The sequence below is a fragment of the Podarcis bocagei genome (genome assembly GCF_964188305.1).
Source record: "Podarcis bocagei genome assembly, chromosome: 4".
NCBI classification, from domain to species: domain Eukaryota; kingdom Metazoa; phylum Chordata; class Lepidosauria; order Squamata; family Lacertidae; genus Podarcis; species Podarcis bocagei.
In genome coordinates, this window is record NC_138128.1 from 52,937,006 (window position 1) to 54,090,438 (window position 1,153,433).

The following is a 1,153,433-nucleotide window of genomic DNA, read 5'->3' on the forward strand; positions in this document are numbered from 1 at the left end:
ACTCCCTCTCAGGAAGAAAGGAAGGCCAATTTCCCAAGGAGTCAGCTGCCAGTTTAATTATTCATTTCATAAAATTTATAGACCACTTGATTGTAAAAAAAACAGCAACCCAAGGCAGTTTACAAAGCTGGTGAGCTGTCACACCAGACATTGTCCACTGTACACTCCCCATTTAATCAACACCCATTGTTCACTCCTCATTTCCAGAGGCCTAACTGAATTTGAGCCACACTTTATTACCTCATTGGCTACTACGGTAGCTGGGAGGAAGTAGCCAGGCATCTGGTTGGCCACTGCGAGAACAGTTTGCTGGACTAGATGGGCCATTGGCATGATCCAACAAGCTCTTTCTTTCTTCTTATCTTTTTACATTCTTCTTGTTAATGACAATGCGATACCATAATAAAGATTAAAAATCTTTATTAAAATCAAATTACCCTTTATTGGCAAAGGTGCTCATTTGGGGCTCTGTACCAATAAGGCAAGAATGCAGAACTGGGGAACCTTCTGGGAGTTTCATGTCAGTAGTGGGACATGACATTGTCACACTTGCAACACAAAAGCAAGAGGTTTCTATACACAAACTCCATTCACCATCCAGGCATTATCACAGAGCGGGGCCAGTGAAGGGTGTGGCACAAGAAAGGGGCAAGGCCTAGGAAGAGTCCTGAGGGCCACATTCAGCCTCCAGCCTGAGGTTCTCCACTCCTGCTACCCCCCAGAAGAGAAAATGGCCCCCCTGCCCCTGTTTGAAATTATTGTGTTTGCAACTATGTTTTCCTAAAGACTAACATTTAGGAAATGTCCTTTGTCTGCTTTTTATTTCTTTCCTGCAGCTTGCGCCATCCCTTCCATTACAAGAAGACTTTGTTTTCCACTGGAAGGCGATTACCCATTACTACATAGAGACATCAGGTAAGAGGCATTTATTTGCAACTTCAGCACACAATTCTGCAGATGGGAGTACTGTTTGTTACTTAAAAGTAATGATCTGGGAAATAATAAAATTAAGCCGGGAAATAGCTGGTGGGACCTGAATGTTATACTTCACAATAACTTTCAGAACGTATTCAGTGCTGTCATCACAGAGATTCAAAGTCTTTAGATGTTGCAATTCATTCCTGTTTGCTTTGTAATGATAGTTGTTTGTAGACAGTTGCATAAGAGGGAATAGCAAACTTGCTACTGGATTATTTATACTCTTGCCACATAGTAGTATAAATTGTTTCCAAATTCATTATATAAAATTACTTCGCACACCAGTTTGCTGATAAATGCAGTAGAGACCAGTTAAGTTTCTTCACAACATTAAAACTTCCTCTCCCAAATAACACATTGGAAGTCTATACTGTATGTAGCTTCAGATTATCCTCCAGCATTTTGTGTCAAGTGTTACATTGTTTCTGTCCTTTTTGTAAAGTTATAGTCCTGCATAGTTATATAAAATACCAAGTAGGAACTCAATTCAGGCAGGGTCATCCCCCTTAACTTGAACAAGAAACACAACTCCACACATTCAAAGCTTAGCTGAAGTAACAAATATGTTTGTGATTTTTCTCTTTCTTCTATTACATGAGAAGTCAAGGGAATTCACACAACCCACAGCCATAAATTGGAAGAATGTGGGTGGGGCCATGTGGGCCAGCCACACAGCCAACCCACTCTCTGACAATGTGCCATAGCTGCCTCCCCACTTCCCAATCTTTGATCAGTTAAAAGGGACTCTGTGTACGTACATCAGTATGAGTATAGAACAGAGCGATAGTGCTGTGGAGCCACAACATTAACCTCCCATCACAGCATTGCTACCACTTACCAAGCAGGTTAAGGAAGCAATAAGGTCAGGCTGTGTGCATGCACTGATAGGGAATGCCTCATTGTCTCTGTTGGTGTATCCATAACCCTAACCTTACCCATTTTGGTAAGCAGAAGCCATACTGCTACGGGGTGGGTATTGTTGGTGTAGAGGACCTCCATGTGATTGGGCCAGATTCCCCTTTATATGGAATAGTTCTGCAAGCATACTAATGTATGCGCATAGAGCTCTATCATATTGCCGGGGGGGGGGGAGGGAACAGAGAGCTGGTGTAGCCCACACAGCCACACAAGCCCTCTTTGCATTCATTCAACAAGGGGCAGAGTTGTCAAACTCCCGTCAGCCAGAATAGGAAAAGTCAAATGAAAATATGTTTGAGTGTATGATCTTCATTGTAAGTATTTAACTTTTATGCGGTGGCCCCCCACTTGTGGAATGCTCTCCCTAGGGAGGCTTGCCTGGTGTCTTCTTTACATATCTTTAGGTGCCGGGCAAAAACATTCCTCTTCTTCCAGACATTTGGCTAATTAAACAATGTATGGCCTTTTAAACTGGGGGGTTGGTATTGTTTTCATTTGTTGCTATGGTATGTATTTTTGTGTTTTTATATTGTTAATGCCCTGTGATCCTCAGATGAGGGGCAGTGTAGCAATTTAATAAATAGTAGTAGTAATAGTAGTAATAACAACTGAGACTGGACACTCTATTTTAATGGAACCTGTTTCTCTAGATGACAAAGCTCCTGTGACTGATACCAACATTCCCTCTCACCTGGAGCAGATGTTGGATATTTTAGTTCAGGAAGAAAATGAGAGGGAGTCTGGCGAAACAGGACCTTGTATGGAATATCTACTGCATCATAAGATCCTAGAGACTTTGTACACCTTGGGCAAGGCTGATGTAAGTATAGCTCCATTGCAGAAAGCTCAGATCCTGTGACTGGATATAATCATGTGTACTTAGTTTGTGCTGTTTCAGTAATCGAAATTTTGACTTATCATATTTTTGCAGTACCTTTGAGAACGAAATAGTGTTGTATTACGATTGGTGAAGAAATGCTGCTGTTGAATGTATGGGGTCATGGAAAGATCCTGGCAGTTGGGCAGATTGGAAGCTATTTTGATTGAGTAGTAGCTGAACATTTTCCAAATACATTGTATCCCTCTTCACTTGAGAGAAAACAACAACACTCCAAGGGTTGAAACTGCTGTAGAAAGCATGCACACATAATCTTTTCAAGGTTCTCCATCTACACACACACACACACAGAGAGAGAGAGAGAGAGAGAGAGAGAGAGAGAGAGACAAAAACACACACAAAGACCACACCCATTTGGGTGTGAGAGACTACTGCTAGACATAAAAGAATGGACACTTTTATATCTTTGCGTTTATTTGTGTGCTGGTTTCCCATAAAACCTAAAGCTGCTTGCAGTATATTGTATGAACTATAAGTGTAACACAAACTAAACAACTGCAAATGTTTGCTACAGATCTAAAACAAGTGCATAGGATCTTAGTCTATGCTAGTTTGAGATGCTAAATTAACTGCATAATGTGCACTATAAAGGTCAGACCTTCTTAAGACCTTCAAGTATAGGGCGGTATACAAATAAAATTAAAGATATAATTGGTCTAAGTGTTGTACCAAATCTCTGTATTGTAAAATGGATGAGATATTGGATGCATTTAATGTGTTTGTTACTAAACTAATGTTTCTAGACACCTTGTTGGTTTTGTTTGCCAGTTTCCACATTATGTATATTTCATGTTTATTGTATCTCTTTTTCTAGTGTCCTCCAGGCATGAAACAGCAGGTTTTATCCTTTTATACAAAGCTGCTGGGAAGAATACAACAGCCTCTTCTCCCACACATAAATGTACACAGACCTGTGCAGGTACTAAACTCTCTTTTTAAAGGAACACATTTTAATGATGTCTCCCAGATTATTGGGTGTAATATTTCAGTTTTGTTGCTTTAAGATCTTAGAAAGCAAAATTCAACAATGTATCCCGATATGGGCATTTTTATTGGGGTTTTATTTTCTTTAGTAGTACTATTAATAATAATATTCTCTTGAACAGAAATTAATCAGACTTTGTGGGGAAGTTCTGGCAACACCCACAGAAAATGAAGAAATCCAGTTTCTCTGTACAGTGTGTGCAAAGCTGAAACAAGATCCATACTTGGTTAACTTCTTCCTTGAGGTAGGTAGATCACACTGTTTGTTAACTGGGGTTTCTTTTCCACCATAAAGGGAAATGAGTTAGGTATCTGTCAGGATCAGAGGGGCAGGGAATAAAGCCTTTTGATTCCTGGAAGCTACTTCTAACCTGCTACTGGCTCCTGAGCCTTCCCCATCTGTTGCTTGTATGTTTCCAAGTTCTTTTGCAATTGCCGGGGATAGAAACTGCTTTTCAAAAGAGAGTTGAAGTTATCGGGAAGAACTTTCTTGACAGTAAGAGCTGTTCAACAGACTTCCATAAGAAGTAATGAACCCACCTTCCTTGCAGATTTTTAAGCAGAGGTTGGATGACCACCTGCCATGGAGGCTTTAGTTGAGATTCCTGCATTGCAGGGGGCTGGACTTAGATGATCCCTTCCAAAACTACAATTCTATGATTCTGTGACTTGTGCCAGAAACCAGATTGTGTGTTTCTGTGGTGATATTACAGAAGCATATAAATTGTATTTTAATATTTTGTTGGAAGCTACCCAGAGTAGCTGGGGAAACCCAGCCAGATGGGCGGGGTATAAATAAATTATTATTATTATTATTATTATTATTATTATTATTATTATTATTATTATTATTATCTACACAACAGTGCTGCATTTTTATATTTATTCTCTTCCCCTCTCCTTATTATTATTAATCTAATGAACTAAGTAATTATTCCTATGCCAAGTATATTTCTTTATGCTTCTTATTTTATCAGTTAGCGTTCTCTGGTGGAGATTTGCTTTTTGTTGTTGTTACCATCTCTGGAAGATTTTATTTATCTGGCATTCTTTTCTTAATCAGAGGAGATGCTTTCTGTATTTTCCCCTCTTCCACATAGAGAGATGTACAGTCCCTTCCTGTTAAATTTGGCAAACTGTTGCTTGTTCTTGCTATCCCCAGTGGTCTGGGAGTGAAGTCCCTTGATGGTGGTGATCTTGATTCTGAAAATATGGAGCTTATTTCATTAAACTTTCCTATTAGGTGATACAAGACCCTGTCCTACATACTTCCAGGAGGCAGGTGAGCAGGTGGGCTTCAGAACTGCATGGACAGACCAGTGGATTTTGTCTGTTTTGCGGAGCTAGATGCAAAAGCTCTTTTCTTTGAAATTCACTAACCCTGTAAAACGGAGAGAAAATGTGCCCTGTAGGGTTACGTGAATTAAGTATCATGTTTAAATTGGGTCTCTGGAGCAGCATGATATCATGTTAGCACCCTAGAAATCCACAGCTCTGGCACATGCTTCACCGGTGTGCTAACGCTGCATACCGTACTTTTCGTCCCATAGGACGCTCCGTCCCATAGGACGCACCTAGTTTTTTTTTGGGGGGGGAAGGAAATTTCCCCCCCTTTATTTCCCCCCCAAAACCAGGTCGGGGAAACCGAACCAGGTCGAGGAACAGCGGGATGGTGGCGATGCGCCTCCCTGCTGTCCCCAAGCTTGTGGGGCTGGCCGATGTCTGACCGGCGCGTGGGGCGCTCTGCTTCAGGGCGCCCCTCACGCCGGGCGGCAGGCTGCTATCCGCAGTGTGGGGAGCCCCCCGGGGAACTCCTGCAGGGCTCCCCACGCTGCGGATGTCTGTCCGGCACGTGGGGCGGACTCCCGCAGGGCTGCCTAGGCTGCAGGTGTCTTCCTGAAGCCTGGAGAGCGAGAGGGGTCGGTGCGCACCGACCCCTCTCGCTCTCCAAGCTTCAGCGAAAGCCTGCATTCACCCCATAGGACGCACCCAGATTTCCCCTTCATTTTTGGAGGGGAAAAAGTGCGTCCTATAGGGCGAAAAATACGGTATGTAGGAACTAGCATACAAACAATAGCACAATTTAAGCATCCTGCTGGCTGTATGCAACCCCTCATAGATTACACTACTTTTACATAGCCTTGTCAGGTAGGAACTAAATTTAACCCATGTGGAAACTAGGCTGGTTAGCAGAGAAGGTGTAGAGTCTGCAGGTCTTCTCTATGCATATTTAGTTGTCACACCTCCTCCTCTCCCCCCCCCCCATCTTTATATTGGGAACCATTCAATTATATTATATTACATTATAAAATAAATTACATTCAAGAGCTGGAAGATTGTTTTCTGTGATGCATGGCATGTTGCATGTCTTTCCAGCAGTTTTCAGGAATAAAAGTGAAGACTGACAGTAAAACATTTCTTAAGGCTCAGGGATAGTTATGTACATAATAGATGGTTATACACGCTTATTTTAATAAAGGATTGCCATTCTATTGCTTATAGGTACTGTAGGATATGCAATTTCTTCATCTTTAGGGAATTAACTGTGTGCTCATACTTTCCCCCATCTATTATAAAGACTGATACTTTGAATCCATATGCTCTGAAGGTCTTTCTAAACATCTGAAACTGATTTATAGGCAGGGGTGCAATTCTTCCATTTCAAGAAGAATGTGAAGTGAGGAACATGGATCCCCAGGGAATGGTGTCAAGATCTTGTTAAGATGGCAGGTGCAGATTTCCTGAGAATAACTGCTGATTCTTAGAACAGCTTTTGTTTTTCTTAGACATATGCAGCTCAGAAGCATGGTTAGATTGGAATCTGAAACTGTGTTTCCAGAACCACAGAGATAAGGTGGATTGGGGTCTTGACCTGAAAATTCACATTTTCCATTAAATGCATTTGTGTCAAAAGGTTGTCTGTATATAGTAAATGTGACATTCGTACTGAAGATTGAACAAATCAAATGACATCCACTTACTTCAGTCGCTTGATAGAATAAGGAAAGGCAATTTTTTGCACACTTATTGAACTGACTAATACAGAAGTTGGTGTAAAAGGCAAATGTTAAATAATGGCTCCAGCTAGTGGGTTGACTGAGGTTCCTTTTTTATAATTTCTGTAAAGCCTGGTATGTAGGATTTGTGCAGCATGGTTGTTAAAGTAGTCATGTACTTGTCCAACTCTTGACCATTAAGAGTAATATATCATCTGCCAACGTGTCATCTATCAATGGTCCTAGTATTATGAATGATATGTGTTTTATCTAGAAACCAAGAAACAGAAGAAGTAAGCCATGGTGGATAAATAGTCATTTTTTGCAAGGAAAAATTAATTCAAAGATAGAGTGTAATAAATCAAAAGATAATGGCCGATGAAATTCAGCCCAAGATATAAAATGATAATTTACAGGGTTGCCAGTTACTTAAACTTTGTCAAAGGCAGTTTAAATCCAGAACTTCAGCATCTAGATGAGATCTACAATGACCATTAAGATTTCGAAGCTACCCAGTTCTGGCTGAGGTGAATGACTTCTCAGAAACTCAAATTCCGTTTTCAAACCCTGAGAGTCTTGGGGACAATCGTCACATATACAGTGGTGCCTCGCAAGACAAAAATAATCCGTTCCGCGAGTCTCTTTGTCTAGCGGTTTTTTCGTCTTGCGAAGCAACCCTATCAGCGGCTTAGCACTATTAGCGGCTTAGCGGCTATTAAAGGCTTAGCGGCTATTAAAGAAAAAGGGGGGAAAGCGAAAAAAATCGCAAGACGTTTTCGTCTTGCGAAGCAAGCCCATAGGGAAATTCGTCTTGTGAAGCGCATCGAAAAACGGAAAACCCTTTCGTCTAGCGGGTTTTTCGTCTTGCGAGGCATTCGTCTTGCGTGGCACCACTGTACATGTTTTAGTGATTAAGAAGTTGAGCTACTCTAATCAGTTTCTTTGATGAGACAGCACTCCAGCTATCTGTTTCTTTTTCTGTTTTGTTTTTACTTTGTTTTGTTTAACCCTCCTTGTGTTTGTGCCTGCTTTATTTGGAAGCCTTGTATTTTGCTGTGTTTTCAGCTTCAGTGCAGGCGCCATTTTTATCTTTGTAATTCTCTTTCTGGATGTAACCCTCTTCAGAGCAAGCTAAAGGGGCTGGCTTCAAAAGGCACAGCAAGCTTAATTACAGCAGACATGCTAAAAGGCCAAGATTCGGTGGTGACAGATACAGGACAGTCTGTTCAGCCTGGAGAGACATCAAGTGGAGCGGATCAAGCAGAGAGCGCAAATGACCTTCCTCAGCAGGCAGATGACCTGTCCACAAGTCTAGATGAATTAAACGTCCCTTTGTCCCCTGAGGCTTTGGCTGCCCATCCACATGGGGACTATAATTTGGTGGATTCTCTACTCAATCTCACCAAAAGCCCGGTGAGTGACTGGCAGAATTGTTTTTTATTTCAGGTGGGCATATTGGGGGGGGGGGCGCAAGGCTTTTTATTGATTAATCGGAAAGAATGGAAGGAATTATCAGCTGAGAGAGGCACCGAAGGCCTCTAAATACACCATCAGCTTCCCCAAACACACATTTTTAATTCAGTGAATATACTTAAAATAGCATTATGGTAAATGTGGTGGGTGTGTTTTTCTACTCTTCTAGCACATACATAATAAATGTTGCTTGGTGTGAAATTATCTGGTTTTGGGAAAATACTTCCCTGCCAGTTGTAAAATGTAATGCTCCCCCCTCCCCACTGCCCTGCTAAACATCCCAGCCTGGTAAGATGAGGACAGAACCTTGTATTGCAGGCTTCAAATGTTCAGAAAAACAGTATCATTAGTATCACCAAAATTGTGAGGTGAACTTTTATTTTTATTTAGTATACCTTTTGTATGTCCTGTAGTCCTGTGAGCTGATCTTCTACAGAAACTGATGTTTGTCAGCATAGTTTATTTGGGGATTGTTTCATTGGGTCACTGAACTGTTGTCACTTTTCCTCCTTACTGTTATAATGCTTGCAGATTTATTTTTAACTGTCGCTCACAGGCTGTTAATAACTTGGTCATGGTCATGCCAAAAGTTGCTTAGTCTTCTTCTAAATAGTGTCTACTGAAATAAATCAAACATATTGTTTTCGAAAGGGCCTTAGTGGAGATAAGGAAACTACAGCAATAAAACAACTTTGTCAATTCATTAGGATATATTATTATATATCTGTAATAATAGCCACGTGAACCCTAATGTTCTTCCTCCCCTATTTGAACTTGAAACTTACTGTATTCTGTCTTCTCTTACATGACAGGATGGCCGGATAGCTGTGAAAGCTTGTGAAGGCCTCATGCTCCTAGTGAGTTTGCCTGAGCCAGCAGCCGCCAAATGCTTAGCAGAGAGTACATGCTTGTGTGAACTGTTGACGGACAGGTTGGCCTCTCTCTACAAAGCCCTCCCTCAGTCGATGGATCCTTTAGATATTGAAACAGTGGAAGGAGTTAACTGGGGGTAAGAATATTGTCTTGACGGATCTTGAGCTACATTTTATGCCTTGTGTATGTTAAAGAAAGCATTTCTTAAAAAATACATTTATAGCACACACAACTTGTGCTTGAGGTGGCTCTCCAAAGAAGTAAAAACTTCAAAGCACCAAATTAGAAGCAATATCTAAATGCTGAGGTTAGTCATGGAACTTCTAGTTATGCTGTGATGAAAACCAATAAATACTGAGCATATATATGCTTTTCTCACCCCTTCTTGTACTTCAGTTTGGATTCCTACAGCCATAAAGAAGATGCATCTGCTTTTCCAGGAAAAAGAGCCCTGATTTCATTTCTATCCTGGTTTGATTACTGTGATCAGCTCATTAAGGAAGCTCAGAAGGTTTGAGATGCCTGCTTTAACCCTTTTCTATGTACATTCCAAAACAAGTTTAGAATATATTATTATTTTTCCTAAATTGGAAAGGGAGTATCACTGTGCCCTCTTATTTCAGACAACAGCTGTTGCCATGGCAAGCTCGGTGCGAGAACGTTTTTTTGTTGGCGTAATGGAACCCCAACTAATGCAAACGTGAGTAAGGCATTTGTTGGAAAAAGAGAGAGGCCTCCCCTATTTTTTATATGTACATAAAGGAGGAACCTATGTCACTTCCTTTAAAAATCCTTCTTGTGCTCAGTTCAGAGATGGGGATTCTCACGTCAACGGCCCTGTTGCATCGTATGGTTCGCCAAGTCACTTCAGATGCTTTAGTACATGAAATGGTCTGCTTTATCCTTGGGGAGCAAAGGGAGCCAGAAAAACTGACAGACATCAACAGGCACCCATTGCGACATCGCTTAATTGAACACTGTGATCACATTTCAGATGAGGTAAGATATTATAATACCGCATAAGTACAGGGGTGACTGCCAACATGCTATGACCGATGTCATTGCATTTGTAAACAACTTACTAATGAGTGGATCTTTCAAGTGTTAGACAATGTTTTTTGGGGTTTTTTAAAGCTGTTTGAGTAGCTCATCTTCAGAGATCTGATATCAGTAAACAAAATGTGTTGAAACCTACTGGGTGCTACTTCAGGGTCCATCTTCCACTGCTGCTTCCTCTAGGTTCTTCCATTCCCAATGAACTGGAAAATGCATTTTGAGAAGGTGTAGTCCACTAAATAGTGCTGAAAAATCTGAAAGTCCTGAGTTCAGAGTCTACTTCAACCATGAACTCTTGGGAAGAAAGGGGAGCTTTGTAATGGGGGGGGGTGCTACTTACTTGAGTCCAGGTGACAACATGTGTTCTTAAGGCTAATGCACTGGGGATGGGAATGGCTCAGGACACTGTGAGGCCAGGTACTTCTCCCATTCTGGTACTTAGTTGGGTGAGCCACTACAGTTTATTATGGTCCCTGTCTCATCTGCCAAGGTTGAGACTTAAAAAATGAGTCGACTGGGAAGGGGAAGAACGGCCTGCCAGCAATTCCAGAAGGCTGCATCTAGGAGCAGGCAGACCAACCTGAGGCCTGTACTGGTTGAAATATTAGAGGCAGGCAAGGAAAGGATAGTTACGGATTTGCTGTAACTATCACTTCCTTTCTGTTTCCACAGTGTGGAGATGCTTTGGTCCTGGTCTCCATAACTAGAGTGAGGACATTACAAAGTTGGATGGACTCCAAAACCATAAGTCCTTACAGCAAATCAGTCTCTCATTATCTTATGCAGTTGCTGTGAGGAGGAATGTATTGTCGAGTACTATAGCAATAATATGTTATGGGGGCAGGGGCTTTATTTAAACTGTGTGCTTTGCAGTGAAACCTTCATGGGTGTAGGGCTTCAGAGTGTTTCATTAGCACATCTATTTGAATAAGTATGTGTGTGGGAAAACATTTATTATTCATTAAAGAAATGGAATACTTTTTAATATGTGCAACACTATAATAACATGCTCAGAATCTCTGCTTTGTGGGAACCTGTTTTTATGTCTTTTTTATATATTGCAGATCAGCATAATGACACTCAGAATGTTTGAGCACCTTTTGCAAAAACCTGATGAGCACATTCTTTATAACTTGGTTCTTAGAAATTTAGAGGAGAGGAACTATACGGAATATAAACCACCCTGTCAAGAAGATAAAGATGTGGTGGAGAATGGCCAAATAGCAGGAGCTGTGTATGTTCTTTTCTGTGCCCCACTTTTCTTCCTCTGTATCATTGGAGAGTTCTGCAGTAGCTGAAATGTCTTTCAGCTGTTGTTATCAAAGCAAAGATTACATTTTAGGCCGGAGGGTGTGTGTATTTTAGTATACTGACATAATGTTGAATCTAGAAATAAAGTTACGGTGTTAGGCTTTATACTGTGTATAGAACTGTTACATAACCCAGCATGTTAACAGTCTGCTGCTGTTTAACTTCTCACCCATCCATGCATCTCAAGTTGCAATCCTAAATACACTTTCTAGAGTGCAAGCCCTATTGAATACAGTGGGACCTGCTTCTGAGTAAACAAGTGGAGTTTAACTCTTGTGGTAGTTGGCTTAAGGGGTCTATGGAGTAATTCCTTCATTTTTGCATGTGTTCAACACAAGACTGTAAGGAGCTGCTTTGTATCAAGTCCATCTAGCTCTCTATTATTTACACTGAAAATGACAGTGGCTCTCCAGAGCTTTAGACAAGACTTAAACACAAATTAGGCTATCCTCCCTTTTTGACTGATCAGCTTGATGTCTTGCTTAAGGATATGTAAGCCCATTTGTCTTTGAAATTTGGGTAAGATTCAAAGCATTTGTTGCTTCACTTGTGTGGCTTTAGAACACCCAGAACTTGAATGTTGCCTTGGCTGCTGCAGTATTATTTAACAATACAACAAAAATTCATAAGCCCCTTTCATAAAATTAGAATATATGTTTCCTTGTTTCATTTATCTATGCATTCTCAGTGAACACTAGTTCATGTTAATGTTCTCTAGTTCCATGTCATGCCATTATTTCAGTAAATAAAAGTTGTTTAAAATAAAAAAAAACACGGCACGATCCAAGGAAGTGTGAAACTAGTTCTGCATGCCCATGGGGCTTTGGGTTTCAGTTTCTAAAAAAGCAGTCCTTAAGCCATATTGCTAGTTATTTTTTGAGACATGCTTTAAAGACAGTTTGTGATTTGACATTAGATCGTGGGGAGGGGTCTTGCAGTTGAAAGGGAAACAAGGCAAAAATCCAATTTGATGCATGCAAGCCTAAAGCAGCTCTTTGGATCCTAGACATAGATTCAGAAAGTGACTAAATTTCAGTGCTTTTAGAGAGTAAAACAAAAAATGTTTCTCTCCCCTTTTTTGCTGCAAATTCACAGAGATCTAGAAGAAGATCCATTATTTACGGATATTTCTCCTGATACCATGTTGTCAAACCAAGAGTGGCTCACTGCTTCTCCACCTGCCAGCCCAGATCATCAAAAAAATGATGGGAAGACGGAAGTTCATAAAATTGTAAATAGGTAAGCTGAACCTAATAATTTTTTGTAATAACTACAGTATAATTTTACTATTAATTCATCTTTGTACTGGTTATGCTGTGACACCACCCATTTAGCAAGCCGAGTTGTAAGGTTGATGGAATGACCTCACTATACACTTTGATCCCATCTGGCATGGGACTTATATTTCAGGGATAGCATGTATGTGCAAAAATGCATATATTTGAACTACCCCCTTGGAGCCATCCCCGCGTGAGCATCTTTAGCTTTCTGGAGCAGAACACCAAGCCGACTCTCTGACTTGTTTACTGTGCTCTAGGATGCTCTTGTGAGATCTTGTGGGGCTGTCCAAGTTTCACAAGAGAATCCCAGAGCCCAGTAAGCAAGGTGGAGAGCTTAAAAGCACTCTCCATGCCCAGAAAACCATGAAGCAAATAGAACTTTTAAGCTCTCTGCCTTCCAGGGTTTTAATTCAACTGGTTGGCTTGAAATTGCCGAAGTTAAATGTGTGCAAGATGAGATTGTACTGTACTATGCTAGTTGATATATAGCATTTTAGTTTCCCAGGAGTTCAAACAGGAATGTAAAAAGGTGAGCAGATTAGTGATCACCATCCTTCTCTGATGAAGATTGAGACCAACGTCTTGTATGGCAGAGACACTGCCACTATTGTGGTGTGTGAAAGAGGGAGAGAGAGAATGGGGGGTGAGTAAGTGAGGAAGTTTGTGAAGGTAGAGCAAGTGCAAATGAACAGGCTAAATGGAAAGTTATGATTCTGTTCCACCTGAAATATTTGACCTTGTGCTCCTAACCTTATTTCATACATTCAAAAATAGTTCTTCAGTCTCAGTATCTTAGCTTAATGAAGAAATAACTGTTGAGTTGTCATCGACTGCATCATGAAATTTTATAAAACTATGTGTGAGATGGGTGCCAAAGAAAATATCTCAGTAGTGCATGTGAAACTATAAACTAAAGAGCTCGGAGAGAAACACTCAAGAGAAGAGAAATGTCATTAGGTGATGTTCCTTTCCTACAGTGTCCAGTAAGGAAAATCATCTCAAGGTTCTTTTGAGTTGTGTATATACATAGGTTTTGTGGCAAAAAAAAATCACACTATTGTGTTATGTGCAAAGCTAAAAGCAAGTTAGACTAAGAGAGTTGCTGCTTCTCTCCCCGCCCCACCCACCATCCCCGATCAAGACCTGCTCTTCTCCAGGCAGGTAAATTCCTGCTCTGTTTACTCAGGCACAGTATTCATTAGACTTCGCAAATATTGGAACAACTATTAATTATGTTATGCAGAATTTTGAGATAGGAGACCTAAATTAGATATTAAGGCAGGATTTCTACATATCTTAGTAATTAACTTGTGTAAACCAGAGTAAACAGTGAAATTTTCAAACAAAGGTGAAAATAGGCAAAAACGTTAAGAATTTTAAATCACGCAATACTTTTTTTTTTTTACAGTGACTTAGTAGAAGGGTTAAAATTAGGCTATTAGCTATTGTTGAGTGGATGAAATGCTAAAGAATGATTTACAGTCATTAATGGTCACAATTTTTTGTTGTTGTTTATTTGTTATTTTATATATGCACTTTGGGGCCCTGAAATGTTTCCCCCAAATGACATTATCTTTATTATCATTTTTTGGATTTCTTATCCACCCTTCTCCATAAGGTCTCAAAGCGGGTTGCAAGGTCAGAAAGAGCTGCACATTGTTGGAGGTGGGGCTACTAGACTGCCATTGCCACCCTTTCTACACACTCTTTCACACGAGTAATACATGAAGGGGACTAGTATCTTGTAACTTTTCCCTGTTTGATTGAAGAACAGAAACGATGAGCGTGGCTGAAAACAAAATGAAAATAAGCTATATTTAGTGTAGCACTCCACTTGTTAGATGGAATAGCAAGAAATGCAATAAGCACTCTATATTTTACTCATTGTTTCTAAAATTATGATAAAATGAGAATTGTTTTTACCCCATACTGCAGGGGTTGGCAAACTAAGATCCGTGGGCTGGATGTGGCTCACTGGGCTCGTTAATCCGGCCTGCAAACCTTGCAGATCCTGCCACCCTGGCTCCTGCAGCCAATCCGAAGCCACGGACACTTCTGTGTGAGGGTGACGCTGGAGTGGCTTCAGATTGGCCACAGGAAGTTCCTGCAGCCAATCCGAAGCCACGGACACCTCTGGGCAATGCCCCTTCCTTCCCACTGAGGCGGCTGCGTATTGCAAAGAGCTGAGTGGGAGGAAGCGGCAGCAGTGGGGAGGCTGCCTCTGCCACCCAGGCCAGCAGCATGGGCTCTGCGCCCCGTGGACCCCTGGCCAAAGCAGAGGACGACAATGCTGCCAAAGATGAGGTGCTGGTGGCAGCTGCAGCGTGAGTGGTGGCAGGGTGGGTCCTTTTGGGGGGGTTGCTTTCAGGAGAGGGTGGGTCTGGCCCCCCACAAGGTCCGAGGGACAGTGGACCAGCCCCCTCCTGAAAAAGTTCGTTGACCCCTGCCATACTGTGTCCTGCTACTGTGCTATCTGAAATATGCTGGAGTCATTAACAAGGCAGGGTTCTCTTGCTGTGAAAAATTTCAGTAGCCAGATTGACAGAAATGCCTCCACTGATTTTTTCATCTGTCTTCATTGTACAGAAGTCCACATAGCCGCTTATGTCGAGCGAGGGCTTAACAATGTTTGACATATCTATTGCTGCCATGATGAAGGAACAAATTTATATTGACTTGCTTTTTGTTTCCTGCTTTACTTGTTTTTGTTTTCAGTTTTCTCTGTCTTGTACCGGATGAAGCCAAATCTTCCTACCATGTGGAGGGCACAGGGTATGATACCTACCTCAGAGATGCCCATAGACAAGTAAGTGACAGAAGGAAAATGCTGTTTGGTGGCTGATGCAGTTGCAGATGAGGCAACGCCATTTTGCAGATAGATGGATAATAATAACACGTTATCACCCATCTGCTGAAATATAATACTCTCCCTGAAGTGCCTCTGTATAAGAGAACACAAATGTAGCTCAGCTTCTCTGTTGTGTTCAGGTGCTTAGCAACAGAACATCCTGTCTCTCATCATGCTTTCACTCCATCATATTCTAAAACTTTCAGGCTCATTTCAACAGTACTTTGGTCTGCTGAAAGTTCATTGAAATTTAAAATGGGAAACCAAGTATTGGCCATGTATCATTCTCCAGTAAAGGTAAAAGGTAAAGGGACCCCTGACCGCTAGGTCCAGTTGCGGACGACTTGGGTTGCGGAACTCATCTCGCTTTATTGGCTGAGGGAGCCGGCGTACAGCTTCCGGGTCATGTGGCCAGCATGACTAAGCCGCTTCTGGCGAACGAGAGCAGCGCACGGAAACGCCGTTTACCTTCCCACTGGAGCGGTACCTATTTATCTACTTGCACTTTGATGTGCTTTCAAACTGCTAGGTTGGCAGGAGCAGGGACCAAGCAACAGGAGCTGACCCCGTCACGGGGATTTGAACCGCCGACCTTCTGATCAGCAAGCCCTAGGCCATGGGTAAGCAAACTAAGGCCCAGGAGCCAGAGCCGGCCCAATTGCCTTCTAAATCCAGCCCGTGGATGGTACAGGAATCAGCATGTTTTTATATGAGTAGAATGTGTTCTTTTATTTAAAATGCATCTGGGTTATTTGTGGGGCATAGGAATTCATCCCCCCCCAAAAAAAATATAGTCTGGCCCCCCACATGGTCTGAGGGACAGTGGACCGGCTCCCTGCTGAAAAAGTTTGCTGACCCCTGCCCTAGGCTCTGTGGTTTAACCCACAGCGCCACCCGCTGTTGGTTATGTTGATCTTTCTTTACCTATGCAGCACTGTGAACTATTTAATAACACCAGCCTGTTTTGCGGGGACTGGGATGCGGAAACAAGTGGCAGAACAGAAATGTCTTTTTTATAAATAATAGTAATCAACCCTATATTGTGTTCCATGTATGAGAGTCCTAACTTTGCTTTCCAAGTGATGTGTTGTGGTGTATTATTTTGGAGGGCATTGTGTTTTTATATTGCTACTGTCTAAAAACATAGAGATATTTTGAAGGATTGTAATCTTTCTGACAGTGCATTCAGCCATGTCTGCTAAAAGGGGGAATGTGTGTGGGATAATTCACAGGAAATAACTGTGTGTTGCATAGTTATTACAGTGGTACAAATGGGATGTACATGGTGCAGTAATATTTTTATTTCAGTTAAGATAATCATACAAATTGGACACCTTTTTCTCTAAATTGCCTTTATATTTATCTGTAGTCTGTTGTAGCAAGGTCTTTGACAGAGGCAAGTTGCTGTGGAATAGCTATACGAGTTAACACAGCCGTGATTTTATAGATAAAAGCTTAGTGCAAGTAATGTGCAGCCTCAGGCATGCAGTTTTGAAGTGGATTATAGTGCTGAGAAACAGGAACTTTACTGTTCCTATTTAGAAACCTCAAACACATTCCACTTTCAAAAGGTATAGGTCTCCTTGGTCTGAAGACAAACAGAGCATAATTGTAACCTTGTAAATAACATGCAAGTGCTCTGAGTAAATTTAATGGGATGGTTAAGGGAGCTGAAAAAGACACGCAGTCACATAATATTCAGAAGGTTATACTCCCAGAAACAAGTGTAATATGTGCCCAGTCAAACATAAAGTATTTCATTTTTATTCTGAGTTTGACTTTTTTGTCTTTCCAAATACCTGATGGAAAAATATAAGGCAGATAAGGGAAGATGGACGAGCCATGAACCTTTAGTATGCTAAAGTTGAGTGGACAAAAGTATATGTTGCTTCTTTGGTAGTGTCTATTTGAATGAAAGAAGAAACTGAGTACCATCAGAATTGACTCAGATGCCAGTGGTCCCAGTATTTTCACACCTACCCTGGCCATCTAAATGGCTGTCACATGGAAGATGTGGCAAGCTGAACCAGTGGTTACAAGAAAATAGATTCTGACTAAATACATGTATCAGGAAGAACTTTGACAGGAAGCAGTTTGACAGTGGAATGGACTCCCTTGGAAGGTGGTGGAAGCAGAGGTTGGATGGCCATCTGCCATGTATGTTTTAGTTGAAATTTCTGCATTGCAGGGGGTTGGACTTTGGAGCTCCCAACTCTACAATTCTATAATGAAGCATAGTATTTCTACATGAAAAATGTTTCTGAATAAAATGCTACTTGGGATGGGATACTACAAATCTCTGTGAAAGGCAAAGCATTTAAAAGCATGTACCTTTGCCAGTGTACGCTGTAATAAATATCCATTAAAATTGGACCTCTTCTTTAGTTCACAAAGGAGTCAGCCATTTGTTTTCTGCTTTCTCTAGTTCCGTGATTATTGCGCCATATGCTTACGATGGGAATGGCAGGGCTCTCCCACGCCCTTGGAAAAGTGCAATTTAGAAGCTCCATTCTTCGAAGGATTTTTCCTAAAAGTTCTGTTTGATAGAATGGGCAGAATTCTCGATCAGGTAAGTTCTCAGCTCTAGATCCTTTTGTTTCTGACCTGGATGGTTTTCACAGAGAGGTCCATATCATGGAAATCTGGCAGTATGAAGGTAAACAGTATTCTGGGTGGCTGTTAGCCTATTGCAGAGGTAGCCAACACGGTACCTTCCAAATGCTCATACAATGGGCCATGCTGGGAGTTATAAGCCAAAACATCTGGGCAGTACCAAGTTGGCTACCCTGGGGAAGGAAGCGAGCTGCCTACCTCTTCTGTCTTTTCATCCTAGACTCTAAAGGGCACTCTAAATAGTAAAATAAAGAATTAAAAACACTTTCTAAAAAAAATAACCAAATGAATATGATGTGCTACTCTGAACATTGTTTATCACAATAAAATGAGCAAATGTTTATGCCTTCGCCATCTGACTTCTAAAGCCGCTTCTGGTGTTCCATTTTTTTGTTGCTGATTATAAACTGGCCACAGAAGAAACTCTTTGTAATATAAGCAAGAGGCCCATGAGCAGTAAAGAAGGTGGCTTTGCATGTGTCATGAGTACATTTCATGTATGTTTTTACAAACAGCAATGTGCAGTGGCTTTTAGGTATACAGTGGTACCTCGCAAGACGAATGCCTTGCAAGACAAAAAACTCGCAAGACGAAAGGGGTTTTGGTTTTTTGAGTTGCTTCGCAAGACGATTTTCCCTATGGGCTTGCTTCGCAAGACGGAAACGTCTTGCAAGTTTGTTTCCTTTTTCTTAACACCGTTAATACAGTTGCGACTTGACTTCGAGGAGCAACTCATAGAACGCGGTGTGGTAGCCTTTTTTGAGGTTTTTAAAGACTTTGGTGATTTTTTAAGCTTTTCCAAAACTTTCCCGACACCGTGCTTCGCAAGACGACAAAAATCGCAAGATGACAAAACTCGCAGAACGAATTAATTTCGTCTTGCGAGGCACCACTGTACATGATTATGAGAAAATAGATACATTCTTAACATACCTGATCATGTATTCCCTTCCAGCTACTGTTCATCCAGTACTGGAACATGGCTGGCATGGAAAATGGCTTGCGGGGGTGGGATCGGGGTGGGGGTGGGGTGGAGGCAGGGTGACCACCACCCTCTGCTCGAACACACCTTTTGTTTCTGAAGTCACATACTTCAGCTACTGCTTTACACATTTGCAGCAGTCCCATAAACTTTGTGCTAGATCATGTGCTTTCTATGCAGCCTCTGTTGTGGGAACACTTCCTAGAGCTAAACCATTTCCAGCAAAAACAAAGTCTAAGAAACGGTCAGGGAGCACACGGGTGGAGCCTATGTGTTGCCTACAGAAGATTGCAAGCTCAGTCTGGCTTCTTTAGTAAAAAAAGTTGTGGTAGTTGACAGGGAAGACCTCTGCTTGAAATGCAAGATTGCTGCTCTGAATCAGAGTAAACGCTGGACTAGAGGGACATATAGTTTGACCAGGCATAAGGCAGTTTCTTGGGTACCTGTGTTGTCCTGTGCTTAAAGAAATGGGTCTGCTCTAGGACATGTGGTCTGACTTCCACCAGACCACTCTTGTGGCATAAAGATTTCAACCTGAAGCCAGCTTCTGTCTGATTCTTTCATATCTTCACCAGGAAAATGTAACATTGAAGTAGCTTCCATTAAACACCCATTCTACACATGCCTCATTAAAAATGAATATTGGATTTGAGGCTTTAATTCTGAGTCTCAACAGCTTTATGAAAACTAATCTTCATACATATGAAAATCTGATCTAGGTGATGAGACCCTAATAGTAAAGAGGAAAAGAAGGAAAAAAGTCCTTACCTAAAGATTGTCAGGGGAACAAGTATCTAGTAGCATTGCAAAGAAAAAAGGCTATGGGTTATTGTGGTAGGGTGTCAATTTGATATAGTACCTGTCAGAATGACAAAATTTCCGGATCAGTCAAGCATGCTGCTGTTCTCTCTCCTGTGTCAAGGGCAATAGCTGATGCACAGAGAATTAAAATATGCAGTAGGATGGGGAAATTGCTAAACCCCTCACCTACTAAAAAAATGTTGAGCCAAAATGATTTTCCCTCCTGTAGGGATAAATTGCTTGAAAATGCTAATGTAAGCCAGGAACAGAAGACTGTTGATGTAGTCAACTCAAATTAAAAATGGCAAAACTTGATGCCATTAATTAGCTTAACAATTATGCCACATAACGGACCTCGATACAATTGAATATAATTTATCTGGCATAGAATCCTGATTTTTCTGCAGGCTTTCTTAATGCTACATGGCATGTTTATATGGCACAGGCGACTTGGTTTGTACAAAATAAGTTTCTTCTGCTTCTGTTCCCTTATACATCCACCACTGCAATTCTGCAAATGAAGCCCCCAAATTACACAATAGTGCCATTAAAAGACATTGCCATTAAGTTGGCTAAAAGCCACTTGCAGCCCTTGGGGTGAGATCCAACTAATTAATATTTAAAGTAGACCCACTGAAATCACTGAACAACTTAAATTCACTGTGTTTTCTCATACCAGTGTTTTGATTACTGTGAGAGTAATAGAGTAGTTAATTCTAGAGTGTCTGGGTCCTGTTGGAGTTCTCTGATTTTTTTTCCTTTCCCTTAAAAATCTTCCATTTGGGCAGACCAGAAATTGTTCCATCCAATTTATAAAGGTAAAGGTACCCCTGCCCATACGGGCCAGTCTTGCCAGACTCTAGGGTTGTGCGCCCATCTCACTCAAGAGGCCGGGGGCCAGCGCTGTCCGAAGACACTTCCGGGTCACGTGGCCAGCATGACATCGCTGCTCTGGCGAACCAGAGCCGCACACGGAAACGCCGTTTACCTTCCCGCTTGTAAGCGGTCCCTATTTATCTACTTGCACCCGGGGGTGCTTTCGAACTGCTAGGTTGGCAGGCGCTGGGACCAAACGACGGGAGCGCACCCCGCCGCAGGGATTCGAACCGCCGACCTTTCGATCGGCAAGCCCTAGGCGCTGAGGCTTTTACCCACAGCGCCACCTGCGTCCCATCCAATTTATAGAAAGCGATAAAAAACATTACAACAGAAAAAGGCTTGGCATAACAGCTATATTGCAGTACCATGGGCTGCCACTGGATGGCCTGCAAATGTCTATTTCACTTTGCTGAATGAAAGAAAATGAGAAAATAAATGCAGTTAGAACCTTACTAGATGTGATGGAGTAGACTTGTGAACAGTATATTCAGGGGAGTGGGGATGAGATGAATTTGTTTAATGCTTTGTGCCATAATATCTTACACACATGTTTTTGGAGTATGTCTTTGTTTCCTGCCATGGGGAGGAGGATTTAAATTGGAATACAGCAGGTGGGGGGAAGGATTTTTAAAAACCCAGAGCAGCATCCCCAAACACACTGTGCAGTGGCTTTAAAAAAAAAAATTAAAATCATCACAGGAGATCTATGAACTGGATCTCCCATATTGTATGTAATTTCACTCTTCAAAGTATCATCTTAAGCAGAAGTATTCTTCCTCTTAATCTCATGCAGCAGGAGGGAATGCCTCTTCTTGAGCTGTCTTTGCAGTAACATGCATGCATAATTGCTGGACAAAGAAATCGTGGTCCAGGTCCCATGTAATGGCATATCATACTTTGGGGCAATTTCTGGGTTATACGTATTTTATACTGTTGTTGTCTGAATGACTTTTTGTGTATTGCTTAGAAATTTCTGGATATAAAGTGATTTTAAAATTACGTAAATAAATAGAAATAACCCATCTTTAATGGTTTACCATGAGCAGCGTGGAGATCACTCCTGCTTCACTCCCTCTGTCTACCCGGTGGCAGTAACAAACCACAATCCCCGTCTTAGCATTGCATCCAAATAGGGAATTGTGGTTCATTTCACTCCCAATAAACCATGATTGGTCAGCAAAGAGCAATGCTTGGCTTGACATTATGGATGGTCTAGACTAGAGCAAAACAAGCTATGTTTCCTGGTTTGTGCATGACACTAAGCCAAGAGAGCATGGCTTGTTGCTCCCACAGGCCAGAGGGCAGGAGCAAAACAGGATCTTTTTGTGCACTCACGGCAAACCATTAAATTGTGCTTCACCTTGATGTGTGAATGCTGCCAATGCCTTTTTCTTTGAAATGTTTATACATTTAATTGATTCATGAATCCAAACTCCTATGATTAATTAATAAAAACCTATTTACTTGGGTGATGGCCCTAAATACTACTTGCTGCTCTAGCAGCCAAGGCCTAGTGCTGCTTTTACCCTCAGTAAGGCTATATTCTTGGTGGTTTTGGCTCAGTCAATCTGTAATTGTAACTATAAGTACATACCCTCCGGGAGCAATTATGTCTTTTTGGCTGCCGGGCAGCTCACAATCAACTTCTTCTTGTGTATTTGTTCCAATATGGCTAATATTGATGGCCTTTTGCCAGTTGCTTTGTTTCAGTTCACCGTGCTGGTGATACGGTTCGGTAGGCTGTAAATAATCAGTCCACTACCACCCAGTCCGGGGAATTCTTCTTTCCATGTTTCTGGCATCAGATTGCTCTGACACATTATGGAGGGCGAGGTGGGCTTTTTTGCTAGTATTCAGAGGGAAAATAGGCTGCGAAATAACATGAAGAAACAATAAGCAGAAGAAAGTAGGAGAGAACTTGAAGGTCAGCTCATGAAAGGGGTTGTACATTTGGAAAACAGTTTCTATTTCCAGGTTTTTTAACACCATTTTCCCAAGATAAAAAAATTCTCCACTTTTAGCTGTAGGGCTTAAAATAGAGGGATAAGGTTGGGGAGCAGTCCCAAGACATACTGATCTCTCTGTGCTGGTCCCAATCTGCCATTTAGATTGCAGGAACTGAAATGACCATTATCACCAGTATGGTTTGCAGGTGTCATGTATACTGAATTAGCATGCCCGACACACAAATAGCCCCTGCCTATAAAACAGTAGTCACAGCTGTTCCATCGCACACCTGCCTTCCCCTTTATGTTTGCAGTTTGAGAACACATGAGATCGATAATTGTTCTAAACAAAAGAAACAGAGAACACATCAATTGACTTTCCTAGGGTTATGTAATGAGTTTTGGGGCTTGTGCAGGAAGCTTTGATATTGCTTGCACAAGATATTTCTAACAATGTGCCTCACATTGGCCATTACATGCTGCAAATCTGATGGCCATCACATGCTGCAAATTTTGCATTTTGTAAACCCCTAAACTATACTGCACAGAATGTAAACATATGGAAAACCCTTTTTTAATTATTTTTTGCTTTTTCACACAGCCATATGATGTCAATTTACAAGTCACGTCTGTGTTGTCCAAGCTCGCCTTGTTTCCTCATCCACACATCCATGAATACCTTTTGGATCCCTATGTAAACCTAGCCTCCGGATGCCGCTCTCTTTTTTCAGTCATAGTCAGGGTAAGTAAATGAATAATATTCAACTTGAACAGTGCCACAAAGTATCTGTGGCTGATTAACAAATGATGCTAAGGCACCTTTCAGATGACCGACCTATTTTTGTAATGCAGCTCCTCATCTTTCAGTTAGGGGCCAGCCAAATCCACTTGGGATTTAAATAAAAAGTGCATTCTTGTACCTCCCTACTCAGAAGTAGGTACCACTGAGTTCTGTAGGACTTAGTCCCATGTAGGTGGGTATAGAATTGCAGCCTACACCTGCTTATGGTATATTTTCTTTGGAATAGCTGCAATCTCCAAGTAGAAAAAGCAACATTTTATTAACCTTGTAGGACAAACCATTAGTTTTTCTTGCAACGAGTGAGCAGTTGTTGCAGGGTAATTACATCAAGCACAGATCATACTTTACACTTTGACAGATATGATTATGTGGGGGGGGGGGGGATGTAACATATTATGTGTTCCTGACCAGTGTGTGATGCAGGTTTTCTGGGAAATTTTCAGTTTTAAAATTTCCTGGGAAGTTTTCTGATGAGGTAAATAGTGTGTGATCTTATTTAGCATGTTTGTTTGACTTCTGTTTTGTAAACAGAGCTGAAAACACTTACAGTCTTAGGTGAAATAAGAATTTTAGCTTTAGCTGTGCAGGTCAGATCAAACCAGTTAGATGTATTTGTAGCTGCAGTTTTTGCTTGATTATTATGTGTATTTGTGGTTTTATATTACTCACCTGCTTACAAAGTAATAAAACATATATGTACTTTCTCGCACACTCTAGGGAAAGTAACCTGTAAAACATGCACTGACAGCTTTGAAACAAGCTTGCCTTATGTATTGCCATTCATTTATTGTTATTTATTAATTTTTTGAAACACTGAATTTTTAGAAATGGAATATTTTCTGTAGAAAAATAAAGACATGGAAAGTGTTCCCTTTTGAAAAGTTCTTTTGTAGTATTTAGACTGCTAAACACTGCGCTGGCAGCCCTGGAGGCTAACGGCAATAGCTTCCAGCACTAACTTGCTCTTTGCTTCATTTTGTTCAACGCTCTCATATGCACGACATGCAGGTTGTTGCGGATCTCATGGTGAGGATCCAGCGCATACCCGACTTCACACCTAAATTGCTGCTGGTCAGGAAGCGTCTCCTTGGCTTAGAACCTGAAGGGCCCATGTAAGTATATTAATGACCAGCCTATTCCAAGAGGCACCATGTGTGACTTTCTAATAATTCCTCATCCTATCTCCGCAGTGTTGACCACATGACATTACTAGAAGGTGTAATTGTATTGGAAGAATTTTGTAAAGAGCTGGCTGCAATTGCATTTGTGAAATACCATGCCTCGTCCACGCCGTAAAAAGCTGCTTCGAGCATCCTGGCTACGAGATTCAAGCAGAAAAGACTGCTAACTTCCCAGGCAGGAGAACAGAAAGCAAAGCCTTGGCATTCATTTGGAGGACTCATATGGGACACCTTCAAATTGAAATACTAAATTCATTGGTAGTGACCATATGGGAGAGGAAAATGGATGTTCAACCTACAACGCAATCAATGGGATATCACAGATCACAACAAGCTCAAAGAGCTGCACACATGAAGACTTAAGTTTAAAGGTTTTCTTATTTTAATAACCTTCTAGGAGGTAGGAGTTTTTATATACTTTAGGGTTCCTAGGCTTTTAAAAAAATACATTTGTTTCATAGCTGAGGTGTGTTTTATCCATTTAAATGAAAACCAGTAAGTGATTAAAGCATTGTAAAGTATTTAAATAAGAAGTTGTAAATGCACACACAGCTAAACAAATGATTTTTCTTTGTGTATCTTTCATGTTGAGTCCTGTTCATTGTGTTGTTCCAGTTGATCACTGATTATTATTATTTTGTTACACAAAAAAACAGGTGACCACAAGTATACTCAAGTATTGGTTTTCCTTGAATCCTTGCTTATTCTCCTTTGTTATGCCGCATAACTTTATTTGCCTTCTATTTTGTATTGGAGCCCTGGATTATTTGATCCAAATGCCCGTTTACAAAAATGCTAGTATTACAGGTCACTTTATAGGGCTTTTAAGATTCTTTTTTATGATTAGTTGGCTGAAGAGTATCCTGTGCCTTGATGATTGGCAGTATCATTGTTTTGTGCTTTTCAGATATGTTATTACTTGGCTAATTTGAATGACTGAAGCGTCCAAGCCAAGGGACAGCTGGGTCTGATATCAGTTGTCATAGTGCATATAGGCTGAAATTCTCTGCAGGTTGTTGCATGCTTAGGCTTCAGTTTTGTGATCTTACTGTTTGCGACAGGGATCCATTATAAGCCAAGGAGAAAACAAGATCCCTTCATTTTACCATTGTCATAAAATAGATTCCCTTGCCAGACAATCTGAGCTAGAAGATGAGTAAGAGGAAAGAGCAGTTGAACCACCTCATTCTGCCAGCGGTCTCTCTCTCTCTCTCTCTCTCTCTCTCTCTCTCTCTCTCTCTCTCTCTCCCCCCCCCCCTTTCTTTCTTTCTTCTGACTCATCTCTGCCAGTTCTTCATAAGCTGAAAACTCCAAACAAACATGTTGTCTACCCTGGATTTAATATAGTTTTTCTATATTCTTTTTGTTCTCAGTAGAAAACAAGGAGAGGCAGATATGGGGTGGGAGTGCCCTTTCTCACCCATTTGTCGTTAATTGACGTATTCCGTGTAACCTTTTAACACAATTGCTGCCTGCCTCAGATATTGTCAGGGTTGATGTAAATGTGGTTGAATTCTGCTCCAGTGATGTAAACTCTGGTTTGTACCACAAGAAGTTCTAATGATACAGAAACTTGCTGAGCATGAAGGCCAAGTGTTGGAAAGTGGAATAATTTAGTTATATTGGCAGGCCTCTGTGGTGGAAACACAAACATCAAAAACAGTGGAGCAAAATTTTGAGCTGCCTTTATTATAAATGAAATATGGCCAAGGAGCTGCCTGTACTCTGTGACCAAGATATTTGCCTCCCTAGTTGAATAATAGCACATTGATTTTTTAAATGTTTTTGCACCAAAGTCACTGAATTTGACTCACAAATACAACTAACTAAACTACACATAAGATAAGTCTCAGAATTTTCTTCTGGAGAAGAAAATTTTCAGATAGATATTGGGTAAGAAGTTATAAAATAAACATTCATGGAAGCGGGCCTGAACAGTTTTACATTTTTTGCATTGCAGGTAGCATTTTAGAGAAATCCTTTTGGAGTCCCACAGAAGTTGATGATGGTTCTCTAATGATATCCCAAAGTAAGTGGGAGGCAGACTTAAGTTTTGGTGTTTAAAAGTATAAGGGAAAAGGTTTACTTAAGCTAACTGTGTAATTAGCTGTTCATGATAGCCAAAGTTATTCACACGATGCTGGATTGAATTATAAAAACAAATAAATAAAAATGATACAGGATACATCTATTAGTGCAAGCAGGATATCTAACATTAAAGTTCAGTTTGCTTTTAGAAACATCAAGATCCAAGCTTGATTGCACATAGCCTGCATATTCAGGAAGTTCTCTTGTTTTCAGGATGTAACCCTGCTGATGTCATTTGAAGACACCAACATTTTCCCATTCCCTTTTTGTCATAATACCTGGCACAAATTTAGGAAACGCTTTAACTCTTTCTCTTGGCATCATAATTGTTCTCTTGAACCCATAAATTGATAGCAGCAACCTTTTTATTTTTGTAAAAACAATTGAATTTTCCTTCCCAAATGGAACTTGTTTAACGTTTTTATAACTTGTTTTCATGCACTTTTATTTTAAAGGCTAGTTGGGCCCATGTTTGAATTGGTTGAATCTATGCATGTCATAACTACCCCTATTCTGATGTGTATGAGTGTGTTTATGTGCATGCATGTGTGCACACATGGAGATGCATGTGTGGTTATTTATTATCCGTCAGGAGTACATACAGCCTGTTCTCCAGAAGTAGTGAGCAGCCACTGGTTATAAAGATGTTTGTGCTAACTATTGGGTTCTTGGTCCCATTACAGATAAAACAAACAGTGTTTCTATATGAGAGTGGATGAGGAAAGCTAGAATTGTTTGATTCCAGGATACAGATCCCGTTTCAGTTTTTCCCTGATGCACATTTATGTAAATAAAGGCACCTTTATATCATCTATTGTATCTATTTAATTTAGATTCTGATGTTGAAAATTTTGTAACACCAACATGAGGCGTCTACTGGAATAGCCATTTCCTCTTAAGCTATTTTTGTTATAACTGTAGTTGTCTGCCTAGTAGTGTCATCTTTTAACTGTAGCGTTCTGATATAATGTATTCATCAGTGCAATATTGAAGCTGTGATACAAGGCACAGCTTCAGCCTGGTTGTACATCATCTGTTTACGTGTGTATATTTGTATACTAATGGACTGAAACCCAGCACTTGCTTGCGGTGTTGCTGGTGCAAAGATTGTAACACTGCATTCTACAGGGCACAGTAATCGTGGCATTCCTTTATAAATGCATGGCAGCTGCTCACCATGAGCTGCTGAATGCAGCAAAGCTTTCAATTGTGAAATAACATCCTTATTTAACTTGGCACAAGAAACAGGATAGTACAATGCAGAAGCTACACATCCACTGTTCTCAATTGTGTGAGAAATTAAGATTAGCATCTCTCAGCAAACACATCTGTATAACCATGATTAATAATGCCTGTGCCCTGTTGCCTAGTGTTACAAGGTCTGTCTCTATCTATCAATATATACTCCTGGATTTTTCTCCCCTCCTGTCTTGTTTACATTAAACAGAAGATGTTCAGCAAACCTTTCCTATTGAACTTGGTGTAGTTCATTCGCTGACAATGTTTGCCAAGGTGTAATAGACCCATGAAGGATGGTTGAAACAGCCACATTAGAGAGCTCACGGCGGAAACTTGTGTCAGCAGATACAATTCAGGTGTTTTTTGTTAAAAAGCATGCATGAAGGATTAAAAGGGATATTCTTAAAAATAAATTAATATAATTTCAACAGAGTGATGCCTTATGTTTGCTGAAGTTTGTGCATTTTTAAGTTTGACTATCGTCTCTAAATACAAAGTAACCAGATTTTACATTTACATTCTGCTTTTTCCTATCACCCTCCCAGCTGACCCTTCTCCTAATATTGGTTTTACACCTCACCTGCATTGCATCTGCCCCCTCCACCCATTTCCTCTCATTAAATTAAAATCACTCCTTTCATTAGTAAGTGGACGTTGGGCTTCATCATTTTACTTATATGTTACTTCTGCCTCGCCTTTTTATGGGAATAATATAGGTAGCTAGAAAATTCAGGTTTAAAACCATGTTGGCAATTTTTTTAATGGGTGGACAATCTTTTTCAGGCCAAGCGTCAATTCTAGGGGGGTGGGGCAGAGGCAAAAGTTAGCAAAGCAACAAATGTGATTTGTACAATAGACTCATTTCTACATACACTCACATACTCCCATCTATTGTCCATCCAGTTTAAAGACAGCTGGGCAGAAACAGATGCAAAGCAGGGCTGGTAAGGAATGTGGCTCAGGGCAAAGGGGTGTGGTTGTGAAGGGCTTACAGTTTCAGCAGAGGCCCATGGTCCAGATAAGAGGCCTTGAGGACCACATTTGGTCCTTGGCCTGTTGGTTCCCCATTCCCAATTGAGAGTTATTGAGGGCAAACACATTCCTCCTAAGTGATTCTTGAGCACACTAAGTCTTATTATCCCATTCTCTCATAACTCTGGTTCCTACCCAAGCAGGCATGCACAAAGTCAGCCACCCACTTGCACTTTTCAGTCCAAGAATGCCTCACTCATTTGGGGCATATGTAATGCTTCACACTGGAATGTTCTGAAATTTTAGTGGCTGCAAGCACATATTCAAAGACTCTTTGTAAAACGAGCATTGGTGAAGTACTTTCTTCATTTATGCAGCTGAGGCGTAAACAAACAAGGCCCACCGCAAAAAAATACCTCTCCACTGTAAAGGCTTTTTGCTGCCATTAAATCAGCCTTAATGTGTACCTCATTATAGCTTTTTTGTCATTAAAGTGTTTGCAGGAGACCTACACTAGACATAGGTGGGCGGAAATTAGCCAGCGTGTTGTGTTTTATGGCAGTAGCTACCATTTCATCATGCATACCTCTTCTGCCTTATTACCTCATTTAAAAGACTTCATTGGAACCGGTATTTGCATGCTCAGATATATTTATTTTGTGAAGCATAACAGAAATGTGTTCTAATCATACTATCCTCAAACCATTGGACTTGGATTGGCTTCTGAAACATCAGAGTGCTTACTGCAGTCATATTCTGTAGAGGCTGAAGTCTTTAAAAATGCTCAGGACTGCATGCCCTGGTTCTTTCCATGCCTCTTTGTGAGTTTGATATAGTTTCGTCGTATGTTCAGGGCACCGTACGCCGAGTTGAAATGTTGTGGTTTCAGAACTCTAAACAGTACTTGTCATCTATCACAGATTTCAGCTGCTCTGTAATAATTACCATGGAATCTTGCCAGAAGCCAGATATAGTCAAGCTGTTGCCAAGATTGGTTAGCTGTGCTAGCAGTAGCCAGAACTCATATTAGTGTTGTTGGTCATGTTCGCACTAGAGCACAGCGCTTACCACGTGAAATGTAGTCCACCTCTCCCTGTTCAGACCTTTGAAGGCTCCCTTTCAACAGGAAAAGGATATTGAAGCAGCTTCAAGCAACAGCTGGAGTATGTGTGCAGGTAGAAAGGTCCCAAGCTGAATGAGTTATAACACTTCAAACTGCAGGTGGGCCATATTTTTTACTGCTCTCTTCAAGGAGAAACTAACACTGCAGGGAGCAAGCTGAGACAAAACATCTCTCCCTGAGGTACTTTTTTTAATAATACATACCTTTGTAGCCTTGAAGGGGTATGGTACCCCAGGATTCTGTCACCCTGTTTCTCTGCAGGCATCGCCTAGGTTTCATTTCCAAAGGGAGGAAAGGGAACTGTTGCTGTTTATTTCTGAAAATTTTTCACTGCTGTTCATCTTCCCTGCTTTTCCCATCTGCTAGGAAAATTCTCTGCACAGAGAGAGAACTAGCGATAAGCCACTGACAAGCTTTCGGCTGTAGATATCCTCTGTTCCAAATCAGTGAAAATGTAATTATATATCAGTTAATATGTATATTCTGCAACAAAAGGAGCCAAATAGATTTGTAAGGATGCTGTTTGCAATGATAGCTAAGGTAGTACATTTGCTTTCTGAACTTAATAGGGACTGGTTTGGTTCCACTTGTAATAATGAGATTTCTAATATAAACCTATGAGGAACTTTTCTTATATTCTGCACGTAACTGAAGTGTGTGCCTAAAAATGTAAAGTGTGAATGGGGCAAACACATGTTGGCAAACTTATAACATATTCATCAAGAAACCAGGACCGGCTGACTACAGCAGACTGGAGTTTGCCCTGAATGATGTGAAAAATAGCCGTCTCACTATTTTGCCAAGTTATTTAAGCAGTTTGTTTAGCCCATGTGTGATGGGTGATACCCATGAGAACATCCATTTGCAAACTTAAGAAAATCATAATTGCATTGTAATTGGCTGAATTGGAGGGGCATAAACTTGGCAGTGATTATCCCGTACCTTGATGAAGTAACATGTTTAAAGGAGGGAAAGGAGCAGGAAGGCAATATTTTACTAGCTCACAAAACACAAAACCAGTGGTGCTGCTATCAATCAAACCAGATGCCCTCAACCTCGATTTCAGTGATTTAACTAGCATTTCCTCAGCTTAGGTTAACGCTGAATGCCGGCCTCCGGCCTCTGTGACTTAGTCAAAGCACTCGGCAGCTGAAGTGAATGATTATTTCACCTGGACAACTGCTGAATTCTCTGACTCTGGATCTAGTTACACAGAGTAATGTCCCTAGGGGGAACAATACAAAGTCAATCAAGTGGTATATGTTACAAGGACATTTTAGCAAATTCAAAAACGAAAGGAGTTCTGAAGCAATTTTCTTTATGGGATTACCAGTTCACTGTTGCATTTATAACTGCGTTTTCCCCCTAAAGTGTTCTGTGGAAGGCAGCCTTTTAGAAAGAAAGAAAGAAAGAAAGAAAGAAAGAAAGAAAGAAAGAAAGAAAGAAAGAAGCACCATCATGATGAGCTAAAGAACAAAATCGCTAATATGTGGGTTTTTCCTCTTAAATGGTTTCCGAAAGCTGCGATTTATCTCCATTTTTAAACTATTATTTCTTCCGTGAACTTTTAAAAACTTTTTAACTATTATTTCTTTTCTGTACACAGAAACAAATAAAAACTGCCTCTTTGGAGGGGAGGGGAATTGTGCTGTGCTGTTTCTAAATGACAAAAGGCCTGAAATATCACGGCCTTTCTGTTCCAAGTCTTTATGGTGTGTGCTCCACACAAGTAAAACTGAATATCATTATTAATTGAAATTTACTTTTTCTGTTTGCTTAAAAGCTTGATTTAAAGTAAGTAGCCAAATTATAACTTTCTAGCTTGGTGAACATGGATAAATCCAATATAATGAGTGCATAGTTCATAATGTTCAGCACGGAATGCATGTGCAGTTTTTATATATCTAAATTATATTTCATGTCTACAAAATGTCACTTTTGTTCCGTGGAGTTTCAATTATCCCTCCTAACCATTTACAGGGCAAGCATATATATGCCTACTCAGAAGTAAGTCCTAGAAAAACACAATTGACTGATTCCCAGGTAAACAGTTGTGGGATTTCAGTCTCAGTTGTGAAATCCTTGGGGACAGAAGTATTTGTATAACTTATGAAGCTCTGCTATTTGACCTTTTATGCTGCATTCCATTTTTATTGTTACTTATTTTATTGCCATTGAATTTTAATTTGTTTTTTATTTTTCTCTATAAGCTGTCCTGAGAGGGTGACCTACCATGAATGAATAAACCAAATGTAAGCCACTTTGGGCTTCCTGGAAGAAAAACTAATGCTAAATAAATTTAAGGAAGGAAATGGTTAGAGTAATGAAAAAGATATTGGATACCCGATTCTGCAAAATAGCATCTTGGGGCCTCCACATAAGTTGCAGTCCCCAGACCACATCATGCACTATGGTAATATCCCCAAAGTCTGTGAGAGAACTTTGGGGTTAGGGCTTTACGATGCAGTCTTCAACATGTTTCTTCAGAAGTAAGCCCCACTATATTCACTTGGAGACTGAAACCCAGGTACACCTGATGGAGAGGCAGCTCTTTAGTCAACCCTGCCACCACCTGTGTGATCTTCCTGGCTTGAAGACAGAGGCACTGCAGAGCTACAGAACTTCTGAGAGTAGAAAAGTGGCACATCTGAGACTCACCAGTCACTACTAAACAGACTCAGTTTTGCTATTACTATTCACCTCTCCTTTACAAACCTGTGACATGGGCCCAAGCTATTTAGACATGTGTATGAAACAAGATCCTGAGCATGCACCAAGTCAGCCACAGGGGTCTGTTTCAAGATATTTATGAAATGGTTCGAGGTGAAGTGAGGTTGTATTGAAATAAAATGAATGGTATCCTATAATTAGTCCTCTACACTTGACGTAGAGCCTAAGATTGCTTCATCAGGAAGCTGGGGGTGCCTGCAAGCCCCTGGAACTCTGAGCGTCTCCCGGTACGCACAGCTCTGGAAAAGGCACCTCCCTTCTCTTCCAGTGTGCTCAGCGACATATACCAGATGGTATATGCACACTACACTTCTGGCATAACACAGCAAGACGTGTGAGACATCATAGAGCTAATCTACTACAGTGATACCTCGGGATCGGAACGGGATCCGTTCCGGAGCCCCATTCGCATCCCGAATGGAACACAAGACGCGACAGCGGGTCACATTTCACCGCTTCCGTGCATGCGCGTGACGTCATTTTGCGTGTCTGTGCATGCGTGAGCGGCGAAACCCAGAAGTAACGCGCTCCGTTACTTCCAGTTCGCCGCAGAGCGCAACCTGAAAGCGCTCAACCTGAATCGTATTTATCCCGAGGTATGACTGTATTTATTTACACACTATGTACAGACAAAAGCCTAATGGTGTCCATTCTCTCCAGCTCCGAGAGAGCAACAGGCACAAATAAAAGTGAAAATACATTACAAAGTACATACAGCGGAAGAGATAAGACTGTCTTCCGTTTCCCACACTCTTCTCAGACAGGCATGTGATTTACACCAATCACAAATGCAGCATCAGAGGAGTGAAATTGCTAACATGGCATATATTTTTACATTTGCTGTGTCCAGGAGTTAAAAGGTGGTCACTTGCAAACTCTGGCTCCCCAAAAACCCTGAACAATCATTTCAGTTATCAAATCCTGCATTATTAACAACACCTGACACGTAGATATGGCTCTGCCAAGCCAATTTTCTACCACTGTACCAAACTGGGAAGTCCTCTGTATGATTCCAAGCCGATCCATAATAGGACATACAGTATGTTCATTTACTACATTAATAGCCCACCTTTCCTACAAGGAACTCAAGGTGATGTACCTATTTCTCCCCTCCATTTTATCTGCACAACAACTGTAAAGCAGGGTAGGCTGAAATACAGCAACTGATCCAAGGTTGCTCTGAGCTTTATGGCTGAGTGTGGATTCAAATTCAGGTCTCTCTAGTCTTAGCCATCCTCTACTCTTAGCCTGACTCTCTAAAAACTACACTTCTCATGCCTGCAAATAACATATAGTTTATCATTTGCCTACATAGTACACACTCCTATATAGTACGCACTCCTGTTACTATAATGAGAATCATCACCTTACATTTCCAGAATGTAGCAGTCAGCTCCTGCTTTAAAGCCACTTCTGTGCTTAATAGTGTGTAAATCCATTATAACAGGGTGTGATCATCGGCATACAAGCGATCTTTTATATGATCAGTGATGGTCAGTTACATAAAAGTTTTTCTCCCTTACAGTGCAGACTTGTCAGTTATATAAACGTTCCTCTGTCTTGTGTTAGATATTTGCAGTCCCAATGGGCCATTATCCTGGTCATGCTATTATCTGTTTAGTGTGTGCTATAATTCGTCTCAAAGACAAAATGGAACAAGGGCCATTAAACTGGCCTATATCTAAGAAGTAGTAATTTTATGTGCCCATCTATTATGGCTTTACCGTGAATGACAGGCAAGCTGCCAGGAAACTCTGGGCTCTTATATTTACATCTCACAGAATTATAATGGTAAAAGTTCAGATTGGCTTCCACAACTTTATGCTGGCACTCCCATAGTAGTAGTAGTAGTAACAATAATAATAATAATAATAATAATAATAATAATAATAATAATAATAATAACAACAACAACAACAACAACAACAACAACAACAACAACAACAACAACAACAACAACAACAACAGTAATAATTAATATATTTATACCCCACCCATCTGGCTGGGTTTCCCCAGCCACTCTGGGCAGCTTCCAACAAAATATTAAAAAGAAAACAAAACATCATACATTAAAAACTTCCCTAAACAGGGCTGCCTTCAGATGCCTTCTAAAAGTCAGATAGTTGTTTATTTCCTTGACATCTGATGGGAGGGAGTTCCACAGGGCTAGATGCAGTACTCCTCTTGAGAAAAATGTTTTTGTACAAGGCAATTAAAATACTGCAAAAAAGAGACACTTGCAATATTACTGCACATTTTTCAGCAGTTCACATATTTCCGATTTTACCTTAAAACTGACAGTTAAATCCAGTGTTCTACCAAAAGAGAAAAGGAAGGGAGGGAGGGAGGGAGGGAGGAACAACCCACTTAGTAGGTAAAGGTAAAGGGACCCCTGACCATTACCGGTAGGTCCAGTCATGGCCGACTCTGGGGTTGCGGTGCTTATCTCGCTTTATTGGCTGAGGGAGCCGGCGTACAGCTTCCGGGTCGTGCCAGCATGACTAAACCGCTTCTGGCAAACCAGTGCAGTGCACGGAAACGCCGTTTACCTTCCCACCGGAGCGGTACCTATTTATCTACTTGCACTTTGATGTGCTTTCGAACTGCTAGGTTGGCAGGAGCAGGGACTGAGCAACGGGAGCTCACCCCGTCGCAGGGATTTGAACCGCCAACCTTCTGATTGGCAAGTCCTAGGCTCTGTGGTTTAACCCACAGCACCACCTGCGTCCCTTCACTTAGCATGTATTTTATCTTAAAATGAGACTTACCAATCTTTTGATTTTGTTAATAGCTGAGATACTACATTTGCAGTAAACAAATAGATTTTTATTTCTACACTAACATTATTGTTGAGAACAGATCCCTGGAAAGAAACAGATTATCTGTTCCACACAACAATGATACCTGTTTCGGAAAACAAAAAGGGTGAACTTGTAGGGCCTCTTGTACATCACTTTGAGCAATACTGAAGCCTGACATGGTGCTTAGATCCTGAGCTTGTTCACTGCATGTTGCTGAATGTTCTGAATGGTCATAAGCCAAGTGCACTTGGCCCATTCAATAATAAAGACAGTCAAAACTAATTATGAAATGCATTGATCATTTTGTGTGTGTGTGACCATTGTTCAAATTGTTAATGCAGGGATAAACAAGATTATGTCATTTGTTGTCCATATGTAGGACTTCGTCTGTCTGACCTTTTCCCATTATATCAATTTCTTTTATAACAGGATCCTGTTTCACCATAAGCTTCTTGCAGCTTGTTCATCTGGGCCTTGTGCTTGGCAGGCTATCAACCTGATGCACTCGCCACTATGTCCATGAAGGTATTTTTCCAGGACATTCAGTTCTTACCATCTGTTAGTTGGCTCTCATCTAGGAGATTTTGATCGGGTGTCCTTTTCCCAAAGTGTCCCTTTATCTGGATTAGTTTTGCAGGGTTCAAGCTGTCCTTATAAGTGTTCCAGGGATAGGACATATGAGAGACTGGACTGTTAACTTTGCTAGCTAGTTTAGTAATAAATGCATTTCTGATCGTGCATTTGTCTGTGAAGCACATTCAAGAAGAACAGAAATGCAGATAAAGACCTGAAGTAAAAGATATTGGGGACAAGGATAGTGCCAAAACCTCAATGGAGATAGCATGTTTTTATTCCAGAAGATGAAGGTTTGCGTATTTATTAGATGCAGCACCTTTGCTGTTTTGTTTGTTCAGATACTAATAACAGCCATTAACAAAGCAATTTACAGACATTAAAGAAGGCAGGCAGTAATGTTATTCTTGGTACCCTGTGTCACATGAAACGTTAAACCATGATTTATTTAGGCTGCGGTTTAACAAACTACAAGTTAACCATGAGTTGTCATACAGATGCTTAAACAAACTATGGCTTGTTTCTTCAAAGTTTGGTTTGTTTTCCATGTTTTTGTAGCTTGATAAGCATCTCGGGTGGCCAAAGAACCAACCTTGGCTTAGCGAGACAGCAAGCTTGGAGCCACTTTGCTCCCGCCCAGTCCATTTTGTTGCCATGTTGTGTTAAGCTAAGCCAAAGTTTGGTCCAGCATGTCATCCAAACCGGGACCTGTGATTAAGCTCTCTCCTCACCCTGAGCTGTAACCAAGAACAAGCCAAGAGCAAACTTCCACATGAGTATCCCTGACTGGATGATGGATCATGTGCTCAATCCTCTCTCAACCAGCTGCTGGGGCGGAGGGTATGTAGTCCCAGTTTGTTAAAAGTACTGATAGCACCAATCAGCCTTTGGGAACGGTGATAGCTCAGTGGTAGAGCATGTGCTTGACATGCAAAATGTCCCAGGTTCCATCACTGGCATTGAGTATAAAGATTCCTCATGAGGTGCAATTCAATTATCAACCAGATGTTTGGAAACCACTGGAACAGGCCGTCTCCTTGCTTGACTACTTTTGGCTATTGCAGCAGATGTGAGCTCTTTGCTTCGCTGTTCTTGCATCTCTAGGCTTGAATGCCTATGTTGAATGCCTCATTTTGGTGCCAAGCCTGTGGTGGCCACCTCTGTGAGCTTGCATCCTGATTCATTGAAAGGCTGCACATTTCTGCCATTGAGCATAATGGGCAGAGCTTCTTATTTGTAAGTAGAAATTGTAACGTGTGCAGATTACACTCAGAAGTGGTCAGGAAAGTCTGGTGCCAAAGTACCATTAGTTAAAGTAATTAATCATTTAGATCTCAGTGTAAAGGGTATTTTGATGATGAAATACAACTCTATCCAATACCTGGTGTTGGGAAGAACTGTGAGCAGCAAGCATATTAAACATGAATGACCTAATCAGACAAATTGTATGGCTGTGCATGAGTTTCTCATTAATGTTTCACTAGGAAGCCTTGAGAGAGAGAGAAAAAACATGCTGCATTAGAGTGAGGACTAACAGAGGGACGTCAGGAGTAGAGTAACTTAATGACCTCCCAAAACACAGTGGTTTGAAGTATCATTAAAAAAATACAAGAGAAATTTGCTTACATATAGACACAATATTGTTGTCGTCCTCCTGCATATTTCTAAGTTCTCAAGAACTCAGTGAGTTAGGGACTTTCTTGCATGCAAAGACAGGCTCTGGAAGATTGAGCAGATGAGACCAATAGCGGGTCCAACAATCAAGAAGGTGGGTGCTGCACGTGCTATAGAGGGAGGTGAAGGGCAGATGAACTCATCAACCTGGGAAGGTAGCCCATCTAGGAGAAGGAAAACTCTGATGCAATACCTCCACTGCCTTGAAGATATAGTCATTCGTGAGAAAGAAGGAACAAGTCACCAGGTCTCTCTCTCTTTTTCTGATCTATAAAATGGAACTGATATTGAAGATATAGTGTGATATTGACAGACTTGCCCTGTTGGTGCATTATCTGCTTATAAAAATCAGAAATATTAAAATACTTCTACATGGTATTATCCTTTATTCTGCCTTTCTACTTGTGATGGGGAGATGTAACTTTTCTTCCTAGAATTATTCAATTCCAGAATGGAAAATACAGCTGAAGCCACATAAACGAGTCATTTAACATTAATGTGCACTCACAGATTTCCATTAACGTGTCTTTAGTAAATAAACTGCAATTCAGAGTCATTTTCCTTTGCAGCTGTGGCCCATTAGCAACACTTTAGAGGAACCCAAATTCCAACCACAGGTAGCAAAAAGTGAAAGGCACCTGCTTAGAAATAACATTCTCTATTCAGCACTACAAGCAACCTGAACAGGTCGGTGGGCTATAAATAATGCTAGCTTACTTAATTTATAATGGAGTTCCCTTCTTTGTGAAAGAAAAGTCAGTAATAGCATAAAATTCTGAATAATGTTATCAGATTACTTTACCAGCCACCTTCTTAGCAGATAAAAAGTTAATATTGCCATTAACTTATACAGGTCATAGTGGTGGTGGTGGTTGGCATACATCTGTCTTGGAAGAGTGTGCCGTTGGAGGGAAATCAAACCATTGGAGAGTTACAGTGCCTGCTGTGGCTGAAGAGACCAATACAGAACAGACATGCTTTATTGCAGGTGGGGCAGATGAAGGCATTGGTTTTGCTGCTACAGGTGCCCTATGGTGTTTTTTCTCTCTGTGCTCCTCCCAGTGGTAATTTCTCCTCTGGACACTGTTGTGGATAAATGACCTGTTTGGCTCACAGTACTATCTATCTATCTATCTATCCATCTATCATCTATCTATTTATTTCATTGATTAGCCGAGGAATCATAGACTTGTAGGGACCCCAAGGGACATCTTCCAACTCTACAATTCTAGGATTCCGTGCTGTGGACCACCTGAATGAAGCTTGTGGACCACAGTTTGGGTACCCCTGCTCTAGGTCTTTCTATTTGGACTCTCTCCACAGGCCATACCCCTCACCAGTACCACGTCTACAGCATGGGTAGGCAAACTAAGGCTCGGGGGCTGGATCCAGCCCAATTGCCTTCTAAACCCAGCCTGCAGACGGTCCAGGAATCCGTGTTTTCACATGAGTAGAATGTGTGCTTTTATTTAAAATTCATCTCTGGTTATTTGTGGGGCATAGGAATTCATTCATCCCCCCCAATATAGTTGGGGCCCCCACAAAGTCTGAGGGACAGTGGACCGGCACCCTGCTGAAAAAGATTGCTGACCCCTGCTCCACAGAGCTTAAAGCAGCACCCTTGGCTCCCTCAAACAACCCTGTGTGGTACATTCGTCTAAGAGAGAGTAGCCCACATTACCAGCTTAAAATGCAGCCTAGTCATTTTCTTTTTCTTTCAGTCCATATCTTAACTAAGGAAAAACACATCAGAATGTAGTATCTCATAAGCAACATTGGATAGAAATAAAATTGTGGCTAACATCATGTGTGTACCACTTCCCAAACTGGTGATGGGAGCAGACTGGATACAGAGTAAACAGGAGTGTGTACACAGCCTATGTCTGCTTCTACAATGCTGCTTCTCCCTTCCTTTTTTCTCCCAGCACCAAAGTAAGGTCTTGAGTTAATAAAAAGCAGGGCATTCTCAGGATCCAGATATTTGATAATGACAATATTGCTGTAGCAGATGTCTTTCTGTACAGGTATCGCATTTATTCCATGATGATTACCAAGTTTTCAAATCCATGGGGTTTAATCTGACGCCTGAAAGTAGTCTAGGATCCTGAATGATGCATTTTGCACAGTAGTTGAAGGAAACGAATTACTGTACTATGACCAGAGTGAGGGGGAGCCTGCAGTAGGAATTCTTTATAGGGTGCTACAGAGGCAGTTAAGATTAATGGACTGAACAACTGGTCAGTGTCATATAATTCTTTTAAGTCATGTAGGGAAGGTGCAATGACTGTCCAAGTGATGGGTAAGAAAAAGGAAGAAGCAGTAGCTTTCCAAGCCAATTTATCAGAAAGCAGCAGCACCTTTTTGCTCAGAGCGATATATTGTCTCTGAAGAAATTCTCTTGGGTGATAGAGTATGAACTGTGCACATGTCTTGGTTGAGTGGGAGATGCAATGCCATGTGTAAATATTGCACACAAATGTGATATTGGAGGAAACAAGCTGCCCAGGAGGTGAAAAATGACTCGAAACTGTAATATCATGTACAAGCTGTTTCTGCCCCCTCCCTCTTGGGTGAAATAAAGTGGTATGTACTAGAAGAACAGCCTTCTCCTGACTCTGCATGAAGTGTATTATGGAAATCAATACGTTTGAGTTGTTATCTGTACAGAAGCACCAAAAGTAAACTCACCAGATGCACCTCACCCTGCATTTATCAGGGCATAACCCTTCGTGTATCCGATGAGCTAAGCCCTAATAAATGCATATCCTCATGCAGTCTCTAATCTACAAAAGCTTGGACCAGCCTCCCCCAGCCTGATGCCCGCCCCAGATCTTTTGTGCCACCACCCACATCAGCCCCAGCCAGCATCGCGCGCACACCAATGAACACAATGGAACTTATATCTGGGCAGACGTTAGAGCAGAAGATTACTCTCTTCTACTTTCAAGCCACACTGTTACCGTCAGTGTGTACAGTTGTCGGTAATAATAAGAACAACCAACATCGGCTGTGGGTTGTTTTCTAAACCCTGCTATAATAGCAGCAGGGGAAAAAGACGTAGTTAAACTACAAGTCCCACAAGCCCCTGCTCCCGAGTCCCTCGGCGAAACCAAGCCGAGGACTACAGTTCCCAGAGTGCTCTTCGGCCTTACAGTTTGCGGGCGAGGAAGTGGCCGTTTCTCTTCGCCGTTTTGCCCCGTGGTGGCCGTTGCTTGCTTGCCTGCCGCTCCTCCTCCCGTCGACCCACGTGGGCAGAAAACGGCGCCGGGATTCGGGACGCAGCGAGGCGGCCGGGCTTCCTCACTGTGCTCTCGCCCATGTCTGGGACGGTGGTGGAGGCCGTCCGGGGCAAAGCAGCTGCCGCTCAGCTGCTGTCTTTTAGCGGGCTCTTCGCCGTGTATAAGGCCAAGGGATGCACCTCAGCCGCTGTGCTAAACCGGCTTAGGGCGAAGCTGTTGGCAGGTACCACTGAAGGGGGAGAGCAGAAAGTCCAGGGAAGGAGGGAGAGTCTGGGCCAGAGGTGGGGAGCCTGCGGCCCTCCCGAGACGACCAGGCTCTTCGCAACTCAGCAGCCTGCGCGGCGGCCGACAGGTTGCGGAGCAACATCTGGAAGGCCTCAGGTTCCTCATCTAGGCAGGTCCTAAGGCAGGCATAGGCAAACTTGGCCCTCCAGATGTTTTGAGACTACAACTCCCATCATCCCTGACCACTGGTCCTGTCAGCTAGGGGTGATGGGAGTTGTACAGTGGTACCTCGGGTTACAGACGCTTCAGGTTACAGACTCCGCTAACCCAGAAATTGTACCTCTGGTTAAGAACTTTTTTTCAGGGTGAGAACAGAAATTGCGCGGCGGCAGCAGGAGGCCCCATTAGCTAAAGTGGTACCTCAGGTTAAGAACAGACCTCCAGAACGAATTAAGTTCTTAACCAGAGGTACTCCTGTAGTCCCAGAACATCTGGAGGGCCAAGTTTGCCTATGCCTGCCTAAGGCGTGTGAGGAAGTAGTGGAGTTTAGTTGACTTGGAGACTCTGAATGCTGCACAACCCTTTTTTTCATTATTTCCTCGGCGCCGGATTTATGTGTAAGCTAAACAAGATATAGCTTAGGGCCCCCCAAAAAATTTAAAGGACAAAAAACCCTGGATGTACATTTCCAAAATATAAGATGAAGAACAAATAAATAAAACCTACATACAGCAACAGTGTTTTGTGTTGTATAGGCTCCTATGATGTAAGTAATGGGCCCCACCTGCTAGCCTGCTCCCTAAAATATCCCTGGTTTGCTCATTTCTATATGTAGGATGCCTACATTCTGCATGGACTGGTTGCATGGAAACATGTGCAAATGGTTTTAGATACCTATTAGGTCCATAAATTACCATATAGCATATATTCAACACAAAAAACAGTGACAATTTGTTGTTGACAAAGGACAGCTGGACATGTAAAGGGCCCCATTACCTTCAGTAGCTTAGGGCCTCATCAAACCTAAATCTGGCACTGTTTTCTATACACAGTGGTGCACTTTGGTCATTTTAGGCATTGGACAGTGGGTATTGCTTCCCTTCAGGTAGTGCACATTTCTTGCCCGCTCCCCACCTCCATCCACCTAATTGCATTCTTTACAACTGCTTCATTCCTACACTGGTATAATAATAATAATAATAATAATAATAATAATAATAATAATAATAATAATAATAATAGCAGTAGTAGCAACAGCTTGGCAACCCAGATAATTACAAAGAAAGACCCTGATAATGTGTAGTTTCCTGTCTTAATCTCTTTCATCCACTTCTATCTTAAGCTCTTCTAAATGGTGTTTGTGCATGTATTTTCATTTTCACGATAACAGATTGCGATGGTGGATTTTTCATTTCTTTTTCTGCCACATCTGTAATACAGATTTTCCAGAGTAACTATGGCATCCCTTCAAAGGAAGACCCAGTGGTTTGTTGTTGTTGTTTTTTGTCATTGATAACTTTCAAAAGAACAATAGTCTTTGATTCCCACCCCACAGCTGTTGGCGGGGGCAGTGATCTGCCCATCACATTTGGTCTCCCCTCCTGCCGTCTATTTGCCATTCTCAACACTACCTCCTGGGGAAAAACTAAAAGCTTTTTTGTAGGGGTTTTTTGATGGTGTGGAACTGGAGGCGAGGGAACACACCAGGACACAGTGTGGAGTACACCAAATGCTGGTCTGATCCTGCTGGCATACCAGTGTATTTGCTGAGCATGTTCAAGTTCTGGTTGGCTTTGGCCTGCCACCTCTTTGCTCCTCCCATGATGCAGTCAGTAACCAGCCTCAAACAAGGGGACTGACGTATGGAGCACTAGAAAAAACGATCATGCTGGGTGTTGTACTGATACCTACCTGTTTCCCACCTATCTTGTCCATAGTGATGTGGGGCCTCGGACTTGGGCCCAAATTCTGCGGGTTCCATTGTCTTTGGAAACAGGTGCAAAGAATAAATGTCTCCACATTTTATCTGATCTTCCAGCATAATCCATGGAAGTCTGACTTGATGGATAGCATTTCTCACTTCACATTTATGTCAAGAGTGCTGATATGGTTCTCTTGTTGCAATTAACCCAAGATGCAGAAAGGAGTTATGTATCTGTGGCATGCCTTTAAAAAAGCATCCTAAACCTTCTTTTCTAACCAAATGATTGTGTAGCTTCTGAGGTTCTTTTTAATATTGTCAACATGCCTAATTTGGAGCTGAATTTGGGGGTTCTAGAGTTGGGACCATTTGTATCTTTGCATGAGTATGTAAGGTGGATAACTTTTATTTGGATGTTCCTGTTGAGGGAAAGGCGAGAGCTTAGATATGTCCTAAAATATCCAAATAGTGGATGCTGTGTAAGTGTTCTCCAATGAGAAGCCAGTTTTTGTAGGGACATGGCCACATAAACACACTACTAGTCATATTAGTTGCCTTGCTGGAAAGAGAAAGTTACCAACATATTTTGGCAAAATTTATGAATTATTTGCAATCTAGCTTTGTTTCTGGATTTACCACCATTTCTGAGCACTAAGTTTTTTTGCATGTACTGGGCCCATTGATTTAAATGGGGATGGTAAGCATGTGCTCACCCTCGGTTTGTAGGAAATAAAAAATAGACCAATAGCAGGTAATAGTTAACAGCAGTTTATTATTGGCTTCTATGAAGTATTCATTACTAAAGCACAAATTCAATTTCACTTATTCAATTTCAGATGCATCGGTTTTTGTTGTGATTATTTTATTGGATAATATACTGCTTAATCCCCTGCCAACCTAGCAGTTCAAAAGCACGTCAAAGTGCAGGTAGATAAATAGGTACCGCTCCGGCGGGAAGGTAAACGGCATTTCCGTGTGCTGCTCTGGTTCGCCAGAAGCGGCTTAGTCATGCTGGCCACATGACCTGGAAGCTGTACGCTGGCTCCCTCGGCCAATAAAGCGAGATGAGCGCTGCAATCCCAGAGTCGGTCATGACTGGACCTAATGGTCAGGGGTCCCTTTACCTTTATGCTGCTTAATGGCCAAGCGGGTTGCTAAGTGGTTTACAAATTATAAAAGCCAAATACACAAAAACCAATTTAAAAACAAGATTAAAATACACAACAAAGCAGTATCATAAAAAAGGAGATCCAGGTCATGGGATCAGGAAAATGCTTGTGTAAACAAGAGCCAGTGGAATGTCAGTATAGGTGGCCTCTGTATTTTGCCTTTCTTCCAATGCATTTGGAGCAGGGTTTTAAACACACAGCAATTAAAAAAACCCACACACAGGGACTTAGTTAAGGTTTGTACCTGGGTTTTGCACCTGTAGATCTGCTTCAGATCCACCTTTCCCAGCTTCGTACCCTCCTGGTGTTCTGAACTACAATTACAGTACTATGCTGGCAGTGGCCAATAGGAGCTGTGATCCAAAACAGCTGGAGGGTACCAGGTTGGAGGAAACTGGGTTAGCTACTGCATCCCCTGACTTGAGCACCACATTGCCATCTGCACGCAACCTTGTAGCTGGGAATCCAAGTGCAGGCAGGGCTTTCACAGTGTTATCTACAGAACAGCGTGCAATCTCATATCGTTTCTTTACATAGCCAGCAAGGGACTTGGTTGTGCATGTAGTCTGCTGGATCCAAGCCATTATATGTAATTAAATGTGGGAAACATATTGAGAGACTGCTGTGCACTGTTGACAACATTGGAAAAATTCTGTGACTGTTGCTAGTTATGGTTTTATTACTGTAACAAATCAGTAAATGTGATGCTTCTTGTACGTTGTTGGGGAAAATAATGCATCCTGTCTGTTAACTATTAAAATTATTAATTATCTGATGCCAGCTTATGGTAGATATGAGAACATGCTCTAGGTATGCTATTCGTTTTATGATACGACAAATCCTAGGATTCTGATTCACAATTTTCCTCCCTCCTTGGGATTAAACTGTTTCCATTAAATTAGTTGTGCCACTTTGGTACCTTTCAATGTGAACGGCAGATTTATGTGCCTTGTTTGTTATTTTTATGAAGTTCTATGAAGCTTTTTATCCTTTGGGATCTTATTTTTTCAGAAACCGGTATGCCAAAGCCTAGTAGAAGGAAGAGGAATAAAATGTTAAAGATTGGACATGGTGGGATTCTGGATAGCAGTGCTGCAGGAGTGTTAGGTAATTTGCATATTAGCAGTCATTTATTTATTTGCAATGTCCCTAGAGAACTCTCTCCCACTGAAGATAACTTGTCTGCCACATTAGCAGCTTTTCCATGTGAAATTTAGATGTACTTTTTCTTCAGTCCTGTGCAGATGGCTGGTTTAAATAGCTGGTTCCTCTGCTCCTGGACTGCCATTTTATGATGTCCATTGATTTTATGGTTTTTATGTTATATTTTCTGACGTTCTGCCATCATACTAAGCTAGTCCAGCTGTGGTTTGTTTACCTGTTCACTCCAAAGCAGAAGTGCTTGGACTGAGTACACCAGCCTGCAGCTTGTGCCCAGTACAAAAGCATACTTTAAGGCCTAGCATTACATGTGAAGCCAGCTTTTAAGTTCCCAAGGTGGGTTGCAACATTATGCAACATTAAAAACAGCTTAAAACAACAATAATAGAAATAAAGCAGGTCCTTTTTTCTGTTATTGTAAACTGGGCAAATAAACTGAATTACCATATTTTGTCTTTGCTGGCATTCCTTTTTTAAGCCACTGACGTTGGAGAAATGAGTACTGCTTGCTTAGTCATAAATACTGCAGACACTTTAAAATAGTTCGGAAGGACCCCAATGTAGATTGATGGTCCTTTTAGTAATACATTGCACTTATGTGCATTGCTTCTTGATGCACTATACCCCACCCCACCCTGACATACTGGAAAAATGAAAAGCACCAGAGTATTTACCCCCCTCCTAAAATTTCTTCTGTCATTGTTTTCAATCGATTGACCCTGTTAATGGAAAGTGTCAGAATTGCGTGAAATAATATTTGTTACTGGCATGATGTTTTACAGACAGCAGTAGTGAATACAGAGGTGACAGGGGCAGTTGTTGAAGTAATGTTTCTCTTTGTTAACAGTGGTTGGCATTGGAAAAGGAACTAAAATGCTGAGCAGCTTGCTGGCAGGTTCTAAGGTAAGGGAAAATGGGGTACTTCATGTTTTCTGTATGTTTTCCACCTTAAGTGAATAAACTATGAATAGGGAGGTGAGGGCAGACACTATTTTCAGATAGCAAAGACTGGGAATCACACTGATCTTTAAATTGCTTTGACAAAACAAGTCTGTCTAAAAGAAGTGAGGCCTTGAGGCTTAACCTACATTGAAATCCTGGCTGTGCACATTCTGGTTAATTCTTTAACGGTTAATGCTTCCTTGGCTTGGATCCTAATATAACGTAAGGAAGTTCACAGCGGGAAAGTCTCCTGTCACTTCCTTCCCTTCTGCACCACTCCATGCTCCACTCCATGCTGTTTGTGATGCTCCCGCAACCTTCTGAGATGTTTTTTAGGGGAAAGAGAAGATGTGAAACTGCTTCTATTAACTTATTTTAAGTCAAATTATCTGATAGGAAGCCCATAAGAAAAGGCAGCAACAGAGGTTGGTCCGCTAGGGTGGATTGCGGCACTGCCCCACTAACTTCAACCGGCCATTAGCTAGCCTCTCCCCCGGCTTAATTTCTCACTTGCATTCAGTCCAGGGGGAGCAGTGTCTTATCGACTTCTCCTTTCTTAGCCTCGGTGTTGCCCTTGTAGAACGGAGCAGGGAGGAGGATGGGGCAAAACTGGAATGAGTTGGCCCTGCCTTTCATTGGTTCTGACTCTGCCTCCTGTTGACCTTGCTGACTTCCACTCTGCCAACCCCAGTAGACACTAGGCACCACTTCTTGAGTGGAATTCTGTATTTAGCTGATGATCTGTGGTATGGAGGCCTTTCAGCTTCGTATTCACTGTTGGCAGTAGCCATAAACTTGCAGGGTGCAGAAATAGTGCAATTAATGTGCATAATGTGTCAAGGGAGGAAAAGCATAACATAATGTAATCTGCAGGAACACGCTGGACGCAGCTGGAGGACATGTTACACTTCCTCTTTGATACAGCGTATGAAATTTCTGGTGTGAGATTAGAAATGGCAGTTCCTTGGTTGTTTTGGAAATTATGCTTGGTTAATTGAGATCTCAATTTATACACACTGGTGAGTTTTAATACTTACCCGCAAAATATATGTACTGACAAAAGAGAGAGCTTAGTCCTCCAGGGCTCAAGAAATAAAATTAGAACTTGGTGATCATTGGGGGTTGTATCCCACATACTGCTAAGTGAAAGAGAATTAGCACTGAACTTGTTTCACTAGAGGGTCATCTTGTGAAAGAGGTTCCACAACCAGATAGCTTTGTATATAGAGAGGATAGCAGCATAAAAAGGTAGTTTAATGAGACTTCAAACTCGCACAAGCTCTTGCACAATGGCTGCATCAGTGCTTTTGCTGTGTTGGATTCATCTGCCCAGCATGGAGAAATGGACCTGTTCAAGCACAGGGCTTGCTGAATGACAGTGTTGGATGCAACAGCTCAGCTTCAAAAGTGAATTAAAGAGCCGCTTAACTTTGAACTCCTACACTATCATCTTGCACAGATCTGCTTGGAAGTAAGTGGATGATGTTGGGTGTTTCAGCCCTAAAGGTGATCTGTTTATTAAAATTCACCTTTGTTGAAGCTGGCTAGTAAATATGCTTTCTGGCTCTGGAGAGGAGGTGCAAATAGTTGTTAAGATGCTTTAATTGCTGCTGAATAGTTTGAAACGCTCTTAGCTTCCATTTCCCAAATTTATTATCCCAGGACACCTGTTTACCTATTTTTCTGGTGTGGCCCTATATTCTCTGACAACAGAGATACCTCATATCTGGCAAAGCTAGCTGTTGTCAGTGTTAGCTATGACTAGATACAGTGATGCAGACTTCTGCTACTTCATACCATCTGTGTGGATTCATTTGATTGCATTGTGCATTATCCAGTTGTAGCTTCTTCCATATAACAGTAGTTCTACTTCCCTCAAGTAGGTCAGACGAGAGTGATTTCACTTTCCCCTGGGAATGAGAGGCTCAGTGTGAGTAATCTGTACTGTGATCTCCAATGCACTAACTAGTTGAAAATCCGCTCTTTTAAAATGGGCTCTCCTAGGCTAGCTGTTTTTTATCTGAATCCCCAGGAGCTTCACTGACTTGCAGAAGATTAGAATTGACTCCCCTGCATTAATTGCAGCTTCTTGTTTAAGCGATAGGTGAATGAGCGTTTGATCTCAAAGGTTGTCATCTCTCCAGAGAGAACCGTTATCAAAATGTCACCCGGATAACATCAAATCCAGGCTCCCAGTGGCCTCAGAGGTTAGGGAGGAAAAAGATGAACAGAACAAGGGGTATACTGAGCTTGCCATGGTCTTGAACAACTCAGATATTTTTTAATAGTCAGTTGAATTTCCCAGGGATCCCCAAATGGGTAATGGAAGCCACTTTAATTAGTTGTCTGAAATGGAACTGTTCTGTTTTACTCTGACACAAGCTTGCTGTCAGAGGGGCTCGAGGAACATAATGGCTAATTTCCCTCTAGACTGAGACTATTGCTGGCTTATAGGTTTCTTGTGGTGTCCTTCCCTGGTTGCTTTTTTCCCTTTGCCTTTTTTAGAAGCAGAATTCACCTAACACCCCTTGACAGGTAGTGCATGCATTTTGTACTCAGGTACACAGAAAGATTAGAATTAATCCAAAGGTCAAAGAGCTATTTTTCACAAGACATTTAAACCGCTGTGGCAAAATCAGCTTGGATGCTGCATGGAAGTAGAGACTTAAATGATGAGCAACTTTCTGGTTGGCAATCTTGACTTTGTATGAAAAACAGAATCATAGAATCATAGAATTGTAGAGTTGGAAGGGGTCCAGAGGGTCATCTAGTCCAGCCCCTGCAATGCAGGAATATCAGCTAAAGATCCACCACAGATTGCCATTCAACCTCTGCTTAAAGAACTTCAATGAAGGAGAGTCCACTACCTTCCAAGGGAGGCCATTCCACTGTCAAACAGATCTTACCATCAGAAAGTTCTTCCTGAGGTTTAGTCAGAATCTCCTTTATAGTAACTTGAATCCATTGCTTTGCGTCCTAGCCTCCAGAGCAGGAGAAAGCAAGCTTGCTGCATCACATTGTTGACTCGTGTAGCTTGTGGTCCACCAAGACCCCTGGATCTTTTTCACATATACAGTCATACCTCTTGTTATGTTTGCTTCATTTTACGTTTTTTCAGGTTGCATCCTGCGGCGACCCAGAAGTACCGGAAAGGGTTATTTCTGACTTTCGCCGCTCACGCATGCACAGACGTGCAAAATGGCGTAACACGCATGCACAGACACGGCGAATCGCAACCCACACGTGCGCAGACTTAGAAAAAGTATACAGTCATACCTCGAGTTGAATATGCTTTGGGTTGAGCGTGTTCGAGTTGCGCTCTGCGGCAACCCGGAAGTAACGGAGTGCGTTACTTCCGGGTTTTGCAGCTCGCGCATGTGCAGACGCTCAAAATGACGGCATGCGCGGAAGCGGCGAAACACGACCTGCGCAGACGCTCTGTCGCGTCTTGCGTTCCATTCGGGTTGCGAACGGGGCTCCGGAATGGATCCCGTTCGCATCCCAAGGTACCACTGTAATGAATGTCTGATGTTTTTAAATTTTCTTTTTGTTTCCTATTCCATTACAGCGGGAATTTAGTATCTGGAACAGGGGTGGGGAACCAGTGGTCCTTCAGATGTTGTTAAACTTCATCTCGCATAAGTCCTAACTGGCATGGCCAACAGTGAAGGCTCCTCTTTGGAGCAATTGGAATATAGCCCGTCTAAGATTCTGAGCCCCTCAGACCTTGAAATCTATTGTCTAGGCTTTCTCCTGTCACCCACAGTCATTATTAACATATTTCCACTGAGTGAGAGGCTTCCTAGATGCTTCTGCCCACCTCATCTGTCTAGCCAGTCAAAATAATTACTACCAGCAAGTCCCGCCTCTGACTTCACAACTCTCTCCCATAGAATGCCTTGAGTCGGGTAGTGGATTCTGTGGGTGTAGATTGCCCTTCTAAACCAAGGTTAGAGACGTTTCAGTTTAGTTAGCCAATGTTTCTCAAACTTGGGTCTCCAGTTTCTGTTAGACTACATCTCCCATCATCCCTGACCGCTGGTCCTGCTAGCTATGGATGATGGGAATTGCAGTACAACAATAGCTGGGGACCCAACATTGAAAAACACTGAGTTAGGTGCTAAGTTCTTATACAATTGCAATTATTTTGTGTCCATGCCTTTGCAGGGGGGAGAATGGGAAGAAAACCAGAACAAATTTGGCCCTACCCATGTTCCCACCCATATTACCTTATTGTCCCTGCCTACATAACCTTGGCTGCCCCCACCAGGTCCAGGAGCTATCAGCCACCACTAATGACCATCTGGAGAGGCACAGGTTCCTCACTCCTGATCTAGAGCTATGGGAGCCTGTAGCTCAGTAGACAGGTTTGTGTGTCTCCTGCAAGACCTTCAGGAAATAGATCGATGCTTATGACATAGGATTACTATGGAAGGGGACACTTCTATAGTGCCTGTTGTATATTGAATGGGAGTAACTGGTAAGAGTTAGTAATGCATTTGACGGCTTCCTCTAAAAAAACATTATGTTGCTTTCGGTAATTGCTAGCTTTTGGTATTCTTCTGGACACAGTGCATATGCAGGGATGTTCACTTTTGCTAACCATTCTTAACACAATCAGCTATTTGTTCTAATGGAAATGCTAATTGATGGCAAAGATGTATATTTTAGAAAGAGGCAGTTTTACTGATGCTTGGGCAAAGCAGTCTTTCCTGGAACCCATTAAGCACCTGTAGTGTGCAAGTAATTATTGTAAATGATGATAAACAATTTCAAATTAGATCTGAGTTTGCATGAATGTATTTAAATAAGTCTGCAGAATAGCTTTGCTAAACAAATTAAGATTTAAGGATACTTTATCTGGGTGACTTGCTGCTCTGTGGTATATAAAGCTGAATTAGCCTTTCTCCCCCTCCTTATTGCACTCAGTGCTCTATTTTCAGGCCTGTTCAGCTGATGGTTAAATCTTCCCATAAGGAGTGAGATTTATGATCATGCTGCCTGCTGATAGTCTTTTACAAATGACAGCAGCTGACAGAGAGTTGTTTCTGTAGTGTTAGTTTGGTGATGGTTCAATTTGTTCATACAAGTCATTGTCCACTGTTGCAGTCATCAAGGGATAATACACATGCATATGTGCACAAATCATAAAAGTACCATTATCCATTGGTTATCTAGGAGGAATACTGATGCCATGACTTACAAACAAAAAGCATTCAGGCTGCGAACCCATACACATTTTCCTTGGAATAAGCACCATTAAAAAACACTGAGACATAATTCTGAATAAACATGGATAGCTACTTCTCAAGCTACTTTTATTGGTGCTGCTATGATAAAGCAAACTGGAATTACTTTCATGTTGCTAACAATGGAGCTCATTGTAGGCACAGGGATCAAATGGGAACAGGCTTCTGGGTTTGGAAAGATTGGTTCCGGAAAACCTGGAATTTTGTATAGCAGGTGTAGGGTGATACAAAAACTGTGAAGATCCCCCATGGTCCACTGATGTTTTCAAAGCAAGGAGCAGCTAATACGCATTAAGTGAATGTTCATTCTTGCTTAAAAATGTATGACATGCTCTGCTGAATCACATCAAATTCTACGTAGACCAGCATCCTTTGCAAAATACATAGCACGAAGTGGTCCACCAGAAGTTGGCCAATGGCCTATTCATGGACCACAACCTATTTTGACTCTGCTTTGGAGTCACAAAGCTTTCGTACATGTAAGGTTTCAAAAGCTATAGAACACATTATAATTGCCACAGAAATACCTCCAAAAAACATCCTTCCTATAGCAATTCATTTTTTGCTCTGTCAATAGTGTTGAGAAATTTGGAATTCACATCCTTCACTAAACGTATTTTCATTCACCGGAAGGGCAAGATACAAATTTACTAAACAGATTAACAGAGGTTCTGTTAACACAGAGAAAGAGAGACACCATGCAGATGCAATAGCAAACCATAGTTTTCTCTTACCTGTACAAACGGCAGCAAACTTTGAGTTTGTGTATGTGAAGAGAGTATGTGAAGTCAGTAGATTAGAATATTTCCACATTAGGGTAGCAACAACAATAACTTGCCATTGTATCTGAATGTGGCAGCTTATGGTTTGCTGCTTATAAGCCAGGTTCTCAGAACTAAAGTCCAGATCCTAATTTGTCATTAAATAAGGATCAATAATTCAGGTGCTTATTACTTCCCCCTCATACAGGAGAAGGGAGGTTCACCTCCATTAATGCATGTCATGGAAAACCATGGTTTGTTGCATCTCAGTGTAGTTTTTGTAGCATGAATTCTTGGCATTCATCTGTCTTGAGAGACAATGGAGTGCACCTCCAGGAGTGAAGTCAAACCCTTGCTTTAGCAGCATTGAAGTGACCCCACTGAGGTGCAAACCTGGGCAGTGTGTATGGAGGTCCTGGGCTGCCCAGACGACAAGACACCCCTCTCGGCCTCTCTGATGTGGTACGGAAAGCAGAGCAATATATTTGGTATCAACTAGGCTGCCAAAGTTGCCAGAAGAAAATGTACAAGACGCCATCCAACCATCTGAGGGACTCCACTCCAAGTTTGTGTAGGGCTTTACTCCGTAGCCTTTTCTTCTCCTGAGATTTCCTGCAAAGCAGCAGAAGTTTAGGATCAGAGTTTTCCCTCTCCTAGATGGGATACCTTACCACGTTGATGAGCCCCATTTGCCACTGTTATGGGTTATAAACAAAGGAATAAGTGTATTGGATAGATCCAGGTCTAGTTCTCACACTGCTGCAATTTTAGCATGCTGTCATCGTGCTAAAAATCTAGTAAGAGTTTATCTGTTTAATAGCATAAATAATAATAAAAACCTTACTAATACTATAAATTAAAATGTTCAGGTTCATATTATTCTCACACAGTTGCTGTGCTCAAGCTTTCCAGGGTCCTAAGGATATGAACATCTTGGATCCAGTGCAATTATCTGCAAATTTTCCTGTTAAATATTAAGGACTCGCCTGCCTCACTGGAAGTCAGGTCACCCTGTGAGTTAATCTAGTCACAAAGTAGAGGTGGATATACAGGGTCAAATGATCCAGCTACACTTGTAGTTCTTCAGCAGTGACAGAACAATTACAGCATCTTGCAGTAAAAGAAATTTAGTGCAGTGTTAGTATAAAGTCAGCTTTTTCTCTCTAGAGAAAAATTATTCTAGAAGAGAGTTGTAATGTTTCTTGGTATTAAGACATCATGTTGACTATTCGTTAAATTTAAAGTTGCTCCGTTGTCTATAACCTGCTCTTGGCTTTAAAGTTTTACTCTTTGGGTTTGACTTGCTGGATGCTTCTATTTTCATTATCTAATCTTCATTTAAAAAAAACACTTTAATGGTGTTATTGAGATGGAATGATGTCTGTAGTCTCCCTTTTCATATCTTATGTAGAGAAGGGGCTTTATTTTGACTTTGTGTTAATGTATCTTGGATAAGAGAACAGAGGCATAATAATATAACACACTTATTATTTAGGAGTAAATGATATTTTTGTGGGATAAATAAATCATCCTGCAATCATATACCGTATTTTTCGCTCCATAGGACGCACTTTTTCCCCTTCAAAAATGAAGGGGAAATGTGTGTGCGTCCTATGGAGCGAAGACGCCATAGCCCTGCAACCCTCTCCCAGCTGGAGAGGTGACACGCGGCTATGGCAGGAACCTCTTTAGCTGCGCGCCACCTCTACAGCCGGGAGAGAGCGTGCGGGACTAAAGAAGCCCCCCGTGACCCTCTCCCAGCTAGAAAGGTGACGCGCAGCTATGGCAGGATCCTCCAGCCGGGAGAGTGTGTGCGGGGCTAAAGAACCCATAGCCCCACGACCCTCTCCTGGCTGGAGAGGTGACACACGGCTATTGCAGCAGCCTCTATAGCTGCACACCATCTCTCCAGCTGGGAGAGCGTGCGCGGCTAAAGAAGCCCCCCGTGACCCTCTCCCGGCTGGAGAGGTGATGCGCGGCTATGGCAGGAGCCTCTTTAGCCGTGCACCACCCCTCCACCCGGAAGAGCGCGCGCGGGCCTAAAGAAGCCCCGCTTACCCTCTCCCAGCTGGAGAGGTGACGCTCGACTATGGCAGCAGCCTCTCCGCTGCACCTTTCCGCTGCTCCCCGACCTGCTCTTTGGGGCTGGTGGTGGGCTTCCCCTGAAGCCTGGAGAGTGAGAGGGGTTGGTGCGCACCGACCCCTCTCGCTCTCCAGGCTTCCAAGGTAGCCGCCTGAAGGCGATTGAACGCACCTTAAACGGCACCTTGTTTTAGAGCGGGAAAACAAGAGGGGGAAAATTCTCCCCCTCTCTGTGCAGTGCCTCCTGCCGCTTCGCTGAAGGGGCACTGGGCAGAGAGGGGGAGAATTTTTTTTCTTGTTCTCCCCCCTCTAAAACAAGGTGCGTCCTATTGTCCGGTGCGTCCTATGGTGCGAAAAATACGGTACTTTGTCCATAATCACTTGCTTATGTAGTGTAGATGGAGGATAATCTAACACCACACGTGAGCTTGTCCTTTTCTGAGAATTTATAGCTATGCTGGATTCCCAAACTTATTGGTTCATCACGGGTTTAATAAGCCTTTGGTTAATTGGTGCTGCTCAGAGATACCTTCTGTTAAGTTGTGGGCGAACATGTCAGTTTCAATTTAGAGACAATGTTCTTCCACTTTTCCTTGTCTGTATTGCTGCCTGTGCTGTTTCCTTTTCTCTTTCCAGAGGTGATGGCATTCACAAAGGGAACTGAAGTCATCTCCATCTCCTTCTTTCTCTCAGTTTTTTCTTTTTTATAATGTGATTTTATAGCATTGTGCAATCCTTCTTGATGACAGGCTCACCAAAGCTGACTGAGTGCATTCCTGTGTTATATCTACCCTTGATTTCACTAAAATATTCTAACATTTAGTATTCTTTCATGGGTGTGACTTACACTTTTTATAATATCCAATTAGTATACTTCTGTTTTTATGAGTACTCTAAATCAGAATGGGAATGTGCATGTACAGGAATAGATTTGTTCATGTCCATAATTGTTTCTTTTTTTCCTGAATTGTCTAGCTTGGTGGCATGGTATAAACTCAAGATGCTGGTGATATTTTTCATTAAACCTCTGTTGCCCTCCACTCAGTGTTTCACACTAATTATTTTCTTCCCTTACAGAAATACACAGCTGTTGGGGAATTGGGAAAGGCAACTGACACATTTGATTCTACAGGCAAAGTAACAGAAGAAAAACCTTACGGTAAAGAATCACATAACGTGCTCTGTTCTGACTGTTTGACTGCAGTGCTTTGTTTAGATTGCAGCAAAGATGGTGTCAGGCTCAGGTTTGTAGCTTATTTTTAAAGGAATTTTGTTAGTCTAGCTGACAGATTAAATAGTTTGCAACATCTTGGAAATGGGGATTCTTTGTCAGCTTTTAAGATGACTTCTGAGAAACTGAACTCAACACTTGAAGGTCATATAAATCCACAGACCCCTAGTTACTGAGCGCATCACTGTAATTAATCAGCAGGCATTTAGGAACTGTAACTCTCTGCATATGTTAGACTCCAGCTCCCAATATGCCTGACTGTTGGCTATACTTACTAGGTCTAATGGGAGATGTGGCCCTCCAGATGTTGAACTCCCCAGTTTCCCATCCCTGGCTTTAGTTGCTTACTAAAGCAACTAGCTCACTGATAGAGTGCATGCAAAGGCTCAGTCCTGGCATCTGAGTTAGGGTCTGAAGCTGTGGAGAGCCAATTCCTGTTAGCATGAACACGAGTGATCTGGATGGTTTAGTGCTCTGACTCAGTAGAAGTGAGCTTCCCATATTTCCTACCTCTGTTTCTGCATGCATGTGGTGTGGATGTAATGGGCATTTGTGCTTTTAAAAGGTGGTATGTTGTGTGCAGGTTTCCCTTGACTAAACTTTCAGATATCACAGAAGCACAGACTTGTAGAGTTGGAAGTGACCATGAGGATCATCTAGTCCAACCCTGCAATGCAGGAATCTTTTACCCAACATGGGGCTCAAACTCACAACCCTGAGATTAAGACCCTCACGTTCTGCCAACTGAGCTATCCCCTTCTGAGCTGTGTTGGGATAGCGTGCACTGCCTGAATATCCCCAAGCTTGTGCATGCACATCCTTGGTGTCTCAACTTGGCTTGGGCACAGAGTATGAGTATGGTGTCATGTTTTCTTCTGAATTGACGCTCTGCAATCAAAGTACCACTATGTATGCTTTTAATGAAGCAAGAAAGAAAAAGCATGTAAGTAGTATGTTGGGTGTAGAGGAATTGGGGTTGTAATCACTTAAAGTTCCTGCTGTGGGTATGTAAGTATTTGTGATGCCTGTTGGTGAGGTGATACCTATAAGGCTTCTTGCTCCACTAACAATAGCCATAATCATAGCATAATGGGATGACCATGAGTTAACTGTCTATTGTAAATGTTTTCTTTCATTCCACCCACCCTAGGAGATGATCCTTCTGTAGTTGATAATGCAACGGGGGAAGTTTCTAGTTCTTACTACTTCCTCAAAGTAGACCCTTCTCTTCAGATCTTTCTATCACCTCTCAGTGCTTTTTTACATTTCAGACAAACAGCTAAATCAACAAATTCATCCAAGAAGGAGAACAAGAGCCTTTTAAGTAGCTGGAATGGTTGCTAGGTTTCTGCTTTGTTGCGTGCCTTGCTTTTGGTCATATGCAAAGATGCATCTCTCCTGTGCTTCTGAGAAATAACATGCCACTAATTGCGGAGCAAACTTGCTACTACTCTCATTAATTCCTTCACAACTTAAAGAGAACAAAGCTATAGATAGCTGGTCTCCTAGCAACTGCTATGCAACCCTCTGTATTTATAATACCCAGTAACAGGTAACCATGATAAATTATCTTCTGTTGCCTTGTGGTGATAAAGAAGGTCTCTGTGGATTTTTTTTTCTTTACTCCTTTTTCTTGCATGCAGTATGTTCTCACTATTCCCACACCTCTTAAAATATAATATTGCCTCACAACTTATACTGCCTCACAGACCTACCTTCATTTTAATTCATGTCTTTTGCTTGATTCATTTTTAATGCTGAATGAGCAAACTAGCCAAAGGCCCAATTCAGATATTATAAGCCAGGGCTGAAGAACCTCCGGCCCGCAAGCCTAATTAAGCCTGGAAGATTGGCCCACCAGGCCATTTTGAGCAAATTACACCCACTTTTGCCCCTTACCTGATTACATATATGATGTCAGGTATAGAAAACTTCAAGCCATGACTGAATTTCTTTTAAAAATCCTTGATGTGGTGTACAAAAACAGATCAACAGTAAAAGCTGTAGATTAATAAATATTGGCAGACCACAATAAAATCATTACAAACAAGGCTGCCATCTTTGCAGTAGCAGCTGAAAATAATTGCTGCAGTTTTCTACAAACGTTTGCCACAAACCGCAAAAAGGATCATCCACCATAGTATTTTGAAGTTGTTTTTAATCTTGGCTTGTATTTATAATTATTAGTGTCATATATTATTAGTGCTATGTTTTGTCCCTGCTTCCCTGGTGTTTGTCCTAGCAGGAGTATAGATTTGCTACCAATTTGTGATTTTTTGTACTTGTACTATTTGCTCACTTGTTTGTGAATAGTAATTAAATTTAAAGCCTCTTAAAAACAGAAGTCCAGGATAATTTGAACAGTATCTTAAAATTCAAAAATTATTTCCCAAATACAGTTCTGGGCTCAGAGTATACCCTCTTCTTATGGTAAGGTTCCTATTTTTCAAATCAAAGACAAACACTGAAATTTTAGTCCTACAAAGGTGTCCAAAGGTTGTTTGAAAATAAGGTATTTCAGGCACCAACAGCAAAAGGAAATGTTGAAAGAGCTTCATTGCTTACCTCTCCCCACCCCATGCATGTTTTCCTTTATAACTGGTAGCAGGGATGTCTTAAAAATATCCTAAATATGTTCAGCCTTAGAACCCATAAGAGTTTATGATGTTAAGCATGTGAATATAGGTAGTTTTTTATTGTCTTCTGTTTTCCAGTGTTGTTTCACTCTGCTCTTAGGCTGAGATACCCCACCCCACCCCACCCCACACGCCAAAAGTAGCAAAACAAAAATGAAATGCGTATGACTGATATAGGTCAAAGGAAGGCCTAATAGTTACTGGGCAAACTAGAACAGGTTTTTTTCATCAGGTGAAGATGAAATGCCTGTGTTTGGTAGGTAGAAAATGCAAACATTCCCATTTGAGAAATGTTCAGATTGGTTCTTCATTTATACAGAAAAGCATTATTTAATTCTACATATTTGGTAGAGGCAATAGGAAGTATTTAACATTACACCAAGTTGACTGTTTTGTCAGCGCAACCATTTCATTTTGCCAGACTGAATGATGCCCCCCCTCTCTTCTCCCTGTGTGTTCTCCTGATCCTTCCAGAATCAATTGCAGGGGGAGAAGAGAGGAGAAGCCCCATTGTGCAAGCAGAAGACCTTCAAAGGGCTTCCGCCAATGGGACTCATTAGGTAAATCCCGCCCATTGGTTCAGTTTAGAGATTAACCTGTAGGGCTAACATTCTTATATCAAGATTACTTAATATTAGCTATTATTTAAGGGAAACTTAATATTTACAATTTTTAAAAAATCTGATGTAAATCAAAACATCATTAAAAAAATTCGAATGATTGATTTTTACACACCTGCACCCACATGCCATGAGTCATAGGAGCTTGATCTTAGAAGCAAACAGGGTGTCTGCAACACCAGGGAGCCTGTCTCTCCCTCTCCTCATTCCCGTACATATTGTTCCCCTCCTGCAGCCCTGACTGATTTATGAACTGCTGCAGCATTATCATTAATGACACTTCATTTAGACTGCTGCTGGGCACAGTAGCAGCATCTGCCATCGCGGTTCCAAATGTTCTCTTTGTATAAAGTGAGATATTAAAGTTGTTTCCTTCCGATACAGCATAAGAGATGAAATGTTTTCTTTTCAAGGAATAACCCTCTTATCTGTATCACGAGAGCCATCTGTTCAGGAAGGGAGCTGCAAGTGCCTAGAAGAAGTAAAGAGCAAGGATTAAAGCATGAGAAGAAGAAGAAAAAGCCATTCATGATATTTATTTATTCCTTGGCAGGAATCCATTGGGATTCACCAGAGGGAGGGAGGCTGAGCAGAGGGGATGTTCAGGTTAATAACTGCAGGAAGGATAACCAGTCCCAAATCTGACCTTTTGGTCAGAGTCCAAATATCTGTATTCTGTTGCATTATGTTCCTGAAGTCTATGTTTTGGTTTCTCCAGAAATCGGTCTTTGACAGGAGTTGTACTCAGTGTGCTTGTGATTCTTTTGAGCCGTCTCTTGGCAATGTATATGTGAGAGTGTGGGCGCATATGCTAGAAAGGCGAGATTTATATTCTGGCTGTACTGCATTGGATAATGATAACTAGATTATGTAAAAAGTGAGTATCATAATACCCTAGAATTATTAATGTGCTGGAAATCGGAACACAGATAGCTAGGCCATTCTAAATTTTTCTTTAATCTCTTGTGAGGAAGAAAACGTTTTGTGCACTGAGTATTTCATAATGTATCTACTACATTCTCCCCTACCATGTTGCACATCCTAGTTATTAAGAAGAGTCTTAGATCGACTTGCATTAGCATACATTACAATTCGATAGAGGAAGATTTTCATAACATTACATAGCTTATCAGAAAAATGAGCGTTCAGATTGGAGTGGAAGCAAATAAGCAGCCAAATCCTGTGTGCAGAAAGTTCCGTGTTTATGGGGTTATATTTCTTTTTCTCCCTCTGATAATATAAAGGCTGATGTGTGTTGAGAATTTTAAATCAAATAGATTTATGAATATTTTGCCCCTCTTTTGGTCCACATATCCTTGTGTTCAGGATAATGTGATGCAAATTAGATACCCCACATATCTTTTAACCTATTCATTTACTTGCACAACTATTCTGTGGCATAGGTTAAGCCATTCTTCCAAACCTGGTGCCCTTCAAGTTTTGTTTAACTACAGTTCCCATCATTCCTGCTGGGATAGCTTTGTTAGTAGCGCATGAGACAAAAGGGGAAGAGAAGAAATTACACACTTTTGCTACTTAGCCTTACTTAACTTTCTGGACTATTGCCTGACTCTTTTTTTTGGACCAAAAAATGATGACTGGTCCTAATTTCATTTAAAATGTTCAATGTTGGTATTGGCTAGTCAGTTATATTTTATTTATTTAGGATATTTATATATCCAGTTCACAATGGGCAGTTCACAAATTTAGAAGCAACACAATACAAAAATAAAATAGTGAATATTAAAAACAAACTAACATGGCCATGAAGCAGATGAAGCTGTCATGAAGCAGATGAGAACAATAAAGACACGACTAAAGAGGGAAACAGCAGAGGGAAACAAAATAAATGGAAGAACTAAAAATCAGTAAAACTATAGATGTTCCAAAGCCTAGGAAAATGAAAATGGCTTCACCTGGTACCAAAGAGATCCTCAAGCCCTTTTAGGGAGAACATTCCATAACTGGGGTGCCACCACCAAGAAGTCCCTTTTCCTGGTCATCACTGTCCTCACCTCACTAAGTGGGGTAATTTGAAAAGGGCCCTCTGATTTAGATGTTAATGTCCAGGCAAGTATATACAACCGGAAGCAATCCATTTGAAGCTTTATTATTTAATACCATCACTTGGAATTGGACCCAGGAATGGACTGGAAGTCAATGCAAATGATGATGGACTGGTGTGATATGCTGATATCTACTGTCGATAATCTTGCTATTTTGGGCTAGCGGACATTTCCAGACAAAGGCAACACCATGTATAATGCATTGCAGTAATCCATCTGGGGTGTTAATAGAGCATAGACAATTGTTGCAAGACTATCTGTTCAGATAGAATCATAGCTGGTATATCAGATGAAGTTGGTAAAATACTCAATGTATTGTCTTGGCTTTAATATAAAATCCAAAAGATCAGCAGCTTTCTTCTCAATTCTCCGAAGTGCTCAAAGTTTGTCAGTTGTTACACGAATAATGAATACTGAAATGTACATATGCCCATGTTTTCTCTTTTGGCAGATTGGATAACAAAAGAGGATCTTGAGAATGTCCTGCAGAAGTTCACAGGCAGCATCATGCAAGTTCCCCCGATGTAAGTGCTTTGATAAATAGTTGAACGTCATCTTTGGGAAGCCTGCCTGCAAAATCTCATTTTGCTGGCAGTAGAAAGTGACCTCTGTAGAGCAGAAAGCTGGCAAGACAGGGCAGTCTGGAAAGAATTTATTAACTTGACAGAATTACAGCCAAGAGTGACATTGACTTGAACAGCACATGCAAATAGCTCATGATGCTGTCTGTTATGACTGAATTTCAGGCCTTTGGTCATCACTGAAGCAAAGCTTTCCCTTGCCTTGAATATTTAAACCAAAATCAAATAGTATTGCTTAATGGGCAGTGTTTCATTTTAGGACACTTTTGTATACCAATAATAGGAAGTGTTCTCAGTGAAGGTAACAGTGCTTCTTGGAGGGACGCTTGAGGCAGTCCAGTCCACTTTACATGCAGTCTTTGAAGTACCAAATACAATGCTTGGCATAGAAACTGTGGAAGTGCCACTTGTTCTTGGCAAATGCCCATTCCCTTATGGATCCCTGTGTCAGAATGTAAGGGTCACGTATGAACAGGATGGTGATAAAATGTATGATTAGGTGTCTTCATCAGAGATGAGCTAATTTCAGATTGGCAGGCATCTTCTCTTTTTTATTGAATGTTAATGGTTCAACTATGCCTATTAAATTCATAAAGGAAGACCTTGGTTCTGAGAATGTGAGAAGGGTCTTGCTAAATCAAATCAAGGTCTCCTGGTGCTGGACTTACCAAGTTTCAGCCACCCTCAATTATACCAGAAACTGAAGAGTGGTCCACTGGTAGACCTTCTGCCCACCCCAGAGCGCTTTTTAAATGCATGACAGCAGGCAATGAAACATATATCTATATTGTCAGGGAACTGCCATCGGCTCAGTGGCGAGGGATAGAGGGGGAGTTGTGTTACAGGGAGCCTCCGAAAATCTTGCGAAGCAGTTCCCCACCTCCAGTGGAGAAGAGGTGCAAGGACCAGAGGATGCTAGAGAGAGCCTTAACACCGCGCCTGAGCAAGCCGGAGAGGAGGGAAGCACACCCCTGCCATCCTCAATCATGCGCAGTAGTTTGAGGTGCAGGGAGAGGCGGAAAAGGCTTGGGTGACGAAACTTTTATGTTGGGGGAGGTACAAAAACAGACCACTCCTGGATTCTGCTAGCGATTGAGCCAGACATGAACTTATGACGTTCTTCATTGTAAATAGTTTGCACCAAAATAAAGCCTGTAAAAGACAGGTCGGAGTCCTGCCTGGTTACTCTCGAGCAACCGCAACAGCATCTGACATGTGTGTGTATATGAGATTTATTATTTATTTATTCACCTGGACAGATGGTTCTCCTTAGCACTACTCTGGATTGAATCTGTTGTATTTGTTGTTTTGTAAACATCTTAAAGATTTACTTGTATTGAGTGGTATATAATTATATGAAATAAAATGAAATAAATAAGAAATACCCTGTTGTATTCACTCAGCTATTGTGCCCTGAAGAGAGATGGACAGAGGTTGTCCACTCTGGTTAAGAAAGGAGAAGTTGTTGAAGCAAAGCCTGCCAGACAAGTTATGGTCTACAGTCTCACTCTTAGGAGTTTCAAGCCGCCATTCTTCACGCTTGGTAAGGATCCAATAATGTGGTGATAATTTAAAAATGTGAATCAAGAGGCCTAGGCCAAACTAAGGAATTCTCCCATTGCCTTTTATTTTAAGTGCTGTATCAGTGAAATATAGACCACCTTTAGACAATTGAGTAACTTGGATGAACCACATGGCCATTATCTTAATGTGCTGAAGTCAACATTATTTTGACCTATGGATCTACAGTGCAACTATATACGTAGCAATGGACTATCGATGCGTACAGGCTGAGAATCTCTGGGCCCTGTGTTTCAGAGAAAGACCATTAAGGACAGTAGTGATCTTCCTGCTGAGTCCCTTTTGCCAATAATCAGACAGGGATGTCAGCCATGACATGCTGTTCTCTTTTCTATCGAGTGTGATGAAAAGGCAGTGTAGGCTAAGCTGATGGATGTAGACCCAGGAGATCACAGCTGCAAACACTACCCCACCCTGCATGAACTGGGGAAAACACTGATTGCTCAGCCTTTGGACACTTTGGTAACTTATGGGAGTGGTTGCAACATTGTTCAAAAGCAGAAGTAAACAACTTTGCACATTTTCAAAGTGTTAAGTAAGTGTCACTTGGTGAGGCTAACAGTTTGGGGCTATGTTTGACTTGCAGGTTAAGTGCTCTCCTCTTTTGCATAATATGCAAACCGTGTTTCAATGTACTATGTAATTTCAGTGGTTACGACTTACTGCTCGGGTGATTTGCAGCTCTTTATAGCGAGCAGATTTTAAACTGTCTTGGGTCTTCCTGGATATGTGTGATGTGCGTAGACTTTTAAAAGTTTGCTCAGTGCTTTAAAACATTCATAGATGCTTTTTGCTAGCACTTCAAATAATCTCCCCACCCCTCAAGCAACAATGGATAAATATATGACCTGACATGGTATATTTCTTCTTCTTCTTCTTCTTCTTCTTCTTCTTCTTCTTCTTCTTCTTCTTCTTCTTCTTCTTCTTCTTCTCCTTCTCCTCCTCCTCCTCCTCCTCCTCCTCCTCCTCCTCCTCCTCCTCCTCCTCCTCCAAATGAAGGCTCTGAAGTACTGAAATCCTGAAGCTGGTGCTGTAAAGTGAATGATTGTTAAGCCGGTGCATTTTATTCCTGTTTGCTTTCCGCTCTTCGCCAGCTTCACAATCTCACCCTCACATATGTTACAGGATGAATAATTTATATTATAACCCATAAATATTTTAATCACTCTATTGTTTGCTTAGTGCATTTTTACATTTCTATGTAAAGTAGATTTTTGTGCTATGCTGGCAATTTACCATGTCACTGTTAACATTCCAGATGTTGAATGTGGCGGCGGCTTTTATGTCAGAAGCTTGGTCAACGATATTGGCAAAGGTAGGCACAGACAAAGCACAATCGCTCGGGGAGCAAGTGTTCCTGTTAACAGAGGGCCAGATCAGCTGTCAGTATCTCTGGCTGCCAGATGTGCGCACTGGGGCTGCGGCACTGTTTGCCGTGGTTTGGACCTCTGTAGCACAAGATGAACCTGAGTGAACTGACTACAAAAGTGGTCCTTCGAGGGCAGCAGTAAAGTGGTTGGTTTGGCCATGGACTTATGAGAGAGGAGTAAGAACTCTCTTTTCCTGCAAGATAAACAGATGGGGGGGTGGAGAGGTAAGAAAGTTCCTGTTTTTAAAGGTTACGATGATAAATAATGCTTTGAAATCAGAATGTGCAAAGTTGCAAACATGATATAACCATCCCATCTGGATTTGCCCCTGTTGTTTATGATGACTTAATCAGCTTTTCCTCTGACCTGAGATGTGATCCCACAAAAGGAATTTTTATTTGGCTATACTTCACCCAGGGAGTAACATAATCATTGACAGGAGGATAAGTTCAACCATTTTTAAACACTAAGCTCTTTTAGATTCTGCTCAGCATGAACAGAACATAATGGCTGTACACCAAGAATTATTGGTGCTCAACTTTCCTCCTTTGGCAGAGACCGAATTCAGTAAGCAGCCATCGGTGTGTAACAGGGTTTGAATGGCAACTGTGTAATATTAATACTCTGTAATGTGAACACTAGCTCTGTTTGGGGCAGCACTGCACATGGGAAGTCTCCTGCAGGCGCTTTTCATTTTTAAAGGAGTCTAGAAAGGTACTACAAGTCAACAGCTTATTAAGGCATGCATAAAATGTGTTTGTGCATTACTATTGTTGTTGTTAAAATTTGTTAGTCACTTTATCTTGCCCAAGGCAACCCAAAGCAACTTACAAAGAAACAAAACCACATAGATACATTAAAACCGGGGGGGGGGGGGGAGCAAAACAACAACAACATTACTTCCCACCCACTTCTAAAAGGCCACTCATAGTTAGAGGCCAAAGGCCTGGTTATAGAGGAAAGTTTTTGTGTGGTGCCTAAGGAAAAATGATGGTGCCAGCCAGGCCTCCCTGAGAAGAGCATTCCACAAGTGGAGAGCCAGTGCAGGAAAGGCTTTTTCTTGTGTTGCCACCCTCTGGACTTCTCATGGAGGGGACACACAAGGAAGGGCCCTAGATTATGAATGCAGGGTCTAGGTCGGTTCATACGAGAAGTGGTCCTTGAGGTATTGCAGTCCTGAGCCATTTATAGGTTTATAGGTTAAGACTTTATAGGTTAAAAATCATCACTTTGAATTGGGCCCGAAAACTAATTGTCAGCCAGTGCATTTGGGCCAGGATCAGTGTAATATGCTCCAACCGTCTTGCTCTGGTAGCAACCTGGCCACTGAATTCTGCACCAGCTGAAGTTTCCAAACCATCTTCAGGTGCATCCCTATGTATAATGTGTTGCAGTAATGTAGTGGGGAAATGTACCCCCCCCCAACTGCATTTCCATGAGATGTGCAGCGTATTTGGATAATGAAATGTTTAATGGTTAATGTTTGTATAATGTGTCAAATGTTCAAAGTGCTTCAAGGTTCATTATCTAGTTGTTACCCTTACAACAACCCTGTAAGGCACATTAGTATTATCCCCTGCTATTGCTGAAGGGGGAACTGAGGTTGAGACAGAGTGGCTTGCCTAAGGCCACCTAGTGAGTTTATGGCTGACGCGAGATTGAAACCAGGGACTTTCTGATTTGTAGCTCAGTTCCTTAGTCAGTACACGACACCAGATCTAACCATTTGGTATTTAAAGAATACATTGCCAAAGATGCACACTACGTGGTTTTAAAATACTCTGGGCTGTATCCAATGCCTTTAAAATAAATGATTATGACAAACATAGGTTAATTCGAATGGATCTACTCTGAGTAGGACTGGTACAGGATACAACTCTATATTCTACCATAGTGGTGATGTTATAATATCTATCCCATATTTCCCACTGGGGTGCTAGTTTCAAGTTCTGTAAAATATTGGTGTGCTGTTTGCAAGCTTGGCTTTTGTTTTCTCCCTTTTGATACTGCAGAGCTGTCCTCCTGTGCCACTGTGCTGGAACTGACCCGAACCAAACAGGGACCGTTTACCCTAGAAGAGCATGTTCTTTATGAAGACAAATGGACCATTGATGAAATTGCCCGGTCTCTGGAGTGTTGCATGCCTCTCCTCCAGGAAGAACCGCCTCGTAAAAAATTAAAGATGGAGCTGTCTGAAGAATGCGCCATGAACTCTGAAGATAAGTGATAAGTCAGGTCAAGGAAAAAGACTGAATGACTGAGATGTTTTAAGATTGCTCTGGGATTGTCTTGTCTTCCCCTGTAAATTTACAGTCCAGTGCGTGGAGGATGACAAATTACAATGCAATGAAAATGATACCTTTCTATCTCTTCTGTTCGCGCTGAAGCACACAGACACACACAAAGATGCCCAGCATTTATTTCCTTTCATAATGTCCGTATTGTGTTGTGAACTTATTTGTCAAGGAAGCAGACTCAACACTACACCCAGTAAAAGACCTTGCAGGACACTTCTAAAATTTGAATTTGCTTCCATGTCCTTATTTGCTTGTTTGTTTGTTTGTTTGTTTGGGTACTTACATCTCACCTTTAAAAGCAAAGCCCCTTCAAAAAGCAGGTTACAATATTAAATTTGTATAAATACAGTTTAAAATAATAAAAAACAAATATAGCAGCAATACAGTAAAAACAGCCTAGAAGACTGTGGTTATATAAAGCCAATAGGGCCCTAAATTACCATACTGAGTACTGGTAATTAGGGAAAGTGTGCAGATGTACCTCTGGATTTAAAGATCCATACTTGTGCTTTTCAGTGTGTTTCTTCTTTTTGAAGAATTGACATGTATGCTGATACACTGCGGCTAGTTCTATAGCTAAGTTTTCTCTTTTTTCATTTCTCAGCACATCTTACCTATAATTGCTCGAAGAGAATCTTATTATATACATCTCTTCTCTGCATTAATGCCTTGCTTTTTTCTGATTCATTATTGTCCTTCCCAGTACTTTTGTGTGTGTAGACTATTTCTTTAAAGCTGTTGGAGTCATGAGATTCTTGGAATGGGTGACAGCGGCAATGTCTAGGCTGCAGGCTGCAGGTGAAGTTGGCCTATCCAAATAAAGGTGATTATTTCCAAAGAAAGGTGATTAACCAAACCATTTAAAACATATGACTTCTCCCAAAAAAAAATCAGGGCACAGTGACAATTCCCAGCAACCCTTAACAAACTACAGTGCACAGAATTTTAGATGGGCTGTGTGTGTGCTTCAAATGTGCTTTAAATACACAGTGTGTACACAATCTAAAAAGGACTCTGGGCAATAGCTAATACCTGAGCAGCAGCAACAAAGTGGATCTAGGAGCATACTTATGCTTCATCCCTTATCCACCAGGACTGTGATTCTCTCCAGGGACCTTCCTCGGATCAAGCAGTATGCTCTCCTCCAGATGCCACCTCCTTTTGGGGGTGAGACAGCTGGCAACTGTGGAGAGGATCTTTGTGTCTATGGAATGTTCTGCTGAGGGATGTTAGCCCAGTTTCGGCTTTGATGTCACATTGGAGACCTTAATTCTGCCAAGACTTTAAAAACCATTACTGCACTGTTTAATCAGCTGTTATTTTTCACCTCTTGGGGCTATTGCCATATGAAATTTTAGACTGATAGTATTGTTGTGAGCTGCCTTGAAAGTGCAGGTGTGTTGAAGGTTGGGATACAATTTTTTATCTCTACACTGGAGCCTCTTCTTGCCTGTCTCTGAAATGTCTGTTTTGGCTCCCAGTCCTGCATGCTGTTTCAGAAAGTATTGGGTACAGTAATACCTCCACGAACGTCCGCCTCCTCTAGCGTCCATTCTGGTGAATGTCCACGGCAAACCCGGAAGTACCGGAATGGGTTACTCCCGGGTTTGCCGCTCGCACATGTGCAGAAGCGCTAAATCGAGATTCGCGCATGCACAGAAGCACAAACCGCTCTGCGCACGTGTACAGACGCGGCACTTTGCCCTGCGTCCTTTTCAGCTAGCGGCCGGGGCTCTGGAACAGATCCCGGTCGTGAAACAAGGTATGACTGTACTCATAATTACGGGTTGGGTCCGAAGGTGCATTTCTACATGCAGCACATAGTTAACCTATGAAACTCACTCCTATAGGAGGCAGTGATGGCCACCAACCTAGATGGCTTTCTATGAGGAGTAGACCAATTTATGAAAGGACTATCGAAGGCTACTAGACATGATGACTCTGCTCTGCTCTCACTGCTGAAGGCAATGCTTCTGAATTCCAGTTGCTGGAAACTCAGGAGGGGAGAGTGCTCTTCTGCTCAAATCCTGCTTGCTGGTTTCCAAAAGGCAACCACTGTGAGAGCAGCATGCTGTACTGAATGGTCCATTGGCATGATCCAGCAGGCAGCTCTTATGTTCTGATAAGAACACCCCTCTTTTATAGGTAGAAGCACAAAAACTCCTATAGTACCTACATACCAATTCACAAAGTATTCTGCATGCTGCTGTGAAACATAACTTGTAGATATTTTCTATCTAGCTCATGGTCTTTGGATCCAACCGTACAATTGAAAGAGTATCTTCTTAAACCATGTGTGTACAACCTCCTTGCCTCTGCACACATGATGAAAAAGAAATGTTGTTCCTGTTAATGTAATTATGATCAATAAGCACTTGCATAAATAGTTGCCTTACTTTGTTACAGGGTGGAAATGGATACTAAACTTTTTGCATATAGCTACTTCAGCTGTAACAGGTGAAATGGCCTCAAGTACCTTTTCCATCCTTGCAATTACCTTTAATTGGAGACGTGAATAAAAATGAGTGCTGCAGTGAAAAGAGTAAGTATATTTTTCCAAAGAAATATTCTCCAGGGCACATAGTATGAATGCTAATTATCTGACAGAACATGAACTCTTTTTTCAGGGAAAAAGAAGGCTTAGCCATAAAAAGAAGGTAGTATAATTATATCAGCTGTTGGGGGGGGTGATTTTTGTCCTGCAATTTCCCCCCCCCCCCAGAAAGTACTAGACATTAAGTCCAAATTAGGTTTTAGGGAGTTATGTAGAATACCAACACATAGTAATGTTTGGGTGAAGTCATATGCAGCCCTGTTATTGATAGAGGATGTATCTTTTATAGTAATTTATGAACTCACCCACACCATCCTTACACTAACTGGAAATGAGCTGATCTATTTATAATTATTGTTACTGTTTTAGCAACCTCTATCCAGCTTAATACTATAGAAATAAACCTGAAAGTAGCTTACATGAAAAATTTCATACCGTACATAAAACACATCCACTATAATACAAAAATCAAAACTATTAGTAGTAGATTTAAAAAGTAAATCACAGGACTGCAGCACTAAACCAAACTTCTTTTTTAATAGCCATGTGTTGGCTTGACAACAATAAAACAATAAAATGTCAGGACCTGGGAAGCCTCTCTAGGATGACATTCCATGGAGTAGGCACCACTACTAAAAAGGCCCTGTACTTTGCAGTAAGGCCTCAGATGTTGAACAGAGTATAAGAGAAAAGTGGTTCTTTGAATACCCAGGTCCCAAGTTGTTTAGGACTTTAAAAATCAAAACAAGCAAAGGTTTTTTTTAAAGGTAAAATGCAAACCAGTTATTTTCTGAGCTAATCCAATGGGCTTTGGAAATGAACTCCTTCCTATCAGCTGTGGGAGTGTTCCCAACTCTTCTCTTTACTTAGCTGCAAGTGGAAAAGGTAGCAATATCAGCAGGAACTTTCTCGACAGTAGGCTCTGGACCTCAGCCAAGAAAGAGGTCTGCAATTCTGAAAAGATATCCATTGGGCTTCCTAAAAACGTATACTGTCATGGTATCCAAAGATATCTTGCATGATTCACTGACAAACCCATGTAACACACCTGGAGCCCCATCCCAAATCCTGTCTTGGGCTTGTATGCCAGCCAGAGGACTTTGCTAGTGTGAATGTGGGGAGGGTGTTCTAATTGGAAAGAGGGAGGGCTCAGGTGTGCAGCAGATGAGTAGGAGTGGCCACCTGAGAAGAAATAAACCTTGCAGTCCCTCCTGGGTCTTTTCTGGGAATCAACACCTTATTGGATTCCTGAAGGCAACTCCAGCTCATCCTGCTCCCAGATATGGGGAACTGGTGACAGATAAGTGAACTCCAGGTAAGCAGAAAATTTCAGAAATGTCTTTGTTTGGGGACACATGAACTAGCCCTCAGCTGCAACTGTTCGAAGGCCTTGCCAGGTGCTCCACAATTAGTTCACTTGCCTCCCTGATTTAAAAAGCTTGCTTGTTCCCTGTTCACAAATTATTCCCAGATGATGTTCTTGATGGTGTACCCAGAATGCTGTATCATTAACTCTTGGTTTCCCTGTCTGTGAATGTGCATAAGATGGATAGGGAATATGGGAAGGGCTCTTGCTTTGGTTCATTGAAAGGGTGGTTAGACTCGTCTGCATTTGGAACCTGTGTGTAATGGACTTGCTGGCACAAGCCTACAACTCCAGCTTTTTAATGTCGTGCTTACCGGGGACAAGCAGAGCTATGCTTCCTTGACTAACTGAAGAAAAACATGGCCTTAAATAAATTTTGAGTTGTGCTGTAGGGTTGAGGAACGCTGTCATTGTCTTACTGTCATGGTAAATCCGGCACAATGTCATTAGTTTGAGTGGAGTTACTTACGTGACTGAACATATCTTTAGTGCTCAGGGGTGTTCAGAATGTTTTGTTCTTTCCATTTTTATCCCACCCTTATTGCAAAGAGTTTATAGTTTCTTCCCCCTTTTATCCTCACAACAACCCTGGGAAGTAGGTTAGACTAAGGAAAGTGTAGCCAATGACATGCTCTCTGGATGTCATATTACTACAACTCCCATCATCCCTGACGGTGGAATAGGTTGGCTGAGACACAGCTGGAATCTTCAGAACTGAGCATTTCTTAAGAGAACGTTGTGTTTCGTATTTGCATCGTAGCAAGTGAACCTGTGGAAGAAAAGCGGCATTCCTGCTGCAGTGTACATCAGATGTGCTTAACTGTGGCCCTCCAGTCATTGTTGGACTACAACTTCCTTCATCCCTGAGCACTGGCTATGCTATACAAGGCTGTTGGTAGTCCAGTGACCTCTCGGGGGCCACAGGTTCTTCATCCTTAATATATTTGGTAAATCAAACTCAACTGTCTGGGGTGATAGCTCAGCAGCATGTTGCATTCTTTGCATGCATAAGGTTGATCCATGACATCTCTTGTTAAAAGATTTCAAACAGCAGTGGCAGAAAATACCTCTGCTAGAGGCCATGAAAAGCTGCCGCTGCCAATAGCAGCAGATGACAATTTGCTTTGTGAACCAATGACCTGACTATGCTCTCTATTCACTTGTAGTTAAGACTACAGTAAAAACTTCACATTTTGGAGGAGTGGAATGCTGTGGCTGGTTTGGGCTAGCATGGTATTTGCTGAGTAAGCACCACTTGGCATGTTGCATGCATGATGAGTGCTTGCTTGAACTTTGCCTGACATCCAAGCATCCTTATTTTGCACTTTATCATAGGGGATATTAATAAAGGAGGTGTTAGTAAAGCTTCTGGTTTTATAATTCATAGATGCCTTGAATGTGTCTGCATTTTAACTTATTAGGAGCCCTGCTGGATCAGACCAAAGATTCTCATTCAGCATCCTGTCTCCTACAGTAGCCAGTCTGATAACTTTTGGGAAGCCCGCAAACATGGCACGATGGTGTTAGACTATGTCCAACTGGTATTCAAAGACAAATTGCATCTTCATGGTTTATGTAGCTATTAATGGATTGACCCAGTTGTTGATGGTTTCTCTTACAAGGTGGGGGTGCACGTAGCTTAGAAAAGCACCTGTTTTGCATGGAGAAATCCTTTGTTCAATCCCCTGGCATCTTTTGAGCCATGCTATAGGAAATGAGGCCTTGTGCATGGACTTCTCTTGTGACCTTTCCTGGGTATAGTGCTGTGATCATTAAGCCAGCCCTGTTTTGCAGCTGTGTTAGCCCAACAACTTTTAAAAATTGAGTTGTTTAGAAGGTTACATTATAGTAGGAAAGTTCTAGCATCCATTGCTTAAAGACATGGGAAGTGGCTGCCCATCTAGTCCAGCATCTTGTTCTCACAGTGGCCAACCAGATGCCTGTGAGAAGAACACAAGCAGGAGCTGAGCACAGCAGCATTCTTCCCACTTGCATTCCCAGCAACTGGTATTCAGAGGCATGCTTAAGAGGGGAGAGAGCGTGGGTTGGTGGTAGATACTCACAGAGCGTTGAGTTATCCTGACAGGTAGGAAATATTGTACTTCCATACTCGGGGTGTTAAAAAAAAAACAGCTCCAGGGAAAAGAAGCTGTTAAGCAAGTGAGCTGAGATCACTGGCCTGGAAGTACGTTTTGGCTATAAATACAATCCAGATAATTGTGAAATAGCCAATGGTGCCTGTGACATTTTTATAGCCACGTTTCAGGGGTTTATCCGAAGGTGAGCTTGTGCTTGGTGAAAACTTGCAAAGAGAAGGCAAAAATTCAAGATGTTTTGCTGTTATGAAATATGAGTGTGATTGGGAAGAATTGTGGAAGGAACCTCTTGTGATTTTCAAAGCTCTTGGTGAGGGGACTGTTTTCCTACTTTCATTATCACATCATCTTTTTCCACTTAGGGGCATGGGATAGCAGAGAACTGTAAATGAGATAGCAGAGAACTGTAATTGTTAAATACAGATAACTTCCAATGACTTCATGTGGATGCCCAATGACTTCATGTAGATGTTAAATAGCATTGCAGACAGTATAGTGACTTGTGGCGTCTTGTAGCTCAAGAGCCATGAGACTTAGAAGCAATCGTGCAACGCTATATTCAGAAATAGATCCTGGAGATTAGATCAGAACTACTGCAGAACACAGTCCCTGATACCCATCTCCTGTAGATGATCCAGGAGAATTCCGTGGTCAGTGGTGTCAAAAACCAATGTGGGATCTAGTAAGAGCAACAGTAATAAATACTAATAATAATTTATTATTTATATGCCGACCATCTGCTGGGTTGCCCCAGCCACTCTGGGCAGCTTTCAACAAATTAAAACACAATAAAACATCAAACATTAAAAACTTTCCTATACAGGGATGCCTTCAGATGTCTTCTAAAAGTCAGGTGTTTATTTCCTTGACATCTGATGAGAGGGCGTTCCACAGGGCGGGCACCACTACTAAGAAGGTTCTCTGCCTGGTTCCCTGAAACCTCACTTCTCTCAATGAGAGAACATCCAGAAGGCCCCTGGAGCTGGATCTCGGTGTACAGGCTGAAAAATGGGTTTAGTGTTGCACCCTTCCTTAGATCCAGAAGACACACAATGATTATAATAGAGAGAGTGTGTGCTTTCTGAAAGAAGAAAAAAAGACAAACAAAGAAATGTCAATTTGCAGTAAAAATTGGACCATAGTGTAGAGCTATGGTCAAATGGATTGAAGCTGTAGATGGATGCTGAATCCAAAGGAAAATGAGTAAAACCTGTTCCTAAGCCTAATTGATGGCACTTGGTTTCTTCTGATCAGCAAGGTTTGCAATGGGACCATCCATAAATCTTGTCACAAATTCAAATGCTTTTTAAATCACCTATGCCAGCTTCACAATTTGTCCCTTTTTGACCAATGCCTAATTCTTCCTTGGTCACAACCCTCCCCATTTCTTGATCCACAGCATATTTTATGGACACAGGGCCACTCTCTTTCATGAAAAAATTCCCTGGGAAAAGGTTGCATAAGCTCTTTCAGTGGTTGATTTCAATTTTGAAGTACCACTCTGGTTAAATAATCAAGTTTCTGTAGGCTGCCATAGTACAAAACATCCCAGCTATCCTACAATGCAGGCAGAGTCTCAACCCATCTTCCTTATCTTCCCACCATTGCCTCACTGTGGCAGGATTCTGCCCTGTGGCTGTCAATCTGTTTGGGATTAACATTTCTGTTCTACAGAACCATAAATGAGGCATTCTGAAAGGCTCACTCTTCCTGTGTTGTAGCAGAAATGGATCTCTCTCCCTCTCTTTCTGCCTTTTTAGGCCACTCTAGAGAGATTGCAGTGTTTCTCAGCACTTTGTTTGAGTTAGAGATGTCAGCATCTGTTGCCAAGGAAATTGAATTCTAAAATTACACTAGTAACCACGGTTATCTTGCACTATATCACATTTTTCATGAAATGCTCCAGCAATATAGAACTATAGGACAGCATAATTTGAAGTACGTGGATTTTTTTTGTGTGTGCGTGTTATTCTAACATGCAACTCTCTTCCTCCCATCACGTGAAATGTTACTGGCCAGGAAAAGCTGTATTATTTGCTAATTAAATAAACTTAGAATCATATATTTTTTAAAAAGAGTGGACCTTGGAGGTGAGTGAGTGGCCGCCAGCTGCTCATGTGAAAAATAGCAGCTGCACCACTTAAAAATGATCATGTTAAGCAGTATATACAGTATATTGTTGAAAAAAATAAAGAACACTGCAATATGGGACCAAATCTGCACTACCTAGCTATGGGTTCATACAGGGACAACAGGTCATTTTATTTCTCCCAATTTCCAGGATCCCTACATTATATAAGCAAAACCTTCCCACTCATACACACCCCTACCTGTTACAACAGCCAACATTTTACTAGCCATGTGAAACAATTCATGAATTCAGTCAATAGTCGTTGTCTCACCTTCTCTTTCATACATTTATTGAATGTGTGGAGGATTTCCTCCCTTTGCCCTCTCATTGACCAGAAGCTGAGAATGGGGCTCCATGTGTGATCAGAAGCTCTGGTGTAAGAGGTCTTCTCAATTGTTTGGGTAGGCCATACAGGTCAGTCTTTCGGAGAGTAACAAATGAAGTGTGGGGGGAATTTTTTATTACGTGGGTATAGGGCGCTATACAAATTTAATTAATTAATTAATAATAATAATAATAATAATAATAATAATAATAAGGTGCCCATTCTCACCTTAATAAAAGTGTTGTGGATGCCAGCACAAAATGGCTGCCTTGAGCAGCAAAAAAAGAGGTGACTGTACTCAGTACTAGTGAGCACTATTGCTCCCCAAAAGCACCATTACAGTTGCATTTTCACAGTGCCTTTTGGATCATAGAATCATAGAAATGTAGAGTTGGGAAAAGGGTCCTGGATCATGTAATATGCAGTTGTCCCATACAGGGATTGAACCTGCAGCCTTGTTGTTATCAGCACTACATTCTAACCAATTGAGCTGTGTAGTCTGATGAATGTAGGGAGGTTGGGGCCAGGCATAGGCCAGGGGGCGCACTTCTGTGTGTGTGTGTTCAGGAATGGATGTAACAAAAAGTAAAAACTCTCTGGCTTCTAAAGTGATTCTGTGTGCTTTACAATGTAGGCTACTTGGATTGGAAAGTACATAGTCAGCCAAGTGCAGATATTGCTTACCCGCTTGTCTGTTTTGGTCATGTACAATACATGGCTGTTTTCTTTTGGTTGAAAAGAGAGAATCGATTCAGATCCATGCCATGCACCGTATGGTATAAACAGGCAACTTTCTAGGTGAGCCATGTCAGGCAAGAATTCAAAGATTATGGATTTCAAAATGCACTTGGCTCCACTCATTGATTAGTTGAAGCCTGGGTCAGGTTATTTGCAGTTCTGTACAGCAAGCACACAAAAGAGTGCCGTGATGTATTGTGTGCTTGTGGTAGGAGCCTTAAGATGAGCTGTTGCTTGAACATCTGCTGCTTAATCCTGAAAAGGGAAAAGGAGACTGCCAATGTATGGGGGAGGGATATGTATTATAAAGTATATTGTTCAGATAGGATTTAGGATAATGAATGCTAGCCTGTATGTGTGGTTTTCCCCCCTCTGTGCTAAACGTTTCGTTTTCTTCTGATGAGCAGAGTCGGCAAAGCTGCTTAGGCCTCTGCCAACAGCTAATTGGGTAAGTGTGGACATTCAGGGTAAATCTGAAACTGCAGCTCTATTTGTTGTCTCATTAAGGCTTTTATTGTTTGTGTTCCTGGAGCCAGGGATTCTCCAGCTGGGACCAAAACATTGATAAATTGCCATTGCATACGCTAACAGAGCTAACTTTTGAGTTTTGAAATGTACCAGATTGCATTTGGCATCTTTTAATTGCTGCTTGAAAAATTTATATGATGTTGCAGTTTTAAAAGGATACCAGCTTTCCTCTTAGCCCCATTAACGCAGCATCTTTCTTCCATGAGATGAAGGCTTTCAAAAGGTGTTCTTCCTTTGAGTTATAAATGCAGGAGCTGTAATGGTCTGCTGAATCTTTGTAGATGACCCACTTCTCTTTATATTTTTCCAAGCTACATATAGGGCTGCAAATGGGTAACATGGCCACCTTAAAAAGTAACAACTGTAACTGGGCATACAGAAATTGTATATTTAATGTCCGTCAAACACTGTGGTGTGGTACTGGATCTTCCTTCTTCCCAGGCGATGCAAACTCACTTGCCACCAACTGCCTTCACATTAGAGTCCAGCAGCAACCAGGCTACAGTGCCACCGGCTGAAGAGATGGACCAGGTTCCTAGTGCTGAGCCTGTAGCTGATAATCAGGGAACATAAGGAAGTGGCCTTATACTCTTGGTCCATCTAGCTCAATATTGTTTACATTAATGGACAGTGACTCTGCAAGGTTTCAGACGGGGGTCTGATTATGGAGATTGAAATTAGGACCTTTTGCTTGTAAAACAAATGCTTTCCTACCGAGTTATGACTCCTTCCTGAACCTGGTAGGCAGGAGCCTATTGAAATGAATGCTATAGCATCAGGGTCTGTAGAACATTCCCCTGGGACCAAGAAACTGAGTGCACTCTGCAGGAAGAACACCAGGCAGGATGCTAAAGAAAGGAAGGGGAGAACCATCTTCAGGCCAAGAGGTGTTTTCTAACAAAAGGGGTAGAGCATTTGAGAGCGAGGCTGGGGGCAGCCCACTAAAGTTGTATTAACTTACCTGCAGCCCACTAAAGTTTCTTCTTGGTGCTGCAGCAGCCTTACCTGTGGGCTCCTTCTAATTCAGGACACCAACTACCTTATGTTTGCTTCCAATTACTTTCTCTGAGCTATGTGCTGTTATCTTTGCCCATCTCTCTCTCTTTGTTTGTGGCAGATCTTAAAGCCCAGGCAAGACAGGAGAGGCCCTCCTTCAGATGACTGGGTCTTGAGTCATTCAGCCCTTCATACATAAGCACTAAAGCCTTGAACTGACCCCAGTAGCTTATAAACAGTGCAAGCTCTTCACTTATATGAAGTGCTTATTGTTCCATCTGCTTTTCAAAAAAAGTCTCACTAACAGAGATCAAAATGAAGGAGTGGGGACCCTCAGGCCTAGGGACCAAGTGCGTTCCTCCAGAGCTCTCCATGCAACGCTCTCATGGACCCTGCTCTGTGCTCTCCCTTAGCCCCTTTTCCTCACTGGAATGTGTTCTGGAACTGTAATCCTGTATCTTGCTTGCCTGGATGTATGATAGAGGTGTGCATATGTGTGCATGGTTTTTGCATGGTTGGAATGCAGGTTATTGTTCAAAGCTATCCGTCGCACCCAGAGTCTCACTTGCTTTTGCCTCTTGCCTCACCCATCGCTGGCAAGCAGCCCTCAGAACATTCCCCGCAAGGGAATCACCAGGGTCATACACACCCTCTCTTCAGGGCAACCAAAGCAGTTTAGCTCCAACTAAACTATGCCACACTTATATATGTTCCAAGACTGAGTATCCTTGGGTGAAAAATGTTCCCTATCCCAGCCTTAATGTATCCCCCTTTCTCCTTTCATTTCCCTCACTAAAAAAAAATGCTTTAAACAGATTTTTAATATCGTACATAAAGCACCTTAAGCAATATGTGACAGGGACAGACAACAAGCATGATTTTATTGCCCCCCCCACCAGTGGGCACAGAGCTTAGATATTCAAAATGATGAGTTGGCCTCATAAACCTATACGAGAGGTGAACAAGATGTGGAACCTGGAAATAGTCCCTGCGGAGTTCTCCTTATCTACTATCTCGTTTTTTTAGAATGGTGAACCCACTGCCATTACGTTTGTAGTATACGCAGCACAATGAGAGTTGAAATGTACTCCTTTCATAAAATGAAAAAATAATAATTAAAGCTCAAGAGCCTTGGGGGATTCTAAGCAGAGCCTGTAGGCTAACATGTAGATGTCCCAAAGGTGGGAGGTGGGAATGTAAGGACTGCTGGTGATGTGGCCCACCCCTTCATTAAAGAAACTTGAAGGAGAAATTTCAAAGGTCAAATTGCTGCAGATGTATTCATGACTTTCTAGCCCTGGAGAAATGAATATGATAATGGCTTCTTTTTTCAGGAAGAATGAAGAGTTCTAATATTGTCCATTGCCACATTTATCCCTACAAAATATTTAACTTTCGTATAATTACACTGAAAGCTTGCACAAGGAAAGGACTGAAATTAACAGCAAAATGTTTAGGCGTCTCACCCTCCCCCCTTATCCCTTTCTAAGTGATTTGAAAAAATTCTCCCCCTTGTGCCCAGATTTGTTTGCATTGTGACAATCACACCACTTTTCCAAGCAGTGAGAAGTTCCAGGGGGTTGTAGCACTGACCCAGGTTTGATTTCCTTTGGAAGGAAACCACAGGAGGCATATTGGAATTCTGTAATATTTGTGTTCCTTTGCAAATATGGAGGTAGTAGTATTTCTCAAACCAGGGAAAGGGAACCTGTGGCTCCCCAGTTACTGCTGGACTTAAACTCCCATCAGCCTCAACCAGCATGGCCATTGGCCAGGAATCCTGGAAGTTGTAGTTCTTCAGCATCTGGAGGGCCACAGGACTCCTATAAATGGGGTGGGGAACCTCCAGATGCTTCCTTTGTCCCCAACCGTGGGCCATACTGGATGGGGATGGTGGCAACTGGAGCCTAATTAAAATTTCCCAGTACTTGGCTTAAACACTGCAACAGACTGCCAAAGTCTACTGCTCCCACATCAGATCTCTGGGGAGGGAGGCAGCACCCTAAGATACTGTACAGAGACCAAACTCTGCAATCTCCTGAGCAATGTTATTTTTATCATTCTCACTGTTCAGTTACTTCCTGAATTGACGGCAGGGAGGGAGGTGAGATATATTCCCTGATTAAGGTATTTCTCAGTGACTGAGAAGGCCAACCATTAAGAGCCCTCAACCAATCTACCTAACAAAAATGAGTTATTTGGAAATTATGCTGGAGCTGGAGGCTACCTTAATAGTTCTGTTAGCCATCTCTTCTCCAGATTTCAAATCTACAGCATGAGACATACCACCACTTGTTAAATCAGGGCTGGGGAACCTGTGGTGATCCATATGTCATTGAACTACCACTCCCATCATCCCTGATCATTGGCCATGCTGGCAGGGACTCACTGATGGGAGCTGGAGTCCAACAACATCTGGAGGGCCGCAGGTTACTCTGTCCTGTGTTATACGTTGAGGCTTGGAGCTATTTTACATACTAGCTTTTCAGCTGGAAGGGATCGGTGCTACTCAAAAATCCAGCGTTGGTTGCAGGTCAGGCCAGAATGGTTTTAACATCTTAGTTTACATGATATTGGCATTTGTCCCCAGGTCAAACCTTCCTAGGTGATCTTCACTCTGGACTATGGGTTAAGCAGTATAGTCAGCTGCTCTGTCTCTTCACTAGGCATCAGGCTCCTATCATAGGTCCGTAGGTCCAATTTTTGTAAAAGCCACTAAGAGCCCTGATGACAATCTAAATCTCATTTCCTTTCTTACCAGTATTTAAGGATAGTGCCTGTTAAGTTGTCCTTTGAGATATCAGAAGACAAGTGTATGGAACAAAGAGATGAGAACCATATGCAACCTCTCATTCAGATGTGCAGCTTATTGAGTGTGTCCTTGCAATTGTGCATGAATAATAATGTCCAATATAAATTGGCACTGAAACATAAGAAGTATTCCTACTATAACTTCACTTTTTGAGCAACTGGATTACTCTGGAGTGATATTCCTTTGAGCTAAGACATTTTCAGAAGGCCAAATATATATTCTAATTTCTAAGCTATGCATTAGGTCATATACATCTGATTTCCACACCCAGCAGCTAAAGAAACATAAAACAAACAGAAAATGCTAGGGACAACCAGTAGAACTCACTTTCCGCATTTAATTGGATGGATTTGTTTTATTGTTTGCAGGACAGCTGCACACTGAAGAATGGCACAATTTCCCTTTTGAAGCATTCTCAGGATTAGTACATTAGCAAAAGTGACTTATAAAAATGGGATTTGGTCTGCACAACCGAGACACCTGACTATTCAACCTCTCCAAATGCAAACACACCCCTATCTGGCATGTTTCTGGCGCACGTGTGATTCTCTCATTGTTTTGCACATTTTCCTGGCATCAGTGTTGATATTTGGGTCAGAAAAAGGATATTCCCTTTTGAGATTTATTTAGTTTAACAGGTGCAAACTCCTGAGTTGGACATGCTTCATTTGCTTCAAGGCTGTAAACAGGCTCAGCATAATTCACTGGGATCTGCAGGAAAATCTTAAATGGCACGTGCACTCTCAATAGTCGTAGGACCAAGTGTTCCCCCCCCCCCATTGTAAAATGTAGCCATAATGTGCCATCTGTTTGTTCCTTCCTTAGTCAGCAGAAATGCTCCATATGATAGAAGAAAGAAACGGTATCCTGAACAAAGTTTCAATTAGCTGCTGTTGTTGGGGTTTTATTTGTGGGGGGAGGCATTAATTGTTATGTTTGTAAGAGGTGTAAACATTTCGACTGCAACAACAACCCATGGGTCGTGCCCAGGTGCACATATGACCCTACAGTGCAGGAATCTCCATCTGCTTGGTGGTCTATAGGGCCAGATAAAGGAAGCAGGGCTAGATCTACTTCTTGCCTACCTTCAGCAGGTAATGGTTGCCACTGACCATGCAAACCATCTGTTTGGACTGTGCTCTTTAGAGTTGGTACCCCATATATCCACTCACTTATCCGTATCATTGGGTGGGGCAAGGAGACACCCACTCAGGCAGCTGATGTTGTGAGTTCCATTAAAGGGCAGCACAATGCCAAGACTTCAATCCGTTGTTTATAAAATGTTTTGTACTGATTATCCCTTGCCCCACCTGATGCTGAATTTTCTCCCCATCCACTAGTCATTTGTACACATGGAACACATACATATACTGTTACACACCATCCCAATCTCTGCCGAGTGGCTGATTGAGATTCCAGGGGCTTACTCAGGGTTGTGTTTCTGTTGGCACAGCGGAGACTAGTTTCTTTGAGAAATATGGTTTATTAATAAGACTTGGAAGTCTGCAATGGAGAGTGTGCAGAACATTATACCCAAGAGTGTCTATCGTTGCCCCTCTGATAACTTCAACAAGGTTGGGGCCAAAGCAGCAGTCAGTCATGTCTCCCAGCTCATGGAGGACTGCCTTTTGTTCTCCTTCCTAGCACACCTCTCACCCAAAAAAATTGCCTCCTGCAAAATGACACTTTTTTCCTGTCACCTCAAACCACTCCCCATCACCTTGGCAATCCCAGTTTTGCACAGACCTGAGAACCTTCTTTGATGTGTAAATGCCTGGCCATTGTTTCATATTAACGGCTTGCATTCAACCAGCCTGGCCAGGCCGATTTGCATAAATCAGCCCAGGAATTCCTTGTCTGGCCCAGTTCTGTAGCTTGCATTTTCACTTCCTATCTCAACTATTAGCTAGATTCTGAGAGTCATTAATTTCTTGGGTTTCGAAGGGGAGGGGTCTTCTCCCACCCCAAACTTATAACAATGCTAAGGTGGTCCATGGACAGATCATACAAGCTAAACAGTGGTCTGCCTTTAAACACAACCACAGCTATAATTCCACTGTTCTCCAGAATTACTTGTCATCCATCTCTTTTTGTCAGGGGGGCAGAGGGGTAAGGATTAAACACCTGCATTGTGAGATGCCTATTATATGCAAAAGAGATGATTTGCACAGCTGATGTTGGTCATATTGACAAAGTGCATGTGTGAGCTGGGAGATGGTGGTAGCTTGCATTAAGAGCATGAATGATGCTGCTGTTGCTGTGAGAATCCTGGGGTATGACTCTGAAGCAGGAAAATGTTGATGGAGTTTAATATAGACATTTGTTGTTTTTTCCTGGGGCTGGATAGGTGTTTTGATTTGGTATTACTGCAGAAGTAGCGCCTTGAAAAGATGAGAATTTAATATACCTCTGACACCAACATCTAAAAGCTATGCTCATGTAAATGGTGCAACAGCAGGAAGGTTAAATAAGGTTAATGCACTATTTGATTATTCTAGTTTGCAATTTGCCTTTTTTTTATTCTGAGAAATCCACTTTTTTAACAGAATGTGAAAGTTCTGGCTTCAACCTGTCAAAGTCATGCAAATGAAATATCAATATCGTGTCTACGGAATACATTTTAAACCCATGACATGGTGATCTGCATTGACACAGAAGAGAAAAAGCCCACTTCCCCTCCCACTATAGATAGAGAATTAAAAATTGGACTTCCTAAAACAGTATTGATTTCCTTTAAGTGAATAAAGAGGAAATTCCCATCACAAAAAGGCTTCTGACAAAAACCCATCAATAATGGAGGAAGATTAGAAGACAGTGAGATAAAATAGAATTACATGTTCTTCTTTCTCAGATGTTTTCTTTGAACAATCTCTTTAAAAACATCTAGAAGGAAATGGGATCAGTAGAGAAAATGTCCTTTGTTGTCTTGCATTTCATTGTAGCTGCTTCTGCCATGGAACCAGAAAGATGTTGAAATGATTTTCTGGAAGGGGGCCAAATGGGATTTTAAAAACAAGGACCCATGAAAGTGGGGCTTAAAGGTCGTACTGAAGAAAGAAAACAGAATCAGTAATATGTAGCATTAAATATATAATTCTTTCCCCAGAAATATGGAAAATTTGAGTGGTAGATGGCAGGGTGTCAAAACATTTGGGGACATATGCCAGGGAACAGAGATTGATTTATTGCAGCACAACTGCTTCCCCTGCAACAGGGCGCAGGGGCCAAGGGGGCGCCTTCCCACATCCTTCCCAAAGCCTAGCTCATGCTTGCCCAGCTTTGGGATTGTGTCTTGTCTGCCTCCTTCCAGTAACTCCTACAGCCAAGGTGGTGCCAAGTGTAGTGTGCTTGCACGCATATCTCTCACTATGCTGTGATTGATTGGGACTGTTAGCTCAGATAAGGTGGGATGTCACCTTATCTGGGCATCACCTTTTCCCCAATAAGTGGATAGTACAATGACAGCGGGTGGCGCTGTGGTCTAAACCACTGAGCCTAGGGCTTGCCAATCAGAAGGTCGGCGGTTCGAATCCCCACAATGGGGTGAGCTCCCATTGCACAGTCCCTGCTCCTGCCAACCTAGCAGTTCAAAAGCACATCAAAGTGCAAGTAAATAAATAGGTACCACTCCGGTGGGAAGGTAAACGGCATCTCAGTGTGCAGCTCTGGTTTTGCCAGAAGTGGCTTAATCATGCTGGCCACATGACCTGGAAAAACTGTCTGTGGACAAACGTTGGCTCACGCGGCCAGTAAAGAGATGAGCACCGCAACCCCAGAGTCGTTCGCGATTGGAATTAACTGTCAGGGGTCCTTCACAATGACAGCTGACAACACCAGCAACCCCCTTGGTGAAACATAGGGTGTGTAACATAGCTTGCAGGTGGAATAAAATTTGCCTCCCTCACCATTGTCCTTCACACCTCCTATAGTTTCACACCTCCTGTAGAGTGCTTTTCTTCTCACTGCAGTAATGAGAAAAACAGGGCTTTTTGCTGAAGAGCAGAGAGAGCTATTCCCCCCACCCCTGCCATCTGGGAATGCAGCCCTCAGGCCAAAGAGGTTAGCTACCCTTGTCTTAGTGGAAGATGCTGTGCAAGTGGGAGTAAATCTACCCCCACTTCCTGGTGCCTGTTCTAGTTAAATACAAAAGCTATGGTAGCCATTACTTAACAGAGGAACCCAGAATAGAAGCAGCATATCTCTTCAGGAGGATTTTAGGTAGATGCTGTGTAAGTATTAAAACTGGAGTCAGTCCACATTGTGCACGTGCCCATTATGTCCTAAAATAACCAGTTTGACCCAGTTCCCTTTCTAGGTCATGCAGCGGCTAATTTTTCTTCGACTATCCATGGTACATTTTATTGTATTTGCTTCTTCATAATCATGTGTCCTTCTGCTGCTTGTGCAGTTGCACAATGCAGACGCTGTATTCTGTAACAATGCAGCTTTCTTACCCTTCAGAGGACAAAGAGCCCATTATTCAGTGCTGTAGTAGGAAGAAGCGGAATTCTGTGGGGATGACTAAAAAACAGGAGTGGGAAGCAAAGTCAACTGAAGGAAAGCAACACAGGCATCCCTATCCTTCCTGCTATTTGCACATGACGGACAAATGACATTAATAATAGTACTGTGCTGGGTGTATATTGTCCTGATAGCTGCAGCCAGGATCTGAAGTAGTTCTGCATGCCCAGTGAATCTTTCATAATGTTTCTTGAATTAATTGTGAATGTCAGGTGTAGAAATCCATGGGAGTTTCACAATTACTTTGTAATGGGGGGGGGGGGATTGAAATCCTATCTGCCCCTGGGACTCTGCCCAGTGGCCCTCCCCCCTGGCCATACTTCTCACTGGTCCTGAATTGTGTCCCCCCTCCAATGATTTTACCTGCCTGAGACATGCCCTTGAACTGTGATAAAATGTCTTGTTTGCCTGAATGGAAGATGGAGAGTTGTGGATGTCTGGCTACTACCCTCATTTTTGCCACCCCCACCATTGGTAAGTACTTCCTGCCCCTGAGAAGATTGCCCTAAGGGAATGCAGCATCTGGGCTCAAAAGATTTTCCCTCCCTACCCCAGAGGTTGAAGCTGAAATAGGTCTTCAGATCTCTGCCTGTCAGCAAAAGGTGCTTTGCAATCTGCTTCACAGAGAAACAGGTACAAAACATTTAAGTGCAGGAAGGTCTGGGAAAAGTATACTGCAATGAAGTCTGCCATGTAAACTGTCCTGCTTGTACTGGTCTTGCCTTCTTCTGCGTTAGTCATGGAGACACTGGTCTAATGGTTTAGACTGGAGTCAAAGGAGAAAATAGACTGCAGTGTTTGTTTTGTCCAGTTCCCAGAAAAATTGGTGTGTGCATTTACCCCTGAGATGGAAGAAAAGGAAGAGCAAACAAATGATTAAAATCTATCCACTAGACATATATCTGAATATCTCAGCAAGCTGTCAACTACTGTTGTGGCAGCCTTTTGTCTCTAGAAAGAGGGATTGAAAGAAGGCCAGCGCGCTAACATGGCACCAATGACTGCTTTGATTGCAATTATCACTAACAAGGTTATACATGCAGATGAATAAATTGAGAGCAAGAAATTACTTAATAATAACCCTGCAGTCACTCTATGCATCATGATGCCTGGACATTTGCTGGCATACACATTTTTCTTCTTAGACTTTGCAATACAATAGCACAGCTGAACCTATATGCTCTGCAGTGCATTCTCATTATCTTGACATCCTCTCTTCGTGTTGGGTAGAACTCCATGTTAGCTCTATAGAAACAGATTTTCCTCACTGCTGTCTAAATGTTTTTTGTTTCTGTATGCGGTGCCTGTAACCCAAACCGTTTGGCTAAATGAAATTTCCACTCTGCAATTAATAAAAGAAGCACCAAGATTTCTAAAAACTCAGCACTCCTACTTCCACCAAGATAGGCTCTTCATAGGCGCCACTAAATAAATATAAAGGACAACGGAGCATTAACAGGGCTGAATTGTGAGTGCACAAAATGGAATGACTTGCTAATATGCCCCAGATTCCATTCATATTTGAAGATTTGATGACAAGTGCATTTTCACTCTAGTTTTAATTTACAGTGGTTTGCAATTCTGAGTCATCACCATTCACATTTTATTATAAAGTCAGAGCATAGTTCAGGGGGGTTGTTGAAATACTGCATTGCTTCTGACAGTAACACTTGCAGAGAGATACAATGAAAGTGAGAAGGTTGTAATTCATAATTAAGAAGTAAACTCTCAATTGGATTTATTCATCTCCCAAAGTTTATTGTGTTATCTATGGGTCATAACTGGCAATGAAGGGCAGAGATGGAAATAACAGTTGGATTTAAAGGATGAATTACATATACATGTGTGTGTTTGCTATGAAAATCAAAAGTATTACAGGTGAGGGCTGTTGGGAATGGGCAAAATCCAGATATAGTGGTACCTCAGGTTAAGAACTTAATTCGTTCTGGAGGTCTGTTCTTAACCTGAACCTGTTCTTAACCTGAGGCACCACTTCAGAAAATGGGGCCTCTCGCTGCTGCCGTGCCGCTGGCATGCAATTTCTGTTCTCATCCTTAAGCAAAGTTCTTAACCCAAGGTACTATTTCAGGGTTAGCGGAGTCAGTAACCTGAAGCGTCTGTAACCCGAGGCACCACTGTATATTTTCCCTGTCCTTTTTATGAGCAAGACAGGCGGGCCAATCTAGCAAATGAGGTCTGCAAATGGAAGTTCAGCTCCAGTTGTTGTTGTTGTTGTTGTTGTTGTTGTTGTTGTTGTTGTTGTTGTTGTTGTTTTGTAGGGCCTTGATTTGTGCCCTGTTCTGGCTTGTGACATTCTATAACCTGTGATTGTTTCTTGTGTTGGATTTGATCAGATTTAGTCAAATGCTCTGTTCTGTGCCTTCTTGCCTAGCTGGTTATTCATCCTGGCTTTTGACAACTTTCCATGTCTGAGTGGTGACCAGGAAGGAGAAAGTGCCTGTTGACATTGAAAGAGGGTGTTGTTGTTTTTTTAAAAAAATCTCTTGGCTCTTTAGATTTAAAAAAATTATAGGCCAGTATCAAACCTCCCTTTTCTGGAGAAGCAAGGCAGCTTCAGGCTGTACTGGATTAAGTGGATTTTCTTGTTTCATTTCATTCTGGAGGCACTGTTCCACTTGGGAACAGTGCATTCTTGGTGTGGCTTCTATTTCATGGAACTTTCAACAAAAATACACCAGATTCACACAGACGAGGACTAAAACATTTTTTATTCCGCCTGAGCTTTAACACCATTGTGTTGCTGGTGGGTTGTTGTTTTTTATTGTACTTATTTTATGCTCTCTGTTGTTGCTATATTTTCAGTTGGCAGTGTTCTTTAATTACAGTTTGGATCGAACACTGCTTTACAAAGTACAAAGTTGAAAGGTGGCCTATAAAGTGGGATAATTGGTTGCCATAATCTGTGATTGCATCCATGCCTTTAGAATTTCAATTTAGTTGAATGGGATAGCATGTGATCACACAAAGGGAAGTGACTCCGACACCACTGTAACTGAACCTTTGCCTTCTCACTATCACTTAAACTGATCAAATCCATCTGTAGGTTACATACATCTTCAACTAAGCCCCAGAAATTATTTTCAAAGCCAGAGTTCAGCCCTGGATTCTTGAGATACATACTTTCATTCTCAGCCCATGCCCATCCATCTGACACCTACTGTACTACTGCAGAGAGATTCTCAGCCTTTATGGTGGTAGAATCACACAGATCTGCAATCTAGATCCCATGGACGGCAATGTCTTAACCATTGCAGGATTTAGAGTTAGACAGGAAAGGCTTAAGAGGCTGGAAGTGCTCTTTGGGACTGCCTTCATGTCTCCTTGGTTGTTAACTGCAGTAGACACTGATGGCGCTGCAGTAATAATCACCAGATTTCTCCAGTGACTTTCAAAATCTTCTTGGTCAAGAGCCCAGAATCTAGTCTGCATCTGAAAAAAGACTGCAGCTCAATGTCTGGCACTATAACGAATGCTATCCTAAAGCATGACAATTGAGCATCCTTGGAGCAACAGCCTTGCCTATTTTCAACCATTTTGGTCCCGTTTTTACCATTGGATCCATTTTAAGGAACAAGCCCGAAAAAGGAATCTATGGAATCACTTCCAAACAAAAATAAGAAAATGATGAGATAAATATTTAGAAAATACTGGATAAAGTAATATTTTCCACAAGTCTTCATAAATTTTCAGCAACAGGAAAAAAGGGGGGTGGGACACCCAGTATATGGATGCAGAAGAGAAGGACCATAGCTTAGAAGTAAAGCACATGTTTTGTTTGCAGAAGATATCATATTCCATCTCTGGCAACTCCAGTTATCAGGTGATGTGAAAGACCTCTCTCTGAGACCTCAAGGAAGGGAGAGATGCTTTCAATCAGAGTAGGAAATGCCACGTCAGATGGACAAGCAATCTGACCTGATTTGTTCCTGTAAATGCTGTTTAGCAAAGGAAATAAAGCAGGGGTAGGGGGATTGTTTTCTACTTCCCTTTTTATGAGTGGTGGAAGGCTATGTGATCAGTTTTCTCAGGGCCAGACCTGCCATAAGGCATAATAAGCAGGCCATTTCGACTGGCAGATACTAAAGGACTGGAGAGAGGTGGTTGGATGCTGGAGGAAAGAACTGTTTGTACCACACAGCCTGCCCTGAACATACTAATACTAGGACACACTAGTCTGTTGGTCTCAGTTGCTATCAAGGAACCTGTGTATTGAAGTAGGCTGAATCAAGATTTAGCTGCCTGACCAGTTGGCTTCTGCATGTGGAATTTACAGCAGGGTGAGGCTGCCTCTGCCTTGCTTTTCACCTCAAGGAGCAAAAAGTCTTGGGTTGGCCATCCCTGAGTTTCCTGCTGACAGATTGATTGCTGGTGACCCTTTCTCAACATAAAGTTTCTAGGTCAGGTCTCAGGCATTTTGTCTGAACAACAGTCCATTTGGCTCTGTGTTAGTGGGTGGAGCCTTGCTCTTCACTCTTTGCCCTTCATCTGTCTGAAACTAGCCCAGTGCTGTCCTACATTCCCTTATTCACATGTTCATAACCTAGTCAGCATTGTCAATTCTAGGAACACAAACATGCTTATGCTTGCTATTGGAGGATTAAAGAGCCCTGGGCTTAGAGGGGTGGCCTATGAAAAACTAAAACAGAACGTGGGTTGAGCATGGATTCAAAAGAAGAAACTGAGAGGAATTCTCCAGAGTTCTGCATCTGAAAGGCTTGATTATTCACAGATGCAAGTTTGCAAAATAGGCTTTGATTGTTTGCTTACTGCCTCATGGCTAATGCCAACCCTACCATAACTGTCTGGGACAAAACATGTCTAATAGGGAAATGCAGAAAATGTGAGAGCACCTTGTTTTTGAATGTGTTTAACCATCCAAGTGATACCCAGTCATGGTTACCATGTGTTTGCCAAATGTATACAGCACTAAATTAATATGATGTGGAGCAAATTTACGGCTAAAGTTTAAGAGCACAACCCAGCAACCCAGGAGCAGCCTTTCCATTGGGAATCCAGCCATTTAGGATCAGACCTATTGGTAGGAAAAGTGTGGCTTGATTTTGATATTTTATCTGATATAATATTTGTAGACTGATTTTTCAGCAGATGTTGAGCTCAAAGTAACTCACAATAATCACAACAGCATCAAAACAAACATACATTGCAATATTATAATATTAAATTCAATAGCATATAAATGAGGCAAAAAACCAACAAAATTATCAAAACAATTAATACAATTCAATAAAGCAATCATAACTCATGGTATTGCCAAGATACTTCCTAATCACAATGAACCTTATTCCAGAACAACAACAACATGGATTAGCTATGCCTTGTTGGTTATCAAACACGTTGTTTTGCAACACTGCAATAGATAGAAGTCTCAGTCACTGTATGTGAACTGCTGCCTTAAACAGGGGGTGCTGGGAACAGGTAGTGGTGGTGAGGCACTAGAGTTTCAAATCGGTGCATATAACAATGAAATTTGATGCTACACACAGTGTATTGTTAAGGGCTTGGGCTCTAGGGATTCCTTCCCAGCTCATTGGTATCCATATCATAATGGATAAGAACCCCACTTTTACACCTTTGCTCGCTTCTTTCCCACAGCCCTCCTAAATGGCACCTATGACATTTTGCAAGATGAGATCCCATGACATTGATGGAGATCTATAGTACTATATATTCTAGCCTATATATGCTATTCAGTGCCACAGTCAGCCTATTTATAGACCCTGCTCTTTAGGTGGTTTTCCTTCCTGGCATAGAAAGTGTCATATGCGTTTTTAATGATGAAACGTTGAGCTCTATGTTGAGTGCTTGTTAAAATTACATTGCCACTTGCACTCGATGATTGCCACTGTGATTCAAAGCCTGCTTGATAGCTTTCCTTCAGTCAGCTAATGCATTCAGAGACCTATAACTAATTCCGGGAGTGATGAAAACATGTCATCTTTCTGACATGTGTTCGTAACGAAGAGGCTTTTACTTGTCTCCTACAAGTACAATAGACAGTCTGCAGTATTTCCACCTCAGCTGTAAGATTCCTGGCCTAGACTGTGAAGCATTTTCTGTATCCTACAGAAAGCTAATGAACACAGGAAAACACTCTTGGCCCCACAGAACCAAACTGACTCATGTGGACAAAAGGTCAGAGGCCTCCATATTGTGATTTAATAAAAAAAAATTATGAATAGTTTTTGGAATAAAAGGGGGGAACCCCACACAGTGTAGTTATGTAATTGTATACATAATGGTGATTTCACCATTTAGGAATGTGATTCTGATACACTAAAGTTAAGAGGGTTGCAACTGACATTAAGGGATGTGATTTTCACCCAATACTTATTGAAAATGGCACTTGTTTCCAAGAAATATTCTTTAGAATCTATTCAGATACTTTAGGATGAAGATCCTAAGACTATGTGTAATATGCTTTATGTTAAAAACAATTCATTTCACTAAAGCTGCAAAAATCATTTTGCTGAAAACGTTAATGTGCATAATCTGTTCATAGAGCAATTAATTTTCAGAGTTAAATGTAAGGCACTTCTTTGAGAAGCTAAATGTAAGCCCACATCCAGTCAAAGCGAGCGTGGGGGGGGGGGCAAAATTGCAGGAGCAGCTAAAGTAAAATAAAAGCTTTTCATTGAGCAGTGTAACAATTAAGCTGCATTGTTATACAACATTCATTGTTTTCTATAATGAGTGCTGTTCCATGGCTTTATATTTCTGGTGGAGAAAATTCAAGGTGATTTCCACCTATACAGTGAAGCAGGCATTGCCTGGAGCTTTTCTTTGAAAGTGGGACCCAGGCTGTCACAGGTGGAAAGTGTTGCAGATGATAATCTGTCTCTGGTGCCTCTAGAAGGAGCACATATCCAATTATTTTAAGGAAGTGCTGGCTGTACAGTAAACACTTCTCTTTTAATAGTGACAGACCTGCTGGAAAAAAGGGGATCATCAACCTTCCTGTCTAAAGGGGGCCTGGCCAAGCCTACTGAGAAATGGAAATCACCCGGGTGCGAGTGAAGTTTGCATCCTACATTCAGGCGACAGCAAGAGAAAACTATGCTTTTCTTCTTCTTTTCCTTTAATGGCTCAGCTCTTAAATAGCAGTGCTACTTCATCTTCACTGGGCCTTTTAACTGTTAAAACATACACATATATTAACTAATTCTTATATTCAGTGGAAAAGGAAGGCTTGGTGCTGCTGATATGGCCGTCAAGCAAGCCACAAAGAGCCACAAAGATATAACCACTATTATTTTTCAATGCATTCACACTGCCTTTCCAAACAAGTGTTGCTGAGGACATCTTATAACAACAACCCAGGCTGCAGACAGTATGAACAAGCCTTTGCCTACCTTGGGTCCTCAGGTGTTTCCAGACTACAACTGCCATCAGGGATGATGGGAGTTGTAATCCAACAACACCTAAAAGGCCAGGATTGGGAAAGGCTGGGACGAATATAACCCAAGTAAAATGAGGCTGGTTCTTACCTCCAAATAGATTGTTAGGCCTGCCAGAACTGACAGTGCTGGACTGCTGGTCATCGATTTGGCAGCACAACATTGTAGGACTGTACCCGTGTTACATGTATCAATGCATGTTTTGGGGAAAGTGAGATCACCTCTATTTGCCCCTTTCCGATACCTGTGTAAATTCAGCATAGTTAAGAAAGAGCTACGTGAAAACAAAACTTTATCTTTGTTGGTTATGGTCACACAACAACAAAAGCTGAGGAGCAGATCATTTGTACAGAGTCTTCCCTAGTAGGCTTGTTCTCAACATATTCTGAAAGCCAAGGGATGAGACCAGGGGTATGATCTTGCCCACCACTTCATACACATTGACTATATTCATATTTAATGATAGTATAATCCTGTGAATGCCTGATGCACAGAGTTACCCCCCCCAAGCCTGGATTATGCTTTTATAACCTAATAATTGGTTGTACATTATTTGCAGCCTTCTCAGCTGATGAAATGGATTTGTCAGCTTTAGTAATGTATCTGTCTGCTCAAAGAAATTGTTAGTTTGGGGGGGCGGTTTGTCTGTGTATTCTTAGAAACTTGCACAGCTCACCTAAATGCAGAAATGAAGGTGAATTTTGCCTGTTTTGCCATAACGGCAAGTGTTTTGAATTAATTTAATACTGTAAAATGTTAGAAGGTCAGCAGTCAAGGCATCTTCTCCTTCTCTGTTCTCTTGTAAATTGCAGCGGCATGTTTTATAAATAGCAGACTATTAATTATCTGTAACAATGAATTATAAATAAGTATATAATTATAAACAATATTGAATTATAAATAACTAGTAACTAATTATAAATATAAAATACAAATTAATTAGCTGTTGCTAAGTTTTCTATTAAGCCAACCATCAAAAGGTGAAATGATGTCTTATGGCTCTGCTCCTAGCCATGCTGGCTGTGCTCTGCCTCCATGTTTCCGCATATCGGTTGCTGGAAGCCATCGGAAGGGAGAGGACTCTTGTCCTCAGGTTCTGCTTGCGGGTGTCCCACAGGCATCTGGGGTGGCCACTGTGAGAAGAGGATGCTGAACTCGGAGGGCCATCCAGTAGCTCCTCTTATGTTCTTATGTATCTGATACAACAGATGAAACAATGGGAGGCCCATTGGTGAGTTCTCTGTGAATTTTGGAAACAAAGATCCTGAATTTCTAGTGATGTGTTTGATACTGTGTAGACAAGATCCGTTCACCATTAAAACCATTTCTCGCTATACATTCCAACTTCACTTCCCCTCCCTCTCTAGGGATGCTTAAGGAATTTGATATTTCTTTTATTAGCATAGCTGCATTGTGGGAGCACATCCTATGATATGCAAACAATACCATGATGTAAAAAAAACCACCCACTGGAGCCCTCAAATAACAGCAAAATTATCTTCTCTGCAAGGGAGCTACAAAGCTCAGGAGCCAAAAACTTCATTTCCCCCAAAGGAGCTCCTTTTTTCCTTGTCCAGATACAATCCTATTGACACGAGAAAGTTATTGCTAGCTATTTCTTAACGGAGAGTCTTCATCTAGGACGTTACCTTTTTCCTTTCTGCATGTGTGGTTTCACCGTGTAGATGCATGTATGAGGCACGCCTGCACCTGTGGGCAGGTGTGAGAGACGGGGGCAGCCTGGGTGTCACCTGCTTCCCCTTTGGAATGGGCCCTTGAAGTGTTGGTCATCAGTGAAGGTGGCCTTTGGACCACCTTATTCTTGGTGTACTATCTAATGGAAAAGCCTGTCTCTTGCCTGTAGTTTCAAAATGCCTTGACCTTTTCAACCCTTGATAAAAGAAGTGTTAGGAAGAAACAAAAATAGAACAAGAGAATATGAAACAAGTGTTACAAAAGCCTGAAGAGACAATGAACTAGCTAAATCTTTTGCTTCATAGATGGCATGACAGTATGACATGTGCTTTCCTATTAGGAGTTGGATGGAGACCAAGCAGGACAGATGTTTAACTAAGACTGAGGAATGAACCCTTTTTTTTCATACCTCTCAGGTCCTTTTATGTGGAATCGCTGTCATTGATGCCCCTGGGAAAACATGAGAAGCGGCAGTAGTCAAGATTATGGCATACGTGGAAACTATTTAAATTAAGAATCATGGAGAAATATAAACCAGTTGTACATTTACATAAATCTCCTTGCATCCTTGATTTTGCATATTAAATCTGTGCCGCAGCTTGAAGACATTTTGAAAGGTTCATGGAGCCACCACACATTTTCCCATTACCATGGCTACATATCTGATGAGATCCGGATGAATAAATTAGCTCATCAAAGGTCAGTTGTGTAACAGCATACATAGATACTTAATATGAAACTACATTCACCTAGGGAAAATGGGACTGTTGTTTAGTCTCTTATAATGAGTAACATTTATTATGATTCAAGCCATCTTAGCGCCTGCAGCCATTACAGGAACAAAACAAAACATTGACTGGAGAGATAATTTTTTTTGTTCTAACTGTAGTAAGATCTTCCCTTGGAACGATGGAAATAAAAGTCATTATCTGCCTATGAACTTCTAAGCCAGAATTTAATTAAGTCACTATGTCATATTTAATGTTTGTTCCTTGTATTTTATTTGTTCATTGTATTTTTATTTTTGTCCTTCTTTGAAGAAGCTAGTAGCGTGCATGGTTCTTCCTCCACCCATCCTATTCTCACAAAAATCCTGAAGGAGAGGTTAGGGTTGAGAGAGAATGATTAGTCCAAAATCATCCAGAGCTTCATGGGTGAGTGGGGATTTGAACCTGTGTATTCCCTGGTCTGACGATATCAAACACAGATATGTTCTCTCTCTCACACACACATGCACACATACACACTTCTCTTTTCCCTATAAATCTTCTTGGTTTTCCAAGTTTAGGATTAATCTAAAACAGTGGTGGATAATTTGTGGACCTCTAGCACTCAGGTCCTGCTTGTGAGCCTCCCATAGGCATCCGGCTAGCCACTATGAGAACAGGAAGCTCTCCTTAGTTGTTGTTCTTTTGGTGTGGTTTGACTTCAACTTCCAGCTGCTCTGGGCAACAGCCCCTGTCAGGGATGATTGAAATTGTAGTCCAGCAACATCTGGATGACAACAGATTTTGCCACCCCTTTTCCATATTGATGTCCTGCCAGTATACTGTTACAGATTTGGAGTAACAGAGTTTCAGGGTGCAAGAGTGATGCTAGAATAATGAATGTTAGAAATTGGTGAAAGGGTAGAATGTTAAAAAATTAGTAAAATGGTAGAATTTAGATAACATTTGGGACATTGAAGGAAATATACAGGCTGCAGAAGTTCTCCTGAACTGTGCCAAACACAAAGATTCCTGGGTTTAGCCTACACAAACTAGCCTGCCTGGGCTAGGATTTTTATATTTTATATTAAAGATTTTCTTGGGTAAAAATAGAACATACAGTGTTCCCATTTTCAAGTTTTCAAGTTTTAGAATCATTCAAACAAATCAATCATAGTCCGAGTGAGACATGGCTGTTATAGGCAACAGGGGGTTGAGGTAAAAGGAGTGGGAAGAGAGGAGTGGAAAGTAGGAGATAGTAAAATGTCATTCTTTTACATAGTGTATGAGCAAAGCTTTTGTGTCGGCATCATGTAAACCAGTGGTATATTTTTGCTGGTGGTGCAAGAGTCCAGAGGGAATCTTGCTACCGCTCAGCAGAGATTGGGGGTGGCATGCAGCCTCATAGCAATACCTTACATCAGGCTTCTCCAACCTGGTGTTCTCCAGATATTGTGGGCTACAGATTCCACCACATTGGCTAGAATGGCAAATTATCTGGGCTGATGAGAGTTGTGGTACAAGCCATTTGGATAGTACCAGGTTGCGGACAGCTGCCTTACATTGAGTGAAAATGATGCCATGTATTATTATAATGTTTGAGAGTTGACTGGGAAGTTGGCAATAGCTTAAGCACACATACCACCCTGACTCTACTTTGAGATACATGTCAGAGAGCCTGCTTGAACGCCCAGCAGGAAAGACAATCAGGCTGACAAACACTTATAACAGGGTTTTCTCAGTGGTGGTGCTGGAATTATGGAACTCAGTACCTTCTCAAATAAGGCAGACTCCATCCCTTATGTCGCTTAAACAAGCCTTTAGTGCCCATTTCTCTTTGTGCGTTTTAATTGCTAATATACTCATAACTCATTCCGAATCTGACCGGACACAGGTTAGAGCTCAACGTCGAGCCTACCAAGTGGCGATAGCGACGGCGAAGAAGACTTTCTTTGCCGCCTCTATTGCATCTGCAGAAAACAGCAGCAGGAGACTTTTTCAGGTGGTTCACAATTTAGCGGAACCACCTGCGACATCTGGGCCCAGTACGGGCCACATGATCTCCTGCAATGATTTTGCAAAGTTTTTTGCAGATAAAATCGCTCAGATTCGGGAAGAAGTAGACTCCACCGTGGGAGTAGGGCCAGGGCGGGAGAGTGCTAGAGTCCTGTCTAGTCAAGTTGCGTGGGATCAATTCCAACCTGTTACCTCCGAGGATGTGGACAGGCTGCTTGGACGAGTGAAGCCAACCACCTGTCTCCTGGATCCTTGCCCATCCTGGCTTATAAAAGCTAGCTGGGAAGGACTGGGCGATGGGCTTTGTGGGGTGGTGAATGCTTCCCTCCGTGAGGGAGCCTTCCCAGACCCGCTGAAAGAGGCGGTTATTAAACTGCTTCTTAAAAAACCATCTTTAGATGCGGCCACGATGGCCAATTATCGCCCAGTCTCAAATCTTCCATTCTTGGGCAAGGTGATTGAGCGAGTGGTTGCTGAACAACTCCAGGCACGCCTGGAAGAAGCGGACCATTTGGATCCCTTCCAGTTGGGATTCAGGCCTCATCACAGGACTGAAACTGCCTTGGTCGCACTGGTCGATGATCTCCGGCGGGCTAGGGACAAAGGTGAGAGCTGTTTCCTAGTTCTGCTGGATCTCTCAGCGGCGCTTGATACCATCGACCATAACATCCTTCTGGACCGTCTTGAGGGGCTGGGAGCTGGGGGCACTGTCATACAGTGGTTCCGCTCCTTCCTCCTGGGCCGTGTTTAGAAAGTGGTGGTGGGGGATGAGTGTTCAGAACCTTGGGCTCTCACTTGTGGGGTGCCTCAGGGTTCTGTCCTCTCCCCCATGCTTTTCAACATTTACATGCAGCCACTGGGAGAGATCATCAGGAGGTTTGGGCTGGGTGTTCATCAGTATGCGGATGATACCCAGCTCTACCTCTCTTTTAAATCAGAACCAGTGAAGGCGGTGAAGGTCCTGTGTGAGTGTCTGGAGGCGGTTGGAGGATGGATGGCAGCTAACAGATTGAGGTTGAATCCTGACAAGACAGAAGTACTGTTTTTGGGGGACAGGAGGCGGGCAGGTGTGGAGGATTCCCTGGTCCTGAATGGGGTAACTGTGCCCCTGAAGGACCAGGTGCGCAGCCTGGGAGTCATTTTGGACTCACAGCTGTCCATGGAGGCACAGGTCAAATCTGTATCCAGGGCAGCTGTTTACCAGCTCCATCTGGTACATAGGCTGGGAGCCTATCTGCCTGCAGACTGTCTCGCCAGAGTGGTGCATGCTCCGGTTATCTCCCGCTTGGACTATTGCAATGCACTCTACGTGGGGCTACCTTTGAAGGTGACCCGGAAACTACAACTAATCCAGAATGCGGCAGCTAGACTGGTGACTGGGAGCGGCCGCTGAGACCATATAACACCGGTCTTGAAAGACCTACATTGGCTCCCAGTATGTTTCCGAGCACAATTCAAAGTGTTGGTGCTGACCTTTAAAGCCCTAAACGGCCTCGGTCCAGTATATCTGAAGGAGCGTCTCCACCCCCATCGTTCTGCCCGGACACTGAAGTCCAGCTCCGAGGGCCTTCTGGCGGTTCCCTCACTGCGAGAGGCCAGGTTACAGGGAACCAGGCAGAGGGCCTTCTCGGTAGTGGCGCCCGCCCTGTGGAACGCCCTCCCATCAGATGTCAAAGCGATAAACAATTACCTGACATTCAGAAGGCATCTGAAGGCAGCCCTGTTCAGGGAAGTTTTTAATATGTGACATTTTAGTGTATTTTTCATCTTTGTTGGAAGCCGCCCAGATGGGCGGGGTACAAATAAATTATTATTATTATTATTATTATTATTATTATTATTATTATTATTATTATTAAAATTGTGGCTCCGGTGCTTGGATCTGGTTGAGTTTTGTTGTCTGTCTCTGTGCTGGTTTTTAAGCATCATTATGAAATTGGTATTTCAATGGGTTTTTATATTGCATTGTAGTTAAATAAATAATGTCTGGAGGACCACAACTTCCCTTGCCCTGCTCTCATATGATCTGTAGACGGTACCTCTGTCCCATCAATACTGAGATGAAGATTGTTGGCCAAAGCTACAAATGCATTCTCAGTGCACTAAATGCCAAAGTCAGGTTTAGAAAGCTGATAGTATCCATGCACCTCTGAAGCTGGATATTGGCTGCTCACTAAATGAAACGTTGAAAGCGGTATGTCTGGCTGAGGAATCTGTATCCAGGTTTGTTTCTTTGAACAAAGTCCAAACAATTGTATCTTTTGGGCCATCTGGCCTCCTGCCTTCCTTAACGATGCATTAATAACCTCAGCCAGCAAAGGGCTCAGATTTTCTCAGCTGCCTTTCACTAGCCAGGATGGGCATAGGTCCAGCTCACAAGTGGTTGCCCGCCAAGCACAGCCTCTCCATCAACAAGTGAGACAGATAGAAGCCAGAGTGTTAAAATGGGAGAAGACCAGAACACCTGATAGATCAAACCGTGCCTCTTCTTCTAATGTAGGAAGCTGTAACTTTGTCCCAAAACTACAGAGACGTCATCACAGTAGGCAGAAGAAAGCCTCATATCTGGGCAAAGAAAATCCTGATTTGTTCTGCAGTGAAGAATGTGGTTCTTAGCTACCACCATACCTGCTTATTAAAAAGCTGGGCTGGATCAAAATATAGACTCTGTTCTAGTGAATGAATTGCTGTTCTATCAGTCACATGCAGACCTGCCCCCTCAAGGCAGAGTGAACAGCCCACAAGTTATTAGCATATCAACCCTCTTTTCACATTCCTGCATGTATAGGAGGGGACTGGGACTGTGGCAATATGTCCTGTCGCCTGGCACTGATGTGTTCATAGGCCTTTTTGTACTGTGCCTTTTGCCAAGTCCTTGACCTTGTGTATAAATCTATGATTGTATGTGTGTAGCCACATTCCAGACAGGCAAATGAGCAGGCATAACATAGGGGGCTGCTGCATGCTGCTGTTACAATTTCATTCCCTGCTACACATATCGGGTAATGGAGAAATGGCTGCAGCATCTGTCAAGGCCAGTGGGAACTTTCCCAGAGAGCTCAGGAATTAGAATGGTGGTCCAATCTTAGTAGACCAACAGGCAGAGTTCTTCTGTCTTGAGAAGGTAATGTAATGGTGTGGGTTGTTTTGGTTTTCTTACACCCCCAATTACTGAAGCATGTATTTCTAGGTCAGTGCAAAGCCCATTACTTTCAATTTGAAATTAATGAGGGTGAAGTAAGGTTAACAGTAGCTGAATGGCTTAGTCAAAGTGTTGGCAATGGAAGTTCAGGGTGGTAGTTTTATTTTGCAAGCAGTTCAGATAATGCTTGGCCACAATGGTATCATTGAAATGCATAAGGATGGGTAGTTCTGACAGCACTGTGTGAAGTGAAGGTACTCTCTGTGTTGGCGGATATGCTGCTGAATTAGTGAACTCAGAAATTGCTTGGGGATCTGGCAGTATATCTATAGTACATTTGTGTACTGGTGTATCTATGAATTGAATCAGGGATGCTGCCACTTCCTGATATGTGAATGTGTGGGAAACTATACAAGTGAGAGATTTTAAATGATACACCTAAAACTTAACCCTGCCTTGTTGTATCACACTCAGAACCACCCGAATGACACCATAATCCGAATGATGGGGCACAATGTTTTCATTTCAAAGTTCTTATTGTTTTATTGCAATAATACAACCTTAATTAACCTGATGCCATTAAGATGATTTAGACTAAAGCTCTTATCATCCACAATCACAAATCATGCCGGCTGGGGCTGATGGGAAATTCACTCCCAAACATTTGGAGAGCACCATTTGGGCAAAGGATTATTGAGGTGTTTCAAACCAGTTTTATAAATCCCACGTTGTGAACTTTGAGATCTGCCTGAAATACTCATTAATGGCTGTAAACAATATTAAAAATTGATTGCTAGGATATTTGTGCTGGGCATTGGGGAAAGTACGGTTGTGTGACTGTTGGGGAGAGTTCTTTCTGGGTCAGGGTTTAGACTCGAACTGGCAGGTCCATGTGTGTGCGTAAGGATGAACACGTGCTTTTTAAACGTTGGGTTTGCCATGCCAGCTGCAGTGTTTGTTTTCAGCCCAATACATCTGTGTTTACAGAGCATATAGATCAACATCCCAGTGTGAGTATTAAGACAAAAATACTGCATGGGCATACTTTTCACTTATTGCAAGGTAAACACCTTGTACACAAGTGTCAGCCTGTATGTAAAAAATGAACTATATCAGGAGAGCATTGTAAGCCTTCAAGGCAAATCTTACATTCTCAAATAAAATGAAAGAGGACACCCACTTCCCCATTTCTTTCTGTTATTCAAGGCGTTTACTGCTTCAGAACTGTATGATATGGTATTGGTATTGGTATTGGTATTGGTATTAGTATTATTAGTATTAGTAGGCGAGTCTGCAAGAAGCCTGCTGGCTTTATCAAACAAACAAAAAAAGACAATTACTGGAAAAGTGAGTCTTTTATTTCAGTCTGAATTGGATACTGCATGAAGGCTTTAAAATACCTCCCCCTCCACTTGTTTTCCTTTCAAATGAATTATTCTTCAAAGGAAGCAAATTTACCTTTAAAGAAAAGAAAGGCCTCTTGCACTTGTTTGGGACAATGCTGAGATTCTATTCAGAAAGTAGACCAGGAATAAAACAGCAGAGGGGATATTGCCAGTCAAGAAATTAGCTAAATTAGAATAGTTCTGTGAATATTCTTATGAAATGTCTGATCACATAGACTTTGCCAGTATTTGTTGGCACCAGACAACTGCACAATGAATTGACTGAATCAGAGACACAGAACAAAATGATTTGTACCACATGCCTTTAAGCAATCTATGCACAGAAGCAATCTGGTCATACTGAACAAGAACTTCTAATGCATTTTTAAGTTGTTGCAACATTTTGAAAGAGTACAGAATTTTTACATTTCACATATCTGGAGATATATTAATACTCATCTATTTGGTGTGATAATTCCTATGTTCTGTGTTCAAAACATCCTAGGCATTGTCCGCAAAGAGGAAAATCGTCACAATCAAAAAGAAGGTCAAACAAGGACATGTCTTTGATATATGCATGCTGACTTATACATACAAATGCACATTTTGAAATAATTATAATAATCTTAATAGAAATACAATACATTTCAGCATACTATGACCAAGTGGCTTAAGTGTCTGTTTAGTTGGCTGGCCAGGTGCTATTGATGGATAATTTTCCTTCTTATGGGTCTTTATTTTTATATTAAATTTGAACGAGACAGTCCTTCTGATAGAATACTATCCTGTCTGAGGCTCCCCTATGGTAATCCATAGTTTATCATCATGGCCGAATGTAGCCAATTTCTCTTATTAAAGACTTGGGTTTGATGTTAGAAAACAATGATCAACTGGGTATTTTTCTTTTGTATGCTCTCCAGAAACTTTGCAATGAATTTCACTTGCAGTCACTGTGTAAAAATAATAGCTACAAGAAAGGAGATACCAACTAAACATCGGGAAGAACTATCTGACAGTAAGAACTGTTCAACAGTGGAACAGAGTCCCTTGAAAGGTGGTGGGCTCTCCTTTCTTAGATGTTTTTAAGCAGAGGTTGGATGGCCATCTGTAATTGATGTTTTAGTTGAATCATAGAATCATAGAATCATAGAATCATAGAGTTGGAAGAGACCACAAGGGCCATTGAGTCCAACCCCCTGCCAAGCAGGAAACACCATCAGAGCACTCCTGACATATGGTTGTCAAGCCTCTGCTTAAAGACCTCCAAAGTAGGAGACTCCACCACACTCCTTGGCAGCAAATTCCACTGTCGAACAGCTCTTACTGTCAGGAAGTTCTTCCTAATGTTTAGGTGGAATCTTCTTTCTTGTAGTTTGGATCCATTGCTCCGTGTCCGCTTCTCTGGAGCAGCAGAAAACAACCTTTCTCCCTCCTCTATGTGACATCCTTTTATATATTTGAACATGGCTATCATATCACCCCTTAACCTCCTCTTCTCCAGGCTAAACATGCCCAGCTCCCTTAGCCGTTCCTCATAAGGCATCGTTTCCAGGCCTTTGACCATTTTGGTTGCCCTCCTCTGGACACGTTCCAGTTTGTCAGTGTCCTTCTTGAATTGTGGTGCCCAGAACTGGACACAGTACTCCAGGTGTGGTCTGACCAGAGCAGAATACAGTGGCACTATTACTTCCCTTGATCTAGATGCTATACTCCTATTGATGCAGCCCAGAATTGCATTGGCTTTTTTAGCTGCCGCGTCACACTGTTGGCTCATGTCAAGTTTGTGGTCAACCAAGACTCCTAGATCCTTTTCACATGTACTGCTCTCAAGCCAGGTGTCACCCATCTTGTATTTGTGCCTCTCATTTTTTTTGCCCAAGTGCAATACTTTACATTTCTCCCTGTTAAAATTCATTTTGTTTGTTTTTGCCCAGTTCTCTAATCTGTCAAGGTCGTTTTGAAGTGTGATCCTGTCCTCTGGGGTGTTAGCCACCCCTCCCAGTTTGGTGTCATCTGCAAATTTGATCAGGATGCCCTTGAGTCCATCATCCAAGTCGTTGATAAAGATGTTAAATAAGACCGGGCCCAAGACAGAACCCTGTGGCACCCCACTAGTCACTCTTCTCCAGGATGAAGAGGAACCATTGATGAGCACCCTTTGGGTTCGGTCAGTCAGCCAGTTACAAATCCACTGAGTGGTAGCAGAGTCAAGACCGCATTTTACCAGCTTCTTTACAAGAATATCATGGGGCACCTTGTCAAATGCCTTGCTGAAATCAAGGTAGGCTATATCCACTGAGTTCCCTTCATCTACCAGGCTTGTAATTCTGTCAAAAAATGAGATCAGGTTAGTCTGACATGACTTATTTTTCAGAAATCCATGCTGACTATTGGTGATCACAGCATTCCTTTCTAGGTGCTCACAGACTGTTTGCTTAATGATCTGCTCCAGAATCTTCCCTGCTATTGATGTCAGACTGACTGGGCGGTAATTATTTGGGTCCTCTCTTTTCCCCTTTTTGAAAATAGGGACAACATTTGCCCTCCTCCAGTCTGCCGGGACTTCGCCTGTTCTCCAGGATTTCTCGAAGATGACTGCCAGTGGTTCTGAGATCACATCTGCCAGTTCTTTTAATACTCTTGGATGCAGTTCATCTGGCCCTGGAGACTTGAATACATCTAAACTAGCCAAATATTCTTGTACTGTCTCCTTAGTTATTCTGGGCTGTGTTTCCTTTGCTGAATCATTTGCTCCAAATTCTTCAGGTCGGGCATTGTTTTCTTTATCGGAGAAGACTGAGGCAAAGAAGGCATTGAGGAGTTCAGCCCTTTCTGTGTCCCCTGTTTGCATTCCACCATCTTCTCCTCTGAGTGACCCCACTGCTTCTTTGTTCTTCCTTTTGCTACGAACATACCCATAAAAGCCTTTTTTGTTGCTTTTAACCTCTCTAGCGAGCCTGAGTTCATTCTGTGCTTTAGCTTTTCTGACTTTGTGTCTACACGTGCTGGCTATTTGTTTGAATTCCTCTTTGGTGGTTTCCCCCCTTTTCCATTTTTTGTACACATCCTTTTTTAATCTTAATTCAGTTAAAAGTTCTTTAGATAGCCACCCTGGCTTCTTTAGGCACCTTCCATGTTTCCGTCTCATTGGTATTGCCTGACGTTGTGCTTTTACTATCTCCCTCTTAACAAACTCCCAGCCATCATGAACTCCCTTTCCTTTTAGTATTACTGTCCATGGGATCTCACCCAGCACTTCCCTAAGTTTTATGAAGTCGGCTTTCTTAAAGTCAAGAAATTGAGTCCTAGTATGCTTGGCTGCTCCTTTCCGCTGTATAGTAAACTTCAGAAGAGCATGATCACTCGCGCCTAATGATCCTTCCACTTCTACCCCACTAACCAGGTCATCAACATTGGTTAGGACCAGATCTAAAATGGCTGTTCCTCTTGTTGCTTCTCCCACTTTCTGGACAATGAAGTTGTCTGCAAGGCCAGTGAGGAATCTGTTTGACCTTATGCTCTTGGCTGAGTTTGACATCCAACAAATATCCGGGTAATTGAAGTCCCCCATTACTACTATCTCCCTTCCTTTTGCATGCTTGGCCATCTGTTCCAGGAAGGCATCATCTATGTCCTCCGTTTGGCTTGGGGATCTATAGTAAACTCCCACAATGAGGTCTCTGTTATTCTTCTCTCCCTTAATTTTGACCCAAATGCTCTCACATTGGCTTTGAGGTTCTAAATCTTGGATCTCTTCACAGGTATACACATCCCTGACATATAACGCCACTCCTCCTCCTTTCTTGTCTGGTCTGTTTCTCTGAAATAGATTGTATCCCCCCATTATTACATTCCAATCGTGGGACTTATCCCACCAGGTTTCAGTGATGCCTATTATGTCATATTTAGTTTGCTGTACCAAGAGCTCAAGCTCATCTTGTTTATTTCCCATGCTTTGCGCATTAGTGTACAGACATTGAAGTCCATTAATCATTCCCCCGTGTCTCTTATTTAAGGATTTTTTCCTCCCACCACTAGGTCCGCGTGCTGTTTGCTCCATTTGGTCTATGACATTTGGATGATCATCTTCATTAATTGATAGACTCCTACCTTCAGGAGCACTGTCTCCCTCCCCCACATTAGTCAGTTTAAAGCCCTCCTGATGAGGTTTCTGAGATTTTTGGCAAAAACATTCCTCCCAACCGTTGTGAGGTGCAGCCCATCACTTGCCAGAAGTCCATCTTCAAGAAACTGCAGTCCGTGATCTAAGAATCCAAACCGTTCCTGTTTACACCATTTGCGAAGCCAGCTGTTCACTTCCACTATTTTCCCCTCTCTCCCTGGGCCACGTCGTTCAACTGGGAGGACAGACGAGATGACAATTTGTGCATTTAGTTGCTTCAATTTCCTGCCGAGAGCCTCGTAGTCTCTTTTGATCTTCTGGAGGCTATTGCTTGCAGTGTCATTGGTTCCCACATGAACCAAGAGGAAGGGGTATTTGTCAGTGGGTTTTATGATTCCTTGCAGTCGTTCAGTTACATCTTGGATCTTAGCCCCGGGGAGACAGCACACTTCCCGAGACATCTTGTCAGGCCCACAGATCACTGCTTCTGTTCCCCTCAGTAGGGAATCCCCTATCACCACTACACGCCTCCTCTTGGGTTTGGTCGGGGTTCTTCCGTGAGCTGTCCGTTCCAAGGTCGCCTGCACATTCCCTGAGGACTGACTTTGCTGCTCGTCTTCATGTACCTGATCGACTGTAATGAGGGAGAGATCCTCAAATGGAGTCTGCTCTTCGTCTTCCATGCTAGGGGAGAGGACCTCAAAGCGATTGTGTATTTCTAAACAATCAGAGTGAACCCTGGGCCTCCTACTTCTTTGAGTCACGTTTCTCCATATATCTGGCTCCTGTGTTGATGAACTAGCCTCCTTCTCAGGGGAGTCCCCTGTCTCCTCCTTGGTGGGGACGGTGTGCTCTGTTGCTTCCAAGAAGAGCTCCAGCTCTCTAATTCTTTGGAGCGTAGCTACACGTTCCTCCAGTTGCTGGACTTTGTCTTTTAAAAGGGCAATCAACATGCAATTGCTGCAGGTGAAGCTGCCTGCAACCTTTGGCAAGATGGCAAACATTGCGCAGGAATCGCAGGCGACTGCAGCTGTTCCCTCCCCTTCCATCTTGAGATCGTGTTGTTGGGGGTGGCTACAGAGGTCCTCCATCATAAAAAGCTTGAAGACAGGACAAATAACTTCGCCCACAAAAAAAAAACAAAACCTAGGTCTCCCCCAACAAACGTTTGAGACTAGCTCCCCTAAATCTAAAAGATGGATATAACTGCGCGCGCCGCTGCCCTACAAACTCTGATAAGCTCCTCCCACAGCTCCTCCCACAGCTAATCCCCTGCCTCAACAGAAACCCTGCCCCCTCTGACCTTTACACAGGGAAAACAGCTAATCAGCCACAAGAAACACACACACACAAGAAAACCCTTTTTGCTCCTTCTTCAACTGCTGCCCTACAAACTCTGAAATTCCTGCATTGCAGGGGGTTGGACTAGACGACCCTTCAGGGTCCCTTCCATCTGGATTTTTGTTTACCTTTGACAAATTCCATTTAGGATTTACTAGAAATCTGATAGGAAGAAATATTATATATGTGATAAAATTAATCAAAAAATGATAATACAGTACTCATTAACTTTGTAAAATGCCATAAAGTTATTCAATCTGCCGAAGACCCACCAGAGTCATTACCGTGTATTTATTCCATAAGCATTTTCACTTTGTAGCTTTAGAACGTCCCCCCAATAATATACATATCACTCAGGAATATACACATGCAATTCTAAATTGACACTCTAATTACTGCAGCTAACATCCCAACACCCTTGAGGTATGTATACATTTCACTTCAACTCTGGGATCTACAGAGTAGAGTATTCCATGTTATCAAATATATGCCTCATATTTAGTGATTTATTTCTCATCTAATTTTCCTAGACATCACTTACCAGAAGCCCTCTTAATGAGTGCTTGGAGAGGTTGCCTATCCATTATGCTCTTCAAGAAGCTGAGACAGCACATTCTTTCAAATCCAGGATTTGTTTGGCTCCCATCCAATGCTCAATCAAGTGTTAATGTATTTTAAATACCCATCTTTTGCTTGGTAGATAAGAGTTCCTAAAGCTCACAAATACATGCAAGAACACACATAATAGCGATAGGCAGAAGATTCCCACATTTACGTCTTTCTGCTAGGAAAATGACTACAGGTAGACAACCTGTCTCTAAACTCATAGCTGATATTTGGTGATCATGAAGATCTGTCACTGAATCCCTGTTCAGCAATAAAGTTACTGGGTGATCTTGGGCCAGTCAATCTCTTAGCTTAATCTACCTCACATGGCTGTTGTGAGGATTATCCAAGCCCTATATATGCCATTCTGCAATGCAGGGAAGAAGAGCATGATACAAATCTGATTAATGCAATCAGCTAGCTATAAATACTCAGGTAAATACCACCCATCCATTTTAAACATTACAACTTTACATGTTGTGCATCCTCATGCTGGCATATTAGAATCGACGTTTTTAAAGTCGAACTAATACATACCTGCAGCCAGTTTGGCAGAAAAGAAAGAATAATATTCATTACAGATGGCCATCCAACCTCTGCTTAAAAACATCCAAGAAATAATAATAATAATAATAATAATAATAATAATAATAATAATAATAATAATAATTTATTTATACCCCACCCTCCCCAGCCAAGACCGGACTCACCACCTTCCAAGGGACTCTGTTCCACTGTTGAACTGTCAGGAAGTTCTTCCTGATGTTTAATTGGAATCTCCTTTCTTGTAACTTGAAGCCATTGATCTGGGGACTGCAGCTGGCGCAAAAAGCAGCAGCCAAAGTGCTAACTGGCATGTCTGTATGGGACCATATAACACCAGTGTTGAAAGATCTGCGGTGGCTGCCAGGTCCAAACTGAGGTGTTAGTTTTGACATATAAAGCCCTCAATAGCATAGAACTCTGAAAGAGCACTTCTCCTCATATTGCCTACCTGGATTTGGAGGTCATTTGGGAAACCCTTCTCCAACAGGAGCTGAGATCAAGTGATTTGGGACCATCAGAGGACCTTCTCTACAATGGCACTCTCCCCAACTGGCACCTCTGGTCTGTTTTCCAGTGTCAGCCAGCTGAAGCCGGACCCCTTTTCCTCCACTTTTTTTTTTTAAACAGGCTTTTTGAATCTTTGGGAATGGATATGATTGATGGAGGTGTTGTTGATATGTTTCACTTGCATTTTATTGGTTTTTAAAATATTGTTTTGATTTGCCTTGGGGATCCCTTGTGATGAGGGTTGAAATATATACATAAATAGAACACAATACTTTAGAGTTCCATGTGAAAGCAAACACATTGCAATTTTGTGTGAGGAAATTGATGAGGGAACTTTATAAATGTCCCTTTTCCTCTCAAGTCAAAACCCTGCACTTGGAAACATTCCAGTTTCTGAGGCAAACCTTCAAGCATGTCAGAGTTTTCTGTGAATATGTGGTAAAATTAATGTCATGGCATTTCTCTGCTGAGACAGGATATTTCTCGATTTTAACCTACCTTTCCAGGTGGCTAGACACAGTACTGCCAATCTTGCTTCAGACCCATTTTATCACCTTTGCTTTCCTGCTTACACCACATAATAAGAATATAATAACAACAGTAGCAAGAGTTGAATTTCATGGTGCTGTTCTTCAGACCCACAAGCAACAAAGCCCACCCATGACACGGATTGCATGGAAATCTTATATTCATTTTTCTGGATAACTTTAGTGACAGTCCATTCTTTACTGCTAGCAGCCTAATTATTTGGCTGCTTCCAGCTGTTGTGCAGCAGCTTACTCCACAACAGGCATCCCCAAACAGTGATCCATGGACCACCAGCGCTCTGCAAGCTTTGTTCAGGGGGTCTGCAGCACCCCCACATTAAATATTCATATTGGTTTTTAATTGTATTTTTATTGCTTCTGTTTGTTCTATATTGTATTAAAATCTGAAATTCAGTGAACTGCAAATTGCAATACAATAAAGTAAAACATAAGAAATATAAGAAGCAATAAAAATACAATTAAAAATCACCCAGCACCCAGCACAGTGCACTACAATTGCTACAACAGGCAGAAAGATCATTAAGTGGTCCATCGAAACTATTGAGAACTGCTGCTCTACAACCTTCTGAGCAAGATGAGGGAAGACCTGGACAACTTTACCTAGCTTGCCTCCAAAAGCAACAGGATGCCCTACCCCAGTAGCAGTGATCCTGCCCACTGATGGAGGATTTGGGGGAGAAACCTAAACTGCCACACCCAGCCATTAACACTGCCCGGGGTGGAGGGGTGGGGAGTTAGGATTGCTATGCAACAGCTTAATCCTAATCACATCTACTCAAAAGTGAGGTTCCATTGAGTTCAATGTGTTTTACTCCCAAATCACAACACAATCCTAACCATATTGAAGTCCTGTTGAATTCTGTTGTGCTTACCCCCAGGTAATAAGGGTTGGGATAGCAGCCTATTTGTCTATATGTTTGCAGCCTAAATTGGGTCTATCCGTACGTTTTTTTCATCTTCAAATAAGGAATGCATGTGCTCTTCTTGAGTGAATATTTTATACCTTTGTGCTTCTGAAAGCTGATCTGCAGCTATATCGTCTTGTACTGAAAGCACAGCCTTGAAAAGGTTTTTATAATTTTGTTTTCTAATACCCCCTCCCCAATACATATCAATGTTATCTAATTTGGAAAACGTCTCTCTCCTCAGTCCTGGATCCCTAAAAACATTTCTCTCTGAATAAAGCCATTCATGCTTAGTTTGGCTTCTGTAGAGAATTCTATTAGCGATGTAAGCCATTTTGAGAAAGGCAAATGGTTGTTGTGTTGATATCTTGAGAAAGAAAGCATTCAGGATGTGAAATACCACATTCAAGGAGAAGGGGGATCACTTAAGAGTTCGACAAGTGAAGATAACAGACTGACAGATTTGCCTTCATTCAGACATGGCATACAACTTCAGCTGACAGTAAAGTTCATCATTAAATTAGCATACTTGAACCACATTGGCATTTACAAATCCCACACAACCTAGAATTCTGACATCCCTAATGATTTTATGTGACACAGAATAGTAAAAAGTTTCATGTTGCTTCATTTGCATTCATCAGTGTGCACTGCATAGATTTCAGTCTTGCTGTGCACATATTGTTGCACACCACCCCAATCTTCACGTGATGTGAGATTCCAGGGTTTCCAGGCACTTTACTCAGAGTTCATGTTTCCTTGTGGGAATGAGGCACAGCGGAGACTATGGTGTCTTTATGACAAATGGTTTGTTTACACATATGGTTTATTTACACATACAACCTGAGCCTACGACGGAGGGGTTCACAGAGCACCCAAAAGAGCCTTAAGGTAAAGGTAAAGGGACCCCTGACCATTAGGTCCAGTCGTGACCAACTCTGGGGTTGCAGCACTCATCTCGCTTTATTGGCCGAAGGAGCCGGCGTACAGCTTCCGGGTCATGTGGCCAGCATGACTAAGCAGTTTCTGGCGAACCAGAGCAGCGCACGGAAACGCCGTTTACCTTCCCGTTGGAGTGGTACCTATTTATCTACTTGCACTTTGATGTGCTTTCAAACTGCTAGGTTGGCAGGAGCAGGGACCGAGCAACGGGAGCTCACCCCGTCGTGGGGATTCGAACCGCCGACCTACTTCCCACATAGTTGCAGCACTGGAGTCAAGCAGAAATCAAACACTGCTCACTCTTTAGTGTGCTGCTTTCCTTCCTAGGTCAGATCCCTCGCTCCTTTCAACTCTAAACTCTGGCTTTTGTCTTTCTCACTGTGAGTTGAGGGAGGGGCCCCACCTATTTGCCATCTCCCACAGGGCCCCTTTCTTTATTTTCCTTCAACCTCACGAGGAGGCTAGTCTGGCTGTTTCAAAAATTTGAAACCTTGATTAGATTTTAACACTTGCTGGGTCCAGGGATTAGAAGGGTGTGACATACAGTTTAACACCCCAACTCATAACAATATGAATGAAAAATGAAATTTAATAAGGATAATTAGAATTTCAATAAAATAGACTAGTTATTTCAATATAATTACAATTACAGCTCTTTTCATTTATTGCATGGTGGTTATACAATATATATGCAAAGATGCAAATTGAATAAATAGCAGAAGTTACTGTTCCTTCATTTGCATTAGCATTCCATGATTGTACAACAACAAATCCTCTGTTTATATAGAAGTTCATTCGGCTTTCATTGAAACTCCTTATCATGATTAAAAACCTACTTAAACTGGTACATTTGCTCATATAAAAGCAGGAGATCTGAAAGAAAAATATATGGAAGATAAAATAAAAATTTAGAAGGATTTATGTTCTTGTTCTCCTACTGATTATGCTTCTACTGCATTTGATCTCTCTCTAAATAGGTGTCACTACAAATCCTCTTCCCCAGTTTGATGCTAGGGTGAAATTCCCACAGACTAAGGCCACATCTAAGTTATACATTTAAAGCACTACCAAAAATTATGTGGCTTCCTGCAAAGAATCTTGGAAACAATAGTTTAAGTGTTCTGAGAGTTGTTAGGACACCCCTAGTCCCCTCACAGAGCTACAATTCCTAGAGTTACCTGTAAAGAAGTACCTGTATTGTGTACTAGAGCAGAAATTAAGCTGGCTGATTGCTTGGGTTAGTTGCCACCATTTTTTTTTGAGCTAGGAGGCACATTTTGAATTTTAAAAAATTGGCTGCTATATGTGCGTGACATAACACAAAAAGGTTGTGCCAGAGCAAATTTATATAGTATTTTTGGACTTCCCTAACTTAAACAGCTTTGGGTATCTGTTGTGATGGAAATTAAAAACAAAAAATATCTAGGTAATGACCTGGGCTCAGTGCTAGCTAGATATGGAAATGGTAACATTTCTTAATAGCAGCCCAACTGACTATCACTCAGAACTGGAAAACGGTAATGCTGCTCTCCATAAATGACTGGTGTCTTAAAATTTGGGTAAGAGTGGAGATGCTCAGCTGTCCTGACTAAGCTAGCTTCCTGCCAGGAGTTAAATGTACAGGCAGCCAGGTCACTATCAGGATGCTCCTCAGAGGCAGCCAGCAGAAAGCCTTAAAGCAGGGCATTGTGGAGGGGCTTGGGCTGAGCCAGTTGAGAGCCACTGGATCCCAGCCTGGTTTCACTGCTGTTGTGCACTGACAAGATCCATGTCTGAAAAATACATTGGCTTCAGGCTGCTGCAGCGACTTACTGGCCCCTCATCTCCTACTTGTGAGCAGCTGTGAATGCTGTGGTTGCCCTACTGGTCCATAAAGTCCCATCAATGGGGTGGATTGCACCCTAATATGAGAATTAGAGAAGGGAAACAGCAAAACAGTGTATTTATTGAGAGCCTTTTCATTCAATACTGAAGCAAAAATGCACAGGACGGCATATAATCTGTTTCAGAATAGATTTAAAATACCATTTTCTTCCTTCACTTTTCCTTGCTTGGATATTTTGGTTCGTTCATTACTATTTTTTAGTTCTATACCTAGTTTTGCATTGCTACATTAATGTAAAAATCATTAAAAATTATTATGATAGCTGTTACTGTTGGACAAAGAACCATGTATGCCATCTTGAGCTCTTTGGAAGAAAGGTGGGATACAAATGTAATAATAAAACTTTATTGACTCTGAAGTTTATTAAAAGGGGTGGATACATTTGCTTGATTTTTATATGTATATAAGGATTCTGAAAAGTAAGAGGGTGTGATCCTTTGTCCTCACCCACTTATTTAGCACTTCTGAATCCTCTATTTTTCTCATTTCACTGGCTCCCCCTCCCCATTCTATAATTTTGGTCCTTCATCAAAGAACCTGATGCACAGACACATTGATTGCTACAGCATTGCAGCACTGGCCCTTTGCAATGTTAAATAGAGCTCTCCACTGATAGAGGACTTATCTTTCCAAATTACCTTTACTTTGATTGGTAGTTTAAAAAGTTTGGCTGCCTTTTTCTAACTAGAAAAAAGAAAAAGCCACAAAAAGATGGATTTTAACCCTCTCCATAAAATAGATTTTTAAGAAGTGGTTTGAAACTTGCCTCTATGCTTGTAGGCGTGAGCACAGATTGCTTAATGTGGTATGAAATGAAAAGCTCATTTGTCGAGCTCATTTGTAGTTCAATATATAATCTTAAATTAACAGAGTCACTGGTTTCACATCACTTTTTAACAGCAGATAGTTATTCAGTGGACTCAATCAGGTTTTATTTAGAACAATTAACAAACTGCACAGCAGTATAGGACTGAATAATTTTCCTCAGCCCCCAAAGCATAAGTCAAATGATAACAGTATTTTTCAAAGGTGTAAAATTATTACTAGGTCGACTGAATCTCCATGGCTATGTGCTGAGACATTTTTAGGTATACTGTATGAAAATGGAATATTTACAGTGCAAGCCAAAGCATATCTACTGAGAAGTCCCACTGAGTTAATGGAACTTACTCCCATGTAAGTGGAGATTCCACTGCAGCCTGAGGCACAATTACGTGGAAGTTAAGTCTCACTGGTGTTTAGGATTGCACTGTCAATCTATTAGACCCAAAGTTTAAAGCTCAATCTTGCACTAGTTAACCAAGAAGTAAGTCTGCATGCATTAACTTGGGTTGACTCTAGTAAATGTGTTTAGGATTGCAATCTTGCAGTGCAGTCTTATGCATGTCAACTCAAAAGTAAATCTGAAATCAATGAGATCTACCCCCAGGTAAGGGTGCATAGCATACAGGACAATTTTCTTTCTTTCGAGGATTGCATTCTCTCAGAGAGAATTCTGCTGAGGGCCAGAAGTTGTTGGTGGAGCCAGATGCAAGTGTTCTCAATTAACTAATCTAGAATACAGTTCTGCTTCATTTTCACATTTCTAGTCCTATACAAGTCCACTCAGAGGTAAGTCTAACTGGGTTTGATGGGCAGGGGCTTGCCTCTTTCTGAGGTCATTTCTGAGGTAACATACTTCTGCATATCTTGGGGTTTCCCTAGTTTGCCGAAACTTCTTGTTTGTTGGTGGCCCCATTTTGACTCGAAATGAATGGGCATTCTGCAGCCATTTACAACGATTCCTGATTAACAGCATGAGAAAGATACACACTCCCTCCCATCCATCTGAACCATTTTCTCTCTCTCTTTTTATAAGATATTTATTAAGATTTTCAAAATATTACAAAATAAAAATAGAAAAAAGAAAAATACAAAATAAAAGTAATTAAAAACAACTCAGTCTTTCCATTACTTATTTTTCATTAGCTTGTTTCCCGGACCTCCTCACGCCTCCCTTTTTTGTATTCCAATTCAGTTTGTTGGTTCAGCAAATCCTTCCCCTCTTTGTTTATCCTAATCTTTAATCTTAAAATATTGTAACATTAAATCTTTACCTATTAGTAATCCATTTTTCATATTTCCTTATAGTATTGCAGCTAAAAACCACTTAGTTTCTATCCAACATCATTCTAACATTCATTAATTTTACAATATTTCTGTAAATAGTCTTTAAATTTCTTCCAATCTTCTTCCACCAACTCTTCTCCCTGGTCTCGGATTCTGCCAGTCATTTCCGCCAGTTCCATATAGTCAATCACCTTCATCTGCCATTCTTCCAGAGTGGGTAGATCTTGTGTCTTCCAATACTTTGCAATGAGTATTCTTGTTGCTGTTGTGGCATACATAAAAAAAGTTCTATCCTTCTTTGGCACCAATTGGCCGACTATGCCCAGGAGAAAGGCCTCTGGTTTCTTCAAGAAGGTATATTTAAATACTTTTTTCAATTCATTATAGATCATCTCCCAGAAAGCCTTAATCCTTGGGCACGTCCACCAAAGGTGAAAGTACCTTCAGTTTATTTACATTTCCAACATTTGTTATCGGGCAAATGATAGATTTTTGCAAGCTTGACTGGGGTCATGTATACCATTTTCATAATATTCTCTCTTAAGGTATTACATGCCGTAAACTTCATACCTGTGGTGAACCATTTTTTTCTCAAACCAACCATCTGAATGCAGGCTACTCTGGTGCAAGTGACTGATTACTCCTGACCAGAAACACCACTCTTAAAATTGATATTTGCCCTTCTCACATCAAAACAGTTCACTTTTGGAAAGAGAAGCAGAGTTCGCAGTCTCCATTCATTTACATGCTACCTCTGCATTTTCTGAGCACACTTGTAATAGGTCTTCTCCTTACTCAGTGTAGGGTGGGCAGGCACCCTACCATGTGTACAGCGCTACGAAGGTGCATTCTTGGGGGTTTTTAATCCAAGAGGACAGTTGTCAGTTGTTTCATGAAAGATGATCACGGCCCAGGGAAACGCAAGCCAGTATTAACTTCTAAACTTGTCACTCTTTAGCAATTTAAAATCACCTGTAATGAATTCATTATCTGATTCAGGTCCCATTCTCAGGTAAGGGTACACAAGATTTAATATGGATTACATTTGACCAGGAAATCCCTGCAAACATCTGCCTGCTGATATGCAGATTGTTGAAGTGTCAAAAGAAGTCAGTAGAAAATAACACATTTTAGAACAGTATTTAAAAAGTGCTCAGTCAACAAATATCAAAATGCTTGAACTGTATATAGAAATGCTTACATCCTTTGTTTAGAGTAAATGTTTGTAACTTCTGAGAGTGTAGTTTGAAAAGTGTGTGTAGCTCTTGAAAGTACTCTGGTGGTTTTCTTCAGAAAAATAATGGCAAGAGATCCTAGAACTGTCCTTTTGTGGAGCAGCTACTGTGCCTTCACGTAGCATCTTCACAGCAGGTAGACATTCAAAAGTTGAAGCCTACCCTGACATGAAGATATAGCAATGACGTGTGCAAACTCCACCCATTGAATGCAGCTGTTGAAGGCTCCCATTGGGAGCAGTACCGGGAGGGGGGTAGTAAATGCAAAGTACACTCAAGTCAACCAGACTAATAATAATAATCATTCTTGTGCTGCTGTTTCTCATCCTGTTTTTGTTTTAATTTTATTACCCTGAGTCACTGCGCTGGCAAAATATTTCTGAGAAAGCTCCCAGCCTTGCCTCTCCCCACCCCCACCCCCTTTGTGTGCCTGCGTATGAGAAGTTCAGGAACTTGTTTTCTCCCTTGTTGGAAAAGATGACACGCTCTTCCGATCTTCCATGTGGAAAAGCAACGACGGCGGCGGCTCCCGCCCCCCTCCCGACCAAGTAGCGGTTTCTCTCCCTCTCTCTCGTGTCACGCTCCAAAGTGATGCAATGGAGCAATGCGCTGCGCCTTTAAGGGGGCTTCGCTGCTGCACATGCTCAGCTCTTCTTTGTGTGGTAGTTTCTCGGCACGACTCCCCTGCAAAGCTGTAGGGGAGGCTGAAGCAGCAGCAGCAGCAGCAGCAGCAGCAGCAGCAGCAGGAAGGGAAACATACACTCGGCGTTGCAATCCTTTCAGCTCCCTCCAAAAAGGCGGCGGGGTGACGCTCCTGCCCTTCCTGAGGCTTCCTTCTGGGGCGGCTGGGACAGGAACTTTCGGAGAGGTCGGGGGGGGGGGAGAGGGAGCGAATCCGCCGCCAGCAGAAGCCTTTGCGCCTCCTCTTCCCCTTCACTTCCAGCTGGGAGCGGGGCTCGGAGCCCCCCAAACCCTTTCTCGGCGCAGTTGCTTCAGCAACGAGTGGCCTGAAGCGGCGGGGACGGAGCCGCGGGGAATTCCTGCTTTCTCCCGCGCTGGCTGAGGAGGGGCCTGGCAGTCCAGAGAGAGAGAGGGACGGCTCTGCACAGACCCGGCGGAGCAGGAGGGGGGGGGGGAGGAAGAGGAGGGATTCAGCCCCAGCGAGCCGCCCGCCTCGGAAAAAAGCAGATTACCAATTAACCTTTTAAAAATGGCTGCTTCCAAACTGTCAGCTGGGACAGGAGGAGAGGGCTTTTAACTAAGCAAGCGCGCCCCCTTCGCCCCATCTCGGCGGGGACGGGCGGGCGGGCGAGGAACTCGGGGCCCACTTGGGGCGGGAGGCTCTGAGGGGATCCTGAGGGCGCTTCTCTCAGCCGCCCGCCCGCCTGTGGGAGGAAGAAGCATCCCTTCCACCGCCGTCCTTGCCCGGCTGTTGCTGCTTAGGGCGAGCTACAAAGGAGACAGAGAAAGGGGGGTGCGGAGAGACGGAGATATATATATATTGGGGGGGCGGTTGAGGAGCAGCAGCAGCAGCGTTACCCTGGGTGGGTTGAACGGGGGCATGTCGTGAGGGGAAGCGACAAGGTCAGGAAGGAGCCCATGGAAGACGGAGGCAATGAGCCCTGAGGACGACGAGGAAGAAGAGGCGGGAAGGCTGCTGCTGCTGGTGGTGGCGGCGTCGTTTCACCTGAGGGATAAACGGGAGGTGTTGTGAGGAGCCTGTGGACAGACGGAGGGGGAAGCAGGGCTTGGCGGTCTCCCTTATTTCGCACTATAGACCGAATTAACCAGTTCTCTTCAGGACACATTTTCCCCATCGGTCTCTTGTTTTGTGCTGCTTCTTTTTTGAGGAGGGGGCGCGCAGTCTCTGCTCCTCCTCATCTCTGCGTTCAACTCGCTCTCTCCCTGACCTGGGTGATGTTCCTGGAGCGGCGGGGCTTGTTTTCCTCCTCGTCAGACCTGCACAAGGAACTGGGTTAATCTCGCTTCCCGGCCCGCCCGCCCCCCTCCGCGCACCGGGTCCCGGCGCTTGCGGATGTGCTCTGTGGCAAAGATGCTGGATCCTTTGGGAAAAGTCCTGCGCAGGATAGGAGGCCCTCCTGTGATCTCTGGTGCCTGGAGACCTTTTTCTTGCTCCTCCTGCTGCTTCGCCACCCTTCTGGATATGCACAATTGGCTGCTTTTCTATGGATTACTGTACCTGGTTCTGTATGCCCAAGTCTCCCAGTCGAAGCCTTGCGAGAGGACCTCCTGCTTCTCGGGCCGATGTCTGAATTCTACCTGCATCTGTGACCAAGGCTGGGTAGGAGACCAGTGCCAGCACTGCCAAGGCAGGTTCAAGTAAGTGTCACCATCTTCTGATCATACTCTTTCCCCCCACCCCCTTTTTCCTTTTCCTGCTGTTATGTTTTATACCCAAAGTGTCTTTGCAGAAGTACAAAAACTAAAGCCGTCTGCCAAGAATCCCTAGATCATCGTGGGCTTGCTTTTAATGAGAAGACAAGGAGGAATCTGATAGTGACTTTCCCTTTGATATGATCATGAGAGCGATAATTCTATCTTCCTGAAAAAGGAGAGAAAAAGTTAATTCTTAAGGTCTTTCCTTCAAAGCAAAGGTTTTTATTCCATTTAATGTTCCTCTCCCCCAATACTGTTCATCCAAGTTCTCTCACAAAGGTGTAATATATTAATCTACACCTAACCCTGTTTAAATGTGTTTCACTCATTATCAAACTAGCCAGCTTTCTCTGAAGGTTATAGTAATCCCCAGTAATTTAAGAAACCTCGTCTGTTAAAGCTGAATGAGTGAGTCATAGACAGCAAAAGAGGATTGAAAATAGTGGTTTGGATGTGTGGTGCACACTAAGGGCTGTGTGCTGTGGATATAAGTTGTAGTAGCTTGTTCATTTATATGAAACATGCTTAAAAAGAGGAACCTGTGCAGTTTTGTGGCTAGAGTTTTGGAGTAAAGGTTAGTAATGCAAGGATTTCATCCCACTTCTGCTAGTGATCTGAGCAGTTACCTTGCGCAGGTTCATTTGCTTCTGCATGCTTTCTTTTTGTGCAGTGTGTAAAAGTGGGAATCAATATTTACCTTTGTGCACTTAATTGAGATTTATAATTTAAGGTAATTTTAACAGCTAGGTGTTAAAATAAGGCAACATGTGTGTATTTACACACACAATTTCTGGGCAGCTGGGAAAACCAGACATTAAAACAGCTCATCTGATAAGAGAGCTGGCTAGAATCCATATTTTACAGGAGTACAGTTTTTTGCTCATGCTCATTTTTATTGATGTACGTGGTGAGCTACTTGCTTGCTTGAGAAAGAAACATTCTGCAGAAAATGGGGGGGGGCCTTCAACTTAAATGGAGTATTTGTAAGAGTGAAAGTGGTTACTTAAGCAAGTTCATATTTTGATGACCAAGTTCTTGTTTGTCTTGTAACAATCCACAAAATAAGTTTTTCTTACTATGTAGTTCCACTCAGAAAGTTTGCATTTAGGGATTAGAATGTGATTCCTTCAAAACAGTTAATTTTATCTTAGTGTCAACTGCATTCTATTTTATACCTTAGTCTAAGTTTCTGATAATTTAAGACAAGTAAAATTTCCAGATGATAATGTATCCCTTAGCTAATGTCTACAATAATCAGTACCTCCAGTAATGATACTATAATAGGGGGATTTTCTTGGTTGTTTATTATTAAAGGATTTATTCTTTGTCACACACAATATTCGCATGAGGAAAGTGAAACTGACAGAGGGAACATTATCTAAAGCTTGCTTGTAGAATATTGTAATGCTTTTTCCAAGTTAGCGTTGGTAATATTTAGCTGAATGTTCAAGGTATAATTCTCCATTAGCAGAAGAGTGTTTTAATGAGGAAAACTTGAGGACTTCTGGTAAAGTATAAAAATAAACTTGCAAGTTTTTGTTTTATCTCTGTGTTGAATAACTTTGAAAGTGTTATTGATGTCATTATTCTATAAATGAAAAATAGGTTTGGGATTCTGTAAATGCTGTAAAGTTAATCTGAAAAAGAAGGGTTATAATGCACCTTTATTGTAGTATTGAAGTATTGTTTTTGATATAAGATACATCTGTTTCTGTATCTGAAGCATAGCAGAACAAACCACATACCTGATAAAGTATCTCACAAGACTTGAAGTTCAATTTATTTAAAATATTTATCAATTGAGTTTCCTCTAAAGGGGCTCAGGGCAGTGTACAACAAACATATAAGCATAACTGCATAAACAGTAAAACCATAATCTTAAAAATAGATATTTACAACGCCTTAAAGCACTGTTTCAAATGTAGTTGCTGAGGATTAAATACTCCATGGTTATTCTACAAAAATAAAAATGTTTCAGTTGATGTCTGCAGAGTGAGAGTGACAATTCCAGAGTTAGAGTTCCACCACAGAGAAGGCCCTTCAATGCAAATTGTCTCCTCAAAATCTGATTGGGACCGTGTAGGGGTGGGTGGGTGGGGAATCTACTATGAAACTAATGAATCTTAAGCTTCAGGGCCCCTAATCCCAGGTGGACCCCAGAAGCGACTTTAGTCTGCATTGCTTAAAAATGTTGTGTCTGTTAGACCCAACATGACTGATTGATTTTTTAAAATGTATATATTTCAACAATTCCAGGTTTGTGAGTCAGTAGCTCAGTAGTTTGTAAAAGTGTGTGATCTGTCATGGAACAACCCCAGTGAAGAAGATAAGAGGCCTCGTTGCTGGTTGTGAAGAGGCCTCCATGACAGCTCAGGCTCCCAAAAATGTAGGACCACTACTGGGACTGTGGATAGAGCTCTCCCTTGCCAGTCTTAAACTTAGTTGGCTGGTAATGGAGAAGGCACTCTTACATACAGTGGTGCCTCGCAAGACGAAATTAATCCATTCCGCGAGTCTCTTCGTCTAGTGGTTTTTTCGTCTTGTGAAGCAACCCTATTAGCGGCTTAGCGGATTAGCGCTATTAGCGGATTAGTGGCTAAAAGGCTATTAGCGGCTTAGAAAAAGGGGGGGGAATCGGAACACTCGCAAGACGTTTTCGTCTTGCAAAGCAAGCCCATAGGGAAAATCGTCTTGCGAAGCAGCTCAAAAACAGAAAACCCTTTCGTCTAGCGGGTTTTCCGTCTTTGAAGGCATTCGTCTTGCGGGGCACCACTGTACTGTATATTTGGGTCCTGATCCATTGAGGGCTGTATAAACCAGGCGCAGTAGCACACAAGAATCCCCAAACAGATATATTATAAACTATATAAGGCACAGTTCTTACACTCTAAACCATGGGTAGGCAAACTAAGGTCCACGGGGCCAGATCAGGCCCAATTGCGTTCTGGATCCGGCCCGTGGACGGTCCGGGAATTGCCATGTGTATCGCCAGTGCATGCGTTCTTTCCCTCCCTCCCTCACACATTGGCGGCGGCGCCTCCTCCCTCCTGGCTTCTCCGTGCCCTGCCTAGAGGAGGAAGGGGGCTGGGCTCAAGCGGCTGCCATTTTAAGCAGCCCCTCTCCGGAGCCCTTTCACGCACTGCTCATTGTCTCTCCGCCACCACCGCCGCCACCAGCCCCTGCCGCTTGCAAGACACAGGTAAGCAGCCACCAGGGCTCGTGGTGCTCTTGCATCATTTCCCCCTGCCCCCAAATATAGTCCGGCTCCCCACAAGGTCTGAGGGACAGTGGACTGGCCCCCCGCTGAAAAGGTTTGCTTACCCCTGCCCTAAACTCAGCTCCCATTGCCAGAGTTGGTTAATTTAAACTATGACAGAGAAAAAGCCAAATTTGAAACTTGGTTTAATTTTTGTACTTCAGGTATTTCCCAGATTGGATCATATGGCTTGATATAAGTTGTTATAAATTAAGGCTTTTGTTTTTAATATATTAGCATTGTATTCTGTTTTCTTTCCAAAACATCTTTTGTTTGTGTGTGTTTAAAAGGCTTAATCGTATAATTTATATAAAAGAGCCCTAACTTAAATACATTGTTTTGAAGTGTTAATGTGTTAATTTTCAATGATGTTAAAAATATATAAATTTAATTTGTAAAGGTTTGTGTTTCTTGTATGATCTGTAAAAGAATTCAGTAAAATAAGACTCTTGTTCTTTCTTGATTCCTATCTTATATGACTTGAACCAAGAGGATATGCAGCAAGCTTAACTCATTGTGTAATGAGTGATTGGCATTAGCAAATGCTGCTGGTATTGACACCAGGACAGTATCAGTTTAGGCAATTTGGGTGTTAATCTCATGTGAGATTTCCTCTCCATTCCTGAAAAACAATAACTTAGCAGGCAGACATCAGAAATGATTGATCAATCTTGGTAAGCATGTGTCAAAGTTAATTGACTGATTCCATGGTAACATAGCATTTCCTCTATAGGGAATTCGTTAAGATTGTAAGATTATTCTTTAAATGCTGTTCAGGGATGGATAAAGGATGAGGAAGAAACAACTAGGGGTCAACTTGATTTTTTACCATAAAAATAAGCATATCTCTATTAAACTATTAGGCTTCCAGCTTCTTGTTTTTTCACAGCCAAAGGTCAAACGAAATTAACCTTTCCAAAACAGAATTAGCATTAGCATAGCACACAAATTGCAGGGAGACAACCCTCCATTGGGCAGTACCTTTATTGGCACAAACCAAGATGTCACAAAAGCATTACATACAAGTTTTTGAATTCCCAAGAACTCTTTCTTAGGCAAAGTGTGACATAAAAAAGGAGTTTGTGGCATTTTGACTGGTTACAATAAAGATATTGCCCATCCGTGGATTATGAAGTTTACTCTTATGGACTAACACAGCTACGTGTGTGTGTGTGTGTGTGTGTGTGTGTGTGTGTGTGTTTGCATGATAAAAGAAAGGCTTTAAAGGGATTTTGAAGAACATAGACATAACAAACATGCTATATATATTATATGCAGGTGTCTTTACTGCGTCTGGTGAACTATCAAGATTTTCTGATATTAACTAAATAATATTGTTGTTCCCTACTTTTGCTGCTGTTGCTTAGATCAGTGGTTCTCCGTGTGTGAAGCAAGGAAAAGCAGAACAATATAAGCTGTGTTTAGGGTGGGTGGAATCTCCTCCATGATCTCTCCATGTGAAACTTGCTTAGAAATGGAAAGCAAAAGGATCCCTTTCCCATCGGTTTAGTATAAGCTATTATCTATCCGGTATGTTGAAATCTGGTGTCAGGCAGCAGCAAATTTTAGTTCATGTTTTCTCTAACATGCCTAAGGACCTCATTCTGCCTGCTATTATCAGCTTGCCCTGAGGCCACTGCAGTTCCAAGTACTAGGAAATATACAAGAATAATGGGAGACAAGTTAAAATTACAAATTCTTGAAGAATACTCATTATAGCAACATGAAAACCAATGCAATAAAATGATAACAGCCTACTTACCAGTATTAAAAGCATCAAGTGAGCAGGTGATAGAAACATGGATGCACATAGGTATAACGGAAACTAAAGCAAGCTATTAGACTCAGTGAGAACCCCTGGCCACTGTCGCCCCATGATACCAGAGTCAATACAGGCCTGTAAATAAGTGCCTCGTCATTAATCAAGCACAATTTTTATCACCCAAGTTGGATAACTGTGAAGGATGCAACACCTGCTTAGAGTTAAAAAGCATGTCTGTGCCCATGGGCATAGCCAAGATTTTTGTTGGGGGAGGGGCAGGCTTTTGTAGGGGGAGGGAGAACCTTAGTTAGTGAAATATTTTTATTGATTTATGGGGCCAGCTGCCCCCCGCCCCCCTTTGGCGTAGGCCCATGTCTGTGCCTTGCACCTTGGCACCAAACTCTAAGGTGCCCAACTTACCTTTCATGGTGTGAGAGCCACACAGAACTCCATTAGCTGCTCCACTGGAACTGGCCACTCCTGCAAGAACCCTTTGAAGATCTGAAAAAACACTGAACTCCATGCCTGTTCTGCAATAATTTGTTCAAGTGGCAACTTTATGACCCTATCTGCCTCAGTCTTCCAAGATTTCATAGCTCTACTGGCATAAACTCCAGTTCTTTCCAGGCCATTAGGGTACACTCCTGAAAATGTGTCATCTGGTTATCTGACAACACATTGGCAGTGCCATGCTGAGTTCTAAAACATGGTGAGCAAGAAAGATCAAACTGAAAAGGAGACAACAGAGCAGAAAGGTCCCAACCATGGACGTGACTCTAGAGTGCTTAGATGTAAGAGACTTATTGATGGATTGTGGCCTGGTTATCACATCAAAAGTGGGCAACTGAGTTAACCAGTGGCGCCCGCCCTGTGGAACGCCCTCCCATCAGATGTCAAAGCGATAAACATCTACCTGACATTCAGAAGACATCTGAAGGCAGCCCTGTTCAGGGAAGTTTTTAATATGTGACATTTTAGTGTATCTTTCATCTTTGTTGGAAGCCACCCAGAGTGGCTGGGGAAACCCAGCCAGATGGGTGGAGTACAAATAATAAATTATTATTATTATATTATAACCAAATCAGGAGGCCACTGCCAAATTGCCACTACAAAAGGGAAAACTCCAAAAAGTTAAACCCCTGCTTTAGCCTTTATCAACCCAGTTCTAGGACAATATAGCAGAATACCATTTGTCCTGGGAAATAACCTCAAAGCCAGCTGACCCAACTGCAACCGAGTTCCTTTTCCAGCAACAAATCTTGTCTCCAAAAGGAAATACTATTGTGCTCATACCTTTTTATTTTATTTTATCAGACAGCCAATTCCAGCTTCATGTCCCTGGAACCGTGGATTATCTTGTGAGGTTAACTGAGGTCCTCCATTGCATCACAAAATCTATGCAAGAGGGCTTGACCAAGAGCTATCGCTTGACAGGCAGAGTTAAGGTAGCCACTGATTTCTGCAGGTTCTTAAGCATTAACTGATGTATCCTTCCCACAGAAATGGCCCCAAGCCTAAGCTTTGCCAGCAGGGAGACAGGTGGCAGTACTGGTGAAGGGAATCCAATTCAATACCTAGTAAGGTAATCACCAAGCAGAGACCTCTGTCTTTTCTTCTGCCATTGGCACTCCCAATTCATCAGGCAGATAGCAAACTCCTGTATCAAAAGCCAGACCAGCTTTATTACTTTTCCATTCCTATTTCCCTCATCCTCCAGTTTTGAGCTGCCACCAAATGTGTTATAATACTGTTTAGCAACATTAAACTGAGTGCACACTGTCAAGCTTACCTAAGAACAGAAGACTCTGTTGGTACTTTATCCCAGTAATTTGATTTATTATGTTTACTACATTTCCCCAGTATTGCCAGTATCCCTGAATTTCACCAGATACATCTAAAATCAGCTTGATTTCAAATGTACATCTCCAGCACAGAGCCATAGGAAGTTGAAAACCTATATAGTTATCTATCCTTGACTTTTATTTGATTACATGGTGGTTTCCTCTATAATTTATGGGGTCATATTAGAACACTGAAAATTATTGGCCTTTAAAAACCTTTTAAAGAAGTTGAAACTAGAAACTGGCATATGCCTCAGTGAAACCATGTAGAAATATTATTTTAGCTATGTCCAAATATTTGTGGAAGAAGCTTTACTGATGGTTTTAAGGAAGATACTATTATCTTCCATATCTTAGTGTGCTTTTACTTTAAAATAACTGCCTTTCCCCCTGAAGCTAATACAGTAGTCAACTGATCTGTCACGCTTATATGAAGATTCTTGTCATGTGTTATAACGGCTATAACGCTCAAGTGAGCTTAACATTGATAAAATATTAATGCCCAGGCACAGTCCTAGTCACGTGTGATTATGCATGACTAGTTGCACAACGATGGGAATGCACATTCAGATGTGCATCTCAATGCACATGTGATTGAAAGTAATGCAGCATGCATGGGCAACCATCAGCTGCATGTGTATAGGCATCTTGATTTACACCTTCACTTCCAGCTTCAACAAGTTAAGCAGAAGCCCATTTCCACATGTGGCTATTAGGAATGAATTCAGCTGAATTGGATGTATAATATGAAACAGAGGTGGTGCTTAGTATTTTCAAATATTTATTAGCATTTGACAGAGCCATGCTTGCAGTTCTGAGTAAGATCCATTATCTCCTGAATTGACAAATTGGCTCTCAAATTTGAATTTCATGGCAAGGTCCTGAGCCCCACCCCCTTTCTTAGATAATGTAACACATGGACACCAATATTTTGGGTTAATGGGATAAATAAGGCCACAACTTTATTGTTTACAGATGTGAGTGGTATTGGCTTAGACACAGTTTTTTTGCTGTGAGGCAAAATGCTCCCACAGCACTGTTTTTTTGGCGATTAACCCCGTCCCCCTTAAAAGTACCCCCAATGTAACCCCAAAAAAGGGGAGTAGATCACTGCCAGATTTTAATTCTGAAAGTAAATCTCAGTCCCTCTGGAGTTGGCCACCCCTGGCTTAGGCATCGGAAGTGAACCGACTATATCTGACTCCTGCCCGTCATGCAGGTAGTCTCACAAGGGTCAACCACCAGTAGGGGGAGCCCTGTTGATGTACATCAACTGCGAGCTCCCCCAGGGTCCCCAATGAGGTCGTGGCATGGCCCTAGCCTATACCCTGGCTTTGGACAGGATCCACACTCCAGGATCCCTTTAACGGAATACCCTTAAAGAGGAGGGGCAGGTGAAGGCCACAACCTCCCCTCCCATAAAACAGGTTTACCAATGCCTAACCTTACAAAGTTGTGACGATTGCTACAAGGCAGGCAAAAACCACATGACTGGTGCCAGTTTGCCAAGGGGGAAAATTCCTATCTGGCCCCCTCCACAGGTGACCAACCGTAGTCCATAGCAAGGCCAAGATGGCGAACACATGAAAATAGAGCGGGAGGCTGGGAGATCCAACGCAGGAGGAGAAAGGAGACAGAGTCCTGGCCGCACGGGGTTTAAATCAAGTAAGCCACGCCCCCAGTCACCCAATTGGTCGGCTGTGGGGTCGTGACGAGGCCGGGACTCCCAATGATGCGGGAGGCATTGTCACGCTCCCCTGCTGCACTTGGGGAGAGCTCGTGGCCAGCCTGCAACTCCACCCCCCTGGGAAGTGGAGCAGTTTTACTAAAGTAATTCTATCAAATAGTTTGAGGACTATTTAGTGGGGCACTAGTTGAAACTTTAGTTTTACCCAAATTTTACCCAAAGTTCTAATTGCCATGTTGAGTTGTTGATCTGCTGTTTACAAATAAATACATCTATTGAAGTTTCCCTAACTCCTGTTGCTTCCTAGTATTCACGCAGAAATATTGCAAGTTGTCCTCACATAGTGATTACCCTTCCCAACCCACTGGAAGCTACAGTTTCCATTCTCTGCTTTTGCTGTCCTCAGGTGCTGCTCTGTAGTTTCTTGGTCCTTAATATGACGCACAATTAAGATTCATTCATTCATTTCTTGTAAAAAACAAATAAATCTCAAAGCAATTATGAAAAAGGTAAAACAATAAAATCAATATTAAAGCAAAGGAAAATTACCTCAACTTTCTAAGCATCTGGGTAGGCTTGTCTAAACAAAAATGTTCTTAGCAGGTGCCAAAAAGAGAACAGTGAAGGTGTCTGCTTGATATCAATAGGCAGGGAGTTCCAAAATGTAGGTGCTACTACACTAAACAATTGGGCTCTTAAAATGCAGAATGGGTATTGTGCGGGAGCTGTAGGAGTGCCAGTTCTGCTGGATCGAAGTGGTTGAGTGGGCACATGTGGGGTAAGGCGATCTCTTAGATCTCTGAGCACGGGTTTCTTATGCTGACCAGGCTCACTCCTGGTTAGACCACAATTGCTCATACATGTATACTACAAGTATTCTAGTTGACCAATCCAATGCCTTCTATTTACAGTGTGCTCTGGTTGCAAGTGGTTTTAATAGAAATGCATACTATGTTAAATATCTGCAAAGGAAATAACCCACCTTGCAGATGAGACTAACTGCACTTTATACTGCTATCTGGTTAGTGTTTTTTTCTTCTGGAAAGTGTGGGAAATTAATATTCCTGCATTCTCCTCCAAATCCCTGCCTGCCTGCAGAAAGGACTGCAGAGATATGTATATTTTAATGGTTTAATAAGATTGGTACTGCTTATGAAGGATGATAGTATTTACTATTTGCTAAGTTGTTCAATAATTTTATCTCGGTGTGCAGTATTTATTTAGCTTTCAGTTTAACTTGCTAATAGCCTGTTAAATTTATAAATGCAGATTTATTTGGGAGTTATACAATAAATTCAAATTTTACAAGTAAAATATAGAATACTGAGGAGACCAGGGAAAATGTTAAAACCTGAATCGCTTGTGAATGACTTGTTTAAATTTTGACCTAATTCTGAGGGAGCATGCACTGGCCTACTTCTTCTCTTACTGAAAACACCAGTAAAGAATATATCTAGTGCACTTCTGCAATATGCTGATTCTTTGTGACATGATAAACAAACCTAAAAGCAATTTAGGAAACATTAACATTTTAAAAGTTATACTGTTTTTAAAATAAATTCTCCATGGGTCAGAAACATATAGACTTCATAACAGAAAACACAAATTATAAACCCAGTATCATGATATGGGCTTCAAACTGGATTTGGATTATATATTGATATATTGCCCAGCCTTAATAGGATGCTCCTGCATTTATAAATTTATAAATAATGGAAGCATTTTAGACCATTGCTTTCCTGAAGCTTTTAGTTTGTTTTAGCAGTGTAGCCCATGGCCTTATTGCTGTTTATCAATTCATCAATTGTTTATTAAATCTATATCAATCTGTGGCAATGCAATGGATTATTAAATTAGAATACCATTGAGAGTCAGGCCACAGCAGTTATAGTTCACAATGTATTAATAAAGCCTATAAACAATTATAATACACCATCAACACATTGGACAAAAGATTCCTGCATTGCAGGGTATTGGACTAGATGACCCTCATGGTCCCTTCCAACTCTACAATTCTATGGCAAGTAGTGATGGGGGGGGGGCAGAATTAAATTCAGTACTCATTTCAGGATGAACTTAACTAATTCACACTTTCTGAAACAATTTGAGAGCCAAAACTCAGTTATACTTTGAAATACATACCCAAACTTTGTGATGCAGTTTTATAACCAATCTCTCTCTCTCTCTCTCTCTCTCTCTCTCTCTCTCTCTCTCTCTCTCTCTCTCTCTGTGTGTGTGTGTGTGTGTGTGTGTGTTTGTGTTTGTGTGTGTATGAATATGAGGAATGTGCATAAAAATGAATGTATTCATTTAAATAACATACAAAAATCATTATCTTAGAGGGAATGGCTTGTAGAAATGTGTTCATTAGTCAGAATTGCATAGAAACATGTGCTTATTAGAAGTTAGCACTGAAATGCTGACAAATTTTAAGGAATTTTTTTTTAATGGCAAATTGCTACAGAAGTGTGGAGAACTGAATTTTAGAATGGAAAAATAAGAAATTGGGAGAACTGAAACTTAAAGACTCACTCATTCCTAATGGCAAGAAACAGGATTACTTAGTTCAATGGAATATTGAAAGAAACAGAACCAAAAAACCTTAGTTTGCATAAAAAAGAAAAGACACCTCTTAGCATTCACCCAGCATATTGGAAGTACAGTATAGGAAGAACCTCCATGTGTTGTGGTGGTGGGGGACACACCTGTTTTTTGGATCTGTGTGTATGGGTAGAGTGAACGATTTACTGAGCACTCAAATTCTAAGCATTTTTCTCATCCTTTGCAGAAAGTATATGTTCCAGAAAGGCAGAATATGAAGGATCATTTGAGGCTCACAGATTGAACTGTATCCTGAACTGAACATTATGGTGTCATTAGCCCAAACATCACTTTTCTTGTTGAGACTTATGCCCTCAGCAGAGATAAGAAAATACATACTGGATGCTTGCCCGGAGCTTCTGGAGCTCCTTTGTGTCTTATTTACACTCAACTAAAACTGCATACAGCATTCCTAGCCTATGATGCCAAACTGAAATAGTTGAGGGGAGGAAAATAGGTCAGTTAACATTCCTCAAGTAACATTTCCAATCATGCTTTGTTTCTAGCCATGTTTCTTCCAATGGAGAAATCAGGTGATATTTCATTCATGGTAGTATAATTTCTTTTTTTGTCCTAAATACCAATGACGGATGAAAAATCAATGACTTGAAGGCATGCAGTATTAAGCAGTAAGTGGCTTGCAAGAGCCCTTTATTTCATTCTGGGTATGTGGTGGATCTGTGATGATGGAGAGGCAAACTGAGTGGTTCAAGGTGTGGGACTGGATGGGATATTCCCTTCTGGCCCTTCCCAACTTTGTGGTTCTCATTTTCACTTATTCTGTGTCTCCTCCTGTGTGGCTTGTATGCCTATAAGCATATTGCTTCAAGTGCAGGATTTACAGAGAGCAGAAACAACGTTTACAGACACATTACGTATTTAGCATATTATTTTCCTTATATAACCAATCTTTAGACCCTAGCCTAGCCTATTTTTCTACAATGATAAGCCCACTGAGGATGGAACTTTGCTGTCTGAAGCTAGTCCACCTCTCCCTTAAGATCTTGAGGGGTGTACGGTTCAATTTTCATGGATGATTCATCAGGAACTAATACACAGCTGTGTAGTGATGTGGTGAGATGTAATATATAAGAGTACAATTTAATGCTGGTCAATGAAGCACTTCTTCCTACAAGCCAGGAGCATTGGGACTACATCTCAATTTTACTTCCTCCTGTTCCAGGAGTTTCAAGGTCTAAATGGAGGACAGCTGTATAAGTTTGTTGTTGTTTGATTTTTATGGCTGCCCATAAATAAATAAAAGGATTAAGCTCTTGGACAGCCTTATGCTGAACCTGCTTTTACTGGTTGGTTTGTATCTCTGGAGTTTTATATAAAACAAAGGAGATATACATATATAACAAGGAGCTGCAACAAAATGTTGCAGTCCGGAGTGCTGCTCCTGAGCATTCTTACTTTCTGCTTGCTGCTTCTGACTCACAGCTTCTGCAAAACACTACTAAACCTTAGGTTACAGGCTACAGACACAACCAAAGGGTGCATAACTAAAAAAAAAGTATTGCAAATTTTATTTGATGTCATTTTATCCTGAAACACAGTCTGGAGAACAGTTTGAATGACAGTGTTTTTTATTTGGGATAAGTTGTCTGTTTTTAGCAACTTATCAAATATTATCAATATTATCAAATTGGTCAAAGCCAATTTGACAATATTGGCTGCTTTCATTAAAAAGTAAAGACTTGTTTATTATTATAGTACTTTCCTTGTTAAAGTGTGTGTGTGTGTTGACCAATCTCACTATGTTTTATAAAACACATTTGTTAGGCTTGTTTATGCAGACCAAAGCCGACAGACATAAGACTTCCTAATCTCATTCTGTCTTGAAATATTACATGCATAGCAGTTAATCTTAGTATCCTTTATTTTACTAGTCTGATCACTTTAAGAATGAGTATATAAAATTGATATGCATAGTATTTTAATCTTATCAATGCTTTAATTTCTAATTTAAAATATTGTTATAACTATGTACAGAATCTGGGACTGCTTAACATTTAGCCCCCAAAATGCTGCAAGAAATACACAGAAAAACACGGTATATATTTGTCTCAGCATCTGGAGAATGCATTTAATGATGCTGTTTCAGTTAATATGTGTCAATACTAAAAAGTAACTTTTATAATTCCCCCACCCTGATTCTTAAAACACACACACAAACCAATTCCTTAAGGGTAACATTATTATCTGCTTCTAAGGCTGCTTCTAAGTATTCTTATGGGCAATTATATACAGTTCTTACGATGTATGTTCATAATTTAACTGCAATTATAGTATGGATAGAAGGCAGCGAGATTTTTTTTGTTTTGTTTACCATCAGTTGCCAGGCTATTTGCTGCAACTTTTGTGTCCATTGAAAACATGATACACACACGCACACACACTCTTCTTCAAGTCGCTGGGATATAATACTTGAAAATATTTGCAATGGAAGCCTCCAAAGTGATTACAGAGTTAGTTAGTTGCCAAAGGGAGGGGTCGTGACATGTGTTTAGATCTGGAAAACAGCTTTCACATGAACAAATGTCAGAATTGGTTGCTGATCATGGACCCTCACTCTGAATTAGCCATTTGGGAAGCAAACATCTGTCTTGGACAAATTTTGTTGCAAGTGTATAGTTTGTGAGGTAAGAAACAGCAGTTGTGAAATATCTTGTGTGTGTGTGTGTGTTAGAAGTGATTAGCAAATAATATTGTGTTTCATGTTTCATTCTTCTGGATGGTTCTACTCTCTCTTCATGGGGGCATTCAAAGTAGTATACACATCTGATTCAGAAGAAATTCCTTTATTTTTTATTTTTTTGGAAGGTAGTTTTGCAAGGTAGTCTGAAACAGCAAATATTTGGGTGTGGTGGTGGGATGCAGCTTTATAGATTAATAATAATAATAATAATAATATAATTTATTATTTATACCCCGTCCATTTGGCTGGGCTTCCCCAGCCACTCTGGGCGGCTTCCAAAAAATTGTTAAAATACTGTAATACATCAAACATTAAAAGCTTCCCTAAACAGGGCTGCCTTTAGTTAGTAGTTGTTGTTCTCTTTGACATCTGGTGGGAGGGTGAGAAGGCCCTCTGCCTGGTTCCCTGTAACTTGGCTTCTCGAAGTGTGGGAACCGCCAGAAGGCCCTCGGTGCTGGACCTCAGTGTCCGGGTAGAACGATGGGGGTGGAAACCAATGCATGCTACCACCAGATTTTATTCATAGTATTGTTTCAAGTCTGCAGTTGCTTACTATCTACTTTGTTTGTTATCTTGCTCACATAGATGAAATGTGGAAAATTTGTTGAAGTGTCAGGAGAAATAAAGACAGGAGATGTACTGCAGAGAGACGCCCATGCTCCTCCTATGTGGTTTTTAAAAAGACTGTAAGATGTAGCTATACGCTGCTGTAGGAGAATAGTAGTGTACAGCTAAGGAGAAGGATGCCTATCCAGTTGGCTAGTCCTAAGAATGACAATTCAGACTGAGAACTGATCCTGTTGAAATATCAGGTTGTTGGTATTTATACACTATACAATGTGTGGCTTTTGGGCAAAAGCCTGCAGGCGCTGCACACATGATCCGCGCGGGTCGTGAAAGGGAGCGCTGAGCAGAGCCTCGGATGCATACAGGCTCTGCTCAGCGCTCCCTTTAAAGAACCCCCCCCCTTACATTTCCCCTCTAAAAACTAGGTGCCTCTTATGGAGTGAAAAATACGGTAGATAGATGATGGCAGGAATCGCCGTCCTAGGAACAGAAATATTGAAGGCTAGAATCTCAGGGGAGGGGAAGAAACTTCTCTGATCTCTGGGCTGTATGAACAAACTGTATGTACTGGAGTGTCAAGTCCTACCACAGCACGTGTGGGAAACTTCTAAGAGTTCCTGGGCTTCTGCTTATAATCCCGATTCCATATTTCCTCTTGATTCTTCTTTGAAAGGGAGTGATAGCTGTCATAACTTATGCTCCTGAATGCTCCTAATGTTGCTGTTTAGACAGTTCTTAACCTTAATTCAAACATACATTTAATTCCAGTATTTCTTCATAATTTATATTTTTTTGTGATAGGTTTATATTCACTGTACTAGACAGCTTCTGTAAAAATTGAATAAATCTGCTGTGATAGGCAGTAGGGTAACATGTCAAATAAAAATAAACTCTTGGAACTGGCTGGATATATGTAGTAAAATAGAAATTGCTACAGGAAAACCATCACGTGTATGAGAAAGGTAGCTGTCAGACACTGAGAGGGTTCTGCTTTGTATCACTTTAAAGTCTCCATCTTTGAGGAGGCTCTATGTGTACCTATATGATTGTGTGTTTTATCCAATAAGCTGATTGTATAGAGGCATCTGACCAAGAGACAGGGCTGAGGCTGGTCAACAGACTCTTGGGCTGTTATTGTTGGGTTGGGTTGTTGTTGTTGTTAATATTATTATTATATCTTTATTTTTAGTTACTGTGATTTACATGGAAATTGTTCAGTTTGGTTGTGTACTATATATATCTGTGTGTCTACTTATGCTACATTTGTAGCAAAAGCATTATAATCATATCATATCCCATGTATAATAGCCCACATGAGACTCTTCATCTCAAAACCATGGGTTAAAGCCCCATATTGGGCAAAAGATTCCTGCATTGCAGGGGTTTGGACTAGATGGGAGAGTTCTAGACCAGCCTGCTCTGCTAGATTCCTGTTTGCAGTGAGGTGTTTTTTTAAGTGCCAGCAAGAGCAAAAAGGCACAGTACACTGTACCTCCTTTAAAATGGCACAGTACATTGTACCTCCTTGTCTAGGTACATGTATAGATTGGCCCAAAGTCTGCTGTCAGGAAATAGAAATGTAACCAGGAAAAGGTAATATAGTGACTAGCCTCAGAGAAGAGAGCAAATACAGGAGCCAATAAGGCTTGAGTACAGGCTTTATCAGAGTCCAGTACAGTATAATAAATTTGTAATAGTGTCCCTCTCCCCTCCCCATGAAGGTCCCTGTGTGTGTGTTTTTTTTAGAAAAGATGAGTTTACCTTAGGTACATTAGATCCTCTTTTCAGCTCCTTCCGTTTCTGTCTTCCTGACTTGCATTTACAGCATAACCAGAGGCATGATAAAATGACATGTATTAACATAAGTGACAAGCGTTTCCAGCTGGTTGAAAAGGTCTCTACCTTAGGTGTGTGTTTTGTCTTGTTTTTAAACATATTTGCAATTCCCTTTTCTATTGTTTGAGATACTATACGACTTAGACTGTGTGTGTGTCCCAAAATAGGTTGTATGCTGGAGGACCATGATAGAAGTAGCATTATGAATGTCTCACAGGGAGTAAGAGATACTTGTGTACAGTTCATGCAGATGCTAATGTTAAGAAAACAAGCAGATGTTTACCAGTTCCTAAACCTCTTACTAGGGCAAATCTGTGCAGCATTGCTTATCCCAATTAGCAGACCATGTCCAAAAGATCTAGCTAAGGGTTTTTCTGTAACAAAACATATCTCAAATATGATTTATTTGGAATGCTGCAAGCTAGCACCTTTTAGAGTAGCTTGAACATTGTAAGCACAAGGTTTTTGTTATTAAGAAAAACATTTTCCTTAATAGTCATCTTGTAATCTGTTTTAATTTTTGTGTGGTTTTTATTGCATTATAATGGTTGCAATCTGCTTTGATTTTTTAAAATGAATTGCAGTATACAGATATTTTTATAAATAAATGAAGCTTTCCTGAAAGGCTCTCTTCTGTGTGCTGTTGATATAAGCATATGTTCACATGCAAAATTGTAATATGTATTCAAGAGTTTATTTGAAAATAGATTTTTTTATTGCCTTTGCCCCAGGTGTTCTTAATTTCCAACCGATATTTTTGCAACATATGAAGAATGCGGGTCAAATAGAAAAGAGAGACTAATCTGTGTTCTCAAGCCATTAGAGCAGGGGTCAGCAAACTTTTTCAGCAGGGGACCAATTCACTGTCCCTCAGACCTTGTGGGGGGCCAGACTATATTTCGGGGGGGGGGGAATGAACAAATTTCTATGCCCCACAAATAATCCAGAGATGCATTTTAAATAAAAGCACACATTCTACTCATGTAAAAACACCAGCCACACAGGCCCCACAAATAATCCAGAGATGCATTTTAAATAAAAGGACACATTCTACTCATGTAAAAACACGCTGATTCCTGGACCGTCCGCAGGCTGGATTTAGAAGGCGATTGGGCCAGATCCAGCCCCCGGGCCTCAGTTTGCCTACCCATGCATTAGAGCTCTGTGGCTAGCCCTTCCTTCCTTCCTTCCTTCCTTCCTTCCTTCCTTCCTTCCTTCCTTCCTTCCTTCCTTCCTTCCATTTGATGTTATGGCAGGATAATCTGATGTGCTTTATGACATGTCCTTTATGTTCCTAAGTGGGTTATTGAGATTGGAATCCATCTAAAACTAGAATCGAAATGCCATGCAAAGTGAGTATAATTTTGCTTGAGCCAGCCATACCACATGAATGGACTTGCCCTGCAGCTGGGAGGCACCTCTCAGTGAAGTTTAATGTAGTCACCATTCACTAGTTGACACATCTGTTTCATCCCATAGACACTTTATTTTAGAAAGCTTCTTTAAAATATCCAAGATCTTGGAAATAAAGAATTGCTGTTTCGGCTTTTTTATGATGCTACAATAGGGGTTTTTTTTCTGACAGAGCTTTGTTGCTTGAATATATAATGAAGTTATGAACCTAGGTTTTGCATGTGTCGGTTGCTATGAAACCAATCATTATTTTACAAGTAGAACACTGATTCTCACAAATCTAGCTCCTCTTCCTATTACGTTCTGAAGCAGCAAAAATTAAATAGCTTTTCTTTTTAGCTAATACCCAAAATGAAAAGAACAATAGAAAAAAAGAATTCTCATGGAATCATAGAATCATAGAGTTGGAAGAGACCACAAGGGCCCTCGAGTCTAACCCCCTGCCAAGCAGGAAACACCATCAGAGCACTCCTGACATATGGTTGTCAAGCCTCTGTTCACTTTCAGCTTTTAACAGCTGATCTGTTGTTCAATCAATATATAATCTCTCTCTCTCTCCTTCTATACAGATCAGATAATTTATTGATCAGATAATTTATTGGTTTTAGCATTTTCATGTTACCTATTTTCCACAGTTTTCACTGTTCATGTAGAAAAAATGCTGGTTAGGCCCCACACTGTGTTTTAGGTTGGACTGTGGGCTTTGCAGCCTAGGGTGTGGAATCCTTTTGATATTTGCTCTTTTATGTATACACATATTACATATGTATGGTGTTAACATTGCCTTAGCATGTAACAGCCTATTTGGGTAGCTGTCACTATTGCTGGAATGATGTGTGGTTTAGTGATGAAGGTGCATGTTGTTGATCAGATATGCTTCCAAGTCTTTGTTCAGTGGTCTGAAATATTCAAATTATGGGGAGAAAGGTAGGGAGTCATTTGTGAATCTTGCCCCATCACTTCTGCCTTTAATTGAATCATGCCCCACTCCTGGTACCTTCTGTAAAAATAAAAATAAAATTGCTAAGGGGGCCATCACAAAAAGTAAGGGGCCTGGGGCTCCTCTGGTTTCCATCTTGTAATTTGAGCTCCAGTTGTTCGCTTCCAACTTTCTTTTATTGACAAAATGGTACTTTCTGTTGCAATCTGCAATAATTTGACAAATTACTTTGAAACTGTGCCCATTCTAACTAAAGTGAGTTCATGGCTAATGCCAGTGCTATCTATTTTTGGTTTCTAACATGTCACCTAGAAATTGTATGGGTGTACTTCCATTTCTGTAAAGAAAGAGTAAGAAAATGTATTCATTTTTGCATTGAATCATGTGATGTTTTGCTACCCCATTGTGAGATTTAGCAGTAGAAGTTACAAATAGCGATTTAACATTGAATCTGAATGAAATAAGTCTAAACGTTGCTCTTCTATTTGTATGGTAATTTATAGCTGTAATTTACATAGATCTATAATTTTGTGGTATCTCAATGAAAGCGTTTGATTCTGCAAGATTCTTGACTTCCTACTTAAGCAAAATAAATCAAAACCTGACTTTTATGGAGCAAGTACCTCTTGCTAAAATAGCAAGATTAAATTTGCAGTTAGTTCAAATGAATAGTTTTTGACTTTCAGGGTGAACTATATTATTCAGATCTAAGAACTCAGTAAAACAAAAACAGCCCCTACGCCTTCATTCAATTCCTAGGCTGTGATCTATGTTGGATTGGATCAACACACACAAATATGGCTTAAGAAGGGGCTATTCTGTAAATTGCCCTGATTATTCTGTAAACCGCCCTGAGACCTGTGGGTATAGGGTGGTATATAAATTCTAATTCAAATTCAAATTCTAATAATAATAATGCTTAATAATAAAAAATAAAAAATACTGATTTTTTCAGTTTTGACAGCTCTGACCACCTAGTGTTTTTAAAGGTTATTGCACCACTTAACTTATTTGGTGAGTGTATGCATGTGCAGGGCTAATTTATTTTAAACTGTCAGTTGAATTTGCATCAATGAGTATATCATTAAAAATATAAGTTTGGATACAGAGTTCTGTGAATGTAATTTTTCTAAAGCAGTGGGGCTTTCTTAGCACCCCTTCCACACTGTAGTTCCCTGTAAATCCTCTCAAGAATGCCAAGGGACCCTCTAGAATGGCATGGCATGTGTCAGATGGAGCTGCATTCAAGGATGGGAATTGGTGAGAATTAGGCATCCTAACACATAGTATTCTTGTGAATCATGCACTATCAAATACTTCTGGGCAGCAGTCGTAAGCTTTGCAGTATTGTGGTCCCCTGGAGACTGGAACTACTGTACAACATTTGCCTGGTCATGTAAGATATATTATTTGGGTATGCAGTAACCAACTTGTTAGGTATATCTGCAGGGGTGCGGCTGCCTGTGCTGGTGCTAGCAGTGTGTGTGTGTGTGTGTGTGTGTGTGTGTGACAGAGAGAGAGAGAGAGAGAGAGAGAGAGAGAGAGAGAGAGAGAGAGAGACTGAAGCATTGTTATGGTTTACAGAAATACTTCATAAATGTAAAAATTTAAAATTATCTCTCTCATACATTTCCCTCCCTTAGTTCCTTCCTATCCTTCTCCTAACAGCATTCCATATCTCCACCTCAACCTTTTGTCTATGAACTACCAAAAAAGAATCTGGAGGCCATTAGTTTGTTGCATTCCAATCTCTGATATTTCCAAAGTATTTGAAAATTAAGTCCAGATACTTTCTCAGGTCTCTTTTGTATTTTTGTTAAAGAAATAGATTATTCTTATACAGACTGTACTGACATTTATATGAACAAGGAGCAACTTGCAGGCTTATGTTTTATCTTCCATCTTGTTGATAAGCTACCAGTGCTACTCAAGAAGTAAATACCATATATTCTTTACATAGGAACCAAATTATTGACAAGCCCAATATTGGATGTAGAAAAGAGAAATGATAAATTGTGACTAATTTATCGTATATCATTCAAGACGCCACACCTCAATGGAGAATAATGTTACATTACCCACACAAGGTATTAAATTGGCAATGGGAGCCATGCCAATTAAGCTCTGCTTTGATGCAGTTTTCCCACATTCTTTATTTTCTTACATTTCTATCCCCTCTACCTTCCATCATGAAAGCCAAGGCAGCGTACATGGTGGTCACCCATCCTGGCACTGACCAGGCCCAGATCTGCTTAGCTTCAGCAGAGTCGTAGCCTAGCATATATTCATTCAGACTAGCATATATTGTACGAAGGTTGGCACTTCAATCTGTATTCCATAATGTGGCCTAGGTCTTATGCTTCTATCATCTGGATTTTAACTGATAAATATCTACTGGTATTTACAGTTGAACTTTATAATTGTGGGGATTTTATGCTTGTTACCACATTGGGAGAAAGATCATTTGCACTTACTGGGGATAAGGTGTTCATGCCATTTCTTCAGCAAAAGTGTTCTGTTGTATAGTTGTTTAGGGTATTGTCTGTCGGGAGCCCTAGTGTAGTTACCCAAAAGCGACTCCATGCCCCCAAGAAAGGCATGAAATAAGACCACAAAATAAGTATTGTGGTATCTTAGAAATGAATTAAATTTATTATGGAATAAGCTTTTATGGATTACAAAGAAATACTCAGAGCATGTGCAGCTCCACAAACAAGCTCAGCAGAAAACAAGTTAAAAGTACAAGCAGTGGGAATTTTAATGCTGCTGCTGTATGATGTTTGATGATTTTATGGCTTGTATTTGCTGGTTGGTTTTGTATTTTGAATTCTATAGTTTTGTTTTATGGTTTACCATGAAATAATAAATAATATCCTTGTGAGCACCAGCAGGAAGCCGAATTTATTTCATGAATAATGTTTAACTCCAAGTAAAACATACCAAAAGCAGCGCATTTTAGAGGCAGCAGTCTTGCAGAGTGAATGAAATAATGTGGACACAGAGGAAAGATGCACACACTTAGCAGTATTTAAGCAAAGTATCCTACTGTACATACAGTGCATGGACCAGCGTCTTCCACACACTTTCCTCTGCCTTCAGTGGCAGCTCTATGCTAGCAGCAGCAAGTTGCTCCTCTTTTTGCTGCTGCTCTGGGAGGTCTACTTTCACATGCCAGGTGGAGGTGGCCAGCTGGTTACCAGCATGGCAGTGAAGTCCACAATGACAGGCAGATACAACAATACACAAGACTGAGGCAGCAGTGAGAGCGAAAGCATAGCATTGGTGCGCTATGCTTTTTGAGCATGACTGCTGCCTCCAGCCACTTCCTCCTGCATTTGCTTCTGCCCACTCTGCAACATCTTTCTGACTGTGTGGTGTGCATGTGTGTGTGTGTGCCCCATGCCTGCTGACTTGTCCTTAATGATTATGAGAAGCAGCGGTGGGGTGTGTATGTGTGTGTGCTCTGACCTCATCGTTGTCATTGATGATGTTGTCAGTGCTGGTTCCCAACCAACCTAGTCATGTGTTGCTTCTGCCAGCAGGGCAAATGGGCCCTTTGCAGGTACAGTGGTGCCTCGCAAGATGAAATTAATTCGTTCTGCAAGTCTCTTCGTCTTGCGAGTTTTTCGTCTTGCGATGCACGGTTTCCCATAGGAATGCATTGAAAATCAATTAATGCGTTCCTATGGAAACCGCCTTCAGACTAGGTCCAGGGACAGTCTGTCACCGACCTCTTCTGAAGGCTGGGGGGGGGGGGACAAGGGCTTTTCTTCCCACCCCCAGCATTTTAAGAAACCCAGGGACAGCGGAGGACTTCTCCGCTGTCCGGGGCGATCTTAAAATGCTGGCGGGCGGCATTTTAAAATCGCCCCGGGACAGCGGAGGACTTCTCCGCTGTCCGGGGCGATTTAAAAGCCCCTGGGAAGGCAGGCAGGGGGGACAAAGTCTTTTGCCCCCCGCCAGCCTTCAGAAGAGGTCCAGGACCTCTTCTGAAGGCAGGCGGGGGGCGAAAGTCTTTGCTCCCCCCCCGCCTTCAAAAGCTGTCCTGGACAGGCTTCGCGGACCTCTCCCGCTGCTTGAGGAGAGTTGCCAGCATGCCGAAGCCTGCGCGCGCTGAGATCAGCGCGCCCAGGCTTCGCGGCCCCACCGCCCGGCTTCGGAGCATCGTTCCGAAGCCGGGCGAAGGGAGGAGGTGTTCCCACCCCGCCGCCCGGCTTCGGAGCATCGTTCCGAAGCCGGGCGGCGGCGGGAGGTGTTCCCGCCCCGCCACCCGGCTTCGGAGGAGCCTTCCGAAGCCCGGCGGCGGCGGCGGGAGGTGTTCCCGCCCCGCCACCCGGCTTCGGAGGAGCCTTCCGAAGCCCGGCGGCGGCGGGAGGAGGTGTCCCCGCCCCGCCGCCAGGCTTCGGAGGAGGTCTGAGGACAGTGGGGAAGACGCGCTGCGCTTCCCCGCTGTCCCGGAGATTTCCCTATGGGCTGTCGTCTTGCGAAGCAAGCCCATAGGGAAATTCGTTTTGCGAAGCGCCTCCAAAACGGAAAACCCTTTCGTCTAGCGGGTTTTCCGTCTTGCGAGGCGTTCGTCTTGCGGGGTACCACTGTATGGCCCTGGTTCAGTTCCTCCAATTGAGCCATTATAATCTGGCAATGAGCTGTAGTGGCACTGCACTGTGCAAGGTGGAATAAAGAGAGGTAAAAACCATGGTTACAAAGATGTTTCTTTTAAAGAAAAATTTGCAAGCAAAGCGATTTCTAACACTTTTATCTAGGAGGTGATGTACATATTCATTATATCATTGAACAGGTAGCTTGAAGTGATGCTTCAGCAGGCGTATCACAATGTAACCTACCATATCTACTGCAGCAGCTTGTCCTAATAGCCCATCACCATTCATGAACAAACCTCATTACACCTGAAAATCTGCCTAGCGTTCTGTTGCATTATGATTGTATTAGTATAGTATTCTTAAGAAATCTGTAGTTTTTGAGAGATGCCACAGAACCAGTAATCTTATTAAATCTTCGACATTTTCCTTTTGTAATAAATTTCAAGTTAAGGAGCATCCTGATAGTACCGAGTTGAGTAATTTCTGATGCACATTTTAAAATTGATTTTTAAAAGTCAATTATTGGAAGTACTGAGAGTTCACTATGAGGTAGCAGTTGCATTTCCTTGAGTTCATATTATTGCTTTTTTTTTTGTTTTTATGTTATTGTTTCTTAGTGTTTTAACATCTTGCAAACTGCCCTGGGATCAATTGAGTAGGTTATGCTGCATATAAATTACTAAAACATAAAGTTTGCTTACAGCTAGAAGCCATTGGCATTTTCTAATTATTTTTTTGGATTTTATATCCCGCTTTATCACTACCCTAAGGAGTCTCAAAGCGGCTAACATTCTCCTTTCCCTTCCTCCCCCACAACAAACACTCTGTGAGGTGAGTGGGGCTGAGAGACTTCAGAGAAGTGTGACTAGCCCAAGGTCACCCAGCAGCTGCATGTGGAGGAGCAGGGAATCGAACCCAGTTCACCAGTCCACTGCTCTTAACCACTGCGCACCACACTGGCTCTCAGATTCCTCTGTAAATAGTTGCTTCATACCATTCTCTATAACACTGAAGCAGAATTAACAATAAACCTTTATAATCTGTGATACCATTCTGCAAGAGATGCTGAAGTAGCTGTGCCACACTTCTTTATTTTAAAATTATAGCTCAAAGTTATATATTGTTATATTATGCAGATGGAAAGTATTAACCTTCACAATCTTTGAGAGAATTTGAGTTTTTACTCCTTGGACAGAAATCATTGTTTGCTTCTAGAAAGTTTACAAGTGGCATCAGCAGCAAAATGCTGCTGTTATCATCCTTCTCTAAGATGAGTGCTCCTATTCTGGTCTCAGACTTTGGGAGGAGGGTAGTTAAGGAGGAGGGAAGAGAAAGGAACGTCTTTCCTCGCTCCCTAGCCTTCCCATGCTGTACCATATAGTGCTAGAAGATTCGGGTTTGTGGCTGCTTGTGAGCTCTATACTGTATAATTTTATTGCTACCCAGGGGGAACTGGTGGATCTGAAGAGTGAGAAAGGGAAAAGGTCTCTTTTCTTATTGTGTCTTATATTTCTCTTAAAGTGCAGGGAGAAGAGGTTTGTGTGTGTTTTTAAAAAATCACTCAATGCATATTTCCCAACCTATTTTGTTTCCAGTTTCAAAATGCTTCTTATATATACTGTTAGGGGATTTCCGAGCCCACTTCAATACCCCCCCTTTTAATGACACCTTTATATCATGTGTGCCAGATGCTGTCAGGCATTTTTGTCAGGGCCAAACTAAACAAAGTGTTACTTACATAATGTATCCTTGTATGCTGCTGTTGCTGCTGTTAGCTGTTAGCGGGGGAGTTAGAAGTGTTGTGGGAGTTAGAAGTGTTGTGGGAGGAGAGTGCTTTAATCCTTTGTGCCACCACATTTCTGAACTGAACCTCCCCTACATCCCCCTGCATTCTACTGAGGAACTGTCTTCCCAATGTGAATAGCTGATGCAGTGGCCTTCTTTGTGTTGACTCCTTGTTTGATCCTATTTGATCTCTTTTTAACAATCATGTCTTACTTGGCCCATTTGACAGATCTCACAGTTTTGCTTACAAAGTGAAGGGCAGTCAGTCACCTGAATTGTGTTAAGAGTGACTGACGGTTATGGGGAAGAGGCAAATTCTCATCAAAAAGTACTTCGCTAGACTAGATTCTAGCACGTTTGGCATTAATTGCTTTGCATTGTCTTAAGGATAGTGTGGTCCTTTATATTATAATGGTTCTATGAAAGCCTTTCTCAACATGGCTCTGTCCGTATGTTGTTGCAACTTCCATCAGCCCCAGGCAACCTAGCCAATGGTAAAAGGAGTTACAGTGGTGCCTCGCAAGACGAAAATAATCCGTTCCGCGAGTCTCTTCGTCTAGCGGTTTTTTCGTCTTGTCTAGCGGATTAGCGCTATTAGCGGTTTAGCGGCTATTAAAGGCTTAGCGGCTTAGCGGCTAAAAGGCTATTAGCGGCTTAGCGGCTTAGAAAAGGGGGGGAGCGAAAAAAATCGCAAGACTCGCAAGACGTTTTCGTCTTGCGAAGCAAGCCCATAGGGAAATTCGTCTTGCGAAGTGCATCGAAAAACGGAAAACCCTTTCGTCTAGCGGGTTTTTTGTCTTGCGAGGCATTCGTCTTGCGGGGCACCACTGTACAGTCCAACAATATTAAGATAACACCAGGTTGAGGAAGGCTACCTTAGACCAGGGATAGGCAAACTCGGCCCTCCAGATGTTTTGGGACTACAACTCCCATCATCCCTAGCTAACAGGACCAGTGGTCAGGGATAATGAGAGTTGTAGTCCGAAAACATCAAGTTTGCCTATGCCTGCCTTAGACTGACTGTGTATTTTGAGTCAGACAGCATAGCTCTGTTGTCTTTTATAATAAGCCCAATATTTTATTTTTTCACTTGATGGTTCTCAATTTTTGTTACCTTCTGTTGTTAGTTAGATCAGCACCATTCAATGCATTATCTGTGATGAAGCAGAACAGTGATGTTTGATACAAAGTATCCTAAAAATCAGCAAAACACATAAATTCTGCTAACACTGGGTTGTATTCAACTATAATTTACTTCAATGGCCATGACTAACTTTGGTCCATGAGTTTCAAAAGACGTTTGCCATGCAGTGCAGGCTGGGGAGGCTATTTTGAGCAACCTATGCCCAAATTTATTTAAGTATGCAAAATATTTGTATGATTCTTTGGATCCTAGTATGACACTCCAGAAAAAAACCTGAGTTGTGCCTAGCGTTTATCCTAAGATCTTAATGGACTCCATATGAATAACATTATAACTTTATCTCCCAAACACTTACCCTGATAGGATCTTTGCTGAATGCAAATACTATTGCTCTTTTGGGGGCTTTGAAGATAACCATCATTTATGTATGGAGATGATTGTTATAGCAAAATGAACACTTAACACTCAGGTTTTTAGTGCTGTTGTCTTTGTAAATTACAGCCTTAATATTCATGCATTGCATATGGCCAGAGTTATACTTGAAGTAGACCCATTGAAATTGATGGACAAGTTAGTCATGAATAACTTAAGCCCACTGATTTTAGTGAGTATGAGTATGACTTAGTTGGATACATCCCTGAATCATTGCTAGGCCCATGTAGCGGCAATGAACAATGATGCTCTTCATTCTGCTTATGAAGGTGTTCCTGAATATATTGCTTTAAATACAGAGAATACCATCTTTTACACTCATGCCTTAAGAAGAACAAAATGTTAGTTCCAGTGCAAGAAAAAATTATGTTAATAAATGTGTCACAAAGTAGCATATGGATTACTCAACAGCCATGAATAATATTATAACCTGATATGATACTGCAACTGTAATGACTTTCATAAAAACCTTGTGAATAAATTACTTGCGATTGCTGTTTGACATATCATTAAGGTTATTCAGTACTGTAGAATTTTGTACTTCAGGGCAGTAGCAGAAATCCTTTCATTCTCAGCCTCTGTATTTAATAAATGTTTCCAGGAGTTGCCACTTCTGTACTAAACTCTAGCACCATAGAAACAAAACATACCTTGCTGTGTGTGTAACAGAATATTTTAGCAGCTGGTGGTATATTAGTACATTCACCATTTTTAAATCTTTGAATGTTAATGGTTCATTTATAGCACAATATAAACTTAATGTCATAGCTAAGTGCCATGCAGCCTTCAACCAAAATGTCTATAGAAAAAAAGTTGTAAAATGTAGTCATTTTAATACTTCACTTAGTAATCTGTTTAATTGTGTGAATTTGCAACTAGACTATTCTTGTAGGCGAAAGCAAATTCTTACCAATGCAGTTCAAAAATAAAGCACAAAGAATTTCTTTTCCAGACAAAATAAGTGGATGCAGGTAGTATTGGTGGATGTTTCTGGATAGCTTTTAGCATACAGTCAGCTACTGTGGTTCATATTATGACGTTTGATGGTTTCTGGTTCTGGCATTTCTTAAAAACCTGTTGTACACTGACTTCTGCAGGAGAGTGTATATTTACTCTTTTTGAACTGTGCACCCAACAACAATAAAATATAAGAATGCAATAGAGTAAAGTGCACACACAGACTATGCTAAAAGAGCAGGTAAAAAATTGCCAAACTAAAACTACAAGCCAACAGCAGGTCTAAACCTTGTCTAACGAACAAAGTGTTTTCCTCTTGGACAAAGACTATAAGAAAAACAACTTGGTGTTCCTTCCTAGGAAAGGAGTTCTCACGCTTGCGCAGAGCCACTGGGAAAACTCTCTACCACATCCTTGTCAAATACACTTTCGATTTAGTGAGATGCAGAAACAATCCCTTCCCCCAATGGACCCAAGCCATTTAGGGCCTTTAAGGGCATAATCAGTACTTCAAACTGGGTATGAAAACTACTGGTAACTGGAAGCCAGTGCAATCACCATAATTGTGAGGTCACATGGTCTAATCTTGTTGGACTACTATTGAAAAGGTATAATTTCCAAACACTTTTTGAAACCTGTCTCAGAGAAAGTATTTTTTCCTGCTTATTTTGCCAGGGTAGAGGTACAGCTTAGAAGAAATGTATATTGTGGAGAAATGAAGGAGCAGGAGGTTGCACTTACCTTTCTAATGGTATGAGGTTGTCAAGAGGTGTGTGTCTTTATTTTTGTTCTGCTACATATTCAAAAGCCCCCCCCCCCCCCCGAAATATGGGACTCTTGACATACAGGTCTTCTTGCCTGCGGCACTATATAGAATGCACATTGACGTTGTGAGGTCCTACAGGCATTCTAGGAAATGCTGCAGGCAGGAGAGCCTGTGTATGAAGAGCCCTGTACTTTTGTGAGTGGAGGCCATTTTGAAGATGCTGTAGACCCCGTCCATAGAAATTTTTGTTGAAGTTCTTTTCCTTTTCAGTGGCCATTTCACCCCACCTGCTGAAAAACAGACAGCGAATTATTTGACACAGTGCTAATATTAAGCTTAAATTTGTTTGCTCTCATCTAGTCAATTACCGATGCCAAGCATCGGTTCAGATACATGTGGTCTGTTCCTGCATGGTATTCTGTAATGGCAGCTGGCAAGCTGGCATACTCTGAGATAATACAATAATGATCAAGCCAAAAACCAGCCCTATGTACTTCACTTCAAAATAAGATATATATTTTCATCTCTATTCTGGCTCTGTCTTCATGTGCATGATCAACCCATTCTGTATATGTGATTGAACATCCCTTTCAAAAAAATCCAACTAAATTCTGCTCACTGTTCAGTAGGGGTGCCACCTTGAATAAAATATTGATCACATGATGCAGTGCACACACATCATCTGAATCAGAATGCCCATCAACTTTAAGGGGCACCAGCCCCTCAAATATTTTATTGTGGGGGCTGAAGCCTCCATAGGAATTGGCTCCTATGCTGATCAGAGTAGACCCGCTGCTATATATAACTATAATAAACTTTTGGAGCACTCTGAGAACCCTTTTCTCCTGCTGTAGTTCAGCCTCCTCACCCCTCCTGCTTCAGTTCAGGGGCGACGTGGGTGGTGCTGTGACCTAAACTGCTGAGCCTCTTGGGCTTGCCGATTAGAAGGTCGGCGGTTTGAATCCGTGCGACAGGGTGAGCTCCCACTGCTCTGTCCCAGCTTTTGCCAACCTAGCAGTTCGAAGGCACACCAGTACAAGTAGATAAATAGGTACTTCCGGAGGGAAGGTAAACAGTGTTTCTGTGTGCTCTGGCTTCCATCATGGTGTTCCGTTGCACCAGAAGCAGTTTAGCCATGCTAGCCACATGGCTCGGAAAGCTGTCTGTGGACAATATCCACAGTGTGGAATTCTTATATCAATCTTGTAGTGTTCCACATGAAGATGCTTTAACAAGGAATTATCCTGGAATCCTTATCTTATTTTCTGCATGTGCCATTCTTCCAAATTTTTCGTCTGATACCTGCTTACAAGGAACACTAGAATTCTTAAAATTATCTTCACATGGAACACTACAAGATTGAAATAAGAATTCCAAACCGTGGATATTACCAATATAAGAACTGAATAGATTGTATTTCCTGTTCAATCTGCTGGACTTTAATTTCTCAGATTATGTTTCGTTTATATGATAAATTGGTCTATAGAACAATATATTTTGACACAATATGTTGAATCACATTTAAAAAGAATTTATTTAGTTACATACAGTCTGTTACGTTGTTTGCGAAGTTATCAGTTTTGTATTTACGTGACAAAGGGTTTGGTAGTGTTTTGAATGTGGACAAATGCCAGCTCCTTCAGCCTGAAAAGCGAGATGTCCTTCACAACCCCATAGTCACCTTTGACTGGACTTAACTGCTCAGGGGTCCATTACCTTGCCTTTTACCTTTCAGTTCAGGTCACAGAAAGAGAACTTCATGTCTTCTCCTCCTAGCAGCCTCATACCACATTATTCAGGAGGCCCCACCCACAAAATACTTCTCCAGGGAGGCTTTCTGATTGTCACAGGTAGTAGGAGAGAAGAGGAGAACATTCTAAAGTTATTTTAACTTAGGATCCAAGTCTGTGTTATTGGAAAATGAAAGTAGTTTTCATTTGTCTTGAAAATTATTGGGAAAATGCACAAAATTTTAAAATATTTTAAAGGAATAAGTAATTCTTTCACATACTGGAATGTGTGTTAGTCTTGTGAAATTGTTTGGCAGCATATATAAAGTATTGGCAGTATGTATAAAGTATGGTTGTTGGTTTTTTGCACAGAACATATTTTAATGTATTTATTGTCACAAGATTTGGTGATGGATTTTTATATAAGGTTACATTTTATGGTGGATGGGTATGTTGGGGGGCTGATAGTGCGGATGACTGAAAATAGAATCTGCACAGTCCATACAGCCAATTTATTCTATGCTGGGATCAAAGTATAGGGTAGTTGGCATCTCAAAGACCCCATCTGTGAACATTTTGGGGGCATTTGCTGACTGCCCTTGGAGACTGTGCTGGACTACGTGAACATTTTCTCTGCTCTACCAAAATTATTTCCCTGTTTTTCTTGATTACATTCATCCGATGACTAATACACAACTATAGTTTTAATTTTGAAGTGGTAAATGACTATAGAATCATAGATTTGTAGAGTTGGAAGGGAACCTGAGGGTCATATAGTCTAGCCCCCTGCAATACAGGAATCTCATCTAGATCATATATGGCCACCCAACCTCTGCTTAAAAACTTCCAAGGAAAGTCCACCACCTCTCATGGGAGTCTGTTCCACTGTTGAACAGCACTTACTGTCAGAATGTTCTTGCTGATATTTAGTTGGAATCTTCTTTCCTGTAACTTGATCAATTGGTTTGGGTCCTAATCTCAAGCACAGAAGAAAGAAAGCTTGCTCCATGTGATATTTGATATTTGAATATGGCTATCATATATCGTCTCGGTCTCCTTACCCAATTCCTTCAACAACCGGAGTTGTCATGATGAGGAATCTACCACCTCATATTTAAATAAGGGAGTCTGCCGTCAGCATATCGCTGCATTAATTCTGCTTCCAAATCTTTGCTTGTAATTGGTTTTGCTTTTTATAATCTGCTGTCTTGCACTGAAAAGTAGCAAAATCACTTATTGTTGACACTTTCAAAGAGGATAAAGGCTTTACAACTGTTCCACAGCCTGGCTTCAAAGGTTCATTTCTAGGTTAATAAAATTAAAGTTGCCACCTCAGCTATAGTTTTCTCTGCTTAGCTGCATTTGATAACATCCCATTTCTCAATGCTAGGAATAGGTGCACACAGTCAAGGTAAGCACAAAGCACAGTAAGACTCCTGTGTGTGATACATGCGCCAAGTACTCTTTCACCAATCTTAACCGTTACTAAAGGTCTAGGCTTGTGTGTTTCCAGTTCCTTAAACCTGGGAGCTAAGTGACATTGCCCCATGCCATGCATTTTGTCATGAGCTGCATTGCAGGGGGTTAGACTAGATCAGTGTTTCCCAGCTGAAGGGCACAGGGCCCGCTGGCAGCATTGGCCCAGGTCTGCACGGCACGGGGGAAATCCACCCTGACGCCTAGCCGAGTGGGGTCGCCTGGTTCTGCTGACTAGGTGTCTACTGAGAAGAAAGCCACACTGAGTTCAGTAGGCCTTATTCCCAGGTAAGGGTGTGTAGGGCTATAGTGTTTTATCTAGGGGCAGCCAGGGCTCCACCAGATGACAAAATCTTTCTGCACCAGGTCAGTGAGGATCACTTGCTTTTAAAAATTCACCCATATATACAAAACTCCCTGAGCGCCTTTTGGATTGCATCTGTATGTTTCCCCCTTTGTGTCAAATAACTTGGGTCAAATAAGTGTTGCTTACTTTTTATAATACAATGGTACCTCGGGTTAAGAACTTAATTTGTTCTGGAGGTCCGTTCTTAACTGGAAACTGTTCTTAACCTGAAGCACCATTTTAGCTAATGGGGCCTCCCGCTGCCGCCGCGCCGCCAGAGAGCACGATTTCTGTTCTCATCCTGAGGCAAAGTTCTTAACCTGAGGAACTATTTCTGGATTAGAGAAGTCTGTAACCTGAAGTGTTTGTAACCTGAAGTGTCTGTTACCCAAGGTACCACTGTACATGAAAGATGGATCTCCTTCGAGAGGTTCTGGACTCTTCTTCCTTGGAGATTTCTAATTAGAGGTTGGATGGCCATCTGTCATAGATGTTTTAGCTGAGTTTCCTATGTTGTAGGCGGTTGTGCTAGAAAGATGACTCTTGGGGTCCCTTCCAGCTCCATGATTATATGCTTTTCTGCTTCAGCAATATTTCATTATGTTCCTTTCATTTTGTCTAATTATATTTTGTATAGATTATAAAAATTATAATTAAAACATATTCAATTTGTAAACAAAACATTTAAATAGCTATCTTTCTACTGGTAGGAGGGGGGTTAAGGGTATAGCCAGGATTTTTGCTGGGGGGTAGGTCTTTGTTAGGGGCGACAGAACCTCAAATTTGTATTGATTTGTATTTGATTTTTACTTATTAGGGTGGGCAGTTGCCCCCCTGCCCCCCGGCTATGCCCATGAGGGGCCACAGGAAGGAAACAAGGTCAGAAGGGGGCCATGGTTGGAAAAAAGGTGGGAAATTCGACTCGATGACCCCTGAGAATTCTTCCAACGCTACTGTTCTATGATTCTATGAAATCTTGTATGCTTCTGGTGATGTGCTGTGATTGGCTGCAGCGCTCTTATAAGTCATCTTCTCTGATGTGATGGGAAAAAAGAGGTGAACATGATGGTAAGGGGGTCCTTTTGGATTCTCTCTTGGCTTCAGTGGGAATACATTAACTGGAGCCAGTTTCCTCTTGTAGCATTATTGGTGGGAGGATAGAGTGACTATGCCCCAGACACCCACAAAAGTTCTGCTGTGGGTGCCTGGCCTCTGGCACCCCTGCCCATCACTGCCTTACCTCTGGTGCTCTGGTGGCAACTGGGCCGGGGTCTGCGCCTCCACTGCGGGGCCTGTGTTCAGGCCTGCTGTGGTTGTGGACATGTGTCTAGGGTGCTTCCGCAGCTGCAGTGGGCCCCAAAAGAGGCCCCATGGCAGAGGCGCAGGTGCTGGCCCAGTCTCCAGAATGTGTGTGCACCCCGCATTGATGTGGGGTCATGATGTTGCGGTGCGACATGCACTGGGCGCCCACGGTCTGGGGGCCAAGTTGGTGCCACTGGGTGGTGGAATTATTTTATATATTTATTCAGTGCTATTTTTCTAGAAAAAGTGGTGCTGGAACTCACCATGAACACCTCCCTTGTTCTCTTATAATGGCAATAGCACTCACCTGAGACATGCTGGAACTCTGGTAAGTTCCGGCTGAAAAAGAGCCCTGTATTTATTGTTGCTCGTTGTGCACTGCCTTGGGGTTTTTATTATTTTTTAGCTGATTGGTGACATTTAAAAATGTCAATATAAAATATTGTAGATGTGGTGCAGAGGCTGAAAAAAATAACTGTTTGCATCAGCAAAGATAGAAAAAATACAAACCAGAGACTTTGTCTCACCACTAATTCAGGGAATCATAGAACAGCTTCTTTGTATAATGTTCCCATTTAATTTAAAATACAGTGATTATCTGGATGGGATTAGATTGATATTTATTGAATCTCCAATTTTTTTAGTGACCTACTAAAATCATTTGATTGTACTGTGATCTAACTCATATGAGGTTGGAAGTGATTTGAAAAGGATAATGTTAATGAATAACAAATATTTTTCAGTGACTGATTTGAGACAAATTGATCATACGGAGCAGAAGCCGATAATGAGGCAAGTGTGAGAAAATGCATTCAAAAATAAGTACCAGGATCAATAAACATACTCAGTGTGCAATTATAAAAAAGTATTAATTAGTATGAGTTAATCTGTGCTGCAAAAAAGTAACTTTTTCTAGAAGTAGGTCCAGGAGAATCAAAGCTGGCTTTGAACTTTATGTAGTGGTACCTGGGGTTACAGATGCTTCAGGTTACAGACTCTGCTAACCCAGAAATAGAAATGGTACCTCAGGTTAAGAACTTTGCTTCAGGATGAGAACAGAAATTGGGTGGCGGCGGCGCATTGGCAGCGGGAGGCCCCATTAGCTAAAGTGGGACCTCAGGTTAAGAACGGATCTCCAGAACGAGTTAAGTTCTTAACTTGAGGTACCACTGTAATGGAAAGCAGAGGACTAATAGTGTTCACTGCTGTATAAGAAAATGAGCTTGGAAGTTAGTCTGAGTCTGTTTCTGAAATGGTAGAAGGATTATATTCCTTCACTGCCTTGCAAGAAAACTAGGTTTTGCAGTAGGTCAGTTCAGATTGCTTGTCCTACATAAGTGAGATGAAAGGTTCTTGTTGACAAGACATGACTGTGTTTGAAAACATCCTTCTTAGTGTAATGTAGCAGGTCTGGCTGAAAGGGGGAAAAACATATAAAATTATGCAGCACAGAGGTCACTGAGGACACATGAAAGAGAGAAAGTTAAGATTTGATATTCTCCTTAGTAGTAGATTTAAAACACTTATATAGCAAACTTTTTGAAAACTAAAAAAAAAAATCATACAATAAACGTGTCAGATTATTCCAAGAGTTTTGAATTTTTGAGGGTTGCTTCTGTGCACCAGATGTTTAACGTCCAACATCAGTTTGTCCCAAGAGTAAAGGAAAACTGCTTCTTGCATTGATGGGTCCCTGGTATTTAATAGACCTTTACTGGTTTTCACAGGATTGAAGAAACTATTTCAAGGAATTGGTCTGTGACTGATGCACCTGCATTTATCTTTCTACAAAAAACTGATAAATTAAGCTCTTACATGCTGTGTAAAATTAATAAATATGCAATGGAATCTTACGCCTGTTGCCTTGGAAGTAAGTCCCATTGAGTTCATGTCTAAGTAAACATGCATAGGCTTATGCTCCTTTTTTACAGTGTGGTTTCCGGAATATGTATATGGTCCACAAATGCTTTCATGCTCCTTTTAATGCCATAACAGTTTTTATTTCATTTTCCCATTTGACTGCCATTTTATATTTCCTTTGTAACTTAGAAGATCAGCCAAACGCTTACTTTTATTTAATGTTCAGTCTCTTCTGTTTGCCTTGGGCCTCCCATTCTGAATTCTCTGCAGAAATTAAATTTTTCACATGGAAAAGCATGTACCAATTTCTCCACTGGCCATCTGTGTTCCTATTAGTGGCTGGGGAAGAAAGAAATGTATGATTATTTCAAATGAGTGGAGCACTGAAGTATATTACTGTAAAATTTGAACAAGCTAGAAACAAGAATTCAAATACAGAGATCCACAGGCCAAACTTTGACATACAATTACCAATATGGATGATGGCCATATTTTAAAAATAAAATGAATTTAATGAAAACCTTTACTCAGAGTAACTTTTCATTGCTAGTTGTGACAACAGTGTTTAATTATATATGCAGTATTCATTTTATCATCTGTAATTTGTAGTGTACGGCTTCTTCTCCTGTTGCAAGTTATGGTGCTTCCACAAATTATCTTGCAGTCTTAGGATGTCTCTGCATTTATATAAAAAAAAGCCTTGTGAAAGCACTTTAGGCCATTGTTGTCCATAAATTTGAGCTTGCTGCTCAAGCTATAGTGTTTGTTTTAGAAGTGTAACCCATGGTCTTATTGTTGTTTATCAGTTTATCAATTGTTTACTAAATCTATATCAATACGTGACAAGGCAATAGATTGTTAAACTGGAGTACCAGTGAAAAGTCAGGCAACAACAGCTACAGTAAAGGATGTATTAAGAAAGCCTATAGACAATTATAGTACACTAACGCATTGGGCAAAAAAACCCCTGCATTGCAGGGAGTTGAACTAGTTGACCCTCATGGTCCCTTCCAACGCTACATTTCTGTGAGTCTATGACTATAAATTACTGGATGAATTTTCCAAGATGTACTATTGCCAGTGTCTAAAGATCTAACTACATGAGACTCTTAGAAGGTCTGTATCTGAGACATGTGCCTACTGAGGAGTCTGAATAGCAATCCCTTATTTTAAGGGATTTCCATGTTTACTAGTTGTAGGAATGGTATCTTGTCTCGATAGTGGACTGAATGAGAGCAAACAAACTGAAACTCAATCCAGATAAGACTGAGAAATTGTTAGTGGGTGGTTTCTTTGACCAGATGACTGGGAGGTTGCCTGTTCTAGATGGGGTTACATTTCCTCTGAAGGAGCAGGTTCAAAGCTTGGGGGTACTCCTGGATCCTTTGCTGCCACGGCTCAAGTGGCCTCAGTGGCACAGAGTGCATTCCATCAGCTTCAGCTGGTGGCCTAGCTGTGCCCTTATCTGGACAAGGATAGCCTAACTACTGTTGCCTATGTATGCTCTGGTAACTTCAGGGTTAGATTACTGCAATGCATTATACACAGGGCTGCCTCTGAAGACGGTTTGGAAACTTCATCTAGTACAGAATTCAGCAGCCAGGTCGCTCGCCGGGGCAAGACAGTTTGAGCATATTACACTTATCTAGGCCCAACTGCACTGGCTACCAATTAGTTTCCAGGCCCAATTCAAAGTGCTGGTTTAGACTAGGGTTACCAGACAATCCCCGGTTCCTGGGGACTGGATTCACGGGGACAGTCCCCGAATTCCCCAGTCTGTCCCTGGACAAAATCTGTCCCTGGAATGTCCCCAGATTTTAATTAATGTCCCCGGATTTATGCCTGGGGACTTCCGGCAAGGCAACAGCCAGTTCCAGCCAGCCAGTCCGCTGGCGGGGGGGGGGGGCATTTAAACCGAGGTGCCAGCCAGAGAGCTTCCTTCTGGCTCGCTTCCTCGATCCATGCTCACCCCGAACTCATGCAGAGCCGCCCACAGCAGAAGACCCCAAGTTGGGGGGGGGGGAGTGAGATGCTGAGGTAGTGAAGAAGAGAAGCATAGAAAAGAGCTGTGCCGCATTGCGAGAGAGATGGAGCACGGTGGTGGCTTCTCACAGGGACAAAGAGGCACAAAAGCGAAGGCTGAGGGGGAAACGGGGGGAGGAAGGCAGGTGGATGGGTGGGCAGGCTCCTTTGCTTTCTCTCTCTCCTCTCCAACGGCCACTGTGGAGATGGTGAGTTTAACGGGGGGGAGGGGAGGCGCTGCGACGCCCCATATCCCTGGCGGTGCCACGCTGCCTTCCTGCCAGGAGTGGGGGGTGGGGATTGAAACGTTCTCAGGAGACGGAGCCTCCCTCTGCGCCTCCTCTGGCACCAGCAGCCTTTCCTGTGAAGAGGGCTGTGTGCGAGTCCGCTGTTTGTCCATCTCTGGTAACAAGACACCACCACCTCCAGTTAAATATCCATAAAGACTGCACTCACCCTCCAGTGGTCTCCCGGTTATGGGAAGCCAGTGCCTTATGTGTGTGTTTTAATGCGTGTTTTCCCAAGACCAGTGAGCGCCTTTAGTCAATCTCTCTTCCCCCCCACAACCTCTTTTTTTTAATGTTTGTGTGTTTGTAAATGGGCTTCTCCGCCTACATTGTGTCGAGGTGCGCACCAAACAACTTCGGCCCCCCGCCTAAAAACAGGTCAAGAACCCTGGGCAACCCTTTCCTAAAATAATAAAGCATGAAATTTAAAACAAAAATAAAAAGTGCCCCCAGATTCCTTGAAAAAAATCTGGTAACCATAGTTTAGACCTATAAACTCTCCCCGATGCTTTTCAACATCTTTATGCGCCCCCTCGCCCAGCTTGTTCGGAGTTTTGGGCTGGGTTGTCATCAGTATGCCGATGACACCCAACTCTATCTGTTGATGGATGGCCATCCTGACTCGGCCCCAGACACACTGACCAGATGTTTGGAAGCTGTGGCTGGATGGTTACGTGGGAGCCGGTTGAAGCTAAATCCTTCACTCTAATCAGCCAAGACGGGCACGGGTCGAGAGGACAGGTGGTGGGCTTTCCAGCTCGGAGGAGTCTGTCCACATCGGCTGGGGATATCTGGTCGAAGTGGTCCAATACTGGACCCGAGGACAGTCGAGGGGCCTCCAGTTCCTTTATTGTATCCAAATTGGCAGGGAGGTCATGGCGGAGCGACAAGACCTTCTCCGCAAAAAAGCTCGCAAATGCCTCACAGCCGTGTGTCAATTTGTTATTTAAATTTGGCTGTCCCTCAAGGGACGTTAAAGACCTGATTATACTAAATAATTGCGCTGGGCGAGAGCTAGCGGAGGCAATGGAGGCCGAGAAGTATGACTTTTTAGCAGCCTTCACCGCCATCTCGTAGGTTTTCATAAAAGCCCTATAAGATGTTCTTGAGGCTCCGTCACGGGCACCCCGCCATACTCGCTCTAGCCGTCTGAGGTCCCGCTTCATTTTCCGGAGCTCCTCGGTAAACCAGGGAGCGGGGTCGCAGAGGGCGCTTAGGTGCGATCTCATCGATGGCTGCCAGGAGCTGGGCATTCCAGCCCTCAACAAGCTCAGTCAATGAGTCGCCAGGGGGAGCAAGGTCCCGCAAGGCTTGGCGGAATCTCTCAGGGTCCATCAGCCTCTGCGGGTGAGCCCAAATCGGCTCGCCACCTAAGCAGGGTGGGGGTGGAAAGTCAATCCTGGCTTTCAGAGCGTAGTGATCAGACCATGGCACCTTCGTCGAAGGAGACATGATCACATCTATACCGACGCCAAAGATCAAATCCAGCGTGTGGCCTGCTTGATGTGTGGGGCCCGAAACAAACTGGGAGAGCCCTAGTGTCGCCATGGAAGACACCAGGTCCAGAGCCTGTGAGGAGGGAGTGGCATCAGCATGGATGTTGAAGTCCCCCAATACCAATAGGTTAGGGAACTCCAAGGCCCAGCCGGCCACCGCCTCCAATAGGCCTGACAGGGTGGCTGCTGGTGCGCTAGGTGGCCGGTACACCAGCCAGACAGCCAAGCTCTCCTCGGAGCCCCACACTAGGCCAACACATTCGATGCCGGGGATCGATGGCGATGGTAGAGCCCTGAAAGGACAATCTTCCCGGATTAATAATGCCACCCCTCCCCCCCGGCCCACAGTCCGCGACAGGTGGAGGACAGAGAAACCCGGGGGCGCCATCTCTCGTAAGGTAACTGTTGCCCCTTCGCGCACCCAGGTCTCCGTCACACAAGCCAGGTCGACCCCCTGCGAGATAAAGAAATCTCGCAAGGTGGCGGTTTTATTGCCTATAGACCTGGCATTGCACAGCACCAGTGACGGAGGTGAGTAATCCTTGCTCACCCTACCCTCGTCCCTCGGGATGGGGCGCAGATTGGAAAGGGTACGAGCGTATCCATATCTCGGTCCCCTTCGCCTGTAACATCTGCCCCCACCGCCATACCTCCCTCGCCCCTTCACGGTAGCAATCCCAGGCCTCATAGTGGCCTCCATTGATGGCAATTAATATTATTCTTTCGCAGCCTAAAACAATAAAACCTTAAAACAATAAAAACAAAAAGCAAAAACAACCCAGAAAACAATAAAACAATACAAACAAAAACTGCAAAAATTACAAATTCATCAAAATCTAACAAATTCCCCAGCCCACCCAAAAATCCTTCGAGGTCCTGTGGCTGGGACGGGGCGATATGGGATTGGGGGGGCAACTCCCATCTCTTGCGGGGGCGCAATTAGTGCCAGCACCGTCCGTTAAGAGTTTGGGTGTAATCTTCGACACCTCCCTTTCCATGGAGGCGCAGATTGCAGCTATAACAAAGGCGGCATTTTTCCATCTCCGCCAAGCTAAGCAGTTGGCTCCTTACCTCTCTCGCCCGGACCTAGCCACTGTGATCCATGCGACGGTCACCTCCAGACTGGATTATTGTAACTCGCTCTACGTGGGGCTGCCCTTGAGACTGACCCAGAAACTCCAGCGGGGAGTATAATAATAATAATAATTATTATTATTATTATTATTATTATTATTATTATTATTATTATTATTATTAAAGCCTTAAATCTTAAATGGCTCAGGACTGCAATGCTTCAAGGACCACATCTTTCCATATGAACCTACCCAGACCATGAGATCATCTTCTGAGGTCCTTCTTGGTTTGCCCCCTCCATAAGAGGTCTGGAGGGTGGCAATATGAAAACGGACCTTTTCTGCAGTGGCTCCCCGTTTGTGGAATGCTCTCCCGAGGGAGGTTCACTTGGTGCATTCATTATACACCTTTAGGCACCAGGCAAAGGCGTTCCTCTTTAACCAGCCTTTGGCTGATTAACATCTAATGCCCTTTTGAAATGTGTTTGAGGGGAGGTTATTGGGTTGCTTTTGTTTTTATTTTGATTGTGTATTTCATGTTTTTATATTGTGATTTTATCTTGTGAACTGCCCTGAGACCTGTAGGTATTGGATGCTATATAAATTTAATAATAAATAATAATAACAGGATTGACCATGATGAATAAATCAGGCTGAAGAAAATGGCAGACTGATCATCTCTTGTTCATATTTGTTTTTAAAACAAGACACAAGTTACTTGTTAATGCAAAGGCCTGTAATGTGATGGTTCATTTAGATAAGGGAAAATAGCTTCCAGTGGGAGCAGTTAGAGAAGGGGGCACAAGACTTCACCTCTGCTCAATATTTACAGCATTGCCTCCACAGGGTTTAAAATGCAAATTTAAAATGGGCCGTTAGATGATAGTTGTGTGCATTGCAACCTATAGTCTGGCCACAGAAAAATGCATTTTATGTTTGTTCCTACTTGCTTGTTGACCAGATATCCAGTAATTTTAATGTTTTATGTTCCTCTTTTCTCTTATCTCCCACTTGCAAGGTAAAACATGGGGAAAGGGAAATACAGTTTCCTTTTATCTTATGAAATCCATAAATAGGAGTGGTTCAGACACTTTCTATACTAAGTCAAAAGCTATGGTGAAGTGCAATTAAAGCTGACAGCACACATGAATAATTTAAGTTAAAACACTAGGATGTATAAATTATAACATCTCTAATCACTACAACCTTGGCTCGAACTAAAGAAATTGTCCAGAAATTTTAAGTTACAGAAACAGGGTCAAGTGAAGAGATGAGAGGAGCCCTCAAAGGAAGAAGACTATTCCCAGAGAATGTGGGTTTGAGCCCCATGTTGGGCAAAATAATCTCAGGGTTGTGGACGCTGGACAAAAGATTCCTGCATTGCAGGGAGATGGACCAGATGACCCTTGTGGTTCCTTTCCAGTCTACATTTCTTTGATCTATGACCTGCTTGAGGATCTGATCATTCATTTTTAAATAGTCAGCTTGGTGTTAAAACATGGGGGAAATAGTGCCAAACTTTGTGGCATCACTCTTTCCCCACCTCTGTGATGGTAGTGGGGCTACCTCAGAATCTAGGCCAGATCGTGGAGTAGTGGGGGCTCATGAAGCAGTTGGTATTCAGACAATAATGCATTTTGAGGATTCTTTTTCTCTGAAAGTTTCTAAACAGAAGTTGGATGGACATGTGTCATGGATTCTTTAACTGTGATTCTTATATTGTTGAAGGTTGGACTGTATGACCCTTTGGGTCCCTTTGAACACTACAATTCTGTGTTTTTGTTCTATGATTATTACAAGTACAATGGGAGTAAAAAAAATTGCTTGTAAAATTTTTGCGTTGCAAAAAAACTCTTTTCTGTCTTCTTATCCCTTTTGATTGAGCCAAATACTAAATTATGAGTTCACAAACATGAAAGTATTTCTATATCCCATAAGATAAAATGTACACTACAGACAAATATTAGGAATGCATTCCTATATTTACTTATAGGCCAAATGTCAATTAAAAGCAAGTGCTCCTTAGATGAATTGGCCAAACCCTGTTTGTCGTCTTCAGCTGCCAAACATTTGTAATCCATAGGCTTCATAGCTGGACTAGCTATAAAACTTGTACAAATGCAATATATTTAAATCCCCTTTACAGACTTCCAAGAAAGGATGATAACTATTTTCAAAATAAATAAATAAATAAAGCAAATAAATAATACATGATATTGTGTTTAAAGATTGAGCCTTGGCATTTCTTAACAAATTCTGATACTGAGACTTGGTGTGACCAGGCTCAAACGAAGCCCTGGTGTGCAGATGACTACCTCCATAGTTGTCATGATGATGACTTTTAAACTTTCAGCAGTATGCTTTCCTTTCCCCAAAGCATCTTTAAAGTAGTATGCAGCTAATGACTTTCCCTGATATAATGTTTGCTAAAAGGGTGAGAATGCCAAGTAAACTGCTTCTGCTTCTTCTGTCAGAGGTTGCAGCTTAAATTATTTTTAGCAGGATGCAATTATTTTTGCTAAGCAGACCAGTGCCCCAGAAAGCACATTGCATGATAATCATCTATCTTGTGGCTCAGAATGTAGGTAGAAATCCTTTGTCCTCTTGGGGGTAATTGTTGATTAGAAGCTTGTCATAAATATATATATGAGAAAGTGAGAAGTTAGAAGACACATGCAGCATTAGAAAGCTTTAGCTGGCTACCTCAGAAGGCTTAAGTTAAAACTCTGAACTAGGTTTTAGGTAACAATGACTTTAAAGACTGATGCACTATATAGTAGTACCTCGGTTTAAGTACTTAATTTGTTCCGGAGGTCCGTTCTTAACCTGAAACTGTTCTTAACTGGAAGCACCACTTTAGCTAATGGGGCCTACTGCTGCTGCCGTGCCACCGGAGCACAATTTCTATTCTCACCCTGAAGCAAAGTTCTTAACCCGAGGTACTATTTCTGGGTTAGCGGAGTCTGTAACCTGAACCTATGTATCCTGAAGCGTATGTAACCCGAGGTACCACTGTATTAAAGTGGTTCTACCTGACCATAAATTGCCAGTGTGTTTCCCTTCTTTATTCTGTTTACAGATTATGATAGGCTAGCTCTGTTTGTTCAACATATTCATGAATACGGGAGGAAGAAGCCCAGTTTGCCATGTTTATTTGAAATTGTTAACCAAGCCTATGTGTATGCAAGCACCCTGCATGGACAGGCTCTGTTTATATGTGATCAGGTACTTCTGCCGAATGCAGGGTCCTGAACACACAGAAGCAGGCTGTCTGTGTAGGCTTCATATAGAGTTTCAAATGAACATGTGGCTGTTTAATAGACAGAGTCAGCATATGAGATGAATAAGGCTTACATGGTGCTTAGTACAGTACTGTACAGTGTACAGATAAAGTGCCCAGATAAAGACTTTCTTTTGAGCATCTGTATTTGTGGCATAAGTCCTATTTTTATTGTGTCTTTTCTTACTGGGATTGTTGATTAGCCTGAATATAATATAAGTTTGCCTTGCTTCAGAGCACCAGCTGGATGTGTAAGAATGCTGCCTCTCTTTCCAAGTAGAATGGGTGACATAAAATATGCAAGATTTTCTCTGTGCAGGCTTATTTTCAGTTATGAAATCAGGAAAATGTTTGTATTTGCCTTTGAACCTCATGTCAGCCAAATCTTTTCTGCTTGCTTTTAGCTAGAAAAGTGCAGTTGCTTGAAAGAGAAGTAACAATGATTACTTGATCAATGTAGGAAGATGCATTTTCCAAATTCCTAGAAAGACAATCAGCTTATGTTAGCTTTTGCTGTTTCTTAATTCCCATCTTCCAGAAAGAGAATCAATATGGCTTCATAATGGGGATGCAGTTATTACTTTATTTAGAAGATGGATATTTCCCTTTTTTCATAGTGATTGAAAGTAGCTTCTGAGTTTTTAAAAATGTAATTATTAAATAGAATCACACTATTATTAATAAAACCGCTACTTTGATAATACAATAAGTGCCTTGTTATGCTTCATATATTTTGAGCTAGATTGCCATTTCTCAAGTTTTATCAAATCATCAAATCTTTCTGCACTATTAGATTTCTGTTCTTCCATCCATCCATCCTTCCCCAGGCTAGAGACCTGTTAGGGCATTTCTTCCAGTTCTTGTTCTCACTGTACTGTACGCTGCTTCTATACCCCGCCCCCCAGGAAAGCTGCTTCCTCCACTTTTAGTACCTTCATCCCCAGAATCACAGCGTCCCCTTGGCATCCCCTTGATACAGGGAAAGATCACGATAATCAGAGGTAACTGAATCTGCAGCAGTCAGGGATTCTGCTCATCTCTGTTCATGCATCCTTCGCAATACAATATGACATCACCTCACTCTAATTTCACTCTGTTCAGATAGACTTTCATTATGAAAATAAATAGCTGAAAATGAAAATTATGTGCTTTTGCGTTTGCTGTTAGTACATGTCAGTCAGGCCTTGAACTTCATAATATGCTCACTGAGCCTGATTAGGCCTATTTAGGTGAGAGTGTGTGTTACAGCAACTGCTGCTTCAGAAAGAAAGGTTGACCTCATAGCAAGTACTCTGCAGCTTTTATGTGCCCAGCATCACCTATTCTTTTGAGGTTCAGATCTTGAGATTCAAGCAGGTAGAGAAGAATTTGGGAATTAAAAGGATGACACCTTGCAGATCATTAGGTGAATGCCAGTATATAAAGGGACAATATGTTTCAGTGTACTCATGGTGTGTGGCATGCATCAGCATTTTAGTGACAGAACACACACCTTGAGTGATTTAGAAGACTGTTGTGTCCTCTGCATCATCAGCACTTTGGGAGCTTTTTACATATGCCAAAGGTAAAGGTAAAGGGATCCCTGACAGTTAAGTCCAGTCGCGAACGACTCTGGGATTGCGGCGCTCATCTTGCTTTACAGGCCAAGAGAGCTGGCGTTTGTCCGCAGACAGTTTTCCCTGGTCATGAGGCCAGTATGGCTAAGCCACTTCTGGTGAAACGGAACACTGACACCAGAGCAGCGCACGGAAACGCCATTTACCTTCCTGACGGAGCGGTACCTATTAATCTACTTTTGCTGTGCTTTCGAACTGCTAGGTTGGCAGGAGCTGGGACCAAGCAACGGGAGCTCACCCTATCGCGGGGATTCAAACCACTGACCTTTTGATTGGCAAGCCCAAGGCTAAGTAGTTTAGACCACAGTGCCACCTGCGTCCCATACATATGCCAAAGGATGCTTCAAATGTTACTTCCTCCACATGTATGTCACCACCCATATGGCCTTTCCCACAACCTATATAGGATCATTGTCTTACCAAATTTAAAGGATTTTTTTGTGGTGTTGGTTTTCTTTGCAAACTTGCTCATGTACTGGTATGTCCTCAATTTCCATAGACTTTATGCAAGGTTATAATTCTATTTAATTGAGAGTGGTGGCTGAGATAGCTGCTTATCTAATTCCCCCTAATTGTAATGTTTCTATACCTGTCTAATAGAGTTTTTTATGACCATTGTTTCCTTGGTTCCAAGAATATTTGAAACATGCTTATCAATTTAAGTTGTCTTAGGAGAGAATCCTATCAGATACCTTCATATTTGTCATTTATAGGACATTGTTCGCTTACAACACATACAAAGCTGGGAGTACTGTAGTTTGAGCTGAGTTTCTACTGGCTTGTTTGAGATACAGCAGAATACTATTAGATTTTCATTGATTTCTGCTGGAGATAAATTATTTAAGGAATGGAGAAGTGTGCTTGGATACTGTCAGCACTTCATTTAGTCCATATATCAGGTGCTGAAACTTGACCTATTTTGTTATATGAACCTTCACTTGTGCAGTGCTGGGCTTTTTTGGTAATGTTTATAGTGGTTATATTCTGAGAACACTGGAATTTTTGTCCTTTCCATGTTTTTGAAAGCTCATGTTGTAGTGCACCTGCTACCTTGCTACTGCTTTAAGGAGATGTTTCTATTGCAAGTAATTTGTATATGAATCTAATAATACACATTATGCTTTTTGAAATTAATTGTTTTATATGTATGTTTGTCTATCTATACCTATATATATTTATACCTATATCTAACCTCAGCTAAAACCATATAGCTGAGTTCATACAGTCAAATTCTCCTATACAGTGGTACCTCGAGCTACAAACCCCTCAGGTTACAAATGCTTCAGGTTACAAACTCTGCTAACCTGGAAGAGTTACCTCGAGTTGAGAACTTTGCCCCAGGATGAGAACCGAAATTGTGTGCGGTGGCACAGCAGCAGCAAGAGGCCCCATTAGCGAAAGCATGCCTCTAGTTAAGAACAGTTTCAGGTTAAAAACGGACCTCCGGAACGAATTAAGTTTGTAACTAGAGGTACCACTGTATTTGAGTACCCCTGTGGTGGATGGGGAGTATTAATGTGAATCAGGCTTGGAAACTGCTGGTAGCTATTCCATTATAATCAAGTGTGCACAGGTTTTGTCTAGAGATATTGGCTATGCAATCAGTTGTAGTTGTCAGCACCCTATCAATATTTCTCAAGGAAAAGGGGGAAACATGCACTGTTGGGTGCCGCTGCTAGAAAGTGCTCTATGCACCTTGAGACAGTGATGCGGAAGCGATCCCTGCCTGACCTTTCCTGAAGGATTGAGTGCCACTGCCTGCAAGTGCTGTGAGTTTGTTCAGGCAGCTGTGTCCTATATTCACCCCTCCTTAGGAGCAGAAAATGCCTAGAAGCCAGGAATGGGCTTGCTAGTTTGGCCTTCTTTGCTCAAGGCTCATTGGTCACCTTGGTCATACAGCTGCGCATTTCACCTTTGGTGGTGGCTAGAGCAATTGCTGAAGCATGTTATTGTGACTACAGTGTTTTCAGCTGCCATATTCACTGAAAAACCTACAGCCCAGTTTATATTTCACGAAGGCACATGTGTGACCAAGGAGGAGCCTAGAATGCTTGCATGCAGAAGATACTTACTGTGTGAATTGGTTCTAAGTTTCATTGATTATATAAACTTGCAGCCATGTTTCTATTATATGTAAGGAAATGCACATTCTATATATTAACATAATACAGGAATGGGTTAAATGTTTTTGTCAATCTCTTACAGGCCTCCCATTATAATAATGGCCTTGTAAGCAGAATATTTGATTTACACATGATGATAGAATTATTGTTGCATAAAATTTAAAGTAACCTTGTACATAATGGCGAGATAAAAAATATATAGAAAAAGTATTTGGTTATTTCAAATAACTAGCCTTTTTATCACATCCAATAGGGTATGTGTAATTTTATCAGTGGTAATTATTTGCAGCTTGTACAGGCATGGCTTTGAAGATTGGCATGCATATTCCAGAAAGAACTAAGCCAAGCGCTTGAAACCAGTGAGGCAAAGTAGCAAGTGAAGAAAAACATGATTGTGTTTCTCTCTCTCTCTCTCTCTCTCTCTCTGTGTGTGTGTGTGTGTGTGTGTGTGTGTGTTGGGGTCCAAAATCTTGAGGGCAATAGCTATTGATTAGAACTTTCTATTGCATTTGTCCCAATAGAGAACTAGCACTACTATATTAATAACTGTTCCCACCATCTGTAAAATTGTACTGTCCAGAAGTTTAAATATAAAAAACCACAGTGCTGTTTTATTTAAGAGAAGTAAAAAGAAAATATGTTTTAATTTATAGGGTTGCTATAGTTGTTGAGCGATTTTTCTTTTTTTTTTTAATCATATTTATTAAAATTTCCAATATTGACAGAATAGAAAAAATAGAAAAGATAAAGAAAAGAAAGAAAAAGAAAGACCAATTTTAAACCCTTATTTTCATAACCTTCTTTCTGGGACTCCCTCCTTCCCCTCCCGACTGTATTCCCCTTTCCCTAAGTTGGTTCCACAAGTTCTCATTCCCAATTTAAACCTAATATGTTGTGCCTATTAGCCAATTTAAATTACAATCTTAACATCACTCCTCATCTTTAACAAAATAAAATAAAATAAAATTTTCCCCCAAGATCTACCCCGTTTCCTTCCACGAATTCCCCCTTTTTTTCAAAACATGTTAAATCACAATACCAAAGTTATATAGAAAGATAAAAGATAGAAGAAGATTCAAAAAGTTGGTTACATAGCCTTTGGATTCTAAAATTCCCCCTCCCTTCCCCGGTTTAGATTCCCCATGTCCATCAGTCTGTATGTTGTCGGCCTGGAGGTCTCAAGTCCACAGCCAAATTTTCCTCAAACCATCTTGCCGGTTTTCTTTAAATTTGCTTGTTTTGATGCTGTTTAACTTCAAAAATCCAGTCTAATAGAGGCCTTTAATTTCCTTTGGTCATAGTTGCTCCTCCCATTGTTCTTTCCGTGGCGTAGTTGGTCCTTTGCTCTTTTATTTCTTACTTTCTCAGGTTTCTATCTTGTTCAGCTGCAAAACCATTCTTATTCCGAAATCTAGTATCTCTACAGAGGTTTGTTATTCAGGAACAAAAACTTACGTCCAGTTCCTACCTTGCTTCAATAGAAAAATTCTATTGTATTGTCACCTCTGTAGACAAAACAATATTTCAGTTTAGCTGCTTTCCCAGGAGATAAGTCCTGTACCCATCCCGGAGTAGTTTTCCACATACGCCACTTGTAATGTCCCAAAGCCCCTCTAGGGGGGTTGCAGTAACTTTGTATCCTCTAATCCAAAAGTCAAGTTGTTGTTTCTCCCCCCCCCCGACATTTTGTATCCATATTTATGTCCAATTGTAACAAAATTTACCAGCAAAATACTTATAACAAAGTCCTCTTTATGTTCTCAAGATTTGACAGCTACTGTTGAGCGATTTTTCGATTGACTTGCTTAAGATCCACATTCCGCTTTTGAAATGCCAGTAATGTCTGGGAAAGTCCAGACATATGGCAGCCCTAATTAACCTTACCCATTAAATCAGGGATTGGGAACCTGTGTCCCTCCAGATATTGTTGAGATCCAACTCCTAACATCCTTTGCCATGGTCCAAACTGACTGAATGCCACAACTTTAGTAGTGTCCAGTGGAGTTACAACTTCTAATTTAAAGCAGGTTAACCCTGCAAAGCTGCCCAGTTTGACAACCAAGGCCATTTCCCCCAGCTGGTGGGTGGTAGGACAGTGTTAAATCCTGCATTGGTTGTACAGCCAAGGCAACAGGTTTTAACACACACACACCCGGCATCAGCCGATAAGCAGGGGTTAAACTCTGCTCAGTTCGGCAGAATTCTATGCAGATACCTGCTAAAACAAATATTTGTTTCTTTTAGCAGGTAATTCTGATGCAAACTCATTCTTTTTCATTGTGAGGTTTGCATTGAAATCTTGATTAAATGATGTGCTTTCAAACAAATGAAGGGTTTGCTAAGAAGAAAGGTCCTGCCCACCTGTCCCGTCCAATGATCTAGCTGGCTTTTAATATATTCCTGTCTGTTGTACCATGGGCACTGTAATGAATTTCTATAGTATTCCATATTTTCCAGAACCATTTTTACATTTTGCTTGCTGAGCTGCCTTGGTGTGTTGGTACCCACAATGAGCCCTCAGAGGCAGGTTGGAAATTTCATTACAAGTTTTCTTAAAGGAGTAATTCTGTTTTGATACTTTGCAATAGTCTTCTGTTTAAGTGACTTTTTTATTTCATTAGTCGTTCACTGGCAGTACTAAACTTCTGTCAAAAATAATTGCTAATCTGTCTTTATTCATCCTTTGCGACTGCAGCTGTCTCAATGCAGTACTGATTTGACAGTCAACCTATCTTTTTTCTTTGCACCAGCTTCATGCGAACAGTATCTTTCTATTGCCTATATGTAATTGTTTAAATTTACCTTGGCCAGTAAAGTATCCTCAGGCAAATAAAAAGCAAAATATTATTCTATGGAAATATTTATGATTGACCAACCAGACCATTTTTTTCCAGCTTGTAAAGTAAATATTTTGAAGAATTTTTTTTCCTCACACAAAAACAAATATTTACCATTTGCAGGCCTTTGTCAGTATAGTATAGTAAAAAATGCAATGCTATGCACTTCTCAAAGTATTCTATACTAATGCTATACATGGTGAGTCTCTTCTAAGGGTGCTGCCTTGTTGATTTCACCCATAGGAGCAATTCCTTTTATATGGGAGTGGTGGGGAAATGAGACAGCATGCAGACAATATATGAGTTTATTTACTATAACTAAGGTTTCAAATAGGGTCACAAATGATACACTGGCGGTGTATTTTAATTTATGCATTGGTAATTATTTTGGATTGATTACTTCCACATGCTCTATTGCTCTTGAAAATTATATAGAAGCTTCATATGCCTCAAAATACTGCTACCTGCCTCAGGAGAGGAAATGGAACTTCAGTATTCTTTAATGCTGTGCAATGGTATCTTGTCATATTTCAGATATTATGCAAAGTGTTGATTTTGATTTATAAATTGTTTGGGTCCAATGCATATTTGGGCTTCCTGTCACTTCAGCTCCTCCACTTAATCAGAAAATATTGTTGTTGTTTTTTTAATTATACCAGCTGCCACCAGACTAAATCTTGAATCTTAACACCATCATTCTTTGCAGCTTTTTTGTTCCTATGCTACCATTTATTTCACACCTTTATTCGTTTTACACATAGCATATCTAGGTATTGGCATGGAACAAAGAGATGAAGGATTCATACTTAAAAGTTCAAGACAAATAATGTATTAAATATGATTTATAATATAATGTGTTTACTTATAGGTTGACCCCTTCACTCTTCATCAGTTGTCAGCCACTGCTGCCACCACATCTGTCTTCCTTCCATCTCTTCTTATCCATGCTCATCTTCTTCATAGTGTTCCTAATGGAATTCCAAATGCTCTTTGGCCATATAATTATGGACCAATTTGTTTGAAAGGGATGTGCACTAAATGACCATTGGTTGTATTTATATGCCACACTAAACATGGTTTTAACATGGCTTGCACAAGCAGGAATAAGTGGCATGCTTCCCTGTCTCTTTCTCCGTGCATGTGACTGAGACAAGGGTTTGGAAGTCTCTGTGTTTGGTTACTCATGGTTTTTGTTGTTGCATGGACCAACAGTTATAATTAACTGTGGTTAGTTTAAACCAAGCTGTCTTCAAACTTTGGTTTCTAATGGCTTGTTTAACTAACCGTTGATAATATTAATTCTGAGTTTAAACCATAATTCTGAGTCTGGACAACATGGCAGGTAGGGGTTAACAAAAAGCAGAAGTGAGAGATTTTGAATGTCTCCCAGCCATATAGGAGGGTTTCTGTAACAGAGCCTAAGGCACACCGTGGTTGTTCCTGTTCATGTACATCACACTAAACCATATTTTAGCAGGACACATGATAATGGCCATTGAAGATAGGTCAATACTAAGACCACCCACCTTAGTTTATTCCACAATACACACTTTTTAAGGGGACTCGATGCATAGTAGACCTGTTCAGATATTTTTCACCTTTTATTTTAATATTATTTTATTATATTTTTATTGCTGCATTACAAGTCACTTTAGGGCAAGCAGCTGAGAAATATTAACAAGAGAAATGTAGGAAATATTTTTATGTCAATTAAGTTTGTGTTTTTGAAACACATTTTTACTCAAGTTAAATATATTTATATATAGGTATGTTCTTAAGGAGAGGAAAATATGTGGGCTTATAAGGCTAATTATTCCTGGTTTATTCTTTTGTAGGTTAACTGAACCTTCTGGATATTTAACAGATGGACCAATAAATTATAAATACAAAACTAAATGTACATGGTTGATTGAAGGATAGTAAGTATATATTTTGTATTAATGTCTTCTGGCAAACCAAGGCTGGGGATTTGGTGGCCCTCCAAATGTTGTTGGACTCCCATAAGTACCAGCCTGTATGGCCAGTTATAAGGGATGATGGGAATTGTAATTAAACAACATCTGGAGGACTGGTTCTCCAACACTGTAATAAACTAGGCTTTTAACTTCAGAGCATAGTGTTATGCAAAGAGTATTGTTCTGTGTAACATTTCCCCTTGATAAACAGTTACTAATGTTTGCTCTACGGTTTCACTATCTCCTGATGAATTTCCAAATCAGGACACAGCTTAATTTTGGAAACGGGAATAGGGAAGCTTTGCATTGAACGTTGAATCAGAAATGCATCATGGACCAGGAGGACTTAACACTAATGTTTGTTGCATGTCTGGGTCCAGCTTGAAGTATGAATGCCATGCCTGCCTCAGGCTTACCTTGCAGCAGAGGCTGGGAAGTCACCTGTCATGTTAAATTTATTTCAGTTCCCCACAGTTTCTGAAATAGATGCTGTGTTGGGTGTTGTGGGCAATTTTAACATAGTGGACAGTTTCCTAGACCAGGCTACCGCCAGCATGCAATCCTGCAGCTAGAGAACAGGTGGTTGAGAGAGCAAAACAGGTGTCAGTACCAGTGTGCCAGGCCAAGGATGCCAGGTACTGGTGCCAGCTCCATGCATATCCTTAATCTGCAAGTGGCTTTTATTGATTTAGCTGCTTCCGAACCACAGTTAATGGATGTGTTGCACTTGAAATATACCATGCACTGAAATTAATATACTTAAAGATGAAAATTGCAATAACTGATTACTCATTTCTAATACTTTTGATTTCTGTTTTATGGGAACAAGCCTTTTGCCCCTACACTTCCTCTTCGTTCTCTCCCCATACATTCTCTGCTTGAAATTTGAACCTGGTTACCTGAGAGTAAGCCCCACTGATATCTGTGAGACTGACATTTGAATCGCTATGTATACAATTTTATTATTAGTTTCTTAAATAAAAGTTTCCCATAATGTCTGAACTGGGAAGCTATGGTTTTAGGTTTCTCCCTCAGCTATGGATTCATATCCACATTTGGAGGGGGTCTTTGAACCACAGCTAACCAGTTCGTGGAAAACTGTGGTTTAAAAAACTAAAATAACTTTTTTCTGAAGCTAGGTACAGAAAGTTGAGAAAAAGAGAAATGGGAAGACAGACATGCTGAGTTGCCTCCAACATGGGGCTGGGCTGGGCTGTTGCACATGCATGATGTCACATACATGCTGCCCCCCAACCTGGTGAGACCAACTTGGCCGGACAGTTCCCCACCCCCTCCATCACCAGCCACCTTTTTTTTGTTCGCTGCCGCAAGGTCAAGGCCACCTCGGCAAGCCTTCCTCCTCCTTAAGGCCCATCAGGATCACCAAGCACCTTCCCCCAGGCAGTCGTGAAAGGAACGTGCTAGTACAAAGACACTTTGCACTGGTGCATCCCTGGTGGAGATCGCCAGAACGGTTTCCTTGTAGGTGCCCTGGAAATCCTGAAAGGGACACGCCAGCACAAAGACATTTCACACTGGTATGTCCCTGGCGGAGATTGACAGAGCACTTTCCTGGGAGGCACCCTGGCTTGTCAAAGGGATGCACCAGTGCAAAGACGCTTTGCCCTGGCACATTTTTTGAGTAGTGCTGTGGAATTGGGTGGTGGGTGGGCTCTTCCTTGATAATATGGGGGCTGGTCCCCTGGCCCTCCCAATGGTGCCCCTGTGGAAGGACGACATATAGCTACATAGCTTGTTCTCAGGTTGATAAACTCTGATTTACTTAAGATAGTGAATTAACAGCATTTTCTTATATACTTAAAAGTAAGATAGTGTTTACTGTTAATCAGTATGTAAATATAATAATTTGAGGTTTATTGATTTGTTTTTGTTTTTATGTATTTTGCGTTTTTTATCTTGTATTTTTTTGTTCTGAACCACCCTAAGATATACGGATGATGGACAGTATACAAATTTAATAACAAATAATAATTAATAACAGTAATGCTGTACCTACAAAACTGTTGCTTTCATGCACAATTATAAGTAAGAAGGCTTACAGTTGGATTCGAAAATAATACTTGCCTTTTTCATACTACTTTATTGCATCCTTATATTTATTTACATTGTATTATAAGTTACGCTATTTCTGAACAGGCTAACGTTCTTGCTGTTTTTTTCTTCTCTTCTAGTCCTAATTCAGTTTTAAGACTAAGATTTAATCATTTTGCCACAGAATGTAGTTGGGACCATATGTATGTTTACGATGGAGATTCAATATATGCACCTTTAATAGCAGTATTTAGGTAAGTACTTTAGCTTAATAGCTTCTATTACAATTTTATGAAAATCTTTGTGTGAATGGAAATTTAGCATTACAGTTTAAATTTGCTGTAGGACAGGTGGGTGTGGCTTGGCCAAAACGGCCTTGCAGGCCAAATGAGGAACACTGCTGGGCCCAATTAGGCCCGGGGACTAGTGTTTCTCCACCACGGATTGGCATGTTCAGTTTTTAATCAGTCCTTGAGTGAACCCAAGTTCTTAAAAGTTTACCACATTTGACTTTTCTATGCATCCCATCCTGCACAGTTCTTCCATCCCTAAATATAATTATGAACATGGTTATTTTTATTGGTTTCAAGTCAGCTCAGTACATTTTGAAACAAACAGATTGAAACTAAAAGTTCCTTCACTGTTTTTCTATTCTTTCAACATGAACTTGGTTCCAAGCATTTCACACTTAATGTAGGAAAGAGTAAATATTGCTTTCTACATACTGTATTTTTCGCCCTATAGGACGCACCGGCGCATAGGACGCACCTAGTTTTTTTGGGGGGAAATCAAGGAATTTTTTTTTATTCCCCCCCCCCCCAGGTTTGCACAGCCATCCCCAAGCTAGAAGAGGGAGACGGAGCGCTCCGTCTCCCTCTTCTGCCTTCAGGGACAGCCTCCCTAGCCTCTGTGAGGCAGCGCACTCCGCTGCCCTGCAGAGGCTTTGCGCAGCCATCCCCAAGCTAGAAGAGGGAGACGGAGCGCTCTGTTTCCCTCTTCTGCCTTCAGGGACAGCCTCTCTAGTCTCCGTGGGGCAGCGGTTTGCCCCGCTGTCCCCTGAGCTTATGGGGCTGGCGATGGGGAGAAGCAAGCTTGCTTCTCCCCCCCCGCCAGCCTCCAGATCAGGTCCGGGAATAGCGGGGTGGCAGCGCTCCGCCTCCCCGCTATCCCCCGAGCTTGTGGGGCTGGCGGGGGGGAAGCAAGCTTGCTTCCCCCCCCCGCCAGCCTTCAGATCAGGTCGGGGAATAGCGGGGTGGCGGCGCTCCGCCTCCCCGCTATCCCCCGAGCTTGTGAGGCTGGCGGGGGGGGGGGGAGAAGTAAGCTTGCTTCTCCCCCCCACCAGCCTTCAGACCAGGTCGGGGAATAGCGGGGTGGCGGCGCTCCACCTCCCCACTATCCCCCGAGCTTGTGGGGCTGGCAGGGGGGAGAAGTAAGCTTGCTTCCCCCCCCCCCCGCCAGCCTTCAGATCAGGTCGGGGAATAGCGGAGTGGTGGCACTCCACCTCCCCGCTATCCCCCGAGCTTGTGGGGCTGGCGGGGGGGGGGAGAAGTAAGTTTGCTTCTCCCCCCCCTCGCCAGCCTTCAGATCAGGTCGGGGAATAGCGGGGTGGCGGCGCTCCACCTCCCCACTATCACCCGAGCTTGTGGGCTGCAGGCTGCTGCCCGCAAGCCTTGCGAGCCCGCGGGACCTCCCACCGGGCTTGCAAGGCTTGCGGATAGCTTCCTGAAGCCTGGAGAGCGAGAGGGGTCGGTGCGCACCGACCCCTCTCGCTCTCCAGGCTTCAGCGAAAGCCTGCATTCGCCCCATAGGACGCACACACATTTCCCCTTCATTTTTGGAGGGGGAAAAGTGCGTCCTATAGGGCGAAAAATACGGTACTTTAATTTGTCATGCAATCTTTTCACACCAATAGCTATTTTACAAACTAGTATTTTTTGAAATGTTTTGAAGAATTTTCCTAATATAGTATTTAAATTGCAGTGCATAGAAATCTGAGACAGTCTCTTTTAATTAAGAAAAAAGACACAGTCCCGTTAAGAATGCATGAATTTCTGTATTTTTTACACTCTGCTTCAATCAGGGCAATGGAATGAAATTCTGGAATGTTTCCAAATTGTACTGAGCACCTACTGAATTATTCAAATTCTTATTTTTTTATTTGCGATGTTACTCGTTACGTTAACCTTTTCATGTTTAATCTTTTGCAGTGGTCTTATAGTTCCTGAAGTACGTGGAAATGAAACTGTACCTGAAGTTGTTACTACATCAGGATATGCATTGCTACACTTTTTTAGTGATGCTGCTTATAATCTAACAGGATTTAATATTTTTTACTCGTAAGTATCATTTTGTTGTTTATTAATCAGCAGAGATATGTTTCTCTTAGTAGATAAGTTTTGGGGCTTACAATATTTGAAGACGTCTTATGCAAATTGGGAGTTTGGCAAAGAATGGGTTAGAATTCATAGAAATTCATATAAAGATGCTCATGAGAAGAAATGCAATCAGAAAGGTTCTTTCAGGAACAACAATTAGTATAAATATTGTGTTCTTCCATGTCTGAGTTGTTGATTTATGAGGCTGTGTGATCATTTATTGTGGAACAAATTAAATCAGGTAGAACAAAAGGATTCTAATATGATATGAACAAATCAGGTCAAGACATTGTATATTAGTAATGTTTGTAGACCTTGAGTAGATAAGACAGCTTGGCTGGAATGGCTCTTGGAGTGGGTCCCTTGGCCTAGGGTTGTGAAGGTATGCTACACCCAGCACAGTGCTAGGAGGTTAATGTGAGTGACCTCTTTACATCTGTCTGCAAGGGAAATACATTGCCAGGTGTAGCAACTTATCCATGCCAGTCTCCCTAAGCATCTCATAGGGAAACAGGTTAGAACTACTACACTGACTTTAGCTGATGCTGTTTACCAAGGGGGTAAATCTGGTATAGGCAAACTTGGCCCTCCAGATGTTTTGAGACTACAATTCCCATCATCCCTGACCACTGGTCCTGTTAGATGTGAGTTGTAGTCCCAAAGCAGCTGGAGGGCCGAGTTTGACTATGTCTGGGGTAAATTCTACTATACTATAGTATAGTGTGTGGGTAAATTCTTCGTAAACCAGTTATCTGCACCATCCTATCAAGTTCTTAGGATAATTTTATCAATCTGTGGTAAAAATATTAAGTGCTTGGTAGTATCCTGCAGTCAGCAAGTGTTACCACCTGGTAAAAATACATCAGTGAGGCCAGGCTCTAAGAAGTGGAGTTTTAGGACCCAGGGGAGTTGGCTGTCATCCCAAGTGGTCCAGAGACAAAAACATGATCCCAAACAGCCAGAAATTAGATTTCAGAGAAGGCAAACAAAGTTCTGAAGGGTCAGAAGCAACGTTAGGGCTGCATCTGAAGATGGTTTGGAAATTTCAGCTGATGCAAAATTTGATGCCAGGTTGCTCACCAGGGTAAGACAGTTTGAGGATATTATGCCTACTACATTGAATTTGGCCCAGAAAATAATTGGCAGCCAAAGTGCTGGTTTTAAGCTATAAAGCCTTAAATGGCTCAGGATCAAAATACCTTAAGGACCGCCTCTCTCCATATGAACCTACCTGAACCCTGCAATCATCATCTGAGGCCCTTCTATATATGGCTCCTCCATGAGAGGTCTGGAGGGTAGCAACACGAGATCAGGCCCTTTCTGCAGCGGCTTCCCATTTGTGGAATGCTCTGCCCAGGGAAGTTCATCAGGTGCCTTGAGGCACCAGGCAAAAACATTTCTCTTTAACCAGGCCTTTGCCTGATTAACATCCTATACCCTTCTAAATGTGTTGCTGGGGGGATGCTATTGTTTTGTTCATGTATTTTGTGTTTTTATCTTGTGAACCACCTGAGAAGGGCAGTGTACCAATTCAGTAAATAAAATAAATAAGAAGCAGGTAGATAATTAAAGACAAACAGAAGTAAAACTTAGCTAAATTCCTGCATCCTAGAGACAGATTGGAGGGACTGAGGAGCAAGCTCTGGTCTTTACAGGGTACGTTGTGCTGGGATTGGCCTTTGAGGTCTATTAATATAGGCTCAGGCTTGATAGTGTCCCTGAAGTCTATATGCAGCCCTGGTCTTGTAATAGATTTGTTCTTTTTACCAAACTGAGAAGATTACTCATATTAGTAAGATATTAATAGTCTGGCTCTTTGCACATTACACAAACATTATTTTATCCCTTTCATTCCTTGATCAATAAATATAATAATCATATTTTGAGGGATAGTGTAAGGCTAGCATTAAAATGTTATGACATTAAGAACTCATTGAATATTATAAATTTCCTACATGGAAACTATCAAAAGAAAAATACTGCAAATAATTGTTTCACTTGCAATGAAGCTGAAATCCATGTCATGTTCGTTTTCAGCTGAAAGTGTATTTTGCGTCCATTGTTTTCTTGGCTTGCCACTTGCTCATTCAGATTTGCCCCTCTAGGTCTAACTTTATAACAGTATAATAAGATACTAGACTGGAAATATAAAAACATAACCTCTTGAATGACCTCTTGATATTTTGCTTATCATAGTATAATTTGTTTCTAATTCTGATTTTGCCGTTTGAATGGCTCATCAGATAGCTCCATTTGACTTCCGTGAGATAACACTGATGTAAGAAGTTTGAAGGTTACAGCTAGAAACCATTTTCTTATCTCTTTCATGAAATGATTTCCCCCCCAATTATATTAAAGTATAAATAAAGGCCTGAAAATCAGCGTGTCATTTCTCCATTTCCTTTCTTTCTTCTGATCTTCTTTATTACAGAATAAATTCATGTCCCAATAATTGCTCAGGGCATGGAAAGTGTACAACTAGTAGCTCCATTCCAAGCCAGGTGTATTGTGAATGTGACAAATACTGGAAGGGAGAATCCTGTGATATTCCTTACTGTAAAGCTAATTGTGGAAGTCCGGATCATGGCTACTGTGATTTGACTGGAGAGAAACTCTGTGTGTGCAATGACAGCTGGCAAGGTGAGTTGGAAAAATCTTTCCTGAAAGCTGCTGCCCTACTTGAAATGTCCAGAGCGCCCATTGTTTATTTATTTTCCAAATTATTGCTACCTGCACTTAGGCGAGAACTCAGAATGACATCTTATTCATCCTCTGTCATTCAAATAAAGCAAGAGCCTCTGGATTAAGGACTTGTCCCTTAGCCTCAAGATGGATCAGGTTAAACATTTAAATAGATTTCCTACAGCTTGTTGTTTGAGCAATCCAACTTACTTTAACCTGGGACACCTCCTATTTTATATGCAACTATTTTAATGGCACCTTTGGAATATATTAAGTACACCAGTTTTCTGTTTTTTCTTCAAACTAATAAACACACCAGTGGCTTTTAACGTGCACTCTCCCCCCACATAATTAGGGTCATTTACTCATTGAGCATGTTTATACAAATTCCCTACCATAGAGTATCACTTAATTGACAGGTGTCCTTCAGCCATATTTTATTTACATGGATAATGCCTTAGCCATTATCTCTTGGACTCTTTTATACTGTTTGAAGCCTGAGTTTATGTGTAACTATGAACAGTCAGTATATGTCATGGTAAGCAGAAGCTCCCAGGCTGTGAAGCAGTAGCTGCATTTGACAGGTGAACCTACTTAACTCCAATGTTAGGAGCTAATATTTTGATGTTGAAATGATTATGAAGGTAGTGGTTGGGAAACCATCTCTTAAGACCTCTCACTTGATCTCGAAGATTGAATGTTAGTTGTTACAATCACAAATATTTCCTTTCTGTGTGCGGTGCTCAAGAGAGTGGCAGCTATCTAGCTAGGTGTGCTTGGATGAAATAGATTATCTAGACTGAATTCATTCTGGGTTTAGGTTGGTGTTTGGAAACCTTGATGTATAACTTTGGATGTTCTCAAGCATGATACCTTGTTAGGCCTGCCTTGCAGGTCTGGGTTGGAGGCCATGGTGATACAGTGGTTCCACTTGTTACCTGTAGGGATGGTTTCAAAAAGTAGTGTTGGGGGATTTCTGCTTCAGCCAGTAGACTTTGAGTTTTTGTGTTTTTTTTTTATAAAATTTTTATTGGTTTTACAAAATTTTTTAAAGACAAACAAACACCTAAAAAGACATACAAACACGTATAATTTCATAACATTTTTTCATAAACCTCTTTTCCGGGACTCCCCCATACCCCCCCTTTCTGCATTCCAATGTCCATAATTTTTTAGCAACTTCTAAATATTCCTTTCCAACCTCTGTCATCTTAATCTTTTCTATAGTCTGTTCTTATATCACTGTATCCCTTTTTTTCCTGCAAACCTCAACATTCTAACATTCATCAAGTTTATAATAGTCCTTCAGGTATCTCTTAAATTTTCTCCATTCTTCTTCCGCCGTCTCTTTTCCTTGATCACGGATTCTGCCTGTCATCTCGGCCAATGTCATATAGTCCATCACTTTCATCTGCCATTCTTCCAGAGTAGGTAGATCTTGTGTCTTCCAATACTTTGCGATAAGTATTCTTGCTGCTGTTGTAGCATACATAAAGAAAGTTCTATCCCTCTTTGACACCAATTGGCCGACGATGCCCAAGAGAAAGGCCTCTGGTTTTTTAGGGAAAGTACATTTAAGTACCTTTTTCATTTCATTATAAATCATTTCCCAGAAAGCCTTAATCTTCGGGCATGTCCACCAAAGGTGATAGAAGGTACCTTCAGTCTCTTTACATTTCCAACACTTGTTATCGGGCAAGTGATAAATTTTTGCCAGCTTGACCGGGGTCATGTACCACCTATAAACCATTTTCATAATGTTTTCCTTTAAAGCATTACATGCCGTAAATTTAATACCGGTGTTCCATAACCATTCCCAGTCAGCAGACATAATGTTATGACCAATATCCTGTGCCCACTTAATCATAGCCGATTTAACTGTTTCATCCTGTGTATTCCATTTCAGCAGCAAGTTATACATTCTTGATAAATTCTTAGTATTGGGTTCTAACAGTTCAGTCTCTAGTTTTGATTTTTCCACCTGGAAGCCAATTTTCCTATCCTGTTTGAAAAACTCCATTATTTGATGATATTGAAACCAATTTTGTACTTTATGTTTCATTTTCTCATAACTTTTCTCATAAGTAGACTTTGAGTTTTTGAGTTCCTGCAGAGTTCCATCTTATCCTTCAGGTTCTTTAACATCAATATGAAGTTGCTGGGTGAGGTCATTGGGGCATCTGGAGATGGGTGTCATTAGTCTCCTTGTCAGCTGTATCAGGTGAAGCTGTGAAGGTGCTGAATTGCTATCTGGGCTTGGTAATAAACCTTTTAGTGCAGGGTATAAAGAGAATATTTAGTACTGTACTGTGTTTTTCTGAGCAATTGTGACATCTGGTGGATACTTTGGAATGAGCATCTAGTATAGTAAACAGAATTATGAAAGAAAATAAAATTAGTTTTCAGGCACCTTCTAAAAAGTTTGTTTAAAAGCAAAAAATATTTCTGATATGGTAGCTCAGTATTCACTGTAATATTGTCCTTTCAAGGTTTTTGTATAGATACTTAGTAATCCCTAGCTTACTATATCTAACATGCATTAGAATAGCAATACTAAAGATGGGATAAACAGAAAGAATAGAAAGAAATGTAGCTTTTTGCTTTTCAGCCATCCTCTGCATGTCTTCCCCTATCTGTACTCAAAAAAACAGCAAAAAGCTTGCGGATAAGAAATCCAAATACTTGCACTCAAGTATTTGTAGTGCTTTCCCTACTACTGTCTCTGAATTCCATAGGAGCAACTCAGACATAAAATTATATCCACTTCATATAGTAGATTGACCATAATTAATACCACATATTGTCAATCTTTTCTCCTTTTCTTTTCTTTTTTTGACCCTTGGGTACATTTGGTATTCTGGGAGTAAGCAATGGGACAATACTATCTATACTCCCTCCCTCTCTCAGATTTCTCCCCCTTCCTTCCAGCTGCTCGCAGGTCAATTTTTTTTTTTATTAAGTTCTTTTTTGAAACAAAAACATCCAGGGTGGGGGAACAAAAACATACAAGCGAACAACACAGTAAAATAAAGAAAAAAGACTAAGCAACACATCAAACAAAGAAAACAAACGAGAAACAAACCAACATCCATTCATAACGTAACAATGCTTGACTTCCCTCCATCTCGGCTTTGGGCTATGTTACTACAGTACCTTTCTGCGGTATCATTTTACAACCTTCATCTATACGTCACAGGCTTTATGTTACACCTACTGTGATTTTAATATTTCCTAAATGTGCTTCTATGTATGTTATGAATTTGTTCCAATCGTTAATAAATGTTACACTTTTTTGATGCCTGATTTTTTTGTGTCATCTTTGCTAATTCTATATACTCGCATAATTTAATTTGCCATTCTCTAACAGTTGGGATATTAGGGGTTTTCCAATTTTGCGCTAGCAATATCCATGTCAATTTTTGTGTACATTTCAGATCTGAACTGCTGATCTGAACCTTGAAAAGCACATGGAGCTGAAAAAGGATGTGGGCAAGAGTGGTGTTCTTCCAACTCCTCCCTTCAGATCTATATATTTTCCAAGGGGGAAAAAGTAACCATCCTCAAGACAAAGAGAGTAGTGGATGGTGGGGGTGGGAAGTGGAGCTCAGAGGCTTTGCAGATACCAGAGCGACATTATAAAAGCTTGCTGGTCTAGGCCATTCTAGTCTAGAATCCTTTTCTTCCTGTGGTCAACTGGATGCCTATGGGAAGTCTGAGCAGGAATGTCCTTAAGAGCACCACTACACCCATAGTAACCATAATGTCAACTTTGGAGCTAGGCAATTTACAAAGACTACAAGCTATTAGGTGTGTCATCTGTAGCTCCCTTCTTTTGTACTGAGTTTTGTGATGGGTGTACAGACTCTATCTGCTATTCCCTAGGCTCTAGATTCAAGAACTGCTGTAGGGTCAAGTGCTAATGTTTCATTGGAATATTCAAATTTTATTGGATTGTGATTGTATAGGAAATGATGTTGTGATTGACTAGAAATCTGCATGTATTAAGAATTCTGCTTTTTCAGGCCCTGTGTTATCATAAAATAAAATAGTGGTCAGAAACCTCTGGCCTCACAGACCAAAGTAGGCCATTTTCACCAAAGCACAACTACCTGCCTTACAGCTGATATCATACATAATTTCAGTTTTAGGGCTGGTAAACACAGGGGTCCTTAAAGTACTCTCCTGATTTTTCCTTGGTAAGCAGGGCTTGCTCACAGCACTAACTACCTCCATTAAATCAGTCCGTTTTCAGGCATAGTTGGGATTCTGACTGCTTCTGCAATTGGACACTTTTCCTTTGCAAACAGTTTTGCTATTCACCAGAGGAAAAATGTCCATTTGCAGGTGTAGTTTGAATTCAAATCTCACCTACAAATAGCAAAAGCCAGGTTTGCTATCTGTATTTATCAACTAATTTGTGCTGACAGTATGCTGCTTTGAAGTGGCCCATGGAGCCATTCTTTCTGGTTCTTGGAAGGAAAAATATTTCCCATCCCTGGCATGAAATTGTGACACAGCTGAGGGGATCTCCTTTTACATTCATCTCACCGTTCTTTAGTTGGCCTGTGAAGATAAGGAGCTGTCCAAAGTACTGGAACGTGAAAATTACTTTTAACACAGACACACACCTATATAGCTATATGCATTCTTAGCTCTAATGGTCTCTGAAGTTAAGTATGACACCAGGGTAACTAATTTTTAACTTCAGACACTGGTTGTTTTAAATGTAGTACTCTGTGCTCAGATTCAAAAAGTAATGACTTGTATGGGAAGAGTTAGTAAAGCTGATGCTGTAGTTGAACCAGAGTTTTAGTTTGGTATAAGGCAGCTTCTTATGTCCCCAAAGGAGAAGGAAGTTGGCAGAAAACACTTCCTACTATGTGAATAGAAAGAGTAACTTAGGAGTCAGGCTGAAGTCTCTAGGAATTATTTATTTTGGATGACACATCAGAAGGACAAGCAGTATATAATTTATCACAGCAGTTTATAGAAAACAAAACAAAACAATGGAATTAATAAAATTAAATTATTAAACAAAACCAGCACAGCAGAAAACCCCCCACAAAGTCAAGACAGTAAAAATTGTCAAAGGTGATAGGTTCAGCTTAGCATATGGGTCAGGTTCATTATGGTTGTTTTGCGCTACTGCAGTGTTATTCTCAAGAGCATCACTCCCCCCCCCCCCATTGACATGACTGGATTAGAGCATGTAGTGAACATTCTCTCTCGTGATTTTGCCATTGGAACTAAATAGATCAATGGCTATTTTGGTAGTTTGACAAGGTTTACAATAAAAATAAAGCATTATTTATTGCTGTTTTTGATATTTTCTTATTTGGTATAATGAAGTTAATTTACAAACTTCATATTAGCAAAATACTACTATGGTTTCAGTTTATGTTTGAAAATCTATTACAAGATGTATGCATTGCTTATATAGTCTCTGGTGTAAAGCAATTCTGTAGTATAAATCTCAAATATATATTTGCCAGCATCATGATCCACAATGTTGACATCCTCCTCCTCCTTCTCCTCCTCCTCCTCCTCCTCCTCACTACCCACCTTTCTTTCAAGGAGCCAAGATGGTATACATGATTCTCGTCCTCATTTTAGCCTCACAACAACCCTGTTAAGTAGTATATTAAGCTAAGAGATGGTGACTGGCCAAATCTCACACAATGAGTTTCATGGCTGTGTGGGGATTTGTGGGGTTGTGTGGGGATTTAATCCCTGGTATGACATGTGGGTGGCTCTGTGGGTTAAACCACAGAGCCTAGGACTTGCCGATCAGAAGGTCGGTGGTTCGGACCCCCAGAACAGGGTGCGCTCCCGTTGCTCGGTCCCTGCTCCTGCCGACCTAGCAGTTTGAAAGCACGTCAAAATGCAAGTAGATAAATAGGTACCGATCTGGCGGGAAGGTAAACAGCATTTCCGTGCGCTGCTCTGGTTCGCCAGAAGTGGCTTAGTCATGCTGGCCACATGACCCGGAAGCTGTACGCCAGCTCCCTCGGCCAATAAAGCAAGATGAGCGCAGCAACCCCAGAGTCGGCCACGACTGGACCTAATGGTCAGGGGTCCCTTTACCTTTATGACATGTCCTAGTCTGATGCTCGATAACACAGTGGTTCCCAACTGGGATCCGTGGACCCGAGGAGTCCACATAATGCACCCAGGAGGTCCGTGGCACCATTCACATAACTAAATCTATCATAAGAGATATTGAAAGTTTCAAAATTGGAGGGTCCATGGCATGGCTTTTGAAAAACAGGGGGGTTATATTACTTAGGTAATTGGGAACCACTGCTGTAACACACTACATCAGTACCGACTCCTCTAGTTTTTCCCCCTGCTATGGAAGAAAAAACTGGAAAAACTATAGCAGTTTATTGATACACCGTTTGTTGAAACTATGCTACAAAAATATATATAAAAGTATGTTAATAGTGAGCTTAGATTTTATGTGGATAGCTTTCTGTTTCTGCAGAGGCATAGCTGAGATATCAAATGAAAGATTTCTCAAACACAGTCTTTCCTCCCAAAGAAGTGTAGAACTAGGGGTCAAATGGCTAAATCTGTTTCTGGAAAACTTCATAAGACACCACATTTCTAGCATCTACAGGAAAGTGTGAAGTAACAAAAAGCCAGCTTGTAAAAGTCAGATTGCCTACAGCTCCCACTTGTCAGTCTTTACCTGTAGGTGAATTTCAAAGAAAGCAGATCTGTTGTTTGTTTCACCTTCAGCTATAAGTGGACATGGTGACATATTCAGTTCAAAGTGCTCACATTCTGAAGGTAAGTGACATTTAGTGGGAGAATGGAAGGAAATCATCTTTTCTCTTTTCCCTTTCATCCTTTAGTTCTTATTTGCCCTATTGTTCTCTCTAAACTATATTTGTTGTCCTGTGTTTGAACAAGAGTTATGCTTGCAGCACTCAAAATTGCTTCATCAAGAACAGAAGTTATACATGTGCTAGGAAAACATCAGGTAAAATAATCCTGAAATAAATTTTAGCAGCCTCTTTTAGGCTTTTTTGTTGATGTAGGTTTTTGATGTAGGTTTTTGAATGGCTTCTAGCCACTTCCCATGAGGTGTCCAACTAATGTAACAATTCACTTAATACAAAAGCCTGCTCATTTCTGTAGTTTGGACCACCAGCTACACATGTAGAGAAACCAAGGATCGAAGCAAATTATTTAGGTGCACCCAGGGACTTTCTTGGGCACATAGAACTAGCTATATGATTGTTTTGATCCCAGCTAAGCGTTTTCCAGCATGAGAACAATCAGCAGCATGGTAGAGCCTTTAAGGAGTTTATCCTTCTAACACATGACACACAGCAGAAATCTCTGGTGTTTTATCCTAATGATGCCAGCCACCAAGAAATACCTGTTGCTTAATCACCCTCCGGGACATAGAGGGCATGCCCTAAAACTCAAGAGAGAGCAGCAAGCACATGTAGATTAAAACTATTGCAGGTAAAGGTGCAATCAGCTGCATCACACAGATGTACAGGCTCCAGGAAATGAAAAGCCAAGCTGTTCATAAATGCCTGACACATATGTTAGTTAATAATACTGTTACTCTTGTACAGCCAATGGGTTTTCTGGCAGTACCAAATATATTGTTCTTTAAAATACAACACATAAATGATTTTTAAAAATGGACAACAATTGCTAAAGAGTTAGTTGATTATCTGGGGCCAAACTATACATTGGTGTCAGTAAAAAACATGGTGGAGCCAACCAGATGCACAGTTTGCATCTGGGCAGTCTGTACAACTTAACTCTGCACATTTTGCCTTTATGCTGTCCACTATGTGAGGCTGCAGACACTACAGGGGTTAGTGATATTGCAACAGTGTAACAGTGGTGAATAGATTCCTAGTGCACCATGAACAACTCTTTTACAGAAAATACCTCTCATTCTAACCAATTACAATATCTATTTCCATTTAAGTTTTGGGATGCACACACTTTGTTGTTGTTGTTTAGTCATTCAGTCGTGTCCGACTCTTCATGACCCTATGGACCAGAGCATGCCAGGCACTCCTGTCTTCCACTGCCTCCCACAGTTTGGTCAAACTCATGCTGGTAGCTTCAAGAACACTGTCCAACCATCTCGTCCTCTGTCGTCCCCTTCTCCTTGAGCCCTCAATCTTTCCCAACATCAGGGTCTTTTCCAGGGAGCAGTTTAAAGTGGATTCAGTGCACCCCATGGGTTCATGGGCTTTCCTTTTTTTGTGTCATCTCCATTCAAGTAATAATAATATAATAATAATAATAATATAATAATAATATATTATTTATACCCCGACCATCTGGGTGGCTCCCAACAGAATAAAACATCAAACATTAAAAACTTCCCTAAACAGAGCTGCCTATTTCCTTGACATCTGATGGGAGGGCGTTCCACAGGGCAGGCGCCACCACCGAGAAGGCCCTCTGGCAGCCTACACTTTTCCCCCTTTAAATTTGTTTTTCTTGATTGGTGGAGTGTGGATGCATTAAATCACACTGTGTTTTGTTATGTTACATATAGGCCAATGTTTTCATGGGTGCTATCTTTCACCACAACTCCCAGTTCTGCTTGCTCAATGCCTGAGCACAGCCTAGGTATTCTGTTTTCTTCCGCTCAAATGAAAGAACATAGTGTCCAGTGTCCCTGGTTGTTGCTGGATGCAACTTCTCACCATTGTTAATTTTTTTAAAACAACTGTGCAGACCTGCTCTTGTCGAAAATGGCTGCATTAAAATAAAAACAGAACTAGCCCTCACAGCTGATAGTAGGCAGGAAAGGAAAAGGGGCAAGAAAAAGAAAGAACACTTTCTATAATCCCACCTGCAGTTGCTCTTCCCCACTGTGCCTTGGCCATGTATGGTTATTCTCCAACCAACACAATGACTTTTTACGTTGGGCGGGGGAAGAGTCAGGAGATCTGTTGTTCCTCTATCTACCTCACCATTCTTTGTCCTCGGCAAGGCATTTCTTGATGAGCTGCTGGCTCTCTACCTGGTGTGGTCAGGCATGGTGTATGTATGTTTCTGTGTGTAAATTTCATGTATTTCAGTTTTTGTTTTTATTTTTAAATCAGCCCTTTTGTCTACTATGAAACATAATTGAAAATTTAACTGTGGTGATAGTTCATAATTGTGCTATTCCATGGGCCTTAAAAAAAAGTTTGCGTTCATAGGTAAACAAATCCTGTTTGCATATCCACAACAGACTTCAGGTTTCCTGAACTTCCAGAGGTCATGGAAATAGTAATAGTAATTGAGGGATGGGACTACATCACACAGTGTAAATGCATCTCATTAAGCACTGCCTGCTTGGATCTGTGAATGGGAAATACTGAGATAGATTTTAATTGAAAGAGCTCATGTGTGAATAAAAGTGAACAAAAACACACATGGAAAAACTGGATCTATGTAACCCATGCACATATTAACACCCTGTTGTGTACACAACCTTTTACTCTACTTCATATATTTTAATTCACACATATTTCAGTGAATTTCCCCCACACAAAACATGATTTCGCTTTTTTCAGATAAAGTTCAATATTTTTCACAATTACTCTAAATGTTGTATGCCATGTCAAAGTAGTATCAGACACTGGCTCTATGTGTGTCTTTAATATTTTTATGGCTTGCTTATTTAAAATTTGTTACACAAAAAAGTAAAAACGTGTTTATTTAACTTGGTATGTTTCAGTGCTTTGTATATATTTTACCACTTGGTGTCACTGTTTTTCCAAAAATACCCCTTCCATAAGTTAAAACTAATATACATTTGGTTTTAAACATATTAAAAAAAAGTAAGGGGACAACTTGCAGTTTTAAAAACCAGGATATAATTTGTAAACCAAAGAATGTAATCAGTCTGTTAAGAATAATTGCTTATATGTTGATTCATGTAACTGTTGGTTGTGTGTATAGCTCAGGAACTTTAAATAAATAAAATGCTTGGTGTTGCTGAAATGTGACAGCTATAACTCATAGTAGTCTTAAATCTGATTGAAGAACTTAGATTGTGTTTAGGGTTCTGATGAGATGAAGATTTGCTCTATTCACTATCCTTTATTAAAGTAGAAATATAGGTATGATATAAGATTATGAACTGAATTGAATGTCAAAGGCAGATCCATTCAACTTGTAATGGTCTTAGGATAGGATAGTGTTTGGCGGGCAGAACCGTTTTAATAGTGTAATGTCAGATTTCATCTATTATTATTATTATTATTATTATTATTATTATTATTATTATTATTATTATTATTATTATTCTAAATGAGTAGCAAGTGTATTGAAGTAATTTCAAATGTGTCACCACAAGTTATACCAAAGTTTCTGTTCAGTTCTCAGCAAGCTAATGAATTTTAGTTTATAGCCAAATCTTTTAAAGTTTGTTCAGATTTTCTTTTAGAACAAAGACTAATATGCCCAAAGACATTGAAAAAGAAGTATTTTGCTGGAAAAAAACCCCTAAATAAATGGGACTGTTTCATTTTTGCTTGCCATCATACCTAACCTATTTTTAAGAAAGCATATAAACTTCACACTACTATATTCCTAAAAGTCTGGTCCTATGTAAACCTTTGTTTAAAAATCATACGGCTTTCTGCAATGACTGTCCACTTATCTTTATCTCTTTACATTATTTATCTCTCTTCCCTCTCTACCCAACTACTAAAACCATTTTACAATATTTTACTTTCTTCAGTGAATCTGTACAGTACTTTCTACAATGAACGTTGCTTTTGTCAGCATAGTTTTTCCATCTAACCTTCACATAATTTTAACACTTGCCTAGGAGGCTGTACAGCTCAGGTGTAACTATTTCTCCCCATATATTTTTTTTTAATACACAGGTCCTGATTGTTCTTTGAATGTTCCTTCAACGGAGTCATACTGGATTCTACCTAATGTGAAGCCATTTAGTCCATCTGTAAGCCGAGCTTCGCATAAAGCAGTTCTACATGGAAAGTTTATGTGGGTGATTGGGGGATATGCATTTAACTACAGCACATTCCAAATGATATTAAAGTAAGTAATTTCCTTGGCCTTTCATTACTGTTTTGTGTGAATTTATTGTTACTTAATAAATAGCATTTACCCTGTACATCACCCACACTAGCGTAAATCAACCTAAACTTTAGAGCTGTCTTGTCCAAAGGATTCTAAACTTTGTAGCATTACCCCTGGACGTTTTGCTGCTCAGGAAAAAGTGGGAGTATGTTCTAGCATACATATTATGGTTTTCACACTGATAACTTTCAAATAGACTAGGAATCGAGATGAAGACATTGTCTGTTGAAAAGAAAACTACTGTGAGAACACTTTTGCTACTTGTATTATCTGTTTTATACAAACGGAATTAAGTTCCATTCACCCCAGTCTCTGGTTATTGTCCTCTTGAATTATAGTTCATTATTTCACCTTAGTAATATTCTTAGAGTTAAATGAAGTGAAATATAGCCGATCAAGTGGCTCATAGAATTCAAAATACCATCTTATGATTAAAATACATCTGTATTTTTAATATTTTAAAATTAGTTTTCAAATATAACCCCAATAATAGCCCAATTATAACAATTAATTCCCTAATTATATAGTTATGATGACTAAACTGAAAATAATAATTTTGTTTCCAAAATTTATAGACTTAGAATTCCCTTGGTTGACACATTTATTTATTTATATATATTTATTTTTACCCTTTTCAGTTATAATTTGGAAAGCAGCATCTGGAATGTAGTACCAGTATCGAAAGGACCTCTTCAGAGATATGGACACACTATTGCTTTATATCAGGTTTGGCTCATCTAGGGTAATATTTAACTTTATAAATTTCTGGGCTTTTGAACACCTTTATTGAAGTTATTTCATAACCATGCTTTAAACTCCATTCTTTACGGACAATTGATCTTTTTGGTCTATGTGGTCTTGTCAGTTCATTCTTTGAATGTCCTATTCTTTTTGGTAGTTTCCTACACACTTCAGAATTCTGAGTAAAGAATTATTTTATCCTATTTTGCCGTAAATCACCATATTGTAAAAACCAGACGAAACCAAACCTTAGGTTATGAATTAAGCTTTTATGTCCCAAACTGTTGCTGCCTGCCTTCAGCTTGTGAGCTGAGCCCAAACCCAGTCTGCTGACTTTTAATTGAGAACATAAAACTGTATTTCAGATAGCTGCAATTGTACTGTTTCCAGCACATCAGTTGGGGTAAGGGAATCATTCCCAACAGCAACTAGCCATGCATGGAAATACAAAACAATTTGGTTTTGAAGCTCCACTTGGACTATGACTTCAAAGTTGTATGTTTTGCATTTGTGATTTACACTAGTTGAGCCGAAGGGCTAGTTTCTGCTTTCTTCTTAAAGAGTAAAAATATGTTTGTTAGAATTATTTTGTTTGGCTGTGTAGTAGTTAAGGTTGTAAAGTGGGCATCTATTTGGTAGGTACAGATCTGAACTTGATCCTGTTTTTGAGTATCAAACAAAAGCTTCCAAAAAATAGGAAGAATGATCACAAGGCTGTGGAAGGATAAATTAGATGATTATTTATAAAGCACTTTTCAAATTATTGTTCCATCCTGCAGATATTTAATTTCATTGCTGTAGTTTAGGTTGTAATGTTATGCAGGAATAACTGATCATCTTAAGTGACAGTTCGTTTAAAAACGTTTTAGACTGTGATCCTAAAACTACTGTCACAGCAAAAACAACATTTATTTCAATAAAACTTGCCTGTATGGTGCTTTGAGACTCAGGGTATTACTTTCATTCCTTTGCTATTCATCAGTACAAGGTCTATTGAGCACAGTGGAAGGAAGAGAAAATTATCTAATTGATAAGTTTGTCTCCCTGTATTAATTTGGTGTCTCTGTGCAGTTTTCACACAATGATTCTGAGAGTCGCTGACATTCTGTGAAACTCATCTGCCCATCCCCACCCCCAGTCTTTCATTTTGTTTAAGGAAAGCAAGAGATGCAGAGGTAGGAATATTTATTAGATGGCTCCTGGTTTAATATCATTTTTGGAGTTTTAGGCCAGTCACTCCCCCCCCCCTCTCTCTCTCTGTGTATTCTGACGTGCTTGTAATCCAGACATGATATTCATATGGCAGTTGTGTCTATAATAAAAGGAAACTATTTAAATCTGTACCCGATTATTGTGTTTTGCAATAATCTAGATTGAGATTGTGTGGGAGGAATGAAAATGGTTTTAAAAGCATGTAATGGAAACAAGAAAATGTTATAACAGTCTATAATTGAAGTGGAAATGTTCTGCTCTGAGTTCTGCCCTTCACTCAAAGCAGGCAGCATACTTAAAAGCCAGGCTCCTGATGGAATGTAGGTGAGAAAAGAAGTGGTTAATGAAATGGTGCCAAGATGGTCATGGAAAACTTTACAGGACAGAAGAAGTTGAATGGCTTGGCTTCAGTGAGAGGCAGGAGTAGACTCAGGCCTGCTTAGAGTCAGAATTGCTAAACAATGTGACAAGAGTAATAGGAAGGCTGAGAAACAGGGTAGCTGAGAAAACAGCAGGTGGTGCAGGCACCATGAATTAAAAGAAGAGAGTGGCAAAGCAGAATATGGGCCTGTGGCCAGTAGAGGCTATATACATGGATTATAGGAAGGAAGTGGTCAGGCAAGGAATGATGAAATACTGTAGGCAGTAAGTCAGGAAGCTCATAGGTTTGTACAGTCTTCATCACTGGAATTACCTACATCTTTGAATTGCAGTGAAAGGCAAATTCTTCAAGGCATGCCTTTTTACTGTAATCCAGCATTTCGACAAGGGAAACGTAGCTGGTTAAATTGTCGTTTCTATCCATCTTTTAGGAAGAGACAGGTTTTTGATGGATCTGGCCCTGGAAATACGTTCAGGGTGGGTAGACATGAATGGCTGTGTGGAGATAGAAAAGTTTAATTTCAGACACTGACAGGAAGAGCCTAGGCTGAGTCACTTCATGCAGGCCTCTTCCTCGCTCTTTCAGATCCATAGCTCACACATGTGACATTGTTGTTCTGCAGTACAGTAGTACATTCTACAGTTTGTAGCTTTGGGAGGAAATGTAAAAGAGCAATTGATAATCACTTATGACCTCTCTTGGTAATTAAAGGAACAATTAAGTCATGCTGAGATTTAAATAGCAGTAATTAAAAGTTAATAACAATTGCTGCAATGGCCCAAGATGATGTGGTTAATTCATCACTGCCCATCAATAATGGGCAAGTTCACCTCGAAATTGGCTTGTCTTTTTTGAGTTTGCACATTGGGTTCTTGTAGCAGTCAGAAACATGGAGTGTTTCCAAGCCTTTTTCTAGAGGTCGTAAGGATGAGAACTGTGAGGAAGTGAAGACTTGGATTTAGCCAATGTCACCTCCAATTAAAAAAAAATGTAATTCAGTTACATTAAATTGAATTGAATTTTATAAGACAGTGACTCAAGCAAATTCAAAAGTGACCATTTGTATTACACAATGAAAATCAGGAGAGTCCCGTTTCTCAACTTTGTACCAATTCATCTGATTGGGATTGGTTAACTTTCAATTTAATTAGATACCTATGTCTATGCTATGGTCTTTCTCCAGGTCCTTTCCCATCTCACCCACTGCTAAGTCCCTCCCGCCCACCTGCTGATTGACAAGAATCAAAGAGCAATGAAGATAGGAGAATGAATCAATTCTTTCAGAGACAGTACAGCTGTATACATTTTGTTTCAAGCATATTCATTAGCTTGCCATGTAGAAAGGCTTCTCAGTATATTGAGCAACTTCCCCCACTACCACCCCCCACAATCAGATAATAATGTAACACTCACTCATCTCTCCTTAGTAAGCAGCTAGAGGAGGAGTGATATGCAGAGGCCAGATGAAGATCTGTGAGTGGAGGGATGTCCTATCTGCCATCCTTAGGACCCACTTGCCAAACCAAACCTGCTGTAGTCTAGAACTGGGGTGTGCAGCACAGCTAACTGTTGAATGAGACATAGTTTGCAGCAGCCTAAGGAAACTCCATCCACCTTGCTGCCTGCTCATATAAACAAGCCTACAGTGAGAGACTAGGATGCTGTCAGCAGTTTCTAGGAACCCGGTTGTGAGATATTGTGGGGGAATTATGAGTTTGTTTGGGCTCTGGGTGAATTGGGAATTGATCTTGGTCTATATTTGTTAGCAATTTGTATCAATGTAATATTCTTTTTTTAATTTTTATTGAATTTATATACAGCCATATACCCACAGGTCTGATATATGTAACAATGTACATTTTTAATAATTTGTTGTTTAAGTTACTTATTATTGTTTTAGTTTTCTGTACACCCCCAAGAGATACTTTCATGTTTTACGCAGTACAGTGGTACCTCGGGTTAAGTACTTAATTCGTTCCGGAGGTCCGTTCTTAACCTGAAACTGTTCTTAACCTGAAGCACCACTTTAGCTAATGGGGCCTCCAGCTGCCGCCGCGCCACTAGAGCACGATTTCTGTTCTCATCCTGAAACAAAGTTCTTAACCCGAGGTACCATTTCTGGGTTAGCGGAGTCTGTAACCTGAAGCATCTGTAACCTGAAGCGTATATAACCCGAGATACCATTGTATGTTGTTGTTTAGTTATTTAGTCGTGTCCTACTCTTCGTGACCCCATGGGTCAGAGCACGCCAGGCACTTCTGTCTTCCACTGCCTCCCGCAGTTTGGTCAAACTCATGCTGGTAGCGTCGAGAACACTGTCCAACCATCTCATCCTCTGTCGTTCCCTTCTAATTGTGTCCTCAATCTTTCCCAGCATCAGGGTCTTTTCCAGGGAGTCATCTCTTCTCATGAGGTGGCCAAAGTATTGGAGCCTTAGCTTTAAGCAGTATAGAATGGTCTAAATAAATAAACAGTATTGTAAAAGATGTAGGGCAAGTTGGGTTTTGATTAGGTGGCACTTGGGGTCCCTTCCAACTCTACAGTTCTATGAAGTTAAGTTAAAAGAGCAAGGTGTCCTCACATTCCTTTATATATTTTTTCAAACGTCTACTCAGAAATAGTTCCACTGAGTTCAGTGGAGTGTACTCCCAGGTAAGCAGGCATAGGACTGTAGCAGAGCTATATTCCTTTGTTTTGAAGACTGCTTTTTTACCTAAACTGTTACATCATACATGTTCATTATTACATTATTATACCATTAGATAGTAAATACTTTTAATTTGGAAGAAGTGAGTTCAATGTGACGTACTCCCAAGTAAATGGCTATATGATTGCAACTTAAATGTGTGTTTGTTATATTGGAATGCAGTATAAACGAATTCTACATGTTTTTCTCTTAATGAGGAGATATGTAATCAAGTTCCCCTAGCAGCTGATGCAGGCAACACTGGTTGGGGACAATCTGCTTCTCAGATTCACCTGTTACTGCAAGCAAAATTCATTCCAACATTCGGTTGCTATTAACTGGGAGATTACTTAACCAAAAGATTAATCTCAGCTTTGAAGCATTTTAATTTAGATATATTTCGAGGGAATTGTTTAGGAACCATATTTCATAAAGGACGGAAGCATATGGGAATAGGGAATAGAATGTGGCATGGGTATTGTGAACTGTTCCTGACAAACAACAAAATGTATGGGAAAAGACAATAGTTCAAAGGGCAAGAAGGTAACAGAGGAATGCCTATGTGGATAGAGATGAATAATAATAATAATAATAATAATAATAATAATAATAATAATAATAATAATAATAATATCTTTATTGTCATTGCCCCCTCTCGGGGACAACGAAATTACTTGGCTGCTCCATCCACCCAGGTAGGGCACTCCACACAAAATCAAATCAACTATAAAAACACTAGTTAAAACAATACAGTATAAAACAGCAAGGGAGATTAGATGACTTTCAAAGTCCAGGCTTCCCATTCAGGGCCGAGATCGCTCTGGGGAAGAAGCTGTTCTTAAGACGGCTTGTTCTTGTCTTCATCGTCCTGTATCTCCGTCCCGACGGCAGGAGCTCGAAGAGACAGTGACCAGGATGCGATGGATCTTTTACTATGTCCAGTGCCTTCCTATGGCACCTTGTGGCATAAATCTGCTCTAAGGTGGAGAGTGGGCAGCCAACAATGCTCTCTGCTGCCTTAACAACTCTGCACAACCCCAACCTGTCCCGGGTAGTACAGCTTCCGTACCACACACATAAGCCATAAGTGAGCACGCTCTCAATGGCACAGTGATAGAAGGCAAGCAGCAGTTTCTGCGGAAGATGGTTTTTCCTTAGAATTCTCAAAAAGTACAGTCTCTGCTGCGCCTTCTTCACAAGCCCCCTTGTGTTGACACTCCAGGACAGATCCTCTTGTAATTCAATGCCCAAAAATCTGAACGTTGTTACCCTCTCCACACAGACCCCATCAATCAAAAGTGGCTGGACATTGCTCTTCTGTCTCCTGAAGAGGTATAAGGGCCCAACCGAACCCTCTGGGGGCGGTCTGACAAAAAGTCCAATATCCACCCACAAAGTGATAACGGAAGCCCCAGATCTTCCAGTTTAGACATCAGACGTTGTGGTAGAATGGTATTAAATGCCGAGCTGAAATCTAAAAAAAGCAGTCTGGCATAACCCCCCCGCTGCTCCAAATGTGCAAGAACGGCATGGAGGGCAATCGCCACAGCGTCCTCTGTCGATCTTTTCGTTTTATAAGCAAATTGGAATGTGTCCAGTCCCTCTGGTAGGCAGGCAATGACATAATTTCGTACCAGCTTTTCAAAGCACTTCATGATTATGGGTGTGAGTGCTACTGGACGAAAGTCATTCAGATCTTCCGGGTTAGATTTTTTTGCTATTGGAACGATAGTAGAGGACTTTAGGCAGGATGGAACAATAGCCTGGGCTAGGGATCGATTTAAGATCCCAGTGAAAACTCCTGCTAGTTGATCTGCACAGTCTCTCAATACCCTTCCAGCTACCACATCTGGCCCTGTGGCCTTCCTTGGGTTGATTCCCTTCAACACCTTCCTCATCTCTTCTTTTTCCACAGAGACTACTACCTCATGGTGGGGTTTGCAGCTGAAGCTTTATTCTGAGGCATCATGTTATTTTAGGGGGGCTGTTTTCTCACTGTGTATCTGTTGATGTACTGAGAGAGAATAGGGAGGGTTAAGATGAGTGCAGTTTATTCTAAACTTGGAATAACAATAAAATGAATAATGAAACTAGAAACCAGTAGATACCCAGGGGTTCTGCAGGGTAAACACTGGACTATGTCCATTGCGTGTAAGAGCTGATTTACATGTATTATAAATTAAATTATTACATGTATTATAAATCAAGTGTAATTTAGAAGCCAGTGTCATTTCCATAGCATAACATTATCACAATTTTAGTGTTTTGCTGGTTTTTGCTTTGTGCTTTTTGACATTTGTATTAATTTCATTTTGTTTTTCCTCTCCCCCCCCCCTTCAAACAGGATGACATTTACATGTATGGAGGCAAAATTGAAACAAATACTGGTAATGTCACTGATGAATTATGGATTTTCAACATACCCAGTCAGACGTGGAGTACCAGAATTCCAGCAGTACTTGTTCATGGCCAGCAATATGCGGTCGAGGGTCATTCTGCACACATAGTGGAGCTGGATAGCAGGGATGTTGTCATGGTCGTGATTTTTGGTTACTCTGTCATATATGGTTACACGAGCAGCGTGCAAGAGTACTATATCAGTAAGTTTTTTTCCTTTTCAGTGTGTTCATATTAATAGATCCAAGGCATTCTGATGCAAATAGGGGACAGCAGAGAGAGAGAGAGATTTTAAAATTACATGAATCCTTATTGAGATATGCGTGAGCTGACCCTTTATCAGAAGTATGTTTTATCTGATGTGCTGATAGAGATAAAAGTCTTTAAAAAAAACAACTATGTGAAGAGGATGTACCGGTATTTTTTTATTTGAAGTGAGGAAGATTCTCATACAGAGGCTTTGTGGATCACCAAGAAATGGGGAAAGATAGTGAAAGCTGGAAAAAGTTACATTTCTTGGGAAATGTCCAAAGAAGGAGCATTAGAAGGAAATAGCCCCGCTTGAACACTACCCTCCATTGTATCTGGCCAATGGGACCTATCTTAAAAGTTCATTCCATTAAAGCAACTATTAATAACCCCAAATTTACAGCTTCTCTCTGAGTCATGTGCCCAGCACATCTGACATTTACTTCTCCTGAAGCAAAACCTGCTCTCAAACATTAAAAGACCTTAAAATTGGATTTTGGCAGCTGACTAAAGGGTCAGGTGCTGTTATTGAAGTTTCCAGATCCATTGCAGAAAACATCAGGTTTGATAAGAGGGTAAGACTTGGTTCCTGCCTCAAATTTCTTCTGAAAACAATTTAGTTCAGTATTTATCATGTTTGATTTTAATGCTCTTGCATATTAGATTTTGGGGTTATTATCTGTACTACTTTAAAGAAATAAAAATTTAATTGTAATTTTTAACTGCAGTTTTACTAAAGTCCAGCAGGATGCACTCCTGCACCACCCTTTTTACTATTGAGTACCGTATAAAGAAAAATAATGTTCAACAGCTGAAAGTATCCTTTTGCACATTTTCTCTCCTACTTTGAATGTGTTAAAGGGCATTGTTTTGTAGTTCCAACATGAAAAAATAGTGATTAATTAATGATGTCACATTCACTAAACAGTAACTGGGATGTAAAGAAGTGTACTTTTTAACGTTCAGATATATTAATCTTTTTTGTTTGTTTTTTTAAAAACACTATGCTCTTTAATGATCTTTAATTGCTGGTTGCATTCTTTATACTAGTGAACCATAAGTGGTTCATTAAACTAAGTCAGGACTGTAGTAATATTTAAATGTAACTATATAGTATTTCTAACATTCATAAATATTGTAGTATCTCAAGCATTTGACTGTGGGTAGGGAGAAGGAATTGGGCTCAGAAACAGGCAATCACAAACTTTTTAGTCCATTAAGTATACAAGATTATTGTGAAGCATCAAATTTTCAATTGTAATTTGATTTATGTGATGTTTCAAAGTAATATTGGCTCAATTTAGCAATCAATTAATTTGACCAATCCTACTTTAAAGCTGCCTATACCATCATGACATAGTGGCCCAGATCACACAATCAAATTCTGGCTTAATAAACCAGGATATTTACCATATTTTTTGCTCCTTAAGACACACTTTTTACCTCCTAAAAAGTAAGGGGAAATTTGTCTGTGTCTTATGGAGCGAATGCAGGCGGGAGGCTCTGCTCAGCGCTCAATTTAAAGAGCCGCGTGGAGTGTGTGTGTGGCTCTTGCTGACATTTCCCCGAGGAGGGAGAAGGGACTGACAGGCTGCTCTTCTCCCTCCTGGGGAAAAGCCAGCAAGAGCTGCACACACGCTCCGCATGGCTCTTTAAAGGGAGCACTGAGCAGAGCCTGTGTGCAGCTCTTGCTGGCTTTTCTGGGAGGAGGGAGAAGGGACTGACGGGCTGCCCTTTGTCCCTTCTCCCTCCTCCCAGAAAAGCCAGCAAGAGCCGTGCGCTCTTTAAAGAGCCGCGCCTAGCATGTGTGCGGCTCTTGGGGGCTTTTCCGAGAGGTGGGAGAAGGGACTGATGGGCTGCCCTCTGTCCCTTCCCCCACCTCCCAGAAAAGCCAGCAAGAGCCGCTACCAGGCTCTGCTCAGCGCTCCCTTGTAAGGGTTCCCTTTTGTCCCTCATCCCGCTTTGCTAGGAAGCCAGCAGAAGAAGAGGTGCTGCGCAGCTATCGCTCTTGCTCTGCTGGCTTCAGCGAGAGCTACGCAGCTTGCTCTGCTGGCTTCTCATCAAAGCGGGAGGGGGGACGGAAGGGTTTAAAGCAAGGAAAGTGAGAGCTGCTTACATGCTCTGCGCAGATTTTTTTTTTCTTCCTTTCCCCCTCTAAAAACTAGGTGCGTCGTATGGTCGGGTGCATCTTATGGAGTGAAAAATACAGTATTTTATTTAATTTAATGAATGTGTACCCTACCTTTTAAGGATAACTTATAAGGTGCTTGAAAAACAAATTTATAACAATATATAAAACAAAAAAATTAAAACCACAACCATAATATGGTAACTAAATAAAAACTGCCAACAATAAGTATTAAAACAACACAGCCCATCCCATAAAATAACAAAATAGAATAATGCAATAACAGCAGCTCGATAAACGTGATGGAAAGGCATCAGTAAATAGTACCACAGAGCCTAGGACTTGCAGATCAGAAGGTCGGTGGTTCGAATCCCCGCGATGGGGTGAGCTCCCATTGCTCAGTCCCTGCTCCTGCCAACCTAGCAGTTCGAAAGCACGTCAGAGTGCAAGTAGATAAATAGGTACCGCTCCAGCAGGAAGGTAAACGGCATTTCCGTGCACTGCTCTGGTTCACCAGAAGCGGCTTAGTCATGCTGGCCACATGACGCGGAAGCTGTACACCGGCTCCCTCGGCCAATAAAGCGAGATGAGCACCGCAACCCCAGAGTCGGTCACGACTGGATCTAGTGGTCAGAGGTCCCTTTACCTTTACCTTTAAAAGCTTGCAGGAGGTTGTCAGATCCCAACTGCCAAAAAAGCCCTCTCTCCCTTGTGCCTGCCAGCTAGCTAATAGATTTCATCAGCAAGTAGTCCTCAGAAGCAGATATTACAGCGCATGTGCATGCAACCCCTTAGCTGCTGCTTTGCTTCTGTGAAGTGGTAAAATAAACTAGAAATGTGCAGTTAACTATAGCTTCCCATTTTATGTGACCTGGGTACCATAACTTCCAAACAATCCAGGGTTCAGAAATTGATTTCAAAATCCTGACTTGTGTGGAAGCCACAAACTGTAGTTTCTGGTACACATATAAGAGGAAGCCGTGGTAAGCCGTGGCTTCCTGGCCTGTTTTTCTGTTCACATAAAAGGTTAAAAATGAAGTGGCAGCAAAAATTTTCTATAGGTATATGCAACTTTTGCATACCCTGGCTTATTCAGCTAGGATTTGATTGTGTGGATGCAGCCATTGCAGCAGTGAATTACAATCTTTAGTTATGCATTTTGTGAAGAAGGACTTTATTTTCTCTGTCCTGAATCTATTTTACCATTAATGTCATTGGGTGACTTTCTGCTACAAAGTTATAGGGGGGAGGGAGAATAAATTTCTGTCTACCTAAGCTAGGACAAGGGAGTCCAAAGAGACAGAGTAGATGGAAGGGTTCAGAAGTGATATAGAGATATAGATATAGATATAGATATAGATATAGATATAGAAATCACACGCACACTCATATTCATATTCATATTCTCAGAGTAGATCCATTGAAATTACTGAACATGACTAAGTTAGGTCTATTAATTTCAATAGTTCTACTCTGATTAAGTTAGTTGAATACCACTCCAATAGTATATGGATTTATACTAGCCTCCTAGCTCTGCTGCACTGGCTTTGTTTAAAATGGAGCTGGAACATAGCTGTAGAGTTTCTCATGCTGTTAACATCAAATATTGTTTTCATGAGCATAGAGCTAACATTAGCTTCTTTTAATCTCTACTGAAATTCTGCACCTGAAGAAAGACTTGACAACTAATACTGGAGCCATCAATTCCCTACGGTCTCTACAAGCCAGACAGGAGTTGAGCTCTTATACAAAGTCAGAAACAAAAATATACTTTGTATAGTTTACTATGTAGACACTGTAATACACACGATGAAGCAAAATGAGAAACATGTCATAATAACTTCTTACTGTGGCACTGCATTGCTCATTAATAGTCAGCATTGTGGAAATTTATATTTCTGAGTACTAAGTACTTGGAGGAATTCCAGACTCCAATGTATGTAAGATATATGGTTAGCTAGATTACAGAGAGGGCTTCTGCTTCACTTAGAAACTAAAATGAAAATTTCACTGTTCATTGAATATTTTATTGCTGGGGAAGGTGTTTAGGACTTGTTTCCATTTTATGACTTCCTTTAAAATATTAAAAATATATTAGTAGAGGATTAGTAAAACAGATTCTACTCCAGAGCAGATTTTAATAAACTTTAGTTCATGGCTTTAAGCTTTGTGTGGTGACAAAATGCATTTTGTACTGTTAGCTATTGTTATGATTCAGGATTAATCTCAACTTTCTGTGTTTCTATATAATGATAATAGATCGTCTACATCAAATATTAATGAGAAATTTATAATGGAGGGCACATTTTGCTGTTACCAGCATTGTAGCCAGGAATTATTTTATTACAAATGCCACTGGGTATTTATTTAAGCATGGATTCATTTTATAAAGCTTTAGTTTGTAGGATCTGGTCTATGCTATGTAGTTCATTTTCTGAAGTTGATAATCCTCCTGTTTCATTTCACCTCCAAACCTTATTTCCACTAAAGCTGAATACATTTTGTAGTAAACTTTTGTGAATTCCCAGGCAGCATTTATCTACAGGGCTGCAGCTGTAGGATCATTTTTAAACTATAAAATTCCAGATGGTGACTCTTAACTCAATACAACCTGCTTTTTTTGGAACTCGGCAACACAGAAAACAGATCAGGAAAATCTGAATTCTGATAGATATATAAAAGCACAGTTTGGTCCTGTTTAGAAAAATAAATCCTTGAAAGGAAATATGTTCATTTTTATCTCTGTTCCTACTTTATTTGTGTTACGTTCCTATGTCCAGGAAATTGAATCTGGGGCACAGCTGACAGGGACAATCCTGCCCCTTATCCCTTGGGTATTACTGGATGTACCTCTTTACTTCTTCTGTAGGAGTTAATGGTTGCTCAGTGGTAAAGCAAGTTCAGTCCCTGGCATCTTCAGGCAGACCTGGGAAAGCCTTTCAGCCTGAAATGCTTAAGAACTGCTACCAGTCAGTGTAGACTATAGTGAGCTAGGTGAACCATTGGTCTGACTCTGAATAAGGTGGTTTCCTGTATTCCTATGGCAAAGATAGAAGCAGCGCACACATGTGGTGAGGTCAAAACCCGTTCTTCCCCACAGATAGAAATCCTACATAGCCAGAATGCAAAGGTTCACTGAACATGTCTGCTGAGGTCCATAGGAAGTGGGTTTAAAAAAAAGTTCTGATACTTATAGCTTCATAAAAGTGCCATTGATGCCAGCACAAAGTGGCGTCCAAAGGCAGCAAGAAAAAGTGGGTGCCACTCTGTACCTGTGAGTACCATCACAAAGCAGTTAATGTGCCTAACAACCAGCTGCTGTGCATATTTGCAGACTCCTGGAGAACATGCACATAATTCTTCCATTAAGAGGGAATTGTGCACATTTCCTGGTCCATATACATACTATATCTTGTTCATCTTGAGAGAGTTCTTACATGAACTGTTACCTGAGACATTTTACACTTCTTAAACTATACCTCCATTTGTTGATAATTGCTGGACTTGATTCTGTATGTAGCTACTATCTACTCATACCTCACATATGTGAAAATGGATTCCAGTAGTGAGGATTGCACAATGGTTCTTCACAGCTTAAAAAACATACTGGTGATCCTTCATTTTGAAATTGCCTATCCAAAAAGAGGGTTTTATAATAGAATTTTCACCTTGACTTGTTCTTTCCACTATTGTGTAAAATACATTGGGGGGAGAGTGTTCGGAAGGGGAATGTTGCCAAAATGAACTTCAAAGTCTAATTATCATTACATTTCCCTTAGATATTTTCCCCTAGAGCATTTTGGCAAAATCGCAGTGGGAGGGCAGAAGCAGCATACATTACTCTCCTGCAAGAGGTGGGTGGTGGGGAGTATCAGCTTAGAGCCAAAAATGCTCTTAGGTTTTTTTGGATAGTTTTTTTTTAAAAAAGATACTTCAATTGGCTCTGAATGCAGACGCCAGTCTGCTACAAATTCAAACAAGTCAGTCCAGTAGAGGCTTTATTCAGAAATTTTCCAAGATACAAAAGCACTGTCTTGCTTTAGCTAAAGCAAAGCAATAATATTATATTCTCCTTGAGACTCACATTGAGATTCTTAGAGAGTTTATGAGGTATTGCTAACCTAAAGCAAAATAAATTTCCCTGTGGACTAGCCCAGAAAAGCTTTATGGTTCAAGTTAGTAAAACCATCCACACAATTCCCCTCCTGAGATTTATAGATTCCCCACCAAAGCCATAATTCTCATAACAGAATGAAAGGGCAAAAGGAAGCTCCTTTGCTCTAGTATCAGACCCAGAGGTGATGATAACACCTCAAAAACATAAACACAATTCTAGACTTCCAAGTAGCAGAAACTCCTGCTGAAACGTTTATCAACCTCTTCTCAATTTTTAATTTCTGTTTCAAATATAATAGCTTTTTAGCTTTTAGCTGGTGAGGGCAGATGCAACTTGGAGGAAATTGAGATGCTTCCAATAGCTGTTTGTTAGTCTAAGTATATCAATAGAGAAGGGGATCCACACAATAAGGAAGAAATAAGTGTTCATATAGACACCAATATCATTTCAATGAACTCTGAGACATTGTTTAAAGCACACATATAGTTGTATATGATACTCCTTTATGATGGGGATGCTGAATTGAAACCCACATTATCCCTAACCACTGACCATGCTGGATAGAGCAGATGAGTGGCATCTGAACTCACCCTATCCCTGCATATTGATCTACTTGGGATGCCTTAGTCTCGGTTCTTTCCCGTTACGAAGGGCATTCCCAGATCAGGGGCTTCTCTGTGGTTGTGTTGCAACTTTGGGAACACTTCACTAGTGAGACCCGTCAGGCCACATTGTTGCTAATATTTAGGTACAAAGTTGAAACCTTACTCTGATGATTCTCTTTTTAAATTATATTTTTAAATAAGGACTTGGGAAGGGGGAGAAACTGACAGGAAGGAAAAATAAACAGGTGACTGAATCCAGATTGATCAGTACTAATGCTTTCATTGGTGTTTGTCTACTGATCATGCCTGTTTAGTTTCTTCTGTTCTTATGGTGGCTTTTGGGAGTTCTTCTTGGCTTTCCATAGGTTATATGTTCATATGACATTGGTATTACTTGGCTTTGACCTAAGCTGGTCTACTTTCTAAGCAGGCTAAACTTTCTATTAAGAGTTTTAATGTTGCTGAACTATACTTTTGAAACATTTGCTTCTTTTCTTGTCACACTAAACTAAGACTCAAATTGAGCCAAACAATGGTTATGAGTTAGTTTTAATAAATGTAAACATTTAACCACAGTTGAGACCAGTTTTAGTCTCATGGAAATGGCAGGGGAAATGCTGGATATGTAATGCCTGATGTTGCTTGACAGAGATGATTAGGAATGGGGCAGCACATGACCTTTTCTTTTGCACTTGACAAACCCAATTATCTTAACAATAATGCTTTAGTTAAGCACTTCCCGACAAAGTGCTGCAGCTTTGTATAACTTTTGGAAAACTGTCTATTAAAAATTTCTATTAAAATATTTTAAGAAATGAAGTACATATTGAAAGGCACCATATCATGGTATAAATAAAATTCAAGTGGGTATTCCCCCCCCCCGAAATAAGAAACATAAACCACTACATCATTAGATTTCTGCTCCAAAGAACATTATAGTCATGCAATACAGTGTTCTTAAATAAAGAATATGAGAGCTTCTAATGGAATAGATATATATATTTGCCCACCTACTTTGACCATAAATTTAAATCTGGAAAAGAGTGAGTAACAAGGAAAAACTCTTACTTCTATCAGTCTCCAAATTACATCTTTCTTCAGGGTTAGTAAAGGGCCCCATACATTTGAAGATATATACATAGATAGATAGTTTTCTTCTCTTAAGCATACATATTAAGTTTATTTCATTATTTCTTATCTTTATGTAGCCATTCATTCAGAAAGGGTGCAACATTGTACCTCCTACTCTAGCAAACAAAATCCTTGTTGCAGTCAGTAAATTCTAAACCAGGCATCTCCAACCTTTGGCCTTCCAGATGTTTTGGACTATAATTCCCATCATCCCTGACCACTGGTCCTGTTAGCTAGGGATCATTGGAGTCGTAGGCCAAAACATCTGGAGGGCCGCAGGTTGGGGATGCCTGTTCTAAACAATTTCTTTAGGTCTAGAATCTACCTGCTTTCCTTTAAAACCAATCAATAGGATGTACGTAGAGAAATGTGGTGATATTGTTAGAATTATTGCCCCGTGCTTGCAGTCATGGGATTGTTTTATCACATGACGGTGTATGTTTTCATTCCATATAGTGCGAAGTGACGGAGACAGGATGTTTATATGACTGTGGTCCGTGATGTAGGACTATTATCTTTTGTTCTTTCTCTTTGCTGCCTGATGTGAAAGGAGAAGCTGAGTCAGAATGCTCCGAGTGTATTATATGTAAATAAAGTAGTTTAGCCAAAATGCTGCGCTGCTGAGCCTGTCACGCGAACTGCCAACACTCTGCAGGATCCTAAAGTGTGCTGATGCCTCTTGGTATCAGTCGCTGTGATGTTCGGACTGGAGAAAGCTTTTGAAGCTCCCGAACGATCAGGAGGGAGAGAACATGCCAGTCGGGCATGTGTCTCTATTGGGTTCCTACTCGCGTGTAGAACGTTGCTGACAGTAATTAATTAAAAAAAAATTCCCTTTATTTTCCCCCCAAACCAGGTCGGGGAATCCAAACCAGGTTGGGGAACAGCGGTATGGCGGCGCTGCGCCTCCCCGCTGTCCCCCGAGCTTGTGGGGCTGGCGCTAGGGAGAAACGCGCTTCTCCACAGTGCCAGCCTCCAAACCAGGTCGGGGAACAGTGGGATGGCGGCGCTGTGCCTCCCCGCTGTCCCCTGAGCTTGTGGGGCTGCCCGATGTCTGCCTGAAGCGTGGGGCACACTGAAGTAGCACGCCCCGCGCCCCGAGCAACAGGCTGCTATCAGGGCTCCCCAGGCTATGGATATCTGCCCGGCGCGCGGGGCCCTCTGCTTCAGGGCGCCCGCGTGCCAGGCAGCAGGCTGCTATCCGCAGCCTAGGGAGCCCTGTGGGAACTCCTGCAGGGCTCCCCAGGCTGCGGATATCTGTGCGGCGCGAGGGGCGCTCTGCTTCAGGGCGCCCACGCACCGGGCAGAAGGCTGCTATCTGCAGCCTAGGGAGCCCTGCGGGAACTCCCGCAGGCTCCCCAGGCTTGCTGATAGCTTCCTGAAGCCTGGAGAGCGAGAGGGGTCGGTGCGCACCGACCCCTCTCGCTCTCCAAGCTTCAGCGAAAGCCTGTATTCGCCCCATAGGACGCACACAGATTTCCCCTTCGTTTTTGGAGGGGAAAAAGTGCGTCCTATAGGGCGAAAAATACGGTATATACATATATTATATTGTATTACAGTTTTAACCACCTTTTTGTTTTTGTTCGTCCACTGAATTTTTTCCATAAAATAAAGTTTCCAAACCATCTTCTGAAGCAGCCACATATATAATTACATTGCAGCAATTATCAAAGCATAGACAACAGAAGTAAAGCTTTCCTGGTCCAGATAGGGATGTAGCTGGGTCACCAGTCGAAGCTTATGGAAGGCATTCCACACCAGCGATGCCACCTGAGCCTCAGGTGACATCAAGGGATCCAGAAGTACCTCTAAGCTGTGTACCTGCTCCTTCAGAGGAAGTGTAACCACACCAAGAGCAGGCAACCTCCCATCCATCCGGTCTAGGGAACTGCCCACTAACAATGCCTCAGTCTTATCTGGAATGAGCCTCAGTTTATTGGCTCTCATCCAGTCCATTAATGAGGCAAGATCACAGTCTGGCTCATCCACTGCCAAACCTGTACATGTAAAGGAGGAGTAGAGCTGCATGTCATCAGCATATTGCTGACAACATACTCCAAAACTCTGGATGACCCTACTTAGTGGTTTCATGATGTTAAACAGCATAGGGGATAAAATTGAGCCCTGAGAAACCCCACATTGAAGGCTACACAATTTAAAACATTTTAAAAATACTGGTCTGTTTCTATGTATCTCACTGTGTGTATTCCGGGTGTAGACAGGAGACCGAGTTAGAGCTATGTTGAGCTGGTCCTTGGGCTGGTTAGGTGTTCTGGCTTGTTTAGCTGTGGAGACATCAGTGACTAATGTGATCAAGTAAAATACTATCTGATGTCTCAAAATGAAAATGACTGAGAGAGATACATAAGCTATCCCACTGTGGTATAAATAGCAGGGATGTTTTGTCTAAAAGAAGAGGAAAGCCTGTGAGCACTTAGGATATGAGGCAATGTCAAATCCATAGTTAAGAAATCTGAAGTGTGTAGACTAGATCCTTGTGCTTTCTTATCCGAGCTGTATTTAACACATAAGTACCTTTTAAAAAGAGAAAACAAGCATGTTCATAGAATAACAAACGGGAATTATTTCTAGGCCTGTTCCTAAGAAGTAGTTAGTGTAAGTGTTTCTAATACCACTTATGTCTCCTTAGACCAGTGATGGCCAAACTTGGCCCTCCAGCTGTTTTGGGACTACAACTCCCATCATTTCTAGCTAACAGGACCAGTGGTCAGGGGTGATGGGAACTGTAGTCCCAAAACAGCTGGAGGGACATGTTTGGCCATCACTGCTTTGGACTATGAACCCGACAGCAGGGACTATCTAGTTTTTGTATACTGCTAGCCTTTTTTTGACTAGAGGTTTAGCTATAAATTCAATTAATTTATTACATGAGGCTGCTTTATAGATGGTGAAGGAGACAAATTTGGAAGTTGTTGAGACAGTCACTGCCTCTCACACTATCCACCTGTTTCTAGTAGACTGAGAATCCACAGACTTTGAAGCCTTGCAGCATAAAATGTAAATAATCTATGAATACTTTTTTAAAGTCATTCTGTAAAGTTGCCAAATCAGCTTTCACATTTTAATGAAAAAAGTCTTTACATCTTTTGCTGAGTAAATTAATATTCAAGGTGCTACTTCACAGTATGAGAGACAACACATTTCTAGGCTAGCTTTTAGCTATAATTCCACATAGCTCAACAATATTGATGGGAAAGGCAACGAACACAGAGACTTCTTAAGAAGTTTCTTTTGTAGCTCTTTTCTCTATGTAGTTCATTTTACCCATAATCTTTTCTCCTGCTGCTATACCGAAGAAGAATTCACTAGCAAAAAGACACATAAACCTTATAAATTTAGCTATATTGCATGTTGCCAAAGTGAAAGAATGCAAAATGGAAAACAGTACAACGCTTCATATGCATATAGGCTTATTCATCTTGGTCATATGAAAATATTTGTCTCTACTCTAGAGATCCAAACTAGGCAAACTCCATTTGGCTTGATTCAGACTTAGCTTGATAATTATGAGCTTTTTTGGAATGTGTTCAGAAAACAAATGCTCTCTTTTCTGAGTGTTATCTTCCAACTTGCATTGTTGCTGTATGCGTACTCATGATACTAAGTGTTCCCACTGGTGTATTGATAAAAATTGAAGTGTAGGAGCTCATGATGACAGCTGCAATAGCCATCTCCCAAGGAAAATCCTTATCCATGTTGCAAGGAGAGTCCAAATATGCAGGCAGCTGTATTGATCTATTATTACACCCACCCACCATCACGCTCACTTTATTAGGATCTCATGACTGTAACTGGATTGATAGTTACCTTGGAATAAGTAGTGTTTACTTCTGACAACATCACTGCAGCTTATAAAACTCCCTGAGCTTCTATTAAAAGATTATCAGCCCGCTGATATGCACATTTTAGCTTTTGATTAGAAATGCAAACAATATGCAAAGATATGCTAAATGCTAGTGTGAAGAAGGAACCCTATCAAAGAAAAGGAAAACATAACCAGCCTCTTTGCACCTGGAAGGTAGCACACCTCCCAGGACATTCTGTTACCTCTGCACACTTTTGCCTCTGCCCCTTCAGTAAGGAGTCACCTGCTGCCACCACACTTCTCTTCCTCTTCTGGGGAGTGGCAGGAATTGTTCTGTACACTGTACCTTCAACAGCCACCTCAGTGTATTCTGAGGTCTGCAACTGCTGTCCTTGTTCCTCTTGCCCAGAATCGGTGTCCGAGGTGAGGGCATATAATCGATTTTGCAGCTGTCGCGACACAGTATTAGTTGGATTGTGAAGTGTTTTGAATTGCTCTTTTTATATTACTGTATAGGTTTTGTATGTTATTGCTAGATGACTTCAAGCTTTCTTTTGGAGGAAAATGTGGGGATGCAAATATTAACACTGAAATGGAACCATTGTTTTCTTTAAATGTAACTCTTGTTCCAATAAAGCTGGGAAGGCCAAGGAAATAATAGGGCCACCAAAAACACTGCTTCTGGAAATCAGTACAAAATTGTGAATATACTTACATTTGCTTTAAAATAGTGCAGAGAATGACCAGTTATTTACTTTTATATAACAGGACAATTTGGTCAGTGTTTAAATTCATATAATATATCATATAGAAAAAGAATCTAAGATACATTGGTACCTCGGGTTAAGAACTTAATTCGCTCCGGAAGTCTGTTCTTAACCTGAAACTGTTCTTAACCTGAAGCACCACATTAGCTAATGGGGCCTCCTGCTGCCACTGCGCCGCCAGAGCATGATTTCTGTTCTCATCCTGAAGCAATGTTCTTAACCTGAGGTACTATTTCTGGGTTAGTGGAGTCTGTAACCTGAAGCGTATGTAACCCAAGGTACCACTGTATATCACTGTAAGTACTCACCTGTACAAAGCCCATATAAGCCTATGCATGTTTACAAAGAAACAAGTCCTACTGTGTTCAGTAGGACAATTCAATTCTACAATTTTGTGATTCCTCTTCTGTTATTGCAGCCTAACGGAGAATCCTCTGCATTCTAGCTATTTATTCTAAACAGTACTAATGCCAAGGACCTAATAAGTTTTGTCCATCTTTCATATGTAGAGAACACTCTTCTTACACATAGCACCTGATGAAGACAGTTGAGGAGGGCACATGCTGCTTTAATTGCTAAATATATTTGACAGTTAATATGAATTAATGTATTAAATGCATTAAGATGAATTTATATATATCTGAAGTACTTGGATAAAGTAATTTAGACAGGGTTTGGCATCAAGTTTCATAATTATTTTAAATTAATTACTTGATGAAAGAACTCTATGGTGTGAGAGTAACATTGTATTTGATTTCTTTCCCTTTTTCTTTTGCTATATTATTTTTCTTTCCAAGGGTCAAATTCTTGGCTTGTTCCTGAAACAAAAGGTGCAATTGTACAAGGTGGATATGGCCATACCAGTGTCTATGATGAGACAACAAAGTCAGTTTATGTTCATGGTGGATACAAAGCTTTGCCTGGTAATAAATATGGATTGGTTGACGATCTTTACAGATACGAAGTAAACAGCAGGACGTGGTATGATTCTTTTTTTCAAGTTGAAAATGAATGTAACATTGTTTGATTTTTAATGTTATGAAATAGCAAAGGATAATTCCTGTTATAACCAAATTGAGAAAGGGACACCATGCCCCTCAGGGCTCTTACGTGGCTTTTGGGCAAGGTGTTAATTCCTCTGCACCCAGTGCTTTTTCTTCTTCCGGGGTTACTCAAGGGTACGCACTACTACTACCTCTTTATTGTTATTGTTTAGAATTGTGGCCCTTTTGTAAGACTTTCCCTTACTGGCACCTATTTTTCTAGAAAAAAAGCCCTGTGCTCACCCCCTAGGAACTGAGAGCTTCTCAGTCTCCCAATGTAGAAAACAGCTTTTTCAGAGCACCAGAGGTTAATCCTCTGTTCACTTCTATCTCCAGAGTGAATTCGCTAGCCAAGATTTATGCCTGGCTATCATTAATCACCACATAATTATCTCTGTTGGCAGCCTGCAAACAAAAGAGGTTCAGTCTGCCATGTTCCTCCTCTGGAAATGGACTAAATGAAACCATTGTAATTTTTTTCTTAAATTCATATATACGTCCTCACATATATGTTCTCTCCTCCACCTGTGCAATAGGACAATTCTGAAAGAGAGTGGTTTTGCAAGATATCTCCATTCAGCTGTCTTGATCAGTGGAGCTATGTTAATTTTTGGTGGAAACACCCATAATGATACTTCATTAAGTAATGGAGCAAAGTGCTTTTCTGCTGATTTCCTCGCCTATGACATAGGTAAGTATTATATGTAAGAGTCAGTGTTTGAAATGTAAGAATTCTAGGCTTAATGTGTAAAGCATTGTTAATACGATTTTACATTATCTCGTTTTAAAAATGTGTTTTGCTATGTTAAAATTAGTTTTAATACATTTTTTCTACAATAGGACAGGCCACATTTTTATCACAACAGCATTGAGATAGATACAAATATGGAATGTTTGTGGAAGCAAAACCAATTTGTTGTTGCTTCAGGCTTATAACAACAGGAATTCAAGTCTCTCCTTTATTCAGTTACATAAATAGGATGCAACTGTTTACAACTGTTTAGTAGTGTCTCCTATTTGAACTGTTGCTATTGTGCTGTTAAAGTGGAAATAACATCATCCACAAAAACCTGTGAATAACACCAAAAATTCAATACATAATAAAGTCCATACCTTCTCCAAATTCTGTTATTTCCACTTTGGATTCCAGCCCTGGCAGGTCTTTTCCCTAAATATATCCCTTCTTTACCACTTACCAGTTCCATAAATAAAAGTCTTTCTGTCAGCATTGACCAGTGGGTGTGTCTTTCTTGCATGCTGCATCATTCTAATGTGTCTGAAGTTGATCAGGCAAAGAGTTTTCTGTGTAATTGGTTCTCCCAGAAATAGTTCCTGAAGTCTGAATGAAATACTCTTAACTACTGTTATACCCAGATGTAACTGACTGCATGTTAGAATGCATGTCCCAGGTATGGTCTGACTTATAACTCATACCACCTTGCTGAAGCTAAGCAGGTCTGTCTAGTTCTGGTGACTGCCTAGAAATCACATGAATGCCACTTGGGGTTCTATGACAGAAGACATGTGGAATATAAATGTATGAAAATAAATAAATAAAAATTTAATATCATAATGATGTTGAAAATATACAGATTAATTATACGAAAGCTTTAGAGCTTTCTCAGTAATATAGTAATTCTCACTAATATAGTGCTTTACATGCTATGTAGTTTTTTCTTGGACACAAAGAAAGATGTCATAATACGTGGTAATCTTAAAGACAAATAGCTAAAAGTAGATTTTTGAGGCTCCCCCCCATTGAGGTGGATAGCAGGAATATGGGAATGTAACCACATGGATGAGATTAGTAACAAATGGGAGGAAAGGGAGGTTTCTGAAACGATATAGGCTATAGAAAATACCAGCTGAGAAGTTGAAAGGAGTAGGAACAATATAGCAAATGTGTGCTCCAATCTAGAGAGATCCATCTATATAAGCAAGCTTCTGTGTTTCTGTAACAGCTGGATCAGGGGCAACAGGTGCAAATTGGATATGCACCTCAAAATTCATGCTGGAATGAGCATCTGAGTGCGAATGCCAGCTTATCAGATATGCATTGCTTTCAGTGAGATATACATTGCTATCAATATTCTGGGAAAAATTATTGTGCCTAAACACATCTTTAAGTGCTGCTAGACCTATATCAAATCACTAGTCTCCACAAGCAGTTCTGGTTGTCTTCAGAATGCATGTTGTAGAGTGGAAAGGGTGGATAGAGTAAAAGGGTCAAAGAAGTGGATAGAGAGAAATTTCTCCCCTAATAATACTGGAAGTTGGGGTCCTCCAATAACGTGAATGCTGGAAGATTCACGGTAGGCTAAATAATGTAATTCATCACACAGAGCACATAGTTAAAGTGTAGAATTTACTCCCACAAGATGTAGTGATGGCTACCAACTTGGATGGCTTTAAATTTATGATGCTAGTAGCCACAATGTTTATATGCTACCTCCACTGTTGGGAGAGCACTGTTAGCCTCAGGTTCTGCTTGCAAGCTTCCCATAGGCATCTGGACTAGATGGACCTATGGCCTAATCCTGCAGTGCTCTTTGTATGTTCTTACAAAGAGCACTGCAGGATCTGGAAAATCTCCACGTTTGGCATTCTCACAATCCTTTTGAATTTTCTTAGCAAAAGTTATTGTTTATATTGGGGAGTAGGAAAACGTGCCTACTGTTAGTGACCCAGTCTTTTCTAATAGTTCTTTGATATTTGAAATCAGCATATACCCAGATGTTTTTGAAAACACATAAAGTGGGTCCTGAAATCAAGTTTCAGATTATATTATTAAACTTATTAGTACTTTTTAGCCACAGGCAACTCACAGTGACTTACAAAAATATATATAATAGGTTTATTACATTTTTCACAGCCTCGTGGATTGTTAGCAGGACTTTATTAGACTGAGCTGAAGAAATATGACAGGAAGAAAGCCTTTCCTTAAATTGCTGTTTGTTTAAAAGTTTCCTGCTATGTACTTCAGTGTTGGCTTGTAGACTTGGTTTTTCCCCCTTTCTTTTTCATCCTTTTATTTATTTATTTAAGATTTTGTTGATTTACAAAAGTGTGTGCAATGTTTCTCTCTCGTATTTTCCCCCCCCCCCCGGTACATTTTTACAAATCAGTTTCATTTGTTGAGACATTAGGAAGAAAAGGGGGAAAGAGGTGGAGGGGGGGGGGAAAGATGGGTGTTTCTATTTTACTTACTATATGTAGAGTTTGGTGTCAGCGTTGCTTGTGCAGGTTCTTTGCTGTTCACTTGTGTTCCTTTGGTGGTGAGAGAGGTTGGGGTTGGCCTAGGGCTTGGTTTCTGAAGTGAAAAGAACACCAATGTAGACCAGTTCCCCTGAGCCAATTATGCTTAAACACACATCTTTACTCTGACATCCTATTTTGTTTCTTTCAACTGCATTCATTATCGATATTTCAAATATGTTTGAATTTGATTACAACTTTAATACAGAGAGTTCTGTATTAATTTATTATGGGAAGAAGTATTGAATTGTTTAAAGGCTGTGTTTTTTATTTGTAGCACTGAATTAAAATGTGTAGGCCCCATGAGTCACTTCAATTGATTACCTCTAATGGTTATATTTTCTTGTCACATAATATAGAAATGGAAATCAACTATGTGTGTACTGGGACAGTCATGAATGTAATGCTAGACACTTTGCATAATTTATCTTTATTTTTTTTACATAAAAATTAACAATCTGCTTTATTTCGAAGACTGTAATGTTACATTATTTCTGCTCCTAGATAATTAAAGCACTTAACATATATTATATATAATTTTTACCAGTCTCATTTTCCATGCATTATTAATCTGATAGAATACAAATGGAACAGATATAATTTCTTTCTTATTTTAAAATTCATGTAAAGATTAATTAGATGCAAGTTTAATCTTCCACGCCATTCCCTTGGCCAGATTAAAAACATACTCCTATGTTTGTGAGTGAAAATTCTCACTTCTAAAAATAGCAATATGTGTACATCAGAGATAAGCAGTTTCACCCAAGTCCATTATGTGTTTGATTAAAAACAACCGTATTAATTCAGATGATACCCAAATTGCATTTTTAAAGCTGTTAATTGCACTGTAGTCCCCTTTCCTTTGCCCAGGGCATCACAGGTTAGTATAGATTTTAAACATAGGAAGTTGCCTTTATAGTAAGCCTGGCCATTGGTCCACTTAGCTTAGCATTGTCTACACTGACTGGCAGCAGCTCTCTGGGAAAGAAGCCTTTCCCAGGCCTGCCTGGAGAAGCCAGAGGTTGTACCTGGGACAGTCAACTGAGTCTTATGGGGGGTGGGAGGTCACTCTAGAATCCTAAATGGAGTCCAGATCAACCTAGTGTAGAATTCAGCACCAGTACATGAATATAAGACTCAACAGTGGTTGGAAACTATTGATCACATACTTCTCTGCTTAAATGTTAGTTTCTACTTCAAATTCATGACAATTGTAGTTTAAATACACTAATTTAATGTAGCTACTGCTTTATTCTTCAGAGATACTCACTGTTACAGAGGGGCTGCTTGGCACCATCCTGCCCCTGCCTGGTCTGGATGTTTCTTGACCACATCAATGTAATTGTTTGCCTGTTTGCCTGCTTGCTTTGTGTGCTTGCAGGTTAGAGTGAGGTTTTTGCTGATTGCTGAGGGTTGTTATTTGATTACTAAGTGCAGCTAATATGTGTGTGGGCCAAAACCTTTACTGAACGATAAAGCAGACCTAGCTGTGTACAGTGAGGTCAATGCCAAAGAGGCAATGCCAAAGAGATTTTCTTCTTTGGATCCTCACTTCAGGGATTCACAGGAGCATCCCCACAGGCATTCAAGACCAGGTCTTGTAGGACAAGCAGGGCTGTTGTCCCTGACCCAGCGTGAGAGGCTACATAGCCAGAGGCAGCAGGTGTCTGATTCTGGTGCAGTTTCCTTGAGCAGGAGGCAGGCAGACAAGTTTAGTTAATCTAATTACAGTCTTCTGCTTGGTACTGTAGGATGTGCTTGTTATTATTAGTCCTTAGCTTATCATCTTTGGCCCTAACACCTGTCCTCTACAAAGTGTTATTGGATGATGGTGCTAAGATGTGTCTGGGTCTCTATGCGTCAGAGAGTTACAGTGATACCTCAGTTTCAGTGGTTGTGGGCAGGGAGAGATATAGTTTGAGTGGAGGGCTGATTACCATGTTGGGTGGAGGCCTAGATGTTTTGTCTTTGTTCCCCTTCTCAGCCCCTACACTCATTCAGCAGTTCATGGTATCCTTCCATTGAGTCAGGTGGTGCTATTACTTAATGCCAGGTTGGCCCAGATCAAGACCATGCTCATCCATGATTTGATTGTGGATGAAAGGGCTGACTTGGACTTGGATGGATGAGCTGGGCAGCCCTGATCTAACTCAGCTGTGCCACCTGGGTACTTGGTATAGTGTGAGATCAGACTGAAAGGTTGAGGAGGTAGCTTCCCTGATTGAGCTGGTTGAAACAGTTTTCAGTGTGGTGTTGGATGACCCAAGGGTGATAATACACACACAGACTTCTATTGGGCTAGCTTGAGACTTAATGGCTTCAGTGGCAACCATGAGGCTTCCTCAAAGAGTCTTTTCTCCAACATATCAAGCAGGGAATGCCCTTGATGTAGTCTTTCCCCCAAATAATAAGAAAGATGGACTGAAGGTAGAGAGCATGCATTGCTCTCCTTTGTTATGACTGGACCATTGTTTGGTGAACTTTGCGTTGCGAAAGTTGAATGTTTCCTTGGGAGCAAGCTGCATGAAGACTAGACAAATGGTGCAAGTCTCACTACAAAATCTATCAATCATAGGTCAGTGCTCATAATCCTGCCTACCTGGCAGTGTGGGCAACAAAGAGGGCTTACGCCACAGCCTGCATCCTTGCAATGACAGGGAAAGGACCCGTGGAACCTTTGAAGACATGCTGTGACTGACTGGCTTCACATTTTGATGACAAAGTTGCTCAACATCAGAGTGACCTTGACTCAGCCTGGGGCCCACACACCGAAGGAACTGTCCCTTTCCATGTGTTCACAGTGTATGACTTAAGGAAATCTGTGACACAGAACATGGCCTTTACCACATTTGGTTGCATTTGTGAAATGACCTGCCCAATGAGGTTCAGAGCTATTCTGCTTCTATGACTTTCTCCTCTAGTAAGCCTTTGGCTGGTGAGTAAACAGTGTTGCTTCTATGGATGATTATTTTTTTGTATTTTTTTTTTTTTTTTGCAATGCTTATTTTCTGAAAGTTGCTTTGACATTTGGAGAGATATGGTAAGAATGTTTTAAAATAAACCCAAGCTGCCAACATGTTGCTTTATGATTCTAAATACTAGAAACTTACCGTACATACTCGAGTATAAGCAGACTTTTTCAGCACATTTTTTATGCTGAAAAAGCCCCCCATGGCTTATACTTGAGTGAGGCGGGTGGAAGCGGCGGAGGGACAAGTGGCCCAAAAGGGAGCCCTTTCTTGCCGCTGGTCCCACCACTGCCGCCTGCCTCTCCCAACCAGGCTCCTATGCCTGCTCTTGTGAGCAGCTGAGGCAGAGGGACGAGTGGCCCAAAAGGGAGCCCTTTCTTGCCGCTGGTCCCGCCACCGCCGCCCGCCTCTCGCAAGGGCAGGCATCTACCAGGATATAGTCTACCTGGCAACCCTTATGTATGCCACCCAGAGTTCCATCATGAGAGTGTAATAGAGAAATATTTTGGAGGGGATCCAGGTTTCTGAGAAAAGCGTTTAGAATTTCATATTTTGCTTTATTAAGTACCGTATAAACGCGAGTATAAGCCGACCCGAAGATAAGCCGAGGCATCTAATTTTAGGACAAAAAACTGGGAAAACTTATTGACTCGAGTATAAGCCGGTTCACCACACCACAAACCTGGTGGTGGTGGCAGTGGCGGAGGAAGAACAAGCAGCCCGAAAGGGCTGCTTTTGGGCTGCTCGTTCCTCCACCGCCACCACCACCACCAACAGTGGCACAGGCACAGGAGCTGCGGCAGAGGGATGAGCTGGGAAAGCTTATTGATGCGAGTATAAGCCGGTTCACCACACCACAAACCTGGTGGTGGTGGCAGTGGCGGAGGAAGAACAAGCAGCCCGAAAGGGCTGCTTTTGGGCTGCTTGTTCCTCCGCCACCACCACCAACAGCGGCAAAGGCAAAGGCAAAGGCAAAGGAGGAGGCAGGAGCAGCCCAAAAGGGCTCCTTTTGGGCCGCTCATCCCTCTGCCGCAGCTCCTGTGCCTGTGCCACTGTTGGTGGTGGTGGTGGCGGTGGAGGAACGAGCAGCCCAAAAGCAGCCCTTTCAGGCTGCTTGTTCTTCCTCCGCCACTGCCACCACCACCAGGTTTGTGGTGTGGTGAACCGGCTTATACTCGAGTCAATAAGTTTTCCCAGTTTTTTGTCCTAAAATTAGATGCCTCGGCTTATCTTCGGGTCGGCTTATACTCGCGTTTATACGGTACTTAATAAAGCAAAATATGAAATTCTAAACGCTTCTCTCAGAAACCTGGACTCCCTCCAAAATATTTATCTATTACACTCTCATGATGGAACTCAGGGTGGCATACATAAGGGTTTCCAGGTAGACTATATCCTGGTAGATGCCAAAGAATTTGATGCTAGCTCATAAGAGCATGATAAAGTGGCAAGGTGTTGGGGTATTTGTGTATGTATAAACCATGGGTTTATAAACTTACATTAGGTTTACTGAAATGAATCTAATATAGTTTTTCCTATATGGAAGGAAGTTTCTGTACTGAAACTGGTGTTTTGTGAATTACTTTATTTTTGTTTGTATTTCCTTTCTTGGTATTAAAATAGATTTTTCACAGCTGAAATACTGTTGAGGTGCTCCATATCTTTTAAAAGCAACAATTAATATCAATATTGCCACAAACCCTTACTCATAGTACCATGTTGATAAGAAAAAATGAAGTGGGGGGAAGACATACCTTTGTACAAAAAGATTGAAATTGAGTGAATTGTTGACCTGTTTTCTCCCAAAATGTAAAGTAGCAGTTGCAATTAATTACATTTTATGTATTTGTGCGTACTTAGAAGTCATAAATTTAGCTCTGGTGCAATCTGCAGCAGCAAATTGACTTTAGTGCTCCAGCATTAGAAAAGCAACATCATACCCATATAGGACACTAATTGCTTCATTTAGTTGAGAAAACCAAGCTTCTTTGTTTTTTAAGGGTGTTTGGGGGAGAATCTTTTGTTATATTTAGGCTGTAGTGTAGACTGTTATACCTGTAGTTAAAATTTATTGTATGCTATTTCAAACAGGCCTGGCTTTGTGTTTTGCTGAGAAAGGGCCCTTTTTATGACACGAATAAAGACAGGGATTTATTTGACATGAAGTAAACTGGAAAAGAAGTTTCCTTTACTTGTGCCAAACTTCAGCGATATTTTATTTGTTGTCTTGCCATCCAGAGTCCTGAAGCACTAAGCCAAACAAACAGATATTTTAAGTCCACAATGACTGATGTTACCTGGTAGTCCCCGGCACAGACAAACTGGAAGTAATTTTTTATTTTCAGTGAAACTCAATTATCTGAATGTAATGTGTGCACCTCCTATAATTCCATTCTAGTGCAATGCTTTATAAAATACCATTTATAATTAGTTGAATTTCTGAGGTCACTTTGATCAGAGAAGGTGTACACATACTAATAAATTTACCTTGGAAATATATGTATTTGGAATATATGTCTAAAGCGAACAGACTTGTATACATTTTACACTGTCTAAACGTTCACATGGTTTGCCTTAGGCAAGGACTGGTTGAAACCGGTTGCACAGAAGACAAATAATATTGTAGCCTGTGTTAAGTGTATATCTGCTTTGAAATGAATGCACTTGATGTGAATGAATATGTGCTTCATAGAAAAGCTATACTCGGGATTTTTAAAGCTAAGCAAAACTATTTTTCTAGCATAGAGCTCTGTTCAATGTTCAGCAGTTATTGAGAAGGCTAGGGAAGATAAGAAGAAAGGCTATTTATATCATGTTTCTTTTTCTTTCTATACTCTATTGAAAAGACCTGCCAGTTTGACAAATAACACGAGCAAGCAAGGAATTATTATATCTGGAGGCTGCAAGGTCTCCTTATCTTAAACTTGGCTTTTAATAATTATATTTGTGTGGGGTTTTTTTGGTCAATGCTAAATCCCACCTTTTTACCCCCTAAGAAAAAGAATGCAAAGAAAGCCCTTGAGCTGGCCCGCTGCCTGATCAAATGAAAATGTATTGTGTGTGTGGCTTTTATTTGCAGGCTTCCCCCCCTCCCCGGTCACTATACACATAGATCTTCTTATGTGCTCCAGTAAGCTGTCTGAAACATCCACTGAAATATAGGAACTGGAAGACACTTGAATTTATAGCATAATTGAAGGATCTTGCTGGGAAGCTGTTGTGATAAAATATGTCTGCCTTGTATAGTTCTCATGAAAAAAATGTTCCTGAAATAGAATTCATAATTGTTCATCACTTTTATTTTCCTATAAATAATATAACTATCTAAGGCTCATGCAATCTAAATAGTATAAGTGCATCTAGGGGTTTCATGCATTGGAATATGGGAAATACACAACCCGTTCTTAATACCACCCAAGCCTTGTCCTGCACCCATTCATTGTTGGGCTATTATTGGTGGTGACATTCTTTTAATGCTCAAACATTCCTGATGCTACTTATTACTGCCTGTCCCACTAATAGGAAGATAATGAAATTATGAACCACAGTAATCTTGGCGGGTTCATGGTCTACTGGGGAGTCTAGGTGAAGGTTTTTAATTGACACATTCTAGTTTTTTATTTGCACAGGTGTTGAGCCATAAGGCAGACCGATAACTTGCTTTCTGAGAGCAAGAAAGGGTCTGAAAGGGTGTGTGTTGATGTTGAATGATAGCATAGCTTCTGGTCAGAGGCCATAACTGCCTGATTTAATATGGAATCATTGAATGAAAGGACTAGCAAGGGCCTGAGACCATGAAAGTGAGAATCTTGGACAAAAATGGAGATAATGTAGATTGGTTGCAGAGTTATGTTGTAGTGTAAATATTCATCTGGTTTGCTTAAGATAGGTGTTCTCAGGAAGTGAGAATTGAACTAATGCATCTGAGATAGCACAACAGCAACCAGATTTTGGTTTAGGATGGGGATGGAGAACTTGTGGTCCTTCATATGTTGTTGGTACTCCAACTCCTCTCAACCCCAGACAACCTGACCAGTGATTAAGTATGATGGTCCTCCAGTTTTGGTTTAGGACTTCTGGTAGTATACTTCTGAGATCTTAATGCTATTTCATGTTAAGGATTTAAAAAATAAAACCACATTTAAGGAGGATTTTATCACATTGCAAAATACGCTTCTGTTAAGTGGTGTGTGAACTAAAAAAAACCCTTCAAAATGAAAGCCTCCTTCATCTTAGCAGCACATCAGTATGGTTATTTGCTTATCAGTATTGAATAAGGCATCATTTTGTGTCTACTTGAAAAATCGATGGCATCTTCAAACATGCCACTATACTTAGATCCCTTAGAGCAAGTCCAGTCCTTTTACAACAAGGAATATGACACACAACATAGGATGATTGAACAGTGCTATTCCTTCACACTTCTAGTTTGGTTTTATTTATGAGTTTATTTAGAACAGAATTGAGCACCTTCTTCAGCTGGATCCTCCCCAATCAAGTAGCTGGGGGCTGGACAGCCCTGGCCATTATGTTACTGCTGAATCCCCACATCTTGGCTGGGTATCCTTTCAGTACTAAAAGTGAGAAAATGTTGGAGGCCTTTCTGGTTACACAGAAGCTTCTATGGGAAGCTTCCTTTAACCTGTCATACATGTATGTGCCTTACGTCCTTATTTTGGGGAGGGTGCATTTGAAGTACTTGGGACAAGTGAAAGTAAATGCTAGTGGTTGTTGATTTCAAAATGTCAATTATTGCTAATACTGAGCTATATCTTCTTGAACCTTAGTAACAGGAAATCATATTATCTTACCTTGTCTTACTAGTTTGTGATGAATGGAAAATTCTTCCAAAACCTAATCTTCATCGTGATGTGAACAGATTTGGTCACTCTGCAGTTGTCAGCAATGGGTAAATATGCTTTTCTAAAAATGAGTCAAAAGAAAATAAACATATTCTAACACATTATCTTAAATATACATTTTTAATGAACAACTGATGTTATTTGTTATCTTATTAATGATGAGCTTATGAAAGCCAGAGTTGTGTACTCTACTTGAACTGGGAAGACCTGAAATAAAATCCTCATTTAGCTATGAAGTTTGCTGGGTATTTTCACCCATTTACTTTTATTTTGGCCTAATACAGTGGTGCCTCACAAGACGAAATTAATCCGTTCCGCGAGTCTCTTCGTCTTGCGGTATTTTCGTCTTGCGAAGCACGGCTATTAGCGGCTTAGCGGCTATTAGTGGCTTAGCGGCTATTAACGGCTTAGCGGCTTTAAGAAAAAGGAAACAAACTTGCAAGAACTCGCAAGACGTTTCGTCTTGCGAAGCAAGCCCATAGGGAAATTCGTCTTGCGATGCGACTCAAAAAACAGAAAACCCTTTCGTCTAGCGAGTTTTTTTGTCTTGCGAGGCATTCGTCTTGCGGGGCACCACTGTATGGCCTCACAACACCACTGTGAAGACAAGGGTCATGGGAACCTCTGTTTCATTGAACTGACTCCCTTGGTTTGAGGGGGGAGGACTGCCAATTTTGTTCACCTGATTGAGAAAATAGAGAAAAGAGAGCTGAAATTGTTTGGATAGGATCTACAAATAATATGCTATGTTATTTATTTCATTTAAATAGTTACGGACAGTCTTTCTATGTAAAGCTCTCTCATTGTAATTTACATGATACAAATTTCCAAAATATAACAGTAATACAAAATATAAATAAAAAATAATTTCAAAAATAACTTTATGCTACATCAAATTAAAAGTATAATGATTAAATTTGGAGTTTGATATTTCTTGGTATACCTTGAAACAAAAGTATGTTCAATTATAATTAGCTTCCTGACCTTGGTATTACACTGGGGTGGGAATAAAGCAGTGATAATGTACCAGTATATAGTTAGCATACACAAGAATATTGGAAGCTGTCTGAAATCGATACCATTGATATACTATATTCATCAGTGCTTGAGGGGCAGGAGAAGTGGAAGAGTTTCATTTCAAAGTATGCCAGAGTACAATTTGTTCTATGCATCATTTAGCACCTTTATAAGAACTGTATAATCTATTGGATATCAAGCATGGATTGGTATACATACAATAAAATAATTGCAGTTGTTTATCACTACCATGATCCTGCTGGCCAAATTTTAGACAGTTCTACCCTACAGTTCCACATGACACGGATCTTACTGTTCAAGAGTGCTATCAAAGCTCTGGAAGAGTTTATTAGGTGCTACAGGGGACTCTTGGGGGAGGAGGGAAAGAAAAAGATTGGTTGTGCAGGCTGCCTACCACTCCCACAAGTGGATACAGCTTGCTATAAATGATGTCAAAACTCCTAATAAATGTGAACATACTTTCAAAAGAGTTTTCAGATATTCTTTGTAACTTGATGGACGGCAGAGGCAGGCAGGCACTCAAATAGACAGCTTCAACTTTCTTCAAGACTCAGAGAGCTGCTTTTGAAAGTGCCTGCCTCACCTGGATCAAATGATTTTTTTTTGAAATTTTTGTGTAAGCCTATTCCGTATAGCATTCTGGGATTACATTCATTGAAAAAGTGTAAGATTGTTTTAGGTTCACCGGAGAATGTGAGATACAGAGTGCCAGGCTAGACTTCTCTGCCCCCTCCATCACCCTATATATTTTATTTTATTTCTTTTTGATGCTAACCAAAACAGTGGGATCTTGCAGAAGGAGGTTAGCTACACACTACTTAGGACTAGTAAGTGTGAATACTCTCTCACATAAAATGGAGATGGCAAATGAGGCAAGAGTCATGGCCTTGGATGATACATATCCTTCTAAAATCACAATATTATTTTCTATTACTTTATAGGTCCATGTATATATTTGGAGGTTTTTCAAGCGTTCTGTTAAATGACATCCTTGTGTACAAACCTCCCAACTGTGAAGCATTCAGAGATGAAGAGCTTTGTAAAACTGCTGGGCCAGGGTTAAGATGCTTATGGAACAAAAACCGCTGTGTGTCGTGGGAATCTGGTCATGCTAACAACATTCTTAGGGCAAAGTGTCCCAGAAAAACAGGTAAGTGAATTGTCCCTTGGTCATTGTTATTATTTTAATCATAGCAATGATAGCAGTGCTGTGATATCATAGCACTTTCTACAAGTTTAACGAAATGCAAGTATAGATGGATTGGGACTGCATGTGCTGGTGCTGCTTTGAAAATATATACTGATTGTGAATTTAGAAACAGTTTGATAGTGTTATATAAATATTCTTAGTATATTATTAGCCTATGTGTTGCTTTATGTTTATCAGATTGTTCTGTTTTGAACACAGGGGATTTTTGTTGTTTCATAACTCTAAATATATTCATCAGGAGGTGTCAAAGTTCCTGCATGTGTACCAACTGTATAGGTAAGATCCATGATTGTGCAGGCAGAGTCTGTACATGTAGCATTGGTATGCATGGGCTCTCTTGCATTTCTGATGAATGCACGTATGGGACAGGGCCAGCAGCCATAATCCCACTTCCCCCTTTCTATGCAGGTTCTGTATAAATTTGAAAGGAATTCCTAGAAATGTTTATTAGCTTCTATAAAGGTGTTTATTCCCAGATAAAAAAAGAATCAATGTAGATATATTATTTTAATAATATATTTATTTATACCCTGCCTTTTTCTCTGACAGGGGTTCAGGGCATCTTACAGATAAAAATAAGCACAGCTAAATATATAATTCCTTTCGTAAACTGAATATGATTTACCTCTGCTGAGTGCCATATAAAGATATACATACGTACATACATACATACATCCTTTTATTTGTATGCCACCTTTATATTGTTAAAACCATGCTCAAGGAGACTTACAACATGAAAGAAATTGCATAATTACAAATATAAAAAGTGTTAAGTTGTGGGTGAACATATCAGACGACACAGCGATTCTTCAAACAGCTCTTGTTTATTCACAGGCCAGAACAGAACTGAACTGAAGGGTTCAGCCAGCCTGCTTATATAGAGCTCCACTACAACACAACTGTAACCATTTTCTGTAACTATCCAATCACTGAACGTCACTTTCAATCCCCTATTTGCATATGTGGACCTGAGTGAAAACTATCTACAGTATCCCCCTGCTGGCCCAGGGTGAGAACTTCAGTACATAACAAAAAGAAATACCGTAGTCAAACAATAAATAAAACACATCAAAAAATACACAACCAAATTGAATAATGTCCATATTAAATTAGTACAGAGGTACCTCAGATTAAGAACAACCCTGTTTACGAACTATTTGGCTTACAAACATCATAAAACCGGAAGTAGTGTCCCGGTTTGTGAACTTTACCTCGGTCTAAGAATGAAAGCCGAACAGTGGAAGGGCACAGGCGGCAGGAGGCCTCATTAGGGAAAGCGTGCCTTGGTTTAAGAACAGTTTCGGTTTAAAAACGGACTTCCGGAACGGATTAAGTTCATAAACCGAGGTACTACTGTACTTGAAGTTTGTAGATTGCCATCAATTTACTTCAGTATTATTTTAGTAGTTCATTAGGAAATATACCAGTATTGAAAGAAAAAATAACAACAACCTCACAGTCTTTTATCCATAAATATGCAAGCGAAGGCCTGTGCACAGGACTTTCTGGCCTATTCTGCCACTGTATAGCTCCTGTAGCCTTGCCCCATCAACTGTTCTTGAGGGAGCTGCTCTAGGAGAGAAGGGGGCAGTGGAGATGCAGCAGGAAGGAGTAATTAGTAAAGTTGGGGAGAGGGAGATTTAGAATCAATAAGGATTAATTCTACTGTATTCTATATTATTCTATATTAATTCTATATTATAAAGATACAGTTCATTTCTTTAAAAAAACAGTTAGAAAAGGTAAAAAAAAATATTGCAAGGGAAACAGCGCAAAGCATGTAAAACCGGAAAATATTTGAGAAGTGGTATGAATTGGGGATGATATATTGTAAGGGCTTTTTCAGGGCACAAGAAGATACTTCTTGAATAAGGACAAAACAGTTCTTTAGTTATTGAGAACCTCATAAATAAAAGGTAAAGAAATGAGACGTGAATACTGGATTGAAAGGTGAGGTAAAATGAAAGGTCTTTGAAAAGTGTAAGAGTAAGGATGAGATGCTTCAAAAGCATAAAGAAAGGCCATCATGGGCTTTGTGATAAGGAGAAGAGTTAGAAATGAATGTGTCAAGGATCAGAATGTAATAAAGGATTTCAAATATAGGAGAGAGTGTGATGACATGATTGAAGCAGGAGGCTGCAGCTGAATTTTGACGTAAATTTGGTTCAGGCAGGTGGCTTTTTTCCTGAAGTAACCTCTTGATAGTATTTCATGGTCTGCCTCTCATGGTTTTCCTTGGTGAAATGATTAAAATGATTGCTCCTCTTTGAGCTTGTACTACGCTTGTGATAAATTAAACTTTTCTATGAATACTTTAAGACAGATTTCATTTTATTTTGAGTCAAGCAGGCCTCTTTTTGAACACTGATTTAAATCCTACACGTTGATCTCTCAATAGGTACTTTTCTAACAGAACCTCTTTTTATTACCCTTTGTATGGTTAAGCCCATTCCTGTAGTGTAGCTGAAAACCAGTGAGACACAGTTATTTCTGATCCACAAGTTTACTTAATAGCATTTCACCTGCCAAGGTACTGGTAGAAAACGACCTTCTGAGAGCACACTAAACTGCAGTTCAGCATTCAAGTTGCATTCCCAGTATTCACAGCATTCCCAGCCCTCACCCACCTTACATTTGGAGTCACTTAACTTGTAGCTACTCTATTTCTTCCGAGACTTCTGTGTTTATCTAGGACTTTATTTCCTGAAGAAAACCCACCCTTCAAATATATTGTTTGTCAGCAAGCTTTTATCTCTTTACCTTTCCCTTTCTCCCTATTTTAGAATTATAGATCATCATCATCATCATCAGTAGTAGCAGTAAAAAAATTTATGTTGTGAACCCCCCTGAGACCTGTGGGCATAGGGCAAATTTAATAAATCATAATAGATAAATAAAATGTATGTCAATGGCAGCTATAACTGAAGCCCAGCATAGGTGTTACAAATTAAATGGCTATAGTCTGCATACCAATTATAAGCTTCATGATGGCCACCTGAAACGTGATATATATTGTAAATAAAGAAACATTTAGCTTTGCCTGGGGAGATCTGGGTTCAAATCTCCTTTTGGCCATAAAGCACAGTTGGTGTCCTTGGCCCAGCCATAATTTCACAGCTTAACATTTTCATAGAGTTGCTGTGAGTGCAAAATGAGGCAAAGGGGCACAAAGTTTGCAACTCTGAGCTTTTTTTCATATTTGGATATATGTCTTTGGCTCAACATGTGGTTACAAAATAAGTAGAAGCTGTGGCCGACCACTATCTCAGGGGCTATCTCAGTTCTGGTGATACACAAGTCAGCCACAGAAAGCATCCATTTTGGTTAGTTTCTCAGTCCAGGTAAATGCTTGTTTTGAATTGTGCAATAAAGTAAAATTAAATAGCCATCCCCATTTTGCTAAATAAATGAAGAAGACAGCACAAAAAATAGTTTCTAGCACATTTGTATACAGTATTTGGGTACATCTCATGCTTTGGATTTTGTTTCAAGAAGGATTTTTTTTTTTATTGACAGAAATCCTTCAAGAAAAGTGTTGCAGACAGATAATGGGGTATAAATAACATATAGTTAACATGTATAGCTTCATGTTAAGAAACTTTATTCTCAGACTGAAGGTCATACTTACAATGAATAAATGCTGGGTATTGTTTCCAGCAGCTGTTAAAAATGTGTGAATTAAAAAGTGCAACATCCTTTGTCTCTCATCTTGATGCTTCACCATGTCTTTCGTTTGTATTATAGCTGCGGCAGATGACAGATGTTACAGATATGCAGACTGTGCCAGCTGTACTGCCAATACAAATGGCTGTCAATGGTGTGATGACAAGAAGTGCATTTCTGCAAACAGTAACTGCAGTGTGGTGAGTATTTATATGTGGCAGTTTCATTAATGACACTGCTTTGTAACCATTTATTTGCTCTTTTGGTGCCTTCAAAATGTAAATGTCACATTATAATCAGATGCTTGAAATACATACGAAATAAACTTCATCATAAATTAATTGTAAAGACGTATAATATAATTGGAAAGAGAAATAATTAAAGTAATAGAACCACCTGCTTTACAAATTGGTTTGGCCAATCAAGCACGTAGTTTAAGCCTTAGCTGACAATCCACATCATCTAGAGTTCTCGGAAATATTGTGGGGTTATCATCTAGGAAAAAGTACACCTGAGCTACCTCTTATTCATCATCATCTTCATCTTGTCTAAACTGCTCTATTTCCAGACAAAGTTTATGAATATTAAGTAGTTGTTCAATCTTTCTCAAAAGAAGAATATAATAAAAATCCTTAACTATTGTAGCTAATCTTAAGGCTTTGTTCACTATGGATATATCCAAAAAGTTAAACAAGTATGGCCTAAAGTGTAAGTGCACTTCCAGCATGACAGCTCTTGGATGCCTCCTTAATGAAAGATAGAGGGTTGTGATGCAAGTTCTTGGTGGTGGTCTCCCATTTATTGAACTGGTGGTTATATTTATACATCAATTGAAAATATTTTTGTTTTTCCAGGCTTTTGGTTCATAATTGGTTTTCTGTTGGTGTGTGTGTGTGTGTGTGTGTGTGTGTGTGTGTGTGTGTGTGGTCCCTTTAGGTTTTACACTGATGTTCTGTTGTACTTTCATGTAATGTAATGATTTTATGGCTTTTTTATTTATTTTAGATGGTAGTTTAATTATTTCTTATATGAAGCTGTGCTGTTCTCTGGATTGGAGGAAGTCCAGGGTATAAAGAGATCAGAATAAATAAATAACATTTACAGGATGAGTTTAAGATAGAGTCACTGAAGATATACATATTATATTAAGTTTATGTATCATGAACTAAAATATTGTTCTTAAATAAGAACTAATATCAGTTTTTAAAGTGTGCCAGTCTTCACTGTCTTTGCACAAAATAGCTCTCTGTGGTAGTTCAGTGTTGCCCACCCTGAACTGGGATTAAAACAAATACATGGCCTCCAGTTTAATGCTATACTTGCTTACTCAGCTGTAATTCCCATTGAGTTCAATGGGAGCTTAACTCCCGGTAAATGTGTTTAGGATTTAAGTACAGATCACCTAGTGAATCTAGGGACATTGTCCTGTGTTGTTGTTGTTTTTTGGTCTGCTACCTTGAATGCACGTGGCAATATATGGTAAATGAGAACATTAATTTAATCATTTAATTTGTGAGATACAGCAATAGTGACACATTTAGGGATTTGCAATTCTCCACGTTTATATATCCACAGTTAACTTTAACATAGCAATGTGAATACATTAATGTTTCCTCTTATTACTATTAAGTTGTGTTTTTAAAAAATGTTTTCCTGGCTTCACGTGTTTTCTATAGTATATAAAACTGTTTGTAAGAAAATGAAGGGGGAAACATCTACCACTACTTTACTTTTTTGCATTTTAAAAAAAAGATTCCACCTTTGCACCGTCTCCTAACCACCCTGATACATGTTCCCTTGAGAAGAAACATGAAGATTATTATCAAAAGTGATTGACTTTACTTATGTGTTATCGGTGGCATACAGTAGTGCTTTTGACAGCAGAGTAAAATTACTTGCGATAAGGCAAACCCTCTGAAGCACATCAAAATGCTGTGGGTATTTTTCATGAGTTGATAAAAACATTTATAGCAATGATAAATATTTCTCTTTTAAAAGCAAACAAATATTAGAAAAAACTGCATGTAATGATTTTTGAAAAGAAAGTTCCAAATCTCTGGTTATGTGATATTTCATATATGGTGCTTAGAAATGCAATGGTAAAAAAAATCTAGATAGGAAATGAAAAAAAGAGAAGGGCTAAAGCAAGAATATTACATTACAAGTATATATCATTTAAGGCCTGTTAGGCAAGGACAGCTGGATAATGAACAGAAATTATACTTTAGACTTTCCCCACATCATATATTATCTTTATTGAGAAAGCAATGAAGCTGAAATTCCAAACAGGTCAGGAATGCTAAACCACAGAAAACATAGTTGAAATGTAAAGTGTGTTAAAGCTCATCTTGCTTAATCATTTGCTGTTGCCTGTAGCCCACTGTTTTACCTTCAAAAAACGGACCTGGTCCGTTATACCCTACACATGACAGTAGGTGCACAGTGCCAGTGTAGCTCTCTGTGTGCACATATACCAGAATGGGTATATGTGTTCCCATTCTGGGTGTGTGACAGGGGATTCCTTTCTGCTTATAGCTTTGTTCAGTATACAGAAATGTGGTATAAAACTAGATTACCTCCCAAGCTTGTGAATAATGTGAATGATTTCTTGGCTATTGTAACGTCAGATAATTTGCTAGGGGGTTTTTTTTTTTTTTTGGTAACATTAAACCATATTTTTGTATCCAAAAAGGGAAATTCTCTGGGATATACAAAGCTCATATATGTTCAGTATAATTCTTGACATTGTGATTGAAATTGAAATTGTTACTATTTAGCAAATAGTTTCTAGCAGGCCAGAGCAATCTAAACTATTTGGATTTATTCAGACATAAAAAGGCAACATTATATTAATATACTAGGCATATATTGCTAAATCTATACTAAATTTTAAGATACAGACATTTAATATGTCTCCTGCTACTTACTCCCCACACCCAGTTTTTAACTGCAAATTTTGAGTGCAATGTTTCAGGAACTTTAGCTGAGTAGGCTTATTATACATGTTCACTCTATGGAAAACCCTTTCTAGGCAAAGACTGTAACACTGTAACTTGGTATGAATGAGAGGCCAAGTACAAATCAGTTCATATAAATTGGAAAACTAATGGCGTGGTTTGATTTTCCCTGCATTGAATAATGACACTTCCTTTTGTGTTCACATGAACATAGGCAAGCTATAGGGAAAAAGGACCTTTAGTTGAGATGCTATACCTTTCTTCACCTGTAATATGAGAAGTCTGGCTCCATGAGTGAAATTCAGCGTTGTGTCCTTCGAATGATTCTGTCTGTGCAAGCATTTCAGCTTGCCAGATGTAATGATTCCCCCTATCCTCACCCTGCATTCTGTTTAAGTTATCCCAGCCCCCAAGCCAATTTTTTTTTGGGGGGGGCATGTAGGGTAGGAGAGAAGGGGGGAAAGTGCTATTGCGTTAGCAGAAGTCATTGTGCAGGTCTTCCACTGATGTGACTAGTTAGATGAATCCCATTCCATGACTCCCAGCACACCCTTCTACCTTAACACAAAAGTACATACTTTGGGTGTTGTACTCTACACTCACTTAATTCCTCTCAGAACTAAACTTTATTCACATACTTGTTTAGATAATCATTTCTTAGCTTTGAAAGCTGAGACATAAATAAGCCTTGTGTCCATCCAAACAACCCCTTCTCTCAGCCCACTGTGATTAAACCCACAAGTCTTCAATTAAACACATATTCCTGTTTCTATTTCATTCAGATTGGGAAACTATGATTACCTGGGTTAGAACAAGCCAGTACCTTAAACAGTGGTTTTGAAGTTGGTCAAAGGGTCTTCCAAACTTTTTGGCTAAAGGGTAGGTTATAAATGCCTTTAAATAAATATAAATATAAACATCAACATTAATAATTATGTCACTCTGAAAAGGAAGGAAGCAACGGGCTGTGTGTGTGTGTGGGGGGGGACAACGACAATATATCTTATGACCAGCCAAACAAAAAGTCTATAGCTGTATAAAAGATAACTCTTGTTTTGAGATCTAGCAAATCAGGACTCAAGGGTGGAATGGAAAAACAAATATGAGGGGAAAGTCTTTCTAGACCTTCTGTAGATAAATGTTGTTGTTTAGATATCTTAGAATCATTGTGCAACTTTTAATAAGAAAACACAAGCATTCACAGAAACTTAGGCAGAAAATGAACTGTCATTTGTAGTGTTGATAAGGAACAAGGGAGTATTTAAAATAGCCAGAAACTGGCATAAACAAACCAAACCTTGAACTATTTCAATAAGTTGGGCAACTGTAGATGCTTCTTCAGATCTTAAGGGGATAAACTAATGAACATACTGAGCTGCTAGCAATTATTTTTGATAAGTCATGGAAAACATTGAAGGCATCAGAAGATTTTTTTGTGGGAGGAGGTGGAACAAACAGTTTCAGTTTTATCAGGATGAAAATATAAGAGCAACTACTGTCATGTGAGTCTAACTGGGTTTTGAAGTGACATTGGGTCCAGGCAGCAGCTTTCTTTACGACTGATTTGAACTGTGGTGCTAACCCCCAATTATTCAGGTGTGGAGAGAAAGTCCTGGGAATAGATGCCAAAAAGTATAGTGCAGAGCTTTCCAAACTGTGTGTCGCGACACATTAGTGTGTCAGCTGCAGTTTGTAGGTTTGTTGCACAAATGCTCCCCGCACACCTCTCAGGGCTGGAAACGGGTTAGTTTAACCTCTGGTTTGCTAGGAAAATTGAATTACTGTGTTGCAAAATGATGCATGTCTAAAAAGTGTGTCACCAACATGAAAAGTTTGGAAAGCTCTGGTGTGGTAGGTCTGTATCATAGATGCTTATGTAGATTCTGCTTTGTTCACATGCAAATTTACCATTCATGAAACAACATCCCACTCAGGAAGATAGTGGGACTTCCTGGAATATATCCTCCCACTGTGTAAGAAAATATGACAGTTGGAAATTAGTTTGTTTATTCATACCCTTCTATTTATGTATTTTTACACTTACACCTATAATAAAACTTGTGCAACAGATGTTAGCTCTGAGTAAGACCTTAGTGTTAACAAGAACCACCTATTGGATTTGCATTTACACTAGGTTACTGAGATTTGTCCAGAAAGGAATGTGTAAATTGGATTTAAAGGAAATAAAGCTTGGAAGCAGGTGACTACGGAGAATACAGACAGTAGTTATTAGTAGTTCTTTTTAAAGTCAAACATTGTTAAATAGCCTTTGGTTATCTATAGTCAGAAAACCATACTGTGAAACCAGTAAGAATACTTCCCCCCCCAAGCTTTTCTTTTTTACCCTCAGTGCTACTTACTACCATATGGGTTCATTTTCGAAAGCAGCCTGAACTTTTCAGGATTTTGACATTGCGATAATGACATGTTAACAAGGAATATTAGGTGAGGACAGTGTTAAGTGAGCAGATGGTGCTTACTTGCAATTTAAAATTCATTGTAATGTACCTCACAGGCAGCATTGTCAATAATGTATAATGGCTGAGCCAAACTAAATGCAAATAGGTATAAAAAGGTCTTCTGAAATTCATCTGTGCATTTTTTACAGGCTTACCTTCTGTCGCTTTGCATATTTTACTCTAGCTAATTGGTTATGCACATAGCTCTGTAGAGTTCTTATAACAGAACATGGTTGTGTTTCTGTGTTTATATCTAAACACCTTGTAATACCTTTCTTCAATACCTTAAAAATAATTTGTGTTTCATGGTGTATTCCACATGGTTCAATATGATCTTGTCTACAACTGGTATTTTTAAAAATGAATGTAGTATTTAAAAAGGACAGCGTTCCTAATTCTCAATATTAGTACCAACACTGTACTACTGCTATACAGGCAATTGCTTTGTCCATTAAATAATTTTATTTAATAATCTATGTGCTTTTAATTGGCCAAAGAAAAAGATGGCACAGGTCACTTAATTCAAAATACTGCAACGACAAGATTTCCTACACTTCATTCCTTCCTCCACAAACACTTATCTGTTCTCCCCCACAGAAGGAAACATCACTGTTTCCGTTGTACATATGTTACGGCAGCTGGGTTTTTTCCTTCAAAAACCCCTATCATGTTCCCCCCTTAATCTGTTTTTCTCTGTACGCAGCATGCTTCATTCCTTTCAGCTTTTCCCCAGATGTCATACATTCTAAACTCTCCTCATTTTTGGTTGCTTTCTTCTTAAGGCTAATTCTCACTTTACATTTTATGTTCTAGCATGGATGCCTGAGCACAGAATAAACTAAGCTCTAATTAAGTGTGAAGGGAGAACCCAGGTAAAATTTGATGTGTCTCCATTACATTACTTGGAACTGGAGGCCTGTGCTTTCTTTTGTTCTTCTATTCCATAACTTTATTTTTCATTTTCTGAAAATACATGTAGCAACAATCCCCATATGCCTCCATTGTTGTTGTTGTTGTCATCCATCTGTCTCAGGAAAAATGGAGGAATGTGCCTTTCAGGGTGAAGTCAAATAGTTGGAAGGTTACAATGCCTGCTGTGGCAGTAGAGACTGATATGGGAGAGGTATGTTTTGTTGCAGCTGGGCAGATGAAGTTGTCTGGTTGTGCAGATGCACTATGCCATTTCTTCTCTCTGCATCCTTCCCAATGGTCATTCCTCCTCTGGTCACTGCTATGGATGCAGCCCGGCTTAAGATGGTCAGTAGCTGACCAGTGAGACACGATGATCTCTTTTTTTAAAAAAAAGATATTTATTGAGAATTTTAAAGTTACAAAGAAAAAAGAAGGAAAAAATAAGAAAGAGAGAAAAAGAAAGAAAAGAATAGATAAAAATAACAATTAAGCAATACAGATCAATACAAACCAAAATCAAAAAGAAAAAACAAAACACACAATGCAACACAATCAAAAAACAAAAATATACAACAAATTTAAAAACAAATCCAATATTCCCAAATCCTTAACTTTCATTAACTTATTTCATCAGCCTCCTCACACCTCCCTTTTTTGTATTCTAGTTGTTAATTATCTCAGCAAATCCTTTCCATCTTTCACAATATTCTGTCATTAAATTACCTTGATCTATTTTAACCTTATCTTACCATAAAAAACCTTAAAACTTAAATCTTATTTATACCGAATTCTTTTAACCATAACATATTCTTACATAATTCTTTTTAACATTTCTGCTAAAGCCAATTAATTTCATTCCAACATTTTTCTGATACCCATTAATTTTGCAATACTTTTCTAAATAAATTTTTAAAACTCTGGGAGACTCCAACTTGACAATATTTTTGTCCCTTCTCAACAAGTCAGCCCCTTTTCCATAGTCAACACTGAAATCCATGTGGTATTTAAAAGCATGTTTCAAGGCCCCTCCAAAATTAGGGGCCCCCACAACTCCGAGCTCCCCCGGCCTAAAGCCAGACTTGAAAAATCAAAACATCTCTGCGTAGGGGGCTCCATCCAGCCCCCCATCTCCAAACCAAGCAGATCTCCGTCTCTCCAAATCTGACTTTTACCAGGTTCATTCATCAAATCCAACGACTCATGTTCCTGCTGGGCCACAGCTCCCTCCATCTCTGCCACCCGAGGTCCAGCAACAGCCTCCTCCCTCATTTCATCTGTCAAAGCACATTCCTGGGTTAATTCCTGAGTGGGTTCTATATAGGTACCCACTGCCTGTCCAAAATTTCCTACCGCAACTGTCATTAAATCCAATTTCTCATGTAACTGTTCCAATAAAGCACTTGTCTTGCAAAAGGCAAGCACCAGAGCCTCTGAGCACATTCTTGTTCAAGGTCGAAGTCTGGTCCCACGATCTTAATCTTTTGCAGCTGCAAAAACTCCCCAGTTCGACTTTAATAACAGTTTCACAAGCTCCCTCTAGGGGAAACAATTTCTATTTGTATCCATCTTTTTTCCTTTTATTTTAAAGGCAGATTTAGCAACAAAGTTTTCCTTTTTCGGATATTTTGTCAATATTTTGTTCCTTTTAAAAGTGAAAGGGAACAATGGAATCAATATGTTTCTGTTCTTTTAACTATTTGTCAAAGACGTTTGTCCATAGTCAATGGGCTTCTCCAAAATGTCTGTCTTGACACCCCGCTCCCAGGTTCAAGACGGTGGAAAATTACCTTTCTTTACTCTCTCTTCTGCAGGTTTAAACAGTCTAAAAAAGATTCCCCCCTCTTCTCCTGCTTCCAAGGGGGGTTCAGTAGTTTTAAATGATGAAAATTTAGTCCTTTACAAACGACTTTCTGAACTCTAGCTTGCCGTGTCTTTGCTTCAATCTATCTACAAAAAGTGGAAGGTGGACTTCCTGTTTAGACCTTCCCGCTTTCGGTGCCTAATTAAGAAATTTCACAGTCCAATTTTCCGTTCTACTCACGGGCAGTTGTTTGAAATCCAAATGTCCACAGGAAAAAGTCAGCGTTCTCCGGCAACAGCAATGCGGCTTCACTCCGTGAAAGAAGCAGTCGATTCAAAGCACTGCGCCACTCACCCCACGTCGCTCCGGATCCCCAAAACCGGGTTTCCCCGCGAGTGGAAAGGTGCAAAGGTGCCAGCCGAATCCCACGTCCACAGGCTTCTCCCGCCTGTGGTTTTTGATGGGTCTCCGCCTCGCTGTGGCGGTTCAGACCCTGTTTTCCATGGAGCGGGTTCCTCCCGATCGGAGGAAATCCACCATTGCCAGAGGCGCCAACCCGGAAGTCCTCGAGACATGATGATCTCTCCCACTGCCGAAGGCAACCTGTAGCACTTGGACCTTACATCAGTCAGACTGATCTTCTAACTTGTAACTGCGGCCACCTACATCTGGGCCTGCCCAGATGGCAAGCCCCACCCCCACCCTTGCTAAGGTGGTCCAAAGGAAAGGAAAGCAATACATTTGGCACCAGCTGAGCTGCAGGAGTTCCTGGAAGGAGATGTACAAGACATCATCAGACCGCCTTAGTGACTCCACTCCAGTTTTGTATAGGGTTTACTTCTTCTGAAAATGCACATGTAGATCTTGACATTTTTATACAGAAATTGAAAGAAAATAGCAGTTGTGTTATGTGCTAAAGCAGGACCAATATCATTATCTTCACAAGCTGCATGAGCCAACTTTGGGGCTGTCCACCTGTCAGTCACCTGATGTCATAATGACATCAGGCGACAATGCCTCTGAAGTGTTTCCAAGCAGTTTCAGTAGAAATCAGATCATTAATTAGCCAAAACAGAAGTGGATGGTTCATAGTTTGCTGGTTTGATGGTAATACTTTAGACCACCAAATGAATTGTGACTATGTAGGTCCTTCAACTCAGGCATTCCCAATGCTAATTGAGCATTCTGTTCACATGACCCTAACCATCGGAAAAAATCAAGTTCACTAGCCCAAGAAACAGGCATCTAACATTTATTTATGGAGTAATTATTAGTCTGTGCTGTTTCTAAACAACTGAAAGACAGTTGCCAGATTCTTAAAAGCAGTCTTTTAAAAGCTTGTTTTCATTAATATTAGACTTTATTGTTCAATTATTTTTTCAGGACTATTTTTAAATGATGAATTTTAAAATTTAGAAAATGGTTGCAATGTATTATTTACCTTCTTTTCTTTAAAAAAAATGGGTAAGTGCCATGACTTTAACTCTATTAACATTTACCTTCCTATTACTCGTATGTTTAGGTCAGTCAGTTCCTTCAGAATTTTTAAGCTTTCTCCATTCTGAGAATTGACATGGTATGTATGTGTGCTTATATTCTAGTCTGTGAAAAACTACACCAAATGTCATGTAAGAAATGAACAGATCTGTAATAAGCTGACAAGCTGTAAAAGTTGTTCACTAAACCTCAACTGCCAGTGGGACCAACGACAGCAAGAATGCCAAGCATTACCAGGTAAAGGGGAAATAATGTGTTTGAAAAGAATTTTTAAAGCATTATTGGGTAAAAGGGGAAGAAATTTCAGATCCGTGTTAGGAATGCAGACTTTTCAAAATTCAACACAGAGAACTATAGCCTTGACTACTAGGTGTAATCCATCCAAAATGACAAGGAATATGCACAACTTTAGCTGTGTTCTTCTAGATAATATTTTATTTCTATATAGTTTGCTATGGTATTCACATGCCACCTTCATGTTGATGCAAAATGTAGTATTGCAAATAATCTTGCACAAATCACAAACCTTATTTTCCTGAGATTTGGCAGTAACCCATTGTATATCACACTGTGCTCCTATTATTGTACTTTTACTTCACCGATTGAAAATGCTAGTTCTGTTAGGCTATTCTAATGTAAAGCATTTGTTGCCATGACCTCCTGTTTTACTCTGGAGGAAGTGTATAGGGGATGAGGTGCTTTTTGTTGAATGTTCCTCCCACAGATCCCTGTGCTCAAGAAAGTTTTTTGGGGGGATCACCTGGGGGAGCATGAGGGGTGATGCAGGAAGGGAGAATGGTAAAAAATCCCCTACCGTCCTCCTTGAGCAGGGAGCCTCTGCTGGATCTTGGTTGCTTTTGTGAACAGAAGGAGCCCTTCCATCCATGGAAGTCATACCCTGGTTCTAGCTCAGTGGTTCCCAACCTTTTTTTTGGCCATGCCCCACCAAGCATCTCTAAAATCCTGATTGCCCCCCCCCTCCTTGTGACATATGATTACTATTATTCAAAAAGTGAACTCCTGTTCACATGGAGGAAGCCTAAAAGGCCATTAACTGTTAATAACTCATTCTCGAATTGCCCCCCCCTTAAAAATCAAATTGCCCCCCTTTGGGGCTTGTGCTCCACGTTGGGAACCACGATTCTAGCTGAATATGTAGGTGATGTGCCTTTTAGGTGAACTGTGTTCTGAAAAGATAATTCTAAAGCCTAGTTCTAAATGTGATGTTTTTTTCTTTCACAACTACTTTAAGCTTGTGTAACTCTTTACTAGCTCATCTGTGTGGAGAAGGATGGAATCATGTTGGAGATGCCTGCCTTCGTATAAACTCTAGTCGTGAAAACTATGACAACGCGAGACTTTACTGCTATGGCTTACATGGCATCCTTGCTTCATTAACAACATCAAAAGAAGTTGAGTTCGTTTTGGATGAAATACAGAAATATACCCTCCAGGTAACCCGAGTGTCTAATATGCATATATGCGAATGTTTTTGTAAATTGCTCTAATAATTTTTTTTTTTTTACAATCAAGCGGCTATAAATGAAATGAATAAATAAATAAATAAATGTAGGTTAATGATTGGTTTTATTAATTAAATTGATGAAATCAATATACTGTATTTTTCCGTGTATAACACGCCCCCCAGTCCACCCAATGCACTATCTATGTATAAGACGGCCCCAGTTTTTTTTACATAATTTTTAAGTAAAAAAACCTCATCTTATACACGGAAAAATACAGTACATTTCAGAAGCATTTGCTGTAGTGCACACGGTGGTGATTCTGCCTACAGGATCTCTTGGGATAGTAATTATTTCTAAATGTATATCTCTTCATATAAATGAGCATAGCCAAATTTTATGCAAATATTTTGCTTTCGTTTTGAGCTTTTTGTGTTACGCATTCCCGCTTTATTGCAAATGCACAAGTGCCCACTCTAAGGAAAAGCCTGTTGATGGGACCAGTTAACAAGCACAAAGAAAACACCAGATCGAAGGGCTAACCTGCACGCAGGTTTGCAAAGCAGTTCAGAAGTGAGGACCATAGAATAACCAATGATTTAGGAAGACACCAGAACTCAGATCGTGTTGCTTGAGCAAGGCTTAGCTAGAATTGGAAACAAGCACATTTCCTTTTCTCAGAAGGATCCAGTGTTTTAACACATGGGGGAGGTTCACACAGATCTGGCAGCTCCTAGCACTCTCCTTCTGATCCATTGTATCTTCTTCTGAAAATAAGCAGACTAGTTCCCGAAGTTCAACACCTAAGAATGCAGTGGCAAGATTTGTGGACAGTTTTGTTTTGACTTGCCTTAATGTAGGTTTGCACACACATATGTTCACACACATATATACAGACACACGTCTCTAGATGAAATGGTAAAAGAAGCCTCATAAATCTGAGAATACCACTGATGACAGCCTGTCGTTTTGACAAGTTTGGTAACTGGAGAAATGGTTGTTTTCATTTTCTGAAATTTCTGAAGGTGACACCGTTCCAAACATACCTTTATTCAAATGAATTATGTGTTGAGACACCTAAGCTATATAAATTTGAGATAAGTCACTTGCAGTATACACTACAGGTAGACAAATCCATGCACTTTAAGGAGGTATTTTGGGTCAAATGATTATTTACTTATCAAAAACTTCTAATGAAATGTTACAGTGATTTATGCTTTATCTCGCTTCTGTTTTCCCCCCTCCAAAAAAGTAATTTCTCTTTCATTCCTATCTCTCTATCCGTCCCATTCCATTTATTGTGTGTAAGTCATTTTGAATGTGCTATCAGTTGCCAGAGAAGCTTGCTGAGATTTCCCTTGATTTCCCTTCATATGCCTGCTCTTTCAGGCTCGAATCATAATGATTTAGGACATACGATTTCATTTCAGATGACTTCTTTGTTACAGATAGTTTAGTAAGGTTCACAAATGTAGGCAGAACAGCTGAGAAATGTCTGCTAATCTGAAATATTTGTGCTTGTTTGAGTCTTAAAACCTTTTCATATTTAAAGCAATGATTTTTGTAAAATAAAAGTTTTTTGGATTAATATAAACTATTTGAAAATAAGAATATAAATGTACATCTGACTGATTGATTTTTTTATTTAGGAAAGAATACTACATCAGTTAAATGCTTGGATTATTATTATTTATAAAATTTATGTAACTGCACTGTGTCTTCTGCATACCTCTAATGTCATTCACTCACGCAGCCTCTCATCCATAGAATTAGAAACCACCTCTCAGCAAAGTAGTAATGTCAGAACTACAGGGCTGACACCACTTACTTCATTTCCTCCCTCTCTTGTATGTGATAACCTTGGAGATTACCATACCTAGGTTATCATGCTCATATTCCAGACTACCCCTCATTTTCTCCATCCTTCCAAAGTTGTGATCTAGGGACGTAGGTGGCGCTGTGGGTTAAACCACAGAGCCTAGGACTTGCCGATCAGAAGGTCGGCGGTTCTGAGCTCCCGTTGCTCGGTCGCTGCTCCTGCCAACCTAGCAGTTCGAAAGCACGTCAAAGTGCAAGTAGATAAATAGGTACCGCTCCGTCGGGAAGCTAAACGGCATTTCCGTGCGCTGCTCTGGTTCGCCAGAAGCGGCTTAGTCATGCTGGCCACATGACCTGGAAGCTGTACACCAGCTCCCTCGGCCAATAAAGCGAGATGAGCGCCGCAACCCCAGAGTTGGTCACGACTGGACCTAATGGTCAGGGGTCCCTTTACCTTTACAACAAAGAGTTGAATTAAAAGCCAATATAAAAGTTATATATGAAAAGCCTTGTGGAATGAAAAGACTTTCAGGGGCTGCCTAAACAAGAAGTGGAGAACCTTTCAGCCCTCCTGATGTTGCTGAACTACAACTTATGTGAGTGCTATCAGGCATGGCCAGTGGCCAGGAATGATAACGAGTTCTAGTTCTGCAACATCTGGAGGGCGAAGGGTTTCCTACACCTAGTTCAGCCTAAAGACAAGGATCATGACTGAACAGTTCACAAGACTCAACCTAGCTCCTCTCGTACACATTCTGAATATATGGCTATGTGATTCATGTCACCCTACATTCTTAACTAGTGAGTGTTTGTATACTGGAAGATAGGATTTTATCAAGAGACACTTATTTACAGTGGATCGTGTTGCATTGCAATATTTGTTCAGCTTCTGTAATCTTATTCTTATCCTCCAATTATGCCCCTTCAAAGAAGGATACAGCAGAGCAGATAATTTAGCCAACACAGTAAAAAGGTAAAGGTACCCCTGCCCGTACGGGCCAGTCTTGCCAGACTCTAGGGTTGTGCGCTCATCTCACTCTATAGGCCGGGAGCCAGCGCCGTCCGCAGACACTTCCGGGTCATGTGGCCAGCGTGACAAGCTGCATCTGGCGAGCCAGCGCAGCACACGGAACGCCGTTTACCTTCCCGCTAGCCAACACAGTACCAATGAACAAATGGTTCAACATCCAGGGCCTGGTGACCTGTGCTCTCCTTTCTCTTCGGAAAATTCTTACCAATGTAGAGGCAGTACTTGTTCCCCCATGTTCTTGTGTGTACAATCTGGACCACTAATGTCCTGGTGTTCTGTATAAGCATGTTTGTTTTAGCAACTAGAAGTCATGGGACTGTGAGGTTTAGGCACTGGCCTTCCATCTTGCCTAGTGGAACCTCCCTTGCTTATCTAAGTGGAATGCTTTGTCCTTGTACTCGTTCTATGTAATCTTACAAATGGAAGGCACATATACTGTATATCTGAGACTTTGTGAAAGTGGAATGAAGAGTTTAATCTTGGGTTTAGAGCAGAGTTCACTTTAAGAGAATAGAAGGTTTATACACTGCAGCATTTTTTTAGGAAGACCTAATACACAGGATAAAATATGTTCCACATACGCACAAATGGTTGGAGAAACCACCACAAATGTATTTGAAACAATACAAAAGAATTGATGAGTGCTGAGGAGAGAAAGCAACGCTACTGATTCATGTGGTTCCCCTTTTCATCCTTCACAGAAAATATCACCCTGGGTTGGGCTACGGAAGATCAACATCTCCTATTGGGGATGGGATGATATGTCTCCCTTTACGAACACAACATTGCAGTGGCTTCCTGGAGAACCAAATGACTCTGGATTCTGTGCCTATCTTGAAAGGGCAGAGGTTGCTGGTCTGAAAGCAAATCCATGTACGGCTATGGCCGATGGCCTCGTATGTGAGAAACCTGTTGGTAAGAGAGCTTACCATATTGCAAATATTATTTTTGGAACAATTTGCTCCAGCATGTTTTCTTTAGTACAGTATGTGCATAATGAATGTTGGAAGAAAGGTTGGTTCAGAGAGAACAGTCTCCTCCTAGTCTGAGATAGTCTTTGAATCCATAGCTTCTTAATCTGAGAATGGGGAGTCTCTCAATCCAGAGAAACGTTTCATATAGATTTGAAAGCACTTTTCCATTGTTCAGTTTGCATAGCACATTCTAATTCCCTAATCCATACTTTCTGAGTTTCTGAACATGTGCTTTACAAAGTTCCAATAAGCATTTAAAAACAACAGGCATGAGTTTAGTTTTAATGCCCGCTAAAATGTATGCTTTATGGAATAAATTAATGTCTGGAAAATTTAATCCTCCTTCCGATACTGGCAGCTGAATTTTATTAAGTGAGAAGTAAGGAGAAGGATTATCCCAAATAATTTCCAAAATACCTACTAATCTTTTGAAAATAGTTGGGGAATACATAAAAGATGTCTTGTAACACATATATTATCCATAGCAGAATATTCATTTTAAGTTTATTAACCTTACCACAAATAAGTTTAAGTGGATTATGTTTCATCTTTTAACAAAAAATAAATAAATTGCAGTGGAAAGTCTTATAGTGAGATACCTTGGCAGTGTAAGTTGTTAGTTAACTCTAAAAATGTTTTAAATGGATAGATATGGCAGAAATAAGGCAGTTTTCCATATCACTTCACTTACACTACCTGCAAACATTAAACGTTCTTTCTCTTGAGGGATAAAATTCATTTGTGGTTCGAGGACCCGACCCCGGTGAAGTGAAATGAAGACACAAGGACACGTGATATAAGGTTTATGGGCTAGAGAAAGGCCACAACTTTATTGGTTACAGCATTTGAAACGGTATTGGCTTAGGCATTGGATCGAAACAATTGGGTTCTTCACCAGTAGGTGGAGCCTGTCGATGCTGATACGACTATAGGCTCACCCCTGCTGTCACCGAGGGTCGTGCCAAGGCCTCCCGCCAAGCAGGCATCGGACGGAATACACGACCCCCAGATTCCTTTAACGGAATACCCCTAAAAATTGAAGGCATAGGCGATGGCCACACCTAGCACTTCCACACAGCGCAACACATTATTCCAATGCCTAACCTACCCCCAATACCACAAAAAAGAAAAAAGTTGTGACGATTGCTACGAGGTAGGCGAAAAAACCAATTAGCCTAGTGCCAAATGGAAAAACTCCTACCAGGCCCCCCAGCCAACCAGGGCGACCAACCTAAGGTCCATAGCAAGGCCGAAAAACCTGAGCCCTAACTAAAGGGAGTGGAGGGTGGGTGACTCGTGAGGGGCGAAGGCAGGAAGAATGAGGCCGGGCGAAGGCTGGCGCTGCAGCAAAATGCTGCTGAACACGCCCCCACCGTGGCCCCCGGTTGGATGGCCACCGGGCGGGCGTGAGCGCCAGCCAGGTGAGTGGGCAGCAGGGGGCCACGCCCCCTGCTAGCCGGAGCTCGAGCCCCGACCACAACCCCTCCCCTCCCCTTCGTGGAGGAGAGTCTCTCTTGAAACCTTTTAGAACAGCTAATTTTGCTGCAGCTGTTACACCAGCTCCATGAGTATATGAACAGAGTTTCATATAACTAGGGTTGCTATATTTAGATTTCTTTTGCAATATTGAAAAGTGGCTTTTGGATAAATCTATTTTAAAGATTTTTTTTGAAGCTTGGTAGAAAGGACTGAGCCTCTATACTGTCATTAGATGGAGGTATGATGCTTTAGAATAGAGAAGATCAAACAGAAATAGATCAACTCTTCTGTTTTGGGAATGAGGAGCCACAGTTGTTTGGCATAAATATATCCTATAAAGGGAAACATCATAGGAATATGTTCTCTATACACTAGATTTGAATGTGATTGACATCTAAAACCATGATGGTAAACAGTCATATGCATTTTATGCTATCAAACCCTAAATTCAGCATGGTTACAGGTGATTGTGTGAGTCCATTAGGAGTAGTTTGCTGTTAAAATAGTACTATAAAAAATTGAAGTTTAAAGCAACACAGTTGGATGATTTACATAATTTTCTTTCCTATGCTCTCACATATAAAAAAGGAGCTTGTCATGGAAACTACTAAATATCATAAATAAAACATGAATTCTACAAATTGTTTGCTTACTTATGCACACATTTGTACTACCGAAAATGATGAAGCTATCATAAAGTTACTGCATTTTTTGTTTCATGATATTGATTCTCTGGATATAACTGTCTGCATTTTGGAACAATAGATGCTGTGATCTTGTTTTTTTTCCTGTAAAAAGACAGGAACGACAATTTAAGTGTGGATGTTAGATGCTTTTTGAAGCATAGAACTCTTTGCAGTCGCCAATTTTTTTCTCTTGCAAATTTTATGCTGTTTCGAGAATCTTTGCTGCCTTTCTTAGTTTTATTATAAAGCAATTGCTAATAAACTCAGATTTCAAAACAGTGGAACAATTTGCAAGATCCTTTCTCTTTTTATTTTGGAATGTTGCCTTCCAGAAAACTGGAATAATGTTTGTCATGTATAAAACATTAGGTAATTCATCAGGTGGTTAAGGATATAGACTGCTGTGCATTAATAATAAAAGGTATGCTTCTGTGGGCAGTATGTAATTGGGAATTACTCTGTTCTCATACTTCATTTGTTTGACAGCAAAACATATATATATAGTTCATTTCTACCTCTCTGTTTTATATAACTAGTTGATTCAGTTTCCTGAGCAATGCATGATTCTAAGCGAGACAGAATGCATCCTGTGCTGAAAAATATTCTCTTTTATGTTTAAAAAAATGTTTCTCTTGTTTTTGAATTTTTAGCGACTGCAAATATATACAGCAGGGGGCAGATGTTCACTTGACAAATCATACTTTTAGACAAAATGCACACTGTTTAAGGGAGAATGTATCACCAGTGAAGTAAATAGCTATTGCTTATGCACTATTTAACAAATGCAGTAGAACCAAAAGGTCATGCCTCACTGTACCTATTCAAGTATACACAGTCAAGGTTTACAATATGTGTATGGCTTACTATGTCACATATACTAATAACTGAAGAAAAGGATAATGGCTTGTATATTATATTTTTCCTTGAAAAAAATGCAGCCCAGATTGTAGAAGGAACAGTGTGAATTATTATAAATGCAGCCAAAAGACCCTAAACAAAACACAAAGAGCAAGACCCTACATGTAGCAAAGTGAAAGCATTCCTGAATAAAGCAAAGGAAAAATATTTGTGTAGTATCATATATACTCATATAACATGAGTTTGGGGAAAATACTGAAATTCTACTTTCACTTTCTTTCTCCTTCAGTTAGTCCAAATCAAAATGCAAGGCCCTGCAAAAAGCCATGTTCCTTAAGGACGACGTGTTCAAACTGCACAAGCAGTGGCATGGAGTGCATGTGGTGTAGCAGCACAAAGCGATGTGTTGATTCAAATGCCTACATAATCTCCTTTCCATATGGGCAGTGTCTAGAGTGGCAGACTACCACCTGTTCTCGTAAGTATTTTTGTGAAATGAAGATTGCTAATTATGGTAATGAGTTGAAGTACAAAACTTATATAACAAGCAGGACCTGCTAGAAAACGTTGCATTGTGGATTGCTCCTGTTCCAGGTTCTAGCTAAGTCTTTTCATTCTCTTTACCAATTTTCATGTTGCCCCGCCCCCCGCACCCAGGTTAGCAAGCATTCTGTTGCGACTAAGCATATTCAATCCACATGGGACTGTGTACGCACTCGAAAGTTGCAAACTTTGGAATTCTGCCATGTCTGCTGATTCCTCCCTCTTGTTTGTGGGTGATGCCATTTTGCCCATAAAACAATGGAGTTTGCAGTTTCCTTTGGCTACTTACTGAGTCTGTAATTATGCTGAAAATTGAACTGATCATTCTTTTAGCCATACTCCTAGGTGAAAACTTATAGGTTTGTATGTAGGAGCTCCAAAATTCATTCCCCACATTTCTGTTTAGTAGGGTAACAGGCTTAGAATGACCTCTGCTTGAGATCTTGGGGAACCACTAGCAGGATGGTGATACTGTCTAGGTCAACCTTTCTCAACCTTGGGTCCCTAGATGTTGTTGGACTACAGTTCCCATCATTCCTAGCCAACATGGCCAGTTGTCAGGGATTATGGGAGCTGTTGTTCAAGAACATCTGAGGACCTAAGGTTGAGAAAGACTGCTCTAGGGGCAGACCAATGGTCAATAGGAACTTTATTTTCTAACCACTAGCCACTCTGGAATGTTTCATCAATCATTTTTAATTAGTGTTCTAGTAAAGCAAATGCATAGTTGTACTCTGTCTATGCTCCAGTAATCTTGTTCTTCTTTTTTCTCCATCCCAACTACCTGTAAACCAGGGATAGCTTTGGTAGCAAAGCAAAGTTAGACCACTCCAGGGCCAATCACGTCAATCTGACATTCTTCAGTAAATGTGTTGGCTATTCGGTGGCCTGAACTGTGTTCTGAGACTACGGTATAAGCTATGGTATAAGCTAGGGAGCTAAGTGTTCAGGTGTCATACCTCACATCAGCTGAGGAAGGAAACAAAGCTGCAAAACATTGGCTTTTGGCAATGAGCAGACAGTACAGAGCTCATGGATTGGATAGGCTTAATAGAATTACAAAGAAACTGGAGTTTTGTCCTTGCCTGGTCAACCCTTAACTAATGATACATCTAGTTTCTGAGTGGGAGAAGTGGGTTGGTTTTGCTTGACCTAAATGGAAATACAGAGGCATCTGCTTGTAACATGCATGAATAATGTCATATGGCCTAGATGCCATTGGACCTATCTTACGTGGTTCACAAGGTACCCCCTTTTGCTTCCTTTACTGACTACCAACCCAATTTTCAGCTTCAACCATTAAAGTTAGGAGTCCTGAGCTGGAGAAGACCCCCTTCTCTCTTAGTCTGTATTCTGGTATGATTGGTCACGTGCCTGACACAAGTTCACTGTTATCGAGCCGAGTAAGGAAGATCCCACTGCAGCTTCTACGTTTGTCAAAACTCTGCAGAGCTACCTGACAAACTTATATCTTTGTAGAAATCAAGTTGCACATGGCATATAAGCCTTGTTTTTGTGTCTTGGAATTTTCTGGGGTGTGTGTATGCTGAGTTAAGCTCTATATTTAAAAGACCTTTCTGTGTATTTAGTTGAAGGCCATCCAACTTTCTTGCATGCAAGAAGAACAGCAAAAAACTATGTTTAATTTAGTTGTCATTTGAGGCAGGTCTATAACATTTTATATTAAGTAAACCTAATGGGATTTCTTGCATGTCAGTTCAATATCATATGGAAGAAGCTCTCTCTGAAATTGTATTTTCTATCCAGCCAATACAAAAAATTAAATTTCCATAAGACATTTTATCAGAACCTAGCTATTTAAAGTTTGAGAGCAAAGAAAACAAAAACAAAACTGTAAAACACATTTTTCCTATGACTTGCATCTGAAACAAACATTTCATAAACGATTTTTTTTAAGTCTTGCTCATTTGCACAAAAAATGTCTGTCTATCTAGTAAGAGTGGGGAGAACTTTGTGTCATTTTTCATAGCAGTATATTTGATTAAAGACTGCAGTAGGTATTTGATAACACCATAAATGTCAGTGTGTAAGAGCAAATTTTCCACATAAACTGTGTGAATGAGACTATTTATATATTTTCATAGCTGTGAATACATTTTCATATTCATTTTCACAGCTAAGAAGGAAAATAAAACATTTACTTATTGAAGGCAATTAAGTCACAATAAAAATGTGAAGCTTTGAGAACATTTATTCCTGGGGAATATACTTATGGCTGCCTTATAAATGCAGGAAAGGGTTCCTCAGTATTATGAAACATGCAAGGGTGGAGACTAATAAAGCAGGAAATCCCAGATGGTATACTACTGCAAGAAAACCACTACAAGTCTTCCATATGAATTGACTCAGATCTGGCAATCATCATCTGAGGCCCTTCTTCATGTGCCTGTTCCATGAGCGGTCTGGAGGGTGGCAACACAAGAACAAGTGTTTCTGTTGTTTGTGGAACTGTCTCCCCAGGGAGGCTTGCTGGGGTCCTTCATTACATTTCTTTAGGCACCATGTGAAAATGTTTTTTCTTCAACCAGGCATTTGGCTGATAAACCTTCTATAATTACAAGCCTGGTAGATGAAGGGAATGCAGTGGATGTAGCCTACCTTGATTTCAGCAAGGCATTCAACAAGGTGCCCCATGATATTCTTGTAAAGAAGCTGGTAAAATGCGGTCTTGACTATGCTACCACTCAGTGGATTTGTAACTGGCTGACTGACCGAACCCAAAGGGTGCTCATCAATGGTTCCTCTTCATCCTGGAGAAGAGTGACTAGTGGGGTGCCACAGGGTTCTGTCTTGGGCCCGGTCTTATTCAACATCTTTATCAACGACTTGAATGATGGACTCAAGGGCATCCTGATCAAATTTGCAGATGACAACAAACTGGGAGGGGTGGCTAACACCCCAGAGGACAGGATCACACTTCAAAATGACCTTGACAGATTAGAGAACTGGGCCAAAACAAACAAGATGAACTTTAACAGGGAGAAATGTAAAGTATTGCACTTGGGCAAAAAAAATGAGAGGCACAAATACAAGATGGGTGACACCTGGCTTGAGAGCAGTACATGTGAAAAGGATCTAGGAGTCTTGGTGGACCACAAACTTGACATGAGCCAACAGTGTGACGCGGCAGCTAAAAAACCAATGCAATTCTGGGCTGCATCAATAGGAGTATAGCATCTAGATCAAGGGAAGTAATAGTGCCACTGTATTCTGCTCTGGTCAGACCTCACCTGGAGTACTGTGTCCAGTTCTGGGCACCACAGTTCAAGAAGGACACTGACAAACTGGAACATGTCCAGAGGAGGGCAACTAAAATGGTCAAAGGCCTGGAAACGATGCCTTATGAGGAACGGCTAAGGGAGCTGGGCATGTTTAGCCTGGAGAAGAGGAGGTTAAGTGGCGATATGATAGCCATGTTCAAATATATAAAAGGATGTCATATAGAGGAGGGAGAAAGGTTGTTTACTGCTGCTCCAGAGAAGCGGACACGGAGCAATGGATCCAAACTACAAGAAAGAAGATTCCACCTAAACATTAGGAAGAACTTCCTGACAGTAAGAGCTGTTTGATAGTGGAATTGCTGCCAAGGAGTGTGGTGGAGTCTCCTACTTTGGAGGTCTTTAAGCAGAGGCTTGACAACCATATGTCAGGAGTGCTCTGATGGTGTTTCCTGCTTGGCAGGGGGTTGGACTCGATGGCCCTTGTGGTCTATTCCAATTCTATGATTCTATGATTCTATGACCTGTGTGTGTGTGTGTGTGTTTGTGTGTAGGGGTTATTGGGTTTTTTCTGCTTCATTATGTGTTTTGTTTTCTCATTTTGTATTTTTCAGTTGTGAACTACCCTGAGATATTCAGATGAAGGGTGGTATACAAATGTAATAAATAAAATAATGATATTACTAATTCATCACTAAAGTCCTTAACCATTTTTGTTTTGGAACTCAAATACTGGCAGTAGGCTCTTTCAAAGCTAGATATGTGGCTATAACCATCGCTAAAAATGATTATTCTTTGATGTTCAGACCACTCATTTGTACCCAAGAAGTAGCTATGCTATTGTTAATGGTATCTCGGGCAGAGTGTGTAATATATTGATTATATATGATGCCAGTTAGGATACATTATATAAATAGTATTGTGAAGCCCCTATGATGGAGGAAGTGCAATGAGAGGTACAATTTTTCCACATGTGGTGGCATTGTCCCTTATTGGCCGCCTTAAGTTATTACATTATCTAACATTGCCCAAAAAAGTTGTACAGCCTTGCCTGGCCTTAATTGTTTTATAAAACACAGAGAATTAAAAAACAAAAAACTAATTGTGTTTTAATTAGCACTTGCAGAACAGGAACATGCTAAATACTGGAAGTGAGCTTCAGGTGTTTCCATATCAACTGGGCTTAATAGAATATGGAATATAGCCCTGGCAGAAAATCACAAATCAAAACATGCTACACAAAGGTTTAATCAACAGGATTTATTAGTGGAAACTTGATGCATGTTTGTTACATCTGCCACAGGGTGCAGCAGTCCATTCATTCTGACTGCTTCACAGGTAAAATTTTAGTGATATTCCTTTCATTTAAACAGTTTTAATAAACCACACAGCAAACTACCTGACATGTGCATGATACACTTTGCCATGCATGGTGTTTTTTGTTTTTACTTTTGGAATGCTTGCTGTTGTTCAGTTGTTTCCTTTTGCTTTTGTTTTAAGAAGAAAATAAAATAGATTAATATAAAAGCACACCCGAAACAAAATGCATCATGGGAGATGGTTAATTCCATTGCTTCCAGTATTGTTATTCCACAAATTTACAAGCACATACGTACTAGGGAAGGGCCAGAGCTGGTGGAGTACCTGCTTTGCATGTAGAAGCTCCCAGGTTCAATATCCGACACTTACAGGTAGGGCTCAGAGAGGCTTCAACCTGAAATCCTGGAGAGCCACTGCTGGTCAGTTTTGTCAATATTAAGCTAGATGGACCAATGGTCTGAGTTAGTATAATGTAGCTTCTTAACAGATACTGCAACACATATAACTGTTTATTCTTAGCTGTAGTTTACTGGAACAAACTGTCTCCAAGTCATGGTTTATTTCAGTAAACTATAGTGAAGATTAATTTAGGTTTGGGGTATAACCCTAAACTTTGGTTTAGAACTGAATAAAGAAGTGAGGCTTTCAATCTCCACACAGCTGTGCCCGAGGAAGGTGTGTGTGGAGGGAATATAGGAGCCTGAGGTTCATGCATGTAATGGTAAGCCAAAGTTGAGCAACTTAACACATACTTTTTCTTTGTGCTTTGTATTATTATTGTTTATTGTCACAGGACAGTAGTTCACAGCGTCAAAATACAAAATGAGAACACAAAATACATAATAAAAGCAAGAACAAAAACAAATCAAATAACCTCCCTTCGAAAGGACATGGAATGATAATCAGCCAAAGGCCTGGTTAAAGAGAAATGTTTTCGCTTGGTGCCTATGTAGTTTATATTATATCTGCTTATTATTTCATCCTATTTCTACAGTATCACATGAATGCTGTGGGAAAGCATTGACATACAAAGTATGAAAGGCTTGTGTTTGCTCCTTTTGTTCTGTATAGAAGTGCAATAGTAGCATGGCACCATTTACTAGAGTGGTGATTAAGTAGTATGTTCAGCAAGCTAAAGTCACCCTCTGCTGTTCTTTGGATTGGGAGAAGAGAGAAGAGGATTTTAAAGAGCCAGCTTTCAATCCCATTTCTCCTTTATATTTTTCACATGCAGATCCCTGCCCTCAATTGCTCATTCTTCAAATCCCAAAGGGGCTGTGTATCTGTCGCATTCTGCATTTTGATCTCATGTTTAAAAAAGTGGGGTAGTTATAGGCTTTCCCCCACAAATGTATAATTTTGTCTAAGAACAAAAAAAGGTTTGCCACAGACTAGACTCACTAGTTTATTATGCAAGGACTTCAATACAAGAATTTTCTACTTCATCAGATATATTAGCATTCCAAAGAGCACTGTGGTATTATGGGGAAAACAGTGGATGACTGCCAAGAAATATGTAGTTATCTCCTTAGGTTTTCCTTCTAAAGGAGTGAATGCTGCTACAGCATCCGTAATTTTTGTTAATGCTTTCCTTTAATAGCAGGACAGGATGCTACCATTCTACTGTTTATTGTTTCTGCACTATGGTTTAGCATCCCTGCTGTTCTGGAGGGCATTGTGTTCTCTTAATGTCAATACTGGTAATATAAATCCAGGGTCAACAAGAGTGATGTGTTTTAATAGAAATATTTTCTATTAAAAATGTGCTATAATAAGAACGAAGAAACTTTCTTAAATCTGTAACTGCAAATGGCTCGTATGCTAGTACTATTATTATGAAATCATTTCTGATCTGAAAAATAACAGACTGATAGAAGGCAGTCCAGAGAGAACCTTTAATCATAAATGTAAGAAACTTAAGTAGAAGCAGAGGTTTATATAAATGCCACCATTTTGGCCCACATGTAGAATAGTTGGTTTGTTTATATACATTGTATTGCATTTTCCATAAAACCATTGTGCCCATAGTGCATCAAAACTATGTTACAACAGTCTAAATACAAGAATAGCATGTATTATATGCAATACAAATTGTATTAACCATAATATCAGTTATACTAGCCATGTTACCTAATATAAAATTACATATGTTATTCATAGTCTAAAATATTCATTGAAGAACCATTTACATAATCTAAAAATGGTAATATATAAAATACTGAGTTCATTAAGAATTCATAAGATCGTTAAAGGAGCTCCGCTGGATGAGACAGAAGACCTATTTAGTCTTGAAACTCTTGTAAAATGTCCATGGGAAGCTCAACAGGGCATGATGGCTATATCCCAGATTTATTTCAAACAGGTCAATTTTATGAAAAGTATAAAACAGGGTGTTATCTATTTGGGGCATTCCGCTTGCACAGTGGATGTCCATTTGCACAAATGGGACTGCCATCTTCCTTTCCTTCCTTTTTCAGACCCCCACATCCTCTTATATGCTCTGAAGGGTGTATGATCTTCTGAAGTTCCAAGACAGTGAGGTTTATGATGGTGTTTGAGATAAAATACATAATGCTATCATATTTCTTAACAGGTTATGCTTTGGCATAAGCTGCACCAGCCAGAATTATTAATGGTAACAGTCTGCATTAAGTTCCAAAAGGTTCTTCATGACCAAGGCCTTCCAATTGCTCTTCTCCTTTACATTGCCATTAGTAGAAGATTCTTTAACTCACTTTTGTTTTATTCTATGTATCCCCCTTCATCAAAGTCATAACTAAAGTCTGATATGTAGAAGCTCATACGGCCTTTTAATAAATTGGAAATTAATGTTCCACAGGTGATTGTTTTGTAGGCAAATTCTGTCTGAGCCTGCTTTCTTACTAGTACTGACTTAGACCAGGCATGTCCAAAGTCCGGCCTGGGGGCCAAATCTGGCCCCCTGGTTGATTTAATCCGCCCCCCAAGCAATTCTGAGAAATGAATCTGTTGCGGCCCCCGAGCACCTGCTGCTTGGCTTGTTCTGCCCAGGACCCAATGCATCAATGGAGAGCTGCAGTTCTCCAGCATTGACCCTTGGAATCTCCCACCAGCCGGCTTGCACATGTGCCCTGTACTGTTTTCTGGCCGCTGGCCGGCTTGTGTAGGCGCCCTGTGTGCGGCTCTCTATCGTGGCCGCTGTGTGCCCAGTGTTCAGCTCGCTCTCCCATGCGGCTCACTCTCCCACCTGCCTGCGGGTTTCTTGCCTGCTTATTTAACCCTCAGTGAGCAACAACTTTCAGGGGGACATCCCCCCCCCAAGGAATAAGTTTGTCGATCCTTAAGAAAGCGCAACAAATTTGAGGTAAAATCCTAAAAAAAGCTCAACATGTTCACTTTATCAAATCTGGCCCTTTGAAAAAAGTTTGGACACCACTGACTTAGAGCATTAACGGTGATCGTCAGAGAACCTAAATGTTCTTGGCAAGTGTGAAGCACAATACTGAAATTCATACATGTGTCAACTAACAGAACCCATGCTAGACATGGAAGGATAGGCTTCCCTTGATTCTTAAAATGATTTACATTAATAAAGAAGAAAATCATCATGTTGCAACAGACAAATATGAGTAACTTAATGGGTAGATTTCTCCTAGTTCTGAAGTGTGGGGAGTGTCCACAGACACACATGTATCCTGTTGAGTATCTTCTAGTGGTCAGTATGATATTTTTGCTCAAATCTATGTGACCCTTCAAATGACGCTAAAAGCATAGGTCAGGTTCCTTCTCTTTCTTCCTTCTTTGCATCTTTTAGAATTGGTACTGAAAATAAACATCCTAATCAGCCTTTAGTGTGGTGCACATTACCCACAACATAGAAGCTTTAATTGCACTTTGATTCTTTTTTTTTGGGGGGGGGGGTGTTGTTTCACTATATTGTCAGCTGCTATTAATTCATGCTCCATGTTGTAGTGATGATTGATTTTTTACATGCCAATTTGGTCTGAGAACATTTCCCCTCTTTAGGATGTAATTTATTTCCTCCCCATTGATAGAATGTGTTTTTGCAAAAATTGTATACTGTTTTTTTCCCTGATGAGTGTACCAAAAGTGATTGGGTCCTAATGTGGTACGATGGCTAGTGCCAACAGGCATGGCCAGTCCCCAGTGGTCCTAAAATACGTTTCTGAATCCTTTGCAGCATACTTCTGTTCTGTGGCAGACGCCGAGGGGCTCTGAAACATGCACATTGATCTAGAAAGTGTCCCCTGTGCACAAAAGCAGCTACTATTCAAACTTGCTCAATTTTTTGTTTTTAAAAAATCAGTTTAAGTTTAACATCTTGTTGGTGACTAGTGGCTCGCTCCCTACCTATTTGGAATGCTATCCTCAAGGAAGCCTGCTTGGCCTTTCTTCTCCATTTCATTTTGGCACTAGGCAAAATATGTTGCTGTTTTAGGAACTGAAAATGCAAGCATTATTTATTTTATTTAAAAAACGTGTTTGTGTTGTACTTTTTATATCTTATTACTTTATTAGCTGCCCTGGGCACATGAAGTTATGTTGAAGGTATGGGATGTAAATTACTGTATGTTATTAACTAAGTATCAGGTCTGCTGCCCATTGTGCAGGTCAGAGAAGCCTTGCAAAGCCAAATAGCCCATATACACTGACTGCGCTGTTGCCCCATTCCCCGGTTATGTCATGGCACACCATTTTAGGTGATTCCCTGCTTATCAAGAGCATCCTCTGTTTCCAGATATGGCTCATTATATTTGTGTGTGGTCTGTTATTCCTGGCTTTCTGTTTGTCAGGAATTCTAGCTAGAGACAATAAAGCTTGCCCGAGCCTTTCCCTATGTATAGTAGGGAGAAAGGAGTTGTCATCCGTAAGTTTATAACAGAAGATTGTTTGTGCTTATTTCAATGATAAGTACATGACTTAAAATGTTGGGCATAGTTTGAAACAATATATGAAACAGAGATAGCTCACGTATGTGTGAAACTTCCCACAATGAAAAGGATTGTGAACACATTACAGTGGTACCTTAGTTTTTGAAAGTAATCCGTTCCGGAAGTCCGTTCCGGAAGACCGTTTGCCTTCCGAAACGTTCGAAAACTGAGGCACAAAGGGTGGTCTGCAAATTCAATAGAGAAAATTGAAAAAAACTCAGTGGAAGCCATTTGACGTCCGAGGCACGTTCGAAAACGGAAGCATTTACTTCCGTGTTTTTGGTGTTGAAAAACCAAAACATTCAACTTCCAAGATGGTCGAAAACTGAGGTACCACTGTACCTTTTACCCATAAAGACCAATAGCAAAAAGATTTTACTGAATGATATGTGCAATCCAGGGCATTCTCTCAAAATTCATCTCTTGAAGACTGTAATTCTATGAACACAGCGAGACTGAACTTGGAGTAAACTTGTTTATGATTCTGCTGTACAAGCTTTAAAATGATGTCACTCCTTTACAGAACAAGCCTATGCAAGTTTGCTCAGAATTAAATCCTGTTGAGTTTAGAATTGCAGCCTGAAATGGTGAAGTGTGTTTGAAAAACAAGGGACTTGACAGATTACCAACCTTATTTTTATTACATGAACTCTGGAAAGTAGAAACTTTTGAGCACACAGTTGTTTCTGGTATTGTTTTGTAAAATGAGAGCTGAAGATTCTAACAAGATCCCAGAAGGCACACATAAGTGCTTTGAGAGAGAGGACTTGGTCTAGTAAAAAGACATTGTGTTATCTCCGATATATCTCACCATTTGGAACTAAATTGGGAATCACTCTCAAACTACTAGGGAAAATATATAATCAGCCAAACAAATTCTTTAGAAGAAACAAAACTCTTCAGAACTCTTAAGGGGAAGGGATGAACCACAACAGCTACTGAATTGAGTAGCTTTTGGCTGTGCTTGTGGGGCAGGGAATATGTTGGCTGGAGAAAAGAGTGTGGCAGCCCAGGTTTCTGAAGATTCTTGGACACCTTGTCATACTCTGGTATGTTCCCAAACAACCCCATTTTGGGTCATGGACTACTACCTGTAGGGCAGTCATGGTAATGGAGAGCTGCACCATTGTCTAAGGAGGACCTTTGGTAGAAGACTTCCTCTCTACAGGCTATAGAAAGTCAAGTACACACTATCTTATGTCTTCCAAATAACCCCCATGGGTTGTAGGATTGTATCCTTAGGAACCACTATATATTTCCATGTTTTTAATACTATTGAATTTGGATGTGCTGGTTTTTTATTGCTTATAAAACTGTTGATCTGCACTTGAAGTTTAGGTAAATTTAGATGTGGAGTTAGTTTGTTAAATGCCTTAATTATATATGTGCAGAAAGGTGGGGGTATATACCTCTTAAACAGGACATTGCATACCTTGTTGTGGACATCTGTTTCAGAGGGATGAAACAACTTTTGCTTGTGATATTATATCTTCAGTATTTTATCACCTTTATAGCAATAGTAATGTATGCTTTTCTTCAGAATAATTGGCATGAAAGCAGTATAAAAGGCTGGCAGAAAAGTTGAATTACTTTCAGCCGTTTTCAGAAAATTAACTGTACTAGAGACCTCTCACAGATACGCTGCTTTTAAAGACTGTTGATTATAACCTGTGTATTATAGCTCAAAACTGCTCTGGATTGAGAACGTGTGGACAATGTTTGGAACACCCAGGATGTGGATGGTGCAACGATCCCAGCAACACAGGCAAAGGCCATTGTGTGGAAGGGTCTTCAAGGGGGCCAATGAAGTTGAATGGGATACATTCTACTGAGATGGTTCTTGACAACAATCTTTGTCCCAAAGAGAAAAATTATGATTGGTCTTTTATCCAGTGCCCAGGTAGGATCTCCTATTTATTATTGATACCTAGATGCAATTAAATTAAAGAACTGTTGTGCTGGGTAGGAGATATATATGCAGACCCCTTCTGCCAGTTTCTGGATATTAAAATAAATGGAAGCAGAGGAAAGAAGCAAGTAGGTGGAAGAAGTAAAGTCAAGGGCAGAAGGGAAAAGTAGTTGAACTCTAGAGCAGATTTATGTGGAACCCTTGAACTTATTCAGCTATTCTAATTTGGTTCTAATCCATGATTAATAGATCACAGATACCTCAGCTAGATACAAAGGCAGTTTTTCATTACAGAATAAATAGAGGTTCTGGAACTTCACATCTTGATGCATTTACAGTCAACACCACTCCTGACTCAAGTGATTAAGCATCATGGGTTTGCAATTTCTTCTCATTTTACCAGTAAGTTTTAAAAACCAAATTTCAGTGCAGTTAAAATCCTGAAGAGATTTGCTGTTCTGCTGCAAGGAAGAAATATAGACGACTCAATATAGGCTTTTATCCCTATCTTTAATTGTATTTTTTTTAAAGAATTTTATAAATCTAACTCCTTATTCAAGCATCCAGTGAGATATGCAGAACACAAAAACTCACAATAAAAATGAATCAAAACCACTATACTTTTATAATCAATTTTCAAAGGCTTATATGAACAAGTTGGGTTTAAGAATTTCCCTTGAACACAGTTACAGGTCACAACTGTCTGAATCTCAAGCTACATGTTTGCCCTTCTCTGCATGCTCTCTTACTAAGTTATCAAAGCAGAAAGACTATATTAGTAACTGTTGGGACAATTAGGGCAGAGCTGAGATGGGGGAGGCACTTTCCATGAACATTTTTGTCTTTTGTGAAAAATGCCCCCAGTGTTAGGTAACTTTAAGAGAACCATCTGCAAACCATTATGCCCATAGAATAACAGCCATGCTCTTCCCTGATACCCATTCAGAACACAGTGGCAATACAATGTTTCTTGCTATTAGGTTGACATCACATGACAATTCAAGTATCCAGACCTAATAGACTCAATGGTGTTGCATGGTCATCGTATAATCTTGGCTATTGGGCATGATATAGGCAGCAAGTAGGGTTTTTAAAAAAAAGAATAGGAAGAAAGACACTAAAGCACCAATGCCAAGTGGAGCAGCAAAGAGAAACAAAGGCATGCTTGTGTGGTTGGTGTCTAGGGAGGATCTTGGGCATCCTGATGAAGACTCTCTTTTTCTTTTTTCTCTTTAGCCCAGGTACACACTCATGAATATTCAGCACAGTCCTAGTAATACTATTCCAAATAATGAATTGATTGCTGATCAGTTGGTTTAATTTAGCACTGTGACATTTGTAACAGACCAGATAAATATCAAAGCTAATAAGTGACGTTAACTATTCCTAAATTTGAGACCATCATCAGGTTTATTAAATTACACAGCAATCTTTAGTTAATCAGTGTTACAAGAAATAATTCAATAACAGAGAAACAATGGATGCTGAATCAAAACAATTTAGCAGTGCTCCGTGAAGAAAAGAATGTAACATCTGCTCATAAAAAACGAATGAGACTAATCCCTTATTAACCTCTGATTATTGTACAAGCACTGAAGCATAATCTGTTTAATAGGTGAAACATGCAGTGTAGTGAAAAAGGCACTTAAGGCATTGGATTGTGGGAAGAAAACTTTTTCTGTTCACTCATTTAACACATAGCTGCTGTCTAGTGTGGCCAATGTAAAAACAGCAGGGAGAAACTGTTTTCATCACAGTTGTGCAGCTGAGTACATTAGTACTTCAGTATATGGTTCCTGTAACTGAATGGAAAAATGAAGTATATAATATTCAAGTGTATTATTGAAGGTTCTAGGATCAGAGCCGTGCTTTATCTCCTAGCATGACACTCTTGGATTAAGCAGTATGAAGTTGGACACTTGATTAATGGTGCTGTAGAGAATGCTTTACAGTATATGGTAAAATGGAATAAAGATCCTAGACATGATAAAGGGGTTAAACTAAGACTAAAACTGAAGCAGTGGTCACTTGGGATGGTGGCAGTAGCACTGAAAACTATACAGCGGAGTGTGTTAATAACATTATAAATAGCTAATCCTACACTCTATCCTTGCTTTCTGACATCAAACTAGACCAACTCCTGGAGTCTTGTGCTTCATTCTTCCGAGGGGTGCAGGAAAATTTGATTTCTTCTTTTATTCATTAACTGGTAATTTTATTCAATAAATGAACTGCAAGCAATGACATCACTTGCAGTATTTTATTTATAGTCCTCTGCTAGCTAGTTTCAAATTGTTAATTTCACTAAAACATTCCATTATTTCCAAAGTACTAAGCACAATATTCTGTTATTATTCTGTTATCACTTTTGTGAGGAATTATTATTATTTTGTTTAATTTGTATACTGTCCTTGATCTGTAGATCTCAGAGCATAGTAGTTTTCTGTCCCTGTCCAGATAGCCATGTAGCTGGGCCACCGGCTAAAGCAGATGGAAGGTATTCCACACTACTGAGACCACCTGAGCCTCAAATGACAGCCAGTGACAACAAGGGATCCAGAAGTACCCCCAATCTGTGTACCCACTTTTTTGGAGGAAGTGTAACTCTTATCAAGAGCAAGCAACCTCCCATCCATCCAGTCTAGGGAACCATCCACTAGCAGTGCCTCAGTCTTATCTAGAGTGAGCTTCAGTTTCTTGGCTCTCATCTAGGCCATTACCTAGGCAAGACAATGGCCCAGCACATCCACTGCCTCACCTGTAGATGTAAAGGAGAAGAAGATCTGTGTGTCATCAGCATATTGTCAGCAACATACTACAAACGGCTGGATAACAGCACTTAGCAGTTTCATGTAGATGCTAAACAATATGGGATATAAAACCAAACCCTGAGAAACTCAATATTGAAGGCTGCATGGGGCTGAAGAACACTCCCCAAGCAACACTGTCTGGAAACATTCATCCAAGTAGGACCGGAACTACCACAGAGCAGTGCCACCCACCCCTAACTCGGACAGCCGCTCCAGAAGGATACCATAGTTGATGGTAGAGAAAGCCACTGAGAGGTCAAGGAGAATTAACAGAGACACATTTATTCCCTCTCCTGATAGAATTACTATTTTGTTCTTCTTTTTCATTCTCTGCTAAAAACTAGTTTTGTCTTTTTTTAATTGCAGCTTGCCAGTGCAATGGACATAGCACCTGTGTTAATGGTAATGTTTGTGATCAGTGCAAAAACCTAACTACAGGAAAACAGTGCGAAACATGTATGCCAGGATATTATGGAGATCCAACAAATGGTGGGCAGTGTACAGGTAAGTGCCTTTAAAACTGTTTCCAGTATTTTCATAATTGAATATCAGGAAATTATTTCATAGTTTGATGGATTATTTTTTTAAAAAATACTAAACATTAAATTTGACATTTAGGGAGTAATCCATAAGTGTGCTACTTTAGCTGCTATACTAATGAATTCCATTTATACCAGATTGTAAAATATCTCCACTTTCGTACTGAATTTTCTATTTTGCTGCACTTCAGAAGTTAGTACAAAGTAAAAACAAACTCTGCTAATTGGCTAGGACATTTGATGGGACAGAGTTTCTACTTCTCTCTATGCACCTGTCATGTTCTCTCACAAAGAACCTTTGGGTTGTTGCTGTGTAAGCTTTTTTTGAATTGCAAGGATGTCCCCAGTTCCCACTCCTCTCTGATCTACAGTTTGCTGAACTATTTGCACTATTGTGTTGACAGGTTGGCTGAGTGAGTTAGCATGAAAATATGGAGAACATTTATTAGGCATATTTAGATTTGATGATAAATAGAATCACAAGCTCCAGAGACAGTGGGTACATGTTTAGCACAGTGTGGATGAGCCAGAGGAAAGTTCTCAACTCCCATTCTACTTGCTCCCATTCTCTTCTTTTGTGGCTGAGAGCAGGACTTCTGTTAATTTTACTTTCAGTTGCAAAGAATCTTAGCTTAATGTTACGCCTGAATTAGGAATCCAAGCGGCTAGGACCTAGCAGCTAGGTTAGTTTCTAAACAAACCAACTTCAAGTCATGGGTTATGAAACTGGCTTGTTTAATGGTCAACTCTGAATTACGGTGTAAAGATATACACAAGCTTCAGGTATATTCCAGGTACCATTCTGATGTCCTTTTCAGTGGGATGAGCCAGTTACTAGATCTTATCAAGGGGTGTTCCTTCTTCACTTGCTCAGTTTCAGATTACAGTGAAACATTTTTGTGTAACCTTGAAAACGAATGCAGTCTTCTCATCTGACCATTATAATAGGATGTGCGGAATCGCACCCACTTCTGCATTTATAATGGAAAGTTCAAAATACTCATGCAAGGATAGATCTTGAATCCATTGAAAAGGCACAGAATTTTAACTGACATATTTCGTATGTGGCAGTTAAGTCGATCTGTTAATTTACAGGACTCCTTTAATCACTGAAGGTGTTAATTTGTTAATGGGCTTTCCTGGCCTTTTGGCAATTTAAAATGTAACACTGGTTATGTGGACGTGCACATTTGATAAGCTAAAGCTAAATACATTGTGAGAATATTCAAGTGAAAGATTTATGGCTACCCTTATTGACAGTTGCACATTTTCTTGGTGTTTTATGAAGCTTTAAATAATTCTTAATAGTTTTCTTATTTCCTGAAGTTGACAAAATGTTCTTTTGCTCTCACTAGTTGCTGAATGGCAAAGTGATATATTAAAGCAGCTTTTATTCTTCAGGGAAGCATTAGCTATCTAACTAAATAAGCATACTGTCACCTTTAGTGAATGATTAATGTAAAAATGACTAAAATCAATTTATGAGCCCTATGAAATTATAAATTTTACTACTACTTTCTGGAGTTCTAGCTACATGCCGAGAGTTCCCAGGACACATGAATTCTGCTGGCTACTTAATATAGTTAGAAATTACGGGTGGAAATAGAAATGATAGTTACATTATTTAAAAAATTACATAGCTTTGGACACTTGCATATTTTATATTTCTAGAATAAATACAATATTATTTCAGGGATTCATAGTCTACTTTTTAAGGAAATCTTTCACAAAGGAGTTTAAAATATTTTAAAATCCAAATTCATAAAACCATTTAAAACACCTAGGCCAGAGTACAAAATTAAAATGGGAAAAGAATAATAATTTAATAATATTGCCCACCAGTTTCCTCATAACAGCTTAATCTATCACCTGTACAGTAGTTTCAGGGTTTCAATATAATGTCTGCATATAGGTTTGAATATTGGTATCCCTCTATAGTAAGTAAATGAATCAATATGAGTTTAAAAATAATGTGTAGGTTGAAATAGAGCCTGCTTTCATGGTGCCACACCCACTCTACTTGTTCATTGGTAAACAACATTTCTGTGTGCTCTGGCTTCATGGTGTCCCATTGTGCAAGAAGCAGTTTAGTCATGTTGGCCACATGACCCGGAAAGCTGTCTGTGGACAAATGCCGGCTCCCTCGGCCTGAAGTAAGATGAGTGCCACACCCTATAGCTGCCTTTGACTGGACCAGGGGTACTTTACCTTTTTACCTTACCTTACTTGCTCATTGTACCCAGTTTTAATGTCTAAAAAGAGACTTAGTATGTTTGGATATTATGCAGAAGTTTATTTATGGCAAGACTGAGAAGAAAAATAGTTGCTGTTATAATAAGACTATTCCTTGCCTTTAACCCACCTTCCAAATAAAAGTTTTCAACAGTCAGGTAACACATTCAAAAGACATTTTATCTATTCTTCTCTCATATTTCCCCATTTTCAAGGAAGTTCCTGCTCTTATTTTGGTTAAGATGTATGTGAATGTACACTACTTTTGAGCTAAATGTGTGCATTTTCATGCACAGGGAGATGAAAGAGTAGCATGACAATGCATAGCTAGTGAAGCATAGTAAGAGATGTGGGATGGAAAGAAAAGCAACATGTGGGAGAGTTTGATTGGTTTACTTAACATTATTCTCTTAATGTCTTCTTTAGCGAATACTGTATTTTGTACACCCACCTAAATGAAATAATTTAAAAATGAAAGAATCTCAATAATGAAAGGTTTCTGTTTTCACCAATATTTTATTCACCATCAGTTTCATTTTCTTTAATTTTAGTGTTCCCACCTTGCAGTGATGTAGGACCAAAACAAATTAAGCCCTTTTGTTTCTTAATTACAATTCTGACTAGCAACTTGTAACTAAAGCGTCTTGCTAAGAACTTTTATTTTTAAGAGAACTGTAGCATCTAATGTGGATGCGTGCCTTGTTAACAATTTCTGAAAATAAGTTCATTTGAGATTCTCTGTAACAAAGACTTCTTTCCGTGGGAAAAATAAGACTTGTTAACACTTATATTGCACTATCTGAAACAGTTCTGGCTCAACTTCCTTTAAGTGGTGTGCATTTTGTGCTAACTCAGCAACTTACCCCAAGAACACGGTGAACTCAGAGGCCCTGTAATTGATGACTACTTATTACTTCGATTGGTAGAGAAGAGATCCAGCAGCTTGATTTATGTATCATCCTTTTATCTTTTTCATGCTCATTTGATAGTTTCCAAAGGATTAATGGTAATCTTATAACAGGTTGCATTTGATGTTAGTGATCAAGCCTTCCTACAAACTACTGGGTATTCTTGGTTGTGGCAATGAAATATGTTTGCTTGGAATTTTCTGTTTATCTTTATCTATTTTTCTCTCTGGTACAAAATTTCTTGGCATAGCAGACTTTTTTTTAGAGTTGGTTTCTTGACTTGTTCTTTTGCAGTCAGAGGCATGCTTCCATGAGTGGAAGTCTTTTTTGCATGCAGGGATTTTGCTGACAGCACAAAATTATTGCATGACCAAAGAGAAATGAAATTCAAAGATATACACAGTCTCTTGCCAAGGTCATGCACAGTGGTTTCCACTAGTGGTTAATTAATGGAACAGCACCACTGCAGAATTTATTTCACTTCTGTATCTCTAGATCCAACTAGACTTTATGTTCCTTATTATTTATATTTACATTGTAAATTTTTGTTATTGATTGTTTAACATTTTGTATCCAGCTTTTCAAGTAAACATTTCACTCCTGCAAACTCCCTCTAACCAATTTCCCCCAATTCTCTCCCACTGCTGCCCTTCGTCCCATATTCAAGGTAGCTGGTACTCAAGGGAAGAGGTTTTTTTTTTGGGGGGGGATATAGCTGCCTGCAGTAGGGGAGTGAGTGGGAATTCTGTTTGCATGAGCACTCAGCTCAAGAATTATAATGATTACAATGATGCAATTTCACCTTCTGATTACATGGCTTTTAAATTCTTCCACAGTAATTCTGATGGGATGCCAAAGGCATAACATTTAGCAAGGATCCTACCATTCCTTTGAGAATGCACAGAAAAATTATATATTACACTATGCTTGAAAACTTGATCAGGCATACCTGTCAGATACTACTTAAGCTACATCACCCAGCTGCCTACATCACAGATCTATAATGGATATGACTCAATCTGCATCTTGTGCCCTTGTGGCCAATGTAGTAGCTAGACACACACAATGACTTAGACACTGGTATGCAGACTCCCCATCTCATGCCAACCTCTCCATTGCTCTTTACAAGTGGTAAGCTCTTCAGGAGGAAGTTCCTTAAGGATGTTCTGGTTGAATCCATAGGTAAGCACAAGGTCTTATTGACACGCAAGAGAGAGGACAAGAAGCAAAACAGATGTTATTCACCTTATTTCTACAACCAATCCTTTACAATAGTAGGAAGTTTTATTTTTATTTTTAAATGATGGTTCAGAGTTCAGCAATACCCCCCATATTCTCCCCTCTCAGAGCCCTGCTTTAGCTAATGCTCTAGGGATGTTTGGAGGAGTCACTATTCTAACAAAACTCCAACAAAGGGTATCTACTTGCTGGTAGCTTTATTGGTAACTTAGATATAAAAATGTGATCTCTTATTAGACTAACCAGTGGTCTTAAAGAGGCTGCTAGTGTTTGAATTAAAATAACTCTTCACTAGGCACAATAAATATTCAGAACACTTGTTCACAGAGGGAGAAGGAATGCATGAGTATTTGAGCAAAGGAGTTTCTGTCAAATATATGCTCTGTACTGCCAGTTCTCATTGGGTTTAGCAGTGTGCAAGATCAAACTCCTTTTCATAGAATGCTGTGAAGGAGACTCATTAAATTGTATTGACTAGGGGTTTTCATAAGCCAAGACTGTGTCCCATATTAATTGTGCATTAAATGTCCTGGAACAATGTTTTCTCACCCCTCAGCCTCAAATTCCATTTTTCTATGTGTACAACACATTTTTCATACTGAATAATATAGATTGAACAAAAAATGTGATTTCAGAAAGAACTAAGCTTCTTCCAAAAGTTTAATTTGATTTTCTCTGTGTTAATATTCACCATATGGTACTGGGAGAGTACAGTAATTTTTGACGCATGAAGCATAAGCCATGAAAATTGTGAACTTATAGTGTCAAGAGTTCATTAATTTTCAGATGGTATGATCAGTCATGCATAGCAGTATATCTCTTCATTGAATGACATTTAGTTCAGTTTATCCTAAGAAAGATTTACCTTTTGATATGCTTTTAGATTAATTTTCAATGTTACATTCCCTGTTTGTTTAAGATAATAATCTTCTCTATTTCTCTGTTTTTAATACCGTTTTCTGATCTTGAAAGCTGACAAATGTGCATGCAACATTAGCATGGCCCTAGGGCTGTCTGCGAGAGTATGCACAAATAACAATAAACTTCCTGGGGGGCCAATAAACTTCCTAGGCATCATAATACTCAGTGTTTTCCATTTGTAAAAAATGGAAGTAATCATGAACTCCCTCGTGAGTGTTTTATTAGAGGTGTAACACCTCAAAAATTGTGCTAATTCTAGCATAAACACTTCTAACTTTTTTCATAGATGTTACAGAAACATTTGCCTGGGCAAAACCCTATAAATCCACCTCCAATTTCACTTCAGTCAAAATTGAACATCAACAGAGTAGTGTGCAAGATCTTGTGAGTAATGTAAGCGATCTCTGCATTTTTAACACTTTCATTAGAATTCCTATAGATGTTTCATTTCAGCTGGGATTGTTCAAATTCCACTAGAATCTCACTTTACAGAGTTTGATGATTTAGTTTGTCATTTTCTTAATGACAATGGGTGATTATCAGGATTGCAATATACTTTACGAATAAAGTGCTATTTATTGACTTTGGAGGTAAATGGCTACACTTTATTACAAGACTATCTACAATGTGCAGTAGCTTGTTATACCTTTAATCTTTCCAGACATCCCTTTATCATCTTTCAGTAGTGCCCATGAACATTAGAATGTTCCAGTCTGCGTTAGTTTCGTTCAGTGTTGCCCTGAATGTTAATAAATCAGTGTAATATGCTTAGTTAATATAAATAGCACACATTTTATTAATGTTTCTTGAGAGAGACACATTGAAACTATTTACAAATGCATTTAAAAATTATTCATGCACACCCTTTTTTGTGTAATAATCCAAGGTAAACAAATAACCTGTGTAGTGAACTCATTTTGAAACGGAAATTCCTTTTCAGCAGTACTTGAAATAATGGCGAAAGCAACCACTGCATTTTAAATTAAATTGCTTAAAATGTGTACTTCATGAAAATGTTTGTGGTTATTCTGTTGTCAGCATAAGGAACTACATTTTTTATGCTGAGCCAGCAAGCAAGAAACAATCACACCACAGGCTTATTATTAAATAAGTTTTATATGGGTGGTAATTTTACTGCATGGATTTTCTTTAGTAAATTATATTGCCTTCAAAGAACGTTTATTTTCTTCTTAAAATCTCTATATTGTATACAACAGTATGCACATATTTATTTGCCCTAAATAGCATTAAAATTTCTTGCTGCCTCAAAGACGTTTCTACACTGTTTTCATGAATGAATGAATGAATGAATGTGCTGGTACCTAAGCTGCTGCTTTTAAAGGATTATTTTGTGCAGTGACCAATATTTGTCTGAATTTTTTTATTGCTGTGATGAAATTTTTTCCCCTCCTTTATGAGTGAGCTAGTAGTAATATATTAAACAGATGCTTTTTCAGAAGGAGGAATAGAGTGGTCAAATGTGATGCAGAGCCAGATATAGCTGCTATCTTAATAACACATAGTTGATTGAGCATATATAAAAATTATTTCAGTGTTTCATAGATTTCATAAAGGTTTTCAAGTACAACACCTTCTTCCAATCTTCTGATTTACTTTCAAGAGCAATTTTGATGAAAACCTTTCATCTAACACGGCACTCTGTTTTGAGCCTTACATGGAACCTTATAATTTTGAAACGGTCATCTTGGTATGCTTTATGAAATTGGTAATGGCAGACCTGAGATCTACCTGCCATATCGGTCACATCAGTTATTGATTATCGTAATCTTAAAGCTGGGTGGTCTTTCTTCCCAAATTCTTGGCCAAATGTTATGTGACTCGCAAAGTCCAGGTTAGAAGATGAGTACTGAAGCTTTGTGGTGCTTGACTGATGGCTATAATCCATGATAGTGCCCCAAAAACTTAATTGTATGTAAGTAGGTAGTCCATTTTGCCCAGCTTTCAGTGCAGGGATAGAAGACAATAATCACTACCCTTATAATGAAAATCATTCAGTATGTTTACTAGTTCAGTGCAATTGCAAATAGCTATTCTACAATTTGAGGTTCTTTAACTATCTGACTGTCTTTTAATCATTTACTATAAAATCAAGCATTTAAGCTTTAGTTTGTAGTAAATTAAACAGTACACATTGCTTATATTAAAAGCTTGTAATTTCGTGTGCATTTGTCAAGGGCAGACAAGTGGAAAAAAAGAAACACATACTTGCAAACATAATGAAGTGTAGTGTGTGTTTCTCACTAAATGTGCTATAAAAACATGCCATTGCTGCTCCTGCATTTTTAAGTTAACAGGAATATTTATATTGATGGTGTCTGAAGAGGATTTTACACTATTTAGTGTTAGACTTACTCTGTAAATATGTGTCATTTTATTAGCAATTTAAACTATTCTGGAATCTGTTTGTTTATATAACTGGAAGCAATATAGCTGCCAGCTGGAGCTGTAACAAATATTTATTTTGCAATGTAGAGGGTGGCATTTAACTACCGTGTCCCATCAGTGGAAGGATTTTCATTTGCGCAATGGGACTTTCACCCCTCTCCTTGAAAAAGACCATAGCCCATTGGTAGAACATCTGCTTTGTATGCAGAAGATCCCAGATTCAATCCTTGGCATCTCCAGGTAGGACTAGGATGGTACCCCATTTGAAACCCTAGAGAGCTGTTGCCAGTCAGTGTAGTCAATACTGAACTTCTAAGTTGTGACAAGTCATAGTTAGCAGCTTCATCCTAATGCAGCTAGGTATAAATTGTGTCAACCAGGATCACAGGTAGGTTCTGTTTCAGTTGCAAATTATGTGACAAATCGGTAAATTATGGTTTTGTCACAAATTAAAAACTAGCTGCTTCTAATCTCTTGGAGGAGGAGGGAACCTGCAAGCCTCAGGCTTGCTACAACTCATTTGTGATCATTGGAATTAAGCCTGTATCTCTTCTTTCACTTCAGTCATTATTTCCTCAGTTTTTACAAGCCCTGCAAATGTCCCTTTTCCTCCTCCCTCACCATCTGCCTCTCCCTCCTTAGTGCCAGCTTGTGTGCTGCAGCTGAAGAAACATTTTGTTCACTGGCCTTTTTAGATTCATTTAGCTGGAAGTACAAATCATTAGATAAATTAATGACCATCAGGAGATGAGGGTAGGGGGTGGTTCGGGAGAGCTGAGTGGAGGGCAGAGAGATAAGTGAGCAGAGTCCAGGGGAGCAAATTTTCTGCCTCCTGCTGCCATTCCTAATTTTGTGTCATGATAGAACTGATTCTGAGAGGCACTGTACCTGTAAATACCAGTCACAATCGAATGACAGGACTAGAGGGCTATTGCCATCATGTCTTGTATGTGGGCTACTAGAAGGCATTTGGTTGGCTACTGCGAGAAACAGGATACTTGTCTAGATAGACCTTTGGTCTGATCCAGGAGGCATCATTATATTTCTAAGTTATCTGATTAAAGGGTTTTTTTATAGCTTAAAGGTGCCCTGAATAAAGAGACAACAGTTATTTGGTTTTTAAACAAGTTAACTTCCTGGACCTTGTAAGAATTTTGTATGCCCATGGCTAGTACATTTGAGTAGCAAATATTGTGTGCACAGTTGTGATGGAAGCAGAGTTTGATGGTGCAATATAGGCAAAATTTCACCAGTGTCAGGGACTTGGCAGAGGAGGAATGGTGGAGACCACCTCCCCAGCCTGACAATTCCAGAGAAGTAGTTTGGAATTACAACAGGGGTTTGAGGGAGGTCACAGCTCAAAGGAAGATGAGGGGAATAGTTGGGAAATAATGGGAGAGGAGGAGGAAGAGACAGAGTTGGAGCTGCCGGCTGACACGTTATCACTAGAAAGCATTCCAGACCCACCATCTCCAAGAACCAGGTGAGCTTTAAAAGTAGGAGAGCAAAGAGCTTGAAGACAGACGGCCCTAAGCAGCAACCGTAGAAGGGGTGGTGCTGTTGACAAATGAGGAAGTGGGAGATAAGGGGGTGGAGATTTACTCGGGACAACACCATCATTTGAAGAGGCTGCATTCCCAAGCCTCTCTCTGCCAATATTGAATAAAAAGCAGATGGTAGGGACTTTTCATTGTCTTATCCATTCCTGGCAACTTGCCAGCCGTGGGGGATGGTTCCTCTGCTGCCTGACAGCCAGAGAGATATAGCTCTCAGTATGCTGAGCTAGAGCTTCACTCTGATTGGCTGTAGGTACAGGTAGCCAGAAGTGGGTGGAGACAGCACTTTGAGAGGGAAAGGAAAAAACCAGTTCCTGGAATTCAGCTCAATAAACAGCTGTGTAAAATCTGCCCTGAGGGAAAATTTTAGCCAGAGAAGGCAGTCTTTGAGCTGGGGGTTAGCTTAAAGGACAGTGGTTATTGTCTTTAAAGAGTAATACAGATATGCAACAACTGGGAAGCTGAATTTTGGGAGAGGAGAAGTGGAGTTGTGAGGGAACACTCTACTTAAATCCCATTTCAGAATGAAGGGAAAATATCTTCAGGGAGAGAATAATCCCAAACCAGTTAGAAAGGGAGTGTGTGCTTGTCCCCTGGTGTGGTATACTACGTGAATCTAATAGAGGAGCCTCAAGGTTGGGAATCTCAAGAACAATAGGCAGGTTAGTACTAGTGTGGCCTGGCAGAAAGTACCGGCCTGTTTCAGAACCCGCAAGTTGTTGAAACCTAAACTGTGACACCTCTGATAAGTTTAAATGACTGAAGTAAATCTAAGCTGTACACTTACCATTTTACCATCTTACTGAAAAGCCTGTGGCTTCTACTGAATTCATAGAAAAATAGAATCATAGAATGGTAGAGTTGGAGGGGACCACAAGGGTAATCTAGTCCAACCCCCTGCAATGCAGGAACCTTTCACCCAACATGGGGCTCGACCTATGGCCCTCATGCTCTACCGACTGAGCTATCCAGCCTCAATATATATTGTATATATCATTTACTGATTCTTTAAAGACTTTCAACTCCTGACAGACCACTTTTTACAATTCTTGTTGTGAAATAAATCTTTTTCAAAGTGCCAGTTTTTTAAAAAGGGGGTTGGCTGTACAGTGGTACCTTGGTTACATACGCTTCAGGTTACAGACTCTGCTAACCCAGAAATATTACCTCGGGTTAAGAACTTTACCTCAGGATGAGAACAGAAATCGTGCAGCAGCGGTGCGGCAGCAGCAGGAGGCCCCATTAGCTAAAGTGGGACCTCAGGTTAAGAACAGTTTCAGGTTAAGAACGGACCTCCAGAACAAATTAAGTTCTTAACCCAGTGTATTAAATAAAGGCTCACTGCATCTGTTCTGGGGCTGAGTTATATAGCCAAGAGACAATATTTCTGGGAAGGTGGGACAATATTTTAAGCCAATCCTAAGAACTACACATCCTACCACAAGTGTGTCTAGTTCTTAGGCTTGGTTTCCCAGTATTGACCTCAAATCAGGGGAAAAGGTGCAGGGTCTGCCTCAGCAGTCATAACTGTATGAGGAGTAATATGATATACTACTCTGGAAGGGTATGCATGGCTAATGAAAAAAAAAGTTCTATTTGGTCAGTCTTGCTTAGTATGTGTTTCTGCTTTATCTAATATAGAAATTCAGTGTATGCTTTGAAAGATGGCCTCATCATCATTCATCAAAAATCTTTTAGTTTATGATTGATATTTGAACTCAATATACAGATATGAGGAAGCATACCTTATTAGAGAGAAGCTCATGCTGCTGATGGATTTTCAGATCATGCATAATGCACTAGTATCTAGTAATAATACTAATATTGCATTACAAGGAGATGGTTCTTTTCATCTGATATATTCTCTGTCATTACCTGTTCTCGTCAAACCTTGCACACTTCCATACAAGCAGGCTCTGCCAGTGATTTAGCAACATATTCAACATTGACATAGGTCACAAATATCATTGCCCTGAGTTCCTTAATAAATTTGCATGGTGGAAAGTACCTCATAATTGGTGTTACACAGTTAATTGAAGTCAAAATTTAGATAAGTTCTGAAACCATAATTGCTAAATGATAAAAACTAGTCCTCAACATCAATTGAGCACATTTCCTTCCTCCTCATTGGCATATGTGCCACACCAATCCTTTGGTTAGTGCTTTGACTCCATTGGTTCTTCGTGATTTGGCTTTGTTTCTAGTGATATATATTTGGAATGATGCAAGTGTTGAAAAGAAATTATTTGTTTGGGAACCTTTGATATGTATTGTTTTCTTCAAATTCCACATGTGTTCTAGGATAGTATTTGGTGGCTTACTTTTTATGAAATTACCAAATCGCACAGATTCTCTCTCCACTATGTACACATACAAAAAGAAAGAATGGAGCTGTATTCTGGAGCATCTTAAGAGGGAAATGTATGAGTACTATCTGCCTACAGTACACCTGTTTTCATTGGCTCCCTCTTTCAATTTGGTGATTGTTAACAAGATTTATAATGTTATATGTTTGGGGAGAATGCTAGAGGGTTACTCAGAGTGCCACACTGTGGGGATATTTCCATATCTGGGGCTCATACAATCCACAATAGCCGATATCAATTTTTGTTTTTTTAAATGCCTATAATTCTGTGTACAGTTCATTCCATTGGTCACCAACAACAAGAAAATATTCTCCATTGGTCACCAACAACAAGAAAATATTAAAACAGCATGACACAAAGCACAGTGCAAGATGACAAATACAGCAGTTCCAAATCTCTGTGAATTCCTTGCTAAGTTTCCGCTACTGAATTTATTCTAATTTTATGAAATGTATTACTAGTCAGAAAATTAGTCTTACCATTACCTCTAGCTAATAAATAATTATCAAAGTATGTTAATCTGTATACAAAGCTACACTGGAATGAGAGACTTCAGCACTTTCCTCTTTGTTTTTTATAGCGTGCACATGCAGTGGACATGCAAATATTTGTCACATGCAAACAGGAAAATGTTTCTGCACAACTAAAGGGATCAAAGGAGATCAATGTCAACTGTGAGTACAAGTAATCAAGCTCTCAGCCATTTAAATGTATATTTAAACTCCACCTGTCAGCAATTTTTGGGTGGGATGTTGATCCATAAACCGATTTCATTATTTTTTTCAGCCCTTCCGATAACTGTTTTTCTTTTAGAGAAATAATGTTCCCTTTTTAAAAAGAACATTGCAAATAGTAATGAGCTATTTCAAGTATTAGATATATGTAAAATAATCCACTAGGAAAAGTTGGCTGTAGACTGCATTTTATTTGTTCCATTGTATAAATTATTCTCTATAAAACATTCAGATATTTTATTTTGGGAACAGGTTGGTAATTCTTCAGAAACCCCCCCCTCCCCATAATAAGATACTGAAATGAGTTTGCTGGTCTTTTGCCAGTAAATGAAATCAGTAAATGAAATCATTGTTACCAGGTGCTTATATCTGAAGTGCTTTAATTCTTAATGCCATACTGTAAAAGCTCAAATAAATCCAATAATGCACAACACTTTGCACTGAATCTCATATTTTTGTTACTTCATTAAGCAAGAGAGATGTAACTAATGGTCTTTGAAACTTCTGTATTACATTGGGACTTCTTCAAAGACTTATTTAAATACATAATTCCTGTGTTCCTTATCAATAGAAAAAGTTCTATCTGCTATTTATTAACAATTTATGAGAAGCTAACTGTTGCTACAAGGGACATGGGTGACGCTGTGGGTTAAACCACAGAGCCTAGGACTTGTTGATCAGAAAGTCGGCAGTTCAAATCCCTGCGACGGGGTGAGCTCCCGTTGCGCGGTCCCTGCTCCTGCCAACCTAGCAGTTCAAAAGCACGTCAAAGTGCAAGTAGATAAATAGGTACCGCTCCAGCAGGAAGGTAAACGGTGTTTCGGTGCTGGCCACATGACCCGGAAGCTGTACGCCGGCTCCCTCGGCCAATAAAGCGAGATGAGAGCCGCAACCCCAGAGTCGGTCACGACTGGACTTAATGGTCAGGAGTCCATTTACCTTTACCTTTAACTGTTGCTACAATTGGGATTTGTAATTAGGAACCATATGGTTTTCTCAGCCCCTTTTCTTCATCAGTTTTTTTTGGAGCCTATACGTGCTTAAGACTGCTTGCAGTAGCTAGGACATGATGTGTGTGGGGAAATGTGCACAGAGCAACCCAGCTGAACTCTCCTGCTGCTCATTGTCTGGTGGTGATGATGTCTCATAATGCAATGGCTTCATTAGAATATTAAAGGTTTTGGGGGTATCAAGAAATGTTACCTCTTTGTCATGACGGGAATGCATATGTAGCCAGTTTACATGAGGGTACATGTAACCCTGGCTTGCTGTGTTAATTACGGTACTCAGTTTGGGGTGGTGGTACAAAATACAGGGTTCACAGCACAAAATGAGCACCAAACTTTGGCATCATTTTGGAGGGGGATCAAAAATTTTGGGGTTACACTTTAATGAAGCTGTATAATAGTACACCTCCAGTACTAAATTACTCTTGGGTCAAGGTGTTCCTTAGATGTACAGCACCATCAAGAGACGAAGTAGTTTTATGAATCGTAACATTTTAGTAGGGTCATCAGGACTGATACAAAACACATCTCATGTAGGCTTTTGTGTCTGGAATGTTACAAGGGCAGTGCCAAATATCTAATGTGGACATATCAGTAAGAAGCTGCTTGGTACATTTTTTATGGGCAAGGGCCAAGGACAGCTGGTTGTAGGTCAAGCCTACAACCAGAGGGGAGTTTGGCTCACCTTGTAATAGGCTTAGCCCTTCTGAACTTAAGTGCTAAAGTCCCAACAGTCCTGTTCTGCAGCTACAGCCATCATGTCCAAGTTGGAAGAGCTCATCCTACTTAATTTGTCCCATACAGCTGTTAGAAGCAAACTTTTCATCTGTGCAAGACATACTTGTATAAAATGAATCAGGAGAACTGCATTACTGTTCTCTGTTCAGAAAAAAATGACTTGTTTTTTTTAATAGCAGCACTGCAACTATTTTTTTTTAATTAGAATTTTAATTAACACTACTTAGGAAATACGGTGGTAAGGTTTAGTGTTTGTTACAGAGCTTGATCCTTTCTTTGTGCTGTTCCTCTCTTCCTCTCTCTTCCCCCCATACTGCCCCAATATCCATCTGTACTATCACAGTCAAGAATGCTTCTAAGCAAGTGCACATATGATTGCAACCTTAATTTGTTAAAAGCAGGGTAATCAATAGATTAAACTACGTATGTAATGTGTTGATAATTCAAATAAGAATATTAATGTGTGTGTGTTTTTTCTAAAGGCATATCACATACAAAATGATGTTCAAAATTATGAAGGCACTAACAGTCATTTTCAATATTAGTTAATATTATATTTGTTATGTTCTGCACTATTGCTGTTTGGACCATGAACTATATACAATACATGCTCAAATACTGGTAAACTGTAGCTAAGAATATAAATTGTTTCCCAGTTGTTGGGCAGGACATTGTGCAATCTCAGCAGCAAGCCTATAAATCTGTGATTACTAAAGTAAGGATTTTCATGAAAATTTCAAACTTTAGCTGTTCACTGTGTAAGTTAGATTTATATTCCTGTCAAGAATTGTATTGATTACAAAGTCATAGCTGCAGGGCAGAACATTGCTCCTCCCACCCCTCCCTCTATAACTGTTCACAGTGTGCAGTGAATACTGTGCCCTATGAGGAGAGACTTTTTAAAAATCAGAGAGGCTGTATAAAGCAAATTATTTTAAACTGGAAGAGGCTGCAGAGTCTAGAGGGAGAAAAATATTCTTATCCCTTTCAAGACATGAATGCATTCCTTTCAGAAGTGACTGGTTTTTCATTTCTAGTTTAAAAAGAAAGAAAGAAAATTAAGAGTTAAGAGTAATAATGTTAAATAATGTTTTTAATTACTGTACTGTGATTTGTCATATAAGGGCTGCCTAAATTAACAAGGCATATTGCTTAATACTATTGGATTTCTGAGCTCAACTGCTAGTGCACAGTATCCTTTGACACCAATGACACAATTGCCTGAACATGACAAACGCCCTATGAATGATGCTGAACACTGCTTCTGCCTTGTGACACTCCAACTGTGTCTTATGCTAACCGTAGCTAAGAAGCCGTGCTGTGGTTTGAGCTCTGAGATATACAACAAGCAAACCTTGATTTATAGGTCTTGTCTACTTTTGTTTCCCATCTGCTCAGCATTCATGAGTTCATGCCTATCCCCACAGCACTCAGTGTGTGGGCTGTCAATGATCTGTCGAACTGTGGTTTCAGATCCTGGTTCTCATTGTCGGAAACAATTACCGTATCTTCTTTGGACAGGCTCAGGTTTAGACATTAAAACAAATAATGTTTAAGCAAAACGCAGCCTCCATGTGGGAGTTAAAACATTTCTGAACATTTTAACATGATTCAGGTTGATCATGTGAAGTCCCTAGCCCTATTCAAGCATGCTGCTCACTTGTACAGCTTACACATGAACAAAACATGTCGGAATACTGGAATACTAGAAGGAGCAGCAAAGGAGCTGCAGGCACAGCTCTTCTGCATTTGCTGCCTGAAGTTATCACCTCACTTGACCTAATAGTAGGGTAAGTGTTATTCTGCAAAAAAGGCAAGAGAGAGAGAAAGGGAAAGTGATTTGAAATAAAAGCAAGTGGCATCTAGAGGGATTGAAGAATGGTAAAGGCAGGCCAATTAGAGCAAGTGAGGTGTAGGACCATGCTAAATGTTTTACTGTGGATATTTGGTGCAAAAAGTAGCACATCTGAGGGCACAAAATGTCCCCAGAAGCTTACATCATTTTTATTTAAGGTGGTTCTCCGTGTCTTTCTCTGCTCCTGTGCCCCATTTGTAATTGCCGTTTGCTATAGAGCATCTGTCAGCCAGGATTGTTACAGTTTCATTGTGGCTTACTATAAAAAGGTATCCCCAGTTGCTTTAAGAAAGGGGAAATGTTTCTGTGCACACACTCTGCAGAAAGCACAAACATTTTTGCAAATAAATTGCTGAAAATGGTTTGGTTTGGGAGTGTGTGCAAACCATGCTCAGTCAGAGTGGTCCCATGTTTTGATTGAGTCCCAAAGGATGTGAAAGAGATGGCAGGATCAGTGGGAAAGAGGGGGATTTGGATGAGTTAGAAAGTAAGTAGGAAACTGGGAAGATGTGAAGTGCATTTTATGCAGAAGGAAGAGATTGGATATTTATTTATTTATCTTTATCTATATTCCACATTTCTCAACAGAACACTCAGAGCTTAAGGTGCCAGAAAGTGCTATGTTGAATTTCTTATGTTGATTCTACATTGTCCTGTGACTTTCTTATCAAATTGTTTTTTATGCATTCTCATGGTACATCTTCACAGTTACATGGCTCAGCACAAATCTCAAAAGTACAGGAAGTGGCAAAAAGAGGTTAGACTGTACTGTATAGTATTTCCTGAGTTCATCCATTGCATGGACTGCACACTCCCCCAGTCTGACCCCATGAATCCTATAGCTTGGCCTGCCATATAGTTATTGCAAGCTCTGTGATTTAAGCTTCTGGGTGTCTATAATACATTGCTTCAACACATCAAAACGTTCATCCTATCCCAGGCTTCCTCAGCCTTGGCCCTCCAGATGTTTTTGGCCTACAACTCCCATAATGCCTAGCTAGCAGGACCAGTGGTCAGGGATGATGGGAATTATAGTCTCAGAACATCGGGAGGGCCAAGTTTGAGGAAGCCTGCCCTATCCAAATGCAATACTGACAATACTGTCAGACATTTTGAAAAGACACTCACAAAACAATGTGAGCTGCTATTTGAGGGTTAGTGCTTTATTAAACATTCAGAGTTAATGGACAAAACCATTTCCTGTTCTCAATTTACTTAACAATTTACTTCTTGTTCTTCTCCTATTTCCTATTGCTTGATTGTAGAGATGGGCTAAGATAAAACCAAAACTGACAAATGATGCCTTAAAAAATGTGGTCTATATGCACAGCTAGGAAATTTTTTACTCCAGTTAGATGAGGAAAAGAGAGAGCAATGCATGATCTAGAGACGGGCAGCCTCACCTCTTTGAATTTACTGCTTTCTATTGTCATTCAGGCAAAAGTAAAGAGGCCATGTTGTGAATCCATTCTTTAAGGAGTGAAGTGATGCAGAAACTGGATAAATAATATAGTAAAATAATATAGTAATATAGTGGGTGATAATTTGTTCACCATTGTGCACAACAACAATTTTGAAAACAAAGACATGCTTTTTTTCTGTCTCCATTATGTTAATAGACATTAAAGATTATTTCAAGAAATCTGTTTTTCTTTTTCTCCCATTGCCACTAATAGGACTAGCCAAAAATAACTTTGGTTTCTGTGCTTTATAGGGGTTTTACAAAGTCTCTGTTTAATAACACAGGTTTGCTCTCCATATGTGGGGCTTATTTTTCCTTTTGTAAACTGCTTTGCCAAACATGGTAAAACAATCCTCTGAATTTTCCTTCTGAAATCTGTGATTAGACTTGCCTTTGTGTTTGACATTGTAAAACTGCATTTCATGTTCTGCCTTTTCTCCTCATCTAGTCAGTGACCTTAAGTCAATCTTTCCCTCTCTCCCCCAGTGCAAGTTACATTAACATAGCTGATGTTTGTGCATATTTTCCTTTCAGCTATTTTGTGCATTTCAATTACCTTTATTATTTCATAGACAAACATTTGTCCTTAAAATTTCTTTTTTCTTAATGTCAACAATACTAGGAAATGCTCATCAGCTTGTTATAATGAGCTGGTCAGGACATCATGATAGACTATGGTTTATCATGACAGGAGCAAGATACAGTGAGGCTTGGGCTTGCACATCCATCCATCCATCCATCCATCCATCCATCCATCCCCCTGAATCCTCTTGTGTGCTGCTTTGGATGATCTTCAGATTCTACACAGACTACAAACATCATATCTAAATGCATAATAAAGGAACCTGGCCCTCTTTAAAATACCAGTTGAAGTGATGCCCCAGCAAAGGAAGGCCATCATGTTTGCTTGTTTCAAAAGAGCCATAGCTAAACTTAACACAGTTTGTCAGATTTAGACAAACAATAAGCAGCAGTTAATCTAAAACAGAAGAGGTGTTTTTTAAGCAAAAAATTACATTTTGTAATTAGTTTGCTTTATCTTTTGTATTCATTAACATGTTCGTTAAAGTGCAGAGTCTCAACATGAATTAATATAATATAAAAAATAGAATAGATAGATTTTCTAATGAAACCTGAATTCTAGTTAATTTCCTATAAAAGAAAAAAAGAGAAATTTTCTCTTCTCTCCAAGCCTGCACTGTATATTTGGGTGCACACATTCTTGTCCCAGAATATGTGGCTAAACAGCACCTAATTGATTCTTCCTTCAGTCTCTGTTGTAGAGTTTGAACAGTGGATAACAAAATGCTATACTTTTTTATGAAATAACAAAATCTGATTTACTTCTCATTCAGTTGAATTTTCATATCAGAAAGAGCATGTGTGCATTTTGTGATGATGACTGGCAAAAACCAATGTTTATCATTGATTAACCAGATTCGGCATGACAGAGCAAAGGATAGCCAGTGTTAAGCCAGTTATTGCTTAACTGGCAGGAAGGATAATGCACAATGATTCTAACTTTCCTAGATATTATCAATTGCAAAAATAAATAAATCCCTTTCTCATTATACAGAAACACCAAATTAGTTTATACGCTGCCCATCTCTTCCTTTGCACACCCATTTAATGCCATGGAAGTTCTTCTAGAAATTAAGCCAAGCCATGTCAAGTCCAGCGGCAATAAAGAGATACTTAATTCAACTGGAGTAATTTTTCTTTCTTGAAAAATGTGTGTCTTGCTTGTTAATGGCACTGTTAAATCTCAAACAATTAAAATGAACAGCCAAGGCCCTGTCATATCCCCTTTACTTGGCAATTTATCAAGCAAGAAACACTTTCGGGTTTATTTCAAAGGAATTTTGAATAATCAATGTGATTGTTTGCATTTTTATTATCTGCATTCTGTACATAATCTCTGCTCCCTGGGTATTTGTCATAAATTAGGACACTAAAAGTTGTGCCATAAGGACACATGAGAGTTGAAAGTGCATGATACAAATGTATAAATGTATAAATGAATGAATGACTGCATCCAGCCAAGCTGCTGAACAGTAAATGAAACTGGAAGAGAAACAGGGGTCATTATAGGTCATCAAGACTATAAAAGTGTTGTTAACAATTCCAAATTCTAAGATGTTTTCAGCTGAGCAAAGGTCCCAGGCTTCTTTAAAGTGCCCCTTTTGCTTGATGAACATGGGTCCCCCATTCCACTTATTGCAAACATTCATCTCTTGTAAAAAGCTCATGTGGCAACATCAGAATGTGGAGGAAGAACTTTCTGAAGGAATGGCTAGAAATCGTGGTATCTGTGTGCTTTAACTGGCATTCTAACAATCTGTATCAAGCTTGTTTAGTGTCATAACCAGTTTGTAATTGTTGGGGGATATGGTGCTTTCCTAGTCAGTGGAACATGCAACAGAAAAACAGTAACAGTTATGTCCCTGTGGGTGTACTCCGGGGTAGCTGGCATGGTAATCTCCAGACGTTTCTGGGACTACAGATCTAATCATCCCTGATGATTGGCCATGCTGGTGGGTGCTGATAGATGTTGGCATCAAGCAACATCTGGAGGGCAACATGTGGACTACCCTCGCTGTTCGCTGCTTAAATGGGCCGTAATTCTTTTGAGTGCTATGCATGAAGTGCCAGGGCAGCATGGTGTTTGTGTCTTCCCACAAGAGAGTTGTCAGATTATTGTTTAGGTCAGTCATTAAGGGATGATTCATATGTCCATGTACTTTACTTGACTTTCAGCGCTTGTTCATTCTGAATGTATTAACAGTTTCCATTACAATGTTTTCAGTTATTGTAGTTCTACGGCTTGTAAGCTCATACTGGGAGTCATTGCTGGGGAAGAACCACAGTATTTTCCTGTTCCAACTTTCAATAAGCTTTGAATAAGAACATAAGATTAGCAAAGTTTCGTTAAAATCACAACCAGAAAAATTAGGAAACAGTTAAACACTTAATTGAATATGCTTCCTAGTATGAATAATGTAGTTCTTAACTTTGGAATTCTTCTCCCTACTGTCTCCCGCCCCCATTTTCAGACTGAACATCAGTTGAGGGTTTATGTTTTGTTTGTACTGGTCTATGCATCAAATACATTGTAGGATGCTCAATATAACTACAACAAAAAAGAAGAAAACAATATGCACTTTATTTATTTCAGAATTTATAAACTGTTCTACATTAAAACAATACCAAAGTGGTGTGCAAAAATAGAACATGAAATGCAATACAAATACGAAAACAATGCTAAAAACATGAAACCAACAAGAATTAAAAACTACAAAATAAAATGAACTCATTCATGAATTAGAAAAAAGGGAAAGTTTTCAACTAACGTCAAAAACAACAGTATTGGGACTTCCATGCAAATTGTATTATAAAATCAATAAACAATCAGAAATACTTTAAAACACAGACTATTTTGTATAAGTGCTGACATGGCTTAGCCATGGAAAACTGTAGTTTCTTTTTCTATGGGCATTTATGCTGAATGTGGATGATGTAGATCGATGGGATCAGAGGTAAATGAAGCCTGTTATAAAGTTTTCACTGCTTGTGTGCTCTAGTGCATAGTGGTATGTAATTTATTTATTATTTTTTTGATTCCCAATGAAATACTGGCTCAACAACAAATTTCCTAATAGCTGTTTCTCTTTAAATAAAGACAGAAAACATACTCTCTTATTTTTTAAAAAAGAGTCTGCCATTTGGCTTGGTTTTGTTGTTTTTAACTGTTCCTGTGTAAAAATGTGATTCAGTGAACTGGACTGTATTTAAAACTTTTCTGACATTATAGTTACTCTGTTATTTCATAGTTAATCAATATGTTGTATAAATTGGTTTTCAGTAAAGCCATTTGTTGAGCTGGCAGATTGTTCTAAATTAAGGGGGGAGTCTTCTTAGAAATTTTTTTTTTTAACAATTGGAAGTAGTTTGAAAAAATGAAATATTACTGAAAACCTAATTTGATTGAAGTAATCTATAGTGGTGATATGAAAAGTTAGACCTCTGCCAAGGGCCTATATAAACTGCAAATATACCTCCTGGGTTAATAGTCCCAGAAGGAAATTATAAAATTCTAGAGCAAAGCTTCCTCTTGTTTGGGTATGAATAGGCAATGTACGGGGGGATGCGGGTAGCGCTGTGGTCTAAACCACTGAGCCTAGGGCTTGCCGATCGGAAGGTCGGCAGTTTGAATCCCCGCGACGGGGTGAGCTCCCATTGCTCGATCCCAGCTCCTGCCAACCTAGCAGTTCGAAAGCACGTCAAAGTGCAAGTAGATAAATAGGTACCGCTCCGGTGGGAAGGTAAACGGCGTTTCTGTGCGCTGCTCTGGTTTTGCCAGAAGCAGCTTAGTCATGCTGGCCACATGACCCAGAAAAACTGTCTGCGGACAAACGTCGGCTCCCTCGGCCAGTAAAGCAAGATGAGTGCTGCAATCCCAGAGTCGTTTGCAGCTGGACTTAACTGTCAGGGGTCTTTTACATTTACCGTTAGGCAATGTAAAGGGTCTGATATAAATCTGTACCTGAAACTGTGGAGAGACAGTATTAGGCAAGATGGACCCAGTGGTCTAACTTGGTATAAGGCAGGTATAGCAGGTCAAGAGTACAGGGCCTTGAACCCATATGTATGAATAAGGAAGTCTGGAGTGGTGCCCTGGGCAGATGCCCTAGACTCTGAGCTTTCTTTCTTTCTTTCTTTCTTTCTTTCTTTCTTTCTTTCTTTCTTTGGAATATAACTAAGTTTGGTCCATTAATTTCTGTGGGTTTACTCTGAGTAAAGTTTAGTTGAATACCATCCTTTTGAATACCATCCTTTTTATTTTAAAATGCAGCTATATTAAGTCAGATATTTTAAAAATACAAAATTAGAGGAATGTCTTTTATGTTGCTCTCTAATTCTTGGAAAGCAGGTAAATTGTCCTGCTTGTGATTTTAAACTTGCTTGGAAAACTGTGGTTTTAATAATTGCTTGTATGTTCTGGCACATGCACACACACAAACAGAAGGAAAGCTGGGAAGGGGTGAGGAAGCATTCCTTCTCTCAAGTCTGTTCTATCATTTTTCCTAGGCACCCCCAGCCAAGGGGTTAATTCTGTATTGACAAACACACAAACACATAACTCCCACGGTGTCCCACATACACATGTACACACACTTCTAGCCTCTAGGCAGCTGTCCTCAGGTCTGTGCCCTGAGGAGCAGTTGCCTCCTAACCAGCTTATGTACCATCATTTGACAGGGTGTGCGTGTGCAGCCTGAGGCTTCTCCTACATGGAAGCCATCGCCCCTCCTGGTTCTAGGATTCAGTGGGGTAGGGAAGGGAAGGGATTCAACTGGTGTGTCCCTCACCTGTACAGCCTTTTCCTCTTGACACTTCCTGCACTCATCTCTGACTCAGATGACACTTCCTGACACTGACATCTCTGACACTTCCTGACTCATCTCTGACTCAGATGGCTCTGACCATTACACCCCCCCCCCCCCGCTTCTGCCTTATGGGTGGCACCAAACCATATAAATCATTGGCCTTCTCTCCTAGGTCAATCCCCTGGCCTCTTGCCTCTGTTAGACACTGGCCAGAGTCCTTCCAGTCCCTGACATTCGTATTCGGAAAGTGGAACAAAAGGAGCTAATAAAGAAACACTAAGTTGGATTGGTATTGGTGAAAGGATGTTTTTATTATCAAGCTCTTGGAGTAGCAAAGAAATGTTTTCTTTTTATGGCCTCTAATGGATGCAGTGTGCATCAACCTACTGCTATTTTCATTACCCCTTTTTCCTCTCTTTTAGGCAGTAGTGTGAAGTGTGAATAAAGAATGTTTTAGCTATAGTGTTCATCTTTCTGCTTGAAGACAGAGAGTAGCCTTTCATGTTACATTTCCATCTTGTTGCCAGCTATCATTAATACCACTTGCTCTGGTGCTCTTCAAATGTATAAGAAAGCCATTACATAATGGGCCTGTAGTAATTAGGCAGTGATAAGGAACGGGTTTCACTTCTTGACAAATACAAAATGGGCAAAAGCAAACCTTTCTTTGTTATGTTTTTCTGATTTCCTTTAGTTTTGCACTTGTGTGCTGATATTTATTTGAGAAATTCTTAATTGGTACTAAAATCCATTCATTCTGGCATAGATACTATTTGTTTTGACCTTACTGCCTTTTTTAATTGCCTACAAAGATGCCAGTTGCAGCCTACTCCTTCCATATATCTCAAAATGATTAGGATGACATTAATAAACTTAGCATAGTGTAAATTGGACTTCCACTATTCAGATGAGAGAAAAAGAAAGGACAAAACTTTAACCCCAGGATCATTAAGCAAGGTTATAGAGATATGAGAATAGAATTCAACTCTACACAATAAAAAATAATGGTATAAAATGACTTCATTTTAAGTACTATGCTCTGATGGTTGTTATTCTCAAGGTTTGATATAAAAATATATAAAATACCATTGGAATGAAACTCTTCTCAGTTACAAGCCTCCATGTTCAGGCATTGTCCCAGACACCATTTCCTTTGCATATAGGTGGGAGGAGGAACTGTCACTTGCAAGCACAAAAACTTGGATTTCCACTGGGTTTTCTCACTCAGAAGAGAAAATATATCCTGCAGCTGAGAGGTACAAGAACTCTGGGTGCATGAATCTGATTGATTTTCTTTTTTGCCGACACAAGCATCTAACCACAATCAGTAAGCCCAATGAGACAAAAGCTTTCTTCTGTCTGGCATTGTCCTACCTGTAACCTTATCAACATTCATATACTGCATGTGGGATACTCAGGTGTGGAATGGACTCCAGACAAGTTGCCCTGATTGGCAATTCTTGTGGGAAATATTTATTGTCCTATCACCAGTTGCTTAGCATTCAACTTTTTGTGTTGCAGTAGCCTCTTAGCCTGAAACAAATTACCTTGGAGGGCGGGTGATCAACCACTGCAAACCTCACAGCTACCCCAAGTGTGCCAATAACTCCCTTATGTGTAAGGGTTGTGTGGTTTTGTCTACATGTTTAAGAGCAAGCAAAGACTTGAATTAGAAAGAGGGAATTATTATTAGGAACATTCTGTGACGGGTCTACTTGTGTGAGCAGCATAGCATCAGTGTTACCAACTCAGACAAGATCATGACACCATTTACATGTGGGGAAAACAGCTACAAATGCTTGTAGCTGTTCATTGAGAGGGTGGACTCAGGCAATGATAGTGCATATGCTTTGTCTTCATGCTGTTCTATGTTCAATCCTTGTTATGTCTAGATGGGGCAGGGAAAGATTGCTGTATAAAATCATGGATACCCACTTCCAGTTAGTGAAGACAATACTGAGCTAGCTAGAGTTGGTAGTATGACTCAAGTATAAGGTAGCTTCCTATTAATACCATTTGAGTAGGATGTTTTCCACAAGTTAAATGTCAATGTCAAAAGCAATTCTATAGAAATAAACTGATTAATTGGTGTTTGTTCCTCTGTTTCTAGGAAGCAGTGTCTGAGACTGCATTCAATAAAATATACACAGTATAAAGTATGGTATATTTGGGTCCCCCCCCCCCCCGAGAACTCAGGGAATGTGATAGAAACTCTCCCAAGCTCTTCAGCTCTCAGAATGGGAAAACATAAACAGCAGTATCCTGTTTGGTGTGGGTGTGCAGGAGATGAGGTTGATTGTACTGCTGCCAGTATGTTTTGTTTTGCTTTATTGGTGAAATGGTGTTATTGGCTACACTCATTGCCCACATTATCTTGGGTGTTAGCTATTTGTTTTTATGCAGAGGTAGATTTTGTGGTGATTGTATCTTCCTTATTGAAGGTTGAATGATTTATGCGAGTGTCTGAAAAAGGAAAGGTTGTGAGGGGGGTGTATTTTTTTAAAATAAAAAAACCTGTATATAGTGGTACCTCTGGTTACATACTTAATTCGTTCCAGAGGTCCGTTCTTAACCTGAAACTGTTCTTAAACTAAAGCACCACTTTAGCTAATGGGGCCTCCCGCTGCTGCCGTGCCGCCGCCGCGCGTTTTCTGTTCTCACCCTGAAGCAAAGTTCTTAACCCGGGGTAATATTTCTGGGTTAGCGGAGTCTGTAACCTGAAGCGTATGTAACCCAAGGTACCACTGTATGTCTAAAATGTCTAACTATAACTTTATTGAACTAGATAACCTAGAAAATACCTAGAAACTAAAAGTTTGGATACTTTAATAGTCAGGTTCTGGTTTTGTTTTATTTTTAATTTTTTAATTTTTAAAAAAACTTTTATTTTGCTTTAAACAGGTACATATAAATATAGACAACCAAAATTACAAAGGAAAATTCCTTAATAGTAATGAAAAAAAACTTTAAAAACTACAAAAAATATCAAAGTACATGACACAGAACATAAGCAACTATGGAAAAGATAAAAGAAAAGAAAAAAGAAAAAAAGAAAAAGGAAGATGAGCCAAAGCAGGAAGGCTCATCTATTGCACACTTCCGTCAAGCTCACAACAGATCATTATTCTTATCAATTATCTCTATCTGCATTCCAAAGGAATCCCTCATCTTGGTATCAGGGAACATTTCTCTATGCAGCATCATTCTAAACATAGCCAGATCTTTCTTGCTGAACCCTTGTCCCCTAAATAATTATTTAAACATTCCCATTCTTCTTTCACCAATTTTTTAGGTTTACCCCTTATTGCATCTGTCAGCTTTGCGAGCTCCAAGTACTTGCACAGTTTGACTACCCACTCCTCTTTAGTGGGTGTATTTTTATCTTTCCAGTGTTTTGCCACTATAACCCTTGCTGCTGACGTTGCATACATAAATAGCCTAGTTTTGTTTTTGGGAATATTATCTGAAACCACTTTAGCGAATGGGGCCTCCCGCTGCTGCTGTGTCGCCGCCGTGCGATTTCTGTTCTCACCCTGAAGCAAAGTTCTTAACCTGAGGTAATATTTCTGGGTTAGCGGAGTCTGTAACCTGAAGCGTATGTAACCCGAGGTACCACTGTATGTCTAAAATGTCTAACTATAACTTTATTTAACTAGATAACCTAGAAAATACCTAGAAACTGAAAGTTTGGATACTTTAATAGTCAGGTTCTGGTTTTATTTATATTTCCATGCTTATGTAGTTTGAAAATTGATCCATAAGGCAATCTGAATGCTTAATAAAACTAATTTTCTTGTCAGAATTATGTAGATGATACCCTAGGGGACCTAATGACCTTGTTGATATAGCCCATGACTAATGCTTCTCCAAGACTTAAGTCTAATCACAATCATAACAGTCTGAGTGAAATCTTTATCCACAGGGATCCAATCATTTGAACTTCGCCATTGCCCTCCTATAGCACATGGTAATTAGTCCTTCAAATAAGAAATTGGTTTAATCACAGTAGAACTTTCCTCTTTAATATATATTATTTCATATGTTTTAAAAGGGGGAAATAGCTAATAGCGCTATTATGGTTAGGAGATTTACTTTTCCCCTACAAGGTGAAAGCAGCTGCCGAGCACCATAAGTCAGACTGGGGTTGGAATGTTCAGGAACGAATAGTTAGCCCTTTCCCCAGCTTCCTGATCTGGATTACCTGCCCTTATAGCTATTCGTTCTGCTTTATGCCTACATTTTTTTCCTTGGGGAAAATAACAGATTGGGTAGCAATTAAGGAATCAGGGAAACAATTTGGGCAGCTTGTGGTTACGCTGACCTTTGTGGGTGGGGGAAACACAGGAAATCTTATCACAAGTTTCCTGATGTCACATCTAGCTTGGCTCTTAGATTTGCATTTTTAGAGAAAGTAGGACTAAATATTGGAACAAATTCTGACTTTTTTTGGCCAAGATTTTCTCCCGTACATATGTTGAAAGTATTTCCATACATGCAATGGGGAATATTTTCTTAGAAACCATCATGTCTTCAAGGAGACACTTTGGAAAGATCTCAGGGGTATGTGAACCTACTGATGAAAGACCCTATTAACAGAATGCTGCCTTCAGAACTTTAGCTTTTACACCTGTGTCATACGAACAACAATGAAGGGACTATTTTCTGCTTAGAAGACTATCTGTAGTCCCCTGTGTAGATATAATAAGACGATCCCTTCAACCTTTCCAATGTGTGTTCAGTGAAACTAATTGATTACCAGTATTTATAGAATGGAAATAGGTGTTAAAACTTTTGCATAAATCAGATTAAGTTCATTTTATATATGCATGGTGTGTGTGCCACTGATGTAAATGAACACCCCCCCCAAGTTTCTAATTGCAAGTTAGCCATCTTGTAATAATTAGAAGCATCCCATTTGTGCATTGTTATCCTCATAAATACTTCAATGGGTTGGGATGTAGAATGAGCTTTTGCACATGCTCAGAACATGATTTTAATTTAATTATTGTCCAAGTCAAGGACACTAATCATTGCTAGTACAGAGCTGATCATATATGCTTCTAAACGTTTATTTTTAAGATTCCAGGGATCTATAGGCAAGCATAAGAAAGCTTCTAACGCTTGCAACATGAGAGTTCTGCAATCCCTAGAGCTTATCTGGAACCAACCACAGGGAAGACTCTTGACTCATCTTAGTTAAATAATTTAATTTACACAGCCTTTGTGGAACAACGTGTTTGACCTCACCACCATAATCTAAAAAAGTCAAGGAATTAGGGATTTGGGATCATAGAATCATAGAATCATAGAGTTGGAATAGACCACAAGGGCCATCGAGTCCAACCCCCTGCCAAGCAGGAAACACCATCAGAGCATGGGCAGGAAATCAGAGATGGGCAGGAAAAGAGAGCAGGAAAAGATGTTCTGCCTAAGATTCAGCATAGTCAAATGGCTAAGCTTCATCTTGCTTGGTCAGACAACACGAGATAATGCACATTTCCAGGGCCCAGCATTTTCACTGGCTTTGCTCACTAGAGATTTTAAAGCCCACCCTGTGATGGCTACCAAATCTGTGATAATTATGCAGAGATTTTGGCAAAAGCAGATGGCATTTTGAGGGATAATTGAAACCATTAAGGCAGTATTACAAGATGTAGGAGCTAGGATTTCATAAAAGTTCAGGCAGGGGAGCTGAGAGCCTATTCAAATTCAAGAACTGTAGGGAAAGAATTAGAGCTCCAAGGGGCCACCACTTGCTACCTTGTACTGAACAGAAAGGTCAACTTCCCACTCCCTGGGATAGGATGCAATAGCAGACAGTCATGGGAACTGAGATCTTAGAGCATTCAAGTGGAGCTCTTAAAGGGCTTATTTCCCTTTATTTGGGCGAGCAGTAATATCTAATGACAACCATTTGAGCCTGGAGAGAACTCTTGGGGGGGGGGGAATATGCGTACCACCCACGCTGAGGTCTCTGAATAACACTGTAATTTAAAGAGCCAGTTTCAAGCTGACCAGAGGAAAGTTTTCCCATCACCAATTTTGATGCATTTTAAAATGCCTTTTTCAAAGAGTCTCTGCAGTACAAATGTTAAAAATGGATGATGTGTAGATCAAACACAAAATATTCCATTATGCCTTCAGTTTATGATTTTGTCTGTTCTGTCACTTCAAGCAGGGGTTGGGCTTACTGTGAGAATGCAAATTAGAGTAAAATTCAACCAAGGACTCTGTTTTCATCCTCTTTTCTTATCCTGGCATCTTCAGGTAGAACTGAGAGGGACCCTCACTTGAACTCTGGGGAGTCACTATCAGTCAGTGCAGACAATACTGAAGTAGATGGGCTAATGGTACCTAGGTTCCTATGTACATTCTTTGGTGTAGCTATTAGATTAGTCCCCGTCCCCCCAACTCCCGTTGTCTTCCCCTGTTGTCTTTTTTTGGGGGGGGAGTGAGAAAAAAAGTTGGAGAAGGGAACTGTGCATAACCCCCCCTTTTTTGTAGCATAGTTTTGTATTTATATTCTTCTTTAAACTGTTTAACATGTGCATATTCTGGCATGCTATCTAGCAGAGCCTGTTAGCCCATGAGGCAGTCTGAGGCAACCGCCTCAAGTGGCAGAAGCCTACAAGTTAGCGCCGCTTGTAGGTGCCCCACCCAACCCGCAGACTCTACAGTTGTGGAGAAGTGGCATCAGCAGTGGTGGCAGTTTCCTGTGAGATTTCTGGTTTCCGCTGCGTAACCTAGATAAAGGAGGCTTCGTGGGGGTGGCAGAATTGTGACACCTTCACATTTTGCCTCAGGCAGCAAAATGGAACATACTGCCCCTGGAAACAAGTAATATTAAATTGTAAGCATGAAGAACATGTTCTTACATTAAAAATTAACTTGTGTTCAAAGCTGCTACATCCTTTAGCAGGATGAAAGAAAATGATTTCGCCCCTGAATGATATTATTGAGAATATATACATGAACACATTAATCTGACAGCTCTTAAAACAAAAGCTCAAACACTTGCTATGTAAACCAGACCAAAGAAGAGTTTGTTGTGTGGTTGTAGAATATTCTGCAAACATTAAATAATGATAGAGTGGATTCTCTGGAATGTTTTCATGCAGAACTTGCCAAGAGAGCTTTTCCTTTCCCAGAAGCAATTTCCCCTTCAGCTATTTCACTACTGATTTTATACAAAATATTTGTTTTCCTATATAGTAGTCCTCATCCATCACTGGAGACAGTGCTTGAGGTGGCATTAACTCAGAGTGCACTTTGTTACATTCCAAATATTATTATTATTATTATTGCATATCTTTGTTTTGAAGGTGGTTTTTGAAGCTAAACTCCTGGACCGGGAAGCTTTTAGATGCAAGAAGGCTTTTATGTGGGGGTGAAGTGGGGGTAGGGGGTTCCACTACAGTTCTTTTCACTGCCCATTTATCTGCTTCTGAAAGTTGGGGGGGGGGGCTTCCACAGCAGGATTGAGTGGAACGTGAAGGGCTGCATTTGCAAAGAAAAGTGCTTGTGAATAAAGCAAGTCCTTTTAAAAAGGCCAGTGCAATGCAACTGAGCTGAAAACAAGTAAAGCTGTTTTACAGCATTGCTGTACTTGTGTGACTTCAGAGCTAACAGTTTTATACTTTTTTTTATTTAAAAAGGGGGAAAGAAAAAGTAAATGTCTAAATACAACTACTAAAAATAGATGTTAATATGTTTGGCTTAGGAAGAGCTTGTATTATTATGACATGGCTCTGGTTTTGATTTTGGCATGCAGAACTAATTTAATTCAAATAAAGATAAAAGTCTTTAAGTGTCCTTAGAGCCTGTTATTTATGATGTGTTTAGAAGTTTCAGGTGTTTCAACAATCATACAGTGAAGGCAAAAAGAAAGGGACTAGGTAGACTGATTGAGGCAGACACAAGCTCAGTTCAGAGTTGTGTGTAGAAGCTTGAGATGTTAACTGGACTGGAGGTGGTTGAGAGGCAGAGGAAAAGCAAATGTTTTGAGCCCTCAGTTGCTTCTATTGCAGACAGAAGAGAGTTCTTTACTGTGAAATCTACGCCATGGATACATGGTTCTTCTGGATGTCCTCTGTGCCAGAAAAAGGTGTAGTTCTTCTCTCAGAGGCTGCCAGTCAAAGTGACTCTGGTCCTCTCTACAGTGGCAATGTCAATGTTAAGCGTTTTCACCAGTGATGGCCATCTTCTACACATGTAATACCTAGGAGACCTGGCAGGCTGTAAGTCTATACCATTCTTTAATAAAGCACTAGAATTGATCACTCTGGTGTTTGAGGCATCATTCTTCTGTATACCTGCACCTAACCACTCCCACAAGCCCTCTGTTGGGCCTACGGTTCAGAAAAGTTGTTGACCTGCCACAGGTTAGTGGACAAGTCAGGACACATGGTCCTGATGTTCCAGCTTGATAGGTGAAAGAAGATTGGTTTCTTTTCTGTTTTGCTGGTGCAGTAGTTCAGTCCTCTTGTCAAGTGATACTCTGAGCTCCAAGCACCCACTGAAGCAGGTGGACAGTGGTGGGTCAACACTTTATTGACTGGCGGCTGCAAGGCTTAAGGCTGATTGTGCCCAGTACGTTTCTGGGCACAATTCAAAGTGTTGGTGCTGACCTTTAAAGCCCTAAACGGCCTCGGCCCAGTATACCTGAAGGGGCGTCTCCACCCCCATCGTTCTGCCTGGACACTGAGGTCCAGCGCCAAGGGACTTCTGGTGGTTTCCTCACTGCGAGAAGTGAAGTTGCAGGAAACCAGGTAGAGGGCCTTCTCAGTAGTCTCGCCTACCCTGTGGAATGCCATCCCATCAGATGTCACAGAAATAAACAACTATCAGACTTTTAAAAGACATCTGAAGGCAGCCCTGTTTAAGGAAGCTTTTAATACTGGATGAATCATAGTATTTTAATATTCTGTTGGAAGCCACCCAGAGTGGCTGGGGAAACCCAGCCAGATGGGCAGGGTATAAATAAATTACTGTTATTATTATTAACCTGACCAGTGAGACACAATGATTTCTCCCACCAACAAAGACAACCCATAGCACTTGTACCGTATTCCATTCAAGTTGAGCTTATAACTCATAACTGCTGCCTCCTGCATTGACTTTGCTATGTTTGCAGCACCAAAGTGACCTCACCAGGGCAGTATGTATGGAGGTCCTGGGCCACCCAGACGACACCCCCCCCCCCGGCTTGGCCTTATTGATGTGGTCCAAAGGAAAAGAAAGAAATATATTTGGCACCAGCTTGACTGCAGGAGCTGCCAGAAGGAGACAATACAAGACACTATCCACCTGCCTTAAGGACTCCACTCTGGATTTGTGTGTGGCTTACTGCCCAATGCAACAAAGTCTGCAAAATGTTTCTGTATTACTAGGGCCTTTTCCTTAGACAAACTTTGCCCACAATGACAAGCCTGTGAGTGAGTTGCCCCACACCAGATGCTTGCAGCTGTATGATCCATTGGAAATATTGTCTTTGTTGATGGATAAGATTTAGCTCGGTGTTGCCATTGATTGTCTGGGATCAAACAGTTGTGATGCTGGAGAACCACAATTGACTTCTTTTTAGTTTATAACAACTGCAATAGGCTCCACTCTTTATTAGAACATTGGCAGTGTGGGAGATGGGTAGTTAAGCTCTTCCTCCTCACACCATTTCCCCAATCTATCACTTGCCAAAGAAGAAGAATGCTGCCCTTTATAGTATGTGTAGATATATTCCACTTTCAAGGAGGAACAGATCAAACTCCACTTCTCCCAATCAAAATTGGACCTTCCCTGTGCTTCTCCATCCAAAAAGTTGGGAGATCCAAGCAATGTCCTGCGGCATCTTCTGTCTAGTTTAAAGTAAATATAATATGACATAGAGGATTATAACAACAATAACAGAGGATGAAAACAATGGATGACAAGATTCGTACCTATTGAGAGGTGTACCCACTAACCTGGGGACCTAGTTAGTTTATTCCTGCATAACCCATACGTAAATAAATGTAAAAAGAATGTAGTATTACAATAAAATCTAAAAGTAGCAGATTTTTTAAAAAGCATCATAAAAACAGAATTAATTTTTTCACATTTAAAAGGCTTAGGAAAATGAAATGATCTTTGGCCTGCATTGAAATGCTATTAAGGTAGGCACCAAAGGGAGTCTTCCTAGCCACTCCACAAATGAGGTTCTACTCATGGGCACCAATGCTGAGAAGGCCCTCTCCCCACAATATCCACTGCAACTTGTGCATCTTCTAGGACTATACTGTATCAGTGAAAATGGGAACTATCAAAACTGAGCTTAGAGGAATTCTGGGGAATCCTTGTTAAATATAAGCCATGTTCATATTTCTTGCTAATGAGGTAAGCCAGTGAGACAACACAAAATGGAGCCTACTGTTTTCTGTAGGCTACTGCTTACTTTATGTATCAATATCTGAAAGATTGATTTTTAGCACTTGCAAATTAGCTTCCCCAGCAGCCAGTTTAGGAATCTTTATATTGCAGCACTTAGATACTCTAATTTTCATTTGCTGAAGAGGAAATTTCAACATCAAGGAGAAACATTATATAATAGTGATGCCAAAGTGCCTCATCATGAGCCATAGCTATTACGAAGTAGGCAGAGAGGAAGATGCACAGAATCAAATGAAAGACCATCTTGAACAATAATATGCTAAAAGATACTAGCTCTAGAGCAATACTTGAAAGTTTCCTGGTGATTTGTTTTTGAAATGCTTATTTAAAATGCATTGTCACAATTTACATAAATTGGGATAATAGTTGGATGTCATTTTAAACGTATTTATTATGTTTACTTCTTTGAAACCTCTTATAAATATTTCATTCCAAATCTGTGTTTTGTGTCTTGCTTGCTGTTTGGTTTAGTGTGTCTGGAAAAAGATACTCTGACTCATTTTGTGTTACATTTTTAATCATATCATTTAGAAACTTGGTTGAAAACATTTTCTTCATAATGATTTGTCCAGTGATTGATCCTTTGTCCTCTAGAAATACATTAACATACAATAATTCTTATTTTAACAATCTCTGTGTGTATCTGTGGGGCAAAATTAGCAAATATTTGTTGGACTTGTAGTATCTTGTATGAACTACTACAACAGAGGGATGTGAAAATCCAGGACTTTATGGGAAAAATATAAAGACCTGGTGGAGCCTAAAGTCCCGTGGTGGACTTCTCCAGTAGAAGCCATAGCAGTAAAACGGAAAAAGACTCAGGAAAGCTGGCCAACATATAAAATACTTCTAAAAAATGAGGATAACCAAATAAAATTAAAAAACTTTGAGGAGATAAGAGAACACATTTCAGACTGGTTCCAATACCATCAGTTATTTGAAAAATTTAAATCTGACAAACAAAAGGGGTTCTCAGCAGAAATTTCCCGATTCGAATCTGATCTTGTAAACTCTAAAAGAAAAACTCTTTTTAAAACTTACCGACTCCTCCTTGACTGTCCAGGAGGAGGTAACAGTGGCAATGGTGAGGTGGTCCCAGGATTTTGGCCATCCAATAACCATGGCCCAATGGGAAAATTTATGGAAGATCAATTGAAAATTCACAAACTGTTACACAATTAGAGAGAACTTTCAAAAAATGCAACATCGATGGTATCTAACACCATGGAAACTTTCAAAAATGTATAAAAATGTGTCAAGTAATTGTTGGAGATGCGGAGACTCAGGAACATTCTACCATATGTGGTGGATATGTAGGAAAATACAGGTATTCTGGGAGAGTATACATGCAGAACTGCAAAAAATGCTAAAGATCTCTTTCAATAAAAAACCAGAGGCCTACCTCCTGGGAATAACAGATTTGGATATTCCACAAAAGAGGAAGGGTATCTTTTTATATGCGACGGCGGCAGCAAGAGTTTTGATCGCAGCAAAATGGAAGAGTACAGTGGTGCCTCGCAAGACGAAAAGAATCTGTTCTGTGATTCTCTTTGTCTAGTGGTTTTTTCGTCTTGCAAAGCAAGCCCATTGACGGATTAGTGGATTAGCGCTATTAGCGGCTTTTAGCGGCTTTTAGCGGCTTATCTGCTGATCGGATCAGCTGATAAGCGGCTTAGCGGCTTAGAAAAAGAGGGGGGAAAGGAAAAAAAAAAAAACAGCAGGAACTCGCAAGACATTGTCGTCTTGCGAAGCAAGCCCATAGGAAATTCGTTTTGCGAAGCACCTCCAAAACGGAAAACTCTTTCGTCTAGCGAGTTTTCCGTCTTGCGAGGCATTCGTCTTGCGGGGCACCACTGTAATGAAATCCCCTCTATACAAGATTGGATCCAAAAGCTGACAGAATATGCCAAATTAGATGGTTTATCAGAAAAAATAAAGAATAAATCCAAACAGGAATTTGTTTCTAAATGGGAGGTTTTCAAAGAATATCTGAAAAATAAATATAGTAGTTTAAATTCTGTTGCAGCATTCGAGGAACTTCAGTGATAGTTGCTAGGTAGATAGAAGAAATTAGATTTATTGAGAATAAGTTTAATTATGAAAAAATATGTATTGGCAATACGTAATATGAATTTGAAATATGGAATAGACGGGAAGTTGGGTCTTTAGTGTTAAGACCAATAGATGTCTTATTGTTTGCCAAGAAAATTATGTGTCTATGGTTATTTTTGTAATTTGTGTGTAATTTGGTATTTGTGTTCTTTTTGTGTGTTTTTTTCTGGTTAAATAAATAAATAAATAAATAAATGAGAAAAAAGAAAAGAAAAAAGAAAGAAAAGAAAATCCAGGACTTTTGTAATACTGAATTATTTACTAGAGAACATGGATTGTTCAGCCAGAAATACAGATTTTGCTACTGGACAGCTGTATACTTTAACATAATGGTTGAATTTGATTTTTGACATTGATTCGTATCTTTTATTCACTTCCTTGGGGTAAGAAACAGAAGGGGAAGGTAAAGGAAAGAAGGAAGCAGTGAGGATAGACATAGACTTGGGGAAAAGCTAATGATTGTGCTAAGTGAAGTGTTGAATTCTATACTCTCTTATCTAGAGATCACCTTTTCTTACATGTCTACATGTGTGGAAAACCAAGGAAAGTTTTGCTGTTGATTTATGCAAGGGATGGGAAACTGTGGTCCTCTGGATGATTTCTATTTCCTGTCTGCCCTAACCAACTTGGCCACTGATCATGCATGATGAGAGTTGTGGTCCAGTAACATCTGTAGGACAGCATGTTCCTCACATCTGATGCATTCATTCATAGAATCAAAGAATTGTAGAGTTGGAAGGGACCCAAAGGATAATCTAGTGAGCCTCTGCCATGCAGAAATGTCAGCTAAAGCAGCCATGACAGATGGCCATCCAACCTCTGGTTAAAAACCTCCAATGAAGGAGAATACAAACCTCCTAAGGGAAACCATTCCACTGTTGAACAGCTCTTACTGTCAGAAAGTTCTTCCTGATGTTTAATCGGAATCTGCTTTCTTGTAACTTGAAGCCATTGGTTCAGGTCCTACCCTCCAGAGCAAGAGAAAACAAGTTTGTTCCCTCTTCCATGTGACAGCCCTTCAGATATTTGAAGAGGATTATCATATCACCTCTCAGTCTCCTCTTTTCCTGGCTAAACATACTCAGCCCCTTCAACCGTTCCTCATAAGGCTTGGTTTCCAGACCCTTGTTCATCTTGGTTGCCCTCCTCTGTGCATGTTCTAGCTTGTCAACATCTTTCTTAAATTGTGGTGCCCAGAATTGGACACAGGATTCCAGGTGTGTTATGAGCAAGGTAGAAAAGAATGGTACTATTACGTTCCTTGATCTGGACACTGTACTTCTGTTGATGCAGCCTATAATAGCATTAGCTTTTTTTGCTGTGTGCGTCACACTGTTGACTCACGTTAAGTTTGTGGTCCACCAAGACCCCTAGATTCTTTTCACATGTACAGCAGCAAGCCAGTGGTATCCCATCTTATACTGGTGCAGCTGGTTCTTCCTGTCTAAGTGCAGAACCTTACACTTGCCCCTATTGAAATTTATTTTGTTAGTTTGGGCTCTGCTCTCCAATCTGTTACGGTCATTTTGAATCCCGATTCTGTCTGCAGCATTAGCTACCCCTCCCAGTTTAGTGTCATCTACAAATTTGATGAACATCCCCTGAATTCCTTCATCCAAATAATTTGCAAAGATGTTGAACAACAATGGGTCCAGAACAGAACCCTGTGCCACCCCACTTGTCCCATTTTTTCCAGGATGACAAGGAACCATTAATGAGTATTCTTTGGGTTCGGTCAGTTAATCAACTACAAAGCCACGTAACAGTTACCTCGTTCAGCCCACATTTTACCAGTGGTAAATTCCTCACAAGATATTCCTTGCAAGAATAGTATGGGGGGACATTTGTCAAAAGCCTTACTGAAATCAAGAGACACCATGTCCACAGCATTCCCCTGATCCACCAAGCTTGTAACTCCATCAAAAAAAGAAATGAGAATCATCTCGCATAACTTGTTATTGAGAAACCTATGGTATGTCTTAGTAATCGCAGCATCCTTTTCTAAGTGCTCAGAGACCGACTGCTGAATTATCTGTTTAAGGATCTTTCCTTGGTATCATATCAAGCTCACTTTTTTCACCTTTTGGAAGATGGGGACAACATTTGTCCACCTCCAGTTTGCAGGGACCTCACCTGTTCTCCAAGAAATCTCAAAGATTATAGACAAAGGCTCTGAGATTACATCTGCATACTGTTGATTAAAATGATGTGTGATGCTGTTGTCTGCTGCATATACCATATGGAAAGAATTCATAGACCTTCCTTCTTCCTTTATTAGAAATTCCCAGCTAAAACTGTTAAACTTTATACCTTACACTTTTTAAGTACTGTATGCTTAAGGGAATTGAAAGGCCAAGGGGCACCTTGATTATTTAGAGTAGATGATATTAGTGTGGCAAAGTAGCTTGGAATCTATCCAGGTTTCACATTAGGGCACATTTCTTTTTATATAGATCTATGAACTATTATAGATAAGAGAATAGATACTGCAGGATCACAAATAAGTTAGCATAATATTAAAATTCCTGCAGCTCGTGCCTGAGAAATACAGATGCTGTGCTTGATTCTTTGGCTGTTTCATTCAGCTGGAGTTTATGGCAGTTGGTTTGAATAACCCCTGAACTGATCATATACTGTTCAACCATCCCGATTTAAGCAGGACATCCCGGAATTACAGAAGCCATTCTTGGCTTATGGTTGTACCCAGGGATCTCCTGGTTTTTGGTCCTATGCTCTGGTGTGAGTCAGCTGGCTGTCGTGAGAGCTCGGGACCAAAAAAACAAGCATCCTGATTTGGATCTCCTGTATGTTGGGAGCATATGGAATCATGGGGTTCTCAATAATCACTTAAGGGACAAAGCAATACCTTTTTCTCAGGAACTCATAAAATATTCAATACTATATATATACTGGATGTTTAAATAAGACTTTCAAGCATAACTTTTAAACTGACATTGTCCCTCTGAAAGCCAGCTTATTTTCATGGTTACATGTTACATTTCTGGAGACTGTTATCAAATTGTTTTTAAAATTGGTAAGTTATGATGTTAACGTTTTTGGATTCATTCTGTAAAGGTGGGGTGTGAATGTTTAAAGTAATAAAAATAATCTCTGCAACATAGATATAAAGATTTCCATTCTAAATTCTGTTGACACCCGTCAACAGAAGACATACATTCTGCCTATTTGTCAAATGACAACATTGTCATCTGACAAATCCCATCAATTTACGCTGTTTAAATTCACAGTATCTCACTACTTGTTTTACCTTAGTTACTACAAGTAAATAATGTTACAATGCTAAATGCAAGTGAGTAGTTAAAAGCCTCAGTCCTTTAACCAACCAAATGGAAAATATGTTGAAAATAAAACAGGGTGTTGGTATAGTGACCACCTTGTATGCATGAAACATGCATCAATTTGTTTTCTTCTGGCCTATATATTGACCTCCCAAGAAGGACTCAGAGAGATATTAAGGAATAACTATTAATAGCCAGTCGACAGAAGGGTAATGAGTTTGACAGACTGGGTATTATTGGAACAAACTAGAGATTTTGTTAATATTTTAAAAATGCTGTTGCATTTGTCCTTGGAAATGTACTTTTTGGTATCATGCCAAAGCAGTAGTAGTATTTCATTAGTGCCATTTAGGACAAATGATCACTGATTTATATGTTTAATTTTCTACCTATAACTAGTCACATTCAAGTTGTGAGCTCAAGGAAACTGGCAGCCCCCATAATGCCTTAAAGTGCTAACTGGACAGGGAAGTGGTGATGGAGAGGAAGTGCTGCAGGTCAACAGCACAGTGTGGGAAATCGGTCTTTAAATTTCCTATCCACATGCTTATCCGCAGCCCTGAACCTGTACACTTTCACAGCTGGGATTTTTTAGAGCTTTTCTTCTAACTCTGTAACAGAGTGTCAGGGCTAGGTGCTCTGTGGTCTGGACAGTGAGATCAAAATCTAAGTGCTGTAGCAATGTAAGTTAGTGGCCAAGGTCTAGGAGGTGAGTAAAGCTGCATAGCCAGTCCCCAACCTCAACAATACAGCAAGTCTGGCAGAGTTTAATTATTTTGCTCTGGAGCCAATTTCCTACCCATTTGAACAGAAGGGGCCTTCCTATCTTCAGAGGTATTTGATTAGTTTTAATTCTGCTACTGCTACAAATTTATGTTGAATTGGATCCAGAAATGTGACTTTGGAATAAATTCTGGCAGTGGTAGAGTTCTGTGAAGTGTTGTTCAAGAGCTAGCTACACACACACACACACACACACACACACACACACACACACACACACCTTTCTTCTGTCACCTGCACAACCTGAAAATCTGCTCTTGGAGGCTGGTGGACCCTCTAGAACAGCATAGCATGTGGCAAGAGCTTTGCAGCAGAAACGGGGTATTGCTGAAAATTGGGAACCCTCTTTGCACAAATGGAAATGACTTCTGTTCATGCAACTACACCTTTAGTTCCAAGGTTTTGTCTTGTATTTGCAGCTTTTTATTGACGGTATTTTGACAAGAGTATTTTACTGTATTTTATATGCCTTTTGTTAGCCTCTTTGAGGACTTTTACAAATTTCCTAAATAAACAAGACAACGTGTAAAAGAGCAGAAATAAACAAATAGATAAGTTAATTGCTTTTGAAAACTCAAAAAAACAGGACCAACTTGACATTTAAAGGATAATGATGATGATACCAGGTGAATATGTCTAGCATATGTACACAATGAAAGAGTTGTATTCCTGCTCACTTGGGAATGAATGAATGAATGAATGAATGAATGAATGAATGAATGAATGTGATATTGAGAATATATTCTGTGCGCTATATTGTTGCTAGCTACAAATTTTCAAAACCAATTCTTGTCTATCATGGAAGTTCCACAATATAAGCAAGCAAAAGTAGAGAGACTACTAGTTTGTGCTTGTATTCATCTTTTAACAGAGGTGAGGGAGGGTTATCTCTGCAAAAATAAAAAATAAAAAAATAAAAAAAAATAAAGGTTTGAAAGATGGTGGTAGATTCTACTATCAAAACAACTATGAAAACAAATATCTGTCATTCATTTTTGCAAACAAAATGTAAGGAATACATCATATATTATTTGCAGTTGCTAAAGTATTGCAGCTGAAGATAGCAAAATAAAAAATTGGTGCAACTGAGTTTATTGTTGTAGTGAAAAGTGAGCTATTACCAGCAAATTGATTTTGCTGTATAAAATATGTATACTCTAATCATAAGTGATGGCATTACAAAGTAAAGAAATGTAAAGGAGGATGTATAATGACTTTAAAGTTCTTAGTCTAGTATAGCCCCACTAATGGGCTCATTTAGGGGTTTCTTGATTCTATAGAAGTCTTCACTTACTATTATGCTGCCTTTTCAAACCTTGAAGATAAACAAATGAGCTGTTTGAGACATATAGAAGACAAAATAGTTAAACATATAACAAAAACCCTGAATAAAAGATTCAGGTTGTATTTTAAAAATGTCGCTGATGATATATTTTGTGCTATTACATAAAATCATTCTATGCTAATCTTTCACATACTTTTAGAATAAAATGAGTGTAATAACTACTATGTATTTGATGGGGATGTACAGTATTAAGATGAACAACACAGAGGTACATAATGAAAATAGAGATAAATTCACCTTCCCACCTCTATGCATTTTCATATTCTTGGAGACCTAAGTGTGGGATGCTTCTAAAGCTTTGGGATAAGCCAAGGCACCCATACCTGCATATGCAAGGCAAGCATGTTTTTGCTTAGCTCTTTCCTGCCCAAAGACACAAACAGGTGGGCTTCAGCTTCAGTGGTACCTAAAGGCTCGTCCACACTTTTTCAGCTGCTTTCCATATTCTTACTCTCTGTTTTGTGCTGTCAATTCCTGATCCACAAGAGGACCATTCCTCTCATTCCATGACTGCTAAGCTGTCTCAGGAGTCTTTAGTGAGGTGCCTTTTTTAAAGTCCATGCATGCTATGTTAGCTGGATCCCCTGTATCTATATGCTTCAAAGAACTCTAATAGGATAGTGAGACAGGACTGGCTCTTGCAAAATCTACAGTGGCTCTGCTTCAGCATGGCTTGTTCTTCAGTATGCTTAGTTATTTTATCTTCAACAATACTTTTCATCAGTTTTCCAAGGACAGATGCTAAGATGAAATGTTTTCTTCATTTTTACTTCCTCTTGTCAAAAGACAGTATTTGAGTACTGAAGGTGAATTAAACTGGAAAGTCAGCTTTGTATTAGGAAATACAGTAGTACCTCGGATTAAGAACTTAATTCGTTCTGGAGGTCTGTTATTAACTGAAACTGTTCTTAACCTGAAGCACCACTTTAGCTAATGGGGCCTCCTGCTGCCGCTGCACCGCTGCTGCACGATTTCTGTTCTCATCCTGAAGCAAAGTTCTTAACCCGAGGTAATATTTCTGGGTTAGCGGAGTCTGTAATCTGAAGCGTATGTAACCTTTAGCGTATGTAACCCGAGGTACCACTGTACAAGTTACTAGATTCTTTCTTACATGAGAGGGATCTTTTAGCTTCTGGTTTTGTTATATACTGCCTTGATGACTATTGTAGTTCTTTATTGCATTTGCTTATATAGCTTTTAAATCACCATTATTAGATGAATGTTGCAAGAGCTAGTGTGCTGCAATAGTTAGTGGCAGGAGTCCTCATGTTCAAATCCCCATACAGTAACGGGGTAGGGAGTGGTTGCAGCGTGGCACAGGGAGCAACATTGGACAGTTGGCCAACAGTTGGGGGATTCCCCAAGCCGGCCACTTTGGTGGGCAGACTTTCCCACCAGTCAGTGTTTCTGTTTGGGCCCTGTTCACTGGGGAGGGGTTGCTGTGAGTGAGTCCTCAAGGGGAGAGGGGTGAGAAGCAAGGATGTCGACTTAAGCTCCACTCCTTGGAGGAAAGACAGAATATAAATGAATTGTTAACATCCATCTGTCTTGAGAGACAGTGGAGTGCACCTACAGGGGTGAAGTCAAACTACTGCATTAGCAGCACCAAAGTGACCTCCCCAGGGCACAAGCCTGGGCAGTGTGTATGGAGGTCCTGGAGCTGCCCAGATGACAAAATAAGACCCCCTCTCAGCCTTATTGATGTGGTCCAAAGGAAAGCAGAGCACTACTTTTGGCATCACCTTGTCTGTAGGAGTTGCTGGAAGGAGGCAGACAAGGCGCCATTCAACCATCTTAAGGATTCCACTCTAGATTTGTATAGGGTTTACTCTTTAGCCTTTTCTTCTTCTGAAGGTATCTCTCAAGAGTTTTTATTCTGCTAGATGGACTACCTTGTCAGGTTGATGAGCCCCGTCTGCTGCTATAGATGGAATAAATAATAACAAAAAACACACTTTATTTTCTGGGGGAAATTAAATAAATTCTTATGTAAGCTTAATTGCCAAAATATTACATTCATACAAAAATGTTTAATTAGCTATGTTATTTGATAATTCTCAGATTATTTCTTTTCTCTTCTACAGTTGTGACTCTGAAAACAGATACCTTGGTAATCCACTCAGGGGAACATGCTACTGTAAGTATTAGTATAATTCATTGCCCTTTGATGTTGCACATTAAATAATATGCATGTTAACTCCTGACTGAGGTCCATTAGTTATCATTTCATTTGTGATGTGCATTTCCTCTAGTAATATATTAGTCAACAGCACCGTGGAGTAATGGATCTGGAAATTAAGTAGACCTGGGTTTAATTCTGTCTCTGGTATAGCTGAGGCTTGGACAAGTGAGTTTCCCTCAGCCTAATCATACTGCAAGATGATTTTGAGGGATAGTCTCATGTACACTATTCTGAATTCCTAGGGAAGGGCAAGATACTTGTGAAAAGCAGAATCTTTATCTTAGGGCTTTTCCGTACTTACTCTTACTCCACTCTTTCCAGGCACTGTCTGTGTTTTAAAGCTCCGTGTCTGAACACTCGGGGGGGGGGGCTCTGGAGCTTTCCCCATGAAAACACACTCCTTAAAGTTCAATCGGAGCAAATGGCAATCTGTAGAAAACCCAAATTGATGATTGCTCTGATTGAGCACTAAAGAATAGGTTTTCACAGGGAAAGCTCTGGGGCAAAAACAAAACAAAAAACCACACACACTCAAATGTAGAGCTTTTACGTGTGGACCTGTGCCTGGAAAGAGCAAGGCAAAAGGTAAGTATGGATAAGCCCTTATTTGTTATTGTGATTGCCCTGTGTGTGAAATTAGTATAGTTCTCAGTGTAAATAGAATAAAAGTGGGAAATAATACCTGGCTCACATCTACCAATGAGGCTAATTCTGACCTGGAGTTTATAAAGGTAGTAAGAGATAGCTTTAAATTTCTAGATGTTCTGTATCTTGCTATAGTAAATGACAATAGTGCCAGACATATGTAGCGTTTGTTAATTTTATTTAAGCTTGTTAGATAAAATTCAAAACTTGCACAAAGTTTTAAAAAGAAAACCAAGGCATCAGCCAGATATTGAGTAAAGTATTCAAATTAAGCAGCGTTAAATAGTTTAGAGAATGTCAATAAGGTCTAAACACTGATAGCTACAGAATTTGTTTCCTTTCTGTAGATATTCTGGTTTTCTGCAGATTTATTTTGCCCTCTAAAAATAAATGTAGACAAATTTAAGTGATGAACAAGATGTGACACCAACAGAACTGTGGGTTCTGGACACCTACAAGGGCTGTCTTATTCATTATTGTTTTCTAGTAGCCCTGTTTCATAAATCTTCTTTGCCCGAGAAAAATTGAGCCATATCCAGATAGCCTTTCACCTCTAAATAACCAGAGCTATTTGTCTTCTATCAGGTTTTTAAATAATGTAAAGATTTGGTAGTGTTGCACTGATACTGTATGCCAGTTATTAACCTTCACCCAATAGTGTGAATAAATTCCGAATTCTTGCATTAGTTTATATGCCCTCTTGGTGCTTCATTAACCAGATCCTTTGTTCTCTTGGTGTTAGTTCTCTGGCAGCAAGAAAAGGCATGTTGAGTTTCACTGGGGGGCGGGGGATACCTTAATGGTGGAACCCTTAGGATGGACCTCATTGATTTAATGGGGGCTCTTTGCTCTTCTTTAAAGTGCCTAAGGATGACAGGCTAATTGGTTTGTTTGTTTCTATATCAAGAGTGACTTTTCAATTCACAGATAATTTAATGGTGCAGAATTTTCACTTAATGGTCCAGAGTTTCTGCAGTGGAGCATTTAAAAAAGAGGAACCATGAATTTATATATAATTATAATGAAGTTTATCAAGTGCATATGGTCATATATGCGTGTGCACACAATTTTTATTACATGAGGAAACATATTCTATCCAATTGTTCCATGTTGCTCCCTAATGCTAGACTTTGTGGGAAGCTGTTCACATTTGTAGAGATGCAGTCCCCGTCCTATAGAAATAAAAGGACACGCTCCCTTTGATCTTAATGGATTAGTACTGAGGTCATTAATGTGTCTTTGCAGTACATTCAGTGAGCACAGAAACCCACAGTTCAGGCGGCAATTGCTGGAGACAGAGCAAGTACCTAGAGCAGGGGTTGAGCACACTGACCAACTGAAGCCACCGAGGAGTCTAGTTTGTCAACCACCAGTTGCCCAGAGTGAGGAAATGCAGGATACCTTTCTATATAATATGCCGTGATTCAGAAATGACTCTCTAGAATCAGCTGGTTTCTAGGACCAGGGGGATTTTAGTCTCTGGTGTTATTAACTCATCTTGAATTGCCTTCAACTCTTTTACTGATCGGTGGCTCTGATGGGTGGTGCAGGGAATTGAAAATTGGTGCCTAATCCATGTAGATACTGGTGTAAGTTCCATGGTGCATGGCAATCAATAAAAGTTCCTTAGCATCAAGAAAAGTGTGCTATTAACATCCACTTTAATGCAAAGTGAACATGATGTTAGCCTGCTCATTGAAATTATAGTAGCATCATGCTGGAAGTAAGACACCCACACCCATGTGACTCATGTTGCAATTTAACACAAAATGGGAAATAGTAAAATGTATTATAAACCCCCTGAAACCGAATGAAACCCTAAAAGCATTTGTATGAGGGTTTGAGTTAAGGGAGAAGGTTTTACCCCCTGTCTGCACCCATTTTAATTTAATCAAGCATTCCATACATTTCTAAAACTTCTTGTGAGATATTCTAGAGAAACAAAAGGAAGTATTTCTTTGCAGCCACAAGTAATGGTGATGACTGCAAATGCAGAAAGCTTTAAAATGTGATTAGTAAAATTCCTAAATTTAATCACCTTTCACTTTCACATTGATTTTAAAAAGTTGAAAGAAACAGAGCTTCGGTGAAAGGTTTTAAAACCGCAGTTTTACAATGAATTTCATGGAGGTCAATTGCATTCCATTGGATGGTCTCTGCCTATTCACATTCACGTGGATTGCTTCTTTGTACAGCCAAATGTTCTGTACTTTCTGGAAAAGCAATCAGAACAAGTCGAACCAATGATCCATCCTTGCCAGCATCACTGACTAGCCATGACTGGATCCAGATATTTGCAAAAATTTATAACTGCACAAAGCAATAATAGCATGCTGTTGGAGACACTGTGTCCCCCTCCATCTGTTTCCTTCAGCTGAACTGTCCAGACATTGAAACAACCCTTTCTCAAAAAAGTCACTCAATGTTTCCTTTAAATTATATTTTGCTATGTCACAAAGATTTATGCTGATCACATGCTACAGTTCTGTCTTAAACTCATGAAAACAGAATTTTGATTTACTGATGAGTAACTGTTGGTCCTTGAATCCTCATCCCTTAAATAATCTTCTAATTCAAATTACAAATTTCAATCAGGTGTTTAGGCGTGAACACTCAAGTGAAATCTTAGGTACATCCTGCTTGAATGCATAAAGCAGTTTTAGAAAGCAATGGAAATTTGTGGTATACATCATGTGCAGCAATTTTGCTTAACTTTTGCCAAATACCTCAGTAGCTTCTAGGACAACAGTTTCATGATCTTCTATATGTGTGAACATGCAGAAGCTTTTCTTTTGGAGGAACTTCTTCAAAATGTGGGTTATAAATTTTATAGAAAATAAAGCAGATCAACGATAAAATAAAGTAGGAGTTTATTTTGTGGTGTTTTGCACAGGTACCAAATTATTCAGGTTACAAATCCTCATGGGAATGGATGCAGTTTGAGGTGCTTATATAATTTAAAGGAAAAAAGGATAGGAATGCATTTATTGAGAGTTGATTCTCAACTGTTCTAACAACTTCACATAATACTCATGGTTTGTGGAATATTTTTTGTTTGTTTGGATTTAGTAAATACTGATACCATAGCAAAGCTATACAACTGGGGGAGTTTTCTATTGTACCAATCTCACAAGATCTTGAGTGTCTTTTTTTCTAAGTAAAGAGATTGGATTGCTCCTAATGACACATGAAAGGGAGAGAGAGAAATCTGTACATGCACAAATGTGTAGATAGAATAGGTGGATAAGTAATTATTATGTGAAAACGTTAGATACTGCAGACATTAGAAGCAGTAAATTATTCAGCATTGAAGAAAACTGTAAGTAATTGTTGTTGTTTAGTCGTTTAGTCGTGTCCGATTCTTCGTGACCCCATGGACCAGAGCATGCCAGACACTCCTGTCTTCCACTGCCTCCTGCAGTTTCGTCAAACTCATGTTGCTAGCTTCAAGAACACAGTCCAACCATTTCGTCCTCTGTCGTCCCCTTCTCCTTGTGCCCTCAATTTTTCCCAACACCAGGGTCTTTTCCAGGCAGTCTTCTCTTCTCATGAGGTGGCCAAAGTATTGGAGCCTCAGCTTCAGGATCTGTCCTTCCAGTGAGCACTCAGGGTTGATTTCCTTAAGAATGGATAGGTTTGATCTTCTTGCAGTCCATGGGACTCTCAGGAGTTTCTTCCAGCACCAGAATTCAAAAGCATAATTTCTTCGGCGATCAGCCTTCTTTATGGTCTAGCTCTCACTTCCATACATCACTACTGGGAAAACCATGGCTTTAACTATACGGACCTTTGTTGGCAAGGTGATGTCTCTGCTTTTTAAGATGTCATTGCTTTCCTCCCAAGAAGCAGGCGTCTTTTAATTTTGTGACTGCTGTCACCATCTGCAGTGATCATGGAACCCAAGAAAGTAAAATCTCTCACTGCCTCCATTTCTTCCCCTTCTATTTGCCAGGAGGTGATGGGTCCAGTGGCCATGATCTTGGTTTTTTTCATGTTGCGCTTTAGACCATATTTTGTGCTCTCCTCTTTCACCCTCATTAAAAGGTTCTTTAATTCCTCCTCACTTTCTGCCATCAAGGTTGTATCATCAGCATATCTGAGGTTGTTGATATTTCTTCCGGCAATCTTAATTCTGGCTTGGGATTCATCTAGTACAGCTTTTCACATGAATTCTGCATATAAGTTAAATAAGCAGGGAAACAATATGCAGCCTTGTCATACTCCTTTCCCAATTTTGAACCAATCAGTTATTCCATATCCAGTTCTAACTGTTGCTTCTTGTCCCACATAGAGATTTCTCAGGAGACAGATGAGGTGATCAGGCACTCCCATTTCTTTAAGAACTTGCCATAGTTTGCTGTGTTCGACACAGTCAAATGCTTTTGCGTAGTCTACTCTGACGTTTTCAGTAATGATTTTTGATTTTATTGCATTAGCCAAGCGGCCATAGCATAATATACATAGAAATAACAACATAAAATGGGGGTGGGGAGATAAAAGTGTATGCCGTTCTGGGCGAATACTTTGAGAAAATGGGGATAACAAAGGTAACGGGAGATTTAAAACATTGAGTGACAGAGAATACAAAAAACAGGTTCGATTGTGCGGCGTATCGACTACATCTGTGGTATTGAGGAAGGAGTTGGTGCCGCTTTCCTCTTCATCACACTAAGCAGGAAATTAGCTGTCATCTCGGTAATCCAACGGTCAGAATCCTGCAGAAGAAGGGACACTATCCAAGGCTGGATTGGGAGATGAAGCTTGTTCACGAGAGGAGTTAGGAACCGAGATCTTTCATCTGTCCAGTTGGGACAGAAGAGCATTACATGTTCCATAGTCTCCAGAACCGTGTCATTGCAGGAGCATGTTCTATTTGCGCTGGGAACTCTGGAGTAACGACCCGACAGAACTGCTGTAGGAAAACAGTTGAGACGGGCACAGGTAAAGGCCCTTCGTTTAGCCTCCGAAGGAATTGTAAAGCAGTATAGAGGGATCCCTTCAGGGGGTAGTAGTCAATGAAGCAGAAGTAGATTTTTTCTGGAACTCTCTAGCATTCTCCATAATCCAGCGCATGTTTGCAATTTGGTCTCTGGTTCCTCTGCCCCTTCGAAATCCAGCTTGCACTTCTGGGAGTTCTCGGTCCACATACTGCTTAAGCCTGCCTTGTAGGATTTTAAGTATAACCTTCCTAGCGTGTGAAATGAGCGCAATTGTGCGGTAGTTGGAGCATTCTTTGGCATTGCCTTTCTTTGGGATTGGGATGTAGACTGATCTTCTCCAATCCTCTGGCCACTGCTGAGTTTTCCAAACTTGCTGGCATATTGAGTGTAGCACCTTAACAGCACCATCTTTTAAAATTTTAAATAGTTCAGCTGGATTACCATCACTTCCACTGGCCTTGTTATTAGCAGTGCCCTCTATGGCCCATTTGACTTCACTCTGCAGGATGTCTGGCTTAAGATCAGCAACCACACTACCTGGGGTGTACAAGACCTCCATATCTTTCTAGTATAATTCCTCTGTGTATTCTTGCCACCTCTTCTTGATGTCTTCTGCTTCTGTTAGGTCCTTTCCACTTTTGTCCTTTATTATGGTAATCTTTGTATGAAATGTTCCTTTCATATCTCCAATTTTCTTGAACAGATCTCTGATTTTTCCCATTCTGTTTTTCTCCTCTATTTCTTTGCATTGCTCGTTTAAGAAGACCCTCTTGTCTCTCCTTGCTATTTTTTGGAAATCTGCATTCAATTTCCTGTATCTTTCACTATCTCCCTCACATTTTGATTGCCTTCTCTACCTTGCTATTTAAGCTGAATAATTGAAACTTCCTTATTCAGTGAGATGGCTTGGAGAATTCTTGACAATTGGCAAAGGTCTTATTCACTGTCATATTTAAGATTGCTTATCACACACACCCAGTAAAATATTAATATTGCTATGCAAAATATGTATATAAAATGGAAAATGTGTATTTCACACACACACATCTTTGCTTCTAAATCTAAATTTGAAATAGTTATTGAATACATTATTTATTTTAAAGAGATAGCTTAACTAGCATTTTAATAAATTTTGGAGGTGTCATTAGTGAAACATTACCTTGGTACTACTACTTGATTCTGAAAATATCCTTTGCTAAACCAAATTCCTTCAAGGAGCACCTCTTAGATCAAAGACTTTGATATTTCATTGGAATGTATAGTTCACAACTTTAAATGACTTTGACAAACACTGTAATGCCTGTTCTGATATCGATACAGAGATTTTCAATTAGCCTGCCGTGTATAAGTAGCAGATATTGATGTAATCAATACTTTTCTTCTGGGAGTAATCAAGGGTATGCAGTACCGGCACATTTCCCCCCACATGTTAAAAATGTGGCACTTACTGCGATGGTAATCATCACTAATATATTACTGCAACAAAATGTTACAGTGTGAAGTACTTCTATTCAGAATTCCATCTAATCAGCCAGAAGACTTTGTTTCATTGCTGCCAGTTTTCTGGGTTTTCCTCCCACCTCAGACCCTTCTATGACTACTGAGCACAATTACTCCTCATTAGGCTGTTTTCTGGATCCTCTTCTAGAGTGGTTTTCATAAAGTGTTTACTTCTGCAAACCTTGAGATTCCCCCAAGCCTACTGATCCCACACTCATGTGCATGGATGGTGCTGTTTTGGTTGCATAAGAACTGAAACTTCCAGAAAGAATCTGCAATTAGTATATAGAATTATGGGATCTTTTACCAAATGATGTCATTATCATGCCATGATTTCACAGTTAATAAAGGAAAATGACAAGCTATGAAAACTTAAGCTACTGTTTAAAAATCAGTTTTGGAAGATGTTTGAAGGATAAACTTGTGTAGCTCTCATAATAGTCCATCTACCCCACCAAGTGTGTCACGTTTCATGATACCAAGAATACTATTAAGAATATTATGATTTCTCATTCCTCAACTGGGCACCTGAAATGTAAAGCAGTGGTCGGCATATGAAAAGCAGTTGAGCAGTTGGTTTCAATGCATCTTGCTTGCTTAAATCATTCATATCATGACTCTGATAGTGTTTAACTGAAAATTTAATTGACCCTTTTTATCACAGTAAGTAGACATTTGTTTTCCGCTGGTTTTTATATACTCTAGTCTACTGAAATTAATTGTTTGCCAATATTAAAAACAAAATACAAAAATAAGTGATGTGATAATGATTTGGAATACATGTTTTTTTCACCATTGATGTTTAAATTAAACTAATGGGAGTTAGGATTGTATTCTAGGCACTCATTGGGCTAAACAACTTTATATAAAGCAAGGTCAAAATAAACGTGTAGTAAGAAAATACAGATGGTACAAATGGATGTTTTGGTTTACTCTTTGATCTCTATATGTGCACACTAAATATCTGGTATTTTTATACATAAAATGTTTTATACATTCATATTACATATCCCAAGCCATTTTGATTTAGGCCAACATTATATTTAGTGACTAGTGAACAAATTGATTTGGCACATATGTGTGAATTCTGACTGGATGCAAATGATAGTTTTATGAGCCAAGACAGGCTGCAAATGCAGTATTTTGTCACAGTGTATTTATTCCTCTTTTGTTTTAGTAACTGCCAAAATTATAGATGTTGATGGATCCTAGATCATAAAAGAAGCATCCAGATTTTTGGATTAGTACTTCATATATCAGCATCTGCAATGCATGTGGTTTCAGAATCTGTGCTCCTGGGTATGAGTGAATAAGTTGTAGAAACAGATGGTTTTTAACTGATAGGCAAAATTGGTTGGCTCTGGTGCCACCATTGTGGTTTTAACAAATCATATTTAAGCTAAATGGTGAGAGCACAACATCATTGATAATTATATTTCTCAGAAAAAAAGATGTTTGAGTTAACAATTGTTTAGCGAGCCAAGTAAAAACTGGACCACTAGTGTTTGGGAAACAGAAAAGATGGGCTAATATTTTGTGAACTTGACTCGTGTAGAGGCTGAACACTTTCTCTATAACTATGGAACATATAACCAAATGAACAGATGGCAATTTCCAAGCAGCGTCGATAACATTCTCTTCAGATATATTTCTTGCCTTCCCTGAATGTGAGAGCTGTTGAGCTACAAAGAACGATGCTTTGTCACAGGAACTGACATTTTAGATTTGAAGATATAGTCCTCGTTCAAACACCGACCTGCATTCAGTTCAGATTGTGACCCCTTTATATATACCATTAAACCCCCTCCTATTCTTTCATATATTTTTATAGGCCCTGAACAAATTTAAATATTTCTCAGGAATAGCTGTGATCATATAGCCCAGATAACCCTCAATATCCTGATGTGGTCTGGACTGACGAACTGCCCCTGACTCTGCCCATCTGGGATGGATAAAAATGTTTATAAAAGGCTTGTCTTGATGCCTGAATTCTTGCACTCAGTAACTGCTCAGCTTGACTAGCTGGGTGTGCTGTATGTGCCAGGTGACTTCAGTAACTGCCTATATGAAAGGGCAGTGGAGGAGAGTGATTGGGATTAACAAATGAGAACTCAAGTGTGGAAATATTCATGGGCACCCCCAAACCAAGCTGTGGAGAACAACACTCCTAATTATGTTACTAGATTATTTGTATGTATATATCTATATAGTAATTAAATTCGTTTTCCTCCACTGTGAAAGGTATTAAAATGAGTAAACCTTGTTGTACAAAGATACTTCTTATACTTAAGAGAATGCATTCTGCTCCTTTCAAATATATATTTTCACACATATAATTTCTAAGTAATCATGTGTATTTAATGCCACATTTTTGAATGTAAAAAAGTATTTAATTTTTTACTTTAAACATTAGTTAGTAAAGAATAGTAGAAAGTGTTATCCAGCACTAGGTGGCAGCCTTACTATACTTAAATAGCTTGTTATATTCAGAATGTTTTGTGGACATTAGTTTATATTCTAAAATAATGTGAGTATGCATTAGCAGGAATTGATTATAATCAATGAAGTTGAAATTTCCAATCAAGATCTAAAAAAAATGGCAGGTTTCAAAGGCAAAAAAACCCTACCACAAATAATTTCGGTGAAGTGTAAGATACGGCCTAGCAATTTGATTTTCTGCTACTGGCTTTTTATTGCTAGTTTTCTTTTGGGACACCATTTGTTTAAACTAAATACCTACTGTAATTGTAAAGCTGTCATGCTTGACTTGGAGTAATGAGTTTCAGCAATTATATCTGACACTAATTGACTTTGCAGATTGAGGCCTATTTTTATTACTGTTAAATGTAGTAGTGATGATCACCACAAACTGTCATTGTACTTTCAATATTTGGTAATCTAGGAATAAAAGCTGTCTAAAAATCTCCATAGTATTTAAGGATGGCTAGTGGAACAAATTGCATCTTGAATTAGAGTAGCAATATAATATGTAGGAAATAATAGATTTAGCAGATGGTTTATCCACAAAATGTGATATAACATAATGATGGTGTTAGACAAAAATAACCATAGCCTTATTTAGAAATTTTTGTTCTGCAGTTTTTTCTAGTTTGCAGTTTTTTACTTCGGGGTGTCCTTAGGCTGTCATCTTGCCAGGAATGATGTGTATAGTATCAGTTTCTCACTGGAGATTCTGATACATAGTCCCATTCCCTGCTGGGAAAAGATACTTCTCTGGGGCTCTGTTGCAGCTTTTGGGCCTTGAGGCAAGGGAGATCATAACAGAGACAGGTATTTTGTGAATATTCGGTTTGAACTCTCACAAAGGCTTTACGAGAAGCACTTTGATCTGACCCCAAAGAATGCTTCTTAAATTCTTCAGCAACAGCCAAACCCATTTATCATTTCTACATCCCTGTTGTACTGACTCTCAAACAACAACAACAACTACTACTACTACTACTAAGACTACTACTGATTTATTTCCCTCCAAGGTACCCTTCAGAATTTATATTAATGTATTTCCAAGATCTTCCCAGTGTATTTCCCCACATTCTGAATATCAATTTGTCCTTCCATTCCCCACCACAAGCCAAAGCAATTCTCCCATAAATATTCATTTCTACCATATTTCTTTCGAACCCAGTTTTCATGCTCTGTTCATGTTGCTTTGTTTCACACTTTTGCATACATTAATATAATTCAAGACCTGTTACAGATAGGTAGCCGTGTTGGTCTGCCATAGTCAAAATAAAAAAAATTCCTTCCAGTAGCACCTTAAAGACCAACTAAGTTAGTTCTTGGTATGAGCTTTCGTGTGCATATCTGAAGTATCTGAAGAAGAAGTGTGGTATCTGAAGAAGTGTGCATGCACACGAAAGCTCATACCAAGAACTAACTTAGTTGGTCTTTAAGGTGCTACTGGAAGGAATTTCTTTTATAATTCAAGACCTATTACTGTTTAAGGAATTTCAAATAGTAGAGCTAAATTAGGGTTGTTGTTGTTGTTAAATTTATTACCTGTCCTTCATCCTAAGGTCCCAGGTGGTTGACAACATTAAAACACAATATTTAAAACAACTTACAATTACAGAAATAAGGAGGATCCTAAGAATATACATCTGTGTCAAAAGCCAGGGCAAAGAGGTGTACCTTCAGCAATCACGGGAAGCTACAAATCATTTTCTACCGAGGCTATTCCTCATGGCTCTGTTGTTGTTGTTAATGATGTCGTCATTATTAATTTGTTTTATATATCGCCCTTCATCTGCAGATAGATTCCAGAGTGGTGTATATTAAAAACATAAAATTCAAAATTACTTCCCTTTTTTCTGCAAGGTAGAAACAGACTTTAGTCTGTTGTGAACAGAGGACAGATGTATTGTAATAAATTAATTGCTGGAAGCTTGTCCAGCAGTATTTTTTGTACAACTGCCCCATTATAAAATAAAACAAGGTTTTTTTTAATGCAAAGAACTGTGGGGAAGAAGAAAAAATATGCTTTGTTAAGATGAAATAGTTATGAGCCTGATGTGGGGCAATAGCAATAAGAGGGCTGTTCAGTAGGAAATCCATATGAAAAATGTAATAGTTGAAAGGACAAGTGCACCAAAGATATGGCAATGAACTTCGGCAATGCTCTGTGATGTACTGCATTTACATTGTACAAATACTCGTAACAGGTAAAAAAGGTTAAAAACAGGTATCAAGTTCTGTCCAGCATCAAGCCCAGCATGGAAGTCAGTGGGTAGAGTAGCTTTTATTTTACCCTAGATATTTTCCTGTTGCAGATATCCGTTGTAAAAAGTATTTGACCCTGATTTTGTGAACATTGTGTATGGTTCTAGGTACAGATTGGGAATCTTGCTGGTGTGCTATCCTTAGCTGATCCGGCAAGCATTATATCGGATATCGTCCTGGTTTGAACATAACAATAAGCCATGGTTGTTTTTGACTATGACTTGTTAAATAAGCCAAGATTTGGCTCACTGATGTTCAAACAAACTGTATCTCTTTGCATTGCCCAAGAAGGGACAAGGCATCAATGAATCAACAGTTCTCTTACTATTAGGTAGCTGCAGTAATGGGGCAAGAAACACAAATGCTCTCCTCCTTGAAGATTCAAACAACCCTAAAGCATATCTCCCTTCCTAGACTGACCCCAAGAAGGCTTCCTAGACCTCTCCATTAATGCATCTGTTTCAATCCCTTCCTACTGTGGCTGTTCTTTCAATAAAGACATTTTTTTCAGTGCTAAGACTTGAGCAAGCAAAGAACAGGTGTTAGTATTAACTTAGGTTATAAAAGGAAGTTGATAAATTGTTGCAGAAGCAAAGATTAATGGGAAGTGAGGGAGTAGTGGCAACTACTGGAGTATTTGGGGTTAAACTGTGTAATTGCATCTGTTGAACTGTTGGTATAACTTGCTAAGGGCAAACATGCTTTTAAAATACAAGCCTTTTGTATAAGGATAAAAGAATCCCTCTTACCCATACAAGGAACTGAGTTTGAGAGAGTGAGTTTGTCAGTGGGTAGGTGGGTGGGAAATGTGGATTGTTGCCAGGCAGAATAGCAGAAAGGGAGAGGACTGCAAAAACATAAGTGAAATCCTCTTAGTCATACCAGTGGTTTCATTTTCAGGCAACTCTAAAGCTAGAATTAAACCAGGAAGCAGGTCACCCTAATACAGTGGTACCTCGGGTTACAGATGCTTCAGGTTACAGACTCAACCCAGAAATAGTACCTTGGGTTAAGAACTTTGCTTCAGGATGAGAACAAAAATCGCACAGCGGTGGCACGGCGGCAGCGGGAGGCCCCATTAGCTAAAGTGGTACGTCAGGTTAAGAACAGTTTCAGGTTAAGAACAGACCTCCAGAACAAATTAAGTTCTTAACCTGAGGTACCACTGTAGTATAATTTTACCCTTTGCACATTAATCTCACAGCCAAAGCTTGGAGGAGAAGACTCCGCATGAAGAACAACTCAGTACATTTACTTTAATATGCCTCCCCCAAAATTTGATGATTGGGGTGGTTTTGGAATATAATTCAGCGTGATTAAAAGCCAGACCTTTCAGTCAAAGCACAAGGTCCTCCCACCTCTCCTTCCTCTTCTGTCTCAAGCTCTGGGCATATCCACAGTTGAATTGGTTTTGTTTCATAGGAAAGGAAAGAGGGATGTGTCATGAATTTTATGTTTCTTTAAAAAAAACCAAAAAACACCCAAGACTACAAACAACTTGGAAGCTAAGGGGGATCCCTGATCTACCTTGAGACTTGATCCAGTTGAGGAATGTGAGATCATGATCTTCATCACCCCAATTTATCTTGTTATTCAGAGAGTATATGACCCTCTCTTGGCATTGTTATCTCCATTTACCAGTTGAAGTTTAGGTTTGCTGGCTCTCAATTTGTTTTAATAGGGTATCATTGGAGATGACACTATGGCTTCTTAGAGTTTAGATTATAGTTTTAAATAGAATTCATGTGAATGAATTCCTCTGATGAATATCTATATGAAACGGCTGGTTAACACCATAGCTTTTCGAGTGAGTTACTATCAGTATTCTGATAACCAGCTTTATATATTTCAGTGTCTGCTGTAAATCAGTGTCTGAAAGTGGGGGTCAGATAGATGAAATCATTGGAATGAAGATGATCCCAACTAAATCAGAGGTGAAGCATTTGGAACCTACTCATATCATTGGGTGTGGGTTGTTTGTGTGTGATGAATGGGGATTATTTCTCCAATGGAACAGGTGTGGACTCTGGGACTGCAGCTTCTTAGTCCTATATAGCGTAGTCAGTGGGCAGGGATGATGGGAGTTGGAGTCCAATAACATCTGGATACAAAATCAAGCAGGCTAACTATGAGAATCCCATATACCATGGATGACATTAAAATAGTTTATACCAGTTGTTCAAAACAACTTCACTTTTAGCCCAGCCTGTTATAGACTTAAGCACTTAAGAAAAATAAGTTATGCCAATTTGAAATAGCTTTGGCAGCGGTATTATAATAAACAATTCTGGCATGTTTTGTTGGCAGATATATTCTGTATGGTTGCTAACAGCACTATCATGAAAATCACACTTCTGGAAACATAAATGGATCTGACTAGTTTGTATTCAAATAATCTTAGCAAAAATAAAAGACAACATCTGTACAGTGTACAGCTTGCAAAAGAAATATATATATACAATAGTTTGATAATGATGTGCATTGTTTAAAACTAGAAAGTCTCCTAAAAAGAATTTTAAAAATGGATGAAACACATGTTACAATGTTGTTCTTATTAAACAAGTGAGCAAAAATAGTACAAATATATTTTGTAATACTGGTCCTTTAGAAGCTTTCTTTTGGATGATGAATGCAATCTATACAATTCAAAATTGTATTACCACTCCTGTCTTCTGTGACCTTGGGGCTGATGGAGGTTGACGTCCAGGAGCATGTGAGAGGGCCGCAGGTTCCCTATCCCTGCTCTGAGTCTTAATTCTGTATGTTACTGTGCATAAATATTTTTAATGACAATTCAATTTGTTAAGGAAAGGGAAGCTCTTCACGAAACAGTTATTAAATGTGTGGATGTGTTGACCTTCTCTCCATATTGTGCATCAAGACTTTACGTGCCATTTAAACAACCTGCACCCTTATGCTGAAATTGCTCATTCGGTGGGGTACTCGGTTCTTTGCAAAGTTGAGTACTGCTAACTACACTTTTAAAAAACAGTCACTTGCAATTTAAGCAACTGCTGTAGTGGCTCACTAAGCAGGTGGAGGCTGGAGGCAGTGGTGTCCTCTCACTGGTGATCTGCTGCTTCTTGGAACAGGGATGGGGTGAGGTGGCAGCAATATCAGAGGAGCTCTGGCTTGGTAATAGTGAGCAAGTGGCACCTGGAGAGCTGCTACCAACAGAGCGTTCCACTGCCTTGCCCTTGCTTTGCCTTGTCCCGCCCAGTCTCAGTTAAATGCAGTGCTGCTGACACCAGCAAAATGCCGCCGCCCCCCGCCCACACACCAACCACTGATAGTATGCAGACTAATCATGCTTTATGGAAGCTGAGTCTCCTTAGCGCTGACAGGTAGTTCAGTAAAAAGTACAATGCAGTTCCTACCTCGGACTGCCTTTAGTTCTAGGCAGACAGCATAGAAATAGGTCTTCTCAGCAAATAGTCTCCCTGCAGAAATTCAGCATAGATCAGTGCCTGCCTGCCAGCCACCCCACCCCAACTGCGTTACAAATACAGGGCTACTTATACTCTAATTTGTGCTGAGTCACTGGCAGCTCCTTCTGACTGATACCTCACATGAGCTCATCTAGGCACAGACAATAACCCTTAATTAGTCATGACCAGTGCATGCGATACTCACTGGTTCACAGTACTGGCATCTCTCTGCCTGGAGATGCTCATCTGCATGGGGAGCCGCTGCATGAACAAAGTCCCACCAGAGTCTGGCCACCACCTACTGGGACTGGCTGAAGCACACGAGTCCTGCTCCCCGAGGAGCATGAGAGTGGGAAGCGCAGTTTGTGACGCGCTTACCTCACCATGCACTGTGCTCTGCTGCTGGCCCAGGGCACCCTGGTCACCACGCTGACAGCGCTTGTGATGGCTGGGGTAGAGCGGGCATAGAAGCCGCCAATGAGTACTGGCAACTTTTTTTTTCTAGAAAAAAGGAACTGGCTATGACCTGCTTTTTCTTTGCAAGCAAGCATAAACTAACATACTCCCCAGGACTTGGAGGTACTAGCTCTGGTGCAAATGGACAGCTCAGGCTCAGCCCAGCTCACCCAAAGGAGTTCCCATTTGCTTGCCCATTCTAAAGAAGCATCTTACTTGCCATGCTGAAGTCATTCCTTTCTCTCTTCTTTAGAATAGTTGCCCAGGAGACATGTCACTTGTGGGATCAGTACCATAGCATGCGTAGTCATGCCTTGCACTTGCTGTGTCACTGATCCTTGCCTCGCTTCCGTACTATACAGATTTGAGCATTAAAGTTCTTGGCAGAAAATATAGTCCGTGTCCTTCATCCAGATTGAGAGGCAGGACATTGAAGAGGTTAAAAAAATGTGCTAGTTGAATGCCTCCCACATCAAGTATACTGCTCCAATCAGGCTATTGTAGTTGATTAGAAGAGCCATATATACCAAATTCCACTTGTTGAATGGAAAAAGTGACTTTCGTGTGTTGGCAGTAGTTGGATTAATAGTTTACTGCATTAACATTGCCTCTCTGGAGGTTTAGGTTTTCCCTCAGTATGTTGTTTTCCTGAGCATTTATGGGCTACAGCCAAACATTTTAAAAGGCCAAATGTTAAGGCATATCTTATATGGATTTGACTAGAACAATGTCCGTATTCCCTACAGGATACGAAAACAAAATACCCGTTAACCTGCTCTAGAGTCATTTACACTCACTAGAAAGTGAATTGCTCCTTAATTGAGCAGCTTTACTGAAATTTATTTTATTTCCTTACTTTTATTTCCTTACTTAAATGGTGGTTTTCCTTTAGTTCTTGAGATACAGTTTTACAGTGCTCATTGCAGATATGTGGAGCTGATTCGGACAACTCTTGCTTATCTAGATGAATGCTCCAGTTTTGAAGTACTTCTATGTCTGTGTTAACTTTTCTTCAGAGAAATAACCACTAATGTCTCTTCTATCTGTAGCAAAATGTTCAAATTATTTATATGCACTACTTTCTTTAGAATGGTCCTGACCTTTTGTAGACCTTAATGAGTCCATAGTGGGTGTAAAAAAAAATTCTGCTCTGACGTAGTGCAGTATTTATACTGAGTTTGAAGTCATGTCATTGACTATACCAGGTGTGATAGACAAGAAAATATGCATACACACACATGCTTAGCAAATGGTGTTGTAGACTGGCTGGATGCAGTGGGGTGGTGGGAGGCACTAACTGGGGAGCTCCCATGGGAAGAAGGCTCAGAGTCAGGGGATTGATTGTGGGATGACAATGAGTGATCAGAGGAAGATAAGGGGCACACATAAACATAATAATTCAGAAAAAAATATTTACTTTTTATACAGTATTTCAAAATTGATACCTGGTAAATTAGCAATTATTTAAAATATCACTAGAAATTAAAATATTAATACAATAAAAGTCAATGTATACTTCAACTTCTGCTCCTCATTAAACTTTGTCTCATACTTAAGAAGGAAATCTGTATTGAATGTGAGACATTTAACAGCTAGCTCTAAGAAAATCCATTATAATTAACACTGTGGGGTTGTGTTTTTTTTATTACTACTATTGAAAAACATACTGTGAATTACACATGTATAAGAACGAAAAGATTTGAAAGTAAAGATGAATCTGGATAATTTGACTCAAGTACTACATTAAGTATATATTTCAAGCTGCAGAACAATATAATACTTACAGATCTCTAGCCAAAAGAGAAGTGTCTTATCTACATTTTTTTCACCATGCACATTGGCACATTGGCATTATGAATTTTTGTGTGTTTACATATGATTACATTGTATAAACCACATGCTGTTCAAATATGGGAGGACCTCTGAAATGTTTGCATTTCAAGCACTTGAATACCCTAAGATCCACCTGTCAAGAAAACCATTGATACTTCCCCTCCCTTTCTCCCCTCCCTCCCTGAGTCAAGATGTCATTCCACCAGTAATGTGCTGTTCTATTCACAAGAACCCCTTTTATATTAATTGGGATAAAGTGCTGATATATTTTATCTGTTGCTATGGCTGTGCTTTCTTTTTTATTCCCTTTATGTAATTAGGTTGACCACTTGGGGAACAAATAAATTAAGGCACAAACCATGCTAGAAAATTAGCTGTATGTTGTTCTTTGCTGGAATTCTGTTGTCATGACCACAGGTAATATGGCTCAGGGCTCATCCACAATTCCACTTGTGCATGCAGTGGTACCTTGGGTTACATATGCTTCAGGTTACATACGATTCAGGTTACAGACTCCACTAACCCAGAAATAGTACCTCAGGTTAAGAACTTTCCTTCAGGATGAGAACAGAAATCGCGTGGCGGCAGCGGGAGGCCCCATTAGCTAAAGTGGTACCTCAGGTTAAGAACAGTTTCAGGTTAAGAACGGACTTCCAGAACGAATTAAGTACGTAACCAGAGGTACCACTGTACTAACAAAGACTGAGTGGTTCCTGATAACAAATCCTATATTAGTTGCCCTGTGTTGTGGCCCTTTTACCTACTCCAGTGATGCACCCCTGATACTGTTGCTTAAGCTGTTTTAACATGGGTGCCACTGAGATGTTAGGAACATAATGTCTGGCTGCTTTAAAGTCATCAGCCTTTCTGCTCTCCTAATGCTAAACATCTCACTTTAATTTGGTCACAATCAATACAGACTTCTTTCCTAATTAAAGTAATTTGTTTTTGTGAATCCGTCTTATGTAAACTCAAGCAGGCTCTTGAATAGTCTGTGTTTTGAATGCAAAGGTTATGGATATATAATCTGTACCTTTGATTAAATGTTTGTGATAGAATTAAAAGTCTTTGTGCAGGCATGTTTGCTAACAGAAGAATTTTGGTAATAAACTGAACCTTCTGTTAATATACCAAGGTAAACATGTGTTGTTATATGGATCTTGCTTCTTTTGCATTAAAAAAATAGCAATGTGATATGCCTCTTGTTCAGGGCAATATTTTACCACATCTTAATTTTTAAAAACATCACAGACACCTGTAATATGGAATATCATTTAAACATAACCTCTTGGGGAAGCTATCCCATACTGAAACTTAGGAGCAAAAATGATAAAACTGCAGATAACCTCATAAATGTTGTGGCTGGGTATGGAAATCTAAAATTTCACTCCCAGCTGAGCTGCTCTCTTTTCCTTTGGTATTTATGTTAAATTAATGTAGCACTCCTGTGGCTGACATTAGTAATTGGATATAGCTGAAGGAAATCTAACAAAGAAAATGGCACCCATTCTTCTTAAATTAAGGCATCAATTTTGCTAATACTGGTGACACATACCCTGACTGATGCTGGTGAAAGAATACCGATGGATCTCCAAATTACACCATTGAAGTAAAGGTATTTTGATGGTATAATGGTGTAGCAATGACATTGATGGCATAATGTTAAGCCAGTGTTAAGTGGAATTGGGGCATGACAGGAGTGCAGTTTAGTCAGAAGTATATGCTCACTGAGGGATCAATTCCATGCTCAAGATCAGCATAATATTAGTTATGAGGGGGTGAAGAGTGGTGTGTGTTTAAAGCACCAATAGAAATGTGATTTGTGGGTGTTCTCTGTAAAATCATTGGCATTCAGATGGTACTTTAACCTTTCTGTTGAGAAAACTACCAAGGGTTTCTACATGTATGCCTCCTGACTAGTGAGCTGTGGAATTGTGGTTGGGGAGACACGAAATTAAAAGACACTTTCTCCTTGGGAGAAAGGCGATGGCAAACCTAGACAGCGTCTTAAAAAGCAGAGACATCACCTTGCCAACAAAGGTCCGTATAGTTAAAGCCATGGTTTTCCCGGTAGTGATGTATGGAAGTGAGAGCTGGACTGTAAAGAAGGCTGATCGCCGAAGAATTGATGCTTTTGAATTATGGTGCTGGAGGAGACTCTTGAGAGTCCCATGGACTGCAAGAAGATCAGATGCATCCATTCTTAAGGAAATTAGCTCTGAGTGCTCACTGGAAGGACAGATCGTGAAGCTGAGGCTCCAATACTTTGGCCACCTCATGAGAAGAGAAGACTCCCTGGAAAAGACCCTGATGTTGGGAAAGATTGAGGGCACAAGGAGAAGGGGACGACAGAGGATGAGATGGTTGGACAGTGTTCTCGAAGCTACAAACATGAGTCTGACCAAACTGCGGGAGGCAGTGGAAGACAGGAGTGCCTGGCGTGCTCTGGTCCATGGGGCCACGAAGAGTCGGACACGACTAAACGACTAAACAACGAACAACATGTTCTCTAGCATTTTATGTGGGATAGGTTCTGTGTTATCATCTTGATATTTCTGCTGCTGCTTTGGATTGGTACTTCCTATGCATGGGTAATGGGGGAATGACTGCTTTCCTCTCACAGTTATAGTAGTTTGCTCTAAAGAACATTTTGTCAGCATGGGATGATAGCTACTCAAGTGGTTTGTGGCAAGTCTTTTTCTCCTGATAATTGTCACTGTCCTAGAAGTTCAAGAACATGTTTTGGGGATAATGACGTCAAAGGCAAATTAGGACTCCTGCCAGGACTGTTATCCAAGAATGATAACAGTTGAAATGCAAAACTATATTTGAAAAGATATGACCATGATTAGAATTCATGGATTTTTGTGCTGTGTGACTCAGATATATTGCATAGTACAGCTTTACAGGAATATTTAAATTTTTAAAATAGAATTCATGGTAAGAGTCTGGCAATATTTTACTCTGACTCATAGTACTGTTGCACTCCACCTCCTTCTTTCCATGCTGTGGCTTGAGATAGACGGACTGAGCAGACCAATGCAATACCACAGAAAGGTGAAAAGATTTGTAGGTCAATTCCATGATCTCCCAATCATACAGTATTAATTGAGAAGTGCTGCTCAAATTTTGTGGTTTCTTGAACCACTTAAAAATTGCAGGGGGACAGGTCTCAGTGGACCACTTAACAACACCCCCCAGCACTCTCATCATCATAAAAAAACCTCCAGCAACATTACAAATACCACTGGAAAGGACTCTTTTAACTGATAAACTTTTAGGGGGGAATTAGCAGACTGGTTCAGTGCCATATTATGAAAATCATGGGCTATAGTCGAGGGACTTGTTAGTCTGTTGGAACATCTGTCTCTGGTCAAAATGGATTATTTCCATTATAAATGCACACACAAATCAAGTGAAGAACCATGTACAATATTCATGACTAAACAAACAAACAAACAAACAAGCAAGCAAGCAAATTGTCCAGTAGCACCTTGGAAAACAACTAAGTTTGTTCTGGGTATAAGCTTTTGTGTGCATTCACACAGTGCATTCACACATTATATTCAGATATATCTGAATATAAGACAATCTCATCTGCTAATTTCTAAATGTTTTGTCCACAGACAGCTTACTGATTGACTATCAGTTTACCTTCAGCTTATTACAAGAAGATGATCGCCATCACACTGCCATAAACTTCATTGCAAATCCTGAACAGGTGAGCTAATATAAGTAACTGCCTCTAATATGATTATTTAGTGATCATAGACTAGGTATCCATTATATCTGATGTTTTTCTAAATCTGTTTGTAGGAACTAAAAAGTAGTAAGAAGGGATGATAGAAACAACTTTCAGGGAAAACAAGTGGTTTCTTCAGGTTTTGAATAATAACTGAACTCAGATTTTGAAGTGAGATATATATCTTCATCCATTAGGACTCAAATCAATTTCCATTCCACACATATGTAAATTAAGTTGTCTCACTCCTGCAGATGTCCAAATGTTTCTTAATGCTCTCATACTGGTTGCTGGCTAGCTTCAGTCTTTCTGCAGTGGAGCATGTCACAGTGCCTCCTCACTTGTATGCGGATGAATAGCTGCTTGTCACTGCAATTAATCCCTTGTTAAGGCTGCAGTCGTTGCCCCACCTTCTTGGGAGTAAGCCCTATTGAATTCAGTAAGACTAATGTCTTAGTAGACGTGGTTAGGATAGTACTGTAAGGTGTAAAATATATTTCTTTTTCCTTGGACAAGGCAGTGGATAGTGGAGATGTTTATAGAAGTTAAATAAGGGGTGTGTGTGTGTGTGTGTGTGTTTTCATTCCGAATCTAAAGTGTTGCTGTTTTAAAAGCCAGGATACCCATATACCCATATATCTCAAGACCTGAAGTTCATTTTCAGAGGTCCTTCTCAAGGTATCTGTACCAGTGAAGTGAGGTAGTAGCCATTAGGGAGAGGGCTTCTCACTGATGGACATGCTAACCTGGTGCTTACACTGTAGGCTTTTTGGGAGCTGGTGTAGACTATATGTCCCAGATTTTTCAGTTTTAGAAACATGTTTTTGTGCTTTTTAGACCTTGGAAACTACTGTTTTCACTGTTGTTGGTTTTATCCTGCTTATATCCTGATATTCATTTTTATGTTCAGGCTGTATTCTTATTTTGACTATTTTCTGTATACTGCAGATAAATGTTTAATGGGCAGTATAAAAATATTGTTAATAACTACATGATAAATTTAAAAACCTTTAACTATGCAATGACACTAACTCTATGCAGAGTTAATGTAAAATTATTCCTCATGCTTTAGCAGATCTGAGAAGTGCAATAATTCTGCTCTGAAAACACACATCAGCAACACATTAACTTGAAACATATCTTGTGTGGCTGTGAGATGGGAACGCTGCAGTTCGTAGTATTTTTTCTAATAATATCACATACTTTACAAATATAGTAGCAATTTAGATGCCTTTTTGTAGAGCTATTGACATTGATGGCTGAGCTTTTATTTCTCAGGAGCATGCAATTTGAAGAGGTGCTCCACACCTTAATTCTGAATTAACCAAATTACCGTGCAATCCTATGCATATCTGCTTAGAAGTAAGCTCATTGACTTCAGTTGGACTTACTCCCAGGTAAGTGTGTATAGGATTGCAACCTTCTTCTACAGTGCGAATCTGAAATCTTGCTTGAGAAAACAACTAATTTGGACTTTACTATAGCTAAAAAATATAGGAAAACATTTGGGTCTATGTTAATTTCATTGAATCTTTCTTATAAATAAAAATTTCAAGTTGGATTTTATATTGTCCTGTGAAATGGATAGATTGTTAGTCTTATGTTCTCTTGGATATATTCCTTTTCAGTTAAACATTCCTGAGTTTATTAGCTAATATCCTGATGTAATCAGCCATTTCCTAGAACCCTACAGCTTCACTAGCAAGGGCAGGGAAGGTACTACTACTCCTTTCTTCTGTTATTGATGATAAGCAGCCTACTTGCTCTAGAACAGGCTTCCTCAAACTCGGCCCTCCATATGTTTTTGCCCTACAACTCCCATGATCCCTAGCTAGCAGGACCACTGGTCAGGGATACTGGGAATTGTAGTCTCAAAACATCTGGAAGGCCAAGTTTGAGGAAGCCTGCTCTAGAAGAACAGCTTTTTTGGTGGCTGTGGGGAGTTGTCCATTAGCAAATCAATGGGAAGCCCCTTGAAATCAGTAGTGATTGCACTCCAGAAACTACCGTATTTACTCAAATCTAATGCTCTATTTTTTTTGCCAAATAATTTTTTTGCACATTAGATTTGATAGAACATTTACATTCACCGGCAAATACTTTTTTTTGGTTTCAAGGTTCCGAAAATTGAGGTGTGCATTAGATTCGATGGTGCATTAGACTCTAGTAAATATGGTAACATGCACAAAGAGCTTCCGTTATTAGCTATGTCAGTTTTGCAAGTTCATGGAGGCCTTCACTGTCATCAGCTGTAGAGGACGAAGGCCTTGTAGCATGTGAAAAACTACGTCAGTGGAGCATGCCCAGTGTGTTTAAGATCAGGGCATATGTTTGAACACCTGTAGTGGAAATAAGGTCATTGTTTGTTTAAGCAATAGTCTTACGTAATTTTCATATTTTCTTTTTAATTTTTTTAGTCAAACAAAAATTTGGACATATCAATTAATGCATCAAACAACTTCAACCTGAATATCACTTGGTCAATTGGCTCTACAGGTAAGAAAGCCCATAATGTATTTCTACTTCCATATTCCCTCAAGTACTTATCATCTAACTATATTTACATGATTGCCTTTTTGTTTCTTATTAGTAAAGCTTAATAAAATGTATTCTTTTTCCATTCTCATTATGACACTATTAATGATATTACTTAAAACTCAGATAATTTGCAATCTGAATAAAGGTTCATTAACATGTTAACTTTCTTCCCTATTCAATTAAAATTACTTGGGTAGCAAAACCTTGTATGCTCTTTAAATTTTTAGAATGGCAGTGTTATGAACGCAGTGATTTTAATTAAGATAAATTACTTTCTTAACTACTGCAGAGACTGAGATTTTAATTTCTTTGTTTCAGTGTTCAAGCCTGGAATTTAATTATTAACCTTAACGTTGATATCAAACAATAAAATCCTTCTGTGTGTGCTGATAAAAGAACCTGCTTATCTTTTTTTTCAAACTTTTGAACCCAATTTCTCCATTGGCTTTAATAAAAAGCTTTGTTTAGAAAGTTTCTTTGAATTGGTTCTGCTGACTTTCTGAAAATATATCCAAGGAGAGCCCCATTGATTGCATTTTTAATTAATTATGCAGAATGGTTAAGAACAGGAGGCGCTTCACACTTTATGTGACAGATCTGTTTCTCCAGGTGTCAATTATGGCTTTACCTGTGGAACACTGCAACATTTGAAAGGGAGATGTGCATTTGTGAACATATGGTGTACACGCACTGATGAATTGCAGCCAGGTGTAGCTCCACATTGCGTATCCACTGTATATCTCTGTATTTTGCAGACCTGCACTCCCTATTCTTCTGAGATCTGTGCTAGCATTACAGATTGTGTGTCATACCTAGGTGTACTACCACATAATGCTGAATAGGAAGAGCTTGATGTTAATAGTTCAGGGGGCTAATAGGGAGGCAAGGGATGGTGCCATGGGCAGTCAAACTGTACCTGTTCCCTAAAGAAATTTTTATGATTTTCAGTAAAATGAGACAAAGTTTCATTACTGCATAAAACTAGCACTAAGAGACCTGTGCTATGCATCCTTGTCCTTCAGTTAGTCCGTTTGTGTGTGTCTGTGTTTAAACATGTAAAAAATAAATACAGTGACACAGATCCTCTTCAGGTATTCATCCTGCAAATGCAAGGGTGAAAATTTGCAGCAGGCTGTGGCACAGCTGTTGGTCCCACCTCTGTTACTAGTTATACCCCCTCAAGCCTGACTCTTGCATGTTTAGCATGAAGGTCCGAGAGCAGCTTTCAATTACTTTTTACCTTATGTACTTAAGAAGTCTCCTCATAATCAGGCATTGTTCCTAACTGTAAGGAGGCTTGCAAATATGCTTACAAGACCCTTTCAGACGTTTGCACTAAATAAGTGCAGTTTTGGGGTTGTAGTGCACACAGAGACATTGGGAGTTGTGCTGCAGCACATATTCCCATCCCTCTACACACTTGTTAAGTAAATTGAGGGATGATTTACTATGCAAACATTTACTGGTGAAGCAGAATGTGGGACTCCCTGTCCAGATTTTAAAAGTGTACATTGTTGAATCTTAGTTTTGTTTAGTGTGGAACTAGATGCATGGTAAATATGGAATTTTCATTCTCATGATTACTTCCAGCAATGAAAGTGTATGCGGGTGGTCACTTGAAGGGATAAGCAGCATGGGAAGGAGAGCTTAATACATTCATTCACCCATTTCCCACTGAAATCCTTTGTTCCAGCTGCTTTCTCCCTAGTACTTTCCCCTCCACAAGTCTGGAGAATACTTACAGAAGCAAAATGACAAATGGCCCCCCTGCTGTTCTTCCTGCAGCCTCCACCCCACACTGTACTCTGCAATCAGAGGCAGTCTCTTGTTTGCTATCAAATGTGTGTTTCCCAATTAATAATACTTTCTCTGAGGTGTAGTTTCTTTTACTTCATTGTTGCTTGAAATCCCCTACTTGGGGGGGGATCTTTTGTTTCTTTTTGCCACCTCAGCAATTTACAGATCAAACAGAATTGCTGAAGAGTCTCATGTCTTACAAATGGAATAGGTTTATCTAGTTGAATATGAGATGTTCTAAGAATAGTTGAGATACTAAACCAATATTTCACAATCAAGACAAATACATTTTTTACACACTTGAATAACTTACTCAATTTTAGTGTAACTTACTTGAGGAAACTGTATTAGTTGTGTGGTGAAATGGGATAAAGTTGATATAACTTTCAAATCCATTATATGTTTCATTAATCATTCATAATATTTGAACAACTGTTCATAATCTTTGCTAGTATATAAAGGATATATGTATAAATGTTTGTTTTATATTCCTCATGCCATTTTTGAAAATGTATAGAAGTCACTTATAGAGATGTTATACTTTAGAGATCTTTCCCCATAATATTCCAACATAATTTTAAAGATGAATCCAGTGTGCTGTCTTGATCATATGAACTGTGTGCTTGATTCAAGCAGCAAAGTATGCAGAAAGGAACTCTGTCCAGCACAATTCAGTGTTCTTTTCTCCTGAATATTCATCCAAGGCTGAATGTGCATTTTCTGAAACTGTTTCTCCTTCCTTGGACTGGGTGGAATTAAGCAGCTTTGAGGAATTTAAATTTGTTTCCGTCTACAGTTTTGTTATAGTAATGGATATCTAGATACCTGTTAGTTTTATTGTTGTGCCCCACCATGTGTGTCCTTGAGATGGAATGGACTACAAGCTAATTATTTTTTTTAATGGGCTTGCTTTTCATTATTTTTATGTACTCTCATAGCTGGAACGATATCAGGAGAAGAGATTCCTGTAGTTTCAAGGGCTAATATAAAGGAATACAGAGATAGTTTTTCCTGTGAAAAATTCAACTTTCGGAGCAACCCAAACATCACTTTCTATGTATATGTCAGCAACTTTTCATGGCCAATCAAAATACAGGTTAGTATAAATAACAACTATGATACTTCTCTTATATTAAATTAACATTTTCCTCTGATCTGACCACCAGAAATGCAAAACTGGCTGTATTGTCTATGGAGGAAGGCCCTGTCATTGTGAGTGCCTTGTGGTGTTTCCTTTAGTGTTAAATCTGTGTGGTTCATATTTTTTTAATGCATGGTTTATTTTTTTGATATCTTAAAAAACAAGTAGTTCTCTGAAAACCTTGTGAATTAATGAGACCTGATTGCTGAAAGAAAAAAGTTTATACTTCTACAGAATGGAAACTTAAACTCAACTGCTTAGTCATGTTGTTCCTGGCTGCTGCTGTGATACAAACTCCTTACCTTTTACCTACCTATTTATACATGTTGGGATATATACAAAGATTATGAAAATATATAATTATTTAGTACATGGACCCAGGTATTCCATAACAATAAAACAAAGTTGGAAGTATTTGATTTAAGATGAACACAATGTTTAAATTTAGCTTCAGTGTCTCTTCTCTAATACTTCTTTTGCCACCTGACAGTGTAAACATATACATGCCTACGCAGAGGTAAGTGTGATGGGGCTTACCACTTCTACGTAAGGTGGTATAGGATTGAAGCCCAAAAGTTCAATCCTTAAAATATGTATTTAAGTCAATATTGCTTTGTTCTTGGGCTCAGGGATACTTAGAAATGTACAACAGACTCCATGAGACTGATGTGTCAGGCATTTATGACTGGATCCAAAATTAAAATTCTTAATTTTATTTTCTTTAAAAAACACTGTTCCCATTGTGTGTGCACAGCTAATTCGTATTTGGAGACCATGGGCAGAGACATCAGGTATTAACCCTGTTTCAGATATAATGCAAAATCATATCTTGTTAACAAGCCATGACCATGGCATAAACCACAGTTTAATTTTGACTTGTTTGACCTCCCCAACCTGGTGCCCTTGATATGTTTTGGACTACAGCTCCCATAATCTCTGAGCATTTGACATGCTACCTGGGGCACCAGCTTAGTGAAGGGTGTCTTAAACTAATTACATTTTACTGCAGGTTTGAGCACAACAATAGTTTAAATTGGGAAGTGGATGTTTCCAGCATCCTTCAAATCAATGCAAAGGGGAAATGGCCAACCCAAAGGCTTGCTTCTGCATGTTCACATAAAGCATATTTCAGTGTTACATCCAATGTAGGCCATTTGATAGCGTAGCTTTGCCAACTCTTGGGACATTTGGACCTCCAGTGTACATGGGGCATTCAAAAAGTATGCAAAACTAATGAAAGATATGGTATTTTATTACTACAAATGCCATCATCATTAGCACCACCCTGTCTCCTATGCTCTAACTTCCAAAATCCAAATGAAGTCAGCTGTACTTTTAATTCTTTCTGATCTGCTTATGTTACCTTAATATCTTATCTGCATGGTATAAATATTGTCCCATTTAGAAAGGTAGCATTTTATCCAGGTAATTAAACCTTTTACTCCCTTTTCTGTTTTGACCTAATAATCTTGCTACTTTCTCCTTCTTCGTAACTACTGTTGAAAATATTTGTTTAACTTTATCTCCATGAGATCTCTGCTCTCATTCTTGAGTATCCATGGATATGTGAATGTTATGAACATGAAAAACAGTACTGGAATAAAATACCCTTATACTGGCCTTCGCTTTTTGATACTTTTAACACCTTCAGTCATATGGGATATGTCTGCAGTGGGGCATTCCAGTGGGAAAAATAAGCTATTCACAAGGAATAAGATAATGAGCTGGTTTATAAATTTTGCTACTAGGTTAGGCTATTTTTGAATCATCTTTGTATCACCTGTCTTCATATACCATTAGCTTGCTATGGACTGAAAGACAGCGACAGAGAGTGATTGCTATGTTAATTCAAAACAAACAATCCAAAGGCTAAGAACTTGATTGCAGGAAATATATGTGTGCAAGGATGGTAAAAGATCACTAAAGAGTAACTGATTTTTGTTAGGTCATCTACTCAAACAATGAATCATTTAATCAGTTAGCAGCTGGAATTTGTGTTCATTAAATGGCAGAAGGCATGGAAGGTATTTCTTGCTTATATATTATATATATTTAGAATATGTTCTATATAATTACATGTATCTAGGTGAATGAATACATGCAGAAAACATACTGCCTTCCTCAAAAGCTCTTTGTATGAATACTGAGGTTAAAATTTGACATTGGTATAAACTTTAAAAATAAAAATGTACTAAAATGGGAGAGAAAAGTTAAATATGTTTTCTCCCCCACAGTTTCAAAGGCAATGTACTTCAGATGTGTAACAATATACAACACTGCAATAAAATTCAACATGTATTGGTCTTAATTCTTTCTGCACTGTTGAACACACAACATAAAAATGATTGTTTCGAACATTAGTGGTTCAGAGCTATTTCAGAATGCTTTCTTCAGCAAAAAGAACTTTCCAATGAAGTTTTTTCTTCTTCAGTTTAGTAGTGTCCTCTCTTGCTTACCCTGAGGTTTCAATATAATATTTTACAGTGTGTAACATCTGCAGAAATCATGCAGAAATTATGTCATAATGATATGTGACTTTTTTGTCGAAAATAGTACAATAGGACAACATTATTTTTCTCCACCTTTAAACAGTATGATTAAGTAACAGGTTTAAAATACAAAGCCCAGTTAGCAATGGATTTTCATTTAGAACTTTTACAGTGAAAGGTTTTTCATCTGCTGTCTTCAAAGTAGACCATGCAAACCACACATCTAAGAAGTAAAATTGGGAGCTTTAACATGGTGCAAAATAAAGGCAAGATTGCTGCCAGGTGGCTCCAGGGGGGAGGAAATTCTACAAGTGGGGTGCCAGTACAGAAAAAGCCCTTTCCTCTGTAACCATATCATATGTAACATCCAAATATGGGTTGCCCCCGAAAAGACCATTGCTTGGGTAGGACAGTATTGAGAGAGGTGTTTCTTCAGTTATCAATTTTCCAAGTTGTTAAGGACTTCATAGCACCTTCATTTCAGAACAGAAACATTGTTGTATGACTCTAACTCAGTGCACCATATAACAGTCTAACAGCCATGTTTCATACCAGTTGCAGTTTCCAAGGCATGTTTAAGGGCACCTCCACACAAAGCATTTCATAGTAATTGAATTAGGAGCTTATGAGAGCTTGAACTACTGTGGTCACTATCACTAACCAGGAACTGATGTAGGATATGAAACAAGCAAAGTTGATATGCCACATTTATTTGGGTGTTACCATTTATAACTTGCCGGGAGAGAGGGAGGCACAACAATGGTATGTGAGGCCAAAACCTGCTACCAGGCTTGGCACATATAGAAGTGTGTGTGTGTGTGTGTGTGTGTGTGTGTGTGTGTGTGTGGAGAATAAGTATTGTTTTAATTGGGCCTTCATGATTTGTGCTCTGGGTATGAATGTGTGCTGCATTTGGAATCGGTAACAGTTCTTTTGTGGTGTTTTGAGACCTCTGTCAATGTGGCTTTGCTCAGTTGCTTGATTCATCAATATCTATTTGCACAGCTGTGAATGAAAGTGTATTTATTGGCTAACTACTTATGATATACCTAAAACTGGATTATGAATGTTAATCTGAGGAGCTGAAGGAAGGGGCTTAGTATATGGAAGGGTCTAACCTTGTGGTGGAAGGCTGATGCTGATGACTTTGGAATACTTGCTTTGGGTGAGACCCAATGCCCACCCACCTGCTTTTGCTAAGCTTTTATTTCCAAAACCTGTAGCAGACAGTTTAACTTATAAACCTTTTTGGAACTTGTATTTTCTGCAATAATCCCCTCTCTGAAGGGAAACTTGAACTTGATCACCTGTGGTCTGCGCCAGCCCTGTGACTCTGTGATAAACTGTCTTACAGATTTATTGGCTTGATTTCTGCAAATATATATTTTAAATGGTTAACAACAAATATACTTAGAACACTGATTTCACTGTCCATTAAGGCAGATTTTTGGTAGATTTGGAAACCCCTAACCAAAAAGCTTCTGAAGAACTGAACTTTTTTCATTCATTCATGTAACACAAGCAGATATTAGGTCAATTGCTGAAGAAGAACATGAGCCATTTCATATGCTAAGGCTTAAGGCTGTTTCTTATTTTCACATAGAAGGAATACATGCATACACACATACATGCTCAAGAGGCTGCAAATAGAGCCATTCACAGCAATGTTAGTAATGTAATAACAGTGATTTACCGTTCAAGGTTCAATTTTCTAAACACCTTAATGGCTTCCAGGGTGACTGTTAGTAATATGGCTGTATGCGAATATTATAAATCTTGAAATATTGATTGGGCATTGACAACATTGTGGCATGGCACATTAAGTTTTTTAAAAAACTATTCTGAATATATCATTTTAGTAAAGGTAAAATCTGTTGTGAAATAAGGGTATAAAATGAATTCTAATAAAAACAGGACATAAAGCCCTCATAATGGTTCTTTGGGCTTGATATTTCACATAAGACTTGAACATTCCTTTGATGCATGGGACAACCTTGAAGCCAATAGTTGTTGACTCTGTTCAGAAGTCTTCAAATCCTGTCATTTTAAATAAACTCAAATGGATTTAGGATACATTTACATTATTTTATGGAATATTATTTTTAGATAGCTTCGTAAAGTACCAAAATTAAGTACCAAAATTTATATTCTTTAAGCATCAAATTGAGAACTTTGGGGTTTTTTAAAATTTAAATTCTGGATATTTCACTGTATTTAACTTTGCTTTCATTTTAGCTTTGGATAGTTCTAAACAGAAAAAGTTTAAAGTAAAATTTAACTTAAAATATTTTCAAGATATTATTCAGCATTACATAGTACAAAATGTTGCTTTAACATAAATTGTAACTAATGTTAGTTGGAAAACAGGAAATAAGTGCAGTTGGATATAAAGAGAAAATTCTGGCGGTAGTTGTTTGGAAATAGAGCAATTTGGTTGGGAAACTGTGAGGTCTTAAAAGGTTTGATACATCTGAATAAATTTGCTTGGGGGACGTTATAGTTTTCTTTCACAGTCCAAGAGTTTAACTAGGTGGCATTCAACACTGCTTCTTGCTGCATCATTCTCTATCTCTTGGGTGACTGTACAAAAATTAACATATTTAAAACAACAGTTTGTCAGGGAGTGGGAATACTGTTCATAGTTCAGTTGATGTTTTAAAAACAAAACACCTAATTGAGAAATAATTAGTCTCCAATCACACACTGTTTTAATTTGTATATCATTTGAATGCCTAAGATAAGATCTTTACAAACTAATGTACTGATTGCTTTGGGTTCTCCCTCACCCAGACCAAGACATGACCCACTGCTGATTTCTAGAACATAATGGATGCATATATATATATATATATATATATATATATATATATATATATATTACTGTATTTCATATGAAAGATATAGCTGTGATATTTTACAAGCGTATACTGAGATTTGCTTCTGCAATGTTTATTTCATTTATGCAATGAAGTAAAATGTAGCTATCACATTTAATGTTTAACAGCAAATCTAATCAATTATACATTTTACTATCATTCCAAAACAAAGGATGTGGTTGGTAACTCAGGCCATAGGGGTGTGCTGTGAGATCTTGGCTGTACCTTAAAGCATTAATAATTCATACTCATGATGTACTGGGCCATTAAAAGCTAGGAAGGTTATGGTTGATAATTTTTGCTCAGAATTCTTTTTGCAAATATATATATATGGTTTGGGCTGTCCAGTGATCAGCCCTTCTCAGCCCTTGGCCTTGTCAAGTACTTCAGGGGATGGTCACTCTAGCTATCAGAAGAGGACACCAGGGATCTGCTTCAAGGCAGTGTCAGTGCATTAAAACCCTCCTGGCTGTTTTAAAATAATACTTACATTGGTTAAGAGAATAAGACAGGATATAAGCATTTCCTCGAGGAGAGGAAGGAATAAGGATGGAGAGGAAGGAATAAGGATAAAGTATATTCCTCGAGGATATTACTGGAGGATCCACAATAGCAAAATTGTGCATATCAATGACATATAAGAAATGGGAGTATTTGTTATAGTGTACTAATGATTTGAATGAAATTTTGGGTTTGTTCTCCCAGTGGTTCCTCTAAAGTTTCTATTGATGTTAATGTGACATTATTATTTTTGACTGCTTATTCAAAACACAGCAGTCATACTGCAAAGCTAGTGATGTTCAATAACACCCTAAGAATGGTTAGCTGCGGTTCTTGAGTGAAAATAGTCTTGAATAGCTCTAGATGGTTGTTTCTCCGCCTGACCTTATACAACCCATATATTAGGAACTATTCAAGTGGTTAATCTCTTGTGCATCAATGGAAATAGATTTTTCCCCCCCTCAGCTCTTACTTTCCCCATAGCTATTACAAAAGGGGGAAATGCTGCTTAATGCATACTGTGTCTGTAATAACCTCCCTAAGCTGATTAAGCACTTTTTGTAAAATGATTACACTGATTTTTCTAACCTAATAAAGTTAATTTAAATTCATGTATATTCACTATAAAAAACCCTGCATTTGTTTAGAAAATACTTCTTAAAAATTGTGTTTGTCTGTGCCAGTGAGGTGGTATGGGGGAAAAATCAATTGCAGTGATATTACTTGCAAAGCAATCAATTTGCTTCTATTGTAAGTGGAAGGCGTATCCTGAAGGGTTGATAGAGAGATCCATGATTACTGCTCTTTTCTTTCTTTAAGTGAATGAGCCACATTTTCTTCTTCTGATTATTGTTCAGGGTATATATAAAGTTTACAAGAACAATATTTAAATGTTTATATAAATTTGGTTTATCCCCTGTTTTGAACTGCTCCTCTGACAAGACTCTCAGTAAACAGTTCAGCTGCCAGCTTAGTATTTTCACCAGGGGTGCAGACATAAACCCATTAACCAGGGAGTCTGCTCTGTTGAACCCAATGTGGCTTACTTTGAGTAGAAATGTATAGGATTGCAGTATAAGTGTATGATGCCATGGGAAGACTTGCTACTTTCATTGTCAGCTTTAATGTTCAGAAATTTTGCAGAGAATAAGTTGAAAAGACATTGTTTCCTGTGGTGCCGCTGGCTCTAAGAACTGGTAGCAAGGTTTTATTTTCAAAACTAAGCTCACTTGGGTTTCACAGTAGACCTTAAGTGCATATTTTTTATTATAAGGAAGTAGTGGCTTTTCTATCTACTGTTTCTTGGGTTGCACCAACAATTCTGTTCAAGTAAATTCAGATTGTAGTGCAACTCCCTACATAAGCTATGTAGTGCATGTGGAAGGAAAGATTTCATTGATTTTTTTCCCCAGAGGAGATGATGGGAGAAAATTTACAAGTGGGGAGTTACTGCATCACGCAGTGCCGCCTCCCTTTTATAAAGTTGTTTGGCTAATGCTGCAAGCAACAGTAGCCTTGCTATCAGCAGAACATCATGTTCTCCACAATGCCTCATTATAATACTTTATTCACTATAATTCACTTGTTAGTGGGCCACCCATCTTTCCCCTAACAATTATCAATCAATCAATCAATCAATCAATCAATCAATCAATTAAAGTTCTATGTCACACTTCATCCAAAGATCACAGGGTGGTTTGTAATATAAAAACACAAAAATACATGCCATAATAATGAACAAAAACAGTAACTCCCTCCCACACATTTTTTAAAGCCATAGATTTTTTAATAAGCCAAAGGCCTGGGAATCATAGAGAAAGAACATGGAGAAGAGGAATGTTTTTGCCTGGTGCCTAAAGATATGTAATGAAAGTGCCTGGGAAAATAATTCCACAAGTGAGGAGCCACCACAGAAAAGATGCACTTGTGTTTCCACGTTCAGGACATCTTATGGAGGGGGCACATGAAGAAGAGTATCAGATGATGATCATAGAGTCCAGGTCAGTTCATATGGGGAGGGTGATCCTTGAGGTATTGCAGCCCTGAGCCGTTGAAGGCCCTGTAGGTTAAAACCAGCGCTTTGAATTGAACCTGGAAACTAACTGCCAGTTTCTGAACCATCTTCAGAGGCAGCCCTACATATAACGTTTTGCAGTAATCTAACCCAGAGGTTACCAGAGAATAGATGTTAGAAGTTAGCTTATCCCTGTCCAGATAGGGGTGCAGCTGTGACACCAGCCAAGGCAGATAAAAGGCACTCTGCAGTGTCAGGGACTGACTGGATGCTGAGGAGTGGTGACTAGATATGGATGAATGGGGACCGGGAGAAGGGAGTTGACATCTGACTTGGAAGAAGGGATCAGTGATCTGGGAGAGCCTGTAACAGCCAGGAGACAAGAGTCAGAGGCAGGAGAAGCTGCAGGAATGGCGAGTGAAGAACAGGTGCAGGAGGAGGGAGAGATAGGTCAGGCTGGTGTAGAGTCAAGAGCTTACACACCACCACCTCCTGCCTCCACCTCTCCTGCTCCACTGTCTCCCAGAACCAGCAGAGGATTGAAGCAGGAGGAGCAGAAACAGGTTACACACAGACATAGTCTCCACCTGCTTGTGCGCAGCTCAGGTGGGCGAGATACATAAGCTGAGGTCGGGAGTGGGCCCTCTTTGTTACTGCACTTGGTCTTAATTTTATAAGGAGAGGCATGTTGGAGAACTAAAGTGATACCCCGGAAAAATTCAGGAAATTGTCTATATATAATATTGTCTATTGAGCAGCTTTATAGATATGAGAATGCCTAGATTATGAATGCTTACTATATAAAACAGATAATCAAACCCAGAGAAAGTTAGTTTTACTGAAGTCTCATTGAAAAGTATCCTGCTTATTTCAGTGGAACATATGAACAACTAATTTTCTAAGAAAAGGCCACAATATTTGGGGAAAACTATAAATGAAAGTATACAATATTGCTATATATCCTTGCTCTTATATATTTTTTTTAATGCATAGCCACTTTGGGGGTTTTTTTGCTAGTCTAGAAAGCTCTTGGTCCAGGGGTGGGGGCATTGAACTATAGAATGTTGCTGAAAGAGTTTGTGAGAGAATGTTTTATAACACTGTCTAACCTTTTGCAAAACTTTTTGTTGTTTTAACCTTGTAGACTTTTAAAGCTTTGTAAAGATTGCTATATAGGGGACAGAAGAAGAGATCTAAATTAAATGCTAATGAATTTTCTTTTGCAAAACGTATTAACTTTTCTAGTTAACATTGATTACAAGACAAGGGAAGAAATCAGGCAATTAGAAACTAGTGCAGTATAAAAAGGTTGTAAGCAATGCTTCACAAATGTTAATTCCATTGAGTCTTCAAGTGACTTTCATTTAACTTTGCTATATATTTCCAAAGGGTAAGAATCACATTATATGGATGGTACCATATAGTACTAAATTAGACTGGGTGTAATCCAGTCCATTAAGAGTTCTCCAACCATATGTGGTTGCAGGACATAGTAGAAAGCATTTGCACTTAGCTACAAACCCACATTACTTGAGAGAATTGTGGAGGGGAACAACTATATGGAAATATGGAAGATGGGTGCACAGGCTTCCCATTCCCCATAATGATATGATTTGGGGCATGCATGCATGCATGCACAGACCATGCACAGGAAAGAGAAAGCAGAGGTTTATTAAATCTTATGGTGATCCTTCTATATACAACTGCTGTAACTACTGGTGGGTCAGGGCCTGCTAGTGGGTCGCAGCAAGAGCACTGCCACCATGCAAATATATAGTAAAATATTAAGAATTGGGTCCCCAAATACATGTTTGGGTTAAAAGAGGGCCCTGGGTGTGAAAAGTTTAAAGATACTTGGACTAGACTGAGTCCAATCAAGTCTGAAGTTCAGATGTCATCCATGAAACAGATGAAATCATAAATTTCTGAAGTTATGTAAGAAAGAGAAAGAGGTCTAACAGCTCTGGGGCCCATTCTTTGAAAGAGACAGAGAGATGTGTTCCTCCATGATATTATCTCTCAAGGATAAATCACAGAATCTTAGTCCTTGTTTGCACAAATAGAAGGGTATGTCCCTGGACTGGAAGCAGGAGGGGAAAACCATAATAATCAGGGACAATAAGAGGCTGTGCTGCTGACGAGTTAAAAGGCTCAGAACACATGTTGGCAAATTGATTGGGCCTTTGATCACCAGAGTGCATAGAAGAACTGACACTAGAGACCACAATCAGAGAACAGTGTTTAAAGGGCATTTGTAACTCCTGTATTATACTCCTGTATAATACATATGTTGCTAAATACAAACCGGGCAGCAAGAAACTAAGGATTTTAAAAATAGTAACTAAGGCTGCAATACTGTTCACCAGGAATAGCAAAGGATGGTGTTTGCCTATGGCTATATACACACCAAAGTATTAATGTGCACATGGGTAACACAGATAGAATTTTCCATGTGCAATTTTGTGTGCTTTTTCTTCATCCACACACAAGCACTTTCAAATGTAATGTTTCCATCTACACTAGTGGGCAGTGCTTGATGGGATGTATTCACACTGTGTGTTGTCCCCTCCCCTCAGTTAGTACTTCCCCACCCTTCCTGGGTTTCAGAAATTGAGGGCCATTGTGGGAACGAATGTATACATCTGTTTACCAGATCCTTTTTTTAAAGATAACAATTTTTCTGATGTAGCTCAAACAGTACGTACACAAAACAGTTGGTTAAATAAAATAATAAAATAAAATAAAAATGTGTGACACGCTTAGGTTTGGAAACCTGAGGTCCATTGTGGGCATGCACTCTTGCATGAGATACATGCAAAATTTCAGAGATACAAGTTTTCTGACGTACCAGGCTTCCACGAAACAGCTTTAAAATATCATGTTTGCGTGTTGCACCAAACCAACCAGAAAGAAGAACCTCACCAATTGAAGTAGGGAGTGTGGTGATTGATGGCACCTAGCAAAACATCAGCCCACATGTAAACTCACCCTGACACTCATTACAATGTGCTTCAGTACATCCACAGTTAAGTAACATATAATTTTATGTTGGATGTATTTCCTTACTACATTATTAGCAAAGCAGAAAAATCCAAATAAAATGTGGGAGTGTGGGCTGCCACCTGGATGAGGACAGTGTTATGTATACAGTGTGAAAAACAAGCACAGATGAAATTCATTGAATCCACCTTAAACTGATGATTGTACATAGCCAGCAACTACTGTCAGTCCCAGCAAGCATAGCTAATGGTCTCAGTGGGACGACCTTAGAAGCAGGCATCTACAGAATTGCACTATTTAAGAAACTACTCCAATTTTTACTGTTTGAGTTTGGATTTGATATCTCGCCTTTCACTCCCTTTTTAAGGAGTCTCAAAGCGGCCAACATTCTCCTTTCCCTTCCTCCCCCACAACAAACACTCTGTGAGGTGAGTGGGGCTGAGAGACTTCAAAGAAGTGTGACTGGCCCAAGGTCACCCAGCAGCTGCATGTGGAGGAGGGAAACGCGAACCCGGTTCCCCAGATTACGAGACTACCGCTCTTAACCACTACCCCACACTGGCTCCACTGTTTTAAGTTGGTATTGATCCTAGGGAAATGATGCTAGAACACTTCTCATTCAGGTTGGTAAGCAAGTGTTGAGGAAGCCAATGAGCTAAATTACCCCAAAAGGTAGAACAGAGAAATGAGTAACCGACAAGGAAAAAGGAAGAGAACTAGAAGCAAACACAATTTGTTCAGGAAGAAAGAGCAGGGATAGATTTGAATAGGGATAAAAAGCAAAGTCTGAAACATCTCTAAATAAGTGGCAGGAACTGTCTACAAGGTAGTTTGAATCAACAGTAAAGCTGGCAAGCTGCATTTCATATGTGATTCAAAGGTGTTCACAGAGTTACTTGTGCATCGGTCCTTTATTCTATTATCTTATTCTATTCTTGATGTGCCTGACACAGGGAATTTAGATGAAAGGTGCCAATAGAATTGGAGCTGGAACAAAGCTGCTGGAACAAAGCTGCTTAAAAACATGAGGGGCATCCACAAAGTGTGGGGAACTCCAAAGTTTGCACAAGCACAAATATTTTGTTCTAAAACGGGGGGGGGGGGGCTATCCCAAAGAGCACTGAGCATGATTAGCAGTAGTGGAATTGTCAGGTTAGAGAATTTATTTTTTAAGACTGACTGGCCTTTTTCTGGCTTTATTTCAAACCCCCATTAATCAGTTAAATCTAAATGTGATCTGAAACGATCTTTCTATTGCTGCTGCAATTGTTATGATTATCATCAGCATCTAATAACAAAGGCAAGTGCTGAGTGTCAACAGGATTGGAGTCAAAACAGGGCCATTGAGAATTAGGAGGGAGGTATCTACATGCTTGGATTGATCTCCAGCTATATAAAATTACAAAATGTTTTAAAAGTTCAGAATCCCTTTCAAAAACATTCTAAAGGGAACTGAATATGTTAAGTATCAGTTGGAAAATAAAAGGAGAGGAGGGAGCAAAATAATTTGCCTGTTTGAGCCCCCCTTTACATTTTAATTTATAGTTTAATGAAGGAGGCATAGTTGAAACCCTGAACAGGAGCATCCATTATGGATGCAGCGCTAGGTAAGTGCATTATCTTAAAGCCCTGTGTGTCCTTATGTTGTGCACCAAAAGTTCTTGACTTTCCCTCTCTACTCCAGTGCAAAAAGAAGTTCTGTGTGCTAAGTGAATGGGCAAGTTTATGTGAGTGGGGGATTTTGTATGCATTCCCCATTTCCTTAAGGGCTTATGTACCTCTCCTATTGTGTATGTTGATTGCCTGTAAAATGTTTCAGTGGTTAAACCAATTTTGAGTCTCACTTTCTCATTCTGATTTAATCATAATGATATAAAATTGCACAGATATTGTGTAAATTGAATATTTAACGGACATCTTTCTAATTTGAACTGAAAACAAACATAATTAGATTGAACGACCTTCTAATTTCATTATGTACATATTAATACTGTTGTAGCAAGCTATTGAACAGCACACAGGGGCTTAATGCAATTTATTATCACACTGAAGTGAGCTAAAGCTTCAAAATCAGTATATCATGAAGTAAATCAAATAGCTCTTGCTTGTTTCCCCTCCTATTATATCATGCAGAGAAGAACGTGAATTTCTGGAATAATTTGGTTAAGTTTCTAATAAGGCTCCACTTGTACTATATCCTCTGCATCATTATGAAAGATAGATTTCTCTTAATCAGCTGTCAAATTTTGCAGTTGGTAACATATCTATTGGCTGCAGTTTTCAAAGGGATTTTGATATTGTCTGTCCATTAACTTTAATAGGAACAGTGCTTCGAATTTCCTTAGGTGACATTGGAAATCTCAGCCCTATTTAATATGATCATAATGTGTTCAGAGTGAACAGAGATTTTTGTTTTGAAATGATGGAAGTCTGTCTGCATAGCCAATAGAGTAGTAATTATTATTTTTTTAAAAAAAGAAATAATAATTGTGGCCATAGTAAACAGAACATAGGACCTCTGGCAGCTCCTAGCTCTTCCAAAAAGGGAGGCTGACTAATGAAAGTGATTGAATGACCATCTGCAGATGAAGGGAAAGTTTAAAGTCTTGTGGCTGATTTGTCACATACATATAATGTAAAAGGGATGTGAAAGAGTTGTGTTAGTTTGGAGAAATGGTTACGATTTGTAAAATGGCATGCTCCGGTGCTGGCAACCTGTTGGGCTCTTAAAGCAAGTATCAAAAGATATCAATCTTCTACTAGGAAACAGAATCATATGCATTCATTCGCCTCCCAACATACAATTTGGTAGTAAGCAGTTCCACAAATATATCTATATCAAGATAGATAGCTGGATAGATTGCATATAGACTTTCTCATGCTTACAGTAGGCTCACTGAAATTAATGGGACTTAAGTTAGTCATAGTTACCAAGTATGGCTAAGTCTGGAATACACACACAGGCTAGGTAAAAGCCTCAAGTTGCCTTCTGCCTTGATACAGTGGTGCCTCGCAAGACGAAATTAATTCGTTCCGCAAGTTCTTTCTTCTTGCGAGTTTTTCGTCTTGCGAAGCACGGTTTCCCATAGGAATGCATTGAAAATCAATTAATGCGTTCCTAGGGAAACCGCTTGCCAGGCTGGCGGTGCGGAGAAGGGCTTTTCTCCGCACCGCAAGCCTTCAGGACAGGTACGGGAACAGAGGGGAAGGCGCGCAGCGCTTTCCCTCTGTTCCCGGGGCTTGCGTGGGAGGAGGGTTTTTCCTCCCCACCGCCAACATTCAGAACAGCATTCTGAATGTTGGCGGTGGGAAGGAAAACCCTCCTCCCACCCCAAGTCTTCAGGACAGCCATCCGATGTCCGGCGGCGGGAGGAGACGTCCCCCCCCCGCCGGACATCGGAGCTTCGTTCCGATGTCCGTTGGAGGGAGGAGACGTTCCCCCCCCGCCGGACATCGGAGCTTCGTTCCGATGTCCGTTGGAGGGAGGAGACGTTCCCCCCCCCGCCGGACATCGGAGCTTCGTTCCGATGTCCGTTGGAGGGAGGAGACGTTCCCCCCCGCCGGACATCGGAGCTTCGTTCCGATGTCCGTTGGAGGGAGGAGATGTTCCCCCCCCGCCGGACATCGGAGCTTCGTTCCGATGTCCGTTGGAGGGAGGAGACGTTCCCCCCCCCGCCGGACATCGGAGCTTCGTTCCGATGTCCGTTGGAGGGAGGAGACGTTCCCCCCCCCCGCCGGACATCGGAGCTTCGTTCCGATGTCCGTTGGAGGGAGGAGACGTTCCCCCCCCGCCGGACATCGGAGCTTCGTTCCGATGTCCGTTGGAGGGAGGAGACGTTCCCCCCCCCGCCGGACATCGGAGCTTCGTTCCGATGTCCGTTGGAGGGAGGAGACGTTCCCCCCCCCCGCCGGACATCGGAGCTTCGTTCCGATGTCCGTTGGAGGGAGGAGACGTTCCCCCCCCCACGGACATCGGAGCTTCGTTCCGATGTCTGGCGGCGGGAGGAGACGTTCCCCCCCGCCGGACATCGGAGCTTCGTTCCGATGTCCGTTGGAGGGAGGAGACGTTCCCCCCCCGCCGGACATCGGAGCTTCGTTCCGATGTCCGTTGGAGGGAGGAGATATTCCCCCCCCGCCGGACATCGGAGCTTCGTTCCGATGTCCGTTGGAGGGAGGAGACGTTCCCCCCCCCGCCGGACATCGGAGCTTCGTTCCGATGTCCGTTGGAGGGAGGAGACGTTCCCCCCCCCCGCCGGACATCGGAGCTTCGTTCCGATGTCCGTTGGAGGGAGGAGACGTTCCCCCCCCGCCGGACATCGGAGCTTCGTTCCGATGTCCGTTGGAGGGAGGAGACGTTCCCCCCCCGCCGGACATCGGAGCTTCGTTCCGATGTCCGTTGGAGGGAGGAGATATTCCCCCCCCGCCGGACATCGGAGCTTCGTTCCGATGTCCGTTGGAGGGAGGAGACGTTCCCCCCCCCGCCGGACATCGGAGCTTCGTTCCGATGTCCGTTGGAGGGAGGAGACGTTCCCCCCCCCGCCGGACATCGGAGCTTCGTTCCGATGTCCGGCGGCGGGAGGAGACGTTCCCCCCCCGCCGGACATCAGAGCTTCATTCCGATGTCCGGCGGCGGGAGGAGACGTTCCCCCCCCCCCGCCGGACATCGGAGCTTCGTTCCGATGTCCGGCGGCGGGAGGAGACGTTCCCCCCCCGCCGGACATCGGAGCTTCGTTCCGATGTCCGGCGGCGGGAGGAGGTCCGAGGACAGTGGGGAAGACGCGCTGCGCTTCCCAGCTGTCCCGGAGATTTCCCTATGGGCTGTCGTCTTGCGAAGCAAGCCCATAGGGAAATTCGTTTTGCGAAGCGCCTCCAAAACGGAAAACCCTTTCGTCTAGCGGGTTTTCCGTCTTGCGAGGCGTTCGTCTTGCGGGGTACCACTGTAGCTGTAAATGAACCAAACTTATAAATATAAGGGGCCTATGTGATGCACTATGCAACTATAATACCACAAGGACCACCGCTCCGCATATGAACTGATCCAGACCCTGCGATCATGGTCCGTCCATGAGAAGTCTGGAGGGTGGCAACACAAGAATGGACCTTTACTGCACTAGCTTCCCCAGAGAGGCTCTCCTGGCATCTTTACTACATGCCTTTAGGTGTCAGGTAACAAACATTCCATTTCACCCAGGCATTTGGCTGCTTAAACAATCTATGGTCTTTTAAATGTGTTGGGGGAGGGTATTTTGTGTTTTTATACTGTAAACCACCTTATGATCTTTATATGAAGGAGGTGTATAAATTTAATAAATAATGAGAATAAATAACTGCATGAAATTGTGCATTAGGCCATGACCTCAAGCACATTCAGTTAATGTACACAACTAGAATGTCCCGTCCCCCCCATGTGAGACAGTGATTTGCTATCTGGAATTTTAGCACTGAAACATCAGAAATTCACACAACAATTGTATTAAATAATACCTTGCACTTGTCTTCCACTGATTTGAATTCCAGAATAACTGGCTAACTATTAATTTTGTTTTGTATTAATTATCCTTTGTCTTAAATGCTTGTTTTCTTGGCCCGCTGAAGACAATGGGTTTCTTGTAATTTCTCTCTGGCTCTACCTCTTACTATTTTATATGAACGCTAGGAAAAGCAACAGTGTTCTTTTTAATTAAAACATGCTTTATATAAATGCTAAAATGAAATAGACATTTGTTTAAAAGAGAGATGCTTTTAATGCTTGAGCCCAAGATATTATTAAGTATTCAATCATATTGACAATCAAAAGCATGTCAAAGTCATGCTCATGAAATGTGTGGGCATAAATGGCAACAATTTAAATCGTACATAATTCATACGTTACTATTTCCTAGTGGACCTCAAAAGTGCATATAATTATGATATTTTGTGAGTTCTTATTGGAATGTGGTATAGTACTTTTGTGACCTTTTAGCAAGATTCACTATACATTATATATTAGCTAGAGCATTCTCATTTTTATTTTTATTTTTAGCCTTTTAGAATTGCTGGACTGACCTTGCTTCCATTTTTATCAGATTGAAGGCTATTTTGGAGGGTTAACTGCAAAACTTTCCCTGCTACTAGAGATAATATTTTATTAACCCCTGACCACAGATAAGTGGGGCAAATCAACTTTTTCCATCCATCTCTTTTATGTCTCTCCAACAAAGGTTTCAAGAACCTGCAATAGTTTTTTGTAAATACAGTTTTTGGTAAATACAGTTATTAATCTGATAAGCTTTACCTTTATATAGTTTCCTGGCAATAAAATAAAATCACAACTCAAATACCAGAGGGCAAAATTAATTGCTATTGCAAGCAAGTGCAGTTATCTTAAATGGAATGTACAGTACTTTGCCACATTTATGGTGGATGAAACATTTGTGTTTCAAATGGTTTCCTTCCACATATGCTTCATTTTCCCTTTTCTAATGTTCTCATCTTATCCTTTGGCACAAAATCTTCTAAACCTATGTGCATCTTTGCATAAATCCTATTTATAGTGCCTAGGTGGCCATTACCAAGGTCTGTGCTCCTTGCTTGCTTGGTACAGAGACAAGGAATTATTGTTGAACCATGGATTAATGAATAGGAACCAAATTCTGCTGCCTTTCCCTTATATTTGTTAACGTATTTTGGATGCACACTGAAAAGGTTCCTCATTCTAGAGAGAGAAATTGTTTTGTAGTTATGTCTGTTCTGCAGCTCTCCCCTCCTTTTTAAAACAAATATGTAATTATTGTAAAGTGCAACAAATACAGCACAAGCAAATGCCTGATTACCCCAAAGCAGAACATTTTGCCAGAAAGTGAGCAAAATATCTAAATAAATTGAATCCCTTAAGCAAGAAACATTTATACTTATATTTAGAAACAATGTAAAATTTGAGAAAAATAGCAAATTATAAAACTCTGTGTTTATAGGTATTGTATGTTCTTTGAGTTACCTAAAGGCAGCATTTCCCATAATGTAATCTAAGGCTTTCTGAGGCAATTGTTCACATTTAATGAATACTGTAAAATTAAAAAAAATCCTTTTAAAATCACTCATGGAAAGCTTTAACATGCACTGTGCATCAGCATCGTGCATATAGACATTGCTTCCATAATTTTCTGTATGGAAAACACAGTGGCATATGTTAAAATTCATAGCTTAGTATTTAGTTTTAATTTCAACAGTATTGGAATGAAAGCAGTGGGTAGTCTGCTAGCATAAAAACATTTCAGTGTTTGTTTACTAATACTGTTCTTGACTCCAGAATGTCTTGTTACTGCCAATCTCCTGGGAGAAATTGCTTTAAGTGCACTTCTGTACCACCTACAGAAAACATTAAGTAGGGAAACACTGTTCCTTTGTTTCACCTATGAAAGAATTAATTTAAATATATATATTGCATCATTTTTGATATGATCTGAATGTTTCTACTGTACCGGATGAAAATCAAATATATGTTTAATAATAATTTTGTTTTAGAAGCAATGCTGTTCAATTTATTTCTAAATTTATCTAAAGTCATGTACAGTAAAGCAGACAGGGCTTGTGAAGACAGCAAATTTGTCAGAAAGAGTAAAGCCAGAACAAACTGTGAAGAGTCCCCAAAGGGCCTGTCCATACTGAGCGTCAGGGCAACAGTCTTACCATGCTTGCTAAGGTCACACTTCTCTGAACACATTTGTAAACCACTTCTCCATGTCCAGGGCACAAACTTTTCTATACTATGAGTTATTCTTTCTTTTTATTTTTGGTGTGTGGAGGGCATGGGAAGGGGTAGATTTAGCCCAAATGTGCTAGGGTAGGGGTGGATGACCTGCAATCCTCCAGATGTTGTTGGACTCCTAACTGCCATTAACCTAAATCAGCATCACTAATGAACAGGGATTATGGGAATTGTAGTTCAGCAACATCTGAAAAGCTACAGATTCCCCATGCCTGTGCTGGGGAAGCACTCACCATTGTAACCCCATCTCTGTCCCCTCCCAGGTAAGCCCAGGTATGTCCTCCCAAGGAGCTGCTGTTTAACGGGGGGAGCGGGGGAGAAGCTGTCTATGTTACAGTGAATGTTACAGTACTTCTAAGGGACAGTAAGGCTTTGATTAGATGAAAACTGTAGGAAGGTTAGGCATTTACAATCTCAGGGGGTCCCACTGGAGCTTAATAGTGGATGGAACTGCTCTCTTGTCCATTCCACTCTCACAACACTGGTTTACCCAAGCTTAGGAATCTTTGCCTGTCTCTTTCCTTAGCTGTGGTAGTTGCTAGGCATACAAATAAATTTGAATTTGGGAGGGGTGGTTGGAGTGGTGACTGATGCCACAGAGGAAGGGGAAAACAATGTTCCTTACTGGTGCAGTTCCCGCTGCAGTCTTCTCCAATCTGGTGCACTCCAGATTTTTAGGATGACAAAACCCAACATCCCTAACCATTAGCCATGCTGGTTGAGCCCAAGGGGAGTTGTAGTCCAAAACACTTGGAAGGCACCAAGTTGGGAAAGGCTGTTCTAAGTAAACACAGCCTTGAACTTCAGCATGCCTGAATAGGTAATGCAGCTTATCTTAAACTTGGATCTTGCTTTGTTTGAGTTCAGCTGGTGGGAGTTTTAGTGCTGGGTTTTCAGGCCAGGGCTGTTGCCTGATTGGTTGTTCAAAGAAGTGATAAAAATTGCTTCCTGAGAGAATGGAAGCAGCCTTCTTGTCAAGCGCTCATACACTTAATTGGTATAGGTGTCTTAACTCTCTGCCTCAGCTCTGGCTCCTTGTGCATGCTCTGCAACATTTGTCAGATGAAATTAGATACAAATGTTTTACGTTAGGTGCAAGAATCATTCATCATAGAAGCTAATTTTGAAGCTTCTGGAGTTACTATATTCCCACTTAAGAATTTTTGAAGCTCTTGTATTTCTTTACATCCTATGAATGCATTTTTGTACTGTTAGATACATAATTTAATAGATGTTTCTAAGTTCAGCGTATCTTTGATAAATTGTTAGCTTCCTGTGAGAGTTCTGCCTCAGCCAGACAGATATATTCCAATATTAGGTACTTCCATCACTACCACTCCACTCACTTGGATCCCTTTGCGCAGAGAACTCCATTTCTGGGCAGGACAAATTAGGTCCTAACCAGCCATTCTTGGAGTTATTGGTGTAAAAGGATTGAGGAGAGTTGTGCGGTATATAGGATAGAAGTTTTTGAGATTTCTAGTTGTTACTGAGTATGAAGCTACTAGTTCAGCCAATCTGTTTCCTCCATAGGCCCTTCTTTTAGCCAGTGTGATTGTAGTAAGGTGTGGCTATAACAGGGTTCTAGCTAAGCTTTAAGGTCAGGGTAAGCATAGTCAGATAAGGTTAAATAAAATGGTACCATGGTTTTCTAACGTAATCCATTTCAGAAGACTGTTTGGCTTCTGAAACATTCAAAAACTGAGGTACAAAGGGCATTCTGCAATTTCAATTGAGAAAATTGAAAAAAAAACTCAGCGGGACTTCTGAGGCGTGTTCAAAAATGGAAGCATTTCCTTCCGGGTTTTCAGCATTTGAAAACCAAAATGTTCAGCTTCTGAGATGCTCAAAAACCGAGGTACCACTGTATCGCACTTCTCCTTTGCCACCAAAGCTCAGGAGCTTCTTTGAACTGTGCTTGATACTAGTAGCTTAGAAACTACATATAGCCCAGGAGACTTTTAAAAACAGCCTTTGGAAGCCTTTTTCGTAGCTTTGTCAGCAGTAGATATTGCCCCATGCCCAAAAGAAGACTCATGAGGCAGCACTGGAATAAGGTTTTATTTATTAAAATATGACAAGATGGAGGAGCTGCAAACCAACATTGACCCCATTAAGCAAATTAAAAGAAGTGAGGATTGAACTTATTCTGGTAGGGACGCATCCACTCAGGACTCTGGGTATGTGATGCAGCCACAGGCTGTGGCTCCCCAGCTAAGGATGGGGAGGAAATAACTGTCACCTTGCAAGGAAAACCTTGAGTATGAAGTCAGCACGCTCACCTAGGCCTCACTGTTGAGTGTTCACCTAAAATGTGGAGGCCAGGCACCCCCTCCAAATCCCCCTAGGCAATCAGCACTGGCAGATCACTGAAGGATAGCTTTACCCAACTATGCTTCAGTTTCCCAGCACACTTTCTTCTTGCCATACTCAATGCCTACCAAGGGCTTTCAAACCACACCACTCCCAGAGTGCCAATCAAATTAGTCCTAGCAGTGTTGAGTACGCAAAAAGCAGGGAGACCCTAAGACCAATCAAGGAATCCCCCCCCCCCTCAAAAATTCCTGCTCAGCCCTTTCAACAGACAGCTGGCCAAGCCCGACATATGTCAGATGTCAAAGAAATAAACAACTATTTAGGGAAGCTTTTAATATTTGATGAATCATTGTATTTTAATATTCTGCTGGAAGCCACCTAGAGTGGCTGGGGAAACCCAGCCAGGTTGGTGGGGTATAAATATTAAGTTGTTGTTGTTGTTGTTGTTATATGGGAGGGAAGACACTTCAAATTTTCAAAGAACACTTGGGGGATGAGCAGGCTTATAAAACCAAGCTCCTCCCTATCTGCTGGAGGGCCTCACATGACTACCCTCCTCCCCTCTCTTCGGGAGCAACTAACTCCTCCTCCATCATTTTATTAAGAGGGGAGGTGAAGGCAAATAAGCCCCCTCCTTAGATATAGGAAGCAGTGTGCAAGACATGAAATACAGATCAGATCTATAGTTTAGCCTTCCCCAGCCTGATGCCATCTAGGAACTGAACTGCAGCTGCCAAGGAATTGAACTGCAGCGTGATTTTCCTACTGGTGTTCATATACCCTTTGTTGTAATATGAAACACTAGTACGTATTGTGGCATGTCAAAAGAAAGCACATTAACTCTGAGTAGTTGAAGCACTATTAACTTCAACAATTGAAAGACCACGCCGAGGTACAGTATTTTGCATTCTTCAGCAGCAGAACTCATCAACATTTATACATCACAGTTTAAATTGAATTAAGTTTAATTTAATCTAAATTACATGGTTCTAAGTAAATTGGATTTGGTAATTCACTGTTAAGTTGATTGGCAACTGATGTCATAATTTAAATTTACTTTATATATGTGAATCATACTCAGAATTATTCACTTTACAAATTCAATTTCTGGGTTTAGAAAAGGAGAGATGTGTTTAGTAAGATGATCAGGCTTAAAGCTAATCACCCCCCTCCCCCCGATAAGCTCTAAAAATTAATAAGTGTGAATGTTTGTATTACTTGGCAGGTCTTGAATTGGTAATACATTAAAAATATTAATTAAAAATATTGAGTAAGAGTCACCGGGGAAGCAGTTGATGGCCTGGTTCAGTCATAATACTGAACCATGGTTCATTAAACTAGTTTATTAAAATATAGCTTAGCAGTCTGTGTGAACATATGAACCCTGCTCAGCCACTCAACTATGGTTTGCTTACTGTCCTTAAACCATGTTTTGAAGCTATGGTTAATTGTTTGCTTATGAACTTTGATTTGTTTTTAATTGTGACTGATGTTGTATGTGAACCCAGAATTCTTCCTTCACCATGGTTCGTTTGATCATACCAGACCCAGTTAAACAAGCCATGACTTTTAACCTCCTCCCCAATATGGATTAGCATTATGTGTGAACCACACCAATGTGCCAGCAGAAGTTAATTCAAATGACAGCAGCACTTTCTATGAGAATTATTTGTGAATCATTTCCTGCAAGGTGTTGTTTTATGGCATCAGAATGTAGGAAACAATGGTTGGAGCTAATTTGACTTCCATGATCAGAAGGGCTCAATCTGCTCATCAAAAGCACTGAGATCATCTGAAGGCTCCCCTCTGAAGGAAGGAGCCGGGCTCTATTTTTGGATTCCTCCTTCCACCTGCAGTCCCCACCACACCTCTCGTACTGCTCAGGTGAGGATTGTTTCCCTGCCCCCGTCTTCAAGTATGAATAGAAGTCCACTGAGCGCAGTCCTGATGCAACCCAATGAAATTTGGGCTCTCAAATCTTAATTGGTCTGAATAAAATATAGTCCATATCACTAGAAACTCATTTTTAGGGCTAAGGTATAGAACTTTTCCTATTACGTCAAATGTCAGTACATAAAAAACCCAATGTCTTGGTCCTTTAAATAGCTTTGCCCCAATCCTGATAAGAGGTTGTATGCATGTACCAGTAAACTTTGTGGGCATTTTTCTCACTGTGAGAATCAAATGCACCATTAGGACTACATATATCTAGCCCTTAAACAGTTCTTCACTTCCACTGTTTGGCTATTCAGAAGGGAGGGGAAGTGAATTCACCACCCTCCCTCTTCCCAAGCAATAGCTAATCATTTTACCAGATGTTTGAGGATGTGCAATATAAGGGTCCAAAGCACGTTATTTTGGTGACAACTCTTTCTTTATCCATAATATAGTATGTTACAACTAGAATTAATTCTTTTGTTTTTAGTACATGCCTTGTTTTGGACAGAAAGTATTGCTAAATACTAATGGATAATAGAGGGATGCGGGTGGCGCTGTGGGTTAAACCACAGAACCTAGGACTTGCCGATCAGAAGGTCGGTGGTTCGAATCCCCGCGACGGGGTGAGCTCCCATTGCTCAGTCCCTGCTCCTGCCAACCTAGCAGTTCGAAAGCACGTCAAAGTGCAAGTAGATAAATAGGTACCGCTCCGGTGGGAAGGTAAACAGCGTTTCCGTGCACTGCTCTGGTTCGCCAGAAGTGGCTTAGTCATGCTGGCCACATGACCCCGGAAGCTGTACGCCGGCTCCCTCGGCCAATAAAGCGAGATGAGCGCCGCAACCCCAGAGTCGGTCACGACTGGACCTATTGGTCAGGGGTCCCTTTACCTTTACTAATGGATAATAATGTATTAATGGATAATACATGCATCAACATACAGTGGTACCTCAGTTTAAGAACAGTCCTGTTTACAAATGAATCGGTTTATGAACTCAACAAAACTAGAAGTAGTGTCCTGGTTTGCAGACTTTACCTCGGTCTAAGAATGGAATCCAAATGGTGGAAGAGCACCAGCGGTGGGAGGCCTCATTAGGGAAAGTGCGCCTCAGTTTAAGAACAGTTTCGGTTTAAAAACAGACTTCTGGAACGGATTAAGTTCATAAACCGAGGTACCACTGTATTCTAATATTACTAGATATGCAATATGTGAACAACTTCTCTAAGTCCACTATATAATAGTCATTCATTTTGCAAAATCTGCATTTGATAATATTGTAATCAAATGATTGACCTGCAAATGTACCTGAGTTCTGATGTCTTTGATTCATGTTGGGGTGTAAAAAATGCTCAAAGTCTTTTCAGGGTAGTCTAACCATGTATAGGGGAGGAGTGATGCAAGAATATGAAATACACTGTAGGGGGAAAAACACTGAAGTCTTTTTCTGGGTCTTTTAGGTCATAAAAAGAAAGGGCATCTAAGGTTTTTTTTTAATTGAATATATATGAATATGATTCATAGCCGAGGTTCCATTTTCTTTTTTGACATTTGCGTATTTGCTCCCCTGCCCCCCAAAACACAAAATGAGAAATGAGAAAAATGATCAATAATTATTGAACATAAGCAGAAGTGAAAATAAATAGTTTTTCCTTTAGAAGATTCTGATGCTTTGGGAAATGTAAACAAATGTGCAGAAATAATCGGTGTGTTGATTTGTAGCACTGTGATATGTAAATAGTTTGTTTTTCATAGGATGCATTTTCCATTAAGGCTGTAGGTAGAAATAATTGATTTTCAAGGAAGTTCATGGCTTGTAGAGAAGTGTTTTGGTTTGTGGGATTTTAATATGGCAAGGAAGGAAAGTTACTACTGTTTATATATCATAGGGTTCTGGAAGGTTCAAATTACATATGTCTCACAGGGAGAATACTTGTAATGAACAAGATGCTTTGGCAAAATGTAGGTCTTTCTTCTGAGAGTACAGACACTAAGAACTGAAAAGCTAATGCTAATGGTTTTCAACAGACTGTACAACCAATAAAGAATATAAGGCTAACCCCCCCCCCATTTATATGCGTTCAGTTTGTGTGTGGCCACACATCAACACATCACTCCAAACCAGAAAGTGACCCAAAAATGTCACAGAACATCACAAAATGGTGGGGGTGGAGCAGGGTGTCTGCAGTCTTTTTCAATGGTGTTTCAAATATATGTGATTTCACTGATGCTCACGTTGCCTCAGAACATAACCCCCATGTAAATGGGGGGTTGTCTGTATTTAAAGTGTAGGATTGTAGCCAACAAATTTGTCCTGTTACCACAAGGATTTCTGTCTTTGCATTGGGACTTCCTCCTCCTCTGCTCTTCTTACATCCCCCCTCAAACTACCCCAGAAGGTTGAGGGTGCCCACAAAACAGATTTAAGTGTTTGTTTGAAAGGGTGCACAGGAAGAAGAGAGGAAAAGGAAGCCGCATTGTGCAGGCGGAAGACCTTGTGCTAATGGGATGACTTCACTGCATTCAACCGTTAAGCTTTTGAATTGAAAGAAAAATGCATTTTATTACGTTTATGGGAAAATACAAAAATTGAAACCACCCTGTCCCTATATTTTCTGATTATGTATGTCACAAATTGGGCTTGAATGCATGGGTAGTCATTTGGCTTTGTGCTATGATGAAACATCATGATCCATGCTGCATCCTTCCTTACAGCTGTGAAGCAGACCTCATAGCTGTTGGAATGGAAGTCGTGACCCCTCCCATTTTGTGTTTCACTGTTTCACCCCATATTCCTATAGTACAGGCAGTTGACCCTAAATAAACCACAGGTATACTTGGGAGCAAGTGTCTGCAGTCACAGATCAATAAATCATGTTTCCCCATTCCTGACTGAGAGGTTTTGCAACTTGTAAGCCTTCAGTTCTTGGACACTGGAAGTACATCCTTTTTCCTCGACCAAGATCCCATCATTCAGGCCAAGGATTTTGCTGTGAAAATAGCAAATGGTTTCCTTAATTAAAACAGCAGCTTGCAAACAGAATAAATCCATGGGGGGGGGAATCATATCATGAAGGGACTATTAAGCATGAATATAAATCCCCCTTAGTTACAAAGAGAGAACTCCATATCTTGTAGAAGTACTGAAAATACACTTCTGGAATTTCAATGGGACTGTTATGAATATGTGTGAAGTGCGATGAAGTGCTATATTACAATTCCTTGAATTGCTGTGGTGATGTTCTGGCATCTTTCAATCAGAGGTTATGTTAAGAAGAGCATCTCAGGTTACCAGACTCGCAAGTTAATGTATTTGACATTTCCCCTAAGGGGCTACATAAAATATTCCCACCTCTTTATGAATTAAGGAACATAAGAAAATGCCAGGGTTCTCAAATAAAAGGCAGTAACATTCAGGCATACATGTAAATAAATTTAAAGTACTTGTTCTAGTGTTCACCCTTATTTAAGTACAGTGTTTGTTTACCATGGGATTATAAGACTAGCAGAGGGAGCAGTTTGCCATGCTTTGCAAGAAAAGATGCAGGCAAATAAACTAGAATTAAATTGTGAATGACTTTTCTTGAGTATGATAACAAGCTGAGGAGAATGCTCTCAACTATGCACACAGCGATCCTTTAAAGGAAGGACTAGTTTGGAGTACACAGCCAGATCACTATCCTGCCATCAGGCTGTTTTTCCCCATAAGCCTATTTCAAAGTAGTGAGAGAAAGGAGTAAAAGAAGATAGCATTTTAGGAACAGTCAGCAACCATTGCTGTTCACCATCTCCTAGGCTTTTCCTCTAGGATGCGAGCAACCCATGTAACCATCCCAAACTTTTGAGTGACCTATCATTTCCCATCTCATAAGGAAATGCCCCTGTGGACGTTGCTTTTTTTGCTATTCCTCACTTCAGCCAGAGGAATAGAAGGTTAACTTTGTTCTCTTGAGTCTTCTCTCGTGTTCTCTAGCTGTATGCCACACCTTCTTCTGTTAAATAAGACCCAATCTCTCACATAGATTAAGACTTGCTTTACAAAATTCCAGGTGACATGATAATATAACCTGCTTCCCCACACTCACTGTATATCAAATGTATGGTGCTGTTGATGACAGCTGGGTGCAATGGTCTGTGCAAGATCCTGTATGACAGGTATGAGGAAGCTATGGCCCTCCAGATGTTGTTGAACTCTTAACTCCTGCCATGTTGTAACAGAAATTAGTATTGTTGTTGGCAAACAGGTCACTTTGGATCCAAAATTACGACTTTTATTCATTTTTGATGGTGCTAATGTCAATCTTATTTGTCAGGAATTTTATATCTTCTGGTCACCACTCATTTAGTGATTTCTCAAGGATTGAAGGATGCAACTTGTTACTCTTTGGACTTAGGGCTTTAAAAAGTCATGTTTATTGCTATCTCTGAATAACTGACCCATGAGATACATGTCGCTAGGGGCAGCATGGACCCCTCAGACATTGGATCTGTTTGGGGGCTGTTTGTGATTTATATGACCAAGCAATCTCATGGTTGTCACTTTGCTACTAAATATTATTTTATCTGGTGAGGTTTATGAATACTTGATAAATTTTGTTTAAATATGAAACTTGTATCCCACTATAGAATATATTTTATGTTATTCATTTTTTAACTTTAAAAAAGCATGCATTTTTATTCTCCTTGCCTTTATGACTATTTTTATGATGTATTTTACTTTGTTGTTTCATTTGCAAATATTATTTTTAATAATAATAATAATAAGAAGAAGCTACCCTTTCATGGCACCTTAAATTAACTGCCTGGTGCAGTTGCCTCACTCTTCTTAATAGTAAGGCCAACACTGAGCTGTACTAATGGAAACTTGTCTGTCCAGCATGAAGGTTTCCTTATCAAAATAGTTTCACTGGATTTACAAGATGAGTATGGTGGTCATAATGTCTATATAAAAATAGAGTTTTGGTTCTCATCTGATTGAAATATCCTGACTATGCCAACAAGAGAGACTGTGAGCATCTCTGTTTTTGATGGTATTATCAGTGGCTGATCAAGACAAAGGCAGGTGCTACAAGAATGAGCCTGTATGATCTGCTGAGGGAAACCTGGTTTGGATGTTCAACGAAGCACAGATGAAATTGGTTCCATGCAAAGATCACAAAATGGGATTTCTACAGAGTAGCGCTAGAAACATAAATGTCATGAAAGGCAGATACCTTTGGGATATGATAGGCCACAGACTTCCATGTAATCTATTACTCCCGCTGATAAAAACCTTTTGATTTGTGGGTTAAACCTTGAGGCTCTGCAAGTAACCTCATAAATATGCTAATCTGGTGAAATCAAGTACAAGCACAAGCAGGATTGCAAAAACACAGTTTTTATTATTCCATAGCTTCCATAGTTTTATAGCACTGGCTTCATTCATAAAAATAACATTTGAAAAATTGCTGTCTTTATATTTTGGAAACTGTTTTACCCTTTCCTTGGCATCTCACCAATGTCATGCAGATTTTCCAATACATTAAGCCTGCAACTTACAAATATTTAACATGTGTGCATTCAGACTTATGTGCATAGCATTTTTTAAAAATAAAATAAAACAGGCAGGGTTCTGGGATGAAAGACTCTGGCAATCCCACCTCCCATTTAATCCAGTAGGTTTTGACTATACACAATTTTGACTTTAGATGTGATCTGTTGAATGTAACCTCCGTAATTTGCAGACTTAGTGTAGAATTATGAATGATTCAATATTCAGGTAAAAAACTCATTTTAACTTTATACATTTCCCAACCAACCTTTTCCAAATTGCAAGAAAGCTTTGACAATTTGATTTTTAAAAGAGAGAGTTATATGTGTATTAAAAAATACACATGTGATTGTTACCACTTTTATTAGGTCACTGCAGCAAACCATTTGTTTAATAAGTGTGCTGCTCTAGGATAGCTAGAAATTATATATACATGTGCACACAAACACACATATTTTTATATAGTGCCTGCAAGGGTAAACATTTTGAACTTTGTATGAGTCTTCCAGCACTGTATGTTATGGAATATTTTTAAACAAATATAAAACTCATCAGTTACTTTAAACTTTAAATGCAGTAGTAGGCTATAATAATGGAGGACTGTGTCTGTGGGTTCTGTTTCATAACTAAATTGTTTCTATGAAGAAGAATGATTTCAGTTTGTAAGCATTGAGACACCAGTCTGGGATTGCTACCAGGCCCTGGTGTGCTAATGTTCCTGCCAGCTTCAGAGCACCAGGGCCTAAGCACTTCTGGCATCATGAAAGAGAGGCCTTGGAGGGGGAATGACCCACTTTGCACCTTACTTTTGGTCCTACTGAGAAATCTGATGTGGTGTGTAGAGTGTCCTACAAAGATGGGGAAAACCAGGGTTCAAACCCTTGCATAATAGTTATGCTCACTAGGGCATCACTCAGTTGGTCACTAGAGCCCTTTTCAAATTAACGTTCTCCTCTTGTGCAGCAAACACATTGAAGGGGACTCTACCTTTAAAGGTAAAGGACCCCTGGATGGTTAAGTGCAGTCAAAGGCGACTATGGGGTGCAGTGCTCATCTCGCTTCAGGCTGAGGGAGCCAGTGTTTGTCCTCAGACAGCTTTCCTGGTCATGTGGCCAGCATGACTTAACTGCTTCTGGCACATGGAACACCATAACAAGTGCCACACAAACGTTGTTTACCTTTCTGCCACAGCAGTACCTATTTATCTACTTGCACTGGTATGCTTTCAAACTGCTAGGTTGGCAGAAGTTGGGACAGAGCAACTGGAACTCACTCCATCACGCAGATTCGAACTGCCGATCTTCTGATCGGCAAGGTCGATATACCTTTACCTCTACCTTTAATCCCACATTGACTGTCATCCACGAGTTCCCCAATATCTATCTGATGGATGTGATATGTGAAAACAGAACCTGCCATAGGTTCTTCACCCAGATGGGAATCTTTGAATAGTCAGCATTTGTGATAATGTAGAGAGCATTTGTCCCTTTTTCAGATGTTGCCCCAAACATGTTGAGGTGGGTCAGTAGATGCTGTTTCACTTCCCCTCCCACACATTCTCCGTACCTGTGGAAGGCATTTGCCTAAAAAGGGTTTATTTCAGCCTCAAAAAATGGGACGCAAGGGCAGTAGCACAGCTTAAAGCAGTACTTTTTTATGACTGGCTCATGGAGCACCACAAGGTATTTTGTATGGTCCCCCATCCACCCTGTTGCACCTGGTGGGAACTCTGCTCTACTCTGTTGAGAACAGATACCACAGAGATCACCCTCCCATTTACCATGTGTCTCAGATTTAATACAGAGCTGGTGGATGTGTCTATACACGTACACATATTTCAGCTGGAAATCAAACACTGAGGAAGAAGAAGCTCCACAACCTGCAACATGGCAAGGCATTTTTAATACTAGCCCATATTAGTGTCATGTGTTCTTAAATGAGGTCTTATTAATTGGATATTTCACATATAGTGCATTTTATTTTAGGTAAAATGAGGCAGGAAATTGTAATTTGTTCTTTTCCTGTTCCTCCAAATGAAAATGCCACATAACATTTTTCATTTGCCTCTTGTATCTAATTGTTGTCTCTTGTACTTCTAAAGTTGAAAGTTTGTCTTAGTCAGAAGGGGTCTTACTTGTTTTCCTTGGGAAAATATAGCAGACAATTGACACTAAAATGCGTTAATCTTAAGACTTTGTCAATACCAACTCCTTCTACGACAGAACATGCATTTTGGCTCTGTGGGAGTGCATAATAATTTTATCCAGGAAGAAATTCAATTACAATTTTTGATGATACTGTAAGAAGTAATAATTTTATAGAGTTTAAGTATCCATATCAGCACTCTCCAGGCAGTTTACTTTGCATTGTGCCTGACCGTATCATATTAAATATGTCATCAGGGCTCAGTGATTAGTAACCCCTCTGCTAAAGTTTTACTGTCTTTTTTTGTTTTTCCTATTTATAATTTCTTAATTTATTAACAATGAAAAATGAAAGAATGTAATTAATGAATGTGAAAAGATTTTTTTTTTTTGGCTGTCATAACTGGTGCTGGCAGAAACATGTATTTTAGTGCGGAGCAAATAAAATAAAAGCCTAATCATAGAGAAGTATTGGAAGGTTTAGAGCAAGCTTCCTCAACCTCGGCCCTCCAGATGTTTTTGGCCTACAACTCCCATGATCCCTAGCAAGCAGGACCAGTGGACAGGGATGCTGGGAATTATAGTCTCAAAACATCTGGAGGGCCGAGGTTGAGGAAGCCTGGTTTAGACTTTTCGTGGATTGGAGTTATTTATTGTAAATCTGAAGTTTGAAATCTGGTTTATCATGCTTAACTTCCCTAAACTTGATTTGTGATCATGCCTGTGAGCATGTCTTTCACATGTATTATGGCCTGAACTACCATAGTATAGGACTATGAGACTGTGGGCAGGAAGCTGAAGGGTTTTGGGGCACAAGTGGGTTTCTTCATCACTCCTTCCTGCTGAAGGTTGTGGATCAGGAAGAGAGAGGAGAATACTGGAAGTAAATCACTGGCCGCACAGGTGTTGTTGTCATGACAGGTTTGGCTTCATAGAATCATAGAATTGTAGAGTTGAAAGGGACCACGAGGGTCATTTAGTCCACCCCCTGAAATGCAGACACCCTTTTGCTCAGTGTGGGGCTTGAACCCATGACCTTGAGATTAAGTGTCTCATGCCTTACTGACAAGGTCTCCACTTCCTTGAGGAAGGACTTCTGGTAAGAGATGGTGTGGCAGACATCAGAGCCAGACCAGTGTCCGGTGATGCAGTCAGAAATTCCACCAGAGTGCTGGAGCCTCTCTCTGATTAAACTACCAAGACAGCTAGCCAGAGCAGGGGGCAGGGGAGAGAATAAAATGAGCAGTTTCTGAGGGAGTTTCTTAAATTAGGGATAGAGAAGGAAAGAGCTGGAGTTTGACAGGGACAGAGATAGGACTTGATTTGAAATGTGAGGTAGGGATTAGGATAGGATTTGACTGAGTGAGAAATGGTTCAGATTTGAGTTGAACATCTACACTGAGGAGACTAACTATAGCACTATATGTAAAGGAAATTTATACTTGTGAAGAGGTCCATGGCCTGGGGCATGGAAGGCTGATTCAGAGTACATGAGTAAAAATTTTAGGGGAGGGAAACAACAGTGACCTTACTGTGTGTTTCTGCTATAGACTTCCAAGCCAGACTGAAAATTTGGGTGATGCCTTCCTAGAGGAGATCACGAAACATTAAAAAAGAGGGATTTGGTATTGACCGAGGCTCTGAGATTACATCCACAAGCTCCTTCAGTAATCTATACAGCATTTATTCATTAATAGTGTTTTTGGTTGCCTTTTGATATGATGAAAATTCACATACTTACCTGTTTATGAAATAACTGAGGTTAAAATATTTTCATATGACTACCGTCGTATAATCAACTGGACTGTGATTATTGATTGCAGTAGTTTTCCTTGATAATATATTTGTGTATGTGTGTAATGAACAGTTCAAATGAATGCTGATACCATAAGTGAAAATTATTGTCATCATGCAGAATGTAAAACCTCCTTCAACAAATGGCTTTTTAATAATATAACTATGATAGAACTCTGTTGGAAATTGTTTATATTTTATCTGTATTTTCTCTTCCCATTTAAAACTAGTACTCTGAAGAAACCCTACAGACTGAAATATATCTCTTAGATCATTGGTTTATGTAGCCCCAAATGGTCCCTCCTGCCTAATGACAGATCTTCAAAGCCTTAGGCAGAGGTCTTTTCTAGTTTTGCTGCCTGATACTGGTTTTTAACTGGGGGAATTTATTTCTGCAAGTCACGTGCGTTTCTTTGGCCGTTTTCATGAAGCTGTAAGCTAGAGCTTTCCAAACTGTGTGTCGTGACTCGTTAGTGTGCCAGCTGCAGTGTGCAGGTGTGTTGCGGGAATGTTCCCCACACTCCTCCCAGGGCTTGAAAGGAGTTAGCTTAATCTCTAGTTTGCTAGTAAAACTAAATTACTGTGTCGCGAAATGATGCATGTCTAAAAAGAGTGTCACTGATATTAAAAGTTTGGAAAGCTCTGCTGTAAGCCATAAACCATAGCTTACCACGCACAAGCAAATCACTCACTTTTCATTCACGGCAAGAGGAAGAGAAGGAGCCGCCACTGGAGCTGAGCCGCACTCAGCTCTGTGCTTTGCCTCCATGTTTTTGGGGCATGGGGGAGGGCAAAAGGACTCAGCCCCCAGGAGCTGGCGCCCTTGGTCCCAGGTAAGCCCCTGGGCTTAATGATTTCATCCATGAGAAGTTAGTCTCTGCCTGGCACTGTGTTGCAACATCTAACATCCCATGATACTATTATCTGTGGAAAGTGAAATTATGAAGAATTAAATGTATTCCGTACTTGAATTAACAATAATTTCCAGAGGTTTTCTCTATAGGGCACATGAGTTGGGAGACAGGAGAAAAGACTTAAAGCCCCATCCACTCACTTTCCCTCTCCCTCCCGCCTCCATCCATTCTTCTTTTCTGTTGTGTCATTCAGACTGCAAAACTGAGAACAGGTATTATTTTATTGTTACTCTGTGTAAAAAATAAACTAGGAGCCTTTTTTTGACTGAAGAGTGGGGAATAATGCTTCAATTAAATAAATAATCAAGCCACTTTCATTAGGAAAAAAGTTGAGGTGCAGAAGCCGATGCAGTATTTAATAATCCCCCCCTCCAATTGCTGTGCACAAAATGTGATGCTAAGAAGGTACGCAAGGAAATATGGTGTCAATGCAGGAAAAGAAACAGATTAGGATTAGAATATTTGGTTGTGGTGCAACAAGGAAGTAAATTATTCCATGACTATCACCTTTAAGTGGAGATATGCTCATGTAAGCAACTTGTGCAGTACTTTTTTGCAAAGTAATTGAAAACAGAATTACTGAAAGTTCTGCATATATACTACAAAACACTGAACCAGGTTGACTCTAGGGATATCATTAGCTGCTGCAGTTTTATTTTTATTTTTTAAATGTTAAATATGTATTGAAAATAGTTTTTTTTAAAAAAAAAACACACCTAAGGATGTGTTGCAAAGAGCTATTTTGAACCTTCCAAGAGACCTACATTCAACCATGGTTTGGCAATCTGTAATTGCCAACTGTCTGTTAAATCCAGTCTGCAGCAAGAAGAGTAGAGCACTATTTTTTGAAAATGGCTCTGTGCATTCAGATGAACCTGGGAGCAGAACTTGCCTGTATTGCCATTTGCATGCATGCCTATTGTTCCTCATCTAGCAAGAAAGCTATATGTAGAAGCCTCTTTTCATGCATTGGATTGAAATATCTTACAAGCTTCTTGTATCCCATTTTTTAAAATGTAGTGATCAAAGACAAATGTCAGGTTCAAGATTTCAGTGTTCAATGATGTAAGCTGGGACGGGAGGAGATGGCCAGGGTAATGGGGTGTGTGATATCACAGAAGAAAAAATGTTTCCTTTCACAAAATCAGAGGTTTTGGGGAAGTGGGGGCTTCATGCGGTGCTGGCTGGGAGAGACTACACTGAGAAACTGGGGAACATGAGTGGCTGCTGCTTGGTAACCAAGCTTGCTGAAGTTATGAGATGAGCAACAAGAAACACTCTTGGAATACTTACAGATGTAAAAGATAGAGGCGGGTTTGCCCTCCCAGACCTTAAATTGTATTACGAATCTGCTTGTTTGGTATGGCTCAGGGACTGGATGAGATTGGACAAGCAAGAGGCATTAGAACTATAAGGACATGACAACAGATTTGGTTGGGAAGATTCATAGAAGCTTTTACAACCATATAATCAGGAAATCATTAATGAGAGTATGGGAGAGATATAAAGACTTATTGGAACAAAAGACTCTGTGGTGGCTTTCACCACATGAAGCATTACTGCTCAAACCACTTGGAAAGAAAGGAAAATGGCTCACATATGTTGATTTATTAAAGGACCATGATGGAAAATGGAAATTAAGAGATTATGGTGAGATCAAAGACCACTTTCAGAGTTGGTTGCATTATCGACAACTACATGAAACATATAAAGAAGACTGTAAGAAAGGATTTAGTTATACTAGATCTAGGTTTCAAACAGAAGTGATTGAAGGGAAAGTGAAACTACTGAAGCCGCATATAGCATACTATTAGAATGGGAGACGAAAGATGAAGAGGTAAAATCAGTTATGATTAAATGGGCACAAGATGTAGGTCACAACATTATGATGGAAGATTGGGTTAAATTATGGAAAACTGACTTAAAATTTACAGATTGTTCCCTATTGAAGGAGAATTACATGAAGATGATGTACAGATGGTACACAACACCAGTGCAATTAGGGAAAATGTACAAAACTAGTTCAAATAGATGTTGGAAGTGTAAGGAAAAGGAGGGAACATTTTATCATATGTGGTGGGATTGTAAAGTAATTAAAAATTTTTGGCAAATGATATACAATGAATTGAAGAAAAAGTTCCATTTAACATTTGTTTAAAAACCCGAGGCATTTTTGTTGGGGATTGTAGGGAAAGACCTGCCAAAAAAGTTGAAAAACATCTTCATGTATGCGACAACGGCTGCGAGAGTTCTGGTAGCACAAGGATGGAAGACTGAAGAAACTCCGACTAAAGAATCATGGCAAGAAAAATTGATGGACTATGCAGAACTGGCAAAACTCACATATAAACTACGAAATAAGGATATATGTGACTTTAAGGATGAATGGGAACCTTTCACAAAGTATTTGAAGATGCAACAAAGCGAACTGGACTCCTTGGCAGGTTTTGAATAAACATTCACGATTTTTTTACTGATAATAATAAGCTAAACAGTTGGAGGATCTATACATGGAGGATGTAACATGCAGAAAATAGCATTATTGGAGAAACCAAAGACTGAAACTGAAGGAAGTCGGGGGGTGGGGTGGGGGGGTTTATGGGGGGAGGAAAAATGGGGGGGAAATAAGGATATGTTTTTGGAAAATATGTTTTGTTATAATATTGAATAAAATTTATTAAAAGGGGGGGGGGGGAGAAAAGAAAAAAGAAACACTCTTGGAATGTAATGTTCTGAACTTCCTGCATCAAAACCCAGGTTGTAAATATGTGTAAAATAAACCATATTTCTTAAAGACACTAGTCTCCAGTGTGTCTCATTCCAAAGGAACAAAAACCCTGGTTAAGTGCCAAGACCCCTGGCATTTTGCTATTGCTTTGCAGAATTAGGGTGGCATGTAACAATATATTTGTTTTTTCTGAAATATTTTATTTGTTTTGTACTAATTTAACAATCTTAATTAACCAGCATAAAATACGTTTTGTGTTTTGTCACCAACATTCCCTCTTTCCCTGCCATAATTATAAACCCCTTACCCTTGAATTATTTCCCCAAATATCCCTCCAAATTGAGGCAATAACAAAAGACTAGCCCTCATATTATTCCTAAGTAAGTGTGCAAAGGATTGTAGCCTTAATATTATAACATATAGCTATTAAAATTATGTTCTTACCCAAGTCAAATACTGTACAGTATATTGAATTGGGCTTAGGATCGTATATAATACATTCATGTTTCCAGTCTATCCAGCTCTTAATCTGGAGTTAAGATATTAGGCAGGACAAGTTTGTTTGTTTGATAAAATGTATACACCACTTGATTGTAAAAAAAACAAAAAACCCTCAGAAAATGGTTAGACTTGATGGATTGGTAATATAACTTGCTTACATAATGTAGGCCTTAGAAAATGATGTGTATTATCAACAACAGGTTGACTTCAGCCATTCTGCTTTCATTTAACCAACTAGACAGAACACCTTTGTCTAAAGCAGCCTCAGTAAAAAATGACCATGTTTCCCCCCCACTTTCTTTCTCTTTTCAGATCGCATTTTCACAACACAATACCATCATGGACCTGGTACAGTTTTTTGTTACCTTCTTCAGGTAAATTTTCCACTCAACAATTCTACAATTGATATATGCAAAGTTACGTGATGTTCAAACTTGGATATTTTACCCCTTTTGTATAATTCTTAAAAACATCATAGACCACACAGTCTGCATTATGCAGGTACTGAAGTACCACAGCTCCCCCCCCCCCTCTTTTTGGTGATTTGACTTGTGAATAGACACACTCGCATTCTGACGGCTGTCTTCCCATATTTAAGGTTAAGTATTTTTTCTAACATGTGAAACTGGAATCATAACAAGTATGTATTACATGGCTCGCTTCTTGATTATCTCAGACTTTTCTTTGCTTGTGATGCTCTTATTTGGGTTTGATTGCAAGCTTTTTCCCCCTGAATGGTGAGCCTTTTATTTGCAGATAGTAAATTTTGGCTGTTTCCAGTTTCATTTTGGGGAGCCAAACGACTTGAGGGAGGGAGCTTACGGTTGTGGCTGAGAGCTGCTTGGTTTGTCTTTCTCTTCTTCTCTTAATAGCTATTAAAGCCCTGACTTTGCTGGCAGCTTTTGCAGCAGAGCAGCAAGAGGACTTGAACTGCTGCTACTCCCATTCTTCCTCTTCCCCCTCTGCAATTGTAACCTCCTTCCACTGCCCCAAATCATTTCTCCCTTTTTTCTGTTTTGATGAACCAATGAGTAATGATAAACCATTACTATGATTGGTGCTAACATATTTTAACCATGATGAAGTCATGTGGGGGGAATTAATATGAGAGAGCAGGTAAGCACCTAGTGCAGCAGCTTACTCTAGACCTCTTAACCATAGATTGTGATCTGCACCAGTCCAATGAGCCCTTTTAATCTGCTTTGGTTCTGTTGTGTGTGTGTGTGTGTGTGTGTGTGTGTGTGTGTGTGTGTGTGTATACACATACATACATACATACACCTACATCCAATATATGTGTGAGTAAATCTTATTTCACAGTTCATTTTGGGAACAAAGAAGGGATTGCAGATAATGGATAATAATCAACTAAGACACACTTAAACTACTTGTCTATTGATTTAAATGGGTCCATTCTGAAGTATGAGCAATACTGAATGTCACCATTTAGTGTCAAAGACTGTATGACAAGTATAAACCCTTGGCTATTAAGTTTTCACTAATAACTTTTTATTTTCCATATCATGTATTTTCAAATAGAGTGAAAATACTACAATAACTCCAAAATGCATTTCAATTTGGTTTAAAGGTTCATTTATGTTTTAGAGTTTACATTACGAACAATTACACATGTCACTTGTCCAGAGTAAGTGGAATTTATAGCCTCAGTTGTGCAAATGTCCTTGACATTTTATTCCACATGGAAAGCCCTTTCATTAAACACTCCATCCCCCTTTGACTCACAGCTCTCCTATCCCAATCAATGAAATGGTGGAGCAAAAAAGGGGGTTCTGTAATTCTTTTTAGCTTGATTCTTGGCAATGGCTTAACAGATTTACATTCTACCGTTTGTGAGTCTCTGGGACAGATATTTATTATTAATGCATCTGTGAGTATGATGGAAATAAGTGTTCTGACAGTTAATAAGTTGGCTTAATGTAACTAATAAAGCTGTTTCCTTAAAACAAAACAGAAACACTTGTATATATTAGCTTTCTCATACATTTTTTTGAGAATGGGGGCTTGATACACAGAGCCTGAAATCCTGTTGTTTGTCGTCCATTTTCTCATAGCAGTCTTACTTGGGAATGAGCAATTAACATTTCTTTGCTTGGAATGCCAAGATAGCTTGCCTCCCTCAGGTATCCCCTGGAGCTCCTTTAGAGGTGCATTTTCTCTGCAGCTGTGTAGGAATGGTTCCCTACCAGCATCTTTTGTATACTGTGTTCTTTTATGACTTGCAACAGGGATCTTATATTGGCTTGTGTATATTTTCTTTGTTCTTCCTTACAGCTTTGAGGAAATAATGTTTAAATAAGTTATAGAATTTGAAGCTGCTTCTTCCTTTTGCTTAGGACAGGCCCAAGGCTGCCCAGTGTGAATTATGAGATTGTGCCCACCCCACTTTATTCCATGTACAGAATCAAACTAGACTAGCAGTTGAATGTTACTTCAACTCTGCTAATACACTGCTTAGGGGACATGGGGCAGGCCATGGTGTGCGCACACAGCTCTGTCTTTCAACACCTCTCCTGCTCCTCACATCCCAGCAACTATTGCCTGAGGCAGCCACCTCACTCTGCCTAATGGTTGGGCCAGCCCTGTACAGACTCTTCACTGTAGTCATTTGTTGCTTTTAATGTAATGCACCTATCTCCCATACTGATCTTCTTGGACCTGGGTGGCATTAGCACTGTCTAGGGATCCAAGACAGGAACTTTACTTTCTTTATAGAAATGCTTTGAATTATATTGGTCCAAGTGCTTGCTTGACTTGTGTGCTGCCTGTAGCCTTATATTGGCTTCACTACTGTTCCCTTTCCCCATGGAGGTGGAAACATCTAGGGGTCCTGGTCTGAGCCAGATGCTTTAAAACACTGGCTGAATTTGCCACATGGCTAAATTTACCACTTTTTCCCTTCCTGTGTTATTACTTTTGTCATTTTATTTTATTTCATGGTGTGTGCATTTTCTAATTAGCTAAATAATTAATTGTAGATTTCTAATTAATTAATTGTAGATGGATTACAAAATTAATTGTAGAATGATAAATACTTAATCCTAGATTGCCTACCTGATTAACCTGGGTTTGCTAATAGATTAACTCCCCCTGCCGCGCAACAATCAGTTGACCCCAGCCTTTATTTCTTATCTCCACAATCAGATGCAGCATTTAAATGACCTTTCCTTGCCTCCATTAATGTCAGTGGTTAGCCCCTAAGAAACTGCAACCACAGGCTATAGGCCAGATCAGAGTAGAGGCAGTGGCAAGGTATTTTAATGGCTCCTTTCCCCCTGCCAATTCTCCAACTGCCAAATTAGGTTCCCGTGAATCATGCCACTCCAGACTCTATTATTAGACACAGGGGACAACATCTGGTAGCCATTTGAGTGTGGCAGCCTAAAACATACAACACCTAGTTGTCATTTTCAGTGTATTGTTTACTTCTAGTTGCCATTTCTAAAAGAGAGGATTAATTAAATAAATTGAATTTTATTCAAAAAAATAATAATGAAACAAAATAAATAAATTAGAACAAATAAAATAATATTGTTGCAGAACCCATAATCATAACATTTAATCATAGCAGAGAGTTCAGCCCCTGCCACAAACTTTGCCATGGTGATTGCAGCTGCTCAGAGAACTACTGTTAACCCTTAAAGAAGCTTTGCAGGTGGACACCTCCAAGGCATCACTGTCAACCTTTCCCTTTTCTTGCGAGGAATCCTATTCGGAATAAGGGAATTTCCCTTTAAAAAAGGGAAAAGTTGACAGCTATGCTCCAAGGAGATTCAAGCTTTGATTTCATCTGTAGTTCCAGCCCTGCAGTCTGCACCTCCTCAACAGCCACAGCTGCAATAGAACAATCCATCTGCTGAAGCGCAAATGGTTTCTAGGGCAGAGACCAGAAGGTGCATCAACCTAACAATGGTACAAATCTTATAGGAGACAGACAATACCTCTTCTGGGGCAACAGACCACACCCAGACTATGAGTGATAACGAGGATGAATGGAGCGAAGAGTCTGATGCAGAGGATTGCTCATTGCACTGGCTATTCCAACAGCAGCACGACATGACATTGCTGTGCAAGGTCATGTCAGTGCTAGAATAAATCACCCAGCAGACATTTCTGTACTACCTAGCTCAAGGAGTGCTTTGGTGGCGTGAGAAATACACATGAAGTGAGAATCCATATCAGCCCACCCCATCTTTAGGAAAAGGTTCAAGGCCAAATGGCTATAAAATTGCAAAGCTGTGACATGCGCAAACAATTACTACATCTTGAACCAAGCGATAATGGACAAGCTAAAGTTCCAAGTTATAGATGGCCCCATTGTGGCTCTTCTGCCTAAGACAATGAATCTCAAAGACTTGGATGTGCAACAGAGTGTAAGCTGGGTGTGGAGTTGAGAAGGTTACATTAAACAACAGGCTTGTTCCTTAAAACATCATGTCCTTCATCAACCTTTGCCCTCTCAACTCTCCTATGGCTAGATGACTTCTAGACGACCCTCAGCAGGATCCTGACAGGCTACTATGTTGGAGATCATGAGCATGACTTTTGGGCAAAGCCACACCCCAGCACCTCTGAGTGAAAAATGAAGCATATGACATAAATTATTGAATTCAAATGCTGTTTTTGAAGAAACAAACACCAGCACCAACCAAATAAACAAATACATTAAAGCATTTAATGTGTTGAGGAACAGTTACTCATGGTTGCATGCAGTTTGTTTTTTAACAGTTCAGACTTCCAATAACGAAAGTATTATTTCTGTAAAACTAAAAGAATGATTTGACAGCAGGACATCAGAGCATATTTCCGTACTGTGCCTTAGTCCTGGAAATATGAAATAATAACCTTTTACCATGTGTAGTGTAGCTTTCACCACTGACAAGTTACAACTAGTTTCCATATCCTGGATTAAGAATAACATCTGGCACTAATCCTTTGAATAATGATCCATATGATTGTCCACTTTAAAGCGCCAGATATGGCAGCAAGGAGCAATCTCTCTCTCTCTCTCTCTCTCTCTCTCTCTCTCTCTCTCTCTCACACACACACACACACACAGAGCTTTTGGTGCAGATAGAGGGATGGTGTTAAGAGAGAAGGAGGTTACTTCAGACATGCACAGAGAAAGTGGATATGCTGCAGACAGGGGGGAAATGGAGAAGTTACATAGAAAGGAGAAGAGTAAGATAGTTGACAAAGGGCCATAGGACCATGAAGACCTGCTGAGTTTCTGCCTGTTGCCATTACTGCCAAACCTATTATGATTTTCCTCCTTAGGTAGTAGCAGGTTAGGTGTTTGACTGGTGATGGGAGGAGCCTGAATTCCAACTCCTCTGCAGTTACTGGAAATCAGATGGCTTGGATCACAGGCAGAGAAGCTGTGAACAGGCAGGCCTGCAAGTGGCAGATTTGAGCCATGAGTATCATGGGAACTGGGCTTGTACATTCACTATAAAATAGACAATGGGGGAAGTTTGAAGAATACCTTTATTTTGAAGTGCTTTTATTATAAAATCAATTTGTTCATGTCATCCAATAAAAATACATTACACAGTGTGAACATGTTGATTTTATAATAAAAGGGTTTGCATAAAATGGCAATACGAGCTGGTTAATATGTATGAATTGTAGTAGCATAGAGAGGAAAAGCAGTAAAGCTCAAAATGTGTCAGGGCATTTTCTGAAATGAAAAGGCTACAGGATCTTGGAATTTCTTCGTCTTTTTTCATGAGCTAGTATGTAGCTTTTGAGTTTCTTGGTTGAATTTAGGATCAGCCTTCTAATGTTCATACTGCAGCTCAGGCATGACTTTAATGTCCATATAGAGGTCTAGTTTACAATGGGCACGACTGCATAGCTTTCTGATTACATTTTATATTCATAAATCAATTTAAGTGAAAACAACCTACAATCAGACTCTAAAGGACAGTTTGGAAAGAACAACAGGTAACAAAATGCAGAAAGAAATCTAAGGCTGCAGTCCACATACTGTCTACTCATGTGCAGTCATAATGTAGCCTCATAGATTTCAGTGGAAATACACTGGAAATTTGCTGCATAAAGTAGGCTGTGAGCTGTGACCAAATAGTCTGATTTAATTGGTAGCTGATATAAAATATGATAGCTGATACAGAATAACACTGGACAGTTGCGCCTACTATTGCATCCTGTTCCTGGAAGCAGAGATATCTAGAGGTGATACCCTTAAATACTCACCAGAGCCAAGGTAGTGAAACCAGCTGTGGAATGGTTGAAACCTGGGAGCTCAATTCTGTTGACTCCATGAGCAGGGTATGGGGCATAGGCTTGGGCACTAGCATAGCCAGGTGTCAAAATAGAAGATGAACAGCTTTCCCTCCCTTTTAAGCTTCTTGTAGGTTATCCAAGCGTAAATTATTGCATGTACTTCTTCTGATATGGAAATTAATAGCCATATGTATTGTGGAAGGCATACTAAATGTATCATGTGAAGGACAGGGGTGCATTTCTGTTTAACATCTTGTCCTTTGGGGAAGGAACACATTGCATGCACTAGCTTCCTGAAGCATTTATGTGGAATAAAATAGACATTCATGCATCCAGTCTCACATTATGTTTTAAATCAACTTCATTTCTTTGAAGAAATATAAAATATTTTATCCTTCAGCATAGGCGCAGAATGTAAAATATGAAAGTCTTTTCCAGGAGTAACAGAAACAGAATCACACTTAACGGGTCAGAAGTTTTATTTATCCTATAAAGATCTATTTCCGTTTTTAAAAAAATTAAACCACCCTGACTATAAATCTTTTTTATTTCTTCTTTGAAATAGATGAAAGGAGGTACTGCAGAGTTACTAGAGTTCAAATCTAGAACTTTATTAGGCCATATACTATAAGATGTTTACAGAGTATTTGCTTTCATTGACAGCTTGTTGTTAAATTGTGAGAGCTTTGTCACTGTATGTTAAGCACATGCTGTCAATTAAGCTTTTTCTGGCATATGATGCATCCTTTATCTCACATGGGATTAAGTACCAAAATCTATTCAGACTATGCATGATTTTCATGTGTTTGACATGATAGAGAATTTGGTAACATAAATATGTCAAATCCAGTTGAATTTCTAAAGAGTAAAATCCACTGATTAGTCCTTCCAGTCATCTTTCTCTATGTACAACTACTCACCAAGAAGGTCATGGCTACCAGTTATTCTCTGTAGAGGGAATGTGCTTTAGGTAGTCTCATGGGTCATCCAAGTACCAAAATGGCTTCAGGTTTGAATATATGGAGCACAATCCGTGCCCTCAAACTAAGGACCAGTGGCCTTTCTATGGTAGAATGGTAGATTTATCCACCTTGTCGAGTTTTGGGTGACATTTAGTTGGGTTGAAACAAGTTGGTTTATAGGATGAAGTTACCTGTAATAACTGGTTTTGAATGATATTACTAATCTTGTCAACTGTGGACATCCATCCATTGTCAGCTCTTACTGTGTTACGGTGGAATGAATACAAACAAGTATAATTGCTAGGCACAATTTATAGAGAGTAAAGTGGCTAAGTGAGTGGCACTGTTCACAGAAGTATAAGCAATGGATATAAATAGACTTATATCTTCTATGCAAAACAGCACTGTTCTCTGTATGGTGTGTTTGAAATGAATTTGGGTTCTGCTACTTAATTTGAGAATTCCACTTCAGAAGCAAAACCACACATTATCATTTAAATGGCTTTTGATTGTGCTTGCATTTTAATATTTTATTTTATATAACCCACGTTTGAACTTTGCTTACATTTCTGGCTAAAAAGTGGTGTTTTAATGCCAGTAAAGAGGAAGGAGTTGCAAGTGAGCTAATTCTTTATAGATAGTCCACCTGAGTATGGTTATATTAGCATGGTAATAATATGCTGAGATAGCAGTTTCTTGAAGATACTAAATAGCATAGAGCACTGAGCTGCCTTACAAACCACTTCTCCTATATCCCCTTCTGAAATCAGTCCTCCAGGAAGAACTGGAGCCACATAACATTGTGCTGTCATGGTCCAAAACAGCCAAATTGTCTAGCCTTATTCATTTTTTTCAGTTAGTTCTTGATTTCCTGCTTTGGCATGAATGTTTATAGATAGATATCCACTGACATCTCTTGAGCTCTGCTTAGATGAACAACTTCAGATGCCATGTCACTGTACCTTCTTTTCTTCACACTGTTGAATCGTACAAGTTGTGAAGAGGTGATTGCTCAGCTTCAACTGACATCCTGTTCTGTGATACTCATGCCTTGCAAATCATATTTTCAAAATAAGTGAAAGAATGTGGCATAGTTCATAGGAAATCAACCACTAAAACAATTCTTGATGAGCAAAATATCAATCACACCTTATTATTCTAGTTGGCTCCACAAAGTGCAGGAATCCTGTTCACATGTATATCTGATTTGCTTTCCCAATTAAATATGTTGCTGAAGTCTGTAATTACTTGATTTGAATATGAATTTGTCTGCCTACAATGCTCACATATATTATGAGTTGAGTGCCATTTCCTCAAGGAGATAATCTCCAACCTGGAATAGTAAATGAAATTCTGCACATGTATAATTAACATTAAAGCTGAACAAACTGCTTGGTAGGTGCATGAAAAAACTTAATATATTAACCTCTTAATCTAAAGGAAGCACTTTGTTTACTGTTTTGAAGTATATGTGACCATAGAAACTAGTTAAGCAGCATTTTGTTTGGCAAGCATCTTCTTTATTTAGGTTGATCAATTATTTTGATTATTTCTTGTAAACTTTGTAAAAGTGGGCTGTTGTCTTTAATTCATCTCTTTCTAAGTAACTTTCCATCATGGCTTGTGCTGTAAAATGGGTGCCAGGGAGATGAAATCAAACTACTATTCCTGAGAGGAAAAATAATAATGCCTCTCAACATGCATGTGCAAACATCATAAGCTAGAGAGAACTCTCAGCAAACATTAATTTTTCACCCCAAGAGTCACCTGAAATTTCCATATATAAAAAGCCAGTTCTAAATTGAAGAACGGAGAATTTGCCTTCCGCTATTCCTAGTGCCATTGTCTGTTGGAAAATTCAGGACAGACTATAAGAAGTAGTTCTTCACACAATGCATAAACTTTGGAATTTGCTACTGTAAGATATAGTTAATGTTTGTTAGTTTACCTTTTTCATTCCATCGCAGAAAAAACCCTCTGCAGATTGATTTGTTGATTTGCGGTAGATCTTACATATTTTCTAGTTGAAAATATTGACAGGCCTGTTTCCTGTTCTTGTGCTGTGCAAGATGCATACTGTTGAACTCTCTTAGAATTTATACACAAGATTGAATGAGATGCTAAAAAATGATTCAATTCCTCGATCAGAATTAAGTGTTGTTTTCTTTAAGCAGAAAGTCAAATTTGAGAAATTCCAACGTGCATCGAGGAAGAGCAACATATCCATGATGTCAGATTCCTCCATTTCAATCTTGCTGAGCTGTACCTTTGTGTTGTTTTTTGGCAAATCATGGTCTCAACTACACTTTCATATATATGATTAAATGGCAAGGAGTGATTTTTGTCTGTGACACTGCTGCCAATATGTTGGCTTTGCCAGATTTTAAAGCCTCTATTGTTTGGAAACTGAACAACCCACAATGACATAATCCTGGTAGACCTAGGTCTGAGTTGAATCTACACATATGGCCAGATTTATTTGGATGTCAAAAGAGACAGTCTCAGAAATTGCAAGGCCTCCTCCTGCTGACTTCAAGGGAGGGAGATGGTGTAGTCTCAATGATTAACACAGTAACAAAGTCACAGTAACTACATATGTGCTTCATATCACCATTCTGTTTGTCCTTGTCCTGAGCCACCTGGTGGCAAGTCCCTCTGGAGTGCACAATCCCACAGTAGATACTAGTGCACAGTCCGGCAGGGCAAAGTCCATGGTCCAATCAAGCCTGGTTCCCATCTCTGCAGCTGATCCAGGGGTCAGGGCACCTGGAAGTCAGTCCCACACATGCATAGTCTCAAAGAGCTCCCTAGAACATCCAAGCCATGGTCCAACCAACCTGGGAAGTTGAGCAGACATTAGTTCTGCTTCCACTTTATACTTTGCATGCTGACTGCAACATGTGGGCTAGTTGAAGCATGCAACCCACACCTCTTCTGAGCCTACTCCACCTGAGAAATCACACACCACCTTCCATAGCTAGCAATACCCCCAGCTAGTGAGCTGGGCTGTGGGCTCCTGCCTGCCTCAGCCTCTGCCTCCTAGAACATCCCTCCAGCTCCTCTCTATGCCTCAGAGCCCACCATGGGTCCTGCTGTTCTGTTTTCTGTGCACTGGCCCCCATCCCCTTGCCATCCTCCATCACCTCGTGAGTACTTTCAATACCAACCTCTCCTTCCCAGTCCCAGTCCCAGCTACACCCTTCGCCAGGATCATCTTCCTTCTCTTACTTCTCCCTGTTGCCCTGCCAATTCATGACAGTTCTACTCATTCAGTTGTGAAATGTGATATCATGCTCAGGTAATCTATACTGTGGTTGCAGATTCTATTAGATCTTGTTGCTGATAATTCTGATTTGAGTTGGTCCTATAATTTAATTAAGCTGCATGGCCCACACAGCATTTCATTTTTATGAAGTAGGTGTTTTTCTGTGCCTTAACAGCTCAGCTATGTTGAAAGGAGAGGTATTGACCAGCTGTTCGTATGCTGGTTCCACATTAAGACTTGAATGAGATGTTGAGTTTTGGAAAGCAGGTGCATGGAATCTGATCCACCAATAAGAGGAGGAGACCTTTTAAGCAGCTGAAAATTGTTTAAGAATTAGTTCATTCCCTTGGCTATTGTAGCAGAAGCATCTTTTCTCAGCCAGCAGTGAGATAACGATGTTACGTTCCTGGGATTTTGACTTCCAATACTTTACACATCAGGCATGATATAATCTGCTTCCAAACTACTACCAGTAGCTGTGATTCACTCACTCTGCTTCTGTCATCACCCAGTCCCTCCAAGATTCTTCACATTCCCAGCTCCAGAAAATCCAAGCATAAAATAAATGAGAATCAATTAAGATTGTTTGTGAGGTGAAATATCCTTTCTTATCCTTTCACATAGAATCCCTTTGCATGCATGCAAGTTACAAACAGTTTAGGAAGTTCAGATTGCAGCTGCTGCTGTTGTTTTCACAGTAAGGATAAGCTAGTTTATGATAATTATTTAATCATGTTAGAGCGCTTTTCATATATTAAGTATTTTTATAATACTGATCCAGGTTAGCATTCACAACAAAGTCAAAATGAGGCTGAATGAGTAACAAATCCAAGATCATCTAACAACTTTATTATCTCTAATACATATTACAGCAATACTTGTATACAGATAAATTGAGAAAGTAGTATCTCTGTCACTCAGTTTTACTGAAGTTTATACTAGCACCAAGCCTTCAACATAATGTCCTCAAAGTTGCAGTTGTTTTGATATTTCTATATAAATAAAATAGAATGGAATGTATAAAAAAAAGTTTGAAAATAAAGTTATACATTGATCAAACTAATACAAAAAGCCTTGGAAGCATGTGAAATATTTTATGCATAGAAAGATATGGAGCCATTTATGAATAAAAAATATTTTCCACATAAAAAGTCTTATAGGTTAATGTTAGGACATTTGATTTTCTGTTTGTATTTTTATCTGACCTTTCCTGAATTTGTGATGTTCATTACTCAAGTATATTTATACAAATAATTGTGAAGTGTGTCTGTGTCTGTACAGGCACATAAATATTTTAAATTGGCATAATTAAACATGAATACTAATTCAGTTACAATGGGCAAGTGATCTATAACAGCTGGAATTCATTACAGCCTTGAGTAACAATACTGTATGTTGTCTGCTGAGGAAATATAGTGATAATGAATAGAGTTCTACCATATATCTTGTTTTTTTTACCCCTCATTAGCATACCAGAGCAGAATATGCTGTCATGATAGCTATGAAATGCTTTGAAAGCACATATAGTAAACTAAAAAGGGAAACCAATGATTGAACACTTTTGCTTTTGATCAGGAAATGGCAGCACCAAATTGTTAACTAATGTGCTTATTATTAAGTATTCTGATGGTTTGCTGCAGTTTTGTGCATTGAATGATACATGTGCTATTCTGAATGTATTCTAGTGAGAAACATAAAATATAATCAATGCGAGTTTCAGCATTTGTTTCAATGGATGATAGGTTGAAACTATCTTCATCACTTCTATTGCTTGCAAATAAAGCATGCTATCACTTCTTTATTTTATTTGTTTAAGGCATTTGTATACTGCTTAATGTCCAAGATTTCTAAGCTGTGTACAAAAAATATTTTAAAAATACAGATAATATGAACAGTTAAAATTTATCATAAAACAAAAGATGGCTTCAAAATGTTTGCTGAAATAGGAAGGTCTTCATCTAGTGCTGGAACTTCAGCAGGGAGAGAGTCTGTCAATCTCAGTCAGAAGGTGCAAGGGAAACACAACAGTCTGTGGCAATAATGTTAAGATGGTGAATGATAGGCATTTGTATTTGGGAATCCCTCTGTGAAACCATCACCCAGGTGGTTGCCAAAACACACACTCCTCAATGATTCTTATGTAGAGTCAAACCAAGCACTGTCCAGTGTGCATAGCTGAATCCTCTCAGGCTAGAAGTATGTAAGACATAGTTTATAGAAAATGAAAGTATTGTAAATAATGGTTTTAACAATAAAGCACAGCATGCAGATGCAGATACAAGGTTCCTTCAAATAAGTTGTACTCTGAGTTTGCCTATTGAAATTAATGGATCATGGTCATATTTATTACTTTTATTTATTAAATTTCTATTCTGCCCTTCATCCAAGGATCACAGGGTGGTTTGCAATATAAAAATGCATAACATAGTAACAAACAAAAGCATTCATTAACTCAAAACAGTTGTTAATTCAATGGGTCTACTCTGAGTAAAGCCTAGTGGACTACCACCTATAGGCTGGCTTTATAATGAATGATTTTAACAACAATAAGAAAAGTTTTTTTCAGTCACATCAAACACCCTATAGTTAAGTAATAAATTCCTGTGGTGTGTTGGAACTTCTATGCATGACCAGAAGTGCTCACATACAATAGTATTAGGGAAAGTGCTTTAATTGCAAGTTGGTGTGCAATTCCAAAATGTGAGCCATGGGATTTATATTCTCTGGCAGAATTTTGGCATCCATATTTTAAGGAAATTACATTACTTGTGAATGTAATTCAGAGCCCCTCCAACTGTCCCTATTTTCCAGGGACTGTCCCGGATTTACAGATGCTGTCCCAGTTTCTGATTTGATCCCAGAATGTCCCGCTTTTCATTAGGGCATCCCTGTTTTCATCAGAGAATGTTTATTATCACAAACCGGAGTCCACAAGGGAAGACATCAGAGGAAAGACACTAAGTACCATGAACATAAACCTTTCTCCAATTGCTCCCATTTCCCAGGATATAAATTACAGATAACTGAAAAAAGGGGAAAACTCCGCAATAATTTTGAGGCATCTCAACTTGTACACTTTCTTTCCTCCTATCAGTAATTGCAGTTCTATGAAAACTGGTTTTGCTGAAGTGCTGTTCTCTACAGAAGTGTAACAGAACAATTTTATTTTAAATGCTGTTCACAGCATTTCACACAGTGCACTGAAAAAACTAGTATTGCTTGATTTACCAACCCAAGCAATCTAAGAAATTAATATCTTGACCATCTAAAACCCCTGAATACTGTGAAACTACAGGAACTCAAAAGCATGAAAGCATTGGGAGCCTAAGAACAAAACCCACTTTTTAGATTAATGCAAACTTAATTTCACTGTTGATATTTATCTACTGTACTTTTAAAAGTATTTTGGTGTTGGGGAATCCAATAATCAACCCCAGGTGAGACAGTAATAGCCTAAAGGTCTATGGCATATGAACATCTGATTCTTTTCTCTCTGTGAGAACTTTGTGATTCTCTGTAACAGCAGTTTTCTAAGAATCAGGCTAGAATTGCTGGTGGTGGGAAAGGTCCCTCCCCTTGATTTCCCCATTGCAGTTTCCCTTTATTTAGCTTTCTCTGAAAAACTGGTTTTGCTTTATTTACGTTGAAAACTGCCTTAGGATTTTTATTTATAAAGGGTGGTGGCATATGAAATGCCATAAATAAATACAAAATGTCCTTGAATATTTCCCCAAAAGTTTCAGTGGGGATAAAAATTAGTTGTCAGGAGTGCATGGTAAGAAGGCACTTTCCCTCAACTTTGGTTTCAGTACAAAATGATTGTGATTTATTATTATTGTAAATTTCCTTGGTCATTTGTAGTGATGGAAAGCAATGCAGAAAATCTGCCAGTAAATAAATGCAAGTTTTTGCTGTGCTGTTGACCACCGTAATATTTGACCAAATTACAGCTTCTGAATATACATATTGGATAAGTGGCATTTGTTATCAGACACCAAGAGAACTAGGGATTGGTGGACTATGTTTTTGTTTCGTTGCTAGTTCGCCTTTGTTAGAATATGCTCTCCAGTCTTATTGCCTTCATGCCATCAAGTGTCAATGCTTTTCAGAAAGGGTTGTGCAAAAACACTCTAGTCTCTCATTCATTTTTCATGTTTTACTTTTACAGCTGTTTCTTGTCGTTGTTGTTGGTCGCTGCCGTGGTCTGGAAAATCAAACAAACCTGCTGGGCTTCTCGACGAAGAGAGGTATCAGTAACACTGGAATTACTATGATGGTTTTTTGTCTCAGAGCTGCAGGTGAACATGCAACCTGCTTGTCACACTTGGGAAATTAAGCGAAATCTTTTCACACATAACATTTTTTTCTTGCCATATTCAGGCAGTACAGGATAATCTACTTTCTTTGCTTGGATAAACGTGGTTAGTTCACTACAAGTTTGACCTGTGAAAAAACAGTGCTGCTATTTTTTTACATCCCCTTTGTAAACAATAAATCAAAAATATCTGTTAAGGGTTAGCTGCAATTTTTCAAAGTTGGCCAAGGTCAGATTAGTTTGATATTTGCTGTTTTCCTATATTTGGTGTACTCTGTCCACAACTGCTCTTTCTACATGTGCACCTGGATATTTTGCCCCTTTTCTTGGCTTGTTTGGAGGGCAGGTAGGAGCACCTAACTTTAAAAAGCAAACATAACTTTGGATTTGCCCCACCTCTCCCTCTTCCTGGTTTTGTATACGTGAAGTGATGCTCAGTTCTGTTATAGTGCCTGCTGTATTAAGCTTGAAAATAAGAATCTGAAGTACATTTAGGTGGCACTCTTGATTCTTTCTTTGCACTTAAGCCATAGATTCAGTTCAAGCTGCTGCTGCAAAAGAATACACTTTGTGGTCACAGCTTGATTAAAATAAAAAATAAAAAAATCATTATTTTCATCCACAGCTTAAATTGGGTCAGATCTTTTAAGACTCAATGAGCATTTGCACGCCGGTATAATAGTACTGAATAAATTAGATGGTGATTTAAAACTGTTGCTCTGAGTAACTTCAAAATCACTGTGATAAGAATAAATGTTTTACTGGCTAAGCTGATCTTAGAAATACATCACCCCTGCAGCTGTCAAAGCTTCCATGTCAAACTTTCAGACATAATGACTTGTGCAAGTGTATCCATTTATTAGTAAGAGATATCGGGTTGGAATTGTGAGCACAACTCTGCTCATGAAATTATGCTTTCTTGACTCATCTCATTCACTGCAGCCACTTTGGCCTTCCAAAAGCTATTCCTGAGGCCTTCTCCAGAGGAATGACATGTGGTGGGGCATGGGGAGCTTCATGGGGGTGGGGTTCAGGAAGATTCCTTGTGTGAACAGAAGTGCTTTTCCCCCGGTGCAGTGTGTCACACCAATATGCAAAGTAATTCAGGTAATTCATAAGCAGGGGGGTCAATGGAAATTAAATATTGATATATCTTTTGAATATTATATAACATTAGGATAAAATTGTGCAAATAGTTACTTATCAGAGACTAAATAGTTACTTCAAGGTACCCCAAGTTATTGCTTAGCTAGCTAGCATCTTAAAATAGCTTGATATATTTTGTAACCTTCCTGAAAACCTCCAATAGCTTATTATTGACTGTAGAATGATAATGATGTCATCTGACCATTATCTTAATTACTTTAATTACGTCAATTTATAACATTATTTTAATTGGGAAGGTGGGAAAATGAATACTATTCCAGAGTCATAGGAAAAATATTTAATTGCAAAGAAATTGATTTAACTATGATGTAGCTGTTGAGACTTCCATTGTACTGTTGTTTGTTACACTTTCCACAAAACATATCACTAATGCACTCTGAAAAGATTAGGTATGAAACATATTTTGAAAACTCTTTCATGTACACATTCCTTTTGTGCTTAAATGCAGAGCAGAATGATACAGACTTGCATGTGTCAACCTTTTGCGTAAAAAGGGCATCCTTTTACAGTGGTGCCCCGCAAGACGAATGCCTCGCAGGACGAAAAACCCGCTAGACGAAAGGGTTCTCCATTTTTCGATGCGCTTCGCAAGACGAATTTCCCTATGGGCTTGCTTCGCAAGACGAAAACGTCTTGCAAGTCTTGCGATTTTTTTCGCTTCCCCCCCTTTTTCTAAGCCGCTAAGCCGCTAATAGCCTTTTAGCCGCTAAGCCGCTAAGCCTTTAATAGCCGCTAATCCGCTAATCCGCTAATAGGGTTGCTTCGCAAGACGAAAAAACCGCTAGACGAAGAGACTCGCGGAACGGATTATTTTTGTCTTGCGAGGCACCACTGTATATCTACAAACTGAAGATTGTAGCCTATATGCTCTACACATGAGGAACACATGAAAGAGTGTAGAGCTGGACTGTGTTTTTTGCTCCTCCCTTGACATCAACATTGCCTTCTTTCAACATCTATTCATTGCACACAGTTGTATGCAGAGAAAGTCCAACATGGGAGCTCCTACTCATGAGTAGAGGCTCTTCATAATCAAGTGCTCCTGCTCTAGACTTTCTTTGCATGTAACTGAATAGAACATAAGTCACATAATACTATACTATGTGTGAGGAGAATGGTTTGAAATGCAAAAGCTAATTAAAACTAAACTAATCTTAAATTAAGGCGCAGCAAAAAATACCAAAGTGAATATTCTGATTATTTGAACAAACCATTATTTTTATCCATGCTTATACACAAATCAATTTTGAAGCATGACTTAATATATTTGGTTAGAATTAATATGACAGAGAACTAAAACACAGCCTCTGTCAATTATTCCAATCTAAACAGTTTTTCTGCCAATAGATTGGATTTTTTTTAAAAGTACCTGTAAACATTGTTAATATCATGTTGTCTTGCTATTTATGGTTAAATACATGTCAGAGATTTGAATAATTATTGTGTCCAAGTGTTTACTAATCCTGAATGGTTGGATTCAGTTCCTATTCTATTCAAAGGGCCCAGGTTTCACTGATTTTAAAATGGACTTAAGTTCAGCAAATTTACATCATGTTTTTCTATGCATGTGTTCATGGAAGTTAGTTCCATTATGTTCAGAGGAGCTTACTTCTTTGTACACCATGTCCAGTGAAGCTGTAGGTGGAGGAGCATGCGGCAAATAACAACATATAGCCAGGTGCTGGATTGAAATTAGGCCACAACTTTATTGATTACAGCAGAATAGATTTGGCATAGGCATTGGTCATATATCCATTAATCAACCAGCCCACTTACTGATACATTGTTCACTAAAAGATGGGGGTTGGCTGACGTTGGGGTTCCTCATGGCACGAACCATTTCTGGTAGGGCCATTCAGCCACTGGCAGGGGATGCTCTGACCCTTCAGCCCCCTAGCTGGGCTTCTGGACCTTCCAGGGTCACTTAAGGGAATTCCCATACATATGAGATGGGTAGAATGCCTCTTCCTCCTAAGGATCCAGTCAGTGCCTCTCCCATCTTCATAAGTTGTGATGGAGGAGTTTGGATTTGATATCCCGCTTTATCACTTCCCGAAGGAGTCTCAAAGTGGCTAACAATCTCCTTTTCCCTTCCTCCCCCACAACAAACACTCTGTGAGGTGAGTGGGGCTGAGAGACTTCAGAGAAGTGTGTCTGGCCCAAGGTCACCCAGCAACTGCAGGTGGAGCAGGGAATAGAACCCGGTTCACCAGATTACGAGTCCATTAAAGACAGTTTGCATGTAGGCAAAATTCCTCCCAGCCCTAAAATGAGCAACAGTCCATAGCAACGTCATTGGTCAACAGACTCATTTCTGCAGAGGAGTCAGAGGTTTACAATAGAGAGTGAGTGGGAGGGAAAGTCTGCCAATACTGAGGTAGGGTGAGCATGCAAGACCCACCTTTAATGCCCAAGGAGTGGACCAGAGGGCAATCTATTTTCTTGCAACTTCATTTGAAGGATGGGCTGTGCCTGTCTCAGGAACTATGCAGATGTAAGGTCTCATGAGCCAAACTAGAAGCTGTATTAAGCTTATCATTGGTGCCTATCAATAGTAGGATGTTCACAGTTGGACATGCTTGAAAGCCTTCTCACAATCAGGGGCCCTCATCTGCTTTTCATCTTAAGGCACAATGCCCCAAAAGCACTGTAATTGCTGCTGCATCCTGCTTCTGGTTGCTATATGCTTCAAGCCCATTTCCTTCATGGGCAGGCTCTTAGGCTGAATGGTGTAGAAGGCATTGTAAATCACTTGAGGAGGGAATGGAGCACAACTGGTGAGAGCTGTGGCCTTGAAAGAGTCTTGGGGGCTGTATAGTGAGCCTAAAGTTCCTCACCCCTGTTCACATAATTAAATAACTATTTTTCTTGAGTAAATGTTATTTCCATTTTTATGAACAAAATATTTTGTATGTGGGAAGTGTCTGTGGAAGCAATACCAGCATTGTCCCTGGTGTTCTGCTCTCCATTTGAGGTAACATTGGGAGTTGGTCACCAAAATTATGTCTGCCTTCAAAGGTGAATAATCTCTAGTTTATGAATTATTTTTGTTAAGGGTCTGCATTAACTAATCCCCCTCATCAGTACTTGAAACAGAACTGCTTTGAAATGCAATGGCCCTGTGCTTCCTCATTAATGACAATTTTACATTCTGTTGGAATTGGGCATTTATACATCCATTGCAAAAGTTGAGGCAAGTAATTAGCCAGAGGTTCAGCAGCTTTTTAGTGAAGAGACTTTTAAGTGGTGGTATTATAAGTGAATGCTTTCTTCTTTATAGGTCTCTTATGCAAAAGTGTAGGCTTTGATGTTATTGACGTTGAATATTATAGTTGGAGCTTTTTTTTAGTCATTTGGTTATTAGTAAGAAGCAAATACAGGTCAAAATGGAGATTCAGGTTTCACATTCAGTAGCTTGTTACATTTTCACTGACAGGAGCTGGGATCGAAATAACTGCTGACTCTTCTCTATACCCAGGATGGCTTTGGGCTTGTGACTCCATAGGAACTGATTTTTACACCGAGACCTTTTTATGAGGTGGCTTAGTGAGCATTTACTTATCAAAGACAGGCAGAGGGGAAAGCAAACACTGGGTTCACCCAAGTCCTATCTAGACTAACTCTTTGGATCTTCTTTGCCCTTTTAAATAACCACTTTTTTTTTGTTTAAATAACCACTCTTCTTTGTATACAAAAACCACTCTCTTGTATTTTAATTCTTTGAGCAGCACAAAGTTGTTTCCAAATAATTGAAAATCATTATTTGAATTCAAATTGTGAGTAATTTTATTAGGTCTAATTAAATAATCATAGCTAACATACTGAACATACATTGGTAGGAAGTAGCATCACAACAGCAAGCTGTGCCCCTCCCCAGCCTATATGCAATCAGCCAGAGCTGTCCCTGAGACCCCAAGTCCTGGCCTGGCTACCCTGCTGATTGACTCTAGGGACCCACTTAGCACTGAGCTGCCCCTACTGTATGATGATTCTTGCCTGGCAAGCTGTGCTGTGATCCAGCAAGAGATGCAAACTGAGCCCACTCATCTCATGAAATGCTGATGCAAGCCATCTGTGAAATAATCACATTTGAGTGTATAGAGAATGACTTATAAGTCTGGTAAATATTACATACATAGGGTTTTCCAACACCATGTTTAACTGTGTGCTTGCAGCTGCCCCATTTAATTTGTGTAGTCCACATGACAATCCAATCTCAATGCTTTTCACATGTAAATTTGGGTTCACCTGATACAGGGATAATCCAGTAAATTAGAGGAAATTTCCAAACCACTCAAATTGGCCTTCACATACAATTTGTTTCAGTGTTTTTCAGTGGGTGGATCAGTTGTCATTTTCTACTACTTTCCTTTCCATTTGCCCTACTTCCTCACTGCTTTCATTTCATTTTCAGCTGTACTTATACAGTGGTACCTCGGGTTAAGAACTTAATTCGTTCTGGAGGTCCATTCTTAAACTGAAACTGTTCTCAACTTGAGGTATCACTTTAGCTAATGGGCCCTCCTGCCGCCGCACCACCGCTGCACGATTTCTTTTCTCATCCTGAAGCAAAGTTCTTAACCTGAGGTACTATTTCTGGGTTAGTGGAGTCTGTAACCTGAAGTGTCTGTAACCTGAAGCATTTGTAACCCAAGGTACCACTGTAATGATTTCTGGTGTGCTCCTGAATAGAGGAATACATTTTTCTATTGATTCTCTCAGATTTGCACAAAACCAGAAATCTGTACAACCAAACTACATTAAAAAAAAAATCTACACCAGATATATTGGACAGCAATCTGAAAAGTGTGTGCTGAGGATTTACAGTTGCTTTAATTTCTTTTGCAGTGGGATAGTAGGGGCATGTCAGGAGCTTAGCCTTTTATATATATTTTTCTTTTGATCACTCAGATTTGCCTGTGTGCTTTTGCACAATACTTGAGCAGGGATTTTTTAAAAAGGGGGGAAAGGGGGGACAATTTGAATGGGGGGGACTGGCTTAACAGCTAAATGATGCCCAAATGTTGATGAACCCACAGCATCCTATAGAATGTTATTTATCTTTGTCATGATCTAAAATTTTCACTGTAGACCATAATTTATTATAATGCCATTATTCTGAGCAGCTACTTATTTGCTTAACATGGATGCCAAGATAAATTAACCATACTTTTTTCCTATTTATAATTAATAATTTACATATAACCTTTGGCTTTTCTTTTATCTTCAAGTATTGATATAAGACATATAAAATCAGCCTGTATGTGGAAAGAATGCTTTGAAATGCAAAATCTAATTAAAATTGATGCAGTGTTATTTTAGGACTGTTGAACGATACTATAGGGAATAACATGAATATTTGAACAGACCATTATTTTTTTATCTGTGCTATTCAATTTATGCACCAGTCAATTGTGAAAAATGAGCTGGTTCTTTTGGTTTGAGTATAGTGAACAAGAGAGGTAAATCAGCTGAAACACAAGTAATCAACACAATGAAACCATTTCTATACTTTTATTTGGGGATGTATACTTAGAATAAATTGTTTATTTGATCTGACATTACATGGGAAGTCATATAGATGCTTCATTTGCAGTTGCTGGTGATGAATTCCATCCTATACATGAGGTAGAGCTGGCAGGCTCTATTCCCTTTCCCAGTAGGTTATGGCTAGCACAAGTTTTCTTCCTATTATGGTCAAAGAGGCCTTCAAAGCTTGATTGGTGGCAGCTGTGGGTAGCAAGGCTGATGGATTCCCACAGCACCTAGAAGAGAGAAGGGAACTGCTGCTTCCTCTCATAAGTGGAGAATAACTAAGGAAGAACGAGGGCACTGCTCTAGCTCTCTAGGATGTATGCAAGTTGCTACCAGCAGACTTAACTCAGTACCTTGACTTACAGCTGCAGCAGTTCTGTGAGGACACAGGTAAGGAAGGAAAGTGTTGAGATTGGTGTGGGTACAGCCAGCTAGCGAAGAAATGCAAAGCAGAAGCTCATAAAGGAACTATATTCGAATATATTAAACTGTCAGGGGTGAGCAGAAAGTAGATAGAAGTCCCATAAATCCCAGCCACAAAACTCATTCCCAGAAGGCTGGTGAATCTCTCTCAAAAGAGTAAGGGCACTTCCAGATGTTCCTGGTTTTCAAGTGGGATTCATTCACATACCAGCAAATTCAGGTTGTACTATTAAAGCTGATTTTGATCTCTTGTGTGACAAACCCACTTCCCTAAAAGATCAGGCTTCTTGTGATAAGGAAAGTTACGGGGAAACAAATTAGAATGAACCAGACCATCTAAAAGTGCTCTAAGAGTGACAGCTACCAATACATTCTGCAAGACTCAGGATCTGCAGGCAGCTTCCTACCAGGGAGCCCTCAAGATCAGCCTTCCCTAGAATTTCTCCTGGCCCTAAGCCTAGCCCGAGTACTGTTAGGAGACCCTACAATGCTGTAACTTGGACTTGGACTCAAGAAAAGTTTTGAGTCTGTTTCCCTGGGGGCATGACACCCTCACAATCCCTTCTCTATCTCTATTCCTAACCCCTAGAAGAGTGTACTCAGAATATAAATGAATATCCAGTTTAGAAGGGAATAGGATCCTTCTAAAAGATCACTTTACACTTTCTTGGAGTGATGAATCCCTGTTTCTAGGAGGGGAGTGTCTGTCAGGCTGGGGTCAGGGCACCATGTCCTTGAAGGTCTCATCTACATAGCTTCTCCAGTTCAGCTGTGTGAGCCAAAAAAGAACAGACTTGTAGAAAGCACAGACCAACGAAGTCTGCCCTACAGGCTGATACTTTTACATGTGACACTCTGATTGATGCACTGCATAGTTTTCAAACCCTTCTGGCTTTCCAGCTTCATAATTGGCTCAGTCTTTAAGACAGCAACAATAGGGAGAAAGATGCTTGCTGTGGCCTTGATTGTGCCCTTGATGGAGGAACAGCTTTTCAGGCAGGAGAATTCATGGGGACTTGATTTTCACAAGGAGGTAGCTACTAAGGAGGGCCTATGTTCTCTGGGAAGCTACAATACAAACTGTGTTATGGTTTGGGTTCAATGCTTAATTCCAAACAATTCCAAATTGGAACTGCTCAGCTACATTCTTAGTTCAGATCTTTGGAAACCCTGAATTCTCCTGAAGAGTTTGTTTTAACACATTGTAAACCAGAAGATAGGTGGCTGAAGCTGTAAGCTGAAGCTAGAGAAAGGACTCTTGAGGACAGTGCTCATGGAATCTCAGTTCCATATTCTGTTACCTTGTTGTCTTAAACACATCCAACTTCACTCTGTTTCTCTCACTCACATTGTGCCATTTATGAGAAAATGGTATGGGGCATTTGCTGATGCATTTCTTAGTGTCTTCTGCTTGAACCCTGTTGGTTCCTGGGAAAGCAACAATTCAGGTTGCTGAATTAACCCTTGCATGGCTTGGGATACCAGTACCTGAAGGAACACCTCTTTCTTTAAGATTCTTAAACAAATTTTACATTTTTATTAGTATTCTTTAACATCATTTATGGAGTTTCTTTGGTCTGTCCTGGAGGAGGCAATTTTTTTGTTCGTTTGTTAAGGCTGGTTACACCATATTTATTTGAAAGGTTGCATTTGTTTATATTGAATATCTTTAATTATTTTATTGTAAGTTGCCTACAGGCTTTGGCATAGGTGGCTCATGAATTTAGTAAATAACTTAACTTGCTGGAACAGAGGTATTCAATAGTTGATCAACAATACAATGAACGACTTGTTCATAAATCATATTATATATTGTGTTTATTTATTAAACAAGGTAATTGCCAATACAATTTGCATGTTGGAAGCTGCATTCTCCCAAAATATTCAACCAGCTGGCAAAGGGTAGCAAAGCAGTTTTCTCCGCATGCAAGGGGGTGGGGGAGTGTGAAATTATGATATTTTAGATTGCAGTTCCCATACATGCTTTTGCTCTTTTGATACCACTGGTCACTTCTCAAGGTTTTCCATTTAGTCTCATTTCCATTCGCTCTTTTGATACCACTGGTCACTTCCCAAGGTTTTCCATTTAGTCTCATTTCCATTTGCTCTGCTGAACATATTTAATATGCTCCATTATTGCAATTGCAGTTTTCTTTTCTAAGATAGATGTTTGTTAAATCTCAACTGAAGGTGCCTTTGATGTTGAATGGCTGGCATTTATGATAACAATAAAATAACTTGTATAAATGCGGGTACACATAATCATGGCTGGCAACAATTTATTGTTATATGTAGTGTGTGTCCTGCATATTTAATACAAGTTTCTGAGAAGATAATATGATTGTAGTTATGTGGGACTAATGGTAAGATAAGGAAATTGGTTGTTTTTCATACAACTTAGAGATTTGCAGTAATACTCAATTGCAAGCTAGGGAAAATCACAATTTAAATGAGAAAAATGCTTCAGGATTTCTTTGGCAAGGTTAATGCTTAGTTCTTCTGTGAAAGAAGGCTGTAAATATGCTGTTAGGAGTGTCACTGACTTTGTCTTTCTATTTCCTATAAAGATTTAATATTAAATAGTACATAGTAAGCTCTTTGGAATACACAAAGTACCCCAGAAAGAGCACTTCTCCTCCCTTAACACCCCACACTGTAAAGAGTGCTCACAAACATTTGTCATCATTGCACATTTATTATAATAAGCACATTTTTTGCAAGGAATTTCCCCCATATGTATTTTTGTACGTTATCTTCACATACTCATTATAAGCATTTTTGTACACATTTATATGGCTGTAGAACAGCACTGCAGAATTCAGAGAAGTGTAAATTTCAAAGGTTAGCTCTGTTTTGGTGTGCTTATTCTTTCTGGAAGAAACTATTAGAAGAGGATCAAAATTATGGATCTTAAATCATCAGAGAGTTGGGGACTTGCCTGTCCCCTGCATGTGAAAGCAGGCTCCAGTGGATTGAGAGGACAAGACCAATAGTGGATCCAATGGTCAAGAAGGTGGTTTCTGCATATGCTGAAATGAGGGGCAGGGGAAGGTAGCCCATCTAGGAGAAAGAAAACTCTGATCTGAAACCTCCACTGCCTTGTGGTTACACTCATTCATGAGAAAGGCTTTGCAAGTAAACACTATGAATAATCTATCTGCTGCCTTGCAAGACATTTTTTGGGCAGCCTAGGACCTCCATATTACACTGCCGAGGCTTATGCCCCAAAATAAAAACAAATAAAATTGAGAAAAGCAATTAAAAGCGACAGGTAAAAGCTAAAAATCCAACGCAGCTACAGTACTGTAATCAAAACAAAAAGCCTGAAAAAAAGAAACTAGTCTTAAAAATAACTGGTGATTGTTACTGAAAGGGTCCTGTCCCATGTCACTGCCAACTGCAACTCTCATGGTAGACACAATGCAAAGCTCCTCTGATGACAACAGTAGGGAGCCTTAAGAGTGCTTTGCCTGTCCTCACTCAACAGCATGATGTTGCAATTGTGTTTTGTCACATGTAAACCAAATTCCTAGAAATCAGGCTTGAAAAAACATAGGCTTATCGGAATGCGATGGACTAACAGCATCATTTATGTGAGAGTGAACAAAGCATGGCAATTCCACAGAAAGTGGTTAGTGAGAAATTTGACATATTCATAGACTCATGCTTTCATTTTACAATTTATACCTAGAAATCCATAACTGAAGGACAGATAGTACTATGAAACATCATTCGTCTGCACACTCACACTTTTTAAAAATTCTCTTTGACAATTTAGTTTGCTGCAGTAGTATTCTGAACTAAGGGACAGCAAAAAAAAAAGCATAGCTAATCAGATCTTGGGTTTGTTATTTATGTACAGCATTAATTTTACAATTTCTAAAAGCCATGCTTTTATTAATGTTTTTAATTTAAGAAGCTGTTTCTGTCATTATTGGTATAGTTGCCATAATGGTGAAGCAGTGCAGAAATAGAAAAGGCATTCTGTAATATATGACTTAAATAAAGAAAACAAATGTAATGGATTAATAAGAATTTCAAGCAAAGCCAGCAAGCTGAAGTATTCTTCCTTCAAGCTGAGACATTTTGTGGGGAGTAAGAAATAAACTAGCTAACTCAGCCTTAGGACTAAATACAAATTATTATTATTATTATTATTATTATTATTATTATTATTATTATTATTACTACTATTGAATTTATATACCGCCCTGTACCCGGAGGTTTCAGGGCGGTTCACAGAGTAAAATCAAACTACAAAGTACATTTTCAAAATAAAAACAGCAAGCCAATAACCCCCCCCCCAAAAAAAAACCACCCACATTTTAAAAGGGCATAGGATGTAAACCAGATAAACCAAAGGCCTGGTTAAAAAGGAACACTTTTTCCTGGTGCCTAAAGGTGTATAATGAAGGTGCCAGGCAAACTTCCCTGGGGAGAGCATTCCACAGAAGGGGTGCCACTGCAGAGAAGGCCCGTTCTCATGTTGCCATCCTCCGGAAATCTCAAGGAGGAGGCACACGAAGAAGGGCCTCAGATGATGTAAACTGATCATTTTTTTCAACCGTTTCTTATACCTGAAATATAAACACTTTGGATATTAAAAATACTGTATTATTTCTAGACATAGTCATGCTTAAAGTAGACCCATTGGAATGAATCGGATTTAAGTTAGTCACTAATGAAAGTCCTATTAATTTCAATGGATCCATTCTAAGCATGTTTGAGTCTGGATGCAGTGCATTAGATTTTACTACTTCCAGATTTTCCTAGGTGGAATAAAGGACTAAATAACAGATGAGAAACAACAGAAAAATTGTCCCTTGATGATGTGAAGTAAGTCATCATATGTATCAAATCAGCAAGTGCTGGACTTTGACTTCAAAAATCTAAGCTGTGAAGATTACTACTATAGTCATTGAGCCATCCTTCGGGGGGAAAACCTCACAGTATTGTTGTGAATGTGAATCAGATATTACTTTCACAACCAAAAGGGGGAAATTGTTGATTTATTAAAGGGTATAGCCAGTGACTTTATATAAAACAAGCCTGTTTTGAAAGTGGAAGATTGGAATCAGGTCAGACTAAATGGTGAACGAGGTGAGCAAATGTTATCCCTTCTGCCCAGCCCAGCACCCACATTTTCCCTTTCAAGCCCCATATTTATCAATTCTAACCTTACAGACTTTGAACCTGAAATTTATTTAGCTTTCCTATACAATAGCCACTGATTGACCTACAGACCTCAAAGTGTCCCTGTTTTCCAGGGATGTCCCTGATTTAGAGGAGCCGTACCGGTTTGGGGTTTGATCCTGGAATGTCCCACTTTTCCTTGTTGTTGTTGTTGTTTAGTCGTTTAGTCGTGTCCGACTCTTCGTGACCCCATGGACCAGAGCACGCCAGGCACTTCTGTCCTCCACTGCCTCCCGCAGTTTGATCAAACTCATGCTAGTAGCTTCAAGAACACCATCCAACCATCTCATTCTCTGTCGTCCCCTTCTCCTTGTGCCCTGCATCTTTCCCAACATCAGGGTCTTTTCCAGGGAGTCTTCTCTTCTCATGAGGTGGCCAAAGTATTGGAGCCTCAGCTTCACGATCTGTCCTTCCAGTGAGTACTCAGGGCTGATTTCCTTCAGAATGGAGAGGTTTGATCTTCTTGCAGTCCATGGGACTCTCAAGAGTCTCCTCCAGCACCATAATTCAAAAGCATCAACACTTTCCCTTAGGATGTCCCTATTTTCATTGGAGAAATGTTGGAGGGTGTGGACCTATCCTGGTCAGATTTGTTCAATTCCCTCTTTAAAGTCATCATCACATCTTGTGGCAGGGAATTTTATAAATGAATTATGTGTTGCGTGGGGAAAAAACACTTCCTTTTGGTTTGGCTATCCTGAACCCATATCCAGGCAATTTTATTGAACAGCCAGAAGTTTGAGAATTATAGAGGAGCAAAGTTTTCTCTTCAGATTTTCCACACAATGCTCAACTTATAAACCTTTATCACACCTCTCCTCAATCATCTTTTTTCTTTAGCATATCACAGGGAAAAGCTGTTCAAACTGCTTGACCATTTGAGGCCTTTTCTGTGCCTTTTCCAGCTTTATTGCATTATTTTTGATGTGGGCTGAACAAATGTGGATGGTACAAGGACCAAAGTGGACATGACAGCATATCTTGCATGCAAACAGAAATGTTAAAAGCAGCTGGCAAGAGGTTGGGGGGACTTAGTTTGGCTATGACTTTTTGACTACCCGGGGAGTGGGGTGGTCTTTTTTATGCACAGCTATTCCAATTAAAATTGACTCCCAAGTGCTATTTGCCCTTATCTGGTCCTGTTGCTCATGTGGAACATATTACAGTTTGTCTAAATTCTTTCCTCTGAAACATTGACTCTTTCAAAAGGTTTGAGAGAAAACCGTTGATCCTGCCCCTACCCTAGCTTCCTGGTCTCAATTCAAATTATTCTCTCAATGGCCACTATTTTAAAATGCTTAAAATGTTAACAAAATGTGAGATCTTTTGTACTGGATTGCCTAGATCATGTTTAATTGAATACAGTAATTCAAGGGACAAGACTTTTGATAACTCAGAGTTCTTGTTTCAAGCTCTGTTCAATTCTACATTTGCATTGCTTTCTGCTGCTACTTGTAGATTCTTTCTTTCTTTCTTTCTTTCTTTCTTTCTTTCTTTCTTTCTTTCTGGCAAACACAGTGGTGAGGGAAATAAGGATAGAAATGCATTGTGGTGGAAGAGAAGCTGGAGAAATAAGATGGAATTGTGAGCATTAATTATGTAGTCCTGTAGCATATTCTTAGATCTCCCGTATGTAGTTTCCTAAATACAGTGTAAAACATGGTAATGCAATCATTTTAAAAACTATAATACTATTGCTTACAATATAAACTCAAAATCACAAGCAATATCTGCAAGACCCATTGCATAGTTAATACCATAGGTCTGTTGTCATTTTTTTATTGTAATGAATTGAAGCAGCATACTGCTCATATCAAATTCTGTTCTGCAGAGCATAGAGTTTTTTGTTAAGTTTTTAAAAAGCATGCAAAACTGCCTTTTTTAAAAAGGCAAAGAATTCCCAGTACTCTCCCTTAATTTAGTGCCATGTTATTTCTGATTGACAGTATGCAGTATGATGCAAATATTCTAAAATATGTTGTCTAGTGAACCCTAGAGACCTTTTGTATCTTAACTCATTACACAGCAATTTGAAAGAGGACAAATTAAAAGTTACCTATGTTGTAGGGATTTCACAGTGAATTAGGGTGATTTTTATAAACTGTAAGATTTATGTGCATTTGACATTTATGTATATACTAGTTTGAAACATTTTGTGACACAAAACACTGTACCTTAAGTTATTAATGACATTTCCCTTTTCATTTGATGACAAGAAACACAGGATTAGCCTGTGCCAGAAAGCAATTTGGAGCTTATGTCATTTTAAACTTGAAAGCTACTTGGTAGATAGTATAATTTTTTTGTTTATTTGTAGAATAGAGAACTTCTCAAGAGAAAACACTGGAACATATCTGATGATAGGCCTCCAGGTTGGTCTATCAGAGTATAGATGCATCTGAAGATTCTTTGGAGAGTTTTGTTAGTGGCAGCTTGTCAGACCACATTATGCCAGTGCTTAAATGCCAATGCACACATAATGCCAAGGCTTCTGGGAACGATACAAGGTACTGCATTTGACCTATAAAGCACTAAATTACTTTAAACTTGCATACCTAGGGGAACTCCATATCTCATCACAATATCTGTGATGGACCAAGTGCAGCCAAGTAGTTTTTTCATCTATGCAACATTCACATGATATAGAGAGGTGCTCTCAGTGGTTTCCCAAAATTAATAAGCTTAATTTTATTTAAAAGCTTGCTGAGTGACCATGAGGAATTTTTAGTCTGTGGAGTGACCTCATTCCCTCCATAAACCTGGGCAAAGAAATGTGTTTTTAATTGAAATGAAAAGGTAAACAGTGTTGGCACTAGACACGTACTGTAGAGGAAAAGGGGACCACCATTGAAGAGGCACTTTCCCTCAGAAAAAAATAGTTTCTCATCCAAACTCTATTGAAAACTCCTGTAACGCCTGAAAGGAAGAGGTTACTCAGACTCTCTAACTGGACCAACACCATTCTCTCCATTATATTGACACAAAAACCCTTAACTCAGCAAGAAAGCACTGCAATAAAACAATGTGTTGTATGCCATTTTGGGGGAATGACACTAGAAATATTATCTAAATGTTTATTTGTACTTCAGCCTTGCCATTTTCTGTTATATAGAATTGTTAATGCCTCCAACAAGAGGTTAATGGAAAAAGAAGTCTTATAAGTAGATTCTCATAAAGTTTTTAAAGTTTATGAGAGATTTGTGCAAAAGGAACAATCTTACCCAGCAGATGAATTATAAACAGCTCTAAGGGTATGCTTTTCTCTTCAACTTCCCCTTTTATTTTCAATGATGATAAAGTGGGGGGGGGGGAATCCATTTTATGCCCTTGCTACAAAGTTAACAAAGCATTATATCGCCACCTGGCCATCTGTTCGGCTAAAATGGCTGTTATTATCTGGGAAGGATGTTGCTTTGACTCTTTTTAGACTTGATATGCATGTTTATTCCATTATACAAAAACACCTTGCTTGGCGCTAGTTGAGCTGGAATTTCTGCTCAAGCGTGTTTTTACCTCACAAAATGTGCTTTTGTTCAATTCCTCACAAACAGTGGAAAAATAGAGAGCTTGAGCATGGAAGCAACTATTTGCAATGCAAATTTCTGCATGGTTAAGAGCCTTTGCCCATTAAACCTACCCCACCCCATGCCAATACTGTATGAGCCAAGTTTTAAGTGGTTTTATTTTTCCATTAACCAGATTGTAGGAACTGGCAGTGAAGATCTCTTACGGATATTAACACTCCTTCTTTTCACCACATTGGCAAAGTGTTGTCTGATTGTTTGGCTAGCATTGAATCTTTCATGGTTGTTGCATGTAATCCCATAAACTTCATCACTATATAACCTTGATTTCATAAGAGCATAAACACTGTTCTCATTTAAATGTTTTAATTAATGCTGCAATAAAAATAAAGTGTTTTATTTGTTTGTTGTGCACTTCAAGTGGATGTTTATGAGACAGACAGACTTAGCATGGCATATTGTCACAGTATTTTTGAGCAGTAAAAAAAGTCTTGCATGCCGAAATAAAACTGCCTCAAAAGATGAACCAAAATGAGTTCACAGTGTAAATTCCAATGACTTAAGATACTGGTGCAATTCTAGCACACTTCTTTCTTTCTTTCTTTCTTTCTTCCTTCCTTCCTTCCTTCCTTCCTTCCTTCCTTCCTTCCTTCCTTTCTTTCTTTCTTTCTTTCTTTCTTTCTTTCTGCTATTTGACACATGCATACAAATTAAATCTGTCATAGAATCATCACGAGGATCATCTAGTCCAACCCCCTGTAATGCAGGGATCTCAACTAAAGCCTCCATGACAGATGGCCATCCAACCTCTGCTTTAAAAACTCCAATGGACAGTTCACCACCACCTTTCGAGGGAGTCCGTTCCACTGTTGTTAATAATAATAATAATAATAATAATAATAATAATAATAATAATAATAATTTATTTCTACCCCACCCATCTGGCTAGGTTTCACCAGCCACTGTGGGCGGCTTTCAAGAGAACATTAAAAAGAGAATAAAACTTCAAACATTAAAAACTTTCCTAACAGGGCTGCCTTCAGATGTCTTCTAAAAGTCATATAGTTATTTATTTCCTTGACATCTGATGGGACGGCATTCCACAGGGTGGGTGCCACTATCAAGAAGGCCCTCTGCCTGGTCCCCTAACCTCACTTCTCACAGTGAGGGAACCGGCAGAAGGCTCTTGGCACTAGACCTCAGTGTCAGGGCTGAATGATGGCAATGGAGATGCTCCTTCAGATATACTGGGCCGAGGTCGTATAGGGCAGCATCAACACTCTGAATGGTCAAACAGCTCTTACCATCAGAAAGCTATTCCTGATGTGTAGTCGGAATCTCCATCATTCTAACTTGAAGCCATTGGTTCAGGTCCTACTCTCTGGAGCAAGAAAGAACAAGCTTGCTCTATCTTCAATGTGACAGCCCTTTAGATATGTGAAGATGGCTATCATATTTCCTCTCAGTGTAAACATACCCATATCCTTCAGCTGTTCCTCATAAAGCTTGGGTTTCCAGACCCTTGTATCATCTGGATTGCCAGTGCAGAAAACAGAGATATGAAAGCTAGGAGCTAAATGACACCTTAAACCTAGGTTATGGGCGCAACAGCAGAATGTCTAGGCATACATTTTTATAACAAGAATACAACGGTGAAAATGAAATTACTGCAGCTAAACATTATGTTCATTTTTCACATGGTCCAGTCCTTCCCCTGTCCACCCCCCTAATATTCTTAAGAGGGTCACTTCTCCAGTCTTCAGAGAATAGCTAGAAGTGGGGAGGCAGAAAGAGGTTGTCCTTTCCTTCCACTCTGCAGATCTAATATAAAATCTTAGATGCAGTACTGCGCCCAGAACTCAGAAACTGCTCGTGCTAAAGAAATTCCCTATCACAAAGTATGCATAGAACAAAGGGAGCGTCAAACACTGTTGGTTACCCCCTTCTACACATGTTCCATCTTGTCTCCTTAAATTGTGGTGCCCAAAACTGGGTACAATGTCCTCCATCTTATATTTGTGCAACTGGTTCTTCCTGCCTGATTGTAGAACCTTACATTTGTCCCTATTGAAATTCATTTTGTTAGTTTGGACCCAGTTCTCCCCCAATTACTCATATTTCATCCACATGAAGTGGTGTGTGTGTGTTTAATTAATTAATTAATCTTCCAGAGTTCTAAAGATTCTAAAGCTACTAGTAATACAGTATTGCTGTTTTTAATACAGAAGCAAAATTGAGTCTTGTATAAGGAGGTGGACCTAATACAGATGACCAGCTTATTATATTGCATACATATCTCAGTGCATATTAACTATTCTGTGAGCGAAAAACAGTATTTCAGTAAACAAAGAAACAGGAAATGTTGACAAAAGGCTGTACAGTGGTACCTCGGGTTAAGTACTTAATTCGTTCCGGAGGTCCGTTCTTAACCTGAAACTGTTCTTAACCTGAAGCACCACTTTAGCTAATGGGGCCTCCTGCTGCCGCCATGCCGCCAGAGCCCAATTTCTGTTCTTAGCCTGAAGCAAAGTTCTTAACCTGAAGCACTATTTCTGGGTTAGCGGAGTGTGTAACCTGAAGCGTATGTAACCTGAAGCGTATGTAACCCGAGGTACCACTATACTAACATATGGAAAGCTAGGTAGAAATAATTTCATTCAACAGAAAACATGCAAGCCAGTATCTGGAGGCTGGGAACCATGTAGTACTTCAAAACTAGTGACACATCTCTATTGCACTGCTTTATTATATGTATAAGAAATGAACAAACTTCCCCACATTTCCTACTTGATAAACTGCTTGCCAGTATTCATACATTATCTGAAATCAGTCAGTATTTTGACAATTAAAACGAAAATGTGCACTACTACAGCCGATATAGCTAGTTGTTATAAAGTGGATTGTAATTTTTACAGAATAATGAAAATAGCACTTTTGTTTAAATACTTCTATTTAAAATCTCTGTTCTCTGCCTTCTGGAGGGGGCGCATCTTTGTGCTGGGGGTAAGGAAGGGGACAGGTTTTGAGCAATTCAGAGATGGTTGGGTCAAGTAGGCAGATGTAGTTGATACCTCTGGTCGACACCCAGGTAATAAATAGGGTTCTGATTGTACAGTCTGAAAACTTCAGCTTCACAGGACATCTAAGGGAGGGGCATAATTGATTGCAAGCAAATTTGAAAATTATCCCCATTCAGCAACAACTATTTACTGCACAGTACAGGATAAAATTCTGCAGCAGAAACACTTGATTTAATGATTCAGTGAAAGGGGTGGTATAGGCTGCAGTTTTACTCTGAGATTTTTTATTTTTATTTTTTGTAATTGGCCAGATATGATCAGAAACAAGTTGTGGGGGATATTAAAGACAAGGGAGCAATTAAGATATCCTCTTCATATGATGCTAGATCCTGGTTTCATCCAAGCTTTCTGAAGTATTTTAAAATTGTATTTGCTTTTGAGTAACTCTGCCAATCTCCTTTTGTCTGCTGGCTCTTATCCAGCTCCCTCTGCTTTGCTAATTATTATTCCTCTATTATATGCCTAGGGCTGATCTTGCAGACACTTGTGTCTTAATGCTTTTCGTTAAACCGTTAGAGGTGGTTGGGGTGGGTATGTCATCCAAGTACAAAATTTTGGCAAAGATTAAATGTATGCAAGTACATGCTGTTCAGCAGTAGACCAGCGATATCACATTTGTCCTCTTTCAAATTAAGGCCACTTCATACCTGCATGTTTATCAGTCACTGACTATGTATGTATACATATTTGATGATATCCACATAATGGACTTCAGTCCATTTGTTTCCATAGGTCTATTTTGAGTATTACTTTGTTAGCTATCACCCATTATAATGAACTTCTATAGGTTGTGACGGGTGGCTGATGGCACAAGTCCACTTCCCATCCATATATGTTCAGTGTACCAGAATGTACTTCTCAAGAGGGTTCCGGTGGTGACCAATATAGTGATGTCCATACATGTGTGAACCAGTCCTATGCATAATGTAAACCACAAGCTCATGCTCATATATTTTAGGCAACATTAGTATTCACATTCTACAGATGAATGACTGTAAAATTACAGAAACTGACAACAACCTGGAATGCTAGTAACTGAAAATCAGCAAGATGAATGGAGGTTTCACTGGACTGAAGTTGAATCAACTGCAACCCAGAGAAAATTATAATTCATTTTGGTTATTGCAGAATAGTTTCCACCTTGGAACACTGGCGCTTAAACCAAGCAGCTTACTAAGCTACTCTGGTTTCCATTAAAATGGGGCGGGGGGCTTGTTTATTTTTAAAATACCTGCAATATTATATTTTGTAACTGCAAGATTTTCCTCTTGTTTCCAGGCAGGCAGTATGTAATGGTACAATTAGTTTCAACTGTGAATAGGTTTTAAAAGAAAAAAAACAGTCTCAGAGTATTGCACTGCTTTTGTTGTTGAACCTGAAGTCACCCCCCGTCCTGCTTATATAAATTGAGTTTATGCCATCAGTATTCTAAATGTGGTTGCACCATAAAAAGGTAAAGGGACCCCTGACCATTAGGTCCAGTCAAGACCGACTCTGGGGTTGCGGCGCTCATCTCGCTTTATTGGCCAAGGGAGCCGGCGTGCAGCTTCGGGGTCATGTGGCCAGCATGACTAAGCCGCTTCTGGCGAACCAGAGCAGCGCATGGAAGTGTCGTTTACCTTCCTGCCGGAGCATTTATAAATATAGGACCAATTGATCTTGAGTTTCTTGAAAGTTGCGCTTGGGAAAATGCACCAGAAATAGTACAGTGAACAAGATGATCAAGGCCTTCATGGCTACAATAGGCAAGGTGTTAATGAGCTACTAAGTAATCATTCACAAACTACATTTGGAAATCTCAGTTATATTAAGAGAGAAGTGGCAGGAAATCATGGGGGTGGGTCTGCTGAAGATACGGACATTCCAGTAGCATTAAACTAAGCAAGTTCCCTGAACTTTCTGGTAACTGTGACATTAGATTGAGCATAAAGGCACAAGGGAGGTTAGGTCACCTATACCTTTCCGAGAGGAATTCTTTAAGTGGTTTTGGAGGAATTGGGTACCCAAACATTCTTGTAATTTGGGTGAGGCTAACAGTCCCCTCCCCAAGGATAGCTAAAGGCAATAGTAATTAACTTTGCATAAACTTTTGATTTATGATGTTTTCTCCTCATTTGAAAAATGAACGGTTTAGAGGTGTCATTTAGTGTTTTCATTTCAGGTGTGAAAATACTTGAGGCCAGCACTGATGGGCTGGTGGAATTGTTTTCAGTGGTGTTACTTGAGGCACATAGGCTTTTAACAGAAATCCAAATTTAGTATTTGTCTTCAATAAGTTTTCTGTTTTAATGAATAGTCATGTAATAATTCTAGCTGCTTAGCAGTGATTACAAATGTGACCTAGATTAATATACTTATGCTCCTCAGTGGCTATTTTAAGCTTTCCTGAATTCTTCAAATGATGTTTGCTTACTCAGCTTCTTCTCCCGCTCCTTCTTTTTTACAGTTTCCTCCCTTGAATCTCTTGGGCCAAAGCATTTACAAAAGCACAGCAGCTGAGCTGCTATAGCTAACATATACAATCCACAGATGGTTGTATTTTAAGCTCTTTTGACATGCCCTGCTTTTGAAAAAGTGTGTTTATTTAACATGTGTAATTTGTATGGAAACCTCTTGTAACAGATTCATTTGAAATGATCCCTGATGAAAGACAGGGCCTTGAACCACCAATAAGAAAGGTCAGGGAAACGTGGTCAATAACAGCACAATCATGCTGAGACTCGAGGCAGTCTGCCCTCTGTGTTGCCATTGTTCATCAGCCGGTGGTATGAGATGGATGGAATTCTAGATGACACAGTGGGTGTATTACCACTCAGTCAGGAAGCTTTAGCCCAGAAACTTATTTCAATAATGCAAAATGCACAACGCAGAATGTGGCGAGTCAAAAGAAATGAGTTCAGTTTCACCATTGTTAAATTGGAGAGCTATTGGCTGTGGCAGCTCTTAGAAAACCAATCTGAATGGTAAAGAGTCTGATTGTTAAATGATTACAATCGTTTATTGCCATAGGCCATAAAAATTAAAAGGGTCTAAGTGCTGCTTTCTGACAGAGATGTACAGACTAATTTTACATAAATGCATATCCTAACAAGATTAGCTGGCTTATTCAGGCATGTGAATTGCACTTTTGTTTTTCCTGTTGAACAAGCTTGTATCCTCAGAATCATTGTATGATTATCATGATCTCAATCTGGTTCTCATGGATACAGTTTGTTCTCTTTCTGGGTCACTTCAAAAAAAGAAAGAAAGAAACCTCTTAACTTTGTCCATTGGTTATGTTTTTGGTTTTCTGGTGTTGTATACTTCCTATCTAGGTTTTTCCTTGTTTGGTCCTACCCCCTCACCATATATGTGTAAGCTACTAAAGTCAAGTTCAAAGTCATTTTATGTAGCATTTTATTTTTCAGCTAATACCACCGTCACAACAGTTACTTTTCATTTCACAAAAAAATGGATGTTTTGATATTACAACATTTCAATGATACCTTTTTACACTACATTCCTATTTGACCGCTATATGCTGCATACCAAACAATTTAGTGTAATCTTTAGAAGAATTTCTGTTCAGAATTTTCAACAAAGAATTCTTTATCAATCTTGAAATTAAAGATCAAGGCTCCTATAATAGCTACTCTATTGACAGTGAACACCAGAAAATGACTAGATTGTTCAATAGGTACAATAATAAATCCTTCTGACAGTTTCTTTTGTTCTGAGATAATAGTATTTTTGTTTGTTTGGATAAACAAATGTGACAAAGGAATTATAAGAACTAAGGCCTTTGTCATACTAGATGGTGGCAAATACTTTAATAGAAGCTTTGGAAGGATTAGCAGAGTCTTCAGAAATGTTCATAAATCTAGGCAGTGGCTATGATCCAAATGAATGTGTGAATGTAAAGCTCTCTTTGGCTATGGCACACACTGCCCATTGATTATCTCTGTTTATATAGCCTGCAGCAGAGACACCTTGTTTGTGGTTTAAGAGCCATTTCTTAGTTGCAGTTACTGCCCCTGATCCAACTGTGCATGCAGATAGCCCTGTCAGAAAATATGCAGTCTTCATAATAACCATAATCATTATCATTACTTTTTACAAAGGTTACTCAAAACAACTTGCAACAATGAATACCGTAAATAACACATATATTAAAACCCATATAAAACAAAACAGAAGAACAGATTCTTATTCTTAAAAGGCAGGATTAAAAGGCACACACTAATAATTAAAAGTGAAAGGTCCAGCAAAAGAGAAATATTTTTGCCTAGTGCCTAAAGCTATGCAATGATGTCACCAGACGAGCATCCCTGTGGAGAGCATTCTACAAGCAAGGAGTCAGCACAGAAAAGGCCCATTTTCATGTTGCCACTTTCCAGAACTATAATTATTATTATTATTATTATTATTATTATTATTATTATTATTATTATTATTATTATTATTATTATTATTTATATCCCGCCCTCCCCAGCCGAAGCTGGGCTCAGGGCGGCTAACAACAATCAAAATAGTCCAACATTCTAAAACATTCATTATAAAATTAATTAAATCAAATTAAAATCAAATTAATGGCAACCATCAAGCAAAATTTTGTGCACATTGCCAGAGGAGGGGGTCAGGCTGCGCCCATGCAGAAGGACTGCAGATGATAATTGCAGGGTCTAGGTTGGTTCATATGGGGAGATACAATCCTTAAGGTAATGGGTTTGTGAGCCATAATGTTTTATAAGTCAAAACCAGCACTTTGAATTGGGCCTGGAAACTAATTTGACATTCAGAAGACATCTTAAGGCAGCCCTGTTCAGGGAAGTTTTTAATATGTAACGCTGTACTGTTTTTAACACTGATTGGGAGCCGCCCAGAGTGCCTGGGGAAACTCAGCCAGATGGGCGGGGTATAAATAATAAATTATTATTATTATTATTATTATTATTATTATTATTATTATTATTATTTGGTAAGCAAATTGGGCCAGGATAGGTCTTATGTGCTCAGACCGTTTTGCCCTGGTGAGGTGCCTGGCCACTGAATTCAGAATGAGCTGCAGTTTCCATGAATCGGCTTCAGAGGCATCCCCATGTATAATGCATTGCAATAATTTTATCCCAAGACAAATGCCAAACCTAGAGGTTACCAGAACATAGACAGAATAAATTAGGCTATCCCTGTCCAGATTATTGGAGGGGGTGGGGCTGGGTCACAAGCCAAAGCTAATGATAGGTACTCTGCACCACTGAGCCAATTGAGCCTCAAGTGACAGTGATCAATCCAGAAGATCCCTGAGCTACATACCTGCTCCTTCAGAGGGAGTATAACCACATCAAAAACAAGCCACCCCCACCCATCTGGTCTAGGAAACCACCTACTATTGTCTCAGTCTTGTCTGGATTGAGCATCAGATTATCAGTCCTCATCCAGTCCATTACTAAGGCAAGACATTGGTCCCGCACATCCACTGCCATACCTGCATTAAAAGAAGTAGAGCTGACAATGTACTCCAAGACACTGGATGATCCCACTCAATCAGCTATTCACCAGGAAGGAGAGTGAGGAGTGGTGCAATAAATCTAGCCCCTTTATTCCACACTGAAGTTTTGCCGACTTGCATTCCACACTGCAACTTTTTGATGGGTCTCACTTGTTACAGGTTAAATGCTAGAGCTGGTGGAATGGGAGCTTATTAGTTGATTTTTCTTTTTGAAATAATGAAGCAAGGGCCATTAAATTTAGATGTACTTGGTATTTTCATCTTAAATTCCATTTCAAAGATGGGGATAAGGATTTTGAGGGGCATAATATGTGTTTATTGCAATCCTGCATACTGTAGTCACCAAGATGTAGGCCCTAAATGATGTGACTGCCAGCACAAAATGGCTGCCATGGACAGTAAAACAGAGGTGCTGGTAATTTGTACAAGTGAGTACCATCACAACAAAAGTGTGAATAGAACCCTTTGCCGGTTGGGAATCCTGTTAAAACAGGGTCATCAGTTGAGCACAGCAGTCCACTAGTGTTCAAGGGTGCCCTAGTGAACAGAAACCCCATTTAGACTACACAACACAGGGAAGGGCTGGGAGGTCAAGGAAGGTCAAGGGATGGGAGGAACATAATGCTCAAGAAGATATTAGGGGCAGGACTTAGATCCACACTTTGAGGGTTCATCTGAACAAGTCTGGTGGCTGTGCTAATATTCCCAGCATATGGCTGTTCACTAATTTGAACCCCAGCATTCCCATCTCACATTCAGTAGAAGACAATGGCTATGAAGTAAAAAGATAATGAATGTCACAAAAGTGGAGGAAATATTTTCCAAAACTTCCAAGAACTTTATTGAAAAGCTGTCCAAAGCACGTTATTTCACTTGAAGAGTAACACCATATCACACACACAACAGCTTAATTATAATGTGGAGTTACTTACCGGTAATCTTATCTGATTACAACTGGTTGTATTTTTCAGAAATGCTATATATTATAGATGAAACTCACCTTCTCCAATATTTAAATCATTTGTTATCATGTCTCCTTACATTATTCCTTCTTTGTATTAAGTTCAGGGTCCCCCCCCCACCCTGTTACTCAGATGAGCAATAATAATAAGGGTGAGATGAAAGCAAAGATGGCTAACCTGAATGTCCTCTGATCTTTTTGCTCATGGGTGAGAGCAAAGTAGTTTGAAAATAGCAGAGAGAGAATTGTGCAACATAAGGGAAAAAAGTCAAATGGGGAACTAAAAATACAAATATTGTTTATAGTCAAATGCATAGCTGACACTATTTATTGTGGCACATTCTGTTTTTACTGTGTTTTTGGCATCATACTGCTTGTCCCCAATGGCTGTCAGGCACAAAGCCCTAGGGACTGAATGAGACATCAGGTTGCTGAGTCTAGAAGTCAGAAGCAACCAAGGGACATTATCTGCTGCATTCCTGTTTTCCTTTTGAGATTCGGATGTCATAAAACTCCTAACTGCACACACATATTCTCCAGGCTTCACACCGTACCATCATGTAGGGACAGTGGAGGGGTTTTAATGAAAAACAGTGATTTTAGTTGTGCTACTTTTGTAGTGTCAAAGTACAAAGTCTCTTCTGCAGCATGATGCTTAGCCGGAAGATTTTTTTCAGTCTGAATAATGTCATGACACAATAAGTAACTACAAAAATGACAAAGGAGTTGTGGAAAGAAGTGGAAAAGCCCAGGGTGTGCATAAATTATAATTATGATGTTATTACCAACAGAGTTCGAAGGTTTATTTTTAAAATGTTCTTGTCTGTTATTTATGTTATAAAGTGTCCTACATAATGTGAAGCCATTAAATTGTCTGGGTGATGGGGACTCATTTTAATATACTGTAGCATTTCATCCAGAAGCTGGACAAAGGCATTGTTCAGGGGTGGAAATGGGGAAAGAAAACATGCCAGCATTTTAGGTAAATTAGTATTGTGTTTATCAGATTTTATTTTTCCCTAGGTAGCAGGGATTTGGGAATACAAGACCATCCTTTTAATTGTTGTTGTTGTTATTTATTTCTGGAATTTATTTCTGTTATTTATTTCTGGAATTTATGTTGGATCTAATAATAATATTTATACCCCGCCCATCTGGCTGGGTTTCCCCAGTCACTAATAATAATAATAATAATAATAATAATAATAATAATAGGATCCAACATAAATTCCAGAAATTACTTCAGTAGTTTCCTTTTTCTGAGTAGCACAGTATCTGGAAATTTATTTATTTATATCATACCCTTTTTACACTGAGGTCCGAGAGGCATCTATAAATCATCTACTACTACCACCATTTTAAACTCTTAACTACTCTGTGAGGTAGGTTAGGCAGAGAGATTTCTGACTGTGTAGGGATTTGGTTCTCAGTATTTCAAATGTAGCGCCTGACAGCTACCTTGTCCGTTAGGCAGTAGACAAATGTTAATACCGCAACAGCATATAAGGCAGAGGTAACCACGATAGTTGCCCTCCAGATGCTGTTGGACTCCATCAGCCCCAGCCACCATGACCAATGTTGGGAGTTGTTGTCCAACAATATCCTGGAGTGAGCACATGGGCTACCCCTTACATAAATAAATGAGAGACTGACTATGAAACAATAGTCTATTCCAAGCTGTCATCCTGGACCCAGGTGGGATTAGCTCATGTAGTTCACCAACTCCCACCCCACCCAAGACACCTTGCAAGCTCTCTGCATGCAAAAGAGACTCCTCTAAACATGTGGAGAGCACCTTTCCCTTCCCCAGTGTTCCCCCCATCACACCAGGAATGATCTCATTAGTATATTCTGTTTTTCCTTGTCTCTTTCTACATTGCTGCATTGAAGATATTTATGAAACTCCTCCATGTACAAAAAAATGTTTCTTGATTGTGAGGTGCAGTTTCCCAAGCATTATGATGATATAACTTTTATATATTTTATTGGGGTTTCTCCTGGGGCACTTTTAAGTTCTGTGTCTCTTTAAGGATGACACTTTGTACATTGAAATGATAGGGAAAGGAGTGTCCAGTGCCTGCATTTTGCTGCCCTCCCCATTCCTCATGCAGCCAACATGGAACTCAAAGGAGGAGGAATAGGGCAAAACAGAAGATTCCCCTGGTTCCAGATGGGAACTTTCTGAGGACAGATAGATGGCTCCCCATCCCTGATTTACTCTTCTCCTATGAGTAGTAATATGACTAATGGCTCAGGACAACAATCTTTTTTCTTCTTCTTTGTTTGAGGCTATTATGCCCTGTTAGGCCTTGTTAAGCTTTTGGTGTCTATTTTGTTCTCTTGCTATTGCAAGGACAGGCTCATTGAAAAATGAGACAATGACTTATCATGACTTCTAGCTTTGTGACTTTGGAATGTATATTTATTTCTTTGTGCTGTAAAGCAACTTAGTGATGCATTTAAGATTTTTCCAAATATGTCAGGTTCTTGAAAGAACAAAGTTATCTTTTTCCTTTCTGCAAAATGAGTCATGAAATTCCAATGCTAAGCAGGAACTTTCCAGACAACCATCAAAACATGATTCAGTGTCCCGTCCCCCCCAAGAAATGTATTGTTTATGATTTTTAGAAATATTAATCAAACAATCTACTGGTAATCTTCTAATTGATATAATGTACGTTGAACATAGATAAGAAAGCTCATTGGTTTGCTTAGAGCTGTCTGAATAAATGAAGAATTGCCTTGGAAACTAAACACAGAAATTGAAAGCTCAGTAAAGACTTTAGTGAAAGTAGCAGTAAAGACTTTAGTGAAAGTAGGAGGTGAAACTGGGCCTTCTTAATTTAGATCCTGGGTCATAATCTAGAGAAATATGGGGTCTAAATCTCATAAAAATGAATAGAATTTAGATTATGGGTTCTGCTCAGAAGGGCGATATACAAGTAATTTGATGACTGAATAATGTTTAGCTGCATACTAATGCCCCACCAATTTTCAGTGCAACTATTTGATGCCTTTTATTGGAAACCTGCTTGGATCTGACCAAAATGGATAGAATCCCTAATGTTATCTGCTCCAGTGGCAGATAATGGGATCTCAAATTTCAGTGGTGCCATATGCAATGCCAAAATGCAGCACCCCTCCGCCTCTTGTGCTCCATTCTGAATCATAGTTGTGACGTTCCCTCTGATACCCCCGAGGTGCCATGCCCAGTGCAACCAAACCGGTTGCGCTTGCTTAAATCCACTTCTGATGGCACACATTCTTATACTTTCTACACAGAAAAGTAGTGGTTTCCTTGCAATTGATACAAATGTTTGCAGCATCACAAAGGAACACTACAAATCCATAGCCCTTTAGTTGCAGGAATACAAAAATAAGTGGTAGTGCAAGTTAGATGTTTCTAGTAGCGCAGCTGCACACATTTTTTCTTTGATAAAAGCACACCTGGCTACTGTTTCCAGCACTCTATGTGTCCCTGTTGAACTTAAATTACCCTCTTTGTAGATTGGAGAGGGTGACACTTGTCTGCCCTGGACGAGTTCTTGATTCACAATAAGACCCGTGAAGTGTATAGAATTAATAAGCTTATTCAGTGAAAGAAAAACTGACTGGGCTATCATAATAACATTCTTCAGCCCAATCCCCAGGGGCACAGTTGTTGCTGCCGCACTTCATTGATATTGGTCCTTGAGTTTTGTTTCTGTCATGTGAAAAGCTCAGAAAATATCAAGGCATATACTTAAAGCCCTTTTGCAGTATTCACCAAATCTATACATTCTGTAGCCTGTGTCTGCTTCAATTCACTTACCGCTCAGTTCAGGTCAATGATTGTAAAACATTTCTCTAATAATAAATACATGTATTCAGATCTGGTTATTATTATTTGCTTATTAACCTCAATGTGTATAATGCTGCTTTAATAGTTTTTATAGTGGCTTTTTATTAGAAGCTTCTGATGACCAGTTGAAACCCCCTCCCCCGTTTTAGCTTAGAAAGCAGCTTCTCTTGTCATCCTACCAACCTTATTGACTAAACTACTAATCACTCATTCTTTACTTCTCCCGATGCTCTGTTCAAAATCAGCAAAGATAGAATGCAAAGTACAAGCAACATATTCCTGAATAGCAGGGGTGCTGACAGAATTTTCTAGGCCCAGTAAAATAAAGGTAAAGGACCCCTGGACGGTTAAGTCCAGTCAAAGGCAACTATGGGGTTGTGGTGCTCATCTCACTTTCAGGCCGAGGGACCCACCCTCTCCAATGGACTCTACTTCTGTACCAGAAAAACATCGTGTCAAGCAGACACATGCGTGTCAAATTCCTCCACCACCTCCACCAGGCCTTGAGATGGTAGACAAAGTGATCCAATCTGCAAAGGGGCTCTCCTTTTTGCAATCCCCCAAGAAAAACAATCACTTTGAATGTCAGCCTCACAGGGGGGCGGAGAGAGCTCACTATGGAAATCTAAAAGCCCAAGGCCTCAGGTCTCCCCCAGAGGCGTCACTAAGCATCAATTGGCTAGTGATTTGAGCAACTTGCCCAGGAAATGCCCATATTGCGGTTCTCTTTTTCTTGTCCTTACACCTGGTTTATCTCTTTGTTCTTTTCTTTCCAACCCCTGTCAGCGTGGTAGTGTCTCTCATTAGTCTTTCTATAAGTATTGTGATTTGCTGTTGGAAATCGTGGTGAAACACACGCACACTATTATACAGTAGTAGTAGTAGTAGACTGATGCTGTGCCAGTTTAAGATGTTTTTTAAGGAAAAAAATGCAGATCAAGTGTGTGAAACAGAATCTGCATATTAGAATCAAATGGGTAAGTAGGCGCTGCCATTTCCATTAAATTAATTGCATAGCTGCCAAAACTAGTAATTGGAGGCGGTGACTTTAATTAGCATGATTCAGAAAATTTACCCATATCCTGAATCTTTTGTCAAAAGTGTTCATTAACTAATTCTCTTATCCCTTTCTCATTTCCATGGCACAGTTCTAAAATGTTCTAAAAGAGCATTTAGTTCTTTTAAATAATAATGTTCAGATTTTTTATGGACATTTAGTGAGGGAAAATGTGATTTGTGAGAATCTCTTGGAGAGCTGTTGTGATGTTCCAAGCTTCAGTCCTCACATGCAATTACTATGCAAATATTATTGCTACAGCAAATGGCCTTTGTCGTGATTTTTTTTTTTAATAGAACAAGGCTACTAGATATAGGAGGGCAACACTATATAGAAACACACAGGTTTCTATGGCAGTGTTACACACAGAACCTTCAGATAAATTGTCCAAGTTCTGAAGAGCAGCAAATACCTGTTTCTTCTGATGTGACATTATGAAGAACTGAGATGTTTAACTGGTTGTTTTAAATATATGCCATTCTCCTACTACACTTTTCTCAGCAACATGTGGGGCATGGGCAAAACATCCTCTCCAAGTAAATGTGAGAATTGTGATAGTGTCTAGCTTTTCCTTTCCATCTGTCAGAAGAAAAGTGTCACAATGTGTGGAGATGTACAGTATACCTGTCAGAATCTGTTACAGTTCACTGATGCACGGTGATGTGTGAGGGACACGCAGACTTCTTATACAACTAACAGTATAAATGCAGTAATGATACTCCACAATTGCTTCTTGTTCAAGGTCAGCATAAAAGACTTGGTCTGTGGTACTTACCAGTTCACTGGCTAATTGACATTCCCAAACTTTGATTTAAACTACTAAAATAGGGGTAAGGAGGGATGTATGCTGTGATTTACCATAACACCATGTCTTTGGTGTTTACTTGAAACAAATAAGCTCTGATCTAAACTGATAAGATCAATACATGCTTTAGTTTTTTTAGCAACTGAAATTTAAAACAAGGTGGGAGACGGCTTGAATGCAATTGGAGTGCCTAGTGGCATTGAAGGCAGTAAAGAAGGCATACTTTGCTGCCTCCATTGCACCCTCATTATATTGTCCAGCAGAGCTTTTACAGGGCCTTTTATAGGCTGACCCAAAGGAGGTGGTAGAACCAATGGTAGCTCGCTTTGACTTGTTTGCAAAGCATTTTGAGGATAAAATTGCTTGCATCCACCAAGACCTTGACACTGCTGTTATAGCAGATGAATTCCATGGGGTGTCCAGAGCACAGTCTAGTCCTGTTGCGTTGGATGAGTTTCAGTTGGTAATGCTCAAAGATGTGGACAAGGTGCTTGGATCAGTCAGGGGGACCACTTGCGATCTGGTCCCTTGTCCCTATTGGCTGATAAAATCCAGCAGGGAGGAAACAGCTGGCTGGGCCAGGGAGGTGATCAGTGCCGCTTTACGAGAGGGGACAGTCCCTGCCTGTTTGAAGGAGGCAGTGGTAAAACAACTCCTTAAAAAACCTCCTCTGGATTTGGAAAACCTAACTAACTACTAGTCAGTTGCTCATCTCCCTTTGCTGAGCAAGCTTTTGGAGTGAGTGCTTGCAGACCAGATCCAGGCACTTTTGAAATAAACTGATTTTCTGGGTCTGTTTCAATTGGGGTTTAGGCCTGGGTTTTTTTTTTTTGGGGGGGGGTTATTGGGTTGTTGTTATAATGTACTTTGTGGTTTTATATTTTGATTTTATTCTGTGTACTGTCCTGAGACCGCCAGGTATTGGGTGGGTGAATGAATGAATGAATGAATGAATGAATGAATGAATGAATGAATATTCAGACATCATACATCTGGAGGAACCAAAGGGTCAACTAGTATAGCACCTTGCTTTGAAACCAGTGGCAGGGAAGAGAGTATTATTATTATTATTAAATTTATATACTGCTAATGGTTGGATAGTGTTCTCAAAGCTACCAGCATGAGTTTGACCAAACTGCGGGAGGCAGTGGAAGACAGGAGTGCCTGGCGTGCTCTGGTCCATGGGGTCACGAAGAGTCAGACACGACTAAACGACTAAACAACAACAACAATATGCCAAAATGGCTTCTACATGACCTGAAACTATAGAAGCAGTGCATAATTAAAATACACAATAGCAAACCCACTTGAGATCACTTGGTTCAGTCCAGACTGCAGTGTGGTGGAACAGTCTGAGAGCAGCTGCCCTTCATGAAGGTCCTAACACAGCAAACTGCTTAGGATACCTCAGGTCTAGCCGCACATTACAAGCAAACAAACAAATTATGTAGCGGGGAGAGTTGGAAATTATTTATGACAAATTTCTTCTTCCATTGCAATAACAAACTTAGAGGCCAAAGGAAATGTGCTGGAAGCTGAAGGTACAAACTGGTACCTTTCTGTCTTGAATTTGGATCTGGCAGGTGTACTTTGGCACTGTAACTCATTCCTGGCTATATTGTTTCGTTTTGTTTTGCTTTTGTTCTGTAAGGTTTCTTATTCCAATAGCTATAACTGGGTCTGTTTTAGTGAATGACATTAGCAATAGCTACATTTTAGTTGTCAAACATCCACCTCACACATCTCACCTCCATTGACCCACATAACAATTGGGTGAATGTTCTTCAATGCTTAGAGTTTCTCAAATGGCACATACCACCAGCAAATTTCTGGAGAGCGAATGATATCTTACCGCCCAGGGATATTGTTTTGTTTTTAGGGCAATACCAGTAAGAGCTGAAATGCAGGTATTGGCATATAATGCTTCTGGGTGTTCATTATAGCTTGTTCTTTTGAAACTGCTAACACGCTGAAATCATTGTGGACATGTTGAAATTGGACTTTGCAATGAAATTCACATGTCATGAAAATGTCATAAGATATCTAACAAAGCTTACGGATATTGTGTCAGTCTGTATACTGGTTTCCTCAGAAATACACAAATAAAATGCTCCTTAAAAGTCCAACTTCAGTAGTTTTCTATAGGTTACCGTATTAGCCCAAATATAAGCAGTGCCTTTAAAATTGGAGGGGGGAAGAGAAAAAATACCCAAATATAAGCCGCTCTCTTCCTCGCTGCTCCTGGCTGCATACTGGGGGGGGGGGGTGCTGCGTTGCTGGCAGACTTTCCCCTTCCTCGTTCTCTGCCTACCCAGCCTTGGGGGAGAGGACTGGGAACCACGCTCCTGTCGCTGTTTGCCTCACGCTCCTGGCTGCATACCGGTACCTTAAGATTGCAAATATAAGCCACACTTTAACTTTTCACAGTCAGAATTTGGGGGGAAAGTGCGGTTTATATTTGGGCGAATGCGGTATATCCAGCACTCCGTTCACACAGTAGAACTTCTCCTTCCTCTCCAAGTATCTCCCAAATCTGCTACAGACACTCATCCAATCCTCTGGAACAGGTTTTGAGAGTACACAGGGGACTGCAGGGGAGGAGGGAGAAGTTCTGTTATACAGATGAAGTCTGTTGCAGCACTGGATAGAACCCTATGTATTTTGACAGACTGGATGGGGAGCTCACATGATTGAATGTTACCCTATATGGAAAACCAAACATTGGGAAGAAAGATTGTAGTCTTCCCTGTCTAAAGACTAGTTCTCCATGTACAAGAGTGTCTCTCTCTCTCTCTCTCTCTCTCTCTCTCTCTCTCTCTCTCTCTCTCTCTCTGTGTGTGTGTGTGTGTCAGAGAGAGAGAGAGAGAGAGAGAGAGAGAGAGAGAGATTATTATATCATCTGAGCTCCCATCTGAATGGTAAAGTTCAGAAACAGGTGTATCATCCCTGTCTTGTATTGTGCTGTACTGTACATTGGTATGTTGTCCTTGAGCTTTGCAGATAAAGAAATGTCATGATACACATGTTTTACTAGCTCTCTACTATTTCTTGAAGCTGGCATTAATTTCTCCAAACTGAAGTTGACTTTGAGAAATTTCCCCCTTTCCCCCATTGAGTAAGTAAAACTATATCAGATTTTTCTTAATAATCTAGAAATAACATGCAACTTCAACTACTCAGGAACAATTTATTTTTCATGCTGCCGTTTAATGAAAGGAGCTTTTGCTTTAATGACTTTTGACACAATTGTAGCCATTAATTCACTTTAGTCTCCCTTATTACGTCCTTTGAAAACTACTCAGATTTTAGATGTTGAAAATTTGTATAATCTGCAGATAATGAAGAAGTTATATAAAAATTAGTGACAGGTTGTATACATTTACTGTACCAGTGGCTGTTAGGATATGAGTCTAACTATTTCAGTTTCGCTGGTGGTCTGCCATAAAAGCCTGCCATGCAGTGAAAATTAAAGGGAGATATGTTTCATTAAAATATGCTTCCTATTTTTAGCATTAGTAGCAGCTTAGACCTTTGAGTACTTTCAGATTGCAGCTCAAATTGTAATAGATCTCTTAAAGATAATCAACACTTGCTAATCCTTTAAAGCATTATTGTTTCATAGACATCAATTAAAATGACCTTCCTTAAAGCTGCCCTCCCTGCTGAAAAGATTAATAGTCAGGAGATCTAAATGTTACTGTCAGATAAAGCTTGAAGCCAGTACATATACTGACACTGCAGTCTCTAGGGAAAGTTTAAGAAGAGACTGAACTCCCAAGTCAAAATTTTGCTAGTCATGGCCCTCTTGGTCAGAGAACAAAGACTGCAAAAACTATAATGTTATTGAACAAAAGTTTATTATTACTGTACATTTAGATAGCTCCAATATGTCATAGGCGATTCATGATTATTACTGAAACAATGCATTAATGTTGGCAGTCACTTTAAGAAATGATTTGTATATAATAGTTTCATTTACTATTACTTAAAGGTCTGTACTGCACTGTCAAAGCTATGTATTCTATTTGAAAACACTGGAATTATCCTGGAGACTTTTGCGGGTCACCAACCTTTTGTGCAAAACCTTTATGTGCCAGTTGTGACCAGACCCAGGTATCAAAAGGTGAGATAAAAGTGATGGGTTGAGCTACAGTCACGTTTTATTAATAACATCTTTGGGGAAATGAGAAGTGCAGGAAGTTAGCCTTAATTTCAACAAGGCATAGCCTCAAAGCCTGGGCCCCAACTCATGGTGGGTAAAGAGGCTTTCCTGCCCCACCCACTTCCAGAACCCTACAACCCATACAAGCTGGCCTCTGTAAATGCCCTTCATCTTCAAAGATATATAGAGTGCTCACCTACTACCTTATCGAACATTAACCTTTCCTGCAGCTTCCTGCCAAACCATGTGACCAACTTCATCATGCAGTCAAACTAACCTATATAATTGCAACCATCTCCATATTCCTGCCACACCCCAGCACCCAGACAGAGTAGCCAAAAATACTTGCCCAGGCCAGCTAATTTGCAGGTAGGCATAAAAATCCTATTCAGCCCCAACCAACTGTAATTCCTGTACTGTAACAGAAAATAGACTGGGTGAGCACAAAAAGCAGGACAAAGAGGGGTATGGAGGACAGCCAAGGTCGATAAAGGTCATTGGGTGACCTCAGGGTGCTCCCAGATGCAGTCATGGGCACCAACTCATAGGGACTGAGATGTCTTTGCCCCTCCCCAAAAAAACATTTGAGGGGAGGAGCAGTTGATAGGCATTGCCCCTGTGAGAAAGCCCCACGAACACAGTTGCTGCCCGGCACTGGCTCTCACTATTCAGGTCCCTCTGTGACCCATCAACTTTGTTGAGGCTTGGGAGCGGAGACTGGGAGTGAGCCAAGGAGGGACGGGAGCTGTGTGTGCCAGCTGGCTCTCACTTGCAGTCACAGCTCTTGTAATGGTCTGTGGATGTGCGCCCTTACTTCTCTCCAAGCCCTTAATAAGCTTTTCTCTTCCACAAATACTTTAACACAGCATGTGAGTGCTGGTTTTACACACACACACACACACACACACACACACACACACACACGGTTTTATTGTTGGCGTCACATGTGTGACAGCGGCCCCCTCAGTCTTCAGTGCAAATTGGTGCTTCTGGATGCAGTGTTGTAAGGTTGGAGGGAGGGAAATATTGCTACTAAAGGATCCCATCCATCTTCTTTCCTAGCAGTTATTGCACAATCCTTAGTGCTCCTGGTATTTGCATCATAATAAATTTGATCAAACTTGAAAGTATGTTTTGAGGTTATAGTGAACACTGAAGGTGACATTCAAGTTAACAATTGCTATCATTAAGGGGGAAAGAGAGATGGAAAGGACTGTTTGGCTCATCTGAGTCAATTTTCTGCAACAGCAGCCGGATTTTCTGAAATTAAATAATATGTGATAGAAGCTCATCTATTTTCTTTTAAATAAATCCAGAGAAGGAGCTTCTATTACTACTTATTTTGGTACTGTTTTTATACTCGACTGTTTTTCCTAGCATCAAATGATTTAATTCTATTTCTTGGCTAGTTTTCATAACCATACCTAACGTATTTGTTTATCATTCCCTCTAATAGCATACTCAGGTGGGTGACTGCCTATTAGTTTGGAAGTGAAATATCTCTACATAAAAATGAAGTAGTGATTCCGGCATGCTTGGGGTATACCTTGGGTATGCAGAAGTTATTACATTTGTAAATATATACTAAAAACTATAAAGTCTCAAAATGGCCTGAAGGAGAAATTCAGGACTTACAGAAAGTTGATGGCAGTTGAGATTTAGGAAATGTAATAGCTCAGGGTCACAATAAATGGTAAAGATGGGAGCTCTTGTGATAGTTATTACCAGGAAAGGCATGATTTTTAATGAAAACACTGTGAGCCTAAAGTATAGATATGCACTAAGTAATTTATTTTATTCTATGTGGGCAAAATACATAACATTAAAAATGTATGTAGACAAAAACAAAAGATAAGGTATACTCTAGTTGTAGCCATCTTTGGGATTAAAGATGTTTCATCCCAGTCAGTTGTAAAACTGACTTTACTTCGTGCTTGACAAAACCTGCTGTTTGTTTACAACAGAAACTCCAGTGACATTTTAAGACAAAACTCATGCCCAACAATCATGTTAGCCTGCATTCAGAGAGACGGACAAAACCTCCAGTTAGAATCTTCACTAAAGAACAGTAATTTCCTCCCACTGTAAATGCCTGTGGAAGTGGCTTCAATTTTCCTTTCTGATATCTTCATAAATCCTGAAACCATTCACAGTAACAGCACAAACAACTACTCTGTCATGCTTGTAAGTTCTTTTTAGCTCTGAGCTATAATGGAGCTGGAATTTAAATATAAATAAATAAGTGTCATAACCTTGCATATTTATTTACTGCAGCTTTTAATGGAACCTACTACTCTGGTAGTTTCACTTCATCAGATATATTCAGAAAGGCAGCTACAAACCACAGGACTGTTTTACTATTGTATTGTACCGGATGCAACAAAACAATGAAAGAGGTTTAATAAAGTGGAACTGATTGGGTCGGACATTTGTATACCTCTGTGGGTATTGTTTAATTGTCCATGAGATTGAGTTGTTAAAAAAGCAGACTGATATGAACTGAGCAACATAAAAAGCAAAGTACTAAGAGACTGCAAAAAAGAGAGAAAAGAATGGTTTCCAGTGTTTGGCTCTTAATTACCATGTGCTTGGAAGCTTCCGTTTCATTTATATTTTGCAGAAAGCCCAGTAAGTCTTGTTTACCAACACCAGCATTTCAGGGTTCTCCCTGGTACATTTAATTCATAGTCAGTTTCAAAAGAATAAAATGCATAAATTGTGCAATATCTAAATAAAACACTCAATTAGTCAGGGTGTATTTGGCCAGTCAGGATTTTAAAATTATGTATGTGCCCTGCAAACAAGTTTGTTCATACAAAAAATGTATATATCTTGCTTTTCTGCCTTGACCAGGGAGGTGCCCAAATGATTTACACAAAAGAACAAAGCAACAACAAATTAAACAAAAGCAGACAATCAAATAAATATGTGACCAATATTGTCTCAGTAGAGCCATTGCCTATCATGACTTGGAGACTATTTTACCTTGTTGGAGTAGCACTGGCCATGTCTGTGACCACACACTCCTCTTGTCCCCTCATAATCTCACCTTAATGGAACACTTAGATTATGATGTTGAAGAGAAGAGATATACAATACTATATCCAGTATGTGATTAAAGAAAGGTTCTTCTCATTAAATGCTATTCAGGAGGTAACAGTCATCTCACAACGTGCAGGACTAGAAGACTAGATCCCTTTGGTGGTGGTTAAGCAACTTATGTAAAGCCTGGAATAGATTTCTACTGGTGTGTAGATTTAACACAGCTCTGGGGGTTAAGTCAGTATAGCATGGTTAGAGCCTTTTATCAATGGATACTTTGTGTTTCATTTTATAACTGCCTGCTAATAATAAGCTGTGAGTCTGAAAATCTTTGTGGCTGTGAATGTGCAGCAAATCTTGAAAGCTGGCTTCCTTCATTTAATCTTTAGCGATTCTCAGGCACAATTTGCATGTCTTATTTTCATACAGTTAAGTCTTCATGCACTCCCCACACACCACCCTGGAACCATCATGAATTTGTCTAATTAGATTTCTCTTGGCTTTCTCATCCAGGAATGCTGCATCCAATTCTTCCAGCAATAAGGTCACTGTGGAATTGGTGTATATTGCTTAGTGAAGATACTCAGAATCACTGGCTTGCGTTACTAGAAATTCATTGTGTTTTCATTATGAACTAGCAATGTGACTAGGAGACTCAGCTATGACTCTGAGAGTTCCCAGGTCAAATCTTGCTTCTGCCATAAATTCATGAAGTAGGCTAGCCACACTCTCTCAGCCTCAGCCCCTTCCACCCACCAACTCACTCCTTCAGCCTCAGCTTCAGACACTATCTCTCCCTCAATCTCTCTCACCCTAATCTGCACTGTGGGTGATTATAATGATGACTTCCTTTATGATACCCACAAACCTAATTAAGCTTGGTAGGGGTCCTAACATAGCCTTCAAGCCCATTTTCCCTAAGCCATGCCCACCTGCCCCGCACCTGACATCAGGTATGGGGCAGATGAACACATGGTTGTAAAGGAGCAATCAGGATCATCAAAGTGCATTCTTGATTTTTCTTTGGAAGCAGGGCTTTCATTGCCACATTTTAAATTTGGTGCCAGAGTGCATCTGATTCATACCAATCCAGCAGAACTTGAAATCATTATTTATCGGATGATCTGTGGTGTCTTCAAGTCCCACTGAGCTTCTTTGCTGGAGCTGTTTGAATCCAGTCAGATTTTCCAATTATGGAAAATCTTCTAGTGTAATCTTTGACTAGAACAATGATGAAACCAGTGAATACCTTAAAGGCTAATGTATTATTGTACATTAAATTTGACAGGAAGCAGGTCTGTTCATAAGATTCATATAATAATCAGCCTTGGATAGATAAACACACAAGGAACCCTCTAGAGGAAGGGAATGTTTTAGAAGAAGATAATTATTCTGCCCCAACAGCAACAAAACACATCTCTCCTGTATTGGTCTCTACAGCAGGCACTGTAACTCTCCAAAAGTTTGACTTCACCCCCAAAGGCGTACTCCTCCATTGTCTCCCGAGACAGACAGATGCCAACAAACATAAGATAATCAAGAAGTAGTATAAATAATATCATACGTGAAAAAACAGACTAAAGTCAACAAATTCCATCACTTGGAGCTAATAAGCCCATGATGTAGCTAAAATTATCCAATCAAGCCAACTGGTAATTGACTTGTATAGTGTTTGTTTGTTTATTCTACTACATCATTTAATATCTCATACATTCAGCACATGTGCAGTGTGGAATAGAGTTACAATAGGAACAATACACTCAAACGTAAGAATTGCCTAAAACAACATAAGACATAACAAAACAGAAGCAGCATACAACCAGGGCCAGATAAAACCATATATACCTCTCTCTTCCCTCTTTAAAACGGGGATTTTTTTAAAAAAATGGCTTTCACCTTGCACCAAAAATTCAGCATGCTCAGCACCAGGTGAGTTTCCCTGGGGAAAGTATTTCAGAGTTGTGGCACCATGACTGAAAAGGCCCTGTCAGAGGATGCTGCCCACATTGCTTCAGCGAGTGGAGGGAACCAAAAAAGGGCCTCTCAGAGAGATCTTAAAATCACATAGCTACGGTTTGTAAACAATTAAAAAAAATATTCATAATGTCTGAGCCAGTGTTCAGACTGAGAACTACAAGTCAGTTCTCTCCAGTTCAGCAGACCCATGTTCTATCTGTCCTCTTAACTCTCTTGCCACAGAACTCTATGATATGGCCTACTGACATTGCTTTTCTTCTGAAATTTCTCTGCCTTTGTCTCTTATGATCTGTTCAGCCTGATGAACCTTTACCTTAGCCTTTTTACTTGCAGCCTTTTCAGCTTTAATCTTTCTTGACTGATTCACAAGTGAGTGAATGCCTTGCATTGCAACTCCTGTACAACCAGGCTGTTGATTCAGTTGAATTTGGTTTGTCAGTAGATAACAATTATCATCACTGAGACAGTAAACAAGAGAGAAATTTATCAGGATGCTTGAAAAATCTATGGTATTTCCTTGCTGTTTTAAGTGAGATGGAACAGACCTCTACATAGGCGCCGACTCCATGGGGCTTGAGGGGGCCCGAGCCCCCTCAATAATTCGTTTGGGGGGGCTCAGCCCCCCCAATAATCTCGAGCGCCCCTCCAGCAGAGCGCCGCCGCCGCGCTGGCTCTGCCTGTCGACGCTTGGCGCGTCCGCGGCTTTTATAGGGCACCAGCGCGGCGGGGGGCGCCGGGCCGGGGGAGGGGGGCGGCCGGCCTGTCTCCTTGGCAACCCCATTGAGCAGCGCCGGCTCCCCCGGGAGGGCCATCCCCCCGCGCCGCCGATCGCCAACACCGCCGACGCTGTGGCTGCCCGAGCCCGAGCCAAAGCCCGAGCCCGAGCCAGAGCCAGAGCCAGAGCCAGAGCCAGAGCCCGCCAGTCAGTCAGGAAGGAAGGAGAAATGGGGAGGGAGACGAGGGAGGAAAATTGCGCGCAGGGTGAAGAAAGGAGAAGGGCGAACGAGACGAGCTTCCAACCCAAAAAAGGGCTGGAAGACTGGGAGGATGAAGGATCGGGAAAGAAAGCGACGCCTTCCCCGCCCGCGACGTCGCCCGCTTGTCATTGGCAGCGCAGCGGGCGCCCAGAGGGGCTGGGCACCGGCGCAGGGCCGCTCCGCAGCCGCGGAGGATAGCTGCGCGGCTAGCAAGGTGTGCTGCGTAGAGCGCGGCCCTTGTGTGGCCCGGTGGCCAGGCAAGCTCGGGCGGGGACCCCCATGCGAATCTAAGACGGGAGAAGAGGGCAGAGCAAAGGGGGTCCCTTCCCCAACCTCCGGCTCTGAGACTTCCCTGCGCCCCAGAAAAGCGAAAGGATTTTCTCTTCTTCTTTTTTTATAAATATTTTATTAAGTTTTCAAATACAAAGTTAGAAACATACACTGAAGAAAAAAGTAAAAGAACAAGAAAAAGAAAAAAAGAAAAAGAAGAAAAGAAAACCAACCATTCAACACATTTTTTATATAACTAACTGGACTTCCTCGCATCTCCCTTACCCTGCATTCTTTATAATAAAGATATCAGCAAATTATTACCTTGTTTCGTACCTTATTTTGTACTTTTCAAATACTATACCTCTAAATTTAACATACTTTTCATCAGTTACTTATATCTTAAATTAAATATAGTATTACCTTAGATTTTGACCTTTTCTTACTTAAAATATAATTTCCTGTTTCCCAAATCTAATTGCTGAAGCTATAGTTTCCGAATCGTGTAAATTTTTGACATTCATACAACTTATATTGTTTTTGTAAATAGTCCTTAAATTTTTTCCAGTCCTCTTCCGTTGTTTCTTCTCCCAAATCTCGGATTCTGCCAGTCATTTCAGCCAGTTCCATGTAGTCCATCATTTGCGTCTGCCACTCTTCCAGTGTGGGCAAATCTTGTGTCTTCCAATATTTTGCGATAAGTATTCTTGCTGCTGTAGTTGCATACATAAAGAAAGTTCTATCCTTCTTTAACACTTTCTGGCCAACAATGCCCAAGAGGAAGGCCTCTGGTTTCTTGGGAAAGGTATACTTAAATACCTTTTTTAACTCATTATAGATCATTTCCCAGAAGGCCTTCACTTTTGGACAAGTCCACCAGAGGTGAAAGAATGTCCCTTCAGCCTCCTTACATTTCCAACATTTATTATCAGACAGGTGATATATTTTTGCAAGCTTGACTGGGGTCATGTACCACCTATATATCATTTTCATATTTTCCTTCAAGGCATTACATGCCGTGAATTTCATTCCGGTGGTCCATAACCTTTCCCAGTCCTCAAACATGATGTTATACCCAATATCCTGAGCCCATTTTATCATGGCTGATTTGACTGTCTCATCTTGAGTGATTTTCTCTTCAACCTGCCCTCCATCCTCTTGCGGAAAACTCTTTGCCTGCCCTGCCCGTATCTTGTTTTTGCTTTTTAATTCCACACACGTACCCTTCGGACTTCGTGGCAATCGGGCGCGCGGGTTCGTTTCCTAAGAGAGTGAGGACCCCCGCCTCCTCCCCAACTGCTCCCTCACCAGCCAGCCAGCCAGCCAGCCGCGCGCCCTAGCCGGAGAGCCCCGGCCGTCCCCGTCGCGCAATCGGCTGGATCTCCCTTCAGCAGGCCGTGCTCACAACTCGGTCCAGGGACCCGCAGCAGCTGATCTCCGGCCCAGCTGAAGAATCCGGCAACAAGCCCCCTCCTCCCCAATCGCTCCGCCGAAATACGCTCCAAAACCCGCCAGATAGGCCGCCGGCCGCCAAGTCTTGTGGCGCCCTGAGTGAGGGTCTCTCCCCAACACCGCCACCTCGAACTGCGTTCTCCCGGCTACCCGAGCGAACCAGCGGCAGGACCCCGGTATGGGCCCCCCCAATATTTTTTATAAGTCAGCGCCCCTGTACCTCTATGAACAAATACATAGCTACTATATACAGTAGTACCTTGTTTTGAGTCCGGGATCCGTTCCGGAGCCTAGGACACTCGACGAAGGGACGCTCAACAAAGCGCCGCTCTGCACGCGGAGCGGTTTGTACTTCTGTGCATGAGTGAAGCGTGATTTAGCGCTTCTGCACATGGGCAAGCGGCAAACCCAGAAGTAACCTGTTCCAGTATTTCAGGGTTTGCCGTGGACATTCGCTGAAATGGACAGTCGGCGGGGTGGACGTTCGCAGAGGTATTACAGTATTATAGCCCATGCAGATTGTGCCTACTGTTTCTTACAAGCACACACTCAGCAGCCTCATTTTATGCATCTGTTGCGAGACTTTACCACTTCAGGCTGTAAGATGTTTGAATGCTTCATTCAGTTAAAAAAGAAGCACTAACGTCAGGAAGGGACATGGGTGGCGCTGAGGGTTAAGCCACAGAGCCTAGGACTTGCCGATCAGAAGGTCAGCAGTTCAAATCCCCAGGACGGGGTGAGCTCCCATTGCTCGGTCCCTGCTCCTGCCAACCTAGCAGTTTGAAAGCACGTCAAAGTACAAGTAGATAAATAGGTACCGCTCCGGCAGGAAGGTAAACGGCGTTTCCGTGTGCTGCTCTGGTTTGCTGGCCACATGACGGAAGCTGTACACCGGCTCCCTCGGCCAATAAAGCGAGATGAGCACCGCAACCCCAGAGTCAGTCACGACTGGACCTAATGGTCTGGGGTCCCTTTACCTTTTAACGTCAGGAAGAAGACTAGGCTATATCCTTCTCCTTGACATTATCATTTTACAAGGGCAATAAGTTGCTGAACATGATAAAACATTAAGCTAACCTGCAGTCTTGAAGTGTTGTAGCCCAGTGTTCTTCAACCTTTGGTCCCCTTTTTTGAACACGCTCGCTTGTGGAGTGTTCCTTCAGCCTCCTTTCCTCCACCTTCTCCTTGGGAGTCCTCTGGGCAGACACTGGTCTTTGAGCTGTCCCCACCCCATCCCAAAGAGAGGTGCGTCCTTCCACTGCCACATAGGGCCTGGGAAGCACCCTCTGGCCAGCCCCAGAGGCACCATTTGCCTGGGGAGCTTGTAGCCAGGGCTGCTGCAACAAACAGCTGTGCAAGCCTTTGGGAGACAGAGACACAAGTGGGCATCAGAGGAGGAAGAGAAGGAAAGAGAGAGAGAGGCCAGTGTTGCTCGCAGCACCCCTGACCATCATTCAAGGCACCCCAGGGTGTCATGGCACACTGTTGAAAACTACTGTCTTAGACCATGTGCAGAAAAGCTTTTCCCTCACTAATTAGTAACCACCTCACAGCTAGTCCCTATAGACTTCTAATGGACAGAGAGAGCATGACACCTTAGCAGGCTTAATCCCAGGGCTCAATCACCTTGCATATTCTTATTTTTACATCCCCCCCCCCCAAAATCTTTAGAATGGAAGTAATTATAAGAATGCCCCCTTCTCACCAATTAACAAAACTGTACCACTTGGTGCACTTCCTAAAACACACACACACACACACACACACACACACACACACACCCTGGGACTTGGTCTTACTTCTTGGTAGAGAATGCAGGAAGGAAAATGAATTAGTTAATATGAGAAGAGAGGCTCCTTCTCTCTTTCATATGCTCAGTTCTGCATCTTTCCTACTAAGGGGAGTGAGAAATGGTATCAAGTTAGGGGGATCATATTTATCCTGCAGGTCTCTCTTGCTGATCCCTAAATTAGTACATATTTTAAAAGTGTGAAATTCCTGAGAGAAAATTGCCATTAGTTTTTGAGGCAACAGATACCAAAGCCAATTTCATTAAATATACGTAGTACACTTCCTCCCTCAACTCACCCCCTCTTTATGCAAACGCTTTCATGAACAGTAACCGTATGATATAATTTAAATTGTGATTAGCTTCATCTCATTTGAACTGCAGTAGGAGCTCACGGTCATATTGTTGCAGGGGGAGGGCAGGCAATAACTGACACAGAAATGCTGTATAAAATATTTATATCATTTTTAGTCCTTCACTGAATTGTGAATTGAGGCTGGCATAAAAAATAATTATCTTGCGACGAGGTAAAGCATGAGAATAAAAGGCATGCCCCCAGGGTCTCTGTCAAATAAATTTAAAAGACTACAAGTTTCTACATAACTGTGTTGATTAGATTTTTGATGCTAAACTGTTTTGTGGCAAATATGTAAGACATACATTTAAAGTAATAATGGAAGTTTGACATCTGACATTTCATGGGTTATGTTGTCTGTCACATAAAGGATGGCAACAATCCTGGTGAATTAGGAACCGAATACCTGGCAGCTAGCAGATATCAAGAACGAACAACTGCTAAGTAAAATATACAAGATAATATTCCTTTCATAAGATAAATATATATACACACACATAGATATAATTTCAATGCAACATTAAAACAATATAAAATCAATCAGTATAACAACAACTTTCTACAAACCTCAGTGGCCTAATACATAAAAACCTCTGATCATCAAAAGGCCTGGCGAAAGGGACAGGTTTTTAGCTGGCACTGGAAAACAACCAGTGTCAGTGACAGCTGGATTTCTGCTACTGGGGCATCAGCTGGGCTCTTTCAGGACGTGCCAAAAACTCAGCATTGTTGCTACCATCAAGTGGTGGATAATGAGCTCTGCTGGATAAATAACTAGCCAATACTGACAGTCAACTGGATGAAAATGGGGGAGATAGAATTGATAGGTTGAAGGTGTCTGGACAAATGATGAGGCATCTCATGACATGGATATGCTGCATATTTACCTGCGAGACCATGGTCCATGCATGAATCACTGTGATTTAATATTAAACTGTGTTTGTTTCTACTTTTTTTCCTGAACCTTATACCACTTGTATGGTAGATTCGTGGTTTTCCACTGTTCTACAGCTCCATGCAGGGGCCATTCCATACAAGGCTATATGGTTGGAATCTCTGGAGAAAAGGGGGACATATCATAGCTGGGGGCCTGCACTGTCTGGTCCTGTGATGTTTAGGAAGGTGAATATTTGCCTCGGCCTTATATACACTCAGCCCATTGGTCCATCAAACTTCCACCCTTCCCCTTGAAAACATCACTTTACAGCACACCTTTGTGCCATGATGCAAGAAGGAAGGGAAACTTCTTCTGTGTTTGATGTCACCACAAGAGCAATGGCACATCACCACACACATATACATCATACACTCTAACCCTTAGGTACACCTCTGCATCCAAGTCTGAAATCTCTTATAACTAAAACTCCTGGGACCTGAAACTTGGTCCTTTTGCACATCCCATGAGTATCAGAAGAACATAGCCAACAAGGTATCTTTCTCCAAGCATGTTGCTTTGTACAGCAAGAGGCTAAAGTTTTGTTCCTGCTAATTCAACCAAATTTATCTGATACTGTTTTGATATCTTGGATAGTAAGAAGTTGTGAAATCACTTTCCTGTTTTGGACATAATGGGCAGCTATGATTTAAAATGCCAGGTGTGCCAGGTGAAGGAAAAAGAAGAGAGAGAAGATGAGCACGGGTCCTGCTCCAATTAATCAGACTAGAATTGTTCATTCAACCAGTGAACCTGTTGAACCCCCTTCTCAAGCCTTCCCATGATCTAAATATTGGAAGAGGCATTTTCCTCATGCCATGTTAGCAAGGTTATACATTAATTTGTTTATTATGCAGAAGTCAATGCATATGTTTTTAACACTACATACGTATTTCTTTCTAATGCTTGCTTGCTTGCCGCTTTTCTTTTCCTTCTTTAAATTTTGCAATTTTTATATCTAGTTGAAGTTTCCCATTTTGTATCTGTTTGGCCTTTCATTTTTTGAAGAAGAAAAGGAGAGGTTTCAAGTGTCCATTTAATTTGTATCCTAGTAGGTATTGATTAACATTTCAGGGCTGATTTGGATGTTTCTGTTGCTACAAAAGCCTTTCCTATGTGACATTTCATGGAACAGGTAGCATTTAAATCTTTTCTATTGCGTATTTCACCAGTCACGTGCAAAATAGGCACTCAACATCAGAGTACAGCAGGCTGTTCTACAGAAACATTTCTTTGTAGATAATTGATATATCCCTTTTCATCATGGTATGATTTTGAAGTCTACGGACAAAACAGCACAATGCAGCATGTCTAACTTGTACTCCAGCCAAGATGGCTTAAGTTCATTTGAAACATCAGCTGTCTGAGTAATTAGGATGCTTACAGCTAACAGGGTTCTGGACTAAACAGTTTTGTATTTGGACCGTATATGATTTAGGCATCTGTCCTTGAATTAAATTCCTTAGTTGTACAATATGTTCTGTCTTGTGTTTGGCATATTTTGTTTCCAGTCCACTTAGAAATAAAAATCAGTGCTATGCTATAATATTTTTTACCTTTGACTCAAAAATTAGATTTATTTTTTATTATATTTTTGCACTAGGGTTGAAACTGTATACAGATATTTTCTGTTCAAGAGGATTTTACAGTTTGCCATTAACTCATTTTGTTTCTGAATCCCATGAAGCATTAAGAATCTCTTGTGTTTGTTGATTTTTTTTGTCCATACATCCTTAATAATAATATTGGAAACAGCACCCTTTTAATTACAGTCAATGATCCTAAGAGTTGTTATATAATGATGGAAGATTTTAAACTGATCTATTATTAAAAGTACAAGGGCATTTCTTTCTTTGCTTTTTTCTGTCATAATCACATTGCAGTGAGCAACTTCTGTTTCCTTTCCTTGATATTGTTTGCCAAATTCAGCATAAAAATATTCCATTATGATGTCAGTGTTCAGTCTTGCCCAGCCCTTCCCCTTGTCACACACAGGGCAGCGGAAGCAGAGGAGAAAGTGCAACAGGTAGGAACTTCTGGGCCTTATGGGAAAGTTGCCTGGCTAGTTGCATCATGGAAGACTACCCAGGAGGAGAGGAAAGCATGTAAAAACATCTGCCTAGATCGGGACTTACCTGAGAGCCAAGAAGGGGCAGAGTCTCTTGCTTCTATATAATCTCTCTGTCTGAGCCAAACAAATGCTGTACCAGCATCTGCCTTATGGCTCCTATGGCCAGCCACCAATGTACCTGCAAACCTTTCCAGAACTGAGGAAACAATGGAGGAATCTAAGGAAATACCAATAATGTAGCACAATAATATCAGGTTATTGATATTGTCCAGGAGGGTTGTGTCTGGCAAAATGGAACCTGACATCCCACCCCACTGGTGCCAGCTGCTGCCAATGCTGCTTCTTTGCTTGTGGTGGAGCAGGCGGGTCACCCATAACACTGCCCCATCTTTGGCGGGCCAACCCTGATATTGGCAAATTCAACTCACTTGTGTAAAGCGTTTATAGCAGCACTTGCTCTTCGCTGGCTAACTTTGCTGAGTGTAGGGTTACATTTTCAGGAAAATTGTCAGAAGTCTGCTTCCTTCTCTCCCAATAAATCAAATACATGTCTAATTTTAAAAAAATGGTATAGTGTCCCACCGTCCAATCTACCTAGTTCCACCTGAACTTCCTCAGTCTTCTTCCCCTTCTCACATTCTTCCCACTTTCTCCCAGAAGATGGAGGAAGGTGCTGAGATAAGAGGTTGATATTTGAGGTTGGTCACTGGTCCCCCACCACAGTTTTTTTCCCTTTGCACCCTTCCTATTTCTCCTAGAAGGTGGGAGCTGGGCCAGGAAGGATAGCCACCATCAGAGCTAGACTGTTCTTTCTAATTGCTATTTGGGTGGCTCTTTTTTCTTCCTAAGCTTCCATGGACTGCATTTGAGGCAGCTCTACCTGGGAGAGAGTCACTGAGTCCCCACCCAGCCATAGCACAATGACGTTTCAGTGTGGGCTTCTGTTTTTAAAGTCCATTGTCTTCCATGACATGTGGAGAGAGAAAGCAGCCAAAACTCCTCACCAGGTGCAATTGGGGCAAAGAATTGTAGCAACTCTCTCCCAGCCAAACTCTGCCTGTATTTAAATTAAAGACAAAGGCGTTAACATTTCTGTTTATACAGTTGCATCAGTCCTGATAGGTAGCATGTTCCTAGCCCATAGACCACACTTTGGCAGCCACAGGCACATGAAGTGATTTACCAAGAATGTGCTGCGCACCAATAGATAAATTCGGAATTGAGTAGATTTATTTTCTCCTGCAAATTGATTACTTCCTCTAATCTCTGCCTGTCTTAATACCATCTGTGCATGATAACCTTTGATCAGTAGGGCATTATCAAAGGAATGGTGGAGTGGGTGTCATTAAGAGACATTACACTATGGCAGTTCTATTGAAATAAATGAAACTATAATAATGTCATTGAAGCATGCCCCTTTAAAAAAATGTAAGAGGGGAGGTATGAAGAAAAATATTTTGATAAAACCTCAACCTTCTTTTCTTCTGTATTATTTAATGTATTAAGCCGTATCAAATAAATCCATATTTCTGATATGCAGTATATCATAATTATCATGCACTTTTATTATCTTTGCCAATTTATGCTTGCAGTTCTCTGACTGACTTCAGCTAGACAGATTTTCCATTTCATGCTACACAAAAAAGCAATTCATTAGTGCTTCTAATGACACTTGAATTTGATCAACCATATTAAGTAGTGACCTATTTACAGTATGGTTCAGAAGATTTGTGATACCTATGTTTGGGCTGAGATGGACTTGTGCCATTCTGAAATCTACACTCAGTTTTATGGCAGCTAAAATTAAACTGGAACAATGAGTTTAATTGGGCACTGGTTAGTAAGCAAATAATATGCAGAAAATCCATATACTTAGGAGTCTATTAAGCCTAATGGAGCCACTTTCCACATACTCAGGAATCGTTAGCCATAACATATTTTAAATCTAGCTATCATCCAGTGCTTTAGTAACTCATATTCACCTCATATTCAGATTAGAGTGAATATCTAATATAAAATGCTTATGCTAGCACTTTGCTAAAATGAATTTCTTTTGCTATTGCAAAAATAATAGTAATAGATGCTAGTTGTGTTTGTGTATTTGTGTTTATTTGTTTTAACTTGTATGTTATCTAGAGCCTTTTGTGCAGGCTACTCATAAATTCAGTAAATACCAGTAACAAAATTTTTCAGCAGCATCTTTAAGAGAGGTCTTCTGTACAGGGTTTTCATAAAGATTGTTGCAATATTGTAGATTAAATGCTTTTGAGCATGTAGAGCATGGGAGGCTAACCTGTAGCCCTCCAGATGTTGCTGCACTGCAGCTCCCACCTTCCCTGAACGTTGGCCATGCTGGCTGGGGCTGACCGCAGTTGGTGTCTAACAACATATGGAGGGCCACAGATTAGAGGAAAGTTTCCTTCACCCTCTTATGTCAGGGTTACCTCTGATGGTTACAAAGACAAAACCCATCTTCACCCATTTTTTGAGAGCTTTAGTACTAGATTACCTTCAACCACAAAAATAAATAACAACAGCATAATTACAAAGCCAAACCTGGCAGGAAGCATGCAGTATTTAATGGGACTGTTTATGCATATCACCTGTCACGCGTAGGTGGATTTTGAAAGTCATTAGTAACTGGTGTAAATGTGAAAATCTCTGTGCTCCCAGGTTCTAAGTTTGCAATTATAATTGCAATCCTGTGCATATTTGCTTTGGAGCAAGTCCCATTGAACTCAGGGGGATGTACTTTGAAGAAGACATGTTTAGGATTCTTCATGTAATACCTGTAAAAACTTTGCTGGGTTGAGACACAGCTACATCAGCCCAAATTCTCCAAAGCTGCTGAATTTCCTTCTGCCTTCAACACAACCATCTCCTTTATCCCTAATTGGAAGATCTCTACAGATAGAGGGGAATCTGTATACAGAGCGGCTGGCTTTCAGATTCCCCCAAGGAAGCTTTTTGACCCATGTGTCTGGTTTTCCAGATGGTGTCTGGGATGTTCAGGAGTTTGATCATGATCTGGATATTGAATAAAAGATGTTTTCTTGGCTTCATTCCAAAAGAAGTTTGCCCAGGTCATTTGAAATCCCACAGCCTAGGGATAAGGAGAAGGTGACAGTCACTTAATGAAGACCCATGGCTCATTGTCTGCATGGTATTGAATATTATAACAAGATACAGTAATTAAAGTTCGTTAATTAGCCCTTGGATGGAAGTTCCACCTTGAAATATTATATTCTTAGTGCTGTAAAAGGAATTGTGTGTGTGTGTGATAAAACATGCAGTTTACACAAAATAAAAACATGAGGAAGATAATTAGTTATGGGGTAATTCTTATGATCTTCTTCCCTAGCCCACTTTATTTTCTAGTGGAAGATTGTCCTCCTTTATAAAAACACAATAGTGCGAATATGAAAAGGATGGAAAATTTGGCAGAAGAGGAGAATTGAAGGCTCCTCCAGTTTGTGAAATACGTACCTTTCTAGAACAGAAAGTGGCCAAGAACCACTGATGATGTATTAATATAAGATATATTTTATTTTAGGTAATTTAAAATGCAACATGTAGGAAATACTTCTATGGATCCTAGAATATACTTTGCACAACAATTTTTGTTGTGGGGTTGGGAAATATCCATTGAAAGTTATATAACAGGCATAGGTATTAAGAGTACTTCATCTCTTCCACCCACCCCTGCATGCTTGTTTCACCTTAGTCATTGACCAGAACGGTAACAAACTTTACTTCAGTTCTCCGCTTAGTTAAGCATTCCTCAACTTAAATTCAACAGCACAAGCATAAGCACATCTTATCAGAAGTAAGACCTTGAGTTAAATGGGATTTAATCCTAGATAAATAGGTGTGCAATTACGGGCCTTTTCCAGAGATGTGCTATGCACAGCCAGAGCATTTGGACTGGAGAATGTTGGACAGTGGTGCCCCGCAAGACGAAAAACTCGCAAGACGAAAAACTCGCTAGACGAAAGGGTTTTGCGGTTTTTGAGCTGCTTCGCAAGACGAATTTCCCTATGGGCTTGCTTCGCAAGACGAAAACGTCTTGCATTTTTTGCTAGTTTGTTTCCTTTTTCTTAACACCGTTAATACGGTTGCGACTTGACTTCGAGGAGCAACTCATAGAACGTGGTGTGGTAGCCTTTTTTGAGGTTTTTGGTGATTTTTGAAGCTTTTCCAAAACTTTTCCGACACCGTGCTTCGCAAGACGAAAAATTCGCTAGACGAAAAAACTCGCGGAACGAATTAATTTCGTCTTGCGAAGCACCACTGTAGTCAGCTGAAGTTTTGTGCTGCAGTAGTTCCTCTTACCAAGCAGACACAGCAGTGCTCATTTTTAAGTTGATTGTCTCATTGATTGTTGGGGCAGTTGTATTGTCAAAAATAACAAACATGATTCTGTATACATCTGTGCCTTTTGACTGTGCACTAAGTACCTGGGAAATGTAATCTTTGAAACTGAATTCTGCAGTACAGAAGCTGTGTGGTTGCTTTCCATGCTATTACCCCAACAAAAGTAAAGTAGTGACACTAGTTTGGGAAGCAGCCATGTCATCATCCCTCTTGCCCCTCTAGTGGTACTCTACAAACATTAGCAAGACAGTGTAAGACTGGATCATGTCACACAGTAGCTCCTACACTACAATATAAGTTTTAATTGGACCTATGTTAGGCTGACTAACGTATAAGATTTGTGGTGTAAAGTGTAAACAAGGGGTATAAAAGTTTCTGCAGTGGTTTCAACATACAATCCTTAGACATGTCTACCTGTGCATATCTATATTTCTGGGAGCTTACGGGGACATGCCCACATGTACTTAAGTGTAACACAAGTGGATGTTAGCCAGATATCCCGTCTAATAGTTTAGTCTGCTCCATTTTTCTTCATACCTCATGTTACGTTAAGGCTGTAAAACTGATTATCCAAATTTCTCTGTTGGCTTTACATTTACAGCATTCCTTGGTGACACTGACATTAAAATCTGCACTAATTAAACAAAGAGCCAGTGGATTTGTTTGCCTTTTAAAGTGGGAGGCACTTGTTAATGAGTCAGGTATTTCAAATTACATGTCTGTTTCTCGTGCTTTGAGATATTGAATAATTGAAGACTAGTGGTATTGATCTCAAGCCCCCAAAGCCTAAGGGAAGCAGGACTGCATCCAGTGGTTATTCCTCTGCCTGCTACTCTTAATAATCTACATGGCACCTTTAATCTAACAAATACATTATTTATAGCTTTCTCCCCCTCCCCTTAACAACCCTTCAAAGGAGGCCATGAGCATTCCCATTTTCCAGATACTGAATTGGAGTTGATGGCTGCTGACTTGCTTGAGGCACACAATGAGACTGCCCTCATTGTCTCCTACCCCATTTCATTCACAAACTCAAGATGAGTAATCTATGACAACTGAATTCCTAATCTATTGTTCCCGGCTCTAGTCCAGGGCCTTTAAAATCTAGTAAGGCTTTCCTGAACTTCCAACTGCCTAGTGACAGTAGAATCACATCAATTCTGTTTTACCTCAACTGGAATGGTAAGAATGTCAGGAATTGTTATGGTACTGATTCAGCTCAGCAATCTACATCTAGAGTGGTGGCTTAAAAAAAGGTCAGTATACGTTTTCGAAAGGCTGAGGACCTGAAAAGTACAGGAGTCAATCAGTGCTGGCTTCCTGGAATCTAGAAAAACATGCATCTTAAAAGCTGAGTAGACTCAAACCTGAGAAATGACCCCCTTTTCCTAAGGATAGCTGGATGAGGCCTCTACCTACAGGACAAAGGATGTTTTACTTGCATAATCTTGGAATAGTAAGGGGACATTCAGATGTGGCCATTATTGTACTAGCTATTCTGGTTATAGTGCTATCACATCTGTCCCAGTTTCTAATGTTCCTTTTACAATGCTTTACCTGTTGCGTTGTGGAACTGTGACGTTTTGATTGATATGCCACCATGTTGCACTAAATTTCATTCACACTAGTGGATGTGGTGTGACACAACAACAGAAATCATCAGACATGTCACCACACCACACCCTTTATGACCATGAGCACTTCTGTTTCCCCATGAAAATTGTGGGAAACAACTGTAGGCTGGGATACCCCCCAAAAATTGATCCCTTTATTTTCTGGGTTTTCCAGGTTAGGGCTGAAATCGGATTTTTTTCTGGAATCAATGAGCACAGAAATTAGCACTGAATCTCCACTAAATTCTTCTAAATTTCTAGAAGTGGCTTTTATGTTGTGTGAAAACACACAGAAAAATCAAGTTAAGAAAACACTGAGAAAAAAGGAATAAAGCGCTGTCTGAATGCAACTTGAATGAGTGTGAAAACCAAAGGCTCACATGCTTCTGCATCTTGTGTGGAGAGGGGAGGTTAAGGAATAGTATCATTAATAATGAGACACCTTTTAAAAGGAAAAGTTAATATTTTACTTCAATAAGGAGTACAGTGAAATCGGCATGAAATGTTAGAAGTCCTTTGTAAATAGAAGCTTGTAAGGTCAACAACTATCATGTACTTGCTGTCTCTACTACCTGAGACAACAGTACAGTGCAGCTGGTTCTGACATATAATTTATTTGTTGTCTATTTCACGGCTGTTGTTATACCAAAATAAAACAATTTGATCATTGGTTTGTGTCAATAACATGCAGTAGTAGGTTCAGAGTGTGAAATTATTTATTCATGCTTAGTTAAATTTAACTGCAACATGAAATAAGTGATTACCTGTTTTGGAGATAATTTCATAATCAGGCCTTTGAAGGTCGTTTGAAATACTGTGCTAATTAATGTTTTATTTCCAGCCTTCCTTAATTATTCTTGCCAGATGGTGCTTTATTTATGTTATTGCTTAGAGTTTCCAGCCGAGGCTGTTTGATTGTTGAAGAAAAATACATGATGGCACCATAAGATAACTGTAATTGAATTGTTAGGTATGTTAGAACATTTGAGCCTTCTGTCCCTGCTTTAGCCACATCTGGGAAATAAGTTTGTTAACAAAGTGCTTTGGCACCTCATCCAACATTTGCAGTGATACACAGAAACATGCAGGAGAAATTCACAGTAAGAAAGCAGATAACCTAGATGCTTATCATGTCTTCAAGAAAGAAAAATCTGAGAAGCGTAATAAGTAAAACCTTTTTTTAAAAAAAGAAAAAAGAAAACTATTACATATATATTTTTAGTACTTAATCATAATGTGGAAACAGATTTAACTGAACTTCACATTTTGTGTGTAAATGTTACCTCCTGCTACCAAAAGACTCCATGACGCCTAAAAATTAATTGAAACTAAATGCCTGAAAATGTTATTGAGGGTCCCCCCCCCATTTCTTTACCAAATTAACTATAACAACAATCAGCAATCAGATCATGATTTTCAGAAACATATTAGTAATAGCTACCCTAGACAAATAAAGGTATATCACTTGTCAGGCTCACTAAGAAAAGATACCTATAAGTCATAGTCCATTGGTTGTTACTCCACGATCAGAGTTTACGCAAGTACACAAAATTTGTAAACCATAATTAATGGAAAAGGGGGGAAACCACCAAAGAGGAATTCAAACAAATAGCCAGCACGTGTAGACACAAAGTCAGAAAAGCTAAAGCACAGAATGAACTCAGGCTTGCTAGAGAGGTTAAAAGCAACAAAAAAGGCTTTTATGGGTATGTTCGTAGCAAAAGGAAGAACAAAGAAACAGTGGGGTCACTCAGAGGAGAAGATGGTGAAATGCAAACAGGGGACACAGAAAGGGCTGAACTACTCAATGCCTTCTTTGCCTCAGTCTTCTCCGATAAAGAAAACAATGCCCGACCTGAAGAATTTGGAGCAAATGATTCAGCAAAGGAAACACAGCCCAGAATAACTAAGGAGACAGTACAAGAATATTTGGCTAGTTTAGATGTATTCAAGTCTCCAGGGCCAGATGAACTGCATCCAAGAGTATTAAAAGAACTGGCAGATGTGATCTCAGAACCACTGGCAGTCATCTTCGAGAAATCCTGGAGAACAGGCGAAGTCCCGGCAGACTGGAGGAGGGCAAATGTTGTCCCTATTTTCAAAAAGGGGAAAAGAGAGGACCCAAATAATTACCGCCCAGTCAGTCTGACATCAATAGCAGGGAAGATTCTGGAGCAGATCATTAAGCAAACAGTCTGTGAGCACCTAGAAAGGAATGCTGTGATCACAAATAGTCAGCATGGATTTCTGAAAAATAAGTCATGTCAGACTAACCTGATCTCATTTTTTGACAGAATTACAAGCCTGGTAGATGAAGGGAACTCAGTGGATATAGCCTACCTTGATTTCAGTAAGGCATTTGACAAGGTGCCCCATGATATTCTTGTAAAGAAGCTGGTAAAATGCGGTCTTGACTCTGCTACCACTCAGTGGATTTGTAACTGGCTGACTGACCGAACCCAAAGGGTGCTCATCAATGGTTCCTCTTCATCCTGGAGAAGAGTGACTAGTGGGGTGCCACAGGGTTCTGTCTTGGGCCCGGTCTTATTTAACATCTTTATCAACGACTTGGATGATGGACTCAAGGGCATCCTGATCAAATTTGCAGATGACACCAAACTGGGAGGGGTGGCTAACACCCCAGAGGACAGGATCACACTTCAAAACGACCTTGACAGATTAGAGAACTGGGCAAAAACAAACAAAATGAATTTTAACAGGGAGAAATGTAAAGTATTGCACTTGGGCAAAAAAAATGAGAGGCACAAATACAAGATGGGTGACACCTGGCTTGAGAGCAGTACATGTGAAAAGGATCTAGGAGTCTTGGTTGACCACAAACTTGACATGAGCCAACAGTGTGACGCGGCAGCTAAAAAAGCCAATGCAATTCTGGGCTGCATCAATAGGAGTATAGCATCTAGATCAAGGGAAGTAATAGTGCCACTGTATTCTGCTCTGGTCAGACCACACCTGGAGTACTGTGTCCAGTTCTGGGCACCACAATTCAAGAAGGACACTGACAAACTGGAACGTGTCCAGAGGAGGGCAACCAAAATGGTCAAAGGCCTGGAAACGATGCCTTATGAGGAACGGTTAAGGGAGCTGGGCATGTTTAGCCTGGAGAAGAGGAGGTTAAGGGGTGATATGATAGCCATGTTCAAATATATAAAAGGATGTCACATAGAGGAGGGAGAAAGGTTGTTTTCTGCTGCTCCAGAGAAGCGGACACGGAGCAATGGATCCAAACTACAAGAAAGAAGATTCCACCTAAACATTAGGAAGAACTTCCTGACAGTAAGAGCTGTTCGACAGTGGAATTTGCTGCCAAGGAGTGTGGTGGAGTCTCCTACTTTGGAGGTCTTTAAGCAGAGGCTTGACAACCATATGTCAGGAGTGCTCTGATGGTGTTTCCTGCTTGGCAGGGGGTTGGACTCGATGGCCCTTGTGGTCTCTTCCAACTCTATGATTCTATGATTCTATGAAAATTTTTAAACCATAATTCTTACTGGATGAGGTTGGTGTGTGCCTATCCTAAGAAATGGTCAGCGTGCTCAATGTTGTTAGTATACACAAATAGTGGTGGGGTGGGGGGCCTGAATCCAGATTACCCCTGCCTGCCTTTATCCTTTTATTTACTGAAGGATGCTTTGCACCAAAGTGTGGCAAATCTCAACAGAGAAGGAATTTCTTTATAGTGGGACAGTAAAAAACAAAACAAAATGAACTCCACAACACTTCTTTATATGATTTAATTTGCCTCATTTAGCATAAAATTATATTCTTTGTCACTCTTAGAAATTACACAATTGGATAATGAAAGCAGAAGGTCAGACACAGACTAACCAGGTATACTTAATAATGGGTGCATACAACACAGCACAGCAACTCTGTACATAAATATGTTCAGAAAGTTTCCTGAATGTTTCTAGTTTGGGGGAGGGCCTGCCATCCTACATGTTTGTTCTACCCAATTATGTCATCTGAAAGGGTTAATAGTTTACGGCTATCATATCTTTTCTCTTCTCTCGATTTCCTCTTTACCAGGCTAAACATGCCATTCCACATAAAGCTTCCAGACTCTTGATCATCCTAGTTGCCCTCCTCTCCAAATGTTCCAGTTTGTCAATACCCTTAAATTGTGAAGCACAGAACTAGACCCAGCACTCAATCAGGCAGAATAGAGTGGTGCTATGACGGGACACTGTACTTCTGTAGATGCAGCCTAGCAGCTTTTTTTTGCTCATGTTAAGCTTGTGGTCTACTAAGGCCCCTAGATATTTTTTCACATGACCTGCTGGCGTCTGTTAATAACATGCCTCCAGTGTTTTAGCAAAGTCAACAGTCTTACTTATTGAGCCATTAAGTAAATGAACATCATTGTCCATTGCTCTAATATCATACCCTCCAACATTTGTCCAATGAAAATAGAGACTTCCTAAGGAAAAGTAGTAGATAGGTAGCCGTGTTGGTCTGCCATAGTCAAAATAAAAAAATTCCTTCCAGTAGCACCTTAAAGACCAACTAAGTTAGAACTAACTTAGTTGGTCTTTAAGGTGCTACTGGAAGGAATTTTTTTATTTTGACTAAGGAAAAGTAGGACATTCCAGGATCAAATCAGAAACCAGGACGGCTTCTCTAAATCAGGGACATCCCTGGAAAATTGGGACACTTGGAGAGTCTATAATAGCAACCTTTGCTACGTTCTGAAAATGTTTTCCCTTGGTAGTTGTACAGTTTTTGGAAAACCAGCTTTACAGCATAGGCTTTCCCATGACCATCACGGATCTGATAGTGGAATCCTAAGATGTTGGCAACATGCAATTTCTCTTCAGCAATTTTGTTTTTGTTTTGTTTTTAAATTGTGAAACTCTAGCTGATGTAAATCTGTTTTACTTAGCTAAGTTTGGTTTTCATCAAGAAATGTACGTGTGTGTGTGTGTACGTGTGTGTGTGTGTGTGAAAAGGAGGATGCTAAAAAACATTCCCTCTAAAGCAAACTGTCAGAAGAGATTCTATCCAGGTTTGTTTACTTTACAGTGCAGAAAATGTCCTCCAGGGATGACACTTCTTTCCACACAGTGTGCAGTGCACAATTGCAACAAGGATTTGTGTATGTTTTGCCACTTGAACTTGCCATTAATAGGAGTTTCCCCCCCACAAATGTGCATGATGCCATAAAATTAACACTAGTGCATATATCACATTTCATGGTGTCTCTTGTGCGATAATCTTTATAGTTAGAGCCAAGTGAGAACTTTTCACTTAATACTTGATCTTGATTAATTCAATCTGTTGTGATTCAGTGTGTGCGTGTCTTTATATCACTCTGTATTAAAATACAATCAAGAGCCATTATCTAAATTTCTTTTGGCAAAATGGGCACACAATAGAAGTGGGGTCCTATACAATTGGTTCTTCACACCAGCTGCTAGATTTCTCCATTCATATTTAAATCCTTATGGTGAAAGAACAATTCTGGCAATAGGCCATGTTGATCCCAAATTTCCATCTTGTTTGCATCATTGAGCCACTGACTTGAATGCTATATGGGGAATGAGAGCAGCTAGGGGCACTGAACAAAAAGAGATAGGCTTCAAATTTGATGCCTTTTCACTTGTTATGCATCTTGCTGCATGATCCCATTCCCCTTTCCTTATTGTGTTAATTTTTTTAAAGCACATTGCTAGGAGCAGGGGCTGCATACTTTTAAAGGACCCCTGCTTCCCCTCACCCTACTTCATTGTGAGCATGCTTTTCTGATGCAAAGGGAGAATAACATGGCAACCAATTATTCTCTTTTGTTCAGTCTCTCATCTATGTCTGTTGTTGACTCATAGAATCCCTCTTGTTCCTTTTCACCCCTCCCTCACTGCCATGCCCATCACAGCCTCATTCCTTTTGCAGTATCTGTCAAGAGAATATCCATCTGGCATTTGCTCCTTTTCAATGTATTGCAGAGAGCAGATGACCAGCTGCAAACAGGAGAAAGGCAATAAGGAAAATTAACTGACCTCTGACTTGAATATCCTATAAGAGTGGCAGATTGGTCTGGAGACAGGCTCTTGCCACAGCATGGCATCCAAGTGTGAAATGCCAGTGTGGAAGTGCTAATTTATCAGGCTGATTAAGTTAGGCATAAGCGTGCCCTCTAAGCTGATATATTGGTAAAGTCACTGTGGTAATGAGTCGCTGTGTACAAACATGGATATTACCCTTGCTAAGGTGACATTAATATATGTCAGAGTAATTTAGTTTCCTTCCGTGATTCAACTAGAAAGCCAGTCTAACATTTTATAGTAATTCTAGAAATTTTGGTCATAGAAGTCAGGGAATCTCCAAACAAAAGGTTAAGTGTTGTCGCTTTTAAAATCATACTCTTCAAATCCTGTAACTTATTTTGACATTATACGTCTCTTTCATGGCTTACAAAATCAGTGTTGGTAGGTTGTTAATGCTCACATTGGAAGATATATTACTCACATTCTGCATCTTACTGGCCAACCAGTAGCACCTGTAGGGATTTTAAATGCTGTCAAGTTGTCTTTCTTTCTTTCTTTCTCTTTTATGCTCATGTGCGTGCGCGCACACACACAAATTATATTTATCCTAATTTTAGGGTGTGTGTTTTTTCTGTGCTGGGTCTCATTATGCATTTTCAAAGGGTCAGATCATTCATCATCTTCAATTACAGAGATATAATCCACTGCATTCAATGTGGACTGAAAACCAGATGCCTGGAAAATTCCTACACTGACCAATAATATTAGGTCCCACAACGCTTCTGTTTTTAATACAACAGTAACCTGTTTGTTTCCTATTGAATTATTTGCAGACAATACATAGCCAATCAAACTTAAGTTGGACAGGTGGTTTGCAGAATGGGATACAATCAGGGAGACACAAAGCAATATAAACACACCAAGCATTGTTTATTTAAAAGCCCATAACATTTCAGCATTTTTTTAAAAGCAACAACTCCATTTTATTAAAGGGCCATCACTGTTCTCGCCTGCTGTACTGAACCAGGAAGCTACCGTATTTTTCGCCCTATAGGACGCACTTTTTCCCCTCCAAAAATGAAGGGGAAATCTGGGTGCATCCTATGGGGCGAATGCAGGCTTTTGCTGAAGCTTGGAGAGCGAGAGGGGTCGGTGCGCACCGACCCCTCTCGCTCTCCAGGCTTCAGGAAGACATCCGCAGCCTAGGCAGCCCTGCGGGAGGTCCCGCAGGGATGTCTAGGCTGCGGATAGCAGCCTGCTTCCCGGAGCGTCGGGCGCCCCGAAAGCAGAGCGCCCCCCATGCCGGGCAGACATCTGCAGTGTGTTGAAGCCCTGCAGGAGTTCCCTGCAGGGCTCCCCACGCTGCGGATATCAGCCTGCCGCCTGGCGCGAGAGGCTCCCTGAAGCAGAGCGCCCCTCACGCCCGGCAGACATCCGCAGCGTGGGGAGCCCTGGAGGAGTTCCCCGCAAGGCTCCCCACGCTGCGGATAGCAGCCTGCTGCCCAGCGCGAGGGGCGCCCTGAAGCAGAGCGCCCCTGCGCCAGGCAGACATCCGCAGCGTGGGGAGCCTTGCAGGAGTTCCCCGTAGGGCTCCCCACGCTGCGGATAGCAGCCTGCCTCCCGGCGGGCAGGGCGCCCTGAAGCAGAGCGCCCCTCGCGCCGGGCAGACATCCGCAGCGTGGGGAGCCTTGCAGGAGTTCCCCGCAAGGCTCCCCATGCTGCGGATAGCAGCCTGCCGCCCTGCAGGCAGGGCGCCCTGAAGCAGAGCGCCCCCGCGCCGGGCAGACATCGGCCAGCCCCACAAGCTCGGGGGACAGCAGGGAGGCGCAGCGCCGCCATCCCGCTGTTCCTCGACCTGGTTCTGTTTCCCCGACCTGCTTTTGGGGGGGAAATAAAGGGGGGGGAATTCCTTTATTCCCCCCCAAAAAAAACCAAGTGCGTCCTATGGGACGGAGCGTCCTGTGGGACGAAAAATACGGTATTCAGTTTGTTTTTTGTGTGCTATAGATCAGTCCTACGCCTTAGATTGATCCAATGCTATACTGCAGTTGCATTAAATTTTAAATATTACTTTTCTGTTACATTTTAAGACATGCATTCATGCATGAACTGAATGAAGAAGTTCAGCATGCCACAGCTTTCTTACTGAATGAAAAGAATTAAAGAGTTCCTTTCCATGGTTCATGGACAGACTGATTTCTCACTCTGTGCATTGGATTTTATAATCCCAGATTTCCTCTTCCTTTCTCCTGCATAAAGTAGCTAGGCTTGATTGCCCCTGGCTTGACAAGTTCCATATGCTTTGAGTGTAGAGAGATTTAAACTTTTCCTCTCTGGTCTTCACATCCTGTCAGCAAGCAGAGAAAATAGGGAGGTTTTACATATGGCTCTTCTGGTGTGAGTCTGTTCCCTGGTGTCTAAAGTTCCTTCAAGATCTAAATCTTGAAATATGAGCTACTCTTTCTATTATAATACACAAACTCCACTTCATTTAGATGGAGTTTGGAACAGGGCAGATCCTATTAAATGTTTTAGGTAGAATGATTTGATTGCCATTTCAATTGTTTCTGAAAGTGCAGTGAAAACATATTTTACATGCAACATCTTGAGAAGTGTATAACTTATCAAAATGCAAACAAAGTTTTAGAATCCATAAAATACTACAGACAATATTACATGGGAATGTAGGAACCCATCTATTATCAAGTCAGAACACTGATTCACCTAACTCAGTTTCATCTACATTGACTCCTGGTGGCTTTCTAGGGCAGTGTTTCCCAACCGGTGTTCCGCGGCACACTAGTGTGCCGTGAGACACCGGCTGGTGTGCCGTGGGAGGGAGGCGGGCGAGAGGCGGCGGCGAGAGGCGGCGGCGGCGAGGATCCGCGTCGAGCCGGGGCGGCTCCGCGGTGGTGGTGCCGAGCGGCGGGGCAGCGCGCGCAAAAGGGAGGAGCGCGAGACAGTGGAGGAGGAGGAGGCCGGCATGTCCAGGCAGCAGCAGCAACAGCAGCAGCAGCAACTCCCGGCGACGGCTCCTCCTCCGCCCGCTATCGCAGCCGCCGCCTCAGCTGCCCTCGCTCTGCTGCCTCCTCCCACCCCGGCAAGGGGGAGGGAAAAAACGTTCACTTTTGTGCGTCCCTCCCGGCGTGACGCTGCGCGCTGACGTCACGGGGCGGGGCTTTAATGGTGGTGTGCCGCGAGATTTTTTTCCGGTAAGCAGGTGTGCCGTTGCCCAAAAACGTTTGGGAAACACTGTTCTAGGGTTTCAGACAGGAGTCTTTTACAATCCTGCCTGTAGATATTCAAATTAAACTGGGCCCCTCAGCATATTAAGAATGTGCTCTGCCACTGAGCTGTGGTCCTTCTTTCCAAATCTAACAGAGTTTGGGGTTAACTGGAAATTAGTGTCATGCTTCCTGTTTATTTTTCTAAAAAGGTATACCCCACTTTTCAACTTCAAATGCCCTAAGAAGGCTTTAGAAGATAAAAACAAACAAATACTACTAATAAAAGAACAATAAACCAAACTATAGGAAATTTTAAAAGAGCAGTCAAACAATTTTCTAATACATCATCAAAATCTCAAGAGAGTAAAAAAGTATTGAGCTGTTATCCAAGGGAGAGAAGAGATGGTGCAAGCTAGACATATCCATTAATGGTATTGCATAACCAGAAAAAGCCCTAACCCAGGTCTCCCCAGTCCTGTCTCTGAAGGTAGGAACACCTTTGATGGGTCTCCACTGAATATCTCATTATATGAGTAGGTTCACAAAGTCCTTCAGTTACCCTGACTGCCCACATTTGGAGCTTTTTAAAGTGTGAGTTATGTGAGTGAATTAGTTAGCACTTTGAATTGCACATGGAAACAGACTGGTGAATATTTTACAACATTGGACAATATAGTCTAATGGCAAATTTACCCTTTTACCCCGCACAAGACATAGCTGTGGTGGAGGGAAAAAAGGAAGCTGTTTGTGTTGCGACTTCCTGTCTCCTGCCTCCCACCAGCCCGCTCTGGCAACATGCTTCAAGGATTTGTTGGCAAACTCAGCTGGCAACAGTGGAGGAGGAGAGGGTTGGGAAAGGCTGGGAACTTGGTGCTGGAGCACATGCTCTGTATGCTGAAAGTCCCAGCTTCAGTCCTTTGCATCTCCACATAGGGTTTGGAAAGACTGCTGTCTGGAACCCTGGAGAGTGACTGCCAATCAGTGTAGGCAATGCTGAGCTAGATGGCCCAGTGGTCTGACTCTGTATAAAGCAGCTTCTTGTGTTCCTAACAAACAACTGTAAAAGAGCAACAGAGGCAGGGGACTGGACAGTAAGTTAATTAGGAAAGGGCAAAGAGTTGGGCATGTTTAGACCAGAGGTAAGATGATTAAGAGGCTTTCATGATAGCCATCATCACGGTGCTTCATATATGGTGTAGCAAATTTGTTTTCTGTTGCTCCATGGTATAGGACCCAAACTGGTGGGTTTAAATTACAAGAAAAGAAGATTGCCTTATTCTGGAAATAAATTTGTTAGGAGATATCCAAACTATTAAAAATCATTCAAATTTCTCCTCAGTTAACCCTACTGAATATGCAGACAGGTACTATGAAGACATGGGTGCTGGTAGCAGCCAGGATTTCTGTAGCACAACAAATGGAAATTGGGTTTTTTGTTTTTAATGGCTATATCCTTATGATATCAAAAATCTCTGGAGGTCAGTTATCGCAGAAGAAAAATAAGACATAAGTTACGGGTTTCTAAGGGACAGGAAGATTATGGTCATTTCTGCTCAGTATGGTGGGCTTCTGTTTCATACACTGTAGTTTAGTTTCAGATTTACAGGTATCTCTCCCCAATGCTATCTAGAGGAACATGGATGTCATGCTCTTTTTAAATAGAGTGTTATTTAGTTTGTTTAGATTTTGTATGCCCTGCCTTTCATTGGATATATTATGATTTTTTCCTATTGTTCATTTGTCTTCATGTTTCTGTAATAATTTGAAAACTAATAAAAATAAATTTTGAAAAAGAAGATTTAGACTGAACATTAGGAAGAACCTGATGGTTTGAACTGTTCTAGACTGGATCAGCTTGGAAGGCAGCGGAAGGTACCTTTAAAGCAGAGGTTGGATTACCACCAACCATTGATGCTGTGGATTTCTTGCATCAGTAACGGGCTGAATTAGATCATTTTTGTGGTTGCTTCCCACTCTATGATGTAAAAATGCACTGCTCTCCCCACTCATAAACACACTGCTCTTTGCCCTTGGTGTGGCTCAATTTAAGCCCCATAAACAGCCTGAAGGAACTTTCAGTATTTTTTAAATTATCAGTTGACCCAAGGAGTCTAGAAGGCTACAAAACAACAAATAAAGGCATGATGGAAGATTTTTGATCTTCAAGAGATACAGATAAATGTATTAGCATATATAAAATAACTGTAACCCAAAATCATTTATCTCTTGCCGTAGCAAACCTGATTACAGGCTTCTTGGTAGTTATGCAAACAGCAAGAATAACTCAAAATCCAAGTTACTTTATTAAACAAAGCAATTCCTAGCATTCAGATCAGTACATTTTAAAGCATACCTGCTGGGAAAGAAAAATAATGTTCTGGTGCTTTGGCTTAATGAATTGACTTTACAAAAAAAACCAACAACCACCCACTTTGGGCTCTTTTGTATGCCAATCACATTTTGTTCTTTGAAAGGGTTCATAAATAGGTGAATTACAGAAGGTACACAAGAGAAATGCTGATTATCTGCAGTAACAACAAGCAGAATAGGACTTATGGGTATGCATTCTTTCACCTCTATTTCTTTACTAAACAAACTTTTCCAATTGACATTTGTAATCAACCAGTATCTGAAAATGCTTCTGCTTTTTAGAGGACATATTGGATATAACAAGATGAGAGAAGCTGATCTTTAATACATAGCCCATGAAATAAAATGCAGGCTTTGAAGAAGGTGCTTTTTTCAGAAGAAAGCACCTATTATGGAAATAATAGGTTTAGGATTTTTAAAACATCCAGGTACTTCCAGCAAATGAATTGGGAAAGTCACAGAAAAGCTAAATAAAAGGGATGAGAAGATTCATACCATTCATTATTTTCTCATTTATTCTTAAATCTTTAGTTTTGTGCCAGTTGCTTTCATGGTATGAAAAAGTCATTTGGGGATGTTTTGCATGTCACACATTTTTAAAAAATATTTACTTTCTTCCCAAGAAACACATGAACACACACAAAAACACACACACACAACAAAATTTACTCCTATTTTCTTCAAGAGTACACCAGTTAAAAATTTAAAATTAAGCTACTGCTTCTAGTGAAGAAAATAAATGTGCTTCCTGTATTTGTATTTTATTTTGCAGTAGCATTCCTGTAGAGTGTAAAGTATGTGGAGGGGGGAGAGACTGTGGCATTTCTAAAATAAGGATTTTAAAACTTCTTTTTCCCTTTTTCATTTCTGCATGACCCCTTAACTTAGTTTAATAGAACGTCTTCCTTCCTCCCAGAGTCCATTCATCATTATGTACAGCACAAATTGTAGAAGTATGGTTTTTGAAATACAATTTTGGAAGAACTACAGAATTCAACATTATCAGTACTAGTCTGGTAAAAGGTTCTGATAATTTCACAACCTAAACTCAAGGAAGAAATTAATCAAGGAGGACTTTTGCAAGCATCTTTTAACTAGTTGCTCCACTGTAAGTGCATTATCCCCAGTGTCCCCACCCACGTGTTATTTTTGCTGCATTTGCAGCACCAAAGTGACCTCTCCATGGGGCAAGCCTGGGCAGTGTATAGGGAGGTTCTGGGCTACCCAGACGATAATACCTCCCTATTGGCCTCGCTGATGTGGTCCAAAGGAAAGTGAAACAATACATTTGGCTTGATGAGCATCCCCTCAATACCTTTATCCAAGTCATTTATAAAGATGTTGAGCAACAACAGGCCCAGGACAGACCCCTGGTGCACCCCACTTGTCACTTTTTCCCAGGATAACAAGGAACATTTAGTGAAAACTGTTTGGGTTCTGTCAGCCAACCAACTACAAATCCACCTCACAGTTACCTCGTCCAGTCCACATTTTACCAGTTTCTCATCAGGCCCTGGATATTTGAATTCATTTAAAGTAGCTAGGTTTTCCCTTACCACCTCTTTTCCTGTCTTGGGCTGTAGCTCCCTCCTTGCAATGTTTCTTCTGTTATCCCCAGGTTAGGCACTGCTTTCATTCTGGATGAACACAGAGGCAAAGTAGGTGTTGAGCAGTTCCACCTTCTCTGTCGCCCAATAGCATTTCTCTATCTTCTCCATGCAAGGGATCCACTGGTTGCTTGTTCTTCCTCTTGCTTCAGATGCAGCCAAAGAAACGTTCTTACTATTTTTAACTTTCCTTGTAAGTCTGAGGGACATACCCCAGTCCCTCAAAGTGTCCAGCAGTTCCTCCCTTCACATTACAACTCACTGTCACCCCCCACCAGATCTCTGGGAGGCATTTTGGTAGTGGGTGATGACAGTGCCACTTTTGAATGGGAGCCCAGCTTGACCCCCATCTTCAGTGATTGCTTGTCATCCTAATTTACCCAAAATGCAATGTAGATTGATATATTACAGATCTATGAAATATAGGTGGGGTCTGTGAGTGGCAGCACAGCAGGATTGGACTGGTTGAGGTTCCTTCTCAGTAGCTGTGGCCCTCAACCTGTGCCCAATCTGATCAATTGCTGACACAGTGTCTGGGAAAGAATTGTACAGTGGTACCTCGGGTTATAGACGCTTCAGGTTACAGACGTTTCAGGTTACAGACTCCGCTAACCCAGAAATAGTACCTCGGGTTAAGAACTTTGCTTCAGGATGAGAACAGAAATTGTGCGGTGGCAGCAGAAGGACCCATTAGCTAAAGTGGTACCTCAGGTTAAGAACAGTTTCAGGTTAAGAACGGACCTCCAGAACTAATTAAGTTCTTAACCCGAGGCACCACTGTATTGGGGAAGGGGCCACCTAATTCCATGGCCTACACCTGATCTCTTACAAGATCAGAAGCATTACTCCCAAACCATCTAACAGGTAGGTTAGCGGCAGCTAAAAAAGCCAATGCAATTCTGGGCTGCATCAATAGGAGTATAGCATCTAGATCAAGGGAAGTAATAGTGCCACTGTATTCTGCTCTGGTCAGACCTCACCTAGAGTACTGTGTCCAGTTCTGGGCACCACAGTTCAAGAAGGACACTGACAAACTGGAACGTGTCCAGAGGAGGGCAACCAAAATGGTCAAAGGCCTGGAAACGATGCCTTATGAGGAACGGCTAAGGGAGCTGGGCATGTTTAGCCTGGAGAAGAGGAGGTTAAGGGGTGATATGATAGCCATGTTCAAATATATAAAAGGATGTCATATAGAGGAGGGAGAAAGGTTGTTTTCTGCTGCTCCAGAGAAGCGGACACAGAGCAATGGATCCAAACTACAAGAAAGAAGATTCCACCTAACCATTAGGAAGAACTTCCTGACAGTAAGAGCTGTTCGACAGTGGAATTTGCTGCCAAGGAGTGTGGTGGAGTCTCCTACTTTGGAGGTCTTTAAGCAGAGGCTTGACAACCATATGTCAGGAGTGCTCTGATGGTGTTTCCTGCTTGGCAGGGGGTTGGACTTGATGGCCCTTGTGGTCTATTCCAACTCTATGATTCTATGATTCTAGGTGTTATTGTATCCATGATAAGAACTGATATGGTACTGGGGGCAAGAGAATACCCCTAAAAACTGAACCTTACCATCCTACGTCTTCTTATGTTGCAAGACACTTTTCCCTAAAGGGGTTGGACACATGCTCCACACATCATTTGATCATACGTTTCTCTCTTTTATCATCAAAGTCAGACAACTTCCTGCTGCTGAATTTGATTCTTAACAGAAAAAACAATAAAATCAAACTCCATGCGGAATTATTTCTTTTATTTGAGTGCTTATCTCAGTTTAAGAATGATGAATGGAATAGTCTCTTGGAACTCACAAAAGCTGCAGCCTTTACTTCATAATCAATTTTTATGAAAATATGATATCTTTATTTCTTAATCCATAGTGGGTGATATTTATTAGTCAGCAGGATATATATCAAGGCATGATGATTTAATTTGGGAATGTGAAGGATAGGGTTGGTAACATAATAGCTCTTAGTAACCTTTACACTGATACAGCTACTAAAAATAGTATTTTAGTTCTAATAAACTCATTTGTATTCCTTGGAGTAACATGTATTTGCGTTTAAGTACAGATTAATTGATGAATGGAGAATGGAGAACTCTGTTTGTTCACAGTTATTTCCTGCTATGTGTGTATATATGGTATATAGGGATAAGTGGATTCTACACACACGCCCCTCCATTATTATTATTATCATTACACGGTCTGCCTCTAACCCACTTTCTGCTTCACCTTTTTGTTTCACTTGGAAAGCCTATAGAGTTGAATTCAGAATGAGAGGTACATACGCTGTTTGCCAATTTGTTATAAATTGGAACATGTGTACTGTGTATGTAACAGGAAGGGCCATAGCACAGTGGTAGAGTATGTGGTAGAGTACATTTAGAAGACATTTGAAGGCAGCCCTGTTTAGGGAAGTTTTTAATGACTGATATTTTAATGTATTTTTAATCTTTTGTTGGAAGCCGCCCAGAGTGGCTGGGGAAACCCAGCCAGATGGGCGGGGTAGAAACATCATCATCATCATTATTATTATTATTATTATTATTATTATTATTATTATTATTATTATTATTAGCAGAAGGTCCCATATTCAGTCCCCAATATCTTGCAGGTAGGGAATAATGAGCTAAAGGGACCAATGGTCTGATTCTGTATAAGGCAGTTTCCTATGCTCAAACAAAGACTGGAAATCAGAAATGGAAGAATGAGTGATTTGTTTATGAGATCAGTATGTTACCAAACAAGATAGGGTAATTTTGAGCTCTAGAATCTAGGGAGAAATGAGTATGGAGAGAATTTTGTAAGCATCCTTACTATCCATATCTTCTTAAGGAATAGATGGACCACCATTTTTTTCAAGGCAGTGGGCATTGCACCCCCCTCAATGAAGTCTTCACAACCCCCTCAATCCACTCAGTCTGTCCTTTCAGACCTGCTTTTATAAGCTAAGATGGGGAAGTCTCAAGAGAAGACTGCAGTAAATGAAACTGATCCCAGCCCAAGTGACTAAACTGTATCCAATATATTTATTTAAGATTTGCATCACCTGTGGTGTTAGCAGTATTTTTTATTATTATTAGGGGGTACTCAAAGGTATGCAGTACTGGGTGCCTTTTTGTGTGTGTGTGTGTGTGTGTGTGTGTGTGAGAGAGAGAGAGAGAGAGAGAGAGAGAGAGAGAGAGAGAGAGAGAAAGTGTGACACTTACTGTAACAACCTCATGGTGAGTACCGGCGCCTATTTTTCTAGAAAAAAAGCACTGAGTGTTAGGGTCACTGCAGATACTCGGCTCCACTCTACTTAGGGATGGGGGAGAAATTTGATTCAGTGATGGGGATGGGGGAGAAATTTGATTCAGGTCGCATTTACAGGTGGGTCTATGTAATTCTGGAGCAATACATAAATTGAAACACATAATTTCTTTGTAATTATTTGAATTTTGCAACGCTGTTCTCCAATCACCTAATGTTTACAAAGATGTATATACTAGTGTAAAGTGAACAAATTAAGGCTTATATTTCTTGAAAACAACAGAGAAAAAATGTATTATAATAGGGGAATTTGCTTTGCAAATATGTGTATTAGGCAAATTTGTATACAAAAAATGGTATAAGGACAAATTTGCACTGAAACAGTGATGCATTTTCATGAGGACTTTTTTAAGCTGCAAACTAAATTTAATATGGGGGGGGATCAGAAATACAGAGAAACTGAAATTGACATATTCTCACATCCCTATGTCACACCATATAGTATGCTACCTGAACCTGGGACCTTCTACATGCCAAACATGTGCCTTACTTCTGATTTATATTCTTGCTAAAAGGTACAGAAAAACGTGCACAAAATGACCAAGTGGGTGAATTACATCTATAAGGAGAGGCTAAAGCATTTTGTGTTTATTAGCTTAGAAATAAAAAGATTAAGGAGTAAGTGGGGAAGGAAGTAATGGAAATTTATAAAATGATGTATGGCATGGAGAACTTGAAAAGATAACTTTCTCTATAGTACCAGGAGTCAGGGCTAGCCATTGTTAGCCCACATCCATTTACAGAATCACTGAATTTACGAATGCCAGTTGCTGGGGGACAAACAAGGGGGTGGTTTGTGGAGTCTGTCTAGTCATTGAGTTAGATGGATTCTTGGTATTTTTATAATCTTTAGAATTTTTATAATCTCGGTAGGAAATAAATGTTTTCGGTTGCTGGGAACTATTTGTGAAATTGCTTTCCCCTTTGTCTTTCTGAGGAGTTTGTTTCCAAAGATGGCTGCATGTACAGTATCCCCCCCCCCCAAAAAAAAAACCCACCTAATTTGAGGAGCTCTTCCCCTGGCAGCCGTGATTCAAATGTGCTTTGTGCATTTTTGAGTCATTGCAAATAATCAGAGGAGTTAATATTTAGATCACTTGCAGTGCTCTAATTCACACTCTTTTGCCTGACGTCTCACATGGGAACAAACCATCTTTCTTGTTGGAGATATTAGAAATTTCTCCTTTCACCTAAGAGAGCATGCAAACATATTGAAATCTGATTGCCTGCATCACCGTGTAATTTATATCAGCAGAATTCTGTGTTAGTAGTAGCCCTTTGTGCTTTTAATTATTTTTTTTCTTGTCTTCTATTATAAACTAGCTTTTGCTGGATAACATAAACAATGAAGCTCAGAAGTTAATGAGTCTGGAGGAACATCTGTTAAAAGGACCTTGATTACCATATATTTGCAGGGAAATGAGAACATAAGGAAAGACAGAAGCTGATGAAGGGCCTGTTTGGCTTAAGCAAATAAATCATGCAATCCAGGCCCCAAGATGAGTTTTTCAATTGGAGACTAATAAGCACTGCTCTTTCCCCCCCAGTGGTTAACACCAAATGCTAATTTGATGCCATCTCCAATTGTTTTGTCATGTTTTCCTGCCAATGTAAATCATTAGTGCTGGCAGAATGTACCTTCTCCTTCATTCTTCTAAAGGAAACAACTTCATATGTATTTTTTAATGTTTTGCTTCATTTACACAGAGGGTGGTCAATGGGATACCCTCCAGATACTGTCACACTTCAGCTCCCATCCTGCCTTATGGGAGTCATCGTCCAACATTTAGAGGGCACCACACTAGTAACCTAATTTAAGTATAAGATGTTCCGAAAAGTTTGTGTGGTTTCACAAATGGATAAATTTTGCCAAAAGATGCATGCTCTCTTCATTTAGTGAGCTGTATTTAGTGCAAAAAAGGCACTTTACTATGTCTGCATCCTGATTAGGCACTTTACTATGTCTGCATCCCAAATATATACAAATATACAAATAGTATACAAATATACTATTGTACTGTTCATTTTTTTGCCATAACCTAGGAAGGGTGCATTGCATGTTGATAGATTAAAGCTCCATTGGTCATTGGAGTTGATGGGTGCTGGAATCCAACAACATTTGGCGGGTCACAGGTTCCAATTCCTTGTGTTAAAGTGAAGGAAATGGGTAGAGCGGGGGTGGGGAACCTCAAGGCTGAGGACCAAATGCAGCCCTCCAAATTTCTCAATCTGGCCCTTGGGAGTCCCCAGGACTTGCCCCTCTCCAGCCTCCTCAAGGATTTTTGCCTGATTAGAATTTGCCCTTGATCGTTGATAATGCCAGGATGAGGCATGCATAGATGCTGTGTGCATCTGTGTGCACATACAGAAACCTCTTATTTTTTGTATACCTTCTCTTACAATGCAACAGTCACATGTTTATGCCCTATCTAGTTGTTTCTTGCCCCACTCATTACTAGTATGTGGCACCTGGAAGGTTGCCTATGCATCTTTAAAATATGTTTAGGGGTACTCTCATTTTCCTACTCACATTGAAATACTGCTCCTCAGTGAGGCCCAACTTAGATTCACAAAATGTTTAGGGCATGTGTACCCCTCCATCCCCCCAGAAAAAAGCACGCCTATAAGGAAATGCAGCCCTCATGCCAAAAAAGGTTCCCCACACCTTTTAACAAGATGTAACTTTCTTTATCAGCAATGACGAACTGCTGTTATTAAATACCTTGTAGTACTACTTCTCAGTGCTTTCAGTCTGTGTTTGTGAATGTCATATAATACAATTCAAGCACATTCATGTTTTTGTCCCCCCCCCCCAGCACATAACTTAGACATTCCATTGCAATAAACATAATTGATCTGTGACCAATATTGGTTCCTAAAGTTTTAAACTTAACAAATGCCTCTATTATGTTGTCAACATTTCTGGATGATAAAATAGTGTTGAAATGTCATGACATAGAGCTTCATGACTTTAGCAGAGTATGTTCCCAGGAAATCAGGAAATTGTTGATATGCCGGTGTATTCTAAATGTCTTTAATATGGAGATGAAATTTACAGAAAACAGATAATAATGTAATGGTGAATAAATGTTTCTAAAGGTCATGGTATGATTTCCGATATTGACTTGTTGATGTCACCTAAGAAGTTCCGGGGTTCCATTGCTAATGAGAAGAAATAATGATTATAATTACTAAATTTTAATGAAATCCTTTAATTGATTGTTTCATTGCGTCTGTGCCAAAACCAACACTGCCTACATGAGGTGTGTTGAATTAATGATATTAATTGTCTTGAAAGATTACCTTTACAGTGGTACCTCGGGTTACAGACACTTCAAGTTACAGACGCTTCAGGTTACAGACTCCACTAACCCAGAAATAATACCTCAGGTTAAGAGCTTTGCTTCAGGATGAGAACAGAAATTGTGCGGTGGCGGCGCGGTGGCAGCGGGAAGCCCCATTAGCTAACGTGGTGCCTCAGGTTAAGAACAGTTTCAGGTTAAGAACTGACCTCCAGAACAAATTCAGTTCTTAACCTGAGGTACCACTGTACTGAGTGCAGGACAAGGGGAGTGCAACTGCTCTTTCTTCTCGAACTTTTTTGTGATTTTTGATACCATTGATCATGGCATCCTCCAAGATTGGCTCCATGGGAGCACTGTGTTACAATGATTCTAATCCCACCTAAGCGGCAGAGTCCAGAGAAATGTGTTGGTAGATTACTTTTCTGACCCCTGACAATTGTGCTGTGGGGTGCCACAGGGCTGTATTCTGTGCTCAATGCTGTTTAACATCTGCATGAAACTGTTCAGAGTGGTCTTGGGGGATTTGGAGCAAGGTGCCATCAATATGCTGATGACACTCTGCTCTATATCTTCATAACATCCGAATCAGGTGAGGTGGTGCAGGTTCAGAACCAGTGCCTGGATGCAGTAGTAGACTGGATGAGGGTAAACAAGCTGAACTTGGATCCTGGCGAAACAGAGGTTGTACGGGTGAGTGGTTCTCATGTCTGATATATTTTTCAATTCTTTGCTCTGGATGAGTTGCACTTCCTATGAAGGAACAGGTATGCAGCCTTGTGGTTCTCCTGGATTCACCTTTGTCACTGGAGGTCTAAGCAGCCTCATTGGCTAGGGGCACCTTACACAGACTTCAGTAAGGCAACTGTTCTTGTACCAGACAGCTTGGCCATAGTGGTTCAGGCATTGGTAACCAAGTCTAGACTACTGCAATGGACGCTACATGTGCATGGTTCGGAAACTACAGTTAATGAAAAATGTGGCAGCTTGATGAGTGAGCGTCTGTAAGCATAGCACATTAAGGGATCACCTTACCCCACATATGCCAGTTCAGTCACTTCAGTCTTCAGAACTTGCACTTCTACAAGTGCCATGCAGTGTCCCAGAGGGAGAGGACAGGTGGTGGCTGCTGCTGCTGCTGCTGCTGCTGTTTATCTCAGTTTTGTCACCCACTGAAGCAGAAGCAGCAGTAAGTAGCAAAAAAGAGCATCCTCACAGTCACTTAATGACAGTCACTGGTCCTTATTGTCACTGTTCGGCTGAGTTGGTGGGCAGCAGCAGCAGCAAGGAACAGCAGTTGTCATCTTTTTGCCTGCCTGTCTTCTCTCTTTGGGTGCCAATAGGGATTGGGCTTGCTGAGTCCAGTCCCAGGATCTGCTGCTCTTTTCACTGGCAGCTGTTCCCCCTGAAGGCAGTCAGTAACATGGCTACTGGTATCTCCTTGCCTTTACACCCCACTTTCTAACTTTCTAACCCACCTGCCCAGACAGGTGGATGAGCAGTTGTCAAGATCATGGCAAGGAGGCTGTAGGTTCACAGCCATCTCTTCCATGTGTTTCTGTTACAACACGTTGTGTATTTCTATTACAACCAGTGCTTTCTTTTCTGGGGGGACGCATACCCCTAAACATTTTGTGAATCTAAGTTTGGTCTCATTGAGAGACAGTATTTTAATATGAGTAGGAAAATGAGAGTACCCCTAAACTTTTTTAAAGGAAAAAAACACTGATTACAACACTTCTAATACAACACATTCTCACATCAGTGTTTCTCAAACTTGGATCTCTAGATTTTATTGGACTACAACTCCCATTATCCCTAGCTAACAGGAGTAGTGGTCAAGGATGATGGGTGTTGAAGCCCAACAACAAGTTGAGAAATACTGCATTGAATGGTTCCTCCCCTTGCTATTGTTTTCTAGCACTGCTTAACAAATATTAATACAATAGGAATCTCTCTGGAAATTATCAGTGTATCAATCCTCTAAAATACTGACTGAAGCTGCATCCATTTTATTTGAGGGAGCTCCTAGTAAGAATGGTTTTGAGGCATGTCTGTCATGGTATTAACTATTACTGTGACCATGATATTTTTTGGTGGGAAGGAAACAGTTTCTTCTTGGTACTTTGGTTTTCTTTTTTTTTAATCTTTTTACAATCCTCAGAAGGTGGTTTCCACTTTTGTAGGAGTCATAGCCTTGTTAATAATGTGGGTTATTATGGAAAGGTAGATTCATCCAATGGGATTTCTTCCTGTTAAGGATCTCATGGGATAAGAGAATACAGAATTATCAACAAGGAGCATAGAAATAATCAAGCAATGGAATAGCCACTTTCTGACTAAATTGAGCCAGCTCCATCTGTGTTGTGCTGACTTGCCTCAGGTGCCATGAACCTAAAAAAATTAGAGTAAAATTTTAACAAGCTTCTATTGGAGTCAAAAGTCAAAGTGTTTTAATGTTTCAAATATTTTCTCCAATAAGTTCCATTGTACTATCAAAACTCAATTATAAACATGTTGCATGACTTTGTTTATGATGCGTCAATATAGATATATCTGGCAGATATTATTTTTTTTGTAATGCATTGCCATTATACTTGTGTCTGTTACTGGGAAACCCCAGGGAAAATACATTCTGCTTGATTGGTATATATTTTGTAGGAAGCAGCCATATGTTTCATGTCATTAACTGTAGAATTGCATCTCTTGATGACTCAATGCTTCAAACTTGGCCCCAGTTTCTCTTTCCTCTGTCACCTTTGGTTTTACCTTGAATGCGCTGATGTGATTGTATCCAGCCTTTCAGTTTATCCAGCCTGTTTAGAGAGAGGATGTTTAACAACTCTTCCTCAATATTTTTTTTTACTAAACCTCACACTTTTAGCTTCATCTAAGTGAACACAGGACAAACATATCTCAAGTTTTTGTTTTCTCTGTATGAATGAATGCATATGTTTGTGTTAGGGAAGTATGGTCGCTATAAAATCCAAGCCATCATGTCAATGCTGTCAATGACAAAAGCACATTTCTAAACAGCAAATGACAAATTATATCAATTACAGTGTTTGCTTTCATTTCCCCTATAACAAAAAGTTATCTTTACCTATCTTTGACTGGTTAAATACTAAAATTTGGCTTGTGTAGGCTGTAAGGGAAATGTTACCAGTATGTTTTGTTTCCAATGCTAGGTGCTGCAGGTATCATCATTTCCAGTTGCTTGAATTGTCTGCTTGTAGCATTAAAATATGAGCATTGATAAATGGTTGAGAGCACTTTGCATTCAATGGAGGCTTTTGTGAATTTTCAGATATATTTTAATGCATCTCCTTGAACACTCATATAGTTATTGTAAAAAGGTAAAGGTAAAGGTACCCCTGCCCATACGGGCCAGTTGTGTCCGACTCTAGGGTTGTGCGCCCATCTCACTTAAGAGGCCGGCGGCCAGCGCTGTCCGCAGACACTTCCGGGTCATGTGGCCAGCATGACAAGCTGCATCTGGCAAGCCAGCGCAGAAGAAGAAGAAGAAGAAGAGTTTGGATTTGATATCCCGCCTTTCACTCCCCTTCAGGAGTCTCAAAGCGGCTAACATCACGGAAACGCCGTTTACCTTCCCGCTAGTAAGCGGTCCCTATTTATCTACTTGCACCCGGGGGTGCTTTCGAACTGCTAGGTTGGCAGGCACTGGGACCAAGCAATGGGAGCGCACCCCGCCGCGGGGATTCGAACCGCCGACCTGATGATCGGCAAGTCCTAGGCGCTGAGGTTTTACCCACAGCGCCACCCGCGTCCCATAGTTATTGCAGCTTTCATCAAACAAAGAGAAGATGAATTTTGAGTGTAAGTGATGTGAGTAACAAAGAGTAAATATAATGTTTGCATATATTTATTTTATTCATTAAAATCAAGATATCAATCATTGTGTTTAAATCATGGAAAGGCTTCAAGATGTTGCTTTGATCCAGTTTGGCAAAATATTAGGGGCCAGATTCCTGATTCTGTGGGAAAGACCCATAAATTGATGGGATCACACCATGTTCCATGCTTCCATTCTGCAGTATGTGTACAGTGTCATACAGATGTGCACATATGCATGTACAAGGTTCCCAAGACTACAAGATGCACAGAAAGACTATAAAGAGTTCTATGGGAATTTCTTAAACCTGGGTGAGTGAGGTACAGAATGACAAATGAAGCTCAGTGTCAGGAAATAAGTGCTAGTCATGTATATTGGGGCAAAATATCCTGCATTTATGCATACACTGAAGTCTGAAGTAATAGTGCCTAATCAGAAAAAATAATACACTGAGGTCATGGTAAAAAACTCAGCTGAAATCTTAGCTCAGTATATGGTGACAAATAAAAAGGCAAATTATACATCAGTGTTGATTGGTACCTGTCAAAAAGGATATTGTAAAACCAGAAAAAGATATAGAGATGGGCAGCCAGAACTTTCAAGGGGATGTAGCATCTTCCCTTTGAAGAAAGAAAGCAGTGTTTGAAACATTTTAATTTTTTTTGAGGGGGGGAGAATCAAGAAAGATTTATAAAATTGTTTATCATTGGAGGAAATTTATATATATTCCTTCACTCTCACATTTATAGAAGTCAGGCTCTTCTGGTGAAACAGTAATTCAGCACAGGTCTTCAACATAATACATCTTCACAAAAAATGCATGTTTCATGAGATTCACTTCTAGGAAATGTGTGATACAATGGCCACTGGCTTAGATGGTCTCAGAAGGGGATTAGATTAATAGACACAAAGGCCGAGGGGATAGGTCTGTCAACAGCACTTGCTTTTAAAAGGGACTAAACCATTTCAGAGAGAATAGAACAAGAACTGACTATTATTTATAATGGTTAAATGGAACCTGAGGTTCAAAGGCAGTATACCCCCCCTTCCCACTCTCTCCCCACCTCTCTTCTCCCCCAATCTTTTACTGTATACAACATTGAAGTCTCACATCAAATATAACTGATCTATAAAAAGAATTAAAAAATTCCTTCCAGTAGCACCTTAAAGACCAACTAAGTTAGTTCTTGGTATGAGCTTTCGTGTGCATGCACACTTCTTCAGATACACAGAAGAATGTGTAGTCATGTGTATCTGAAGAAGTGTGCATGCACACGAAAGCTCATACCAAGAACTAACTTAGTTGGTCTTTAAGGTGCTACTGGAAGGAATTTTTTTATTTTGACTATAAAAAGAACTTTATGATCTGAAAATAGAGGCAATGTATGTACTTCTGTACATACATTGCCTCTATACAATGCCAAGAAAATTTTTAATATTCTTTTTTTAAAAAAGAACAAATATCAGCAGATTGTTCCTTTCAATCATGGCTGCAGGGCTTCACAGAGACATCAATATGGCCAGTGTTAGAAATTGTGCTATATGGACTTTTTGGGCTTATCCAGGCGCTTCATCTTGGCTTTTTAGGCAGGATAAAACAGAACTGTCAGCCTGTGGGCCTAATCTAGCCCCTGTAGCCTCTTTGTTCAGCCACCAGAATCCAGAAGTCCTGCCCCACATCTTCCTGCTTTGCCACCCCACCCCCCCACCTCCGTGGTGATTGACATGGGTCTGCATTGCCCTGTGTAATTTGCACAGCTCTATATGTGGTACTGCACCTTCAAGCATCTCAAGCCCTCAGGAGAAGCTTCAGAGGCACTTGAAAGTGCTTGGCATCCAGTCCACGGAAAGTTACCTATGGGGAATGTGGCCCTCCAGTTGAAAAAGGTTTCCCATTCCAGTATATGGGATAAGTGTGTTCACTTCTATCTGCACCCAAGTTCCAGTTTTGAAATACATGCTCATCATTTTTCAGGCCACCTCCATCCCCTTAATTATGCACTCTAGTGCAGGAAATGTAAGCCACTCCCAAGATGATAAGAGATGGCAGAATATGCATGTCTTTGACAAGCACCTAGAGTGGAAGTTGGAGTCAGAGCAGAAGCTGAGCCAGAGAGTTCTGAGGCTATATTTGCTGGACAATGAGCTCAGTAGGGAGGTGCTAACTGAGAAAGGGTCCAAAAGAGACTGAGAGACTTATATTGACACTGCCAACTCTTCCTATTTTGGGTTGTCTTCTGAATCATTGGTCACAGCTGAGTCTTCTCTCTCCTCCTCCTCATTGGGCCCTTGCTCCCAGGGAGACCCCGGGGCAATAGAGTCTTCTGACAGTCAATTTCTATGCCAACTTCCTATGCCCACTGGTCTGCTGCTGCCTTTGCTCTTGAGGCCTAGGTGGTGATGGGGAGGGGTGGAATCTGGGATCAGACTGTGGTTTGATGGATTACCAGGGGCTCAGGTGAGATATCCATGAGCTGAGACAATTTAGGTTACATTGAGAGTTTTGTGGGTTCTTCCAGATCCTGAGTTGTACTTTAAAAATGCCTTAGCCCACATGGTAGTCATGAGAAGTAACAAAAGGTGCATTTAAAAAAAAGATTTAAACAGAAGCAAATATGTGCAAGCAATGCCCTGGCCTTGTTTTCGGCCCTTGGCCTCCTCCCTTTCCACTCGAATATAAATATTATTTTTTCAGGGGAACCCTGGACTGCATAAATATTTACTACATTGTGCTGCAGGAGAAGCTATCTAATATTATAAAATCATATCTGTAACCTCACAAGTTGTGTTAAGATTTAGTACAGGGGAGCAATTATTTCCTTTTTTTAAAAAGTTTTTTAAATCATTATCTTTAATTACATCTGTTGTAGGACCTTAATTATTGAAATAATTCATATAAGTAAATAAAGCTTTATGTAATATATGCTGTATCCTTCACAGATAAGCTTTGAGAGATATTCAGGACTTTTTCTCCTGCTTACTTCCCCGTTTGCAGAAACCATGGTTCTTTTCTGACATAAGGAGAAATTTGCATAAAAAATATTCTATCAGAATGATAAAGCTACATAGATTCTACAAGGTAGATCAATGAGCATGCTTACTTGCTGCTACTTCCACAGTACCCACTCCTCTGTACCATTCATTCAGATTTTGGAACACAGTGGAGTGCAAGTTATGCACGTCATGCTCTGGAATTATACAATCAATTATCCTGAGATAACACTTTAATTCCAGTCTTGGATATACTTACATCATTGAGAGGCAAATTTGAAGCTACAGAGGAATGAAAAAAGTGATGAACTGAACTTATTTTTTAATCTAGGGTCTTTACGCAATAACTGATCCTCTATCCAACTTAACATGCACATGGTAAAGTTCCTGGTTTTCAATTAGCAACTAATCTATCAACACTGGCAGCAATGAATGTGTGAAGAAATAATTTGGAACTTGAGAATATAGCAGTCCAGCATTCTGGTACTCTGACCTGTGCTGGCTCGGATCATGAGGGTTGCATATGATTTACCGGTAGTTCTTAGTGGTTGATAGACCTATCCATCATGCATTTGTCTTGCCCTTATAGCAGTTATTGGATTCCTTCTACTGGGTACCAGTCTTTATGTGACACAAAAGTCATAATGTGCCACAGAAATAGATGGAGGGGGCAACACTGGTGGCATTAGGAAGGGTCCATAGCCCAGTGGTAGAGGCAGTGATGTGAAAGTCTTCTGCCTAAGATTCTGCAGAGCCAATGCCAGTCACAGACTGATTCAGTATAAAACACCTTTCCGTGTTCCCAGTGTTTCACATGACATACAATGGGGTATTGGGGGTTATATATGCACTGTCTGGCAGGTCTGTTACCTGCAGCAGCAGAACCATACATCTGGATATGAGTGGTAGATGCAGCTGGTGAAGAAAAAAAAGAGAGAGAATTATAGAGTTGGAAGATACCACAAGAATCATCTAGGCCAATGCAGGAATCTTTTGCCCAACATGGGGCTTGAAGCCACAAACCTGACATCAAGAGTCTCATTCTCTACTGTCTGAGCTATAGAGGTTTTTATTCAATGGATTTCTATGCCGCTTTTTAAAATATGAATACCTTTTCAAGGTGACATGCAAGGAATGTAAACATTTTGGGGGGGGGGGAATAAAATTGAAGGATCAGTCAAAACTATACCACTCCGGGCCACCAACAGCATCCAAAAAGTAATTGAAAACAACAGACACTTGTTGTCTTGCACACAAGACAAAACATTTGTTTTGCACACAAGCCTGTTGCAGCTACTTTAGTTCAAGTTTTTCCATGTGCCATTACAACTAAGCATGTCTATAGGAGTAGAAAAAAACAACGCAACAAAATACTCTTCCTTCAATCTGCTTTGGCCTGTTGGGACACAAGGTTTGGAAACACGGCAGAGCAAAGGGAAAGTATGTACAGAGATTCCCTATTATTTCCCCATCTTTTGTAACCCTGATAAATAAAGCTCTGCTGTGTGCAAATGTATGTATACATCTTCCTGAATGTTTAGATTATATTATTCAGTTTTGTACTCTCAAGTCCTGGGAGGAACAATTATGACAGAATATTATATTTTAACTTGGCACTGGGTAGGAGAACTATAGAATGTTGCAATGGAGGCCAGGTACCATAACTCAGAACTGGTTCTTTTTGCTGGGATAAACTCCCCTCATATGTCAGTTTCTTAAAAGTTACTGTAACTGGTGTTCCTTTAAACCAAGGAAAATATCAGAAATTGTTGTTGTCCACAAGATAAGGATGATTGCATGTTATTATTTTTACAAATCACTTAAATATGCTTCATAACAGCAACTAACTATTACAGTTGTGCTGACTAAATCACAAGAACTGAAATGGGAATGACTCAAAATTATAATAAATTGTGTGGCTTGAAGAACACGGTTTATGGAATAATTAGCTTCTTTTTTCCCTTGGTTTTATTGCATTGTTTTAAAATCAGGTACCAACCATGTGGCTGATTATATGCTGATGCACGTGTGAGTCTTTGCACAAATTCCAAGCAGCTGTGTCTGCAGCTTTCATATTTCCAGCAATATGAATTTCCCCACAGGAGCATTTGCCCAAACAGCATTTCAGAATATTTGTGGTGATACATTTTGAATTTGTAATCATAAATTCAGAAATGCGGTAACTCAGGAATGAGTTTTTGTAATCTGTACAGATAATACTTGAAGAATTGAGCATGGCCAAACATCTGGATGGCCAAAGGTTACCCACTGCTGTCTTAAAGACGAATAATATAGTCATTACGGTATCACCCTCATGGACTGGAATCTACATAATTAGCCATATTATTCTGAGTTACAGGTATAGTTCAGGTTAGGACACTGTGTGATCAGAGAGAAATAAAATATATAGAGTTCAGATGGTGGTAGTTAAATTATTATAGCTAGGCCTGTACTTTCTGCATTTAATTTCCTTCTGGCTGCATTGTTTACACCAGACCCATGTGTTTATATATACACACAACCTTATGTATCAGAGGAAGTGGAATCTAGTCTTAAGAGACTTTATGCCATAATAAGTTTTTTTAAAAAAAAAAAATTAGTCTGCCCATAGGAGCTAACCTCTAGGGGCCATGGGGGCTTCAGCCCCCACAATAAAATATTTGAGGGGGCTGAGCTTCACCAAATAGATGGGCATTGCCATTCAAATGCATCATGTGATTGATTATGTGGGGTGGGGTGGGACTTACTTGCCACCCCAATATTTTGTCCAAGTTGGCACCCCTGAATGTGTCACAATGCACTTCATTGGTTTACCTGCAACAGACTAGCATGAACACCTCTCAGTAGGAATAAACCTGCATTCTTGACTTTGGAGTGAAAATTTAAATTCTAAACATTTCTATAAGAAGTTACTGATATAGAATGAAATTATGTACTAAGGTGTTTCTAAAAGAGGCAATCTAACATGATCAGTTTTCTTTAACAAGGTTTTGTAGTGACATGGATCAGTCCCTGAAAGTCTAAAGATCAACTTTCTGTTCTGACACTTCAGAGGGCAATGACTTGCCATGGGACAAATCCAAACACTACTCACGTAAGGGATAACAGAGTTGGGCCAACTTCTCCTGCTGTTATACTACACTCACATGGGCTTGCCGATCAGAAGGTCAGCGTTTCGAATCCTCGCGACGGGGTGAGCTCCCATTGCTCAGTCCCAGCTACTGCCAACCTAGCAATTTGAAAGTACGTCAAAGTGCAAGTAGATAAATAGGTACCACTCCGGTAGGAAGGTAAACAGTGTTTCCATGCGCTGCTCTGGTTCGCCAGAACTGTCTTAGTCATGCTGGTCACATGACCCAGAAGCTGTACGCCAGCTCCCTCGGCCAGTAAAGCGAGATGAACGCTGCAAACCCAGAGTCATCCGCGACTGGACCTAATGGTCAGGGGTTCCTTTACCTTTACCTTAGGACAATCCAAGCCCTTTGCCTGGTATCTTTCTAGCTGATATATGTTTGGTGCCTCTTCTTCCAACTAATTTACAGCCCAGTTCCAAATTAGCTCTGTTACCAAGAACAATTTACTCAAGAAGTTTGAATATAAATATGCTAAATGTTGGAGCTGTCACCCATACGTTTCATCAAATAGCATTGTGCTCACTGTATTTTAACAGAATATTGGCATACTCAGCTATTGGAGAAGTGCCTGGTTTCTAGCAAGCTCTTTCCCCCCTGGATTGTATCCATTGACCTTGATTCCACAGCATGATTTTTTTGAATACTCTCATTTTCTTCAGTTAGGTCTCTCCTTAATTAATGCTGCCTGGATATTTTCCTTGAGCTGGAATCTCTCTCCCCACCCCCCTCTTTCTTTTTTCTTTCTCTCTCTCTCTCTCCCTCACCCCATAAGAACGCACTACTGCCATTTCATCCACCTAAGCTGTAAATTGCTTGAGTGGCGTATTCTGCATGATAAGATTGAGCCCTTGTGGGCAAGAGTGACAGAGACTATTGCTGTTACTCACACTGATCCCTACATGTGTGCCATGTTCAATATGTGCTCATCCCTTAATACGAGACATTGAAGATACTTGAAACCTCAGAGGTAGGAAGCAATCATTAAGCAAACAATTGGGCATCACAGATTTATCCTTGGGTCTCCCACTGTTTTCATAAATGCAATTTTCCTGGAAGAAATCTATTTGAGCATATAGCTCCTCTGTATCCTGGATCATATATCACTATTTTCCTTCCCAACTTCCTTACAGAACACTGTCTTTTTTCTTGATAAATACATGTTAATTAATAAAATAGTTACCAGCTGTGAAAGTGTTTCACAGAGTCATATAAAATCAACACATGGCAGATTCTGTTCCATTACAAGGAAACAAATTAAATTCTTTTCTCCCTCTGAGTCTAAAGAGGCAGCAATTTTCTACATGATAGAAGAATGAGAACTATAATTCATCTTCTGGACATTCCAGATATGTTTCCTGGATTACTGGGAATCGTGGCAACTCTTTGTTTATTCTAATTGTGTTTTGCTGTGGGTTAAACCACAGAGCCTAGGGCTTGCCGATCAGAAGGTCGATGGTTTGAATCTCCGCGATGGGGTGAGCTCCCGTTGCTCAGTCCCTGCTCCTGCCAACCTAGCAGTTCGAAAGCAGGTCAAAGTGCAAGTAGATAAATAGGTACTGCTCCGGCAGGAAGGTAAACGGCATTTCTGTGCGCTGCTCTGGTTCACCAGAAGTGGTTTAGTCATGCTGACCACATGACCCGGAAGCTGTACGCCGGCTCCCGTGGCCAATAAAGCGAGATGAGCACTGCAACTCCAGAGTCGTCCACGACTGGACCTAACGGTCAGGGGTCCCTTTACCCTATACCTTTAACGTTATCCAAGGTAGTTCATAAAGTTGCACAGAAAAAACCAACTATTTAGCAACAAGAAAAAAGGTTGCTGACACTCCTAGGCAAACCATGGAGCCAGTCATTTAACGTTCTTGAGTTGATGGAAATAATTTTGAAAATATGTAATCAAAAACATGTAACATCCCATGCCAGCCTTGGTTTGGTTTGGTTTAGTTTTTGCTTTTGTCTCATGAAGTGCTATTTTGTTGCACTGACAAAAGTCAATAAAAATACTTTAAAAACAAACAAACATAAATGCTTTGTCAAGTCAATAGATCTGCTAACTTGCTTTGGCCCCATCTGTGTATACATTTAAAGCAGTATCATACCACTTTAAACAGTTGTCCTGGGAGCTGTCTAGGGTGCTGAGAGTTATTAGGAGATCCCCATTCCCCTCACAGAGCTACAGTTCCAAAGTGGTTTAACAGTGAATCCCTCTTCCCAGTGAATTCTGGGAATTGTAGCTCTGTAAGAGGAATAGGGATGCAGGTGGCGCTGTAGGGACGCAGGTGGCGCTGTGGGTAAAACCTCAGTGCCTAGGACTTGCCGATCGTATGGTCGGCGGTTCGAATCCCCGCGGCGGGGTGAGCTCCCGTCGTTCGGTCCCAGCTCCTGCCCACCTAGCAGTTTGAAAGCACCCCCAAGTGCAAGTAGATAAATAGGGACCGCTTTATAGCGGGAAGGTAAACGGCGTTTCCGTGTGCTGCACTGGTGCTGGCTCGCCAGCTGCAGCTTCGTCACACTGGCCATGTGACCCGGAAGTGTCTCCGGATGGCGCCGGCTCACAGCCTCTAGAGCAAGATGAGCACACAACCATAGAGTTGGACACGACTGGCCCGTATGGGCAGGGGTACCTTTACCTTTAAGAGGAATAGAATTCTCCTAACAGCTGTTGGCACCCTTAATACATCACAGTTTCTAGGATTCTTTGGGCAAAATCCATGATGGTTTTAAGTGGTACAGTATTGCTTTAAATGTATAGTGCAGATGGGGCCTTAGTTTTAAATACAAGGTAGAATGGTGAAAGCCTCTAAATCCACCAAGCATAACAAATAAATTTTAGGGTTTTTTTTAAAGCACCCCATTTGTACAAAAACTCAGTATTAATTTGGTTTTTGCTGTGTTTCACTTGCAGGACTTTGTGTAGAGGTTGTTGAAATAACCTTTCACAAGGGAGTGGATTTTGCCAATTTAGACAATTGAATAATGATGAAATCTGCACATGGTTCAATATGTGATGTACCCTTTCACAATGATTTAAATAGTTGCTGTTGCAGTGTATTGAAATGCTCACAGTGAATACCAAATTATAAAAGTCAATTGAGTTACACTGATAGCATTTCATTATATATTGATAAGTAAACATAAGAGATGGTTTCTAGCAGAATAGATCACTTGTGGCATACAACTGCTGTGCCTGATAAGGGCTTCACTTTAAGGTCTTCAGCTGCAACAACAGGTTCCCTGTCTGATATAAACTACATATAAAACATGACTTGTAGGAGGACAGAAACTACAGGATTGATAAAAAGATGTTTATCGTTCCAGTACCTTAAATGAGGATAGAAGCTATCTGATGAAGCTGGACTTAAGGAACTAATTATGGCTGGAGATTTTGATCCAAAAGGAAGCTGCTCTTGAAAAGGACCATCACTCTTGCTAAGTAAAGCCAAAGAGCTTCCCTTTGACTCTGTCATTGCTACTATTTTGTACTTGGCTGTCCTTTCTGTTGTAAATTAGAATAGATGAAAGCCGTCGAGCTGAGTCTATGATGGAGGCTAATTTGATGTGATATAATTGATGAACTCTAAATTGTTCCACTTTCCCCTCTTAAAACAGTCTGACTGAAGCTCAAAAAGCCAGTTTGATTTACACTGCAGCTATGATAGTGGCCATCCAAGAGAAGACAGGCATTTGTATTTTTTTTATCATCTGTGGCCTGTGTTTGCAGATTAAATACTGTGGCAGCCAGAAGAATAGCTCTTTGTTTCCAACTCATTAAACTCAATTGAGGCAATATTTGAACAAGCAAGGGCAATTTTTAAACCTTAGCCACTGAAGTGATAGAGGGTTCCTTTCCACACCCAGCCCTACTTCCCTGGATTGAATTGCATACTGCAGGACACCTTTGGAAGCACATGGCATGATTATGGTGGTGGGAATAGGATTGTGCCTGGTGATCCTTTCCCTGAGTTCCATGACATAGCTTATACGTGCCATGTAATTTTTTTGTGGAGTATGGTTCACATGGTCAGAGGCTATGCACCATTGAGGTTGGACCTTGCACACATTATCCTGATCCCCCCCAAGCATGCATTCATCCTGTACAGACAGGTCTGCTGTGTGCAGGGCATGGGCAGCTCCTAAGAGGGTCTGCTTAGGGTGTATTGAGACCAGTCCTAAAACACAGGCAGTGTGAGTATGACACCAGACTTGGACTGTTAAAAAGCATTTCTGTATATGATGTTAGTAGTTCAGATTAGTCTGCTGCATTCTGAAATTATACAAACAAATATTTAAATATTTTCCTGTGTATATTATTGCACCTGGGTATAATACTAGAACATGCAGTACAGCCAATATGTTTAGGCTGGATAATTTAGAGTTGTGTTCCCTTCCCCCTGACTCACTTTTTTGCTACATATATAAGAATTTTGCAGTGTAAGTGTTTTTTACGGCCCTTCTATCCCATACAGAAAATAGCTTCACTAGCTAATAGCAAAATAATCAAATTTTGCTGAATAGATTTTTTTTAAAATGCCCTTGATTAAAAAGAAAAGATAAGTGCAGGAGTCAGGTGGGGCTACTGGAAGATTTAAGTACCTCTTGAGAAACCTGTAACATGATTATCATAAGGCTACATAAATGCTCAACATGAACTCCTAGTCTGCTAAAGTGAAAAAGATAACCAGATTAGGTCTCATTTAGCACTACACTTAAGTGAGAAGAAGCCAGAACACTATGGCACTATACTGAATCCCGAGCTTTATATTGATCCCTGTTTCTTTCTTTAGGAGATGAATTCTTAAGGTGAAATAATATCACAAGTAGGAGTTGATATGTTATTTTTGTTCTAAATATCTGCCATTTCTTTCTGAATAACCTTTCACATTTAAAAGCTAACCATGTCCCTCAGGACAGCCATGATCAATCTCATCATATACAGCTGCTTTGGGAGTGGGAGACCCTGGATCAGGGCCACACCATTTCTCCATCAGAAATTTCTTTCTCCTCCCACCTGCTGTCCAAAGCTTCTGCTAACCTCATAGATTTAAAATACACACACAATATAGGTCAGGCATAGGCAAACTCGGCCCTCCAGATGTTTTGAGACTACAATTCTCATCATCCCTGACCACTGGTCCTGTTAGCTAGGGATGATGGGAGTTGTAGTCCCAAAACAGCTGGAGGGCCGAGTTTGCCTATGCCTGATATAGGTACTACCCCGTTCATCCAACAGGACTAGCAGCAGTGTGTGGTGTGGTGGTCTAGATTATAGATAAGAGAATACTGCAAAGACACATTAATCCTCTTTCCCTGCTCTGCTTCTGTGATCCACTTCAGGGCCCTTGCAGCTGTTTTTAAGGTACCAAGTTTTGTTTGGGGTTTAATACCAGGAAATCCAATTTAGACATTCTGAATTGGGCTTAACCAACATATTGGAAGGGATAGCATTCTAGCCCTGCCCCTGCCCCCATTGCCCACAACATATTGAAGAATGACTCTCTGCAACAAGGGAGCTGCCTCCACTTGTTGTGACTCCCATGAATTTTAGAACCGTGGAAAATAAAGACTCCAAAATAAAGCCTTCATGAAGGCTTCCTTGCTGCAGAGAGCTGCCATTCAACATGCAGAAGGCAATGGGGAAAGGGAAGTGGAGGCAGGGCTAGTGCTTGTTCCTGTTTTTACCTCCCCATGCATTGTGTTCAGAACACTCGAACAGGGCTTCTGTCATATGTAGATTGCTTTCATTTTCAGGATCAATCTGAAAACATTTGGCAGACTTTTAGGAGGTTCCTAACGTCCTCTGAAACTGATCATGATCTTGGTTTCCTTGTTGGCAGCTTTGGCATATGTACGTTTCTGATTGAGCCTGGTCCTGACTGAAGCATGAGTGTTACATGGAATGTTGATATGCATGTGGTGTTCATTAATACAAAACTGGCCTGCCTATTTTAGATATGGCAATATATGCCAGATGGTGATATCCATGATAATACTGAATTCCAAGATGCAGACCCTCCAAGTGTCCCTATTTTTCAGGGACGTCCCTGATTTAGAGAAGCCGTCCCGGTTTCTGATTTGATCCCAGAATGTCCCACTTTCCCTTAGGCTGTCTCTATTTTCATTGGAGAAATGTTTGAGGGTGTGGAGTTACCTGATCCCCTGAGCCCTCTGAAAGCAATCCTTTATAGGGAAGTTTTTTTAATGTTTAATGTTTTATTATGCTTTTATATATGTTGGAAGCTGCCCAGAGTGGCTGGGGTAACCCAGTAAGATGTGTGGGGTATAAATAGTAAAATTATCATTATGGAATGGGACGTTCTATTTTCATCAGAAAAAGGTTGGAGGGTATGTAAGATGGTAGTGCTCATGCCTTCCTCCCTCTGTTTTGAGAGAACATGATATAGGCTAAGAGAGAGAGAGAGAAAAGAAGACCAGATGTAAGATATCTGATGCAGAATTTCAAATTTGTACATTCAATTACTGTAATCTCTAGCTTTACTTTATAATTCTGGATCACTCGTGTATGTGTCTTCAGCATACTTTCGCTTTGCATTATAAGCACATAGAACACACTTATGTATTTGGGGAAAGAAACTATATAGCTATAGTTTCCACCATGAATGGAATAATGTCTTTTTGCAATGGAGGGAGAATCACAATTTTATTCTGGAGCCTTCTGTTAGCACTAAGCAAGTGGCAGATTCACATTTTGTTCTTTGAGCAACAACATCCAGTACGCTAAATGTTCCTTGGATCCAGCTACAAATTGACCTTTTCAGTGATCATCCTTTTTCTCTTTTTGATTTGTTCTGGGGAAATTACAAGCACCTGGTATTTGGCTTCCAAAAAGGATACACGTCGAATTGACCTTTTGGTACCATTTGGAGTGGGTTGGGGTGGAAATACAAAAGGGGGTGAAGGACAAGTTTACTCTTTAAGTGTATCTTAGCTGCTGCCTGTTGGATTATGCCTTGTTTAAATAATCCTCTATATCTTTTTGTCTAAAGTCAGGACACAAAGTACATGAAGCTCTTCACGTGTCTCCCCTGTGGCAAACAGTAGCAGACTCCTCAGATAATGCTTGCTTCACTCCACCTCCTTGCTCAAATATTTTTTAAAGGCATCGAGAAATGGTCATTCTGCAGTCGGTTTAGTCCAAGTAAACTGGTAAAAGAATTACCTTGCTTTAAAACTTTCACCAGAGATAAATCATTTTTGTGTATGTGCTGGGATTTTTTTCAAGTCATTCTTCTGGAAGCTTCACACTCAGACTTCATTTGGCTATAGTGGTAATGAGAATAAACTACAGCAAGCCCTCAGCTAATATACTTCCTCATCCACTGGTGCAGCCATGAGGAGGAGTTCAGGAACTTTCACTTCAGTTTGGATTAACTGCAGCTTTCTGTGTCGTCCAAACCCAAACAAACCATTTTCACTCTTGAACTAGTTGAAATAAGCCAACTTTGGAAATAGCTCCAGCTTCCCATTCCGAATACTTTCTTCTTTGATATTCCTTCCTCAAGGAGGCAACATTATTTTGGGATGGAGGGAATAAAAACTTGATTTAAGAGTCCTGTGGGACAAAGTAGAATGACATTTACCTAAGGTTTGGGCATAACCTCCATTTGAATTCATTAATGAGTCATGGTGTTTCATTAACTAAAATAAATTTGAATTATGACATTAAAAACTTTGAAATTATAGTTATTTAATGGAAATAATATTTCCAAAATTCCATGTTGAACAAAATAAATAATAGGGTGGTTTTGACTATAACCCTTACTTAGTTCCTCAGAGGTCCACAAAATTACAACTTAGTATCTTCAGATACTACTAAATATTTCACAGCACCCCATAATGTTGTCATCTCTGTAAAATACCAGTTGATGTTCAACCAAGGCAAGTTATCAGGCCGAATTATAAATAGTACCCCACTGGAGCTTAAGATAAGAAGCTCTGCAAGTTGCCTTTTTCAGTGCTAAGAAATTGGAACCTATTTCAAAGATGTTTGTGAAACTGTTATTTTGTATTTTTTAGTACTAAAATGGAGACCAGTTGTTTAAGATAACCTCTTTCTACCTGCAAAATAGGAAATAAAACTGGTGTGTAATTGAATAAGGTGTTCATGATTTCAGAAATGGATTTTGGAAGTGTTCTAAAAATCACATATCATAGTTTCTGAACCAATAAGAACTTGACAGTACTTTTCTGATGCTGTCATAAATGCCTTACAGCAGACAATATTTAATTATACAATTTCAGAGATGTGCTATAACTGTAGTAATGTGTGTTAATTACTATCCAGCAGAGACAGGGTGTAGTTTCTGCAAAACAATGAAAATCTGTAATTAAGTATTCTTGCCACTGCACTGGGATTTACTGGGATTTACTGTGAAGGTTCGGTGTGAGTGTTAGTCATTAGTTGTTATAAAGGCAAATAACAGCCCATCATTATTTACCCAGATCAGAGCTCATCTGTATTTTTAAGGTAGCATTCAACACTACGTTAAGTTTCTGGGTATATGAACTGAACTAAATAACTGTTCCACTTGTGGTTGGATGATTTCCCCCATGCATGGATTTAGGCAATCCTGTGCTGTGACAAATTAGTTGTATGAATAATTTTTCACAAGCACAGTCAGGGTTGGCCCAATACATTTTGCTACCCAAGCAGCTTGTATCACATAGTCTGAAAGAATTGACCAAAATCCCAGTTTAACGGATCATCATAGTTGGTTGAGGCAGAACTCTCAGCTGGGATAGCCATGTACTTTGTGTTACAGTCTCCTGTGGGAAGGGCTGTCTGATCTAAGTACTATTTAAAGATAAAGCACCAGAGGAAGGGAGAGTAGTGGCCTTGAAATTGTCAACAGTTAGCACCTAGGTCACCTGGTGAGAGTCTTACCCACTGTAGTAAGATGTATTGTATATTATCATTTCTTGTTGTGTGTGTACACACAAAAAGGAGTGCATTCCTGTACTTTCCCTTTCTTTTAAAGAAAAGATTCAGGACTGGCATAGGAGAATGAAGCTAAGAGATGGGAAGGAAGTGCAACTGTTTTCAGCTGTTTTTATGGTGGTATTCCACAATCTGATAAGATGTGTGAGACATCTGTGCATTTCTGGATGGTCATCTTTCACTCTCTTTTCACATTTATTTCGGGGTTCCTAGAGATGGTTTTGTGACAACTGGTACTGTTTCTATCATGGAAAAGTGGGACAGATTGTGAAAGTGTTTCCTCCAAACTTTTCTCAAGTAATAAACTACACCCTGTCACACAATAGCCCCATATTTGCCAGGAGTACCTGCTCTCGCTGCATTTCAGTTGAATCCGGGAGTTTTAATTTTGGGCTGATTTTGTGTCTTCAATATTTTGTCTCTCCTGCTTGTTCTCCCACTCATTCTATGGTTCATTGATTTATAAACACATATATAGGCTTCCATGAGAAAATGTTTGAACTTGGTTTTTCACTTTCAACTTTGCCCTTTCCTAAATTCCTGAATTATTATTTTGTTTATTACTTTACTGTAAGCTCATTCATTAAAGCACCCTGTGCAATTGGAGTTTTCTTTTGAAATACCTTATCCCACAAACCGTTACATTCAATTAGTAAGCATTTCCTCTCATACAAAGCTTATTACAAAACACTGAAGTCTCTTTTTCTCTTTCTGTGCTCTAAATCCCCCTCCTTTCTCCCCAGGCACAATTCTGAATAACAGACAAAAAGAACCAAGTGCTTTTCTTCTGAGTGTGTGGTCAGTGGAGAGTTTGCTGGTGGTTGAATCTTTTTTTTTTAATCGAGTTTCAGTTTTGTAAACCTGCTATAAATAGTGCATTGTGTCAATGAACAAAGTTATTAAATGTAATGGAGAATCCAAGGTACAAAAGAACTGTGTAAATGAGAGACTTAATGTGATAGTATTTTCTGAACAGCTGATCAGAATTTCAGTGTGTGCAATACTTCTTCTTAAGTAAGACTTAATGCATGTCATCCATTGGAATTTATAATAATGAGCCCTTTGGAAACCTTGTTAGAATTTAAAAGTGGCCACACAGAAGTAGCTAAAATACCTTAAACTTGCACACACAAAACCACTTGAGAGAGAGACCAATCATTGTTTCTACTATACAGTATTTCAAATGTAATCCAAACAGTAATAGTCATATACTAATTTGAAAATTATGATAGTTGATATTCTCTTATTTAATTGTTTATGCATTTTATTATATAGCTGTATTATTGTTAACTGCTGTGATGTTTCTATGATATAGCAGTATATAAATATGTTTATAAATAATAAGCAATAATAATAATAAGTAAGTGTTGTTGAAAGCTAACAGATTTTAGCTTAGCGGTTATTTGCTGTACACATTGAATATCATGGTATCTTTCTTCTGTAATGTTCAAAAATCTGGAGTGATCATTCACATTCTTAAATTACCTAGTTTCCAACTTGCCACATATTTTACTGCTTCGTATTTAAGGAAAATCAGCTCCTGTGCTTCCTCATATAATTAACTTGAAGCTGAAGTGGGTTTGGAATAAAAACAGAATGAAAAACATTGGAAAAGACATAGCCATCTACTTTGAGAGATTCAAGATCTCTATACATTTAGAATAAGGAGACATTTCCAATAACTATCACCATCATTGTTAAGAGTTCTATTGTACAGAAATTAAAACTGTCTCCTTGAGACATGTAACTAGTATGCAAACACTTTTGACAAGTTTCCAAGCAAGGGTTCAGAAACTATTTATTATTTATTTAAGATAATACTATTCAACCTTTCTATCTTAAAAGAAGATTCCCAAAACAGGTTTCAGGTTAAAACAAAACACATAAATCGAAATTTTTAAAATCAAATGTGTTAAAAAGAAAGCAAATTTATAGAACAACAGAATAAACAGTCTGCAACTGGACTGAAATACTGGTAAACAGTAGCAGTACACAACAGAGCAGTAAGCTTCCAGAAAAGCAGCAAGAACAAATATTGTAATTCAATGAAACCATGAACAAAGATACGTGCTTCTATTTGGCACCTAAAATGTAGGGCCTGGTCAACATCTCTGAGGAGGTAGTGCTATAACTAGGCAACACACACACACACACACACACACACCCCTGATTTCAATCAAACTAACCCCTGAAGGCAGAAGTACCCAGTGAAGAGTATCTGCAGAGGAACTTTATGACTGATCTGGTTCAAGGAGTAGGTAGTTCTTCAAATTCCCAAATCCCAAGCCATAAATAGATGTAATGTTCAGAAAGGAGCACTTTGAATTATGGCCGGAATCACACAGAAAGCCAGTGAATATGTTTTTATAGGAGCCCAAAATTTTCCACACAGCTAGTGCCAGTCAATAATCTAGATGCCATGTTTTTCACAAATTTAAAATTTTAAGTAGTCATCATCAAAAGCAACTCCTCAAAGAGGAGAGCAAGAACAATTCCTGAAAGATATGATGCTACAGCTATTGGTCCTGGAAGCTGCCTTGATATACGTCAAACCATTGGTCTATCTATCTCAGTACTGTCTACACTCTACACTGACTGGTAATGCCTCTCCAGGAGGCATTTCATCTTTCAGACAGGAGTCTTCCCCAGCTCTAGCTGGAGATGCATGGGATTGGACCTGTTGCCTTTCTCATGAAAAGCAAGTTCCCCAGTAAACTACAGCACTTTTACTTTCCCTATCCTTCACCTGACCAAGGTTGTCCAAAACGTTCTCTGTTCTAAGTAAAAGAAAACTGTGCAGAAATGAATCTAGATAATCAAAGTCTTTTTTTAAAAATAATTTTATTAAGTTTCCATTTACCAAATTAAACATATCATACCAATTAGTCCAAATTATATCAATACACATCATAAAGTCCAAATGTTTTCTGAATTAAATTTTTTTGTGGGGGGTACCCATGCTTCGCGATCGTCAGGAGTCCAATCATCCATATTTCTGCTGCTTTCATGTTTACAATGATGTTTTCAGTCCCATCAGTTTCAGTTTAGGGAGTGCATGAGATACCAGTGGTGCACACATTTCTAATATCCAACATAAAGTAATGGTCAGGGTAATCTCAGAAGGAATGGCTGGGGGTGAGGGCTGCTGCTCCCAGCACCTACCATCTGATGCAATTGTCTCACTGCTTAATGGTAGTGTCAGCCTCTTCTTGGGTTAACAAAGGCTGTCTAATCTAATTTGCTTTTAGAGTTTACCATGAAGTCTCTGTTGCTTTTGTAGAATTGAGACCCGCATATATCTAGCTCTTATAACCAGCTGGCAGTTACCTTTGAGTGGCACATCTAGCATTCTTTATTGGTTTAAACCAATAAAGTTTAAACCAGGGGTCAGCAAACATTTTCAGCAGGGGGCTGGTCCACTGTCCCTCAGACCTTTGGGGGGGGCAGACCATATAACACATAGATGCATTTTAAATAGAAGCACACATTCTACTCATGTAAAAACACCAGGCAGGCCCCACAAATAACCCAGAGATGCATTTTAAAGAAAAGGACACATTCTAATGTAAAAACACACTGATTCCTGGGCCGTCCATGGGCTGGATTTAGCAAATGATTGAGCCGGATCCAGCCCCCGGGCCTTAGTTTGCCTACCCATGTTTAAAACAGAGAATAAAGGGAAGGGTATGGTTGTCTCAAGGCTAGCCCAACAAAATGAAGCGTGTTTCTCCCCATGTCAGGGAAGAAGGGGTGACTGAAGATTTACTACAGGAACAAGGAGGGAATAAATATATATGTTGGGAACAGTAGGGTTTGTGAATCAAATCAACCTTACCTGATGGTTGAAGTGGAAATCACCCATGCGGAAGAAAGGGGCCTGCTCTGAATCATGGCAGGCAGGTGCATAACCACACAATGCTCTTGAGCATCTTGCCCAGAAACGAGATATTCACAATTGAATTGTAGTTCTCAGGGATCTCAGGATCCAGGAAGAGCCTCTTAAGCAGGGGGTGCACCCTCACCTTCTTCAGGGCAGCCAGAACAACTCTCTCCTGCAGTAAACCCACTCAATCAATCCTGTCTGGTCAGATTTTATCAGCCATGATGGGCAAGGATCAAGAAGACACTTGATTGCCCAGATACCCTCAAGCATCTTGTCCAAATCATCAGGCCCAAACAATTGAAACTGATCCCATACCTAACAAAGGTGTTGAGGTCAGTACAAAAGCTTTACAATCCCGACAAAATCCTTTGAGGAACTTCAGTAGAGTCCATTCTATATCAGGGCTCTGGAGGGATTGTGAGGGAATTCAAAGGGCAGGTGCCAGCCACAGCTACCTGAATTTCAGCAGGGAAAGGAGGGCCAGGCCTGGGTGGCAGTAGCTGGTATGTGGGGTCAGCAGCAGGGTAGACAGTGGACCCTTCTGAGATGTCATGCAATCAACAACTTCCCAACAGTGCCTTCCTTAATGCCAAGTCTCCTACTTCTTCTTATATTCAAAGCATGTGTTGTTGGATACATGCTGAAAAGAACAGTCAAATAATATCTTCTTCACCAGCTTACTCCTGATTTATTATTATTTTTTGTATTGTATTGTTATTTTCATGTAGTAGCATTTTTTTTCTGAAGGGGCAGGCAGAGTTTTGCTACCCTGCTATCAGCCCTTAAATTACTCTTAAAAAGCTACCAGAGTATTGAACAGAGTATAGTGCATATGCTTCTCACAGAGCATCTAAGTGTCTAATGTGCCCAATTTCTGATTTACTTTTGGATAAAAGCATTGTTTTGCCAATGCAACTAGCAAATGGTATTCTACCTCTGCATATCTTGTATGTATGGGCAAAGCCTGTGAATAAACATTGCACTAGCCGACGTGATCTATGATTATAGAAATCGGGTTTTGTTTTGAGTATCATTCCCCTTATATCATGATTGCATGGTTTTTTATATTTTCATTTTGGAGCCGTGTTCTTTTATTCACAAAGGAAACCCCACATTTGAAATACAAATGTGAAAGTAAGATGATTGAAAAACGTTACCAGATGTACTTGCTGCATTGTCGTAGCCCTTAAATCAAAAGCCTTAAGTAACAAGGTGTCATGAGGAATTTGCTTGCATACCCTTTATTATCTCAAAGGGAATTTTATGTAGAGAATGTTAGAGTACTAGCTGAATTTACATTGAAGGGGCCTTCTGAAGCATTGATGAAAAATTCTAAGGAACTTACTGTGAAAACAATATTAAAAGAAATTGTATTACATGATTTTGTGTTAAGAGCCGAGTTGTAAGTAGCTATTGTATTGGAGCAGGGAACCAGGAATGAGAGGTCAAGGCAAGAGTCAGAGCTGGGAAGGGCTACTGTTGCCCAGAAACAGCCTAACCAGCAAATCTTTATAGCTCTTCTTGTTGAGGAGAGCCAGTGAACAGTCATTCCAGTGCTCAGAACCTGTTGCTTTCCATGCAGCTATATAAGCTTATGCCTCAGTGGCTCAATACACTGGGTTACCCAGAGGTTCCTGGTTCTAGTCCTGACAGCTCTTGATTTCTGTTCCTTCTAGGTACCATGATATTTTTTTTCATGTAAAGAAGCAAGCAAGCAATGAAACTTACTTGATAATTAATTTGATTTAAATATTTAATGTTGCTTTTATTCATTTCATACATCCAGGGAAGAAAAAATTGTATTATTTAGTGCCGCTCACCATTTTTATTTGTTCAGGTTTAATTAGTATTATTGTTAGAGACTGAGGGGGGAAATATAAATTAGCTTATGAGAATGTGACTGTGGCTCGCTGAACATTGGCATGACGTCAGTGGGCTTTCTATGCAACCTGAGCATAATGTAGGTCTTCAGGTTCCTCAGTTACATTGGCACCAGGTCTCTAATGCTCAGACATTATTCTTCATGTTTAAGTAATAAGGGAAGGGACTGCATATAAACTGCAGACACTGTCACTAATAACTCCATCTGGTTTCAGTACAAGTGCATGGGGAATCTAAAGGCTGACAGTGTTTGTTCTTGGCACAGGTTCATTGAGTTTGTCTCCTGATCAGACTTCAGATGAAAATTTCTTGCCACCATTTCTTCATGTTCCTTAAAGAAATCCTCTATGTGTGTAATAAAGAGGGGGGCTGGGCTGGGCTTGACAGTTACTTGGAGTACTAAGGGAAAGCATAATTTATATACCCTTGTTCCAACCTTTGTGAAAATATACAAATAGTCATCACAAGGTACATGTGTGGTATAGGGATTCACCCTGAAACATTAACAAGGAGGTAGTAATTTTGAAGTCAGCTGACCTTCTTATACCAGTATTCAAGATTTGCAGTACAGGCAGATGCTGATAATACAGTTTTAGCAAAAGATAGCTAAAGGAAGAAAGTGGCATCCTTTATCAAGGCTGAGGATGAACTGAATTCAAGCAACCATTCACAATACTCACTAAAACCTGGTTTGGATTGCCATGGAAATTCCTTAGTTTTTCAAAGTAAAGGAATTAGTGGGAATGGGATTGTTTGCACCATAATCCAGTTAGACCCTGGAAAAGCTGTGGTATGTTGTATGTCCAGCCATGTGACCATGTAAGAACATACTTCCCTGGGCCTCTGGGACCTTTTCGCGTGTCTGGAGACCACGAAACTCCACTTAAGATAAACCTGGTATATATTGTTCGGAAATGTCAGTTGTCATTACTGGATAAATGTTAAGTGAATTCAGCTACTGAGCATCATATTTTGAAGTTATTTCATTGAAACCTCTTTTTCCTTCCATCAGCAACTTATGCGGGAGCGGCAGCAGATGGCCAGCCGTCCCTTTGCTTCTGTGGACGTAGCACTTGAAGTAGGAGCTGAGCAAACAGACTTTCTACGAGGGCCATTAGAGGTAAGAACTGTGGTGCGGATGGGGGACCATTTCAATTTGCATACTGATAATGCTAGTCTCATCTGCATCTGCTTCTGAAACCAGAAGAGTGTGATTACCCGGAGCTGACAAGTCGTAGCTACATATGTTGTGCCGTTTTTGAGGCTCATCGTTTCAGTAGCATGACATGAGCAGTAACAAAAGCCACTGGAGAATCTATTAGCTGAGGTTGGAGTGACAATCTGCTCACCTGGCAGCCCTTTCTTGGTGGATAAGAGCTGAAAGAGTTTAAGATGCACATATTAAACAAGCCTCAAATGTAGTCCTCTGAGTACATAGTGCCCCCTAGTTAATGGTTCACATCTATCTTAATTAACTGAGATTGCTCTTTAAAATGAGCTTTGTGTTACATTTCATTATTCTACTTTTATTTGAGAGGCTTGGAGAGTACTGTCTACAGAGTATGTTGTCGTTTGTGACTAATGGCTACATTACGGCATTTTTATTGTAAAGGCAGTACTTCTGAAAGAGAAATTATAATATGCTAAGCAGTGGGATGCTGTATTGGAATAGTGTAATAATGCATGAAATAGATTCTGGAAGAGTCACCTAAAAATAAAAAAGAACTACAAATAGAGGATGATAATGACTAATCTAATTAGGACTCTCTTTTTATTCAGTCATATTCATATATTTCTATACCTTTATTTACAGTATTTTGTTTATGAACTGTATCTTTTCTAGAACAAAAGCAGCTCTAGAATTCTCCCAAATTATCAATTAGCTTTCGCTATTTCCAGTTTTTCTTAAATCTAAGTTTTGTCTTGATTGTCTCAGTACCCTCTTTCCAGGAGGGAAAAAAGGATCCTAAGTCCCCACTCCCAGATAATTATAAAAACCTCAGGGTACCATCCCATGCTCAGATAAATGGCCATAGAGCTCAATAAGCTATAAAGGAGTGGTGATAAATTTGTTCATATCCCTTTTCTTTTTCATTAAAAATAGTTTAGTTCAGTCTCTATTTTAAATAAACAAATAAATGTCACAAAGTGATGCAGGCATGGGTTGTGGAGGTGTTTGTTATCAGGACTGCAGTTCCTGGGGAGAGGAGGCTTATCCTTCCCTCCCTTGAAGTCCTCAATATTGGTCTCTGCACAATTACAATGCTTAATAATAATAATAATCCTCATAGCTGTTTGGGGAATTTGTTTTTCTTTGGGGAGGGGATCTCAACTGGAGAAGGAAGCAATATATATATATATCCCCTTCCACGTGCTGTGTTGCCAATAACAGTTGCATGTTGTGACTGCAATTAAGAAAAAACAGAGATTTAACTGCATACTATGCATTGAATGTAGGGACGCGGGTGGCGCTGTGGTCTAAACCACTGAGCCTAGGGCTTGCTGATCAGAAGGTCAGCAGTTTGAATCCCCGGTATGGGGTGAGCTCCCATTGTTCGTTCCCAGCTCCTGCCCTCCTAGCAGTTCAAAAGCACGTCAGAGTGCAAGTAGATAAATAGGTACCGCTCCGGCGGGAAGGTAAACTGGAATTCTGTGCGCTGCTCTGGTTCACCAGAAGCGGCTTGGTCATGCTGGCCACATGACCCGGAAGCTGTACGCCGGCTCCCTCGGCCAATAAAACGAGATGAGCGCCGCAACCCCAGAGTCATCCGCAACTGGACCTAAGGTCAGGGGTCCCTTTACCTTTTATGCATTGAATGTACCATTTAACCCTGCATTGACCCTAATATAGGATTGTTATTACCCATTACAACCGTACAATTGCAACTGATGTGTTAGCAATGGAGTGGGGTTGCAAATGTTTTTTTATTTCAGTACTGAAGAACTGTGCAGTCCAACATAGAGTGATACCTCTGTAAAGAAACTTAGATTTCCTGCAACCAGTTATTTCCAACAGCTTATTCATTGCAATATAACAGGATTTCATGGAAATGCCTTTATAAGTACTTAGCTGAGATGCTGCTACTGTATACCAGGCTCATTATAATCCCAAAGACCAGCTCTTGTTGAGTTTTCAGTCCTTCTAATAAACAGAAACTGATGACAATATTTATTTCTGCCATAATTTGAGTATTTTCAAAGCAGAGTGCATTAAAACAATCAGTCTTGCCAAATAAGCTGTGCTAGATTGTGACCAGGGAATGCAGCTGTCAACATCAACACCCCCATCTTCAGCTGTCTGGTGAATTTCCCTTTTGGAGAGAAACAAAGGGAGGCTCCGAGCTATTCAGGATGATGACTCAACAGCTGCATACAAAACTAAAGTTTATGTAATTAATCTGGAAAGCAATATTGTTATGCTCTATTTGGGTGGGAAGGGACAGGGTGGGTGATGGGAGCACAGGCTTGTGGATTGTTTACTTACAGCTTATATAATTAAACTTTAGAAGTAAACATCAAAAGTTAATTGCTGCCATTTTCTATGACATGTTTTATTTAGAAACAACTGTGGAAGCTGAAATATTTTAATTATATTTTTGACTTCTTATTAGGGTTTCTTCCTCCTTTATTTCTCCTATAATTGTACTCTGATGTTAGTACTCACTCCTTGGATATGTTCAGCCTAGCCTTATTAACATATACACAGTCTGGATACTATTCAGTTTTTCCCCACTAGAGGATTGCAATCTGCAGCAAAAAGGTGCATTGCCCTGAATATTAAAGTAATATGGTGCAATGTATTGATTGGCGTGTGGTATCTGCTGCATAGATAAAATCACTCATATTCGGAAGGAGCTAGACACCACCGTGGGAGCAGGGCTGGGGCGGGAGAGTGCTGGAGCTCTGTCTGGTCAAGTTGCATGGAATCAATTTCAATCTGTTACCCCCGAGGATGTGGACAGGCTGCTTGGACGCGTGAAACCAACCACCTGTCTCCTTGATCCTTGCCCATCCTGGCTAATAAAAGCAAGCCGGGAAGGGCTGGGCGATGGGCTCTGCGGGGTGGTGAATGCTTCCCTCTGTGAGGGAACATTCCCAGATCTGCTGAAAGAGGCGGTCATTAAACCGCTTCTTAAAAAACCATCTTTAGACCCGGCCAGTATGGCCAACTATCGCCCAGTCTCAAATCTTCCATTCTTGGGCAAGGTGATTGAGCGTGTGGTTGCTGAACAACTCCAGGCACGCCTGGAGGATGCGGACCATTTGGATCCCTTCCAATCGGGGTTCAGGCCTCATCATGGGACTGAAACTGCCTTGGTCGCACTGGTTGATGATCTCCGGCGAGCTAGGGACAAAGGTAAGAGTTGTTTCCTAGTTCTGCTGGATCTCTCAGCGGCCTTTGATACAATTGACCATAACATCCTTCTGGACCGTCTAGAGGGGTTGGGAGCTGGGGGCACTGTTATACAGTGGTTTCGCTCCTTCCTCCTGGGCCGTGTTCAGAAAGTGGTGGTGGGGGATGAGTGTTCAGACCCTTGGGCCCTCACTTGTGGGGTGCCTCAGGGTTCCATCCTCTCCCCCATGCTTTTTAACATCTATATGAAGCTGCTGGGAGAGATCATCAGGGGGTTTGGACTGGGTGTCCATCAATATGCAGATGATACCCAGCTCTACCTCTCTTTCAAATCAGAACCAGTGAAGGCAGTGAAGGTCCTGTGTGAGTGCCTGGAGGCGGTTGGAGGATGGATGGCGGCTAATGGATTGAAGTTGAATCCTGACAAGACAGAAGTACTGTTCTTGGGGGACAGGGGGCGGGCTGGTGTGGAGGACTCCCTGGTCCTGAATGGGGTAAATGTGCCCCTGAAGGACCAGGTGCGTAGCCTGGGAGTCATTTTGGACTCACAGCTGTCCATGGAGGCGCAGGTTAATTCTGTATCCAGGGCAGCTGTCTACCAACTCCACCTGGTACGCAGGCTGAGACCCTACCTGCCCGTGGACTGTCTCGCCAGAGTGGTGCATGCTCTAGTTATCTCCCGCTTGGACTACTGCAATGCGCTCTACGTGGGGCTACCTTTGAAGGTGACTCGGAAACTACAGCTAATCCAGAATGCGGCAGCTAGACTGGTGACTGGGGGCAGCCGCCGAGACCACATAACACCGGTCTTGAAAGACCTACATTGGCTCCCAGTACGTTTCCGAGCACAATTCAAAGTGCTGGTGTTGACCTTTAAAGCCCTAAACGGCCTCGACCCAGTATACCTGAAGGAGCGTCTCCACCCCCATCGTTCTGCCCGGACGCTGAGGTCCAGCGCCGAGGGCCTTCTGGCGGTTCCCTCATTGCGAGAAGCAAAGCCACAGGGAACCAGGCAGAGGAGAAGCAAAGCCACAGGGAACCAGGCAGAGGGCCTTTTCGGTAGTGGCGCCCGCCCTGTGGAACGCCCTCCCATCAGATGTCAAAACGATAAACAACTACCTGACATTCAGAAGACATCTTAAGGCAGCCCTGTTCAGGGAAGTTTTTAATGTATGATATTTTAGTGTTTTTTTGGTTTCTATGGAAGCCGCCCAGAGTGGCTGGGAAAACCCAGCCAGATGGGCGGGGTACAAATAATAAATTATTATTATTATTATTATTATTATTATTATTATTATTATTATTATTATTGAGTTCAATACAAAGGATGAGCCTTGTCTTGTAAAATTAAATTACAGGTCTTTTTGAACTTACAAAAGGAAAGTACAGTGGTACCTCGGGTTAAGTATTTAATTCGTTCCAGAGGTCCGTTCTTAAACTGAAACTGTTCTTAACCTGAAGCACCACTTTAGCTAATGGGGCCTCCCGCTGCCGCCACACCACCAGAGCACAATTTCTGTTCTCATCCTGAAGCAAAGTTCTTAACCTGAGGTACTATTTCTGGGTTAGCGGAGTCTGTAACCTGAAGCGTATGTAACCTGAAGCATAAGTAACCCAAGGTACCGCTGTAATAAAAATTACATTAAATAGTCACAGTTCTCCTTAGCCCTATAGTTGTATTCTAGTTATTTTACTGAAGAGGGTACGATGAAAGTAGGCTATTTCCATGCTATCCCATTTTTAGATTTACTACAGTTACAGTATGATTTATTGGAAACTATCTAACTCCATCCCTTTAATGAGATTTGCAAGGAAGAGGAGGTCATGGCATTATCCTAATTGTGTTTGTTTTAACAACCACTGCAATCTTGCATGTATTTTGTATTTGTTAGGTGGCATCAGTTGACATAGCATTCCGAATGTTGACTATATTTTGAATCAACGTGGAACTTTCATATGATTATCTTTCCCAAGAGACTGTAGAAGTATTTGCATGTAGGACTTGCATTGTTGAAATAAAACCTCCCACTTACAACATTAGTACAGTTGCAAGTTAAGTTCACTTCAACCTCTTTCTCCAACCTTATTTTGTCAAATTTGATTCAAGGATAATTTGGATCAGGTATGAAGTCGTGTCACTTTTTTATTGACATTGTAATAACTCTGTCGCTTCCAGTAATGTTATATTGACTGTGGGTTGTTTAGACAAAACATAATGTCAGAGCAGCCATTACCTACAGTACTATAGGTCTTCTACTTGGTTTGTTAGTGAAAATGCTGCACATTAATATTGCTTCTGACATACATAATGTTGTGAGTTTCCACACTGATGGATGTTTTATTTGCATTTAATGCTGATTGTCAGGTACCGTTCCTTTATTTCTGGTGTGATGATATACATTCAGTGTTCACTTTTTGGATATTACCTTAGGGTAGGAAGCCAGCATAATTTACGCTGCCTGACGTTAAACCAGCATAAAGTACGCAAGACACAAACCGTGTTCAGGAGCAAGGCCAACTGATTCTGCCCAAGTCTGGCAGTGAGAAAAGAAGCCTTTAAATAGAGTTAGACTTGCACCACTCTTTTTGCTAGTTTAAGTACTTGTTGGTTTACATGGACTCATTACTGAGCTGAACAGAGTGAGGATTTTGCATAAGATTTAGCAGAGTGAGGATTTTGCATTTTCAACATGACTTATGCTGGCCTCAGCTGAACCAGCTTCAGGTGGAATGAGGGACTTCCACTGGCATATCTCTGGCTGAGCCATGGTTCGGGAGGCAACCAGATGATTGGCTGATTGACTGAATGATTGATTTTAAAACAGTATATTTTACTATGACCACTTAACCCACCAACTAAAAGAAGAAATGCATCATTGAAAAAAAGGTCAAATATTTGCTTAACGTTTGTACTATGCCTGCTAATACACATGTATAGGTGCATGTTTATCAACAATCACCTACCGTGTATAAGATGGAGTTGAGGAATTGATGCTTGCTGGGTCCAGGACGGGGCAGTGGCATCATCAAGCTGTCAGGGGTGGCAGATGCAGGTCTGCAACTGCCACCGTCCTGGTCCCAGCAAGTGACAGCACTGCCACAGTCACATGATTCTTTATATTTAAACTAGAATTGGTCCAGAGAGCCCTTCTAATACAGGATGGTTTCACTGGACAGTGTTTCAAACAGAGAAGCATCTTCTGTAAAGCAGGACACATGATCACTGGGCTCTCCTGCCTCTTGTTTCATTTGCTAATTATGAGGTCGAAGCTCAGTTGGTTGAGTATGAGACTCGTAGTCATGGGTTCGAGCCCTACATTGGGCCGAAGATTCCTGCATTGCAGGGTTTTGGACTGATGACACTTGTGGTACCTTCCAACTCTACATGGTTTTTTTTCAGGGAAGCCTTGCATATATGTAGTTGTGATCGGTTCAGAAATCTGTGAGCTTAAATAGCCTTCAGAAACTCAGACCTCAGACAGCCAGTGGCGGAGCTTCATGCTCCAGCACTGGGGGGCGGAGAACAGGTGGGGCAGGGCTGGTACGCATCCTGGGGCAGGGTGCACCACCCACAGGGGCGGGGTGCACGTCCTGGGGCAGGGTGCGCCAACTGCGGGGGCGTGGCGCCTAGCGCGGCGGGGGGCAGCCGCGATGGCACCCCACCAGGATCACGCTGCCGGGGGCGGTGCACTCCCCCTGCACTCCTCTTCCTCCGCCAGTGCAGACAGCTTGGGGGTTAAAATGGCAGTGTGCCCCTCAATTCGAGACTATGTCTCCAACTGGTGCTGGTACTATTATATTTGCCTGCTTTTGTTGTGCTATAGAAGTATTTATATTTTCCCCACTTTCAGTAGCTGTGCATTCCTACTCAGCACATTCCAAGACCTTACTTGTGTGGTATATTTCCTTGTATATATTTAAAATGCACTTATTTGAATGATCTAGGTCCCAGTGAGATTTGAGGTTATTCTGCAAAGCTGTATAAATAAATCCACACCCCACCCCACCCCGTTAATAAAAGCAGTTATAACAATTTTTAGAAGTCTGTATTGTCAGGAAGCTTGAGCCCAAGCTTCTGTTCTGTTGGCTGCCATTGTGCCATTGGTGGCTGCTAAGAATTCAGGGTGATTTATTTAAAATACAATACAATCCAGTGCTCGAGCTTTGTGCGTTCAGGTAATTGAAGTTTATACTAACAAGCGAGTTTTCTGTTTTCCCTTGCCAATAAAGTGGGAGGACTTTTTAACTTGCTTTGCAAACCAACATCATTTTTTTGCTGGGCTCATATTCCTGCTTAATTTAAATAATTTAATGAGCAATTTTAAAATCTGCAACCCAAGCATACTTGATTATTTTATACAAAATGAAACTGGTATGTGTGCTTCATCAGCAGTACACTTCTTTTACCCCTCTCTGATAGCAAAAGTTCTGCAGAAACTGGAAGTGCATTATTTCAACCTCTTCCTCACAGGTCATCTCATTGATCTGTTTCACAGACCCTTTTTACTTCCATTTCTCTCCTGTGTGGAAGGCTACATTTGTTGCCAAATTGACTTCACAGAAAAGCATAGCATATTTTACTGTTAAGATACAATCATGTCACATGATCTTAATATTATAATGCCGCATAAACTTGGAAGTATGCACATTTCTGGTCACTGTACCTCAAAAGGGTATTGTAGAGCGGACAAAAGTACAGAAAAAAGGGACCAAATTAATAGTTGGAGCGACTCCCCTACAATGACAATTTACACCATTTAGGGCTTTTTAATTTGGAGTGAGTAAAGTGGTCGTGACAGAACTGCAGAAAATTATAAATGGTGTGGGGAAAGCGGATAGAAAGGATGACACGAAGTGTCATCCAGAGAAGCTAAAAGCTGGGAGATTCTGCACAAACAAAAGGAGGTACTTCACATAGCAGTTCTTATATTGTTCTAAAAAAAACTGGAAGCTTTTGCTAGCAACTGATCTTCACTCTCATTTTGGGGGGGACAGGAAGACTAAGAGCTCTGATTACTCCATTTCTGATTCTTTCTCTCTCTCTCTTTTTCCACACTGCCCCCTTACAGGGTGGTTTTCCCCCCAGAATTCTCATGGCTCCACTTGTGTGATCAGCTTTTAAAACATCACCGTCTAGTGAAGTGTCAGTTTTGTTGCTGATTTACAATGCTTCCCCAACAAAGCCCATCCTTTGATCATTCATGCTACCACAATCCATTAGTCTCTCCACTGTGGTGTGACATCAATAGGTGTGACACCAATTTTGTGGTGAAACTAATATTTTGGTGATTCCATCCCACGACTAAGTTTTCCCTATCCTTGTCCTCTCTTCCTTTCATTGTCTCTACCATTGTTTCTAACGTCCATACTAGCATTATATCTACTCTTCATTGTCTATCCCGTGAATGCTATTCTTTCTATTCTTGGATTATTTCTTGGAGTTCTATTTATTCCTTCCTTAGTCTATACTAGAGTGACCATAAATGTGTAGCCTCATGCCATTCTTGCCCCAGGAAATGGAAGATTGTATCAGCCCATTTTCTTTCATTTTTCTAGCTTTCTTCTTTCTCCAAATCCAATTCCAAATTGCTTTTCTACCTTTCTGCATCTCCACTGATTTGCTCCACACTTTGACCTCAAAACATACAATATCAACCTCTTACTCACCCCACCCCACCCCATCTCTTCATCCAGTATGTTTTTCTCTAACTTGTCAGAACTCTGTGTAGCTAGAAATTGCCCTTCCACTCAGGCTGCCTCATTTATCTGGAAAACGTTTTGTCTCTCAGGCTATTGAATCTCTTCATTTGAGATATTGCCTCAAGACCTTTCTTTTTTCCTTAGCTAATGGCAGGTTCTTTCTGAAAAAAAACATTTTGTGATACCTCGATGAAGGATGTTATTTTCAGAAAAAGATATTCTGTCGCTTTTATATCAAGGCACAATACCTGCCTCAAAGGAAAACAGAATTCTGGTTTACTCTCAGTAGTGCTTCCTTCTGTAGGAAAGAAAATCCTATAAATCTTGCTGCATGTTTATTTTCAGATGCATTGGTCTTGTAATATTTCTAATTCTGCAACTATTAAACACAAATCTATATTTTGACTCGAATCCCCCAATGCTATAGCTAAACATACACACATACAGGCTGAACTTGGACATGGTCTAGATACAGTACACATTTGTCATAGGTTGTTTTTTTGTTTGTTTTTTTAATCTTTTCTGTTCTTTATCCAATAGGTAAATAGAATAAAAGACTTAGCATTGAGTTCAGGCAGAAATATTTCAGCTCAACCATGCTTTTGCTTCTTCAGCATATCTTTGCCTAGGGAGGCTCGCCTGATGCCAGCATTGTATATTTTTATGCACCAGGCAAATGCTTTCTTTTATAACTAGGCCTTTAGCCTCTAATTGTCTGTGGCCTTATAAAAGTGGGTGGAATGTTTTTTATTGTATATATTTTTTCCATTGGTTTTAATGTAATGGGTTGGTTGGTTTATTGATTATAACTTGCTTTTGTTTGCTTGAGCAACAAATTCAACAACAACAACAACAATAATAATAGTCATGTCTAGGAAGAGTTGACTTTATACATACCGTATTTTTCGCTCTATAAGACACACACACTTTTCCCCTCCTAAAAAGTAAGGGGAAATGTGTGTGCGTCTTATGGAGTGAATGCAGGCTGCACAGCTAGCGCTGTAGCCAGGAGAGCAAGAGGGATCGGTGCGCACTCCTGGCTTCAGGGATTGCTCTCCTGGCTTCAGGGATAGCCACGCAAAGCCTCTTGAGAGGGAAAGCTGCGCAGCGCCCCTTTAGCAAAGTGGGAGGAGAAACGGAGACCCTTCTGTTTCTCCTCCCGCTTTGCTGGAGAGGTGCTGCGCAGAGAGGGAGAGAATTTTTTTTTCTTGTTCTCCTCTAAAGCTAGGTGCATCTTATAGAGCAAAAATACAGTACCTTTGACTACCCACAACTCTTTCTCACAGAGGATAGTGCTGTTTTGTTTTGTTTTCTCCCAGGTTGAGTAGTTTTTCATGTATTCTTGTGGCTTGGGCATATATGTCTCTTAACTTTTCATTATTTTCTATTATGCTAAGCCTATGGTTTTATTTTTGAAATGCTCAAATCGATATTTTTCTTTCCACAGTATTAACTAAGTATACAATACTAATCATACTCAGAGTAGACCCATTGACTCAAGTCTATTTAAATCCTATTAACATTGTACTGTGTATCACCCTAAGAATGAAATAAAATACAGTGGTACCTCGGGTTAAGTACTTAATTCGTTCCAGAGGTCCGTTCTTAACCTGAAACTGTTCTTAACCTGAAGCACCACTTTAGCTAATGGGGCCTCCTGCTGCTGCCACGCCGCCAGAACACAATTTCTGTTCTCATCCTGAAGCAAAGTTCTTAACCCGAGGTAACATTTCTGGGTTAGCGGAGTCTGTAACCTGAAGCGTCTGTAACCTGAAGCGTATGTATCCCGAGGTACGACTTTAGAGCAAAGACAAAAGAATTGAGGTTTAAAGCCAAATCCATAGTAAATTTTAAAAAAAGACTTAAGAACTATATTTATCTTTTAAACATGGCTTGTCCAGCATTTTGGAAACCATTTACTTAGAAGCAATTTTAAAGAGTTTGCTGAGAGCATATTCACACATTAATTCCTCACACATTCCCACCCCAGATTCTCTCTAGGAAGAGACTAAGAGTTGGCCTTGAGCTTATCCTGATTTATTTGTGCCCTTCCATGTTATCCTTGAAAGTAAAGATAGGAAGCCCCTCTGAATATATAAACACAGGACCTGAACCTAGGAGGTTGCACTCTGCATGATGAGGCGCACAGTGAATATGCACATCATTTCTCCCTGTGGGGAATCTGAATGGGAAAATTTAATGGGGGAAACCGCTAAGTCAGTAAACCAGTCAGTAAACCAGTAGAGGTAGCACTTTAAAAAACAAAAAAGAAAGAAATCGGCCCATGCTTTCATTTAAGGTATTAAAAAATCTGATTTAATATTTTTTATATTTAAGAAATGATGCCTTAAGCACACTCTGCTTAATCCAATTGCTATAAAAGTTACTGGAATGGAAATACAAGATTTCTAGCTGCACAAGATTTCATGCTCCAGTAGCATGAACAAAATATAAAGTTTAACTGATTAAGTGTAGGTGTTTTGTCATATGTTGACATAGTAATAGCATAATTTATTAATTAATATATTTAAGTGTGCCTTTCTGAGATTAACAATATCAAAATACAGAAGTGTGATGTTTTCAAGCATAATACAATTTCTGTACTGTGTATGCAAAGTTTACAAGAAAATGACACTGTAGATGACTCGATTCACTGGAATGAACACATGGAATGTTGCTTTATTGTGTTCTAAATTTTTAGTCAGTACAAAGCAAAGTATTTTACCTTTAGTCAGTACAAAGCAAAGTATTTTACCTTTAGTCAGTACAAAGCAAAGTATTTTACCTTTTTCTCAGGGCCATTGCTTCAAAAATGGTACTGTAAACCATGTTTACTGGAAGACTTGCTGAGAATATTTTAAAATTTAGCAAATTAAGTTGTAGGAATGAATAACTATTTGTGCACAACAAAACACATATACAGAGATATTCCCAATAAATAATAAATAAATAACCAAATGGGAATTTTTTTTGCTGGCTATTCAGTTATCTGCATTAAATTTGGGGTTATGACGGATTGCTGAGTGGTGAAGAATAGAAAATATGGGACAGATGAGGGAAGGCCAAAGCTTTTAGGGCATGAAGCAAGCAAAATACCAAATTCTATTGATAGTTTTAATCTTGGGACCAAATGAATAGATTGTTGCCTGGTTTATACCATTATATATTAGATGAACTGCTTTCTTATGTTCAGTATGTCAACTGATTAGCGATTAAGAGTCACAGTGGACTATATTTTTTACCAACGGCAAAGAATAAATGATTTGGATCATGATATATTGTCCATTTTTCCATCACTTTTGATGGCATCTGCTGTTGTTGTTGTTTGATGATTGCGTAGTATAATTACTGCTGTTATTTCAGAGTCCATCACCAATCCCAGGCCACTGTTGTGCAAGTCAAACCATTGGAGAGTTATAACATCTACTGTGGCTGTGGAGACCAGTATAGGAGAGACATGCTTTATTACAGCTGGAGCAGATGAAGGCCTCCAGTTTCACTGGCACAAATACACATGACATTTCTTCTTTCTGCACTCCTCCCAGCAGTCATTTCTCCTTTGGCCACTGCTGTAGATGCATGACCTGTCTGTCTGTCACCAGGCATTATGGTCCTCTGCAAAGGATTCCCACATGGCAGGGTTAATATTGCCAGTTTTCATGTCAGATTTGCAGACATCCTTATAACACAGAGTTGGTCTTCCAACAAGCCTGATGCCTGAGGCCAGCTCCCCGTAAAGCACATCCTTGGGAATCCTGCCATCTTCCATTCTATGGACATGACCAAGCCAGCATAGACATCGCTGATACAGAAGTGCCTTGAGACACTGTCATGCCATGTGATGCCCAAAATATTCCTAATGCAGCATATACAGTGGTGCCCCGCAAGACAAATGCCTCGCAAGACGGAAAACCCGCTAGACAAAAGGGTTTTCCGTTTTTGAGCTGCTTCGCAAGACGATTTTCCCTATGGGCTTGCTTTGCAAGACGAAAACGTCTTGCAAGTGTTCCGATTTTTTTTCGCTCCCCCCCTTTTTCTAAGCCGCTAAGCCGCTAATAGTCTTTAAGCTGCTAAGCCTTTAATAGCCGCTAAGCCTTTAATAGCCGCTAAACCGCTAATAGCGCTAATCCGCTAAGCCGCTAATAGGGTTGCTTCGCAAAACGAAAAAAACGCTAGACGAAGAGACTCGCAGAACGGATTAATTTCGTCTTGCGAGGCACCAAGCTCCAAGCACTCATTGAAGCAGATGGACAGTGGCAGGTCAGCACCTGATTAACGGGGGTCTGCCCAGCTTAAGGCGGGCAGTAGTTGACCAGTGAGACACAACGATCTCTCCACAAATGGAAGGATCAACATATCATTATTACCCAAGGCAAGGTTTAACACAGTTGGCTTAGGCAATTGTGATACTGAAGTAATATGGGTTGACAATGATGTCCCGGGAGCTGCCACCTTGGACAGGAAATAGGTTGGGGAAGGGGAGTATCTGCATGGCATCTTAAATGTTTTTTGGTTCCTGAGGAAACATGCCTGTAAACTTCTATTGAGATATTAGGGAAGGTGCATCCACCTAATATGGCCTTATTTATGTTCCATAATTCAAACATCAGTATGTCAAGTTTCCATCAGAATGCACAGAAGTCAAACCCCAAGTTGGCAATTATGAGCCAAGTTAGATCTCTCCTGGCATTGGGGGTGGGGAGAGTATTTTCTGAGCATTCCCTAATATTTGGAGAATTACCAGCTGCATTCTGAGAGAAGCTGAGGCCACGTTTAAGCATAGTTAACTGTAGAATTTTGATGGGAAGATTTTGCCTCATCCTATACTGTTATTTTTAAAACTCTTCTTGCATTTATATCCCTACTTTCTTCCATCATGGGATGCAAGACCTTTGTTTATATGTCAGACAGCCTTCTTGAATCCATTGCATGCCAGCACTCCAGGGATTAATGGGATGGCTCAAGCACCAAACCAAGGAGAGTCACGTCCAGCTGCAAGACAGATCAAGACACAGAGTAGTCAAGGGATGGGTAATTTGTGACCCTGCAAATGTTGTTGGACTCCCAACCACCATCATTCCTGTTCAGCATGGTTAACGGTCAAGGATGATGGAAGTTTTTGTCCAGCAACACCTGTAGCACCATACGTTCTTCATCCTTGGCTTAATTGTATTTTGTGAATTGTGTTGAATATCATAATATTTGGGGTTGGTTTAGAAAAATTGATAGTAAAAAAATGTGATCTTCCCCACCCCCATCTCTCATAACTTTCCTTACCTTTAATTAGAAGCCATATGCAAAACCCTAGCTCTAATGTGTTGCTAAAACTGAGAAATGAACTTCAGAAATCTAGCAGAAAGCCCCTTGTCTAAGGTACAGGCATACATCCATTGCTGAGATAATTATAGCACAATGCCAGTTTTTGTTAAACATGAATACATGAAAGCAGCCTAGATAATAAGACATAATATTGTTGCGTGGCTTATTTTCTCTTATGCCCCTTATAAAGGCAAGCGTATCTTTCATTTTCCTGTACCTGTACTACCTTTGTTGTGTTTTCTGTGTCAACCATCAAAATTATCTTACTTCAAGAGTCTTCACAAATAGCATTTTCGAATGTTAATGTGTAAGGTACTGATTTACAGAAAATCTACAGTGTCTCTGATGTGTGAAAGAAATTGTTCTGCCCCAGAGCAATGTTTATCTTCCGTGATTTATTCCACACTTGCTGCAGAGACTGTTTATACCAGAGACAACCAACTTGAATCCTCTTTTTCCCTTGTGGCTTTCCTTAAGCTAGGAAGACAGGACCATCAGATCAGGAATTACAATTCTCCTGTGAATTGCTACAACAGAAAAAGGAATGCCTTTAACAGAAAAATAATGTCACAATGTGTTGATGTATTTCTGGCATAAAACATGCTTGACAGTGAGAGTATAATTTTGGATCTTCAGCTACTTAGATGCATATTCTTTTACTATAATTTATTCTACTATGAATTAGACACAGAAAGCTCCTTCTCACTCTTCTTGCCATACAAGAGGGGAAAGGGAAAGCATTTAGAATCACACCAAATAACTACGAAAATGGCAGCACCATGCACACATGATACCTACAGTGCGTACACACACTGATATCCTCATTCTATAAATGCCAACGCTTGCAAAAAGCTTTGTTGGACGGAGAAAAGTGGCTGTAGTATTGGTATGCTATCCAACACTAACCCAGTGCTGTTCCAATGGAAGAGTGTGAGTTGGTGCAACTGTGCCAACTGCAGCCACCATTGTCCAATGTAGCATACTAGCATAACAGAAAAAGGTGTGGCATATGAATGGAGTGAGTACCAGTATCAGTTCAAAAACCATTTCCCCCACCACTACAAACTGACAGAAAATTCAGTGCTGTAATTCCGCACAACAGAATAGTTGATCCATTAGGGTAGAGCATTGCTGCTGCAGGTATGACCATGTAAGACATCCTCTGTGCTATTGCAACTGTACATATCTTTTCTGTTGGAGTATCTGCTATGTGCATAACACTCCTTAGAGGCTGCTTAGTAAAGTAAGAAAAAAATGCATTGAAACTACATCCAAATAAACATGTTTAATTTAATTAATCAGCATATTCCTATCCAAATCAAGATTGGTCTGGTTTACGACTGGAAGCATGAAGATGCAACTTTCTGAAATAAGCTACACTGCACAAACAGTAAAAGAAAAAAAGAAATATATATATTTTTTTACAAATAGAAAAAAATGTTAATATTGGTGAAATCATATCTAATGCACATTTTAAAAATAGAGTCATTTAGTGTATTGTTAGAAGTGCAGGTTTAATGCAACTTTTCTCAAGAGTAAATACGTACCAGTGAAGTACATAAACATTGTTAATTAATAGTCACAAGGAGAGATCATGACATATGCTGTTAGAAAACTCACTTTTGCTAACATAACAAAGACCTTATAAGCAATTTGAAACCTGAGAGACATGAAGAATGATACCCAATTGTTCGCTGCTGTCTAACAAACTGCAGTAATTGGGAAAGTAACCTTGACATATTTTGGCTGAGGTCTGAGTACCCACAGTTTATTATATTTCAGACAGTATCCATTAACAGAGATGTGGAGCCAAATTAACTCTAATGTTGCAATCTTCACAAGACATTCCATAGCTAGCAATAACGTTAAAATGACACTCTTAAAATAAGAATTTCAATTATGAGTCAGATGAAGCTGAGGGGGGGAAATTGACAGCTTTAATGAGTAGTAGGAGTTAGCATGTACTTGGATAAAGATCAGATTTAACATGGATATGAAGACACACCAAAAAGAGTAATATGAGCTGATTTCCCATTGTGCCATGTTGGCAACAGCTGAAGGAATAAACTTTATTTCCTCAGACTAGTCATCATTTCAAATTCCACCTATTATTTCTTTATTTCTGGCATTTATATGCCACTTAATATCCAGAATTGCTTATAGTTGCATTGCTGTAACTATAATGTGCTGGATTTCTTTTTTGGAACATTCATGATGCCTATGGTGCGTTGTGTTACATAGAATAATAGTATTGTAGAGATGGAAGGGAACACAATGATTATTTAGTCCAACCCCCTGTAATGCAGGCATCTCAACTAAATCCTGGATTATTTCAAAAGCCTACATTAGTTTAAGCTGTCCACAGTCAGTTCTACAGATATCTACTTAGAAGAAGTAATACTGAAGTCACTGGGGCTTACTCCCAGTAAGCAGAACTGCATATAGAATTGTAGCCTTAAAATATATTTCATATAGATAGAACAAATAAAATCAATTGACCTCTTGACATGAATATGTGTGAGCAATGGTATTCTGGAAAATATCAATGAAAGAAAGAAATAAGCATGAATTAGAGTAAAAAAAAAAGCAAAATATGTCTTGCTAATGTTGCACTAAAAGATTTAAACTGTATCTAGAGTCAAGATAAAATACAGCAGAATTTGAGGGTGAAAAATATGCTCCCTATGTGCATTATTTTCTGTCTTTCAGGCTACAAATTGCCCTGAGGCAAGGAAAAAAGTAGTAATGATTTAGGGGTCTGATCTTTCCTGTAATTATATTTGCTAAATTAAGATGCTGTCTTCCTGATATTGAGAGTACAGAAATTGAGGTTACTTTCTGTATTTGTTGCATAATACACAGCTCCTGGATAGCTCAAGAGAACAATTTATTTTATTTAAAAGAGCAACTATTTACATTTTCTTCCTCTATAGTCTATAGAATACAGCTGGGCCTCTATGGTTGACATGACAAAGTCACATTTGCCCTACAGGCGTAATCTGATATTAAGTATCTTTCATGTATACAGAAAGCAATTTCTACACTATTATCTTTATTCTACACTGTCTTCAGAAATAATTTTAAACTTTAAAATTCAGTGATAAAACTAAAGCTTCCTAAATAAGCAAAGAAATAATAAAATCCTTGGGGTTTTTCCCCCCTCCTGAGATTCATCAGCTCATATTGAAGATATGACTTTGTTAATGATACAAAACCAAGTAATAGAGTAACTATGCAAGGGGGAAATTGATTCCCCCCCAATCTGTATTTACATAAATATAGTATATACACTCTCCCCCCCCCCCAGATTAGTCCAACCTTGTACAAAGCAGCATGTGAAATTCATATTGTGCTTTTGATTTAGTATACTGGTGCAATGCTGTTAAAAGTATCTGAAGGAAAGATACAGGTTAGTTGAAGCACAGTCTCTAGGTACTGGAATGCACTGCAGAATGGTATTTGATAGCGGTACAAAAATAAAATCCAAATAAAACGTTAGGTCACAGATTAAAACACAGATGTGAACAGAATCAATTTAATGGTTCTAATGATAGTTATTTATTTCTGAATAAATAATAATTTATTTCTGAATGCATTCAGAGAATACCTGACCAGTTTCCAGAAACAGAATATAAAACGTAATTCAGATCACAAAAGGGTATTAAAACATGGGGCTGTTTTCAGCTAAAGAGTTCCACTAGTGCAAGGACTTTAAGCCACGCAATGCAATTTCCCCACCCTATCCTCTTCCCACATGCCCTGTAAACTCACTCCAGAGGATGGAGGGAACCCAGAAACAGATTTAGGGGTTGTGCAGGATGAGGAGAGAGCGAGAGAGTTGCATTCATCCTTAGATCTAAGTGATCGTTTGGGATGTATGAGGTATAGGCAGCTTCTTAGATACCCTGGCCAAGAACTGCATAGGGCTTCTTCACCTGTAGTAAAATATAGAGTCAAGCTTGCTTGCATATTGACAGCCAATGCAACACTTTCAACCCATGTGCCACACATGTTGTCTATAGGTTGAGCAACTACAGTACAGCAGCAACTGTACAGTACAGTGAGCAACTACAGTACAGCAGCGTTTTGTGCTAGCTGCAACTTCTGGACCAAATTCAGGGAGAGTCCCACCTAAGGTGCATATCAGTAATCAAGTCTAGAGATTACCAAGGGGTGGACCACTGTCACCAAGCTATCCCTGTCCAGGAACAGACACTGAAGGCACTTAAGCCTCCATTTTCAAGTATCCCAAAGATCCTATATCCCAAAGCTACAAACCTGTTCTTTCAGAGGGAGGGGACCTCATCCAGAACAGGCACCATTAAAGCATTTTGTTCTTTCCTGTGAATAACCTTTCATTGCTTTGCACTATAAATTGCACTATCTTAATGCAGTATACAGTGGTACCTCGGGTTAAGAACTTAATTCATTCCGGAGGTCCGTTCTTAACCTGAAACTGTTCTTAACCTGAAGCACCACTTTAGCTAATGGGGCCTCCCGCTGCTGCTGTGCCGCCGGAGCACGATTTCTGTTCTCAGCCTGAAGCAAAGTTCTTAACCCGAGGTACTATTTCTGGGTTAGCAGAGTCTGTAACCTGGAGCGTATGTAACCCAAGGTACCACTGTACTCTTCATGTAGCTTCAGCAGTTACGGTAAATTATCCAAGTTACAGTTCATTTGACTCACAACTTACAATAATTTATAACTAAGTCTGTGTTTATCTTGCATTATTTATTGACCTTATACTAAAGGTCTATTAATATATAGTTAGTGATAATTATTTTCCTAATATATGTTTGATTCATATATGCTATTTCTCAGAAAACAGAGCTCTGAATTCTAATTATCCATTTCTTTGTCAGACTGTGTGGATAAACAATGCTGTTGCATGCTTTCCAATTAATGTGGATCTTGTATTGCTTTGCAACAAATCTAAGCAACACATCCTGTGGAATTCTATTAACAAGTAAATGAAGATTAGCAATTTGTACTCAGTTTAGCTTGATTGTTAAATGTAAGTATAAGGATCAAGAAGATATTGAGTAGTAATTATTTTAAATGGGTTCAAAATATGCGTAAAGCAGACAGGTTATACTCCAGGAAGTTGAAAGGAAAGGAATGAAATAAAATCCTTTATTTTATCTGAAGAAGTGTGCATGCACGAAGTGTATCTGAAGAAGTGTGCATGCACACGAAAGCTCATACCAAGAACTAACTTAGTTGGTCTTTAAGGTGCTACTGGAAGGAATTTTTTTATTTTGACTATGGCAGACCAACATGGCTACCTATCTGTAAATAAAATCCTTTGGAGGTCTACAATAAAATTGTCTATTTTAAAAGTAGATTGAGACTGGAACCCTATACCCACTTACTGTATATATAAGTCCTATTCAACTGAATGGGACTTTTTTGTAGACATAGTATAGGATTGTATTGTAAGTGAAATTTTCATAAAAAGAATACGACAATTAAATAATAGCCATGACATTCCACCAGCATAATTTTACATTGCTGTTTGTTAGGAGTGTTGTTCAATATCTGAACTAACTTTGCTGATGCTTCCCCACTGATAGCTCGGCTTGTGTGGATGAGGAGACTTTTAGTCAATGCTTTCTTTCTTTTTTTGCAAAGAGAAATGATCCATGGGAACTCCCAAAAGGAGAGAAGGCATGAGAAAACACATCCAGACTTTCATGCTCTGTAGCAGCACCTCAGCAGTTAGAGGCTGACCTATTTTTGAGGTGGTATTTCAAAGACTTTGCAGTTCAAGCTTTTTAAAAATCAATCTATTTCAAACCCTGCAAAGCCGTTACTTAAACACCAATACTAGTAGACACGAAGTCTCTGTAAGGATTTAACCATGGTTCCGTGATGAACTGGAGTAGATTTTACTTGTATCTTAGGGCCAAGTTTTCAGAAATGAAATGTCATGTTGATAATTTTGGTAAATGTATCTGTGTACAGCATGGCATGTGATGAAATTGCCTCCAATTCATGAAAGAGGCTAACAACGTAGATCAAAGAAACAAAGTAAGGAATCAAAAGTATGAGCCTCAAAAAATGTGTGCTCAGAAGTCAGGGGGTTTCAAATTGTGGAGGGATATCTGTCAGGATGGGACTTAGTATGCTGATTTTTTTGAGCTTGGGAGTTTACAGGTCTTTGCTCTTGGAAGCTAAAGAGAGTCCTACCACTTATGCAAGACACTTTATTTATTTAATCATAAGAATTTATAAACCACTTAATATTTAAAAATCTCAAAGTAGTGTACAGAAATACAACTTAAAAATGATAAATAGTATTATAAAAACATTGTTCAGAGATGAAACATAAAGACCAATAACAGAATATTATAAAAACAGAAATTTAGTAATCTTATGGGTCAAGGAAAACCTGTACTGTACAAAGGATATGTTATTTAGTTTGTTAATTTAAAAGCATTGGACTTCATATTGACACCCTTTTGTATTGACAAGGATAGCCACATATGGCTTGGGATGTCTAGTAAAATATGAAGTAGAGAAATGAAAGGGACAGGCCATGTGAAATGTCAACATGCTAGTCCTTTACCACCTTTGGTCCCAGAAGTCCTCATGTAATGACATTCCAATAATTACACCTGCCATTCTCTCTCTCTCTCTCTCTCTCTCTCTCTCTCTCTCTCTCTCTCTCTCTCTCACTCTCTCTCTCTCTCTCTCTCTCTCTCACACACACACACACACACACACACAGTTATTTCAAACTTTACTGTAATATGTCAATAATGATGTTCGGGGAAACACATGAACTGAGCCTAGATGTTGACTTAACACATTCTAGGGTTGTCATATGTCCAGGAATTCCCAGACATGTCCTCTTTTGGGGGTCCTACATGCCCATACGAGGGGAATTTTTCATTTTAAGCTATTTTTTTAATAAAAAAGTAATAACAATAATAATTGTGTGTGCAGGCAGCTCTGGTTCAGACTCTGGGGTGAACCGCTTGGGCTTGGCGACGGTGGAGGGGTTATCGGGCGATTCCCCAGAAAAGCTCAACAACCTTTTGTGTCCGGATTGTTACCTCTTGAAATATGGCAACCCTAACTTATTCTGCCACTTGGCTGGCTATATCCGCATCTGCTGAAACAAAGGGATTACCCTGCTATAGTGTGAAGCAGCTCCAATTTAGCTAAAAGCCCATTTACATTAGTCGTTCCCTGAAAATCAGTATTCACGACTTAGTTTCTCTGTGCACCCAAACCCTCTATATTTGATGCTTTTTAAGTGGCTGTTTGATAACAATTTCTGTTGACATGCCTTCATTGCACATAATTTCTCAATAGAGACCAGGTAATCTGTAAAGTAATCACAATATAATTATACTTTTATTTTTGCATTCCAATATTGTGCAGAAAATTAACTATTAATATTGTTACCACTTTTGTTTTCATTTGATGAATTACTGAATTATTGTGTATGATCTAATTAAATAAATTCTAAGGGTTTCTGAATTATATGCAAAACTGAATGTTAAATTGTGCTAAGTTATGGAATTTACAACAAATCCCATGCTTTCATTCATGAGAAAAGGACAGCTTGAATGGAAATATATATATTTGCTTATGCAAAAATATAAAAACTACTTCACCCACAACATAAACATGGATATAGCCGGGCTACATGTTTAAAATACTCACAGATCCATATTCGTCTGAGGTGGGGGCAAGCAGTGGTTGCCTAAAGGCGCAAATTAAGATTATGAGGGGAACTCTCCATTCCTGTTATTCTTTCTTAAACATTTACTGTTATTATCATATCCATGATTCTCTGTTGCATCATGTTTCCCCTTTTCCCATTCAGCAGAGCAGATTTGCAACCAAAGGGGGAAGCAGAACTTGGGTAAATGAGTTCAGGTATCAGCTTCAGACAAGTGGTAGAGCATCTGCTTCACATGCAGAGTCCCAGGTTGGCCCCCAGCATCTCCAGGTATGGCTGGGAAAGACCCCTGTGAAACTGAAGAGTTGCTGCCAGTCAGTGTAGACAATATTGCTTTTAACGAAAGGGCTGATGCCATGCTCTTTTATTGTAGTTATCTCTGTGTGTGTGTTCAGTAATTTTTTAATGATTTCCCCCTATGATTTTAGCTGTTCTTATTTTTATCTGTAAGCCACCTTGAGTCCCTGTCAGGGGAAAAGACTGTGTATAAGTAAATAAATTTATTATAACAATAGAGAGTTGAAACTGGATCACAGAGGATCCAATACATATTACTGTGATGCAGGCTGCTGTTTGTTAAATCAAGTTTATTCCAAGTAATTAAACTTTTAACTATTTTGAGGAGCTCTTAGTAATTAACTCAACTTCTCTTTAGATCAGTTGATGGGTTTTGATGCAGTCCTACGGCTAACAAATTCCACGAACCCTGGAGAAATCCAAACTTTGCAAAATATCAGGGACAACTAGCAGTTTGTAGCTGATTATTTTTAAACAAACCAGCTTGTTATTCAGTACCTTCAGTAATAGCAATAAGGCATGATAACTTTTTTAAAGCTATTATTGTTTTTCAGTCTTACTTTTATAACCTGCCTGTCTGGTAATGGATGGGTTTGCTGTTCCCATCTTACTGTGGCTCAGAAAAAGGAAACACTGTGCGTTCCCTTCCTGAAATAGCTTTGTATATCTTTCAAACTTGGCTCATGTAAAAATGCCATTTTCCCTAATGGATTATGCGTTGGATCCAAATAACTGAATGAGAAGAAACTAACCACTAGTGCTTTTCCATAAATGCTTGCACACAAGCACCCACAAGAGTTCATACAGTGCTTTAATAAGTAGGTTCTATAGCAATTCTTTTTGGGGTTGTGTGAGCTTTTAACAACACTAGTGTGAGGTATGAAATAACCCTTCAGTGACTAGGATATGCCATCCACCCACAGATGGACGCCTTTGGATACAACTCTTTATCAACAGCCAACATTGGTGGTATTTCAGCTCTTGTTAAACCTGCACACTATACCTGTGCACTCAAGCATTTTCTGGTGTTTGTTGGTGGTGGTATCCATCATGTCAGGAATAATTAATGGTGCCCTTGGGTTATCAGCATACCCCTCAACTGCCCCGATTAAATCAGGACATCCCATTGTGGGGGGGATGTGCTCTCAAGAGCATGGCGGCACAGGTTTTTTGGCAGGCACAGCCCCGAAAGATGCAGGGTGTGATATTGCATGGGATCATGACTCACACAGGAGTGCGTCCCAGAGGACACACACACCAATTTTCCATGGTAACCAGGGTATGGGTTATCATTTGCAATTTATTATTCATCATTTTAACTTGACCATCATCTTGAGATGGATTGCCACAGGCAGTATAAAACTACTTAAAACATAGTAGAAAAGGTAGGATGTGTGGAATACTTCAGAAAAATGACAGCTTAAGAACCAAGACAGTTGCATGGAAACTGCTTAACTATAGCTTACTGTGAATGAGTGCTAGGGTACTGCCTCCTCTGTTTCATCTGATATCTAAAAGAGGCCAGCCCACAATAGTTGCAGTAGCAATGTCAACAGTGCAGCTTTAGAGTGAGTGTGGATATATTTAATCACTATATCTCAACACTGTGCTAAAGAATGTATGAACTATTGGCCCTATCATTAATTTTTATCGTCTGCCATGGTCTTTCTTTTGTCCCTCTGTTGCAAAAAATGTTATGAGCAGCAGCATACATGCAGAAAAGATGTGAACACTTACGGGATAAAATGCATAATAAGGGTCAAACAGTAGGTCAGAATTCTTACTTAGAAATATACCTTTTCCACCCACTGACTGTGGTGATAGGAAAGGCAATCTATGATAAAATATTAACAGAATTTCTGACAGTGGTAGAGTCACAGAGAAAATTAAATAATATCACTGATTATCAAATGCAACATGTTGAATACTGCATGCTAAATATAATTGCTGTCAGATAAATAAATAAAATAATGTCAATTATTTAATTATTATTAAAATATCAATGTCTGTCAATAATTAGAAGTCAAATATCCAGCAGTGACAGTTGTAAGATGTTTGTAATCTATGAAACGTCTGTTTTGAAACAGATGTAGAAATTAAGTATTTAATGGATATTCATTCTCAGAATTTGCAGCAGATAATTTTGAGGAGGATTTATGGAGAGCATAAACTTGTTTTAAACTATAGTTCCTGGAATTAGCAAGTTTACATCTCTTTTGAGTGCATGCTGACAGGTAAAAATGCATCAAAATAGTTTGCTTTTGGCCTCTTGATTCCACTTTCCTTCCAGTCTGCACTCTCGTGCTGTATTACCACAACCATCACAAAGATCTGTGTTGAATAAAGTTGGGACTACATGGATGAAACTCTAGGTATATGCCAACTAATCAAACATCATGTCAATCTTAACTTGGCTTCATATCTTAAAAGTGTTACAATGCTGAGATATTTTGAGTCCAATCTGAAGCCTGATTTGGACCTTGTCATTGGGAGTGTGACTGGATCTGATTCTCTTCATCCTTCACCAGTAACTGGCAGCCCCTTACCCATCTCCCATTTGTCCCCTTCACTTACTATTTGTTTTTGCTTCAAACACTGACAGCAATGGCGAAGCAAGGACCTCCCTCCCATCTTTGCTAGTCTGAAAGCTGGCACATGACTGTGGCTGTGTGCCAGATGCAAATATTACATTGTGTTATGTAGTTTTCCAAGCACTACAGACATCAGTAAGTGGCACTGGGAAAACTACATTACCTAGAATTTCTTGCTCATGTATTCATCTGAGTATCAATAATAACTCCCCCAAGTTTGCTAACAGTAGAGGAGAACCAAACAACCTCTCCCAAACCTTCACTCTCAAACCAGCCTAGAGCTGAATGTGAGTATCCTGAAATGATAATGGGTGTATAATGCATTTTTTAAAGGAAGGTAGGCCCTATTATCACTATTATGCACTCATCATTGCTGCTGGCCTTATCTGTGTGCTGAATTATTTAGAATGCTTGGGATATTGCTGCTTGTTGCCTCTGCAAAATGGAAAGCATGATAATGAATAAGCTATTTTAAAATATTATTTTTATTAAAGTTTCATTTTCATCATTAGAGATCTGCAAACAGCAGAAATGTGGTGTTTTTTTAGGCCAGCTGCCCATTCATATAGATTCTGTTTATCTGCAACAATGCAAACCGTGACTTCTGCTTTTGCAACTAAAGCGCAATTCAGTGTCGTAAGCATGGAAAATGGTGCATGCTCTACTTTTGTTTGCTTGGCAAATCCCTTATTAGTCACATACAAAACACAGGCTTGCATAATGAATCTTGGTGTGGACTGCTGCCTAATGCCCTTTAGACATAGATGGCTCTGGGAGAGCGCAAAGCAAAGCAAATGCCTCCTCATCTGCTCATAATTAGAATTAAATAGTTGTTTATGTTTAAAAAGATTTCAGTATAGGAGACAGAGCTTCTCCTGCCATGATCTACCTTGCCACTTCTTTGTCTTGTTCCTACTGTTACTACTGTTGTTATTTTTTCAGGAGCTGCCTCTGCTGTGAAAATTGTACTGTGGAAGGGTTTATTGTTGGCTCTACCAACCCTATGTGTTATAGTGGCATAATCTGTACGTGTCAAAATGCTCAGGCACCTACTTTATTTTAATACCTCTGTGCTAGCAGCTAAGGATAAAGAATTCAGGTGACACAAAGAAATTCTGCTCCAGGACTGTAGGACTTCATAGGGGGCCCTGCCTTCAGTATTTCCTTCAAACCTTTCTCAGCCTATCAGAAGGAGTGAGCCTGCAACAAGATGATAATAAAAATAGCACTTGCTGCACAGTTCTCCCAACTTCTCTTGAATATGAAACCTCCCCACAAAACCATGAATACTACAAATCAGCGCGTTGCAATATTTTATTGGAATGCTCAATTTTACTATAACAGTGTGACCTAAAAGCTTTATCTGAAATGTCTATTCACCCTCAGTCTTTTTCTTCTGTTGCAAGATTGTTAATAACAAGTGCATTTTTTTTTATAAATACAGTGATTTGGGCAGCTTAATAATCCTCCACCCATGGCACAAGCTAGCTAGCCATTGTCTGAAAGAGTGGTCCTAGATGACTAAGCAGAAGTCTGGTTTAGGCTTACACAATGAGCAACTGAATGTGTCTTAAGTGTCAGTTTTACACATGGGAAGCTATTTTAGTCATTAGGTACAGTTTGTGCTTCTGTTGCAGCTTGTAATATGTATAAAATGACTCTTGTGGGACACTACTCAGCTTAGTGTGCTTTGTTTTCTTGTGAATCCCTTCAACACAAACGAAGCCAATATTCTACTCAGCATTCAGTGACAGGTAAGTAACCTGTCTGGCTCCAGTGTGTTCCCACAGCTTGTGTCTGAAGCCATGTACACAAGATGTTAGCCACAATCCATATCCATAGTGTACTTTCTTGAGAAATACTGCTGCTTGATGCATTTTCCCTCAAACAAGTTTCCATCTGATTTGAAAACATAAGCTGCAGTCACTATGCATTTAAGAGGAGGTGTCTACATTTGAAGCAAAGATACAAAACCAAACTTAACAATTTCCACATAAATCACAACAAAATCTAAAATAAAGAGCCAACAGCAACAACCCTGCCCCTCCCAACCCAAACCAACCCCAGCCCAAGAATCTGTTCAGCAGCTTCAACTTTTGTAGCTGTTCAGTCAGGGCCCTACTCTCCCAGGCCAGGTGGGGAAAGGCCTGCAAGGCAGGGAGCAGGTTTTCTAGGACTCAGAGCCTAGATGGTGTGTCCTGGTCTCAATTCTAGTCTGAATACAACCAGTGCTTTTATAATTAAGGCCAACTCTGCTTTCACTGGATAGGGTAGCATCTGGGAAAGCTGAGGCACAGGTTTACCACCTCAGTGAAAAGTTGTCCTCATCACATACTACGGGCAGTCTCAGTACATTTTAGAAAGCCTGCCTTCACGTACTTCATGAATCTGGATCTACTATTTGTGAACTACATAAGCATTCCCCCAATCTTAGGCAATTCATTATGGTCATTTTGCTAATATTTAAATAAAACCTAGGCTTAGGCAGAGGGGAAACAGGAAAGTGTTTCTCTTCGTGTGGTACACAAACACTTGTGATTATCAACATTATTCTCCTTTGGACTTATCTTTTAAAATCCTCCCAGAGGGCACTTGTTTTGCCATCATGCCTCAACACCCACTTTGGCTGGTGTCTTTGTTACTGATTAACAAGCATCCTTCAGTCTATTTGGTGAGTCCTGACCTAACATTTTGAAGAGATCCTAGAACTCTAATCTTGCTTTGTTATACCAAAGAAAACAGCCCTGAGTCTGTGCTTTGGAATAATCGTTGGTGGGTGTTGCATCATAGGTCCACCCTTTCCTTTCACTTATGATTCAGTCTCACATTTTCACCTACTTTGTCTAGGATATAAAAATACCTTTCTGTGAGCCACAAAACTGTATTATTCCCTTCCCTTTCTTATTCATCATAATCCCATCAGTCTGTAGAATGACTTCCTTTGTCTTCTTTTAAAGGTCTGTTTTCTGCCCTTTTGTTGACACATAGATATAATTAATGGAGGGTAATTAAATCCCACTGCTGACAAAATGTGACAGTGTATTGTTCTGTTATTATTCAGCACCAATTATCCTAAAATAAAGTCACTTCTGACTTTATAATTCTTCGACTCATTTTCATGTACACAGTACAACACATAAATAAAGTCATTGTTTTGCCTGTCTGGTGCCCTTCTCTCATTGCTACACATCACAGCCTGCAAAGATGCAATAGTAATTTCTTTACCCCACCCCTCGTTGTATATTGGTCAGTCATCAGAGAAGACCATAAATCATTCCATTGAATGCCAGATACAAGAAAATGAGTTCTTTTTTATTGTTTTAATATGTCAAATTTTATTTTGCAAATCGTTTCTCTACCAGGTCTGTATATTAGGATCACTTTTAAAATTAGAAAATGTATATAGTGCACTAGTAAAAATTGAAATAGTTTTGCATGTTGATTTTGTACAATCCTATGTATAGAAGGCAGTTTGTGGACCTTTTTAAAAAAAAGAAAACTCGGTACTCTTTTCCAAAGTAATTTTAACAGAAGACAATATCTGACCAAAATTGTGTTCATTTTCATGGTATAATTTAGTTGCAAAATGTGTCCTTTTCAATAAGATTGTCTTGACTTTTTGAAACAGTATGCCCTATATCTGTAAAGAAAGCTTGAGTACAAGGAATGCCTAACTGCCTCATTTGGTGTTGTTAGATTAGCCTCCCTAGATGAGCAGTTTTGTTAAATGTCTCCTTTACACTTTCGACATCATTTCTCTCTTAAATTGTTCATATGTGAAAAGTTACAGAGCTGGAAAGAAAGGTGAGACAAGTTTAGTGGAAGAAGCTTAAGAAACACAGCAGATGTTACAAGAAGTCCTTCAAAGCAGGGGAAGATGTGAAGTAGTACATTTTGTTATTTGTTCAAAGCTGCTTGAACTCCATAGATAGTAGTGAAAACTCAACTGCAGAATGGTATTGGTGCAAATATTGTATGGTGTAAGTATTGCAGGTATGCTAAATTTCAATCATCTACACGTTACAGGTTTCTTGGAAATCAGTTTGTCACCTACCAGGATATAAGTTGTGAACACAACCAAGTCCCTACCTTAAAGATGAAGACAGTCAGTTCTGGAATTGGATAACATAATCTAGTGAATACAGGATTTATATGTATTTCAAATCAAACAAAGCAATGAAATTTGACTGCATCAAGAACTTCTGTCAAGAGGCTTTTTTACTGGGTGAGGGTGAACAGGCTTAAACCGAGTTCAGACAAGATGGGAATGCTTATAATTGAGAGGTAGTTTGTGTGTTTTGAATGATGTTGCAGTCCCCTTCCCACCCCAAGGGCCCAAGTTCTCAGTTCAGGAACTTTCCTGCACCCATTGCTATATTTGGATCCACAGGTTGCCATTATTGATCAGGAGTGCCTTTTCCAATTTCAAGTGGCTTGCCAACAATGACCTTAGCTGAAAAAGGTAGACCTAGCTTCGGTTACTCGTGCACAGGTTAAATCCAGGTCAGGCTACTGCAATATTCTCTACACAGAACTACTTTTAAAATGGGACATAGTACAGTGGTAGGTTTCATTCTCAATCCCCAGCATCTCCAGGTAGGACTAGGAAAGAGCGTGTCTGAAACCCTTTAGAGCTGCTGCTAAACATTGTATATAATGCCAAGCTAGATGGACCAATGGCCTTACTCAGTATAAGGCAGCTTCCTATGTCCCTATGGTGTGGAATCTACAATAGATCTAGAATTCATCTGCCAGGATATTGAGAGGAACTAGGCATATATCTCATGTTACAAGAGCTTTACATCAGTTAAACAGGTTACCGGTCTGTTTCTGAACTCTGTATAAACATATTGTATTGACTTTTGAAGCCTAAGCAGTCTAGCACCAAGTTATTTGAAGGTCCCTTTATGCCCATATAACTCATCCCAAACCCCAAGATGAGCTTCAGTTGCCCTGCTCTCTGGCTTAAGATCAGCTTGATGGATACTTGAGACAGGGCCTCTTTATTGGTAGCACCACAACTGGAAATCCCTCACCAGGCAAATTCGACAATACCTTTTTGTTTCACAAGACTTATTTGAGCACATTTTTTTCTCATCTGACTTTTAGATTCTGGTTTAAAATGTTTGTATTGGTGATTTGATTTTGTTTAATTGTCTTAGCTTTCAGTATGGTGAATAATTTTTTAAAAAGCAATCTTGGAAACACTTTATCTTGAAAGGCAGAGTATAAATGAATAAATAATAAACTGTGCTGCTATTGCCACAATAGCAATGAAAATAATAAAAATTGTTAATGGGTAGCCTGCTGTTTTGATTAATGTACAATCTTTATATTGGTCAACATTCTTGCCCTTGGCAAGATAGTGCATGTAATTTTAATGTAAGGGTCCAACTGTAAAATATTTGACAGCTCCTTTGAAGCAACCACCATTCTTTAGCTGCACTTGAAAAATCAAGCTCTGACACTGTTAAATTGCTTGGCTCTGTAATCTTCGTGGCTTTTTCTCCCCTAGCAGTGCTCCTGAAAGTAGCTTGATATTGGAAACCATATTTCTTTTTCATTTTTCTTTTCTTTGTATTCATTTACTAGTATTTATGCTGAGATAGCAACCAAACTGAAAGGCATGAACAGGGAGAGCAGATTAGTGCCTGGGAGTTCACTAAAATGAGCTATGCAAATAATATGATTTTCCCTCTACGGTCTACTCTGTCTTGTGGAAAAAAGTAATTAAGGCTTATACCCATTGCAGCCTTTAAAGTGAACATGACAATAGGCAAATGTCCTTTTTCTAACAGAAACTAAAGCAGTAGCCTTGGAATGGGTCAATTACTTCAATGATTTGGGGTCCATGGTGAATTAGAACACCATCAGCTTTCATGAAATATGCACAAGGCTGTCAATTGCTTGTGCAGAACTGATAATCCCTGACAAATATCGGGTCTCATCAGATATTGGCGGTAATAAAAATGCCCAGAACAGGTGGATAGCTTCAGTTATCTACACTTCGTTGTTAAAACTACAACACATCTCTCCAGAGATCCAGAGGGTAAGCGGCTGTTTGATTAAGTATGGCATCACTGGCAAATATCACAAGGCAGCAAGTAATCACACTCGAGCTGGAGAGAGTGAGAGAACGAGAGGCAGAGAAGAACATAGAGCAGATGGATTGTTTCAATTATTCGGGCCCCTTGAATACAAACCACAACTGCCATCAGCGGATCTGATGGCAGACGAGTAATAACTGCATCGCTATGACATCATTTTAAAATCTCACAGGGCTTAAGTATTTCAACAGCTGTAATGCTTTGGTTTATCCAAGCACTGATTTTGACCCACAGTCACCTTTTAGCAATGAGAACAGCGTAGCAGGAGAACAGCTTTTGGTAGTATTTCAAGTCATTTGAACTGTGGCATTTCACAATGCATTCTCAACTACTACATAGGGAGCAGCTTCCTGAATCTCACAGTAACTGTAGTGCATATTACTGTTGCTTGGAGGTGGAGTTTGTGATCTTTGTTTAGACAAGGACTGATTACTAAGAAAGTACAGACAGTTACACAGAAGAATGTGCAAAGGGCACATCAGGACTCAAAAGTATTGCAGATAAACAGGAACTACAGAACCCTGCAGTTAGTTTGCTTCCTTGCAGGTTGCAACTACTTGCAGTACCTTTTACTCACATAATGCTGTCCGTGTACATATATCTTGTAGCTAATCTGTAGTATTTGTTCATGTTCATGTTCTTCTTTATTTTTATTGAATTTCATAAATACAGTACAAATAACACCATTAAATATATTAAAGCCAAAACCTACAATTTAAATGTTCAGATATTCCACAAAATCTGGCTGAAATTTGTATAGCAGTATCATAAGATATTTAAGGAACATTTTCTCTTTCTCTCACATAAACACCTTAATAGCTTTGTTAATCTTTTTTTCTTTTCTTTCAAAGCTAGTGGAAGTGGAAGACATGTGTCAGGAGCTAGTTAGTATGGACAATTCCAGAAAAATGAGTTTGAGAGAGCAAAGGGGTGGCAAAGATGGGGGCATAGATTTAAACCATGCAATATATATATATATATATATATGATCCTAATATACTGTGGCTAAAACCAGGGTGAAATAATGAAATAATGGGGGTATGGGAAATATTTGGAGAAGAATTGTGTCTGTACATGTTTCCTCATATCTCAGGTTTCTAAAAATGCTAGAAACTTTTAAAAAAGAAATCTCAGCATCTGGAGATTATGTTTTATCCTGGAGGCATTGGCCCAAATATAAAACTACCACTTCACATTCATTTTTCCATTTTGTAAATTTTGCCAAAGAAGCTAATATGTCTTCTCTCAAGTATGCTATTTGTGAGTATTGTTAGTATGTGATAGAATACAAAATAGAGCACTTGATAAATCAAATGTTTATTCTGGGTCATTTGGTATTTCCTTCTAATTTACAAGAGCAGGAAATATGAGAACTGTTTCAAGTGTCGGTTGTGAAAATAGCTGGAATTTTGCTCAACTGGTTGCTAGTACAATTGAACTTTGATCTTGTGTGGTTTTTCAGCAATCCTGTATAGTGCTAAATGGTTACTCTCTTTTATTAAATGTATAAGGGAGGGAAGAGAATTAAACATTAAATTTAAATTAGGTGTTATCATTTCAATAGATTCTGAAATATAACTTTCTTTCTGTTCCAAAAAAAAGGGCTATAAGTCAGATGAACAGAATAGTAAAAGAAAAAACAGAACATTTCTGTGATGTCCACATACAGAAACAGATTACCAGAATACCTATCTAATATGATATGTCTTTTTCCCGCTTACACATGGCTGATAGGGATATGGTTCAAATTGTAGTGGATTCTTATGTGATTTTCTCATACACTGTTTGCAGCTTAGCTCAAGCTATAACCCTCCAGGGCTGGTCCTACTATTAGGCAAAATGAAGATGCTGCCTCAGGCAGTTGATGCTGAGAAGTGTTAGTGGGGGCTGCAGCCAGGGGTACCAACTTGAATAAAATATTAGGGGGGACAGGTAAGCCCCACCCTGCATAATTGATCACATGATGTGGTGCACGCACACCAGACAGTTTACAAACCTGTAAGATATACTCTACCTTATAACAAATATTTATATTGGGCCCCACCTCAGTTCTTCAGGGTTTGCAGGTCCATATTCACCTTTACTTACTGATGTGAAATAATAATAAAACTTTTAAAGTCCAGTTGTTTGTATGTCCACCTTCACTTGAGTGGAACCATTTGCTTCTCTGCCTCAGGCAGCACAGTGAATTGTGTTCAATTAAGTTTTACTTAGAGTAGACCCATTGAAATTAATGAACATGACTAACCTAAGTCCATTAATGCCTCTACTCTGAGTAAACCTTAGTTGAATATCACCCAATGTTTTGGGCTGGCCCTACAACCTGTAGTACTATAGGAAAGTTTCAGGTAAGCAATTTTCACAGAGCGCCTTTGGCTGCAATCTTGTACCCACTTACTTGGAAGCAAGCTGCATTGAACTCTGAACTTTACTTTTGAGAAGGGGTGTTTAGGGTTGTATTAGTCTGCTAACTCACCTGCAAGATTTCTTCAGTGACAACAAGTAACTATGATTCATGCCAGGCCAGCATTTGATTATGATTTAAAGTAGAACCTATGTCGGCACCTGAGAACAAGGTATGTTCATAGAGTGGGGAAAACCTTTTTGAATGGTTTCTTACCTTTGATACTCTACAGTTTTCAAATACACAGGGACGCGGACTTATAAAAAATATTGGGGGGGCCCGGGAAAGCTCATGAATAATAAATAAGCTCATGAATATGCAAATAAAGTGGCTCCGGCCCTAAATAGGGCAAGCCACGCCCCCAGCCAGCCGATTGGCTGGCTGGGAGGTGTGGCCAGTCGGGATTCCCCTGTTCTCGCGGGGGCTGAAACCGCCAGGAGGAAGGAAATTCCCCCCGGCAGTGCCTTGGCAGTGGCGGTGGTGCTGCGAAGCAGCGAGGCAGGAGCCCCCGCCCCCGGCGCTCTGCTGGAAGGGCGCCCGAGATTATTGGGGGGGCTGAGCCCCCCCAAAAATTTTTTTGAGGGGGCTCGAGCCCCCTCAAGCCCCATGGAGTCGGCGCCTATGCAAATACAGTACGTTGTTTCTAGAATTGAGCTGTTCAGATGTTCATTTCTCACAGTAAAGGCAGCCTTCCTCTTTAATGTCCAGCAGAAAAGATGGAACAGTGCTCCAGAAAGAATAAATTTAGCCTATGACAACCAAGCAATAGACCTCCTGAGGCCTTTTTAGAAATTGGCAGTCGTTTATCCTTGAACAATGAATAATGCACATAAAAAACCCTTTTACCTATCCTCTGAATTGCAAATCTGAAACGGATTAAAAAAACCTGGAGGTTCACAGCCAAACTTTTAAAGGGTGCAGAACCAGAATGTCTAAAACTCAGCCTGAATACTTTTTCACTGTGCAGGGCTCTTTTTCTTCATCTCTCCTTTCAGCCCAAGTCATACTGACTTTTTATTATCTTGAATGTCTTCCTTCACTATTGTAAAAATTTGAAATGGCAGTATTAGAAAATATTTTCAATTTGGAGCGGTGGAAAGGTTATGCATTGACATTCCCACATCTAGGAATTACTTTTGTGTATTTTAGATAAAGATAAGAATTTTGCTCAGGTAAATGCAAAACAATCTGCATTGCTTCTGGTTCACTGGCTTAATGCCATACGATTTTCTTTAGCAGAACAAGTAGTTCCAAGCTGGGCTTTTTGGGTCATATTTAATGACTTAGCCAACTTTAAAATGCCAAGAATTCATTAACTGACTCAGTGAATTGATATTAAAGTTATGGTCAGCCAATATGAATATTTGGGTGTTCACATAGATTTGTTGCTTTAACATACTGAATGACTGCTCAGTCAATATTAACCCTCTAACCAATTTTCTATAACCGTGTTTCTCATTTAACTTGCTTGGTTCTTGTGTATAAAATTATATCCCACTTCTTAAGATATATTTAATTGCACTGCCATTCTTAAACTCTAGCATTATTTATATCTCAACTTCAATTGTTAAAACTTGCTCACCTGAAAAATATAAAACCACGTTTTCAGGAGATTTGTAGCACTGTTAGAGGCTAACTGTGCGACAGCAGGAAGGGATTTCAGGAGTGGGAGTAGGGGGAAAAGAACACCTTTCTTCTCTTTCCCATCCCTCCTAAAGCTTTCTCCCTTTGTGCTATATATCATGAAAGCTTGGGTTGGGACTCAATAGAATATGTTCTTTTTCATTTCCTTCTTCTTGAAACCTTCCTATAGAGCATGGAGGAGAAAGATTTTTAAGCGCATGGAACTAATCCTCTCAATCCTAATCCTTTCTTCCAAGATATTGTAAAATGATAGTGTTGGGGAGGGGAAAACCTTTATTATGTCAAGGGCTGCAGACAGTTCCTCAGGGGTGTGCTGGGCCACGGTTGGTAGCAGGCTGGGCTCAAGTCAAAACTGAGTAGGGTCAGAGCCAGCAGTGGGGTGGGTCCACCTCCATTTTTTCTATTTCTGGCAGTCCACTCCTCTTTCCATCACTTCATTAGTCTCTCTCTTTCTTCCTCCGCTGCCACTCTCCACCCATCCCCAAGAAAAACACTCCCATGCAGTATTTAGAAAAAAGCTCTCATTGGCATCAATAAGAGGTTCCCCCTGCACCAAGTTTAATAGCTGCATGGCTGAAGGACAAAGCTGCATGTTGAGTCATTCCTGGTTGTGGACCTGCAGTTCCTGATCCTTCTGTAAGGGGATCACACAGGCCATTTTCCTCCACCCCCTCCTTTTTCACACCCTCCAACATTTCCTTGATGAAAATAGGGACACCCTATTCAATAATAAAAATAATTTTGCTATTTATACCCCACCCATCTGACTATACCCCAGACACTCTGGGCAGCTGCCAGCATATATAAAGACACAATAAAACATTAAACACTGCTTTTTTCCAGTGGGTCTGCAAGCCATATAACTTAGTTGGGTATCACCCATAAACCGAGTGTAAAGTGGAATAAAAATACAGTGGTACCTCGGGTTAAGTACTTAATTCGTTCCGGAGGTCCGTTCTTAACCTGAAACTGTTCCTAACCTGAAGCACCACTTTAGCTAATGGGGCCTCCTGCTGCTGCCACATCGCCAGAGCACGATTTATGTTCTCATCCTGAAGCAAAGTTCTTAACCTGAAGCACAATTTCTGGATTAGCGGAGTCTGTAACCTGAGGTACCACTATATTACACTTTCTTGACTTGAGAAAGACTCTCCCAGGTCTTACTGAAATAGATAAGGAACCCCTTGCTTTTCTGGGAACTCTGTGAGTGCAGGAAAGCTCAGGGGAGATTTGCACTTGATTGAATAATGAAGGGTGCACTCACACAAGCAAGAAGGGCTTTCCACGAAACCGGACTGTTGTGCTTTCTAGGTTTGGCACTACTACTAAGGACAAATACAAGTGCTTTTACAGAGGGGATATGTTTTCACTATCTTGTATGTTGAGGATACCCATTTGCATCTTCTCCTTTGCAAGCTGTACTTCTCACTCTTCTCTTTCATTTTCTTTCTTTCCCTTATCACAAGTAGTATTGTCTCTGCAGAAGTATCCATGAGAAGAAAAGAAGGCGCAGAAGTCATAGTCAAGTGAGAGGCTTAATTTTGTTCTAAGTCAAATAATTTTGCTTTCGTATAATGGGAAAATAAAATGCAATGTACACTGTCAAAAAGTTGACACTATAAATACCAGAAAGTATTAAAATCCATTGTCAATAAAAGTAAAAAGCATGAATCACTTCACATCTTGACATATTTCAAAACCGCCACACAGCACAAATTATAGTGTATTTGATTGCTCCAGAGATAATAGCACTTGAGAGTTCCTCTCTCAGCATCCAGAGTTACAACTAAAGGGGTTCAATTGTTTTGTCTTTATACGATACAAATGTGCTCAAAAAAACTAAAAGTTCTATACGATCATGTCTGTTAATAAAATAAAATAAAAATAGGTATAACAAAGGATAATGAAAGATTTAGTTAAAGAAAGAAAGCTACATTTATGATTTTTTTAAAAAAATTAACCCTTTGTATGTGTGTGTAATCTATCATGTTGAATAGCAGGGGTCCCTAAACTTTTTGGGCCTGGGGGCACAAGTAGAAATGCAAGAAAGTGTCATGGGCACCACAAAACACACATTTCACAGAAGAAAAAGTGGTGGTGCTTAGAAATCCCACCCCCACAAAACCCCCCAGCCAAAACACTCAGAGCCCTCCTAAACAAATCATAAAGGGGGGGGGGAAAGGCTGATAGTCCCCCACAATACAAACAACCCTCCCCAAAATTGCTCTAGATCAGAATGTGAAAGTGAGCCACAAAGTTGTATTTTCCATAAACCATAGGGATTGTAGCATAACTTATTTTATTGTAGCATAACTTCTATTTTATTTGGGAAATATTTCTTAAAAACCAATAAAAACTTCTGGGTTATTTGATGGGTCTTAAGCTAAATAGTAGAGTAGTATGTAATTATATTTGGAAGGGCTGTTGCATAATAAATGATTCCATTTTCTGAAGGCATCTGTCTTCAAGCTGTGCTTTTTTTTACCCAACCTAGGTGTTTTAGGAATTAATAAAGATTAAGTTATGCATAGCTTTTGAGGATGTTAATTATGTGAAGTTATCTTTTTACTCAGAAGTCTACAATAATCACTTTTCAGTCTCTGAATGATAACCGAGTTCCAGTAATCAGGAAAGCATCAATACATATTAGCTGTGTAGCATCTGCTTCCTGCATCATGAAAAGACACTGTTTAGACTCTGAGAAACATTACACCCATTAACATTATGTGGGGAAAGTTAAATAAAGTAGTAGGATTGTGTAGCTGATTTATATCACGAGGTCTTGGATTTCTTTTGTTTTTCTCTAGCTGCAAAATAATTCTAACAGCACTTGTACTGTCATTGTGATCTCCATTCCTTAGCTCCAGCTCACCATATTTGTGTGTGGATGCTTTCTAAATAGTTTGTGTCTGTAGAACACGAACAAAGGAAGAGGGGTGATACCAGGCGGAAAAGAGGCTGCAATTTAATTAATATTCAGACTTGATGTCTGGGATGTAGTGACTCCTTTTGCAGAATAGAAATTAAAAGGAAAATGGAAGACAGTGCAGGCTTATGGTTGCTCTATTATGTATAAGATCAAACTAAAATCAATTTTGGACTACTCACATCACGTCACATGAAATAATTTCAAGATTTCATAGAAGTGTGCATTATGCTTGTGTGGAAGACAGGAGTGCCTGGCATGCTCTGGTCCATGGGGTCACGAAGAGTCGGACATGACTAAACGACTAAACAACAACTCTCTCTCTCTCTCTCTCTCTCTCTCTCTCTCTCTCTCTCTATATATATTATAATAATATTTTTCCATTATTTTTTCATATTTTACATGTTTATGGGATCTATAGTTAGCTATCACCTTTATATTTGCAGATTTATATGTTTTACAACTTGTAAATAAATAGCTTCTGATTATTTTTTTTAAGGCAATTTAAAGAGACTTTGTTACAGAGCAGAGAACACACTTGATGTTAGCAAACTTCATTTACCACGGGCACTTATTTTTGAGAAGTCATTAAAAAGCTATGGTAGTGCCAAAAAACTGGAGTCATTACTTCTTCTCTTTGCCAATACTAAGAAGTCTGACCCTAAGCATAATACAATTAAACAAAGGAAAACCAGATGCTAATTATCAGGGCAAAGTCTGACAGGCTATGCAATTTACTCCTAAGAAAATTCTAGCCGTTTGAAATGTGGACAATACAGAATATTTATACATGTACAATAGAAGGCAGTTCTTTACTTAGACTAGGAAGATGAAAAACCTGTAATTTTTTCACTTCAAAATATACTTTGAAAATCAAAAGCAAATTCTATATATTACTACATATTACAAGGTATTGCTTTTGTTGAGCTGAATCCTTTGATTCATTATGTTCATATAGCACAATAGATGTTAACAGGCTTAAGCATGTGTAATTGGATGTGAGATGGCAGCATTTAATGGGACAAGTTTTGTTCATGAAAGGGAAACCTGTAACCTTCCAGTAGTTGTTGAACTACAGTTTCCATCATCCATATCCATTGGTAGGCTGGCTGGGACTGATGGAAGTTGGAGTCCAACAACATCTGGAGGTTCCCATCCCTTGCCTAGTCTGATGACTGCAGCGCCCCCCCCCCTTCATGCTGTGGTCAGATATCAGTCTTATGCTAGGGCCAAGTAGTGTCACCTGCTTTCTGGAAGTGTAGTAGGCACCACGTTTGATGTGTTGAAGAATAATTCTAGACTCAAACATAGGACCAAATTAGTTGTCTGGCAATAATCATCACTAGCTGATTTCAAACTACTGTCACTAGCTGAGGAAGCCCCTAAAGCAGAAAGTCAAAATTAGACTATCAGGAGTTGTGGTGCCAAGACTAGCGTCACTTTGGATGTCATTTTCCCGCACTCTTCATACAAATTGTTTGTGCCTTTGCCTCTCCAATTAAGATGCTGCCATCATTGGCTTTAGAATCAGAACACATACTACAGTTTCTACTATAGTAAGTGAAAACACACACACACACACTAGCTATTCATGGTGTGTACATATCTTAAACTTCCATCTATGTCACTTCTTCCTCATTCTGTATGTGGGAGCAACCTGTTAGTGGAGTTCTGCTGAAGACAAGTCTGGATCCAGCCCATTCTTCAGAATCAAATCAAGAATGTGCTCACTACCATCCCCCCCCCCCATTGTCCTCCTGCTGCTGCTCACATTCACAGTTCTGGTAGCCTCGCCTAGATGACTTCTTAAATTCTCAAACACCTACCAGAGGTTAAGTAAATACCATCAAAATGTGTATGAGTAAAAGTTCTTTGTTATATTTTATTTCAGTTGCACCCCCTCAAGTTTTAATTCCTGTATTTCATTTTAATGTTGCAATTATAATAACGGAATGAAAATTATGCTGTCACAAACTTAGCATTTCTGATGAAAATTGGGAAGAATGCTGGCAATGAGCAACTTATTTAAAACAAAATGCCTTCACTAATTAGACAAGAAATCATAAGGCTGTCAAATGAAAACTTATAATGAAAATAATTTTGGATATTTCTACACAATAAAAGAGTCTTCAAAAAAAAAATCCTCAAAAGACCAATTCAAACAACTCTGGGTTGTGCCAACATGCAGAATTTGTATTCTAGCTGATTTGCACACAAAAGTCAATTGTTGTTTGCTTGTTATTCAGTACACTCAGATTCAATTATTTCAGCCTATGCCCACAATACCCCAAGCAGCTATCAGAAACGTTTTCAGTGGCGTAGTAATATATGAGCATTCAATGAAAACCTGTAAGGTGGCTGTGTGGAGAAATATCAGAAACCTCTTAACGGCAGGCAGCTTAGGTAAAGTCAGCACAAAAGGCTAGTTGCTTTTTTAATTGATGTCCTGGAAATTTATGTAACACGTATAAATGTTTAGGGGCTAAAAATTTCAGTGGTGATTGATACCAGAAATTGCAAGTGTAGCTTGCAAACCTCACCCCTAACATTCCCACAGAGAGGCTCCTCTTCGCACAAACTTCAGAATGAATGTCTGAATACAGTTTCTAAGCACATTTAGTTGGATTCACTTAGAAGCTTCCCTGTGTTTGGGTTCCTGATAGTAGAAGGGCTTCTGTGTGTTTTTAACTGAATTCATCTATAAGGCCCTGTCAGACCTTTGTGCTGAACACATGAAGAAGTGCTTGCGTATTGTGGAGATGTCGGGAATGAGGTTTGCATACGTGCCTTCTCCATTTTAAGCCCCTGTGTGTTCAGGTGAAAGCCTCATTAACTCACCTCATTAGCTGAATGAAATAGATTGGAAAGAGCTTAAAATGTGATATGGGGCTTCTGCTGTTGCTTTGGCTTTGACATCTTCAGTATCCAGGCAGGACATTGTATCTTGGCTTTGTGCCCTGGAGAGCCCTCAGGATGACTTCAGAAAATTTCTCTTCATCACGCTTTAGTAGATTGCACATGTCTAAATAATAGCCAGGTTAACTAGAAGTGGGTTGAAAAATAAGTCTTGTGTCTAAAAGGGTTTATATTCATTTGTAATGGAGCTACATCAAAAACTGGAAAGGGCTTCTCACATGAAAACTCTTTAAAAGTCAGCCAATACCAGCCAAAAAAGCACAGCACTTGGCACATTAGTTTGTTAACTGACAGCGCCAAATCTTTCATCATTGAAAACTAATCTGCTTTCCCATGGCTCTGCAAAGAAAGAAAATAAAAAACCCTAGAGGTGGAAACATGTGTTTTTCTAAAATTGTCCTTTTCCACTGACATTTTATCAGTTATGCCATCCCTAATTACTGTTCTCTATCCATCAAATTTAAGGCAGTTTCCTAAATATTGTGTAAATGGTCTATTTAGTGGATATATCAACAAGAACATGCATAGAAGTGATCCAGGAGACAAGCGATCTAATCTGGTTGGAATGGCAAAGCATAGGGTGCACATCCTTAGTTACTATAGCATTTTTCTTAGCATTGGCAAACAGAGCTATATGGCTAGGTTCCTCTTAAGAGAAGACGTTCATGTCATATTGGGATCCATCAGGGCTAGAACCAGGTATAAGGGTTTATTCATGCAGAGAAAAAGGATAAGAAAGGGTTAAGTTAGGTGTGCTGGTTAATTTTGGGCGTGCTTGTCCTGCACCTGCACCTAGTTAAGCATGAGTGAACAAGCATGTGATAGTGACTCAGCACAATCTAAAGTATAAATACACCTGTGTTTGAAGTAAGTTTGCTTTTGGCCCCCTGCCTTTGGCTAGTGCCTAGTCTGTGTTGGAATACTATAAGGAGACTGTGGGAAAGACTCTACTACAACTTTATGCTAAGCTGGGGAACTACATTGTACTGACCCTACCCAAACTGTCTGGTATTAATATGTTCCATTGGCACATTCTGATGGTGTGCTGAATGGGCACTCTGCACACGCCCCAACACCAGGAGGCCTCTATTTTGGTTCAGCTGTTCTTCACGTGGTCAGCCAACAGGACTACAGTTCAGAATATCTTCTTGACATTAAAGGATTCCCGGGTACTGATGCTCTTTAACAAGGGCTATACATGACTTCCTGTTTAGGATAAGACTTTGGGTGGCAAATGTCTTGATCTGGTAAGTTGTGATTCCTAATGACCCTTAGTACTGACTCCTTGCATGACTCCTAGTTCCTAGCTTCTGATTCAGCTGCATGTGCCTTAGGCCTGACTAGTGCATAGGATTTTGCCAACTCTTCTTAGTCAAAAAGAACAGAGGGCTACTAGGATGTTGCAGAACTGTTAAAGGCCTTCCACTTGTTTCAGTGTGACACAACTGCCGAAGTGTGTCACTTAAATGTTGCAGTTGGGATGAAATACTATTATTTGTTGTTCTTCACTCAGCAGTGCACAGTTAAACTATGGAACTTGCTCTGACAGGACACAGTGATGGCCACCAACTTGGATAGCTTTAAAAGAGGTTTAGACAATTTCATGGAAGATAGGGTATCAATGGCTACTAACCATGATGACTGTGCTTGGCCTCCATGGATGGCAGCAGCATTCTTCTGAATACCAGTTGCTAGAAACCGCAGTGCGGAGGCGGTGCTTTTGTGCTCAGGTCCACTTGCAGGCTTCCCAGCAGCATCTGACTGGCAGTTGTGAGAACAGGAAAATTATGAGGATCCCAATTATTTTGGGGGGAAGCTTTGTTTATTCATATATATGTCACGAGTGGGAAAGCTCAGGCCCAGGGGCCAAAAGCAGCCCACCAGGCTTCTTGATCTGTGGCTGCCTTCCTGCATGTTCTCTTGCACAAGTCAATCCACTAGTTAAGGGACTTTAAATTGGCACTATGTTGAATTCTCCCCCTTGTTTTAGATGTAGTGGCAGTAAAAAATAAGGATTTTGTGTTAAGGCCTAAAACAGTAAAAGACAGTTTCAGTGTTCTTTTCCCCTCAGGATCCTTGCCAGGCATTAGACCAATCCTCAGCACCAAAGATCTGGTGATATTTAATATTTGATCTAAGTATAATAATAATAATAATAATAATTTATTATTTGTACCCCGCCCATCTGGCTGGGTTTCCCCAGCCACTCTGGGCGGCTTCCACAGAAACCAAAAAACACTAAAATATCATACATTAAAAGCTTCCCTGAATAGGGCCGCCTTAAGATGTCTTCTGAATGTCAGGTAGTTGTCCATCACCTTGACATCCGATGGGAGGGCATTCCACAGGGCGGGCGCCACCACCGAAAAGGCCCTCTGGGAGCGGAGGAGGTGCTGCTTACAGTCTCCCCAAGAGCATTTCAACAGTCAGGAGGCGGCCTGAAGCCTTCGGGGGGATTGTACATCTGCTAAGAACATTTCTGCCTCCAGAAAAGGAAAGAACCATGAGCCTGCTCTAAGGGAATGCTCATGAGTATATAAGTGCTTTTCTTTAAAACACCTCTCTTAACGTTACAAACTGCTGCAAATTTCCAAAATGCATACAGATACGTGCCAGTGTTTGTCAATGTAAATGATTCAACTGGCTTTGGGTTTTGGCCCCCCTTGCAGGGGCTCAGCCCACTTAGTCTCCTGCCATTGGGGCTCCCAGCCTAGGTGCATGGCGGGGGACAGGCTTACATCTTTGCACAGTTGAATTTTAAGGACTGACACACACAAATACACACCCCAAAACTGCATTAAGACATTAATAAATGCTAGGGTTTCTATTTTTGGAGAGACCGTGGGAAAGTGCAATCTCCCTGACCATCAAGGAATAGACTGTTCTCTGGGAGGTTGCCAGGGTTATGGGTGTGAGGATAGGAAAAGAGACACTTCAACCAGCTGTTTGAGCTGAAATCCACCTTTGGAGAAGGCAGGCTGCACCTGTGGAAAGGACCAGGCCTTGTGGAGGTGTAGGGACTGTGCGATCTTACCCGTTTAGAGAGATAGCTAGGTATTTCGCAATGTTCCCTTTGCTCCTTGGTGCTAAGACGCGTTTCCGGTGGATGGAAGTGGACTTAGGCAGATGTAGCATTCGGCATTGAGGAATAAAGCAGAGCTCATGCAGGCAACCCATCTTTTTCCACTGCTGCCTTGCCTCTTTTTCTTCTCTTTCCTTTCGCTGCCACGCCGCTGGGCGAATCAGGTGTTTGGTTAAAGGAGCTGTTTGGGATATGTCTCAAAAGATCCCCTTTCCCCCTCTTGCCCCACAAGGCAGCAGCAGGAGGGCACCTCTTCTCCCTCCATCAGGCAAAACTTCCCCCTTCCTTCTCCTCCCCCTTTTTCGGAGCAGGAATTCAGCACGCCCCATAGAGACCTGAGAAATAAATGGGGGGGGGGACTGAATAGGGGTCCATGTAAAAACAGGCACACGATCTGCAAGCTCCAAGTAACGTGCAAGGAATAAGGGAGCTCACAGGAAGTGAGGCTACTTTCCCATCATACAACTAACTTTGAGGAACAGTATTTCTCTTTCATCTTTCTGAAGCCCTTTCCAAAGAATAATGATGGTATGTAAACCTCTGGAAAGGACCACAAAGGTCATCCAGTCCAACCCACTGCATCGCAGGAACATGCAGGAGTCCCTTATGGGGAAAAACCCTAACATCTTGGTTGTGCAGCTAATGTTCCTCTCTTAAATGGCACTTTGAAGGATTAGAAGGAAAGCATACTCATTGATTCTTTTTAGACTGAAGAAGTATCTGCTTTCCACACTTATCATAGGAAAGGGATAGATGTGTGCAAATAAGACTTATTCCATTCTATCCCTGTTAAATGAAGGTATAATGATTTAATCATTTGTTATTTTATTTGACTTTCAAATCTGGCTAAAGAGCTCCTATTGTTAAAAAAATTCAGATCAAACAAACAGAGGACAAATGCTGTATCATTATTCACAACAGGCTTGGACAGCAGTTCTGTGGACTTACTGGTGTAAACCCATTCTCTCCTTCCCTGGTTTCCTTCTTATTGTTATGAACTATGTTTCTGGAAGCTGACTGATTAATTCATGGTCAGGACTGTCAGCTGAAAAAGAAAAGAGAAACATGTGGGAGAGAAATTTGCACTGCAGGTTCTGCAAAGCATCTTACAGCTGTCTTGAAATCCCACAAAGAACTCTGTGGATTTCATAGTGTCCTACTGGTCTAACATCATGGCTCCAGCATATTTAACTGACAGCTCTGTACCAACCAACAAAACTTTTTTGGAACCTTATTAACACAGAGAGAGAGAGAAAAATCTAGGGGGAAACTTAAAATGATTTGTATGGTTAGATGAGTTTCCCCATTTGCCTATATTAATTTTATGTAAGGATATTCTAAAATCTGGAAAAACAAAATAAATCATTTATAGTCTACATAAGTCTAGCAAAAACAGAGACAAAATCTGCAAAAATATATTTAAGGCTACTCAGCCATTTTACACTTAGATGTAAGTTTAATGTTGTAGTTCTAAAATTATGTCAAACAATCCAGCTCCCTAAGCTGTTAAGTATAATTGGTTTAATTCACACTGGCTATAAGTAATGGTGAAATAGTTTAAAACTGGAAAATTCCACAGCAATATTCTAAGGGAGCCTGAGCTTTAACTGAGTTGATAATCAACTATTGTTGTTGTCTGCTAGCTAATGAGCTTAACCTTAGATCACATGAGAGGTATTGAATTTTAAATCTTGGAAGGGTGGTGGCTGGAGCTCTTTGTTCCCAGGCTTTGTGAGAATAAGGATGTAAATGAAGCTCTTCATGTAAACAGGCTCAGGCAGAATGCAGGCTGGAATGCAGGTTGTGGGAAGACATAGACATCTGCTTCTAGGTCTGCTGGAATTATTTCATATTTTGTAAGGTGCTGTGTTTATGCCTTGGACTGGCATATGTCTTATGGAACTATTTGGATGTTTTTGTTTTGTTTTGAAGAAAGTTCTGCAAGTAAAGTTTTAAATGACTGGGCCTTGACAATGTTTCATTTCAAATGGAGTTAGTTTTCACTCCATTTCTAACTTCAGTCACTGTGTAATATTAATATCTGCAATATAAGCAGATGCAAGACAGTTCATATCAGAACACCTGTCCAATGCCAGGCTGAGGGGTTTGATTCCCCCACTAGCACGGGTCCTGTGACATCGGAGCAGATAAACCAAAGAAATCTAGAGGCTGAGCAAAGAGGGTCAGAGCAGAGCTTCACTGGGAAAGAAGTCTGATCGCACTCATTGTTCATGTGGCCGACAACAAACACTTTTATATTTAGTTGCCTTGGTATTACCGTATATACTTGAGTATAAGCCAACCTAAATATAAGCCGAGGCACCTAATTTGAGGAGAAAAAACTGGGAAAACTTATTGACTCGAGTATAAGCCGGTTCACCACACCACAAACCTGGTGGTGGTGGCGGCAGTGGAGGAGGAAGAACAAGCAGCCCGAAAGGGCTGCTTTTGGGCTGCTCGCTCCTCCTCTGCCGCCGCCGACAGTGGCAAAGGTGGTGGCAGAGGAAGGAGCAGCAGGGCTCCTTTCGGGCCACTTGTCTCTCCGCTATCACCTCTGCCGCTTGTAAGAGCAGGCATAGGAGCCTGGTTGAGAGAGGCACAGTGCAGCGCAGCACCTCTCCCAGCCCTTGCGAGAGGCGGGCGGTGGCGGAGGGACAAGCAGCGAGAAAGGGCTCCGCCGCCCGCCTCACTCAAGTATAAGCCAAGGAAGGCTTTTTCAGCATAAAATATATGCTGGAAAATCAGTTTATATTCCAGTATATATGGTAAATCATTGTATTGCAAAATGAATGCTTTGGAACTCCTTGAAATTATTTGAATTGCTTTCCAGAAGTAAAATATTGATTTATCTAGTATGCTTAGTTAAATAAATGTAGATAGTACTGCTTTGGTTTTAATCCTCTTACTATGAAATGACTGTTAATAATTTTAAATTTGTATGATTTTATTTGGACAGATTGCAGAGTCATTAGTTTGAAGCCTGTAGTATAAATGAACAAAATAATCAAAGTATTAAAACATGAAAGGACTGTAGTCATCTAGCATAACCCCCAGTAGCATAGCCCACAGTTTATGCTTAAGGCTGCTGAGAAGTGGGTACAGAGGATACTGATGCACTGGGCCCACAGCCAGCACGGCCTCCAGACTCTGACCTTTTGCTTAAAACAATTAAGTATTGTTTAAAATGAAAATAGCCCCCTAGAAAGAAATATATGAGGCAAAATATGCAGGTACTTTCTAAGCAAAGTCTGCAAAATGAGACTGGCTCCTCCCGCCTTTCATTGTTTTAGCTGTGTGAAGTCAGAGCTGTGATTTGATGAGTAAGTTGTTTGGACACCAGGCACTAGAAATCCCATGGGTCCTAAAGAGCATTTGTTTTCCACTCCCCTTCATGTACTTTCCCTGCTTTTGTCTAATTTTCTAGTCCTTCGAATCTACACAGTTTGCTCTTCCTTTTTTTCCAAGCAACTAGGATGCGTCTTCCCTGTGGTGGGGTCATCTGTCCAAACAAGTTGTTTTCTAAATACACACACAAATGCAAAGCGTAAAACCTTTGCAAAGAGGCGTATGCATGTTTCCTGCTGTGCAAGAGGTAAAGTCCAGGCACTCATTAAGAATTCTCCGTATAGTTAACTTAAAATATGATATACATATCTGCTCTTTGTGTTTAATGGGGCTAACTCCCAGGTAAGAATTGCAGCTTAGGCTTTGTTTTAGGGTTGGCATTAGGGCAGGTGGGGAGAGTCTTTGGCTCTCTAGGCATTGCTGAACTACTACTTCTGCCATATCTGGCCATTGACCATGCTTGTTAGGGACTGATGTGCGCATTGCCAGTAGTAGGACTGACTTGGGATCCAACAGATCCTTGGTTGGCTCAGCTCTGCCCTCAAAATGTCCCAGTTGGTAGTACAAATGCATCTGCTGGTACATTGTGGCCTGATTGTACTTTGGTGAATGCAGTGAGAACATTCCCTGCTGACAGAGCCCAGCTAAGTAGGAGGAAATGTCTACTGTATCCCAGTCTCTCCAGTGTAGCCCAATAACCAAGTAAAATATAGGATATTTATAGGATAGAATCACCTATAGTTCTGAGCTATAACCTGCTGCCATAAACTGCTATGGATAAATCCTAAATGATAATTTTTTTTTATTATTGTAAAAACACACCAAAACCTGCTTATTGGTTATATTAATAAGAGGTAGTATCCAGATACTGTAAATAAATAAATCAGTATTTTGGTAGTGACTGGCCTTTAAGAAAAGAACAACAACTTCTATCAGCTATCATTTTCACTTTCACAAGTACAAGAATACAACAATTGTCTGTTCCTTTTTCAAAACTAAAAATAAATAGGGTCAGCAAAGATACAATAGACTTTCTGTCATGATGATACATGAACTGTATTAATTTACTCTAACTTATCAGCTTTAATTAGGGTTGTCATACATCCGGGGGAAACCCAGACATTCCCTTTTCTGGGTGAGCCAACATGCCCATCCAGGCAGACTTTCACACTTTAAAGGAAATGTCTGGGTTTGGAGGAGGCTGGCAGAGGCTCGGGCTGCTCTATACCCTGTGCACCCATGCCCCTCTTTCCCTGACTCGGGATGGCAGTGGCTTGGGCTGTCCTCTCCCCCCCTCCCCCCTTTTTGTTCAAGATATGGCAACCCTAGCTTTAATAGGAGAGGGTTTCATTTTAGCAGGTTGAAGTAGCAGTTGTGTAAACCTTTGCAGCTTAGAAACACAACTATTACATTATAAAAGAAGGGGTTATATGTGGCCCCTATTATATAAAACTTCTTTAAGGATTTAGCAGTACAATCCTATATGTGTTTGCTTGAAAGTGAGTGTAGGATTTCAGTTGTAGTCATTCTTGGACATACATTTGACATTAAAGTGTGATCTTTTTTCTGTTTGGGGGGAGTATAAGATGTGCCTTCATATGCACCAGGGGAAGTGGAGAAGTCTGTTGTGACTGTTAAAGTTTGCCAACACACAAGGTGTGTTGTGAGGGATGGCATGTTCCCTGAGCTGACTCAGATAAACTAACTGTGCTTCTGTGAGCCCAAGAAGTGTGCTGTTTCCTGAAATGGGCTAGCTTAGGGGGATCACAGTTTCAAGAAAGCTTCTGGCAACTTTTGAGCTGTTCGTTCCTGTGTTTATGATGAAATGAATAGGCTTGATTCAAAGTAATACCCATATGGGTGGCAATTTTCAATGAAGGCAAACTCAAAAGTAAATAGTGTTAACTCAGCTCTAGGTAGCATTGCATTAATTCACCCCTCCTCCTCTTGCAAGCTCCCTGGTGACCATGAGTCCTACATTACAGTGCTGCCTGGCCCATCTCCAGTTTAAAGATAAAGAAGCCTAAGAAGGGAAAGCAGGAGAGGTCCTGAAGTTGCCTCTCAACAGTTGGCTCCTGAGTTGCATACTGAACAGGCACACAGGTACCCTCGTCACAGTTTTGCCCACAACCATGAGATGAGACACATTATATTTCTATTTAAATAATATCAATTATTTATTAAATTTGCATCTCTATATATGAATGAACATTTGCAAATTTGATACAAACTTCTTTTGTCCTCTTTTTTGGAGATGCATTTCTTTTGCTGCGCATGTGTGTAAGTGTTTAATTGGCCACACTGCTTGAAGCAGAATCCACATAGTCAGATGAAGTCAGCCTGTGATAGCACACCATAGCAAGTTTCATTTACCAAACAGCTGACCTTCAGCATCTATCTCCCCCTGTTCCTACTGTGACAGATGTATTCTGTTTGGAACTGCAAAAGAAAGCTTAATAGAAATAATGGCTTACTTAAAGCAAACCTGAATGAATGGTGATCAGCTAGTGAAAAGTGGCTTTCTCTCTGCCTTTCTTGAAACCTAGTGAAATGTAGAGCCCATCTGTTTTGCTTTTAAAGTGAAGCACATTTCAGGCAGCTGTTCCTATCTCTTAATTTATCTAAACTAGATGTGTGTTGTTCCAGAGTACTCATCTGACAAATGCTTTTGTTGTTCTATTTGTCTGCAGCTTGTATCAGCAGCATCTAAAGATGCCAACCTCTGTTGATATTTCCTTAACATGCATAACATCTTCTGTCTTCTCAGGACCCAAAGCTTTAACAATTGCATTTTTCACTGTTCTTCAGAATGTACAGATACATCTGACCGATTTGTCTGTATCTTTTGTTGAAGCTGATTCAAATAGTCTGTGTAATGATAACCTGTTACAATTCAGGAAAATGGTTTTGGGGGGGAGGGGAGAGGGAGTGAGACAGAAAGAAACAAATGCCAAAACCTGGAATTATATACAATTCCTCAGCATGTTGTCCACTTCCTTAACATTTTATGCCAGCTACAAGTGCAATTAGCCCATACAGTTTATGGCTATCAGATACATTCAAAAGTTTTGTCCATTAGTTTTCTAAGCTTATTATATGTGATTAATGGAACAGTTCATTTCTTGCTTTGTTGATTACAAAACAACATTCCTTGCTCAACAGAATAATATATTTCTAGAGATATTTTTTTTAACATCAAGTTGATGCCTGTAGGTTTCTGGTATATTGTGCCCGCTTTATCTAGAAATGGACATTTTGCATCTTTATTCTAAAAAGCTCCTTTCCTTTTTTTAAAAAAAGATATACATTCTAATACATTTTTTAAAAAATAAAATGTCTATTGAAGTTGAAACTTCATTTCAAGAAGCACTGCACTTTGTTTAACTCTATTTTTTTTAGTATCCAGAGTTACTGAACCAGACTTTGCTTAATTAATAACTATAGGATGTGAGGCAGTTCCAGTGCTGCTTTTTCTATTAACTTGCAATTTCCTTTAGGAAATGAGTAAACTGAGAGGAATGGTTGCTGCAAATAAATGCAGCACAACTGTAAATTGCCAAAATGCATTTAAATAAACTGAGAAACATGGCTAAATAGAGTCTAAGCTCTGATATCCTCACTTGTCTAAGATGTTCTTTAAAATGATGGTAGAGGAGTGGGAGAGTATGAAGAATTTATTGTTTACCTGCTCTGATTCTTGTTGCTCCAAAATGTAAGTGCTAAAGATAAGCAACACAAACACCAGTTCTAGCCCAACACCACACATTATGATGTTACAGTGGTTACAGGACTTCATAGCACATATCTCTCTCTCTCTCTCTCTCTCTCTCTCTCTCTCTCTCTCTCACACACACACACACACAGAGAGAGAGAGAGAGAGAGAGAGAGAGAGAGAGAGAGAGAGATGATCCAAATATGAAGGTTCAGGGAATAAGAGACTAAAGACAAACAATAGTGCAAATTCCAAACTATATTTAAATGTGTGATAACGTTGTAGTGACTTGCTGTATTAAAGGTGTATCTGTGTAAGTTGTTGCTTTGTGTCAGCCAGTTGTTGTGCCAAACTATTTAACACAGGAAGCAAACTATATAATACTGTGTTAGTAACTATGAAAGGTTGGGGACATAAACCAAAAGCCACTCTGTTCTACCCCATTTTATAGGCCAAACTACTAGGTTAAAAAAAAAAGTCTAAAAGACTGAAGGAAAAACATTTTTGTGTCAGCCAGATCTCCACTACTGTGGATTTTCAGAGATTCTGGGCCTTTAAAAAAAAGGGGGGGTCTGTCCATTGCTTCTGTTAATCACAACTTATGAATACAGTGGTACCTCAGGTTACAGACGCTTCAGGTTACAGACTCCGCTAACCCAGAAATAGTACCTTGAATTAAGAACTATGCTTCAGGATGTAAACAGAAATTGCACGGCAGCAGTGGGAGGCCCCATTAGCTAAAGTGGTGCTTCAGGTTAAGAACAGTTTCAGGTTAAGAACGGACCTCCGAAACAAATTACCGGTAAGTTCTTAACCCGAGGTACCACTGTAGTATTGAATAGCTCTGATAAATTACCCAATGTCTGCCTGTCTTTGTTTTCATAAGTGGGAATGAATCATTCTGATTTATTCTCATTGCTATTTATTTTTTGTCTTTCATATCAAAATATAGTTACCGGTACTTCACTAATTCAGATGAAAGGGGAAAATATGCAAGGAAAGTGATAATTAAAGCTGCGCTGCCTAGAAACAGATATCGGGGTAATTCAAGGGGCAATTCAGAGGCTTCTCATAATTAATGATAAAGGCATCATCAACAGGAAGCAATAAAAATCAGCAGGACTTGGAAACAGGAAACTTTTCAGCTAAGCTTACTAAACCCACATCCCCAAAATTGCATGGTTCCCAGTTAAGCTTGCTTGTTATATAATAAATGGTCATGATTAAATCAACACTGCCTTAAAAAAAGATAATTAGAGTCTTGTAATTTATGGTTGTGTGTATGTGTGCCTTAATATCAGGGTTTTATCATTTATCTGAGCAGCCATGTAAAATGTATTTGTATTTTGCTTAATTTTAGCAGTATGTAAGCACCTAATTGTTTATGTACCTGAAATTACTTCTTGTTCTTGATTAATATGTGGTAGTGAGTTCATCTGAGTGTGTCTGGTTATTAAGGTTGCTTTATTAAAGTCACGTTTTAATTTCCTGAGTTAATTAAAGGTTTTTGTTGTTTTACAATCTCCCAGTTTCTGTGATGGTAGACATTGTACCTTTTTATTCATTCAGTTTCTTGTAATTTATCACAGCTGTCAATAGACGTGTTGAACTATTTACTTTGCATTTGGGTTGTAGTGATGTATAAGTGAAACATGCAGTGTTATAGTGACAAATTGCATTTGTAAATGGGATAAAATGCTTATCTTTAGTTCATATTTTAAATAAGTTTTGCAACTTAGGCATTTTTAAAAGTCATTCTAAGGCAAGCTGTGTCCCTCTAGATGTTGCTGAACTGCAACTTACATCACTCCTACATCACCCCTAACCATTGGCCATGCTGGCTTGAGCTAACGGGAGTTGGAGTCTGACAACTTCTGGATGGCTACAGTTTCCTCACTTTGTTCACCCACCATTGATTTCCATACTAATTTGTTGCTGTTCATAAAAATTCTACTTGTTTCCTTATTTATTTCCCTTTCATTTATATTGTTATTCCCATTCATGTTCTTTCTCTTTTAGCAAACTTTTAAAAAAGCAGAAAATAGGGACCTGATTATGGTATAATCAAGAACAGAAAGTTAACGGGGGAAAAGCAAAATAACAAGTTGGTGAAAAGATGAAGTCAATTCATAATGTGCTAGGATATCACAGAGCAATATGAAATAGCTGAGTGATCTCAAGTTCATTGTAGTAGACACAGTAAGCATCTTTTAAAGTTAAAATTAGCCATTTTTCTTTTCTCAGGCTTTGGTATCTGATTATTTGGTCAGATGTGAACCAGCTGAATTTCTCACAAGCTTTTTGATTTTAAGATTGCTTTTAAATCTTTAGAAATAATCCCATAAAAGCTGTTCAATGCAAATTGTTTGAAGAAACCTTTGCTAGAGGCAGCTTATAGGATTTTATAATAACAGACAATATATTAGCAGAGTTGAGTAATGTGACAAATAACCTGTCTGAATGAATAAATCAATTTTATACGTTGGATATCTTTCACAGAAAAAAGGCATACAGAAATATCTGAAGACGCTCCCAAAGAGTTCTGATCCTAGATTGCATGGATTGGTTAGCAAGAGGAGCAATATCCTTAGAGCCAGTTCTGGCAATATTTGAGTGGCACTTGGTTGCAAATTGTTGCTTGCATCGGGTGCCTGCCTCAGACTGGGTTGGCTGTTTTATTATAGCAACCTGTTTATGCAAAGCAATCCTGTGCTTATTTGTAAGTTGTACTACTTTGATAGGTAGGAGTGTGTACCCACTTTGGATGAAACCTGAATCCCGAACCACAGCAGTCTGCTTCAGAGTGATTCAGGCTTTGTTGGAGGTGAAGCAGGGTTTCAAGAAAATAGCTTAAAGTGTTGCTCCTGAAGTCTCATTTGGAAGACCCAGGCAATGTCAGACTATTTAGAAAGATTACATTGCCCCTCTAAGCTCTCCATATAAGGAAAATAACTGGAGGGCAGATGGACAAGGAGGGGTGTACAGTGGTACCTCAGGTTACATACGCTTCGGGTTACATACACTTCAGGTTAAAGACTCCGCTAACCCAGAAATAGTGCTTCAGGTTAAGAACTTTGCTTCAGGATGAGAACAGAAATCGTGCTCCGGCGGCGTGGCAGCAGCAGGAGGCCCCATTAGCTAAAGTGGTGCTTCAGGTTAAGAACAGTTTCAGGTTAAGTACGGACCTCTGGAACGAATTAAGTACTTAATCTGAGGTACCACTGTAGTTTTCTGACTTGAGAGCTCTAGCTTGCAACTAGAATTTTTCCATCCCAGGACTCTCTTTCCTTCCAATCATAGTGCTCTCAGAAGAGATAATAGAAGGAACAGAAAGCACACACACACCCCCCCTGAAAACCGCCTCAAGCTGCCTTTCATTCAACAAGGTCCTTAGCTCCTGAAATTTTATGCACACTATTTTCATAAAAATTTCCCTCAAATATAAATTTCCCTGTTACTTACCTTAACAACTTTCTTTCTCAACCCCTCTGCCCCCTGCAGCCATCTTTCAGATTTTTTTCAGGTTAAACCTAGGGGCATGTCTATGATGTATGTCATTTTCAGATAATGGCCCCCTCAAAAAAATAAAAAATAAAATAATAAATAATTTTCCCCAAACTTTAAATACTCACCTTGTCAAACTTTAAATACTCACCTCCTGTATGTATCTCTGTGGAATTTGGTAATCTTCATTCACTATGCCTGCAAATTTCATCCAATTCTTTCAAAAAAGTAAAAATGTTATAGCCATTTATTAAATTCCTCATGTAAGTCAACAGGGAGACATATGAAGTCTCAGATTTTCTTCAGAACTGATATGAAGTGTGCCATGCTTGAATGTTGTCCAAGTCAATCAACTTGTTTTCTAAACCAGTGTGCAAACTAACCCTTGTCTTCTGTGTATCTTGTCCCTAGAATTTATGCCCATTAGTCACTGTCACAATTATTAGTTTTCCACCCAGATTAAAAAGTGTTACTTTGCGTGATTTCTCCATATTAAAATATTGGGTGGTATTCAAGTATGGGTAAACTCATTGAAATTAATTAACATGGCTAAATTGTTCTTTAATTTCAGTGGATTATTCTGAGAAAAGCTTAGTTGAATATCACCCATTTTATATAACATATGTGCATGTTTTTCTTAAATGTAAGTTGTTTGGAGAGCTTCAGATGACAAGTGAATAATAAGTTAAACAATAAATAAATGAAATGTAAAATCAGCTTTGCAGTGATAGAAATTGTTTCACAACAGAGCAGTAACTACATTATTAGACTTGATATAGTAACACTACCTCAAACCTTTCTTGGTCCGTACCTATTGCTGCTGCTTCTTTTATCTTAGCTTATATTGACCATTAGAGATATAAACAATAACGGTTGTGGTATTATGGGAAAGCATATGCTGGGCATATGGCTCAATCAGACAGAGCTGCTCAAGTGATAGCCAACAAATAAGGGTGAACTTAAAGGGTACCTTTTGGGGAGCATTGCTGGATTTAATGTGGCCATCCACTTGCCCTTCTGGTTCTGCATGAAATTTTTCATGTGGCCTATGTCCTATGACAGGCACAAACTTGTTTCCAATGTCTTGTAGGTAACAGGATATCTCAGGTAAAGCATCTTCCCAAATGTCCACATTGGAATCATAGTAAATAAAACCAGGCATTGTGTAAAACATCCTTTTACAAGTTGGTAAGCACCATTAACTCTGATTTGGACTTCCTAATCAGTGCTGCTCTCCTAGTGCTGTTGGACTCCAACTCCAAATGCTCATAAATGAGGGAAGCTGGATCCTAGCTATATCTGAAGAGCCACAGGTTTCCCATCCCTGACCTAGAAGAAAGATTCCAGATAGTAAATATTGAAATAGCCATTAACCATCCTTAAATGGGAAAGTATATGAAGGTTAACCGGCAAATTGTTGCTCAGTCTAGATTCTAAGCTTTAATGTATCAAGGGATAACACAGCATCTTATGGGAAGAGATGTTGTAACATTCTTACTATTAGAATTGTGTGTGTGTGTGTGTGTGTGTGTGTGTGTGTGTGTTATACACCTCAGCAACCTCTTTTAATAGGAGGTTAATAGCTGGTCAGATAAGAGGAGGAAAACATATCGCAATGTAATGATAAGGAGTTAGCACAAACAAGGAGAATTGCCAAATACAATTTTGGGAGGGAAAGGTAACAAAATATGCAAGCCAAAACCTGCTGAAAAGGAATGATTGAGGATAACACCTTAATAAGATAATGGGAGTTTCTAAGTGGAAAACAACTCCAAATATGGCGTGTCCAATTGGAAGGCCAGGTAGAGTGTCCACAAGCTCTTCACGCATAGCTTTAGCTAATAATATTGCATAAATGATACGGGCACATGGATTGCATGTATTTACCTGATAGAAGAAGAGTGTATAAGAAGAGCCTAAGGGCATGTACTGTTCTCAGACCATGCTTGTGGCAATAGCCTCGTGGCTGATCATTCAGAAGTGCCTTAATGATTAATAAATCTCTATTAATAAATCTCTATTGAGCCTACCTTGTGTACCTGACTCCTCTTTCCTTAGAGGCTTTTGGCTGTCTACTCCAAGGAAGGAACCCTAGGATTTTTCCTAAGATTACCTATTGACTTCTGGGTAAAGGATTCATACACATTACAGGTTTAGATCTCAGGAAAGTGGTCTTCAAATCAGATAGACAGAGAAAGGCATAGAGAAGACAATTAGATTTAATTAACAGGGAATGTCTACAACCTGTCTGTTGTGTCTTGGTAGGAAGCAGAAACAAGAAGTGGGCCATTGCAGTCTCTGTCTAAATATAATATTTCACACCTGTGAATCTTCCATTACTTAGATAAATGAGAAATACAGGTATTTTTATAGTAATTTCAACTGGGTTACAATTGTGTTGTGTTTTTTCAGCAGAAGTCAGGAAACAAAAACAGACTTCAATCTATGATCATGAGCAGGTTGGGCTGAATAGACAGACATCTGTCAAGATTGTGGCAGGCTTTTTATTTGTTCCTCTTTTAGCTTGGTTTAGAATGTTCTTTGTTTTCCTTTCATAGCTGTCTTTCTGACTTTGTTGACTAAGACTGCATTCTTTGCACCTTACTCCTTAATTATAGTATGATGTGGGACTAATTAGGTGTAATACGGTGCTAGCCAGGAATTGGCGTAGCAATTACATCATTATAATCACTGTAGTGCATCCATTTAAGCTTTTAATATCTTTACATACAGTGATACCTGCCAAGTTTACACAGGTCTTCTTTCTTCATGGACACAAAGCATATTCCACAAATATGAGATACTTGCATACTCTCACCCTTCTTTCACAAAGGGCAGCTGGACTTTAGTATCCTGTAACATTTTAATAGCTGATGTCACTACTGGCAAAGGGAACCTACTATTGAGAAATAGTCCTTGTTTTGAAACTGGGCACATCTGAAGGGAGTAGCTGCATACAAAAATGCCTATATAGGCAGATGTATAACAAGACTGAGTGGGGTGGAGGGGTTTTACTAGCTTCTATGAAGGCTTACCAAAGTTGGTATTCTTATCAGCATTGTGACCCTATAATATATATCTTGTATTTGTTGCAAGTTGCTAACAGTCACCATTAATTTATTTATATTAGCACAATAAGTAACCCATTTCAACCCCCCAGAAAAGAAATTTAGAAGTATGAATAGTTGTACTAATCATAGTAAAGGCAAGTCATCCTCAAGGACTCCATTCTGGAGTTAGAGCAACTCTTAATTTTTGAAAATAAAAGCAGTCCCAGAGATCATGCGGGTGGGGGCCGTGCAGATCAGGCGTGGGGATGAGGGAAGGAGCAGCTGCAGAGATAGGATGGGGGGGGGGGAGGAAGTGGATTCACCTCCACTGCATGGTTTGAATGGGAGGGGATGGGGTGTATCATGCTTCCATCAGTGGGGCAGCCAGTGGTGGCAGCCAGTAAAGATGCACAACTACTGTGGCGGCTACAGCTTTCCTGCTGACTGAGAAAATCTGCTCCGCCTTAGTGCCAGAGGAAGGTAGTGCCACGGTGCCTTGAAGTGAGGGCAATCAGCTGTCCTGTTCTCTGTCAGCATGAGGGGAGAGCAGCACCTCGCAACTGGCTGTGCTGTTTTCCCTCAGCGTGAGCACAGCTCAGATCAGCAGCGTTATCGGCTGAGATAATCATGTGCCTTGAAACTGGCCGCCCTGCTCACCCTTGCACAAGGAGTGATATATCGCTGGGTATTGCCAGGTCAAAATCTTTATTGTGGTGTGGTTTTGAAACCAATTTTGACCAATATATTGAAAAATCGCACAGTACTAAAACAGGCTGTAAAATTTGTGATACAATATTGCCTTTCAAAAATGACAAAAGTTTAGTTGTGGGGGAGGCAAGGGATGGAGCTGCAGGCCCCTTGGGTGTGTTCTACAGACCCCTAATTGGGAACCACTGGTAAGAGTTCCCTTCAGTAGTGCTGCTTCACTTTCAGGATTTGGCTGAGAGAGCTGGCAGAGAGATTTAAGTCAGGGGTAAGGTAGAGAGTGGAAGAACTTGGCCAAAGTTTAAAAAGGGAGGGGAGAACGAGATTTCCTAGAGAGCGGACCCCATTTTCTGGCCATACATCTGGAGTAGTGGTACAAGTCTCTTACATACATTCTACAGTTTTAGATGATCCATGGAATATGGGCAGTACTTATAGAAAGCCATGGACTGTACTTGTACTGTTCCATTGTTCTTGAAGAAATACAACATACAACAAGGCTCTTTTATCTAATAAAAAAGGCATTCTTTTATTTGAGACTCCTTTGACCAAGTTCTAAAATGACTGCCTACAACAAACCATAATAAAATTAAGGTATGTTTCCCTTGAAAAAGGAACATTTCTAGCATATTTTATTACTTTCCATTATTGAAATGCATTACTATCATCACTTATAATAGTTATGGAATGCATCACAGTCTGTGTTAAGTGCTTAGAATCAGGAAGTGCCAAAATGTTTTAGAACCATGATGTTCTCCCTTAACAAAAATGCCTTTGAATTAATTAAAAAGGATATTAATTCCTATTTTGACTGTGGGATTCTTTCATTCTCAGATTAATTTCTGCATTGCAGTGAAAGTGGTATATCCCCAGAAGTACAGTACAACAACATATTGCCATTAGTAAGCCACTGGTGAAACCATATTATGCAACCATTCTGTTTACAGCTGCTTAATTAGAGAACTAGCTGAATCTTATTTTTAAAGGGAAAAAGATAGGTGCAAATTGGCTATCACCTATAGTATCTACAGGAGTATTCATTAATAAGATGAATTGCAAAACAATTTCATAATGTGATATATAACTATTAACATCTCATGCTTGTTCAGCACTTCATCAGAGGAGGTACAGCTGATTAAGGAACCCTCAAAGGATTGAATTTATAAAAAAGAATGTAAACACTATTCTTATACCAAAAGCCATTTCTTATCTTGTCCTTATCTTTATTTATTTGTTTAAAAGCTTTTCTGATTTGCCAGGAAATTAAGGCAGGTAGCAAAGGTAAAAGTAAAATACAGGTTTAAAGAAATGACCCCCGTTAAAAGCAAACTCAGCTGGTGAGAATGTAAGCAAAACAGTCACCGAGAAACAAGAGGGGGTATCAGCATGCTCTACAGAACCCCAAGGTTTGCAGGATATTTAGCTGAGGAAATCTAATAGGGCACTTCACCCCACACCTTGTCACAAAAAAGGCGCAAAATATGGACTGTGTTCAGTGGCCCAAAAATGCTGAATGTCTGTGGAACAGTAAGGAATGGAAAAACAGCAGGGAAGGCTAATTGAATATATCTGGAAAGGGGGCATACCTGGTTTGCTGGAAGCCCAAACAGGAGCATTCCAGACCATAGGAGCCAATTCCAGGGGGCCATTGGTGCATGGGCACCCACAAAGTCAATGAGAAAAGCTGGCAGGCAGCAGCAGTGCTGCCTCTGAAAGAGAAACAGTTCATCTCTGCCCTGAGAACACCCAACCCAAATGTCTTCTGGAACAAGAAAGTATTCAGATTGCGACAAGACCAAAGAGCAAAGGGGCTTCCTGGAGGTGTGAGTTTGGGATACAATGCTATAGCCAAGCAGATTCTGTCCTGTATGTTCCATCAAACTATGAGGGAACACAGATCTAGGCTTTATCCAAAGTCCAGAGATAGAGAGAGAATGAGAATGAGAAGGTAGGTTGCTATGGAAGTAAGGTGGAACTCCTATGAAAGAATAACCTTGCCTGCCATGATCCTGCTATTTATCCTCTACTTGCAATGAACAATGGTTAGGTAAGTGGTTGGGTTGTTTGGAGGATGGGGGAAGATATAATTGGGTAATTGCCCCAGCTTATATTGTGTCAGAAAGCAGAATATTTGTAGTTATTACACTGATTTATTTAGTAGATAGGTAGCCGTGTTGGTCTGCCATAGTCAAAATAAAAAAAATTCCTTCCAGTAGCACCTTAAAGACCAACTAAGTTAGTTCTTGGTATGAGCTTTCGTGTGCATGCACACTTCTTCAGATACACTGAATCTGAAGAAGTGTGCATGCACACGAAAGCTCATACCAAGAACTAACTTAGTTGGTCTTTAAGGTGCTACTGGAAGGAATTTTTTTTATTTTGACTGATTTATTTGATAACCCTGATACCAACCATCTTCTTGGTCTAATGATAGCCATCTTAGCTTGAGCATAGGACTTGGCTGATTTACGTAACAACAGCATACAATGTGCAGCACAGGTCTCAAAAAGTGAAGTGAAAAGAGGACAGGGATCAGATAGGAAATAAAGCCACATTATTTAACAAATTAGTACAATGTTTCCTGTTGCCCATGTGCACTTTGTCAGTGTGGCAGGCATATAGCCATAGGTAGAGACTGAAATGCAGGTCATTTTGTATGGGCATGGTTTCTCTGAAGTTCCCATGTGATCATCCCTACCTGTCCAAAGCTGGTGCTGAGAGCACCTTTCTCCTGCCCAGTCCAATGCAGAGAGCTTTCTAGTGCCCCACCTTGCTTACTGGACTTCATACAATCCTGCCCCTTTTAAAAAAACACAAATCTGCAATCTTCATAAAGCTGTGATTGTGTATGTAAAGTCAGCATAAGATGAGCTCTACCTATACGTAATATGATAGGATTAAGTTGCATGGTTCTCTTCAAGGAGGTACCATTGTGCAGTTAGGCTTCAGAGATAATGGGAATTTTACTATAACATTGGCAACCTTTTGCTCCTCTGTATGAGAGAAATGTCTCATTGATTTCCTTTCTCTCATCTACGGTTGAATAGTAATAGCTTTTCTATAATACCCAAATGTATTTTTCTTATAATCCACTATGGATAAAGAGTAAGGTCTTTCAATACTAATGATACTCTTAGGAACAAAATGTTATAAAGGATAAGACATCAACCTTGGGTCTGCCTGTGGATGGTTGAAGAGCAGGAGAAATGAAATCTCATTTATGCCTCCATCACTTTTGCACATGTTTTTCCAACATTCAGTTGCCTGCAAAGAGTATAGTATTTATAGCACAGAGTAAACACTGCTGAATTTTTCTCTTGCCAAAACATATTGCCAAGTTTGCATTTTATAGTCCTTTACTGATTTTTTTTAAGGAGAGTGATTCACTTTGTTCTCCATTTTTTAATAGGTATAAGTGTATATTTGTTGATCTTAGTACTTGCCAGGCATGCACCTCAGCATCAGGTACATTTGATTGCAACCATCCATTCAGACTCCTCTCTCCTTTGCCCATTCCCATTATTCATGTAGTCTCCCTTTTCCACTCTTTCTTTCCACAACCAATGTCCTCCCTAAATCCCCAGCTCTCCCTTCTGGCAGTCTCCTCTTCCCTATTTCTTAGGACCAGATCTCCTAATGCACAGGGAACAAATTAATATCTGGAACTATGGCCTCACAGTAAAGTGATTTAAAAAGCTGCTGTTCTTGATCAACAGCTTTGGGATCAAGATCTGTGTTGCCTGCTGAACGATCATATCCATTTTCTTTGTCATAAATTGGATAGCTGGAAATTCCATCTATTTGTGCTAGAGTATGACTTTTATAACCTTGCTGGAGTGAGACCTGTGTAAGCGATTAGAAGTCATCGTTCTATGGTTAGTATCTGCAGTGTAGTTTGTAGAGGGAAATGTCCAGACTACCTTTATCACTGTTCTGTGTTGTTCTTTTCCCTAATGTTTCAGTGAATTCTGGAAATGGAACATAATGTACTTATTTGATATAACTGTATGAACCCTGAGGATAAATATGCCTTTGACAAGAGTGAGTTAGCTGTGGCAAAAGGGAAATTGGCCAGAGAAAGGGAAATTAGCTCAATTCTCCCTTCACTTTGGTGGCAGAATTTTAAGAAGCCAAGGGAGAGAGGCCTCTCAGTAGATCACTGTTTCTGAATAGATAATAATGCTAACCTACCACATAGGGGGGTTGGAGTTTAATTAATTAAAGTTGTAAATCACTGAGAGAGTCTCAGCTGGTAAACATTGCAGTAAAGAAATGCAAAAACATCGACAATGTTCAAGTTCATTCTTGAGAGTAAGCTGAAAATAAAATGTTCTATTGTACTAGGAATGGCTTTAAAGGCAAGAACATTTAGTGAGAAAGCAAAGTGAAAATAAATAAATCTGATAGCCAACAGAGATCCCTTATCCAGTTTGTGAGCAAACATGCAGTTGCAATATTTTCTGAAGAATATTTCCCCTGAACCATAGATTTTCCTCCAGTCAAAGCATTTGTGTAATAATTTCATTAATGCTTAAATTATTCATTGAGTATTCTTTCCTTTCAGTAAAATAATTGAGCCAACAAAAATGGTATTGAATAGTTAACAATTACTGTAAAGCTAATAATTTTGGGCAGGAATTCCAATTGTAAAGAGCCCTGAAAGGTGGACACTGGGGGGGACGACGACGACGACTGCAGTTGTCTAGCTATCTTGCAGCTCCCCCAAACTGCTTAACAGACAGTAACAATGAGAAATCAATAGTCTTTTGTTTATCCTTGCTTGGAAATTTGAAAACACAGCAGAGTATGGTAGGATTCCAAGCCCATGTTTGGCGAACTCTTGGAAGGATGCTGAACTTCCCAAAAGAGCTTTAAATTTCTTCGATGAAACATTCCAACAGCTCTCCAGTGCAGTGTCATCATTGCACCCATGTTATAGTGGGAGCAAAAGCCAGGTAAACCAGCAGAAGGAAAATAGAATTTCACAGTTAATATTTCTTGCATTGCAGGTATTAGGACCACTTATTTTTCTGTTCACTCTTTTCCTGTGAAGTTTGATTCTTTTGGCGGTGGTGACGGGGGGTGGGGAACAGACCTCTTAGAGTTGCCACAAACCATAGAACGTAGCTGTGAGGATTTGAGTTTGCCCATGTTAATTGCATCAAATCAACTCACTTGATTGCTTACGTACAAAGCAATCATGTTTACTCTAGTTGGTGTTCACCAGATAAATACAGTGTTAATAATGTGATTAAGAATTAATTTTTACATTAGTGTAAATTATCATTATCTGCAAAGGGGTAATTTATTCTGCTGCTCAGGGACTCACTTTTATTTATAGACAAATTGTGATAAGAATAGCTTTCTGATGTTTTCGTCTGGCGACACGGAAGTGATTAATGCGTAGTTGTTTGCATTCTAAGTACTTTGTGGATCAGATCAGTATTTGTGCACTGTGTCAAATTTTATTCTGCTCATGTCAAAATACTTATTACTGCTGACAGGTGTAACATACCCACATTAATTCCTTTATCCAATTTTCTAATTGCTTTTTTGGCAAGAGATGGCAGCCATTTAGTCTTTCGTGATCTATTTGTCTTTATGGCATAATAATGCACTTTTAAAAATTAGATGCACCTAGCTTTCAAATGACTGCCCAGAAAATAGATGACCAAGTACTTAAATAAAATGGGTGTTCTTTTTCTTGTAATATAAATGAATAGAGAACATTTCACACATTTAGCTCATTCCATTTTGTGATGATAGTGAATATTTTTAAAGGATTTTATTAATCCTTTTTCATCTTTACCGGAATCTAGTTGCATACTGCTGCAAAAAAAGGAACAGAAATTCATTTGTCTAAATGAAACCTAGCCTTACCCAAAAGAACTGATCACTATCACTGATTTTTTTAGCAGAGCTATGCAAGCACAACCTATGTTTCTACATTGGTAGGAACAGTACAGCATCCATCTCAGCGTATGTTTCCTTTTCCTCCTAGAGAGCCATGCACGTTGCCCCTAGCTGGATCAGGACAATTTTTTTGAACTCAATAAAAGTGATCTTATATTCTTAAAGTCCACATTCTAGTAATACCTTAGGACCAATGAAAAAGTCAAGAAAAATGTGACAAGCTTCAGGTGTGTGGGGTGAATTGTGGGGGGACACAAACAAACAAAAGTAGGGAAAAAATTGGTTTGATATTGTAGCCAGAAGGTTTAGCTCATGGACTAAGTTCCAAGAAGGTGATTGCAAGCAGAGTAAGTATCTGACAGGCGTTACCATGTAGAAAACATGTATCACTTTCCCCCACCTAGGAATCTGACCGGTTGCAAACCCCAGGGCAAAAGTGGGAAAACTGTGATCCTCCAGATGTTTCTGGGCTAAAACTCATTCCAGCCCCAGCTGGCATGGCCAGTGGTTAGGGACTGTTGTTATTTTGATTTAAATACAGCATATAAATATTTGGCAAACTGCAGATACCCCTAATACACAAAAATTAAATAAGATTAAATGCAATATTAAAACCAACAACAAAAACTCAAATCAAATACAAATTAGGATAACTGTTGGGTTCATAAATTGTTTGCTGTGGCTTAAATGAGTTTTAATGCCACAGACACCATGATTTAAGAAATAATTGACAGTGCAAGAAAATTAGATATATGCTTAACTGTCACTTACTGAAATCAGTGGCACTCAGATGTGCTTAACCTTTACTGGACTGTATCTTATGTATTTATCTCCCCCCACCCCCAACTTTTTGTAAGCTTTATTCATTCAGGCCAACAAAGGAAAACAGGGAGGACACCCACCCACACCCAGTTTATTTTTAAGAAGACATCTGTTTCCTCCATATATTATCCACTCCAAATGGTTTATTAACTGTCTCACTGTCTTCGGCTCCCCCCCCCCCCTTTTCTTTTTTGGCACACCATTAACAGCTACTTCTTCTTACTATCCAAAATGTGACAATTCCAGCAAATAAATCACAGTTCTTAAGTGCTTTGGGTAAACAAGCATGTGCCTTATCTCTCCCCCCAAAAGCTGTGGAAAGTGTATGATAAACTGTACATTTCAAAGAATGTGTCTTGTCCCACTGAAATAACTTTGATTTATGGTTATGTATTTATCTTTAAACAACTGACAAACCTAAGGGTATCTGAATTATTATCATTTGCTCTATGCTGCCTGGGTCTCTTCCTACAAACTTGAAATGATATACACTAAGATTGCACTTCTGCTTTCCCAGCCTTAACGTGCTATAAAACATTTTCTCAGGCAAAACCAGAAAATGCTAGATGTTCTTGATTCTGATGAAGTTCAGTTGAAAATTGTTAATGGTAATACCATTTGATTCAGGATATGTTATCAGAATTTTATTGACACAAAATTAAAATAGCAAAAGTCTCTTAAGATTCTGTTAAGTTTTAGCAGTTGAAAATATTTTATTGATGTGAATTTCAAAAATCAAGAGCTGTCTCTCACATATCTATATAGCCATTTTTAAAGGTAAAGGGACCCCTGACAGTTAAGCCCAGTCGCGAACGACTCTGGGGTTGCAGCACTCATCTTGCTTTACAGGCCGAGGGAGCCGGCGTTTGTCTGCTCCGCAGACAGTTTTTCCGGGTCATGTGGCCAGCATGACTAAGCCGCTTCTGGCGCAACGGAACACCAACACAACAGCATCACACTAATCCACTTTTGTCTTACGGGTGGGAAACCAGTGGCTCCTGATCCATAATCATAAGGGCCAAACTACCCAGACATAGGAGAGCTATAATCAGATCTCATAAAGTCTTTTAATTTTGGTATTTTACAAAACAGGGACTTGTAAGTTTCCTCCGCAGCCAGTAAGCAGGTGGTAGAGGGTAAATTGTATCCGGGAATCAACAGAGACTAAATGGATTAAGGCATCATCTCAACAACGCAGCGCTGATTTAAATAATACCCCTCCCCAAAGCTGCTCCAAGCTGAGGTAGGGGAAATATTAGAATACCTGAATGGTAAAATTTAATTCCTAAACAAATCATGACTGATTCATACAAATGTCTGCAGTGCCCAAATTTACTTTCATGTTGTGAGGGTTCTATACGACTAGGTATGTAATCAGCTATACCACGGCTATAGAATCTTTAAATCAGCTGACCAGGTAGGTTGGCTGGGCTGGAAGTTCCAATGCATGCAGTTTTAGCAACGGTATGATTTCTGATGGCCAGTATATATGTTTGCCACAATTTCTTGTTTGCTGCTCCTTTTTCTGCTCCTTAACTTTATCACAAGAAATTCTAGCACAAATTGCTGTAAACACCTTTAAGTTCTGACCTCTACATTAAAATAAATTCTGGGGAGTTTACTCACAAGCAGACTTGTGCAGGGAAATGTTGATAAGTATAATATATCTCATCTCAGTTTTTCTGCATGTTTGCTCACTAAATGTATCCCGGTTCTAGAGTAATAAAGGTTACTTTCTGTTAATTAAATAGAAATTGATAATTGTTTATGCAGTGGAAAATAATACTATTTTCTTCTCTTACTGCAGAATTGCATATCAGCATATTTAACATTGCTAAACTGTCACTTGTTTTTATATCCTTAAATCAGTTGACATTTACATGTAGTTTTGTATTTTGCATGTAAATGGAAAAGTTTAATGGCTTTGAACTGCAAATCAAAACCCATTGACAGAGCTTCCCCTTGGATATTTTTCTTTTTTGTCTTAAGAACATGACAGCATTGCTTTCTAAATATTTACACATAAGAGGGTAAAATGACTGTTTTTGACCGCAAAGGTTTTAGAAATATCTTCAATACATAATTAAACATGTAAGCTCTGAAATGAGAAATTCATATGATTTATCAAATGCAAAATATGGAAACATGACTAATTATAAATCATTTTCAAGTGCTAAGAATTTTGTGGATTTGCATTCTGTACTGTGTGTATTTGCTACTTCTTGATTCTTAGACACTCAAGAAATTTTGTGTTGCTGTGACTTATATTGTGCTCATATATGAATGCCAGGGAGTCCTCTTAAAAAGAAAATAGTTATGCATCTGTATTCAGTCCAAGTGAAAGATCCATGAGATGCCCCATAAAGTCCAAGAAAGGGAATAGATCTGTGTGCACAAGGAAATGTGCATATATATTTGCTTCAATAAAATGAATAGGAATAAGTCTTTTGTGGAGGAGAGCTCTTTGTGCCCCTCGCCTCTGATGCAAACAGAACTGGATTTCACCCCAAAGAATGGTCACATAAGTGTAGCCAGAACTGAAATTCCACATGCAGATATTATTTTAAGATAAAAAAGCGCTAAACTATTCCAAGGTGAGTTCTGTCTGCCAGAGTAGCAACTGCAGTTCAGAGTGGAGGGCAGGGGGAGACACACTTGGACATGTTCAGTTCAGAATTGAAGTCTCTTCAATTAAAATTAAATAAAATTGCAGAATAGCTTGGTTAATTCTGGGCCCAGTTTGGACCTAATCATACTTTTGATGACATTAGAAATGGAACAGAATTGGAATTTCTTTACCCAACCTCCTGTGATCTCCGGCCAAGGAAGAACTATTGGGGTGATAGCTTGGGTCTGAGTTCGAGATGCTGTTTCTGAGCATTGCCAATGTGCAGGTTGGTCTCTGTATGCTTACCAGGTGGTGTAGAGCAGAGAACACTCTTCTACTTTCCCTTGCTTTCCACTTTTCCCCAGTCCAGACAAACAATTAAAGAGGTCTCACTAACAGTGACTTTCCTGTCCCAATCTGCTTTCAAATCTCCTTAAAAACCCTTTTTTGAAGTTTGGGGGGTGCTTCTGAATGGGGTAGACGATTGTACAGGTTGCTGAGGGAGAAAAAGTGATAAAGCAGCACAAACCCACACACAAACAGTGACCCAAGCACATATTACACCTCAAGAGTGGACACAGCTATAGATAGACCAATGGTCTGGCTGAGAATAAGACAGCTTCCTTTGTTCTTAATTATTAGGTCTTATTCTTCCCTATGTTCTGCATTGCCTCTTTTAGCTTTGCTTCAAAAGCAAGTTGCTATCTGTCCCTTGTTGCAAAGCTTTCCTTTCCCCCTCTGTGTTGACTCTAATGGCAGTGGAGCTTCAGAGGCTGTGTTGCAAGTTTACATCTCCCTGTAAGAAAGCACTAGAACTGGCCATTCTGGTGTTTTTGACATCCTTCTTTGGTATCCCTGCATCAAACCACTCGCACAGGCCACCTGGGTTCAGAACACCCTCCCTTTCTGTGTTCTTTGACAATGCAGCAACATGTTTCTGGTTACCTACTGGGGGATAATATATATTGTATACCACATTAAAGGTTAAGGGACCCCTGACCATTAGGTCCAGTCATGGCCGACTCTAGGGTTGCAGCGCTCATGTTGCTTTATTGGCCGAGGGAGCCGGCGTACAGCTTCCGGGTCATGTGGCCAGCATGACTAAGCCGCTTCTGGCGAACCAGAGCAGCGCACGGAAATGCTGTTTACCTTCCCACCGGAGTAGTACCTATTTATCTACTTGCACTTTGACGTGCTTTTGAACTGCTAGATTGGCAGGAGCAAGGACCGAACAATGGGAGCTCACCCCATCGTGGGGATTCGAACCACCAACCTCCTGATCGGCAAGCCCTAGGCTCTGTGGTTTAACCCACAACGCCACCCACGTCCCATATACCACATTAGATAAGTCCAATTTGTTATTTTGATTTTAACAAAAATATTTTCTTCATGTATATTTGATTTAATTTAAAATGCAAGGGGGGAAATCCTCACCTTTTATCTTTAGCAATATATTTCCTTTTTCCTTCTCTCTGTGTGTGTGGTGGGAGTGGGGGAACTACTGCAAGCACAGCTGTTTTTGAAAACGTAACACAGTATTTTTGAAAATGTAACACAGTATTCTTCCCACTGTGCTTTCTGTATAAGTTGTTGAGTGATACTAATCCTATGAGAAACTGTAGTGCTAAAACATATTGCTGATCTGAATGTTTCAGTAATTAACATATGTTACTAAATTTGCTGAAATGAAAAACATTATATTTTAGGTCATTTCTTTCTTTTGCCACTTTAATTGAATAATGCAAGTTATTCATGAAAACCTGTATTTAAGTCAATGAAATGAAAGGTTCGTTTAAAACAACAATCATTGAGGATTATTCACAGGGAAACATTGAGCCTCCTATTTTATTGTGGATAGTTGTAAATGTTTTGAGTGAAGAATCCAATATGTAGCAATATAAAATAACCTAGATCACGTAATACAATTTCTTCTCCATTTTCAGGGTTCTCCAAAGCCGATTGCCATTGAGCCTTGCTCAGGAAACAAAGCAGCAGTACTTACGGTGTTTTTATGCCTGCCAAGAGGATCATCAGGAGTCCCACCACCTGGTCAGTCAGGTAAGAATTCTCCTAAATAGCAGCTATGGCTCTGATTTATTTGTTGTTATCCTAAGTGTATACTGATATTTACATTAAAAAAGGAAGAACCAGCCTCCATTATAGTTGTCGAACCATACAAGTTGCTTTTCAGAATAAGGACCAGTGGCAATTTGTCAACTTGTTATAACTTACCTTCTCCCATATATACCTGCCCATTCATTCATTGAGCTCCTCAATGGAAGCCCTTCACCAGGTCCCCCTACCTAGTGAAGTGGGTTGTTACTAAGGAGAGGGCTTTTTTGGTGGTGGCACCATGCTTATGGGAATGCTTTCCCCAGAGAGGATAGCCTGGCACCCACGCTATGGTCTTTTATAGACAAATTAAAACCTTTATTTTGTTCTCCAAGGCCTTTTAATGGGTATAGTTATCTGGTGCTTTTAGATAGGTGTACCATGTTATTCTGCTTCTGGTTGTTTGTTTTTTTCTGATATAAAATTGTCCCTAGATGCTATGCCTTTGTTGGGTTTTAGATGTGTGGAGTGTAGGTATTTTGATTAGTCCGTGACGTGCTAATTGATTTACTACCGGCAATTAGCTCTTTATGGCAGCTTCGGCAGGTCCGGCACACTTCCTCTGCGCGATCTGCTCCTTCTTCTCCGTCACGCCCAGCAGAGTAAAACACAGCAGCAACCTGTCACTTAGTTTCCCACAAACACACAGAGCACAGTAATGTCCGTTTACAGCTCTTTATTGCATCATTTTCTCAGATATTTCCAGGACTCCTCGCAGCCATGGTAAAACTGCGTCTCTCTCTCTCAACGACAAGAGAGGAACAGACAGGAAAACTCCTCCCAGCTTCCAAATTCTGACGTCAGAATGCTGAGGCATCATGGGAACAACTTAACCTCTTAAGTTCCAACTCCCATACCCCCTCTGCCACACATTCTGACAATACCTGTGGAACATCCACGTAACTCTCAGGTTCACACTGTGCGAAACTTACCAACGCACCTGTGGCTTGGTATCTTTCCGGTGGAACACCCTTCGTTGTGCGACTGGATCGCCTGGGCACAAACTCAGATGTTACCTCTGATTCACTGTCACCAGGAACTGTTTCCTCAGCATCACGGGATTCTCCCTCTGACTTAAAGCGTTTTCGAATCCTCTCCATTACACTTACAGGAGAACTAGGTTCACTCTTAACCTCTCTTTTTACAACTTGTGGAGATGCCCCACCCTGCTCCAGACCTTGGTCAGTGACCTGATCGTCATCAGCAGACTCAACCTCTCCTTCCTCCCCCTCAGAATCTTCCTGTTCTGAATCAGAGAGACACTCTGAGAGAACATCACGCTTGACAGCAGGTTGTGACTTTTTATCCTGCTCATAGAACTCAGCGTGCTTGCTGATCAGTAACTTACTCTGATCACCTGATGGAAATGCGAACCTCCATGCATTCGCTGTTGGCTCATACCCACAGAAGATCATTTTCCGGAACTTGGATCCATCTGGCCCTTGCAACGCAGCAGATACTGGCACAGACGCATGTGACCCGAACTTGCGCAGAAAATGAATCTGGGGTTTCCTGCCATGCAACAAGCTAAACGGTGTGTCACCTACCGCTGAATTGTAGGTGCGATTCCAGGTGAAGCTTACATACTTGATTGCCTCCAGCCAAAACTTTGGTGGCAACCCAGAATCCTTCAGCAACACCTTTGCAGTCCGCACCAGAGCCTCACATCGTAGCTCTGCCTCCCCCCTCTGATTGGGTGAAGTCACTGTGTGACGTATCCCTTTCTTGCGAAAGTACTTCTTCAAAGCAGAACCTGTAAACTCAGCTCCCCTGTCACTTGTGACAGCCTGCACTTTGGTGGAAAACCTTTGTTCCACCTCCTCAATCCAACGTTTGATCAGCTGTGCTGCATCATCCTTGGATTTGAGACCGTGAGTCCAGGAATTCTGTGTAAAATTGTCCTGCATCGAGAGCAGAAACCTTGACCCTCCCAGACTTGGTTCCTTTACCGGACCCAACAAATCTATGTGAATTTGTTCAAAAGGTTTTTCGGTTACCCTATCCACTTTTGGGTAACTGCACCCTTTTACCTTTGCATGTCTGCATGCTTCACAATCCATTGCACATCCACATTCTACAATGTGGCAACCGTTAGCGACCTCGGGTAGCGTCTGTAGTTCTTCTACAGAGCCATGAGCTGTCCTAGCATGCCAAGCGTGTACACATGAATCATGTTTGGGAATTGTAGCACGCAGTGCTTGTGCTTTCTCAACCTTCCCCTCACCCTCCAGAGACGTTTTAAGAATGAAAAGATCATTCTGCCCCTTTTTAACCTTGGCAAGCATCCTCCCTCCCTTGGAGATTGTGCAGACGTCATCCTCAAAAGAAACCTTGAATCCCTTTTTTAGCAAATAAGGCACAGATAAAAGACAGTGGTGTATCCCAGGAACAATACAACACTCCAACGTTTCCTGTAAAACAGACATAAAGAGATTTGTCACGTTAGTCACACATTTTTTCTGTCCATTTGCAAACAGTACAGTTTTCCCGGCCGGAATTGCCTTGCAATTCCACCCCTCGACAGCAGGTGTCTCTGGAATCAAGTTGCGATTAGCTGCAGAGTCAATAACGAAACGAAACTCTGAGCCTTGCTCCCGGCTGTTTTCAAACAACGCCAAACTAGCCGTAATCTGATAAGTCTGTTCCTGGCACCTGGCACGTTTACCAGCCTCAGTCTCACGCCTGGTTGTTTTTCCAGACTGGCTGCCATGGAAACCCGACTGATTCCCATGGGAATTGTCCTTGAAAACATCCTGCCTTGCCTCTCTGCTCCGGTGGGGGCAATCTCGACGCAGATGTTCAGCTGACTTGCAAACGTGGCAACGACGAACTTCAGTGGAAAAATACTGCCCGGGGCTCCTCCCAGCTGGCCTGGCCCTCCTTCTTCCGGAAAAGCACCTTTTGCCAGATCCGTCCCCTCTGAACACCACTCCAGCAGGCACAGTGGAAAACTTTTCAAACTTGCCTTTGGAACTTTCCGCCCCCCCGACTTGCTCACTAGCACTCCTTGAGGCTAAATCATCAGGAACAGGGGCTCCAGCCATCTTTAGGCTTGCAGCTTCCATCTGCCCTCGGCCTCCTGCTGAGCCTTCACACAGACGTTTCAGCACTCTCCAGGCCTCACACGCAGATTCAATGCTTTCCAGGTGCTGTTGCAACTTAGCATGCACACCTGCTCTCAACATGCAGATCTCAGCTCTCTCAGCTTTCTCTCTCTGCATCTTCTCCTCCAGAGAAACAGATTGCAGGGTCTCTGCATCTCTGTCCACCAGCCCTGCACTTTCAGCAGCAGCCTCTTCGCTTGTGGACGGCTCTTTCTTGCTTACGTCCCACAAGCCAGTTGCCCAAAACCAGGCTCTCACCCTTCTGACCCATATTTCCCACGACTGGGTGGTGAGCTCTTCAAGCTGTTCAAACGGAGCTTGAAACACCTCCTGGCTATCTGCCATCTTCTCCCGTTCTCCCAAGGGGGCCCCAAGCTGTACTTACAACAACGTCAGCTCCTCTGGCTTTTCTCCCTGGAGAAACGATACCTCAGCTCTGCGCAGTTCTCAGCAACACAGGCACTCTCTGCGTCTCGCAGCTTGCTTGTTTGCTTCTGCCTCCGCTTCCTGCCGTTTCTGCTCGACACCGCAGATCAAAGCCTTTTCAGCATGTCTCCCGTGACAGGTCTACAAGCGGTAATTCAGGGACCATAACCTGTAGGTATTTTGATTAGTCCGTGACGTGCTAATTGATTTACTACCGGCAATTAGCTCTTTATGGCAGCTTCGGCAGGTCCGGCACACTTCCTCTGCGCGATCTGCTCCTTCTTCTCCGTCACGCCCAGCAGAGTAAAACACAGCAGCAACCTGTCACTTAGTTTCCCACAAACACACAGAGCACAGTAATGTCCGTTTACAGCTCTTTATTGCATCATTTTCTCAGATATTTCCAGGACTCCTCGCAGCCATGGTAAAACTGCGTCTCTCTCTCTCTCAACGACAAGAGAGGAACAGACAGGAAAACTCCTCCCAGCTTCCAAATTCTGACGTCAGAATGCTGAGGCATCATGGGAACAACTTAACCTCTTAAGTTCCAACTCCCATATATACCTGCCCATTCATTCATTGAGCTCCTCAATGGAAGCCCTTCACCAGGTCCCCCTACCTAGTGAAGTGGGTTGTTACTAAGGAGAGGGCTTTTTTGGTGGTGGCACCATGCTTATGGGAATGCTTTCCCCAGAGAGGATAGCCTGGCACCCACGCTATGGTCTTTTATAGACAAATTAAAACCTTTATTTTGTTCTCCAAGGCCTTTTAATGGGTATAGTTATCTGGTGCTTTTAGATAGGTGTACCATGTTATTCTGCTTCTGGTTGTTTGTTTTTTTCTGATATAAAATTGTCCCTAGATGCTATGCCTTTGTTGGGTTTTAGATGTGTGGAGTCCCCCCCTACGTTTACATTATTTATAAATGGTTTTGCTGTTTTTATGGCTTGAATTTAGTTTGTTGTACTTTTAATGGGTTTGTGAACTATCCAGAGAGCTATTATTTGTTGGCAGTATATACATTTAATAAATAAACAAAATGACATGTTATATTATCCAATCACTTCTGTTCTTTTGAAGTCTAGTTCTTTCTTTCTTTCTTTCTTTCTTTCTTTCTTTCTTTCTTTCTTTCTTTCCTTTTTGCCTTGTCTAGTGAGCTACCGGTAATAAGCATTTTTTGCTCCGCCACTGAAAAGGCTGGCTTCCTTTGAGTTGTTGCTTTGTGCCAGGAAAATTAGAACAAAGCTGACAAGGCATGGTTTGTTGTGCTTCCTTTATGTTTACCGTGCAAACTGTTAACCCCTTTCCAGCTTCTTCACACTTCTCAGAAGACCAGTCAAATAAAGACTAGTAGCACACCTGTGTATACATATGTACATTTTTATAAGGAACTATTCATTATAAAGATGCCACATTTGAAACTGTTTGCAAAGTACTTTGCCCAGATGATCCTGTCTAGTTTGTTTTTGCCTGCCTTTCCACCTAATATGGGAACTCAAGAGTGCCTCCAGTAAAATATAAAAAAGGGATTCTTTTAGGTTTGCCAAGATGGGCTTAGAAAAAGGATGGGCATTAGGATTAAAACATAGTGGTATGTGTTTTAAACCAGCACGCCAACTGTAATTGTTAGTCTCTCTGAGATGGAAGTGAATGTTCTACTCAAAGTGAGACGTGGGGAAATAACCCCATTTTGCTTCTAAACCATTTCTCTAAATGATGTTACATAGCATCATCCTGAAGGGACTTCAGGATCTCCACCCAAAGAAGTGCTGGTACTGACTATTCAGCAAAGGTTTACCCCCTCCCTATTGCTAAAATCTCCCCTCTTTGATTTGCAACCCTCAAAGGGGTAGCAAAATTGGAAGGAGATCTTTTGGCTTGGCATTAGAGATCTGGTTGAAAAGATTTAGTCTATCATATTTACTCTAGCAGAAGGAAAGGTCCATAGAAAAACTATTAGGCAACAACTTTGCATGTAGATGGTCCTGGGTTCAATCCTCAGCGCCTCTAGGCAAGTCTGGGAATGTCTGTTATTTGGAACCCTGGAGAGCTGCTGTCAGCCAGTGTAGACAGTACTGAACTACATGGACAAAGGCAACTTCCTATGTTCCTTGTTGACTACTATGTTTCTTGGAGAGTTTCCTGAGGGTGTTTGTTCTGCTTCATCACCGAATGTACAGCTGTTATTTCTTCCCTATTTTGCCCTCAACTTTTGCTCTTCCTCTCCCCAGTGCCTAAAATGTTTGTGTCAGGTAAGAAGGCAAGGGAAGCAAACCTAAATTTGCTGTTGGCAGCTGAAGCCTTGCCCTTCAGAGGGTCAGATTTGTTCGAGAGCTGCCACTTCCCAGGCCCTATATTATTGACTAGTATGCCACAGTGGGGCTAATTATAGTGGATAATTATATGTGATGGAAATGCAGTTTGGAACATTTCAATAAACAGCCCGGGGAATACTATGTAGCCACACAATATAAATATAGATGCTCTGGAAATTCTGCAATTCAAATAGCCAGAAAGGAAACTCTGAAACTGGAATAAATATTCCCAATTTAATATAGGACATAGGCTAGAGATTGTTGCTGTTATTTCATCATCTGCTCCTTCTCATGAGAAGTACACCATTAAAACCAAAGTGAAAGCACAGTACAAAGTACAGCAAACTTTGGGTACCAAGTAGTTATGTCCTGCCTTCTTACCCCTAGGATCTCAAAGTAAGACTTTTCTATTTATATGGATAGAAAATGGAGTGTTGGTTCATCTCCCTCAAAGTGGGGGGGATCAAATCCTCATCCATTACTATTTACCCACCCAAGTAATTAATGGAGGTGTGTCTATGCCTATAGTCCTGATATACCCAGTACTGAATTATATGTATTTATATTTGTAATATCAACTAATGGAGTCATCTGAGGTGAAGATGCATATGCCCCAAAGGCCCCATTTATTGAAAGCTCTGCATGGAACAGGGATAGTATGGAGATGGCCTAGGATCTGGTGGGTCCAAGGTCCCTTCGTTCATGGAAGAAGCCCCCGAATCAGCCTTCCTTTGCCAGTCTCAATATGATGTAACTAATTTCCCTCCATTGGAGCCAATAAGGAGATACTAAAAAAAGCAAAGATCCATGTGGGAAAAATTCAGAACATCTGTCCTCAATTTTCCACCCTGGCCAGCACAAGCCGGTAGGACTTTTCAGTGCACATGGACACCCCCCCCACACACACACTTCATGCACACCCCTATTGTCACTTCAGGTTGTCCTGCAAGGTAGTGTCCTCTGTATGGGCCAAGTTTTTAAAATCTGTAAATTTCCTCAGTTTATTTTATTTAACAGCAGTATAAGAAAATAAAGAAATCAAGGGTATTGATACCTTAAGAAATATTGAGGCTTGAGAGGAATATATATCTGGATAGGAAACCTAGTACAGAACAATAGTTTTAAACATTATACATATGGAATTTATGGGACGTTGGAGAGTACTTTTGTATCAGTATTTCCAGATTTGTCATAAAATATGTATACTGGTTGGGACACGGGTGGCGCTGTGGTCTAAACCACTGAGTCTAGGGCTTGCCGATCGGAAGGTCGGCGGTTCGAATCCCCGCGATGAGGTGAGCTCCCATTGCTCGGTCCCAGCTCCTGCCTACCTAGCAGTTCGAAAGCCCATCAAAGTGCAAGTAGATAAATAGGTACTGCTCCAGCGGGAAGGTAAACGGCATTTCCGTGTGCTGCTCTGGTTTCGCCAGAAGCGGCTTAGCCATGCTGGCCACATGACCCGGAAAAGCTGTCTGTGGACAAACGCTGGCTCCCTCGGCCAGTAAAGCGAGATGAGTGCCACAACCCCAGAGTCGTTCGCAACTGGACTTAACTGTCAGGGGTCCTTTACTTTTTTTAATGTATACTGGTAATGTCTATTGAGAAATAAGACAGATTTGAAGTATTAATCTGTAGTAGTAATTCAAAAGGTCTTGTATAAAATGATGATAAAATTAGAAATAAGACCTACTCTCTGCTAAGAGGATTGGGAAAGGAACTTAGGTACTATTATGTCGAATGAGACTTGGACCTTGTGATGGTACCTTGGATAAAAATTAACTTTGTGTACAAAGTTTTTTAAAAATAAAATCAGTTACCCCATCTAGGGAACCAAAGAAAGCCTGTGAAATGTAGGAGGGGGAGAAAGGAAGGAGGAGAAATATGTGCCTTCCCAGCCCTCTGATGAATCCTTCCCAAAGTGCTGAGCATAGGACTGGCAGTGCCCTTTGTGCTGCAGTTCCCAAGCGCCCACTTGACAGCTGGCTGGGGAGAGTTTGGAAATCCTACACAAGGCATTAGGACAGGGTCAGAGAAGGTAGGTAGATGGACAGTATTTTTTTGTTAGAAAAAGAGTAATATTCCTAATGCTTTGAGATGACAAGATACACAATAATGTGTACCCACTTAAATTGTTACAACTTTTTCTCAATACCTGTTTTTATGGCTTGGGTTTGAAAGTTTTAATGCAAATGTATTGTTTCCCTCTTTAAACAATACAATAAAAAGAGAGAAAAATCAATTTCTAATTAGATCTGAAATTTCTTAAGTGAATTCACTAACATATATTGCGTTCAGGCCTTAACTAAAAGTAGCAATGAGTTATCTGTTCCTTAGTGCTAATAGCTAGGGCTTAATTGCAGATAGCGGGACAAGTCAATAGATTTCCCATATGCAAGCTGAAAATATAGAGACTAACCTACAGTGCTTTACTGTAAATAGTAAACCATCTCAAGCCTGCCTCTCTATAGCACCAGTACAACCATGTAACTGGTTTTTCCATACCCTGCATTCGTGCTGATTTTTGCCGAATCAGTCAGAAGGTCTGGCATTTGTTCTCTCACAGGACTGGCACAAGCCTACAGGATGTGGCTAGTTTCTCTTCTCTTATCTTGCAAACAGCACCTCAAAATGTGTCGTCTTCTTCTACTACTACTCAATCTGATATTGTTGGATCTTCTGCAATATTGCTATGGGGCTTTTAATACTGAGATTGGTTTGCAGCTCTGGGTATTTCCTTTGCCTTGAACTCCACAACTTACTAGATCAAGCAGTAAAACTATTGCTGTACCATACCATTCCATATTTCACACGTGGATCTCATGACTGACATTTTTTGCCTATGAACCTCTCCCTCTCAAAGAAAAACCTTCCTACACAAAAGCTCATACTCATTCTTCTCTCTGGTGTGTGTGTGTGTGTGTGTGTTTAATGTGGAGGGGATTGGTGTTGTACTCAGTTGGGCATTAAATCTTGCAATTCTACCCGCCTAAAAATAAATAAATGAGTGAAGTAGTGAAGTCCAGGAATATTTTTATCTCACAATACTCTGGGTTTTGTGGACCAGGTCTTAGCTTGACACACGCTGTTCATAGTCTGCTACTGCTCTTGTGTTGGCAAACGAGAGAGCCTTTATGGTGGCTGCTCTATATTGCGGAATTCCCCCCAAAGAGAGGTTAGATTGGCTCCCTTCTTGTTATCTTTCCTTGGCAGTCTAAGACCTTCCTATTCAGAGATGCCTTTGAAAACTAGATGCAGATGATATTGGGCTGCTGTCAGGGCAGTTGATATTTTGATGCTGGTTCTAAATGTGCTTTATTTGTACTTATTGTTTTTAACTAATTTGTTTTCATTACTTTAGATTTTATAATAACATTTTTAAAATGTTGTAAGCTGCCTTGAATCCCAACTTGGGAGACAGGTGGGATGTAAATACATTAATTAATTAAATAAATAATAAAATAGATTCATTTTCTGAGGCAAATGGAACAAGAAAATTAAACAAGAACAACACACTTTGAAAGCAGTGACTGATCAGAATCAGGTTTTCACCTTGTCCTGTGGAATGTTCCATGTCTTGTTACCTTTTGCCTTTTTGGATTTGCTTTAGTAAACCTCTTTCATGACCTACTAAACACCCCTAGCATGATATGTTTTGCTCCTCAGGATCACTATTTGTGATAAACCATGATTAATATAACAGGGACTGATGCCTGAATGTGAAGTCTCTGTACCAACTTGGACTAACTGACCTTTTAATTCCATTGAACCCTACAGTTCTACAAATCTATCCTAAGCGTGTTTACTCAAAGTGAGCCTCACTGATATCAGTGTGATTTATTTCCAAGTAAGTGTAAATTTAGTTATTGCTTACTTGGCTGAAGCAGATATAAATTTGTCTACTTCACTGCTATCTTTGTTTAGTATACATTAAATTATATGTTTGGGTGAAATATTTTGTAAGATTCTTATTTTTCTTCATATTTTTCCTTACTCTGAACTAGCCCACAAAGATTTGAAACCAAGATTTATAATCTTTGCATCTACCCCTATCCCTAAAGTTTGGTTTCCAGTTTTTTTTTTATTGTTTGCAATGACATTCTCAGCTCTTCATTCTTGAGAATTTATTTTGCTCCTAGATTGTTCTCTCCATGTGGTTCAATATTTCATCCAAACTACATAGCCAGACCTTGAGTTCGTTATTTCCTTCACTTGCTGCCGCACCATTGGCACTTGGCTCTTTCCAGATAATTTATTCATTACCTTATTGCCCTTTATATTCCTGTTGTCTGGTTTATTTTGTTTACTGCCCAAAGTCTTGGAGAGCTATAATTTAGTCCTTCCTAGAACCTTGGATACAGCTGCTCTTAGACAGAAGCTGGTCTACCACTCAATCTCCCAGCAAACTTGTTGTGCAATGAGGAGCTTAAGCTAAAAAAATGCAGAGTCAGACCTGTCAAGGCAGAGGACTGTTTTGCTATAAGAATTTCATATATCTGTGATGCTGGTCACTGCAACACATACATATGGCATTTCTTACCGCATCATTACATTTTGGCACGTTTAGGACACAATGGAAAAGTCTAGCAATAGTTATTTTACAGAAAAATCTGAAGTTTCTAAAGGAAAGCTTAATCAAGATTAAATGCTACTTTTACTTGCCCATATTTTGCAGGCTAGCATATGGAACAATCCATTAACTAGATTGGACACCTTGGAAGCTACCAGCTTGTTTCTAGAAATTACTAGGGAACTGCCCACAAAATTTCACAGGTGTCATGCTATTAGTATAGGACACTTCTAGGCCTTCCTCCCATTTGTCCTCATTCATTGCCCCTTTTGCCTCCCAAATTTGGCTGATATCACACACCTACAACTATCTTGGCTCCCATCCTTTCTCTTCCACCTCTTATTTGCTCTGCTGGCACCCCCCGTCACCACCTTTTCTCCCAAGTCAGACAGATGCCAACAACAACTCATGCGCCTGAGTTTCCTCTTCTCCTTCACTCTCTCCTACCTCCTATCATCCCTATGACTACCTTTTTTGTTTTACTACCACTACTTTTCTCCCTAGGTGAGGTGAATCAGTGCAGTAAAAATGGGGCCATTACACCAGGTTTCTGTTACGCCCACTATATCTGTGCTGCCATCTAAGACTCTAGCTTACCCATCTTGGCTTGGAGGTTAAGCATATAAACACTTCTTTTCAGATGTTTTTGACACTTGCATTTTAGCCAATGGTACTTTAGCCTCTCTGAATTGCTGGCATATGCCCCTACATTCTCAATGCCTAGCTCTACCCCTTCCTCTCTTGAATGGCCATATAGTGGTACCTTGGTTGTCCAATGTAATCTGTTCTGGAATACCGTTCGGCTTCCGAAATGTTCGAAAACCGAGGCGCAGATTCCCATTGGTTGCAGGAGCTTCTTGCACTCAGCGGAAACCGCGTCACATGTTCGAGTTCCGAAAAATGTTCAAAAATGGAAGCATTTACTTCTGGGTTTTCAGTGTTTGAGAACCGAAACATTCGACAACGGAGGCGTTCAGGAACTGAGGTACCACTGTACTCACTTCCCACTTCATCCCTGAGAGATGACTTGTTCCAAACCAGACACTGCTCAGCTCCTGTCATCTTCCCCCTGCCAGTCAGCTGAATAGACTTCAGCCCTTGGTGCTCAATACACTATAGTCAGGGATGGAGTGGGCAATAAGAGGGACACTAGGAGGGCACTCCTGCACCCCCTTCCCATGTAGTTCCCTCTTCAGACACAATGCCTTAAGTGGGATACTGCCAATCTAAATGCATCTGAAATCACACTTAGGAGGTTGGCTGACTTAATACCATGCATATTGCTGCAGCAATAACCAAAAATTATACCACTGTTTTCGTCATGAAAAATACTCCCTTAAACTCCCAAATAGTACTTTTTATTATTTATTGCAGTTGTTCTGAATACAGGATCTTGAAAGCAAAGACATGGTATTTTAGCCTAAGACAGGTAAGAAAGGGAGATTGCCACATAGTATATGTATATTGGCAGCACAAAGATCCTGCATAATTTCAGAGAAATTGGCACAGTAGTTGGGAGTCTGGCCACAGGAAGCCTAGGGATGAAACAGCAGGCAGTGCTGTGAGATAGGAAATAAGTGAATTAGCAGGAGTGCAGGTATGCCAAGAAGGACCTGCAGCAGTTTTTGCTTATGCAAGGCATAGCCACACACAATGAAAGCAGTCAACAAAAATCACCATTCAGTACAGTTATAAAAGGAAGATTAGAGCAATGGAACCCAATGGATGAATCAACACAGCTGCAAGCACCAGGAATTATTGCTTGCTTTTGACCTGCATATAAAATGAAAGCTGCCGTAGAGATTTAACACTGCACATAAATGTTATGTCTGACAAAAGACCCTAGTGATATTTTTTGTTTTCCCACCCCTTGATGTTGTAATGCAAACTACTTTGGATTAATTAAGAAAATCAATCAGTCAAAAATAAATAAAAAGCAACATTGGGTCCGGATGTCGCTGTTTGTTCCCATTCCTGTTATGCCTGCATCATTTTGCTTTCCCTTTTAGCTACAAAGGAAGAAGAGGCTTTGTTTATGGAATCAATATTGAAAAAAGACACACATTTGTAAATGGCAGATGTAGGAGACGATTGCTTTTTAAGATATGCCAATATGTCACAACCTAAGTTATAAAATCTTTGAATAGATTGCACACCCTATAATTGTTAAAATAGCTTTAAATATATTGATTTTGTTTTCCTATTATTGAGGTGGATTTGGGGCAGTCACATTAATCCTTTTCAAAATGTCTTCTCTCCTTTTACATTCTCACCCCCCCCCCATACATTTGCCTCAAAGTGTAAGCACTTTCAATGTGAAGGGAGAAACTCAAGAAGGAAATGTAGATTAGCTTCCTGCAAAGCTATGTAGAGGTAACAAAAACAGGCAAAGGGGGGGCTGTTACTGTATGTTAATAGTTAAAGCACAATTGACTGACTGTTGTTATTACGGTTTTAATAATACTAGAGGTATGGTCTACTGATCTTTCAAATAAATAATGAAGGCTGATTTCCCCCCTCCCTATCTTTAGTTAGAGTTAGATTAAGTTAAATGTGTTTGAGACTAAACCCAAAAAGGGGAGCAGGGAGAGAACCTCACAATTAATTACAAAATTCAGTTTCTATACTTCTGTAATGTGTTTTGCACCTTATTTATTGGGTATTTAACTTCCTAATGCCTGCATTGTAGTAAATAGTAACCAATGAGTCGTGTGTATGTGTGTGTGCATGCGCGCACAAGTGGACCTATACCTTCACAATTGTACTTCTTCTTTCCCCACTACTAGCCCCACAAATCATGGGGGTCAGCTCCATTGCACAAGCAGAAGTCTATTGCACATTGGATATAACCCTTGGCGATCATATCCAAGTGCAATGGTCTATATCATACAGATTTAGGAAACATTTAGCAGAGCTAAAACTGTGGTTTCTGTCCCTGCACTTCTGGTGCACCAGTGCCTCCTCCGGGGCAATCAGTAATTTATGCTAGGACAAAATGATTGACTAGGGTGCATATATGTACAATCGATTGTGTGTAAGGCAATATTGCCCATTTGATGTACCTGAATTTTGCCTGGTATATTCATCACTCTGTTTAGGCCTACCCACATAGAAGCTACTCTGCATATGGCAGTTATGAAAGGCTTGCACCTAAATTTGTGAGTGCTGAAGTTTGGGGGCTACTAGAGGGCAACATTTATTTAGATATTTGGGAAGAGGGTTACCTTTGGCATGCAGTAGCACCGTTTAAATACATACGTATTTAGTATCATTACAAAACAGTCTAGCAATTGGCTATTGGAGGTCTCTAGTGGGGAACCACCATAATTATTTTGGCAATAGACATTTTTTCCCCACCAGAATGCCCAGGAACAAGACTATAGGGGAAAGAAAATAACAGCCTCTCACAACCTTGCTTTGCTTCTCACAACCTTGGCAGAAGAAAAATAATTAATTTAAAATGACCTACTGCCACCCACTAATGATAAGTCCCCCTAAATTTCTTTTAATCTCTCCCAATTTACTCCTTGACCCCTGCTGTTTTGAGCTGAAAAACATCAAGAGATGTTTTTCAGCTCAGCTATAATGCAATGTGCATAAGGCCTAGTCAAACATTATGCTCACTAATAAGTGTCTAGTGGGACAGGTCTGTAAGACAAGCCTAGAAGGTAAGATATTGCTTCCCCTCCCCACCTTGTATGTATAGGAGAGACAGTGAGGCACATTATCATCTGAACTGTTTCCTTTTTCTTGTCTTTTCAAACATGTTAGATAAATAGAAGAAACATTTCATAGATTTTTCTAAGATTAGATGTGTTTTTGCAGCATCCATTAAAGTGCCAATCTTTTGGCATGTGCCTTTTTATTCATGTGGTTTTATTCTTTAAGTCTGTGCCAAGAAGAGTTTAAGATATCACTTAAAAAACAGTAGTTGTAAATGCTACTATAAGAAGAGGCATTACCCAAACTACTTGCTATGTGAAGCAGACCCCACTTGGCAGTATTTCAAGCAGCCAACCTTCCTGCATGTGTGGATTAGCAAAAAGCTAAAGCATATGAAGACAACATACTATGTGTGCTTCTACCTGGGCAGTAAGGAGCTGTGCATTTTCTTTATGCCATTCAGCTACTGAAATAGAGTGTGAAGTATAATGGCACTGTGGTGTGTGTTTTTTTGTCAAAACTTACTAGTCACTGTCTCCCTGTGCAGACTATATGACAGGTGGAGGGGGGAGCCTAGTCTTCAGGGGTGTTTCCCCCCTCCAATTTGCTGGAAAACGGTGGGCAGTACTAATTCAAGCAACAGCTGACAGCTTAGGCTCAGCAATAGAGAGCGCACTGCAGTACGCTTTGCCTAGGGGTCCCCTCAAACTCTGTCTACATAATTAATACTGTGCAAAAATGCAAGCCATGAGTTTTATGAAATGGAGCCTGTGACCATACAACCTTTATGCTCAAGGGCACCATTCATAAGTTCCAATGAATGTGTGGAGCTCAGGGTTTGGGTCTTCAGATACAGTCCCCATACCAGCCTCCATGTGATCACATGCTACATCATCTGTATAAGATGTGTGTGTGTTTGTCTATATAACCTCATATCACTGTACCCATAAGTAATGAGTCAAAGTCTGATATATCCCCCCCTTTTTTAAACAAACTTGAGACCATTTTGATGCACGTATAGATTTATTTATGCATTCAAATGTGGGTGTTTTGGGGTTTTTTAGTGGGACCTTGCTGTTCCTCAGAAAATATTTTTGCATTATACAAAACACATCAAACTTTTTTGGGGGTACTTTAAAATATTTATATATCTCTACACTTTTCCCGAACTACCAAGGTGACATATTTGTCTAGTCTACACTGGTCTGAGGTAGAACACTATCTTAAACGAAATTGATACAAAATTGTAAAGAAAACCAATTCATGAATGGGGGAAAATGTTGTTTCAAATAGAACCAGTTTCCTCAGGCAGGCCCTTAAGCAATTTACAGGGATAAGCTTTCTTTAGTTCCATGAATTCTTGGTTTGCTTTTCCTTCTTTTGATATGAACATCCCAGTGCCATCAAAGGAAAAGCAAAAAGTTTTCAAGATAGATAAAAAACACATGAAGTTACCATTTAGGGACTTCTTTGAAAAACAGGCTGAACTCCAGAACCATGTCATTTTTGTGCAAACTTTTGAAGTAAACTGTTTGCGGTGCAGGGTGAAAAGGTGGCTTCTGATTTTGGTAATGAGCAATTTACATCACATAAGTCAAAATGCTGATATATTGTATGCTTCCAGGATGTGCAGCTTCAGGCTATGCAGAATAGTGATGATACACAGGAGTCCCCTATATTTTACAGATAATGTGTGCTTGATTGTTAACTGAAAGACCCAGAAAGTATTTTATGCAGCTACCAAACAGATGCTAAAACTGCAGCCAGTGAAGACTATTAATTGTTGACATGTTCTGATGTTTTTCATGTCATATAACCTAAAAAATGGCCACATTCAGATGTCACATGTGGTTTAGCAAGATATGAACAACCCCTGAGCTCTCCCCTCCCTTTCTTCTGCATAGCTGGGAGAAGGAGTTCAGAAACTTTTATTTCCATTATTAAAGCTTCAAATGAAATCTAGACTGATAAACTGTTGGCAGTGGTGGCATCTGTCGGTCTCAAGAGACAATGGAGTGCACTCCAGGGGGTGAAGTCAAACTGCTGTATTGGCAGCACTGAAGAGACCTTCCAGGGCACAAATTTGGGAAGTAAATTTGGAAGTTGTGAACTGCCCAGACAACAAGACATCCCTCTTGACCTTACTCATGTGGTCTAAAGGAAAGCAGAGCGATAGTTCTGGCACCAGCTTGGCTGCAGGAGTACAAGGCACCACCCAGCCTTCTTAGGGACTTCACTCCAGATTTGTGTAGTTTACTCAGCCTTTTCTTCTCCCAAAGATATTCCACAAGGCAGCAGAGGTATGGGATCAGAGTTTCCTTCTCCTAGATGAGCTACCTTCCCAGGTTGATGAGCTCCGTCTTGCCCCACTTCCCTCTACAGAACATGCAGTAACCACCACATTGACCATTGGACCCACTATTAATGTCATCCACTCAATCCACCAGAGCTTGTCTTCAAATGTAAGGTAAATCTTCAACTCACCAAGGGCTTGAGACCCATCTGCTACTGTCACCTGATTTAGTCAGCTAGTTGAAGCTGTTCCTGGGGTGTGCCCCTTTGCATACTGACAGCTTCTAGGAGCCATAGGTGAAAGCTGAGTGCATGGTGGGGACCAAAGGAAGACAAATTACCCCAGGAGCAAGAAGTGCCCTCCCCCAGAGGTACTACATTAAATATGGTGTATTCAAAACAAGTCACCTTCAAACCATAGTTTCTGAAGCTGGCTGGTTAAACCAACTGTGGATATTATTAACCACATCTGTTTCTTGAGAGAGAGGAGAGTGGAGTAGCAAACAAAACCTTTTTCTTGCCCCAAGAGAAGAATTTGACCTCAGCTCTTGATTTTTTTTAATACTTTTACCTGTTGTATGGGGACGCAGGTGGCACTGTGGGTTAAACCACAGAGCCTAGGACTTGCCGATCAGAAGGTCGGCGGTTCGAATCCCCATGACGGGATGAGCTCCCGTTGTTCGGTCCCAGCTCCTGCTCACCTAGCAGTTTGAAAGCATGTCAAAGTGCAAGTAGATAAATAGGTACGACTCCGGCAGGAAGGTAAACAGTGTTTCCGTGCACTGCTCTAAGCCAGAAGCGGCTTAGTCATGCTGGCCACATGACCCAGAAGCTGTCTGCGGACAAACGCCGGCTCCCTCGGCCAATAAAGCGAGATGAGCGCCGCAACCCCAGAGTCAGTCACGACTGGACTTAATGGTCAGGGGTCCCTTTACCCTTTACCTTTACTTTACCTGTTGTATAATGCATGGATATGCAACCTGGGGCTCTCCTAGTGTTGTTAGACACAAATTTTCATCTTCCTAAGCCAGCATAGCCTATGGTCAGAGGTGATTTGTAGTCCAACAACTACTGTTGTTGAGGGGCACTGTTTCGACATCCCTTGTATAATGGAAAAACTTATTTACATCTCTTAACATCAGCTACTTGTTTTGTCTTATTCTGTAACAATGCTATATGAGTTGTTATATACAGAAAGTACACATTACGATTAAAAGGACTCTCTTAACCTAGCTGTACAACTATTCTGTTCTGTGGAACAGATGGATTGATGTAATATCACTTACAATACAATGGTATACATATCTGATTCAGATTTAAGTATTCGTGTTTGACGGGGCTTACTCCCAGTAAGCGGGTCCCTAATGGCAATTTAGGCTTTGATTTAAGATTGGAATTGAAGCAAACAGCTGTAGCTCCACAATCGGGACCAGTAGAATATAGCTGACTTTCCATGGTAAACATTAGGTTGTGCAGGGGGAGTACTCCCTGTAATTTGTGTTATGCCATGCCCACCACAAGCCATTTTTGTGACTTTCACCCTCAGCACTCTCTCAAAATTCAAAATGTGTCCCTGGTCCTCAAAGGGGTGCTAGCAGGTTTCTAAGGTTCCAGGGAGAAATCTTCCCCAGCCTGAGTTCCTTTTAAACTGGAGAATTGGTGCTGAACCAGGAACTACTGTGTGCAGCTCAAAGGTTGTAATCTACTACTGAGAAATGGCCCTCCCCATATACTTCAGAGCCTTTTAAGAAAATTTCTAATGCATGAGCAATTTGAGATTCAGGAAAATGTTGTCGGAAGGATGTCAAGGCTTTATATATTATTAGTGTTTCTGAAAGCATGATGGGGACAGTTCTGGCTTAAAAGTAGCACTTAAAACTTTGCAGCTGTCCAATTTCAAGAATCTTTTCATCTCACACCTTTCAGTGCTGGAAGAAGAAATGGTTTCATATGTGACTGCAGAGATATTATTACTATAATATGTGCTGTAGTTGTCAAGTCAGAAATTAAAATGGAAACAGAACAGGAAGCTAACCTCCCTCATCGTTGTATATTATAAAGACATCAGCTACAGAGACCAGATGTTTCAAACTTAGGCACCTCATAAATGATATGTAAATCTAGAGTTCATATGTTCAAACAAAAAATCACAGTTCTCAGGGATGTTGAACATTTCATTAATCTGGCCAGATAGTTGGGGTGAGCTAGAAAAATGGCTAGTCAGGATGTTTCATTGTATCTTTGTGTCTGGTATTCAATACAATTGAGGTATCACTTTAATATAGAAGTGTCTTCATGATACTATAAGAATGATAACTTCTATGGGACTTCCTGTTGAAGATTGTTGAAATGTACTAACTTAAGATAAAGTATTAATTAGTTCATCATTAGTGAATTAATATGTGGGTTATAAAAATCACCTTATAAGCAGTGAAATCCTTTATAAAAGGGTCTCAGTGCTGATGAATGCCTTTGTGTTTAACACCATCTATTTGTGTTTAACACCATCTATTTACAGCCCAAGGTTCAAACAGTCTATCTAAAATTACCCACCCTAGTATACTTGGATTAGTTGGCTGGGTTGTAATATAATAATTGGACAAAGGGGGTTCTCTACTACAAAGAGAGGAGGGGCTCAGTATTCCCTGTACTGTTGTTTCCCTTTGTCTCTAACAAGGAAGTGTGAAGGATAGCTTGCCATCCCAGCCCATTAAGCTACAGGCAGAGCAATGACACAAGGCTCGCCAGTGCCATGGAGGGATGGACAAGTTTGTTGGAAATATGTGGAGAAGAAACAATGCAAATAGGCCAGATGGGGTGGATAGAATAATGTATCAAGGTAGCAGGCACACAGAGAGGGGGCTAGACTAACCATCAAGAACTAAGAAAGCAGGAACATGTCAGGGTCTAGCAGGAACAGTTAGTGGACTCTGCTATAGGGCTCCATCAAATTATGTACTGTTGATTTATAGCAGGGGTGAGAAGAAGATGGATAGAAATTTTCTGGTAGATCCTTCCACTACCACCACCACCGGGGAGGAGGGGAGGCGGAATCAAGAGAAAAAACAGGAGTGGGGTGAAAGGACTTGTGAACTTGGTTCTGGTACTGCTCACAAATTCCTTTGCTGCACATGCGCTCAGAGGCACACCCTTCCTTAAATCTTAGCATATGTCTGCCTGCTTGAGCCACAGTTTTGCCCCTAACTCTCGTTGGTGGACCACAGGATGCCAATAAAAAGCAAAAGACAGAGTATACTCCACAGGGCTGATATATGTCATTCTCTGATTTACAGTGTGCTTATTTCACATTTTTCTGTCCTTTTCATCCTAATTTGTCTCTCACACTATCTCATAAGTCTTCAGATTTAAAAAACCCATCACTCTAAACAAGAAAGAGATGAACTCTCACAGTTAGAGTAATAGTAGTATACAGCGTAAAAAAGAAAAGCAAAGCACAGCAACCTTCAGTTCTTCAAAGTGAAATATTCACCACAATTAACTTGTATACTATAGATGGCAGCCAACACCTCACCAGAGGCAGTTTTAGGGTGGAATGGCCAGTGTGCCATGCTGCGGGGAGTGCCACAACAATGCTGTAGAACAGAGTGTGAGAGGCGGGTGTGTGTGTGAATTTTAGCATCACACAGGGCACCACTGGAATCTGAGAGCCCAAAGTCTCCACTGTTTCCACCCAGTTCCTACCAACATCTTTTCACTCAGTTCATTCCCTTTCCCTCAAACACCAAAATTCTTAATGTGGGCATAGTGAGTTATCTGTGTTTCATGAAATGAAAGTCCTGATTAATAATAACTCTAGTAACTTCATTGGAGTTATGCCAGCAACTTTTGTTCCCCTGTTTGCCTATCTCCCATATGTACTTTGTGGGATTTTCAGAAATATGACCAGTCATTGTGCAAGTTCTAAGCATTGTCATTATTTATTATGCTACATATATAAAGCAGCAATTAATTTGGAGGCAAGTATGAGAAAGTTCAAAACATCTCTGTTAGTTAAACACAGATTGTGCTTTTGGCTTGTCCACATCTGCATATATCCTTCACATATCTGATATATATCATTAAATAATTAATTTTTATGATTGATAAATGCATCCTTGGTAACTCAGTTTTGCATAGAATATAATTATCAGGGCTATAAAATTGACCACTGAGATTTTGTATCTCTAATGGAATATATCAAGCTTGATTGATGGGAATCCAGTTATCTTGCCAAGCCAACCACTTCTCAAAGCCCCAGAAGCCTTGTACTAAGAACAATATAAATATGTCAGATTCAAGCACAACTACAGTGCCTAAACAACAGATTTATTGTGATTCAAGTAAGCAGGTTGGCTTTGCAAGTTTTATACTTTCCTTGTCCAGTTCAGACACCACTTTGGCATATTCAAACTCCAGAAAATGGTTCACAGACATGCTGGAAAGGATAACATTTATAGTAAAAGCTTGACAGATTAAAAAGTTGCTATTAGTGAAAAGGCTATAGAACATGTCAATCACACATACTATGAACACACCCTGTGGGAGCTGGAGTTCATTAACAAGACCAGTTGCCCAATCTGCCCAAGACTTCCTGGTTGCATGTGCAGATCATATGGCTGACTGAGCAAGGCAGGAGCAATTAAATCTCTACAGATCACAATGATCCTACCTCTGCCTAGCCTTGGAACACACACTGATGATGCCCCAAGAAACTGGGTAGACAAAGCTGAGTGAAATCTGCTTCTCCGATTTACTCAGCCAGGACTTGGTGATTCAGGACAGGTAAACCTCCTTATCCAGGATTGAGTCCTGGATACGTAGGTGTTTCATTATGGATCAACCTGGCATTAACAGCAGAACCACAAGGTTTCATGGCAAGTTGATCGGGCAACTCAGGTAATCTCAGCTGGAAGTAGGACTGCAAAGGGCAGCAACTTTCACATGCCTTGGCCCCTCACTTCCCCTTTAAGTAGCTGTTAACTCAGTCCCACTAAAACCAGTTCAGCTATCCCAGTCAAACTCACAGAAATGTAGTTCATCCTTCGTCATGCATTACGTGCAACAATGTTTGATAGTTTCCTCACAACTTCCTAGAGCATCCAAGAAATGTGTTTATGCACTACCATTCTTGCAATCAACTGTATAAAGGATTTATTCAGCCATTTCAAACAGTCTGCCTTTGCAGAGAAAGCCAAAAGTATATTTCCACCTCTTGTGCTATTTGTGCTTCTGGTAGCTGAATCGGATTTTGTGGGCTGGCTGCAGGCTCATTTGCTAAACCATGATTTTCCAAGGTGTCACTTTTTAAAAAGTCTGGAATCTTAATTGTCATGTAAGACACTTTTGGGTGAGTGGATGAAAGCTTCATATGTATTATTTTTTGTTCCCACCCCCAACACACAAACAATACTCAAATGCACAGATGTATGCAAACATCTGCCTAGATTGGAAAGGCATCAATATACTGCTGTTTCCATAGTTTTTCCATTCAATATATTATGCCAAAAGACTTACCTTTCTCTTTGCATTTTTAAAAATAGCTCTCTATAATTTTTCAAACAACCAAATGATCCATTCAGAATTCCAGCGTTAAATTGTCTGGGTCCAGTGGCATTGGTGTACTATTATGTGATTCAAAAACCATGCCTTGCTCAGCTTTGCACAGTGGCAGTATCGTAGCCAATGAGGTTAATCCGAGGCACAATTATTGCTAATTGAAAACTTTCCCCAAAAACCATGCCTTGCTCTATGCTTTCTCCTTTTGGACAGGTACCGGTATGTTAATAACATGCTTTGATGACTAGATATAGATTTCCCCTCTTTTGGGGTATGTGTGTTACATTTATACATTGTTTCCTTATGTTTCTTTCACTGCATTTCACGACTCTTCTGTAATTTTATTGATATTTTTTCTTTGTTTGACAATATAGTTTTCAATATTACAGTTGTCTTGTTTAGAAACATTCATTATTTCTTTTTCCATATAACGTCATGTGAACCTGTTTTGGACTATTATTCTTGTCTGTTGAGTTAAATTAAATTGAAAATTTCCCCTCCCTTTTCACTACTTTTGCGTTGTCTATTCCTGCCTTTTAGTTAAAGGTAATGTGAGCATGCTCTTACATTTTTTGAGAGTAAATAGTGAATTCTATTAACTTTATAAATTCCTTCCAGTTCCATTTCTTCAACTTAAGCACTGCTGTCAATAGATATTCTCTCACAGGGATTTCTTCTTTATCATTTACATTCATATCTTTCACTTCTCCTTGCTTAAGTTCTCCCTATTTCAAACTGTTACTAATGGGCTATGCTAATTTGCCCGTGATAACTTCCATTGCCTTATTTTCTTCCTTTTTATTTTGCCGAGATACACATTTACCCCTCTTTATCCCTTTTCTTATTTTCCTTCTACACCCTTTCTTGGCTTGCATGGTCTTTCATCCTGTCTCAAGGACTATTTGTCTATCTTATATCAATCTGCCTCCACCCGTCTCAAAAATTGCTGTGGTTCAAAGTTATGAATGATTAGCTACAGTTTTTCAGATTTATACACTTGTCAAAGCAACTGTCACTTTTCCAGCATAAACCCCTAAGTTGCAATTGCTTGCATTCCAAATCCTCCAATGGTATATGTGTGTGCATCCTAACTACTTTCCCTGACTTAGTTGTATGTTTCAAGGGGTTTTTTGTCCCCACCCCGTTATTTCTCTAAATTAGGAGTAGTCAACATGGTGTCTTCAAGGTATTGAACTACAGATCCCATCACTCCAGCCATTGATATCCTGACTGGATTTGATGGGAATTGTAGTCCAACAACATCTGGAGGGCAGCACATTGGCTCAACCCTCCCTAGGCCAATTTTGGCACCCAGAAATCCATAAATAGCCATTATACTAATTTTGGGAGCAATGTGCTATGAATGTTTGGCTTTCTGTTTTATTGCATAAATTTTGATTGCAATTTATCAAGGAATGTCTTATAAATTCCTGAAATACTAATATTAAAATAATAAGACAATGTAGTTGAGCTAAAAATGAAAATGTGAAAGAATAGAACTAACCAGATAAATAACGCCATTCATAACAACAGAATATTTGAGCAAAGTTTAGCTTTAGAACAGGCCTGAAGGTCACTGCGCACAAGGAGGGTCCCATCTACGGTTCCCATTCTAGAAATTCCACACACATTAGTTCCACATAACTAAAATGTTGTATTTTGACATTCTTTGCTGTTGACTTTCATGTAGGCAATTATTCCCCAGCACCGTCTTGTGCTTTAATTAGCATTTTGATATTTGTAAGCAAACCATTCTGATATTTAAAAGCAAACAAGCTATTTTGATATTTATATGCAAACTATTTCTGTAGGATGGAAAAATTCTTAGGCAATACTTGCACCTCAGTAGTTGCTTCAGAAAAACCACAGAGTCAACAGAGTTTTGAAAACAGCTTGATGTCTTTGAATCCAGCAGCTTTCTTATGGAGCTAATATCACCATTAGCTCTACTATTATTACTGTTAATTAAGTCCTGTTGGTTTTGGTATTCCCTTATCACTGGTAATCATGGAAAAACTCTTAGCATATACAGTTTGTTATCTCTGCTATTAAATGATTTAGTACTTGGGCACCATTCCTTGCTGGTATTCAGTGCCCTTCAAATGCATACAGGAGCTAAATTGACATACTACAGGGACATATGTATTCATTGAATTGGCAATCTGGATACTCACCAAACCAGTAGTAGGTGAGTGTTTGATGAGCAAGTTAAGAATACCTTCTACCAATGACATACTAATGGTATTGGACCCACAATGCATTCTGAGAAATAAGTTATAAATTTTCATAATTTCATAAATGATGGGAGTCTTAATATGTGTGGTGTATTGAGGTAGGGGAGAGAGAAAGGTCAAGGCAAATGGCAATTTTAGGACTTTTCTGGGACATGGAAGGCATTCTTATTTAACCTCCCTCAACCTTCACACTATAGTTATTAAAACCAAATCAATGATTGCACAGAGATATCTTAATAGAAGCCCTCTGTATTCCAGGCAAAATGAGTTTAATAGCATCCAATTAAGTTAGTTTTCCTAAGGATGTATTCGCAAAACATGTTAAAGACAAAGTACTGTCATAACAGCAAGAAGCCAGGAGTTAATTGCTGAATACATGAAGCCAGCAAGCCTCCAAAGAGAATGCAAGCTATTACAGGAAAATAAAAACAAAATGCCAGAGCTAGTTTTAAGGATGTAATTGAGAAAATCACTGTCTGAAAAACAAGCTAATAACAGCCACAGTTTCTGCAACACTGGCTAGATTGGCTGATATTTAGGTTATAGGAGAATGAAGACATTGTGTTGTTGTTTTTTTACAAAAGCAGATGATAAGCCCAGAGAGTTTGAAGTGGTGAGAAGATAAGACATGGAGGAGACAGAAGACTTCACCCTAAATAGACCTTGATTATAAGAAATGCAGTTGAAAGCCATAGACAATTCTGAAGCATTTCAGTAACAAATCATATTTTTCCTCCATAATGCTCTCAGTTCATTCACAAAGTGATAAAGACCCTGATTATCCAAACTTGGATGAATTTAAAGTGAAACTTGATGATTTTTGCCTCCTAAATCAAAATGGTGAGAAATAAGCTAGCAATCTTGTCAGCACCCTAAATCTGTCATTTATAATAAATTTGTCTGAAATGCTGAAAATGATTCATGGAGATACGATGTATTTGTGGGAAACTAAGCTGGGGAATGCTATGGTTAAAGTCCCACATGCACACAGACACACACTGTCATAATTACAGAGAATCTAGAATGTTATTTATGCCTTGACTGTAGTAATTCACTCAAGACAAATGGATTCTTACAGCTCTCTAACTGAAGTAAACAAGACTTGTACTGGCAGAGCAGTTTCAAGACTGAAGCCATGAAGTGCATATATTTGCTTCTAAAACCTCTTGAGCACTTTTATGGGATGCTAAATGACTTAGCTCTCACTCAGGACCAAAGCGCAGTCTCTGTTCCAGCATGCTCGCCTTACAGTTAGAGGAAGAGCCATCTCCTTGTGTAATGTGCTATAATTGATCTTCTTCAGTGTTTTAAGCAGAGCTGAGCTGAAACAGATTAACTTTGTAGGTCTCTTGGCAGTCAATGAAAAAAAAGAGGGGTTGCTTTCAATGTTTGGGGAGGGCTGTGAACAGAGAAGTATTTCCCATCTTACCCATAGTAATTCAAGTGCAGGATGCTGGGGGAGTGTCTCCATTCTCTGCGGTGTGTGTGTGTGTGTGTGTGTGTGTGTGTGTGTTGGCAGCCACCTAGGAGGATGTAGCAGAGTAGTCACAATAGCAGCTACATTTGTCTTCCTACAGCTTTGTCTGGGCAGGTGGGTAACCACCCTGGTGACAGTGGCTGCCACTACAACAGCAGTCATATTCCCCTTTCTTGCACACTTGATATGCATCCAGGGCAAGCATGGTCTCATTATTTCTCCCCGCCATCCTTACTTGCAGAGTGATGGTAAGGTGATGTGAAAATATTGTCCTCCCTCTAACCTGGCAACATTTGCCTTCAGTGACATTGTCACAGTGCCACTTCTGAATTGCTATTTGACATTGTGAAATCATCACATTCACAATGCCAGATCTCACACAACCGGAGTAGCAAGTTAACAACAGAGTAGCAGACATTCAGGGATGGAAAATGAATGTTTTTGAGATCTCAGAAAATATTTTCATGTCCCCATCCCACCCCACAAACCCCTTTCTTGCACTAATAATGTCCACCTGAGAACATTTATTTTGGCTCTCATTACGATTCTGCCACATATTTTGTGTAATTTTACTCATTACACTTAAATTTATTTGTGCTTCATTCAGATATTGAGGACATGGAAATAAAGTATCCATATAGGAATGGCTGTGAAGCAAACCTTAAGTCATTTATAATTTAGGAATATTATATTAAAGCCGTGTGGGAATAAAAAAGAGGATAAAATCATCTGTGCCAGGGAACTGCCATCAGTGCCGGAGGGAGAGAGCAAAATCCAGAGGGATTCCAGAGAGCGTCCCGGGATTGGGAGAGGCAGCCCATCTTCTGGGGAAGAGAATCAGCGTAGCACCAGTGGAGAAGGGGAGCAGATGGGGGAAGCGGTGAGGCAGTCCCATGACTCCTTGCCGGGGACCAGCGGGGAGAGTAGAGGTCCTCCGCTGCCTATGCCCTCCTTGCGCAGAAGGCTTTCGCGCAGAGAGAGTAGGAGGAGACTAGGCGTCAAAGAGCTTCTTTGCTGGAAGAAGTTTAAGAAACGCCCACTGACAGATTCTGCCAGCGATTGAGACAGCCATGGGAGAGTGGCTGTCCGGACAGAAAAGGTTCACTCAGGCAACCCAGCCAGGTGTTTGCACCAGCTTACGCACGAGCAACCCCTAGAACTACTACAATCTGTAACACAGCTTTGTGACCATGTTATTTGTTACATATACAGGTGCCTGCCTAGCCTAGGTACAAAGGTGTGAGTTGAGGGGGAAAGAAAATAGTTCTTTTTTATTGTTTATTGTTGATGAATTTTTGGATCAATATCACAAAGTCCAAGATACTCTGATTGGTTTTTGTTAAAAGAACTGCAGGCAAATCCATTATCCTTTCTCTAGACAAATGATTCCCATCAAATATCCTCATCTTTTTGCCTACAATGAAGAAAGTGCAGATTAGTCGTCATATGAGAAAATGATGAAAAAGAAGTGTGAATAACAGATTGTGTCTGGGACTTTGAAGAGAATCCTAATGCAGTTTGTTAGAACTGCAATATCCAGAAGAAGACAAAAGGAGGCTGGCTGAGACAATAGTTTTATATTTGTGTGAGTGTTCCCGGCTGTTCCCAGGTGTGCACTCAGGCAAGTAAATGTGTCATGTGAGAAGAAAGATCACAGTTATTGAATGCCTGGGGATGACTCGGTAGCGGCTGCGTGATTTTCATCTGAGTTGCCCTTGGAGAGGAATGTTGTAATTGATGTATTCGGTGTTTCTCATGGTGATGGGGCAAGTGCTGCAAGAAATGCCACACCTTGCAAAGGATATTACAGAGCTGTTGGGGGGGGGGAGATAACTGATATATATATAAAATGCCTGATGTGGAGAAACCAGAGGGGGGAAGTTTTCTCTCTCATAATTTTTTTTTTGAACTCAGGTTCCATCCTATGAAACTGATTGTCAGGAGATTCATGTCTCCCGCCTTTCAGGAGACATGTTGTTCTTCTACATGGTGCATCTTGTCCTTTGAGTTCCTCTGCTGAGCTTGAGGTACACACATACAGTCCTGGAAGTGCCTAAAGCTCAGCACAGAAACAAAGGAGGGTTAATCGGAGACAATGAGAGACAAATTGGAGTGAAAGCCAAAGAAACCAACCTGAATGGAAACTAATGCAGACATACTTTAAAGGTAATGGGAAAACAAAGCACACCAGGCTTGCCAGAGCTCAAGCATATCATGGATGCAATATACAACTGACTACCTCACAATTTACCGTTTTTGTTAGGATAGTGACCTCACATGAATACAATCAAATTTTTAAATAAATTCTGGCTTTACATCGTCTCACTCCAATTGCCCTTCAACATTTTTCTGTGTTAAGTTGGAAAGCTAGACTAGAGGTGAAAATGCTCTCCCGCCGGTTTTTATACATTCCTATTTGCAATGCTCAATTTTTGCCCATGTGTTCTCTTACACCATTCTCTCTACAAGGCATTAATGGGCACTTCAGCTGATGATACATCTTGTTATGAAATGCCAATTCACATAGTAATATTCTGTGTGTTGACAAACATTCTGATCTTCCAAGTCCAAGATACAAGACCAACAAAGGAAACAAAGTTTGCTCTGCTCTTTGAACACCCCTTACTTCTGCACTGACCATTGTCTATATGAGGTTCACATTGCCACCTCCTCTCGCTGGCAGAAGTTAGCCTTCATGCTGCTACGTTCTTTTTCTAAGTGCTCTGTTGCAGGGTATTTTGCTTACTATGCTTAAGGTTACCTAGTTTCCTACAGGGAAAGCAGGAGCTAGAAGCAGCAGGAAGTGCAAAGAGGGAGTTTGCAGGTAGGGTAACATATTTTGGATGGGATGTGGGTGGCGCTGTGGGTTAAACCACAGAGCCTAGGACTTACTGATCAGAAGGTCGACAGTTCGAATCCCCGCGACGGGGTGAGCTCCCGTTGCTCGGTCCCTGCTCCTGCCAACCTAGCAGTTCAAAAGCATGTCAAAGTGCAAGTAGATAAATAGGTACCACTCCGGCAGGAAGGTAAATGGCGTTTTCATGCACTGCTCTGGTTTGCCAGAAGCAGCTTAGTCATGCTGGCCACATGACCCAGAAACTGTACGCTGGCTTCCTCGGCCAATAAAGTGAGATGAGCACCGCAACCCCAGAGTCGGCTACAACTGGACCTAATGGTCAGGGGTCCCTTTACCTTTACCATATTTTGGAGGGAGTGCTTCATTTCAGCCCTGAATTTAATTCCACTTCCAGCTGATTGCAAAAGAGCAACACAAAAAGGGCTGTTTTGTGGAAGCAACCTTGAGATGAGGATGCAAAGAGTGCTAGCTGTTTGTGGCATGTATAATTCGAAGCACAGCTGGTGCATATACTTTGAGACACCTAGATATGTTAATGGAGGGGCAGTGACTGAAGTGCTATTGCTAAAGCCACCTTGAAAAAGCGGCATAAAGTTTAGTTATTGAGCTCTTTTTCATATATATATATATATTTATGGAAGCCATTTGAAATATGCCTTTGGCAAAACCCTGCCAGGATTTGCTTCCTTCTTAGAGGTTGGTTGTTTTTACCATATCCTTTATCCTACATTTAGACAAATATCCTCAAGTTTTTGCCCACAATAAAGGTTACCAAAATCTATTTTCAAACTTTTATTCATTTATTACTGATGCCCAATACTACGTCAGCCTAGGTTTTAGCAGCAGCTTATGAATGGAAGAAGAAAATTAAAAGGTAATCATTTAGAGTGGTGGGGGTGGGAAATCAGCAGTCATAAAACATTTTAAAAACCACTCAAAAACAAACCGACCACAGTCTTTTAAAACCTACTCAAACTCAGTGATTGAATCCTTTTCCATATTTTAAAAATGAGCTGAACTCTTATGGTGCATGGCTTCCAATAAACAGCCCTCATAGGATACAATTGCCAATGGTTGTGAATTCTACTCAGAATCCAAGAGAATCACTGCCCTTTATCAAACCAGGAAGACTGCTAGGCAGTGAGGTGGGCAGTACACCAGCAGAATCCATAATCTGTCCTGATTACCCAGTGCCAGAAGCAAACATTCTTGACCCCCATTCAATTCGACAGAGAGCCCAAAAAGATGGAATCTCTACAGCCTCAAGTCTGCTCTAATGCTGTACTGACTGAGTACCCAGTGGACATACCTGGGTGAGACCAACTCTGCCCTGCTCACTTCATCCCCATTTCAGTGAAATACAGACCAGAGGGATCTCCTCATTCACGGTCAGACCATGGTTGTGGGAGGTGGTATTCAAAGCCAATCTGGCATTCAACAACAGACCCAAGGGCTGGCTGACAGAATAACCACAATTCCCAAAGTTGGAGGAGGGGCTGGTGCACTAACTGTGCTGTGTGCCCCTTTCCCAGCCTGCCTCACCCCTACGCCATACCAAGCTTTATCCAGAACCACCGTGATTGGGGTCCCCCCTGCAATTCTCTTCCCAGGCATATCTTACCTCCAATAATTAAAACCAAAACCCAAACTATAAAACACATGTTAAAAAGCAATTTAAACAATTTAAAACAATTAGGGCAGAGCCATCCCCAGAGAAACTTTTTGATGAGAACAGAGATGTAAACACTTCTTTTTGTAGCAATTACCGGTATATGAAAAGCAAAGGACTTTTGTTATATCACTTCCTAGTATAACATTCTACACAGGTCTTTGTAGTTAGTCCCGTTGATCATGAAAGCTGCTGATGAGCAGGATGGGGCCAACAGATTCTAGCCTATTGCATTGAGTTGGACATGGTCCATCAGTGTCTCTGATCCTCTTTAATAAGTTGGTTCTATGCAAGAGCACTATCAAATTGCAAAATAAATCAATTGTTCAAAAAATGTCATACAGGGGAAAGAACTTTTACCATTATAAGTTAGCAAAGAGAGTAAGCAGTGCATAACACCCTGGGATATACAACAGGTATTTTGCTTTTGAGGATTAAATGGTAGAATGCATTCGCTAAAGGGAGTTTGTAAATTATTCAGATAATCTGTACCTGTGGGATAAATGCTGTTCTTTAAAACTAGGATACAGCTATATAATCAGATAACTTAGGTCCATCAATACTGAGCTAAGAAATTCTGTAATTTCCCACCCCCTGCATTTATTAAAAACCTAGAGTTTTATTCAAATACTATCTCCTTGACGTTATGCTTCAGTGAAGTATTTGGTTATCTCTGATTTTTCCACTGATCAAGAAAAAAGAAAAAGAGAGAAAGGCCTAGTGATATGTGAAGAAACTGCAATAAAAGACACAGTATCATGCATCTTCTTACCATAAATAATTAATTTTTCATGATGGTAGATGGTTTCCTAATAATGAAAATTCTCATTAAGTTTTCCCATTTTCAAATTTTATATAAAAGCTTGCATTAAATCATAAATCCCCCCTGCTCTGTCAGTTCAAGTGAACAATCTGCAAACCTTGTCAAGCATAAGCATGCACATTGTTAGGCCCTGCATTTTTGTATTTGGATTAACGGATCTGGGTATTTAGATGGTTCAATACTTTTAGCACTTTAGTTTCTGTGCAGGGTGGAATTTTGATCATACTGGTGTTGTATTAGAAATTCCTACTGGATATTCTACTAGAAATTTACTGACTATTAGCTCTGCTTCATATATTTAAATCTCCTCCAGTGGATCATCTCCGTCATAAAGGAAGCAATGTATGGCCTGCAACATCCCAATCTCAGTTGTACTTTTTGAGGGAGAAAAATAGTGGGGGCAGGGCTTCCATAAGATCAGTCATTGACTTGGACATCCCGGCTCATCAGCTTCTACATGTACTTGGGGCAACTGCAAGACTGTGTAGTGGATGATTTTCAAAATATGGATATTCCAAAACTCCATAATTATATAAGAGAAAGTTTGCATGGATAACAAATCAGCCATTTGTTGTTTCACATTTTGAAGTCACTGTTCTAACACAATGCAATAATAGAAAGCAACACACATGACAATTAAACAGCTCTTACTCTTCCGGTTGATGGATGGAGCCAGTGTGCAGTTCCCTTTAACCAATGCTGTTGGATCTGAGTGGTCTTTCAAGCAGGGTGTGGGATAACCACCCTACAGCCGCTCCTCCTCATACTGATGGTTAGAGCCAGGCAGGAGTTCCATTTTGAAGTGGATCATATACAACATAAACTAGAAAGAGATCAGGGTTGCTTTTGTATTGAGTTTAGTTTGGTAATCCCATCTGTTGTCCATCTATTTATTTTTAGAGAAAATTTACCAATTTCTGACCTATTGCATACCAGTTTTTCCTCTGCTGTCCAATTCTCTTTTATCACAACAATGTGTTTGTTAAAATGGGAAAGTGTTGTTAAGTCTTTTCTGGGCCACAGTGCCTTTAATTAGAAGTTTCTTACTTGTATCTTCTGACCCTGGTTTTCTATCCAGCACAACTAATGAACTGTCCATTAATTGCCCCATAATAGATCGATTCCTGCTCCCTCAATAATTAATTTAATTAATGACTTCCTTTCATTCTTTTAGTGTGAAACAGTGCTACTTTGTAATAAAAAGATTAATAAATCATGATAGAAATCTAATTAAAAATCAGGAAATGACTAGTTAAGCAAAATTAAACCACAGTTCATCAGTGATGCACTGCTGTACTTAACCAAGGAACAATAAGAAATAATATAATTAAAACTGTAGGGGTTCTTTGATCATTTGGACTTCTGAGTAAATATAGAACTATCTTGGACAAGGGATAGGCATTGCTGGATAATATAGCACTATATTAGGTATCATCTGGCACCCCTATTTTAACATCTGCTTTCAACCAATTATAGAAAATGAAAGGAAGATTTGGAAACCCAAATCTTCTAGAGATGCCATAGTAATGCCTACTGTATTGTACTTTCATGGATGATACAATTATTACAGTCCCATTTTATTCAATTTACTTTCTCTTATAGGGGTGGGGTATTATTTATTCATTTATAAGCTTTTTATACCATCCTTTATTCTATTTAGAATTTCAGGTCACTGCACGGTTCATTACATCACAACATAAACACAAACTACAGATAAAACATTAGTACCATATTTTTCACTCTAGAAGACGCACCCGACCATAAGACACACCTAGTTTTAGAGGCGAACAAGAAAAAAAATATCCTCTCCCTCTTTGCGCAGCGCCTCTCCAGCAAAGCAGGAGGAGAAACGGAGCCCCTTCCATTTCTCCTCCCGCTTCGCTGAAGGGGCGCTGCACAGAGAGGGAAAGCTGCGCAGTGCCTCTCCAGCGCAGTGAAGCCAGGAGAGCAAGAGGGGTCGGTGCGCACTGACCCCTCTTGCTCTCCTGGCTTCAGGGATAGCCGCCCGAAACCTCCGGAGTGCAGTGAGAGCGCTCTCGCTGCGCTCTGGAGGCTTTGCATTGCTTTCGCTGAAGCCATGGAGCCTGCATTTGCTCCATAAGACCCACACACATTTCCCCTTACTTTTTAGGAGGGGGAAAGTGCGTCTTATAGAGCGAAAAATACGGTAATTAAAATGTGCACAAGTTAAAATGCCTAGGTGAACAAAAACATTTTGCTGGGCAGATCTCCACTGGAAAGGCATTCTATAGCTGGGGAGCTATGATGAGAAAGTCATTTACTTTGCTTTTACCTACCATACCTGAAGAAGGTACCATTTTCAAGTTGCAATCAAACTTCCCATTCTAAAGATCAGGAATGAAAAGGGGTCTCATCGATTTCACTTGGTTTTTCTAACCATTCCTGAGAACCAGAAAATCATGGGTTGCCGAATGAATCATCAAGTAATCAGACCCCCAATAAAAAAAGTCTTAGAAGATTTTCTTTTACAATAGACTTTGCTAACAGTGCATCCTAATCTATCTGGATGGTACTTCAAATGCATACACCTGTTGTGCTTTAACTGTAGAGCTGATCTGTCAGATGTTGAGGGGGGGGAGGGGAGTGAGAGAGACATTTTCCTGTTAGGAATACTGCCAGAATCTCTGTACTGTTAAAAAAGAAAGAAAGAAAGCATCCGATCATGTTTCTGGATCCCAGTTTAAAGCACATTAGCTTTGGTGATCCAAAATATGAATGCCACACTTTATTCTTGACCTGACCTGTTACAAATTAAAGAGTGGGTTTGTGATTTTCTCCACAGTTGTGTGCCTTTGTTATAAACCCTGATTATGTTTTAATGCTTCCCTGCTGCTCACAGACCAGTGAGGCTGAAATGGAGAAAAATGCATCTGATTGAAGCTACTGTACTACTTCTCGTTTCTTTTGTTCGGCACACAATTGGGACCAATTTTGTTTGCTATTAGTTTTGAACAGAAAGGTCATTTATTCTTAAAGTAGCCTCCATGAAGAAAAATACTGCAAACGTTATTTTCCTGCATGTGTCTCTGAGAAAAGTATGTGGGATTCTTTACAATGCCACCTCAGTATCTTATTGTATCAGCTGAAATGCTTAGCTAAGACTTAGAACTTGTGAAAAGGATTCAAACAATATTTATCTTTGAAGAAAAAGAGCATTTAAGAAATTCAGACTTCACAATAGCAGTCATGTGACACAATTTCTATAATTATTCGGTGCCGGAATGCAAAGTACTCACATCATTAACAAATTCTATCTTCCAACATATTAAATAATTGTATTCAAGAAATGCAGCAAATTATGGCCTATTTCCTGGGGGAAATAACAGAAAATTGCTAGTTTTTCTGGGAATAGCCAGGCCTCAAGAAATTTCCATTACTATAAGAAAATTAATATTTTATAAAGCTTTATGTACTTTTTATCCCTTTTCAGAGGAAAGTACTGGAATCTGCAGATGTAATTCACTGTTAAGGAAAACTACCATATGCATTTTTTTCTTAATGCATATATTTTCTTGCTTATGTATAGGGCTATATAGTGTAGATTTATTGGGAGGTTTATGTTCCAAATAAAAATGAATTAGGCAAATAATGCTTTCACAACTGCTAGTAGCATATGTCTCAAGCCATTTTTTTGTATAACATAATATTATCATTAAAAATAGATTGTGTTTGCATGAAGTATAATTACTTTGCATCCATGCTGAATGTATATTGGAATGCCTCATGTCTCCCAGTAGCTGGTGGAATTTTTTAAACAATTCAGTTACAGCGAAGTATCTTTACTATACTATTGGGCCAAACTTCTGGCAGTTCCAAACTTCAGCCTGAATTTGGTGGGTGAGGGTGAAAGAGGTTGCAAAACCGATTCCCTTTTTTATTTTTAGGAGGAATCTGGAAGGGTGAGACCTATTGGAGCTAAGCTCCAATTTGCTAAAGGCCACTATGCTTTCTCCAAATGCTTCATTCCAAAGGGTATTCTGAGAACAAAATGGCAGCTCCTGTTCACTTCTGCCCCCCATCCCTTCAGAATGGAACATTCTGGGGAGGAACATAGCAGCTTATAGTCCAGAGTTTCCCAAACTTGGGTCTCTAGCTGTTGTTGGACTACAAGCCCCATCATCCCTAACTAGCAGGACCAGTGGTTAGGGATGATGGGAACTGTAGTCCAAAAACATTTGGCGACCCAAGTTTGGGAAGCCGTTCATCTAGATAATCAAACTTCAGTGGTCCAGTAATACACTCCCTAAAATTTGCATATCCTTCTCTCTCAAAAGTACCAAAGGCTGCCCCAGTTACACAGCCTACAAAATGGGGGGATTCTGGCTCATCTATTGGGAACTTTATGAAATTATTTAAAGTCCTCGGGAGGAGGGAATATACAGGGTCCCCATGGATACAGAGTGCACATGTTCCACGGGGCCTCTTTTAAAAGACTCACACTGTATAACTGGATGTCATTCACATGCTTCTAAAGCAATACTAATGAAATTATCCCTACCCAAAGTTCCGCCATGATTCTGGGGTTCCAAATGATCTCATCTGGTTTCTGGAGTGACACTGATGTGTTAGTGTTGCTCTGGCTGTAAAATCTAATGATTAAATTTATTTATTTTAACAAAGGCGCCAACCCCTAGGCATGTTTACGTATAAATGTGAGACTTTCTTCTGTTTTAAGTTTGTCATTAGACTGCAGTCCTAGCTCCACATATCTATTGAATTCCACAGGATTTATTTCTTAGTAGGCATGGTTAGGATTGAGCTGTTACATGTTGTCTCAGAATGATATAGACACGTGCCCAAAATGGATGTCTTCCTTATACATGCCCCTTTCCAGCCATCCTCCCCACACCAGTACAGTCTTATCACTTTTAATATGTGCCACTCTCTCTATTAAATTAAAGCATATATGTAAAGCAGGGAGTGTGTGTATGCAGTAGATGGGCAGTGTCACCACAATGTCCTGAACTTCACTATGGCTTACAATCTGTAGATGAAGTAAGCCACAACTGAGTAACCATGGAAAACTGTGTGTGTACATGGAAGCTAAGTTATAGGTGAATATATGTTCGTAAGTGAATTTGCAGCCACCATAATCCTTTTAAACAGCAGGTTTTTCTTATTCTGGAATGTGTACTAGGGATAGGTGGATAAAAGGGAATGTGCATATAAATATTTCATAAAAGATTTTTGTTTTTGTTGAACAGTCACTTGTCAAGAGCCTCAGAGTCATGCTACAGGGACAAATGATACTTCCTAGGAAGGCAGATGTATAATCTGAGGCACTCGGTGAAAGCAGAGCGGCGATGTCATAGCGATGATTATTCTTTTGGTGAAAGATGTTTGCTAATCAAGCATCCTCCTTAGCTTAAATCTATGGAAATAAGCTGGTGAAAGTAATGCATTTTCAGGAGCTTGGGGTGTGTTTTATGCAGATAGTTGGCGAGTGACACAGTAAAAAAAATCTAGGAGACAAAAAGTTGTGAAGTTGGAGATATGTTTTTGATGACAGGTACAACAGCAGCAAGAGCAAAAACAATGGTAGAGAGAAGCAGTAAAAATATTGTTAAGGAAATTGTTCCTCAGATATCATATACATTCAGCTGCATGAGAAATATGCACCATGGGGAAAATTTCCCTGATGTTGCTTCTTAATCTATATTCTATTTCTGATCTACCTCCCTCACCCTACTGCCATTACCAAGTTTTTGATTCTTGTGTTGTCTGAAATATCAGATTTCTCAAACTTGGAGGGACAGGCAATGACTGCATGGAGAAAATTGGCTTAACACTTAATAGGTTCCTTAAAACTGTCTTAAAACTCCAGATGGACTGTGTACAATCCAGAGGGGAAAGGTTGCAAGAGGAAATGCCCCTTCTTTCATTCAAATGAGAACTTTCTCTTGAATTTTGTGTGTTGGGATTAATTTGGGCTCTTAAATATTCCAAACCCAAAGCATAGTATTTCTGATTTTAGTGTGTGTGTATATGTTTATTGGTATTTTCTGTTAAATGTCAACCTAGAGCAGTAGGGGCATGCGACTTGCAGTTTCCTCTGTGTGTGCAATCCACCAAGGGTTGCCAGCTCTGCTTGTAAGGGCATAACTGCATGTTACATGAACATTCCTAAGAGGCCACAATGCCATCATTTGGTCTTGTAAGGGTCTATTCCTGTACATACTTACCTGAGACCATTGAACTCTGTGGACTTAATTTTTAGTTGACATATATAGGATTGTACTGTAAGCATTCTGTGAGCTTTCATGTTAGGGGAATATGTTTTTATTGTGCTTGACATTCTTCAGAGATATTTCCTTAAAAGCAAAGTAATAGAATATATTCTTAGTGTAGGCTGATACTCTCTTTTTTTCTTTGAAGAAACTTCTGTTTTCCTGGTACGTGCTGAAATTTGAATACAATCATATAGTAAATACACAGGATTTTCTTACACAGTACAGTAACATGCATCCACACATTAATTACATGCTTCTGTAGATTACTTGATAATTACATTTAAGAGGCTTAACGATTTAGAAAGGCGAAATTACTAGGTATTTACCCTATTAATACTTTTGTTTATATATTCACATTAAAATTCCATGGAATTATTGCAGTCTTAAACTTTCCTGAGATAAAGGAGTTGAGTACACTCCACTCATCCTGTATCAGTTTCCAAGGTTTCCGATGTGACACAGTGAATACAATTTATTTGACACCCATACACTATACTATATAGAGAAGCAAAATTATCTGGAACAGTGAAGCTATCTGAATTGGGAGGAATCTAAAGGTCCCCTTCTGCATGCATAACCTGTCTTGCACTCACGGAAATTCTGTTTAAAACCTTCCAACAGACACACATAGTAGCATGAGAAAAGTGAAACTAAGTTTGAAGATGTTTTTGCGCTTGTGCAACTTCTTGAGCAACCAGAAACACGGCAACTGCTATCAAACCTGCTTGATAATGCAAGAACTTGTACAAGCTTTTGTAGTACTGTGGACACACATGTAAGGTCCTCAAGTAGCCCCTGAAGAGGAGAGGCATCTCTTCTTGTTATTCACACAGGAAATTGTTTTTTGATTATCTTAATATAATATCACCTTAAATGTTGCACAAATGGCAGTCAAAGCTGTGAATATTAAATATGTAAAACTGCATGAGATGCTGTCCTACTGGACTGAAATATTATATATATTGTATACACAGATGATAATCCAGTCCAATTCATGGGACTTACTCCTGGGTAATTTGGAGTTTGGTGGCGCTGGCTGCTTGTTTTGGTGTTGCCAGCAAACTGTAACACAATTGTTGCTGGGAATGTGCCCACATTGCCACAAGCAGGTGCCCTTTAATATATGGCAGTCTGTAGAGTGGAATTTTAATCCCCTTTCACACACATACTAAGCACTGTGGAAGCCACTTGCCCACAGAGTTATCACATGACAACTAGCCATGATGGCTATGTTAACTTCCATTGTCAAAGGCAGCATGCCTCTGAATACCAGTTACTAGGAAACACAGGTCCTGCAAATGAGCTTCCTACAGGCAACTGTAGCTTCCTACAGGCATCTGGTAGCCATTGCGAGAAGAGGATGATAGATTAGATAGGTTCTTATGTAACTCTGCAGATACTAGAACAGGCTTCCTCAACCTCGGCCCTTCAGATGTTTTGAGACTACAATTCCCATCATCCCTGACCACTGGTCCTGCTAGCTAGGGATCATGGGAGTTGTAGGCCAAAAAAAACATCTAGAGGGCTGTGGTTAAGGAAGCCTGTACTAGACCATGTACTAATTTCCAGAAGGGTAGATGTGTTGGTCTGCTGCAACAAATCTAACCAAGAATAATACATTTAATATGGCTTAGGCTTAGAGATCCACTAATGAAGTGGATTCTAGCCAGCAAAAGCTTACGACTTAATAATTCTATATAGTACCACATGACTCTGCTGCTTTTGCTACAAGATAGAAACATAGGAAGCTACGTTATATGGAGACAAGCTATTGGTCCATCCTGAATTTTGTCTACACTGACTGGCAGCAGCTCTCCAGGGTTTCTACCTTGAGATGCCAGGGATTGAACTTGGGACCTTCTGCATGCAAGGCAGATACTTTATCACTGAGCTCTGGCCCTTGCATTCGGGTAGTCTGCAAACCTCAGTTGGTCTTATGAGACCAGCATTCTACAATTGTGGCTGGCCCTGCCCACCAATACACATACCTCAGACACATTTGATAGACGGAGTAGCCAATATAGTGCCCTCCAGGTGTGGTTGGACCATTGGCCATAGGAAAAGCAGTCCAATAATATTTGGAGGCAGAATGTTGTCTATGCCTGGGATAATCTCATAGGAAGCAATTCCTATGTGGCTCACTGTGTACAGAGGGAGCCTTAGAGGAGGCACATAGAGTGAACAATAACAGAATTGTGTATTCAAACAGCAAAACAATCCAGGATTTGTCTCACAATGGAACAGTTTTTAAAAAACATTAAGGGCAATCTTGGTTGGAAAACAACACTATATAGAAACTGTCTTGTCTGTTTTTATTTTGACTCTGATTTTTTATTTATTTATTATCATACCCATATCACTCTGATAGGCACTATATCATTCATAGCAGGTGAACATGGGAACAATTATTATCACATAAACATGTGATCTGTTGTCAGAACTATTTACCAAACTCAGAAGCCTTTGATTGAATGTCAAGGCCATGATTCTGTCCTAGCTACTCCCATTTGTCACAAATTTTATACCTTTTTCTTTGTTGAAAGTGGAGGCAACTCCATTTTCTGAAGGACTTTTACAGAGCTCCTATTACCTGTAAAAGCAGTTTTTCATAAGTCATAATTTTTAAGTGCTCCTTCAAGTGGTTTGACACTTTTTCAAAAGTATGATAAAAGTTTATATGCTTGGAAATGATCTGTCTAAGAGGTAAGCTCTTTATATTTTATTCATTTTTGATAGTTTGCTCAATAATGCTTCAGCCCCTCCCCAAATGATACTGTCAGTTTCTGAAATGTAGCCCATAAAACTTCAGTTGGAGGGGGAAATTGTTATGTGATGATACGTTTGGCTGTATGTGGAAGGATTGCAACCATCTAATCACATAGTTAAATTATGCTTAGCAATGTGGTAGCAATTGCCTCTTTGGCTGCTTCCATATTGCTCCTTAGAATGTGTATACATCATCTGCCCACAAAATTATGGTAGACTGCCTGGGAGTAACCATGGTGACAGCAAAAAACTCACCACTTGTGATAGCATGTAAACTAGCCCTTTGTTTGAGTGACCCTCCTAACACAGGCTTGTACTTCAGGAATTAGGTTGCAGAGTGTTGTTGATAGGGCTTTCTCGGCATCATAGAATCACAACTAAGGAAGGCAGTTGTGAATGTACGAAGGTGCCTTATACAGAGTCTGACCATTGGTCTATCTAGTTCGATTTGGTTCAGTATGTTTTACATTGACTGGCAGCCTCCGGGGTTTCAGTCAAGACATCTTGCTCAGCACAACCTGAAGATGTCAGGGATTGAACCTGGGTGGGTGCTTTTCTGTGCAAGGTATGTGCTGTAACACCGAGTTACAGCCATTATGGATATAGCTCTCTTTCCCCCTCCCTCAAGGAAGGCTTGAACTGGCAGCAGCACAAGGGACAGTGGACCCTCTCATCAGCTGGCTCCACTAGGGACTATTTTGTGTGTATCTGGTGCTCAACTGAGTCAACGCTTTCCCCCTTTTCTTTTTTACTGAGTGGCATGTGAAAGAACCAGCTTCACTTATCTAGTCAAAAGATTTGATAACTATTTAAAAGGGGGATGGGTTGGAACTGTAGATAAAGAATGGATGGTTATGAAATGCTTCAAATTTCTATAGTGCTAAAATTGCATACTACACTAACATATTCCTAAATTAGGCCTTTCAGCAACCCGGTGAGCTGAGTTAAGTAGTCTTTGTCCCATTTTATAGTGTGGGAAATTGGGTGAATGAGGTCAGAATTTTCAATTTTGGATGCCTAAAGCTAGACATTTAAATCCGTGCAAGGGCATCTTATTTAAAGTTTCACTTGCACATGTTCAGGGGATTTTGAAGCAAACAGATAAGCAAATCAGAGATAAGTCACTGCTGTCTTGAGAAAAATTAAATACATAATAGCTGTACTATTGGACCAGGTGTCCATGTAACTAATCTATGTGGAGGACAACATGGTAGATAAAAAAAGTGCTGAGTCTTCCGGAATTAGTAGCAATGCCAGATATTGCACACCAGTAATGAACCGAGATTAGTAAAAATCTTAATAAATAATAGTTGATAGAAAAACATAATAGACAAAGTAATCAATCATAACTCTTTATAGAAAAGAAAACAACTATTTGCAGGGGGTTATTCATTAACATGCTTGCTGGATTGGAAACTCCTGGTATAGAAGAGCAACCGAAGACTCTTGGATTGAGCAAGGGGTAGGTTAGAAAGAACCTCACCCTTACTAGATTGTTTTTAGGATTTTTTAAATGAGAAGCAGGGCTAGCACAGCCTGTATAGCACAGTTATACCAATCTCTTTATACTGGTGCGTTTTACAATCCTGAGAGGTTGAGGTTTAAAACATCTTTCATTGCATTAGTTATACAAGAATGAGGGAAGGTTGTCTAGCACACCCTCCTCAGCTGTTGTGGCCCCTGGATATCTCTGCTAAATGTGCTGTGTGGAACATTTGTTGTAACAAAGTGTTGTTTTGTCTTTAAGAATCAATTGGGACTAGCAGAGCTTTGGCCTGCTTCACTGTTTTGTTCATTATTTGTCCTTTTGGTCTCCAGTCAAAGTTAGTTGCTGTCATTGATGTAAAACATATATTAGACAAATAATCAGTTAGACTTGGCCCTGGGAACCATGATGTTAATTCCTGGGAGGAAAAGTTCATTCTGCACTACTTCAGCTTTGCGAGGCTAGATCAAACAATACCTGTAGGTCTGGACCATTATGAGGTGATGAGGGCAAGCATACCCACCCTTCTTAGCACCCTGGCTTTTATCTCCAAAGGCATGCACAGCACATTTCATCAAGGTGTGCACCCAGGGAATATTTTTTAAAGGTGAACACTTGTTGAATACATACACATAGTCATAAAGGACATTATTTTTATTCACAAATAACTAAAGGAATAAAACTTAATTAAACTTATTTTTTAATTAACAACTAAACTTTAAAAAGACAAGCTTAAAATATGAGACACAAAATACCAAATTTTTGCTGTAATGATAACCAGGCGTATACAAAAATAGTCAGTTTTCATGATCCTTATCCTTAACCAAATAATGAGCTGACCAAAACAAGCTTTCTACTAATCTGAAACAGGAATGGAATGGGACTTTACTCCCTGTTCTTTTTAAGGTAATCTGTTTGAATTAATCTGTTATGGTTGAAGTTCTCTTGACCTCTCACTCAAAAAGCTGTTTATTTGCCAACAACATCCTTGTTTTGATTCTAACGGCATTCATACACTTTTGTGGATATTGGGTGGAATTCAACTAAGTTATAGTCACAGTTACACTTAGAGTAAGCCTATTTAAATGAATAAACCTAATTTATTCATGTTCACGAATTTCATTGGGTCTACTGTAAAACTTAGTTGAAGGCCACCCACAAGGACAGAATGAAGCACTTCTAGGTTGCAATCCTATCTATATACACTTACCTGAGAGCAAGTCTCTTTAAATTCAGTGAGAATTACTTTTCAGTAGATATGTATAGGATTCCTCTGTTAGGCTTTCCATAGGTCTACGTAAAGTATCTCTGTAGACTATGGGGCATTTCCCTAGCAGCAAGTACAGTCAGAAAATCCATTATACACAGGCTGAAATAGTTTGGTTGATTTTTATATATTTTTTCCAGAGGATGGCTGCATAGTGTTGGCCAACACACATTGTGTTTTCTGTGCATAGGCCATTTTCAAAAGCTCCAAAAACAGGGATTGCAAGCACTTGGTAGGCAGGGAAGACAAGAACACTTATGCTCCCTTCTATGTGATGGGCTGAGTCAGGGGAAATATAATAAGATCAGGTCCAAATTTATTTATTTATAGCCTGCTATTCACTGTGAAGTCCTAGGATATAGTCAATACAAATAAACCATGCAATATATAAACATTCAACATTTACTCAAACATTTATTCATCAGTCAAGTAGGAATATTAATGACCTCCTTTGTGAATTTGAGACGGTCAGTGAAATAAGAACTGCAGCATATTAAAAGGAAGATATATATTATAAATGATACAGTTATAAAATGTAAGTTAATTTCAAGGCCACATACTAGATGATTATTGTGGTAGTTTGCTTATCATGCAAAACTGTCCTTTACATTGACCCCAGTGCAGTGGCACTGATGCAGAGGTATATGTCTGCTGGATTTGCCTTACCATCTTCTATGATGGGAAGTTCCGTATTTTTCACTCTATAAGACGCACCAGACCACAAGACGCACCTAGTTTTTGGAGGAGGAAAACAAGAAAAAAAATATTCTGAATACCAGAAGCCAGAACAGCAAGAGGGATCGCTGTGCAACGAAAGCAGCGATCCCTCTTGCTGTTCTGGCTTCTGGGATAGCTGCACAGCCTGCATTCGCTCCATGAGACGCACACACATTTCCCCTTACTTTTTAGGAGGGAAAAAGTGAGTCTTATAGAGCAAAAAATACGGTACATTGTGAACATAGAGCGGCCCCTGTTGATGTGCAACTCTCTCTGTACATGGAAAACCTTGTGGGGTTTTGGATTGTGGCCATTATATTTTAACTGCATAGGAATATCCCTGCAAGTTAATCTTGTATTTGAAAAGGTAACCTGGGCTGGATGAATATGCTTAGAAACATTACAAGAACAGGAGTTTGTGGCAATCAATAGGAAGTACCTTTGCTAATTCATATAGTTCTGTAACACAAGGCTGTAATATAGGAAGTGAACCTTACTGGCATTCTTACAGACAATACAATACAATACAATACAATACAATACAATAGCTCTTGCAGACTTTTTTCTGATTGAATAATGTTATGTAAATGCTGCTCTTTCAACTTAACATTTAGAAAAGTTCCTGACCTGACACATGCAACCCCCCTGAAAATGATGCAACTGGTCATAAAGCAGGCAGGTGTACAAATATATAGTATCCATGAATTTTGGTGTCCTGGGATCAGCCATGTTGCTGGTGTAGTGCACTATGTAAATTGGGCTTAAATTCTATTTGCTTCAATTGAACTTAAATCAGTTTGAGTCAACATATTTTGATTGAACCAGTTTGTGGATGGTCCTTGTGGGCATTCTGGAGTACCTGCTTTTCTTAAATAAAACAAGCAGAACAAGTGTACATGAAAATCCATCTTAATGATAAACGCTGAAGTGTTTACAAATGGGGAACCTAAGTGCGCTGTATAATTAAAATAATTATTTCATCAAAAAGCTTCTAATTTTAATTGCCTAGTATTCAATTAGTGACTTTTTAAATAATTCCATTTTACATTCATTTAATTTCTGTTTTGATTCTCTCCAAAGGACATTTTATCATAAAAAGCAAAACAATTTAGCATCTATAATTATGCTTTAAACAATTAGAGCTTTGCATGATAGGATTAAATGTCCTTAGTAAACAATAGCAGACTGTAAGCAAAGCACTAGAGAATATACAGGAATAAGCAGTTCTGAAGTGGCAGGGGAATGAACTAGGTAAACAGATAATCCACCCCCCTCCCAGCTTCAATACTGTTATACAATCAAATATCTCCAGAGAAATTAGAAAATAATTTTGAGCGAACAGCACTATGCTTCTCGCAGGACTTTAAAATGGATGCCAAAATGTTTTACAGGCTAGACTGCCTGATGCTTTGATCCAGGTGTGTGTTCTGGGGAGCGAGATGAAACCTTCTCTCCTTGCCCTCATTTGATATCCACATATGGAGACAGAATGGGATTCAACTAAATTTTGAAGTAGAACATAAAATTAATGAACACAGTGAGGTCTATTAACTTCAGTGGGTCTACTAAATAAAACTTAGCTGAATGCCACTCATAGTGTGAAAAAGGTAAATGCACATGGTGTCAAGAGCACTTCCCAGCCAAAGAATGCAGAGGGCCTTCTCGGTAGCAGTGCCCTCCCTGTGGAACACTCAGATGTCAAGGAAATCAGCAGTATGAGAGTTGTGATAGGAGTGTCAAGTGGGTGGGAGAAAGGTGTGCTCTTGCACACGTGAGGGGAGCAATCCAGGAAAGAGTATCATCTAGTCAACTGACTGTAGTATCTCTCTAGTCCTCCTGTAGAAAAAAAAGAGGGAGGCCCAGTAACAATATTTATATATCATTTCTTAATCAGTAGCTTAAAAATAAACTATGGCTTTCCATACCCAAATGATATTAACTAAGAAAATGTTAGATTTCTCAATTGATTCTTTTCATCTGTTAGAAGAACGATGAAAGTTCATTTCCGTGTATTTTTCATAGTCAGATACATGGATTTCATGCACTTGGGGTTAACACTTCCAGTTGTTGTCTAGTGTCCAATCTATTAATTAGAATGATGCTAAATGTATCAAATTGGCATATGCAGATTAGGTATGGCCTTCAAGTTCATTACTCCCAAGACAGAAATCATCCATTCACTTCATACAAGTGAAAAGCTGCATAAAATACAAAAGCAAATGTATAAACATGGAAAATATCGTAAACTGAAATGCAGTAAGGAGATCCCCATATAAGAGTGCTAAAATCTTAATTCTAATAAACCAATTATATTTGGAATCCTTCAAACACTGAAGAATATGAAGCTTTCACTTTGCCAAGAGTACACATACAATTGATGTTTCAAAGATTCAGTTACTGAAAGAGTAATAGATAGTACAAAAATATTATTTTAGCTGACTGTACGGTGGGAATTTATACAGATGTCCAACCAATACATTTATAACTACAGTATGCATTAGCTGAAATGTCTTATTTTGCATTCAGACCCCAAGCGACTGAATACAGAATTGGAATAGTCAGACAACTGCATAACAATTTATCCTCAATTCAATGTACCTTTAAAGTAGCATTAATTATGAATGAATGCTTGGGGAGGGCACAGTGTACTCATCTAGGGTAGACAGAAGCCTTTAATTATATTTGGCTTTAGTTTTAATTAAGACAAATAAGGGTTTTTTTAGATTTATTCAGCTTTACCTGGAAGTGGAACAGTTCTGAGGAAATATTTTTGGGATCAGGGTATTTGGAATTGTGTGCTCAGATTAGTACATATTGATATTTATGTGATGCAGTTGTGTGGTGTCTACAGTGTTTTCTCTCTCTCTCTCTCTCTCTCTCTCTCCCTCTCCCTCTCCCCCCCTCTCTCTCTGTTTAGCATTCCACTTTCTTCCTGCACAGATGCTTTTTTATCTAAAGATCACTGTGATGTGCATTGGAGGACTTTGCACACATGTTGTAAGATCTCGTGTATCCTTGGACATCACTAGGCTGATTTATATGGCACTTTCTGGTTTAGACAATCAAAGTGCCTTGGGCTGAAGATACAACAGAGCAAAACTAAGAGCGATAAACAGCTTTTCAACAGAGGTTGGTTGGCTGGCCACCTGTCAGGGATTCTTTAGCTGTGATTCCTGCATTGCAGGAGGTTGGACTAGATGACCCATGGGTCCCTTCCCTACTCTACAATTCTATGAGGGACCACCATTAATCACCACCTGGGCCTTGCCAGCTGTCCTCTCCTGCTAGATTTAATCAGCAAAGAAGAGCAAGGGTGCAGAGTGGTCGCCCTGACCAATCCCAAGCACCTTGTTCACATCCTCGAGCCTTTGAACTGCTCCAACCAGCACAGAGAATGATGGAAAATCTTCCTTTCATTTTCACATTCAGCCCCTCTTAACTTCTCCCTCCACACCACCATCAACACAGGTATGTCCCAAAGACTAACACGGTGCTGCATGGGCAGCAGTGCTAGAGTGGGGCAGATGCCTCCTCCTAAACAAGGAGCTTGTCCCTCACTTGCACACACACCCCCATTGCTGGATACCTGTCATTAAATGTACTGGTATTTTCTTTATGAGATCTTAGCATGTGGGACATAACTCCACCTAGAAATAGACTTCTGTGCCCATTCCCCCCGCCCCCGATGCCACCATTCTAGTGCAGGAAAGCAGGACTGAAGCCTGAAACTTGAGAAATATATGAGTATTACTACAGGATGGAATGGGACAGCCCCTATTTCCAGTGCTGCCACTGAGGTCTGAAGAGCCCTAAATTTTGCTTCTCTGAATCTCAGTGCTCCAACCTTCATTTACCTCCAGATTGGTCAGCTCATGCTTTGGCTCATTTCAACTTCCCTTTTTTTCAGTCTGCTTCAGCCATGCAGTTAATTAAAGTTTATCCCCTCTTCCATCAACGTCTCACATCAGTTGATGCTTTGGACCTTCACAGGAGAACTTTATCCTACCTTTTCAGGGCTGACTAGAAAATGCAATATTCTCTGAAAAAGTATCTATGGCTCATTTTTCTGGCCATTCTTATTTTATTTTTGGTCCCTTTTCCTCCCTTCCAAGAACTTGTTCTCACAGTGCACTCTTGCTGAGTTAATGTCACTCCTCCTGCTTCCTCTGGCCATATTATTTATTCTATCTTGTTTGCTTCTTTGTTCTCAGTCTCATGTAGGTGTAGAAAGTTGGTTGGTGGTGGTGTGGTGATTGCCATTATTGTATTAAAAATAAGTTCCAGTATTTTAATTCCACTAATATTTCATTTACAGCATAACCTTATGCATGTCTTCTCTGAAACCAGTTAAGTTTTCAAATGAAACCTTCAAATTCGCAACAGTCCAACTGCTCTATAGTGAGGTTTTTAAGTCAAAGCAATGTGCTATAACTTAAAAGTAAACGGCTTCTTTTTTTTATAACACACATAGTTATATGGATTGTGCAGAGTTTTCAACTGTGACAACTACAATAGAAGGCAGAGACTTTTTCAGGAAGCTTTTAATCTCTAGAACTTCCTTTCTTATTCTTCTTTGCATCAGTGAATTTCATTGTTAATTGCTTTCTTGTCCTCCAATATATTGTTTGCCTTATCCAAGCAAAGGATTCTCATCCCCCCTGTTCCAGTTCAGAGAATGTATATCTCATGATATACATACATATATATATTTACTATCAACCTAAAAATTATTCTATCCTAAATCCAATGACATTCTTTTATGTTTTCCCACTCCTTAATACCTGGGGCTGAGCCAGGAATCTACACAGATTCACATCTAAAAGAAAGAAGGCCAGAAAGTAGCTGAAATTTCTCCTAAGTGCCTCACAGCGTAAAACATATTCTTACTGATTTTGAGCACTAATTAAAAACTTTGAGCCATTCACTGTTCTCCTGATGTGCATTGAGTAATGCCCATCAATACTAACTGCCGAAGTGTGTGTTCAGCAGATCAGATCCCATTTTTAAAAACTCTTCAATATTACACATCCTAGGAACACATTATCACTCTTTTGAAATATAGCAGAGGATCAGAACCTGAGCCAGAAATGAAATTCTTCCCCATTTGATAAAGAGTTATAGATTAAAAAGGGAAATAACTTGAAGTAGCTTTCTTGCTTTTAGAAATGATCAGATGAGAAGTTGTTATTTTAACACAGCTGTCCTCTGGGACATACAGGAGTTATTCAGTAATGAAAGGCAATTGGGAGATTTGACAGGTCTGTTCTTGAAACAGAGTCCTATGAGACCAGCCTTTGGAGGCAGAGGTGAAAGAAGAAATTGGTTTACCCAAAGATCTCTGGATATAGGATCTACATTCTCAAGGAGGCTGACTGTCAGTGTCAGGGTAAACTTAAGACACCTGTAGGCTGAAGTCTAACCAAATAAGAAAAAACTCTTCCTGATATTTCACAGTATTTTCTAATTACCTAGAAGAACACTTTGTATACTTAGTGAAAGTACTTACTTCTTCTTGTTGTTGTAACCCTCGTCGTCTTCAGCATTGGGGTATCCCTCCAAATGGATTGCAGGCCAGCAGTTGGGGTTTAGTGTGGGAGCTTTAGGATAAAATCAGAGGCATTAGCCGATTGCTTGGCAACACTGCCGCATGGTTAGTATCCAACAGGAATGGCTTTTCTCAACAGCTGGCTTTTTAGTGCAGCTTACCAGGATAATACCCAACCATCCAGATGACACTATTTCCTCACCTGGAATCTTCCAGCAACACATTTATTTTAAAACTTCTAAAGTGGCTGATAACAATGTAATAAAAGCAAGAAACATATTACCAACAAATAGATAAAGCAGCAGAGAACAGTTGCTAAAAACAACCATGCAATTCTGCATATTAGCTTAATAAAGCTGTCAGAACTGAATCCCGTTCTGCACAATTGTGCCTCCACACGTGCTGTTCCATCCATCCTTTCTCAACAGAGCCTTTCTCTAGCTGCCTCCACAGCATCCGAGGTGCAGTAGGTGATTACTGGGGAGACAGCTTTTAGTGGCGTGCCCTGGCTACAGAATGTTTGCCCTGGAGGGGCTTACTTGGCATCCACTCTTCCCAGGGCTGGTCCCTTTTTAGCTTTCTAAAAAAAAAGTTTTTATTTTGATGCTGTATTTATAATTGCTCTTACTTTTAAGATTATTAATGTATTAGCTATTTTGTGGTGGTTTTCAGATTTCATTATAAAGCTGCTCTGATGATATATTTGAAGGGTTGGTTATAATTCTAAATAGTTAATAAACTGTGACACACAACACTCAACCAGTTACTCTGAGCTGAGATGAATCAAAAGCTATTCTGTTCCTTATATAATAGTTATAATAGAGAATATGTTAACTGTTATGTTTACACCAGAATGCTTCTTGTTAACTTGTGAAAACAGGCAACTTAAGTATCAACCATTGGTGCTGGGAATTGTGAATTCATTCAGCAGAAATTAGAAGGTGATAAGAAAAGGGAACAAATGGATTCTGTCACAAGAGCATATTATTTTTAAAATAATGTGGGCATCTCTACTAAAATCCATATAAAACTGTTTGACTGATTTCACGTGTGTACTGACTTATTTCAGTACTGGGACTGGTACCATTTACCTACTTTTTTGCACCAAATTCCTCAATGAAACCACTCTTGTAAGGGCTCGCTCAAGTGTACAGGCAACTCACACAGTTGCTTGAAGCACCAATATAGTTGGTACACCAGCAAATCCATGTGCAGTTTGATAACTGAACTGCAGGATTCTTTCAGTGTCGCAGAAGATGCCTATCTTGGATCATAGAATCATAGAGTTGGAATAGACCACAAGGGCCATCGAGTCCAACCCCCTGCCAAGCAGGAAACACCATCAGAGCACTCCTGACATATGGTTGTCAAGCCTCTGCTTAAAGACCTCCAAAGTAGGAGACTCCACCACACTCCTTGGCAGCAAATTCCACTGTCGAACAGCTCTTACTGTCAGGAAGTTCTTCCTAATGTTTAGGTGGAATCTTCTTTCTTGTAAAGAGCATTTCCCATAACCAGGCAACCTGGGTTCAGAGATCTGTAGAGGAGGCCTTGCTATTATAGAACCCTTGGCTCTCCCAGCAGTGACATCCCTGTACAGATTTTGCAGTTTTGCACACTCAGGTGATAGCTTCAGATCTATTTGTTATGCAGGCCTTTGAATCGTAGCTGGAGTGACCCCACAAATCAGCACCACTGATTGCTGTATGCTATTGATTACTGTACTGCAGAGGTTCACAAATGGTGTTCTGAATGCTTCATTCAGACAGTCTGCAGTATGTCTGTAAAATACCATTAAAAACCATACAGCTGTATTACAATTGCTATGTAACAGGCAAAAAAGTTATTAAGTGGTCTGCCAAAACCCTCAGCAATTTTCAAGTGGTCCAGTTGGGATGGGGGGATGTTTGGGAACCACTGCTGTAGATTCTGGTTTTAACTTTGTTTTTAATGTTGTATTTTATGGATGTTGCTAGCTGCCATGGGTTCTGATGGTGAGGGAGGTTGCAGTACAAGAAATGTTAAAATAATAGTAATGATACAGGATCCAGAGGCTTTGATCCCAGCAACTTCTGCAGCACTAAAATAGGTTCCTCGGGGACATTCTTGCATACCCAACCCTCTCAACCCCAGAACCACTAAGAATTAGAACTAAGATACTTGAACAATTACATTTTTAAAGGATTTGAATAAAATGCAGTTGATATATGGACCCAGTGTATGACATAGATTTAAAGAAACATCACTGGTAAGAGAACATGCCATGAATATACAGAAGGAACTGTTAGCTTGAAAGCATTTCTCTCCCTAATAAAGAAATACATTTATCATTCTGGGACAAGAACATAATACCAATTCACAAATAAAAACTTCTTGCTTTAGTTTCCTTGGTTTGTCCCCTGTGATTCAAGTATGATAAATATTTCAGCTTTTCATGTCAAGTTCCAAGACACTTTCATAGTTAGAATAAAAAGCTCATTCATTATACTCAGCCTGCGCACACAATAACCCATCTGTAGCCCAAACATGTAGTTTTTCTCATTATGGAATCATTCATGCTCATATTCAACATGCTACTTTCAATCTAGATTGATTCTAGATCCTACCATCCACAAGAGTGGGTATGGTTACTTGATATAAATTTGAAAACCCTCCCCTTCATTAGGTTATCCATGCCTTTTCCTTCCTGCATATGCCTCAGGTGAAGGAAGGAAGTGCTGACTGCAATCTTAGCATACACCCACCCACAATATCATTGGGCAGGTGTGGATACACTCCAATGGAGGCTGGCGAAACTTAGACCTAGTGGGGCACTTAGGTCATGAGACCTAGGTCACATGGGCAGCTCCTAGGACACATGGCCCAAGGGAGTGTATGCGGCCCTCGAGGCCTTTTTTGGCAGCCCTTGGCAACATGTAGAGACTACTTGTAGTCTCCAATGATTCTAGAAAACAATGTCATATGTACACAGCCTCTGAGTGGTTTTTAGGCCTATTTACCTAATTGTTTAAGGGCTGATATTCACTTAAGATTTTGTATTTGGACACAAATGCTTCATGACAAGTACTGCATGAAAGGTGCATACATGTAAAATGAATACATTTGTCCTGATTTTCAATCTGTGTACAGATAAACGTGTGGAAGGGATTATGTTTGTACCTGCTGGTCTCTCCCCCTAAACTGTCAACTCATGTAAACTCTCTGAATTCAATGCATACAGCCCCATTTTGTCAAGATACAGTTTGCATATTCAAAGCATATGTACGTTTGGGTGTATAAGTGTAGATGTCTGTGGTGATGGGCCATTGAACATGCAGACATCAGGGCTAGGCCAGCAAACATACTCCTGGCCACCACCATACATTCATCTATGCATAGCATTATATGTTTGCAGAGGGCTTCAGACTAAAATTATTGGGAAATAAGTATTATTTACTAATTATACACATAATGGATGAGCATCACTTGATTACACTTGAGGATTCATAAAATTTTATGCAGGTACAACATGTGAATTAAGCATTTTTTTTTTAACCATAATGACCAGCAAGTACCATTATATTTGAGCTGGGACAAGAGAAAATAAATCAGTTTTATTTTCATTCAACATTTGAATATGTGAGGTTATATGCTAACCTACAGTATTTATTATCATCACCATCAAGCACATCTTCTCTCCTTTGTATACTTGGACTAATAAGGGATTGAAAGACTGCAGTAGCGCAAATGAGAAGTCTAAAAAAAGAAGCATTAAAGTTGAAATCTCATTTAAATTAGGACACTATTTGAAATGCTAAGCAGAGAATGATTTTTTGCCTTCCCAAGAGCACAGAGATGTGGTTGTGTAATATATTGTCAAATCAATATCTCCTGAAAATAATTCTTAAAGCAAACATTCCATCACCAGTGCAAACTGCTCTTAAACACTGAATTGTTCACACCCAATTATTTTCAGATTTGTATGCTTTATTGCTGCCTAGAAAAGCATATGGACTAGAATGGACAATGTGAGGGGTATTGTCAGGGGTTCAGGAGCAGAGGCGAGGGCAAGGGAGGAAACAGAGAGCGAGGGGGAGGAGGCAGAGGAAAAGATGAGTGATGACGACGACCCGAGATCTCCGAGTCTTTCCAGTGAATCGGAAGATTCACAGAAAGGAGCGCCAGTGGCCAGAGCAAGGGGGGAGCCTAGGGGGACACTCCAGGAAGAAGGGTCCAGAGGGGGCTCAGAGGGGAGCAGTTGGAAATCGGGACCAGCGTCACCAACAGAGAGCAGGGGAGAAGAAGGGCGCCAGGTATCAAGCGCTGGCAGCTCGCAACAGGAGGGAGGGCACGAGTCAGGAGTGGCCACACCTCCATCGGGGAGCGAAGAAACGGTCAGGCGGAAAGTGGAAGGTTGGGCGCGTGCGCCAAGTTCAAATGCACAGGAAGGTGGCGCAGTAAGCAGCCCGGAAAGGGAGCCAGGTCCTAAAGCCCGGCGCAAGGAGACAGGAGGGTCCGGGGGGTCCGCGTCAGAAGAATCCCGGAAGGAAGAGACCACGGGGGGCAGAGGGACCCAGAGAAGAACGGTCAGGCGGAAAAGGTGGAGTAAGGCTAGGTTAGTAAGCTGGTGCTCAGGGGGCGGAGACTCAGACGGAACTTCGCCGGTCTAACCCATAAGACGTAGAGCTGCACGCAGCAGCTTGAGAATGGAAACTGTAACTCAATAAAGACTTTTATAAAGTGAACGCTGGCTAGCGTGATCCTCTGTGAGCTAGGATCTGGAAGCAGCTCTGACAGGTATGAATAGAGGACCATTTGAAAAAAAATGTGTTGCAATCTCAAGCAATGGACCAGCTCATAAAATGCTTTCTATCTTTTTCCTCACTACTGCCAGAGATCAATTCATTAGCTAAGATCAAATACTCTTAGCAAATGAATCTTTAAGATTGTGAAAATTGCTGTAGCAAAGAGGAGCCATGAGCTGTTGGCTCAGAAGTTGTTAGTTCATCACGTTTGCAAGTCACTCTTACATGTGAGGAAAGCAGCTAGAACAGGGGTCAGCAAACTTTTTCAGCAGGGGGCCAGTCCACTGTCCCTCAGACGTGGGACGAACGGACTATATTTTGAAGAAAAAAATGAACGAATTCCTATGCCCCACAAATAACCCAGAGATGCATTTTAAATAAAAGGACACATTCTACTCATGTAAAAACATGCTGATTCCCGGACCATCCGCGGGCCAGATTTAGAAGGCGATTGGGCCAGATTCAGCCCCTGGGCCTTAGTTTGCCAACCCATGAGCTAGAAAGACCAAAAATATTATCTTAAATCACATTGCTAGTGATTATATAAGTGTCTTCCTGGTCAATATAAAGGTACTACAGATCATCCATTAGATATCGGACTACCAAGTAATGGTAACAAAAAACCAGGCTGTGCAACAGGAAGTCCCTTATTAATGAAATGGTCTTTGCAGGTTAGATCTTTCATTAGCTATTTTAACAATCACTGAGTTGGATCCAGAGTTGAACTTACTAGCAACAGAAATTGGTGGGACTTAAATTATGTCATGACTAAGTTGTCCCATTGATTTCAGAGGAAGGTTACTTCAACTAAACTTAGTCCACATCCAACCTGTTATAAGAATCATCTCCCTGAATCTGTCGCCTGCAAATGATTCAACATTTCACTCACCATAGATCCGTTAGTAGGGCAACATTTGGAGGGTTACAGATTTCCTACCGCTGGCTTCTTCAGCAGCCTGCCTCATCTGTGCCTCTTGGCCCCTCTCGTCAGCCTCTGCTTCCTCCTCTGATTTTGGACTGCTCTCTACCACAGCCTCTTCTTTCTCGCTAAATCCTGTTACCTCTTCAACTTTCAACACCCAGTCTGCTTCCTCTTCTCCCTCTGACACAGCCAGTGGCAGGAAATCTGAATGGTGAAATCAAGGAAAAGGATGACAGGGAAGCTACAGTATGCAATTATTAGCTGCAAACTCTTCAGATTGCAAATTTGAAATGTTGTTCATAAAATCCAGACCATCTCCAGGTGTTAAATAAAAGTTTGTTTGGATTAAGATTAATGAAAGAAGGAAAAATGAAGGAGAAAACAGAGAAACCCTCCCAAATGTGAGCAGTTGTTTACATACCTTTCATTGCAAGCAAGCAAGGAAAGCGTTTTTTTCTTTCTTTTCTGGGATGGGAAAGCTTACTCAGTGATTAAATTGAAAAATTGACAAATAACATAAATATTTAAACCTTTTCAGGTATTCAAGGTGGCCCTAAAATCTGCTTGTAATAACACTGAATTTCAAAATAAAGAATGAGGCCAGGAATGAGAAGTATTAGCAAGCAGTTGTCACGGTCTCTCTTTGGACTAGAAGCATGGCTATAGTAATAAAACTCTCTGTGTTAGCATCTCTGTAGACAAGTGGCCTTGAGATCTTTGTGCTGAAATAATGCATAAGGGAAAGGCAAGCTGAAAGAACGAAGGGAAGGGGAAAGAGAAGAGGACCAATTTACTCAGACAAATGCATCCATTTTTTATTTTTTATTTTGCTGGTTTCATCTTTTTAAAAATCAAACTGGAATGAGACAGAATTAAAACTTGGGCTGCTTCTTACTAAGAAAACAATAAACCTATCCCAGCCTTTGAAATGTGGTGCACATGCATTCACCAAGGGACACAAAAAGCTCTGAACAATGATGAAGAATGCTCCACAGGCAAGTGGATACACACACAATGGGCTGGTTCACACATAAGACTCAGTAAGCCTGAGCAAAGCATCAGGACTGCACACGCCCCTTACCACGTTGCTGGGAGGAAGACTTCTACCATGATTACTTTTAAGTTTCAAAGATACCTTAGCTTAGGGCTAGGTATGAACCAGGAATCCTTGTTTACAACAAATAGTGGTTAGTCGCTAAACAGGCCATCTTCAAACTATGGATACTGAAACCAGATTGTTTAATTGTTGTTCTAAACCAGGATTCCTGGTTCTCACATGGTGTTAAGTTGCAAATCCTTGAAATTCAACTAACTCATCAGCATTCCGCCTCCTATTAGCCTTGCAGGAGGAAGAGAGGAAGGAGATGCACAAGCCAGGTTTCCTCAAGCTCACTGAGGCTTGTCCATGTAGTCACGGTATGTGCATACCTGCCTCTATATGTATGCATGCACTGACCATACCCACTCTTGGTTTGCTGATGCCCACTGCTGGCATGTGGTCTTCAGAGGGTTAGCCAACAGCAAAAACAGTAATTAAAAAATAGCCACCCCTGATGGGATGCTAAACTGTACTTTTGTATTATGTGCAAGCCAGCACAAATGACTGCCCCATCCCCTTTTTGCCCTGAGCTCAGTACACAGATAAGAATCAGGTCATTCTCTCCCTCCTTCACCTTCCTGCTAGTGATCTAGTGTAGTCAACACTATGTGTGGTCGGGCTATGGGAAGTTACTGTAAAAAGGGAAATGGAGCAAACAGGTATTTCCACCAATCAACAAAATATTCCTTTTGCTTCCTGGCAATGGTTATAGCATTATCTGTGCTGGATCAAAGCAGATGTCATAGTGGTAAATAAGAGGGGAAAGTTCTCCTGTGCTATAGAGGCACTAATCTGTGCTCAGATTTACAACTTTATACAGTACAAACAAGATAGTAATGGAACTAATGGGGGGCAGGGAGAGAACTTTAGGGGGGGAATTGGATATGAAGGTATGGTTGATGTAAATGGGCCAGAGTTATTTTATAACTTGAAGTTACAAATAAAACTAGACACCAGTTATATATATAGAAGAAAAATTCAGTTTTGAAAAAAAATGTACATCATTTGTCAAAAGGAAAGCAGCCTTCATAATTTGTTGATGTATGGCTCCAACTTTTTCCATTATTTATGAGTCTGCAACATTTTTTGTAACAGTTCCTTCACCACATTAGCTTGCTCAATGGAAAACATTCCTGTGACTCAAACCTATGAGTAAAGTCCTAGTCATTTCTGCTGGACTGAGTTAAATCAATATGCTGAATGAGATTGGGCCAGCTTTGGTAATGGAGCTAGCCAATATTGAGAGGAGGATATTTACTATTTTGCTTTTCTCGCTTCCTTTTCCCCCCTGATGTGTCTGATGTTTATGGGTGTACTGCAGATAATCTGACTAGCCATGCATCACAAATGTTTGAAGGCCTGGAGGTCTCGCACAGTAATCTGCTTTCCAAATTCTAAGAACTGGTTGACTTAATCCTGAATTAAATACCAAAGATTATTTATTTGTCATTATGACTGCTAGCAATGGAATCTGAGATGCACTGAATATTTAATGGCAGAATTCAGCTGGATACTGAATAACTGGAAAATCTTAATTTTGCTTAACAAACATTTTTTTCATAAAAAAACCCCAAGCTTAAAGGAAAAAGTCAACAATATATTAAAGTAGAATGTTAGCAATTGCCTCCCCCCAAAACGCTTCTGATCCTGGTAGTTACTCAGCCTTACCAAATGTAATGTATAAGAGAGAACACATTATGGGTGCAGATAGAATAGAAGACATTATAGGTGAAGATAGTATCTACTTTTGATTAAAGTGGTGTACCAGAATTTTTGTTCACCATAATAATTCGTCTAAGAAGATATTCATCACCAAGTAAAGTTTGTGAGTTGTGAAGGAAAATATAGTTCTACAATACAAAATACAGTACAAGACCTTCAACCTCTGTCGTCGTGTAACGTCTTTGCCAACTGCAGCACTAAACTCAGTCCATCTGAAGATATCTAGGTATACAAATCTAATTCAGAGTTTAGAGGCACCCCAGAAATGAATATATTGAGGGTATGTGTAGCGAGATAGAAGTGGGTCAACTAGTTGTTCCAGTTTTGAAAGGAAATTTTAGAAAAGCAACTTGTTCTTCAGACATTGCTGTTGAGGACAAAACTAAAACTAAAATAGATGCTGTTACATGCCCAGGCAATTGGTAACTAGGCTCTGTCTGCTGCTCTTTTGCATAAAAGCTGGAACTGACTGTCCCAATTAGATTACAATTACCCCTGCTCAGAGGTCTTGGATAACACAGGCTTTTTAGATGCAAAAGAGTCATTCTTCAAAAGGCCAAGGGATTTCTCCTTGTAAGGCAGAAAACAAGCAAGGCAAATATAAATGATTCATAACTGTAACCCTGACCATTCTCCCTCCAAATTCATTTCCCTCAGCCTCACACCGTCTTTCTGTTCCTGCATTTTACCTTTATTTATCCTTCAGGCGTCTTTCCGTATATTACATCCTATTTCCCAAGTCTGTCTATGAGAGTGGGCTGATGTGAGGGCTGCAAAACTGATAGAAAGGTACCAACTCGGCCAATTAGGGGCTTTCTGGGCCCCGTATTGCCAGTCAAAGGATGCAAACGTTGATTTCCCATTATTATTTTAAAGTTGTGTATTTTTATTTTTATTTTGCACATATATGCTTTGTGCAAGTATGCATACTGGGGCAGGTGAGTCCCACAGATGTAGACTCTCTATTTCTACCCAGAATTGAGATTGAGGACTTCATTCGGGAACCATACCGTGAGTGGGAAATGAAACACTGAGCATCTTTTTGCCACCAGGAAACCTAAGAGTTTTAGCTGAATTCTAATCTCCATTGGGAAAGATTAGCCACCCATCTTTGAGAGGGCCTATCACTGCCTCCCCCTTCTCTTTCCCCTAGGTAAGAGTTTCTTGCCTAGAAGTACGGAGAAGGCATCAGAAGGGGACACTGAGGAGCCTCTTAAGACTGATTGACTGGAACCCTCAAAAAGCCCTAAGACTGGGTAATCTGCTTTGTGCGGATTGAGTTCTTTCTATGGGCTTGCTTGATTTGAAGTAGAAGACTTGGAAGAGGGCTATAGCTCAGTGACAGAGCATCAGTTTTGCATGTAGATGGTCCCAAATTCAATCCCCAGCGTCTCCAGGCAACACTGGGAGAGACTCCCTGTATGAAACCCTGGAGAGTTGCTCCTAGTCAGTGCTCACAATACTAAGCTAGATGGATTTGACTTGCGGCATGGAAGCTTCCTATGTACATGTAATGTAATAACAGACTTACGTCTCTGCTAGTTTCCTATGGACTCTGTTCCTTTTGCACTGGGCTCCAGCCCAGACCTTGCCCGACTAGGTACCCAAATTTTGTTGTCTTGGAGTGGAAAACTCTTGTTGCAGTAAACATCTGAAATGACAACTATGGCTTGCAGTATGAAAATCACCTCTTCCTGTTCACCCTTCTTTATCACTGGATAGTGGCAACCAGTACATTTGTTTTATAGGGAAGATAAAACAAATCCGAAACTGATTAAACTTTAAAGCACATAGCTTTCTCTTCTTCAGCTATTGCTTGGTGATAGGGACTTGGAAGAATAGCATGCTTTCCCCATGGGCCACAGCTAATGTCTACTAAGGAGCTGGGATTTGCCATGGAGGTGGTGGCAAAATGTGGGGTATGGGGAAGCTTTGAACAAACTGAAGTAGTCTGACAAGGATAGATTTTAACAAGGAACCAAGAAGAAATGAGTATCTGAGACAAAAGCAAATGGGACACTTTATGCTTCTAATGTTTTTCTTTCTCCTTTGCTAAGCTCCTATCAGGAGACTGTCAAACCTAACCACAATATCAACAGCAAAGATAGTGATGCTTTGATCATTACTCAGATCGAGCAGGTTTTCCCTATTATATGGCATCTATTTGAAGTGAAAATGAGGCACCGTGAATCTCTTTGGAAATGGCAGGATTTTGTAAGGGATAGCATCAAATATCAGTTTTGTAGAATATTATCATTAATTTCAGTACAAAAGAAGAAAAGAATGAAAAGAAAGAAATTGTTACAAGCCACTGACATTTCCGATAAAACTGAAGATTCTGTTGCTTTCCCAATTTAGTATTATTGATCATTTTCATATTACTTTAAGTATGCAGTGTGCTTTATAGTGTGCTTTTCCTTATCTCACAGATCCTCACAACACCCACTTTTCAGATGGTGAACTGAGGCTAAGAAAGATTTCTCCCCCACAGATTTTAAACTAGGATTTCCAAAACCCAATACTCTTATTCAACAGATTATATTTTTAGCAGGGCTTTGGGCTTTCACTGGAACAGGTAAAATAGAAAACATAAGCGAAAAAGTCTGGGTAAAATGAAGACATACATTTTGTGTTTCAAGGACTATCATTTCTTTGATATGTGTGACATTTCTCTGTCAACAGCTCATTCTGATTGGCATGTGGGATAACAGCAGAATGAGATTTCCAGGGTAAATACATGGATTAAAGGAGATTATACTAGTAACTGTAAATGGATGATAAATGCTTTAGTTTTCTGTATTTCTGGGAGGAAAAAACAAAGTCTGTTCCAAAGCATGGTCATAAGGGATGTATAAAATTAGATGGTCCTTATCACACTACAGGGTCTCCTATTTGCATTTACCCCCTTTTAAAAAAGTGTACTTCCCTAAAAAGAAGCAAAACATGGAAACAAGCAGTTCTGCTTGAATTATGAATTAGAACATGCATATGCATATGTATGTGCACTGATCATTTTGCATAATTTATTCCAGTCATAAGATTTGAGGTTACTGACTGTAGAATTGGAGTGGGGAAAATTTTTAACTTCCTAGTTACAGCTTTCCATCCTTTAAGTTCCAATCACCTAGCTCTTGCTGATTTGTTTTGACACTGATTTAATAGCAGAAAACAGAATCAGCTGAAAAATGCAAACTACAAACTATAAGTCACTAACGTTGCACAGTCTTCACTGTTTACAATAAGGTAAGGTGGAATTTTCTCTTCTACCTTGGAGATCACACACGATTCAGGTGTGATTAACATACTACACTATATTCTTGTGAAGTCACAAATAAGGATTTCCTTGAAATCAAATTAGAAGAACAAACAGCATTGTGAGAGCAGAGGTATGTCTTCTTATGATTAACTGATTCACTATTAATAGCAGACACACTTTAAAAGTAGAAACTGATTATTTGGGTGGAAAGGATCTATCATGCATCAAATATCTATGCTAAGTGAGAAGTCTGTGTAATTGGATTTTTAAGAAGTTAGGTGCAGTGTTAGGGAGCTGCTGAACACAGATCTGTTTAGCTTCCAAAATTTGCTTCCAAAGGTTATTTCAAGGCACTTTAGTTTATAAATCTGCCAACATAATTGCCTCTCAGAGAATGTTTATTTTGCTACATATTTAGGGATGACAGTTGTGGTGACAGCTGCTTCCATGTGGTGAGTCCAAGACAAAGTACTACTGAATGGGATTTTGTTCCATAAAAGAAAATAGCACTGATCTGCCTACAATGCAAATATTTGATTTAATGGAGTTGTAGTTCATATCATTACTTAAATGGACATACTTTTCCACATCCTAACCAAAAACTAACAGTGAAAAAGAAGAGGGTACTTTAGGTAAGGAGGTAGAAATGAGCCAAAAATGAGGGAGAGAGGAAGCAGAAGTCTAAAGGTGACATGAAGGACACCAGGGTCTTAGAGAGGGGGAGCCTGGAGGAAGGGAACAGAGACGGTAAACTGGGGACTGAAGAAAGAGGAACAGGGGAAGAAAGGTGACCGCCTGAGAACTACATGTATGCCATCTTTCGTTCCATGATGGGACAAAACAAAAGAAGATGGGAAATGAGAGCACCTTGATTCATTTTAATAGGCTTTGGCTACAGATAAACCCAGTTGAAATGAATGGGGGCTGAAATGCAGCCTTGCTTTGTGAGCTGAGCCCAACACAGCATCTTTGAACACAGAGGTGGGAGATGAGGAAAGGATGGCTAAGGGCACCTGATTTGTACCTTTCAGTTCTTCTTCGGTTTACGATGCGTTCAGTAAACGTACTCTCTATGAATAATGGGTGCAAGTGAAGTTAATGTTTATAAATAAGGTTAGCAAGAGTAGAAACCCTGGCATAACATTAAGATAGTGCTCACACCATTATAAATGAGAGTTGATGAACCAGGATATTTTCATATGTTCCTGCAGAGTGCTTTAGTGCACTGAAACGATCATAATAAATGACAGAACCTAGTAAAAATGCCCAGTGTGTAATTATAAATAGTATTGATGAAATAAAAATGAAGATGTACTTGTTGAGCTCCATGGTGATCTATGTTAACCACTGATTAGCCATTCTAATTCCCATTATTTTCTCAGTAGGGTTGAAATTTCACTGGAGCCATTTGCATTAACTTTCATAGGTACAGGGATCTCTGATATTATTAATATACTAAGTAATGAGTTCATTGCACTAATGCAGCTGCATTTAGTCCTCAGTTACTGGGCTTTTACAGGAGCTTGGGGGGGTGGTGGAAACTAACCAAGGAAATTGCAGCAATGCTAAAATGTGAAGCTTTTGGTTTTAAACGGCATTAGAGGACCATCTTTTCTGTTTTTAACTTGCCTGCATGACAACTCTTGCTTAATCTGGTTGTTGTTCTAAATTTCTTTGTGACATTATGGTTAACTTCTTTAATTTTCATTTAGAGTATTAAAGATTCTACACTGATGGGTCTTTACTGTAATTATCATAGTGTGTTCCGTATTGTGAATGTTCAGATTCTGCATAACAATGTGAAAATGCCAGTAATTTAATCTAATAAAGTTATCTATCCAGAATGGTATCTTACAATAATATGTATTTAAAAGGGGATGTATCCCAATTATCTGCCTAACCAAAACTAGCAGGTCATCTTTAACACCCTTCACTTTAACAAAGGAGAAAGCGTTAGCATGATAAATTTTTAATTAAAATGAACAATAGAGGAACGGGGAAACTTACATTTCTCAGCCAGCAAATAAAACTAAAGTATAAAATGTTGCTTTCTTATTCTGGAAGGTAATATGGTCTTCCATCAGTTAGTATGTAGCTGTATACAACAAAATGGGGGGGGGGGAGAGAGAGAGATTCAAACATCCCAGCCTGGGTATTTCTATTTAAATCTGATTACAGTGAAATAAAACTGTAGCTATTAAAGGTTTAAAAGAACTACAAATACAAGCAGTAAAAGAAGACAGTTAGTAAATGAGGTAGTAAAACATTTCAGCAGGGCAAACAGTTTATAGCTCACTGCCTTCTGTAGCAGGCGGCTCTATTCACCAAAGCCTCACGTGTGGTTCCCTGAATTGCACTTAAGCCTGCAATTAACCTTTCACGCCTAATGAAGCTGTTTTGCTGGAAAATTAAAATGTATAGTACTGCCTGCTCTTGCAAAAGTTGTGGGGAGCAGGGAAAGCTATCTCAGAATGAATCCATTTTCAAAGCCTATTGTTCAAATGTAAAATTCAAGTGTTGCACTTACATCTTAAATTGCACACCACAGTTTTCAAGGCAATCTGCTTTATTGTGGTACATTTTATTTCTGTACTTATTAATTGTTCTGCATAATTGTTAAAAATAAAAAACCCGCACACCAGTAATTTTATAGTTAGGCATTTAGTGCTTGAGGATCAACTATTACCACTAAATTGCCATTAGGGAAGACTATAGTTATTCTATGTACAACCAAGATAATATTGTTTTTTCTTGTTTCTAGTGTTTTAAAAATAATAATGTCATTTTCTCTGGCATATTGGATTGGCCGCTCCTTTTAATGGTGTCTCTAGCATTCACTAAAGGAAACTATAGATTGTTTCCTAACCAAAGGTTATGAAAGTAGTCATCCCCATTTCTGTAAAGCTAAAACTGATTTGATAAATCCTATTCCAAGATGGACTTGGAATTTCCTGACCTCGAGATCACAGAGAAGCTTCTGACCTGTGAATGTGACTCATTAATTCTGCTTCTGTGATTTGATACTGAACCATGCTGATTCTACAATACTACTGCTACAGAACTGAAGAAACAGAGGCTCTCAGCTCAGGAGGGAGTATTTTTAAAGGGGGGAATGCATGAAGTAAATTATAACAAGCCATGAAACTAGGGGTGACAAATGGGAGATATCATAGGATTTACATTTCCAGCCAATAATATTAACTCTAACTGTTTGGAAACACAACCCTATTAAATAAAGGTAAAGCATATAATAAATATTTAAGCCCCAGCATTTTTATTGACTCTTTGGTTGCATTTTGATGTAAATTCTACTTGCCAGCAGCAAGTCTGTGCATCATTTTGACTTGGTAAATGAAATTCTTTTAGACCGCCAGTCTGAAGTAATGAATTGTTCCCCTAGTTAATTGTACTGCTTTGATAACAAGGAACAGTGTTGGGCCTAGAGAACACGGTAAGTGAATTCCATCGGATGATTTGTGTGACGTTTTGAAAAATGATCTTCTGGAGTGACTTGATATTAATGGAACTCTAACAGCATGCAAGCATGTCCCAGTATGCAGTTTTAGATTGAAAAGAAGCAGTTCCTTCAGAATAGTGGAGTAAGAGGAACAGCATCCAATAAAGCATATTTCAAGAAAACGAAAACTTGGGAAAAGCATGTTAGGTTTCAGCTCTTTTGTATTTTTAAGACTGGCGGGCACCAATTAATTTGGATCTTTCTTTCATCCCGAGGGCTCAAAGCAAGTCCTGGTTTTCTGTCCAACTAAGCTTTCTTCAGAAAGGGCCCACTGAAATTAATGAACGCAGGTAGTCATTTCTATTAACTTCAATGGGTCTACGCCAACTACTGTTGGCTACAACCCCTAGCACTTCTTCTTACGAATGACACTTTCATGCTGAACACTGCTATTCCAGTCACCAATGCCATAGTGCTACTGAATGATGCAGAATCAGAGAATAGCAAATATGATTTCATGGCCCATGCTTGTGTATGTTAATTTGTATGGATCCATTAACGGATATGAATTAGGGCCAAACTACATCACACAATGTGGCAAGGCATGCTTGATTATGTAATTTAAATAGCATTCACATGTGCAAAAGGAATAAGGACTGTGGTGCAGTTTCTCATGCTGCAGTTCCAAAAAACATCTATACATATACACATACATACAGATACAGATGACACACACACACACACACACACACACACACACACACACACACACTACTATTTGTCAGAGGAAAGAAGTTCCCAATGGTGGTAGTGCCAGCTTCCTTTCTGTGGTAAACAGAAATTCCAGGCAAGGAGGGTTTTCTTTGGGACTACTACAAAGGGTATTTATCACATGCCCCACAGTTCTGATCCCCCCTCCATGCTACCTGAAGCATAATAAACAAGTATCACCAAACTACGTGTTTAGTGCAATGTGAAGAAGTGATCCTGAGCAGGGAGGAAGATTAAAGGAAGCATCTTTGTAGGAGCTTCACAGCTTCGCTTAACAAGAGTCAGGCTGTGGGACAGCAAAGCCAGTGAAAAGAATACTCCGACTCATGAGGAGAAAGATGGCCCTGCCCTGAGATGCTGCCATAATTAGTATCATGGGGAAGCATCTGACAGCATCCAGAATGATGTGGGGAGAGATAAACTAGCGTTCTTCTCTGTGAACAGCAGGGAAGAGTTTTTCAACAAGTTGATCTACTCTTGTGGAACCTGGAAAAGCATATAGTGAATCCAAAAGGCTTCTTCTACATTTTAACTTTGCCCCCTGAGAAATAACTGTCCCTTTTGAACCCCGTTGGGTCTTCTGACAAGCCATGAAACATTCTTTGCACATGTTTGATTCTGCCCTCTGTATCTGTGCTTTTGCAACATGGAAATGATTTTGATTCAGTAAAAAGTATGAGGGAATATTTTACAGATACATCTAATTTTTGCATACTGACATGTTGACAAGCTATATATCCACTCAGTGAACTGAAGAACAGTGTATGGTGGCACAATTAGAAATCAAAGTCAAGAATCTTCAAATATTGTATGATATTTAAGTATCAGCATTCTCATGGCTGTTCTTAATTGACAAAACATGCAGAGTTCTAGTTAGTAAGGCAATTCACCTGATGCCTCCTTTTCCCTGACCCCCTGGCCTTGCACACATGCTGATGTCCTCAGTGCCAGCTTAAGTCTTTTATGTTCTTCCAGGCCTTTTAAGATCTGGTTTTAAGTATGTAGCATGGTTGGGGATTTTAATGTGCTTTTCGTGATTCTGCTCAATGGTACAAAGAACTATAACGTCTTTTTTTTGCAGCCCACGACAGCCAATTTGTGCTGGTACCCACAGCACTTTTATCAAGATATGATCTGGCACCCCTCTTTTTTTTTACCCAAAAAACCCAGTGCTTTTTGTAGATAGTATTTTATAGTACTGGTTTTGTTGTTTGGGTTTTTGTGCTGCTTGTCTCATAAATACACACACCCTAATCCTAACCCACCCACCGCAATTCACTTGATGGGAAGCAGTACAGTGGTGCCCCGCAAGACGAATGCCTCGCAAGACGGAAAACCCGCTAGACGAAAGGGTTTTCCATTTTGGAGGTGCTTCGCAAAATGAATTTCCTATGGGCTTGCTTCGCAAGACGAAAATGTCTTGCAAGTTCCTGCGGGTCCCCCCCCCTTTTTCCCAAGCCGCTAAGCCGCTTATCAGCTGATCCGCTAAGCCGCTTATCAGCTGATCCGCTAAGCCTGCTAAGCAGCTAATAGCGCTAATCCACTAAGCCGCTAATGGGCTTGCTTCGCAAGACGAAAAAACCGCAAGACGAAGAGACTCGCGGAACGGATTCTTTTCGTCTTGCGAGGCACCACTGTATTTAGATAAAATAGCTCAAATCTGTGTATCCCAAGCCTTAATTAATACACCCTATTTGTTTTTAGAAATAAAGAGCCAGCAGGGAAGGAGTGGGATTGGGACTATGGCACAGGGACAGAGGACTATAACTCTTTGCTTTCACTGGCTTCTGGTATTGCTTTGTTGTTGTTGTTTATATGAAAACCCAGCTACAGTGTGTGACAAGTGTCTTATTTCCTTTTGTCATACCCTCCAACATTCCTTAGATGAAAATAGGGGTATTCTACTATATCAGTATCGCTGCTACTTAGTGGTATTATTAGTTTGGGGCTTTCTTTTTCCATCAGACTTTCCTAAAGGCAATGGATAAATACAATGATTTCTGTGGTTAAAATACTGCAGTTTTGTATGTTTTCTCTCATAACTTTTGTACTAGACCAGGAGGAAATGCTCAAGCAATCATATGGCAAGTCTGATTCCATTGCTCGTGAGCTAGTTTCTAGTGGAATTAGAAGCTCATCTCAGTGAAAGTAGAAAGAGAAAGCAGGAAAAAAGTATTCTCATAGCAGAATGTTAATTCCTCTTTTCCTCTTCCTTCCAGGACTGGCAATTGCAAGTGCACTGATAGACATTTCACAACAGAAGCCCTCAGAGTGTAAAGATAAGAGTTCGGCAGTCAGAAATCGAAAACACCACCTTTCAACACGTCAAGGAACTTGTGTCTGAGATTAAAATAACACATTTGTATATTCTGTAATGTTTTTCTTTCTTTTTTCTTTTTTAAAGAGCTTCCATTGTAAGCTAAAATACAGCCTCAGGTTTTATGGAGGCAACCTCTGGATGGTGGTAAGAATGGTGGTAAGAACCTCCAGGCTCAAATAGATTAGCACCTTCTTTCCGCTGTGCCCCAAAGCAGGGCATCTGGAATGACAAAGGTGAATATACTGGAGGACCTTATGAAAAGATTCTGACATCAGTAATGATATGAAAAATACTTCTCCACACTTCTTGTTATTCATATCAGGAAATAAAGAAAAATGTCTGGGAAAAGATAGTACATTGTTTTATAATGTGGAAGGAAATATATCATGGAAAATTAAAGTAAGTCTAAAGGACTTGTTATATAGCTAGAAGTGTTGAGTTATTCAGTTTCTCAGCTTGATTAGTGCTGAGATACACACACTTAAGAAAGCAGAAACTGACATTATTAGGGATATAAATAATATTATCATTACCCTGATATGAAGGCATAATTTGAACTTTGTGATAGGCAGATATAGCAAAAACCATGTATTTCAATGAGCCAGATGTAACAAACAAAAAAACTCTGAAAGGATTTATGCATATCAAAGATTTCTGCCTTCCAAAGGACCCTGCCACAGTCTAAGGTCTGAAGCAGGATAAAGACTGGACTTTTCTACTATGTAAGAATTCAGAATGGTGAATACAGCAAAGAGTACGTGCTTGTCTTCCATGCCAACCAACTAACTCATTATCAGATCTGACTGAGTTTGGGAAAGCGTGTCCAGCAGCCAAGATCCCCTTTTCCCCAATAGCCATCTCCAAAATTGCAAGACCCAGGAGAACAAAAATTGCAAGACTCTCTGCAGAAGAATATCTGATGCTTTTTTAACTAACATAATTGTGAAGGCTGAAGTCAAATGTAGCTTTAAGCATCCTGACGTCTATTGATTACAATAGTCTCAAGCATACTCAAGTTTGTGGCAAATGGTAGCCTCAATGTCCAGTGTTAAAATTAATGCCATATCCGCTTATTTGCAGAATAATGTTCCCCTGGCCACACTTACCCCTTTATCACAGTTATTTAAAAGTCCTCCCTCTCAGAGCAACAGATCCAAGCTCTTCGTATTCATGGCATTTAAGTAATTCCACTGTACCCTAAAATAAAGTCCCCAGTGGCTTGTATGAAGTTTTATCACTTGGAACTCTTGGAATGACTTTTCTGTATGTGAGATCACCTTATCAACAAAAGCTAATTTTTTTGGCTATTTTAAAGAAAATATCAAGCAGCGTCCTTGTTTTATTTTCATTATGCAGTTCAGCCCTCCCATTTACAGAAGGAACAATGATCCAGCAGAGGTAACTACTCACAGAGGAGGGGGACAAATTTTTGGTCATTTTCCCTCCAGCTGCCATACCACCTCCCATGTAGTTTTGGAAATTCCCCCAACTCTCTGATCATAAGTGGAATGCCACAATAGGTGAATGATAAGGTGGTACCCATCTCAGAGCAGACCCACTGAAAATCAATGGGCGGGGTATAAATAATAAATTATTATTATAAATTATTATTATTATCAAATCCATTTGTTTCAGTAGGTCTATTCCAGTTATAACTAATGTTGGAATCCAAGCATAATACTTAATGTAAATGTTGTTTGCGGAAGGTGGCGGCAGATGAAGCACGTTTATATTTAGGCTTAATGTCTCAAATTCAGGGAACGTTAAATGAATTCAAAATCAATTAAATTTAAGTATTTAATTCTTCAACTTAAGCATCACTGAAATGAAGAAGACTAAATCTACAATTTTCTTTGGAGCTGAGCTGCACTCTGAACTGGTCACGGCAGGTTCCCCATCCAGTCGTCTTGCAAGAACTTCCTCATAAGGGCAAATTAGCAGTCCTTCGTTTGACAGCTGCCTGTATGGGAGTTATCTATCAGCAGAGGTGTAAACTCTTACTTAAAGTGGAGTTGTGCTAATTATGAAAGCTATACAAATATAACTGATGTTTATAATTATACCTGCATTTTTTAATTAAAAAATCATTTTATTTCCGGAAGGGGGAGACATTTCACTGTTTACACTTTGACTACATAGTTACTTGCATGCCAAGATGGTGCAGTAGCAGTAATAACGCCCTGTTTGTGAGTTGGTAGGTGTTTTTCTTTTGTATTATCATTTGACTACTTAATTTGGATGAGGACTGAATGTATAAAAAAAGAAAAGAATTTAAATACATCAAAAGGAACTGTTGTACAGTATGTAGTTCCCTCTCATCCGAGGTCATTAGGTTACATTTTATCATGACTGCTATGCTGTTTTAATTAGTTGCACATTGATAAATTATGCTGGCATGATTGTTGAAATAGTTTCACATTTCAAAAGGAGACCTGATTCTTATGCTGAAGTTATGTTGTCACAGTGTGATGATTTTTGTTGACTGTTCTTACCTCACTTTGTTGTTATTCTAAACAAAGGACCCAGTTCTGCAAGCACTTATATGCCAATATGTTCTATTCATATGATCCTATTTACATATAATTTTTTCCAGAATTAGGGCAAAATTGAGTTCTGTCAGAAATTATCAAAAAAAGAAATATTGTAACTCCAATAAGAGTCTGTTTTTTTTCTTTAAAAAGAAAACCCTTCTGTCATTGTAATGTTGATTTGCTTAAAGAAAACAAATCATTAGAATTGGCATGTATGATGAGTAAGATGATTATTTGAAGAAAGACAAAAGAGTAAATAAAAGACTTGGCTATAAATTTCCTAATTTTCCCCAACATGATTTAGTTACCAAAAGTTTGTGTATTTTGTGAGTCTACCTACATTTATTGGACAGGTATTCTATGCAATAGTTACCCTGGTGAAGCATGAACCCTGCCAAACTAGGGTTTTTTGAAAGTATATTCTGCAACATAGGAGTGAAGCAGTAATTGTGCATGACACACTGGATTTATACTGGACCATCCACACATCATTCAGCTTTATTACTTCTGCTGTGCTTCCCAAACAATACCACATTATTGCTATCTAGGGCAATAATAGGGGCACTATAGTACTACAGTACCAAAAAAGCAGAACAAAAAACATACCCAGAATATTTGTGGAATGAAAAGGTTTGGATAGCAAGCAGCTATTGGACACACACTGTCCAAAAAACAAAATAAAACAGTATGTATGCCAAAACTGTTGCAGGTGGAAACACTATTGGAAGTGGGATCAGGTATAATGCCCCATCAATGAATGCAGAATATAAAAGACAATAGCAGGGCCTAGTGTTTAATTTTAAAAGAATGATAGTGTTGATAGCAGCACTTCAAAATAGTGAGAAATTTTTATAGAGTTGACAATTAAAATCAGCAATAAATGGTGGGACTTCCTGTGTTGGTCTCATAATTGGTTTGACATGCATTAACATCTGAACCTTTTTTTTTTTTAATTGTGGACAGAATTACTCATGAAAGGCTCTCTTCTACCAATACACTAGATTGATTTGCAGATATCTTATTTATTCATTTTCCTACATTTATATCCTACCTTCCCTCAAAGGAACCCAAAGCATACATGGTTCTCTAGGAGGACTAACAACCTGTAAACTAGGTTAAGCCAATGGGGTTTGGGTTACGTGAGGATTTTAACCTGTTTTCTTCAGTCCAACACGCTAACCATGTTTGCAAGGATTTCATCCAGGGTATTTCCCCCTCTACTTTGATCTTCCTGCAGCGGATTATCTTGCAGAGAAAATAATTGCAGCTACACAGACTGCATAACACCAAGTAACTTTCTCCTCTCAGCTGCTCCCTGCTAAGCAGGAAGGGAACTGAAAAGCCCAGGAGAAATTCAGCTGTGAACTATTTCCAGCTCAAGGGCCAGAAGTACTCCACCCTTGGTTTAAGGATGGGCATATCTGTCAACTTTGGTTTCTTGTAGTTTCTCATTTTCCCACCCTTAAGCTCTCCACAGTTTCACATCAGTATTCTTATTCACATTCTATTGTATGATCTTCACTCATGCAGTAAGGCTTTTGATAAAGTCCCCCATGATATTCTTGTGGAGAAGCTGGTAAATTGTAGTCTGAATTGGGTAACTGTTAGGTGGATTTGGTGTTGGTCGACTGACCCAACCCAAAGAGTACTCATTAATGGTCCTTGTCATCCTGGGGGAAAGTGACAAATGAGCTTCCACAGGGTTGTGTCCTGGGTCCTTTGTTGTTCAACGTCTTTATAAACATGTGGACGAAAGAATTGAGGGGATTGCTCATAAAATTTGCAGATGACAGCAAACTTAGTGGGGTAGCTAGTGCCAAAGAAGACAGAATCAGAATTCAAGATGACCTTAGCAGATCGGACAACCAAGACAAAATTACCGTATTTTTCACCCTATAGGACGCACCGTCCCATAAGGCGCACCTAGTTTTTTAGGGGGGAAATAAAGGGGGGGGAATTCCCTGAGCTCAGCACGCCCAAGCTTCAGCATGCAGGCAACTCTCCGCAAGCCGTTGCGGAGAGCTGCGCGAAGCCTGGAGAGCAAGAGGGGTCGGTGCGCACCAACCCCTCTCGCTCTCCAGGCTTCAGCGAAAGCCTGCATTCGCCCCATAGGACGCACACACATTTCCCCTTCATTTTTGGAGGAGAAAAAGTGCATCCTATAGGGCGAAAAATATGGTAACGAATGAATGAATAGGGACAAATGTAAGGTTCTACAGTTAGGCAGGAAGAACCAACTGCACAAATATTAAGATGTGGAGACACCTGGATTGCCAGTAGTACATGTGAAAAGAATCTAGGGGTCTTAGTATACCACAAGTTTAACATGAGACAACAGTATGATGCAGCAGCAAAAAAAGCTGATGCCATTCTAGGCTGCATCAACAGAAGTATAGTGTCCAGATCAAGGGAAGACATTGTACTGCTCTATTCTGCCTTAGTCAGATCCCACCTGGAGTACTGTGTCCAGTTCTGGGTGCTACAGTCTAAGAAGGATATTGACGAGCTGGAGCGTATGCCGAGGAGGACAACCAAGGTGATCAAGAGTCTGGAAACCAAGCCTTATTAGGAACAGTTGAGGGGGTTGGGCATATTTAGTCTGGAAAAGAGGAGACTGAGAGGAGATATGATAGGCATCTTCAAATATCTGAAGGGCTGTCACATGGAAGATGGAGAAAGGTTGTTTTCTCCTGCTCTGAAGGGTAGGACTTGAAACTATCGATTCAGGTTATAAGAAAAGAGATTCTGACTAAATATCAGGAAGAACTTTCTGACAGCAAGAGCTGTTCGATAGCGGAACAGACTCCCTCAGGAGGTGGTGGTCTCTCCATCATTGAAGGTTTTTAAGCAGAGGTTGGATAGGCTCCTGTCATGGATACTTTAGGCATCTGGTTGGCCATTATGAGAACAAAATGCCTTCCTAGATGAGCCACTGGCCTGATGCATCAGGTTTTCTTATGTTCTTCTGCTGACAGTGAAGTGTTTGCTACAAAGCATGAGTAAATGTGGGTTGGACTTTTCTCGTTGACAGACAGTCTCCACTTTACACAGCTAATTAAAAATAGCTGATGGCAAATCAAAGTTTTGATATAATGGCTTTCTTGCTGCATCAGCCCATCTTCTCTAATAGCTGACAGAAACTGCTTTGTTTTAGGACACCATCCAAATGTGTTACAGCAATCTCCAAATTTAGTTTATTTTCATTAGTATGCTGAATGGCCTTCTCATACATTTCAGCTAATCAGTCAGTCAGTTTCTGGCCTATATTCTACACTATCCTTCTATAAAATGCTAGCACCTATTTACAGTAGCTGCTCTTTGAATTGGGGGTGGGAGGGAAGAGACTATTTTAGTATGTTCTAACTTTGCTAGCTTTCTGTATCAAATGAACCATCCCTTTGTGTTCATATGATGCATATCTCACCCACTGAAGTCAACAAGAAATATGCCACAGCATCAGATCTGATGAAGGTTTTGGCTAGGATTTATGACAGAGAGAGGAATGGCTCCAACTTTTCTATAGCAGCATCAATGTACTGACCACTGCCCTTGACATTAGTTTGATCTCAAAATACATACTACACTTTATTCCTACAAAGGACTCAAACCCGTTAAACATATATTTGAAACATTAGTGCCACTCATTTGAGTTTGACTTACAGCCCCATCTTAAGACTTCTTGTACTGGTTGATACCAGCTTGTGTTGTGATTTATCAGCAGACATTCCAGTACATCTTCGCAACATATTAACACTGTCCTGGCAATACTGAACAGCCAGATATGCAGTGAAGGCCAGTAAGGCAGTTGAATGCATTTGCCACCCACCACTGTTCAACTACCACAGTGCTGGGGAAGGAAAAGCATATTGTTATGCACAAACTCAATCTTGGAGTGGGTCCCTGTCTATCCCTTGGAATTGACTTCCCTGAAATTACGGTCACCAGAGAATGATGAAGCTTCTATGACATAAGGTTTAATTACACAGGCTGAACATAATGCTATGTGCTGGGGTGCCAGAGCTTTGTGGGTGCAAGGCATCCATAAATCCTAGAATTAGTAAAAGTTAGAATTAATCAAGGTTTGATTAGACTGTGTCAAACACAGAATTTCTTGAGTTTAGCTTATGCTAACAAGCCAGACATATTTGACAGGGCTAGCTGAGAGTAAGTCATTTAGGAACAAAGCAGAATAATGGCTCCTTGAGACTCCTTCGGGTAGTGATAAAGCGGGATATCAAATCCAAACTCTTCTTCTTCATCATCAAGGAAACCAGCAAGAGAGCGAAGATCAGGAGGGAGGGGCCCCTCCTCCAGCTGTGTGTTGGTGGGCAGAGACCAAAGGTGGTAGAGAAAGTGGGGATAGAATACAAAGTGGGCTGGCTGTGGTGGGCTGGAACAAAGGAAACACAGCTTTTTGCTGTTCTTTGAATCCAATGCTGCGCCTAAGGAGAAGGCCAGACCCGTTCGGGCTGTGAATACTCTGCAATCCCTTCATCTAGGTTCAGGTTATATATGTGTAAATAAACCATATATCACAAAAACACCACAGTGTCTGCTGTGCCTCACTGTCCCAAAAGGGAACACAGACCCTTGTAAGCTTGTCCGATACCCCTGAAATCTCACATCACTGGACGGAGATTGGGGTGCAGTGTTAGAAACTCAGATATATAAGCTAATCACCAAATGGTACCTTAACCCTAGGTTGCGGTCGTCACAACAGAATGTCTAGGCGGCACACACACACACACCGAGTTTTTATTTTATTTTTGTTGTTGTTGTTGTTGTTGTTATTATTATTATTATTATTATTATTATTATTATTATTATTATTATTATCATCATCATCATTTCATTTCTATACTGCTTTATATTTTAAATAAAAAATCTCAAAGCACTTTACAACACATTAAAACATCAAATAAAACAATCCAGAATAAAGCAAATACAAGCTTCAAGGAATGTATTTCAGATCCTTCTTTAAGTGACAGTATACCGGAAAAAGCGTCTCCACCCACATCGTTCAGCCCAGACACCGAGGTCCAGCTCCAAGGGCTTTTTGGTGGTTCCCTCACTACAAGTGAGGTTATAGGGAACCAGGCAGAGGGCCTTCTTGGTAGTGGCACCCATGCTGTGGAACGCTCTCCCATCAGATGCCAAGGAAATTAAAAACTATCTGACTTTTAGAGACTTCTGAAGGCAGTCCTGTTTAGGGACGTTTTTAATGTTTGATGTTTTATCGTGTTTTTAATATTCTTTTGGGAGCTGCCCAAAAGATTTCATTGAGAAACCCTCAGTTTGCACCACAAACTCTTCCCATCGCCATTCAGAGAAAACCACTTTTAAGAGTCACAACACAAGACTTCAGTGTCCCTCAATGACTCCACTCCAAAATTTGTTTAGATTTTAAGCACCACTGTGATAATTAGAACTTAACCAAAACATGTTGGGTTTAGAAGGGGGTGGGGGGTGGTCTAGAATGCTAAGCCCAGGTTTTGGCCACTCCTCAAGGAACAAGTTTCACAGTTGCTCACCTCCCACAATCCCCAAGCAGCTTTCTTTCTCAGCAGGCACTATCTGATACTGCTTCAACTTCTCTACTCATCAGTCATCCTAACTCTGGGGTGTTACTGCCAAATACAGTCTGCCTCTCCTTGTAGACGCATACACAGATCACAGGCCACCTAACCCCCAAGTCCATTCCTAACTTTTGCTTCTGCCAAAAGGCCTTTAAGGTAAACTCTTACCTGCTTACCACCCCAATACCACTCCCAACTTCCATCAGGCCCACCCATTCACACGTTCCCTTATCCTCCCCTACCCACCCTTAAACCCTGACTCCTGAAATGTCAATATATCCCTTCCAGGGAGTTACTTCACATATATCCCCACCATGCTCCTACACACACACGCACACACACACGCACACACACACACACACACCCCAAGGCAAGGCTTGACACGATCCCTTCACGTCATGAAACCCTGCCGCCTCCACATGTTGATACTCTTCAATGCTCTTCCTCACACTACTTCTGTGTTTTGCATCTCCATGGCACTCTTTTAATAATTGTCAGCTTTAAAAGCCCCCACCCACCCACCTTCCCACCCAACTTTACCTACAACAGAGGTGTCCCAAGGCAACACAGACTGGGTGGCCACAGCTGGGTCGGGTCCCTGCAAGAGCCCTAGAGCCAGGGGAGGAAGGACCAACAGTGCTGCCAAGGCAGCAAGAGGGGAGCCGGGGGGGAGGGGGGAAACCCACTACGGCCAGCCATTGGGAGCCAAGCTGGGTGAAGAAGTGGGTGGGGGCAATGGCCGTCAGATGCTCTAAGCGCACCCCAGAGAAAAAGGGAAGCAGCACTGGCTGGCTGGCAGATGAAGCAGGGCACCTCAGAACAAGCTTCCTGGCTCCTCCCTCAGGAGGACTGTCTGGCCCTGCAATGGAGGCGAGGGGAGGGAGTGGGAGAGAGAGAAGCACATCTCAGGGTGGACTGGCCAGCCCAGTGTGGCTGCTCCAAGGCTTGATCACTTTAGCAGTCCTCTTTTCTAGAGAAGCCCAACTAACAGCAATACAAATCATGAGATTGGAGTAGGACACCCCCCCCCAATTTTGTTTAACCCTAAACTCAATTATAGTATCCTTACGAGTAATTTGCCACTTGTTATTCAAATGAATCCCAAAGAAGCTTACAAACAATAAATAACAATGATATGATAGAACATAATAGAACATCACAAATAAAAAATAATAATCATACAGAATAACAAATCATCAGTGAGTTACAATCTATAAAACACTGTTAACAAAGCAACAACTAAAAAAATAAACCAAAGAACAAAATTAAAACAAGTCATATTGTACGATTAACAAATCAATATAGCATTTATAATCTATAAAAGCATATTAACAACGTTAAGAAAATAGCAACGGAAATATAAACTAAGCACTGTTAAGATCATACACACATGACCACTGACATACAGGGTGAACCGTATGAGAGAACCACCTCACCAGCTGCCTCTACAGGCAGATCAGTACAATAATTTATTATCAGGACATAATGAATTAGTGTCATGTACTTTCCTGAACAAGGTAAAAACTTGATGAAGAGAATTTCATCATTAGTACAAAACTGCCTATGGTAGCACAAGAAATGGGGAAGGAAACAACTGTCAATCTATTTTTAAATCTGAACTAAAATGATAAGATACATGAATACTCCTATACACTAGCCCCTCCTATATTGAAATTTGAAATTTATACTTTCATGAAATTACATTAGCATGAAACATATAACAGATTTTAGAAAAAGAATTCTCAAAGTATTTGACTTGCATTTATATTCTACCTTTTGTTTTCACTAGAAAATCACACATAAAAATGGCTTTTTAAAAAAATGTAAGGTTCCAAAGCATCAATGCAGGCCAAAGGAATAAATAAATAAATAAAATTGTATTTGTGCCCCGCCCTTCCCAGTTCAGAAAACACTTAATTGTGATACAACAAAAAACAGCATAAAATACAGTATAAAAGCATGAATAATAATAAATTCAAAAATCAATTTAGAGGAAAATCCATCCAATAAACATTAGATGATCACCAGGGCTAGCTGGCTAAATTAGTCCTATTTGGGCCAGCGAGAAGGCCAGGGGAGAATTAGCTGTGGGATCCCAGAGTGGGTAATCTTCATAAAAAGGGGAGGGATAGGGAAGGAAGGGGAATAAAAGATCAGGCTAAATTCAAATTGAAAGCTAGGTGGAATAGCTCTGTCTTACAGGCCCCGCAGAAGGAGGTTAAATCCTGCAGGGCCCTAGTCTCATGGGAGAGAGGATTCCACCAGGTCGGAGCCATCACTGAGAAGGCCCTGGCGGAGGATAATCTTACTTCCTTAGGGCTTGGGACATCTAAACTATGATTATTCATGGATCTTAAGGTCCTCTGCGGGGCATACCAGAAGAGGTGGTCCCATAAATACAAGGGCCCTAAGCCACAAACGGCTTTAAAAGTCAAAACCAGCAACTTAAACCTGACCCTACACTCCACCGGGAGCCAGTGCAACTGGTAAAGCACTGGGTGAATATGATCCCATGGGAGGGACCCTGCGAGGAGCCTCGCTGCAGCATTCTGCACCCGCTGGAGTTTCTGGGACAGTTTCAAGGGCAGCCCCGCGTAGAGTGAATTACAGTAGTCAAGCCTGGAGGTGACCGTCACATGGATCACTGTGGCCAGATTGGGGCGGGAAAGGTAAGGGACCAACTGCTTAATACAGCAGAGGTGGAAGCACTTTCACTTTCCCTCTCTCCGCTGCAGAGTGAATATACCGTATTTGTCCATCTATAAGACCACCCAATGTATAAGAAGCCCCCTAATTTTTGACACTATTTTTCAGGGGAAAACCCTAGTCTTATACACAGAAAAATATGGTATTTACTGTGGATATATTCCTTTACATTTACAAATACTAAGAATTTACATTTACATTTCTTTACATTTACAAATACTAAGAATCATACAGTGGTACCTCCGGTTGTGGACTGGATCTGTTCTGGAGCTCCGGTCGGATCCCGAGGTTTCTGCAACCAGAGGGACTGCTTCTGCACATGAGTGCACGGCAGTAGAGCGCTTCTGCACATGGCGTGGTAGAGCACTTTTGCGCATGTGCACACGGCGAAACCTGGAAAAATACTTCCGGATTTGCCGCACACGTATCCCGAAGGATATGTAACCAGAGGTGAACGTAAGTAGAGGTAAAGGTAAAGGTAAAGGTACCCCTGCCCGTACGGGCCAGTCGTGTCCGACTCTAGGGTTGCGTGCTCATCTCGCTTAAGAGGCCGGGAACCAGCGCTGGCCGGAGACACTTCCGGGTCACGTGGCCAGCGTGACTAAGCGGCATCTGGCGAGCCAGCACCAGTGCCGCACACGGAAACGCCGTTTACCTTCCCGCTATAAAGCGGTACCTATTTATCAACTTGCACTTAGGGGTGCTTTCGAACTGCTAGGTGGGCAGGAGCTGGGACCGAATGATGGAAGCTCACCCCAACACGGGGATGCGAACCGCCGACCTTGTGATCAGCAGGTCCTAGGCACTGAGGTTTTACCCACAGCGCCACCCTATTATTGATTGTATTTATTTTTATGCAGCTATTGTGGGATTTATGTGTGAGTCATGAGCACACGTTGTTCCATTTGCCTCAACAAAGCTTCTTTAAAGGGGAAAGCATTTGCAATCTTAAGTGATTGTGATATTTATGTTGTTATAAAAAACATTTATAGTTAAATATTTACAGATTTCCAGATAATCTGCAAAGCAGCATTTCCATTTACCCCATTCTTATTTTTTAGTGCCTCATAAGGTGAATATTTATTCTTTTAGTCCTGATTTTATCTTTATTCAATATTTTTCTTTAACATTTCTGTGTGATCTACAATATTATTACTATAAATGGCACCTTAAACCACCATTATTTCCCCCATTAGTGCTAAACCCCAGCAACAGCAGTAGGATGTCCCACAAAAGGGATGATGGAGAATGGCTTTGCTGATTTGCTACATATCACTGCTGTTTTTGTTTTTGTTTTTTAATCATAGAAGGGTGGACATGTAAAGTAAAACTTTAAAATCTGGAAGTTCACAAAACAGCAGGGAATTACTCAATAGCAGTTGGTCTGCTGCCACCCCTCCCGGGCATAGTGGGACAGCAGGCAGGGCAGTGTGAAAATAGGTGGAGCCACTTTTTTCTACTGATCCCACCCCTGTACTTTTAAAAGCAGTCTGAAATGCAGGAATTACGCTATTCATGGCGTAACTATATCAAGGGGGGGCGGGACATTGTGATAAAGGGGCTTTGTTCTTTATAGCATAACACTGCAGCGCTCATCAGCTCATTTTTTTTTTCATATCAGGCCCGTAGCATCCATGGACACTACTATAAAAATAGTGTATGGGCGTATAGACACCACCTTATTCTGTGAATCAACTGACCAACAAACATATCTACAGTACATGCTTCTAGCTACCATCCCAAACATCCGAAACAATCCATTGTATATAGCCAGGCCCTATGTTACAGCCGCATCTGTTCCAACTCTACAGACACAGATTCTCACCTAAGAGATCTACTGCAAAACTTTTTAGAACTAAAATATCCGCCTGATGAAGTTAAATAACAGATCAACAGAGCCAGACTGATACCCAGAGAAAACTTGCTGCAAGACAGACACAAAAAAGAAAATAACAGACCACTAGTAATCACATAGAGCTCCCAAGTTAAAACAGTTCAACGCATCATCAGAGATCTACAACCTCTCCTAGACCAGTGTTTCCCAACCACTGTTCCGCGGCACACTAGTGTGCCGCGAGATGTTGCCTGGTATGCCGCGGGAAAAATTAAAATATTCCAAAGATTTTCTTTTTTAAGTCAAATTTTCGATTTGGGTGCCGTCACTAGATGACCCCTGGGGTTCCCTCCCTCCCTCCCGCTCTGCGCCTCCCTCCTCCTCCGGGGAGGCCCTTCCTGGCTCTCAGCCAAGGCTTGGCGGCTGCCACTCACTCACTCGCTCGCCCACCCGTCCCTCCATCCCTGCACCCGGCCTCTCCACCTCCGTCCCCGGCGCGGGGGCTGCCGGGATCCGTAGTCCCCTCGCCCTTGGGCTCCGCGCCCGCGCGGGGTGTGCGAACTACGTTTCCCAGCGTGGCCTGGCAGGCCGGGCGTTTTGTTTGAAGCGCTCTTCTCCCGGCCATGGAATGAGCGTGGCGGCGGCGGCGGCCGGGCGGGCAGGGGCTCTTCCGCGCAGACCCCGCGCAGCCTGCCTGCGCCCCCGCGGAGATCGGGCGGCAGGATGGAGCCCGGGGATCCCCGCGGAGGCGGAGCCTGCCCCCCAGGTAGGGCTGCGTCGGGGGTTTTTTATTTTTGCAATGCTGCATCCGCACCGGAGGGGACGCATCGGACCGCGGGGAGACCCCTTGGCGGGCGTGCAAGGCAATGCATGCGTGCAGGCGTTGCATGGAGTGCAGTGCAATGCAATGGCAACGCGGCGCCCTGCATGCATGCATGCAACTTCCACCGGCGCTCCGGACTTGGCAGGTGAGGGGGGTCCCCAGTGGGCGGCAGAGAGAGCCGGGAGGGCGAAGGGGAGCCGGGGGGAGCAGCGCTGCTCCCCGAGCCGAGCCCGGGGGGAAACTTCGGCGTCGTTGCGCCGGGTGTTGGAAGCGGAGGCTGGCGGGGGCCCCTCACCTGCAAAACCTGGTCGCCTCTCATATATTTTGTGCATTGCATTCATCGCCCGCTTTCTCCTCCAAGGAGCTCCCGGGGGCGCGCGTGGTTCTCCCCGTGTTATCCTCGCAACAACAGCCCTGCGAGGTGGGTCAGGTGAGTGGCCCAAGGGAGCACCCAGGGATTGTCCTGGCCAGGTGGGGTGATTTGAACCCTGCTCTCTGCCCGGTCTTCGTCCTCATTTAGCCCCCACATGTGCATGACTGTGCATGACTGAGGTTTTTCCCCCTCGTCTTGGCTATGGTGTGAGTCTGTCCTGTTAATTAATGGGGTTCTGCCTTCGGAGAAGATGAGCCAGCCCTCAAGGAGGTGATTATGTAATTTGCTAGCAATTCATGTCCCTCCTGGCGTGACGCTGCGCGCTGACGTCACGGGGCTGTAATGGTGGTGTGCCTTGAGATTTTTTTCATGAAACAAGTGTGCCTTTGCCCAAAAAAGGTTGGGAAACACTGTCCTAGACAATGACAGTTCTCTTTCTAAAGCTCTGGGAGGAAGACCTTTCATTGCCTACAGACAGCCATCCAATCTTAAACAACTCCTCACCCACAATAATACAACAACCAGACTTAACATGGACACTGGTGCCAGTCTGCAATAAACCCAGATGCCAACTTTGCTGCCAAAAACACCCGGACAACACCATCACTGGCCCCAACAACATCAAACATACCATCTCAGGACTATTTAATTGATCATCTTCTAACATTGTGTATGCCATCAAATGCCAACAGTGCCCTTCAGCTCTCTATATTGGACAAACAGGCCAAACCCTACGCCAAAGGATAAATGGACATAAATCTGACATCAGGATTACAAGACAGAGAAACCACTAGGAGAACACTTCAATCTCCCAGGACATTCTATACAAGATCTCAGAATAGCTGTCATATTACAAAAGAATTTCAGAAATAGACTGGAAAGAGAAGTTGCTGAATTGAACTTATTACCGAACTTAAAACCATGGAGAGACCTGGTCTGAATAGAGACATTGGATTCTTATATCATTATACATGATAAAGCTATTTTTAGCCATCTCATCCCTTGCTTTTTCCTGTAAGGCCAATTGCAGTCTAACAGTCATCAACAGGTTTACCACAACTATCAGCCAATCACCCATTCCCACCACCCTTCTGAGTAATACCCCTCCCCACCCTCTCACTATACGTATATAAGGGTCTGGTGACTTCTGTTTCAGTGTATCTGAAGAAGTGTGCATGCACATGAAAGCTCATACCACTAACAAACTTAGTTGGTCTCTAAGGTGATACTACTTGAAGGATTTTTTTTATTTTGTTTCGACTACAGCAGACCAACACAGCACCTAACTGTAACTTACCAATCCTATACGCACATGTATTATACCCAAGTACAAAATTAAGTGTTGAGAAGTGATCCTGGGATTCCTGTTAGTTTGTCTCCAAACAGAAGCACGCTGGAAATGAAAAAGGTTCTACTTTATTGCCTCCCTGGAAATTTGTGGAGAAATTTAGGAAATTCTGCAGTTAATTCTATAGGATTCCTTTTACAATGTTCTGATCAGTGTACTGAGACCAGCACAGAACTCAACTGCCTTCCTAGAAGTTACTGGTGAATAGTGACAAAGGGTATGCTCAGAATATTATGCTGAGGGGCAGCTGGTCAAGTGCTGGGGTGGGAACCTCAGCTGGGGGGGACGTGGCCCCAAGGCCTCTCTAATCTGGCCCTCAAAACATCCCCCAAGCCACCTGTTCCCCTCAGGCCACAACGTCCCACTGGCCCTCCTTTGCCCTCTAGAGTGTTTCTGCCTGGCTAAAATGTGTCCTTGAACTCGAATAATGCCTCTTGGTCTGCTGTGTAACCAGCCAATAAAGGCTTATCAAGGGGAAAGCAAGTTTTTTTAAAAAAAATGCCTGGACATATTAGTCATGCTAAGCACACACACCCCATAGTTAGCTCCCTTTCCACTTTTGTAGCTTTGTTTGAGGGGGAAAAAATTAAATAAAAAACTCACCCACTGAGGTGATTTTCTCCCCTGATGCTGGGCTCCACTTCACTCCAGCTTCTCCAGGTCCCTTCTATTTTCCTCACACATATGCAAACAAATATTCTGCCAACAAGGCCACAACATACATATATTTGCAGTCAGCTACCTACCCAGAGACACGCAACCACCTCTCTAGAAAATGGCCGCTCTAACCCTGAACAAAGTCGAAGAAAAGTACTGCAGCTGGGTTGGTTGGGGGAGTTAATTAGGACCGCCCTGTTAGAAAATGCTGCAATTCAATTGGCTGGAGGCACTGATGAGGCTGGCCCTTTCTGTGTGCTATACGGCTGTGTTCTGAAGACCTCCTGACACGCTAAGCGGGTGCAGTTATACTATCTGGATCTAGATACATGTTCATTCCAAACAATACAGTAGGTAGAATTTCTGTGTGATGAAACGTAGCTTTTCTCAAATTTTGTCCAGAGTTCTGCTAAGTTCTGCTAAGGGGCATTCCCCAAAGAAAGAAAAAATGGAATGGAATGGTAGGCAAGCATGCACAATGTATGATTTCCATTGAGCTGCGCCCATGGGAATTAAATGCAGTATTCAAGCGGCGGTCCTGGGCCTCCCTCCCGCTTCTTTGCTTTCCTAGCTTCCAAACACCGCGTGTTGCTACAGGTTACCAAGACGGGAAAGGGCACGGGAGTGGGCAGCTTAGTGCAATGCAGACACAGAAGCTCCTCGCTGCCTCGCCCATCCCCCTCCTCGGTCACTAGTAGAGATGTGAGTCGTGTGAAGCTAGATAAGCAGCGGCACCCTGCCCGCACGGCACTGCTAGTGGGTTAAGTACTTGTCATGAGAATCCCTCTTCTGCCCCTTAGCACCTTCCTTTGAGCTGCAGCCTGTCAGCAAGAGTTAAATATGCTGCTCCTTTAATGCTGATGGAGAGATAAGAACTCCCTCTGATAAGAGCCAAAGCCTTAAGGATGACAAACAAAGGCTTCTCCCGTCAGAGGAGATCAGGAGATCAGCAGCAAAGTTTTTCAAAGTCTCAAAGTTGCTGCTTTTAAAAGTTGCTGCTCTGGCTGGCTCCCTTGCTTCCTCTACCAATAATCAATCTCTCTCCCTTTAAAAAAAAATGTTTAAAAATAATTTGCTGCAAGGATTCCAGCAAAGCTTTGTTTAAAGTGTAGGGTTCTGCTACTGCAAAAAAGTTTTTAAACTAGGGATGTAAGGAATTGTTGAAGTGTGGCTGTGATTATTCTCCTCCTGACACAGGGGCAGGACCTAGCAAGACAGCGATTGTTCATTGGATGCATATGAGGATGCCCACTTCCAGCTAAGCCATTCAAAAGACTGAAAATGGACTGGTTGTCTCCTGCTATGAAGGGTAGGACTCAAACCAATGGCTTCAGGTTACAAGAACGGAGATTCCAACTAAACATCAGAAAGAACTTTCTGATAGTAAGAGCAGTTCAACAGTGGAACAGTGGTCGTGGACTCTCCATCATTGGAGGTTATTAAGCAGAGATTGGATGGTCATCTGTCATGGATGCTTTAGCTGAGATTCCTGCATTGCAGGGGGTTAGACTAGATGACTCTTGGGCTCCCTTCCAACACTACAATTCTATGATTCTATGACTCCCAAGACACACTGAGTGATTTTATGAAGGGGGACAGAGATAGCATATATTGGCTGGGAGCTGGCAGGTAAGGCAGCTTTGTTGTACTGAAAGCACCAGGTGAGCTTCCCTGAGAAGGGCATTCCACAAATGGGGAGCCACCGCAGAAAAGGCCCGTTCTTCTGGCTTTTAAGATTTTGGAGTTCCAGGATTTTTTGGAGGACTAAATTCAATTGTTGTAGAAAGAGATGAGCTGGTGTTTGCCACTTTTCTACTTCGAAAGACAGCAATGGGGAAGGACTGTGTAAGGTACTACTGCGTAGGGTACTGCAGTGTACAAATTTTATAAAATAATTGAATGAGTGAATGAATGAATACATCATCTACAGAAAGGGGCACAGTCTCTACCATTTCCAGGGAGATACGGGGGAAGACTCAGGCAGGGGGAGTGGAAAATCTCTGCCAGTCAGTGCAGCTAAAGAGTGTGACCTGTGACCTTCCAGATGTTGTTGGATTATAACTCTCATCAGGCTAATTGGAGTTGAAAACCAACAATATCAGGAGGGTTACGGGTCCCTCATTCCTGATGTAGAGACAATACTGAGCTAAATGGACCAATGGTCTGACTCGATATAAGGCAGCTTCCCATGTTCCTATGAATGAAGAGGCATTAGAGTTCTTCTGTACAGTAGACATAATATAAATTAAATAATGTGAAATTAACTAAAAACTTTATAAAAGTGCACAAAATTGCAAGAGCATGGGGCAAGTTCTCCAATCCTACGCACAGATACCTGAGCATATGTCCCATTGGACTCAGTGGCATTACTGCTGAGTTGCACTATCTGTGGCTCATTAACTGTAATGTCAAAGGCACGACCAGTATCGCAAACAAAAGCCTATAGCTTCCAACACTTAACAGCAAACGCAACTGAGGCTTATTTTATCAGTGTGATATACTGTGATTTGAATGCCAGGAAAATGCAGCATCCCTGATACTGTACACTGCTCTACAAAAAAGTATGCAAAACCCTCCTATTACACAGGATAGGGACATACATTCAGGATCTTTTAATGTGGATTAGTTAACAATTTCACCATCCTGTTTTACAAGATTGGGGTGGTTGAACAAGGTAAAAGGGTGGATTGATTCCTATCCTTCCAGTGCATGCTCTTGGGATTCTAATTCATTCTAGTAATTGTAAATAATGAGGATGTAGGAATTTTATCCAGATTCATTACAGTGAAGTAAAATGATATGATGATGTGTAGGTCGCATTGGTCTCTTCTCTATCCCATAATATGGCAATGTTGTGTTTTAAATCCAGCGACTCTCAAATTACCAGATATATTTTATTCAGTATTCTTGAGTGTGTCCAATTAAGCTAGACTCCAGTGGGCCTGGGATTTATGTCAGTCTCCTTCTGGTTTTATCCAGAGCATCCATCAGCCTGCAGACCCACCACATACGTTATATCATGGAAGGCCATGGCACAGCGGAGTACACTGAGGCATTCAGGTGATCTTTAATAAAAACTGCTGAGCAGCTCAGCTAATTGAAATCGCCAGGCAATTGCTATTGTCCATTCAGCTGCAAACAGAACAAGAGGAAGTATTATGCCTCTAAGTTACTGGCCAGAATTCAAGTTATTGTCTGATGGATTTTCCATTTGCAACTAAGAATGTGTTTGTTGTTTCATTTAATGAAACACGTTGCATTACAATAGGCAGCATTTGTGAAGGTAGTGTTCTAAGCATTTTCTGTTATTGTAGTCTATAGGCCTGCACATTCCTTCCTCCTAATCGTGACTGAATACCCTAAAAATGGCATACAAACCTGGAGGATTCACTTAGAAACAGGTCCAGAGCCAAAAAATCAGGAATACTGTGTGTTTGTGTGTGTGTGTGTGTGTGTGTGTGTGTGTGAGAGAGAGAGAGAGAGAGAGAGAGAGAGAGAGAGAGAGAGAGAGAGAGAGAGAGGAGAGCTCCTGGCAGTCAGGGTGTTGCATACTTTGCAGTTTGTGTAATCCTGTTCAGGCTGGTCCATTAGGGCAAATGGGGGGTTGCCCCCCAACCTCAATCTGCCTTCAGCCAGCCGCCACCTGCCTACCTTCCTACATACAACCATTCCAGAGGGTGGCACTGGCTGTCAGCTTCATCCTCCTTAGTCTGAGTGTTGCCCTTGTAGAACTTAGCAGGGAAGAGGATGGAGGCAAAACTAGAATGTGTTGGCTCTGCCTTTATTGACTCTGGCTTCACCTACTGTTTGGGCTCATTGGTCTTCTGCCTCACTAGTTCCCATGGCCACCAACCACCACACGGCACTGGCACTTTACTGCTGCTCTCTATGTTCTGTGGCCACACAAGGTGCTATGTCCAAAATAGTGTGAAATACAGGAAACATACCCACTTTCCTAGGAGGTGTGAGTGTCTGTGGGCACACAAATGAGGTATATAAGCTATTTGAGGAAGAGTTGTTACCCAAATTTTGTTGGGGAACTGTAGCTATGAATACTTTTAAAAAAGAATAAATTATAATCAACAATATCCTTGGATTGTTGCATTTTTGTCTGGCTCTTTTTGTTGTGCCCAGTTAGTCAATACAGAGCAGCTGCATTCTGTCTCCCTCCCTATTTCTTTCTCCAAAAAAAGAGACACTTGTTTGATTGTTCTTCACATCTGACTGCACACGTACCATCCAGCTGCTCCTCAGGCATGGCAGGAGGAATCCAAATGGAATTGGCCATACTTCCCACCTGCCTCCATCTTATCAAACTTCACTTGAGAAAGGGTATGCGTTGTGTGTGAGAATTCAAGGGATGGGAGGGAGCTGGAAGTCTGAGGTCAAGATTTGCCATTCTGTCTTAGTTGATGCTTATTGATATCCCTGTCCATGAGCTCTCTGTGTGCAACAGTGAAATGTTAGCAATCTACCTTGCTGGGCTGTTGTAGAATGAGTGAGAAGAAAATAATTGTCATCTACACTGAGCCTTGGCTACAGGTCCAGCAATCAATCTACTTACATGAATTTTCATGTCTCCCTCAGCTACAATGGCTAATAAATACTCCATTCTGACAACTGTATTGAAGATGAGGGTCCCCCCCCCCTCCTGGGAAATAATAAACTACTGCATTCTGACTGCCATGCAGCCGTCTTGACCTCATTTATTAGACTACCCATTGACCTTTCACTATAGCTTAGCCAGACCTATCAAAGGAGCACACACATTCAGGAAAATGGGCAAAATTAATTCTTTGTGCAAATCCCCTGGAAATACTCTTCTGATAATGTCGCTATTTTATTAGGCAATTGAATGTTACTTTTAAACTCTTTTTTTAGTCACTCAGCAGAGTGTTTTTAGAAGGGCGTCTCATTTTTGGCACTGCAGTTTTGGGTCACCTTGTTTGTGAAATCTAAAAGACGCAAAGCACAATTTATACGCACATGGTAAGAGTGCTTTCACACACAGTGGAAATCATTTTCCTGGGCATGGTTGAGTGCTTGTCTCATTAAGTGTGTAGCTCACTCAAAAGCTGCTGTTGTCCAAAAATTGTGGCTCAAAGTTACTGCAAAATTACCTTATGGTTACTTTTCCATTTGGCAATTATCACATGAATCACAATACTGTAAATGAACAGGAATCAACAACGCAAGTACAAGTCCATTTTCATAACAGTGTTTTTTGCATCTAATAAAAAAGGCAATTGAATATTCTTTCATCTTAGGTAATCTTGGGTTTGTTTGAAATGTGAACATGTTATACAGAGGTCTTACTGCTTTATGCAGGCAAAGCATTTTGCTCAAGATTGGTTAGCACCACTAGAGCTGTGGGGAGAATATTGGACAGGAGTCACCAAGGATCCCTTTCAGTGGAAGCCTTGAACAAGGACTTCTGCTTTTGCTATGGGGAACCCCCCACCCCACCTCTGCAACCCCTGAATTTGGCTCTGGGCAGGTCTGAAGAACTCCCAAACAGCACATGGTGGGGAAAGAGGGGGGATTGTTCCATCTGGCAAGCTGAAATGCTTGCACAGACAACAAGTTCGTAATAGAGTGGCATTGAATTCCACCCATTCATTATGTTTATTTTGCATGTGTTTGCATGAGTATACGGTATAGGCAAACATCAGCAATTCTCACCCTCTAGGGAGACCTGCTTGAGCGATTTACCATCAACAGCTATTTAAGTTGAAGTCGGGCACCCATTATCTTTAAAATATTTATATTTCAGCAGAAACAAACAGCTTTACTGTAAAGGCAATGTGAGCACATCAAGGTATTAAACTTACAACACCAAAATGAACAGAAGGAAAATTGCTTTGCCATCCCATACCTAGAAATTTTGCTTTTATGAGAAGAGTGTCATTTATATTTTTCATTCAAGGAGGACACATAATGTAAAGAACATATATATTGGGCTGTGATAATGTGAAGTTCTCATACCAGGAAGAGCAAGATCTGCCACATTCTGCAAAGCTAACCAGAATCTGGAAGCTGCAATTACTGAAATGTGAAATGATAGAGGGTTAAGCGCAGTTACCTTCTTGTACCAAGTGGACAAACACAAATTCAGATGGTTGCATTCATATTTAAGAAGGCTTATATTTTGCATCTGATCACCCTATTCTCCACAGATCTCTCCCTAACATTTTGTCATCTTCCTTCTATAGCTAAACTTAATGTAAATAGAACATTATATTAGATTTTATTAAAATTTTAAAATTACAATATTAGCATGTATCTTGCCAATATAGTATGACAAATATAAGAAAACTGGGTTGTGACCCATTCTTTCATGGGCTCTCCTATATCTAAGGAAAGAGTTCAGTGAGCTTTCTCTCTTCTAAAAGTTAAATGAACTAGCTTTCTCTGTCCTCACCCAGCTTGGCACATGTGGATCACAGCATGCTGGCCATGGAGAAAGAGAGACTGGTGTAGTGCTCAAATTACAGAGAATGGTGCATCCTATTCTATTGTTTGCCACTCCCTGCTGTTTCTAGAAGACTGAAGTGGGCCATAAAGTTGGGTGCAGTCAGGAAGTGGGGTGTGTACATTTCCATAAGGGCCTATAAGAAACTGCTGGATTTGTATGTGACTGTCTCTTGGGGTGATTCACAGTACTTCAGCCAATAGCCTTTTCACATATGAACCTTTTGGATTGACTCTGCTCACCCAGGCTGACTATTAGGTCCTTCTAGGCAGGAAGATGTATGTTCCAGCTGAGGCTTGCTCTAGCAACAAGGTCTTCCCAAGCTCTGGCAAGGTTCTGTATTCTTGGTTGTTGTTCAATTCTGCCTTCTGATTAGTCATACTGTCCTGACTTAGTATCTCTTAACATCTCACCAGTAAATGCTAACATTTGCCATATTTCTGACATTTCTATATTATTTCCAGAATAAGATCACTAATACACACTTGATTTCTTAACTAATGTTGGCCCTTGTAAAACAAATGAACAGCTATCATCATTCTAATTTAGGGTTGCTATATTTTGAAGAGCAAAAAAGGAGGATACATTTGCTGACTTCTACTTTTAACTATGGATCTCTATGATGACTCTCATTATGGAAAAAGAGGACGTGTCCTGGAAAAAGAGGACATATGGCAACCTTATTAATTATCTGAGACATCTATTACAGCTACTCACCTAATAGCATGCTATCCCCCCTATATACACACACTTTAGAAAAAACAACAATTTACAATGTGTTTACTGAGGCTTGTAGAGAGAGATATTCCCCCAAAGTATTTGAAAATAGAGTTTCCTTCCAGCAAACACTGAGAATGAGGCCACAATGCATGATACACGCCTGTCCCTTAGAAACCCAAGATTGTTCTCCAACTGTTCTAAAGGTAATTAAGGAGCATTGCATGTTCCTCAATTAATGATTCCTCATTCAGTGGGGGGATCTTTGATAATAATTTGTTTTAATCAGGGTAGAGACTGTGAAACGGGGGGTGGAATCCTCTAAACAATTCAGTGAAGAGGAACAAGGAATTTTTAATCAAGCAGAAAAGCTCTAAAAGGTTTGAGGGACACATCCATCATAAATTAAGCTTCCTGTTTGTTTCTTTATTCAGATCCCATAAAACAGCATGATAATAATCTTCAAAGACCATTTTATCAACTGGAGGTAAAGTTTGTGGAAGGTGTGAATGATAAAAAATCAGAAGTGGAGTTCAATAAATGATACACATTCTTGAAACCTCCTTTTTCAGTGTATCCCAGTTCAGTCCTATGAGCCATCTCTGAATGCTATTCTATGTAGAGAATGGAGAGCCTAATCCTTAAAGTTTACATGTTTGATTTCTTAGCAGTTTCATCCTTTCGTTCCACAGTAGGATGTAGATAAGAGAAAGGCGAGGTACTGTTAAGGTTCAACACACTACATGTGTTTGGCAAGTGCAGACCAGAGACTGAGCCTTTTCTGTCATGGTGCCCAATTTACAGAACACACTCCTCAGTAGCAGTTGCATGACACCACCATTATTATCTTTTTAGTGTTATGTTAGCTATAGAACAAGGTCAGGGGAGTCATTGGCCTTCCAGATACTGTTCAACTACAATTCCCATCTTTAATAACAGGACATGCTGGCTAGGGTTGATGGGAGTTGTAGTTCAGTAATATCTGGAGAGCCAAAGTTTCCCCACCTGTGCTCTAAAACAAGCCCTAGAACATCACCTCTAGGCTTCCATGGCAGACAAATTGATGTGGAAATTACTTGCTGAAAGTAAAAAAGGTTGAACCACTTTAAATTTAAATTGTGTGACTTTGCCACACAAATGGCAAGCCCTAGAAGGACACAATTGGATAGGAGAGGTCCATGAAGTTTTCAGAGCAACTGCAACTCATGAAGGGAAACAACATAATTTTTTGCTTAAAGGTAATCTAGGAGTGAAAAGTGGGAAATAATATGAATCAGTCTTAACCCCTTTCTGCCTGTGGAAGCTTTAGTTGAGATTCCTGCATTGCAGGAAGTTGGACTAGATGGCCATTGGGCTCCCTTCCAACTCTACAATTCTATGATTCTATATGCCTTTTACTCTGAGGTACTCTGACACTTCCCACACACCCCTGAACTACCTTTCCATTTTATTCAAGCTGTGTGTTGGGTCTTTATTGGGAATTTCACTTAATGCCCCCTTTATCTCCACTGCCACCAAAGATAACCCTTATTGGAACACTTCATCCCTAAAGTAGCCAAGGATGAGGTATGTGGTGTAATACAACTGATTTATTAAAAATAAACACAGTTTTCAACATAACTCTGTACATAAGCATATGGTTTCAAAGGTTACTGTTTCTTATTTATTACCTTATTGCAATCATAACAGTGGCTACCATACGGCTGTTCCTATAATCAACCCTGCTTCCCTTCCACCACTGTCACACTCCATTCTCCACACTCCACTTTATCTTCTGAACTCCTGACTCAGGCTGACCCTCAACTCTCTCACTACTCACCTTCAAACCCCCTTTCAAACTCTCAGCCATTCATCACCTACCTCTCATGCTCTCCCCATCTCACATTACCATAATTCTGCTATTATACTTGCCGTAATTATAGTATACCTTAACTACTTTAGTATATGTGTATATATAATATTATATACAAACACCAGAACATCATAGGGTTCTCTATAAAGATCTGTATTTTTAAAATGCTGCAATATTTTTTTGTTTGTTGAGAAAAATTGTCCCAGTACATGACTTGGCATTTATTCAAGGGTCACCATTTTCTGTCCTTGGGGAATATATGCTCTGATCTTACAGTGCACTTATCCATCCAGCTCAGAGCAATTTAAGAATCGGGGGGGGGGGGGGAGAGACATTCCAACACTCTGTTCTTTGTCTGTCTTGTTATTGCACAAAACAGCACGTTTTTATTTGCTGCAGTCTCAGAGAAAGGAGAACATCACAGCTAGTATTAGGATCAGTCACTTCCTTTAATCGTGATTTTTCTGATGTGCTGTTGCATTTTCCTGAATGCTGTATTGTGCTACTCTGGCACAAAATGCATGACAATGCTTTGTGACAGAAGCAAGGCTAATGAAAGGTTTCCGTTTCCTTTTTGTACTTCACTTTTTTACCTGTTCTGCCTCATCTCCTCAAATCTTACAATTCTGACAGGCGCTAATACCTGCCAGTTATTAATCATGTTGCATGACCTCCTGGCCTCAGTGTAATTAGATGTGTGACCTATTGCTCTACCATCTCAGAATAAGTACCAGCATTGTAGGTTGCTTTTCATAAATTTCATTTGTTTGCACCCTTCTGTAGCCAAAGTTGTTGTTCTTTTATTTTTATTTTTTTGTCAAAAAAGAAGATTATGTTCTTTTACCTCCTGTAAATATTTGTAAACAGTTTCTCACATTCCCTTAATCAATATTTTAACATGTTAGAACTCCAGAGGGCAATATGAGCTGACATGTATCCTCAGCTATTTTCACGAGGGAAAATGTCAGTTCCTGCAGATCTGGAGACTTGACTAGGAGCTGACAACTTTTCAGCCAGCCCTTAGCAGCTGTGCCTTTAACACCAGCTTGATTTACAGCAATTTGGAATCTTGTGCACAGTTCTGGTTTCCACATCTCAAAAAAAGGACATCAAAGACCTGGAAAAGAGGTGTAAAAAAGCGGATGGGTGGGGGAACCAGAATGATCAAGAGGTTTGGTCTCTTTCCATACAATGAAAGACTACAGTGGGGGCTTTTTAGTTTAGATGACTTAAAGGGAGACATGGCTGAGGTTTATAACAGTATGCATAGTGTGGAGAAAATGGATAGAGAAAAATGTTTCATCCTCTCTCATAATACAGGAAATTTGAGTTGCTCATAAAATAAGCAGTGGATTCAACACATGCCACATCAAAAAGTATGTCTTCACACAAAGCATATTTAATCTATGAACTTCATAGACAAAAAATGTGTGGTGACTTAAAAGGGGATTAGACAGATTCATGGTGGATATGTCTTTCCATGTATTAAGCTATGAAAGATACCCTCCACTTTCATAGGCCAGATACCTCTGAATACCAGTTCATATAAGGTGTGTGGGGGAGAGAGAGAGAGTTAGTCATCATTTCTTGTGTATGGGATTTCCAGAGGTGTCTGGGTAGATACTATTGGAAACAAGATGGGCCTTTTTTCTGATCCAGCAGGACTCTCCATGGGCTGTTAATTAGCAAAGTGTCATGTTTAGCTTCATGCTGTGAAACACCTCACCTATTAATTTATGCATACAAAACAGCTGTATTCTATACAGCTGCAGGGCATCTGAGTTCTGCTTCCAGTCTGCCAACTTTTTTTTTTACAGGGCATTTATGCTTTTAACTTTTGTTTGACAAAGAGATGCAGGCAATGGGGACACGGGTCACCTGCAAAATATTTTGCTTGTCACATCACAGTTAAAGGTACACCACCCTTTCAGAGCTTTCTTATATGAGCTTGCATCAACTCTTCTTCAGATCAGAACTGATCCTGAGCTTAAAGCTGAAACTAGGCTTGATTTACAGCTGTCATAAAACTGTCATTAAAAATTTGCATGTAGATGAAAAGTACATGTTCAGCAAATGAGAAAACATCTTGGGGGAAAATATACGTAGATGTTGTTAAGCAACAAGTCTGGATTTAAATTATAGCATTTGAACTGGTGCCATCAATTTTCAAAATAGGTTGGCAGCAAATTAATTAAATAACTGCGGTCTGTCTATAATTCTGCATGAAACTGTGACGAGATGGAGCTTTGTACAGACAATTCTCCCAATGGAGGAGTGGGACATTTGCTGTACATTTTAGATTTGCCAAAACTTTACAGAAATCTTAATATTTAGCTTTAGTCATGGAATCCCAAACAACAGTTTGTTAATACCTATGACCATTCAGTCTCAGTCAGTTTTATTGCACATAGCCAAAGGCTGCCGCAATGTACACAGAATTATTTGACAATTAAAAGAAAATATACTGAATTAGTAAAAAAAGACTTAAAACATTTATATTATTAAAACATTACGTACTCTAAACAAAGCTATAAAAGTACGCCAATGTACAAATAAAAACATTAAACAATAAAATTCATAAGCTAAAATCATCACATGGTCACTAATGTTAAAAACAATATCAATTAATACAGTGTGCAATTTATACTCAGAGTTTGGTGACAAAGATAGAGCATAGCCTGAGGTAGATAGGATCAAATAAATTCATCTCCTTTACAGTTAATGGCTACCTTGGCTATATACCGTATTTTTTGCCCGATAGGACGCACCGCCTCATAGGACGCACCTAATTTTTTTTTGGGGGGGGGGAATTTTCCCTCCCCAGGCACGGGGCAGGCGCGGGGGAAGCCCGAGCTTCCCCCGACCCCAGCCCCCAGAACAGCCTGCTTTCTGCAAGCCTAGGGAGCCGCGCCGGTCTCCCCAGGCTTGCGGAGAGGTGTGCGAAGCCCGGGCGCGCTCTTCAGCGCACAACAAGCTTCAGAATGTAGGCAGCTCTGCGCTACCCTCTGGAGCCCCGCGCGGCTTCGCGCCGGGATCCGGAGGGTGGCGCAGAGCTGCAGGAAGCCCTGGAGCGCAGGCAGCTCTGCGCCATCCTCCGGAGCCCCACGCGGCTTCGCGCCGGGATCGGGAGGGTGGCGCAGAGCTGCAGGAAGCCCTGTAGCGCAGGCAGCTCTGCGCCACCCTCTGGAGCCCCGCGTGGCTTCGCGCCAGGATCGGGAGGGTGGCGCAGAGCTGCAGGAAGCCCTGGAGCGCAGGCAGCTCTGCGCCACCCCCTGGGGCTTCGCGCAGGGATCCGGAGGGTGGCGCAGAGCTGCAGGAAGCCCGGGAAAGCCTGCATTCGCCCCATAGGACGCACACACATTTCCCCTTCATTTTTGGAGGGCAAAAAGTGCGTCCTATAGGTCGAAAAATACGGTAATTTGCTCTAATTTTCCTAGCAGCAGTTGCAAAAAGTGCTACCCGCCAGGTCACATACTTATCTGTGTCTGCAAGGAGATATAACATCATATCAAGGGGGTTCTGGCCAGGGGACCCTGTCATTATAGGTACCAAAAATCTTTTTCTTGCATCATTATATAACGGACAGTGCAATATATAATGCATAAGGTCCTCTACTTCAGAACATCCCCTAATGCAAACACGTTCGTTTTTTGGTATGCCTCTATGCCTCCCATCTCTATAAGCAGAGCTTATCGTATTTAGTCGTAGCTCTGTAAAAGCTTTTCGAAGCTGTGCAGAAGTCAATTCATTAAAATAAGATATGTGTTCATTGACCTCTCTAAGTTTAAAATACAATGGGGCGCATGTAGATGTGCACATAGAGTTTAGATCGTTTTTAGTTGCCACTGCCCTTATGGTTCGTTTAAAAATATTTTTCTGTGAATATAAGGAGTTCTTTAATCTCAGTCACTGAGAGATCATATTTGCCCATCAGTTGGGCAGCATGATGTACCCAGGTTTTTAAGGGGTAATCCATTTGAGAGCTCAATCAGGCATTTTTTTGGTAGCCTAGTGTTGTCCATCTGTTGAACTCTAAACCAGTAACAGATAATTCTTTTATCTATTTGGCTCTCTATGCTCAACATGCGAGTTTCCAACCTGACCATGGCAGATTGCACGTCTTTGGGTAAACCTAAAAGAACTCTTAAAAAATAATTCTGTGGGGGTTCCAGACCGGAGACCTTTGAGGTACCCCAAATCTCTGCACCATATAAAATCTGGGCCATTGTTTTTGCTTTATACACAGATAGAGCTGGGTTGACCAGATTTCCACCTTTACATGCAGCGAATTTCAGAATGGCTTTTGCTGATTTAAAGGCTTGCAGTTTAATATTGGATAGCTGTGTATTCCAAGATGCCGTTTCTGAATAAATCAATCCCAGATATTTAAACGTATTTACTTGGTTTATGATGTGTTCATCCAGGTGCCAAACATGCTTTTTAGAACGCTTCCCAAATACAATGACCTGCGTCTTATCATAGTTTATAGATAAAGCATTCCTCGTGCAATATGAACTTAATTTTGCAAGCAGCCGTCTCAGGCCCACCTGGGTTCTAGATACAAGTACTAGGTCATCAGCATACATTAAAACTGAGAGTTTTTGGTCGAGAATTGTGACAGGGGCAAACTGTAGGCCCTCCAGTTCTTTAACCATGTCATTAATATAAAAATTGAACAGGAAAGGTGCCAAAATGCATCCCTGTTTGACTCCAGTAGTGGTCTTGATTCTAGTGGTGAGATGGCCAGCCAGATCCACCTTTACTTGTATTGATGTGTCAGTATATAATGTTTTGATGAGAAATAATAGACGGAGGTCTATATTTGTCTTTTCCAATTTTTGCCACAATGCTTGTCTTGGGGCCGTATCAAAAGCTGACTTTAGATCGATAAAAGCAACATATAATTTTTGCTTCAAATTATGGATGTATTTACATAGCAGAAAGTTCAGCACAAAGCACTGGTCCAATGTGGATTTCCCTCTTTGGAAACCTGCCTGGACTTCAGATATCACCTTATTTGTATCTGCCCATTCTTCTAGTCTCCCAAGAAGGAGCCTGGCATATAGTTTGGAGGCTACATCTAACAAACTAATGGGTCTATAATTGGCAGGGTTTTTCTTATCGCCCTTTTTATATGTTGGGGCAATTATACTCAACTTCCACCCTTCAGGTATACGACCTGAGCTGTTAATGTATGAAAACAATTTTGCAAATATGGGTGACCAGAAATCAGGTCTTATCTTATAGATCTCCATTGGGATCATGTCTTCTCCTGGAGCTTTATTAGGCTTGCGATTAGCCTCTTAATCTGATTGGGCGTGACGTCTGGCCATTCTGGCAGTTCTGATAACTGAGTATAGTAAACTTGTGGGGGTAGGTCAGGGCAGGGGCCATATATTTCTGTAAAATATGTCACCCAATCCTTTCCTTGGACAGATGCTTCTAACGGGTTGTTGTTTTTTTTGCAACTACTGTCTTACCTGCACATCAACCAGTGGCAAGTTCCTATTAATTCATGAAGCCAAGGTCTCGATTAAATCCATTGTTTTTTCTTCTAGAACCAGTCATGAATTTCTGTTCTCCGTTTAATTATCTTCATGTCAGCAATATTTATAAGGTGCATAAAAAGGACTCTTGAATAAGCATATTTTAATACCTGTTTTCCGTATGGTATTAGTGTTCTACCAAATGTAGCACTAAATAAAATTTCCTCCTTGACTGGTACTTCCTTGCAACAGACAATAGAGCTAGTGCTAGAAATACAGTAGCATACTCTCATCGCTGTCACTTATTAAAATAATGATCTAAACCTCACCAACTCTTTAGGATGAGCTCCTCTGCCCTTTTCCAGCATGGAAAAGGATATTCAGGAGTTCACATGTGCACTTATAAATCCTTCCAAACTGCTTTTACAAAGGAGAAGTCTTAGATGGACAGGATTGTGGATGATGTTTACTTCACAGAGAACAAGCCTTTGTGTGACCTAGAAGAATGGACAAGAAAGCTGGTTGTTTTGGGTGGTATTAAATTTAAATAATTTACACTCACACAACGGGACTGATCTCCTCTTCCCCATATGTGCCATCCACAAATCTGCTCTAGTGGGGTGTGGGAACCCCTAGAACAGATTTGGGGGGGCAGAAGGAGAAGAGAAGAACTTTCCATTTTACAAGGAGAAATCCTTGCAGTGACAGAATGTTGACCTGAGCACGACATTGGATTCCATCCCATGTAATTTGGGAAAACTGGTATTAGACATCATACCAAATATTGGGGCAAAAGACTGGGTTCCCTCCACACTCTTATCTGGCACTGCATGGCATCTTTCAGGCCCATATGGGGCTAGGATGCATGTATGGCGCTTGTCCTATGCGTGTGTTAACCCTATACCTGAAGAAGGAGGAGTGGGATTGCACCTCTTGCACAACTTGCCCCCAAAGCTGCATGTCTTGCCAGTCCCACTGTCTATTTATTGAGACTGGGTGTCTGCAAAGGGCAAACCTACACATGTAGGTCTCTATACAATTGGTAACTCCAATAGCATGGCTTTCCCATCAAGTGGACATATATGCTCATACACATTTATGTGCACAGACTTCCACTTTGCAGATGTCCATGCTCAATGCATGTATATTGAGGGCAGGGCTGGCAGCTGTGAAATGCAGGGAATGAGGCTGAAAGGTGTGATCCAGCTCCCCCTGTACAAGTTAGCAATTCACACACTTGTGTTATCATGTACTCAAGGCATCTGTATTGACAGTACCTGCTTGCCCCTTCAGAACCTATTTTTCTCCATGTCCCCTTCTCTTTGTTATTGTCTTCTTTCTGTGCTGATCTTGGACTTTTTCCAAGCAAGAAATCCAGCTGATGATCGCTCATTCTGACATAGCATTGGAGCAGGAACATTATAAGTGGATGCCCATAATATGGACAGAATTTATTATTACCCAATATGGAGGAATGGTGGTGGGAATTAATGGAGGTAAAATTAAGCACCAATAATAATAACAACAATTTGGGAATCCCTCTTGGACTTTTCATGGGAAAAAGAAATGAATGATTCTGAGACACTTTGACTTAAAATAAATATTGTGTAATAAAAATGGAGAAGATGGATATTAACATGCACTGAATGTCTTAAATAATCTTTTTTTAAAGTAACTGGCAGACAGAAAATTAGAAGCCCCTTTTCTCTATCCCTAATGTTTCCCCTCCCCCTTTGTCCTTTTTTGTTTTTTCTTATTTGTTCTCTTTCTCTTTCCTTTTTTCTTCTTGTTCCTTTTTTCTTTGGAGTCCTGTATTTGGGGGCTTTGTTAAGCTCCAGAGGTTAAGTATTCATGGAGGTGGTAGATAGTTGTTAGAGATGGGAGGCAGGGAAATCTTGTTCTCCCAGGTTGAGAGACTGGGAGGAAAAAGGAGGGATCCCAGGTGAGAGCGGGGATGGATTGATACCCTATAGATGGTGGGGGCTAAGAATTGCCTCTGGGAGAGGACTCTGTATTCTACTTGTTTTGTTTGTAGTCCTTGTAGCTGTTATTTATTGTATTGCAAAAAAGCTTAATTAAAAATATATTAAAAAAGGAAAATGGATGCCCATATTGGCAGTGAGTCCTGGAAGACCTGCTCCTTGCCGTGCAGGCCTTTTCTGCTTGGCCAGGGTGGGTGAGGTGGGCTGACTGACTCCAGCTACAAAAGCTGAGGCTGCTGAAGAAGTTGGAGGCCAGATTGGTTATGATTCCTAGAAGACCTGCTCCCTGCCTTGCTGGACTTTTCCACAAGAATGGGCCTTTTCTGTGGTGGCTCCCCTTTTGTGGAATGCTACCCCAAGAGAGGCTCACCTGGCACATTTGTTGAGTATATTTAGGCAGCAGATGGAAACATTTTTCTGTAACCAGGGCTTGGGCTGATTAACATTCTATGGCCTTTGAAATATGCTTGTGAGAAGTTTTATTGGTTTGTTTTTGTTTCATTATGTATTTTGTATTCTCATTTTCTATTTTTATGTTGTGAACCTCTCTGTGATCTTCTGATGTAGAGCTGTATACAAATCTAATTAATAATAATAATGCCCAGAACAATTACTTCCTGTTATTTCATGGTGAAACAGGATCTGGTTTTCTTTCCATGATAGCCACTGCTCTTAGGAGAAGCAAGGCTGGTTTTGGAGAGGAAGCATTGCTCATTTTCTTATGCATGTTGCCACTCTCTCCCGGAAGCCTCAAATTGCAAGAGGCAGGGGGGTGTATACTTTTGCTGTTTGTAACCTCCTGATATCTGTCCTAAATAAATCACTACAAATTAACTTTAAAGCTTAACACTGGGACTGACTAATCTTCGGACAAATAATATTTCTCTAATAATGAATGCAAGCTGAGAATGCATTGTATTGTAAGGAAAGTGACAGGTCTGCCAAACCTCTACAGAACTTGCAAGATTCAGGCTCATGAGAGATTATTGTATACTGTGCTGACTAAGAAAAAGAAAAGACAGAATTGGGTTACTGTGCTGCAGCCATATAAACGTGCATGTTCTCACCCTGACATGCCTTCCTTGTTCCTAGAGGAGGCAATTCTAAGGTGAGCCAGGAGGTGAGAACCAGCAGTTCATCTTCCTCATCTTGGACCAAAGTGAAGTTGGAGGAACAGAGTTGTGCTCCCCCTTCCTTTTCACTGTGTATATTACTTTCATTTTTAAAGTGGGGGGGGGGGAGAATAAGTTCTGGGGCTGGAAATGGTATTGTTTATTCCCTGGTTTTGGAGGGCTAGGTAGTGGAAGGCTGAGAAGGTGATGGGTCCTTCAGATCCATAGCTTCCTCTGGTCCACCCCAAAGTCCATTTTTATCCCTGCTGACAACAAAGGTCCATCATCAGTAGGACAAAGGGTTCAGAACTTTCCACAGCATTGGAGAGGTGGAATCCAACATGGGATATCCCTCTCTGAGGCTGGACTTCTTTCTCTGCCCTTGGAGGGGGAGATCTGTTGCTTCCTTTGGGCCTTGGGAAGTCCTCTCACAGATCATAGGATGGAAAGGCCAATGCTACTATCAATCAACCCTCCAGGTACGGATCTATGTTAATATAGATTTATCTACCCCTCAGCCAAAAAAATAGTTTGAGAATCTGTGATCCTTTAAGATGCTTTCCTAACTTGATACCATGTGGCAAGCATTAAAAATGAAGTTTCCTTGTGGAGACCTACATTCAAATTTCTGATAGGCAATGGATGTCGGAGTTTTATGGTGAAGTTACTTAACCATTTTGGACGGGGAAACTGTCAGGATCATGCCAATATCTAACTCAAACGTTCACCTCAGAGGAGGAGGCTCCTGACTGCTACTGCAGAGCAGCTTCTGACTATTGGAAGCTATAAAGGAATCATCCATGCAATGGATAGTGTGTGGGGAGAGTGGTTATGACAATGTTCTGCAGAAGAAGGCACTACTCCACTACCGTGCTCAAAATTACCTTCTCAGTCTCTCCAGAAGGCAAGCAGACCAAAGGGGAGGCCTGATGGCATGTAAAAGCCAGCAGATGGTACTTCAACGTACCTTACAGAGTATTGCCTATGCCCCTGACAATGTTTCATTTCTCTAGTCTGTTCTCTAGAGCCGCATTCCTACAAGACCACCAGCATCTCTCTTGTTTTAGACCTGAGCCCTTGGCCCACCATCAACTTAGTGCACAGGTAGCCAATGAGGTACCTTCCAGAAGGTGGAGGATTCCAACCCCCATCTACTTCAGCCAGCATGCCAGTAGTCAGAAATGATGGAAATTTTATTGCCACACATCTGGAGGGCACCACGTTGACTTACCCCTGGTCCAGTGCTCAAACTTTTGACACAAATGTTGCCACAAGGTGAGCTTTAGAAAACATATTTGTATAATCATATCAATCTGTAAATCAATCTTGAGTCATTTTTTCATCTAAAACATTGAAAGTAAATGCTGTGGAAAGTCTCCATGTTGTGACTTTTCTGTGTTGACGGTTATTGTATAGTCTCAACTGACAGTATAAAACAAAAGGAGCAAGAGGGTGGCATTATAATCTTCCTCTACACTTATCTGGCCCCATACGAAAGAGAATGTTTCCAGCATGCTTGTGACCAAACTAGAAGCAAAGCTAAATGCATCCATTTCAGTGCTGTTTCTCTATTGACAAATAGAGGGACCCATTTCTTTGTTGTTTATTTTGTTCTGAGTTACCTCTTTGGGCTTCCACCGTGGTCCTGACAACCTGCTATTTGTTGGGGAATGGAAATTCACATTGATGCCAAAGGAGCATAGGAGCCAACTCCTAGAGGCCATGGGGTCTTGCCCTCTCAATAAAATATTTGAGGAGCCAGCCCCCCACCCTGCCAGTTGATGGGCATTGCCATTCAAATGGTGTGTGTAAACTGTGTTATGTGACTGGCTATGCAAGGTGGGGCTTACCTGGGCCCCCCAATATTTTATTCAAGATAGCACCCCTGCAATGGAGTGTCCACCCCACCTGCTTATTCCACCTTTCTCTGTCCTCTCGATTCCTATCACCCCCAGCAGCAGAATATTAGAAAGAGTGGGATTAGTGAACTTTTAAAAGCCCTCACAAGCTGCACTGGCATAAAGTGTCAAACAGAACATATGAACAGAAGGAAGTGTTGCTTTTTCTGTTTTAATCAAGGGGGGATGGGAGAGAGAGAATAAGCATGTTAAGTGGTAAGACAGGGAAGAAGAATGCTTATTTACAGTATGGTTTGCCTCATGCCCTCTGCATCTTGGTTACTCTTTCCTGCTCCTCAAATTCTGGCTTGCGAAAAGTGTTCAGCCTTCAGAACAAGAGATGGTGAAAAGGAAGGGGGTGGTCACACAGTGACATTTTGCTAAAGAGCAGAGCAACCTGCTCTGTAATGGTGAGGCCTGTCAGGTTGAAGAATTGAAGGGGAAAATTAGTAAGGCATTAAAACGCTTGATTCTGTCCAGAGATGCTCTCTTAAGTAAGCCATGCAAACTAATGGCTTTGCCTGTTCGAGGAACACAAAGACGATAGTAAAATGGTAACGACGCTAAGAGGAGGGGGTGGGGTGGGTCAAAGGGGTAAAAGTGATGAGAGCAGACGTGTCATGTGGGTGAATAAGAGATGGTCATTAATAGCAGTTCAGGAGACAAAAGGTAACTTCACATAAGATTTAGTGATCTAGGCGGTAGCTGTTTTACAGAAGGCAGTGGTACAAGCACACAGACAGCAGGGGGAATGGAGCTGCAGAGAAGAGGAAGAAGTAGGAAAGAAATATTTTCTGTCTGTAGGCAGTGGTTATTCTTTTTTACAAGGCAACACCTTACTCCCTGCCACAGTAAAAGCTTGCAGAGATATAGGAGAGGAAAGATACGAGTTCAAAGACAGAATACTTTGTCTGGTAGAGACAGCTGTTTGTTTGTTTGTTTGTTTGTTTGTTTAGAGATGCTGCTTCCCTCAAGTGGTCATGTGAAAACCCTGCTTCCAAGCAAACAACGGGAAAAGAGAAAGGGGAGGGATTTATGATGGAAGGAAAATCTCTTATCTGTGTGTAGATGAGAGTGTGGTTAAATGGAGAAACTCCACAAAAAATATATTTCCAAGCCTTGAGGAACAGAGCAGCTAGAAGGGGGGGGGGGAGAGAAGAGCTTCAGTTCATAGATCAGGTTTTGCCCGTAGAACAGGCATAGGCAAACTCGGCCCTCCAGATGTTTTGGGACTACAACTCCCATCATCCCTGCCCAATGGCCTTGTTAGCTAGGGATGATGGGAGTTGTAGTCCCAAAACATATGGAGGGCCGAGTTTGCCTATGCCTGCCATAAAGGTACTCCCTCCAAAATATGTTAAAGGTAAAGGTAAAGGGACCCCTGACCATTAGGTTCAGTCATGGCCAACTCTGGGGTTGTGGCGCTCATCTCGCTTTACTGGCTGAGGGAGCCGGTGTACAGCTTCAGGGTCATGTGGCCAGCATGACTAAGCTGCTTCTGGCAAATCAGAGCAACACATGGAAACACCGTTTACCTTCCCGCCGGAGCGGTACCTATTTATCTATAGCTGTCCCACCTCCTGCCAAATCTGGAGCTGGGCCTACTCAAGTTCTTAAAAAATACTGTTTGCTATTGTGCCACTACAGTTTAGTAACTGGGGTGTAATGAAGGAAGATAAGAGCCTTCTTTGGTCCTCTGTGCTGTATGATTTATTTACAGAGAACCCTGTTGTTGTTCTTGTTTAGTCGTTTAGTCGTGTCCGACTCTTCGTGACCCCATGGACCAGAGCACACCAGGCACTTCTGTCCTCCACTGCCTCCCACAGTTTGATCAAACTCATGCTGGTAGCTTCAAGAACACCATCCAACCATCTCATCCTCTGTCGTCCCCTTCTCCTTGTGCCCTCCATCTTTCCTAACATCAGGGTCTTTTCCAGGGAGTCTTCTCTTCTCATGAGGTGGCCAAAGTATTGGAGCCTCAGCTTCACGATCTGTCCTTCCAGTGAGCACTCAGGGCTGATTTCCTTCAGAATGGATAGGTTTGATCTTCTTGCAGTCCACGGGACTCTCAAGAGTCTCCTCCAGCACCATAATTCAAAAGCATCAATTCTTCGGCGATCAGCCTTCTTTATGGTCCAGCTCTCACTTCCATACATCACTACTGGGAAAACCATGGCTTTTACTATATGGACCTTTGTTGGCAAGGTGATGTCTCTGCTTTTTAAGATGTTGTCTAGGTTTGCCATCACCTTTCTCCCAAGGAGCAGGCGTCTTTTAATTTCGTGACTGCTGTCACCACCTGCAGTGATCATGGAGCCCAAGAAAGTAAAATCTCTCACTGCCTCCATTTCTTCCCCTTCTATTTGCTAGGAGGTGATGGGCCCAGTGGCCATGATCTTTGTTTTTTTGATGTTGAGCTTCAGACCATATTTTGCGCTCTCCTCTTTCACCCTCATTAAAAGGTTCTTTAATTCCTCCTCACTTTCTGCCATCAAGGTTGTGTCATCTGCATATCTGAGGTTGTTGATATTTCTTCCGGCAATCTTAATTCCGGTTTGGGATTCATCCAGCCCAGCCTTTCGCATGATGAATTCTGCATATAAGTTAAATAAGCAGGAAGACAATATACAGCCTTGCCGTACTCCTTTCCCAATTTTGAACCAATCAGTTGTTCCATATCCAGTTCTAACTGTAGCTTCTTGTCCCACATAGAGATTTCTCAGGAGACAGATGAGGTGATCAGGCACTCCCATTTCTTTAAGAACTTGCCATTGTTTGCTGTGGTCGACACAGTCAAAGGCTTTGGCATAGTCAATGAAGCAGAAGTAGATGTCTTTCTGGAACTCTCTTGCTTCTCCATAATCCAGCGCATGTTTGCAATTTGGTCTCTGGTTCCTCTGCCTCTTCTAAATCCAGCTTGCACTTCTGGGAGTTCTCGGTCCACATACTGCTTGAGCCTTCCTTGTAGAATTTTAAGCATAACCTTGCTAGTGTGCGAAATGAGTGCAATTGTGCGGTAGTTGGAGCATTCTTTGGCACTGCCTTTCTTTGGGATTGGGATGTAGACTGATCTTCTCCAATCCTCTGGCCACTGCTGAGTTTTCCAAACTTGCTGGCATATTGAATGTAGCACCTTGACAGCATCATCTTTTAAAATTTTAAATAGTTCACCTGGAATACCATCACTTCCACTGGCCTTGTTATTTGCAGTGCTTTCTAAGGCCCATTTGACTTCACTCTCCAGGATGTCTGGCTCAAGGTCAGCAACCACACTACCTGGGGTGTACGAGACATCCATATCTTTCTGGTATAGGTCCTCTGTGTACTCTTGCCACCTCTTCTTGATGTCTTCTGCTTCTGTTAGGTCCTTACCACTTTTGTCCTTTATTATGGTAATCTTTGTACGAAATGTTCCTTTCATATTTTCGATTTTCTTGAACAGATCTCTGGTTCTTCCCATTCTGTTGTTTTCCTCTATTTCTTTGCATTGCTCGTTTAAGAAGGCCTTCTTGTCTCTCCTTGCTATTCTTTGGAAATCTGCATTCAATTTCCTGTATCTTTCACTATCTCCCTCGCATTTTGCTTGCCTTCTCTCCCCCGCTATTTGTAAGGCCTCGTTGGACAGCCACTTTGCTTTCTTGCATTTCTTTTTCATTGGGATGGTTTTAGTTGCTGCCTCCTGTATAATGTTGCAAGCCTTCACCCATAGTTCTTCAGGCACTCTGTCCAGCAAATCTAAATCCTTAAACCTGTTCCTCACTTCCACTGTGTATTCATAAGGGATTTGGTTTAGACTGTATCTTACCGGCCCATTGTTTTTTCCTACTTTCTTCAGTTTAAGCTTGAATTTTGCTATAAGAAGCTGATGATCTGAGCCACAGTCAGCTCCAGGTCTTGTTTTTGCTGACTGTATAGAGCTTCTCCATCTTTGGCTGCAGAGAATATAATCAATCTGATTTCGATGTTGCCCATCTGGGGATGTCCATGTGTAGAGTCGTCTCTTGTGTTGTTGGAAAAGCGTGTTTGTGATAACCAGCTTGTTCTCTTGACAGAACTCTATTAGCCTTTGCCCTGCTTCGTTTTGATCTCCAAGCCCAAACTTGCCAGTTGTTCCTTTTATCTCTTGATTCCCTACTTTAGCATTCCAATCCCCTATAATGAGAAGAACATCCTTCTTTGGTGTCACTTCTATAAGGTCTTGTAAGTCTTCATAGAATTGGTCAATTTCAGTTTCTTCAGCACCAGTGGTTGGTGCATAAACTTGGATTACTATGATGTTAAAAGGTCTGCCTTGGATTCGTATCGAGATCATTCTATCATTTTTGAGACTGCATCCCAGTACAGCTTTTGCCACTCTTTTGTTGACTATGAGGGCCACTCCATTTCTTTTGCAGGTTTCTTGCCCACAGTAGTAGATATGATGGTCATCCGAACTGAATTCGCCCATTCCTGTCCATTTTAGTTCACTGATGCCCAGGATGTCAATATTTATTCTTGCCATCTCATTTTTGACCACATCCAACTTACCCAGGTTCATGGTTCTTACTTTCCAGGTTCCTATGCAATATTTTTCTTTACAGCATTGGACTTTCCTTTCGCTTCCATGCATATCTGCAACTGAGCGTCCTTTTGGCTTTGGCCTAGCCGCTTCATCAGCTCTGGATCTACTTGTACTTGTCCTCCGCTCTTCCCCAGTAGCATGTTGGACGCCTTCCGACCTGAGGGGCTCATCTTCCAGTGTCATAACTTTTATATGCCTGTTGTATTTGTCCATGGAGTTTTCTTGGCAGGGATACTGGAGTGGCTTGCCGGTTCCTCATCCAGGTGGAATCCTAGAGAACCCTAGAGGAACCCTAGAGAACCCTAGAGGAAAGCAAAAGGAACAAAGGCTGCAATCCTCTCCTATTGACCTCTTGTGCTCCAGGTTGACCCAGGAGCCTCAGAGGCTCACCTTCTTTCACTCTGATTGGGTCTAATCAGCACAAAGGGTGAGAAAACTCCTCAATGGCTTAAAAGCCACCTTTTGGGCTGATTGAGCAGTTCTAAGATTCTGGAGACTTGGACCCTGCTGCAAAAATAGTAACAAGTCTTCAACCCTGCTGTCCTGCAACCCTGGACTGCTAAACCTCTGCATGTGTGAGAGATCCACACTGCAGTCCCTAGGTCATTGTCAGATCTGGAAATGGGGGTTATGGTGTGACAAAGAGGGGAAAAACATGAGCTGCTTTCATGCCCCAATGTTTCTCACAAAACCACAATGATATGGGAAAATGCTTTGGTGCAGCACTGCAGTGTAAGAACCATTAGAGTAGCAGAGTCATCTGTTCAGTGTTTTGCTGAATTTTCCTCTACCACTGGTGGCATCTTCCACATCAGTGATGCAATAGCTCGTGGTATGTATGGCTTTTTGATCATGTTTCCTGCTGCTTCTGTGTTTTAAAATGCCAGGCAAAAGCTGACATTTCCTTGAACTACAATCCTCTTGCTCTATAGTTAACGTAATGACATTAGTAGGACACCTATGGCATAAGTGCTTTGAGAAATGAAATTTAAGGCACCTGTTAAGAGTTTTAGACTGAACACTACCTGGTATATGTCAAGATAGCATTGCTAAATGGTAATTAAGAGCACCCTCTAATGAGATCCCCGAAGAAAACCTCTCACAATATTCACACCAGCTGCTTTGAGACAGAAAAAGAAGTTATAGTACTTTTAATTAAACAACCCCTCAACTGTAACAGAGGCATGGTCACATGGAGACATCAAATAGCTAAACTGCAGGATAACTGACATTTGTAATGGTTGGAACAGTATATAATTCTTGATTAGCAAACATATTGGGTCAAAGTAGAGAGGGCAATACCCCAACTCAAGAGTTTATCAGAATATCCATTTCCCAATTTTGGCATAGTCCCATCAACCCAAGCCTTGGCCGAGAAGACCCATTGCATTCCTTGGCAAATTGCATTCATATGCATTTTTTCCAAAGTTTTTTATTTTTTATTTCTTGCAACATTGTTTATTTTTTCTTATTTTTCTTATTTTCAGTGCTTTTTTCTTAAAAAATGTTTAGGGGTACTCTCATTTTGACTCAAGAAAATCACCATTTTGTAGTTCAAATTTATAGTTCAAATTGGGAAAAATAAATACAGTAAATGGACAAAAGTACAAAGATTCACAAAAATGTTTAGGGGTATGCATTCCCCTTCATCCCCCCAGAAAAAGCACTGCTTATTTCTTACATTTTTGCATAACTTTGACAGTACTCACAATTCTTACTGAGCTGGCACATTAAATGAATTTGCAATGAACTCCAAATGGAAAACATGGCTGTGATTACATTCAGATTATTTTGGTTCAGATTAGACTAGATCACCGGAGCATGTTTTTATCATAGATTGCAAAGAGATTCCATATAGCCAAAATAAAAGTCTTTTGAGGACCCAAGCTCCTCCTCCATGTGGATTGCTTCTGTGTGAACCTTTTGCATGAATCACATGAAGGCCTGGTTTGTGTGGACTTTTCTAATTTGTGGGTTAGAGGATTCAGTTCATACTGGAGGCTATGCATGTAAGACAACTTGTGTCACTCCTCCCCCATGATATTTTAATATAACACTGTTGGGATTTTTGCCTATGTGCTATCTGATGCAGCTTCCCACAGAAGCAATTAAGGAGTTAGCTGAAGAGATATGGGACCTTGGATACAACTCTGCTATTGGTCGAGGTCACCCACATAGGCATGATGACTCATGACCTTCCTGTGGTTGGCTGGTTGGTTGGTCAGTAGTTGTTCTGAGAGTTAGTTGGAGCTTGTTCAGAGAGAGTTAAGATCCATGTCTGTATCTTGTATATAGTAACTTGTGAATGTGCTGTAAATAATAAACCTATAAGTAACCAAGTTACTAGTAGCAGCGTCTTGTTCCTGCTTCATCCTGCAACTTGCAACTGACTGCTTCTGGACAGTCTGCGTATGCTCTGCAATATTCAACAGGTTATGGTTGAGATCCTTCAACAAACACTTTGCTGAATATATGGATCAGGGTTCTATTTGTGTTTATTACTCATATTCTCATGGCCATAAGTTGTCATGCTTTCATTAAACTAGCGATAGTTGAGATAAGCCTGGGATTATACCCTTCAGCAAAGGGAAAATAGGGACATCCCATTCCATAATGATAATTTTACTATTTATACCTCACACATCTTACTGGGTTGCCCCAGCCATTCTGGGCAGCTTCCAACATATAAAAAATCATAATAAAACATTTTTTAAAAAAATCTCTATACAGGATTGCCTTCAGATGGGTTGGGGGTCAGGTAACTTCAAACCCTCCAACATTTCTCCAAGGAAAATAGGGACATCCTAAGGAAAAGTGGGACATTCCAGAATCAAATCAGAAACTGGGACAGCTTCACTAAATCAGGGATGTCCCTGGAAAATAGGGACACTTGGGGGGGTCTGTGGGATGCATGTTGGCTGGGATATTGGGAATTTGCATTGCTACATTTCCCAAAGGCATCATAGGAGACAAGAATGTATATATTTAGGGCAGACCCTTCCAGCCTTTGACAAATAACTTAACATGCAGCAACCAATCCGCGATTGAGAGTGAAGAGAACAGAGAACTAAATTTAAAAATAAAATTAATTTTGAGGTGGAAAATGCTAAGGCCTGCAGTTTCCCATATTTTTGTAGTACAGTAAGTTTGTTCTCTTATTAAATATGTATAAGTAGGTTATAGCTAAAGATGCAATGGAAGACTTTCGATTTTCTTTATGTTGCCATCAGGGAATTGCTAATGGGAAAAGAATATTTCTGAAGGCAATTATGATAGATTTTAGCTTCCATGCACCACAGGTGGATGAACCTTGAGAAAACTAGCAATTTCCTGAGTAAAGTTGTGGAGAGAAGAGGTAGATGCGTGTGAGCCTTGAGCAGTATCCCTAGGCCTTTGTGATTCTGCAAATATTTTGTATCAAGTGCTGTTTTGCCTCATCACACATTTCTTAGGGTTAGCCTTACACAATTCCACTCTCTCAGAAGTGGTGCCTGATAAAACTAGTTGTCCCTGAGAAAAGCGGGTTTATACCTGATATGCACTGGGCTAATTTCAATAACTGTTTCCTTACACCTGTTGAAAAGGCTCCTCCTATCTGAGAAGGTGGTGGGTAGGTTCTGCCCTCCCCCATTTTCCCTTGTGACCTTGGGAAAGTCACTATTTCTTAGGTTTAGTTCCCCACCTGTGTAAAAAACATAAAAGTAGTCTCCTCATGAGCCAGATGTGAAGATTAACCATAAAGATTAAAAGCACTCTGCAAATTTCAATGGAAATAAAAATGACAAATGACAGACTAGTAACTCTAAGTGCTGGCAAGAAGAGCCAGTTGCTTGGCCAGGATGAACTTCTTTGGATGACTTCATCTCTCCTTCAGAAATGGATTCTTTTCAGTAACAAAAAAAAGAAAAAGGGAAAGGGAATACTTTGGAAACTGATAGAAACTATTAAGCAACACCACTGCAAAGAGGAAAACAGTTATCTAATACAAGGAAGGGGGACCTGTGGCACTTCAGGTGGTGTTGGACAGCCATCATGTCTGGTATAAAAACATAAGAAGAACCCAGCTGGTTCACACCAAAGACCCATCCAGTCCAGCTTCCTGCTGTCCAATGGCCAACCAGATGCCTATGGAAAGCCCATGAGAAGGACATGGGTGCAACAGTGCTCTCCACTTGTGACTTTCAGCAACTGGTTTTCAGCATAGAAGTAGGTGTGTGTGTGTGTGTGTGTGTGTGTGTGTGTGTGTGTGTACTAGTCTGCTGTACAAAGGCTTAAATTCTCATTCATTCCTCCACTCACTTTTGCGTCTGAGCTCACCTACCACTGGCATATACCCCCCCACCCCAAATGTTGCCTACAAGAAAATGTAGCACTTAGGTTGAAAAAGGTTCCTTACCTCTATGGGATGATAATCAGCCAAAGTTCTCTCTCTCTCTTTCTCCCCCTCCATCCTGCCTAAGTACATGGAGTGTTCCTAATCTCATCTTTCCATTTTACAAAGATGGTGGTGCAAAGTGGCATTCTAGAAAGATCTGAGCTACCATTCATCTTCCTGGTACGTATCCTACATGCTGTTTTCAGAGGATCCACAATTCAGCTTCAGACACCATGGTAAATCTGGACAGGACAGGGCAACAATAGCCCAGCATTGCTTTCAATCTACTCTTCTAATGCACATTTGCTTGTTTTGTGGTCTTGGAAGCACTGGGGGCGGCATACATTGACTAGGCTGTCAAATTGCAATGATGGGGTGCCTTTACAAACACAGATGACCTGACACTCAAAATGTCTTTGAATTAAAAGCCAGGGAAGGATTAAAAGCCAATGCTGATGGCATTTGCTGTGTTTGAAGGAAGATTTTGAAAGTGCATATTTTCCCTGTGAAGCTTATGAGTGGCAGTCAGCCAAAGTCAGTAGCACTGCCATTATATTAAAGTCTATATATCCAACGCTGGCCTGTGTTAAATGTACCATCTAGTCACCTGCTGCATTCTGTCTGATGTTCTGTATGGCTTGTCAGTATTAATTGCAAGGTTCCTGGGTCAGGGATCACCCATCCTGCATACTGTCAATACATACTGCAGCCAGCACAAAGTGCTAAATCCGAAGATGACAGCTGGCAGAAAACATGAGCAAATTAAAAAGCTGTTTTGCCAGTCCTGCAAGTTCCAAAGAAAAGGAGCAGCCCCCTTAACAAGGGTCAGCACTAGCTGTTCTCCTGTTGCTTTTGCCTCTCAAAACACCAGGGCTTGGCGGGTTTATTCTTTGCTATTTCCTTTGCTCTGCAACAAGCTGGGGTATGGGTGGGTGGGTGAGCAAAGAAGCACAGTGATGAACAGGTGCCCTGTGGGTGAAGTGGAAGGAAATGAATCATTTGGCATTTTCTTCTGATCATATTAGCACATTTAATTGAGCCATTGGAATCCAAAGTGTGTCTAGAAAAATTGGTCAACCAACCCAGACATCGGAAAAAGACAGATGGAAAATGGGTAGCCTGATAGCATCACAAACTGCGTCTGCTCGAAACTATCTTTACTGTGTTAGCTGAACCTACAAATAATGATATGACATGATTTCATTCCTCCCTTTCCCCAATACTATGTGCCACTGTACCTGTATCTTTCAGAAACAGACCTTTTGGAGACAGTGTTAGCAAAACATCACGTTGAGATTATGTTGTTTGCAGATGACACAGCCTTGACTCTGCCGTCTGAGGAAGCTCTACAGAGACTCACCAACCATTTTGCACAAGCCTGCAGGGAGTTCAGCCTTACCATCAGCTTGACAAAAACCAACATCCTGGGTCAGAATGTCATCAGCACTCCACACACCAGCATTAGTGATCATATGCTTGAGGTGGTAGATAATTTTATTCTGCTTGGGCTGCACCATAATCAGCAACCTTTCCATCAATGTGGACAAGTGTATTGTCAAGGCAGCTACATCAATAGCTCACCTCTTCAAAAAGATATAGGAGAATGTGGTGCTAATGACCAATACCAAGATGAAGGTCTACCAGGCTTGCATGTTGAGCACGCCATTTTATGGAAGCGAGTCATGAATAACTAATACCTGCCAGGAGCAACATCTCAATGCTTTCCATATGTATTGCATAAGGAAGATTTTGGGCATCGCATGGCAGGACAAAGTCTCAAACAAAGATGTGCTCTCGCAAGTCCACATTCCCAGCATGCTCGTGATTCTCTCTCAGCGACATCTACGCTGACTTGGTCATGTACACAGAATGGAAGATGGAAGGATCACCAAGGAAGTGCTCTCTGGCTGCAGTCATCAAGCCATTTGGCAAACCAACTCTGTATTACAAAGAGGTCAGCAAATGTGATTATGAAAGCTGGAAACGTGGAAATCCCTTGCAGACAACCACAGCATCTGGAGGAAATCAGTCAGCAGTGACCAGAGGAGGAATGATCACTGGGATGAGCACAGAAAGAAGAAACATCATAGAACACCTGCATCAGCACAACTGGATGCCTTCATCTGCCCCTCATGCAACAAAATATGTCTCTCCTGTATTGCTCTCTACAGCCACAGAAGGTGTAACTCTCCAATGGTTTGATTTCACCCCCAAAGGTGCACTCCACCATTGTTTCCCAAGACAGATGGATGCCAACAATGTTGTGATCTGAATGTTCTAAGGGTCACATCAAATGAATTTATTTAGCATTTATTCTCACATGTTACACTGAACACTGACTCTACACATCTACAAATGTGTATAAAAGAATGTACACTTACTGATTGGTACAGCCCAGCTATTGAATACAGGTACAAAAGTCTGTATACCTATTGAATGTTACATGTGAAAAACTGCACATGTGCACAGCTCAACTATTTGTGTGTGCTTATTGAAGTGTGTCGAAACACCTCTTATAAGACAAATGCTTCAGCAAAAACAGAATAGAAAACCAAAATAGAAAAGCATAAGGCAAAAAGGCTTGTACAAGGATGTTTAGTACAATTCAACATGAGAACTGAGTGGACTTTGTTCGGCACACAATAATGATACTGGTCAAACATATTGGGCCAAGAGTTTCATCATTTTGAACCACAGAGAGAGCCTGTAGAACTTATTTTGGTAACTGCCATTTTGTTTTCCTCAGAATGCCTCAATGTGCTCCTGGTTTGCTTCCACAAGACGTAAGTATCAGGCAGTGGCCTCCTAAAAAACTTTGCTAGTCGTGACACAAATGATGTAGTTTAACACTAGATTGCAAACTACATCATTTGTGTTGGTCATGCCATCTTTCCAAGGCCTTGATATCTTTCTTAGTAAGTAGACGTCTTCAGTTATTTTCTGGATCTGCATAGTAGAGCACATTTACAGGCTTCTGTAGTTTGCAGAGCAATATATCATGAACGCTGAATAGTTTTTCTCACCACTACCCTACATATCAATACTCCTGTTCATACTGCATAAAGCACTGAGTCAGTTGGAGAATGTATTCTGTGCAATTCTCTTTGAAATTAATACAAAAGGTGCTAGGTCCCATCTGCATGCCATTCTCATTCAGTTCAATGAGATTTGTGCAGGAAAAATTCCCAGTAGATCATATCCCAAATCACCAGGGAGACCTCTTCATTTAATAGCCATGTTCTTAGTGCCTCCCTCAGAAGGACAAGAGAGACAAGCCAGCAGGAGTTGTCTTATTAAGCATTATTGCCAAAGGGAATTCTTCATAGTATAAGCAAACAATATGTATTCACCAATCTGCAATAGCCCATAGTGCCAGGGGTACTGCAATAGCACAAAGCCATGTCACATTTATCCAGTATGCTCCAGTGAACCTTGCTCTTGGCCATCATGCTGATTCCAATTTCCTAAATGGATGAAGGCTCCAAGAGGCTCCATTTCAACTACTTGGGCTGCCTTTTCAGTCTCATAACAGTAAGTGTAGAGGTAGATGCCAGGACCGCTGAGATTTGCATATTTAAACCTCCCCTCTTGAAAGCTTCTGTGGCCTTGAAAGGAAAACACCAGCTACACAAGTTGTCTTGCTTAGTAAAGGAAGCTCCATCATGAAGCTTTTGATCTGCTAAAAAAGTCCAACCTCTAGGGGCAGGAAACTTCAGAGTCTTTTCTATTTTTTCCATGTTGTGCTGACCCTTGTTCTGAGATACCTGTCTGGGGTGGCCAAAGACTTTTTTTGGATTTGAGTCTGAAAAGTAAGGGCAGAGCTGGCCAGCCCATGAGGCCAGGTGAGGTGGCTGCCTCAGGCAGCACACCCATTTCGCCACCCAGCTTTGCTGCTGGACGGGGGGGGGGGGGGTCGGGACATTTCCCCCTGCCACCTGGCACTGTAGCAGGGCTTTGAATTGGCTTTTCCAGAAGGAAAGAGCCAATGAAAAACCCCACTGGTGGGTGGGTGAGGGAGATTCAGAAAGTATGCTCTTCCCACCCAGCAAGGGAGAGGCCTTACGGAGTTTGTGCTGCCCTCACAGGGGTGGCAGCAGGGCATTTCGCCTCAGATGCCAAAATGCCTCATGCTGCCCCTTAGGATTGTACCCATCATATGTGTGTAGCTACTGCCTGAAAGTCCTTTGCCATTTGAACCCAGTAAGCTCATCAAATAGCTTCCACCTAACCCTGCAAACTGAGATGCCTTGTATCTTAGTGTTTTTGCACCACTGGGCTAGGTGGTCGTTCATCCTTGGTGGGAAACACAAGTGCAAGGCATCAGTTGCACAAGTACAGATGCCCTACATATTGCAAGGATGCTGAAATAAAGCTATATTGTCTGTTTTGGCAATTGCCCATCCTTTAATCAATACTACCGAGCCTCAGCTCTCCCCACTGCCACCTTGCCTTATCTGCCAGATTTCCCTTTAGCTAGTTATAACTGATCTAGCATTTTTTTTTTAATTTTCTCTGTGCTATGCTCTTTCTCTGATTTTTAAGTTCCCCATTGGCCTTAATCAAGCTTATGTTGAGCCTGGCAGTCTTGGCAAGTTTGCTCAGCTTTAATGAAAGGTGAATTTTCTCCCCAGGCAGGTTTGCCTGTGTTCTTCCTAGCTCAAATTCAGACTTTTCACTATTGCAATATTGAAAGAACACATACACATACTTTCCATCTTGGTCCAATAGCAAGGACAACATATTGCCCTCTTTTAGCTCTCAGTTCAGCCTGTTTAATTATACCAAAGCCTCGCTGTATCATTTTTTACAATCTCCTGTACAGGGCAAAATGAGCCCCTGCAAGCTGCAACCAGGATTTCCAAAGTGCTTGCCTCATATGATGACACCTATGGAGGCAAATCTCCACCAGAAACATAATTTTCAGGATGATTTTCATTACTGCTCCAAGCTTAGTGGATTCTAGTAGTTATGATAGAAGAAGCACTCCCATTACAGGGGCCCTAGAGATGAAAATCCATTGTACTCAGCAAGGAATCAGAGAATAAATGCCAGGCATACTTTAAACTAGTGACTAGAGTAAGTTTGTTTTTAAATAGATTTAGACCTAATTGTAGTGGATGAATCTATCAATAATTTCAGCTATCATAATGTTACAGAGGTTGCACGCTACCCGCAGTCTCTGCTGAGTGATAGCAAGATTCCAGGGGGTTCTAGAAGATCACCCAGGGTTATATTTCCATTGGGAAATCAAGGCACAGTGGAGACTACTGTCTTTAAGAAATATGGTCCATTGTACACATATTTACATCTGGGTCTACTTTGGAGAGAGTTCACAGCATTATATCTCAAGAGGAGCTTCTTCCCTCAGCAGTGCAGCACTGGATTACCAAGGCATCCTGACTGTCATCTCTGGGCCTCTGCGCCCCAGCCTGCCAATGTGGTTTTGGCCGTCACAGCAGCTCATGGAGTCCTGCCCACTTCCTTTCTTTTCCCCAAGAACCCCTGCTCCCAGCTGTCCGCTTGCTCCCTGCTTAACCCAGACCTCTGATTTTCAAACGAATACATTTTTCCTGTGTGACATCATGCCTCCCGCAGTGGCAGATCTTGGCAATATGACGCCCTGTGTGAGGCCAAAATTTGATGACTTCCCCCCAGCTCAAAGTCGGGTAAGGGAGGTGCTAGGCTTTGGTATGAGGCTCTGGCAGGATCCCAGAGCCCTCCTGACTCCTTCCCAAAGCTGGGCAAGCACTTACTAGGCTTTGGGAAGCAGGCAGGACAGCACACCCTTGGCTCCTGTGCCCTGTGTGGGAGAACTAGTCATGCTATCCTATATCTGCCTCTGCCTCCTGTAACCTCCCAACTATGTTAATTACTCAGAGCTCAAACAAGAGAGTCAATGACTGTCCATTGTCTTGTAATTACACCTTCGTGGCCCTTCTCCCCAAGCGATTTCCTGGTTTAGCCTGCATTTTTAATTTAATGTCTGGCATCTTTCCTTCAACACTACAAATATTATATAAATTCTACCATTTATTAATTTCTAACATTCACTGACTCTAGCAGTTATGGGTGACCTTGTACCCCCAAACTCTGTAACAATAACTAAGAATGGAACATCCCTGTTTCAGAAGCAGTATTTTAACTTTAAATTTGTTTAACAGTGCAGTTGTTTTACACAACAATTGCACAAAACAAAATGCCCCATAATGTGGAAAAGGCACAATTACATGTAATACCTAGAAACATACTAAAAATAACAAAAGGGCTATAAAATGAGAAATAACTAGTTATGTATTAAAAGATTAAGTATAATTATTATGGATTTTGGTATGTCATTAACGATAAAGGAAGATGAGTCTATATCAGTTTCTAAATAACAGATCAAACAAGAGATGGTTATGCTTATGTGTTCACAGGGGAATATGGCTGTATTCTGGAGAAAGTTTTGGACTTAGATGGTTTGTCGCAATGATGCAGAAGACAATTAAAAACTCTACATGCATCCTCTCAGTTGCTGTGAATCATTCTCCTTTGATTATTTATTAGCAGCAGAAAGAAGAACTTAATAACAACTTATCCCCCATTTTTCCTTCCCTTTGTACAAACAGTTGTTGTCATCTTCCTTATCTTTTGCTTGCTACTCCAGCTCTCCTTAATCTGGTGCTCTCCAGGTATTTTTAGACTACGAATCCCATCATCCCTGACCACAATGGCCATGCAGGCTGGGGCTGATGGAAGTTGGAGTTCAAAACATCTGGAGAGCACCAGCTTGGCAAAGGCTGTGCTACTCTGACCTGTTGCTCAGTTGACACACAGAAATTTACCTCCCATTCCACTTCTTCCCATTACTTGCTCCCCTTTTTCTTCAGCTACCCTCCTCCTTATCTGACTGAAAACAGAAGACTGGATTTTTAATAAATCTGCAGAGGCCGAAGACCATAGCAACGAGGACATAATTACATTATTAGAAGCCTCCTTTCTCCGTGATACTTTTATATCCTCAAGGATATCTGTTTTTCTGAACTATGAGATTTAGTGCAAAATTTAATGACAATTCTTCTGCTTCATTTCTGTTATTTATTGTTATTGTTATAGATAATGAAATCTGGTAAGAAACTAGCAGCCATTCTAATTCTGAGAAAGAGAGCTAGCTTTAGCTTTAAGCTACCCAAGTAGATTGGGAGTTGATGCTTTTCTACACACACACACACACACACACACACAGAGAGAGAGAGAGAGAGAGAGAGAGAGAGATTCATTCTCTGACATCAATACTTCATGTGGCCATGCATCCTGGGCCAGTTCTCTAATATAGCACCAGCTTGTAGACCATCTTTTCCCCTGCCCCCAAAGACACCACAGCTGGTGACACTTCTCAGCTGAACACGCACACACAGGAGAAGTTTGGGACAGCTGTTGCATCCTTTAGATTGCACCAGAATCCATCATCCAACATGTCATCATCCAATGTGGTGTCTTTACTCTGTTCCACTTTGAATAGCTGCCAACTTTTCCAAGAATTGGCTCCCTATAGTTATAGGCCTGTGTATGGTGAAAGGCAAGATCTAAAAAGCAATGGTGAGAAAGAAAACTTGGCAAATTAAGAGTGGAGATTAAATGTTAAGATCAAGATAAGCTTTACACCATAGGTGCTAAATCAGTGTTCTCCACCCCATATCAATAGCTGCAGTTTTAAGATAATAAACTGAAGGGAAAGAAGCCACAGGTATTAATAAATGCTAATAAGGTGAAGCAGAAAGAGATTCATGTTGTTTGTAATCACATCATACGGTGGAGATGGCTTTCAAAGGTCATATACAGGCCACAGAAAAACAAGTCCCTCCATTCTATTATTTCTAATTACCCAAATTGGGAAGTGATGGCAATAGTTTCCATTAGGATTTGATATGCATGCAACCAATTATATAAGCCCTATGAGTGTATCAGCATAAACAGATTTCTTAGAGTCACATCATAAAATTGTAACACTTGTAGAAAAACACAACATTCACTGAGCTAGCAAAGCATCCCACTGAACTTAAACAGAGATGGAGTCTTGGGGCTTACATAATGCCCTGCATGTGTGTCCTGGTTACCTGGTTATTCAAACTGGTGGAATTACTAGGAATGGATTTGCTTTGTACAGTTAACACAAAAGCTGTAAATCAGTAGCACTGGAGGAAATGCATAACGGTGAAGCACCCACCCACCAGTCCTCCACAGAGCTTTCTGTGCCATCCAGGTGACAATGCACTATGAGCAGAGAGCAGGTGCACAGCAGAAGAGTTTTCATTGGGCAAGTATATTGGAATCATTGGTGCAAAACAAAACAAAACTCACATGGGCCAGTGATGAAATGAGTTCTTAGCATCTTTCCCAAGTATCTGTTTTATAGATTCACTGGGGAAGTCACACCAGTGAATCTATAAACAAGCTCTCAAAGGAGGGTTATATTTGTAGTGTAGACCCCTGGGTATAGGGCAGTTAATTAATTAATTAATTAATGTAGATGTTCCGTTATGTTACCAATACATGCTGATGAGCATGCTGCTGCAAGGGAGCAGGTGGCACTGTGGTCTAAACCCAACTTTTTGGGTTTACCTAAATTATCATCCCTACTGCCATTCTGGTTGATTGTTTCTGAATTTTTTATTGGAAGAGATAGCAGAGATGCTTCTCATCTTAGCAGGGATGACTTTGACTAGGTGACCTGTTTGTCTTCTCAGTCTGCTGCACAGATGATGGACAACTTCAAGGCCCCTGCTCTCCCCCCAGGTCTTCAACTATTATATCAACTGAATGGAAAAGAAGAGAAGGCTAGCAAGTATAACTGTTTTATAGGGACTTTCCTATTTACCCTGAACATATCCTTGGAAATCAACATCACCTTCATGTTTTCCTTGGTGTTTCTCCCTCCTGCCATCTTCCTCCAGATCAGGATGGCAGGAGGTCTGCAGAGTTTACAGGGAAACAAAGAACCACATGGGATATGTTTATTTTCTGAACCTTCAAATAGGCCTCAGACAGTTACAGAGAGACCTTTCCTAAGAATCCTTAGGGACAATATTATTCTGAAAGCAACATCTATATGCTGAAGGGGCTTACCTTTTGTGCCCTCTCAAAGAGGGGTGCGGAGGGGGAGGTTGTGGGCGATGGGGAGGTCTCTGGGAGAGGAGAAATCTTAGTTTTTCTCCCCAGATGGGAAAAGACTTTTCTCAGTCTGGAAAGCCTAGAAAAGAAAGAGAAATGGGGCTCACAGTTAGTATTCCTTAACTCCTCTATGCTCAATATGAATTCTCTATCATCGCAGAATTCATATGCTGAGAGAAATCCTACTTACATGTCTATCTCCTTTCTTTCATACAGACGAAATGATCCCACTTTAGGAGATCACTAGGCCTTTTAGCACTCTGGTAACCAATGAGCCAGCAGAAGGAGGTGTCACATTGAACCCGACAACCCAGCAACCCTGGGCCCTGAGAAAATGAGAAGCCACAAGCACTGCTCCTCTTAAGTGATGCTACTAAGTCTTCTCATACGGGTTTTCTTCCATGTTCCACTTTTTATAAATATGCGAAATTTTTCCTATTCCTTTGGATTCCAGCTGCAGTTGTTCTTTCATCTACTGAGCACTAGCTATGCCCTATACCTGTCTAATACCCTCCAACATTTCTCCCATGAAAATAGGAATTTCCTATTCCATTATGATGATGATGATGATTTTGGGCGGTTTCCAACTTAAACAAAAACATCATTAAACATTACCCCCAAAAAACCCCTTCCCAATGAAAAGGGGAATGTCCTAAGGAAAAGCAGGTCATTCCGGGGTCAAATCAGAAACTGGGATGGCTTCTGTAAATCTGGCACTGTCCCTTGAAACTTGGGACACTTGGTAGGTGTGCTGAGGTGGCCAGATGGGAGACCACCAGGGAACCCATGATATGGTGCTTAGAATTATACAGACAAAAAGAACTATGCAAATAAATAAACACACACGCATACAGAAAGAAAGAAAGAAAGAAAGAAAGAAAGAAAGAAAGAAAGAAAGAAAGAAAGAAAGTTGGTGGTTCAAATCTGTGTGATGGGATGAGCTTCTGTTGCTCTGTCCCAGCTTCTGCCAACCTAGCAGTTTGAAAGCAGGTGGAAAGGTAAACAGCATATCCGTGCGCTCTGGCACTTGTCATGGTGTTCCGTGCACCAGAAGCAGTTTAATCATGCTGGTCACATGACCCAGAAAGCTGCCTGAGGACAAACATTGGCTCCTTTAGCCTTAAGTGAGATGAGCGCCTAACCCCAAGGTCAGTCCAGGGGTCCTTTACCTTCTTAACTTACATGCTGATGAATAACAGCAAAAAGAAAAACAGAAAAGGAAGGCAGGCTTCAGACATCATGAAGGCTGATATTAAGTACTTGAGGGCAACAGCCACTGATTCAATTGGATTAGAAGTCTGCCTGCAATCAGCAATGCCAGGCTTTGTGCTTAAATCCCTTACTGTAATTGCTTCATGCTCTTTCCCAGTCATTTTTCAAATGAACATACATACAGAATCTGACGGACACAAAAAGACAGCGTCATCTTATCCACTTTTGTGCAGGTGCAAGAACAGGCCCCAGTTTCCATGTATCATATTTATATTCAAGGTTTATGGCTGCAGGAGAATCTTAAAGCTGAAGAGAAATATGTTATCTCTGTTCCAAGTGGCAGAGAAACAATTAAAGTATTTAAAAATGCTATACAGTCTGTCAACTGTGCTCCGTTTTGTAGAAAGCCATAAGAATTAAACTAGGACCAGTTTAATAAAGATAAGAAATTAATTGAACTTTTTAGAAGATGGTGGGGGGATTTCCCCCACTAGATGGAAGAATCCTTTTTATCATGGACAATAACAGGGTATAGCTGAGAAGGAATTACCGTACCGTAAGAAGAAAGAACTTTACATCTCTGTAAAGGAAAGTATACTTCTTTCAGGACCAAGTAGTTAAAAAATTGGCTTGGACTCTTTCAATATAATCCTATACATGTCCACTCAAAATTAGCCCCACCCCTGAGTTCTACAGGCTAACTCCCAGGTAGGTGTGCACAGGATGCCTTAACCTGAGAGACTCAAGAAGTAATTTATAGAGGGGTAGAGGGGCTTGGCTGCAGATAAGGGGTTGGAAACTTTTTCTGACCCAGTTGGCTAGTACCTTATCTCCTCACCCCTGATAGGGGTGATCTCCTCACCCCTGATAGTTAGACAGATGGATGAACTGCCCACCTGTCAATCACCTGACATCATTGTGACATCAGATGATATTGTGCTTTGAAATCCCAACTAATGGGACCTCAAAGTGCAGCACAGGGCAGTTTGCAATTGCGCTTTCAAGCAGCTTATGCTGCTAAAGACCACCTCTGGAGTGTTTCAAAGCAGAACAATTCTTTCATTAGAGTAGTTTACAAGAATTAAACATTTTGTACTTTTCTATATTCCTCAAGAAATGCTTTGTGATGGAACAAGTAATGTGTTTGACAAAACAGGTGGCTGTATGAATAAGTGAGCTGGAAGGGCTAAGGGCTGGGGACGCAGCTCCAGATCTGATCTCCATAGCCCAAAAAATATCTCAATGAACCTGTGGTAAGATACTTTGACACAACTCACCAGCTCCCGGTTTGAGCCACTCCTCCACCATCCTTCTCTTCCAAGAGATAGGTGACTCATCATTTGTATATCTGGGTGTTCATAACACCGGTTCAAAATTACCAATACACAGTGAAAAATACAACCTAGATCAGCTCCATGGCATTACACAATGGCCACAAGATTCTGCCATCAAGCATTTAATACAAAATGAATGAACTTTACAAGCAGATCTAAATAGATTTTAGGGAGGCAAGATCAAAGTCCTACCAAGATGTTATCAGAGGATTTCTGGAACATTACAAAAAAAAAGTCCTAATAACAAGGTACTTGAGATAAACCCCGAAAGAGGGTTTTTTTTAATAAAAAAAACACCAGATGATCTTCATGCTTCCAATTCTAACTCAGGAAGGTTTCCTCGTTTCGATGATCATTGTGATAAACAGGCAAATAGCTTTTCTTTTCCATCAGAGGATAAAATGATGGAATAGCCACGGAGCACTGATAATTTATTTCCTATTTCAGAGAGAAGCTGTACTTCTCAAGGGGATATGCACACCATTTTTCAAGCTTTGAGTCAATCTTCTAAAGAAGTTGTCTGTAGATCATGATCAGATTTGTCTAGGGAGTGTATCTATCATGGCGCAATGAAAATCATTCATTTTTCAGACCTGTCAGGCAGGGTAGACACCTGTCCTTTACAGAAATGGGAAAAGTGATAGAATCCATATAGCATATGGAAGGGATGAGACTCCATTACCAACAACCTGTAAGTGTGAAAAGGGTTGGATCACAAAGGCAGAGAGGTCCAGAAAAAGAATTAGCTATGTGTGTGTCTCTGTATTTAACCTGTGCTAAAACTAGTTCTCAATCTAGTGTGCCAAAGGAAATGCAAATGGCAATAGAAACATATGGCATTTCTGCACCTTTGCTTGACTTGTACATTCCCTTGGGACAACATGATGGGATGTTCTGTGCAATGGAATATTCAATCTATATCCCATTGAAATCAAAGGCGAAACTTCCAGTGACTGAATGGATTAGGCTCACAGCCAAAGCCTTTTATCACAGATGTGTAAAGGAACTTGAAAAGGAATTCATCTAAAACGTATCTCTGTATGTGCTGCAATAAATAGGCAGCAGCTTGGCTAGCATGCATACTGAGTTCATATAACTGTAAATCCTTAATTAGTTAACTAAAACCAGTGGCAGGTTTTCAACCATAGCATAATTAGGCAAAATGTAATGCAAATTGTGAAGGAGCTGTACAAAATAATGAATAAATGTAGGCAAGGGGTGTGTGTGTGTGTGTGTGTGTGTGTGAGAGAGAGAGAGAGAGAGAGAGAGAGAGAGAGAGAGTGTAAAACACCACCAGATGAACAGTAGCTATAGCCAAGGCTCTCCCCCACCCCACCCCACCCCACCCCACCCCACCCCGTTGACAAAACTGCTTTGGTGTTACATGCTTCAGCTCTGGTTGGATACAACCAATGTTTTGTCTTTTCTGGGTCATGGTCATAAGCCTCTAGTCTGGAACGAGGCTCTCACCTTAGAAAAGTTGTACTAAAAGAAAAAAAGAATGACCAGTGTCAGAACTATTATTATCAAATGAAGCTGATTTAAAAGGTGGACTTCGAGACCTACCCAAAATACAGTCCATTTATACTATTTAAAATACACCACTTTCACTTTTATGTTTATTTATTCCAATGATTGTCAGAACTGCAGTATACCAAAGTCAGGCCACTGGTCCATCAGACTCAATACAGTGGTACCTCGGGTTACATACGCTTCAGGTTACAGACTCCGCTAACCCAGAAATAGTACCTCGGGTTAAGAACTTTGCTTCAAGATGAGAACAGAAATTGTGCTCTGGCGGCACAGCAATCAAATAAACCTGTCCATATACATGTTTTAAGCATTTGTCTCAGAAAAAGACAGACAGTTATGTGTTTGAATACTTTCACTCGTACAGCTGGTTAATAAATCTAATTGTCTGTACAAGTGACAACTCCAACACATGGGTGTGCTCGTCAGAATCTTGCCCTTGCCTGTACTGCTGTTGGGTAGTGTATCTAACAAGAGACAGACTGCCCAGAACACAGTCTGGATCTGAACAACAACCACTTCTGCATTATAAACTCACCCTGGCTGATGTCTGCAGGATGGAGAAAGTGCAAATTAGTTTGACCTAAGATCTCATAATATTCATTTTTAATCACTGCTCTCAGAAGGCTGGCACATCAGTCATGACAAGTGTTCTTCCTGGACACATGTCTTCACAGAAATTGTAGGCACAACTACCACCCCCTTCACATTCCCATCAGGCATTGAAGCAACTTCTGACAACTTAGGAACTCTCAGCCTTAGCAACTGAAACAGATGAGTTTAATAAAAGAGCCATGTTGCTTTCCAAAGGGAAGTGTAACTTTGTACATCAACATCTTGGCACAAAAGAATTGTCTCTGATTGATGGGGATGTTAAGCCCAAACTTACCTTAGGGGAGAAAGAAGGGGGAGTGGGAGTAGAAGAGAAGCATTTGCTTTGAGCAGCTGGACCTGGTAAACAATATAAATTAGGACCTCTCTGGCTTTTGAGTTTGTAAATGGCGCCCAGTTACTTCCATCTGGCCCAATAATAGCACACGTGATAATGTCAGCTTAGAGATGCATTCAGGAGATGTCACATGTTAATTTCCCGACACATTTTGGGGGAGTGTGAGAAAAATACATTCCTTTTACTTTGCTCAGCTTTCCAAAGCCATCGGTAGGGCCATGTGAACTCTACAGCTCTGTGCATAAATGAAGAAAATCATGTCAATTACAGTGGTACCTCGGGTTACATACGCTTCAGGTTACATACGCTTCAGGTTACAGACTCCGCTAACCCAGAAATATTACCTCGGGTTAAGAACTTTGCTTCAGGATGAGAACAGAAATTGTGTGGTGGCAGCGCAGCGGCAGCAGGAGGTCCCATTAGCTAAAGTGGTGCTTCAGGTTAAGAACAGTTTCAGGTTAAGAAAAGACCTCCAGAATGAATTAAGTTCTTAACCCAAGGTACCACTGTAGTTATATTGCTCTGATTACATAATTTAGCTTATTTCTTTGTGGTCTTGGTCAAGTGTTTTGGAAGAATGAAGTTGATGATGAATGGTGTAGAAATCTAAGGCACAGGTGGGGAGCAACAGAAATTCCATTATTAATTATGTCAACTTCATAACAAGTCCACAAGTTCCACTGATTCCTCTGGGAACATTTCTAATCTGGGATTTTAATGATTTTTCACACCCCCTTTTTCAATGACTGGGGCAACCCAGTCAGATGGATGGGGTTTATGTATTATTATTATTATTATTATTATTATTATTATTATTATTTCTTCCTGAAATGGCTGTAGCCAACCAGCAAAAGAGAGACAAGGGAAAAAAGAAAGTGGGTAAATTCCAGCTGTTTGACTATCTGAATCTGCTGAGTGCATAGTGAGGTTTGGACATAATTCTTTACATTTGGATAAGTGAGTTTTCATTTAATGAGCGGGCAGAAAGCAGGACCTGTATGTTAAACATTGTTTTGACATTCCGTTATATTGAAATGTGTGCAAGGTACGCAGGTTAATAAACTAGTTATATAACTTGTGTAAATTACGTAAATTATGTTAAAGAGCAGACAGCAAGAGGAATAATGCAGTATTTGTGAGAAACCAAACTGTCGTAGAACAAAAATAGCACTGATTGCAGGTTGTAACAGTGATAGCTGCCTTCTTATATCACTAGTATAGAGCAGGCTTCTTTCTACAGATATGCCCTCCAATGCATAAACCTATGTGCAGAACCACAGACCCAGGAGCCAAGTGTGGTCCTCTGGGTCTCTCTACCTGACCCATAGGGCTCTCCTCTGCCCATGCCCATGCCTGTCCCCAAGCTCCAACCCTCAACTGTTGAATGGTTTCTTTAAATGTAAAGGTTTGTCATTGTTCCACCCGATGTGTATGTCTTTAAGGGGCCAGAGCAAGGGCCAGAGCAAGATAACGAGACCCAGCTTTGCAGCTGTGAAACATAGCAGGTGCTGCTGAGTTGTATTGATTAAGTTGTGTCAGCAATTGGGTGTAGTATATAAGGAGCAGCACCTAGCTCTCCCATTACCCTGGGGGTTGGGTTGGTGGTTGGGTCATGGTTGTTGATGTATTTAGTGTATATGGAGTTTTTGTTTTTCTTATTAAAACCTTCTTTAAGTACTTTTTGAGTCCCTTTTTAATGCATGGTCTCCCCAGCAAGCTCTCTGCAGCGCTACCATACTGCAAATAGCCAACATCAACATCTTGCTCTGTGCACTCGAGTGCTTCTGTCTGGAATGTGTCCTTGAACTGTGATAAGGTTTCCTACTTGTGTAGATGGTGGATGGTGGAGTGTAGATGCCTTTGACATTTAATAATAACAATAATAATAATAATAATAATAATAATAATAATAATAATAATAATAATAATGTTTACATCCTGCCCTCCCCGGCCAAAGCCTGACTGAAATGTGGCCTACTGTTCAAGGGTAAGAGACAAATGCATTGCTTCACTTACTTTTTGCCTCTGGTCTTACCCACTTTCCCCTCTGATCCTGCCCATCACTGACACACAGTTCCCAGGAGATTACCAGTAAGTGAATTCAGCCCTGTGGCTGGGAAAGGTACTCTGTCATATGCATAGATGGTAGGGGATGGGGCCAGCATGGCAGCAAGAGCTGGGTTGGGGTCACTGGGTGCACCTCTCTGCCCTGCCGCTCATACAGTTCAGGGGAGGAATACTCAAGCAGGGCTATACTCTTCTCACCATTTGATTCAACATTCTGGTTCTGTCTGAGAACAAAAATACTGAGGTATAGGAGTTTGTAAAATGCTTGGACAAGATAAATAGCTGCTGTGGATAGGGAGCTTTCTGTCACATATGGCTGGTAACGTTAATGCCTCTGGTGTTTTCTCATTGACTTTGACTTACAAAAAATTTAAAAGCTCTCTGCTGCTTTTATTAGTGGGCTGTGGTGGGTCTCCCTTCGTGACTGAGGAGGAAGTTGTGTGGCTGTGTGAACACTAGTTAAGTACACATGGGTGGCTAGGATGTGAATGATTTCGCTGTGGTTGTGCACCAAGCAGCTTCTCTGCTGTAAGCATTAGTGATGCAATTTCATAACGATCCATTCAGACAGTGTGCAAAAGCCTGAAAGAAACAGCTTGAGACAGATATTTCCCTCTGGGAAATGCCATCCGAGAATATGTTAATCTGACAAATACACAAAAGACTGTCCTCTGTTGCGAAGCATGAAGAATCCCTCTGTATTTTGGTATTTGATCCGTCTCCCTCTTGAAAACTGTGGGGGGGGGGCGATGATTGTTACCCACTAATCATAACAGATCGTAGGGAAGTTGAGAGACATCAGGGCCGCCTCATGCTGCAAATTTGATGTTGTCTGCACCATCTTTGACAATGCACTTGAAATTAATCAGAGGAGAAATGTCTCATTGGATTACATTTAACCATGAACACTGATCAGTTGCATGCAATTTTAACTCCGCTGTTGCATGTCCAGGACACTTTATTTAAAAAATAGACGATAACATATTACCCAATATGTAGGAGATGATTTGGCATTTTGTGAAGTCAAAGGAAACACAGCTGGATAATTGATGGCAGTATTGTAGAGCTGATATTTCCTATGGCATGTGCATACACATATAGGTATACATATAGATATAAAATATGGATAATGTGAACTGAGGGGCTAATGTGCAGAGCAACTGCCCCCGTGCACATTCATCCTAATGAAGAACGTACACATGCATTGTCCATGAGGAAAATGTGTACATTTCCCAGTCAATAAACAGACTCTCAATAAACAGACTCTCCCACAGGCCATGAAGAATGCACATAACTTGACATTTTGTACGCTCTCCAGACATCATGCATAATTTCCAACAAGTTTGAGGGAATAAGCCTATCTCAGCTGAATTTTACACATTCTCTGGACAATATGCCCACTCTCCAAGTAGCATACCCTTTGTTAATATCACTAGTTCAGAGGTGGGCAACCCATCCCTCTCCTTGCAATAGTGATTAAAATTCCCCTTTCACTCTAGTGGCCGCAGGCTCCTCCCGCTCACTACTCAACTGTTCCCTGCATTTATGCTAGTAGTAGTTTGAACTGAGTGCATAACCAGCCATTATGTACATACTCCATGAGGCATAGTGAATGTGCACAATGGCTGCTTGTTATGCACTCAACTTAAACTACTCCTAGCATAAACACTTTCCCCCTCTGACCTACCATGGAATCTCTGATGTAACCTGCTTGGATATTTTCATCGTACTTCATGCACTCCAGGGAAAGAGCCAAAAGCAGCTCCTTGCTGTACCACCATCACTGCTGTAAGCAATGTATGTGTCTCCATTACATGTCACAGGCACCTAGTAGATTGTTCCTGTGACATTACTGGTAATGAGCAACACATAAACACGTGTATCAGAACAATTTAAAAGGCTCCTTTCTGAGTACATGGTGAATGATGTGAGTGTCAGTGGGCATTCATGTTAAACCTTTTAACGGGGTTAATGTTTCCATTTTGAATCTTCTTGTTTGTTTTGTTAAAAATTAGTGTTTGTTTCCCCTACCCATTATTCTTCACATATGAAATTGACCAAGGATATTGCTACTATATACTTATGCATGCTGTATACTGAGGTTTTATTCACACTGCGGGTGGTGCTGTAGTGTAATCTAGTCTAATGAGCTGAGAGGGCTTCTGTGGAGAGTTTGCTTATCCTGCTCTTAGCCTGCCAACAAATCGTCGGCAGGAGTCTGTGGTGAATGCTTTCATGCACATAGCTGTAAAAAGCTGAGCTCAACTTTCTGCCTTATACAAGAAACACAGTGGAAGAGCATCTGTCTTGCATGTAGAAGGTCCCAGGTTCAACTCCCAGCATCTCCAGTAAGGGCTGAGAGTATCTCTTGTCTTACACCTGGAGAGCTGCTGCTTTTTTTATATATATAAAATATTTATTAAAGTTTCAAAAAGAGGAATTACATAAAAACAAAAAATACAAAGGTAAAAGACAAAAATAAAAATACAAGAAAAATACAGAATAAAAAAGTAAGTACACTTACAGAAAAAAGGAAAAAAATAAAATTAAAAAAATCAATCTTTCCATATCTTACATTCATATCCTTGTTTCCCTGACCTCCTCATACCTCCCTTTTTTGTGTTCCAATTCAATTAATCCTGGAGAGCTGCTGCTAGCCAGTGTGGACAGTAGTGGGCTAGATAAACAAACGGCCTGATTGTACAAAGGCAGCTTCCTGCGGGATATCAAGTAAGCAACTAAGCATTTGCGAATGGGGATAGATGGTGGTTTGCTGACAAAGAAAGAAGCAAATGAAGGGGTCTCAACCCATAGCAGTAGACTTCCTTGCTGTGGACTGGCAGGGGAAAGTCTGTGGTTTGGCACTTATCCACACAGGCCAATGATTGAAAACCACTGGAACAGAGGCGTCTGGATATGTGAAGTTCATATCACTGTGGCTTGGATCTATTGTGGAATTAACATTCCAATCTGGACTGGGTTTGAACAGCTAGGATGGTTAAAATAGGTTTGGCACGTTAGGGGGATAAAGGAAGAAAGGATAGCAACAAAGACAAATTTATTTCAAAAAATGTTTCCAAGCTAATGATAATGTCTGAAATGATCTATCTTTCAAAAAGGCAATACCAGAGTATGAAACTGCCTGCCATAGAATACTTTTAGATCTCTTCTTCCTTTGTTGTGCTAGAGGCAAAGTATTTGTGATTTGGTGAATTTTTGCCATGAAAGATACAAAATGAATTAGTTTCTTTTTGCATTGAAGTGCATGGACACATCCTTTGCTCCTAAGAAGAGCTCATGCCCTCCCCCTCTCTTTAAGCGTACACACACACACACACACACACACACACACACACACAGAGTTCCAAATGCTCCTATCCAATTAAAATCCTCTGCAGGTCTGTAAAGCTATTGACAACTTGTTCCATGTCACTAAACTTGGTTGGCTGCCCTGACTCCAGAAATAAAAATGCAGTGCTTCATAAATGATCCCAGCATTAATAAGAGCCAGGAGGGATGCCTTTTAGAGGTAACCAGGGTTTTTTTTTACTAGGGATGTTTCATGCCATTGTTTTTCTTCTCTGCTAAATTGTCCTTTCTGCATCAGGCTTGAGAAGAGAGATCAATGCATGATGATGAAGAAGAAAAAGAAGAATCAATGTTATTATTTCTGATTTACGCTGCTGTATATTGCAGCAGAAATTGCCCACAGAAGAAATTGTAGATTTCTAAAGTAAAGGTGGTCAGAAATTGGTAGTTTTAATCTTATTTTACTAATTTGTGCATTAGCATTTTTACTCCCTGTGTAGAACCACAATCTTGGTTGAAAGTAATAGATGGTTTTTTAAAAAGTGCTCATTAAAGTCAATGCCAGTCTTTTTGGTTGACCGCTCAGAAAGCACCTGCCATTTGACTAATGGCTTTAGTGCTGAAATGTGAAGGTCATATGCTGTACGAAGTCACTGGGAAATCTTGCTGGGGAGCGAGGGTAGGGAATTCCAAGGTGGGTTTTGAATATTAGATACACTTTCAAACCCCTAGCTAAATGTTGCCTGCTATTGTTTGCAAAGGAACTCAGCTCATAAATAAATGGGGCTGCAACCTGAAGCCTCACCCTTCCAGCATAACTGCTCCATTTAAAAGTTCAGGACAGAACGAAGGGCATCCTTTCCAAACCATTTGCTTTGCTCCTTGCAAGGGGCACTGGATATCTTGGTTATAATTAATTCATTAGCGCATTCACACTGGCCTCCTAACAAATCTGCAGAGAACTAGGAGGAAGTCAGTGGATAAATAAGGAGGCACTTGGGCAAACACTCAAAATTCAGTCATTTATTTTCCCCACTAGCAGCTTTTAGAGAGAGAAGGTTATGAAGGGTTTTCTCTCTGTGTGTGTGTGTATGTGTGTGTTTTAAAGCCTAATCCGTTCAGTCAGCGGTGTCGAGAGTAAAAGCTTCTTCTTCAGCTTGGTGTCGATGCTTGGTTGAGTCTTAAAGCTTCATGGTTTTTTGACACTGCATTGAATCTGAAGCTTTGATGTCTGAGGCTGCTGCCTTCACAGAGTAAATCACATTTTAAAGTTTATCAGTACAGTGAGTACTGTCTTCTCTCCCACATACACATATACAGCCTCACCTTCCCATTGCTTTTTCTTTTTGTGAGAGCACCCAGAGATATTTTCTTGGTATTAAATGTTTCTTCCGCTTACATCTTTTTCAGTGACAGGTTGGCACTTTCCTTCCCAAAAAGTGGGATGATTTTTCTATCCTGGGTTTGAGAGGGCACAAGGGGAGGTGGAAAAAAGGCAGGAGGGGGACAGAGAATGTCTGGATAAACCAGAGTGCTTTTGTTTCCACTTGGGCCTGTCACCCTACTGTTTCCCTCTGTCTATGGCAAGGGACACAGGGCTCCTGTGATTTGCGCATTATATCCTTGTGGGATTCAGCATTTGAATAGACACTGCTGGTGGTCACAGATGGCCACTTTCAGATCTTCACAGGGAAATGTAATGATCACCTGAATACCTCCTTGTCATGGCTTCCATGGAGTAGCTATCCTGTGTGGTCATGTTTCCTAAATGCCTTGTGTTTGTAGAGTCTCTCAGTGTGAATACTCCTGTGTTACGCATATCCAATCCTCTAACAGAAAAAGTTCTTATGTACATGACAGCACCATTGCAATTCCAAACTCCTCATTATTTAGCATTACTGTCTTTCCTCTCTTCCATCCCTGATCACCAGCTCCTACTCCCTATTTACTCCCTTTTACCAGTCCCCATGGATGGTTAAATCTGTCCATTTTGGCTCCTCTCTATTTCTCATTTCTCCAGCCAATTTATAACATTTTCACATCAGTTTCCACTTTTAAAAAATGTCCTAATGAAAATTCATCAGCATCTCTTAATATACAAATGTTTGCAAAGTGATTTCCTATAATATAATGCATTTTTATGTTATTTTCATGAGTATATGCATTTTTATGCACAATTTGGCCCAGTATAGGCATTGTTATACATATAACTTGGCTGGAGGACTGCATTGCACACTTCAGAAGAGTACGAAATATAGCTGGGTTTCCATTAACACATTGTTTCAGAAAGTGTGAATTAGAACATAAGATGTGAACACAGGGACATAAGAAGAGCCTGTTGGATGAGGCTCATCTTTTCCATCATCCTGTTCTCACAGTGGTCAACCAGATGCCTGTGGGAAGCCTTAGGTAGGTTTGCATTTAAATTTGAACTTAATCAAATTTTCCCCACATCCCTACCAGCCCAACTTACCCCCCCCCTTGGTAGCATCAACACTGTTTGGATGCTTCCATTTTTTTCAACTGGCATTATGATTTCTGTCTGGAAAACATTCCTGATTAGAGGAGCATTTCCCTCAATGATTGGGTCAAGAGAACAGGTGTCACTTTGTTTCATTGGTGTCCTTTGTCACAAATCCATTAAAAGTTTTTTGTTTTTTTTTAAACAATCTTTCCCCTTTGGCCTTTGAATAAATGGAACCTTTCCACTCAACTATCATGTTCCCTTTCAGGGAGCATACATGAATTAGTCCCTCAGTGGCAGGAACTGTATGGTGTCATGTCTTTCCCCTCATTTCCTTTTTAACAGAGCTCGTTCTTTATCAGTCAGTCTTTACAGCTGTAGGATATTCAGTCAACCCCTGCCACCTGCCATAGTTACTTCCGTAAAGAATCTATTTCCCTTACCTTCAGCACCCTCTTGTTACAGCTTGGCATAGTGCATAGTACAAATGGGCAGGAGGAGGAACTCTTCCCCTCTTATTGCAGCATCCTCTCTCCAGATTTTGATATTCTAAGAGAGATTAGGCATGTCCCATCCCTGCAATATTTATTCTCTCCAGCTTTAAAAAAAATGGTTTTAAAAGGGCGACTCCTGTAAAGTTATTTTTATTTTTATTACACTATGTTCAGGGTTGTATTGTTTTAAGTGTGAGGACTATTTTATAATGTCTTTGGCAGTTTTTCCAAGTTTAAAATTATGTGGTGTTTAAACACCGTTGCATGCTTAACTCATATATTTGCCATATGATGAGAAATGTTTTCTGAAAGGTATAATTAAAAATGTTAAATAAATAATTATGAGAACGTTTTGCTAATCATAGAAAACTCCTTTTAGCCACCCCCCAAAAAAGTTTCAGTTGCTTCATCTAAGGAACAGGAACCCTCAAATTTAGATCCTATGTAATATCCACCATGTGAATGTCTCTAGAAGTATTCCTGAATGGCAGTGGCTCCATAGAGGAGGCATAATAACTGAAAGCTCTAGGCAGGAATGTTGCCCTCCAAATGTTGTTTGACTCCAGTTCCCAGCAGGACCAGCCAGAATTGCCAATTTCCAATGGGTCAGTATTGATGGTAGATGTAGTCCAACAATATCGGGGGCGAGGGCAAAAGTTCCTCACATCTGCTTTATGGAAATATTGCCACAGATTCCTAGTACTTCAGAGCTGTGCTAGCGTGGAGACTCTCCTCAGAGTTGGTATGATCTCTGCGGCAAACTGATCTCAAATATTAGACATTCTGTATCGAACCACTATCACAAGGAAAACGTGCCTCCAGATGCCAGCTATGAGATGGCATATTGAGGAAAAACACTAACCGTTCATATTCACGAGCAGAGAACTTCATTAGCAGGGACCATTTGTGGTGTGAAACTGATAACGGAATTGACAGGAACTGTTTTACTGGACAAGACCTATAATTAGGGTATTAGATTGTCTTGGTGTTTAAAAACTGTTTATCACGGGCTGGCAATATACTTTGCTGACATAAAACCTGACCTAACCTTCACAGATAGTGTTCTATACAACTCATGGAAGGAACTATCATCTTGCTCACTATTTTTTATGGGAGCAATCATACATTCTGAAAAATGATGTGCATCCTTCAATAAATCATATTTTCCTTGATGACATATGTCACTTTAGAGTGACAAAGGAAAGGGGGCATTTGGAACAGATAAGGGAGACACAACATGGGGATAATGGATGGCTCCCTATCTCTTAATTTTTGGTGCTTAGCACACATTGACAATGATCTCTAATGTTCAGATAATGGCATGCATTTCTCTATTGGAATTAAGGCCTAATTTGCTGTGTCTGAAAAAGCTCAGCCTCAAAAGCTGACATTCCAGGACTGTTAAATATAGAAAAGACAACAACAGCACCAGGTTGGCTTTGGAAACTGTCTTTTTGGAGCCAACATTATCGTTACATGGGATTAGTTCTCCAATGTGTCTCACTTTGCACTTATCCACATTGAATTTCATTCGCAGTTTTGTTAAGTTGCTCCCTTCGTTTCAATTATCTTTATATAGCACTTTGCAGCCTGCTTTCGACTTACAAGCTTTGAATGACCCTGATCTACTGATCAGTTAAAGTCACCCTGCTCATCTGATTCAGTTCATTTAGCATATGGTTTTAGTTCATCTGGCTGCAATCTTTTCTGATCACTCTAATATTAGCTTTGTATCAATTCCTTGGAGAAAGAAAAAAACAAAAAACCCACTCCTTTTCATAACCTTAAAGCCACCAGAGGACTTGGACTACTGCATGCAGAGTTGCATGGACAGCTGCAACACTGAGGAGTTAAAGGTAAGCCATGTGAGGAGGACTTTTCATAGCCCCGACCCTGGGCCCTCCCATCAACATCAGCAGTGCAGTAAAAATGTTCCTATGAAGAATCAGATTTAGCGGGTGCACAGAAAGAGGGGATAGAATATTCTGTTGCACCACATTCACCTTATAATTAATTATAATTAATTAAAACAGCAGAACTACATGTTTAAAATCAGGACAACCCACTTAGCAGAGAACAGGAGAATAAAACATGTCAGCGCTAAATATTTAAAACTGGTGCAAAGCTGAAAATTTTCACAAAGCTAAAACAATGCGAGGCACAGCATAATAAAGATTAAAAAGGCCTGAGACCATAGAAGGTATTGGCCTGATATATAAGTTTTAAAGTAAGCAACATGTGGGCCCTTCTGGGTGCAGCATTCCACAACTCAGGGACCACTATTGAAAAGGACCTTTCTCTATCATTCACCATATTTCATTGGGGTACTTGGAAGGAAGTGTCAGACAAGGATATCAAGGAGCAGTAGGCAATGTGAGAACAGGGAATTCTTCTGATAGTGAAGTACAGTGGTGTCGTGGTAAACTTTGAAGTATAGGAACTCATCATGACAGCCTCCATAGTTATACCCTAACAAGAGTCCAAAACTAAAGGCAAATATGTTGATCCATTATTATACTCAAACACATACACATCAAAGAGTAGCATTACATAATACAAGATCCAATTTATTAGAATCTGCATGACTGCAGTCCTAAAAATTGTTTCCCAGCTTGAAGTAAACATCATTGAAATCAATATCCTTTCTACTGATTGCATAGGTTCAGCTTGAGAAACCCACTGAGCTTCAACAAAAGATCTTCAACCAGCTGAAATGCAACCTTAAGCTTTCGGTCAGAAATGCAAAACACACAAATAGGTGTTGCAGTTAAAATGCAGGCCTGAAGTAGGAGCCCAATAAAAGAAAAGGAAAGAAGCATCCAGCCTCTGACTTCTTCTATGTTAATTGGTCACATCCAAATTTGAATTCACTCATTCACTTGCTGGAGCAAAGAGGGTCTGTCAGTTACCATGGTTCTCAGGCAAATCACTTGTCATTGCTACTGCTCTGAAAAAAGGTCTTGGAGCTATATTCCTCTGCAACCCTCCCACTATAACTGAAGTCACAAACTGCAAAGGGCTTTAAAGGTCAAAACTAGCACTTCGAATTAGGTCTGGAGAAGGACTGGGTACCAGTGAAAAGGATAAGACAAAATGTTTGTAACACTTGATGCCCGTTAATATATTTGCAGATATTTTGAGGTATCATTTCCACCTCAGGAACAAGCAGTGAGGAGTTCTAATTGCACCAGCCTGTGGCAAGGTGGTTGACCTGCAAAATTTACATGCTATATTCAGCCTAAGTTGCAGCAAGTGCCTACCTACTGTCTACATTTTGAGGTGAAATGTCTAAAGTTGATCAAACCTGCATTCAGTGTGCGACACCGGCACTGCTCGCTCACCCTGTGTTTACTTGCTTGACACATAACATAGGCTTACTTATTTCCACAGCCAGCACACACTGAGGGAATAGTGAAAATGGGCCCTCATTATATTGGTTCAACGGAAGGGAAGTTGCTATTTCAGCAACACCAGCATTGGAGTTTTCATTTCACAGCAGCAGCACAAGTCCTAGTACTGCAGTGTCCTAGCATGGAAACACTTATTATTTACCACATGACCTCCAGCAGCAGGAACTAACTGATGACTGGGATATTATGCATCAGGTTGCTGTCCTTCCATTATTTCCACCACATAAAAGGCCATTAAGGGATACTGAAAAGTGCCACTACAACCCCATCCCACTTTTCATTTCTCTTCATTTAAAAATTGACCATTATGACTGCTTCCTATCGCCTATCATTTGATCAGTTGCAGATTTAGGGTTAGGGAATTTGCTTTTCAGACATAGTTCCATGCTTAGTGTAGTGCTTTAAAAAGCTTTTGATGATTCACCTTATTAATGGACCTGTTATTAATTGTTCTCTAAATCTTGGCGGTAAATTGTTTTATGTAAAGAAGGTTTAGAGATTTGGGTGGGGTGGGGCAGGTTTGACTGCCTTTACTTCTTTTGTTTATTTGTTTACTAAAATTATAGATTGTATTTTTAGCATTTTTTTGTTTTAAACTGTTCAGATAATATTTATGGACAGCTATATAATAATAATAAGTAGTAGTAGCAGTATATGTTGGGAAAAAGCACCAAGGCAAAAGCCAGCTCCAGATTGCTGGAATGCAAAACAGGATGTTGTGGTTTGCAGATGTACTGTTGGAGAAAAGGTGGAGCCTATTCTCTGTACTGAGCACCGGATGTTAGCTCAGAGTGTCATATGACCTGTGCTGGAAGTACAGGGGAGGAGTTGAGACTCTTCTGATGGAGACTGAAGGGTGCAGTCACATTTCTATGTACTGTTGAGTGACAGGAATAAAACATGTAGAAAGGACTCCTGTCTGTCTCATTTCTCCTCCCTGGGAGAATGCAGGGAGGGAGAGAGAAGCAGAGAAGCAGAGGGTGTGTTCTATCTCACGTGTAATGAGAAGAATCGCCGGGTTTGTTTACCTAGCCTGCCGGGGTCGCAGACGGAAGGTAAACACAGTATCTCGCTCAATTGCCTCGGGGGAGGCCAGGTACCTGTGACTGTGAGCGAAGATACTAACATATGGTAGCAGAGGATGGTTGCGATTCATCGGACATCTGCATGAGAGGCTGGTGGATTTGTCCTCCTCTGCTCCAAGGGAGAAGGCAAGTGTCTGAGATAAGCCAGAGGCTCAACAGACGGCTGGTGGAAAGAAGAGGTGTTTCCCAAAGCAACGGAGTTCAAGGTATGCTGCATTTCGGGCTAAAAGTGTGAACGCAGGTTGATTAATTCCCTGGTTCACGGGAGCTCTGCCTTTGAAAAACAAAAGCTCCGGACGGAAAGGCCTGCAGCTCAGAGGCTGAAGCCTGCATTCCACAAATTCCTGTGGTTAAGATAAGAAGTCCTGAATGCACTCTTGCTAAGTAACGGTAGTGGAAAGTTACTGGCTACGCAGCTGCATTGTGAGGCTGGAAAGCGAAATTAAGCCACGGAGTGTTTTGGCTACAAAGTTTACAAGCTCTTGGAAAGGGACTTTCAATAGCAGCCAGCGTTTGGCTGCCAGGTGCAAAGAGCGTAAACAACTTGCAGTTTGCCTGCCAGAAGGCAGAAAACAACTGTTGGATTTTACAGCTTGCTTGACAGTGTGAGCCAGAGGCTTGGCTTCAAGATGGATGCCAAGAAAGGGGGAGCTTTGCCTTACCCACCTCCCCTAACCAATGACAATTATTCATCTTGGTCTGTAAAGATGAAGGCCCTGCTGCAGAATCAGAGGCTTTTTGATGTAATTGAAAACCCCATCCCTGCAGCACCAACCAGAGGTTGGGAATCACAGAACGTGAGGGCCAGGACTGCTATAATTCTGTGTGTCTCAGATGCGCAATTGGTGCATATCCAGCATTTAGAAAACGCGAAAGAGGTTTGGGACACGCTGCGTACAACGCATCAGAGAGATGCTGGTTCTTCAGCGTTGCTGTATTTTGAGAAGTTAACCAATCTGAGACTTGCGCCTGATGGAGATGTTCAAGCGCACCTGACAGAGATGAAGTTTCTGCGTCAACAGATGGTGGAACGCAATTTCCATCTTCAGGAGGAAGTGTTTTGCTTCATGATGATAAACAGCCTTAATCGCACCTACAAGGTTGTTGCCAGTCAGCTTGGTTCCCTACCGGCTCAGGACCTAACCGCGGAAAGAGTGTGTGCTGTGGTCCTGAACGAACACGATAGACTTGCTGCACTGGAAGTGAAGGACAGGGGGAGGGAAGAACAGAGTTCAAATCTTCCCACTGCTGATGCTACTGGAGAGCATGCTACAGCATTAAGCGCTGTCCGATGCTACAATTGTGGACAGACTGGGCATCTACAGCGAAACTGTAAGAAGCCACGCCAGTCAAAAGGAGCGAATAGGAGCTCTACGAAGCCTGAGGCGTCAGGCAAAAGCCGTACCAAGTACCAGGTGAAACCTGCAAAGGCTATGATGGCGAAAGGAACCACGCCAGATGTTGGGAACGCCTTCGTAATCGACATTGGATGTACAAAACATTTATGCCCGCACAGAGGACTGTTTTCGACGTTGAAGAAGCAAAGCTTCACTGTGAAACAGGCCAACGGTCAAGAGTTGGAAGCGACCGGAATTGGAACTGTGTATCTTGAGAGTCTGAACTTGACTATAAGCGATGTTTACCTGGTTCCAGAACTGAGATTTAATCTGCTGAGTGTGTCGCAGATTGCAAAGAAAGGACTGAAACTGTCCTATGATGCTAAAAGCTGCAAGATCTACAAAGATGGAGAACTGTTTCTTACTGCCAGAGAGAAAGATGGACTGTATTTGTTGACTTTTGATCAAAGTGATTACATGAAATGTAATTCTTCTGATTCTAACGTAATCTCTCTTGCAGGTGTGACCAAGAGCGCCCGGAAGGTGCCGAAGGTCGACAGAGCTTTTCAGCGGGTGTATGCTGATGTGATTGGTCCTCTAGAACCATCTAGGGGCAATGCAAAATATTACCTTTTGTGTGTGGATTGTTTCACTAATTATTCTTGGGTTTATATGATGGAGAAACCGCAAGAAACTTTAGAAAAGTTTCAGGAGTTTTGTGACAAGGTTAAAAATATGCATGATGCTAACATTGATTGTCTTTTCACAGATGAGAAGCAAATTTTTCTGTTACAGAAGTTTCAGAAGTTCCTGGATGGAAAAGGGATAGACCACAAAGTTGCTGTTTCGACCGAAGCGTGGAACAGGGGGGTCTGTGTTAGGGTGAACAAAGAATTGCAAAAAGGGATGAATGCGCAATTGCTGAGTTCACATTTGCCACATGAATATTGGGCCGAATCTCTAGCGTCCTATCTTCATGTGTGGCTGAGAAAGGTCTCAACAGAGTTGGGATGTTCTCCTTTTGAGAAGCTGTTCAATAGAAAACCTTCTGTTGCCTATTTCAAGGTTTTCAGGTCTCATGTGAGAACAGAAGCTCCAGGTGGAGTAAAGAATGCCAAAGGCATTTTTGTGGGTTATGAAAAAGGTCTCTACAGAGTAATTTTGTCTGAATCTGGTCAGGTGATTCTCACAAAGTTCCTAGAGAGTGCTCCTGAACAAGAGCGGGTTGTAGAACAAACATTTCCCACAGGAAACGATTCAGATGATGATGATGGTGATTTTTCTGATGTCACAGATTACAGTGGTACTGATGATGATGACACTGATAGCTCAGAGAGTTCAGTTGTAACAGTCATTGAGAGAAAATCTCACACAATGGATAGACCTTCACAGGTGAAGGAGGAACCACTGAATGCTACTGGTTCTCAACAAAGTCCAGAGGATGAACCAGTGAGCACAGAGGATCAGAACCTCATACGCAGGTCTGAGAGAGTTACAAAGGGTGTACCACCAAAGAGGTACTCAAAAGAGTTTGCTAACTTAGTTGTTGTGTGTGTTGCTATTGTTAACAACTCAAAACAGGTTAAAGCAGTGTCTAAGTCAGAGACAAAGACACAACAGAGAGTAGCTAGCCAAGGTAATGCAGAAGCACTCATTCCTTGGAAGCCAGACAACCAGAGAGGTACACTGGTGAAACCAGTGGTGGGGAGTTCCAAGGGTGGAACTGAAACAACAGGGGACTGTTATATGTATAACAACTGTTTGTTTTCTTCTCTGGATCATGTTTTGCCAATTGATGCTTTTGGGGGAGGATGTTGGGAAAAAGCACCAAGGCAAAAGCCAGCTCCAGATTGCTGGAATGCAAAACAGGATGTTGTGGTTTGCAGATGTACTGTTGGAGAAAAGGTGGAGCCTATTCTCTGTACTGAGCACCGGATGTTAGCTCAGAGTGTCATATGACCTGTGCTGGAAGTACAGGGGAGGAGTTGAGACTCTTCTGATGGAGACTGAAGGGTGCAGTCACATTTCTATGTACTGTTGAGTGACAGGAATAAAACATGTAGAAAGGACTCCTGTCTGTCTCATTTCTCCTCCCTGGGAGAATGCAGGGAGGGAGAGAGAAGCAGAGAAGCAGAGGGTGTGTTCTATCTCACGTATAATGAGAAGAATCGCCGGGTTTGTTTACCTAGCCTGCCGGGGTCGCAGACGGAAGGTAAACACAGTATCTCGCTCAATTGCCTCGGGGGAGGCCAGGTACCTGTGACTGTGAGCGAAGATACTAACAGTATATACAACTTTTATTGATGCTATGCTCCCTACTATTTCTCTGCCTAAGAAAGCAATCTTAGTGTAAATTTAGATGCTGAAGCCATGTGAACTGCAGTGTGGCAACATCAAATTTTTATGTATACAGTGGAACCACGGGTTGCGGACATAATCCGTGACGGAGGCACGTCTGCAACCCACAGCGTTTGAATCCTCTGCGTAGGCGCAACTTGGCGCTTCTGCATAGGTGCGAGTGGCGAAACCCGGAAGTAACCCGCTCCGGTACTTTCAGGTTTTCCATGGTCTGCAACCTGAAAACATGTAACCTGAAGCGTCCATAACATGAGTATGACTGTATAGGAAAAAAGAATCCATTTGTTGTAGCAGACAGCTATCTAGTAGCTATTGAATCAGTGCAGTAGAGAGAGAGAAGGCACTCCTCACTGCTACCAAGCATTTATAAAATTCAAGAAAATATTCCACGGAATCATCCATCAAGGCATCCAAGGCATGATCTCATAGAAGCTACATGGAGAAGTTTCAGATGACCAGTCAATAGACAAAACTGTTATGCTTAGAGAAAAATGACTGTTTAAGATCCTGAAAGATAAAAGCTAGGAAGAAATCTTAATACAAGCTATCTCAATGTATGGTTGAGTCAGGCCAGAATGACCAGTAATAGGTTTTGGTAACCTAATCTCTCTCCCACCCCCACCCCACCTCTGTTTTTTGCAGAAAAGCTCTTTGGTAATAGGAATCCTGCTTCATCAGACAGCTTCATTACTGTGGACAATCAACTTCTGTGTTGTATTTACTATACAATTTTTGATTTATGGATTTTGTGGGGACACTGCATTTGCTGTTGAGTAATGGCTTCTTCCCCCCATAATGCCCCATCCTCTTGCCTTAGGGGCCTTCTAAGGGGCCTACTGACAGAAGAATTCTGAGGGAGGTTCTGAACCTCTGAGTCTTGGTGTAAAAGCAGAGTTGGGGATGTTGCTAGGTATCAACACAATCAGCTTTGGGGTACTTAGGAATGTGAAAGTGTATGAAAAAGTAAATAAATAGCTAGACTATGACTATATCAGTGCAGTTGGTCATCACTCCACATGCTCCATCACTCCACATTGACACCATGGCTGTCTTCAAGTAAGTTACTCCAGGGTTTTGAAGTGGTCCCACTGATTTTGATGTAGCTATTAAAAATTACTTGTTTGGATCTTATTGATATATGTTGTAAAGCAGTCTGAGTTGTAATAGTGATGGAAGTGCTTATGCATTATGTGAATGCCATAACTGACCTGCTTCACATGTTTGGTGAGTCAACCAGATCGCTTATAAAAGCACCTCTGCAGCCAACAAGCATGTGGTCTGGTTGGAATCACATTGAAGCAATGTTCATAAAAACCAGACTGCTGCATAGGATTTGGTTCAGTCCTAGCTCATATGGTGGATTCATATGGTCATCTGGGGCAGGCACCAATGGTTGCTGACAAGCTCCTAGCTGCTCAGGATCATATGAAGCCATCTTTTGGGGGTGGGGGGGTGGAATGAAACTTCCATGATGAGGACCTGTGTTCAGACCTAGTGTCCTGAGATACTTTACATTTGTGCAAGGCGATTGGTGGGGACAGTGAAAACATCCCAACACTTTCCCTCTTCTGGTTGCTAGTGTACATAGCAATGTCTTCTTCCCCTACTCCTTTGAAGAGCTTATTGTTGGTAGCTCCATGTCTGCGTAATGACCTCCCTACAAAACAGCAGCTCACCCCAAGGATCCTTATATTATAGGTTGATTATTTTATTGTTTCTGTTAATTCCATAGTATGCTTTTATATTCTCTTATTTTTGTCCACCACCCTGCAGCCTTCTGTGGTGAAGGACAATATACGAATAAACAAATAAAGCTTGATACCTTGTACCACTGAAAATAGACAATCTGACTTGCTATTTTCACAGTTTTAAGATATGGAACTCTGGAGTATATTTACTTCGCATTCTTCCTGGCCCAAAATATTTCCGCCTCTAGAATGGCTTGGATCCTTAGATGTCTCATGCAATAGAAGTGTTGCTAAATGGGGGAGGGGGAAAAAGGCCAGAGCCTAATGTACAGGCACAGGAAGAGCCTAATACATTTTCTGGCAATCATTGGTGGAGCTGAAAATTCAAGCATCTTTGTAGACTTAACTCTCACAATAAGGAATCAATTACAAACAATTTTGGACACTAGGCTAAGTGCTCTCAAGTTTTTATGGTGTTTTTTTTTTAATGGTAAACTAGTGTTTTAGCCTTTTGCTCTGTTTAGCTTTTTAAAGTGTCTTTGTGGGCTGGTGTTTTCAATAATTGAAGCAATATCCAAATACTCAGAGGAGACCCATCAAAATCAATGGATTTATGTTACTAAGTCTATTGATTCAACAGGTCTACCTTGAATGCAGCTCATGTTAGATATAACCCTTGGGCTTTATGATAGGGGTGGGGAAGGTCTTGCCCACAAGTCAAATACAGCCCATACTCCTCACCAACTGTATGCCACACCCTGAAGTGATTTTGCCTGGTTGAAATGTTTCCTTGAACTTAGTTAATGCTTCTTGCTTTAGGTGGATTGAAAGGTGGGGACGGGGGGCACAGAAACCTCTGGGTTTTTCATAGCTGGGATATAGCCTACCGTGCAACTGTAAGAGTTGAATTGGCTGAGGCACTCCCATCTGCCTCTGACCCCCATTCACCACTAGCATGCAACCCTGGGGTGGTGGGGTTCCCTACAGAGGAATGCAGCCCTTGTGCAGAAAAAGGTCCCCTACAACTGTTTTATGGCATGCCCCTCCCTGGTATCAGTACAGATTAAGGTTGGTCTATAAACATTTTTAATAACAAACAAACATACAAATGAATCTCTGCTGAGGTGTACTCACCATTCTGAAGCCTGAGGAGACTATGCTGATGCATCTCTAGCTGTTGCCACTGACTATGGACAACAAAGTACATGACAGCTGAGTGGATATAAAGGTGAGCCATTACCTCTTCCCCAGCAGAACACAGCTGAGACAATCAGCAGTCTTTTCCCTCAGTAGTTTGGAGGCAAATTGGTAGTTGGCTGGAGGTGATCATCTGGCTGTGGGATACTGTGGCAGGATAATAAGGCAAGTTCACTTCCTGAAAGGGATTATGGCTTGAAGGCAGTTGAAAGCGGGCTGGTGGGAGGTTTTAAATGTGCATATGTAGGTGCGTGAAGATGATCTGTGAAAGGAAACTGGTGGATATTCATGAATAGATTAACCCATGCAAGGTGGCAGGCTGAAGTTAGCAGACGAAGTTGCCAAGCAGAAGCTGGTGGAGCAATCTGGGTAAGAGTTTATTTTCTCTGTGCTCTTTTCTCCTGTGGATGTGTGAAGCCAGTCCAGTGAGAAGCTTTCTTAAAACCACACATGAAAGCGATGCAGAGGACCACAGGGCCATAAGCGGGTGAGGCTTTGTGAAGACGCCCCCCCTCCATTCTCCTGTGAAAGCAATGAAGAGCGCTGCAGGGCCTAAGTGCAAGCCACCTTATCTTTCTAAATAAATATCCCTGTCCCTCACAAAAGTCCATTCCATCTTTTTCTTCAAAGATAGATAACCTACGGTCAAAAGCCTGAGTTTAGTATGGGCTATAAATATTTTTAATAATGATCAAATCATTGCTGAGGTGCCACCACAATTGTCAGGCCTAGCTGGCTAGAGAGGTTGTGCTGATGCCTCCTCAGCTGTTGCCATTGGCTACAGGTGGCCTATGATGTCACAAAAAGGACATGACGGCTGAGGGGAAAATGGCAGTTACTAGTGGGAGGAGTGGAGGAGGGAGGGACCAGCACCAGGAGAAGCAGGCTGAGGGGAAGCTGTGGCAGCGGAGGCTTGGCTCCTTCCTTTCAGCTTGAGTTGCCAACTTTTTGTGCTCTGAGGGCTCTTGAACCCGTCATACCTGTAAAACAAATGAACACACTGCTTTTGTCACTGTGTGGTCCCCATCCCAAATAAACTTAGGATCCCCTACAGTTTGAGTAGATCTCTTTTAGTTGAAATATGTCTGCCGGGCCTAGTAAGGTGCTTGCCTCAGGATCAATCAATGTGATCATGTATTTTATTTAAAATCATTTATAAACTGCTTAATATTTTTTTTAAAAAAAACAGCACACAGCACACATTGTAAAAGCAATACAATTTAAACAAGAATACAGCACAAAATTGGTAAAACAGTAGTATAAATGCATGTTGAAAACCAATGAAAACAGTGCAACTACAGCAGCAAGAATTCTCATCGCAAAATACTGGAAGACACAAGATTTGCCCACACTGGAAGAGTGGCATACACAATTGATGGACTATATGGAACTGGCTGAAATGACTGGCAGGATCCGAGATTTGGGAGAAGAAACAGTGGAGGAGGACTGGAAAAAATTTAAGGATTACTTGCAAAAGTATTATAAGTTATATGAATCTTAAGAACTTGCATGATTTGGAAAAGCTAGCTTCAGCAATAAGATTTGATGATATGGGAAATTAAGTTATAATTATGAAAGGACTAAAGTTTAAGGTAATATTATATTTATTTTAAGGCAAGAGTAAATTGACAATAAGCATCTTAAACCTAAAATATAACTATTTGGGATTATAAAGGAATGCACGAAACAAGGTAATAATTTGCTGATATCTTTATTGTAAAGAATGCAGGGTGAGGGAGATGTGGGGAAGTCCGGTTGGTCATGGAAAAATGTTTTGGATTGTTGGATCTCTTATTTCTTCTTTTTTCTGTTATTTTCTTCTTATATCTGACTATATATCTGTATCTGAAAAATGTAATAAAAAATATTTACAAAAAAAACAACCAATGAAAACAGGATTTCAGGGAATTCAAATAAAAACAAGGTCCTATTTTTTTACTTTATTTTTAATAAATTTTATTGAATACAAAAAAATCAAATAAGAAAAGAAATACAGAACAAATTTCATACATTTACACATAAGCAATATTCAGAAAGAAAGGGGGAGCGAAAAAAGAATAAACGAAGAAAGAAAAAAGGAGTAAAAGAAGAAAGAAAGATTTAAAATAGAAATTTAGAAAATAGAAAAGTGTTCGCCATAAACAACAGTTCTATCTTATGGATCAGGGAGAGCCTGGGCAAGAAGTCGTCTTTATAAGAAGACTCCTGGTGCAATGCTGGCACTCGACTTGTGAGCCATGATAAGCCACAAAGACCTGGGTTTGAATTTGACTTCTGCCCCCAAACTCAAGATAATGCTTTGGAGGAGGGGGAGTTGTTATGTCTTCAGTATCCCTCCTTTCTCCCTGCCCCACATATTTACAAATCTTTTCAGCTGCCAGTACTATGCCAAGGATTAAACCTGCAGCTTTGTGCTAGGAATGCAGGACTCCCCATCAGGCAGTTAGGCTACCTAGTTTAATATTACCTACATCTGGCCTTACCAACATGGTGCCTGCAGGTGCTATGGTGCCCACCATTTCCTGCCAAAGAGACAAACTCCCCAGCTCCCCTCCACACTGCATTTCAGGATTCAAAGTCTACACTTGAGGAAGCAGCCCCTGGTCTCTTTCCTAGGGTTGCCAGACCCCCAGGGAAAATCTGAATTCAAGTTTTCCTGTGACCATAGCCTCCCAAATAGCAGGGGAAGGCCTTGGATCTCCAGGTGGGGAAGAGCACCTTTAAATTTTTATTACTATTAAGATCAAGACAGCATGCGGTTTGCAAGCTTCAGCACAGCAGGAGCTGGTTGCAAATAATTGCATAACCTCTCAGGGCAGGTGCCTTCCTCCTTCCATTTAACCTCTTGCCTCCAGGGTTCAGGGGTGAGAGGGATGGTACAAGAAGAGAAAAAAATGGACTGGGCTAAATAAGAGAAGGGTTATGAGCAGAGGCAGATTTAGGGGAGTTCAATTCGTTATGAGTACACATATGAGCCTGGCATGGGGGGGGGCACAAAAGGTAACAAAACATATGAAGAAGAGCAGCAGCAGGAACCAAACCTGTTGCCTCTTCTCCCTGCCGCAACTACTGGATGACTTCTTCTGGAGCCAGCTCTGAGGAGGAAAGGATAAAAATTGACCGAAGGAGACAGGCGTACTGGGAGACTGAGTGGAGACTGGAGAGCCTGGAAAAGGTATTTTATTTATTTACAGTGGTGCCTCGCAAGACGAAATTAATTCGTTCCGCAAGTCTCTTCGTCTTGCGAGTTTTTCGTCTTGTGATGCACGGTTTCCCATAGGAATGCATTGAAAATCAATTAATGCGTTCCTATGGAAACCGCCTTCAGATCAGGTCCGGGGACAGTCTGTCCCCCGACCTCTTCTGAAGGCTGGGGGGGGGACAAGGGCTTTTCTTCCCACCCCCAGCATTTTAAAAAACCCCGGGACAGCGGAGGACTTCTCCGCTGTCCGGGGCGATCTTAAAATGCTGGCGGGCGGCATTTTAAAATCGCCCGGGACAGCGGAGGACTTCTCCGCTGTCCGGGGCGATGTAAAAGCCCCTGGGAAGGCAGGCAGGGGGGAACAAAGACTTTTGCCCCCCGCCGGCCTTCAGAAGGTGTTCCTGCCCCGCCGCCCGGCTTCGGAGGAGCCTTCCGAAGCCGGGCGGCGGTGGAAGGTATTCCCGGACCTGTTTTGAAGCAAGGGACGGAGGGGAGAAGATCGCTTCTCCGCGTTGCCGCCCCTTGCTTCAAAAGGGGTCCGGGGAGAAAGGGGAAGACGCGTGCCTTCCCCTCTGTCCCCGGACCTGTTTTAAAGCAAGGGGCAGCGGGGAGAAGATTGCTTCTCCCCGTTGCCTGCCCCGCAATCTCCGAGGGGCAGAGGGGAAGACGCGCGCCTTCCCCCCTGTCCCCTCTTTTGAAGCAAGGGACTGAGGGGAGAAGATCGCTTCTCCGCGTTGCCGCCCCTTGCTTCAAAAGGGGTCCAGGGAGAAAGGGGAAGACGCGCGCCTTCCCCTCTGTCCCCTCTTTTGAAGCAAGGGACGGAGGGGAGAAGATCGCTTCTCCGCGTTGCCGCCCCTTGCTTCAAAAGGGGTCCAGGGAGAAAGGGGAAGACGCGCGCCTTCCCCTCTGTCCCCTCTTTTGAAGCAAGGGACGGAGGGAGAAGATCGCTTCTCTCCGTTGCCGCCCCTTGCTTCAAAAGAGGGGACAGAGGGGAAGGCGCGCGCCTTCCCCTCTGTCCCCTCTTTTGAAGCAAGGGGTGGAGGGGAGAAGATCGCTTCTCCGCGTTGCCGCCCCTTGCTTCAAAAGGGGTCCAGGGAGAAAGGGGAAGACGCGCGCCTTCCCCTCTGTCCCCTCTTTTGAAGCAAGGGGCGGAGGGGAGAAGATCGCTTCTCCGCGTTGCCGCCCCTTGCTTCAAAAGAGGTCCGGGGACAGCGGGGAAGATGCCAGCATTTTAAAAAACCTCGGGACAGTGGGGGACTTCTCTGCTGTCCGGGGCGATTTTAAAATGCTGGCAGGCAGCAGCGAAGTCCTCCGCTGTCCCGGGGTTTTTAAAAAACCTCTCCGCCCCCCCCCCCCGCCAGGCTTCGGAGGAGGTCCGAGGGCAGTGGGGAAGACGCGCTGCGCTTCCCCGCTGTCCCGGAGATTTCCCTATGGGCTTTCGTCTTGCGAAGCAAGCCCATAGGGAAATTCGTTTTGCGAAGCGCCTCCAAAACGGAAAACCCTTTCGTCTAGCGGGTTTTCCGTCTTGCGAGGCGTTCGTCTTGCGGGGCACCACTGTATCTTCATTTAGAGTGAAGTGGAGCCTAGAAAATCATTTCAGGGGTAAATGGGTGATGTGGGAGTTGCCTTTGAGGCAGAAGGAAATAAAAGGCTGAATTGGGAAGTTCCCAATCCCAGTCCAGCAAGGTTTTTTCCCTTCCAGCACCAGGACTGTTTAAAATAAAATCTAGATTGAAAGGGGCCTTCTGCTAGCCCAGTGGTATTTTTGGCCCCTCCAACTGTGTCTTAAACACAGAACCCGGGGAATAAACTGCGTCTGTGTATGAAATAGAAGTTGAACTGCTCTACATGGACAATTGGATAACTTTTCTTTTGCAAGGAAGCATTGTTTGACTGTCGCTCTAATGCCTGTTTTGTTTTGTTTTGTTTTTTTGCTCCTTTATTCCTTTCCAACACCCTTTTACATTTGTATGTATGCTTATAGTTTGGTGTGATCATTCTTTCATTTAGGGAAGTATCAACAGAAAATAGAGCATTTTGGAATGAAATAAGAATTTATCCTCTCTAATTGTTCACACTTAAATGAAATCCTATGGGTTTTTCCCCCCTTCTACCCTCCCTAATCCCCACAAGCACTGGAATTTAATTTTTTACCTTTAAGAAGGTGATTTAGACTGCTTGCTGCTAAAGATATTGAGGAGCAGGACCTAAGGCTGCATCTACACCACATATTGAACCCCCTCCCCCCCCAATACTCTTGGGAACTGTCATTTAAATATGCTTTAAATGTATGGTATGAACTTAGCCTGTATTAGCTCCTCAGACATTATACTGTACATCTTCTACAAGTTTGACCCCCCTGAAAAAAACCTATTTTTCCCCCCTTTCCCACTTGATTATTTATTATCAATTCCTGGCTACATTATCATCCTGGAGAATGTGATTCTGTTAAGAAACTGTATTTTACAAGACTAGTGAATAGGGGATTGATAACAAAGGCAGAACTGTATTTTACCTCAGTCTCTCTCCATAAATTATACTCTCTAATCTGCTAATTTGATGGACCCCCTTCACCCAAACAAATTCCTTGCTTCTGCCAAATGGCCAGTGTCCAGGCCATATTTACATAACATCCCCTCCTCCAGTCAGCATATGATGCAGATTATTGATTTATGGCATATTTCTCTGTGCCTGTTCAAATGAAGCTTTGATTGCTATAGTTGGAATGAACATCAAAAGGTTTCCTTAAATGTTTTCCTCCTTAGTTTCCTGCAAAAAGGTGATATTTGCCTCATAATAAATATTTTTAAATGGATCTGTTCCTCTGGTTTCTTCTAACATCACCATCCTAGGGCATTTTGACCACAAACATTGAGCTTACAAATGTTCAACGTATACACAGTTTAAATCATCAGAGCATTCAGCCTTCTGTTACTTTGGCATGGAGATAATCCACACATAAATCACGAGGGGACCAATTTCCTATGAAAATATGGTGATTTCCCATGTAATAAACACCCTCTGTCACTTATAAAAACCCCAGCAATGCCTGGCGATCTGTAGGGACGGGGCTTTGTGCAAAAGGTTTCTGTCCTCTGCTAGAGGTTTGACAGAAGGTGGCTGAGATATTTTGTGAAGAGGCTTTGCAGATTGTAAAATAGTCACTAGTTTTATAAGTGGGAGATTTAAATAAACACAAGGAGAGACTCATGTCACTTTTCATTCTCAAGCCTGTTTCTGTTTTTTCTCTTCAGGTGCACTTAAATTCATATTCACAGCTAAGGTCCTCCCAGGGGATTTTATATACCTCATTTTGTCGAGTGCTCTGCTTAAGGGCAATTGTTTTCAGTGCATTAGTGTACTTCAGCATGTTGTCAGATGGTGTTTTCAACATGTACATAATTACAGCTGGTCACTCAGGCATGGCCCATCAAGGCTCCATATCAGCTGGTTGTCAAGCTTAGATTGTCACTAGTAGTCAGAGTAACAACAGCCCTTCTCCATTATGGGGAAGTCAAAAAGCCAACTTTAGTGAATGTGGTGGAAATGGAAAACATCAGGAGCAGGCTTTATTAGGATAGTGTTGAAAATCTGGTGGTTCAATGATGAACAGGACAGAAGCTTACCAAAACTGAAATCCATTTGGTATCTAAGTATCAAAGTTCAAGAATCCTGATTCTGTCTTCCACAGCATTAGCTAGCCCTCCCAGTTTGGTGTAATCTGCAAATTTGATTGGTATCCCCTCAATTCCTTAATCCAAGTGGTTTATGAAGATGTTGGAATCTTCACATGCCCTTTCCCACTGGTGGATGGCACTAAGATAGGAAAAACACTTCATAAAATAAAAAGGGAAGCTGTTGTAGCTATTGCAATGGTGTTGTGGAGTCACTTTTCTTGCTTGGCCAGCCATTTCACTCATTAACAGAGGGGGTTAATTCAGGAAGCCCTGTTGTGTCCTAGGTTACCATATCATGTCTTATAACTTATATGGACATTGTAATCTTTGAGGACCACTTAAGCACTGAATAGCTTGCAAGCATAGATGCAACTGAAACTGGCCCAGAAAACAAACTAGAAGAGATTTTTCTTGTGAAGGATTTTATAGAGGGTGCTATCTTGTCTGGAAAAGCCCATTGTACGTTGGCATTCACTGGTGGAGGTAGATTGGGATCCCTGGAATGGAAAGCTGCTGCAGTATGCTAGTATTCAAGCTGGGGTGAATCCACCAGCCCACATTTCTCACTTTTTGGAAGCTGCTCATAAACTGACCTTGGATATTTAAATAAAGCCATTATGAGTATTCTCTATTTGTTAGCTGGTCATCAATTTTAGATGCAATTAAACTGAAATTACCTCTGATAGACACATGGTTATGAACTTTCAGCCATAACTCCCTTGGTATTGCATTATTGTTTCAAATTAAAATGGTGTTTCTCTTTGCTTAAAACCTCACATTATTTTTTTAAAAGCCAAGGTGTACCTAGAGAGTGATGAAATGCAAAACACACAGCCTTGCAGGGCCTTGTAAAAAGCACACAAAGACACATGTTCAGCACAGTAAAGATAAGAATTATGAATTTATGGTTTCACAATATTGCTTACAGCAAAGTAGTGGAAGCTGGGACCTAGGCTTTTCTAGAAAGGATAATTGGAAACAATCAATAGTCACAGGACAATATTGGCCTAATCAGTTAATCATCCCTACCCAAAGTGATAAAAATGACCATTATTAATGCTTTTTGGCATAAAGATTACTTTGGATAAAATGGCATCCTGCTTATCCACTGTTAATGTTCAGCGATTGCTTAAATAACTGTGTACTATTAAACTGAAAGGCTTAAATGTAGTCGGGTTCATACTTTTGGAAATCCCCATGTAATCAATTTGGAAGATGTGGGGATGTCAGTGGGCAACACTCGGATGGAAGTGACATTTATGATAACTGGTGCATCCAAGTGGAGGGATGTACTATACTGTAATATAGCTTGCCTATTTGCCTGCCTTCTGCCAGGTGTTCTTGGATCCAATCCTATCTTACTTGTGCCCTGGTGCCATTTTGCTTGGTGCATACAGAAAACTAAACTAGCATAGAGAAAATGCTACATTAGAACCTTTCTTCTTTTCTATTGGTAGGGAGTTTGACATGGGACAGTGTGCAAGCATGCTGCCTGTATTCTAATCACAGAGATGGAAAGGATCCCAAAGGTCAGCAACCCCTGTTGATGCAGGCAATCTACTGCTATAGCCTCCCAGATAGGTGGCAATCAGATAGGTGGAAAGTTAAGAAGCATCCATCATCTCTTTAAGCAGTCCGATCTACTATTGAGCAGCTTGTGTCATCAGGAAGTTCTTCCTTATAAATCCTCCATTTGCACCTGTTAGTTCAGATCTTAACCTCTGGAAGCACAGGGAACAAATTTGCTCCATCAACTATGTGACAGTATCATCTCTTCTCGCCTCCTGGCTAAACATACCCAAACTCCTTAATTCTTTCCTCTTCTGAATTGGCCTCCAGAACCCTCACCTCCTTTGATCCCCTCTCAGAAATCAGTTATGTTGAATCTTTGAGAAAATCCGCAAAACCTACTTAGAGCAAAGAACCTTGCTCAAAGAATCCTGGGAACTAAGTTTTGTTAAGGATGCTGGGAAATTGGAGCTCTTTGAGGGGGAAACTAAAATTCCCAGGATTCTTTGGGGGATGTCATCTGCTTTAAATGTGCATTGGATGTGCTAAATGTATGCCCTTCCTTAGTTGCCAAAGAAGTTTTTGACTGAAAGTGTTAATATTGTTTCATACTGAACTCTGCCAACATGAGACAGTCTGTAGAATGATAATAAACTTTATAGATTTTTCCTACTTCTTCCAAGAGCTTCTGAATCGCCTATATAGCTGGGATAATGAGACTAGCAGTATTTGGCTTTTGCTATCCCAGGCACAAAGGAAACACATCCAAAATCTCTGAACTATGACACTTGGCATCCTTTAAAGGAAGGAATGCAGGCAGCATACAGAGTCTCAGTTCTATGCAGCATCTCTCTGTATCAGAACTATATATAGGAATAAGTTTTAAGGACCTGCCAATGGTGTAGTAGGTGAATACCATCTGACTTCCAGGGCCAAATTACCAAACCCATTTTGCCTGATGAAATATGGAGTGGGCTCCATCCACATTGCATTGTAACCCATGGTCACATGAATTGGGTCAAAAGATGATTTTCCCTTCTACAACTAATTAGGCGTCACCAGCAACCCCTTTGTAGGGCAGTTTGTAGGGCAGCAGTTGAAGAAGGAGCAAAAAGGGTTTTCTTGTGTGTGTGTGTTTCTTGTGGCTGATTAGCTGTTTTCCCTGTGTAAAGGTCAGAGGGGGCAGGGTTTCTGTTGAGGCAGAGGATTAGCAGTTATATCCATCTTTTAGATTTAGGGGAGCTAGTCTCAAACGTTTGTTGGGGGAGACCTAGGTTTTTTTTTTTTGTGGGCGAAGTTATTTGTCCTGTCTTCAAGCTTTTCATGATGGAGGACCTCTGTAGCCACCCCCAACAACACGATCTCAAGATGGAAGGGGAGGGAACAGCTGCAGTCGCCTGCGATTCCTGCGCAATGTTTGCCATCTTGCCAAAGGTTGCAGGCAGCTTCACCTGCAGCAATTGCATGTTGATTGCCCTTTTAAAAGACAAAGTCCAGCAACTGGAGGAACGTGTAGCTACGCTCCAAAGAATTAGAGAGCTGGAGCTCTTCTTGGAAGCAACAGAGCACACCGTCCCCACCAAGGAGGAGACAGGGGACTCCCCTGAGAAGGAGGCTAGTTCATCAACACAGGAGCCAGATATATGGAGAAACGTGACTCAAAGAAGTAGGAGGCCCAGGGTTCACTCTGATTGTTTAGAAATACACAATCGCTTTGAGGTCCTCTCCCCTAGCATGGAAGACGAAGAGCAGACTCCATTTGAGGATCTCTCCCTCATTACAGTCGATCAGGTATATGAAGACGAGCAGCAAAGTCAGTCCTCAGGGAATGTGCAGGCGACCTTGGAACGGACAGCTCACGGAAGAACCCCGACCAAACCCAAGAGGAGGCGTGTAGTGGTGATAGGGGATTCCCTACTGAGGGGAACAGAAGCAGTGATCTGTGGGCCTGACAAGATGTCTCGGGAAGTGTGCTGTCTCCCCGGGGCTAAGATCCAAGATGTAACTGAACGACTGCAAGGAATCATAAAACCCACTGACAAATACCCCTTCCTCTTGGTTCATGTGGGAACCAATGACACTGCAAGCAATAGCCTCCAGAAGATCAAAAGAGACTACGAGGCTCTCGGCAGGAAATTGAAGCAACTAAATGCACAAATTGTCATCTCGTCTGTCCTCCCAGTTGAACGACGTGGCCCAGGGAGAGAGGGGAAAATAGTGGAAGTGAACAGCTGGCTTCGCAAATGGTGTAAACAGGAACGGTTTGGATTCTTAGATCACGGACTGCAGTTTCTTGAAGATGGACTTCTGGCAAGTGATGGGCTGCACCTCACAACGGTTGGGAGAAATGTTTTTGCCAAAAATCTCAGAAACCTCATCAGGAGGGCTTTAAACTGACTAATGTGGGGGAGGGAGACAGTGCTCCTGAAGGTAGGAGTCTATCAATTAATGAAGATGATCATCCAAATGTCATAGACCAAATGGAGCAAACAGCACGCGGACCTAGTGGTGGGAGGAAAAAATCCTTAAATAAGAGACACGGGGGAATGATTAATGGACTTCAATGTCTGTACACTAATGCGCAAAGCATGGGAAATAAACAAGATGAGCTTGAGCTCTTGGTACAGCAAACTAAATATGACATAATAGGCATCACTGAAACCTGGTGGGATAAGTCCCACGATTGGAATGTAATAATGGGGGGATACAATCTATTTCAGAGAAACAGACCAGACAAGAAAGGAGGAGGAGTGGCGTTATATGTCAGGGATGTGTATACCTGTGAAGAGATCCAAGATTTAGAACCTCAAAGCCAATGTGAGAGCATTTGGGTCAAAATTAAGGGAGAGAAGAATAACAGAGACCTCATTGTGGGAGTTTACTATAGATCCCCAAGCCAAACGGAGGACATAGATGATGCCTTCCTGGAACAGATGGCCAAGCATGCAAAAGGAAGGGAGATAGTAGTAATGGGGGACTTCAATTACCCGGATATTTGTTGGACGTCAAACTCAGCCAAGAGCATAAGGTCAAACAGATTCCTCACTGGCCTTGCAGACAACTTCATTGTCCAGAAAGTGGGAGAAGCAACAATAGGAACAGCCATTTTAGATCTGGTCCTAACCAATGTTGATGACCTGGTTAGTGGGGTAGAAGTGGAAGGATCATTAGGCGCGAGTGATCATGCTCTTCTGAAGTTTACTATACAGCAGAAAGGAGCAGCCAAGCATACTAGGACTCAATTTCTTGACTTTAAGAAAGCCGACTTCATAAAACTTAGGGAAGTGCTGGGTGAGATCCCATGGACAGCAATACTAAAAGGAAAGGGAGTTCATGATGGCTGGGAGTTTGTTAAGAGGGAGATAGTAAAAGCACAACGTCAGGCAATACCAATGAGACGGAAACATGGAAGGTGCCTAAAGAAGCCAGGGTGGCTATCTAAAGAACTTTTAACTGAATTAAGATTAAAAAAGGATGTGTACAAAAAATGGAAAAGGGGGGAAACCACCAAAGAGGAATTCAAACAAATAGCCAGCACGTGTAGACACAAAGTCAGAAAAGCTAAAGCACAGAATGAACTCAGGCTTGCTAGAGAGGTTAAAAGCAACAAAAAAGGCTTTTATGGGTATGTTCGTAGCAAAAGGAAGAACAAAGAAACAGTGGGGTCACTCAGAGGAGAAGATGGTGAAATGCAAACAGGGGACACAGAAAGGGCTGAACTCCTCAATGCCTTCTTTGCCTCAGTCTTCTCCGATAAAGAAAACAATGCCCGACCTGAAGATTTTGGAGCAAATGATTCAGCAAAGGAAACACAGCCCAGAATAACTAAGGAGACAGTACAAGAATATTTGGCTAGTTTAGATGTATTCAAGTCTCCAGGGCCAGATGAACTGCATCCAAGAGTATTAAAAGAACTGGCAGATGTGATCTCAGAACCACTGGCAGTCATCTTCGAGAAATCCTGGAGAACAGGCGAAGTCCCGGCAGACTGGAGGAGGGCAAATGTTGTCCCTATTTTCAAAAAGGGGGAAAGAGAGGACCCAAATAATTACCGCCCAGTCAGTCTGACATCAATAGCAGGGAAGATTCTGGAGCAGATCATTAAGCAAACAGTCTGTGAGCACCTAGAAAGGAATGCTGTGATCACCAATAGTCAGCATGGATTTCTGAAAAATAAGTCATGTCAGACTAACCTGATCTCATTTTTTGACAGAATTACAAGCCTGGTAGATGAAGGGAACTCAGTGGATATAGCCTACCTTGATTTCAGTAAGGCATTTGACAAGGTGCCCCATGATATTCTTGTAAAGAAGCTGGTAAAATGCGGTCTTGACTCTGCTACCTCTCAGTGGATTTGTAACTGGCTGACTGACCGATCCCAAAGGGTGCTCATCAATGGTTCCTCTTCATCCTGGAGAAGAGTGACTAGTGGGGTGCCACAGGGTTCTGTCTTGGGCCCGGTCTTATTTAACATCTTTATCAACGACTTGGATGATGGACTCAAGGGCATCCTGATCAAATTTGCAGATGACACCAAACTGGGAGGGGTGGCTAACACCCCAGAGGACAGGATCACACTTCAAAACGACCTTGACAGATTAGAGAACTGGGCAAAAACAAACAAAATGAATTTTAACAGGGAGAAATGTAAAGTATTGCACTTGGGCAAAAAAAATGAGAGGCACAAATACAAGATGGGTGACACCTGGCTTGAGAGCAGTACATGTGAAAAGGATCTAGGAGTCTTGGTTGACCACAAACTTGACATGAGCCAACAGTGTGACGCGGCAGCTAAAAAAGCCAATGCAATTCTGGGCTGCATCAATAGGAGTATAGCATCTAGATCAAGGGAAGTAATAGTGCCACTGTATTCTGCTCTGGTCAGACCACACCTGGAGTACTGTGTCCAGTTCTGGGCACCACAATTCAAGAAGGACACTGACAAACTGGAACGTGTCCAGAGGAGGGCAACCAAAATGGTCAAAGGCCTGGAAACGATGCCTTATGAGGAACGGCTAAGGGAGCTGGGCATGTTTAGCCTGGAGAAGAGGAGGTTAAGGGGTGATATGATAGCCATGTTCAAATATATAAAAGGATGTCACATAGAGGAGGGAGAAAGGTTGTTTTCTGCTGCTCCAGAGAAGCGGACACGGAGCAATGGATCCAAACTACAAGAAAGAAGATTCCACCTAAACATTAGGAAGAACTTCCTGACAGTAAGAGCTGTTCGACAGTGGAATTTGCTGCCAAGGAGTGTGGTGGAGTCTCCTACTTTGGAGGTCTTTAAGCAGAGGCTTGACAACCATATGTCAGGAGTGCTCTGATGGTGTTTCCTGCTTGGCAGGGGGTTGGACTCGATGGCCCTTGTGGTCTCTTCCAACTCTGTGATTCTATGATTCTATGATTCTATGATTCTTCCGTGTGACTTGCTTTACTTTGCTTAGATCACAGCCAGCAGTTCCTCAGACCTTTGAAAACAAGCTGAGTTGAGATTCCAGACAGCATAGGTGCTTTTCAGAGGACCAGTGAATGTGTAGGGCAGTGGTCAGGTTCACGTCAGTGGTTCCTGCTTCCCACCTGGTTCTCTGAACAGAGCCCATGTATATACAACTTGTGCACATGTAGGTTCATTCTCTCTCTCTCTCTCTCTCTCTCTCTCTCTCTCTCTCTCTCTCTGTGTGTGTGTGTGTGTGTGTGTATTCTGCATTTTCAGGGCACCAAGTTGCGTGGGGAGAAGAGCCTTCATGCATACATGTTCCACATCTGAAAGAGCAGATGAATGCATGAAAACCAGGAGTGGGTCATGATCCCAAGGACCTCAATCCCTCCACATATTCACTGGTCCTCTGAAAGGGATTATGACAACTGATAGTATAAATAATTCTTGCCAATGGCCAATATAATATGAGACAAGTTATACATTTGACTCTGGAAGAAAAGTTTTCAAAGTAGTGATTCTGTGGATGTGAGACCTTTCCAGAGATAAGAAAAGCTAAGTTTGGGTTAATCAAAAGACACTATTTGAGGTCAGACATTAGAAATACAGCTTCTATCAGACTGTTCTAGCAGACTGTCAAAATGCAAATTCTCCAGCAGTCACAGCACTCATAATGTCTTCAAAGATACTAGTGAATCCATCTGGACACAATTATAGCCCTTTCTACCATTTGTTCCGTCCAGATCATTTGGCTCCTATGCATCAATAAATGCCTGCGTAATGGTCCTAATAAAATGTGGACTGCTAATGAGACACAGTACCAATATTGGTATAAATATAAGCTGGAGTAAAGCTACAAACAGCACAAATTAGGTTTTCCTAATGCACCTTTCACATTGTTTCATGGTCCAGGGTAGCTTCTTTTTATATCACATTTATATATCCTATGGTTAAATGGGTGCAAGGGTGGCAGTTGTGTGTTAAACAGTCAATTAAACACAGAAGAACCAGCCAAGACAGAGCAATGCATGTGGCGTTGGTTGCCTCATGATATTTTTCTTTTGGGCGGGGGGTGGGTGGAATCTAAGCCATATATGCAGACATGACTTTTGTGACATGACTACTGCTATGCTGTTTTGGTATTAGAACGGAAAGGTGAAGATTAATCTTGTTGCCCACCTACAGTTGCAAAAGAAATAAAAGTCTAGGAAGAGTTAGGCTGTAATTAGGCAGGCAGCCTTCTTGCAAAACTTCAGGAATAGGTCAAAGATTTTCTTATTCCAGCAGGCATTTTAAGGTAGTGTTTGGCTTTATGATAACTTCTTAGTGTTTTATTCTCTGTATGGTTTATTATTATGTCCATCATTTAGAAATGCTAATGATTAAGCAGTATATAAATGTCCTAAATGTATAAAACACTAGATTCTATACACATCTGAGAATAAACCCCAGTGAAAACAATGGGACATACTTCTAAGTACGTATGCATGGGATTTTGCTATTACATATTTTAATTGTGGGCTTTGTAATCAGCCTCTTTGGCTTGGAATAGTTTTATGTAAACCACACACAACCAGAACACTTATTCATAAAGATCCATATATACAACAGATCTACCAATAATGAAAGAATAGATATGTGTGAGATTTTTTTTAAAATTGCCTATAAAAATGGTAGAGATGGACACCTCAAAACCACAAGTTGTTTTCTGGTTTTTCTTTAATCAACATAAGGCAAAAATTTACATTGAGGAGGAAACCATCCATACCTTGTGTGTCATAATTACTGTTTAGCAATCTCGCACTAAGAAAAATTTATTAAAACTTCATGACTCATTAATAGTAAGTGATCACAATCACTTAATAGAAGAGGAAAGTGAGCTAATGATAGAAACTCTGATTAATGATTTTAACCTTAAGACACGAAGTCAAGTGAAATTAATAGCTCTGGATAGTGAATGTAAGGTTAATGTCTCATGCAGAATGCCTCTGAGTGGAGGCAACTGAGAAACACAAACAAGGACTGGGTTGCACAGACAGATTTTTTCATGTGTACTAGGCAGCATCTTTTACTACCAGCATTTTTCTAAACCAAGTTGGAAGGTTTTGTGCAAGCACAATAGCTAATCAGAGGGGAGGGGCAGGGAAATACATAATTAAAATGCTACAATATCAGTATGAAAACCTTCAAACTCTTGAAATATTTTCAGAGCGAGGCTTATTAGGGACATAAAGAAGCTGTTTTCTACTAAATCAGACTACTGAGCCATCCAGCTCAATATTACCTACACTGACAGGCAGCAGCTCTCCAGGGTTCCAGGAAGAAGCCTTTCTCCGCCTTGCTTGGAGATGCCAGGGATTGAACCTGGGACCTTCTGCACATAAAGCATGTGCTCTGCCCAGCAGCGGATGTGACAGTGGGGCTGAGTCTGGCTGAGTCACTGCAGCATACTGGGACAGAAGGTGGGAGGGGCATGCCAAAGTCAGCGCAGTGTTAATGTGCTGGCTGCCTCTACCGGCGTGTTTGTACTATACTGATATCACTGCTGCTGTGCCCTCTCCCCTTCTTCATCCTAATATGCTGCAGCAAGCAACTGGATAGAGGTCAAGGCCTTGCACGACATTCACTGTTGACTCTCCTACCTTGGTGCACCCTGCACTGTTAGAGAAGAACACTGTGTGTGGATCATTATGGGATGAGATAGTTGCCTTTAATAGAGGATAGTCCTAGCATTCAAGTGAGCAGGCAACCTTTCCATAGCCTGGTCCCATATCACATACAGTAGCAGTTCCATGAACTGACAGGACAACTGTTTCAGATGCTGTGTGCATACCTCAAAGGGCATCACTTACACTTTAACATCTGGATATGGCTAATGCATTGGGGCTGTACCAACTGGTGGTATTTAAAACTCAGGACAAAGATAAAGTCAGAAGATTTAACCCTGCCTTTAAAGAAAAGAGCTTACACATAAAACCTGGTATATCATGTGGCACTGGGCCAGAACTCTTTTTCCATTGTTTGGACAATAACTTTTTGTAAATGCAGGAAACGGTCTCATTTCAGGCCATACTACAAGGTCATCCAGCTCCATATTATTTGCTTCAGAGAGGAGGAACCTCAGGGCCAGGCTTCAAATATAGCCCAGGCTTCTCTATTTCATCAGTTCTGCTTTACAACATGAGGTTGTTTTGCCTGACTGAACTGTGTCCTTGAACTCTGATATTGCCTCTTGCTTGCCTGGGTGGAAGATAGAGGGGTGTGTGAGTGTGTGCTGAAAATACCCTGCTGCATAAAGGTAGCATTTGCATTTGTTGCTCTGCCCACTTTTGATTCTGCCCCCCCCCCCATGGGCATGTGGCCCTAGGAAAGTTGCCTAGAATGGAATATGGCCCTTGCCTGGAAAATGTTCCCCACCTTAGGTTTACTCTAACTAGCAGCCACTGTCCAGGGTCTCAAGCAGAGATCTTTCCTGTGACCTTATCTCTAATTGTTTTAAACTAGAGACACCAGGGCTTGAACATAGGATCTTCTGGAGGCAAAGCAGGTGCTCTGTCACAGAGCTGTTGTTGCTCCCCCTCCCACCCTTTAGAAATAAGCATTCAATGTTGGAATCCTCACCTGTAGTATGTGCTTTCCCCGACCCTGAATGTAAGAATCCTGCAGCATAAGAGTTACCATAATTGGTAAAGGAGGATATAAGGAATTTAGGCTTTATTGCTAGCTCGTGTCAGCTTCAACATTCCACTTATTCCTTTGCTAGCTTTATTCTATACAAACTATTAAAGTATCATATTAAGAGTCTAGACTGTGAATAGGATATGCTTTCCCTCCTTTTTAAGTCAAAAGTGTAATAATGTCTAATCTCACTAAATAAATAGTGAAATTTGAATCTATAAAAAGTTCATTTTAATGTTCAAATTCAGGTGGTTGTGCTTTGTTAGACTATTGTAGGAAAACAGCAAAGAATCTCACAGCATTGTTAGAGTATCTGTTCTTTTATTTAAACTTTTATCAGTTAATTATTATTTTGAAAACTTAGAAACTGAAAATTTAAACATCGTCTGTCAACCAGTACCAGACAGTTTCTGCTCTCTGTTTTTATGGGTTATGCTGCATGCCAGAGGAGTCCATATGTTCAGTTCAAGCTTTTAAGATATAGTCATGCTATGATGGGATATGTCTTCTTGTATCAGTCCTGTTCATGAAGTAAATAGAGCTTTGCCTTGTTTCAAAGTGATTGACCTCAAATAACATGCTGACGCTGTGTAAGGTTTTCCATCGGAGGCAGAGCAGTTTGTCATGCCATTTGTCAATGGACATGCAGCATTCATATTTCCAGCACTGTGTTGCAACAGGCCTAGTTGCCACAATCATGAGCAAAACCAGTATCTTACATAAAGTTCTCTCATTCTCACCCATGACTATAGATAACAGGCACAGCCCATGGCCTCTCTCTCTCTCTCTTGATGACCTCCATTTGTCAAAGTACTCTCTTCCCAAAATTCTTCACTTCCACACATTCCCACCAAAGATGTACGTAGTACCTCTAGCTGGACACCCTCTTCAGCATCAATGAGACCCTTGCCCACCAGGTGCACTGTTGCAGTAATTTAATGAAATTTTCTCTGACTTGTGCAGAGACAGACCTGAAAGGTTTCCAATTGTAGATTCTATTCCACACTGCATTGTTGTTTTCCACACCCACATCTTTCTCCCAGACACTTTAAAGACCCTTAGTAGTACTGATGGAGGTATTAAGTAGGCTATCACACAACTTCGATATGATAACCAAACAAATGTCCTGTACTCTCTGAACCAATGTCTCATGTGCTGTCAAGGGCAGAGTAACTTACATCTTAATAGTGAGCTTGGAACCATCCTACTCCTTCTTCATGTTTTCTCAGAAAGGTGCTCTTCAAAAGCATCATGGATGTTTATGATCCGTTTTTCAACAAAAGCGTGCACACTATTATTTTATTTACCGATTCCTCAATCAGGGCCAAGAAATCAGTTGTAAATTATTCATTGAGCAAATTTCACAAAACTTTGGCTTTTGCCATACATAGCAAATGTTCAGTTCACTGAGTTCCACAGGGCTTGCTCTGAAGTAAGTGTGCATAGTATCAGGCTGATTCAAGTTTCAATTTCACAGAAATTGTGGCTCCTGTTTTTGCTGAGCTCCTGGGTCATGCAGTTCACTGCAGGATGCTATAATTTAATGGTACAGGCAGGCGGCTTCATTAAAAATTAAGCAAAATCCTTATTGTTGTGAAGCAACTCCAATGAAACCAGTGAGATGTTTAGCAAAATTCTAATGCATTTTTACTGCATTCAGTGGGGCTTACTCCCCAGTAAGTATACAGCAAAATCCTACTTGTGTCTACTCAAAAGTGCATCCCATTGAGATTCACTCCCAGGTAAAAGTGTGTATAGGATTGCTGTGCTAGTCCCAACTTTCATTGGATAGCTCCTTAAAGCAGTGTTAGAGTGCCCGTTCTTTGTTTCAGCATAAAAGGCTGGAACTTCTTAAAAGTTTGGAGTCTCAAAGGGCCATCTCCCTCTATATCCCACTGTTTCCGTAGCTTTGTGTTGAAAAATTGCATCACCTCTTGTTTCTGTCCTGTGGATTTTGATAGCAAGAAAGAAACTATGAGCAGATGGCTAGTGTGCCATTCTGTTCACATAACCATTTCCATCTGACAGCCATTGCTCATTCTCTATATGAGGGACGCCCTATCCAGTTGCGCAGTGCCAGTTGCCGTGTGTGCTGCTTTAAAGGGCCACCCGTCTATTGCTTGGTCTGCCAGGCCACAATCAGAAATTGGATGCAATGTTCCTTAACTGCCTCTTCCCAGCCTCTTTCCAGACAGTCAAAGCATTTGTAATTATCCTGTAATGGAATTGTTGACCCCCCACAAAAAGATGACATTTACTTATTTCTTTTTAATTTACAAAGAACTAAAGTTTATTTGGTATTCCACCCCACTCTCCTTTTCAGCTATGTATATTTTTGTGCATAGTGTGAAAGCATTATACCAACAGATAAAGAAAAACAAAATTGCTTCCAAAGTCACGAGTTCAAAGAATGGACTCCAAGTCTAAATCAGCGTCAAGGGGAAACAATGGATAGTAGTGTTCGTTCCTTAACAGCAATGTACCTGACAGAATGATTGAGGAGGCCTGACCCACTGTACACTTCAGGAAGGGTAGAGGAGGAGGATACAGAAATCTCTAGGACAATGTACTTATCATTTATAAAAGCTAGCAAAATGAATATTTGCTACGAGGATAGCCTTCAAATAGAAACTAAGGTGGGCAATTTGTCATTCAAATCAGAGTTGAGTGGAAGATCTCTTTTTATAGAGCCCACTCACAGTGTATATTAATATTCTGGCTATCAAATGCTATAATTTATTTGATCTCTCCCTACCCCCATATAATCCCTGTAATATTCTAATAGACTATAAAATTATTTAATCCAAACTTTGCATTCTATTTCCTGTCTGCTGCAGTTCTTAACTACTTACGTTATACAAAAATAACACAAACTCCAACAAATTCATGGGTGACAGGGGCATTCAGACAGCTTTTCCCAGCATGAGCAGGATTAATCACAGTTAATCATTTTCAATACTGCACAATGAGAGATACAGCTTCATAGAAATCACTTTAAGCAAAACCAGGGCACCCTCAAGTCTTCAAGTGAATCTCTGTAGCCATTTTGGCCTTGTGACTGGATTTACAGGCTTTCTTCTTACCTAAAAGCAATGCAGTATGTGTGGTAAAGAGAAGACCTTATAGGACAAAGGTCACTAAAGTACCAGCACCAGTTCCCAAAACCCATTCAAGTTCCTTGCTTCACAGAAATTCTGCCCATCAGTGTGAAATGACTTAGGGAATTTAGGGAACAGATTAGAGCTTCATGCCATTTAGAAAAATGGTAACATTCCTATAAATTCTTATCACAATAAGTAGTTTACTAGCTTCTGTCCAGCCCTCAAACACCAAAAAAATAATATATATATATAAAAAAAAATAGTAACTTCAATGGAAAGCAACAAAGTTAGTTGACTGAGAAATGGGGCATCATTATCTTTTATTAGCCTGTATACGCCTCTAGAAGAAGTACAACATTTTTGCAATTAGCTTTGATACGAGGGTAATATTAAAACCATGGAAACTCAATGATTTTTCATACCTGGAAGTTTTACTTCATTGGTGGGAATAAATCTGCTTTTAAATATTGCAGTAGCTCACACGGATGAATTAGGGATGCGGTGTAGGGGAAAACCCTATTTCAAACAATCCATTGGTGTAACAACCTGCAGCTTCATGCCCACAGAATGGGGTGATCTGGAGTAAACTGGACTATCATACTGCTTTAAATAGTCATGGCTTCGCCAAAAGAATCCTGGGAACTGTAATATGTTGAGGGTACTGAGAGTTGTTAGGAGACCACTATTCCCTTCACAGAGCTACAATTCCCAGAGTTCCCTGGGAAGGATTGGTGGTTAAACCACACTGGAATTGTAGCTCTCACACTTGGAAGGAAACATGACCTTAGAAGGGAAATAGCTTCTCTAACAAACAGAATCTACCAGATCAGCTCTGCTATCTGTTCTGGAAGTCCATCCCCCTTCAAGGCAAAATAAAAGTTTGGCTATGCAGGCTGTTTTGTTTCCTCTGCTTTTCTACCAGTATTTGTAGGTACTGAAGACACTCAGGATATTATGGTTATAAGGGAGATCTTGCCCATCATAAAGAAGGTTGATTAGACTTGGTACTCTGGTGATGATAAGAAATCCAATCATACTTAAATACACAATACCAATTCTCACCAAGTCATAGAAAATCCCAACTATGAGATTAGGACACATCAACAGAGGGAGCAAATATGCAGGAATGTGAAAGTATTAAAGAAAGGCAAGACGGGGTAAAAAAACCCAAAAAACCTCATTCTGACTGGCCTCAAACTTGGCTGCTGTATCCAGTCAGTAATTAACTCCTAGTGGCTGCATGACAAAATTCTGCTGTTGGCACCTGATGGAGGAAAAGAGACAGAAGTTGCAGCTGCTGTAGTCAAATGGTCAGAGAAACCTTTAGGGAGGAAAACCTTGGTGGAACAGGAGCAGTGCTTAGAACAGGCAGAACTGAATAAGAAGGATAAAAGAGGCGGCTTTTAATAAAGTCCAGATGCTCAGGGCCTATCCCAAGAGAAACAAATGAAACAAAGTGGAGAAATGCGGATTGTATTTATTGCTAAGCCTCAAGATTCCTAAATAATAAAGCAGGGGCATGAATTAAATATCTGATTGCCTAAAAGCCACCTTTGCTTGTAAGCTTGTAAGTATGAACTAGCCAAAGAGTAAAAAAGTGAGTTGTAAAAGTATAGGATTGTATCTGAGTCCTACTTAGAGTAGACCCATTGAATATAATATGCTTAAGTTAATCATGTCCATTAGCTTCAGTAGGTTTACTCTGAATAGGTGCAGCATTTGATACAACTCATAAAATTCTAAGTTACTGCATCAGGTCCCTTTCTACCTAAAAATACTCATTCACAGTGAAGACCCACAAATGGATGACTCTTCTGTTCAGCCAATTGTTGACAACCACTGAAAATATCTGAGAGTGGATTGTGCAGAGGATGTCTTAATGTGACTTAATGTGATTTAGAAAATATATTTGAAAGCTATAAGATCACTCTGTCCACCCAGCAACCATTTTGATCTCATTTGACCTACCACATTTACTGCCTTTTCCCCATTATCTTATTTTTATATGTTAACAATGCACATGCTACTCATCCCATATCTAAGTTACTTAGAAGCAAAGTATAGGACAAGGTAAGCCTTGTGTGATTCCTATCAAAAGCCAACACACACTCAAATACTATTATAGGTCAATGAATGGAAATATATAGGAGACCTATGAGTACAGGGTGGCGGTGGTGGAGAGGAAAATGGAAAGGAATGGAGTATACTATAAAAACATCTTCAGACGTACAGGTTAAATGTTTAATGAACAGAGATGAATATAATTCACAGATAGTCAATGTGGTGCCCTCCAGGTGTTGTGGACAATTACCACCATCCCTTACCACTGGCCATGCTAGCTGGGGATGATGGCAGTTGTAGTCCAAAATGCCAGAAGGGCACTACATTGGCCACCCCTCATTACTAATTACTAAAGTGGCAGAAAGGGCAGATTCCAGTTCAGATTGTTTTGAAGACCATTACTATAAAATATGAATGAAAGTCTATTGTAAGTGATAAAGGAAAGCTGAAAATAACTAGCTGTCTTATTTTGAGGAAAACAAAGCAAATCACTTTTACACAAGCCCATACAGAGCTTGTCTGAGGCCCAGGGCAGGAGTCTTGTCCATAAGATGCGCCGTCATGGTGGCACCTAATCTGATCTGACGTTACATGCTAGTACACAGTAATTCAGGTCCAGATTTTACTGTTGAAGCCTTGCAGTGCATACAGACAGGCATGATTATCTTGCCCATGGCTATTTTGCCCTTTAAGCCCCCGGTCAGCTGGGGGACACGGGGCATTCTTGGCATGACACCATAAGTTTGGTAGGCCCTTGGCAGGGCCCCCTGGCCAACTTAGCCCTCCAAGGCCCGTGGGAAGTGTACCCAGCTGCCTCCCCCTCTTTGCAGCCATGTTTTCACAGGCTTTTGATCAGAGAGCCTTTAAATTAAGATGTTGATGGACTTGATCAAATTTCCGTTCCATAAAAAGAATATAATGTGGAGACAGGGGGAGGGAATGCCAAGCTAACTTTTGAGAGGGAAAATGCAACAAGAAGGAACAAAAGTAAAATGACCTTCCAAAGTCAGAGAGACTCTGAATGGCCGCTAATTGAAATGTCATAGGAGGAAGTGAGCTGGTAAGCGAAAGCAAATATTTAAAAGATGAGAAATCCTTCACAGTCAACTGGATTAATTTTCTGCCAAGTTCATCACAAGCAAATCTATTTGAGGTGATGTTGTGGAAAGTGGTGGGTTAGCATACATTGTCTGGAATCTGAGGAATGCATAATGCAGGAAGGCAGATAATGACTGCTGGGATCACTTGGCCCCCAGGTATATGAAGAGCTGGCTAGTTAAAGGTTGTTTGCCATAATATTTTATTCAGAGCATTTAGAAGTAAATAAGTAGGAGCTGGAAAGACAGAGCAATTTTCAGGAGAAAAATGAGCATGTTGAATTTTCCAGCAAACCTGAACTGTTTGCATTCAGTCAGCAATTAGAGGGAAATGCCAAGCCATAATATTGGAGCCGTTTAAGTAGGAATTAGTAAGGTGCTCTGATCCAGGTATCTGATGCTGGAGCTCCAACATCCATTATAGCAGAGGGAGCCAATCCCCATGTGCACCACTTTGCACAGATGGATCAATTTCCTCCTTTAACATAACTGGCGATCTCCCTCTACGCATGTGCAAGTATGCCTGGTACTCTAAACTGGTGCAGAGAGGGACAGTTTTACTGACTCGCTCTTGACTATTAATTTTAAGAGGAAATGTATCGCAGAGTATCAGGTTTGTTAGTAATGTTTTTGGGGGTGCAGGGTGGGGGTGGGTACAGACCCACCTGCTCGTCTTCTAACTAGCTAGCCAAGCAAGCTATTCATACTCCTCCATTATGACTCGTATTCCCTCACAAAACCTCACCACACACTAGTTGAGGATGGACACTGACACTATTCTGACTTTTCGCTCACCCACCAACAATAAACAACTTCTTACAAAATCAATTTTCTTTATTATGTTCCATTCATCTTTCCTTTCTCAAATCCTTATCGTGAATTGTTGTTGTTGAATTCAATATTCAACAGTTTGGGAAAATAGCTTCTCATAGGATTCGAATTGTTCCCAAACATCCTCCTGGCCTCATTTGAGAAACATTAATTAGGGGAAAGAAAATCACAATTTGCAAGGCACAAGATGGAATGCATTTGTAGAAAGGATGCTGGTTCTCCTTTTCTTCCCACAGCTTCAGTAGTTTTCTATACATTTCTCTAATACAGTGGAACCTCGGGTTGTGAACTTGATCCATGCGGGAGGCACGTTTGCAACCCACAGCGTTCGCAATTTGCAGCACCGGGTCTGCACATGCATGGGTCGCGATTCAGCGCATGTGCAAAGTGCGATTTAGCGCTTCTGCGCATGCACCGAAACCTGGAAGTAACCCGTTCCGGTACTTCCGGGTTTGGCACGGTGCGCAACCCGAAATCACGTAACCTGAAGCGTCTGTAACCCAAGGTTCCACTGTACTTCATGATCTTGGAGCAGGTTCATGGAGCATACCTTAAATTGTTAATTTGTTTCCCAAAACGATGGCCCTCATAAACTTTAATGTTTTACAGAACTTATGTAATTATAAATATCTGCTTGGAGCTGCAGCCCCCAGAAAGCATCACAAAGTGCATGGTTTTTATCCATGCATCTGTACTTCTTATTTCCCTTACTTGTATAGAATGTCTGAAGCACCTCTTGCAGCTAAATATAGCCTAGCCTTATTGGAGCAAGCGGTGCATTTGCAAATCTGAGAAACTATCATGCAGAAATGCTGATGGGGATACTGAGGCTGCATACATACCATACATTTAAAGCCCCAGTCCCGGGAACTGTAATTTACCCTTCACAGAGCTACAATTCCCAGGACCCTTAACAAACTACACTTCCTATCATTCATTGGGAGAAGAGGAAATGTGTTTTAAATGTACAGTGTGTATGCAGTTTGAAATGACAGTACTTTCTTACAATGAAAGTTAAAACAAAACATTAAAAATGGTTTTGGCTTCCCTGTCCTTAATATCAGCTTAGACCAATACAGGCCGCCATCACCATGCAAAGGTGCTTGCATTCTTAACTGTCTTTGTGCAGCATGCATTTTCTATAGCTAACAGACATGCACAGTGAGAACTTATGAACACAAAATCAAATGTTATTTTGTTTGCTGGGCACTCAATACGTGCAATTAGAGTAGATGGAAGCAGGCAAAAAATAAAAAAGGAACAATTTGCTTACTTCAGTGCTGCAGATAATGACTATGTTGACAAGGTCACCTTGCTATATTGACATTGTCCATGCTGTAGTCAACTAATAATAATAATAAAAAAATCTCTGCATTTATCCAGAGATGTTGTGGGGAAATAAATTTCAGTCAATGTCCAGGCTTATTTAGAATAAGTAATTCACTGTATTGGAGTTAACAGTAATTGGTGTGGATATTGGCCCTGATCCAGAATTCAGGAGAGCCTAGGAACAGGATACACATATCCTACCTTTATTCAAGGATCTGCCTTGCCAAAAGTATGATCAGCACTATCATCTTTGATAAAACCAACAACATGTCTCGTGGAAAGAGGGGCTAGTGGCTGCCTGAATTCACACACAAATGGTAGACCTTCTTTGCTGAACACAATAGCATCCGTCAGCATACACCCCTATCCACTTGTGGTGGTTGCTTCCGACACAGCAGTCTTGTGTGTCTGTAGACTATTCTCCTGAATCTTCTGTGTTCAAGTCTTGTTCCACATGTAGATCAGTATTGCTGCATGCATGGAGGGGGAATGCCAAGTTTCTGCTACTTAAAGTAAAAAAAAGCCACGTGTATAAATAACTCATTAAAACCATTACAAGGAATTACAGTTGTGGATATTAAACAATCTGATGTTGTCACAATCCCCTCCCCAGGCAATTTTTTGATTAGTTTCTACATGGAAAAATACACTAAAGTTGACTGGTAATAGTATCCTCATTGGTTATTTCACACATTACACAGCACAAAGCCAGGTTTTTCAAAGATACCCTTGACAGGGTGCCACAGCCAATCCTGGCTTTCAAACAATTGTACCCATGTGATACATTTATCTTCAAACTGTTGTTGATGCACTTGGAACTAACATTTTCTGCCCCTGAAAACAAGTAATGTCAATGTGTACAACAGCCCTAATTTTTTTTGGAAAAAATAAGTTTTAAACATTATCGAAAAACCATTTGTAGTATCTCATCACTTTAAAAGAAGTAAGGTTGTATGTTCTATGATGTTAAGTGGGCCTGAAATTATTCCAAAATACTTACAGGATTATTATTATTATTATTATTCCCCACCCATCTGATATAGAATTGTCTTTTAAAAATATTTAATACATCTAGAAATTCAAGCACAGCTTGATATGCCATGCAGTTCTTGGAAACATGACAAACTAAATGGAAAATAATGAATTCATTTGTCTTGTGTAGCTGTCTCCCACTTTTAATAACATCAAAAGCTAATCGTTGTTGATAATGTAGCCACTACTCCTTTACTTTAAGTGCCACAAAGCCACCAGATTCAGAATAAAGACAGTCCTTAGGACAAGTGCTGCCTATCTGATGATATCTGAAGGCTTCAGGAATCCCTTTTAGACACTAAACAACATCCTCCTGATCTTTCATAGAGAGTCAGTCTCAATGAATGAAAATCAAAATGACTTGAATCATGTACAAGGGCAATATAGCAAATAAAATCCTTTAAACCATGCAAGGCTCTGATCTTTCAAACCTTTCATGGCAGCAGTCCCATGAGCTAGAAGCAAATGACTACTGTTGGGTTTTTGTTTTTGAAAAGAAACTTGATACTTTGCCTGCAACTCTTAGTGCTTTACAATTCAAACTATGGTATCATTCTGCAGTAAACTCTCTTGGGTCTACTGAAATCATCTTAATCCTAAATGTGTTAATGTGACAATGTCACATATTGGCTTCTGTTGTCACAGATTAACAGTGTAATCCTATACATATCTATGCAGAAGTAAATCCCATTGTGTTCAGTGGGGATTAATCCTATGTAAGTAGATATAGGATTGCTGCCTTAGTCACTTTGTGCAAGGCAAACAGAAGCAGAAATCTCCGCCAATCAGTTACACATGACAATTATTGATCATTGTAAATAGCTAACATTTATCTGCCTCACTGGGTTGCACTAAAATAGCTGTCTCTGTCATAGCAGAATCCCACTTAGAATAATAATAATAATAATAATAATAATAATAATAATAATAATAATAATAATAATAATAATTTATTTGTACCCCGCCCATCTGGCTGGGTTTCCCCAGCCATTCTGGGCGGCTTCCACAGAGACCAAAAATACACTAAAATGTCACACATTAAAAACTTCCCTAAACAGGACTGCCTTAAGATGTCTTCTGAATGTCAGGTAGTTGTTTATCTCTTTGACATCTGAAGGGAGGGTGTTCCACAGGGCGGGTGCCACTACCGAGAAGGCCCTCTGCCTGGTTCCCTATAACTTGGCTTCTCGCAGTGAGGGAACTGCCAGAAGGCCCTCGGCGCTGGACCTCAGTGTCCCGGCAGAACGATGGAGGTGGAGACGCTCCTTCAGGTATACTGAACCGAGGCCATTTAGGGCTTTAAAGGTCAGCACCAACACTTTGAATTGTGCTTGGAAACGTACTAGGAGCCAGTGTAGGTCTTTCAAGACCAGTGTTATATGGTCTCGGTGGCCGCATTCTGGATTGGTTGTAGTTTCCGGGTCACCTTCAAAGGTAGCCCCACATAGAGCGCATTGCAGTAGTCCAAGCGAGAGATAACTAGAGCATGCACCGCTCTGGCAAGACAGTCTCGGGCTGGTAGGGTCTCAGCCTGCGTACCAGATGGAGCTGGTAAACAGCTGCCCTGGACACAGAATTGACTGCCTCCATGGACAGCTGTGAGTCCAGAATGACTCCTAGGCTGCACACCTGGTCCTTCAGGGGCACAGTTACCCCATTCAGGACCAGGGAGTCCTCTACATGGTAGTAAGATGAGTCATCTCAGTTCTGTGACTAATTCATACTCACTGTGGCCCCTTTCTACTGATTTACCCTTGTTGCAGTTGAACAGAGATGGATTGCTCTTCAGATGTTGCACTCCCTCCCATCAGTCCCAGCCATCATGGTGAATGATCAGGGTTGAGGGGAATAGTAGTCCAGCAATATCAGGTGAGACACAGGTTCCCCATAGCTACACTAGATCTAGTTCAGATGTCCTAACACAGTCCATATGGAACATTACCACTGGGTGCCAAATCAACACACTTAGTATATCCAATCAGCTGATTGGAAACTCCTTTTATGTCTGCAGGAATACCTCAGCTCAAAGATTGTACTAGTTACTACATCAGATATACTGAGCATGTGAAATAATCAGCTATTTGGAAGCTCCATATTCTGCAATCCAGCCCGGCACGTAGAAGGTCAAGCAACACCCACACCTGTTTGTGTGGAAGAAAATCGAGCAAACCTCCTAGCCATCTGCTGTGCTTGTTGTTTCCTGTATTTGGGCAAGGAACTGAAAATGGCCAAAGTTTTATACTGTACCTCTTTCCCCAGAAGCAAATATAGGCAGATAATGGTGTTTCTTTAGAATAATTAAGATTCATGTCATTTTTATTCAATCAACAGTAAAATAACTAAACTGTATAATTACAATAAAGAAGACCAACAGTTGTATAGCTGAACTTTTCTGTCTTTTTTAAAATATATCCTCAGAAAGATAAAATAATTTTAGGTTACTGAAATATTCACAATGGTTGTTTCTTGTTAATATAGGATATGTTTTTCTTTTCTTTTTTACTTTTTGTCATGGCTAAATGATCATAATCAGAAAAATAAAAGCAGTGTTAGAAAGTTTAATATCGCTCTCTATTTCTTCAGAAATTTTGAAGAAAACGTGTGTTACATTGGTATATGACTTACAATGGTTTCACAGCAAGGACTGCAAAACCACTTACATATATAAACATGGAAGAGAATGCTAAAACATTAAAACATTGGTAGCCATCTATAAACACGAAGAAGTTTCATAAAATTCACACTCCAGGAAGACATTCATCATATGTCAACAGCCTGATCCCTTTTTAATATATATACTTCAAAATATGTTTAATTTGACAATAATAATAATAATAATAATTAAAAACAGTCAAGGCCAAAATCCACCAGGAAATTCTTTATGCAAGGCCTCCCTTGTCTTCTTAGAGGTCTCTGGTCTGCCAAGGGAGCAGGTGACAAGACTGCTGCCTCCTCAGTATGCAGGAGACTTCCCAGGGAGCCACGTCTTTGTGAGGTCCACATAGCAAATATTTATGGAAAGGGCCCAAAACCTGTCAGAAAAATCAAGGGTATCCTGGATCCCCTTTGAAAGCAGCTCCACTCCAATTGGAAGCCATGACTTTGGCTTTGGAACCGATTTCAGCTAAGGTGTGTCTTTGCTCTCATCTTACACTGAAATAATCGGAAACTGCACAAAAGCACTCAAATGCTCTGGCTGAGATCCCCTTTATTACCATGGGTCTTGCACAGGAGAACTTCCTGGCTAATTGTGCTGCAAATGAGAGAAGCAGGATTCTAAGCTACATGGCCTCTTTTTTATTGGGCAGATTTTTGATTTTTTATTAAAGGCGAGGACAAGGAAAACAAGAAAGAAAGGAAAGGATGAAATCTGGATGATTTACATGCAAATTGACATTCCATCTCTTTTAAAACATTGCATGTCCCAAAGCCTTCTGGGTTTGGAATGTAATACTGCATCAAGTATTTCACAAGGCTCCTAAGTAACACAAGAAGCGTCCTTTAAAAATTAGGAAATTATAATATAATAGGATATAATATAATGAAGACGGGGATGACAATCCAGAACTATTTTTTTTAATTTTTTTTTAGCAAAGTGCTTCAACTTAGCTCCTAGAACTTTTATATCAGAACAATTAACAGAGGAGGACAGGGAACAAATCAACTTCATTTTATTTCCTTTTCTTTGTACAAGTCCTTTTGTTAAAGCAGATATGAGGTTTCTGATGAACGTGGGCACAAGCAAGATGAGAGTGCAATTGCCACCAGCATGAGAAGTGTGCTTGGCTGGATGCTTATACGAAGAGGAGATGAATTGTCAGAGGACATGTGACTAGTGGAGCCGCCTGCCACGCTTCCTTTCCCAAGAGCATTCTGCAAAACAGAATCATTTCCTTTGGTCACCAAATTTTCACCTGCATATCTTTGCATCTTTTCAATGCTCTTCAATGATCCCTACTTTGCTGCGCCTGCAAGCTGCTTTCCTCATTCAGACCAGGCAGCTTCACTAGAATGAAGTGATCCAGAAGGTCTTGGCGTGGGGAGGAAACTTCTAGTAATACTCATGTTACTTTCAGTGTGATCCAATAATCAACTTTTTTATTGCAAGTTTTCAACACAGAATACAATAAAAGCTAAACTAATCTAAATAAAAGAGAAAAGAGAACAAAGGGAAGAGGAAGAGGAGGAGGAAGAAAATAATAATAATAATACAAAGCCCTCTATCAAGGTTGTATCTTAACCCTTATTCTATACAAAGGAGGTTGAGACTTCCAAGTGTGATTTGAGATGGTAAGCAAAGCTTATTCATGAAAACAATTTTTTAAAAAGATTGTATTTTAAAGAGACCCATTAGTTTGCTGTACAGGTACTGATGTAGGATACTGAGGCCACATTGGTAAGGCCACCGAGAAAGACTCAATGTCAAGGTAGACCTTGCCTTGCAGGAGAATGACATAACCCATACAGGCCAGAGGAGAGTAACCTTTTTCAGCCCAGGGGCTGATTCCCTTCTGGACAACCTTGGGGGCTCATGTCAGTGAGGAGTGGGGCAGCTAATGTAAGCTTTACCTTTGTACAGTAGGCTAATTGTCTACACACACACACTCACACACCTCTCTATATTCACCACCCAGACAAGCAACATGTATGATCAGTTCTTAAGTAAACAGTTCAGCCAGGCAAAAAGGCTCACAGAGCTTGCAAAGTGGAGCAAGTGACAATTGTAGCCTGGGGAGGCTCCTGTGGGGCATATTGAAAGGCACAGCTGGCTGGGCCTGAGTTTCACCACCCCTGATTTAGGGCATAGTCTTAAGAGGGCCAGAGACTGGAATTTATGTCCCAGTGATGCCCACAGTATTAATGTCCATAAAATAGAGGTACCAGACTCTTACCCATTCCTGTTTTTATTCAGGAAAGGCTATGCTTCATTAAAGGAAAGCCCAGTTGTTTGCTGGTTTTCTGTATGTGAGCCGGCACTTTCAAGTAAACTAGCTCCTGTCAAACTGAAGTGGCCTTGACTGGAGTGCTTCACCACCTAGGGTTATATCTATATCTTTTAATACTGCAAAGCTCTGACCCATTCATAGCTATAGTGTGGTTTCAAAAGAATTAATGAATTGATCTAACTCTTAAACGATCAATTACCCCCCCCCAAAAAAAATGGGGACACACATGTTTTGACGGGTATGTACATTCAGCTAGTGTTTTCATGTCAGGTGGCAAAATAACCTAAGGGTGAAGGCCAAAAGTTACAGGAGAGAGCATTAGTGGTAGGCAATGGCCAATCCTGTTCCTGGCATGGTTTAAGCAACTGTCATTTCATTTATTCAAGATCAGTATTCTGTCAGCCATAAAATCTGATCGACTATGCTTAAGGGTCTTGCTAAGAGCCATGTTCCTGCAGATTATCAGTTAATTACGTTTCATAGATAAAGGGTAATTATCATGTGACCTGAAAATTACATGCTTCCTAAGAATTAAAAATGCAGTTACCTTTCTGCTATATGGCTGAAGGTGAATGGCTATTCTGGACATGGATCTGAGCCTTCTAACCAATACTACTACCAATACTAATACTACTACCAATACTACTACTACTACTACTACTACTACCACTACCACTACTACTAATAATAATAATAATGTTGTTTTGTTGTTGTTGATGATGATGATGATGATAATAATAATAATAATAATAATAATAATAATGTTTGTTGTTGTTATTTCCATCTATATTCCACCCTTCCTCCAAAAGGAGCCCAGGGAGGCAGACACATCAACATCATCAAAACATTCTAAAAGCAATCACATTCTCACAGCCAGTGATTTCAGTGTTGCCAGGATTATTATCTTACAGCTACTGAAAATTCTAATGAATTCATTGAAGGCAATAATTGTTTTGGACGACTAAGGTCAGGAGGACTTGGGGGTCTTATAAGCTATACTTTGCTGCTGCTGTTGCTGCTTCCCAGCATTGTCTATTTTGGCAGGGCTGGCAGATTAATCAGTTAAGAGGGACTGAACTTGAGGCTGTCATTGCTATCAGGATATAGGATGGGGCAGGATTTGCCTCCACAATCTCTGTAGGGTGTAACCTCTAGCCCTCTTAGAAGAGAGGCTTCAAAAACTTTATTCAAAGGTATATTTTTGCTAGTAGCAATTGCCACAACACGGTGAAAAATCTTACCCCAGTCACACACAGTTCCGTAGCTACAGATTCATTGAAACTCTGCTTTGGTACCTGTAGAAAGACAAAGAGATGACTATATAAGTATACGTGGTCAATAATATTGGAGGTGGCATTGCTGATTATTCTAAGAGATTGAAAAAGCAGTATACCTCCAAATCACTAACCTGAATGGTTATTCTCATAAAAACTGGATTAAAAGGTAAAGGTAAAGGTACCCCTGCCCGTACGGGCCAGTCTTGCCAGACTCTAGGGTTGTAATGGTCTATTCACATAGCCCAAATGGTCACCCAGTTGTCCTTTGGGTATAAATGTATCAAATCAAATGGTGGATAGTTTTGTCGTTGACCAAAGTTGACTGAGGCTGCAGCTCTAATTAGTTCTCATACTATGACTGGCATTTGCTTGTAATTTTAAGTCTGCAGTTTACACTGGGGTTACATTCTGGAAAGTGTGCCTAAAACCAAAAATTGTGTAGAGTCAAAACACATTGAGTTCAATGGTGGCTGGGATTGCCAAAGTCTTTTTTCTTGGACATCCACCCTCCTTCCACCCCCCCCCATTTTTTTTCAAGGTACATAAAGCTGAAAGTGCATAAATAAAATGTGCATAAATTGCAGGCTTACTATATGGGGGAACAATGTAACTCATGTCTGAATACAACTTTAAGAGATTTTTTTTGCCATAGATTTCAAAGCAGGTACTAAAACATACCTGAACCACTAAGCACAAAGGTATTGGACATGCCCCACCTAACTATTCCAAGTAATATTTTATATTGTTTGATGCTTGTAGTGGGTCATGCTGGTATGCAATTAAAGGTCTAAGGGCGTGCTAGATGCTTCATTGGGAAAGGAAGATGGTACTTATGATATTTTCAGCCTTTTCAATCTATTCCAATCCTATAGCTTACAATCAATTTTGTGCAAGTCTTTGGTCTAAGAACAAGATCTTCCCTGGTCCAACCAAATAAATGCAAATGCATTACAATTTAAAGGCATTACAATAAATACCTTTTGACATCAGTAACCTACCATTAGTAGCAACATAGGATTCTTAAGACTGTACATGCTGTGTATGTTCAAACGGCAATGCATAGTAGTTTGCTCCAAAGGTAAAGGTAAAGGTAAAGGGACCCCTGACCATTAGGTCCAGTCGTGACTGACTCTGGGGTTGTGGCGCTCATCTCGCTTTACTGGCTGAGGGACCTGGCATACAGCTTCCGGGTCATGTGGCCAGCATGACTAAGTAGCTTCTGGCGAACCAGAGCAGTGCACGGAAACACCGTTTACCTTCCCGCCGGAGCGGTACCTATTTATCTACTTGCACTTTGTGCTTTCAAACTGCTAGGTTGGCAGGAGCAGGGACCAAGCAATGGGAGCTCACCTTGTCGCAGGAATTCGAACCGCCGACCTTCTGATCGACAGGCCCTAGGCTCTGTGGTTTAACCCACAGTGCCACCCACGTCCCAGTTTGCTCCAAAGAACACTGCTAATTACAACACTATTTCAAATCACAAACAAACTTTCTATCAGATATGTTGCAACCCTGGCACATGGGACCATCTCCCTGCTACCTTCCTAGGTCTCCGTGAAAAGGGGAAAGACTCTAGCAAAGCTATCAAGGTGTCATTAAACCAGCCATCCTTAGTTTAACTAAGCACATTAGGTGCAACCTGTATACAGCACAACAGATAATTTCATCAGGAACAAAGCTACACAGCAAAACCGTCTTCAGTTACTTTTCAGCTTAGGAGATAAAATGGATCATAATAACAACATCAGCAAAAAATAGTAAATTGTTTTTCCCTGTAAAGTATAGCTTCTGTAGTTAGAGGAAATAAAGATACATGCCCACTTGTTTTACTTCTGTAAAGCAAAAAAATTCAGGGTGGGGTGGGGGGTGGGGAGTTAGCTTCCAGACTGAGATGTAACATGCCAAGTTTCAAATTGGAAGAGTACATTTTACTGCTGAGTTATAAACCTGTAAAAAGGGGTTATAATGGAAAAGCTGGCATAGACTGTTGTACTATAAAGTAGCAGTGTATCACTAAATCACAGGCAATGGAAAGAATATATATAAAATTCTGTGCAGAGAGCATGATACCCAGTAATTATATCCTGAGGGACAAATCCTTTCTTTTTTGCCCCAATCTTACAGGACAAAGAGAAACTGGTGTAATTCTAGTGCAAGAAAAATTAATGTCTCTAATAATGGCTTGCACACTAAGCTAGTGTACTGTGCTGATGAGAAAATCAAGAGATAATGTTGCATTAATTCAAAGCAGGATTTCAAGAGCAAGGAACTGTATATAGGCTGAATTACTATATCTTCCCAGTTAAAAACAGAACTTTTAACTTCTACATTTATATTTTGATTTCTAATTTTGATGTTCAAGTTTGAAATTTAGCAAAATTGAATGTAATTTGGGCAACGTTTTGCAAAGTATCTTCCAATTGGAATACAGATGTCAATGATAACATTAATATGGTTAATATGTAAGATTCAGAAATGTAATTATTGAATAAGCACTGGTGAAACTGATAGGGATTTCCAGTGCACCACTACTTTGCCTTGAAGCCGTACATTACTACAGAATTCAGAGAGAGAATGTGTAATTACTTTTTTTATATATCCAGTTGTCTTTCTGAACTTTTCACCACAACCCTTAACAGTGTGGCATGCAGATTCCAACAAAACTAATGACTCCATTGCTTTGATTGAATCTCCTAGTGTGGAATTCAGTTACACCCCCCCCCGGAAGTCTTTTTGTGGGGGTGGTTACATTAAAAAGCAAAACCTGACTTTTGAATTTTTTTGATAATTTGTCAAGTATGATCAAACAACATCAAACAACTGAAACTAAATTTGATTAAAACCCTACTTCTTATACATTAGAAAAAAAATAGTAACTTTGTGAGCGGAATCCACAGTCCCCGCCCCCCCAAGTCATGCTTCCTCTCCCCAGGACACACTCTCCACGAGTACTTTAAGAACTGTAACGATGCCTCTTGCTTGTCTTATGGTGGGTGGAGAGAAATGGGTGTGCACAGAATCCTCTGACTTTTGTGTGGATGAAATGCAGCCTCCTGTGCAAGGGTTAGAATTACATCCCTGGCTCCACCGACTTTCCCTCTTTACCTGGTCCACCACTGGAACAGGGCCTCCAGAAGGATGTCCAATTCTGTTTTAGCCAATGGTCTTCAAACTGTACCCCCCCCCATTTTTATTTGGAGGGGGTAAATTCTTCTTGGTAGTGTCCCTAGATAGTAGGACTTCCAGTTGACTCGGGTGGGGTGTGTGTGTCCAGCATGGTAGGCTTTTGTGCCTTTAACAGTGTCATTCTGTACAGAAATCAACAGATGTTTGCAGTATGGGGATAAAAACCTCAAGCTGTGCTTAAAAGTCACAGCTACAGTGGCTGAGTAGTAAGTTGACAACCCTGTTAGGAAGCCTTGCAACAAAAGGCTGGAGGAAAGTATCTTCCTTTCCCCAACTATTCTCCAGCCAACCATCTCCTTGAAATATTCATAGCAAATACCACTGCATAATCCTTTGTTCTCTTGATTACAGAGATTTACTATTCACCCAACCTGTTTTCTTAACAGTAGGACACAAACTATAAAGAGCAAAATGCACTTGACTGTAAAAATGCAATCAGTTTAACTCTTTTGCTCTTCCTAAACACAAGCTGCATCTATCAGACTTGTCAATAGTGTTTTCTTATTAGCCCAGCGATCCAACAATACGATGCAATATAAATTACTTTCAACTGGGAAAACAAGCAAAGTGCATATCAGAAGCAGAGCCTGCTAAAATAAGGATTCAATTCAGCATAAAACAATTCTAGTCCACAAAGCTGAGGTGCTGTGCTATTTAAGCTGTGGAGGCAATCAGCCTTGCACTCTTGCACTACAAAGAAGCCTGACCTTTACTTGGGTGCTGAATCAGCTGTAAGGAAAATCCACTGTTAGAGCATAAATATTATCTGTGGTCAAATTGCTTAAGAATGTAATAATCTACAGGTTTACTTGGGAGTAAGTCCTGCTTGCACTAGGTAGGTGGCACTTGCTTTCAAGAAAGGATTGGGCAATACGATTGCTTCATAATTACATACTAGTCTGAAAAATATTCTACCCAATTCAGATCATATTTTCTCAGTTATCTTAATGAAATTATTTCAATTGGCAGCATCATGGCGCCAGACTTGTTTAACAGTCAACCTGTTGGGGCTTTGATGCACCTCCTTTTCGTTTCCAGGACATCAAAGAAAAGCAGACTACATTTTTAAAGGATGTATGACAAAATACTGGAAAACGGAACTGTTTTTTGTTTGCTTGTTAAGAATAAAGTGAAAAATAAAATGACTGTTTTACCTTTACATTTTTACCTATAAGAGTGCCCTTTTAAACACAAAATGCCCTGAATATTCTCTCTGTATTAAAAGTAGCTGGAAAAAGGAAAAGCTGCTACAAACAGATAAAACAAATAAAATCTCCTCCATACAAACCCTGGATATTGTAGAGCTGTTGCTTTTAGCTAGACGTGCACCTTAGTACAGCTGTATAAAGAAATACTCTAACTTTCCCCCCCAGTCCATTAAAATATGAGTGCAGTTTCTGATATACATTGAAAGCTACATTTTCAAGAATCCCTGAGTATCCAACCAAGAGATACAGAACATATGGCCCATACGACTGTTTTTTTTTTATCCATTAACTCATGTTGAAATAGTAAGACCTTCAGATTTCTATTTAAGAGAGGGAGGATTTGGGGTCCTTATGGTTGCAGTGATAAGCCTGAGAGTGAGGCTGTAAAAGAAGTGCCCTATGACTCACGGGCAGGAAAGTAAATAAAAAACTGCAATATGAAGGGGAAATGTTTCAAACCAACATTATTAGGCAATACACTTCCTTTAAAAATTTATTTCTTAAAATAACAGTTCTTAAATTTCTGGTTTGACAGCAGGAATGGTGAATCTTTTTTCTATGAAGGGCTAACTCACAGGAAAATTCAACTGGAGATGGAGCCAATGGTAGGAAAATCCCCCAAGTCTCCCTCCCCTTTTCTGCCACCCTGCGATATATTTGTTTAAGGGCAAACCGGGCAGTTGCTGGGGTGTGTGTGTGTGTGTGTGTGTGTGTGTGTGTGTGTGTGTGGCAAATTTGGGGAGGTGGCATTTGTATCACCATCAGCCATATACACCGTACATCACCTGTGACATCTGGGCTAGGATGAGCAGGCATGATCCTGGATTGGGCAGAAAGGAAAAGGTCTGAGAGGTCTGTTTCTAGGGTTCAAAGGGAAACGGTGGTGGTGGTGGGAGATCCACTCGGATCAGACCTGGAAACTGCCAGATAAAAGAGCAAGTTGCTGCCTTTCACTGCCGATCATTCCTACTGGCTGAAGTGCTTTGTAGGGCAGCTGGTGAGATCTGCAACTGCCAGGGAAGAAGCTGGGGGCGGGCAGTGTTGGTGGCTTCAGGATCAATGTGAGATCAAAGCAAGGGCCCCCTCTCAGCCGAGCAAAAGGGGACACCATCCAGGCAGGGGCTGGCCCCAGTGATCACACCCATCCTTCTGGCTACCACTCCAAAATGGCACCCCCTTCCCTAACATTGCTAGTTGTTGTGCAAGGGCACTCCTGGGGAGGCCTCACCCCCTCTGTACTTTGGCACACACATGCTCACACCACACACATGCTTGACTCTACTCAATACAAACCTACTTCACCCTTCCTTTCCTTGTGTAGAAGGCAAAGGATGAATAGAGTACAAAAGAGCCCTTGGTGGAAGCTCAGTGATGTCAGACATGTCATCTTCTATTCTGCTTTCAACAGCATCCAGACACAGCCTGCTCCCACCCTTACATTGTGTGCTGGCCAAAGCTCTCTATTAGATGCTTGGGGGAAGTCGGGGAAACAGAAATGGAGAATGACATGAGAGGGCCTGGTCTGGTACTACAGCTGCCAAGGAGGTAAATGAGGTGGAAGCAGCTGTCAAGAGAGACTTCGGCCCCACCTGCACTATACAGTCAAAGCTGCATCATACCACTTTCAACAGTCATGGATTCCCCTAAAGAATCCTGGGAACTGAGAATTGTCAGGGTGCTGAGAGTTGTCAGAACACCCTTATTCCTCTCACTGAATTACAATTCCCAGAGTCCCCTGGAAAGAGGGACTGACTGTTAAACCACTCTGGGAATTGTAGCTCCGTGGGGCAGATAGGGGTTTTTATACTATTCCTGCTAATCAACCTTGACTCTCTCCCTCTGTGCAGGGTCAGCAAATAACTTTCTAACCATGGCATGCCTTTTCCCACAACTACCACCTTTCCCCCCACGTCACATAAATTTTCTGTGCTACTTCTCTGGCTAACAGATTCCTGCTCTGTAATCTTCTACTCTTGGTTGCCATTTGCTTCTCACCCCAAAACACTACTGTTGTCCTTTTTTTCATTTGATGGACTTTCATATTGTAATTAATCTTTTCCGCTGTCTTTTGCAGACTTCTGTTCTATCTGGCAAGTTCTGCTTTTCTAAAAGCACCTTCAAAAGTAGGGCATAGTTCAAAACTGACAAGCTAGACACACAAACCCATTCTTTTGATCAATTCCAATGCTTAAACCTTTGCTAAGGTGCAGATATTTGGGTCAGGGAGCCTTGGATAGGGTATGTGTGTCAAATCAGCCAAAGCTGATTCCTCTCTTCTCTTTGCGTAGCTGTGAATGTGTCCAAAGTGTGAATTCCATGTTATTCATGGTTCTATCTACAACATCTTGTGGCCAGTGCTAAGATGCCACCTGCTCTCCTCTCTCTGGCAGCAGCTTAACATTGGAGAGCAGAACTCATCAGATATTGATTTATCAATTTAAAATATGTGTCCTGGTAACAGCCTTTCAGTGTGATGTACTCACGAGCTAAGGATGAGCTTCCTTTTTCAGTCAATCATTTGTTTGATTCAAATAAACTCTTAGAGCTTTACGCCTCCTATTTTAAGTGGATATTATGCCATTCTCATAATGTGACCTTAAAAAAATTGATTTGCCTCCAGCTAGCACTATTTTTCTGTATAAAGAAGGGCAAAGAAGAAAACAGAACAGTAAAAGCATATGTGGAATCCCTTTTTGCTAGCTTAATAACTCAGCAGCTTAGGCTGACTGGGTTTTTTTTATTATTTCATATATAAAACTGAACAGTCACTTTGCAATAATTCCAGTTGCTTTGGATTTTAGTATTGTGGCTCCTTCCACCATCAAGGCGTGACGATGACTAGAAACACCTTCAGGCTTGGGAGTTGTTTGTGAGTAGGGCATTTCTGCAGAGCTACCGTATTTTTCGCCCTATAGGACGCACTTTTCCCCCTCCAAAAATGAAGGGGAAATGTGTGTGCATCCTATGGGGCGAATGCAGGCTTTCGCTGAAGCCTGGAGAGCAAGAGGGGTCAGTGTGCATCGACTCCTCTCGCTCTCCAGGCTTCAGGAGAGCCCCACCGCCAGCCCCACAAGCTCGGGGGACAGCGGGGAGACGGAACGCTGCCATCCCGCTGTCCCCCGACTTGGTTAGAAGGCTGGCTGGGGGGAGAAGCCTGCTCCTCCCCGTCGCCAGCCCCGCAAACTCGGGGGACAGCGGGGAGGCGCAGCACGCCATCCCGCTGTCTCCCGACCTGGTTTGGAGGCTGGCGGAGGGCTTCCCCCTCCCCCAGCCCCGCAAGCTCCCAGAGCGATGCCAAAGCTGCACGCAGCTTCGGCATCACTCTGGGTCCCGTTCTGGGGGCTGGGGTCGGGGGCAGCTCGGGCTTCCCCCGCCCCAGCCCCGCGCCTGGGGGGGAATAATTTTTTTCCCTTTATCCCCCCCCCCAAATCTAGGTGCGTCCTATTGGCCGGTGCGTCCTATAGGGCGAAAAATACGGTATATTTGTCTGTGGACCAAACGTTTTGGATATGTAGGTGCAAACTAGGCATGAGCACAGCCCTGTGCACTACCACCAATGCCCCAAAGTAGATTCTTCTTGCATACCTTCCAGAATTTGTAGTACTTTCCATCTAAGGTAATTCCCCTGCCACCTCTATTCTTAAGGCGAAACTACATGGGATGTTAAATGCAACACAGATACATGTTCAAATTTGCAGATAGCAACCACTGGTGGCGGTGGGATGATAATTATACAAATTCTCCTCTGCACTGGGTCCTGCTGAAAATCACACTTAAAAACCTATCAAATTCCCACTCCCTCCCTGCTGCGATCTTGCTAATTATCAGCCCCCATCAGTTGCTTTTTTAAAAAGAGTACATTAAACGCAAATACACTTTTCATGTTGCTCCAAGCCTGGCCCTCAAAGTTCTAACAATTATATTCCCTCACTACTTTCCTGCCTTTTCCCAACTTCACAGCACCTTCCCATTTTCACTTGTTTTTCATTAGTTATTGTCGTCCACTAATCTCCATTTTCTTATGCCTCTTTTCAATCTTATCACATCAGTTCTTGTCAAAAAGTCAAAGTCTGCTCTATAATCAGAAACACCCAAGTTTGTACTTGGAATAAATTTACTTAATTTTCCTTGCAATGTGCATATAGAATGTGGGTTTCCTACTGACGAGCATGAATTCTTTTTTGGCACTGACTATACACAGCCCTAATTATAATCTACCCATAATAACATTATTAAAACTTGCCAGTATTCAGTCAAGCTATCACCCCCAGTGTCATAATTTGGACAGCTATAAAGTAATGTTTAGTGAGCTCTATAATTTTAATTTAATGAATCTGAATATCAACCATTGAAATGGTATCAATGATATATATTCAAACCTTCTTTAAAAAAAATGAAAAGTGTTCTGTAAATCAAAGCACTGAAGTAATTGTCCTTTTGGTACAACAGCATGGTACAATACAACTTGATGGGTCCATTGCTGTTGGCGTTTATCCAATTTCTTGCATGTCAACTGGAGAATAATTAGATGTGTTCTGTTTCACGGTCAAGACATGAGTCTGGGAGAAAGCCGGTGGTTTCACAGAACATATGTTGGTGCTGAGAGCCATACTTCTAAGCAACATGCTTAAATTGTGTTAAGCCTATTCTCACATTAAGACGTGCAACTAGGAGTATCAGTCACTATCTCTTCTGTTTGCTTCACTTCTGGTTTCAAGTCTCAGTTATCTCAAGGAATTTATAGGGCAGTGAAGGGAATACTGAGAAGTCAGAGATGAAGGTGAAGGGAATAGCCATAGCTCAGTGGTAGAACTTTTGCATGCAGAAGGTCTTGGGTTGAAACCTTGGCATATTCAGGTAGGACTGGAAGAGACCCCTGGAGACCCAATGCCAGTCAGTGGAGACAATACTGAGCTATATGGACCAATGATCTAACATGGTAAAAGGTAGCTTCCTAGGAGAGCTCCTACCACTGACTTCTTACTATGGTTGCGTTCACGCACAATGCTAAGCCAGACATGGTTTTGTGCAAACATCCTGGCTCCTGAGGAAGAGATTGCAGCTGCTTTGCTCTTCCATATGCTTTTTAGGTCAGCATAACATCTAAGCTACTTACAGTATCATCTGTGGTTAAGGAGCAGGTCTGTCCTCCTTAACTACAACCTGTAGCCAAGGTTTTTCTTATATGGTTAAGGTGGAGAGACCTTAACCATGATCCTGTGTTCAGATTACATGCTCATCCAAACCTTGGCTTTGCTGCTGTCCTGCGCTGATTTAAACAGTGCAGGGAGGTCTCCAAGCCAGGGGTGTGTTGATCCCAATCTAGCTACAGTTTGAGAAACAGGTCACTCTCAGTCCATTATTCTGCAGAATGGTTGTAACAGGGTGAGCACATCTGAACAGAGTAGTTTTTATAACTGAGCCAGTACCACGCTAATGTGAGATAGCACTGCATGCAATGCTGAATTTACTTAATTCTCCTTCTATAGTCAAGGTGGCTGGGACATTGACAGCATTGTTGCAGAATAGGGTGTTCTATTCTACGAAGAGATCATAATTATTCAGAAATTAGCACCAGTAATGTCAGTGGGCCTGAAGATCTGATTACTAGGCTCTAAGTATTGCCATTTCCCTTGTATAACTTCCTAATATCTTCCGGTGAATTAAAAACTATAATGCAACATATTCCCCCCCCCCCAATTGAAATCTCACTTAACAAAAAACCAATTATAACATCTCTCTGATAATTATGCAGTACAATTCACAAAAGTATGAAGCCCCGGTTATCAGATTATATTCTAATTATCAGATTATGCAAAATTATGTTCACAGGAAATAAATGTGTTATGTTTTGGCTACATAAATGAGTGAAATTATAGAAAGCTGCCAAGAAGAGAATATTCAGCATAAACCACATATGTCCAGTCATAATTTCATGAGACAAGATTTAACTGCTAAAATGAGTAGGGGGGGGGAACTATATAGTGCTTCATTTGCTGTGTTTTTGTGGAACAGCAATCTTAACAATGCAATCTTATGTGTGTATTTGAAAGAAACCCTCAGTGTATTTCTAGCACAGTTTCCACCAGCTCCCATCAGTCCCAATCAAAATTCCAGAGAACTGAGTAACATTCAACAAAGATCACTCTATACAAATACTTTTATACTAAGGGACTAACTGTACATTACATTACTTGGATACAGTGGCGTAGCGTGGGGGGTGCAGTGGGGGCCAGCCGCACTGGGCGCAACATCTGGGGGGGGGGCGCTCGCACTCTCAGCTCTCTGCCCCTACCTGGCTCACTCACTCTCCCTCACTGCAGTGCTGGCTGTGTGAATCCGATCCGAGCCGGGTCCCCGCCCACTGTGGAGGGGGGGGTGCCAGGCGTGCGGTGCGGAGAGAGAGCGAGGGACTAACTGGGGGAGGGACAGTGCAGCGGCTGCCCAGCGCAGCGCTGAGCGCGGGAGAGAACCACACCAGACCAGACCAGGCAGCAGCAAGAAGAAGCTGGCAGCAGGTTAGGGGTTAGGGGGCACAAATTACTTGCCTTGCCCCGGATTAGGGGGCGCAAATTACTTGCCTTGCCCCGGGTGCTGACAACCCATGCTGCGCCACTGCTTGCATATCTTGCAGCAACCAGGATAACTTTTAAGAAATAATAATCCTAGATGTTGGGGGAGGTGATCTTCACTGAGACTGCACAGTGCAGGGAGGGAATATTTATGCCTTTGCTTGCCAGCCACTATCCCAACAAACATCCCTGTTATACTGTACTATGGGATATGTTCCCACAATATGTAGTGCTGGCCACCAACTTGGATGGCTTTTGAAAGGATTTGACAAATTCATGAATGATAGGGATATCAATGGCTACTAGCCATGACTGCAATCAGAGGCAGTATACCACTGAATACCTGTTCTTGGGAATCACATGTGTGGAGAGCACTGTTGGACTCATCTGTTTGTCGGCTTCACTGTGAGAACAGAATGCTTTATTAAACGACCAACTGGCTTATTCTACCAGGGATCTTATGATGCTGTCATACTACAGTTGCCCTTTGTGTCCCATTGGTGTCAGTGGCTCTATTTTCCCAAGGCTAACTGCATCATGGGAGGACTCTCTTGCCAGGATTATGGGCAGGGAGGGAAGGGTTAAACTGAATGACGGTTGTGCATGTTCAGAATTTCATTCCAAGCCTGATACCTAGTATGGCAATTACAGCCCAACAAATCAGTTTGGGGAGAAGTTGCCTCAAACACAGATGACCCCAAATGCCATGTTGAGGAACACAGCCTTTGCACAATGCTGAAGGCAACTATAAAGGGTTGGAATGTATCTCCCCACGAGGAAGTCCCAGAGCTTCACTGCCATTGAAGGGATGGCCTTTACGCAGGTAACATTCCCCACAACTGTAATTTAAATAACAAGGAGACCCAGTGCCAGGTCTCCAAGGAAGATCAAAGCATGTACTCTACCACTCAACTCTCATTTTTAGATACCACACAACCACTCTAAGAAAATTACCTACAAGGAATAAAACTACAATAGGAATATCGTATTAATCATTTATACATTATGACGTCCTCCGAAACACAGCACTGCGTTCAGACACCCCAATTTAAGAACCTGGTACAAAATGGTGTAATAATAGGCACTGGTGAAGATAGGAGTGAAGGCCAATCTATTTGCAGTCCTCACTAAAGCCCCAGGAGGCTGGGATGGTTTGAGCCAATTCAGCTATTACTGCACCAGCTGAAATATACAGAATCTCATTGTGTAAAGAAGGAATAAACAGCATTCCAAGTTCTCATTGATTTTAAAGTCAAGATACTAAAATGGGTGACAGTTCATTGTGTTCCAGAAACCAAATAATAGATTGGGAAGCAGGGGAGGGGAGGGAATGTGTGGAGAACAGTCTAAAGGTAATGCAGAGATCTATTATTCAGGTGAGGCAACTGATTAGAACACCTAGGAATAAAAAGTCAGTGGGGAATGAAATAAATGTGATTTATTTCTAGTCTTTGATTATAAATGCACGCTGAATATTATAGGCAAAGTGAGAAGACAGGTTAAAAGCAGAATAAAAATATATTTATGTTCAGAACTTTAGCACTGCTAATGCCTTTTATTAAGAGCATATGTTAAACACTTCAGTTAAATGGCTGTGTTTGACTTATTTTCTTACGAACAAGATTTGACTGCTGTAAAGGTTCAGGCATATTGTTGAGGAAGTGGCAAGATACAGCTCCTCTATATGTGCTGTCCTTGCAGGTTGTGATGAAGTAATTCCAACATATGGTGTGAAATGAATGCTTCTGAGTTTTTCATTATTATGTTTGAAACACTCACAGGCTCCTCCACATCTTTATCATTTATTATTGTGGAAATAAAACTATGCCCATGTTACTCTTCTTCCCCCTCTTTTCTTTTTTTAATGAAAGACGTTTAATTTCATACCTAGTACTTAAGGCTTTTGACATTTTTTAAAAAAACCCAAAACATATCAAAGGTATTATTCTAAGGAAATTTTTATTTTTATGCACATGGCCTGGAGCATGAGATATCTAGGCAAGAAGAAACCATCCATTTTAAAGCAGTTGTATGGAATGCTATTGTACTACTCCCAGAGAACGAAGGAGAAAATTCAGGAAGAATATGGGTGGGTTTTTAATTTTTTATTTCCTCACAGAAGCTTCTTTATTGTGCAGACAAATGCAAGCAGTTCTCACCAGTTGTTCCTTATCCCTGCCCTGGTATAACGGAAAGCAGTCCTTCATCCAAGGGGATGAAGTTCTGCATGTATAATTCTCTACTGGCCGTGTCAGGCTGAGTATGGCTTCAGGCTCTCATATTTGCTGGGAAAGTGTCTCCTTCATTTCTGCTTGCTTGCAACGGGGGACTCAGAGGTACAGAGGGAGGTGCATGTGTTCTATTTTAGATGTTACATTGTGTGAGGATTAGACATAATACTGGGGCAGCATTGATAACCCATATGCTACCATGAATGCACTTTGTCCACACAATCGTCACTATTCTTGAGGCTCTCTTCTGTAGGCCAGGATGATCTGAGGACTTTGCATGATAGTTTTGTGAATTACAGAAGCTTTCCATGTCTGGCAAGTAGTCCATAACCAGTGGACCTGTACCAAAAATGGTGGCAGTCTGGAGTCTTTCTTGAGTATTCCATCCCATCGGCCAGGCCTCCTTCCATTTCACCTCTCATTCCCAACAGTCAGCAGTCCAAGCCCACTGAACATGCTCAGTTCTCATTGTCTTGCTTTGGAGGTTTTGCCCATTTAGGTTCCCCCCCACAAGGTTTTTTGGAATTTTGTAAATCTTGGGCTTATCCCAAGCATGCTTGTTTGTGGGTGGGTGCCATTTTGGCTGCATAAGTAATTGCCTTTGGAGAACAGAGTTTCCCATTAATTGGTATACACAAGTGGGGCCAGCAGCAAAATGTTGCAGTGTGATGTGCTGCCATTCAGGATTCTAGCCTTTCTATTCCATTCTCCTCTTTTACCTTTCCCCTCTAACAGTCAGCCAGTGTTCTGTGGCCAATGCTCGGGCCTCATTGGGCTGCTTTGAAGTCGCCCCACCCTTAAGCCTTCTTTTTTACTTCCTCAAGTCTCCTATCTTCCTCTTGGGCATATATGATATCATTCTGGCTACATAAAGACTGCTACATGGATAACTTGAGTTCACTATTAGCTTATGTGATTATTACCTGGCTCTGCCTCATTATCCAAGCAGTTCTCTGCCCCTGATCTTACTTTTGGGGAGAGATTTGTTCAGCTCATGCAGCTAAATCCTAGGCAGACTTGGAAGCAAGTCCCACTGAGTTCAAAAGTGCTTACTCCCAAGGAAGCGTACACAGGATTGCAGTGGAGCCTTTGTTCCCAGCATTTAAGAAGGCTGATGAACACACAACCCCTATGTTAAAAACACAGAAAAACAAATATACTTTGTTCCTTGCTGCATGCAGGTAAAGCACCACACCTTTTATTGAAACAACACCAAGCTCCCAAGGGAAGTGTTAAAAATAAGAGGGGGAGGGAATAGAAAAATGTATATGGAAAATGGTGAAGAGATTAGAACAGCGACTGGTGGTTAAGCAGAAGTGCAGTCTGTCTGAATGAGGCATGATTTAGGTATCCCTAGAAGGAGAGATTAATGGGCTAAGAAATGATCTCTCGTAGAGAGGAGAGCAAAATTCACACAAGTTATTGTGTATAATTTTCCCCATGACAAGTGTTGAAGAAAATGAAAGCAGGCAAAATCTTCAGTTAAGGAAGCCTTTTCCCAGAACGTAAGAAAGTTTTAAGAGCTGGAGAACCAGATGTCTTGCTAGTGGAGCATGTTCTCTCTGGGTTGAATTGTGTATTCTCAGGGATAGGGACTCTGCAGTTAACAGGAGACATTCCTGTCTTTTACATAATGCTCCCAAGTGTCATGCGGAAATCAGGGCCATTTCACATGATATGAGGAAACAGCACTGCTGGGTATTATGCAAAAGGGGGAACACCTGCACCTAGAAAGGGGAAACTTGTGCATTCTTTACTGCTAGTTCCTTGGAACATCCAAATTGTCTCTCAAATCTCTCAGTAGTTCTGTCTATACATACTGAAACCCAGAAGTATTTCCGATCAGTTTACTACATTTTTACCGCAACATTATTGTGATGATGTCTTGTATCACTCATTCCTGCTCTCAGAAAATATTTGAACATGGCAAACTTAAACCAGTTAAGTATCCCATGCTGCCACACTTTACCTGGCAACAAATCACTCCATGAGGGTGGAGCATCTGTAGACAACCACAATGGTTGGATGTTTACTTAGCAGCAGTAATGAGTCAGATGCTGCATTGAATGCAAATATGCAAATGGCACCAGTCTTACAAGCTGTGTCATCCAATGTGAGTGGTGTGGTATTAGGGGAAAACATTAGTAAGGGTTCCAGGGCAGTGACGTTTTACTTCACACATTTGAGACTGGGGGTGGAATCCTACTGGCGTTTTTGTTGGTCATGAAGAGCTTTGAATCCAGCAGACACAAGGGCACCAATGGGATTCCAAATCTCCATTCTGGCATAACAAATATCTTATGGATTTCAACCTCAGTAAGTTTGGGCAAAGCGTGTTGCTGGGCGAGTAAAGATAGTTGGCCACCATTGCGATTGGGCTCCTCTTGTCATTGGGGAGAATTTGATGTTGCCATTTTTGATTGACAGCCATAAGGTATATATTCCCTGCGTGCAGCGTTGAGCTTCCTCCTTTCCGTTGCATGCATCGGATCACCCGTCCACCCTCCCTATATTTAGGGTTGTTCGCTTGACCTTGCTATGCCTGTCATGGGGTCGTCTGCTGTTGGAGCAGGGGCCTGGTAGGAATTTTGTCCATTTGGCTGATTGGCTGGTGCCATTTGGTTTTTGCCTATTGCGTAGCAAATCGTCACAACTTGTAAGGTTGTGGTTAGGCATTGGTTTTATGAATTGGTTGGTGGAGGGGCATGAATTGGCTGTGTCTGCCCCTCCAATGCTGCTGCTGCAAGGGTATTCTGTTAAAGGAATCCAAGGACTCGCCATGCTTTTGTCCGAACCCCTGTCAAGGGGCTAGGGCCACGCAAGAGCCCCTGGGAGCATTTGGGGAGAGGTGAGGGCATTGTACCCAGCTCCATCTTTCTCCCCAAAATGTTTTCCCTTTCTGACTTTCAAGGGCATGTGAATGTCAGTCTGTCTCCATGCAGGGTCAGATAGTCACAACCAATGCCTAGGCAACCACTCACATTTTTTGTATTTTAATAAAGTTGTGGCCAAAATTATGCCAAAAACCTTAAACAAAAATTCTGTGTGAATTGTGTTTTATTGGGGTGACTTGGGGACCTCGACACGCAAATGAGAAACCGAAGAAGGCATTCTCACAGAAGTCCACAGAATGAGTGGAATCTAAGAAGATGGGACCGTAGCTGTAAAAAAGATGAGGGAAATATTTTCTTTTAAGAATGGTAAAAAATAAGGGTGCTTGTAAGCACTAAGGAAGAGGACAGAGAAAATTAATAGACAGGAAAAGAATGAAACAACTGCAAGGACTGGATTAAAGAACAGCCCTGAGATCTATGGATAGAGTGGTAAACAAATTTAATAAATAATAATAATAATGAAGTGCAGCAAGTTATTTGTGAATGACCTCCACGTGTACTGGCATGATACATTCCTCCAAATTTACCTCTCATTGAAAAGAATGCAGCAATGAGGTAATGATTATTTAAACAAAAAGAGATAGAACTCATTGCAGGGAAATTGCGTAAAGTATGGCAATACAGTGTGGCTGTACTGCCAATAAATTTAGTTAATTGGATAACAGGCACTTTGAAAGTGGAATAGTGGTATTGGAAGCAAACATACTGTGGACTTTCTAACTCTGTGCCTTTGTGTACATCATACTATGGTCTCCCTTGTATTTTTGCAAACTCAGCTCTATGCAATTTGCATGACCTCCAGTTCCTGGAAGCCAATTTTAGTGAACCAAGATCTAGGTAGGTAAAGGCATATATCCAATGTTGCATGAGACTTGGGCACTTAAGACCTAATTGAAACAGGATGACAGAGGAAAACCAGAGGATGAGTGTTTGATTCTTTATATTAAAGGAATACATCATTCCCAAGAAAGGTTTCACATTTTATTTTTCTATGAAAGACACTTCTGTCAGTTCTGGAGTACAGTGGTGCCTTGCAAGACAAAATTAATCCGTTCCGCGAATCTCTTCGTCTTGCAGTTTTTTCGTCTTGCGAAGCACGGCTATTAGCGGCTTAGCGGCTATTAGTGGCTTAGCGGCTTAGGGGCTTTAAGAAAAAGGAAACAAACTTGCAAGAACTCGCAAGACGTTTCGTCTTGCGAAGCAAGCCCATAGGGAAATTCGTCTTGCGGAACGACTCAAAAAACGGAAAACTCTTTCGTCTTGCGCGTTTTTCGTCTTGCGAGGCATTCGTCTTGCGAGGTACCACTGTAATTATCATCATATATCTCAAAGATAGACCTAATGATTCTTTAAAACTGGTATTGAGAATATTATCAGGTTGAAATGTCTATTTCATCCAGAGAAGAAAACAATGCAAATATCTCATCAGTTGGCTACATATAGCCCATGTCTTGTAACTCTATATTGAATACATTATATGAAGGTCAGTGCTACTGAAATTAAGAATGAGTGGATTTCACCTATTCTTTTCCTTTCAGTGTTCCCTGGGCTCACTCTGTCTTGTAAATCTTTTTTTTTTTTTAAAGGTTCACTACCTAGAAACAAAGCCATGTATTTCAGAACTTCAAACTCCATGGAGAAATTTGGCTGAAGAGAATTTTGGAAACAGCCCTAATTGAAATGAAGGGGGAAATATCTTGAATAGAATTAAAGAGTTAGGAAAAGTAGAGGTACTGTGAGTTACACGTCAGAGAAGCTGTACATTTAGGTCTGTGTAAGCAAGAGGCAAGAGGCCATATCAAGCCTCTTTGGGAAGTATGGTCAACAATGTCCTTGCCTAGCCAGCTCAGTCTTTTTCTTTTTCATCTCGACAAGTTCAACTATTCTATGATTATCAGACCTGATGTGGTGACAAACTAAGAAATGCTGGACTGCAGAGTAGTGACCCTTGCATCAGCACAATGTCACAGAACATGATGTTACAGCAGAGGCATTTATTTATTCATCTGTAAGCTCTTTATGCAGCCACACTGGTGTCTTTAGATGCCCCCCACTTTTCTTTCTTGTTGGAATTGTCTGCATATTTCACCTTTAAGAAACTCCCTTCTCTCTGAGTATGGGATTTCACTCAGTTAATTCCTTCAGCTTTTCAAAAACCAGAGCTGATGTCCAACTACATTAAGCTTTCCCTTGCCTGCATATAAGGAAACCAAAGAGGTCATGATAACTTCCTCCCAAGGTATCCAGTAATTCCACTATCAGTTCCTCCCTGTTGATGAGGTCCAGGTCCAAGAAAGATGACCTCCTTGTACTACTTCTACCTTTTGGGAAATGAAATTGTTGGTGAGGCAGTTGAGGAATTTCTTAGACCCTACATTCTTGGCAGAATTTAAGTTTCAACAGATATCAGGATATTTTTCTTTTTTTGACTTTGAAAATGGGTTATTAAAATCCTCTAGAAATCTCATTTGCAAAAATCCAAAAGGTTCTAGTAAAATTAAATTTGGTCTGAACAGGACTGTTATAAATGTGAATGTTTTTCATGCACTTATTTCCCTGGAGCCATTTCCTTCGCTTGGTTTTTTTTTCTTTTAAAAAAAGTACTTTATGTTTGTGAGGAACTCTTATGAACTCAGTTTCCTGTAGCAAATTATACTCATTATTTACATTGCTCAAAGTATGCTAGAGGGCTTGCAATTAAGAAGAGAGAGGAAAGAATCCAGTTTTGTCCCCATTAAAATATAGACAAGCATGTTCCCATCTGAATTAATGTGTCATATTTCCTTATTCCAATGGACTCGCTCCTGATGTACGCTAATGGAAGATTAAAGAGGGGGAGGAGATAACTTTCGAAACTTCACTGCATGCCTTTTGAAAGACTTAACAGTATCTTAGATGATAAGGAGCAGTAATTTTATTTCTCCCAGTTATATCGTAAAATTAAATTCTGACATTGGACTGGATGGTAATCCTATGGTTCCCTTCTTCCAGACTCACAGTATTCCCACCTTGTGGCTGCTTTTTGATTTTCGTAAGCTTACTGCATGCTTAGTTTTAAGAATGGTCTCAGTTTATTGTGGTAATGGTATCCAGGTCCAGTCTTTCTCACATGCAGTGTCTCACTGTGCTGAAAACTGCACCTGAGCAGAGGCTTCTCCGCTACCAGGGGAGACAGATATGCATTCCAGTGCTGGCAGAATGACATTCCTGTCACTGGTTTGTGTCTGGGGGGGGGGGGAGAGGTGTGGCAGCAGCCAATCTGCATAGTGACATAATGTGCATAGCTGCCGCTCTGCAGAAAGGAACAGCCACATAGCTACAAATTAATTCCTCTTCCCATGTGGTAGCTGTTTTATGTGTAGTAGTAGGACCCAGAAGCAAGGAGTAAAGGAGGGTGCCATTAAGAGTACTCTTAACTTGACAAAAGGCCTTATAAAGCTGTGGCACTTGTCTCTGTGTAGAACCTGGTATGAACTAATATGACCTAATGTTGCCATATAATATTATTCCCATGCTTAGCTATTCTTCATTATTCCCACAGGAGGAGATCTTGTAGTAAAATAGTGAAGGCAAACTGAGGTTTAATGGCAAATCCTGCTTCTCCTTTGTGTTGGAATGATATGCAAAGCACTCCCTGAGAATAGCAACTATAACAGTAAAATATCCATGCTCTTTAGAAGTGCTCAGTAGCTTTTGGCAAAATGCTATTTTTATAAGTCATTACATTAGTTTCTAGGAAGTTCACATTCGTTTTCAAATGAACAATTATTAAACTATAAAACAAAATGGCATGATTCTTAAAGGCGTAATCTCAGGTTTTACAGTTAACTATAAAATGGTGTATTATAATACCAGAAAGATGCTCAGGCTACTAGAATCTTTCTTTTTTAAAGAATGGTAAAATCTTTATTATTGATGAAATAATTCTACTGTTTTGTAATCCAATAATACACATATACACACTGTATTTGGACAAATGAACAGGACACTCAAAAGATCCAAAATGTAGATATATACTTGATATATGCAAAAGAGGGGAACTAGATTTATGTTATGACTGAAGTGCTAAGTTACAATTCATTGAGATTATAATTCTTTCCTTGGGTTTATAGTAAAAGTAAAATATAGAAAATGTCTCCATAAGGCATTTTTAACTGCTGATGAGTGTGCTACCATTGTGCATTTGGTTTAGACCCAATGAAGTAATAGCAATATATAAAATAAGGTATATATTTTAAAAAACTAGTAATGAATTTGTTGGCCTCACAAAGCCAGATTTGTCCCTGATGTCCATATGATAATGTAGTTTTTCTAAAAGTAGCTCAAAAGAATGACTCAAAGACAATTTACACTTTGGGATGAAAGTTCCATTAAATTCCATGTGTTGCCTTGGTTTAGATTTTCACAGAATTGCCCTCTGGCATATTGTTTGGGGATCTCTGTGTCACAAAAAAAGCTGTTGTAACAATTAATATAACTAGGTTTCAAAAGCACTAGACTAAGGAATAAGGAATGGCTATATAGTTTTGGCTGAATAGGGTGAAGTTAAGGGATGTTTTGCAGGGTCAAAGAGAAGAGAACTATAGGGACTTTTGGCTTCTCTGGAATAGGATAGGATAGGTTGACAAAGTATAATGCATGCACACAGAAATTCTAGTCCCAGTATATCAGTTCCGTTCTCATTTCCCCAACTAGTACACGCTCAAAACTGATTCCTCCAGTTGTGTATTTGAAAACCTCCAGGCTAGACCAATGATTTCAGTCCCTATCACTGACATATGGAACATAGGTCAATGTCTTTTACCAGTCCAGACCCTTTGTCAATCTAATTCATTACTGCCTACTTTGACTGGCATTGGCTTCCTTAGGCAGAGGTCCTTTCACCACCCTCCCCCCGGTCCCTTTAAATGGAGATTCCAGGGACTGAAATTGGGATCTCCTGGATAGTTTGAAACAAAGAGGTTTAGGTTCTGAATTTAATGAACCTGAACTGCTTCCATTTGATCACTGGGTGACAACCCACCATGTACTCCAAGAGATGCTGCAGAGTTGATGGAGGAGCACCATAAGCAGCAAATGGAGCAGGCAGAGAAGCAACCAAAGACTGGAGCAGCTTCTGTGATCACACCAATGGCTGAGACAGCTGTTCAATAGACAAACCAACCAAAACCAGAGAGGGTAAGCAGTAAGAAGCCTCTTTGGAGAACAAAGTGAGAGTCCATGTGGAAGTAACCTAGAAGCCTAGCTGCCAGGCATCCAGATGGGGAGAGCAGTCAAAGAGCTGAGGGGCTGCTGATTGATTTTTCTACTCCCGGTGAACCTGTCATGGGAAGGAAGGTGTAGGAGGAGAAGGGCTGGCTGGCAAAGCTGCTTCAGTTTGGTTCCCCCACTTCCTGGGAGCCTGCTGTACAGAAGGAGAAAATGGAGGTACCTGAGTGTGCAATAAGTGTTGCTCATTATAAATGAGCTTTCTGCCCCTTGGAAGCCTACTGGGGAAAAGAGGGGGAAGGAGGAACCAAAATCAGAAAAGGGGGAGCAGACAGCTCCAGCCAGTGGAAACTGTTAAGCGAGATAGTTTAGGCACATGGACTCAGGCAAAAAACTTAACTGTGTACAGCAGATAACCATTTATTTAGCAGGGAATGGAAACCTCTGTTGTTGCTCTGTGTCTATATATATACTTCCCCCCCTGCAATTGATACTTGCCCCATTCATCAAGAGACAGACCACTGCTAGTATCCAGAAAACTGTAGAATGTAACCTGCTTACAGAGAGTAAATTCATACAGAACTTTTTGCCAAATATCTGCATATAACAGAAATATAAAAAAATGTCTATTTACAATATATCATGAGACCCATTTTCTACTCCCAGAAATAGTGCCACAATAAACCGGGGTGGGGTGGTACTGGTAATACTTCCATTCGTGTCTGAAAGTGAGATTGCAGGATAGTAGAAAATATTGACCATTCTGTGTGACTCCCTGGCAAAATCTCTGAATACAGCCTGATTATCTCTCACCAAGACAATGACACTATTCTCTTCTCTGGTGTCCTGCTGCCAGTCAGAATTGTGTCAGAACAGCAGTACCAGAGTAGTGTGCCTTTAAGCTCCTTTCTAAAATGCTCTAGAGCAGAGTACAGTGGTACCTCTGGATACGAACAGGATCCGTTCTGCTCACGCACACGTCGCTTTTCGCTGCTTCTGTGCATGCGTGTGACGTCATTTTGAGCGTCTGCACATGCGCAAGCGGCGAAACCCGGAAGTAACGTGCTCCGTTACTTCCGGGTTGCTGTGGAGCGCAACTCGAACGCGCTCAACCTGAAGCGCATTCAACCCGAGGTATAACTGTAGTATATTACAAAACCAGACAAGACAGCGCCCATCCAATGTGTGTGCAGGTGTTCTGGTGTGCATGCATTTCACATACAAATCATTCCTTAGAAAAGTGCTTGGAAGATATATTATTCTTCTATAATAAAATGATGGTAAGTATTTGATTGATTTGTATAAAATGTCATAGAAATTGCCAAGTACTAACCTCCTGAGGTAGTAAAGTACAGAGCATTAGGTAGCCTGCCAAACTGCCATGTCAGAATTAATTGCACATCATATTATCAGCAAGAATGATACAGGCTAAGCCACTGTTGATGCATTCTTTTTTCAGGCTTATTGTAAGTGGTCTTAAAAATGCCCCAGAGCAATAAAAGATTTCACTAATTTCCATGATCCCTGCTCTTGTATGTGGAAAAGCTACAGATAGTCAAACATAATGTGGGCTTGTGCAGACAGGATGTTTAACTATGGTTAGTGATTAACAGGTTTGTTACTTAACCCTGGTTAAGAACCACCCCCCTCTCCCAAGCAAGTCTACAGTAAAACCATGGTTTAACCTAGGAGACATCAGCAAGGAATGCTTATCACTTTGCACCCATTATGGTTTTATCAGGGCAGATTTAATACTTAACTAACCAAAACTTGAAAATTTGCTTCAAACCATGGAATCATACTTTGGTTTGTAGCCAAACCAAGGTGTTTGGACATAACACTTAAGAAACCATTGTTAAGTGTTGTGGGCTGGATCCAGGTTAAGTTAGTTGCACTTAGGTTCCACTGAAATCAATGGGACAAGGTAGTCATTACTTAATTTAAATACCACTGATTTCAATGGGAACTCAATTCAACTAACTTTCTGGATACAACTTATGATCTTCATTGGGCTTACATGGCACATTCAGTATCTTTGAAGTCATTATTCAGATGCTTATTAGAAATGTTAGGCCTTGAAATCAATTGTTGCTTCACTAATATCATTTCCAAATGAGATTTCATTTAATATTAGCATTCTGTTACATAGTGGAATACTCTACCCTTTTCGTAATGTTTTTAAAATCTCTTTGCAATTTGAAATAATGAAATGTTGAATTGAACTGGAAGCTTTATAAACTTATTTAGGCTGTGGCTCTGTCAGCAACAGAGAGACCTTCCAGTAGGGCCTTTATTAGCGCCTCAGTGCTACACTGGCATTGTCCAAGCTGCAACAATCCATGGGAAATGTAGTTCTCGTGGATTCTGCTATCCATTTCACATTGATCCATATGCCTAAGATGCTGCTGCAGGATCAAAGGGAAGCCTCTTGCAAGAGTTCCCATTATAAGACCTTGCTGCTGCCAAGGTTGAGGGAACCAGCAGACTTGCATCCATAGATTTGAGGGTGTAAACACAAAATTCCCCACATTTTTTTGTGCTGGGGCCATGCATGCCGTGGGGGTGTGCGTGTGTGATGTCAGCATGCATGTTGACATGCGTGTGTGATGTCAGCACGCACATGGGGCATGCTGACATCAGGCACACGAGCGCCCACAGCGTGCACAGCCCCAGGCACCCATGGTCCTGGGACCAAGCAGTTTTCTGCTTGTCTCATGCTTTCTAGGAATGGATTCGGGATGTTTTCTGTTTGCTCCACATCTTTCCCCAGGAAAAGCTGCTGTTTAGCACCAAATTGGAGCAAACATCCATCTGCAGAAAACCCAATTGACGTTTGCTCCGATCCAGCGCTAAAGAACAAGTTTTCCTGAGGGAATGCAGTAGGACAAGCGGAAGTCTACACGAGCCCTCGGGCTCAGTGGCCTTGTCTGCCTGGAAAGTGTTCTGGCAGCCACAACATGCAGGAGAAATGCAGGGAAAAGTTGAGCTGAGATTGCATTCATGGGTTTTTGCAGTCACAATCTGTGTGAGACGCAGCAGCTTAATCCTTCCTATAGACCCCTTTTCTCTACCACAGCATACATGGTACAAATCCGAACGGATAAAACCTTTGCATGAGAGTATTCTAACTGCATTCTAGATACTGCAGAATGCTACTGAGAAACATACAATGCATTAATTGTATATTGTAATTAACGAATGTATGCACAATACCTATGTGCTCTCAGGCCTGAGGACCTGGCACGGCTTTTCAGTGCAGAGTGCAAATAAGTGTGGATCATCTTTTACTTCCTTAGAAGAACAGGCTCTAAAAGGGGAGCGCAGGGGAAGGATTAGTCTTCAAGACAAGGGCTTAAGCACCATTCACAGCACGCAGGGAAGCACTTAGCTCTGGGTTCCCTTCATGAGCCTCAGTGAAAATTGCAGGTGTTCAGCACCATGCCTAGTGTTTGGAGATCATAAGCAGCTATATTAAAGCTGAGTGTTTATTAGTATTGTTATTAGCAAGCTGCATGCAGGATTTAGTCAGAAGTTGGGCTTAAAAGCTTCAATGCGGCACTCAGAGGTTCAGGCCACAGCAGGCGTGGAAGCTTCATGGATTTGTAATTGGTTAGTGGGTGAACATAAATAGGAAACGCAGCAAGGGACGTAGGTGTTTTGTTGAAGAGGGAACACAGGGACAAATCTTCTAAAGGCTGCAAGAAAAAGCAGCGTGATTTGTATCCATTGGCGGTGCTGTACTTGCTAAGATCAAGGGAGAACAGAGTAGCTCAAAAGAGTTGCCTGTAACTGGTCCCTGTCACTGTCTGTGTGGGCTTCAATGCTGATAGTGTGTGGGCCGGAAATAGGGAGGAGAGGTAAGGGATTACAATCACTTAAAAGCCCCTAAAGCACAGGTGAATAACCTGTGGACTCCCATCATTCCTAACCATTCTGGCTGGGGCTGAGGGGAGTTACGAGTGCAGGTCACAGGCTCCCCATGTCTATACTGTCTTGGCCTCTGAGGGCAGGCAGATGGGCAAGGTGGTGACATTGGGATTGCGCAGACACATCTGTGGGTCTGCAGATTGACTGCCAGTGCATCTGCACAGCCCCAAAGTTGCTCCTCCCACAACTTCCTAGGGATGCTGATGCTGGGAGGCTGTTGTTGTGGCTCTGCCAGAGCAGGCAAGCTGCTCCTCCTCCTGATGTTGCTACCATTCTGAAAGGGTTTGTCTCTTTGCAGGAAAAGATGCACCATGAATGCAGAACGGAGATTGCCATTTTATACTAAATTACCTTATATTTAAAACATTTAGAAAATTGGCTAAATGCTTATTACTAGAGAAGATTTACACTTATCCCCTGAATTCCCAGCATTATCTGACATAATGCGGTCAACAGGCTGACACTTGCTCATTACAGAAATCTTGTTGCTGCTTTTCCCTTAAAAAATGCAAGGCATTTTTTTTTAACATGGCAGCAGGCCCATTTCATCTACAGAAGTCTCCTCCTCACAAACATTCCATATTCAGGATGAATCCTCATAGTAATAAAAATTAACCACTTTTACATTGTCATCGCTTGTGGTCTAGGGTAGACTTGATGGCACTGGTGCTTCCAAGGGCAGCCTGACCAGATATATCCATGGCAGAGGAAATCTTTATTTACTGTATTTTTCAGTGCATAAGACAAGGTTTATTGCTTTTAAAAAATGGTAAAAAATTGGGGGGGGTCGTCTTGTACATAGAACATGGGCATTTGGGGAAATTTTTGAAATATTTAAACATACAGTGGTGCCTCGCAAGATGAAATTAATCCGTTCCGCGAGTCTCTTCGTCTAGCGGTTTTTTCGTCTTGCGAAGCAACCCTATTAGCGGCTTAGCGGATTAGCGCTATTAGCGGTTTAGCGGCTATTAAAGGCTTAGCGGCTAAAAGGCTATTAGCGGCTTAGAAAAAGGGGGGGAGCGGAAAAAAATCGGAACACTCGCAAGACGTTTTCGTCTTGCAAAGCAAGCCCATAGGGAAAATCGTCTTGCGAAGCAGCTCAAAAACGGAAAACCCTTTCGTCTAGCGGGTTTTCCGTCTTGCGAGGCATTCGTCTTGCGGGGCACCACTGTATGTCCAAGATTTTGGCTTGGTTGGGCTGAGACGGTCCTTCCTGCTGCCGCCCCCCCTTTCTCCCCCCGCCCCCAGGCTGTATGGTGGTGACGGGTCTTTGCCCCCAAGGAGATTACAATCTAAAATATGGCACAAGTAGGTTTTAAAGAGGCAGCTGCAAGGTAAGATATGTAACATCACACAGGTGTTATTGAGTGCAGTTCCAACGATACAGAGAAAAGGCAGAGTTGTTTGAGAGAGCAGGAGACCTTTTCCCTAGGTGGCGGAGGAGCTGAAGGTCATGGACAGGGATGCAAAGAGATATAAGAGCAGAGAGATAAGAGAGGCCAGGCCAAGGCTGACTTAGGAGGCTAAAGCACAAAAAGCTGGTGCTGTATCCCGGAGTAGCAGGAAGTCAGTACAGGAGTTTAAGAGAATTTCACATGTTTAGAAAGAAGGGGCAGCTGTGGTGGTGGAGTATTTCAACTGTGCTGGTGAGATTATGAGATTAGGCAAAACTTCAGTGCTTGAGCTCAGTTTGTAATGAGTCTGGAGTGGTTTTTATGTTAAATGTTTGCATATAGTGTGTAGTTAGGGCCACAGAATTTTAAACATTTTATTCAGGGGTGGCCTGACTTTAGTATTGCACAATCTACTCTCCCTATTATTATTTTTTACTAGACTTATCATGGTTCACTGAAGAAGTTACCATATACCCAGTTAAACCCTCGGTCCATCTAGCTGTAGTATCCACACTGACTGGCAGCAGCTCTCCAAGGTTTCAGGCAGGGAACATTCCCAGCTCTACCTGGTGATTGAACCACAGACCTTCTGTATGTCAAGAAGATGCCCATCCACTGAGCTGTGGCACTTCCACTTGAGCTATGGCCCTCCCCAATAATTAATCTGTTTCAAGTAATCTTGAGCATACACACTTGCTTAAAAACACAAAAACGTCTAGTTGGACCAGGTCAAGGCCCACCTCTCTTAGCAAGAATCTGGTCAGCCAGAAGTCACCAGCCATCTACCAATGACTCATTAAGACAACCTACTTTCTTCCCATACCTGGTTTTTATACAGGCAGGAGCACTGATTAAAAAAACCAACCATCCAAACCTGTTGCACTTCAAGGAAGAGTACCACATTCTGATCCTTCGTTTTTATATCAGTTCAGCCTATGATTGATTCCAGGGTTTTTGAAATTATGAGTGACTGGTTTAATACAATATGTGCCTATATCACACCAACAATATTTTGGAGGTAGCAGGGGATAGATAAGACTGTCTGATTACTCTGCATGTGCATCAAAGCATCCTTCCTTTGACACACAATTCTTTATTCCTTCTTTGCACTTCACCCAAAGACTTCTTTGCCTGAGGAGTTCCTTACCTTAAGATTGGCACATGCTGGTAAGTCATTGTTGGTGGGTATTTCATTGTTGGTGTTCTCGGGTCCCATTATCTTAGATCTGTAAGATGTTGTAGTTAAAGCTGTGGTTGTCTGGACAGGTAGTAAGGGCTGCCACACATTCACGTCTGTACCGTTGCCAAAGGCCTGAATTGCATTTTCTGCAGAAAAAAATTACAGAGCCAATTCTGTTTATGAAGAAATAGTTTAAAATGGACAACACTACCTCAACAACTTCCTGAAGGGAAACACCCCTACAACGTTAAGTTTGTGGGTCACAGATTTATTTTCATCTGACAAAGGAATGCAATGCTTTTAATAATAATAGAATGGTTTAAACTCAGACTTACAGGCTGCCTTTTTAACATGCCAGCATAGAGCCACATCAGCAGTGGGATTGCTCAGGGCACAAAGGCACCGAGTGTGGAATTTACACAAAATATTTGTACATCTGTAGGCAGTTGAAAACCCAATTTATGCTACACTCCTCAGAGTTCCCAGGAAAGACTGGTTGTTAAACCACTATAGGAATTGTAGTTCTGTGAGGGAAATATAAGGCTCGGCACTCTTAACAAAATACAGCTCCCAGAATTCTGTGGTGGAAGCCATGACTGCTTAAAGTGGTAAGATGCTGCTTTAAATATACAGGGTAGATGAGGCCTAAGGAAAATCTAGAGAACCCACATTTAGGTAGTCTATAAATAATTGAGCTCACCATTCCAGGATATACTATCAATGTAACATGTTTGATAAGCCAAATGGTAATAGCAAGGAACTGACTGGTTTATTTATAATAATGGCTTTTTTATACAACAAAAAATACGAGGTATTTTAAAGATTTTTCTTTTCTTTCCCCCTTTTTTAGTCTTCAAACAAAATATACATAAATAGGTGGGAGAAGCACACTCACACTAGAAGTTGAAAATGGAAAAGCTGAAAGGCTTATTGTAGGTTTTCATGGGATTAAATACTCTGTTTATGGTAAGAGTAAATTGGCTGGGTTTTTTTAAAAAAAAAAAACAAACAAACAAATGAATAGAAAAACAGTTTTTAATCAGGTCTTTGGGGACTCAGCATGGATTTAGGGATTTCTTATTTCAAACACATTGTATAAGAAATAAACCATTTCACTGGAGACGTGAGCAAGGAGTTATTAATACATTCCTTCAATAGCATCCACAACTTACTATAAATTATTTCACTTTTACTTCTTATCTTAGAAAGATGCATTTAATTCTAACTTAAAAAAAAACAACTTCTAATAAATGTGGGAAATGATTTATAGACTTCAGAAATGCGCAGGCTGATGTGACGAGAAGTGAGGAAAATCTGTATGGATTTTCATGCCTTGCAGCACATTATAGAAAAGTAAAAAATGATCCCAGAGGACTGACAGTTACCCTGAATGAAATAAACCGACATATCATTGTTAAAAACACCATCACCCACATTCATGGAGCTAAAGACTATTATGTGCAAACCATTTAGTGCACATTTAGAAGATCCAGTGGTACAGTCCTCTTGAGGCTGAAACTCTTCCGAATAAAGACAGGGGGAAATACAGGTTTTAATGAACCCCTGAGTAAAATGAGACTACCTGCACACAGAAAAGTAGCATGTATATGTGCACATAGAAAGCTAGCATGCATGTCAATGAGAGTGTTAATCTACAATCTTTCTTGGCAGTAGCTTTTGATAGGCAGGGTATTTTCTTCATTCAATCATGATGTCCCTTCACCTACATTTTGAAGTGCTATATTCATGGGAAGATTGTACCACATGATTTTCCTGCACCAGTAATTTGCATTTAAGCCGGTTGAGAAACCTTTAATGATTGCGACGAAACAATGACACACAGCCCTATCCTTTGAGCCACTGTGGTAGCCAAGAAGGGTGAAAGATTAGAGGCAAGGGGTACTGCCCCAACAGAATGTGACAGTCTGTTATACAGATATTTAAAACACATGCAGATTAACAGCCCGACACTTAATAATACACTGTGCACCATTAGTATTTTTTTATTTAAAATAAAGGTTTACAAAAGTCAGCCCATTAACAAAAAAAGGATAATGGAACATTTATCCCCCTTCTGTGAAATGCTATTAAAACAGGGACACCTTTAATTTCTTCATGAAGAAAAGGTCTCTCTGCCAGGGTGAGTATAATTTTTCCTCACAGTGTCCTCTAATGTCATTGCTTTATCTTCATTAACATTTTTATTCCGACAGCAAGAGAGAGGACAATGGAACTGGGGTGTTTCTTTTAAAACAGAGCATGTATTGGTGCAGCAATGCTTCCATTTCCAAATTGGCAAATTATTCAAACAATTAAGTATGTTTATACATAAGTACTGAGTGTGACCTGTTGATGCTTAACTAGCTAGGCATCCAGACGTCTACATTGTTACTTCTTTTTAAGAAACTTGAGTTTAAACTCAATTTATGTGGACTGTGCCTGAAGCACGTTTCTAATTTGGAAAACAGGTCTGACAGCCTAGTTAGCACTTCACATTTAACCAAGATCTAAAGCTGCACAACACAAGGCCATTTCCCAGTTCCCATATGACATTTTTCCTATGTGGAGATAATGGCTAGGTTCAGATGGAACACTAAATTATGGTTTAGCACTACAGGTACGAGCCTCAGGCTCAGCAGTCTCCCCTCCCAATTCCTCCTCTAGCATGACTGCAAGGAGATCGGATGCTTTCCCTTCTGTTTTCAGCTCTCTGTAGTTTGCCATTATATGCAAACCTGGTACTGGGGTTAGTCTTAACTATGGTTTAGGTCAGGGGTCTGCAACCTTTAAGACAAAAAGAGCCACTTGGACCCATTTCCGAAGAAAAAAAACCTGGGAGCTGCAAAACTCGTCAGTATAAAAATAACTTTTTTGTCACTTTTTTATTATTTCTTTGTTTGACCCCTCAGAATTACTCCTCCTCATAGAAATAAACGTTAAATTAACAAGTTACCTTCTTTGTGTGTGTGTGTGTTCTTCACTCCCCTTCAAAACAGTGACCAGCGTACATGCCCCCTTTCAATGCAGTGACCAGCGTACATGCCCCTTACAATGTAGCGGGCGGGCGGGAAGGTGACGTCAGGACGGTGCGTGACTAACGCACGCACCGCCCCCATGCGGCGTCACAGCCAGCACAGCGCCCGCCACAGTGGGGAGTGTCGGGGTGCACAATGCGCCTCCTCCCCTCGCTAGTATCCACCCCGGAGCCGCAGCAAAGGTGTAAAAGAGCCACATGCGGCTCCGGAGCCGCGGGTTGCAGACCCCTGGTTTAGGTAAACAGCCAAGATCAAAACCATGGTTTTAAGTTACTTGTTCCCTAAACCCGAGATGGGAAAACTCAGGCACAGGCACCCTATATGGCCTCCCAGGCCTCTCTATCTGGCCTTTCGCCAGACCATGCCTCCTCCCTAGGCCACACCCCTCACTAGCCCTGCTCTATGTTTTTGCCTGTCTGGAATGTGTCCTCAAGCTGTGATAATGCCTGTTGCTTGCCTCGATGGAGGGTGGAGAAATGTACGTGTGAGTATGGCTGTAAAAGCCGCTGGATTTTGCATGGCCAGAATGCAGCCTTCTGTACAGAGGTAGCATAAACAAAGATCTAAGCTGTACCCGGGTAGTTCATGCTGATGGGTGGAGTTGAGAGCATCCATCGAGAAATACAGCAATCGATGAATCACTCAGCATAGATAGTGAGGGCATGTTATGGAAGAAACACCCCAGAATTTGTGCTCATTTATACAGGACGCCGCCCCCCGGTTAATTCTTGATTATGTAAACGAGCCCCTACATTGTAGGTTGCTGCATATATTATTCTATAAACACATCACTGAAGATATTTTATAGCATATAAATATGGTACTCACTAAGACAAGTGTTATCCTGGAAGAAATTCAGAAATTTCAGACATTCTTCTAGGTCATTCCCGCTATTGCTGCAATCACACCATGGAGCGACACTGAGACTGTTGTAATTTAAATAATTTGGAGTCATAACTGTGCCTATTAACAAAAAGAAACAACAAAACAAAACATGTGATTATTTATTTTTCAACAACCCACCATCCTCCCAGAAACCCAATCAAGAAATGAATATAATCTTGTAGATGAGGGAAGGAGAGGAGGATTGAAATGTTAAAATACACAAGTAAGCTTGGAGTAGATATGAGATGAGAAGATTTTTGGGTGGGTGGGAGTGGGTAAATATGGCCTGAATTCTGAGGAAGAGTATGAAGGCAGAACACATAAACTGTCACTGATGTAACGATGTTGTCCTGAGCCTGCAAACAGGTGGTTCCTCAAATATTAACCAAAGGTTAGATTAACATTTTAAAGACAACAATTTAAATTAAAATGATTATCACTTATTTTGAATAACATTGCAACTACACTTATTTTGTGATACCGAGGAACAACCATTATGTTTGGATAATCTAAAGTAGGAATGACAATGCTATAGAAAGCACCAAATGAATTTGGAGGATTATGACTATTTTTACATGCCTGAAATCCTTAAATATGCCCACAGCTGATCCAATACAAGAAATCTATTTATTGATTTAGAACGGGGGGTATTGTGTACAAGGTAATATACAGAGAAGGTATTAACATTTTCAGAAAATAATCATCAGCCAGCTCTGATTTGTATCTGCCAGGTGTGGGGCTGGTGGGTGTGACTTGGGGGAAACAGCCTTGAGGTCAAAACTGTGACCCGTGCTGGACCTAATAAGGCCAGCAGGCCAGAGGTTCCTCACACCTGTTTTATTAGAACACAACAGGAATGAAGCATGGTAGATCTCCGGCACTATTCAAAGTTAAAATTTGTTTTTTATTATTTGCTTCTCATTAAATATTATGGTCTGATTTTGCTGTTCCAGGGATCCTTGTGGGGTTTCTTTTAATGGGTTTCTGTGGTTGCTTACAAATGGATTGTATTTGTATTCTGGTCTCCTTTATAGTATTTGTCTCTGAATTTATGTCTGCAATAATAAATCCATCAATATCAGACACAATTCAAATTAAAGTTGTTTGCACATAATAGGGTTAAACATTGTTGGTGTAATTTTGTCTCATTAAAATCTATGGGAGTGTTGCCACAGATACTCCACTATACATGTTTAATAACTGTAAGGTTGAGTATTTAAAGTGGAGTGGTAGAGTGTATATGATGATAATGATGATTATGATATGCTTTGGGGGGTGCAGAGTGCAGGGGGCAAATGAGAAAGATCCTCCTCAGTGTAGCAATGGGAAACTAACTATGTGAAAACAGGTTAAGAGCTCCGAGTACTTTGCGAATGGCACCGAAGATGGCCAGAACAGAACAGGAAATAAATGCATCAAACCATTTAGGTTCTGAAATGATAAAATGCAATTATGGAAATGCTGCCAAGGCATGGCTAGTATCACCAGGGATGGGAAAGGCAAGTATATGTTTATTTAGTGCTCCCTATTAGAAACACATTGGAAAAAATATAACATAAATATGGAATGAACCTTAGGACAGATGTGAAATTAAGCACATAGATTATTTCTCCTGCCTTTGATTTGTTCTTCTAGCCAACATCTTCGACTTGAGTCCCTGCCCCCTCCTCCACTATCTTTCGGCCTCTCTCTCTCTCTCACTCACGGATAATTACATTATTTTCAGAAGTGGTAGACAACATGAACCTACTTGAAGATGCTCTCTGGTCATGTGTACTAATGCTAATCTCAGGTAACACAGTGATGATGGCTATATAGCCAAAATGGAACTACTGAGGAGCAACAGGGAGGAATTGGCATGCTTACAGAAACCCCAAGGTTCGTTCATATCTCTACCTACCTACCTATCTGTTATCTGTTGATGAGGGGGAATGAAATGGTGTATTCTGTAATGGCATGGCTGGCTGGCTCTCTGAACAGGAGCACTCCACGCAGCATTCTGTCCCTCTGGCGTTTTCTATCACATACCACTAAGTGTTTACAATTTGTATGAATGCAAATTAGAGTGTTCCTAAAAGCATAATACAAAACCAAACCACTATTTTTCTTCAACAGAAAAAAGTAATATATTATGACTGATCTACCTGGTCACCATTAACACATCCAATTAGGACATAGCATTTGTTCCCTGTGCATCAGAGAGTATCATATTAATTTCCATGACCACTTTAATGTGGCAAATGTGTGCTGGAGTGATTGCTATCCATCATTTCCATGTCATAAGGCATTTTTGCAGTGGACTCCTATTTGATAGATACCTCAAGTTACTTTTACATTCCCTTAAAAAGTCACCGTTCTGTGGCAATCACTTTATCATCTAAAAAGTGAGAGGTAAATGTTTTCTATCACTTAAAAACCACTTCTCAGGCTCACTATACATCTGCAGTCTATATTCTCAAACTTGACTTTAATGTTATGGCTCCCACATGGAGATAACTGGCAGGACCCCACATACTGTCTCTTGACCAGAACATCTGAAAGCCACTTGCTATGCACACTAGCACATTTACATGGAGAGTATCCATATAAGCAGTGCTAATTTGTGGAGGTAGATGCTGCCAGCATGCAGAATCTCCATGCAGCTGGGCTAGGGAACATAGCAAGTGGTTTTGAAAGGTTATACTCGTAGTGTGGACAGTCTCCACATATTGGATATAATTAGCTCTCAATATGGGTAGGAAAAAACATCGCAAAAGAGTTGAGAAAGGAATCCTGGACAGGTAGCCATACAACCACAGAATGCACACATATGCCCTTGGAGTCTAGATTAATACTAGGCTGAGAAGAGCTCTTGGTATCCCAAAGAAAATGAAAGGCTGGTTTTGGAAGCCTGTGAGTTTTTCAGAGTAACAGCAGTAAGCAAGGCATGAACTCTTGTTACACTAGTCAGTTTCCATCCTCTTGACTGTGTCTTGGGGCTGCTAGCAAGGAAGAAGAATGTGCATTTCCCCTCCAAAGTCAGATCTCCACTTGATTTCGCTTCCTTAGAGACCCATTCCCTTGATCTTGATGCCAGAGAGTGTTTTTGCAGTCTTTCTTCAAGCATTTGTGCACTATCTTTGCCCATGGAAACAGAAAAGTACCTCTCTGCTGGAACTGGGTTATCCTTAAGGTTAAATTGCATAATGGCTCCAATAAAATCCTCAGCAAAAGTCCCTGTGTCTGGGAACTACTTGCCAGCAGCTGTTATTCTGAGTTATCCATTAGTACCAAAGTTATTTCTTGCCAGCAGCTAGCATCCATACATCACTTGATTGGATCTGATGTCTAAGATACACGAGTTCTTTGTCCAGGAGTCAGCTTCTTTTGTCTGCAGCTAGTTAAGTCATCCTTTTGCCTTTGCTTCAATAAAAAAGCAATTCCCAAGATTTCTGAAAGCTACCATACTTCCCCAGTCATCATACTTATTTATGATTAGCAAACGTGGCCAATAACTATCGAGAAGTGTTGACATTTTGGCCCAAGAAAATAAAACAGGGTAGTTGTATTTCCTTGATCACTATTTGTCAGTGAAAATGTATGCAGTTATTTGAATAACATAGAACTGTTTGTCAGAAAAACAGAAAGCTACTAATTAACTTGTACATATCTACATACAAAGAGAGATCCCTGAAATTTCATGGTGTACAGTTATTTGGAGCACTGAGTATTACACACACACACACACACACACACACAGAGAGAGAGAGAGAGAGAGAGAGAGAGAGAGAGAGAGAGAGAGAGCGCTAACCTAGTAATATATCTTTAACACATAGTCTTTCTGAGCGAGAGCATTCTGTTTTACTCATGCTTCCCCCAGGTGGTATCTCATCAGAAAAGATGTTTTTAACAGCTATAGGAGTTGAGCTGTGGTTTTCACACCTACCATAAACAGCTAGAAAAGTTTCATGACAGCTGTAGACTCTGAGCTTGAAACAAGTCTTCATGCCATTTCCTTCTCATGTTTCACTCACAAATAAATACTTAGGTTGTGTACATAATTACCATTCACTCTAGCTCAAGCATAGTCCCATTGTTGTTGTTTCAACTCGTATACACATGCTAGCCACAATCCATACCTATCCTGTAGTTTCTTGACTGTTTGATGTCTTTCCCCTCAAACCAATTTCCATTTGATTTGAAAAGGTATGCCACATTCACTTTACAGTTAAACCAAGGTGTGTCTCAAAACACACACAGATGGCAGCTTCATGAATAGGAGTTTGCGGGGGGGGGGTGTTGCACATGCAGGGAAATCAAATATGTAATGCTCATCAGGTGTACATATCCATACCCCTCTGTGGTGTGTACAGCAACATGCAAATACAACTTGAAATGCAGTGGGGTGGGGAAATTCCCTCACTGCATTTTAAGCTGCTAAGGTGTACACAGCCTTATCTATTCTGCCATCTGACTATTACATTCTGGACGTCCACTGCCTTAAGATGAGCGCTTTCACTAAGAAACCAGCATAATACCAAAATGGAGTGCGCCTCTACTGTTAAGAGTCATTATGTTTGAGAATCCCAGATGCTGGAAAGTGCAGGAGTGGGGCGTGTTCTTGTACTCAGGTCCTGCTTGCGGGTTTCCCACAGGCATCGGATTAGCCACTGTATGAACCGAATGCTAGACTAGATGGGCCATTGGCCTAATCCAGTAGTCTTTTCTTATGTTCCTAAAGAACAGTTTAACATGGTGAGTACAAATCACAGCAAGTCACGGGCCCAACAGTCCATCCAGGGTGTCTCTCTGGGGTGAGGTTGAGAATGGAACAATTGCTTCTCATTTCACTTAAGCATACTTAAGCATTATGTCCAAATCCTTCCCCACAGAGTTAATTTAGCATGAGCATATGGGTCAAAATGTAATTGATGATACATTATATGCAACACCACTCTAGCTGCTGAAATTGCAGGTGGAAATAGTCCTTTCCTTTTTATACACATAGACCCTATTGCCATCCATCCATAAAGGGGTGCCAAGTATATCATCTTTATGATTACCTGTCCAGGGCTGTTTGCAGGGGAGAGGGGGGCGAAGCTTGCCAATCATTTGTATGAGCTAAAAGATATATATGCTTTATGGTACAGTCTAAGATCTGGAAAATTAAATCTTTCTTCCAATATTGACAACTGCAGTTTTTAAAGTAAAAAGGGAGGCAAAGTCCCACAAAGAAACTTCTGAATTGCCATATTATGTGTTTGAAAATGACTTCAGGAAAAAGAAAGGAATACTACAAAGCATCAAAAATTATCCATGGCAAGATATTCATCTTATGTGTATTATTCCACCCCAAATACTACATCTGAGTAATACCCATCTTTCCAAATCAAGAGATATCTCTGTCATCAGTCTGTTAAGCTAGCTTTCTGATCCATCATTTAATGCTTACTTACTGCCTTTCAAACAGTCAACACTTTGTTGGGTTCAGCTGACACCACTAGCTCTTGTTAATCTAAACCAGAAGTGAAAACTTCCAAACTCCTCCTTGAGGCTGCTGTGGGATAATGTGAGCCAAAAGCTCACTGCAGTTCATTCTTATAATGCAGGGATGTCCACTGTGGGCAAATGTCTTGCTCTGAAGTGAAGCCAGTGGTACTTGACAGTCACTCAAGCAGAAGTAGCAATGATAAATCCAAATGTTAATTACGATAACAATCTGAAGGGATAGTTTTGCCTTCACTGGGAATGACAGGTACCTCAGAAACCATTTAATAAGGACACAGGGGGTCATTCACAAACAGACTTCTTGGAAACAAATTAGAAGATAATTGGTTTCATTCATCAAGGAAACTATCCTTTCCCTAGAAAGGAGAAGTCGTTTTCATAGCAAAGTAAATTTCACCCAAGTTACTTGTGGGATATTCTAAAGCTTGCTCTAAACAATAGTTCAGATAAACATAAAGACTAACTGTGCATGCAATGAGCCCCCCCCCCAATCTATATGGGGGGAAAAGAAACTGAACTGCCAACAGAAAGTCAGAACATGTTATAGCTTCCCTTTGGTAAACAGTCTCTGTCTCAGTAGCAACACCTGCATGTCCACACCACGGTAATTATCTTATTACATTATTCCACACCCACGAGTAGATACCAGGAATGCAGAGTGGGGGCACAGAGACTGACAAATAATATAGTGATTAGCTGCATACTTGATTATTCTGGGGGTCCTAAATCCTACCAGTCAGGTGATCTAATACAGCAAAGGAGATCCATTTGTGGAAACAGTTTTCCATGCATATACCTGGTATGGCTGCATTGAGTGGCTGGATATGATGTTTGAGGGACATTCCTTAACAAAGCTACCAGTTACTAGTATGTGAGTAGTAGTCCCCAACTAGAGGTAATTCAGAATCTATTCTTTAAGAGTACTTCACATGTGGGCTCTTTCATTCAAAATATTCTTCCTTCCCTGGTACACAAACCTTTTGCCCATTTGCTTTCATTTCTATGAACTTTAGGCTTAGGCTTACTGCCTTGGAAATTTCATTAATTTTAACTCAAAGGTAAATAGAAAAGAACTTTTAAGAGCTGAGCTATGCATGGATTGTGTCCTGGTATTGTTCTTATACGTGGCGGATGAGCATTTCTTTTATCTCTGCTTTTCAACAAAATCTTCAAGATGCCTGAGATGATGTTGGGGTTTGGCACGACAGAGTTTCAAAGAAAGATGTGCTCTCCCAAGCCCACACTCCCAGCATGCTTGCACTCCTGTGGTCATGTCCACAAAATGGAAGAGGGCAGGATCCCCAAGGGGAGCTGGCTTCAGGCACCAGGACTGTTGGCAGCCCAACTCTGTGTTACAAAAGTCTCTGCAACCATGACATGAAGCCTGGCAACATCAACCCTGCCATGTGGGAATCCCTTGCAGATGACCACAGTCTGGAAACAGACAGTCAGAATGTGTATCGATAGCAGTGACCAGAGCAGAAATGACCACTGGGAGGAAAACAGGGAAAAGAAATGCCCTGGTGCATCTGCACCAGCGAAACCAGATGCGCTCATCTGCCCCAGTTGCAAGAAAACATGTCTCTAGTACCACAGTAGTTTCCAACAGTTTGTCTTCACCCCCAAAGGCACACTCTTCCATGTTCTCCCAAGAGAGATGGATGCCAACAACAACAACTTCTTGGAGTTCCCCTTGCCTTTTGTTTCATTTCCATACCAACACACCAAAAAAAGCCTCACTTCTCACCCACCTATCCACCCCCACTCCACAAAAAAGCAAACCCAAGTGAGGGGGGAAAGCCTTACCAATAAGCCCGGAGTAAGCAAGGAGGCAGTCAGCGTAGTTTTCCTTCAGACAGCTACTAATAGATCGTGACTCAGGCTGGCAGTTTGTGAAAAAATCTGCAAGGCGAGATCTGCAATGTTGTAAGAAGAAGAAGAAAAAATACATATCTTTAAAAACCAAACCTCCAGGCTGTCTTACCTTTTGCACTCTTCTCTCTTTTTGTCAATATTTAATTCTCCTTTACACACATACACTGTACACATTCAAACTGTTAAGAGTACCATCTTTAAACACAGCATTTATCTCAATGGTGCATAGCAAAGAAGTGTTAAGGTATAAACGGGCAAAAATAAGATAAAATCCTACAGCCAGTGCTCTGGAAAATGCACATTTTATACATGACAGAGCACTCAGAACACTCCTGCTAAGTAGAGACAACAGCTAAATCCATCAATGAAGTGTTCGCTTGGTGAGATTTTTTCATCAGCATTTGAAATATGTAAGGAGACCATGGCAGGGATTCACCTAACAAGCCCCTTCAGCAGAAGCCCTGTGCAAGGATTTCTACTTGTGTAGTGGGGCTTTCCCCACTATTCTCCCTGCATGCCCCCTGCAACTGGCCGGGGGTGGGGTGGGCGGTGTCAGAAAAATTCCAAAAGCACGTGTTTTTGGGAGGCAGGAAGGAAGAATGTTATGCCTGGCAAGCTGAAAGGCTTGGATTAATGGAATGACTAGAGCAATGTTATGTTGAATTCTTCCACCCATAGATCTGTCCAAGCAGGTGGACTAATTGATCATGTAGCAAATGCCTGGGAGCCTCATCGTCAAGTGGTTTGCACTGCAAAAATACCTACAGTGGCAACCTTCAAATTGCCACACAGCACTTCTTTGCTTGTCATTTGAAACCCAAAAGTACTTTCACTTACAAAAAGAAGGAAGGTGCAGAATAGTTTTAAGGTGGGTGTTGGATGGCTTGCTCAATGCCACATAAAATGGCTGTTGCACTCTCAAGCCTTCCTCAGCTCATAATTTAAGTGCATGAGAAAAGCTTCAGAACTAACAATTACCATTGCCTGAGGCAGAGGAAGGGATCCTTAAAACTGTGGCAATGTATAAACTGTGATGTCCTGCTTGTTGTGTCCATGCACAGTGGGTTCTGAATTTAGGGTTATAATCCAGCAATTGTGGGTGTAGTACATGAAAGTGACTATGGGACTGCTGAAAAATTGACATATTCACATTATTGGATTGGTTAGTATCAGTTTATTTTATTTTTAAAATGAATAGCCCACTCTGTCTTTCAAATGGCCTCAGAGCAGCTAACAGCAAAAAAGTTAAAACAATAGCCAAAAAGCAATTAACAAAAAGAACAACAATACCTGGTAACAGAAATAATCAGAGGCATAACCCCCAGCAAATTAACATAGTAGGATTAATCAATTTAAATGGAAAACAATCCCCAACACAGTAGCAAGAAAACAGGGACTAAGAAAACCAGCCAGTTCCAAAGGCCTTTCCTTTTTTAAAGCCTTTTTTTAAAAAAACCAGGCATGCAATGACACAATGCTGGAGCCAGGAGGGAATCTCTGCAGAAGGAGTTCAGTGAAGTTGGTGCCATTAATGAAAAGGCCCTGCCCATTCTAGACATTCACCACACTCCAGCTGGTGGGGGACACACTGCAGGCAGCACTAGGCTGCAGGGATATGACATTTAATTTTAATTTATCAATATAGTTCCACCCTTTCTATGGTCACAAACATAAGTTTAAAGGTGTGTGAGTAGTACCTAGTGAAATATCAAGAGGTTTGCTGACTAAGGTCAGGTCCGCACTATACATTTAAAGTACACGAATATCACTCCAAACAGTTGTTGTTTCCTTCCAAGAATCCTGTGAACTGTAGTTTATTAAGGGTGCTGGGAAGTATAGCTCTGTGACAAACTATAGTCCTTAGGATTCTTTGGCCACAACCATTAAAGTAGTACAAGAATGCTTTTAATGTATGGTGCGGATGTGACCTAAGAGTTCCAGTGATGGGTGGGCTAAGCTTCTGAACCTTTTTTCACTCACTCCTTCCCTCCCTGTGGTTAGCGCAAACAGAATTAAAAGAAAGAAAATGGGGCAAAGATGCTTGATTAAAAGCATGCAGATTAAAGAACAAAACTTTCTTGGCAGAGAATTCAGTTCCCCTCAGCACAGAATTTAGTTTTGTTGTTGGCAGAGCAAATACAGCTGTGCTTACCCGCAATCCTATGACATGCTGCGCTCACATGATTAGGCCCATTAATGAAATAAATGGCTGACAGTGTAATAAACTGAAGATGAATGCTGTGCTAGGCAGAACTGTAGAAGCTTAATGTTATGAAGTAAAACAGGAGCTTCCCCACCCCCAGTCCAGCTACAGGGGCATCACAGAGATAGCCTATCTATGTATAAAACTAAGAAACCAAAGTTCTACAAGCAGCTATCTCAGTGAAGGCACATGACTGTCACCACAGCTTAATGATTACAGTTGCACCTTATAAGACCCATTCCTGCTGAACTTTGCATAGTATTTTAAGACGAGTAAGTAAAACAAACAAAAACAAAACAATTGCTGTGTGTGCTTAGAGGACTTAGCAAAGAATAATTTCATAGAATCATAGATTTGGAAGGGATCCAAGGGTCATCTAGTCCAACCCCCTGCCAAGCAGGAATGTCAAGTAAAGCATCCATGACAGATGGCCATCCATCCATCACCCAACACCATGAAGTGATAGCATAAACTCATTCTTTTCTTACCTAGAATCAGTGCTTTTCTTTTCAAGGGGTACTCAAGGGTACGTGGCACTGACACCTCTTTTTGTTGTTGATAAAAAGTGCGACACTTCCTGTAACAACTTTATGGTTAGTACTGGCACCTATTTTCTAGGGGGAAAGCACCGCCCAGAACCGATACAACCCTAAAGGGTTGTGGCCAGAGGAAGCATGAAAGGAATGGGGCCAGTGGATGTGATTCTGTTTTCTTATTACACTGTCTCTGAGCAAGAGATGCCTGAATACTCCCTTGACTGGCATCAGCTCTCCTGCATCTCAGGCAGAAAGAGAGAACTTTCTCAGTGGAGAAAGTTTTTAACAGGAGATTATAAGGACTATAAACAGACATAGCATGTGCTCTACCAGTCAGCTATGCTCCCCCCACCCATTTGATCAATAACTCCACATCAGCCTCAAACACAGTATGATCTCTTTCATATTGACACTCTCTGAAGATGTAGGAAAATCATGAACTTGCTACTCTACTGTGAACCATTCTGTTTCCACCTTGGCCCTTTATTGTTATTATTATCTTAATTATTTAGATTTCCTACTCAAGGGCAAGCCTGCGGTTATTGCTACTTCTTGTCCACAAAAAATAAAATTTAAAAACCTGCACAAGTGATTGTAAAGAAGTAAAGTTTCCTGAGAACCTGAATATTTCAGTTGTCAGCTGTCACTTTATGCAGTTATCCTTTGTATACATTTTACCATTGGAAAGCAAAAAACCAACAACAAATCTGTAAATTCTTGCAACTTTTTAAAAGGAAAAGTCTCTGGAGACTAATTAATTTTGTTTGCTATTATCATTTGATCTATTCTTGTAAAGAGAGCTAATGTGCTTTATTGAGTGGATTGAAAGTAGAGATGGATGGGTAAGCTTGCAAAAGTTCAAAGGCTTTTCTAATCTTAAATGCACATAGAGTTATGCTACTCTTCTAGGAGTAGGAACCTATTCAACCAGAAATCTCCAGTGTTCACAGTTCATATCAGGGCAGAGCAGGCCAACTAGACAGAACAATATATACTTGATTAATTTTTATAATTTAGTGTTGACCTTGGGACTGTAGGATGCAAAACATCAAGGAAGGAAGCAGGCTAGGATTAATTCAGAGATGAATAATAAAACTGTTTGGATAACTTTTGAACTTTATTCTGATGGCTTTTATGTGAATCACTGGAGTCAGGAAGGGATGCATATAATATTGTCCCCATGCAAATAACCCCCAGAAGTCAAATTCCCTGGCCTTGTTTGCAGATTATCACTGAGTGTGAGGATTCTATAACTCCTCTGCTTTGGATATTATTTAGGTGCAGTAAGCTGAAGCTGCCACTCCCTTTTGTTCATATTCTTCCTCAACCATATCTGTAACGTGCACCAGTGCAAAAATAAATCTTAATGTGATGGTGACCGTGACTGCATCAATATTTCTGTTTTGTGCTGTGCTGAATAAATGTGCAGACACATTTGTGCATATCAGTAACTTGAATGGGGAAAAAATGCAGTTGGGACTGTGCTGCTCACATGTCCTCCATCTGACTGAGTTGTTGCTGCAAAGTGGGATGGAGAGGGTGAGGTGGTGGCAAGGCTGGCCCAATGTAAATGCACCAGCAGGGCCACTAGATTGGTTCTGCTAGCATGTTTGCCCTGTGACAACCTTGACCTTTGTCTTCTCTGTCCCTGCGTGCAGCAGGCAGAGGGAGGTCAGGTGAGTCATAGAGCCCAACCACAGCATCCACTACTAACAATACTGGGATTAATTTTAGAACTTCTCCATGTTAGACTGGAAGGAATGCAAAGCAGTATGTGGAGCAGAGCAAAAACACAGAATAACAACGGAAAGGCCGGGGAAAATCCACGAATTCACAAAAGAAAATTATACTTATTACATTTCTGTACACATATCAGTATGTATTGAAATGTGATGACATTGTAATCAAAATAGTTGAGACCTTTAAACCTTTCTTTATTCCAAATTCTTGAAAAGCTCATTGATGTTTGGAAATTATCTGAAGCAATTATCACTTTGGCCTTTTATGGTTGCTCAACTGAACTGTGGCAAACCCTATGTGTGCTATTTGTAAAGTATGTATCCATTTGAAAAGAACTGAGGCCTCTGTGTTCGGAAAACTGTGCCAAATTTCTACAAATGTATTTTCCTTTTGATACTTATTTATTGACCTAGACCTTGGCTGATCTACTGGTGATTAGTAACAGAACTGATTTTGAACTCACTTGCAACACAGTTTGTGTAGTGAGGTAAAATTCACTTAAGAACATCAAGAACCTCATTAACCAAAACTGCAATCTGAGTGAATGGATGAATCTGTCTCTGTGTATGGCTTGCACATGGTACAATGTAAAAAAAAAAAAAAAAAGCTCTTGGAATCCAGTCAGAATCTGGTACTCTTTTGAAGATGGAAGACAGAATCTGCTGATCCACTAAGCCAGGACTGGATCCAAGGTTGATTTCAGAAGGTGGTGGGCAGTCAAGGAGGAGAACAAAAGACTGGTGACTATGGATCCTGTTTGTCTAGCACACAGTAGCGCCTGGTGCCTGTTGGGACTGAAAGGGCAGAAGACAAGGAGCCCAAACAGTAGGTTGAGCTAGAACCAATGACAGGCAGAGTTAGCTAATTCCAGTTTTGTCCCCATCCTCCTACCTGTTGAATTCTACAAGGACAACACAGAAACTAAAAATGATGAAGCTGACAGGCAGTGCTACCCCCTGCACTGCTTAGAAGGCACGTAGGTTGGGGCTGCCTGAGAGAATACTGTGGTTGATGGGACAGTGTCCCATTCGCTCTAATGGATTAACTTCCACCGTGAACACATCTTCCAGTAGAAAAGGCAGATTGTGATAGCTAAGTAAGAAAAAGCAAAACAAAAGATCTTAAAGCTTCCATTTTGGATTTATGAGATGCACTTGCTATTCTCTCCCATTCCTGAGGACAAAGGCATGGGGTGACTAATAATTAGCCAACTCTGCTCAAGTGTCTAGACACCATTTGGCAGGCATACCCCCTTTACGTAAGGGGAATGTTACATCAAAATTTACAATAAAGCACTGCTGAAGTTTTCAGGAAGGACAATTTCAGACAGGAGCATCCATAAAAGCCATTTAATCAGAAAAATCAATCTGAAAAGAAGCATGAAAATATGAGGAAGCACAGAACCAAGGCACAGAAGCTTTCAAGAAAAGCCCTACTAGATCAGACCAAAGGATTATCCAGTGTAGAAACAAGAGGCACCCTTTAGTTAAACCGCCTTCTCCAACTTGCTGTCCCTCCGATGTTTTGGACTACAACTCCCATCAGCCATCCTGGCTGGGTCTCATGGGAGCTGTGTTCCAAAACAATGAGACAAGACCAAGTTGGCGAAGGCCAATCTACTTTAAACTAACAGTACAAAGAGAGGGTTCCCCCTACCTTAATATGCTTACTAGAAACAACCATATCAACCACATGGTTGTATGCTCAAAGGAAAAAGAGGTGCTCAAATGACAAGTGAGCATAAATTGTATAAAGGCCACCTTTCAGCTGAAGGAAGCAATGTGTTCCGATCTAATGTGGCATATATATATATATATTCCAGAGCTTGCGTGCAACTCAGATGCAATATATAGTTGATTGTGTTTTATCTTGTTTATCTTGTTATGTAATCCACTGTGAATTGAAAGGCATGATAGAAATGCTAAGTAAATAACTGTACCCTCCCATTTCTCTGCTGCTCTGTTGATGCTGCCCTCGGATAGATAGTGTTGTGTAGAAGTTAAAACAGCCAAAGAATATTTTCTCTTCACCACTTTCTGCATATAATATGGTTATTTGTCTGACATATTTAGACAAAAGAATCTGCCAAAGATGTAATCCAATGAAGGTTGAGCATTAAAATCCTTAGTACTACAAGATCGAGTCTGCAATGAGATCTGCAATGAGATCAAAGGGGAAATTGTCAGCCTCGGAAGCAAGTCCAAATGAAAATTATTTATAGTCAACAGAAAAATATTCTTATAACACTGGCCTTTATGTGAAACAAACAATTTTGAAAAATATGGTGCAAATCATGAACCCAGGGTAATTTAATAAAGCACGAGAATGACAATTTTCTGACACTGTGACAAAAAACAGGACTTTATTTATCGCCTTAAAAAAATGACCTCAGACTATATTTTCTAGAAGGTGGTGTGAGAAAACATCTGGAAGGCATTCCACAGGAAATAATCCTATATTAAACATGTTTTGTGAGGTTTTGCTTCCTTTCATTGACTTTAAACATTTATAATGTGATTCTGCCTTCCCAGATGAAAACAATGGGCTAAGAAGCCTCTGTTCTTATTGGTGTCTTATTTTTAATCTTGTAATGTGCTCTGCTCTGAAAGCACAGCTATAGAGTAGCCAAATATTTAACAAAATATCTCTCTCTTTCTCAGCTTTCTATGCTATTATTATTATTAAATTATCCCACCCTTTCTCCTAAAGGAGCCATGGACAGCAAACAACAGGTGGTAAAACATCCTAAAAACAATTCCAATACAGACTGGAAAAGATGTTAATTTAAAAGACTTGTTGAAAAATGGAAGTTTTCAGTAGGAGAGAGAGAGAGACGCATAGCCAAAATACCCTAATTTGAGAGAAAGCTCCTACTAATGTTCAACTGAAGGAAATAGGGGACATCACTGAAGTTGTGATTCCTACATTGTATGGAAAGGAATAGACCTCCTGATAGTATCTGCAGGAGGCCCTCACCTGCAGAGTGTAGTGATTGATTGGGTATTTAAGAGATGAGATGGTCTTTGGGGTATCTATCTGAATAAAAATACACTGCTAGGGTTGTGAATATTTACTCAACTTCTCTTAAAGATAGGAAGCTGTCTTATACTGTGCCAGGCTAGCTTTCTAGAGGGAACTCTCTAGGGTCTCCAGCTGAGGTCTTTCCCATCACCTGCTACCTGAGCCATTTAAATGAAGAGGCCAGGGATTGAACATGGAGCCTTGTAAGTTCCAAACATACATTTAACCTCTGAGACATAGTTCCTGGGTGGGATTCAACTAAGTTGTTACATGTGCAGAACAATGTCCACTCATGAAACAGGACTTTCCACCCCTCTCCCCTCCCCACATGCCCCCTAAATGTGTTCTGGAGGGTTGGAGGAACTTCCTGAAATAGATTTGGGTCCGTGTTGAAGAAAAATATGGTGGGGAAGTGAGTCCTGTTGTTCCCTGTGTGCACACCCCATTTAGTGCCACACTGATTTCCTCCCTTTCTCTGCTTGGAACACTTATTTAAAATCAAAAGGAGCCAGAGTTAAGGATGCCTAGAAGTCATGGTCTCTGTGTCATAATCCCACACTTTAAACTGAAGGGTTTTTTAATGTCATGCTTGTTGGTCAGAATCAAAAGGACACGTTATTATTATTTTGGATGTGGTCCTCAGGTTGAGCTTTGGTTTTAAAAAATGAGTTAACATAAGAATATTCATTGTAAGAGCCCTGCTGAATCAAACAAAGTTCCCATCTGGCCCAGCATCCTGTTCTCACAGTGGTCAACCAAATGCCTATGGGAAATCCAAATGAAGGACAAGGGCACCAAACACTCTTCACACTTGTGTTTCCACATGGTGTTGAGAGGCATGCCACTTGATACTGAAGGTATCATGCCATTGTGAGGAGTAGCCATCAGCCACCTCATCCTCCATGCATTTGTCTAAACCCAAGTTAATCTCCATCACTATATCCTGTGGCCGTGAATTCCACAGTTCATGTACTGTCTCAATAAGTACATCCTTTTCTCTGTCCTGAATCACCCAATGCTCAGTTTCACTGGACAAGCCAGGGTTCTATTAGAGGGATAAAAACTTCCCTCTTTCCTCTTTCTCCAAACAATGCATAATTTTAAATGCCACTATCATGTCCCTGCCCCCAATCTCCCCTTTTTCACCCAACAAAAAAAAACACCCCAGGCTATTCTCTGGAGATCTCTGCTCAAACTAAGCTTTGGTTTTACTTGGCCTCATTAAGTTCTCCTACATTCTAATTCCATTCCTAGCCTATCTCCACAATAATAACAGCACTACAATAGTGTGCTCAGGGGACCAACCGCAGAATATCTTAGGATTCTTATTTGGGCCCATCCCCTTCCTGTTCATCCAGTGGCGTCAGACATCACAGCATCCACTGCCATTTGTATCTTAGGCTTCCTTTGAAAATAAGTGTGCTCCTGCTGCTCCTGTCCCAAGGTGAACTTGAATGTGAATCCAGAGCTTGAAAAGCTTTCCTGTGCAAACTCCTGTTTGCACTTTACAGCAGCAGTGCATCAACGAGAAGAGTTGGGGCACCTGCGTATCCAAGCTGGATGCAGGTGCTTTGATATCTGAAACTTGATGTTAGCCCTTTGCCATACTGTGTACAGGGTTTCCAGAACACACAGCCAGAACCCTATGAATCTATTCATGAATCTCAGCTCATTCACTGGTAAATCCAGCCTTAGCTTTAGTCTGTGTATGAAATCCTAGCTCCATTAAAATAAATGAAAAAATTCTATTTTACTTTAGTCATCAGGATAAGATTTCATCTTAGAGCTTGAAGGCGGTTTTTACTGCATTAATGCATAACATCATCAGTGTCACCAGACCCTTGAAATATTTTAGGAAGACTTTTAAGGGGGAGTGTTGATGTATAGCTATGGAAGGCTTGACAAATTCTCATAATATGGAAGACCATCTGTTTTCTAGTCTATTATAAATATATGTATTTTTGAGTTGTCAACATTTTCAAATGGCCAAGTCTGAAAAAATCTGTGCCAGTTTCAGACTTTTTAGGGCAACTTGGCAATACAGTGAATGGGCCTGGCAACCACAGAACTGTAGCTGTCATAGCCATAGTGTTTCTAGTCATCTGTACTTTGAAATGGAGGCTGACATTTCATTATGAGTGATTAAAAATGGTAGGATGATGAATGGGATAGGTTGAATCCTTGACAGCTCTTGAACATGAAGAAACATTGAATAATGTCTGGCTGATATCACTGAGTAGAGGTGCAATTCTTGTGATTTATAAGAATGTGTGAATCTGAAGGGTTTACAGTCTGCTTGGCAGGGGGTTGGACTCGATGGCCCTTGTGGTCTCCTCCAACTCTATGATTCTATGCACTTGAATAAATATAGCCTACACAGATATATTTGAACATAAGATCATCTCTTAATGGTCAGAGCCAGCCAATTTAGGAAATCTAGACTAAATATGCACCATGAAACTTTTTTATGTCACTCACTTCCAAGTCTTGGGAACTCAAAGCTTAGCTTTGCAATGCATATTACTGACCTTCTGTTTCAAATCTGGGAGAGTGAACTTGCCTTTTTTAGTTGGCACAGAAATATGGTAGCATTTAAAACTGAATGCAAAATGAATATTAAGATATTTAACATTCCTGTTTATGCAAGCACATAAACTGCTGAGAAGCATAACATCATACTCTATTTTTAGTTTCACTTAGATTTTCACTGAGCTGTTATGATATATAAACTGCCAAAAGAAATAGTCTCATTCTATGTTCTAATGCACACTGATATACATAACCTTTAGAAAACCCAGCACAGTGTAATGGTGGAATCAGCTGACATTTTTCCCCTTAACACTGCCTGCAGATGGGCAATACAATACACAAGAAGCCAAATCTATCATGATGTCAATTTATGGAAGTTCGCAGGGTGAGTTCCACCAGAGGCTCACTTGTATCCCCCTTAACTTACAGAAGTGGGGAACAAGGTCTTCCTAGAGTTGCATAAACCTTCTGCAGTTAACTCCTTGAAAATTTTAACCCTACTGTACAGTGGCATTGAACGTTTGGAACACTTTAGTCAACCAAATGGGTATGCAATTCTTCATAAGGGGAGAAATTTCCTAATGGCTAGTTCACATGTTATTTTGGATCCTGTTTCAGCAATGGGGCACTCTCCAGATGTTGTTGCACTTCAACTCACATGAGTCCCAGCCTTTATGGCCAGCAGTCAAGAATGAATGAAGTTCAATAACATCTGGAGGCCCAGAGGTTCCTCATCTGTTAGTTTATGCTCAGTAGCTGACTTGCTCCTGATCTCCTTACATGGTGCCGGATTATTTGCTCATCACCATGCCCCATTCAAATAATTTACCAGCTTACTCTTTCACAACCACCCATACTTGAAGCAGCAAGCAGCAGTAGCAATAGTACTATCAGTTGTAGCAGTAGATGTTCTATTAAAATGAATGTTAGGTCAGGCAAAACAGAGTGATCAACACATGACTTACCTAACATTTAAGGAAATATCCAATATTTATTATTTTAGTTGAGGAGCTGCCAATTAAAAATACCAAGAAATCAAAGCCAATGAATCTTAATTTCCATCTTAAAAAAACAACAACAGTAGCCCACCATGCACTTGGGCACACAGAAAAACTTGCAGAAGCAAAGTCTGAATAGCTAAGAAATTAAAGCTAAACTGTCTTGGGATCTTAGTGCTCCAACCTTTATTCCATACTTTAGGGGAGCAATTTCAAGGTTTTGTCCTTCTGAGTTTAACAATCAGAAGAGCTATTGAGTCACCTTATCTAATGACAAGGAGGAACTGTTGAGATTGGGCCTGATGTGCTTTGCAATATTTAATGAACCGTTTTGTAAAAGTTGAAAAGCAACACAAATCAAAGAGTTAAAGATCCACAGATCTTGTGTGCAACATGTCTACCAGACAGAGTTTTGTATCTAATTTCATGCAAATTGCTCACAGATTATGCATAGAAAGGGCATGGAAATGAGACCAGCCTTCCAAGTCAATAACTATTTTCCAGGTCACCTCCTGTGGTAAACAACAACATGTTTGCCTGAATACGGATTTATGCAGTTGCTTTCTGAAGATGATTCAGAGTCTCTATCCTATCCAACTACAACAAAGACAGGATTAGATCATCACTGTGCAATCACTGTTTTTTAAAAAAGTCATTTGGCATTAAGAGGCAGTTGAATAGTGGAAGAGATCATACGTAGTTCTGTGGAAGAGTAAGTTTGCCTGCAGAGAGTTCCAGGTTCAATTAATGGTAGCTCTTGTTTAAGATAATGCACAAAACCTCTGCCTAAGCTGCTAGAGCAGGGATAGCAAAATGTTTTGGGGGGTCATGGGCACATTTGCAAACTGGAGAAATTGTTGTGGGCACTGCACACTGCAACCATGTCAAGGTGCAACTATTCAACTGGCTGCAGGTGACGCTTCTTTCAAGAGTAATTTCAGTGCTGGAAGGGGGCAGGGACGAGTTCATCCAGTTTTATCCTCCTTTACATGGGTATGGAAATCCCAGTAAGATAAAGCCAGACACCTTTACTCTCGATATCATAGGCTGCTCTTGAGTTACTATCTCAGAAAACTCTAGGTCACTTTGTGCTGGCAGTAAATTCTGAACTCCACTCAGCTCTGTTAGTGATAATGATCAAAGTACTATTCATATGGACACTTACTCTACAATGGAAGAGAAGCGTCTAATTAACCAGGGTCTCTTTATCTTGCTTTCAGCTTACTTCTGTGGCCTTGGTTTAATCACTTGATCATGTAAACAAATTAGAGTCTGAAATTAGCTAAACTGTTGATCTCAAGATAAAACCCCTGATGGTGACCGCTGGCATGAAGGATATTGCTCTCTAGATCCTCACAATTCTCAGAAAAGGGGAAACGGCAGTGAGCCAAGAATGCCACTAAACAAATGCTTTTGTACAAATGTTTCTCCTGCAAAATATTTCAGTAGCCATTTGACTTAACCAAAGCAAAATTGCCATTGCCCACATAGTGGTTTCAACAGGGCTTAATGGGCCTCACTCACCTGCACCATAAACACTTTTATACCGCTTTAAACAGTCTTGGCTTCCCCAAAAGAATTCTGGGAAGTGTAATTTGTTAAGGCTGTGATTAGGAGACCCATATTCCTCCCACAGAGTTAAAATTTCCAGAGTGATTTGAATATCAATTCATTTTCCTAGGGCACTCTGCAAATTGTAGCTCTATGAAGAGAACAGGGATCTCCTAACAACTCTCAGCACCCTTAGCAAATTACACCTATACAGATTTTTTCTGGGGGGTGGGGAGGGGGAAGCTATGAATGTTTCAACTGGTATCATAGTATTTTAAATTTATAGTGCAGATGGTGTCAAAGATGACTTGACTGGTTCAGGATAGCAAATCAAGGAGTTATATAATAAAAGCCAGAACCTAACTTAACAAGGCCAAATATTAATGTGAACACTGCATTTTTAGTCATTTGCTTACAAAGCAGCATTCATTCATTTTGGATAATTTTGGTTTTGAGAAGCTTCTATATTTCTGAGCAAAATACTGCTGTGCAATTTTCAGAACAGCTTCACAAAAGACCTATTGTCTGATTCCTAAAGCTTGAAGCTGAGCTGTGTGAGGAACTATTAAAAGGAAAAGAGCAATGTGCAACTATTGGTGATTACATTTTTTGGCCCCCTTGCTTGCCATTTCCCTTTCTTTTGAAAAGGCTCCATCACCCCCATCTTGCCAGGCTTTTCATCTTCATGACCTTCCCCAGCAGAACATTAGCAAAGCTAAGCAACTGCACAAACTGTGAAGGAGGAAGTGTGAAATGTTGTTTTCCATTTAAACTCCAAAGCATCTCTCTTTTCCCTCTTAGACCCAGATCTCATATGAATCCTTGCTGCTTAGGCCATTATAAACAAAAAGTAAGGAACTTCTGGGAACTTGGTTCATTTTAAAGGGTGGCCACTGGGAAAGAAAGCAGCAAGCTTTTTCTTAAAACCAATTTTCATGAAAGCTGTGGAGTCTGTTAATAAATGGTCATCCTTTAAAAACAATGCAAAGTGAAGATAACTCTGCATTATTATTGTTAGTTTGGATTGGCCACACTTCAAAATACCTACCCGCACTGCAGAGGAGGGTGACCAAGATGGTCAAGGGTCTGGAAACCAAGCCTTTTGAAGAACAGTTAGTTGAGGGAGTTGGGTGAGGAGTGCTTGAAGGAGCTGGATATGTTTAGCCTGGTTAAGAGGAGACTGAGAGGAGATATGATAGCCATCTTCAAATATCTCAAGGGCTGTCACATGGAGCAAGCTTGTTTTCTTCTGCTCTGCAGGGTAGGACTTGAACCAATGGCTTCAAGTTACAAGAAAGATGATTCTGACTAAACATCAGGAAGAACTTTCTGATAGTAAGAGCTGTTTGACAGTAGTATGGACTCTCCTTCCTTGAAGATTTTTAAGCAGAGGTTGGATGGTCATCTGTCCTGCATGCTTTAGCTGAGATTCCTGCATTGCAGGGGTTGGACTAGATGACCTTCAGGGTTCCTTCCAACTCTACAATTCTATGATTCTAGGGTCCCAGAATCTTAGCTTTCTTTCTTTTTCTTTTTTAAAAAGGAATTCAATCAGATATTTCTGAACAAAGTTAGAACACAAAACACAGAGGCAGCTCTAATGCTTTGGCAGTCAACAGGCAGCCCCATTGCTAAGGACACTTGATCACTGTTGCTAAGCAATCAAAAGAAGAACACTCCCCAAGTGTTCTGCCATTACAGGATGAAACACAACTGAGTGGTTTTGGTATGTTTTACTCAGAAGTAATGCCCTTGAAATAAATGAGATTCCATTCCTACTAAGATAATATATATGATATTGGAGTCCCACCCTCTAATCTTCAATCTCTCAGCAGCCTTTGACACCATCGACCATAACATCCTTCTGGACCGTCTAGAGGGGCTGGGAGCTGGGGGCACTGTCATACAGTGGTTCCGCTCCTTCCTCCTGGGCCGTGTTCAGAAAGTGGTGGTGGGGGATGAGTGTTGGGTGAGTGCTCTCACTTGTGGGGTGCCTCAGGATTCTGTCCTCTCCCCCATACTTTTTAATATGTATATGAAGCCGCTGGGAGAGATCATCAGGGGGTTTGGGTTGGGGGTTCATCAGTATGCGGATGATACCTTTCTTTTAAATCAGAACCAGTGAAGGTGGTGAATGTCCTGTGTGAGTGCCTGGAGGCGGTTGCAGAATGGATGGTGGCTAAAAGATTGAGGTTGAATCCTGACAAGACAGAAGTACTGTTTTGGGGGGACAGGGGGCGGGCGGGTGTGGGGGATTCCCTGGTCCTGAATGGGGTAACTGTGCCCCTGAAGGACCAGGTGCGCAGCCTGGGATTCATTTTGGACTCACAGCTGTCCATGGAGGTGCAGGTTAATTCTGTGTCCAGGGCAGCTGTCTACCAGCTCCATCTGGTACGCAGGCTGAGACTCTATCTGCCCGCGGACTGTCTTGCCAGAGTGGCGCATGCTCTAGTTATCTCCTGCTTGGACTACTGCAATGCGCTCTATGTGGGCTACCTTTAAAGGTGACCCAGAAACTGTAATTAATCCAGAATGCGGCAGCTAGACTGGTGACTGGGAGTGGCCGTCGGGACCATATAACACCTGTCCTGAGAGATCTGCTTGGCTCCCAGTACGTTTCCGAGCACAATTCAAGGTGCTGGTGCTGACCTTTAAAGCTCTAAACAGCCCCGGTCCTGTATACCTGCAGGAGCATCTCCACTCCCATCGTTCACCCCAGACACTGAGGTCCAGCACCGAGGGCCTTCTGGAGGTTCCCTCATTGTGAGAAGTGAGGTTACACAGAACCAGACAGAGGGCCTTCTCGGTAGTGGCACCTGCCCTGTGGAACGCCCTCCCATCAGACGCCAAGGAAATAAGCAGCTATCCTATTTTTAAAAGACATCTGAAGGCAGCCCTGTTCAGGGAAGTTTTTAATATTTAATGCTGTATTGTTTTTAACACTTGATTGGGAGCTGCCCAGAGTGGCTGGGGAAACTAAGTCAGATGGGCAAGTTATAAATAAATAAATAAATAAATAAATAAATAAATAAGTCTCCCATGTGACCACTACCAGTCTATTTGTCATCACTGGCCTGTTATTTATTAATGTGCAGTAACCGTCTTTACCTTGGACTTTGACATCCTAGTCCTGTAACTGTGATTTGTTTTAACTGTTTTTAACACCAAATTTTGAATTGTTGCAACTCCCCAAGACCTGGGGTGAAGGCTGGGCAATAAAAGTAGGAGTAGGAGTAGGCTGTGTGTGTGTACACACCAAAGCAAATACAACCATAAGATAATCATTTGCCTTAAAGCTACAACATATTAAAATTCCTATAGGCTGTATTTTACACACAAGGACATTTTTTAATCAAGGTTGCCAAAATGTTTTCTGTATGTATTTTACTGGGAGTTGTGAAACTGCACATATTTGTTGATTGTTATATATTTTTCTTTCTTGCTTTCCTCCAGGAGCTCAAGACTGTGTACACTGTCTTTCCCTTCCCCCTTTTTTCACAACTGCCCTGTGAGGTAGGCTAGGCTCAGAGCTGGTAGTTCAGACACTAAAGTTGTGAAATTGGACATGCTGTACACAAAGTATTTATTCTTTGCTTGTTATTTATCAAGGTTGGCAAACTTTTTGTTTGTTCATTTTCATATTTTGCTATAATATCAGGTCACTGAAATGCTGCAGTTAAAATAAGGAGGCTGCTTTTCTGGAAATATAGCAACAAGGATTAAATTAATTGTACCAATAACCCAACGACCTCTGGCTGTGGTAACTGTTTTAACTTTATCCCCTAATTTAGAACTGTACCCACGAGATACTTCTGTGCAAATCTCATTGAATGGCTGTGTGAGAGCAGCCTTGATTGACTACTCACATGAACAACCTTCTGGCTTCAGTCAAATCACTTTCTTTTGGCACCTCCCAAAACTTGTCATTGTCCATATAACCAATGCTCACTAAAAACCTCCTCTATTTCCTCTTGCAAGCCTAACTTCTTAGTTCTACTGTTTGTTCAGCAGTTGAATAAAATAAGCAGTCACTAAATGTCTGCCCCTATACCCTATGCATTAAAAACCAGTGTACATAACAAATCACTAAGATCAAATGCAGGTAACATAAAAGAGAATGTTCTACAGGAAAACCTCTTGGCCTGGCCTTGCATTCTTTGCACACTGTAAATGCTCCAATAACTTGAAAATGTGAGGAACTGAAATATAGGTAATGAAAGAGTTTCACACATGAAAGCTCACACTTTCAATAAGGAACCTGCAGTACACATTTGTAGATTTATTCATAAATTGTAGCATAAAATGTAATAGGCTCTGTACTGAATAAATAATGTATGTTTTTAAAATGTTTCAAAATATACATGAACATTATAGTTGGCGTAAGTCATATCATGCTTCAATAATCTCTTCTTTGATATATACTATTAATCATTTATATAGCAGTTATAATGTTCAAAGTGCTTTAAAGTCTTTATACTGCTTGTCCTTGCATGTTATGTGGTAGGTCACTATAATTCCCATTTTGGTTATCAGGAACGGAGCTTAAAATCAGATCAATGAGAGACTTTTTGAGCTTGGATGTGAACCCAACTTCAAACCAGCATTCGATCTACCAGCCAGACTGACTCAATATGTGATTCCTATGCGATTCCCAATAGGTTCCTTTGCTTGTAGAAGCACAGTGCAGGTTATGCTTTTATCCATGGAAAGAACAGAAATGTTTTCAGTATGCACTGAAGCTTCACCAATATTGGTGTATTACCTTATTTCAGCTAAGAGTGTGCGCCCCAGAGAAGGCCCTTTCCCTAGATATCTCCATATGGATGAATGAAGGCTGTGGAACAACCAGGAGGGCCTTTCTTGGTGATCTTGGTGACCAGGCAGGGAGAAGGTAGCCTGGTTCAAAGTTGTTTAGAGACTTATACTAAACCCTTCAACTTGCTCAGGTGTCATATCAGCAGTTAGTGCAATGCCTTTAATGACAGTGTTATAGGTCTATCTCAAAAACCTAGCTGCTATATTCCACACTAATTGCTGCTTCTGGAACAATATTAGGGGGTAGCCCCACAAATGTGTGGTGGCCACTGCAAGTACACCAGAACTTTAAATGCTACTGGCCGTGAAATGAATCTCAGTCATGGGGGAGGGGGGTGTTTTTTGTTTCGTCTTCCTTCAACTATGAGACAATACTATACAGTTTGCTAGATAATGCCTTGTAAGCATATGAACCACGGTGCACAAACAAGCTTATGCATTTGCATAATGGATAGGAATCTCTTTGTGTACAGAGCTCTCTACAGCACTGCAAAAACTCCCTTGCATGGAAGCTCTGGGAACAGATCACATCCATAGGGCTCCTGACTGGGACACATAATACGCTTTGCATAGCTAGCCAATCCTATAGTTACAGAGGATGCTACGTGATATATTTTGCAGACCGCTGTCTACTGGAAATGCTTGTGCATTTTCAAAACATGAAGGAACTGGTATTAAAATCAATGTTTACTATTTCATATCGCATACATATGGGAGCAAACTGTCTCCTGTTCACTTCGGATATAGCTCTCCTTTGTGCTTTTCAGAGAAGATTTTCACATGCAGATTGTGCACCTGTTTGCTCTTTGTGTCTAAAGGAGACCCACGCCAATGAATATACAAAGAGAATTTGCATAAGATCCTTGAAATAGCTCCACAAAACACAGTGCATATATATATATATATTAAAATGCTATTTAAATTCTGTGCTCTGAAAGTTGCTTCGTTGTATTAAATTTTGGTGGGTATTCAGTAGGGGTGTGTGGAGCTGGCATATGTGACATAAAACGTCCTTAATGGTGCTACCTGCAGAGACTCCTATTTAACAACTATGTTTTATTTATTTAAGTACAAAAACACATCTGGATTCTGAAGCAAGCCAAGAAAGAAATATCTTTTTTTGGCTACTTCTACCCCAACAGCAGCCAAGCTGTTTCCTTTGACCATTATCTATACAGCAGCTGCAAAGGACAAGATGTGAATATGCTTTAATTACATTTTTATTTTAAGAGATATTGAGTTGTTCTGCTCTGCTGTATTCCCTATTCTCCCCAAATCTTTATTACATTGTATGAATGGATTAATACTGAACCCCCTAGCCTTGCCTGGCTTCTTTAAAAACAATTAGGTATACATTCCATTTGTAATTTTATTTAAACACATCAATAATTTAGGAGGGTGTATAAGGTAAGACTAATATATAGAAACTAAGCAAGCAAGTAGCAAAACTTTTTTTCCACTGAATCCAAACTCAAGCCTCAAGACACCAAGGGCTGCAACTGGAAGATAAGTTTGGCACATTTATTTCCATCTTCATCAAAATATAAAGATATACGATAGAACCAATTCATGCTAGGCTTGCTGGCTGGAATTCTGTGCAATAACTCATTCCTAGAAACCCTAAGGCTAGGTTTAAGGGTACTTTGCTAGGGTGCCAGAGATATGTGAGAACAAAGGAGACCCAGCAGGGCAGATTAAGCAACAGCAAGAGGGCAGGCAAGGAGACCATTCCTCCTGTCTCCCAATACAGTAAACTTAAAAACAAACTACACTTGATCTCATAACTTTTTAAAAGAATGAATGCAGCTTTTGGATTAAAGACAAAGTGGTAATGAGGCTAGGAAACCACCAGGTCAGGGGGGTTATTCAGTGAATATGCACTTTGAATTATTATTACTATTGTTATTAAACACTTATAAAATACCTAACATTTCCTAAGCACTGCATAGAGATTAAAATATAAGATTGTACCTGTCCGAAGACTCACAACCTACAGGATATGAAAGGAAACAGGAATGTGGAAGGAAGAGGAATGTATCACTATGTGCCTGTTCTAGGCAGGTGTGTGTGTTTGTGTGTTAGCAGTATAATGAATTCCTGGCTCTTAGGGAACATGTATTTCCCATTGAGTCCAAGGTAGGTGACCTGAAAAGCTAAGAGAGGTATGTACACAAAATGTACATCGTAGAGGAGTTCCACTCCTATGCTGTCAGCTCTCCATGCTGTCCTGGAGAAGGAAGATTTTTGTGTGTTGATGAAGAGCCAATGGTTTATTAGAAGAAACCCATATACTCTTGCATCCAATATATATTTGAAAAGGTTTTGGTAGTGAGAGAGTCGGTCATTATGCTTATTGAGAGATGGATTTGGATCAGACATCATGAATACTTGCCTGGCTTAGAGACTGCAGACATTGTGCACCAAGTAAAACAGGGGTAGAGAACCCCTTTGGACCAGCCGGCCAGATCACTATCTTTCCCCACCTCAACAGGCCAACTTTGACAGGTGGGTGGGCCAACCCACCTGTCAATCACTAGCATCATTATGACAGTCAGATGCTTGACAGGTGCACTGTGTTGTCCACATGTCAGAGTCTCTTGCACAACACTTTCAATCCAACAACTGGTGATGGGTGGTGAGTTCAAGCCTGCTTTCTGTAGAGATGAGCTGCAAGATTGGGTTCCCCATCAGGAACTTGGGATTGCAGCTGATTCAGCCACATCTCTATTTTTTTAGATAATAAAAGTACACTTATGAATGAAAGTGAAATGCCCTACACAGCCAGTTGTGCTTCCATAGTACTTGTAGTACTGAAAGTACTTCCACTGGGTGGTATTTAACTATGTGTTACTCATGGTTAAACCTACTGTATTCAATGGACCTAACTTAGTCATGTTCATTAATTTAAATGAGTCTACTCTGAGTAATACTACACTTCATAACCACTCTTTGTAAAATACATTAGGAACGTCTATCTATCTATACACAAGCACACCTAAGGAAGGAGTGTCAGTCGACAGCTAAAGAAGAGAAAGATAGTAGACAGTCTGCATGTCAGCATTTGCAAGTCCATTTTGCCTTAATGGACACTGAAAGTACATGGAAAGCCTCAATAAGTACTCCAAGACCTTAGAAATGGACTTCTATAGATCCCAGGTGCAAACTGCTCTGTTTATTGTTTTAATATGTGTGATGTAAATGGATAATGATCTTCCCAAAAGACCAGGTAGCTACCAGACATGTTTTTAAGTGTTGTTCAGTTGATTTATTCCTTCCAATTTGAAAACAAAATTAAACAAAACTCTCACTGTTCAAAAGAAGTGTCTAGAGGGCACTGCATATAATTGTGCTTGTTTAGCCTGCAACTGCTAAACAAACAGTATGACAATACTGGGACATGGGGACACGGAAAGGTTCACTTCAGCTTTCTTGCAGAGAGTGGGAAACATCAGCAAATGTATCTGATGAAACCTGATATGGCTATGAGAACCACAATGAAAAGGAATAAAGAAGAATGTTCAGAGAACCAATGGCTTCCTTCATCAAAACACATTCCTACTGATGAGGGTGGGACGGATGTTCCAAAAACACCAGCCTTTTGTTCATGGCCACTCCGATCTTCTTGTAACATTTAGGCAAACTTACTGGGCATTTCTCTGTCCTCACTGCACATTATTAGGGGTTGGTTAAAAGAAGGTTGTAAGGGAGAGTTATGAGCAGTTTTTACCAACCTGGTACCCTCCAGAGGTTTTGGACTATGAGTCTCATCATCAGTTGCATTGGCTGGGAGTGATGGGAGGTGCAGTTCAAAATGTCTGGAAAGGCACCAGGCTGGCCAAGGCTGGCCAAGAACATCAGGTCTCTTTAGGAGTTTTGGAGGTTATTGCAAATCACAATACTGAAAGTTCAGAGAGAATATCTATACCCTTTCTCCCAAATCATTGCTTACTCCTGGCAGGGGAAGTAAAGTGCATGTGCCTAAAATTTAAGAGAGACTGTCATTTGTAACAGCAGCTCCATGTTGGGTACAACATCTCGTTTCACCCTCAGGCCTGCTGACTTCTTTGGCGTAAATAAATCAAATGCACTTCCATGCAAGTTGCATGGATATGAAGAGCATCCATGCAGAAGCTACACTTGCTGGATTATGTACCTTAATATGATTTTCAATCCACTAATAGTCTGGATCCCACAAGCCATTCACAGGACTGGGCCCTGTTGGGTCCTAACAGTTGGATCCCAACTTCTCCGAAAGAACACTAGTGGTAAAAAGGTAAAGGGACCCCTGACCGTTAGGTCCAGTCGCGAATGACTCTGGGGTTGTGGCGCTCATCTCGCTTTATTGGCCGAGGGAGCCGGCGTACAGCTTCCGGGTCATGTGGCCAGCATGACTAAGCCGCTTCTGGCGAACCAGAGCAGCGCACGGAAATGCCGTTTACCTTCCCGCCGGAGCAGTACCTATTTATCTACTTGCACTTTGATGTGCTTTCGAACTGCTAGGTTGGCAGGTTAAGGCCTAGGCTAGGCCATTACATAAAAGGCCTCTAGTGCTGCGGATCTTCTCCCTTTCCATGCTATGCAACTAGGATTTTCCAGCTGTCCAAAAGAAACATCCCCTGACAGGGCCAGAAAAAAATATAGCGTATACAGTTATGCACTCCATGTGCTCCTGTGGCACATTTACCCATGTGCTGTAAGTTGCAAGTATTTCTAGGCTGTTGCAGAAAACAGAAAAGAAAGATGAGAAACGGTTCTGTTGGAGCAGTGGGAGCATGTGTCAAGCCCCTAAAGGTGGGCGCTGCATCCTTTTGTCTCTCAGAGGTCCATATACTGGCAGGAGCCACATACTAGCAGTGGGCAGATCAGAGCCAGAAATGGGTAGGACTAGAGTCAAAAGTAGGTTTAGCCACCTTTTCTCTATCTGATCATATCAGCACCTTTCATATTATACCACTTTAACAGTCATGGCTCCCCCCCCCAAAGGAATTCTGGGAACTAAAGAGTGCTGAGGGCCATTAGGAAACACTTCTTCACCTCACAGATCTATAATTCCCAGAATTCCCTGGGGAAAGGGATTGATCATTAAAGCACTCCAGAAATTGTAGCTCTGTGAGAGGTTCCCTAAGAACTCTCTGCACTCTTAACAAACCACAGTTTCCAGGATGTTTGGTGGAAGCCATAAATGTTAGTGGTATAATAGTGTTTTAAAGGTATGGTGTGGATGTAGCTTCTCTCCCTGATATCTTCTCTCTGCTGCCCCCTGCTTAATTTTCTCCGTCCTTTCCATGAAATGATATTAAGGGTAACTTTAAATTATGCCAAGGGCCTCACCTCTGTTTTAAAAAGATAGGCAGAATGTCAAAATTAGCACTAGGGATGGAGAACACTGGAAATGGAAGACAAGCTCTCTTAGTTCAGAAACCCCCAAGCCATTATGAGTGAGTCTTCCTGCCCATTCTTAAATTAGCCTCATAGAAAAATGTGGCGCTATTGGACAATACTAAAATTACATTGGTGGTATTAAACCTGAGATGGCTCATTCACACACGCAAGTCATCACTTAGCACTACAGCAATCAAGTGGGTGACTTGCCAGTGTGAACTAGCTCTCAGACAATTACCCCAAATAGATAGGCTCTCAGAGGCAAAACCCACTGAACAGCATTTTTGAATGGAAACAGAACTGCATTCGGTAATCTGTGAAGAAATCCATTTTCATACTCCTGTCGCTTTCAAAAATAGTAATAACATTTTTCTGACCAGGAAGCTGGGTTGTGCAATGATGGAGAACGAAAGGCGTAAAGTCAGGAAAGATGAGTGAAAAGTGAGAAAATGAAATAGCATTAAGCAACTTGGACGCTGAAATGAATGAAGACAGCGCAAGAAGTAATGATGGCACTTAAAGGAAATATTCATGCTGCACATTCAAACACGAGGACAATTTTCGTTAACCATTCCCTTTCCAATTTTCCACAAGCATGGAACAATGCAACAGATATCTGAGTGAAAATGCTACCATTCAGATAGGAAAAAGGAGCAAAAGAGAAGGAACAGAAGGCCTATAAGTTGAAGCTGTATTTTATTCCAGAACTGTGCAATTTAGCAGAAATATACATAGGGAAGTGCAGGCCTTTCATGTGATCTACATATCAAGGGAATGCTATCTAGTGCTAAGGACGGATTATGGAAAAAGTTGTTGGGAAGGTCACAGGAGGCAATACGCAAAACATTGTACTTCAAGCATAAACTAGCCTGTTCTCTCCGGGCAGATTCAACTAATGAGTCCTGCCAGCAGAGCTGGTAATAAATGCATGAGACAGATGAGGGCTCTACTGCAACTTGAGTATAGATACTTTAACATAGGGGTGGAGAGGTGTTGCATAGCACAGAGACTGCAGAAAGAAAAGGCTGGTAGTAATAGAAATCGGAATCTTGGAGCTTAGGGGTTTCTCATGAGCTCATCTACTGCAACAACACGATTTCCTAGACCAGAGGTTTTCAACTTTTTTGAGTCCACAGCTCCCTTAACCAACTACTTTTTTGTGCGGCAGCCCTGTGGGGCTCAGGAGCCCAGTTATGTTTCTATTTGCCTGCAGAGCTGGCAGCCTCTTACCCTTTTTTGAACACCCTCCCTTGTGGAGTGTTCCCTCAGACTCCTCTCTCCAGGCAGCTGCTGTCCTTGGTCTCTGAGCTGCCCCCCGCCGCCACCGCCCTAAAGAGAGGTGTCTCCCAGAGGCACCATTCACCTATGGAGCTTATAGCCAGCGCTGCTGCAATAAACAGCTGTGCAAGCCTTTGGGAGGCAGACACACGAGAGTATATCAGAGGAGGGAGGGAAGAGTGACAGAGGTCAGTGTTGCCCGCACCCCTGACCATCATTCAAGGCACCTTAGGGTGCCACAACACACTGGTAGAAAACCAATGTCCTAGAAAGATTTCATCTCCCATTTGCCCCAGCCTGCATGGCCTCCAATCACAGATGGGAGGTTTAGTTCAGCAACACAGATTTCCCACTTCTGTTGTAAAATAGCTCAAACTGATGCTTAGTAAGTCATTTCCATAATGCCATTGAAAGGAATCTCTTTCCCCTTTCAGCCTGCTAAATACCTTTCCTCCTTGGCCCTATTATCAAGCCTGTGAGCAAGTCAGAGTCCAAACTGAGGGGTTAATCCACAAGAAACTGCAAATTGTTCCAGAAACTATCCACAATTCTACCAAATTATTCTTTCATCCTTTCAAATATGTTTTAATTAAGTGTTCACTCATGATTATTTGCCAAGAAAATATTACCTGCAGAACTCTGTCTGGAAAAAGTTCGTACATTTCCTAGGTTTCTCCAAGGGAAACCAGGTATTTTTAAAATGTGTAGACTTAACGAGATGTTATTATTCTGTTAAAGATGTCAGGTTTTCCTTCCTGATTGTCCTGTTCCCTGGCGAAAATACTACTTGCCAGCCTTCGCAATTTCAGCATCACCAAAGGTTCCTTCTGCTACCTCATTAATCACTCCACTGCCATGTGCTATCTTACCTGCAGATGTAATTCGTCTTGCAAGTATCTTGTAAATTCAGGCAGTTCGGTTTCTCCCTGTCCTCATATGAACACGCAGGGACAATAGTCTGCCGTCTCCTCTCTGTACATGCAACGTCTCGGCAGGAGCAGAAGAGCATCCCATAACTGTGCTTCGGGGGGACTTTGTCGAAAAATTGCCTCAGGGCCTTATGACACTTCCGCTTATTGCAGATTTCATTAGACACACTGCTGGTACAGGGGGTTATATAAGCTGATCGGTATTTCTTGCAGGTATCGTTGAGGTTACAAGCTTTTGCTGCATCCAAACAGTTGTTCCCCTTTGATATGGCAGGCTCCACTATACATATATAAAAAGAAGGGAGGGGGGAGAGAAACAGGATTATAGAGTTGCTTCAACATTTGTATTATTGAGATATCAAGGACATATGTCAGCTCAAGAAACTTCTGGCACCAGAGCTGATCATAAACAACTAAAACAAAAGATAGGAAGTAGGATTTCAGAGTTACATGCAAGTTCATAGCTGTGATCCTCAAGCCACCAAGGTGAGTTAACAGATGGAGATGAGGGTAGGTTATATATGCAGCAGTGTGCAGCCCTAAGCTCACATGCAGCTGCCCAATGTACTTCAATGAAAACTAGGATCTACATAAATCCCTACTTAGGTGTATCCCCTTGAATGATGCTTCCAGCTCCACCCCCCCAAAAAAAGAGAGTGGGATGATTTTGTGAACATGGACCATGTGGGTAGGTTACTTATATATGTCCTGGTTCACATTTGAGGTTCTAGATGCGCGATCATCTCCACCACTAGGCCATGTGCTGCTACTTCTAGTCGCTGGCAGTATGACCATGGGACTTTGAGGATGGCAGTCCCCATGCCATAGTAAAAACCTGTAACTGGCAAAATATAGCTACAACATTCTACAGAATTTCAACATTACTGCAGTTATAATTATATATTAAACCTCAAGTTTATTTTGTCTACAACACAGTATGCAGAAATGCATACTAAATCCAAGTATAATTTCCATGTAATTTGCAGGGCATATAATTATGCAATATAGGCATAGTAGACACTAATTACTATGTGATTACAGAGTAATTACATGCCTATTTGTTTCTGGAAGGCAAATGCTATGCAGGATGCCTTAAACTAGGCTGCCTTCAATAAGCAGTTACCAAGAATCTACTGGATAATGGGTTCTGAGTTGTCACATATCAAAACAGAGATTACATTCTTAAACTACCATCAGCTCAGGGCCCACCATAGTAGACTGCAGAAAAGGATGAAATAGAGAGGTGAGGTGACGCCTAGACTGGGTCTCAGTTACTCATCACCTTGCTAGTCTTCCTCAGCGGCACGGAGACTTGAACATCTCCAAAGGATTAGAGGAGACAAAGACATACACATTGTTGTTACCCATCACACCAGTCTCTCGTGTCCCACAAAGACAGCCTGGCTAGTGTAACCCAGAGTCAAGTTTTATGTTGCCCTTTCTTTTTAATATATATTTATGTAAAGCTACAAAGTTCAAAAATAACAACAAACAAAAATGAGAGATTACTGGGTGCAAATAATATCTCACACTTTTCATGGGCTTTTAAAAAAATCCTAAAGCAGGGAAGCCAACCTGTGACCCTCCAGCTCTTGCTGGGCAATAGATCATAACTTCAGAACCTCTGTCAAGGCAAAAATAACATTGTATTTTGAAAAACATGAGTTGCACCCAACGATTACATTTCCCCCCCGCCCCAATATGCTGCCAAAACAGTTCTGGGGTTTCCCCAACCCTCCAGAGCAGATTTAAGGGGAGACATGGAGCACACAAGCAGAGGAACGGGAAGTTCCTTGTGTGAATGGGATACTGGATACAAACCACAATATATAAATATCTCCTTATCCTACCTGCAAACCACAGATTAGAAAAGCATTACTGCACATATTGAGATCCCTTTAGAGTGCCTATGTTTTGTGACATGCAAATTTATGATTAGCAGCAACTGGAATTATATAAAACATGAAAGTATTTAACGTTCAGAACAGTCACACCCCTTAATTTTCAGAGCAGTTTGCAGATGCAAGTCGCATTAACTTCAACTTGGAACATGCCTGCAGAATACTTTGAGGACATTCTTGACGGTTATTAGGTGATTTATATCCTATTTTCTTCATAAATGAGATGAATTTTTCACAGAAGCAGATGTTCAGGCTCAATGTTTATGAAAATCTATGCATCTTCCCCAGTTACACCTGTTATTCTGACTTCAGATACAACCTTATGAGGATTCACAGAGAGGGCTGTTAATTTGTTAAAGAGTTAGCACATTTATGATCAGCACAAAACTATTTCCTTCAAATCTGGCTGATCTTAATATTGGTAGGACAAGAACATCTTATATCTAATTAAGTAGGTACAATCCAGGCAAAGTCAAGCACTTTGAAATCTCATCAATTTCAAAGGGAATGTGAAGAAATTTATTTCACCTTCCCCTAAAAATCAATGAGACTTCAAAGTACTTCGCCCTTGCTGGATTTCGGTTTGTGTAATTTTGGGTCATAAATGTTAAGTCTGCAATCCTAAACACACTTACTAGGGAATGGGATCATCCCTCTGACCACAGTGGGAGTTGTTTCCCAGAAATATGTATTGGCTTGTTTTATAAATCACAATGATATGTTTAACACAGAATCAAGATGGAGTACAAAGCCTAAATGTGGATATCCAACTATTTATATGTTTAGATTTCTTTTATAGCTAGGCTTTGAATTTCTTGAATTTGTACATATGAACAAATTGTACATTTGAACAAATGCACATAGGGGCAAACCATGTAAATGGCATAATGTGTAGTTTGACTCTGACATCCTAGAGATCACTGTTTGTTGTAACCACTGGCCATGCTGGCTGAGGTTGATGGGAGCTGCAGCTGAAACTTGTAGAGGGTACCTTGTTGGGGAAGGCCCTTCTAGATCATATGGAAGTATCCTAAGAATACTGCTATCCCAATAAGTGAAGCAGCCTGAAGCAGCCTTTCAGATTCTATCTCCAAAATAAACCATTATGAATATTTCAGAGATTGCAACTATGGCTTGTATCCAAGTTTCATTTTTAAAAATGAAACTCCTTTCTCCCCCACGTCCCATATTCTACATCCTGATCGCACAGAAGGAAAGATGAGCACACAAGTCCACCTTTCCAGCCCCACTGGGAGGAGTTATCTCCAGTGTCCAAGCTAGTACAAAGGAGCTGATGAGTTGTTGTTTTCCCTGCTATGTAGCCACAGGGTGTGATGCTTCTGCTTGTGGAAATGTACTAGAGAACTCCCTTTCCATTTCTCAGAAAGGAAATGTAAGAAACTCACTGGAGAGGCAGTGTTGCAAAGCTGTAATAGCAAAACTGCTTAGCAAAACCACACAAAGACAACTGATACAGGCTTGGGCAGCTATCTCTTATGTTACTACACTATATGATTTCAACACTAAACCAGAGGGAATTATGTATCAGAATAACTTTCTTTATGCATCTAGCAGAGAGATCCACTCTCAATCCACAAATGGAAGCTATGTGGAATCAGGCAGTGGTGAGGATTTATGGGTGATTTAGCAAGAAAAATAAGACTTTGACTAAACCACATTAATTAATTTAATTTAGAAAATACAGTGTGGCTACTTGTTCTGGCAAACGTCTCCCAGTTCTACCATTGACTTAGCACATAACCAAACCAACTACTATGCTTAAAGTCTCTCTCCCAAGCACATTTATGAAGGAATAATTGCCACTGTCGCCACAGGGACTTCGGGGCCTGATTTGCAGAGGATGCAGTGTATAAGCAAACACCTCATCTGTGTTCAAAACATTATTATTTATTTATATATCACACCCAGAGTACATGGTGCTTTACAGGGTACTAAAACAACAGGTCCTTGACCTGAATTAGCTTACTATCTAAAATCTGACACACAGAGGAAATGACAGTGGGAGGGGAGGGGTAAGCAAGGGAACAGCTTGTGGCTGTTTCTGTTTTACATACATGATGCACGTCCCATCATTTATAACTACATTTACTACAGCCACTGGATCATCAGCATGCAATGTTCATTAGTGCAGCCCTCACCAACCTAGTGCCCTCCAGCCATTTTGGACTACAACTCCCATCAGCCACAACCAGCACATGCTTGCTGGAGGCTGATGTGTCCAAAACATCTGGAGGGCACCTGGTTGGCAAAGGTTGCATTAGCACATGTGCAGAGTACTCAAGGCTATTGATTGTGGGCATGCTAATATTACATGAGCACAATTTAGGCAATCCATTCCCCCAGGCTATAAGGGAGCGCAGGTATGAGCATGCCAGCTCTCTCCTTTACCACTGTCACCTTCAGCTACCTGAAAGATTAACTTCTGAAGTGAGGAGGGGGCTCTCCAAGGTTCTACATCATACAGGGAACCTAGCCAAGTAGAGCAAGGTTCCAGACTGCAGACATTTGCTTATAACTCATGGAGAGCAATTGGGAGGGCAATGGAGGGGATGGAGCTAATGCCTTTGTCCCTACTGTCCCTCACACAGTGATAATCCCATGGGTGACTAAAACACTCAAATGGGACTATACAAATAAATGCATTTAAACACAAAGGGGAAAGCACAGAACAGTAAGCGCTTTAGCTGTGTCCTGCTTAAGTCACATCTTGCTTCAAAGAAGGGATGTAAAAAGGCATTGCCTTCTGTACCACTGTGTATTAGTCACATCCAGCACTGTTTCTATTTCACTGCAGGTTTTCTTCCACCCAAACCTATGTTATTCCTCTTGCTGCTCACTGTGGCACAATTGTGTAACTTACATAAACTACATAATTACATAAATTACATTGTCATTACGTTATTCCTTCCAACTCACTTCAATGTAAAGGAAGCACCATGCAAATGGTGTGGGAGGGGCACAACTACACATCGTTTCCAGACTGAAAGCAACCACAACAGCAAATACCAATCATACTCACTGGATCTATATTCGTTCTTGATATGAGACAAATAAGCAAGCACCGGCAATTTCCACTCCCACTTTCATTTTTGTCAGAGTTCCCTGACATCCCTACTTCCAAGTAAAACATGGGTGGGATGAGGGCTGATGTGAATGGAGTTAAGATAGGACAAAGGCATGTTGAGATACACACACACACACACACACACACACACACACACACACAAACGCAAAGAGAGAGATTGCTACACATTCAGATCCTAGTACACATATTTTGGTGAACAGGCTGTTCCATGGCCTAACACAGCAGTTGAGGAAGCAAGTTCCTATCGGTATAGCAAGACAGATGGCAACAAGCACCCCCATGATGCTGGTGATTTCAGTTGACGATGTACATGAGGATGTATACTAAGAGATGCAAGCACACATCTGTGTATCCGACCTGTTTGTGTGGTCCCCGGTGCGGTAAGGGAATCCATATTCAAGAGCAGGCTTTTGCCTGCAGAACTCTCTTGCTGGATTAGGGTGTCAAAGTGAGAGCTGATTTAGTGCATGCAAAATCCCCAAAACACAGTGAGGGACTGTTTACCAGCCCCTTGCCAATTTACAGAGTATCATTCAGTATTCCTTTTTATTATTGCAGAAGTCAATTCGCAACTTGTTTCCTCTTTCCTTCCAACTTGATTAATTACCATGTTAACATAACTACTGTTCTCTTTCTTATAAATGGCCTCTCTCTAAAGTGCTGCTACTGCAAAATAAAGCACGAAAAAGCTTCTAGTTCCTTGCTTTAGTACTGCAGCCCCACTTAATTATCCTTATTTTTCAAATTTATGTTCTTTTCCAATAAAACTTGCATGAATATTATAGAAAATCAGATAATATAAAGGGGGTGCTTCTTGTAACTGATCCTTCGAGGTCCTGCTGTTGCTGCTCTCCCTCTGCCACTTGGCAAATGTTACATTTAAATGCACTTGTTGATCAACAAATTGAGTTCTCAAGTGTCATGTAGACTGTTTCAAAGAGATTGCATTACTTACTGATTAATTTCTACTCCCTGGATGTTCCCCCACCCCGTGTCCAAAACCACATTAAGCATTAATCTGAAAGGAAGCCTCCCCTTGAGCAACGTTTTAAGTTTATAATAACTAAGCGGTGAAAACCATTCTCTATACTCAAAGCTGCCATTCATTTCATGGAGACTTCAGCTGAAGGTAAAGTGGGCACTTCTGGATCCTAGGCTAAATTCTTGCTTACTTCTTTTTTAATGCACACAATAAATAAATTGCTAAAGCAAAATAAATAGGATAAATAAGATTTATAAATGCTCACTCAGTTATCGAAGTACTTTAGAAAGTGCAATATAGACACAGAGGAAAGAATCCTGTATGGACAAACAGTACAAACATCAGTGCAAATGGTCAGAAATTATGGGAGTTGTAGTTCAAATAATCTGGATGGCACCCAGATGGAGAAGGCTGTTCTACAACAATAAACTGTGGTCTCAGAACCAGCCTGCACATTAGTCCATTACATGAGGCAGGATTCAGCTAACACATTCCTCTAGCAGAGGCCAGAACAAGGACTTCCTCTGGTGCAATGGGATTTCCCTCCATTTTCACCCATTAACTCTGAAACTGACCCTTGGGCATTGGGAGAATCCCTGAAACACCATGCAGGGGGTGGAAGAGGTTTGTTCCTTCTGGGAAGCTTGTGTTGGAAGAACTACTGTCATAGCACTACATTGACTTCCTCCCATGATAAGCTCTAGTCAATTTACCCTTGACTGCAATATATATTTTTTTGCCCCTTGCTGTGGTCCTAATCCAGACTGGGCTCTTGCAACTGCTGCCTGCATTGGAGCAGGGAGTGGGAGACTCTTATTAGGTTCCCTGTGTGGCTCTTTGTGAAAGAAGACTGTTACGCTCAAGGGCACACAATATGATCAAAGCAATATGTAATTTACATCTCAGGCTGAGGTTTCTTTCCAGCTCAGCCTATTGAGAACTTTAACTGGAGATGCCAGGACTGAACTTGAGATATTTTGCATGCAGAAGATGTGCTTAAGCACAGAGGCATGACCCCTGGACTGTGACTTTGTGAGCGCAAGGATGATTTAGCTATGAATTGGCCATGAATAAATTTAGGGTGGAAATCCAAAGTAAGTCTTTGACTATCAGAGGGTCAAAATTCAGGAATGACCTTCTGCACAGCATTTACAAGAAGTCCTTTTCAAGACAGGGTGGGAATGATATGTTTCAGCTGCACAGTCGTAACCATGCCTGCTCAGACATAAGCCCCATTGAACTCAAGGAGGCTTACTCCCATGTAAGTGGAGTTTAGGAAGGCTCTTTTCCAGGTTTATTCTGCTACTTCTGCTGAAGCCTACTGTGGGTGAGAAACATTGCTTCACTTTAGAGAATCAGAATGGTGGGTGGAGTGGATTTAGTTAAAGCTGTTTTTAGCCACTCTTCAGCAAAAGCTCTCAGAGCAGCTTACAAAATCAGATCAACAATGTATAATTTAAAGAATCATAGAAAGAAGGGTATCATAGCAGAGCAGAATAAAATACCAGTATTAAACAACACCTACAGATCCAAGCACCAGTGGCCTGGCTAACTAACCAGGACAAGGCAGTTTGAGCACATAATGCCAATCCTGGCCTGGCTGTGCTGGCTGCCAATTAGTTTTGGGCTCCAATTCAAAGTGCTGCTTTTGACCTATAAAGCTTTAAATGGCTCAGGACCTCAATACCTCAAGGACCACTGCTTCTCACATGGACCGACCCAAACCCTGCAATCACCATCTGAGGACCTTCTTTGTGTGCCCCCTTCCAGAGAGACTCAACTGGTGCCTTTGTTATATATTTTTAGGTGCCAGGCAAAAACATTCCCCTTCAACTAGTCCTTTGGCCGCTAGACAATCTATGGCCTTTTAAATGTGCTAGGCTGGTGTATTATTATTATTTATTATGTTGCGTATTTTGTCTTTTTATTTGTAAACTTCCCTGTGATCTTTGGGGCATAGAAAAATAATTAATACAACAACAACAACAACAACAACAACAACAACAACAACAACAACAACAACAACAACTACAACATACAACATACAACATACAACAAACAACAACAAAGCATCTGAAAGGTCTGGACAAATAAGAAGGGTTTCACCTGCTTCTGAAGAGAAAACAAAGTTGAAACCAAGAGGCAGGGCACCATGACTGTCACTATCAATCTTGCTTCAGAAGTAAGAAGGGCCACAGCAAATGATCTAAATGCCTGGCAGATTCATGGTAGAAAATGTAATCTCACTAGTCTCAAGCTATTTAGGACTTTCTAGGTCAGTGCCACTTGGAATTGTGCTCAATAACAGATCAGAAGCCAGTGTAACATTTACAATACATTAGCATTCTATTTTGAAGAGAATAGAGGCAGAAGTTTCCACTTTATGCTTAGGAATAAGGAACTGTCTGTTTGGGAGTGGCCAAGAGTTCTCCCTTCATGTCATATTTATGAGTAACTCTGAGACATTTCTTCTCCCCGCCTTCTTTTTCTTCCCCCATTAGGGCTGTCTGACTTTCTAGTACAGTGGTACCCTGCAAGACGAACGCCTCGCAAGACGGAAAACCCGCTAGACGAAAGGGTTTTCCGTTTTGGAGGCGCTTCGCAAAACAAATTTCCCTATGGGCTTGCTTCGCAAGACGAAAGCCCATAGGGAAATCTCCGGGGACCTCTTTTAAATGCTAGCGGTGGGGAGCAAAGCCTTCCCCCCCCCTCCGGCCTTCAGAAGAGGTCCAGGAAGGCTGGCGGGGGCCGAAAGGCTTTGCTCCCCAGCGCCAGCATTTTAAAAGCAGTCCGGGATAGCAGGGAAGCGCTTCCCGCTATCCCGGACGGCTTTTGAAGGCAGGAGAGATCCGCGAAGCCTGGGCGCGCTGATGTCAGCGCACGCAGGCTTCGGCATGCCGGCAAGTCTCCGCAAGCAGCGGCAGCGCTGCCGCTGCTGGCGGAGAGGTCCGCGAAGCCTGGGTGCGCTGCGCGCAGGCTTCGGCATGCCGGCAAGTCTCCGCCAGCAGCGGCAGCGCTGCCGCTGCTGGCGGAGAGGTCCGCGAAGCCTGGGCGCGCTGCGCGCAGGCTTCGGCATGCCGGCAAGTCTCCGCCAGCAGCGGCAGCGCTGCCGCTGCTGGCGGAGAGGTCCGCGAAGCCTGGGTGCGCTGCGTGCAGGCTTCGGCATGCCGGGAAGTCTCCGCCAGCAGCGGTAGCGCTGCCGCTGCTGGCGGAGAGGTCCGCGAAGCCTGGGTGCGCTGCGCGCAGGCTTCGGCATGCCGGCAAGTCTCCGCCAGCAGCGGCAGCGCTGCCGCTGCTGGCGGAGAGGTCCGCGAAGCCTTGGCCGGACAGCTTTTGAAGGCAGGCAGGGGGAGCAAAGACTTTCGCCCCCGCCAGCCTTCAGAAGAGGTCCAGGACCTCTTCTGAAGGCTGGCGGGGGGCAAAAGTCTTTGTCCCCCCTGCCTGCCTTCCCAGGGGCTTTTAAATCGCCCCGACAGCGGAGAAGTCCTCTGCTGTCCCGGGGCGATTTTAAAATGCTGGGGGTGGGAAGAAAAGCCCTTGTCCCCCCCCCAGCCTTCAGAAGAGGTCGGGGGACAGACTGTCCCCGGACCTGGTCTGAAGTCGGTTTCCCTAGGAACGCATTAATTGATTTTCAATGCATTCCTATGGGAAACCGTGCATCGCAAGACGAAAAACTCGCAAGAAGAAAAAACTTGCGGAACGAATTAATTTCGTCTTGCGAGGCACCACTGTATGTGATTCTGACACAACATTGCCTAGATTGCTTGAGTTAATCTGCTAGCGGTGAATGTAAGGAAACCCCAAAACAGCAAAGTGAAGGAAGGAGAGGGGAGGCCAAGCAGACATTGAATTCCTCCCTATATTTAGGAAAGATAAGAAGATACGTTTGACACCACTTGTCTTTCTTTTGGGATTACATGCAGGTCACACTATCCAACTGCTTCCTTTGTGAAAATTCATTTATCCAAACACAAAGAATTATACCCAAACCTCGCTACATACATGGCTTATTGAGATACCCTAACAACTGGAGTTTTTCTACTTCCTTACTTGTTTGTGTTTTGCTGGTGGACAGCAGCCATTTTCAGGCACAAACCATGGAAAAGTTGATAAGGGAGAGAAACTGGACAAATAAGAGGGCAGGAGAGATTGGACAAAACAGTTTCCCCCTTGCCTCTTTTTAGCTGGTGGGCTGCAGCCATTTTAGGAAGAAACCATGGCAGGATGGGGAGGGGGCATGTGGAGGGAGGAGAAGGAAGAGAGATCCATTGCAAAAGCGGAAGTCCTTGCACTCACAGGATGACTTCATTGGCTAAAAACCTATACCAGACTTTCAGAAGGAAGTAAATACTGTAGTATGTGCAGGTCCCACTTACCAACACAATGTGTTCTCAGGAAATCCTTTGTTAGGCGAATGTTTGCATAACGAGCTGATGATTTCCATTATCTCCTATGGGAACATTTCTATTTGTGGTGCAAATATTTTATAATACAATGCTGTAAATCCAATGCTTCAATCACTTCCAATATCTCTCTTTCTGTTACTGGTTTATCTAGGTTCTATTGCTCTCCCCCTCTGTTAAACATGGCACTATTTTATCTGCTAAATACAGTGGTGCCCTGCAAGACGAATGCCTCGCAAGACGAAAAACTCGCTAGACGAAAGGGTTTTGCGTTTTTTGAGTCACTTCGCAAGACGAATTTCCCTATGGGCTTGCTTCGCAAGACGAAACGTCTTGCGAGTTCTTGCGAGTTTGTTTCCTTTTTCTTAAAGCCGCTAAGCCGTTAATAGCTGCTAAGCCGTTAATAGCCGCTAATCCGCTAATAGCCGTGCTTCGCAAGACGAAAAAACCGCAAGACGAAGAGACTCGCGGAACGGATTAATTTCGTCTTGCGAGGCACCACTGTACTGTTCTATGTCCCCTTTTCCTGGGTCTTGTTTAAGTTGGATAATTTTCTTAGAATTCCACTACAATTTCCTCATTTGTCATGGCCTGTCGACGTTTCTCTTTATTGGGAAGACGTGACTGTTTTGCTGATTCTGCCTTATTTAGTACACCAATCGTTTCCTTGCTTTATTCTCTCATTCAAATGTTCTCTGTTTCAAAAACAGAGAACCCTGTTTGGTATGTTTTTGTATGTGTTTAATAACTCAAGTTACTTTTTGTGTATATTCAGCTGCCTCAGAGTTTATTACAAGGCTGTGAATGCATAGCAAAGTGTCAAGTGCACAAGGGTTTGCTTTGGGGGCATGTAGTTGTGGGTTTCTACCAATTAATTTTCACATACTACATTGCTCATGTTACATTGGTCACAGGTCATTTGCCAGAACACCCTCAGTATCCAATAAACATTACCATAATAATAGTTAGTTATGTATATTGTCACAGATGAGTTTTAAAATTCATACTTTTAGAGAAAGCAATAATCCAAGTTACAGGTTTACAGGTAAATTTTCAGGTTGCAAAGCAGGTACTATTTCCATATCTTTTCAAGCACAATAAATATAATGCATTTAAAATACATGTGGCATGGCTACTTTTGTAGGGAAGATCAAGCCAGTTACCACACAAGCTAATAAAATATTAGCTAAAACACAAAATATTATGTAAAGAAGTTTACAAATGCTATGTTGGTCACTACAGAATAACTTGGGAGACAGTTACTTAGTTATTTCCCAATTAGTCCCTGGGTGATATAAACCAAAACAGTTAGCTAATGTTAGTTTTCCTTTTTAGCCCCGTGAAAAAAATAAAAAATAAAGGAGAAGGTGTTTCAGCTTCAAATTTTCCTCCACCCCCCCCCATCTGATTGAGTAGGCTAGTAATGGAGGTGTTAGTCACCACACCTTTACTACAATGAGTCTTCTAAGACTCTTTTTCCTGTGATCTTGGATGTGTTATTTTCAAGACTAATTCTTGGGTCAGTTAATTAGATGAAGTCGATAGTTATTCTTAGTAAGCTGAAGTAAGACAGAGTGATTTCGTAAGGTGAAAAAGGTTAGTTGCTTAAGCTTATGATAGTAAAACCAGTAGAAGTTTAGAAAATACCAGATCTTGTTGTTTTCTTTTGCACGTCCTGGTTTTGGAGCATGCATCAATCCTCAACAGTACACTGTTCTACAACTGAATGAGTCTGTGGTAGAAATTGATGAATCTGATGAACATATCACCACTTCTCTGCCCTCTAATTTCACATTCGTCCTCACTAAGTTATTCACGACCAGCTCTTCACAAGCACTTTCTCTTTGCGCTTTCTCAGAGTGCACATTCAGCGAACGCATTCTGGGTGGCTGCCAAGACTCTGCGCTTGGTGTGCCCTCAGAGTTTTAAAGCGGATAGCCCCTATAAGGACCCTTCCCTCTACCAGCCACATCCAGTTTGCCTCTGGAGCTAGGCCATCCCTGCAGGAGGATAGTGGAGCTGTATCTAACACAACAACTGTTCTTGCAGCAATGCCCACACCCCACACAGAATTCACCGGGAGTTTTAAAATATACTCCAAAGAAACTGGCAAAGCCAGAGCAGTAAGAAACAATCTCTGTTGTGTATTCAGCTCCTGGCTTTTTATAGTTTACTTTAGCTTAAGGTCCTGAGAGGCAGAAGGGAAAGGGATGCATCATTCCAACAAAATCTATCTTAGGCTTCCTCAGCTTCGGCCCTCCAGATGTTTTTGGCCTACAACTCCCATGATCCATAGCTAGCAGGACCAGTGGTCAGGGATGATGGGGCTTGTAGTCTCGAAACATCTGGAGGGCTGAGGTTGAGGAAGCCTGATCTATCTGATGGTGCAAAAGGCTGCAAGTGATCTGTAGATCAATGGCTCGTTCATCAGCAACATCTGTGGCATGATTTGTGGGACTGTTGCAATTTATTCTTCCTATGCCAAACTGGCAGAAACTGGACTTCTTTGTTGCAAAACTCAGATGGGACATGTGTCCAGGTTGTTTCCTTTAATACTTGAAGTGAACAAGTGTTCCTGAGTATACAAAATGTTCCACCATTAGAAACAAAATGCTTGAACATAATCAATGGTTTGCAAGTCATATGATCACTGATGTAAAGTGATTAATAGTGCTGTCTCAGCAAATGCAATCATTACATTTTTAATTAACCTCTTCAACCTCCTTCACCTTCTACTTTAGTTATACATTAGCTCTTTGCAGTTTTGCAGTTGTTTGCATTTGATTAGGTTAAAACAATCAAATGAAAAATTATCCCTCCAATTTGTAAAATAACCCTTGCTACTTACAAATTAGAAGGTATTGTACATGTTTCTGAAGAAAGTACTGTTATAAATCAGATCTAGGACACATATTTTGAACTCTGTGGCTTTGTTCCCACCTAATTTTTGTTTTGGCAGCTTACTGCTAGTTAATGGCTCTGGCTACCAGGAAGCTGGCTTTTCAAAAATTTCTCTCAACCTAATTATAATTACACCATATAAATCATACAATGATCAATTATACAAATCTGAGGTTCATGCATTATTTAACCTAGCATTTGAATCTACCCAGCAGGACAGGAAATTCCAAAGCTTCTCAGATTGCAAGTGCTTCATGGACACGGTAGTAGTGCCAAGGATGAAAATATTGAGGGTTAAGCTTGACCTGAATAAGGACAGGAAAAACTGAAATGACTCCATAAAAACTGAACACGGTCCACAACATTTCATCATTCACATAATGTGCCTAGTAGGTAAAGCATTTTGATTCTGCTTTCATGACCTGTGATTATTCAGTAATACTCTGCAGTACTACAAGAAAAAGTTGACTTGGGTTATTCTGAAAAGGGGTTGTATGAAGAAGCGAACCAGCATCTAGGTATTTGATATAGATTTTCCTGCAATCTTTGACATACTCAGAAAAGCATTCATTTCAAAGATAATCTAAAAACAGAGAACACTACAGGAAAAGGTTGACAAGAGAGCTATGTACAAATGGCCTCTTGGAATTCTTCAGCCTAATCAAGGAATAGAAGCTGAGGGGACCATTTCAGCAAATTCTCAAGAGGGAGGAGAAATTCTTCAAACAGTTCCTCAGAGGTGGGCCTCACCATTAGCAGTGGCACTAGGGAAACTTCTTCATTTTTGCCTCAAGGGCAGTGTTGTTTTTATTTTTCTACCCTGGACACAGGGATGGGAGAATCTCATGAAAATTCACCCTACTTGTTCCTTGGCTTGTCAAAGTGAGCTGGCATCCAGAGTGAGGAGGAGCAGAAGCAGACTCAAGGGGTTTGGGGAATTGGCAGTGGCCTTTGCAATGTAGTGGGATGTGGGACTTGGCAGATGCCCAGCAATGCTGATCCCTGACAGTGACCCCAAGAAGCACATTGGCAGCCCCTGAGCATATCCCCCAAGGTGTCTACAGTGTGACTAGCAACTCCTGCATATTACATAGGAGGGTCAAGCCCTGAGCAAATAATTACCTGTTTGCTGTGTCTGCACAAGGAGACTGAGCCACTCCTAGTCAACACAGTGACACAAAGTCTGTATAAGATTTAAAAATGATCTGTCCCAAGCATCATCAAGATAGATGGGGCAGATGCTGCACTGATGGCAACAGGCACAGGGGTAGGGTGATGTCTGACATGACTAGAGCTGTCAAAGTGAAACAAGCACGGGACAGAAATAGCAGAAGTTACTACCAGCAGCTGTTGAAGGAACCAGATCCTTCATTTTTCTCCTGATAACTGAAAGAAACTGTTTTTGGGGGTGGGAGTAGGCAGAGAGAAGTTTATTTCCTGCAATATAAGTTGCAAACAGCAACTGGCTGTTCTGTACTCAAGCTGGTGCGCGCTACTGCAAATCTACTACATCTTATTAAAGCAACATATACAAATATGTGTGTTATATATATATTTGTTGTAAGAATCATAGTGATACATTCCATTTTATCTGATTGTGTTAACAACGGAATTTACTTTTGATGTTGCTTGTGGCATGTCTTTAGCCACTTCAAGCATTTCCACTGGAAAGAAAGTATAAATCAGGGGTGGAAAACCTCTAGCCTGTGGCCAAAATCTGGCGCAGCATGGGCTCCAATCTGGCCTGTGAGACCATTTCCCCCAAACCACACCCACATGCCCCACACTTAAAGTCATGCGTGACGCCAGGTGTGAGGCAGGTAGAGCTGTGACTGTGGGACTGAGTTCCCCACGGGAAACTTGGTTGTGCAGGCAATACTTGCAGAAGTAGGAAGTCATGCTTCCTGGATCAGCTGCACAGCCATGTTCCCTGTGGAGATCTCAATTGCACAGCTGATCCCTGCAGAAAACAGCATTGCCAGCCTTGCACTCAGTGCCTGGGAAAATAAGTAGGTAAAGTAGTGTGATCACTCCACTCAGACCAGCATCAGCAGCTGGAATTGCCCTCCCATGCATTTCTCTTCCTCAGCTTCCTCAGCAGATGCTTATTTTTGCCCTATTTGAATGTATTAATGTGTTTTGTAAATTGGTTTCTCTTCAGCTCCCTGTTCCCCACCCAATGCTTTGTATTTTGTTAAAAGGTGGACATTTGCTATAAGCTGCTTTGGGCACAGCTCATTTTGGGAAGTCAGCATATAAATAAACTAAAATCAATCCAACACCAACTTTCTCCCCCATCAAAATCATTAACTCCATAAATTAATTACTTCTCCCCTTTTAAAAAAAAGTAATAATAGTGAGGCATGGATAGGTGCAAACCTATTATCATTTAAAAAGAAGGTAGCCACAGCTCTGTAAATGAGTCACTTGAGTCATGTACCAATGAAACACAATCTTAAAAATAATGAAAAACAGAAACAAGTTCATCAACAATATCACTGGAGACATTCTTTAAAAGAAGAAGAAGTTTGAATCCTAAGGTAAGTTCATGCAAGTAAAGTTTCTCACCCACTCTCCCTCCTGCAGCCTCAAAAAGCTTTTCCAAGTCTGCTCCTGAACAACATTTCAATTAAGAACACATATTTCCACTTAATGTCTGGTATCAAATTTGTATATGGTTCTTATTTTATGGTTTTATTTTCTATTGTTCTGTAAATAAACATAGGATGTGTCACATGGGACTGCTGGGGGCCGTAGAGATGAGAAGCTTCCTTCTGTGAACATCCTTGTCATAAGATTCAAGATTTTGGGTGCCCTTTGCTGGTAACCTTCCAATCCCCATTCCACATTGCTGAGGGGCCACAACCATCCCAAGAGCGGCAGGAAAGATGAAGAAATGATAATGTTTTTCTTCTGTGTACTTCTGTGAGTAAAGCTCTTATAACCCAAGCAATCATTGTTACCATGGGGCCAATTTTTCAACTTAAGACTCTGCCTCGTAGTAATATTTCATTCAGGTAGAATATATATTATTGAAGTGCCAGAAGTCATTTTCTTTTGTTGCATTCCTGTCTAAACTATATAGCCAAAACAAGTGTGTGCTCCTTTCCCGTTGTGACATTTTTTCTTTACTGATTCAGGAAGCACAGTTGGCACATGATGAGCATTCCCATTGTTCTTTCCTTAAATGTACAAGCTTTTGTACACATCAACAGGTGCTCAGTTTGTGGGAACCAATAAAACTGCAGCACAACATGTCATAGATTGAGAAGACAGGAGTGTTTGTGCTTAGACCAGAGATGCTGAAATCTGTCTATTCTGAGCATGACAGGCTGAGCAATAGTGAAGTATGAGGAGTGTAGCTCTAAGGGAGAACATCTGCTTTGCATGCAGAAGGCACTATGTTAAATCCCTGGCATCTCCTGCTAGGCCTGGGTGAGACTCCCTGCCAACACTCTGGTGAGCTGCTGCCAATCAGTGTAGACAAGATTGAGCTAGATGGAACAATGGTCTGACTTGGGGAAATGGCAGCTTCCTATGTTCCTATGCAGTATAGCCAACTGCTACTTCTGCAGCCCCTTGCTCATGTCAGCTGGGGCAGGGAACAGGCAAAATTCTGCCCAGGATATACCCAAGTGATCGGGCCCAGATCAGGCCTGATAATGTCAAGTGACAACAATTGGGCTGTCTTAGGATCCAGTTGATCTCAGGCTAACTGAACAGTTCCCTATCCCTGCAACGTCTAGTCTGGGAGTCTTCCATGGGTTACCACTGGCAGGAAGCCCACTAATGGCCAGAGTAGGAAGCTGGTGGAGTTGTTCTGGGCAGAGAGAGACCTCCATCCCATCCACCCTCACCTCACAGTACAGCAGATCAGGGGTTTGGACTGCACCCTGAGCCTGGATTCAACCCCTCAGATTTGAAAAGATAACCAGAAACTAGAACAGCAGGCCTGCATTTGCCTTTCCTCCTCTCCATTCACACAATATATCAGGAGCATTTTAATAAGCAATATTAATACTATAGAAGACTGACATGTCATTGACCTAGGGCCAGCAGGATATGAGGAAAAGAGAAGTGAGCAGTTATTTCTCCCCTCCAAAGATTTCTTCCTGGTTTTTTTATCAGTAAGATTAATAGCACATGAGATGTACGTTTTCCTATTAACAGAATGCTTTTGACAGTAAAGGGCCATCATTAAAATGATGTTTTTCAAATGCATCATGTCAGAGTCTCTACACATTGCCTTTTGAAACTCGGCTGCCTTTGTATTTGTTTGCTCAGAATGCAACAGTGGACAGGGTTTTGGCAACATATGTTCTGTTCACATTTGCAGCTGGGAAGGAAAGAGTACAAAAACCACTTTTCCACAGGGGGACTCCAATTATACTGCAATCTACGTTGCTCAAAAAATATTCCCCTCTTCCCACTTTGACACTGCAGTGCTAAACCAGATGTATGTGAAATGTCCCTGAAATAGCCAGAAATGCTCAAGGTTGTCACACACCACACCACCTGCACAGGACCACCACCACCCCTGCCGAGTTACTCCTGCCTGTATTGTACGCTGGTGAGGCTTTCAACTGCATGCTGAAGACCCATTGGGCAAGACTAGTTGGGGTCGGATGTGCATCTGAAGCCCGTGCAAACCTCTGTGCAAACCCATCTTGTGCAAAAGAAATACAGTATCAAAGATGCAGTTGCCTGTAGTCCATTTGTACAAAGGCCCTCAAAAGACATGGCATGATTAAGAATACTATTAAATGAAGCAGAGACTTTAAACAATATGAATAATGATCACCTACTAAAGCAAAACACAGTGAAGAGAAACGGTATCCAGAGTAGATTAGTGGGTCAGTAAATATATAGAGCATAGAAGTCCCACATATTTGACATTTGGAGAACAAAGTGATCCATCAACGTCCCAGGAACTGATCGATCAAACAGAATACTGCTACTGAAACCTAATAGTATGATAGTAATAATGTAGCCATAAAGCCTCTAGTCTATAATTGACTGCTTCCACTTCAAGCTAGCATGTCTAAAACAGTGACTAATGTTCACCTAAATATTTCACTTGCAGTGGACAACGATCAGTTACACCTCGCACTATTCTCAGCAGATTGCTTGTGTATGATAATGGACTGTGTGGACAGAAGACAGAGGGCGGAAAATCTATTTAAACACGGAAGCTCAAGCGGAGCACAGTATAGAACTCGAGAATGTATTGGATGGGGGGTGGGAGAGGGGGAGAGAAAGAGAAAGCGTGTAGCCTGACTGTAAATTATAACAAAAAAATGAGGTATCATACAATGGATATCCTAAGTATGATTACATCAACCTTTAAGAGCTTTGTAAAAAGCTTAAGAGCGTAGTCAAAAGAGAGAACAGCCCAAATTTATTTTTCTGACTGAACACAGGAATAAAGGCACAAGACACATGAAATGAAATGGGTTTTACTAGGGCCACATTTTATTAACAACACGAGCAGTGAAAATTAGAAGTGCAGGACCAAACCTAAACATCAGCCTTTGTAAGAATACATGGATACCAATAACAATGAGGCTGACAGATTCAAAAGCACTGATAAAGAGGAAGGGGAAACAGTGTGTGGGGTGTGGCTGTGGTGTATTTTTGTGATTGGCATCTCCCTGTCTCGAGAGACAATGGAAAGCTCCACCAAGAGTGAAGTCAAACTGCTGCATTAGCAGCACCAAAGTGACCTCTGCAGGGTGCAAGCCAGGGCTTTGTCCATACATACATACGTACATGTATATACACAATTACCACTGCTCCATTAGAGACTTTACAGCAGGAATGGGAAATGTCTTGCTTGGGGGCCAAATATGGCCCTCCAGACCTCATCGTCTGACCCTTAGGATTTGCCCCAGCCATATGCCGTCCCCAGTCATACCCTTCTTCCCAGGACATGCCCCTCATCAGACTTGCTTCACACCCTTGTGTGTTTGTACCTTGAATTCTGATCTTGCTTCTTGCTTGCCTTGATGGAAGTGAGAGAAGGATGTGTGAATGTGTGTAAATATAGCTTACTGTTGCAAGGGCAAAGTTGAATTCTTTTCTTTGCCCACTTTTGCCTCTTGGCCATGCCCTTCACGGGCATGTAACACACCCACCCCGGATGATTGTGCATAATGGAATGCAGCCTTTGGGCTGCAAAAAGCTTTCCCATCCCTGGTGTTGAAGATTCAAACAGTGGCCAAGGCAAGAGTATGAGACCTGTGTCTCAAACGTTACGTTGAAATTTCATCAAAGAGAATTGTGTACCCCATAGCAGGATGGTGACTGCATTTGTAGATCCTTCCTGAGGCTCTAATAAAATTAACAACCTATAAATCAGTATCTGGGAAGCCAAAACCAGATTACAAATCAGATGAGCCTATGAAGACAGCCGGATTTGTACTAGGATAGAAAAGCTCACTTTGACTTTGGCAATTGTTGGAGCAACTCTGGAGCCTTTTCTGCTCCTGAAGATGATGTTTCAGCTTACTCTGAAGCTTACTCTCCAGCTGTTTGGTACTGGCTTTCCCACACATGTCCAAATGCTGGACTGCACTGCTGGTGGTATTTTAGTTTTATTCGCTCTTAAAAGAGGATCTTGTCTTAACCTAGCACACCTCAAGTGTTCAAAACAGAGAGGGACAATTGCCTGCCGGTGACCTCTAAGGGATGAATTTGACCAAGGTTTAAAATCTGATGTGTGTTGCTCTTCTGCCCTTCAAAAATAAGAAAGAAGCCATTGCCATTTAAATGCATTGCCAGGGTCAACCATATTATTAGGCAGAGTATGCCGAATTATCTCATATACAGGCCCGGGGGGGGGGGCGGGAATGGCAGCACTGGCAGCACCCTCAGTTATTCCTCCAAGCCAATCCTCTAAGTTGGGGATCAGAGCTGTAGGTGTAACCACTTAGCCTGTTGCCCTCAGTTGAAGTGGGGAATGCTACCCCACTGCCAATTGTTGAAAAAATATTCAACTACCAGTCCAGTCAGCATCTGAATATGGAATGGGAGGAAATGGCATCTTGTCTTTTCCCTTGGGCAGCAAAATGTATTGTGCCAACCCTGTGCATTGCGTTTCTACCGTATTGCTATTTTGGGGAAGGCTGGGTAAATGGTGTATAAAGACAAAACTGGGATATAGGATATAAGATTGGGTTGTAAAATACATGTCTAGTAACCGTAGTTTTGTCACCTGCTCTGCTCGTACAACATTCTATATATAGAGGCCCACCTATTACTCTCCCCTTTTGTGCCCAGTAATCACTGCTTCTTCCTAACGCCTGCTCTTTCTGGACAATCACAATATCATTTCCATCAATACCATATATGAATAGAGGCCTGCCAAATAACAACCAAATGTACTCTTAACTTCTGTAACTTAAAAGCTGCAATCCACACACCACTTACTCCAGAGTAAGCTATTAAAGTAACCGAGATTGCTTCAAAATAAGTGGTTTGTCGATTGCAGCCAAATACCTGTCAAAATTAAGGCAGCCTTTGTACATACAAGATAGACCACATTCTGTCTTGCTATAGTGGTGTGAATATAGAATAACTCTTCTGAAACTATTGGGAGTCAATTATAGGGCCATGAAAGCAAAGCATCTCTGTAAGCTTCAGCGGAGCTATTCTAGCTTTATTGCTTGGGTCTGGCCCTTTATCTCTATAATCTAAATGTGTATATCCTTTATTCAGGAAAATGAGACAGGGGTGATCATGTGGCTAAATGGTTTTCAGAACCGGGTTTTGGTTTGAGAGGCAACCAGGCTTGCAAATTCTTCATGCCCAAAGAAGGAATTTTAAATTGCTTTGTTAGGCTCATTGCAGCTTTTAAAAAAATTATAATTAAAATGCCTGATATTCTCTAATGGACCATGAGTGTACATCAAATTGCTCTGTGGCCTTTGATATGTACTTAAAGGCAATTGGCTAGTCTTACTGATGTATTTTTAAAGAGCTACTTATTGATTAATAACGTTTCCGTATTAATATAACCACTTTGTGGGGAACTGAGAAACATCAATAGTAGAAACCCATATTTATCCACAAATTAACTGTATATAGATCTGCTGCTTTAAGCCAAATGGGGTGCATCCATTCATCCCTTTACAAGAGAACGACAACTAATAGTAAAGCAGATGAAAGCAAAACTTGGACTTATTTGTCAATTGCATAAAATGACATGTCTTCTTGCCTAGTGGAGCCGAAGAACAAATGACATAAAACATACACTCCGACTTGCTTATACTTTTGACATGCTAATAACTGTAATGCTTTACCTCATGACAGCATTTCATATCTTTTTAGAGCCATAGTGGCTGCAGAAGCTGATGAAAATGAAATAAAATTGCTCTTAAATATGGGAAAGAAGTGTTGGATGTGCAAGAATTAATGAATACTGGAAGCCAGAGCATTGCCACCAATCTCCACCATGATAAACACACATTTTCACAGCTTAGTTGTAATGAAATGAACATTAAAGGTCTGATTGTGTAAGCCTTTCCTGCACAACTGCAGTAGAGAGTCCAAGACACAAAGTAGCTTGCAAAAACAAGGTAGAAGATCTCTTGTTGGGAATTTCTGAAACATATTTCACAATAAGAATAGTGAATTATCTGTATCAGGAATGGGAAACCTGTAGACCTTCAGGTGCTGTGAGATTCTAACTCCTATTACCCCAGTCAGGAGTTGTAGTCCAACAGCATGTGAAAGACCACATGTTCACCATTCCTATACCCTAGTGCACCACCATCTGGATAGGGAGCAAAACCTGAACCGTTCCACTTTGCTTTAGAGAATGGTATTATTATTAAAAAAATTTGGGAAAGTTCTCTATCCAAAGAAAAGAAATGATTTAGTAATTTTAGACCCTAGTACTGCCAATGCAAACAATTTGCTCTTTCCTTCATACCAGATCTGAAGGCAAACCAAATAAAAGTTCAGAACAGGCCCATGTCTGACCTAAACGTGGGAACACCAGGGTTGAATTATGATGAAATATGGACAGATCTGGCCTGACACAATCCTCCATTCTCCCCGCTGTATCTCTCTGCAAGCTTCACATGGGGAACCAGTTTGTACATTACTGCCTACTGAGGAAGAATGTATAGGCTGTAGTGAGGTCATGAACTCTGGAGGTCACCTGGGCAACCAAGGGCAATTCCATGTCACATTTCTGCCCCGCTAACTCATGAAACATCACACAGATCTCGCAGAAATGCTATGATTGGGTCACATTGACCTTCCAGACATTCTGTCTTTAATAGGTGACATATAATGATTTTATGTCTCCTATCTATTACATAGGTGAAAAAAGTGCACTAAAGCACTGCATAGCTGCATTTTTCTATAGACACTTGGGAAAATGTTCCATATGATGCACCCTGGCTGTCACTAATGATACATTCACATGGAAAAGGGCAACATGTGGGCTAAGCCCTCCAAAACTATACAAGTAACTTTCTCAGTGGTGGCTCTTAAATTGTGGCAGTATATTTTTAGGAGATGAGAGAAATCACTGCTGGGGGGCTGTAGCTGGATCCTCAGAGGGTTTGCTTCACATGCTACGGCACAAATCTTTGTACTAGCAGAAGTAGTTCATTGAAAATTGCCCATTGACCAGGGCAATTTTAAATCTGTATACACACATGGCACATGCAAATGAACAATGACCATTTTCTTTTTCTCTCAGGGAAGGTGGTGGCAAAGAACATTATTTCCATATTAGGAGGCCCATACTCAAACCTTTGGGTGCTTTCAAATAAAAGGGCATTACAAAAGGGCACAGAGAGAACTATTTGTTTGGAGGGAATGGCCATTCAGTGCTGTCCTGGTGAAGAATAGCTACCAAAATGACCAGATTAATTAGGCTGTTAAAGTGGGTATTATTTTGTAATGTTAATGTGCGTGGCAGCTGGAGCCATGTAATTAATCTAGATCGTTCTTTAATGGGGACCACAGGTTTCTAAATCTTATTCTTATCTCCGGTGACCCATTGCACCCTCATGTCCTTGACGTGAACTCAGATCAAGGTAACGGGGTGGCCTTTTAAAACATGGACATTTTTAGTGGTCACGAATCATCACCTTTGACAAAACTGCTATGCTGTACAGAAGTACAATAATACTATTGTTGCCACACAGTGAGGTCTGCCTGTAAATAAGCAGCCTTCTCTATTTCTCCTGAAGTATTCAGGGAATTATCATGGTACTGACACTCTGCGTTGCCACACTTCTCCCACTCGAATGCCTCTGGAACAAGCCACATGCAGCCCAAAGGCTGCACATGGGCCTGGAGGCATTTTTGGTTTCCTGTCATGATTCTTAAAGTATCTGCCTTTAGTAAGAAGGAAAAGTGTGAGAAAGATGTTTCAAGACTTTGTAGGTGCGAAGATAACCTTCAAAGCATGGGAGCAGTCAGCTTGGAAGAATCGGTTAAAATTGAAGTGCAATACATTTCCACATCTCAGGCTGACGATGCAGCTCCTGGTTTTATTGAGCAGAATACTGAATTGGAACATAGAAGGATCACAGTGCAGCAGTTCTCATTCCAGCAGATACAAAGACAGGATTTCAGCCATTTTCATTTAAGTGTTGTGCAAATGAAGATGATTACTTACAAAGCTCATGAAAGGTTATCAGCAGCTGGTCTTGAACTAATGACCTAAGGGATGTCAGGAAAGGCTGTAACCTGTGGTCCACTATGCATCTCTGGACAAAGGTGGTAAACTGGATAGAGACCAGCCATAATAGCTGAGAGAGCTTCCTTCCATCAATGGAGCAGAGATGTTTAAGTAACTGTAGGTATGTTTGTTTAATGTTTACATCCCACGCTTCATCCTAAGGCCATGTACATATATGACATCCACAACCAAGGCACATTACAATTGATGGGGAAAACAAAACTGTGGCTTGCTCTAAAATACAAAAATGCAAGATAGGTAAAGAGAGGGAATGGAAGAAATGGAGAGTTAAAAAGAGATTTATCAACAGAAGAAAATGAAATGAGAAGAAAATCTGAGGTGAAGGGTAACAAGACATTTGAGTATAAATGTAGAAGCAGCAGAAAAAAATGTCAAGAGGAAGAGATGGCTAACAACTGATATCAGAGGGAGGGCGAGTAGGAGAAAGAGCAAAAGAAGTGAATGGAACAAGAGTAATATCCACGCATCAGGTTTTCCTCAAGGGCTGTAGCTCAGTGTTAGAGCATCTGCCTTGCATGCAGAAGGACCCAAGTTCAATCCCTGGCATCTCCAGGTTGGAATGGGAGAGACTCCTGTCCCAGACTCTGGAAAGCCACAGCCAGTCAGTGTAGACAATATTCAGCTAGGCTGATCAATGGTCTGATTCAGGATAAGGCGGTTTCCTATATTCCTATATTATTACGACAGGTGGAAACATGCTGGTTGGTCTCAGCCCCTCCATCACATTGTTGTGCCCATCCCCACTGCCCTCCATATGCAGAAGTCACATTGACTCCTCGCACAATTTAGAGCCCTGATTAAGCTGGGTTCTGAATCACAAGCTCCCCACTTAAGAAGTTACCATATGAGGAGGGTGGTAGGAACGGATATATCTGTAATGGTTTCTAAGGGGTTGCTCGTGCGTAAGCAGGTACCTATCTCCCTGGCTAGGTGCAAACACCTGGCTGGGCTGCCGAAGTGAACCTCATCTGTCCGAACCGCCACTCTCTCGTGGCTGACTCAGTCGCTGGCAGAATCCGTGAGTGGGCGTTTCTTAAACTTCTTCCAGCAAAGAAGCTCTTTGACGCCTAGCCTCCGCCTACCCTCTCTGCGCGAAAGCCTTCTGCGCAGGGAGGGCGTGGGCAACGGAGGACCCCTACTCTCCCCGCTGGTCCCAGGCAAGGAGTCATGGGACTGCCTCGCCACTTCCCCCACCTGCCCCCCTTCTCCACTGGTGCTACGCTGATTCTCTTCCCCAGAAGATGGGCTGCTTCTCCCGATCCCTGGACGCTCTCTGGAATCCCTCTGGCTTTTGCGCTCTCCCTCCAGTACTGATGGCAGTTCCCTGACAATATCCTTCCCCATTTTTGCAGAAAAGCCCTGACAATTAATCATTCAAGGTATAGTTCTTGTGTAAAGCATTTGTCAACACCCCAGCGCTCATTAAAGGTCGAAAGGAGGTTTCCTTTGAAGACAAACCTCACTTTGGGGTGCAATAAACATGTGTGCGCAGAGTACACCCTAAAAAAGCATCAATACTAAAGGCAAGAGACCTTAGGCTTACCACACTGTTCTACAAGCTCTGTGATTCTTTTCCATAAAACCCTAAGTCAGGATGATCCACATCAAGTCTCAATGGCTTAAGTGAATGCACAGTTTTTATCAAAAACAAAAAAAGATTGGAAAATAATCTGTAAAGATAAGGGAAGAAACATTAAGCATGCAGAGAAAGCTTTTACTGACCAGAGAGGTAGGTAGAGTTACAGCAGTCATGGTGAGTAATACAAGAATGTCAAGAGCAGCTTAATGGCCTTAACTGCATCAGTATATTTAAAAAGCTCAATCTCCCACTGATTCCCCCAGACAGAGAAAGGGAGTTGACTCCAACTAAAAGCTGCTATATATGAGCTGGACAAAGATGAAGCTGTTGCACAGCACTTATATTCCTCATAGCTTAAGTTTATGGGAAAGCACACACACAATCATCACCTTTAAAAAAACCCATATTAACATGGTGGAGAGAAGTGTGTGTTCTACTTGTCCCATTATCAATTTATTAATCACATTTCAGAAAACTACTCCATCTTACTTATGGCAAGATGCAGCTTTTGTATAACAATGAGGTTCATTTCTCTTTTAATATCCATGTGTTCTGTGAAAGCAAGAAGTAGAAGCATAATAAAAACTTTTCATAACACTTGATTAGTAAATACAGCCTGCAGAAAGTCTAGCTCTCGCTGCACTTTGCACATTAAAAATCCAAATGCACTGGGAGAGCTGGGATTTTAACCCCCCATAGCTTTAACACAAAGAAACACATTAATAAGATACAATTTAGATTTGCATTTTTTAATAAGCAAGGGGATCAAAGAACTGGAACGCTGAAGGGGTGCAACACTGCGCTGCAAATTCAGACTTCATGGCATAGTAAGGATTGAGACATGCAATTGTACTAAAACAAGACTGGCATTATTGGAGAGCTTGCTATTTATGTGTTGATACCGAGGCTCAAATTAGCACACTCCAATCACACAGAAAGTATGTATTTATGTGGTTGAGAAGCGTGGACCTCTCCCCCCCGCCCCGCCCCGCCATGAACCTCCCACCAGCCTTTCCCCCACAGGCACTTTTTTCTCTCAGTCATGCTCAATTCCAGTTTAAGAATCCAACTGAGGGGATCACAACAGCAGGAGATGGTGGGCAAGGAGATGAGGTACAAGGAGGGAGAAAGTTTAGCAACCTCCCCCCCCCCATTCTTTTCCTCCCACCATCTCCCTAGGAGTCCTGGCCCAGGACACAGGCTCCCTGCTATTAGAGGAGTTGGATGACACAGATGATGAGAAAGACAAGGGGGCAGGAACAGCCCCCTGAGAGCTGTTTGCTAGAGATTCCCATGGTAGGAGAGTCCCAAGAGTCAGGGCTGCATTCATTCATTCGCTCTGAGCCCGGCCTTGGCTGGGGAGGGCGGGGTATAAATAAAAAATTATTATTATTATTATTATTATTATTATTATGCATGGGGACGTCATTCTGAACCCCTTCTCTAATTCTGAGGATTCCTCATCAGAACTCTTGGAAGTACAGTGGGGAATGCCTTGCTGAAAACTGCTCCCCAGGAATGCTGAAGCCAGCAGTCAAGGGACAGGATACCACCCCTTCAAGTCCCAAAAGCCTTTCTAAGAATGGAGGGATCTCCAGACACCAATACTATATTTTTTATATTTGCTGTAATTCACCCAGAGTGGCTGGGGAAACCTAGCCAGATGGGCGGGGTATAATAAATAAATAAATAAATAACTAGTAATCATCATCATAATTTATATGCCACCCCAGCCACTCTGAGAGGCTTCCAACAATTTATAAAAGCACAGTAAAACAACGAAGATTAAAAACGTCCCTATACAAGGCTGCCTTCAGATGTCATCTAAAAGTCTGATAAATGTTTATTTCCTTGACATCTGATGGGAGGGCGTTCCACAAAAACTCCCAGTTGACTCCAAGCTGTCTGGAGATGCATTCCTATTCTTGTTGGTCTTGGTCTTGGATGTCCTTTCCTGCCAACTTCATGGTGAGCTGACCATGGTACTGACCTTGTGTGCATAGCCTGGGCTAGTGCTGCACCTCTCCCGCTGTCCCCCGAGCTTGTGGGGCTGGCGGTGGGGCTCTCCTGAAGCCTAGAGAGCGAGAGGGGTCAGTGCGCACCGACCCCTCTCGCTCTCCAGGCTTCAGCGAAAGCCTGCATTCGCACCATAGGACGCACACACATTTCCCCTTCATTTTTGGAGGGGAAAAAGTGCGTCCTATAGTGCGAAAAATACGGTAGCTAGCCTAAGTTTAGAACAGGCAAGTGGGGTGAATCTGAACTTTAACTCACAGTTCTCCTGCTGGTGGTAGTTGTTTCAACCTGTCTGACATGGGGTAAGGGAAGTGTAGCTCAAGGAAACAGGAAAGCCGGTCTCTCTGTTGCATCCGATTTGTTGGTGAGAATGGTCACTTGCGGGAGGGTTAAAAGAATGCTGAATTCTCCCTGAAGATAACATTTGTGAAACATGTACCATGTGTGTGTGTGTGTGTGTGTGTGTGTGTGTGTGTATTAGTTTGTTTAGTAAGGAGCAGCTGTTGGTTTAGGAAGAGATAGAGGTTAGTTTAGTAAGGGATTTTCATTACCAGTCCCAAACCTCTTTCTCCATCTCTGATTTGTACATCCACCATGGAGTGTAAACTCTCTAGACAGGAGCTATACCACTTTCATGCTCAGTACTATTCAACATGTATTCCTGACATTAAATATATGTAGCAGCAATAGCCCTGCTGTCCTGACCCCTTTTAGTTTGCATCTGTAATTTGTGCAGACAAGCAAGACAATAACACGCTGAATTATTCCAAACAGTATATTTGGCACAGGAATTGACATAATTTATATGCACTTACAGTTTCACCCATGTTCTCTGTGATTAAGGACAACCCTCTCAAAAGATGTGGACAATGGCTGGGAAGCAGCTCAAGGGTTACACATATTAATCTTCTTTTGAAGATTAATTTGGAACTGCTAGTATAGTAACTGCTGTCCACGCTTGCTGCAAGCTAAACTTTCACACTGACTTGGGTGGAAGAGGTGATGCTTTTTAACATCTATATGAAACTGTTGGGAGAGATCATCAGGGGGTCTGGGCCGAGTGTTCATAAGCATGTACTCAGCGCTCTCTCTCTCTCATTTAAATCAGAACCAGTGATGGTGGTGCATGTTCTGTGTAAGTGTCTGGAGGCGGTTGGAGGGTGCATGTTGGTTAATGGATTGAAATTGAATCCCAACAAGACAGAAGTAACATTTCTGGGGGACAGAAGGCAGGTGGGTGTGGAGGACTCCCTGGTCTTGAATGGGATAACTCTGTCCCTAAATGACCAGATGTGTAGTCTGGGGGTGATTTGGGACTCACAGTTGTCCATGGAGACACAGGTCAACTTTGTTCCCAGGGCAACTGTTCCCTACTCCATCTGGTACACCAGTTGAGATCCTACCTTCCTAGTCACATCTTACCAGAGTGATACATGCTCTGGTTATCTTCTGATCGGACTACTGCAATGGCACTACGTGGGGCTATCTTTGAAGGTGACTTGGAAACTAAAATTCATCCAGAATGCAGTTGCTAGACTGGGGACTGGGAGCAGCTGCTGGGACCACATCACACCGGTCCTAGAATATCTACATTGGCTCCCAATACTTTTCTGAGCACAATTCAAAGTGTTGGTGTTGACCTTTAAAGCCCTAAACAGCTTTGGCCCAGTATATCTGAAGGAGCGTCTCCAATCCCATTATTCAGCCAGGACACTGAGGGCCTTCTGGTGGTTCCCTCACTGCAAGAAGTGAAATTACAGGGAAACAGGCAGAAGGCCTTTTTGGTAGTTCCACCCACCCTATGAAACACAGGCTGCAAAATATTACAGACTCCAATGCACAGTGGTACCTCAGGTTAAGTACTTAATTCGTTCTGGAGGTCCGTTCTTAACCTGAAACTATTCTTAACCTGAAGCACCACTTTAGCTAATGAGGCCTCCCGCTGCTGCCGCATCGCCGGAGCACAATTTCTGTTCTCATCCTGAAGCAAAGTTCTTAACCTGAGGTACTATTTCTGGGTTAGCGGAGTCTGTAACCTGAAGCGTATGTAACCCAAGGTACCACTGTACTCCTTTACTGCGTGGTGTTAGTACCATTTGTTGGCCTGGAAAATTGGTACATTAATATTATTTTTATTAATTAATTAAATTTGTCAGTTGTTTTATCTTGGCCAAGGCAACTCAAAGCAACTTACAACAATAACAACACACACATACAATAATCCCCACAGAGATGCATTAAAACCAAGAGGGAAGATAAATACACTAAAACCACGAGACAAGGGTAAGTTTCCAGTTTCGTGTTTATACGATCAGAACCTATACATTGCACCATATGAGATGGGAAGGGGAGAAAACATGCCACCTTGAGCTTCTTAGAGGAAAGGTAGTGGGGAAATGTAACAATAAGTAAAATAAAACAAAGCGTCCTTAATTCTGTGGTTGCCCATCTTCTGCTTCAGAAGCCAATGTTTTCAATTTGCCTGCTACTGTCCTCTACCCAACCTTCACTTTACAATGAAGGCTGTTGAATACAGTAGTTGCCTAGCCTTTACAGCTTTTACCCTGGACAGTTGTCAGCTTAAAGTCTTGCCTACATATGTTATTAAAACTGCAGTTCTGGCTATGTTTGATGGACTATGCCTGTGGATTGACAAGCGAATTATGTCCTATAGGTCATACTGCACCTTTTAATAAACTTCTGTAATAGTGCCCATGAGGTGTTTGTTGATGGCTTCACACTGGGACATGGCAAGTGTTGTGGAGCTATTCTTGAGTGCCTCTGCTTGTTCCTGGCAAGGAAGTAACAGACGTTAACCTTGGGTGACTGCACATCATCACATCTGACAATTTTTATTTTCCAAAAAGAAAGAAAGAAAGAAAGAAAGAAAGAAAGAAAGAAAGAAAGAAAGAAAGAGATTTTAAGGTATTTGTATACCACACTTCATACAGATACATCCCGGGCAATTCACAAAGAGAGAAATTCTGCAAAGTCCTACAAGGTCTCCTCTTGTTTATTTGTTTTTTTCTTTATGGAAGGCCACTACACTTTCTGTTACAAGTTACACTAGCTATGTTTCATCATCACACACCTCATTCCTCCCATCTAAATTAGATTACCATTTCCTTGGGCAGGCACCATGTCACTTCTGCACTCTCTCCATCAGCCACCACATTGTTGGCATTAAATACCAGGTAAAATAGCAGTAATAAGTCTTATATATTGCAGGAGCACCTCACAGTCTGAAAACTAGAGCAGGCGGAGGCAGTCAAATGAGTAAGAATGACAAGTATTTCTCTCTGTACAAATATTTTAAAAATATCGTGAGGAATTGGGTTCAGAAGCTAATTCTACCTCCAGGCATAACCAGCACTTACTCATCAGATCACTGCAGGCCTCACTGACCTTGGCAGTCTTACAAGGATCTTATTTTCACACGGATGAGCTGTTCAAGAATGATTTTCCCAAATAAGATATCTATCAACATCAGCTATGCTCGTCTTCTCATCCCACACACATTTTTCTTGATTAAACATATTTGCTTTTCTATTTAACAACTACAGTAAACTTTCCAATAACGTGAGAACTATTTCAATCTCTTCTCTCTCGGTAGAACAGCAGTAGAAAATAATGTTTAATTTAGTATTATTAGAAATGCCACTGTATATAACAACATTAATGATGGAAATATGTTCTCAAGACTTGTACAGAGATACCAAATACTTAGTGCCGAAGTCTCTTACTAACAGCAGCTCTCCTGAGTTTTACTATGAAGTCTTCCCTAGGCTTCTAGAGGTGCCTGATTAATTTGATGGTTTCAAGTGGGCTCACCTGATCTGCACCTCCTGGACCAATGTGTAGACTGCCTGGAGTATAGTTCCATGAATTGGTCTGATGGCTGCTTTAAAAAAAAGTTTTCATGAACAGATAATGGCCACTTGAAGCAGCTAGCCTAGTCTTTCCCAATCCAGAACCCTCCAGATGCTGCTGGATACAACTCCCATCATCCCTGGCCATCAACTATACTGGATGATGTTGATGAGAGCTAGAGTTCAGACACATCTGGAAGGCACAGACTTTGAACTTAACATATGAAAGCAACATGGACTGAATCTCAACTTTGTGCAACCAGAGATCCTTTAACCTGGGATGCCAAAAACTGAACACAGAACCTAGAAAGAACATTCTACAGGACGAGAAAAAGGAGGCTTAACTTTGGGAGAGGGGTCATAGTTCAGTGCTGCAGTACACACCTTGTACGCCGGGGCCCCAGGCTCAACACCTTCATGTAGGGATGGAAAAGATTCCTCACCGAAATCCTTAAGAGCTGCTGCCAGTCAGTGTAGCCAATAGTAAGTTAGATGGCCCAGTGGTGTAATCTGAGATATGGCAACTTTCATCAGTTTTGCTCAAATTACTGCAAACATAATTCAGCTGAGTTTAGCCCACCTCAAGTAGCCTCCCACCCTCCATTTTAATAACACCCCCCCCAAAAAAAATCTCCACTGGCTACAGTCCTGTCCTCCTGTCCAAAAGGAAACAAATTCACCACAGGGAAAGAAACCAGGATAGCAGTCAGCAAAGAGTACTAAAGATGAGGAATCTCCTTCAGGTAAGTGATGTGAGCTGCATCTTTTACCACCAGGGATCATGGAATTTGTAGTTCCATCCCCTGGTTCCTCGAGGAACAAGGCAATGTCAGAGTCACTTGACTGAAGGAAAAGAGCCTAACTGGACTTCTCTTTCACCACAGATATTCTCTCTTCCAAACTGATTCGCCTCCAGCCAGTTGCCTATTCCAGTGTGCTACTGTTCTATGGCGTACTGTACAACATAGTACAGATCTACTCAGCTGTCAGTACTATATGTTGTTTATATAAGGATGTAACCTAAAGTTCAGTTTTCCTAAAGGAAATCAGTTTTGGAAAAGTCGATTTTGAGGGAAGAAATGACAAAGGAAAGGGGTGCTTGTTTCCCCACCTGTAATTTCTTGCTCCAAATTGATCCTTCCAAATGGCTCCCACCCCCCACCACCGCCCATGAGTTTCAAAATACTTATTTGGTTGAAAAAATGCACAGCTGAATCCATATATAGGGAAAGCAGCTGGAGGGGGTTGGCCAGCATGGCAAATGACCAGGGATGATTGGAGTTGTAGTCCAGCAGCATCTGGAGTGGCACAGGTTCCTTACTCCTGAATGATAGAAATGATAGGAAAGGAACTAATATCAGCTCCCCAGACCATTTACCCTCTCCTTAAACTGCTTTTCCTTAGAATTTTTTTCTGTCACATGCAAACACAGCTCATCTGCACTGGTCACAAAGCTTGGCTAAAAGTCTCTTGAAAAGTCAGCACATGAAAGATGTTTCACTAAGTTGTTCATGACAAGAATGATTGGGACCAAGCAAGCAAAAGTTACAGAAAGATCACAGATGTTCCAAAATGGTCACCAAGGCACAGATGCAGATGTGGAAGAGAGAGGTGGAAAGAAAAGGAGCAAAAAGGAACCATATGATTAAAGGAGAATGGCTGCAACTGGAGGAAATATTAGCAGGAATGAGAGAAGCACCGATATCCCCCCTAAACCTTGAGCACAAGAAGATCCAAGATAGGTAGCCTTTGCTTTCCTTTCTCAGTGGAAGTCAATGTTTTTTGAGTTGAGAAAGAAGGAGAACCACTGATGAGAGCCACACTGTGCTCATATTAATGTTGCAAATTGTGCCAGTGAGTGGGCCAGTTCTACTGATGTGATAGCATAGAGCCAGGCACTGTGGAGGCAAGATGTTGCCCTAGAACCAGACGAAATTCCCCAGTCATCCACTGCCCAGAGCAAGTGTGGTAACAATGCTGAAACAAATACTATGGAAGCATTGTAATAGGTTAAAAGAACTTGCATAATTTAACAATAGTAATCCTGTGAGCTATAGGATTCATGTTTCATGAATCAAAACGAAAAACTATATGAACATTAAGCCCGACCCCAAGGAGACTGACTAATCTTTGGTTAGTCTCCCAGATATAGTGCCCTAATGATTTCTACAAGAATGTTGCTTTGGTCATAAATGAAAAATGCAGGACCATTTTTAGACAACAAACTCCACATACTATATGTGATTTAAATCTTTGGATACAACAGCACTCCTTCTAATGCCTTGTAAAATATTTAAAGCTTAGCTGCCTGATAAAATGGCACTGCTAACATGCAACAACATAATCATCATCTGGAAACACAGTTCAGTTGTGTTCTGGGCCAGATCTATCGAGCTTTATCGACTTGGTAAAAACAATTGGTCATAAAGATCGGCTTTCGGTTATGATTTGGCCCACACAAACAAATCCACCATTTCCACCTACATCTCCTTCCAGTTTTACAGCTGTAAAACCATCATGAGAAAAGAAAGCAAATGGATTCAACTAGTTCCTGTTCAATAAAACAAGACATATTAGGTTACAGCTTATCTTTTTCTTGTGTACATTCTGTTTGGTTGTTGATGCAAATTCTATTTAAAGCCTTATTCTTGGCTTGTCCTAACTAAACTGTGTTAGCTATAAGGCATCATCACTGGTAAGGATTGTCTGGATATGAAAATGCTAAATGTAACATAAATGTAATATATCACAACTATGCCAAATTGATTAATGCAACAGAAGCACATTTCAGGGAGAAAAAAAAGTAAATTACAAGTCATTAACAGTAAATTCAAATTGTGTTATGGGTTTGAATGATTTCCTTCCTTTTCTAAAGGATTAGTTATTTTGTTTCATATTTTTTTTCCTAATCTTTCACTTTACAATTCAAAGCATTCTTCTTGCTTCAGAGTTGAATAATGTTTTAGCTGACATAAACAAAGCATGTTCCGTCAGTCTTTAAACCTCTGATAAGAAAGAAAATGTGAACTTGTATAAAGGCAACTGTAATTGCTATTGCTTTCATCATTTTAATAATAATAATAATCATCATCATCATCATTCAGAAGGAATTGTTTAGCTCTTCAGGTTTTCTCAACATTAGGAATATGCAATCCATGCATCAAATAAATCGTTACACAAAAACAAATGCATGGCATGTCACTACAAATTCAGACTAGAAAAGCCGAACGGATTATTCAAAGACAAAGGAAGGAAGGTTTGCTGGGGGGGGGGCGGGGTAGGGGAATTGGGTTTTAAGGAAAAGCCGGAAGAAAAGAGGACATCTGGCTGAAGCCAAGGCAGCTATTCCAGACACGGAAAAAGACAAACAGGAAGACTAGCAGAATGAAACAAAATAAGCAACAGAACAAAATGGTTGGGAAGAACAAAGAAAACACAAAATGGCACAGATAAATAGTTGGGCACATTTATGGAAGGTGCTGCAGAATGAATGTGAATGAGGACCATTTCCACTGCATTCCTTTCTCCACATGTTTTGAAAAGGAAAGGATGGGAGGAGACAGATAAGGGCATCCTTGTTTGTTTGTTTGTTTGTTTGTTTAAACCATTTATAGCCTGCTCTTCATTGTTCACACAATATGAGAGTGAGAAACATTAAGTTTTGTAAAGTGCTTTGTGAACCACTTTATGCTTTTTTTTAAAAAAAAAAGGTATATAAATACTTGAAATAAATGAATGACAATAAAACAATATTTCATTTAAATGCAACTTAAAACATACAATATACCAATATGGGGTGGTAGTGATGTCTGACATGGGATTGTACAAGTCCTACTCAGGACAGACCCACTGAAATCCTGAGTTAGCCATGCCCATTTATTTCGATGGGTCTATTCTGAGCAGAACTGACACTGAATGCCACCCATAGTGCCCTTTGGATGTTGCTGGACTCTAGCTCTCATCAGCCCAAGCCAGCATGAACAATGGAGGGGATGATGGGAGTTGTAGTCCGACAATACCAGAGGTTACCACATTGGCTACCCCTGTACTAACAATGAAAGCCACCACTTCAGTAAAATGTTTACATGTACAGTCACATTCTTTACCTTGTGTTAAAGAATTCATTAGCATTGCTGCTGCTCACACCTGAGAGGGGAAGACATTCCAGAGTCAGAGCGGCACCAATGAGAAAACCTTCTGAAGAGCCATCACATAGCATATCTCAAAGCACTGTGGTGGTATGAGAAGGGCATCCTCTGATGCCCTCAAAGTCCAGGCAGGTGTATAAGGGAGCAGGCAGTCTTCCTGCTATCTCAGTCCTGAGCATTCGAGGGCTCTAAACAAACACTCCAAATCCGGCTTAGTAATGTATTGGTAGCCAATGCAGAGATTTCAACACCAATGTTATATAATGATGGTAAGGTGATGCCGGACGCAGTCTCGCTACAGCAGTTTGCACTAACTATGTATTTCCAAACAGGTTCAAGGGCAGTCCTACATAGAGCGAACTGCAATGATCCAGCCATTAAATTACCATCACATTAACTATGCTAACCAAGGAGGCTGCACTCCCCTGGAAGGAACATGTTCACAGTTTGGGGGAGCTCCTGAGTTCAACACTGTCACTGGAGGCTCAGGTGGCCTCAGTGACTAGGATCTGGTTCACCAGTTATGACCCCTTTGAACAGAGATGGCTTGGCCACTATACTCCATGCTCTGTTAACTTTCAGATTGGATTACTGCAATCCAATCTACATGGGGCTCAATCCCCATCCCAAAATGGAACTTTCGCAGCTGGGCGATTAAGATTGTCCAGGTCCAGGGAGGGCCTTTGTCCAGGTCCAGGGAGAGGCAGGCACACAGCTGTCTCCTTCAAGGGAGTGGGAAGCCACCTCTCATGCAGCGGTGAACTGACTAGTCCTTGGACCCACCCAGTCTGTCCCATCTGGCTAGATTTTTGTGCCATGACAAACAGGGATCAAGAAGGCATGCAGTTGGCCTCGCCATTCCAAGCATCTTATCCACATTATCAAGCCTCAAAAGCTGACACCAAAGAATCTGACCAGTCAGTGCACTGGATGTTTCAGCTAGATATTCTAAAATATGAGCAATTCCCTGTTTATACAGGGCCCATATGTCAAAGGTCAAGTGCAAGTTTCACTGGTGTGAGTAGCAATTAAGCCTTTCCAAGATTTGCCAGATGCATGTCAAAAGCTACTCTTAATACCGAAACTTAAAAATGTTTTTCTTTCACACAGGTCTGTATGTTCAAATGCCAATATACCAAACTTGTAAGAAACACTGCCCCCTAGCATTAGAAGAAGCACATCCATAAGAAGAGAGTCCAAATGTTAAGCTGGGCATCTATAGGATTGCAGCTGCTCCACACAACTATTATCAGCCACTATTACCACAAGTATGGCCTACTGAAGCATTCTCCAATCTGGTACTCACCAAAACTCTGGAATCCCACCATCCCTTACAATTGGCTATACTGTCTGGGGCTGGTGGGAGTTGTAGCATCTGGAGAACAACAGGTTGGTTAGATCATTCATACTAAACAGCCACACTGGGGTGGATTTCTGTTCCAGTTTTAAACTGACTACGTTATGCAGCCTATCAACCGCAAACACAACTTGAAAACAAAGTCATTTTTGGTATCACCTGTGAAAGCTTCTTTCCAACTGACACCTGCACTTGGAACAGGAGATACATGCAGCCCTACTTGTGGCTGCTTTCCTACAATAATACTGGCCAAACGGCACTTCAGGGAATTCAACCACATTACATACATTCTCTGTGAAGCAGACCTATAAGGTGGAACATTATTATCTTCAAACCCAGATTGATTGGTATATTAATCAAACTATGCTCTATGGGGAGCTGGCTTCAGGCACAAGGCCCATTGACAGACCAACTCTGCATTACAAAGATGTCTGCAAATGTGATATGAAGGCTGGCAACACCAACCCCCGTTTGGGAATCCCTTACAGACCAATGCAGTGCCTGAAGATGGACAGATTGTGTATCCAGAGTGGTGACCAGAGGAGGAGCTAGGAGGAGCATAGAGAAGAAACACCATGGTACACCTGCATCAGCACAACCGGACCCCTTTGTCTGGCCCAGCTACAACAAAACAGGCCTCTCCTGTATCAGCCTGTTTCCATGGAATTCTTGGAATAGTAGTTCAGTGAGGGGACTAGGGGCTTCCTAACAATTATCAGCACCCTTAACAAACAACAGCTCCCAAGAGTCTTTGGGGGAAACCACAGATTAAAATAGGGCCCAGGGTTTGGCAGAGAGGTTTAAAAGTAGTGGTGGTGTCTTGCAGGACTGAAAAAGTGCTTAGGGGCCTGAATTTCTGGAGTTACCCACCTCTGGTGAGCTGACAGTTGGTTCAAATCTTACCTCAAAGATATCCAGATGTATTTTCTCAGCTTCAGCTCCCCAGCTGAAATATAGGAATACTAATACTAGCCTATTCAGGCATATTTTTAAAAGATTATTTAGATTATATATGTGAGGTGCTGTGAATACTTAGGAATGTTATCTATAAATGCTAAGTAGTAGTGCATGTATGCAAATGCCCAGAGCACTAAATCTCATTCTATCAATGGCTATCAGCAATTTCATATTGAACAAACTGTCAGAAAGGGTACACAACTCTGACCATTTTAATTAATGGAAGAGCCTTTTCTTCCAAGAACATTCAGTGGATTCTTTTTTAACCAAGTTATTTGTTGCCCATTACCTCACTTATAGAACATTTCCTTTTGTTTGCTCAAACTTGTTTGCTAAGGTTATTTTGCACATTGCACAACAGAAAATCAAGGTTTACCACAAAGCGAACACTGTGCAGGATGCTATAGTTGAGTAGCATTTCCTGATCAGTGATATGTGTGTGTCATTTTATTAAGCACACTCAAATTCTTTGGTCCCATCTGCACTGCACTTTTAAAGCAGTATCATAGCACTTTAGACAGTCATTGTTTCCCTCCAAAGAATCCTGGGAACTGTAGTTTGTTAAGGGCACTAAGAGTTGTTATACAACCAATCCCTCTGGCAATCGTAGCTTTGTGAGGAGAATGGGATCTCCTAATAACTCTCAGCACCCCATACAAACTAAAGTTCCCAGGGTTCTTTGGTGTGATGTACTCTAACAATTCTATCTTTTTGTACTGTGTTGTATTCAACTTTTGGAGACATCATATTGGCTGGTACTCAACGCCAACCTGATTTCTCTCACTTGAGAAAAGTTTTATGTTTTGGGCCAGTGAATATCCTCAGATCCTTTAAAAATATATTTCTAAAGAAAGGCAAAACTGTGACATGTGTGTGGGTGCGCGCAGAGAGAGAAAGAGGGCACTTTAAGGGCTTGTCGCCTGTATAATGTTGCTCTTCCCATTACTTCATTAGGCTACGAATATGATCTGGTAATGGTTGCTAGGAATGAGCAATGTACAGAGGGGAAAAGGGAAATAAATTAATGGGGAAGGCAAAAGGCTGTTCTAATAAAGCGTCCTGGGCAAATGAAACTACTAGCAAAGTCCCATGGGAAGAGTCTTCGAAACTGTCACATCTGGAACTCATGTTCAAATATCATTAAGGGGGTTTGTTTTCAAAGAGAGGATATAAACTGAAGTACTCTGAAATCACAAGAAGATTGTTTACACAGTAGAGAGGTAGAAGAGTGGTTTTTTTTTTATCTTTGAAAGAAAATCTGGTATGCAGATAAACTGCATATTGGATGGCTTGGAGGATCCCTTGCCTCAGACAGAAGGGATGTTCACAAGAACAAAGCCGCCTTACATCAGGCAGTGCACATGAAAGATTCAGTACCCAGTTCCAGAGCTGTCAGTAAAACAATTGCCAAAGAGTTGCTTGTTAACATTTCAAAGTATTCCTTTCACAGTCTCCTTCTCTGGCTAACCATGCCCTACTGTAGTGGCGAGTGGTGAATCTTGCCCCTGGAATGCATCTCCAAAGGGGAGTGAATAGAAAGAAATAATATGATGAGTGAAAAACATTTAGCCAGCAAAAGGCCGCCTTTATGTGTAAATTATTTACTGTAACATTGAACTCCAAGACTTAGCGCTCCCCCCCCCACGCCCCCAGAAAGACTGAAACTATCCAAGCATTTAGGTGATTTGCCTCAACTGGCAGCAAAAATTATACTTCTGTATGTGCATGCAGAATGGCATGTTTTTAATACAATACACGCAAATGGGATTTAGCCCATTCCTAAGCAGCGTATATGGCAAGTTTATATAAGCTACTAATTTCCAGCCTGTAAGAAGCGGAAGGAGATCTCGAAGGCTTGCTGGAAAAACAAATGTAAATGTAACTGCTATGGCTAATCTCTTCCCATTTCAATTTCACTTGACATGGTTAGGCCATATTTCTTTTAAAGAAAGAAAAATTAAATTCTCTATTTATCTATAGTCGCAGAATTGTCCTTCTTTAAGCACACGGCTGAACTATTCAAGTGAAGCAAAGATTGAAATGCTAATTGAATTTATGCCCAAGCATAGCATTGCTTAGATCTTTGACAATGACAAAAAAGCTAGTTAGTGAAAATATATGCAAGAAGAGTTCTGTTCTAGCCTGCTAGAGGGGGTTAATTAAAAATATGAAAGGGTTTGGGGTTTTTTTACTTGTGTGTGAAAGGAAAGCAGTTCCTAGTGTCATATTTGAACAGGTGGGTAAGAAAGAGAAAGCAAAGAAATAGGTAAGTACATAGCAATGTAAAAAGAAAAAGATAGAAGGCATCATACTCATGCTTTTGTATATTTAAGCAGGTTTTGCCAAAATGGGCAAATGATTCTCTACACATAGGATAAAAGGAGTTCTCACTAGCATTTGTGGTCGCCACCAAGCCTTCCCTCTCCCCAAGTCCTTGGCACGTGCCAGAGGAGAACAGTCTGGGTCTCATTCCATTTCACATGGGGCTTTTGCACGGTTTCTGCTATCTGCAAAAACTGCAGCCAGCTCCAGGAAATCAATGGGGCTACAATGGAGGACATAGCCCTGGTGGGAAGTGGGGAATTAACTTCACAGTGCATATTTTGATCAGAGAGTGACAGCTTAGCATGAATAGATCCTGGCAAGGTATACTGAGCTCAGTTTATGCTAGTATTATTTCTGTCACTCAAGAAACACAACAAAACAGGAAGAAGATCCTCCAAGCGATTAGGCATTGGTATGGAGCACCAAAAAGTACATCACATGCTGGGGAAGAGGGCATGCACGCTCCTTCACTGTAACGGGGGAGTAGCTTGATTTATATGGGCCGGGACAATGCTTCTGCAGTCTATCCCATTTTATTTGTTTTGAGAATCTGACAACCAATGCAAATTACCACGTGGAAGAGGGCAATTGTGGCGGAAAGCCCATGCATCCCCCAAAGTTGTGCAGCTCCTGCCATTGGCTGCATGGAGCTTCTCCATGCAATTTTGAACCCTGTTCTAAATCAGACAGAGAGACACTGTGCAGAGCAGTCTCCCTTCTTCAGACATTATCGTTCCAACTTATTAGGAAGTGGGACGAGCCATACAACTTTGAGGGTTGGGCTAAATACACAGCCCTGCTACTGCCTCCCCCCGCCATACTTGCACCTTTCACACTAGGGATGGCCAAATCTGTCCACTTCAAGTCTCCTAAGTTTCTCGTTTTTCCAGTCTTAAAACTTGAACTCTCCATATTTCTGCAGCAATTTTAAAAAAGAATCCTCATGAACATTTGCCAGCATTTTAATGCAAATTTATCGACAGTTGCTCTCTCCTAGCCTAGCCTACCTCACTGGGTTGCGGTCAGGATAAGACTGAGGGGAAGAGGGGAACAATGTATGCTGCCTGAGCTCCTTGGAGGCAGAAATGTAACAATTAAATATGTAAATTGCCCGTGAAGTCCTGGTTAATTAGCTAAGTTTTATAAACTTTTTTTTAAAAAGAGAATAGTAATCTGTCACATAAAATGTTCGCCAGCTTTAAATTAAAGTAAAAACAAAAGCATGTGCTGCTTGTTCCACACAGAAGGCCTTACTTTTCAAGCATAAATTGTATGTGACTTTAACAGTATGAGTTCTATCAAGTGGCCCACAGTATACATTTGCACGCAGTTCAACACAACATGAGCACATTAAATAGGATTTGGCATTAAAAGACCCTACACTGAATGGGAATCGAAAATAAATGCCCACATTCTCCCCAGAAGACTATTCACCCTGAGGCCTAAGGCATTAATTTAACTGAATGAGGAAGCCACTAGGGCAGCTGTCGCTAGCTTATTTGATTTGTGAATAAACAATAGCTTCATTTTAAAGGCTATTCACTTTTACTCCATTCCGAGGTAGAGTCAAAAAACCACAAAAGGAAATAATAATTCAAAACATGGAACACACAAACATGCTGATTTTTAAACGGAGTTTTAAAATGTAAAAGTTTTTCTTTTCTTTTTTAATCAATGTCGTGACGGGAAACATGCAACAAAAACAACTTGCAGTCACACTATTAATTGTTAACTGCTTCTAATGGCAAGAAGCCCTGAGGCTATATCTTACACTTAATTGATATTGTGCATTCGTCTGTATATTAATGAGGAGTTAGGGTTTCGAGGGTCATTCCAATAAAATCTTTGTACTTGTCAGCTTGAATTATGTATCTTTACTTGTTGCAGAAAACAGTGACAAATACAATAATTACAGTCATTGATACACGTTGCTGCGGTTTGCTCAAACAATCAGGTACATCATGTCCAAAATGAGATGACAATCTAGCACAACACTAATGATCCATCCGTGTGGTAAACATGAACATTTTCTACTCAAAGGGAAAATACAATTTCACAAGACTGAATTTTCATGCGCAAACAGACCCACACTTCTCTGATCATATTCAGTGCTATTGATGTTAGTTTATATCTGTCCAGTAGTAATGCATCATTCTAGTTTTCTGAACACCTGTCTTACAGTTATGTCAAATATTGTAAAGTTTGTACTCCAAAACCCCAGTTTCTGCAATCAGAAAAATATATGCATTTACTGCAGATTTCAGCTTACTGGTAGCTATTTTTTCCCTAGTTAATTTCATATATAGAACTTCTGAGTGACTGGGGAGAGTGGGAAAACATTTTATATGGACTTGTAAAACTGGAACATATCCATGAAGCAAACAGGTGGTCGATGGATAAGTTTTCGTTACTAAAGTTCAACCCTTGCACCCCTGGACAGCTATTTATTAATTTCCAGTATTGGCAGACTGTGTGGTGATAAATCCATTTCCAACACAATTAATAAAGTAACAAATTTAAAACAATGCAACGTAAGTAAAATATCAAAGATTTGACAATAGCAAAAATCCTGTGATCCAGAGCAAGCTTAACCAGATCCACCATACGCCTGGAGGAACAAATTTGTTTTAAGAAGGCAGAAACTCATCCAAGAAGTAACCATCCATGTTTCTAGGGAAAGGGAGCTCCATGGTCAGGATGAAGCTATAGACAAGAACCTCTTGCATCCCTAAGCAGCAAGCAACACTCACCAGTAGAACCATGAGAAAGGCCCCCTCCACGGATCTTGGCACCTGGGCTGGCTAGTGTGAGTGGAGACAGGTGGAATACCTAGGTCCCCAGTCATTCTGGGCTCTGTATATTAAACAGCAACACATTATATTGGGCCCTGTAACATACAGGCAAGTGCAGATCTCATCAGGTAGGTGTTCTACAGGCAGTGACCATTTTGTGCAGGGGTTCTGTTCCTGGCCCCTGCAAATGCCAGCAGAGTGTGCATATTCCCATTCCACCCTGTTCCCCTTCCACCTCCCCTTCTGCCCTCTTCCAGGTCCAAAAGAACGTGTGCGTCAGAGGTCACGGGACAATTGGACGCACGCAAAATGGTCTCCGCCTGTATAACTGCACAGAGAAGTACTACCTAGCTACAGCATTCTGCACTAGCTAGTTTCCAAACTGTATATTCAAGGGTTACTCTACATAGGATGGATTGTCTATTTCTGGATGGTCCATTTCCAGGCACAGTTCAAGCTGCCATCTGAAGGAAGGAGTGTTGTGACTGGAGACAGGGCCTTTTCAGTTGTGGCACGCTGTCCCTAGAGCAAAGACAGTCTGGCACAAACTCTCAAGCAATTTTTCCCAGAAGTGCAATACTGCAGAGGGGATTTATTTTGTCATCAGTATTTATCCTCTCCAATCTTGGAGATGTTTATGAGACTGCTTCCAAGATTCCATTTTCCTCTCAGATGGATCTTTGGCTACCCGAGAGGCCTAGGGAGGTGGCAGCAGTGTTACTCACATGCTTCTCCCTTGGGTGGGCACGCAAGGGCTTAAAGTTCCTGTAGGTTTATTTCCAACTGAGTAACTTAGGCCACAGGTGGCATGGTTCCTGTCACAACCTTTAAAATCATTTGTGCTATGGCTTATCACAGCATGTTTCAACAGATTCCATGCATAGGCTAATATCTGAACATGGTCCCTGTGCTATAACACTATAGAACAGATGGACTTATGCTTTGGCTGTTACTTCCAAGTAACTACATATTTCTTTGTGTTAGAGTTTGATCTAGGTAATTACAGAAGTTCAGGTGTAAAGAGAAAGGAGAGGGATATAAGAGGAAGTGAAAAACAGACATGAAGGGTAAAAGAAGTTGTTTCTTGGCTAGTTTTATGTCATATATAACAGAAATGAGCACAAAAGGAGACCTTCTAAAGCAGAAGATTTCTCTCATATGTCACTAAGATTGATTTCCTCATATTGCCACATAGACCCTTTGACCCTAACCCAAAAAGAGCCAAGAACTGTGAAGAATCAAGTGTCTACCAAACATGGCTGTAGAGACCAGATGAGCATCACTAAAAAGATGGATAAAATAATATATATTCATTTAAAAATATTCATTATACAAAGATCCAGGCTTAGTCCTGTTTAGAGTAAGACCTATTAATAGTGTTAAGCTACTAATAACTAACTTAATTCACATTAATTTCAATTGATCTACTCTAAGCATTACTAAATCTAGAGCCAGGTCCATTGTCTCTTTTTAAAGCATAATCTGGTTTTAAAAAGAATTCTGAAAGCCATACAAACATGATAAAATGCATTTATATAATCTCATAAAAGTTAGTCATGAACATCTATCAGACCTAGTGAACATAGGGCTGAGTTTCTTTTTGTTTTTTGTTTTAATGTAAAAGAGCACAGATAAATGGAGAAGTCAATTATTACTGAATTATATTTATTTTGGTGTGCTCCTAGTGGCTCCAGAGACTAGAAATGTCGTAAGGTTGAGATACCAGGGGCATCCATTTGACTCCCCACTTGGATGATCTGTACAGCTCCACATACAGTTACTAAAATATAATAGGTAGCCGTGTTGGTCTGCCATAGTCAAAATAAAAAATTCCTTCCAGTAGCACCTTAAAGACCAACTAAGTTAGTTCTTGGTATGAGCTTTCGTGTGCATGCACACTTCTTCAGATACACTGAAACAGAAGTTGCCAGATCCTTCTATATAGAGAGAAGGTGGGGAGGGGTATTACTCAGAAGGGTGGTGGGAATGGGAGATTGGCAGATAGCTGAGATGAGCCTGTTGACGACTCTTAACGACTGTAATAGGTCTTACAGGAAAAGGCAAGGGGTGAGAAGGTGAGAAATGGCTTAGTCATGTATAATGGGATAAGAATGCAACTCATTACCAAACTTAAAACCATGGAGAGACCTGGTTTGAACAAAGACATTGGATTCTTATCTCATTATACATGACTTAGCCATTTTTCACCTTCTCATCCCTTGCCTTTTCCTGTAAGACCTATTGCAGTCGTTAAGAGTCGTCAACAGGCTCATCTCAGCTATCTGCCAATCTCCCATTCCCACCACCCTTCTGAGTAATACCCCTCCCCACCTTCTCTCTATATAGAAGGATCTGGCAACTTCTGTTTCAGTGTATCTGAAGAAGTGTGCATGCACACGAAAGCTCATACCAAGAACTAACTTAGTTGGTCTTTAAGGTGCTACTGGAAGGAATTTTTTATTTTAAAATATAATAATAATAATAATAATAATAATAATAATAATAATCCAATACGTTATAACCAGCCTACTAAAACATTTTATAGGTTCTGTAGGACTCATTTGGGCCACAGCTGGGTAAATGTATGCTTGTCTCCAGTGCATCAGAATATGTAATCACTACTGGAGGATATTAACATAGAAGAATGGCACTGAGGGAGCATATGCCATAATGTATTAAAAGCACAGGAAAGCAAAAGCTGAACCACTTCAGGAAAATAGTAAGATTAGCTAATTTAACTTTTTCTAATCATCATATTGCTTAATATTTAATTTCTCCACGCTCAGTGATTAAATTGAGCTACTTAATCTCTCACTTCAATTCCCCAAATCCTGTTTTGTGTGCATCAAGCATTTTGTTCCTTTGCATTTTGTTCTGCTGGGGAACCACGATCACATCCCATATGCAAAGCCACATTAGAGTGGTGGACTACTATTACTTATCAGAAATTAATATTTTCCCATGCAACATAAAATTGTTATTACTTAATAATTAGAAATATATAAAAAAATCCATGGGGGGATACTTATGTTTATAGAGCTATTTGAATGACCCCTTCCATTGCAGAGCTGCAATCTTAAAGATTAGTGGAAAGAGACTCACCTAAGACAAATGTAGAGCCACTGAGTATCTTTAGAATCACAGTACTATATGCACCTTTGTCTTTCGCTCACAAACTGTTCACTGGAGCTACTCTGCTTCCTACACTGTTGTGTATATGGCATTTTGCAATAGTGAGAAAAGGAAGGTTAAGGATATGTCATGTATATCACCAAAATGCATTCAGGAAAATCACGGTATTTACAAATGGAAGCTTGATATTCATAAAAACAGTATGGCTGAAACCTAAACATAAGAAGTAAGAGCCATTGAACACAGTAGGATTTACTCCTGAGTAGAGATGGGGCCCTGAATATGTCCATTTTAGTCACCTTCAGCTTCTCATTTTTTCATTCTTAAGTTCAGTTCTCCACATTTTCACATCACTTTGTGAATTGTTAAAAAGTTCTCATGAAAATGTTCAGGATTTTATTATGAATTCTTTCAAATATACACATTTTTGTATGCAGTTTTGCCTTGTACATATTTTTGCAAAGCAATACTCCCTAATATAATGCATTTTGTGTATTATTTAACTAATATAGTCATTTTCATGCCTGCTTAACCTAGTACATGCATTTTTGTATGCATTACTTGACTGAATAACTGCACTGCAAAATTTGGAGACGTGTGAATTTCAAAAGAAGGTTGTGTTTCAACTCATGTATCATTCCAGAAAGAACAAATTTGGTAAGTTCACCCATAACTGAATCAAAATTCTCCTCCATCCATGCTTCTGAGTAAACATGCACAGAGCTGTGCTGTACAGCTACCAACTTTTTCTTGAAAGACTCCTAAACCGTTAAATGGTACCAAAGGGAATCCATAATTCCCTCACCTCCCACCCTCTCTTCTTCCACCAGTTCTGTGGATCAAATAGAAGTCCTTCTTTCTTCAGAGGTGGGAGCAGATGGTGGCTGAAGGGTTACAGGAAGGAAAAGTCATGGTGCATCCTTTTTCATTACAGCTGAAAACAGAGCTCCTTTCCTGTGACTGTTGTAGGAAAGCACATATGCAGACCACAAATGGGACCCTCTAGAAAGCTGTGCAAGTTTATTCATGCTCACTCATGTTCAGCAACATTCCACGCATGGCATGATAGCCAATGCCTTCCCAAAGAGTTCCTTTCTGACCACACAGAAAGCACCAGGTGAACAGACCTTTTCCCCTAGAGAGTCATGTGTTGTCTCACTTTATTTTCTCTCAGTATTTTCCCTTCTTTTAAAGATCCTTCGTATTTGCTACCTACATTCTTGTTCACATTACAGCAAAAAGCCCTTCCTAAGAAATGTTGTCACTGTGAAAATAAGAGCCCCAAGTCATAAATCCATGAGTCTTGTCTAGCAATGCTCAAGGACTTTGTCCCACCTGTATCTTTAAGTGAACCAACTTGATTCGTTCTTCCTGGAATAATATGAGGAGATTGTGTTAGTTACTTGTGATGTTTAAATCAGCCAATTCAAATTCCTCAAAATCCAGATCCCTGCCTGCTATATATACCGTAAGTCCTTGGCTTGTGACTTGATGGTGTTGGAATCTTCTAAATCCCAGAATTCCAACCCTCCCCTGGTTGCCTGAGTTCCATGGTCCCATTGACTAACTGACCAAAGTTGAAGCATGATGCTACTTCGCAGATACTGTCCTCTCACAGCATACAGCTGATGAATCTCTTTAACAGCAGGATTTGGAGCGTCCCACTTCACTACAGTCTACAACCTTTTTAGGTCACCATTGCCCAACCTTTCACAACATAAGGCTAATATTGAATTTACTAGGAAGATGCATTTGCATGATCTTAAGCCTACTACAGTCTTCAGTGATGAATCTGTACCCCTTGATTTTACTTACTTTACACAGGACCCCATATGTGGGACTGCACGGAAATCGTGAAGAAGAACTGCCAAGATAAACACAGCATCTCCAGGATGCAACTAGCAACTTGAGAGACCGCAGGTGCAATGATGGAGAAAGCTTCAATCTGAACATCTTTTTGCCAAAAAGAACATTACATTCCTCTAAATATCTGCGTTGGGGACACAGTTGTGCTTTGGCTATTTGTAGCTGCTTCCATTCATACTTGTTCCTACTCTTCATTCTTAAAATGTAACCTAGCACGGAATCCCCATTTCACTCACTTTGCCCAGTGGGACTTTAGTGTACCTTCTCTGTAAGGAGTATTTAGCAAACTTTGTTTTCTTACTAGACCCACATTTCAAGGATGTGCATCTTGATCCATTTTGCCAGTCCAGTTCATTGATTTTGAAATACGAGCAGGGAGAGGTAGCATATGAGGCAGCTTTTAGAGTAACTGTACCAAAATATAGTCACTGAAGTTAATTGATGAAACATGAGCAGAGAAATGAAAAACAGCAGGCCGCAGCACTGCATTAAATGATTTCAGTAAGAGGTAGGAGGGGGGCAATTTTAAGCCATTAACCAATTTATCACCATGTTCATGCATCACTCATATTCTCTCAAATTCCTTGTAATGATCAAATGGGTTGCAACTGACACCACAATGTTTGAAGAAATTTGATAATGACTGGCTCACTTTTCAGTATGTAAATGCCTGCTGAGTTAAAATCCAGGTCAGTCACCTGCCATGTTTAATTTCCAAAGTTAGAAGTCCTAGAGTGTCCATTAACTCATCATTGTGTTATACAGCCATCACTGCTGCCGCCGCCATCATCATTAAACTATCTGCCTTTCACCAGGGTTAAAACTATTTCGAATTCAGAATGAAAAACAGTTAAAACAGAGTGCAGGTGCAAGAATAGGGTGGGCCCTGAAAACACACATTTTAGGTGTCAGAGGCCAGGGTTAAGAAGTACAGTGGTACCTCGGGTTACATACGCTTCAGGTTACAGACTCTGCTAACCCAGAAATAGTGCCTCAGGTTAAGAACTTTGCTTCAGGATAAGAACAGAAATCGTGTTCTGGCGGCGCGGCAGCAGCGGGAGGCCCCATTAGCTAAAGTGGTGCTTCAGGTTAAGAACAGTTTCAGGTTAAGAACGGACCTCCGGAACGAATTAAGTACTTAACCTGAGGTACCACTGTACATCTTCAGCATTTGCTGAAAGCTGTATATAAAATACACACCTCTGCGAGTAGGGAAATTCACAGCTTTGGGGCTGCCCCAGAGAATGCCCTCTTCTGCGCCACCTCCTTAGAGAAAATATGAATCCAAGTTAGAGGAGATGTGTATGCAATGCCCTTGCAGAAAGGGACACACACTTTCTGATTTATCTTCCAAATGCTGGTATGTCACAAACAATACAGCAAAGTTTCATTCAACAATCTTACTATTCCCTGGAGGGAAGAGCACATTTTATCTTGTTCCCTCAAGAACCCTAAAGCCATCTTTCTACAATATTTATATTCTAATCTTTCTATGTTCACTTGTAAAAGCTGATAATTAGGAAAGCCTCTTTGATGGTCAGAAGCTGTGCACTATTTCTGTATGCATGGTAACCAGATGAATCACTGGCGGCACTAATCCTGTAAGAGTGTTAAAGGTCCCCTGAGACGGTTACTGAGAATGCTAAACCTGCCCTGTATTATGCTCTTTCCTGCTAATCCCAAGAAAATGAATGTTAATTTCTCATGAAAAGGGGTTAATTATACATTTATTTCTGATTCAGCCATATTAGCCTACTTTTTTGTGGGGGGAACACCCAGCTGAATTTATTTCTTCAAAGAGTATGTTAAAGGTTGCACCTTAAGCATTCGATCAAACAATATTTACTAAGAAATAACAGCTCTTGGGGGAAAGAGACAGCATAATGAGAAGTAACAATGATTATCTTAATTTAACTTAACTTACGGTACAATTTAAACATCTTTTGCTTCTTCTCCCCCCCCCCCCGCCTTTTCTCCTTTTGCTGTAAACCTTGAAGTAACTATTTTTCTTCCACTTCCTCAAACAATAGTTTCAATATTTGTGCAGCTGCCAAGCCTGATCCAAGATATTGGCTTTTCTTTGGTTCCTTATTATTAAAGTAATAACTTGCACAATAAAACATTGTTCTCTTCTTAAATATGTTACAGAAATTAAATTAAAAGATCTAGCTGTCTTAAAGGGAAATGGCACACAGCTCACGCTTTGAATGATTTGCAAAAATTAGCAGATGACAAATGGTTGTAATTTTATTGAGTATCATGAATTGTTTTGCATTGCTGTTTTGTTTTGCAAAAACCATTATTGAACATTTATTGCAAAGTGAGGCACTTGGCATAGTCTAACGGCCTGACCCTAAACCATTTCTACTGCCAAAGCAGGGCAACAAAAGCAGCATCTTATCCTGGCAACTGGGGCAGAACCTAATTGAGGCTACCACTCTGTACCACAGAACAGAGGGTGGGTGTCCTGACTTTAGTGGAAAGGCATTCTGTGAACATAGCGTATATCTATGAAGTACATATTTACATCCTATTATGTTCATTTCTGCACTTACATGGACAAGCAATTAAGCTCACAAGTAAGGTTGAATTTTAAATACAAAAAATCTCAGACCCCTTGCACTTGACCTGGAAACTGCTGTTAGCGTAGAAAGTTGTAGCACAGTTGTGACAGCATATAGCACCGATGTCCCAGAGAGCTGTACTAGTTGCCCATTCGTTACTAGACCAAGTTCAAGATGTTACTATTGGTTTATGAAGCATTTAATTGTTTGGGACCAGCTCACTTGCATGATTGTCATATATGCGCACTGAGCCACTGATACAAGTGACACATAATACCCATTTCACATTTTTAAGAAATCAATATTTTAGAGTTGTCGGACCTGCATTTTGAAACTCCCTGCCTATTGGCATCAGGCGCGTGCCTTCTCCATACCCTTCTCAGCACCTGCTTAAAATGTTTTTGTTTAGGCAAGCCCATCCAGACACATGGATGTTGATGCGTTTTAACCTATCCTACTGTTTAAAACAATGAAAAACAATTAAGATTAACTGTTTTGTATTGATAATTTTAATATTTCTTGTAAATGGCTTAGCCATTTTACTACAATGAAGTGGTATATAAATTTTGTTAAATATAAATCCAAAAGAGATGAGGACCTAAAGCTGTTAGTTCTGTGCGAGAAAAGGAGGATAGGTTAGCCCTATTATGCACCATGTGTATAGCTGTGCTCCTGCTCTACCCTATCTTTGCGCTGTGCAACAGCTTTGAACATGGCTACAGTACTGCTTCCAGCAATGTAATTGGAAGTGCCGATACAATTTTCTGAATCTGCTTGTTTCATCAGGACAGCACCATAGGCTGCAATGTTACAATGGTATGGAAGTAATTTTCCAGCAACAACCACCTGTGTGCTTGCTCAACAAACCATAAAACCAGATATTTAGACTGTACGCTCTTTTAGAGCAAGACTGGCTCTTCGCTCTATAAAGAGTCTTGTACATCAAGGGTACTGCATACTGGAGGAAATGAATAGAAGTACAGTGCTTCAACATCAAACCACTAGTTTTTAATAGTTTACAAAGATTGGATAGGATCCTAAAGCAGCTTACATCAATAAAATGAGAGGAGTAAATGATTTTTGAAGAAAGTTTTATAATAAAGATATGCTTTATCAATTTGGACTACAGAGTTTGGGAAAGATTATTACTGCCATCATAGTCCAAATGGAAAGTGGACAATAATAATAAGGGAATAATATCAAAATCCGACCTAACATGCAATTGACACATAAATTGACGTAAAAAAGATTATTGCCAGGATCTAGTGAATAACCGGTAAGTCTAGCTGGACTCTAAATTTTGATGTATTATGTCTCCTGGACAAAAGAGTGGTTCCTGAGAACTTTAAGGGGGTGCTGGCATTGATTAATTACTGGTGCGGAGTTTGTTGTACTGTCACCATAGCTGTCAACTTTTCCCTTTTCTTGCGAGGAATCCTATTTGGAATAAGGGAATTTCCCTTTTAAAAAAGGGAAACGTTGACAGCTATGACTGTCACTTCTGCCCCCATGCTACAGGAAACCTCTGTATGGAGCCATGTGGATGCTTGGGCAAAACACCAGCAGTAAGTTGATAACATACAGCTCTACCTTTCTTTTCCATCTTCAGATATCAAATGGGCTACTGAATCTGGGAAGCAGTGCTGGAGGCACTGAATTAGATAAGGACAAACAACGAGGTTAAATCAAGGGGAGATGGAAGTGCTGTGGGTAGGGAGAGTGCCAGTTCTGGAATGAGGACTACAGCTGGCATAAGATAGGGTAGTACCTCCCCTAAAAGACCTAACCTGAAGTTTGGAAGCAACTAAGAGGCCTAGATAACATTGGTAGTCAAGGGTTTTATCCATTTTGGCTGATCCACAAACCACACCCCTCTCAAGAGGGGCAGACCCAGCCACAGTGATCTTTACAAAACTAGACTATTGTAAAGCACTCCATGTGGTGTGCAGCAGTCAGCTTCAACAATATCTGTATTATACCTGCCATACCAGTTGCCAGAACATTTCCAGCCCCAATTTAAAGTGCCGGTTTTAACCATTAAAGCCTTGAACTGTTTTGGCTAGAGCTACTCTCATACCATCCTGCCTGCACACTGAGAACTCAATTGGAGGTCCTCTGGTGTCTCCACCTCCTGGGTCTGTGATGTAGGCAGGAGTGCCAACTTGAATAAAATATTTGGGGGTCCTGGGAAGCCCTGCCCTGCACAATCACAAGACATGGCACCCCCCCCCCTTCAATGGCAATGCCCATCAACTGGGGGGGGCAGTCCCTTCAAATGTTTTATTGGAGGGCCTGAAGGGACCTTGGCTTCTATGGATGTAGGCGACCACAACAGAGAGCTTTTTTTATGGTGGCTCCACACTTTTAGTCCTCCCTCCCAGCGTGTGAGTACCATTCAGGTTTTTTACAAGGCTAATTTTTGTGTCTAAATTGCTGGATGGAGGCTGGAGTATTACTATGCTGCTGTACTTCTGAGTGTGTTTTATTCTTTTGAATCTGTTTTATTCTTGGTTTTGGTAATAACTTCTCTTTTTTATTGTTGTATGCAGCTTTGAATGGACCTCACCCCCCAAAAAAAGACACATAATATTTTTAAATAAATAAAAACAAATAAATAGGACACTCTTGATTTCCCCCACATTTGATAAGCTAAACCCAGTTCCTTTCAATAGAACCACTGTTAATTCCACAGCTTTTCTAAATGCAATATCCAATTTACTAAAAGGCAAGAGCAAATTAATTCCTTGCATCATCCAACCAACCTTTTCAAAACATTCTTCAGCTTAATATACTATGCATTTTAATTTTTTGAGAAACATTTTTCAGTGTCTTACTCTTGGGTCTGCAATATATTATGCTCCATTTTCTTCTTTTAAAAGACTCCAAAATGAGTCAAAACAGATTTAGTTTTAGCATTCAGAAATCAAACTAATAGGTTTTAATTGAAAGGAATGTCTGTGGCTGAGGATAGGCAAACAAATGGATTCAATTCCCCACCCCAACTTCTATTACTTGACCAATGATCTCTCAGTAGAATGCCAACATAATATACTATGATAGATTATCAAAACTGACTACTCAGAGCTGTAAATTATTCATCTGAAAGGTTATGCACCAGTGATAACATAAATTATAGTTGAAAAATATTCATGTTACATTTTAATAAGCTTTAAAAAATGATTTATCTGCAAATATTTAAAACTAAAAATAATGTTAAGAATTGGAAGAGTTGTGAGTTTATCTCACATTTTGAAAATCTCCAGGCAGGTTGATTTTAGAATTCAGGAAAAAACCTAATCATTGGCATATTGACTTAAGATTTAATTATTCTGTCAATCAAACAAAAATAATGCATATATGAATGTATCGGCATCATTACTATAGATGTAATATCAGCCATCATTCTTGCATACTCAATGAATACGTAAAATTTATTGGACAGCCTATATATTTTCCCCTTTGTAATTCAGAAGGTCACACACGACCAGTGTAGGATGTAGTTCACTTAGTCAACTACTTTGATGTATATCACTAAACTTATTATTTTAATGCATTTGATGGTTGCATTAATTTAATTCAATGTGTGATCGACTAATAAGACATCTCCCTATATGGGTGTATCATTTTCTCTTATTCTGCTTCTATTTCTAAACTAAGACTGGGGATCAGGGATCCACAAACCATCACTGCCCCAGCCAGTCTTCTTAACACATGCAGTTGGTCTGGGGAAATGCAGGAATTTCTCATTTTTGCACTGGAGTATGGAGAAAAAAGGGACGCGGGTGGCGCTGTGGTAAAACCTCAGCGCCTAGGACTTGCCGATCGCATGGTCGGCGGTTCGAATCCCTGCGGCGGGGTGAGCTCCCGTCTTTTGGTCCCAGCTCCTGCCCACCTAGCAGTTCGAAAGCACCCCTAAGTGCAAGTAGATAAATAGGTACCGCTTTATAGTGGGAAGGTAAACGGCGTTTCCGTGTGCTGCGCTGGTGCTGGCTCGCCAGAGCAGCTTCGTCACGCTGGCCACGTGACCCGGAAGTGTCTCTGGACAGCGCTGGCTCCCAGCCTCTTAAGTGAGATGAGCGCACAACCCTAGAGTCGGACACGACTGGCCCGTACGGGCAGGGGTACCTTGACCTTTATCTTTATGGAGAAAGAAGGAAAGAGTGGGAAAGACTCCTATTGTTTTGTATCTTCCCCACACCTCAGCACAACTGAGAGAAAACTCCTGTTTTCCAACTCCTTGCCACCAACTGCTTCCACTGACAATGTCCTTTAGGATGTGCTAAAGGTTTTAACAAGTAGCAGCATTTCTCTCGTTTTTGCTTCAGTTTTGAAAATCTTAGAATCAATCATCAGCTCCTGTCTTCTTCATTTTTTACACTCCTCCAATTTTCATCACAACTGAAAATATCCCTCTGCTAGACAACAAGAAGACCATGAGAAAGACAGGATTTCATTTCACCTGCACTGAAGTCTGATACAATAAGGAACAGGAGGAGACACAATTGCTGCTTCTCATTTTCTTCGGACCAAAGCACAAATGAGAGCCTGTGGGGAGCTACTGGGTGCCTTTCAGGGACAGTTGTGCTCAGCAAGTGGGTTTCTGGATTCCTGCTAATGATAGCAGGTTTTCCAGTTCGTGTTCCTGATGGACATGTCACATCCATGACTGAATACGAAGAAATTTAGTCCCAATGTTATCCTCCAGCCACAATTTACTTTTTCTCCCCCATCGCATTTCCACAACTGCTGACACCAAATGCCTAAGGGGAAAATGGGGCAGAAGGTGACCACTTAATCTCTTATAAACTATTAGTTGTTATGATGGTGCATTCAGAGCTTCCTTGTGTTGGATGGGAGGCAATGCATGCTCATTTATTGTAATCCATTTTGTCTACTCGGTAATTCTTTCTAATCAAACATCTAATCTAGTCAGACAACAGCATCCTGACCCAAAGCCTTTCCAGCTGAGAGAGGGGTGTGAGAATTCAGGAAAGGCCACAGCATTTACTAAAGGAAAGGCTTACCATTCATGTTACTTCTTTTGTAATCAGACACATTTCACCATAAATTTGGTGCATATGACAAGAAAGCAATTTGTGAAACAAAAGGCAAGGAAATAAATACTGCTCATACATTTCTACTGACCTTCTATAGTATGCATTCACCCTCCACCTCCAAAAGATATTCATGTATTCCTAGGTACAACCTCAGAAGTTCCAGTATTAAGTGTTTTGGTCCAAAGACTTTGTTACAAGTCAACAGCCCTTCCTTTTAAGCACTGAAGTAGAATAATAGCCTTTAAAAAAAGAAACAAGAAACCGCACAACGAATAGATTGTGCTAGTTAGGCACCATGACCTTTAGTATCATTGTTCCCTTAGTTCCATGGAGCCAGCAGATTCTCTCTGTGCATTCTGAATTATTAGGCCACATCAATGCATATTTAGAAACACATAATGGCCAGAATCCAGAGTTTTAGATTTTTATATGTAGGGTTTGTAGTAGTGAAAAGGATTTATAATGTTAGAAGCAGCTGATGAGGAATGGCTAGATAGAAGGCTCTTTGTGATGCTGTATTTCATAGGAAAGTCAATTCCTGCACTAAGGTGGATTTTTATTTTAAAAAACCTCCGACGGAATTGCTTTAAACTGAGTCAGACCACTTGCCTGTCTGACCCAACAAAGTATGTTTCGGATTGACCGTGAATAAGATGCTGTGGGGGTTCAACGTAGGGCCTGCATGAACCAACCCGGTGCTCTGCATCATCCACAATGCTGGTAGACCAAGCTCGGTGCTTCAAATTGCAGTACCAACCCTGTCACCTGGTTGAGAACTCACCGAGCTTACCTGCAATTGCCAACCCCTGTCCACTAACTTCTATTAAAGTCCCAGCCTCAGAACTTACTCTTTAGTCTGAACTATTCATTCTACTGGAGAAGGTGCCGCCCATGAGGAATCTATGTAATTGTAATTGCAATTTATTATTTGTACCCTGCTCATCTATGGGTTTCTATGCTTATTTTTTCCTTTATTGCTGGCTTTTGGAACCCAACTGCCTGCCTGCCTGAGTTTTTCCCCCTTGAGGGTCAGATCAGGCCCTTGGGGGCTAGCCATTCATGCTTTAAACATTTCAACGTTTCCCACTGTGCTGAACTGGTTGTTCTAGTCTGTGACACCATATTACTGCAGCAGCATTGTGAGTAGTTCATATGCAAGTTAATTTACATAAAGCACACATATAATAAATATTTTAGTGTTCATGTCTAACTGTCTGCAAATTGTACAGTCTCCAGACATCTCATTCTAGATGTGACAAGCAGTAATGCTCCAGGTGGAAAGCAAACTTCCATAGTGTGATGATGGCAACATCTTGAACGGCACAAGAAATGAGCCAGACAAACCATGAATTCCTTGGAGAAATGGTATAATATACTTCCTGAACAAGCTGGCAGCTACACTACCTTTTCCTACTACATGTAGCTTCAAATTGCCATTTAAGGATCACCCTATGTAAAAATGGACTGCCACAAATACCGTCACACTGGTAAGAACAATTCACATCAAAAGAGTTCCAGCCACAATGTTACAAGAAAGGAAACAAATGGAAGCTTTGGACAACTGTTGCCTTTTAAGACCACACACAATCATGATTCTTAAAATCCTCTTTCAATTACCTGCATGTCTTTCAATCACCATGAAGAATTTTGATGCATTTGTATAGACTCTGTAACATCTCTCCAGTAAGCAGCAATCCCCTCTGCCAACTATACCAATAACGTATTTAGCATTCATGCTCTGATGTTGTCCAGACAAGCAAGAGAACATATTTGATTTTGATGATGTATACCGAATGTCACATGTCACATGAAATGGCTGTTGGCATCCGTCTGTCTCCAGAGGCAGTGGAGTGCGCCTCCAAGGGTGAAGTCAAACTGCTGTGTTAGCAGCACCGAAGTGACCTTCCTGAGGCACAAGGCTGGGAATTGTATATGAAGGTCCTGAGCTGAACAGACCTTGCTGATGAGGTCCAAAGGAAAGTGAAGCAATACGTTTGGCACCAGCTTGGCTGCAGGAGTTGCTGGAAGGAGGCGTACAAGGTGCCATCCAACTGCCTTAGGGACTCCACTCTGGATTTGTGTAGAGTTTACTCCTTAGCCTTTTCTGCAGAGATTCAAGACCAGAGCTTCCCCTCTTCTAGATGGGCTGCATTCCCATCTTGAAGAGCCCCATCTGCCCCTTGCTTCTCTCTACAGCATGTGCAGAAACCGTCTTCTTGACTGTTGGAACCACTTTTGATCTTGTCAGCTCAATTCACCAGAGCCTGCCTTTGCATGCAGGGGAAGTTCCTAACTCACTGAGGGTTTGAGGCTCATTGGCTACCCTCACCTGGCTTAGCCAGCCAGCCAAAATCATTTTCCATGCTGTGGCCATTGTTGCATGCTAACAGCTTCTAGGAGCCACAGCTGATGAATACAGGGTGGGGACCAAAGTGGACAAACTACCCCAGAAAGAGCATGACATGTCCCCCACCAGAGGTACTACCCCTCCCTTAATACCCCATACACATGAGATGGTAATAAAATGGTTATTTTCATGAGGAGGAAGAAGAGGGAGGGAGGGAGGAGAATGGCTCACCTGGAGGGCATACATCCTCAAAGAGTGCCCTTAGTTCCTCCTTTGTTTCTATGCACAGATGCCCAGTGCAAACTGTTGACTCTTCCTGATCTCTTAACAGTTTCCCCCTCCTTGTGTAAATTTTCCCTACCCTTCCCCTTTCACTTCTCCTTTCATCTTAAGTTTGCAACCAAATTGAAACCCTGATTTCAGACTCTGGTTTAAAGTTAACCACAGTTAGAACTGGCATCAGTGCAAACAAAAAACAAAAAACAAAAAAAAAAAACCCCACCAAGCTGGCTTTACCATTAGTCTGAATGCAGCATTTGCCTCAGGGAGCTGGTTTGGGTATCATGAAAGATTAGTAACAGCATTTATTATTCTTGCATTTTTACTGCCAAGGAGCGAGAGAGACACTTGTGGGGTTTAAGAGATCAAAAAACTTTAGATCTGCACCCAGCCATAGAAAGCCACCGAAGGCAGTATGTAAAACTCTCCCATTTTGCTTTCCCACATGCCTAGCCTGTATAATTGAGAGTGTTACGATTAGATGGCAGTCTAAAGTCTTATCTGACCAAAACCTGGTCAAAAAGCCAGTCACTTGTAAGATAGTTTATATGGCTACCAACACTTACAGGTATTACTCTTGTCCCTGGATAAAATTTGGTTGTTGTTTTACGATCATGTTACCTTTCCCGCAAGAATACGTGTTTTCCACTTATTGCCTGGTGGAAGGTTGAATGGCTCAGGAAATGGTGGAAATGGCTGTGTACTGAGTGCCTTCAACACATACAAAGCAAGCAAACTGGATAAAGCGGAGAAATTGTTTTGCCTTAGATCACTTTCAATTATAGTTATCTTAGGTGTTAGAAGTAGCATTAGTAACACATTTTCAGGCAGAAGTGTGATCCTCCCCCCCTCCCCCGCTGATGGTGTCACTTAAAGCTGCTCACTTTTGGTTCCGACAAAACGGGTTATTTCAGCAACAGCACCTCCAAACAACAGCAAAGAATGGTTGGTACAATATTTTTTAAGGTTACAGTGAGAATGTCACCTGATGCTTTGACTTTTTTGTTGTTAAAAAAATAACAATGGAATAAATTTGTAGTCTCAACATGGTATTAAACTAATTAATGTGGCTTTTATCACTTGCACTGGGCTTGAGCCCAGTGTTTGTTTCTGAATTCCACAGATTATTCAGATCATTGTAGTGAAATGCAGGTTAATTTATACCGGTAGCATAGCTGATAGAGCAGAATCTCTACAATTTTTTTGTAAAAAGGAGACTTTTCAATGATATGAAACAGCAAAAATAAATAAATACTTTGTATAGTTGTATTTTGGGATATCATATACACCTATTCAGGCCTGGGGTTATCTGTAAACCTTAGTGGGGTGATGTGGCAGTACACATGTCACCTGCCCCCAAACATCCCTGTCACTCACCTTCACTTCCCACCTTTGGATTAACAGGGTCCCCAACTGTGGGGAAAGTTTCAAAAGCCCCCTTTGGTCTTTCATAAGATTGGAAATGGAACAGACAGGGACATTGGAGTGGGTACAATGTGGGTGTCCTTGTGTCCTCTACATTAGTTGATTTTAACCCAGATAGTGTCTGGGAGGAACACAAAGAGAAGAAACGCCATGGTGCACCTGTAGCAGCACAACCAGACATCTTCATCTGCCCCACATGAAGTATAACATTGTCTTTCCCATATCAGTGTCTACAGTCACAGCAAGGACTGTAACTCTCCAACAGTCAGACTTTACCCCCAAAGGTACACTCTTCCATTGTCTCCCAAGACAGGCAGATGCCAGGAAGTGGCTGAATAGGGCTTATTTCTTAAATCTATTATACAACCATCTAAATAATACTAATAAAACAATATATGGTCAAACACCCTGCACTCCACAGAATTAGAGCTTCACATGATTTTGTCTCATCATGTGATGACACAGATGTAACAGGAAACAATGTTTTTCCAGTATGCAACTGAGCTAGGTTGTGCCTCCTGGGCATGCACTCCTTGTTCTTACTAGCTGTAATTTAAACAAACCATAGTTCCATGAGTTCAGGTGTCACAGGGTACACTGTTGTTGTTGTTTAGTCGTGTCAGACTCTTCGTGACCCCATGGACCAGAGCACGCCAGGCACTTCTGTCCTCCACTGCCTCCCGCAGTTTGATCAAACTCATGCTGGTAGCTTCAAGAACACCATCCAACCATCTCATTCTCTGTCGTCCCCTTCTCCTTGTGCCCTCCATCTTTCCCAACATCAGGGTCTTTTCCAGGGAGTCTTCTCTTCTCATGAGGTGGCCAAAGTATTGGAGCCTCAGTTTTACAATCTGTCCTTCCAGTGAGCACTCAGGGCTGATTTCCTTAAGAATGGATAGGTTTGATCTTCTTGCAGTCCATGGGACTCTCAAGAGTCTCCTCCAGCACCATAATTCAAAAGCATCAATTCTTTGGCGTACACTAGGGTACACTTCGGCGTACACAGGGTACACTATGTTTGTTTAAAAAACAGAAGTGAGGGGAGGGGATACATGAGATCAAGGCTCACCATAGGCCACTTATGCATGTTTTTGTTTTTCATTTTGCTTCAGCTGGGTCAGTGTGAACTTTTTCTGTTGAGAACCAAACTAGATGTTTAATGGCACATTAGAATTTAAAATGAACCATCATTAAATAGTTGAAAAATACCAAAAGACAGTAAGGTTTGGAGAACAGTGACTGTAGGAGAGGAGAAGGTGCTCAATCATTGCCCAGACTGCTACAGTGGGGGGGCAGCATGAAGGTGAAGCACCTTGCCCCCTTTCTGTTGCTTCCATACACCAAACTGCACCCTTGCCATGCCATTTTTTCAGCAGTTTGACAGTAACTAGGTTGATCAGACCTGGATTTTCTGCCAAACAATTAATTTAATCTTGAAATACAGAACAATGTGAGCCAATGTGAAAGTTAAATCTGTCATGGCTTATTTGCACATGTACCGGTAATTCGCCAATTAATGCTGCAGTGCTCATGTGACAAGCATGTGCATATGAACCAGATGTGGGGATTGATTTGCATGTTATACTCATCACAGGTGTGCCATCACTTGACCACATTAAGGCTTTCTAGATCCTCACTAAAGGGTACTGGCATAGAGACCTGCACCACAATCACAGTTATCTGGGTCTTCTTTTGCTAGATCAACAGTAGAAAAAGTCTGTCCATCAGGCAAGGCTTGCTAAAAACAATGGCAAACATTAGTAGAAGAAGAAGAAGAGTTTGGATTTGATATCCCTCTTTATCACTACCCGAAGGAGTCTCAAAGCGGCTAACATTCTCCTATCCCATCCTCCCCCACAACAAACACTCTGTGAGGTGAGTGGGGCTGAGAGACTTCAAAGAAGTGTGACTGGCCCAAGGTCACCCAGCAGCTGCATGTGGAGGAGCGGAGACACGAACCCAGTTCCCCAGATTACAAGTCTATCGCTCTTAACCACTATACCACACTGGTACCTCCGGTTGCAGACGGGATCCATTCCAGAGGTCCGCTTGGATCCCAAGGTTTCCACAACCTGAGGACCGCTTCTGTGCATGCACATACGGCAAAACCTGGTTTGCCACACGCGCATCCCAAAATTTATGTAACCAGAGGGTTACGTAAACGGAGGTATGACTGTATAGGCGTATAGCTGCTTATAATATACTATATTTAAGAGGCTTCTTAAATGTCCATTTATATCTGCTTTACTTACACACCACAAACTGCAAACTATTAAGCTACACACATACTCACATGCATGCACACAGGAAATTAGGAAAACAACCTGTCCTCTTTGCCTGCTTCATAACAAATTTTATTAGCTTGACTTTTTTAATTACATTTCTAAAAATGCTACAGAATTAAAAGTAGTCCAGAGTTATATTAATATGTGAAAATATGTTTGTATAGATAAAATGTGATATACACGTTTTATTAATAAGGGACAAAACAGCAAAGGGAGAAAAAGTGTTATTTCATATATAGACTGTGACAGTTTCTAATTATTGATGCATCACTAAGCAAAGCTTTGCTAACAGCCAAATGAGTTATTGCACTTACAAAATGAGGGCATGTGGCATATCTGATTAGCTTTACTTGTATGTTATGATATTATATAATTCTAGGAGACTGATGTCTCTTTATCTCTGGGAGGGGGCACGTGCCACTTTAGAAAAAAAATAGTGGCATCAAAAGCCATACTGTTTCCCTTCCAATTATCTTTTGAATTCTCCATGCAAATGAAAAGATGCTGAATGCTCATATTAAGGTGCTATCTATCATGATCATCATTAATTGTAAGAACAGCTCCCGTAGCACTTCAGTGCCACACAAACCATACAGGAAGTAACATGTTTTTAACAAAGGGAGAGCCCTATAAGAAACACGTTTTCTTGCAAACTAAATCAAATAAGCACAGTACCATAAGCACCTGCAACCAGCAGCAACAGAGCTTCAGACAATTTGGTTCTGCTTATATTACTGAGTTCTAAGCTGATGTTCCTCAAGTTATGCCTTTATTTATTATTAGTACTTATTAAATACACTTATTAACTAAAGGATTCAGAACACAGTACAGCATTAAAACACAAGTAACAATAAAGTTTAAATACAAGAGAATGAAATAACCTACTCAATAAAAACCATATAAAAACAACATAACCCCCCCCCCCAAAGCTGCGTTCACATGTGGCATGAAGCCATAGTCTGGGCTGACCGACCCCATGTTTTAGACTTCCAGGTGTAAAAAAATGAAATTCTGGTATTGTGCTGCTTGTCTTCTTTTGTTTCCCATCTGCTCAGGGCTCAGCTTCATATGTTTACTCCCATCCCCATGATACAGCAAGCAGGCTGTTGAGGCACATCAATTCCTATGGTTCAACACCTTCTTGAGGCAGAGTTAGCAATAACTCTGATCTACAGACCAGTTTCAGACTCTTGTTCAGACATTAAAACAAACCATGTGTGAGCATTATGCCTGAACTCTCTTTGCAAAAGAACAGGCAGCATAATAGACCCATTATGGAGAACGAGAAATCCCCATTATGTCTCCCCCCTTCTAACTGGCCAAGTTTTTTGAGTTTGACAAATCTGCTTGAGAGGACACCTGCATGGGAATATGGATGGCATGCAGATGACTCCTATTGCCTGCAATGGCCCACTGCTCTTCTATCTGACTGAAAGATGGTGCAAACAGAAAGGCCTCTCAAGCAAGTTTTTTGGGATGGGGAGTCCAAAAATGTTCAAAAACCAAGGCACGGCTTCCGATTGGCTGCAGGAGCTTCCTGCACTTAATTGGAAGCCGCATCGGATGTTCAGCTTCCAAAAAACGTTCACAAACCAAAACACTTACTTCCGGGTTTGTGGTGTTCGGAAGCCAAAATGTACGAGAACCAAGGTATGACTGTATATAACCTCCAGGACTGCCTGTTATGCTTACCTGAGCAACCTGGGGTCAATGGAAAGCACAAGAATGTCATGGCAACCTGCCAGTTCAAAATCTGGCATAGATATTCCCCCCCCCCTCCCATCAGTGTGGACAAATATCCTGAAGTTTCTTGATGGCCAAATCTATCCAATTTACTTTCTGCCATGGAAGGCTGGGAGGCAGGATATAAAGTGAGAGAAGCTGAGCACACATTTCAATATGCATTGGGATGTGCATCCAAATGTGCATTTCCATATTTAAGTTCAGCATATGTGATGACAGCTAGGGAAATATGGGCAAAACCCAATGCACAACATAAACAGGAGAAAACATTTTTGACCCTGCAGGTGGCACTTTCTGGAACGGTCTGAATGCACATGCCTGCATATACTCCTTTGCTCTTCTCAGATTGTCTTGGTGCACACGCACATGCGCAAAGTAGCAAGGTGTAATGGAAACTGTGGCACAGTCAGCAAGATTTTGTGAATGCTAAATCTAAACATGTACCTTACCACTTGTGTAAGTGCTATTTTCAGGGGGAACCTCCTGGAAACCACAGGAAAAACAAGCATACAGTGGTACCTCGGGTTAAGTACTTAATTCGTTCCGGAGGTCCATACTTAACCTGAAACTGTTCTTAACCTGAAGCACCACTTTAGCAAATGGGGCCTCCTCCTGCTGCTGTGCCGCCGCTGCACGATTTCTGTTCTCATCCTGAAGCAAAGTTCTTAACCCGAGGTAATATTTCTGGGTTAGCGGAGTCTGTAACCTGAAGCGTATGTAACCCGAGGTACCACTGTATCTGAAATGTTCTGTTAATTTTCTGGAAGTCTCAGGGAGCAAGGGGAGGCAACGCAGAAAACTGCATGGAACTAAATGAATTATAGTTTGCACATCCCCAGAAAGCACTTCATAGCTCCTCTACACCTGTCACACAATCTTCACCCACCCTGACTTGGCTGGCATCTATGCCTGTGTACCTGCCTGGCTTATTCTGCCTTGACCTACCTTGCCTTGCATTCTAATAGGACCATTTTGATATCTCCCCTGACCATAGCCTTCATAACAGCTTGCCCCCATCTACCTCAGTCCTCTATAATTGCTGAAGTCTGCTCCTGTCAAGGCCCAGAGACACAGCACCTGACAGAAAGATTGAAATCTGTTATATTAAAGGGTGCGTATTGGCCCGTCTTCAGTGACTTGAAATGGCACAGGTATTCATGACCTGTAAAAGCCCAGCAACAGCTCAAGTAGCTTCTTCTTCTTTTTTTAAATGGAGATTGGCTATAAACCTCCAGGTCTGACAGTCTACTTATTCATGAGCTCAATTGTTCTTCCCGCAAGTGAAAGAGGGTTGGGAGCATTTGGCTTCGTGAGACTCCAATAAATATATTAATGGAATCTGGCTGACATCTTTATACTGTGGATTATGTCTGGCTGGTGGACAAGAATCCCACAGCATGAAAGAAAAGCAGGGACACCCACACCCACGTTCATAGGTTAGAACGTTATTACCAATATTTATTTATTTATTTATTTATTATAAACATTTTATACTGCTTAATAAATAAAAAAGCTAAGCTGTTTACATGAAATCAAATGCAACAAAAATCAACAAGATAAAAACAGAACACAGCCGCGTATCACAATCAAAAATGAGCCATGTACAAAAACAAATTAATAGTCAAAATTTCAGTAAGCATTTAGATCTTAAACAGTACTTGAAGGTCGTTAGTGCCTTTGCCTCACAAATTACCAAAGGGCTGGTGCTATCATCGAGTCAGATACAAGGAAAACTTGGGCAAACATATCAAAGGCATATAAAGGCCACTGCTGTCTCCACCTCACAAGCTATTTCAGAGGCTGGAGGACAATCACTGAGAAGGCCCAGTTCTGTGTTGTCGCCAAATGGCAATTCACCAGTCACAGAATGACCAACAGAGTCTCCTCGAGAGATCTTAAAGATTGGCTTGGTCAGTACCAAGGGAAGCAGTCCACTAGCTATCCTGGTCCCAAAGTTGTTTGGGGCTTTATTTATTTTTTTAAGTAAGATTTTTTAATTAAAGTTTTTCACAATACAATAAGATAACAGCTACAAAAATACAACAGAAACAGTAAAATGTGCAGCCCTCTCCTAATGGCAATTCTCAGTCCCCACCACCCACAGAAAGTAGCAGCCCCTCCCATCTCTCACCTGGGATCCTTCCTTTTTCCTCCCAGACTCTCACCCTGGAAAACAAACATGCCCCACCCAGGGTCCTCCACCAACTATCTACCACCCTCATGAGTACACAATCCTTTGGGGCTTTACATATAAATGACAAGAGCGTCATTTGGTAGCTAATGTCAGGGACCAGCAGTCTGAGTCCTCTTCAGGAGATGAAGCAGAGGACTCCAAAACAGAAGAGGAAAGGCATGCAGACCATTCTCCAAAAGCATTGATGCCTGATGATCCTGGAGGACCAGCGGGCACACCCTCCACCCCAGCCAGAGGACATGACACTGCCATCTTCAGACTCAGATGACTCCATAGAGGACTCAGTGTGACCATAGGACTGCCCCTCCCCATCACAGTAACTGACTAATGGAAAGGGCTGGTGGGTGGGGAAGCACTCACTATCACTTATTGCAGGAGATAAGTGCTACACTCTTATGCAATGCTTCTCAAGTTTGCCTGAAAGCACATCAGTACTATCATGTGAGGAAACCTTACTGAAGAACTCTGCAAGCCAAGCTCCCAGGGAGTTTAGGAGAGAAGCCAACTGGGAACAGCTGCAGTGAAGAGGAGAGATGACTGTCTGCTGAGCCATAGAGGAAAAGAGAGGATATTTCCAAGGAGAACATCCAAGCCTATCCAGCCTGTTTACAGGAGGAAATACAATACCAACTGGGACCAATCGGGAGAAGGTTATGTGTTTCCTGAGATAAACATCATAGAGTGAAAGTTGAAGGCACTGAGGATTTCCTGTGAAGAACAATAAGCCCAAAGCTGGCAAAAGAATGGCAAAGTACAGCAATGCAGAGTACCACCACTGGCTTTGTAGCATTTTGCAGCTGTTACTGCTCCACCCTACATTGCTGACTTCTGTTGCTACAGAAGAAGGGATGGAGAGTCTGTTATCCTACAAACCAGGGTTTCCCAGATATGGGTCTACAGCTGTTTTTTGACTACAACTCCCATCACCCCTAGCTAGCAGAACCAGTGGTCAGGGGGGATGTGAATTGTAGTCCAAAAATAGCTGCAGACCCAAGTTTGGGAACCACTGCTCCAGACATCACATCAACCACAGCAGGAATGGCAAATAACCAAGGATGATGGACAGGAGTAGGCAGTGGGAAGGGTTCATAATTACAGACCTGGCCTCCCAGCACCAACATCACTGCTATTTCCTGTGACTGTGCTTGAGCAGGACTCCTGCGCCCCGTCCTCACAGCTACCCTGCTCTGCCCCAGAATGCTGCAGCGATGTCAGTGTCCTCTCTGCCAGACATTTTTGATGATGGGATCTGTCATCCAAAAATGTATCTGGAAGATTCCTGGTTTCCCATCACTGTGCTATGGAATGAAGACCTATCCCTCCATGCATTGCTGCAGTAGCTTTTATGTTGTTCTTTCCCTTATACTGGTTACTCTTTTACGCTTATTGTTCAGGCTAAGCTTAGTCAAACTGGTGCAAACCACACACCCCCCTACAACAGAAATCAATAAAACATGTTCCTCTCCCTTTCAACAATTTTCTCTTAGGATCCCCCTCCCCCGGCTTTCTAATTGAATATTGTGCTTCTATTAAAACTGTGAAAACATCAAAATAACATTAATCACACATACACACCCCAACACACCCCAGTCCACTCATCACACAGCACTCATTGAAGCACATTTCAGACAGTTTTTTTTAAAAGAAAGAAACACCCTTAAACACATTACAGTAATTTGACAATTTAAATTTACATTCAGGATCTTTTACTTTTCTGGGCTAGAGCAAGATCCCACCTGTAGCACTCAAGCTTCTTTCAGAAAGAAAGTGAAGTTTCTTTCAGTTTCTGCCTCGTGCATTCCAACAATAAACAATTTTCTTAGGCTGCAATAACGTATTTTATTTATATATTAAAAGGTGTTTCTGTCAAAACACATGAGAAGTTAGTATTTTCCTCGCAAATACTGCAAATCTTTCAGTCTTTCAACGTACATAACCGACAGCTGGAAAAGCAATCTTAAGATATGAAAACTACAGAGAAAAAATAGAGAAGGCATGCTGTTCTTTAAAATACAACTTTAGCCATTATAGCTTGCAACCTTCCCCAAAATGGTGCTCTCCAGAGAAATTGAACCATAACTCCCATCAACCCTGATCACTGGTCATGCTGGCACAGGATGATGGAAGTTTGGAGTCTGGAGAGCAGCAGGTCTTTTGGAGTATACCTTCCCCACTCAATAGCCTCTGCCACAGATTAAATATACAGACTACAGATTGCCAAGTGGTTAATATATAAGGAAGTTTATCACCTGATAAGGTCTCCAACTTTTACCACTGTTTAGAACCAGATTAGGACAACTCTTGGACTCCAACTCCCATCATCCCTAGCTATTAGCAACACTGGTTAGGGAAATTGGAGTTCAACAACAAATATTGAGGGCACCATATTAGCCACTGCTGTGCTGGAATGCATTGCAAGGAAACAAAAATCTCACCCCATTTGCAATCATGCGTATGACCAAACAAACTTGTGACATAAATTCTGACCACTTGGCACACTGGTCGCTTTCACTGCTCTCTTATACAGTGAGAAAACAGCCAACAAATCTTTGAAGACTAGATTTTCAAAGAGGCTGTTTTAGAATCAATCATCCAGAAAATGCAAAGGGTGCTGGGGGCGAAATGGGCTTTGAAAGTCCACTACTGTTTTACCCAAGGTCAGTACACAGGAGAGTGTCAGAGCTGGAACAGAACCTAAAAATGTCTTAATCCCAATTTAGAAAGCTGTCTAGTGGACACTTCTGCTTCCTAAGAAATAGACCGTACACACTTCCTGATAGCTTGACCCTAAAACATAGCTTAGATACATAAACCGGATCCAAAGCTTGTCTCCTTGTATCATTTCAACTAAATAGCTTCAGAAGTTCCATACCCTCCAGTGATATAATGCTTTAATGAATATTAACTGAATATATTCATAAACATATAGTAACAAATAAAAAGGTTTACAAGTACAGAAGTCACTGCAGCGCTATTTGAATTACCCACACTACAATTTAAGCCAAGGCTTTTAAACCAATTAAATCAATTACAACGAACAACATTCAAGCTGAATATTATCAAGCAGAGCTTATCCTTTGTTAGCAAAACCCTAACTCTATCAAAGAAATTAAATTCACATGAGCCACCCTTAGAACGAGCATTATGTTGGCTCCCTACGTTCTAGCAAGCATGGAGCAAAAAAAGAGGTTGAAAGATGTTCTTATCACATAAAACACAAGAGGTGCAGGGAGAGATAAACTTAAAAATTCATTTGTTCCCATACAGCCCAAAGGGCACAAGGCTGGTGCAAAGCGCTTTGGTATCAATGTAATAATTTCTGGATAGCTGCCAGCGCGAAGGTTAAAAAGCAATATTACAAGGCTTCTGTGATGACAGCCTACTGGGAGACATTTGTTGAAAACTGCTTTGCCTATCATTTAGTCAGCATAAAAGCACACAGTACTAGTTATGTTCGAGCCGTGTTGAGTGTGCATCTATAAATGATTCAGATCACAAGCTTCTAAAGCCCCCATACAGGTGCAATCATCATAAAAGCCTCATTTTCTTGTTCTTATTCTTAACTCTGATAAGCTTTATACATTTTCACCATATGTTGCTCAAATGAGTACATATAATTATAACGGAAGTACACGCCTAAGATTTAAATTCTGGTTTCAAAAATTAAATTTAAATGACATTTGTTGACAACAGGTAATAAAGTTTTCAGCCATTACAATGTGAATGAGGAGAGGCCTCATATATCCAGCAGCATCAACTAAACTGGCACAGTTCTAACTATGCCCTTTAACTCTGTAGGAAATGGCAACATGCATTACAAGTGCTAAATTGCAGCATTTTAACTGCATTATACATACACCTGTCCCTTAAATTAATGGAAACATTTTGAAGCAATTGGTAAGGACCCACCATTCATTTTTCAATGCTGTCTTCGGACTCAGCTAGACTGGTAAAGAAAAAGCGATTTATATGCGTTGTACATGCAGTATCACATTGTGCTACCAGATGGCGATGTGGAGTCCTGTTTTTCTCTGTTTTCCCTGTTTAAATTTACAACGCTTTAAACTGAAATGCTTCTTTGATGTGTCTAGATCCAGCCTTTGTGAATGTTTCCTTGTGACATCCGTTCAAAGTCCTGAAGGTCACTTGCTCAGTTCCTGGTAACTGGCTTTGGGATGTGTAACAACACCAATTGATTCGCTCTATTATAATAAGCAGGCCCAATGGATGTCTCATTATTCCAAACATCTTGACATATTTTTCATTATTGCTACATGTGAATATGTCCACAAAACATAAGGATCATGACCTGATACAGGAAAAGTTATACTATTGTCTTTATTACACAGCACTATGGTGCTACTCTGCACTCTCCTTGCGATCCTCCTATTTATCAGCTGATCTTAAAAGTCTTTAAAACTCAAATGCCCATTTAAGAGGGTCCATCCAGGTGAATTCTATTAAGTAATACAAAATATAAAGGAAACAGGATTTATTTTCGTTTTAACAGCACTTCTAGATTTTAATTCTTGCAAAATTAACTTTTCTATCTATTCATATTCACCACCCTCCCCCAGGGTCTTCCTAGTTTTCAAAGAATGGCAGGAGAAACCGGGTCATGGTTGAATTCTATATGAAGTCAATAATGGAACTGTGGTAATAATAGTGCCTTAAATTCTAGCAATTTTATTTTTTCTTCTCACAATGGGATGAAGGCCCATCTAAAAACTCAAATGAAAGGAGAATTGTTCCCTAAACTGTTCAAATGGTGAAATTATCCATCACCCACTTAGCTACCTTTGTGCTTTGCTCTAAATCAGGGGTCGGCAATTTTTTTGTGGCTTGGGCCGGTTCACGGTCCCGCAGACACCGCGGTGGGCTGGAGTGCGCATTGCGCGAGCTCATGCACAAACGCCATTTCCGGTGCTCCTTCTGGCACGGAGGTGTGTGCAGTGTCCCATTGGCTGCAGGAAGCTCCTGCAGCCACTGGGAAGCCAGCCAGCATCGCGGAAGACGGTCCCCGCTCTGCTCCGCAGCGCACGGGAGCCGATCGAGCAGGTGGGGGGTCCTCGAGCGGGTGAGGGGGTCCATGGGCCGGTTAAACGACCCCCCATGGACTGCTTGTGGCCCATGGGGTTTCGGTTGCCAACCCCTGCTCTAAATGCTCATGGCTAGATCCAGAGAGGCCCTTGAGAAGATAAGAAGAGCCTTCTGGATCAGGCCAATGATCCATCTAGCCCAGCCTCCTGTTCTCTCAATGAAGGAGCTGTGGTCCTGGGGAGGCATTCCTCCGTCCCACTTTAGCCTTCCATGTCACCTCACACACTTAGGAGAGCCCTCCAGTCCTCCAGAGCAGACTGTGGTGGCACTAGTGGCTGCAGGAGGGGTGGGATGACAGGCCATGATGACAAGAAGCATTGTAATTGCAAGTAAAAGTTCCTGGGAGGTCCTATGGGCCACACACTAATTCCCTCACATGATAAAGAAACATTCATAGCCCTGCGGAAGGCAGCATGCGAGATGCAGCAGTGATGGTACAAAAGCTGAAATAGTGCTTACATTCCCTGTCAAACAAAGTATACTTGTCAATAAAACCTCTAGATGCATCCCCCTTTTATTGGTTTGGAGGGAATATTAAATAGACTCAGAAAAATCAATCTCTTGAGTGACATACATTTTATATGTTGTTGACTGTTGCGGCTTGTACGATTAAAGGATTTACGTATAACATAGAGCAAATGTGTGCTCTTTTAGAACTCAGATTGAGGTATTTACATCTGGAAATGCTGATTGTGAGCTCTCATAATAGAATAGCATAATAGAAGAAAAAGAAGAGGGAAACCCATGTTTAACTGTATACACTGGAGTTTTTTGGGGGTTTTTTAAGGGCTGAAATTAAATATTAGGAAGGACTCACTGACTATTCAGTAGGGGAAGAGTCATTCTATAGAGATGGAACTTCCTTGAGAGTTTTCAAAGTTATCTCTTGCTTGGACTACTGCAATGTGCTCTATGTGGGGCTACCTTTGGAGGTACCTTTGGAAACTACAACTAATCCAGAATGTAGCAGCTAGACTGGTGACTGGGAGCGGCTTCTTAATTACAAAAGAAGCTCCAAGAAGTTTGTGGCTCTTTGATATACATCTGCTTCCTTTTCTGAGCTGGGAGTACAGCCCATACATTCTAGAGGAGGTGTGCAACTCTCTGGAAAGGGGACAGAGCAAAGAAATCTGTGGTGCTACCTCCCTGCATGAATGCTGCTCCTATCATGGGGGGGGGGAGGCTTGTTGTTGTTTAGTCGTTTAGTCGTGTCTGACTCATCATGAGCCCATAGACCAGAGCACGCCAGGCACTCCTGTCTTCCACTGCCTCCCCCAGTTTGGTCAAACTCATGCTGGTAGCTTCGAGAACACTGTCCAACCATCTCGTCCTCCGTCGTCTCCTTCTCCTTGTGCCCTCAATCTTTCCCAACATCAGGGTCTTTTCCAGGGAGTCTTCTCTTCTCATGAGGTGGCCAAAGTATTGGAGCCTCAGCTTCACGATCTGTCCTTCCAGTGAGCACTCAGGGCTGATTTCCTTAAGAATGGATAGGTTTGATCTTCTTGCAGTCCACGGGACTCTCAAGAGTCTCCTCCAGCACCATAATTCAAAAGCATCAATTCTTCGGCGATCAGCCTTCTTTATAGTCCAGCTCTCACTTCCATACATCACTACTGGGGGAAGGCTTAAAATCCATCAAACCACAGGCTTTGCACATAAGCACAAAAATCTACTTGGAGTTTTACATGAAGTGGCAAAACAATATTGCATGGTGTTGTGCTTTTCTAAATGAACTGATACCCAATAGTACTCAAGCCAATACCGCTGTGCCACCATAAAATCCAGCCCAGTGGAATTTCTTGAGCCCACTGCCACACACCAAAGATCAGATAGAAGAATTTGGGCCAATGGGTAGCAGGTGGCATGTGCTTGGTAACCAGGGAACATAAGTGAATATGCCAAACATCTCTGTATGTGTGCCCTATCTCTTGGCTGAGTAACTGACAGATACTGCTAGCAGCTACAGAAGCTGAACATTACGCACACTGGCCAGGAGGTGAAAACTGTGCTGGCAACAGCAGCTGGGAAAGGGGTGGTGTGTAGGAAATAAAAAGCACATAGGAAGGCTTTCCCCAGCCAAAACAGATAAACACACTCACACTTACATAACGTCAAGAATAATCACTGCAGAATAATCCATCAAAAACAGCATTGAATGTTTCCTGGAGTATTGCATCTTGTTCCCAGAAGCCAATAATCTAGCTACAGCAAAGCTAGTGTGGAAAAAGTATTTAACCACCAGTGAAAAACACCAACACACAAAATAGTTATTTAGACTCGCAGAGACAAGGGCAATTAGAAAATGTTGAGGCATGCAGTCACAAAGCCATAATTTATGCACCATTTTGAAATATTAGTGGCCATGTTGGTTCCAAGCAGCCTTCTCAATGACATGTTCTTCACCCGGCATAAACTTGGCACATACAATAGATTTAATTCTCCCCTCCAAATCCCTTGCAGTCAGTTCTTAGTGATCATGAAGCTTAAGCAACGCATCTCAACATTTGTTTTGCTTTGCCCCTTTACTGTGTTTTCTAATTTTATTGTGTGGCTTATTGGAGACATGGGTTCAAACATTATTCATCATATATTAGGCAAATTCTGAATTAGAATGGCATTTCTTGTATAAAAATGATTTAAAGAACTGATTAAATCTGTTTGCCTTCAAGTTGCCACATGACTTTTGGCCATTTTTGCTGCAAGAGAACCACCCCTCCAAAATTTATTGTATTCATACTGGTCTCCATGGGATGTTTCCACACATGATGTGCAAAATTTGCACACATGAGATGTATGTTTCATAATCACATATATCTGGAGGCAAGTGTTTTCAAAGCAGATTGCTCTTTGAATCACAGTACTGAGGTTGAATCAATCATCTCTGTTTTGTCTTGGTGCTGCTTTTGTGTTCCAGGTTAACTCATTACACACACCTGAGTTATCTATTTGTGATAAAACACGGCATTCCTCCTGATCTTGTGAATGCAATTCCAGTTGCTATGACACAGCTTTCCCTTATAAGCAGAAGCTTATTGGGGTCAACAGTAGGTTTATCTAGAGTAGGTGGTCATATCTGGCTCTCAGTATTGCTATATAAAGCAGCAACTAGAGGCAGATAGGGTAGATACAGGTAAAGTCCTATACAGTGGTAGGGGGTAATTCTGTGATGGAATATAGAGTAACACATTGCAATACTGTGGCTGAAATAGTCAAAGCCAATTTAAGCACCAGAGAGCATGTCAATGTCAGATACCAGGGAGTGTGCTAGAGCGGGTGTTCTTCATTACACAGTAATGATGTACACAGTGCATTTTCTGCACTGAACACCATGCCAAATCCAAAATGGTCACTGGAAGAACAGACTGAGGTGGAACAAAAAGATGTGGCGCTATGTGGAGGAAGGCTTTAAAAAATATTGGTTTACTTTTCTTTCTGCATTTCAAGTTTCTTCAAGCTCTGTTGTCTTCTCTGCTGGCTGGCCATATTATCTTCTCATTGATAGATCACACACAAACAAGACAGAAAGTCTTGTGTAAGTCTGTCAGTTGAGAGCGGAGCCTCGCCAGGTGATTTAAACCTTGGCAAATGCCATTTTCTGCTGATGGTTATAGAACATCAACATTTTCCCTCTTGCATTGGAAGGGAGGAAAGGGGAAGAGAGAGAAATTACAACAATCAAAGAATAACACATGCCTGTCTAGCTTAAGGTTTTAAAGGGGAGCAGAACTTATGGACATCATCCAGCCAAAGCTAAGCACTTGAAAGTCCTATGAATTTTAAGGGAGCAACATAAAGACATACTTAAAACTCCCACCAAAGGTTGTCAACTGGATTGTGCCCTGTATTTTCAGTTTAAGGAACATTTTAGGGAAATTACTCTAGTTCAGCATAACATTTCTTGAATTCATACTGGTCTCCCATGAAGTAGTAAGCAATTTTTTCAAGTGACAGCTCGTCTCCAGTTAGGATGCAAACAGAACCCATGTAATACACAAGATGCAGATGATGCTCCATGAAAAAGAGAGTTTTGCACACATAAGAGGCACATTTTCATTTACCATATTAACATTTTGTCAGTTTTACTAGGCGTATGATTAGATTTCATGTTCATCCACAGGCTGCCAGAAATATTTACTGGATATGGGGACAGTGGGGTGCACATTTGTCAGTTAGCAAAGGTTAAGCTACGATGTTAAAACACACACACAAGCTTTACATGTCACTATGAAGTCACAGCTGTAAAATGAACTGTCTGCAGAATAGCACAAAAACATATGAAGACTTTTAAAGTAGTAAATTAAGATTACTTACATCAGCCGTGGCCAAGATTATTACAACTGGCACAATTTTGTTTTTGAGATCAAAATGAGTTTCCACTTTTGCTCAAGTGGGGTAGAAATTAATCAGGAATCTGTGTTTTATATAATTTCAGCAAGCACTGTGTAGTGGGGGGGGGGTATTTCTAACTGGTTCCCCATGAGAAAGAACAGGAACCCAATCCTATTGACACAGGCAAATGACATTTTGCTGACAATGGCTGTCAGTCACTGAGGCGCCCCTTAGGCACCGTCAACTCTTCTTGGAAATAACTTGCAGAGATTCAGCACCATTAGAGAAAGTGGCGTTGAGGTTGATGACAGTCCCAAACTACTTTTGACTTTTCCACAGCATCTCGGAAAATAAAGTTACCATGTGGTGAAGGGCTGAGATACTGTCTAAAAATGGCAGTATAAGTTATGTTCCCATTTATCACATGTGCTATACTTTTTTCTTTTTTAAAAATGCATCCAGTCTTTGGAATGATAATGCAATCAAACGCACTCACCAGTCAAGGTTGTTGTTGCTTTTAATCTGACAGCTTTCTTTTTCTTTAACAGGCAATACTATGGATGGGAAAGAAATGTGATTGTTTGCATTTAAAGGCAAACCTAATTAATTCACTTTTTCTTTTTGATGGGCGGGGCGTCCCAGAAACCAAAACAGTCATCCTTGCAAATTCACACTTCTCCAAATTTTGCAAAGCAGTTCTTCAGCCAAGTAATGTGCACCAAAATCCATACATAAGGGTAAATAATGTGTATAGATGCAATAACATACAAAAATGCTCTGCAGAATGAATATATTAGAAGAAATTCACATTAAATACTGACAAATGTTCAAGAGAATTTAAGAATTGCAAACTAATGTGGAAATGTGAAGAACTGAAAATTGGAAAAATGAGAAAATGAGAGAAATCTAAACCGAAATATTCACTCACCCCTAGTCAGCACCACTTTTGTACCACTTTGAGGGTTTTGTTTTGTTTTGTTTTGTTTTACAACCAAGCAGTATATAAAGTTTATGTAATAAAACAAAATAAAAAATTAGGTATCTCAGGGAATATGAAGACCAACAGTTCACTGATGCAAGTACTATACCCTCCTTTGTGGATGGAGCTTTCCTTTTGTTCTCCTTCCTGTGAGCTTAGAATTTGTATTCTTTTTTTTCTCCTGTGAGCTCACAAGTTTCTAGCCATCATGTTTGAGGAAAGTTCAAAAGGTTAGCACCCACGACAGACTTGCAACCTCAAAGAGAACATTAAGCAGAATGAAAGGTGGATATAGGCCTTCTGAGTAATACACCAACACAGAGACATTCCTCGTGTCTGATACTCTCACAAATAGTACTATGTATGGTCTCAACTGCAATGTCAACAACATAGCTCCTTCTGCTTACTTGTCTTGCCACCCAACATTCAAAACTAATAGAAAACCATGTGCTAGGCATCTACTCCAAATCTTCAAAACACTTGCTAGTAAGAAAACCACCAATTTCCATCTAGTGATCTGGAAGCTCTCAGAGGAAATAAGGAAAAGGGGAGATGCTGTTTTTTAGATGTGAGGAACAACTGCTAGTATATTTTTCCCCTGTCAACTTCTTGCCATCTCAAGAGTGATTTCTAGGACAAGCACAGGCAGTTGCAAAAGCATATCCACTTCTGGAGCAGTTTGATCAAATAATGCTCACTTCACTGTTACTGGTACTATATCTCACTCCAAATTTGATCCAAAATTGTTTAAATGTTTAAATGTTGATTATTTCAAGACATTGCTCACCTTTCTACACCCTTTTTCTAAATGAATCTGAACATAATGCAAAATTAAGATGTGGGAAATGTGGAATGAAATTACTAACTCGTCCAAAAGCGAAATAAATGAAATAAGCACTTTATTAATATAGTTCAATTCATATTTAAAATTTACTTTATAATCCACAACAGAAAACATAATTCTGCTATGCTTAATTCAGTCAGTTCATTTTCAAATAATTGATCTAGATGAGTTATTTTAGTTTAGAAATCAACCCTACATCTTGTGCAGTGCTCTTTTTTAATCACACATGGATTATAAAACAAACTGTCAGCAGAAAATTCTTGGGTCAGTTACTCGCCTGTATGCAAACTTTAGATTACTGAATAACTGCAGTAGTGGGGGCTGTTTCGTCCATATTCGTTGGCCCCATGTGCACAGAATGTTGAAATTGTTTTTACTGCAGGAATGTGCTGCATTCATTCCTTAGAGGAAAGTGTATGGGGTTGATTTCTATTTCCCCCCATTCTGACCTAGTAATCAAATGAAGTAAACATTTGTTAACCTGTGTGGTTGCTGAGAGGCAATCCTGCGCACATGAGAAGCTAAAATTAAACTATTGATTTCTTGTTGAATGGTAGGTTATTTTGCAGAGAATAAATAGGTTTAGCATTTTTTTAAGGTTTTTTTTTACACCCACTAATATAGTTGTGAGGTAGATGGTCAGATGTTGAACTTCTGATGTGTAGATTTCACATGCTACTTCTAGGCTAGGGGATTTATAGCTTTAGACTTGCACTTTACAAGTGTGTCTGAGGTCAACGTGTAGCCAACTTCTCATTACAGTGATGAATCCACCAGACAATTACTCTCTCCTTAAAGCTGACATTGGTTCTGTGGCAGTCGGAGGATCCTTTAAATTGTTTCAAAGGAACTTCTTCATTGAGGACTGACCGACGTACTTTGAAGACTCTTATATGATTCACGTAGCTTTGGCCCAATTAAGACTGCCAGTTTTAATATTTCCTGGTACCACCACCTTGGTCACAATATTGTCAATCTCATATAACTTGTCACAAAAGGGGTCCCCAAGTGCTAAAGTGATTTCTATGGCCTTTGAAACACAGGTGAACCCTCTAATGTTTACACTCTGGACCTGTGGATTCATGGTGGCTTTTTACTTGTTGGCAGGTCTTGTATACCACCAATCTGTGCATATTCTTAAAAGGTTTTAAGAGTTCTAGCACTACAAGAAGGAAAAAGCTATCAATGGATGGAATTCTTGCAAACAGCAAGTTTACAGAATCTGATTGTTCTGAATGTTCTCTGAAACATTTACTGTTTTATTAATGGTCAGTTTTCACTATGTCTGACAGGAGCAGTCATAAATAAAAACTGACTGTTTCCAAATAACTATGCACTGGGAAAGCCTAGCTATCCCTCCCGCAAGTGTGTTTGCACTGCACTGACCTTGCTGCCACCTCAAGCCTCCTTCTCACCCTTCCAGTTACGCCACAGCATTAGCGGTGATGGGATTCAGGTAAACAGAGCGATCTTGCCCTGCCAACGGCTACTAGGAGCTACATTTTAACAAAACTGGTCTAGACTGCAGTAGACAGTAACTTCCAAAACTATTGAAAACTGGGAAATACATTTAATAAAGAATACATAAATAAAAACCTGAAAACATATGAAACAAAGAAAACTAATTTCTGCTACAAACATAAATGAGAGCTAGCCTGCTTAAATGAGAGTTCCTGAAGCTAAATGGGAGGGAAATGACTTTGAATAAGAACAATGGACAATTAACTGTCATGCATGCATGCTATCCAAACTCAATTGGTACAGACGTAAGAAAGGAAACTGTTAGAATCCTGTGATATTTTTTCTAAAACTGCCTAGAATAAATTGTGTAAGTGCTATAAACTGTGTAAGTGCTATACATTTTAATTCACTTATAACCTTGGTTTGTTGCAGAATTGACAACTTTTTAAAACAAAATTTGGAAACTTTTGCCTCAGCTTTCAGTCAGGTGCTGGGGAAGAAGAGAGACAAGAGCAAAGGAAGTGAAGATACAGGCTTGCACTAGGAGAGGAAGAAACTACAAGGACAAAGAGACACAGAGAAGAATGAGAATTGACTTCTAAATGTGTGAACCAGTCAAATTGTTTTATAGCATTTTTCTCAATGCCAATGTTCCATGTTTTTCAAGGTAATTTTTTTCCTGAAGACAACCTTCTGAAACTTGGTGACACTGAAGACTGTGGACAGAAAAGAACAGCTTTTTTAGATCCTCATGTCTATTCTTTGCAAGTCTTATAGATCAATTATGACAGTATTGTTCCACTTTTGCTGCTCAAAATCCCTTTGTGAAACATGTTTTGAACTGTTTTGCTATTTCTTTAGTTGTTGGCCTCCTTTCCCTTATTAGTATTAGGCAAGTCTTGACTTGCCATTCTCCCCCAGTATTTATTTCTGCCTTTGAGAAGGATATGAAATTGCAGATGTTTCCTGCACCCAAATCTGATACTATTGTTCCGAGTGATTTTACAGCTCTCTTCACATCATATCTATCCATTTCAAATAGTCAGCCTTAATCATCATTTTTGGAATGATGCAAAATGGACAGCCAGTCTACTAAATATCAGTGATTTTCTCCTTCAAGTGCTTTCTGAAGTGCAATGTTCCCATAACAGCTGAGTTTAAAGAAATGTTGGAAAAACAACAAATGAACACAACAGAAAAATTCAAAATGAATGATGCAAATCTGTATGGAAGGGATAAGTCTAGATGGTCCATCCCCCCCACACCCTTCACCAGGTCAGATTAGGAGAGACTTATGCAACTTGACCAATTAGTTATTAACTATTAAAGAGTCCAATCCATAAACTTGGATTTATGGGACTCAACTGGCTTAAACCCAAGTACTCTAGCTCAGTGGTATGCTGATCAGGCAGATAGTGCACTCCACTACATCCATGTGTATTTAAAGTGCACATCCTTAAATAATGCCACTTATCACAGTTACCTGGAACAGATCAGTTCTAAATTATAGCCCAACACTCTAACCCTGTGATCACCTGCACCTATAGTATTAGTGGAACTGCTGCAAGAACAACAGAATTCTTTATCGGGCTCTACTCATCTTCCTAGAATACCTCTAACTTCCCTAAGCCCCCCAACTGCCTTACTCCAACACTAGCTATGCAGCCAGGCTTCTACTCTCGCATAGCTGGCTCCCCCATATGATGGGTAACGCCCCAAAGTGCCCATCATCATGGTATCCTGGCACAGATAGATACCTTTTATGTTAGATGGGGAGGAGTGCAGAGGAATTCAAATCAAACAAATCACGTGAAACTTCAGGTCTGCAATGTAGGAGCCAAACACAGCCAGCAACCACATCACAAAAGTTAACCTGAACTGGGCTCAAGCAGAAGCATTGTTGCTGCAACTTACCTAGGTGGGGCTGGAGCAGGATGGAAGAGGCAATCCAGGGTTCTTGCTGTTGCAGCCTTCAGCCCCAACCTCGCTGCTGCTCTGCCCCAGCTACATCATGGAAAGCTGCAGTACCGCCTGCGATGCAAAGGCAATGCCACAGCTCTTCCCCAAAACACAAGCCAGTACTGGGCTCAAGTTATAGTTAACCCAGCTTTGTGCTTGGCTCTGCATATTCTATGGGCCCATAAAAGGTTGTCCTATTCCTTTCCCCATCCCAGTCACAGTACCAGACCATCCACGAGTACCAGAAAGAGTTTTTAGGAGGTATTTTAATTATTGTTTGATTTTATACTAACGTTATATATTTGATGTTAGCCGCCCTGGGCCCGACTTCGGCCGGGGAGGGCGGGATATAAAGAAAATTTTATTATTTATTTATTTATATTATTATTAGCACACATGGTCCTTGGCACAAGACAGCAAAGATCTAGGGGGCTGCTGACTCATTAGGGAGATCACAGGACTGGGATGCTGGGCATCCCTTAAGTACATGAGCACGGCTATCAAAACAAAAACCTATTTCAACGTTATGGAAGCAAAGCCACACTCAGTTAATTTCTTTTCTTTTTATCATTTCTTTTAGGTTATAATTAACGAGTCTATATATTTTTATCCTAAGTTTATAGAAGCATTCCCTCCTCTCCTTTGTATAAGCAGATGTGTCTCAAACTGCTTTTAAAGTCATGTCTCCTACTTTGCAAATCAATATTTTCAGACTTCTCTAGATAAATGCTCTTTGAGTTGTATTTATGAGTCCACTGCCTAATTTAATCATAAACATACATACTCCCCATGGAGAGCTCATAGGGTATATGACAGGTCTTATTGAATGCTAACAGCTAGTAAACTCAAATGCAAACATCTGCTGAACCTGACTGTATAAGACATAACTCTCCGGTAAGGCTTTTATTTCAACTTGCAAATTTTAAAATAATATATAAAGGGATGTCAATAGCCATTACACAGAGAGCTTGGTTCCAAAGCATTGTCTAGCCAGAGAGCCTCTGCGTGTCTGCAGTAATTAAAGCTTATGCTCCGAGACAGGGTTTTTTGGGTCCATATTGCTGACTGGACTGATTCCTAACAAATTCTTTTGAGCATTCCTAAGTATCTTAAAAACTTGTATTAAAAAAAAAAAGATGAACCACAATTTATGATTTCAAGTATACACTCTATACAAGGTGACTTCTTCCACCCAAAATCCTTTAGCGAAAACAATCTATTATTGCCATTTTACAATTACACTTCACTCAAGTGCAAGTCCTGTTGCTGTGAACCACAGCAACTCAGGTGGGAGGAACGAAGCAGTGATGTTACAAGTTTAGGAAAGGAAGCGAAGAATACCCAAAGCTATTAAAATTAAAAAGAAAACCTTTGAAGCACAGGGGTAAATAAACAAAATTGGATTTTTGCCAGAGCATCAAGATTAGCTGCCTGGAGAAAGATGCCGTAATAATGTTAGTGAATGCCTTGCCTGACTGGCAGGAAGGACATAGAAAGTGAGAGAAACGTCTGCTGTTTCTTTCTGTTGCCACTTTCCCCATTTGTTTCTTTTTTTAAAGGGAACTCTGAATCAATGCAAGCACTTATTTATTTATGTATAAAAATTATATGTAGCCTGCCTCTCAGACCTCAAAAGGGCCCTGAGGCAGTTTGCAACATTAAAAGCATGCTACTCAGAACAGATAACATTTATACAGAGAAAAGAAATAAATATCCATTTAGCAGGTTAAAAGACCTATTTATTTATTTATTTATTTATTTGGGGGGGAATTGAGAGCCCTCCCCCCAAAAAAAAAATCACTGTGTGAGCCAATCAAGACTTCTCTAGGGAGAGAATTCCTGAGACAGGGTACCACAACAAAAAAGGCCCTGTTGTGCCACCCAGTCAAATGCAGTTTTTCCAGTAGCAACACTTAGATTAAGGCTTCTGATGGTGAATGCAGCAAGTGGGCAGGTTCATAGGAAAACTGCCAACCTAGTGTCACTATCAGAAAAATTAAAGATGGGCTGCATGAAGACATTGTGAGAGGACTCATCTCTCCTAATGTGTAACAATTATTAACATCCATAAGTCTACAGTTATCTGTTTGGCTTACAAGACTAGACTCTATCCATCCTCACTACCAAATCCATCCCCACCTCTGGGATGTGCAGAAGGCTTCTGGAACAGCAAATTCTCTAATTTGTGTTGTGGTGCAGAAAAGCTAAGAAAAAGAAGCAATTTATTCTGTTTTTTTGTTTTTGTTTTTTTAAAAAAACCTCAACTGTGTAACTTATGAGACAACTCTGCCTCTCGTTCAAGCCTGTCAGAAAGCAGAGAGGGCTTGGGAAAGTGGCAGAGTGTGATCTGACTTGCACAGAAGAATAGATAAGATCAGGATAAGAAATGCTTTTTGGTTCTTTCCTTATTCAAACTGCAGTTCAAGTGAGAAGAATCTCCAAGGCATTCAAAACCATTAGAAGTAGGCAAATAGATTAGTTATTTTCCAGTTGTCCTGCAACTCAAGCTACAAAATAACAAAACTACCTGCTAAATAATAATAATAATAATAATAATAATAATAATAATAATAATTATTATTATTATTATTATTATTATTATTATTACCCACCCTTCATCATAGGTCAGAATAATATAAAATACAACATTAAAAACTCTTTAAAACAAATTACAGTCACGACTATAGTAGGTCCTTAAAAATATACCTCAATGTCAAGTATAAAGAGGCACAGAGTGAACTGTTGCAGTCCAAAGAAGTATGCAAGAAGAGAAAAGAGCAAAATAATTTAAGAATTGCCATGATATGGCCAAGGGTGAACCCAATTGTATTTCCAATGGGAGCCAGCTAGATACCTCAGACTCTCAAAAGCAGGGTAGCAAATTGACAGCCTTCCAATGTGTATACATATGAACACACTGCACTTCAGTCTGGGTATACACAAGCAGTAGAATGAGGTGGTGAAATGCTGAGGTGGAAAAGTAGACTGAACCACTTCAGACTGTATCTGATGCTACCAATTCGCTTGTGCAATGGATCTTCCCTCTGGAGCAGACTTTTGGGGCACACAAAAAAAGGAAGGGAAGTCCCGTTGTGTGAGTGGAACACCTCTTGTGCAGCATTAGCTACATAAAACACAGTTCTACACATATGAGAGAAGCGGTGGAAAGGCGTTGGTAGCATGCTAAAAGGGATGCAAAGATTGGCTATGGGTTATGGGTGGGTTTTCCAGTTTTGACGGCTTCCCTCATTAAAAATAAAGAAATAAATAAATCCTTACAAATGGAAACTGAGCCCATGAGGGAGCAATATTATATCCAAGCCTTTTGCTAGCTGTTCCCATGCTTTTCTTTTAGAGCATTTGTTATGTAGGGGAGCATTCAAAACAAGGCTTTTACAGCCTGGCACCCCACCTGCACTATGCACTTAAAGCAGGCATAGGCAAACAGGGCCCTCCATATGTTTTGGGACTACAACTCCCATCATCCCTGACCACTGGTCATTTAGCTAGGGATGATGGGAGTTGTAGTCCCAAAACATATGGAGGGCCCAGTTTACCTATGCCTGACTTAAAGCAGTATCACACCACTTTAAACAGTTATGGCTTCCCCTAAAGGATTCTGGAAACCGTAGTTTGTTATGGGTTCTGAGAGTTGTTAGCAGAATGCTATTCCCCTCACAGAGATGCTTAACAGACAGTCACTCTACCCAAGGAACTCTGCGAGGGGAATTTCCTTCTGTCAAATGATATTTAAACTCAACATATACACAGTTAACATACACACAATTATACACACCTCTATAATTAATTTTAGGAAACTGATACCTATCTCCATACAGAAGAAAAAATTCCCTGATGCAAGCATTGCAATTTACACAACTGAATATTCATTTTTCTTGAGAACGTTATATAGTCAATTGTCACCTGTTAAGGAGCTACGGTTTTAAAAATGTTCTGTACACTACCTTTAGTCTAATTTTATGACTTCAAAGGGTGACAAACATGATGTATTGGTTGACCTAAAAATTAAGTCAACCATTTGAAAATGGGGTGAGGAAGTGTAGTCTTTCCCAAGTAAAAGCTATAAGAACAACCCCACTCCCATGAAAGAAACAAAATACTTTTGAAGTTCATACACACACACACAAAAGGAAAAAAGACAGAAAGCAGCTCATCATTTCCTAACTGGGTCAATATTTTCATTTCTCTAACATATATTTGGGAACATAAAAGAAAAGGGGGAACTAAATGAGAAAACTGAAAATCTGACTCAAATCAGAAGGCACTCCATGTACATGAATACAAAATAAGACACAGAGCATCCTCCAGGAATTTGGGTTTTATCCTACAGTAATAGAAACACAGCCATCCTTTGTTAGTCCAATGACTGTTTGTCAGTGGCATTTCTATACCGCACATCAACCAAATCCTCTGAGTAGTATACAAACAACATATCAAAAACTAACCAAGCACAGTGTTTTGTCAGCAAAGGTGCTGAAGGTATTGTACACTACAATCTCTGAATATGGGGGTGTATAATCTTCTATAGAGCTAGACCAAGACATTTGCACCAAACCAGCAATTCTTTGTATGCATTCTGATGTGAACAAAGCACCTCCACAAAGTATTTCCTACTGCCTTCAATGGAGGGGCAGCTCCATATGCAAAATAGCAGCTGGTATGATGGAGCTACGATCCCAACACTGTGGCACAGCAGCTTACCTGGATGGTGCTGCTGCAGAGCAGTGGTAAGGTGAAGGCTGGACAGGTGCATTGCTGGAGCCAATCTGGCACTCCCACTGGTACAGCCGCACAGTCTCAACTTAACCACCAGCCTGCCCCAGGCTTTGTTGTGATGCCCAAATTTACAAATCAAGGCTCATGATCAACTGACAGGCCAAAATCAGAAAACATAGTAGGAAGTGGCTTTGCAAACCATGATTTGTGCTAAGTATTTAGCTTGGCACGAGGGCTGAACTGACACACCACAGTTACGGCCATCACAATGCCTCCAGGTGCTGCAGCTCCATAGGTAGAAACGAACTTTAGAGTCAGAGCTGAGTAGGTGTAAATAATAACAAGAAAGCAGTTCTAAAACGTGATTTGCCATGCTGTATTTGTACAAACCATTGTTTATTATGATGTCTGAATTGAGGCAAATTTCTGTTAGATAACTTAGCTGCTATCAGCCTTAATAAATCATAATCATCATTCTCAGGAGGAAAACTATCACCACAATCCTGAAGCTATGTGTAGCTACGATAGCACAAAGGATGGTTGACAGCAGAGCTACGAAGCCATTCCCTAAGTGCCAAGTACGAGATATCTACTCTCCGATTCCTATGAATTGCAATCTTAACTAAATTGCAAGGTGGAAAAGATGGCATCAATTCTGATGTCTCTACGATGGGCAAAACGTCTTAAAGATGTGGCACAGGCAAGTTACCCTCGCTGTCATGCAATGCTTATTCTACATCATTTGGAATAAACTTTTCTACCTATGAGTCAAAGATGGCTACCAAGTATTATTTCAGTTCTATGTTGATAAATAACAAAAGAGAAGGCTGTCAACCACTAGAATCTCTTTCATTTCCCTCTTTACTAGGGAGAATTATCTTGTATAGACTTAAAATGTTAATTATCTCAGAAGTACACTCAGCAGTTATAAAATTCATGCTGCTCTGAATAAAAAGGTTCAAAAGGTCCCTTGTTTCCAGTATTACGTTTATTAATTCCTGTGGTTAGGGATGCCAATTCTCTGCACAAATTTCCCCAAATGGCATATGGCCTTGCACGGGGTATTTAGAAGGCACACTTTTTTCCAGATCAGCTTGGTTCAGAAAGCATACTGAACTACATAATTTAAAACAAATATTTGGAAAATGAACCATTTTTACTACAATTATCTTTAAACAATGATTAAACGTATAAAATCTAGAACACTAAATTGTCCTATTCAAACCTTTAATAGTTTAGGGCATTGTTTAAACCTAAGAGATATGTCTGCTAGCAAAGTAATGCTACCTTGGGCCTTTCTGCGCTTACTATTTATAGTAGCAGAGTTGTTGTTTTTCCCCCTTTTTTGGCATGCTGCCAACTTAGCATCTTTGTTAGTCTTGTACTGGAGGGGGAAAAAACCTGACTTATGTGAAATATTCAAAACAGATCCTCAGTATTTTCATTGTGTAGCAGGTGTACAAGCACTGTCTGTTTCTGTGTCAAGAGGACTGAGGTTGATGGGTGTGGCTTGGGAGACATCTGTTTTGAGCCTATGCTCTCTTACTGGTCAGTCTGCAGGCTCAGCCTCAGAGGAGAGATAGCATAGGCACCAGCTCTAAGGGGTGCTTATTTGCTGTCTGTCTGGGAGACTTAAACCAGAAGTTCAGGTACTGCCACAATCTAACGCAAACTATTACTTCACTCAGGGCAGGGCAGCAGCAAAATGAACATGGCAAAAGAAAATAACTAGCGGCAATCTCCCATCCCAGAGTCTGTGTTTCTGCGCTAAGCTATGGTTTGGATAGTGTGGTGTGCAGAGCAAGCCAGAGAGAGTAGCAGCCTCAACCTCAAGAAGAGAACAAACAATCTGTAGCTTGTGACTAGAAGTATGAAATGCCTACACTAAAAAGCATTGTGCTTGATGAAATAATAAAACTCTACCTGTGGCGTTTGCCCATGAAACATATGCAAGATATCACTGGATACTGTAGTGCTCAGGTAATGAACATACATGGATGAGCAGGACACGTTTAAAAAAAATGCTGGTTGTTAATTTTGCTTGCACAAAGGGGATTTTGGTTTACAACATTCTTAAGTTCCTGCAATACTGTGCATAGAAGATATAAAAGAAACACACAAATCCCATGTACGTTGTCTCTGAAATAGCTTCCATATTCTCTATGTATCAATGGATTTAAATCATTTACTTAGCTCTGAATCAATTCTGTTTTTTCGTCATTTGGAAAACATAATTAATAGTTCAATGCGAATTTATACAAACTTAACAGTTATATATCACTGATTAATAGTTTAGCCACAATAAAACACATTTATGAGAAAAGCTATGTTCCACTTGCTTTAGAGTAAAACTCAAATGCTGCACCTTCTTCTCATAGAAAAGAAATCTTACCAAACTGTATAGCACAGTATTAAATGCTGGGGGGGGGGGTATATGATGCAGGGAATAACAACCGGAGCAAAGCTTTTTCTTTCTCAGCATCAAAAAAAGTTATTTATGTAAACTATAAAATGTCACCTTCTTCTATTCTGTCACCCACCCATCCAAAACATAAAAATGACACCTTTCATATTTACTTGGATTGATCTCCACATTTTCTAATCTCCAGTCAAGGAAAAAATGCTGAAAATATGCTTGTTTAAATTTTAACTATAGTATAAAATGTAATGAAGCATGACAGACATCCTAGGATACATTTCAGAACTGCAATGAGAGATAGTACTCTTTGAATAAAACGTCTCTTGGAAGATTTAAGTAAAGGTTGCTGACGGAGATAACTTTGGTTCATTGAATGGCGGAATTCTGCTGAGCCATGTTCTTTGGAGCAATTGATAATTAGGAGTGGCTTGCTGTGGACTGCGATGATGATGCCAGTATTTCAGTGATGACTTGAACTGACTTTGTAACACTTTCTAGAATACTTGGGACTTCCTGATCAACAGCCACCAAAAGAATGAAACAGAGCACTCCTGGCCTATGAATCCTATCTACTTCCCATAAGCATTTCAAAAGCCAGGAACACATATGACATCACCAAAGGACAATGGAACAAAGCACCAGCAGGCTCACGTATCTTTTTGAGATATAAGGTACAATGAAGCAGGAAAAAGATGACTATGGCTGTATTCTACCGTTGCTGTTGTAGGCAATGTGCCTCCATCTATCAGTCACTGGCAATAACAAGTGGGGAGAATGCTGTTGCACACATATTCTGCTTGTGGCCTTTCCATAGGCATCTGGTTGGCCACTGTGAGAAAAGAATCCTTGCCCAGATGGACTTCTGGCTAATCCCACAGGGCTCCTCTTACATGGGAAATTTCTTAACCTTCTGATGGAGGAGCCAAGTGTTGACTACCAACATTCAAGTTCAAAAGCATTTAACTTTCCCAAAACTCCAAACAGTCATCCAGAAATATATAACACAAAATAGTTAACTGAGCTGGCTTCATAGAGTCCTCACATTTCTGTGCTTGGATCAGTAGCACTTAGGACAGCGAGGGAGGAATGGTCTTGATCACCTGGCTTTTCAATACAGTGAGTCATTTCAAGTTACCAAGAGGGGGAGTGTGGATGCAGCAGCAGAGCCAACCAGCTGTGTGCTCTCCCCCCCCCCCCGTATGCAGCTCCCTGCCACCTTGCCCCTCCTCCACTTTGTAACTGATGGAGATGTACAGCTTTTGGAAGCCAAGTGAGCAATGACACCCCACCCATGCCTGGCCTGGAAGTCTCATAACAATGCTTTGCACCTCTAGCTATGGTTCCCAGGGTTCTTTAGGGGAAGTCATAACTATTTAAATTGATTCGGTACTGCTCCCCCCCCTTTGGTACTGCTTTTAATGTTGAGTGCAGTTGGGTCCTTATTGTCTTAGCAGTGGCACTACATTACCTCTCTTGATAAAAATGCATTAAATAAAAATTATACATGATTGTATCAGGGCAGGGAGCAGAGTTCTCATCGGTGCATGAATACTGACAGTGCAAGGTTTCCCCAAGGCACACATCTTTCCTGTTTGGAGAATGGTTTCAAAGTGAAAGCAAGAGAGTATGTGCAGTCCACCAGTGCGAACATTCCCATAACAGAATACTCTCTTTGCTGAACGCAAGCTAATATTGCTTTATAACTAAAACATGCCTAACATAAAAGCACAAAAAGTGACACCTCTAACATGCTGCTACAGTTTTATAAGCACGCATCTGGGAGTCACAGCTAGAAGGCAGCCCACTGAATGCTTAAATCACAGGCACTTTTTTTGAAAAGCAAAACCCTTACCACCACCGCCACCATCTCCAAATCAAATCCTTCTATATGTTGTTGATAGACGGGATATTTTATTTATAGAGGTGGCCTTCCTCTACCCTTTCAACATTTATTTTGGAAATGAGGAGATAAAACATTTAGCCTCAATGAGTTTCTCAACGATGACAAAAGACACCGAGCAGCAGAAGGAAAAGAACAGAATAGGTCAGAAGGAACAACTTTTCTTCCACTATTAGAAATTTGGGTAAAAACTGCTGGAAGTGTTTTCTGAAATAAGGAGAAATCTTTGCCCTTAAGAAAAAGTCAGGTTACAAACAAATTTACAACCTTCTCCCCGCCCGTGAAATGGTCCCATCTTGCTTGCCTTGACCCATCAGCCAACAGTATTACATCTAAAAGCACTAATATCATAGCTCCAAACAATAAAGTCAAAAATGCAATTGACAGAGCTACCATGGCAGCTTTCACTGAATGCTGGTGAACTAGAAGCTCTCTCTTTTGACTTGACTTCAACACGCAACAGTTGTTACCTGACAGCTTGTCTAGTAACTTGTTCCAGCTGAATTTTTCAGCTCCTTGCTACTTGACAAGCAAGGCTTCTTCTAGGAAGCAGAGGTTGCACACAATCAAAAAATGAAGAATGGCTGAATGTTTCTGGATAGAAACTACGAGCATGACTTTTTCTTCCTAAATGATGTTGGGGTGCGGCTTCCTTTTCCATGGAATGAGTGGGGTGGAACGAGTTCATGCAGGAGCAGTACACAGAAGTCCTGTTTGTCAACATGTACACTACTATTTCCCTGTACTATTTTATTATCCTGTATATGCAGACAACTTTGTTACAGACAAATGTCTGAACCCTCCCAATTTTCAAATTAAGGCTGTAGTCCTTTATGCACTTGTCGGAGAGTAAATTTCATTAAGTTAAATGAGGCTGACTTCTGAGGAGACATGCATGGGACTGCACTATAAATGATACTATGCTGTTTTTGTAAAGGGTATGTGCATCCCAACTGCAGTCAAGCCTCTTACATCCCCATGTGGTCAAGCAATAATTGATTAATACAAAGCTAAAAGCTCAAATCTTTATTTGTTCTAAGTTTCTATTTGGTCTTTGTTCCTAGAACAACTTAAATGTGATTTAACAATTGCATTTTAAAAATCAAACATGGGCCCATGCCCAATTTTGTCACATACACATTAAAAAAAAAAGTGATTACGATCAGGTTGTAGGCAGATGGCACAACTGCGTGCAAAAAAATGATTTGCTTACCACCTGTTCTGCATCTCTGCATATGTTTACAAAATTTACATTTTGAAAATAAGCCCCTGGCCTTTCTGTCTTAAATATTCTAGAAGTAGGTGTGCTCCATCAGTTGTACTCAGGCTTGCATTGCCCTGAAAAGCTTGCATCCTAACCACAGACAATATTGTCTGAACCCAAGCAGGTGAATAGACACTCCAGTAGCCATTTTATGGTGAGCTTTCAAAAAGCTTTTGCAAAAGTTCCTTACCAGAGACTCTTGAGTCAGAACAAGTCCTCTTATGAATCAATTATTGGTTACAGATCAGGGAGCAGAAAATAGGAATAAACATAGTTCTCAAAACATAGAGATATAGGAAGTTGGGCTCTCCAAGACTATGTGCTTTTTTAAACTTCTTCATAAATAGGAATGAGCAGCAAAGTTTGTTCATGGTGGTAAAACAAACAGGGACTGTAAGCAGCTTTGGAGGGTCCCTCCAAATTATGTGAACAGGCATTAAAATATCAAATGCAATTCAATGTAAGCAAGCATAAAGTGATACACACTGGAACAACCCCTCCCCCCAACTCTAGTAATGGGGTCTGAACTGGCCAGAAAAAATGGTATTGGAGTCATTATCAAAAACTTGATAAAAATATCAGTGTGTGGCAGCTGTGGGGGGAAATGATTTCTATGCTAAGGGTAATTAGGCAAGGTATTGAAAATAATACTGCCAATGTCATAATACCTTCATACATATTTATGGTGCAATCATAACTGGAATACATGTGCAGTTCTGATCACCACCTATCAAAAAGGGTATTATAGAACTGGGAAAAGGGCAACCAGATGACCAACGATTTGGAAGAACTCCCCAATGAGAAAAATTAAAAGATTTGGGAATTTTTAGTTTAGAAAAGAAAAAAGGTGAGCTGGGGAGAGGATAGGATAAAGGTATATAAAATTATGCATGGTGTGCAGAAAGTGGATAAGGAGAGGCTGTCCCTCCCCCCCTCCCCCACTCTTATAATACTAAAACCTGAGATCAACCAAGTGGGAGATTTAAGAGATAAAAGCAACACATAGTTTAACTTGGAATTCACTGTCACAAGAAGATAATAGCCAACTTCGGCAGCTGTAAAATTCATGGACGGTCATCATGGACTAATCAATGGCTCCTACTCATGATGGTGATATATTACCTCCAGTATCAGAGGCAGCATGTCACTGAATACCAGTCTCTGGGGATTGTGAGCAGGAAAGTGTTATTTCAAACATATCCTGGTTGTGGGCTTCCCATAGGTATCCCATGGCTATTTGGAGAGCAAAATGCTGAACTACATGGGCCTTTGGTCTAATCCAGCATGGCTCGTGTTCTTTAGGGGCCAGTTTGCATGTAACACTAAGTCAAACCATGGTGAAGTATGAACTACAGGCATGTTTCTATTTTGTTCCTTCCTCAGTCTTCCTGCAGCTGCAACAACCAGAACAAAAGCCATAGTTTCATACAGCTGAATCCAGAGAATCCAGAGAAACCATGAGCTGTAACCAAGGTTTGTTGCTAATTTATTGTTCATGGTATGTCTGAGGGAGACACACCACAAGCCTGGGTTCAGATATAAAACTAAGCCATGCTCTGGATTAGCTCTGTGTAGTGCAGCAGCACAACCTGGGGAGGAGTGAATAGGCCAAGATTTTTACTGTGAGGACTCTCACGCTCACACATTCATACTCAGTTTGGCATAGCATTACATGTGGCAAAGCACCTACGTATCACAGAATGGACGCTCAGCCCAATTCTGGGTGGACGACAGATGGGGCCTGGCGCAGCTTTCCCAGGGCACAAAGAACACATCCTCCCCTTGCAGCTGGCCATTGGAATTCTCCTTAGCTGGCTGTGAGGGCTTGTGTGACTACCCACCAAAATCTTCATTTGAATTGGCCAATCATGGCCTGAGGGGGTGTGGTGTGGAGCTTGAGCAGCAGATCAGAGTGAGGTCTTCACTCCAGTCCACTGTGGAAACATTTAAACCAGTGCAGCTGGAAGAATGGCAACCCTCCCGCCCACCCTATATACTGCTCTTTTGGTTCTATGGTTCGAAGACCTTGCTGTTGTTCTAAATGGTCACCATATTCAGGGCTGGGAAGGAATTTGCCTCCAATCAAACTGGGCCCACTTTTGCCTTCCTCATAGCAATCATCACAATTTTCAGGGAGTAAGGCATTACATGGAGTCTAATACTGGATGTGGGGGTGATTTGGTGCATCACCCCAACCCTATGCAGGTGCTAAACCACAGTGTATCCTGATAAAAGAGTCTATAGTAAAGGACAGAAGTTTCTGTCCTGAATCCAAGCAGAGGGCAGATGAGTCATAGAAATTCCAACTGCAGCTTGGGGAGTGTCAGCTTAGTCCACCTGCAACTCGAGATGGTCCTTAACCCAGGCATGACCTTGACCAAATTCTCTGCTTTCAATCTTAAGGCAAATTCAGGATACATATTCAAAGCCTACTGACATCTGTAATCAATAAAGTTTTGGCCAATTTTTAATCCCATAAAGTTGTTGTGTCAATGTGGTATCCTGTCAATACATCTATCTTTTATCCATGGGAGAAACACTGTGCCCGGGTCCGCAGCAAGATGGAAATGTGGCTTACTGGAGCAGAGCTGTGGCCTCTCTGGCTACCATGAATTCACACAGTACCAAACCGTCCTGCAGTTATCTTCCGGATTCTGTTGTCACTCTGATTTCAGAGTAAATCGAGTGCCTAGAAACACTTTACTTCAATATTAATTCCCACAACGAAATCCCAAGCTATAGAATTAGTGCACTTTACTGTTTGAAGGAGTGGGGGAAAACATTTGCCCTCTTTGGTCTGTGGAAAATAATTTCAGCAACTTGTAAATCAAAGCCTTCTTTTAAATGACAACATCTTAATTTCCTTCTGTTTACAGTACTTTGGCCAAGACACTGATTATAGCCTGCATTACAGTCTTTTGCAATTGTTTTCTAAAAATCCCACTGAGTTTAGCTTGAGAGGAAAAATTGCTATTTACCAAATCAATTTCTTTTGCCTCAAGTCACTGTCCTGGGTATAGTTACTTATTGATTAGCTTCTTGATATGCCTTTTGTTTAGTTTTCTTTCATCTATGGGATTACATGCACATATTTAAATCTCTTGCTCATTTAAAGCAATGAATAGTAATCTCTTGTTTGTGCTGGGGTTCTGCAGATTCGCACCCTGATCCCAAGCATATTAATTGGAAGGCTCTTTGATGCCAGTGGGACTTGGAAGTAAGTAAATATGCTTGGGACTGCAGTCTTAATTTTGGAATAAGGCAAAATGGAACAATAGTGTATTACTGTTTTGTAGGCTTTGAAAAGGGATTGATTTATAAAAGTAGTTCCACAGCCCATTACTTTTAGAGTTTTCTATAAATGAAATAAAAAGCAATCTACTCTCCTATTGATACCATGAAGAATTTACAAGCTTAAGCTCCATTAGCATTAATGAAAGTTACCTACATACTGTGAAGCTGTGACAGAGGCACTGAAGGACATAAACCAAAGTTAGCCAGCCAACTGTGACCATTCCTGGCCTGCTATAAATTAACTCTGAAATGCCTAATTAAAACTCTTTAAAGGGAACACACACAATTACCAGTGTAACTTAACTGATCATTTTTTTAAAAAACGAAAGAAGAAACCTGACATTTTGCAGAAATGTAAGCATATTTAAATTATGCATCAGTTAACTCTGGAAAGCATAATTATAGTGTTATTAAAAAGGCTAATAACAAATAAAAAACCCTGCTATGCAGGGTTTTGTCTGCGGTCCAGAAACACCAAAGCTCCCAAAAGTCAATGTAGTACCTTCCAATTTTCATCAGTGTGCTCCAGAGTAAATGTTTCTGTCACAGTCTTATTGTGCCAACAACACTGTGTGGATGTACTGTACACATTGGAGAAGATGTTCGGGCTCTTTAAATGTGCATTTCACAGATAATTATACAAAGCTAACATAAGTTTATTGGGGAACAATGAAAACAAATTCACAGTAAATGAATTTGTTTGAGATAACTGAATCTATTCCCACCCAGCTGCATCTCCTCTGCCTGGTAGTCTTCCACCTTCCTTGTAGGCCTGAGGTTTTTTACATTCAAGTATATAAATTGTATGAAATGTATCAATAAAAAGGATGAGAAACAGCACTTTAAAATGGAGCATATATATCGTCTGTGCAAAACTTACCAAGTGACTATTGCCCTTGAGGAAAGTTCAAGGGATGTCAAGATCATTTGGAATAAACATCTTAAACTGGACCATGTCTGGTCTATATCCATACAAGAAGACAGAAGGGAAACATAATGAAATACCAGTGCCACCAGTATAAGACAGTTTCCTCTTCTTGGAAGAATGTGCCATACACTATGAAGAACTCACTCTGCAATCAAGGTATCATCTACCGTAAGTTAGATTACTGCAACATGTTATACGTGGGGCTGCCTCTGAAGACGGTTCAGAAATTTCAGCTGGTGTGGAATTCAGCAGCCAGGTTGCTCAATGGCTTTTTCTTAAATGAAGAACCAATGTAATGAATTATTCTATTTAATTTTTCTCTTTTTAAAAATATTTTTACTCGGGCATTCAGCTGTTGGAATGGAAACGTTACAATTCTTGCTTGAAAGGGAACCTAAAACTGCATGAACTAAAATAAAAACTATAAAACTTCCACTTAGTCACAGCAAACATTATGAAATCATTGCTTTCTTTCCCACATCTCCCCTAGAGCACAACTATAGATCAACTCAAGTCTTCCCCCTTCCCCTCTGACAGTAGGCACTACAAAGCTGTCAAATAAACCCCACTTCTCCAAACTGCCAACGATTTCAACACCAAAATTACAGATAAGATTAAAGCCATAGTCATCTTCCTCATAGTATCCTCTTTAATTTTCTTCTGTGAAGGTGGGGCATTAACAACAGGAAGAGACATCTTGCACATCGTCTGCCTTGGGGAATGCTTGCTTAGAAACACATACAATTTGACCTCTCCAGAGCATCAAAGCCATTTACTTCATCAGCTATCTGAACATTTCATGTTTTGCAGTCTCCATTTCACTTTTAAAAAAACTAAAATTAAGTGAGATGGCTGTCAGCCAAATAAAATAATGCCACATTTTCTCTGTCTCCTTCAATTAATATAAGAGCACACATCATTTTCATGACTTTCTATAAGAGGAAATACCTTTGCTGTCCCTTAAAATATTTTTATTAATTTGCAGGGGGAAAGACATCAGCTTTGACCCCTCACTTTGACTACGTGACAGAATGTTGGGATGTAAGTCTTTATTGAAACGTTTATTATAAGCTGGTGATACAGGAAACGGCTTTATACCAAGTCAGACCACAGATCCATTGGTATCTATGCCTGGGGTGGGAAGCACTCAGCTCCTGCGCCAAATCTGGCCCACAGCTAAATGTCATCTAGTACCCCAAGACAGCCTGTTCTGGTGGTTCTCCTCCTTCCACTGGAGAAGGCGGAAGGTTTTCCTCCTTCCACCATGAGGTTGCTGCAGTGCTTGCTGTCCCTCATCCCCATCATGAAGAGGTTTCACAAGAGACTTGATAGGCCGGCCCCACCGCTCCAAAATCTAGCTCCTGCAGTGATTCTTCTGTACCTCTTGGCTGCATATGCACTACTCTCTCTTATTTTTCTGACTGAGGGGAAACAAGGGAGAGCAATCAGCAGATGACAAGGATCTGTCCAGGGAGAAGTGCATGCGACAGAGCTCTTTATGTTACTACCAAAAGAAGCCTTTTCAAAGTGCCTGTCTCCCTTGCCTAGCCCGCTGGAGAATGAGATGGGCATAAGTACAGCATCAGCATCTGTATCACTGTCTTCTTGGTTGGGCCAGGGGATCGATGGATTCCATTGTGTGTAGCACTGCACCCATTAGGATGCCCCAGAAACCTTCTGCACTGTGCACCCTGGTTGAGTACCTAAGCCTAGCATTGTGTGTGCGCGCCATGCACGCATGCACACATGAGAGATGGGGGGAAGAGAGAAAGGCTGCAGTAAGAGGAAAAGAGGCAAAAAGATCCTTTTTTCTAAATGAAGCTTGTCATAAGCAGGAGCACATCTAGGACTCATAGCTGAATGTTGTTATAAATCACAAAAACAGAAGACCATTTTATATTTGTCTTCTACGTAGCTGCTTCTTAAATCCCATTCCTGGCTGCACCCAAATTTTGGCTCTGGCAGCTCATTTTTCCTGTGGGTATACAGTCCTTTATAGGAAAAAAAATATTCCCAGTCAGGTTTAGCCTGACTAGCAGTGGCCCTTCAGGGTCTGTAACAGCCCTGCTAGAAGATAGAACCGTTTGATTTCTGCATGCAAAGCATGGGCTCTGCCACTGAGCTACAACTATTCCGCCCTCAGGGTTCTCTCTTTACTCCAACCCACCCTTTCACACAATTTTGCACAGCATCTGTGGTGCATACATGGAGAGTTTGCAAACTCGCCATCTTTTGCGCACCCATCAATGACAATTAACAAGGATTCCACAGACCCAAATGGGTCCACATCCAGTTATGCACATGAAAGTTAACAACACCAATTCAATGTAAATAAGCATGTAGGATTGCTTTCCTGATCAGAACTTCATTCCGAAACCTTTAAAAGGTGGAAAAATTGAATAGCTTTTCTTCTGCTCAATCAAGCAGCATCCATAATTATTAATAATTATCAATGGGCTTGATTAGCATTTCTGCAGAATGCTTGAGATAATTTTAATCCGCCACTTTAGGTACCACTAATGTAAATCTGCTAAGTGTTCATCTCTGTTAAACTCTATATATTTATATATCTATGCAATAATATTTTAAACTTTGATAGCCAATGGGCAGGTAGCACCTTTTGTGGTTTTGTCGTTGAAAAGCATTACTTCTCCCATAACAACACCCCAAAAGTCTTGTCTCCTCCCCAAAATTAGATCAGTTCCCTACTGATCTAAAAAAAGGGTCAGTGTTTTATCATAAAATATCCATACTTAAATTACTGATATGTGAATAGCTTTAATGTTGTTAGGGCACAACAGAAATTTTAGTTGGAATATGTTTATTTGGTAACATCTAAACACGAAGTAAACCATGCAGATCTGCAAATTATCTTGCTCTGAGCATTGATACAAGAGACAGCAAGCAAGAGACTACCCAAGTTTAATCTCTTTACTGAGGCCCTCCAGTCACAAAATTGTGGTGCAGGGACAAAACTAGTCATAAAATGGTGGGCAGATGGAGGTAGAGCTTGGCACAATCAGCTGCAAATATTGACATCAGTTTCTATGACTATCTTAATCCATCTTTGGAAATTCCTAAATTCTTTGCCGTAGCATTTCTCTTGTGCCCAGGAGTTCCATAGCTCATATAATTAATGAGTGGCGGAGTGTTACATTAACTGGAATAGGAAATGGAGGAGATTTGACTTATGCATCCTCAAAGAGTTCCCAGGCCAGTATATTGGCTAGGGCACTCTCTTTTCTATTTCAGTCAAACAGCCTTCCCCAACTAGTACCTTCTAGATGTTTTGGACTACATCTCTCATCATCCTTGCCCACTGGCCCTGCTGGCCGGAACTGATGGAGAGCTGCGAGTCCAACTCTGAAGGGAAAGGCTGCAACAGAGAGTGTCAGTACTGCAAAGGCATTCTAGCCTAATTTCTTAGACTTTGCCAGTTAACCTCTGCAGGCGAAATGGAAGCCCAAGAGATGATAGCAGACGAACTCAAAATGGGCCAAAACGGAGAGCTCTATCTGTGGCAGCTACAATCAATGACAATACATAACCAAAGGCATAAGGAACTATGGATCTGGAGTAATTAGACAGAGATATTTCCCAAAGAACTGATGGGAGTTCACTAAGCCTGGATTTAAAAGAGTAAGGAATGAACAGCAGAAGGGGAAAAATAATGTCAAGTGAAATCAATGGAATTATCCATTAGGGAAATGAAGATGGACACTTGATTAAGAAAGCATGGAGAATTCTATGCTGACATACCCAAGCCTGAGCACTAGGCATTACAGACAAGGTGTTTTTTTTTTTTTTTTTAAGTAATCAGAAACATCTTCTGCACCTCAGTTGCTGGTGTCAAAACTTTAATGGAAAAATGTAATTTTTGGATACTAGAGAGTAATAGGATTCATGTAGATTTTGAGGGCAAGGATGCATCTCTGGTGCTCAAATTGTCTGATATCATCAGCTCTTTTAAAAAACCTGTCACTTCTACACATTTCTAAAGCCAAAATGGGCTATTTTTCTGCCATTACTTTTTTTGTGCTGTGCTGCATATCTCTTACATTGCATTTGTAACGGGAGAGCAGTCTACATAGGACAATAACTTGACATTTGCAAAAATTGCCTTTCATTCACTCGACTCTGCCATTTAAGTGCTTCTGAGCAAGTAAATAACTGAAATTGTGTTAATGACTTATTTCAATAGCAATGATTCCAAGTAATTGCATGAGTTTTAGCTACAGAAAACTGCCATGTTGCTCATTTTACAATGTTAGCAAAATGCTAATATGAAAACACACACACACACACACACACACACACAAACAAACAATTGTCAAGTTTACTGTGGAAAAACTGCTCTGCAGCAAAGAAAAAACTGTTCATGAAATCATGCTTCTAAAATTTATATACTAGAACAATATTCTTTCCCAAAGCTTAAGCAAGATTAATCCCAGAATAGCCTGTTTACACTGCCTCTTAAAATACAAGAAATCTTATTTGTTTTTATTAAAACACACACACTTTGTGTTTGTGTTCCTAACAAACCATCAACAGTTGATGTATGCTGCAAACTCTTTAACTGATGCCAGAGTAATTCAAGGCAGTAAATTGTAAATAGTATAATAAAAAAGACAGGGGAAAACCAGATATTTGAGTATCAGGAAAAGCCAAACTCTATAAAGTGTAAACACATCGCAATCTACAAGTCACGATTTACAAAGTTTTAACAACAGAGAAGTGACCTTTTTTCTGGATTGTCTTATTGTCTTCCTTCACCCACTCTCTTTCCGAAGCAATATTCTGTTCTGCAAAATTCAATTAATACACAACCAAGCAGCCAGGGGTAACCCATCCAAAAGTCTCCCACACCTCATAATCTGGAGGTCATTCAGCTGGGGAATTTAGGCTTGACATGTCATTGACACAACAGCATCCCTTTCCTCATGGGGAGAGGCAACTGCGTTAGCAGAAAAGGAAGACTGGACACTGGAAATGTTCCATGAGTAACTGCATTTTTTATAAAAGGCCAAGAAACTCACATTACATAAAATATAAGAACCAAGAAACTTATGTAAACCCAAAGTATGCAAGTTGCTGGAGCGGTCAAGCAACAAGATTTCCTTCTCTGAAAGGATCAATCTGATTACACACACACACACACACACACACACACACACACACACACACACAAAATACACACACACAAAAAGGCATCAGCTACTAGCATCCATGCACAACGCTGATAATTGCTGTCTGCCTGGAAGCAAAGTTGGCTGCCTCTGCTACCAGAATCTACAGTCAGAAATGTCAGTGGGCACAAACACTTCCACATATTCATATCAGCTTCTTATGTAAAACTACTTGAAAATGGACGCCTGACTTGTATGACAAAAAGGTGCCATCAAGGTCAAAAGCATATTCTGGCTGTTGTTACTACAAGACAGACAGGACTGTTCTAAACAATGCAGCTACGATACCAACACCATTTCCAATATTATAGCTGCATTCAGACCAGCAGAACTTCTGCTATTAATAGTGACACAAGAGTCCTATTCATACATGCTAAGCACAAGCAAGATAAACACATAAAAAGGGATCAGTCACACTGAGCAGCCCCACCATCAACACTGTGTGTGGGAAGCATTGGAAGCTCTTCTATGAGGGCAGAGCTTTCCAAACTTTCCATGTTAGTCACACACTTTTTAGACATGCATCATTTTGCGACACAGTAATTCAGTTTTACTAGCAAACCAGTGGTTAAACTAGCCCCTTTCCAGCCCCAGGAAGAGCACTGGGAGCGTTCACGCAACACACCTACACACCACAGCTGACCCAATAACATGTCACAACACAGTTTTGACAGCTCTGTATTAGGGTTACCAGAGCACAGCTCTCCCAAAAAGAATGCCAAGATAAAAAACAACACCCCACCCCAATCTCAAAGCCACACACCCCTGCCTGTCCCACACACATTATTCACCTTGGGGAATTTACAGAGGCTTGCAGAGACATTTCTGTCAATCTCCTGCTCTCTAATCAATCAGGTGTCTGCACCATTCTGTCAATCCTAATCCAAACACACACCTATTGCAAAAGTGCTCCTCCCATATGTCACTGAGCAGAAAAACAATGTGACTGTATTAGGACTTACTGCTTTTCATCCCCCATTGTGAAGGTTCCCCCTCTGTCATAGGGGAGCAGAGAAAGTTGCAGGGTTTGTGGTGAACCAGGCTGGGCTGTTCCAGTCCCTGACCATGTTCATTGCAGCCTGTTTCACCATCAGCCTGACAGTTGTATCCAATATTCTTTTTTAGGCTGAGCTTTTTCCTGGATTCCAAATCTTATTTATCAGTATTACATGACCCCTTTCCTCTAAGGAGCTCAAAGTGGCATTCATGGGTCTCCTTTCCCCCACGTTATCCTCACAACAACCTTTTGAGGTAGGTTAAGCTGAGAAACAGTACTTGCCCAAGGTCAAACAGTGAGTTTCATTGCTGATTTTAACCCTGATCTTCCAGGTCCTAGTCTACTTAATGCCCCTACATTTTGTTCCATATTCTGGTAAAAAGAAGCGGAAGTCATTAAGCTGGGGGAGGGGAATAATCATTTCCCACATAATCCCGATTCTGTAGAGCAGGACTTTTCACATAGTGAACCAATGCCTTTTTGTTTACAAAAGCCTTCCTAGAGTAAGGACATGTGCCCTGTATTTTACTTATCATTGTGGCACTGCAAAACTGTATTTTATCCTATTCCTGTTGGGTGTTTATATTGTTGTCAGGGGTTCAGGGACAGAGGCACAGGGGAGGCAGGAGATGGAGAGCGATGGGGAAGAATCCCAGGACGCCGAGGAGAGGATTCCATGAGCCTCTCCAGCGAATCTGAGGATTCCCAAGAGGGGGCGCCTGTGGGCAGGACAAGGGGAGTCCCAGGGGGGACGCAGCGAGGGCAAGGGGCCAGCAGGGGATCCCAAAGTGGCAGCTGGGAGTCAGGACCAGCTTCCCCCCCAGAGCGCAGCGAAGGGGGAGGAGGTTCCAGTGTGACAGGGGAAGCAACTCCGGCAGCAGAAAGGGAGGGGAGATCAGAGCAAGCCATCCTCCCGGAAGGGGAGGGGAGCACTAAGGGGAGTAGCGTAACTGTCAAGAGGAAGGTTAGAAGTTGGGCGTGCGCGCCAAGTTCAAATGTGCAGGCGCGCGGAAGAACAGGGAGCCCGGAGGAGGAGCCAGGTCCCAAAGCCCGCAGGAGGGAGGGAGAGCAGTCTGGGGATTCAGCGTCAGGGGAATCCAGGAGGGGCGAAACCCCAGCGGGCAGGAAGACCCTGCGGAAAAGGAGAGAAAGGAAGAGGTGGAGCAGCGCAAGCTTCTTGAACTGGTGCAGGGGAGGGACTGACTCAGAGGGGACTTCGGCGGTCTAGCGTTACGGACGTGAGGCTGCGCGCCTCTGCTGTGAAACGGACAATGAACTTCAATAAACGTTTCTGTATATAAAGAGACACTGGCGTTGGTCCTTTGTGAGCTGGGACCTGAGGCAGCCTTGACAATTGTATTTTTTAAATTCTTGTGCACTGCTTTGGAGTTGTTTTTTTTTTTCAATGTTACGAGTTTTATAACAACTCATAAATATGTAAAAAGTGAAAGCAGTATAAAACTTCCGCTTTTCTGATCCAGACAGAGAAATGTCCTATGCTGTTCCCCTTCTCAGTCATTGCCCACAACATATTTATTATCGAAGATTTCTCCTTTCTCAAAATTGCACCACTGAGCTGATTCATCACAGACACCTTGTAGTTTTGTCCTCTACTTATATAATAATAATTAGCCCCTTCCACTTCCCCATCATGAAGAACTCCCAGGGAAGCTCTGAGGTAAAAGGATTCCCCCACTCACTCTGCCTACCTTAGATTTGAAGTATGCGACAAGTGAGATTGAAGCAACTGTGAGAAATCAGCAGGCATAAGGAGTTCTAATTGTGTCATCCCATGAGAATTCCCTTCTTAAATATCAATCCCCTGCAAATCTCCCATTTCTCCAACAGCCATAGAGCCGTAGCACAACACCTATCACTGGAGATGGAGAACTGGAGGGTAAACAAATATGACAGTAGCCAGATGAAGGTGAAAGGTATAGTAAGGTGTTCAGCATCAAATTACGGATGTGAGTTATTTTATGATGAGCTTGTTTGGTATCTGGCAACGATAGCACTAGACAGGATGGAAGGCTGGTTGAAATGATAACCCAAATATTGGTGGCTGAAGGATGGTCCAAAAGAGGCCAGCGCCCCAAGTCTCTCCTTACTAGGTTTGCCCATCCTCAATGCCACAACATAGCTCATATCCACTCTCATCCTTCAAGGTAAGTCAAAAATACAAATGCTTTGGCTGAAAAGTACTAACACAATATGAAAATCCTTCTGAAAAGGTATAAACATAAAAAATTAACGGTTAGCACAGACACACTTTACAGAAAAGTAGTAACATATTGAACACATGCTAACATTCTCAAAAAGTGGACTTTCTTTCAGATTTTTGCACACTGGGAGTGGAGGTCTGCAGAATGCAGAAGGCTTCGATGTTTGTTTGGCTGAATGTGTTTCAGAGCCCTCAAGGGATAGGGAAACCTGCTTCAACACGATTCATGACAGCAAAGTGGCTTCTAAGCACCTTCACACTCAACACATGAAATTATGAGAGGAGCCAGTTTGTGAAGGCGACACTGGGGTGGGTCTTGTGTGCATGGCTCCACCACTCTGCTGACTTTTAACCCTTGCATATTCAGGCAAGTGGAATTTATACATCAATTTACTCTCTAGTACGCATATCTAACGTATTTGAATTTCACACATCTTTAATTATCTGTTGCTTCCTAATACAGTGGTACCTCGGGTTACATACGCTTCAGGTTACAGACTCCGCTAACCCAGAAATAGTGCTTCAGGTTAAGAACTTTGCTTCAGGATGAGAACAGAAATTGTGCTCCGGCGGCATGGCAGCAGCCGGAGGCCCCATTAGCTGAAGTGGTGCTTCAGGTTAAGAACAGTTTCAGGTTAAGAACGGACCTCTGGAACGAATTAAATACTTAACCCAAGGTACCACTGTATGTTAGGTATCAAGATCTGCCACCACCAGCGAGTAACCAGTTTCTCATTCGTAATGATAATCAAAAATGTAAACTTTATATGCTTTGCTACTGAAAAGACTTTGGTAAGAATTCTTATGTTCTGTACATCTTGAGTTGTATTTATTTTTAGAAAGGCATATAATGGCACAATAATGCTACTATTAAAAGTTATGTTTTGCCTGTGTGCCAACGCAGTAGCATTGTAAGAGCAAGCTCCCCACCATATCAAGTTTCCAGAATAAATTTTTGACAATGAAAATACATATGCACAGCCCCCTTCCAGCTCTGACTCCTGCATTCTAAACCACCCACCCCAACTGTTATCACACAATATCCCAGCTAAATTGTATAAAAGCAATACGAAAGTAGATGAATATATCTTCATTTTAAATTCAAAGCACAATCTACAACCCACCTCTGTATTTCTGATTATTTCATTTCACACTTGTATCAGAAGTTGATCCACTGGACGCTGCCTCTGATCTAGAAATGTGTACAGGTGTGTGCACCCACTCAGTGGGCCTGTTCAATTTCATGCTGCATCAGCCACTGCAAACGATACTCAAAAGACTCTGGTCGCCATGCATAAAAATTCCTTCCCAAATGAGTCTTACAGCTGCCGTCCAACATTCAGTAGGACAGAAAAACCCAAACTTATACCTAAATGTCATTATTTTCCTCACTAGAGTTAAATAGTTAGGGACCACCACAGTAAGCAATTATTGCCAATAAAGCAGGGTTGCTGCCTTGCAGGCGCTAATCTGTCGCCTTCAAGATGAAGTTTGATGTCCAAGTTTGACCAATGGTAACAGATGATGGGAGTTGCAGTCCTACAACATCCTGCTATAAAGGTTCAGACTGACAGTTCATTCATGCGGCAAAAGCTCTGGTAGACTAGAAGGACAAGTCATGTGCATTTCTGCCTATGTTTATGCCACGCCTGTCAAATGGGTCCAAGCAAAACTGGTCAGGATACCAAGCAGCCATTGCCAACTTTACATGCAAGTACAGTTGGAGCTGATCGAGCTATCTAAGAAGCCCATGCCTAAGTGGAAATCTACCTGGCTATCCCTTGCTGACATTACTTATTGGTTTGTTTCCATTAATAGATGTCTTCAGCAGGACTGCCATATTGTTGGCAGTAAGTATTGAAATTAATGCATCAGAATAAAATGGGGTGAATTTAAAAGCCCTCTCCTCTCACATCCACAGCAACATGAAGCCACTTGGCGCTATTTTTTGCCACTGGGGATTGTATGTGTAGAAAGTCTTTACATGAATGGGATAGATCACATAGCTTTTTGCCACTCAGCTATCCCTTCTGGCCCAGTGGTGATCAAGTGGGAAAGACCAGCACATGAGACCTGCAGATATAGGGTGGTATAGAAATTTAATAAATAATCATAATAATAATTTGCAAAACTCATGTGCCTTCTCCATTCACAGAAGTATCATGATCACACCAAAGGAAACAGACCTACTGCAGCTACTGAGAACTGCCCTGAGACCTCCGGGTATAGGGCGGTATATAAATTCAATAAATAATAAGTAATAATAAAGGAGGACATTCAGTGTGTGGTTTTTTTGGTAAAAAGGAGAAATATTCTATCTAATTTGAAGTATACTTGGAAGATAGCTCCTGGTACTTTACTGCTGCATATCCAAATTCTGAAGACAAGAATTAAGTAAGCTGGGGTCTAGTTCTGCACAGCTTGAAAATCCTTAATTTAGAGGACATGTGGTCCGGAGACAGGATAATGAAAAGGATGCCAGACAAGTCTTGTTTCAAGCATTGGCCTTGAATTTCAGGTAGATGCAGGCTAAAGGTTATGAGAGGACATATTAAATGAGGCCATTTCTCCACAACACCTAGCTATGCCCCACTTCCTTCCACAACATGTCTATTCAAACACAAAATTCTAGAATTCTATATTTGAAAGACTGTTCAGGTTTACAAACAACAACTTTACCACAGATTTGTAGGACTTGACTCTAAAGTCTCAGAACTAATTCAAAGTCCCTCCAGATATTGTTTGCTACAATTCCCATCAGCCCTAGCCAGCACAACAAATAGTCAAGGATGACAGAAGCTGTAGTCCACAAATACCTCAACACTCCTGCTTTACACAACCTTCCCCATTCTAGATGTTTCCACAGCCTAGATGATTTGGATCAATGGTCAGGGATTATGGGAGTTGTAGTTCCAAACATCTGGAGGGAACTAGGTTGGGGAGGGCTGGTGTAAATGCTGATGTCCCCTTCCACATTAATATAAGAGAAGTCTGCACAGTCCAGCCTCCTTCACTCTTACCAACTATATCCCTCCTCATGGAAAAGTAAATAATTTCTAAAATCAAAAGCTGCATAACTGTTCCGTCTTTGCTTAGCACAATGTGCTTTTCAACTGCAGCAGCATACACTTACGACTACAGCTAAAGCAATCACGCAGTCAGTAAAAAGCAACACACACACACACACGTATGAGAACTGCTAAGCTCATCATATATCTGACACCGGAAAATCATAACTTGCATTTATTAAAGAAGCCTGCACTAAGTAAGAAGAGTGAACAATTCATTTTCATCAGTCTACTGTTCACTCCACAATTGTTCCAAAAGACAGTTATGGATAGTTCCCAAATTGCATCAAATAAATTATTAAGAAGCTTGTTCTGAGCACAGTAAGGAAAAGCTACACAGAAGGCACACAAAATTGTTGTCTTATAAAAGGGCCAACATCTGACCTCAGTTATACTTATATATAACCCAAACAAGAGAAAGCATTGTCTGAAGTATGCTTAATATGTAAACACTGACCAGGTTTGGCAGAAGAGCAGATATAAGCCCTGCCTTAAGCAAGTTTGCTAATCAGATCAGCAAAAATCAAAATCAGAGAATACAGCACAAAAATTCTGGTACCCTGGTTAAATAGGCAGTGAAGTGGAAAGAGTACAGTACATGCAAGGGTTTGATAATTTAACCTTAGCTGCACAGTAAAGTATAATTAAGAGGTATCTACTGCTGTTCAATACTACCAATCTGTTAGAATAGCTTTATAACCAGGTTATAGTTGGAAGTATAAAAAGACACTTATCTTCATATGTTGCGGTCAAGTGAATTAGCACAGAAATTCTGGAAAATTATTGTTATAAAAAGTGAAAAAATAACAGATATTAAACTTCATTTAGCTCCTTTGGCGCTTTTATTGACCTTCAACAAAAACTGTGCCTTTGGCAAGCCAAGAGTTAATATGAAATATCATGGCTAGAGGAAAGATATGGTGCACCAGATACTGGAAGTTGTCAACAATAACTAAATTATGTGAAGTAGAAAATACACTGCATGAACTAATTATATATGTGTACAAGAAAGGAAGCAGACTTACAATAATTTTATTCCAATAAATACATATTTATTACTGGAAAAATCAACCACATTCTTCAAGCAATATTATTTATGCCTTCAATTTTGAGAAAATAAACACACCTCTCTCTCTCTCTCTCTCTCTCTCTCTCTCTCACACACACACTCACACACACACACACACACTCTCACACAAACAAACAAAACACGACACACACATATACATATAGTTGTCCACATTCATCGAAAAGCTTAAGCTAATGAAACTTATTCGTGATTATTTCCAAAACTAATCCTGCACATCTCTAACTTCTACTGAATGTGTGGAAATACCAGACTGAGGAATACTGAACAGATCCAATTTGCCTAAGTAGATCATACTTATCAGTTATAATCACTGTTGCACCAAGTTCCAGGAATCTAACACCTAAATAAAACACCTCCAACCCACTCCTTCCCATTTTGCTAAAAAAGAAAAAGAAATCAGAACTGAGGCAGAAAAGAAGCTTATGTTCTGATCAAATTAATTTTAAAAGGCAGATAAACATTGATCTTAAATTGATTTAAAGAAACATTAAGAGCTCACTTTGCAAAGTTTGCATTGGCCTATTTAGATGAAATTGTCATATATTACTTATTTGGAAAGCCTTCAAGAAACCATTTCCTCTCTACACCATTTATCCTGGCACTCTGCTACTCTAATATTTTAGGTCTCTCCTCCCTCCCCACCATTTCACAGTCTAGCCAACACAGTTCCTGTCTTCACCAAGGAACTGAGCAGTGAGTTTAAGTGCAAACATGCAAATGTTATATTGGCTGGTATCTCAGGTACTGTATTACCAGTTTTCAACAGAAATGTCCTATATTGTGGATAAAGTGAATTCTATAGTTGAATGTAACAGACTGCAAGATTGTGGCAATGCCTAAAATATATGGTGTCAGTAAATATTTCTTATCCACAAGAATTGTAATTTAAATTTGGAAGCACAAAGCATCCAGTCCCATTCCATAAAGGAGAAAGTACTAGACTTGCTAAGGATTATCATACAAGGAGAGACTTTTGAAAGCAAAACTGCTGAAAGAACAACGAGAAAACGAATCATTTATGCAAGCAGTTTTAAAAAATCATTATAAAGGAGACACTCATTTCTTCCTCTCCCAGAAGTGATAGGGAATTATTTCATTTGCCTTAAGTGCTTAAGTGTCAAACGAGGTAATCTACACAGGCCACGTTAACCACCAGGTGTTGCACTGTAAATTCTGGAGGCAGAGAATTAGATTGCCACCTGCAGGTGTACTTAGCCTCCTCCCCCCCCACTTCTTTTCCCCAATAACACAATATAAGAAGTAAAAAATGCAATGTTACAAGAAGTATTTATCATTTATACACTGCATGCAGCAGTCTAACAATAGCTACTTATGCTGAACAAAAAGTAAAACATAATTTCCAATAATAAGATATGTGTCACTGGTCCATACCAGTGACACATATCTTATTCATACACAATACGTGTTCATCACTGGATGTCTTAGTACTTGGTGATTCACAAATTAATGTATGGACTGTATTTGAGTTGATGTCAGCTGATCTGAATGCTCTGTATGTGGTATTTGGTCTGGGATGACTGTTTCACAAACTGATGTGATCACTTGATGCTGCAGTCATCCAGAGATGATATAGGCATATGCAATCTCTCCCAGTCTGTCTATTAAAGAGTCAGGCATTTATAATGGACAAACAGTGATTGAGCTCACATCAATATATTTGCAATCCTATACATTTCTACTTGGACATAAGTCCCAATGCTTTCAGTGGGGCTCACACACAACTAAATGCATTTAGGATTGCAATCTTGGGCTATAATCCTAAACACACTTACTAGCAATCAACCCCCATTATACACAATCGAGCTGAACATCCAATGAAACCTGTGTAGGACTGTACCATGCATGAAAGTAGAATTCGTGGTACAGTAGGCCCATATGGTTTTTCCATAGGTACCTAGACTATAACTTACATTTACTACAGAACCAGTTGTGCTCATTTTGAAATGGAAGGAAATACATTATTAAACAACCTCACAAGCAATTCTGAAAGTTAGCTAGTAGCCCACAGTTCAGAAAAAGAAACATAAATCCATTTACCTGATACAATTGGTGCTAGCCTGAATATGTCTGATAATCTGCTGTTAACTGGTTCATAAGGCGACTCTTCAAGCAAGTCATTCCCTAAGGACAATGAAAAAAAATGCTTTGTTTTTCTCCCATGTTTATTACCTTCTGAAACCTCAATACAACCAGAAGTTCCAGCCTATAAAGCTCAACATACAAATCTAACCAGCCACTACATATTTGCTCCAACTGGGTCACCACTTCATCCCCAGGCCCTTTCTCCAAAACCTAGGCCTGCCTAGGTCTTGTACCCTTTGCTGTAGGGTTAGTGATTCTACCATAGAAAGATAGCTTCCACAGAACTATCGCCTCCCTCCCGTGGCTGTAGTGAAGACAAATGCTAAATAGCATCATGCTGCAGCATATAGTCTATAATAATGAGGGAAGGTCTTTTTTCATTCCCATCCTATATCACTTATTCTTAAGAAACTAGTGTTAAAATCTGGTTCCTTCTACATTACAGAAGCTTCAGGAGAGAAGTATTTTGCCAATAACTCCTCTTCCTCCTCCACCATGACATGGAATGATTATGGAACAGGTGGTTACCTGAAATAATCCTGATTTCAAGAGATACAAGGGGAGGGAAGTTTTGTGGTGTGGTGTGGTTATAAGACTATTAAGTAAATTCCCCATATATCCAGAGTTGTGACTTACTTTGCATTTAGATATTATTTTCCCTTACTTGGGACAAGGGAAACCAATGAAACTGAATCAAATGCTACAATCTTACACATAATTACCTGGGAGTAAGCCCCATTGAACTCACTGGGACTTACTTCAGTACAGATGTGCCCAGTAAAAGCAGCCACTCTCTCTTAAAAGTGGGAGGATGTAATATACAGTAGAGACTAGCCAGTAATAGGTATAATTTAGTGTGAAAGCTAAAACCAATAAATCCAAAGTCATTAAATTATTCAGTGTTGTCATTGACTAAAATATTGATTTCAATTAGGTGCCACAGGTGTAGAAGCTTTAGAAGAGATATTATAAAACATATCAAGGACAACAGAACTGGGTCTTAAATTCCCAAATCAACAGAGTCAGATTCCAATACTGTATTGTCTTGCTGCATCAGGAATCAATGAACATTTTGTCAAGTTCAATACTCTAAACAGTGAACAATTAGTAGGTTCTCTTCATCTGGACCCTTTCCCCTAAAGTATCTACAATCCTACAAGCCATATGCTTACGTAAGTACACAAGCGGAAAGGAGGCCGCTTTTAAAATGAAGACCCTGTGTAACTTTTCGGGTCAGTTAGGAAACAATTAATTACAGTTTGACACAGTGGGTGAGGAGTGACCCCTCAACCCTGTGAAGTTTGATCTCATTAACAAGTGCTGAGGAACCTTTGGGGTAGAGAAGTAAAGTACCTAATGCCCTAATCTTTTGACTTCAGTTTACAAAGGTCAGCTGAGTCCCCCTGGAGGAAATCTTTTATCCTGCATTTCCCAACAACAGGCGACTGCAGAAGCAACAGCTGCTCTGCCTGGGTGGCTGGAAAAGGTCCTTAGAACACAACAAGAATTACAAGGTCAGCTCATGGTAGATCAGAGGGGCAGAGGCGGGGAACCCCATGCTAATCAGAAAGGGGGGGGGGAGTGTGGAATGGTTCAGTGTTTTGTAACGTACCCTGTAAGCTTTGATACATGCTCCAGTAAATACGTAGGCAATTTTTCTCCTTCTTCATGCCTCTCTTGCAGCGGCAATTGTAGAGAGATTTCTGCTTCAGAGCCTCCATGGCGCTCTTGCACTCGTCCTTTGCCTCCAGGCCTGTCGCCCGACTGAAGTTGCTCTCTTTGCCTGCCACGCACTGCCTCAGTGTCCTGTATTTCGTGCTGCAGCTCTGCTCCCTGAGGCACTGGTCGCTGGCTTTCACACAATCCAGGCGTTCCCCTCCAAGCAGCCCGCTCACTTCTGCGGACAAGAGGACTTCTACATTCAAAGAGAAGGAGGAGAAGAAAACACATTTGAGGCTATGGGTAGACAGAGATGCCAACTTAGCAGGGACTCTAAAAGGACATAAATAATTGTCCTGGGGAAAGCAAGGGAGTAAATGCTTTACTCGAGCTCTCTTTCCTCCCCCATCAAGCATAGTAGAGGAGGGAAACAGAGCTTCCCAACAGAAAATCCAGCTTCCTTCCCTACCCCTCACCCTACAAATCAAGTGCTTAAGACTGCATCCCTACAAAACGAATGCCCCAATAGAACATACAGAGAGGTTCTCCCTCCCTATTACACAGCCAGTTTCTCCAGCATCAAAAGAGTTTGGGAACGTAACTGAATTTTTGCTACACCTGGATCCTGGACCTTAGTTATTCCCAGAAAAGTGTTCATTTAATTTTATTGGATTAACTACAGCCAGACCAGGAATTCCCAGATTACTTCAATTTACAAGACAAACCACAGGGGTTCACTTGTGGAGTAAAAGATCTACTCCCTCTCTCAATTCAATGCTCTTCTCCTTCATGCGCTGCTGAGAGCAGCAACAGTGGGTTAAGTGCCTGCTCTCAGTTTTCACAAAGGGTTTGCTGTGATTTTAATGACAGTAGTGAACAGCTAGGCGAGAGAGATCTCTTTAAAAGGCTGTGATTACTATACTTTCTACAGGAAAGGTACAAATTGACAAGGGTTTTGTTCTGGTATTGCTCTCCATCCAGGACTTGTCACTGAAGCAGTCAAAGCAGATCGTAGCCAGCCCAGTTCCTCTCCTTAGCGTATTTCTTTTCTTGCTTATGGAAACACAGGCATGCACACACACATTTGTACATCATGCCTATTGTCAAAACAGAGCAGATTAGTGGCATAAACCATTTTCCCCAACAGAAGAAGCAACCATCCATCTTATGCATAAACGTCCCCACTTCCCTTCTCAGCAAGTTGCAAAAGGTTGAGATGGTTTGAAAGTTTCCCTTCCAACTTGCTAACAGATAGTTGAGATCTCCTCTGATCTTCTGATGAGCACTCTGTCCCTGTCAAAGGATGTTTGCCAAAGCCGCGATTTAAAAACTACAGAAAACTTCAGGGATCCCTCTTTAAAGAGCAGGCTGGCAGACGGCGGTCCACACACATCTCAGATCCCTACTAAAGCAAAGCCTTGGACTTTACAGAGCCCCCACCGCCCCGCTACCCGCCCGAGCCTGAAAACACCAGACACTTACCCATTAAGGGCAAAACGAAGTATAAGGTGGCCAGAGACATCTTGCTCTTTTGCCGGTCGTCCTCCCCAAGTGCGCTCGGTTTCTGCCACTCCAAGAGGCGATCAGCACGTCGATATTCCAAACCAGCGCGGTTCCAAAGCCCCCAAGTTCATATCCACGGAATTCCCGAGAAAAATCCCCCACCCCGCCCGCCTCTGTCCTCTCCGTCCAACAGCACCAGTACCAGCAAGAGCGGCTGCTCTGCAAGAAGAAAAAGAGGAAAGGGAGAAGAAAAAGACGAAGGCTCTCCTCTTAGATCTTACATCCCAGCATCTTGGAAAACAGAAGTGTGTTTTTCTCAATGAGGGGAAAGAGCAAGAGGGAGGGAGGGAGGGGGAGAAAGGGGGACTCACGCCGGGGGAGCGCGCGAGTGCGACACACAAGAGGAGCTTTCGCCTGCCTCTTAGGGAGGGGAGGCACTTTTTCGCCCCCGGGGAGCGACTCCAAGAAAGAGGCACACACACAAAAAAACCACAAGAGAGCGGATAGAAAGGAATCAGTATCCAGCCGCTTGTCCCCAGTCCCGCGGCCACACACGATCACTCCGCCAAATCCGCTTTTCCTTCTCCTTTACAAGCGACTCCAACTCATCATGGTGTCTGTGCGGCTCAGGGCTGGCCCGATTGCGCCTCCTCCTCCTCCACCACCACCCCTTCCCGTCTCTTTCCTGACGGAGTTTACACCTCCTCGAGTCCGCAGGCGCTTTTAGAAATGTTTCTAGTTAGCTTTGCCCATCACCTCATTGAGCGGCGGCGTGGAAGGGGGAGACACAGAAGAGCGGGAGAGACTGCGCCTGGTAAACCCTCCGAGACGCCTTTTGTATCGCTGCCGGGGTTTTCTTCTTAGCTCACGTTGCCCCCTCTGTTGGAGAACGAGGCGCACGCAGCGAGCAGACGGAGCTATTGATCCCGCGGAAGGGGACGGCGGAGGAGGCTCTTCCAGCAGGTGCAGCCGCGCGCCCGGGTGTCGCCGTTCGCCCAGCTTAAGGCAGCGCTGCAGTCCTGGCGTCGCTCACCTGCGTGGAAACCCAATGAGCTCAATGGGACTTGCTTCTCTGGAGACGTATATATGTCCATAGGGTCGCACTCTTTCGAACGCAAACGCGGCGGGCAACTTCACCCAACCTGCCTTCCCTAAAGTTTTCCACCCCCTCTCTCGCCCTCATAGCAAGCTCTCAAATCTGGGTTCAACGACGCATTTGGTGCTCTTTATGGCCAAAGGAAAGCGCCAAAATGCACGCTTTTCTTCGCACGTGGAAGTGGGCGGGATTTTTTATTTTTTTAAAAAAACGACCCAACTAGGGTAGCTCTTTAGCAATGTCGTCTCGGAATGAGCGGGGACTCTTCCGCAAGCAAAACCTGAAGGAATCTTTCGTAACAAACCAAGGTGGTGGGTGTCCATTTTGGAAAGGTGACTTAAGTTTTGCCGGGCGGCCTGCAGTTTTCAAAGTACTGCCCAGCAGTAGCTCCTGCCTCTTCGCTTCCCTTCCCCAACTTGCCTCGGATAGAAACTTTTTGGCCGCCTCGCCTTTCAAGGGTCCTCGTGCTTGGGGGGGACGCCGCCTTCCCGGTTCGCGCCGGGGAAGGAGCAGCGGTCTGGATCGACGCCGCATGAGGGAGGGGCGTCTCTCGCGCGCCTCAGAAGCCTCGATCATTGTTACTGATAGGAAGACTTCAAAGAAGTGGCAATTCCTCTCAGCCCTGGGCTATGAGGAAATCACGCAGGGGATTCGCCAAAAAGAAATGCTCTAGTGAAGGTTTTGCAACATTACCTTTCCCTCCTTTCAAGGATAAAACTCCCACTAGCTTCAATTTACTGCGGCTGTTGATACCAAATGTTTGGTTAATGCCACACAGTTAAAGCTACCCGTTAAACAGCAAAGCACTAAAACGTTTTTTATTATCGAAGATTTTATCATATTAAAACCACTAGGGGTTTTTAAAATCTAGTTATAGCACCCAGTGCAAGCGATTATAGAAAGCAAGCAAATGTCATTTATAAAGGCATGATCAGTGTTGGATTTATGCATAGGCTAAGTAGGCTGACGCAGGTGGCACTGTGGGTTAAACCACAGAACCTAGGACTTGCTGATCAGAAGGTCGGCTGTTCAAATCCCCGCGATGGGGTGAGCTCCCGTTGCTCAGTCCCTGCTCCTGCCAACCTAGTAGTTCGAAAGCACGTCAAAGTGCAAGTAGATAAATAGGTACTGCTCCGGTGGGAAGATAAACGGCGTTTCCGTGTGCTGCTCTGGTTCGCCAGAAGTGGCTTAGTCATGCTGGCCACATGACCCAGAAGCTGTACGCCGGCTCCCTCGGCCAGTAAAGCGAGATGAGCGCCGCAACCCCAGAGTCGGTCATGACTGGACCCAATGGTCAGGGGTCCCTTTACCTTTTTACGTAGGCTGAAGCCTAGGGCCTCTAAATCTAGGGGGCCTCGCCAGCCCACCCACCCGCTCCCCAGCGGGCAGTCTCCCCTCTCCCAAAATTGCAAACCCAAGACTTCATGCAAAGGCAGGGCAACACGGGCCTCTTAAGTCTAGGGGGCCTCATAAGCCTGCCCTCTCGCCAGTGCTGCACTCCCCTCTCCCAAAATTGTAAACCCAAAACATCATGCAAGGGCAGGGCAACTCAGGCCCAGCAACTATGAGACTCAGGGCTAGCCAGTGGGGCCCAATTTGAAGCATTGAGGAGCAACTTCATTATTATTTTTTGCAGGGCCCCAGTTCACAGCCAAAGTCTGCAAAATCTTATAGATATAAATAAAATCCATCTAGATTGCCCAGGTGCAGGGGCCCCCATAGGAGCGGCCCACGGGGCCCAATTTGGCCAAATTGCACCAATTGCCTTAAGGTCAGCCCTGATGAGACTGTGCAGGGGTTGGACTGACAAGACCTGCACCTTATAGGTCCCTGGTGTCACTATTCAGAGTACAGACTGAAGGACTTGTTATGGAAATAAAGAGAGGGCACTTATTGGAAATCAGTTTTGTCACCTCTCCCCCCCCCAAAAAAACCCCCTGAGACAATGAGCCCAGCCAGCTTTTATTCATAGTCGCATAAGCACTACACTACAGCATGGCCAAAAACCTGTACGTTCAACCGTTGAAATAAACACCCAATATGTAGTAATGGAGATTTATGTTACTGCTTTATGAATGAATACTGTGTTTTATGAAAGGACTCTGTATTTTGTGAATTACCTAAGAGCCACCAATAGGGAGCTCTAGAATCTAACAGCTAACCGATTGGGTACTACCAAACAGCGACCCCTATTGCTGAAAGCAGGTAACCAGCAGGGAATGCTTCAGCTCAGCCTTTGCACTGTTTATTAAACAACCCCTGCTGTACAGATAATGGAGAAAGCTCTGGCATCCTGGCCAACTCTATTATGCTGGTGTAAACCCTAGTGCACCAGAAGCCCAGAATAGCAGTAAATAAAATCTGCTCATACGTCAGCGACTGATAAGACTTGTCAACCAGTTCTTCCAAAGTTTTCCTAAATTATAAAGCTCCAAAATACAGGCCAAAAGAGAGCAGGTCTGGGAAGAGCGAGGCATATAATGGGGCCACCAGTGAAAAGGCTCCATGTAGCTTCTGTCCTGTCATTTGATAGGGTGCCCACTTGCCCTCCTTCTTGACCTGGAATGCTCTCTATTGGAGTCTCCAGGTCCAGTACAAAGACCATAAGAAGGGAGAGCAGGGATCTTGAAGTTCCCAACAGCTGTTAATCAAGCAGGCAAGCACACAGGTCACCTTTGTCACAATCAGGACGCCTATCTCCTGGCCAGGCCTGCACCCAATCTTGTTTTTGTATAATCTTGTTTGTCCTCAGTAACCAAAATTATATTATTAACATATACAAGCAGAAAAGTTGTTTTCCTTCATTTGCAAGGAATCGTACAAAACAAAGTGGCACTAATAAAGAAAAGTTCCAGGGTGGCAACAGAAAGCAAACTAAAAATGCTTTTGCAGTTCATCAAAACTATCCAGCAATAATATCAAGTTATAGGAAAACTGTTGCTATTAACAGTAATCCTTCTAGTTGGTTTTAATTGCAAGTGTGTTACACGTAGAAATACTCTTTGTAATGAAGTGAGAGCAGTAGTTTACTTGCTCGAATTAACAATAAGAAAGTTTTTAGAATTTAAATTCTAGATTAAAATTGATTACTTAATTGAGAAGGGGATTGTAACAAAAACACTGGGGCCTACTTAGAATAGTAGAGTGCCTGGTATCTGGTGGGCAATCTCATCCTTTATTTCCACACTGTGGCTGCAGACCAAAGCACTCATCAGGAGAGCTATGAGATTCAGGTGAGGGTCAGATGCCTTGTCAATCCCAGCAGGTATATAATAGGAAGACCCGGCCTGCCCAAAGTTCAGTTATTGCAAAAGTTTTTTCAGTGTTAATTTTATGCATTTTTTAAAATCACCATGGTATTTAACAATAATATCTTATGTCCTTTAGAGGAGAAATTGTGAATTGCAGAATTTTAAATACCCGTCACCATCCTTGGCTTCACTCAATTTTGTTTATAACACTCTTCCATTTTCTTCTAGTTGTAAGGGGGTGGGGTGGGGAGGGGCCTCACAAGTGGAGTAGCCTAGGGCTTCTCTTCATCTAAATCCGGCCCTGGGCGTCTTAGAGAACACACATACCCCTTTTAGAGGAAAAGTGACTATTCAGAAGAGATTTGTTATTACCTACTAAGGCAGCAATTCTGTATCCGCTTATCTGAGAGTAGGCCCACTGAATTCAATGGGACCTCTTACTAGACATTCACTGTATGGTTCCCCACCCCAGTTGATAGGCACAGCTATTCAAATGGTGTGCATGCTCCATGTCTTGTGATTGATTATGTGGGGCAGGGCTTTCCTACCCCCCCCCCCAATATTTTATTCAAGTTGGCACCCTTGCTAATCACCATTCCTAGGGACTGAGCCCCACTGAATACAGTGAAACTTCTTTTTGAGTGAACATGCATAAGATTTGACTGTCAAATCAAGACAAAGTCAGCCAACATGGTGTACTCCAGATGTTGCTGCACTACAGCTCCCATCATCCTAGACTATTGGTCATGTTGGTTGGGGCTGATAGAAGTTGTGGTCCACAACCTATCAAAGGCTGCACAATAGCCAGCCTGGCCTGAAGAGTACAAGGAGCCCAGAGAACAGTACTGCAAGCTATTGTGTGCATTTGGCTTATATGCAGAACTACACATAAAATATGCTGAATTTTCCATGAATGACAGATCTCTTGCAAATTTCATGAGGCTTAGAGATGTATGCGCAAGCATGCAGTTATGATATATATTCAGATATGCAATAATTTGAGCCAAATACTAGTTCAGTGTATCAATTTTCACTTGGCTGCTGAATAGACAAAGCTAACATATGTCACAACTTCATGACAGATGGTTCAAGCAGAGAGCTGTTCGTTGTTTTCACACAATTGCTACTTATATAGAGATCCCCAAAAAGTCTAACAAAAATGCAAATTAGGCTAAAATTCCAGATTTTGTCCCCTTTGCATTTATAGCAAAACCCAAGTCAGCTTAATATTTACAGATGTTGTGGCGTTTGCAAAGAAGCAGGAAGGAAGAGTCAAAAGTTTCACAAACAATAACTGTCTCTCATTTACTTAAAGAACGGAGTTCATATCATGGTGAATAGTGTCTATTCATATGCATAAAGGTAACAGCACAATCCTAACTGTGCAGTGGTACCTATGGTTACATACTTAATTCCTTCCAGAGGTCCGTTCTTAACCTGAAGCACCACTTTAGCTAATGGGGCCTCCCGCTGCTGTCGTGCAGCTGCCGCGCAATTTCTGTTCTCATCCTGAAGCAAAGTTCTTAACCTGAGGTACTATTTCTGGGTTAGTGGAGTCTGTAACCTGAAGCGTATGTAACCTGAGGTACCACTGTATAGGTTTACTCATCAGTTAAGTCAATCCAATGGGGCTTAATCCTAGGAAACTGTGCCTGGGACTGCAGCCTAAACTGATCAGTGGGAGAGGTAAATTATGACTAAATAGCAAAGGAGAGAACCTTTGACATTATTTTTAAAAACTTACAAATGCAGGCCACAAATTATTTCTTAATAGACTTTTGAATGGAACAAGATGACCATGTCATTAGCCACATGTTGTCAACTGAAGTCTTAACAGTGACTTCAGTGGAGCTTAACTTTAAAAAGTAACCTTACTTTGTCCTACAGCCTAAGGATAGGATCACAATATTTCTGGGCAGTACTGGTGCAACCTCTTCCAGCAGCGGTACAGATAGTTGAATGCCACCCCACCCCATATATGCTGTGAGGGTACTAGATGGCCCATACACAGTTTATGATGCAGCTTGTGACAGGTCTTTGCTATTGCAACAGGTCTCAGCTGGGAACAGGGCAACTTTTGAGTAGCAGCTGTTATGACTGTTCATAATAGCCTTAGAGATTGTTGCACATGTAGTAAATTCATGTGGCATCAAGACCCCAGATTTCTGTGGGGTTTCTCGGGCTGGAAGGCCTGGGGGGTTTCAATGTAGCTTAGGACACAGCACAGGGGGAAGGGCAGTGTTCAGTGTTAGAACACATGCTTTGATTGTAGAACGTTTGATCCCTGGCATCTCCAAGTTAGGCTGAAAAAGACACCCAGTTGAAACTGTAAGCCACTTTCTTATGTTTACCCTTAGCGGCACAGCAGGTTTATGGATCATACCCAGCATTCTTACAAGTTGTTAATATGTTAAGTGTGGGAAACGCATCAGGTTCAGAGGAAGAATGCATGCAATGCTATTCACACACTGCAGGGAATGTAATTAGGTGTTATGGAGGGCTCTGAAAGTGAACTGAAATGATTGCTGGTCTGCTTTGCCACATGCTAAATGACTGGTCAGCTCATGACGAATCTGCCCTAGGAAAAAATATCATGAACCACGGCACTGTTTATATAGAGGATCCATATAGAAAATCCTATTAAACTAAATGACTTTGGAACATTGAAACCTATGGATAGCTAAGCATTCCCATAAGTGAAAGAACCAAACCAAGGAGATGTTACACACTACATACGCTGGTGGCTCAAAATAGCTTATGAGCTAATACAAATGCCAAATTGTTATAGTAGTTAATTATACTTCCAGAGCCCTTAGAACTGATGAGCCCCCCCCCCAAAAAAAAAACCTGGGTCCTTCAGATATTTTAGATTACAGCTTCCATCACCCTTGACCATGGGCTGTACTCGCTACAGCTGATGGGAGCTGGAGTACAACATCATCTGAAGGGCACTGTGTTGTGGGAAGCCGGAAGTATGCACAACAATTTACTGATCATACTGCATCCCATTCTTCTATCATAGAGATATCCCATTTCATCGTTCTCACAACAAAGCCCATGACATAGTTTACGTCAGGTGAGGGTTTGTAATCTGATCAAAGCTGCTTCTGAGATTCATGGCTAATCATAGATTGCTGTACTCCCTGTTCCAAATCCAGCACTCAGCCTATTATATTACACTGCCATAGGGTGCAATGGGACCTTAACAGCCATCCCATGCATGTCTACTCTGATGTAAGACCCACTGAGTTCAATGAAATGTAATCCCAGGTAAGGGTGTATAGGATTCCTTCATTTCTCTGGATTGTGACCATAGGCGGCATCTAGTAATTATTTTGCCATTTAACTAAATGACTTTGGAACATTTGTGGTTAAGCCCACAATCTAGAGTGGGACTTGCACTTCAATTTTAAATATCTTATGTAAATAGAACTTAATTCCTTGTAATATCAATACAAGGGTGTTACATGCTGCATAACTTGAGCTATTTTAAGTAGTTTTCCAAGCAGATAAGTGTGATCATTTCTTCTGAAATGCTAATTAAATATAGCCATAAATTGACCTTGCAGATGTCTTCAAGTACAATCTGGATGATGTGATCCGGCTATCTTATTTTTTGAAAATATAATATAATAGGTTTCATAGACACGGTATAAATAGCCATTCCTATCACTACTATAAATCAGCAATAACTCCTCTGAGGTATGGCAGCTGTGTATGAGGAATTACCATTTGCAAAAACATCAACAGAAATGTTAAATAACATAACAATATAAAGCATATGCTAAGAAGGCTTGAAAACTGATACTCAGCTCCATATTAATGGCAAAATAAACAGCTAATAGCCAAACAGACCTGACAAGCCAACAGTGTTTTTTATTTTTATTTGGACTAAAACCAAGTCAGGACACAGGCTAAGAATTAGAAGCTTCATTACATATATAATTAATATAATCTACACTCACAGATCGGGACGCGGGTGGCACTGTGGGTAAATCCTCAGCGCCTAGGGCTTGCCGATCGCATGGTTGGCGGTTCGAATCCCCGCGGCGGGGTGAGCTCCCGTCTGCAGTCCCAGCTCCTGCCCACCTAGCAGTTCGAAAGCACCCCTAAAGTGCAAGTAGATAAATAGGTACCGCTTTATAGCGGGAAGGTAAACGGCGTTTCCATGTGCGGCGCTGGTGCTGGCTCGCCAGCTGCAGCTTCGTCACGCTGGCCACGTGACCCGGAAGTGTCTCCGGACAGCGCTGGCCCCCGGCCTCTTAAGTGAGATGGGCGCACAACCCTAGAGTCGGACACGACTGGCCCGTACGGGCAGGGGTACCTTTACCTTTAACTTTTTTTTACACTCACAGATGAGCAGAACATTAAATCTAAACAGTTTCCTGCAAAGATCAAGAAATTTGTGTTATCCTTAGTATATTGGTTGATGTGTATAACTTGAATTTTGTCTGTTGCCTCAAGTCTCAGGATGTTTTTGTATATTTCTATGTATTTTCCACCTCATGTTTCAATCAACTTTGTAGAACAATCCAGTCCTCAAGTTATATAGGATCATTCTTAACATGAACACCTCAACACCAGAGGAACACAATAACTTGAGCAGCAAGCATATACACTTGTATAGTAATACTGCTGTACTGGCAGGAGGATACCACTGCTCAAAGTCATACATCAGAGGAGCAGATCCAGCAGAAAGGGCAAAAAGTGAACAGAGCTGAGATACAGTGGAAGGGAATCATAAGATCCATCTGGATCAGGCTAAAAGCTCATCTAATCCAGCATACTGTTCTCACAGTGGTCAACCATATGCCCAAGGGAAGCCCACAAGCAGTAACTGATTGCAATACCACTCTCCCAACCTCCAGTGCCCAGTAATTGGTATTCAGAGGTGTATTGCCTCTGACAGTGGAAGCAGAATATAGCCACTGATAGCCTTATCCTCCATGTCCAAGACTTCGGCCACATCCACACTATACATTTGAAGCACTTCAAACAACAGTTAACAGTTGTGGCTTTCTGCAAAGGATCTTGGGAACTGTAGTTTGTTAAGGGTCCCCCTCAGAGAGCTACAATTTCTGTAGTAGTAGTTTTAAGAATCAATCCCTCTTTACAGGCAGCTCTAGTAATTGTAGTGAGAACAGCGTAAACCTGAACACTCACTGAGAAACCAGTGCCTGAACTGGGATCACTGGTCTACAGACCCACACTGCCCCTCTTTTGTTCTAGTCTATATGGGTGCTCTCCCTGGGTGCCATGAATGGGATGAAGAGAAAGAAAGGGGCATACCATGAGCTGGAGACTAGAAAGACCAGTGACGAGTCTACCTTCTATCTGCTCCTGTAGCTGTGTGACTTGGGAATCTGTCTATAGTGTGGCTGGTTGAGTGTTAGTTGTACTGCTCACCCCTCCTTACACCCAAAATCTTTGTTGCTGGCAGCAGGACACCCAGGAGGTACACTTTACCTGGCAGTGGTCACTCCACCATCTCCTCCTGGCATGACTAAAATCCCCACCTCCTGTTTTCCATATACTGCTATTTCTCTCTGATCTAGTAGGCAACTCCTGGTGCTTCCTATTTCTGCTCTTCCTTGTGCATGTGGCCCTCTCTCACATATAAGTGCTTTGCCCCCTCACAAAAACACAATATATGGTGGTGATGTTGGCAGTGTTCTGATAATTGCCAATGTGGGACCATTATTCTGACAGCAGGAATTGATTCCTTCCGCTGCCCCCTAGGATTCTCTGTGCATTAAGGTGGCCACTTATTGCAAGAAAGAGGACACAGATATACCTAAAATTTGCATAGGCTAATTTGTGTGTGGATGCAAATTTAGCTATAATTACTGCCATTTTAAAGCAGACACACAGTACATCTCACCATAGTGGGGAAGACAATGACCAGGTGACCTTTGTTCTTGCTCAGTCTGCTGTTTATGCGCTAACTATTGATGGACAACTTCAATGTCCCTATTATGTTCCCTTATGGTTCTTTATCTTCAAACACTACCTACTATGCATGCAACTGGAACAGCCCTTCCCTGTTTGCATCTAGTTGCTTTTTCTGGTAAAAGTGTAGCAGTTTGAAGGCTGTCTGATTCAGTGCTGACAAGGGACTATATTTCTGCATGTAGAGAGTCCTGGAGATTAGAGCACTGTGTGTTTATTCTTGCCCTATGGTGGTTTGTTCTGTAGAAGATGCTGTGTCTTCTTTCTGATTACCTGGTAGTGCATTGGTGTGCATACTGGGATAGATGGTATCATTGGGTCATTTGGCCACCACCATGCCTTGCCTGGTGTCCTTGTTGTCTTCACCAATTAACCATGAAATTTACAAGTTATAAGTGCCTGTAAGCATTGTTATTCTGGCACTTGTTTCTGTAGCTGTCTCTCTGTTTGCTGATATTGACCCACCACTTTTCTGCCCCCCCCCCCCCCGTTTTTAATAACATTAACAGAAATAGTAACAAGCCATAAAACCTCAGCAGCAATAAAAACCTCCGGCTGCACAAAATAACAAAATATCAAAGAAAGAAAGAAAAAGCTATTCCAAAGCATAGTATGACAGACTTGATTGTGCAAATGCCAACAAAGAGGGAGCCAGATAGTTCTCATAGGGGAGGGAGTTCCAGAGTATTTGAGCAGCAACTGAAAAGGCCCTGTTATGTCTTTACCCACCACACCTCTGTGGGTAGTGGTAACCAGAGCAGGACCTGTGTTGATTCCTTCCACATGCAGGCAAATTCATGAGAAAAAAGATAGTCCTTTAAATATCCTGGTCCCAAACCATTTAGGACTTTAAAGGTATTGAATGACCAACATTTGTGCTCTGAAACTACAAAGAGCCAGTGCAGATCAAACAATAATGAAGCCTCATTTTATGAACAATAGCTGTTGGCAGCACTCTGGCTGCAGCATTTTGCATTAACTGCAGTTTTGCGTCTTTTCAGAGGTGTGTGTGTATACAACCAGGCATGTGGCCAGATCTGCCTTCTCCAGGAAACATTTATGACTGCTTTCCAGTTTCCTTCTGACTATGCTGCTGAGTGTGCATATAGCATAATGACTACTTACACCATCATTAGCCCTGACATAGCAGCTGCTGATGTAGAAGGACTATAGGATCAGCATGCCCATTTTTTGATACAATACAGGTGCAATAGTATAATTATAGAAGACGATTATATTTTTTTACAGCCTTTTTCACTTTGGATTCATGCCACAAAGTGCACTCAAGGTATGCAGACTTCCTTTAATACAGTGCCGTCATTCCTTAAATATACTCCCTACAAACTTATATTGTTCCTTTTTGTACTATATAGAACAGGTTTAAAATAAGCAGAGGGAAATAAAAGTCTATACCACATATCTGGCTACTGACAATTTGCCAATACACAGCTATGGAACAAACACTGGGAAAGGCCGCTGAATCCATGAGCGACATTTTGGACAATTCTTAAGACATTAAAATGAAATGAAATAATTTATACCAGTACCATTTTGGTATTCATTTATTTTTTTAAAAATGTTGTTAACTTGCCTCCATTAAAATTGCTCAAGGCAATTTACAACATAAAAAGGCAAGGTCACAAATTCAACAAATATATAAACATATAAAATTATTTTAAAATGCAAAAAAAAAAATCATATGAGCATGGTTCAGAATAATATACCAGAGAGCTTAAAACTCAGCACATTGGCAGGTCAGTTGTTTGTTAAAAGAAAAAGAAAAGTCTTTGCAGTGATAGCTGTCAAAGAGATGCCTTCAAAACACCACTATGCTCAGAAGATTGCCTAGTTCCATTCAAACATTTTTTGCTTTGATTCCTAAGAGGACCATATCACTGTTAAGCAATTATCAAGTGTAATCATAAACACTAGTAGAAGGGTGGAGTAGGGCCGGAAGGAAAACTCCAATTTTTAAAGTGGAATCAATTATGTAAACTGGACATACTTACATAGATTCACTTAATGGTCAATGTGCTTAACTAGCATTCTGCTTGCTAATATTGATAGAATTTGGAAATGATTTCACATTTGCTTTAGAACTGGGGAAGGAATATCTTGAATATGGACAGAGTAAAATAGGAGTAGGAGGAAGGGAGAAGCACTCTGTGCATATAGAAGTGGACGCGGGAGAGAGAGAGGTGGGGGCTATTATGCTGGATATCAAGGTAGTTTCTTCCACCTCTGTTTCTCCTCAATCCTGACCTGAGAGTCCTCTTCATAATGGAGCTGCTGACAGAAGAACTCTTCTGACCTTTTGAGTCTAGGTATAAAGACTGGCGGGGTTGCAAGGTACCAACACTATCACCTTTTGAACTACTTTGAGATACTGTAATCTGTATGATTACTTAATTTTGATATATTTTAAATGAATTGTTAATTGTTGAATTGCCACTGTTACATTGTAGCAACATTGTGGTTCTTATTATGCATTATGGTTACAACTGTAGTGCTACCATTGTATGTTTAATTTTTGTAAATTGCTTTGAGCAAAAAAATGCAGCATATTAATAAACTGTGACTTTGCAAAAGAATTGGGAGCTACACAGAATTCTTTCTGATACTCAAGACCTGTCAGGGAACTGCCATCAGTGCCGGAGGGAGAGAGCAAAATCCAGAGGGATTCCAGAGAGCGTCCCGGGATTGGGAGAGGCAGCACATCTTCTGGGGAAGAGAATCAGCGTAGCACCAGTGGAGAAGGGGGGCAGATGGGGGAAGCGGTGAGGCAGTCCCAGGACTCCTTGCCGGGGACCAGCGGGGAGAGTAGAGGTCCTCCGCTGCCTACGCCCTCCTTGCGCAGAAGGCTTTCGCGCAGAGAGAGTAGGAGGAGACTAGGCGTCAAAGAGCTTCTTTGCTGGAAGAAGTTTAAGAAATGCCCACTTACGGATTCTGCCAGCGATTGAGACAGCCACGGGAGAGTGGCTGTCCAGACAGAAAAGGTTCACTCAGGCAACCCAGCCAGGTGTTTGCACTGGCTTACGCACGAGCAACCCCTAGAACCACTACAAGACCATTGGAGGCTCCATCAAGTATACAGCATAGTTCTTCAACACACACAAATCTATTCCTGGTTACCCCCAAGCTTTCTTCATTTTAGTAGTCTAATTTAGAGGATGTTGTTGTTTCTATTGTTAAACAATCTGGAGTCAGATATTCTTGCTGATATAATGTGGTCTCCCTCATATGGGCTGAGATAGATTACACTGATTTCTCCGTCCATATTTTATCCCACTGTTTAGGTTCCAGAATACTCCCACTGTCACCTTCCTGTGCAGACTTTAGTCCATCAAATTATCCCATAGAATAGATACCAGTTCTTTATACAGTTCTGTAAGCCTATGACTTTGTAAAGAGGCCTGGTGTCCTGGGTGTAGATGTGTGAATCTAACCAAAGATTATTTAGCTGAAGGAGAAGCAACCGTCCTATGTACAGGTCACCAATGGGCAGAGGAAGCTGCTTCTGAATAATAGGTCTATAATTTCTTTTAAAAATAAATAAATCATGCTTCCTAAAGTAGCCTTTCATTTCCCATTTTGAGAGAATGTTCCTTAAAGTTGAATCCAGAACAGAATGATGATAATGTAACAGGGGCAATGGGGAACATATAGGATAAATGAGACCCTGTCAGTTCTACCATATCTAACTTCAATAGTGTAAGAGGCATTTGGCAGATCTGAAATGCCTTGTAGCATAAAGCAACATTCAACAGTCCCCCTCCGCTAAATCTGTTGTATAAGACTTTTAATGCCAAGCAATACCTTTTACCCTGAAAAATGAATTTATTAATGGCTGCCAACCCTTGAGAGTGGAATGATGGAAGAGGAAGGGGAGAGACTGAAATGGAAACAGAAAATGTGCAATAATTTTCATTTGAACCCTTGCTATTTTCCCTAAAATAGAAAAGTGAAGCTTGTTCTATGTCCAACTATGTAAGTCTCATTTAGTTTTTTCATAAAGGAGCTACAATTAAGATGGAACAATTTGGATTTTTGTTCTTTCTGGAGATCTGTACTTCCAGGTAACAAGCTTATAAAACAGATTGTCATAGGAGATTTAGCGGGGAAGCAGGGTAAAAATCCCAGGAATATATACATAAACAAACAAACAAACAAACAAACAAACAATGGCAATGCACAATAATTAGTATATTCATCCACAGTTAGGGTTTGCTTTGCAAGCATCTCCATGTGTAAATTCTTTTCTTATTAAGTCCTTTCCTGCTGGACACAGTGAAAGTCAACATAAGGTTAAATTGACAGGTAGGCTAAATTATTACAGTGGCTGGACCACATCCAGAGAACATGATACATATTTGCCAGACCTTGTTGGGACTCTTTGCATAGACTCGGTGTCAGTGAAATAAACAAAAAGGCACAGATAATACTTTCCTTTTAGCAAGAGAAGCCAGAAACTGCAGGAACATATTGAGGAGAGGGTAGAGAGGTGAGTGAAGCGAGATTGAGGGCAAAAGACTGCCTTGAAGTTGCCAAGTTGCTTGGAGAAGGGCCTGCCCTTTGACAGATGCTGGCAATGCCTTGAAGACTGTCCTTTAGCAGGAGACAAGTGGGATCTGAAGTAAAATGTTTCAGTGTATCCCACTTCCTAAAAAGAGTGTTCCTGTTCAGGGCTGCAGTCAGCCAGTATCTCTAAGCTGGACATTCCATTATCCATCCCCAGGCCCATTTCATTTTTCTTTTCCAATTGGGACTCTACACTCCATGGTACATGCTCAGTTTTCATTGGACCTTTCTTGTTGTTGGGCAGGGGCTGCCTTCCTTAGGTGCTTACATTTTTTTGTTACTTCTACAAACCCCTGTTACCTCTCTCTTGTTACCTCTCTCTTGTAACTCAGTGGCCCTGTGGGCTACCATCCTGTGACCGCTCACTGCCTGAGTTTGCTAATAAATGCATTATTGTTGTCTTACTCCCTTATGTTCTGGGGCTCAGCCTAAGCACAAATTAAAGCCGAGGCTAAACTACTGATGTAATATCATATCAGGCAGTCCAAGGCCTATGTAAAATGACACCGTTGAAAGCTTTCCTTTCATTAGTGACAGAGAGCCAAGATATCAGAATCACCAGAGACTGATGCCTGTTTGCTTTGCTTGCTCTAAATATCACAGCCCATGCAACTGCATTTGCTGACAGCATCTCTCATTTCACTTGCTTCCTCCCAAAAGAATTCCAATTAAAAGTTTTAGGCACTTCATATTAATGCAGCTATGAGGAAGTAGGTTAGAAGACAGCTTTCTCCTTCTTTCACCAATAAGATGCTCAACAGCTGTCAGTGGTGAGCCAGCAGTAAATCACACAAAGTAAGCAGAGTTAACTCTTGATTAGAAGAATCAGGATCTGCACAGGAGTGTCAGGTCTAATGAGCATAGCAACTCTTCTTTGGTAGGGCTTGCCCCTATGAAGCAGTTGTAGCGACTGAAGATTCCCGTCTTCCCACAGCTGTCAAAGTTTCCTCCTTCCCAGGGCTTTCCCCAAGCAATCAGAGACTGCACCTACGTCTTTGCTTCTCCTGCTTCATGCCTCGCAGCAGGAAGGGGAGACACCGTGCCTCTTCACCAGCCGGACTCCTCTCTTGGTCTCCCTCATCTCCTGCTTCAGCTTCTGATTCTGGACTTCTCTCTGACCACTCATCGTTATCCCACCATCAATCCCCTGGCTCTAATCCTTCTCCCCTTGGGGGTTCTCCAGCTGGTTCCTCCCACCATTCCTCTGTGTTCAACCAGTCCCTGACATTAGCTATTGCCTCAACTTTGGTGTCTGGAGTTTATGATAATCTCATTATCGAGATCCATCTCAAGCTGGGTTTGGGACAGAAATGCCTTGGTTGCTGTAGTCATTGAACTTTGCTGGAAGATAAACTGGCTGGATGCTCCCATGGCCTGATGCATCTTATGGCTCTCTTGACAGATTTTGACACCATTGATCATAGTATCACTTTGGGTCTCCTTGCTGGGATGGTGAAGACTGGTTTTCTGTGTTTAAAGTCCTTGCTTTAGGCTGGGTGGTGATGCTGGGAGGCTGATAATCTACCCTATAGCTGTTGACTTGCAAAACACCAAAAGGGCCTATCTTGTCTCCCATACTATTTCACATCAACATGAAGCCATGTGACATCATGCAAACATTTGGGTGACTGCTGCTAATCATTAGCAGGTAGATGACACCCAGCTCTATTCCTCTTTGCCAGCTGACCCCAGGGAGGAAGCAGTGTAGGTTGTAATACATTTGTTGGATTAGTGATGGACTGGATAGAGTGAACAAACTGACATTTAATCCAGACAAGACAAAAGTATGGAGTACATTGTTGATTCTGGAGTAGGTATGGAATTCACTTTAGATGGTGTTGCAATCTCCGTGTATACTCAGGTTTGCATTTTGGGGGTATTTTGGATCCAGCGTTCCTCCTGGATGCCCATGTGGTAGTGGCGGCAAGGATGCTTTTTACCAGGTTAGGCTGATACCACAATTGTAGCACCCTTTCCTAGGCAAAAGTGACCTAGCCATGCCATAAAAGATGTTGTATACAGTCACTAGATGGTGAGGTGGGCAGGCCACAGGGAACATAGACGGCCAGTCTTGAAAAAGCTTAATTAGCTCCCAGATAGATTTCAAGCCTAACTCAAAGTGCTGGTGTTGACTTTTAAAGTTCTAAATTAGGGACGGGGAACCCCTGACTTTCCAGCTTTTATTAGACTGCAACTCCTATTATCCCTGACCACTGCCTTGTTGAATGGAGCTGGTGGAAGCTGGAGTCCAACAACATCTGAAGGACCACCCCGTCACAATCCTAAATGTTCTGGCTCCAGGATACTGAAAGGACCACCTTCTCCCATGCACACCCACTAACACTTTTAAGTTCTTCCACAAGAGGCCTTACTCTAGATCCCTCTACCATTGGTCAACTAGAGAAAGACACAGGGTTGTTGCAGTACAACAGATGATTTGGAGATCTCTTCCTTGTGAAGCTTGTTCTCTTCTGTTAGCTTTTTAGCATCAAGCGGTTTAGACTGTATTATTTTAAACATCCTGCTTTCTCTGGGTACTCTGCTGCTTTGTTTTGTTTTCTTCATCTGGGATTTTGATGTTTGTTTACTGCTGCCTAATTAGTTGCTGGCTGGTTTTCTGTGGGGGTTTTTTGTATATTTTAAATTATTGTTTTAATGGGTATTTTGTTCTTGTTCTATTTAAGTCTGTTACCTGTCTTGCAGACTCACTGGTTCAAAAATGACAGGATATAAATAGTGTAATAAACTGATATGCCTTTGGAAAGAGGTTTGAGAGGCCTTTTTTTAAGCAAGCCTGGAGACAGATGACAAGTTGTGTGTTTGTTTGCAGGCATGGTAGCATGATTCAGACATTGTTCTATGTGATGTGCTGATCCCACTATCTAGCAAATGTTTGCATTTGTAATGTTCCACCAGTGGATTGTAGTTAGACCTATGCAGTTATATAACTTGCAAAAATAATTATTTCTCTAAACTTCCAAGCTTTATACACAATTAAATACCGTATTTTTCCATGTATAAGACTAGGGGTTTTCCCCTAAAAAATAATGTCAAAAATTAGGGGGCGTCTTATACACGGATACATCTTCCCAATTTTCCTGAAGTCTCCCAAAATAGGGGGCGTCTTATAAATGGGGACATCTTATAGACAGAAAAATACAGTAATATGTTCTTTAAAAACAGATTATCTTACACTTGACACATTTGTTTCCAAATATGGTTTAGACTGCAATTCTATATATACCTACAGCGTATTCTTGGGAGGAAATTCACCTAGGACTTACTTCTGATGAAATATGCATAGAATTACAGTGCTAGTTTCTAAATTCCATTAAAGATTCTAATACAGAATAACCTTAATAACGAAGGAACTCCTAAATCTTTCATTAAATAAAAACACACACATGAATTAAATATATAGAGAAATACCAAGTCATTTATTAAAATGATGTAATTAATGAGATTGGGTTGTTATTTAAGACTTTAGGACTTTCTTTAAGACCTAGAGAAAGAAGTTACTTTTTAGGTGACCTGTTCCTATCCCTTTTGCCCAGTAGGGCCTTGTTAGCTGAAAGATGGACAAGCAGAGCCCCCTAGCTGTAGCTTAAAGAATCTATGGCTTGCATAAAGAGGGAAAACATGCAAGTGGATAATGCAAGTGATATTTTGAGAGGATCCTTGCTGTCTGCAGTGTTGCAGGGAATCCTGTGGATCCTTATAGAGATAGCCAGATTGCCCAATAAGATCAGTCATGGTGGACAAGCTTCCCTGAAAGACACCCCTCACTGGTCATCTTCCCCTGCATCATGCAGAGTATGCTTAGGGTGCTCTCAGTACCAAAGAGGCATCAATGAAGCCTCAGTGGCATGGGGAGCACTCTGTATGAACTGAGCATACATTCTAGAGCAAATTCCAGCAGCATCTTCAACACAAAAGTCAAGGGGACCCCTGGGTGTAGGAAGATTGAAAACCACTAATCCACAACGGTTAGGACTCTGATTAAATACACGTTTACCAATTATCCATATTAGTCTATTGAATAATATTTGCACAGGGCTGGAAACAATGGTTCTGAACCAAGAAACATGTTTTCTTTGTTTTTAGGCAATGCAATTTCTTTTTAGGCAATGCACACGTCTATCATACAAGTCCTGTGTGTGAAAGGAGAGAGGGTGTCTCTTTAGGTGCTTGTCATCTGCAGGTATCTTTTTATAAAATCAGCCTTTTGTTTCAAATGTACATTTTTGGGGAGTGGGAAATATTAGCTACGAAATATGTAGTTTTCAGCTAATGACTGCGATCAGCTTTATTTTGTGCGTGCTCTTATAAGCATATCCTATGTAATCCCCAAAGTTCTCAATATCTGAAGTTTTTGTGGCATGGACTAAAACAGCCTAGCAAGTAGATATTTTGTAATACAATTTTCAGCGCAGGTCTGGGTACAAATGGGAGAACCATTTTTAATTTCCACAACTACCAGAGCAGTCTGATGAGTGGGCAATGCCTATCCATCAAAGCCCCCTGCCCTTTTAATAAAGTACTATTTTTATTCTCCATCTGGACATTCAGTGAAATTACACTGAAGAAAATCTTACATAAGGCATAAGATGAGAGTTCCAGCAACTCTTCATTGTATTAAAATCGAAACGAAAAGGAGGAGTCAGCAGGAAAGGTGATGTGTCTGGAGAAAATGCTGTTTATTCACAGTTTAAGTGGTTGAGCCAGAATTGCACTTGGAGGGAGAGAATTGGCATGGGGGGGGGGTGAAGCTTTGCAAAGCCAATCATAGCCATAATTGTGAGTGAGTGTAGCAGACCACACCATCTTTGAAAGAGAACCATAATTTTTGCTATTGGTTCTGCACAGATTAATTTCCTGTATGTTTAATTTTATTTTTGACATGGCTTTCTCTATCTAGTGTCATTTATTTTAGTGGCTATAATAACTCAGTGGAAAATGTCACATTTCATTTCCAAGGCATAGAGCTCCCAGGCAGCACACAGTGGCTCTCACTAGTCTACAGAAGGTGGGCTTTTCAAATGTCAGGTAATATATATGTATGTGTATATTTATGTGTGCATACATATATTGTATCTGGGGCATAAGAATTGTATTCAGACACAAGGCTAAATTATGATTTAATTGTATGAGAACAAACAAATGAGTCAAAGCTTGTAAACTCTTTCCTTTCCCCTCCCTCCTTACCTTCCATTACTGGTTTAGCAAAGGAAACCATAATTTGCTATTCCAACCAAACCTGAGGAATTATGATTTGCCTCAACACTAGGATTAAACTATGGTTTGAAATCCTGATTTGCAAGCAAGTAATGGTTTGTGTCAACCACAGTTAATTGGGTATGGCCAAATAGCAAACCATAGTCTGCTACTTGCTTGTCACTGGAAGTTTCTAATCTCTGTGCCAAGGAAGGAGAAAGGAGAAATAGGAAGGAATGTGTGAACCCAAGGCTCAAGCCTGATTATGGTTGTAATGATAACATTTAGCAGATAAACCATGGTTTAATTCCGTGTTATGTCTGAGTAGCCCCAAAGACTAGTTCATGCCATTCCTCTCCCCCAAGTTTTATTGTTTAAGTTAACCTGTGGACTGCCCATTTCTTATGTCCAGGCAGACTGTGGCAGAATGTAATAGTTAGATGTTATAACTCATATCACATGACACATACTTTCCATTGCTTTGGAGATTCTTCTTCTCTAGTGGCAGAATAAAGATACAAAGGCTAGCAATAAAAAATACAACCAACTGAAGCTAGCAGCACAAAATACAACTGGCAGATATTAGCAGTGATCTCCATTCTTGTGGCTTAGATCCTTAAGGGTTTAAAGTCCTAAGACTCATTAGGGTAAATAGACAAGGTTGGACCTGCCACAATATACTGCAGAATGAAGTTGCTCTCCATTCAGGATTCTAGATACTCCACTACATTATATTGCCACTTGACTTTGAGTTTCCCCTGCCTCCCCAACAGTCAGCTAGCATTCCATGGCCACAAAGAATGCTCAGTCTCAACTGGATTACACTGAGGAGGAAATGGGATAGAGCCCTCACAGCTTTAAGTTTTTTACTAAAAAATTTAACATAGTATTTCTGCAAGCGAACTTGGAAATTCCTCTGAGTCAGCCAACACCTCCTTATTTTATTCAGGTGATGCCATATTTGGATGCATAAGCCATAAAACTACTGAGAATTGATATTGCTATGGTGAGTGTACCTTATGGGATTCCATCACCCACTTCTGTTAACATAAGATTTGTTGTGGTCTTCAGACAGCCACCTTGATCCAGCAATGGAGCCCATCATCTAATTGCTAGATTGGAGTGGGAAACCAGAGTCATACAAGGAGCACCAAGCATGTGTCCCACCGCTGTATGGGCTGATCTCTGGGTTCAGGGCTCAAAATCTGTTATCAAAGCAATCACGGTGGTGGGGCAGGATAGAGATCTGTACTATGTATCTAAAGCAGTATTATACTACTGTTAACAGTCACGGCTTCCTCCAAAGAATCCTGGGGACTGTAGTTCTTTAAAGGTGCTGAGAGGTTTTAGGAGACCTCCTATTCCCCACACAGAGCTACAATTTTCACAGTGGTTTAACATTCAATCCCTCTTCTCAGGGAATTTTAGGAACTGTAGCTCTGTGAGGGGGAATAGGGATCTCCTAACAACTCTCAGCACCCTTAACAAACTACCTTCCACATAATTTGGGGGGAGGGAGAGAAGCTCTGACTGCTTAAAGTGGTATGATACTGCTTTAAAAGTGTAGTGCAGATGGGGTCAATATAAGCATGCTTTGCAATGTGATCCCCTCTAGAGGTCTTAATTTAATGTTTCATCATTCCATTTCCAATTTGCCAGGAATGAAATATGTAGAAGATTTTAATTTATTAGATCTATGTTTTACAGTTTCTTTTTAAAAATATTATTTAACAGACAATATCCTTTTTATTGTGATTATTTACCATAGCAGCACACAGCTACCAGAATAATGTCACCTTCTGCGGTATTTTGAATCAATTTACAATATGTGCAAAAATTTAATCAATAAGTACAATTAATATTGCAAATAAATGTCAAAATGATATACTTACTGCTGGATAAACGAGCACCATTTCATGAGTAAATGTTCTTTGTGGCATCAGTTCAACCCCCACTTTCATCTACAGTAAGCAGATTAAATGGAATAAAAAACGACGTGCCAGTTTTTAAAGGTACAAATGGCACAAATTTCAAATTATTGATTGCTGACTATGCTTACAGACATCAAACAGTGCTTTCTTTTCGGGCAGCTGTAATAGCTCACTTCAATGTAGACAAGATCTATTAAATAAAAGTTGAAATTGTGGTGACTCCTGACAAGTCAATGTCCTTTTTAAATCACCCTTATTCTGATTTTTTATGGGTCAAAAAGGAAAGCTAATTAAGACAGCAATTCTGTGCTATCTACCTGGGAGCAAGCCCCATTGAGCTCTGTGGCACTTACTTCCAAGAAAGAGTATGTACTGATAGTCTAATTTATGAGGCATATATTATGTTAGGGAGTAATCTTGAACATAGTTATGAGGCTTAAATCCCATTGACTCCCATGTGATTTAAACAGTGTGTGCAGCACTTGGAACTGTAGGTTTGTGACTGAAAATACTATACTTTCCTTCCAGTGTAATAATATACTGTAAAAGCCTTTTTAAGAAGCAAGCTATCACCCCATTTTATTCTCAGAACTCTAACCACTGGACAATACAGCACTTAAATTCTCAACTATACACACTAATACTTAAGAATTCATTTCAGCTGGTGATCATCATAAGCAAATTTTGCACACCCAGGCAAGAAAATGGGTAATAGATTTGATAAAAGAATCTTGAGCATGTAAACTGAAACCACCTCAGGGTTTTGTTGTTATTTTTTTGCAGTGATAAAAGGGTCTAATTCTTTCATGTCTGTCTGGAAACATCTGTCAAAATGTTTTCATAATCAAAATTCAGCATGCAGCACATCCATTTTTATACTATGAAAGGCCCAAACAAACCTGTTAGCCATCTGAATGCAGACGCTGATGATCCAATTGGCAGAGAATTAAATCCTGCTCCTCCTTTAGAGATAGTTTTTGAAACACCAAAGTAAGCAAAACAGTCAATAACTCCAAATCTCTGCTTTGTGGCTTGTGATCAAAGTATTAAAATAATGGATATATTATTCTGACTTGATTACTGACAAAATATTGTTCTAGAGCAATGACTTTTTTAAAAAAAGAGAAAGGAAATTTCAAATTGAACACAAAAGATTTATTTTCTATAAAATACAACTCTCAGTATTTGAATTCAGCTTCAACATATACAGGCTTCCTTTAATTTCTTTTTTCTTATTGATCCAAGCGAATAACAACTCTCATTTTTCAGAAAATAATCTAATACTCAAAGAAATAGAGAATATGACAGAAAGAAAACAAAACAGAGACTGAAGGTACTTCCAAACTGGTGCTTAATGTGGGATCGGTGTGCCTCATGCATGCAAGTTTCCTGCATGGCCAAAACAACATTGTTGGCATTTAAATGTCACCTAGTATCCTTCCCCTGCATTTAATCAGAATTTACCCTATTGGGGAGCAATCCAATACATCCTAAATTATTATTAGTACAAAATAAAACCTTATTGTCAATGACTATTTTATGATACCTCAGTGATTCGTTTGCACATTAAGGTCCCATTTGGAAGCACTCAGAATAACTGGACTCCAAATCTCAAGCTGACACAAGGAAAAACATATGTTTGCCATTTTCAGAAGTCTGCAGACTCTATAAAACGTAGGCCAGATTACCTGCTTCCATTTTCCTGATTTCTCTGTTGTTTCCCCCGTGATGAATTATCAATTGGATGTTCCTCAGTGCAGGGACTTCTCCTCTAATACTTTTGGAAGTGTCATGCAGGTAGTTGGAGTTGTATGAACAAACAAGCCCTGGAAACACAGATAGCCAGAGAAGCTGCAGAGCACTGGAGAACTGGTGAATGGAAAGAAACAGACACAGAGAGCAGCACACTCACACATGTTGTCTACTTTGAAATTATATGGTAAGCGCAACCCTGCACCCACCAAAATTGTAAAGAAACACCCAGTGAATGTGGCAGAAAAACAGGAACCTCTTTCAAGGGAAAGCACAGCGCTTATCTCTCTCTACTGGTCATTTTTTCTACTCCAAATTAGTTGCTTTTCTCCTGCAAGAGGTCCAAAATGCATGTGTGCAGAAAGAGGATAGAAACAGCTTTTTCTCCCTCTCTCATAATACTGGAACCTGGGGCCATCAACTGACACTGAATGTTGGAAGGTTCAAGACAGAGAAAAGAAAGTGCTTCTTCACAGAGCACATAGTTAAACTACATAATTTGCTCCCACAAGATGCAGTGAGGGTCATCAGTTTGGATGGCTTTAAAAAGGGATTAGACAAATTCATGGAGGAGAAGGCTATCAGTGAATAGCAGCTACAACGGCTATGTTCTACTGCAGGAGGCAGTACAGTGGTACCTCGGGTTACAGACGCTTCAGGTTACAGACGCTTCAGGTTACAGACTCCGCTAACCCAGAAACAGTACCTCAGGTTAAGAACTTTGCTTCAGGATGAGAACAGAAATCGCGTGGTGACAGCGGGAGGCCCCATTAGCTAAAGTGGTACCTCAGGTTAAGAACAGTTTCAGGTTAAGAACGGACCTCCGGAACGAATTAAGTTCTTAACCAGAGGTACCACTGTATACCTCTGAATTCCAGTTTCTCAGAATCATAACTGGGAACAATGCTGTGGTAACTAAGGTCCTTTGTTAGACTTCCTATAGGTATCTGGTTGGCTACTGTGAGAACAGAATGTTGGACCAGGCGGCCTTTGGATCCAGATGAACTTTTTTATTTTCTTATAGTTAAATGCTACTTGCCAGATGCTCCTCCGCTTCCCGAATCTGCTTCTGTTTTAAAAGAAAAACTTTTTGGGCAATGTGGCATTATATGTAAGTGGGAAGGAATAGCAAAAAAAGACCATTTGGGCTGGCCACACACATTTTCAATATCCTTTTACAAGAAATCTCGAACTGTTTTCGTTTTTTAAAAAGCTGTTTCTCCTTCCAAAGCCTCATGTCCTCCTCTTAACTCCTTGACAATCTCATTCTTAACACATGAAAAGAAGCCAGGACTTTTGCAAAATCGAGGATGACTCACAGCAAGAGACACTTGAAAGGATAACTGGAAATAACTTAATAGGAGGAATTCAGTTCTTCCCTTCTGTTCCTTCCAAGCTACTGCTTGCAAGCAAGTCTCCCCAGTTTTACTAAAACATCCTGGGTTGCTTCACTCATCAATTTGCTCTTTGAGTCCCTTGTCTTCAAAGAAACCTACTCCACTTCTATCCTCTTGCAAGGTTTGTTCAACTAAGTTTCCACCAACCGCAGTTCACTGGGTTCTTCCAAAAATGTGAATTCTTCAGGTTCCATCGAAGCACAACTGGTTGCTATGCTGCAGCATCCTATGCATATTTACTCAGAAGTATGTCCCACTGTATAGGGACGCGGGTGGAGCTGTGGTGCAAACCACTGAGACTTGAGCTTGCCGATCGGAAGGTTGGCCGTTCGAATCCCTGTGATGGGGTGAGCTCCTGTTGCTCGGTCCCTGCTCCTGCCAATCTAGCAGTTTGAAAGCACATCAAAGTGCAAGTAGATAAATAGGTACCACTCTGGTGGGAAGGTAAACAGCATTCCTGTGCCCTGCTCTGGTTTCGCCAGAAGCGGCTTAGTCATGCTGGCCACTTGACCTGGAAAAACTGTCTGCAGACAAATGTTGGCTCCCTCAACAGTAAAGCAAAACGAGCACTGTAACCCCAGAGTCATTCATGACTGGACTTAACTGTCAGGGGTCCTTTACCTTTACCTTTTTATGTCCCACTGTGTTCAGTGGAATTTGCTTGCACATAAGTGTGCACAAGATTGCTCTTATAGGCTCCGATTCTAAGATAAGTGAACAAAAGGCACCTGCCTGAGTCCCCGAAAAGCCTCTCCAGAGGATTGCGGCCCTTCTGAATAATAATGGGTCGGGAGTACAGTGGGAGAGGAGAATCAGCCAAAATTAGGAAAATCTCTGCCTGATTTTGGTTGATTCCCCCTCCCCTATTTTCTCCTTTCTCCCACTCCATATTTTTCAGGGGGGTCCCCATCGCCCTCTGGAGAGGCTTTTCAGGGAGTGCCAGTGATTGCAGTGGGGTGGAAGGATGGGACACTTTCCTTCTGTGATTTCCTTCTATACAGTCATCTTAGGATCCATGCCATATTCTGGAGCCGAATGTGGATTATTCAAGCACACCCACTTAGAGATAACACTTCCAATCTCAGACTGCCCCTAAGAAACAAGAGAGGCGACTGGAAGAAAAGGGAATGGCAGCAAAGAACAACAAACCCAAACCCATTGTTATTCTACTGCCCAGATGCTTGCTCAGTTTGGGGGGAAAATTGGTGGAGTTAAAAAAGCAAAGCTAACCATACTTTAATTAAAAATATATATTCAAACTAATGAGCTTTTGGACTCAAATTGATTTCTTGCAAGGGATTAACACACAAATTAATTTGAAAGGGAAAAGCGTGCCAAAACCTTGGAAGGCAAGTCAGTCTGTTGAATGCTAAATAGGTACTCTGAGCCTGATACATACATACCTATATCACTAAAACGTATTTATTATTTGACATGGATGGACAAATTCATTACTGATATAATTGCTGTGTTTGGTGCTAAGTAACTTAGGGATCTAGGATACACACACACACACATACCTATATACATAAACTTGTAAGGCTGTCTTTGCACAGCTGCTTTTGGAGGATTTGTGCTGCTGCATCACAATCCTGGATTTGCATGAAGTCCGGGTGGGAGAGGGGATGGAGGGCACAGGAAAGTGGCAGTATTAAACAATGGCAGAGGTTTGAACAAAGTGAGGCTGGAGGGGTAAAGCAACCAAACTTAGCTCTTAAAATTCATGCAAGTGCTGTGTACAATGTTTATACTGGTTGAAGTTTTGGACCTTCCAGGGTGAACTGTAGACATAACACCAGAGTAAATAATCAAGTTTGCTAACAAAGTATCCCAGTTCCCCTTCTGTTAGTCTCTCCACCGAACAGTGCAATTATCTCTGCTATTTATATAAGTCAAGGGTTCCATACAATTGTATTTATATATGCAAACTAACTGTCAACAACTGCCTTTTGAAAACTGCACAACTCTAGTGACATATAATAGGGCAAGAACAATATTTGTATCATCATCATCATTGTTAATCTCACCATAACACTCCATATTTTTTATTTGAGGGTTGCCAAGTTTGGAGACAGATGACATATCCTGTACGAATGATTGTGTTCTCTTCATGTAACATTTATATTGCTGCTTAAAGACAGTGCTAAAGAAATCAGCCACAGATGAGATCTGACACATTTTCTGAATCTACCGTAGTGCCCCAAATATGAAACACACCTGCAAATAAGCCACGTCTTTAAAAATCAAGGCTTATTTGTGGGTGCAGCCCGCCTCCCAGCACTACGGCACTCCTGGCACTACCTCCCCAAGCTGGCGCCAGGGGAGGCTTGGGAGTGCCTGGCAGGCTGAACACCATTGCCCTGTGCTCCCGGGCTGCTTCCTGGGAGGGGGGGGCATGGTAAGGTCACAAATATAAGCCACACTTTAACTTTCCACGGCCTGAATTTGGAAAAAAAAGTGTGGCTTATATTCGGGCCAATACGGTATTTAATTTCTCAGAATGAAATTTCAAGAAATTTCATAATTTATTTTGCTATGTAACGTGTGTGGGAAAATACTCCTTGGGCCAGGCCCTAAAAAAGCTCATAGCAATAAATCTGCACTTCAGGAAGGAGCTCAGCTTCGGGGACTGCTAGAGGTATGACATATTACTAATGAAATGTGTTCACTATTGTTATAATTTGCCCTCTTGATGCAAGGGTGGCCAGAAGGTAGATCAGTATCTACTGGTAGATCTTGGGGTGATTTGAAGTAGATCAACAAGGATTTCCGAGTGTCCGTTTTTTTAAACAATCCCAACAACTACCCCACTCCCACCCTACCCCAAAATTATACTACTGAAATGAAGAAAGTAGTTGGGGGGGGGGCGATGACCCGGAGTGGATTGTTATGCAGAAGTTCCATTCTGGTACTTAGAAATTTCTGGGCTCAGATTCTTTAAATTCGAAGAGAACCTCTTTTGCACTGACATCTGGTTGACTAAAATATGTCCACCCAAAAGAATAACAAAAACTATTTTTAAAAAGACAGAGTCGTACGTTTCTACAAAAATTCAACTTATCTACCTACTTGAGTGAGGAAGTCCTCATTATGTAGAAGGGAATATCCCACAGCCGCCAGTGGTGATGTGGGACTGTACATGGTTTCATATATGAAGATTTTCTTTTGTTATTTATGTTATCATCTGATTGTTATTGTTTGACAGAATGTGGGGGACATTTTTAAATTTACATGAGCATTTCTGGACAATGTAAGTTTAACATTTGCATTCTCAAGTGACTCAGCGAGCTGCTTTAATCTTTGTGAAGATGCCTTACATGGAGGCAGCCTCATGAGTTGCAGTGATCCATTAGGCTAGATGGTCCATGAGGAGGCGGAAGCTTTCTTGTATTATAGCACTTTCCAGGACTTTTTATGTACAAGAGTTTTGTCCCTCTCACAATTTTTGTCATTTCTCAACAACAAAATTATGGTGCTCTCCTTTCAGTGTAATTCCACCACAAAAGTAGCAATCCAGAACACTTTTGACTTAGGCTCTGGCTCCAGCCAATACAGGCACCAATATAGATTCCCCCTGTCAGGGAAAAAGGTTGGCCAATCCCGTTATAGAGTTTAAAACTTGGGTTTTCATATGATCAGCAATATAGATTCCCCCCGTCAGGGAAAAAGGTTGGCCAATCCCGTTATAGAGTTTAAAACTTGGGTTTTCATATGATCAGCTTGGTTTAGCAGTGTATTCATGCTATTTCAAAACCTCTTGCATTATGGATACATGTGGTGTTGCACAATTTGGCATTTGTAAACGGATGACATCTGTTTCCTTTCTGTTGCATATGTGTTTGAGGAAACAGGATCACACACGCAATATTATCCAGTATTTCAAGTCCTGTGGAGTTACTAATAACTACTCAATCAACCATTCCTGAGGACAGGAATGTGGCCAATGCAACACAGTTTTTCTCAAAAAGGGATCCTGGGAGGATCTGGGAAATTACATGGCTGTTAGGTTCACATCTGTTCTTGGGAAACTTAATGAAGAACAAGCCCTGATTACTCTGAAAGATAGGAAGAAATGGCAGGATGAAGGATTCAAGAGACTATATGCTGCGAGGTGTGGAGAAGGTGGGTGTAGCCTTGGGGAAATGGCCTTGCAGGCCACAACTGGGCCCCGACAAGGCCTAATTGGGTCTGTGGGCCAGGGATTCCCCATGCCTGCTTTACTGTAAGATTTATGGTTAATCCAATTTTTAATTATGATTAATGGCAGGTCTACACCACACATTTAACGCATGTCCAAATCACATTTAAAGCACATGACGTCCCCCAAAGAACCATGGGGACTGTAGTTTGTGAAGGATGCTGGAGACTGCAGCTCTGTCAGGAGAAAACTACAGTTCCCAGCAAAGGCGCCAACTATGCAGGGCCCTGGGTGTCTGGGCACCCACAATTTTTTTATGAAGGGGCCAGGACCTCAAAGGTTCTATTTGGCGGTGTGCGCACATTCCCGCCGCATGCGTGATGTCAGCACGCTGCAGGGTGTGCCAATGTCATGTCAGCATGCGCACACACCTTGGTGATGTCAGCAAGCCCCGGGCACTCACTGTCATGGGGGCAAGGCAGCACGTCACATACCCAGGATTCTTTGGGATATGTCATGTGCTTTAAATGTTCATTGGAAGTGCTTTAAATGAGATGGATCTTTCATTTATTCATTCATGTGTTAGTTCAGTGCATGTTCGGATTCTACTTTACCTATGTTTCTGTTTGTTTACTTTTCCAGTTGTGACTGAATTGTTTAGGAGGAGCATTCGCTGATTTACTTTACAGCTTTATATCTGTTGTATTTTCTTTTTTTGAAAAAAGTAGTCTTGCTAAAACAGAACCAGCTTGGCTTCTACAAGGGTAAGTCCTACCTCAATAACCTTTTAGAATTCTTTGCAGAGCATCAACAAGCATATGATAGCTCTAATCCAGTCTACATTGTGTACTTAGACTTTCAAAAAGCTTTCGATAAAATCCCTCGCCACAGACTCCTGAATAAACTTTGCAGTTATCAGATAAGAGGAAAGGTTCCATTATGGATCGGTAACTAAAGCAGGATTTCTCAAAGAGTATTCTAGGAAAAGAATTGGTGGTTACAGAACAGGAAGCCTAGGAGCCTTTAAATTTTACCACCCTCAGACAAGAGAGGTGCCATCTCTCACATCCACCATGAAGTTCTACTGCCTTCTGAACTGAGCCTCAGGGTAGGTCAGGTATAGCCCCCAACAGCCAAGTAGGAGATGCATTCCCATATAATAAACAACAGTTCCTATCAAAGCTGAATCCAAATAAACAGAGTCCATTTTCGTCACAGTCCCCCTGTTCTGCAACGTAGTCTAAGGAGTTCTGTGAAGAAGAAATTGTAATGATGGACAGGCGCACACAATTTGTTGTCTCCATTGAGCTGCAGCCATGGAGATTAAATGTGCTACTCAAGCAGTGGTCCTGGGAATACCTTCTTCCCTGACTGCACTTCCTATGGATTACAGTAAATCAGTAGCAGCCAGCAGAAGAGTGGCATTGCTTACGCAGCTTCCAACGCGTAGGTGCTGCTGGTGGCCTGGAGGACTTCTGTACCAAGATTTCCCACTACATAAGAATTGACTGTGAAACATACTATTTGTCTCTTCACCATCCCAAAATCCAAGATGGCTTTCCTTTTATAGGGTGAAGTAATTTCCACAGAATGCCAGCTCACGTATGCCATTGTGGAATAATAGTGGAGATCAGGTTTGTGGGTGTTACGTGAAGGTGCCTTTGTTCTTTAATAAAAGGACACCATTCCTTTTATTCTTTGTAATACCCTGAACGACTTGACAATATCAATGAAAAACAACACTAACCTCAATTTTAAATATCCAGTTATGGAAATGTCTAAGAACTGCCTTCTTTTATCAAAAACAAGAGGGAGAGGGAGATGTAATTAGATGGGTAATGTAGCTATTATCAGATAAAGAAAATCATTCATACAGATGTATGGCAAAAGCCAATATAAATACATATACATTTTAAACTTTAATCGCATAGTGCCATCTTCTACATTACTGTATTTAAAGAGAAGGTCACACACAGGAAATTTTTATGTACAGAAATCTGAATGAGAATGTGTTATGATTGGACAAGAAAACAGCATTTGTTGTTCATTACAATTTTGTTTCCTTTTCCTATTCCTCCTCCCTACCAAAACAAAGTATTTCCAGTGAGATAAAACAAGATTTATTTCTGTGTGTCTCACATAAGTAAGCAGAACAGACAATCAAATGGACTCAAATAGCCATAGTGAGAGTGCTTATTCTGATAAATAATACTTGTTTGTTTTTTTCTGTGATGTTTTTCTCAAAACTGATGCTTCACCTATGCATAGAGCGTGATGATGTGTGCCAACAGAGACCTGTATTTGAAAGAAACCACTGAAATTCAGACATGAAGACACAGTCACCCACGCGTGCATTTAAGAATCAAAGATTGAGGTCCTGTTATTAGCCGCAGCAATGCCAACAATGGGAGGCCAGGAAAGCACCACTACCCCACCACTGGTAGTCACTAATAGCTGGACCCGGAGGTCATTATAGCCCACAAAGTGATAAATGCATAAAGAAATAATCCTGTTCATTCATTTTTGGATTAAAAAAAAATACGATGGTCATATCCAACCTAATGCTTTTTTCTCTATGTTATACAGTAATTGAATATCTAATTTTATAACAATTCTAACTAACATGATATTAAACATGTGATATGGTGATGAGCCTTCTTTTTTTACTATTTGAAAAGAACTATAGTAATGTATGAACTTACAAATGATTTTTTTAAGACTCTTGTGCTGAACAGATTTGAAAGGCTTGCCTTCTGGACACATTTCTAGAAGGGATTCAAATGTCAAATTGAATTAAAGCACAAGGAGAAGACTTTAAAGATGGGTGTGCTTTCCAAAGCTCTTGATTCAGAATTTACACAAATTCTTCTGAAAAAGATATGGAAGAGCTCTGGTGATTTTTCCTCGTCAAACTGAGGGCTTGAAAAAATGACCCATTTCTCAGAGGTAGCACGAGGCTCATTCTACCTGCATGTAGCTAAAGAGCTGGAAAGCAGTACTGCTCCATTACATACCACAGGGGGAAACTGGTGGGTTGAGAAAGTCAACCATTCTTCTCTGGCTCAAGTTTTGATCCAGCTGGGACTTATAAAGATCAGCTCTCCTTTGAGTCAGGTTTTAATGAACCCCCAATATATATTTTTTGTAGCCTGGCTCAGGGAAACCTCTCTATTAGATTGCAATTCACAAACTGGTTAGGCCAGAATCCAGTAGCACTAAATCATCTTTTGTCATCCATGGCTCCTCACCCAGTCCTCTTCAATGGCTTCACTTTCCTCTTGGCTCCCTGCCCTACAGTCCCCTTGCATTGAAAGCTTACACCATTTGTGGATTGGGATGCCTGTCTTCTCCAGAGAAAATATTGCTCTTTTTGGGAGTTGACCTGGTCTGAACCCATAAACCATACATTTCAGCTACATTCAATGCCCAGATGTATTTAGTTCCTGTTCTCATTCACCATGACTGCCAATGAATAGTCCAATTTTTCTTCTTTCCATGCTGTGCAAATGAGGTAATGGAGCATTCTTCAGTCAAGATCTACTGTCACAAAAGAGGTCATGCTTCCAGTATCAATAGTTCAATTCAGCAAAAGGAAATTACAATAGTCAGACACATATTTCAGGATATTCAGCAAAAACCCCCAAAGAAGTGTCACATTGCATTCATTGCTATCTCAGAATATTTGTTTCTTGTTCAAAATAAAACAGAAATTAGTATTGAAACCAAAAGGCATTAAAACGTTGTTCTTGAGTTATGTTCGGGGCAGTCCCACCAACAGAATGCTGAAGCCATGTTGACGCCGTATGTACATACCAAAGCCTTATGATAACTATATTCCAGATTCTAAATATCAATTGAATTGGTTTGATGGCTAGTCCAGAAACCACCAAGATGAAATGCTAAAAGCATCACCAGGAAGCACAGCAAGGTGTTTTCTTTTGCTTTGTTTGATTGCAGGTACAGAGTACGCTGATTTCATCTGGTCTGCAGTGTGCTGGGGAAATTTAACCATTTCCCAGTGATGATCTCCCTTCCTCTGTCATCGGCCCTAGAAAAGATCTGTGATTTTTGTTGGAATTGTAGCCAGGGAGGGAATAATTAAACCTCTGCTCCTGTGCACTGTGGTCTCATTGAAAATTCCTCTGCCTGCTAGTGGTGCATCTAGTGGTGCCCTCATTTTCATCTGAAAAAGGACCAGGATTATATGGGGGGGGGGGGGTTAAGGTTGATTCACATGAAGGAAGAAGAAAATACAAGGGCAGGAGAGTGTGAGATCTATTTTCGGTTGACAGTCTTACACTCCTGGGCCATCCTCACCCAGGTGGGGTTTTGAATTTGTATGATTTCACCACTGGTGACCTTCTCATTCAATCCAAAAGATATGTGGAGTGCTGTCCAAGGAATTTCTAGGGGGGCCCTTCCAAAAATAGGTCACAAACACAATTTGTGCTTATTGTTGTCATTCTCAGTATCTTGGTTTACTAGCAGCTGGCAGTGTGCCATTTTAAATGTAATGCTAGATGGGGATTTTGAATTTTGCCCCTCGTTCCTAAAAATGTGCATTTAGGTGACTTGGACTTCATAGCTTTGTGAGGTGTGTGGGAGTTCTTTGGAAAGTAATTTGTATTATTTCACTTCAGAATGTGGCAAGGCAGGCCTCCTGCTCTTGGGAGACCCCTGGTCACACCACCTTATACATCTGCCTACTCCTTCACCCTTGACACCTTTAAGATGGTAATGTACAGTATATTCCTTTGTTTACTTTAAAACATTGGTAAGGCAGTCCTGCTGTGTTGAGGGGCGTCCTGTTCATCCTGTTCAATGGAACCCAGGACATCTGCCCCCAAATCCTGCCAGACAGCACCACTGCTCATTTCAGTGGACACAAGGGGGTGGGAGAGACAGGGGAGGAAGAACTGTGATATTCCAGACACTGTGCAATCATCTGTCTGTCTCCATCCAGGACCCACACAGGCCTTCAGAGGCAGGAGGAAACGAGCAGTTGGTGGATCTGGTTCTAAATATTGCCAAGGCTTGGTTTGGATTCTGTGAGATCAGACATCTAGACAGCACTGGTGACTACAATGGTTTCTTATCTCTCCTTGGGATTGCAGAGACTTTATTCACAAGTCCCCAGCAGATCGGGCAGTCTGGGGAAACCACCACACCTCACAGACAGCGGGACAGCAAATGTACCACCTGGAGGCTTTAAGGGCCAGCCTTATTGTTTTAAAGTGGGGAACATATTTCAGAACAGGCTACCCACCGGGCATCTTGCTTTTCTTTCCTCACCCTTGGAGTGGTCTTGTATATAGTCAAAAGCCCATTTAATGGGACTCCGTAGCAGCGTAAAGGCACACACAAAAGGGAAGGCTATTGGACAGATCCAAATAATAGCCTCTGATTTTGCTGCTCCACCTAAACCTGCCGCCTAAGGCATGTGCCCCCTTTTGTCGCCCCTGCAACCACTTCCCCGCCGATCCAACACTGCTGTGCATATTCATCCTAATGAGTATAGACTGCAGGGTAAAAACTGCACCCTGCAAAAATGACAAGTAGAGTTCTCCAGGGGCGCCGACTTATAAAAAATATTGGGGGGGCCCATACCGGGGTCCTGCCGCTGGTTCGCTCGGGTAGCCGGGAGAACGCAGTTCGAGGTGGCGGTGTTGGGGAGAGACCCTCGCTCAGGGCGCCACTAGACTTGGCGGCCGGCGGCCTATCTGGGGGGTTTTGGAGCGTATTTCGGCGGAGCGATTGGGGAGGAGGGGGCTTGTTGCCGGATTCTTCAGCTGAGCCGGAGATCCGCTGCTGGGGGTCCCTGGGCCGAGTTGTGAGCACGGCCTGCTGAAGGGAGATCCAGCCGATTGCGCGACGGGGACGGCCAGGGCTCTCCGGCTAGGGCGCGCGGCTGGCTGGCTGGCGAGGGAGCAGGTGGGGAGGAGGCGGGGGTCCTCACTCTCTTAGGAAACGCACCCGCGCGCCCGATTGCCACGAAGTCCGAAGGGTGCGTGTGTGGAATTAAAAAGCAAAAACGAGATACGGGCAGGGCAGGCAAAGAGTTTTCTGCAAGAGGATGGAGGGCAGGTTGAAGAGAAAATCACTCAGGATGAGACAGTCAAATCAGCCATGATAAAATGGGCTCAGGATATTGGGTATAACATCATGTTTGAGGACTGGGAAAGGTTATGGACCACCGGAATGAAATTCACGGCATGTAATGCCTTGAAGGAAAATATTATGAAAATGATTTATAGGTGGTACATGACCCCAGTCAAGCTTGCAAAAATTATCACCTGTCTGATAATAAATGTTGGAAATGTAAGGAGGCTGAAGGGACATTCTTTCACCTCTGGTGGACTTGTCCAAAAGTGAAGACCTTCTGGGAAATGATCTATAATGAGTTAAAAAAGGTATTTAAGTATACCTTTCCCAAGAAACCAAAGGCCTTCCTCTTGGGCATTGTTGGCCAGAAAGTGTTAAAGAAGGCTAGAACTTTCTTTATGTATGCAACTACAGCAGCAAGAATACTTATCGCAAAATATTGGAAGACACAAGATTTGCCCACACTGGAAGAGTGGCAGACGCAATTGATGGACTACATGGAACTGGCTGAAATGACTGGCAGAATCCGAGATTTGGGAGAAGAAACAACGGAAGAGGACTGGAAAAAATTTAAGGACTATTTACAAAAACAATATAAGTTGTATGAATGTTAAAAATTTACACGATTCGGAAACTATAGCTTCAGCAATTAGATTTGGGAAACAGGAAATTATATTTTAAGTAAGAAAAGGTCAAAATCTAAGGTAATACTATGTTTAATTTAAGATATAAGTAACTGATGAAAAGTATGTTAAATTTAGAGGTATAGTATTTGAAAAGTACAAAATAAGGTACGAAACAAGGTAATAATTTGCTGATATCTTTATTATAAAGAATGCAGGGTAAGGGAGATGCGAGGAAGTCCAGTTAGTTATATAAAAAATGTGTTGAATGGTTGGTTTTCTTTTCTTCTTTTTCTTTTTTTCTTTTTCTTGTTCTTTTACTTTTTTCTTCAGTGTATGTTTCTAACTTTGTATTTGAAAACTTAATAAAATATTTATATATATAAAAAAGAGAGAAAATCCTTTCGCTTTTCTGGGGCGCAGGGAAGTCTCAGAGCCGGAGGTTGGGGAAGGGACCCCCTTTGCTCTGCCCTCTTCTCCCGTCTTAGATTCGCATGGGGGTCCCCGCCCGAGCTTGCCTGGCCACCGGGCCACACAAGGGCCGCGCTCTACGCGGCACACCTTGCTAGCCGCGCAGCTGTCCTCCGCGGCTGCGGAGCGGCCCTGCGCCGGTGCCCAGCCCCTCTGGGCGCCCGCTGCGCTCCCAATGACAAGCGGGCGACGTCGCGGGCGGGGAAGGCGTCGCTTTCTTTCCCGATCCTGCATCCTCCCAGTCTTCCAGCCCTTTTTTGGGTTGGAAGCTCGTCTCGTTCGCCCTTCTCCTTTCTTCACCCTGCGCGCAATTTTCCTCCCTCGTCTCCCTCCTCATTTCTCCTTCCTTCCTTCCTGACTGACTGACTGACTGACTGACGGGCTTGGGCTCGGGCTCAGGCTCGGGCTCGGGCTCCGGGTCGGGCTCGGGCAGCCACAGCGTCGGCGGTGTTGGCGATCGGCGGCGCGGGGGGATGGCCCTCCCGGGGGAGCCGGCGCTGCTCAATGGGGTTGCCAAGGAGACAGGCCGGCCGCCCCCCTCCCCCGGCCCGGCGCCCCCCGCCGCGCCGGTGCCCGTTATCGAGCTGGTGCGCGCCGGGCGCCCTATAAAAGCCGCGGACGCGCCCACCGCCGCCCGAGATTATTGGGGGGGCTGAGCCCCCCCAAACGAATTTTTGAGGGGGCTCGGGCCCCCTCAAGCCCCATGGAGTCGGCGCCTATGGAGTTCTCTCACATACAGAACTTACTGATTTCAGGTGTACAAGCCCTTGTACAGACAAAATACATGGTACTTAAGGGTGGAGCTGGGACGCGGGTGGCACTGTGGGTTAAACCACAGAGCCTAGGACTTGCTGATCAGAGGGTTGGCAATTCGAATCCCCGCAACAGGGTGAGCTCCCGTTGCTCGGTCCCTGCTCCTGCCAACCTAGCAGTTCGAAAGCACGTCAAAGTGCAAGTAGATAAATAGTTACCGCTCTGGCGGGAAGGTAAACGGCGTTTCCGTGCGCTGCTCTGGTTCGCCAGAAGCGGCTTAGTCATGCTGACCACATGACCCGGAAGCTGTACGCCAGCTCCCTCGGTCAAGAAAGCAAGATGAGCGCCACAACCCCAGAGTCCTCTGCAACTGGACCTAATTGTCAGGGGTCCCTTTACCTTTACCTAAGGGTGGGGCTGGCAGGTGCAATCCCAACACCCTTCTTTCCATGCACTCACTTCAAGCTGTGTGAAAAGGGCTGATACCCGAAGTAGTAGGTGGTAAACAAAATAGGGTAACATATTAGAAAGGTACATTGTTAATTTAAACAAAGGAGAAGCTGCAAAATATTTCAGACACACACAGTACTCGTTTCTCACACATGCATACACAGTAGGGTTGCCACCTTTTAACCTGGCCAATTATGGCACAGCCCAGCTATTCAGTGCATCAACAGGGCAAAATGAGTCAAATATCAAGGGGCTTATTGTGAACATACTGTAGTTATATTCGTGGGTGTCTATTCATTTTTAGCACAGTTGCCAAACAGTAATAAAACAGGTGTTAGTGTGATTACGAACAAACACAATAGACAGAAAACTCAAGGGTTTTCAAAAATCCTCACTTTTATAATAACCCACAGAGGAAGAGAGCCAATGTATTTTCCCACAGATGGAATTATATAAAATCCTGGATGCAAGACAGAAATTGAGATATCACAATACAAAGAGCTGCTTCCCTTAACAGAAAACATCTGCTGAAAAGTTGTTTACCTCCTAGAGAAATGCTAAGGATCTTAATTCATTCTGAAGCAAAACTAAAATGGTAGGTGCACTTCCCAGTGATTTTCAGAGACATTCATCAAGTTATTCAAGTGTTAAATGTTTTGAAACCATATAGATTTTTTTAAATGTCAAAAAATATCAGTTTACTACTTAACAAAGTCATTCCATTTCCCTTAATCTTGAAACACTGAACAGCCTCTTAATATGGAAAAGCACAATGAGACAAGTTCTTCACTGACATTTCACATCAATCACTCAAATTGCAATGGACATAAATTTCCATATAATCTGACACAATTATTACAAAGCCATATCACAGCTTCTAGAAGTATAAATACAATTTTCCATTTTAGCCAAGCTGAATAAAATATTCACTTGCAACAATACATTATTTTGTACCTTGTTTGGTTGTGCTATTTTAAACAATCTGGTGCTCTGATAGTAAATACACTAGGCTGGTTCAAATGTAATGCTAAGCCATAGTTTAGGCAAAGCATAATTTAATTCTACAAGAATGAAGCGAGGGGGCCCTAAGATCACACACTCCACTGCCTGCTCTCCAAGCATGGACGTTAGAAGTTTAGAAGCTTTCATCTCTATTTAAATCAAACACAGTTCTGTATATCATCTGAATTTGGACAAACTGTGCTCATGCACAAACTATGGTTTGCTGAAACAAGCTTTACCATAGTTTAGAGCTCAGCCATAATGCTAAACTGTTGTTAATCTAAAATGGTATTGCAAGTTTCTGATCTCTCTTCATGGCCACAGCAGAGGAGGTAAGGGAATGGGGAAATACACAAGTACTGTGACTCATCCTAATAACGTTATGCACTGTTTAATATTACCTGTGAGCCCTTCAATTTACTTAGAAATAAGTACCAGTAATTTCCATGGTGATTAATTCCAAAAAGGCAGTGATCCTAAATACACCTGAGAGTGCTGTGACAAGTAAATGAAGCATGGGTCTAAAACCCTTCCATGTGTGGCTGGGGGACGTTTCTGCAAGGGGAGTTGAAGGAGGAAGTGATGGCCAAAAGGAAGACGTAAAAGCTCTCCCCTCACCCACAAATTTCCTCACAAATTTGCCTTCTTGGCCTCATTTGCAAAGAGAAGATATAAGGTAGAGACAGAGCATGTTGTTCTGTCATGAAGTTGTGAGACTCAGCACATTCACCAAGACCAGGGGTAGCAAAGATGGTGTCTTCCAAATAATTTGGACTCCCATAATCTCTTACCATTGGCCATTCTGGTTGGAGATGATAGTAGTCAAAACATCTGGAGGACACTGAGTTAGCTATCCCTGACCTAGATCTTCCTTCTATTGAAATTATTCTGCTTTAAAGGTAAAGGGACCCCTGACTATTAGGTCCAGTCGTGACTGACTCTGAGGTTGTTGCACTCATCTCGCTTTATTGGCCGAGGGAGCCGGCGTACCACTTCCGGGTCATGTGGCCAGCAGGACTAAGCTGCTTCTGGCGAACCAGAGCAGTGCACAGAAACGCCGTTTACCTTCCCGCCGGAGCAGTACCTATTTATCTACTTGCACTTTGACGTGCTTTCGAACTGCTAGGTTGGCAGGAGCAGGGACCGAGCAACGGGAGCTCACTCCGTCACGGGGATTCGAACCACCAACCTTCTGATCAGCAAGCCCTAGGCTTTGTGGTTTAACCCACAGCACCCCCCGCGTCCCACATTCTGCTTTACTTTTAAGTAAATAAAGGAAAAATAGGGATGTAAGCATGCCTTTTTATCGCTAATACCTTTTAAAAAAACTTATGAAAAATGGTTAATACAGCATGCAATATAGGAAGCTTTTTTAAAAATCCAAATGATAGTTTTCCAGAAATGAAGAGTAATAGAAAGCAATAATTTAAATTAAAGATGAAAATTATTGGTTGCCAATCACTACCTTGTTCGTGTCATAAAGAAATGAGACTCTTCTGTACGAAGAAATGAAAAAAGACTTAAGTTTTGGACACTTGCAATATCAGTGAGGATGTTATTAACACAGAGACTAGTGACTTTAAAAAAAGATTTACTTCTTGTGGGAAGCACCCTTAGATTTAAAGGAATTGGAACCCACTAGCTTATAGTAAAGTGGATATAGCTCAGTTGTAATTGTCTGAGTTCAGCAGTTTCTGGGAAGCTAAAAAATGCAATTTAAAGTAATTCATTTCCAGTCCAAAGGAACAAGTTGATTCAGTGGCATGTTGTAGTACAAACAAATTTACTAACAAAGGACTAAGTTGTGGTTTCAGCCAATCAAATTCATTGGCAATGCACAATTGATTCTGGGAGTAGCAGGATATTGCAGTACATCGAATTAATCTGTTTCTGAAATTGCCCATAACAAACTCCCAATAAACCAAGTTTAGAACTGTCCAGTCTAATCCAGACATCATTGATGACAGGGACCTGGTTCACATGTAATGCTAAGCCAAACTATGGCTTAGTGTGGATGAGAATGCATGCTAGTGCACAGTTAGCAAAGCACAGCCACTTTGCTTCTCCCCCATTCCTGCTGCCACGCTACTAGGAGCTAAGTCATGGTTTGGTTTAGTGTTTAATCTGAACACTGAACAATGAACACTGAAGCTGGCTTCATTGTTTGCCTTAATCCAAATAAACCATGATCAGCATTCAAGTTTTGTTCCTTGGGGAAGACAAACCACAAGCAAAGGTTCAAAAGTAACTTGAAGCCTAACCACGGTTAAGTTCCAGTAGCAGGACAAAAATAGGAGAGAAACAAAGCACCTTTGATTTTTCTCTGTGTGCACCACTCATTTCTCACTTTCTCATACACTCTTAGGCTAAAGTGTATGCAGATGATACCCAGCTCTACCTCTCTTTCAAATCAGAACCAGTGAAGGTGGTGAAGGTCCTGTGTGAGTGCCTGGAGGCAGTTGGAGGATGGATGGCGGCTAATGGACTGAGGTTGAATCCTGACAAGACAGAAGTACTGTTTTGGGGGGACAGGGGGTGGGCTGGTGTGGAGGACTCCCTGGTCCTGAATGGGGTAACTGTGCCCCTGAAGGACCAGGTGCGCAGCCTGGGAGTCATTTTGGACTCACAGCTGTCCATGGAGGCGCAGGTCAATTCTGTATCCAGGGCAGCTGTCTAACAACTCCACCTGGTACGCAGGCTGAGACCTTACCTGCCCGTGGACTGTCTCGCCAGAGTGGTGCATGCTCTAGTTATCTCCCGCTTGGACTACTGCAATGCGCTCTACGTGGGGCTACCTTTGAAGGTGACCCGGAAACTACAACTAATCCAGAATGCGGCAGCTAGACTGGTGACTGGGGGCAGCCGCCGAGACCACATAACACTGGTCTTGAAAGACCTAGATTGGCTCCCAGTACGTTTCCGAGCACAATTCAAAGTGATAGTGTTGACCTTTAAAGCCCTAAATGGCCTCGGTCCAGTATACCTGAAGGAGCGTCTCCACCCCCATCGTTCTGCCCGGATGCTGAGATCCAGCGCCGAGGGCCTTCTGGCGGTTCCCTCATTGCGAGAAGCAAAGCTACAGGGAACCAGGCAGAGGGCCTTCTCGGTAGTGGCACCCGCCCTGTGGAACGCCCTCCCATCAGATAAACAACTACCTGACATTCAGAAGACATCTGAAGGCAGCCCTGTTCAGGGAAGTTTTTAATGTATGATTTAACTGTATTTTTGGTTTCTGTGGAAGCCGCCCAGAGTGGCTGGGGAAACCCAGCCAGATGGGCGGGGTACAAATAATAAATTATTATTATATATTATTATTTATTTAGCATTATGTATTGATAAAGCCACTCCCTTCCTTTTTTTAATTTATCCAGATTTTGGTCCTTTCTGTGTTTGGCTGTATACTTTTCAAATGTGCCAAGTGTTTAGGATATCTTTGACACACATGGGCCTTCTAAAGATAACACTATGCAGCAGTGGGCAGTTGTTCAGATGCTACTGTTCTTACATATTGGCAAGCTGCAGATTTCTAGAGCAGCTACCCATGGTTGGCTGAGCAGTTTTCAAGGATGGCTGATAATGTCTGAATGGAAGCTCTGACCCCCTTGTTGTTGTTCTTGGCACATGCCTGTCTCGGGAGACAATGGAACAATGCCCCTTCGGGGGTAAAGCCAAACCACTGGAAAGTTATAACACCTGTTGTGGCTGTAGAGACTGATATGGGGCAGATAGGCTTTATTGCAGGTGGGGCAGATGACAGCATCCAGTTTTGCTACTACTACAAGTGCACCATGGCATCTCTTCTCTCTGTGCTCCTTCCAGCAGTCATTCCTCCTCTGGTCACTGCTGTGGATACACAACCAGACGGTCTGTCTCCAGGTATTGCAATCGTCTGCAAGGGATTCCCATATGGCAGGGTTAACGTTGCCAGCCTTCATGTTACGTTTGCAGACATCTTTGTAACACAGAGTTGGTCTGCCAACAGACCTAGCGCCTGAGACCAGGTCTCCATAAAGCATGCCCTTGGGGATGCTGCCATCTTCTAAGCCAGCATGGACATCTCTAAGAGAGAAGTGCGAACATGCTGGGAATATGGGCTTGAGACTCTGTCCTGCCATGTGATGCCCAAAAACTTCCTGACACAGCACATATGGAAGGCATTGATGCATCGCTCCTGTCATGTGTAAGTTGCCCATGACTCACTTCCATAAAGCAGCATGCTCAACACACAAGCCTGGTAAACCTTCATCTTTATATTAGACGTTAGCATTTTGGTGAGGTGAGCCATTTTCATAGCCACCTTGCGAACACGTTTGTCCAGCTCAATGTCAATGGAGAGGTTGCTGGTTATGATGGAATCCAGGTTGACAAAATTGTCTACCAACTCAAGCACATGGTCACCAATGCTGGTGTGTGGAGTGCCAACGACATCCTGACCCAGGATGTTGGTCTTTGTTAGGCTGATGATGAGGCCAAACTCATAGATGAAATATAATAAATTCTGGAACTATCAGACACTGGGCATGCAATAATTCTAAATCCTCTACAGGGATCACTCATACAATTCGAGGGCTGAGTACATAAGCCTAGTCCTAAAGCAATATACACACTCTGCAAATATTTATGAATCTATTTCAGTTTAGAAATCTGTTTTGGCAGGTACACTGGATCTGAGTAGGAGTTCCACAAAACAGAAATATGGGAAGAGAGGCATTTGCTCCAGTGAACAAAGGGGGAAATGGCATTTATTTATTAGACTGGATTGGTAAAAAGGCCCAATGCGTAAGTTTTAAGTAATAACATTTGCAAGAATTATATAACAAAACTAGGTGATGTGAAAGAATATGAAAGGAAGCAAAGGTTACAGTAATAATATTACTATACTTAGCATTTCTGAGATATATGCATTATCTTCTCAAACATTAAGATTTAAGGGCTTGTTTGCATTAGAACTTGGCGCTATGAGTATCAAACATTGCCCTTGAAATAATCCATTACTATCCTAGTAATAATCTACACATTGACCTGCTTTAATTGTTTATCTGAAAACAGGATGTTACACAACATAAGCTTACATTGGCTGACTGCAAAAGTAAATTATGAGTTCTAAAGTACATTAGGAAAAAACATGACCTGATTACAGCTCTTTGATTCAGATTCAGATGTAGATGGTAGCATGGAGGTACTTTTGCAACCTACAAGATAAAACTGAATCATTCTTTGGGCAAGGCAAATGTTTACAAAAATCTTACTGTTTATTTTTGAGTTGTACAATAAAATTGTCATTAACAGCCTGAGCTATGCTGTTTTCCAAACTATTTGGCCACCAATTTGCAACCCTTTACGTATATTTTTCATTATATATATATATAATTATTCCTGCTGAACTAAAAACAAAGATATGCATAACTTAAAACCGTAGAAATATATGGAGTCATGAATCAGGAGATCCCTGATTCAAATGTAGTCTACCTTTCTACAAGCAGCACATTTTATAACACTGCTTGCACATATTTCCTCTTTGTGTCTAAAAGTTCATTTTGTGGTTTGGGTAGCCACTGAAGAAGTGAAGTACACAGGACTTTCAAATGTTGTTATACTATAGGTCCCATCACACTGGACTATGCTGTTTGGGGTTGATGAGGATTAGAGTCAAACAATATTTGGAAGTGCATAGGTTCCCCATCCATGAGACAGATGCTGCTCAACACAGGCAGTTAATTGTGTGAAGTGACTCCCCACAGGGCTTAATCAGTTTCTTGCATGCCAGAAAGTTACCTCCTCTGAAAATAGAGTGACTAGCTGCTGTAGTTGAAACTGTGTGAACCACAGTACTGTACTGGGGACATATGGGGTTCTATTCAGCTAAGGTCTAAGTAGAGGGAGGAATTCAATGATGCACTACGCAAAGCACAAGCATTTCAGTTTGTCAGATGAAACAATCCTCCCTCTTCTCCTGCTGCATGCTATTCTAGGAGTTCTCTGGACCACCCCCTCCCCAGAGCCATTTTTGGGGTGAGCAGAGGGAAAGTACAAGAGGTAATCCTTGTACAGGACTTCTGCTGACTGGTTCATTAGACATCTGAAGGCAGCCCTGTACAGTACAGGGAAGTTTCTGATGTTTGATGTTTTACTGTGTTTGATGTTTTAATTTTTTGAAAGTCGCCCAGAGTGGCCCAGTCAGATGGGTGGCGTATTATTATTATTATTCCCACTGAAAAGAATGTCATTTAGTTATGTCTATTAACTTGAATGGGTCTACTCTGAGTAGGATGTACATTGAATACAAACCATTGCTTCCAACACACAAGGGATCCATGTGGTGCTTCATTCTGACAGCAATCGTGCTGTGAAAATAATGTCTAAAGCAGTCCAAAGATATTTAACTTTCTTCTTTTACTGACAAGCTGTTCCTGTGTCTACCAAGCCCAGCAGGAGCAACTTTTTCACAGCTTGATCAAGGCACCAGTTGATCCCTTAGCAATATCATCTTGAAATGTTGGAAAATGTCTCCTCCATCTTGAGCCAGGCGTACCATTATGCTCTCTCCTAATTTTACGCCAATCTTTTTCAAGTATATCAAGACACCCTAAAGCTCCATTTTTGCCTATATTCTTCATTTGACCTTTAAGGGTGAAAAGCTTCACTGCTGTTTTTTTTTTTAAAAAATATATAGTTTCCTACAAGTTCACCTTCAAAACCCTTTCCCTTACCTTGCTTGTTCTACTACATTTTAAAGAGAAAAAGAAGAGAAAGCTTTGCTTCCAAATAAGATAGGCAGATAGGTAGCAGGTAAAAAAAAGACAAAAGTGCTCTCCAGCATGAATTAATCCCAGGTTCATATTCCTTTTCTCACACTTTAAATTGAAGCACTATTCTAACTAGTGTTTTCACTTAATTAAAATTGATCATATAATTTATACAGCACAAACCTATGTCTATTCACAAATAAGTTCCATTTTGTTCTATGCCATCCACTCTGAATTAAATGTGTAAAGAATTGCTGCCTTACAGGGCAACTCTATACAAGTGCATTGAAAAGCAAATCCCATTGATCTCAATGGAGCTAACTTCTGAGCAAGTGGGTGTAGGGTCACTCCCATCCTTACAGTTACAATCCCATATACAGTATGCCTGTTTCCAGGTAAGTGGATGTAGGGCTGCAGTCTTATCAGCCGACTACTCAGTTTAATTTGTATATGAGCAAAACAGACAATTGGAAGCAAAGAATAAACTAAAACCGTACTTAATATATGCTGTACATAAGATAGGATGCCTATTCCACGATAGTGCTTGCCATCTACCGTTTCTATCAGTAATTATTTAAAAAGTACTTCTTTTTTAAGTACAACCTGGTATTTTCTTGTATCTTACCGATAGGCTTTATTGTGATTTAAATTTAAGTAAGCCACCTTGAGATGAGCAGAAGCCTCAAAAAGAAAAAAAGATTAAGGCACTTTGTAATACACTATACAGCTAACCTCGCAAATAAGAATGTAAATAGAGCAGGGAGAATTGCTGACTGTACCACCTCAAAGCAGCAGATGTAAGGCCATGTTTTTGAATACTCCCCCGTCATAAAAAATAATTCCTGGATGTAAATAACTTAACACACCAAGGTGAGGAACTATGATAAAACTTTCTCCATCGTGTGCTAGTTCAGTTCATGCAGGGCATTTGTTGGGGGTTGGTTGGTGAAGGGAATATAAATGGTAACCCCCGCCAGAAGTGTGAAGTGGCTCTGTCCAAACCTCTACCAGCTCAGGTCTTGTTATGGACGGAGCCGCCTCACAGGAAGAAGGAGGAGGCAGCAGCTGGGTGGTTCTGTGTGGGCGAGGAGCAAAGGAACAAAATACAAGTAGTTGCCAAGGCACCACTTTCAAGCAAGCTCCCTCATATTTGAGCTCAGCGCTCTGGCTGAAAAGGGCATCTCTCGTTTTCCCTTTCCAGGAGACACAGCTAAAATGAGCCTAGGCTCCTTGTTCCAGTATATCTTCCTGACGGAGCAAAAAGTAGAGGGCATGCAACGTCTCATGCACCAAGGTTGGTGGCCACACCATCCTTGTGGAATTTGAAGCAAGCGCTTGCCATCTGGGCACACGTTCAATGAACCAAATTAATCCCCTCGACCCAGCTAATGTGCTTGTGTTTTTTTGTTTTGTTTTAAATGCCTACCTCAATCCTGGGTTACTTTGCGTAATAAGTGTTCACAGCACCCGAAAACGGGAATAGCGCCTGGACATTTTCTCTCACAGCTCCAGTTCTATGAATCCTAGACTTGAGCTTTTTAAATGAAAACTGAGAACCAGGGAATTATGGGGTTTTTTTGGGGGGGGGGAATGGGCTGTCCTCTCACCCCATCCTGGGGCATTCATGAGTTAACAGTAAAAATGCAAAATAGGCAATTTAAATGGTATGCAAAACACTATGGGGCTCACTTCTGAGTAAGTATAAACAACTTTGGATTGTGTCCCCTTCTCTGATTACGGTGTCTTCTTTTGATTTTAGAGAAGTTGTGTGAGACTCTTACTGAGTGAAGTTGAGTGAAGCAAAACTCTGGGAAATGAGCTTTTTTATGGATAGCCACAAATAACTTCTAACTAGAACAGCTTACTGAGTTCACATGAGGCTGTGTGATTCTTCTTGGCATTGACTTCAGACTTATTTCATTCCACTTTTACTTTGTATACCACCTTTCTGTATATGCACAAGGCAATTAAAAGCTGAAGAAACAACATAATATACAGCAAACATCACTCACATTAAAACAGTCTGATCCCATACAAATAAGTCATAATAAAATATGACTTTAAAATAAACAACTTGAATCAAATAATCAAATATTTAGTAATCAATTAGAATATACAATAGTACACAATAAAATTAACTCTCAGGCGGTATACATAATATATAAAAGAAACATGCAACCTTCAACTTCATAGTGAATTTCCCACTGTAAAATGCCCCTCACTAATGAAACTTTTGCAGCCCTATTTTTTACTTTTGCAGCAAATTTTATAATACTTCTTGCACAAACATCTTTGTGTCTAAAAGTTCATTTTGTGTTGCAGTTAAACAGGAAATAACCCTAGCTAATGAAAGAGCTAAACAACTCACAGAACAACTGGATGGAGAAAAAAGAAAGTTGGAATCAGAGGTACAGAGGATAGCAATTAGAATGATAGATTAAAGAAAATTGGCCATCTATGGTTTTTTAAACTTTGGGGGGTATTGCTTTTGTTTGTTTTGTTTATATTGTAAACAGTGCTGTGATCCCCGGATGAAAGGTGGTATTGAAATTTATTTATTTATTTATTTAATAATACTATGTCATTTTAGTGAAGAACATTTTGAGGGCAATTCAAACCAAATCTAGCAGCTGCCTGGTTTCTAGGACTGTCCGGAGTTCCCACTTGAAAAAAGCCCACAATGTTTCTACCCTGTTCAGTAGGCCTTTTTTGCTGAACACCACAAATCTGTAGGAAAAGCCAAATAGATATAATATGGAAAGACAGAATTTACAGAGCTGTGCAGAAGTATGTATTAGGTTGACATCACATAGAGTATTTTACGTGACCTCTGCCTCAGCAGTAAACCCAGGTCACAAAACAGGAGCCCCATTGTCCTTTCTGCCAGATTACACAATGACAGTCATTGTGTTGCTGCTTGTAAAACTAATTTATGACAATCATAATTCTATTTTCATGTCACTAATTTGCTATTGACTCATTCTAATTTACAGTTATGGTTTCCATGGTAGATACAGAGGGTTGTGAAAGTGAGGGAACAATTACTGTGAATTACTAATGAGGAAAACTGGAAAAGCATTCCTAAAGCAATTAAAGCTTTAAACCCATAGAATTAATTACATGAAGGTCAATGCCTATTAACTTGCATGTTTAGTTAGTATCAGGTTTTCTATAAGACCACACCTTATAAGTGTAGGAAAAGCCAATATGCATTGCCTTCACTGGATGAAATAAATACTGAGCGCTATTAAAATTGGCATGACATCTCCCCCCCCAGTACAGAAACATAACCTTATGCCAGTCTCTCTGGAGATCTCTAGTGTAATATATATTAAGCACTGAGCAATGATACTCACATAAGTTCCTTTTCCAAATTCCTATAAGTTTTACTCCACATTTTTATATGTCTAGGAATTTGCACAGTCTCATATCTGTAAATATAGGGGCACAGCAAAAAAACCCAAAAAACCTCATGTAGCTGAACCTCAGAGTTCAAAGGTGTTTTGACATCTATTTCACAGAGACTGCTTGTGGTCAAGGAAATGCTCCCAGGAAATATAAATTTTTGGTGTGTTCTGAAAAACTAGGTAGCATGTAATTAGAACTTGAATTATAGCATTTTGCCTTTCAAGGTTCAATGCTTCCTTTTCAAAAATGCTGTTCTAAAGACTATATTGAATAGGTAGTTTAGGGAGCAGTCCCATACTGAAGATCCACTGAATGGTCTGGCTGGCCAGCCAGAAAACCCCTTTCTTAGCAGCCAGTATTGCAGTGGGATGTGATGGCTGAAGGAGACATCACTATCTCTTCTCTACCAGCTTACTCTTGTATTTCTAATATTCCTGCAGAAAGGGGCAGCCACTTCATGAACAGTTGATTGCAGGAGCCTTAGAAGGCACAGATCGCTGTGTAGATATGTGCCTTCAATGACTCTTCTTGGGTGCAGAGGGTTTCCTGTATTTTTTTAAGTGGGCTCACTTCTGCTGCTCAGCAGAGAATGGAGGATGCCCATGCAAAGCAGCAAAAGAGCAGCTACATTATCCAGGGTACTACTAGCATTCTCCTCAGGCAGTGGTGTTAATTTTATCTTTTGCACAATATGGAGGAGTGACATACTCCATTCTGTGCTTAGTAGAAGAAGAAAGAGGTGCAAGTAAGGACAAGCCTATTCAAGGCTCATGCGTGCATGCCTGCATTGGTTGTACTTGCAACTATAAGATGCAAACAGGAGTGTTTGCCTAGTCATACTCACGACATCACTGATCTGGGTTATCCTCCTGAGGACTCAGATATTGGGTGCCCACCCCCAAACCCTTCAGTGTGGCCTGAGGAAGTAAATTCTCAGTTACCAAGGTAAATAAGCAGACTCTTTGTAAGAATGGAGGGGTTGGTGGGAAGGGGAGGGGGAATGTCAAATGCAGGAAAGAGGAGAGCTCGCCATTAACTTGTGAACTTTCCATTTGTTAATTTGTAGTTATATAAACATGTACTCAGCAAACTTTAATCCTTTTTTAAAAGACCCAGCTTGGTTTTTTGTTTTCTGCTATTTGAACATGCCTAATTACTATGCTGCTGTAAAGAATAAATGAAGGAAAGGGAGAAGAAAACTCTCCTATGTTGCAATTCTTTTAGGATGGAGGTGCTTCTGAGAGTTTAGTCCTTGGCTGCAGTCACATGAGGAGGATATCCTAAGGGACGTTTGGGGGCACTGTATTCTTCTAGAGGTTAAAATATTGGAAACTTTTAATTTAGATTCCCTGTTGTTCCCCATTGCTTTGGCTTCTGATGGTGGCAGCAATAATGCCAAGTTTGTATCAGTAGTGAGGGAACCCTTTGGTCAGGTAAAACTGAGCACCCACAACCTGATTTAGAAACAAATTCTAAATTTAGAAACAAAACCTATGTAGTGGTTAGGTCATAGCTGTCCAGACAGAACCTGGTGGGCCTACAAGTGTGTCTGCACAACCCTAACCTCTTTGCCACCCTGCCCTATCCCAGTACTGTCTTTGGTGAGAGTGACTCCATGGTGCTGCTCCTTGAAACCAGCCACTACCGCTTATGTATGGTTAATTAAATCACAGAACAGTATAAAGAATACAGTTTCTGAAGACCTCACATTGCTAGAGTTCTCATGCAAAAGGCCCTGCATATGTAAAATAACTATGTATAACTACAACTGCACTCAGGGGTTTTTTAACGACTCTTTTTAAAATTTGTTTTTTTTTTTAACAGGCTCAGTTGCTATCTGGAAAGCTATTAGACTTGGAGCTTTTGAAGAAAAGAGAAGAGGGCTTAGAAAGCCAGAAAGCTGAACTTCTTAATCAGAAGAGTATTTTGCTTGAAACATTTGTATGTTCTCAGTGAGACTGTTCTAGATCAGAAATCTTCAACCTTTTGATACCCAGCATTAGCTAAATTGTACATGAGTTGATATTTGAACACAAAAGGCCCAGGATCTTTGTCCCCAGTCCAGCTCAGGGTTTGTTTGTTTTGAATATGACCTGTTGAAAGCAGCAGAACAAGTTCATTGTAACAAAGTTCTCCCATAGCTTTCAGTGGGTTTTGGCGATAACTAGCTGAACAATCCAAACCTCTGTAGTGGCCCAACCATATACATTCACAGCCTCATTCCTTAGGCCCTCTGGGGCAGAAGGCAAACAGCAGGCAAAAATGTTCTCTGAGCTGAGTCAGCCTGCAGCTGGTGTACTGATTGGGCCCACACTGGTGCTGCCAACTGACAGCACTGGTGCTGGATCAAGATCTAGCAGACCCCAGGCTGGCTCAGCTCCACCATACCTCTGGAATGGGGGCTTTCCAAAGGGCTACTGTTAGTAGGAGTCCTGCCTGACAGCCTTTTCAGTGGGCAGAATGAGATCCATGCACACAAAGATCCATGCACACAAAGTGATACTAGGAATGCAGATGACCCCAAAGAACTCACCTTTTTCAATTTCTTAAGATTTGTCAAGAGTTATTAATATTTACTAACTAAGGATTTGGTCCAAGCAGGACTAAGCCCAATGCAGCCCAATGAGACTTACTCAGTGAGTAGATATGTATAAGTTTCCACTGTTAAATTTCAAATATCTTCTTAACATTAAACATCTATTTCTTTTCAATCAGAAAGCACCTTGCTTTACACCTTTTCGGCCCTTCTTCATCACAAGAGGCCCAAACCTCCATTTGCAATCTGTAAAATGAAGCTTCTAGCAGCTCTTTGCTCTCTGGCAACTTTCAGGGCCAGTATGGCTGTGTCAAAAAAAACACCCAAGCACTGCACAGAAATCAATGCACTGTCTTCATGCCATATATGTTACAAAAAATAAGAAGGGAATCCACAAATTCATGTTTTGATTAGTCATGTGCTTCTTGCAAGAGTCTACAGAACACCGTGTGTTATCTTACATGGTATGACCACCTCATAACACCACCTGATTGGCAGGAGCAGCTGAGATCATAACAGAATGAGCTTTTCAGACCATGTTGGTAGAAGGCAAGACAAATACCTTACATTAAGTATGCTTAATTATAGAAAAAGTTCACAGACAGGAACATGACACTGAAATATTCAGATAAGGTATTATTGGAGGGAGACTTCAGAGTCTTCAAGCCCTGTGTAAGCGCACATGTTATAGTGGATCTTAGGAAAATGCATGTTTCATTCATTTCCATAGCACGTTCAGAGTGAATATTTACAACGTCTGTGTTCACAAAAAAATCTTTGTGAATGAAGAAGTTCCTGTATTTCCTGTAGTCAAATCGAACATCAAACATATGTCTTTAATCAAACATACATTGGGCATTAGAATTTTTGTTGCTATTGGTGGTTTTGTTTGTAATTGAAATCTGTGCTTTATTTTATATTGTTTTGATTTTATTGTTTAATGTGGTTTACATTTTGCATATTTGCACCGTGGGTTGATTCTAAATACTTAGAATAAATAACAGGTAGTCTTTTACATGTCTCTAAACATATATTCATATATAATTTTCATATATAGTATTCATATATAGTTTTCTATTGTATTTTAACAAAGTCTTCTTTCTTTCTTTCTTTTCCTTTCTTTTTTGTGTTACTTTGTTTTATGTCATCATTAGATGGGTACAAAGAAAAAAATTGCCATAGAAGATGAGAGATTTTTGAAGGAAATTACAGAGTTCAACAGTGAATATGGGTTAGCATCCAAAAGGGAGCTTTTAATTAAAAAAAGAGTCAAGGCTGAAATATGTGAATTAGAGGAAAAAGAAAATGTTTTGAGAAATGGTATGTCTTGAATTTAATTATTTTATCTTGGACTATCTGAGAATATAAATGACTATGTTGCAGTTCCATGACACTACAATTTCACAATTTTCTTCCAAGCTGAAAAGTCCTATTAAATTGTAAGGTAATGATTTTCCTAGAGTGAAGAACAGCATGCTATACTGGAGCACCAAGCATGTTCCTTGTTGCAGGGAACATTAACTGCATGGTACTCTAACATATTAAGATTGCTGAACACGACAGGAGGTCAGAGATAAGACTTTTACCTGTCCTTGCCCCAGTCGCAATCCCATCCATGAGTCACTGCTAAAGATTGAAGAGAATAGTTGTTGTATACAGTTTTCTGTTTTTCACTACTAAACATCAGACGTTGCAAATATTTATTGCAAGCCAGTTTGAGCTTTAGCTAGCATAGATAACACTGAATTAAAAATGCCTTTGCATTTTTCATCCATTGTCAGAGCTGCTTGAAGATCCTAGCTCACAGAGGATCACGCTAGCCAGCGATCATTAAGTAAAAGTCTTTATTGAATTACAGTTTCCATTCTCACGCTGCTGCGCGCAAACTCTACGTCTAGTAGCTAGATCGGCGAAGCTCCGTCTGAATCTCCGCCCCTTGTGCACCAACTTAATATCCTAGCCTTGCTCCACCTTTTCCGCCTGACTGTCCTCCTCTGGGTCCCTCTACCCCCCGGGGCTTCTTCCTTCCGGGATTCTTCTGACGCTGACCCGGACCCTCCTGCCTCCTTGCGCCGGGCTTTAGGACCTGGTTCCCTTTCGGGGCTGCTTACTGCGCCGCCTTCCTCTGCATTTGAACTTGGCGCGCGCGCCCAACCTTCCACCTTCCTCTTAACCGTTTCTTCGCTCCCCGATGGAGGTGTGGCCACTCCTGACTCATGCCCTCCCTCCTGTGGTGAGCTGCCAGCGCTTCCCCCCTGGCTCCCTTCCTCTTCCCTGCTTCCTGGCGGTGACGCTGGTCCCGATTTCCAGCTGCTCCCCCCTGAGTCCCTTCTGGCTCTATCTTCCTGGGGTGCCCCCCTTGACTCCCCCCTTGCCCTGGCCACTGGTGCTCCTTTCTGTGAATCCTCTGATTCACTGGAAAGACTAGGAGATCTCGGGTCGTCGTCATCACTCATCTTTTCTTCTGCCTCCTCCCCTTCGCTCTCTGTTTCCTCCCTTGCCCGTGCCTCTGCTCCTAAACCCCTGACATCCATCCCCCCCTCGAAGCCCCCCATTCCCCCTCCCCTCCTTCCGGTGCTGGAGCTGGGGGCTGCTGTTGCAAAGGGACGAACGTCGGATATCGGTCGCTTCCCTTGGCGGGCCTCCATCTGAAGTCTTCCGGTTCTTCCTCCCTGCTCTCGTCGACGACGGTCACCTCCGCTTCCATCTCTGTGCCGCCGTGCTCGAAACCAGGGTCGTCCCCGAAAATGTCCATGTCCGTCTCTCCCTCACTTCCTCCTGGCGGCGTTGCTCGTCCTGAGCATTCCAGCCACTTTCTGCGGAACTGCTCCTCTGGCCTATCGTCCCACCAATACGAGGGTTCTGAGGCGGATCCCGAGGGTGACCCCTCCGGGGAACGGACGTCTCGTGTCGGTTCCTCGTCCGAGTCGAACCCCCGGAACGTGCTGGCCGAAAGCGTGGGCGTGAAAAGCCAGTCGTCGAAAAAGTCTGCTGGCATAGGTCTATGTGGGAAGAGGGCATGAAACTCGTCTTTGAGCAGAGGTTCGTCTAAGGCGTAGCCCGGCACCCAGCTGTTCGCACTGGCCGGGGTGCCCTCCTTGGCGAGAAAGTATTCTACCCCCTCTTCCCCCCATCTGGAGTCCAAAATCTCCGTGACTTCGTTGATGCGCTCCTTCTGTGCCACTCCCGCGTGCCCTGTTCTGTCTCTGGCCGGACTCGGCGCCGTTCCGGGTTCCTGGAACCTGTGCGGTGCCTTGTAGGGAGTGAGCACCGATCTGTGGAATACCGGATGCATTCTGGAACCCTCCGGAAGTGCCAGTCTGAAAGCTACCGGGTTGACCTGCTCTTCGACTTGGTAGGGCCCCAGTTGCTTGTGCCCTAGTTTCTTCTTGGCCAACGACCTGGCCGGCACTGCGTGGGCTGCTAACCAAACCCAGTCTCCCACGTGGAGCTCTTCTCCAACCCTTCTGTGCTTGTCTGCTTGTACCTTGTATGCGTGCTTGGCCAGCTCCAGGTGGCGCCTCAGCTGATCGTGGACTTCCTGCAGCTCCGACGCGAACGCATCTGCTGTCTGCGGCTCCCCCTCCCCCATTCTTTCCAGTCCCGGGAAGGTTCTGGGGTGCCTCCCGTTGTTGGCGAAGAACGGCGTGACCCCCGTGGACACGTGCTTCGTGTTGTTGTAGGCGAACTCGGCAAGCGGCAGGTAATCCACCCACGTCGCAGGCTGTTGATTTGCATAACATCTCAGGTACTGCTGCATGATGGCATTGACCCGCTCCGCTTGCCCGTTGGTCTGCGGGTGTCTCGCCGACGCCAGGTTGATCTTGACGTTCAGGAAGCCCATCAGCTTCTGCCAGAAATTCGAGATGAACTGCCGCCCCCGGTCGGACAGAATAGACCGTGGCAGACCGTGAACCTTGAACACGTGGTCTATGAACAGTTTGGCGGTTTGCTCCGCCGTGGCCACCTTAGCACACGGAATGAAATGGGCCATCTTGGAAAACAGGTCCACCACCACCAGCACTGCCGTCTTGCCCCTTGAGCTGGGCAGATCCGTGACAAAGTCCAGGGCCACCCTTTCCCAAGGTTCGACCGGAGTTTGCAGCGGTTCCAACAGTCCGGCCGGCGGTTTGTGCACTGGCTTGGCCCTCTGGCAGGTGTCACACCTCGCCACGTAGTCTGCGACCTCCCCTCTCATTCCAGGCCACCAGAAATCCCTGGCTACTAATTCCACCGTCTTCTCCTTGCCAAAGTGCCCGGCCGTGGGCGCGTCGTGCAGCTGCTGCAGCACCTTGGCTCGAAGTTCGTCTCCCGGCACGTAGATGGCCCCTTTACGGATGAGCAATCCATCTCTTAGCTGGAAACCTTCGGCCGCTGCCTTGCCCCTTTGCACCTCTGCCATCTTTGCTTGTGCGAAGGAGTCCCCCTGCAACGCTCGTCGCACCGCCTCTAGGTCCACGGTCGCCGCGGCGCACGCCCACACTGTCGGTGCGAAGATGTGCATGGCGGCCGCTGGTGTTGCGTCCTCCAGATACTGTGGCTTACGGGAGAGAGCGTCTGCCATGATGTTGGTGTCCCCCGGGACATACTCTATTCGGAAGTCGAAGTTCGCAAAGAACTCAGCCCAACGTATCTGCCTCTGGTTCAGGAACTGTGCCGTGCGCCAGTGCTCTAGATTCTTGTGGTCCGTGCAAACCTGCACCGTGTGCTTGGCGCCGATCAGAAAGTGCCTCCACGCCTTGAACGCTGCGTGAATGGCCAGCAACTCCCTGTCCCATATGGTGTAGTTCTGCTCGGACTTGCTGAGCTTCCTGGAGTAAAACGCTCCCGGTCGCCACACCCCCTGCGGGTCTTTTTGCAGCAGGACCGCCCCCACGGCTCTGTCCGAAGCGTCTGTCTCCACCCTCATCGGCTTGCTGGGGTTGACATGAAGCAGCTGCTCTTCCGACACGAAGAGACGCTTGAGTGCCTGGAAGGACTGCTCCGCCTGCTCTGTCCAAATGAACTTCTTTTTCTTGGAGCTAAGCGTGTCAGTGATGGCCGCCGTCTGCATCGCGAAGCCCTTGATAAACTTGCGATAGAAGTTCGCAAAGCCGACAAACCGTTGGACCTCCTTCCGGTTGCGCGGGCTCTTCCAATCCAACACCGCTCGAACCTTGGCGCTGTCCATGGCGAGCCCCTTGTCAGACAGCTTGTAGCCCAGAAAATCCACCTCCGGCACGTCAAATTGGCACTTCTCCAGCTTGGCGTAGAGCCTATGTTGCTTTAGCCTGCTCAGCACTTCCTTGACGTGTTTGTCATGCTCCTGCTGCGACTCCGAAAAGATCAGGATGTCATCTAAGAAACAGACGCACGTCTTGTAGAGAAGTCCCGCCAACACGTGATGCATAAATGCTTGAAAAACGTGGGAGCCATTTTGCAATCCAAAAGGCATAACTCTATATTCGTAGGTCCCCAGTGGCGTGAACATGGCTGTCTTCCACTCATCACCCTCCCGCATGCGAATGAGGTTGTACGCCCCCCGCAGGTCCAACTTGGTGAATACTCTGCCCTTCCGTACCTTTGCGAGGAGGTCGTCAATTCGGGGCATGGGGAAGTCCGATGGCCTAGTCACACTGTTCAAAATCCTGTAATCCACTACGAGTCTCTTTTGGGGCGTGTCCCGCTTCTTAACAAAGAATACGGGACTGCCCCCCACTGCCCTGGACTCCCGGATGAAGCCGCGCTGCAAATTATGATCAATGAACTCCTTGAGTTCTTGCAGTTCGTCCTCTGACATGGAATACAGTCTCCCTTTAGGCAGCGCCGCCCCCGGCAGCAGGTCAATTTTGCAGTCATATGGTCTGTGAGGGGGTAGCCTGTCTGCCTCCTTCTCGCAGAAAACTTCCAAAAATTCAGCGTACTTGTGGGGAATCGCTTGCAGCGTGCCTAGCAGCAGCTGTGACTCCTCTTCCTCTCCTTCCTGCCTGGGCACGATGCAGTGTTCAGCACAAAAGGAAGAGCCGAAGGTCAGCTGCCTCTGGTACCAAGCCATCGTTGGGCTGTGCTTGTCCAGCCAACTCATGCCCAATACAACGGGCGTGTCAGATAGTTGAGTGACGTTGAAGCTGATGATTTCCCTGTGATTCCCAAGTCGCATCACCATTGGTGGCGTCTGCTTCACCACTTGCCCCCCGAGCAGCTCCCTGCCATCCACCGTGACAACCTGCAGGGGCAGTGTGGCCGGCAGCAACTGCACAGCGTGCCTGTCGACAAAGTCCTGCCCTATAAAGTCCGCATTGCTGCCTGAGTCAATGGTGATTGGCACGTCTATGGTGATTCCAGTGGGCAGCTGGAGAGATGCTGTGAGCCTCACTACTGGTTTGGGCGGGAGGGGGTTCACGGGCTGTAAAATCTCTGGGGACTGCGTCACTAACACGTCTGGCTGGGCCCCAGTGCCTCTTCCTCCAGCCAGACTGCGTCGTTTCCCTGCTGTGGTCCTCCTTGCTGCGTTGCTGCAGTCACCATTGCTGAGGCTGCAGTGAGCTTGTGGGGCCTCTGGGGACACTCTTTTGCCATATGCCCTGGTTCCTCACAGACGTAACACTTCCTGTTCCCTCTAGGAGGCTTCGCTTTCACTGCTGCCGGTGCTAGGGCTCTGGTTGCTGACTGAGCCCTTGCACCTCCAACCTCCATAGGTTCGGCTCCTCCTCCTGGCGGAGGCGTGGATTGCGCCCGCGCTGCTTCTCTGGGAAGGAAGGAGGGGCCCCCGGCTGGTTCGCGCCCTCCACGCCCTTCGTCCTTGCTCCACGGACGTCCTTCCAGCCTCACCCCCACTGCCAGTGCCCTCTGAACGACCTCCTGGGTGGTTCGGGGTCTCTCCCCCCTCGCGATCTCATCTTTAATCGAGTTGTGCAGCCCCTCCCAAAAAAGGTCTCTTACAGGAGCCGAATCTCTGTCCCATTCCAGGGCACTGACCAAGGCGAAAAAGCGGGCATGATACTGCCTGACGCTGGCCCTCCCTTGTCTCAGCCCATGCACCTCCTTCCGTGCAAGATCCACGTCAATACTTGATAAAAAGCACCCATCCATCGCTTTAATAAAGGCATCCGCATTCTGGAGCGCCGGATCCTTATCTCTCCATAAATTACGTAGCCATGCTTTCGCATCCCCATGCAGATGGGACATGATGAACCCCACTCTCTCTTGTTCATCTCTAAAGTCTTTATGCAGCAGTTGCAGTGCGCACAGTACGTCGGCTCTAAAGTTGGGATACTGTTGCAGGTTCCCATCGAAGTGAGAGACCAGCCCGCCTGTCCGTCTCGCCAACCCAATTCCCTCCTGCCGGGGTGTCTGCTTTGTCAGCACGTCTAACCTGACCTGGAGATCCCTGCAGGCGGCAGCTGCCTCCTCCTCTCTCTTCCTGGATGCGAGAACCTCGGCGTTCAGTTGTGCCACTGCTTTTCTGAGGTCCTCTATCTGCTGCTCAGCCGTCATGTCGTCTGCCGTTCGTGAGCTCGCTAGTAGGCACCTGTTTCTCTCCCCTCCTCGAGGCTGTAGATGCCCACAATGGAGAGACGGAGCTTACTGTCAGAGCTGCTTGAAGATCCTAGCTCACAGAGGATCACGCTAGCCAGCGATCATTAAGTAAAAGTCTTTATTGAATTACAGTTTCCATTCTCACGCTGCTGCGCGCAAACTCTACGTCTAGTAGCTAGATCGGCGAAGCTCCGTCTGAATCTCCGCCCCTTGTGCACCAACTTAATATCCTAGCCTTGCTCCACCTTTTCCGCCTGACTGTCCTCCTCTGGGTCCCTCTACCCCCCGGGGCTTCTTCCTTCCGGGATTCTTCTGACGCTGACCCGGACCCTCCTGCCTCCTTGCGCCGGGCTTTAGGACCTGGTTCCCTTTCGGGGCTGCTTACTGCGCCGCCTTCCTCTGCATTTGAACTTGGCGCGCGCGCCCAACCTTCCACCTTCCTCTTAACCGTTTCTTCGCTCCCCGATGGAGGTGTGGCCACTCCTGACTCATGCCCTCCCTCCTGTGGTGAGCTGCCAGCGCTTCCCCCCTGGCTCCCTTCCTCTTCCCTGCTTCCTGGCGGTGACGCTGGTCCCGATTTCCAGCTGCTCCCCCCTGAGTCCCTTCTGGCTCTATCTTCCTGGGGTGCCCCCCTTGACTCCCCCCTTGCCCTGGCCACTGGTGCTCCTTTCTGTGAATCCTCTGATTCACTGGAAAGACTAGGAGATCTCGGGTCGTCGTCATCACTCATCTTTTCTTCTGCCTCCTCCCCTTCGCTCTCTGTTTCCTCCCTTGCCCGTGCCTCTGCTCCTAAACCCCTGACATCCATGAACTGTAATTACATGTGTTGCTAGCAAATCAAAAGCTTAACTTCTATAGTTTATCTTTTCTAACAAATGCACAAAATACTGTGTCCCCCCCAAGACTACGTCTTCTCCTTCTACATTATAATACTCTGCCTGTCCTCACATACGAGTCCAAGGCAGCAAACAATCACAAAAATACAGTAGTAGAATCTGCCACTGTTGTTGCTTTGGGAGCTGCTGCCAAATCTATTCCTGCAATTCAAAAGCCACTGTAACTGCTTAGCCCCCTGTAGCTGACCATTGCTTCCTTAAGCAAGAGTATGTGACAGTATGCAGCCAGTAAGATACTACATTGGAAATTATATTACATGTCACATTGCTCAAGGCAATGAAATGTGGAACATGCACACACTGCATTATGGCCCTAGCTTGCAGGGGCCAGGCCTTGCATCAGTCCTGCCCCTCATTTGCCCAGGGGCCCCCAGATACCTGGTTTGCACCACATCAAGGTCTAATGATGGCCAACACATATTAGTTGCTTCACAACTGACTGATGGCAACCAGCATTCGAACAACAAAGACTGATGGAAAAAACGCCACATTCTACTGCTATGCCAGCCCCACTTACTTGCTGTAAACCAAGTAAAGTTGTATTTCAGCTGACAAACACAACATGTTCCCCCACACACTAAGAAGCTGCAACGTCACACATAACTGGATATAATTAGAAACACATATAAAATTAACCGAGACAAAGAGCAAAGACAAAACACTCCAGAAGTATGGGAAAGGATTTGGCAACACATTTCACAAAAATGTGAACAAATTTATAAGATATGGGTTAAAAAAATATAAATTAGCATTTCCCTGTATTTAACACCTGCAACACCTAGCAGTATATGCAGTGGGGCAGCTAATACATGTTGAAGGTGTGGAGCATCGAACACTGTTATGCTTCATAGTGATATTCGTGAACTGAAATGTGATATTCAGGAAGACTATAATAGATGAAATTAAACTCATAGCAGGGTATGGTTTGATGGTAGACCCATTGGTTGTATTGTCTGGATATGTTAAGGCTATGAATTTTTCCGTGGATACGGAATTGGTAACACATTTGTTAACCGTTGCTCATATAGATATGTTATAATGGGTGGGAGGACACTTATCTCTGTGTTAGAAGAATCGCTAGTAAGAGTTTGGGAACTGACTCATCTGATAAAATTAGCTAATGTTGTAAGAGTGAGGGCAGGCAGACAACTTAATAAATTATTTACTGAGAATTGGAGCAGTGTTGTTATGTATTGGTGTAACAGAACTCAAGAAAATATTCAACCATACGTATTATTGGAAAGAATCTACATAACAATAATTGTTATGCTTCTGTTTTGACACTGCTACCAGCTTTGCCTTTTAAAAAAATGTATTTTTAATGTAATGATTTAACAAAAAATGCAAGTAGCATTTTTTAAGAACTTTGGTTCAGCCCACTAATGCATTGGATAGATGCTCCTAAAGAACTACCCTTTCCCAACAGTACTAGGTACAATACAAACACTGTAATTCTCACCCATTCAGAGTCATAATCTTTATTTAAGATGCTTAGACACTCACAGGATCATTGTGCTATTATACAAAAAAATTGTTGAATCACTCGCCATTGTTCTCCAACAGTAAAACATTTCCCCCCTGTTGGATTGTGCCAATGTAGAACAATGTAGAACAATTTTCCAGGCTCTCATGGACAGTTTATTTGATTATGGTAACGCAGTTCACCTGATGATTTTATCTTGCCTTCTTAGTACAAGGTACTCAAGAATTCAAGAAGCTTTAGAAGGAAAGAATGAGAACCAGCAGTAGTTAATACAACATTGAACAGAGTTCAAACTGTGCTATTAGCTCCTGAACAAATAGAAAGCTGTTAGCTCTCCAACAAAACACATAAACTACAGTGATTGTATACTGCACAGCTGTTGCCATCATACAAATAAATTTTGTTAGCTTTGCTTGCATTTGCAGCTCTTACTTTCGACAAACAGTATGTTGAGTAATTTTGTTGTTGTTGATAATAAATGCCCAAGTTTCTAATAAACTAAAAAAGACATGTTCACACTTAGGACCAAATTAAATTTATACATTATATTCTGCCTTTCCACACAAATAGAGCCCAAGCCAGCTGGTAACACCAACACCGACAGAAGTCTAATGGTATCTGTCCACCACTGGAATGAACACCATTGGCAGAATGAATTCCCCTTTCCCCCCCCCTTGAAGCTACCATGCCCCCGCCCAGTATATTTCCAAAATCTCCAGAGAGTTAGGAGGCTCTCTGGAGAAGAATTTTTTGTTTCTGGGCAGAGGGCTACAGTAGGGAGGAGGTGAATTCCACTTGCATGACATTGGATGTCATCCAGAATTACCAAAAGTGCAATAGGTAAAACTTACATATGTCAGTCACTACATAAGAGGTATTATTACATAAGGGATTATTAAATGTGCATAGCCTATATATATGGTTACATATGTAATTATTTTTTCAAAACATATTGAGAAGAGTTGCAACAGAGTTTTTTGGTTATGTGGTAAACTTAAATCTTTAACCTAATTTTAAAATTATCACTTTCTTAGAAATAGAGTCAATGAAACATGAAAATGCTCAGTTAAAAATGTTTCAGCTGCAGAAGAATGAACTGAAGAAGGATTTGTGTACTTTTCAGAGAAAACTCAAAGGTATATTGTTCACTTGATCACCACCTGATTTGATGTTCAGACATAGTGTGAGTACATTTGATAAATGATTCTGATCAAAAAACATTCAACAACAGATGAATGTTTATATCTATATCACGGACTTAATAGTTTTTAAGTTAATATTAATCAAGGCATTAATGAACAAATAATTTAAAGAATATGAATTTAAAACATTTTCTGCCCTTCTTTGCAGCTTTAGCAATTCAGACTGCATTGGATCCAAGGCTTTGTTTAAAAATAATTCAGTCATAGAATTGTAGCATTGGAAGGACCCCCAAGGGTCATCTAGTCCAACTGCCTGTAATGCAGGAATCATTCCACATCCTATACTGTATCTTGTGCAATAGGACCTGCTACACCAAGTCCCACTATTGAATCTTTGGCTTTCATGCATTTCTCCCATGCACCTGCATATCATTTTTTGTATTCCAGCCTTTAGTATTCACGTGCTTTCGATATATGATCTCATATTCTTATAAGAATGGGAATGACTTAAATACAGCTGAAGGTTTTTTATGTCATAAAACTATAAACCAAATTTTTCATTCTAATAATAGGTTCTTTTAATGTGCAGCAAAACAACTGAGAAACATAGAAAGTTGCCTTAGACTAAGGCAGACCATTGGTCCATCTGGCTCAGTATTGACTGAGTTGACTGGCAGTTCCTCCTCAAGGTTTTGGACAGGGTTCTCTCCCATCCTTAGCTGGAGATACCAAGGACTGAAAGCAGGACCTTCAGTATGTGCTCAGCTACATACACACTCAACTACACCCTTTCCTTACAGTTTCCATTATACAATAAAGTACTGTATTATAAAATCATAATAGAAAGGTATTGTTTCTTTTTCAGATCTTGAAGAAGAAATAAGAGAAGCTAAAAACACCACAAAGTGTTTAGAAACAGAAAAAAATAAAATTTCTGAAAAACCGCAGACCGATCCAGAATGTGCAAGGTAAAGGTATCCTGCCAAAATGCATAGATCTGAGATGAATTTTGTTTTAGCTAACATGCGTTCATAATGAAGCAAAATAACAACATGAATCTGGTTGATATGGCGTGTGTGTTTATGTAAGTGACTGTATGGGAGGAAGCATCATGGAGAGCAAAAGGAGGCTCAGTCATTCCCTAAACCTGGCACCTTTTCCATGGGGAATGAAGAATTTTAAAGGGGTAAAGCAAAGGAGATCTGCCAAGTCCCTTTCCTTCTCCTCAAGTGGAGTTGAAGCATGAACAAAATCTTCTAAATGAAATGTTTTGCTTCAGAATTTGTGTGTAGGAGCAAAACCGTATGTATGAAACATACATCAAAAGGGGACTTTAAATGATAATACTAGTTGCAGATCCATAAGCTGATGTGGTACAGCACACTACAGCTTGCTTTTGCATTATTTATTCTATTATGGTACATTAGCTTTTCTGATGTATGAGGTTGTCATCTTCCTTCTGAATAATACACTTCTCCTGGAGTATCTTGCTATTGCAGTGTCATTTAACATTCAATACAGCATGATTAGGAAAGGGGTGTTTACTATGAATATAAACGTGCTGAAGATCAAGGTTAGTTAGTGTCCATGGGCTTGCAAATGACTTACAGCACAATCTTTTGCATGTCTACTCGAAGTAAGTTCCCTTAAGGGAAGGGCAGTAACTCAGTGTAGAGCATGAGCCTTGCATGCAAGAGATCCCATGTTCAGTTCCAGCATATCCAGGTAGAGCTGGGGGAAACTCTTGACTGAAATCCTGGAGAGCCTCAGCCAATCAGCTAGATGAACCAATGGTCTGACTCAGCTTAAAACACCTTCCTGTATTTCTAAGGTAAGTGGGTGCAGAATTATAATCTTATTTGAATCAGTAAGATATTTAAATAGTGCAAGGTATGTTTGTTTTTTAACAATTGAAAAAAGTGTTGATGTTTATATGAAAAGTAATGCAATGAAGTTCTGCAATTTGCTGAATATGATGCAAAGCAATTATAAAGAATTGTCAAGAATTATTGATAAATATAGTTACTTATTTTGCAAATCATATGATGAACACCAGAAGACAAAGTGCTACTACCACGTCAAAGATTGCACTTTTGGGAAATCTGCCATTTTACACCTTGGGCTTACTTCAGAGGCAGAACTGGATGAATGCACCATTATTCAAGATTTTACACATGTATATTGTATTTCCTTAATCTAAGATTGAAGCATCAGTATGCACCTCCTTACCCAAGCCCTTCAAAGGTCTGTGAAGGTGTTTAATTTAAGCCCTATTGATTTCAATTAAAATGCTCCTGCCCTGGTACTGAATAACATAAAGGCAAGTAGGCAATGATTGTCCCACTCAACAAAATTCAGTTAGACTATGACTGCTCACATTTTATTTTGTAGGGATTGAATAAAGGAACAGCATTAATACCGGTAATTGTAGATAACATATCACAACAAAGATAAACACGATACCAGTTTATTATTTCTGGGTTCCCCATATTCTCTACTGAACTTGGTCATCTATAGCAGTATTACCCAAATCTTGATACCTTTTCAGCAAAGGCCTCTTCCTGTATTCAAACAGGAAGTACCCTTAACACAAAAAGATAGATGCTTAGTCAACAGTTCATAGAGCAGTGAGAAGATATTCATGTAACTGTGGGATAAGTAAAGGTAAAGGGACCCCTGACAGTTAGGTCCAGTCGTGACCAACTCTGGGGAAGGTGCAAAGAGAAAGAGGTAATCATTATTTGATTTCTAGTCTGTATGTGCAGTTTGAAAAGGCAGGAAGAAGCACAGTTCACTCCTGTATACAGCTCTTGCATGCAGGTCAGGAACATCACCATTGCCCAGAAAATAAGGTTTAATCCCTGAGCCCTTAATGGCGGTGAAAAGCGAATGTCAAAACATTCCTATTAGTAACAGGCTATCCCACAGTTATGGGACGCGGGTGGTGCTGCGGTCTAAACCACAGAGCCTAGGGCTTGCCGATCAGAAGGCCGGCGGTTCGAATCCGCACAATGGGGTGAGCTCCCGTTGCTTGGTCCCTGCTCCTGCCAACCTAGCAGTTCAAAAGCACGTCAAAGTGCAAGTAGATAAATAGGTACCGCTCTGGCGGGAAGGTATACAGCATTTCCGTGCGCTGCTCTGGTTCGCCAGAAACGGCTTAGTCATGCTGGCCACATGACCGAGAAGCTGTCTGCGGAAAAACGCCGGCTCCTGCAGCCAGTAAAGCTAAATGAGGGCTGCAAGCCCCAGAGTCTCTTGGTCAGGGGTCCCTTTACCTTTACCTAAGATGAAGTTTGGATGGATGTTGGCTTGCTGGCACTTGTGGAGTGGGCTATGCTGGTAATTCTTCTGTGGCTTGAATTTTAATTCAGGAGGCAAGTATAACAACTAGTTGAAGAACTGAACCTGGTGTGTTTCACGCAACATCTCTAGATTAAGAAATTAATCTTACAGATAATACCTCCTAACATGCACCAAGAGTTGCTATTACTTTAGTTAGCTTTGATTACTTTTTGATGCGTAGAGGTAGTTTCCAGAAGGAAAAGGATTTCGGTTGGACTTTCAAAATGATAAGCTGTTTTGCATTATGTATCTCTTAACACTGAATGAAAGAGGCACAACATCAATAGACCTGACAAGAAGACAATTCAGCAGGAAAATAACACACTTCCATAGGAGTTGGGTGATGATTAAATTGTTCGATTTTTTTTAATTGTTTCTTTTTTGAGGACAATACACACTTTGGAATCTTGTTGGAGACAGAACTAATTAAATATAGAACAGCTTAGTTTAGTTTCAAAGTGTGGTTAATGAAACTGCCTCACTAACATGACTGCTGTGCAGCCAAGACCAGATGAATTATTATTATTATTATTATTATTACTATTATTTAGTAATTTCACGGGATTGTACAGTCTTTGAGGGTGGACAAATACCACACCTTTCACGTGGGAGTACTTCCAATTTGATGTAGTTTACTTCTTTTTTTAACTATAGAAATTCCTCTGGGAATTATGTTACCATTTTGTGTTGTTCCACTGGGCAGTCTGCTAAGCCCTTGGAAAATGAGGGCCAGCCAGGCTGCTGAACACAGCCAAGCCACTGTTTAGAGCAGCGCCCACAACTTAGCTTTGTCTGAAGAAGGGCTGTGGAACTTGATCTGGCCAGTGGGCCAGATTCAGAAGTCCCCCACCTCTCACAAGTTTCTTGGACATCATACCAATTCAGGCTGTGGCTGCAACAAAAAAAATGGGATAGCTGTCTTAAGCACGCTCTTGATTCTTTTCATCTATAATTCACCCCTTTTTTCAATTAGGCAGCTTTTTCTGTTGCCTCAAGACCAGTGATGTTTGTCACCAGTAGAGATGTTTTAGCCTTCTCCATCCTGGGAGAAGGCAACAGAAAGAAGCACCAAATTCTACCATCAGCTGGACTTAAGATTGTACTCCCAGTTGTTCTTTTTCAGTTTAACATGTGGGTTTACCTGTCTCATGCATGGCATCATACAATGTTAGGTGATGGGAAGAAACCTTGCTGCAGCTGTCCCGGTAGGAGAAGGCTGTGACACCTCTACTGACAAACCTCTCTGGCGCATCAGAGCCAGTGCTCACCAGCATACATAGTATGTAGGTGGTAGCTGTAACAAAGATAAGAAACAAGCAGGTCAGGTACCATGCTTATCCCTAGCCGTCTAGTCTGCAAAGCATTCAATAAAAGGTTGACAAGTGAGGTAAGAGTGGTCTAGGACAAAGATAATAATAGGACTTGAACATATGCAGTACATGTGATCTACGTCTGAGCTGAAACCCCTTCTTTTACTAATTTTGTAACTAAATAAAGAAAGCAAAAATGTATCATCTTGAAGAGAGAGAATGATGTTTATTGAAGACCTGGCAGCTTGAGGAGCCTTTGAATTAACAGTGACTCAGCCATCTTTGCTGTCAAGAGTCTTTCCAGGATCTGACTGTGCAGACTGAGGTCTTTGCACTCCAGCTACTTTTCCTGTATTATAGAACTAAGATGCAAGCTAGACCTTGAGACAGGCATAGTCATTAGAAGCAGAATGACTGCCTGAAAAATGCTCGCCATTTTTCATGTGGACTGTTAAGCTACAATCCTGTGCCATAGTTCCATTAAAATCATTGTTACCAGGGTATAACCGGAAGCAAGATCACACCAACTTGAATTTGCTCTTCACAAATTTTCTGGAGCAAAACCTGTGTTTTGTTTTCCCCTTTCCTCATTTATATTCATGACAGACATCTTTTTTTATTAATGATGAAAGAAGAATTGGTCCTTTTTTTAAAAAAAGCCTTGTTCAGAAAAGTGCCTACAGTAGTAAAAGGGTTTCAATATCAGCAGACATTTTCACAAAGATGCTTTCATTTTCACACCAGTTGTGGCAGGTTAGGTGTCACAGCAGAGGATTCAGATGCTTTGAAGTGTCCTGCTAGTTTGAAAGAAATATTACAGTAACAAAATGCACTCCGCTGACAGCAAAGATCCACCAAGCCATCAAACTAGAATGTAGCATGCTTTGAAGAAGGCCCATTATCCTACTGGATTATATGATCATGTGTCAGGACAAAATACTGCCATTTCCTTCCATGAAAATCAATTGCAGAATCTCACTGTATTCTCAGCATGCTAGCCACCAACTTCAAAACAGCTTTAACAACATACAGAGCTTTAAGATGTTAAGTGTAAAAGCCAAATGAAAATGTGTCATAAAGCAGTGCATTCTTTAGAAGAAAGCTTATTTGTGGGACTGTAAAAGGTTTAGCATAAAGATGATTATTTTGATCATCCATTTGAGTTACCTACTGCCTAAAGCTTTTAGTACTATTGTGATACATTTATTTGCTGGGGCAAATTGGTATTTCAGAATGCACCACTCAGGCCTAACTCTCCAGCCGTATGACGTATGGTGTCAATTTGAGACATCTATAATATGATCTGATTTGCTTTGTCTGTCCTACAGTGGGCATATGATTTGTGAAGACAACACCACAATATGTTTAAAACTATCCCATGCAATGCAGCCCCATTTTCACAGCCATATGCAGAAGTAACATATGGGCCAGGCATCCACACTGACATCCAAACCTCACACAGTTTCCCTCCTTGAAAAAGAATGGAGAGAATTCTGATTTGTATTTGTGGGACCTCTTTGCTTGGTGTTGGCATGGACTCTCTGGTTCATAAATTATTTCCTACACATGGCCCTGGTACTGGAGGTCCTTCACATGCATAAACCTATATGTCACTTGCGGGGTTTTGTTTACTTGACAAATCTCAAAGAACTAAGATTACTTCTTACATATTGGAATCAGGGCCAATTTAGACACCCTGCAGGAAACCCTCTACTCACATTGCTGCTAACTGCATGTGGGGAGAGTTAATGCTTAACATAGTATTGGGGAATCTGTGATCCTCCAGATGTTGCTTCACTACATCTGCCCTGCATAATCCCTAATCATGGCTACAGTTGATGGGATTTAGGGTTCAACAACACCTGGAGTTTCCCATTCCTTAAAAGCTTATTGTGTAGTAGATCATACTGTGTTCAACTTCTGTATATCAGTGTTGCAGCTACTAACATACAATCCTTAAAAGCATTTGAGTATATTGCCTAGAAGAGGAAATGTATTTTATCTTATCAGTATATACCACCTATTTAAGGAGAACCAAAATGTAATTATTATTAACTGTAAGTCACAAAAAAACAGAGTGAAAAGAGAAGTGAATCAAAATATGTAAAATTAATTTATTGTAGATTAGTGGGAAAGCACAAATACTAAAAAAGCAGAACCTTGGTTTATATTTGCCTTTCATGTCCTGTCCCCCCGTAGGAACAGGTTAAAGCCATATTTTCATTCATAGATAAAATGAGGCGACGGGATTCATTTACAGTTAGAAGTTTGAATGGCATTCTGCTTTTCCCCATTCTTCTTCTGTTAGTCCATTTCAGAGGGAAATTTTAGAGAAGGGTTTTCTTTTTTTAGAGTGTGAACTTCTGCACTCTTTTCAGAAGCCTGGAAATATTGAAATAGTTTGAAGTTGCTTTGTGTTATTTAATAGTTAAGGCGTTTGTTTACTTGACTAATCTGAAAGAACTAGGATTGCTTCTTACATTTCTTATTATAGCCTAAGAAAGCTCATTATTGAAACCATGAAAGAACAAATGACACTGCATTCACATAAATCATCCAGGAAATATGTCCACTAGAGCTGAACAAATCCTTCATATTAACAGTGCATTGCCGAGGGCCATGATTCTGTTGGTTTTGAACAAATATGTTCAATTTAATTTTATGTTAAATTTTATAAGCAAGAAATACCCATCTCTGGAGTAATCTCTGGGGTGCAGAATGAGTTTCTGTAATGACAATGTGCTAACTGATTTCTTAAAACTTTTTATACCAATGCCCAGTGGGGTTATTATAGTTAGAATTGTGTCAGGGTTTCTATTATGAACCCCAATTTCAAGGTTTATAATCCAACAATAAAAACGTGCTCTAGGGTAAAGTCTGTCATTGGAAATTTGCTCGGGAGTAATTTTCCTTACACAAATGCATACACAGGAAACTTTGTTTGGGAGAGCGGTTCGTCTGTTAATTTACGTAAGTTTTAGTAGGTATGAACACAAGTGTTAATTGTCTCCAGCTTTGAAGTTTGATGCTTGCATCTTTAGTCACTTGGTTAATGTTTTTTACCTCACAAAAAATTCTTCATTTAGAAAGCATTCTGTCTACGAGTGATATCAGGCTTGTTAGGTAGAGTACTACTTACTTACAAAAAAGTGTACTTCTGACAAGAGGCTGAACCAACAGGGTTCAGGTTCCCAAACTTCTGACTTCGTGAGAATGCCCTTGTATTGCCAGTTTGGTAATGTTATCTATAAACATTACTCCAGTTTTTGTTGTTGTTGTTTAGTCGTTTAGTTGTGTCTGACTCTTCGTGACCCCATGGACCAGAGCACGCCAGGCACTCCTGTCTTCCACTGCCTCCCGCAGTTTGATCAGACTCATGTTTGTAGCTTCGGGAACACTGTCCAACCATCTCGTCCTCTGTCTCCAGTTTTTATGTCTCACAAATAGAATATTTTGGAAATTCTTCCTGCTGCCTATATGCTGGATTAAGGAATATTAATTTATAGTGGGTTGTGTTGATATTTATGTATTAGTGCACAATTCCCTCATACTACTGCATAAGCAATATTTGGACGGTGATGAAGGTGCCTGGAAGAGCACTTCCAATTCATGACCTTTGTTACAACTACCAGATATGTAGTTAGCTTTGGTCCACAGGGGTCAGCAAACGTTTTCAGCAGGGGGCCGGTCCACTGTGGGGGCCCAGACTATATTTTGAAAATAATAATAATAATGAACAAATTCCTATGCCCCACAAATAACCCAGAGATGCATTTTAAATAAAAGCACACATTCTACTCATGTAAAAACACCTGGACCATCCGCGGGCCGGATTTAGAAGGCGATTGGGCCGGATCCGGCCCCCAGGCCTTAGTTTGCCTACCCATGGCTTTGGAGATAGAATACCAGTTGCTCATGAGTTCTCCCCTGCAGCCCTTCAAGCCCTTTGATCAGCAGGCACAAGCTTCAGGTCTTTTAAAAAGGCAAATGGTTTCTGAGAATTAGCTTGTAACCCTTTTTTAAATGTGTTAGGCCAGAACAGTCCTCCTCTAGACGTATATCTTCCACTCCTGCTGTGGAGACTTTTCAGAAAAGTGATGGTTCTGCTGGTTGAGATGCATATAGTATGGGAAATAATCTTTTATTGGGTCAACTCATTTCAAGCTTCCAAAATCTCACAGTAATTATTGAAGCATAGATTTTCAGAGCAAAAATAAAACCATTCTTACTGAATGGTTAGGCTGATTGCTGAGACTAACAGGCCAAGAGAAAAGCAAGGTGGGAGAAAGGCAGTTAAAATATAACTATACCCTTTAAGAATCTAAAATGAATCCTTACTTCTTCCTTAAAAAGGATAGAAAGAACAGTACAGAAACATCCATGTTGCCAGGAGTTAAGGACTGCTCTAAAAGTCACTTTCTCTCACATTGTTATACAATACTCTTTCGATTGTATCAGGCTACATTCATTTAACTGGTATTTGAATATCCTTAGTTTCAAGTCCAGCTATTTCATGCTGATTTTGTTTATTTATTTAATTTATTTAGAAATAATTATAAACCACTGAGTCAAAGAGCTCTCTAAGTTTGTACTTAATAAAAAATTAGGTAAAACAGACCTAAAACCCACGGAACTATTAAACAAATATACATAATATAATGTTGCTAATTGACCAAACTGTTGAAACACAGTATGCATACATTAGCTCAGTAAGGTCTTTGGCATTTAATAACTTTGCTCAGAGATGTATTTTGTCCTGTTCAGACAAGTAGCTAAATATTCATAGTATGTTTTCATCCCATTTAAAATTTGCATTTAAAGTGCATCAAATAGTGAACCTTATATATGGTTAATATTCTTGTTATTACTTTAGTGTTACACTTTCACAAATTTCTGGTTAAGTATAACTTTAAATATTTTCATTCACTCCAGACTTAATGATAAATTTCCATTATTTATTCATTACTTAAGTGTCTCCACAACATTGATTGTGCAGCCTGTAACTTCAGATACATTCCCTGTTTCTTGAAGGGATAGGTCTGGGGTATATTGAAATTACCTAGCTTTTTATTTAAAACAAAACAAAACAAAGAATTAACCATATAAATCAAGCAGCCAAATGGGAGCATGAAGCAACAAAAATGTCTTTTACTGCCTTTTGCAAAACTCAGCGAGAAAAGCAAATGTTTCTACCAAATGCATAATTGTTTATCTAGTGCCTTACAGCTTCAGAGCACTTTGCAAGTAGCAATTAGACATTTCTCTTAGCAGCTCAAGCAAAAGCAACATACATACATCCATATTTTTATTTGTTTGCCGCCTTTCCACTGTTCAAACTATGCTCAAGGTGACTTGCAACATTAAAAAAATACTTAACTACAACATAACAAAAGCAGTCCTAAACAATCAGTAAAACATTAAAAAATACACAACCTAACAGAACACTTTCCACATAAATCACAAGAAGATCTAAAACAAAGATACAAAAAATATTTGCAGCAACACCTTACTACTACTACAACAACAGCAGCAGCAGCAGCGGCAACACCACTGAAGAGTCTGTTCAGCAGCCTCAGCTTTTGTAGTCAGGGCCAGTCAGGGCTCCACTTGGGTGGAAATAGGCCTGCAAGGCAGGGAGCAGGTGTTCCAGGATTCACAGCCAAGGTGGTTCCTGGCCTCTTCAACATCAATCATGTTCCTGCATGTGCGTCTGAGCTACACTACAACTGGAACAGACTCTGCATTCCTGGACTCTGAGCACCAGACACAAGGGACAGACAAGAGGGAATGGCTGTTAGTAAACAGGTTCTGACCCAGGAGGGGTCCTGTGTTCTTAGTAAGGATGTGTGTGGGCCCTTGGGCCTGGCCATAGCAAAGAACAAGTCCTACACAGCTGTTTGACTGTCTTATGCTATACTGCTGTGCGCTATCTGACTCAATAGATCAGGTGCAAAAGTACACCAAATCATAGACGTGTATGATACATTAATTGTATTGTGGCCATCTCAAATGCTTAAGCTAAATCAGGACACAAATACAGTATTGCCATCCTTGAAACTATATTTCCATAAGGTAGATGAATTTGTTGGCAGATCTTATTGTTTGCAGTGCATAGCAGAAACAACATCAGGCTCAAGGGCTTTGTGCCTGTGCCTTTTTTTAAAAGCAAAAATGCATGATGTGATGGAAGATCAAGGGTATTGTACATGCTCATTTTAGGACTTTTTTCTTCTTTAAATCGGCACATACACTGCAGCTGTACTTGGGAAAATACACCTGTTCTAGTTAACAAAGAAATGTAATTGTAAGAAAGAAAGAAAGAAAGAAAGAAAGAAAGAAAGAAAGAAAGAAAGAAAGAAAGAAAGAAAAAGACAATTTTACAAGTGATAGGGACCACCATATACAAATAAAAGCAGACAAAAAGTGGAACTATGGAGCTGGGTTTTGGATTAGTACTCCTTCTACTCCTTTTAATTCAAGGTTACATGGGTTTTGGATTAGTACTCCTTCTACTCCTTTTAATTCAAGGTTACATGTTGCCATTATGTTCAGCATAACCCTTTTGTGTGGAAGAGATATTACCAAGTAATATTTAAGCAATGAAATGTTGTTTATATACAAGGTAAGCTTCTGAATCTTCTTAGCATCCAATATATATAAAATCTCAGTCGAGGTCCCACACTGTGATATATTTACTACCACCAGAATATAATCCTTTCCCTATATGGGCTCATTTCACAATCCCAAAATAACCACGGTGACCCCAGAAATTGCTCCTCTATTATCATGAATGGGTTTAACACAACTTTATACTTATCTTCCATTTTACTATCTTCTGGCAGGTATGACAAGGACTGCAGTATAAGTTTATTGCTGCATATACTTTGGACCATTAAAAGATCTGAAATAGCTTTTTCTTGGTCCAGCAAGTATCCACTTAAGCAAATATAATGGGTAGTACTCAGTATATGGACTCCTTGGTTTCAGAGTTTTTCCATTCCCAAGTAGAAGACATCCCATATAAAGAAGCTTCCATTCCCATATTAGTCACCATTTCTGCTCTGTTTTTGTTATTGCTGCTGACACTCAGTGAGCTGCCTGCCTGTTCTTCAATCCAGATGCTGCATTGAACAAGCCAGAATAAAAAGGCCGTAATCCCCAAACATCAGTAGATTTCTTTAGTCTTCTGCCACCAAAATATAGCCTATTTATTGGAAGTTTCTGTGTTAATTTCTTTCTTTGCCATTGATGAAATGTTATGTAGGTGTTAAAGTAGGAACTTCTTTCTGTGCTAGTGGAACACTTCATATACTTCATACCATGCTCACAACATTCCCCATGTGAAACATACTGTCGAATTCAAACTTATTTCCATTTTAAAGAAGGCTCAGTCTAAAACTGACTAACATGCAGTATTGATTATTGTTCTGCAAAACATTTTTGGTGTCCAACAGGAAAGTGAAGCTTTTGCTGCTCTCTGTAACTATAATTCCTCTCTTCAAGGAAAGCTCTTACTAATGTTTCTGTAAGAATCCAATGTAGTCTCAAAGGGCAGAATTTCCTACATTATGTGGAAGCTATGTTCCAGGGAACCTAAGGTTTTCAGAGGTTTGCCAGGTATTCCTGAAGAACAACTTCCCCCAACTTCATGCCCTCCTGATGACAAACAACGATAACGATGATGGGAGTCGCAAACATCTGGAGGGCACCACATTGAGGAAGGCTTCTCAAGGTGATGATTGGTGAATGTCCGCTTGCCTGCCACTACTAATAATCAACTTTAAAATGCAGTTGTAGGAGAACACTGTTCTAGGTAAAACATTTTGTGTGTCCCACATGAACTGAGAGTGTGCACCTTAGAAAATGCCTATACATTCTCTACAACGTAGAGGTGTTTCTTGGCAGAGGGATTGGGGTAAACACATGGTAACCTTTGGAAAAGGAGATTGTCTCTTATATCCTATTCTCCCGTTCACATTACAGACGACTTCCCACATATGTGGGGGTTACGTTTCAGGGCCCTGCACGCATAACTGAACCTTGCATAACCAGGGAACACTCTTTAAATGCCCTCTCTGCCATCTTCTCTCCAAAAATCAAAAACACTGTACCAAACATATCCACAACTGAAATTGAAGCTAGGGCTGGCAGGAGGATGCTCAGGAAAGTGGCTGCTGTTGCAGTACCCTACACACCAGCTGTTCAGTGGGGAGGCTGAGCAGCCTAAAAAAAGCCCTGCTGCTGCTCCAGTCTCTTCTCCTCCCTCACTGAAGTCCTCTGGGCTCCAGGAAGGGTCTTCTTGCAAGCCACGGGGACTCTCCTACTCTTCCCCTCCATTTCCTGGTATGAATTAAATCATCTTTAATTCACCATTTCCTGGTGTTGCACATATACATGATCACATGCAAGTTGATCATGCGCAAGTGGGAGGGATGCCTGTATATTTCTGGGGGTTTTTGTGTTTTTGTGTTTTTAAAAGCATTTTCTTCCAGCAATCAACGTTAAAATGACATTGGTCTGTCTCCTGGTATGGAAGATATTGGTCAGCTCCTCATATTTTGCCTGCATTTTTCTCCCTTTTCTGGAAAATGGGACAACAGTGGGACATAACCTTTGTGCATTGTGGTGCTGACACATTTGCAGCAAGAAATCTTTGAGCATCTGGAATACATTTTCTGTGTCATGAGGCGATGCATGTTGCTACACAGTATCTTTTCATGAGATTCTAAAAAAATTATGCTGTAAAATAACACAAAAGCATAGTAATTTATGAGAAGCAATGAGATTTGATAGTGTCATGATCCAGACGGTACAGAAGATCCATGTAACTATAATATTAGACACTAGATGTCTTTTTCCCTTTTCAGCAGTTGAGAACCTTGAATGCATGTCATAGATTTCATTAAAGTAAATTGGAGGAGAGGTGCACCACCAGCAATCCATTATTTAACACATGGTGACCAACATGATGGTGTTCAGATGTTTTGGACTACAGCTTCCATCATTCCTTGCTACTGGCTCTGCTGGCTGAGGCTGATGGGACTTGTAACACAACAGTGTCTGGAGGGCACCATATTGGCTACTCCTGACTTAAAATATGCTCCACGAAATGTTAAAGAATGACCTGATCTTTTGGCAGTGGGAAAGAGATTATTGAAACCCTTGGAGAAGGTAAGCAATAGGCAGACAACATCACCAACTCTGGGAACAAGATTTATAAGAACTTATAAAAGGCAAGGATCAAAGATTCAAATCATGAAGTTTTTGAATGAATAGGATATAATTTCGTCATAGGTTATAATATGCACACAACCCACATAGGAAAAAAAATACAGTCTTTTAACTTAAGCTTGTCTTACAGCACTTATTCTGGAGATATATATTCTTCCTGGAGATTGTCTAATTTCTTCACATCACTAAACAATTGCCAGTACTGTGCAGTGATTTATACAGTCTTGGGTAATGCAGTTTAAATCACATCAAGCAATCTAGCAAACTTTAGTCTCTCTGATTTATAACTGGATAGTGACATGTGATCCACACATTGTTGTGGAGCTTACAGGACTTTTAATGGGAGACAGCTAGGATGATCAAGGTTGAATTAAGAACTAGGACTGCTGTGAAGAAGAGAAACATTCAGCTGACAGCCTCACCATATCAGGTGTTTTGTTTTTAAATGTTGGCACAGGCTTAAAAAGAAATTGGAGAGTTACAGAGAAGATGAAATGGAAAATGCCTGTGAGGCTCTTCAAACGGAAATTGAATTTCTGCAGATGGTATGCCCTTTAAACTTAACATTTATCATGTTTGATCATTTTAGTTGGGGAGATTCTATTTTTCTGCACATACAACACTTCTGAATAAACAATATACTAGCAGACAGGTGGAAGTTCTTTGCCTTTCAGATTGTGATTTACTAGTAAGAAGAAATTTAGTTCCCATTATAACCATGCCACTCCCTTTATTTCCCATGACTTCCATGACTTTATTTGTTTCAAGAGAGGCACTGCTTGTGAGAACTGGTAGATAATGATTCCCTACCTTAGTGGAAAGTATTAGGGATTTGAGATAAAATGCTGCCTCCTCTGCAGAACAGCTCCAACCATTTCTGTCACATGCATATTTCCCTTCTTTGCTGACAGTTGCTTCTGGGTGAGTCCTGCCTACTCATCCATGGTGATCCCTGGAATTGAAACAGAGAAAGAACTGAACTTGCCTTCATGTGCTATTGCTGAACCTAAACCTAACAGCTGCTGTTGGGACAATAGGAGGCTGTAGTTATATAAAATGGGAGGGATCTGGGTCTTGCAGTACAGTGGTACCTCAGGTTAAGAATTTAATTCATTCTGGAGGTCCGTTCTTAACCTGAAACTTTTCTTAAGCTGAGGTACCACTTTAGCTAGTGGGGCCTCCCGCTGCCGCCATGCGATTTCTGTTCTCATCCTGAAGCAAAGTTCTTAAGTTATTTCTGGGTTAGCGGAGTTTGTAACCTGAAGCGTTTGTATTGAGATAGACGAAAAAGTCACAATCCAGTCTATGCATTTGAATAGTCCACTTGTCCCAAATCCATGCAAGTGTTTAGGGGAAACCCTTTTAAATAATCCCATGCTTTCAACTGATGGAAATTGTTTTGTAAGTACAGTACTTATGTGGGGCAAGGGTTCCCCTGGTTCTTTCTTTTAAACTGTTTGTAGCTGCGTACAAATCCTGCTTCCTGGGTAATTGTATGGAGGAAAAGATGACTGCCCCCATGTAGAATGTCCCTATAAGTGCCTCGGGTTAGTGGTCTTTTTCTCCATACAATTACCCAGGAACAGTTGGAACATCATAATGTACTGCTGCTTCCAGGGGCTTTTTACTTAAAACATTTTCAACAAGTGCAGCAATCCTTGTGCTTTCTAGCAGCTGCAAGCCATTTAAAAGAACGAATGAACCAGGAAGCCCCTCAGATCACCTTGTACAAAGAAATATATGTTGAATCAAACCATGCTGTTCAAAAGGTTTGTAGATGTGTGATCTAAGCCACATGTCTACGTTCTGATCCGAGCCAGATCGTCAGATGCAGACTAGGGAGAAGCTTTCCAAATCGTGGAGTGAACCTAATCCTTCCCCATTTCTAGAAACAGAGAACCAAAACTTATTCTTTTGTTCTCTCCTTCATCCCAAAATAATCACTCTCTAGTTCCGGAGTGGGGGCCTTCCTCTGTCTCACAATTCACTTTGCCTCTCCACAGATTTTGCATGGATATAGATTTGTATGAGCAAATACCAAAGAATGTTTTAAAAATTTTACCTTTTACAGTAAAGAGCAGATAATGCTCGGAACAATTAGCTATTTACCACTGTCTCTTTTTTTATTGTTGCAGAAACTGTTATACAAAAAAAAATCTCCAGTCAAATAAATAACATATGGTGGATTGATTCAAATGTCAGAGAAACAAGTCTTTGTAGCATTTGAGTAAATGCTGCTTTTGTAAGCCTTTGTTGTTAAATTTATCATCCTCTGCATTTCCTGCTAGTAAAACATGGAACCTGTTTTTCGCAACACATATTGTATCTTTTCTTTCGTCTGTTCATTAGCAAGGGTGTCTAGCAACTGTAAACAAATCATTTTCTTTTTGCTGAGAGATTTTTTTTTGGCAGTGTTCCCATTCCCATATTCAACATTAAAAGCCTGCCTGCATTCTATCTTCACTAGCTCTGGCAGAAGCACACAATTCAACATAACGTGGACCTTGTCACTATTATCTCAATTCTGTGCTTGTCTGTGCAATTAGGTTCCTTGTGTGCTTCCCTGACCCCTTTTAAACCAGGAAAAGGAAACAATGGTGATCCCTCTGAGTCAGTGCTACCAGAAGGAGATTTTCTATGAATATTTAGCCACATTCTCTTTTAGTGTTTAATGTAGATTTATTTCAGCCTTTGATCCCTTTTTAATAAGTTTCAGTAGAGGTTTGGATGCTTGTTATTTCTTATTGTCTTGCTCAGGTAGAACAGTCTAACTTTCTCTAAAGGTCATTTTAGATCTAACATGTCATATATGAATATTGTCTATTAATCTGACTTAATCATTATTTTTAAACTGATTGCTTCACTTAAGTGCCTACTATTCTGTGATATAAAAATTATTTCACACAAGTTCTTCACCTGTGCATGTGATTGGTACCTCAGTTTTTCTCACCGGTTTAGATTTTCACGCTCTAGACATATTTTCATGAGTTGACATATGATTATGGTTTTTAAAATGTGGGGAGGGAGGAATTCGCCCTGGTAATTGTGGGCTACGTAATGGAGTGCTCAGGTCACAATGGGAAGTCTGGCATCTAACAGTTTAGGTTTCAGTTTAGTTTTCATTGTACTATATTCTACCTTCTCTGCCTTCTTCACCAGCTACAAATCACACTGGGAATAGAAGAGACAACTAAGGAACATTATTTCATTTTTCTACAGTGTAAAGAGGCACTTGTGTGATGTGTTTGAGGGAGCATGAGGAAATATACAACAGTAGCATACAGATAGGACTGGCAGATGCAGACTTGGCCTGGAGCTGAGTTTGTTTATGAGCAAATGGGTGGGAAGAACAAGTTGTATATAAAAACATACCAGTGATCCAACTCTGGTATCAACATGGGTTTTTTTTTTACTGCAAAATGTTGAGAGGAGCCAAAAAGGTCAATATGGGAAGTTATGCAGAACACATTTTCCTTTGTAGCTGCACGTCTGAATCTTCTTTGGCAGAGCACCTCATTAAAGTAAGAATACAAGTACAACTCTTGATTTTAGAGTAAACTTTGTATTCCAGATCTATATTACAATACTGTATATGGAATAATGAGCCTGTGGACATTCATTTATAAACAGATTACAGATAGTGGGATACCACAGGATCCACAGAATTGAACTTCACGTGCTGTTTAAAATAAAAAAGGGAATGGCTGCTTACCCAATTCAGTGGTGAGTGGTGGTTGTGGCCTGCCACAGTGCCACCCCATGTCCACTGAGCCTCGTCATGTTTTCACAATCATTGCCGCTCCTTTGCGGCCACCGCAAAGTATTCTGGGCACTGCCAGGACCTCAGTTCAAATTCAGCCAATCCATGGCTGCCTGGGGGGCAGGGCTTAAGCAGAGGACCTGAGTGTTACAGTCTCCACTCAGGTCCACTCCCCGGGTATAAAAAGCAGGCCAGAGCTACTAAACACTGTCCACCGTTCTACCCACAGTAAATTATACCAGTCCCAGTAACAATTAGAAATTTCAAGTTCTGAGATACTTCCTAAGTCAGATTAATCATTTCATTTCTAAGCTCTATAATCACCCCTGCTTCATCCTTTATAGGATGAAAGATATGAGTGTCATACAGTGTGATAAGAATGTAAGAACCTCCGATGATACCCTAGCAGTATACTTTGCAGATGGGTACCTCTCCATGCCATTTGCAATCAATGTGAAGCATAGCCACATGACTCAGGCTGATTTGTCCTGCCCACCTGCCTTCTTACCAGAAGCGGCATTGTAGGCTCAGTGTTATAACAGGGTGTGTGTGAGAGCTAGCTCCTAGCTTTGGCCTGACAGGCAGACTGGTTTCCCACCCTGTGTGGCCACGTTGGGGTCAGGGAGATCCTGCAAGACATTGGGGGCCAATCAGCACCAACCTGGGTTCCTAGTGGGCAGGGCCACTGGAGCAGACCTGGGGTAAGACTTCACCCATCCAGGTCAGCTCAAAGGGAACAGAATGTGGGCTCTGCTGTACTTGGCACTGAAGTTCCCACGTGGCTGTCTGTTCCACCCTCCCTATTTTGCTATGGTTTCATGGCTGTCATAAGGGTGACAGCCTGATTTTCAGACCTTGCTATGGATATTGATAAGTTGCTGTTTTCAGGGCCAGAGAGTAATTTTCCCTGCAAAATGTTCAGGCTGGGTCTGCAGGTTTTGCCTTCCTCATAGCAATCATCACAACCTTAGGGACATGGGATCTTGGAGGGCAGTGTTTCATGTCCAGACACCCAACTCAGGGGCTAGTAGGCCAAAGCCCCCCCCCGACCAATTGGGTTCACCGGATGCAGTTCATACGGCAGGGGAACCCCTATATCCATATTCATCGACCAGAAGGTGGGCTGGTTGATCACTGGATACATGCCCAATGTCTAAGCCGAACCTTTTTGTCTGTAATCAATAGAGTTGTTTCTAATTTGAATCCAACCCATGTGTCCTAGTATTTACTTGGCACCTGCAGACTTCACTATGTACTTACTGGGCCTGGGCATGCAATAAGTGTGGTAGGGAATTTCATTGTTCATTTTCTCAACAATGGACTTCCAATAGTGACTTTGCAGTAGACTACCCATTTTCTACTAGTAAACGCTATCCAACCAAATGTGGTTTTCACAACTCCTACAGTTCTGTGTAGGAGAACACACTCCTACAGTGTGTTCATTTTGCATGTGTTTCAGTTTAAAAGAACAAGTGGCATTATACCAACAAAAATGAATAGAAGGTTTAAAATCAGTGTAACAACAAAGTGGAATAAAGCCTTCTCATATAAAATTGTGATCAATATAAATCAGTACGGTCTGAACAAATCACTCAGCAGCACTGGAATAAAATACAGTTATGGTTAAAAGAAACATTTATGCAGGGTGAGTTTAGTTTATGGTGACATATTGTATATGAAAATGTTCAAATTAGTCACCATTGTCTTACGCATAGAACAGTCTGGGGCTCATTTAATCTATTCTTGCACAAAGTGTGTGTATGAACGTCTATGATTCTTAAATCAAAGATGAGTAATTCTTGAAATAATGAGGAAAGAAAAGATGGATCTTATGTCATTTTTAATTAGAATGCTAGGGAACAGAACATTTCCAAATTGCTAAGGATACATGGGATTATTAGCAATACACCGGATATTCTGAGTAAAGAAAAATGCTCATAAATGAAACTCAGTAGATTTGATTTCAAAAAAAGATTAAGAACATCAATCATCTAAACAAATCTTTGCAAATGAAGAAAATGTCGGAAAAGTTTACTTTGGCTAGCAAAGAAAGGCAAAAAAGTTATGATTGCCCTCATATGCTTCCAGACCTGTTCTGTGTCAATGTCTAAATAATATCCCTTGACTTAAACTGAGTTGGAGTACAGAGACACTCATAACCACGAATCCTAACTGGTAAGGCATTGGGACCTGACCTCCCACTTGTGTGCCCTAACATGTGACACAGGTCCTAAGCATGCACATCTGTCATCCCTGTGTTCGTTTTGTGTAATTCTTCAGCTTCAAAGAGGGGAAACGTGGCTGAAGCAAACATATTCCACCTAGATATGTTATGTTGCTGCTTTGATTGCCTTCCATAAACACAGGATTCAAAGACAAGTCAGAGTGTGCATCCATCTTTAGATAAGTAATACTGTTTCAGTTCAGTATCAGTTCAGATCAGCCTTCCCCCAGCTGCAACTCAACATAGCTTATGGGAGTTGTAGTCCAAAATACTGGGAGAGCCCCACGTTCGGGAAGACTGGCTTAGACAATGAACAAAATGCATCTACAGTATCATAGATTAGTACCGTATTTCATATTTTGGCTGATTCTTGTGAGGGATCAGCCAAGCCATCAATGATTGTGTTCCTCTATTCCGTTACAGTCTTTTAACAACAAGTCCTCATTTTAAAAATGCATAATATCCCATTTCAAAGAATGGAAGCGTGGGGTGTTATATGATGTTATTTGATGTTATATGCTCATTATTGTGCCTGAAAAGAAAGTGTGCGTCTTTCAGAGCACTAAAACAACAGCAGCAGCAGCATTATTATGATTGCTATTCAATTTATTGTGTGCCTTTCACCATCAGGGCTCAGGTCAGAACAATTTGGAGATTCAGTATTAAAAACAGTTTAAAACTAACTTACCGGTAAATGTCAGATGTCCAAGGTCAAGAGGTATGTTTTCAGCATATGATGCAAACTATATAATGAAGCTGCCAGATTCACTTCTGTGGGGAGGAAATTCTACAACCTAGTAGCTGCCACAGAGAATGCCCTCTTTCAGTCCACCACCACCCTGAACTTCTGAGTGCGGTGGAACTACCAAGAGGATCCTCTTGGTAAGGTCAGGACACCTGAGAGTTTGCAGGGGTAGCTTTACTGGTATTCACTTAAAAATAACCCCAACAAGCTAACTATTTCCCAGCAAGACTGGTACAGTGGAGGAGTACCCAGCCTTGAAAAATGATGTTGATTGTGATGATGAGTTAAACTCACAGGTGGTTCAAGCTTCTGGGAATGTATTGGGGGCCATTGTCTACTTTGGCGGTTCACTTTTTCATTATTGGATTATTTCACTTGTCACCCTTGACATCACAAGTGATATCTTATAGGTGCCAATGAAAATCCTGTAAGTGTTTTCTAAAAAAAAAAAAAAAAAAAAAAAAAAAAACAGACTCTGTGGATGCACTTAAAAATACAACTACAAAATATAGCTTGCCTAATGCTGAGAAATGGAGGCAGTGAGAGGTTTTACTTTCTTGGGTTCCATGATCACTGCAGATGGTGACAGCAGTCACGAAATTAAAAGACACCTGCTTCTTGGGAGAAAAGCAATGACAAACTTAGACAGCAGCTTAAAAAGCAGAGACATCACCTTGCCGACAGAGGTCCATATAGTTAAAACTATGGTTTTCCCAGTAGTGATGTATGGAAGTGAGAGCTGGACCATAAAGAAAGCTGATCACTGAAGAATTGATGCTTTTGAATTATGGTGCTGGAGGAGCTTCTTGAGAGTCCCATGGACTGCAAGAAGATCAAACCTATCCATTCTTAAGGAAATCAGCCCTGAGTGCTCACTGGAAGGACAGATCCTGAAGCTGAGGCTCCAATACTTTGGTCACCTCATGAGAAGAGAAGACTCCCTGGAAAAGACCCTGATGTTGGGAAAGATGGAGGGCACAAGGAGAAGGGGACAACAGAGAATGAGATGGTTGGACAGTGTTCTCAAAGCTACCAACGTGAGTTTGACCAAACTGTAGGAGGCAATGGAAGACAGGAGTGCCTGGCATGCTCTGGTCCATGGGGTCATGAAGAGTCCAAAACGACTAAACAACAACAATGCTGAGAAAATACGGTATGCCCACAACAGCAGCACAACCTTGAGGGTTGGTATATGGACAGTGCACAACACAGGGATAACAACTGCATTTATTTAGCTAAATGCAACATCTGAAATCAGAAATATTTCAACAAGCATGGTTCTCTGTCAAAGAGAAAGGAGTCCTTCTACACCATCTAGTGGCTTGAACTGCTATGTAAACACCAAATCCCAAATATAGTATCCTCCATCTGGTACGAGAAACAAGACCAGGATACTCTGAACCAGCCATATTCTGAACCAACTGATATTTCCAAACCATCTTCAAAGGCAGCACTATGTTACACCAGTCAATTTTAGATGTTACTAGAATATCCATCATCATTATATCCAAGTTATTTCTGTTAAGGAAAGGCTGTAGCTGATGTACTAGTCTCTGCTGGTAAAAGGTGCTTCAGGCTACTGATGATACTTGGGCATCTGGGTCTAAAACCACCCCGTGCTATGTCCTGTTTTTTAAGGGATGGGAGGAGGTCAGCTGGGATAGCTCAATTGGTAGAGCATGAGACTCTTAATCTCAGGATCATGGGTTTGAGTCCCATGTTGAGCAAAAGATTCCTGCATTGCAGGGGGTTGAACTAGATGACCCTCGTGGTCCCTTCCAAGTCTATGATTCTAACTCTGATCTATAATGTGTTGGCAACAAAAAATAGTATATTTGCAGGTTTGCATTTTTATATGATGTTTTATTTTAAAATCATTTTAAGACAGGCTGTTTAAGATTTTGCAAGAAAAGGAAGAGAAAGGTAGAATCAAGGTGCCATTCCCCTTTCTGAGAGATATAACACCACAGCTTCATCTTAGATGTTGGCTGGTGTATATTCATGCTTTGCTAATTTCCATCTGATAGAGAAGAGATTCTGAAATGGATGGGCCTTTGGTGTTCATCATACTCTTTCTTTAGGATGAAGACATTTGCTTCCTGGCCACTGCGAGTAACTAATTTCACAAAGGACAATTTCTTTCTTTGCCCATATTTATCCCACCTTTCCTTTCAAAGAAGGCCAAAATGGCAAGCAAAATTAAACACACACACCCCACCATGGGTCTTTGGCAGAGAGCCATAGAACTCAGTATTCCAGGGGCAGTCAACATGGTGCACCCCAGAGGTTGTCGGACTCCAACTACAATCCGCCCCATCCAGCGCAGCCAATGGCCAGGGATGCTGGGCCATTTGGTCCAACAGCATCAGGAGGGCACCACATTGGCTGTAGTGGCTCTTGCAGTAGCAGATCTTGCGGTCTCAAATTTCAGTAGCATCCTGTGCAACACCAAAATTTGATGCCCCTCTGCCTCTCACACACCATTGTAAATCATAGTTGTGGCACCCTCAAGGCTCCGTGCCCACTGCAACCAAACCAGTCGCACTTCCCTAAATCTGCTACATGTATTCTGTGTAGGAGAAGAAACACAACAAAAAATATCATAATTCAGTTACACATAAGAACCTAAGAGCCTGCTGGATCAGGCCAAAGGCCCATCTAATCTTGCAACCTTTATACACAGTGGCACCATGGGAAACCCATAACCAGGACATGAGTGAAACAGCACCCCCCCCCAATATCTTCTCCATTTTGGTCTTCTACAGCAGAGCTGGCAAACATTTTATGTTGGGGGCTTCATCTCCTTAGGACTAATCTGTCAAGGGCTGCAGAGCAGCAGTGAGTAGGGTTGGAGTCAAAAAACAAGCAGTGGGTGGGTCCACTTTTCTCTCAACCCCCCTTCACCCCTTCTTGCCACCCATATGAAATGAGGCCATGGGCTGCATGTCACCCATCTCTTACGCTATAGGAAAGATAATAAACAAAGTTCATGAAAGGATGCTGCAGCTTCCTCTGGCTTAAGATATAAAAAAGCTTTCTTAAAAGTAGGCCAACAACAGTTTTGAGACTAAATTGTGGTGCAAACTATCCTGAAAGAGATGGAAGCAATTCAAAGCTTCATTGTTTAACCCCCTCCCTTCAAGAATCCACTTATCCATGAAAGCTCATTACGGTAGTAAAAGGCAACAGGCAAAGAAACAATAAAACAGAAGGCAGACATCCAAAGCTCCTAGGAAACTGACAGAAGCAAAGGATGAATTTGAAACCAGAAGTTATATTCTATACAACAACAAAAAGTTGCAATTGTATTCAAGTGCTTTATTCAAGATTGCGCTGAGCAACACTACTCAGTAAAAATAATTGAACCATTTACTGAAGACGGTCTTGCTGATGAAATAAAATGACTCTGTGGTTTATGTCTAATAGTTGATATGTTTTATGTTTTCTAAGGCTGCAATCCTATACCCACTTATCTGGGAGTAAACCACATTGAACTCAGTTGGACTTACTTCTAAGGAGACATGTATAGGATTGTGCTGGAGGTTTCCAGAACAAAGAAGAAAACACATTAGTTGGGGATGAATCTCAAAAGGCAATGTAGCAGCAAGTAGGAGTTCTCAGCAGAATCATCCTATCACCTCGGGGAAGCTCACAAGCCCCTACCCAAAATCCCTGCATCAATGCAAGTTTGGCTAAGGGCAAATGTAGATTTGCATTTGTAATGCTTATTTGCAAAAATACAAGAACAACCACTGGAGGGAGAATGATGATTACTGGACTTGCAGTGAGAGCCATGGCAGAACTGTCCAGACTGAGCCCCCTAGCCACTGACAAATTAGCTGTTCTTTCCACCTCTCCTTCCAACGCCCCCCTTCAATTCACCCTCTATTTAAAACCTTTTCTTATGAGGCAAGAATCAATATTTTTATTTATAGACATATTTATGGACATATTTTTAGTGGGTTTTGCAACCTCCTGCCTGCGCCCCTGGCGGGGGCCCAACTCACCCCCCCCCCAGCTATGGCCCTGCTTGCAGCTGGTGGAGAGGGGGGGTTCACTCTTTCATTCCCTATTGTGCCCCTGACTGCCACCCAAAATAGATTCACCAAAATGGTTACTTGCTTTGGGAGGGGAATTCTCATCAGCTTAAAAAATTCCCCAAACATGTCCAAAGGGCTCATACACATTATCTTATAAAGATGTAGCTGTGTCTGTTTGTTGCCACAAACCAGAGCTTTGTTGTTTTTGCTGCTGCAGCATGGCTCTTGTAATCGTCACAACACCTGGTAAAGCAGATTGGTATTACCACCCCCAAATTGTGATCTGAGGCTGAGAGGCTGCCTGGCCTAAAGCCATCTAGCAAGTCATAGCAGAGGCAAGATCTGAACCAGACTGGTTATAATGCACAGCTCACAGTGCAAGCCTATATATCCCGACTCAGAAGTAAACCACACTGAATTAATGGGAGCTTATTCCCAGCTAAGTATACATAGGACTGCAGCTAGTAAACCCCAATAGATTCAAAAGGTCTTAGCCACTGCTTCTGATAGATTGCTTGGAATGGAAATGGGAAGCCCTAGTTATTGCAGTCGCATTCCATCCTGCCTTTAGGTTTGTCCAGATCAATGACCTTAGGGTTCATCACTCTGCCCATAGTGCATTCAGTGTGATTTTTTCTTTCTCTAACTGAGGTAGGAGTACTGTGGAGAAGTTGAGAGATAACGTTTTGCTGTCAGCTTGCAGAACGTTACCATCTTAAAGTGTCAGCAATGTACTGTCCATGTAATCAGTCAAGATGGATGACATATACTTCGAGATAAGCAGCAGCACAATGCTGTTAGCGTAATCTCCATCTAAAGGGATATAAATTTATCATAGCATTCAAGATATTGAGTGAACCTCAGCTCCAGCACTCTCTGCATCCTAAATGAAATGCCTCACTTTCCCTAATGACAGAGAACACTTAGAATAAGTATATGTAGGTGTACTGTCTGGGGTCTCTGATGGAAATTGACAAGCAACTTGTCTTTGCTACTAAGGCTGAAATTAATGCTCTTTGACAGAAGGCATGACTGTTGCATCTGTCCCTGCTTGTTCTTGTTATTAGTTAAATCTATTCAGCAGCTGTCAGTCAGTTCTTACTAATACATTTCAAACTTTTATGAAGGGAGCAACAACTGTGTCAGGCTAGGGCACCCAATTTCACCTAAAGTATATATTAGGAGCGGTGACGTGGAAACCACTTGCATTGACTTCCGGGTAGGTGCCTCCGGTAATGGCTGAATTCCTCTGATCGGGAGGAATTTGCCCCATGGGGATTTGGGTCTGTACGGCGAAGGCGGAGACCCGTAAAAATCACAGGCGGGAGAAGCCTGTGAAAGTGGATTCGGCGGGCACCTTTTGCGCCTCCCCTACTCGCGGGGAAACCCGGTTTCGGGGATCCGGAGCGATGTGGGGTGAGCGGCGCGGTGCTTCGAATCGTCTGCTTCTTCCACGGAGTGAAGCCGCATAGCTGTTGCCGGAGAGCACTGACCTTTTCCTGTGGACAATTTGACTCTAAAGTAATTACCCGTGAGTAGGGCTGAAGTGGGGGAATTGGATTTTTAAACGTTTAATTTGGCATTGAAACGGGGAGGTTCAATACAGGAAGTCCACCTCCCCTTTTGTAAATAAACTAAAGCAGTGAGCCTGCAAGCTGAAGTCTTGGAAAGCCTTTTGTAAAAGGACTAAATCTCCATCGGCAAAGAACTAAACCCCCCCTTTGGAGACAGGAGAAGAGGGGGGGGAAGTGGTGGACTGAATATGCCTGTAGGAGAGAGTCAAGAGAGTTAAAATACCGCCGCTCAGACCCTGGAAATGGGCTGCTAGCAGGATCGATGTCTTTTGGAATGTTCATTGACAGCGTTTAGAACGTTCATTGACAGGTAGCTAAACAAGAGAATATATTGTTTCTACTGTCTCCGGCTGTTTTTTAAAAGTAACTGAAAACTGAAACTAACTTTGGGTTATTGGAACATTGTTTAAAAGAGGACAGTACTGACTAATACAAATAGAAACTGTTTTCCCCTAGTGGAAGCTTTTGAAATTGGTTGCTCTACAGGAGCTGGGCTAGGGGAATTTCCAGCTGCCAGATAAAGAATTGTGAGACTCTGGGATTGACCTTGAATCTCTTAAGTGTTATGGCAAATGGAAAGGAAAAAACAGATGGAATATCGACAGAAGAGGCCTTAGCGGTCGTATTAGTGAAAATAAACGATTCGCTGGAACAGCTTCACAAGAAAACAGACGTGATAAATGTGAAAGTGGATGCTGCAAATATTAAAATAGACTTAATGGCAGAAAGTTTAAATAATCTGGGACAAAAGGTGAATACCAATACAGAAACCATCCAGAAATTGTTACAGGAAACTACTTTGACACGGCAAACTGTGGATGAAGTCAAGGAGAAAACCCTTGCTGCTGAATGTAAAGCAACACAACTGGAGAGAGAGAGAGCCCCATCCATACAAGGACAACTTGATGAACATAAGCTGACATTGGTTATGATTGAACTTAAAGAGAAACACATGAATTTGAGGATCAGAGCCCTACCTGAGGAAAAGGAAAGCTTGACAGAGTTTCAGGAGGAGACAGGACTAACATTGGTTGAGAAAGAGAGGTATTTGGGGGTTAGTATGACCGCCAGAAATGTGAATTTATTCAAGGATAACTGTGAAGGACGTTGGATTGAAGAGAAGGGGGATTTGGAAATATGGACAAATCTGAAGTTGTTATTGTTGGGCCAAGTTGCTGTGGTGGGGATGAGGGTTGCTGTTTTGTCGGGGATGTTGCTTTTGTTTCAAACATTGCAAGCTTTGGATGGGATGGATTGTTTCAGGAGGTGGCAGAGGGACGTCTCTAGATTTGTTTGGCAGGGCAGGAAGCCTCGAGTTAAATTTAAGATATTGACGGATGCCAAAGAAGGAGGTGGACTTGCCCTGCCAGACCCCTAAACTTTGTTGTGAACCATCTGCTTTTTGCTGGCTGAGAGAATGGTTGCTTCTTGAAAGCACTGAAGTGTTGGATAATGGCAGGTGAAGTTGATGGACTATATGGAATTGGCGGAAATGACTGGCAAGATCCGAGACCAGGGAGAAGAGTCGGGGGAAGACTGGAAAAAGTTTAAAGACTATTTATAGAAATATTGTAAAATTATTGAATGTTAGAAGAATGTTGGAATGAAGTTATATGGCTTTAGTAGAAATGTTATAAGGAATTAAGTATAAATAGATTAACAGAAAATTAAAGGAAAAAATAAGGCAAGAATATGTTAAGATAATTATAGGATAGAAAACAGAGGAAGATGGAAAGGAATTGCTGAAACAATTAATAGAAGTGGAATACAAAAAGGGAGGTGAGAGGAGGTCGTTGGAAATAAGCGAATGAAAGATAAGATATTGAAAATGTTTGAGGTGTTTTTAAATTGTTTTTGTTTGTTTTTGTTTTGTTTTGTATGCAGTGTTTTTGTATTGTATTTGTATTGTTTTTTTCTTTTTTGTTTGTTTGTAGTGTTGTGTTGAAACTGTTCGAAAAGTAATAAATATCATTTTTTTAAAAAAAATAAAATTAAAAAAAGGAAACCACTTGCATTTCCTTGGAGATGTGCAACACTCTGCTTCAGAATGTTTGCTACTATATAAGGAATGCAGGTGGTGCTGTGGATTAAACCATAGAGCCTAGGACTTGCCGATCAGAAGGTCCGTGGTTCGAATCCCCGCAACGGGGTGAGCTCCTGTTGCTCGGTCCCTGCTCCTGTCAACCTAGCAGTTTGAAAGCACGTCAAAGTGCAAGTAGATAAATAGGTACCGCTCCGGCGTGAAGGTAAACGGTGTTTCCGTGTGCTGCTCTGATTCGCCAGAAGCGGCTTAGTCATGCTGGCCACATGACCCAGAAGCTGTACGCCGGCTCCCTTGGCCAATAAAGCAAGATGAGTGTTGTAACCCCAGAGTCGGCCACAACTGGACCTAATGGTCAGGGGTCCTTTCACCTTTACCTTTGAGGGAAGTCTAACTCTAATACAGTGTTTCCCAAACTGGTTTTGGACTACAATTCCCATGATCCCTGACCACTAGTCCTGCTAGCTAGGGTTGATGGGAGTTGTAGTCCAAAAAGAGCAGGAGACCCAAGTTTGGGAAACACTGCTCTAATGCTTCCACCCTTCCTTCTGGGCCATGGCTAGAATCCTCTTATAAAAGGGAGGTTATATCCACAACATAAATCGCTGAACCCTGTGTCCATAAGCTTACCATGTGAAGTAGGCAGCCTTCTTCAGCCTCAGGGCTGCATTCTATTCTGGGGAACATTCAGGGGACTGTGTGCCAGGAGTGGGTGGGGCCAGAGACAAAACTGGGTGGAACATTCGCCTTCTTATAGTAGGATAGTTTCTGCACACTCATATACCTCTCTGCCCTCCATCCAGGCAAGTATTATCAGAGTTCAAGGCCATAGCCCAGCCCAGCAAAACTCTTGAGGAGGTTGGAGATGTTGGAGTGGGTATGTTCTGAAGAGAGCCTTGGGGGCCAGATAGAGAGGGATAGCTGCATTTGGCCTCTAGGCCTGAAGTTCTGAATACACAACTTACATGCTGCTTGCCTTCTATCACTGTGCCATTGAGAGCGTGCTCACTTATGGCTTATGTGTGTGGTACGGAAGCTGTACTACCCGGGACAGGTTGGGGTTGTGCAGAGTTGTTAAGGCAGCAGAGAGCATTGTTGGCTGCCCACTCTCCACCTTAGAGCAGATTTATGCCACAAGGTGCCATAGGAAGGCACTGGACATAGTAAAAGATCCATCGCATCCTGGTCACTGTCTCTTCGAGCTCCTGCCGTCGGGACGGAGATACAGGACGATGAAGACAAGAACAAGCCGTCTTAAGAACAGCTTCTTCCCCAGAGCGATCTCAGCCCTGAATGGGAAGCCTGGACTTTGAAAGTCATCTAATCTTCCTTGCTGTTTTATACTGTATTGTTTTAATTAGTGTTTTTATAGTTGATTTGATTTTGTGTGGAGTGCCCTACCTGGGTGGATGGAGCAGCCAAGTAATTTCGTTGTCCCCGAGAGGGGGCAATGACAATAAAGATATTATTATTATTATTATTATTATTATTATTATTATTATTATTATTATTATTAGAGGGAACCTAACCCATTAGCTGATACAATTGTCAAAAGTGAGTGGCAGAGTAGGGTGGCAGCCACCAACAAACCTCCAATACAAGGATGGAAAGTGGGGGGGGGGGAGCACTAGCACAGCCAGCATGGTGCAAATGCACCAGCAGGAGACCAAATCGGCCCTGCCAATGCATTTCCGCCATGCTGACCTCACCACTGCCTTGCCCCTCTTCTTCTCTGCCAGGGTATGCAGCAGCAAAGCAGGTGACTGGAAGTCAGGTGAATGCCCCCTCCACCATCCACTTCTTCCAGTAACTGTCCAACAACACCTTGATGTCCAACAACACAGAAAAGGATGAGAGGGCCAGAATTAATGTAAATGCTGCATTTACATTCACTGCTATTACATATCACCACATTTTACATGTCTCAAATGCAATTCTCCTGATATTATCACCATTTTAATGCCAAGTCATCTGCTGTAATGTCATCAAATCTGCATTGTCTTGGGGAAAATATGCATGTAAGAGAACAAGAAAGGGTTTTTGCAGCTTAGGGACTATAAACCCCAGGAGACAGTGTGATCTGAAGTTAAATATATGTGAGCAGGACTCATACACAACTTTATGCATTACACTTACAAGTGAGATTTTGCACACTAAACTATCCCAGGGCTTGTGAATGATAAAGCTTTGACAGAATGGAAGTGCAACCAGAACAGGCTAAAAATGTAATTTGTCAAAGGACTTTCTACATAAATCCACCGCTCAGGGACAGGAAAACAGAACTGAAAACCAACCTCCTGCAAGTTACGCACTAGACTAAATGTGATATTTAGCAATCAAAGTCTAAATGACACTATTTAATTGGAAACATAATAGTACTGACTCATGCCTACAGGAGGCTGCCAATTTTCTTATCTCTGGCAGACATACAAACTTGTTGAGTGAAGAGTGTCATTTCTGAATGCTTCACTGGCAAGGGGTGTGGCGTGTGGATAATCCTTTCTGATACATTACAACATGCATTCAATACATAGGACTGTTTACTATTCTGCAGCAATTTACCCTTGGATAACAAAGTAGAAGCTTTTTAGGATTTATTCATTTTATCCTTAGGGAAATTAATTACTCCCCCCCCCAATAGCATATGAGAAGGATTATTTTATTTAATCTTCTATCCCCTAAATTAGAACTCTTTGCCAAGTAACACCTAGCTGCAAAGGGCTTGAGAGACATAGAAACTTAGAATGGGACCTCTTTACCTTAGTTCTTACTTATTATTAGAATTCCCCACCTTATTGTTATTTCTTTATTGTTGGGTGGGTGATTGGTGGCTGCGTCAAGGCCTGTTGGTGGTTGGCTGCATCCCCCCTCCCCCATTTCCTAAATTTGGGGTCCCAAATTGGGGTTGTCTTATACACGGGGGCATGTTACACACAGAAAAATACAGTACTTATATTTCTTTGCACACTGTTAATGTGTTTTTAAAAGATACTGTGAGCTGACATAAGTCCACCTAGTGGAGAAAAGTAGAATATAAAGTCAGATGCAAAATGTAATTCACTGTGTGCATTATGTGGATATTTGCATGTGCAAATCTCAGTTTCAGCTGTATTGGCCTTGTCAAACCAGCTGTACCATCCAACCCTGCTGCCATGTTCCTTACAGCAATTGATCACAACAGCATAGGGTGCTTTGTGGCTCCTATCCACAGGCATTGGAAACTTCTCCTAGTACAGTACCAAGAAGCAGAAGAAGCACAGCAGTGGAATCAGGTGGTGATGGCTCTAGGCATGGAAAGGGGGGCAAAATCTGTTGAGCATTAGTGGAGATCAGAGCTAAGGTTGTAATCCCCCCCGCCAGTTAGACTGCTAAGATTTCTCCAGAGCATAAAGTACCCACCTGCTCTTCAGTTGTCCCACTTCCCTCATGTTCTCCGGAAGATCATGCATGGTTAAAAATCAATAGGTAACTAGAGGGAACTAAGCACCATGGCTGGAAGTATCTATCATCTGTGAAAGGTCGTGGCGGGCAGCATAGTGAGTGAGACCGGTCTCATTTTACAGACTGTTCAATACAAACTCCCTTCCCTACATGTGGTTCCCTCCAAAGAACTTGTTAGAACCTGAATCTTGCCTGTGTAACAAGTCCTCGCTGCTGTGCTGAGCTGCTTATGATGCTCATGGATAAACACAACTACTGAAGCTCAGACTCCTGATGCTTCCTGGTATTAGGCAAGGTTTCCTCACACAGTGAAGACCTTTTCAAAACTCACGGGATAGGGGTGGCCATATGTCCTATTTTACAGAGTCTTCTATTTGTCCAGTCCCTGTCCAACTTAATGATGAAGAACCCTAAAAAGGGAGAGTGGGAGAGACTCTGAAGTTTCCCCTTAATCAGTGAGCACCTGGACAGCAAACTGAGTAGGCAGGCACACAAGTCACCAAAGTTACAGTTTCCCCCATGATGGTGAGATTTATTTCTATTCCTATTGCTTTTATTGTACACTGACATAATTTTTTTTAAGAGTTGGCAGTTTAGAAATAATCTTATAAGTAATAAATAGGTAAATACTTAAATTATAGTAAATGTGCATCTATACACATCTATTAGCATATGCACATTTTATACAAATCTGTTTCCTCTTTTGTCCTGTTTTTAAGTGATGCATCAAGTGTCAAACAATAACTCGAGATGACTCAGAAGCTTTGACATTATAAAACCAATAACATAATTGAATGCCATTTCAAAAACAAAAACAAGCAAGACCTAATGTTATAATTGAATCTATGTATAGTTCTGAAGACACATCATATGTTGGCTGAAACACCTGTGTGTATGTGTGTCCCTAAATTGGACCTCCCATAATTCTCCACTTTTCAGATACAATTTGCCAATATTTTTTAATGTTAGCACTTTACTGAAGATACTATAATCTGCAGTGTGGCATAAGACCCACCAGGTGGCAGTACAGACATGTATCTAGAGAGAATTTTCTGCATTAGCAAATTGTAAGAGCTTGCAAAATTCTGACCGGGAAGATTGCTCAACTCTGAGAAGACCTAATAGGTAGAAAGTTCAAAAGTCCATAAACTGTTTACAGTCTGTTTTTTGTACACTGTCATTGGCATAGATCTGGTTGAAAAGCTTTTGAGCAAACTTATGTTTCTGAACCAGTGTCTCTAATTTTGGTACAGCTGCCTAAAAATGCCCCCCCCCCCCATTTCAAAGATTTTATGGGCACAAAGGGGTACAAAAATGTTGGGGAACACTCCCCAAAACATTAATTCCTTTTTGTTGCTTAGGGTGGGGGTGGGGGTGCTTCAGTCAATCAAGAATATTCAGATACCACTCCTCTCCCAACTTAGTTCTCCTCCACTATGACTACCCAAATGTAGGGCATTCAGGTAGTGATGGATCTCCAGAATAAGCTCTTCACAACCTGATTGGCCTTCACTGATATTGTACAACCACATCTACAGGCAATTGGAGAAGCCAACAGCAGAGAACCACCATGTAAACAGTAGGCTTTTGGAGGGGGGAGGAGAGGGAGAGGGGTTCTCATCTTACCTAAATATTTGTGGGTTTTTTGGGGGGGGTAGCAAAAATGTTCTCACTGAACATTCAGCTCCACTCCATATTCTGCAGTTTGTGTAGCTCATCTCTATTCCTGCATATTTGTATGTTGTTTTCATTTATTTTTATGGACACTTTCCCCTTTTGGTACACATATTTCCCTGGTGGGTTACACTACAAAATTCAGAGAAATGCGAATCATGAATTTTTGGAAGCTCATAGAATTGTAGGGCTGGAAGGGATTCCCAAGGGTCATCTAGTCCACTCCCTGCAATGCAGGATAACTGTGTTCAAGTTTTCCCTTTTTTCAGGAGGTGCAAATTAGGATATGTCCCCATTGAAAGAGGAATTGATCCAAATCTCTCCCCAACTCTTGTGTAAGTGCCCATGCAGTATGAAAGTCTCATCTGTAGGGCAATGGGTATTGGAGGGGGATTTCCAGCTGGTGGCAGAGGACAGAGTGACTCCAGGAGACATAGGTGTAAAAACCCAAAACTGAAACGAAGACTTTATTACTAAATAATAAACACAACCTCTGGTGGGTGTTATTCCTGCAGGCAGGCTACAAAACTCAGCTTTTTTCCTTTTATAGTCATGGCCAGCTGCAGCCAATTAATCCCAGAAACTTCTTAAAGGTATACACACATGTTTCTGTGCCGAATGTCCCCTAACAATGGGTCCAGAGGCTTTGGCAACTGACATCTTAAGGGCAATAGAATAAAACCAATGCATATTGAGTTTTTATAGTAAGTTTCTCTCCTCTTTTAGATAAGAGCATAAGGTGATCCTGCTGGATGGGCCAATGGCCCATTGAGTCCAGCATCCTGTGCTCAGAGTGGCTACTCACAGAATCATAGTGGCGGGGGGGGGGGGCTAGTCAAGTTTTTTGCCCCAGGTGATGCCTCTAGAGGGGTGCCATTGAGGCTCCCAACCCCACCTCTGTGTGTGTGTACACAAATGCATTTGGGGGAGGGCTGCCAAACTGGGTCTTTGACCCGGGTGAAATAAAGCCCAGTTTCAACCCTGGTGACCCAGGTGCTCATAGGAAGTCTGCAAGATGGCTCTAAGTGCAACAGTGCTCTACCCGCCCACCCCCACGATTCCCAGCATCTACTATTCAGATGATTTGGTGCACTGTGGGCAAGGAGATCCTGCTGCTTAGCTATAGTTCCCCCCGTGCCCATGTTGTTGCTCTGTCTGTACACAACACGTGATCAACGACTTTGAAGATACAAATCAGAACTTGATTACAGGCAGGCAGCTGGTTGTCAAATATGCCTCTCCCTCTCCATGGGCAAGTACTCCCTCTGTTTTTGTATAGTTGCCTTCTGTGCCTTGTAGTGCTGCTTCCTGAGTTACAGTGCAGTCCACGTACATGTCTACTTGGAGAAATAAGCCTCATGGAGTTCAAGGAGCTTTCTCTTACTGAGATGCTTATAGAGTTGTAATATTTGCTCTACAGTGGGATGAGTGGTGTGCAGGGTCTTGAAACCTTCATTTGCAGCCAGGGCAAATGGGAGAAATGGAAACGTTACTTTTTAAGACAATTCTCCCCTTCACAAATATTTAAAGAAGGGGTAAGACGGAGGAGAGGGAGAGAGATTAGGGTAAAAGTGGGAGGAGGTGGGTGGGATAGATCTTGTTGATTACACTCAGGGCCTCCCCCCCCCCCAACTGATTGAAAACTAGCTTTGTGACTTCCAGCTGTTTTGGACTACAATTTCCATCAACCCCAGCTAACATGGCCACTGACTGATAAGAGACAATAGGAACTGTAGCAGATTGAGAAAAGCTGGACAAAACATCTGGACAGCAGGAGGTTGGGGGAGGCTGTTTTGGAGCAGAGGTTGGGAAGTGTGGTTTTCCAGATGTTGTTGGACTACAACTCCACTCAGCCCTAGCTATCATGGCCAATGGTCAGGCATGATGATAGCTGGAGTCCAACAGCAGTTGTAGGGCTATAGGTTCCTCATCCCTGTTCTGCAGAGTAAGTCAGCTCGTCTGAAACTAGGTCCTCATCCTGCAGGGAAATGATTGTTGGAGAAATCTGTGGAAAACATTTGGCTGTGATGAACAAATTCAATTCATATTTTGAGGAGTGAGTGCATTATAATTAATAAGGAAAACAACCTGCGCACCTGTGTGCTTTGAATGTCATAATTATGATTAACAGTGTAGTTATTTATGTGGGTGGAGTCTTGTGGAAGCTGGTCTGGACCTGTTGAGTGTATCCTTTAAAATATATTAATACAGATCAGTGAGATTTGATGGAAGTGTGGAACCTTGTGCTCACATGAGAGAGAGAGAGAGATCAGAGACAAACCTAATAACTAAAGGCAAGACTAAAAATGGCAGACTGCTTGGGAATGGCGGGTACTGGCACAACCTTTGTTTCATGGGATTGCTCTCTGCAGCCTTATGCATAGATAACAGTGACAGGTATATGACACTGGGTCTGTTTGTTTTTGGAGCATTGCTCATTAGGCAGGGTACAAATGTGTTTGTAGCACTAGCCTCTGCACTTTTACTCAGAAGGACTTATGCTCAGTAGGACTTATTCCTAGATATCTGTGTTTGGGTTGCAGTCTTAATTATTAATTAAAACAGTTGCCCATTGTTGTGGCAAGTGTGAATATAATTGTGTTCCAGAATGTTAAGTTTTCTTTGGAATTTAGGAGTACTTAAGTTTATTTGATGCTAATAAGCAATTAGATTTCTCTTCTCACAGACAGGAACATAGCAACTGCCTTATATTGAGTCGGACCATTGATCCACCTCACTCAATATTGTCTACACTGACTGGCAGCAGCTCTGCAGGATATCAACATACATAACTCAGCAACAAACTTTTGACAAGCTGCCTGCTTGGTTCCATACACTCACCCCCAGTGCCCCCCTACACTATAAAAAGCATTATTCAGAATAGTGGTTTGCACAACCCACTAAGGAAGATAAGAAATTCAAATTCAAAACAGTAACAATTAATTGCACATTCCTTCAAAATCCTATTAAAACTATTTAGTTTAATTAACTCAACAAAACTGATGAACTTCATCCAGTGATTCCAGCTTTTCAAAGTCTGATAGTCATGTAGACCTCTTGCCACCCCGTTGCCTCTTAGAGCTCACCTAGGTAATTCCTCCCAGTGAGGAAGTTATGGTTTATCTAAAATGGAAGAAGTAACATAATGGTCTTTATGGCCTTGTTGTAGGAGGAGAGAGTAGGGTCTGTGAACTTAAGGCAAGACTCACTGTGGCTCATCTTTGTGCGTTTGAATCTAACCATTGTTTTACCAGTACTGTGTATAGACATAAAGAGGGCTTATACAGTGGTACCTCGGGTTACATACGCTTCAGGTTACATACTCCGCTAACCCAGAAATAGTACCTCAGGTTAAGAACTTTGCTTCAGAATGAGAACAGAAATCGTGCTCTGGCGGTGCGGCGGCAGCAGGAGGCCCCATTAGCTAAAGTGGTGCTTCAGGTTAAGAACAGTTTCAGGTTAAGAACAGACCTCCAGAACGAATTAAGTTCTTAACCTGAGGTACCACTGTACAAGGCAGCTGCTGTATACATTTCAGTGGATAGGGCAGCTCTGTGCATATAAAGCTCTTCAAATGAATGCAGTCTGCTGAGGACTCTGTGTACATTTTGGAATACCTTTGGGGTACCAGATTTGTGATACTGTATTAAGGCATTAATTGTATTATTTAGGATTATCTTAATGCACCCCAGCAAATCTTGACTCTACAGGCTTCCTAACCTCTGATGTGGGCAATTTTTTTTTGGTACTGCACATGAATCACAATGAATGAAATGTCTTTGCATAAATGCATAGAGTCTTTAAAAAGAATGTGCTCTGCTTATGAGATTAACATCATCTGCCTACAGGCAATTATATTTAAACACATGAAGCTAATTCCATATGGTGTAGCTTCTTTAGGTTTAATAGAACATTAAACCACTAATCTGTGTGAAGATTGAAGTTGAATTGCCTTTTGTGATTGTAGCCCAAGGACTAAAAGCATGATTTTGCATTTTGGGTACAGTGTTTATCATTCTCTCTAATAGCACTACCAGTGCAACCTGAAGGTCTAAGATGAGTTGATGAAAGGGAGAAGACAAGTTTTCCATATTATTGAAGTATACTTTCGATATTTTTTTTAAAGAGGGGACCATTTATTTATCCTGAAAAATATTAACTCAATAGTTGTTGTTTTTATTTCTAGATCTTGTATTTTGTATTTTGATCAGGCTGAAATTTTGTATTTTGACTACACTGAAATTTAGCAAAAACTTGCACTTTGCTGAAACACACATGAGCACTTTGCATGAAACACACATTTTGCCAGCTGTAACTGAGAATGCAGAATAAACTATTTTTCCTTTATAGGTGTCATTGGTCAGTTCTTTTAAAAATGGGTTCCCTTAAATGTTTTGTTATCATCATCACTAGAGTTATAACTTTCAGAACAAGAGGGCCTTAGACGGCCCATTGCTCGAGAAAGGTCCAGCCTTAACAACCACAAAACCTTATGCCACCATAATATTCTTACTAATCATGCAGGGGTTTTAAAGGGTTTTTGGTTTAGGTTTTTTCAGAGGCGTAGCAGCCAGTGCTTTTTTTCTTTTAAAAAAAATGTTTAAGGGTACTCTAATTTTCCTACTCATATTCAAATACTGCCCCTCAATGAGGCCAAACTTAGATTCACAAAATGTTATGGGGTATGCATCCCCGTGTCTCCCCAGAAAAAAGCATGGGGTGTAGCTGGGGTGGGGTGGGGCGCACTGCTTTTTTGAGCAGTGTGGGGCTTGTGTCTGCCTGCTGCCTCCCCCTCAGCCACTCTACAGCTCAGAGGGCGGGGGCGGGCGGACTCCCTGCAGTCTCCGCGCTGCTCGAAAAAGCAACATGGGCCTGCAGGGCGCCAGAGCAGAATGCAGCTGGGGCACTGAGATTCCAGCGCGCCCTGCCTTGCCCCGCACCAAGGGCATCTCACCCCACCTCCACCCTTTTGCACAGCAGGTGCGCCACACTGGACACCCAAGTGGATAGCTACACCGCTGGGATTTTTGTTGTTTTGCTATTGTAGGTTTTTACAAAAATATTCTTCCTTGTCAGTTAAATGTATCACTTTCACCACTAGAGGGGCCCTTCTCCAAGTATTTCATTTATAAACTTGTAAAATGCAAGTTTTTCATTTCAACAAGTAAATCATTTCAGGCTGTCTCCTCATACGGATTGCATGCCCATTAATATTAGAACAGCTCCAAAAGACCCCACATTTTTAGCTAATGCATTTGTGGTATCTGAGGCTTGGTTTAGACTATGTGTATGCAATAGACACCTGTTTTTCTGCTTCTCCATTGTGTATCTCTGTATTGTGTATCTCTGATGAAGGAATGCTTCATGATGTTTGACAGGGAAAGGCATAACTATAAATACTAGAAAGGATATCATGGAGCTGTAGTGGGTCATGTTTTCCCTGCTCCCCTGTGCAATTTTTCTAGAAAAAGAGGTGCCAGAACTCACCATGAACCCCTCCGTTCTCTTATACAGTGATACCTCAGGTTACATATGCTTCAGGTTACTTACGCTTCAGGTTACAGACTCCGCTAACCCAGAAATATTACCTCAGGTTAAGAACTTTGCTTCAGGATGAGAACAGAAATTGTGCTCCGGCGGTGCCGCGGCAGCGGGAGGCCCCATTAGCTAAAGTGGTGCTTCAGGTTAAGAACAGTTTCAGGTTAAGTACGGACCTCCGGAACAAATTAAGTACTTAACCCGAGGTACCACTGTAATGGCAATGTCACCCAGTTGAGTTCCCAGAACTGTCTGGCAAGTTCCAGCTGAAAATTTTTTTCCTGGCGTCTCCCCCACCATACATCTACCAGGAGTTTACAGATATGTGTACTATTTGAAATTGTACAGCTGCATAAAGTCTCCATTGCCCTAAGTACCTTAAAGATAATCCTGAGAAATGACAGCTCTTCAGAGCAAACATAAGGGGAAAGTCTGTACTTACATACTGAAACAGCTCCTTGCCATCAGAAACGGTTCATTCAATCAGGGAGACCAGGGAACAAAAGCAGGGTCTGCAACATGCCCCTGTTTCAGTTCTGGGCCCTACTCTTACTTTAGCAAAACTTTTGTTAAACTTTAAATATAAGCCAAATCACAGGGAGTTAATTCAACTGCCTGTCCCTGCCTGTCCCTGTTTTATTGCAATGAACGCCACACAATAAAGCCACAGTGTTTGTTTGTTTGTTTGTTTAGTCAGTAAGCATTCTACATGTTTTGAACTCAGCTCTTTACAAAGCAAAATCTACAATACGCTGAGGAAGAGAGTACTTCAGGTGAAACTGCCTGAAAGATAATTGTGGGGCTAATGAACCCTAAGGCGGTAACTCAGCCATTTATGAAAGAGCTGCCACACTCAAAATGCAAATAAAGTTTTATAAGCACTGACTGACTTATTTTGTGTCTGAGCTCATTGTACACGCCTGGCTACCTGAACTCTCTGTGACAAGTTGAGTGATCTGAGGGGTGGGGTTATGTGTTGAAATGGCATTCAGATACACTATGAAATGCTCATTTGAGCATTCTACCAAAGGCACAATGGCTGGACAGGAATTAAAACAGCAGCCACACACTCGAGAGAAATATGCATTCGTCTTGAGTTTGTCGCCATTTTAGAAATGGTAGGCTTCTGTGACCCTTCTCTAGATGGATGGAGCCTTACCTTTTGGGGGCAGATGAGTTGTGCTTGTTTGTAGTTATTTTGTGCATTGTACCTATTTCTCATTCCCCAGGTTCATTTCTCCCTTGATAAAAATGATAAGATTTAATTATCTGTTGGTCGAAACAGGTATCCCTAGCAAGGCAGATAATGTGTTTAACAAGGAGCCCCATACCGTGACTGTTGTCATATCAGTGTTGCATGGGTAAGGTTATTAGGTTTCTATCAGCATGACAATCAGAAGGGCGTGAATGACATCCTGAGGCTTACAAAGGCCTCATTAACCATGGGAACAGTTGCAAAACCTTAGGAGACCGTATGCATCAGATGTTTGTAAGTTTTAGGGCTGACCCAAGGTGAAAGGCAAGATGGCATCCCCTCCCAATTCCACATACAGAAGCCAGTCAGACAGCCCACATGTAGTACACATAGCCCTGTACCACAACATCTTAGTATCACTCACTGCTGCCCAGTGTCTGCTGCCTGAGGAAGACACTCCACCTTGTCTAATGGTGAGGCCAGCCCTGGGTATTTTAAGTGGCACTTAGGACATTCATACAGTTGTTTACTATCTATCAACTGTGAGACAGGAGATGTAACCTCCGCCACCCACACTCTCCTAGACTGGATGGATGTCATATAATGCCCAAAGCAAACCAGTAATTTGAAACTGCAATACTGTACTACACATAAATGAAACACAATAACCTCCATACAAAGAAAAATATGAACATCATCTCCCCCTTCCACTTCCCAGATGTCAAATAAGTATTCTTATTCATATTATATTGTATGATCCTCACTCAACTTTCTTCACTATTATCCGCTAACTGGGGATTCCAGTGTGGATGGCTGTTGCTGCATGGTGCCTCCGTAGTGGGTCCAGGGAGGCTGCCATCTTCCAGCGTGGCCAGGGGAGGAGATAGCTGACACTGCCAACCTCCAGCTGTGTTGGGCCCCCTTGTAAGGGTGGGCAGTGACCACTTAGCCAATTTCTCATTCCTTCACCAGGGATCTTCTGTATCATATTGTTACACACCACCTGAATCTCCACTGAGTGACTATATAAGATTCCAGGGGTTCCAGATGCTTATTATACATTATACCCCAAGAGTGTCTCTCATTGGTCCTCTCATAGCTTCAGCAAACTTAAGTGCAAAATCCCAGTCTCTCAGTGCAGCCATCTCTAGCCAGCACTGCATGGAGTTCTGCCTACTTCCTCCTACTTATTCTAAGAAGTCTTTGCAGAAAACAACTCATCCTGGTCTACTTCCAGCATTTCACCATCTCTCTGTGACCTCCATTTCAAAAGACTCCTACAAAAGGCACTTTTTCCTGTGGAGACATCATGTCCCCTGGTAGCCTCCCTTTTCGTCAGGGTAATGGCTCTGCTAACGCCTTTGTTGTGAGTCGAGGACCCACCACCCACATAGGGATAAATAAGACACAAGGACACATATATTTAGGTTAATGGGCTAAAGAAGGCCACAACTTTATTGGTTACAGCATGTGAGTGGTATTGGCTTAGGCAGTGGATCAAACAATCTATATATGACTCCACCCCACTCAGCAGGGAGTCATCCGAAGGTTAACAACCAGTGGTAGAAGCTTGTTGATGCAAATACAACTGGAAGCTACCCCTGATGTCACTGGGGATCATGCCATGGCCTTAGCCACCAGCAGGGCATTGGACAGGATCCATGACTGCCGGATTCCTTTAACAGAATACCCAACAAAGGGAGGGGTAGGTGATGGCCACAACTTGCCCTCCAACACACAACACGTATTCCAATGCCTAACCGCCAATACCTGAAAAGTTGTGACGATTTGCTACGAGGTAGGTGAAAAACCAAGAGGCTGTTGCCAGTTTGCCAAATGGAGAAAAATTCCTACCAGTCCCCCTGGGCAACCAGGGTAACCAACCAAAGTCCATAGCAAGGTCAAAAGCATAAATCTGACCTAAAGGGAGGGTGGGCGGGTGATCCGACGACTCCAGGCAGCAGCATGAGGGCACGGTGCTGCTGTGGCTGCTTGAATGTGGCTAAACCCCTATTGGCTGGCTGATGGGCGCGGTGCAGCAGCCGGGAAACTGATTCAGGGGGCCGAATACGCCCCCCTGCCAATGCGGGAACCGGCTCCCGCTCACAACTCCTCCCCTCTGGTAGCAGGAGAGGCTTTCTTAGATAGCACCTCTCTAAACCATCTCCTGAGGAAGCTGCCTTGACTTCAAGCCCCGCATTTACAGTGGAACCTCGGGTTGCGAACGTGATCCATGCAGGAGGCACGTTCGCAACCCGCAGTGTTCGCAACCCACAGCACCGCATCTGCACATACGCGGATCACGATTTGTTGCTTCTGCGCATGCGCAAAGTGTGATTTACTGCTTCTGCGCATGCGTGAGGGTCAAAACCTGGATGTAACCCATTCCAGTACTTCCAAGTTTGGCGTGGTGCGCAACCCGAAAATGGGTAACCTGAAGCGTCTAGTACAGTGGTACCTCAGGTTACAATTTCAGAAATTATGGGGTGATCTTGGCACCCAGGAATTTTAGTGGTGATCCTTGCCCCCTGCAAACCCATAACAATATCATAAAGGTAAAGGGACCATTAGGTCCAGTCGTGACCGACTCTGGGGTTGCAGCGCTCATCTCGCTTTATTGGCCGAGGGAGCCGGCGTACAGCTTCCGAGTCATGTGGCCAGCATGACTAAGCCGCTTCTGGAGAACCAGAGCAGCGCCCGGAAATGCTGTTTGCCTTCCCGCTGGAGCGGTACCTATTTATCTACTTGCACTTTGATGTGCTTTCGAACTGCTAGGTTGGCAGGAGCAGGGACCGAGCAACGGGAGCTCACCCCGTTGTGGGGATTCAAACCGCCGACCTTCTGATCAGCAAGTCCTAGGCTCTGTGGTTTAACCCACAGTGCCACCTGCGTCCCAAACCATATCATAGTAGTCTTCATAACCCAAAGGAGATAAGGCACAAACAAACAAACATAATTTTAGAAAGAGAAAGCAGTCAGGAAGTCCAGAGCTGTACTGATGCAGCAGGCACAATATTCTCCATTTTGGAAATATTAACATACAGTATGTAATAAATGGCCACCAACTCGCAGAGAAAGCATCTGGTTTCTTTCCCCCCCTTCAGTATTGCTACATCATGAGTTAATTTCTCTGCAAGGGCTATTCACAGCCGAAATTATTTTTAAAGGACTAGGAAATTATGCAACCACATCTAGAAACATAGAAAGCTGTCTTATCTTCTTTGGTGATCGCTTGTAGCTGAGTAAGGTTGTCTTCCATGAAAACAGTCTTAACAGTGAGTCTGTAAGTGACTGTGGAGGCCAGTTTTGGATCCACATGTCCTTCCACAGTGGGGACATAGGTTTCTGGGCAGAGTTGATCATTGTGAAGGTCTGCCAAATGTGCCTTCGTATTAGCTCGTTTCTCCTTTTCACCCTGAGCTTGTTCATCTTCAAAGTCCATGACACATTTGGTAAAGCCTGTTCTCTAATTGGAGTGCTAGCAGGACAGTGTCTTATACTTCAAACTGTTGGCCCACCCAACCCAGGATGGTGTACGCTGCGTGGCAGTGGCTGTCCAGGATTTGAAACAGGCCTTACATGGAGAGGCTGGGGATTGAACCTGTTGCCTTCTGCATGTAAAGCAGATGCTCATACCACTGAGCTACAGGCCTTCCCCATTAAAGTTTCAAAAGTAGCACAGGCCCTGGGTCCTAACTGGATAACTCTTTACTCATAGATGAAGAAGCATTAGGTAACTCCATATTTCTCATCCCCACAGTCTCTTTCATCAATTTAAATACACATGTGACTTCAGGAAGTAACATACAAAATATTAGCTCCTCCTATGTCTGTTATTAAAGTAAATGGTGAAACTTCAGAGGGAGTCGGTCCACAAACAATGAGTCAAAGATGACAGAGGCAGGAGGGTGAAGCAAGCAGGAAGGAATAGCAGAAGCCCAAATATTACAAGCTGCCTGGCTGTTTCATGCATATAAAACTGCATGGTTAGCATCCATAGAAGGAAAATACACTCCTACCAACTTGGATCTTCTCCAGACATATCATTTCCGGAAGAATATTCTTTGTCACTTCACTCTCTCTTATATGCACAGGAGGGAGAGGATGGAATAGCACAGCAGCAGGAGAGAACCATCTGAAAGGAGATTTCACAGCATTTTTGAACTTCAGGCTTTAGAATGGTAAGTGAATGGTTATACATACTGATGTTCAGGGTAATTTATTTGATGTGGAAAGGACTATTTTCTGTAAAGAGAATGGAAATGCAACTGGGAAACTAGGTTTTATTACCCAGTCTTAATATGGAAAGACAACCAATGATATTTTTAAAAATACAGTGGTACCTCTAGTTACGGACTCAATCTATTCCAGGGTACCATTTACGGGGTGCCTGAAAAGTCCGTAACTAGAGCAGTGCTTCTAAGCGAGCAGCGCAATAGAAGACTTCTGCACATGCGCAAAGCTCGCAGAACGCTTCTGCGTGCGCACACATGGTGAAACCCGGAAGTATACACTTCTGGGTTTGCTGCGTTCACAAGCGGAAAAGACGCAACATGAACCTAACGCAACACGAGGTATGACAGCAGTTTACTGCTGTAAACTGAACCAAAAGGAAATGCCAGAATTCCTAGCATTTGAAGGTTATGTGGAAGACTAAGGCTATGTGGTGGTGAACTAATGACATCTCCACATTCATGTGCCTTCTGATTCATATCAAATATTTTGCAGTATGATTCTCACACCCACTCCATACTATGCTTCTTAATTGCTATCTTGGTTCAATTCCAAGAAGCACTGCCATAGTGTAGGAGGCCAGGAATGAGGATTAGTATTTCATGTACTGCATTTGATACTACTGCCTGCCTTGGTTTACAAGTGCTTTGCTGGGTTTTACAAGCCCAAAGACTTTTGCCACACAAGAGGAGGGTTCCTTTCTATCATACAATACAATAAAAAATAAATTAAATAAAAAAAGTAAAGAGCAAAGAAAATAAAAAGTCCTCCCTTCTCACAGGTGAATCTTAACTCTTATCCCACTCAGAACTCTCCCAGCTCACACCTGGGAGCTTCCCTTTCTTCTTCCAACTTCCCAGTCTGAGATAACTTCCCTTCCCTGCCTCTCACACGTGGTCCTTTACCTTCATGTGTGTACAATCCCCTCAATGATCCAGAGTAGAGGACACCAAAACAAGGAAAAGAAGAAGAAAAAGAAGCAGGAATATAAAAATAACAAAAAATTAATAAAATAATAATAATAATAATAATAATAATAATAATAATAATAATAATAATAATAATAATAATTTATACCCCACCCATCTGGCTGGGTTTCCCCAGCCACTCTGGGTGGCTTCCAACAAAACACTAAAATACAATAACCTATTAAACATTAAAAGCTTCCCTTAACAGGGCTGCCTTCAGATGTCTTCTAAAAGTTTGGTAGTTATTTCTCTCTTTGACATCTGGTGGGGGGACGTTCCACAGGGCGGATGCCACTACCGAGAAGGCCCCCTGTAACTTGGGTTCTCACAGCGAAGGAACCACCAGAAGGCCCTTGGCACCGGGCCTCAGTGTCCAGGCAGCATGATTCTTCTTAAAGAAGAAAAAGGGAAAGAGGGAGAAATAAAAAGGGCTTCCAATTCTCTGTCAGTTATATACATATAAAGGTTATTCAAAGTATTCATTCCAGACTGAAATGCAGCTGTTCCTCGTTCTGCTAGGTGATATTTTCCCAGTCTCCAGATCCAGACATCTCAAGTTCATTCATTTCCCCTTTCAAACAAAAAGTCTTAAAGGGCTTCTCCAATTATTATTATTGATAAGTGTCAAAAAGTCTTCCCCAGTCCAGCATAACAACTATACCTCCAAAAACGCCAAGAACCATTCCTCCATGTTGAAAAGTAATATATCCTTCATCTTTAGTCACACAGAAGTCTCTCTGCTGTGGTCTTTTATTAAAACAGTGATCCATAGCTGAACTGTTTTTGTTTTTTTAACTCCTTCCATTTCTGCTTCTTTCATTCTTTTTTCAGGAATGTTGCCAGAGGCTTGGTAGCTGTTCCCTCTAAATTCACTCCAAATTGAGCACACAATGCTTTCTTTCTCAGCTCTTTCTCTACCAGCTCAGAATATTTCTTAATCTCTCCATCCGTGGTTTCATTGCACTCCTCTAACATCATTAACTCCACCCCTTGATTGGTTCACTCCTCTAGGCACCTGTGTGAAGGTCCTCTCCATTTCACCATCTATTGCCTCTAGCTTTAGCGTTCCACTCTCCAGTTCTGGCAGTCCTTTATCAATATTATTCTCCAAAGGATCTGTGTCTTCTTTAACCTCATCTTTTCTGGTCCATTTTCATTCACCATCTTGTCCAGTAATCGCCGCATGATGCAAACAGTCCAACAGTGCTTTTGTTGTACTAAGTATTCTTGGTATTGTTAACAACTCACTCGCCACCTTAGGGGCTTACAGTCTCCACCTTAAAAGCTCAAGTCTCCCATCGAGACAGGCTTTGTTTTTGTGTGTCACATATCTAAGCCCCAAAGCATCCCAGTTATGTTTGCTACAGAGAAGAGAATAAACAGCACCCACAGTATTTCATGTCTAGCTGGAAAGGATATAAGGTCATGGGGGAAGGGGACCTTGTACTGTGCTGATATTGGCTGCACTGTTAAGTAACTTGTATCAGCAAATGAGTGGTTCTGGAATAGTAAAACTGCCACAGCATAGATGTATAACATCTATTGCATAACATGTATATTTAAATTTATTGCAGATTCCTATAGTTTGGATTGGTGCTTTCCTCCTCCTTGGCACAGCAGAAGGTGAGGCAATACTTTACACATTATGTATTTCAAGAGAACAATTTCATGATTAGACAAACCAAGCTAAAGCCTCTCCCAGTTTGCCACCAAATGGCATCAACATCCTTTTGACTGGCAGAGAACCAAAGACTGAAACATTCTAGAAACTCACTGTGTAATTTGTAGCATGACAATGTGACATTTAGGGGATGCACCACAGCTCAGTGGTAGAACATCTGCTTTTCATGTGGAAGTTTCCAGATTCAATCCACAAAATTGCTAAAGCAGGACTGGAAAAGATTCCCTTCCTGAAAACCTGGAGAGCCACTGCCAGTCAGTGTAGTAAACTAGATGGACTAGTGGCAATACTTCCGAGATGTTTGACTGAAATTTAGTGACAACCAGGCTCTTTTGTTACAGTTCTGTGTGGACAACCTTTATTCCAGGATAGTAAACATATGGAGGAAGAATAGGCTTTTATTGTCAACCTCTACACATTTATTAGGTTTCTGCACAGAACCTATGCATGTACACATTTACAGCATCCAACCAGAGACATCCGTAAAATGATCTGTGGACACACATTTAAACATATGCATTCTTACAAGAGCAATGGGTCAAATGCAGACTATGCTACTTAAGTAATGTCTAGCCTATCCCATTGATTTTAATGGGAATTAAGATATGGTTAACTTCTTTATAATTTATTTTAATTCAACAGTTTCTATATTGCTTAATTACAATTGTCTTTAAGTGGCTCACATGAAACTCAGTGCATAAAACTGTTGATTATGATTGGTTTTGGTTAATAAAAGAAGAATTTCCTGAATTCCTGTCTGGTAAGAGAGCTACAGCAGAGATTTAAAATCACAAAACTTCCAGCAAAGTAAAGCATGGGAATGTAGGCAACTAGACTTTTAAAATATCCCTTTTTAAGTTACTTACAAGGTTCCCCCTGTATTCCCCTTTAGCACAGAAAAGACCATGCAGATTGGAAAGTTTAAAAATGTTTTTTACTTACAAACACTTTCAAAGGTCAGATTCATGTGCTTTTCCATACAGCAGCAAGAGAAGAGAGGAAGTAAAGCTTAGCTTCAAAATTGGTGGTAAAATGGTTCTAAACATGTGGTCTGGGCTTGGAGTGATTAGCCCAGACATCTTCTCTGGTCAGATTCACATGGTGGAAGGGAGTGAATAGAGAAACTTGACTTCCTTTGTTCCAAGTTAAGCGTGCGTGACCTAGTTAAGTCTAGCAGAATAGCTTGATCTATGGTCTTAACCCCTTCATGCATTAACTAGAGCTAAGCATGTTGGTTATATGAGGCTAATTTATACCACTAAAATTTAGACAGTAGTCCTAACCACATTTACCTGTAAGTGTAGATCAAACTCACTATAATAATATGAGACATTTGTAATAGGTGATGCTATAGGTGATGCTATGTTGGTGAATACCATGTACTTAACAATTTGCCTTGCATGCTCTCTAGCCAATGAAGTCTGCTATAAAGATCTGGGTTGCTTTTCTGATAATCCCCCTTGGTCAGGAATACCTGGGAGAAAGTTGTTTGGCTTACCAGCATCTCCTGAAAGCATGAATATATCTTTTTTGCTTTTCACTAGAGAGACTGGGAATCTTTCACAGGTGAGACAACCTTTTTTAATTGTTTATTTAAGAACTGTTGGCAATATATGTGTATGCCTGTATGTGCTAGGCTTGATCCTGTCTAATCAGACAATGGCATTTGCTAAGACAGAGATTCTCAGCCTCCTTTTCTCACCATTTGTATAACAGCAACCATCTGACAGGGTTGCCATGCCTGTGAATGACAGAAACTATGAAGCTCTTTCCACATTGAAAATGGTATCTCAGGCATAGGCAAACTCGACCCTCCAGATATTTTGGGACTACAATTCCCATCATCACTGAGCACTGGTCCTGTTAGCTAGGGATTATGGGAGTTGTAGTCCCAAAACATCTGGAGGGCTGAGTTTGCCTATGCCTGTGGTATATAATTGCTAATGAGGGATGGGAGAGAAAGTCAATTCAGTTCTCATTTGAAAGCTAACTCACCTGTCACGCTTTCCAAAACAAATCACAAACTGAAATGCAACCGTACTTTGAAATTCACACTCCTCTGAATTTTGCAATGCAGTTCTCCAGCCAAGAATGTGCACAGAAGTGCATCTACTCATGTAAAGTGTGCACATAATTGCATATATTACTGAAAATAACATAGAAAATGCATCATAACAGAAGAAAATGCTTTGGAAAAATGTGTACTTTGGGCAAATTGCATACAAAAATGTGCCTATTGGGAGAAATTGGCAATAAAATGCTGAAGAAGTTTCATGATAACTTTTTTATATTAAAAAAATAGCTTGCAAATGTGGAAATATGGAGAGCTGAAGATTGGGAAAATGAGAAACTGAGAGAAACTGATACAGACATACAGTGGTACCCCGCAAGACGAACGCCTCGCGAGACGAAAAACTCGCAAAACGAAAGGTTTTGCCTCGCAAGACGAATTTCCCTATGGGCTTGCTTTGCAAAACGAAGCTTGCCCCGGGGACAGCGGGTCTTCTCTTCTGAAGCAAGGGGCTGCGGGGAGATAGCTATCTCCCCCCAGCCCCTTGCTGCAAAAGACGTCCGGGGGAAGCGGGGAAGCGAAGCGCTTCGCTTCCCGCTGCCCCCGGACCTCTTCTGAAGCAAGGGGCTGGGGGGAGATAGCGATCTCCCTGCAGCCCCTTGCTGCAAAAGACGTCGGGGGAAGCGGGGAAGAAGCGCTTCGCTTCCCGCTGCCCCCGGACCTCTTCTGAAGCAAGGGACTGGGGGGAGATAGCGATCTCCCTGCAGCCCCCTGCTGCAAAAGACGTCTGGGGGAAGCGGGGGCGAAGCGCTTCTTCCCCGCTTCCCCCGACGTCTTTTGCAGCAAGGGGCTGCAGGGAGATCGCTATCTCCCCCCAGCCCCTTGCTTCAGAAGAGGTCCGGGGGCAGCGGGAAGCGAAGCGCTTCTTCCCCGCTTCCCCCAGACGTCTTTTGCAGCAAGGGGCTGCGGGGAGATCGCTTCTCCCGGTGCTCCGAAGCCAGGCGGGGGGCAGGGGACACCTCCCGCCGCCGCGGGGACACCTTTTGAAGGCAGGCGGGGGGGGGAGCAAAGACTTTCGCCCCCCGCCCACCTTCAGAAGAGGTCCAGGACCTCTTCTGAAGGCTGGCGGGGGGCAAAAGTCTTTGTCCCCCCTGCCTGCCTTCCCAGGGGCTTTTAAATCGCCCCGGACAGCGGAGAAGTCCTCCGCTGTCCGGGGCGATTTTAAAATGCCGCCCGCCAGCATTTTAAGATCGCCCGGACAGCGGAGAAGTCCTCCGCTGTCCCTGGGTTTTTTAAAATGCTGGGGGTGGGAAGAAAAGCCCTTGCCCCCCCCCCAGCCTTCAGAAGAGGTCCGGGGACAGACTGTCCCCGGACCTGGTCTGAAGGCGGTTTCCCTAGGAACGCATTAATTGATTTTCAATGCATTCCTATGGGAAACCGTGCATCGCAAGACGAAAAAACCGCAAGACGAAGAGACTTGCGGAACGAATTAATTTCGTCTTGCGAGGCACCACTGTATTCACTCTTCCTGATGGATAACTAATTCATTACAGTGGTAGCTTGGGTTAAGAACTTAATTCGTTCTGGAGGTCCATTTTTAACCTGAAACTGTTCTTAACCTGAGGTACCACTTTAGCTAATGGGGCCTCCCACTCCTGCTGCACCACCGCTGCATGATTTCTGTTCTCATCCTGAAGCAAAGTTCTTAACCCGAGGTACTATTTCTGGGTTAGTGGAGTCTGTAACCTGAAGCGTCTGTAACCCGAGGTACCACTGTATAGGAATTGAGATATATACGCTTGTAAAGCAGGCTAGAGATGAGCTAGCATTGAAATCTGTATTGCCAAGGAGCATATGAGTCACTTGAGGATTTGGAAACCTCAGATTCTAGGATCTTTTCACAAGACATTAGTGCCAACAGTTGAAAAATCAAGCACAATTCTAGCCAGTAGAACTTTATGAGGATGTTGGTACCCGAGAATAAGTGAGAAAACATTCTTTGCTTTGAAGTTCCTTAAAATAAATTAATTTTATATTTTTAATTCCCAACAGAAACTGTTATACACCGAAAAATCAACTGTTCAAAATTCTTATTTCTCTCCATTGAGGAAAACTCACTTTGTTATCCATGGATTTACCAGTACTGGAAAATATGGCTGGGTTGTGGAGATGTGCTTGGTATGAGATTTATCTTGACTAGTTTCCTTCTTCAGTTAGGACATGGGGAACAGGTGAACATTATGCAAACACACAGGCTCACAATAATAACAATGGGAATCAGTAGGTCATTTTGCCTTCTTCAAACTCGGGGGATGCATTGGTTTGCAAGAGTCTTTGGTGTCTTGCTCTAAAATCACACCTTACTGTACAGTTGCTGTCTACTTGTTGTGCACTGTGACCTGGATTGTGTAGGCTAAACTGTGGAAGGTGGGCAGAAGGCTAGCCCAGCTTCTGGGTATGAGATTGGACTACCTAGTTTTTGGATCCTTTGAAACTGGTGATCAAGTACATTTGAAAGAACCACCAGTGTTGCATTAGCAACCTCTAACATATTACTTTTTCTGAAACATACATGTGATGTAGCTGCTGGTGAAGGTGGAGAACGTAAACTGCATTGCTGTAGATTGGGAAGATGGTGCCAAATGTACCTACTTCACAGCCGCAAGCAACATTCGTGTTTTAGGGGCTGTAACAGCTTATCTTATCAACACTTTAGCGGTAAGTATGATGTTACGTTTCAGAGCCAGATACTATATCCTACTAAATCAGCTCTTTTTAAAAATATATATTTTATGTTTTTCTCTATAGGTATAGAAAATAAAAATGCATATAATAGAAACATTATACATGAAGAAGATTCTAAGCAGATAGCAGACCCAAGTATTTTCAAATAAAATCCCAAATCTATTTTGTTATAGTAGCACCAACTTCCCCATATGAATTCAGCCAGGTCAAATGCAGGTGCACCTCATCTTATGTAAGAGTTCAGTTCCAGGGATTATGCATAGATGTGGAAATTGCATCTTGCCAAACCCTTGGATCCACCCCACAACTAGTCAGCCTGCCTTCTATAAGGGGGGAGGGAAAGAGAGGACCCTCAGCATTCCCACAGCCAGTGCGCTAAGTGGGCATTGCCCCACAAGCAAGGCTAAGAGCTTCAGAGCTCTTTTCGCACAAGGACCGCTTGGGGTTGCCCACTGTGAAAAGTGCTTTGAAGCTCTTGGCCTTGTCTCTTGGGGAAGGCCTGCTCACTGTGCTGACTCTAGAAGTGTTAGGGATACTTGCAGGAAGTCGAATTGTTCCATGGAGTCTCAAGAGAACAACCCTACCAGTCCACCTTCAACTGTGTATAGCCAAAATTGTGCAAGTCAAATGTACTTGAGATGAGGTATTACTGCATGCTATAAATGGATACCAACTTTGTATGTAGCGTCCTAGATTTCTTTCCGTTCCCACTTTATACCCTTTTATGTAATTTTTGCATTCATTTTTTCACATTCTGCTTTTATTGCACTGCCAACAAGTTGCACATACTGTACAGTTTTATTCATCTTTTGAAGCAAGGGCGGTATGTCTTGTTTCACTGCTTGAGGAAAAACAGGAAGTGCCCCCCACCTTGCTTCTGCTGCCCCCGCCGAAGAATCCTTAACTTATCCAGTTCACTCAATGCAGCCAGTGCGAATATAAGCCCTGAGTCCATGTCAATTGCATTACAGCGCTTGTGCAAAACTCTCTGCTGCATAATGTAAGAATGATGTCTCCTTTACTAATCATTTGAGCTTATATATTCCCCACCCCCATTCTTGAATCACTAGGAAGTGTATCACTATTGTCCATCCAAGATCCACCTCATTGGTCATAGTCTTGGTGCTCACACTGCTGGAGAAGTAGGAAGACGACTTCGAGGCAATACCAGACAATTTTCAGGCATTGGCAGAATAACTGGTATGAATTCCTATGAAACTGCATTTAAAGCACATTTCCCCCAAAGAATCCTAGGAACTGTATTTTAATCCCACAGAGCTACAGTTCCAAGCACCCATAGCAAACTACAAATCCCAGGATTCTGTTTGGGGGACAAGAGATGTGCTTTAAATGGATGGTGTGAATGCCACATGAGAAAGCTTGATTGGTGAAAGATATTCAGTGGGAAAATGTGGGATCTCATCTGATTGATAAAGGCAAACCAGATGCTTACCAAGCTCGTTCAGCTGCAACATCACTAGGAAATGCTGGAAGTATAAGGACCATTGATAAAAATGCACAGTAACACAATTGCAAGGCAAAGCTTTACATCATATCAGTATAGCTGACTGAAAAAGATGTCATACATTCTGCATTTCATCTTTCTCACCACATTCCAGCCATGCAGAAGATTGGCAAAAGAAGGTGGGAGTGAAAAGGAAGGAGCTAGCAACAGGGAGTAGATGTGCTTTATCCTGATTTTTAGGACAAAAGATACTGGGTGGGCAAGGAGGTTTCTATAGTTTCATGTGATAGCAGACCATCATTTTGAGCCTTATTTGCTGTGTCAGCATAAAGGCCTGGTGTAGATGTTACTGGTGAAGAAATTTAAAAGGGGTTCCTAGAACGGAGGTAGCACTTCCAGAAACCCAAAGAAAAGGGTGCAGGCTGCATGTAAAAATATAGGCCTTCATTGAAATAAAAATGTTCACAGGGACAGCCCAAAAAATAAAGAGGCTATGAAGTGACATACAGGAGCATGAACTCTTATACACTTCTATGCTAGCCTGTGATTACAAACAACCAATCAAAGGATTAGAACAACTTTCCCATAGCAATTACAATCCATAGTCATCATTTGAAATCAATCAGAGATCCTTAGCTAACCTACCCCAACCTTCTCATTATAATAATATGTCATTAAACACTGCCATCCTTCAAGAACTAATTTAATTAATTTTCGATTAATTAAACTATTCCTTACCTTTCTACAAACAACTGTTATTAATAATTTATTATTAATATATCCTTTCTCTATGTTAATTTAAAATTAAATGATACTGTTCCACCTAGCTAGTCTCCTTTCATGTATTCTCAATTTCTATCCTTTCATATTCGAATACAGAATTTTCTTAATCTCCACTTAAAACAATCTGGGTTTTTTTTCTACTAGGAGGAGTTGGTGAGGGTTCATATATGGATTGCTGAAGAGCACTGCTAATATGTCCGCTCACCTTTTCCAGTGGTTGGGGTTGCAGCCAGGCATCCAGGCTGCTGCAGTGATCTGGCAGGGGCAGAGATTGACACCCCCTTCGTGCCATCCCAACCACGTCATGGGCACTGGGTGGGGCCACACCCAGGGGTGGCCCTGCTGTCCAATCAGCACTGGTAGGGGCGTGGCCGTGGGAAACATAAACCACAGTGCAGCCAGGGGCCTCTCCTCTCTCACCCTTTGCCGAATCTCCCTACCCACCCTCTTTTTTATGCTTTGCAATGACACAACCCTGCTATGGACAAATGTTGTCTGCAATACTGTTGGGATTGGGTAGGAATTTTTTCCACTTGGCCAATTGGCACCAGCCATTTGGTTTTCGCCTACCTTGTAGCAATCGTCACAACTTTGTGAGCTTAGGCATTGGGTAAGCCTTTGTTTGGATGGAGGGGAGGTTGTAGCCTCTACCTGCCCCTCCTCATTAAGGGTATCCGGGGGTATGGATTCTTTCTGATGCCTGGTTGTGGGCTAGGGCCATGCCATGACCCCAATGGGGACCCCTCAGGGTGTCCATATTTGATGTAAGTCATAGGGCTCCCCCTATTGGTGGTTTACCCTTAGATGGACTCCTGGCAGGAGTAGAGATATAGTCTGGCTATACCCAATGCCTAAGCCAAACCACTCACATCTGTAACCAATAAAGTTGTGGCCTATTTGAACCCATAAACCTAAATACTTATGTCCATGTGTTTATTAACCACTAGGGAAGTGTGGGTCACGGAGCCTTGGCACACAGCAAATATGGAGCTCTAAAAAACCAAATAGAGTCCTAACACAGAGATAAAGGGAGACAGAAAAATCTCCTTCATTACCATTCCTAATCAGGATGCAGAAGTGTCTCCCAAGTTTAGGATCTCAAATGTTGTTGGACTACAGCCTCCATCAGCTCCAAGCAGCAAGGCTAATGGTCAGGGATTTGATGGGTTGTATTCTTGGACCCAGAAAAAAACAAAACAGGTTTGCTAATGGATTTGGTTTGCTAAAATAAACTGGACATTTATTTTTTTTAGGCTTGGATCCAGCTGGGATAGGTTTTGAAGGTTTCCCTGATATGGTCAGGCTGGATCCTTCCGATGCTCAATTTGTGGATGTCATACATACCAATGCTGGAAAGTTTCCCACAATAGGTAACTGCCAAACACACATGAATTTTGTGCTGAAAGTTGAAGCATGGAGCAAACCATTTATTGCCCTATGAATCTGTTTCAGGATTTGGTATGTTCAATGCCACTGGTGATCTTGACTTTTACCCCAATGGTGGAAGAGTTATGCCAGGATGTGATGATAAGAATACAACACTAGTTGAAACTGACTTTGATACAGGTAAGCCTGTCTGCATTGTTTATAGCAGGGGTTGCAAAACTTTTTGGACCAGTGGGCATAGTTCAAGTTTTGAAAGTGTGCTGGGGACACCAGTCACAAGTATGGCTGCTATGGGGAGAGTGCCATATCATAAAATTAGAGAGACAACCATCCTGACTTTATGTTTACCTTGGGAAGTCAGCTATGTCCTACTGGTTCTAACTGTGGAAATCACATAATAATGATTACACACAGAGGTAACAACAACACCAGGAAGGTGGCCACATCACACACATTCTGATTTCACAGAAATCGCTTAGAAAGTACTTGCACATTTTGCACCATAACTTTTTTCTAGGAGGGCTAGAGATTTGAAAGAAAGAAGGAAGGAAGGAAGGAAAGAAAGAAAGAAAGAAAGAAAGAAAGAAAGAAAGAAAGGTCAGAGTCCAAGGCAAAGGAACCAGTGAAGGTGTTTGTGGGTACCATGTGCCCTGGTGAGCCCTGGTTTATAGCATATACCGTAGTTTTCGCTCCATAACACACATTTTTTTCCTCCTAGAAAGTAAGGGGAAATGTCTGTGCGTGTTACGGAGCGAATGCTTCCCTCCTCCGTGGTTTCCAGCGGGAGAAGAGCCGCTGAATGGGGAGGAGAGAGGGACAGAGTGCCTGCTTCTTTAAAGGTGCAAACCGGGAGGGGAGAGGAGCCGCTTACACAAGTGTAAGCGGCTCCTGTCCGCTTGGCTCCTTTAAAGCAAAAAGCAAGCAGGCTCTCTGTATCTCTCTCCTCCCGCTTTGCTTTTCAGCTCGCTAAGGGGGGGGGGGAGGAGGAGGAGGAGGAGGGAAAGAAGCAGAACCTGCTTGCTTTAGGCTCCTTTAAGGCAAGCAGGCTCTCTGTCCCTCTAGCAAAGGTTTTCAGCTCGCTAAGGAGGGAGAGAAGCAGAACCTGCTTGCTTTAAAGGAGCCTACCGAACAGGAGCCGCTTACACTCGTGTAAGCGGCTCCTGTCCGGTAGCCTCCTTTAAAGCAAGCAGGCTCTCTGTCCCTCCAGCAAAGGTTTTCAGCTCGCTAAGGGGGGGGGGAGGAGGGAGAGAAGCAGAGCCTGCTCCACCCGTGTTCCTTGTCCCTTGAGTGCTTTTCCTTCCCTCCCCACTTAAAACGTGGTTACAAAGCACAGATCCACATGGATCCTCAGGATTTTTGCACTGGGTCACCCCAAATTCACCATCAGATCACATAGCATGTCCATGGCTACAGTTTGCACCAAAAAAATCACGCACCCACTGTTGCCTGGGGCTGCAGTGGTGCAAAAACGTGGTTACAAACATGGATCCACATGGATCCTCAGGTTTTTTGCACTGGGCTACCCCAAACTCACTGTCAGATCACATGTCTGTGGCCACAGCATGAACCACAAAAATCATACATCGACTGTTTCGCTTAGAATATTTTTTTTCTTGTTTTCCTCCTCTAAAAACTACATGCGTGTTATGGTTCGGTGCGTGTTATCGAGCGAAAAATACGGTACATGCAGAGTCTGCTTATATAGCAAGCTTAAACCAGAAAGGGGGCAACTTGCTCCATTCCACGTGTGGCTTCTAATGTATATTTGTAATTTACTTTGCTTGTGCTATCTCTGCCATACTCTGCGGTTTATAGGACCTGAGCTCTAGGATGGTGCTGTAGCATGCAAAATATGCAGGTGCTATTCTTACATAGAGCCTTGAATTTAGTAGACAAGATTTGATAGATAGAGCACAAAGACCATCCACCATACTTTAATGTTGCATCCATATTTGTCCTGAATTGCATAAGTTGGTATTTGTTGTACCATAAGTGATGTTGGATGGGGTTGTAAAGCTCTTCACTGAGGCTTGCAGATTTTCTTTTTTCTTTTTGGCAGAAATGGAGGGTGTTGGAAACTGTCACCACTCAAGAAGCCATGAGTACTATAAGTACAGCATTGTCTATCCTGGAGGATTTGTTGCTTACCCATGTGAATCATATGAATCCTTCCAAGAGGTAAGCATGGTGGTCTAGTTTGATTAGATTATATCAGCATAGCAGGGCCAATACCAGACTTGGCAAGGGACACAGGACTTGGCACAGCGCCAATGAGGGGCCTTCCACCCCCACTCTGCAACTAGGGCAGGGCCTAGCATGTACTACAGATCTATGAAATCAATAAATATTCTGCATCTAAATTTTATTCCATAGAAGAATTGCATTTTCAAAGCTTTACTAGCAGAACTCAAGTTTTAAATGTTAATCTTACAAAACTTCTTTCTCACTGACTGACTGAGCCCAGCGTGAGACTTGAGAACAGATTTTACTAAAATGTAGTTAGGAATACAAAACGCTCTGTCTCTCTTTCTCCTTCCTGCTACATGCTGAGCCAATGCCCAGAGAGAGAGAGAGAGACTACACATAGTTTTTGCACACACAAGCAATTTCATTAGCATATATAAACATTTGTAATAGTATTCAAACCTTGTGATTCAGTCACAACCTCAAGCTGCCTCATCTTGAGTGGAAAAAACACCAGTTCCATGGAAAAATACTGGCCATGTGCTTAAACATTCTTTACAGTAACTTGAATACAATGCATTTAAAATATCCAACATTTTATGTAATATTAAACATAAACTTGCACAGACTCCGTACACATCAAGGGTTAGGCACAAAGACTTTCAGAGCAGAATGTGAGTGTCAGGCAGCCTTGAATACCAAGACCTCTCACTGTAGAAATTAAGGGCAATTCAACTACCACATCCCATCAGTGCGAGGATTTCTGCTTCCACAACAGGACTTCCCCCTCTACCTTCCTCAGGCATGCCCCAAGCCCTCCCCAGATCTTTCCTGGAGAGTTGGGGGAACCACTAGAACAGATTTAGGGAGTGTGCAGGTGGAGGAGATGGGAGAATGATCCATTGTGTAAGCAGAAACCTAGTGTTGATGGAACAAGAAAGTTAGAAGTATGTTGGTTACAATCCCATGAATCAGCTGCACTCCAAACCTTGTTTACCAGGGATTAAGTTCCATTGACTTCAGCCAGACTTGCTTTTGAATACTCAGGGTTAGGATTGCAGGTATTGAGTACTCCAGGTTAGTATGAGGAAAATTGCAGAACAAAAATAATAATTCATACCCCTCAAGTTTGAGACAATGAGGCGGAACAGCAACAAAGGATACTTGAACTGACACCATAACAAATGTTTGAATGGAAAAAAGCAAATGCTCTCTTGACCAATGCATTATTTTCTCCTAGGGAAATTGCTTTCCATGCCCCAGAGAAGGCTGTCCAATGATGGGCCACTATGCTGATCGGTTCCATAATAAACTGAGGAATAACAACCCAAAGTACTTTTTAGATACCGCACCTAAGAAGCCATTTACCAGTAAGTGCACAAATTAAAGTCAGTTCGGTACAGATACACATGTGTGTCATTGCCGTGAAATCTGTTGATATACAAGACTCTTTTCAGCAGTCCATGCAGTGATCACAGTTTTGGGAATCAAAACAGGACACATAGCTGTGACTTCCCCATTATTTTCCATGCAGAGAAATGAACACGTTTTCAACTGGAATCATTTCCAAGTGCCAACACACTGCAGGGAGGATTGCTGTGGATTTTCTTATCCCAGGTGACCTTGTACAAAGCCCCAAGAATGTGTTTGAAGTTGCAAGGAACAGATTACAAAGTTCCTGGTCAATTTTCTCTCTCTCCAAGTGTGAAACCTTTGATAGGAAACATAGAAAGCTGCTTTATGCTGAGTCAGACCATTGGTCCATCTAACTCAGTACAGTCTTCACTAACTAGCTGTTGCTCTTCGGGGTTTCAGACAGAAATCCTACCTGGAGATGCCATGGATAGAACCTGGGACCTCCTGCATGCAAAGCACGTGTTCTGTCACTGAGCTACAGCATTTCAATGTGTGAAATGATTAAAGATCACATATCAACAAGCACAGGAAGCAATCACATATGCATGGATAATATTCACACACCTTCATGCTGCAATCCTAATTATGCATAACCAGGAAGCATATCTCTCTGACCTCATTGAGATTCATTTCTTAAACATAAAATTCCCATTCCTAATTAGGATTGTCTAATTGGGCAATGTTGATGATTGAGGTACAAATAAATGCTGTTTTTCATGGGCAAAATACATGGGCAAAGGCAATCAAATACTTCACACATTTGGGCACTGCACATTTTTCTTTCCCCCCTTTCTTTTTGCTAGTTTTATAATTCAAGGGGGGGATAACTGGGCCAAATATAGCACCAGCTTCTTAACAATTAAAGAAATTAAGCTCTTCCCACACTGCAGTGGATTTAAAATCATACACCTTTAAATTTATTTTAATAATCTAAGCTTCGAACCAACACGGCAACAGTGGCCTGGATCCAAATTTCAAGTAATGAAAGTCTTGTTCAACTCACCTCCTCCCAAATTTCTTAAATTAAAGGCTATTAAAGTAACCACGGTTGCTTTTTCATTTGCCTCAGGCATGAATGCTAAATGCATAGAATTCTTCCTCTCTATTTGCAGTTCTTGCTCTTCCTACTTTCATATCTTGATTCATTATATATTTATTGTGTAGGCTGGCTATATAATATATCGGTCAAGCTATCTGGAATGACAGGCGTGAAGGGAGAAATGGACATAGCTTTCCAAATGAAAGATGGAAAGACAAAAGAATACCAAATTGGGAGGTATGTTTTATGATATAGTGAAATAGCAGGTTTTGCAGTTTTGCTCATACATGATTCAATTAATCATCGTTAAACATGTTTATAAGTTGTGTGCAGATATTTCACAAGTCAGCTGTTCTGTTTATATGCTGTGATGTTAATGTACACATAGTTTTGGTTGCCTGTCACCAGGGCTGTCTTAAGCATATGCGGCGCCGGGGTGCAAAGATCCGCCCAGTGCCCCTCCCCAGGTTGCCCAGTCCCAGGCGCGCAGGAGGGCAGAGCCGGCTGGCCGCCTCAGCATCTCACTGGCTCGGTTGCCCCTGAACTCGTGGTGCAGAGCCGCCCGCAGCAGAAGAGTCCGCCGCGGTGCTCTGACCGACGGGGGGGGGGGCTCTTCCCCAGATTCTACACTTGGGCCCCAGGCTCTCGGCCTGGCACCCCTGAGAGCTCAGTGCTCAGGTGCCCCACACCCCTACTGCCTATGGGTAAGACGACCCTGCCTGTCACAGTTAAATAATTGCAAGTATGACAATCCACAGCCTGCTGGTGCTCTGAGGAATGTATAGGGCTGCTATGGACACCAACAATTTTTAACCTTAAATATGGAACCTACTTTTACTCTTTTGACTGTGCCTCTCTCTTTCTCTGTATGTGTCTTTTGCCACCCCTGCTTCTCTTAAAAGAAATCCTAAACAAAAACAGAAAGTTGTCAGATTAGAGAGGAAGCTGTTTCAATTTAAACTTATCATATGATGCCTAAATAACACAAACAACTAAAACAATTAAATGATCAACCAGTCCTTACAATGGAGAACGGACAGCACTGTAAAAGTTCAGAGCAGATTTTATAACACCTTGATGCCCTCTTTTAGAAGTTGGTATGTAATAATAATGTGCAACAATGTCATGGATTTATTGGGTGATCTTTAATAAGTCAGGCTTTCAGCCTCACCTGCTCATCCATCTTGAAATATATGTACGTGAGTGACACGAAATGTGAATGAGCAACAATAATTCCGCAGATTACCTGACTATTAAATTGACAATTGCAAAGCACAACTGTTATATTGATGCTCTCTAATGACTTTCATTGCTTGCCCATTTTCAGTGGCAGCCTTAACCAAGGGCAAACCTACTCAAAGCTCATCAGTGTCGAAATTAATCCTGTAAAAGCTTCAAGAGTTGAATTTATTTGGCATAAGAAGAGCTTCACTTCATTCTGGGCTAAACTGGGAGCTGAAAGAGTGCGCCTAGTCAGTGGAAAGGATGGGCATGAGTAAGTATGGCTATTCTGAATGTTTTGATTTCATGATTTATACCATCAGGGGCAGGAGGTGTCGTAATCTGGGCAGCCCAGGACCTCCATGCAAACTGCCCTGGCTTGTGCCCTAGAGAGGTCACTTTGGTGCTGTGAATGCAGCAAAAACAATGCAGGAGGCAGAAATTACAAGTTACCAGTCCCTGCAGTCACAGCATCCACTGAGATTCTTCAGAAGTCAAGGCCAGAGCTCCCCATTCCTGCTTTAAAGAGTACTTGAATGATTAACAATTCTGTTGGAACAAACCACAACTTTCCAGTTGAGAAAATCATGTACATTCCTCAACTTACCAGTCTTATGCTCACACTTGGCTATCTCTGCTTCTTTTCAACATTCAGTGAAATATATTGAGGAGGGGCAAGGAAAACTTATTGGAAGTGAGAGATTTATTGACATGGTGGTTTCTGCCTTTTCTCTCCCAGATCCTTCTTTTGTGGCAATGGGACAGCAACACATGGAGTTCCTCAAATACTTACACCTTGCTGAGCATTAAAAGGAAGCAGATTATGTATATGTAAACTACAAGAACATAGAACTGCTTTTTTCACTTGGCCACTGAAAGAGCTTGAAGGTTTGAAACATAGTTATGCTTCTTTCTTAGTCTGCTCTGTGCAAAATCATGGTTTGTTTTTAAAACAATAAGTCATTATTATAATTTCTATCTGCTTCTAAATACATGAAAGTACTGTAGACATAAAAAATGGATGTTTTGATGTATGCTGGGAGTTCATTCCAGATCCAGAACTGAATTGATTGAATTGATATGTCCAAATGGTGAAATGTGTGTGTATTTATATGTGTATGTTTAATAGGAATCTGTTGCTCACATTTCTACAGAGACATCCCACCTCACATTTTGAGCATCAAGTAGCAAAGCACGATATGTACATAACAATAGCTGCTCCAGACTATATTGAACCCTCATACAAAATATTGTATTTAGTGCTTCATAGAGATGCTATATTATTTTCTGTTACAATAGCTGTGTGCCTTTTAGCTGAAGAGCAGGGGTATGCATGCATTTTTTGTCAGACTAATTAATGAATGGCTGCAAAAAAAAACCCACAATAAAGAAATTGCAACTGAGTAAAAATGTTGCTTGCTTTCTTATTTTAGTACCTGTGATAAAATCCCAAACTCTCTCTACAAAAGTCTATAAATGGTGAGAGAATGCCATCTATCTATCATCTATCTATCTATCTATCTATCTATCTATCTATCTATCTATCCAGTAAATTTATAAACTAATTCCTCATAAAGAAAGAAATTGGTGTACATATCTGATTACACATGACTAAAACGCATGAGACTGTTATTCTTTTTATCATTTTTCGCCTGATTATTTCCATACACACTACCCACATGTGTGCCCAGGGGAGAACACTTTGGTGCTGCAGATGCAGCGTTTGACTTCACCCCCAGAGGTGTACTTCATTATCTCTCGAGACAGATGGATGCCAACAACAAAATCTTCACAACACAACACAATAACTACAGTCCTGCCATATTTGAGTTTCAACTCCTGAGTTTCAATACTCCATTACCTTCCTTCCAACATGGTTCTTTGAAGACTAGTTCCATAAACTGAAGGTCCTGTGGGACCTCAAGATTAAGTAACTTGGAGGGCACTGTAGCTTAAAATTTGTTCATTGATTTCACCCTCTTTATTCTAGTACTTTAGCAACTTGGAAACATGCCACATCTTCAGAGTTATCTGCTTACTCTGCAGGTTACAGTATGAACTGTTGAACTAAAACTCCTACAAATCAAGCGGGTGGGTGAGGGTTTCAGGGTTTTTTAAAAGAGAGAGCAACAGATAAGCTGCTTCTGTACATAGCAGAAGTCCAATACACGTTAATGGTTTACTTGCTTCCATCATCTGACAACAGCTGACAAATGAACATATATTTCATATATATTAAATGATACCCTGTGCACATAAGTTCAAATATTTTGCAGCAGGTGAGTTTTGTCTCTTCAGCACATACAAAAGCCCAGAGTTCAATGACTTGCAGTTGTTCCAAACCATTTAGCCCCCATCACATTGTATCATTGTGTAAGTAATGGGGCAGAGCACTGTGGGCAGAGCATATGCTACAAATAATCAATGCTAAAAATCATGGGGGGCTTCAGAGGGTGAGCTCAGTCTGTCAAAATGCAAAGTCCCCTATTACCTTTACAGATTTTGATTTGCTCCTCATCAGGAAAAACAAAACAAAACAAGCTGTAGCAACATTTATGAACATACAGTTCTTTCTGCTCCTTGAAGACAGAGCCATTGATAGCCTTATCCTCCATGAATTTGTCCAATCCTCTTTTAAAGCCATCCAGGTGGGAGTGTTTTTGGAAGATGCTGAAGACTTATGTTTTTCAGTTGGCTTTCCAGGTATTATGTTTATTAATTAGGTGGCAGTCTGGTTGAATTATGTTTTTATACACACACACACACAAACAAACAAACAAAATGTTGCCGAGTTGTGGTTTTCAGATTTGTGTTCTTTTTATGTGTCATTGTTTTGAACCATAAATTGCTTTTGATGGACGTTTAACCAGAAAAGCAGTCTTAAAATATTTGCAATAATCTTAGCAACAACAAAAGTATATTTTGAGAAAATAAGGTGAAGGTCCTTCCATACCTGCTAAGCAACAGGTGGAATAAGTCCCTGAATCCAAATCAAAAACAGCCGGCTGGTTTTAATGGAACTTTTCTTATATAATTTGGCAGCTTCGTATTTGTGTGCACAGGTGGTGTCCTTTTATTCCTTCACACATCTAGTGACTGGAGCTACCAAAGCCTGCAATAAAATGCAATTCTAGGAATACTGCTTCTGGCTATAAGACCACAGGTGAAATGGAATTGCCTGAAAAAGAGAAAGGGTATATGTACCACCTTATCCCAAGCATATCAGTGGGGTGTGAGAATACATGTTTACTGCGTAGTGCCTCTGTACAGGATATTAATTCGTTGTAATCAAATCACAATTCTGTCATCTGTACAGCCTGATCTTATCCATGTTTACTCAGTTGAACTTAATAGGATTGATGTCTAGATAAGCATGCAATAGGAGTGTATTATTACAGCACAATCCTACACATGGCTACTCAGGATGTAAGTTCTATTATTACTCCCAGGTAAGTGTATAGAGAATTGCAGCTTCAGTTATTTTTTTAAAAAAACTTTCTTCTTCCTTAATTCTAAAATAAAGCAACTGGGAAAGTCCTCTTTAAATACTTCAGAAATCCTGTACATGTTAGGTTTTTTCAGATGAATGCAGGTCCCCTATTACTATGGTAGGATGTGAGAATGATGGTTTGCAAGCGCAGGCTGAAAACTGACCCCTCCAAGTTTTAGAAGCTTCAGAAGTGAAAGCTGTGAAGAACAGTTAAGTATTTTTTCCAGTAGAACATTTCAGCACCTATTAAGGGAGTTGCTGCAAAACATGCAATCCACGTTTTTAAAAGGTTATTTTCTGCTTTCTTCCATACACATTGTGGAAGCAGAATGTATAGAGTTGGCATGAAGGTGAGAGAGAACGTGAAAGAATGAAGAAGTATGGAATGCTGGAAGTTTTGACTTCAGTAATGCTGCTTCTCCTGTTTTCCCTGTAAAGCTAGTTTCTTGTGCTTTCTTATTAACTGGGTTGGGATAAATTTGTGATCACAATAAAAATGCTGTTAGCTCACTATACAATCAGAACACCACATTGATCAGTTGAGAAGAGATTCTGACTGATTGTGGTCTTCTCCAATGCCATTGCCTTGTCTTTATATACAGTTTTAATCAGGCCTTTAATCAGGAGTGTGAAGGCTTGATATTTTTCCACAATATATGACGCCTTGAATACTCCTTCCCAAAGGCAGTCCTGCTGATTGCCATTTACATTCTTGATATTTTGACCATGGGAGTGCAATGAAAGGAACTTAATTCCCTTTTAAGAAAATCACACATAAAAATAGAAGCTGCTCTCTTAAATATGCCAGGGGTGGGCATATTGCAGCCAGCATGCCCCTGCCCCAATTGGCTTAGAGGGTCAGGCCAACCCACCTGGAAGGTCCAGTTGGACAGCACAGGGTGGCCATCCCCTTCCTGGTTGCATTATGTTGGCCTCCCTGGACCACCTTCAGCCACGCCGTGCAGCAAACACCCCCCTCCCGAGCCCCAGGTGAGTGGACAATATCACTTTCCCTAGCAAACCAGGATCTTTGCTCTTACATTTATATGTAATTCAGGAATGTTGCCTGGTCACTTAGTCCATTTTATCTGTGATATGCTTGCCGTGCTTTGTGTATTTATGATAACCTTAATCAGAAATACACGTCAGTTTCTATCTTCGTACACTTTTTTGCTTTCAATAATAGCCCCCAAGGATATGACACTTTATAAAAAGACCATGTGTAGGTAGTGAAGACTTTGCTGGAAGGATTCATCCAAAGACGGTGCAGTAAGTCACATCTTATCTCATCAAGTCAGCGCTGTAACTGATGCATTTTCACTGTGCACTAACGCTATTTTAACAGTGAGAACAAAATCAATAATTTCCAGAGGGGTAGCTGTGCTAGTCTGCTGCAGCAAAAACAGGCAAAGGGCCTGTTGGTCTGTTCTTAAAGACTAAGTGCAATACCATCATTAATTGTCAAGTGCAATGCATTATTAATTGTCACTGTAACCCTTTTCCTTTATGTAATTATCATTGGTATCAGTCTTCTCAATATATATGTGCATGTATTTGTCTTCAATATGCCATTGAGACTCTGACAAAATTAATACTGATTCTTGCTTTCTTTGGCCCTATCTTTTTACTCTTTTAAAAATCCATTTCAGATGTTTGCCTTTTGGAGCTTGGCACTTGTACTGCTCGATGCAACAGCAGGTGAGATCCAATTGTTACTTTGAATGTGGCATTGCATGATCCCCAAACTAATGTTGGTTTGCAGCAATGTGCTTCTGAGATACGGTGCGTCAGGGAAAGGGAGCTGAACAGTGTGATACACATCCCAGTAAGTCTGCTGAAGGATGCCAAAGTGAAGTAGTAAGAGAGACTGAGTTCTTCCTTACTGCAGATGGAGAGATGGTGAGAGGGAAATTAAGGTGCAAGTTAGTGTTGGGATTTAGATCCTAATTATGTATTATTAGGAATGGGAGAGAAATTTGATTTAGTTCACATTTAAAGGTGAACCTCCCTAATCTGGATTTTCTGAAACAATACGCAAACTGAGAGCCTATGAGATGGCTGTGAATGCTGTTAAGAAGTCTTATTTCTCAGCTTCCATTTCATCTGCTAGCTCTGGCCCGGCACAACTTTTCAGAATAATTAGGTCTTTAACGCCCCCAGTGGGACAGCCATATTTAAATACGAATTTGACCCATAGCTGTGAGGCATTCACGAGCTTTTTTGTGGAGAAGGTCCTGCTGCTCCGCCATGACCTCTCTGCCAATTTGGATACAGCAATAGAACTGGAGGCCCCTCGACTGTCCTTGGGTCCAGTATTGGACCATTTCGACTGGATACTCCCTGCTGATGTGGACAGATTCCTCCGAGCTGGAAGGCCCACCACTTGCCTCCTCGACCTGTGCCCGTCTTAGCTGATTAGAGCGTGCCCAGACGAGGTGCGGGTCCACTTGGGTGAGATCATCAACTTGTCCCTTGGCACAATGACATTCCCAGGGGAGCTGAAGGAAGCAGTGGTGTGTCTGCTCTTAAATAAAACACCATTAGATCCTTTAGATCTATCCAATTACTGCCCAGTTTTGAATCTTTCATACCTGGGTAAGGTAATTGAGAGAGCGGTTGCTGAACAGCTTGGTAGGTTTCTGGAGGAAACATTGGCTTTGGATCCATTCTAGTCCGGCTTTTGCCCTGGTTATGGGACCGAGATGGCTCTGGTCGCCCTAACAGATGATATCCGTAGACAACTGGACTGAGGCGGGTCGGGGCGGCCTTCGGCATGGTTGATCATGAACTTTTGGACCACTGCCATGCCGACGTGGGGATTCAGGGCACAGTCCGACAATGGCTGCGTTCCTTTATCTCAGGTCAGGGACAGAGGGTGGTGCTAGGGAAGGAGATGTTGTCGCAGCACCGCTTGGTGTGTGGAGTGCTGCAGGGCGCAATCCTTTCCCCGATGTTTTTTAACATCTTTATGTGCCCCCTTGCCCAGATTGTCCAGAGTTTTGGGCTGGGTTGTCATCAATATGCTGATGACACCCAGCTCTATCTGTTGATGGATGGCCATCCTGAGTCAGCCTTGGACACACTGACCGGATGTCTGGAAGCTGTGGCTGGATGGCTGTGTGGGAGCCTGTTGAAGTTAAACCCTTTGAAGACAGAGGACCTCTGGTGGGTCGGGTCGGGACGGCATGGGGTTGGGGGGACAACTCCCATCTCTTGTGGGGGCTCAACTTGTGCCAGTGCCTTCTGTCAAGAGTTTGGGTGAAACCTTCGACGCCTCCCTCTCCATGGAGGCGCAGGTTGCAGCTACTGCAAAGGCAGTATTTTTCCATCTCCGCCATATCATATTTTTTTTAGAATAATTTTTTATTAACCGACCAATCACATCAAATCAAACCAAATTACATAAATTCCAAATTACACAGCCGGATTTTAAATTTTTGTTGGGGGTACCCATATTTCAAGTTCCGAAGGGATCCAATCAACTTCTTGCTTCTTACTGCTGTTTTAATGTCCACAAATCTAACCTTATGATGTTCACAGTACTATCCAGTCCTTTCTTATTATTTTTCCACATCTCTTGTTGTTATTTTCATATATTTTTACTTTCTCTTTGTGACCTCTGATAGTCTCCGCAAGCTGGTTAGAACAGTTTGTAATCCTGCGTGGATATTTTTTTTTTTTATCCAGTAGCCATATCCAGACGTTTTCCATATAACATCACTTCCATACATCAAAAGAGTCTTAGCGTCATTAATCTTCACCAATCTGCCTCCTTTCTCAAAACCTCTGAGGAGATTCACTAGGAATGCAGTCTGAAAACAAGTCCGTTCCTCCTCCTGGCTATAAATCCTTTGGCAAGATGGCGACTCCGAATTAATTGCTGCGCCATTCCCAAAAGCTCTTATTGCTTCTCGGTCTCCATAAAGCATACTTTTGGTTAAAGTTTATCTCCACACAGACCTTAATCATCCTGCTTGGGTCAGTTCAACCGACGATTCTAATGAGGAGGGGTTCTTGTAAATCACATAGAAGGAAAGTAAAAAAGGTCCCCCCCCCCCCATTCAGCCCCATTGTCAGCATACCCAGCCTTTGGTGTATCTTCATCGTAAAATATTCCTGTTTCTCCAACCCGTCGTCTTCTTTCGCAGAGGTCACTTAAATTAGCAGACTTCACTCCCCTTCTTCACTTGAAATATGTGCATTTGCTTCTTTTGTAATTAATTATTCCAAATTGCTGCAACTAGTGCGCGATCAGAGACAGCGTCCAGGAGAGCCGAGGTCCACACGGGGGCATTCTGCCTAGGGCCCTCACCCTCTTCTTTCGAATTAGGGGGTGATTTATGGGCACAGCAGGCAAGGGCAGTGTTCCCCATTTCCTTGGGGCAACAAGGGAGGCTGCCTACTCCCATAACAGCCTCTTAATTACCCTGTGTGCGTCAGAGAGATGGTATTGTCGGCCATCTTCCAATGCGCCCCCTAGTGGCCCCCCATCTCCGCCATATCTTTTTTTAAAAAAAGTAATATTTATTAATAATTTCAGAATTACAGAAAAAAATAAAAAATTAAAAGCAACACTACAATACATAAAAAGAAGAAAAAACGCAAAACATAAAAACCAATACAACAATACAATAAAAAATAAAAGAAGGGGGGGAAAGGCACAAATCCCATATAACTTCCATTTGCTTGTTTCGTTGACCTCCTCACACCTCCCTTTTTGTATTCTAGTTTAGTTAGTTATTTCAGCAAATTCTTTCCATCTTTCTCAATTTTTATTAAATAATTTATCTTAACAATTTAACCTATTAATTAACTCGACAGATCCTTCCCATCTTTCCCCATATTCTGTTATTCAAATTACCTTAATTTATTTAACCTTATCTTACCATAAAATATCTTAAATGCAGTTGCTCAGGTAAGTGATGTGTACAAAAATGCATATACTAGGGTAAAGTATAAAAGGCATTTGTTATTGAAATTAACACATCAAAGTGCAGTATATTAAGGAAAACGGCTTTACAAAAATGTTTGCATTGGCCAAATTACATAAAAGTGTGTATTTTTGGAGAAATTTATGCTAAATGCTGATGAATTTTAATTTTAAAGATTGAAATTTAAGATTGAAAAAATGAAAACAGAAAGAAACCAAAATGGAAAGATGAACCTATCTACACATTTTATTCACAAACCAATTGCTCCGTTAACACGTACAAGTCCTTCTGCATTATATTGTGCCACTATTCTGAACATGAGACAATTGCTGGAAGCAGTCTTAAAGAACTGCCTTATTTCACATGAGCTTGCCTGAACATAAAAAAAGGACAGACTGTGAATTCTTTTAGTACTTTGGTCACTCACGCTTTGGTTATTTGCTCCCCATATAACAGGAAAAGAAGTCTGCTATGACCGGCTGGGCTGCTTTTCAGATGATATACCATGGGCTGGAACTGTACAACGACCAATCGCAAAGTTACCTTGGTCCCCAACAAGAATAAACACTCGCTTCCTTCTCTACACAAAGCAGAACCCTAATAACTTCCAAGTAAGGCCTACAACCATGTAAAATTGCAAGATTTCCCCATACACAGAATAAAAGGGGATAATACTCTAAGGGCACTTCCAGGCTTGCTATTTTCAGGTAGGATTCAATCACATATGGGCAAATTCAGGTGGCACAATTATAGTTGACTGAGAGGTCTTGCCCTGCAGACCCACTTCTCCCAAAGTATCAGATTTTTTTGAAATAAGGAAAGTGGCAGAAAAATGAACTGGAAAGTGTTGAACAATGTTGTCTAACATCCCTACATTCAGATCTTAATGAATGCCTGTTAAATGGCCAACACCATCTAATCTCACTGCAAACAAATCAGGATGAGTGCTCAAAAAGCAGGTCATCTGGAGGTGGCCTCAGAGAAACACCTCTGTGAAACATATAGAAATTCACAGACAGTGTGGGTGAATTAAAACACATCTCAATCATTATGGATGGTGTTTGGTACTTTCACTCAGTTTTAGGTGGGTTGGGAGAAGCAGTTAAAGTTTATATTCTTTCATACCTTTCACAGGAAATCACTGCAATTAATCCAGAAACGATTGATTATTCAAACTTTAATGCCAGCAAGATAACTCGCTTCATTACCCATGGATTTGTAGATCAAGGTGAAGAAAACTGGCTGTCAGACATGTGCAAGGTACAGTACAGTGTTATGTTCATGAAATAGCTCTGAAATACATTCATATCCAGACATATAGCCCTCACAATTATCATAGCTCTTTGCCTGTTACCAATTTGCCATAGGGAACATGCAACAACAACAACAACAACCATAAGAATTATGAACTTGCACTTAATTGTGAGTTCAGATTTTCATTTGTCAGGATTAACTAAAGTATTTTCTTGGAGGGACTTAAAGATCATGTCATCCAGTACCCTAAAATGAAGCCAGATGTGTCACACTCAAATGCTTCTGAGGCTCTGATACTTAAAATATGAAGTGATTTTCCTCTTAATTGACTCACTTGCAAAACAGTTAGGCCATGTGGGGCCTAGAAATGCTGCAGGGTGGAGTGCTCTTGTTCAGGGTTCCAGCCAGCCAACCCTGCCATTTTTTAGGATACTCCATTCCATTTCCCCTCCCTTCTCCAGTTTCCACCTCCTCAACACTCATCATTCAGTGATCATTGGACTCGGAGGGTTTGAAAATCAGGGTTGTATGTTGCATCTTTTTTGTATTGCTGGAAACCTTGGGGTTTCTACAAGTATGCTAATACCTCTCCCGTGTGTGTGTGTGTGTGTGTGTGTGTGTGTGGTGCCACTGTGGCTACTTAGGAGTAGCACTTGCCTCCAAACTTTGCTAGTATAGTGAAAATAGATAACACAAGGAAATGAACGATGAAACATGACAAAGGTAAAATGGCCTAAGGCAGCTGCCAGCCAAGGTGGCTACAGTAGCACAATTCTGTGAATAATAGGATAAGTGGTGCTTTAGCACAAAGAGAACATTCGGGATTTGTGGAGCCAGGACGCTGTCCCTCAAGTTTGTTTTTACTCTGTTTGCATCAGAGGATGTTTCAAGTGGAAGATGTGAACTGCATCTGCATAGACTGGAGTAGTGGTTCCAGGTGTCCATACACCCAAGCATCGAACAATATCCGTGTGGTGGGAGCTGAAGTGGCCTTCTTTGTAAATGTCCTTCAGGTAAGAGCAGTTCCATTCACTATGCCATAGTTATGAATCCTACAGTTACTGGAAGGCATCCGTGACCAGAAAGATTAAATCATTTGATAAAACCTGGGCAAAAAACCCCACCCAAATACTTTTCCAAGCATTATTTTATACAAGAAACAATTTATTATATCTTCTGGTGGACAGAGTGAGTTTAGTGTCAAAATTCAGTTAACATATTCCGGGAAGATGTTTTGTTAGGGAGAGGAAAAGGTTGTCACTTATAGCTAAGCCAATATTGAAATTTTAGCAAGGAAGTATAATCCTAGTTTTCAGTTTTAAATATGCATTCTTGACTACCGCAAGCACCAGGGCAAGATTTGCAAAGCCATATATTAATTATGCACTTGATTCAAATTTAATGCAGCAATATGCAAAGCAGTCAGACAAAAATAGAACCCTTAATATAAAATAAATACATAGATAACATACAAATGGTTTAGAAATGAAACAAAATAACCATAGTGACTTTCCCAATGCCACCAAGCAGAAGTCCACAGCTAAGAACAAAATTCAGAACTCCTGTGTCAAAATCCAAAAGGTATTATATCCACTGAGCTACAGACCATCTCAATATATATTATTTGTGCTAAGTAACAAGCACCAGTTAAGAGCTGATGCTGCCATCACCAATGTTGTGGTGTCCTGCTGTTTTGGACTACAACTCCTATCATCCCCAGTCAATGTACTGGCTAGGATTGATGAGAGTTGTGATCAAAAACAGCTGGAGGGCACCATATGGAGAAAAGTTGATCTAACCTAGCTGGCATCTTATTTAAAAGATATGAAATCCAAAAATATGCTATGTCTTTCTTCAACTCTGTAGTTTTGCAATGTCCTTCAGCACCTTTAAGCTACCCGTAAAGTCAGTCTCTCCCCCCCCCCCCTTTCTCTCTCACACATGGAGTGGCTCCAAGCTGAATTCAGCTTGTAAGGATAAAGGTTTGTGTAGATTGAGTTACAAACTGAATGAACCGTAACACACATCTACCAGTGTGTATGCTGTTTTCTTTACAATTGCTCTTTTTTTAGTCAAAGTATGGATACTCCCCATCCATGGTTCATTTCATTGGCCACAGCCTTGGGGCACATGCAGGTGGTGAGATGGGAAGAAGAGTACCAGGAATTGGAAGAATAACTGGTAAGTTGGTGCAATGCAAATTGGTATCAAGACAATCAATATGGACTTTGAATCTTATCTGCCATGTTGTACTTATGTAATTATAGTAGCTTAATATAGTATATTGGGAGGAAAATGTTTAATGAATGGGAAAGTGTGAATGTACTTTGGCATGTGTTGCTGTTGGGTGTAGCCTAGTCTACTGTAGAATGGCATTTGAAAGCCCAGCAATATAACACTGCCTTGGAGATACAAGAATAGGCATATTTCAGGATCAGTGCAGTTACAGATGTTTTACAATCCTGCACAGGTTCAGATAATTTGTCTGAGGGGATTTCCTGGCAAATAATTGAATGCAAAGTTGTTCTGATGGGAATCAGAATTTTCCCAGCTCCGCTCCCATTTCCAATAATATGTTGTTAGTTGTTACTTCAGTTAACTGTGGTTCAACATATTCCGTAAATTTTCATCTCTTAAAACAAACATTTAAATGTTTATAGGACTGGATCCTGCTCAACCTTATTTTCAAGGCACGCCAACTGAGGTCAGACTGGATAAAAGTCACGCTGATTTTGTTGACATTATTCATACTGATTCAGCCCCAACCATTCCATACTTGGGTAAGTTGACTGCAGTATACAACATGTGCAATAATATGCATGCAATCTTTCAGATTTAACATATACTTATCTGCTATGAACTTTCCAGGGTTTGGTATAAGTCAAGCTATAGGACACCTTGATTTTTATCCAAATGGAGGAGAATATATGCCGGGATGTAAGAAGAATCCTATTTCACAAATAGTTGACATTGATGGAATCTGGGAAGGTATGTATCAAATCAGGGAAACAGGGACAGAGGTAGGATGTGTGGTCATGAATAGACTGGAGTCCAAAGGCTGGATTAAAGATAGAGATGGGGGAGGGATTGCACAGTTACTTCAATCAGTTGCTGACTGCTAGACCAGCCTATAAGGAAGAGCTTTATAATGTCTGTTTCCTCTTGATTGCAACTGCAAGAGTCAGTGATGGTCACCTACTTGGATGTCTCCACGGTCAGAGGAATACCAATTGCTGGGAATTACAAGTGGGGAGAGCACTATTGAATCCAGGTGCTGCTTGCAGGTTGGCCTCCATGAGAATAGGATGCTGCCTTTGGCCTAATCCTACAGGGCTCTTCTTATGATCTTATGATTGCTTTGCATGGTGAGTTGACCAGCTTTAGGCTGTAGGGCAGGCATGTCCAAAGTCTGTTTGGGGGGCCTAATCTGGCCTGTCGGTTGGTTTAATCCAGCCCCTGTGGCAGTTTCCTGGCACAAAATCCTAAAAAAACCTCAACAACTTCAATCCTAAAAAAAGGTCAACAACCAACTTTGGTCGGCCCTTTGGTCAGCCCCCATGGCCCTCATTTCATCAAATCTGGCCCTCTTCAAAAAAAAGTTTGGACACCACTGCTGTAGGGTCAGCTGAGAGCACTAAGATCAGCACTGTAGGCTATAGGGGTGCCCTCTATCTGATTGGCTGACTAAGCTCCAGAGCACTGGTGCTACAGAAGGTTTGGCACCAAAGAATGTCTGCTGGAGGTTACTGTTCAATACCTTCTTTATTTTTTTATGTTATACCACCAAAATAATTCCAAAAGTAGATTCATTTAGCCTTTTAAATCCCACTGACTTCCATGAGAGAATAAAATACATACTCAAATCTCTTCTGCGGAAATTAATAGGACTTTAGAACGCTTAAATCTGTATAGATGAATGGGTTGTTTCCAACACTGCTGTTATGCTCATGCATCAGACTTTGACTTGTGTGGTGGAACCCTCAGCCCACTGTGCCCCCTAGAAATCTGATCCTGAGGTTTAAGGGGACCCTTTGGAGCAGATTTGGTGGGTGGGCAGAAGGAGAGGAAAGGAGACTTTTCAATGTACTCTTGATGCAGGAAACATGTTGTATGGGAGTGCACTGACGCCAGAATTAATGGTAATGTATACACAGCCTGATTTTTACTCAGAGCAGACCTATTAAAATGAATGAACCCACATTAGTCATGTCTATTAATCTCAGTTGATCAATTCTGACTAGCATTGGATACAACCCATACTGAAGAGATAAGCAACTTTCCAAAATATATAGTAGATAGGAAGATAATTTGTGTACATGTTTTGTGTTATGTACTTATTTTGATAATTAGCAAATATGTATATAAGTACATGTGTGATTATTTCTGAATTTTTTGAATTTACTATTAATTTTCAATCTTTGATAATTTAAAAAAATGAAATATAGTCCAGGGCTAGAAATCATGACACACAGCAATAAAAACAGTGTGTTTTCTTGTCAATCCCACAAATCAAGATTGCATTATAGAAGCATAGCAAGTGTTAATGAATCTTCCTTAGTAAAATATCCCAAACCTTGTCATCCTTATATGTCCCCAAACCTCCTATCTGATTCATTTATGAAAAACTTGTTCCATTACACTGATTCAACAGGCATAAAATCTGTCAGTATGATGGCAGATATAAAAAAGACACCTACTTAATTATAGTTCTGTTGCATCCAATATTTTCCCTAATTAGCATACAGAATAGAAACAAACAGGAATTAATTCAGTTGAGAAAAGCTGCCTATGATAGAAATAAATACAGCTTAAACTATTCCAATGATTTGAAGATTGAGGACAGAACATAATTAATCTCTGTTACTTAGTTTCTTGGCAGTAGTGCTAGACAATGGTGTTAGCATATGAGGAATGACCTTGATATTTGGGTATGTTGCTGCATTTGTGATTATTGCTTTTGGCAGTGAAAATAATCAGATTCTATCACGTCTTTTTCTATTCAAAATGGAATTGAAAAGGAACAAGGGATTCTCCTAACAGATACAATGAGCTAGGGATGAAGCAGATAAGTTTTCCATGCTTCCGATTTCACACATCACTCAAGGGGAATTTTGAATGTTAAGAATGAGATTTCACCCCTCAACATTAATTTTGGTCATAGTACCCAATGCTGTTTGTGCACTATTAATGAAGCACAGGCTACTCAGAAAGATACAGGGACCAATTGCAGGGTTAGAATACTTTCCAGTGGCTTTTCCTATGAGTGTCAAAGACTGAAGAACTGTTCAATACCAATTTTGTTACAAACACTGAATATCAAAGTTAAGAAAGAATCAAGAATCAAGGATTATATTAGCAACAGGTATTGACTATTTACATACAGGATATGAAACCTGGGATACTACTAGAAGTCAAATCTCAGATTTAAGATTTAAACATAATGCTAAGCCAAACCATGGCTAAGTATGAATGAAGAAGTGTGCTAGTGCAGTTTTTGAAAACTATGGATGCTTTGCAGTAGTTTTCATGCTACTGGAACCTAAGCCATGGTTGGTCTTAGTATTATGTCTGAACTTAGGCTCATGGTTTATCTTCCCCAAACGAACCACAAGCAACAAGCTGAGAACAAACCTTAGAGGCAACTAACTGTTGCTGTTTCGCAGCAAAACAAACATGAGCTAAAGTAACCCAGTGTAACCAATCTTTTGTTTCCCTTATCCCACCAATGCTGATGTATTCTTAATCTTACAAGGGGGTATTTTGGAATCTACCATTGCTTGAAATGTGGTTGTGAACAGTTAGAGAGAATTTAGTTAAATCCAGAAAGGGGGATAAAAGCAGAAGCTGTGCATATAGCCTTGGTCAAAGCACATGATACAAAGAAGAATCAAAAAATAAACTATAGCACATAACAGCAGTTTCTTTTGCACAGGAACCCGTGACTTTGTGGCCTGTAACCACTTGCGAAGCTACAAGTATTATTCAGATAGCATTGTCTTCCCAGATGGATTTTTGGGTTACCCCTGTGCAGCATACAACTTATTTGAAACGGTATGTTATTTGTGTATCTCAGGAGCAACACCTCATGTTATTGCTTCATCATGCACATGCAGTAGAATGCAGTTTTCCAGTTTGCTAAGATCCCTTGACACTAGGTTATGTGTGAAGATTGGTCATTTGTAATGCCAAACCATGCCTTAGGAGAACGGGAACAAGGCCTGTGCTCACGTGGTCTTCCTCATCCTCCTTCTTCCCTCTCATATGCCATTTAATTTGCTTCAAATCATTGTTTGCAATTACCGGTATATCCAAATAAGAAAACTGGTTTTCAACTACCCTCCATGCTGGGACTGCAAACCAGTTGCAAATCATGAGTTCCATTCCTGGTTTGGAGGGCAAGTGCGAACCATAGTTTGCCAGCTGGGATGCAACTGTAAGTTGTAGTTTGTCACAAACCAGAAAGTAACCAATTAAGCACAATGAATGAGAGGAGGAAGAAGCACATGAAGTGAAGACTCAACCATGTAATGCCAAGCCATGGGAACCAACTCACTCTGAGGCAGTTGTACCAGTACAACAGGTCAAGGTCCATAAAAGAATAATTGGAATCTTGGGAATAGGTTACTGGACTAGTAGCAGAATGATGCAAGGCAGTCACAGTGAGAATTGAAGACTGATTAACATTAACGTCATATTACTATTGAAATAAATAGTAGTAGTTTTGGGTATAAGCTTTTGTGTGCATGCACACTTCTTCAACGTGCATGCACACAAAAGCTTATACCCAGAACTACCTAGTTGGTCTCCAAGGTGCTACTGGACAATTTTTAATTTTTATTTATTTCGACTGCATCAGACCAACATGGCTACCTACCTGAATCTAGATTCATATTACTATTGTCATTGTTTTCTGAACAGGAACTGTCAACTTCTTCAAATGTAAAAGTCCTAAAATAAACTCTAGGGTGCTATTTTCCCACGGCAAAGGGAAAGACATGTACAATGTAACTTCTGTCATCTTAAACTTAAAGGGTTATCAACCATGCAAACATTCTTATAATGCAGACGACTGAGAACAACTTCAAGGGACACACACAATTAATGCTTGCAGATTAGGTGAATTGTAGAATCAAGGCTTAGTTAACAAAGGCTCTATAATGATATTGCGTTTTGACATTTATAATAGGTTTAAGGACAGCAGGCTGCCTTAATTCTCTTCTATGTACAGTGGTACCTTGCAAGACGAATGCCTCGCAAGACAAAAAACTTGCTAGACGAAAGGGTTTTTTGTTTTTTGAGCTGCTTCGCAAGACGATTTTCCCTATGGGCTTGCTTCGCAAGACGGAAACGTCTTGCAAGTTTGTTTCCTTTTTCTTAACACCGTTAATACAGTTGCGACTTGACTTCAAGGAGCAACTCATAGAACGCGGTGTGGTAGCCTTTTTTGAGGTTTTTAAAGACTTTGGTGATTTTTGGAGCTTTTCCAAAACTTTCCCGACACCGTGCTTCGCAAGATGAAAAAAATTGCAAGACGACAAAACTTGCAGAATGAATTAATTTCGTCTTGCGAGGCACCATTGTACTAATTTGCTTCTGAAATGTCTTGAGAATATGGCATGGGTCAGGCATGGCATTAGTGAGTGGGCCAGGAGGACTTTTGCACCAGCCCTGGGTGTCCTGCCTTTGCAATACCTTTTAAAAAGCACCACTTTGCCTACAGGACAACTTGGCACACTCCATAGTGGAGAGCTTAATTTGCCAAAGGGAATCTGTACATAAAAAGTAGCATATGCAAATTTGTGTCATGGGTCTGTGTCTTGGGCCCTTAAAGTACCTGGCAGTACCCCGGCACGTGACCTCCAAGTTGATCTTTGAGCCACAACAAGAAGTCAATTGTCCAGGGCAGGACAATGAAAGAGGTGTTGAAGAATTATTAGGTATGGCTTCCCAACAGTGCAACAAGTGAGAAAAATAATTGTTGCAATATGAATAAAATGAGTTTTCCTGTTTTCACTAGGATGGCTGCTTCCCATGTCCAAATGGTGGATGCCCTAAAATGGGTCACTATGCAATTGAATCTAAAGGCAGATTCACCTCTTCATTTACAAAGCTTTATCTGAACACTGGAGATGCCAAGGATTTTGCCCGTAAGTTCACTTTTGGAGTAAACTCTGAAGGCTGACCTTCATCCTATATTGGCAGCTCAGAGAACTGTATGAAACAATAGTTTGTTACAAAGATTACAGTTTGCTCTATTGGTCTGGATTTCCATCTTGTATGTGGAGCAAAAAATATCCTAGATAATAGGCAGCATCTTTCCCAAAAGCCAAGACAACACTTCAGATGCTGCTAAATTGTGCCTAGACAGGTGTAGTGTTTCAGCAAGCAAGAGCCACACACAAAGCAAGCTTTTGTGCACAGAGATCAGAAACAGATGTACACCAAATGTGCCATAATTCAGAGCACCTGTTTTCTGATTCACAGTGGTCTATCTAGCTCAGTATTGTCTACACAGTCAGCAGCTCTCCAGGGATTCAGTCAAGAGTTTTTTCCAGCTGTTCCCAGCTGAGATTCCAGGGATTGAAACTGGGACCTTCCGCATGCAAAGCAGTTGCCCTAGCCAGGAACTATAGCCTGGAGCCATACTCTTTGCCTAGAGAAGTATTAAATTAATTCCACAACTTGAAGTGAAAGAGGATATTGCATAATACATTTGGTTTTGCAAACGATGGCTAAAGTTCCTCTGGTCTGAATCCTTCACATAAAAGAAATATCTGACATCAACACACAAAATTAAGACGAAGAAGAATTAAATGTCAAGAATCATAGGAACTTGCCTGATGAAAATCAAAATCTTGCTATTTGTGTTGTTCAGGTTGGAGGTACAAAATATCAGTCACTCTGTCTGGAAGAAGCAGTGTCCGTGGATACATAAATATTGCCCTATATGGAAGTGGAGGGAACACAAAGCAATATCAGATTTTCAAGTAAGTACGGTGGGTAGAAAATTAGATTTTAAAATATGTGTTCCTACTTGACATTTGCTTTTCTGTTTCTCTTTTTCTACTTGTAAGATGATTTGATATTTTTTTTCTTTTCATATGGGGTGAACAGAAATGCAAATAAAGCTAAACAACAGATTCATATTGCATTACAATACATTCTATTTCATCTTCTAACAATTTTCTAGCAACTGGAGTTTTCTACATTAACCTCAAGAGCTCTTTTCTGTTTGGTTAGCCTACTTGTTTATTGAATTTATGACCCACCTTTCTGCAATAAACCTCTAAGGTAGTTAACAAAAAATACAGATACAAATGAAAAAATAAACACAAACAACAGAGCAGCAAAAACCCAGTTTGCTTCTCAAGTGTGCTCTGCTCAGCTCTACTCAGCTCTGCCAGGCTCTACCAGAGTGAGGTGTACCCTTCCAGTATGAAAAGCCCTATTATACCTGCCAAAATGTGGGCAGGCAGATGCAAGCAAAAGCCCCTGAAAGAAGACATTTGTGGGGGCAGAAAGGGACAGAGCTGGGTTAGCCAAGGATCCACTGGATCCTAACTCAGTCAAGGTATAGTAGCTGATAAGCCTAAACCAGCCCTCCAACCTTTGTGCCAGGAATTCTGATTGCACACTAAAGGTTACAAAATTTACTAATTACTGACACTTTAGGGATCATATACAGTGGTACCTCGGGTTAAGTACTTAATTCGTTACGGAGGTCCGTACTTAACCTGAAACTGTTCTTAACCTGAAGCACCACTTTAGCTAATGGGGCCTCCTGCTGGTGCCACGTCGCCGGAGCACGATTTCTGTTCTCATCCTGAAGCAAAGTTCTTAAACTGAAGCACTATTTCTGGGTTAGCGGATTCTGCATCCTGAAGCATATGTAACCTGAAGCGTATGTAACCCAAGGTACCACTGTATATCAAATCAGGGTGTTTCTTATCCTAATCCACATCAGTTTGAATTACAGTAACTCTTTTTGGCCATTTTGCTGCCCAGTCACCCTGTTGTGGCGGTTTTCACAGTACATTTGCAGTTTTTGTTTAAGATGGGTGGGTCCATAAGAGCATGGGGCTTATGCACCTTCTTTTAATAGTTGTGTAGAAGTCATGCAGGCTACACCTGCTGAAATTCCCTCTTCAGTTCAGCTGTAAAGTTGCAGGAACCCTGCCCTCTTTTACACTTTTCTGCCCCCAGTTTAACATCATGGGCAAAGTTGCACATTTCCCTGTGAGTGCCTGACTTGGAATTATTTATAATCAGTATAAAACTTAAATACAGTTCCTCAGGTGACTGAGGAAAGGGCGGAATAAATGACCCAGCTCCCTGCCACAGTTGGTTGCTTGGCAACAGCCAACAGTGACCCAACCCTGACAATGGCCCTCCGTGGCCTAGCCTCAAACCAGTGCTGGTTAGTTGGCAACTCAAATTTCTTGAAAAAGATCATCAATGATAGGGCCAGCCCAATACATTTTGCCCCTGATGCAAATGACAAGAACCCTCCCCATGTCCATAAGCCAACTGGTGTGGCAGTTGAAATTTACCTCAGCTCTGGCAATGGGACAGCTATCCCCCACAGTATCCAAGGGCAGCGGCCTAGTTTAATGGATTCGGAAGAAGCCATGTGGCAGACCCAGTTCTGTCTTCCAACGGAGGAGAATGACCCAGGGTTTCAGGAGGAACAGCCAGCCCTCCAGTGTCTGCCACCTGAGGCACTTGCCTCACTATCAATAATGATCAATAAACTGATCAATAATGTCAGTTAACCACTGCCATGTAGGTGGTAGTTTCTCTCTTTATGTTCCTCTCTTTAGTTTCTCAGGTGCTGAAAGGAATACAACAACGGTGCCTAATTGATGTCAATAGGCAGGAGTTCCAAAGTTTCCAATGCTGTAGAATTTTGTTTGTCGAATACTGTCCTGGTCTCATAAATTATTTAGAACACATACCACCCACACTTTTTCACGTTTGTCACTCTATTTTCAAATGTCATCTGCGTTAAGAGGGAGAAAATGCCCCTCTGGTATTTTCCGAAATGTGATTTTAAGCTTCCGCTTTTTGTTTGCTGTGACTGTCTGAGCTAAAAGCCCTGGTACATTATAGCTATTCAAAAATGTCACTTTCCAGCCTGCTATTTATTTAGTTTAGCCAGCAGCAACGTGTTTTAGTGCTGAAAAGTAGATTTAATAGCAGGGACATTTTAAATGATTTCTACAATAAATCATTTTAATCTAAGCCAAATATCACCTGTCTGTCATGCAATATAAGCATGGTGGAGGGGGAAAGAAACTCTGGCACACAGTAGTAAACAAACCCACATAGATATAGTGCACATTTTTTGTATCCCTTTCATGCATTTGGCCCTCATTCTTCTCCATCGTGGTCTAGACAATACATTATCTACTGGGATTATAGCATTCCTTTGGCAGGTTTCGCACCTCCCCAGGCAATACTGTATAATAATCTGCTCCAAATCACCTGAAGGACTGTAGGCTTTCTTAAATGAGCCTATGCTTATCCAACTATATATGCTGCCCATGTCATGTCTTCCATGGATGCATAGAGTTGAGGGACCTTTTGAGATCTACATGGATAAAGCTGTCATAGTTTTTAGGATCTTTGTGTTTTTTTCAAAGAGCCTTTGTGTTTACTGTTCCATTCCAATCTTCAAAAGCAGGTCAGGGGAGGGGCTGCCCCCCTGATCCCCTTCTCCTCTCCCCATCTTGTATAATTTATACACTTTAAAGGTGCTAGTTGGCTGTGGTGATTCTAACCATGTGGAGATGTGGTAGTGTTGCCTCCTCTTGAAATAAACTTGCCTAGAATCAATGTGGGGCATTGGAATGCACCTCAGAGCAAGACATATTCACCTATAGATCTCCACACAAAAATCTATGGATAAGATACTTTCCTGTCAATAATTTTTCATCAGACTAGGGTTTTTACCTTAGTCTGGCAAAGTCAGGTCTAGTCAGACTTGTATACTTTACAGGTCAGCTCACGATATCTATAAAGACCAGTCAAATGATTCACCTCAAGTAACATTCAACATTGAGATTTGTATATACTGACCCAAATGGACTATCTGACATTATATAAAGCAGTTTCCAATTTATGAGGCATTTCAGAGTCTATGGCCTTTTAAACTGGGGTGGGTGAGGTATTGTTTTTGTTTGTTATTGTGGTAATTTTTGTGTTTTGTGGTAAACTGCTCTGTGATCTTCCGGTGAAGGGTGGCATATAAATAAATAAATTTATATTACAACAACAACGATAATTGCTGAGCAAGACCACTAGTGGATTGAAATGCATCTGGGTCTTGGTATTGTTGCTGGTCACATGATTTTTGGTTCTCACCATTCTTGCTGGCTACTTGTTATCTTACTACATTTCTCCATATTTTTGGAAAGTTTAAAATTGAATTCTCTTCTTATGTACGTATTGCAATAGTAATCCTTGCACCTTTTGCTCATACTCGATTGTGTGCCTTGTTCCCTATTTTTCACCTTACTGTGCTAACTTAAGAGGTGGTTGTCCATAATCACTAAACCCAGCTTCATCATCCTACTTGAGTAATCCCAATTTTTCAAAACAGTCAACGGAGGATGGGAACCCTAGGGTTACCATGTGGGCAAGAGCTGCAGGCCTCTCTTGCAGTAAACTCTTGCATTCCTTCTTCTCACTTAGTGGTTGTCTGAATTCACCCTTTCTGCATTGCAAGTGAAATTCTCAGGAGCTGATGGAAAAGAAGCCAGATCAATGTGTTGGTATCTTCAGATGTGACAACACCATTGAGATGTTCAAATCTGATTATGTGTGTTACCTCTTACAATGTTAGGTACTGAATAGTACATGATGCACTTGTGAACACAACATCCTAGAAACCACAGTGGCTGGACCAATGGCCAACACATCCTCTTGTGTCAATTAGCCTTCACCATGACACAGCATGATCAGTCAATAATGAAGGAAATCACTTACCTGTTTTTATTTTTCAAGGGGAATGTTGAAACCTGGCACTATACATACCAACTTCACTGACATAGACGTCAATATTGGAGCAGTAACTAAAGTTAAATTCCTTTGGAACAATGATATCATAAACCCAACCTTTCCCAAATTGGGAGCCTCAAAGATTCAGGTGCAAGATGGAGAAGATGGACATATGTATGTATAAGTGTTTTTAAAAAAGAACCTATTTGTGTATTTGTATCATATTTTTTTTCTCCAAGGGGGAAACTCCAACCTGATGAAACTTATACCCACCTAATTGATGTACAACTTAATGTTGGATCAGTTACTAAGGTTAAATTTCTGTGGAACAACAATATCATAAATCCAACTTTGCCCAAACTGGGAGCAGCAAAGATTACAGTACAGGATGGAGAAGATGGGACAGTGTATGTATTCATTTGCTGTTTTATACAAAAAAGCACCAACCCATACATATCTATTAAAGATATACAATTATCTTCAAAATAGACCAGAGGCCCAACACTGTTGCAGGAGAGTTTTGAGGAGAAAGATACTAATCAGTAGCCTGTTTTTAGTATATTTTGAATACTTTAAAGACAAATTTAGGGGTGACTAAACCTGTGGTCTTTCCATTGTTGCTGGACTACAGTTCCCAGCAATCCTGACCCGCATGGTAAATGGTCAAGGATGATGGGATTTGGAGTCCAGCAATGTCTGAAAGGCCGCAGGCTAGCCATTCATGCTACACAAACAGTGGTGTAGTGCTTAGCATCGGATTAGGACCTACCTGAGAAACCAGGGTTCAAATCCCCACTCGGCCATGAAGCTCACTGGATGACCTTGGGCCAGTCATAGTCTCACATCTCTCTTAGCCTTGGCATTGGTTGCGTACATGTTTAAAAATAGTATTGGAAAGAGTGTGTATGTTGAACATAATTTGACTCTTGTGGTTTTGATTTAGCTATTGTTAGGGTGTTGCATTTAAAACTGATAGTTGTGCAGGGCAGATTTATACATTCTTACACAGAAACCCCTGTGTGTCCAATGTGTTATTTAAAATTAATTTAATTTTATAGCAATAAATTATATGAACAGCAACCCCCTGCATGTCTACTCAGAAATAAGCTCCATTAAGTTTAGCAAAGGTTGCTCCCAGATAAGTATCTTTAGGAATGGACATTTAAATGTAAGTTTTTCAGTTATCATTATTCATTCAGTTAGGCAATGTTAGCCGCTGAAGTGAATTGCCTTATGGCCCTTCCCTCTGGACTTTGTGGTCTTATGGGCCTCCCTTGGTTAGATTGTAAGGTGTCTAATTTCACTTAGTTTAAAGTGCAATCAAGCAGCCCTACTGTGTTTGGGAACCTTCTAATTATTTCTGCTGAGTGTGCCCCTAAAACCTTCCCTTAGTGCAGATGTGGGAAATTTTTGGTTCTCCAGATGTTGTTGAACTACAGTTCCCATCAGCCCCAGCAGCTAATGACTATTGATGATGAGAGTCATGGTTCAGCAACCTCTGGAGGGCTAATGGTTCCTAACACCTGCCTTAGTGCACTGCTGGGAATTTTGTAAGATGTTTGCATGGACGTTGCAAATATGATCAAAGTATAAGAATGAATGAACATGGGTAGTTCCTTGCAGGAAATAAGTACTTTAGTATTGGTCCCATTGACATAAGAAGGCCATGGAATGGGATACAATGTGGTGATGTATAATATTCCTTTTGCAAAAAGCCTGGGCCTTAAATCCCCCCCCCCCAAAGATTCTTTAAGTAACCTTTTAGAATGTTCTTTAAATAACCAGCATTATTCTAGCATTAGAGATATTCAATAGATGAAGATAAAATCAACACAATTATAAAAAATGCTGATACAAAATTAAATAAATGCACACTCTGTATTTATTACATTTTCTAGGAGCGTATGATGCAAAATTAAATCATTCTACTAAAATGGACTTGCAATAAAAATGAAACATTAACACTTTTAAACTAATGAATATATATGTGTTTTTTAATCCTCAGATACAATTTCTGTGGTAGTGACACAGTGAGAGAAGATGTTCTGCAAACACTTACACCGTGCTGAATAACAAGAAAAAATAGCAAAAGCTTTTATGCAAATCTTAATAAAAAGTCATAATCATCCACAGTCCACTTTCTAGGACATTTGGCTGTTAACTGCTTTTGTATTATTTTATGTGATAATTTTTCTGTACTAGAATGTGAAAGAGATGACTAATTTATAAAAAAGAAAATGTTGCCTTTTCCATTTAAAAGACCCAAACATAGGCATACTAAGCTGCAATAGTCCACAGCAGCAAAACTGCAGGGGAATGTTTGCCTAGAGGAGGCACATTCCAGCCTCATGCGCTTGTGAATATATGAAGTGCCAAATTAATTGTAATGGATGGCACAGATCCCTTTTCATAAAATGCAAATATATGTGTGTTATCCCTATCAATATGAATAGAGCATCCTTTGCAGGTTGAGAAATTGTATATGCACTGGTTACCGGCCTTTAATCCAGCATACTACAGAATATAGTTAAGCTCAGTGCTTTTCTTCAAGGAAAAAGGGTTCCAGTACTCACCATGAAGTTGTTACAGTAATTGTCACACTTTTAACCAGTGCTTTTCTTCTAGAAAATCAAGGTGCCGGTACTGCGTACCTTTGAGTACACACAGAAGAAAAGCACCGGTTAAGCTTAACTACTTGCATCCAAATACACATCCCATTGAAAGAAATGCAGTGGAAATGGACAAGCAGGTTGATGGACTGTACCTAAAGAGCGTTCATCAACAGCAACTTGTCATCCTGGAGAGAAGAAGCAAGGAGGATGCCTTGGGGTTTGGTCTTGGGTACTGCATTGCTCAATAACTTTATAAATGGCTTGAATGAAAGAGTAGAATGTATGTTAATCAAAGCTGCAGATGGCACCAAATCAATGGCATAAAACAGTCTCTTGCTGTACATCTCCCCTTCACATACAGGACTCTCTCTCCACCCAAGCTAAGGATTGGGGAAGGACTAGATTGGACTGCAAAGCTTTTAAGACAGCCAAGAGTGATATTCAGCCACAAAGCCAAAAATTGATTGAGAGGAAGAGAACCCCAGGGCTACGTCCCCCTCAAAAAATTTTAATGGGAATTTTGTGATTGTTTTCATCCAATGCTAGGCTCTTGTCACTTTTAGCTTTCCAGGCCAGTCATCATTATGTACCTATAGAGCTATAGAATAGCTGTTCATGAGTATGTGAGGAAGTTATTTCGTTGTGTTTAACAATCTAGTTGCAGAATATAGTGGTTCAATTATGAATATGCAAAAAACACACACCATGAAAGACTCTGTTAAACTGTTCATTGTTTTCTCTCTCACACACACATCTCAGCTAAGCATAAAGTGTTAGCAAGAGCTCCTTTGATCGGGATGTAATTATCTGTGTATGCCTTGAAAATGGACTTTTAATATCCCAAGAAGCGTCGATTATTCACACTGGAGAGAAAGCCACTTAATTTAGAAAATCATCTTCCCCACAGAGTTTGATACAGACAATTGTTGTTTTATAGAAACAAAGATGTATAAAATGGGTCTGGTGAGAACAAAATACTCATGATAGGTTTAGACAAGGTTTTGAGATATACAATATAACACCAGTCAAAAAATGCAAAAGTAGCTAATTCACACCTGTAAGCAGAGCAAGGCAAGCTACAAATGCATGTATTTTAGGCTGCCATTCTACACACACTTAACTGGGAATAGCTCCCACTGAGTTCAGCAGTACATCTGAATGTCTCAATAATACATAGGATTCCACTGTTACATCAGAGAGGAGTTTTGGTGCTTCAGGCAAGTACACTCTGGTTCAATTAATATACCAGTGCTATGACAAATGCTCTTGTTCATGTGGTTATCTGGTTTAATAGGTTAATCCACCTGATCTGCCAAATTATAGATTTGCCTATGGGAGTTCCCCAGGCACTTCCAGGCTGTCTCACTTTGCGTAGATTACTTCCTTTATGCCGTAAGAGTACATGCTCCCAAAGAACAACAAAGAAAGTGGGTGCAATGTGATACATAGGCAGTAGCTAAATGGTGCTCTTGTAGAGCACATCCACTTTGAAAACAAAAACCACACTGTACAGTAGGAATAATAGTTGAGCTGTACAAATCAAGTGTACACACATATGCACACAAACATATATGTACATGTGTAGTAGAGGCAATTAGTGAAATGGGTGAACAAGCCTTAGAAAATATTTAAGCCCACATTTCCACCTCTGGGAAATCTGCATCGCATTCTGGACTACAAAGATTGCTGACTCTATTAGAGAAAGACGGATTGGGAACCAAAGTTCTCATATATCACATCACAATAGGAAGTCACCAAGGAAATATAATTCAAGAGAAAACCCTAAGAGCCATGTTTTGTGCTCCTTTCCCTGTGATTTCAAATGCATATTTGCTGCAGTGCAAAAACATTAGATTGATTACGTGCACTTAGAATACATTTTTACTCCTTCTAAGGAAGGTGAAACATCTTTTGCATTTGCTAATTCATTTAAACTCAGCAAGCGTTACATTTGCCTATACTGTAATAGTGAAATGGATTTCATATTTAGAAAACACCCAGCATTATTCGTGCTGCTAGTTTTCATGAACTTGGCTCCTATGCCTTTATTTTACCCTTGTAGTAAGAAGAAATTTGATAGGTGATCTTTCTTTCCCCACCAAAACATTTTCATGGAAAAAGCTAAATTTGTGCTTCTCATTAAGGCTGCAATCCCACAGATTTGTCTGGAAATAAGTGCTGCAGATTTGTGAGTAGACATGTACTGTACAGTGGTGCCTCGGGTTACAGACGCTTCAGGTTACAGACTCCGCTAACCCAGAAATAGTACCTCGGGTTAAGAACTTTGCTTCAGGATGAGAACAGAAATTGCGCGGCAGGGTATGGCAGCAGCGGGAGGCCCCATTAGCTGAAGTGGTACCTCAGGTTAAGAATAGTTTCAGGTTAAGAACGGACCTCCAGAACAAATTAAATTCTTAACCCGAGGTACCACTGTATAGGGTTATATTGTAACTTGTTAACACAGGAGAACCTGGGGGGAAAAGAAAAACACACCTGGTGACATTATGTGGATTTCAAGCATCAGTCTCACCTTTGGTGTAGCCACTTTTGCAAAGTGTATAATTTTACAAACATTTCTTGGACATGGGTAGCACTAGGAGCAGAGTGGGGTCGAAAGTGTGTTCTCTTCTCCTCTCTATTTCCAGATCCTCCATAGAAAACCTCCTCTTCCCGCCCCGTATTTAAGTCCTCTGGTGCAATTGCTCCTAACATCAATGTATTCACCGTTAACTATGGGTTACCAAATGTCCTCTTTTAATAATGAAGTGCAACAGCATTCACTTTGTTGAGTAGTGTTTAAACAAACACTTTGGAAAGCTATCACATAAAATGCAAAGTTAAATGAACATCAAATTACTGTCCATTTCCACAGCTTTCAGTGCTAATGGAGATATTTTTGTGACCATTTCCAAATGCTTATTCCCCCCCCCCAAATAACACAAAAAGATTTGTTGTTTGAAAATGCAAGTGGCTGTTAACCATATATTATTTGTAAATACAACATGTTCCTGCATCATTCATTTCAGTGTCTCATTGAGGTCTAATTGGTATATATTTTGGTTGACATGTATTGTTCTCTTGTAAAGGTGTCAAATTCCTTAGCTATGTCAGTGACAAAAGCCCCCACTGCTTGTGATATATAAATTATGCTCTTTACCATATAATCAGCCCTATCTGTTAGAATGCTATTTGCAACAAAACATGTTCAAAATATGTACCAGGCAGATTGGTCTTTCTTCACTTTAATATTGTGTTATTCACAGCAAAGTTTTTGATTTGAACGTTAAAAGGGAACATGTTCCAAGATTTGATCAGCATTGTATCAATTAAGAGGCATTTGATTTGAAAAGCTGGTGAGGCTTATTAGTACAGTTCAGACTTCAAAATGTTACTTTCACTATTAACATCTGAAAACATTGCCACTGTGGTTACAGAAGGAACAGTGTGATAACATCCTAGTATAGATTGATAATCTGGTATGTTGTAAGTATTCCTATGCAACTAAACTTTATTTCATTTACATTGTATTGTAAGGTATTTTGGGGGGAGGGTGACATTTTGTGGAGACATTTTGGTGGCTGCTGGTATTTTCATTTTTTTCAAAGGTGTAGGTGCACGGGTATAGAAATGCCCAGCATGAAAAAATATAGTGGAGAGCCGAGTGAAGGGGTGACTGAGGAGACAAACACAGCTCAGATACCTGCACTCAAACTCTGCCCAGCAGTGCAGATGGGAAGTGGTGGAATAGCAATGGATATCAGGACTGGGGGAATGGGAAAATGTGGAAAGTTCTTTGCTGAAGGTGCACACAGAAGACTTAAATCTGAATGGGCTGTTTGCAGTATAAGGTTATTTTCTTCTCTACCACTGCGGTACAGCCCTTCTCTATCCAAAGCTACAAAAGCCAGTGTCTGATATTTTCCTGCACATGGAAGATACCTTTAGGATTAGCCTTCTGATAGCTAGGCAAGGCAACCCTAAATCTGTAATCTTTCAATCTCTCTCTCTTAAAAAAAAAGATTCAGAAGTATTATCATTATTTTATTTATTTACACTCCACCTTTCCCCCAGAACCAGGACTCAAGGCAGCTTACAAAAATTAAAACAATCACAGAAGGCTAAAAAAAATACAGAAGATAATAGTAACTAAGCTATAATGGAATTAAAACAATGTAAAAACAACAACAACTAAATCTATTAAACTACAGATAGTAAAAGCACTAAAGGTGTTATGTACTGAAGTTCTCACCCTGGGCCAGCAGGGGATACTGTAGATAGTTATGCAAATAAGGGATCGAAAGTGACATTCAGTGATTGGATAGTTTTAGAAAATTGTTACAGTTACATTGTACTGAAGCTCTATATAAGCAGGCTGACTGAACCCTTCAGTTCAGTTCTGTCCTGGCCTGTGAATAAACAAGAGCTGTTTGAAGAATCGCTGTGTCGTCTGATATGTTCACCCACAACTTAACAAAAAGCAGCACCATTTAAAGCCCTTTCCTCAAAAGCAGTCAGTTCCCAACAGCCTGCCAGAATAAAACTTCCTGCCAGTGAAAGGAAAACAAAGAGGGAGCCAATCGAGCCGCACTAGAGAGCTCCAAAGTTTGGGAGCAGCCACTGGGGAGGCCCTCTCCAGTGCCCCCACCAAATGGGCAGGTTCGTATGTTGAAAACCCCAAGCTTTAAGCCTCAAGAAGTAAATTCCAGAATGGAATATTCCATTGCTATTTCTGTGTATCTGAATAATCTCTACCTATTAGTTCAGCTGCTTAGGTGGCCTATGCCTTTCCCCCATACATGGCTTTACTGGAGTAGCACTATTCCACCAAGAAGGAATTTTAAGAGCTAGCTTCTAATGGAAGTAATGTTAATGATTATAATTTGTAATATAGCAGATGCTGTCTAATTTACCTCCCTCTTCTGATGGCAGGCTGTACAAATTATAGGCTGAGGAAGAAAATCAAAGTCTAAAGGTTAGGAGATTAAGTCAAAGATTTAGAACTTAAATGCTCAACAAGGTACTATACAACACCCTCACACACACTGCTACACCAACAATCAGTGTAATTAAATTAACACATTTATTTAAAAAAAGAAAACCCACCTCCCACAAAATCAAGTACTGCAGATACACACAAACCCTTCAGATATTACGGGACAGATTAAAGAGAGCTGAACTCAAAACGTTTCCTTCAGATTTTAGATAAAATAAATGGTGGGCTGCTCCATTAACTAAACAGATGCAAGCAAAGGAATACTCTAGCGAAAAAGGAGGTGAAAATAAATGTACCTCAGTTGTGATAGGAAATCTTAAAAACTCCCCCAAGGTAATTTTGAAAAATGCACTGAAAGCAAATCTACATATTCTAAATGTGCCTCAGAAACCCACTGGAACAACTCTTTCAGATGCTTGTTTCTTTGTACCATTGTTGCAGGGAACCCAAATGTCACTAGCTGCCCCTTCTGTTGTTAGAACGCAGCATTTCCCAAGCACTGACTGGTAGCAGCTCTCCATAATTTCAGGCAGGAGCATTTGTCAGCCTTCTCTGGAGATGCTGGAGATGCTGGAGACTGAACCAAAAACTCCCCTGCATTCAAAACAAGTGTTCTACCACACAAGCTATATCAGGCACCATCTACACCTGAACTGTGCCAGCTGGTCATTAAAAGAACACCTGCTTAAGAATCGGTGCCTGGGTTTTATTTTTTCATCTTCCCTCCCTGTTCTTTTCTCCTTGTGTGTCACTTTTCTTTATATAGAGAGAGATTATAAATCTGCAGGCAGGGATTGTTTTGTTCTAACTGATTGTATGTTAGCCACTCTAGGTGACTTTTTGGCTGAAGAGTGGGGTATAAATGCTCTAAATAAACTACAGTCCTCCCTTTACATATTTGTAGAGGGACACTAAACTGGCCTGAATCACCACTTTTGTCAGCCTGTGAAGGATGCATCCTGTCACTCACTCAGTCCTCTGCCTTATGATCCTTTCAGTCTCTTTTGTAGGCAGCAGTAAGGCAAACTGTCTGCTCCTTTTCTGGCTCAGTCTGCAGTTCACCTACAGCTGTGACTGATGTCACTTCCAGATGCAAAGGTCAAACCAGGCAAACTCCAGGAGATGTGCAGCTCATGGCTTAAGTCATCACCCACATCTGGACAGGCTATCATACTATGAGAAACTGACAGCAGCATGGCAATACCAGGATAGGAAACTAGTTGAAAGTCTTACTATGTTTTAGTTCAAAGAGTTTTTAAACTATGCATCTTAGCATCTGAATGACCTTCCATACAGTCTCAAGATCTCTGTGCCAGCTCAAATATATAAGATATAGGGTGTGAAGTCAACAGCTAGAGCAGTAACTGATGCTGCAGCTGTGATCCAGGTGCGCTCTAGGCAGAAATACTGGTGTAGATTTTTTTAGGGTCAGTTTCAAAACCATAATCATCTGTCTAACAACTTGATATTTTAAAATGTAAATAATGTTATTTCATACCAAGTGGTTAAACAAACAACATGATAGTATTATTCTCATGTAATCTCAGGTATTTCTGTATATTTTTAATTGTTTGCTGCAGTTAAGGGGATATTTTCTTCCTTGATCGGTTCTTGAAACTTTACAGCCTTCCGTTTCTTATCAAGATAAATGCCATAGCTCACTTCCGGGTGATTGCAGACAGAACAGCTTCTGCTCACATTACCAAAGGTCTTTCCGATGCCAGAACGTTCATCTACAAGACAAAAAGGCCTATTTCAATGCCTAAAGCCATGTGACAAGTACAGTCAAGGGGTCTAAATGTTCATTGCAGTTTATGGAGAGGCTCAGATTGGTGGGCTCCCATCCTTGGGTGAGTACTTGCAGGGAGATAATGTGGGAGGCAGCAGGGCCCATAACCGTGGGTGCATAATTTTGAGGGGGCACAACCCATGTGCGCACACACAGGGATCATGAGGCAATAAACACTATATACTTTGAACTGAACTTTATGGGAAAGGAGTTTTCTTAACCAGGAGCTCTGGAAAAGCCTGGAAAGCAGGAAGACACCGATGTTCTGCTAGATGGCTTTGCTGGAGCCTTGCATACCCTGCTGATCATAGTGGTCAAAGTGTGGTGTAGTATCATCAACAGATGGTGGGCCCAGTTTAACAGGATATGGGCCAACTGACTTCTACAAGACTAACAAGGTCTTCCTTGGAGGCAAAGGGGCTCTTGTGTGCCCTGCTTCAGAACACCTGTTCAATCAACTTAGTGAAGATATAGTAGAAAGCATAATAACCTTTGACTGAGTTATTTTAACTCACATGCCCAAGCAAGGCACATAAAGACCCTTTTCCTCTGAGGACCAAAACAAATCGAGCAATACCCCTCTCATCACCATGCACCAGCTTTTTTTTGGTGCTGACTCTCTTCTTCTCCAGTCCAAGAGTTGAGACAGGTGAACATGGTCTTGTGAACAAGCCCATAGCAAGTGGTCAGTTTCAAATAATGCAACCCTAAAGCCTTACGTGGAATATGCCCAGTATACTTGGGCATCATCCCTTCCGGCCTGTAGAATCTCTGGTATGGGCGTGATTCTTTGAGTTTGGTTGCAGGGATCTCTTTCCTACAAAATAAATAAAATAAATGATGTTTTGGTGCTTGCCATTCTCCAACTTTCTTGACTGTAACAACATATTATGTGCAACTTTGCATATGACTGAAACAGTGCATGTGATAGTCTTATCAAATGCTTATGGGAAGGCAGAATGTCTCTGGTTTTTATATGGCTAAGACAAGTCCAGACCCTCCAAGTGTCCCTATTTTCCAGGGGCATCCCTGATTTAGAGAAGCCATCCTGGTTTCTGATTTGATCCTGGAATGTCCCACTTTTGGCCATATAAGAACTGCTGCTGCTGCTGCTACCCAGGAGGACTCCCCTGCTGAGCGCCTGCTCAGTCCTGCCACTCATCACATGGCCTAGGTTGTGACTCACAACATCAAAAGTTATACACAATTACAAAAATATAACCACAAATTAAGCATCTCCAACAAAAACCCCTAAACAATTTCCACCCTGATAATTTCTCATCATCCTGAGAGACAGGTCTTGTAGGATTGACAGTGACAAAGATCTTGTCTTATCATGCTAACAGCTGTTCATGCAAAATGATCAAGGTGTTTAACAATAATATAAAATCACAGGAGGAAAAGATATAAAAATAACACAATGGTTGAGAATAGATGAATGAGTAATATTATGTAATATTATATCCACATGATTTCTCGGCTGCAGCATAGCTCAGTGAAAAATCTTTATGCCAACATACATGGATTCCTTGGTAGCAGGATCCTGTTTGGCTCTGTCCAAGGAGTTCTGAAAATCTCGATAGCAATTTTCTGCCATCACATGGTAGCGAGCTCCGTGACCAAACTCTGTAACCTTCGACCTGGGCACAAAGCCAGTCCAGCCTGGAATAGGTGGCTCAAGTAGACTCCTTTTTGTTTCCACAGGCCCTGCAAAGTGATGAAATGGGCAAAACACAACACAAAGGAATACAGATAAAGAAACACAAGCTCTGTATGCAATTATGTAGAACTTACCAAAGACCAAATATAAAGTGATGAAATGGGGCATTAATTGAAAGCTTACTGATGCTAAAAATAACCCTACACAGAGTGAGGAGCACAACACAAATGAGGTCCATTGCATTAACCATGTTCTTTAACTAACACCATGTCTTTTCTGCCTGAATCTGGCTGGTAGGTCTTGGGGTTCTACAAAAACATGAAGTAGATCTGACAAGCCTCAAATCTGTGAAACCTTGTATTACTTCACCATCAGCCAACCACTGCAAAGAATTTACTACAGGAAGAAAGACAGGTGCTCTTTAAAACATTCCAGTTTCAAGAGGAAGGGTCTACGTGGAAAAGAGTTGTATATAATTCCCATCAGTGAGAAAGAGAAATAACAGTTTTATATAGCTCATGGGTTGGATCAAGAATCCGAATATCCTGAGAGAAGACCACTGAAGAAGTCCTAAGGAAGGTTCAAAGCTAGAGGTTGCAAGCACTGTTAGTTCTCCATTTACAGTATGTAGAGGCACCCAGTGCTGGCTGCACTCCAGCAAGAGTAGAGCCTAAAGCAAATTCCACTGTGTTGGGTAGTAAGTAAAACCATGGGTATCAGTCTGTGTTATGGCAAAATTGCTAGATAATCATATATACTAATAGCAATCTAAATTATTCAAGCACAGCCAAAATACCATGACCCATGTACAACATGAAGGTGTCAGGAGGCTTTGAAGGACCAAATTTTGCAAAAGTACAAACATAATTTGGGGGGGGGGACCCCAAACAGCCCAATGAAGACTGAGCATGCTCAGTGGCCATGGGCAGCTGACCAACTGATGTGGTCAATGTGGGGGGACAGAAAAGCAGGTGAGAAGGTGAATGGAATGGAGCATCCTGAATGGGAGTAAATCACACTGCAATATTTTGTTGCAAGTCTTATGGAACTTGCATATTAGGTTTCTACAAGTCTGAAGCCTCCCTTTTGGAAGAAATAACTCAGAATGCACGTTGCTTCCTTTCTATTTCTCCAGCTGAGCTTTAGAGGTCACGGGGCAGGTCCATGTAGCTGTAGATAAAAAACTCAAGACAGAAAGCAATTTCTGTTGGTCTTCATCTGTAATAACAAAGCTATTAGAGCTCTTTGTCATGGTTTAGTGCTGCTAGTTGCAAAGATAGAGTTTCTCTCTCTCAAAAGACCTGGAGAAAGTGACTGGTACTTTTCTCAAAGAGGGAACCGTCATTACCCCCTTAACCACCACAATTCATCAAAACAGACTTAAGATCTCCTCTGCCTTCCCATGCAACGTTCAGGCCACATGTGGATCACTGCCGGGAGCTCCCCCTATGGCAAAGCAAAAATGCTTTTGCTACTAGAATTTGTCATCTGTGAATGACAGAAGAGGAACAAAGGTCAGTGTTTTGCTTTAAAAGAAAATGAAAAACTGCCTAAAAGTTTCCACATTCTGTTAAAAAGAAAAGAAGAGAAAACATTTACAGACAGCTTTTTGTGTGTGCGATGACTCACATCCAACAGAACTTTTACTCCACTGCTCAATCGACTGAAACTGCTTACAAAGTTACAGGAATGAAGATGGAAATCTGTCCTGTGGCAGAAAGCTGAAAGCTCAGACTTATCTCTGTTACACCACGTTGGAGGGAGTTAGGAAACAGAGTCAAGAAGGAAAGTTTGTTTCAAGACCTGGATGTGGGCTAGTCAGGCACAGGAACAAAAGAGTATAGTGGTATAGCCACAAGTGGAACATGCCCTGATCTAAGGTCAGGTTACATCAGTGGCACAACCACCAGTTTGCGGGTTTCTTTTGAGAGACAGAGATGGAATTGCTAAAGCATTAAAGGTGGTGCTCATGTTTCAGGTTAGGGTTAAAGATGATGCCCTGGGTCTATTGTTATTAATTAATTAATTTCAGTCATGAAGCATTTCTTATGAAGCATTGTGAAGCAATTTCACAAGACTCTGTATATGTGTGTATTTGTGGGGGTTTTTAAGTTACATATATAAATACAATTTCAAATCCAACACAGATACAGACTAGGATAAAAAAGATCTCGACTTAGAAGGCTTGTTAAAGGTGAAAGTCTTCAACAGACAACAAGAAGATGGAAGAGATGGCGCCTGTCTCATATGTAGCTAGTGAGACTTCCAAAAGGCAGGTGTGGAACAGACCGACTTTGTATGGCATAGGCCTCCTGGCAAGACAATGCCTGCAGGATGCCCTCTCCTGCAGAGAACACAGATCGGCTGGGAATATGAAGGGGGAGGAGGTATTTTAGGAATCCTGGTCCCAAACTGCACAGCGCCTTGTATAGCACCTTGAACAGAGCCTTTTCGTGAAAATGTTGAAGCAGGCAAACATGGTGGATAAGTATGCTTATCAGAGTGGGTGGAAGGTTTCATTTGGAACTAAATTTCACCTGTAGATCAGCAATGTGTACATAACAAGCCAAGCCAAGCTTTATTTCCTTCCTTTTTTTCTTCCTTTCAGTTGCATGCCCTAAGCTAGCTCACTGCTAACATGACATCTGCTCCCTTTGTAACCCTGTATCTCCTCAGAGGGCAAGCATCATGAAAAAAGGAGGCTTCCTCTTGAATGGGAACCATACACTTTAACTCAATCTAGCAAACCAGTCACCAAGCTTGTAGCAACCACCTCCCGCCCACGAGTCTGGCCTTAAATATTCAAGCTTGCCACATATGACGGTGACTCTAAGGGTGCTACGTGCAATGAGTTTTCTAGAGTGGTAGCTTGTCTCTGACCCACCTCCTTTCCACACCATATGCTTACAGCACATTCAAAGTGCATGGCTCCCCTTCAAAGAATCCTAGGAACTGTAGTTTGTTAAGGCTTATAAAAGCTAGCCGGGAAGGACTGGGCGATGGGCTTCGTGGGGTGGTGAATGCTTCCCTCCGTGAGGGAGCCTTCCCAGACCCGCTGAAAGAGGCGGTTATTAAACCGCTTCTTAAAAAAATATCTTTAGATGCGGCCACGATGGCCAACTATCGCCCAGTCTCAAATCTTCTATTCCTGGGCAAGGTGATTGAGCGAGCGGTTGCCGAACAACTCCAGGCACGCCTGGAAGAAGCGGACCATTTGGATCCCTTCCAGTCAGGATTCAGGCCTCATCATGGGACAGAAACTGCCTTGGTTGCACTGGTTGATGATCTCCGGCGGGCTAGGGACAAAGGTGAGAGCTGTTTCCTGGTTCTGCTGGATCTCTCAGCGGCGTTTGATACCATCGACCATAGCATCCTTCTGGACCATCTTGAGGGGCTGGGAGCTGGGGGCACTGTTATACAGTGGTTCCGCTCCTTCCTCCTGGGCCGTGTTCAGAAAGTGGTGGGGGGGGGATGAGTGTTCAGACCCCTGGGCTCTCACTTGTGGGGTGCCTCAGGGTTCTGTCCTCTCCCCCATGCTTTTCAACATTTACATGCAGCCGCTGGGAGAGATCATCAGGAGGTTTGGGCTGGGTGTTCATCAGTATGCGGATGATACCCAGCTCTACCTCTCTTTTAAATCAGAACCAGTGAAGGCGGTGAAGGTCCTGTGTGAGTGTCTGGAGGCGGTTGGAGGATGGATGGCGGCTAACAGATTGAGGTTGAATCCTGACAAGACAGAAGTACTGTTTTTGGGGGACAGGAGGCGGGCAGGTGTGGAGGATTCCCTGGTCCTGAATGGGGTAACTGTGCCCCTGAAGGACCAGGTGCGCAGCCTGGGAGTCATTTTGGACTCACAGCTGTCCATGGAGGCACAGGTCAAATCTGTGTCCAGGGCAGCTGTTTACCAGCTCCATCTGGTACGTAGGCTGAGACCCTATCTGCCTGCGGACTGTCTCGCCAGAGTGGTGCATGCTCTGGTTATCTCCCGCTTGGACTACTGCAATGCACTCTACGTGGGGCTACCTTTGAAGGTGACTCAGAAACTACAACTAATCCAGAATGCGGCAGCTAGACTGGTGACTGGGGGCGGCCGCCGAGACCATATAACACCGGTCTTGAAAGACCTACATTGGCTCCCAGTACGTTTCCGAGCACAATTCAAAGTGTTGGTGTGGACCTTTAAAGCCCTAAACGGCTTCGGTCCAGTATACCTGAAGGAGCATCTCCACCCCCATCATTCTGCCCGGACGCTGAGGTCCAGCGCCGAGGGCCTTCTGGCGGTTCCCTCATTGCGAGAAGCAAAGCTACAGGGAACCAGGCAGAGGGCCTTCTCGGTAGTGGCGCCCGCCCTGTGGAACGTGTGATATTTTATTGTATTTTTGGTTTTTATGGAAGCCGCCCAGAGTGGCTGGGGAGGCCCAGCCAGATGGGCGGGGTATAAATAATAAATTATTATTATTATTATTATTATTATTATTATTATTATTATTATTAGGGCACTGGGAATTGTAGCTGTAACGGGTCAACTACAGTTTTGAGGATTCTTTGGGGGAAAGCCATGATGTTCTTTAAAGGTATGGGGTGGATGTGAAAACAACATGGACTCTGCTACTCTGCAGAAACTTGGGATCAAGAGCTGCATCTTCAATAACTGTATCATAGTGGAACAGGCCTCCTGGCAAGACAATACCTGCAGGATGCCCTCTCCTGCAGAGAACACAGATCAGCTGGGGATATGAAGGGGGATGAAGGTATTTTAGGAATCCTAAGCCCAAATTAATTTGAAATGAGGCATACTATACCCAGCACATTTGGATGGTGTTTGCTATTATAGTCATCAAGTACGTTTATTATTTCTTCATTCGAGCAAAGAGGTGGCAGCTGGGGTGCTGTAGCCGCTGTGAGCCTCAGTTCTTCCATTTGGTCACATTTTCTCTGAGTAGCCTCACGAAATGCATTCACACACCACACAGAATCGTTTCCGAAGCTAGTTCCAATTCGGTAGAATCTATAAGGGATGTAGCCTGGAAAGGGCAACAGAAGTTCACAACCATCACGAAGAAGCCATCAGCGGACTAGTCTAGGCTTTCCTTCAACAAAACTTCTTGTGTGTGTCTGCAGCCCCAGGACTATCATAAGGATAATCCCACTGTTTACTCATTATTTGTGTATACAGGTTTCGTACAGTCCATGGTGGGAGCCAACTTAACATTCTGTTGCATTCATAGTAAATGTGTCAAAAGGATGATCTGGTGGGTCACATACATGGGCTTTCAGCTCCAGCCCTTTTCAGAGTTATCATCCTTACCTGCACATCGCCAGCTTGTCACAGTGACATTTGTTGCCATTTGATTAATTTGCACAATATGAAATTTGGGTGTTTCCAGACACAAAGTTTTGCAGTTGCCGTGCATACTGATTTAGTGTCTGATGCCTGCAAAACTGGGTGCTGTTGATTCCCAGGCTTCTAGTCAGAGGGTAGGTATGAGTGTTGGAATTCTTCACAAGAAAGTGAACATCAGCTTTCCGTCACCCTCCTAGCATTTCAAAGCCTGCTGTCACACAACCAACCACTGAGATTTATACCCAAGCAACTAGAAATTTAGCAGATGTCTGAGTCTCAACATTTAGTTTGCCAAAACAGCCAGTGTCATTTGTAGATAATTAATAAAAAATGTTAGAATAGAGCATGTATTAGCAAGATTTTGCAGGTGTGCCCACTGTAGCTGCCTATTTTATTTAGTTATGCTTTCTGGTTTTTTAATTTTTTTTTAAGGTATTGTATAATGTCAGTCAGCAGAATGTCAGGTAATGTCAGGTAACTCAGCAGAATTCATAATAAGAATTTTCAATAAAATAGTTATGGAATCAAAGTACTACCACCACCCTCAAAGTTGTACAGTGGTGCCTCGCAAGACGAAAAGAATCCGTTCCGCAAGTCTCTTCGTCTTGCGGTTTTTTTCGTCTTGCAAAGCAAGCCCATTAACGGCTTAGTGGATTAGCGCTATTAGCGGCTTAGCTGGCTTAACGGATCAGCTGATAAGCGGCTTAGCGGCTTAGCAGATCAGCTGATAAGCGGCTTAGCGGATCAGCTAATAAGCGGTTTAGCGGATCAGCTGTTAAGCGGCTTAGCGGCTTAGGATCAGCTGATAAGCAGCTTAGCGGCTTGGGGAAAAGGGGGGGAACCCCCGCAGGAACTCGCAAGACATTTTCGTCTTGTGAAGCAAGCCCATAGGAAATTCGTTTTGCGAAGCACCTCCAAAACGGAAAACCCTTTCGTCTAGCGGGTTTTCCGTCTTGCGAGGCATTCATCTTGCGGGGCACCACTGTACCCTGAGAATTCAGAGAATTCATATCAACATTCTAGTTCTCATTATCACTCAGAGGCATTTCTGCAGCAACATACTTCTCTCTCTCTCTCTCTCTCTCTCTCTCTCTCTCTCACACACACACACACACACACACACACACCCTGCAGGTAACACACTCTAAAAAATACTGAGTGCAGAAGAGAGCCTAATTTGCCAGTATAAAATTGCTATCCAGATCTTCAGAAAGAGAGCTAGGTATGTGCTTGTGTTTTGGTGTCTCAGTACAATGTAAGGAGTGGAGCATGGAATCTGTGGTGCAGTTAGGTAGTTGTAGACTCTAGACTTAGCAGCCTTATGAAGGGACCTATTTAGATAGTATTGTGTACTGTACAGTATTACTCTTCACCAATAATACTGTTCTGCATTTGGGGCTCATCCTATCACTCTGCTAGTGATGGAAGTCAGTGGTCAGGGATGATGGGAGTTGTAGCCCAGCAACCCAAGGGAGAGAGCCTGAGATTGAAAGGTGTTTTCCCTCATTCATCAGGCAAGACTAGGGTGCTGGGTCAATCCTCACAGCAGGCATCGGCAACGTTTGGCCCTCCAGATGTTTTGGCCTACAACTCCCATGATCCCTAGCTAACAGGACCAGTGGTCAGGGATGGTGGGAATTGTTGTCCAAAACATCTGGAGGGCCGAAGGTTGCCTGTGCCTGCCTCACAGCGTACAATAGCAAATAGATAGCTTTAAGAGGCTACTAAAATCATAATCCTGTTTATTACTGCTATATTGAGTACAAAGTGCATCAAAACAAAGTGGGAGCCGATGTGAAAAGCTGTGATTATTTGGCTGCCCCTTTTAGCATGTTATTTTGCTCTCTGCCGAGTTATCAGCTGAGAAATGGGAACAAAGCTCAGGCCAAGACTCTCAGTTTTTTTACCTGTATATCCTGGTATCAAAGGGTTGCACTCATCTACTTGTCGCTGAAATGGTTCCATGCTTTATCAAACACTGATGAAAGAAAGTTAAAGACTTTCAATTGAATCTAGACTCTGATATTAATAAGCCTGTTGTTCAAGAATTATCCCAATCAAAACATATTGGTGTTTCAGGTTGTCAGAACCTTTAAGTTAGAGGTTGCAGAAGTACAGTTCCCAGACCTACCCATCAGCCATGCTGCCTGGGGCTGGTGGAAACTATAACTTGGCAGCAGCTAGAGGACCGCAAGGGAGCCACCCCTGCTATGAGCAGTCATCCATTTCTCTGTGTTAAAACATTAGGAAAGAACCATCACCTCTCTGCATATGAACAAACTATGGCCAGCAAGTCATCCAAGCAAACTCAAAACTCAAAAATTTCATGCACAAAACCCCTCCAAATGAGAACAAGGGCCTATTATTCTGTTCCAAACAGCAGCCAGCCTCTGAGAAGCTCACAAGCTGCGAGTTAGACCCAAGCTTGCCTTCTGGTTTCTCCCGAGTATTTGGTGATCAGGGATACAGTGCCTCTGAACATGAAGGTTTCATTTGGGGATTTGATAGGCTGTTCCTATGCTGTTGATAGCGATAGCAATGAAATTGTGTAATCATTTTTAAAGCTATTTATGTTCGTGGCTGCCACAAGAACATATCCTGTGGAAAGGATCCAGCAGCCTTGCGTTACCTTACTAGCGCCATTGGCTCCTGCTGCTGCAATGTTTCATGTCCTCAAAGCACAAAGGAGATAGGCGGGGGACGACGAGGAAAATAACAGTATTGAGATTGGCAATAACAAATGAAGACGCATGAGGGCTAAAGACAAAGGGTGTGGCGAGAGAGGAAGCAAACAATGGTCAGCTACTGACAAGAAAGAGAAGAAAATGTAGCAGCCCTGGAAAGACTGACCTGTACAGGAGAGATCCCTCAAACGAACAATTCGCTCAGGAAGCCGGGACTGGGCCTTTTACCATGACAAGCTCTGTGAGCAATACCATCTCCCAAGCTGGCTGCTTCCTTGCGACCCTTTACAAGAGAGCTCAAGCTACAGTGCCCCGTCCCTCCCATGGCATTGTGACCTCATCCACACGACCTTTACAACACGTGCAGGGAACAGAGAGGCTTCCAGAGCGTAGCTGCGATGCACAGGACTAGGGTCATCTGTACAAAAGGCCTTCCTTTCTGCTGGATGGTGCATCATGTTAGAAATAACTTTTAACACAGGAGCCATAAATAATCAGCAGAAGACATATTCCCTCACAGTTTACTGTGTTTTATTTGACACTTTTTGAAGAGCACAGTATTCAGGAGATGCAACAGTGAAAAGCTGTGATCTGCTCCAGGACTTTAAGTGAGGTTTGTAGTCTTGCACAGGGAAGAAATTGAATGAGATTACAATGATCGAATGTTTATTTATTTTTTTACAATATATTTGATGAATTATCAAAGCAGAGATGAATATTGTAGCATTATGCCCAACAACCTTTACACAATGTGCTGTGGATTTTAAAGAGTGTAAATAATGCAGTTTTGCTACTGCAGTTACATCACTGCAATAAAATTACATCTTTTAATAATATATTTCAACACTTGTTTATTTGGATTACTGCAAGTTGCTTAGAGCATTGGTTGAGGTTTCTTTAATAGCACTGGGATGGATCCAGTTTAAGACTACAATCCTATACCAACTTACCTGGCAACTCAACAGGGCCTACTTCTGAGTAAACATGTATAGTATTGCACTTAGTTGAATTTAGTTCCTTTTGAAATCAATATGAAACATTTGTCATGACTTAAATCATGTCGCTTATTTCAATGGGAACTAAATTCAACTTAATCCACATCCAGCTCACAGTATTTTATAAACTCTGCCATCATTTTTAATTTCCAGGTTTATGGTAAGTTGCTTTGGTTTTCCATGATTGGGTTCAGATGGAAACTTCCACAGAAAGGAAAGCAAGTTTTGCTGTCAGGGTAAAAGTTTGGGTCTCTCTAATATGGCACAGAGCAGAACCTTTCCCTTAAATTTCTATTGATCAAGATCTGTAAACAACAATCAACCAACCCTGCAGCAGAAAACACATGGAAAATTGTGTTTCTTACTCTCATCTGGCACACATCTATCACTTTACCAGTTTCTACGGTACTTACAAGTGAAAATTCATGTGCCACTTCCTTTAAATTTAGCATAGGGCTCATACAAAAGCCTGTACGTATAGCATCACATTCTATTTCTAAAAGGTTCCCTTAGACACCAAACCTAATTTGCTATTATTTGGGAGAATAGGGATGGATTCTAAGTGGCAGAGAGCATGCCCAGCAAAATTATACTGCTTTTGGGGGGCTGATGAAGATGGGGTGGGGGAAATAAGCTTTTTAAAAAATTATAAATCTCACAATAATAGCAACAGTGCTTATAGCAGGGTTTTAAAAACTAGTTACTGAAGTCTGATTATATTTAAATATTCAATACACATAACAGCCAGTTCAGTAGCCCAAACAGTACTTCAGCCAACATATTTGCAGTTGCCTTAGTTTCATGTACTTCAGAGGGATTCAGATGGGCAAGAATACAGCCTTAAGAGGTTGGTTTGCTGCATGGTGTATTTCTAAGGAGCTGCTGCCATCCACGAGTTACCTCCCTTCATTGGCTGCAAGCACACTGAGCAAATTACATCAGGGGAATTAATCAGATACAGTGGTACCTCGCAAGACGAATGCCTCGCAAGACAAAAAACTCGCAAGACGAAAGGGTTTTTTGTTTTTTGAGCTGCTTCGCAAGACGATTTTCCCTATGGGCTTGCTTCGCAAGACGGAAACGTCTTGCAAGTTTGTTTCCTTTTTCTTAACACCGTTAATACAGTTGCGACTTGACTTCGAGGAGCAACTCATAGAACGTGGTGTGGTAGCCTTTTTTGAGGTTTTTAAAGACTTTGGTGATTTTTGAAGCTTTTCCAAAATTTTCCCGACACCGTGCTTCGCAAGACGAAAAAAATCGCAAGGCGACAAAACTCGCGGAACGAATTAATTTCGTCTTGCGAGGCACCACTGTAACTCACATACCTCCATCCGAAAGAAGTTCTTTCTTGTAAACCGCTGTATTGCTATGCAAAATTTAGCTCACCTAGATTAATATAATTATCTTACTATCCAAGTGAAATAATATCCCTGTAGAAGTTTAGGGAACAGGATGGAAAACTTAAAAAGTTTGGTATGATAATTTTGTGGATAATTTATAGACCGAAATCTCAGGATTGCAGGTTTATAGCACTTTTAACCTGGAATGACAGCTATTTTGATAAGACATTCAAATGTGCTATTAATGCAGATATGCTAATACACATAATTTTTTTACATACTTTTGTTCACAGAAGAGAAAGCGTAAGAGGTTTCATAGTACACTTTGTAGTGTTCTTCCATACAGAAAGTGGAATCATGCTTCTACTAACAATGTATTAGGGAAACATCCCATATTTAAAAATATATAGATGCAATGGCTAAAGACAATTTAGTGAGAACATTTTCTTGAACGTATGCTAGGAAACTGAAGAATTCCACATTTAAAATTTGTCTGTGTGATGAAAAGGGAGTTTAACATTTTAAGAGCTGATTTGTCAACTTGAATATATAATGTAATCTGAGGACTGGCCATCTAATCATGTTTTGTGACTGGGAGAAAAGAAGCAAATGAGACTATCTCAGTTATGGAAAGGAGAAAATGAGCAAGAATATAAAGATAGCATTCTGCTGCTGTAAAGGATCAGAAATGACTGACAGTTACAGAAATAATGGCTGGATAGTGTCTTAGGAGATTCTCACTACCAGAGATCAATTTATCTATGTCCTTTTTGGATCCTCCTTGCCACCTTGGCAGTTTCCAGCAGTGGGGACTTAATAGCGTTTGGTAAGGATTTTGCAGGAGTCCCTGCGGAGTGAAATCTCTTCCCAGTGCAGCACCTCCCAGCCGGAGACTACAAGGGTTACTGTTCTTTTGCTTATTGCTCATTCAGAGAAGGCAGGTGAACAGGGACAAGCTGCAAAAGGAAGCAGTGCAGCAGGGCTACGAAGACTGGTGGTGGGATCCTTGGCCCTGGCAGGTGCTCGGTTATACCAGGCCCCTGCTCCTTTGACTGCATGTATGATGAAGATGCAACAACTTGAAACAATGCTTTTCCAAGACAACTGGGATTCTGGGAAGAGCCATGTCACAAAGCAAGGAAGCAGTCATGCAAGATGATCTTGTGTTGTATCTTCCAGGCAGCAATTGCCTATCAGAAGATGTAGCGGACCGAAAGGAGTCCAACACAATTAATATCAAGCGATCTTTTGCCATTCTAGCTTGCCACCCCTGGTGTTCTAGCTTATGACGACATATGCATTCTGTTCTAGTCTAGTAGGGGCCTGCACGGCTGGCAAATCACCAAGTCAAATGCAATGAACTGGCCATGTTTTGTGGCCATTCTGGTACTTGAGAATCCCTCTATTTTTTAGAGTACCTGGCAAGCAGCAAGCTGCACTCTCCATATGGCCGGCGGTCTGTGTTTAGCCTGAATCTAGTAATAAAGAGATATCACTGAAATAAAACATACGGTTTGTAACTGGAGATCATTTGGGGTAATAAATGCCCCAAATGATCATCTAGTTTTCAGAGAAGACGACCTGATGTACAAAAGGACTTTAACCATTGTCATTCCTATGCATTACGGTACTTCAAATGGAACTGGGGCTATTAAAAAGAATTCAAAACCCAAAGGTGTTTCTGTATGCTATTCTTTGCATAGCAAGAAGAGTGTGGGGTTGTCTGACACTCTTCATGCTCCCCTCCTGTTATTACAAGATCATCATTGTGCATTTCATATCTCACCATCCTTAAAAGCCTATAATTATTGAAGCACACTGTGAAACTATGTTATTTAAAATTAACCACTGAATGCAAATCAACAGAGGTAAAGAGCACTGTACAAGAAAATAGCACTTTAGAAAGAAAGCATCTGTACAATATTTAAATATTGTATATACATCACGTAATATTGTTCATAGCTCACCCAAAGGAGTTGCTTATTTGTAAACCATGGAAGGCCACACGCACTTACACATACAGAAAAACAAACCGTTTAAAACACAGCAGACAGGAGGAAAACAAAGGAAGGCCAGCATGCACACTTTCTAATTATTCAGTAGAATAATTATTTAAGGAACAGCAAGCTAGATACTGTGACTAGAATTATCCAGTCCATCCCTGTGATAGCTAATTCAGCAAAGCTTATTCACATTCTATCAGGGAATTATATAATGGATATAATGCAAATGGGGCCCCTTTAAAATTCTTCACTGAATTTTTAGGCATTTGCACAATGGCCCCTAAAATATAAGTGCCTGATCAATAATCTTACGTTTTTAAAAGTAAAAAGGGTCTATGGCTTTTCACTCATGCATAGCTAACTGGAAAAGGGTGTAACTACACGATTACGGTAACGTTCTGGTGCGTCGGATGCATGACTGGGGTTCAGTGGATCACAATGTGTTTTCAAAATGTTGTGGGCGGGGAAACATGGCTGACCTTCTCCATCAGTGTTGAGGGTGTCTGGCTGCAAATCCAGTCTATCTGGAAGTGACTACATATCAAAAGCCCTGCATTGTGGCTTTAGACCGCATGGCATGGAAGCTGCCTCCATGCTGTAAATTGCCAGTCTTGAAGGACCTGCAGCACAGAGAAACATATTTTCCCCAAGCCACCTCTAATCACATTTGGTATGTAGTAATGCAGAACTGCAGGCCATGTGCGAATCCAGGAAACTGTTAGGTGGATGCAGCCACATCACACCACAGTTTAAAGCAACTTCTGTGTTGGGGGAATTTCTTATGTTCAGCTGCTCTAATTCACACCGGGAAGGGATCTAGTTTGTTGCCTAAAGCTTTTGAGAGTTTTGAAGCTGGCAGTGCTCATGATATGTGCCTTGTTCCTTTCTTAGGTTGTGTGGGAGCAGGGGCAGGAGAGTCTCTCATTTCTTGGAGAAACAGTGTTCATGCTCCCTCTGCAGGCCAAATGCAATACAGCTGAACTTCCTGTCCTGCCTATATGTACAGTATCTCCTGGCAATCCCCCCCCCCCCAATAGATTTTAAGCTTCTTCCGGATGTACTTTATCACAGAAGCTGGTGAGGAGAAAAGCTGGAAATTGCCCACTTCATGGCTTATGTTTTTCAGGGCTGTGTATACAGTTACATCAATGGAAGAGAATGGGAAAGCAAGTACCGTATTTTTCGCTCTATAAAACGCACCAGACCACAAGACATACCTAGTTTTTGGAGGAGGAAAACAAGAAAAAAAATATTCTGAATCTCAGAAGCCAGAACAGCAAGAGGGATCACTGCGCAGTGAAAGCAGCAATCCCTCTTGCTGTTCTGGCTTCTGGGATAGCTGCGCAGCCTGCATTCGCTCCATAACACACACACACATTTCCCCTTACTTTTTAGGAGGGGAAAAGAGAGTCTTACAGAGGAAAAAATACGGTATTTTGGACGCAAATGAATGACAGGTACAGTAACTAACTACTCTCTATAGAGTTGTTGATATAACAACCTGTTTTCTTTTTTCCTGATGAATCATTCTAAATAACAATAAGCATTTTATATAGTTCTTTCATGAATAGGTAAAATAAGTTGGCCCTGTATAAAGGTACCCCTTTTCTTTTACTGGATCTCACTTTCTAGGACCAACACAGTATATATTTCCTGTTTCTTAACAAGTATGAGAGAGGTAATGAAAATGGCTCCTTGCTTTCTCCAACCTGAGAATAGAGGTGCTTTCTGGGCAGCTACTGCCACCATACCCCTTCATTTCTTTTGCATGAGGTCTGCCCAACAGCTAGCTGGAAGTATGTTTTTTTAAATAAAAAAAAAATCCCTACCTACCACATAACGTCCCAAAGTAAAATCTGAGGTGGGAGCTCTTAAATTTGTAAAAACTGTTGAGAAGGGAGACTTTTAAAAAACTTCTCTTTCCAATGAACAAAAAAGAATAAATACTCAAATATTTGGGCTGCAATGTTAATGGCTAATCCAGGGAGAGCCGTTCAGATGTTGGACTGTAACTCTCATCATCTCTGACCATTGGTGATCTGACTGGGACTGGTGGAGACTGGAGGGCTACAGGTCCCCCTATTTCTGGATTAATCAGGTTAGATTAACACTTCAGGTAGATCCACTGAAATCACTGCACTTGATCAGCTAGCCTGTGCCATTGATTCCAGTGGGTCTGCTCTAGATATCACAACATCTGGATCCAACACATTGTTTTAAATACAATGTGTATTTATACAAACTACTTATACAAACTGCAGGTGGCAAACATCATCCTTTTTCCCTTCACCTAAAAAGGGCGTGCCTGTCCTAAGATGAGATTGTGTATCATATCTGCTAATTTGAAATGTATGCTCTTTGCATACATTGTTTTGCAAATTTAGTTGATTCCTTTAAATGGGCTGCAGCCTTAACAAATCTGCTTTGTGGCTTGGAAGTTTGCTAAAACAGAACCAAAAGCCACCAGAGGCAGTCATCATCTATCCCCAACAAGTAAATGCACTTTGCCTTGGTGGTAAGTGCTGTTTTTTCATATTTTACAAAGAAAAGCTAGATACTTCACCTCTAGCACTCGTATTAAAGCATATAAATAAGAGAGGTCTGGTTTTAAAACTGCTAAAGACCTATAAATCTCCACTGACAATTAACAGCAGCACTTGAGAGGACCACTTTAATTTAGGGCTGCAGTGATGACCTCCTGCTGTCCGAAGCAGACTTGTTGGTGTCAGTGAGACAGCTCGCCATTTGCTCAATGTAGGACCATGAGTATGAGCTTTGACATTTTGGGCCCCAAATACAGCACATGTGGAATACTTCCAGTAAAACTATTTGTTTTCCCAATCAAGAGGGCAGTGATATTTCAACGACTAATTCTCACAATGTATTTAGCCATTTTGGATTATTCCGTTTCATGTTTAGCACCTGATAACCATGTAAATTTCGGATTCCTGAACAGATAATTTTGAGAACAAAAACAACAAAAATGCCTGACGTTTCCCTTCTAATGGTTCTCTCCTTTTTCCGTCTGGCTGAAATGCAAGTCCATTTTGGTGATGCTTGAAAAATGAGAGAACAGAGTGTTGAACTAACAGGTGGGGGGCAGGGGAGGAGCATTAGTAGTTTAGGAAATCAATACCAGCTTTGACACTTTTAGAAGTGGCAACGTCAATTGCCATGGCTTTGATCTCAGTGTCCCCAAATTGCATTAGTGTTTTGATCTCCCTCCTGCTTGGCGCGGACGTATCAGTTCCTGTGAGATCCAGGCGCAGAGTGCCACACTTCTTCACCCCTGGCTCAGTAATGAAACTGACGTGGTCATGTTCCGAGCTGTAGATGTTGATCACGATGACCAGCTGCGAAGGCTTGGCAGGTGTATAGCTGCGTGACACAGTCTCTCCAAGAGCCACCGACTGGTCAGCAGAAATGAATTTGTCAAAGACATCCGTGCACCAGCGGGTGCCATCTTTAACTAGCAGCTTTTCTGCAGGGTGCTTGCCTTCCACATAACGATTCAGGACTCCTACCCCATAGGTCAGGGGAGAGCGGCGCACTTTAATGACAGCAGGATCCAGACCAAATAAGACTGCTCCTTTGAGGATAGTGAGCCCCACATCCTGAGGAATAATGATTCGGCATTTGGAGCCGAAAGCATTCTGGATAGCTTGCTGTAGTAGCGGAGCTTCAGCAAATCCGCCCACCAGGAAGAGGAACTTCACATTAGTTACTTCTGGCTTTTCAAACAAATCACCTTGGTGGAGAGGAAAATCCACATGGTCAGAATAACAGTAATACCTTTGCAGGTATTAAGAGAACAGAATGACAAATGACAGGAAAACTCACTAAATGGAGTGAGAGGACTCCAATATGATTTACAGAATGACATTGTGAGGGAATCAAAGTAGGCTATGTGCTCTTCAGATCTAGAATGTTGTATCCAACTAAGTTCTGCTCGCTTGGCATTCTTTCCCACCAATGTTAGTTCTCCTCAGAGTAACCCCATTGACTAAGCTAGGTCTGTTCATGTCAGTGGGTCTTTTAAAAGTCCTTAAGACATTCAAACACACCCTTGATACTTACTGAGATGTTGTATGATTTCATCAATGGTAGGCTTGAAGAGAGCATTCATTGCATCGGGACTCATCCTCAACATTCCTTGTGATGACCACTTCACAAAATCTACACTGTAAACAGGACATGATAAGAAAGTTTGCTTTTAAAAGAAATGCTTTTTAATGAAATGTTGCTCACTTAGCAAAAATAATGTTACTAACTCAAGATGTTTCAAAAAGCTGGAAATGAAAGGATTCCAATGTCACATCCTCACTGTGTAACCAATGAGATTTTTTATTTACAATAGCTAAGGCCATGATAAATAGAACACCTTCACGCAATGGGAGAGTAAGTGGGAGACCACCCATGCTGAAGATAAGGCTGCTTTGGTTTGCCTTCTGTCAGTTTTTTATTTCTACCATGATGTTCAGGTGCCAACCAAAGATGCTTTTGTTTTAAGAAAGTTGACCCCTGAGATATTGTAGAATTTGTTTTAGAATTTGTTTGGTTGTTGTTGTTTTTTTGTATTTTTATCTTTGATGCCTCAGGCCATGAAGCAGTTTGTAAATTTCATACAACAGAATGCCATCTCCTTCACATATTGCCAGGAATGAATTTTCTTCAGTCTTACTTGGAATGATTATTCCTTTTTTTGCGTGTGTGGCAATGAACACAAGAATCTCTTTGGATTCTGTTAACTTAAAAGTACTTACTTGCTTTTCCTTAAGGCGTGTTCCACACTGTGTCCTCGAAATTTCTTGTAGTAGTCAATGAACGAGAAAGGCAGGGTGATGTTGAGTGGATTAGTCCGATCTGGTGCTGCCGCCCTTTTGCGTGATTCAAACGCTATCATCAGATCAACCCAGGCAGCAGGCCGCTTGATCTTAAATTGTTCAATAAAATCTTCTCCAAATATTTTACACAGGAGTCTTTCAAATTCATAGTCTACCCCTAAGGAACCATGCGGCCCACCTGCATCAGAGACAATTAGAACTGTTAATCAAACATATTGCTTAAGGAATGATGCAACCAACATATTTTAAATATTGCATGGGCATTGCGATATGCACTCGAAAATCAAGCCATAGGAAAATATACTGTGTGCAGTTGAGGCAAACTTGGAGCTGCAATCTTAAATACACTTAGTAGGGATTAACTTTTGAATTCAGGGAGGTGATTATTGAGTAAGCAACCTCAGGAGGAGCATGTCATAAGCAGAATTCAGATACATGGGTGGAATTCAACTAACTGTTGCTCAGAGGAGACCTGCTGAAATTAATAGACCTAACTCAGCCATGTTCAATCATTTCAAACACCCTATGAATTTGTTTGGAATCCATGAACTTCTGAAGTGGAGAAGCTTCCTATGAAGTATGCACTTAAAGACACAAATATGTAACTAATGTACTATGTAGTCTGGTCCAGGCACACAATTTTAATGTACTATTTATAATCTCTTCCCCCTTTCCTGAAGTTCCCATTTCTTGTCTTCTGGCTTCAGCTCCTACTAAAACTCCCTCCTCTCTTTGATTGCCAATGCTCTTTGCCTTTCCTGAAAAACTGATGGGAGAAGCATGTTAAATAAAAAGAAACCAATGTAAATTTACTTAACACCTGAAAGCCTGGCTCCTTCCATAAAAGACTTCTGTGGTATTAAGATCAGCAGCGGAAGCCCTCTTGGTTGTTCTTCCAACCTCAGAAGTTTGGTGCGTACGGGCTGGGAAGGGGCATTCTTTGTGGCAGCCCCTAAGTTATGAACGTCCCTCCCCTCAGACACCTTCCCTATGCAGATTTCAGCTAGCTTTGGACACCTGAGATGTGTGTTTCCAGGACCCATGCTATTCCTGTGACTGAGATTTGTTTTAACTAGTTTTAATATTGATTTTTAGATTACTGTAACCTGCTTCAGAATCTGCTGGTAAAGGGTGGGTGGCAGTGATGGTAACAACAACAACAACAGAATCAGAGTCCCCTTGGTACACAGCATACATATGTCTGTGAACATTGCCATCACTTAATTTAATAACAACGAAATTCAGTGGTGGGTTGCATGATACAGAACCACCACTCACCTAACTTCCGATTGGTTGCTTATCAGGAGGTAGAGAGGCAAGGCAGTGGCAAGTTCAACACAGTGCAAACACACCAGCAGAGACAATCTGGCACTCCTGTTGGTGTGTTTGATAAGCAGCAGCTATGTGACCCACCAGAGCACAAGTGAGCAGCACTGCCCCGCTGTGCTGCCCTCTACTGGTTAAATGCAGATGTTCTACAATGAGTAGGAGTGAAGAATGCAGCTTCACCTGTTGCCTTGTAGAGTTCCTTTAAGTGTCCTTCAGGTAACCTTATCTGGTGGACTGTAACATCAACTGTCCCTCCTCCACTATCAACAACTATGTAACGGTCGCCTGTTAATACAAGAGGAATCACAAGCCATGTATTAGAGTCAAATGATATAACTACATTTTTGCACAGATGCTGCTGCTGACAGGTCTAACCGAAAGGCAGCAAGGGCCAAGGTGACTCAGGGAAGGACGCTACCTTCTTCCAACTCGGACCAGATCTCTCCTATGACATTTTCAACCATAAAGGTGCGGCTTTGACGGTTACGCCGAATGTGTTCTTTAGCTAGAGGATGACAGAGACAAAACACTAATTGTAAGAAAGCATGAACAAGTTGGATGTGTACCCCGCAGACCACAAAATGGAAGAGCACTGAAAGCTGGCTAGTCATCATATTGCTGAGCACTTGTCCTAATGTTTTGGGGATAAAAGCCATGACCCCAATTCACAGACATTCCTTTAATTCTTACAACAAATTGGTTCTAAACAGGACAGTGGCAGCAGCTAAAGGGTTTTAACTGAACAAATCACAATCTCTGTTGGGATCCTTGTTGGTTCTGAATAAATCACAATTCTGCCAGCAGAGGGCGCATCAACACAGAATTTGAAGTCTGACTAAATTAAATCTGTATTCAGGGATAGTACTTGTGATATGAATATATATATATTTAGAGGTGATCAGGTGTGTTACCAATTTTGCAAATATACACAGCGCCAGGGACACTGTGTTCTCTGCAAAATTGCTTGCTGATTTTAAGACACACAAGAGTCATGGTAGCATAAAGGCAAACTCCCGTCTTCTATTTTGGTGGCCCATAAGAGAGTTGCATTGGGGACTCAAGATACGCACATTGTTTGTTACTATCACTAAAAAAGAAAGAATAACTGTTTTAATTGCAAGCACTCTTTGTACTATGAATGAATGCGGCATCATAGTTTTCTTTAGATCAAGGAAAGCAGCAGGTTGGAAGTTACTCTTTTAATATCATGCTAGGAGTAGCATATAACCACAGAATCGGAAGGTCATCTACTCTAGTCCCTTGCTTAATGTACAGCTGTCCCCAGAATTGGAGTCTTGCACAATTCCTGGTTGTTTTGATGGAACCTTCCCATGAGAATGTCTCAACAGATGTTCAAAACATTTGTTTCCCCAGTGCCTAGAACAGGTAATCTGGAAGAAATAGTATTCTAATTTTATGGTCACACTCGTCAACAGTGATGTTATGCCACACTTTGAATCCCTTTTAGGCAGCAGTGGCCTGTGTGCTGGAGCAGAGCCACCCACTCAAGACTGGCGTCACTACAGCTTACCCTAAACAGGGCTGGGGTGAGATGATGGCAAGGGGAAAGCTGTGCAGGCACATAGGTAGAGCCAGTGTGGTGCTCCTGCTGGTATGTCCAAGCAGCCTTGACCTGGCAGCCAACCTGCCCCACCCCTGTCCAGGTAAGCTACAGCAATACAGGTGTTGGGTTGGCTGCTCCTCCCCACCCAACCTGACACAGATCAATTAACCTAAGCATGTTTCCATTCTCTTCCATTCATAAAATCAGCACAGGTATAGAATTCCCCTATCCATCTGGAAAACGTTCTCAGAATTTTAATTCTACCTTTGGCACAGGCTCACATTTGATAACACAGTTCAGAAACACGTGAAACAGCTGAAAAGTTCACACTTTAATGAGCCTGACCGGGTAGTTGTAGTTTCTATTGTTAGGGCTGGCAATTACCTATCCAGGTTCTCCCAGTGTGAAAAGCAAGAGTTGGCCGGGAAATTTGGAAGACATCTTGCTATGAAAGATTTTGGCAAGAAAGGGTGAGTAGAAAATTAGGTTGAGCACTAATCATAGCTCAATTAAATCAGCCCTACCTGGTGTAAAGCCAGTGGCAATGGTCTCACTTGGGTTATAACCATTGACAGGCCCTTTGCTGCTTAAGTCTATCATCTGATGAAGGCGGAGCTTCCTGCAGTAGATGGATGCAGCCTCTGGCTCCAGGGCAATTATGAGCTGCTCAGGGTTTTCTGGGGATGCCATTCCTGCCTGTGAATAAAGGAATCAAACAAGGAGGGGAGAGGAAATGATCAGCTGCCTTCACAGTGGTTTTCAGCTGCCTTCACAGTGAAGTAGCTTTGTGAATCCTGAGGATTTCATTCATTCACCTATGCTTCTTTCTTTTCACTTCTCTTATTTTCATATGCTAAATATCATGGTTGGGGGGGAAGAACATCTAGTTCATTTCAAGGATTCATAGCTAGGAGAGATGCATGCATTTCCCCTACTGAATAGAATGACATAGCTGCATATGATATAGCAAGATAAACAAAAGGTATGTTAAAAAGAGTAAATTCGTCTCCTTTTCAAGCATCTAGTTCAATTTCATGAAAAAGTTTCCCCAAAAGAAACAGACAACTAGCTTTGGCTTCTCTGCCTCATCAGCATTAAAACACAGTTATATTGCTCTCACACTCTTCCTAATTGTAAGGAATATAAAATGCCAAATCATGTAAAGTAAACCTAATCTGTTCTGCAGGTTGTCTAGTGCGATGGAAATACCTGGGCTGCTAACATAACAATCCTATATGTGTCTTATTATATAGTTTATTAGGGCTTATTCCCAGATAAGCAGGTACAGGATTGTAGTCTAAAATACCTGCTATATTCCTGAATATCTTAATTTTCTAGATTTTAGATTTTAGTTGCTGGACTACAACTCCCATCATCCTTGACCACTAGAAATACTGACTGAGGCTGATGGGAGGAGTCCTACAACAAGTGAAGGGCCACAGGTTCCCCATTCCTGTCCTGAAGTACAGGAATCAATAACCAGCAAAGGAAAGATGGTCAAATTAGCTCACCTCAAGTTATAGTGTTAAGTGTTGGGGAGATCTGAGCAATGGAGACTGATTGGAAACGCGGAAGAAAATTGAATACTTTGTGAAGAACTTTGGAAGCAGCTGAACTCCAGACTTGCTGGGGACTTTGAAACAGCAAGAATGTTGAAGCAAAGTACCCTCTCTGGGATAAGAGATTCCTACTTGTAACAACTTTACAGAGTGTGTTTATGTCATAGTATGTGCTTTTGCATGCAAAGTAAAAGTTAACTGCTGCATGTGCTGAGCTTAACCACTTGGCTGAAGCTTCTGTGGCACATGCACTCAGAACAGACCAAACATGCATGTGACATCCCCTTCTAAATTTATTTCATCTCTAGCTCCTGCCTTTCCTGATGCCTCAGAGGGAGAATTTTTATTTTTGGAAAGCCAAAAAGCAAATGCAGTCCTCACTCTTGTCTTCTGTATCAGGGGAGATTCACTGAAATTGCATTCAAGAGAGTAAGAGAGGTGGGGCCTTGTTGTTGAAAATTCTGTAGTTATTTGAGTGCTTTTGTAATGATCACTGAGTTGAATAATATTTTTAGGTTAAATTTTGTAGGACCAGAGATATAAAGAAGCAAAGTCTTCAGGATTTGTGGTATTTTGCAGCAATCATACTTTTGGAATGAACTATTTCAACAGAAAATCAAATAATGCTCACTGAATTATGCCTAATATATTGCAGCAGTGGCATTTAGCCCTTCTGCTACCAATTATTTTCATGTCAACATGAATATTGATTTGACAGCTCATCAGGGCTAAGCTGAAAATAAATTCAACCAGTGAAGGCAGTTGAACCAGTTTTTCTCTGACATTTATTTCTGCTCATGTGTGTAAGAGAGGGAAGTATGCCTGAACTTTGTCTCCTGGGTCCATTTAAATTGGTGGTCTTCAGCTTGTCCTGAGCTCAGACCTGGAGCCCTAAACTGCAGCAAGTGGATGCCCTTCCAGGTGGGGCCCAGTACGAAAGGACTGGAGCTCATATATCTGAATCAGAGTGAAGGGACAAAGCCTATAGGGAAAAAAACTACATTAAGGTGTACAACTCTTCCTTCCCATGCCATGTTGCTAGTGACGATCAAAACATATACCTGCCCCAACCCCAACCGCAACCGCGGTGTATCTTAGGACATAAGACTCTTCTCAAAAAAGAAAACTGCTTTAAAGCTTTGGTTTTGGGAGTTGTTGAAGAATGTAGTGAAATCTGAGCAGGCTGGGAGCTTCCACAGGAAATGGCTTTGAGGAAATCAGTACATGGAAAAAACGGGCTTGAAAATTGACCTGGAGTATCAACAAATCATGTTCACTGTGTTAAGAGCCCAATGTGGGACGCCAACCACTTATTACACTAATACAGAAGCCTTGAGATTGCTTTGCCACTGCACCTATGGGATTTATGATGCTTCTTGGGGGTGGGGGTGGTTGTTGTGCATGTGACAAGCTGATATACCAAGCACCCCAGACCAAAAATGAGGCAGCCTGTGCTTTTCCTGTGTACCAGGATGATGTAGAAATCACTGTTTACAACACTTTGTCCTAGTTTGTTTTGACCTTAGGTATACAAATCCTTTAAGGAAAACCTCTTAATGACCAGATCAGTAGATTCTGATCCTGTCAGGTCCCCCGTCCCCCCCAAAGCTGGAAAGAGCCATTGCTCTACCCAGCAAGAACTCTGTTCCACTGCAGCAGTGTGGCTTTTACTTCTCGCAAACCACAGCTGCTGCAGAAACACAGACAAGATGCATTGGTGCAATGGATGAAGTCATAGTACTAAGGGCGTAATCAGTGATGCATTTTATTTTATTCCATGAAGCGCCGAGGCTCAGTCAAACAGCTTTTATAGATAGCGCTAACACTTGATAGCTCATTTAGTCTGTATAAGCCTTTCAGTTTCAGAGGTCATATTTTTGCACGAATGCTCTAAAATGTTTCTGGTCATTTACAGGTCCTTCGCTGCTTGAGTACCTAAGCTATTAGCAGTTTGCTGCGCTACATGTAAAAATGAAGGACCGGGGGCGTATTCCATTAGCCTGGAACGTATATTTGTGCAAACCTAACCACAGCAATTAGCAAATGTAAATTGAAATTTGTTAGCATGTGCTTCTTGCTCTATGCATTTTAACACCATGATCAATTAAGCTTCCTTAATTAATTATGGCTTCAAAAATGCTGCAATCTTATAGCATATTATAGCTTCATAACAAACATTAGTGCTTATGCAGAAAAGATAATTTGTAAGTATCAACCAGAAGAATCACATCCACAGGAACTTGCAGTAATAACACCAATCCATTCTCTGACAACAATCTGTCTCTACCAACAAGTGACAATTAAGTGGATTTCTCCATTTCCCCTAATACTGCTAATGTGTCTAATTTGCACTGCTTTTGATATTCTGCAGGCAGAAAATGAAGGCAGCAGTGAGGGATTGCAGCTTTAAACCATCACTTGCCTTTGTTCCCTAATATCTTTTCGCCTTTCTACACCAGATGCAGGAATTAGCAATGAACTGATAACAACTATAATATGCCTGTTGCAAATATCAAATACATTAGCTACCCTCCAAAATACTTCTTTAGTTTCTACTAATAGAAAACACTAAATCAGATATTCTTGGGGGGTGGGAACCTTGGGAATCCTGCATTGAAACATTCCAGTTCCTTCAAAAAGGAAAGCTGCATCTGCAAATACCAGTCACAAAAATGTTTATATATACAAGCTAAAGGAAGTGCAAACATAGTTCCAGCTTCAGAATTCCATCATATCTTGCCATGAAATGGGGGTGGGGATTCCTGGAGCAGTGGTACCAGGGCAGGGGTGCAGAACCTGTGGCCCTCCAGATGTTGTTCGACCACAGCTCCTATTATCCCTAACCACTGGCCAGTGTGGTGTAGTGGTTAAGAGCGGTAGTCTTGTAATCTGGGGAACTGGGTTCGCGTCTCCGCTCCTCCACATGCAGCTGCTGGGTGACCTTGGGCCAGTCACACTTCTTTGAAGTCTCTCAGCCCCACTCACCTCACAGAGTGTTTGTTGTGAGGGAGGAAGGGAAAGGAGAATGTTAGCCGCTTTGAGACTCCTGAAGGGGAGTGAAAGGCGGGATATCAAATCCAAACTCTTCTTCTTCTTCTGCTGGCTGGGTCCAATGGGAGTTAGGGTCTGTTGTTTGTTCAGGGTGCTGAGAGTTGTTAGGTAAAGGTAAAGGGACCCCTGACCATTAGGTCCAGTCGTGGCTGACTCTGGGGTTGCGGCACTCATCTCGCTTTATTGGTCGAGGGAGCTGGCGTATAGCTTCCGGGTCATGTGGCCAGCATGACTAAGCCGCTTCTGGAGAACCAGAGCAGCACACGGAAACGCCGTTTACCTTCCCGCTGGAGCGGTACCTATTTATCTACTTGCACTTTGACGTGCATTCAAACTGCTAGGATGGCAGGAGCAGGGACCGAGCAACGGGAACTCACCCTGTCGCAGGGATTCGAACCGCCGACCTTCTGATCGGCAAGTCCTAGGCTCCTTGGTTTAACCCACAGCACCACAGGAGACTCCTATTCCCCTCAAAGAGTTACAAATCCCAGAGCAGTTTAACAATCTATCCAGGGAACTCTGGAAACTGCAGCTCTTTTGAAGGGAATAGGGATCTCCTAACAATTCTCAACATCCTTAAGGAACTACACACCCAGGGTTTATGTGGGGGAAGCCACAACTGTTTAAAGTGGCATTGTCCTGCTTTAAAGATCTAGTGCAGGTAGCATTGGTGTTTGATGCTGTATGTGGCTAGTATGTCGCTAAATATATCCAATTTTAAATAACATTCAAATTACACACACAAATTTAAAAAGAAATAAGATACTTTCTAATTGGTCAGAGTATTGAGCTATCTGTCTGCTTTCAGCAATAACAAAAACCAAAAGTTTATCTTTAACGCCATGCCTTCCTTCGTCTCAAGTTGAGATGCCATTTTGCTCATGCATATAAAACTTCTTATTTGTGATGTAAGAGAAGAAACTGTCATGAGGCAAAGGAAAAATGTTGCCGCTTAGTCCAAACTATATGGTCAGGTACACCGGACATGTTGAAAACAAGGGACAGTGCACTACTTTTCAGAATCGGGTTTGTAATCTGAGGGGAATGGGATTACAGGATTGGGCTGAAGGGGTTGTAGTCTTGCACAAACAAGATTGCTGGGTAAATTCAAAAACTGAAATCCAGTTTAATCTTTAACTTGCTAATGACCTATACATAGACCTTTTTGGTCGGACCATCTGTGTTTGTTTTGATCTGTGGGGTTCTTACTAATTATAACTTCAGTGTGTAGTAAACAGCATTCTTCAAGCTTTCTTCATTGCCCCCCCACATACTGTATAGACTGAATGGTAAAAGCTAGATAATGAAGTTAAGGCAGGAAAACAGATAAATATGTAAGCCCTCAATACCTGTCAAGAGCATTTCCTCAAAAGGAGACTTGCAGAAATTACTGGACAGGATAATTTTCATCAGATTTCTTACCTCCTCTAGCTGTTTCTGGATTAACAGGGTTGAACTTCCTCCCTTCAAAAAAACATTACAGCCCCTTCTGCAATATTGTGATTTCCACTGGCATGTGACAGAAATTCCAGGCAGTGCACATGCTGTGGTTGAAGTATTTGTAGTGAAATGGGAGCTGAAAGAATGTCTCCCTTCCAAAAATAAAAAAAATAAAATTGTCAAGCTGAAGGAAAACCCTTCTGACCAAGAGCATTCAATCCCTTTTTCTACAATCAAGGTTAAGCACCTGAAGCTCAGTTCAAGGAAGAGGCAACACCAGAGAATTCAAAGACCATCCATCATTTTATAGTGGATATTTGACAAGAAGTCTGGAGCCTTTTAAAAAACTTTCAGAGCAAGAGATCAAAATAAACAAAAAGCCAACCAATTCTTAGGGGGGTTAAATTTTTTTTATTACAATGTTTCCTGAAGGGTTTTGAATGTAGGGCAGGAAAGGGGAACCGGTGCTCCTCCAGCTGTTGCTAGACTCCAGCTCCCATCAGCCCCAGGAAACATGACCAACAGTCAGGGATGATGGGAGTTATAGGCCAACAATATCCCATCAAACTCCCATCATCCCTGACCGTTGGCCATGCTACTTGGGAGTTATAGGCCAACAATATCTGGTGAACTAAAGGTTTCTGCAACCCTTCTTCAGGGAGAAAAGATGAAGCAAGCAATCACAACAGGATATAAGAATATTCTGGCTAGCTCCTAATGAAAAAATGTAAACTTGCCAAAATTTCTCAAGCAAATATTGTTGGGATACTGCCAGGGAGACAAAGTCCATCAAGGCCCCACGTCGATTCCGGACGTCCATCGATCTCCCGTAGACACGCAGTATCAGCAATTAGCGACACGAGCTCCAGAAATAGCTTGCCACATTCCAGAGCCAATGCACGCTCTATCAGCAGATAACGCACAGCGAAAGATGCACTAAGGAGAGTTTATTCAGCGTTGGTCACAACAAAGAAAAAACATGACTGCCTGCTTCAGTGTCCAGGCACAGAGAGAGAAACAAAAGCAAAGACACAACAGAAACATCCTGTGAACAGGAAATACACAGACTGTGTGACTCACAAAGCCTGCTCCCTTTTAAGGTGGAACGGAAATATCCTAACATCCTCCCCCTTTCCGTGTAACCTGTAGTACCTGTGGTTCAACCCAATTGCAACCTCTGTACATAAACTTTAAGTTGTTCTCTGTTAACAACCTTAGACAACAGATCAGGAATTTCATTTCCTGGCATGTAGGACACCTGAATGAGTCCTTTCTGAATACACCCTCTTGCACGATGTAGCTTAATCTGCAACTCTTGGTTCTTTGCTTGCAACTCTCTGAGTTCAGCAAAGCCAAACACGATCTATTGTCTTGATACACTTGTGAGCCCAGCTTCGGCTGGGGAGGGCGGGATATAAATAAAATTTATTATTATTATTATTGTATAGGACATTTCACAGAAACTCTGATGTCCTTAAACAGTTGCATCAACCATTCACAATCCATGAGTGAAAATGACAGTGCATTGAGTTCTGCTTCATAGGAACTTAGGCTTACTGTCGTCTGCTTTTTGCACAGCCAGTCAAACAGACAGTGGTTGTACATGTAGCATACTCCAGAAGTGCTTGTACCATCTGTGGTGTCACTTCCAAAACTAGCATCTGCAAAGATTTCAAGACCTCCAGTCTTCTGACTGGTGAACCTCAGCCTGTAGTGCAAAGTCCCTTTCAAATAGCGGGCTATGAGCTTCAGAGCTTTCAAATCCTGAACAGTATCTATCTGCAGAGAAAGATAGTTGGATACCTCACCAAGATCCTTCATGTCAAAGTGCTCCTTCAGCTGAGCTAGGGTGCTTTGGTAGAACGCCTGATTCTTCCAAAACATCAGAAGATCATCAACAAAACATAAACAATACAGTTTGTTTTGCCCCTCCTTCTTGACAAACACACATGGATCAGCTTTGCCCTGGTGAAAACCTAGAGAAAGCAATGTCTCAGTGAGTTTTGTGTTCCAACACCTGGCACTCTGCTTGAGACCATATAAGGATTTCCGAAGTTTACAGACCTTCCCCTTCTGTATCTGCATCCCGTCAGGTGGAAGCATATACAGCTCCTCCCCCAAAACCCCGTACAAAAAAGCTGTATTAATGTCATGATGGGAAACATGCAGTTTCTCCTCCGCAGCAATCATGAGCATTAGCCAAATGCTCTCATATTTGACGGTGGGAGAGTAGGTCTCGTGGTAATCCTGTCCTGGTACCTGTGAAAAACCTCTGGCAACCAATCTGGCTTTGTGTCTGACTACCTTGCCATTCTGGTCCGTCTTGGCCTTGAAGACCCATTTGCTGCCAACCAGTCTCATCCCTGGGACTACCGGTACCAGCTCCCAAGTTTTGTTCCTGTTCAAGGAATCAATTTCAGCCTTCATGGCATTAAGCCAAGGCTCAGCATCTTTAGAGGCTAACTCCTGAACCTCTTTGAAGCTTGAAGGCTCCCACACCTTCTCTGAGCTACTAAGAACAGCAGTTGCTGTCTTAGCAAACTCATCAGCAAATCTCTTTGGAGGTCTGCCCTTCGTCGCTCTTTCAGATCTGCGTACTAGACGCAAGTCTTCTGGACTCATCTCCTCTTTCTTAGGAGAAAAGTGACCAATGGTGAACAGTGGTTCTTCCAGTTCATTGTCAGACGCATCAGATGGTCTGACTGAGGCCTTTGCGCTCTTGTAGTCTGCTGTGTCATCACTGTCGCTGACAGCAGCAGCAGCGCCGCCCACTGAGCTGGAATCCGAACTCTGATCATCATCATCATCATCCTCAGCTTCCTCAGCATCATCTGCTTTTTTCACATCACCTTCATCTTCCTCTGGGTAACTCTGGAAAATTTCCACATTTCCTCCCCACTTAGGATTGTACTCTACACTCTTTGTGAACTTAATGGACTTAGAATCAGTCATCCATACTCTGTATGCACCTTTTTCATACCCCATGAACAAACCATGTGCCCCACGCTTCCCAAGCTTGTTGCTTTGTGGGGTGTGTACCCACATGTCAGAACCAAAGATTCTCATGTGCTTGACGCAAGTTTTCTTACCAAACATCTTCTCATAGGGAGTACAACCAATAGGTGATGACAATCTGCGATTATAAGTGTAAACAAAAGTCGACAGAGCCTCCCCCCAATACTTATCAGGGAGATTGGCATCATGCAACAAGGTTTTTAGGCCTTGAAGCAAAGTCTGATTTGCTCGCTCCGCTAGCCCATTCATCCATGGCGATCTAGGCGTTGACAAGTCATGCTGGATTCCCTTCTCAGTCAGGAAAGCTTCAAACTGCTGAGAAGTGAATTCCCCGCCTCGATCAGTAAAGAGACAGCCGATACGTTTACTGTGAACATTCTCCAACCAAGCACAGAATGCCTTGAACCTAGGAAATGCTTGCGATTTCTGCTCGAATCAATGCTTCATGAAGTACCTTGCTCCACCCAAAGAGGGCGCAAGTGGACCAACCAGGTCTGCATGGACTAGCTGGTAGGGTTTGGAAGCCTGCCTGCTAGACTCCTTGCCTTTTGGAGCAACCTTCACCTTGTTCTCTGCACAAGATACACATTTCATGTGAAACTTACAGGGTTTGATGTTCAAACCCTGAACCAACTCAGGCATCTTGGCCAGTGTGTGCCAAGACATGTGACAAAATCTTCTGTGTGCTTCATGAATGCATCCTGCATGAAGAACTTTGTTAGTTTGTGCAACACAACAAGAATCAACATTTGACACAGCAACAGCACCATTGTCATCATAAGTTAAGAACAAACCATCTATAAACTTTGCATGCAAAATGTTCTCTTTGCCTTTCCTGATGAAACAGACACTCCTCTTGAAGGAAATCTCAAAACCACGCCCAGTCAGCTGTGGGACACTGAGCAAATTGTCTGCAACACCTGGAACATAAAATACATCTTTGATGGTAGTGTGCAGACTTGCCAGTTTTACAGTCCCTTCTCCTGCAATTCGCAACGTCTTTCCATCAGCCAGGTGGATCTCACCATCTTGAGGTTTGAAGGAGATAAAGAGATGCCGGTCTTTTGCCAAATGGCTGGTGCATCCAGAATCCACAATAAATCTGGCCTTGGCCTTTGGAGCAGCTTTTGCAGCAAGCAAAACCTTGTTTTTCATCGGCATGGGCTTTTGCTGCTTGCCCCCCTGCTCCTGGCCATCAGACTTGCCTTTAGCCTTTGGTGAAGCTGTGCCAGCAAACAAAGCCTTGTTTTCCACTGGCGTGGGCTCTTCACCCCCCTTCTGCTTCGGGCCATCTGCAGGCATCTGTCTCTGTTTACTTCTGGCCTTCCAGTATCTGTGAGGATGACCTTGGCTCCCATGAGAAACAGAGCTCTCAGCTGCCGACTCCTTGGCTCCTCCTGGAGGCTGGAATGCTGCCTGGGATGACATCACAGTCAGCTCCCCCTGCAGCTTGCAACCGGTGCCCTTGGCATCCCTGCATTCACTCGCATTCTGGGAAACAGCCAGGACCTCCAATGCAGTCAAACTCTGGGCTGGGATGACTGGCAGATGGGCTATCTTTAAAGCATTCCACATCTGACGTGCAGTCACATTGCCAGCTAGCGTGGCAATTTCCTCCAGAGAGACGGATAAGACTATTACGTCTATGGCTTTTGAATCTTGGGCCCTCCATCTATCTGTCAGAGGAACTGGAGGGGCTTCACACACAGTATGCCACACTTCAAATTGTCGTAGTAAACTCTCACACCACACAGCCCAGGTCTCATAATTGTGCCCATTTAGCTTTGGGCACTGAGCAGCTTCAGAAGCTTGGAAAAACTCCATTCCAGCTCTTTACTTGAGCCGTGAGTGTTTTTCACTTCAGAGACTCATTATCTTGGCAGCTCATAAATCTCGAGTTCTGCTTGGCTCGACTCCCAGGCCAATTAGCCAGCCGGAGTTCAAAGAGACTCTGCCGTGGCAATGAAAAGCCTCACTTTCGCTTTTCCCCCACATACCTCTCTCGCAGTCTTACTCTCCTGTAAGTGCCATGAATCTGGGCCCATAACCTGTTGTTGGGATACTGCCAGGGAGACAAAGTCCATCAAGGCCCCACGTCGATTCCGGACGTCCATCGATCTCCCGTAGACACGCAGTATCAGCAATTAGCGACACGAGCTCCAGAAATAGCTTGCCACATTCCAGAGCTAATGCACGCTCTATCAGCAGATAATGCACAGCGAAAGATGCACTAAGGAGAGTATTATTTAAGTTTATTCAGCGTTGGTCACAACAAAGAAAAAACATGACTGCCTGCTTCAGTGTCCAGGCACAGAGAGAGAAACGAAAGCAAAGACACAACAGAAACATCCTGTGAACAGGAAATACACCAACTCTGTGACTCACAAATATCCTAACAAATATATGTAGATGTAATTCGCATGTGTCCATTATGATCCCTTTCATTAGCCTTTTCACATGAATAATCTTCTTATTGCCCATCCTTTCTTAAAGATGCACTAAGATATATCTTTGTATGACAGCACTCACAAGTATGAAAGACAACATGATGCTACACAGCATTACTGCTCTGGAAAGTATCTGTGGAAGATGCCATTATCTTTAAGGACATGGGGGATGCAATTGCTTGTGTAGCCCACTTCTATAGGACTTTGTCATACTGCAGACTATTTGCCTAGAGGCAAACATATCCTGGGTAGTAAAACACCATTTTATTTGTAGTAAACAGGAAGTGTAGGGTATGTGCATGGACAACTTCCACAAACCGACAAGTGCCATTATGGCTCACTATAACTAATACATTGCTATGGATGTCATGCAAAATATACTCCCTTCTCTTCTAGCTGCACCTTCTGCCAAATATATTTTTCAGACATAAGATGACTTCTTTTTCTTAAATCTGCTTATTTGAATGTAGAATACTATTAGTCTGGAGTAGCTTTAAAATACGTTTCAGAGTGCTCAGCGTGACCTATATCTGTCCTTTGGGATCATAAATCACTGTACTGTTGACTGCTAGTCTACAGCATCTCCTTCCTTCTTTTAGTCCTATCTGCCCAGTATCAGAATTCCTTATTTTAGTTCCTCCTTCCCATCCATTTCTATTCTACTTTTCATCCTCAAAAGTTACAGAAAGTAGCTCAGAACAATACACAAGACAATTGTAGATATGAACTGATACGGTTTTTGTGGAGTCATCTCCTTGCGATTTCTTCCTAAGCTCTCTTTCATCACTATTTATTGATCTGTTTGGTAAACACACAATCACAGACAAAAAAAAATTACCACAGATGCGGACATTAGTCAACAACATTCCATTGAGCCACAGATGGGAAATGCTGCAAGAACATTAGTCTATTTTTCCCCTTCGGCTATGAGATACCATTCCACAGGTACACATGCACACAAACAACAGGCAAGCGACAACAGACAAAGATAATACACGAGTCTCTAATGTTTCAGCTTTACCTACAACCGTGTCCTTCCATGAGAACCTTTAAGTGATTTGCTTCTGGCACTAGCATTAGCAATCCCACACTATAGACTGTTGAGAAAAATGTTGCTCAACATTAGAGACAAGTACAAGATATTCAGTGATTGTGGGGATCTAAACAGCATTTTAGGAGGTTACTCAAAATACCCAAACAAACATTTAGAAAACATGCATTGCATAGTTGTACTGCCCCTTAGGGTGGCCAAGTGCAAAAAGAGGACACGGATTCTGGCCCATATAATAGGGAATTTCCTCTTCAATACATGTGCTGAGGAGGGAATTTTGCCTTCACAAAGGATGCATGGATCCTGCCCTCTTTTACACCTGACCACCCTACTGCCAGTGGATTGTGTAATTCTTCCTAGCTGCACACAATCAAATACGTGAAATCCAAGTGGGAAAATGGTATGCAGATATGGCAAAGACAAACATGTCTAAAATAAAGGACAGGGGCACATTTATGTCTGAATAAAATCACTTAACTGAAACAGGATTGGACTCAACAAAGGATCATCTCTCTGGATTTACTAAACATTGAAGAAGGAAGTGATCAAAAGGGGAGAAGGTTGGCATGTGCTTCTTTAAGCTACAAAGTGAGCACCACCTTTCTTTCCCCTCATTTCTACATCACACCTTTTGCCATTTACTGCCATCTTATCAACAAAGGAAGCTGCCTTATGCTGAGTCAAATATTATTCCAGCCACTTCAGTTTATTTTCAGTGCTGGCTGGTTTCAGACAGGCATCACTTCTATTCCTATCTGGGGATGCCAGGGATTGGACATGCAAAGTAGCAGAACACTACTGAGCTAAGGCCCTGAAATAGACTCAGGTGGGTAATGAGACCATATGAAATATGACCATGAAACAGGTGCTTGTGCATGCAGATACAGCTTCCTATTCTCTTCTGTATTTTGGTTTCAGAAACCAAAATATAATCCCTGTGATGTTACATTCCCAACTGTAAGTGAGCAGGAATTTTGCAAATTACACAGCTCCCTCAGACACCACAATTTCTTTCAGCCACTGTGTTACCTTCAATGTCCCCCACCCAATAATGTCTATTATCTGAATCCCCATCAATAACACCAAATTTTGCACAACCCTCCCTCCCCACTGGAATAAAGAGGAAAGTCAAAGCAGGCAATCATGACTAATTTGGTTTGACTATAAAATTATTCTTTCTGGTTTGAGAATTTGGCATTTCTGAGTAATAATAATTTATTATTTATACCCCGCCCATCTGGCTGGGTTTCCCCAACCACTCTGGGCAGCTAGAAATTCTGGGTGGAGTAGAAATTTAGACCTTTTCTGCTCACTAGACACAGATTAGGAACACAGGCTTTGCACCCAAGTATTGCCCCATCTAACGATTCCCTACATTGACAATAAGCTGGGGTTTCAATCAGGGAATATTCCCAGACCTACCTGGAGACCTTATGCCTGAGACCTTATGCTTGCAAACACTTTGCCACTGAGCTACCTCACTTCTTTGATTACTTGATCAAAAGCATCATGAAGAATCTGAGAACATGAATGGAATCTGCACAGGACCAAGTATTCTTCCTTCTCCATCACACTCATAATGACCTAGGCTTTTATCAGCCTGCTTTAACTAACTTTCATTTTAAAAGGGACAACACTCCAATTTGGGGAGTCAGAAAAGAATGCAAACTAACCAGTCCTAACTAGAATGCATGGTTGTTTAATTCCCTTTGTGTTCTCCTGCCTGTCACACACCTTTCACCCTAATCAGGTCCTTCCCGGAAGTGTTTTGTGTATTATCTGTCTGCATGAACCATTAAATCTCAATTTAATTGCTAATCCGCCTTGCTTGCAGGCAGAGGTTGTCCTGCCAATGATGCATGATGTCATTTTTCTAAGCCAGCTCCCAACTGGCTTTTCATAAGCCCTACCTCTTGCAATCTTATATTTCAGTGACTGGTTCATGTTCCAATGGGGTAGGTAGAATACAGGCAGCACGTTGATGGTCATGAAATTCAGATGGCCTTTTTTTTCTGGGTCCAGACTACTGTAAAAGCTCCTGTCTGGTTTTATTCTAGAGAACAACTGCTTTTAAAGTTTTCTGCTTCCAAGTCTTGTGGGTGTGGCTTGGAAATGTGATTTTAATTCCCAGAAGTCTGCAACTTAAGCAAGTTTGTGCCCATCATAGTAGGGAGCTGTTTAGAAACATCTTGTTTCCTTCTGAATTTTGGATTCCAAATGAAACAACTCCCTAACAATAAGCCTACTTTTTATGACTTTTGAAAGAAACATTTAACAAGGGAACTGACTGAGGATGCACAGTTCAGAGGCTACAAAAGCTTCCCTCTGCCTGCCATTTTGGCTGATGGTCACCTTCAATGCTTACCTTGTACGCAGCTTGCCTCATAAACTGCTTTGCTGGCTGCTTCCAGATAGCTGGCACTGTGATGACCCAGCGCACTTCTGAGTTTTCAAACCCGGAGTCCTGATCGCTCAGCTCCTGGAATAAAAGAAAGCAAACTTGTGGTGAGAGGCAAAATTGACACCAGCTGTTTCTAGAAGTGATGTTGTTTCCCAGTGGCTCCTGTGAAAATAATTTGACACTTTTCATGGTTTCTCTTGCTATGTCTATGTCAGGCTGTTTAAATAACTGGCTGACATGCCAAAAATGCATAGAATGTCGAAACTTGGGTTTCAGTTGCACCTTCAAGGAGGTCTATAGGAAAACATACCACGATGAAGGGCAAGTTCTTCATCTTATACAAACAAAATCAGGCAAATACAAGAGCGTACCTTATGCCTTTGTAGTGAAAGCGGTAGGTTGCTCTAAATTGATGCTCCTAAGCATTAATCAGACTGAGAAATATTTGATGTGTTGAAGAGGCATGGGAGTGTTCCCTTAGTTTAGACATGCACGCAAAAAAGGCTCTGCCACTATAAGCCTCTATAGTTTATTAAAAATGGCATCTGCTTAGCTTTTGTAACTTAGTACTGGTACCCATGATCTACTTGATGAGGTCTATGAATGTGCCACATTTCAAACCAATCTAATAAAAATGGCCTTAGGTCCAGCATGTTTAAAAATGTTTCTAGAGCAAAAGGGGGCACCAAATGGTGTTTTTAAGTGAGGAAAGGGTACAGGGAGAAAAGTCCTCCCTTCTCCCCATGGTCCCAATAATAACAGAAACAGTTAACGGATTCTTCAATCTGCTGCCAAGACCTGTCAAGAGGTTTCATCAATTTTACTGTATCTTGGTTTGTTTCTGCCCTTCATTTAAGCAAGTGCCATACATTTTAATTCTATGTATGTTAGAAATTGTATGGCTTTGGTTATTTGTTTTCGGTTTGGGTTATTTGTCTGTGGCTATATAATAAAATGTGTTGTCATACATACTGAAGTTTGGTATGACTATGGCGTTTATAGAGACCCTGCATGCATCACTGATGCCTAGGAAGACCTGGCATTTGTGGAACTGTTGCAGTGGTGAACCTCCTCAGTTACATATTATTTTGTTCTTGGTTTTATACAAGCTCCCTCGTGTTTCTCACTCATCCTGATAGTACTTGCCAATAGAGCTATCTTGTTATAAAACACAGTTTCTGCTGAAACACAAGCCAATAACTAACATGGGTGGGCTCACTTTATGCTGGCAACTATTCCAATGAATCATAATGCTGTCAAAATGAATGTGATACGTTGCTATGGCAATCCTTTGTAGAAATCCTTGCATCATGACTTTCATTTGGGTTATGTGCTATTCGGGATACTTCTCGCTATTTGTATATGTATTTGTAATTCTATGGTGTGCTGGCTGTTTTGGTGTAAACAAGAAAATTATTTTATTTGAAAAGAAAGTACCAGGGATGTTGTACAAGCAAATCATATCCTGAGTTTGGTATTCCTGCCATTGGGTAGCATATTTTTTCCTATCTTTCTTGCTGTAGTTGTGGGTGGGGGAAAGATGTAAGAGAATAAATTAAGCCTACTCAAAGCACACACAAAAGCAGAGTAGGTTAATTTTCTAGCAATCTGCTTATTTAAGCTTGGCAAACATGAGACTCTTAATATCAGGGTTGTGGGTTGGAGCCCCAAAATGGGCATAGGATTGGTGCATTGCAGAGGGTTGGACTAGATGACCCTCAGGATCCCTTCCAACTCTACGATTCTATAATGTAGAGTTGGCTCTGCAGCAGACTAGCCTTGAACACCACATGAGCGCCTGCTCTGTGACAAAGAATTGGAACCATGGCTGGCCCATTTAAAACTGCACACCTTAGCTCTCCCATCTGGAGAAAGAGTAGAGAGAACAGAGCTAGCAGGTATTTCACTACCTATGCAGGAAAAGGCTGAAGGGGAGCACTTCTCCTGGCACCTGGTTCTCTAACTAATGGGGAAAATAGTGTTTGGGCTTTGTGGGCTAAGTAATCATATGCTGGGCAGACATGGGGCAGGCCAAAGACACTGTGCTGCCTAGTGTGAAAGACAAGATGATGCCCTCCTAACACAAATAGAAGACAGAACCTAACTTCAGCACTGTGGAGGGGACAGCATCCTCCAGCTGAGGACAGCAGGCTAACTTGGGAGGCAGATGCCACAGGGCACAGACAGCTCTGTCTGACAACACCTCGCTGCACCCTCTCCCTGAATCATCCACCACCTGAGGTAGCCAGCCTGTGCTGCCCAATAGTGAGGCCAGACCTGCCAGGTGGACAAGGAAAATGGGTGGTGGGTGGGGCAGCAGAGGAAACAACTAGTTGAAGGGAATCTAGGAAGGAACAAGGGGAATTTGAGCCATTCATACACCTCCGGCAAGCTCACAAACAGGACATGAAGGTGATGGCCTTACCTTGTTTTATCCCCAGAATAATCTAAAACACAGAGGTATTTAAATACAGAACTATTAAGGCTATCTTTATCAGCCCCATTGCCACTTCTTGTGCCAGGGAGTTCCATAGCTTAATTATATGTACATGTGGAAGAACAAATGTATTGCATTGTGAGGCTGCCTGAATTTGTTTGTCTGCTCATTTCTGCAAAGACAGGGAAGTCTGGGGGGCAGGAAGAGAGGAGCAATATAGCACAAAGTATACCACAGCATAGCAACAAAAGTTGGGATTTAATTTGGCAGGTCGTTCCCACCCCCACCCCCGGTTTTGAGCACTGAGCTCATCTCTGTCCTGGACTCAAGTTTTTCCAGCAGTAGTCAGTCAAATACATCTAGAAAGCTTGCAAGCAAGACCAAAAGTTTACCTCTGGCAGCTGGTACACAGTGGTAAACTGGCTCCGAACATTGAGTAACCATGACTATTAGAAGGAGCTCCTAGAATAAAGCCAGAGTGGAGCAGGTAGGAGGACCTTTGAGGGGTAGCCAAAATATTCTGGTTACTTTAAAATTATATCAGAAATGGCTTTCATTAATTCCTACAGAGCTAGAGTACAACCAACAGCATATGAATTATGGAGTTCTGCAGAAATGTCTTGCTGGTGAGGAAGAAGGTTGCATCTAAGTATCTAGGACACCTCATCACCATCACCGTTTCTGCATCTCCTGCAGCTGCTCCACTTTGTTTACATCAAGAACTGCTGCAGGCTGAAGTATGGCAAGGTTAAATTTGTTGGGCCAGCATTTGTCGCAGTTATAAATACAAAGAGCTGGGGACAGGAAGTGTTCCTTTACCTTTAATGCTTGTTCCTTGAAGTACTGCAGAGCGTAAGAAAATAGTTCAAGTGCCTTGACTTTCTTGCCATTTGCAGCTGTCAGGTCTGTTTCCAGATTGAGATTCTAGGGGGGAAGGAAATGTTTAGAACATGTTTAAAAGGAAGTGGTAAGTGTCAAAATCCATTCCTCTGAGGTGGAAAGAATGGAATTTGCTATTGCTGAGCTCCATCACTTAGGTAAAAATGTGACTCCAAGCATTGCACCTTTTCCTTTTGACAGTGAAGTTCACCATTCAGCCTTTCCCAACCTGGTGCCTCCAGATGTTTTCAACTACAACCCTATTCAGCCCCAATGGTCAATGGCCAAGGATCATGGGAGTTCTCATCAAAAAACATCTGAAGGCCACCAGGTTGGCGGTGTCTAGCTGTGACATTTTTCATTTTCATAAAGGATCAAGCTTTTTGCTTGTTGGTTGTGGTTTCAAAGTAGGGCAGATTTAACCCCCTATGCTGCTTTCTGTGTGCCCAGCAGCTATTAAATATTATTTTAATTCCTAAAATGTATACACTGGTTGAAAAAAACCCCTCAAAGCACTTTACAAAAGATAAACCAGTTAAATTATGGAAAAAAATACAACCCTACTTTAAAACGTACAAATGTACTAAAACAGCGTAGAATTACTTCAACTTTCTAAGCATCTAGGTAGGCATGTGTAAACAGGGATGTTTTAGCAGGCACCAAAATGAGCTCAGGGAAGGCACTTGCTTGATCTCAATAGGCAGAGAGTTCCAAAGTTAAGGCGCTGCCACTCCAAATGATCCAAGTTCTTAGAAAGGCGTAACAGGTATTATGGGGCACCTGTGGTGGTGCCAGTTCCACTGATCAAAGAGGTCAAGTGGGCACATGTAGGGTGAGGTGCTCTTGTAAGTGTCAGAGATGACATGCAACTGGGGAAAATGTGAGCACAAGAACCAACAACTATACCAAAGGCTTAGGCTCAGAATGCACAATATTATGAAACCAGAACCTATAGATCTTTTGGCTTTCCTTAGTTATAAAACACAGGAAAGTGTATTGGAAAGAGAAGTGTCAGAAAAGCCATAGGGCTCGACTCTGGTTGCTTTCCTTATCAAAATGCTTTCCTCTGCCTGGATCTGTTTAAAGCACAGTGTGAGTTCTTTTGGATGAGGGTAGAATTAACACGTCAAAGAGGCTCTGTTATACATTAGAACTTCAGAGCTAATAATATGACTGTCAGGAAAGGAAGTTGCCGAAATCTCCCAATGTTTCTTCCTTTGGTTTGAAAGCCAAGACTCGTTTGTTCAAAGCTTACGGTGAAGTCTGCCTGTAACATCCCCCCCCCCTTGTCTACTTTTACCATTTTTTCAGCCATCTCTGCATTACTCTGCTCCAAACAGCTGTCACTTTCTCCCCAAAGATTAGGGAACTCAGTGAACCAAGCTAAAAGATGTTATGTGCCTGAATGGTCAGTTTCTACCTGTGAACCTAACTCTCACTCTGCTTATGGGTGAAATTACATTTGTGTTTTTTAATAACTCTAGGATGATCCCTATACATGCAGCCACACAGTGATTACTGGGATCCGTGGGATGTAATCCATTAGTGCAGTCAAATGCAACATTCCTTATTTTCCTAGAATGGGCACAGGAAGGGGGATATCCAGTCAGTGTAACTTCCTGTTCCACTGGTCTGGAACTTCCTCCCCCTGCATATGAGCTGGGAGATGGGCAAAAGAGCCAAGTCATGCAACCATTTTTCTCTGTCTTCTTATGTCTTATCTTGCTTGCTTATCTTTTGCTGCCATGCTGTTCTCCTGCAGCCATTTTGTTATATTAATTTAATTTTGCTGTCTGCAGGCTCTCAGCCAGCAGCACAGGAATTCAGTCTCTATAGGAAATGAACTCATACTTTGTTGTGTAACCACTAAGTAAAGCCTGCCTTTCAGGGATCATATCGTGAACTGAAATGTGAGTAAACTTTTTGTTACTTTACCAAAAATACTTTTGTGTCTTTATTCTTTTAAGAGGGATTAAAGGGGACACCAGGAAATAACTAAGAGATTCAAACAAATCTGTAAAATAGCTTCCAGCTATATTGAGGGGAATTTGCTCTGCTACATCATATCCTAGATTAGGATATGGAGTGAACTAAATTTTAGTCACAGTAGACCCACTGAAATTAATGAACATGATGAAGTTGGGTCCATTAATTTCAATGGGTCTGCTCTGAGCAAAACCTAGTTGACTGCCATCCATGGCCCCTACCTGCCACTGTATTTCTGCCCAGACATTATGTCTCCTTCATACTTGATGATGTTCACTGGGAGACACATCTGCCACAGAAAGTCTGAACCAGCCCTACATATATCAGTGAGAATTCCTGCAACCTGCCTGTATTAAAGGAAATTCCACCTCCAGGCATGACATGATGTGTTGATGGCTTGTGAAGTGAAACAGAATTTAACTGGTGGTGACATGAATGGTATTAATTTTAAAAGGCTAAATAACCTTTCAGATAGAGGGAAAAGAAAAATACTGCAGAAAAGTATTAAGTTACCAGTTTCACATATTAAACAAAGCTTAGCTAGAATGTTGCGTGCATTATGATAACATCTGGCTAGCACCAGGAAAAAGAAATATTTATGCAGAAGCAGAAATGAGCAAATCTGTCAGCTTCAGTTTCTCTCAATTTCCTACTCTTAAGTTCACTTCTCCACACTTCCATACCAGTTTGCATTCCGCCCCCACAAAGCAGTCCTCATGAAAATTCCTTGGCGTTTTATTGTGACATTCTCCCAATAAGCCATGTTTATGAAAACTTTGAAGAACAGCCATATTGTTTTGGAAGGTGCAAATTATGTAGGTTTGCCTTTAAATGTGAGCTGAATCAAACATCTCCCTTATCCCTAGGGAAAAGTATAGAATTCATCTGCTACTTACACCAGTTGTGTGAAGCTTCATCTTAAATTTCTCAAAATACAACCAGTGCTTTGATTCATTAGGATCTAGGTCATGATAGAAATCCCTGGCTGCGTAACCAAAACTGTGGAATTTTCTTTCTGGAGTTAAAAGGATAGTAGTTGGTGTTTTCTGATTCGACACGCCAGGATCTCCTCCTTCCCATCGCCTAAAATACAAAAGACACCACTTAAAATCAATGAAATTTCATCATATTTTAACGTGCAGCCCAGAGAATACAACAGCTGTTTGGAGTGTATGCATTTATTTAAAAGCGTTTCTAAATCACTTAATTGTTTTTATAAAAATCCCTAAGTGATACATCCCTAAGTTGTATACAAAAATCACATAAAAACAATAACACAGGCTCGTCAAATGAGTAAAACAGCTTTATAAAATCAGGTACAGGTAAAAAGGAGGAATTCAGAAAAATTATGAAAAGCATGTCGCATATGATCACTCACAGCATAGCTCTAGGGTGGTGACAGCTCCGTAACCATAGTTAAGGATATGTTTCAGGTTTGCATGCAATATGTAATGATAGCCAAGATTTATAAATTAACAAACCTTCATGGACATGTGTGGCTTAACCATGGTTAAGCTGCTCAGATGATCAACTAAACCATGGTTTAGTATGGTTAACTAAACTGTGGTTCATAAACCATGCTTAGCATTCCATGCAAACAAGCCTGGAGAAGAGAAAATGGGGAGGGGGGAAGAGGAAATCTCAAGGGTGCACAAAAATCTACATGTTACTGGCCCAACATATTTCAAAATATTAATCTTCAAGGGCACGACAAATAAGAACAATGAATGTTATACTGAGTACAAATCAGCGTGATAGCACTGTTAACTTGTTGCTTATTTCTAATTTGTAGAATCATCATCAAATGAGTATTTGATGCAATATATTACTATTAAAACAATTATACAACAGACAATATAACTAGTGATTCTTTGTTTTAAAAGTATTGTATTATATAATTTGTATTTGTGTACAATAATTTTTATTAGTGGTGCCATGAAAGAAGAAATGCATTTTAAAATGCACTGGGACATTGAAGTCTTTATTTTTGTGCACTCTTTGAGCTTTCCATCTCCCTTTCCTGCTCCTTATTAATGGAGCGTCATCTGGTTTTTCTAGACAGAGTGGGAGAAAAGGGATGCTGGACCAGAAGACCTCTGGCATGATTGACAGAGCTTTTCTATTCAGGTTTGCTGGAGAAGCATGTAGGGGAGGAAGCAGGCTGCAGCAGCCTGACTTTTCCTCAGCACTCATGAATCTGGCTGGAAGCATATGAATACACCAAGTAGTGACATTGTTAATGAGCTTCAGAGAGAAAGTAATGAGATTTAGATGGGTAGATGTTATGGAGCCTGAAGAAAATCCTGGCAGTGTGCACAGAGCCACTTCTGCAACATCCAGCACAGACTGTCTTCCAGCTGTTTTTGCTGTCACTTTTCACTCACCATTAATGCACTAGCTAGATATCACAGCCTTTAAATTTGGTTTAGTTAGTGAAATCGTTAATAGGAAAAGCACTTTAACACACCAGAGCTTCATCAATCTCAGCACCACAAGAAGTACAAGAAGTTCCCCAGGTATGTACAGTATCATCCGTCCCCAGCCTCTGAATTCCCCTTTTACAAATATGCATTCAGTCTTGCAAAGGAATGAAGTCTCCATGCTTGCAAAGATCAGCTTTGCTGAATGATTACATCCAATTCTTGATAACTATTACTATGAAGGCAAGCTCCATGATGATAAAACTTTGCTGATTTCTCTTCCTGTTATTTGTGGCTACGGATCTCAGGCCAGGTCCACTGGCTATATTTTGGAGCATCTCAAAATGGCTCTAACAGGAAGCCATAAGCTACAGCATCTAGGCATACTGCTTATACAAATGGAATGCTATGCGTACAGAATGTGGCCCAATACATCTCTGTTTTTATTTATTTCATTATTACAGTCATACCCCATCTTACGCTTGCTTCACGTTGCTTACGTTCTTTCATGTTACGTCCTGCGGCGACCCGGAAGTACCGGAAAGGGTTATTTCCGGGTTTCGCTGCTCATGCATGTGCAGAAGCACACAATGATATCACGCGCATGCGCAGAAGTGGCGAATCGCAACCCACGCATGTGCAGACGCGCCGCTGCAGGTTGCACTCTTTTCATGTTGCGAACGGGCCTCCGGAACGGATCCCGTTTGCAACCAGAGGTACCACTGTATTTATTTATTTCTGTATTATTATTATTTTTACTAAAACCTATTCACTTCTCCCTTGTTTGTTATATGTATGCAAGAACCTGCCTTGCAGTGATTAAGACATTTGTTCAATCTGTATTCCATCTTTCTGAAAAATAGTGAAGGCAGCTAACAAAAATAATATAAATACATAAAATGTAACTGTTGTAGATCCCACTCATATGAGGAATTCACTTTGTACCGCCTGATTTTCAAAAATTCCTGATTTTTAAAACTCTTACTTTCTTCTTCTTTTTGATGCTATAAAGTTATTGTTATAGACATTTCTATAAACTGCTGATTCCATGTTAGAGACAATTCCATGTTTAATTCCTTTTTTAGGGATACAAATATATTGAGAGAGTTTGTTTGTAGTCACCAGAATGTACAAAAATCCTATTGTTCAAAAGGTAAATGACATTACCTTAAGATGGCCGATTTCAAACACTTTAATTAGATTTTAATGAGCCTCTGATATTCGGGGGGGGGGATAGAGAAGGGAAGAACCCAGGTAAGAGGGCATCTATTCTAAACTGGATTGTTCAGAGACTGAACCAAAACTGCTGCTTGTTAAATCCTACGCACCAGCTGCACATTCAACGCAAGGAGAAATATACTGTTTTGATTGAGAGTCCTTAATGACTGTAATTTTGACTCATTCATGGAGTGTTATGTTAATAGAAAGTGCACTTACGAGTTGAATAACTGTGACAGCCATCTATTCCTTCCTAAATAGAAACTGCATGAGACCCCTTTCTGGGATGAACATCTTTGAACTTTAGTTCCATCAGCATCAGTAATCTCACTGGTATCATGGCTAAGATTTGCAAAGATTTAGTTTGAAAAACACAATTCCTTTAATTTGTAGTACACACCGGATGCCCAAAATGTGATGCTACAGCAAGGCTGTGTGCATTCAGCGATTGCACTGGACACTATACAAACCAGTACACAGACATACAATTCCGCTGCCAGATAATCTCCACCCCCCTTTATACAGTATAGCAGGTTTCTAGTCCATAAGAATACAAAGATGAGGGTGAAAATATGCAATGCCTCATGACATCTTAAAGAGGAGAACGAAGGAGCTGAGGAGGATTTGGGGGGTAGACCAGGGTTTAGACTTCAGTCCTCTACACCACAGTATGATAAGGAAAAGAAGAACAAATTGTGTGTAAATATTCTTAATATGCCCATTTCTTACACAGAAGCCCTGGGCTAGGATTATCAACTGAAGGAGTCTTGTGCCTTTAGTGTCATGTTTCATTTTTTAAAAAATGTATCTAATGCTACTGTTTTGTTATTACAGGAATATTTCCTTCAAAGCCATGTTCTGGCAGACCTAGCCTCTAACTCATAGTGATGTTTATGCAGATGAAGATAACCCTACTGGGAAATAGGGCTTTAAATGTCTGTGATCCCCAGTGAATACATATCTGTGAGCTCACCAAAAGCTGCAGTGCGCCATCCATACAGCTCTCATTATATGATGACGTGCAAAGGTTAAAAGCGAAGAAAATTCTTCCAGAAAGGATTCCACTGGTGAAAATTAATAGCATAGCAATGCCTGTTTACGTTAGTTAGCAGAACTTTTGGACTTAATTATAGCAAGAAAGGAGAACCTAAAGGGCATGTTTTAGGCCACGGTACTTCCAATGGTAGAATTGTTCCTCTCTTTATCCAGCTAGCTTGTCACATGCAGTGGTACCTCTGGTTACGAACTTAATTCGTTCCGGAGGTCCATTTGTAACCTGAAACCATTCTTAACCTGAGGTACCACTTTAGCTAATGGGGCCTCCTGCTGCCGCCGTATCACCAGCTCACGATTTCTGTTCTCATCCTGGGGCAAAGTTTTTAACCCGAGGTACTACTTCCAGGTTAGCGGAGTCTGTAACCCAAAGTGTTTGTAACCTGAGGTGTTTGTAACCCGAGGTACCACTGTACCCACCTCTTCAGGAAAACCTTTCTGGGACCTTATGCCAAGACAGACCACTTGGTCCATCTAGCTCAGGGCTGTCTACACCAGGCATAGGCAAACTCGGCCCTCCAGATGTTTTGGGACTACAACTCCCATCATCTCTGACCATTGGACCTGTCAGCTAGGGGTGATGGGAGTTGTAGTCCCAAAACATCTGGAGGGCTGAGTTTGCCTATGCCTGGTCTACACCAAGAGTAGTCAACCTTTTTATACCTACCGCCCACTAATGCATCTTTCTTGATGGTAAAATTTCCTTACCGCCCACAGGGCTCGATGGAAGGAGGATTCAGCTTGTGCTGTAGAACCCCCTACCACCCACCTAGAATCCTGAAATGCCCACTAGTGGGAGGTAGCGACCAGGTTGACAACCCCTGGTCTATGCTGATGGGCAGTGACTCAGTCAGGAGTCATTTCCAGCCCTACCTAGAGAGACCAGGGATTGAACCTGCAATCTTTTCCATCCAAACCATGTGCTCTGCTACTGAGCTACAGCTGTCCCTCACCATCTCTGCACCTCTGTACTTTCCTGATTCTCCCTCACCTCTTCCCCACTGCACATTTACCAACCCTGAGCATCACCGCCTCATCCTTAATGCAGACTAGGAGAACTCTGGATAGGGACTTCTTCTGTTCTCTGCAGACTATTCTGCTGGTAATAAGGAAATGTTAAGCAACAGAAGAAGGATTCTGCTTTCTCTTCTGGTTCTTTGCAAGGTCAGGCTCAACTGGACGAGAGGACTGTGTGCATAGCTTTCTTAAAGGGAGGCTTTCCCTCACACAGATATCAGGTGTGGACCCGCCAATCCAGAATGTGGTCGCAGTCAGGGGTGGAGGGCAAAGGGTTAAAATTCCCCATGCCAGGGCCTTAATTTGGACTCAAGGTCCCATGCATGCAATTTACTTTTAAAAAGTCATTCCCACAACTGCTGGTTGTGGTACGACAATGCAGCACACCCCTGCCCCACCCCCACCCGTCCCTGCAGGACCAGCAGCAGCTGGTGAATCCAGAGGACAGGAGAAAACATTTTGACCCTGGTGAAAACAGAGTGCGACACTGCTGTCTAATCTTCGCCCTTGCATTGCCAATTGGTGCTATGGCAGAATGTCTGGGCAATGAAACAAGTTGTCTGGGAAAGTCATAAAATCTTCCCTGAAGGTGTATTCCCCCCCCCTTCTTTTTTTTGGAACGGGAGAGTGAATGTGCATCTGTCAGGAATTATTTAGGTCTAACAAATCGGGCTTGTGCAGTGGAATGGATTACTGACCCTTGAATTTCCCTCCAGCTTTATGATTCCATGATTTTGGTTGGCTTCGCGATTTCTCATTTGCCTACTGTCAGTGCACAGTAAGCTTCACACTCGATTATCTGTCTGCATGACTCACTTCATTGATTTATGCTGTTGCTGTATTAACAACTAAAGACAAGGAAGCATTTTTTAATTTTTTTAAAAAAGATCTGGAAAGGAAATATCAGAAAAAGGATCGATATACACCAGGAGGAAAAGCAGCCCATTTTTAAACTGAAAAGAGCAGGGCTATAACTTTGAGATTTCTCAAGAGCACTGCAGAAAGAAATGTCATTTCCTGTACATAAATATTATATTGCAAATGATTCTAATAATGTAAATATTGTCTTTAAAATACCCTCTACGCTACCAGTCATCATGCAGCTTGTATGTTACAGTTTAAATGTGAAGCTTCACATTTGATAAAGATGTGAAGGTTTAACACGCTCATGAGATTGTCTCCCCCAAATGTTCTTGTTACAAAGCTGAAAGAGAAGAATTCACTGGATCTGCTGACTGGATCGGACAGATTGCATTTTACTAACTTCCTGAGCATGCAACTATCACTTTGCAATACAGCATTTGGAAGGCAAGCCACTATGGTAGTGCAAGAGAATAAAATGCCCATTGCCCCAAACTACCCAGCTATTCTGAACTCTTTCTTCAGTGAAATACATTTCATATTTCCAAGGCCCAGTAATGGAATTCTTTCTTTGCCTGACACCCACATCACAATCCTTGAGTTAGCCTGGATATTAAATTCACCACCCCAACCTCCCAGCAGTTCCACTGCCAACCATTTGATGACCTTCCCACAGGGTTTTCTTAAGCTAATGTTTTGAAGTGGCGAAAACCAGGGCACCTTAGACCCTAGAGTCAAATACTGCCCTGCAGGATTCTCTATCTGGTCCACAGGCCATGGACCCTGCTAAACCACACACCTATGCCCTGGGAAATATGATTTTCTGGCTAAAATGTGTCCTTAAACTATGGTAACTCCTCTTGCTTATCTGAATGGAGGATGGAGAGGTGTGTAGAATCCTCTGCTTTTGGCTAGAATGTTGCCTGCTGCATAAAGGGTAAGCGTAGCCTCTCTTGCCCTGCACACCGTTCCTTCTGGCCCTGCCCCACACTGGCAAGAGGTCCCTGGAAGGAACACAGCCTTTGCACAGAAAAGAGCTCCCCACCCTTGGTGTATACTCACAGGCCCTGCACTTACTACGCATATAAGGCTGCACTGATGACATTTACCTCATTACATGAATGCATTCTGGTTCCTTGGTGAAGCTGTAGGCGTAGCCGCTGGATGTCGTGCCAAAATCTATAGCCACAACAACAGGATAGGACTGCTCCTCTGCATCATTTGCATCAGAGTCCTTCTGTCAAAAGAACAGAAATATATTTGCTGTTTTGTGATTTCAAGAAAGGGCTGCAAGCGTTACTAGCTCTATTTAAATGCCAAACACGACACTAATAATCTCCTCTGGAGTGACCGAAATTGGCAATCCCCAAATACCAGCAGGCCCCAGATGCTAGCTGGAACGGGAATTTAGCACATCACTAAGCCAATACTTAATTTTTGTGACTGTGATGCTGCCTCAGAAGAATGATGGCTGCACTCAAAATTCTTTGTACGTTCTGCAAGCTAAATGGGTCAGTCACTGATTTCAGAAAAGGGTGAGAAAAACACAACAGCAAGCTCCAGCTTGCCAATGGCATGTAGTTATTAAATCAATGTACTTTTAACGTATAAGGTAACTCACTTCAAATCAGAACCTGCCATGAGTGGGGGAAATGTTTATCCTCCTCCTAGACATTATTCTTGTAGACAGTATTCAGAGAGAAGGACCTTGGGATCAGTCTTTATGGGGTGTGATCTGGATTCTGAATGGGAGAAGGAATTGCCTTCAGGATCAGTCCCAGGTGTGCCCTTATTTCTCTGGCCTACAGAGACTGTGCTGCCTTTCTCTGTCTCCACCTCAGGTGCCCTTGTTCTGTCAGAGCCACCAACTACTAAAGCAGACTAGGTCCATTTAAATAAAAAGGGCTCCTCCCAGGCAAGATGAATTTAGTCTCTCATATAAGACTTCTACTAAAAGCTCAGTCTGGGGTTTGCTGCTGCTGAAGCAACATCTGTTCTTATGGAGTCTCTAGCTGGAATGAAATTTCATTTGAGAAATGAACTTTCATAGAGAAAAAAGGGCACTGGGATAATTGTGATGTTATATACAAAGCATGAAGCATACTTCTCACTCACCATCACAATAAAAATGATGATCGTTAACTAAGCCACACAAAATGTCAAAATAGGGCTCTCTGTGGAAGATTAAGCCTGACTTTGTGAAATTTTGCAAGCTCAGAACATTCTTGGCCTTGTCATGCAACGCAATCACTCAGTCTAGTACATTACCACATTGGTCTGCTATTCCAGGCCTTGATAGACTGAAGGTCAGTGCTGCTGACACAAACTATTTTCATCCTCAGCTTCAGGACAGTAGCAAAAAGGCTCTATCCCAAAAGTTCTCCTCTGCCTGCAGCAAACTCAACCTTTGTTTATTTATACATTTCGTACATTTACACTATTCTTTCCCTCCCAATTTTTCACCTTACAACAACCTTGCAAGGGAGGCTAGACTGAGAGACTGACTGGCCCAAGGTAACCCAGTTACTATAATGCTATCATTTTAGTCTGTAACCCACCTTGTGATTTTTTTATATGAAAGTGTGGTTTATAGATTTTTTTAAAAAAAAGATAGGGAGAAAATAATACCAGTAATATACAGGCTACATTTCTCACCGCAATGTGGGATGGGGACAGAGGTGTTATCCCTGGATCTCCCAGACTTCTAGCTGGAGATGCATAGGCAGCTGTTGAAGCGACATCTGAAAAAAAAAATGAGGAGCCTTTTAGTCAGCTGAATCTTCTTCAGAGCAGATAAACAAGTGAAAAAGATGCATGTTAGTTCATGACACCAACTTTGTCAAATGTGACAAAAACAGTCACAGAAATAAAGGCATCAGTGCTATGTTACTTGTCTCTGTTATTAATGACATAATTATTTAAATTTGACAATTAAATTACATTCCTCTAATAACAAATGAACTGAAACAAATTCATTTTGACTGGTCTTCAAAGGCAGCTAAGCATATGCCCAATGATTCACAGAGTGTAATGCAAATGGCAGAAGAGATGGAAGCTCTTTCTGGAACCTTCTTAGTGCAAATGTTGCATGCTGCACCAGTGTGGTGTAGTGGTTAGAGTCCTGGACTCAGACTTTACCTTGACCTGACACTTGTCTATTTTGGAAAGGACTTGCATGCCTCATCCCTCTTTTCCAGCTCAGAGGGAGTTAAGTGGAGAAAATGGAGTTGGATCACAGGTTATCTGACTGATCTTTTATACCTGTGAAGAACCACCTTCAGGATACAGTGGTACCTTGGGTTACATACGCTTCAGGTTACAGACTCCGCTAACCCAGAAATAGTACCTCAGGTTAAGAACTTTGCTTCAGGATGAGAACAGAAATCGTGCTCCAACGGCGCGGCAGCAGCAGGAGGCCCTATTAACTAAAGTGGTGCTTCAGGTTAAGAACAGTTTCAGGTTAAGAACAGATCTCCAGAACGAATTAAGTTCTTAACCCTAGGTACCACTGCATAATAATATTTTTGTAGGTAATTTAAGAACTGCGCTGGTTGGAGAGTGGTGATGTCATGTAACCAAGATGGCAGTTTAATTTTTTCTCTCCCCAAACCCTGACAAACAAATGGCAAAAATCGACATTGTTTCACCTTGAAAAAAAAGTCCTGACTTTAAATGAAGTATATTGGATATGACTCGGGGATCCCAACTTGCAAGGAAGAGATCTGAGAACCATTTTGAAGCTTGGAATCCCATCTTGACAGGTAACAGGGAAACTCACACATCCATACTTAACACGGTACCCAAGAACCCTAAAGGCAGAAAACTTGATCTGGACACGATGACGGGAATTAACTCTGCTTTGACATGTAGAAAGATGGGTTTAAGGCATTATTATCTCTTTGAAAAGAACTGCATTGGTTTCTTACAAGACTTCTCTCTTAATATTTGGATCTAAACATGGAAAGTATGACTTGGATTAGATGGATATGTTTGCCACATGGTTATAGATCCCAGGTTTCTTTTACTTTCAGAAATACAAGCTGGGGCAGCAGAGATCAGAATCAGGCTGAAATAGCAGTGCGTAGGGAGCGTCCATTTACCTGCTGACCATGCTGCTAATTGCCCTGAAAAGATGTTATTTCCTGCAATGGCATCTCCAGGGAAACAGTAATTCTGGGAGGGAATGGGGCAGGGGGGAATGGCTTGAGAGAAAGCATCAGTCCCCTCTCCCTGCATGACACGGTCCTGATCTGGATTGTGAGAAGTGACACAGCTGTTATTTCTAAAAGAAAAAAACAACACCCAGATAGACAACAACGTGGCAATCCTGTATTTCTTTTGGCACATATCACACATTGCAAAGCCACATGCGATTGAACATGATTCAGTTCATGGACTATGATGCATTGATGCTCCGACTATGACAATTTCACAAATATTGAAACCTGTGTGAAAAACCTGATGTTTGCCATGTGCCTGTTACTACTTTATTTTTAACACCTCTGAAGAAGGAAGAGGTTGATTTGTATTCCAGTGTAGCTTAATTTAGCTAATATTGCACCTTTTTTTTCTCTGGGGTTTCCATGGACACCACAGTGGAGCACACATCCTGTAATCAAAACAGTGGGGGGTACTGCTTAAAGCTTGCACTGCCATGAGAGACTTTTGCATCCAAGAAACAGGCTGCCAGGAGAGCATTTCCCCTTTCCCTGCTTTTTGCCTCATCAAGTCCTCAGCAGCCTGGACAGTGAAATATAAAGGTCATCATTTATTTGGGAGTTTTCATATATGGTCAAAAAGCATTTAGTTTCTTCCAGTGCATCAATGCAGTCAGGCTGATCTCAACAAAACCGTATTTCTTCATCTTATTTTTATGGCATTCTTCATTTGCAGAGCTTTGAAACTTGCTTCCTAAAAGCAGTCTCAGGATTGTTGTCATCCAGGGTGGAGATCCAACGCACAGTTGGAAAAAAGCAAGTCCCACTGAATAAATGTGGGGGTTAGAATAACCCTGTATAGGTTCACATGGTTAAATCTCCTGCTCCTTCTGTGCAAAGATGATGGCGCACAGCAATGTGAACACAAAGCAGAAAGGACCGATTCAGCCCATGGCTGAATGTCATGTAGAAAGCCTCCTCAGATATTCCACCATCTTCTAAGACAAGAACAGGGAATGTTGGTGTTGTTGAACTCCAACTCACATTAGCCCCAGCCACCATGGGCCACTGCTCTGGGATGATAGCTCTGGAGCTATAATCCAGAAACATCTGAAAGACCACTGGCACCCCATCCCTGCTATAAGAACTACCCACTCTTTGTGGCTATTCCATCATCCTGTAAGAAGTGAAGACCGATGTTGCCCTCCAGGACATGAATGATCCATCCTACTTTCTTACAGATGCAAGCTCAGAAGCTGGAGATCCTCTGCAGCTGCTGGCACCGGCAGTGCTCTTTCATTTTAGGGATTTAAAAGTCACAAATTGCTGCTAAAGCAACTTGCATTGGGTTTGTTCTCGGTCTTTAATCCCTCTTTCCTCCTAATTTTTATAGCACTACCTGTATCATCAGAACTGCTGCATCATGAACAATAGCAGAACTATTTGCTTGTGTCATTCCAAAATGAGAGGGGAAATGCTTCTACATACAGTTGGGAATAGTAAATGTTATGAGCATACCATCTTTGTCAGGAAAACCGCATGAACAGATCTTACCCAGAGAAATAGCTCAAAACCACAAACTCCAATTTGATGAAAACTTTGGAAAAATAGTCACACTTGAAAACAGAGGTCAATAAAGACACTTTACAGCACAATCCTATACAGTGGTACCTCTGGTTTTGAACTTAATTCGTTCTGGAGGTCCGTTCTTAACCTGAAACCATTCTTAACCTGAGGTACCACTTTAGCTAATGGGGCCTCCTGCTGCCGCCGCCACATGATTTCTGTTCTCATCCTGAGGTAAAGTTCTTAACCAGAGGTACTATTTCCGGGTTAGTGGAGTCTGTAATCCGAACTGTTTGTAACCTGAGGTGTTTGTAACCTGAGGTACCACTGTATACATATGTCTACTGAGAAATATGACCCACTGAGTTCAATCAGGCTTTCTCCCAGTAAGTGTATACAGTACAGGATTACAACTTCAGAGAAGAGATGGTGGCTTTAAAGATGCAATTCTGTGGAGACTTCCCTGGGAATAAGCCCCACGGAACACATTGAGAGTTCCTTCTGAGTAAGCATTCAGCCTGCAAAAGTGTTACAATGCTTCCTAATGGTAATTGCTGTAACCGCTGCCCTAGATTTAGATGCCCCTGGGGTGAAATGTGCTTTCCATACTAATACAACATGAATCAGCCTTTTTTGGACTGTCTTCATAGTGATTCGGGAGGTTCCTTGCATAAAGAATGGGCATCTCTACTCTTGTATTACCCCAGTTCAGAACCTGACTGCTTCAATCTGCAGGACCTGCACTTTTACAAGTGCCATATAATGTCCTGAAAAGATGGAGGTACTGTGGGTGGATCAGGTTCCTAGTCCAGGGAGTCTTTCCCCTTCAGTAACTGAGAAGTGGGCAACCTCAACCACCTGTCAAAGTGGTCTGCTGGGCTTGGGAGGGGTCTGGATCCAATCCACCAGTCAGATCCAGTTCCTCACCCCTGCACTAGAAGCACCCATTGCAGGCATGGGGTGCACTGATGCAATCAACCTATGCTGCCACAGCTGCCTCTGCCTCCCTTGCAACACTCTCACAGCAAGAACATGGGCATTTCTCCCTTTAGATGCTCCTAAGCAGTGGTGGCCCCATATTTCCTTTCTGCCCATTGCACCAGTTATTATCAATTGTTATTACCAATTATGGATAAATATCTAGCATGCTCTTGAAAGTAAGCCCCACCAAATTATGTAGTACTTAATTCTTGGAGATTTGAATAGGATTGATTAGATGTACACAGACCAAATAAGGAATAAGTCTTTGTTAATAAAGCACTGTAGTTCTACTAGGTCTTAAATGGAAAGGTTTTGGTTCCTTTAAAACCTTTCTTTGTAACAGCATTTAATTAAATGTAATAAACAATGATTCACTTCCTACAGTGTCAATTTCATATTTGGAACATACAGATACAGTGTACATACAGGTTACATACGCTTCAGGTTACATACACTTCAGGTTACAGACTCCACTAACCCAGAAATAGTACCTCAGGTTAAGAACTTTGCTTCAGGATGAGAACAGAAATTGCGTGGCGGCGGCGGCAGCAGGAGGTCCCATTAGCTAAAGTGTTGCTTCAGGTTAAGAACAGTTTCAGGTTAAGAACGGACCTCCAGAATGAATTAAGTGCATAACCAGAGGTACCACTGTATGCATTATGAGACTGGATGCGCAAATGCAAGGTCGGTGCTTGAGTACTGGAATACTTCTGTTGCAGCCTTAGGATAGAGGAACTCTATGCTACTTTCTAGCTCAGGGATGTTTTATTAACATAGCCAGGGCAAATGCTAGAACAGCATCTCTTCCAACTGTGCCTCACTTGCTTCCAGTGGTGGACATTGTGCTCGCCCATCACCGTCATCTGGTCCGTCACAGCTGCTGTTTACCATGAGAGGGGCGGGCAGGCGGGCGAGGTGAGCACAGTGCAAATTCACTGGCAGCAGCTCCAGACTGGATCCACAGGTGCGTTTGGACACCAACCTCTCCCCCCTCTCCCTGGAAGTAAGCAGCAGCAATGCCACCAGGTGTCAGGTGACAGCAGCGTCCTATCAACCCACCCACTACTGTTTCATAATACCAATTCATCATGCCACTTCCACCCCTTAATCTGTTGCTGAACTCCAGCTCCCATTACCCCTCCCCATTGGCCATACTTGCTGGGGCTGATGGGAGTTGTAGTTCAGCAACGTCAGGAGGGCCAAAGGTTGCTCTTAGTCCTGCTGGCCTGCTGTGAGTTCTGATAGGATCTCACCAGTGCCTTCTATCCTAGTTCCCAGTGGAAAGGGGTTCCCCAAGAGTGGCCCACAAGCAGTAACTCAAGCTTCTATTTAGACTCTGGGGAAATAATGGGAAGGGAGCTTTACAGTGGTGCCTCGCAAGACGAAATTAATTCGTTCCGCGAGTTTTGTCGTCTTGCGATTTTTTTCGTCTTGCGAAGCACGGTGTCGGAAAAGTTTTGGAAAAGCTTCAAAAATCACCAAAGTCTTCAAAAACCTCAAAAAGGCTACCATACCGCGTGCTATGAGTTGCTCCTCGAAGTCAAGTCGCAACTGTATTAACGGTGTTAAGAAAAAGGAAACAAACTTGCAAGACGTTTCCGTCTTGCGAAGCAAGCCCATAGGGAAAATCGTCTTGCGAAGCAGCTCAAAAAACAAAACACCCTTTCGTTTTGCGAGTTTTCCGTCTTGCGAGGCATTCGTCTTGCGAGGTACCACTGTATCTGTGGATGAGATCCTGCCCCTCAGTCTTTGACACCACAGTTAATATCAATGGAACTGACAGCATATTGGAACAGAGGTGCTACTTCTCACAGGAAGTTCTGCCACTTTGATCCAGCAGGAGAGCATCTTCTCCCATCACCCAGCAGGGCTCCTGTGCTTGGAAGCAGGAAAGGGGAAACTGTGGCCCTCCAAATGTTGTTAGGCTCCAACTCCCATCAGCCCCTGCCAGTAGACACAATCAGGGAAGATGGGCACCTTAATCTAACAAAAGCTGCTGGGCAACAAGTTCCCCAACTCTGCCTTTACAAAAAACAATTCAAAGTTTCTGCAAGCTACTAATTGCTTTTTTCGCTTGTACAAGGCAAACTCCTTTTCTGTGCTGCGACTTCAGAGATCCACTGCAGCTGATGTCCTTGAATCTCACTCCCACAGAAGACCACCCAACAAGCATCGCACAACACTTTCCAGTGTTTCTGGAGAGGGCAGACCAAACAGGTTTTCCCTAGGTTTCTTTTGTTTGTTTGTCTTTTTTTTTTACAGTCTGGACCTCTATAATTGTAAGCGCTATGTTTCAGCTAAAAGATCTGCTAAACAGACACCATTCAAACCAAATGCATTGCACTTCTTTGGGTTGGTGGTATCTAAAGCTTCAGGGGATCAACTCTGCTGTCTGTCTGAGGCTTATGCTCAAAAGACCGCAGTGCTGTAGGACCTGGAACCATAAAAATAATTAATAGCAGATGCCTGCTGCAATCTTTTACTGCTTGAGTTTGATTTAGGAAGTTTTGTCTTCGTAGCAAAGTTTTTACTACAATCAAATTTCATCACCATTAGTTCTGCCATGAACCAGTTTCACAATGCAACATCATTATTTACATTTTTTTAAAAAATACAACAACACTGTTGTTCACTACGTATATCAGTGAATAAACCAGATGTCAGCATTGCATGTATGACAAATGGGTACTCTACTGAATCACATTCTTGAATACCATAGAAGCCTTCCTACTTGGCTTTCTTTTAGCATCAGTTTATACCAGATTCAACAATCATGTGGGGGGAAATATGTGACATCCATCATATGACAGCTGAGTAAACCAGCTTTTCCACTTTTCTCATTTCTCCAGTGCCATTTCTCTCTAATGCTTTGAACATGTTCAGCCAAAAAAGAGCAATTTCCAAATTGATATTTGGGGAACAGATTTAAAAGAGCAACACTCTTTTAAATTTGCGGGAAGTAAAGAGATATTAGCTTGCAGCACTCTTCACTATCAGCAAATAAAAACCAACTATCTTAAAGATTGCCCCCCCCCTCTACTTTTCACAATTCCACTTTCCGTAAATGATGTCCTTTCCTCCCTGCTTCAGATGCCCTGCATTTAAATAACTTGATTATGCACCACTTCCTTGCAGGCTGCATACAGATGAAGCGGCTCTCAGATATTTAAGTCTCTCCTTACACGATCACCACAATGCAAACGAGTACAAATTTAAGGACTCAAAGACAAAGGATTTCCCATTTTCTATGAAACTCACAACCATGAAGCAAATTACATGGGTTAAAGCGTCACTATTACCTGCTTGTGTTTTATTAGTCCAGCCAGCCCATCAGATACATCAGACATCAAGAAGCACTGGTTTCTTCTGAGAAACCCTCAAGCAGCCCACAATTCTTCACCAGCCACACCTACACAGTGGCGTAGCGTGGGTTGTCAGCACCCGGGGCAAGGCAAGTAATTTGCGCCCCCAACCCGTGGATTTGCGCCCCCTAACCCTAACCCCCAGATGTTGCGCCCGGTGCGGCCGGGCCCCCCTGCACCCCCACGCTACGCCACTGCACCTACACCACAGAATCTTGAGAAAACAGGGCCAGGCCTAGGGTTGTCCAATTGCCCATTATGCCCACCCCCATTTTAGTCCCTTCTCCTTGATCTATTAAATAATATACATGCATATACTACTTAATTATTTGCACTTCTCAGTGGTGTACAGCCCATGGGAAATGGGACAATTAAAACAATAAACCTTCATTGTAAAATGCCTGCTGGAACAAGAAAGTCTTAGTCATGCACCTGAAATCTGACAACGAAGAGGTCTGTCTAATCTCAATTTGAAGGGAGCTCCACAAACTGGGGCCACTACACTGAATGCCCTGCTTCCAAGCAGTTACAAGCTGCGCATCTGAGTCATGGGGGACCATTAACAGAGCCTCCCTCAGTGATGGGGCTGGGACATGAGGGACCAGGTAGACAGATAGAGCAGGTGAAAGGGGGCGCAATATGGATAACCCCTTAGAAAGGAATGCACACCACCAACCATAAGCAAGTTGCAAAGTGGGGGCAGTGACATTTTCACCCGGAAATTATACTAGCTGAATTGCCCTTTTGGTCCAGTGTTGAAAAAAATGGAACTGAAATAATACTAAGTGGGGGTGTATGCTCTACTTGGTTTAGGTTTACGTCAGGGAAACCTGTGGCCCTCCAGATGCAGGCTGGGGCTGAAGGGAGCTGCAATCATAGAATTGTACAGTTGGAAGGGACCCCAGTGGTCATGTAGTTCAACCCCCTGCAATGCAGGAATCTTTTGCCCAACATGACCCTGAGATTAAGAGTCTCACGCTCTACCCACTGAGCTATCTACATCAGGTGGGTCACAGCTTCCGCCCACCCACACGGTGGAAATAATAATAATAATAATAATAATAATAATAATTTATTATTTGTACCCTGCCCATCTGGCTGGGTTTCCCCAGCCACTCTGGGCGGCTTCCAACAAAGATGAAAGATACACTAAAATGTCACATATTAAAAACTTCCCTGAACAGGGCTGCCTTCAGATGTCTTCTGAATGTCAGGTAGATGTTTATCACTTTGACATCTGATGGGAGGGCGTTCCACAGGGCGGGCGCCACTACTGAGAAGGCCCTCTGCCTGGTTCCCTGTACCTTGGCCTCTCGCAGTGAGGGAACCGCCAGAAGGCCCTCGGAGCTGGACCTCAGTGTCCGGGCAGAACGATGGGGGAGGAGACGCTCCTTCAGATATACTGGACCGAGGCCGTTTAGGGCTTTAAAGGTCAGCACCAACACTTTGAATTGTGCTCGGAAATGTACTGGGAGCCAATGTAGGTCTTTCAAGACCGGTGTTATATGGTCTCGGCGGCCGCTCCCAGTCACCAGTCTAGCTGCCGCATTCTGGATTAGTTGTAGTTTCCGGGTCACCTTCAAAGGTAGCCCCACGTAGAGCGCATTGCAGTAGTCCAAGCGGGAGATAACCAGAGCATGTACCACTCTGGCGAGACAGAGAAATGCAAGGCGGAGCACCCAATGGATCCATCCTATGGATGCCCCCTTGCGGACCAGCTCTTTGTAACCCCACAGAGGCTGCACAAAGTGCAGAGTCACTGTGCTGAATGGCATGCCATCTTATAAGTAAGGAATAAGTGAGGAATAGGGGAAAAGCAGGGCCCGACAGTGAAGGAGAAAGAACCGGCCACTGCAGCTAAACGAGGCTGTCAGCAATTTGGGTGGTGCGACTCTAGTGTCCGATTCCCAAAGAGGAAAGAAAGCCTGCAAAAGGAACCGCTGGAAGAATGAGGTTTCCCACCCATCCGCTTCCAACCCCTGTTCGCCATGATCTCAGTCGCTTCTGTCTGCTTCCTCACATATCCTTCCTGAATCCTGAGAATTAGAAGCCCCTCCCGCTTTTTTTTCCTGGAAAAGATCCGCAAGAGGCAGAGGAGCAAGGAGGAAGCTGGCCATCGCAGCTTCTGGGAAATTTTCGCTGCACTGCCAGCCTGGGCGATCTCTGGCCCAGTGCCCCGCCCAGCCGCAGAGCACATGCGGAGAGATGGGGCGCACCCCCTCCCTGCAGCCTGGCCGGAGAGAGAGAGAAACGCCGCGGAGGCGGGGGACGTGCCTGCCTCGGATTCCTCCGCATTGTTTTTTCACCTGGATCCTATAGCCGGCCGCTTCGCCTCCCCATCTGGCGCAGTCGGTTCCCCCCGAAGCCCCACGTGACGGCAGGCCGGCTTTTGCAGAAACGGGGCGGAGGCACTTTGCAAGTACAGTAACTCCTGCTCTCTTCTGGGAGCGCAACTTGCAAGGAAGGGAAGTGGGGCTGGGTGGGGGAACTAAGCGTGGGAGTAGGGAGAAAAAGCACCTCTCCAAAAAATCATTATTAGTCTCAGGGCATCCCCCCCCGCCCAAGATCACCTCCTCAAGGATCTTGCCCCCTCCCACTTCCTACTGGCTAGACGGTCCCGGAGGCTCAGGATGGTGGAGTCAAGTCATGGGGACTTGCACACCGAGGCGTCTCCAGACGTACGCGCAGCAGCCGCGCAAATATAAAAGGCTGCTTGCGACCATCCTCTGCCTTACGTGCGCCGCGCTGCAAATTCATAGGTAGGTGTTGATTACTGTGCAAGGTCTGTTCACGAATGAAGGGAACTCCTGCCTTAAGGATGCCTTTTGCGCACAAGCAAATCCTAAAGCAACGTTTACACGTCGACCCCTGTAGTATGCTCCTTCCTGCCGCCATATGACTCGTACACAAAACGTTGCCACATCCCACGTGTGCATAAACTCATGCATGCATGCATGTGGGTGCATTGCGTTTTCTGCACATACCCTCCGGATATGCAGCTCAGGCTGCTGACACAGCGGCGTCCAAGCCATACCTGCCTCTGGGAGGGACTGCGCATCCATTACCCAGAGACTCGGCTTCATTTCTGAATCTAGACGGTCTCCTGCAAGAACCACCCAAGATTCAGCGCTATTGATTGTTTCCTTGATTGGGCGGAGAGAAACCGCGACGCCGGCATCCGGCTCCCACGATGTAGTCGGGGGTCGATCGCGGCCCTCAGCCCCCACTCCTGCCTCCCGTCCCGCTCCCTCGTACCCCACGAGCCCAGACCCGCAGCGCCTTCCCAGCTGCCCCCCCCCCCCGCAGCGCCTACGACGCGCATTTTGGAGAGGTGCGCTTTTCCCGAAGGCAAGCCCCCTCCACGCGAGGCGCGCTGCCCCCGCCTGCCCACCCTCCCCGCAAGCCCCCATTACCTGCCGTGACGCCTTCCGTCCCCGCCATGGCTGGAGGCGTTCACTGCGCCCTCGGCTCCGTCCTTCAGCCTCGCCAGGCGCGTTCAGCCGCCAGGGACCGAGCTCGTCGCTCGCTTCACTCGGCAGCCGGAGCCATTGGGAGCGCGGGCGAGGCGGCTGTGCTGCAGTCGCTCCCTTCCCGGTTCTGCAGGCGAGCGGCGACGCCAAGGCTTCTTTCTGCTCGCGTCTTCTCCTTCCTCCTCCTCCTCCTTCCCCACCCACGGCTGGCTGTGTAGACTGGCTTAGCGTTTGACCCCTGTGTCTATGTCTCTTTCTCTGCGTGTGTGTCCACCAGCCTTTTCTTCCCTGCTGCAAGGCTCTGGCTGCTCGGATTTCTGCAGAGCCCCTCCCCTTGGAAGTGAGCGGCCTGTCCCCCCTCCCCTTTACCACCCCACCTCACGCACGGGCGCGGGAGGGAATCGTGGCAGCAAGTGACAAAGGAGATCTCCCAGGAATAGGCTTGGACGAGCCCAAACCAGAATGCTGTCGTTGCCTTAAAAGGATAAAAAATAAGTAACACTTCTTAATTCCAAAGGCTGTCCCTTGGGCTTTTATTTATTTAAAAAATACCTAATGCATCTGACCACTTAGGGCATCTTTCAGACACATTGGTATCTCCATGCGTCTGCCAGATGTGAACCGGTTCCAGTCTGCGGGCTTCCTCACATGATCATGGAAGGTGCATCAGAAAGTGTCTTGGAGCCACTGCGGAAAACTAACATAAGAGGGGATGTAGGGTCCATGGCGAGCTGTCCCATCGGCCCACTAGGGATGAGATATAGGCTTGTCATGTGGATGGAGAAGCAGCAAAAAATCTGTTTGCTGCCATTCATTAAATGGAAACTGGCTGGATGTGCACTGCTATGCAGTTATACGCACTGAAGGGGTGTGCAAGGTTGAGAGAATTAAGAACAAATAAAACATAAATGGATACAGAGTGGTGACCGTCTTGGTTTTGGGTGTAGTGTTGCTGGTTATGAGTTATGTCCTGAAGACTTTGCATTCCGCATAGTGGAACAGCGATGGGCGTGCTCTCATGCATCATTTCCTAGGCTAAAAAATACTTCGCATTAAAAGCCAATACAGTACATCCTTGCAATGGAAAAATGCATCTTTATTGTGCAAAGGTGTCTTGCTAACAGCTTAACACAACTCTTAGAAAGAGAGCTTCCCACAGTTAAGGGGCAAATGACAGGGTTCTTGCATCTTACAATGTCTTGTGATCATGTTGTTGTTTTTATATAAAGAATACTGCTTTTCACAGAGGTATACTGTATGATCAAATACAGTAGACAAGGAATCACTGAGGGGGGGGGGAGATATTAGGATCCAGTACATGCTTGGTGAGCAAAGCTGTTTATTTGTCATAAATGTTTGCATTCAGAAAAGATGGTTTCATGGATAGGAGGTTACATCTCGGGGGGGGGGGGGAATCTGTATGTTTGCTGAAAACAGCATTTGGGAAAATGAGTCCCAACTGTGCCAAACTGGCATTTTTATTTTTATTTTAGACAATGAAAAATCTCTCAGAGGGCCATAAAATGCTTTACTAGAACCTAGCATATGATCTTTACATAACAAAAGAAAGATACATTTGTTTTATCTGCTTGTCCTTTTCATAATCGGCATCAGGGGACAACCAGTGGGACAGAAGCTCACAGTGCTTGCTTGGAGCAGACAAAATTGTTGGAAAACTGAAAGCTCTGTCCTTAAAACACACACACAAAAACTTCACAAAAAGCAGCATTTTAAAAGGGGGCCGGCTGTTGGCGAGGGGTATCTGCAAATGCTCAGAAAGAGATTCTCTCTGAGTTAACCTCAGATATAACTGCTAGGTTTTATATTTCCAAACAACTGAAGATTATCACAGCATCCCTAGGTGTAAACTGAAAGTTGCATAGCACCTTGGGGAGTCCATTGAAGCCAGTGTTGTGTCTTCAGACTACAGCTCCCATCACCCCTCACAATTGGTTATGCTGGCAGAGGCTGATGGGAGTTTGAGCCCAGAAAATATCTACCTCCCCCTCTCCTTCAGTGAACGCTGCCGCTGAAAACATGGCCTTGGGTCAAGTTAAGCCCTGGGAACAACCATAGCACAAAAGGCTGAAGAGACAAATTTATAGGACAGGAGGCAGAATTGTGAAATGTCTGCACAGATTGTTTATATATATATAAAAAGCTTTGGAAATATTTCTGTGTTGAACATTAGTGGTCATAAAGGATTTCAGCCTCAGCATTTAAATTAGGCATCAGCTGCTCTGGCAATGGAGACCCTGCAATTCATCATTATGAGAGAAATTCCCAGGGAGATAAGGACAGCAGGCTGTGGAGCTCTGGGTTCCCTTCTCCTCCCCTTCGATACCACACAGCAGGGAATAACATCTGGCCTTTAGCCTGCCACAGTTATATATTTAGAATCTGATGGCAAACTCATAGGAAACAGGAAACCAGACAACTTTCATTTCATGTTAGAGTTTCCTAACAGCAAAAATAAAAAATTAACAGACCCCTGTATACATATTACGTTGTTGGCTTTAAAATTAGATATTTGAGAACACCAACAATAAATGTAATAGGAAGTACAACACAGAGACAGGCATCCTTCCCCCTCCTCCTCCCACTTGAAACAACCCAAATAGCCACATTAAAATGGAATTTGTTGGATAGAGCCATCTTTCTGAATGTCAAGCACACAACAGCATTAATCTGTTTCAAGTCAGGTTTCCTAAGTTACAAGCCTGATTGTAGGTGTTGTGAATAAGGCAAGAGGACTATGGTTGCATGTGTGTTGCAAGTGGGTACAGAAATAAAACATTTTTCTTGGAAGCTTAGCAACTTACTTTTTTTAAGAAGGTATTTATGATACTAACAGTGATTGGATTTGGTTGAGTTAGCAAATATGGGGAAAGGGCAATCAAATAAAACTCAGGAAGTTAAGTTGAAATTTTTGGAGAAAATACAGACAAGTCGTTGGCTCCAGAAATTTTCTCCTCTGGCATCAGTGCTTAATGACATAGCCTTTCAGGGACTGAGACAAGACATTATGCTGACTTTGTAGATATATAGTAGTATAGCAATATTGTACCTACCTCTGTGTTTTGAGCACAGTCCCTGTAAGCAATCTTTCTTGGAGTACTACCAGTTTTGTCCTGGTGTGTCCAGAAACAACAAGATAGATATCTGAGCACCAGAAATCTATCAGCTTCACCTGTCCCATCATGTTTTAACATGTCAGGTAGTTAAGATATTTGTAGGCGTGACCTTCACCTTAAGAGACAGCCAGGACTCAGGGGACAGAAGGTACTTTTCTGCTTTGGAAGGTACAGAGACACCAATCATAGGCCAGGACACTGAGACCAAGTCTGCCAGTGATGAGCATCCAAAGTCATAGACCCCTGACCTGGGATCACTGGTCGCAGTATCTGAGAGCCAGAGCTCTATGTGGGAATGAACGGAGTAGTGTGTGAATTATAGACTCCAAGTCAGAGACCTGCCACTTTAAGGTCCTCCACTCCTTGGAGAGGTAGTCAGTTCCATGAGAAGCCCAGAAGAGCTTAGGTAAAGGTAAAGAGACCCCAGACTGTTAAGTCCAGTTGCGAACGACTCTGGGTTTGCGGCGCTCATCTCGCTTTACTGGCCGAGGGAGCTGGCGTACAGCTTCCGGGTCATGTGGCCAGCATGATTAAGCTGCTTCTGGTGAACCAGAGCAGCGCATGGAAACACCGTTTACCTTCCCGCCAGTGTGGTACCTATTTATCTACTTGCACTTTGACGTGCTTTCGAACTGCTAGGTTGGCAGGAGCTGGGACTGAACAGGAGCTCACGCCATCGCGGGGATTTGAACCGCCAACCTTCTGATCAGCAAGCCCTAGGCTTTGTGGTTTAGACCACAGCCCCACCTACATTTAGAGCTTAGTTGAGCACTAAACATTATCTGAACAGGTGCTCTGCCTGGAGCTATCCAAGGTCCTGCAATTCTAGCCTGATGCTATCTGGCTGATAAGCCCTCCCTCAGGTGTCCATCAGCTTGTGGTCAGAACAGGGCACATAGTAACTAAACCACCTCAGTTCAGCATTCTTAAACTACACAGAGATTTCTAGCATTTAATGCCACCCTCCCACAGCAGTACTCAGAGCAGTGTGCAAATTAAAAGGATGCAAGGGATGATGATGTGACCACTGCATGCAGGCTGCATTAAATCGCTCCCCGTGGCATTTCCCCCCATGTGCTGACTGCTGGTGTGTATTGGCTCATCATGCAGCTCAGTGGGGAAAATCAACCAAACTGCTTGTCAAGACAGGCACAGAAACAATACATTAGGGGGAGACAGCTGCCACACACAGCCGTTTAAAGCAGCCTCCACATGGTGGAGTGTGGGCTAATGTACACTTGCCATCAGGGTCCAATTTAAAATGAAGTAGAGAGATATTCCTTCTCTAAATATTATAGGCGCTTCTAAATAGAAGTGAAGCATCAAAAGCCCTTGTTAAAATTATTGTGTGTGCAAGGGCAGAAAGGAACAAGCAAAGTGTATCACACCAGGGAGGCCTGACAAACAAGTTTCATTTTTTAAAAATAAGGCTTTATACAGACATGTGTGCTTGCATGTAGCAGAAATTATCGATAGTAGACGTCTACTCAATTTGTTTCTGTTTCAACAAGGGGTACTTCATATCAAAGAGTTTCTTATTATCACTTTCTGATTTGTTAAAATGTTAGAGCTCATATTTCAAGTCTTCAGATTTGTGTGGATGTCATCATCATCTTGTATGACAAAAGTGAACTCATTTTCAGAGTGTGCATCCTTATGTAGTCAAAATGGCACCAACAACACACGAAAGGGAGATCTCCACAGTCTTGAGGAAATCCCAAGGCTGGTAAAAGTACATAAAAACTTTGGGGGGAGGAGAACCCAGGGGGTGAACTCTCCCCCCAAAAATGTCTTAAGAAGAATCAAGCATACTTAATGTCTACAAAGTGCTGGCTGACTATTGGGAAGGCAGTTCAGAAAACTGAAAGGGGGGATGAAACTGAATGGAACATTCTGGAAAAGAGTATGGCTGGCTGGAACCCTGAATTGGAACAATGCAGACTGCAACATTTTGTTGCAGGTCACGCCAGACTATATGAGCAGCATGCTAATTTTCCAAGTCTGGCTTCTTCTGTAGACTACATGGCACCAGACATGCACAAGGAGGAGCTATCAGTGGGATACAGTAGAGCTTAAGGAGAGGTGAATTAAAAAGATTATGAGCCTTAGTAATGATTCTTGTAAGCTGCTCTGAAAGCCTTTTTGGCTGCATTACCTCAGTGGGAAGTTTTCTGCTGCATATTTCAGCAGTGGGTGGAGCTAGACCAAAAGTGGACAGAGCTGGACATGCACAAAATCATACACCCCAAACACACACTCGACACACACCCTCCTCCTCTCTAGATGAGCTTTTGACATCATATATTATGTGCTGCCAAAAAAAAAAATGTTCTTCCTTTAATGGAGCTTTATTTGGCAATGCAAATGGCAGTTTCTGGAAGCCTGATCTCCACTGGGACCATAGTGTGGGTGGCAGCGGGGCTTTAAGCTTTGCTCTCACTCTGGTCCTGATCCAGATTGGGGTATAAAATGCTTGTTTACAAAGCTATTGTACTACCAACCTTACTGTATGCTTGTGTAACATTGACAACTTATAAATGCCATCTCCAGCTCCTCGAAAGATTCCAGCAATGGTGTCTCCAAATTTTTTTACACATCACTTGGGAAGACAGGTGAACTAATATCAGTGTACTGGAAGAAGCAAAGATCTCCAGTGTTGAAGCAATGATTCTTCAACATCAGCTTCGTTGGACTGGTCATATTGTGCAGATGCCTGATGATCATCTTCCAAAGCAATTACTCTATTCCAAACTTAAAAATGGAAAGTGTAATGCTGGTGGTCAACAAAAGAGGTTTAAAGACTCTCTCAAGGCAAATCTAAAAAAATGTAGTATAAACACTGACAACTGGGAAACACTGGCCTGTGAGTGCTCCAGTTGGAGAACAGCCTTTACCAAAGGTGTCATGGGCTTTGAAGACACTTGAACTCAGGATGCAAGGGAGAAACGTGCTAAGAGGAAGGCATGCTTGGCAAATCCACACCATGATCAACTCCTGCCTGGAAACCAATGTCCCCACTGTGTGGATCCAGAATTGGCCTCCACAGTCACTTACGGACTCATTGTTAAAACCGTGTTTATGGAAGACAATCTTACTCGGCTACAAGTGATCGCCAAAGAAGAAGAAGATATGGACCTGTAATTTGCATTGCTGAAAAATATTCCCTCTACCTAATGATCCAGGAGTAGGTCAGTGCAAGGTTGTTGAATTGGGGAAACTCATTTTCAATCAATCATTTTATTTGTATGCTGCCTTTCCAAAGTTAAAACCATTCTCAAGACAGCTTACAACATATGAAAAAATTACATAACTACAAACATAACAAAAGTAGTCATAAACAAGAAACAAAGCATCAAAAAGTACACAAACAAATTGAACAATTTCAACATAAATCATAAGATAAAAAAATAAAGATACAAAAAAATTAACAGCAATAACAGCAGCAGCAACACCCCCCTAAACAAGAGCCCCTGAACAATACCCCAGCCCAAAATTCTGCTCAGCAGCCCCAGACTCAGTCAAGGCCGAAAAGGTCTGGAAGGCAGGTAGCAGGTCTTCCAGGACTCACAGCCAATAAGGCTCAAATCACCACTCAGACAAGAAGCTCACGGAGCAGAGAAAGGGTATAAATGTAATGTGGTGGATTTCAGCTATAGGGGTAAGCAAACTGTATCATACGAGGTAACAAGTGCTTTCCGCATGCATCATCAGGTTCATTTAATGTGGATTAAGCGCATTGCTTAAGCAAGAGCAGAAGAGTGGATTTCCCTCAACTTTCCACTATACGCTTACTACGGATGAAGTTGGGATTGGCCATTGAGACTCTTGTTGATCTCAACGTCTTTGGGGGAACTCAGCCAGATGGGCGGGGTATAAATAATACAATTATTATTATTATTTAGTTGTAACAGTTACAAACTAGTTCATCTGTTATCTATTTACTTTCACTTGTTTCACCCTAGATGTTACTTTACCACAACTTTTATCACCATGCATTAAGTCACGACATTTCACTCAGTGTAGACAATGAGATGGCTTTCAGTCACTGGAAGCGTGCTCACCAACTCACATGCTTTCCTTTAGCTTTGATGTGAAATGGGACTCCATTCAGGGAGTTTAGTTTTGTTTTTAAGGGAGGAAGTGAGCTGAAAAAGAAGACAAGATTGACTTCGTAACCCTGCAGTGGCTGCTGATCTCAGCAAGGACACTTGGAAACCCAAACAACCTGAAAGCACAGCGCCTCATCTCAGAGCTTCTCAAACCACTGTTGCTGATCCAAGGTTCCCATAGTTTTCAAAATAGATGTTTTCTGATGTGAGCATAAATCTTTGCTTCCTGAAATTGTCTGCAGAATGCAAGAGGAGAGGGAGAGAATCAATATTTGGACAGGGTGAATGTACAGAAAACATATTACTTCCTGGCAAGAAAAATCCCAGTTTCTACAGCATAAGTAATCTGGAATAAAGAGTTATTAGCAGCCAGTATTTATACACCATGCACTACCCTTGACCATACTGATTATAAGACATTATTTCAGTTTGCTCCTTATCTCAGTAGGGATGTCACTTGTTTCTGGCTACCACATAGATTGCTACTGGTAATAATATTTCACAGTTTTAAAGTGAGGGGAGAGCAGCGGGTGAGAAACATTTTAAAAAGAAGGAAGAGCCAATTTAATATTACTGCTTTATTTATTGAGGTTAATGGCCCACCATTTAGACCCATTGCAGTTGGTTTGGAAAACTGGGGGACCAATTCAAAGTTGCCCACAGCCTCTTGTAACTTTTCTCCAATGCTTTTTAAAATGCTAAACCTAAAAGCAGCCTCAGGAAGCTGAGTTTAAACCTCAGGAACTACTACACCAGCCGGAAGTAGGAAGTCTGCACACACTTTGCTTTTTCCAGTGGTTGATGTCATCTCTGTTGTTGTGGGCAGGGGACTCTCTCTCTCTCTCTCTCTCTCTCTCTCTCTCTCTCTCACACACACACACACACACACACACACGCACACACACGCACACCCCATATGGCACAGCTGCCTTTACACTCCCTCAGCAGTATCTACAGTGGTGTCTACCACAATGCACTGTCTGCCTGCTTTCTTTGCAAAGCTTGGAGTCTGCTGTCAGTGTTGTAGTTAAATGTATGACCTGCCCATCACCAACAGGTCCCAGAGTGGGTTACAATTATTATTTTTGTTGTTTGTTTGTTTATATAGTATCATCAATGTACATGGCTCTGTACACACTTAAAATAAGAAATTCTACCCCAAAGAGCCATGCGGTCTAAAACAACAAATATAAACAATGCAATAAAAACCAATAGTTTAAAATGCACTATTCACAAACCATTGCATTGGGTAAAATATGAGTAGCTAAACAGACCCAAAGGCCTCAGAAGAACATTTTCAAAGAGAGATTTGAACATACGGAGTGAGGGGACAGCCCACAGATGTCATGGAGGATGATTCCAAGCGATCCCAAGCATGCAACAATTTAAAATTCAAGTTCATAGGAATAGGGTGGGTCCTGGAAACTCACATCTCATGTGTCAAAGGTCGGGAAAAAGAGGTGCACCTTCAACATTTGCTGCGTAATGAAGAAGCTGGGCACACTTCTGTGGGGAGGGAATCCAACAACTTGGGGGCTGCCACAGAGAAGTCCCTGGGCAGGCCGCAGGCCTCTTATATACCTGGTGGGATTAACAAGGCATCTGACCCTCACCTGAATCTCATAACTCTCCTGTAGCTGCCTCTGATAGTTATCATTTAACTCTCAGGGGAAATAATTAGCATCACATGTCATGTGCATGGAAGCTGCCAAACCAATTAACCAACTACAGTGGTGCCTCGCAAGACGGAAAGAATCCGTTCTGTGATTCTCTTTGTCTAGCGGTTTTTTCGTCTTGCGAAGCAAGCCCATTGATGGATTAGCGGATTAGCGCTATTAGCGGCTTTTAGCGGCTTATCTGCTGATCGGATCAGCTGATAAGCGGCTTAGCGGCTTAGAAAAGGGGGGGAGGGGAAAAAACCAGCAGGAACTCGCAAGACATTGTCGTCTTGCGAAGCAAGCCCATAGGAAATTTGTTTTGCAAAGCACCTCCAAAACGGAAAACTCTTTCGTCTAGCGAGTTTTCCGTCTTGCAAGGCATTTGTCTTGCGGGGCACCACTGTAGAAGGATTACTGTTAATAGCACCAGTTTTCCTATACTGTAACTTGATATTGCTGAATAGTTTTGATGAACTTCAAAAGCATTTTTAGTTTGCTTTCTGTTGCCACTCTGGAACTTTTCTTTATTAGTGCCACTTTGTTGTGTACGATTCCTTGCAAATGCAGGAAAACAACTTTTCTGCTTGTATATGTTTATAATATATTTTTGGTTACTGAGGACAACAAGATTGTACAAAAACAAGATTGGGTGCAGGCCTGGCCAGGACATAGGCGTCCTGACTGTGACCAAGGTGACCTGTGTGCTTGCTTGCTTGATTAACAGCTGTTGGGAACTTCAAGGTCCCTGCTCTCCCTCCTTATGTCTTTGTACTGGACCTGGAGACTCCAATAGAGAGCATTCCATGTCAAGAAGGAGGGCAAGTGAGCACTCTATCAAATGACAGGGCAGCAGCTACATGGAGCAGGGCCTTTTCACTGGTGGTGCCCATTGTATGCCTTGCTCTTCCCAGACCTGCTCTCTTTTGGCCTGTATTTTGGAGCTTTATAAAGACTCTCCTCCCTGCAAGAGAGGGGAGTGGTTGTGGCCGGGAGCCGGACTCTGCCTCAAGCAGGGGGCGTTTGCCCCCTGCCTCCCACCCACCTGGCTGGCGCCCACGCCCTCGGCCAGGCACCCAACCACCTGGCACCTGCCTTCAAGGGGGCGTGTACAGCAGCCTAAATTGCTGCGGCGCCAGCATCCAGCCCTCACTTTTTGTCGTCCCATCGCGAGTCACCCACCCTCCACTCCCTTAGAGCAGGGTTTCCAGTTTTCTTTTGGCCTTGCTATGGACCTTAGGTTGGTCGCCCTGGTTGTCTGGGGGGCCTGGTAGGAATTTTTCCATTTGGCATTAGGCCTTTTGGTTTTTTTGCCTACCTCGTAGCAATCATCACAACTTTCATGGTATTGGTGGGTAGGTTAGGCCTTTATAATAATGTGTTGTGGTGTCAAAGGGCTAGGTGTGGCCATCGCCTGCGCCTTCAATTTTTGGGTATTCCGTTAAAGGAATCCAGCGGTCGTGTATTCTGTCCGATGCCTGCTTGGCGGGAGGCCATGGCACGACCCTCGGTGACATCAGGGGAGAGCTTATAGTTGGATTAGCATCAACAGGCTCCACCTACTGGTGAATAAACCCCCTTTGTTTTTTAGACTCACCCCTCTCCGAGTGGTTGGAGTCAGCTGACGTAATCCAATGCCTAAGCCAATACCTTTTCACTTGCTGTAATCAATAAAGTTGTGGCCTTTTCTTGCCCATTAACCTTATATCACGTGTCCTTGTGTTTCATTCCACTGCGCAGGGTTCGGGTCCTCGAACCACAATTTAGGAAGACTTTGGAAGAACTAGTTGACAAGTCTTATCAGTCGCTGACGTATGAACGGATTTTATTTGTTGCTATTCTGGGCTTCCGGTGCACCAGGGTTTACACCAGCATAACAGAGTTGGCCAGGATGCCAGAAGGGATACAATTTATGAGCTTTCTCCATTATCTGCACAACGGGGGTGTTCAGTCAACAATGCAAAGGCTGAGCTGAAGCATTACCTGCTGGTTACCTGCTTTCAGCAGTAGGGGTCACTGTTTGGTAGTACAGTGGTGCCCCGCAAGACGAATGCCTCGCAAGATGGAAAACTCGCTAGACGAAAGAGTTTTCCGTTTTGGAGGTGCTTTGCAAAACGAATTTCCTATGGGCTTGCTTCGCAAGACGACAATGTCTTGCGAGTTCCTGCTGGGTTTTTCCCCTCCCCCCCTTTTTCTAAGCCGCTAAGCCGCTTATCAGCTGATCCGATCAGCAGATAAGCCGCTAAAAGCTGCTAATACCGCTAATAGCGCTAATCCGCTAATCCATCAATGGGCTTGCTTCGCAAGACGAAAAAACCGCTAGATGAAGAGAATCACAGAACGGATTCTTTTCGTCTTGCGAGGCACCACTGTACCCAGTTGGATAGCTGTCAGATTCTAGAGCTCCTTATTGGTGGCTCTTAGGTAATTCACAAAATACAGAATCCATTCATAAAACAGTGTTCATTCATAAAGCAGTAACATAAATCTCCATTGCTGCATATTGGGTGTATATTTCAGCTGTTGAACGTACAAGTTTATGGCCAAGCACATGTATAGTGCTTATGTGACTGTGAATAAAAGCTGGCTGGGCTCATTGTCTTGGGGTTTGGGGGGAAGAGGTGACAAAACTGATTTCCAATAAGTGCCCCCTTTATTTCCATAACAAGTCGTTGAGTCTGTACTCTGAATGGTGACACCAGGGACCTAGAAGGTGCAGGGCTTGTCAGTCCAACCCCTGCACAGTCTCATCAGGGATGGCCTTAAGGCAATTGGAGCAATTGGGCCAAATTGGGCCCTGTGGGCCACTCCTAAGGGGGCCCCTGCACCAGGGCAATCTAGATGGATTTTATTTATATCTATAAGATTTTGCAGACTTTGGCTGTGAACAAAAAACAACAACAGCAACAAAATCAAGTTGTGCCCCACTGCTTCAAATTGGTCCCCACTGGCTAGCCCTGAGTCTAATAGTTGCTGTGCCTGAGTTGCCCTGCCCTTGCATGAAGTCTTGGGTTTGCAATTTTGGGAGAGGGGAGACTGCCCACTGGGGAGCTGGGGGGCTGGCTGGGGGGCGCCCTCCTAGATTTAGAGGCCCTAGGCTTCAGCCTACTTAGCCTATACATAAACCCGGCCCTGGGGTGACCTTGCACTCTAGGTACGCTGTCTCTCGCAGTCTTTCCTACATCCTATAATTGCTATCAGGATAAAAGACAGGAATCATGTGCATTGCCCAGAATTCCTTTGAGGAAGGTAGGATAAAAAGAATAGTAATGATACATGCTAATGGGGAAGCAGAGTGAACAATGGCCATATCTCATTCCTTAGAAATCAAATGCAAACATCTAGCGAAGAGAAGTTGAAAAGGCCTTTCTAAAAGTAGAAATCATACATGCTGAGAAACAGCGAAGAATGGCAGCAGAGACAAGAAGGAGTACTAGAAGATAAGAATAGAGTTTGCTAAAACAAGGTCACTGCAGGCAAGGTTTCAGATTCCAGGCTAGGTTTGTATCCTTTCATATCCAATGGAGCCAAAAGGATTGAGCTGGCAAAAGTAGAATTTCTCTGTCAGTTTCTGCCTCACCAAGGTGCTTTGCTGTCAAAGCTTATCAGATTCATCATAGATGAAAAACAAAGACATAGGACCAGAGGGAAAGGTGGTGGGTGCTTGCTTTGACTTTTCAAAATGCTAACCAAGTTCTGAGCAGACATTTGCTGAGGAAAATGTACAGAGTATGTCTGCCCAGAAATAGTCCCCATTGAGTTCAATGGAAGTTAGAGAAACACACACCATTTTTAAAGCACTATTTATTATACCACTTTTACAGTCCTGGCTTTCTCAAAAAGAACCTTGGGGAAAGTTGTTAAGGTTGCTAAGAGTTGCTCAAAGACCTCTATTCCCCTCACAGAGCTACAATTTCCAGTGTGGTTTATCAGTCAATCTCTCTTCCCAGGGAATTGTAGCTCTGTGAAGGGAACAGTGGTCTCCTAACAATAGGGAAATATTTGGAATAAAGTACGTCGAAGGCCTAGTTATGTTTTGTTTTCTCCCTGAATCCCAATACAGCATTTTCCTTCTAGATAGCTGTCAGAGCCCAGTTTGTTCAGGAAAGTGTGCGTCTTTCTTGTCTAGGTTGGTGATCCAGTCTCAAGGATCCTAGATAACCAATCAGGGCCGTCTTTACCCAGGGATGCAAGAAGTGCGGGGCACCTGAGCGCCGATTTTTGGGGGGCACGAAATGTATACCTACTGTATACCGGCTCCTCTCGATTGGCGGCAGTGAAAAGCAATGGAGCGAAAATCCCTACCCCCTCCTCCATCGCTCTGTTACTCCATAGCGTCAAATATTCCCGGCGAGTCAGGAAACAAAAGCAGCTTTTTCCGATGCGTCATTGTTACAGGTGAGCGATTCCCCCCCAAAAAAAAGGTCAACAACTTTGGCTTCCCCCCCCAAAAAAGCTCAATAAAAGCTAATTTGGGGGCGGCTAAACTAAATTTGGGGGCGCTGGACGGATCTTTGCACCCCGGCGGTGCATATGCTAAAGACGGCCCTGTAAGCAATGGCCACTGTGAACAGCAGTTTGCTTGCTTAGTCTGTCCTCTCTTTGTATCAAGTGCAGCTGACATCCTAACATCACATTGTTGTGGCTTTTCTGCACCCCACACCTGCAGCACCAGCAGCTAATGGCCATGTTCCCATCAAATGCACACTGTAGCATCAAAGTCCTACACTGTGGCTATTGGGTGGTTCTTTATATGGTTTGCCTTGCGTACACTTTTGCTGCTGTGTAATTTGGTTCGTTTGCTTATGCTGTGGTTTTATTGTTATTTCACAGCAGGCATGCAAGTGTTTTTTCATAGCGGCCTTGAACGGTCCGTAAAGATAATACGAGGGACAAGAAAACTACAAGAAAGAAGATTCCACCTAAACATTAGGAAGAACTTCCTGACAGTAAGAGCTGTTCGACAGTGGAATTTGCTGCCAAGGAGTGTGGTGGAGTCTCCTACTTTGGAGGTCTTTAAGCAGAGGCTTGACAACCATATGTCAGGAGTGCTCTGATGGTGTTTCCTGCTTGGCAGGGGGTTGGACTCGATGGCCCTTGTGGTCTCTTCCAACTCTATGATTCTATGATTCTATGACAAATGTTTAAAATAGAAAAATGAAAATGAGCAATTTGCTCAGGCATTTAATGGAGTCCATTCAGCTGACTGAAAATCAAGGGAAATATTATTACCTTTAGGGCTTAGCCTGTGTGAGAGATGAAAATCAGCAACCATAAATGGAGTTTTCTGAGATTTTCAGATGATAACTACTACTAGGGAAAAAGACACAGACTTACTGTAGATCCAGAAAAGTTAGAGTGAGTCTCTTTGTGCAAGAGGACATTGCTGCTGCTGCTGCTTCCTCCACCTCCTTTGTATCACCCACCTGTGAGTATTGTGCTGGACTAGATGTGTCTGTGGTCTGACCCAGCAGGGCCCTTCCCAAGTTCTTAAGTGCTTAAAAACTTTTTAAAAAACACACACCCATAAATGACCTTCAAAACTTTTCCCTGCACAAAATAAAACCTGACTCAGAGCATGAATGACTGTTTTCCCTATCTTTTATTTCTAGGTTGACATGTTGCTGCTTGGTAATCCATTTTTTCCCCCTAAATGGACAGCTCTTATTTTTGCTTGGGGAGGGAGGAAACCCAAATAGTAGAGAAATGAACAAGCAATTTTATTTCCAGAGAATTGAATTGTGACTCTAGACTTTCCTGTCACTATGAACATCATTGTTCTTCTTACATGTAAATCGTAGCTGTGACTTCTCTCACTTAACTACAGCAAATCAACTACATCAATGGCTAGTTTCTTCTTGCTAAACAATTAGGTGATAATGCCTGCATATTTTGATCGATTTCTCTGAATTTACAAGGACTAGAGACTTGTTATATATATATATACTGTGTGTGTGTGTGTGCGCGCGCGCACACACACACACACACACACACACACACACACACACACACACACAAGCTTTGACTCTTATCCTGGGTCAGCCCCTGATAGAAATGGGATGCTCAGCAACTGTCCCCTTTGTCCATTTGATAAAATGGTCCTGGATGCAAAAAAAATGGGGCTTATTTAATGCTATACTCCCTACATGAACATCCACACTATACCTTCAAGACACAATTAAACCACATGACTTCCCCCAAAGAATTGTGGGGATTATAGTTCACCTCACACAGAGCTACAATTCCCAGCACCCATAACAAACTACAGTTCTCAGGGTTCTTTGAGGGAAGCAATCTAATTTAAGATATATGGAAGTTAGAGCTGGACCATAAAGAAGGCTGATTGCTGAAGAATTGATGCTTTTGAATTATGGTGATGGAGGAGACTCTTGAGCATCCCATGGACTGCAAGAAGATCAAACCTATCCATTCTGAAGGAAACCAGCCCTGAGTGCTCACTGGAATGACAGATCGCGAAGCTGAGGCTCCAATACTTTGGCCACCTCATGAGAAGAGAAGACTCCCTGGAAAAGACCCTGATGTTGGGAAAGATGGAGGGTACAAGGAGAAGGGGACGACAGAGGACGAGATGGTTGGACAGTGTTCTCGAAGCTACCAGCATGAGCTTGACCAAACTGCGGGAGGCAGTGGAAGACAGGAGTGCCTGGCGCGCTCTGGTCCATGGGGTCACGAAGAGTCGGACATGACTAAACGACTAAACAGCAACAACAACAATCTAATTTAAATATATGGTGTGGATGTGACCCCTGGAGGTGGGGCATGTACAGCGGATCAGTGAGAAGGGAAAGTATGCTCTGACTCCCCACACATTTATGTGATGGATCTGGGGACAGAAATAATGTAAGAATACTTCAGCATGGATGAAATGTACCATGGATTTCCATTCTGGCTGTGTGGTTTGGGTGTTTCTTCAGTTTCTAATACACCTTGTGCTTAGAGCACCACAGTGTCTGTTTCTAATTTGCCTGCTTTCATGATCTCAAACAAACCACCGTCAAATATGGTTATAGCGGCATCGAGATGAATGGCTTTTGATGAGAGAGAAGAAAACAGTGTGAAAGCTTCAATCAAGACTCGAGGCAGAAGAGGAAAACAAACAACAGGAAAGGAAGGGTGGAAAAGAGCAGATTCCCTTTCCCTGAGGTGGTGCTTTTGCAGCCAGCGCTGACAGAGAGGAGGCAAATGGCCAACTGAGGAGCGAAGCATCATGTGCAGAGGGGGCAGCAAGTTATATTCTCAACATTTATCTCTAAGCCACCTTGAATCTCATCAGGGGAAAGGCAAGGTAATAATAATAAAGAGACTGGGTAGAAGCAGAAAATACTTAATGGGGAAGGACAGGAATATCCCTCTCTAGTCCCTCTCCAAACACTTGCCTCTGTTTAAGGTGCTGCCAGCTGTCTCCCTATTTCTTCATTAGGATGTGGACGCTTCTTTCATACAGTGTGCCAGCTTTAAGCAGCACAGAGTCTGTCTTCTTTATTCCAGGGTATAGCTGCCGTGGAGGACTGCACCTTCATTGGAGGTTTTTAAATAGAGGTTGGAGGGCCACCTGTCAGGTGATTCCTATATTCCAGGGGGTTGGACTAGATGACACTTGGGGTCCCCTCCACCTCTATGGTTCTACATAAATGTGACCAGATGTGATTAGTGACACAGGAAATATAAGCAAAGATAAGCTGACAAATTTACAATGTATGATTACTCCAAGGCTGAACGAGAATACTTGGCAGATGCACCCATGATTTTACACAGAAATTCTGAAATATCTAGCAGTACAGACAGGATGGCTTGTTTCTGTGTGTATCTTCATTCTACCCCTTCCTGAGCTTCAGAGTGATCACCTGTTTAAGAAATTCAACCACAAGTGTACCTTATCAAATGTATATATAAACTACTGAAATTAAAATTACCTCCCACTAAACAGTTGGTGTTGCTGGATCACAATTGTCAACGAAAGACAGAAAGCCAACAAGTACATACAACTTTGCAGAGGACATCTAGGAGAAACCATTCATGTCAGCCTCTTTGTCTTCTACTTGCCATTTCCTTAAAATATACCATACCGTAAGTAGCAGGCACTGCTGCTGAGGGATAGCTTTACACCAACTTAGCACAAACTGCAATAAGATGCCGGATCAATACTTTGTGCAAACAAGTACAATGCAAGGCACTTAGGAAAGAGTAAGCTGAACTGTTTCTGTCTAGAGGTAGTTTTTGCTTAACTAGCTGCAATTACTGGAAAGGAAGTGGAGGATACTGCTGTCAATGTGAGATGCTTAGTTGTGAGGAACCATCTAGCGGAAGCCAATACACTGATCTAGAAGTGGTAGGAATGAGAGATAAAATATCTCAGAACCTGAGTCAGAATGTTGATGGTGGTGATTTCCTGTCTTGGTCCCTTTTGTGATTTGCCAGTCTTTCCCAAATAGGTCTGGAATGGTGTTTGTACCAGTTAGAATGCCATCATGTTTCATGGGAGGGAGAAAGTCTATCAAGCAGAGGTTGGGTGGCCATTTGTCAGGGATGCTTTAGTAGAGATTCCTGCATTGCAGGGGGTTGGACTAGATGACCCTCAGGGCCCCTTCAGACTCTACAATCCTATGATTCTATGGTGTGTCAAATTCCAGTGTCCTTGTCCCAACAATAAGGCCAGTACCTTGCGCAGAGCACTATATTGTCCCATGACATCTGACAGGAGATATCAAGATATCAGGACACGGGTGGCACTGTTGGTTAAACCACAGAGCCTAAGGCTTGCTGATTGGAAGGTCGGCGGTTCAAATCCCTGCGACAGTGGTGAGCTCCCGTTGCTCGGTCCCTGCTCCCGCCAACCTAGCAGTTCGAAAGCACACAGTGCAAGTAGATAAATAGGTACCACTCCAGCGGGAAGGTAAACGGCGTTTCCGTGCGCTGCTCTGGTTCGCCAGAAGTGGCTTAGTCATGCTGGCCGCATGATCCGGAAGCTGTATGCTGGCTCCCTCGGTCAGTAAAGCGAGATGAGCGCCGCAACCCCAGAGTCGTCCACGACTGGACCTAACGGTCACTGGTCCCTTTACCTTTACCTTTTATCAAGAAACAAGTCACTGCCTATCTACACTGTCCTTCCTTGGGTTCTATTTATCAGGAAACTGACATTTAGACATGTAGCTCCCATTTAGGTTGCATGAATTTGTTGCTCTCCAAAGTGGTTAATCTATAAATGTGTGGCCATTCATACTGCACAATTTCAGATGTTGTTGTTTCCCCTCATATTGATACCCAAAGCAGTTTCATCCTTTTGCAATGGAAAATGAGAAGTTAAGTTCCCGGGGCTTTTAGCACTATTATCAAGCTCTATGGAGAAAAGCGCAGGCCTTTGGAGGGAAGCCACAACACCCAGCAAAATCCCTTGAAAGGAAAGATGAACCTCGTTCCATAATGAAGCAATAAGCTAAGCTCAGGGGAAGGCTTAATGTTCGATACAATAAACATTTACTCAAATCTGGAAAGGGAAGGAATGGATTAGTAAAGAGGTGTAAATCAGCATCTCTTTGCAAGACATCCTATTTTCATGTTTACTAGTCTACTTCACTTTTCCCCTTAAAATATTTACATTGCATTTCCAAGTTTAGTAACCAGAAGGGAATGCACTTCCTGGCAGCTGGTGCAGAGGACAAAAGGTCATCGTTTAGACATTAACTGTCAGGAAATGATCTCCCCCATGGTTATATTATTACTTGATGCTTTTAAGGTTCTGAGCGCTCATAGGTTCCTTTTCTAACCCTCTTCTGCTTCTAACAGCAATTTATCTTTTCTTGAGTGCTAAGCTCTTTTTGCAGAGCTTTATGCCCCACTGCCTGCCAGATGCCCCTTATCTTGGAGGCAACTATCACTTAATTTCCAGTTCATAATAGCACAATGTAACAAGTGACACTTATTTTTCGCAGCTGAGCTTTCTTCTTGCTATAGCACTCCATCAAATGGATGCCAAATATGGCATAATATTTGTATTTGGAAATCTCATCTCCAGACAGGTTAAAGCACATCTAATGATCAATGGTACCCAAAGACTTCCTTGAAAGGATTCTCATCTTTGTACAGCTACAATCCTAAGGCTTACATAGGAGTAAGCTCTGTTGAAGACAGTGGGGTTTTTTAAATATACTTTTGAATAAACATACATGGGTTTGCACTGCACAATTTCCCTCTTTTTTCAGAAACAGAGGCTACTTTATTATCTCAGGGACACTTCCCGCAAATAAGTGAATTTATTAGAGCCTAATAAATCAATGTATCAAAAGTACATAAATGCTAGAGGACATAATGCTCACTCTGCTTGTTGTATGCAACTATAGTTACCCAAGGAAAACAAAGCAAAATAGGCCAGTTGTCCATACGAGAGAAATTTGTCGTGTATTCCCAACTCTTCTTGAAAGGCAACGTACCGGAATGATCAAGCATCTGTTCCAAGTATGTTAAAGGGATTTGATGTGTGTGGTCTTCACACTTGAGAGGTTCATAGAGTTTGTATCTGGGTATCCAAAAACGAAGTGTAGGGTGAGAATTGGCTAGGAAACAGGAAGCACAGCATCAGACATTCAGTTTTATGTCAGAGATCTTCTAAAACTCCCCTGAGAAATATTTCTAATGGAGTCTTGAACATCCAGTAGCTAAACATCCCTCTGAAGAGGTTTTATGTGCTGACTTACTTGGCTAGCCTATTAATTTTCTTTCTCTGTTCTTGTCTGTAGTTTGTTTAACCTTACACAAATGCCAAAATCCAAAAACCCAGGCTCCCATTCATCCCAGTAATTATTAAAGTCACCCTTTCCTAAAATTAGACATGGAGATGTCTCAACCTCTTACACATAACGAAAGCAGCCAGCTGTTATATATTCTACAATACACTGCCATCTTGCGGTTGAATTTAGGAATGACTGCACTCACAGAGCACAATAGGGGCCATCCCACTACATTCCTGCACATCTTTTGCATCCTGAACAGCTGATCTATTTTTTTTTTGGGGGGGGGAGGCACATCCCTAGCGTCTGAATTTAGAAAGGAACTATGTGCATAGCACCCTCATATACATGCAGATGAATTAGGGAGCAGGTGGCGCTGTTGTCTGAGCCTCTTGGGCTCTACTGAGCCTCTTGGGCTTGCCAATCAGGAGGTCGGTGGTTTGAATACCCAAAATGGGGTGAGCTCCAGTTGCTTTGTCTCAGCTCCTGCCAACCTAGCAGTTTGAAAGCATAGCAGTGCAAGTAGATAAATAGGTACTGTGGCAGGAAGGTAAACAGTGTCTCCGTGCGCTCTGGCACTCGTCACAGTGTTCCGTGCTCCAGAAGTGGTTTAGTCATGCTGGCCACATGACCTGGAAAGCTGTCTGTGGACAAACACCAGCTCCCTCGGCTTGAAAAGCGAGATGAGCGCCACACCCCATAGTCAAATTTGACTGGACTTAACCGTGCAGGAGTCCTTTACCTTTTTGGATGAATTGCATCTCTGATTCAAATAAATCCACAGATATCCTTCAGTTGTTATAGGCTGCAATCCAATACCCACCTAACATAAGTGTCAGCTTTATTGAACTCACTGGAACTAACATCTGTGTAAAAGTGTGCAGGATTGCACTGTTAGGACTGTATTTCATATCATGATTGAGTTATGAACATTTTAGCACAGTTCATGAGCAATGACTCCTCCTTAAGGGCACTGCTATTTTTCTTGAAACAGAGATGCTGGAACGCCTCCCTTGCTCTCTTATAATGGCAATGGTGCCCACTTGAAAGATGCCGGAATTGACTTCTGGCAAGTTCTGGCTGGGGAAAAAAGTGCTGCTTAAGGGCCAGATGAAATGATAAAACCATTAGCTTGTCTTCACCAGCACAGGTGAAGAGATATCTTCCAGCCTCAAGACTTTAATTAAGATCAGTTCTTCAGCTAGCATCCAGGAAAGGGTGAAACATTTAGAACTCCAATGCTTCAATGTTCACATCCTCCCAAAAGTTTCAAGAAGAAATTATGAAACAGATTTTTCTAAGTTGACCTTTAGTTGGATCTTTTTATGAATAATTAATTAGGAAAAAGGAATCTTCTCTTTACATCAGTGCTGTGTTTTTAATTACTGTATTTTTTCCGTCTATAAGACGCCCCCATGTATAAGACGACCCCTATTTTGGGGGACTCTGATTTAAGAAAATGGGGGGATATGGCCCCCGTGTATAAGACGCCCCCAAATTTTGGACATTATTTTTGGTCTTATACACAGAAAAATACGGTACAGGCTCTTCATTACAAGGATTGGTTTTATCAAACCAAAATGAAATATCTGGCTCTTACAGCCTTTCCTTTATGCTAACCAATGGGAGGTGTAGAGAAATATTTTCTGCACCTACTCACAGTAACATTGCTTTAACGTGGCCGTTTGTCCTAAGCCACTGCTATAAAAGCCATTGCTATATAAAAAAGTAAAGGTGAGATAAAACAAAATGATCTTGCAGCCCAAGCTACTGTGTATTCTGAAGCAGAAGGCAGCTTTGTGTTCATCAAGGTTACTGCCTGGACTCAGAGTGGGGGTGTGGGGGTGGAATTGGGCTCTCAGCACAAGACCCTGCTAAAAGGATGTAATTTCTTCTCTCAGCTGGAAACCAAGTGTTAACTGCTTGGACCCCACCCTCCAAAAAAAGCCCTCTGCTCTGCTGCTCTCAGTGATTCTGCAAGCCTCACCCTGCAGGGAACACTACCACCCATCTGCTTCTACCCTGAGCCTGGGAAAATTCTGGTTCTTTATCCCCAATGCATGCATCCCACCACCCTTTGCTTGAGTGGCCGGCTGTGGTCTCAGACATTCTAATTGATCTTTTGGCAGCAGTATACTGTAATTTGTATGGAAATGTGCATGTGTCAGCTCAGGCCGTCCTGCAGTGGACTGTGCACAGTCGTATCGTTTAAGAAGAGCACTTCCTGATCCATAATTTTCTCTGTGTAATTTGCACCTCTGCTTTACAGGCACACGAATAACATTTCTATATACACACACACAGAGGTGATGGGCTGTCAAAACATGAAGCTTTTGAGAATATTCTATATTGACTCAAACTCGGAGCACTTAACAACCCTCCTTCAAGCAGAATAAATGAGTTGTAGGCTGTTTCCTACCTAGGCTGATGTAGTAACTGAATTTGCATATGTTGCTCTTTGTGCGTTGCACTAATCCAAAGTAAATGGCCAGAGATATGTGCATTATGTTATGTGCAAGAACATCATTTTTCAGTGGGATTTAGATAGTTGTGGGGCATTCCACTCAAGGCTTAGCATTCAAAGGTCTGGATTCTGACTCATTTGCAAGCTGTAGCTCGGCCTAGACTTTAATGTCCTGAATACTGTGATACCAGTGTGTTTTCCCCCACTTGTGATTGCCCTTTCAGCTCAGTCTTTGTAGATCTAAATTCATTTAGAGAATGGCTTTTATCATGAAAAATTTAACTAATAAAGGATTGCAGTTTAGAAAACAGGAAAAAGAGAAAAGAAAAGAAAAGAAAAGAAAAGAAAAGAAAAGAAAAGAAAAGAAAAGAAAATGGCTTTATGATGAAAGGGACACATTTCACGTAGTACAACATTGTTAATCACTCCATACCTTCCCTTCGCAAGCCTGCTGATCTTTCTTTCATTGTGTCTCCTCGGTGAAACTGCATGTTCATTTCTCCATTTCTGCGTTTTCTTTTGCACGTAGGTGGGTCAGCCTTATAAGCCTATCACATATTGATGGAGGAGGGAACTGAATTGTTCTTAGCCATTTAAAACTGCATAACTATTTAAAAGGGAGGGAGGGAGCAATAGTGTGAGAAAGTGTGCCACACTGAGGATGAAGGGACGGGGGGCGGGGGATATGCCACATATACAATCCTCTAGAGCAGTGTTTTTCAACCTTTTTTGGGCAAAGGCACACTTGTTTCATGAAAAAAATCACGAGGCACACCACCACTGTGTGCGGAGAGGGAGATGTCAGAGCCCCACTGCTCTCTATGGGGAATCGGATGAGAGCGGACCGCCTGTCCGCTCTCATCCGATCCCATCCGATCTGATCCCCACCCAGGACGGATGGAAAATAGGGTGGACACAGTCCGGCGCCCGCCTAGTGGGCGCAAATTTGACATTTTTTTAAAAAAAATCTTTCGAATTTTTCAATTTTTCCCACGGCACACCAGGCAACATCTCGCGGCACACTAGTGTGCCGTGGAACAGTGGTTGAAAAACACTGCTCTAGAGCAGTGATTTGAGCCTGTGGCCCCCCAGCCATTATTTGACTCCAGCTCCCATGAGTTCCAGTCAGCATGGACAATGGTAAGAGATGATAGGAATTGTAGTGCAGCAACTTCTGGAAGGCTACAGGTTCTCTGCCTCTGCTCAAGGGCCTAGAGTGTGGCACATGGGGTATACAGTATATCTATATTTTAAAGTGTTGGATGATATATATATATATATATATATACATATATATATATATATTTATTTAATGCTTTTGTGGCATCTCATTGAAGAGGCACCACCACCACAGATGCTTTCATCCAGTACGGGCCTACCATCCAAGGCCTATGAGAGGGAAGGGCCCATTGCCCATGACCAAGATGGGTGGTGGCATGTGTGTAGCCAGTATTTTTGTTAGTGGGGTGGGGAGGACTTGGTTGGGGGAGCAGAAGCAACGTGATTGGTCAGTTAGTTAAGTATTTCTATTGCTTTACTTGATGGGGGGGCAGCTGCCCCCCTGCCCCCCTTGGCTACGCCCATGGGTGGTAGATCATAGAAAATACACTGGAGTGGTTTTAGCCGGGAGCTATAAGTGGCAAGAAATGGGGTTCTGTTTCCTAGCTATCTCTGGCCCCCCCCCAAGGGAAGTCTGCTGTGTATACAAAGCTAAAGCACTCCTGATTGAATTGTAAATGGCAGTTGCCTCGGAAATCTGATTTTAGGCTACCATTTTCAAGAGCAGTGAAGCAAAATTTAAACTCCATCCACCTGCCGTTTAGATTTGTTATTCCTATTTTACGGGATATTCTACAAGTACTGCGCTTTTTTCTTTTCTTTTCTTTTCTTTTCTTTTCTTTTCTTTTCTTTTCTTTTCTCTTCTTATGACTGTAATGGCTTAAACTCTGGTGCATTTAGGTCTTGCAGATGATTGACAGGGATTTGTTAAGGATCTTGACGTAAGAGGTAAACAATGAGAAAAGCCCATTGCCCACCTAGTTTTGCTGAAAGCTATTTGATGTGTGTTCCTATGCAACAAAAAATAAGTGTCTGTGTAGGTGTTCCATGTTTTTACAAGCTCTACTCTTCAGTTGTTATAAGATAAAAAAAAAAAACACACCACAATTTTCTCCCTCAGTAAATGCTTCCTTTTGGAGAGAGAGAGAAAAAACCACTGGAAAAGCATAATTCATCTGCCCACTTACAGCCTCTATTTTCTTCCTGGCAGTGAAGCATCTTTGACTGTGATTGTTGTTTTCCCTTTAAAGAAGCCAATGTTGAACAAGTGACAGATAAGACAATTTCCTACCTTCCCGTGACCATACAGATCAATTGTTCATTTAAACTGAAGCTGGATTTTGTACAAAGAGGGGAGGGGGAGACCCTACAAAGCAGCCAATGCACTGCAGTGAGGATTCTGCTTGGCAAATTATCCTTCGAAACCCGGAACATTTAATGGGTGCTCTCATTAAACCAGCAGGGAGTTTAAAGGCAGCTTTAGTTCTCACATACATACAGTATGTGGTGGTTGTGAGGTTGTTTTTTTAAAAGCATTCAGTGGTTTTCCCCCTTGCGCTGAATCATTTTATTTTCTCTGCAATCTTTTGAAACTGTTTGGAAATATTGTGCATCTTTAGCTGGGAATAATAGAATAGAAAAGAAATGCATTCCTGCAGAATGCTGTAAATCTTTCTGAGGATAAAAATCTATGGAGATGGGGGAAGTGAACATAGTCTAGTTAATGCTGTGCTGTGACACCACGTATTTCCACTCTTCTTACACTTGTCCGTATGTTTTTGTAAGTGAACACCGTGTGTATACAACAAATACAGGTATGCTGCATTCTCATAAGATCATCTTGCAAAGTGTACATGTCAGGTAAAAAATGTTTCATTGAAATCTGTCCTGGCCCCCACCCAAAATGAGCAAGCAGAGGCTCTTACTTGTAAGTAAGAAAGAGATATTTCTTCAGTCAGGTAACAGTATGAACCCGGTAGAAAGCACAGGGCTCAGGGGCCTTAGTTCAGGAGTTCAAGAGCATGGCAAGAAATTCAGAACCAGATGGAAGCAATGAAGATATCCCAACAGGTTTCCATGCCCCACTCACCAAGCTGTTAAAGGTGAGAAGTGACATGCTGACTCATGAGGTTTGTGGGAATGTCAGGATTGCTGATGCATGCTCAATCAGGATGGGTGGGTCATTGCTCACCTGTGAAGGCATTGCTTGGTTCAAGGCAACAAGATTGCACCCTCCTGTTCAGGCTCCTGTTCAGTCGCTACTGCCTCCTGCTCTCACCTTCATGGCCCTCCACTGAGGCTCTCTGCTCTGCAAGAAAGAAGGAAGGGGGGGGAAGGAGGCAGCACCCCTGCTCCCCCTTCCAAAGCTGCTGATGTCAGGATGGAAAATGGTGATCCCTGTTCCTTCCCATAATTCTCCCTCCCCCTCCAGTGTTGGAACCTGGTTCATGACAAAATTAACCATTTGAACATTATAGTTATATCGAGCCATCTGTTACACTTGATTAGACTCTGCTATTCTTCAGCATAGCTGCTCTGAGCCTCAGTGAGAATCTTCCACACCGAATATGCCAACTAGTGAGCATGGCTGGGGCAGGCTTTGCAGCCAAGGAAACTCTGAACACTCCACGGACTTTTGCTGCTCAGATGGCATTGCTGGATGGGGGCCTAAAAGTCGGTGTGGCAATCAGTATTGTCACTCTGTCCAGGTGCTTGTGAAATGCAAAGTTATGGGACAAACCGGGCCTTTATTTTTGGATGCAGTTTCCTTTTGAACGATGGAGGGCTGGTCTGGTAGAGGGTATTTGATAAGTGCAGGCATGACTAACAATATTAGCTTTGGTTTCTAATGTGGCTTAAACACAGCTCATGGGGTGGCTGGGCTCTGCCACCTTCCATGTTCATTCATCTCATCTGGCTTCAGATTCACAATGTGAAGTGGGTGGCTTTCTGGAGCCTCTGCATTGTTTCTGCCCCAACGCCTCTGGGTTTATTGGCAAAGGAGGAGGATTGCTGCTAATGACCTCCCAGGGGGGAAAAAAAGGGAAACTCCTGATTTAGCGAAGGCCATTCTTGACCTTGACACAAGATGGGACAGGCAAGGGGAAGGACTCAAAATAGAGCAAATAAAAGAAAGGGAGATCAAACAAGAGCTTGAGGCTGGCCACATCCCCTCACCCCCCATTCAGCTAACACCTGGCTCAGTTAGAAAACATGACCGGTCCAACCTTCCCCTTGCAGCCAATTGAAGCTGTCATCTCCCAGCTTGTCACCCGCTGTATCTGGAGGCCCCCAGGCTACCCCAAGAGCTCTAATTAGGCCGAAATAGTCCTTCTGCAACTGACCTGCTAAGACCTTTGGCAAAGCATTTAACATCATTAGTTAACATTTTTTTTCTTTTTTCTTTTTTCTTTTTTTAAAAGTGTGAATGTAAATGAACAGCCAGAGTATTTCAATAGGGAATGTCAGTGGCATCGTCCCCCACACCACCTCACACAGGCATATTTTTTTCATGAATAGTTTGCTTGTACTCACAAAAGTTGGGGGAGCAGGGACAGCGGGATGTGTGTGCAGCAGAGAGGGACCCACCAGCCGATCCAGACACATGCAGAGCAAAAGCAAGGCCAGACATGATAACCTTCCTGCCCTTTGGAGATGAAAGGAGAGGGGTGGGAATCAACAGTAACTTAAAAGATAGCACCACTCCTTCTGCGAAGTCAAAACCAGTGTTTTCCCAAGAGTTAAGTCTGTTCATCACACACGGAATTACATGTGGAGGGACAGGGAGGGAGAATAGGAGTTAGTGCAGTTTTTACGTCAGTATCTGCTGTAGCATGTGTAAATATTTGAAGGATGACCATGAAGTAAACATATTGAACTATGCAGCTGTGTAAACATGTTATACATATGCAGTGCTTTTTTTTCTAAAAAAAAATGTTTTTTGCTACTCTCATTTTAACTCAAGAAAATCACCATTTTATAGTTCAAATCAGGGAAAATAAATACAGTAAATGGACAAAAGTACAAAGATTCACAAAATTTTTAGGGGTATGTGTACCCCTGCATACCCCCAGAAAAAAGCACTGCACATGTGCCTCCAAAATAGATGGCCAAGGCTGCACTTGAACTACTGTTTATGTAGTTCATGCACAGGTTCATGTCAGTATCTGTTTCTTAACTTGTCTCATTTGGGTCCAAAGGGGAGAATCTTATAATTCTACTTTTCCCCTGCAGGTATTTTGATGAGTCATGCAGAAGACATGTCAGGATGTATACATATTTGCAGTGTGGAAATGTGTAGAAATGAGCCTGCAAGGTACAACCAGAAAATTACCCTGCACCATTTCTAGTCCTTACACATCTAACAACTACGCTCATGCTTGCTATGCCTATGATATATCCCAGTAACAGCTGGCGCAGTCTGCATTCTGCTAGTCATGATGGCTATATTCTGTCTTCATTTTTGGAGATAGTAACCTCTGAATATCAGCTGCTGGGAAGCACATGCAGGGAGATTACCACATGTACTCTGGTCCCACTTGCAGGTTTTCCATGGGCATCTAGTTGGTCACTGTGAGAACAGGATGATAGACTGGATAGGCCTTTGGCCTGATCCAAGAGGGCTCTCGTGATCATCCCTATTCACTTCCCTTCAAAAAAGTGAGCACCCAATATATTCATTTTCTCTCCAGGTCCCTTGGGTTGTTTGGACAGATTTTCAAGGGAACATTAAGAGTGCCATTCATTCATTCAAACAGGCATTTAATCTTCAATTAAAAATCCCCGGTGCAACTACAAAAAAACCCAGTGCAACTAACAACTAACATATGGGAAGCAGTTGTATTAAAAAGAAATTTCCAAACAATCCTCTCAAACAAAACATCACCATCATAACTAACTGAACAACGAAACCTAACAAACCTGGTCTATCACCCAGAAATTGAAGTGTCTCAGAAAGGGTTTTGGGAAACAACAGCAGTTCCATAAGTGTCCAACAGAGATGGACCAGAACATCTCCCACAGCCTTTGGACCACTTATGAGAAGGTCCCTCCATGACAATGGGCTACAGCCTTCCAGGATGGAAGAAGTGGGGCTGTGGGGGGCTAGAATCCTCTGTGTGATTGGAGGTGTGACACTGAACATTCCTGGGGATGATCTGGCAAAAAAGACTGTCATTGCAGGCAATGCTAATTTGTAAAGAAGGGGAAGAGGTGCAACTTGTTTTCTAGGAACCAAAAGACAACTGAAGTGTCTTCCTCGCTGTGCCTTGGGAGCAGAGCTGAGGTAATGGAGGGTGAGAGAGCCCCCGACTAGCCTAAGGGGGAACTGTGTCCTCTCCTCATGCAAATTCAGAATGTAGTGTTGATTGTGTCCCCATCCCATGGGATTATCAGTAATGCTCCACACAAAATTGTAACCTAATGGGGCAATGATCTGAAAATAGGGTTACTGGCTGATTGAAGAAATTTTTGTTGATTAATCATAGAATTGTAGAGTTTGAAGGGATCCTAAGGGTCATCTAGTCCAACCCCCTGCAATGCAGAAGTCTTCAGCTAAAGCATCCATGACAGATGGCCGTCCAACCTCTGCTTAAAACCCCCCAAAGGAGGAGAGTCCACAACCTATTAGTTGATTAATTCATTAGCCAATTGATCAAATCTGCATAAGTTTGCATAGTAAGACTATAAATTCAACACTTCTAAAGAAAAATGTGGTCTCTTTGTTTTCAAAGTTTGTTACAGCAAACTTTGTCATATAAGAGCCATGTCTTCATCAGTTCAGGGGAGGAGCTGCTTTTAATACAGTTGGTAAGTACTTGTCCTAAAAATAATAATATCCACCACTTAGGAAATTGGGTGTTTTTTGTTTTTCAAATTTTTTTATTGAGTTTTCACAAAATTAAGAAACACACACACACACACACAAACAAACAAACATAAATCATATCCTTATTAAAACTAATCTTCTTAACATTGTTAACTGACTTCCTCGTGTCCCCCTAGTTTCGTTTCAATGCAAATCATTTTAACGGTTTTCCAAATCAAAGTTCTTAAAATCATAACTTAATCCCTTAACATCAGTCAATCTTCCCATTTCAGCATTAAACATAATAATTCCTCACATTGCTTATTTAAATCCTAGGCCTAGTTGGTAATTGCAAGCTTTTTCCAATTATTTTAACTTTATGTATTTAGCTAAATAGTCATTAAATTTCTTCCATTCTTCCTGATACTTCTCCTCATTTTGATCGCGGACTCTTCCGGTCAGGGCGGCTAGCTCCAAAAAGTCCATCATCTTCATCTGCCATTCTTTTACAGAAATTGGATGTTTTTTGATATAATTGATGAACTTGCTAAGTATTTCAGTCCTA

The 1,153,433-nt window shown here is 41.1% G+C and overlaps 10 protein-coding genes and 6 long non-coding RNA genes across 28 annotated transcripts in view; 8 read left to right on the plus strand and 8 right to left on the minus strand.

The window, feature by feature from the left end:
• Nucleotides 1–28,578, plus strand: part of FHIP2A (FHF complex subunit HOOK interacting protein 2A) — a 33,797-nt gene extending 5,219 nt beyond the window's left edge. Inside the window, exons 2-19 of one of the 3 annotated variants that reach the window (XR_014007842.1) lie at nucleotides 837–915; nucleotides 2,547–2,716; nucleotides 3,609–3,713; nucleotides 3,901–4,023; nucleotides 5,022–5,060; nucleotides 7,900–8,187; nucleotides 9,060–9,256; nucleotides 9,517–9,631; nucleotides 9,744–9,820; nucleotides 9,927–10,119; nucleotides 11,241–11,410; nucleotides 12,583–12,726; nucleotides 15,483–15,573; nucleotides 18,041–18,184; nucleotides 23,438–23,578; nucleotides 24,647–24,750; nucleotides 24,829–25,219; nucleotides 26,780–28,578. Coding sequence is in view for 2 of the 3 variants with exons in the window: in XM_081192898.1 (XP_081049024.1) it covers nucleotides 837–915; nucleotides 2,547–2,716; nucleotides 3,609–3,713; nucleotides 3,901–4,023; nucleotides 5,022–5,060; nucleotides 7,900–8,187; nucleotides 9,060–9,256; nucleotides 9,517–9,631; nucleotides 9,744–9,820; nucleotides 9,927–10,119; nucleotides 11,241–11,410; nucleotides 12,583–12,726; nucleotides 15,483–15,573; nucleotides 18,041–18,184; nucleotides 23,438–23,578; nucleotides 24,647–24,750; nucleotides 24,829–24,934 (2,286 nt within the window). In the remaining variant the exon portion in view is untranslated. Of the gene's footprint in view, nucleotides 1–836; nucleotides 916–2,546; nucleotides 2,717–3,608; nucleotides 3,714–3,900; nucleotides 4,024–5,021; nucleotides 5,061–7,899; nucleotides 8,188–9,059; nucleotides 9,257–9,516; nucleotides 9,632–9,743; nucleotides 9,821–9,926; nucleotides 10,120–11,240; nucleotides 11,411–12,582; nucleotides 12,727–15,482; nucleotides 15,574–18,040; nucleotides 18,185–23,437; nucleotides 23,579–24,646; nucleotides 24,751–24,828 lie in introns of all 3 variants that reach the window. The other 2 variants (XM_081192898.1, XM_081192899.1) reach the window with 2 other exon arrangements.
• Nucleotides 14,260–18,034, minus strand: LOC308586445. The gene is made up of 2 exons (XR_014007870.1): nucleotides 15,553–18,034; nucleotides 14,260–14,556 (listed from the first exon to the last, which is right to left on the minus strand). It is a non-coding gene; the product is annotated as an uncharacterized lncRNA (long non-coding RNA).
• LOC308586451 lies at nucleotides 19,288–34,928 on the minus strand. The gene is made up of 3 exons (XR_014007879.1): nucleotides 30,445–34,928; nucleotides 21,212–22,759; nucleotides 19,288–20,841 (listed from the first exon to the last, which is right to left on the minus strand). It is a non-coding gene; the product is annotated as an uncharacterized lncRNA (long non-coding RNA).
• A 6,228-nt stretch (nucleotides 34,929–41,156) lies between these two features.
• On the plus strand, nucleotides 41,157–67,378 carry TRUB1 (TruB pseudouridine synthase family member 1). The gene is made up of 8 exons (XM_081193072.1): nucleotides 41,157–41,481; nucleotides 45,585–45,680; nucleotides 46,582–46,637; nucleotides 55,846–55,927; nucleotides 61,773–61,845; nucleotides 63,306–63,445; nucleotides 64,742–64,798; nucleotides 66,866–67,378. Exons 1-8 carry the CDS (start codon nucleotides 41,337–41,339, stop codon nucleotides 67,078–67,080), a joined length of 864 nt encoding a protein of 287 aa, XP_081049198.1. The 5' UTR covers nucleotides 41,157–41,336; the 3' UTR covers nucleotides 67,081–67,378.
• A 50,123-nt stretch (nucleotides 67,379–117,501) lies between these two features.
• On the plus strand, nucleotides 117,502–620,698 carry ATRNL1 (attractin like 1). Of its 3 annotated transcripts, none has more exons than XM_081192831.1 (30): nucleotides 117,502–118,685; nucleotides 170,315–170,398; nucleotides 172,627–172,740; nucleotides 174,694–174,822; nucleotides 177,293–177,501; nucleotides 188,412–188,586; nucleotides 189,267–189,354; nucleotides 195,994–196,249; nucleotides 209,667–209,850; nucleotides 210,449–210,603; nucleotides 220,961–221,045; nucleotides 222,978–223,186; nucleotides 226,991–227,109; nucleotides 236,640–236,772; nucleotides 237,808–237,989; nucleotides 241,548–241,761; nucleotides 245,133–245,321; nucleotides 256,558–256,776; nucleotides 259,962–260,099; nucleotides 272,343–272,436; nucleotides 302,991–303,043; nucleotides 324,257–324,351; nucleotides 326,790–326,868; nucleotides 329,646–329,803; nucleotides 366,648–366,709; nucleotides 380,995–381,073; nucleotides 480,754–480,861; nucleotides 550,377–550,491; nucleotides 614,744–614,794; nucleotides 617,791–620,698. In XM_081192831.1, the coding sequence occupies exons 1-30, from the start codon at nucleotides 118,381–118,383 to the stop codon at nucleotides 617,913–617,915; spliced, it is 4,206 nt and encodes a 1,401-aa protein (XP_081048957.1). In that variant the 5' UTR covers nucleotides 117,502–118,380; the 3' UTR covers nucleotides 617,916–620,698. The 3 variants fall into 3 exon arrangements, with proteins under 3 accessions (XP_081048957.1, XP_081048959.1, XP_081048958.1); XM_081192833.1 differs by lacking the exon at nucleotides 617,791–620,698 and adding an exon at nucleotides 615,076–615,125 and having other exon boundaries at nucleotides 117,503–118,685; XM_081192832.1 differs by lacking the exon at nucleotides 614,744–614,794 and having other exon boundaries at nucleotides 117,504–118,685.
• Nucleotides 582,037–696,998, minus strand: LOC308586442. Of its 5 annotated transcripts, none has more exons than XR_014007860.1 (8): nucleotides 695,712–696,998; nucleotides 684,653–684,799; nucleotides 671,300–671,423; nucleotides 605,234–605,470; nucleotides 599,522–599,612; nucleotides 587,724–587,948; nucleotides 583,826–583,931; nucleotides 582,037–582,294 (listed from the first exon to the last, which is right to left on the minus strand). It is a non-coding gene; the product is annotated as an uncharacterized lncRNA (long non-coding RNA). The 5 variants fall into 5 exon arrangements; XR_014007861.1 differs by having other exon boundaries at nucleotides 582,038–582,294; nucleotides 583,831–583,931; XR_014007862.1 differs by having other exon boundaries at nucleotides 582,041–582,294; nucleotides 587,724–587,860; nucleotides 695,712–696,993.
• Nucleotides 696,999–697,851: 853 nt separating this feature from the next.
• Nucleotides 697,852–725,387, plus strand: LOC308586475. The gene is made up of 2 exons (XR_014007908.1): nucleotides 697,852–698,953; nucleotides 724,744–725,387. It is a non-coding gene; the product is annotated as an uncharacterized lncRNA (long non-coding RNA).
• A 1,000-nt stretch (nucleotides 725,388–726,387) lies between these two features.
• Nucleotides 726,388–907,584, minus strand: GFRA1 (GDNF family receptor alpha 1). The gene is made up of 9 exons (XM_081193019.1): nucleotides 905,991–907,584; nucleotides 904,462–904,764; nucleotides 902,805–902,888; nucleotides 792,960–793,299; nucleotides 767,969–768,078; nucleotides 760,619–760,753; nucleotides 756,723–756,901; nucleotides 728,920–728,973; nucleotides 726,388–726,605 (listed from the first exon to the last, which is right to left on the minus strand). The coding sequence occupies exons 1-9, from the start codon at nucleotides 906,028–906,030 to the stop codon at nucleotides 726,435–726,437; spliced, it is 1,416 nt and encodes a 471-aa protein (XP_081049145.1). The 5' UTR covers nucleotides 906,031–907,584; the 3' UTR covers nucleotides 726,388–726,434.
• Nucleotides 907,585–924,910: 17,326 nt separating this feature from the next.
• LOC308586439 (uncharacterized protein) lies at nucleotides 924,911–1,048,314 on the minus strand. The gene is made up of 11 exons (XM_081193114.1): nucleotides 1,048,207–1,048,314; nucleotides 1,029,306–1,029,380; nucleotides 1,008,527–1,008,608; nucleotides 983,141–983,282; nucleotides 972,931–973,083; nucleotides 958,995–959,034; nucleotides 953,330–953,438; nucleotides 929,719–929,899; nucleotides 928,159–928,220; nucleotides 927,992–928,060; nucleotides 924,911–926,597 (listed from the first exon to the last, which is right to left on the minus strand). Exons 7-11 carry the CDS (start codon nucleotides 953,363–953,365, stop codon nucleotides 926,550–926,552), a joined length of 396 nt encoding a protein of 131 aa, XP_081049240.1. The 5' UTR covers nucleotides 953,366–953,438; nucleotides 958,995–959,034; nucleotides 972,931–973,083; nucleotides 983,141–983,282; nucleotides 1,008,527–1,008,608; nucleotides 1,029,306–1,029,380; nucleotides 1,048,207–1,048,314; the 3' UTR covers nucleotides 924,911–926,549.
• On the minus strand, nucleotides 933,635–952,365 carry LOC308586465. The gene is made up of 3 exons (XR_014007896.1): nucleotides 952,090–952,365; nucleotides 949,849–949,910; nucleotides 933,635–934,158 (listed from the first exon to the last, which is right to left on the minus strand). It is a non-coding gene; the product is annotated as an uncharacterized lncRNA (long non-coding RNA).
• Nucleotides 952,475–985,191, plus strand: CCDC172 (coiled-coil domain containing 172). 3 transcript variants are annotated; one of them, XM_081193081.1, is made up of 8 exons: nucleotides 952,475–952,758; nucleotides 953,787–953,872; nucleotides 956,697–956,813; nucleotides 958,563–958,728; nucleotides 968,340–968,441; nucleotides 969,313–969,415; nucleotides 982,788–982,875; nucleotides 984,466–985,191. In XM_081193081.1, the coding sequence occupies exons 1-8, from the start codon at nucleotides 952,680–952,682 to the stop codon at nucleotides 984,499–984,501; spliced, it is 777 nt and encodes a 258-aa protein (XP_081049207.1). In that variant the 5' UTR covers nucleotides 952,475–952,679; the 3' UTR covers nucleotides 984,502–985,191. The 3 variants fall into 3 exon arrangements, with proteins under 3 accessions (XP_081049207.1, XP_081049208.1, XP_081049209.1); XM_081193082.1 differs by having other exon boundaries at nucleotides 984,743–985,191; XM_081193083.1 differs by lacking the exon at nucleotides 952,475–952,758 and adding an exon at nucleotides 953,040–953,159.
• LOC308586397 (pancreatic lipase-related protein 2-like) lies at nucleotides 1,000,234–1,031,094 on the plus strand. Of its 2 annotated transcripts, none has more exons than XM_081193017.1 (14): nucleotides 1,000,234–1,000,680; nucleotides 1,012,657–1,012,743; nucleotides 1,015,338–1,015,386; nucleotides 1,016,856–1,017,010; nucleotides 1,019,508–1,019,633; nucleotides 1,020,039–1,020,173; nucleotides 1,021,271–1,021,400; nucleotides 1,023,702–1,023,818; nucleotides 1,023,901–1,024,014; nucleotides 1,025,894–1,026,012; nucleotides 1,027,259–1,027,388; nucleotides 1,028,599–1,028,710; nucleotides 1,029,801–1,029,968; nucleotides 1,030,434–1,031,094. In XM_081193017.1, exons 2-14 carry the CDS (start codon nucleotides 1,012,741–1,012,743, stop codon nucleotides 1,030,495–1,030,497), a joined length of 1,422 nt encoding a protein of 473 aa, XP_081049143.1. In that variant the 5' UTR covers nucleotides 1,000,234–1,000,680; nucleotides 1,012,657–1,012,740; the 3' UTR covers nucleotides 1,030,498–1,031,094. The 2 variants fall into 2 exon arrangements, with proteins under 2 accessions (XP_081049143.1, XP_081049144.1); XM_081193018.1 differs by lacking the exon at nucleotides 1,000,234–1,000,680 and adding an exon at nucleotides 1,006,695–1,006,831.
• LOC308586143 (inactive pancreatic lipase-related protein 1-like) lies at nucleotides 1,038,839–1,054,529 on the plus strand. Its single transcript, XM_081192420.1, has 11 exons — nucleotides 1,038,839–1,039,375; nucleotides 1,040,248–1,040,382; nucleotides 1,041,442–1,041,550; nucleotides 1,042,030–1,042,149; nucleotides 1,042,238–1,042,357; nucleotides 1,045,302–1,045,417; nucleotides 1,047,387–1,047,516; nucleotides 1,048,212–1,048,356; nucleotides 1,049,504–1,049,605; nucleotides 1,052,608–1,052,775; nucleotides 1,054,374–1,054,529. The coding sequence occupies exons 1-11, from the start codon at nucleotides 1,039,166–1,039,168 to the stop codon at nucleotides 1,054,435–1,054,437; spliced, it is 1,419 nt and encodes a 472-aa protein (XP_081048546.1). The 5' UTR covers nucleotides 1,038,839–1,039,165; the 3' UTR covers nucleotides 1,054,438–1,054,529.
• A 6,987-nt stretch (nucleotides 1,054,530–1,061,516) lies between these two features.
• Nucleotides 1,061,517–1,071,758, minus strand: SPMIP5 (sperm microtubule inner protein 5). Its single transcript, XM_081193087.1, has 6 exons — nucleotides 1,071,617–1,071,758; nucleotides 1,070,674–1,070,744; nucleotides 1,068,225–1,068,446; nucleotides 1,063,283–1,063,469; nucleotides 1,062,482–1,062,579; nucleotides 1,061,517–1,061,706 (listed from the first exon to the last, which is right to left on the minus strand). The coding sequence occupies exons 2-6, from the start codon at nucleotides 1,070,729–1,070,731 to the stop codon at nucleotides 1,061,537–1,061,539; spliced, it is 735 nt and encodes a 244-aa protein (XP_081049213.1). The 5' UTR covers nucleotides 1,070,732–1,070,744; nucleotides 1,071,617–1,071,758; the 3' UTR covers nucleotides 1,061,517–1,061,536.
• A 165-nt stretch (nucleotides 1,071,759–1,071,923) lies between these two features.
• Nucleotides 1,071,924–1,089,963, plus strand: LOC308586444. Its single transcript, XR_014007869.1, has 4 exons — nucleotides 1,071,924–1,072,063; nucleotides 1,082,314–1,082,429; nucleotides 1,085,393–1,085,513; nucleotides 1,089,814–1,089,963. It is a non-coding gene; the product is annotated as an uncharacterized lncRNA (long non-coding RNA).
• HSPA12A (heat shock protein family A (Hsp70) member 12A) lies at nucleotides 1,071,965–1,124,267 on the minus strand. 2 transcript variants are annotated; one of them, XM_081192919.1, is made up of 12 exons: nucleotides 1,123,840–1,124,267; nucleotides 1,113,016–1,113,101; nucleotides 1,111,470–1,111,594; nucleotides 1,104,688–1,104,874; nucleotides 1,101,746–1,101,850; nucleotides 1,098,454–1,098,567; nucleotides 1,084,050–1,084,221; nucleotides 1,082,380–1,082,466; nucleotides 1,082,142–1,082,246; nucleotides 1,080,552–1,080,810; nucleotides 1,079,866–1,079,969; nucleotides 1,071,965–1,079,536 (listed from the first exon to the last, which is right to left on the minus strand). In XM_081192919.1, exons 1-12 carry the CDS (start codon nucleotides 1,123,865–1,123,867, stop codon nucleotides 1,078,902–1,078,904), a joined length of 2,007 nt encoding a protein of 668 aa, XP_081049045.1. In that variant the 5' UTR covers nucleotides 1,123,868–1,124,267; the 3' UTR covers nucleotides 1,071,965–1,078,901. The 2 variants fall into 2 exon arrangements, with proteins under 2 accessions (XP_081049045.1, XP_081049044.1); XM_081192918.1 differs by having other exon boundaries at nucleotides 1,111,470–1,111,597; nucleotides 1,123,840–1,124,266.
• Nucleotides 1,124,268–1,153,433: the final 29,166 nt, after the last annotated feature.

Bases quoted from the DNA above. Each gene is read 5' to 3' on its own strand.
- HSPA12A (XM_081192918.1), bottom strand. From the start codon at position 1,123,867: ATGGCGGGGACGGAAGGCGTCACGGCAG. The intron at 1,082,247-1,082,379 runs GTAGCGTCCTTC...TTGTATTAACAG, and splicing joins CTGGTCCGAGTTGGAAGAAG to GCGACCGTTACATAGTTGTT. The intron at 1,079,537-1,079,865 runs GTAAGTATCAAG...CTCTCCACCAAG, and splicing joins TGAAATCATACAACATCTCA to GTGATTTGTTTGAAAAGCCA.
- SPMIP5 (XM_081193087.1), bottom strand. From the start codon at position 1,070,731: ATGGAACCATTTCAGCGACAAGTAGATGAGTGCAACCCTTTGATACCA. The intron at 1,063,470-1,068,224 runs GTATAGTATGCC...ATCACTTTGCAG, and splicing joins ACACCATCCAAATGTGCTGG to GGCCTGTGGAAACAAAAAGG. The intron at 1,061,707-1,062,481 runs GTAAGGCTTTAG...TTTGTCTTGTAG, and splicing joins GTATACTGGGCATATTCCAC to ATGAACGTTCTGGCATCGGA.
- LOC308586397 (XM_081193017.1), top strand. The intron at 1,017,011-1,019,507 runs GTGAGACAACCT...AATTCCCAACAG, and splicing joins AGACTGGGAATCTTTCACAG to AAACTGTTATACACCGAAAA. The intron at 1,026,013-1,027,258 runs GTAAGCATGGTG...ATTTTCTCCTAG, and splicing joins CATATGAATCCTTCCAAGAG to GGAAATTGCTTTCCATGCCC.
- ATRNL1 (XM_081192831.1), top strand. From the start codon at position 118,381: ATGTGCTCTGTGGCAAAGATGCTGGATCCTTTGGGAAAAGTCCTGCGC. The intron at 256,777-259,961 runs GTAGGATCTCCT...TTTTAATTGCAG, and splicing joins GTCTTTTATCCAGTGCCCAG to CTTGCCAGTGCAATGGACAT. The intron at 480,862-550,376 runs GTAAGAACTGTG...CTCCATTTTCAG, and splicing joins TTCTACGAGGGCCATTAGAG to GGTTCTCCAAAGCCGATTGC.
- LOC308586439 (XM_081193114.1), bottom strand. From the start codon at position 953,365: ATGCCAAGAAGAATCACACAGCCTCATGTGAACTCA. The intron at 928,221-929,718 runs GTAATCTGGCCT...TTTATTTAATAG, and splicing joins AATCAGGAAAATGGAAGCAG to ATCTTGTCTACATTGAAGTG. The intron at 928,061-928,158 runs GTAAGCATAGTC...TGCTTACTGTAG, and splicing joins GAAAGCACTGTTTGATGTCT to ATGAAAGTGGGGGTTGAACT.
- LOC308586143 (XM_081192420.1), top strand. From the start codon at position 1,039,166: ATGGATGGTGTTTGGTACTTTCACTCAGTTTTAGGTGGGTTGGGAGAA. The intron at 1,041,551-1,042,029 runs GTAAGTTGGTGC...AAATGTTTATAG, and splicing joins AGGAATTGGAAGAATAACTG to GACTGGATCCTGCTCAACCT. The intron at 1,042,150-1,042,237 runs GTAAGTTGACTG...TGAACTTTCCAG, and splicing joins CCCAACCATTCCATACTTGG to GGTTTGGTATAAGTCAAGCT.
- TRUB1 (XM_081193072.1), top strand. From the start codon at position 41,337: ATGTCTGGGACGGTGGTGGAGGCCGTCCGGGGCAAAGCAGCTGCCGCT. The intron at 55,928-61,772 runs GTAAAGAATCAC...CTCTTTTGGCAG, and splicing joins AACAGAAGAAAAACCTTACG to ATTGGATAACAAAAGAGGAT. The intron at 61,846-63,305 runs GTAAGTGCTTTG...GTATTCACTCAG, and splicing joins ATCATGCAAGTTCCCCCGAT to CTATTGTGCCCTGAAGAGAG.
- CCDC172 (XM_081193081.1), top strand. From the start codon at position 952,680: ATGAGCCTAGGCTCCTTGTTCCAGTATATCTTCCTGACGGAGCAAAAA. The intron at 952,759-953,786 runs GTTGGTGGCCAC...TTTGTGTTGCAG, and splicing joins GCAACGTCTCATGCACCAAG to TTAAACAGGAAATAACCCTA. The intron at 969,416-982,787 runs GTAAAGGTATCC...ATGTTGGCACAG, and splicing joins ACCGATCCAGAATGTGCAAG to GCTTAAAAAGAAATTGGAGA.
- GFRA1 (XM_081193019.1), bottom strand. From the start codon at position 906,030: ATGTCTCTGGCCACCTTATACTTCGTTTTGCCCTTAATGG. The intron at 793,300-902,804 runs GTAAATGGATTT...ATATATGTATAG, and splicing joins GCTAGCACCAATTGTATCAG to TGGAGCCTGCCATATCAAAG. The intron at 756,902-760,618 runs GTGAGTACCATA...TTTTTTCTGCAG, and splicing joins CCAGGATAACACTTGTCTTA to AAAATGCAATTCAGGCCTTT.